General features: G+C 42.5%; 1 protein-coding gene and 2 pseudogenes across 1 annotated transcript; 2 read left to right on the top strand and 1 right to left on the bottom strand.

The window, feature by feature from the left end:
* Positions 1–450776: 450776 nt before the first annotated feature.
* Positions 450777–994176, bottom strand: LOC124555205 (organic cation transporter protein-like). The gene is made up of 12 exons (XM_047129052.1): positions 994074–994176; positions 842494–842562; positions 634401–634568; positions 528644–528893; positions 526434–526540; positions 526191–526345; positions 520453–520621; positions 501157–501310; positions 500703–500863; positions 500215–500429; positions 498149–498330; positions 450777–451722 (listed from the first exon to the last, which is right to left on the bottom strand). The coding sequence occupies exons 3-12, from the start codon at positions 634556–634558 to the stop codon at positions 451507–451509; spliced, it is 1767 nt and encodes a 588-aa protein (XP_046985008.1). The 5' UTR covers positions 634559–634568; positions 842494–842562; positions 994074–994176; the 3' UTR covers positions 450777–451506.
* On the top strand, positions 610457–610574 carry LOC124557390 (annotated as a pseudogene).
* Positions 704374–705127, top strand: LOC124556442 (annotated as a pseudogene).
* Positions 994177–1153433: the final 159257 nt, after the last annotated feature.

The following is a 1153433-nucleotide window of genomic DNA, read 5'->3' as shown; positions in this document are numbered from 1 at the left end:
AGACTGTAATACAGTATGATAACTGAGTGGAGACTCGGCCATAGCACATTGTTAACTGTATACCTGTGTTCACTGCCCTTGTCATTTTTCTCGTTAAGAATAGGGTAGCAATTGCTTTAGAGCATACTTTGCTGATATTGTCCTCTGGTGTCAAGTGTTTATTAACAATGATATGAAAGAATTTGTGATTCCCTACTTTGCCGAGAACTGAATTAACTAGTTCAAGGCAGACATTGTCAGTCTTGGTAGTTTTAGTTGCTTGTAACTGTATGAACGTTGTCTTATTTGCATTTACAAGCAAGTTGTTTTCCCTGATCGGTCATGTAATGCATTTTAATATTTAAAATTTCACATCATGCTGGAACTTGCTTCATATTTTTACAACAGACTGAGGTCAGTGATACAGGCCTATAGTCATGTACATATGTCTGATGACCCTGCTGTATAGTATGAATGATCTGCACATTTTCGTAATAATTTGGAATATTTCATTACTCCAACGGCCTATGATAAACAGCTGCTGAAAGTGAAATAATTTCTTGTGCATATCTGACATGGAATTGTACAGGTGTCCCATTATGTCCACATGCCTTTTTTCTGTTGAATAATTTTAGATGACTTTTCATAGTGTATCCCCTTATTTATCTGTCAGTGGTGTTTGTACAATGACTGAAATAATGGAAGGTAACAGAATTCACTAATGTTACCTTCTCTGTATTATTCTCTGATTTGGTGCCACAATCACTGAAGAGCTGGATTGGTGTGTTTGAACAGTTAATGGCTTTATGTAAGACTATCTCCTCTCTATGGAGTACCCATAGGTTGCTCAAAACATGGAAAGAGGTTACCAGGGCAAATGAGTTGTAATAAATGCTGGCTGCAGTGTAGGTTTATATTGAGAAGCACATACATTTACATGAGCCCTCATAAGTCTGCCATTGTGTCTCACCAGTCAGTGATAGGGAAACCTACTGCATAGTTATGTACTTCCATTTGTACTAATCTGTACTTCAGTATTCTACAGCTAACTTGTGCATTCAGCAAGGCTATGCACCACTCCATTTCTTGCAAGTTATTGTAGAGTTATTTGAAGAAAAATTCGTATACATGAAGATACTGTTGTGATCCCCAGCCCACTTGACCTCAGTCATATCAGGGCATCTGTAATGCCCTGTACATGTGCCTTGGACCCAATTCCTATTTCCATAACTGTGGGCAACAGTTAAGTCATCCTGGACCTCCCAGTCCTCCAGCCATTGGGATGTACATGCGGCAGCCATCCTGGTGCATGATGACTGCTGGTTTCCAATGGTGGTAATGACCAAATCCACATCCCCAGTATAAAACCCAGTATGCCAGAACATGATGGGGGGGGGGGGGGGGGGGGGAGGGAGGGGGGGAGATCCAGAATGTAGGAGATGGAGCAGTGTCCTCAGCCGGTGAGTGTGCAGAGGCTCCGCTGGGCTACGGGAAGTGATACCAGTAGTCCAGTAGGTTGTTGGAAAAAAAATTAATGCTTCTTTGGTGGGGAAGTCTTGCAGATATTTTTTTCCTCTGGGTCTCCAGGGTCAAACCACGTGCTCAGCTTTCCCGTTAGAGTGTGGGTGAAAGGGGGGGAGAGAATGTGTCGAATGCCTGACTGCAGAAAGAAATCACGAAATTCCCAAGATAGGAACTGGGGCCCATTTTCTGAAACACGGGTAACTGGAAGACCTTCCACAGGAAAAATTTTGGAGTGGAGAGAGCTTGAATAATGACCTCATTAGTGGCTGAGAGCACCAGACCTCACATGGTAATTGTGAAAATGCATCATTGAGAACCTACCAGAACACATTCAGAAATGTACCCACAAAATCAACATGGATGCATTCCCAGGGCTGGGTTGCTGGAGGCTATGGAGAGAACAGTGACCTGGGAACTGCCTGTTGACTAGCACATTGTGGACGTGCGGCAATCATTTCTTCCAGCTTTTGGTCAACACCAGGCCAGTAAACATATCTGCAAGCCAATGTTTTGGTGTAGGAAGCACTCCAATGCCACTCCTGTAAGAGCTGTAAAACGTCTCGCCAAAAACTGCCGAGAGTGGCCACTCGGGGAGCTGTGTCGTCTGTGGAGATAAGGAGGACCCCCTCTGAGACTGCAAGACAACGGCACAAAACGAAGTAGTTGCAAAGTGGATCAGATGAGTGGCCTGGAGGATAAGAAGGCCAACCCTGTCGGATGAGGCAGAGTACCTCACTGTGGATAGGGTCGGTCACTGTTGTCTCGGTGACTCGGGCTCTAGTGATCAGAAAACTGTCTACTGCTTGGCAGGAGGAGACTTATGAATTGAAACACTTGAGGTCCTCCTGATCAAATTCAGGGTCCGGGCCTACGGGCAGTGGAGATAAGGTGTGCACATTGACATGTCATCCTGAGGTGGGAAAATGAATGTCATAGTTGTATTTGGAGAGGAACAAAACCCACTGCTGCAACATATGGCCTGCCTCTTCAGGGACCCAGGTGGACAGACTAAATAATGAAATTAAGGGCTTGTGGTTCACAATTAGTTGAAATTTTGTGACCACATACACAATGGCCAGACCAATTGGCAAGGACTGTGCTCATGCTGTGATGTGCCCGTGGCCAAAATCAATGGTTTGTTGAGATCGAAGATAGATAGACACAGTACTACTGGAAGCACTCCTTCAGCACAGTGGAGGCCTGGTCGCATGCTGGAGACCAGACAGGGGGAGCATCTTTGTGGAGAAAGAGATGCAGTATCTGCATGATGGTGGATGCCCCAGTAATGAACCAGTGATAATAGGCAATTTTACTTTAAAAAGCCTGCAGTTCACGCAATCACGAGGTATGTGGTAGGTCCGTATTGGCCCTGAAAAGACTTTTCATGGGTCAGACACCCTGCCTTGAGCTGAGGAGGCCCAGATAGTCAAGAGATAGTTGAAAAACATGGACTTATGCTGATTGCATTGGAGACCCACAGTCCTGAGGTTTTGAAATAGGGCCCAAAAGTTGTGCAGGTGGTCTCTCATAGTATATCCTGTAATGATGATGTCATCCTGGCAGTTAAAGCAGTGTGAAGTCCGCCCCCAGTAGCTGAGGGGTCAGCGCAACAGACTGTCAATCTTAAGGGCCCAGGTTCGATTCCCGGCTGGGTCGGAGATTTTCTCCACTCAGGGACTGGGTGTTGTATTGTGCTAATCATCATCATTTCATCCCCATGGACACGCAGGTCGCCGAAGTGGTGTCAACTCAAAATACCTGCACCCGGCGAATGGCCTACCCGACGGGAGGCCCTGGCCTCACGACATTATTATTATTAAAGCAGTGTGAAATATTGGACATGACCTGTTCAACAGTGTTGAAAAATTGCAGAAGTGCTTGCCACCCCACACATCAACTGTTGGTATTGATGAAGGTCGAATGGCATGTTAATGACAATGATTGCTTGTACTCATCATCCAGGGGTAACTAGTGATATGCTTTGGAAAGAGCAAATTTTGAGAAGAATTGACCTTGTCAGGATATGGCAATTCCTAAGTGTTGACCACATACTGTGAATTCATGGTAACCTTAAAATCACCCCCAGAGATGCATTTTCCCAGAGGATTTCTTAAAAATGGAAAGTGGTGTGACCCATTTACTAGAGTAAATGTGAACCACAACGCTGAGACAGGTGAGCTGGTCCAGCTTCGCTTTTACTTTGGAGTGGAGGGCTAGGGAAATCTGCCAAAAATGAAAAAATCTGGGAAGCGCCAACTTCTTTGAAGTTATGTGGGCTTGAAAGTCTGTGGCACACCCTAGGACTTCCTCAAAGGTATCCTGAAATTCTGAGCACAGAGATTCCAGAGACTGACAGGGCACCTTGGCAGATTCCAACTGTATGGAGTCTGTGACCAAAAAGGTAAAGACATGAAAGGTTTACTGAACTAGTGTCATAGATGACAATAAACGTAATAGGTTGAGTCACTGTTTGATAGGTGACATCCCTCATGTATTGGCTACATAAGGGGATGTGCTGTTTACTGTACCCATGAGATGCCTGTTACTGGTGACAATTGCAAAGAGCCGAGGTCCAGCTGTAACTGGAGAACCAAAATGTCAAGAAAAAGCTTGTTGGAATCTTGATTAGGAACTGGACTTGATGACAACACTTCCTGAATATCCATATCCATGGCCTCTGATGCTGTTTTCTGTGCAGCTGAATGGCAGACTACTGTAATGTGACCTTTTTTCTGACACAGCAGATGGCCTAACAATGTGGACACTCTGATCTGCCATCTTTGGAGTAACATGACACACAGGACAGCAACAGGAAGTGGTGGCTGGAACACTACAGTACTTCACAGGAGCTGCCGGACTGGATGGATTGTACCACCACAATGTCATTCTTTCCAGATGCAGTTGGACACAGCTGGGCCAACTTTCAGTGTCACAACATCGCACCAGGCTTCCAGATGCTGACCAGCAGCTTGTGAGACTTCATATGACTGAGCAGTTGACAAAACCTCTTCGAAGGAAGGGTTCTCCAGCTGCAGGACCCATTGTTGGGATTCCTTATCTGGGATGGAGCAGATGATTATAGTGTGAACTATGACATCTGCATATGACTCTTTGGATTTAGTTGTGACAAAATAACATTTGTGATTAATGCCCCGGAGGATCATGACTCAGGCACAATAAGACTGATGGGGCTGCTTCTTTCACTGGTAAAATTCAACCCTAGTGGCCATGACATCTGTGAGGCACTGATAATAGAAAGACAACAATGAACATAAGGTGTCAAACAACAATGAGGAAGGTTCCTACAGTGCGTCCAATTGCTGCAACACCTGACAAAAGGTAGGGGTAAATCCATGTCAAAAATAGTCCATTACATGTCTCTGCACCTGTAATGTGGAAGGCATGAAAATGCTGCCATGGGTAGTATTTGTACACCTCCCAATCTTCTGCTGCCCTATTCAACAGCATGAACTGAGGAGGAAATGGAACTGGAGATGAATTTTTGGATAGCAATGCTGGCAAAGCCTGTTGCATGGCTGCTATGAGGTCCTTCTGTTGCTGCACCAATGTTTGAGTCAGAGAATCCACGCTATAACAAAATGCAAACAGTAACTGTACAATGAAAAACATGTGAAGATATGACCCTACTCATTGCCAATGTGTCCCATAAGAGAATACCACACAATGACTGACACACTAAACTTTATTAAGTCTAAAAAACAACTTATTAGAAGGAGTGTCTCACAGTAACAGTCTGATGACACATATGCAAGGTAAACATGTAAGTAAGTTAGAGCTGGCTGAGCCCATCTCTAAAAGCTGTTATCCAGATGGTGGAGTGTACAGACAAGAGGCTGCATGTGCATCCATGAGTGGCAACCTCCGATTGTTGTCAAACTTGTAGCTGCATATGCTGACTTCTGTGGCACACCTTACAACTGCATGACAGGATATCAGGTGTGGATCTATCTGGTTCACTACAAGTTCTCCTTTAAGGATAAAAAACATACAGGTTGGGAGAGATTAGACAGAAGGGACAGGTCACTCACACCCCAGACTGAAAGGAGTCCATTTCTTGTTGTCCATGCAACATGTGAATCCCTATCATCCTTGATGCTGAGTGAACTGTCCCTCCTTTCTAGCCTTCACCAACCTTTCTTTCCTGAGGGAGAAACTAACCATGATCATAATTTGCCACCGCTGCCCCCCCCCCCACACACACACTTTTAAAAGTTAAAAGTGTCTATTAACTGTACTTGAAACTTCATCTCCTGGAAGTAAGATTTTTTTTTTTTTTTTTTTTTTTTTTTTTTTTTTTTTTTTTTTTTTTTTTTTTTTTTTTTTTTAGATTCAGCTTATGTATTAAGTGGTAACATTATATTGATATGCATCTTTAAATGTGCTTTTTTCTTTCAGATTACCTGTGACCACTTTACCATGGTGTCTTACAGAGTATCTGCAAAGCGTGCAATTTTGTGCAATATGCTCTGGTGGATATTTTGAGCACTCTATTGCATGCCGTTATATACCCAGTTTCAGAGTCTACATTGAGGTTTTGCCAGGAAATGGACACTTACATGGTCCAGGGTTCATTATAAACTTGTGTTCAAGAAGCTGCATGCAGCCAGAGTTAAAGTTTTGTGAGGTTCTCAAGCATTTGACAAATGAGCAGTATAACAATTGGATCAATGAAATGTTTTAATTTGTATGCAGTCCAAGTATGCTGACAGAGTTAAAGTTTTGTGAGGCTACTCTCTTTCTAGCATATCACTGACATAAGCTGGTCTATGCACTGTTATGAGCACTTGCCATATTTTATTTTTGTTATTTTAGAGGTAGTTTTCTAGTACCCATAAATTAAGAAAGAAAATTGTGTTCTTCACTATATAAGTTACAATTAGGAAACTAACAAATATATTACAGTGTAAAAGTATTATTAAATTACAGAAATAAAGATTATTATTCTAATAAATGAGCTTCCCAGTCTCATTCATCGTCACTAAGAAAAATGTTAGCTGTTTACAAACAAGCCCCCCAAGTAAATCATTCCTTTCCTGTGTTCCTATTTTCCACCTATTCTCCTTTCTACTATTCATGTCATCCTGTCTTTCCAGTTTTCTGGCATAATTTTTCCATTTATCTGTAATTTACATTTAATCAAATTTCCTTAGTGCCTAATAGATGTCTATGCACCATTACCCTAATGAGGTATTTAACAGAGTCTGCTTTGATAGTGAACCAGCCACTCTTGTTGGTACGTTATTAAAATGTGTTGATTTTTATTTTCTTGATGCTGCAAGCACATCATAGTAGTGATGCTGGAGGTAATACCTATGACCAACAGGACTCTTAATAGTCTCAAAAGAGGACGCAATAGAATATGTGAGCTTGGTATTCACAGTGTATATACAAACAAGAACCCAATAAATCCTCAACACACAGGGAAAAAATTGTTTAATAATGTAATAATTGTTGATATCATTTTGGAACACAGCAGTCATACTTAATATTTTATTAAAAAGTAGTCCAAATCACAATAAAATTTAATTTTTAATTCTGGTTACTGGTTTCCATCTATGTGACCATCCTCAGTCCAAGTCTCCAGATGATGTAAGGAGGCAGAGCAAGGAGCTGCTGTTAGTACTGACAATTCTGGACCAGCTCCAGGTGCCATGGGCAGACAGTGCACAGAGTCAGTATGTAGTACTGGCATACCTGCCAAGAAGTGCCCAGTTCTGGAGCAGTTCACGGCATGTAAAAGTCTGCACTATGCAGCGGGTCTATACACTGGTTTCTCATGTCATCTGGAGTCATGATCTGAAGATGGTCTTATAGACTGATAACCAGAATTAAAAATAAAAATTTATTTTGACCTGGACAGCTTTTTATTTTTTAAAAATCAAGTGAACCAATTTACGTTTAGTTAGTTACACATGTTCCACAGATCACAATAATGTGTCAACTGAAAAAACATAGACTTAACTTCATTTCTCTGGCCTCTTTTGGGGTATATGGCATCCAGGAGAACTCATCATCCACATCTGTCTTTGCTCATTTCCCTCAATTCCAACCTGAACTTGCCAACCATCCTTGCTTCCCCTTCCACCATCCTCTTCCATGTAGCTCTGGGCCTCTTTCTCTTCCTTAGTCCCTGAGGGTTCCATTCAAATGCATCCTTCTTATTTGCTCTGTCTGGCTTTCTCAGTGTGTGCCCCATCCATCTTTGCCCTTTTCTTTTTAATTACAAAAACCACAGTACATATATTTTAAAAAATAAAGTTGAAAAATATTTATGTACCTACATGCTCTCCATTGACAGGCCTTTTCTCTATACTCAACTATTTATTTCTACCCCAGAATTGCTCTACAGTATAGAAATAGTTGTCAAGGAGAAATATCTTTACTCTACATTTGGAAACACTGCTATTGTCTGTCACACATTTGTTTTCATGTGTAGATTTTCAAAGAGTTTTAAAAGTTAGATTCATTAAAGGGTGTCTCAGATCATTTTTCCTTCGAATGTTATGGCAGCTAATATCACTGCTACCCTCAAACGCAGATGAATTGTTTATAACAAATGTCAAAAGTGTATAAATGTAATGTGGGGCTGTGGTTAATATTCCCAGTTGCATAAAGAGACGTCTGCAAGAAGATGGTCAAGTGTGAATTCTAGACATAATTCTAATTACTTATTTTGTACAATGAGTGCTTTTTACATAAGTGAGGAGTTACTTTAATTTATCCTGCAAGACATCAGTGAATTAAAATATTCAAAATATATTAACTTAACCAAGTTTTATATCTCCAAAGTTAGCTATTATTCTAATGTCAAAAGTAGCCACATTTAACATTTTAACAGGTCAGTTACATGGATTTTACAGTTAAAGTTTTCATCACCATACATTCCTAAGGACTTAGAAGTTTCTAGCATGTTTATTACTTCTTGTTGATGTAGTATGTTAATAGGAGATGCAATATTTTTTATAGTAGAAAACTGGATGAGCTACTTTTTTTTAAAACTTTAAAGCTAGCCCTTTTATGCAAAATCAGTCAGTAACTTTCACAAAAAAGTATTTGCTTCATCTCTAGTAATGCTCATTTGCTCTCTCTCTCTCTGCCATGCATTTCACAGTGGTTCTCAGACTACAGATGTGGGCATAGTTTCACGTCAGTGCTTGTATCATCTGCAACCAGGACTGATTTGCACCCCTTTGTAGGTATAGTCTGGATTGGAAAGAGGTGCAGGCTTTTAATTAATATATAGTACTGAGGTTTAGAAAAATAAACTGTATCTGTTTATTAGCACTTGGGGCGGGGGGGATTATATAATTATATGGCAAGGATTGCCTGGGGGTGACAGAAGATAACTGTAATAGCCCCAAAGCCATCTTAAAAGAGAATGGCAAATACAAAGGTGATTTTCAGCCACAGCTCCAAGAGTCCTCAGTCTTACAAGTCTGGGGAACCAGCAACATGTTTGGTAAGGTGGCTTTACTGAAGGTGATTCAACATATTCTTGCAGGAAGTGGTCAATTATAGTTGGTACAGCTGGAGGGTGATGGACAAGAAAAGCAGCCTCTTTGTAAAATTTAAATAATGAAAATTACTTATGGTCTGGGGCCACCTTGTACATCTCCACTCCTCTCCCTGAAAGAGTTCACCATGCATCAATTTCACAGTCTCAATGGGGCCATAATTCTAGGCAATAACAATATTTCATTTTTATTGACAGTACAATACTTATATTGCATTTAAAAATTAAAGTCTTGGAGTGTGATTATAATTGTTATGACAATGTGCAATGACTACAGTTGTTGACACAGTACTGTGACAGTGGTGGCACTACAAATATAGTCAAAGCTGGTTTCAGAGGCAGCTTTGAGGAGTACAAGCAACTGAAACACTCGAATGACAAGGATTAGGATATAACTAAAAAATAATCAACACATGTTTACAGGTCAGTTTTTCTTTTAATATTCTCTAATAATAATGGAAACGAATGATTGACTTCTATCATTATTAGAGGAGATAACAGACGCAATGAAATTTGTGATAGAGCAGGGGCCACATGGCATTGAGAGGCCTCCTCATCAGACTGCAGACAGTTACCTTTTTTTAAAAAAAAAAAGAATGATGATGGGCATACTGTGTGCAACATCCTTACATGGGGCCTGGGTAACCATTAGGGTGGCACACATTGGCTGCTGACCTCATGACAGGACAGGTCAAAGTCGCAGAACATAATTTTGAAACACAACAGTTTGCTTTAACTTAATCATGGGGATGCAAGCATTGCAAGTAAAATTCATTTTGTGTTTGTTAGCCACACGAGTTACATCCTCTGACTAACAGTCTAACTACTTAACTGACCAAAGAAAAATTGCACAACTGAAAAGTATATTAATGTGTGTAAGGCATCATGTCAACTGCCTGATTAAATCTTTCTGAGCATCAACCAGAGTGATGTTTGAAATTAAATAGATTTAACCCAGAAGTATAAATTTACAAATACAAAACATGATAATCAAAATATCCATGGGTGTGCTGCCGGTCTATAGTGTCCAACGGGCACAATATTTCGGCAAGCATACATGCCGCCATCATCAGGTGAACTGACGGCCTGAGCTCCTGTGAACGTGCCGGCATGGAGATCCGTACGCTATGGCTGCTCAGAGGGAACTGGGTTAGGTCGCGGCGGCGGCCGATTTAAATACCCTCCGCCCGCGGCGCGCTCCCTCCGCTGTCCGCGCCACGGTCGCGCGGTGGAACAGATTGCGACAGCGTCTGAGATGACGTCGGTGTGATGGCTCTGTCCGCTGTGGTCGTCACACTATAGACCGGCAGCACACCCGTGGATATTTTGATTATCAAATACGCCGGGAGAAACTCAAGAATCACACAAAACATGATGCTTCTCATTGAATTGATGCTTCTTATACACAAATTGTTGTGGCGTAACAAGCTTGTTACGCCACACTGGGAAGGGAGCCGAAAGAAAGGCACGCCTACACACACGCCGACTGGCGTCAACTCTGGAACAGGATAACTAGTGAATGGTAGCAAGAAAAGTACGTAGCTGCTGTATACTTAACTTTTAATCTGGGTTGGTTTACACGTTCTTCTAGAGACATTTATACGATAACTCTCAAAGTAGGTAAGGCTAATGGCGCCTTGCTAGGTCGTAGCCATGGACTTAGCAGAAGGCTATTCTAACTGTCTCTCGGCTAATGAGAGGAGGGCTTCGTCCGTCTTGTCGCTAGCAATGTCGTCCGTACAACTGGGGCGAGTGCTCTATCGTATCTCGAGACCTGCCTTGTGGTGGCGCTAGGTCTGCGATCACACAGTGGCGACACGCGGGTCCGACATGTACTAAATGGACCGCGGCCGATTTAAGCTACCACCTAGCAAGTGTGGTGTCTGGCGGTGACGCCACATTCCTCCCCCTCAAATCGGCGAACGGTCGTGTTATAAGGCTTCCGCCCGCCGTGGGGAGGACCCCATGTTGACGTATGCGAAGAGGTGGGGAGCCTAACAACAGGTGAGGCTGTGCCACCCGCACCCGGCCATTCGGTCCGAGGGGAGCTAGGAAACGCCTGAAAACCTACTCCAGGGTGCACGTCAACATGCGGTGTATGCGCCTGTAAAGAGACAGGAGGGGCCGAAGGGTCGACCTCCATTGCGTCGGGGTACCCGACGCGCGATGACGTCATGTGGTCCGGAGCGGGCAAGAGTTCCTTGGCGGAGGACAGCTGGTCACGGGAAGCGTCGGCGGCGCGTGACCCAGGGAGGCGCTTGGCGGCTGCAGCGAAGCGTCGAATACGGGCGGCGCCGGCGGGAGAACAGGCGGCGGCGACGGCGGCGGCCGCTGCGGCGGCGCGTCGCCATGGGGCAAAATGGAAGGCATCGTCGGTAACACCTGGGGATGAGGCGAGCCAGTAGATGGGTCCCCAGGGCGCTGACCGGACGGCACCGTCGCTGAAAGCAGACGGGGAGCGGCAGAACCCGTGCGACGACAGAGGCGCAGCTGATTGAGATGCCGACGCACCCCTCACCAGAGGCCCCCAAAACCAAATACATCGCGCGGCCGAGGCAGCGAAGAATGCGCGCTGCGAGCCAACGCCGTGAACCTCGATAGTGGCGATAAAATACAACGTCGCCTGGAGCATAAGCAGGAGTCTGCCGCTGCACAGGAACCTGATGCGGCGGATGCAGCAAAGACATCAAGGTTCGATGAGGACGACCGTGGAGCAACTCAGCCGGCGAGCGACCATCTCAGGGCTGAGAGCGATACGAAGACAAAAAGATCAACAACGCGTCCTCCCGAGAATGCGACTCTTTCAACTTCAACATCTGTGACTTGAGAGTCCGGACCAATCGTTCAGCGGCACCGTTTGACTGAGGCGAAAACGGCGCGGATGTCAGATGTTGAATACCATTGGCCTGGCAGAATGACTGAAATTCTGCGGACATGAATTGTGGGCCATTGTCGGAAACAATAGTCTGCGGAAGACCTTCAATGCAAAAGATAGCAGACAACGCTTGGATGGTGGCGGAGGACGTCGTGGAAGACATCCGGACAACAAAAGGAAAATTACTGAAGGCATCTACCAGAACCAACCATCGAGCATTCCAGAACGGACCAGCAAAATCAATGCGCAAGCGTTGCCAAGGGGAAGTGGCTTTTGGCCATGCAAAGACTTTCCGCGGCGGCGCGGATTGTTGTTCGGCACACGTCATGCAAGAAGAACACATATTCGTAATCGCAGCATCGATTCCGAACCAAGTACAGTGCTGACGAGCAAGTTGTTTCGTTCGCACTATACCCCAATGTCCTTGGTGAAGAAGCCGTAAAACAGAGGACTGTAACGAACGTGGGACCACGACTCTGGACTGATCATTATCAGAACGCAACAACAAAACACCACGTCGAACAAAAAGTCTCTCCTTGTGAGCAAAATATCGGCGAACCAACGGATCCTCAATCCGAGACTTTGACAAAGGCCATTGCGTAGCAACAAAACGCAAAACGGTAGCAAGGACAGGGTCAGCAGCTGTGGCTGTAGCTACACGACGAAAATCAATCGGAAACGATTCGACCACTTCATCTGTTTCCGAATCAATGAACATGCAAGCAAGTTCGGAAGAATCGAATGCTTTATCCTCAGCAACAGGCAAACGGGACAACGCATCGGCGTTTCCGTGCTTAGCAGTGGACCGATACAAGATATCGTAGCAGTACTGCGAGAGGAAAATAGACCAGCGAATGAATTTCTGCACTGTACGCGGAGGTACAGGCTTGTTCGGATGAAAAAGCGATGTCAAAGGTTTGTGGTCTGTGATGAAGGTAAAGTGACGACCATACAAGAAATCATGGAACTTAGTAACACCAAACACGAGAGCCAAAGCTTCTTTCTCTATCTGGGAATAATTTCTTTGCGCAGACGAGAGCAATTTGGACGCAAAGGCAATAGGGCGATCATGCGAGCCAACTTTGTGCGCCAGCACAGCACCGATCCCGAAATCCGATGCATCTACCATCAACAAAAGGGGTTTCTGGGGATCGAAAGGCGTGAGGCAAGTATTAGAAAGCTACGCCGATTTCAACTGGCGAAAGTCGCGTTCGCATTCCGTCGTCCAGACGAACGGAACACCTGTACGGCGGAAGCGATGAAGCGGAGCTGAAATGGAAGAGGCATTGCGCACATTCACTCACACCTTGTGATGCTAAATCGTGTAATGTTCTTGCGACCGCAACACGCAGTGCGTGAGGAACATTGCGCGCTCGGAAAAATGTCAGTTGCGCGTTTACTTTCAGTTCCAAACGTGCTGCATAGTTTGTAGCGCAACCCAGGCCCGGTGCAAAAATGTCTGCAAATTCTTCACATAAGCGAGAAACACTGTCTGAAGGCACAGTCTGATTCACTGATAGGACCTGATTTACAATAGACATGTTAAACAACTGAAATAAATCTAAACCAAACAAGTTCACTGCAGAAGAAGAACGAAGAACATAAAATGACACAAGTTTTGTTTGTCCCTTGTATGTTGCAAGAAGAGTGCACTGTCCTAACACAGGTATTTTCTGTCCTGAATATGTTTTTAACTGAACATTTGCGGCACGCAACGGAGGTGCGCCCAGTTGCTTGTACGTGTCGTGATTGAGCAATGAAACTGCAGCTCCGGTATCGAGCTGGAATGGTATGAACTTGCCAGTAAAGTCCAAATCTACAAAAAGTTTATTGTCCTGCTGACGACAAGAGCGACTGTTTTGGGCAATTTGAACAGACACTTGTACAGAATCACTTGCTAATTGACGTGATTTCCGGCGACGTCGACGCACACTGTTTGTGGGACGAACACAGTCACTGTTAGAGAAAGTGGCACTGGACGGGGTGGAAGTAACGACATGAATGTCCATGGGCGAAGGTCCACGAGCCTGAGTGTCCTTGGTTCGATTCCGGCGCGAAGCAAAGGGCCTGGAATGGTTGTGATTGTCTGATCTGAGCTTTTTCTGGCAAACACTTTGAACGTGTCCTTTCCTATTGCAGAAAAAGCAAATAGCTTGGCGTGACGGGCAATGTTCACGCGAATGTCTAGTAGCACATCACGGGCATGATTTCACTGCATTTGTGTGCTGGCATGGCACACCTGGTTTAAAGCGTGGCGGCAGCTGTGCGGACGTGCGCGAGGGCAGTTTACCGGGTCGCGCAGCGCGTCCAGCGGGCCGGTTAATGTGACACACAGCTGGCGAAGTTTCAAAAGATTCCTGAGCACAGTCAAGTGTGTCTTGTCTATCCAATATGTCTATCACTTGTTGAAGGGAGGGATTAACTAGTTTCAAAATTTGCTCCCGTATGCAAACATCAGAAACGTTCTGTGCAATTGCATCACGTACCATTGTATCTGAATAAGAAAGGCCACAGTCACAGTCAAAGGCACAGTCCCTAGTAAATCCTTGCAATGTTGCTACCCACTCCCTATTATTTTGACCGGCCGTACGTTTCGTACGAAAGAAAGTATACCTTTTTGCAACCACATTAACTGTTTCCTTAAAATAGGCATCTAAAGCAGACAAAATTTCTTCGTAGGACAGAGTTGCTACGTCGCGTCGGGGAAACAATTTCACTATCACACGGTAGGTGGACACACCAACACAAGAAAGCAAAAACAGCTGCCGCTCATTACCTTGAATTCTGTAGGCGGCTAGATGAAATGCGAACTGTCGGGACCATTCAGTCCACGACTCGTGCGCCGGGTCGTAGTGCCTAAAAGGCGGTGCAACTGCGAGTTGTGGCTGCGGTAGCGGTGAAGCGGCGGCTGCCGCATCGGTTTGCAGCGGACGTTGACCCTGGACGAGCTGTCCAAGGGCATCCAATAACGCCTGCGTCTGCTGATTCTGCAAGCAATAAAATTCGGACAGTACATCTGGCGAAGCCATGACACAAGTAAATGTAAGCAATTAGAAAGAACAAGACCCTTTCCGTTGTCTCGTCGCCAATCTGTTGTGGCGTAACAAGCTAGTTACGCCACATTGCGAAGTGAGCCGAAAGAAAGGCACGCGTACACACACGCCGACTGGCGTCAAGTCTGGAACAGGATAACTATTGAATGGTAGCAAGAAAAGTACGTAGCTGCTTTATACTTAACTTTTAATCTGGGTTGGTTTACACGTTCTTCTAGAGACATTTATACGATAACTCTCAAAGTAGGTAAGGCTAATGGCGCCTTGCTAGGCCGTAGCCATGGACTTAGCAGAAGGCTATTCTAACTGTCTCTCGGCTAATGAGAGGAAGGCTTCGTCCGTCTTGTCGCTAGCAATGTCGTCCGTACAACCGGGGCGAGTGCTCTATCGTATCTCGAGACCTGCCTTGTGGTGGCGCTAGGTCTGCGATCACACAGTGGCGACACGCGGGTCCGACATGTACTAAATGGACCGCGGCCGATTTAAGCTACCATCTAGCAAGTGTGGTGTCTGGCGGTGACACCACACAAATAATAAATAACTTACAACAAACACCAGAAGGATTATTCTTTCAACCTAATTTTACATGATCACAAAAGCTAAATAATTAAGTTCAGTTAAACTGAACAGAAAGATCATAAAAATAACCAGTGACAATAAAAAATATCAAATGAACAAATTAGCACATAATAAAAGACTACTGTCTGAATTCACAGAACTAAGCAGTATGTAAAAGAAATACAAAGTAGTAGTTCCAGTTCAGGAAACAACTCTAAGCCAGATTATAAAATTACACTTCATGACATTAGAAAAATAAAAGTCATAAATATCTTTTGCAATGGAACTTAGCCAAGGGATGTGGTCAGCTGGAGAGGCTGTATTTGTTTCACTACATAAATTGCATATGAAACATCATTATATAATCACACTCACTATCAGAGTAGCCAGCAGGGTTAGAATCACTGTGGGAACAGTTATTTCTTGTAAAATATGGTAGAATGCCATCATATGGGCAGCAGCTCAATCTAGTGAAATTTGTTGGTGCTACTGTGCTATCAACTAATCCAAGGACTTGAACAATTCAGTGTATTTGGTATCTGGGAGAGCTGATAAGGCAGGATGTGTCCCGAGAGAGAAGTTAAATTCTGGTATGAATAGCAGGAATGATTTGATGAGGCATTTAAAGTTTCTTTCAGCTGAGTGGACAACCAGAATTCAGCTTGCAGGATACAGCAATGAATGCTTTGAATAGAAGTCTGTTACTCAGAGTGTATGTGGAGCGAAATTCTGATGGGAACACAGGTGAAACCAGAAAGGGGTGTGGGATGATGTATAACTATCTGATTCTAATGCCACAGAAAAAAGATTGCATCAGTTTGACTACCAGCTGAGGACCAGTTTAATTTGCTATGTATGAGACAAACTGTATTTGGTATGTTCTAAGGAGAAACAGAGTCCACAAAAGATTCTGAATTGCACCAGCAGTGTCTACTCAGCTGCCGGGCACGTGAAGCTGGGTTGAGTTGCACTTATTCAGTGGCAGTTGAGCAGTAGGTGATTTGGTTCAGCAGAGAGTGAGATCCTATTTCTGCAGATTCCTTCAAAACAATGTGGTGGCATTCTCCATGATGATGGCATGTGATCTGTGCTTTTGTAAAATAAGTTTTCATGTTCTGTAAACTTTGGACATAACATCATTATACCATGCAACAGTGAAAACTATGTAGCAACAATGTCTCAACATAGCAAAATAATGCAAACTAGATGACAAAACCATTCACTAGTAGAGGCATATAATGAAATATAGAGGAATAAGTAAGAGAGTGAAATCAGGCTGAATAGGGCATACCAGTTAACAGAGAGAATGGAACATACAAAAGTAAAAGTAGTGGTGCATCAGTAGCACAGGTACCTGCTAATCATGTGGAGCTCAGATGCGACCACATTAGAATGTGAGAGTGGCACACAGTGGGCAAAAGGTGCCAGCTTTGTGTCTGGCATTGATTTACAAAGTCCAGATGTTCGTAACAGACTGGCTGTTGTCCATAGCAACAATCCAATGGAGGAGAAGTTTTGTAGAGGCAGAAGTGCTGTCAAACTAAAATGTTTTATGTGTAAAATACCTATAACGCATAAAGGCAACTTTACAAGAATGGCAGAAATGCAACAATTAAGAAAAATATTCTAGTTATGAGGGCCTGACTGAGGCAAAATCACAACAGAATCTTGAAAATGTCAAAACAATAGACTGGCATAGATAATAATAACTCTACCTCCCACCTATGACTTGCAATAAAATTTGTTCTCAATCCCTAGACCATGAGTTAAAAAACTTTTCCTATTTTGAGAGTCTTGGTACTTGGACAGAACACCTCATTTATTTTTAAGGTTAATATAATTCTGAAACAATGGGAAAGACTCACTTTACTCAGTCATTAGTCCAATTCTAAATTACAACTAATAACACAAAATTCAGAATAACATTTTTAAAAAATAAAAAAAAATGGTGAAAAAATGCCATATTATTAAGCACTTATTCACTTCTTGTGGAACACCAGTGCTCCATGAAATACGATTTGGGAAACCCTGCCCCAGAAATTAAATTGTATGGAGGCATGGTATGTAAATTATAGTGCTCAGAACTCATTGGCTGCTGTGTAATAGTTGTAGTGCACACTGCTTTTGCACCAAATGATTCTTTCTGAGTTTCAATGGATCTGCTACAGGAGACTGTATGTCTCGATCTTTACATCTGGTTAAATAATGAAAATGGACTACAGTCTTCCCATCTGGGAGCTGTAATTTGGCATTGGTAGGTGACATGAAACGCAATATTTGAAATTATCCCTCCCAGGGCCACGTAAATTTCTTAGTTATGTCTGCTGTTATGCCAGCTTGTCGTGACATTATATAATCTCTGACTTGGTATAGTGGTAACGCAGCATTCTTTCAACTATGGAGCTGTAGCCTCTACATCTACATCTACATCCATACTCCGCAAGCCACCTGACGGTGTGTGGCGGTGGGTACCTTGAGTACCTCTATTGGTTCTCCCTTCTATTCCAGTCTCGTATTGTTCGTGGAAAGGAGGATAGTCGGTATGCATCTGTGTGGGCTCTAAACTCTCTGATTTTATCCTCATGGTCTCTTCGTGAGATATACATAGGAGGGAGCAATATACTGCTTGACTCCTCGGTGAAGGTATGTTCTCGAAACTTCAACAAAAGCCCGTACCGAGCTACTGAGCGTCTCTCCTGCAGAGTCTTCCACTGGAGTTTATCTATCATCTCCGTAACGCTTTTTCGATTACTAAATGATCCTGTAACGAAGCACACTGCTCTCCGTTGAATCCTCTCTATCTCTTCTATCAACCCTTTCTGGTATAGATCCCACACTGCTGAGGAGTATTCAAGCAGTGGGCGAACAAGTGTACTGTAACCTACTTCCTTTGTTTTCGTATTGCATTTCCTTAGGATTTGTCCAATGAATCTCAGTCTGGCATCTGCTTTACTGATAGTTAATTTTATATCACTCCTAACGCATACCCCCAGATAATTTATCGAATTAACTGCTTCTAGTTGCTGACCTGCTATATTGTAGCTAAATGATAAGGGATCTTTCTTTCTATGTATTCGCAGCACATTACACTTGTCTACATTGAGATTCAATTGCCATTCCCTGCACCATGCATCAATTCGCTGCAGATCCTCCTGCATTTCAGTACAATCTTCCATTGTTACAACCTCTCGATATACCACAGCATCATCAGCAAAAAGCCTCAGTGAACTTCCGATGTCATCCACAAGGTCATTTATGTATATTGTGAACAGCAACGGTCCTACGACACTCCCCTGCGGCACACCTGAAATCAATCTTACTTCGGAAGACTTCTCTCCATTGAGAATGACATGCTGCGTTCTGTTATCTAGGAACTCTTCAATCCAATCACACAATTGGTCTGATAATCCATATGCTCTAACTTTGTTCATTAAACAACTGTGGGGAACTGTATCGAATGCCTTGCGGAAGTCAAGAAACATGGCATCTACCTGGGAACCCGTGTCTATGGCCCTCTGAGTCTCGTGGACGAATACCGCGAGCTGGATTTCACACGATCGTCTTTTTCGCAACCCATGCTGATTCCTACAGAGTAGATTTCTAGTCTCCATAAAAGTCATTATACTCGAACATACCACGTGTTCCAGAATTCTACAACTGATCGATGTTAGAGATATTGGTCTATAGTTCTGCACATCTGTTCGACGTCCCTTCTTGAAAACAGGTATGACCTGTGCCCTTTTCCAATCCATTGGAACGCTACGCTCTTCTAGAGAGCTACGGTACACTGCTGCACGAACGGGGACAAGTTCCTTCGCGTACTCTGTGTAAAATCGAACTGGTATCCCATCAGGTACAGCGGCCTTTCCTCTTTTGAGCGATTTTAATTGTATTTAGTATTTCACCCTTTAGTCTGTCATCCTCTGTTTCAGTACCATTTTGGTCACAGAGTGTCTGAACATATTGTTTTGATCCACCTAACGCTTTGACATAAGACCAAAATTTCTTAGGATTTTCTGCCAAGTCAGTACATAGAACTTTACTTTCGAATTCATTGAACGCCTCTCGCATAGCCCTCCTCACACTACAGTTCCCTTCGCGTAATTTTTGTTTGTCTGCAAGGCTTTGGCTATGTTTATGTTTGCTGTGAAGTTCCCTTTGCTTCTGCAGCAGTTTTCTAAGTCGGTTGTTGTACAACAGTGGCTCTTTTCCGTCTCTTACAATCTTGCTTGGCACATACTCATCTAACATGTATTGTACGATGATTTGAACTTTGTCCACTGATCCTCAACACTATCTGTACTTGAGACAAAACTTTTGTGTTGAGCCATCAGGTACTCTGTAATCTGCTTTTTGTCACTTTTGCTAAACAGAAAAATCTTCCTACCTTTTTTAATATTTCTATTTACAGCTGAAGTCATCGCTGCAGTAACCGCTTTATGATCACTGATTCCCTGTTCTGCGTTAACTGTTTCAAATAGTTCGGGTCTGTTTGTCACCAGAAGGTCTAATATGTTATCACCTTGAGTTGGTTCTCTGTTTAACTGCTCAAGGTAGTTTTCAGATAAAGCACTTTAAAAAATTTCACTGGATTCTTTGTCCCTGCCACCCGTCATGAATGTATGAGTCTCCCAGTCTATATGCTGCAAATTAAAATCTCCACCCAGAACTATAACATGGTGGGGAAATCTACTCGAAATATTTTCCAAATTATCGTTCAGATGCTCAGCCACAACAGCTGCTGAGCCAGGGGACCTATAGATACATTCAATTACCATGTCTGAGCCTGCTTTAACAGTGACCTTCACCCAAATTATTTCACATTTCAGATCTCCGTCAATTTCCTTCGATACTATTGCACTTCTTATCGCTATAAACACGCCTCCCCCTTCACTGTGCAGCCTGTCTCTGCAGTATACATTCCAATCTGAGTTTAGAATTTCGTTACTGTTTACATCTGGTTTCAGCCAACTTTCTGTCCCTAGTACTATATGGGCATTGTGACCGTTTATTAATGAGAGCAGTTCTGGGACCTTTCTATAGACGCTCCTGCAGTTTACTATTAGCAGATTAACATTGTTATTCCCTGTTGCATTTTGCCTACACCTACCTTGCCGCATCTCAGGAGGTGTCTTATCGGGCCTAGGGAGGGAATTCTCTAACCTAAAAAACCCACATGTGCACTCCACACGTTCTCCGCTATCCTTCTAGCCGCTTCCTGCGTCTAGTGCATGCCTGACCTATTCAGGGGGACCCTACATTTCTCCATGTCACAGCTGCATCATTTTGATGAACTCTCTTCCAAATAAACTTTAATCATTTAGCCAGAAGCTTCATTTCACTAGACTTAATTACAGACGACGACTTCTTTATCTCAAACTGCAAATTGGGGAGGGGGGCTCATTTTGCAACTGTAAACAACTTCAAAGGGACTCAACCCTGGTGCTTCATGTATCCTGGCATTGTACAAATAAATCACAAATGTGAATAGTCTGTCCCAGTCTGAGTGTGAGCTATTCACATAATAAGACAACATTTTAACAAATGTTTTATGAATGCCTTCAACCCTGCCATTACTCTTAGGATGAAATGGCGTTGTTCTCGCTTTCTTTATTTTCCATAGCTGACATACCTTTACCATAAGACTGGACATTAAGTTTGTCCCTTGGTCTGTTTTTAATAGTCTCTGGACTTCCAAATGGTTGTCTCAGCAGTCATGACTTTAACAGCTGCCATAATACTGAAAACGTAAATACATGTGATAAAAATGAGATTTCATATAGTTTTAAGCATAGGAAGTTTCAAAAAGGTGATGAGAGGACTGATGTGTAAACAGTGCAACTTCTGCCTACATGAAAAGGGTACAGGAGTCAACATTAAATATGTGGGTGAAACTATGACCTGGCAATGAGCTTTTTGTATCGTGGAAACTGGACATCAGTACAACTTAGATTTAGAACTGATAAGTGAAATAATTAAAGATCTTCAAAAACAGTTGCAGCCTCAAAAACAAGTGCATGATCAAAACAATGAGTTCTCATTGGGTATTTGTGTGAGCAATGATCAGTTGGTGTCATCAGGTTTGGATGAAATGAACTATAAAAATTATGAGTCTGATTTTGTGTTTCCTAAAAAATATAGCACATTCAGATCCCAGGAACAAGACAATATACTACTTTCTAATGAATCTGAAGTGCTAAACTTAGTTGAAAACGGCAAAAACTGTGAAAGTACAGTTCCTCAGAAACTTTTCACTACTGCTAGAGAAAGCATGTCACAATAATTCAAAAAATATAATAATATTTGGTGTTCTCAACATTGATTTCCTTGAAGAATCTGCTCAAAAGTCGCAATTAGTAAATTTAATGGGGTCATTCAACTTAAATATGAAAGTTTAATGTCCAACAAGATTAAACAGCTATCTTGATTAGGTCTGCTACTAACACTGATTGCACTGTAAAATTATAGATGTTGGTTTTTCAGATCGCAGTGCACTAAAAAAGCAGTCCATCTTCAGGCCACGAGTGGCCTAACAGGACCATCCAACCGCCATGTCATCCTCCGTGGAGGATGCGGACAGGAGGGGCGTGGGGTCAGCACACCACTCTCCCGGTCGTTATGATGGTATTCTTGACCGAAGCCGCTACTATTCGGTTGAGTAGCTCCTCAATTGGCATCACGAGGCTGAGTGCACCCCACACTGCAGTAACAATACATTTTAATCCACCACTCAATGTACTCCCAACAGGAAAAACAGTTATTAAGTGTAGAAGTTATAGTGACAGTAACATAAATAACTTTGTACTTGGCTTAAAGAAAGAAGACTGGCAAAACCGTATTTACTTCTTCAACTACAAATGAAAAATATGATAATTTTTTGCAGATGTTTGAATATTACTTTAATACTACATGCCGGAAGCGGCTACAAGGGTAGCGGAGTACGTGTGGAGTGCATGTGGGTTTTTTAGGTTAGAGAATTCCCTCCCTAGGCCTGACAAGACGCCTCCTGAGACACGGCAAGGTAGGAGTAGGCAAAATGCAACAGGGAATAACAATATTAATCTGCTAATAGCCAACTGCAGGAGCGTCTATAGAAAGGTCCCAGAACTGCTCTCATTAATTAACGATCACAACGCCCATATAGTACTAGGGACAGAAAGTTGGCTGAAATCAGACGTAAACAGTAATGAAATCTTAAACTCAGATTGGAATGTATACTGCAGAGACAGGCTGGACAGTGAAGGGGGAGGCGTGTTTGTAGCGATAAGAAGTGCAATAGTATCGAAGGAAATTGACGGAGATCCGAAATGTGAAATAATTTGGGTGAAGGTCACTGTTAAAGCAGGCTCAGACATGGTAATTGAATGTATCTATAGGTCCCCTGGCTCAGCAGCTGTTGTGGCTGAGCATCTGAACGATAATTTGGAAAATATTTCGAGTAGATTTCCCCACCATGTTATAGTTCTGGGTGGAGATTTTAATTTGTCGGATATAGACAGGGAGACTTAAACGTTCATGACGGGTGGCAGGGACAAAGAATCCAGTGAAATTTTTTTAAGTGCTCTATCTGAAAACTACCTTGAGCAGTTAAACAGAGAACCGACTCGTGGCGATAACATATTAGATCTTCTGGTGACAAACAGACCCGAACTATTTGAAACAGTTAATGCAGAACAGGGAATCAGTGATCATAAAGCGGTTACTGCATCGATGATTTCAGCCGTAAATAGAAATATTAAAAAAGGTAGGAAGATTTTTCTGTTTAGCAAAAGTGACAAAAAGCAGATTACAGAGTACCTGATGGCTCAACACAAAAGTTTTCTCTCAAGTACGGATAGTGTTGAGGATCAGTTGACAAAGTTCAAAACCATCGTACAATATGCGTTAGATGAGTATGTGCCAACCAAGACCGTAAGAGATGGAAAAGAGCCACTGTGGTACAACAACCGAGTTAGGAAACTGCTGCGGGAGCAACGGGAACTTCACAGCAAACATAAACATAGCGAAAGCCTTGCAGACAAACAAAAATTACGCCAAGCGAAATGTAGTGTGAGGAGGGCTATGCGAGAGGCGTTCAATGAATTCGAAAGTAAAGTTCTATGTACTGACTTGGCAGAAAATCCTAAGAAATTTTGGTCTTATGTCAAAGCGGTTGGTGGATCAAAACAAAATGTCCAGACACTCTGTGACCAAAATGGTTCTGAAACAGAGGATGACAGACGAAAGGCCGAAATACTAAATGTCTTTTTCCATAGCTGTTTCACAGAGGAAGACTGCACTGTAGTTCCTTCTCTAGACTGTCGCACAGATGACAAAATGGTAGATACCGAAATAGACGACAGAGGGATAGAGAAACAATTAAAATCGCTCAAAAGAGGAAGGGCCGCTGTACCTGATGGGATACCAGTTCGATTTTACACAGAGTACGCGAAGGAACTTGCCCCCCTTCTTGCAGCGGTGTACCGTAGGTCTCTAGAAGAGCATAGCATTCCAAAGGATTGGAAAAGGGCACAGGTCATACCCGTTTTCAAGAAGGGACGTCGAACAGATGTGCAGAACTATAGACCAATATCTCTAACGCCGTTCAGTTGTAGAATTTTGGAACACACAGTATGTTCGAGTATAATGACTTTTATGGAGACTAGAAATCTACTCTATAGGAATCAGCATTGTGTGAAACCCAGCTCGCGCTATTCGTCCACGAGACTCAGAGGGCCATAGACACGGGTTCCCAGGTAGATGCCGTGTTTCTTGACTTCTGCAAGGCGTTCGATACAGTTCCCCACAGTCATTTAATGAACAAAGTAAGAGCATATGGACTATCAGACCAATTGTGTGATTGGATTGAAGAGTTCCTAGATAACAGAACGCAGCATGTCATTCTCAATGGAGAGAAGTCTTCTGAAGTAAGAGTGAGTTCAGGTGTGCCGCAGGGGAGTGTCATAGGTAACCGTTGCTATTCACAATATACATAAATGACATTGTGGATGACATCGGAAGTTCACTGAGGCTTTTTGCAAATGATGCTGTGGTGTATCGAGAGGTTGTAACAATGGAAAATTGTACTGAAATGCAGGAGGATCTGCAGCGAATTGACACATGGTGCACGGAATGGCAATTGAATCTCAATGTAGACAAGTGTAATGTGCTGCGAATACATAGAAAGATAGTTCCCTTATCATTTAGCTACAATATAGCAGATCAGAAACTGGAAGCAGTTAACTCCATATATTATCTGGGAGTACGCATTAGGAGTGATTTAAAATGGAATGATCATATAAAGTTGATCGTCGGTAAAGCAGATGCCAGACTGAGATTAATTGGAAGAATCCTAAGGAAATGCAATCCGAAAACAAAGGAAGTAGGTTACAGTACGCTTGTTCGCCCACTGCTTGAATACTGCTCAGCAGTGTGGGATCCGTACCAGAAAGGGTTGATAGAAGAGATAGAGAGGATCCAACGGAGAGCAGCGCGCTTTGTTACAGGATCGTTTAGTAATCACGAAAGCGTTACGGAGATGATAAATAAACTCCAGTGGAAGACTGTGCAGGAGAGATGCTCAGTAGCTCGGTACGGGCTTTTGTTAAAGTTTAGAGAACATACCTTCACCGAAGAGTCAAACAGTATATTGCTCCTTCCTACGTACATCTCGTGAAGAGACCATGAGGATAAAATCAGAGAGATTAGAGCCCACGCAGCCGCATACCGACAATCCGTCTTTCCACGAACAATACGAGACTGGAATAGAAGGGAGAACCAATAGAGGTACTCAGGGTACCCTCCACCACACACCGTCAGGTGGCTTGCGGAGTATGGTTGTAGATGTAGATGTAGAATAGCCATTTCCCTGAGAAAACAAAAACTGTCACTTAGAAAATACAGAATGCTTGGGTCACAAAAGGTATTAAAACTTCACCCGAATAGATGAGGCTGCTGCACAGACTTAGCAAACTGGACAGCAGCAAATCCAAAGAGTTCAAGGTATACTATAAAAATTAAAAAACCACATACAGGAGAGTTATCAAATGGACTAAAAAAGCCCATAATGATAAAACAATTAGGTGCTCTTCCAACAAATGTAAGATCGTCTGGGGTATAGTAAATTAACAGACTAGTAGAAAGTTAGAATAGATTAGTACTTGTTCCATAGATAATGAAGACGACACTTCGTAATGATGTGGAATGTGTCAGGTTAATAAAAGGTATCTACACAAGATATTACATTACACAAAATAATACATGACACTTAATATGTGTGTGTGGGGGGGGGGGGGCGGGGGGGGAGAGGGGGGTTGGGCAATTTGTCCACTTACGATACCAAAAAATTCATCTAATGAGTAGAAGGAGTTGCCATTAAGAAATTCTTTTAATTTCCTTTTAAATGCTTTATGGCTATCTGTCAGACTTTTGATGCTATTAGGTAAGTGACCAAAGACTTTTGTGGCAGCATAATTTACCCCCTTCTGAGCCAAAGTAAGATTTAACCTTCAGTAGTTTTCTTTTAATTGTCGTAGTGTGTGGCTTTTTGTGTGCGCTACTTTTTTACAGTTTTTATCTCCATTTTACAGTCGCCTTTTTTTTGTCTATTGCCTTCCCCATTTTTTATATCTATGTTCACAATATTCTCTCCTTTGTATATTTTTCAATGCCTTCTATTGTTTGTTCTATGTCTTTCGGCTGAAGAGCAGCGCATATGCTGCTGCCAGCCCGCCTCGATGGGGAATTGAAATACAATAAAGAAAAAAAAAAGTGCCTAGCGGTATACGGCGCTTAGGGACTGATGACCTTAGCAGTCCCATAAGATTTCACATGCATTTGAATATTTGAGAGGCTTGCAGTGATTAGAGTTGTTAGCAGCAGACACAGTGGCTGCGCCAAAGACTGAGTCGGCGTGGAGTTTTACAATTATTTATTGAAAATTCTTTACAATTTCTCCCTCGTCGTCGCTCCCCAGCCCTGCGGATCCCTCCGCCTGGCTGCTGCTGTGTAGATTCTCCGACAATGCGTGCAACGCACGCCGCTGATCGCAGTCGGGATCCTCAGACCACCAGTGCTCCACTGAAGCCAGGACGCCCTGTGGTTGAGATAAACTCGTCGCCGCTCGGCGTCCCAGTACGGCACGCCCACGGAGCCGCGTCGCCGTGAGGTCAGCTGCCGACGCCTGCTGCACCGGCGGCTGGGAAGCCGTCAGTCACGATGTCCGCGAGGTCCCGTCATGGACGGACCACGGGCCGTGGGGCCGTTCCACATACTGCTCTATATCTCTTGAAAAAACTAAAATGTCATCCATGCATTTTTCGGTTTCAACCCGCGAAGGACTCCGTCCAACAACCTCTGAAATGTTGGTGGAGCGTTTTTTAGTCCAAACGGCATTCTTGTATACTCGAAGTGACCACAATGCGTCGTAAATGCTGTTTTTGGCCTGTTCTCCGAACATACTTCAATCTGGTGATAACCGCTTCCCAAATCCATTGTGGAGAAAAATTTACACTGCCCTAGGTTGTCTAACGTTTCTGTGATATTTGGAATCGGATATACGTCCACCACTGTCCGTTCATTCAAATGTCTGTAATCGCAACGAAAGCGAAATTTTTTTCGGCCCGTCCGGTGTCTTCTTCGGAACTAGGACCATGCTACTAGACCAAGGACTATTACTGTGCTGGATTATCCCATCTTCCAGTTTTTGGTCCATTAATTGCTTTACTACTGGTTGTAATTGTTTCGGTAGTCTGTATGGCTTACGATACACCGGAGGGTGATTCCCTGTAGGAATACGATGTAATCGGTATAGCAGGTAACATACCCTGTGCTTCAAAGAATGCTTTATACCCGAACGATCATTTCCTCTCAAATGATTTACCTTGTCACGAAGTGCAGACGTGCTGACGGTTTGCTTTACATCATAGTCTAGCCTCGAACTATCGATGTCATCTTCATCCATTAACTCTATTGTGGGTATTACTAATCCTTCGGCAGATCGACATCATCCCGCCCGAAGTTATCTAAACTCACCGGAACCATAAACTGCCCGTTTATGTCCGTTACCCGTGATACACTCCTACGAATAAAGCAATGCTTTTCGTCTAAAACCTCATTACTCGGTAGTGGCTCAACTAAGAATAACCCCTGCTGTGGCACATCGACATCCACCGGTACCCAGATCAACTTCTCTGTACCTGTTTCGCCGGCCGCGGTGGTCTAGCGGTTCAGGCGCTCAGTCCGGAACCGCGCGACTACTACGGTCGCAGGTTCGAATCCTGCCTCGGGCATGGATGTGTGTGATGTCCTTAGGTTAGTTAGGTTTAAGTAGTTCTAAGTTCTAGGGGACTGATGACCACAGATGTTAGGTCCCATAGTGCTCAGAGCCATTTGAACCATTTTTTTGTACCTGTTCGTACTTTGTCACACGAAATCACCATTAATGCACTTGTACGTAGTTTAGTTGGTATCACCTTAGCTATCGGTGCGCCTTGCGACTCTGAAACATTTGCAATGGCTGTACCCATTGAGAACAAGTTCCCATTTAGTTCCAGCGTATGTTGCGAAAGGTCAATTTTTGCGTGATGTTTAATCGGAAAGTCCAACTCAAGTATCGCTGAAAATCCCTGTACTGTGCCTAGTGCATCTGATTTTTTATCACCTACTGCGCGCAATCTGTATCTCGGAACTTCCAATCCTTTCTTACCCACGAGGTCCACACTGACAACTGACACATGAGCTCCAGTATCCACTAAAACTCTTCGGCACTTATGTTTTATCCAAACCATCAAACTACAATCCGCCTCTACGTGCACTCTCTGAGTACCACTTTTTGCTGGGAATGCCTCCCGACGGCAGGAACACTCCCTTTTTCGCTTAACAGTTTTTTACCTGCTGTATCATTAACCCGTTTCCTGGCTTTACACCGCCGTGCCTTATACCCTATTTTCTGAAAACTGAAAAACTGCGATTCCCGACATTGTCCCTTAAAATTACCTTGCTTCCCACAACGGTAACACTCTTTGAAAGACGAAAAAATTTCCTTATCATTGCGACTTCTAGTGGCGCTATCCACTTCCTGCAAATGAGTATCTACACGCAATGCTGCTGCTAAGTCACTTAGACTTTCCATCCGTATCCGGCGTGAAAAATCCGGCGAGACCCCTCGCAAAAATGCGTCTAAAGCTCTATTCTCTCCTTCTTTCAATAGAACTTCATTTGCTCTCGCACCTTGCGTTAACCCATACATGTGTGCATTCGTTCTCCTAATTCTGCTCGCATTCGGGAGGACGACGGTTCAATCCCGCATCCGGCCATTCTGATTTAGGTTTTCCGTGATTTCCCTAAATCACTCCAGGCAAATGCCGGGATGGTTCCTCTGAAAGGGCACGGCCAACATCCTTCCCTAATCCGATGAGACTGATGACCGCGCTGTCTGGTCTCCTTCCCCAAACAACCAACCAACCATCCTAATTCTGTCCGAAAATTCTTCTACCGTTTCACCCGTTTTTTGCATCGTCCTCCCCAATTTTTCTCAAAAAAATCCGGCACAGTTTCGTTTCCTAAATCTTTGCAATGATCCCTCAGCCAACTCTGTGAACGTAGCAGCATCCTTTAACCCTTTGTGGTATGTCGCATAAGTCTTTGTGTCACCTACTAACCGTAACCTCGCCCTTTGCAAACACATTTCATCCAACCACTCACACAGTCTAGCCGTACTACATACGTCACCTATGAAAACATTCACATCCTCTGATGTTTTACCCGAGAAGGAAGGTATCAAATTAGCCGCTGAACAATCTGCCACACCGAAAAAGACAGTACCCTTGCATTCTACACTATCGCTTCCAGAGCCTGATTGAGTATTTTGCAACAATTGCTGCTCCATCCTCTGCATGTGCTGCTTTTGCAACTTACTTTCGTCAATCAGTTTCTTAACGTGCTCTGTCAATGCGACTACGGCGTCACTTGTCCCGGTTGCACGTGTCTCTGGCATTTTCCGTGTGGTATACCTCATCTCACAAAAATAAAACTGTGTTACCCAGAATTAAGTTCATTCCTAGCACGTCTAATGGCAAGCCATCTAGACTTACCACATTGCCCCGTTACATGACCATAGAAGCCACACACATCACAAGTGCTTCGTACAAATTTATCGCAAGTAGCGACATGACCTGTTAATTCACACACTACACATTTCGATGGTACTAAGTTAACGTGACTATCATTCCCACGAAACTGCGATAGGCCTACAGGGCTGCTAGGCCTTTCAAATGACAGTCTCACATCCCTTAACGTTACCCTCGACATGTCTAGCTACACAGAAAACATAGAGAGAAGGCAGTTGCTGGACTCACCCTATTCGGTGTTTCTCGGTTACTACGCACGGTGCTAGTCAAGTCGTGGCGTGGGTGCGCCTGACACCACTTGTTACGACTTCTGCACCACTTGTTAGCAGCAGACACAGTGTCTGCGCCAAAGACTGAGACGGCGTGGAGTTTTACAATTATTTATTGGACTTTCTTTACAATTTCTCCCTCGTGGTCGCTGCCCAGCCTTGCGGGTCCCTCCGCCTGGCTGCTGCTGTGTAGATTCTCTGACATTGCGCGCAACGCACGCCGCTGATCACACTCGGGAGCCTCAGGCCACCAGTGCTCCGCTGAAGCCAGGATGCCCTGTGGTTGAGATGAACTCGTCGCCGCTCGGCGCCCCAGTACGGGCACGCCCACGGAGCCTACTGCACCGACGGCTGGGAAGCCGTCAATCACGATGTCCGCGAGGTCCCGTCATGGACGGACCACACGCCGTGAGGCTGACTTGCCGTGAGGTCCGGGCGTCGTCCCCGGCGGCGCCTGTGACCAAGGCCGCGCTGCGGCCGGTCCTGCTGGAAGTTATCGCTGTAGTTGGTTGGTTGGTTTGTGGGTTTAAGGGACCAGACAGCAACGGTCATCGGTCCCTGTCGCTGTAGTTAGTCAGCCATAGTGCCGACCGAACTCGGGCCGACCTCCGTAGCTGAAGTTGACATCTGGCGGCGAACGGATGACTCCTGCAAGCTGGAACAGATTTCCGGAATCGTCACCCACGAAAATTGAACATTCGGACATGAACCACGTCCGTCCTCAGATCCGAACTGCTTCCTAATGGCTTCTGTCTGTTGCTGCCTGCGCTCCACTATTTATATCCGGCAGGAGGACGTTTTTTACCCTCGGTGGTAGGTTTTTGTCAATACTCCTACAGTATATTGCAGCGTAACTTAGTGTGTTGGCCTCACTTCTCCTTACTCAGCACTCTCCAGGCTTCACTCGACGCTCGGTCTGTGTGATTCCTCGCGTCAGCCTGTTGGTAGACTGCCGCTGCCAGCAAGGCTATCTGTGCATGGTTACTTCGCAACGCCTCGGTCGCTGGCGTGCCTCCGTTTTACCATTCTCCACTGTGTGAAGGAACGCTCACTACATGTGCCAGCAACGTAGTAAAACATTGTCAGATACGGCAAGGTAGGCATTGGGCAGAAAGTCATTTTGCCAGTTAGGCAGTTTAGCTGGTTCTCTATATTTTGCTTTATCCACTACTGGCCATTAAAATTGCTACACCAAGAAGAAATGCAGATGATAAACGGGTATTCATTGGACAAAAGTGTTATACTAGAACTGACGTGTGATTATATTTTCACACAATTTGGGTGCATAGAACCTGAGAAATCAGTACCTAGAACAACCACCTCTGGCCGTGATAGCGGCCTTGATACGCCTGGCCATTGAGTCAAACAGAGCTTGATTGGCGTGTAGAGGTAAAGGTGCCCATGCAGCTTCAACACGATACCACAGTTCATCAATAGTAGTGACTGGTGTATTGTGACGAGCCAGTTGCTCGGCCACCATTGACCAGACGTTTTCAATTGGTGAGAGATCTGGAGAATGTGCTGGCCAGGGCAGCAGTCGAACACTTTCTGTATCCAGAAAGGCCCGTACAGGACCTGCAACATGCGGTGGTGCATTATCCTGCAGAAATGTAGGGTTTCGCAGGGATCGAATGAAGGGTAGAGCCACGGGTCGTAACACATCTGAAATGTAACGTCCACTGTTCAAAGTGTCATCAATCCGAAGAAGAGGTGACCGAGACATGTAACCAATGGCACCCCATACCATCATGCTAGGTGATACACCAGTATGGCGATGACGAATACACGCTTCCAATGTGCGTTCACCGTGATGTCGCCAAACACAGATGCAACCATCATGATGCTGTAAACAGAACCTGGATTCATCCGAAAAAATGACGTTTTGCCATTCGTGCACCCAGGTTTGTCGTTGAGTACACCATCACAGGCGCTCCTGTCTGTGATACAGTGTCAAGGGTAACCGCAGCCATGGTGTCCGAGCTGATAGTCCATGCTGCTGCAAACGTCGGCGTACTGTTAGTGCAGATAGTTGTTGTCTTGCAACCGTCCCCATCTGTTGACTCAGGGATCGAGACGTGGCTGCACGATCCGTTACAGCCATGCGGATAAGATGCCTGTCATCTCGACTCCTAGTGATGCGAGGCCGTTGGCATCCGGCACTGCGTTCCGTATTACCCTCCTGAACCCACCGATTCCATATTTGGCTAACAGTCATTGGATCTTCACCAACACGAGCAGCAATGTCGCGCTACGGTAAACCGCAATCGCGATAGGCTACAATCCGACCTTTATCAAATTCGGAAACGTGATGGTACGCATTTCTCCTCCTTACACGAGGCATCACAACAACGTTTCACCAGGCAACACCGGTCAACTGCTGTTTGTGTATGAGAAATCGGTTGGAAACTTTCCTCATGTCAGCACGTTGTAGGTGTCGCCACCGGCGCCAACCTTGTGTGAATGCTCTGAAAAGCTAATCATTTGCATATCACAGCAGGTTCTTCCTGTTGGTTAAATTTCGAGTCTGTAGCACGTCATCTTCGCGGTGTAGCAATTTTAATGGCCAGTAGTGTAAATTTCAAGCACCTCTAACAAATTAAGAGCACGGCCTGTTTTCACTCTGTGAAGTACACGCATACAATTCTCAATGCTCCCTGTGGAACGACCAGTATCAGATAAATGCTGTCCCAAAGCCGTTTTGTTTTTTGGCTGTGAGTGTTGTTTACGACTGGGCGCACACTGATCCAGCATTTCACCTAAAGCAAGTGTTGCGAAACAAAATGTTTTGCTGTGTACGAGCGCTCCATGTATTTCAATGTGAGCCCGCACACCGATCAAGCAAACGTTGCGAGGCGTTTCGCAACTGTGGTGTGGTTACTGTTAAGACCTTCGGTACACACACCATCAGATTATTTGACTTGTCGCTCTGACGAAGTAGGCGAGTGTCAGCTATATGTCTTGTGGTCTTATTGTGGCGTGTTTATCTTCTGCCGTTAGGTCAGACGATAGAAATGCCACTTGCACATTTAAGAGTAGGAGATTGACAGTGACCAACTTTAAATAGAACTTGATTAATTTTCACACACATTTATTAAAATAATAAAAAGCAGACACATTACGTAACTTGATTCTGGATGCTGTTTACAATTGACAATCTGAAGTTCCTTTGGTCTTGGTACGTTAATCTTATTCTTACATATCTCTAATACTTGACAAAGTGTCTATACATTTCTCTTCATGGCTATGTACAGGAATATGATAATCTTATTAGGCGCAGACTGAAACTTGACTATAGACTGGTACAGACTAATTCAGACTGGTGCAGACAAATGTAGACTGACTAATCAGAGGTCTGTACACTCATTATAATACCTCGCGCGTTCATGTATCACAGCGCGAGTTGATCCGCGAGGAGAAAAGGTTCTACGTTAGCAGCAATCTCATTGGCTGCGTTACGTATTAATACACAGATCGGCGGAAGCAGAATTTGGTCCGTCTCTATGGCAGCACCATCTCGCAGTGCGGAGATGGACGAGTGTTGCGCCTGCGCTGTTGTGCTTAGCAGGGCACACTCTAGCGGGAAAGTTGTGTACGCATTGACTATGCAGAACTATGTACACAACAGAAACACCTTGAAACATTTGAGCAGTTGCTCGATGCCTGCAACCGATACAGCATGATGCTTGTTTCAAGGAGCAAAACGTTCTGCGCATGCACCAACTCCCTTCCACTACCCACCGATACAGCTGTCACGCGCAGCTCTGACAGTTCAGAAGCGTCTGCCTTGTGTTTTCGGATCTGAGTTTTAGTCAAGTGTATTGTGTAATGACTGAAACAGCGGAAGATGGCGTGGTCGACGATACAGTTATCGATGATGATAACTTGTAGCCCTCGTGGAAACCAGACCTGAGTTGCACGTGATTACCAGGAAAGGTCACCACAAGCAGGACGTGATCACCAAAGCATGGCAACACACAGGTCAGGAAATGAAGATCTCAGGTAATAAATGTATAAATAAAAAACAAATTAATATAATTCGTGCAATTTTATCAAGAATGACCTTCATGAGTTATAAAAGTGTTCATATTTTGAAAACCTCTTCTTTCAATCGTTTTACAGCTTTAAACATAATGTTTTATAAAGCTTTAAACAAAAATATTTCAAAATTGATCGTAAATTACTATTTAGTAAGATAATAGGATAATAATTTAATCGTTATCATTACTTTTGTACATGAGTTCATTTCTACATTCAGGTCTGTACGTTAATAATTCTTCACAGATTAATTGATATCTTAATTACAGAAGCCCATCCTGTCTTGCAAAGGAACAGCACCTGTTGGGCAATTAAAAAACCGAATGTAGCTTTCTCTAACTTTGTACGCTGCTTTTGAGGCTCGTGTTCCAGCCTGCTGTGGTTCTTCATCAACCTCAACAATATGCATAAGCTCATCATGGGCTTCTGCTAGTTTTCCTTCCCTTTTTCTTATGGAATTGTGCAACACACAACAGTCTAATACAGTTTGTTTTCTGACATCTTGCTGAACGAGCATTGCTTGCTCACGAACTCTGAATTTTTTAACCATCATACCAAATGCGCATTGTACTATTCTGCAAGCTCTAGATAACCTGTAATTGCATATTTTTCTATCATTACTTAGAAGTGTTGATCTTGGAAATGCTTTCATCATATTGATAGCCAAACCATATGCATCATCAGCTACAAACACGTAAGGAAACGAAACGTTTTTGTTTGGGTACAATAATCGGGGTACAGGGAGATTTAACCTCTTGTCAACGCATCTCTGTCCAAAGCTCGAAGAGAGAAACACACCAGCATCATTGTTTCTACCCGGTGCTCCTACGCCAACTATCAAAAAGTTTCCTTCAGCATCTACCACTGCTTGTAGCACAATAGAGTGAAAGTTCTTGTAATTGTAGTAGGCTGATCCACAGTTCCATGGTCCCTCAATTCTTATATGTTTTCCATCTACTGCGCCACAGCAGTTTGGAAAATTCCACTAGCCTTCAAACCGTTCAGCTACCGACGCCTATTTTTCAGGTGTAGGCTCAGTCATCATATACAACGCTGACAGTACTTCCCAAATGTAAGTACATGTCTCAGCTACTACTTTTCCGACTGTCGTTGCACCAACACGAAGATTGTAATGGACGTATTGAAATCTATCCTCAGTAGCCAGAACCCTGAAAATACCAAATACCATTAGCATACAAATATTTTTTAACTTATTTTACTAATTTTTGTTGTTTTGTTTTAGGTAATGAGTGCAAGTCCAAATGGCACGTTCTGAGGTCCTCATACGCGAGATATCTGCGTGAGCTGAAAAAAATGCCAGTGGATCAGGTGGGAACAAGAAAAAGTGGTATTTGGCTGACGCAATGAGTTTTTTGCTTCCCTGCATTGGACATCCAAAAAGTACAACCAGCAATATTGTTCGAAGGCTAACAGATGTAGCAGCTGAGAAAGGGTCAGAAGAGGACTTGAAACAACCCACAACTGAGACAGATGTTGCCACAGTCGCTGGTACTTCATCTTCACTTACAGCAGCGGTCGAAATGAAACCAAGGGAAAAAAAAGGCTAAGGCACCAGCGAAGGTAGTGGATGAACCAATGGCTGCATATTTTAAATCGATCACTCAAAAAAATCATCTGAAGAACATCCTATGATGCTTTATTTTAGAGGTCTAATGCCTGAAATTGAAAAATTGTCTGGCACTTCTCAAAGACGTTTCAAAATGGATGTTAAAAACAGTTGAACTACTATCTTGATCAAGAAGAAGGGGTTTATTCAGGACAACCGAACGTTCCTCAAATTTCACCAGCACCAAATTTCTGCAGTTCTCATGGCAGAAACCGGTCAGGTGGTTCGACACCATCTCAGATATCTGCTCAAGACGAATATAATCTGTTACAGCTTGGTGACTATCATAATTCAAATAACCTTTTAAAGTTCAATAAAAAGTAACTCTTGCTTGAAAATATGTTTTGACATTTCGGTATAATGTAACAATTATATTTTGAATTTCCATTTCTTTCGTTTGGTATCAATTTTATTTTATAATTAATAAAATATGTTAATAAAACTTAAAGTTTTATTTCATTTTACCTAATGACATGTGTGATGGTATAAATAAGTAGCGCTTATTTATTATGTTCTATGAGCATGAGATTTAAGCCTAAAGACTTAAATTTATGTACCATATATTACAATATGAGCAACATATAGGAACGAAACTGTACAAAATAAATTCAACTATTTTCTTGATAAATGTAGAAAAGAAACGAATTTAGAATACGAAATAGCCGATTGATTTTATATGGATGTCCCATTTCTGTTACATAAATGAACTGTGAATTGCTGCCAAAAAGAAAAGAAAAATATCCCCATGACTGATTTAATAACGAAATATTGTATGTGGTCCGCCTCGGATTCTGAAGGGTAAGAAATGGTCCTCAGCAGTAACAAGGTTGAGAACCACTGGTATAGCTGTTCCACATTACAAAATATAATTATAAATTTTAATTATAAAGTTATTACGAGGCTAATTACGGCACTTACAAAGTTCATCAAGCGTCGTAGGTAACCACTGTGATAACTGCACATTTTACATAACCGTTTGAATCGTAATTGCAGTAAATTAAACTTACCCTAAAGTTATTAACAGTCGTTCTTCAGCAGGGATGCTGCATCTCCAATTAGTGTCCTTTTTGAAAATTTTGTCTCCGACGAGTTCCAACAACACTTCAAAACTATTGACACTCATTCTACAATAATTCTTAATGTCTCTCCTCTGATTGATCGGGTGAACCCAGTGTTTCCTTTCATTTGAGTCCAGCATTTGCAGAAACTGCCACAAAGCAATATCTACGTTGACTTCCTCGTCACACATGTTAATTGCGCCACTACTGGAGAAGAACAATACAAACAATATTACGTACTGTTGCTTGAAACAAAATATTACGTCCCGCACACTGGAGCAGCAAAGAAGCAAAACGCTTGCAGCAACACGTTGCGCAACATTTTGCTTCAGGTGAAATGCTGGACCTGTGTGTTCCCAGCCTAAAGAGGGAGCTGTGCCCCGCCGCCACTGTATGATGACACGGAGAGCCAATAGAGCTTAACATATGATGGTAACATGTGTAAAATATAAAATATAGGTCTAGCTGTAGATAAAATATTAAGGATTATATAAAGTGAGCAGGGTGCAGTAGTAATTATTGTACCCTGCCTCAAGTAATTAGCGGCATATGTAAACAACCAACAGAAAATTATTTCTGCCAATGAAAAACAATTACTACTACATCCTGACTGAATTAAATAATCCTTAATGTTGTATTTTATCAACATCTGGATCCATGTTTTGTCTTTTACATATGCTACCATCGTATATTATGCTCTATTGACTCTCAACTATTTCATGCAGAAGGCGAGGGGCGGAGCTTCGTGTGAGAGTTTTGACGCTATTTAGTAGCTACCAGTGTTGTCCTGTGAAACCAATGCTCCACCGTCATCTCTGCTCACCACTCACGATATATAAACATTTTGTTTTATGAAATGTAATTTTGACGCCTATTTCCCTCTAAAGAATATTAATGTTTAACGTTACAGAGACATATTCTGAAAATGCTTTTTGATTAAATCGAAATCAGTTACCATCTGAAATGTTGTTTTTAGTTTTCAATAAATCCTTGCGGCCAAGACTGATTAGCATTTCAGTTAATCTCGTAGATATGTTTGCAATGAGTCCGCCTGCTTAGCTGAGTGGTAACGTGTTTGCCTACCACGCAATGGGCCCGGGTTCGATTTCCAGCCACGATGGAGGTTTTCTCCACTCGTGGACTGGGTGTTTTCTTTTCCTCATCATCAACAACATGCAGAGCGCTCAATGTGGCTTCACCTGGAGTAAGATTTGCAACCTGGCACCCGAAGTTCCTGCATGGGGCCGCCCGGCCATCTGTGCCACACGATGATTTCATTTTTTTCGTTTGCAACGAAATCCACAAACAGAGTAATTCTTACCTCTGAAATACCTGCACCTGACATGTCTGTCCATGACATAATTTTCATGACCTGGTCGCCAGAGGGTCATTCCACGTCAGACCATCCAGAAATTTTACGAAATGACACCCATTATCAAGCAAATCTTGAAATTTTGAGTAGTGGAAGTTTACCTAGCTATATTCACATTTCCAAAATGTAAATGTTGCAGGTCATTTACTTTTACACTTATGATAAAAAGAAGTTGTACAGATTAAGGAATTCAGGCTTTCATAAACGAACTCCTCTATAATTTAAAAATGCAACAGTTCCTAAAGTTTTTGCAGTGGAAGCTTGAATTTCTTTTTTAGTTAAAGAGGAAGGTTTATATTTTTATAGTCATGATTCTTGTAGTGAATATCCATCAACTACATCTCAGAGAAAATTGTAAATAATTTCTTTTAAACAAAATCCATATATGAACATTATAATTTCTTTAAGGTATTGGCCCCTCATAAATACCTTTCAAAAATTTACAGTATTATTATAAATATTCCATTATGTCACACAAAAAGAATCTGTTTGTAGAAATAATGGGAAGTGTGAAAAACAATGTTATTGTAAAAGAAATATTGAAGTTGCTAATTCATGACTACCATGTTATCACAATTGCTGAAGTTGGCTACACTGGATTTCCTTAGGAACAAATCATAGCTGGTGTAGAGGTATGGAAACTGTCGGGATGCGCCGTATTAAAGGTTGTCCGAGTTTCCCAAGTGACTTATTATTTCCAGCTAAGTGCCCCCGTTCCTCTCAGTCTGGGTCACTGGGTCCTGCAATGCTGAGGACACCACTTCGCTGTCTGTGAAATGGCTTGGCGCGGAATGCCAGCCTCAGTGACTTGTGCAACGCTCTGCTGTGTGTTGGGCTTTTACAGCCATGGAGTTCTGACGATGTCTCAGCGGTCTCCATCCCTGCTGCCTCAGCGCCACCCACTGCAAGGCTGCCCGTGGCGTGCTTCCTCACAGATGCGGCTAAGATCGCGGCGACAACAAGCACGCATGATCCAGCATCAGAATCTGGAACCCTCGTCTCGGGATGCCTCCGGCGTGTGTTGGGAGCCAACAAGACTACCCACAGTAGGGAGCTGTGGTGTGGCCCGCCGCTGGCTGGCTGTGGACCCCACGTTGGCCTCAGAGTGTCGAACCAGCGACCTGCCGTGGACAGGAATGTTGGCGCCCCATCTCCTGCAGTGTGAAGCCAGTGGTGTGACATGCCCCGCTGTCCAGGAGAGCTGTCACACTTGGATGCCTTGCTAGTGAACCGGCGCTTATTTATACATGGCTGTGCACCTCTGTTTTGCTAATGGACTGCTACGAGTCATGCACTCATAACACCTGGGTTGGTCCAGAGGGCCCCTTCTGCCTGTAACTTGGGCCATACTAACCACTGTGTTTACTCTTTTATCGGCTCTACGGCCCTGTGGCCTCCATTCTACTTCACAACCGCTGGTAGTGTAACTTATTGTCAACAGGCCTGCACCTGGCTGTAACTTGTGTACCCAGAAATATTGCACTGAAGCTAACCTTTTCCCCTCTTAAACGGTGATGCCACTACACTGAGAAGACTGTTTTATTGCCACAACATGTATTGCATCATCCATTTCCTTTCCTTTGAGTCAACTGTTATGATGTAACGGGCGAGTTGTGGTGCCCTGAAAATATTTTAAGTTCAGAGTTGGCGTGGCCTCACAGGCCACTCGGCAAACTGGGGCTCGTCAGCAACTGCTTGGTGACCAACATTAGCTGGAGCAAGAGGGGCAGCCCCAGCACGGGGTCCAGTTCGACAGTGTAGCTGGGAATTCCATGTTGACACTGTGTCGACGACTGTAATATGTGGCGATGAAGGAGATTTGTACGCCGGGAATGCGAAAGATGGCGGACTTTGTGAAACCATAACGGCAGACATTTCACAGTTCATGTAGAAATTAATAATAGCAAGACAATTCATGATACCTTAAAAAGAAACATGTACATTACTATTATTTGCTCGACAATTCTGGTGGTGTAATCAGGTTTTCAATACCATTATTAGTTTAAAGTTTAGTACCTGACTGTTAATTATATAAGTAACACATAGCAACGAGTTTCCAAAACCTAAACGGTTCATCCGGTTTTGTCGATTGATGTGTCTTTAGAAATCTATTAGTGTAAACCTAAATTGGTATGAATTACAGGCATGTAACTTGAATAGTAAATGAATTATTGGATGTCAAAGTGGCCAATTACTATTGATCGCATCAGGCCAGAAGTACTCCACAGTTACACAGAAAAACGGTAGCAGCATGCTTATAAATATATCTATTCATCTGTGTCTTTGTTTATATCCCATATATACTATTCACGAACAAATTGGTCAAATATTTACTGTGTTTTAGAGAGCACAGAGACATTAGGCTACTGGCCTACTTTTGTTTCTGTTCCTTTGATATATGTTTATTTGATTTGTTTATGTATTTAATAATGTGTGTTAGAGCGTGTTTATGCTCCATCCATAGGAATATTTATTTAATTTCAAGTTACTTAAATGTAAATCCAGTATTTCGTGTGTATTTCAATATGTTTGTGAGTGTGCGTTGGCTTGGAGATGTGGCGGGACCACTCTAGCAAATCACAGCGCTTGTTACTACGGTAGGAAACTACCAAAGTCAATGGAGAGACTGTAAGGAAGTGGGGGAGGAGCATTGGGTCGCACAGGACACGACAGGGGTGCTGGATGGGGAGGCGTGACGGACGGTCTCAGGAAATACTTCTAGAGTATTGAGCAGTTTGCGCATGGTCGCGGGAGATAGAAATAATTTGTAGTGCCGACATGTGCACTTGTGAGATTTCCGTGGCTTCTGCAGTGAAGACGTTGTATGCGTTTAGAAGTGAATATCTCGCGAGCTATGTTGTTGTTCATAACTAATTACGTGAAGTGGGAATCTATTGTTTCCCTGTAATTCAACTTATATTTTATTCAATTTCTGGACCAACAACAATAAGTGTTTTACAGTAATAAATGTCATTCTTAAAGGTACTTCTGATATTTTACTCATCATTTAAAGTTGTTAAAATAGTACCTGAAGACTTTATTTAATCACAATCTTTCATTTATAAATTTCTATGTTACATTCAAAATTCGCAATTTCCAAGTGATAGGAACTTTCGACCATCCGATTCATGTGTATGATTTACGGTCGCTGCACGACCTGGGAACCACATGGAGCCCACCATTCATGTGTATGTTCATACTGTATACTGTAGACTCAGCAGTATTTGGCTTGTAATGCGGCAACTACGTATCCCAGCCCCTAGACAACGAAACCAGCCAAAACTTTCAATATTTCAACTCTGAGCCTGAGGGAACGTAGTTGATGGTCAAATTTTTATACGAAAGCCCGCAGTGTTCACTGAGCATGCAGTTCTGAGCTCTTGTACTGAGTTGTACCTAGAGTCAATTATTGGTTAAAAATTCAGTTGTTGCAGTTTTTAACTGTTCATTCCAAAAGAAAAGTAAGTCCCCTCATGTTACAATAATAACATGAAATACTTTTGTAATGAAAGAATGGTATGGAACGATTTTTCATTGTTTAAGTACTTTTTAGGTTGCATCAATCATCTTTTGAATTATTTGCGACAAATATTGGTCTTATGAATGAATCAGTATGGAAAGTACAAGTAGACAGTGTTTTCTTGGACAGTTTCTGCAAGATATATATGATTATGCCCTAACTTGTGTGAATGAACTTTTATTATAGCGAAGCAACAGTCATTCATAATGTGATTTAACTGTTTCATGGTTTTGTGTTAAACACAAAGACAGGTACTTGCGCTGATTATCTCTATATCTGAAAATTTTCTGTGATGCCCTCAAGCGCCATAAACGATCTGTTTCGCCTGGATTGAGTAAAATTAGTTTAGGAAAGGTAAAGACCTTCAAAATGGGAGGCTTCAGCGTTATTCATGGGGAGAAAATGTGCCCAACCTGTATCAATCTTATTAATGAAAAACAAGCAAGTGACATCTATCTCCAGAGTATATAAATGAAAGTAATGTGAAAGTGCAGACTCCTGAAAAATCTGTGCTCAATACTAGCTTAACTATATTATGAGTATGTCCTGCAAAGCTGCATTCAGTTGCTCAGAATAGTCGGTATGCAACAGACAAACGAGAATTGGAATCAGCAGTTGGGGCTCTGAAAACTAAAATTTCACCTACATATCAAGTTGAGCTGGCCGCTGATGCAAGCATTATCCCTGACAGTGATTTAACAGAACTGGAAGAAAAGGCAGAACATCATGATGAACTCTTGGACAAAATCAAACAGAAAATTGATTATGCAAATAATGGTGAAAAAAATCAGTTACTCTTGTGCCACCAACTTGGTCTCGACAGAAATGCAGTTCCAAATTTCAGGTTTCTGAATATTTGGTACGACAAGCAAGAGCTCTTTTAATGTAGAAGGATATTTTATCGATGGCTGAGCAGAAAAGAGGAAAGACATTGCCACATGATACAGTGCAAAAAGTGAAGAGTTTTTATTTGGATGACGAAAACACAAGAATAATGCCTGGGAAGAAACACAAAGTGAGCACCAGCAAAAATACCTATGAACAAAAGCGTCTTGTCTTAAGTAATTTAACTAAACTGTATTCTCTCTATAAAAAGTATCCTCAAAATAAAGTAGGATTCTCAAAATTTGCTTCTCTTCGACCAAAACAGTGAATACTTGCAGGATCATCAGGAACACATACCATATGAGTGTGTGTTTACCACCAAAACGTTAAATTGCTTCTAAATTCCATTTCTATTAAAGAAACATACCAAGATCTAATTAAAATATTAACATGTGACATAAATAACCGAGCCTGTATGCTTCGTCTGTGTGAAAAAAGCCCCACTAGTTCATTGCTTCAAATCCATTTAGAAAATGAAATAGAAGTCTATGATCCTGATGAGATGGTTCAGTACAGTCAAAGAGTATCAACTGATAGAATGACTTTAAGTGTTCAAATCACTTCTCTATCAGAATTCTGTGACACACTAATTAAGAAAATTGAAAAACTTACTCCATACTCTTTTATTTCTGAATCACAATCTGATTATCTGAAAATGAAAAAGGAAACACTTGATGAAGGATCAGTGTTAAATTTAATGGATTTCAGTGAAAATCTCAATTTTGTTTTCAAGATAAGTACAGGGGTATCATTGGAACAATGGCAGCTGCACTCTTCGCACTGTCCTTATATGTTACAAAAAGGACAAACAGTTGCATGCAAAAAGTATTTGTATTGTTTGTGATGATCTAGAACACGATGTTGCCTTGGTGTATCAGACTCAGAAGACGCTACTGATTTTTTTTTTTTTTTAATTTCCAGTAATTCATCTTGTGTATGTTGAATATTTCACTGATGGTTGTGCTGCACAGTATAATAACTGTAAGAATTTCAGAAATACCTGCTACCATGAACACGACTTCAACATAAAGTGCAGCTGGTCCTTTTTTGCTACCAGCCATAGCAAATCTCTGTGATGGTACTGGTGGCACTGTTAAAAGACTTGTCGCGAAAACAAATTTGCAAAGAGTTTATAAAAATCAAATACTTACTGCTTCACATGTATTTGAATTCTGTCTCGAGAAACTGCAAGGCATTTCAGTTCTCTTTGTTTCAAAAGATGAAATGGTGCAAGTCAGATAATATCTTTCTCAGCGCTTCACAAGTGCAAACACAATTCCTGGAGCACGATCTATGCATCACATTGTACCAATATCATCAACCAGGATTGGAGCAAAAAGGCTGAACTGTGATACGGATTTTAGTATCGTGCATGATTTCTCAGATGCACTTCCGCCACTAATGCCAGAATACACTGTGCAGCTCAACTGCTGTGTAGCATGTGCATATGACTCTTCTTGTTGAGAAGTTGATTTGTCAAGAAGGAGATGTTACAGTAAGTTTCATGCACCCTCATGGACCATCCCCGTCCTTCTATTGGCCTGATAATGATGTCTCTGATGTTTCTTTCTCTCATATTCTGTGTGAAGTTGATATCACCACAGCAACAGGTCATACTTATTCTCTGAGCAAAGAGTTCTCAAAGTTGGTGGAGTAAAAGTGGTTCTCATACAAAGTGTCTCGTCACATGTATAGTTTCGAATCAACTTGAATGCAGACTGCAGCACCAACACTTTGTGCAGTGTTGACAATACTAGATTCTGACAAAATGCTTAAATATTATAAACAAAATGCTATGTATTTTGACACTGAGTTAATTTGGTTATGCTAGAGGTAAGAAAATGTTGATATGTCATGTGACATACAAGTTGCCCTATATTTTGTAATGTGTAATTTTGTTTCAAATATTGCTATTTTTGATCAATTTTGATATTGTTATGTGCACTTATGTTGTTAATGTCTCTTGGGTAGTAATTGTATTTCTCTCCAGTGCCATTCATTTCTCAAAACTGTTTTTTGTCTGATGAAACCTTAATATTTGTAGATCACTTTCTAATTTTTTCAGTGTTTTCCAGAGGGGGGAAATTGCCCAAAATATTTTTTCTAATTTAACAATAAATTTAAATAAAATTCATTTACAAAAATTTAACTGGACAATTCTAACATGTCTCCAGAAACTACATGTCCGCGAGGATATGCAGGCAAAAAACTGTCAGCATACCATTTTTTTAAAAAAACTGCAGCCAGTTTTCAAATTTTTACAGTTTGCTTTGAAGTAACGCACTGCATCAAACTTTCAGCAGTTGCTACCAACAGAATGTATATAAAGCAATAAAAATTGGCAAAGTTCATGATATTAGTCACTTAAGCAGTACACAAAATCTCAGTTCACAACTAGATAATGGGTGTCATGGCCTGGATGACTTGACATGGAATGAACCTAGAATGTTCCAGAAAGAAACCACAAGTGATCACATACCGAGACTTCAAACGCATTGATTTATTTCAACTTGCTACTGAAGGGCAAGAAATAGTTTGGGGAACGATCCTATTCACTTCTTGCACACAAAAGAAAACCTTAATGGACTTATGAACGAACTTACTCAACTATATGGCAACTATTCTCCCTTAAAGACCAGTAAAGCAAGAAGGTAACCTCACCTTGACTAACTGAAAAACTGAAATAGCTCATGAATCTCAAAGACGCTGCATAGCAGGCATACAAACTACCTACCACACCTCCTGAAAATCATATTGTTTACAAGCAAAAGCAGAACACAGTCAGTCAAGTTGTGCGAAATGCAATCCTCAGGCATGCCCACACATTAACCGACAACAGAAACAGACCATCTGTTCTGTGGAAAAATCCAGGTCCCCTTGGTACAGACAAAGTAAAAGCTGCAGCTGATCCAATTGTCCCAGCTGAAGAACCGAGCTAGTACTTCACAAAACCTACAGCCACAACTGAACCACGAACGAAACAAGGACTCTCTGATTACTCCATGGGGGTAAGTGATTGAAGTCACGAAAAATTTTGTCTAAAGCATATTACTTGCAATACCATCAAAAAAAGCATCATGCATATTAGATCAGCATCTACTGGACACGATTGCATCACAGTCCACAGGATGAAGATTATTATCCACCCACTACTGCCCATTATAAATGGTATCTTCACCCACTCCTTAATCACAAGCATTTTCCCTGAGGCCCAGAAACAGGGACTAGTTAAGCCACTACCTAAAAAGGACATTGTCACAGCACCCTCTGGTTACCGACCTATTTGCAGTCTTCCTGCGCTGTCCAATGCCTTAAAATATGCAGTCCACGACCAGCCAACAAACTGCCTAAACGCAGACAACCCACAAGACAAAACCGAATTAGATATCTGTAAACATCTTAACACAGATTTTGCCTAAATAAAGGTAACAGATGACCTGAAGCTTGGCACAGATGCGCAAGAGGCGACTATCATGTATTTCTTCAGCAAAACTTTTGACACTCTCGACTTCGACATTTTCCTTGCCAAACTTAGCAACCTAAATCTTTCATCAAGTGCAGTGCAATTTTTTCGCTCATATCTGACATCTCGCCAGTAATGTATCATGTCTGGTACCATAAAGACCCAATGGAGGCAGATACTATCAGGCTTCCCTCATGGTTTGGCATTAGGTCATATACTCTTTTCGTTGTGTGTCAATGATGTGTCATCTAATTTGTCCTGCTGCGAATACCACATGTACAGTGATGACTGCCAGTTGTATCTAAGAGAAAAACCGATAAACCTGAAGACAGCTATCAAGAATCTCAGTACCGAGCTGTGTGCACTATCAAAATGGACGCTGGATATAGGATTAAACCTCAAGCCATCCAAAACCGAAGTGGTACTGGTTGATCATTCTACGTGCATTAGCCGAAATTATGTGGAATCTCTACCATGTTTAACCATAAATGGGACAAATATCAACTTCTCCCCTTCAACAAAAAGTCTAGGAGTAATAGTAGTTGAAAATCTAAGTTGGGCTGCTTACTTAACTGCAATGTGCAATGTACAAGAAGGCACTGGCCTGTCTCCATGCCCTACAAAAATATGGGAAGCTTTTTCCTCTTGATCTGGTAAAGAAACTTGTGCACACTTATACATCCAGTTACTGATTAGAGCGATGTTATCACGGAACGACTTTCTCAGGAAACCTCACGGTGCCTGGAACTAGTTATGAATGACTGTGTTTTTTACATATGTGATGTTTGACACCGATTACATTTGACAATCAAATCCACAGCAATCCTGACTCTGTGCTTTCAAGTGCAGAGATTTCCATGCCCTCTGTCTTCTCAACTGTGCTATGAACAAACATTGTCTCCCTATCTTTCTTCTACCATTTCGCTCTTGTCTGAACAACACGGCAGAAACACATATTCTCATAAGAGCAAAATCCTTTCTGTCCCACTTCATTGTTCAGCCACTTTCTCTAAGTCCTTCTCAGTAGGAGGAATTCTACATTGCAATAATCCCCTGCATTATGCTAGAGAACTAAATAACATCTCCAGCTTAAGAAAACAGTTAATGATGTATCTACTAAAGCAACAATAACGATTACCATTGTCCCTGTAGGTACTTGTTACACCTGATAATCAAATTTTCCAATCAGATCTTCCTCACTTCCAAGTATTCTTGCCTGGGTACACTTATAAACTCTTTATCCACACGTCAAAAAAGTTTTGCATCACCACAGTTCCCAGAACTCCTGAAGATAGACGTTGACTGTGGATATTGTATCACAGACACAGTCCCTTTGGCTGTTCAGAGATGTCACTAAACCCGCCCAAAGATGTAAACAACCATGCATGAGCAGCTCCTATTAGACGGAGGGGGTTCGACAGATCATCAGTTCCAGTCATTCCACCAGGAAGGAGGTACACGGCTCGTGTTGTCTGTAGTTCAACCATGCCTAGACGGTCAATGCCGCGGTTCGATCGCGTCCGCATTGTTACTTTGTGCCAGGAAGGGCTCTCAACAAGGGAAATGTCCAGGTGTCTCGGAGTGAACAAAAGCGATGTTGTTCAGACATGGAGGAGATACAGAGAGAAAGTAACTGTCGATGACATGCCTCGCTCAGGTCGCCAAAATGCTACTACTGCAGTGGATGACCGCTACCTACGGATTATGGCTCGGAGGAACCCTGACAGCAACGCCACCATGTTGCATAATGCTTTTCGTGCAGCCACAGGTTGTCGTGTTACGACTCAAACTGTGCGCAATACGCTGCATGATGCGCAACTTCACTCCCGACGTCCATGGCTAGGTCCGTCTCTGCAACCACGAAACCATGCAGCGCGGTACAGCTGGGCCCAACAACATGCCGAATGGACCGCTCAAGATTGGCATCACATTCTCATCACCGATGAGTGTCGCATATGCCTTCAACCAGACAATCGTCGGAGACGTGTTTGGAGGCAACCCGGTCAGGCCGAACGCCTTGGACACACTGTCCAGTGAGTGCTGCAAGGTGGAGGTGCCCTGCTGTTTTGGGGTGGCGTTATGTGGGACCGACGTACTCCGCTGGTGGTCATGGGAGGCGCCGTAACGGCTGTAAGTGAATGCCATCGTCCGACCGATAGTGCAACCATATCGGCAGCATATTGGCGGGACATTCGTCTTCATGAACGACAATTCGCGCCACCATCGTGCACATCTTGTGAATGACTTCCTTCAGGATAACGACATCGCTCCGCTGGAGTGTCCAGCATGTTCTCCAGACATGTACCATATCGAACATGCCTGGGATAGATTGAAAAGAGCTGTTTATGGACGACGTGACCCACCATCCACTCTGAGGGATCTGCGCCGAATCGCCGTTGAGGAGTAGCACAATCAGGACCAACAGTACCTTGATGAACTTGTGGATGGTATGCCACGACGAATACAAGCATGCATCAGTGCAAGAGGACGTGCTGCTGGGTATTAGAGGTACCCGTGTGTACAGCAATCTGGGCCACCACCACTGACGGTCTCGCTGTATGGTGGTACAACATGCAATGTGTTTTTTCATTGGTAATAAAAAGGTTGGAAATAATATTTATGTTGATCTCTATTCCAATTTTCTGTACAGGTTCCGGAACTCTCGGAATCGATGTGATGCAATACTTTTTTTTGATTTGTTATATCTCCCACCATCATTACTGTTATTATTGTCATTATTATTATTATATTATTATTACTGTCCTTATTTTCGCTATTAGTGGTAGCAGCAGCAGCAGTAGAAATACTGCCAGTATTAACTTTATTAATTCATAGTCAGTAATATTTACTCTCATTGTAGCTATAGATACCGAAATCATTTTAATATAGTTGTCGTATTAAAATTGTCATTTCTAAGGTAACTATGGTGTAAAAAAAGTGCTTTACGTGTGAAATCCTGGTATGATGTAAGAGATGGGTAGTAGGACTGGATATTGCGGGTGAGTGGTGGACGTAGGTGACTACTGTGCTATAGAAATTGGAGTAACGATTTTGGACTGGGAGGTGGTGGGGCAAATCATGTTTAATTGTGGCAGCCATATTGGTCACAAAATATAGCAATAAGGATCCGTGGGTGATAAATTGCAGCTGTAAGGATGTTGTTGTTATGGTCTTTGGTCGAAAGACTGGTTGGATCCAGCTTTCCGTGCGACTCTACCCTTCGCGAGCCTCTTCATCTCCGAATAACTACTGCAACTTACATCTTTCTGAATCTGCTTACTGCATTCATCTTTTGGTCTGCCTCTACGATTTTTACTCGCCACACTTCCTTCCAGTACTAAATTGGTGATCTCTTAATGTCTCAGAATGTGTCCAATCAATTGATCTTTTGTCAAGTTGTGCCATGAATTTCCTGTCTTCCCAATTCTATTCAGTACTTTCTCATTAGTTATGTGATTGACTCACCTAATATTCAGAATTCTTCTGTAACACTACATTTCGAAAACTTCTATTCTTTTTTATCTTAACTGTTTATCAACCGTGTCTCAGTTTAATACATGGCTACACTCCAGACAAATACCACCAGAAAAGACTTCCTAACATTTAAATCCATACTTCATGTTAACAGACTTCTCCTCTTCAGAAATGATTTTCTTGCCATTGACTATCTACATTTTAGATCCTCTAGTTGAGCTACCATCAGTTATTTTGCTGCCCAAATAGCGGAATTCATCTACTACTGTAAGTGCCTCGTTTCCCAGTCCCATTTCCTTAGCACTATCTGATGTAATTCGACTACATCCCAATAACCTTGTTTTGCTTTTGTTGGTGTTCATCTTATATCCTCCTTTCGAGACACTGTCCATTCCATTCAATTGTTCTTCCAATTCCTTTGTTGTCTCTGACAGAATTACGCTGTCATTGGCAAACCTCAAAGTTTTTATTTCTTCTCTTTGAACTTTAATTTCAACTCTAAGTTTTTCTTTTAATTTCCTTTACTGCTTGTTCAATGTATATATTGAATAACATCATGGATACTCTACAACCCTGTATCACTCGCTTTTCAAGCACTGCCTACCTTTCACGCCACTCTCCTCTTATAACTGCCATCTGCTTTCGATACACGTTGTAAATTGCCTTTTGCACCCTGTGTTTTACCCTTGCTACCTCCAGAATTTGAATGAAAATATTCCACTCAACACTGTCAGAAGCTTTCTCTAAGTCTACACGTGCTATAAATGCAGTTTTGCCTTTCCTTAATCTATCTTCTAAGGTAAGTCGTAGGATGAGTATTGCCTTGCGTGTTCCTACATTTACCTGCAATCTGAACTGATCTTCCCTGAGCTCGGCTACTAGCAGTTCTTCCATTCTTCTGCAAGGAATTCGTGTTAGTATATGCAACCATGACTTATTAAATTGATAGTTCGCTAATGTCAGCAACTGCTTTCTTTGGAATTGGAACTATTACATTCTTCCTCAAGTCTGAGGGTATTTCGCTTGTCTCATACATCTTGCACATCATATGGAAGAGTTTTGTCATGGCTGGCTGTCTCGAGGCTATCGGTAGTTCAGACGGAACAAGATATAACCCCAGGGGCCTTGTTTCGACTTAGATATTTCAGAGCTTTGTCAAATTCTCTCGCAGTATCATGTCTCCCATCTCATCTTCATCTATGTCCACTTCCCTTTCTATAATGTTGCTTCCAAGTTAATCTTCATTATATAGAGCCTCAATATACTTTTCCATGTTACAGCTTTCCCTTCTTTGCTTAGGACTGATTTACCATCTGAGCACTTGATATTCATACAGCTGCATCTCTTCCCCAAAGGCCTCTTTAATTTTCCTGTAGGCGGTGTCTATCTTTTCCGTAGTGAAACATGCTTCTAACTCCTTACATTTGTCCTTTGGTCATTGCTGCTTAGCGGTTTCACGTTTTTATTCCGTTTTGCCTGTTTCTTTTGCTGCATTTTTAAATTTTCTCCTTTCATCAGTTAAGTTCAATATACCTTATGTTCCTACTAGGAACTGTCTTTTTACCTTTTTCATCCCCTGCTGCCTTCACTATTTCATCTCTTAAAGCTACCCATTTGTCTTCTGCTGTATTCCTTTCCCCTGTTATAGTCAACTGTTACCAAATGCTCTCTCTGAAACTCTCTGCAGCCTCTGATTCTTTCAACTTATCCAGATCCCATCTCCTTAATTTCCTGCCTTTATGCAATTTCATAAGTTTTGATCTACAGTTCATAAACAATAAATTTTGGTCAGAGTCATCATCTGCCCCTGTAAATGTCTTACAGTTTAAAATCTGGTCCTTAAATCTCTGTTTTACCATTATATAATCAATACGAAACCTTCTAGTGTCTGCAGGTCTCTTACATGTACACAGCCTTCTTTCATTATTCCTAAACCAAGTGTTAGCGACGATTAAGTTATGCCCTGTGTAAAACTCTACCAGCTGGCTTCTTCTTTCATTCTTTTCCGCCAGTCCATATTCACCTACTATTTTTCTTTCCTTTCCTTTTCCTACTATCGAATTCCAATCCCTATCACAATTAAATTTTCGTCTCCTTTATTATCTGAATAATTTCTTTTATCCCATCATACATTTCTTTAATTTCATCATCATCTTTGGAGGTAATTCGCATCTAAACTTGCACTACTGTGGAAGGTGTGGCTTCATGAATGTCTCAGCTACAATAATGCATTTGCTATGCTGTTTATAGTAGCTTACCCAAAAAATATCTATTTTCTTATTAATTATTAAACCCATTTCCACATTAATCCTATTTTATTCTGTGGTTATAACCTTGTATTCATCTGACCAGAAGTCCTGTTCATCGTGCTAATGAACTTCACTAATCCCCACTACATCTAACTTTCACCTACCCGTTTCCGTTTTTAAATTTTCTAACCCACGTACCTGATTAAGAGATCTAACATTCCAAACTCCAATCTGGAGACTGCCAGTCTTGTTTCTCCTCATGATAACATCCTCCTGAGTTGTCCCTGCCTGGAGATCCAAATGGGGGACAATTTTACCTCCAGAATACTTTACTCAAGAGGATATCACCATCATAAAACCATACAGTAAGAGGTACATGTCCTCATGAAAAATAACGGCTTTATTTCACCCATGCTTTCAGCCATTCACAGTACCAGTACAGTAAGGCCGTTTCGGTTGATGTTACAATGCCACATCATTCGATCATCCAGAATGTTGCCTCTACAACTTCTGCAAAAGCTGCTGCCCTTCTTCAGGAATCACGTATTTGTCTCGCCTCTCAACAGATGCCCCTTCATTGTGGTTGTGCCTATGGTACAGTTATCTGTATCTACATCTACATCTATACTCCGCAAGCCACCCAACGGTGTGTGGCGGAGGGCACTTTACGTGCCACTGTCGTTACCTCCCTTTCCTGTTCCAGTCGTGTATGGTTCGCCGGAAGAACGACTGCCGGTACGCCTCCGTGTGCGAATCTCTCTAATTTTATATTCGTGATCTCCTCTGGAGGTATAAGTAGGGGGAAGCAATATATGCGATACCTCATCCAGAAACGCACCCTCTCGAAACCTGGACAGCAAGCTACAGCACGATGCAGAGCGCCTCTCTGGCAGAGTCTGCCACTTGAGTTAGCTAAGCATCTCCGTAACGCTATCACGCTTACCAGATAACCCTGTGAAGAAACGCGCCGCTTTTCTTTGTATCTTTTCTACCTCCTCCGTCAACCCGACCTGGTACGGATCCCACACTGATGAGCAATACTCAAGTATAGGTCGAACGAGAGTTTTGTAAGCCACCTCCTTTGTTGATGGATTCCCCCAATGAATCTCAACCTGGTTCCCCCCTTACCAGCAATTCATTTTATGTGATCATTCCACCTCAAATCGTTCCGTACGCATACTCCCAGATATTTTACAGAAATAACTGCTACCAGTGTTTGTTCCGCTATCATATAATCATACAATAAAGGATCCTTCTTTCTATGTATTCGCAATACATTACATTTGTCTGTGTTAAGGGTCAGTTGCCACTCCCTGCACCAAGTGCCTATCCGCTGCAGATCTTCCTGCATTTCGCTGCAATTTTCTAATGCTGCAACTTCTGTGTATACTACAGCATCATCCGCGAAAAGCCGCATGGAACTTCCGACAGTATCTACTAGGTTATTTATATATATTGTGAAAAGCAATGGTCCCATAACACTCCCCTGTGGCACGCCAGAGGTTACTTTAACGACTATAGACGTCTCTCCATTGATAACAACATGCTGTGTTCTGTTTGCTAAAACCTCTTCAATCCAGCCACATGGCTGGTCTGATATTCCGTAGGCTCTTACTTTGTTTATCAGGCGACAGTGCGGAACTGTATCGAACGGCTTCCGGAAGTCAAGGAAAATGGCATCTGTGGTATACACCACTTCTAACAAACACCGAACAACGCGCTCCAGCACGCGGCCGCCAAATACATCGCTGGCCGCACTTCTCTGGGCGGTCCGCTGCTTCCATCGCTGGCCGTCTTCACACGCACGCTCCCTTACGTGGCCGAGAAACACATCGCTGGCCTCACTTCTCCGGGCGGCTCGCGGCTACCATCGCTGGCCGCCTTCGCGCGCGCGCGTTTGTCAGCACACAGCAATTGTCTACGCCAGGAAACATAGCGATTGGTTTTTCTGGAAAACAGCGACCCCAGCCGACGGCTCCATTAACTAGCAAACCTTATATAAACCCGGCCGCCGCCGCAAACGACAGTTCTCATCTGGAAGTGCAGTACACCGGGTTCCAGCTGCTTGTGGATGACTCGCCGCACCACTCGAGGTTACCTGGCTGCTGGGCGGAAATCTTGCGACTTCACTTGGAGAGACTGAACTTCACTGGACTTGGGAATAATTACGGAACGTGCACCCCACCATGCACATTTGGGCATTGGTATAACCAAACTTTTATTATGCATTACTTCTGAGTGTGAGCCTGGGTAGACGCTTGGCTAACATAATTGTTAAAAAGTGATTTGTGATTTAATAAACCAGACTGAAGAGGTTATTGTGTTATTTCTGGTTATAACAGCATCTACCTGGGAGCCTGTATCTAATATTTTCTGGGTCTCATGAACAAATAAAGCGAGTTGGGTCTCTCATGATCACTGTTTCCGGAATCCATATTTATTCCTACAGAGTAGATTCTGGGTTTCCAGAAATGACATGATACGCGAACCAAAAACATGTTCTAAAATTCTACAACAGATCGATGTCAGAGATATAGGCCTACAGTTTTGCGCATCTGCTCGACGACCCTTCTTGAAAACTGGAACTACCTGTGCTCTTTTCCAATCATTTGGAACGTTCCGTTCCTCTAGAGACTTGCAGTACACGGCTGTTAGAAGGGGGGCAAGTTCTTTCGCGTACTCTGTGTAGAATCGAATTGGTATCCCGTCAGATCCAGTGGACTTTCCTCTGTTGAGTGATTTCAGTTGCTTTTCTATTCCTTGGACACTTATTTCGATGTCAGCAATTTTTTCGTTCGTGCGAAGATTTAGAGAAGGAACTGCAGTGTGGTCTTCCTCTGTGAAACAGCTTTGGAGAAAGATGTTTAGTATTTTAACTGTACGCATGTCCTCCCCTGTTTCAATGCAATTATCATCCCAGAGTGTCTGGATATGCTGTTTCGATTCACTTGCTGATTTAACGTAAGAGCAGACCTTCCTAGGATTTTCTGTCAAGTCGGTACATAGAACTTTACTTTCGAATTCACTGAACGCTTCACGCATAGCCCTCCTTACGCTAACTTTGACATCGTTTAGCTTCTGTTTATCTGAGAGGTTTTGGCTGCGTTTAAATTTGCAGTGAAGGTCTCTTTGCTTTCGCAGTAGTTTCCTAACTTTGTTGTTGAACCACGGTGGGTTTTTCCGTCAGTCACAGTTTTACTCGGCACGTACCAGTCTAAAACGCATTTTACGATTGCCTTGAACTTTTTCCATAAACACTCAACATTGTCGGTGTCGGAACAGAAATTTTCGTTTTTGATCTGTTAGGTAGTCTGAAATCTGCCTTCTATTACTCTTGCTAAACAGATAAACCTTCCTCCCTTTTTTTATATTCCTATTTACTTACATATTCAGGGATGTTGCAACGGCCTTATGATCACTGATTCCCTGTTCTGCGCTTACAGAGTCGAAAATTTCGGGCCTGTTTGTTATCAATAGGTCCAAGATATTATCTCCAAGAGTCGGTTCCTGTTTAATTGCTCGAGGGAATTTTCGAATAGTGCACTCAGTATAATATCACTCGATGCTCTGTCCCTACAACCCGTCCTAAACATCTGAGTGTCCTAGTCTATATCTGGTGAACTGAAATCTCCACGTAAGACTATAACATGCTGAGGAAATTTATGTGAGATGTATTCCAGATTTTCTCTCACTTGTTCTGCCACTAATGCTGCTGAGTCGAGAGGCCGGTAAAAGGAGCCAGTTATTAACCTAGCTCGGTTGTTGAGTATAACCTCCACCCACAATAATTCACAGGAATTATCCACTTCTATTTCACTACAGGATAAACTACTACTAACAGCGACAAACACGCCACCGCCGGTTGCATGCAGTCTATCCTTTCTAAACACCGTCAGTGCCTTTGCAAGAATTTCGGCAGAATTTATCTCTGGCTTCAGCCAGCTTTACGTATCTATAACGATTTCAGCTTTCTATCAGCGCTTGAAGTTCCAGTACTTTACCAACGCAGCTTCGACAGTTTACAATTACAATACCGATTGCTGCTTGGTGCCCGCTTGTTCTTACTTTGCCGCGCACCCTTTGAGGCTGTTGCCATTTCTGTACTTGCCCGAGGCCATCTAACCAAAAAAACCGCCCAGTCCACGCCACACAACCCCTGCTACCCTTGTAGCCGCTTGCTGTGTGTAGTGGACTCCTGACCTATCCAGGAGAACCCGAAACCCCACCACCCTATGGCGCAAGTCGAGGAATCTGCAGGCCGCACGATCGCAGAACCGTCTCAGCCTCTGATTCAGACCCTCCACTCGGCTCTGTACCAAAGGTCTGCAGTCAGTCCTGTCGACGATGCTGTAGATGGTGACCTCTGCTTTAATCACGCTAGTGAGACTGGCAGTCTTCACCAAATCAGATAGCCGCCGGAAGCCAGGGAGGATTTTAGATTAGATTAATACTTGTTCCGTAGATCATGAATATGACACTTCGTAATGATGTGGAACGTGTCAGGTTAATAAAAGATGTCTGTACAAGATATTACATTACACAAAGTATTGCAGGACACTAATGTTTAAGTTGTTGTTTTTTCCCTTAATTTATATCTAAAAATTCAGCCAATGAGTAGAAGAAGATGTCATCTAGAAATTCTTTTAATTTATTTTTAAATGTTAGTTGGCTATCTGTCAGGCTTTTGATGCTGTTTGGTAGGTGGCCAAAGACTTTTGTGGCAGCATAATTTATCCCTTTCTGTGCCAAAGTCAGATTTAACCCAGCATAGTCAAGATCATCCTTTCTCCTGGTGTTATAGCTATGCATACTGCTACTACTTTTGAACTGGTTTGGATTGTTAACAACAAATTTCATAAGTGAATATATATACTGTGAGGATCCCTAGATCCTTAAATAGATGTCTGCAGGATGACCGTGGGTGGGCTCCAGCAATTAATCTGATTACACGTTTTTGAGCAATGATTACTTTTCTACTGAACGATGAACTACCCCAGAATATGATGCCATACGAAAACAGTGAATGAAAGTAGGCATAGTAAGCTAATTTACTGAGATTCTTATCACCAAAATTTGCAATAACCCTAATAGCATACGTAGCTGAACTCGGACGTTTCAGCAGACCATCAATGTGTTGGTTCCAGTTTAGCCTCTCATCAATGGATACACCTAAAAATTTTGAAAATTCTACCTTAGCTACAGCCTTCCGTTCAAAGTCTATATTTATTACTGGAGTTGTGCCATGTACTGTATGGAACTGTATATACTGAGTTTTATCACAATTTTAAGAGTCTGTTTGCTGAGAACCAATTAATAATTTTGTGAAAAACATCATTTACAATTATATCACTTAGGTCTTGGTTTTTGGATGTTATTACTATACTTGTATCATCATCAAAAAGAACTAACTTTGCATCTTCATCAATGTGGAATGGTAAGTCATTAATGTATATCAAGAACAGTAAAGGACCTAAGACCAAACCCTGTGGGACCCCGTACTTGATAGCCCCCCAGTTTGAGGAATCAGCTGTTGTTTTAACATTACATGAACCACTTATTTCAACTTTCTGCATTCTTCCAGTTAAGTATGAATTAAACCATTTGTGCACTGCCCCCCTCAAACCATAATGATTTAGCTTATCTAAAGGAATTCCATGATTTACACAATCACAGGCCTTTGACAGATCACAAAAAATACCAATGGGTGATGTCCGCTTATTCAGAGCATTTAATATTTGATCAGTGAAAGTGTATATAGCATTTTCTGCTGAAAAGCCTTTCTGAAAACAAAACTGACATTTTGTTAGTACTTTACTTTTACAAATATGGAAGGCTACTCTTGAATACATTACTTTCTCAAAAATTTTTGATAGAGCTGTCAGAAGAGAGATTGGGCAGTAGTTGTTGACATCCGACGTATCCCCGTTTTTATGCAATGGTTTTACAATGGCATATTTCAGTCTACTGGGGAAAACACCCTGCTCCAAAGAGCTATTACATACATGGCTGAGAATCCTACTTATCTGTGGGGAACAAGCTTTAAGTACCTTGCTGGAAATGCCATCAATTCCGTAAGAACTTTTACTTTTCAGTGAGTTTATTATTTTACTGATTTCAGAGGGAGAGGTTGGTGGAATTACGGTTGTTTCAAACGGCACAGGTATGGCCTCTTCTATAAGAAGCCTTTCCTCTTCTAGTGAAGATCTAGATCCTATTTTCTCCACAAAATTTAAAAAATGATTATTGAAAATATTTTCAATTTCTGATTATTTGTTAGTACACTTGTCATTCAGTTTTAGGGACTAAAGTCTTCCTGTGCTCTTGGTTGCCCTGTTCCCTGTTTCCTCCGATCCATAGCGTCACACATCATTGGTGCCGACATGAGCGACCACCTGCAGATGGGTGCACCCTGTACCCTTCATGGCATTCCACATCTGGAATGACTGCCCCCGGTATGCACACGGAGTGCACATTGGTTTTCTTCCTCTCCCTTGCAGCCATATCCCTAAGGGGCTCCATTAAGCGCCTGACGTTGGAGCTCCCAACTACCAGTAAACCCACCCTCTGCGACTGCCCGGATCTTGCAGACTGAGGGGCAACCTCTGGAACAGGACAAGCAGCCATGTCCGGCCAAAGATCAGTACCAGCCGGAGACAGAGCCTGAAACCGGTACGTCAGACAAACTGGAGAGGCTTTCTGTTCACCCCTCCGGAATGTCTTTCGCCCCTGCCACACCTCAAGACGACCTCCCACTCTACCATAGGTGAGGGGTCAGCCTCAATGTGGGCAGTATCCTGGGCAGCCACAGTCGTAGTCTGATCGGGGGATGTGTGGGACGAGCTGGCCGTCCCTGACAAACCCCCGTCCACACCCCCACAGTGATGGCCATTGGCAACAGCCTCAAGCTGTGTGACTGAAGCCAGCACTGCCTGAAGCTGGGAGCAAAGGGATGCCAACTCGGCCCGCATCCGAACACAGCAGTCGCAGTCCCTATCCATGCTAAATACTGCTGTGCAAAGAACGTCTCAACTAATCTACAGGGAGCACAAACAATTGGACACGAAATTTAAATGGTTATTAAAATACAAGACTGCCTAGTAAATGCAGTAATGCTGCTACTTGCTCACTGCTGACACACTGCTTGGCGGCAGAAGGCTAACTGTACTGTCAGTAACGCACAAAGGCTATTTGAAAGAAATAAACAAATGACAGACAACTATGCGACTTTGCATGTCACAGATATTAAAACGCAAATCTGCCCCTGCTAATTACGAAACTACACAATGATTTGACGGATTTAAATAACTGAGGTAGAAAACTCACCCTACCGATGGCAAGGTCCATGGTTCATGCGAAGGGGGGGGGGGAGGGAGGGAGGAGGTGTAAAGATAGCGGAGAAGGAGAAGAGCTTGGGAGAGAGTGGAGGGAAGCCAGCTGACCTTAAAAGTGACAGGTGTGAGAGGGGGAGCATAAATCATTGGCCTGCAATTCCCTCTGTCCCATTACTTGGGTTGATTTGTATATCCAAGATAGCCTCAAAAATAGGAAGTTCTGCTCTTGTATCAGCCAACAATTGATAACTTGTGATGTGTTCAACATGCACCTGGAAGTCTTTGTTGTATATCAGTAGACCAGTGTATTGATTGTGTATCAGTAGGTGATTGTCTACATGAGATATGTAAATAGTGTTTATCTCTTCTCGATTTCTGGAATTAACCACAACAGTTCATGAGCAGAGGTAGTTGGATCCAGTGATAACGAAATGCAGTGGCCAGTTGGGTAGTTACCATTAGTGTATATTAGACAGATACCTTCAGGACCCTCTGATTCTGAAATTCATTAAGAACTGTGGCGTTATTAGGTCCCATCGACCACACAAATTACAATCTTTTGAACATTAACTGCTCCGACGAGGCACCATGTTTTATTCAGTCTGCTTTTGTACTTCATGCAGTGTTCATGTGTATCAGTCTTTATGGTAAAATATATGTGTATATAGAAAACTTGGGAACTGTTTATTACGTATATTACGAATCATATCCAGAATACTATATTGGTGACCCCAGACAAAAAGTTCTACCTCTTCCGCGACTTCCGCGCCGGTCGTATAGGATCAACAGGTTTCACGTACTACGCCACGGCTACATCACCTACCATTCTTTACGAAAATTTGGAGGCCCCGCTCTTACAACCAGGCCAACACAACCCTCCGCCGTCGGTTATTTTGCAGCTAACGGACAATGATCTACGATCTTCGACGAGGATAACCTCTACTTTAGCAACTCCACAACGACCGAGTGTTACGCAGTTACCACAAACAATGGACACAGGTTTTGTTTCGCCGGATTACACACAGCAACAAGTGAAAAGTAAAGTGGACGATCTACTAAATAGTGTGACGATCAATCGCTCCTACGAAGTTCAAAGGGACCGAAATTCGCACACATGCTTTGATCCTCTACACGCCACTTCATCGGTTACAGTAGTGCCGTGTGCAACACACTCGGTCAACTGTTACCAAGCTTCACCAGCCTCGCCTTCATCACAGATCAGTAACAGACAATTTTATGCCTCCAGTTCGCCAGAACAGACCACCGGATCGCCGGACCAGTTTCGGGACCTCGTGGGTACGAGTGCACTCAACATAGCCTCTTCACCCAGTAACACTGTACTACGACAGTGTGACCGCCAACAGGTTTCACCAGTGTTTTATGGTCCTACCACGAAGGGTGCGTGGCCAGTATGTGCGGAAAACTTCCGTTGTTGCCACTTTAGGCTCCAGGCCCCCCCCCCCTACACCTCCACCCCCCCATGGGGGACCTCGATTCCGACCATACAACCGCTCGCTCCTCCTACAGTACCATCTGCGTCTGCCGCGCCAGCCTTCCACGTCATTTCCAAGTTAGACAATGTCAGTGCTATTCTTGCAATTTCCTGTCCAGTTTACGGGCCCTCATTACACGCCGCTCGCCCGTTCACATCCACGGTACCGACTGTGCCTGCCGGGTCGTGTTTTCGGGATTTTTCAGACATTGCATTCAGCAGGTGTTCTGAACGTGTGTGCTAGTAACATTTCCGCTCCGATGATGCCGGATCCCAGTATGAACTCTCGTGCAGTGGGACCTCAGGCCTTCCGAGATATGCCGAAGCCACGTTCGTCTCCACCTCTAGGCCGCCTACCCGAGCTACCTCCCCTATACGAGAACAATCCAGTTTCACGGTTTGCACTAGTGGAGCACCTCTTCAAGCTGCATCAAGTGACTGATGACAACTCCAAGTTGCTATGTTTGGTCACACACCTTCACGATCACTCAGATTTAATTTGTGATCTCCTACTTTCGCCTCCACCGCCACCAAATGACGAGTTCGCCAAGAAAACGACATTGGACCGACTTGCCTGCTCACCGCAGGAATCGATAATCAAGATTCTGTACGAGGAGCACCTAGGGGACTGCACTCCGTTACAACTTTGGCGCCGCCTCAGATTACACGTGAGTGAACACGCGATGCCAGACGTCACACTGTGGGCTGTACGGTCTGCCAAGTTACCTACTGACCTACAAATACACCTACTGCCGCACTCTTTCGAGTCTATCGGTCCTCACCTACGCATCGCAGATCAACTGTATGCACTCCTGCGCCAGAAACGCCCACCTCATCCACCATCGCTGTGTGACACTACACCTGCTGTTTACCGGCCGTCTGCAGGCAGGGGCAGGGCCAGTTCCACTTCCACGCCTTCTACGCCACCAGGCAGTACTCGTTTGCTCTCTCTTCTTTCTGAGCATTCAGGAATCGCCCACGCTCCGTATGTCCCAGTTTACTTCCAAGAGCAGATCAATGAGGACAAGCCTCCCCCGCTATCACAGTCACCGCCGCTGCCACATCCGGCTCATCCACACTGTTGGTACCACAAGGCTTTTGGTGCTGAGGCCAAGAAGTGCAGGTTACCTTGCGATCACCCAAACGCCGACCGCAGGAACTAAGTGCCGCCGAGTCCTGCAGGGAACTTCATAGACGTTCCCTAACATTGCACTCCATCCACTCGTCCCCTCGGCCGAGCGGTCATTTGTACGTGACACACATTTCATCACAGTTTGTCTGCCTAATTGACACTGGCGCTGACGTGTCTATCATACCTCAATCGTTGGCTCCTACTGACTTTTCGCCGACGAAGTCTCTCCTACGAGCTGTCAACGCATCAACATTACAAACTGTCGGTTCTGTGAAAGTGACGGTGCACCTATCCCCTTCTCTGCGTTTCCCGTGGACCTTCTACATCGCCGACATGGATAAACCAATTCTCGGTATGGACTTTTTGTCCCATTACAAGCTCTCCCTGAACGTAATCCAGTGTTCAGTGTTACACCACCCATCTAACTGGCACCCATTGTCCTCCCTCCGTTTCCGCCGCAACATAGGATTTAGTTTGCAAGTGTTCCACCCTCGTGGGCAAGATTGTGACCTGTGTCACTAACTTTCTATCAGAATACGACTCAGTGGTGCACCTCCGCCGGGAGAATGACGAGCTGAAACATTGCTCACACTTACAACGAGCTCGCTGCGGCCCACAACTCACTGTTGAAACTGCAATCTGCAGTTCCTTCACCGGATCGAACTTCATCGCCAAGCATCAGTTCGAACACTCGTCAGGTTAGTTCAAAAACATTCACTGCATGTGACAATTCGCGTTCAGTGACCTCTGCACTGCCCAAGTGCCCACTACGCGCAGTGTGTCACAGTGTCTCTAATAAACAGTCGCTCACGCAGCACGGTCACACCCACTACGCACGCAGCTGCCCCGCTTGTTGATAAGCATTCTCCCTCTCCCGCGCGCCAGCCAAGCAACTCGGCGGCCATCGCTGTCCCTCGCGCGACGCCAGCGCCTCTCTCGCCCGCGCCGGTTGCCCAAGGCAAAGTTAAAAACAGACAGTCGCTGTGCGCCCCACTCCACTCTGCGCTGCCCATGCAGCCGACCTCTACAAACAAGCGCACGCTGGCTCGCGTAATAAGCATGTGATTTTCGTGCTGCCTTTTCCCACTCCCGATAATGGCTACGCCTCATCGACCCGCACTCATTCCAAAAGTCCATGTCAGAACGTTACTCAGCCTCATGTGCACTTCCCAGTCTCTTCTGTCACTGACAGAACGGGACACAAGATAATTACCACTGCCGGCCCTCCTGTTAGACACAAGGTTAGACGCTTCAACCCCATTAAGTTGCGCACGGCCCAGCAGCAAATTAATGAACTTCTGGAGGCAGGCATCCTACAGGCATCAGACAGCAATTGGTCTTCACCAATTCACCTCATCTCCAAACACGACGGTTCTTTTCGAATGTGTGGTGATTACAGACGTTTAAATGCTCGCACTGTCGCGGACAATTACCCCGTGCCAAACATAAACGATTTCACTCATCTGTTATCATTCGCCACAATCTTCAGTGTGATTAACCGCAAATGTGCTTATCACCAGATTCCTGTAGTGCCGGAAGACATTCCAAAGAATGTGATCATCATGCGGCTCGGTTTGTTCCAGTGCAACTTCGTGCCATTTGGTTTAAAGAATGCAGCACAAACGTGGCAACCTTTCATCGAATCAATCTTACGACGATTCGAGTTCTGCTTCACATACCTGGATGACGTACTCATTTTCAGCAAATCGACTGAAGACCACGAAGATCATTTATCCCAAGTCCTCCAGACTCTTGCATCCAATGGTCTCTGCATACGCAATACAGCAGGAGGAGGAGGTGATTCACAGAGACAGGGGTTGGAGAACGAAATGGGCAAGGAGTTGGGGGGAGGAGGAGATGGTCAGAGAGGGGGAGAAAGTAGAACAACAGAGAAAATGAGGAGGAGGTGATTCGCAGAGACAGGGGTGGAGAACGAGATGGGCAAGGAGTGGGGGGAGGAGGAGATGGTCAGAGAGGGGAGGGAAAGTAGAACAACAGAGAAAAGGAGGATTAGGTGATTCACAGAGAAAGGGGGAGGGGGAGGAGATGGGCCAAGAGAGAGCGGAAAATAGAACGACAGAGAGAAGGAGGAGGAGTTGATTCACAGAGAAAGGAGGATGGAGAGGAGATAGGCAAAGAAAGGGGGAAAAGTTAAACGTCAGGGTATAGGAGGAAGAGGTGATTCACAGAAATTCGGGGAGAAGGAGGAGGAATGGGCAAAGAGAGGGGGAGGAAGAGTTGGACGGAAAGAGGGGGAGATAGTGATTAGAATGTACATCCAATACCTTTACATATTTAGCAGTTTCGAAACATTGCTGGATTCGCTAGTACATACATAAAGACAATATTAGTAAGTAATAATAATAATGATAACAAATAACCAATAGTACCCAAATATTCCAAGCACAGCAAAAGTAAAGAAAAATTTTTTTAGGGTAATACGCACTTCTGATAACTACTAATAGCCTGCATTAATTAGCACAACAACCTTACACAAATAAGGAAGCCCAATTTATGCCATACTGCAGAAAATGCTAATACAGTTACAACGCATGATTAAGCCCATAGGAGGCCTCAGGGGGGCGAGAGTAAATGAGCCCCCCAGTCTGCTTAATATCTGATGTATTTATATTTACATTTTGAGAAAAATGAACAACGTAGATGTAATGGCTGACAGAATGATCAAATGTTGATAATGTGTACTCTACTCTGTGATGGTTCTAACATACACTACCTGAAACACTGCAACACCCACAAGAACTGTGTTCATTTGTACCAGGGATTGTGCACACTGAGGGGTTGTACTGTTATGATCCATTTGTCACGGTCATCGACTATCAGTTGCCACTCAGGAAGCCTAACTGTACGTTCTCTGATTCTGCTCCACAGGCAGTAACTGTGCTGAATTTAGAGGTGAACAGTGTTTACGACCAGAAGATGCAACAGGTCCCACCAAGAAGTACACTACTGGCCATTAAAATTGCTACACCATGAAGATGACGTGCTACAGACGCGAAATTTAACCAACAGGAAGAAGATGCTGTGATATGCAAATGATTAACTTTCCAGAGGATTCACACAAGGTTGGCGCCGGTGGCGACACCTACAACGTGCTGACATGAGGAAAGTTTCCAACAGATTTCTCATACACAAACAGCAGTTGACCGGCGTTGCCTGGTGAAACGTTATTGTGATGCCTCGTGTAAGGAGGAGAAATGCCTACCATCACGTTTCCGACTTTGATAAAGATCGTATCGAGACATTGCTGCTCGCGTTGATCGAGATCCAATGACTGTTAGCAGAATATGGAATCAGTGGGTTCAGGAGGGTAATACGGAACGCCGTGCTGGATCCCAACGGCCTCGTATCACTAGGAGTCGAGATGACAGGCATCTTATCCGCATGGCTGTAACGGATCGTGCAGCCGTGTTTGGCGACATCATGGTGAAAGCACATTGGAAGCGAGTATTCGTCATCGCCATCCTGGCGTATCACCTGGCGTGATTGTATGGGGTGGCATTGGTTACACGTCTCGGTCACCTCTTGTTCGCATTGACGGCACTTTGAACAGTGGACGTTACATTTCAGATGTGTTACAACCCCCGGCTCTACCCTTCATTCGATCCCTGCGAAACCCTACATTTCAGCAGGATAATGGACGACCGCATGTTGCAGGTCCTATACAGGCCTTTCTGGATGCATAAAATGTTGGACTGCTGCCATGGCCAGCACATTCTCCACATCTCTCAACAACTGAAAACGTCTGGTCAATGGTGGCCGAGCAACTGGTTCGTCACAATACGCCAGTCTCTACTCATGCTGAACTGTGGTATCGTGTTGAAGCTGCATGGGCAGCTGTAACTGTACACACCGTCCAAGCTCTGTTTGACTCAATGCCCAGGCGTATCAATGCTGTTATTACAGCCAGAGGTGGTTGTTCTGGGTAATGATTTCTCAGGATCTATGCACCCAAGTTGCGTGAAAATGTAGTCTCATGTCAGTTCTAGTATAATATATTTGTCCAATGAATACCCGTTTATCATCTGCATTTCTTCTTGGTGTAGCAATTTTAATGGCCAGTAGTGTACATGCTGCTGTTGAACAGTTTCAGCCATTTGAACAGAATCGCATTGTGGACCTGCAGAAAGCTGGATGGATATATCAACGAATCACAGCACATGTTGGTCGTGTGTATTGGTGGTGTGCCACAGCTTTTAACAGAGAGCTACAGAACACTCTGAGAACTGTAGACCAGGTTTTGTACATCCATGCAGTACAGACAAACGTCAAGACCAACACATTGTGCAAGCAGCGGTGGCCGACCAGACATTATCCAGGGACGAAAGTTGTGCATGTGTAGCATCTGCTATGTCATCAAGGACCATTGAGAACCGTCAAATTGCAGCAGGATTAATCATGTGGTGTAGTTGTTTACTGCAGAGGACAGTTGTTAATGTCCCTTCTTTGGTATTTTTACACAATCCTGAGAATGCAAATGCGTGCAGTCCACTGCAATGGATACTCGCTACATTACACAAGCTGTTATCCCCGTGCTTCTGCCAGCTCTATGACCGGAAGTTGGTGTGTTTTCAACAGGACAATGCGCATCCACATATGGCTCCTGTGATGCAACATGCTCTTCGTGTTGTACAACAAGTGTCTTGACCAGCAAGGTCACCGCTTCTCTCGCCATTTGAACATGTATGGGGAATAATGAAGCAGGAATCTAATCGTTCTCCAGGAACCATGGGAACCACTACCAAACTACACAAAAATAAATAAATAAATAAAAACGCAAGATGTTAGGTATAATCCGCTTGCAGGAGCTATCTGGCATCTTTATGATCGTTCACTTGTGAGATCGCATGACTGTGTTGCTGCCACAGGAGGGTTCACTGTGTATTGATGAGACTGCCTAGATACCCTTTACTGTGACGTACCTTTCATTTGGCCTGACTTTATCATAAGGCCATATAATGATGAGCTACCCACCACCTCACTTGTCAGTAAAATGATGCCCTTAAGGATGCTGCATTTTTCTGGGTGTGTACATACTTAAATATAAAGGTGAGAAACTTAGAACACAGATCAACAATGTGCACAGTAACCATCAGGTAGAGAGCAGAGAAATAATAAAGAATGGAATAAGAAAATTAACTTACTTTACATGACAGGAAACAAAGCTTGTACAATATTATAATACCAGTTTCGTAACCTTAGTATGAGATAATAATAATTAATCTGATTATGTTATTAAATGTTTCGGTGCCTTTTTTGCACTGAAATTCTCAGTAACATCATTGAGTTCTACTTCATCTGAAACAGTTTGACTAGTCGTTGGTAGTGGGACAAGGCTGGTGTCACCCTACTCTGCATTGTTGCCAAATTTATCCAAGATGGGGGATACAAGATGGCGGCGACAAATACGGTAATGTCGCAATTTTTGGCAGGAGAAAGGTCACTTGGCCTACCTCCACTAACCTAAGAAAATAGCAGGAAAATTTTGATGGGAAAATACATCACTTGGGCTATTTTCACTACCCTGAGTCACCTCTTCCTTGGAATTGGTGGGAAAAGGGCTCAGTCTGTGCTGGGCTACTGGATAGGACGAACATAAGCCTTTATTTTGCAGGCAGTCTTTGTTTCAACAATATGAGGCAATATCTCCATCCAGTGTGTTCACCATTAGGTCTGGAGTCCAGCTGCCCTAGTACACAGTACTGCCACAAGAGGGAACTGTCGTACCATGGCGGTCTTGGGGGATGGGTGGGGAAATGGTGGGAAAAGTATTCAGTCTGTGTCCAGCTGCTGGAGAGAGGAAGGACTGCAATTTATTTATTTCGGAACAATATATTTGGGGAAGTAAATCAAGTAGTTTTTATTATTACAGTGATACAAAACACTCATTCTGAACTGCTTGGTGTCACAATACACAGCCTGCAGACCTGCAAACAACTAGTAAATCACCAAAATAATGCATTGCAGTCTACAGACACGAAAATAGATAGTAAATGGTCAAAATAATGCTTGTAAAACACAATGCAAACACCCTCACAGCGCTTAAACAGCCCGAATAATGAACTGCACAAGCACTCATTCCATGTAGAAAACACTTTCGGACTCTCATTAAGATATTCGATTGTGAGGTATCAGCATACTGCCCCCCTACGGAGCTCCAAGGCGCGCATGCCAGACGGCGCACTCACATCAGTCCCATACATGAGCTCTGGACAGCGAGTACTTGTTTGTCATTGGTGGCGTGATACCTATATACCTGCAGTCCAGTGAAGACCTAATTGCTGAGTGACTCACCATTGTAGGTGCAGATAAAATGTTGTCGGTGTAATACTAATGTCTCATGTCTATGTAGAATGACAGCCAAGTCTCTGGAGCTTTCGTGATAATCAGCTTGTATGCATGGAAATGTTCATGCTAACAGGAGCTATTTACAAAAATAGCCCAGAATAACACTCAAAAATGGTCTACAGATTGTCAAATATGGAAAGACACTTGCTCCATTACACTGAGGATGGAAGCTTGAATATTACAGCATGAAACCAATCTCCAACCCAGCAATATACACTATGTGATCAGAAGTATCTGGACACCCCCAAAAACTTACGTTTTTCATATTAGGTGCTTGTAGTACCACTACGTCCAGGTACTCCTTATCAGTGACCTCGCTAGTCATTAGACATCGTGAGAGAGTAGAATGGGATGCTCCACAGAACTCACGGACTTCGGACGTGGTCAGGTGACTGGGTGTCACTTGTGTCATATGTCTGTACGCGAGATTTCCACACTCCTAAACATCCCTAGGTCCACTGTTTGCGATGTGATAGTGAAGTGGAAACGTGAAGAGCCATGTACAGCCCAAAAGCGTACAGGCTGACTGCTTCTGCACATTTCCAGTCTTTATTTGGATGAGAGACCATCGACTGTGGTGTGTGTTGTGTGCATGTAGCAGGTGAAAGACGGGTGGAAGACAAGCTTGCTGGTTCTCTGGACATGAGAAATCCCTTAGCTGACTTTGTAAATTATAAAGATGATTTGGATTCTATTATATCACCGAAATTGGTATTCTCGAGTGGAAACATCAGTTTCCTCTATTTTTTAGAGTTTTCACGTAAAGATCTTCGCCGACAGGATAAGTTTCCAGTTACTCAGTGATCTACAGCACGCTGCATCTCGTTAAGGTTTCGGATTTCTAGAGAAATAATTTCCAGTCTATATCTTCGGAATCACACTGTGAAAGTGATAATGCTATGCAAGTGATATTGCTAAGTGGTTCATGTAGAGACGTATCGCGTGAATGGTATAATATTCTGCCAGATCATGTGAAAATACATCTGTTCTTCTAATCCCAGAGTCTGGATATGGGTATAGAAAGCAAGCAAACAAGCAGGTTAGGGCCAGAAAAGGTAACGCCTTTATGTAAAGGGAACTGACCCCAACTTTGTGCAACAGTTTGGAGAGTTTCTTCAGTGCGCTGAGGGAGATCTGGTCACGTGTTGGGGGTGGATGACTTGTGACTGTCGGCTGTGGTGGATGACTGACCTCGCGGAAAAGATCTAGTGCTGCGAGGAGTATATACGGAGCGTAAGCTAATGCTGTCTGTCTTCGCAGTGTATGTATGAGTGTCTCGAGGTCGATAGCTATATGCATGATGCAAAACCGGCGATTTTGTATGGCACAGGATAAGAATTGTATGCTTACTACATCAACATGGTATGTGGTGATATATTGCTGGGTTGGAGATCAGCTTCACGCTGTAATCTTCAAGCTTCTGTTCTCAGTGGCAGAGCAGTGTAATTGAGCAAATGTCTTTCCATATTTGACAATCAGTAGACCACTTTTTTAGGGTTTAACTGTCAGTGCAATATCGTGGTCTGTACAAAATATTTTTGTTGCTGGAAGTATCATCTGCATAAAAAAAATGGCGAACAGTGCTCCTTCACTGGCAGCAGTGGCAGTGTGGCAGGTAAATTCAGTAAGAGCCAATCAGAGTTCTCGATTCATTCACAAGACATCCTTTGTGCTGGGACGAACGAGCCTCTACATACGGGTGAGAACGTTTACTGTTTCTAAGACATATGTCGAAAGCAGGTTGTCACGATTTTCAGGAAGAGTAACACGTGATGTACGTGGTGAACTGTTAGGACCATCAGGATGAATGCAGTCACTGTTATTCTGGGCTATTTTCGTAATCAGCTCCTGTTAGGACAAAAACTTCCATGCATACAAGCTGAGAATCATAAAACCTCCTACAAAAGCGACTGTTCACAGTTTCTGCGCCACTTTTCGGTTTCTGTGAGGATCTGATATGTGATGGACGGGCTCTGCCGTTAGGAGCAGCAGAAAGAATGCATTCGTTGCTATTCTGGACTATTCACGTTAAAAGTTTCTGAAAGGATTGCAGAAGATTTCCATAGCGCGTCTAAAGGGTGGATTGGCTGTTATTTACATAGACATGGTTCAAATACCTCTGAGCGCTATGGGACTTAACTTCTGAGCTCATTAGTCCCCTGGAACTTAGAACTACTTAAACCTAACTAACCTAAGGACATCACACACATCCATACCGGAGGCAGGATTCGAACCTGCGACCGCAGCGGTTGCGCGGTTCCAAACTGTAGCGCCTAGAACCGCTCGACCACTCCGGCCGGCTACATAGACATGAGAAATCAGTATAGCACTGACAGCCTTTTAGTTGCGCCTGCCCTGGTGAGCCGTTACACGGACATGTCTCACTTGGCAATTAGGTCTTCGCTGAACTGACAGGTACGTGTGTTGGCTGAATAAACACGTATGCGGCCTGAAGCGTCTCGCTTGTCCCGTTACGATCGCTAGGGAGACTGCACCCAGTCCTGTTCTAGGAAACATTGCAACAAACTTTTGTAGCACATTCAGAGGGGATACTTGGCTCTTATTTACATAGACCTGTGACATCAGTATAACACTGACAACCTTTTATCTGTGCCTACAATGGTGAGTCGCTCACGTATGGAACCAGTGTGAGTGTGCCCTCTGGTGTGCGCCCATTGGAGCTCTGTATAGTGGCAGTTCGCTGATACATTGCAGTCGAATGTCTTAATGATAGTCCGAGAGCGTTTTTTACGTGCAATGAATGTTCGCGCAGTGCATTATTTCTGCTCTTTAAGCGCTGTGTGTGTTTGCATAGCGTTTTACACGCGTTATTTTGACAATTTACTAGCTATTTTCGTGTCTGTAGACTGTGCAATGCATTATTTCCGTAATTTACGAGTGGTTTGCACTTCTGTAGGCTGTGGATTGTGACCCCAAGCACTTCAGAGTGAGTGTTTTGTATCACTGTAATAAATAAACTACGTGATTACTGCCCCTAAATATATGGTTCCAAAATAAATAAAGTGCGCTCCTTCCTCTCTCCAGCAACTGGACACAGACTGAATCCTTTTCCCGCCATCCCCCCCCCCCTCAGACCGCCATGGAGCGACAGCGAACTCTGGTGGCAGTACTGTGTACTAGGTCAGTTGGACTCCAGACCTCATGGTGAACACACTAGATTGAACTACTGCCCCAAATTGTTGAAATAAAGACTGCCCGCAAAATAAAGACTTATGTCCATTATATCCACCAACCCAGCACAGGCTGAGACCTTTTCCCGGCAATTCCAAGGAAGATATGGCGGTTGGATGACTTAGGTTAGTGGAGGTAGGCCAAGTGACTTTTTTCTGCCAAAATTTGATGTGGGCCAGAGGAAGGGGAGGGGAAGGGAGGGGTTGGGTTTGCCTAGGTAGCCCAGTTGACCTATTTTCCCCCCCAAAATTTGAACTTCCCACTATGATGTCATTACCACACCTATCGCGATCTTGGGTCGCCATCTTCAATAAATTTAGCAACACTGCAGAGTGGGGTGATGCCGGCCTTGTCCCACTGTTGTCGTTCTTGATCCATTGTAGAGTGAAGATAATTTTTATTGGTTCCAGCCATACAGAGTGGCCGCACGGTTTGAGGCATCACGTCACGGACTGCGCGGTCCCTCCCGCCGGAGGTTTGAATCTTGCCTTGGGCATGGTTGGGTGAGCTTTTCTTAGCGTAAGTTACTTTAAGTAGTGTGTAATTCTAGGGACCGATGATCTAAGCAGTTTCGTCCCATAGGAATTCACACACACACACACACACACACACACACACACACACACACATTGGTTTCGGTTTAGAAAAGCTCTATGGCATAGTGTGACTGAGAGAAACAATGGTCAAGAAACAATGGCTTATAAGTAATGCACAGGATAACAATTCACTGAAGGGTTTCATGCACAGTCCATCTAACAACAAATATCCACAACTGTAGCAGGTGCCTGCGATGTATTTTTATTTGTTGCAGCACCTGCTCCTTATCAGACTTATCACATATTTCTCCCACATTCTCCAGTGCTGCAGCCAGAGTGTCATCGGAAGCTTCGAGCTAAAATTTTCTCTTAACAGTTTGGAAAATGTTAGTGATTTCCTTCATAGCCATGTATCGTTGTGACAGTTCTTGCATAAATCTGTCTATGCATTCAAACATTCATTGACAAACTTTTTCTTGAATCGATAATCCGGCGCCATGATCTAGCTCCCTGAAGCGACGAAGAAACTGGTATAGGCATGCGTACTGAAATACAGAGATATATGAACAGGCAGAATAGGGCCTGCGACACCTATATACAAGTTTCTGGCGCAGTTGTTAGATCGGTTACTGCTGCTACAATGGCAGGTGAGTTTGAACGTTGTGTTATAGTCGGCGCACGAGTGATGGGACACAGCATCTCCACAGCAGCGGTGAAATTGGATTTTCCTGTACGACCATTTTACAAGTGTACCGTGAATGTTCGGAATCCGGTAAAACATCAAGTATTCGACATCGCTGCTATCGGAAAATGATCTTGCAAAAACGGGACCAACGACGACTGAAGAGAATCGTTGAACGTGACAAAAGTGCAATCTTTCCAAAAATTGCTGCAGATTTCAATGCTGGACCATCAAAAAATGTCACCATGCGAACCATTCAAAGAAACATCATCGATATGGGTTTTCGGAGCTGAAGGCTCATTTGTGTACCCTTGTTGACTGTGTGACACAAAGCTGTATGCCTCGCCTGTGCCTGTCAACAGCGACATTTGACTGTTGATGACTGGAAACATATTGCGTGTTCGGACGAGTCTCGTTTCAAATTGCATCGAGCAATGGACGTGTATGGGTATGGAGACATCATCAGGAATCAAGCGACACTGCAAGTCAGCAGGCGACTGCTCATGCTGGTGGAGGCTCTATAATGGTGTGGGAAGTGTGCAGTTGGAGTGCCTGATACGCCTACATACGACTCTGACAGGTGACACTTACGTAAGCATACTGTCTGATCACCTGCATTCAGCCGGCCAGAGTGGCCGTGCGGTTCTGGGCGCTACACTCTGGAGCCGAGCGACCACTACGGTAGCAGGTTCGAATCCTGCCTCGTGCATGGATGTGTGTGACGTCCTTAAGTTTGTTAGGTTTAATTAGTTCTGAGTTCTAGGCGACTGATGACCTCAGAAGTTAAGTCGCATAGTGCTCAGAGCCATTTGAACCTGCGTCCATTCATGTCTATTGTGCATTCCGACGGACTTGGGCAGTTCCAGCAGGACACTGCAACACCCCACAACTTAATAATTGCTACGGAGTGGCTCCAGGAACACTCTTCTGAGTTTAAACACTTCCGCTGGCCACCAAACCCCACAGATATGAACGTTATTGAGCATATCTGGGATGTCTTGCAACATGCTGTTCAGAAGAGAACTCCACCCCCTTGTACTCTTACGCATTTATGGACAGCCCTTAAGGATTCATGGTGTCAGTTCCCTCCAGCACTGCTTCAGACATTAGTAGAGTCCATGCCATGTAGTGTTTCTGCGTGTTTGCAGGGGGCGTGCACGATATTAGGCAGGTGAACCAGTTTGTTTAGCTCTTTAGTGTATTTTATTTACCCTTCTCCTTCCTCGTTGGTCAATATTGATGTCCATTTTAGTGCCAAAAGTAACACCATCGTACATGATTGTAGTTTGTTCCATCACTAAAAATTAATGCATGGTATTTAATTTTGCGAGTTCTTTACTGAAAGTCATTTTTGGAGACTGCACATATTGTTGGACCATATTTACTTCCTCCAGTATCGTGTGCCAAAAGCTGATGTAGATCAAAAAGATAAAACCACATATAACTGGAAGGAGCAAGCTTTCTGCAGCTCTAGTATCAAGGTGTGCCTCGGCTGGATCTTGCATATCCGCCAGAGTTTGTTACAGTGGCTATCAGACAATACTTTCAGACTTTTTCCTTTTTTGCTACAAGTAATTCCCAATTGTATGAATAAGACAAGGACGAAAGAAATATAACTTCTCTACAGTTCCAAACCAGACAACACTAGATCGAACACTTTAGAAAACATGAAGTCCAAAAAGAGTTAGGGAATGATTAGCTCAGGGATTGAACAGAGCTTTTGGACTGACGTCTTGAATTTTTTCGTTGCACTCCCCCATGAACACCTAACGTTAACGCAGCATTCTTATAACCTAGAGAACTGCACAAGGTAATATCCAGGACATCTTTTCCAGCTACAATAGAATATCTTTCGATATATCCTCCTCAGTATAAGCGTAGACTTCCGCTGCCATTGTCACAGTCAATACATTTTTTTCTTTGTTTGTAACCGCATTGTCGATATGTGAAACTACCAACGTTTCGGTCACTGTAGCAAGTGACCTTCTTCAGGGTGTTTTTGTTTACCATTGAATGAGAAAACTTTGTTTATTATACACCTGAAGACATGGATGTTATCTAATTCTGACAGGCTGTTAAGGGTGATGGGAAGGGATTTTAGAAGTTCTTTATTGGTGGTTTTATTATTTCTTTTCATTGGTGGAAACCAGACGTTTTGATTGGTGTTTGCATTATTGCTTGTGATTGGTGGAAATCGGCGAATGGAAAGCCAGGCAGCAGTTGTGATGTGGCGTTGTTTCCCTGCTTTCTAGAGCCAGCTGAGGCGCGACAGTACTCCATGTACCTGCATACATACATACATACATAAATCCTTGTTCCATAGATCATGAATATGACATTTAATAATGATGTGGAATGTGTCACTTTAACATAAGTTTTCTCTAAACAAAGTCATTAATTAATTAATTAATTAATTTTATGGTTACTACTTCATATCGAAGAATTCGTCTATTGAGTAGAAAGAGCTGTCATTCAGAAATTCTTTTAATTTGCTTTCAAATGTTGGTTGGCTATCTGTCAGACTTTTAATACTATTTGGTAAATGATGAAAGAATTTTGTGGCAGCATAATTCACCCCTTTCTGTGCCAAAGTGAGATTTAATCCAGAAAAGTGAATATCATCCTGTCTTCTAATGTTGTAGCTATGCACTTCACTGTTGTTTTTGAATTGGGATGGGTTATTAATGACAAATTTCATAATTGAATATATGTATTGCGAAGGTACTGTGGCCGGCCGCTGTGGTCGAGCGGTCCTAGGCGCTTCATTCCAGAACTGCTCTGCTGCTATGGTCGCAGGTTCGAATCCTGCCTTCGGCATGGATGTATGTGATGTCTGTAGGTTAGTTAGGTTTAAGTAGTTCTAAGTGTAGGGGATTGATGACCTCAGATGGTAAGTCCCATAGTGCTTAGAGCCATTTGAACCATTTTGAAGGTACTGTGAATATCCTGAGTTCCTGAAATAAACGTCTGCAAGGTGATCTCGGGCGGGCTCCAGCTATTATTCTGATTACACGTTTTTTTGCAATGAATACTTTCTCTCTTAATGACGAATTGCCCCAAAATATGATGCCATATGAAAGCAGTGAATGAAAATAGCCATAGTAGGCTAATTTACTGCTATGTTTATCACCAAAATTTGCAATAACCCTAATAGCATAAGTAGGTGAACCTAACTGTTTCAGCAAATCATCCATGTGTTTCTTCCAATTCAATTTCTCATCAATGCACACACCCAGAAATTTTGAGTATTCTGCCTTAGCAACAGACTTCCGTTCATAGTCTATATTTATCAATGGTGTTATACCATTTACTATACAGAATTGTATAAACTGTATTTTCTCAAAATTTAGTGAGAGTCGATTCCCAGAGACAGAAAACCACTTAATAATTTTCTGAAAGACATTATTTGCAATTTCCTCAGCTGATTCTTGCTTCTTGGGTGTGGTTACTATACTTGTATTATCAGCAAAAAGAACTAGCTTTGCATCTTCATGAATACAGAGTGGGAAGTCTTTGATATATGTTAAGAACAATAAGGGACCCAAGACTGAACCCTATGGGACACCATTCTTGATACATCCCCCAGTTGGAGGACTCTCTGGCTTTTGCAGACTATTTGTGCTGTCAATTTCAACCTTCTGCAGTCTTCCAGTTACGTACGAATTAAACCATTCGTGCAGTGTACCACTCATACCACAATACTTAAGTTTATATGGTATAATTTCATGATTCACACAATCAAAAGCCTTTGAGAGATCACAAAATATCCCAATTGATGATGTTTGATTATTCAATGCATTTAATATTTGATCAGTGAAAGTATATATAGCATTTTCTGTTGAAAAGCCTTACTGAAAATCAAATTGACATTTTGTTAGTACTTTATTTTTACAAACATGTGATGCTACTCTTGAAAACATTACTTTTTCTAGAATGTTTGATAAAGCTGTCAGTAGTGAGATTGGACGGTAGTTGTTAGCATCAGATCTATTCCCTTTTTTATGCAATGGTTTGACAATAGCATATTTCAGTCTACCTGGAAAAACACCCTGTTGCAGTGAGCTACTACATATGTGGCTGAAAATTCTACTTGTTTTTGGGAACAAGCTTTTAGTACTCTGTTGGAAATGCCATCATTCCCATGTGAGTTTTTACTTTCGAGTGAATTTATTATTTTCCTAATTTCAGTAGGAGAGGTGGGTTGAATTTCACTTTTATCAAATTGCATAGGTACTGCCTCTTCCATATACTGCCTTGCATTTTCTAATGAACAACTGAATCCTATTTTCTCTACAACACATAAAAAATGATTATTAAAAATCTTTTCTACTTCTGACTTCTTGTTAACTAACTTTTCATTGTGTCTGATCAAAGTACAGTCTTCCTGTGCTTTCGGTTGCCCTGTTTCCCTTTTCACAATATTCCAAATTGTTTTAATTTTATTATCAGATGTGATATTCTCAGACATAATGCACATACTTGGGGACTTTTTAATAACCTTTCCTAATACAGTACAGTAGTCTGTTTCACTGTTTTGAGATCATTACTCCTCCTAGCTATAAGATACATTTCCCTTTTCAGTTTACAAAATATTTTTATCCCTTTAGTAAGCCATGGCCTTTTACGTGCTTTCTTACAATTATATTACACTGCTTTCTTAGGGAAACTGTTTTCAAATATACTTGCAAAGGTATCATGAGGTAGGTTAAATTTTAAATTAGCATCACATTCCCTGTACACATCATCCCTGTCTAACTATTGCAAGCTTTCCCTAAAATTTTGAATTGTTAAATCGTTAATAGAATGCACTATTTTGGAGGACTGTTTTGCATTACTGTATGGAGCTATATCCTATACTGTAACTAGCTGTGCGTCATGATCAGACAGACCATTCTTAAGAGGAAAAGTTTTTATTTGATTAAATTTATTTTTGTCTATGAAAACGTTATCTATTAGTGTGCTGCTTTCCTGTACCATCCAAGTAGGAAAATCAATAACTCATGTCAAATTGAAAGAACCATGTAATACTTCAAGGTCAAGCTTTCAATCGGACTCTTTTCCCCACAAACAATAATTTGCTTTCCTTTGTCTAACAGGTAGCACAACAAAGAATCCAAGGTTTTCAGAAATAGTTGAAAATTTCCCAATGGGGACCTACACACGGCTACAATTTTAAAAGTGCCATTATTTAGTCTAAGCTCACATGCACATGCTTCTATTTTAGTTCCCAAATTTTTCACACTGGGACTGATTTTAACATATATGGTAGCTCCTCCTCTCTCAATAGTGTCTCTACTTACATGTGCTCAAAGCTTATATCCACCTACATTTACCATTTCCATAACTGTGACTGTATGACGTTCAGACAGGCATAGTACATCTATTCCACCCCCAGTTTCTAAATCTTCTAAGCAAACTAGAAGCTCCTCTACTTGTTTTTTTTAATCCCCTGATTTCTGATGCACTATATTAACATTATTTTTTGGTGTGCTTTTATGTGAATCTTGTGACATACTAAAATTGTTTTCACTGTATTGTTATGAGAATCTTGTGATATTTTCGCATCTCCAGTACCTGCCTGTCTGAACTTCTCATTAAGCTTAATTTCAATCAATGTAGGATCACTGGACACTGATCTTAGCCTAAAAATATACTCCCATGAGTTTCAGTGACCCCCCCCCCCCCTTGAAGATTTTGCTGTCATCCCGGCCTTTCCTATTTATTGAGATGCAGGCCATGTCTTGTGAAGTCCCACCTACCAATACCATCAACAGGAACCAAACCTATGCCTGACAAAGAAGCCATCTGAAGCAGCTGATCTAGCTCCATATTGACCCTTCTGACAGAGCTGTTCAATTGTGGCCAGTCATACCTCATGAAAGCAGGAACCAAACCAACATTTGTATGATTCATTGCAGATGCCATCTCCCTTGAGCCCGTGTGTATTGCTTCACGTGGATTGTGGTCCCATAAGACCTCGTAAGTCAGTACCCGTGTTCTCTTTTCATGTGGTCAGGTCGCTTAGCTATTTCTATTGCCTCTCTAATCCTCCTCCTGAAAGTAAGAGGCTGTTTCACCAGTACGCGAGCTTCACCAACATCAGTCTGTTTGGCACACACATCCTGGTGTTGTGCCTACGCTGACTTGGTGTGTTTTCTCAGTAGGATATATCTTTTGTGTTCAGGTATAGATAACAGCTAGGTCTGCAGGCATATAAGAAACAAAATTTTCTCATTCAACAGTAAACAAAAACACCATGAAGAAGGTCACTTGCAACAGTGACCGAAATGTTGGTAGTTTTATGTATTGACAATGTGGTCACAAACCCATAAAAAATTTTATTGACTGTATCCTCCTCAGTGTTTCCTGGCACCTATTTTTCAAGTATTTTGCATAAGTATGGTGCCTCTAAGTCCAAACTGCCTCTTATTTACTGAACACATTTTGGCCTTATTTGGAATCTGATTAAAACTCTTCTGGTCCTGGAGGGGCTTCTAAATCTCGAAGCCCTCGAGTTTTGTGGCTCTCCAGGCTTAGAGGCCTCAGGGAGGCCACTCCCACACCCCTCTTAGTCCGCCACTGTACATTTATACAAACTGTCATATATGGAAGCCATACTGCAGGAAATCTAGATATTTACAGATACCGAAAACTTTTAAAAATCATATTTGCACTAATATGTAGAGCCATATTATTTTATAATCATGTTCTCTTCTGTATTTTCAGCACTACACTTGGTCCTTATTTTGCCTTCTTTCTGACTGAACTTAGTTTCCAAATGGAAAAGGAAATGTAAACTATAATTTCGTAATTGGTTTTTCATTTTTTTTTTTTTTTCAAGAAGAAGAGATAATATTTTTCATGGAACAGTTAATATCCTCCAAAAGTTTGTCCGTGTGATATACAACACTTTCCACATATCATTTGAATCTGATATTTCAGTGAGAAAGAGTTTTCATTCAAGTAAGGACTGATCCATATGTAACTATCTATCTGCGCAAATCTCTGTACACATCACCTCTGCACAGAGAGAACACAGAGTGTGTACAGCAGATTTGCTGACATGTGAGATGTGTGCAGAAGTTGGAGTTTGAAGTTTGAACAAAAATGCTCAAATATCCAAGCGGAAGTAATATCTGCACAGACAACTCATAATAGGTGAACAGATCAAATCTGGTGCTCCAAATGAGTTTGACTCAGCTGTTTGTTCAGTATACTGTTTCTTGTCTTTGCATACACAGTGACTTCTAAAATGGTTTATATGTGTCAGTATTGTATGGAGTTCATTGCTTAATTTATTGAAATGTACATGCTTGAGTAAAGTGAAAATCAAAGATTACAGTGAGCGAGATAAGAAGGCTGCTGCTTATATTCTTTAATGGAGGAGCAGTTGACCCCATGGCAAACAGAGAAACTGTAAATCTAGAAGAAACAAGTCGTAGCAGGCTTCACCAAAATTATTAGTACTGCTTGCTTTGCACTTAGAAATTCTTTCATTGTGATGCCCTAAATAAACTAGCGTACTGTCAGTCAGTACAGTCCTGCCCCATAATCTTTTTTGCAGTGTAGATACAAATAATAGTACTTAATCTGCAGAAGAATGCAGTCAAAATATTGTATTAAATTGATAGAAAAATATATCCTGCAGCAGTGTCCTCAGAGATGTAGGGATTCTTACACATGTGTGTCTATACATCTAGTCTGTAATTGAATTTGTGGTTCATAAACACAGTGAGTTAAAGGTAAACTATGCAGTTCACTACTACAGTATTAAAACTTTTCGTATAGACAATGAATTTATATCAAGAGTTCAGAATGGAGTTTTATTTTATGGAGAAAACATTTCTGGTAGATGGTGGATTCAAAATTCCCCTATACTCACAAATAAACTAAAAGCTACCTCTTTTACCACACACATACAATTTATTATAACATATAAAATTTAAAACAGACTAAAATGTAAAAGTATTATCTGTTATTTGTCACAGTTGATAAATTACATACTTGAGATGCTTCAATACAGAACTGAATGGGAGGGTTATAAATGATGAGGCACAGGTAGCAAATACATTTAATGGTCTTTTCTTTAATTTAGTAGAAAGTATAGTGACAAATAATTCAAAAAAATTTCATGAATATGTTGAGAAGGAACTCTTGTGAAATTCAATAATATGAATGTATCACTAACTTCATATGGTTCAAATGGCTCTGAGCACTATAGGACTTAACATCTGTGGTCATCAGTCCCCTAGAGCTTATAACTACTTAAACCTAACTAACCTAAGGATATCACACACATCCACACCCGAGGCAGGATTCGAACCTGCAACCGAAGTGGTCACACGGTTCCAGACTGAAGCGCCTAGAACCGCTCGGCCACACTGGCTGGCTATCACCAACTTCTCCCTCCAAAATTAAGAAAGTTATGTATTCTCTCAGAAATAAGAGCCCACCTGCTTTTGATTGTGTTTCCAATAGAGTACTAAAGATTTGCTCCCATATAATAAGACTGTCTTATCTGAAATGTGTACTGCATCATTATCTCAAGGCATCTTTCCAGAGAGACTCAAATATGGCGTTGTCAAATCCCTCTCTAAGAAAGATGATAGACTTAGATAACTACCAACTTGCTTTGCTGCTGATATTGTTTTCTAAAATTTATGAGAAATTGATGTATTCTAGAGTAGTATCTCACCTGAGCAACAATAACATCTTTAGGAAATCACGGTTTGGGTTTCAGAAATGTTGCTCTACTGAGTGTGTCATTTGTATGTGCACTAACCAAATTTTATGGCAGCAGTTGAAATCAGGGACCAATACAGGTGTAGGAATTTGATTATCTTATGTTTATACAGATCTCCTAGTGGAGACTTCAGTATCTTTTTCTCCAAACTTAATCATGTTCTTGACAAGATATCCACTCTAAAGAACCATATCTCATATGTGGAGACCTAAATGTGGATAAACTGAATCCTAATTCTACATGGGACTCATTACAAAGTCTTGCTCAAAGTTTCAATTTAGTTCCAATGGTTAACAGTGCAACCAGAATAACAAAATACTCAAAGACAGCTGTTGATCAGGTATTAACAGATTTAGGCAAAGATAACTGTGAGGTGGTAGTAGCAGAGCTAGGATTATCTGATCACTCAGCTCAAATCATTAATATAAAAGTGGCTCCAGAAGAAACAAAGAAAATGCATATTTACAGACGAACTTTTTCTAAAAAAAAATAGACATGAGTTTGCCAAACAGATAGGAGGACAAACATGGGACTCAGTATACTCAGAGGTAGATGCAAATGAAAAATTCAAAAATTTCATGACATTGTTTAAATTAAATTTTGAAGAAACATTCCCTAAAGTATTATGTCCATTATCAACAGCAGGAAAAAGCAAGTGGGTCACAAAAGGAATCAAAAAATCATCTGAAACATTAAAGTACCTGAGCTCCATTAAACACAGCCAAACTAATCCTGCTTTCTCACTCTTTTATAAAAGATATAGGAAAACATATAGGAAAATATTCCTTGCAGCAAAGAGAGCTCGTAACTCCAAAATAGTGCACTCTGCTGAAAACAAAAATAAGGCAGTATGGAAGATTGTGAAGCAGGAAACTGGTACCAGGAAAATGAATCTGTCAAACTTGAAAATCAAAGAGGAAGGGACTCTAATAAAAGACCCAATATATTTGGCAAACCATATAATTGATTATTTTAGTAGCATAGGAATAAAATTACAGGAAAATTTTCTAGGAGCCCCTCAGGTCAAAAAGCCAAATAATGGTGTATCACACTCAATGGTGTTATTCCCTACAACACAGGAAGAAGTCTATAAATCAGTCAGCAAACTGAGAAACAAAAACTCAGCTGGTCTGGATGAAGTCCCCATTTTTATAATTAAAGACTGTATCAAGAGCCTACTTCCACCTTTAGTTGATATTATAAATCAATCTTTCAAGCACGGCTACTTTCCAGACTATTTAAAATATGCGAAATTACTACCTCTCTTCAAAAAAGGTGATGCAGGAATAATTGAAAATTATAGGCCAATTTCTCCATTATCATGCTTTGCAAAAATATTAGAAACTATTATGAAAGATAGGCTAATGAATTATTTAAATAAATACAACTTACTGTCTGTTGACCAGTTTGGATTTCGATCACGGAAAAGCACAGAATCAGCAGCAGCACACCTCACAAAACACATTCTAGAAGCATTAGATAAAGGGAATTACACAACAGGTATATTTCTTGATCTAAGTAAAGCGTTTGATACAGTAGACTACAACATATTGTTAAATAAGTTAGATGAACTTGGAATAAGGGGACTTGTGAACAAATGGTTCCAGTCATATCTAAAAAATAGAAGACAGATAACTGAAATCTCACATATTTCAAGTTGCTCAAACTATATTGTAAAGTATACTTCAGACCCAAATTATGTAAGTATAGGTGTCCCACAGGGTAGTGTCCTTGGCCCAGTACTATTCCTCATTTACATAAGCGACTTCCCACAGAGCATCAAGCATGGGCAAACAATATTGTTATATTAACTTAAGTATTAACCTAATTATGTCATGTATTGGAAAATTCGACTCGTTCCACATCATTACGAAATATCGTATTCATGATCCATGGAACTAGTATTAATCTAATCTAATCTAATCTAAGATGACTCAAATGTTCTAATCAGTGACAAATCACCAGATGCACTAAAAGAAAAAGCCAAACAAACACTAAACAGTGTACGTGAGTGGGCATCCAATAATAAACTAACACTAAATCTTAAAAAAAACAAATGCTGTTAACTTCTGTGTCTGCAAAAAACCACACTATAACAACTTTAAGTTAAACAATGAAACTATAGAATGTGTAGACTACACAAAATTTCTTGGTATGCTAGTTGACAGTCAGTTAAAGTGGGAAGAACATATTAAAATACTTAGTAACAGAATCGCTACAGCATGCTATGCTCTGAGTATTCTGACTGCAGTTTGTGGTACTACATGTGTCAGATCTGTATATTTTTCTTATATCCACTCTGTTATTACCTATGGAATAATATTTTGGGGAGTCAACAGTAAAAATATTCAAATAGTTTTCAAATTACAGAAAAGAGCAATTCGTATAATAACCAAGAGTGGCAGTAGGGCTCACTACCTTGAACATTTCCAAAAGCTGGAAATCCTAACTGTCCCCTGTGAATACATTTTTCAAAGTGTTATGTATGTAAAAAAAAACATTGACTGCTATATGAAAAATTCTTTAGTACACAGCTATGAAACTAGAAACCAATACAATCTGCATCTAGAGAGGAAAAATAAAGTTAAAACTCAGCAGAGCTTGTTGTACAATGCTGTTAAATTATATAATAAATTACCCCAAAAATAAAAGATATTGACACAATTGGACAGTTCAAAACAAAACTAAAATTTTTTTATTAAATAAAAGTTATTACACAGTAATGGACTATCTGAATTAAAACATGTAATGTAATTAAAGTAGCCTGCATTGTAATACATGAAGAAATAATTATAATATGAAATCAAAAATTGTACAGTACTATAAGAAAATTACAAATTACGCAAGGATATAAAACTAATTTAAGATACCTCAAAAATGTGTGTAAATACAAATTTTATGTGTATAATTGTAGGTATATTGTATTGTATATGATTTTGCTGACGAAATCCACACAATGTAAATTGTTACATGGATTAATAAAGAAATCAATCAATCAATCAATATTCTCCTTCATAAATTGAAGTTTTACAGGATTGACCATGTAACCAACCAATGGATAACGTCATACATGAGTAAAGGAATGCAGGAAGTTGTATTTAGTAGTTCAACCAATGTAATCCAGGGAGATTACTCTGGCTGGGGAGAAATCACATACTGGGCTCCCAAAGGTTAAATCTTACGTCTGCTATTGTTCCTCATATATGTAAATGTTCTTCCATCTGATATACAACAAGCAGAATCAGATCTTTTTGCAGATGACAGTAGTATTGTTGTCAGTCCAAGCATACTTACAGCAACAGAAGAAATGATAAAAAAATGTTCTTAAAAGTATCATTGACTGGTTTTCTGAAAATGTCCTCAGTCTCAATTTTAAAAAGACACAACATATTCACTTCTGCCATATCTAGGGTTAATACACCAATGATAAGTGTAACATATGGTGAGGAAATAATATATGCGATGGAAACTTCAAAATACTTAGGTGTCTGTATTAATGAGAATTTAAACTGCAAAAGCAAATTTCGAACCTTCTAAACAACTTAGTCCATCTATGTTCACACTTCGAATCATTGCAAATGTTGGGGGGAGACAAATCAATAAGTTGACTAAGTTGACATATTTTGCATATTTTCATTCAGTAATACCATACAGAATAATGTTCTACGATAACTCATCTTTAAGAAAGAAATTGCTCAAAAATGTGCTGGGAGAATAATATTTGGTGTTCAACCACGATCATCTTGTAGACATCTGTTTAAGGAGTTAGGCATTGTGACTACATTTTCACAGTATATTAATGCCTTCATGAAATTTGTTGTAAATACTCCACTACAGTTCAAGAGGAACAATGACGTATATAATTACAACACTAGAAGGAAAAATTATATTCATTGGTCCACATTAAGGTTGTCTTTAGCACAAAATGGGGTGCACAGTCGGCAACAAAAATTTTGATAACTTACCCAGTGATATAAAATATCCGACAGACAGCATAGTAAAATACGAATATACTGATAAAATTTTCTCGGGCTTCCAGCCATGTCCAGGGATTTAAAATCCATGAGCTTTCAACCAAGTTCTCCTCGGCCATTGTCGAGTGGTGACTGTCGAATGACTGCTGCTGCTGGCCTTATATAACCGCACTGCCTTCAGGACAATAACAGGAAAGGTTACCTGGCTTCTAAAGAAGCATAAAATCGATACTGTTTTTAGGGCAACAGGTAAAATTGGACAGCTAGTGGCTAGTGAGGCCTGTGAAAGATGATATTGGACTCAGAGTGCTGTGATCCATAGATCATGAATACGACACTTTGTAATGATGTGGAACGTGTCAGGTTAATAAAAGGTGTCTATACAGGATATTACAATAGACAAAATATTACATGACACTCAATATTTTTAATTTTTTGAAAGTTTTTTTTTTTTTGGTAGGGTTGGGAAATTACCCACTTACTATATCCAAAAATTCATCTAATGAGTAGAAGGAGATGCCATTAAGACATTCTTTTAATTCCCTTTTAAATGTTATATGGCTATTGGTCCGACTTTTGATGCTATTAGCTAACTGACCAAAGACGTTTGTGGCAGCATAATTTACCACCTTCTGAGCCAAAGTTAGATTTAACCTTGAGTAGTGAAGATCATCCTTTCTCCTAGTGTTGTAGCCATGTACACTGCTATTACTTTTGAATTCGCTCGGATTGTTAATAACACATTTCATAAGTGAATATATATATTGTGAGGCTACAGTGAAGATTTCTAGCTCCTTAAATAAGTGTCTGCAGTATGATCTTGGATGAGCTCCAGCAATTATTCTGATTACCCGCTTTTGTGCAATGAACACTCTTTTACTCAATGATGAGTTGCCCCAGAATATGATGCCATATGAAAGCAGAGAATGAAAATAGGTGTGGTAAGCTAATTTACTCAGATGTATATTGCCAAAATTTACAATGACCCTAATAGCATAAGTAGCTGAACTCAAACGTTTCAGCAGATCCTCAGTGTGTTTTTTTCCAGTTCAACCCCTCATCAATGCATACACCTAGGAATTTTGAATATTCTACCTTAGCTACCAATTTATGATCGGAGCCTATATTTATTAATGGGGTCATTCCATTTACTGTGTGGAAGTGTATCTACTGTGTTTTCTCAAAGTTTAATGAGAGACCATTTGCAGAGAACCACTTAATGATTTTCTGAGAAACATTGTTGACAATTTCACCAGTTAATTCTTGTCTGTCGGGTGTGACAGCTATACTTGTATCATTGGCAAAAAGTACCAGCTTTGCCTCTTCGTGAATGTAGAATGGCAAGTCATTAATATATATTAAGAACAGCAGAGGGCCCAAGACCGAACCTTGCAGCACCCTATTCTTGATTGTTCCCCTGTTTGAGAAATCAACAGTTTTTTGCATATTATGTGAACTGTTTATTTCAACTTTCTGCACTCTTCCAGTTAGGTATGATTTAATCCATTTGAGCACTGTCCCATTCATACCACAGTACTTGAGCTTGTCTAGAAGTATTCCATGATTTACACAATCAAAAGCCTTTGATAGATCACAAAAAATCCCAATGGGTAGCTTCCGGTTACTCAGAGCATTTAATATTTCATTAGTGAAAGTATATATAGCATTTTCCGTTGAGAAACCCTTCTGGAAACCAAACTGACATTTTGTTACAACTTTATTTTTACAGAGGTGTGGAGCTACTCTACAGTACATTACTTTTTCAAGAATTTTGGATAAGGCAGTCAGAAGAGAGATTGGGCGGTAGTTGTTGACATCAGTCGTATCCCCTTTTTTATGCAGTGGTTTAACAATGGCATACTTCATTCTATCTGGGAAAATACCCTGCTCAGAGAGCTATTACATAAATGGCTAAGAATCCCACTTATCTCTTGGGAACAAGCTTTTATTATCCTGCTGGAAATGCCATCAATTCCATGTGAGCTTTTATTCTTGAGAGAGTTTATTATCTTCCTAATTTCAGAGGCAGAGGTGGGAATTTCAATTGTATCAAATTGTGTGGGTAAGACCTCTTCCATTAACTGCCTTGCTTCTTCTAATGAACATTTAGATCCTATTTTCTCTACAACATTTAAAAAATGATTATTCAAAATGTTTTCGACTTCTGGCTTGTTGTTTATCAAGTTTCCATTCGATTTGATGGTGATACCATCATCTTGTACTCTTGGTTGTCCTGTCTCCCTTGTACTAATATTCCAAATTGTTTTGATTTAGTTATCAGAGGTATTAATCTCAGACATGATGCACATGCTTCTGGACTTTTTAATAACCTTTCTTAATGTAGCACATTAGTTTTTATAATATTTGGCTGTTTCTGGGTCATTACTCTTTCTTGTTGTTAGATACAGTTCCCTTTTGTGATTACAAGACTTTTTATTCCTTTAGCAAGCCAAGGTTTTTTGCATGGTTTCTTGTAATTAGATTTAACTACTTTCTTGGGGAAGCAGTTTTCAAATTATCTTACAAGTGTATCATGAAATAAGTTATATTTTAAATTAGCATCCGTTTCCTTGTACACCTCATCCCATTCTAACTGCTGAAGATTTTCTAAGAAATTTCTAATTGTTGAGTCATTAACTGAATGCACAACTCTGGAGGGTAGTTTTGAATTACTGAATGGAGCTATGTCATGTACTGTAACTAGCTGATCATCATGATCAGAAAGCCCATTCTCAACAGGGAAAGAATTTATGTTTTTAAACCTTTCTTGGTCTATAAAAGTGTTATCTATCAATGTGCTGATGTCGTTTACTACCCGAGTAGGAAAATTAATGACAGATGTCAAACTGAAAGAACTGAGCAAGACTTCCAGATCATTCTTCCTATTACACTCTTTCAGTGAATCAACATTGAAGTCCCCACAAATAATAATTTGCTTTCCCCTGTCTGAAAGATAGCACAACAAGGCATCCAAGTTTTCCAGGAATAAATGAATGTTCCTTGAAGGGGACTTATCTACTGTTACAACTGTAAAAGAGCCCTTCTTCAGTTTAAGTTGACAGGCACATGCTTCTATATGTTGCTCTAGACAAAACGTTTTTGTATCTAAGGTTTCTACACAGTGATAACTTTTGGCATATATGGCAACTCTTCCTCCCACCTTATTCTCTCTACTCATATCTGCAGCTAGTTTATAACCACTGATATTTACCTTTTCCATATCAGACACAATGTTTTATTTATTTATTTATTTGTCCATATAAATCTCTTTTTAAGTACATATATTGTACACAGGATATTGGACAGAAAACATTTTTTGGCTATTGGATTTTCAAATATCAAACATAAATTTTATAAATTTTTATGACAAATTGGATCTATACAGTTAATAATTACAAATTTTTGAAATACTGTATATTTATAACTTATTTCTACAATTAAAGATACAAATTACATTTTTTCTTGCATAAGATACTGTGAGACTGAATAGTAGCAGTTTTTCAGAAGGTAGGATGTCACAGACTTTTTAAAGCTTTGTAGTTCAGTAAGATATTTTATATGTCTTAGTAATCTGTTGTAAAGTTTTGTTCATGCATGATATACACCTTTTTGGCATAATGTGGTGTTACAATGATTGACGTGTATGTCACTGTCTGACCTGGTACTGTAATCATGGACACTTTTGTTTTGAGGAAAAAGGTTTTCTTTTCTCAGTATGCTTTTTTTGACATGCGTGACTATTTCCAGTATATAAATGCAGGGAAGGGGTAGGATCTTTAGATCTTTAAAGAAAGGTTTGCATGATTTTCTGCTGCTCACTTGTTTCATTATTCTTATAATTGCCTTTTGTTTCCTGAAAACTGTTATGGCCTGATGTACGAGGGCGGTTCAGAAAGTAACCTCCGATTGGTCACAGTGCGGGTTGTGGGGGGAGTAGCGACGCCATCTGTGCGTTCACGCACTCAACAGGTCAGTCGGCATCAAGCTGTGGTCGAGTGAACGTCGTACCTGCGCTAGTTTAGTTTTTGTGGCAGTCTGAAATGTGTGCTGCAATAGAAAACCCCGCCAAATGTGAAGTGCGTGCTGTCATAAGGTTTTTTACAGCCAAAGGATATTCTGCAACAGCTATTCATCGTGAGCTTTGTGCCGTGTACGGACCAAGAGTTATGAGTGAAGGAGTTGTCCGTGAATGGGTACGTTTATTTAAAAGTTCATGATGAAGAGAGGAGTGGTGGTCCATCATTGGTGACTGACGAACTCGTTCAGACAGTTGATGCAAAAGTTCGTGAAAATCGACGTTTCTCAATGTCGGAGTTGTCTACTGGTTTTCCACAGATTTCTAAGACTCTCTTGTACGAGATAGTGACAGAAAGGTTGGGTTACTGTAAGTTCTGTGCACGATGGGTGCCCAAAATTCTTACCGACCACCACAAAACTCAAAGAATGGCCTCTGCATTAGACTTTCTGTCATGTAATGAGGACGAAGGAGAACCATTGTTAAACAGAATCGTGACCGGTGACGAAACCTGGATTAAGTACGTGAACCCTGAGAAAAAAGAACAATCAAAGATGTGGGCACATTCAAATTCGCCTACCAAACCAAGAAAAGCCTCGCAAGATTTTTCTGCCAGAAAACTGATGGCAACGGTGTTTTGGGATGCCAAAGGGGTGTTGTTGGATGAATTCATGGAACGTGGTACGACCATTAATCAAGACGTGTACTGTGAAACAATAAAAAAGTTACGACGGGCTATACAGAACAAACGCCGTGGTATGCTGACTTCCGGTATCGTTTTTTTGCACGATAACGCCCGTCCTCACTCTGCTCGCAGAACAACGGCCCTTCTTGAGTCCTTCAAGTGGGACGTTATCAACCATCCACCTTACAGCCCAGACCTGGCGCCAAGTGATTATCACCTCTTCATGCATTTGAAGAAATGGCTCGGGTCACAGCTTTTTGATGACGACGAAGAGCCCAAAGATGCGGTCACAGGCTGGCTCCAGGCACAAGCGGGTGATTTTTATGCAGAAGGAATTTCAAAGCTTGTGAAGAGATACGATAAGTGCCTCAATCACTATGGAGACTATGTGGAAAAATAGTGCAAAGATGTAGTTGTAAGATGTATATATTAAAATATTTTTATTTAACTTGGTGTATTTTTTTAAATCAACCGGAGGTTACTTTCTGAATGGCCCTCGTACATTTCCCCAGAAAATGATACCGTACTTCAGTATTGAATGTACACGAGCAAAGTATACAGCCCTAACTGTTTCTGCACTAGTACTGTTGCAGAGAATTCTTACCACATAGGTCATTTTTGCTAGTTTTGAATTTAGGGCTGTGATATGAGTGTTCCATTTAAGATTTTCCTGGATATGAATCCCAAGAAATTTAGTTTCATTGACAGAACTAGTGTTTTGGTTATCTATACATATTACAGGTTGTGCCGGATTTTTATTTTGATCAGTGTGGAAATTCATTAGTACAGTTTTTTGGGGATTAACTATTAGCCTGTTTCTGGTAAACCATTCAGACACTCCTTTTGTAATATCTTTTGCAGATGCAGTAAGATTTTCTTCATTATTCCCTTCAATCAATAGACTGGTGTCATCTGCAAACAGTACTGGTTCAGAACCCCTAACGTGTGATGGGAAATCATTAATGTAGACCAAAAAAAGAAAGGGACCTAAAATGGAGCCCTGTGGAACACCATGAGTTAGTCCACATGGTTCTGAAACGTATACCTGGAGTTCATTTCCTTCTGTGTACTTAATTTCAGTTACCTGAGAACGATATTCCAAATATGATTTGCTCCACTGATTTGGCACACCTCTTACACCATACCATTCGAGCTTCCTCAGGAGTATAGAATGATCAATCGCATCAAAAGCTTTTGTTAGGTCCAAGAATAAACCTGAGATATTTCTGTGGTTGTCCACTGCATTTACGACATGGTTTATCAGATTGAAAGTGGCAGTTTCAATTGATCTCTGTGGTCTAAAGCCATGTTGACACCCAGAAATAATATTATTCTTGTCGAAGAATGTAATTAGTTTTGAAAGGAACACTTTTTCAATAATTTTCGAAAACCCTGACAATAGAGACACAGGCCTATAGTTTCCCATACATTGATGATCACCTTTTTTATATAGGGGTATTACTTTTGCCATTTTCAGTTGCTGAGGGAAGACACCACATGATAAGGATGAATTGCATATCTCCAATAAAGGTGAAAGTATTTGTCTTGCTGTTATTTTTATAATATAATCTGGAATATCATCAATACCAGTTGAGTACTTACTCTTCAGTGAATTAATGGTATTTAGGAGCTCTGTTGGGCTTACTGGACTGAGGAACATGGATATATTATTTATTTCAATAGATGAAAGTTCTTTCCATGTTGTATTAGGTGGATTTCCAAATTTTTCCTTCACTAATTTCCCAGCAACAGTTGCATAGTAAGAATTGAAACTATTTGCAACTTCCCTAGGGTCAGTGACATTCTTGCCATCATGTGATATCACAATATTTTTGTGAGTTGTCTTCTTCCCAGTAAGATCCTGCACAGCTTTCCACATGGACTTAGTTTTATTGGATGACTTCATAATATATTTGTCATTTTCCTTAATTTTTGCCTCCTTTATGATGCGTTTCAAAACTAGCTTGTATTTTTTGAAATAATTTATAAATTCTGGACTGCTGTTAGTTTTTGACTGCAGAAAAAGTTCCCGCTTCCTTTTACAAGATACTCTAATGCCTGATGTAATCCAGTTTCTGAATCTATCTGTGCTCTTGGAAATAACTTTCCTTTGTGGAAAAGCTATGTCAAAGTTATGCTTGAATATGTTCAAAAAATGTTCCATCTTTTCATTAGTATTAGAGGTATCATATACTTCTCTCCAAGATTGTTCACTGATTAGGTACTGGAAGCATTCAATATTTTTCCCACTATAAATCCTTTTATGTATAACATTTTCTATACTGGTCGAAGTGTGATTTACAGGTATGGTCAGTAATTGTGAAAGGTGGTCACTATAGCCGGTATCAAAGTTTTCTGATGTTCACTTGTCCATGTTTACACATACCTGATCAAGGAGAGTGACACTAGTTTTAGTTACATGTGTTGGAGAGCTAACAGTAAGACAAAGATTGTAGGCTTTTATAATATTTAAAAACGTTTCCCTGTGAGGGCTATGGCTCAGAAAGTCAATATTAAAATCACCACATCACTGTTTTCCCAGTTGTCTTAAGTTTGCCTAAAGCAAGGTCCAATTTATTGAAAAAAAACACTTATGTTGCTAACAGGAGATCTATACACACATAAAATAATAGTGTTTTCAGACATTAACTCTACAGCTGAGATTTCAAAGTCTCTTTCACAACCAAGTTTGCAAACAGATGTTATACTCTTATAATCTACATTTTCTTTTACATATATACAAGTTCCCCCATGTTTTGATTCCATTCTACAAAAGCAGTTTGCAAGGTTAAAATGTAATATTTTTAAGTACTGAAAATACTCATTTTGTAACCAATGCTCACAAAAACATAACACTGAAACATCTTTCCATTCACTATTGAGGAGTATATTTATTTCATCAACTTTGTTTGTTAATGACTGTACATTCTGGTGTACAATCTTCAGTCTATATTTGCAATTTAATTCTGCATCACATTTATTTGTGATACAGTCTACTTCCCTAAAAAATGCCTTTCACCCTTTTTATAAGACATTGCATCTTTCATTATGACCCATTTGTCCAAAGTGCTTTGGACTGCTTCTATATTAGGCCTATTGTGATTCCAATTTGCTAGACGACAGATTTCTTCAACCAAAAATTGTTTCCCACTGTGATTTAAATGAAGGCCATGGCTGGTGTGCATGGACCTGTCTAACGTGCTTACATTTATTAAGTTCACGTACAGAAACTTTTTGCATACAGTATCTATCTCTTTGTTTACTCTTTCTATTAACTTATTTACACATGACCAAGGAGGAAGGTCGTATCTGTGTGGTTGATTTACAACAGCTACATTTGTGTTGCCTAATTTGGGTAGCACACTTTCAAGAACAGTGATGAGTTCACTACCTTTATCTCTGGCAACATCATTCGCACCTGCAAAAATTACGATACAGTCTTTTGGGTTAAGGTTTTCACACGATTTTACCACTGTTTTTGTCACTTCTGCAATGCCTGCTCCTGGTTTGACAAAAGCTTGGACACTTGCGTTAGTTTGTGTATCTGCTACCTTTTCTGCTATCTGACGTCCATGATTATCGGCAAAAATCAACACTTTTTGTTCTTTTTTGCACACTTGAGGCCAGTCGACTGATTTTTTAATCACATTTCTTTGTTTAGGATGCGACATGCGCGAAAAATTTACAGTGCACGGCTGTTGTTGTTTGTAATTATTATCTGGACTCATATGTTCCTGATTGACATTGTTTGTGGAATCACGTTTGTCATTATAACTATTTGATGCACTTACTTTATTATTTCCAAGTTTTGTACTGGTTTCCACAGTAGTTCTTCCTTTGATTACATCACTCGTAGCTGATATTTCTTCCAGGTTCAGACCATGCTCTGTTTGTTGAGTTTTACAGCCAAGATGTTGCAGCTGTTTCTCCAATAAGGCTACAGTCCTTTTAAGTTCACTGATTTCACTGTTTTTTGCAGTTAAAACGAGACGAAAATCATCGCAATGTTTACATGTCGATGCCACTGAATTTGCATTTGCTACGGTTTTTTCACTAGATTTTGATCTTGTAATGATTTCGTTTGCGTTTTTTGCTTTAACTTCGCAGCAGTAACATTTTCCAGGTCGAACAACGATACTTTTTTTGCACTGAATACATAAAGACTCATTCTTTTTTACGTTTTTCGCGGAACTCGATTTTCGTGAACCTTTTTTCACCGCCATCTTGAAATCTTGATGCTCAGACAGGCATAGTATATCTATTACATTATCAGATTCAATGTCATCTAAACAAACCAGGAGCTCATCTACTTCATTGTTCAATCCCGGAATATTTTGGTGAAAAATAGAAACATTATTTTTTACTTTACTTTTGTGAGAATCTGCTTTTTTCTTTAATCCACCAATATTTTGTTTAAATATGGTAACATTATTATTTACTTTCCTGTTGTGAGAATTTTGTGAGTTTTGGACATCTTTAGCACCTGCCTGCCTGAACTTCTCATTGTTACCCTTCCCTTTCCTATTGAGATGTAGGCCATGCCTTGTGAAATCAATAGCCTTGACAGGAACCAATCCAATGTCTGACAGAGTGTCCACCCTACGCAATTGATCCAACTCCATATTTACCCTCCTGACAGAGCGGTTCATCTGGGGCTGATCATGCCGCACGAAAGCAGGCACCAGCCCAACACTGGTATGGGTCGTTGCCGAGGCTATTATCACCAGGTCTCACTCAATGCTGTAGCGCTGATCCCTGTCAATACTGTTTCTCACTCCACCCACTATCATCACATGATCCTGCTATGTGAATCCCTTGCACAAGGAACCTATATCCTCTACCACCCGGCTAAGACTTGCACTTGGCTTGAAAAAGTTTGTGACCTGGTACCTGCCACCTAATTTTTCCTGCAAAATCTGGCCCACACCTCTTCCATGGCTGCTACCTAGCAACAGAACTTTCCTCTTACTTTCTACTTCTTTTGAAACATTTGGTTTCCTAGTGATATTCTGTTGCATCTTAACTACATCTACTTCTACTGGAGCCTCTTCCTTACTTAACTGTGGTAACAATGCAAATCTATTGGTTGTGCCAATTGGGAAACTGTCAGACACTGCCCTCTTTCTGTGGCCCCTGTTCCCAGCTACCACTTCCCACCATGCTTCTCTGGACTTGTGTGTGTGTTAGAGAGGCAGCTAGAACGATCAACAGTATCAAAAAGGAAAACCTATCCTTTATTTCATCAGAGTCTTGCAAGGTGAATTAAAAGAAATATGTGAGGAATACAAGATGAATCGTGTAAGTCAGACACTCGTGATTCTCATATTGTATAAGCAGAAAATTTAGTAATTCTGAATCTTCTGCGCAGTAATTGCGAGGCAAAATGGATGTGAAAAGAAACAAAAGTGAAGTGTAGTGTAAGTAGTGATTCGAAGGTACATCAAGTGAGAAGAAAGAAGACAGAAATCTCGTGATAGCCACAGTAAGCGACTAGCCCTAGAATTAATAAAAATAGTTCGATGCACAAAATAAAGGGCATTGTAAAGTCTGGTGCACATTTCGATGATGTAACTGAACATGTCGTAAGTAAGAAATATGAGGAACATGATACAGTTGTGATTTGTGCTGGATCCAACGACATATATTGCAATAGTAAATTATAGTGTTAAAGAATTATCTAAGACTATTTGTTCTTCTTATTAGCACAGATATTACTGTAATTAATTACAGCAACAGACGTAATTTTCCTGAGTGGTCATGTGTGAATAAGAAAATTGACTGAATTAATAATAAACTTAAGAGATTTTATACTAAGCTCTGACGTTAAATCAGTGGATGTAAGCATGTATGATAGGTCATGTTTAACTACCCACAGTCTTCAAATGAAGAGCCAAACAAGCACTCCTAGTAAATGAATACATTAGCCCTCAGTCACACACACTAGTCAAAGAACAAAGGGTGGAACAAAAGTATTAATATGCTTATTACTGTAGACAAGGTTTCTCGTGAGAGCGAAGTTGGTCTGAACAATTCAGCAATGTAGCTGATAGCAAACAAGGCCTGAAACTAATGCACACAAATATTCAGTACCTCAGAAGTAAACTAGACCTTTTACAAGTTTTTGTGACTGAACAACACCCTCCCCCATGTCGTTGTGATTACTGAATATGCTCTTAAAGCTGACGAAATAAAATTTTGTAAATTAGAGGGTTATATTCTAGCTAACAGCTACTGTAGGCAACGACATAAAGACGGTGGGGGTGGCTATTTTTGTTCAATAGACTTTAATTACTACAAAAATGTCATTCCTGGATAGACATAGCAGTGAAAGAAATCTAAAAATTACTGGAATTATTCTTGAACTGAAGGGAGAGGGTAGTAATTATACAAAAAATTATACACAAAGTAATAGTAATTTATCACCCACGAAATGCAGATATATCACAATTTTTAATACACTCAGCTTAGTAGTTAATTAAGTGGCCCAGTAATCTTACCATACTTCAGGATCTGAATATTATTGCAAACTCCAACAACATGACTAACTTGAAGCTGACAGATATATAGAATTTATGCAACATTGTGAACAAATTAGACACTGATACAAGAGTGGCAGACTACACCTCCAGCAGGAGAGATTATGTCGTAATCAGTAAACTTGCTACAAATGGTGTTAAGAACAGCAATATAGAATTTCACTACTCACACCACAATCGACAGTTTGTTGAGTCCATGGGTATAACACAGCAGAAGCAGCAAATGTTATTGAACACAAACAAATCTTGAACTATCATTGACATTTACCAGTCAGTTGTACACATCAAAAATAACATTGCTAATTACTGCACAAACAGCTCTGTCCATGACCATGCAACAAGTGACAGACTCAACTTACATTCACCAAGAGAAAATGAACAAAACACTCAAAACAGTATTTTCTACCAAGGAATAAAAATGTACAATAAATTACCAAAAGACATTAAAGAAATTGCAAAAATATACTTATTTAAAAAGGCAGCTAAAAAGTACCTGTTATGCAATACATTTTATACATTGAAGGATTACTTAGATGAAACAGAGTAGGGTTTTGGTAAAAAATGTTATACAAATAAATAATAATAATGGTTATAAAACATCCAACATTCCACATAAAACCTTCACACTATATTTTTTTCCTTTTTTTCCTATTCTATAAATACTTACCCCCAAGCTATGCATAGCACAACATCAGCACCTCTTCCTTTCTGAGATCAACACCTCACTTATTATAGAGGGCTGCTGACTCAATATTCCAGGATAGCAAATGGGAAGTTGTGGTACAGAAAACAGCCCAGAGAGAAAATGTGTGTGTGTGTGTGTGTGTGTGTGTGTGTGTGTGTGTGTGTGTGTGTGTGTGTGTGTGTGTGTGTAATGAGTGAAGTGTTATGAAACAGACTGTTTTTAGTGTGTGCAGTGACTGATAGTGAGATATGAGTGAACAGTGTGACATTAAATTACTTAATAAGTTATTTTAAAGAAATAATGCATACCAGGAGTAAATTTAATGATTGTCTCTAACTAGAAGTCCATAAATGTATGTGTATACGAATTAGCTTATTTTAAATTGATCCAGACTTGTAAATACTTTCAGATGTCCTATATCCTGGTAAAAAGAGATCTACAGATGACTAAAGCTGCTACTACTACTACTACTACTACTACTACTACTATCATAATTCAAACTGCCTCTAACATAAACTATCCCAGGAGGAATGGAACAGTGTTTATATGGTAAAATGCCCAAACAATAAATGAAATGAATTTTATGAAACAGTTTTGAGACTCTAACACATGGAAAGAATCCAAAGTGGAAACTACGTGGTAGTCTGATTAAACTGAAGCAGAATGTTCATGATCTCTTCTTACTTTACAAATCTAAAAAGGATATCATTCTCAAGGAAAAGTATTGCAAAGCCATGAAAATGTTTAAGACATAACTTTCAAATTTCAGAAGAAAGATCTCAATGTTTTTATAATTAAATCTGACAATGTGAGTAAAGCATTTTGGAAGCTCATTTATCTACACCAGAAAGCACCATCAAACGTGAATACAGAAGAAACAAGCATATTGCATGAGGGGAAATTAATAGACGATCCAATAATAATCTGTGACTCTTTAATACATGTTTTGTCACTCTGTGAAGCATCCCAGCTCAATCTATTGACCAAAACATTCAGATAAACATTTGCTCACCCCAAGATATAAACTTCGAATTCAGAACTATAAGTGAACTTGAAATAAGTCGAATAATCAAGACATCAGAGACCGAGCACTCAACTGGCTGTCATGAGATATCTTGTGCTCTAACTAAAAAGGGTCATACAGAATTAGTTTAACTTATTACCTATCTCATTAACTGCTGTATTAGGGAAAACAGCTACCCAGACACATTAAAAATGTCCTTACTTAAAACAGTATATAAGAAAGGATCCAAAAAATATGCTGAAAACTTTAAGCCAGTTTCATTAATCTCTATATTTAGCAAAATCTATGAATATTTTTTGCTTTCACAAGTCAGTGACAATTTCACAAAAAATAGTCAACTTACAGAAACACAATATGATTTCAGGAAAAACCACAGCAACCTGTGACTTTTACATAATGGATGTAGTGTACTACACAAAGGAATTGGCAACAGGCATATTCCTTGATTTATTTAAACGTTCCCTATTAATAAAGAAACTTGAGGCATGTAGCTTAAAAGTTTCAGCAATACTACTGCTGACCTTCTATCTGTCAAACCAGAAGCAGTGCACAAAACTAATCTATCAAATTAATGATCACGCTGTAACCTCTCAGTCTTGTAGTGAAACAAGAAGTCCCTCAGGGGTCAATTCTTGGCCCCTCTCTTCTTAGTGTATGTGAACAATATCACCCAGCCACAAATCTCCGAAAGGCTGAGGGATGCAGATGAAAGATCTTTGTTGTTTTTTGGCAAAAACACCTGTGAACTTACATCTTCTGCAGCAGATGGAGTAATAAACAAAATTAATTACTTTCGTGATCAAGATCTAAATGTAAATATTAACAAATCGCAATATCATTTAAGATTGTTAACTCTTACCACACCTCTGTAAACCATATATGTAGAACTGAACCAACTGATGCCACTAGCAGCAAATTCTTAGGCCTAAACTTAGATTAAGTGTTGCAATGATCAAATCATATTAAATTTCTATGTGGTAAAATTATCAGTGGATTGTATCTACGCAGTCACCTAGCAAAAATAGTTACAAACTCTACTAACAAAACTGTTTAGTATGGAACAATATATCCTTTACTAAGCTCTTCCCAACCAAGATCGCCGTCGAGTTAGAGCACAGGTATTTTCTTTGTCCACTAAAAGAACTTATTTAAGAGGAAATAGTGTCGCATTTAAATTTTCTTTGTTTTTTATACTTCCTATAGTGTCCGTTCTTGTCACACAACTGAATATTAGCATCCCATCAGCGCTTGTTCTTGAAAAAAAATTTGTTCTTTAGCTGAAGCCCCGATAATCGCAACATAAACCAAAAAATTTTGTGTGACGTAAAACTCGTTTAAAAAAAGACTGCTACTAGTTTCATTAGCGTCTATTGTCGCAATAAAAGTGTAATTAGACGTTTCTAAATCGTATTTAAGTAATACATCTAGTACTGTTTACTAGTTAGATAGACGTGATCTAGGCCTAAATTTTCTGAGTTATAAACGTTTGAAAACCTGACCAAACACGCCTGATAACGTAAATTCTCCAAAAGCAAATTAACTACAAATACATTCTTCTGCCATTGTATCTGTAAATCAGTAAAAAAAAAAAAAAAAACCACCGCACATAAGACGTTTGTGTCGTTTTTTGTTTACAAACAGCCAATTTCGAGTCCTTAACAAATTTAAAACATTCTTTAAACTTAATTAGTCTTCCGAAACTGACCATGAGTGAGAAAGGTGGGAGCTGTTATAGGGTAGTGAGTAGAGGGATTTGTTGCCAATATTGTAGGAAATATTTTCACTGGAAGGGATGAAGTGGGGAGAATGTTGGGAGAATAGAAGAGGCTCTCTCCTGAAACTGCGAAGTATGCAGTAGGAACATTTTGATTGGGACCAGGAAAGGATAACCTGTCCCCTTCAGGCACAGTTGGAGGAAGCAAGGAAGGAACTCAGAAGGATCAAGGGAGGTAGGGGGAAGGAGGATGGTTGGGAACTGGCAGCTGGTAGGAGGATAGGAAGAAAGATACCGGTAACGCAATCTGACAGTTTTATCATCAACACCAAAAACAGGTGTCTACCACTGCCAGAGTTAAGTGGAGAAGAGCCTCAGGTAGAACGAGGAGCAGGAAATGTGCAGCACACTTCAAGAGGGCCAAGAAGCCTAGGAATGTATAAAGTGTTAGGAAGAAGAAAGTGCTGCTGATAGGTAGTAGACATGAGCGAGGTGTAGGCCCTCAGTTACATGAAAGTTTAGGGGCAGCGTACCAGGCCACCAGTATCTTCAAGCCAAATGCAGGGCTAAGTCATGTGATAGAGCACCTAGGGTCTTTATGTAAGGACTTTACAAAAGAGGACCATGTAGTGATAGTGGGTGGGGCGAGAAACAGTTTGGACAGGGATGGGGCATATGACATAGGTGGTGACCTGGACAAGATAGCTTCCCTGACTCATGGCACCAACGTACACTTTGTTGAACTGTTCCGGCGTCATGATCGACCACAACATGATGGAGCTATGAGGCGAATCAAAGTGGGGTTAGGGATGGCTCTGAGGACAGCCAGCTTTCCTCATGTTTCTCTGGTGCCCGTTGGGACAGTCAACAGATGGGGTTTCACTAGGTATGGCCTACACCTAGACAGGGATGGGAAGAGAAGATTGGTACAGCTGATTCATGAAAGTATAGGGGGTGGATCTTGGGCTACACATGGTCAAATATCTGTTGTCATATGTAGGAAAAGGAGGTCCTTTTTAGAATAAATCCAGACAACAGGTTCCCCTGCTCAAAGAGTATCTCCAGCACTTTAGAAAATACTGAAACAAGCACTCACAAGGCAGATTTTAACACCTCAAATATCACATATATCAGATGTCACAAAGAAAAATAAACCACTGGAAGGAGTAACATGGGTCATTTTACAGACTTAACAATCCTCCATCAAAACATGCAATCAGTAAAAAATAAAATAAAACTATTAGAAGTTGAGCTCCAATCTTTTAACTGCACAGTAGTTTGTACTACTGAGCACTGGTGTGGAGTCACAGAAATCCAACATGTAGTGTTATCATTGTACGAAAAGGCAAACTTTTACTGCAGAACTAGATCAAGGGGTGGAAGATCATGCATTTATATCAGAAAAGGAACACAGTTCAAATCAAGTCATGACCTCAGTACCGTAAATGAAGACAAAAACTTCGAAATATCAGCTATTGAATTAACAGGGTTTGATATCACCAAGAAATTGAACATTTTGTGGGTGTATAGATCTCCCAGTGGTAGTGTCGACACTTTTTTCAATAAGTTAACAGAAGTTCTAGATAAAGTCCCAAGTACAAAGGTCAACATAATACTGTGAGGGGACCTTAACATCAACACTAACATCATAAATGAATCCAGCAGCACTTTCATAAAAATCCTCCAAAGTTTTGGCATGTCCCTATTGGTCAATAGTGCAACAAGGGTTATCACACTGACTTCATCAGTAATTGACCATGTGGCCACAAATATGGACAGGCAAAAATGTGATGTACCTGTAAAATATCTCAGATTATCATACCATCTCTGTCAATCAACAACAGTAAAATCAGGCATTGAATCATTCCCTAAACTACAAGCCTACAAACAACATCTATCAGAAACAAAAATAAAAGATTTTTCAAAGCAACTAGAAAAACAAAGCTGAGATGAGGTGTATAAGGAAACCAATGTGAATATGAAATTCTCTAAATTCTCCATATTGTTTAAATTGAACTCTGAAAAGGCATTTCCAGAAGTATGCATGTCTGTATCAACATCCCACCAAAACAGATGGATAACAGCAGGTATTAAAAAGTCCTCCCAAACACTTAAACGCCTCAATTCCATGAAAAAGATTCACAATGATCCAGAATTCTTAAATTTCTATCATAGATACATAAAGATCTATAGAAAGGTGCTGATTGCTGCAAAAAAGTCATTTAATGACAAAATAATATATAATACAGAGAATAAAAACAAAGCAGTCTGGGATGTTATAAAAAAGGAAACGAGGAGAGGCAAACAAACGCAGAATAACACACTGCTAAGGAAGAGAGATAAAGTTATAAATGATCCACAGCACTTAGCAAACTATGTAAACGATCATTTTTCAAGTATTGCAGAGAAGTTACAGCAAAAATTCTCCCAAACAAACATAACACCTGTAAATAATGTTGCACTAAATACAATGTTTTACTTCCAACCACAGAGAATGAAGTCAGTAAAGCAATTCAAAAACTAAAAAATAAAAATTCAGTAGATTTAGTTGAAGAACCAATGTGTGTACTAAAAAAATGCATAGGGATTACACAAGGCCCCTTAACAAATATAATAAATGAATCCTTCACATCAGGGACATTTCCAGAGCAGTTAAAACAGGCAAGAGTTGTACCTTTGCTTAAGAAAGGTTATGCAGAAGACATAGAAAATTACCGGCCCATTTCTCTGCTGTCAGTATTCTCAAAAGTAACATAAGCAGTTATGAAAGACAGATTAATGAATTACCTGAGTAAATACAATCTTCTAAGCGAATCACAATTTGGTTTCTGAACTGGCAAATATACAGAGTCAGAACCACTCCATCTACAGACCACAAGTGGCCCATCGGGACCCTCCAACCGTCGTGCCATCCTCAGGGGAGGATATGGATGGGAGGGGCGTGCGGTCAGCACACCACTCTCCCAGTCATAATAATGGTATTCTTTACTGAAACTGCTACTATTCAGTCAAGTAGCTCCTCAAGTGGCATCACGAGGCTGAATTCACCCCGAAAAATGGCAACAGCACATGGGGGCCTGGATGGTCACCCATCCAAGTGCCGACCACCCCCGACAGCGCTTAACTCCAGTGATCTAATGGGAACCAGTGTATCCACTGCGACAAGGCCGTTGCCTGTCAGCCATAGTAAACTTCACAAAAGCTGTACTTGATGCTCTTGTTAAACATGAGTGTGTTACAGGCATAGTTTTGGATCTTTCTAAGTTGTTTGATACCATCGACTACAAGATTCTATTAAATAAATTAGAAGCATCAGGAATAAGAGGGGTAGGTAATGACTGGTTTCGATCATACCTAACAGATAGGGTACAAGGAGTAGAGATAACACATACAACAAATTGATCTAAACATTTAGTAAAACACTTATCTGAACAAAAATGCATTAATATAGGGGTTCCATAAGGTAGAATATTAGGACCAATAGTGTTCCTGATATACATCAATGAATTTCCCAGTAGTGTTACTCATGGTGAAAAAATCCTCTTCGCTGATGACAACAATATTATAGTCACTGAAAAAACCAGAGAATTCCTTGCCAAGAAAGCAAATGAAACTCTCAAGGAAGTTCATGATTGGTCAGTAGGTAATAAAGGACATTGAACATAAAGAAAACTAATGCTTTGAATTTCAGTTTGAAGAGGAAAAATGACAATGTTAAATTAAATGTGGATGGCACCTCTATAGATTGTGTAACAAATGCAAAATTTCTGGGAATGAATATTGATTCTCAGTTGAAGTGGTGTGAACACACAAAGGTAGTTACCAACTGAATGTCATCATCATGTTACGCCCTTAGAATCCTATCATCAGTATGTAACATGCAGGGTCTTTTAGTTACATATTATTAATATGTACACTCAATTCTTAGCTATGGCATTCTCTTTTGGGGAACAAATGCACAAAATAAGAATACAGATTTCAAACTCCAGGAAAGAGCCATAAGAATAATAACCAAAAATACTAGTTGAGCTCATTGTAAAGATCTGTTCAGAACACTGGGGAGTTTAACTGCTCCATGTGAATACATTTAACAGTCAGTTGTACACATTAAAGATAACATTGCTAATTACTGCACAAACAGCTATGTCCATGACCATGTAACAAGAGATAGACTCAACTTACATTAACCAAGAAAAAATAACATAAAACTCAAAACAGTATTTTCTACCAAGGAATAAAACTGTACAATAAATTACCAAATTGCAAAAATGTACTTATTTAAAATGGCAGCTGAAAAGTACCTGTTATGCAATATATTTTATATATCGAAGGATTACTTAGATAAAACAGAGTAGGGGTTTGATAAAAAAATGCTGTACAAATAAATAATAATAATAATAATAATGATGATTATAAAACATCCAACATTCCACATAACACCTTTACTTTATGTTTTTTTCCCTTCTTTTTTCCTTCCTAGAAATACTACCCACAAGCTAACCATCACACAATACTAACACCTCTTCCTCTTTCTGAGCTCAACATCTCACTCATTATGGAGGGATGCTGACTGTGTGTATAGTGTGTGCAGTGACTGATAGTGAGTAATGAGTGAAAAATCTGACATTACATTATTTAATAAGTTATTTGTAAAAAAGTATTGTATACGAGGAGTAAATTTAACGATTGTCTCTAACTAGAAGTCTGTAAATATATGTGTATACGAATTAGCTTATTTTAAATTGATCTAAATTTGTAAAAAAATAGATCTACAGATGAATGAAGCTACTACTACTACTACTACTACTACTACTACCACTACATGATACTGGATGATGAGGCTGCACTGCAGATACACATCTCAACAGACTAATGTTGTAGGAGAAGAAGGCAATTACAATTACGCATGTCTTAAGTCATCATGATTAATGTAGAGAGGTTTTTGTGCGACACAAGTAATACACACACTACTGGCCATTAAAATTGCTACACCACGAAGATGACGTGTTTAACCGACAGGAAGACGATGCTGTGACATGCAAATGATTAGCTTTTCAGAGCATTCACACATGGTTGGCGCCGGTGGTGACACCTACAACGTGCTGACATGAGAAAAGTTTCCAACCGATTTCTCATACACAAACAGCATTTGATCGGCGTTGCCTGGTGAAACGTTTTTCTGATGCCTCGTGTAAGGAGAAGAAATGCGTACCATCACGTTTCCGACTCTGATAAAGGTCCGATTGAGACATATAGCGATTGTGGTTTATCGTATCGCGACATTGCCGCTCGCGTCGGTCAAGATCCAATGACTGTTAGCAAAATATGGAATCGGTGGGTTCAGGAGGGTAATACGGAACGCCGTGCTGGATCCCAACGGCCTCGTATCACTAGGAGTCGAGACGACAGGCATCTTATCCGAATGGCTGTAGCGGATCGTGCAGACACGTCTTGATCCCTGAGTCAACAGATAGGGACGTTTGCAAGACAACAATCGTCTGCACGAAAAGTTCGACGACGTTTGCAGCAGCATGGACTATCAGCTCGGACACTATGGCTGCAGTTACCCTTGACACTGCATCACAGACAGGAGCGCCTGCGATAATGCACTCATCGACAAACCTGGGTGCATGAATGGCAAAACGTCATTTTTTCGGATGAATCCAGGTTCTGTTTACAGCATCATGATGGTCGCATCTGCGTTTGGCAACATCGCGGTGAACGCAAATTAGAAGCATGTATTTGTCATCGCCATACTGGCGTATCACTGGGTGTGATGGCATGGGGTGCCATTGGTTACACGTCTCGGTCACCTCTTGTTCGGATTGACGTTTTAACAGTGGATGTTACATTTCAGATGTGTTACGGCCCATGGCTCTACCCTTCATTCGATCCCTGCGAAACCCTACATTTCAGCAGGATAATGCATGACTACATGTTGCAGGTCCTGTACGGGCCTTTCTGGATACAGAAAATGTTTGACTGCTGCCCTGGCCAGCACATTCTCCAGATCTCTCTCCAATTGAAAACGTCTGGTCAATGGTGGCCGAGCAACTGGCTCGTCACAATACACCAGTCACTACTCATTATGAACTGTGGTACCGTGTTGAAGCTGCATGGGCAGGTGTTCCTGTACATGCCATCCACGCTCTGTTTGACTCAATGCCCAGACGTATCAAGGCCATTATTACAGCCAGAGGTGATTGTTCTGGGTGCTGATTTCACAGGATCTATGCACCCAAAGTGCGTGAAATTGTAATCACATGTCAGTTCTAGTGTAATATATTTGTCCAATGAATTCCCGTTTATCATCTGCATTTCTTCTTGGTGTAGTAATTTTAATGGGCAGTAGTGTAGTACATTCTTGGTATATATTTAAAGTATTTTTATTTTTTTAACGTCGTCAAAACATGCTAGAAAATGCAATGACATATATGACCACAATACTAGAAATAGAAATAATTATAATAGGCAAAGAACTAATCAAAAATAAGTGACTGCACTCCTTACATCAATGGTTAAATCTGGATTAATAAATTGTCAAAAAACTTATGCGCACTTGATGGAAATATCTTGAAATAGAAAATTAGGTTATTCTTGGCAAAAAAAAATTATACTCACTTTCTGAATTTTCAGTTGAAAACATGTGACATTACAGTTTTTATTACAAATTAAACATATTTTAATTGTCCACCTACTTTTGTGGCTTATTCTTTTTTATGCTTGTATTACAGTTTTGTTAATTTATATCAACTATCTATTTTATTGGCATTTTAAAAGAAATTCTGAAAATGATGTAAAACAACACTGATGTTTGCAATCTATACAATCTATACAAAAAATAAATAAATAAAAATAAAAGTATTGCTAAATCTTTGTAACTTCATACTGTTGCCTGGAATCGCAATATCGCTGTAAGACGGTCGTGTGCCGAAATTACTCTCCTCATACAAGTATTTCAGCGTGTGATATGGGGAGTCCATTCTAAAATAATTTCGCCAATCGTCAGGTTTTGCATTTAGCTTGCGAAGCACATTATTTTATGAAAAGCGATTAAGTAGCTTCTTAAAGACGTTTTGGCTGAGATTATTTTATGCTTATAGGCGTTTCTCCCACAACGAACATGAAAACAGAACCCTGTATTATCTCTCATATTAACTAATAATCTCCTCTTTGTGAAAGCGAACATTGAAACAAACCAATAAACCTGGAATGTGTTTGCTATACTGTACCTGCTAGAAGTGAGGACATTCGAGATATCGAGTGGTAAACACAAATAATATCTACGGCAGAGATTATGGTAGCCGTTGCTGCGGACATTTTCTTGACTTCTAGTAGATGTATCTGTAAGTGCGAAAGCTGTGAGTATTAAAATTGGGTTTCATTCTTCAGTTGCATGAATTTTTTACAGTTTTATATGTTTTATTACTTGCTTACCTTTACGCTAAGTTTGTTAAGCCTTCCCGTTTTATGTGTACCAATCGGCTATGATGTAATGAGATTTTACGACTTGCTTATCGTTACGCCATATTTATTAATTCTTTCCGTGATATATGTAACAGTTATTTGTGTTTTAATGAGGCCGTGCTTCAAATAATTATTTGATGTTTCGTAGTCGAAGAAAATGAGGCTAGCAGGGAGTGTGCAAATAACCGACTACTTGGAAAATACCTTGCTTCAAAACTACGATTCAGTGGTGTCTCTCCATTCTGCTCATGGCGAAGACTTTTTGTCAGTAGTGAATCCGCACCTCAAACCCGGCGTGAGATACAAGGTACTGGGCTGTTACCATAAGTTAGTTATGTTTCACGAAAGGCTACCATTTCATGATATCTTATTTTCAAATGTGTACTGCTTTACATTCTCTCATTTGCAGTGAATTTACAGAGTCGTATTTAGTTGTTCGTACGTAACATATAGCATATTGGGCGCGTTATTTGGTACGATGTTCATGCAAAACTTCTATCTTTTGTGCAAGTGCATCGTAATGTTTCAGTGATCTTAACGTGCTGACAACAAAATGTATTTTGTGAAGATGTCGAAAATTGTGTATAGTCAGTCATTCAGCTACACCAACTAAAGCATTTCACCCTGAAAGTGCGATCTGTACACTATGCCACACTATGATCACGTTAACAGATATTTTAATGAAGCTGACTATGATGATAACTTAATGTTAATAAACTGTAACTTTAATTCTTTTATTTAAATGAATATCTGATAGATATCTAAAACTACGATAATGTTTTTATGTAATAGAGGCCTAGAAAATCTCGTCTTAGTTACATGTTGTTTCCAGTAATCTCTGTTGCACATATCACCACTTATGTCCAAGGGCGTACCCACGATCTGAACTGGGTGGGGGGGGGGGGGGGGGGGGGGGGAGAGGGCATACTAGTCTCAGGAAACAAGGACTCAAGACAACATATAGCACTTCTTATTAAATAAAACAGTAAACCAGTGAAAAACTGCTTTTAATAAACATTTTAAATACGAGAATGCACTTGTACAATCCGAGAAAACATGCAGCATTTCTTATTAAATAAAACAGTAAACTAGTAAAAAACTGCGAATATCTTCTACGGGGGGGGGGGGGGGGGGGGGGGGGGCAGCAGCAGCTTATGTCACTGCCATAGTTGCATTGCTTGGAGTTCATTCTCTCTTCCAGGAACTGTAAGCTGCATTTATGCAAGTTAAATCTGAGTTGTAAATTCTATGAAGTTTTATTTTTTTGTGCTGTGTAGAAGACTCTATAGCTGCATGGTTATGTTTTGCTCTCTTGTGTTATTTTAAAGATCAAGATACTGGTGTTTGTAATAAGTCACATTGTTAAGTGGGCCTAATAATCTATCTTCGTATTGCATTCTTACTGGCATGTCCATATCTGTTGGTGCTAATTGTTGACCATTATCACAGGCTGTGTGCGACACTGTTTATAAAATAGTTATTACTTTTGAACACACAGAAGTGTTGTTCTGCATGTATAGTATTAGCTGTAACACATAATGTATAGTTAACAACAACAACAACTGTTACATAATTGTGCATTTTTACAGCTGCATTTACTAAATACATACCGGTACTTGAAATTTCCAGGATATTGGGTAATAGTCTGAATAGTATACCTTTTCCTGGCTATGTAGCTATATATTTATGGATGTGCACAGTCATTGCTAAAGTTTGTTCTGGTTAGAATATGGTCTTTGTCTAATGTGTTGAAGTCTTGTGCTGATCTGATAACCTCCCTCCTCCCTTAAATTACTTTTGGTGTTAGCCATTGAATCAAAGTGTGTTTCATGAAAGACAAAATTATATTGTAGTGATATCCATAGCGAAAACTAGGCACCAGCAAGTGTATAATATGTCATCAAAGTCTGCCGACAATGTTCTTTCATTTGTTTTTCTTTGCAAGGAGGTGGTCTATAATAGCTTACAGCTGAGTTTTGGTTTGTAAGCTGTATCACTTCTAGTAGTTGTTTTCATAAGGTTGGATGCAGAAGTTACCTGTGGTGATTTACTAACCCCAGTGGTATTAAGGATTTATTTTGTAATTAACATGTTTTTCTTCTGTTTGATGTTTGAATTACAGAGTGACAAACTATTAGCCTCTCTGGAATCTGAAATAGTTGTGAGCTATAACGTGAGAACATATTTAAGTATAATTATATTTTGTGACTTCTCTTTCATTTGAGAACTGGTGGTAGAAACCAAAACTGTAGCAGAGACATAATTAATGTTGTTTTCAGTACTCCAAGGAGACAATTTGTTGGACTTCCTGGAAAGCTAAATGGCATTTGGTCATTATAATAATATGAGAGTTTTAAGTGCACATCCATAAAATGTATTTTATATTGTTTGCCTTTCATGTAATCTGTTTTATTACCAACTGACAAGACTTTGAAGAGACAGTATTTGTTATTATGTGAATTCAGTAACCGTAAATAAAACTTTACTCATCAAAAGAAGAGGTTTTTGAATAGGAAAAGCACATAAGTTCTATTACATACTTTATTTTGAATTGTGGACCCCACATTCCAAATAGATAGAAGTTGGAAATCTTCATGACAGTTTTGTATCTATTCATTGCCATTGGAAGATATCAAGCAACACTGTGTTTATCAGAATTGTAGTACTCATCGATTAATGCTATTTCACTTTTGTGATACACAGTTCTGTAGTAGCAAGTATTGTGATTGAAAATGTCACTACTTAAGGTGAATGAAGTTACAGATTCATTTACACCAAACAATTAAGTGCCTGATAGCTTTGTGTCACTTCAGATTTCATAAACTATTTCAGTCTACCTATAACTCGTGTTTTCATTAACTGTTGGGCTGATTAACAATTTACCCATAATGTGTTTTCATTTTGCTTATCCAGTAACAAGTCCTGACAGTGTTCAGGACTCAACACATATGAAATGTGATCTAGATTACCTTTAGCATATGGACATTGTTCAACACTGTAGCAGTTTTTACTGAGTAAGCAGATTGAGCAGATATGATGGGCATTCTATAGGCTGTTATACACTGATGTTGAATGTTTTACTGTGCTGAAGACAATGATTAGATAAAAATTATATCTGCTTTTAAATACATATGAACTTTACAAATTCTAGACTGACCACTGGAAAGTGATATGGAGTATCACTTGAAAGAGTTGGTTATCAGAGTGCAAGATGGTCAGGAGTTATTTTTCTTTGTCTGTATCTACCTTTTGAATATAGCAGTTGTGTTGGTGAAGTATTGACTCTTATGAACGTTTTAGCTGTGTAGCAAAAGTTATTGAGTTTTACTATTATCTTACATCTTTTTAATTTTCAGTTGTAGATATTCCACAGAAACAACACTGATATTTTGTCATAATTTTAGAGTTTGATTGATAATTGACAAGCTTCTGCAAGATGTGGTCAAATATCCATCAGCTTTCAGTCTCATAAACTATTTTTAAAACTATGATAGAATGGTATGAATATAATTTGTGTTCATTTATGACTGATAATCCTGTTTAGTTTGTAATGACAGTGAAAATCTGAGACAAGGATGAAGGTATGCTTAGAAAACTTTATTGCTGAAGCAATTTCTGACAAAAGCTGGAAATACAGGTTCAAGTCATGACCTGTTGCAAATTTTAAGTTGTCGTGATATGTTTATTAAATTTCAGATTCGACAATTATGAATGATTTGCACTGTTGTAATTTCCTTTTACTGCAGCTTCATTGACTTCATCCCCATCAATCAATTTATTTCATTTCAAATATATCCCTTATAGCAGGGAAATTAGTGGCCATCTACTGTCTTTGATCTGCCAGTGATGCTATTCTCACATACCCTGTAGGAGAACCTCTGGTATTAGTGTTAAGAAATCACAAACAGAAACGTCAGTGACAGTGAATCACTGATTCTGTCCTGGAGGCATACACAAGTAACCATAATGGTTAACACAACTCCTCACAAATAACAGGAAATCCAGGTTTGGGCCCCAGTCTGGCACAACATTTCAAATGTCGTGATACGTATTCGTTGCATTACAGGTCTGGTGTTTCAGAACGGACTGCACTAACATAATTTCATATCATTGCACTGTTGTTGATTTCTTTCTCATTCACCTGTTTATATTCATTTCAGCGCATTTAGTTTATTTCAGGAAAATAATACTGTAACCAATGAAGGATCAAGCCCAACTTTTCAGTTTCTTGTCTGATATTTACACGCTTAAGCACTGAGCCAGTGCAATGAAAAAATTTGTCACTGCATATATAGGTAGCCATGCTGTTTGATAAAGAAAAGTTTATACATTAATTGCAACTAACAACACACAGCTTGATGTGAGAACTGCTTGAATCATGAGGGGAAGAAACCATAAAAAAATAATCGCATTTGTGATTTAAATAAGTGGGAGTTGTGTGAAAATAATAAATGGACTTTAGGGAAACATATGAACAGCTAAGCAATATCATAATTGAAATGACAGGATAGTTTGGCAACCAAACAAATTTATGAGGAACAGGTAATCTATTTTGCTGAGCTTGCATTTATTGCCTACCCTCACATAATGTCTTTGGAAGGCATACTGCCAGATCCTAAAACGCATGATGCCTTTAGGAACTGCTCTGTTCCTCAAAACAAGAGGCAATTAAAGGCATACTTAGGCCTAGTGTCATTTTTCAAGAAATTCATTCCCTAACCAAATTATGAACACTGATGCTTTACTCAGTCTTCTCTGGAAAAACAGTGTCAAATTGATTTTGAAAACATCATGTAAGCCTTGTTGAATGTTAATATTTTATCTCAATCAGACATGAAGAAAGATTTTTGTTTATGCACCAACATGCCAACTCACAGTCTGGGTGCATGCCTTTTCCAATGGTAGAAGAAGAGGGAAATCTCAACCCTAAAGTAATTAGCTACACTGAAAATTAACTGACCTATATGTTTCTTTTAAAAAATCAAAATTTATTAAATTTTCTTTGTATTCACATATATATATAAGGCTCTGTGAGCATATTTCTTTTCCCTGGTGAATTTTTGAACAGAGTATTAAACATCTGGTAGACTAATAATTACTTAATAATTACTGGCAGTGTTGTATAGACAGCATTTGTTTAGAAGACGAATTATACATATTTACATAACTTGTTCACTGATTGATGCTTTTTAGCAAAAATAATTGTTTTGATTGCATGTTTCCTGATCAAACATCATTAAAGAAAATTGATTTTCAAAATGAAATTACAGCCACATAAATATAGAGAAGACAACAACTGATTAGATGACAACAGACATAGATACAGTGAAAAGTTAGTGTAAATGCTAGTGTTTGGAACCAGATAGTCCTGCATCACCCAGAAGTAGGAAAGTGGGTAGAGATAATAGGACTATTCATGAGTCAAGAAGATAAAATATCCAGGACATTGTACCATAGGAGTTACAGCAGTTTAAGATGAGACAATTTTTCATTCTATAATTTATCATACGAACTTAACATTATTGTGTCACCTGGTCCTCGTGTCGTGTAGGAAAGTTATGGTATATGGAATATCTGAGGTGTTCACAGAAATGTGCCCAAGGAATGAAGTTTGATGAAGGGGGGTGGGGGGAGCAGTTTGCGAAATACATCCGGTATGGTGTATTTTGAGATGTGTCATGCTCAAAGAACTGAATTTTACTGGTTTTGTGAAAAACTTGTTGGATCCCAAGAAGTGATAGTTATCCATTCAGTATCTTTTGTAAGTAGTTTATATTGATACTTTCATTGAAAATATTATTTCATTGGTCTATACAAAGCAAATATTTTACAATATTATTGTTATTATGGATACCATCATTTTGAGTTAATGATCTGAAATCATAATGTACAATAATAATTAAATTTTACTGGATATGCATAAAACCTATTGGATCTCAAAAACTGATAGCTATCCTTTCAATAATTTTTGAAAGTAGTTTACCTCAAAACCTACGTTGAAAATATTAAATCATTGGTGTATACAGAGTATATACACTCCTGGAAATTGAAATAAGAACACCGTGAATTCATTGTCCCAGGAAGGGGAAACTTTATTGACACATTCCTGGGGTCAGATACATCACATGATCACACTGACAGAACCACAGGCACATAGACACAGGCAACAGAGCATGCACAATGTCGGCACTAGTACAGTGTATATCCACCTTTCGCAGTAATGCAGGCTGCTATTCTCCCATGGAGACGATCGTAGAGATGCTGGATGTAGTCTTGTGGAACGGCTTGCCATGCCATTTCCACCTGGCGCCTCAGTTGGACCAGCGTTCGTGCTGGACGTGCAGACCGCGTGAGACGACGCTTCATCCAGTCCCAAACATGCTCAATCGGGGACAGATCCGGAGATCTTGCTGGCCAGAGTAGTTGACTTACACCTTCTAGAGCACGTTGGGTGGCACGGGATACATGCGGATGTGCATTGTCCTGTTGGAACAGCAAGTTCCCTTGCTGGTCTAGGAATGGTAGAACGATGGGTTCGATGACGGTTTGGATGTACCGTGCACTATTCAGTGTCCCCTCGACGATCACCAGTGGTGTACGGCCAGTGTAGGAGATCGCTCCCCACACCATGATGCCGGGTGTTGGCCCTGTGTGCCTCGGTCGTATGCAGTCCTGATTGTGGCGCTCACCTGCACGGCGCCAAACACGCATACGACCATCATTGGCACCAAGGCAGAAGCGACTCTCATCGCTGAAGACGACACGTCTCCATTCGTCCCTCCATTCACGCCTGTCGCGACACCACTGGAGGCGGGCTGCACGATGTTGGGGCGTGAGCGGAAGACGGCCTAACGGTGTGCGGGACCGTAGCCCAGCTTCATGGAGACGGTTGCGAATGGTCCTCGCCGATACCCCAGGAGCAACAGTGTCCCTAATTTGCTGGGAAGTGGCGGTGCAGTCCCCTACGGCACTGCGTAGCATCCTACGGTCTTGGCATGCATCCGTGCGTGGCTGCGGTCCGGTCCCAGGTCGACGGGCACGTGCACCTTCCGCCGACCACTGGCGACAACATCGATGTACTGTGGAGACCTCACACCCCACGTGTTGAGCAATTCGGCGGTACGTCCACCCGGCCTCCCGCATGCCCACTATACGCCCTCGCTCAAAGTCCGTCAACTGCACATACGGTTCACGTCCACGCTGTCGCGGCATGCTACCAGTGTTAAAGACTGCGATGGAGCTCCGTATGCCACGGCAAACTGGCTGACACTGACGGCGGCGGTGCATAAATGCTGCGCAGCTAGCGCCATTCGACGGCCATCACCGCGGTTCCTGGTGTGTCCGCTGTGCCGTGCGTGTGATCATTGCTTGTACAGCCCTCTCGCAGTGTCCGGAGCAAGTATGGTGGGTCTGACACACCGGTGTCAATGTGTTCTTTTTTCCATTTCCAGGAGTGTATTTTATATTATTACTATGATTATGGATACCAACATTTTGAGTTAATGATCTGAAGTGGTATCATATCATTAATTAACTCCAGCATGTAACCAGCAGTGTGTTTCAGCTCGCAACATATTAGTAGTTGCCAATTCCTGGAGAGGACATCTTTTTGATATGGATACATTCTGCAAGGTCTTTTATGATCCATGTGCATGTCACACTGAATGTAATGTCAATGAGATGCCACAGGTCTTGTTTGCGTTGTGTAAAATATAAACTGCTGTTGTGGTTAAGTTGTGCAGCAAAAAGGGTGCAGTCCATGTGGAATTCATAAGTGGTTATCAGTAAAGAATGCTATTGCATTGTGTTGGGGTGAAGAAACAGAACTGCCATTGGACTCCACATGCCAATATAGTGGACTGATCTTTTCCTGTGGTTTGATTAGAATTGTATGAGGAAGAGGTTGGGGACAATATCTTGACACTATTCAGTAAAAGTTCACATTGCCTTGACTCCAGGACAGCGTTCAAACCACTGTCACCCCAAAGAAGTGGCTTAATTTTGCATGAACACTGTGACTACCAAATAAACTTAAGTTGCAGAGTGTTTCATGTTCAGCAATGCTATATTTGTGGTCTCTAGGAAAACAGACAATCATTTCTAAAAAAATATGACATTTCTACTACGAGTAAAATGTTTGTGTCACAGATTCCAGGGGGAAGGGGATGTCTGTGTCAAGTAACTCCGCTTGCCTTTCTTTGTGGCTGCACCTGAAAAGTAACAAGAGGCTGCTGTAGAAGAAAAAGTTTTCACTTTTCTTACATTAAGTGAGAATCACAAACATGATGCATAGTAATTGTTTGAGTAGGCTATTACATGAAGTACAAAAGGTTCTGGTTTCTTGATCTGTGAATTTACTTGTCCACTTTCATCTCCTGGAGTTAAGAAATTAGTGCATGTCCTTATATTTTAAGATTAATGTTCTAAATGGATTGAAAGTCTTGCTGTGAAATGTGACTGGCTTATCACATGTTTCTGCATATCTTTCTTGCTGCATGATCTTGGAAAAACTCAGGCCTGCTATACAGCATTTTAATTTAGCTATTTTGCGCTACTGTATGATAGCAGAACATTACACCACTGTTATTTATGTGGACATGAGAGTAAATCATGAAACAACATTATGTTGTTGTGAATAATATAATGAAATATTTTTTTAAAAGAACTCATAACTACCTAATTAGCTATACTTCTTATTGAATCTGTCTGTGGAACAAATGTTTCAGTGTTCCTGTACATATTTACAATTGCAGCATTTGACTTGTTGTTTGATTGAAAGATTCTTGTCTCATATCTTTCTCTGATTTCTTTTCTGTACTTCTGCTTCTCACTATCCTCACTGATTATGGATTTGGAGCAAGAATATAACTGGGTAAGTTAATTAAGATAGTATTTCCACCTATTTCCCTTACCAATAGCAATAGCAAAACTGCAGGTCCTTGATATTTTTTACACTTGTCAATACTTATTATATGTAGTAGATGTATGGCCTTGCTGCAGTGGATACACTGATTCCGGTGAGATCACCGAAGTTAAGCGCTGTCGGGCGTGGTCGGCACTTGGATGGCTGACCATCCAGGCCACCATGTGTTGTTGCCATTTTTCGGGGTGCACTAAGCCTCGTGATGCCAATTGAGGAGCTACTCGACCAAATAGTAGCGGCTTCGGTAAAGAATACCATCATAATGACCTGGAGAGCGGTGTGCTGACCCCACACCCTTCCTATCCGCATCCTCTATTGAGGATGACACGGTGGTCGGATGGTCCCAGTAGGCCACTAATGGCCTGAAGACAGAGTGCTATTTAGTAGATGTAACACTAAAACTCCCCCACAAATCAGGGATCTTGCTGGGTAGAAGAGACATCCATGTTTCAATGATACAGTTAGCAACATAATAGGAGTAGCAATGTCTGATGTCTGATGTGCCCATGGAGAGGCCAAACTAACATATGTTCTCTGACAGGCAACTCTTCTTTGATGTTGAATGATGACGAAGATATCCTGACTAAAATATGCAAATTTTAAAGTAGGTCCCCACTCAGATTGCATGGTGGGGACTACCTGAAAAGATCTTTTTTGGAGCAAACAAACAGTAGACATTCTGGATGTCAGATCCCGTAATTGTGTGTATAGTTTCGAGAACTTGGAATTAGAAATGAATAGACAGAAGTTAGATACAGTGGGAGTTAGCGAAATTTGGTGGCTGGATGGATAGGATTTACACTTGAGTCAGAACAACACTATCATTACCACACCAAATAGAGATAATGAAGGAGTAGGTCCAGTAATTGAAAGTTAAGCGGGAGAGTAGGTAGACTGCTATGAATAACATAGTGGACACATTACTGTAACAAAGATAAACTGGAAACAATGGAATACCATAATACTTATATGCCTACTTGCTCTGCTGATAATAAAGGGATTGTAAAAAAGATAAATGATACTATAAAGAAATTACTCAGTATGTTAATCCTTTCATACTTGATTTTTTTTCTGGAAAAAGGAAAATCATCCTTTGCACTGTAATGCTCTTGGTGAGTTATTAATGATTTTAGTTGCAAAATTTAAACAAAATATGTACCTGTTTTCGAAATAAACATTTTACAACTGATTTCTTTTCATGGATTAAAATAACTAATTTTGAAACTTTCACTGTTGAAATAAATAAACTGATAATTCATGGAGCCTTGAGCAGCCACTGGTGAAGTATCAGTGCAGCAGCAGTGCAGTAGCGATTCGGGTATTTAGCTGTCATAATTGTTTTGCACTTTGATTCTTAATTTCTTTCCGAGTGTTTGTGCCCTTGTATATTTAATTACATAAAATCTTAGTGTATTCTCATATTTGAGAGGGGTAATATTGCTTATTGATAACTGTAGAGTATAAATTCGTGGAGTCGTTAGTCAGTTGTTTGTTTTGGACAGAAAGTGCGCTTTTGACGCAGCTCAGTGGGCCTTGAGCACCCGCAGGTGAAGTATCAGTGCAGTAGCGAGTCTCATATTTAGCTTTCATAAATGTTTTGCAGTTTGATTCTTAATATCTTTCCAAGTGTTTGTGCGCTTGCATATTTAATTACATAAAATCCTTACATATTCTCGTATTTGAAGGCAGTAATATTGCTTATTGATAGCTGTAGAGTATAAATTCGTAGAGTTGTTAGATATTAGTAGTAGGATGGATAGGGTGTGTGCGTGCTGTGTGCAGGCACAGGAGGATCTGCTCGTGGTGTGTGAGCAGCTGAGCATGCTGTTGGCCACGGTCAGCTGCCTTCAGGCTGCTGCCTCGAGGTGCAGTGACGGCGGAGGGTCTGGCGCGTCGCTTGAGACACCCCAGGTGTCGCTTGCTGTGTCTGCTGACTCAGCCGCTGAGGCACCTTCTAGTGTACCCAGCGCGTTTGGGCCGCCCTCACCTCAGGGTGAGTGGCGGACTGCAACGCGTTCATGTCGCTCGAGGCGGACGTCGAATGTGGAAGCTGGCCTCGCCCGTTCATCCTGTCAGTGGGCAGGTGGCCGCTCCTTCAGCAGGGCCCGAGCAGCCACACGGGGGCAAAGGCTTGCTGGTTATTGGGATCTCTAACGTTAGGCGGATGATGGAGCCCCTAAGGGAAATAGCGTACAGGGCTGGAAAGAAATTTAACGTGCACTCGGTTTGTCTGCCAGGGGGCTTCATTCGATATGTGGAGGCAACCTTTTCTGTGGCTATTGAGCGTACGTGGTGCAGTAGTCTGCAAGTAGTTGCTCACGTTGGCACCAATGATGCCTGTCGTTTGAGTTCTGAGGCGATCCTCTGTTCGTACGGGCAGCTGGCGGATTTGGTGAAGACCGCTGGCCTCGCTCGCGGGGTGCAAACAGAGCTCTCTATTTGCAGCATCGTTCCCAGAGTGGATCGGGGTCCTTTGGTTTGGAACTGAGTGGAGGGTCTCAACCAGAGGCTTCGTCGACTCTGTGACGGTGTTGGCTGCAGATTTCTATAGACTTGCGCTATTGGGTGGGGAATTGTAGGACGCCCCTAGATAAGTCAGGGGTGCACTACACAAAGGAAGCGGCTACTCGGGTAGCAGAGTACTTGTGGCGTCCACATAGGGGATTTTTAGGCTAGGCAGTAGTGCGAGGTGTCCTGATGAACACTCACCAATCGACGTGCAGGAAGGGAAATCAGGACGTGCTCAGTATAAAGACACTTCAGCTATCAAGATATTAATAGTAAATTTTCAGAGTGTTCGGAATAAAGTTCATGAATTTACTGCCCTCCAGGAAGTGTATGGCGCGCAAATTATTCTCGGGACTGAGACCTGGCTGAACGCTGAGATAGGAAGTGCTGAAATATTTAGTGAGGGTTGGCACGTGTATCGGAAAGACAGATTAGACACTGTAGGAGTGGTGTCTTCATTGCAGTTGACAAAAATATTGTGTCTGCTGAGGTTGAAGTAGAGTGTGATTGTGAAGTTATCTGGACACGTTTAACAGGGCTAGGGGAAATAAAGTTAATTGTGGGGTGTTATTACCGGCCACCAGGTTCCACTGTGACAGTTCTAGAATCATTCAAAGGGACTCTACATTCTGTATTGCAGGAGTAGCCGGATCGAGATATATTAGTTGGAGGCGACTTCAACCTACCTAATATAGACTGGGATGTCTATGGATTCATTACAGGTGGTACCGATGAGCCGTCATGTGAATTACTTTTGAACACATTATCTGAAAACTGTCTTGAGCAGCTAAATCGACAGCCAATGCGTAATGGAAATATTTTAGATCTGGTAGCCACGAACAGACCAGACCTCATCGACGGTGTCAGTGTTGAGACAGGGATTAGTGATCATGATGTTGTCATTATGACGATGGTTACGAAAGTTAAAAAGTCGGTCAAGAAGGCTAGGGGAGTATTCTTACTAGAAAGAGCAGATAAGCAGTTGTTAGCATCCCACTTAGTAAATGAATCGACTTCATTTACTTCCGGTACGATGGACGTGGAAGAATTATGGGCAAATTTTAAACACATTGTAAATCACGCATTGGACAAGTATGTGCCAAAAAGTGGGTTACGCACAGAAAAGATCAACCGTGGTTTAACAGCACAATTCGGAGAATGCTCAGGAAGCAAAGGTAGTTGCACTTGTGGTACAAGAAAGATCGGGAGAATGACGACAGGCAAAAGTTAGTAGAGATTCGTGCTGCTGTAAAAAGAGCGATGCGCGAAGCATACAACCACTACCACCGTCATACATTAGCTAAAGATCTTGCTGAAAACCCAAGGAAATTCTGGTCTTATGTAAAATCGGTAAGCGGGTCGAAGGCTTCCATCCAGTCACTCACTGATCAGTCTGGCCTGGCAGTGGATTTGTGATTGGTGTAAAGAATGGCAGCTAACTCTAAATATAGATAAATGTAAATTAATGCAGATGAACAGGAAAAAGAATCCTGTATTACCTGAATACTCCATTAGTAGTGTAGCGCTTGACACAGTCAGGTCGATTAAATATTTGGGCATAGCATTGCAGAGCGATATGAAGTGGGACAAGCATGTAATGGCAGTTGTGGGGAAGGCGGATAGTCGTCTTCGGTTCATTGGTAGAATTTTGGGAAGATGTGGTTCATTTGTAAAGGAGACCGTTTATAAAACACTAATACGACCTATTCTTGAGTACTGCTTCAGCATTTGGGATCCCTATCAGGTAGGATTGAGGGAGGACTTTGAAGCAATTCAGAGGCAGGCTGCTAGATTTGTTACTGGTAGGTTTGATCATCATGCAAGTGTTATGGAACTGCTACAGGAACTTGGGTGGGAGTCTCTAGAGGAAAGGAGGTGTTCTTTTCGTGAATCGCTACTGAGGAAATTTAGAGAACCAGCATTTGAGGCTGACTGCAGTACAATTTTACTGCTGCCAACTTACCACAAAGATAAGATAAGAGAGATTAGGGCTCGTACAGAGGCATAGGCAGTCATTTTTCCCTTGTTCTGTTTGGGAGTGGAACAGGGAGAGAAGATGCTAGTTGTGGTACGAGGTACCCCCCGCCATGCACCATATGGTGGATTGCAGAGTATGTATGTAGATGTAGATGTACCACACAAAATAAGAATAATAATACTCAGTTATACAGTGGAATATAACTAACCAACTGCTTCCATGTATTCTGGCGATCACAAGCTGGTGCACATTGCTGCTTTGACTTGTCACTATTTATATAGTGATGCCCAACAGTTGGCAGCACTTGTGCATGATGAAAAGACTGAACATTCACAAATGTGTACATGAGGTTTCCATTGGGTAACAATACTTCTGTTGCCGCTATGATACAGTAAAGATTAATGTACATGTTTGTATTAAATGGATCTGAAAGGGTTAATGGATACAAGAATGTAATTGTAATGGGAGACTGATATTTGATACTTGGAAAAGGGAGAGAAGGGAAAACAGTAGGAGAATATGTACTGGAGGAAATGGATATGGGGAGCAGCCATCTGATAGAATTTCACCCAAAGTGCATTGATAAGATTTGGACTCTGATCATAATTTATTGGTTGTGAAAATGCAGATTAACTCTGGGTGAAGAAGAATAGTATATTACGTAGATGAGACCAGTATAAATTGAAACAACCAGATTTTGTTGAAAGTCTCAGGGGAAGCATTGTACAATAGCTGACTGAAATAGGTAAATGGAACACAATAGAAGATGTATGTACAGCTTTGAGATATGATACAGAAAAGTCAGCAGAGTAACAAGTTGGTAGTATTTTTAGATTCTGAAAAAAAAAAAATTATATTGCTGATGCGAAGACACTATTTGAAATTCTGAAATTATTGATGATAAAATACAATGAGTGAAAGCCTATCTGCAACTTACATGGCAGCCTGACTGCATCTGCAGGAGTTGAAGGACATGAAATGGAGGCAGTAGTTGAGAAGGTAGTGAGACAAGATTGCCGTCTATACCCAATGTTATATGTTATCCTTTGCATACACAGATCAAACAGCAAATGAAACTAACAATTTGGAAAAGGACCAAAAGTTCAGAGAGATAAAATAAAAACTTTAAGGTTTGTTGATGACACTATAATTCTATCAATGATGGCAATGGATATAGATCAGGTGAGTGGATCAGATAATTTCCTGAAAACAGGTTATAATATAAACATCAACAAATTTAAAATAGGTAAATGAGTGCAGTCAGATTAATTCAGCTAATGTTGAGAGAATTAGATTATGAAATGAGACAGTAATTCATTAAATGAGTTTTGCTATTTGGACAGCAAAATAATGATGGCAGAAGTGAAGAGGATATAAAATTGAGGCTAGAAATAGTAAGATAAGTGTTTCTGAAAAAGAGAAATTTGTTAATATTAAATGTAAACTGAGGAATTACAAAATCTTTTTTGAAAGTATTTGTATGGAGTGTAGCCTTATACTGAAGTGGAATATGTGGGATAAACAGTATAAACAAGAGGAGAATAAACGTTTTTGAAATATGGTGTTACAGAAGAATGCTGAAGATTAGATGGTTAGACTGGGTAGTGATAAAAATGCACCCCATCAAGTTCTGGAGAAAAGAGCTTTATGGCAAAATTTGATGAAAAATGAGATAAGTTAGCAAGACATATCATGACACATCAGCGATGTATTTAATTTGGTAATGGAGGGAAACATTAGAGATAAAAATTGTTGAGGGTGAACATTCTTCATTCTTGATTACAATAATCAGGTAGAAATGGGATGCGTGCTGAAGTAGTTATGCAGTGATGAAGAGACTTGCATGGAATAAACTAACTTGGGAAGCTGTATCAAACCAGTCTTTGGACTGAAGACTACAACCATAACGATATAACCGCCCAAGCCAAAGGTCTTACTTATATGTCAAATGCTACTATTTTTCTATAATCTCTCTGCTGTAATGTAAACATTCAGCTCATTTAGATAATATGGTTGTAGTAACTTCACACACAAAAATAAGTATGCACCTAAAGTGTAAATCACTTAAATGAGTTAACAGTTCAGAAATTCCATACACAGTCCAAGTACAATGCCAGGCAAAATACAGTAGTGCAGATTCAAGTTAAAATGAGAACACACTAGAACACAATGAGGCTGAGTGTACACCACTCTAGGATTATATCAGGTAGATTTCTTGTCAGTATCTTGAGCTGGTACTGTCCACTGCCTGCGTGCATTGTTCCCAAAATGGTGCTGCGTCCAGTATTTGATCCTACTGCCACCTGGCAACTGGACTTGTGCCACTGGGCACCAGCACTAACAAGTTGAATCATGTTGGTAGCAGCTGCCTAGGTGCCAGTATGATACGAGTGGTAACAGAGTGTTACCACAGTTATCTTGGTAACTTCAAAGTGTCAGAGAATTCATTTTCATCTTCACTTGCAATGCATTCAGAGTCCATTTTCTTTGTAGACAAATCATCATATTGATGGCTTATTTAAGAAGCAAAAGTTAAGAAGAACATGCTTAGTATTTATCTAAATGCAGAAGAGATAAATTTACAAGATGGTACAAATGCAATGGGGAAAAACTGAATGCAATAAACAGCTTCAAAAGAAAGTTCATTTGTATTGTGCAGTGGATGGCTTTGTTATGGTATGACTCTGGAAATACTATTTTGACCTCGTATTATCTAGTTACAGTTTTGGCAAGAAAAGATTACATATCTTGGTACTGGGTGGAAACAAAGATAGATAATATAATTATAAAGTCCCATGTTCTCCCTCATGCATGCCCAGTCTGGACAGACTGAATAGTGTGCCATCCTCGACCAATGACATGACTTGTACGTGGTATGGGTGAATGTGGGATCAGCACACTGCTCTCCCAGGTGTTGTTGGGTCTGCTGATCTTGGAGCCACTGCTTCTCATACAAGTAGCTCCTCAGCTGACATCACGAGACTGAGTGGACTCTGTTCCAGTCCTCCCACTAACAGAAAGATCCCTGGCAGTACCAGGTATTGAACCCAGGTCCACCAAATGACAAACAGCTATGTTGACTACTCAGCTACAGAGGCAGACAAAAAGAAAGAAGGGAATATGAAGTATCTGCACTCATCATCATCATCAGTTATCTGCTATATTAGCAGGTCCTTTGCCTCTCCATTTTCTGCGATCCATTGCTTCCTTCTTAAGGCTGCTGTATGTTGTACCGTCCATCATGTCATCCAGTATCTGGAATCTCTTTCTTCCTCGCTTCCTTTTCCCTTTTACATAACCTTCTAAAACTGTTTTTATCAGTCCGTCATTCTTTCTTAATATATGCCCAATCCAATTTCTTTTTCTTCTCTTTATTACATCTAGTAACTGCCTTTTCTCTCCCACTCTTCTCAGTACCTCTCCATTTTTTACTCTGTCCATCCAACTTATTCCTTCCATCTTCCGCCATGTCCAGATCTCAAAAGCCTCCAGCCTTTCTCTGTCTTTTTTCCTCATAGTCCATGTTTCACCGCCATATAGAAGAACACTCCATACAAGACATTTTATGAGTCTCTTTCTGAGTTCTCTGTCCATACCGCTGCAGAAGATTCTCCTTTTCTTATAAAACGCCTCTTTTGCCATTGCTATCCTTGTTTTAATTTCTGTGGTGCACTTCCAGTCGGTGTCTATCCTGCTTCCAAGATACTTAAAATTTTGCACCTGTTCTAGTTTTTCTCCATTCAGCACAATTTTTAGTTCCTTATTTCCTCCTATTGCCAATACTTTTGTTTTATTTGTGTTAATTTTCATTCCATATTTTTTTCCATTAGTTGCAATGGTGTCCACCAAATCCTGTAATTCTTTTTCCCCTGTGGCTAGAAGGACCATGTCATCAGCAAATCTCAAGCACCCTACTCTTCTTCCTCCAATTTCTACTCCTTTGTCATCTAATGAGCATTGGTCAATCATATTTTCCAAGTACAGGTTGAAAAGAGTAGGTGATAAACAGCATCCTTGTCTTACTCCTTTCCCTAGTCTGATCCAGTTTGTACTTTCTCCTCTCACTTTAACTGAAACTTTTTGATTAAGGTACAATGAGTTTATAAGTCTTCTGGTTTTCCAGTCCACTCTCTTTTCCCTCATAATAGTCGCCAGCTTGTCCCAAACCACATTGTCAAATGCCTTTTCTAAATCGATGAAGCACATATATAGGTCTCTTCCTTTTTCAATAAACCTTTCTCCTAAGATTCGTAGGAGCCCTATTGCATCTCTGGTGCCCGTATTCCGTCTAAAGCCAAACTGCTCCTCGCCGAGATTCTCCTCTATTACTTTTTCAAGTCTTTTATTAATTATTCTTAACATCACTTTGGCTGCATGTGAAATGAGGCTGATTGTCCTGTGCTCGCTGCATTTCTTGGTTCCTTGTTTTTTCGGCAATGGAATCATTACTTTTGTCAAAAAGTCCTCAGGCCATTCACCACTGTCATATATTTTATTACATAACCTCAATATTTCTCTTATTCCATTGTGGTTCAAGCATTTTAGTATTTCTCCCGGTATTGTATCTGTACCTACTGCTTTGCCATTTTTCATTGCAGCAATAGCAGACTTTACTTCTTCCATTATGATGGTCGGTCCTTTCTCTTCATCACTTACACTGTTGTGTGATTCAAGTTCCAGAGTTTCTGGTTTGCTATTTGTGTCATATAGCTCTTTTATATATTCTTCCCATCTCTGGAGGACATCGTCACGATCTTTATACACTACCTCTTCGTCTTTACTCAAAATTTCCATAGTAGCACTTCCTGCTCTGTTTTGTTCCCATGTCATAGTCTTTACTCTGTTGTATAGTAAGTCGTATCTTCCTTTCCTGTCCAGTTCTTCAATTTCATCACATTCCTCTTTTAGCCATTTTTTCCTAGCCTGCTCTGTTTCTCTTCGCAGTTCGTTATTTAACCTTCGGTATATCTTTCTTGCATCTTCAGTGTTCTTGTTTTTCAATTTTCTTCTCTCCTCCATCTTGGAAATCATTTCTTGTGTGACCCATGTTTTTTTGACCTTTTCCCTTTTACATATCCTCGATTTTGCTGTCCTGCTTTAATGATTCCTTCTTTCAGCATATTCCAGTACTCGTTGGCATTATCAGGTGCTTCTTTGTCTCGTAATGTGTTTAGAAAGTCCCGAGACAGCATTTCTGTAATTTGTTCTTTGTTGGACCTTATCTTCTCTAGATCCCATTTCTTCACCATTGTCGCCTTTTTCAGTTTTTTCATTCTTATTTCTATTTCTGCCGTAAGTAAGTTGTGGTCACTATTAATATCTGCACCTGGTAATGTGTGCACCTTCTTGATTCCATTCCTGTATCTTTCTTCTACCAGTATAAAATCGATTTGGTTTCTATATTTATCCCCTGGTGATTTCCAAGTGTAGAGCCTCCTCTTATGGTTCTTGAACCATGTGTTTGCCACTATCAGCTGCCTTTCCCTGCAGAAGTCAATTAACCATTCACCTCTGTCATTTCTCTTTCCAAGACCATGACTGCCTACTATGTTTCCCTCTTTCCCTTCTCCCACAATGGCGTTCCAGTCTCCCACTACTATTTTGCAGCATTTTTTATTTTCGTCCATTATTCTCTCTATTACATTGTACGTTTCCTCTACAATTTGGTCATCATGTTCTGAAGTTGGCATATACACCTGGACAATCAGTAAATCTTTTTGTGCTCCTTTCAGCCTTACACCAATAACCCGGTCATTTGCATAGTCTACATATTCCACACATTTAGCCAATTCTTTTGTCATAATCATTCCTACTCCATTAATTCCTTTTACTTCTCCTCCTGAGTAGTAGAATACATATTCATCTGACTGCAACTCTCCATGTCCATTCCATCTTACTTCAGCAACTCCTACGAGGTCCATATGATTCTTTTCCATCTCTCTTTTAAGGTTTTCTAGTTTTCCTGCTTGTAGCAGAGTTCTGACATTCCAGGTACCAATTCTCGTTTTGATTTTTTGCCTCCTTTCAAGTTGTCCCCCCCGGAGATCCGAATGGGGGACTATTTTACCTCCGGACACTGATTTAACATGAGAGGAAGCCATTTTTTGTGCATAAAATGGAGACTGCATTATGCAGGGAAGATAATCTGCGGTGGTATTCCATTGCCTTCCGCAGTTCTGGAGGCCGCCCCTAACATGGGATACAGACGCCTTTTGCAGCCGCCCGCTCTGGGTCAGACGCTGCATGAGAAGTATAGGTTGGAAAATGAAAGACCCCTAGCCCTCGAAACCTAAGAGCGTCAGGGTCGGAAAAGAACAAGAGCTGGCCAAGGGTGGCCAGATAGGAAAGATAAGAGTGAGCAGCCTGGCATAAGTAAGTGGAAGCAATGCCAGGACTCAGCTCAGGGCCCTGTGGTCGCCAGCCACGTATCACTAGGTGTGACTCCCTGCACTAGCAGAATAAAAATGCGGAAAACACAAGTTCAGAAACAGTTTATTGGACTTACCAAAATGAAACAATAATACAATCTCCAAAAGAACAGCCAAGTTGATCCCAACTGCGGATTGACACAAATATAAAATAACAAATAGTAATAATAGAAAAGATCTGACTCTTCGTGGGGAGCGAACACGACAAACAATTCTACAATGTCAAGATGTTTGTCGACTATACCAAGTCCATCTACAAGAGATCAGCCAGCTAGAAGAGGCATCTGGCCAGCTAGAAGAGACATCTGGCCTCGGCTGCCGAGGTGGCAGCTCTGTATCCTTCCAGCAGAACTGCCTTTTGCCAGCAGTGCACCACCTTATAAAGCCCGTTGGCAGATGGATGTGCAGAAACTATTTCCGACCATGTGCCTGGCATATCAGAGTAGTTCCTGGGCTAGCTACGACCTCTGGTGAAGCTGTTCTGCAGGCTCCACAAATGGGTAGCAGTTCCTGACGGCCGTTGGTGGAGACCTGGTGTTGTGTTGTGTTGTGGCCACTAGGCAGATGGTGCAGGTTTTCCTGGTGAATATATGCCCTGTGATGCAGGCATCCCATGTCGGTTGGACATGAAGTGGGATGCCAATGCAGTAGGTGCTACGATGTATGAAGTGGACAGCCACAGCAGAATTAAAATTCATTTGTAATATCCTTGGATCATGCGGCCCAAAATAATTTGTGACATTTTTTAACATGATGTAGTGTAAGCACATGAAACACAAATCAGATTATATTGTTTCTTGTCTAGAAATTTTGATCTTAAAAATACACCTCGATCTTCTCAATTTAGAATGTGAAAAGTCAATGAAATCTTGAGAAAAACCGAGCAACACAAGGGCTGATGTCAACAGAACAGTGCTTTACAAGGTCTGGTCCTATTGAAGCTAATACACCAATGATTTCTTTTGACCTATTGATTAAATTATCGAACCCATTATAGGGGGACTTCCAGATTAACATGGACTCCTTAGGAGAGTCTGACTTGGCGTTTGTTACATTACTGAATCATTGCTATACATTAAAAAAGTATCTTTGGATTTGTGTTCTGACAATATAAGCAGTTTCATAGTATTAGCATATTAGCATCTAGAAATATGAAAGAAACTAAAGTCAATCATGAAACGGTTTTGAGGCACTTAAAGAAGACTGTATAGTAACAGTTCAATTCCATATTATTTGACAGTGATTTGAAATTACATCTGCAAAAAATAGCTGAAAGAGAAAGGATTTTCACAATTTTTGAAGCCACTCATTTTTCCTCTCCAGTGTATATATCTTACATGTGTTGACTGGACGTTCTCCACTTTCCTCTGCCCTTAGCCTCTTCCTCCATGTCTTTTCTCTGAAGTTTTTCCTTTGATCACTCTTCGTTGCAGGCAGTATGTCCCAGCTAAGTTGTCCTTGTTATTTATTTATACATGTTCTATAGATCCGTATACAAAAGAATTGCAAGGATGTGTAACGAGTCACAATATAAATTAACAAAGTAGCTTACTTGTATATGCTAACAAATGTAAATTGCAATTGGTGTATAAGAAACAAAATATGTTAATAGTTACAGGCTTAAGCACTTTCCATGGTAAAACAGAGGTATAAAATAATAAATTACAATTTTCCATATTACAAACTATACATTAGCAGGAATTTGATAGTGCTAATTGTCTGAACACGAATTCCCATCCTGGTGTAAGATGTATTAAGTTACAAAGTAGCAATAGCAAATATACAAGTAAAGTATTACATCTAAGTTACAATGTTACACTAAAGGATTGATTAAGAGAGTAAAAAGCATTTTCCAGAAGATATTCCTTCAATTTACTCTTAAATTTTGGCGTTTCACTGGTAAGATTTTTTGTGTCAGATGGGAGTGCATTAAACACCTTTATGCTTGAGTAGTATACTCCCTTTTGTATCAGACTCAAGTTTTTTCTGTCAACATGAAAGTCATGTTTTGTTCTTGTGTCACAGTCATGATAAGAAGTATTGGTTTTGTACATGTGTAGGTTCTTAGCCTAAAAGCACATAACGGATAAGATATGCTGTGAGGTCATTGTTAATATCTTGTGTGTTTTAAAAAGATTTCTGCATGAATGATTCCTGTTAACTCCACTTATAATTCGAATTGCTCTTTTCTGAGTTACAAATACTTTATTTGCCATTGGTTGGTTACCCCAGAATATTAAGCCATAGGATAACAATGAATGGAAATTGCCAAAATAAGCATCCTTAACAGCATCACTATTAGCAGTTGTTGCTATAATACGTAGAGCATAAGTTGCTGAAGCAAATCTTTTTCTCAAGTCCAAAATATGACAAGACCAATTTAATTTATTGTCAATGTGGAGGCCTAAAAATTTTGTTGAATAAACTTGATGTATATCTTGATCATTACAGCTTAGACTTGTGTCATCCTGAACTTTGTGAGACCCATGGAAATGTATGAACTGGATTTTATTTAGATTTAAAGTTAGGCCGTTGCATCTGAACCACTTATGGAGGTCATGGAACACCAAGTTGGCAGATGATGCAATATCATTTTGAGGTGTTTTTTCAATTACAAGGGATGTATCATCTGCAAAAATAGTAAATTTGATGGTAGCCTTAGAACAGTGAGGAAGGTCATTAATAAAAATAAGAAAGGGCAAAGGGCCAAGCACCAAACATTGCAGCATGCCTACACTAACTGTTCCCCAGCCAGTGGAAGCTATTAAGCTATCTTCATGATTCAGCAATACCCTCTGCTTTCTGTCAGTCAGGTATGATCTGAGCCACATTCCCACTGTGTCAATTAAACCATAATAGGCTGCTTTTGAAAGGAGGATTTCATGACTCACACAGTCAAAACCTTTGGTTAAGTCGCAAAAAATACCAACTGAAGCCAATTTATTGTTCAGTGCTACTGGAACATTATTAGTAAAGGAGAATATGGCATCACCAGTTGACAGGTCTGATTGGAAACCAAATTGGCATTGACTAAGAGCCTTGTGGAAATTCAGGTGATCTACAATTCTCCTATGCATCAGTTTCTCGAGAACTTTGGAGAAGCGTGTTAAAAGGGATATAGGGTGGTAGTTAGAAGCATCAGTTTTTTCACCCTTCTTGAACAGTGGTTTCACATCGGTATACTTCATTCTATCAGGGACAATATCTTGTCGAAGGGATTCATTAAATATATGGCAAAGTATTACACAAATGGGATTACGAATATGTTTAAGATTCAGATTCAGATTCAGATTCTTTATTAGTCATTCAGCATTGTTACATGCAATAGACTTCGTCAGTTCACTTAACTTATTAATTTTACAAAAAAATTTTTTTACACATTTAGGTTGATATTAGGCATTTCTAAAAATTCTTCTAATGAATAGAATGGATTGGTTAACAAGAAGTTATGAACATTGTCTTTAAATAATTTGTCAGGCTTGATTGACCCATTTTTAGACAATTTGTTATATATTTTAATTGCCATATGCTTATGACTATTGTTAGTTTTGGCTAATCTATTTTGTGGCAACAGCAGAGACGTACACGTTCTTGTATAGTAGCCATGTCTTTCATTTGTTACACTTAAATTAGGTAGTTCAGCAAGTATGTAGTTAACACTGTCAAGAATATATAAATCAATTACTGTTAAAATTCTATATTTAGTGAACAATGGTTTACAATGTGTTCTATTATCTACCTTAGCCATTACTCTGATTGCTTTCTTCTGGATCACCATAATTTCATTTATTTTTCTGCTGTTTCCCCAGAGTATTAACCCATACCTTAAAACAGATTGAAAAAAGGCAAAGTACGCTGTCCTTACGTACTCAAATGTCACACAACACATCAGCCTCTTCAACAAATATATAACTCTTGACAACCTAACCACTATGTGATCAACATGAGAGTTCCATGTTAGACTGTTGTCAAGTACAATACCTAAAAACTTTGCCTTTTGTTTTTCTATTTTTGTAGACTTTGATAGACTGGACCACATATTCTGGGTCTTTTCCTCATTTAATAGCAGACCATTGGCATTAAACCATGATGTTGCATTTTCTTTTGCCAATTTCATATCACTTAAAAGGTTATCAAGTACATGGTTTACAGATAGAAAAGTTGTGTCATCTGCATACATATATGTCTTTACATCTATATTTCCTGGTAAGTCATTTATGTGTACAAGGAAAAGAAGTGGTCCCAATTTAGATCCCTGTGGCACTCCATGTTGAACCTCGAGTATGTTTGACAGATGACTTCCTGAACTCACCACCTGGTTCCTTTTATTGAGGTATGATTTGATGAGTTTTAAACTTTTATCACATATTCCATAGTACTCAAGTTTAGAGAGCAGAAGTGAGTGGTCAACACAGTCAAAAGCTTTGCTCAGATCACATAAGGTTATCTGTGCGTGCGCATGGCCCTCAAATGCTGCTAGAATGTCTCTGACTAAGAGCTCTATGGCATGTATAGCTGACCTTCCTTTTCTGTAACCAAACTGTGATGAACATACCATTTAGTTCTAGGTACTCATACATCTGCTTATATATTATGCCTTCAAAGACTTTTCCTAGTACTGGAATTAGTGAAATTGGTCTGTAGTTTGCAGGATCTGATTTGACACCCTTCTTAAAGACTGGAGTTACCTTGGATAGTTTGAGAGGATCAGGAAAAAACCCTTCTATGAGACACAGGTTTATAGAATACGTTAATGGTGCTGCAATGTAATGTATGATTTCTTTCAATAGATTGTTTGACATATTAAAAATATCTGTACTGTATGAATTTTTCATTTCTTTGACTATTTTAAGAACTTCATGTTGGCATACCTCTCTGAAGTGTTTCAATGATGATCCGGCCCTATTATGATTTAGGTTTGCTCTCTTCAGATAATCTATATATGTTACATTGGGTTTACTGATCAGCTTTTTGATATCATCAGCACAGCTTACGAAATATTTATTGAATGTATCTGCTGGTATTGGGACTGTCTTGTCGAAGTTTCTGACTTCACCTTTAACAGTGTTGTATCTTAGTTTCGCTAATTGCAACTCTTTCTTATACAGTTTCTTAGTGATTTTTTCAAGATCCTTAATTTCATTAGAATTGTTTACTTTGGCAAGGCGCTTCAACAGCAGTAGCTTATTTTTTAGATTCTCCAGTTCTTTGGTGTACCAAAATTTACCTTTTCTTGTTTTATGGTATTTCTTTTGAACAAGATGGGCTTTTAAAATACCTGTTAAGTAATTGTGGAATGTTTCATAAACTGTTTGGGCACTGTAATCACAGTTTTGAAATAATTTGTCCCAGTTTGTTATGCTCAACTGGTGTGTTAGTTTTATGAGATTGAGTTTTGTTAATATTAAGTTATTAGATTTTGTTAACTTTTGTCCAGCCTTGCTCTCATCTCCTTTTATAAAATGTCTTAACTTTACTGTTAACATGGAGTGGTCTGAGAAAACAAACTCCTTTACCTTGGTGGAGTACATATCATGAGCACAGTTGACAAAAGCATTATCCAAGCACGCTTGTAGTCTTGTTGGTTCTGAATTTACATGATGGAAGTTGTGCTGCCTCAGCATATTCAGTAACTTATTTACACTGGGTTTGTTACATGTTACATCAAAGCTTGAATTAAAGTCTCCCCCAATTACAGTTACATACTGTTTCCATTTCGATATGTAGCAGAGTACACTGTCTAAATTATCTAAAAAAGTTTTATCATCTGAGTCAGGGGAATGGTAGATACATACTATGATAAGTTTCATTATATCACATATGATCCCGGTAATTTCAAAGTGTTTCTCTACACGTGCCCAACCAAGATCTAGTTCTCTACACTCTATTTCATTTGAAACATAGATAACAGTACCACCATTACGGTACTGAGATCTGCAAAAACTGTTTCCATATTTATAACCTTCTGGTACATAGTATTGTATTTGTTCTGGTTTAAGCCAATGTTCTGATATACATAAGAAAGAATACTTATTCTGTGGCAATGACTCATCCAGAATTTCAACTTTATTTTCAAGACCCTGAATGTTTAAAAATAGGATGTTGTTGTGACTTATCTGTGAGTTAGCAGGCTGGTTTTTCACATTTTTATTTTCTTCTTGGCTTGAAACCATAAAAAATTATCACTGAATGACACAGATGTATTTTTCCTTTGGCTCCTCCTTAAGCATTGCTGTGTTGCTGCTCCAGTCGTTGTTGGTTCTGTTACTGCTGCTGCTTCTGCTGATAATGATGGTGCTGCTGCTGTTTCACTTATTTCTGGTGTTTGTTGTTCCATAACTGCTGTGCCTTTCTGTGAATTATTAACATTTGGAGTGTTCACTTGCATTAATAAAATTTCACATTTGTCTTGGAGAGGTGTAGCTTCACTGATAGCAGATTTCACATTGGATTCTACAGGATACACACACTTCCTGTCCATGAGAGGTATGATTTTTCTATCATCACACTGCACATTTGAGATTTTATTTACAAGTTCTAAAATTTTGGTTACTATTACGTTTTTTCCCAGTACATTTAGATGGGAACCATGTGTTGTGTGAAATCTTTTCCCTAAGTTGCTGATGTTCACAAATGTTACATTTTCAAACCGCTTGCAAATATTTTGCATCTCTTTATTTGCAGTTTCAATTTCTTTATTTACACAAGACCATTCTATCAAGTCGTAACGGTGTGGCACTGAAAAAACAATAACATTTGTTCCTCTCAGCTCATACAGTTTTCTTTTTAGCGAGATTAAGAGATCGTTTTTTTCGTTCCTAGCTATATCATTTGATCCCGCCAGGAAGATGGAAAAGTCCTTTTTGCTCAATGAGGAAATTTTTTCTTGACTCATTGACGTAGCAGCACTGAATTTTGCTCCTGGTTTTATTGTACAGTTAAAACTAAAATTCTGACTACTTGTACGCCGAAATTCAGCGGCTGTATTTCGTCCTTGGCTGTCGGCATACAGTTCAATTTTACCGGTACTTGCTGTTCCGAGATTGCCTGTTTTCTGCCTATCTTTGCAGTAAGCGAAGTCTTGTTTGGCACTATTTATTATGTCTTTCTTGCTAACACATGTCGATATTGTCTCAGTAGAGCAGCTTAGCGGTGGAAGATTTTTCGTGAGCACTTTCGCATATGATCTTTTACTTAACTGCTGCTGAAATATTCCATGTTTTACCTTATTCACAAAGTCGTTTGATTTTCCACATGGTACACTCGCATTGTTAACTTCACTTTCACAATCCGTAGTCGAAAGAGCTTGAAAGTAATTTTTGTTCACTATATTTATGTTTCTTTCGCCGTTTTCTGTATCTTGTATTATCTGTTTGCGTCTTTTGTACTTCACTTCCGTCCAATTCTCCGACATATTCGTACTTTCATGGCGCGAGTTTTTCATGTTCCGTTCACTTTTTTCTTCTTTAAGTTTCTTGATATCCATCTTCAAGGAACTGATAATAAATTGTAAACTAGACACCCGTTCGCTGAGCTTTGTAATGTCATCCTTACAACTGTCACAATTTTTCTTTTTCACGGCAAAATTCACACTTTTTCTCGGACACGCACAACGAATTTTTACACTAGCCGCCATCTTGAGATATTATCAAAGCCAGATGACATTTTGGTTTGCATTTTAGTGATGATCCTTTTCACTTCACTGACTGTAACTGGGGCTATGAGCATTTGATTAATTTTGCACAGACCAGATCCTTTCAGAAGGTCCATAGCCCCATTGACTGAACTCTTTTTCTTCCCACTTCTGTTCTTGCAAGTCATTATGGGTTCAGAATTTGACACATTAATAGTAATGCAAGAAAAATGTTGTTCTTGAAGTAAGATGAAGCTTTTTGAATTGGGTTGAAGTGAGGACTGGCACATGCAAGATCTTCTCATACTGCCCCAAGTGTGTGTTTGGTTGGGGAGGGGGGACATGGTTCAAAAATTATTCATGATTGGCAACCCCTCAAAAATGGAGAGAACTTGGTATCTCCACTTGCAGTATTGAACTTGCAATATCAGATTACTTTTTGTTTCAGTCTCTATAGAACTTTTGTGATGTTGTAAATTTGATTTTAAAATAGTCCTGTAAAAAGTGTTTTCATGGTTTTTCACTCAGAAATCACAGTAGTTCTACAGCAGCTGAATTACGTTTTCATCATAATAATGGCAAAAGTTTTTAAAAAAAGGCACATATTTCGGTTGATAAATTTCATTTAAAATAAAAACTCTCTCACTTTTGCATTAAAGTATCAAAAATTTTCTCCCAACCCTCTCACTTGGGCTCCAGTCTCAGAACAGAGCAAAGTTCATCAGTGGCAACAGCAGTTTATTGTTTGTGTACGGTTAGTTTAATGGACTTTTTACATCCTTCTGAGTAGAAGTCAACAGTGGATGTTTATTTATCTGCTTTTTGTGGTGTTACTTATTTTGTTGTAAGAGTTTGCACATTTTTTGGGCATTTGTGCTGAGTGAGTTCAACTTCTTGGGTTAGTGTTACATTAGCTGAGGTACAGGAAAAGAATGATTAAACATTTATGTGTATTGCACCTGTTATGTATGAATGCAAGGGGAATTGTCCACTGTCCATAATTAACTGGAATCTGTGTTGCCACAGTTGACAACCTTCAGGTTGCTGGCCTTGGCTGTAGTGGCATCTGAGATAGCTTCTTTGGCACCTCTGGAGCCTATAGCATCACTTGAGATCTCTGATGGCACTGCAGCTTCTGATTCACATGTCATGACCAGTCAACACTTACCTTTTGGTGACTAGTGACAGGATTGTGAATCCCTGGGCAGAAGGCAAAAGTGGGTACCAACTATACTGCTGTCCCTTTATGTCTTAAAAGCACTCACCTACTGGAACTGTGGCTGATCTTCCTGAGAGGTCTGGGCAAATGTAGAGACTGGCATTACTTGTTACTGGGTGCTTCAGTGTTAGACAGGAGATAGAGCCCTTCAGTGAAATACCAGGCAGTTCAGGGAAGAAGGCCAGTGTCTTCTCTGTTTGATCACTGGGGGTCCCTTCCAAGATGTAGAGGAGGATCTTTCAGCAGTGATTGAGCACACTAGGTACAACTGGCTGCAAATTTTCGCTCATGTCAGCATGGATTCAGAGGCCATCTTTGGTTCCTACAGGCAGCTGGCATAGAGCAGGGAATCATTGATCACAAGGCCATTTTTGAGCCATCAGCACAAAGATTTCATCTTCATCACTAACAGCATTCAGTAGCAATGGAGAAAGTTCAAGAGCATTGTATGATACACTTTAGACCGGTATGTGATGAGCAAATTTATGAGTAATGGAGAAGACCCAATGTGGTTCGACAACCATGTTAGAAAGTTTCTGTGATAGCAGGGAGCACATCACTGCAAATTTATGCAGCCAAAGCCTCAAAGACAAACAAAAACTAAATTAAGCAAAAATTGATGTAATGAGAGCCATCTGTGAAACATTTAATTAAATCAGAAGTAAAATACTGTCTACTGACCTGACAGAAATCCTAAGAAGTTTTGGTCTGATGTTCATTCATAACTAGATTGAAGCCATCTGTCAAGACACTGTGACTATAATAACATTGAAATAGAGAATGACATAGAAAAGACAGGAATGCTAAATGCCTTTTTCCAAAACTGTTTCACAGAGGAAAATTGCACTGTGGCATCCCCTTTAATTCATCACACAAACAACAATATGGCTGTTATTGAAATAACCAAATAAGTGGCCATGGGATAGAAAAGCAACTGAAACTGCACAACAGAGAGAAGGTCACAAAATCTAATGGGATTCCAGTATGGTTCTATCTAGAGTATGCTAAAGAACTTGCATCTCTTCAAGCTGTTGTGTACCTCTGGTCTTTGGAGAGGCAAAGTGTTCCCGATGATTGGGAAAAAGGACAGGTAATTCCTGTTTCCAGGAAGGGTTGTCAAACAGATGCATAAAGCCATAGGCCTGTATCTGTGTATCATTTGCAAAAAATTGGAACATGTGTTATTCCCACATATTATGTCATTTCTGGAGACCAAAAATCTCCTGTATGGGAATCAATGTGGGTGCCAGAAACAACAGTCATATGAAACCCAGCTTGCTCTCTTCATCCTTGAGACCTAGAATGCAGGAGGTACTGGTGCCCAGGTAGCTGCTGTGTTCCTTGACTTCTGTTAAGCATCTAGTACCGTTCTGCACTGCCACCCAATGAACAATATATGAGTGTACAGAATATCTGACCAACTGTGTGAATGGACTGAACAGTTTCCAGCAAACAGAACTTGGCAAGTCATTATCAATTAGGAAAAGTCTCCAGATGTAAAAGTGACCATGAGCATACCCCAAGGAAGAGTTATAGGTCCATTAGAAAATTGTAGCAAAATGTGGGAAGACCCGCAGAGGATCAGTGCTTGGTACTGGTTTGGTAATTGGCAGTTAACATAAACAAATGTAGCATATTGTACATACATAGAGAGGAAGACCCATTATCGTATGATTGCAGTATTGAAAAACAATCAGTGGAAGCAGTTACTTCCATAAAATGTGTAGGAGTTTGTGCATGGAGTGATTTAAAGTGGAACAACCACATAAAAGTAATCATAGGAAAGGTAGATGCTGAACTGAGATTAATTGGAAGCGTCCGCAGAAAATGTAGTCCCTCAACAAAAGAGGTGGCCTGCAAAACTTTCTTTTGACCAGTACTTGAACATTGCTCATCAGTATGGGATCCAAACCAAATAGGATTGACAGAGGAAATAGAGAAGTTCCGAAGAAGAGCAGCACATTTCATTAAAGGTTCACTTATTAAGAACGATAGTGCGCCAGAGATAATCAACCGACTCCAGTTGCATTCAGTGTGGTCTAGACAGTTTGTATCATGCTGTGGTTTACTGTTAAAATTCCAAGAGTGTACATTCCTAGAATAGTCAACAAATGTAGTGCTTTCTCCCATATGTTTCTCACAAATAGACCACAAAGACAAAATTAGAGAAATATGAGTCCACACTGAGTCTTAGCAGCCATTGTTCTTCTAGTGAAACATTTGTGACTCAAAAACGGAAGATGGAGGTGACAGTGGTACACAGAGTACCCCCTGCCACATGCTGCAAGGTGGCTTGCAGAGTGTAGATGTAGAAACATAGACTGCCATAACTATTTAAACAACAAAAGACATCAGTTGTGGAGCCAGGCTGTACAATTTCCTGGCAGGTGAGAACATTAGGGTGGGTAAGGACTATAAAAGAGAACCTTGGCTTTACTTGCAAAGCTCTTTTACCATCTGAGCTATCCAGACATGTCTCAGGATCTGCTCTCACAGCTCCCCTTTTCCCAGCTGTTCTCTCCTAGTTTCCAAATTCTGCATAAGCTTGCCTGCATATTTTTCTGGAAGAAAGAAGAGATATACTGCTGGAAGTGAAGCCATAAACGAGCTCATGTGTCACACCTGGACAGCTCAGTTGGTAAGAGCACTGGCTGTGAAAGACAAGTACATCAATTCCTGCTTGCAGCTAGGGTGTCCATTTAATTATCATTTCATTTATAGCAAAGCTGCATGGTCATCTACGGTAACTGTTCTATTGGGAACAGATACTACCGTCATATACAGACAAGTTTCCGATTTTTACAAAAGGCCTGCTACACAATCTTAAGTTGTCAGGAAGTTTCAAAACACCACATATTCTACTGCAGATAGAACATTCGTGTTACTGTCATATAATTGAAAAAGAACAGATAATCTGGTAAGCGTAGTCAATAAGTTGTTGGGGCTGGCGTCTTGGATGCCAGCTTGACAATATCAGCTTTAATGTTGGCTGCACTAATTTTTAAAAATAGATGCAAACTCTTACCTAAAGTCTTGATAGCAATTTGTAATTCTTTTCTTAGAGAAAAATTTTTCTTGCACTCTGAAATGCTGCCGAAGGCAGTGTAGTGTGCAGGGTGCAGACATGTTTACTTCGAGAAAGGGTTTGGAAGACTGGGGAAGACTGGCATAAGATAACAGTGTAATGTTTTTATTAAATAAGGCTTTGAAGCCCCATTACCTCCATCTGTATAAATTTTCTGGAACTTTCAGGACATCCACTACAATTACTTATATTGCCTGAACACATGTATTACCAGGAAAACTACTTTTTTTCATCATTAAGTTCTTCAGAAGGAATCAAACAAGACAGAAAGTGCCCTAAATTTACGTTTCTGATATGGCCTTTAAAGTTTTGATTTTGTCATGAAATGCTTTTACATATGAGTAGACTTAACAAATTTTCCATCTCCTTGTAGTTCCAAATTTAAGTCATTCAAGTGGAAAGTGAGGTCACATTTTCATCTTAAATTGGCAAGTTCTTCATCGGGCTTGACTTTCTTCGGGGAAAAAAATATTTGTTTACAAATGTTCCAGTATGTTGAAAATACTTAAAGAACTTATCCTCAGCTAAGTCCGTGCACATTAGAATGATAAATTGTGTTTCAATATTCACTAGGCATGTTAGCCAACACCACTGAAACTGAATTGTCTTGTGTGGTTTATGTTTGCTACTGATAAATAGACATGCCAAGGTAGCCAAAGAATATTGGAACTTTATTAATCTTCTGATCAAGTACAGTACTAGTTTCTTAGAAGAAAAGAGCCATATCATTTATGCTAGACATAGTCAACCACGTTGCATTGATCTGCCTTAAAAAAAGTCTCTTACATTGCTGAAAAATGTGCATATGTGGACGTAGTCAACGATTGAGCCACCAGCAATGACTCATCAGTTTAGATGTAGTATGTGAGGCAGTGATCTCCAGTTGGTGAGGCTAGGATTTGGCTGATGTAAAGCCTGGAGTGTACTGCACACTTGGCAAATGGTACGCTGATTAAAGGACCACTTAGCATGGTCTATGTGAAGCCGATAGAAGTGTGAAGTGTGAACTGCCAATGCCAACTGCCTGAAGAGTGGACAGACAGTGTCCTATAAAGCCATCTGGTGAAAGCACAGTGGGAAAACACAATGGTGACACGTGACTCACAAAAGGAAGATAGTGCTGACAACAGCCGCACTATGTACGGCAAGTGTAGCACTGCCAGGTGCCGTGATTCTGCTGGAGGTGTAATCTTCCCCAGTTGTGTTGCTGGCATACTGGATGGTTGGCAACCCATGGTAAACCACTAAATGGCTCGTGGCTCTATTGTAGGCAACAACCAAGGGTAGAGCATATCTCTTTCCCAAAGACATGGCAGGGCCATCTCACTATGTGGTCAGTAGCTGTAACATAGGTGACAGCCAAAGATACAGCATTATTATTTTGACTGTGGTCAATGGCTGTGACATAACTGACAGCTAAGAATACTGCACCCTTTCTTCCTCAATGGGGAGATGGAGGGACCATCATGGAGCAGAGGCACTTCCCATAGAGAGGGGGCATCCTGGAGCAGGACAGCAGATCCACAAAAGGGTGACAGGTTCAATGGAGATGTGGACTTGAAATTGAGGCCAAAGGTCAGTGATGTGGAGGTGGTCATAAAGAAAGGGAGGTCCACTCATCTGAGGATGTGGAGGGCTCAACCTGGAAAGAAGAGATATGCAGGATCATTGTTGAGGGAGGGCAAATGAAGGTGGTGTGAGATGGTGTAGCCCGTCTTTGCAGCAAAATTTCGAAGGCTGAAGAACAGGAGGTCTGGGGGAATCTGGCAGGAGTCCCAAGTGGGATGTTGACATGTGAAAAGGCAGGCGCTCTGTGTTGAGTGGAAGGCCCTGGAAGTTGCAGGAGACATCCAGAACCAGTGATGTCTAGGGGTAGCAACCAGTATGGGGTAGCACAGGGTAGGAACCTGCAGAAGGTATGGTGCATGCTGTGAAGTCACGTGTCAGAGAAGAAAGCAAGAGCGTGATCCACACTTGAAAATGAAGAGGCCTAGGAGAGGAAACAGGGTGCCGAGGATGTGAGCTGAGCACCAGAAACAGGGAGAGAGGAAGGTGTAACTGAAGGCAACCAGTCAGCAGGGAACAAGTTGTGGTCTGTGGAGCCAGAAGAGAGTGGGGCAATGCCGCCATTGGAAGGAGAGGGTGAATTCATGGAATGAATGGATGTCAGTAGCAAAGCAAGCAAGGAAGAGTGGACTGGAGATGGGCTTTGTATGGGCCTGTGGCATGAGGACTGGTGAAGGAGATGCTGGCAGCATTTGAGCCAGTGGTTCTGGAGCTGGTGGTGCTGGGGCCAATTGCACCTGAGTTAAGGGGGGGGGGGGGGGAGTCGGGTGCTAGAGTCAGTAGTGCTGGAGCTTAGTGTGCCTCCATTTCTGCACTGTACTCAGCCCAGCTGCCCCACTGGCCATCAGATCCTCTGAATGTGGGTGCTGATATGGACATTGCTTTTTGGGATGCTGCTGCTGTAAATTGTAGTTGAAGCACCTGAGTAACATCTTGGAACAACTGCTGGGTCTACTGAACTTGTAACTGTAAAAGCTGAATTAGTGACTTTCGGTGCTGTATTAGCTGTGAGGACTAGTGAATGCAAGAGACATGCTATGACTACTGACAACCCAGGAGGCAATTAGTGAAACAACAACTATCATCCACAGTTCCCTAGAATGGGTAGCACGCATACAATGCCAATGAAGGTCTCAAGCTCCCATAAATACCAACAATAACAGTTTGCAATCTGATTATGTGGTGGGAACCAACTGAAAACGCCATGTGGAGAGCACATGAATGTGGTGAGTGGAGGGAGATGATACAAACTTCAAAATAACCCACAAATTACCTTTTTCGTTGTTACTGTTCCATGGGGACATTATTTAATAGAAAAATTGTGTGTTACTATTAGAATCATGAATACTAATAGGAAACAACAAAAAATTTGTAAATCATTTCCCAATGCAACTTTCATACCAGTTGACAAAAAAATGGTTCAAATGGCTCTGAGCACTATGGGACTTAACATCTTAGGTCATCAGTCCCCTAGAACTTAGAACTACTTAAACCTAACTAACCTAAGGACATCACACACATCCATGCCCGAGGCAGGATTCGAACCTGCGACCGTAGCAGTCCCACGGTTCCGGACTGCAGTGCCTAGAACCGCAAGACCACCGCGGCCGGCACCAGTTGACAGCTCTAAGAGAAAGCACTTTACAAAACATGGTCAGCACTGAAATAGCAGGGGTAAAGATGCCATGCATGCTGGAATAGTGAAAGCTGTTCTATCAACAAATAAAATAAACAATATCTCAGTTCCCCTGGCAGCAGTGACAAGTATTGAAGATCCAACCATATCTTTGCAAACAACAGATTACTCAACAGCAACACTACCTCAAACATCAGGTGCTGCAACAGTGGAATCTCAAAATGCAGCAGTCAAACCTGCAACTTCTGTCCCCCTGCATTCACCAGCAGCAGTGGTAGAAATTACATCTACTGTTGACTTTCCATCAGCGACTCAAGACACTTCATCAGTCTGAGTCCCTCCACAATCTACAGAAGGACAAGACCCTACTCCACCTGATGAGGCAAGCTGAAGAATCCCAAGAACCAGGAAATGCACAAGTCTACAAGAGTTTTGGTACCCAGCCTCAGTTCCAGGACTAACTTAAGTCAAAAATCTGTAGTTACATTGCCTGTAATCACTAATTCCAATTTACAACAAAACAGTGACATCAGAACAAAGAGTTTAGGAAATAACAAACTTCATATTTTTCATTAGAATATAATAGGTCTAAGAAAGAAAATTGACCAGTTGGGCATTAATGTCAATGATGCAATAAACAATGCTCATATGTTATGTTTAACAGAACATCATTTGACAGAAAAAATTGAAATGGTGCAACTATATAATTACAACCTAGCAGCTCATTATACAAGAAATACAATGGATAGTGGTGGAGTAATAATGTATGTTAAAAATAATATAGTGTACAGGTCTGTAGATGTAAAAAAATTATTGTGTTGATCAACATTTTTAGGCTTGTTGCATTGAACTCCACATTAATACTTTGCCTGTTTATGTGATTACTGTTTACAGAGCACCCTCATGAAAGCTTCATATCTTTCTCAAGCAAATAGAATTACTTTTAATTCGCCTGTTCTCAAAAACACAAAGAATAATCATGCTTGGTGATTTTAATAGAAATTTTCTTACCTGTAATAATTATAGAACATATATTGACAATGTAACGAGCTCTTTTAATCTGAGGGCAGTTCTTGACTTTCCCACAAGAGTGACTAAGAACTGCACAAGTCTGATTGACAGTATTTTTGTAGACAATAACAGAATTGATAATATTTATATAACACAAATCTTAAATGGCCATGCTGATCATGATGGGCAGTTTTTAAAAGTGCATGATGTAAGCCCAGCCAAAAAGAGTAGTTTTACATATCAAGCTAAGGATGTCAATAACAAATTTAACAAATTACTGAATGAATTCATTACCATTTTTGAAGCTGTATTTCCCAAAAGAATTTAAAAAAAAGTACCAATCTGAGTGAGTACAGGAGACTTTGACTCACTAAGAGAATCAAAACATCCTGTAAAACAAAGAGAATGCTTTATGTTTCACTCAGAAATTATAAAAAACCTCAGGATGGGAAGCACTACAAATTATACTGTAGCAGCCTAAAGAGTGTCATTAAAAAATCAAAGAGCATGTTTATTAATTCTGAAATTAACAATTCAAGTAAAAAGATAAAAACTATTTGGAATGTGATCAAAAGGGAGACAGTAAAAATTACAGAAGGTACAGACAGTATCAAAGTGTGTCATAATGGAAGCATGGTAGATGAGGGTGATATAGTTGTCAAGATCTTGAACAACCATTTTTTGACAGTAGCAGATGAAACTCACTGTAAAGAGTCTAGAGTTGAAACCATGAGTATTCTACAAAAAGCAGTGCAGAACAAAATTAGTCAGATGCATGTACCCAATATTACAACTGAAGAGTTTGAGAAGGTAATTAGGCAATGAAAAATAAAAACTCCATTAATGTGGATAAAATATCTATCAACCTACTGAAGCACTGCTGCAAATTTATTCATGAAGTTCTCTGTCACACATTTAATGAGCCCATAAATCAAGGTACCGTCCCTAATAGACTCAAATATGCAACTGTGAAACCACTGTTCAAAAATAGTGATAAAGCTGATGTTTCCAATTACCCGTCAGTTTCATCATTAACAAATCTCTCTAAAATCTTAGAGACACTAACGTTCAACAGAATCATGGCTCATCGTAATAAAAATAAAATCCTTCATGAAAATCAGTTTGGATTCCAAAAGGGTATTTCAACTGAACACACCGTTTTCTCATTTGTCAAACAACTCCTTGAATCCATAAACAATAAAATGTTACCTGTTGGAATCTTCTGTGATCTGTCTAAAGCTGACTATGTAGATCACACAACTTCATGTATGAAGGCTGAGCAGTATGGATTAAATGGTAAAGTAAGGATGTGGCTCTAGTCATATGTAGATAACAGAAGGCAGTTCATGTACTAAGGCTGAGCAGTATGGATTAAATGGTGAGGTAAGGATGTGGCTCTAGTCATATCTAGATGACAGAAGGCAGAAGGTAGTATTGATCAATTCTGCAATGGCACCTGCCTGCTCTGACTGGCATACAGTAAAATGTAGTGCCACCAGGCTCAGTGCTTGGTTCGTTACTTTTCCTCATCTTTATCAGTGATCTGCCATGCTGTATGACACAAAAAGCACACTTCACCCTGTTTGCTGATGACACAACCATCGTGCAATCTAGAAAACACTGCGACCACTGTATTCAAAGAAGCTCTAGCTTGGATCACTTCAAATGGTCTGTTGCTCAATGTGAACAAGACTCAATTCATTCAGTTTCAAACAGCAAATAAAAGACAGGAAAATGTTGAAATAAAATGTGGTGACAGAAATTTTGATAGTTGATTCTTCCAAATTCCTGTGATTACACATGAACAACTCTCTAAACTGGTCAGTTCACATCAATGACCTATGTGAAAGACTGAATTCAGCAGCATTTACCAATCACTCGATTTCATCTGTTTGTGAAACAATTAAGCTGCATACCCAGGATATTTCCATTCACTTATGACATATGGCATCATATTTTGGGGTAACAAGTCATGAGCAAACAGAGTGCACCTCAGATACTCTTGCAGAAATATGGTATGTGAACAATAATCATACACTTTACAAAAGAAACAGTGAATATCATGATCATGATACAAGAAGTAAACATGATCTTCACAAAGGTGTAAAAAGTCACAGCATGGTACAGAAAGGAGTACATTATTCAAGTATAAAAGTACACAATAAACGTCCATTTCATGTTAAAACAGTCATTGGGGATATGACTAAATTCAAAAAACAGCTGAAACTTTATCTTTTGAATAGTTCTTTCTGTTCTTTACAGGAATTTTTTGATAGTGTGTAACAATTAGTACAAAATGTTCAATTTTAAGCATTCCTATAAGAACTGACTATGTAGCACTGGCATATCAGCTGATGACAGAATGTTTTTTATATGTATTAGAATGTATGACTTATAATTTGTTTGTGTAATCATTATTACCACTATAATCTGTGTTATTGTTGGTTAAACACTTGAACCTCATGTATCTGTTTGTATGTGATTTGGTTTGTAAGCCTCATGATCATTTACATATGATTATTACTGCAATAATCTGACATGTTCTACATCCTAGCGATACACTTGCATCAAGGACCTAAGGACCACAAAAATAAATAAAATAATATAAAGTATGGTGGTTGAGCACAAAGTCAACAAAAATGGAATCCCTCAGTCATGAATCCTTGTAGCCTATGGATAGAATGAGAACATCACTGCAAAATTTTTCTGTAGTTGCCAACCGAATTGGCTTGTGTGGTTTATGCACACTGCTGACAAGTGGACATGCCCAAGTAGCCATAGAACAAAGGGACTTTCTACATCTTCATCTACATCCATACTCCGCAAGCCACCTGATGGTGTGTGGCGGAGGGTACTTTGAGTACCTCTATCAGTTCTCCCTTCTATTCCAGTCTCTTATTATTCGTGGAAAGAAAGATTGTCGGTATGCCTCTGTGTGGGCTCTAATCTCTCTGATTTTATCCTTGTGATCTCTTCACAAGATATACGTAGGAGGGAGCAATATACTGCTTGACTCCTCGGTGAAGGTATGTTCCCAAAACTTCAACAAAAGCCCGTACTGAGCTACTGAGCATCTCTCTTGCAGAGTCTTCCACTGGAGTTTATCTGTCATCTCCGTAACACTTTCACAGTTACTAAATGATCCAGTAACGAAGTGCGCTGCTCTCCATTGGATCTTCACTATCTCTTCTATCAACCCTATCTGGTACGGATCCCACACCAGTGAGCAGTATTCAGGCAGTGGGCGAACAGGTGTACTGTAACCTACTTCCTTTGTTTTTGGATTGCATTTCCTTAGGATTCTTCCAATGAATCTCAGTCTGGCATCTGCTTTACTGATAATTAATTTTATGTGGTCATTCCATTTTAAATCACTCCTAATGCCTACTCCCAGATAATTTATGAAATTAACTGCTTCCAGTTGCTGACCTGCTATAGTGTAGCTAAATGATAAAGGATCTTTCTTTCTGTGTATTCGCAGCACATTACACTTGTCTACATTGAGATTCAATTGCCATTCCCTGCACCATGCGTCAATTTGTTACAGATCCTCCTGCATTTCAGTACAATTTTCCATCGTTACGACCTCTCGATATACGACAGCATCATCCGCAAGAAGCCTCAGTGAAATTCCGATGTTATTCACAAGGTTATTTATGTATATTGTGAATAGCAATGGTCCTACGACACTCCCCTGTGCCACACCTGAAATCACTCTTACTTTGGAAGACGTCTCTCCATTGAGAATGACATGCTGCATTCTGTTATCTAGAAACTCTTCAATCCTATCACACAATTGGTCTGATAGTCCATGTGCTCTTACCTTGTTCATTAAACGACTGTGGGGAACTGTATCAAACGCCTTGCAGAAGTCAAGAAACACGGCATCTACCTGGGAACTCGTGTCTATGGCAGTCTGGGTCTCGTGTACGAATAGCGTGAGCTGGGTTTCACAAGATCGGCTTTTTTGAAACCCACGCTGATTCCTACAGAGTAGATTTCTAGTCTCCAGAAAATTCATTATACTTGAACGTAATACATGCTCCAAAATTCTACAACTGATCGACATTAGAGATATAGGTCTATAGTTCTGCACATCTGTTCGATGTCCCTTCTTGAAAACGGGGATGACCTGTGCCCTCAGGCAAGTTCCTTCGTGTACTCTGCGTTAAATCGAACTGGTATCCCATCAGGTCCAGCAGCCTTTCCTCTTTTGAGCGATTTTAGTTGTTTTTCTATCACTCTGTCATCTATTTTGATATATACCATTTTGTCATCTATGCAACAATCTAGAGAAGGAACTACAGTAAAGTCTTCCTCTGTGAAACAGCTTTGGAAAAAGACAATTAGTTTTTCAGCCTTTAGTCTGTCATCCTCTGTTCTTTATTAATCTTCTGAACAAATACAGTAACAGTTTCTTAGGTAAGAGTTTTATTATTTATGCTAGCCATACTCAAACCAGTTGCCACGGTTAGACCTAAGAGGGTATCACTGATATAGCCAGGAAGTGTTCATATGTGGACAAAGTCTGTGATTGACTAACTCACGATGACTTGGCACTTTGGATGCAGCACGCAAAGCACTGATCTCAGATTGGTAGGCCATGGGTGTGGCCACCGTAAAGCCTGAAGTGTACTGTGAACTCAGCAAATGGAATCCTGATTGAGGGAAGTTTCGTGTGGTTGACATTAGGCCCAGAGATCCACGAACTGTGATTTCCCGATATTGACTGGTACAGAGCGGCAATGTCCTATACAGCCATCCAGCAGGATACCAGGAAAGAATGGTAGTGGTACTTGAGTCACAGAAGCAAGACAGTACTGATGACAGCAGGTCCGCGTGTGGTGATCGTAGTGCCAGCAGGTACCGTGGTGGCTGCTGGAGATGTGGTCTTCTGCAGTTGTGTTGCTGGCGTATTGGAAGGGTAGCAGTCCGTGGTACACAACTGGTAGCTGGGCCATAGTGACAGCTGAGGATATAGCGTCCCTCTTTTGTATGGATGGGCTGGTAGAGCCATCTCACTATGTGGTCAGTGGCTGTACCCAAGGGTACAGAAGGCACTATCAGTGATTAAATCTTGACTGCTTATAAAATTCAGCTCTTGACTACCAAACTCATCAAATGATCTCCATTTTAAATTTTACTGTGAAGTGATCATTGATGCATAATACAATGAAAGGAAATTGGAGGGTCAGAACAACAATTTGAAATTTCTTGTTTCATTTTAGTAACTTTACTTCTTACTTGGAAATTGGAGGGTCAGAACAACAATTTGAAATTTCTTGTTTCATTTTAGTAACTTTACTTCTTACTCCATCAGTGGTCACTTTTTCTTTTCTTTTTTTCAACTCAATTTCATTTCTTTTAGACTTTGCACACTTTTTTAAGTATGTGCCTTAACTAGATTGTACCCTTCAGTCTCTGAATCGTTGTCAACTCTTTGTGTAGCACAAAGCTGTTGTTGCTACCTCTAATAACAACAGTAAATTTTGCAGAGTCAGAGATGTTTGTATTTTCATTCATAAAGAGATAAATGAAGATAAATTTACTAGCACTTTTTATATATTATTTCATCACCAAAGCCTTCTGCTCTGCATTTCACCACTGAGAAACAGTTTCAGATTCTAATAACTTTCCAGGTTATGTCATGCCTGCATATAATCTCTCAGCACAGGTTTTCCCATTTCTACCTCATTGTGTGATCTACAGCCTCTTCATGTTATCTCAGAAACATAGTAAATATGTTGCAGAGTGGAAACATAGTCTTTTGTTTACTTTGAGAAGATATTTTGTGTTGATGTAGGGTTTGCCTTTAATGATTAAAACCTAGTCTGGTGATCAAGGGGCAAATGCATGTCATATGCAGAAGTTGATGGTCTCTCTTCAAACTGTATTCCTTGAAGACACACATATTTCCTCCCCAAATTAAATACGTAGTGGGTTATTCATATGTTGTACACAAAAGCATCTCTGTCTGTTAACCGAATAAGGAAATCATGAGAATTACTTTTGAATATGATTAAAACATTGCTGATATAGCTACTTCAGATTCTAAAAACATTTTCAATTCATCTGTCATTAGCACTAGTTATCCTACTGGGTGGAAACAAAGCTTAATTTTGACAATATACAAGGAAGATAACCCAAAATCACTAGGCGACCAGAGGGTAACCAACATATTGCTCACAGTATGTAAAGCATTTGAAGCAAATTGATTATGAACAGCTGATGGACTACCTTAAAACTTGTAAGATGTCAATCACGGTTCTCATAACATCGTATCACATGTAATAGGGTGACCGGGGCGGGTGACATGGTCGGGGTTGTAGGGCGTGGCTGGGTAGAAGAAGGTGGCTGTTTTAGCAATCTTCCTCTTTATTGTCGGTTCTTCCAATACATTTTCCGGTAGCTCAGCCCCACTGCTCGTGTCGTGGTGGAGACGTGCTGATCCACGCAGCCCGGGGAATGTGACGCCACGCTCGGTCAGCGGCTGTACAGGCGGTAGGAGGTTAGCGGCACGAGGCCTGGCCCAGCGCGCCTCCTGCAGATGCTGCGGCCTGTGACGACACCGGGAGTCGCCGGTGCAGCAGCGGGCAACGCCCCCCGCTGGCCAGTCCTGGTGGACAGTGTCAATGATGACGACGATGTGACAGCGACCAATCACCCAATTGGTCAAACCGAATGCCAACGCCCACCTCTGATGCCCTTAAATAGAGCAGACCGTTGCTGAATCCACCAGTTACGTGTCGGCGTGTTTATTAGAAGGTTCTCGATGAGTTGGCTGATGCAACCACACCACACGCAGCCCGCGCCTGTGTAATTCTGCTAATGCTGCGTTCTGATGGCTGCCGCACACATACACACATACCGACGCTTGTTGCAAAACTGTGTCACCTGCATAACGCGCTGGCCGGCCTTCATCCGCTGTTTGCAGTGAGGGTGGCGCATCGCACACTGAAACACACTAAATCACAATTTCACACCGTATTTCCTAAAAATAACCCCTTTTCCTCTACAATTCCTCCCTCGTACGGAAAGAATTTGTCCCAGAATTCAACCAAAAAACAACTACAGTTCACTTCACAAACACCACCACAAAATGCAATTCATTCACTATTTACACTGTGTTCATTCATTTCTATCCTCAGTCTAATCTTTGTCCATAAACATTACTCAGTGTTCTGCTGCAGTGCTTCACTACTGTTCAGTGATTTTGTCTGGACCCTTAGGTTAAAGGTTGGAAGGGGCGGAATTTGGGCTACCTTCCTCTTGAGCCGATAGTACACTAATCCCATGACAAAGATAAAAATACAGGCGGCGGTGGTTGATGATCCAATAACTAGTAAGCATTGCTTATGCTCATTACGCTACTCATGCACTCGTTGAAAAAGATGTTCCATAGTTATACGTCCATCCTGAGCTGCTAGCATCTGGTCCAAAGAGGCGAGCAAAGTCTGGTCTAATGTGTTATTCAAAAGAGTGAGATTTTCTTTCGTGACGAATTGCACCAGTCTGGTACATACATCAATGTGCGTGTTATGTTCATTGTAGCTCCAGTAATCACGGCTGGTGAACAGAAAGTTGGCACTGAAATGTCACACTGTGTGCCATTAATTAACAGTCCCTGCCCCTGCAATTCTATTCTTTGTGTACTCCTTTGCTTACCCTGCTTGTAACAAATGCAAATAACGGCTGTGTTTTCCATTACTGAAAATACCCAATGTGGACCCACTTGCTGAAAGAACTGCACCGTGCCTACTATAATTTCCTTAGAGCACTCCGTGACTGGTTCTTGAGAGCGGGATGGAGAATACTCACAAGATTTGGGAACAGAGTGTAACAATTTCGCGGGGCAGATGGTAACTGGACCTGTTCGACAACGCAGCAAGTCTTGTGCAGTGAGGAATGCACGAGCTTGTCTGTTAGTGTTTCCCGTACGGTTAATTGTACGAATTTCTGCAAAATTTCCCACTTCACTGGATACGTATGCAAGGTGTAACATTCAAATTTACAATCCTTACATGTTAATGGTATTATGATATGAATTCTCAGCAGGGTACCCATCTGCATACTGGTAACAGTGGCCATTTTGTAGAGATAAGTGTTCGTCTGTTAATGTCGTCAGTAGCTCCAGGGATGCGGGCAATTCCGATTGAACTTTCCGTAATCCTTCCCGAAGTTGTTCCGAAGGTAACAGTACCGGGGTTAGGTGCCCACGCATTGCGTGCAATAAAGCCTCCTGTAGTTCCGTGGCTTCTATGCATGCTTCCATAATACTATCACCAAGAAAACGGAGCAGCTTAGTGATTATCAGCTGTGAATCGATGTTATCCAACTGGTACTTGATTGTACCCCAGTCGTGATTGGTTGTGTTGGCTGTGGCCTTAATGTGGGACATCAAGGTCGCGGCCAAAGCTCGCAATTGGCGCGTATTATTCACTACATCTTTCTCCAAACTCTCTAATTGGGTTGTGTGAAGATCTAGCATTCTCTGGTTGCTATTTGCATAATCCTGTACCTGCCGTAGCATTTCATTAATACTTTTAATCTTCCGTGTCAGCGGTCCCAAAAACACTTTTTAGGATACGACCACCTGCATCTAACCATACTCTTTTCCTACGGATGTGCAGGATTAACCCTGCAGATTGCCACAACTGAGCTTGCAAGTGTGCAAAAGCTGATCGTAGTAGCTGATATTCCCCCTGTGTGTCATTAAACCTTGACTGATTAGCCACCACGGAATGAAGTTCATTACATGTATCCTCTAATTTACAGATTTCGTCTTCAACCGCCCAAATATTACAGTCCACCCTTAATGTCCATTGATGTCCGGACATAATTACGTCCGCTTGTCGCGAGAACAAAGCACCACTTGATATAGGGCATACTTTCAAGGCTTCATCTAAGTGCAACAGCAAAACAGAATAACTATGCTGAGAGATAGTGCACACCTTCCCTCTTCAGTGCAACCCGTGACGCTGGAACTGCTGGTCTTACCAGAACGTCACGCCTCCTGAGGAACAAAAGAAAAACAACTCACATTAGCTCTTCCTTTTTACGCGTGGCCTAAGAGCATAACGGCATGTCTGATCGCTTCCACAATTAACTCGGTTCTCCTGTTTATCTACTCCTTTCTTATTCTTTTTCTTAGATTCATCTTTCTCTCCACTAGAAGTTACTGCAGACAATGAAGGAAGTTCCTCAAAATTCCCCTCAAAAGGCCTAATTCAGCTCACGTGCACAATAGTAGGGTGAGTCGGAAGCTGTAATTTTACATTTACCGGTGATGTCATCTCGATCACCCGGAAAGGACCTCGATAACGGGATACATATTTTTTCGTTTTGCCTTTTGGCACATACGGATTAGTCATCATCACCCATTGTCCGAAATGATATTTGGGTAAAGCTGCCTTTATATTGTGAACTTTGTCCTGTCTCTCTAACGCTTTAGTGTTCATTTTTTGCACCTGCCACCAGATTGTTTTCAGCTTTGTCGATAAATCCTTAATGGCCGGAATATGGGTTCCCGGTGGGGTCTCGAGCAATTCAAATGGAGATGGCATCTTCCGACCGAACAGTAATTCGCACGAAGACAATCTTGTACTTTCATGCACTTTCGAGTTATATGCCGTGGTTACAAACACCAATAGGGTATCCCAATTGTTGTGTTGCGAATCTACATAATAAGTTAACATCTTAGCCATTGTACGATGAACTCTCTCGGTCTGACCGTTAGCCTGCAGGTGTAAAACTCCCGTTCTCAATTTCTTTACATGCAACAACTTGCATAAAGGTTCAAATGGCTCTGAGCACTATGGGACTTGACTTCTGAGGTCATCAGTCCTCTAGAACTTAGAACTACTTAAACCTAACTAACCTAAGGACATCACACACATCCGTGCCCGAGGCAGGATTCGAACATGTGACCGGACATAAAGTTTGAGCCTCGATCTGTAATTATAGTTTCAGGTGTTCCGAATTTCAATATCCATTGATGTACCGTGGCGTGAGCCACTGTTTTGGCTCACCGGTCCGGAATAGCTGTCATAGACACACAGCGCGAAAAATGATCTATTATTGTTAAAACATAGCGATTACCCGCTGGTGTTTGCACAAACGGTCCCGAGACGTCTGCGCCCAGTAATTGGAGAGGTCTATCCGCTTCCGGTAGTCGTTGTGACACAGTTTTCTGATGACTCAGTTCCGCTCGTTGAGCACACGGAATGCAATTCTTTACATACTGATCGACATCTTGCCTACGGGTTGACCACCGGTAACTCTGTGCTACCCTCCTTTCTGTTGCTCTGCTACCCAGATGACCAGAAAACATTGAATCGTGTGCTTGCCTTAAAATTTCACTTCCCAATTATTCTGGTACGACTATGCGTCGACCGTTCCTAGTTTTATGGTACAATACCCCGTCTTCCACGACGAACTGTCGCTGCAAGGTAAATCGTTGACAATCTGTGTTGGCGGTTTGTGCCTCCACCCATTCGTTCTCATTTATTCCTATGCATTCCACGGCACATACTTTACGATTCAGACCACCCGCATTTCTGTGCGATTTACCCGGTCGATGAATCACTTCAAAATCGTATTCACTAAGACACGAAGCTCACTTAGTTAATCTACTCGTTGGGTCTTTAAGCCCTAACAACCACTTAAGTGCTGCATGGCCAGTAATCACCTCGAAACGTCGTCCGTACAAATAACACCGGAAATAGGTTATTCCGAAAATTAGTGCCAATAACTCCTTCTCGGTTGATGAGTAATTTTTTTCTGCATTGTTTAGCTGTCTGGAAGCATATGCTATTGGGTGTTCCTGCCCGTCTATTTCCTGAGATAATACAATACCCAAAGCAAAATTGCTAGAGTCACAAGATAATGTAAACTGTTTACTAAAATATGGAAAAGCCAAAACCGGACTAGATGTTAACAAATTTTTTGACTTTTGAAAAGCCTCTTCACATTCTGCTGACCAGTGAAATTTTGCTCCCTTCTTCAACAACTGCATGAGGGGCCTTGCAATTTCCACCAATTTTGGAATATACCTCCTGTAAAAATTGGCGAGAACTAAATAAGACTGCAACTATTTTACTTTTGTAGGTGACGGAAAATTCATTACCACCTCTACAAGTTTTGGATCTGTGCGGGCACCCTCCTGTCCTATAATATGACCTAAATAACGGACTTCTTGCAACAAAAAAATGGCATTTTTCCATATGAAGAGTTAACCGCGCTGCTTTCAGACGATCGAAAACTTCGCGCAATTGGCGCACGTGTTCTTGCAGGACCTTTGAGAAAATAATTATGTCGTCCAAATATACCATACACTGATTAGGTTCCAGCCCTCGTAACACGCTATCTAGTAACCATTAGAAGGTTGCCGGAGCATTTTTGAGTCCGAAAGGCATTCGCCGATACTCAAAATGACTTGTAGGTGTTGAAAAAGCTGTCTTCGGTCGGTCTTCTGGGGCGACCTCCAACTGGTGATACCCGCTTCGAAGATCTGAGGTCATGAAGTACCGACACTGACCCAAATTATCCACAGTTTCAGTGATATTAGGCATTGGATATGCATCCGATACAGTTTTTTGATTCAGGAAACGATAATCACAACAAAATCGACATGCCTTGCCCCCATCAGTTGATTTTTTACCCACTATTACGACAGGAGTGGACCGGGGACTACTACTGGTTTCTGTTATCCCATCCTTAAGCTGTTGATTAATAAATTCTTCCATGACAGGCTGTAAACTTTTTAGAACACGATATGGACATTTATACACCGGTGCTTCATTTCCAGTGGGGATGTAATGCTGAACTAACTGTGTGGCGGGCATTGGACAATGAGAACTAAATAACTCTTTATATTCCGTCAAAAGGTTCTCCATGACTTCTCTGTCTTGCCCTTCTAAATGTGCTAATTTATCCCTCAGTGCGGACCAGCTGACAGACTCTCCCCGCATTGTGTAATCTGCTGTGGAATCCTTACCCAGTTCATCTTCCCCTATTATCTCCAGATTCGCTATTACGGTACCCCGTGCTAACTGCGCCTCTTCAAGGCCAAAATTATCAATACTGACAGGAACAACCATTTTTCCTTCCATCTCCCACACGTAGGACACGCTAAAGCGCTTAAAACACTTCATTTTATCCAGCAGCTCATTCTCAGACAAAGGTTCAATGACACACAACTAATTTACCAGCACACTAGCTCGAACATCTGCCCAGATTATTTTCCCTGTACCCTTCGGTATAGTATCCCGCGAGTTAACCCTAAGGGACCTTGTACGCAGTTTAGGTGGTCCACCCGACGCCTGGGTGGTTCCTTGCAACAGTAATGGTTTTTCGGCCGCAGAACCTAGGCGAAATTGTATTCCGTCCAGTTCTACGGTACGCTGCTCCAGGTTAACTTTTGTGTGATGCGCAACCAGGAAATCCAGTCCGATTATGACATCATAGTTGCTGCAGTCAACTGGAAGAACTTCTACCTTAACCTGGAAGTTCCTCATTTCCACTCGGAAGTTCAACACTGCTGATCCGAGTGACTTAACCTGTCCCCCACCCACGCCACTTAACGCACAGTGTGGTGGTTTTAATTGTACTTTACCGAGTACATTTCTACTCGCCACGGATACCTGAGACCCGGTATCCAATAAAAATTTGCACAGTCTGCCCCTCACGAAACCGGTCAGAAAAAAGTCTGCCACTGATTCTGCACTAACATTAATCCTTACCGGGGGTGTTGCACAGTGGACACACCACCCCCTGCCCCATTTAACTGAGGGGGGTGAGGCCCACCTTGCGGTTTCCTATCATGTTTCTGTCAGGACCCATTGCAATTACGCTCCCGATGACCCCAACGTCTGTATTTCCTGCACTGCATTTCCTTGCAGTTGCATCTAATGTGTCCCATCTGACCACATCGGAAACATTTTATTTCTGCATTAAACACTGTTTTCCCGTCCCGCGTCTTTGTTACTGCTTCAACTTTCTATAACGCCACAGCAATTCCGACTGCCCCATTGAGAGTCTTAGGGAATTCCATCCTAATCTTGCGGGAGGTTTCGGGTTGTATTCCCCACAAAAATGCGTCTAGTGCCCTCTGCTCAACTTCCTGCAGAATGGCTTCATTAACCCTATCGGAATCCGTTAGCTCATAGGTATTAACATTAAGTTTTCGAATTCGATCTACAAAAGCTTCTATTGATACCCCATTCCTTTGATACATTCTATTCAATTGTTCCCGATAATATCTAGACGTATTTTTCCTCCGATATCTTTTCAGCAACCATTTTTGAATACTTCAAATGTCCGAGCATCCCTTAATTCTTCATGGGATATAACGTACACTCTGGGATCCCCAGTTACTTTCAGCTTAGCCACATGAAAAATTGTTTCTGCACCCCAATTTCCCAATTTAGCGGCCGTGCTAAGGTTCTAAAAAAAAAATCATAACATCCTCCACAACTTTTCAGGAGAAAGGGGTGACCAAAGTGTCAAGAATTACTGCATTAACAGGAAACCGTTCCTTGCTCGCTTCTTTAGACCGAGCAAGCTCTGTCTCTAATTCCGACACTCACTCAGGTAGCTGCTGAATAGCCACCTTGGCTGACACAGACTGTTCCATCACTACCAGCTATCGAATCAAGACTACAGTAAGCCCAGAAAGAAGAACAGGAAGGGAAGACGGGCTATGCTACAGGTTCAGACAAACCTCCAAATGAAAGATTGGCACTTACTTGTCATGTCACCGTAGTTGCTGATTCATTGTTGCCCTTCTCATGTGCCACATATCCTCGTCGATTAGTAGCCACAATTTCTTCCAATTCCAGGGAGAAGACCACTATTATCACCAATTGTAACAGGAGTGTGTGATGCGCAGGTTGCCCGACTGACACAACTTGTAATAGGATGACCAGAGTGGGTGACGTGGTCGGGGTTGTAGGGCGTGTCTGGGTAGAAGAAGGTAGCTGTTTTAGCAATCTTCCTCTCTATTGTTGGTTCTTCCAATACATTTTCTGGTAGCTCATCCCCACTGCTCGTGTCGTGCTGGAGACGTGCTGATGCACGCAGCCCAGGGAACGCGACACTGCCCTCGGTCAGCGGCTGTGCAGGCAATAGGTTAGTGGCACGAGGCCCGGCTCAGCGCGCCTCCTGCAGACGCCGGTGCAGCAGCGGATAACGCCCCCCGCCGGCCAGTCCTCGCGGACAGCGTCAATGATGACAACGACGTGAAAGTGACCGAACGCCCAATCAGTGTAACCGGATGCCGACGCCCACCTCTGATGCCCTTAAATAGTGCAGACCGCTGCTGAATCCACCGGTTATGCAGCGGCGTGTTTATTAGAAGATTCTCGATGAGTTTGCTAATGCACCTGCGCCACACGCGGCCAGCGCTTGCGTAATTCTGCTAATGCTGCGTTCTGCTGGCTGCCGCGCACGTACACACATACCGTCACTCGTTGCAAACCTGTGCAACCTGCATAACGCGCTGGCCAGCCTTTGTCTGCCGTTTGCAGTGAGGCTGGTGCATCGTGCACTGAAACACACTAAATCACAATTTCGCACCGTGTTTCCTAAAAATAACCCCTTGTCCTCTACACACACCAACTGCATTAATCAAATTGATAGATGACATCAAACATGGCATGGACACATGTGAAGCGACTATTTTAACGTTGCATGATTTCAGCAAGGCTTATGATATCAATTTTGATAAATTAGTTATGAAAATGAATCAACTGAATTTCTCAAACAGTGCTGTACTGTACCTTACAAACAGACGTCAATAAGTTGTTTGTGGGTCTGAAGTGTCACCATGGAAACTTGTGCTCTCAGGAGCCCCGTAAGGTACAGTCCTTGGTTCACCATTTTTTTTGCTTTTTTATCAATGATATTTCATATCTGCTACATTATTTTATCTACCACTTAATTGCTGATGGTATCCAATTATAAGTGCTGGGCCTAAGGACACTGTTGCTACTGTGGTTGGTGTGAGTAATGTACCTTAAAAACAGATGTCAATGAGTTGTTTGTGGACCTGAAGTGTCATCATGGAAACTTGTGCTCTCAGGAGCCCCCTAAGATACAGCCCTAGGTTCACTACTTTTCTTTCTTTTTACCAATGATATTTCATCTCTGCTACACTATTGTAACTACCACTTAATTGCTGATGGTATCCAATTCTACGTGCTGGGCCTAAGGACACTGATGCTACTGTGGTTGGTGTGATTAATGATCTTTATTCAGCACCATGATGGATACAAAATCTGGGTCTTAAGCTTCATCCTAAGAACCCCAATAATTTAAGAAAATTATTAGTTGTATTATGCTTTGTAAAATCACAAAATTATGTTGGAATTTTTTATTTTCCTTGTTTGAAGATAGTTACCTTTTAAAACACATTCAGGAAAGAGTTAAGACAAATAATTATTATGGTTGTAAGAAGGTTAACTGAAAATGAGTGGTGTGAATCATGATAGTGTTACGGTGCTACGGGTGCACATAGAATTTGTCCTGGTGCGGGAACCTTTGGGTAAAGTCTGGCGACAGTGGGCCGGTGTTCCAGCCGCGGCAACATCAAAAGGACTGGAGCAGAAGCACCTGGAACCCTCCACCTTGCATCGTCTTGACGCTTCAGGACATTGCCATGCCATGGCTATATAAGGCCCACCCAGCTATTGTGGTCATTCATTGTGAATAGTTTCGTTCAGTGCATGCTGCAGATGTGTTTAGTGTTCCAACTTTAGTGTCTAGTGGACTGTTTTATATGACAATATTTTATTCGTTTACTTTAGTCTGTTAGTGTATTGTAAATTAAGTTTGCAATGGATAAATTTGTTACCAAAACGGTGCGCTTGGAAGTTGTTGATACTGCAAGTCAACCTCCTACAATTATTGTGTCATCAATTGCTTTGTCGTCTTGAGGCGAGAACATACACAGCCAAAATCTGGAAATCCAGTAAGGGAAGATCATTTCAGAAGTCTTGGTTGATCAAATATATATGGCTATAATATGAAGCATCTACCAAAAAAGTTTTTTGCAAAACCTGCAAAGAGGCAGATGCTTAAAATGTATTACAATTTTCTTCAAAAAAAAGAAGATACCTTTACTTCTGTAGGGTTTTCTAACTGGAAAAAGGCTTTGGAAAAATTCTGTCTTCATGAAAATATGTTTCTGCCTAAAGAAGGTGTTCTGAAACTAAATTCTATCACTAACTGAAGTTAGTGAATAAACAGTTAGATAGTGATATGAAGAAAGGCTGTTTAGCTCTTGAAACAATTTTTACTACCGTGGAATTTCTATGCTGACAAGGACTAGCAATTAGAGGGCACAAAGATGTAAACACAAATTCTTTTCAATTGTTGGAACTCCGAAAGAATGACATACCTGAGTTTAAAGATTGGTTAGGGCATTTGGGGTATAAGTGGACATCCCACAATATTCAAAACGAGAGCATTGATCTACTAGGAATGTCTGTGTTGAGAAAGGTATTGGCTTCAATCAAGAAGACTGAACATTTTTCTATTATGTTTGATGAAACAAGCGATTCTTCAATTCATGAACAAGTGTCATTTTATATTCATATTGTCAATGATTCCTTAATCATCAACGAAGACTTTATTGGCTTATACGAGACCCCAAGCACTGAATCACAAACTCTGTTTAGTATTTTAAAAGATGTTTTTGCTAGTCTTGATATGTCAATAGATAACTTAAGAGGACAGTACTATGACGGTGTCTCAAATATGTGAGGTAAGTCCAAAGGACTAAAAAAGTTAGTTTTGGACATACAACCAAAAGTACGTTATGTGCACTGCACTGCTCGCAGTTTGGACTTGGCAGTTCTTGACAGTCTCCGCCATCTTACATCTATGAGGGATATGTTACATCTATGAGGGATATTATGGCATTAGCCAAGGACTTAATAAACACTGTAAGGGAATCCAACAGAAGGATAGGACTTTTCAGAAGCACACACTGTGAGAACGCCAACGAACAAGCTGGTATACAACCCCTTTGCTTGACTCAATGGTCTGTGTGAGCTTCTTGTATCTTGAGAATATTGAAAAACTTTGAAGAACTTCTAGAGTTTTTTGAAACATTTTCTGCAGAGGACAAAACAGAGGCAGGTTACAAATGTGCAGGCTACCTTGAGTCGATGTTACAATTCAAGACTTATTTCTTCTTACGTCTTTATTGCCATGCAGTGAACCCAGTAGGGGATGTCAATGAAAAAATTCAATGCCCTCATCTAAGTGTTGCTCATCTGGAAAAAATATATGAGGACTTGATTTGTATATTGAATGGAAGGCATGATAGTTTTGAATACTTTTGGGAATTGTGTTTGAAAGAAAACCCTTCACAAATTGATGATCCTTCGCTGCCTCAGAATTGAAGTAAAGCAAGGAAGTATGAAAACAAGAGAGCGAGCTCATCACACACTTTCAAAAACCAAAGGAATACTACAAAGCTATTTAAATTGAAGTTTGTGAAACAGTACAGTCTTGCATTACTGAGCAGTTTACTTCAACTGGACTCACACAGGTCATTGCAGTTGAACAAGAGTGCTTGCTTTTAGTAAACAGAGGTGAAACAAATTTGAAAAAATTAATTGAGTTTTTAAAAAATCACCTAGACATAGAAAGACTGCACTTACATTTGAATATGTTAGCTGATATTGCTAATAAAAAACAATTGGTCTTAAAAAACATGCATGATGTAAGAAAGCACATTCTACATCTACATCTACATTTATACTCTGCAAGCCACCCAATGGTGTGTGGCGGAGGACACTTTACGTGCCACGGTCATTACCTCCCTTTTCTGTTCCAGTCGCGTATGCTTTGCGGGAAGAATGACTGTGTGAAAGCCTCCGTACGCGCTCGAATCTCTCTAATTTTACATTCGTGATCTCCTCAGGAGGTATAAGTAGGGGGAAGCAATATATTCGATACCTCAACCAGAAACGCACCCTCTTGAGACCTGGCGAGCAAGCTACACCGCGATGCAGAGCGCCTCTTGCAGAGTCTGCCACTTGAGTTTGCTGAACATCTCCGTAACGCTATCACGGTTACCAAATAACCCTGTGACGAAACGCACCACTCTTCTTTGGATCTTCTCCATCTCCTCCGTCAACCCGATCTGGTACGGATCCCACATTGATGAGCAATACTCAAGTATAGGTCGAACGAGTGTTTTGTAAGCCACCTCCTTTGTTGATGGACTACATTTTCTAAGGACTCTCCCAATGAATCTCAACCTGGCACCCGCCTTACCAACAATTAATTTTATACGATCATTCCACTTCAAATCGTTCTGCACGCATACTCCCAGATATTTTACAGAAGTAACTGCTACCAGTGTTTGTTCCGCTATCATATAATCATACAATAAAGGATCCTTCTTTCTATGTATTTGCAATACATTACATTTGTCTATGTTAAGGGTCAGTTGCCACTCCCTGCACCAAGTGCCTATCCGCTGCAGATCTTCCTGCATTTCACTACAATTTTCTAATGCTGCAACTTCTCTGTATACTACAGCATCATCCGTGAAAAGCTGAATGGAACTTCCGACACTATCTACTAGGTCATTTATATATATTGTGAAAAGCAATGGTCCCATAACACTCCCCTGTGGCACGCCAGAGGTTACTTTAACGTCTGTAGACGTCTCCCCATTGATAACAACATGCTGTGTTCTGTTTGCTAAAAACTCTTCAATCCAGCCACACAGCTGGTCTGATATTCTGTAGGCTCTTACTTTGTTTATCAGGCGACAGTGCGGAACTGTATCGAACGCCTTCCGGAAGTCAAGGAAAATAGCATCTACCTGGGAGCCTGTATCTAATATTTTCTGGGTCTCATGAACAAATAAAGCGAGTTGGGTCTCACACAATCGCTGTTTCCGGAATCCATGTTGATTCCTACAGAGTAGATTCTGGGTTTCCAAAAATGACATGATACGCAAGCAAAAAACATGTTCTCAAATTCTACAACAGATCGACGTCAGAGATATAGGTCTATAGTTTTGCGCATCTGCTCGACGACCCTTCTTGAAGACTGGGACAGTACACAAGAGCCTGCAGTTGGAGAAATGTTATATGAAGTAGTGAAATGCATTAAGCTTCTCCAAGTAGTTCAACTCATGTCAGCAACAGCAGAATTGTCGTTTAGCTCCCTTAGATGTCTTAAGTGATATCAACAATGGGACAGAAGCGATTGAACAACTTGCTTGTTCTTCATGCCCACCGAGATTTTTTTGGATGAATTTGATATCTGACTAGTCGTCAACGACTTCACATTCAGTAATCCAGTCAGACATTTGCTCCTTTCTAAAGATACTCTAGCCCTAATAATGGCATTTAGAGCAATATTAAAAATCTTTATAAAATAGAGAATTAAATACATGCATAATGTTAAATTTTCAGTTTCAAAGTATTAGTACTAGTTTAGCACTGTATTACTATATTACTACAGTACTGTATTAGTTATTTTCAAATACTTATATATTTTTAGGGTGTAAGACCCAATTAAAACCTACTATTTACATACTTTTTGACTGAAAGTATTAGGCATACTGTATTAACTTTATTAACTGTATTAAAGCATTAACTTTGAGATATTGTTTTTATTTAATGAACCATGAGCCTTATTCAAAGTAAGCTTAAATTAGCTGTTTCACTTGTTAATCAAAGTGCTATTACTGTGCAACAGCAATATTTTATGTTTTATTCTTTTAATGATAGTTTAGGATTTATTTAAATATAATTTCAGTATTTTCAGAGATATATATTCACTGCTCTGTAATAGTCTATGATTCACTGCTCTGTAATAGTCTATGAGTATGATTATTACTGTAAATTAAATTAGCTTTTTATGAAAAAATCTTGTGTGTTTATGGTTTGTTTCTTTTTTCAAAGCCAAAAAACGTGTCAGGATTGTCGAGTTTCCCGTTGTGTCGAGTTATCGAGAGACCAGTTTTCGGGGTTCTAATGTTGATCATATGACTCTAACGCTTAAAAAACTTTAAAAATCACTATTTTTCATCTAAAACTTAGAAAATTTCCTGTGGCTAGACCCCCAGTATGCTCACCCCCCCCCCCCCCCCCCCCCACCCCAATATTTTTTATAAGTTGGTGCCCCTGGTAGCTAATTACCCTATCAAATAATAGTAAGAGGTCTATGCATAATCTTTGATGAGCACTTAATCCAGAAGGAAAAACTGTCACAACACAAAGAAAAATTTTTTCTTGCCTGCTTGCAATCTAAAAATTTATAAAAACATGTTAAGCAAAAATAAAACAAAAGCTAGTCTGGTTTCCAGTCCTTTTACTTCTGTGATGTATTTCTGAACAGTGCAAATAGTGAAGACTCCAGGCAACTTGATATAGCCATGAACGCTTCTGTAAAATGCATGTGTAACATACAATTATTTAATCATGTCAGTCCTTCCTACTTATACACAGTGACTATGTCTACTCATCACCACCAACTTTGACCAGATTTTTGGTTGGTGCAGGGCTTGGCTGAAATGAAAGTGACAGAATTTGGAGATCAAGATGGCCAAGTGCTAAGAAAATATAGCATTTTTGGTGTGAGTCAAATGAGGCATGAGCTATTTATGTTAGCATAGTTGCACCACAGCATTTGGTGCAGTGTAAAGAGTTGTTGTTGTTGTTGGGGTCTTCAGTCCTGAGACTGGTTTGATGCAGCTCTCCATGCTACTCTATCCTGTGCAAGCTTCTTCATCTCCCAGTACCTACTGCAACCTACATCCTTCTGAATCTGCTTAGTGTATTCATCTCTTGGTCTCCCTCTACGATTTTTACCCTCCATGCTGCCCTCCAATACTAAATTGGTGATCCCTTGATGCCTCAGAACATGTCCTACCAACTGATCCTTTCTTCTGGTCAAGCTGTGCCACAAACTTCTCTTCTCCCCAATACTATTCAATACTTTCTCATTAGTTATGTGATCTACCCATCTAATCTTCAGCATTCTTCTGTAGCACCACATTTCGAAAGCTTCTATTCTCTTCTTGTCCAAACTATTTACTGTCCATGTTTCACTTCCATACATGGCTACACTCCATACAAATACTTTCAGAAATGACTTCCTGACACTTAAATCTATACTTGATGTTAACAAATTTCTCTTTTTCACAAACGCTTTCCTTGCCATTGCCAGTCTACATTTTATATCCTCTCTACTTCGACCATCATCAGTTATTTTGCTCCCCAAATAGCAAAACTCCTTTACTACTTTAAGTGTCTCATTTCCTAATCTAATTCCCTCAGCATCACCCGACTTAATTCGACTACATTCCATTATCCTCGTTCTGCTTTTGTTGATGTTCATCTTATATCCTCCTATCAAGACGCTATGCATTCGATTCAACTGCTCTTCCAAGTCCTTTGCTGTCTCTGACAGAATTAAAATGTCATCGGCGAACCTCAAAGTTTTTTTTTTTCTTCTCCATGGATTTTAATACCTACTCCGAATTTTTCTATTGTTTCCTTTACTGCTTGCTCAATATACAGATTGAGTAACATTGGGGAGAGGCTACAACTCTGTCTCACTCCCTTCCCAACCACTGCTTCCCTTTCATGTCCCTCGACTCTTATAACTGCCATATGCTTTCTGTACAAATTGTAAATAGCCTTTTGCTCCCTGTATTTTACCCCTGCCACCTTTACAATTTGAAAGAGAGTATTCCAGTCAACATTGTCAAAAGATTTCTCTAAGTCTACAAATGGTAGGTTTGCCTTTCCTTAATTTTTCTTCTAAGGTAAGTCGTAAGGTCAGTATTGCCTCACGTGTTCCAGTATTTCTACGGAATCCAAACTGATCTTCCCCGAGATCGGCTTCTACCAGTTTTTCCATTCGTCTGTGAAGAATTCATGTTAGTATTTTGCAGCTGTGGCTTATTAAACTAATTGTTCGGTAATTTTCACATCTGTCAACACCTGCTTTCTTTGGGATTGGAATTATTATATTCTTCTTGAAGTCTGAGGGTATTTCGCCTGTTTCATACATCTTGCTCACCAGATGGTAGAGTTTTGTCAGGACTGGCTCTCCCAAGGCTGTCAGCAGTTCCAATGGAATGTTGTCTACTCCCGGGGCCTTGTTTCTACTCAGGTCTTTCAGTGCTTTGTCAAACTCTTCACGCAGTATCATATCTCCCATTTCATTTTCATCCACATCCTCTTCCATTTCCATAATATTGTCCTCAAGTACATCGCCGTTGTATAGACCCTCTATATACTCCTTCCACCTTTCTGCTTTCCCTTCTTTGCTTAGAACTGGTTTCCCATCTGAGCTCTTGATATTCATGCAAGTGGTTCTCTTTTTTCCAAAGGTCTCTTTAATTTTCCTGTAGGCAGTATCTGTCTTACCCCCTAGTGAGATAAGCCTCTACATCTTTACATTTGTCCTCTAGCCATCCCTGCTTAGCCATTTTGCACTTCCTGTCGATCTCATTTTTGAGACGTTTGTATTCCTTTTTGCCTGCTTCATTTGCTGCATTTTTATATTTTCTCCTTTCATCAATTAAATTCAATATTTCTTCTACTGCCCAAGGATTTCTACTAGCCCTCGTCTTTTTATGTACTTGATCCTCTGCTGAATTCACTACTTCATCCCTCAAAGCTACCCATTCTTCTTCTACTGTATTTCTTTCCCCCATTCCTGTCAATTCTTCCCTTATGCTCTCCCTGAAACACTGTACAACCTCTGGTTCTTTCAGTTTATCCAGGTCCCATCTCCTTAAATTCCCACCTTTTTGCAGTTTCTTCAGTTTTAATCTACAGTTCATAACCAATAGATTGTGGTCAGAGTCCACATCTGCCCCTGGAAATGTCTCACAATTTAAAACCTGGTTCCTAAATATCTGTCTTACCATTATATAATCTATCTGATACCTTTTAGTATCTCCAGGGTTCTTCCATGTATACAACCTTCTTTCATGATTCTTAAACCAAGTGTTAGTATGATTAAGTTGTGCTCTGTGCACCTGTACAGAATGAGTTCAGAATGGTAAATTGAGGCTCATGGGTTTGAGCTCCTAGGCAAAACCTTTTTTTTTTTCAATTTTCATGTTACTTACACTGCAAGTAAGCCAAAATACTCAGTGTATTGAATTTATTAATATATCCATAAAAGGCATGAAAAGCAGTGCAAAGAAAAATATGGGATTGCAAATAAATTTCCAAGAAAGAATTGCAATTACAGCATCCGCAAGGACTCTGTAAATAACTCCACAAGAAAGTACTGAAATTAAAGTGTACAACACTCCCTAGTCCATTAATTCCATATTGTCTCTTGAGCAGCCCTCAGCAGTTGCACCCAAACAGTCGTTTTCCAGTGCAGGTAAAATTGGCCCATTGATAGAGTAAAAGAAATCATATCCTGAGAAGACATCTAAATACATTCCATTGTACAGTACCAACTTTCCTCACCAATATTTGGCAAAGTAATGTGTTATGAATGGTCTGCTGCCAAACTCTGCAGTGAGAGAAAACGTTTCATGAATCTAAAAGAAGTTTACTTTTCCATAGAAACATTAAAACAATTAGAACATCCATGTAATCGTAAAAATACTATTTTTATAGCATGTGCAAGATGATGAGATAATTATACTGCTTCCTCCATCTTCAACCATAAAATAATAAAAGTATGTAGTTTATGCATGAAGTTTCCATATACGCCATAATGTTCCTTCCTGGAAATTCATTTGCAATCTGAACTTTTCTATTGCCTTTTGCTTTCAAATCCTTTTATGAAAATATTAATAAACACAATGTATTGAGCATTATTTTGTCTTATTTGCAGTGTTAGTAACATATAAAAGGAATAAGGAACAAAGTATGTTCTCAGAGCCCAGGTGGAAAATATCAGTTGTGCTGACATGAGCTATGATTTGCAGCCAGTGCTTTCAATGGCCAATAGCAAAGCTTCCACCACATTTTGATTGAGACAGCTCAGGTAGCATTCTCAGTGCACAGTGTGCTTCTTTCCCAACCTTTGTATTTTTCTGAGAGTGTTCTCTATGTGCCTAGTGTTGGAGCTCTGAATGATGAATATACTCACCCTGTGTGATTCTCCAGTCTTGGGAAGAAAATTGGCCACTGGTCCAATAGGCAAGGCATCCCATTCGAACTCAGATGTGTCATCAGCACTGAACAGCACCTCTTAGCTGCCACTCAGCCATGAGAGACATCTGTGCAGCCGTTTCACACGTTTTGCAGCCAGTTCCCACATTCACCTTCTGCTCAGAGATATGTGATCACACTGCTTTTCACCAATCACTCTCAAACAAGGACAAGCAGCAAGCTGTTATAGATCAGAAGAAGCATTGGCATCTAGCTTTTCATGGGATTCCAGTGACATAATAGATGTCACTGCATTTACTACAGGTTCTTCAGTGATACCGTAGCTTAGGATAGCAATATGAAGCCTGTAGACTGTAGTTAATACAGATTCTAGCTGTTCTTGGGCAGCAGCCAATTCACCCTGTATCTGAGCACAAGTGCTCTTATTCATTGCCTACTATATAAAAGTTATATAAAAGCATGAAAAATGTACTAACCAAAACAGTCAGAGGCTGAGAAACCACAAGCAGATAACAACAATAGATCATATTACCAAACTGAGGTACTGTAAGTGGCATAAATCTACATTGCTTAAATTACATTAATCATGGAGTACAAATAGGATAAATATAAACTAACTCTTTTGCCTTTAAGATAATTCTAAAAGATAATAACCATTGTTACCAAAATCTAAAGTACATGCCTCTATATGATGAGTATTTAACAGATCTCAGTTGGTCAACACTCAGGATATTAACAAGTGGGTATTTTGTTTTGTTACTTCTCCTGTGCTTATCTGTCTTCTCTTTCCATTATCTCTCTTTGTGTCTCCTATTTACATTCACATCTCTCTTTTGTTTATGATCTGATTTCACTTGTTTATTATAAATTACCTTGCTTCCCTTTCCATCTACCTACTTCAATCTTCTTTCTCCTTATTTCTGCAGGAGGAAATTCAGTTCAAAAAGTATGAAAGTAATGATGAGTTCTTTAGCGTTTCTGTCATGCTTGACATGTTTTGTCATTTTTTTACGTGTCCAATGATTCTACTTATCTCTTATCAGTGTCATAATACTAATGGAAAAATGGTTGTTGATTATGCAGTCTTCTATTTTCATTAAGTGCCTGAAGTCATATCCTTTTCAAATGAATGAATTCCCTGGACATGCAGAAATATGGAATATGGCATTAGATTTAAAAGTTAATTTTTACTATTGTATGTGAATACTGATGTCAGTTTTTCAATGAAAGAGGAATATTTTATTTTATTTTATTTTTGTACTGTAGATCTCAACAGAGAATGTGCTGCAGATATCTGTAGGTGGACTGTTCAGAGACAATCTTACTATAGTGCTGAGGGAGCCTCCTCATGAAGTGAGAATATATAACACCACAATTGTTCTTGAACGTTTTGAAACTCTTCTGAGGCAACTATGTAAAAGAGTTGATCCTTCACAACATGAAAATCCACCTGACATTCCAAGAGAGGTAGAAAACATTGGTGATTTCCCTCAGTACCTGACAGTCCTTAAGGTATGTATTACACTACTTGTGTAAAAAGTTCACTTCAAATTTTCATTTTTTTTAGGGGAACGGTGTTTCATTAGTTGTAAGTATACTTAAGTGTCAGATTTGATGTTCTAAGATGCAAATGGAACAGGAATTCATGCAAAAGGTGTTTGATGAATTTTTATGAAACTCTGTACCTGTGAGTGATGGGAAGGTAATTTACTTTTTTGCGTGAAGAGATACCCAGATTGTCAACCTCTACATGTGAAACAATGAAATTGATTACTGTATGGTATCATCTGATCATGCTTCATGAGTGGAGCTGGTCATTATTTACTACCACCTACAATACTTGTATTTGATCTGAGTAACTACCAGATATCTTCAGAAGAACTGTCAAACACAGCTCTCCTGAGGGTGTGTGGTAAATTCCCAAATGAAAAATCGTGTGTGGTAGCAAACACTGACCACCTGCACTCTCAAAACATCTACTGAGTATTCAGTGTGCCATAAAAATTACAAAGTTCAGTGGTATCATGTTATTCAATCTTTGTAGTCACATTCTGTGTCTTAAAAATTGATTTAAGGAATTGATCGAAGTTAAGAGGTTTCCTTGCTTATTTGCCTTTTTTCAGCTCAATAACATCAAAATGGATTGCCTACCACAGTCTCTTGCCAGACTTCTCAATGTTGTGCACCTTGAAGTAGTAAATTGCAATCTGATTAAGATACCAGTCTTCATTGGCGATCTTCCCCAGTTGAGAGTATTAGTCCTGGCTCACAACAAATTAGGTGCACAAGAAAATTGGGACTTCCTTTCACGCCCTCATATTAGACAGAACTTAGTTGTTCTTAATTTGCAAGATAATGAGGTACAGTTCTCCAAACAATTATTATATATTTTATTACAGTGATTCTATGCTTTTGTAATATTTAAAGTTTTTAGTTTTTGTATTGTATTTATAAACAAGCTTCTGAATATGATATAATGGAAGTGATAACCAATAAATCATTAGCGGTAGCTACAGTAACACTACTTATTATTTGGGTTAGTATTTCTCATTGAAATTTGGCATCATTATCAAAAGTTTCAGTAAATCCTCATAATAGACAATTTGCTGTAGGATATGACATATAATTGTAGTAATTTAAAGCCTTTAATTAAAAGTAAGTAATGGAAAGAGTACGGGTTACATCTTATTGTAAAGCTGAAGTTTCGATTAAGAGATAAATACATAGAAAAGTCTGAGAACGCTGCCTTCCAAAAGTGGTATTTAATTTCCCTCCCAGTCTATGAAATATCCTAGTCCATCCTTATATCACACCTGCTCCCAACCCTTTGACACAGGGATCATACCTGTCTTGAAGTACAGGAAGTACAAGACCAACCTGACGCACCTGCCCAGTACGTCCTACCCCGGTCTGGTCATAGGCAGATCCTATCCTATCAGAGGACAGGCCACCTGTGAAAGAAGCCATACCATATACCAGCTCTGTTCTAACTTCTGCACACCATTTTCTGTAGGAATAACAACCAACTAGTTATCCATCCGAATGAACTGTGGCCAAGGGTGGAGATGCCCACCAAATGGTGCAAATACTGCTGAGCACAACACAATCAATTTCAGAAGCTGCTTCACAAACTGTGTCTTCAGAAATTCTCCCCGACACCAGCTTCTCTGAATTATGCACATATTAATTGTCATTGCAACACACGCTTCAGTTTCATATCTCTCCTGTCCTCAATTTCTGCTAGCTTCTATCCTCCACTCACCTGCATCCCTGCCCTGTGATCCTAACAGTCCTGCACTCAACTCCTCTTCTCCATAGTATCCATCTTCTGCTCTTCTGTCTTCTCCTCTGATCCACTCCCCTATGTCATTAAACACTGCACACAACTCCCCCTTTGACCAGAACAAGTTCACATGTGCTGAATTGGTCCTGCTCCCCACCTCCTTTCTCCTCTTTCCCACTCCACCAGACTCAACCTCTCATCCCCGTCAAGCTGCACGATGTTGTCAGCTGGACACTGCAGTCGTGCAGGTATATGTGTATGTGTACGTATGCGTGCATATATGTATTCTGTTAGCTTTGAAGAAGGATGCATCTAAAAGTTAGCAATGTTCTCAGTCCTTTTTACGTGTTTATTGAGGATTGAATCCCTCAAATATATGGTGAGTTATTGATGTTCCTCATATTTACATAAAATGTAATTATTTTCTTTATAACATGACTGTATATACTCAAATAATCTGCACTTGTTTTTTCCCAAAGTTAAGGACAAAAATGTGGGATGCACAGATTATTTGAAACAAGGTTGGTACTGCTCCACCTCCAACAATAGATCCCATTATGTTAATTGCATTGTTGTGACCTCAGTTTGTGACACATCAGTAGCATGTTAGAAGTGAAGAATTAACAACATCTTCAAACTCGTTAATTATGGCTAAAAGTTTTCGTTATCGCTCGTACACTGCTAAAGAAAAACTGAAATTTATTGAAGAAGCCAAGAACATTGGAAACCTTGCAGCAGGGGGAAAGTATGATGTGAGTGAAAGTTGTATTCACAACCGGGCAAAAAAACAAAACACGGCTTCAAGAAACTAATAGTAATCACCAGGCGTTTCGTGGCCAAAAAGCAAAGCATCCGGACCCCCAAAAAAGTCTCTACGATTACGTAGATGAGAAGCGACAATACGGATGCACAGCGAAATGTACCAACTTAAAGCACTGGCTTTAGCCAAAGAACTGGGTATTACCAGTTTCAAAGCTAGGCAGGGCTGGCTGCCAAGATTTTTCAACGAAAATGGGTAAGGACTCTGGAGGAAAACTACTATCGCTCAATGGCTTCCAGGTGATGACCAGGAAAAAATAGTGAGCTTTCATCATTACACGATAAAACTGCGACGCGAATAGTCCTATATATTATTGTAAATTGGTAATGCAGATCCGACGCCAGTCTATTTTGAGATGCCGCTAGACAACACCATGAACAGGAAAGGAGACTCCAGCATCATCATATGAACTAAAGTGCGCGTCATTTATGTTGGCGGCCGAGTTTAGGTTCGTTCTGCGCATCTGACGACACAAAACACAGTCAGCAAATGAACAGAGAACAACGTTGCCAAAGCTCGACTGCAGTGCAGAGCACGGACGAGTGTCTTCAGTTTTAGAAACGTTCAGTCATAAATAAAGTAATAGAACAAAAGCAATGTCTTGATAGCAGACTTTCTTTTGTAGAATGTTTGGAAAAAGCATTCTTTATACCAATTGCTTCATATTCTATTAATGAATTAAACCAAACAAGCAATAAGACTCCTAATTCAGGCAATAGCAAGGAAAGGTGTTTGTATCAATCTCACGAACCGCTTTTTCACAATAAAGAACAGCGGTAATTGTTTATTTCCTATTGTACTTTGACGAAGCGTGAGTAATTCATAGTCACACCAACAGTGTTTGTCAGTATTTTGCGTGACATGTTACAATCCTCTGGAGTTTTGTTGTCGGACGAGTTGCATTAGTGTAACGGCTAAGGTGATAGCCAGCACGGTAGCTCAGCGTGTTTGGTCAGAGGGTAATGTGCCCACTGTAATAAAGAAACTGAGTCAACAGATCAACAACGAACGTAACTGGATGTCTTACGACGACCGCCCCGAGCAGATGCAACGAACTAAAGCGGAAAAAAAAAAAAAAAAAAAAAAAAAAAAAACTGCCGGCATGGTAGCTCAGCGTGTTCGGTCAGAGCCGGTTGGCCTCTGTAATAAAAAACTGAGTAGAAGGATCAACCACCGAACTTGAAAAGGATGTCTTGAGACGTCCGCAACGACCAAACACAACGATCAATAACGAACAAAATGAAAAAAAAAAAAAAAGGTGTTGGGATGATAAGTGCAAAGTTATGAGTTCAAACCTTGTGTGGTGCTTAATATTTTCTTTATTTAAAAACAATATTGAAGTGCCTTACTTCACGAATTTTATTCGTTTGAATGCAATGTTTTGAAATTGCTAGTGCTTTGTCTCTTCATTAACCCTGTCGCTGCTGCCGACACGTGCTCCCCGCATTCCGCGCTGTGCACAATTTTGTCATCACTGCACTGCTCGCCTGTGCAGACACATGGTGTTCCCAATGCTTTGACGCACATGTCATTCGATTTCCCAAAAACTATTTGGATCAAAAATTTGATTTTAACACGTCTTCTTGACTGATACCTTCCCCCCATAAATGACTTCGTTGTTCAACGCAGTTATTGTGCAGCATTAAATGTAGTAAACCATTGCACGAAATTTGGAAGAGTTTGCTTTAAAATAAAGCCAAACGTGCCCAGTGTAAATAAAAATTTTGTTACAGTCGCGAAAGATGGAATATTTCTCAATATTACATACGACACCTGTGTGGTACTTAAATTAAATGAGATATTGTTATACAGTAAATTTTATATGAAATTTAGGTATCTTGTCCACATTTCATTCTCAACATTGTGGCAACTAAAATCGACCATACGGAAAGTATATGCTATGGACTTTTACCTCTGCAAACTATTCGAAATTTCGTGCAATAGTTTACTGTATTTAATGCTTCATAATAACTGCATTAAACATCAAAACATATTTAAGTCATTTATAGTGTGAAGGTATCAGTCAAGAAGATGTGTGAAAATCTAATTTTTGGGCCAAATAGTTTTTGTGGAATCGAATGATAAGAGTGTCAAAGCAGTCGGAACACCATGTGTCTGCACAGGCGAGCAGTGCAGTGACAAAGTCGCGGGGAGCATGTCTGTGTAGCAGCGAAAGGGTTAATGCGGCCGTGGTGGCTTTACTTCATAAACTGCATGCTCCCCCCTAAACGTAAACTTGCGAACTATGCTATACAATGGCGCTGCTTCTCTTGGCGCGTGCGTCATGTGCAACTGGCAACGCAGCAATCTCCCGCATCTGGGCGGGCATGCGTGAGCCGCCAAGATAAAAGAATTGAACTATAGTGACAGTGAGAAGCAAAGGCGTACAGTAATGTTGTTTGTAACTGGCGATGTATGAAAACTGCCATCTCAAATGATGTGTAAAAGGAAAACTATTCTGAAAATATCACTACAAGGCATACTAGGGTGGATAGACAATGATCTTGAGACTGTCTGGGTGATGCAGGTTTGGCAATGTTGTCCTGGTACGTTACTGAATTTATGTAACATGTCGATCCAGGACAGCTTCCACGGGCATACAGCTAAGGAAGTGCGAGACAAATTACAAAAAGGGAAAACTGATATGGTCATTATCCCTGGGGGTCTAACATACATCCTACAACCACTAGGTGTGTGTATAAATCAGTCATTCAAAGTTGCACTTAAACAGCTATATACGCAATGGATGGCTTATGAAAACCACAAGTTCACACCAAGTGGAAAAATCAAATGCCCAGATTTGTCCCAGATTTTTGAGTGGGTGAAAAGTGCACGGGACTCCATTGTGCAACCACTAGTGGAAAAATCCTTCAAAAAATGTGGTGTTACAAATTCACTGGATGCAACAGAGGATGACAATCTGCGGAAACATGGCTACGATAACAATTATTCTGCTGCTAGTGATGACGATGAAAGTGATGGTGAGTAGAGAGGTAATGCAGCACATTTACTGACTAAAATATTTTATTGCAGATATTAACTTAAATTCTTAAACACGGTAATCCTCATTTCTTTCTTTTGCTAATGTAGGTAGGACTATAGTCCCAGCTGACGGGGATAATGGTCCCCAGCTGACCGCCTAGCTAATGGGCCAGCCAGCAGGCCTGCTAGCCAGCCAGCTGCGTGCCACCGAATCAGTTGCATTTTAATGATTTATCAACCTGTTCAACAGCATGTCAAGGTTTTGACACGTTTTTTCAAACCAATTGATATTATATGTAAGCTAGAACAATTTTTTTCTAAATGGAACAAATTAAAGCAAACAAAAGAATTCCCTCACCTCAAAATTAGGGTGCACAGATTATTCAAGCATGTGGATTATCTGAGTGTATACGGTATGTCGGTTGGATTTCTGTGCCACACTGCACTGGCAGACGAAAGCTATAATGTCATACTCTGCTGCATAGCAGGTACTGGGAGATAAGGTACACAGTGTGAACTGGAATGATTTGAGATGGAATGAGCATGTAAGATTGGTTGTAGGGAAGGTCAATTGTTTAGAGAACTGGCATTTGGGACAGACAGCAGAGAAATTCTACTGGAACCAACATACATTTCACATAATGACCACAACAACAAGATAACAGAAATCAGGGCTTGTATGGAAGTATACAGACAGTTGTAACTCTTGAGACTTTCCCAGCGAGTTAATGACATCTCGGGTTGTCAGGTGTTCTGCTGGATAACAGCGTCATTCTTGCACGATATTTCAGTAACGTAGCTTGTAAACTGAGACTGCTCCTCGAGTGGACCTGGTCCAGTATTTATGTCTGTGGCCTTCCCCCTCCACCGGGCTTACAGGCGGTCTGCACCCGCTCGCAGCGACCTACTGGAGTGCTGCCATTCCATTTTCGGTCCGCTTACTCATCTAGACTCTAAAAACCTTTTTCTAGCATAAATATTCTTAATGCTTTCTTAAACTTACCATATTTACTCGAATCTAAGCCGCACTCGAATCTAAGCCGCACCTGAAAAACGAGACTCGAAATCAAGGAAAAAAAAAATTTCCCGAATCTAAAGCCTCACCTGAAATTTGAGACTCAAAATTCAAGGGGAGAGAAAAGTTTTAGACCGCACCTCCAAATCGAAACAAAGTTCGGCCATTGTAACAAGAGACACAGTTTAGGTCGAATGGATGAAGATGCAGCTACAGCAGTTTGGCTCGAGTCGCAAGTAGTAGTTAAGCTTTACCAGGTAGCCATTGCTATGCGTCAGGCGCTCCGTCCGTATTTGTACGGGGATCCTTCCTTTTTCACGTGCTTCATCTGGTTTGAATCGATTGCTTATTTTGCTTTGATCTGATAAGTGCCGTTCTCTTTTTTGTTGGTGTTTACGTCACTCTAAACTGAAAATACACTATCGTACCTTGTCGTGGACTGTTTGTTGCATTCAGATAATGACTGTTATACGACCTGTTGCCGCTCGCTTTTGTGCGCTCTACCGCCGCTTACAATAAAAAGAATGTATTGCCGCATTAGCGAAACAATGGCAAGGGACTGCTATGTGTTGTTACTTACACTGCTGCCTTCTTTGACAATGACCAACAGGAACCAAATAATAGACTGGGTATGAAAGAAGATGTTCTGAACGAGAGTTAAGCAAAAAATTTTTCTCCGTTTGAAAATCTTTGCAGATGCCTCTTTAGTACATTACATTCTGCACAGAAATTGGAGTCATCTTAGATTTAAAAATCTAGTCAGTTGCCGTGCTTTATTTCTGACTGTATCACTATTCAGCATAAGAATAATACGAATATAAACATGACATGATACGTATATTCTTCTGCGTTTGCCGTTGCCTCACTCTAGTTTCGTAGTTTATTAGGAAGACAGGATTTAAATGAGATAACAGCAAACACAAAAGAATACATGGCATAATGTTTACATACGTATTATTCTTATGATGAAGAGAATACTGCATAACTGCATGGGTTTCACGATTCATAAAATTTCCTATTAGCAACCATCTCTTGTCACCGTTGTACACGTCCTGTTGGTGTCAGTTGTCTGTCGCTTTTCGAAAGGCAGCCTGTGTACATGTGTTTAAGCTTGCCCTTAAATGGTTTATTGAAACAGACATCAAGTGGTTGCAGAACTGAAGTCATCCCGCCTGGAATTACTGCCAAGTTCCTTTTGCTTTCCTCTAATTTTCGTTTTACTGCAGGTGTTGTATGGCCTGCGTACGCATCTAATACCAACAGACTGCGTAAACCAAGCATTGCGCCTGGACGACGATTCCACAAACACCAAATCCATTCAAGCACCATGTCCTCCGAAAACCACCCACTTTCGTTTGCTCCTACAATTACAGGTTTTGGAAACACTTCCGATTTCGGTAAATTCTTTCGCTTGAAAACTGTGAATGGGGGTAATTTATGTCCATCTGCTGTGCAAGCAAGCATGACGGACATCTGTTTTTCACCCTCTGATGTAAGAACACTTATGTCTTTCTTTCCTTTGGCGTTAACCGTATAATTTGACGGCATGTCAGAATATATGGGAGTTTGGTCAGCATTTCCTATCTGACCAAGAAGGTATTGCTTTTCTGTGTGCTGCCTAATTATGAAGCGCTGAAATTCCACAAGTTTTTCTTCATAATTTTTCGGCAGCTTCTGTGCAACTGAAGTTCGCCTCCGAAGTGAAAAACCCCAGCGCTTCATAAACAGATCAATCCAGCTGCGACTAAACTTAAAATGTTCGATTTTTTGCTCTCTAGCATGCATTTCATGTGCCTTTATTTTTAAAATTTCGGCGTTCACAGGTAGGAATCTCTGACACTATTCCTTAACAAATTCATTTAAAATCACTTCTAGTGCATGATATCGTCCACACTGGACCACTAAATGCTTTCCTGCTACTTGAACATTCAAATAATTTGTCTCTCTTCAGTCACCGTCACCTGACGTTGCTCTCATCAATCCCGATCGCAGACCTGCAGCACGATTAGAACCTTGTTCCGCTAAAGAAATAACTCCCCACTTGAATTTGGTACTGTAATGAAAGTGTTTCATTGTGGTTCACTAACACCAACAAGCATTTCACAAAATTCCACGAAGCAATATGTGTCGCTACGTGAAATCTTAATGAGCGCCAGCGTATCAACTCGTGCAGCAGTCCTAAAGTCTTGTACATTGTTGGTATTTTTGTGTAAAGAAATTTATTTTTGTTGTTACGAATATTTGAAAGGCTGCTACATTCGAAGATGAACAATACGGAATTTCTATTTACTTTGTTGGATAATGTACGAAAATGCAGTTGTCGAAACTCGAGGCGGAGAAAAAAGCTTGTCTTCTACCTTTTTTTTTAAATTTATTTTCTGACGCAGAGGTTTTGGCGCCAGTATTTATCTTTGTGCCTGCAATGCATGCCTGTGTAGCACTACATAGATTCGACGGCAGAAGTTAGTTGTGGCGGCACTTACCAACATTTTTCAGAACTTATGCTTACTTTGCACTCGATTCTAAGCCACAGGCGGTTTTTTGGATTACAAAAACCGTGAAAAAATGTGGCTTAGATTCGAGTAAATACGGTTCTCTTGTTATGAATCTCTGTCATTATTGTAGGTGGAAGAGCACTGAATAGTTTTGTTCCAGTGTAGTGGACACCCTTTTGCACCAAGCCCAAATTTCTTTGCTCATTTTGTTTGTCATTCTTCCTCCATGTTTTATGCTCCTGATAGTTTGGTTTAAACATCTCTATATTTTTATAGACAACACACACAAGTCAAACAATATATTGGCGTGTAGTTGTGTATATTTTGAGTTTTTGAAAGCTATTTCTACATGAGTCTCTTGGGCGTAATCCACGTATAACTCTTAAAGCTCACTTCTGAGCAATGAACACCTTCCTTGGTAGTGGCTGGTTGCCACAAAAGTAATGTCGTATTCAATGAGTGAGTGAAAACAGCCATAATATGCCACTTTTGCAGTGTTTGGTTTAATACATGTAGTGACAATCCGTAAAGCAAACATAGCAGAGCTAAGCCTCTTACAGAGATCTATAATAAGTGGACACCAGTTCATTTTCTTGTCAATGTAAAATCCAAGAAATTTTGTTGTTTCCATTCTTTCTATTGGCTGATTACCACATGTCATACTTAGTTCTCTCTCTTCTGCTGTTTTTTTACAGAACTGAATAAAATTGGTCTTACTGGAATTTAATGAGAGACCATTCACCTTGAGCAATTTAACCACATCTGATAGTATGTGATTAATGGATTCCTCAAGATTCCTGTCTGTTCTACTGCTCACAGAAATTGTGGTATCATCTGCAAATAAAGTAAATTTACACGGCAGGCTTGTACATGATGGTAAATCATTTATAAAAGTGAAGAATAATAGTGGTCCAAGAATTGAGCCCTGAAGAACTCCACATGTAATGGAAGTCCATTCAGAATGTACAGAAATATCACATACTGTACCTGAGCTATTCAAGACAAGTTTTTCTTTTCTGTCTTGGAGATATAACTGTAGCTAATTACCTGCAACACCACTTATTCTTACTAATTTTGCTTTTGGCAAGAGAATCTGGTGATCAACACAGTCAAATTCTTTAGACGAATCACAGAAGACACCAACTGCTAGATGTTCTCATTAAGGGTTTCTAGGACTTCATTTCCAAGTGCATACATTGTGTCTTCTATTACGGCCCTTTTGAAAGCCAAATTGGCTCTTCGTGAGAACCCCATTCATGAGATGATCAGTAATTCTTATATTTGTTAGTTTTTCTGGAATTTTAGAAAAAGCTGTAATCTGAGAGATATGTTGATAGTTGACTAATTCAGTTTTATCACCCTTTTTGTATAGGGGCTTCACAATGGCATACTTCAGCGTACTGGGAACAACACTTTTTTGAAGGGATACTTTGAAAATATGACAGAAAATGTCCCTTATCCACACACAAGAATATTTCAGTAAATTATTAGAATTATTAACAACCCCTGCAGAGTTCTTACTTTTTAGAGACATGATGATGTTTTGAATATCGTCTACAGTGATGGGGTTAAGGTGTGTTTCTGGAATTGTGTTTGAATATACAGCTTGACAAAGAGTTATGGCTTCATCAACATCAGCTTGCAACCAATCTGTTGAGTTACTGATAGGAAGTGTATATTGAAAACCTCAGCCACACTTCTTGGGTTATTTACTAGTGTTCCTCCATTTACATCTTCTGTGCTTGTTGTATCACTTCCTATTTCTTTTTTTACAATGCTCCAAATTGTTTTTATTTCATTATTAGAATTATCCATTTTCTTCTCATAATAAAGGGCTTTTGATTTCTGTATTAGTTTCTTCAAAATTTTACAGTATAATCCATAGTGTTCCCATTTTTCTACATCTTTAGATAATCTTATTGCAGCATACGTTTCCCTTTTGGTTTTGCATGACTGTTTTATATCTTTTGTAATCCAAGGCTTACTTACAGAATTGGAAGCACTGTTTTTGACCCATTTCTGTGGAAATATTTCTTCAAAAAGAGTTAAGAATTCGTGTATAAAACAGTTAAATTTGGAGTCAATATTATCAAGGCTACATACTGAAGGCCAATCCATTTGCTACAACTTATGGTTGAAAGTTTCTTTTGCCTCTTTGTTCATTACTCTTATGAGCTCCCATTGAGGAAATTGTTTTTTAAACAGATTAACGTCATAAAGAATGAGAATTTGTCCATCATGATCTGAAAGCCCACTTATAAACTGCCTGACAGTATCATTCTGATGTCTACTTACACCTAAAAGAATGTTATCTGTCATAGTTTGGGACTCAGATGTAATTCTTGTTGGAAAATTTATTACCGGTATCAGATTATGTAAGGTCATCACAATCTCAGAGTCAATTTTATTCATATTTTATGTCAAAAAGTTTATATTGAAATCATCTAAACTACAATAACCTAGGCTCTTGCATGTAACCCTGACGGGAGAAGTTCTATTATATGTAGAAAAGTTTTTATGTCATCTGAAGGTGCCACGTAGACAGCCAGCACTATTAGTTATTATTTCAGTTGCACATGCCTTAAATTGTTGTTCCACAGAGTATTTCTTAATATTTATGGCTTTGTACGCTATACTATCCTTAACATAAATTGTTACTCCACCTTTGTCTTTACTTTTCCTACAGTATTTTGTTAGTAAACTATAATTTACTATAGATGGCAAGGCACATTTATCAACAGCATGGTGCTCAGTTAGGCACAAAACCTGAGCAATATTTATACAGTCCTTTTCATTAATGTTAATAAGTAGTTGATCTGTTTTACTTAAGAGGCTTCCTATATTTAGATGAAATGCTTTTTTATTCTATTAGTGCTGTTGTTACCTGACTGAGAATCCACTGACACTACCTACTGTTGTCCCTTTTTTTTCTTCAGGCCCACACATAAAAAATCCTTGAGATGTGAAGGAGGCTCAGTATTCCTTCTGCCCAAAAACCTTTTATTTGGATTGCTTGATGAAGATTTCTTCCCATTTTTTGAATTTGGAATTTCCATTTTTCTCATAGATGTCACATCTTTTTCTTCTGCAGATGATGTTAATCTTGTAAGTGAAATCACAACTTCAGCATAGAAGAGTGTTTTAAATGGACCTTGCATTTCGATTTGTACACCATCTGACGAGTTATTTTTCTCCTTTGCATTTTCAGCACCAGGATGTCCTTGTATTACCATTTCTAGGACAGTTTTGACTTGCTTCCCTTAGTTATATTACTAATATGTTCTCTAATTTGATTACACATAAATCGCTTTACCTTATTATTTATATGCATACCATGCCTGGTATAATGAGCCCTTTCATGGGAATGACATTCGAGGAAAGATGAATTGGGAAATGCTGTAGCAATTTTCTGTAGTTTCCTATTAGTACTCGTATTTTTGATTTCTTTGTTGACGCATGATGTGGGAATTAAGTCATATATTGTTGGCATGCTCGAGACAATCATGTTTACATTTCATAAATTGCTTAGGGCTTTCACTGCTTCTCTGACAGCCTGTTTAGCATTATTATGGTACACATCATTAGAACCTCCAATTAAGACAACAACATCATTTTTTGTGAGTGTCTCCAATAGTGTACAGCAGTCCTTTGTTACTTCATACATAGGTGCACTTTGTTTTATGAATGGTGTTATGTTAATGTTCATTTCACTAAGCATCTTCAAAATTTAAAACTTATGTCATGGCACTTCATGTTGCCATGGGGAAACATACTGTCCTTGTTATTCAATTTTATGTACTTCTTTTGTACTTTTGTAACATTCATGGGAATATTCACAGTATCTAAAGAATCACTTGGTTTTCGCAATGTTTGATTTATCGTATGGGGAAATTTATCATCTGAAATCACTTCAGGACTGTTTTTGGTAGACACGGCCATTGTAAACACTTGCTGGTATTGTTTCACACTTGAAAGTACTTTCAGCACAATGCAACAGTTCTCATTTTCACTACCAGTACCATCACTAGACATTTTCACTGTGAGTGATTTTATGACTGTCTCCAAATTACAAACAAACCTTTTTGCTGCCATAAGTTTCTGTTGAAGTGCATCAGCAGTACTTTCTGCTACTCCAAGAGAAAACTTCTTAACAGCAGTTTCTTGAAGGTTGCATGTTTCCATGTCACAGTCACATGCTTTAGTTACTGTGCCTACACTCACCAAACACAAAACATGAGCCCACACGTGTGTTACTGCACACAATCTAATACCTGTGCCATCATCTTTGTTGCAACATACACATAAAAGATTAAATATATTTCCGATTTCTAGAGAACGATTTACAACCACATCTATTCGCAATGCCATCTTGTGAGAATGGTGCATGTCTACTGATCCACCTGAAGATGAGGGTGTAAACCCTCGAAATACATATTGGGAGAAAATAAAAGTGACTGACACAGATAATTGTTTTAATTTGTTTTTAATGTCATAAAAGTCACAATTTCTGAACCACAGTCTAATATGGACAATGTAAGTTTATGTTGTATATGTGTTAGATCAGACAAAGCCTTTCAACCATGTTTAGGAAAATATGGTACAAAATTATGAAAGACTGATTTTAAGTATGAGGATGTCACAGAATTGCTGAGAAATCTTTTAACCAGAAGATACAGGAACATGCTCACCACCCATCAAACACCTGCTTAGGAAACTTCAGAAAGAGAGAAGACTGAACGTGGAATATTATGCATAATAATGAAGAGGACAAAAATCTTTCTGTTCAGTTCACAATAATTTCCCTGTTTCTTTTTGTAATGGATGCAATTGCATTTGATTTGGAGCACTCTAATTCAAATTAATAACCATTGCCAGTATGAACATGGCAGAGGTTACTGGTAAGTGTAGGAACACACTAATTCAAAGTAATAATTGTTGTCACTATGAATGGAGTATTTCATGGAAAGTAATGAGAGAATGTCAATTCTTATCATCTTGGTGGTTAGGTGTCTCACTCAGTTCTGTAATAAACAATATATTACATCTGAAGTCTTGATATATAGAGACTTGGGATAATTTACCAGGTGGGCATTTCAAGTTTTATGTTGCTTGAGTTATTTTAAATATTATATTAATTTAAGAAACAGCTACTTTATTTGTAAGATGGATTGACAGAAGTCAGGAATAATAGCTCTCCCCAATGAAATGAAATGAACATATGGCATTATTGGCCAGCAGACCCCATCTGGTGTTATCCGGCCTCTTGGGCAAAAACTTTCTATTTGATGCTACTTACGCACCTTACCATAGAAGATGGTGAGGTGAAATGATTAGGATGACACAAACATGCTGTCCCCAGCAAAGTCATCTCTGACCTGGCTGGGAATGGAACCAGGCACTATGTGATCTAGAGGAAGTGACACTAATCATTAGTCCGCCAATGACTTGGCAGCAGAAAATATGGTATGGGGACATGAAGATAAAATTTCAATAACAAAACCTCACATGGGAATCCATTTTCAGAGATTTGTGTCATGCTTCTATTGCAAATCTGATTTTCCTAAATCAGTTTGGGTAAAGACCAGGATAGTTCCTTTGAAAAGGGCATGGCCAATTTCCTTCACCATCCTTTCATAATCTGAGCATGTGTTCTGTCTCTAATGACCATGCAGTTAGTGGGACATTAAACTTTTAAACTTTAATCTTCCTTCATTCCATTTGCCTGTAAATGAAAAAGAAAAGACTGTTATGTATATCCAGTAAAAAGTATTGTCTGCCAAGCACTTTACTGGTGTTTGTGATGAGCAGTTATAGCGGTAGAAATACAATTGATTTCAGTTGGATAAAAATCATAAAATTGACATTCACTATTTCATTCAGATGGGTGTTTGACTAATAGACTAAACATCTAGGCCTTGATGCCTTAGTGCAGTACATACCTAGACCACTAATTCTAATACATGTTAGTACAGTAGCACTGAACTCAGAGGTTGACAGTTGTACCAGTAAAAGACATTTTCATAATCAGTAATTGGCTGATAAACACAAATAAAGTGATGACATTTTTTACTTCATGGCCATACTGTGGACTACAGTCCTGAGTCCCCAAAACTCTCCCAGTAGTTAATGAAGTTTGTGAGGGGATGTGACATCGTTGGTGATTCATTTGTAAGAACGAACATTAAGTTTGGAATTCCTGTTGGTGCTACAATTGCAGTACTGTTCAGAAGTAAAGTCTCCACCTCCCTTTCATTTCCATACTCATGGATAATCATCATCTATGTCAGAGTTACACATCTGGAACATTGTGCAAAAGTCATAAAAAAAAGCAATATCAAACCACTTACATTAGGATCTTGCCATGAGAATAGTCCTGGATATTCCACAACGTCACCATACTGTACTATGATTCGGACAATCAATTATTGGAGATGATACAGGATTGTAGTCAGACAAAACAGGGTAAAGTAAATAACTAAGTCACTCTTCCACATATTAGACTACAAAAAAAAGGTCATTATATTTGAGACTTGAAGCAGTATTATGAGCTATAGATTCTCTCTATAGTATGTATGAAAAAAATTTGCCCAATACTGAAATGTTCTTAATATCTGCTACTCTTTGTTATCAATATAATGGAAGGAAACATTCCACGTGGGAAAAATTATATATAAAAACAAAGATGAGGTGACTTACCGAACAAAAGCGCTGGCAGGTCGATAGACACACAAACAAACACAAACATACACACAAAATTCAAGCTTTCGCAACAGACTGTTGCCTCATCAGGAAAGAGGGAAGGAGAGGGGAAGACGAAAGGAAGTGGGTTTTAAGGGAGAGGGTAAGGAGTCATTCCAATCCCGGGAGCGGAAAGACTTACCTTAGGGGGAAAAAAGGACAGGTATACACTAGCACACACGCACATATCCATCCACACATACAGACACAAGCAGACCGGGAGCGGAAAGACTTACCTTAGGGGGAAAAAAGGACAGGTAGACACTCGCACACACGCACATATCCATCCACACATACAGACACAAGCAGACATGTCTGCTTGTGTCTGTATGTGTGGATGGATATGTGCGTGTGTGCGAGTGTCTACCTGTCCTTTTTTCCCCCTAAGGTAAGTCTTTCCGCTCCCGGGATTGGAATGACTCCTTACCCTCTCCCTTAAAACCCACTTCCTTTCGTCTTCCCCTCTCCTTCCCTCTTTCCTGATGAGGCAACAGTCTGTTGCGAAAGCTTGAATTTTGTGTGTATGTTTGTGTTTGTTTGTGTGTCTATCGACCTGCCAGCGCTTTTGTTCGGTAAGTCACCTCATCTTTATTTTTATATATAACTACTCTTTGTTATGCTATACATGGTAAGACAACTAAGATAAGCCACCCAAAATACTGTCATGTCGAAACCACGGTCAAGTCCAAATCTAAAGACAGGGTCGTCAGTGAAATATGTTTATTACTGACACCAATTTAAAGCCAGAACAGAACCGAATTCCTGCATGCAGAGTACTGCAGTTTAAACGAACATAAGATATTCCAGACTGTTGCTATTTATACAAACATCAAATATTCTAGAATACACAAACATTGCAAATATGAGATTTTTTGAGAAACTTCTTGAAATGATAATTGCTAAATAACAAGTAATGGCTGGTGGGCACATTTCACTGGTGACCTACAGCACACTGGTCAGTGACACTAACCACTACACCACACTGGTAGCATCACAACTTGCAGCATTGCTCCCTCTCCTGGAGAAACTGTGACCCTCTGATTTAAAAGTTCTCATTGGGACCAACAACAGCCTCCTGGATATAGAGCTTGTTAATGGCACCCTGTATGGCAATGTTGGTGGTTGTGTTGTCATATCCTCTTCTCTATGTTAAGCTTTGAAGATAGCCCCTCCCATCAGAGATTCATGATTGTTGAGCTGGTCTTCAGTTTCCTTGAAGTTCCCATTATCGATATGCCCCTCAGGACTGCGGTAGGACTTGATGTGGAGGACACAGATGACATCTCTTCACTTCCATCTTCTTGATGAAAGGTCATAAGCTTCAGCTTCATATGTTATATATGATGTAGACCAGAGTAGCAAACTAGTTAAGTCTTTGGATAGCCTCACTTTAGCACATGTGTAAAAATCCATATCAAGTGTCCCAGGCTGCATCTCTCCAGATGGTATTTGGCACTAAAGCACTGTCAATGTTTTTTATAGCTGTCCAGGGACTGTACGCAAGCCAGCTGCCTCTTTATTCATTCCTGGTAATAAGGTGTTTCATGTAGTCATCCAGACAGTGCATCAATTGACATTTTGACCTCGCAACCATGATGTAGAAAGAACAGTGTTAAGCCTTTAGTATCTTGCTTCGTTTTGTTATATGAGAATATACTGATGGGCAATGTTGTATCCAAATCTCTCTGTTCATCATTAAAATACATTAAGGGCATATCTGCAAATGTCGTATTAAAGAATTCTGTTAGGCCATTCATCTGTGAGTGGTGGGCACTTGTCATCCTGTGAGTGATGTCACAAAGTGAAATCACCTTGGGTAATACTCTGGACAGGAAAAGCTTCCCACGATCACAGATCATCACACATGGTGCTCCATGCTTCAAATTAATTTTTTTATAGAAGTAAATTCAATTTCTGAAGCTTTGGCAGTTGGTACAGCTTTGGTGACAGCGTAGCAGGTGAGGTAGTCAGTGCAAACTATTGTACACTTAACTCCCATTTGTTTACTGGAGGAACCTGTCCAACAGGTTGATTCCAGTCTGCTGGATTGGTGCTGCTGCAGCCAGGATTGGTACCAGATATCCCAGAGACAACTGCAGCAAGTGGTACCATCCTTGGTGTTCCTTCAGTGGCTCATGTAGTGTGTAATTGGATCAGTAGAGACTTGGCCAGTGATACCTGCATCTGATTCTGTCTGGAATATCAATGAAAATAATCAGTTTTTGATAATATAAGTAGTTGTATAGCAGCAGCAGGAGTACACACACATAAAAGGTATTACAGTTCAGAAGCTTTCAGAGCCAGTGACTCCTTATTCTGGCAGAAGGCTTGAAGTGGATGGAAGAGGGGTGAAGGTAAAGGATGGATGAGGCTTAGGAAAATGTTAGAGTTTGGAAGAGAAGCCTAGGTCAGGGGAGACTTACTGGATGGGATGAGAAGGAAAGAGCCTTTCCTTCTCATCGTGTCCAGTATGTCTCTCCTGATCTGGGGTTCTGGGTGACTTTTCTGAACTCTACCCCTATTACCAAACCTCACCAGCCCTTTTCATGCACCCTTCTTCCTTTCCCTTCATCCCTTCTCCCAGAAGAAGGAGTCACTCTCTCTGAAAGTTTGCAAACTGTGATACCTTTACATATGTGTTCTCCTGCCACTGTTTGGTGAATTTTCATGAATCACAGGTGACCAGACATTGGAGAATCACGGAAATACTTCAAGACAGCTGGCCACATATGAATTGGGATGACGAGCAACCATTTCCATCCCACCAAATCATAGTTCCTCTTATACAATCTTCCAATTGTTAATTGGAATTCTTCTTTGGTTGGTTCCTCCTTCTTCAAAGCTTCTGTGGTTTTCAGCAGTTCTGGATCTTCTCTCTGTTCAGCAGCAATGTAATTTAATGCAGTAATGACTGATATTTCATCCATCTTGCTGGGTTCCACAACAGGATTCCGTGAAAGACTGTTGGCATCCTTGTGTTTGTGTCTGACTTTGTATACCACTGTGACATCATACTCCTGAAGTCTCAGTACCCATCTCACCAGTTGACCCAACGAATCCTTCAGGCTAGTTAGCTAGCGTAGAGAATGCTGGTACACCATGATGGTGAATGGTTTGCCAAATAAAGACAGAACTTCTTGATGGCCCAAACAACAGCAAGGCCCTCTTTCTTGAATGTACAGAAGTTCATTATGAACTTAGTAAGTATCCTGGAATCATAAGGTGTCACCTTTTCAGCACCTTCCTGTGTTTGTACTAGAACTATATGTATCCCAAAACTGCTAGCAACAGTGTGAACTTCTGACCTGTCATTCTTGTCTTAAAATCCTAGAACTGGAGATGTTAGTGCCTTCTAAGGGCCTTTCCTGCATCTCGTTCTGGAAAATTTGGTGTCCCCTCGCAATAGTTCATGCAAGGGATGTGCCTTGGTACAGAAGTCCTTTACATATCGTAGGTAGTATGAGCACATTACAGAAAAACTTTCACTTCACAAATATGCCAAGGAGTCAGAAAATCTTATTTTCTCTGAACTGGTGTGGCTTTCATCACCATTAACTGGGTACCCGAAGATCTTTATTTCTTGTCCGATGAAAAGGCACTTTGTCAGGTTCAGGCACAGGGCTCTGGTATGTACACACTTAAACACAGCTGACAAGCAGCTTAAATGTTCTTCAAAGGTCTTTGAAAAAGTTATGGTGTTATCCATGATAGAAAACCATGTAGGGTTTTGCAGCAGGTTACCCATCATACACTCCAAGGTGGCTGAGTGTTATCTGGTCCAGACAGCATGACTTTGAACTCATAGATGCTGCCAGATGTTACGCACACAGTCTTTTCCCAGTCTGACTCATAAATATTGAGTTACCACTAGCATGTCTACAAGGCCATAGTTTAGAGATACTTCGTTCCTTTCAGGCAGTCAGGATGTCATCAATGGGCGACAATGGGTAGACTTTTTTTTTTCACGATTTTGTTTAGCCATTGGCAGGTGACATGGAAATGTAACAAGCTGTTGTTTCCCTTGAAGAGGACCACAGGTGAGGACCAAGGACTCTCTGAAGGTTCAAGGTGATATCATCTTCCAGCATCATCTCCACTTCCCCCCGGGATTATCTATCAGTCATCCAGTGACACTCCATATGAACCTTGGCTAATTGATGGATGATCCCCAGTATTGACACAGCATTTTACCATGTGCTGCTAGGCCTATCTTTTCTCCACTTTGGATTTGAAAACATCTGTGAATTAATGCAGAATGACCTTCCTTTGTCACCTTTGTTCTTTGGTGAGGCCAGATACTATTGGCAGTTTGATAGTAGCTTCCTCCCTGGTGTTGCATGTAGTGGTAGTGCAGAATGATTCTTCATTGCTGACACTAAGGTGCCATTCCTGGTCTGGTTGAGCTATACTTATACAAATACTTTTAGGGATGAGTTGAAGCTGACATTTAGTGATACAAAGTACTCCTTGGCCACCTGCATTGATTATGGTCATTGCTGGCAAGTAGATTTCTTTTGTGAGCCTGAGCAGTTTTTTGCAATTAAAGAACTTTCACAGTTTAGCTGAGCATCTTTATTGATGACTGGAACTCATCTTGTTGACGATCGTCGGATAACTATGTTTTCATTGGCAAACAACCACCCGGAGGAATCTATGTTATGTGAGCTTTTTGTAACAGCTTCATCAGTCTGGAGACCTGATCTTCTGTAGCCTACGACTGCTTGTGATGCGTGCAGGAGCTTCTATCCGAGGATAAAATTATCACTAGCTTCTGCTAAAATGACAAATTTGGAGCATTGTGTTCTACCATTGATAATTATTCTTGCTATACGTGTTCCTTTTGGCTGGAAATATTTCCCATTTGTAGCTTTCAGCACAATTGCTTTATATCACGGACATAGTGTTCTTTAGCTGATGACGATCACAATCCCACATTACAGGGAAGGAAGACCCTGAGTCAACTAGTGCTCAGACAGGTTGGCTGTTAATGATCATGTTATTGAAATTTGCTGACATCTAGGTGACTGTTGTCTGTGGAGGATTTTTATCTGTGGTGGCCTCGCCTCCTGAATTTTTTTTTGCTAGGTGAGTGGCTGGTTTCTGTTTATGGTGATGGGAAATTACTATGGTACATTGGAGAGTGATGTTGTCCAGGATACAGTGATGAGTTTCACCCTACAAGGTGACTACAATCATCTACAGTTGACTGGTATGAAGAGGATGTTGTGATAGTGGACATCTCATGGCATAATAGTGATTAAACACTCATCTTCTTTGTCTACAGTAGTGTACAATGTGTCCAGACTATTCACAGTGAAAACATACCACCATGTTGTTGTCTGCCTTCCAAATGTCCATTTCTTTATGGGGCTTCGTATTTGGTGGAGCGGTTGGTTGTACCTTTGCTGGTTTGATGCTGGGTTCTCATTTGACAGTTGCAACAGAAGTCCAAGTTGGTCTAGTCCATTATTCATTGTGCATTTGATTGGTGGTAGAGGTTGGTGCCAAAGACGGATACACCTCTTATTCGTCGTTCTCTATTACGTCACGATTTATGAGGTTCACATTCCTGGGTGCTGTACTTGGGCTGATATTTCTGACTTCCATACACAGCTGCAACTCTTCTTTTACTATCTGGCATATGAGACAGGCAAGGTCATGGTGGTCTTCCACAGCTGCCGTGGGGACCACATTTGGGAGTCGGTCGTACTTCTTTTGCCCAATTCTTTTCTGTTACAGTTCCTTGATATGGTGGCACCACTTGATAAATTACTTTATTGTTATGACATCCTTTACCAGAAGAGGTGGGTACATGTCTTCTCAAACTCCTTTCATCAAGTGCAAGATTTTGCCAGCTGCTGCCATATTTATATTCACAATGTGACATAGGGGCTAAAACATTCTGTATGTCATTCCCCTATGATGATGGGCATTGTTCTTCAGTTGTTCTTCAACTATGTGGACCTGCTGCTGACTGTCGCCAAGTTTTCTCTTTAGTTTGGCCTGGAATTTGGTCCAGCTATTGAGCTTCTCTTCATTGTTCTCAAATCACTGTTGGGATCTGCCATACACGTAAAAGTATATGTTAGTCAAACACATCATGTCATCCCACCTTTTGTATATTGTGGCTTGGTCAAATTCTTTCAGCCATTTTGTCAGGTCCTGACCAGCATCTCTGGAAAACACTAATGAATACCTCATATGCAGCTTACTTACTTCTGTTTTAGAATCAATAGTCTCCTTAACATACATATCTTAGGAGTGCTGCATCGTTTGTATTCCAAGTCGTGTCCATGCAGGAGACGACTTTTATGTTGCCTAATTGGAACCGAGGTGATGAAGACATATTGAAATAAGCTGCATCTTCACCAAACCATCTCACGTCAAAACCACAATCAAGTCCAAATCAAAAGGTAGGATCATCAATGAAGTACAACACTTAGCACTGAAAACACATTTATTACTGATTCCACAATATGGCCAGAACATAAATGAACTTCTGGACAGATAGTGCTGTTATTTACACAAACCACAGCTATACCAGAATATACAAACGTTACAACTATAAGACATAATGAGAACATTTCAGAAATGATAATTATTGAGTAAAAAAATATTGGCTGGTGCTCAGATTTGAATTGGTGACCCACAGAATGGCAGTTGTTGACACTAACCACTACACCAGACTGCTAGCATCACAACTTAATGGCAGTAATCCACAAATGATTAAATGTATAGCGGTACAGTTTTCACTAAATTATAGCAGGTAGTGGTGTGACATATGCAAGTAATTTTTTACATTTTTTGGTGTTGAATTATTAAACCAACTTCCTTTCCTTAAAATGGTACTATAGACTTTTGCTGTGGTATTGAAAAGAGCATTAAAAAAGGACTTCATTGCCATAGCATGTGTGAAACTTGATCATATAGTAATAATACAACAGTGCCACTAACTACAGTCTCGTCATCAGAAAAGGAGTCCCACAGGCATCTGCCCTACTGTACAAAATGTAAGCCAACACGTAACTCAGGTAAGGTTCATATGTTCATTATTGTTGTTGTTGTTGTTGTTGTGGTCTTCAGTCCTGTGACTGGTTTGATGCAGCTCTCCATGCTACTCTATCCTGTGCAAGCTTCTTCATCTCCCAGTACCTACTGCAGCCTACATCCTTCTGAATCTGCTTAGTGTATTCATCTCTTGGTCTCCCTCTATGATTTTTACCCTCCACCCTGCCCTCCAATACTAAATTGGTGATCCCTTAATACCTCAGAACATGTCCTACCAATCGATCCATTCTTCTAGTCAAGTTGTGCCACAAACTTCTCTTCTCCCCAATCCTATTCAATACTTCCTCAGTAGTGATGTGATCTACCCATCTAATCTTTAGCATTCTTCTGTAGCACCACATTTCGAAAGCTTCTATTCTCTTCTTGTCCAAACTATTTATCGTCCATGTTTCACTTCCATACATGGCTACACTCCATACAAATACTTTCAGAAATGACTTTCTCACACTTAAATCTATACTTGATGTTAACAAATTTCTCTTTTTCACAAACGCTTTCCTTGCCATTGCAAGTCTACATTTTATATCCTCTCTACTTCGACCACCATCAGTTATTTTGCTCGCCAAATAGCAAAACTCCTTTACTACTTTAAGTGTCTCATTTCCTAATCTAATTCCCTCAGCATCACCCGAGATAACTCGACTACATTCCATTATCCCTGTTTTGCTTTTGTTGATGTTCATCTTATATCCTCCTTTCAAGACACTATCCATTCCATTCAACTGCTCTTCCAAGTCCTTTGCTGTCTCTGATACAATTACAATGTCATCGGCGAACCTCAAAGTTTTTATTTCTTCTCCATGGATTTTAATACCTACTCCGAATTTTCCTTTTGTTTCCTTCACTGCTTGCTCAATATACAGATTGAATAACATCGGGGATAGGCTACAGCCCTGTCTCACTCCCTTCCCAACCACTGCTTCCCTTTCATGCCCCTCGACTCTTATAACTGCCATCTGCTTTCTGTACAAATTGTAAATAGCCTTTCGCTCCCTGTATTTTACCCCTGCCACCTTCAGAATTTGAAACAGAGTATTCCAGTCAACTTTGTCAAAAGCTTTCTCTAAGTCTACAAATGCTAGAAACGTAGGTTTGCCTTTCCTTAATCTAGCTTCTAAGATAAGTCGTAGGGTCAGTATTGCCTCACGTGTTCCAACATTTCTACGGAATCCAAACTGATCTTCCCAAGGTCGGCTTCTACTAGTTTTTCCATTCTTCTGTAAAGAATTTGCGTTAGTATTTTGCAGCTGTGACTTATTAAACTGATAGTTCGGTAATTTACACATCTGTCAACACCTGCTTTCTTTGGGATTGGAATTATTATATTCTTCTTGAACTCTGAGGTTATTTCGCCTGTTTTATACATCTTGCTCACCAGATGGTAGAGTTTTGTCAGGACTGGCTCTCCCAAGGCCGTCAGTAGTTCCAATGGAATGTTGTCTACTCCGCGGGCCTTGTTTTGACTCAGGTCTTTCAGTGCTCTGTCAAACTCTTCACGCAGTATCGTATCTCCCATTTCATTTTCATCTACATCCTCTTCCTTTTCCATAATATTGTCCTCAAGTACATCGCCCTTGTATAGACCCTCTATATACTCCTTCCACCTTTCTGCTTTCCCTTCTTTGCTTAGAACTGGGTTTCCATCTGAGCTCTTGATGTTCATGCAAGTGGTTCTCTTACCTCCAAAGGTCTCTTTAATTTTCCTGTAGGCAGTATCTATCTTACCCCTAGTGAGATAAGCCTCTACATCCTTACATTTGTCCTCTCGCCATCCCTGCTTAGCCATTTTGCACTTCCTGTCGATCTCATTTTTGAGACGTTGGTATTCCTTTTTGCCTGCTTCATTTACTGCATTTTTATATTTTCTCCGTTCATCAATTAAATTCAATATTTCTTGTGTTACCCAAGGGTTTCTACTAGCCCTCATCTTTTTACCTATTTGATCCTCTGCTGCCTTCACTATTTCATCCCTCAGAGCTATCCATTCTTCTTCTACTGCATTTCTTTCCCCCATTCCTGTCAATTGTTCCCTTATGCTCTCCCTGAAATGGAACCGCGCGACCGCTACGGTCGCAGGTTCGAATCCTGCCTTGGGCATGGATGTGTGTGATGTCCTTAGGTTAGTTAGGTTTAAGTAGTTCTAAGTTCTAGGGGACTGATGACCTCAGCAGTTAAGTCCCATAGTTCTCAGAGCCATTTGAACCATCTCCCTGAAACTCTGTACAACCTCTGGTTTAGTCAGTTTATCCAGGTCCCATCTCCTTAATTTACCACCTTTTTGCAGTTTTTTTCAGTTTTAATCTACAGGTCATAACCAATAGATTGTGGTCAGAGTCCATATCTGCCCCTGGAAATGTCTTACAATTTAAAACCTGCTTCCTAAATCTCTGTCTCATCATTAGATAATCTATCTGAAACCTGTCAGTATCCCCAGGCCTCTTCCATGTATACAGCCTTCTTTTATGATTCTTGAACCAAGTGTTAGCTATGATTAAGTTGTGCTCTGCACAAAATTCTACCAGGCGGCTTCCTCTTTCATTTCTTAGCCCCAATCCATATTCACCTACTACGTTTCCTTCTCTCCCTTTTCCTACTACCGAATTCCAGTCACCCATGACTATTAAATTTTTGTCACCCTTCACTATCTGAATAACTTCTCTTATTTCATCATACATTTCTTCAATTTCTTCGTCACCTGCAGAGCTAGTTGGCATATAAACTTGTACTACTGTAGTAGGCATGGGCTTCGTATCTATCTTGGCCACAATAATGCATTCACTATGCTGTTTGTAGTAGCTTACCCTCATTCCTATTTTCCTATTCATTATTAAACCTACTCCTGCATTACCCCTATTTGATTTTGTGTTTATAACTCTGTAGTCACCTGACCAGAAGTCTTGTTCCTCCTGCCACCGAACCTCACTAATTCCCACTATATCTAACTTCAACCTATCCATTTCCCTTTTTAAATTTTCTAACCTACCTGCCCGATTAAGGGATCTGACATTCCACGCTCCGATCCGTAGAACGCCAGTTTTCTTTGTCCTGATAACGACATCCTCTTGAGTAGTCCCCGCCCGGAGATCCAAATGGGGGACTATTTTACCTCCAGAATATTTTACCCTGGAGGACGCCATCATCATTTGACCATACAGTAAAGCTGCATGCCCTCGGGGAAAATTACGGGCATAGTTTCCCCTTGCTTTCAGCCGTTCACAGTACCAGCACAGCAAGGCCGTTTTGGTTAGTGTTACAAGGCCAGATCAGTCAATCATCCAGACTGTTGCCCCTGCAACTACTGAAAAGGCTGCTGCCCCTCTTTGGGAACCACACGTTTGTCTGGCCTCTCAACAGATACCCCTCCATTGTGGTTGCACCTACGGTACGGCTATCTGTATTGCTGAGGCACGCAAGCCTCCCCACCAATGGCAAGGTCCGTAGTTCATTATTATGACTGTCATATTGAGAGTTCAGACCCTGAGCATTGTCACAAGCTATAAAACAATTCCAGGCTGACAATATTGCACACTGAATTTCATCTGGACATATTACACCATCGGAACTTTATTTTTTTGGGAGTCATTGTTGTTTACTTTTAGTCCTCTTGTTTTAATTTTCTGTACATGTAAAAGTCCAGAGGTGCGAAGTCTGGTGAGTATGTAGATCACTGAATTACCAACCCAGTGATATCCAACTATTCAATTTAGAAGGTCTGTAATTATCTGTGCAGAATGCATGGGATACACAAAGTATTGGCATCACATAGGGTGCTTTAGGTCTAGTTGGACATCTTTCAATAACTGTGACAGCACATCTTTTAGGCGCTGTAGATATTTGTGACTATTTAGAGTCTTACAAACGAAACAGAGATCCCTGTAAAGTTCACACTACATGTTGACAGACCAAGGCTGTTGCCAGTCCTCTTCCCTAGCTAGCACTGATATTCAACTGACCTGTAGTGCACATTGTGAAGATTGATTAAGCCTCAGTATGTAAATGATGATTCACTTGTGAGCAAAATCATGCACAGAAATGCCACCCCACATTGCAGTTTCTTTAGACACCATTTGGAGAACTGTAATTAATTCTTAAAGTCATTGACATGAAGTTGTTAGTGGTGATAAATGTGGAAAGGGTAAATGTGTTGAAATATGGTGTTGTGTTCTCAGAACAGTCCTTTGGCTCACCCCACTCACTCACTGAAGCTGCCTCTAAGTGACATGTAGACTACTACATCTACATCTACACGTGTTCTATGCACTACTGTATGCTGCTTAGTGAATTGTATCCTGTGCCTCTACTAGTCATTTCCTTTCTTGTTCCACTTGCAAATAGATCAAGGGAAGGATGACTGTCTATGTGCCTACGTGTGAGCCTTGATTTATCTTATCTTTATGGTCTTAATGCAACTGTGTGTTGTTGTTGTTGTTGTTGTTGTGGTCTTCAGTCCTGAGAGTTGTTTGATGCAGCTCTCCATGCTACTCTATCCTGTGCAAGCCTCTTCATCTCCCAGTACCTACTGCAGCCTACATCCTTCTGAATCTGCTTAGTGTATTCATCTCTTGGTCTCCCTCCACGATTTTTACCCTCCACGATGCCCTCAAATACAAAATTGGTGATCCCTCGATGTCTCAGAACATGTCCTACCAACCGATCCCTTCTTCTAGTCAAGTTGTGCCACAAGCTCCTCTTCTCCCCAATTCTATTCAATACTTCCTCATTAGTTATGTGATCTACCCATCTAATCTTTAGCATTCTTCTGTAGCACCACATTTCAAAAGCTCCTATTCTCTTCTTCTCTAAACTATTTATCATCCATGTTTCACTTCCATACATGGCTACACTCAATACAAATACTTTCAGAAATGATTTCCTGACATTTAAATCTATACTCGATGTTATCAAATTTCTCTTCTTCAGAAACGCTTTCCTTGCCATTGCCAGTCTACATTTTATATCCTCTCTACTTCTACCATCATCAGTTATTTTGCTACCCATATAGCAAAACTCCTTTACTACTTTAAGTGTCTCATTTCCTAATCTAATTCCCTCAGCATCACCTGACTTAATTCGACTACATTCCATTATCCTCGTTTTGCTTTTTTTGATGTTCATCTTATATCCTCCTTTGAAGACACTGTCCATTCTGTTCAACTGCTCTTCCAAGTTCTTTGCTGTCTCTGACAGAATTACAATGTCATCGACGAACCTCAAAGTTTTTATTTCTTCTCCATGGATTTTAATAAATACTCCAAACTTTTCTTTTGTTTCCTTTATTGCTTGCTCAATATGCAGATTGAATAGCATCGGGGAGAGGCTACAACCCTGTCTCACTCCCTTCCCAACCACTGCTTCCCTTTCATGTCCCTCGACTCTTATAACTGCCATATGCTTTCTGTACAAATTGTAAATAGCCTTTCGCTCCCTGTACCTTTAGAATTCGAAAGAGAGTATTCCAATCAACATTGTCAAAAGCTTTCTCTAAGTCTACAAATGTTAGAAATGTAGATTTGCCTTTCCTTAATCTTTCTTCTAAGATAAGTCATAGAGTTAGTATTGCCTCACATGTTCCAACATTTCTACAGAATCCAAACTGATCTTCCCCGATGTCAGCTTCTATCAGTTTTTCCATTCGTCTGTAAAGAATTCGTGTTAGTATTTTGCAGCTGTGACTTATTAAACTGATAGTTCGGTAATTTTCACATCTGTCAACACCTGCTTTCTTTGGGATTGGAATTATTATATTCTTCTTGAAGTCTGAGGATATTTCGCCTGTCTCATACATCTTGCTCACCAGATGGTAGAGTTTTGTCAGGACTGGCTCTCCCAAGGCTGTCAGTAGTTCTAATGGAATGTTGTCCACTCCGGAGGCCTTGTTTCGACTCAGGTCTTTCAGTGCTCTGTCAAACTCTTCACGCATTATCATATCTCCCATTTCATCTTCATCTACACCCTCTTCCATTTCCATAATATTGTCCTCAAGTACATCGCCCTTGTATAGACCCTCTATATACTCCTTCCACCTTTATACTTTCCCTTCTTTGCTTAGAACTGGTTTCCCATCTGAGCTCTTGATATTCATGCAAGTGGTTCTCTTACCTCCAAAGGTCTCTTTAATTTTCCTGTAGGCAGTATCTGTCTTACCCCCTAGTGAGATAAGCCTCTACATCCTTACATTTGTCCTCTCGCCATCCCTGCTTAGCCATTTTGCACTTCCTGTCGATCACATTTTTGAGACGTTTGTATTCCTTTTTGCCTGCTTCATTTACTGCATTTTTATATTTTCTCCTTTCATCAATTAAATTCAATATTTCTTGTGTTACCCAAGGGTTTCTACTAGCCCTCGTCTTTTTACCTATTTGATCCTTTGCTGCCTTCACTATTTCATCCCTCAAAGCTACCCATTCTTCTTCTACTGTATTTCTTTCCCCCATTCCTGTCAATTCTTCCCTTATGCTCTCCCTGAAACACTGTACAACCTATGGTTCTTTCAGTTTATCCAGGTCCCATCTCCTTAAATTCCCACCTTTTTGCAGTTTCTTCAGTTTTAATCTACAGTTCATAACCAATAGATTGTGGTCAGAGTCCACATCTGCCCCTGGAAATGTCTTACAATTTAAAACCTGGTTCCTAAATATCTGTCTTACCATTATATAATCTATCTGATACCTTTTAGTACCGCCAGGGTTCTTCCATGTATACAACCTTCTTTCATGATTCTTGAACCAAGTATTAGCTATGATTAAGTTATGCCCTGCGGCCTGCGCAAAATTCTTCCAGGCGGCTTCCACTTTCATTTCTTAGCTCCAGTCCATATTCACCTACTATGTACTATGTTTCCTTCTCTCCCTCTTCCTACTCTCGAATTCCAGTCACCCATGACTATTAAATTTTCGTCTCCCTTCACTATCTGAATAATTTCTTTTATCTCATCATACATTGTGTGTATTGCTGCTAAAATGTTGTCTGCATTTCTCTAACCAGTTACTGTTCTTCTTTGTTAGTGTATTTCATTCTTCATAGATACTGTTTCTGGAAAGTTTTTTAATAATATTTGGAAAGACAGTTTTTAGGCGCTTGAAATGATCAGGATATCTTTCAGCATCCAACTGCACTGCTGTTCTAATCATTTGGCAACATTTGTCATAAACAAAAACCATATCCACTTTCTGGACTTTTGCAGTCATTCTGAATAGCTTCACAAGCAAATTTTCAGTTACTACAAGAGCAGAGGACAGACTGATGCACTTCAAGTGCTCAGGCAAACACACAAACTGTACATGAGTTATGTGTCTGTTTACATGTGCTACAGTATGGTAGACATTAGTGGCATATCTTCACCTGGCAGAGGTACAGCGATTTTCAGTGCTATTATCTTGTTCCTATATGATCAAGTTCAACATGCACTATGTTTGTGAAGTCCTCTTTGATAGCTTTTTCTAATGTGGATATAATTCCACACTAAAAGCCAAAGTCAGTGTTTTAATTCACCAGCAATAAATATTAAAAACTACTTGTGTACAGGGCCATAATAAGGAGGTGGTGAGATAGGAACCCCCAACCCCCTCCTGCTGAGGGTCTAAAAACTGACTGGAAAAATATGACGAAAGAAAGGTGGTTTAAAAATTGACTGAGAGAGGTATGTGAGTTCTCTTGTCCATTGTGCTCCCATCTTCCTCTTATGAGAGGAATCCTTTTCTTCAGCCTGTGACTGTAAATGAACACTATTGTCACAGTATCATTTCTACCAAGTTGCATCATAAACATGCAATTACTACCAAAAAATGTCTAATCGCTAACATGGTTTATGTGGCAACAGTGAGTTTGGATCACACATTTGCAATCCACACAGTTCTCTCATGTTCATCAGTGAAGCTCTTACTGCAGTATTGTAGGACCCATTTTAAGTATTTATTTGCTGTCCATATAACAATCAGTTTTCAGACATTCTCATAGATTTAGTTCACATATGCAAAGCTTTAATTCACACACACACACACACACACACACACACACACACACACTCACACACACACACAGATATATATATATGATAGGAATATAATAGAGGGAAACATTCCACATGGGAAAAATATATCTAAAAACAAAGATGATGTGACTTACCAAACGAAAATGCTGGCAGGTTGATAGACACACAAACATACACACAAAATTCAAGCTATCGCAACCAACGGTTGCTTCATCAGGAAAGAGGGAAGGAGAGGGAAAGATGAAAGGATGTGGGTTTTAAGGGAGAGGGTAAAGAGTCATTCCAATCCCGGGGGCGGAAAGACTTACCTTAGGAGGAATAAAGGACAGGTATACACTCGCACACACACACATATCCATCCGCACATACACAGACACAATGAGAAGTTCAGGCAATGGTAGCTCCGTCAGGCCAGTGGAGTGCAGACCCAGTCAGCAGAAGTGAAAGTTCATCTTCAGCAGTTCTGCTGCATCACAGAAAGATAGTGTGTTGGCCATTAATGACACAGCTTGGCCAGTGGCCCCAGACACTGGCAGACATAGTCCTTACTGGACAATGGTGGACAGCAGCCTCTGTGGACCAGTCTCTGAGGTGCTCTCATTGAGTATGTGTTCCAGGAGACTCACCATCCAGCCCAACTGGAAGTACTCATTGTGTAGAGTCCGACCCATGGCCCCTAGAGGCTGACAGCATCATTGTCAGCTGCAGGAATGGGGCGAGCAGCAGCAGCGGCTCTTTCTCACATCGGCAGATAGTATACAGCTTCCTGGCCTGGCTGGTCAAGTCTCCAGTAGGCCAGCAGACTGGTGGCAGTCTCTGCACCCAATCAGTGATGACTCAGAAGTTGTCACTGCAGCTTGCAGTGTCAGAGTCTCACCAGTGAGATTGGCAACTCCATAGATGATTGTAGACCATAAGGAATGCAGAGGGTCAACTGACATAGCTTCCCCTGTATCACGGGACTGCTGCAACTGAGAGTTGCATAGTATTTATACTGGTACTTTCTGTCCACTCTGCTGCAGTGCAGGTAGCAATGACATCGTGTATACTAGATTTCTTGCATGGTCGGCTCTCCTATTAGCTTCATCTTTCCAAATGCCATTTTCTGTAGAATCAGTGGCTGTATAGTTACTGTTGTCTTATAATTGTGGTTTCTTGTGTCACTCTGCTCTGTTACCAGTATTATGATATCTGTCTGTTGCCACAATGTTGTTGTGCTTCACTTGCAAATTGGGGCACTCAGCAGGTCCCACTTGTCACAATCACATCCATGTTCATCTCAGTCTGCTCAGTATTTCCCCCCAGCTTGCAGTTTGACAGTTGTTGACTCACATGGCTTGACTTCTGGTGCCACCAGAAAAGAGTTTTAACAAATTTTTAGTGTTAGCCTGATATTCCAGGGTGCAGCAGAGCTTTAACATCAGTCAGATAATCTCTGTATTTTTTCTGGTGAGTTTGTATTTTGTTAAAAATATTGTAATTTAGTATCTCTAAAGAGTATATTACAGTCTTTCAAGTTCTCTCTCAGTTCAGTGATTGCTGGATGTCATTTGTATGTGCATATCTGAGTGAATCATAGTGAGGTGTATAGTGCTGTTGCAGGTCAAAAGGGCCAAAAATTAGTGGGTTTGTTTCATCATTGATGGACTGCACTGGAGGTGTGCTAGCAGTAAACCTGCAGCACAAACCATTATAATCATACTTAAGATGGAGAATCCAGTGACATAAAATACGTGGAAGAATATATGATGTGTTTTTGACACCCATATTCAGTTTAATCTGACTAAAATTTCCTATTAAGAAATGTCTTAATATGAAAGCTCAGTATCATATCTTGAAAACTCTTTAAATGAATTCTTGTTCAGGGTGTGAAGGCCCAAGGGATGTCTGCTGGCCACAGTCTCATCCTCTACCTTCTGGCATTATGTGGATGCAGTATGGAGGGGCATGTGGTCAGCATACCTCTCTCCCAGCCAGTTTATAGACTTTCCATACTGTGGAGCCCTACTACTCAGTCAAGCAGCTCCTCAGTTGGCATCATGAGGCTGGGTGCACACTATACCAGTTCTCCCACAAAGGAAAAATCCTTGACACTAGCAGCAATTGAACCTCGGTCCTCCACATGGCTGCCATCTATGCTTACCTCTCAGTTATGGAGAGGAACTTATGAAAAATGTAGCAGAGACGTTTATACAGTGGAGATAGTTTATGAAATAGCTGCTTTCAAGTTAAAGGTTTAAGAGCTGATGAAGAGCAGAGACACAATTTCCCATTCTGATATTTTGAAGAATATTTTTTTTTTTTTTTTAAGTGTAGGCTAAGAAATGTATATTCAAAAAGTTGTAATAATGTTATAGATATTTATGACAATATTAGTGACTGCAGTATTTGGTGAACACAGTTTTAGCAAACTAAGGATTATAAAAATCTTTGTAAGGCTAAGCATGAATGACAACAGACTATCAAATTCAGCTGTCTTTATGGACTATGACACAGCTGCTAAACTTGACTTCCATGACATAATCAATTAGTTTGCTTTGCTCAAAAAAAGGAAATAAGACATAAAATTGTAATAAAAACAGAATTCCTCGAAGGAGATATTTTCTCAACTCTCAGTTATATATACCTTGATTACAATTATCATCATTTGGTTTTATTCACCGATGACACATCAGTACTGATAGTAAAGAAAAATGCAGAAGATGTTTCTGAAAATGTCATAAAAACTCTAGAAAATCCTAAATGTGTGGTTCCATCTAAATGGTCTAAAACTAAATATTTCAAAAACACAGTTTGTGGAGTTTAAGACAAAACAATCTAAAATAAATGGTATTCAAATTATGCACAGAAGTCTGGAACTAAGCAAAACAGAGTGTGTTAAATTCTTAGGAATGGAGTTGGGCAGAAATCTGTCTTGGTCATCATATATAGGCTATTTAAAAAATAAACTGAACAGCCTGGCATTTGCTATGTCAATCTTAGCCAATGCAACTGCCACAGACATGAAAAAGGTAGTGCTCCATAGCTACTTTGAGGAAATAGTGAGATACACCACTGTCTTCTGGCAAAATGCTAGTAATTAGGTAAGAATATTAACTTTACAGAAAATAAATATAAGGAACATGTGTAGCACAAAGCCAAGAGAATCTTGTCACCCACTATTAAGAGACCTAAACATACTAAGGGTTCCCTTCTGTATTTATAGGAAATAATTGTTTTCACAAATAATAGTCCAAAACTGTTTGCTTTAAAATAACTTCCGGCATGGATATGAAACTAGAAACAGAGAAAGTTTCATGCTTCCTACACATAGACTCAAACTTTTAATGCAGACCCTATGATATATGGGAATGAAAATATACAAGTTTAAAAAGACAAATCTGCAAAAGATTGAAACTGATTGAGTAAAAAGAAAATTATATAGCACTCTGGTACAAAAATGCTATTACTCTATTGGTAAATTTTTAAATGATGATCTGACCATTTGAGCAGGATAAAAATTAATAGTATATATATTCAGATAGCAATGGACTTGCCGCAGTGGATACACCGGTTCCTGTGAGATCACCAAAGTTAAGTGCTGTCGGGCGTGGTTGGCACTTGGATGGGTGACCGTCCAGGCCGCCATGCGCTGTTGCCATTTTTCGGGGTGCACTCAGCCTCGTGATGCCAATTGACTAGCTATTCGACCGAATAGTAGTGGCTACAGTCCAGAATACCATCATACTGACCGGGAGAGCGGTTTGCTGACCATACGCCCCTCCTATCCGCATCCTCCACTGAGGATGACAAGGCGGTCGGATGGTCCCGATGGGCCACTTGTGGCCTGTAGATGGAGTGGTTTTATATTCAGATATTTCATAGTTCTAGTAAATGTTGTACTCCATGTACAATCTAATATAGTCATAAGCTTGACGAGTCTCCTGTACACTAAATCAATGATATAACATACATGTTATGAGACAATAAAATTCTGGTTCTGATCTAATTCTTGTGTTTGTAATCAATTATTTATGCACTATTAATATTTTTGGTAATTTATTTAGTATGATGATACATTTTATTTGTTGTTTGCAACATTTTTCATCAGTGTTCTTAATTTTAGTGAAGTTTTAAATATACTTCATTTCTAAGAAACCTACATACAAAATTATAAATTTTTCTAAATCTGTTTAGGGAAATACTCCCTGCAGAAAGGTAGTTTTGTGGAAGGGGGGACAGCTCTGACAGTTCTTCTTTGGGGTGCATGATCACTTTGGCATAGCTTGTGTGTGTCCGAAAATTCTTAACACTGTCCCCTAGAACTTGCCATAAACTACACTTTAGTACATACTGATCACTGCCTGTAGAAACTACAGGTGTGTTGTGATGTGCCTAACAGCCAGTTCTCAAAGAATTTCCAAGTGCAGCTTTCCTGGATGTTACTTCATGATGCGTTATTTCCAAGCAGTGATGGCTTGAAGTCAGTTGTTTGATCTTTAAGTGCTTCTAAGAGACATTAAATGGACGTTCATGCTTCCACAAAGTTGGCCATGTCTTGAAAAATGTATTACAGGTGTAATCACTTCCCATTCATTCATGGTTGCAGTGCGCTTCCATAATTGTCTTGATTGAAAAAGCTTTGTTGTAAAATTGGGCACACTATGATTGATGAAGAAATACTGAGGCTTCTTGAAGTATCTGGTTCTGAAATTGATGATGCTTTTGAAATCAATGCCAGTATTTTTGAAATGTAGGGTAATTTGCCTGAATCCTTCATCTTAAAAGCAGCAGCAACACAAAGAAATTGAAGCAGTTTACATGTGGGAGGCTACAGCAACAACTGTAGCCCAACTGGAATGCATTAATATACAGGGTGATCCAAAAGTTATTTAACATTTGAAGATGCACTAATTCACAGAATAATGTAGGTAGAGAGGTAAATATTGACAGACACATCTGAAATGGCATGGGGTTATGATGGAACAAAAAGGTGCAAAAACTGGCCAGAAGCTGGCACTGGATAGCAACACATCAGTGACACCACATGAGAATCATGTATAAAATGTGCTGTAGTGTGTGTGTGTGTGTGTGTGTGTGTGTGTGTGTGTGTGTGTGTGTGTGTGTGTGTGAGAGAGAGAGAGAGAGAGAGAGATAGAGATAGAGAGAGAGAGAGAGAGAGAGAGAGAGAGAGAGAGACAGAGAGAGAGAGAGAGATAATCAGCCTGGATAAGAAACACCTGCTGGAAGGCATGACCTTTTATTCAGGATGGTGCTCCACCTCATATTGCTTACTACACATGCACATTGTTTGGTGAGGATCACATGCTGAACCACCATAGCCATGATGCTTGGCTTACCTGGCCTCCCATGTCTCCAGACTTCAATCCGTGTGATTATTGGTTGTGGGGTTACCTGAAGCTACAAGTCTACCTTGATCATCTGACCGCATTAGGGATGCTAAAAGACAACATACAACAGTAATTTCCTCACCATACCTACTCATATGCTGTACAATGTTGTTCACAGCCTTGTTTCTTGACTACAGGTATTGTTGATGAATGATGGCCAACATGCTAAGCATTTGCTATAAAGAACATTGTCTTTGCTAAAAATCAATTTATATGCTAATTACTGCTTTTGTGTCATATGAAGCAGCATATGTCAGTCACTTTCAGTAAAACCCCCTGTCATTTCAAGCATATGTGTCAATTCTCACGTCTCTACCTACATTTCTGCATGAAGTATTGAATTGTCAAATGCTAGACTTTTGACTCACACTGCATTTTCTCACTCTGAATATATTTTGGGCATCCTGTCTTAGTTGTGTCTCCTGCATATCAAAGTTTATTCCAATTCCATCCATAGGTGAACTATATATGGATTGTGTACAAAACATAGATCCATACATGAGCAGTACTTAATTTAATTTTTGTATTTTCTGCAGGAGAAAGATGTAGGGACTACTGAAGACACCTTTACTGAGCTGGCTTCATCAGAAAATGGCCATTTTTTGATAATTCATATTACTTACATGTCACTGAACACATACAGTGTAATAGGCTGTGTTAGTGATAGCGTGTTACAACTGCAATGCAAAGATAAAAAATTAGTGTTAACATAAAATGTACATGTTAAATATCTTATATTAAACAGATATACAACTTTAAAATTAAAATCTTAAAAATCAATTTCAACATTATATAATCATCTGCCAGTTCAGATTTTTCTTGAATTGTATGAGCTTCCTCTATGTTGCAGACAAATTTTTAACCATTTTCATTGTTCTCCTGTGAATATACTCAGAATTTCCTGTTAAAGCAAAATAAGAATAGGTAAATTTTTAATTAATAGGATTTCTGTAGCTGTTGTAATAACGAGCTGATGTGTTCAATCCCTAGAGCATGCAAAATGTTGCATTCAGTTTATTTCCTTCATCGCCACTTTTTTTAAATCAGAATTGCGCTTAACTCTGAAGTAATTACACAATCACATGAGCAAGAAACAGAAAATGTAACCTCGTTTACAAGTGCATATTTCTCTATGTAACGTATTTATATATTCACTACATTTACTGTAATGATCTTACATAATAAACTTTGAAGTTCTCTCAAGCTGAATTTGTATCCTAACTGAAGACATGTTCAGCTAGTTTGATCTCTGAATTATGAGAGTACTTTATATTTGATGTTCCTATCAAACATAGAACAGTTATTATTTGACCTTATGTTCTTCCTTGTACTAGAGGATATTTTTGAAATAGACATTTGAGGAGGAAGCTGTACCAACACCTTACATACCATTTTTCTATTACTGCTAATTTGTGTAGGGAAAAAAAGAAGAAAGTAAACCAGTTACTCTAGTAAACTGAATATATTGAATATCACATGGGATTGGAATAGCTGAACAGTGTCCTCCATCAGGGCTATGACTATTCTGTTTTCATTATTCCCAAAGATACAACCACTTGCCTTATTGTTCATATCCATTTAAAATACTGACATGCAAGGCCTGTCCCATGCATCTATGGAGCACATCCTATTCCAGATCTGTCAACAGTGCAGCCAGAGGCAGGGTCACCTCTGACAGCAATCACATCATATGCAATACCTCTTCAACAGGTGCATGGCTTTTAACGTGTGCACAAGTATTTATGAACAGTTCACCCATATGAATGACAATCACCAAACTACCAGGTGGTTATAATTAAAGTGTTACCCATGGAAGTTCAGTGTGAGCTGTAATTATCATATAGCAGTAGAATTAAATGTGCTAATGGATTAATATGGAACCGATTTACACTGGAAAATTATTAGTTCCAATTTTGACCATCCAGTGCAGATCTTACACTGTACTTTGGTTGTATGATGGTATGACATCCACACTGTCAATTGACAAGCCGTAACGTGAGTGAGCAATGTGGCTATTGATATGAGAGACTGTGCATTGTTAGTGAAACTGTTTTATGTAAATGGCAGCAATTACAGTGCTGCCTTTAGACAGTATTGCTGACCCAGAGCTCTGAGGAAATGCTTGATATCATTTAATGGTTTAAAGAAGATGATAATGAAATTTGAAAACATGAGTGAGCTTTGCAAGGCACCAGGACTAGGAAGGCATCCTATCCTGGTGGTAGTTATTGATGAGGTTGCTGTTGCTGTAACTGACCATGCATTTGGGAGGATGACGATTCAATCCCGCCTCCGGCCATCCTGATTTAGGTTTTCCGTGATTTCCCTAAATCACTTCAGGCAAATGCCGGGATGGTTCCTTTGAAGGGGCACGGCCGATTTCCTTCCCCACCCTTCCCTCACCCGAGCTTGTGCTCCGTCTCTAATGACCTCGTTGTCGACGGGACGTTAAACACTAATCTCCTCTTCCTAACTGACCATGCAGCATGTGCTCCAAGTAGTGCTAGTGCTCATGCAGTGTTATGAGAGCTGTCCATCCCATGTTCAACTGAACAGAAAGTTTTATGGTCAATTTTACACCGGTACCTCTACAAGACTCATATGGTGAGCAACTGAAACCTTGTGATCTGCAGTAACATTCTGAATTTGTTCTTCAGTTTCTGACATACATCAAAATTGATGACAAGTGGCCAAGCAATATTCTATGGAGTGGTGAGGCACATTTTACTCTACAGGGTGCAGTAAATAAACAGACAAGCGAGCTTTGAGATTCTGTTAAATCGATGTTGTGCACAAAGAGCCATTTCACTCACTGTATGTGTCTTTGTGGTGTGGATTCATAAACACCTTTATACTCTGTCCATTCTTCTTTGAACAGAATATATTCAGAAGACCTGTCAGGTGTAGCATGATGTCTGAAAGTTATTGAGATCTCCTTGTACAGCATGCTGTTTGGTAGAGCTCAACAGCATGGAAATCACTGTTTATATGCAAGATGAGGCATCGCCTCATTTCCCTCCACCATTGAAAGAACTGATTAATGCAACATTCCTTGAACATGCTATCTCCAGAGGTTTTCCAAATGCATGGCCTGCAAGATCATCTGATCTGAATCTATGTGACTTTTGGCTCTGGGGATATCTAAAAGGAGGCATTGTCAATGTCAGTGGCTGCGTTACAGTTGCTAGAACCTTGATTTATACCTAAGCTTCTCTGAATTGTGCAAATGGTAATTGCCCTTCAAATATATTTTCTGTTTCCACAGCCTTCCTGGTCTCATAAACAATAAGACCTAATCATACACTGGCGTTCACCTCTGGTCCTGTCTCATTTTTTGTGACTCCCTCTCTACCCCATCAGACACTGACTTCTCACTTCTGTTCTCTGGATCCTTCACTTTAGGTTATTTTATGATTTAACAGTTTTTTTTTTCTTTTTTATTTATTTATTGAAAGCCAGAAATCTTGTGTTTCCACAAAGATAGATGGCTGATGGCAATAAAATTCTAAATACTGGATAAAAATGATTTTGTACAGATAAAGTATTTGCAACAACAAAAAAATGCTTATGACATGAAAAAATACCATTTACCTTAAGCAGCAAGTAAGTGAAAACAGAAGATAGACAACAAAATCCTGCATACTCACTGTGCCAAATCAACAGCTGCTATGCAATATAGAAATGAGAAAACTTACATCAGCTGTGCCAATATACAAAAATATAAAAAAAACAATTTAAAAAATATAAATGATACATGCTAATACAGTCATAGAATATGACACAAATAAATACATTTACGTTATTTCTTTATTTGGCCAGTGCATCTAACAGTGTAACAGCTGTTCGAGATATAGGGCAACTAGAACATTACACTTCGAGGAAATTTAAAATATAAAAACAAATTATATGCACTGTTGAACACACTATACATAATACATATAAGGAACAGTTTTTTTAAACTTAAAATCATTTGAGGGAGGGATGGATGCCATAGTCAATGTAAGTTTGCCTTCAAGTGTTCATTACCAGGAAAAAGATGTACTGCATTAGCAATTCCTTTATTTTTGTCCTCAGAGTATTGTTTTTATATCTAATCAATCTACACCATTCTCTTAATGGCCTTTCTGAACCTCCTTTATAATCCTGTGTCCTTATACTTGTGTGTAACACAAATCTACACTGTAGTGAACTATCTCTGATGCCACACATCTGTCCTGTTCTCCTCCAATCCAAACCCCCCTCCCCTTTTTCCATTTCAGTCTCCTTCTCTTCATCTCTTCTTCATTCTTCCACCAAAGACAACCAGTCATCCCATTCAAGCTGCAGAACCTGGACAGTGTTGCTGTGGGTATATGTGTGCTCAAAGAAGAGTACAAGTTTTTAATCTGAACTACTCTGTTGAACCTTTGATCACACACTTATTCCTGCTTAAGTCCTCCACTGTATTTTGAGTGGATGTCATTAATCATTCCATTGTTTGTATTGCATGTAGGATTTTGCAGTGTAATGTTTCAAGTAGTAACACTGCAGGTGACAATAATTACAAAAACATTAAAATGATGCTTTGTTAGTGATCTTACAAATTTTAATTTAAGTATTTATTTTGTTTTGACAGCTTCAGAATGTACCACAAGAAGTGGTGGAACTTGACCTTGCAATCTGCCTGCTGGATGATAACTTTTTAGTGACCCTCCCAACTGCTCTAAAAGAGATGGATGGTTTAAGGTATGTTATTGATATTTAGATTGCTGCAACTTCGATTTAATGAGACTAGTAATTATAATTTTTTCCAAAAAAAGTGATAACCACTGTTCAAAATAGTGTGACTCTTTGATGCACTTATTTTACTCTTCTCTCTGCTACTCTATGCTTATAACAGAAAGAGTACAAGCTAATGCTCTGCTGCGTAAAACATTTTCATTAACCTTTCCCTATGTAAGACATTCTGCACAAGAAAGTTTTGGGGATGTGTTATGTAGCTCACAGTTTTAGTCATTTATTTGTGGTGTCTTCAATTTGTGGTGCCTTACTTCTGGTATATCATTGCTACGCAGGGAAAACACATAAGCATATGTTTCTGATGAGATCCAGCAAATTTGTGCCCAATGGTCCATGTAGTGCTGCCTTTAAAGTGACAGTGCATGTTATTTTAGTCTTCCAAATCATTCATGTGTCATCTGAAAAAATAAAGTAGGTTATCTTCAGGATGTATGATGCCTGCTAGAGTCCCAAGAATTGGAAAATTCTTTCATAACTAGTGTATATTACAAGAAATCACTTCGTCAGAGTTCATGAATGATGTTACCACGTCATATTATCAGATATTGTGTTTTTTGATACTAAGCAGGCTTCATAATATGATAGTGACAGCTAATATTAAATATATTGCTCCAACCATTGTGATATTTTTCCTTGTATATTTTAGAAGTTGGTATCTGATATGCCCATGGGGATTCACATAATCATGATCAGTTAAAATCATAGTTTCCTAAGAACCTCGTATTCCACAGTCATTAAACTTACAGCCATTGAGTGACAACTGCTGACTACCAGTGGATTATATCAGTCATTCTTTATTATTTTATTGATTATATATACCAAAGGTAATACATTCTCAAAGTAACCAATGTATTCAAAAGTGTATCACCACAGGTAAATTCAATTATTATTACAGACAAGATTTATATTTTTAATTTGAATTTCACTTTATACGACTTTGGATCATAATAATGCTTAATGTTCTGCTAGGTGCCTGACAAATATTTTTGTGTCTGTGCTATCATATAGTATTTGATTTAATTTAAACTCTTACCTGCATCTGACTGCTATGAATTACTGATATCACTTGATCAAATTTTGCGTAAAAGCTTTGCCACATTCAAAAAAAGGGTTTGATACTGAAACTGCACAAATGGTAAAAATAACTTTCTCATATTTAGTGATGGTAAGGACATTTTTTCATGAGCTAGTTTCTTCTTCTGTTGTTAGATTATTGCTATTCAGTTATTAATTATTATTATTATTGTTATCTCTCTAACTACATGTAAAATGAACACACAATGATACTGGACCAATTAAAGCATAGTACACTGATTGGCATGGTGCTGAGTCATAGAAAAAATCTTAAAATCCCACTAATGGTCTAAGGTTTTCCAATCTACACTTCCTATTCAACAGGAACAAAACAAAAATTGGGGCAAATCGTACATGGCTCCACCACGTTTTTGATTACCAATCACTGTCCAACTCTCTCACTATTACTTTCCAAAATATTTTAGAAATTAGACTTAAACACCCATATCAACTTCAGAGATTCAGAATATGTTCTATCACATACATTACCATATTGTAACATACTAGTAGAGCTCCTCATTTACCACTATGACTGATATGCTGACCCAGGCAAAATTCTAATGAACAGTCTCACGTAAGTCCTAAAACAGCCAAAGTTACAATGCTTTGGTTCTGTATTACAGCTGTTACAATGATGACCTTGAATTTTAGCAGCTAGCTCAAATTCATTTTTTGCAGCTAGCACATAATTGTGTCAACATCGGGCAACGTTCCTGGTACAGATTTTTGCTGCTTTCGCAAGATGACTCTTCCGTCCCCTCTGTTCTCTTTCACAATAAACATACAACATAACACGTAACAGCTATGCCCATTCATTTAAAAAAAATCTAATTTTCATAAATTTTCACATAAAAATATCTTTAATGAGCATCTTGACATTTTAATGCGTGGAAACGAACATTTCATTTATTTATTATTTATTTTATTTACACTTCCTGATCAAAAAAGTGAAACATCCAGAAAGGAAGAAGGAAATAAAATGAAACTCTACAGGTTGAGAGGGTATGTGATGTTATTTAAGTGACTGCAATATCAAATCAAATTTACAAAGAACTTGGCTGTATGAGCCCCCTTAACAGAATGATGTTGCACCCCTACTGACCTCTAGGCATGCACTGATTAGATTGGGAATATTGTCATAATACCTTTGTATCCTCTCCTAAGATAACCTGGACTACAACTGTTGTAACTAGTCCTTGATATTCTGGATACTGGCACTGGGGCAGAGTTGACATTCGAGCTGGTCCTACACGTGTTGTTTCGGAGACAGATTTGGGGGCCTTGCTGACCATGGGAGTATCTCAATATCACACAGACAACTCATACAGAAATGTTCCACATGTGGATGAGCATTGTCCTGTTGAAAATAGTGGCATCTCTCAATCACCAAATTGAAGACCATGGAAAAGGGGGAGGGGGGAACAGTTGTGACAGTACTGTCAACCTGTGTGCATGTGTTTTGGAACCGTCATCTGCAATGGTAAAAATTGTCATGGTAAATACAAACTTTGCTCAGCAGTCACCTCTCATAATGAGCAGAACAAATTGTAGAAAACTGAGTCTCTTAATGACCAAAATCTTGGACAGTGAGTCTGCATTGTGGTTTTTACTGTTTTTAATAACCATATCAAAAACTGCCTTCTGATCTAGATCAGGTTTGCCACGAATGGACAATGTGTCGCACACTCTGCTTTGTATGATAGCAGCTCTGACAAATCCATATTCAGATGTACTAGTCAAGATGCACCTTGTGCCTCCATTGTTGCTTCTGGTACTAATACTGCAGCCTCCACAATGATGTTGCAACTCATTAACTACAATTCTGATTTGTTGTCATTAACTAATACACATGTTTTTTGGGCATTAGCAGTAACATTGACAAAAATGATTTTAGAAGAAAATCTAGTGCAAGCCATCAGCACTTTTTTCCGTGATAATACCACACTGTTAGACGTCACAGGCCAGGGTTAAAAGGTTTATCTGGTGTAAAGGAAGCCATGCAGAGATACAGAGACAAACACTATGAGGGAACAGGTAAACAACTAGAATTCTCTCAGATACAGATTTATTAGCACTTTGCTTCTACACAGAACCAAGTCCGGAGGCTAAATGCCATTAGCGGCCAACATCTTCCCAAAGCCCTCTCCTCAAAGATAGCACACTTTCACACTGAACAAATATCAATATTTATGGCGCTCTATATGCCACATAGCTGCCACCCCCCCCCCCCTCCCCCCGCACAGTATGGAGTACATTCCTAAGAATGGGGGGGTGAGGAGTTAGGAAGGTAACGTACAGTTCTTCCACGTCAGGCGGCGGAAGTGGTCGACAGCGAAGTCAGCAAGCAATATGCCGGTGGTTGAAGATGACGTCCCATCCTGGAGTGGAGGTATAGCACTTCGTCAGCAGGCGGGCGAAGAATCACCTTGCCAGAAGGCCTAACAAAGGCACGTAAATTGCCACACACAGCACTTGTGCTCAATTTAAAGTGGCGCTCACCGACGAGAAGACGGATGCACCGCCACAGCTGGGAAGGAGACCTGTTGCCGAGACGCTCTTCGTAGATGAGCTGTCGCACATTTTCTCTCCTGGTTTTCGAGACGAGCTCCAGTATCATCTATTTCGCCACAGCATACTTCCCTGCTGGGGGGGTTGCTTTGACCAGATTGTAAATTAAATCGACGAGGTCGTGAAGATGGTTCATGAGGCAGGCAAAGCGTGTGTCGTCGTCCAAAGCACAGACATTGAATGTTTGCTCAACCAGGTTAAACCAGAACTCCGGGTGAGCGGGTTTAAAGTCGGTAGTTTCGGCAGATTCGGCACTGCGGTCACTGCGGACGTGCACCTATTTCTTCAAACAGAAGTAGAGCATGCAGAAGATAGCGAGTCCGAATTATTGGCGTCCTGTAACGCAGGTATCACGAAATTCACTTGACGCTGGGGGGGCGGCTGAGAAGCGACGGACACTCGAACAGTGTGAGGATCGTAGTCAAAATGTGCATTCTCCATGACGTGGTAGCTCGGAGAGAAGCCACAAGTGCTTAAGTATGCCGGTGAATGTCCGTTATGCACACTGTATTCACTCAACCATGTGTGGTGGGGCTGGTTGTAGATGTCGGGGTAATTACTGTCCAGCACAGAATTGTTGACTTGATTAGAAGCAACACAAGGATCCCACACATGTCCACTAGGATGCACACTCGGTGTGATATTTGCTGTTTGGTGAGCATTGAGCACCTGTTGACTAGCCGGCGCGGAAGGATACACACATGGCGGGAACTGATTCGAGTTTGAATTTACTACTGGATTTTCCAAAGTAGCAAAACTTCACTCGACGCCATGAACTTCAACACAGGAGTAGGAATGTTCCAAACAACACTCTGTGGAGAACACGTGGAAAGGTCTAGGCTAACTAAGCCAGAGTCCACGACCGTTGGCGGTTGGAAGAAACTGGCGGCACTCGATGAATTCCACTGCATGTTTGGGCTGAAGGATTCCGAAGAGTCTTGCGGCATGTCCACTACGATGGCAGGAGTGCTGGAGAGGTGTTGCTGAAATCTGGGCGGCGGTGAGTGCTGAAAGGCCATTGTCTGAAGCTGAACAAAGGCCCTCGCGATTGTGAAGAAACCGAACGCGGTAGGCGCATAAATAACCTTCGGGCGGTAACTCGGACGCATATTACACAGAAAAATGGGGTCACCAGTGAGGGTATAGGATATAGTTGTAGGTAAACAACTAGAATTCTCTCAGACACAGATTTATTAGCACTACGCTTCTACACAGAACCAAGTCCGGAGGCTAACTGCCGTTAGCAGCCAACATCTTCCCAAAGCCCTCTCCTCAAAGATAGCACACTTATACACTAAACAAATATCGATATTTATGGTGCTCTACGCCACAACTGCTTGAGAGACTGAAAATCCCATTGACAATCTGCAGCCCAGACAAACTTAACACCTTTCTGGTGAAGCCGGTTAAGAGGTTGGCAGATGTGCACACCTCATGGAGTGACCTGAGAATAATACAAAATCTTACCCAAAAAAGATGGGAACTCCTTCAGGTGCTTGTTTGCTGGCAGGTTCATGATGACTTTGATGTGGTCATCCATAGGAATGACACCATCTTTACTAAGCAAATGACTCAAAAAGAGCACGTTTAGGAAGAAAATCAGCACTTTTCCAGTTTGCAACAAATTCCATTCTCCAGGAGGCATTGGAAAATTGATTGCAGGTTTTGTGGGTGTTCTTCCCAAGTAGGGCATGTTACCCAGGTATCATCAGTCAAGGTAACTAACGCAACAGGGAATGTCCTAAATCAGTTGTTCCAAATAGTGTTGATTAACTCCAGGTGCAGATGAGATTCCAAAAGGCAAGCAGATAAACTGGAAAAGCCAGTTGGGTATGTACAGTACCAGGAAAGTCCAAGAAAATGTGTCCAATGGCAACTGCAGGTAGGCATCTTACAAGCTGATGCAGGGAAAATGTTGGTGACAACTTTGCCAATAATTCTTCCTGTCACAGAATGAGATACAAATCAGTGACACATTGTGCTTTGATCATCAGTTTAAAATCACAGCAAAGATGCAAAGTGCTCTTGCGAATATGAATCACCACCTAAGGGGTGGCCCACTGACCCAACAAAATAGGAGAAATGACACCTTGATCCTGCCAACCCTGCCTTTATCTTGTCATACATGGAAAAGGAAGTGAGAAGGAATGACAGGATTTATGTACCACTGACAGCTTAAGAGAAATTTGTACCTCAAAACTTTCTGCCGGCCCAAGGTATTTTCAAACAGCTGGCTGTATGATTACAGTAAGGAGTTCAGATCTTGAAAAGGCACAGATTGAGACACTATATTTACTTTTTCAGTGATCTGGAACCCAAAAATAGAAAAAGTGTCTAATCCAAAGACAACTAACAATGTGAGTTACCATTCCAGATTCTCAGAAATGGAGAAGAGTCCTCACAAAGGAATGCACTGTTTACTATAAGGCACAACCTGATAAAGAGGCTATTGCAACTCCAGGTACACCAAGAGCTTCTATGTATCTAAGTTAATGAGGTTAACCATCATTCCTGTGTTTGCCTGAAATTTGACCAGTTACCTGTCCACCACCAATGTCAGCAAAATATGTAGGGGTGACCTGTGCAGGGTGCCGGAGGCAGCCCCAGAGTGCAGTGAAAACACTGGGACATCCAGTGCCTCTCATGGCCCACTTACAGTCAGAAACAGATACCTATCTGATGGATGGCCATATACATTCAAGCAGTCTTGGTGAACATGCAACAAATGACAATTGGGGCAGGCTTGCTGGCTCACGCAACAAGCAGAAGGAGAATGGCACTGATGACACAAGAAATGCCGCATGTGGAATTATGATGGTGTGAGCAGCCTAGACCTGCTGAGCCCACAAGGACAAGGATCGGCAGTGCAGCAATGCCAATGCACCTGAATCACCAATGGCAGCAACACGTGCTGACTTGGTCAGAGGTGGGGCCACCTGGGAGGTCACACAGGTCACTGGGGACTGTTTACCATGCTACCTAATTGCTCCACCTGCTAATTATCAGAAAAGATGTCCCTCACTGCCTCTGTATGCTCATGCGATTCTGCAATTTGGGCAACATTGGCTAAAGAAGGGTTGGACATAGTCAATGACCTAGTCTGAACTTTTAGATCAGGAGCTAACCAGATGATCATGTCTTGAATTAGTGAGTCTGCATCAGAGAAAGCTCATTTGGGCATTGAGAATGACACTTACGTGAGATGTCCTGCAGATCGGCTATCTAGACCACATATGACTGTCCAGGGTGCTTGTTGCGCTGGTTAAACTGCAACAGTGCCACCACCACACAGGTTTGATGTCTCAAATACTGTGTAAGTAACTGACAGAACTCATCAAATGGAAGTTTCTTGAGCTCAACAAAGAGCTCTAAATTTTGGACAACTTGATACAAACCTGTGCTGCTGGACAACAACAAGGCAGCCCTATCAAAGGGATCAACGATACATGTTACCTGATAATGTGGTATGAACTGGTGCAGGTAACTCTTCCAGCTTTCTGTCGACCCATCAAACTGACAAACAGCAGGTGGTAGGAGCAGTGTAGAAAACTTCAAGGGAACTGTAAGAGTACTAAGCAAGTCTGCATTCTGGTTTATCAGCACCTACTCCTGCTCCTGTTGCTGCTGCTGCAGCTGTCGCTCCTTCTGTAGGCACAACTGTTCCTGTCAGCGTTTCAGAAGTTACAGGACCGTGGTAGCCCAAGTTAACAAAAAGAAAAGGGGCAAAGGATAAAAATAGGGGTATCACATGTGTAAGAACATACTTCATTGCCACTTTAGTATCTGCATAGGCATGAAATGCTGTTACTTGACAGGGTCAGCGTGGATACTTCACAGGCTAGCAGTGGCTCAATAATAGCCAGCGATCAGAACCTCCTGAGAAGCAAAGAAATTTGCCATGCACTTTAATATACATGAAACAGATAGTATGAAGCCATGTAGACAGGTGTGGATGGCTAATGGATAATGGCTAATGGCTAAGCACTCAGCAACAGCACGCAGCATGAAGTACAAGGCGAGGTCCACTGTGGTTGAACTTTGGATAATCACTGGCCCACCTTGCCTTCTGCTGCCAGCAGGTAAACACCTCCAGCAGTTGGTCTACCCATACTACGCATTACATGCCTCCTCCATGGTAGGTTTTTGCACTATTTTGCTGTGACACCTGTACCATCTCATCTGCCTCATCACGATGTCTATAGGCAGGAATACTAAACATCATTTTATAAATTTGTCTCTTAAGTAATGTTCTTTAGTGTTGTCACCACCTGTGTACCAAGCGAGGTGATGCAGTGGTTAGCACACTGGACTCGAATTTGGGAGAACAACGGTTCAATCCCGTGTCCGGCCATCCTGATTTAGGTTTTCCGTGATTTCTTAAATCGCTCCAGGCAAATCCTGGGATGGTTCTTTTGAAAGGGCACAGCCAATTTCCTTCCCTGTCCTTCCCTAATCCAATGAGACTGATGACCTCACTGTTTGGTCTCTTTCCCCAAACAACACCAACACACCACCTGTGTAGCAGTGGGATACTTAGTCAATCACAACTGATATTTCTGTAATGCTACTCGATATGGGTATCTATTTGTATATTCGATGAGAACATAATGTGAATTGTAAAGAATAAAATATCATTGATTAGTATCTTGTATGACTTATTGAAGGTATTTAGCTCCTAGTGAAGAAAGAGGGTACAGAGAGTTACACTATGATGTTAGAGCAATATAAAGGGGAAGTGGTGGGGGAGGGGGTACCACATTGTTTGCACAGAAAGAGATCAAAATGAGCATTCCATAGAGTGTGATCAGGGTCCCATTACTTTTTCTTACTCATATTAATCAGGGATGGAATTAATGCTTTTTAGAGATTCTACAAGCATTATTGTCAAGCTTTGTGAAGAAGCCTTATCAGAGAAAATAGAAGATGATATTTTTATTAAAGCTACTAACAGATTTAAGATAATTGGGATATCTGTAAACATGGCAAAAAAAAAAAAAAGATTTATCTAGTTCCGTACTCTCAAAAACCTTGCACCTCCTGTTAATGTGTTGAACCAACAGAAAATAATAAACAGGTTAGAAAGTTCTAAGTTCTTATGCATGCATACTGATGAAAGCTTAAACTGGGAAAAACATTATGGCTAAGCACTCAGCATGGTAGACCTGCAAAGTATTTACATTCAGCTATATTTACCATTATAATAACTGTCACCTTTCTGGATGTACAGAACAGTAAATTAGTATATTTATGTATACTACGATTGACTGATGCATGGATATCCAACATCTTTACCTACGTGTGGTTTCAGTTTTATAGCTTCACCATTTCTGAGATGCTCATGCCCAGGTGGTGGCCCATAATAATCTGCCATTTGACAAAGCCATTTACGTCAGTGAATTTCCCCATTTCACTAGAATCACTCCCTGTTTAGCTCTGCTTCACTTACATACTTTCCTTACTGTGGTACGTGCCCATAGTACCACCCAATGGCCTTCACTCTTTCATTGATCGGTGGTCACAAAGTCAATGGTGTATTTGGTGTTAGAGAAAAATATAATGTAATCTGTAACTTAATCATAGGTTCCTTGAAAACTGTTGTCTTAAAAAAGAGATTTGCGTTATGAGGTTAAACTCTTCAAGAATCAATAACTTTTTAAAAACTAAGAGACGACTTTATGTGAAATGAAGGGACATAGATTACGACAGTAAAAATCTATGTTTCAAACTTTGTTGTACAATTGTAAGCAAAGCCATCAGAGCATAAAAATACATGTGTTTAAAAAAAGCTCTTCCAATAACAAGAACTGTTTGGAACACAGAAATGAATTAGAAAAATGAGGAAATGTCTTTCAAGGAAAATAAAGCATGGAGCACTTATACTACAAAAACTGTTGACCCTTTTAATAACTTGTTTTAGTCAGAAGTAGAAAATTTAGATCTGAACACTTTCTTAGCAGATAACCTACAAATTCTACGAGCAGCATTTCTAAATAAGTTTAATAAAATTCATCTACATCTTACATATCCAAAACAAGTTTTCAGTGTAACCAACTCTCTTATAAGTAAATGTTTAAAAGTTTTGGGAAAATTAGTAGTAAAATAATCAAATCTTGTTTGGTTGATCCTCATAAGTTGCTTATCTAATGAATCTCTTCAGAGTGGAAATAAAAAGATAAAGTATTGGTAAAGATTTGTAGACCCATCTCATTAATGCCACTGTTTTCATAAATTTTTGACAAAATCGTGTTCAAAAGAATTTATAAATAGTTGTCACAGAAAACATTATCAGTTACAAAACGTTTGTATTTCAGAAAGGAGTATCAACTGAAGACCTAAGGAGCTGGTACACATGCCTAATGTTATGTAGAGCTTCTGAGAGCACGCAGAACTGCCAAAACACAACATGGCATGGACTCAAGTAATGTCTGAAGTAGTTCTGGAGGGAACTGACACCATGAATCCTGCGGGGATGTCCATAAATATGTAAGAGTACGAGGGGGTGGGGATCTCTTCTGAACAGCATGTTGCAAGGCATCCCGGATATGCTAAATAATGTTCATGCCTGGGGAGTTTGATGGCCAGCGGAAGTGTTTAAACTCAGAATAGAATTCCTGGAGCCACTCTGGAGTAATTCTGGACATGTGGGGTGTTCCATTGTCCTACTGTAATTTCCCAAGCCCATCGGAATGCACAATGGACGTGAATGGATGCAGGTGATCAGACAGAATGCTTACGTATGTGTCATCTGTCAGAGTCATATCTTCATGTATCAGAGGTCCCACATCACTCCAGCTGCACATGCACCACACCATTACAGAGCCTCCACCAGCTTGAACAGTCCCCTGCTGACATGTAGGGTCCATGGATTCATGAGATTGTTTCCATACTTGTATATGCACATCCATACGCTCAATAGAATTTGAAATGAAACTCATCTGACCAGTCAGCATGTTTCCAGCCACCAACACAATGTTGATGTTGATGGGCCTAGGAGAGGCTTAAAGCTTTGTGTCATGTTGTCATCAAGGGTACACAAGAGGGTCTTTGACTCCAAAATTCCATATCGATGATATTTCATTGAATGGTTTGCATGCTGATGCTTATTGATCGCCCAGCATTGGAACCTGCAGCAATTTGCAGAAGGGTTGCACTTCTGTCATGTTAAATGATTCTCTTCAATCATTCTTGGTCCAGTTCTTGCAGGATCTTTTTCCGGCTGTAGCAGTATCAGAGATTTGATGTTTTACCAGGTTCCTGATACTCACAGTACACTCATGAAATGGTCATATGGGAAAATCCCCTTCCATCAAAACCCACATTCAAATAAATGTCAGGTTTCTTTTTTAATTTTTTCCTGCTCATTCCCTAGTTCTCTTCGTTTATAAGCAGGACATCATTTTGTCATTTGTCATGACAGTGGGCTCCATTAAACTGTATGCACACGTCTACTAACCACACAGAGCTCAACATTAACTGGTCCCATCAAGGTCATGTAGGGCAACTTCCTGATAGACTATGCAAACAATGAATATGTCAATGTGCTTTTGGTGCTGGGTGCATCTGATAACCAAGCTACTGCTGTTGCTCATGCGTATTCTGCACAATACCCTCAAAGGTGCCATCCCAATAAGAATGTTGTTTGTCACCAGGAGAAACACCTATGGCTAACTGGTAGTCTTGATCCACTAGTAAAGGGCAGAGGGCATCCAAGGACTAGACATCTTCCACAAACAGAGGAAGCAATTCTTGAAACCATTCACCATTCACCTCAGTGAAGTACCCATGATTTTGCAAGGCAGTTCAAAATATCTGAGAGACTGATTGTTGAAGTGTTGCACAATAAAGAATTACATCCATATCATTACACATTAACAGAACATCAGTGGTCAGAAGATCATGTTCAGTGAGTACAATTTTTGTGAATGGCTTTTGCACGAAGTAGGAGATGATAAACATTTTATAAATAAGGTGATATAGACTGATGAATCTAGCTTCGCTTGTGAAGGTTATTTTCAACCTCCACAACAGCCATTATTTGTTGAAACACAACCCACATGTCCCACATGAGTACAGCTTTCAGCCATACTTTGGCATATACCTGTAGGCTGGAACCATGGGGGGAGAGCTTTTGGGCTCTTACCTATTTCTAGACAAGTTCAATGTGCCCCATTATCACCCATCTCTTTGCAGTGCTTGGTATGATGCATTAGAAAATGTCCACTTGCTGCTCAGTGACAGCCATTGTCTCAGAATGATGGTACACTGCTGCAGTTTTGAATGAATGTGCATATATATTTAGATGAAGTATTTCCACAGAAATGAATTGGTTGTAGAGGTCCAGTGTTCTGGCCTCCACGTTCCCCGGACCTTAATCCACTAGAGTTTTATGTGTGGCGACATTTGCAGGAGCCAGTTTGTAGTCCCATCCATGGATGTACATGACCTAGCAGCTTGTGTACATACTACTTTCGCAGTGATGGATGCAGCTGTGTTGCATAGGGTCCAGAAAGTATGATCCAGGATGTGGCAAGGTGTTTGAAAATGCAAGATGGTCACTTTGAGCATCTTCTCTCAAGTGAATGTTGCTCATGCATGTACATACTGGCTGTGTGAAGATAATCCTGGGCATCAATCATACAGAATGTGCACTCTAGTGTAGTTTGTGTACATAATTTTTTGTGCCACACTGGATACAGACAGTGGTACTGTATCCAGTTATTTCTATTGGCTTTATTTGTGTCACATACGAAACAAATTGTTCGTTTATGTCTGTAAGAAGGTCATCGTGTGTGTTAATGTTTAAATAAATTTAATAGTAACAGAAAGAAATACACAAGATAACACACGGTGGATGCAGATTTATGCTGTAACTGGAAAAAGTGTTTGGCATGAGTGCAACTCGAATATTGGTGAGTCTGCATATCATTCCTCACAGCATTGCCTCATCTTACAGAGCTAATGGGACAGCTTTGGCACAGTGTAGAGTTCATGCTACCTGTTCTTGACCATGCTGCATCTAGTTACAGCTTTGCCTCAATTTTTAAATCACATTTCTATAAAACCTATTTGTGGAAATCACCAGAGGTTTTTGAGATTTTCAGAGGGAGCGTTAGGAAACTAGAACAGGGGAAAGGAATACAGTAGAAGATGAATGGGTAGCTTTGAGAGATGAAACAGTGATGGCAGCTGAGGATCAAATAAGTAAAAAGACAAGGCCAACTATAAATCTTTGTGTAAAACAGGAGATATTGAATTTAAGTAATGAAAGGGAAAAATATAAAAATGCAGCAAATGAAGCAGGTGAAAGGGAATACAAATGTCTAAAACATGAAACTGACTGGATGTGTAAAATGGCTACGCAGGAATGGTGAGAGGACAAATGTAAGGATTTAGAAGCAGTTTTGCTAGGGGAAAGAAACATGCTACCTACAGGAAAATTAAAGACACCTTTGGAGAAAAGATAAACAGCCATGTGAATATCAAGAGCTCAGATGGAAAACCAGTATTAAGTAAAATAGGGAAAGTTGAAAGGTGAAAGGAGTGTATAAAAGGTCTGGACAAGGGAGGTAAACTTGAAGGCAATGTTATAGAAATTCAAGAGGATATATAGGAGGAAATTTCTAAGCTAAATGAACGTATTTCCAGTTTCCAATTTATAGTCGGTGCCCTGAAACTGCACATGAAGAAACTTCAATGCAGGAAAGGTGAGGCACTGATGAACCAAGAAAATTCTGCCTCAGCAGACAAGTGGAACAAGGAAGAAAACAGCGCCCAGGAAATACAATCTCAAAATAACAGCGAAACTTCTGTGTGCAAAAACACTGAAACTTAAGTGCATAAAAACAGTAAACTCGAGTGCATAAAAACTTTTCTGTGTTCACTGCTAAAGATTCAATGATCACACCAGCTGAAGTCAAAAAGTTGGGAAATCAATCACAAAAACTAAACAGACCATTGCTAGTCGATCCCCTGAGAGTGAAAATTATAAAATACAAAAAAACATGTGTGTCTGGGAATACTCACGACTGGGAATATCCGCAGTGGTAAAGGAAAAATACAATTTCAAGGGATCTGAATTCTTGAAGCCTGGAGCTCCATTGTGTGAACTAGCAAACCTAACAAAATTAATTACAGAATGTATGTATAGCCACCTCAGTGGCATAAAATTGTTGTCAAATTGACCATGGTTTCAACAACACTAAGGCAGTGTTCATTAGAATTAGCGGCTCTATACCTTGATAAAAGTGTTTGTTGCATAATTGCAACCGTTTGTTAAGAATGAGATAGGTGTTTAAAAATCTCTAGCTCTTCTTAGTTCTTCAGCCTATCGGAAGAATTCAGAATTTTCATTTTCAAGTCTTTGTATATCGTCACAGCCTTAGAGACCTCAGCAGGTGGGAATCATGAAATTTTAAACATTGATATTGGCTGACGTCCAGCAACCATGGGTTAACTTAATTATATGTATAGCTACCTCGGCTGCATAAAATTCTTGTCAGATTGACCATCGTTTTGGCAGCGCTATGGTGGTCTAAATCAGAATGAAGGGTGGTCTCATTCTTAATGAACAGATGCAATTACGCAACAAAAGCTTTTTTCAAGATAGAGCCACTAATTCTGATGAAGACCGTTTTAGTGCTGCCAAAACCATGGCCAATTTGACAAATTTGTGCAGCCGAAGTGGCTATACATACATTCTGTAATTAAGTAAACCTGTGGTTGCTGGACATCAGTCAATAACAATGTTTAAAGTTTCTAACAAAATTAAGTGAAGTATGTAACTAGTTTGACTTAGGACAATTTCATTGTATTGCTGGGAGGCTGTAATGGCTTCTATCAAAGTGAGATTTACAAGTCTAGCACAGAACTGATAAAATGCTTAAATAATTTAATTCATACAAATGTACTCGTTGTGAATGACCCACAACATCATGATTTACTGAATGGCTGGTAGGTTATGCATGAACCGTGAAATTAGTGTTGCAAAAAAGAGTTTCACCAAAATATATACTAATTTCCAGAATGTCGGTGTTATAGACATAGACATTTTGGAATGGAGTTTCTATACAGCTCATAGACTTCATTTAAATGCACCAGGAAAGGGCATACTTGCTGATGAAATATTTATTCGTATTTCACGGGACAGTGAAGATATTAGGACAAGTGGCAATCAAATGCCTAACCACAAAGTGTTTCGCAAGCAGCAAACAGTAAAGCCATCAATCAGTTGCCAATTACAAAGTGGTTTAAGTCCAGTAGGTCAGAAAGTAACAATTCAACAGTAAAACAGATGCAAGTCATGAAATGGTTCAAGCCAATAAGAACAGAGGTGAACGAAGCACAGATTTTGCGAGCTTCAAAAATAGCTTCACCACTTGATGATCACCATGAAGCAGCACCTAAAAATACACCAAGAACTTCTTAGGCATAACGTCACCTGCAGAAGAAGAAGAAGAAGAAGAAGTTCCAGCACCAACAGAAGTAAACACAACAGCAAAGCAGACTGCACAAGGAATAGTAAGAAGATGGAAAGTAGTGCACCCATCTCGTGTAAAAGAATTTTTAACTAAACTACAGATACAAAGAACAAAAAGCACCCAAGACAAGTGCCACTTCTACAATCAAGTCTAACCTGTTTATCTTTCATGAAAACATTAGAGGATTATCAGCAAAGCAGATCAGCTATCAGTTAATATAAATGAGAGAAATTGTATAAACAATGCTCAAATATTATATTTTCCTAAATAATGTATCACAACTGGCATTAATTTATTACATTTAGAGTCTGACTACAATATTGCATGCTACTGTTCTAGGGAGAACAAGGAAAGAGGTGGTGTAGCTATTTTTGTTGAAAATAATATTATGTTTAGAGCTATAAATGTAAGGAAATACTGTTTAGAACAACTATTTGGAGCATGTGCAATAGAAATTAATGTTGATAACTCCCCAATAATAGTCGTGCTAATTTACAGAGCACCTGGAACTAATTTTAGGTTTTTTTTTTTTTTTTTTTTTTTTTTCAAATAGAATTGCAGTTCTCTGATTTATTTACTAAAAATAGTGAAATTATTATTTGGGGGTTTTGATGTAGACTTTTTAACTGAAACCAACAGCAAAGCAGAGCTTCAGCATCTGATGAATTCATATAATCTTACTGCAGTTGATTTTCCCACTAGTATCACACCTTAGAGTCAGGCTTTGATAGACAATGTATTCATAGAATTAAGCAGGTACCACAGCTTCACTGTCACCCCTGAATGGGTTGTGTAACCATGACGGACAACTCCTCACACTGTATGACAGTACACCTCTCAAGAAATTAATCCCCATCTGGAAATCCATTACGTCAATGTCTAGAGTGGACATCTTTACACAAAAACTGCAACAGTTGGGCTAGAGCCCAATATACAGGGTGGCTGAGGTTAATGCTAAATTTAATATATTCATAAATGATTTCTCAGCCATCTCTGAAGAGGTATTCCCAAAACATGTTTGTTAGAAGCAATACTGGTACATTACCAAACAAACCTTGGATCACAATGGGAATTAAACAATCATGTAAAACAAAGAGGGAACATTACATTGCAGTTAGAATGACTAAGGACACAATGAACTGGCTATTATAAAATGTACTGTAAGATACTAAAGAAGGTAATACAATAATCAAAAGCATTGTTATTATGAGAAAGAAATTGATAAATCTCATAACAAAATGAAGACTATCTGGAATATTGTTAGAAGGGAGACAGGGAAGTCCATAAGAACTTTCGAAGATCTGAACATGAAGGAAGTCTAGTACATGATTCTGAAAACATAGTCAATATTTTCAACAACCACTTCTTGTCAGATTCAGAACAGATAGACTGAAAGGGCTGTGTTAATGAAGTTCTGTGTCATATGCAAAAGACTCTACCCAAACATACAGGTAAAATTTATATTACACCTGGCACAGCATCTGAAATTAAAAGAACAATCATCTTTCTAAGGAATACGTATTCCACTGGATTAGGTAATATCTCTAATAATTTACTGAAACAGAGCTGTGCTTGTATAAGTGATGTACTTAGTCACATTTTCAATGTAACCTTACAACAAGGAACTTTGCCTGTTGTTGTTGTGGTCTTCAGTCCTGAGACTGGTTTGATACAGCTCTCCATGCTACTCTGTCCTGTGCAAGCTTCTTCATCTCCCAGCGGCTAGTGTAAAAATTCGTTGTGCGTGTCCGAGAAAAAGTGTGAATTTTGCCGTGAAAAAGAAAAATTGTGACAGTTGTAAGGATGAAATTACAAAGCTCAGCGAACGGGTGTCTAGTTTACAATTTATTATCAGTTCCTTGAAGATAGATATCAAGAAACTTAAAGAAGAAAAAAGTGAACGGAACATGAAAAACTCGCGCCATGAAAGTACGAATATGTCGGAGAATTGGACGGAAGTGAAGTACAAAAGACGCAAACAGGTAATACAAGATACAGAAAACGGCGAAAGAAACATAAATATAGTGAACGAAAATTACTTTCAAGCTCTTTCGACTACGGATTGTGAAAGTGAAGTTAACAGTGCGAGTGTACCATGTGGAAAATCAAACGACTTTGTGAATAAGGTAAAACATGGAATATTTCAGCAGCAGTTAAGTAAAAGATCATATGCGAAAGTGCTCACGAAAAATCTTCCACCGCTAAGCTGCTCTACTGAGACAATATCGACATGTGTTAGCAAAAAAGACACAATAAATAGTGCCAAACAAGACTTCGCTTACTGCAAAGATAGGCAGAAAACAGGCAATCTCGGAACAGCAAGTACCGGTAAAATTGAACTGTATGCCGACAGCCAAGGACGAAATACAGCCGCTGAATTTCGGCGTACAAGTAGTCAGAATTTTAGTTTTAACTGTACAATAAAACCAGGAGCAAAATTCAGTGCTGCTACGTCAATGAGTCAAGAAAAAATTTCCTCATTGAGCAAAAAGGACTTTTCCATCTTCCTGGTGGGAGCAAATGATATAGCTAGGAACGAAAAAAACGATCTCTTAATCTCGCTAAAAAGAAAACTGTATGATCTGAGAGGAACAAATGTTATTGTTTTTTCAGTGCCACACCGTTACGACTTGATAGAATGGTCCTGTGTAAATAAAGAAATTGAAACTGCAAATAAAGAGATGCAAAATATTTGCAAGCGGTTTGAAAATGGAACATTTGTGAACATCAGCAACTTAGGGAAAAGATTTCACACAACACATGGTTCCCATCTAAATGTACTGGGAAAAAACGTAATAGTAACCAAAATTTTAGAACTTGTAAATAAAATCTCAAATGTGCAGTGTGATGATAGAAAAGTCATACCTCTCATGGACAGGAAGTGTGTGTTACCTGTAGAATCCAATGTGAAATCTGCTATCAGTGAAGCTACACCTCTCCAAGACAACTGTGAAATTTTATTAATGCAAGTGAACACTACAAATGTTAATAATTCACAGAAAGGCACAGCAGTTATGGAACAACAAACACCAGAAATAAGTGAAACAGCAGCAGCACCATCATTATCAGCAGAAGCAGTAACAGAACCAACAATGACTGGAGCAGCAACACAGCAATGCTTAAGGAGGAGCCAAAGGAAAAATACATCTGTGTCATTAGGTGATAATTTTTTATGGTTTCAAGCCAAGAAGAAAATAAAAATGTGAAAAACCAGCCTGCTAACTCACAGATAAGTCACAACAACATCCTATTTTTAAACATTCAGGGTCTTGAAAATAAAGTTGAAATTCTGGATGAGTCATTGCCACAGAATAAGTATTCTTTCTTATGTATATCAGAACATTGGCTTAAACCAGAACAAATACAATACTATGTACCAGAAGGTTATAAATATGGAAACAGTTTTTGCAGATCTCAGTACCGTAATGGTGGTACTGTTATCTATGTTTCAAATGAAATAGAGTGTAGAGAACTAGATCTTGGTTGGGCATGTGTAGAGAAACACTTTGAAATTACCGGGATCATATGTGATACAATGAAACTTATCATAGTATGTATCTACCATTCCCCTGACTCAGATGATAAAACTTTTTTAGATAATTTAGACAGTGTACTCTGCTACATATCGAAATGGAAACAGTATGTAACTGTAATTGGGGGAGACTTTAATTCAAGCTTTGATGTAACATGTAACAAACCCAGTGTAAATAAGTTACTGAATATGCTGAGGCAGCACAACTTCCATCATGTAAATTCAGAACCAACAAGACTACAAGCGTGCTTGGATAATGCTTTTGTCAACTGTGCTCATGATATGTACTCCACCAAGGTAAAGGAGTTTGTTTTCTCAGACCACTCCATGTTAACAGTAAAGTTAAGACATTTTATAAAAGGAGATGAGAGCAAGGCTGGACAAAAGTTAACAAAATCTAATACCTTAATATTAACAAAACACAATCTCATAAAACTAACACACCAGTTGAGCATAACAAACTGGGACAAATTATTTCAAAACTGTGATTCCAGTGCCCAAACAGTTTATGAAACATTCCACAATTACTTAACAGGTATTTTAAAAGCCCATTTTGTTCAAAAGAAATACCATAAAACAAGAAAAGGTAAATTTTGGTACACCAAAGAACTGGAGAATCTAAAAAATAAGCTACTGCTGTTGAAGCGCCTTGCCAAAGTAAACAATTCTAATGAAATTAAGGATCTTGAAAAAATCACTAAGAAACTGTATAAGAAAGAGTTGCAATTAGCGAAATTAAGATACAACACAAATTTCATAAAAAATAGTAAAAACCAATGCAAAACAGCCTGGTCAGTAATTAATACTGTTAAAGGTGAAGTCAGAAACTTCGACAAGACAGTCCCAATACCAGCAGATACATTCAATAAATATTTTGTAAGCTGTGCTGATGATATCAAAAAGCTGATCAGTAAACCCAATGTAACATATATAGATTATCTGAAGAGAGCAAACCTAAATCATAATAGGGCCGGATCATCATTGAAACACTTCAGAGAGGTATGCCATCATGAAGTTCTTAAAATAGTCAAAGAAGTGAAAAATTCATACAGTACAGATATTTTTAATATGTCAAACAATCTATTGAAAGAAATCATACATTACATTGCAGCACCATTAACATATTCTATAAACCTGTGTCTCATAGAAGGGTTTTTTCCCAATCCTCTCAAACTATCCAAGGTAACTCCAGTCTTTAAGAAGGGTGTCAAATCAGATCCTGCAAACTACAGACCAATTTCACTAATTCCAGTACTAGGAAAAGTCTTTGAAGGCATAATATATAAGCAGATGTATGAGTACCTAGAACTAAATGGTATGTTAAGTGCATCACAGTTTGGTTACAGAAAAGGAAGGTCAGCTATACGTGCCATAGAGCTCTTAGTCAGAGACATTCTAGCAGCATTTGAGGACCATGCGCACGCACAGGTAACCTTATGTGATCTGAGCAAAGCTTTTGACTGTGTTGACCACTCACTTCTGCTCTCTAAACTTGAGTACTATGGAATATGTGATAAAAGTTTAAAACTCATCAAATCATACCTCAATAAAAGGAACCAGGTGGTGAGTTCAGGAAGTCATCTGTCAAACATACTCGAGGTTCAACATGGAGTGCCACAGGGATCTAAATTGGGACCACTTCTTTTCCTTGTACACATAAATGACTTACCAGGAAATATAGATGTAAAGACATATATGTATGCAGATGACACGACTTTTCTATCTGTAAACCATGTACTTGATAACCTTGCAAGTGATATGAAATTGGCAAAAGAAAATGCAACATCATGGTTTAATGCCAATGGTCTGCTATTAAATGAGGAAAAGACCCAGAATATGTGGTTCAGTCCATCAAAGACTACAAAAATAGAAAAACAAAAGGCAAAGTTTTTAGGTATTGTACTTGACAACAGTCTAACATGGAACTCTCATGTTGATCACATAGTGGTTAGGTTGTCAAGAGTTATATATTTGTTGAAGAGACTGATGTGTTGTGTGACATTTGAGTACGTAAGGACAGCGTACTTTGCCTTTTTTCAATCTGTTTTAAGGTATGGGTTAATACTCTGGGGAAACAGCAGAAAAATAAATGAAATTATGGTGATCCAGAAGAAAGCAATCAGAGTAATGGCTAAGGTAGATAATAGAACACATTGTAAACCATTGTTCACTAAATATAGAATTTTAACAGTAATTAATTTATATATTCTTGACAGTGTTAACTACATACTTGCTGAACTACCTAATTTAAGTGTAACAAATGAAAGACATGGCTACTATACAAGAACGTGTACTTCTCTGCTGTTGCCACAAAATAGATTAGCCAAAACTAACAATAGTCATAAGTATATGGCAATTAAAATATATAACAAATTGTCTAAAAATGGGCCAATCAAGCCTGACAAATTATTTAAAGACAATGTTCATAAGTTCTTGTTAACCAATCCATTCTATTCATTAGAAGAATTTTTAGAAATGCCTAATATCAACTTAAATGAGTAAAAAAAAATTTTTTTGTAAAATTAATAGGTTAAGTGAACTGACGAAGTCTATTGCATGTAACAATGCTGAATGACTAATAAAGAATCTGAATCTGAATCTGAACCTACATCCTTCTGAATCTGCTTAGTGTATTCACCTCTTGGTCTCCCTCTACGATTTTTACCCTCCACACTGCCCTCCAATGCTAAATTTGTGATCCCTTGATGCCTCAAAACATGTCCTACCAACCGATCCCTTCTTCTAGTCAAGTTGTGCCACAAACTTCTCTTCTCCCCAATCCTATTCAATACCTCCTCATTAGTTATGTGATCTACCCACCTTATCTTCAGCATTCTTCCGTAGCACCACATTTCGAAAGCTTCTATTCTCTTCTTGTCCATACTAGTTATCGTCCATGTTTCACTTCCATACATGGCTACACTCCATACAAATACTTTCAGAAATGACTTCCTGACACTTAAATCTATACTCGATGTTAACAAATTCCTCTTCTTCAGAAACGATTTCCTTGCCATTGCCAGTCTACATTTTATATCCTCTCTACTTCAACCATCATCAGTTATTTTACTCCCTAAATAGCAAAACTCCATTACTACTTTAAGTGTCTCATTTCATAATCTAATTCCCTCAGCATCACCCGACTTAATTAGACTACATTCCATTATCCTTGTTTTGCTTTTGTTGATGTTCATCTTATATCCTCCTTTCAAGACACTGTCCATTCCGTTCAACTGCTCTTCCAAGTCCTTTGCTGTCTCTGACAGAATTACAATGTCATCGGCGAACCTCAAAGTTTTTACTTCTTCTCCATGAATTTTAATACCTACTCCGAATTTTTCTTTTGTTTCCTTTACTGCTTGCTCAATATACAGATTGAATAACATCGGGAAGAGGCTACAACCCTGTCTCACTCCTTTCCCAACCACTGCTTCCCTTTCATGCCCCTTGACTCTTATAACTGCCATCTGGTTTTTGTACGAATTGTAAATAGCCTTTCGCTCCCTGTATTTTACCCCTGCCACCTTTAGAATGTGAAAGAGAGTATTCCAGTCAACATTGTCAAAAGCTTTCTCTAAGTCTACAAATGCTAGAAACGTAGGTTTGCCTTTTCTTAATCTTTCTTCTAAGATAAGTCGTAAGGTTAGTATTGCCTCACGTGTTCCAACATTCCTATGGAATCCAAACTGATCTTCCCTGAGGTCCGCTTCTACCAGTTTTTCCATTCGTCTGTAAAGAATTCGCGTTAGTATTTTGCAGCTGTGACTTATTACACATATAGTTCGGTAATTTTCACATCTGTCAACACCTGCTTTCTTTGGGATTGGAATTATTACATTCTTCTTGAAGTCTGAGGGTATTTCACCTGTCTCATACATCTTGCTCACCAGATGATAGAGTTTTGTCAGGACTGGCTCTCCCAAGGCCGTCAGTAGCTCTAATGGAATGTTGTCTACCCCCGGGGCCTTGTTTCGACTCAAGTCTTTCAGTGCTCTGTCAAACTCTTCATGCAGTATCGTATCTCTCATTTCATCTACATCCTCTTCCATTTCCATAATATTGTCCTCAAGTACATCGCCCTTGTATAAACCCTCTATATACTCCTTCCACCTTTCTGCCTTCCCTTCTTTGGTAAGAACTGGGTTGCCATCTGAGCTCTTGATATTCATACAAGTGGTTCTCTTCTCTCCAAAGGTCTCTTTAATTTTCCTGTAGGCAGTATCTATCTTACCCCTAGTGAGACAAGACTCTACATCCTTACATTTGTCCTCTAGCCATCCCTGCTTAGCCATTTTGCACTTCCTGTCGATCTCATTTTTGAGACGTTTGTATTCCTTTTTGCCTGCTTCATTTACTGCATTTTTATATTTTCTCCTTTCATCAATTAAATTCAATATTTCTTCTGTTACCCAAGGATTTCTATTAGCCCTCGTCTTTTTACCTACTTGATCGTCTGCTGCTTTCATTACTTCATCCCTCAGAGCTACCCATTCTTCTTCTACTGTATTTCTTTCCCCCATTCCTGTCAATTGTTCCCTTACGCTCTCCCTGAAACTCTCTACAACCACTCGTTCTTTCAGTTTATCCAGGTCCCATCTCCTTATATTCCCACCTTTTTGCAGTTTCTTCAGTTTCAATCTGCAGTTCATAACCAAGAGATTGTGGTCAGAATCCATATCTGCCCCTGGAAATGTCTTACAATTTAAAACCTGGTTCCTAAATCTCTGTCTTACCATTATATAATCTATCTGATACCTTTTAGTATCTCCAGGATTCTTCCAGGTATACAACCTTCGTTTATGATTCTTGAACCAAGTGTTAGCTATGATTAAGTTATGCTCTGTGCAAAATTCTTCAAGGCGGCTTCCTCTTTCATTTCTTCCCCCCAATCCATATTCACCTACTATGTTTCCTTCTCTCCCTTTTCCTACTGACGAATTCCAGTCACCCATGACTATTAAATTTTCGTCTCCCTTCACTACCTGAATAATTTCTTTTATCTCGTCATACATTTCATCAATTTCTTCATCATCTGCAGAGCTAGTTGGCATTTAACTTGTACTACTGTAGTAGGCATGGGCTTTGTGTCTATCTTGGCCACAATAATGCGTTCACTATGCTGTTTGTAGTAGCTAACCCTCACTCCTATTTTTTTATTCATTATTAAACCTACTCCTGCATTACACCTATTTGATTTTGTATTTATAACCCTGTAATCACCTGACCAAAAGTCTTGTTCCTCCTGCCACTGAACTTCACTAATTCCCACTATATCTAACTTTAACCTATCCATTTCCCTTTTTAAATTTTCTAACCTACCTGCCCGATTAAGGGATCTGACATTCCACGCTCCGATCCGTAGAACGCCAGTTTTCTTTCTCCTGATAACGACGTCCTCTTGAGTAGTCCCCGCCCGGAGATCCGAATTGGGGGACTATTTTACCTCCGGAATATTTTACCCAAGAGGACGCCATCATCAGTTAATCATACAGTAAAGCTGCATGTCCTCGGGAAAAATTACGGCTGTAGTTTCCCCTTGCTTTCAGCCGTTCGCAGTACCAGCACAGCAAGGCCGTTTTGGTTAACGTTACAAGGCCAGATCAGTCAATCATCCAGACTGTTGCCCCTGCAACTACTGAAAAGGCTGCTGCCCCTCTACAGGAACCACATGTTTGTCTGGCCTCTCAACAGATACCCCTCCGTTGTGGTTGCACCTACGGTACGGCCATCTGTATCGCTGAGGCACGCAAGCCTCCCCACCAACGGCAAGGTCCATGGTTCCTAACCGACTCAAATGTGCTGTTGTAAAACCCCTTTTCAAGAAAGGTGACAAAACTGAAGTCACAAATTAAAAATCAATTTCCCTTCTACCTAGTTTTTCAAAAATTCTGGAAAAGCATATATATAAGAGACTTGTGGAACATCCAGATAAATGTAACATTCTCAGTAAAATTCTATTTGGTTTCCGAAAAGGTCTGTCGACCGAACAAGCAATCTATGCTTTCGCAAATAAAGTTCTGGATTCGATTAATGACAAAATGGTAACAATAAAATTATTTTGTGACTTGTCAAAAGCCTTTGACTCTGTGAACCACCAAAACCCATTACAGCAAGCAGACCTATCAGGAATGACTGGTGTAGCAAATAAGAAAGGTGTCAAAACTGAAGTCACAAATTAAAAACCAATTTCCCTTCTAACTGCTTTTTCAAAGATTCTGGAAAAGCGTATATATACAAGAATTGTGGAACATACCTCAAAGGCAGAATTTAGTAGTAGATATTACTGATGAGACCCATACTGTCCTGCTCTCATCTAATTGGAGAACTATTAAATGTGGAAGTAGTATATTGATGAGAGTTCTGGACCAAAGAACATTTTGAATTAAAGATTCCAGGTTATAAATCAAAGTTCTAATTTCACAGAATTTCCAAACCAAAAAATTTATCAGGGACTGATGACCAAGCGGTTTGGACCATTCCCCTCACCCCCTTTTAAACCAACCAAATAATTTATCCATGCCCACAAAACAAAATTCTCATTTAAAAATGTACAAATCTCATATTTTATTTTTTATAGATGTTGTGGTTGTTGTTGTGGCCTTCAGTCCAGGTACTGGTTTGATGCATCTCTCCATGCTACTCTAACCTGTGCAAGTTTCTTCATCTCCCAGTACCTAATGCAACCTACATCCTTTTGAATCTGTTTAGTGTATTCATCTCTTGTTCTCCCTCTACGATTTTTACCCTTCATGCTGCCCTCCATTACTAAATTGGTGATCCCTTGATGCCTCAGAATATGCCCTACCAACCGATCCCTTCTTCTAGTCAAGTTGTGCCACAAATTTCTCTTCTCTCCAATTCTATTCAATAACTCCTCATTAGTTATGTGATCTACCCATCTAATCTTCAGCATTCTCCTGTAGCACCACATTTCAAAAGCTTCTGTTCTCTTCTTGTGTAAACTATTTATTGTCCACGTTTCACTTCCATACATGGCTACGCTCCATACAAATACTTTCAGAAACTACTTCCGGACACTTAAATTTATACTCAATGTTAACAAATTTCTCTTCTTCAAAAACACTTTCCTTACCTTTGCCAGTCTACATTTTATATCCTCTCTACTTCAACCATCATCAGTTATTTTGGTCCTCAAATAGCAAACCTCATTTACTACTTTATACGTCTCATTTCCTAATCTAATTCCAGCAGCTTCACCTGATTTAATTCGACTACATTCCATCATCCTCATTATGCGTTTGTTGATGTCCACCTTATATCCTCCTTTCATGACACCGTCCATTCTGTTCAACTGCTCTTCCAGGTCCTTTGCTGTCTTTGACAGAATTACAATGTCATCGCCAAGCCTAAAAGTTTTTATTTCTTCTCCATGGATTTTAATTCCTACCCCGGATTTTTCTTTTGTTTCCTTTCCTGCTCGCTCAATATACAGATTGAATAACATCGGGAATAGGCTACAACTCTGTCTAACTCCTTTCCAGACCACTGCTTCCCTTTCATGCCCCTCTTGTAAATGCCATCTGGTTCCTGTACAAATTGTTAATAACCTTTTGCTCCCTGTATTTTACCCTGCCACCTTCTGAATTTGAAAGAGAGTATTCCAGTCAACATTGTCAAAAGCTATCTCTAAGTCTACAAATGCTAGAAATGTAGGTTTGCCTTTCCTTAATCTATTTTCTAAGATAAGTCGTAGGGTCAGCATTACCTCACATGTTGCAACATTGCCATAGAATCCAAAATGATATTCCCCGAAGTCGGCTTCTACCAGTATTTCCATTCGTCAGTAAAGAATTTGTGTTAGTATTTCGCAGCCGCGGTTTATTAAACTGATAGTTCGATAATTTTCACATCTGTCAACTTCTACTTTCTTTGGGATTGGAATTATTATATTCTTCTTGAAGTCTGAAGCTATTTCGCCTGTCTCATACATCTTGCTCACTAGATGGTAGAGTTTTGTTAGGCCTGGCTCTCCCAAGGTTGTCAGTAGTTGTAATGGAATGTTGTCTACTCCTGGGACCTCGTTTCAACTTAGGTCTTTCAGTGCTCTGTCAAACTCTTCACACAGTATCATATCTCCTATTTCATCTTCATCTACATTCTCTTCCATTTCTATAATATTGTCCTAAAGAACATCACCCCTGTATAGACTCTCTATATACTCCTTCCCCCTCTCTGATTTCCCTTCTTTGCTTAGAACTGGGTTGCCATCTGAGCTCTTGATATTCATGCAAGTGATTCTTTTTTCTCGAAAGGTCTCTTCAGTTTTCCTGTAGGCAGTATCTTACCCTTAGTGATATGCGCCTCTGCATCCTTACATTTGTCCTCTAACCATTTCTGCTTAGTCATTTTGCACTTCCTATGGATCTCATTTTTCAGACGTTTCTATTTCTTTTTGCCTACTTCATTTAATGCATATTTATATTTTCTCCTTTCATCAATTAAATTCAGCATCTCTTCTGTTACCCACGGATTTCTATTAGCCCTCGTCTTTATACCTACTTGATCCTCTGCTACCATACCTTCACTATTTTGTATCTCGAAGCTACCCATTCCTCCTCTACTGTATTTCTTTCCCCCATTCTTGTCAATCGTTCCCTAGTGATCTGAATAACAATTATCAAACCTTATTTATCTATATCGAAAAAAGACGAATTCTCGTTTGCTCATTTAAAAGATTTACAAATATAATAATTTTTTTTCTTTACAAAAAGAATCATCAAACATCATTTACCTATCCTGAGAAACTAAATTCTCATTATTCATTTAAAAATTTACAAATGTAATAAATTTTGTTCGTTATAAATAAGAAGCATCAAACTTCCTTTGCCTCTACTGAAAAAAAGTAGATTTTCCTCTTAATAAATAATGAACCATATCGAAAGTTACCAGTTTCACTCATATCCCATTAATGAGAAAACTAAAATTAATTTAAATCATCCTAACAAGGTAACAAATTCATATTAAATGGGTGATTGTTGCATTCATCCTATTGTTCAAAACTATACAGGGTGGGCAGAAAATGTGTGAAATGCTTGTAGGGATGTTACAGGGCAGGTTGTACTGAGATACAAATGTTAAGAAAGAAATTCGATACGTTGCGCCGTTTCCGAGTTATTTAGCATTGAAGTTAGCCAATCGGGGCATTGCGCACTTGCATTCAAGCGAGCTACCAGAGGCGGTGTAGCCCAACGAGTGCTTTGCCTCATTAGCTGAAACTTGAATTTACACGCGCGACTATCTGATTGGCTAACTTCAATGCTAAATAACTCGGAAACAGCGCAACGTATTGAATTTCTTTCTCAACATTTATGTCTCAGTACAACTTTCCCTGTAACATCCCTACAAGCATTTCACACATTTTCTGACCAACCTGTATATGACATTTGATGTTATTTGCACAGATGGAACTGATTTTTCTGCACATGATGGTAAATCAGATATTAAATTAATTGATAATTATGTTTTAAAGGTGTTCAATAATTACAGTATTTTATCTAGAATCGAACATCCTTTTATTTCTTCTTCAGTGCTTATTCGATTAACTTCTTCTCTGTTGAATGAATTAAATGTGGAAGGACATATTCTCACAATGGAAAATTAATGCCAAACAAAATGAAAGTCTTTATCCCCTAGAATTATTTTGTGGCTTTTGTAAAAGTTTATTAGTAAATAATGTGGAATGGTGATTTTACTGTAATTTTTACTTGGAGTTCGAGAAAAGATGAAGAAGATTATATTCTTTGTTGGACTACTAAAAATGATAATACTACACTTCCAAAAGAAGGTAAAATTGTTGTCAAAGTGTGGAAATACGTGTTCCTTTTGTTAAATATGAGCCAGAATATTCACTTGAACTAGAACTAGAAAGACTTAAAACTCCAAAATATAGAATTTCTTTCTTCAAACTGCAAACAACTGAATTTGCTGAATTACAAGGAAAAATAAATTTTGAATTAGACATTGCTAATTACTATAATCTGACCAAAATTGATACACCTTACTTTATTTTCGTTGTTCTCCAAACTATCCAACAAAATAATGAGTTACCGGTACATGAGTCGTCTTTATTCGATCATGTTACATCACAATGTAATTTTTTTAAAAATGGAGGAAATGTTTTGCCTCAATAATAATGGAATGTTGAACCACCAAATAACTTCTTAAAAGCTTATGATTCTTTTGAAGATGTTAAAAGATGAACCAATTAAATAATGATGTAAATGTAACTCCTTTCAACTTTATTCAAAATTATCCTATCTATGTAATCAGTACAACTAGAAGAATGAATGTTGTAAATACTCAAAAGACGACAATGAAACTATGTGCATTATTTAATTAAAATATTCCAAATGATACAAATGCGTATGTTATTGCATATGGTAAAAAGAATTTGACTGATGATTCACAACATAGAATGCTTACTGGAAATTTTTATTTCCTTAAATGAAAAAATTAGAAAAAAATTAAAGAACTTTTAACTTCCTATCTTCATTTCCTTTTGAAATATTTTCAGAAAAATAGAGAAGATAAAAACTGAAAAATTTACATTTTCAAAAATTAAAACTTTTTCCAAACGTTTTCAAAACACTTGAAAAAAGATTTTAATATTTGATTCTTTAAATTTTTTCTGTATAAATAAAAATGAACGTGAATGGTTGTATTGAAAATCTGTTAACTGAACTTAACAATATTGCATTTCTGAAATGTTCGCTGAATTACCAGAACTTAAAAAACGTAAATCTTACGCCATTTCAAAAGTCAAAATTTTACCAACTAAATTTGGGGATAAAGTCTTATTTCTTTTATAGATGATAAATATAAAATTACCCTTCCACAATGTTATACACAAATCTTTACAAATGATGTTGATAAATTGGATAAAATTGTAGGATTACATTTTATTTATCAATGTAAAAAACAAAATAAATTTCGTCCCATTCATGGTATTTCATTTGAATAACATTTTTAATTTTTTTTTTTTTTTTGTGTTTTTCTTTCAGTGGAATTGAAAATTGTGTTTACCTTAATTTTCAAATTTTTTCTAAGTATCTCAACTTTGTTGTTCATTTTGTTTTGGTTGTAATTGTGTAGCATTTGGTTGGGACATTGTGTGAAATTAGAATCTTTCTTTATAACGTGGAATTTTTATTCCAAAATGCTCTTTGGTCATCTCTCATCAATATACGACTTGTGGAGTGCCTCAAGGATTCATTCTTGATCCTTCACTGTTCCTCATATTTAAAAATGACATTCCTCAATGTACAAAGCTACAGTGCTTTTTTACCATCTTTGTTGATGATACCCGGATTATGATTGATGGTCATGCATCTGAAGATCTTCAAGGATCTGTTAAGAATATTCTTATTGATTTAATAGAATTGTTCAGCGTCAATGGACTCTCATTGAACCTTAATGAGTTAACTGTGAAGTGTGGCACAGAGTCAACAGAAAGAGCTGAAATTGTAATTGATTCAAGAGTAAACTGGTCTCATCATATAATAAATCTTCAGAAGAGAGTATGAGGGAATATGGTATAGTTGTAGGTAAACAACTAGAATTCTCTCATATACAGATTCATTCACACTTAATGTCTACACAGATACAAGTCCGGAAGCTAACTGCCGTTAGCGTCCAACATGTTCTCCAAAGCCCTCTCCTCAAAGATAGCACACTTACGCACAGAACAAATATCGATTTTTAAGGCACTCTACGCCACATAGCCCCCCCCCCCCCCCCCCCCCTGCGCAGTATGGAGTGCGTCCCTGTGAATGGGGGGGGTGAGAAGTTAGGAAGGTAACGCACAGTTCTTCTGCGTCAGGCGGAAGCGGTCGACTGGTAGGAGACCGGGGGGTGAAGCCCGGTACGTCGCCGGTGAAGTCAGCAAGCGACGCCGGTGGCTGAAGACGACGTCCCGTCCTGGAGTGAAGGTGTAGCACTTCGTCAGCCGGCAGGCGGAGAATCACCTTGCCAGAAGGCCTAACAAAGGCACGCAAATTGCCACACGCAGCACTTCTGCTCAATTTAAAGTGGCGCACCACACGAGATTCTACACTTCCTCCCTCAATATTGTCACACGCGAGTACCACACACACTGTATCGCCATCTACGACAACAGATAATTTATGTATGTCATCAGGGTGCACATGTGTTGTGAATTCTTGGATGGCACCTGTACGAGCAATGGTAGGGAGGCAGGGAGGTATGGGAAAGCCATGGCAGGGGGAAGCATCTGCTAAGAGGGGGGTGGCAGGTGCACTAGACTGTGCAGGAGACAACCTCGGGCGATCAGCTGACAGACGAGGGAGCATGACCGAAGGCAACGCGGAGCCAGCGTGGGTTGAACGGCGTGACAAAGAGCTGTCACACGAAGATGGTAACACAATGGTAGAATCCGAGTGGTTGGCGGTTCGACTGCGAGGGCTGTGAGGAGTGAAGCCCCGAAAAGATTGGCCACTCGAATTAGATGAACGCGGAGAAGGAGCAGTGCTCGGCAGAGAAACACGCTGTGGAAAATCAATACCCAAATGCATGGTGTAGGAAGATGGATGGCCGCTCGAAGCAGGAGTGGGAGAAATAGGGGCAGAATCAGGGAGGTTCACCTGAGGCTCAATGAAAGCTGGTTTCATTCGGTTGAGTGAGACCGTGGTTACAGAGTCTTTTATGAGGAGATCCATGTTATTCTCAGAGCGTTTGACGACCTTGTAAGGACCTGTGTAGGGCGACTGAAGCAGGGCTTTGACTGAGTCGTCTCTGAGAAACACGTACTCACAAGAGTCTAGCGTGTGCGGTACGTACACGCGCAGAGGTGTATGAGCAGCCGGAGGTGGCGGGTGAATTTTGCTGCAGTGCAAGCGCACCCGCTCGAGAAGTGAAGGGAGTTCAGAGGGCCGTGGAAGTGGGGTCCGAGTGACTAATTCTCCAGGCAAAACCAGAGGTTGGCCATATACAAACTCAGCTACGGACCCCTTGAGGTCTTCCTTGAAAGTCGCACGAAGGCCAAGAAGCACGAAGGGCAGTGCCTCTGTCCATAGTGAGTCATGGCAACGCAGGGCAGACTTTAAGGTGCAATGCCATCGCTCGACAAGCCCATTGCTTTGGGGGTGGTGTGCAGAACTATGAATTTTGACAATACCACACATTTTACATAAGTCAGAGAAAACTGAAGACTCGAATTGTCGCCCCTGGTCAGTGGTGAGGTAAACAGGTGAGCCAAATCTAGAGATCCACGAATCTAAGAATGCTCAACTTACTGTCTCAGAGGTAATGTTCGGAATAGGCACAGCCTCAGCCCAACGAGTCAACCTGTCAATAGCTGTAAACAAGTAACGGAAACCCTCGGAGGGGGGCAAAGGGCCTACGAGGTTGACATGAGCATGGTGAAACCAGCCTGGAGGTTGGGCAAAACAGCCAAGGGGTGGAGAAGTGTGCCTGGAAACTTTGTTCTGTTGACACACCATGCATGCCCTTGCCCAAGACTGACAGTCACGGCGCATGTTTCTCCAGACAAACCATTCAGCACCAGACGGTTGGAGGCTTTAACACCGGGGTGTGCTAATGTGTGTAGTTTGTCAAAGACCTAACATTGAAGGGGCTTAGGAATGAATGGCCGCAACGTACCAGTCGATTCATCACACCACACTAAGTCAGATATGCCGGGGAAAGTAGAGCGTACCAGTTGGAGAGAGGAGCTGTGGTCTGAAATTAACTGCATGATATCGGGGTCTGCCGATTGCAACCGAGGTAGGTCCGTTAAGTCAATTAAGGTTGTGACAGCACCAACACACGAGAGAAAATCAGCGACCACATTGTCCGCTCCTCGGATGTAGCGAATGTCATTTGTAAATTGCAAGATGTAATCGATGTCACGAAAACGTCGTGGGGGCGGATCAGGCGCAGAATTTTTTATCGCAGGAACCAACGGCTTGTGATCAGTGAGCACATAGAAATCTCGTCCCTCAACATCAGTTCTGAAGTGTCTTATGGCCTCGTAAACTGCAAGTAGTTCTCTGTTGTATGCTTAGTATTTCTTCTGCGCGTTGTTTAGCTTTTTTGAGAAAAACTGCAGGGGTGTCGTAACATCGTTGTATGTCTGACTCCGTACTGCGCCGATAGCATTGTCACTAGTGTCAGTAGTGATAAACATTGTGGCATCCACCTGTGGGTGAGCAATAGTGACAGTGGAGGCCAACAGCTGTTTGAGTTCATTAAATGCCTTGTCCATGTCTGGTGTCCATGGTACCTGGCGGGTGCCAGAAGTTTGTGGGCCAGCGAGAGCATCTGTGAGAGGAGCCTGCACTGCAGAAGCGGCTGGCAAATGTTTCCGGTAATAATTAACTGTTCCGATGAACCTGCGTAATTCCCTGCAGGTCTGAGGGCGTAGCATCTCGGGAACAGACTTGATCTTGTCCTGTGGTGGTGTCAGACCGTCCGATGACACAACATAACTTAGGAATGTGACGGATGACTTGTGCAATTGAGTCTTTTTATTGTTCAGTTCAATACCAGCGGCTGCTAAAATATCTGCCACGACTCGAACACGCTCCTCACTCTGTTCTAAAGTAGAAGCAAAAACCAATATGTCGTCCATATATACGATACAAAGGTCTAGATGGGATAAAGTTTGATTATGAAACGCTGCCATGTTTGGGGTGCATTTTTCAACCCAAACGGCATAAAGTTGTATTGGAACAGCCCGAAGGGAGTGGTTATGGCAGTCTTTTCAATGTCCTCCGGAGCCATAGGAATCTGATGAAATGCGTGCTTACAGTCCAAAACAGAGAAGTACTTTGCACCTGCGAGCGCATGATTGAAGTCTGCGATGTGTGGGACCGGATATCTATCAATGATGGTACGGGCATTTAAATGCCTATAGTCTCCGACCATACGCCAAATACCGTCTTTCTTTTGGTCAAACAGGATAGGACTAGCCCAGCAACCGGAAGAAGGTTCAATTATTCCCTTTTGTAACAGATCGTCCAATTGTTATTTTGCAATTTTCATAAATTCCGGCTTGAGGCGGCGTGGATGTTGCGATATGGGCGGCCTATCGGTTAGATGTAACCGATGAACTGTGCCGTTAGTGACTACTGCAATACGTGGCGTGGCACGATAGTCAGATGTCCGTGAAGCGGAGCAGGCAGTGGCGGACGGGCCAAGCTGTGGCGCTGAGGGTACGGAAGTACAGGTGTGCCACCCGCTCGTAGGCTGCGTAAAGGCCGCACACGTGTTAACATGGGCGAGGTTGGTACACTGGTTCTTGGTAGCGGGCCGTGTCGCTACGAGCGCTGTAGGCATGAGTGGGCGTGGCCGGACAGCAGATGGCCGTAGTTCATTGCCACAAGCTTGGCAAGTTAATTTTCCATTTCGAATGCAAGGAGCATGAGCACTTGGACATATCCTATCATTACAAAAGGGGGTGCTGACACAGTTTACAGAGTTCACAACATTGTCGTTAACGTGCGCGGGCACGGAAACACCAGATTAGCACGGACTGACCTTGTCTGTAGCCGACGAGTCGTCTGCTTGTAGTGCCGCGAGGCGTTGTTGTGTGGAGGCCAACTCGTGGTGTATGTCGCGGAGATGCAGCAGCATTTCCATACGTTCTATCCGCAACTTAGAAGACTTGGCGCACTCCACTAGCCACTTCTTTGTCCAAGATTGCAGCTCCAAGGATAGGTTTACACACTTCTTAGCACAGCACACATGTTTGGTGTTAGCCGAACTGTCACTCGGCGAAGCGAAAGGAATATGTTTGTTAAGGGAGGGGTAAAACACAGTATTTTGCACAAAATCTAGTGACAACTGATAGTGCTTGAGGAAATCTTTTCCGAGAATAGGTTCTTCAATTGTTGACACTAGAAACGTCCACTCCAGCTTGCACTCGGGCGAAAGTTTCACTGTATACAAAGTGGAACCCGGACACTGTAGGGTAGACAAGTTCACTGCATGAAGTACTGTTTTGTGTGGTTGCACTTTATTGGTTGCTAGGCGAACCGACAGCAAAGAGATGTCTGCGCCAGTGTCTACCAGAAAACATATGCCTGATCGTAAATCGCGAACATAGACTCGACCACACTTACTATTATTGTCCGAAACGGAGTGCAACGTGGGATGGTGCCCGTTGTTTACATCGCAGGAGGTGGCACCGTAGCCTACCTGCGGTTGCAGTTTGGGTAAGAATACGGTGACTGGCATTTGCGAGCTTGCTCCCCGAATCTCGCGTGGAAGAAACAGTAAGGTTGGGCGGGCCTGTGCCCTTGTGGGTAGTTGCTAGGTGACGGAGTATGTGCCCCAGAGTCTTCCACAGAGGCCGATGCACTGTCGTTGCGAGGAGTTGAAGGTGCAGGCAGGGCGGCTAGTTTAAAAAACTTGTTATCAGCAGCACCGGACAGGGGCATGACATCAGAAAGTGTCTTAGTGCAGTCACGTCCAGAATGCAGTGCACGGAGCTCACGTTGCCTGGCGGAGTATGCTCTGTCGGCGGCTCATAAACGTTCATTTACTGGCCTATCTTCATACGCAGAGATTGCAGTCTGGACAGGCAAAGGCAGCTTTTCAGTCCAGATTTCTGCGAGCGTGTCATCAGGCATAACTTGCTCATCGACGAGAAGATGGATGCACCACCACAGCTGGGACGGAGTCCTGTCGCTGAGACGCTCTTCGTAGATGAGCTGTCGCACATTTTCTCTCCTGGTTTTAGAGACGCGCTCCAGTATCGTTTGTTTCGCCACAGCATACTTCCCTGCTAGGGGGGGTGCTTTGACCAGATCATAAATTAAATCAACGCGGTCGTGAAGATGGTTCATGAGGCAGGCGAAGCGTGCGTCGTCGTCCAAAGCACAGACATTGAATGTTTGCTCAATCAGGTTAAACCAGAACTCCGGGTGAGCAGTTTTGAAGTCTGGTAATTTCGGCAGATTCGGCACTGCAGTCACTGCGGAGGTGCGCCTGTTACTTCGGACACAAGTAGAGCATGCAGAAGATTGCGAGTCCGGATTATTGGAACCCGTAATGCGGGAATCGCAAAATTCACTTGACGACGGGGGGGGGGGGGGGGGGGGGGCGGCTGAGAAGCAACGGACGCTCGAACGGTGTGAGGATCGTAGTCAAAATGTGCATTCTCATTGACGTGGTAGCTCGGAGAGAAGTCACAAGTGCTTAAGTACGCCGGTGAATGTCCGTTATGCACACAGTATTCACTCGACCGTGAGTGGTGGGGCTGGTTGTAGATGTCAGAGTAATTACTATCCAGCACAGAATTGTTGACCTGATTAGAAGCAACACAAGGATCCCACACACGTCCACTAGGATGCACACTCGGTGTGATATTTGCTGTTGGGCGAGCATTGAACACCTGTTGACTAGCTGGCGCGGAAGGATACACACGTGGCGGGAACTGATTCGAGTTTGAATTTACTACTGGATTTTCCAAAGTAGCAAAACCTCGCTCGACGCCGCGAAGTGTATTGAATTGTGTGTTCGACACAGGAGTAGAAAGGTTCTGACCAACACTCTGTGGAGAACACGTGGGAAGGTCCCAGCTAACAAAGCCAGAGTCTACGACCGTTGGCGGTTGGAAGAAACTGGCGGCACTCGATGAATTCCACTGCGTGTTCTGGCTGAAGGATTCCGAAGATTCTTGCGGCATGTCCACTACGGTGGCAGGAGTGCTGGAGAGATGTTGCTGGAATCCGGGCCGCGGTGAATGCTGAAAGGCCATTGTCTGGAGCTGAACAAAGGCCCTCGCGATCACGGAGAAACCCGACACGGTAGGCGCGTAAATAACCTTCAGCCGGTAACTCGGACGTGTATTACACAAAAACGGGGTCACCAGTGAGGGAATGTGGTATAGTTGTAGGTAAACAACTAGAATTCTCTCATGTACAGATTTATTCACACTTAGCGTCTACACAGATACAAATCCAGAGGCTAACTGCCGCTAGCGTCCAACATGCTCTCCAAAGCCCTCTCCTCAAAGATAGCACACTTACGCACAGAACAAATATCGATTTTTATGGCGCTCTACGCCACAAGTACATCAAATTTTGCCCTACGTGTTCTCTCCAAGAGCGGAAATATATACAAAATGTATGTAGCATACTACACATATTTCCATTCTCTTATAACATATTATATTTAGGGGAAACTAAACACTAGCAAAGAAAATACTCTTGGCCCAAAACCATGTTGTAAGACTAATGAGTGGCATAGATTGTAGATGCAGTTGTTATTTCCCAGTACGTATTTTCTCTTATGTGTTTCATCAGCTAAAACACTGAGTTTTGTAAAAGAAGTAGTGAATATCATAGATATGATATTAGGAGAAAGTATGATTTGCTCAATGATTGTACAAATCTGACTATGGTGCAGAAGGGTGTGCGGTTCTCTTGTGCAAAACTTTTTAAAGATCTCCCTCCTTATATTAAAAGCAACTTTGATGACCATTTCTCTTTTAGGAAGTATCTGAAGTAATTTCTACTGGAGAGTGAATTTTATAGTTTGGAGGAGTTTTTTAGTCACAATCAGAAAACGTAATAGATTTGCGGACCAGAAATTTTAAGGGTGATATACCATAGTGTAAGTTTGATTAATGATGTAGTTGCCATACTCATGTAATATTAATAGTTATTTTCATTGGTTGTATTTGTTTTTCACTTTCTGTGGCTAATGTTTGCTGTAATCTGCCATTCTTACCAAATATGTGTAATGCAAACATGAAGTATTACTTTTGTATGATTGACTGCTTTTATATTAAATTTTTTGGCAGATTAAAACTGTGTGCCCGACCAAGACTCGAACTCGGGACCTTTGCCTTTCGCGGGCAAATGCTCTACCATCTGAGCTACCGAAGCACGACTCACGCCCGGTACTCACAGCTTTACTTCTGCCAGTATCTCGTCTCCTACCTCCCAAACTTAACAGAAGCTCTTCTGCGAACCTTTTATATTACCTATGTATAGATTGTTTAGTGACACACACTATATCCTTGTGAGTTTATTACAGTTAAGGTGGAGTAAGAAATAAATAAATAAGAAGTTGAATGGAGTGGACAGTGTTTTGAGGAAAGGATATAATGATGAACACCAATAAAACCAAAACAGAGATAATGGAATGTAGTCACATTAAATCAAATGATGCTGATTAGGTTTGTAAATGAGACGGTTAAAGTAGTAGATGAGTTTTGCTATTTGGACAGCAAATTAACTGATGAGGGCTGAAGTAGATAGGATATAAAATGTACACTGAAAATATAAATTAACCCTGATCTTCAATCACACTGACATAATACACTATTACGAAGTTGAAGAATTCCGCTATAAAATTGGAAATTCAAGAAACATACAGACGGGGATGGTGTATGTGAGTGGGACGCCCCACAGTGGCACCTGTGAAGAGAGTGGGTGTTCAGCTGCAGAGGCGGCAGTTCTTCAGGAAATAGCTACCGCCAACTTGGCACCAACTCAAACAGTCTACGCCTAATTTCAGGCGGGCAGCATTCACACTGCGCTATGCCGCGCTGCAGAGTGCTGCCGCTTGTACACAGCCGGCGGAATTAGGCTCATTTCTGTCTGACTTCTGAGCAGCCGACCGGTGGGAACCTCACATGTGGCTGTCATGGTAACTCCAAGCAGGAGATGCAGTTGAAACGTGCTGTACGAGATGCAAGGGTGACGATGCAAATTTGTTGCTTTAGGTGTGGTAACTTAGAGGTAAGCTAGACCAGTGTTACCAAAAGACCAGTGTTACCACCCTGGGGGGCGTGAGAGTTGATTGGGTGGGTGCGGGGGTAAGGGGAGGGAGGGTGTAGACATCTCAGAAGAAAGCAGATAAATACGGTGAGACAAATAAAAAATTGTGCATTTTTTGTAGAGTTGTCAGCAACAGCTTTGCCTTGCATGACAACTAGTTATTGCTGGCACAACAGATATTTTAGTCTTTAACAAGGAAAATTGGCAAACAGCAACTTGAGAAGTTCCTTTATTTTCACAACCAGTTTCGGAAATTTTGTATGCCATCTTCAGGCCCCATGTGCACCTCATGTACTCGTATAGACACTCAAATGTATCGATATTGACATACTGGTGCCAACAGTTTCTGGATGCCATGAATTCGTATTTCAGATGCTCCCTTTGTAGCCTTTGAAATTAAGTCTTCAAAGGAAGCACTTGAAATATGAATTCCAACATCCAGAAACTGATGGCTTCAGTATGCAAATATCAATTCGTTCGAGTGTACATACATGACGTGCATGTCGGGCCTTCAGGCTGTGAAAATACAGTAAAATAGCTTCTCAAATTTCACGGCTGCTTGGCGATTTAGCAAGAAATGTGTTTGAGAATAAGAAGAGATATTTGTCTACGCCATACATAGATTTAAGAGTTAGGAAATCTTTTCTGGAAGCATTTGTATCGAGTGTAGTCGTGTATGGAAACAGAAAATGCATGATCAGCAGTTCAGGAGTTTAGACAAGAATAGAAGAGAAGCTTTTGAAATGTAGTACTACAGGAGAATAGTGAAGATTAAATGGATAGATCACGTAAATAATGAGGAGATACTGAAACAGAATTTTGGAGAAGAGACATTTATGGTACAACCTGAATAGAAAAAGGAATTGTTTAATAGAACTCATTCTGAGATATCAAGGGATCACCAATGTAGTATAGAAGGGAATTGGGTGGGGGGTAAAAATCGTAGAGGGAGACCAAGAGATGAACACAGTAAGCAGATTCAGAAGGATTTAAGTTGCAGTAGTTATTCAGAGATGAAGAGGATTACACAGGATATGTAGAGAGCTTCATCAAACCAGTCCTCAAATTGAAAATCACAACACCAATCATACCGCACTTCTCATAGAGACCTTTGAGCTATAAAAATAGTCTACTTAAACAATGACATAAAATTCACACTGTATGTTGCTGCTTGTTCAAATTTCAGCTATTTAATATTAACTAAAATCCCTGCATTGGCTACATAGTACGAACTATTTAAAATTTATCATACTGGACCACTATCAAACCTCATGACTATTTTCTGTGGTACAACAATTTAAATTTGTGTTTTAAGCTCTTTATGTATTAAAAATAGCTTTAAACTGTTGTGCCACTGACGTAGGGCATGAGACTCAACATTTGGCTGGAATATAAATTTTAAATAAATTGTACTATGAAGTTCATCTTGAAATCTTAATCACCACGAAGATCATGAAATACAATAAATAAATAGTGTTAATTTTATGGAACTACAAATATATAACAGCATTAATTACAAACCCCTTGTCATGTATTTAATGAGATGCCTTAGTTCACTTACATTTTCAGTACACCTGGTATGTATTATAAGTAATTTAAAAATGAAGAAAGTGCTTTATTCTGCATCTTTCCATTTAGTCGCAGAAATCTTAAAAAAATCTGGCATCCTGACAACTATTACAACTTAGATAAGCACACTAGGCAAAAAAAAATAAAAAATAAAAATAAAAAAAATTAATTTTTTTTTTTTTTTTTTTTTTTTTTTTTTTTTTTTTTTTTTTTTTTTTTTAATCCCAAGATATATCATGCTAATACTGTCTAACACCACATTAGCTTTGATAATGACATCATTTGAGTGAGGAAGAGAGGCCAGAAGCTTCTTCAGCTATGCCATATGCATCTTATTGCTGCATTTCATCCACTGTTCCAAACAGGCCCAGATATTTGTATGGAATTAAGATTGGGGGATTCCATGGAAAAACTGAGGTGTGATTGAATGCCTGAATGTTCATCAAACTGGGAGCATAGGCATGCAGGTCTGTGAACATGAATTTTGTCATCTTGGAAAAGAGGGTAGTATCTTCAGCATACTCATAATGAAGATGTGCAAGACAAAGCAACAAATGGTCAATGACAATGTTGAAATGCATTGTGTATTTCATGTGTAAGTAGATCCAAGTCATGAAATGAAAAACATCTTCAAAACATCACTTACCAAGCTTCACACACTGTGGGTCGAATGCCTCATTGGGCCATCAGTGCACTCAGTGCCTCACATCATTTGAAAAGAGGCAAAAATGTGACTAAGTGAACTGCACTGTAATCCTGCCAATTAACTACTGTCCAGTTTCTGTGATGATTGACCTACTGAAGACATACAGCTTTATGTAGCACTGTGATCAGTGATGTTTTGTAAGGTACCCAACTCCCGGTATCCATTGCATGCAGTTACCTTTATAATATTAACTTGGACTCTGGTTGAGATGGACTGCATTCATTGACAGCATCAGTTCCTGTTAGTTAGTGAAACTGGCTGTCATTGGAAGAGTGTGACATTCATCTCTGGTCCCTTTCATTTAGAATCATTTTATGACCACTGTTCTTATGTCACGGTTGTGAGTGTACCCTATCTTATAGATGTCTCGGACAGTCTGTGTCAATACACCAATAAATTGTGCACATACATTCATGGTGTAATCATGGATGCCTCTGAACAAACATCATAGCTCCTTTTTTCCACTCTGCATGTCACCATGTCGACCCATCTTTACTGATTCCATACAATGGACTTCCATGTACACTTCACTTGACTGACATGACTTATGTCAGTGGGAGAGGGCCATGTGACTGCCTGGTATCAGTTCTGCAGCATATACATCACCCCAAAGTGACAAGTGTGCTCCTTTAAAGGCATCACTAATATTTCTCCAGTGAGCTCATATTAATTAATTAATGCCCATTGTTGTTTCTGAAAAGTGGAGCAAAGTACAAATCTGATACCAGTATCTATAAAGCTTCAATACATTAACATTAATACATAAAAGACTCATGCACACACGTGTATAACAACCAACTAGAGTGTATTAGATGTTGTATGGATAATTTGGTGACGATTAAGCATGAATTAAGGAAGTACCTTTTGATCAACACATTCGAAGCAACTGAAGAATATCTGAACAGAATCTCTTAAAATTATTATTTTAAATCAGTTTTAATTATTGTTAGCACTTGATTGCAATAATATGTCATTATGTCAAGTCGTTTCATTATATTGCTATCATTGTACAGGGTGTATAAAAAAGAATCATCCAATTTATAAAAATCAGAACTGTTACACTATTTGCTATACGTGTGTTGGAAAGAGGGAACTCTGGAGTTTTGCATGGCTCCCACTAGGTAGCAGCAGTGTGTGCCCACATCAGTTCTAGTAAAAATGATCTCAGGTCAACAGAAAGCATATTTTGCTGTATGTTTTTCACAGTGCAGGTCAGTAATAACTCTTCAGTGTGACTTTCGTACTAGGTATGGTGTGGAGAAAGAGGTTGTTTGTGTAAAGGCAACCCACCAGGCCATCCCTGACTGTCAGACACAGACGTTGAAAGCGTGTGCCATAGTTTAACAAGGAGTCCGTAGAAATCCATTCTTCGTGCATCTCGACAACTCAACATGCCCCTGATGTCCATCTGGTGTGTGTTGCATCGATGTTTACCCATCAAACCATACAAAATTCAGCTACTGCAGGCTCTTCATGAAGGTGACAAACAACAACTTGTGGAGTTCTGTAATTTCATTCTTGGTGAGATGGAGGATGACAGTTTTCTTCCAGGCTTAGTGTTCAGTGACAAGCCAAAACTCCTTTTAAATGGAAATCTGAACTGTCATAATGTGAGAACACGGGGTACAGAACAACCATGCAAAGTTGTACAACATGAGACGGACTCTCCAAAATTTAATGTGTTTTGTGCAAAGGAAAACGTTTATGGTCCATTTTTATTTGCCGAGAACATTGTTACAGAAAGCATGTCTCTCGATATGATTCACAATTTTCTTTTCCCAGAGTTGGATACTGATTCAAATGACTTCATTTACCAGCAGGTTAGGGCACTACCACACTGTCATCTGGAAGTGCGGGAATTTCTAAATCAAAAGATTATTGAACTATGGATCGATCGCACTGGACCGAATGATCTAGCCTTACATTACTGGCCTCCAAGGTTACCGGACCTGACTGTATGTGATTAGTTCCTGTGGGAGTTTATAAAAGACTCTGTTTATCTGCCTCCATTACCAACAGTACTGAATGAACTGAGACATTGCATAACAGCACCTGTGGAAGCTGTAACTCAAGACCTGCTTGCTGCAGTGTGGGAACAATTTGAATACCACATTGACATATGCTGTGCATCTCAAGGGGGCATATTGAACACCTATAACAAGATATGAAAAAAAACTTTTTGAGTTTCCTGTTCATCATAAAACAAAATTCATTGTATATGTTTATTAGTTTCAGAAATACAGACATGCCAAATTGGATGATTGATACACCCTGTATTACTTTCCACAACCCAGAGAGACACCTCTCTGCAGCATATGACTAATGCCATGTGTTACAGTGTTCAGATGTGCTATTTCATGCAGTTTCAGGGAGATGCTTAACATAATTGAGATTTTATTAATTTGGTGACTGATCAAAGTGATGAAATTCTGTACTGTGTCATTCTAACAATTCTAATATGAAATACATATGAGTGTTGGCAATAGCCACCTTAGCAAAGGCCCCTTCTGTTTGGAAAGGAGTCCAAAATTGTCAGTTTGGCCATTTCCATAAGGAAATCACAGTGCTGACAGACATTTCTCTCTACCTTACACTGCTGCTGCTGCTCTGCACTGTGTGCAGCTCAGATTGAAACACACTAAAAAATAAAGTTAAAGATACCCTTGCTAAGAGTTCATTATGGTTTAGAGCGAACGGTTTTCTACTAAATGAAAGTAAGACCCAGGCACTTTCCTTTAGCTTAAGAGAGAATCATGAGTTAGAAAGTATAAAATTTTTAGGTGTTATAGTAGACAACAAGTTGACATGGGAACCACACGTCAAACCTATATCTGCCAGACTCTCAACAGTTATCTATTTAATTAGAAACTTAAAAAGACATGTCCGTAATAGTTATATAAAATCAGCATATTTGTCTTTCTTTCAAAGTATCATACCATATGGAATCTTATTGTGGGGCAATAGCAGTCACGTAAAGGGCATTCTACGTTTACAAAAAAAATTAGTAAGAATAATAACCGACTCAGATAAGTTAGAACACTGTACACCCTTGTTTGTTAAATTGCAAGGCCTGACCATAATAAACTTGTATATCTATAATCTTCTATTGTATGTTAGGAACAATATTTCAAATATATCATTAAGAAGGGATGTACATAGCCATAACACCAGGAACAAACCATGTTTAGATGTACCATATCAAAGACTATCCAAGTCACAGAATTCATATTTAGTTCTTGGACTTAAGTTTAGTAATTAATGTTAAAAATGTAAGTTATCTTGACGTTGTCTATTCCTTTATGAGCTGAATGACAATAAAATTTGATTGATTGATTGATTGATCATAGCTCTTCTTGCAGACTTAGGAAGTGATACCATATGTGCAAATGTACTCTCTACCCACAGAGCAGAATAAAACCTTGTACTTACCACATCACTAGACCTTTCTTCAGTCTACAATTTCACTGTCATAGTCTGTTGCACCAGATGAGATATATCTTCTAATGAACTTTCATGAAAGTTACTGTTATATGTATTTCTTATCATACCTAATTAGATAAGAACAGGAGAGAAACTGTTGTTGATGATATAAAATTAGTCACTTTGTTAACTGATAATATCTTCTTGTTCTTATTTTTCAGTGTTCTAACGGCCTCCAACAATATGATGCGAATTTTTCCGTACAATTTGTTTCCATTACATGAATTTGCTTTGGATTTGTCAAATAATCCATTCACTTCACGCTATTTTGTGATACCAGATAGACCTCAGAAGTATGAAGCACCATCTCTCAAAGAACTTGCTGCCCGAACTGTGGTTGACTACAGGTAATTTCTTGCATATTTTTTCTAGAGCTACAATATACTGGTGCACAATTCTACCAAACTTTCTTCCATGATCACTTATTTTTCTCCTGAAGTATAGCCCTTTATACATTTGCTTGCTTACTTGCTTGCACTGTTTCTTGCAGTATCATCTTTATAGATTTACTGAACAGAAAACTGTGTTCCTATGAACAAATTTGTACTTCACTTGGTACTTGGTACATATATGCTTCCATCTATGAGGTAGGCAACCATTCAGAATTGACACTTAATTGTTTGTGGAAAGTCTTGGTTACAATTTAATTTGTTGACACAATTCCGTGCAACATCATCAAGTCATAGCCATGTTAGAAGGAATTATGGCATGAAATACCACAGAACAGTTATGCGCTGAAGTGAAAAATTCATGGAATACCTCATATTACTGTGTTGCACCTCCGTTTGCCCAGCTTAGTGCAGCAGCTCCATGTGGCGTGGACCCAACAAGTCGTTGGAAGTTTCTTGCAGAAATATTGAAACATGCTGCCTCTATAGCTGTCCATAATTGTGAAAGTGTTGCTGGTGCAGGATTTTGTGCACAAACTGACCTCTTGATTGTCTCCCATAAATGTTTGATAGGATTCATGTCAGGGAAGGCCAAATCATTCACTCAAACTGTCCACAATATTCTTCAAACCAATTGCAAACAACTGTAGCCCAGTGACATGGCACATTGTCATCCATAAAAATTCTATCATTGTTTGGGAACATGAAGTCCATGAATGGCTGAAAATGGTCTCCAAGTAGCCAAACAGAACCATTTCCAGTCAATGATTGGTTCACTTGGACCAGAGGTCTCAGTCCATTCCATTGAACACAGTCCACATTATTATGGAGCCACCACCAGCTTGCACAGTGCTCTATCGACAACTTGGGTATGTGGCTTCTTTGGCTCTGTGCTACACTTGAACCCTACTACCATCTCTTGCCAACTGAAAGCAGCACTCATCTGACCAGGCCACAGTTTTCCAGTCGTCTACGGTCCAAGCAATATGGACGAGGAGAGAAGTTTCAGGTGGTGTCATACTGTTAGCAAAGGCACTTGTGTCAGTTGTCTGCTACCATAGCCCATTAATGCCAGATTTTGCCACACTGTACTAGTGGATACCTTCATCATATGTCCCACAACGATTTCTGTGGTTATCTCACATAGTATTGCTTGTCTGGTAGCACTGACAACTCTACACAAACAGCGCTGCTCTCGGTCATTAAGTGAAGGCTGTGGTGAGAAATAATGCCCAAAATTTGGTATTCTAATGATTCCCAAAATGGGATGTCCAGTGCATCTACCCCAGCTACCATTCCATGTTCAGATATGTGGCAGATATGATACGCGAGTTGGGACGGAAGTGATTAAAGCAAAGACATTTTTCATCGTGGCAAGATCTATTTACGAAATTTCAGTCACCAACTTTCTCTTCCGAATGTGAAAATATTATGTTGAGCCCAACCTACTTAGGTAGGAATGATCATCAAAATAAAATAAGAGGAACCAGAGCTCAAACAGAAAGGTTTAGGTGTTCGTTTTTCCCGCACGCTGTTCGGGAGTGGAATGGTAGAGAGATAGTAAGATTGTGGTTCGATGAACCCTCTGCCAAGCACTTAAATGTGAATTGCAGAGTAATCATGTAGATGTAGATGTAGATGAAAGTCCATTAATTCTTGTCGTGTGGCCATAATAATTTCAGAACCCTTTTCAAGTGCATCATCTGACTATAAATGACAGCTCTGCCCATGCACAGCCATTTTATACCTTGTGTATGCGTTACTAATGCCATCTGTGTATGTGCATATCTGTATCCCATAACTTTTGTCACCACTGTGTACAAAAAATAGTCAGCTGTTATATCAATACTTAGAAATAAATACAAGAACTAACCACACAGCAGTGGGGAAATAGGGTATCAAAAACAAGTCATACATATATGAAACTTAATGCCAATCTGAATGCACATGGGGACCAGTGGTGGTGAGAAAAACAACATTGGCAACTAATACCGTGCATAAATAAGTATCAAAAAATGTAACCAACAGGAGGTCACACAATGAACATTGATTGTGTACTATATAATTTGAAAACCATGAAGGAAGCATGCAGACATAGTATTCAAAAATTTATGCAATGCACAGAATAAAAATAAATAATACTACAGAATATTCATATTTCATGTGGAATGTTAACTGGTACAATTACTAAACATTAACCATGTATCAGTTTTAAATCTTGAAATTCTGGTGCCCAACAGCTTTCAGAAACAGTGTCTGACAGCTTCCCAGTTGTCACAATCAATAGATTTGTCTTGCTACCACAGTAAGTAAGCAAGAGGCGCCAATAAAATAGATGTAGTTAAGATGCAGTAGAATCTCACTACGAAACCAACTCTTTCAAAAAAGTACAAAGTAAGAGGACAGTTCTGTTGCTAGGTAGCAGCCATGGAAGAGGTGTGGGCCAGATTTTGCATGGAACATTAGGTGACAGGTACCAGGTCACAAACTTTTTCAAGCCAAGTGCATGTTAGAGGATACAGGTTCCTTGTGCAAGGGTTTCTCAAAGCAGGAACATGTGAAGATAGTGAGTGGAGTTGGAAACAGTATTGATAGGGATCAGGGCTACAGTATTGAGTGTGACCTGGTGAAAATAGCCTTTACAACAACCCATACCACCATTGGGCTGGTGCCTGCATTAATGTGGCATGATCAGCCCCCGTTGCACCACTCTGTCAGGAGGGTAAATATGGAGTCGGATCAGTTGCGTGCGGTGGCCACTCTGTCAGACATTGGATTGGTTCCTGTCGAGGCTATTGATACGGGGGATTTCACAAGGAATGGCCCGCAACTCAATAGGAAAGGGAAGGGTAAACTGGCAGGGTTGTTAGCAAAATCCATAAGGGGGGACACTAGTACTCATGGGCGTACCTCTTTTTTAGACTAATATCAGTGTCCAATGAGAAGTTCAGGCAGGCAGGTGCTAAAGAGGTTCAAACCTACAAAATTCTCACAACAGGAAAGTAAATAATAATGTTACCATATTTAACCAAAATATTGATCGATTAAAGAAAAAAAGTAAATTCTCACAAACATAAAGTAAAAAATGATGTTATCATTTTTCACCAAAATATTCCGGGTTTGAAGAATAAAGTAGATGAGCTCCTGGTTTGTTTAGATGACATTGAATCTGATAATGTAATAGATATACTATGCCTGTCTGAGCATCACATTGTGTCTGATATGGAAAAGGTAAATATCAGTGGTTATAAACTAGCTGCACATATGAGTAGAGAGAATAAAGTGAGAGGAGGAGTTGTCATATATGTCAAAAGTTATCACTGTGTAAAAAGCTTGGGTACAAAAAAGTGTTGTCTAGAGCAACATATAGAAGCACCTGCCTGTCAACTTAAACTGAAGGAGGGCTCTTTTATAATGGTAACTGTATATAGGTCCTCTTCAGGAAACTTTCATTTATTCCTGGAAAACTTGGATGCCTTGTTGTGCTATCTGTCAGATAGTGGTAAGCAAATTATTATTTGTGGGGACTTCAATGTTGATTCACTGAAAGAGTGTAATAGGAAGAATGACCTGGAAGACTTGCTCGGTTCTTTCAATTTGACATCTGTCATTAATTTTCCTAATGGGGTAGTAAAAGATAGCAGCACATTGATAGATAACACTTTTGTAGACCATGATAAGTTTAGAAACATAAATTCATGTCATGTTGAGAATGGCCCTTCTGATCATGGTGTTCAGCTAGTTACAGTATATGACATAGCTCCATTGAGTAATTCAAAGCTACCCTGCAAAGTTGTGCGTTCAATTAAAGACTCAACAATTAGAAATTTCAGGGAAAATCTTCAGCAGCTAGTCTGCGATGAGGTGTACATGGAACCCAATGCTAATTTAAAATATAATTTATTTCATGATACACTTGTAAGATAATTTGAAAACTGTTTCCCCAAGAAAGTAGTTAAATCTAATTATAAGAAACCATGAAAAAAACCTTGGCTTACTAAAGGAGTAAAAATATCTTGTAACCACAAAAGGGAACTGTATCTAACAACAAGAAAGGGTAATGACCCAGAAACAGCCAAATATTATAAAAACTACTGTGCTACATTAAGAAAGGTTATTAAAAAGTCTAGAAGCATGTGAATCATGTCTGAGATTAATACCTCTGATAACAAAATCAAAACAATTTGGCATATTATTACAAGGGAGACAGGGCAACTGAGAGTACAGGATGACAGCATTACCATCAAAGCGAATGGAAACTTGACAAACAACAAGCCGGAAGTCAAAAACGTTTTGAATGGTCACTTTTTAAACGTTGTAGAGAAAATAGGATCTAAATGTTCATTAGAAGAAGCAACGCAGTTAATGGAAGAGGCCTTACCCACACAATTTGATACAATTGAAATTTTCACCTCTGCTTTAGAAATTAGGCAGATAATAAACTCTCTCAAGAATAAAAGCTCACATGGAATTGATGGCATTTCCAGGGTCAGACTTGGGTCCTTTGTTGTTCTTATTATATATTAATGACTTGCCATTCTATATTCATGAAGAGGCAAAGTTAGTTCTCTTTGCTGATGATACAAGTATAGTAATCGCACCTGAGAAACAAGAATTAACTGATGAAATTGTCAATACTGTCTTTCAGAAAATTACTAAGTGGTTCCTTGTAAACGGACTCTCACTGAATTTTGATAAGACACAGTACATACAGTTCCGTACAGTGAATGGTATGATGCCATTAATAAATATAGACCTTAATCAGAAGCATATAGCTAAGGTAGAATATTCCAAATTTTTAGGTATGTCCATTGATGAGAGATTAAATTGGAAGAAACACATTGATGATCTGCTGAAACGTTTGAGTTCAGCTACTTATGCAATAAGGGTCATTGCAAATTTTGGTGATAAACATCTTAGTAAATTAGCTTACTACGCATATTTTCACTCATTGCTTTCATATGGCATCATATTTTGGAGTAATTCATCACTGAGGAATAAAGTATTTATTGCACAGATGCGTGTAATCAGAATAAAAGCTGGAGTCCACCCAAGATCATCCTGCAGACATTTATTTAAGGATCTAGGGATATTCACAGTAGCTTCTCAGTATATATACTCTCTTATGAAATTTGTTATTAACAACCAAACCCAATTCAAAAGTAATAGCAGTGTGCATAACTACAATACTAGGAGAAAGGACGATCTTCACTATTCAAGATTAAATCTAACTTTGGCACAGAAAGGGGTGAATTATACTGGCACTAAAGTCTTTGGTCACTTACCAAATAGTATCAAAGTCTGACAGATAACCAACAAGTATTTAAGAAGAAATTAAAAGACTTTCTGAATGACAACTCCTTCTACTCCATAGAGGAATTTTTAGATATAAATTAAGAAAAAAAATATTAAAAAAATAAAAAAATAAAAAAAATAAAAATAAAAAAACACAAAAAAAAGTAGTTATATTAACTTAAGTATGTTGTTAAATTAACCTAATTATGTCATGTATTGGAAAATTCGACTCGTTCCACATCATTACGAAATATCGTATTCATGATCCATGGAACTAGTATTAATCTAATCTAATCTAATGAGCAGGATAATAAAAGCTTGTTCCCATGAGATAAGTGGGATTCTTAGCCATTTATGTAATAGCTCTCTGAGCAGGGTATTTTCCCAGATAGAATGTAGTATCCCATTGTTAAACCACTGCATAAAAAAGGGGATACATCTGATGTCAACAACTACTGCCCAATCTCTCTTCTGACTGCCTTATCCAAAATTCTTGAAGAAAGTAATGTATTGTAGAGTAGCTAAAAATAAAGTTTTAACAAAATGTCAGTTTGGTTTCCAGAAGGAGTTTTTCAACGGAAACTGCCGTATATACTTTCATTAATGAAATATTAAATGCTCTGAGTAACCGGAAGTCACCCGTTGGGATATTTTGTGATGTCTCTAAGTCTTTTGATTGTGTTAGTCATTGAATACTTCTAGATAAGTTCAAGTACTGTGGTATGAATGGGACAGCGCTCAAATGGTTTAAATCATACCTAACTGGAAGAGCGCAGAAAGTTGAAATAAGCAGTTCACATAATATGAAAAAAACTGGTGATTTCTCAAACTGGAAAACAATCAAGAATGGGGTGCCGCAAGGTTCTGTCTTGGGTCCTCTGCTGTTCTCAATATATATTAATGACTTGCCATTCTATATTCACAAAGATGCAAAGCTGGTACTTTTTGCTGATGATACAAGTATAGCTATCACACCCAAAAGACAAGAATTAACTGATGAAATTGTAAAAGGATGTTTTTCAGAAAATCATTAAGTGGATCTCTGCAAATGTGCTCTCATTAAACTTTGACAAAACACAGTATATACAGTTCCACACAGTAAATGGAATGACACCATTAATAAACATAGACTTTGATCAGAAATCAGTAGCTAAGGTGGAATATTCAAAATTTCTAGGTGTATTCATTGATGAGGGGTTGAACTGGAAAAATCACACTGAGGATCTGCTGAAATGTTTGAGTTCAGCTACTTATGCTATTAGGGTCATTTCTAATTTTGGTGATATACATCTCAGTAAATTAGCCTACCATGCCTATTTTCATTCCCTGCTTTCGTATGTCATCATATTCTGGAGTAACTTGTCATTGAGTAAAAGAGTGTTTATCGCACAAAAATGTGTAATCAGAATAATTGCAGGAGTTCATGCAAGATTATCCTGCAGACACTTATTTAAAGAGCTAGGGATCTTCGCTGTAGCCTCACAATATATATATTCACTTATGAAATTTGTTATTAACAATCCAAACAAATTCAAAAGTTTATTTATTCGTTCGGCATATACAAGGCAAATATTACAGTGTCATTACAATCCACCAGGAAATTACAACACTACACAATGCTACTTACAGTTTTGAGCCAATCTATGGCTAGGTCAGGCAAGTAATGTATGTCCTTCAGTTCACCACTATATCCTACCACTTCACACACCAGTAGGTGATCCATTGTCTGGATTTCACCACATTCACACACGAGACTCTCCGCAAGTCCCCACTTATTCATTAGATGTTTGCATCTTCCCACGCTTGTTCTAAGGCGATTTAAGGCAACCCAGAGCTTCTGAGGGAGATCAAATCCATTTATCTTCTTGCTGGGGTCATCGATAAGCTTTTGGTTCTTGTGTGTCCCTTTGCGCCATGATTCCCCCCAGGCTAGCTTTGGGTCGAAGTCCTGTAATTCCCTGCCAATCTTCCAAAAGGGGGACCTAGATTTTAGCCTGTTGATGGGTGATAAGTCTTGGTGTATAGGGAGTTCTGGATTGTGTACGATCTTCCTATATATTCTTGAGGTCGCCATGGAGCGCCTTATATCAGGGGGTTCTATGTTGGCAAGGACTGGGAGCCAGTCACATGGGGTAGCCCTAAGTGTGCCTGAGATAATTCTCATCGTCTCTTTCAATTGGGTGTCTGAATTTACATGCGCACTTTTCGCCCAGACTGATGAACAATATTCAGCCACGCTGTACGCGAGGGCTAATGCTGATGTCCCTAGTGTATTAGTTCCGCACCCCCATGATGTTCCGGCCAGTTAAGACATAATGGCATTTCGAGATTTTAATTTCTGTTTGGTGTCTTCCAGATGGGAGCTAAACGTTAGTGTACGGTCTAATTTTACTCCCAGATATTTGGGCTTATCTTCATGTCTGATATGCCGGTCATTCAGGGAAAGCTGTAGTTTCCTGCTTGAAGCTCTGTTATTAAGGTGCATTATGGTACTTGTCGTTTTATTGGGGTTGGGATGCAAATGCCACTTAAGGTAGTAGGTGTTCAGCGCTTCAAGGTCCGCATTGAATGTTTTTTCAAGATCTTCGAAATTTTTGCTTTGGTATGCGATGGCCAGATCATCCGCATACGCAAATTTATGCGACCTGGTGCTTGGCATATCAGATATGTATAAATTAAAAAGGGTCGGCGCCAGGGCTGACCACTGCGGCAGGCCATTGTTTATGACCATGCTTTTGCTGCTCTTTCCATAGAGATAGACCTTGATCTTCCTGCCTGTCAGCATATTTTTTAGTAATGTGTACGTCTGATTGCATTTGATAATTCGAGTAAGCTTGAGCAGTAGTCCTTCAGTCCAGACAGTGTCATAGGCTGATGTAAGATCTATTAATACCAGGCCCGTTTTCAGCTTGTTCTGATAGCCTTTCTCTATATATGTTGTAAGGGACAAAACTTGTTCACAGCAGTTCCTTCCTACACGGAACCCTGCTTGATAGTCCGGGAGGTTTGCCTCAATGTATGGTGCTAGTCTGGCCAGTAATATTCTCTCAAATAGTTTGTAAGAGGTACAAAGCAGTGAGATCAGTCTATAGTTCTTTGGATTATCTCCACCCTTCCCTGGTTTCAGTACCGCTATTACCTTAGCTTCTTTCCATAACTTCGGGAGTGCACCTGATTTAATGCATTCCGTGAAGAGCTTGGCCATCCATTTCCTCCCAATGGGTCCCAGTTCCCTCAGAAATTCTGGGAGGATTTCGTCGGGTCTGGCTGTTTTCCCTGTTTTCATTAGTGTTAGGGCGTGGGTGATCTCCTTGACGTCTACTGCTTTGACAATATCTAGATTAGTTGGATTATTGGCTAATTCCTTGGTTAGGTTCCTGGAGATCCTTTCCTTCTCCTCAGTCTTCAGGCGTGTTTTGGAGGTCTGTTTCATGGCAGTCGCTATTTCGGATGGGCCCTCACCCGCAGCCGATCTTCGTGGTGTTGTGGCACCACCCAGTTTCCGTAGTAGACCCCACCTCTTCCTGCTAGAATGGGTAAAGTCCAGATTCTCCATTGGCATCTTCCACCTGTTCCTACGTTCCTCATTCATAGTGTTGATCAGTCATTCTGCAGTCTAGTCCTCCCCACTCCTCTCATACTGCTCTAACAATGACTCGCACTACTCTGACCAGCAAGGAATGTATTCCCTCCGGGCCCCTCGGGGGATAGGCTTTAGGGCCCCTTTATATATCAGGTTTACAAACCTTTGGTAGTTCTCTGGACTTGGTGGTATTCAATTTATTGTCTACATCTACATCTACATCTACATTGATACTCCGCAAGCCACCCAACGGTGTGTGGCGGAGGGCACTTTACGTGCCACTGTCATTACCTCCCTTTCCTGTTCCAGTCGCGTATGGTTCGCGGGAAGAACGACTGTCTGAAAGCCTCCGTGCGCGCTCTAATCTCTCTAATTTTACATTCGTGATCTCCTCGGGAAGTATAAGTAGGGGGAAGCAATATATTCGATACCTCATCCAGAAACGCACCCTCTCGAAACCTGGCGAGCAAGCTACACCGCGATGCAGAGCGCCTCTCTTGCAGAGTCTGCCACTTGAGTTTATTAAACATCTCCGTAACGCTATCACGGTTACCAAATAACCCAGTGACGAAACGCGCCGCTCCCTGCACCAAGTGCCTATCCGCTGCAGATCTTCCTGTATTTCGCTACAATTTTCTAATGCAGCAACTTCTCTGTATACTACAGCATCATCCGCGAAAAGCCGCATGGAACTTCCGACACTATCTACTAAGTCATTTATATATATTGTGAAAAGCAATGGTCCCATAACACTCCCCTGTGGCACGCCAGAGGTTACTTTAACGTCTGTAGACGTCTCTCCATTGATAACAACATGCTGTGTTCTGTTTGCTAAAAACTCTTCAATCCAATTGTCTTGTCAATAAAAGATTTATATTTCCCCCACTCTGCTTTTCTCAGATTCCACCGTGGAATCGGGGGGCTCTTTATGATCGGGATGGAAAGGCCGATCTCCACAATAATCGGGAGGTGTTGGCTCAGTGGGAAAGCTTCGAGGACTCTTCTTGTAGCTTGCATTGGTACGCCCGTTGCGCCGCGTGTGACAAAGGTCAGGTCAGGTGTCGTCTTTGTGCCCCATACTTTTGAATTAAAGGACGCTCTGTCCTTGGGATCAAACAGGAGGTGTAGGTCCCGGTTGTCAGCCCAGTCACTTAGTCCAACGCCTTCCGGAGTGGTTCTCTGATATCCCCATCTGGTGTGCTGGGAATTAAAGTCGCCGGCATAGATTGCTGGATGATTAGCCTGCGGTAAGATTCCTATAGGCCATTGCTGCGAAGGTGGTTTGTAGACATTGTAGATTGTCATCTCTCCCAGTTTAATGCCCATTGCATGTGGAACCGATTCCACATTGTTCTCGAGGTTTCCTAGAAACTCATTTTTCACCAGGGTCGCCATACCATGTTTGTCGTGTCCTGAGTATCCCACATTGGTGAATCCTGGTATGCATAATCGTTCGATGTTTTCATCCGTCAGGTGTGTCTCCTGCAAGAGTATGATACTTACTCTTTCTCTTGTTACAATTTTTTCAAGGATTTCTCCTTTTGTCCTTGTGTAGCCTTCTATATTGAAGTGGCGCACTCTCACCATCTTCGTGGAGTCATTCCGCTTCTGAATCGTTTGCCTTCTTGTGGGCCGGGAGGCATTTGAGCGTCCGGTCGCCGGAATTGTGTAGACTTTTTGCCGTTGCATTTTACTGCAGCGTTGCCCAGGGAGCACCATCTTGGAGGTTGTCTACACGTCACTCCCCAATTCAAAAGTAATATCAGTGTACATGGCTACAACACTAGGAGAAAGGATGATCTTCACTACTCAAGGTTAAATCTAAGTGAGGCTCAGAAGGCGGTAAATTATGCTGCCGCAAAATTGGTCACTTACCTAATAGCATCAAAAGTCTGACAGATAGCCATATGGCATTTAAAAGGAAATTAAAAGAATTTCTGAATGACAACTCCTCCTACCGATTAGATTAATTTTTGGATGTAGGAAGTGGGTAATTTCCCACCCCCAAACCAAAAAAAAGTCATGTAATATTTCGTGTAATGTAATATTTTGTATATACACCTTTTATTAACCTGACACATTCCACATCATTGCGAAGCTTATTAGAAGTTGGCTCAGTGAATTTCTGTACAATGTGTAAAATATAAATTTAAAAGAAAGCTCAGGCTCTACAGTTTTGCTTCATGCCTTCTATCACTGATGCTAATTTTTACGATCAACAGTGTATGTAGTTTTTGCAACTATATCGTGCCAGATTTGAACATGAAAGTCTTTCAAATGTGCTATCATGGAAACCTTGTTCTATTTCTGTGTGACATCCCTGCCATAGCAAATGATCTGCACAAAAAGTATATTTTCAGCACTTCGCAGAATACTTTCACCCCTACCTGCACTCCCGTTGTTGATGGGCCACTCTCCCTCTTCCACATCAAGCAAGTAAGCTCATTTTATGTGTGTCAGTGTGGTGTGGTAGCTGCACTGGCTGTTGTGTGGTGTAACAAGTTACCAACCAATAACATCTCACTAGCTGGAAATAAGCAATGTTTCCTTGATTCTGATCAAGCATATTCTTTGAGACTCGGTGTTTCCATTTAAAAGATTGGCAATCAATATTGTTGTTGAATACAGTGCATCAGCAATACATGCAAAAAGATGAAACTAAGTTGTAAATGACACAAGAAAAGGTGGCAGCTGGGCTTATTTGTCACATATTGGCTCAGTCCAGAACACTTCACATTAACTTGCATTTTTTTCCATTCCTGCCACAACCTAGCAGTAGTTGTATTATAACTGCATGGTGAAGCTAAACATTGTAGGTTGTGCTGGCAATGCTGGTAGTAGATTTCTCTGGTGCATTTTGGTGCTGGTAGTGTATTTCCTCTTCATGTCTCCCCTCTTTGCAATGGCCTAAAATATTGTGTTAACTGTGCCACCACCCACAGTGCAAACTGTCTGTCTTATGTGCCACTAGGAATGTCAGTAGGAAAAAAAATGGGATGAATTCAAGTGAGACATCAAGTAGGAACGTAGAATTGAGATAGCCTGACATACCTCATCTGAGAGCTCATATTTCTATATTTCTAAAGAACATGTTATCTTTTCTGACAACATGTAATTGCTTGTACTAGTTTAAAGACATTGAGCTACCATATTTACTCGAATCTAAGCCGCACTCGAATCTAAGCCGCACCTGAAAAATGAGACTCGAAATCGAGGTAAAAAAATTTTCCCAAATCTAAGCTGCACCTGAAATTTGAGACTCGAATTTCAAGGGGAGAGGAAAGTTTTAGACTGCACCTCCAAATCGAAACAAAGTTCATCCATTGTAACATGAGACACAGTTTAGGTTGAATGGATGGAGATACAGCTACAGTAGTTTGGTTCAAGTAGCAAGCTTAGCAGTTAAACTTAACCAGGTAGCCATCGCTATGCGTCAGGCGCTCTGTCTATATTTATATGGGTTCCCTTCCTTTTTCATGTGCTTCGTCTGGTTTAAATTGATTGCTTATTTTGCTTTGATCTGATAAGTGCCATTCTCTTTGTTATAGGTGTTTATGTCACTCTAAGCTGAAAATGCATGATCATACCTTGTCATGCACTGTTTGTTGCATTCAGATAATGAGTGTATACGATCTGTTGCCGCTCGCGGCATGGCTTGCTTTTGTGCACTCTACCGCCGCTTACAATAAAAAGAAGAGAGGAATTGTCTCATTAGCGAATCAATGGCAAGGGACTGCTATTGGCTGTTACTTACACTGCTGCTTTCTTTGACAGTGATCAACAGGAACCAAATAATAGACTGCGTATGAAAGAAGATGTTCTGAATGAGAGTTAAGCAAAAATTTTTCTCTGTTTCAAAATCTTTGCAGATGCCTCTTTAGTACATTGTATTCTGCACTGAAATTAGAGTCATCTTAGATTTAAAAATCTAGTCAGTTGTCATTCTTAATTTCTGACTGTCACTATTCAGCATAAGAATAAAACTAATATAAACATGACATGGTATGTATGTTCTTCCGCATTTGCTGCTCTCTCACACTAGTTTTGTAGTTTATTAGGCAGACAGCATTTAAATGAGATAGCAGCAAACACAAAAGAATACATACCATAATGTTTAGATTCTTCTACCTTTTTCATTTTTTATTTATTTACTGACGCAGAGGTTTTGGCGCCAGTATTTATCTTTATGCCTGCACAGCATGCCTGTGTAGCGCTACACATATTCGACGGCAGAAGTTAGTTGTGGCGGCACCTACCAACATTTTTCAGAACTTCTGCTTACGTTGCACTCACTCACAAAAACCAGGAAAAAAGTGTGGCTTAGATTCGAGGAAATACGGTAATTGTTAACCAAAATAATGTCTTTACCTAAAGTGAATATATATTGTATACTTTTTTTGTCTTTCATATAAATATCTAAAAGGTAATAGCTTTATATTTTAACATTTTGTAATATCTGTCCTACACATATTTTTAAAGAGACATCACACAAAGTGGCAATCAGTCAGCAGCAAGCATTCAAAGATAGCAGTTACTGTGGTTGTTACTGTGGTTGTGTGTCCAGTTGGCACAATGTAAGTGCATAGGTATGTGTGGCTGTGCCTGCAAGCTTGTGTGTGTGTGTGTGTGTGTGTGTGTGTGTGTGTGTGTGTGTGTGTGTGTGTGTGCGCGCGCACATGTGTGCACACGCACGCGTGTATGTTTGTTTGTACTCTAGCTCAGTGCTTTTCAATCTGTGGGTCGCGAGCCCAGGACTTTGCAAAGTCTTGCTCGGTGGCCACAGTTGCGGGAGGAAGCAGTAGCAGCATAGCCGATAACATATGCTTCATGATAATCATCTGCTATGGTACAAATGTCACACAGGAGTGACAAGGTTTTGTGGAAGAACGTTGTAAAGACTCTCACATTCAGATTTGGTACTTATTTGTAGTAATGACTATGAAATTAATTTAAACCTGTTGAACAGTTCAAATTGACAAACACTTGCAGTGGTAAGATGTGACAATGTCCATCAAACTTATCTAACACCTAAAAAACCTGACTAGAGTGGCGAGTGTCAATAAGCCCTGTTCAGACCATATCCAAGAGTTCACCTTTGAGAGGTTTGTGGGGAGAGGAGAAAGACCACATTAATTTCTGGGTGGAAATGGCTTTCTCAGGGCAGCATCTTGTGCTGCACTGACAATTTAGTTTCCATGCTGATCATCTGCGCTGGTAAAAATATCACACAGAACTACAACAGCTCATGAAAGTGCATTTAAAAGATGCTCATGTCGAAATGTGATACAAAATGGCTGCAACAACACACACACAGTTCATCTGCAGGACTTTGCTCCACAGTTACTTGAATGAATTTCAGTAACCGTGGTTTGAATCAAACAATAGATCACTAGGATTGGCACCAGTTAAATAAGGCATCAACTACAGCAGTTTCTCCCAAGTGGATCTAGGACTCTTGAGCTCACCTCAGATTATTATTGACACACTGTGTGTTGACATTTCCATTTTTCATAGCTCTGTGGGTTGATCGGGATTCCAACAAAATGTTCATTACTTCTTGCCTCAGAGCATTTAATATTTCATTAGTGAAAGTATACATAGCATTTTCCATTGAAAAACCCTTCTGGAAACCAAACTGACATTTTGTTAAAACTTTATTTTTACAAAGGTGTGAAGCTACTCTACAATACATTACTTTTTCAAGAATTTTGGATAAGGCAGTCAGAAGAGAGATTGGTCTGTAGTTGTTAACATCAGATATATCCCCTTTTTTATACAATGGTTTAACAGTGGCAACTTCAGTTTATCTGCAAAAAAAAACCCTGCTTCAGAGAGCTATTACATATGTGGCTAAGAGTCCCACTTATTTCTTGGGAACAAGCTTTTATTATCCTGCTGGAAGTGCCATCAATTCCATGTGAGCTTTTATTCTTGAGAGAGTTTATTATCTTCCTAATTTCAGAATCAGGGGTGGGAATTTCAATTGTATCAAATTGTGTGGGTAAGGCCTCTTCCATTAACTGCGTTGCTTCTTCTAATGAACATTTAGATCCTATTTTCTCTACAACATTTAAAAAATGATTATTCAAAATGTTTTCAACTTACGGCTTATTGTTTGTCAAGTATCCATTCTCTGTGGTAGTAATGCTGTCATCCTGTCCTCTCGGTTGCCATGTCTCCCTTCTAATAATATGCCAAATTGTTTTGATTTTGTTATCTGAGGTATTGATCTCAGACATGATTTACATGCTTCTAGACTTTTTAATAACCTTTCTTAATGTAACACAGTAGTTTTTATAATATTTGGCTGTTTCTGGGTCATTACCCTTTCTTGTTGTTAGATACAGTTCCCTTTTGTGGCTACAAGATATTTTTACTCCTTCAGTAAGCCAAGGTTTTTTTCATGGTTTCTTATAATTAGACTTAACTACTTTCTTGGGGAAACAGTTCTGAAATAATAGGATCTGGCATAGCAAAAAAATTAGTCATATTTTGTGTGTACCGCTCTCCCAGTGGAGACATTGATATATTCTTCTCAAAACTGAATCAAAGCTTAGACAAGGTTTCTGGACCAAAAGCAAATTTAATTATCTGTAGTGACTTAAACATTAATATGATGAAGCCTGATAAGGCTAGCAACATATATGTGAATGTTCTAAGCTGTTATGGAATATCCTCCCTTGTTAATTGTCCAACTAGAATAATGAAAGAATCCTCCTCATCTATAGATCAGGTAGCTACAGATATTGATAGTAAAAAATGTCATATTGTTGTCCAAAACCTGGGCATAGCAGACCACCTCTGCCAGATCTTAAAAACTAACATTCATGTAGAAACTCCTCCTAAACTTTGTACATACAAAAGAATGTTTTCCAAATCAGCCCTGCATCAGTTTAAATCCCAGCTAGAATATGAAGTTTGGAGGGAAGTCTATGCAGAAACCAACACAAATCAGAAATTTATCAAGTTCATGTCAATTTTTAAACTCAGATTTGAAGAGATGTTTCCCAAAACTCTTTATCAAATTAAAACTACAAAGAGCAATCAGTGGGTGACTACAGGTATCAAAAAATCCTCAGAAACTCTTAGATATCTCAACTCCATAAAAAATAATCAATCTAACCCAGAAGTCCTGCAATCCTACAAAAAGTACAGGAAAATTTACAGAAAGGTGTTGCTAGCCGCAAAAAAACTTTCAAACAACAAAATATTACTTGAAGCTGAAAACAAGATCAAAGCAGCCTGGAACATCGTCAAACAGGAAACATCTAACTCTGCTATAAGGACCTCAATTCACGTATTAAAAACAAAGATGTACCAGTAGGTAACCCTAAAAAATTAGCTGATTTTGTAAACTCATATTTCAGTAGTATTGCAAAAAAATTACAGCAGAAATTTCCAGATACGTATGATTTACCTACTCAGAACCAGCCAACAAACTCAATGGTGCTGTTGCCAACTACAGAAAGGGAAGTGGCACTAGTAGTACAACAACTAAAAATTAAAACTTCAGTAGGACTTGATGAAATCCCAGTCTGCGTAATTAAAGATTGTATAGACTCCATAAAGGGACCATTAACAGACATAATTAATGAATCTTTCGAATCTGGATACTTTCTGGAGTACCTAAAACAAGCAAGAGTTATACCTATCCTTAAAAACGGAGATGTGGAAAATGTAGAGAACTACAGGCCGATCTCTATACTGTCTATCATTTCTAAAATAATAGAAATACTAGTCAAAAAGAGACTGCTAAATTACCTGAGTAAATATAATCTTCTTTCCAATGACCAATTTGGTTTTAGTCCCGGAAAAGGCACACAATATGCTATAGCACAGTTCACTAAAGTAATTTTAGAAGCACTGGACAAAGGTGAAAATGTAAGTGGTATCTTTTTAGACTTGTCCAAGGCCTTTGATACAGTTGACCACAAAATCTTACTTCATAAATTAGGGCAAATAGGAATGAGAGGTGTGACAAAGAAGTGGTTCAAATCATACTTGGAAAACAGAGTTCAACGAGTTGAGATATCACAAGTTTCAAACAATTCCCTTATAAAACACCTGTCTGACCCAGAAAATGTGAATATAGGCGTCCCACAGGGAAGTGTATTAGGCCCAATATTGTTTCTTATATACATTAACGACTTCCCACAAAGTATCAGACATGGCGAAAAAATACTTTTTGCTGATGACAGCAACATAGTAATAACAGGTGAAAATCCAACACAACTGTCAGAAAGAGCAAACGAGGCTCTCAATGATGTCCATAACTGGTCATTCAAAAATAAAGTAACCCTAAATGTAAAGAAAACTAACTATATTAACTTCCAATTGAACAAAAAACACAATGCCACTAGAATAAAAGTTAATAACAATGAATTAGAATGTGTAACAAGTACCAAATTCTTAGGGATGAATGTAGACAGCCAACTGAAATGGACAAACCATGTCAACATTTTGGCAAAGAAATTATCCACAGCATGCTATGCTCTTAGAATCCTTGCACCGTCTTAAAATAACATATTACGGATATCTACACTCAGTCCTCAGCTATGGGATCATGTTTTGGGGAACAAGTGCCAATAACATACAAACTGTGTTCAAAGTACAAAAAAGAGCCATAAGGATAATAACAAATAGCAACAACAGGGCCCACTGTCTAGAATTATTTAGAAAGCTAGGAATTCTAACTGTTTCTTGTGAGTATATCTTTCAGAACATATTGTTCATTAAGAAAACTCTCAACATGTACAACACAAACAGCCTAATACATGACCACGAAACAAGAGCTTGTCACCACCTCCATCTAGATAGAACAAGGCAAAGACGCAAAAAAGTATATTTTACAATGGGATAAAACTGTACAACAATTACCACAAGAAATTAAAGAAATAAATGAGCCCCTCACTTTCAGACAAAAGCTTAAAACCTTTTTAGTAAGTAAAAGTTGTTATACTGTAAAAGAATATTTAACATAGATGTAGATTATTAGCAACATATGACATTATCACCAAAATATTATGTAATTATAAATATGTGTATGACTAGTTATAAAAACTACACAAAATATGAGAAACCTGTTTAATTGTAAAATTAAATGTGTGCTCATGTTTTGTAATCTGACGACATCCATACAATATTTATTGTTCCACGGATGAATAAATAAATAAATAAATAAAATTATCTTACAAGTGGAAATAAGTTATATTTTAAATTAGCATTGGGTTCCTTGTACACCTCATCGTAGTCTAACTGCTGAAGATTTTCTCTGAAATTTCTAATTATTGAGTCTTTCATTGAACGCACAACTGTGGAGGGTAGTTTTGAATTACTGAATGGAGCTATGTCATATACTGTAACTAGCTGAACACCATGATCAGAAAGGCCATTCTCAACACGACAAGAGTTTATGTTTTTAAACCTATCTTGGTCTATAAAAGTGTTATCTATCAATGTGCTGCTGTCTTTTACTACCCGATTAGGAAAATTAATGACAGATGTCAAATTGTAAGAACCAAGCAAGTCTTCCAGGTCATTCTTCCTATTACACTCTTTCAGTGAATCAACATTGAAGTCCCCACAAATAATAATTTGCTTACCCCTATCTGACAGATAGCACAACAAGGCATCCAAGTTTTCCAGGAATAAATGAAAGTTTCCTGAAGAGGACCTATATACTGTTACCGTTATAAAAGAGCCCTCCTTCAGTTTAAGTTGACAGGCAGGTGCTTCTATATGTTGCTCTAGACAACACTTTTTTGTATCCAAGCTTTTTTACACAGTGATAACTTTTGACATATATGACAACTCCTCTTCTCACTTTATTCTCTCTACTCATATGTGCAGCTAGTTTATAACCACTGATATTTACCTTTTCCATATCAGACACAATGTGATGCTCAGACAGGCATAGTATATCTATTACATTATCAGATTCAATGTCATCTCAACAAACCAGGAGCTCATCTACTTTATTCTTCAGTCCCGGACTATTTTGGTGTAAAATGGTAACATTATTTTTTACTTTACTTTTGTGAGAATCTACTTTTTTCTTTAATCCACCAATATTTTGGTTGAATATGGTAACATTATTATTTACTTTCCTGTTGTGAAAATTTTGTGAGTTTTGGACCTCTTTAGCACCTGCCTGCCTTAACTTCTCATTGGACACTGATGTTAGTCTAAAAAAGAGGTACCTAAATGAGTACTAGTGTCCCCTCTTATGGATTTTGCTAACAACCCTGCCAGTTTACCCTTCCCTTTCCTACTGAGTTGTAGGCCATTCCTTGTGAAATCCCCCGTATCAATAGCCTCAACAGGAACCAATCCAATGTCTGACAGAGTGGCCACTCTACCCAACTGATCGAACTCCATATTTACCCTCCTGACAAGAGCTCCAAATGACTGCATCTTGGCAGAAATAGAAAAAAAGGAGAGGACTTAGTAATCAAACTGACCTAAAAATATAATGTCTCAGTGGATGGGATGAAGGAAGTAGAAACTGAGAACAAACACTGTACTCACACTGTCACTGTTGGGCAGCCACACAGTATGAATGCTAACAACGGCTAAGTGGAGGGCCACACTGGAGATCTGGAGGTGTGGTGTGGTGCAGGCACCAACGGTGTACAAGCAAATAAAGTAGCATTATTAGCGAAAATATAGAATAACTGGACTGACTGGCCCGAGCACTTGCAATACTTTATTTAAAATCATAATTGAATATGAATGAAGCCTATAATTGAATATGTTATTAGCTTACGTAACTTTCAAATATTAACACCATGTGACATTTTTTGCAACAAGACAATGTTAGATAGGAAAAATAAATGAGCAAAAGATAAAAACAGAACAACAATGATAAAAATTAATGATAACATAGACCATGCTTAGTAAATCATCACAAATATTACACATTATGTGCTCGTCTAACAAGGGGCACTCAGCCTGAGCACAGTATGGTTGCAAAGTTTGTTCTTGGTTTTTGTTTCCTTCATCCCACCTGCCCGTATATTACACTTTTAGGTCAGTTTGATTGTTAGACCCTCTCCATTTTTCTAGTTCCATCAAGTACTCTTGCACTTACTGGACCAGTCATATTTTATACATTACCAAATACACTAAGTGAGTTGCCTTGTTTCAGTAGTCTGCTCTTTTGGTTTTTACAGGTATGTCATATTATATTTCTTCCCTCCTTTCCTTTGTATGTTTCTTATGCCTAAAGATGAGATTTTAAAATCCTGAAACTGCTCACTGTTTGAATACATAATTAGTGCAACTGACATGGATCTCTCTAAATTAATAAAATGTAGATTGTTTTTAACTATATCATGTTAACAATAAGTAAATGCAGCACCTGAGAACTATTTCAGGAACTGATCAATAACTAAATGAATGAGATACAGTGAGTAACTTTGAGAAATTTGAAAAAGATCTATCTCTTTAATAGCTGACTCTACAGTGGGATTCGCTTAATGAGCATAGTTCACTTTTCAGTATTACCTGCAATATGAAACACTCATTCTGTGAAACTTGTTTTTCTGTAGGAATTCACTTAAAAATAGGATAATGTGTTCCAGTCTGAAAAAATTAAAACAATTTATAAAATAGTAATATAATATACAATAATGTATGCTTGTTTTTATAAGACTGTTGTCTAAAGACATTTGTTTTTGCCTTCTCCTCAAATGAGTTCAAAACACAGTAGACAGCTAGTGAAATGAAGCATCTCTTTATGTATTGGTTAATGGGCAGCTTTATTGAATTCTTGTTGGTTAATAGTGACAACTCTAAAATGGAATTTTTGAATAGGTATTTCAAGACCATGAATTAATATGAGTTAGCAGAGCATGGAATATCATCACAGAGAATTTGCAACATTGCCAGAAAGGTCAGAGCAGAAGTACTGGAGACAACAATCGCAATGCGAGAAGTCTTGCTAACAATAATAGGTAGGAAGTGGTGAATGACACTAATAATTTCAAAGCTTCCCTTTTCAGCTGTGGATATTCTTCTTTTCTCTTCACCCAGATGTCAGTCTCTTGCATGTTAAATGCCATTTTAAACATGCCATCAGTAGCAAAATCTATTTGTGTTTCATATTTGTGCTCAGATCAGCCAGTTGTACTGACATATCCAAAAAAGTATTTAGTATCTGTCTATGCCCATTTTCACCTTCAGGGTCCAGCTCAGGTTGATACCTTAAAGTTTTTCTTCCAAATCATTATAGGAACAGAAAGCTGACTAAATCTGGAGATAAATTCTGCCGAAATTTTTACAGAGGCGCAATCCGTGTTCAGAAAAGATAGATTAAATTAAGTAGGTGGTGGTGTGTTTGTGTCTGTTGGTAATAGTTTATCTTGCAGTGAAGTTGAAATAGATAGTTCCTGCGAATTACTATGGGTAGAGGTTATACGCAACAGCCATGCCAAAGTAATAATTGGCTCCTTCTACCAACCCCCCGATTCAGATGATATAATAGCTGAACGCTTCAAAGAAAACTTGAATCTCATTACAAATAAGTACCCCACTCATACATTATAATTGGTGGAGCCTTCAGTCTACCCTCGATTTGTTGGCGAAAATACATGTTCAAAGCTGGTGGAAGACAGAGAACATTTTCTGAAACTGTACTAAATGCTTTCTCTGAGAATTACTTTGAACAATTAGTTCATGAGCCCACGCAAATTGTAAATGGTTGCAAAAACACACTTTACCTCTTAGCTACAAATAATCCTGATCTAATAGAGAGTGTCATGACGGATACAGGGATTAGTGAAGGCAAGGGCATTGTAGTGAGGCTTAAAATGATATAAACCAAAACCACTAAAAATAAATGCAAAATATATCTATTTAAAACAGCAGATAAAAATTCTCTTGACGCCTTCCTAAGAGAGGATTTCCATACCTTCCAAGCTAATTATATAAGTGTAGACCAGATATGGCTCAAATTCAAAGATACAGTATTGATAGCTATAGATAGATTCATACCGCATAAGTTAATAAGAGACAGGACTAATCCATCATGGTACACAAAACACATAAGAACACTGTTGCAGAAGCAACGAAAAAAGTATGCCAAATTCAGAAGAATGCAAAATCCCCAAGACTGGCTAAATTTCACGGAATCTCAAAATTTAGTGCAGACGTCAATGTGAGATGCAATAGTTTCCACAATGAAACATTGTCTCAAAGTATGGTAGGAAACCCAAAGAGATTCTGGTCGTATGTGAAGTACACCACTGACAAAAAACAGTCAATACCGTCACTGAATGATAGCGATGGAAATGTTATTGATGATGGTGTCGCTAAAGCAGAGTTACTAAGTACAGTTTTCCATAATTCCTTCACAAAAGAGGATGAAGTAAATATTCCAGAATTCGAAACCAGAACAGCTGTTAGCATGAGTGACATAAAAGCAGATATCTCAGGTGTTGCGAAACAACTCAAATCACTTAAGAAAGGCAAGTCTTCTGGTCCAGATGGTATACCAATCCGATTCCTTTCAGGGTATGCAGACACAATAGCGCCTTTCTTTGCAATCATATACAACCGCTCACTTGACAGAAAGTCTGTTCCTAAGGACTGGAAAGTAGCACAGGTCACACTAATATTCAAGAAAGGAAATAGGAGTAACCCATTGAATTATAGACCCATATCACTGACCTGGAGGACAAATGTAAGGATGTAGAAGCATGTATCACGAGGGGTAAGATAGATACTGCCTACAGGAAAATTAAAGAGACCTTTGGAAAGAAAAGAACCACTTGCATGAATATCAAGAGCTCATATGGAAACCCAGTTGTAAGCAAAGAAGGGAAAGCAGAAAGGTGGAAGGAGTATATAAAGGGTCTATACAAGGGCAATGTTCTTGAGGACAATATTATGGAAATGGAAGAAGAGGTAGAAGAACATGAAATGGGAGATATGATACTGCGTGAAGAGTTTGACAGAGCGCTGAAAGATGTAAGTCGACAAAAAGCCCCGGGATTAGACAACCTTCCATTAGAACTACTGACAACCTTGGGAGAGCCAGGCCTAACAAAACTCTACGATCTAGTGAGCAAGGCGTATAAGACAGGCAAAATAGCTCCAGACTTCAAGAAGAATATAATAATCCCAATCCTAAAGAAAGTAGATGTTGACAGATGTTAAAATTACTGAACTATCAGTTTATAAACCATGGCTGTGAAATACTAACACAAATTCTTTACAGACAAATGGAAAAACAGGTAGAAGCCAACCTTGGAGAAGATCAGTTTGGATTCCGTAGAAACGTTGGAACACGTGAGGTAATACTGACCCTACGACTTATCTTAGAGAATAGATTAAGGAAAGGCAAGCCTATGTTTCTAGCATTTGTAGACTTAGAGAAAGCTTTTGACAATGTTGATTGGAATACTCTCTTTCATATTCTGAAGGTGGCAGGGGTAAAATATAGGGAGCGAAAGGCTATTTACAATTTGTACAGAAAGCAGATGGCAGTTATAAGAGTCGAGGGGCATGAAAGGGAAGCAGTGGTTGGGAAGGGAGTGAGACAGGGCTGTAGCCTATCCCCAACTTTATTCAATCTGTATATTGAGCGAGCAGTAAAGGAAACAAAAGAAAAAATCGTAGTAGGAATTAAAATCCATGGAGAAGAAATAAAAACTTTGAGGTTTGCCGATGACATTGTAATTCTGTCAGAGACAGCAAAGGACCTGGAAGAGCAGTTGAACGGAATGGACAGTGTCCTGAAAGGAGGATATAAGATGAACATCAACAAAAGCAAAATGAGGATAATGGAATGTAGTCGAATTAAATTGGGTGATGCTGCGAGAATTAGATTAGGAAATGAGACACTTAAAGTAGTAAATGTGTTTTGCTATTTGGGTAGCAAAATAACTGATGATGGTCAAAGTAGAGAGGATATAAAATGTAGACTGGCAATGGCAAGGAAAGAGTTTCAGAAGAAGAGAAATTTGTTAACATTGAATATAGATTTAAGTGTCAGGAAATCTTTTCTGAAAGTATTTGTATGGAGTGAATTGGGGAGATGAGAAATTTGTGGCATAACTTGACTGGAAGATGTTATGAATCACCTAGAATAAAATGACTTATTGATACATAACCAACACAGATTCAGAAAATATCATTCTTGTGCAACACAGTTAGCTCTTTAATCCCATGAGCTAAAATTGCTGTTGACAAGGGATCACAGATTGATTCCATATTCCTAAATTTCCAGAAGTCTTTTGCACCATTCCTCATAAGCGACTATTAATCAAATTGCATGCATATGGAGGATTGTCTCAGTTGTGCGACTGGATTTGTCATTTCCTCTCAGAGAGGTCACAGTTTGTAGTGATAGATGGTAAATCATCGAGTAGAACAGAAGTGATATCTGGTGTTCTGCAAGGTAGTGTCATAGGTCCTCTGCTGTTCCTGATTTACATAAATGATCTAGGTGATAATCTGAGCAGCCCCCTGAGATTGTTTGCAGATGATGCTGTAATTTACTGTCTAGTAAAATCATCAGATGATCAATTCCAATTACAAAATGATCTAGAGAGAATTTCTGTATGGTGTGAAAAGTGGCAATTGGCACTAAACAAAGAAAAGTGCAAGGTCATCCACATGGGTACTAAAAGAAATCTGATAAATTTTGGTTATACAATAAACTGCACAAATCTAAGTGCTATCAATTCGACTAAATACCTAGTGATAAAAATTACGAGCAACTTAAACCGGAAAGACCACATAGATAATATTGTTGGGAAGACGAAACAAAGTGTGCGCCTTATTGGCAGAACACTTAGAATATGCGACAAACCCACTAAAGAGACAGCCTACATTACACTTGTCCAGCTCTGCTGGAATATTGCTGTGCTGTATGGGATCCTTACCAGGTGGGATTGATGGAGGACATCAAGAAAGTGCAAAGAAGGGCAGCTCATTTCGTGTTATTGCGCAATAGGGGTGAGAGTGTCACTGATACGATACACGAGTTGGGCTGGCAGTCACTGAAACAGAGGTGGTTTTCTTTGCTGCGAGATCTATTTACAAAATTTCAATCACCAACTTTCTCTTCCGAATGCGAAAATATTTTGTTGACACCCACCTACACAGGGTGAAATGATCATCATAATAAAATAAGAGAAATCAGAGCTTGAACAGAAAGATTTAGTTGTTCCTTTTTCCCACTCGCCTTTCATGAGTGGAATGGTAGAGAAGTAGTATGAAAATGGTTCGATGAACCCTCTGCCAGGCACTTAAGTGTGAATTGCACAGTAACCACGTAGATGTAGATGTAGCTGCAGATGAAGCAAGTGAAACTGTGTGCCTATGCAACCACTGATCCCTTCTCACCCCTACATCTCCGCTGTGGCAAAGAATATATCACTGCCTGCAGAGCAATGCACTTGATTTCTCAGTCAGTATAGTATCAACAGAAAAAAACTAAATATGTTGTCTTCGAAATCATTAAGATAATTTTATTATGGTTCTGTGCATCACCAGAATTTTTTAGTTGGAAAATAGTCACTTATTCAAAAACGTTGAAAAACACTGTTCTAGCTCATCAGATGTTTTCTTCCAAAAGCTGTCAAAGTTTTCAGTCTGTTTTCTATGTGCCTGCCATCAACTCAACACTTCTAATATTTGGTGAGTGGTCACCTTTACTCCCAAATTGTTTACTTGTTAGACAGTTGCTTCATTAAGTCAGTCCATAGCTAGGTATCAATGAATGCCCCCACTGCATAACATTCCATGTCCACAGTGATAATTTGTGCCATGTAAATACAGCACCTTGTATGGAACAGACATCATGTGAAGAACAGAGTGCTATTGGCACTTGCATGTAAGCTTATTGACCTGTTAAATGAAGTGTTTAAACACTAATCTACAACTGATCATCATTGTGAGTGATAACATGAATAAAAATACATTAATGTGAAAGTCTAATCCAATGATATTGTGTGAAATTCATAAACAAACAGCGTCAAATTAATTTTCAAGCTAAGGCCAAATGTTGATCCAATAAAGGCTAATTACAGGCGTCAAATCAAGCCTGTAAGGTTACAAGTTGTGATGTAATTTGTATATTTCTCTTTGTCTATCCCATTTTTTGAAGCCTATTGTTATGTGATATTTACAGCATTGTCTGACATAGTAAGGCACGTGAAAAAACTACATTATAGATTAGATTAGATTGGATTATATATACTTTTTGTTCGAATTGATCAATAGTGAGTAAATCCTCCAGCATGTAGAACATGTCAGAAAAACAACAATACACAATAAATGTTTACAAGGAAAAACAAATATGCTAATGTACCTTCCTCAGATCCCAAGTGAAATGATTGTCATGGATGTCGAGTGAGTGAAAATATTTAAACATATTTTCATTTAAAAGATATTAAACACTAAATTGAAAAATAATTTAAAACACTTGTTTACAGTGATTGCATTTTGCACTGAATTTGTACAGAAGTCAGACTGTACTAATACACAGAATTATTTGATATTATTAGTAAAACACACACACACACACACACACACACACACACACACACACACACACACACACACACACATCAGTTGGTTCCACTAAGAAATTCATCAATAGAGTAGAAGGAGTTGGCCACCAATTAATCCCTTAGGCTCATCTTAAACTGAATGTTACTTGTAGTTAAACTTTTTGTGTCTGCTGGAAAACTATTGGAAAATTAGTGTGCCTGAATAATGGACACCTTTTTGGGCAAAACTAAGTGACTTTTAATCTTTGTGAAGCTTATTCTTATTTCTAATATTGGTTCTATGAACTGAGCTGTTAGTTTGTAAAAGAAATATATTTTTAATAACAAATTTCATTAAGGAATGTATATATTGGAAAGCAGTAGTTAATATTACTAGTTCCCTAAACAGAATTCTGCTAGATGCTCTTGAGTTCACGCCACAAGTAATTTGTATCCAGGACCTCTGTCAATACTCTTATTTGGCCACCCACTGTAACTACAGTGTCTTCCATGGTGAAATCTTTGCAAAGTGATCCTAAATCCTCTGTCACCTTCTCCTTTCCAACACTAGGTTTAAAAAAATTGGTGATCTGGTATTCTGATCCTAGTTCATTCTGCATAAACTAACCAACACCTCTAGCACAAGAACTACTTAATAATAAAACTTACTTTCTCTTTACAGCTTTCCTGCATTTTTAATTTTCAATTTACTGCTGAAAGTTTTTTTTGTGCTCTATCTACACCTACATCTGCTTGAGGGTCGTCAGTTTTAAACTGAAGCAACAGGTCAAACATTCACCACAAAGCTGTCAGATGAAGTCATAAGCCTGTTCTTTCTGTTGTCTATTGCCACTTCCCACCTCTACTTGTCCAGATCTTTCCTGGCCTTTTCTAATTCAGCCTGTTCCACTGTCCTCCTATCTCTGCTATGTATCCTGAAGAGTCTAGATTACTTCCCCAATTCCCACACCACTACATTTACTCACGTGAAAAAAACTACAGCACCTGGACCTAACAGTTCTATGGCAAGTCAGGTACTTTTAATTCATTATAAATATAATACTTCAGTAATACTAAGTCAGTTAAATTATTGATAAACAAGATAACACATTTAGAAAAATTAGGCCCAGACACAACTGTATGTAGACAAACAACTAGTGCAATTTTTCTGAATCAACATAAAATTTACACTGCTTTCTGGAAATGTGAACTAAATAGTGAAGATATGCACTCTACTTAAATTACTGGAAAGCAGAAAGAACAATTAAATGAAATTCTCTAGGTTTACTACATCGGAACATAAACAAGACTATCTTGATGCAATAATTTACCAACAGCTGTATGTATTGAAGAAATTTATTTTATTTTATGAACTTCTGTGTGCTGCCAGTTTCGGCATTACATTGATGCCATCTTCAGGCCCCTGTACAATGAGTAGAAGAAATGTACTATCATAAAAAATATAGAACATACGTTAACAATTGACAGGTATTGTGTTAACTATGTAAGTGGCTCAAAGAGATATATTGTATATCATTAAAACTATATGTAACATTAGGACACAAATGCTTCTGCCTATGTCATGCCGTTGTTAATAGTTTTCACTGTTTTACTCAAATAAAGTATGATATATGAACATATGTGTACGCTGTTATTCATAAAACCATTACACACAGTTGTAATAGGCTATGCAACACATCAGATGAACTGCGTACATTCGTATGTCCAGAGGAACAGTGGAATAATTTTTTTTAATAAAAATTAACTAATATAAATAACAATAAAATAAATTAAAATACAAGAAAATGTGACAACCATGTCAGACATCATACTTACTTATATGTGGTCTAAGTCGTATTATGTGTGGTACGACAAACAGCTCCCGCAATATTAACAATAAAAAGCATAAAAGATTTCTTCTTAAAATCCAAATGCATTCGCAAAGTAAACCAATGCAATCGTACTATAAAATCATCAAACACCTGGTCATCGTAGACACTTCATTAGGACCCTTATGTAAGACAACCCCACATTGTGCTAGATTAGATTTACTTTCATTCCTATCAATCCATAGTGAGGAGGTCCTTCAGGATGTAGAACATGTCAGAAAAACAACAATACATGACAAATATTTACAACTCAAACAAATAAGCTTATGTACCATTCCACAGGACCCAAGTGGCATGGTCGTCATTTTGTAATGAACGCTATATGAAAGAATCATTTCACAAATACTAATGTACTGAATTTAAAATAAAAAAGTTTTTTGGTTCTACTGAGAAATTCATCACTGGAGTAGAAGGAGTTTGCCACCAACAAATCCTTTAGGCTTCTTTTAAACTGAATTTCATTGGTTGTTAAGCTTTTTATGGCTGCTGGCAAGTTATTGAAAATGTGTGTTCCTGAATAATGCACACCTTTTTGTACAAGACTAAATGACTTCAAAGCCTTGTGAAGATTATTCTTATTTCTAGTATTGATTCCATGAATTGAGCTGTTGATTTGAAAAAGTGATATATCTTTAATGACAAATTTCAGTAAGGAATAAATATATTGTGAAGCAGCAGTTAGGATCCCTAGTTCGTTAAACAGGCTTCTGCAGGATGTTCTTGAGTTCACACCACATATAACTCTTACTGCACGTTTTTGTGCCCAGAAAACTTTAGCTTGGCTTGATGAACTACCCCAAAAAATAATCCCATATGACATTATGGAATGAAAGTAAGCATAGTATGCCAGCTTTTTCATTTTTATGTGCCCTATGTCTGACACAATTCGCATTGCAAATAGAGATTTGTGCTGAGTGGATTAATGCAACGCCAGTAGCTGCCTCATGTAGTCATGGATACAAAGAAGTTCCTCAATCTCTGTATATCAAGAAATGTCTATCTCCCTACATATAAGTCCTATACAATTATGCAGGATTATACCAAGTGGAATCGATTGAATAAAAGGAAAGGAAGAAAAAGAGAAATATAGGACGCCGCCTATATCTATGAAGATAAATCTCGAAATGAAATTTATACAATCCCTAAGACTAAGGGTGTGACGTATAACCATGTCAAATCATTCTGAGGTTGCATTAAGGGCAGGTGTAGTAGTGCATGAGATGACTATCTGGATCTTAAGTGCATCATCCATTGTTATCGTATTCTGTCTAATTATTTGAGTAAAACAGTGAAAACTATTAACAACAGCATGAAATAGGCAGAAGCATATGTGCCCTAATGTTACATATAATTTTAATGATATACAATATATCTCTTTGAGCCACTTACATAGTTAACATGATACCTGTCAATTGTTAATGTATGTTCTATATTTTTTATAATTTTTTATAATAGCACATTTCTTCTACCCATTGTAAAGGCGACTGAAGATGGCATCAATGTAATGCCGAAACTGGTAGCACATAGAAGTTCATAAAATAAAATAAATTTCTACAATCCATACGCCTGTTGGTGAATTATTTGCATCAAGAAGTTCATGCCAGACATCGTCCCACGATCCATAATGGATCAACGAAGATTAAACAAGACTATGACAACAACACTGCTGTATGAGTTTTCACGTTTTCTGAAATATTACAAAGAAAAGTGAAACCTTTTAACAGTAACACAAGCAGACATATTTAAAGACCAAATATGTCTGCTTGTGTCTGTATGTGTGGATGGATATGTGCGTGTGTGCTAGTGTATACCTGTCCTTTTTTCCCCCTAAGGTAAGTCTTTCCGCTCCCGGGATTGGAATGACTCCTTACCCTCTCCCTTAAAACCCACTTCCTTTCGTCTTCCCCTCTCCTTCTCTCTTTCCTGATGAGGCAACAGTTTGTTGCGAAAGCTTGAATTTTGTGTGTATGTTTGTGTTTGTTTGTGTATCTATCGACCTGCCAGCGCTTTTGTTCGGTAAGTCACCTCATCTTTGTTTTTATATATATATATATAATGGAAGGAAACATTCCACGTGGGAAAAATTATATATAAAAACAAAGATGAGGTGACTTACCGAACAAAAGCGCTGGCAGGTCGATAGACACACAAACAAACACAAACACACACACAAAATTCAAGCTTTCGCAACAAACTGTTGCCTCATCAGGAAAGAGGGAAGGAGAGGGGAAGACGAAAGGAAGTGGGTTTTAAGGGAGAGGGTAAGGAGTCATTCCAATCTCGGGAGCGGAAAGACTTACCTTAGGGGGAAAAAAGGACAGGTATACACTCGCACACACGCACATATCCATCCACACATACAGACACAAGCAGACATATTTAAAGACCTGCCAGCGCTTTTGTTCGGTAAGTCACCTCATCTTTGTTTTTTTATATATATATATATATATATATATATATATATATATATATATATATATATATATATATATATATATATATATTTATATAAATTTAAAAAAAGGGTAATCAGTGCTAAAGTAATTATTACAATCTACATATCTTATCTGTATGAGAATACAAAAACTTGCCCTTCTCGCCTGGCAAAAGGTTGAACTACTCCTATAAGTTATATTGTTCAGAGATGCTTTGTTTCTTTATTTATTTAATCATTAATCCTTCTGTAGTCCATTTCCTTTGTATAGATGTAGCCAAGACATACACAATTTCAGTTCCATTTATACAAATGTCATTACAAAGAATCACCTAATTTAGTCAAAATTTAATTTATCATACCCAACATCAAACCAGTATTTCACTAACATAAAATGAATTAAATAAAAATATGAATAACAGTAATTTGATGTCCACAATAAATTCACACACACACCTTCATATTTTTGTGGTTTTGATCTTTCATCATTTAACTTCTGCAGTGTACATGATGCACCCACTGATCTTTACTGTCTAATGCTATGTCATCCTCACTTTGTATCACCATGTCTCTCTAAGGCACCCAGAATGATAAAAAAAGAGCAAGCAACAGCAGGATCATTCTTATACAACAAGAAAATATGTATGTTGTATGTTCATGCTTCCTGGTTTATGGACACAAAAACATTTTATGATGTTCTTCTTGTTTTGTGGGAGATCCTCTCTACTGTTTAACTTCTAGGTATCCTTATAAGCTGTACGAAATAAAGACTTCAAACAATGTCTTAATTTGTTTCTAAAAACTGATGTCTTTTCAATGCATTTTATTTTGTGTGATAATTTATTGTACAAAATGTGTCTAACATTTATGGGTTCTTTTTCAGGTAACTTGAGCCTCTTCCTGTTTAGATAATAATCAGCCCTATTTCTTGTATTGTAGTTATGTACATTACCAGTCAAAATTTTTTGATCACCCACAAGAAAAAAATGTATACTTTATTTCATTGCACAAACATATCACACAAACTAAATAGACCAACAAAATAAATATTTTCTCTCTCTGTCATTAAACGATACAATGTGGTTTAGATTTTAGTCCCTTCAAAGTACCTTCCCTTTGTCCTCAGAACAGTTGCACAAACTCGATATGAGATATTGCTATATTTTTGCAGGTACTTTAGTCCAATCCGACATATCTGTAAATTACTACATATATCTCAAACATTACATGGCCTCAATTTCTTGATATTCCTCTCAAGTCCATCTCATAAGAGTTCAGTGTGATTAAGCTAGGTGACTGACATGGCCAAATCATATCCTTCAGTTCCCCACAGTTGTCTTTTCTGTTGACATACCCGCTTCACAATGTAGAAGCATGTTTGGGATCACTGTGCTGCTTCTGAACAATTCCATGACCAATAAGTCTCATGTCAGATGGAACTGCATTGTTGATCAATATCCTGTGATACCCTTCCTTCTTTAATTTTTCATTAATCCTCACGAGATCACCAGCTTTATCACCCACAACTCATGTCAACACCATGACCAACCCTCCACCATGCTTCATCATTGGTTTCACAGACTGACTCTTCATATGTTCTTCAAAAACTCAATGAATAAAGATTTGATGGTGGCTTCCAAATATTTCAAACTTAGATTCATCCATGAATAACACCGTGGACCATTGCTGCATGCCTCAGTTTTTATGTTGCTGTGCCCACTGCAATCTTTTCACCTTATTTTGTCAGCAGAGTAAAGGTTTGGTGGCCCCTTTAAAACTTATCCACACTGACAATATTGCACTGTTGAAATGGACATTGGAGCTGCTCATATACTATTTACTTCCTACAGAATTTCAGGTGCTGTACATGTCTTCTGACATTTACTCTGTACACATATAAGTTGATCTTCCCTGTATGATATCAATTGAGGTCTTCCAGAACATGAGACACTTGGAAGAGCACCAGTTGGCTTCAACTACTGAAAAGTATACACCACTGTAGATTGGGCTATGCCAACCTTTGTTGCTTCTGTTCTACTAGAATAGCCTTCCTGATGCAGAGCTACAATTACAGTGTGTTTTTCAATTCCAGTCTCCTGCTTCTGCCCCATTACAAGGTAATATGGTATGTACTTGATCAGGTATACAAACACACTGCTAGGTGCACATAATGTATTGCAAACTAGTGCAAATTGTTCGATACACAGACAATTGAAGGAATAATGGTTATTCGAAGGGACCATCTTAGATAAAGGCATGTCAGTATTGTTCTTGATACTCATCACCACCAGTCTATGTGAACAACCAGTCAGATACACAAGGGAGGCAATTAGTCTCTACATGATTATACTTGTTTTGTTATCAGATTTAGGATTTGATAGAATATTCAAAATGAAATCCCTGTTTTAACCACAAATCCATAGTTGTGATAGTTGATCAAACACTTTTGACTGGTAGTGTATATCTTTATTTAACTGTGCAGTACTATTTGCTTTGAAGTGCATTATTGTTGCAAATAAATATAATGAATGGATAGTCATGACATTAAGTTCTCTAAATTTATTTTCACATGATTGTCTTGGGGTAACATTTCTAATGTATCCAACAGCCTTCTTTTGAAGCTTCAGTAACCTATGAATATGTATGTGTGCTGCATATCACTAGACTGTAATGCAGTATGATAAGTGAGCATAGACTAGGCCATAGCACATTGTTAACTGTATACATGTGTTCACTGCCCTTGTCATTTTTCTCGTTAAGAATAGGGTAGCAATTGCTTTAGAGCATACTTTCCTGATATCGTCCTTTGGTGTCAAGTGTTTATTAACAATGATATGAAAGAATTTGTGATTCCCTACTTTGCCGAGAACTGAATTAACTAGTTCAAAGGAGACATTGTCAGTCTTGGTAGTTTTAGTTGTTTGTAACTGTATGTACGTTGTCTTATTGGCATTTACAAGCAAGTTGTTTTCCCTGATCAGTCATGTAATGCATTTTAATATTTAAAATTTCACATCATGCCGGAACTTGCTCCATATTTTTACAACAGACTGAGGTCAGTGATACAGGCCTATAGTCATGTACATATGTCTGATGACCCTGCTGTATAATATGAATGATCTGCACATTTTCGTAATAATTTGGAACAGTTCATTACTCCAATGGGCTATAATAAACAGCTGCTGAAAGCGAAATAATTTCTTGTGCATATCTGACATAGAATTGTACAGGTGTCCCATTAGGTCCACATGCCTTTTTTCTGTTGAATGATTTTAGTTGACTTTTGATAGTGTATCCCTTTATTTATCTGTCAGTTTGGTGTTTGTACAATGATTGAAATAATGGAAGGTAACAGAATTCACTAACGTTACCTTCTCTGTATTATTCTCTGTTTTGGTGCCACAACCACTGAAGAGCTCGATTGGTGTGTTTGACCAGTGTTTATGTAAGACTATTGTAGATTGATTGGCCAGCCAAAACATCCAGAAATATCTCCTCTCTATGGAGTACCCATAGGTTGCTCAAAACATGGAAAGAGGTTACCAGGGCAAATGAGTTGTAATAAATGCTGGCTGCAGGGTAGGTTTGTATTGAAAAGCACATACATTTACATGAGCCCTCGTAAGTCTGCCATTGTGTCTCACCAGTCAGTGATAGGGAAACCTACTGCATAGTTATGTACTTCCATTTGTACTAATCTGTACTTCAGTATTCTACAGCTAACTTGTGCATTCAGCAAGGCTATGCACCACTCCATTTCTTGCAAGTTATTGTAGAGTTATTTGAAGAAAAATTCGTATACATGGAGATACTGTTGTGATGCCCAGCCCACTTGACCTCAGTCACATCAGGGCATCTGTAATGCCCTGTACATGTGCCTTGGACCCAATTCCTATTTCCATAGCTGTGGGCAACAGTTAAGTCATCCTGGAGCAGAATGGCTCGATTCACATACAATGTCTTCTAAAAATCCATATGTTGCCAAAATTTAGTTTGCACTCTATAGCCTCGATTCAGTGTTTTCTTTTCTTTTTTTTCTGGATGTTGACGATCCCTTGTCTTATATATATGAATATAAAAACTAGCTTGGTAGTAAAGGCTGTTATATGCAACATTGGCTTTGTTTCAAATAGTGCAGGTCATGACATAAGTTCATGGCTTGTAGAAAATAAACTAAAGCTAAATCACAATAAGACTCAGTTTTTACAGTTTCTAACACACAATTCAACAAAACCCGATCTTTTAATTTCGCAGAATGGGCATATGATTAGTGAAACTGAACAATTCAAATTTCTAGGTGTTCAGACAGATTTTGCAAAAACGGACATATTGTCTTATGGGTTAACAGCAATCAGTGATTTTATAATGTTACTTAAAATCCGTCTTGATTGCAAATTTTTTTATTCATATGACTGGTTTCGGTTCATTCAGAACCATCTTCAGATCTGTAAAAATAATGATACTAATTTACTATTTCACGGAAGCAAATCTTTTTCATCCCATCTAATCAACATCAAATGTACCAGAACGTACTGATATTTCAGTTACAGGAGTAACCCGTCCAATTCCAGCAACTTTCACATGCTACGTCACATAAAATTGGTTGGCAGAGTGCGCATCATTTATATTAATTATAACACTATTACCGACAGGTGGCGTCTGGTACATTTGTTACATTCCATTTGCACATACTGTATTCAGTAGATCTTCTTTCATATTAAAAATACTTAATTAAAATATGTAAATGTCAAGGTTAAAATCTGTACTTGTCAAAATTAAAAAACAGTAAAATTATCATTTTTATATGATCTAAAAAGCATAGGGTGATTTATATATCTATGGTGCTGGTGTGAACTTGTTTTCCTCTATGGTCTGCTTCCGTGGTTCAGATAGATAGTAAACTGTTGTGGAAATCCCATGTTCAGGATCGTCTTCAGAGTCTTACTGCCATCATTTTTACTATTGAAACAGTATTTGAAGTAACTGATATTTTGACATGAAAAGTAGTTTACTTTGCTTATTTTCATTCGCTTATGTTGTATGCTACTATATTTTGGGGTAGCTCTTCCCATTCTTGAAGGATATTTTTGGCTCAGAAATGGGCAGTTTGGGCAATAAGTGGTGTGTGTGTGTGTCTATATATATATATATATATATATATATATATAATTTTTCCCGCGTGGAATGTTTCCCTCTATTATATATATATATATATGGTTATAATAGAGGGAAACATTCCATGTAGGAAAAATATATCTAAAAACAAAGATGTAGTGACTTACCAAATGAAAGTGCTGGCAGGTCGTCAGACACACAAACAAACACAAACGTACACACAAAATTCAAGCTTTCGCAACAAACTGTTGCCTCATCAGGAAAGAGGGAAGGAGAGGGAAAGACGAAAGGATGTGGGTTTTAAGGGAGAGGGTAAGGAGTCATTCCAATCCCGGGAGCGGAAAGACTTACCTTAGGGGGAAAAAAGGACGGGTATACACTCGCACACACACACATATCCATCCACACATATACAGACACTGGTGAGGCAACAGTTTGTTGCGAAAGCTTGAATTTTGTGTGTATGTTTGTGTTTGTTTGTGTGTCTGTCGACCTGCCAGCACTTTCATTTGGTAAGTCACTACATCTTTGTTTTTACGAAAGCGCTGGCAGGTCGATAGACACACAAACAAACACAAACATACACACAAAATTCGAGCTTTCGCAACAAACTGTTGCCTCATCAGGAAAGAGGGAAGGAGAGGGAAAGACGAAAGGATGTGGGTTTTAAGGGAGAGGGTAAGGAGTCATTCCAATCCCGGGAGCCTTAAAAAATTAAGTTGATTGTGTTTACGTAAACTTATGACTTGCCTTTTTTTGGGTTCATAAATATTTTATTTTATCTGTTATTACTTTTTATGTTGTAATTTCATGTGCTGACACATTCCATGATCTTGGTGATTTGCTCCAACCCCCATCCACCATTGAGCTGTGGTTTGAATCCTCATCAGGTTTCCTTTTTACTTTTGTCGTGTCCGTTCCCTAGTTCTCTTTGTCTACAAGTGGGAAGTCATTTTGTCACATGACAAAAACCTACAACACGACATTGGGATTCATTAAACTGCATCTGTGTGTCAACTAACCGTGCAGTGCACAACTATAACTGGGCCTGTTAAGTTCATGTGGGGCGGCTTCCCAGATGAGAGCACAATTGTGAATACATTGATACTCATTTGGTGCTGGGTGCATCTGATAACAATGCTACTGCTGCTGCTGATGTGCATGCTGCACGGTACCCTCAAAGGTGCCATCCCAATGAGAATCTTCTTTGACACATGGAGCAATGCCTTTGGGAAACTAGTAATGTTCATGCACAAGCAATGGGCAGAGATCATCCAAGGACTATATATACTCAACAAACAGAAGATGTTATTTTTGGAACTGTTCACCAATCACCTCAGCAAAGTACCTATGATACAGCAAGACAGTTCCAGATGTCTCAAATACTGGCTGTAGAAGAGTTGTACGATGAAGAACTGCATCAGTGTCATTACATGTTAACTCAGTACTAATGGCCAGAAGATTGCATTTCATGACTACAGTGTTTTGCACCAAGTGGAAGATCATGAACATTTTATAAATAATATGATATGATATGATGCAGCTTCACTTGTGAAGGTATTTTCAACCTCCACAACAGCCATTGTTGGCCAGAACACAACCCACATGTCTCCCATGAATGTGGCTTTCAGGCAAGCTTTGGCATAAACCTGTGGGCTGGAATCGTGGGAGGGGTGCTTTTGGTCCCTTATCTATTGCTGGACAAGTTGAATGTGCCCCAATATCATATGAGCTGCTCGGGGGAAGAAAATGGTAAGCACCAAAATCACAGTTTCGAGATACAGCGCATCTAAAGTTTCGATTGATCTGCAAATCTGAATAATTTTTTTTTTTTGAACAATCCTTTTATTCTGTAGTGATTCTAACATATATCTTCTACTACACAGACATAAATGAAACTCAGAACTGACTAAAACAAATGAAATATACAAAAATTATTACATTACCATACACCATTAACAACACATAGTGATAGAACATTACATATTAAATTTTACAGTAAGTCTTCAACACTTTACTGAAACTGCAAAATCATTCCTCACTCTCATTACTAATGTCTTTTTCATCCAAAACTGTTGGCTTTAGTGACAGGAAAAATCCACGGTGGACAGGAGGTATGTAATTTAGGAGCGACAGGACGTCAGCAACTTTCTTCTTTTCAATAAGCCTTGGCCCATTGTATTTAAGCCGACGCGTAGGAACTGGTCCTTGCCTTCCACGTTTCCTGAAGCTTATTTCATGCCAAATGTCATGACAAAATGTCTCGCTGATGAATAAAGATGATGGATATTCGGAGGTCACCTTCCACCTACATACTTTCCTTAGGTTGACATCTCGACCATCAACTGTCTTCTTTCTGAAGACAAATGCTTCTTTAGAGTGTTATATTTGATAGAAATCCTCTCTTTTCATATTATATACAAGCAATGGATTCTTCTTAGCTGATGTCTTGATGATCTTGCACCACTGATCTGGACTGTACACATGTTGTCCTTGTCGGCGAACGTAATTTTCAATTGTCGCGAAATCTCTATCGGACGGCAACGTTGTGTGCCCGCTCACGGGGAAGTGGTGTTCAATCACATGAACTCTACCAGTTGAAATTAGACATTTCCAAAACAGTACCATGTTCCAGTTCTTATTTTGGCCACAGCAGTTATCAGATTTTGCAAAGTAACGTAAAAGGCAGCTCAAAATTTCCTCTGATCCACGGGCAGTAGTAGTCTCATTTCACAAAAAGCAGCGCCCTTCTTCTTGACACAATCATGAACATTGAGATTATACAACCAAATCTTCCTTTTGTAAAAAGCTGGAACACAACTTAACTTAGGAACTGGGAGAGTCTGCTGCAAGTCAAAAGTCACAACATGTACATTACTGTCTGCTTCTGCTCATCTTGTGTGGATGGAAATGTTAGCTTGCCCTGCTTCTGCCCGACATTGGTGTAATTCCAACTGATGCTCCATACATACTTTCAGTTGGGGGGCATCAGTGCTCTCAATTTGCACTATGAGCATATCACAAGTCTTACACATATCATTCTTTGGTGATTTTACTCCTATGTTATACTCTTCAGTGAAAATTCGCCTGTGCTTGTCTACAGATACAGGCTCATAGGACATCTCCTTGCAGAAAACATTCTTATAGTGCTCATAACAGGAGGTGATTGTTGCATCTGTGCCCAGGTACACTCTGGCATGACTGTTTGAGCATCTGTAATGACTCTCGTATTTCGGTATTTTGTCGATGTGTTCCCTGATATGGTTAACACTAGTTTCAGAGTAAGCATACGGACGTACGGTATGCTTGCGCCACTTGTCCTGGGGTGGCGTGGTCGATCCGGATGCGATTTTCTTCTGTACATTTTCGACACGACCACAATTATTATGTAGACCATGAATGGCAAGAAAAGTTTTCTTGCATACTTTTATATCACTGCCACTAACTGTTACAGTGTAGGAAATGGTACAGTTTCTCCAGGAATTTTCTCCAGCTGCTTTTCAGCGACATGCAACAGTATTAGATTTCATTGCACCAAATAAGTATGCATTTTGAATGTTAAAATCACCTACTTCCCAAAATGTTTTGAATACTTTCATCACATTCAAATCTCCTACTTTTTCGAAACATTTACGAGGGCACTGGCAATTAGGTCCCACAGTTGTTTTACTTACAGTTGCTCCTGTACAAGAAACACACTCTTCGCCCAAATTAAGCCTCTTCTGTTTAATTTTGCATTCAGAATCAACTCTCAGCCTTTTCCGAGATGACCTCATTGTCTGTTCGAGGGCCCCTTCCTGAATGGTTTCTGCAGGAGCCATACACTGTTCGTTGTTTTGGGCAATATGATCTGATTCGCTATTAACCTGTATAACAACAAAAACTACTATTACCATTACCATTATTATTATTATTACATGTAACAATATATATGAGAAATGCGCATTCACACACCACTTAGCCAAAAAGTTGTAGCCATTCTAAAATAACCTCAAAATTAATGTACTTCAGGAACATAATGGTATGTACATGCACTTACCATTATGTTCGTGAAACGTACTAAAGACAGTATATTTACAAAATAACATACCTCTGAGTCATCTGAATCATTAGGAATGTATTCTGGATCCCTCTTGAAGATATTAGTATCATTGGAAGTATATTCCTCGTCTTCTGCCATTTTCACTGTTGCCATAATCTCGGAGATGTTTTTACTTGCCACCATTCTCTCTGTCACTTACCATTATGTTTCCGCAACAGACGGACAGTGGCACTTACCATTAAGCTCCGCCCTGACATCTGTTGAGTGAATTTGGAACTACTAGTAAGTTTACTGCATTGTGCATCCCACAGGTGGTATCATTAGCCATCTACCGCAAAATACACGGCGATGGGGCTTACCATTGTGTTCCCCCGAGCAGCTCATTTGTTTCTTTGCAATACTTTGTCTGATGCACTAGAAAACCTTCCACTTGATGTTCAGCAACAGCTATGATTTTAGCATGATGGTGCACTGCCACACTTTGGAATGTTGCTTGTACAGTTACGTACTAGCTCTGTGAAGATAAACCCAGATGTCAAATGTACAGACTGGAATTATTGTATGTAGCATAATATGCAGTCTAGTGTATCCTATGTATTGTATTTTTTGTACATCATTGGACATAGATGATGCTACTATATTGACTATTATTTCTGCTGGCATTATGCGTGTCACGAACGAAACAAAGTGGTCATTTATGTCTGTAATAAGTTCATGTTATGTCTTCATTCTTAAATAAATCTAGCAGTAACAGAAAGAAATATACATGATACTGTATTGTGGAGGTGTAAATGAGATACAATTTGATGTTTTAGCTGAAAAAAAAAGTTTGGCGCAAACACAACACAAACTTTGGCCCGTCTGCATATCTGTTGCCCATGACATTGCCTCACCTCACTGAGCTAATGGGACAGCTTTAGCACAGCATGGAGCTCGTGCTATCTGTTTTTGACCATGCTGTATGCAGTTACAGTGTTGCCATAGCCTTGTTTTTTTAAACTCTCATTTCTATTAAACCAACTGGTGGGACTAGGTGTTGCTAGATACACTTTTGTCTAGAACTGGGATAAGGAATTGCATACCAAACACCAAGTGCAGAATTTTTTTCTTCACCCTGTGTACTATGTAAGCTGCCTTGTGATGTGTCTTTGAGGACACTTTGAGCACCATTGTCACTTCAACCTTTCCTGTTCCAATTGGAAATAGTTTGCAGGAAGAAAAAATGCTGATAAACTTCCATGTGCACTTGACTCTCCCTAATTTTATCTTGATCATCTTCATAGGTAGGAGAAAGAAATACATTTTTTGACTCTTCTAGGAATACACCCTCTCAGAACTTTAACAGTAAATCACAGCAATTGGAGAATGCCTTTCTTGCTGTGTGTGCCACTGTAGTCATTACAGTGCGACCTTCCTGTGTGAAACACTTTTGGTAAAAGACATTTAGTAATTCTGCCTTTTCTCTGTTATCCTCCATTTCAGTGCCATTATGGTCAAGGACTGTCTGGACAGATGGCTTCAATCCGTTTACCGTTTTAACATCATACTAAAACTTTTTAGAATTTTCTGTCAATTTGGTGGACCGAATTTTACTTTCAGATTTGTTGAATGCTTCACACATGGCTCTACTTAAACTAATTTTTGGTTCATTTAATTTTTTTCCTCAGCTAGTATCTATCTAAAGCATATTGTATAATAATCATGAACTTTGCCCATTGATATGCAACATTGTTAGTACTGGAGATGAAATTTTCGTGCTTACCACTCAAGTAATGTAAAATTTGTTTCTTGTCGCTCTTGCTAAGCAGAAAGATCTCCTACCTTTCTTTGTATTCTCATTTATAACTATATTCAGTGATGCTGTAATGGCCTTGTGATGACTGGTTCCCTTTCCTATGCTAACTGGGTTGAAAAGTTTGGGTCTTTTTCTCACCATCAGGTGTAAGATGTTACCTTCTTGCATCAGTTGTCTGATTAACTGCTCAAGGTAACTTTGGATGAACCACTTAGAACAATTTTGCATGATTCTCTTTCCCTGTTATCCACCCTAGTTTCTCATATCTCCCAGTCTATAGCACCTAAGTTAAAATCTCCACCTAAAACTATAACATGACCAGGAAACTTACATGAAATATTCTCAAGGTTTCCACTCACCTGTTCTACCACAATGGCTGTTAAGAGTGCCGTTGCCCTTCCTTATACTAAGCGACATACTGCACAAGCTGTTCAGCTGATATGTGCCCCTCTTGCTCTAAAATGAACTGGTTTATGGATCTCAACATACCCAATTCCAGAGTTTGATTTAACAAGGTCACATTCTGCCTTGGCAAAAGTTGCTTCTGGCCACTACAGCTGCGGCTGTGTCACATTCAATTGCATGACTCCTGAAATTGACGCTGGCAGATGGAAGGTTGGTCCTGTTATGTTGCACGCAGTTCCACTGATTAAAATTCTGCTCCCCTCGAGCTCTATATGTTTTGCTTCTGCCAATACTACCCACTCAAAACAACTTGCTGCTACTAAAAAATTCTTGTAGGTGGAGAAGATCCAGTGCATCTCGACCCATTGCAAGCTCAATTTTGGCTCCACGATGTCCCTTGGACAGTCTATTTCTTCCCTCCTGGCTAAAAGTAACTGCACCATGCACATGTCTGGATTGGTGCTTATCACCCTGGCTGGACATGCCGTTACCTTCCCTCTATGGCAGCTCCATAATTCCTCCCTTGGCATACTGGCTGTTAACTGCTGAGATCAGCAATACCTCCTCAGTTCTTTACTTCTACCAACTTGCTCAACGCTCCCCTTTTCAGTGACCTGAGGACAGGATCACTATCACCCTTTCTCCCTCTTCACAAAGACTGCTGTCCCTAGGAGGCTCACCACACTCGAAAATACATATACGAAAATACAATGCCTAATTAATCTACACAAACCCAATGATAAATAACAAGAAAACAAAAAGAAAATCTACAAATACTCTACTTCTTTCTGGATTGCAAAGCATATGGTACTTCATGCTGTACTCTTATCTTCTCTGTGCTTAACACCTCTCTTCAGTCTCACTTTCTTCCTCTTTACTTCCTGTGACACATCTGGAATCACTTCCGGGTAACCCTTAAATGGCCGCAACTGCCCAATATGTGCTATTGTTGTTCTAGTTGGCAGCTGAAGCTTAACATTAATGGGGGATATGGTTTCAACTATTCGGTATGGCTCGTGATACCTTGTAAGGAACTTCTTTGTTTTCCCTTTTGGCGTATAGGAGCTGGATAGCATTACCCATTGCCCTAATCTATTCTCCGGTAAACTTCCTTTCCACTTCACTGTGTCTTCCTGCCTTTCCAAAGCCTTCAAATTCGCCTTTTGTACATGTTTCCAAACATCCCGCATTGTTCTCACGAACTGATGTACAGATTCACTGGACCTTCCTTTCTGTAACCTAACCAAATCAACGGTGACGCCATTTTTTGCCCGTACACTACCTCATACGGAGACAAACCGGTATTTGTATGGATTTCTGCATTATATGCGCGTACAATATGCTTCAAATACTCGTCCAACTGATGGTGATGAGAATCCACATAAAAACTCAGCATCTTCCCGATTGTTCTATGTACCCGTTCAGTACTTCTGTTGGACTATGGATGCAACGCATTCATCTTCAACTTCTTTACGTTCAGCAATTTACACAGTTCCTTCATTAAATCCAACATGAAGTTGGTTCCTTGGTCAGTAATTATTGTCTCCAGTACACCATACTTCAAAATCCAGTTGTTTACTAACGCTTGCACGACCATTGGTGCCTGTTGATTTGGCATAGTCACCATCTCCACATACCTTGAAAAATGGTCTATTATTGTCAGAGCAAATCTGTTCCCTGATGGCGTTTGCCTGAAAGGTCCTAAGACATCAATCCCCAACATAGAGAATGGACATGTCGGTTCTGGCAATCGTTGTAGCTGTATCTGTTTCCGACTCAAATCTGCTCTCAGCGCACATGGTATACAATTCTGAACATACTGATCCACGTCTACTTTCCTACCTCTCCACTAATACCTCTCCACCGCTCTCCTATTCATTGCTCTACACCTTCCATGACCAGATAACACATGATCATGTGCATCCTTTAAAATCTCATCCCTCAGTTTCGCTGGCACTACTACCCTTGCTCCTAACTTTGTTTCCCTGCACAGAAGACCGTCGTACATATTAAATTGCGACTGTGTCCAATACAATTTGCAATTGTTGTCTGTGTCCTGTAATTCTTGCCATACCAATAGGTCATAACCTATGACTTCTACTTTTGCCACCTTCCTACTTAGTGCATCCACATTACCGTGCTTCTTCACCTCGTGGTCGAATTCACTAAGCCTCCCAGCCCATCTACCGAGTCTAGTTGACGGATCCTTCAACCCCAACAACCACTTCCACGCAGCATGATCTGTCATTACCTGAAATCTTCTTCCATATAAATAACATTTAAAATATGTGATTCCATAGATTACACTAATCATCTCCCTCTCTGTAGTTGAGTAATTCCTTTCTGCTGCATTAAACTGCCTAGATGCATAGGCTACAGGATGTTCTTTTCCATCAATTTCCTGACTAAGAACACACCCTAATGCTTGATTCAATGCATCACAGGCTAGTATAAACTCCGTTTGAAAATCTGGAAACACAAGAACGGGACTTGATGTTAACACTTCTTTAAGTTTGTCAGACGTTTCCTGACACTTTTCTGTCCACTCAAATTTCACACCCTTCCGTAACAATCACGCCAATGGCTGTGCTAAATCTGCAAAACCCTTCATGAACTTTCAATAGAAATTGCAAATTACGATGAATGACTGCACTTCCTTAACTGTTTTCAGTCCCGAAAATCCCTTACAGCCTGTACCAACCTTGGATCTGTTCGCACTCCGTCCTTACTGATAATATGACCCAAATATTTTACTTCTTCTAATGTGAAATGATACTTCTCCTGGCTCAACGCCATACGAGCTGCTCTTAACCTCATAAAGATTTCCCTTACCTGCTGTCTATGTTGCTCCATACTGCCTGAAAACACTATAATGTCATCCAAATAGACAAGACACTGCCGTGGTTTCAAACCCCTGAACATAGTGTCTACCAACCTCTGAAACATTGCCAGAGCATTTTTCAAACCAAATGGTATTCTGATGTACTCCAGGAGTAGACAACGCAGTTTTTGGATGATCCTCTGGAGCCACCTCTAACTGATGATAACCACTTGTGAAATCCATCGTAGAAAAGTACTGACACTGTCCTAAGTGATCCAAAGTCTTCAATATGTTTGGAATGGGGTATGCGTCTGTTACTGTCTTATTATTGAGGTATTGGTAGTCACAACAGAACCTGTAGTTCTTAGTTCCATCGATACATTTTATAGGCACAACGACAATGCCCGCTCCCCAGCAACTATTACTATGCTCTACAATACTGTCTGCAAGCTTGTTAATCAATGAAATCCTCCACAATCAGCTGCAAATACCTCGGTATTCTGAATGGTTTATGGTAAACCGGTGCTTCATTCCCTGTTGGTATCCAATTATGAACTAATGGAGTTGTTGGCAATGGGCCTTGTGGAAAAACAAATCCTTAAATTCCCACAATAATTTTTCCATATGCTCTCTTTCCCCTTCTTTCAAATGCTTAATTTTGTCACGCATTGCAGTTCTACTGGCATTTAGTGGTTGATTGCGTTTCCTACCTCTTGAACACCAGTTTTCATCATCTGGCACATCCAAATTTGCTACTAAAACTCCTTTTCTCAAACTCACGTCTACAGCGCTAAAATTATCCACATTCATGGGAACTACTCGCTCGTCATTCCCCTCCCGTACACGTAAAATACTGTGTTTCACAAAACAACCCAAAGGACTCAAAACTTCATTATCCTCCAATGGCTCAATAACACATACTGTACCCACAGGTAGATTCGACCCCACTTTTACCCAAAGCAATTTCCCGTTGCCACCAGACACACACTCATGTGAATTAAGCCTTAATGCTAATGTACGTGGTTCAATTGGTTTGTTCATTATGTTGAACGCCCCTTGCAACAGCTTTGCATTGACAACAGTTTCCCCTAGCTGAAATAACATTACACCAAGTTCCACAGTTCGTTGCCCAAGGCCAATTTTGGCATGATGTTGATGCAAGAAATCTATTCCTAGGATCATGTCATAGCCCTCATTTACCCATGGTACTACTACATCCATGCATGCATCAAATTGGACTTTCCCTATGCAAAAGTCAACTGTCACTGACCCCAAAGGTGTGACCTCCTTATCCCCCAATCCACACAACCTATAATGTGGTGCGCCTAACTGTCTTCGTCCCATTAAACTCTTAGTAGCTACTGACACTTGCACCCCGGTGACCAACAAAATCTTAAACTTTTTATTTCCTATGGAACCTACCACTGAATATCCCACCTCTGCATATGTATTTGTAGCATTTAAATTAAACGGTAGCTCCCTTAGGTGGGCCTTGGGCCTCCTCTGCTGTTTAACAATTGTCCACCTCTACTAACTCCACTTCTCCATCCTCCACACTGTTTATTTCCACCTGTTCCTCTATTCTTTGGGGACTGGGTACATTTCCTCTGCACATGTCCCGTACTACCACACTCTTAACATTTTATACCTGCTGTAAACACTGTTTATCTATCACATACCCCCATTACCACGTCTATTTCCTCATATTGGATTACCAGCTGAATGGCCGAATAAAAATTTTTCAGAGTCACTTCATGGACTTTCCGCAATATATTCGCTTGTAATCCCCTCAAAAATACATCAAGTCCCCTTTGCTCAGCCTCCTGCAACAGAACACCATTTGCTCCATCACTCTAACCCAACTCGTAAGTGTACTCATGAATTTCTCTTTTTCTGCCTGCAAATTTCTCTACTGTCTCCCCCTGTCTCTTTGTTATTGTACTCAACCTGTCCCTAAAGTAAGGAGTGCTGTTCTGTTTCTTGTACCTTTGTACTAGCCCCTCCTTCAACTGCTTAAACTCTTCTGCCTTCCTTAAGGCCTCAGAACACCTTACATATGTCTTCACTTCACCCATTATCTAATCTTGGCTACATGTAACAACTGTGCATCTGACCAACCATTCATCACAGCTCAAGTTTCTAAGTCCTCCACAAATGAACGCACATCCTCAGATGCCTTGCCAGAAAACAGTATAATCAAACTCGCAGCAGCTGGATCAATGTCCTGCTGCTTCATCCTAGGCAACAACGACTGATCTGATGTGGTTTCCTGCTCAGTTCCAGACGTTAATTCACTCCTCAACTATGTATTGTCCACTGTCAACTGTGCTACCTTTTTCAACAAAATCTTTACTGCTTCTGGTTCCAACACAGCTTCCATTCACGAATCTGCCATTGTTTCGCTTTCATTCCTTGTTAATCCCAAAACAAAACAGTTAAGTACAGAAATAACCCGACCCTCTACACCTCAGTGTAATCATACTCAGTAATATCATACTCAAACCAATACAAAAGTTATCAAATGCCACAAAAAACAACATCTTACTGCCCCAAATACACTAACACTTACTCTGATAGCAAAAAATACTACACCCATGCAAAACATCTACAATGGCCTGCCACGAGCCGTACTCAAAAACACAAAAAAAGAAAAACAAACGTCCAACACTCAAAATAAACTGGTCAAAACTCACCACATCTCGTGACAGTAATGCAGGTGGTGCGCTTGAACGTCGTACTGTACCGACGACGTCCAGCTATTCTGACACCAAATGTAATCGGAACTTCTGACACCGAATGTAACGGTAACACCAAATGTAGTGGGAAGAGAAAGAAGGTACCGTATTAAGACTCATTCGAGCTTTCCTAGTGATTTATTGTTTCCAAATACAGTGCCACCTTCCCCTCAGTGTGTGTCACCGGGTCCCGCGATGCTGAGGACACTGCTCGGCTGTCTGCGAAACACTTTGATGTGGAATGGCTGCCTCAGTGCCGCGTCCACGCACTGCTGTGTGATGGCCTCGTACGGCCACGACGTCAGGATGCGCTGGCAGTCGACTCGGTGGTCTTCGCCCCTGCTGCCTCAGTGCCGCTCGCCGGGAGCCACAGGCAGCTCGCTGCTCGCTTCTTCGCTGTCGTGGTTCAGATCAAGGGCGACAACAAGTGCCTGCGATGCTGTGTCCGAATCTGCTGCCCTCACCTCGGGATGCCTCCGGCGTGTGTCGGCAGCCAACAAGTCTGCCCACAGTAGCGAGCCGTGGCGTGGCCCACCGCTGGATAGCTGCAGACTCCGTGTCGGCCTCAGAGGGTGAAACCAGTGACCCGCCGTGGACTGGAATGCTGGCACCCCATCTGTTGCTGTGTGTAGCCAGTGGTGTGACACGCGCCACCGTCCAGGAGAGCTGCCACACTTGAATGCCTTGTTAGTGAACCGGCACCTATTTATATGCTGTTGTGTGCCTCTGTTTTGTTAAATGCACCACTCTGTGTCAGGTACTCGTAACGCTTAGGTTGGCCAACGGGTCCCTTCTGCCTGTGACTTGAGCCGTGCAAACTGCTGTGTGTACTTTTTCCGGTAGTTCTACGCCCCTGTGACCTCTGTTTTACTTTGCAGCTGCTGGTGAGCATAACTCACTGTAAACAGGCCCACGCCTGGCTGTAACTTGCATGCTCAGAAATATTGCACCAAAACTGACTTTTCCTATCCCGAATGGTAGTGCCGGTACACTTTTAAAATTTGGTGAGTGAATGTGTAAATGATATTCTCAGTCGAGTAACTCTTCCGAAATCCAAACTTAGATTTACAAAGAATGTTACTGTTATTCAGACAGAATACTGTTGTCGAATACATCACCTCCTCAAAAATTTTGGCATATGATGTCAGTAGTGAAATGGGTTAGTAGATAGTGACATCTCTCCTGTGACATACTGGGATTTTAACAATGGCATATTTCAATTTCTGTGGACAAAAGTCCTGAGTTAGTAATGTCCTACATACTTCAGTAAAGACAACGCTCATTACACGATATCAAGTATATAGCTCTGTGTCGGATACCCTAGAAAATCCAGGTGACCTATTATTTTTGAAAGACTATGTAATTTTCTCAGTTTCAAAAGGAGAAATGAGTGAGACAACCATATGATTATGTTTCAAGGAAGGTGCTTGATCAGGAAACATTCATTGCTCTCTTAAATTGTTTGCCCCTATATTTTCTATTACATTTAAGAAATTATTATTAATATATCAAGCTGTTATTACTTCTGTACCAACCACCTACCCAATGAAAAGAAGAATAACAGGTTTTTCTTCCTTACACTTTCATGTGATAGGATGGCAACATATTTGTGGTAAGTAAGACTGTTGAAATTGTTTTGTTCACATTTTTCAGACATAATGCAATGCACAGCTGTGTTTTGGCATCTAGTGCAAGTAACTGATATCACACATTTTGGAGAAAGATCATCTAAGATGAGTAGTAACAGTATATGGTGATAAAACATTCTTATTTTAAAAACTGAGAACTAGATCCCACATATTAACTGAGTTGAGTGAGTTTGTCTGTACTAATGCTCAAAACCAACTAAATAAATGGAGTTAAAGATGATTGCACAAACACTACTTATTTGGCACATTCCAGGTAGTCAATTAAGGTTCATTTAGAAGGTAGTGCATATTATCCTAAAGGAAGTTCTGCCTATGAAAATTTCAGTGCACAGAGTACTTTTCAAAACTTTGGTTAGGAAAATTTAAGTCAAATTCCCAGGCAGAAGCAACCAAGAGTAGCATTTAAAAATCTACTTTTGTATCACAGTGGTTCAGATTGTCAACCATCATCCATTATAATGGCAAAAGTGCAAAACCTTGGCTTCAAAGTAGGTTCTTGCCAACCCTGTGCTTTAGATATCCAATGTATTTTTTCCTGTTTCGAACATAAAAAAGTTGCTTGGAAGTAATAAATTTGTGTTAAATGAAGAGGTAATCTGTTGATGTGGGGACTATGTTGAGAGTTGAGGTTTCATGTTACTGACTGTGTAATTTATTACGTTTTTACTAAGTTTATCAACCCACTTTCACAAAATTTGGTGTTCGTGATTGTTAAAAGACTGCTTTTCAAAACTACTACGTGTTTCTTTGTTACTACCGGAAGGCCACGATCCTGTAAAATTACGAGGACAGAAAATATCTGTCAGGTACCTACTTTCAGGAGGAGAGCTGCTATTTTCATACAGCCAATAGACACTTATAGAAAGGAAACAAAGTGTACCTTGTTTTTGGAACCGTTAGTTCTGTTCTAATCCTACAAGATAATACCACATAATGGCTGACATAACAAACTTTATTAAATCGAGAAATCAATTTATTATAAGGGGTACACTAGCCACGGAGTAGCTCACAATAGCAATGTGATAACACACATGCGGGGGTAAATATGCAATGGAGTTAGAGCTGGGTGGACCTGTCTCTAAAAGCTTTCAGACAGCTGGTAGAATGTGTGGATGAGAGCCTGTGCACACATTCGTGAGTGACACTCCCTGACAGTCATCAGACTTTTAGCTACATCTCGTAACTTCGGTGACGCACCTTACGACTGCGTGCCCCGATCTTGAGTGCGTATCTACGTGGGTCAGCTACACCCCTCACCCATCGAGATTGTCGCTGATCCCCGAGTTGAATTACGGACAACTGTGATTTGAAGGCCGCACAGACAGGACGAGCTGGCAGCGAGCAACTGCTGAAGGCCAAAGACCCGGGGATACGAGGGCGAAAGTGGCCAGCATAAGGAGAGCTGGCCTCTCCCCCCTGCCTCCCGTCAGAGCACGAGATGACAAAACCAGAAACGAGCAGTCCGAGTCAAGATCCACAGCGACGTCGAGCGGCAGTGCGGAAGGTGGAAGTGACACCACAGCGAGCTGAGGCTGTTCCTGTGACATCGAACCAGTGACGGATATGTGCTATGGCTGGACTGTTCCACCAGAGCTCTTGCCAGAGTCTGTGAAGGTGTAGGCTCTTTGGGCGAAAGTTTTGCCACTGGTGGAACAGGAGGCCAGAACCCGTGAGGGTAGGTGGTGCCCAGCGACCGGGGTACAGGACTGGGGGAGGGGGTGGGGTTGCTTATTCAGACTCAGAGCTGATTTTGATGGCACTTGACCTCCCAGTCCTCTGGCCATTGGGATGTACATGCGTCAGCCATCCTGGTGCATGATGACTGCCGGTTTCCAATGGTGGCAATGACCAAAACCACGCCCCAGTGTAAAACCCAGTATGCCAGAACATGATGGGGGGGGTGGGGGGGGGGGAGATCCAGGATGTAGGAGATGGAGCAGTGTCCTCAGCCGGTGAGTGTGCAGAGGCTCCGCTGGGCTACGGGAAGCGATACGAATAGTCCAGTAGGTTGTTGGAAAAAAATTTAATGCTTCTTTGGTGGGGAAGTCTTGCAAATATTTTTTTCCGCTGGGTCTCAAGGGTCAAACCACGTGCTCAGCTTTCCTGTTAGAGTGTGGGTGGAAGGGGGGGAGAGAATGTGTCGAATGCCTGACTGCAGAAAGAAATCACGAAATTCCCGCGATAGGAACTGTGGCCCATTTTCTGAAACGCGGGTAACTGGAAGACCTTCCACAGGAAAAATTTTGGAGAGAGCTTGAATAATGACCTCATCAGTTGCTGAGGGCACCAGACCTCACATGGTAATTGTGAAAATGCATCATTGAGAACCCACCAGAACACATTCAGAAATGTACCCACAAAATCAACATGGATGCATTCCCAGGGCTGGGTTGCTGGAGGCTATGGAGAGATCAGTGACCTGGGAACTGCCTGTTGACTAGCACATTGTGGACGTGCAACAACCATTTGTTTCAGCTTTTGGTCAACACCAGGCCAGTAAACACATCTGCAAGCCAATGTTTTGGTGTAGGAAGCACTCCAATGCCCCTCCTGTAAGAGTTGTAAAACATCTCGCCGAAAACTGCCGAGAGTGGCCACTCGGGGAGCTGTGTCGTCTGTGGAGAGAAGGAGGACCCCCTCTGAGACTGCGAGACAATGGCACAAAACAAAGTAGTTGCAAAGTGGATCAGACAAGTGGCCTGGAGGACAAGAAGGCCAACCCTGTCGGATGAGGCAGAGTACCTGACTGTGGATGGCTCTAGTGATCAGAAAACCGTCTACTGCTTGGCAGGAGGAGACTTATGAATTGAAACACTTGAGGTCCTCCTAATCAAATTCAGGGTCCGGGCCTACGGTTAGTGGGGATAAGACGTGCACATTGACGTGTCATCCTGAGGTGGGAAAATGAATGTCATAGTTGTATTTGGAGATGAACAAAACCCATTGCTGCAACATATGGCCTGCCTCTTCAGGAACCCAGGTGGACAGACTAAATAATGAAATTAAGGGCTTGTGGTTCACAATTAGTTTAAATTTTGTGACCACATACACAATGGCCAGAGCCTCTTTCTCAACCTGAGAGTATTCAACCAGTGCTGGGCTGAGAGTTTTGGCTGTCTGCATTCCAATTGACAAGGACTGTGCTCATGCTGTGATGTGCCCGTGGCCAAAATCAATGGTTTGTTGAGATCAAAGATAGATAGACACAGTGCTACTGGAAGCATTCCTTCGGCACGGTGGAGACCTGGTTGCATGCTAGGGACCAGACAGGGGGAGCATCTTTGTGGAGAAAGAGATGCAGTATCTGCATGATGGTGGATGCCCCAGTAATGAACCAGTGATAATTGACAATTTTACTTTAAAAAGCCTGCAGTTCACACAATCACGAAGTATGTGGTAGGTCCGTATTCCTTGAGCTGAGGAGGCCCAGATAATCAAGAGATAGTTGAAAAACATGGACTTATGCAGATTGAATTAGAGACCCACAGTCCAGAGGTTTTGAAATAGGGTCCAGAAGTTGTGCAGATGGTCTCTCATAGTATATCCTATAATGATGATGTCATCCTGGCAGTTAAAGCCGTGTGAAGTCCGCCCCCGGTAGCTGAGTAGTCAGCGTGACAGACTGTCAATCTTAAGGGCCCGGGTTCGATTCCCGGCTGGGTCGGAGATTTTCTCCACTCAGGGACTGGGCGTTGTGTTGTCCTAATCATCATCATTTCATCCCCATTGACACGCAGGTCGCCAAAGTGGCGTCAACTCGAAAGAGCTGCACCCGGCGAACGGTATACCCGACGGGAGGCCCTGGCCTCACGACATTATTATTATTAAAGCAGTGTGAAATATTAGACATGACCTGTTCAACAGTGTTGAAAAATTGCAGGAGCACTTGCCACCCCACACATCAACTGTTGGTATTGATGAAGGTCGAATGGCATGTTAATGACAATGATTGCTTGTACTCATCATCCAGGGGTAACTAGTGATATGCTTTGGAAAGAGCAAATTTTGAGAAGAGTTGACCTCCTGCTATACATGTGAATAGTTTGTCAGGATATGGCAATTCCTAAGTGTTGACCACATACTGTGAATTTATGATAACCTTAAAATCACCCCCAAAGATGCATTTTCCCAGAGGATTTCTTAAAAATGGAAAGTGGTGTGACCCATTTACTAGAGTAAATGTGAACTACAACGCTGAGAGAGGTGAGCTGGTCCATCTTCACTTTTACTTTGGAGTGGAGGGCTAGGGAAATCTGCCAAAAATGAAAAAATCTGGGAAGCGCCAACTTCTTTGAAGTTATGTGGGCTTGAAAGTCTGTGGCACACCCTAGGACTTCCTCAAAGGTATCCTGAAATTCTGAGCACAGAGATTCCAAAGACTGACAGGGCACCTTGGCAGATTCCAACTGTATGGAGTCTGTGACCAAAAAGCTAAAGACATGAAAGGTTTACTGAACTAGTGTCATAGATGACAATAAACGTAATAGGTTGAGTCACTGTTTGATAGGTGACATCCCTCATGTATTGGCTACACAAGGGGATGTGCTGTTTACTGTGACCATGAGATGCCTGTTACTGGTGACAATTGCAAAGAGCCGAAGTGCAGCTGTAACAGGAGAACCAAAATGTCAAGAAAAAGCTTGTTGGAATCTTGATTAGGAACTGGACTTGATGACAACATTTCCTGAATATCCATATCCATGGCCTCTGATGCTGTTTTCTGTGCAGCTGAGTGGCAGACTACTGTAATGTGACCTTTTTTCTGACACTTACAACAGATGGCCTAACAATGTGGACACTCTGATCTGCCATCTTTGGAGTAACATGACACACAGGACAGCAACAGGAAGTGGTGGCTGCAACACTACAGTACCTCGCAGGAGCTGCCGGACTGGATGGATTGTACCACCACAACGTCATTCTTTCCAGATGCAGTTGGACACAGCTGGGCCAACTTTCAGTGTCACAACATTGCACCAGGCTTCCAGATGCTGACCAGCAGCTTGTGAGACTTCATATGACTGAGCAGTTGACAAAACCTCTTCAAAGGAAGGGTTCTCTAGCTGCAGGACCCATTGTTGGGATTCCTTATCTGGGATGGAGCAGATGATTATAGTGTGAACTATGACATCTGCATATGACTCTTTGGATTTAGTTGTGACAAAATAACACTTGTGATTAATGCCACGGAGGATCATGACTCAGGCACAATAAGACTGATGGGGCTGCTTCTTGCACTGGTAAAATTCAACCCTAGTGGCCATGACATCTGTGAGGCACTGATAATAGAAAGACAACAATGAACATAAGGTGTCAAACAACAATGAGGAAGGTTCCTACAATGGATCCAATAGTTGCAACACCTGACAAAAGGTAGGGGTAAATCCATGTCAAAAATAGTCCATTACATATCTCTGCACCTGTAATGTGGAAGGCATGAAAATGCTGCCATCGGTGGTATTTGTAGACCTCCCAATCTTCTGCTGCCCTATTTAACAGCATGAACTGAGGAGGAAATGGAACTGGAGATGAATTTTTGGATAGCAATGCTGGCAAAGCCTGTTGCCTGGCTGCTGTGAGGTCGTTCTGTTGCTGCACCAATGTTTGAGTCAGAGAATCCATGCTATAACAAAATACAAATAGCAACTGTACAATGAAAAACATGTGAAGATATGACCCTACCCTTTGCCAATGTGTCCCATAAGAGAATACCACACAATGACTGACACACTAAACTTTATTAAGTCTAAAAAACAACTTATTATAAGGAGTGTCTCACAGTAACAGTCTGATGACACATATGCAAGGTAAACATGTAACTGAGCTAGAGCTGGCTGAGCCCATCTCTAAAAGCTGTTATCCAGATGGTGGAGTGTGCAGACAAGAGGCTGCATGTGCATCCATGAGTGGCAACCTCCGATTGTTGTCAAACTTGTAGCTGCATCTGCTGACTTCTGTGGCACACCTTACAACTGCGTGACAGGATATCGCTTGTGGATCTATCTGGTTCACTACAAGTTCTCCTTTAAGGATTAAAAACATACAGGTTGGGAGAGATTAGACAGAAGGGACAGGTCACTCACACCCCAGACTGAAAGGGGTCCATTTCTTGTTGTCCATGCAACATGTGAATCCCTGTCATCCTTGATGCTGAATGAACTGTCCCTCCTTTCTAGCCTTCACCAACCTTTCTTTCCTGAGGGAGAAACTAACCATGATCATAATTTGCCACCGCTGCCCCCCCCCCCACACACACACTTTTAAAAGTTAAAAGTGTCTATTAACTGTACTTGAAACTTCATCTCCTGGAAGTAAGATTTTTTTTTTTTTTTTTTTTTTTTTTTTTTTTTTTTTTTTTTTTTTTTTTTTTTTTTTTTTTTTTAGATTCAGCTTATGTATTAAGTGGTAACATTATATTGATATGCATCTTTAAATGTGCTTTTTTCTTTCAGATTACCTGTGACCACTTTACCATGGTGTCTTACAGAGTATCTGCAAAGCGTGCAATTTTGTGCAATATGCTCTGGTGGATATTTTGAGCACTCTATTGCATGCCGTTATATACCCAGTTTCAGAGTCTACATTGAGGTTTTGCCAGGAAATGGACACTTACATGGTCCAGGGTTCATTATAAACTTGTGTTCAAGAAGCTGCATGCAGCCAGAGTTAAAGTTTTGTGAGGTTCTCAAGCATTTGACAAATGAGCAGTATAACAATTGGATCAATGAAATGTTTTAATTTGTATGCAGTCTAAGTATGCTGACAGAGTTAAAGTTTTGTGAGGCTACTCTCTTTCTAGCATATCACTGACATAAGCTGGTCTATGCACTGTTATGAGCACTTGCCATATTTTATTTTTGTTATTTTAGAGGTAGTTTTCTAGTACCCATAAATTAAGAAAGAAAATTGTGTTCTTCACTATATAAGTTACAATTAGGAAACTAACAAATATATTACAGTGTAAAAGTATTATTAAATTACAGAAATAAAGATTATTATTCTAATAAATGAGCTTCCCAGTCTCATTCATCGTCACTAAGAAAAATGTTAGCTGTTTACAAACAAGCCCCCCAAGTAAATCATTCCTTTCCTGTGTTCCTATTTTCCACCTATTCTCCTTTCTACTATTCATGTCATCCTGTCTTTCCAGTTTTCTGGCATAATTTTTCCATTTATCTGTAATTTACATTTAATCAAATTTCCTTAGTGCCTAATAGATGTCTATGCACCATTACCCTAATGAGGTATTTAACAGAGTCTGCTTTGATAGTGAACCAGCCACTCTTGTTGGTACGTTATTAAAATGTATTGATTTTTATTTTCTTGATGCTGCAAGCACATCATAGTAGTGATGCTGGAGGTAATACCTATGACCAACAGGACTCTTAATAGTCTCAAAAGAGGACGCAATAGAATATGTGAGCTTGGTATTCACAGTGTATATACAAACAAGAACCCAATAAATCCTCAACACACAGGGAAAAAATTGTTTAATAATGTAATAATTGTTGATATCATTTTGGAACACAGCAGTCATACTTAATATTTTATTAAAAAGTAGTCCAAATCACAATAAAATTTAATTTTTAATTCTGGTTACTGGTTTCCATCTATGTGACCATCCTCAGTCCAAGTCTCCAGATGATGTAAGGAGGCAGAGCAAGGAGCTGCTGTTAGTACTGACAATTCTGGACCAGCTCCAGGTGCCATGGGCAGACAGTGCACAGAGTCAGTATGTAGTACTGGCATACCTGCCAAGAAGTGCCCAGTTCTGGAGCAGTTCACGGCATGTAAAAGTCTGCACTATGCAGCGGGTCTATACACTGGTTTCTCATGTCATCTGGAGTCATGATCTGAAGATGGTCTTATAGACTGATAACCAGAATTAAAAATAAAAATTTATTTTGACCTGGACAGCTTTTTATTTTTTAAAAATCAAGTGAACCAATTTACGTTTAGTTAGTTACACATGTTCCACAGATCACAATAATGTGTCAACTGAAAAAACATAGACTTAACTTCATTTCTCTGGCCTCTTTTGGGGTATATGGCATCCAGGAGAACTCATCATCCACATCTGTCTTTGCTCATTTCCCTCAATTCCAACCTGAACTTGCCAACCATCCTTGCTTCCCCTTCCACCATCCTCTTCCATGTAGCTCTGGGCCTCTTTCTCTTCCTTAGTCCCTGAGGGTTCCATTCAAATGCATCCTTCTTATTTGCTCTGTCTGGCTTTCTCAGTGTGTGCCCCATCCATCTTTGCCCTTTTCTTTTTAATTACAAAAACCACAGTACATATATTTTAAAAAATAAAGTTGAAAAATATTTATGTACCTACATGCTCTCCATTGACAGGCCTTTTCTCTATACTCAACTATTTATTTCTACCCCAGAATTGCTCTACAGTATAGAAATAGTTGTCAAGGAGAAATATCTTTACTCTACATTTGGAAACACTGCTATTGTCTGTCACACATTTGTTTTCATGTGTAGATTTTCAAAGAGTTTTAAAAGTTAGATTCATTAAAGGGTGTCTCAGATCATTTTTCCTTCGAATGTTATGGCAGCTAATATCACTGCTACCCTCAAACGCAGATGAATTGTTTATAACAAATGTCAAAAGTGTATAAATGTAATGTGGGGCTGTGGTTAATATTCCCAGTTGCATAAAGAGACGTCTGCAAGAAGATGGTCAAGTGTGAATTCTAGACATAATTCTAATTACTTATTTTGTACAATGAGTGCTTTTTACATAAGTGAGGAGTTACTTTAATTTATCCTGCAAGACATCAGTGAATTAAAATATTCAAAATATATTAACTTAACCAAGTTTTATATCTCCAAAGTTAGCTATTATTCTAATGTCAAAAGTAGCCACATTTAACATTTTAACAGGTCAGTTACATGGATTTTACAGTTAAAGTTTTCATCACCATACATTCCTAAGGACTTAGAAGTTTCTAGCATGTTTATTACTTCTTGTTGATGTAGTATGTTAATAGGAGATGCAATATTTTTTATAGTAGAAAACTGGATGAGCTACTTTTTTTTAAAACTTTAAAGCTAGCCCTTTTATGCAAAATCAGTCAGTAACTTTCACAAAAAAGTATTTGCTTCATCTCTAGTAATGCTCATTTGCTCTCTCTCTCTCTGCCATGCATTTCACAGTGGTTCTCAGACTACAGATGTGGGCATAGTTTCACGTCAGTGCTTGTATCATCTGCAACCAGGACTGATTTGCACCCCTTTGTAGGTATAGTCTGGATTGGAAAGAGGTGCAGGCTTTTAATTAATATATAGTACTGAGGTTTAGAAAAATAAACTGTATCTGTTTATTAGCACTTGGGGCGGGGGGGATTATATAATTATATGGCAAGGATTGCCTGGGGGTGACAGAAGATAACTGTAATAGCCCCAAAGCCATCTTAAAAGAGAATGGCAAATACAAAGGTGATTTTCAGCCACAGCTCCAAGAGTCCTCAGTCTTACAAGTCTGGGGAACCAGCAACATGTTTGGTAAGGTGGCTTTACTGAAGGTGATTCAACATATTCTTGCAGGAAGTGGTCAATTATAGTTGGTACAGCTGGAGGGTGATGGACAAGAAAAGCAGCCTCTTTGTAAAATTTAAATAATGAAAATTACTTATGGTCTGGGGCCACCTTGTACATCTCCACTCCTCTCCCTGAAAGAGTTCACCATGCATCAATTTCACAGTCTCAATGGGGCCATAATTCTAGGCAATAACAATATTTCATTTTTATTGACAGTACAATACTTATATTGCATTTAAAAATTAAAGTCTTGGAGTGTGATTATAATTGTTATGACAATGTGCAATGACTACAGTTGTTGACACAGTACTGTGACAGTGGTGGCACTACAAATATAGTCAAAGCTGGTTTCAGAGGCAGCTTTGAGGAGTACAAGCAACTGAAACACTCGAATGACAAGGATTAGGATATAACTAAAAAATAATCAACACATGTTTACAGGTCAGTTTTTCTTTTAATATTCTCTAATAATAATGGAAACGAATGATTGACTTCTATCATTATTAGAGGAGATAACAGACGCAATGAAATTTGTGATAGAGCAGGGGCCACATGGCATTGAGAGGCCTCCTCATCAGACTGCAGACAGTTACCTTTTTTTTTAAAAAAAAAAAAAAGAATGATGATGGGCATACTGTGTGCAACATCCTTACATGGGGCCTGGGTAACCATTAGGGTGGCACACATTGGCTGCTGACCTCATGACAGGACAGGTCAAAGTCGCAGAACATAATTTTGAAACACAACAGTTTGCTTTAACTTAATCATGGGGATGCAAGCATTGCAAGTAAAATTCATTTTGAGTTTGTTAGCCACACGAGTTACATCCTCTGACTAACTGTCTAACTACTTAACTGACCAAAGAAAAATTGCACAACTTAAAAGTATATTAATGTGTGTAAGGCGTCATGTCAACTGCCTGGTTAAATCTTTCTGAGCATCAACCAGAATGATGTTTGAAATTAAATAGATTTAACCCAGAAGCATAAATTTACAAATACAAAACATGATGCTTCTCATTGCATTGATGCTTCTTATAAACAAATAATAAATAATTTACAACAAACACCAGAAGGGTTATTCTTTCAACATAATTTTACATGATCACAAAAGATAAATAATTAAGTTCAGTTAAACAGAACAGAAAGATCATAAAAATAACCAGTGACAATAAAAAATATCAAATGAACAAATTAGCACATAATAAAAGACTACTGTCTGAATTCACAGAACTAAGCAGTTTGTAAGAGAAACACAAAGTAGTAGTTCTAATTCAGGAAACAACTCTAAGCCAGATTGTAAAATTACACTTCATGACATTAGAAAAATAAAAGTCATAAATAACTTTTTGCAATGGAACTTAACCAAGGGATGTGGTCAGCTGGAGAGGCTGTATTTATTTCACTGCATAAATTGCATATGAAACATCATTATATAATCACACTCACTATCAGAGTAGCCAGCAGGGTTAGAATCACTGTGGGAACAGTTATTTCTTGTAAAATATGGTAGAATGCCATCATATGGGCAGCAGCTCAATCTAGTGAAATTTGTTGGTGCTACTGTGCTATCAACTAATCCAAGGACTTGAACAATTCAGTGTTTTTGGTATCTGGGAGAGCTGATAAGGCAGGATGTGTCCCAAGAGAGAAGTTAAATTCTGGCATGAATAGCAGGAATGATTTGATGACGCATTTAAAGTTTCTTTCAGCTGAGTGGACAACCAGAATTGAGCTTGCAGAATATAGCAATGAATGCTTTGAATAGAAGTCTGTTATTCAGAGTGTATGTGGAGTGAAATTCTGATGGGAACACAGGTGAAACTAGAAAGGGGTGTGGGATGATGTAAAACTTTCTGATTCTAATGCCACAGAACAAAGATTGCATCAGTTTGACTATCAGCCGAGGACCAGTTTAATTTGCCATGTATGAGACAAACTGTATTCAGTATGTTCTAAGGAGAAACAGAGTCCACAAAAGAGTCTGAATTGCACTAGCAGTGTCTACTCAGCTGCCGGGCACGTGAAGCTGGGTTGAGTTGCACTTATTCAGTGGCAGTTAAACAGTAAGTGGTTCAGTTCAGCAGAGAGTGAGATCCTATTTCTGCAGATTCCTTCAAAACAATGTGGTGGCATTCTCCATGATGATGGCAAGTGATCTGTGCTTTTTTAACATAAGTTTTCATGTTCTGTAAACTTTGAACATAACATCATTATACCATACAACAGTGAAAACTATGTAGCAACAATGTCTCAACATAGCAAAATAATGCAAACTATATGACAAAACCATTCACTAGTAGAGGCATATAATGAAATATAGAGGAATAAGCAAGAGAGTGAAATCAGACTGAATAGGGCATGCCGGTTAACAGAGAGAATGTAACATACAAAAGTAAAAGTAGTGGTGCATCAGTAGCAGAGGTACCTGCTAGTCATGTGGAGCTCAGATGCAACCACATTAGAATGTGAGAGTGGCACACAGTGGGCAAAAGGTGCCAGCTTTGTGTCTGGCATTGATTTACAAAGTCCAGATGTTCGTAACAGACAGGCTGTTGTCCATAGCAACAATCCAATGGAGAAGAAGTCTGTAGAGGCAGAAGTGCTGTCAAACTAAAATGTTTTATGCATAAAATACCTATAAGGCATAAAGGCAACTTTACAAGAATGGCAGAAATGCAACAATTAAGAAAAATATTCTAGTTATGAGGGCCTGACTGAGGCAAAATCACAACAGAATCTTGAAAATGTCAAAACAATAGACTGGCATAGATAATAATAACTCTACCTCCCACCTATGACTTGCAATAAAATTAGTTCTCAATCCCTAGACCATGGGTTGACAAACTTTTCTTCTGATGGAATATTTTGAGAGTCTTGGTACTTGGACAGAACACCTCATTTATTTTTAAGGTTAATAAAATTCTGAAACAATGGGAAAGATTCATTTTACTCAGTCATTAGTCCAATTCTAAATTACAACTAATAACACAACATTCAGAATAAAATTTTTAAAAAATAAGAAAAAATGTTGAAAAAATGCCATATTACTAAGCACTTATTCACTTCTTGTGGAACACCAGTGCTCCATGAAATACGATTTGGGAAACCCTGCCCCAGACATTAAATTGTATGGAGGCATGGTATGTAAATTATAGTGCTCAGAACTCATTGGCTGCTGTGTAATAGTTGTAGTGCGCACTGCTTTTGCACCAAATGATTCTTTCTGACTTTCAATGGATCTGCTACAGGAGATTGTATGTCTCGATCTTTACATCTGGTTAAATAATCAAAATGGACTACAGTCTTCCCATCTGGGAGCTGTAATTTGGCATTGGTAGGTGACATGAAACGCAATATTTGAAATTATCCCTCCCAGGGCCACATAAATTTCTTAGTTATGCTTGGTTTTATGGCAGCTTGTTGTGACATTATATAATCTCCGACTTGGTATAGTGGTAACCTAGCATTTTTTCAACTATGGAGCTGTAGCCCCTACATTTACATCTACATACATACTCCGCAAGCCACCTGACGGTGTGTGGCGGAGGGTACCTTGAGTACCTCTATTGGTTCTCCCTTCTATTCCAGCCTCGTATTGTTTGTGGAAAGGAGGACTGTCGGTATGCGTCTGTGTGGGCTCTAAACTCTCTGATTTTATCCTCATGGTCTCTTCGCGAGATATACGTAGGAGGGAGCAATATACTGCTTGACTCCTTGGTGAAGGTATGTTCTCAAAACTTCAACAAAAGCCCGTACCGAGCTACTGAGCGTCTCTCCTGCAGAGTCTTCCACTGGAGTTTATCTATCATCTCTATAACGCTTTCGCGATTACTAAATGATCCTGTAACGAAGCGCGTTGCTCTCCGTTGGATCCTCTCTATCTCTTCTATCAACCCTATCTGGTACGGATCCCACACTGCTAAGCAGTACTCAAGCAGTGGGCAAACAATTGTACTGTAACCTACTTCCTTTGTTTTCAGATTGCATTTCCTTAGGATTCTTCCAATGAATCTCAGTCTGGCATCTGCTTTACCGACGATCAACTTTATATGATCATTCCATTTTAAATCACTCCTAATGCGTACTCCCAGATAATTTATGGAATTAACTGAATTAACTGCTTCCAGTTGCTGACGTGCTATTTTGTAGCTAAATGATAAGGGATCTTTCTTTCTATGTATTCGCAGCACATTACACTTGTCTACATAGAGATTCAATTGCCACTCCCTGCACCATGCGTCAATTCGCTGCAGATCGTCCTGCATTTCAGTACAATTTTCCATTGTTACAACCTCTCGATACGCCACAGCATCATCTGCAAAAAGCCTCAGTGAACTTCCAATGTCATCCACAAGGTCATTTATGTATATTGTGAATAGCAACGGTCCTATGACACTCCCCTGTGGCACACCTGAAATCACTCTTACTTCGGAAGACATCTCTCCATTGAGAATGACATGCTGCGTTCTGTTATCTAGGAACTCTTCAATCCAATCACACAATTGGTCTGATACTCCATATGCTCTGACTTTGTTCATTAAACAACTGTGGGGAACTGTATCGAACACCTTGCGGAACTCAAGAAACACGGCATCTACCTGTGAACCCGTGTCTATGGCCCTCTGAGTCTCGTGGACGAATAGCGCGAGCTGGCTTTCACACGACTGTCCTTTTTGAATCCCATGCTGATTCCTACAGAGTAGATTTCTAGTCTCCATAAAAGTCATTATACTCGAACATACTACGTGTTCCAAAATTCTACAACTGATCGACGTTAGAGATATAGGCCTATAGTTCTGCACATCTGTTCGACGTCCCTTCTTGAAAACGGGTATGACCTGTGCCCTTTTCCAATTCTTTGGAACGCTAAGCTCTTCTAGAGACCTACGGTATACCGCTGCAAGAAGGGGCCAAGTTCCTTCGCGTACTCTGTGTAAAATCGAACTGGTATCCCATCAGGTCCAGTGGCCATTCCTCTTTTGAGCGATTGTAATTGTTTCTCTATCCCTCTGTCGTCTATTTCGATATCTACCATTTTGTCATCTGTGCGACAATCTAGAGAAGGAACTACAGTGCAGTCTTCCTCTGTGAAACAGCTTTGGAAAAAGACATTTAGTATTACAGCCGTTAGTCTGTCATCCTCTGTTTCAGTACCATTTTGGTCACAGAGTGTCTGGAGATTTTGTATTGATACACCTACAGCTTTGACATAAGACCAAAATTTCTTACGATTTTCTGTCTCATCGATACATAGAACTTTACTTTGGAATTCATCAAACGCCTCTCACATAGCCCTCCTCACACTACATTTCGCTTCACGTAATTTTTGTTTGTCTGCAAGGCTTTGGCTATGTTTATGTTTGCTGTGAAGTTCCCTTTGCTTCCGCAGCAGTTTTCTAAGTCGGTTGTTGTACCACGGTGGCTCTTTTCCATCTCTTACAATCTTGGTTGGCACATACTCATCTAACACATATTGTACAATGATTTGAACTTTGTCCACTGATCCTCAACACTATCTGTACTTGAGACTAAACTTTTGTGTTGAGCCATTAGGTACTCTGAAATCTGCTCTTTGTCATTTTTGCAAAACAGAAAAATCTTCCTATCTTTTTTAATATTTCTATTTATGGCTGAAATCATTAATGCAGTAACTGCTTTATGATCACTGATTCCCTGTTCTGCGTTAACTGTTTCAAATAGTTTGGGTCTGTTTGTCACCAGAAGGTCTAATATGTTATCGCCACGAGTTGGTTCTCTGTTTAACTGCTCAAGGTAGTTTTCAGATAAAACACTTAAAAAACTTTCACTGGATTCTTTATCCCTGCCACCCGTCATGAACGTTTGAGTCTCCCAGTCTATATGCTGCAAATTAAAATCTCCACCCAGAACTATAACATGGTGGGGAAATCTACTCGAAATATTTTCCAAATTATCCTTCAGGTGCTCTGCCACAACAGCTGCTGAGCCAAGGGGCCTATAGAGACATCCAATTACCATGCCTCAGCCTGCTTTAACTGTGACCTTCACCCAAATTATTTCACATTTCGGATCTCCGTCAATTTCCTTCTATACTATTGCACTTCTTATCGCTATAAACACGCCTCCCCCTTCACTGTCCAGCCTGTCTGTGCAGTATACATTCTAATCTGAGTTTAGAATTTCATTACTGTTTACATCTGGTTTCAGCCAACTTTCTGTCCCTAGTACTATATGGGCATTGTGACCGTTTATTAATGAGAGCAGTTCTGGGACCTTTCTATAGACGCTCCTGCAGTTTACTATTAGCAGATTAATATTGTTATTCCCTGTTGCATTTTGCCTACACCTACCTTGCCGCATCTCAGGAGGCGTCTTGTCGGGCCTAGGGAGGGAATTCTCTACCCTAAAAAACCCACATGTGCACTCCACACGTACCCCGCTACCCTTGTAGCCACTTCCTGCGTGTAGTGCATGCCTGACTTATTCAGGGGGACCCTACATATCTCCATGTCACAGCTGCATCATTTTGCTGAACTCTCTTCCAAAATAACTTTAATCATTTTGCCAGAAGCTTCATTTCACTAGACTTAATCACAGATGACGACTTCTTTATCTCAAATTGCAAATTTGGGAGGGGGGGCTCATTTTGCAACTGTAAACAACTTCAAAGGGACTCAACCCTGGTGCTTCATGTATCCTGGTATTGTACAAAGAAATCACAAATGTGAATAGCCTGTCCCAGTCTGAGTGTGAGCTATTCACATAATAAGACAACATTTTAACAAATGTTTTATGAATGCCTTCAACCCTGCCATTACTCTTAGGATGAAATGGCATTGTTCTCCCTTTCTTTATTTTCCATAGCTGACATACCTTTACCATAAGACTGGACATAAAGTTTGTCCCTTGGTCTGTTTTTAATAGTCTCTGGACTTCCAAATGGTTGTCTCAGCAGTCATGTCTTTAACAGCTACCATAATACTGAAAACGTAAATACATGAGATAAAAATGAGATTTCATATAGTATTAAGCATAGGAAGCTTCAAAAAGATGATGAGAGGATTGATGTGTGAACAGTGCAACTTCTGCCTACATGAAAAGGGTACAGGAGTCAACATTAAATATATGGGTGAAGCTATGACCTGGCAATGAGCTTTTTTGTATCGTGGAAACTGGACATCAGTACAACTTAGATTTAGAACTGATAAGTGAAATAATGAAAGATCTTCAAAAACAGTTGCAGCCTCAAAAACAAGTACATAATCAAAACAATGAGTTCTTATTGGGCATTTGTGTGAGCAATGATCAGTTGGTGTCATCAGGTTTGGATGAAATGAACTATAAAAATTATGAGTCTGATTTTGTGTTTCCTAAAAAATATAGCACATTCAGATCCCAGGAACAAGACAATATTCTACTTTCTAATGAATCTGAAGTGCTAAACGTAGTTGAAAATGGCAAAAACTGTGAAAGTACAGTTCCTCAGAAACTTTTCACTACTGCTAGAGAAAGCATGTCACAATAAGTCAAAAAATATAATAATATGTGGTGTTCTTAACATTGACTTCCTTGAAGAATCTGCTCAAAAGTCGCAATTAGTAAATTTAATGGGGTCATTCAACTTAAATATGAAAGTTTAATGTCCAACAAGATTAAACAGCTATCTTGATTAGGTCTGCTACTAACACTGATTGCACTGTAAAATTATAGATGTTGGTTTTTCAGATCACAGTGCACTAAAAAAGCGGTCCGTCTTCAGGCCGCAAGTGGCCTACCAGGACCATCCGACCACCATGTCATCCTCCGTGGAGGATGCGGATAGGATGGGCGTGGGGTCAGCACACCACTCTCCCGGTCGTTATGATGGTATTCTTGACTGAAGCTGCTACTATTTGGTCGAGTAGCTCCTCAATTGGCATCACGAGGCTGAGTGCACACCACACTGCAATAACAATACATTTTAATCCACCACTCAATGTACTCCCAACAGGAAAAACAGTTATTAAGTGTAGAAGTTATAGTGACAGTAACATAAATAACTTTGTACTTGGCTTAAAGAAAGAAGACTGGCAAACCGTATTTACTTCTTCAACTACAAATGAAAAATATGACAATTTTTTGCAGATTTTTGAATATTACTTTAATACTACATGCCGGAAGCGGCTACAAGGGTAGCGGAGTACATGTGGAGTGCACATGTGGGGTTTTTAGGGTAGAGAATTCCCTCCCTAGGCCCGACAAGACGCCTCCTGAGATGCGGCAAGGTAGGTGTAGGCAAAATGCAACAGGGAATAACAATATTAATCTGCTAATAGTAAACTGCAGGAGCGTCTATAGAAAGGTCCCAGAACTGCTCTCATTAATAAACGGTCACAATGCCCATATAGTACTAGGGACAGAAAGTTGGCTGAAACCAGACGTAAACAGTAATGAAATCTTAAACTCAGATTGGAATGTATACTGGACAGACAGGCTGGACAGTGAAGGGGGAGGCGTGTCTGTAGCGATAAGAAGTGCAATAGTATCGAAGGAAATTGACGAAGATCCGAAATGTGAAATAATTTGGGTGAAGGTCACAGTTAAAGCAGGCTCAGACATGGTAACTGGATGTCTCTATAGGCCCCCTGGCTCAGCAGCTATTGTGACTGAGCACCTGAAGGATAATTTGGAAAATATTTCGAGTAGATTTCCCCACCATGTTATAGTTCTGGATGGAGATTTTAATTTGCAACATATAGACTGGGAGACTGAAATGTTCATCACGGGTGGTAGGGACAAAGAATCCTGTGAAATTTTTTTAAGTGCTTTATCTGAAAACTACCTTGAGCATTTAAACAGAGAACTGACTCATTGCAATAACATATTAGACCTTCCGGTGACAAACAGACCCGAACTATTTGAAACATTTAACGCAGAACAGGGAATCAGTGATCATAAAGCAGTTACTGCATCGATGATTTCAGCTGCAAATAGAAATATTAAGAAAGGTAGGAAGATTTTTCAGTTTAGCAAAAGTGACAAAAAGCAGATTACACAGTACCTGACGGTGGACAATGTTCAAATCATTGTACAATATGTGTTAGATGAGTATGTGCCAACCAAGATTGTAAGAGATGGAAATGAGCCACCGTGGTACAACTACCGACTTAGAAAACTGCTGCAGAAGCAAAGGGAACTTCACAGCAAACATAAACATAGCCAAAGCCTTGCAGACAAACAAAAATTACGCGAAGCGAAATGTAGTGTGAGGAGGGCTATGTGAGAGGCGTTTGGTGAATTCCAAAGTAAAGTTCTATGTACCGACATGACAGAAAATCGTAAGGAATTTTGGTCTTATGTCAAAGCTGTAGGTGTATCAATACAAAATCTCCAGACATCCGAAATACTAAATGTCTTTTTCCAAAGCTGTTTCACAGAGGAAGACTGCACTGTAGTTCGTTCTCTAGACTGTCGCACAGATGACAAAATGGTAGATATCGAAATAGACGACAGAGGGATAGAGAAACAATTACAATCGCTCAAAAGAGGAAAGGCCACTGGAGCTGATGGGATACCAGTTTGATTTTACACAGAGTACGCGAAGGAACTTGGCCCCCTTCTTGCAGCGGTGTACCGTAGGTCTCTAGAAGAGTGTAGCGTTCCAAAGAATTGGAAAAGGGCGCAGGTCATACCCGTTTTCAAGAAGGGACGTCGAACAGATGTGCAGAACTATAGGCCTATATCTCTAACGTCGATCAGTTGTAGAATTTTGGAACATGTAGTATGTTCGAGTATAATGACTTTTATGGAGACTAGAAATCTACTCTGTAGGAATCCGCATGGGATTCAAAAAAGACAGTCGTGTGAAACCCAGCTCGCGCTATTGGTCCACGAGACTCAGAGGGCCATAGACACAGGTTCACAGGTAGATGCCGTGTTTCTTGACTTCCACAAGGCGTTCGATACACTTCCCGACAGTCATTTAATGAACAAAGTAAGAGCATATGGAGTATCAGACCAATTGTGTGATTGGATTGAAGGGTTCCTAGATAACAGAACGCAGCATGTCATTCTCAATGGAGAGAGGTCTTCCGAAGTAAGAGTGATTTCAGGTGTGCCACAGGGGAGTGTCATAGGACCGTTGCTATTCACAATATACATAAATGACCTTGTGGATGACATCGGAAGTTCACTGAGGCTTTTTGCAGATGATGCTGTGGTGTATCGAGAGGTTGTAACAGTGGAAAATTGTACTGAAATGCAGGAGGATCTGCAGCGAATTGACACATATTGCGGGGAATGGCAATTGAATCTCAATGTAGACAAGTGTAATGTGCTGCGAATACATAGAAAGAAAGATCCCTTATCATTTAGCTACAAAATAGCACGTCAGCAACTGGAAGCAGTTAATTCAGTTAATTCCATAAATTATCTGGGAGTACGCATTAGGAGTGATTTAAAATGGAATGATCATATAAAGTTGATCGTTGGTAAAGCAGATGCCAGACTGAGATTAATTGGAAGAATCCTAAGGAAATGCAATCCGAAAACAAAGTAAGTAGGTTACAGTACGCTTGTTCGCCCACAGGGTCATTTAGTAATTGCGAAAGCGTTACGGAGATGATAGATAAACTCAAGTGGAAGACTCTGCAGGAGAGACGCTCAGTAGCTCGGTACGGGCTTTTGTCAAAATTTAGAGAACATACCTTCACCGAAGAGTCAAGCAGTATATTGCTCCCTCCAACGTATATCTCGTGAAGAGACCATGAGGTAAAAATCAGAGATATTAGAGCCCACACAGATGCATATCGACAATCCTTCTTTCCACGAACAATACGAGACTGGAATAGAAGGGAGAACCGATAGAGGTACTCAGGGTACCCTCTACCACACACCGTCAGGTGGCTTGCGGAGTATGGTTGTAGATGTAGATGTAGAATAGCCATTTCCCTGAGAAAACAAAAACTATCACTTAGAAAAAACAGAATGCTTGGGTCACAAAAGGTATTATAACTTCACCCGAAAAATGAGGCTGCTGCACAGACTTAGCAAACTGGACAGCAGCAAATCCATAGAGTTCAAGGTATACTATAAAAATTAAAAAACGACATACAGGAGAGTTATCAAATGGACTAAAAAAGCCCATAATGATAAAACAATTAGGCGCTCCTCTAACAAATGTAAGATCATCTGGGGTATAGTAAATGAACAGACTAGTAGAAAGTTAGATTAGATTAGATTAGATTAGTACTTGTTCCATAGATCATGAAGACGACACTTCATAATGATGTGGAATGTGTCAGGTTAATAAAAGGTGTCTACACAAGATACTACATTACACAAAATATTACGTGACACTTAATATTCTTAATTTTCCTTTTTTTTGTGGGGGTCGGGGGGAGAGGGGGGTTGGGGAAATTATCCACTTACGATATTCAAAAATTCATCTAATGAGTAGAAGGAGTTGCCATTAAGAAATTCTTTTAATTTCCTTGTAAATGCTTTATGGCTATCTGTCAGACTTTTGATGCTATTTGGTAAGTGAGCAAAGACTTTTGTGGCAGCATAATTTACCCCCTTCTGAGCCAAAGTTAGATTTAACCTTGAGTAGTGAAGATCATCCTTTCTCCTAGTGTTGTAGCCATGTACACTGCTATTACTTTTGAATTCGTTCGGATTGTTAATAACAAATTTTATAAGTGACTATGTATATTGTGAGGCTACAGTGAAGATCTCTAGGTCTTTAAGTAAGTGTCTGCAGGATGATCTTGGATGAGCTCCAGCAATTATTCTGATTACACGCTTTTGTGCAATGAACACTCTTTTGCTCAATGATAAGTTACCCCAGAATATGATGCCATACAAAAGCATAGAATGAAAATGGGCAAGGTAGGCTAATTTACTGAGATGTATATCGCCAAAATTTGCAGTGACCATAATAGCATAAGTAGCTGAACTCAAATGTTTCAGCAGATCTTCAGTGTGTTTTCTCCAGTTCAACCCCTCATCAATGCATACACCTAGAAATTTTAAATATTCTACATTAGCTACCAATTTCTAATCGAAGTCTACATTTAATAATGGTGTCATTCCATTTACTGTTTGGAACTGTATGTGCTGTGCTTTGTCAAAGTTTAATGAAAGCCCATTTGCAGAGAACCACTTAGTGATTTTCTGAAAAACGTTGTTTACGATTTCACCAGTTAATCCTTGTCTGTTGGGTGTGATAGCTATACTTGTAAGGATAGAGGATAAAATCACACTAAATATAGAAGGACAAAAGACTGAAAATGCCCATGAAACTGCCAATAAATTCAACAGCTATTCTTCAGCAATTTCCACAGATCTCCTAACCAACTCTTCAAATGCTGTACTCTCTTCCCACAAATCTCCTGACTAACTCTCCAAATACTGCACACTCTCTTCTCAGAAACAATGTTCCTCTGAACTCCTTCTTCCTATCTCCTACAACACCATATGAAATTGAAGATATTATTAAAAAAGAGTTAAAAAGATTTATTCTGCAGGGCGTGATATGATACCCTGCTTCTTACTTCACAAGTGTTCAAATTACATCAGTGGACAACTGTCAAATATCATAAATACCTTATTTCTAGAGGGAATGTTTTGAAACCAGCTAAAACTTGCTAGAATTATACCTCTCTACAAGAAGGGAGAGAAAACGGACATACCAAACTATAGGCCAATTGCTGTACTGCCAGGTGTGGCCTTCTCAAAAATATTTGAATACTGTATGTCAATTAGATTGGAAATGAAACTTCCTGGCAGATTAAAACTGTGTGCCAGGCCGAGACTCGAACTCATGACCTTTACCTTTCACGGGCAAGTGCTCTACCAACTGAGCATGACTCATGCCCCATTCACACTGCTTTACTTCTGCCAGTACCTCGTCTCCTACCTTCCAAACTTTACAGAAGCTCTCCTGCGAAGGTAGTATGGGATTAGAGGTGTATCCCACAATTGGTTCCCTAGCTACCTCAGTGAAAGAAAGCAATATGTAGAAATAAGAAACTCAAAGACACCCAGGCACTGCAGGTCAGATACACAACATACAACAAATTATGTTGACAACACAGAAATCCTGATAACCAGTAGAGGTGACACTTTGCAAGATGCAGTCAATGAAACTACTTGTCAATTACAGTCTTGGTTGGAAGTAAATAGGTTACTCATACATACTAAAAAAACTCTTAAGTATGAACTTCCACACTAGACAAAATCTTCAATGCAGTTATAGTTATTGGCAAATATAACAATACAAGCAGGCAGGACAACAAATTTCTTGGACTTACCTTCAGTAACACTCTAAACTGGAAACCACACATTGAGGCGCTGTCACAAAAGCTTAATAAAAGCTGTTATCTATTAAGGTCATTAAAAGACACAGCATGTGTAGTGTAGCGGCACCACCATTTAGAATAGGGAAAATTAGTTTTGTGCGATATTCTGATCACAAGTTACAGCCAGGTGTGGGCTGGATTGCAGTAAGTTATGCTGACCAGCGGTTGTGAAGTGGAGTGGAGGCCACAGGGGCCATCGACCCCTGAAAAGCATAAATGCAGTGGTTCGCATGTCGCAAGCTATAGGAAGGAGGGGCCCACTGGAGCAACTGTGGTGTTGGGCGTATGTGACTCGGAGTAATGCATTAGCGAAACAGAGCCGCGAAGCCAAGTATAAATAGGTGTGGTTTTCTAACAAGATTCATCCAAGTGTGGCAGCTCTCCTGGATGGTGGGGCAAGTCACACTACTGGCGACACATGGTGACAGATGGAGCGACGGCATTCCAGTCCATGGCGTGTCATTGGTTTGACCCTCTGAGGCTGATGTAGGGTCTGCAGCCAGCCAGGGTGCACCACTTTTTGGGTCACTATCGCAAACAGTTGTCTCGGCTCCCAACACATGCATGGAGGTAGTATCACGGGTGAGCGAGGGCTACGACATGATACCAGGAGTAGATTTCTTACATCAGCATCATGCCAAAATTGACCTTGGACAACGAACTGTGGAACTTGGTGGAATGTTATTTCCTCTAGGGGAAACTGTTGTCAATGCAGAGCTGCAGGGGTGTTCAATGTAATGAACAAACCAATTGTACCATGTACATTAGCATTAAGGCTTAATTCACATGAGTGTGTGTCTAGTGGCACCGGGAAGTCGCTTTGGGTAAGTGTGGAGTCCAATCTACCTGTGGGTACAGTATGTGTTATTGAACCATTGAAGGATAATAAAGATTTGAGGTCATTGGGTTGTTTTGTGAAACGTAGTACTGTACGCGTACAGGAGGGGAACGATGGGTGAGTAGTTACCGTGAATATGTATAATTTTGGCACGGTAGATGCGAATTTGAGGAAAGGAGTTTTAGTAGCAAATTTTGATGTACCAGATGATGAAGACTGGTGTTTGAGAGGTAGGCAAAGCGGTCAACCACTAACTGCCGATAGAACTGCATTGTCTGACAAAATTAAGCATTTGAAAGGAGAAGAAAGAGAGCATATGGAAGAATTATTGTGGGAATTTAAGGATTTGTTTTTTCCACAAGGGCCGTTACCAGCAACTCCATTAGTTCCACATAGGATACCAACAGGGAATGAAGCACCGGTTTACCATAAACCATACAGAATACCGACGTATTTGCAGCTGATGGTGGAGGATTTCATTGATTAACAAGCTTGCGGACAGTATTATAGAGCATAGTAATAGTTGCCTGGGAGCAGGTATTGTTGTTGTGCCTAAATAATCTGCAGATGGAACTAAGAAATACAGGGCCTGTTGTGACTACTGATACCTCAATAATAAGACAGTAACAGACGCATACCCCATTCCAAACATATCGAAGACTTTGGATCACTTAGGACAGTGTCAGTACTTTTCTACGATGGATTTCACAAGTGGTTATCATCAGTTAGAGGTGGCTCCAGAGGATCGTCCAAAATCTGCTTTCTCTACACCTGGATGCAATTACCAGTACATTAGAATGTCATTCGGTTTGAAAATGCTCCAGCAACGTTTCAGAGGTTGCTAGACAGTGTATTGAGGTTTTGAAACCACGGCAGTGTCTTGTCTATTTGGGTGACATTTTAGTGTTTTCAGGTAGTATGGAGCAACACAGACAGTGGGTAAGGGAAGTCTTTATGAGGTTAAGAGCAGCTCGTTTGACGTTGAGCCTGGAGAAGTGTCATTTCACGTTAGAAGAAGTAAAATATTTGGGTCACATTATCAGTAAGGACGGAGTGCGAACAGATCCAAGGTTGGTACAGGCTGTAAGGGATTTTCGGGACCGAAAACAGTTAAGGAAGTGCAGTCATTCATCATAATTTGCAATTTCTATTGAAAGTTCGTGAAGGGTTTTGCAGATTTAGCACAGCCATTGACGTGATTGTTATGGAAGGGTGTGAAATTTGAGTGGACAGAAAATTGTCAGAAAGCGTTTGACAAACTTAAAGAAGTGTTAACATCAAGTCCCGTTCTTGTGTTTCCAGATTTTCGAAAGGAGTTTATACTAGCCTGTGATGCATCGAATTGAGCATTAGGGTGTGTTCTTAGTCACGAAATTGATGTCAAAGAACATCATGTAGCCTATGTGTCTAGGCAGTTTAATGCAGCAGAGAAGAATTACTCAACAACAGAGAGAGAGATGCTCAGTGTAATCTATGGAGTCACATATTTTAAATGTTATTTATATGGGAGAAGATTTCGGGTAGTGACAGATCAAGCTACGCTGAAGTGGTTGTTGGGGTTGAAGGATCCATCCACTAAACTCGCTCAATGGGCTGTGAGGCTTAGCGAATTCGACTACGAGGTGGTACACAAGCCTGGGAGAAGCGGAAGAAGCATGGTAATGCGGATGCACTAAGTAGGAAGGTGGCAAAAGTATAAGTTATAGGTTATGACATAGCAGCATGGCAAAAATTACAGGACGCGTACAACGATTGTAAATTGTATCAGACACAGCCACACTTTAATGACGGTCTTCTGTGCAGGGAAATGAAGTTAGGGCCAAGGGTAGTAGTGCAAATGAAGTTGAGGGATGAGGTTCTAAAGGAAGCACATGATCATGTGTTATCCAGTCATGGTAGATGTAGAGCAACGAACAGGAGAGTGGTGGAGAAGTATTGGTGGAGAGGTAGGAAAGGAGATGTGGATCAGTTTGTCAAGAATTGCATACCATGTGCACTGAGAGTAGATTTGAGTCGGAAACAGATACAGCTACAATGATTACTGGAAGCAACATGTCCATTCTCTTTCCTGGGGATTGATGTCTTAGGATCTTTTAGGCAAACTCCATCGGGGAACAGATTCATTCTGACAACAATAGACCATTTTTCAAGGTATGTGGAGATGGTGGCTATGCCAAATCAACAGGCAGCAATGGTTGCGCAAGCGTTAGTAAACAACTTGATTTTGAAGTATGGTGTACCGGAGACAATAATTACTGACCAAGGGACCAACTTCATGTCAGATTTAATGAAGGAACTATGTCAATTGTTGAACGTAAAGAAGTTGAGGACTAGCGCGTTGCATCTACAGGCCAACGGAAGGATAGAACGGGTACACAGAACAATCGGGAAGATGCTGAGTTTTTATGTGGATTCTCATCACCATCAGTGGGACGAGTATTTGAAGCGTATTGTATGTGCATACAATGCAAAAGTCCATACCAATACCGGTTTGTCTTCATATGAGGTAGTGTACAGGCGAAAAATGCCATCACTGTTTGATTTAGTGTAGCTACAGAAAGGAAGGACTGGTGAATCTGTATGTCAGTTCGCTAGGACAATTCAGGATGTTTGGAAAAAGGTGAATACAAAGGCTTTGGAAAGGCAGGAAGATGCAGTAAAGTGGAAAGAAAGTTTACCGCAGTATAGGGTGGGACAATGGGTAATGCTGTCCAGCCCCTATACACAAAAATGGAAAACAAAGAAGTTCCTCACGCGGTATCAAGGGCCATACCAGGTTGTTGAAACCACATCTCCCATTAACGTTAAGCTTCAGCTGCCAACTAGAATGACAATAGTACACGTTGGGCGATTACGACCATTTAAGGGTTGCCCGGATGAGATTCCAGGCATGTCACAGGAAGGAAAGAGGAAGAAAGAGAGAGTGAAGAAAGGTGCTACTCACAGAGGAAACCAGGAAGATAGAGTACAACATGATGTACCGTATTCTTTGCGTTCTAGAAATTTGTGGAGTATTTGTAGTCTTTTTTTATGTATCAATTGGGTCTGTGTACATTAATTAGGCATTGTATTTTGTATGTGTTGTCGAGTATTGTGAGCCTGCTAGGGGCAGCAGTCTTTTTGAAGAGGGAGGAAGGGTGATGGTTATCCCTGTCCTTAGGTCACTGGAAAGGGAAGTGTAGTGTCTGACGTATGTGGAGTGTTGTTGGATGAGAAATCAAACACAGTTCTGGAGAGACGAATTTTGGTGCAAAGCCGTAATAAATGTGTGTTGAACAATGTCAGAGTCGTACGATTTCTTGTTTAAATTTTTTAGTTATCGACAGTGCTGGGTCAGAAAAGTCGTGTTTATAAAATGTAAATTTAAGGATGAAAGTAGTCACACAATTAGTGTTGAGTTTGAATCAAAAATAGTGAATGTTGGAGGAAAATCTGTGAAGCTACAAATATGGGACACATGCAGGGGAAGGAATCTTCAAATTTGCCGCTATTCATGACCTGGAATTCTGCAGGTGTCCTACTCTCCATCAACTCAGGAAGAACTATATTTGTGAAAATATTGTTACTGTGTCTGCTTATGAAAATGTAAAATTACTTTGAAGTTGGATGAGAAATAAATGAATTTTTACTTCACAACCTTCTTTCTTCTTTCAACCCTGTTCCGGTTTTGATAGTGCACTGTTTTAACCTGATACTATGTCTGTGGTTTTCTTCAAGCACAGGAGATATAATTTCTGCCATGTTTGCTATATGCCTTTGGAAGCACACATGATCATACATTGTCTGTTCCCAAAATCCTATATGTGCAGCACGATAGGAGAAATCCCATGCAACCAATACATATATTTTGTTTTCCTCCATCTTAAACAACACCTCCCTCATGCTTTATTCTAGTATCTTGTGCATCTCGCACAGCCTTTATATACATTTGAAGGGTAGGGATTTGTGAAATAACAACAAAGAAGTATAGTAATGAATAACAATTTTTTATTCAGACATAAATACACACAGTATGAATATAGCTTTACATCCACAAATCTTGTTGTTTTTACGATACATGAAATAATATTGTTTTTAAATTCATAGTTCCTGTTACTGTTTGAATCTTTTTTATTTACAGTTTTTGGTTTTAAAATTAATAGTACTGATTAAAAAAAAATTTTCACTTTACATTGCAGTACTGTTTGCAGCTATTGCAGAGGTATAGTTTTTCATACACTAATGCTGTTAATAGTGAAATTCCACCCAAACAGAAGACTTAATTTGTATTTTGAACTGGGTAGCTCTAAACATTTTTCACCTCAAGCAGCTGAAATAATTTAATAATACAATGAAGTTGATGGCTCTAAATGTTCATCCCAAAGAGCTGCACTAAAATTAACTGGGTGGAACTCACACTTAAAACTAGTATGATTTGGACAGCTAGTGGTAGGTGAAAATTAAAAATAATCTACTTACACAAGCACTCACACACTCCCATGAAATTCAAAAGCTAGAAATATGGTAAACTATTTTTTTTCTTTCATTTACAATTGTTTAGCATTTTTTGATGATTTCAGTTCAATTTTTTAATCTGTATATATAGCCTCTGCATTAGCAAGCATAAAATTCAGTACACATCCACAAAACACTGAAGGACCAGACAAAATCACTTCTAAAATAATGTGTAACATCATCAACAACTTAAGAGCTCCTTTCACCCATACAGACACAGACTCTAACTCAATTATTTTGCAATGATTAGTTGTCCCCTGGGATGGGGACATATAATAAGATGTACCACTATCTCTGTTGTACATCTCACAAATGTGAAATGTCAGATAAGCAATAATTTCTCAACTGTTAAAATTCTCCAGGCCTGCTACAGTCTCTTCTTTACCATATATATGGGTTGGCTTGTTTGGGAGAAGAGACCAAACAGCGAGGTCACTGGTCTCATCGGATTAGGTAAGGATGGGGAAGGAAGTCAGCCATGGCCTTTCAAAGGAACCATCCCAGAATTTGCCTGGAGCGATTTAGGAAAATCATGGAAAACCTAAATCAGGATGACTAATTGTGAGATTGAACAGTGACCCACCTGAACGTGAGTCCAGTGTGTTAACCACTGTGCTACCTTGCTCGTTTTTACCGTATATACACTGCTGGCCATTAAAATTGCTACACCATGAAGATGGCGTGCTACAGATGCGAAATTTAACTGACGGGAAGAAGATGCTGTGATACGCTAATGATTAGCTTTTCAGAACATTCACACAAGGTTGGCACCGGTGGTACACCTACAACGTGCTGACGTGAGGAACGTTTCCAGCCGATTTCTCATACACAAACAGCAGTTGACCGGCATTGCCTGGTGAAACATTCTTGTGATAACTCGTGTAAGGAGGAAAAATGCGTACCATCACGTTTCTGACTTTGATAAAGGTCAGATTGTAGCCTATCGCGATTGCGGTTTATTGTATCGAGACATTGCTGCTCGTGTTGGTCGAGATCCAATGACTGTTAGCAGAATATGGAATCGTTGGGTTCAGGAGGGTTATATGGAAAGCCGTGCTGGATCCCAACAGCCTTGTGTCACTAGCAGTCAAGATGACAAGCATCTTATCCGCATGGCTGTAACGGATCGTGCAGCCACGTCTTGATCCCTGAGTCAACAGATGGGGACGTTTGCAAGACAACAACCATCTGCATGAACAGTTTGATGATGTTTGCAGCAGCATGGACTATCAGCTCAGAGACCATGGCTGCGGTTACCCTTGACACTGCATCACAGACAGGAGCACCTGCGATGGTGTACTCAACGATGAACCTGGGTGCACAAATGGCAAAATGTCATTTGTTTAGATGAATCCAGGTTCTGTTTACAGCATCATTATGGTTGCATCCATGTTTGGTGACATCGCGGTGAATGCACATTGGAAGTTTGTATTCGTCATCGCCATACTGGCATATCACCTGACGTGATGGTATGGGGTGCCTTTGGTTACACGTCTCAGTCACCTCTTGTTCACACTGTCGGCTCTTTGAATAGTGGACGTTACATTTCAGATGTGTTACGACCTCTGGCTCTACCCTTCATTCGATCCCTGTCAGACCCTACATTTCAGCAGGATAATGCATGACCGCATGTTGCAGGTCCTATACGGGCCTTTCTGGATACAGAAAATATTCGACTGCTGCCCTGGCCAGCACATTCTCCAGATCTCTCACCAACTGAAAACGTCTGGTCAACGGTGGCTGAGCAACTGGCTCGTCACAATACACCAGTCACTACTCTTGATGAACTGTGGTATCGTGTTGAAGCTGCATGGGCAGCTGTACCTGTACACGCTATCCAAGCTCTGTTTTGACTCAATGCTCGGGCATATCTAGGCCGTTATTATGGCCAGAAGCCGGCCGAAGTGGCCGTGCGGTTAAAGGCGCTGCAGTCTGGAACCGCAAGACCGCTACGGTCGCAGGTTCGAATCCTGCCTCGGGCATGGATGTTTGTGATGTCCTTAGGTTAGTTAGGTTTAACTAGTTCTAAGTTCTAGGGGACTAATGACCCCAGCAGTTGAGTCCCATAGTGCTCAGAGCCATATTATGGCCAGAGGTGGTTGTTCTGGGTATTGATTTCTCAGGATCTATGCACTCAAATTGCGATAAAATGTAATCACATGTCAGTTCTAGTATAATATATTTGTCCAATGAATACCTGTTTATATATATGGTAAAGTGGAGACTGCAGCAGCCTGGAGACTTTTAACAGTTGAGAAATTGTATGCCTGTGTGTAAATATATTCTGTTTGTTTTTTCTGAATAAGTAGCATAATATCTAGGCATGAATATATGAGTGGTATGTGCCAGAGAAAAATTATAAAAATTATTAAGAAGTTAAAAATGTGCCATATATAAAACTGTACCACTTAGCTCCATCCCTAAGTTGAGACACTGCTGGGGATTACAGTAATGACAACCCAGATGCTGTGTAAATATATATATATATATATTTACGTACAGGCATACATATTTATACAGACATTCACACTTAAATGCACTCATAAGTACCCACACAGCCACACATAATTACTCACACATACAGGCATACCACACATTACACATACAATATTTAAACTATGATAAAATAGCCGTGCTATTAGGTATAAGTTCTCACTCAGCCAATCACTCACTCACCCTCTCTCATTCACACCACTGGAGTCTCCCACCTCATCTTCCGCTTCAAGTAAATACTGTGAGTATGGGAGGGTTTCGATCACATCATCACAAATGGTTGTTTTATGGTCATGAGGTGACAAGCCGACTTTAGATTGCAGCACAGTGTACACCCGGTGACCTTGCAATCGAATACTCATTTGTTGTACCAAATGTGGTGATTACAGCGGAGCACCACAAATACCAACGTACAGGCACTGTAAGTAGTCTTTGCCGTGAGAATACGTGATGACGCATGTCGCACACCCTTAGCTTGCCTTTGGGTGGCTCCATCTATTGTACATTATGCACATATTTTGGATCTTAGACCCACAAAGTCCACAATCGGCAATCCATCTGCCTCCTCATCTTTCATTAAGCCGATAACCTTCTCGTTCTCAGGAACAATACTGTAAGGATTATCGACTGTATATCCTGATGTGCTAAATGCATTACTGTGGCACCTAATTACTTCATACGGATCTCAGTTCTTCACCTAATAGGTGAAGCTATCTGTATCCATATAAAGTAACTTTGGCTCCACAAAATGATTTTTAGCAAATTCATAGTGATAGTGGTATACGTGGAGCTCGGAGATGTCCAGTATACACATACCCAAATAGATTGGTTTTGTTAACTCTACTGAAACCTTCAATATCTCCACATCAACAAAGTTCTCATTGAAAATAGTGACCTGCTTAAAATTTGGTCTGGTGATGCCAATTTCTTACACTCCACAGCCCATCCCATTTGGTCCTAATCAAAATATCACGTTCATTTCTTATACCCTGCAAGTTTTACAAAAAATGGAATTATTCAGCAATTTGTAAAAATCTTTTTATAAATCACTAGTCATGCCCGTCCTCTGTATTTAATAAAATATGCTTCTTCAACTAGGAGGACTGATTGAAGGAGATAGCGTGAGTGATTCTACCTAGCTCCATCCCTAAGCTGAGACACTGCTGGGGATAACAATAATGACAACCCAGGTGCGGTGTAATAAACGGCAGGGTCCAGAGAGTATGTGGCCGTGCATGCACTCGGGAACTTTCCAAAAACATCTGTGGGCAGGCACATGTCAGTTTCCACATATAGTCTTGTGTATTCAACCAAAATTTGGAATGTTGAATTCCTGGCAGACATTCACAGCATGCACTTAATCTGCACTAGTTATGGCATCGCCTGTGAGAGTGCTGGTATTGCAGATATGTCAGGTAGCCTAGTTTTGTTGAGTTTCGCCTTACTATCCAGATACTCATAACGGAAAACTCCTTTCCTAGTCAGAAGCTGAAACTTTTCCTCATCAGGGTATGTAGATTGGGTAATATGCATATCCTCCCAAGGTAGAGTTCCAACAAGTTTCTGGAGTGGCGCCTGCATAAAACATAGTGTGTCAAGAAAGCAGAGCGTAATTTTTGATGTTTTCCATTTGTAGAATGAAATATACTTTTCAATGCTCTCAAGCAGGACACTGACCTGATTTTATTCCCAATCAAAATTAACCAGTTGATTAATTAGAAAGTGAGTTTCTTACCCACTTAAATTATGGAAGAATACAAGTGTGTGTCATGGTAACTGATACTACAAATTGCAAGCGTTGTGAGCTGCACTGTGGAACTTCCTCGTAAGATGACAATGATCTCTATGGGGAATTTCAGCTTTTCTATCTAATATCCCACAAATACGGCAATTTTTTATCCTCCTCCAGTTCGGTCGTGGGGATGTTGGTGCTGTAAAGCCTATCAACATCCCATGAAAGTTTTTCAAGCTCAGAGAACAACCAAACTGCAGGATTATCCCTGACATAAGATTCATAGAGGTTAAGACTTGAATCGTATGAACAAGCAAGTTGGTACACCGCCGCATACGCTATGTGTTTTTGCATGAAGGTGATATGTGAGGGTAAGGGCTTCCCTTCACAGCAAGCGATAGGGGCAAGGAGACATTTGAAATCTGTGTATACAACAAATGGACGTTGTTTCTGGTGGTGAGTATTTTTGAATTTAATGAACTTGCTTTCTTCTGTAGGTATAAGAACACGTACCGGTTCCTCGGATTCACAGTCCTTCAAACGCCTTTTTAAATACTTTCCTTCTTAAAAGGTATTTAGACACCTGAAGCAAATCTGTTTCGTATCTTTACGTTTTGACAATTGGCTGTAAAGAAGGCAAGACATGTCTTTGATCCAAAGTAATGCTGCTTATCACCTTCACAGTAGAGCAGCATGTTTACATGAAGATCATGCTCATCTGCATATTTCAAAAGTGGAGTGGATGTTTGTCCTGCTCATCTTGCTTGCTTTTCTGCTTCTTCTTGAGGCCATAAATGTGAACCAATATTCTGGGATTTTGTGCCTCAAATTTTGGTATGTTCTGAGTCTTTACAGGGAACTCAGTACCATCCAAGTTTTAACATCCAGGAATGTTAAGACCTATTCTGTATCAAGACGTGTGCTGCAGACCTTTTGTGCAATTTCTTTTGCAAGCCAGGATTGACCATGCAAAACAAGTGTTATTCTTTTTATTTTGAATGTTAATGAAACCTCATTTCTTTCTTAATATCATCAGAGACATTAATGTTTATTTATTTATTGTATTTTTTTGCATGGAGACGCCAACTGGTGTATTTTGCAAACGTCATAGCATTTTTTTACAAGTTTACTACAGTCATATATACATATGTGATCACATATACATGATACAGATGTACCATTGTACCTAATAAGGCACAATATTGGGTGTTACATCGTACCTATTACAAATATTCAGGTTTTACACAACTATATATATACAATAATTTATTTTAGTTTAATATTAATATTCACTTAAAGAATATAAACACTTGTCAATCAATAAATATTTCAGTTTCACTTTGAATAAGTTCCCTTTGTGGCACCTTATAGAGCTTGGTAATCTGTTGTACCATATTTGACCACTTATGCATGGACTATGGTCTGTTGTTTTTAATTTTGTTCTTTGTCTGTAGTAGCAGTCTTTATTTCTTGTATGATAGGTATGCATATCAGAGCACTTTGTTGCTTTGTTTTGATGTGTCACAAAAAATATAATTAATTTGTAAAGATACAGTGAGTAGACTGTGAGGTATTTATGATGAACAAAGATTTCCCTGCATGAATCTCTGTACCCTAATCCATGGATAATTCTGATTGCTCTTTTCTGTAGGGTGAATATTCTGTTCATATATATGTCGGCAGCACAACCCTATATCTCTATCCTGTAATTAATCTGTGCAAAAATAGTTCCATTATAAATTGTTTTTAATGTCTGATGTGGGACTACTTTTGATAACAGGCTGATTAGATGTAATGAACTGCTGATTTTATTGCATAAAAATTTGATATGGTTTACTCATCTTAGATTTTCATCTAGGTGAATACCTAGAAATCTGCAACCTTCTGTGTCCACTACTTCAATTCCACCTAAGTTACTGACAGAGGTTTGGTGTGAGTTTGTAAGTTTAAATGGCAATAACTGAGATTTACTGATATTAACTTTCAAACCTTGATCTTGGAAATAAGTAGTTATTTGACGTAGTCCCTCAGTTGCTACCATCGTTAACTCATCATTTTGTTTACCAAGAAATAACAGTGAGGTATCGTCTGCGTAGGTGTGTTGAAAGGTTGCTCTATATCATTTATGTACACTGGGAAAAGGAAAGCGCCCAAAATTGAGCCCTGGGGTACACCTTGTGTGACTGTCTCATATTTGGACTGGAAATTAATGATCTGATTATTGATTTTGTAAGTCAGCTTTGTACACTGCTTGCGGTTAAATAAATATGTAGCCATCAATTGCATGGATGCAGCATTTACATTGTATGACTAAAGTTTACTTAAAAGTAACTCATGGTTTACCGAGTCAAAGGCTTTAGTAAGGTCTAGAAATATGCCAGCTGTTTGCATTCCTTGATCAAGGGCACCATACGTTTTGTGAAGAAATTCTGTAATTGCTGTGATAGTACTATGATCTTTTCGGAATCCATGTTGTGTCTCTGTTAGGAACTTATTTTTCAAGAAATAGTCACTAAGTTGCGTCAGCAGCACAACTTCAAATACTTTGCTGAAGACAGGTATTAATGATATGAGCCTGAAATTTGAAACCTCTTCCTTGGATCCTTTTTTATGCACTGGTTTAACTGTGCTCCATTTCAATACATTTGGAAATGTATGTTCTCTAATACTGCAGTTTACCAGGTGGGTGATTATTTTAACTAATTCCTTATTACATTTTTTAATCAAAATACTACTCAAACCATCCCATCCAGATGAGTACTTATTCTTTAGGTTATTTGTTATCCTGCCTATTTCTTTTTCACTTACTTGTTTGAATTCAAAAGGTGGCTCTTCAAAGGGACAGAGCTTTACCTTACTACTCACAATTGTGTTATTAACTGGACTAACAGCTGCAGATATAAAGTATTTATTGAAAACATTGCAGGCTTTATTAGGATCTTTAATTGTGTTTCCTTCATGTCTTATATTTACAATTTCAGTTTCTGGCTTCAGTGTGGCTTTGCAAAATTGATTTACAATTCTCCATGAGGTCTTGGCTATATTCTCTGATTGAGCTATTTCACTGCTGTATATCCGTTTTCTTAGATTTGAAAGCTCTTTCTTAAAGATTTTCTTGGCTTCGTTGTACTTGGCCTTAAAAACTTGCAGGTTTGTTGACTTGTGTAACACATCCAGGTCCTGGATGTTTTGCCTGAGTTTTATCATATTTGCTGGAAGTATCAGTCTGTTGGTTTTTGCACTTTGGTTATGGGTGAACACACTTTATATTTTCTTAACAGGGCAGCATCTGTCAAAGTGTCTTAGCATAGTATCATAGAATTTTGCCCATTTGTTTTCAGACCCTTCAGTCTGGTAAACCAGATCCCAGTCCTCTATAGCTAATTTATTTCTTAGGGCAAGGATGTTGAGGTGTGGTATTTGGCTGAATTCTTTAGCTGACCCTCTTACTTCCTTCTCAGAAAACCAGATGGATTCGTGAGACCACTCAGTGATTGATATACTCCAAGATATAACCTCATTATCATCCCAGATGTAGTGCAAAGTATTCTTTTCAGCAGCACCTTGCTGTTTGGGTGGGTGAGTCAGCTTGCAGCAGAGCACTGCATTACATTTAATGGCATTATGTCTCAGATCATCTAGGGTTTTGAAGAGCTCTGCCACCAGCACTGGGAGCCACGCTCCTAGAAACCTTACTGGGTCACGATACTCCCCAGCAAGATTCTCAATTCTAGTAAACAAGATATGCTCCTCAAAGGCCCTAGCAACTGCCAAATATTCTAGAGGGGCCATGATGCCGCTAATCTGATGTCCTTCACTGTCAGGATGGGATAGAGCACTACTGCTAGCTACAGGTTCTTTATCATTAATACTACAACTAGGGAATGACTGCATCCACCCAGTGGATGAGGGCGCTGGGGAGGAGACACCTACAGGTGGGAGGGGTATGTGCCGAGACACACACACCTTTTTTGCCAGTGAGGGTGAACAGCTGGACCCCGAGTAGAAGGAGGCGGCAGTGATAGGCTCCCGTGAGAGCACTCAGGCTGTTGCGAGAGCGCTCGTTGATGCTGCTGCATATTTGAGCCTTCACCATTGTCAGCCTGGGTGTGGGAGATCGTTGCTCTGACTGAAACACCCACAGATGCCAGAGGGTATGCAGTGTCGCAGAGGCCGGCACTGCGGCAGCTGCCGTCACCCCTCACGGGGCAATGAGTGGAGTGGCACTTTGCACAGCGGTGCACAGTGCACGCTGCTCGGATGTGTGTCTGGTACCTGCCATCATGACCATCCCTCTAGCTGCACGTGCCACAGCGAGCTGTTGTCGTGTCAGTGTCGATGTCACCTCTGTAACGTACGAATAATGGAAAAAAAATTAAGCACAATGCTCAAGATTTTTAAATATATGCTGTAAAAAAACAACAACAATTAGGTACATCAGCATTCCAGAATAATAATTATATGCATCCCAGGACTGAGCAGTTCAGTCGATCTTTCTGGTAGTTCTCCCACCTAGTCAAATATCTCCACCTCCTGTTCCTGAAGGGAGAGATTGCACCACCTTTCAGCAACACCAACACACGCTCCCACTCTCTGGAATTGATGCTGTTGTGGAGCGATCAATCCATCTCACAGAAGTAGTCTACAACAAGGTATTGATTATAGGAAACAATGACAACAACAAATAACTTGTACTGAATTTTACTACTGCAAGATATTGATTATATGTAACTATGAAAAAATTAAATAAATAAATAAAAAGTTCATACCGGATGGAAGTGATGACTCCTGGTCATCATTCTCAATGCATACCCCTACTAGAATTTTATTTTCCTCTTGATCTGTAGCAGCATCTACAACAATGAATAATATATGCCTAACACAACTGTATACGATGAAAGAAAAAGTCTAACAGTAATATATTACAAGTGTACTTAGGTTCTCCCTACATTTCAGCCTCCTGCAGCAGCTCAGTGTCCATCAGCTCTAATGCTCTAATGCTGCAACAGCGAGATCAAAGTCTTATAAGCACTTGTTACGATTTGAATACATCAGTAGCTGTTTCTTGAATATGTGAATTATCACACAGAATTTAAGATGTACTTGCATAATTGTAGCACAAGCTCTTCCGCTTGCTGGGAGCTTTCATCTTCCAGCTGCTGCTGCTCTGATGCTAGAAGAACAGTAGAAATGTTGTAAGCACTTGTTACAATTTGAATACTTTAAGGGATGCTTTCTGAACATGTATACTATCACACACAGAATTTTGAGATATAGTTACTTGATGGTAGCACAACCTCCTCTACTCACTGGAGACTTTCAGTTTCCAGCTGGCATTCTAGTTCTACCAAAATTTCGGGAATGAATGCTGCAATAGTAAAAAAAAAAAAGGACCTTTTATAACCACTTGTTATGAAAATGTATCAGAATCTCGAAAAATTTGAATACTTTGCTGCGAAATTTTGTAACTGTCACAATTTGAACTCTTTTTTTTTTTATATAAACACTTACATGGCAGTGACCCAGCCGTTTCCCACCACCACTACCGCTGGCATCACTGTTGGCTGACCGTTTTGTGTTGCAGGAGTCACACTGGCGAAATTAGGCACTGTCAAAGACTGATGATGAGTGTGGTGGGGGTTGGGTTTTATATAGCTTCAGACTCCACCCTCTATTTTGCAGGGGACCAATAGGAATTCAGAGTGCCATACCAGCGAGTTACAACTTGCCTTTCTTTTCTTCGAGCAGGCTCGGTGCAGGCGTTTGAGGAAAATATCACATCTGTGGGGATGAGGAGGGGGGAGGGGGGGGGGGGGAAGAATTCTGAGACAGATTTGTAGTAAGTTCCTATGGGACGAAGCCATTCAGGTTATGAGTTGCCAGGCTTACGCACTACTTAATCTAACCTAAACTAACTTATGCTAAAGGCAACACACACACACCCGTGCCCAAGGCAGGACTTGAACCTCCAACGGGGGGAGCCGCGCAAACCGTGGCAAGTCACCTCAGACCGCATGGCTACCCCTCACAGTAATGCTCCAGTACTGCACTCGAGACTGGCAGTGCGCCGCAAAGCATCTTAATGACTTTGCGATCGCACTAAATTAAGTGATAAGCGATCGAAGTTAAACAAGAGTATCTGTGTCCTACGAAATGCAAATTATGTCCTTCTCAAAGCATAATTCTCTGATTTCCCATACTCTGAATTGTTTTTTTTTTTTTTTCTTTTCAATTTCTACCACCTATTCGCATTTTATAAACATTTTCTGTCAACAACTTCCGTTAATATTACGTCCTCTGAATTGACAATTGAATCCTACAGCGAAAATTCTGAATTCACGCCGAAATTCAAAATTCCCACCAACTGAGAGTTACAAGCTCACTGGCAAGGCGCTTTTCATTTTTTAAGTGTATGTTACTCTGATATCTAAAAGTAAGGATATTTCACTATCAGATGCAAAGATAATTTTTATACTATTAACATAAATAGAGATACTACCTTTTTGATTTAATGATCTGAAATGTTGTCTTCAAGTGTTTAAATCCAGTGTATGTAACAAATATGGAAAAATATTCAATACAGGTATTTTTATGCATAATACCAAAAACGTTAGTTTGACACTGTATATTCAAAATCCCAAGCAGAAAAAAATCTAGACAGACTGAGAAAAAGCTGCTTGACAAACAGCCAAAATAACCACAAAAATGCCATTGATTAATACTCCTCAAAAGTTAACAACAGAAAATAAGCTTAAAAGACATTTATTCAACTTCCATAGAATCCATAAAAATGCTTGCTTCCCAAACTTCGCTTTTTATCATGTTAACAAACATATAACATTATTTGCATGTCATCTATCCCTCCATGTTAATTAAAGCCGAAAGTCCCAAAAGTACTGGTATGTACACTGACGGCAAGGCTGGGTCCTGCAAAAAGTGTGACTGTGCGATGAGATTTCGCAATAAGGAAGAAGCCGGCCTGCCATCTGTGTACATTCACATACTTTGGGGAACATAAGTTGCCGAATCACTAAACTGCACGAGAGCACATTATCATGCGGAAGCAGCAGTGCCGAATCACTTTTGTGGTATTTCCCAAAGCAGACGGTCATACCACTGCCACATACATGCAAGCATAGACACCGTCATGCTCCTAGCCTCAGTTAAGTGCCGCCAGAACTTCACTTGCAGCTTATACTTTCCATATGAGTTGTGTACATCAAATCAGTGTCTGCTGTCATGAACCACTTCCACTTATAACGTCCTATAGCCATGTAGATCTTCTAGTTACTGTCACACAGCAGCTGTTCTGTAAGTTTCGTTAAGTGACACAAGTGTCATCAGTCAGGCTTATTCGAAAATGCAACTGGCAACTGGCTGCAAACCTCCAGGGATGGGCAAATAAACTCAGTTGCCAGCGGTAGTATATTCCCATGAAACCACTAAGGGTGATTATCAGTATGACTTGGTGCCTGTAGGAAATGTTAATTTAAATGCTAAATTGATCAGGGGGCCTCTCTTAACAGTTTATGTTTGGAGGGCATTGGTAGTTTAGTTATAACAGTGATGTCAATGCTTGAATCATAGAGTTTGACCTGCCAATACCATACATTTATTAATGCAAGTATAACACATGACAATTATAATTTTTAGACATTGACCCAGCAATGCAATTTATTTAGAAAGACAGCTTACGGTCACCTCAGGTGTATTACTAGAAAATAATGGCCAAATTAATGTTAAATTACTGTCAGAAGTAGCAATTTAGTTCAACTGTGGTATGGTATCTTCGAGATACTCAAGGAAAAGAAAAAAGAATGTGAACTGACTACACAACATCTCTGTGAACAAAAGAAGAAGAAAATCATAAAATCAGAATGATCTAGAGGAATTACTGGCAATTTCAAAGCTGATACATGAGAGATGGTTAATTAAAGTTTCCCCCAAATTTAATATGACAGGAAGAGGAAGAAGTATAAAAGCAGTTACATGAAACACATGAAAGAGATTAGTAGAAGCTATAGTATAGCAATGAAACCATCTCTCCTGAGACAGCTGAAATTCCTGTCATTGATCATTCACATTGCAATGTGGACTTACTGTGTCCGCAATTAATCTGCACGATATCACTGGGCGTTGTCCCGCAGAGTCCCTAGTACTGGTTGAGGTGCAGAAGGCTGTTGTGGCTGCACACGTGGGACGTACCCATCCTCTCAGACGCAATCACGAGAAATTTATGTAAGTCCCAAGATCCACTAAATCGAGCTCCCATGACTTGGCATAAGGCTGAAGTCCAAAACTACTTATCAGAGGTGCGGTTGTCCTGAGATTGTCATCCAGTGTGAAGTCTCCACGAGTCTCGTGGAGTCCATTCCCAGAAATACCCCTCGGTTCCCTTCAAACCTCGGTGTCTTCCCTCGGTGCACTTTCTTTGGCCAGTCACTGAAAAGGCGTAACTGTGCCATGAATGTAGAGACTGGAATCAAGCCCACTGTCTTTCACCAACAATTTGGATGCAAGAACTGCAATCAGAATCGTGCTTCCACACCCAGGAAAGTCCTGAAACCATGTTCTCACAGCAAGGCAAGTATCCTTGGATTTCTGGTGAATTTAAGTATTTTCTGGACAGTCCTTCCAATAGAAAACTAAACTGAAAACTTTCTGAGGAGCAGCTGTGGCACTATATTAGAATTTTGAAGGCTCTTCAGCAACAGGGTGAAATGGTAGTGTAGTTATTCCACTAAATGATATTGCCATAATTTTAATTATAGAGTTTTCCGAAAAAACAAAACACATTATTGTGATCAGGAATGTAATTTTAACCAACTGAGTTATAATTTCACAAGAGATCTTTCATAAATAACAGTTTTACATATTCCTGTACGTATGGATATTACATGTGCATGTGCATTACATATAGCATGAAAAAGCGAAAAAAAATAGCTATTCTTGGGAGCAGCAAACATAACAGATGGGTTAATCCCCAGTTTGCCACATTTCATCACTCCCCCCCACCTACCCGGCCACCCCCCCCCCCCCCCCCCCCCCATGCCAGCCATTGACAAAGGGCTGACTGGATAATTCAGTGACAAAGGGCTCACTGGAGAATTCAATGGCCCATAAAAGTTAGTCATATTTATTTATAAATAAAAAAGAGAAACACTATCATCACTTTAGAAACACGGAAACAAAAATATCATTGAATACTTTGAAGTAGTTTTCTAATCTGCTGTCCTAATTTCATTTTACCTGATAACCTGCACTGACCACCCTTTTACATTATCTTACAAAATTTCAAAACACAAACACTAATATAATCATAAAAGAGAGTACAATTAACTTTACATTTCAGTACCCTTCTTCTCAACATAGACATTACAATATTCTGATAGTACATATATTTCACGGGCATTTGTATCCAGTTAAGCTTTCAGTGAAGATTTTGGTTTTAAACTACAAATGTGTTAATAACCTTACATTACATGAAATTTTACGTTAAAGCAGAGGCTTATCTTGAGCATTAGGAATGTACAATTATAATACACAAATTATTTCACTCACTGCCAACACCATCTTTATAGCACAAACTACTCATACTGCCCTTTTCAGCTCCGTTGTGTGAGTTGTCCTTTACATTTTCAGTCTTGTCCATGACTAAGTTGATGCTCTGAAGTTCTGAATAGCATGAAAAGACAAACAAATTTTCTATATTAGAACATTAGCAATTCTTATAATTAAAGGTTTTTATTGATATTTTGTTATTTATTGATTAAATATTTAATCATGTACAATGATATAGGACTTGTCATACATTGATACAAAAAGAACTGAAATAATCTGTATACAAACCATTCAGATAATTGAATACGTAAACAGAAACAAATCATACAGATAACCAAATACATAATCCAAACAAATTTATATTATATCCTGTATTTCCAGTTACTCATGACTATGTTTAACTTAAGTTATACATTCACTCATTAACACTGTAAAAGTTTCACTTATAAACATTTTCTGAAGTTCATTTTTAAAATTTTGTAGCTTTGATATCTTTTTAATTCTTCAGAGAAAGGCACTAAAAAATTTTGGAATGATACATTACACTAATGATACTGGGCCTTCCTATGCACTCCTCTGTAAAAATCAGTCATGTGTCTAGTTTCAGTAATTACTGCTCAAACAAAAGAACTGGGAATGGGATTTCAAAAAGCATATACTTACACACACACACACACACACACACACACACACACACGCACAAACACACACAAACTTCAGTTCTTTGAATATTTCCCTACAGAACTCCCTAGGTGTAACCCATTTTATAATTCCTATTGCTCATTTTTAATTACAGTGTCCCACCCGCGCCAGCGTTCGGCTCAGGACGGATCATGCTCCATCACAACGTGTCACCTTCACACTGCCACCTGATCAGCCACCGTTGCCACATCCCCTGGAGGCACACTCTCCTGGAATACTACAGCAACAACAGCTCGATTCAGGCACTGCCCCGACGAACTCAACTCGACCTGTTCTTCCAAACATTCTACAATGCTTACCGATGCTGCCGCTGTTTAATCCCGACAGAGCTACAACCTGGTTCAAAATTGTAGACCAAGTGTTCGACCATTACAAACTCGACGAGTGAACTAGGTTTCCGTGCCTCATCACCCACCTGCACGACCAGGAGGACTTGATTGCTGATCTGGTCGACGCCCCGGACACATTTACCCGGTACACTCTAGCCAAAGAGACAGTTCTATGTTAGCTTGCATGCTCAACTGAGGCAGCAATACGGCAAGTGCTCCACGTCAAGCAACTAGGCAACAACAAACCTTTCCAACTCTGGAGACGGCTACGTGCCCTGGTCAGCTCTCCTCGCCATCTGGTTAGATAAACTATCTCCTCACATCCGCTTTGCTCTGGCTCAAAGGTCTCCTGAAGCTGTCGAGCAAAGAATAAGAATTGCTGACAAGCTACGCTATGCATCACTGCTCTATGTCGCCAGCCTCTGCCTACCTGACAAGTCTCAGGTTCAGGCTCTTCACCCTGCGGCCGGACATGGCCGGGGCTGTACTGTGCCGACCGTTCCGCTCGATCCGGGAAGCAGTAAACAAGCAACTGGGATGTCACCGGCTCCACCCACGGTCACCCACCCTCCTGCAACCGAACCTGCTGCGGCCACTGAAACTCGGCCACCGCCCCTGGCTACGAACTATCCGCAGGAAATGCAACCGTACTGTTACTTCCACACGCGGTTTGGTGAGGCAGCACAGAACTGCAGACCACCCAGCTACTTCCGAAATGCATTGACTCCTGGGACACTTTGCTGCCTTGACTCCCGCCGGATTCGCCGAGTGGCTCCGAACACCACGACCACGCCTCGCCTGCCCCACCCGCCGCACATTGTAAACAGACCGCCTCCCGTGCCGCCGGCAACATTTCCGTCATCACCAACAGCACGGTTCACAAGCTTCGCCTCACACCAGGTCCCTGGATCTCAAGTAAACCGTGTCGACTTTGTCCCGAGCGCCTTCCGACCTTAAAAATCAGATTTCTGAACTAGTAAGCTCTGGTGTCATTGAGCCCTCTGCCAGTAGCTGATCTACACCCATACATATGACACCCAAGAAGGAAGAGTCCTGGCGCATGTGCAGAGACTACCATCGACTAAATGCACGAACAATTATGGACACCTACCCCGTGCCCAACATTGCCGACTTTACCAGTTCCCTCGCAGGTGTGACCACGTACTCTGTCATTGATTGCAAACGGGCCTCCCACCAGATCCCCATGGCACCTGAAGACATCAAGAAGACAGCAATCACCACCCCGATCGGGTTATTTCAGTTCCAATTCGTGCCCTTCAGTCTGAAAAACGCAACCCAGACCTGGGAATGCTTCATCAACTAAGTGCTATTCGACCTAAAATTCTGCATTGCATATCTTGATGACATTCTTGTGTTCAGCTCCTCCATCGAGGACAACATTCGATATGTGCAAACTGTTATGAACACACTCGCAGCAGCAGGCATCGAGACCAACCAGGACAAATTGCAGCTACATCAACCCGCTGTCACTTTTCTTGGTTTTCGGGTCTCTGCCGACGTCATTTCACCGCCCCCTTAGAAGGTACAAACAATACTAAACCTACCCAGACCTTCGTCATTCAAAGAGCTCCGGCGCTTTCTGGGGACAGTTAATTATTATCGCCGACATCTACCTCGGGCTGCGGAGATTCGAGCTCCACTGACGGACCCCTTGGCAGGCACCCACACTTCTGGATCTCGGCCTGTTCCGTGGACCCCTGCTATGACTGCCTCTTTCACCGCCCTCAAAACTCTTCTTGCCGAGGCCTGCACCATCGTGCATCCTCATCCCAATGCGCAGCTTTTCATCACCACAGACACGAGCGATACTGCCATAGGCACTGTCCTTAGCCAGACAGTCGATGGCCAAACTTCAGCTCTGCAGTTCTTCTCGCGCAAGCTCACCATTGCACAACAGAAACACTGTGAGTTTGACAGGGAGTTGCTCGCAGTCTACGAAGCGATCAAGCATTTCATGACTGACGTTGAGGGATGCCCTGTCCATTTTTTAACGGACCACAAACCCCTGGCTGCGGTCATTACAAACCCGCCAGCTGACCCGCCTCCTCGCCGCTTCAGATACATGGACTTCATATCTCAGTTCACCACCAATGTCAGACACATAAAGGGCGCTGACAATTCAGTGGCTGATTTCCTTTCACGAGTCGACGCCATCCATTGGCTGTTAGACCTCTCTGAACTGCCTAACCTCCAACCTGCTGATGAGGAAACACAAAAGCTGATTTTAGACTCTACTACTTCACTACACTTCGTCCGCATTTCCTGGCATTTCTGGTGAGATCTGGTGCGACGACAGTACAGCCACATTATGCCCCTTCATCCCAACCACGCCCCGTTGAGCTCTCTTCAACGCATTGCATAATTTAGCCCACCCCGGTGTTCGTGCATCCGCCCGCCTCGTAGCGGAGCACCTTGTGTGGAGAAATGTCAAACAGGACTGCCAGCAATGGGCACACTCCTGCCTCGAGTGCCAATGTTGCAAAGTACACAAGCACACTTCATCCCTGCTCGGCACCTTTTCAATCCCTCCTGGGCGTTTCCAGCATATTCATATTCATATTGACATTGTCGGCCCTCTCTCTCCCTCTAACGGCTTTCATTATGTTCTCTCGTCTATCGACCAAACAACTCGCTGGGTCGAGGCTGTCCCCCACCCCAATATTACGGCAGAAACTGTTCTTGAGCTTTGGTCGAGTCATGGTATCGCATTTCGGATGTCCAGCTATCATCACGAGTGACTAGGGCAGACAATTTGTGTCGGCCCTGTTCAATGAGATTTGTAACATTTGTGGCATCTGGCGCATCCATACCACGGCATATCACCCGCAAAGTGATGGGCTAGTCGAGTGCTGGCACTGCACTTTCAACATGGCTCTTCGATGCCACGACTCTCTATGGATGGAGGCCCTTCCCCTTGTGCTACTTGACATTCGTGGAATCTATAAGGAAGACCTCAAAGGCACAATAGCCGAGTTCGTATGCGGCCAGAACATTGTTCTCCCTGGCGAACTTGTGAGCCCTTCCGCTTCTCTCCCTCAGCCTGACTTACCTTCCTTTGTGGACCATGTCAGACGCCACTTCATCAACATCCATATCCCTCTGCCCACCAGCCATTCCCACCCTAAGGTTCACATCCCGAAATCTCTGGACAATTGCAAGTACGTCATGCTCCGAGATGACACTGTCCGTGCTCCCCTCCTACCTCCACGTCGGACTTACAGACTTGATCGAGTGACTTCCATCTCCAATCGTCGAGCTCTCCTCCAATCGCATCCTCTACTCCAGTCTCACACACTCCATCGAGTGACCCCATGCTCCCATGTCGAGCTTACCTACGATCACAACCTTGCCCTTCGCCGGTCCCTTCGACCGCTCCACCATCGTTTGCCTCGCCCTGTCGACGTTTTTCACGCCCCCTCATCTTGAACGTGTCCTCGCTCTATGTGTTTGTGCCTATCCCCCCGGACATAATCCACGACATCTCAATAACACTGCACAATTATACACTGTTCGTCATCTGTTTCTCTTCATCCAGTGCTCATGACACAACCTCCACCACTCCCTGCCACCCGGTAAAATGTGTTCCCCTCCCGCCCGATGTTGACGTGGACATTCTTCATGTGTTCGCCACGCCCACTGGAGACATCGTCATCGTCGCTCCGTTCCACCCGCAAACCGCCAGCCTACCTGGCACTGCATGACCAGCGCGCCCAGTACAACGCCCAGCTTGCTTCGATGACTTCCAGGTTTTGTGGCCGAACCTTCCTTCATGACATCTACCCACACAGCTCCCTGATGACGCTGTCGAGCTGACCGTGGTCCAGCTCTTGTGGCCTGCCTGCGGACCACCCCTGCCGACGCCTTAGTCACAACCCCCCCCCCCCCCCCCCCAGCCTCTCAAGAGTACTCCGTACTGAGGGAGAGGGGGGGGGGGGCTTTGTCCTTGAACTCTGAGCATTGTCTTTGGACTCTGAGCATTGTCTTTGGGCTGTTCTGCCATGTCAGTTCTTTGTGAGCCTTGCATGTTTTTAGGTGAATAAATGAACTACTGCTAAATGGGTGTTGTTTGGTGTAACCAACCTGAACATTCACCTCATTCTATTTCCCTCAGACAACAGGTAGTTTCTTGTTCAATGCACAAGACAAACAACCAACTATCACAAGAAGTAGGGCCAACAAAATCACGTGCCATGGGTGTCAGTCTTGCTACATTGGACAGATGGGGAGGTTAATCTGTACCAGGCTTAAAGAACACCACAGAAGCTGGAGACTGAAGAAACCTGATTCAGCCTTTGCAGAACATTGCCTGAACAAATACCACAAATACATAGATGTACAAGTCCTACACACAGAGGAAAAGGGGGCAAAACTCAACCAATTAGAAATTTTAGAAATTAAAAAACATATGTGTAGATCCCCACACCTATTATTAAATGAGCGAACCCAGTTCAATTATTCACCTCTTTTAGATGAGATCACACCCCAGGATAGAAGCAAAACTTTGGGCCCCAGTCCATCGAAGTTAAAAATATGTTGGCTGATGTATAACTTTACTCTGGTCATTGTAATATCATTGGTGAATGTGTATTAATGGTTGTCATTTGTTAAAAAATTGTCATTGACATAATTGTATATTAAGCTATGGATCGATACCTAAAGAAGTTGAGATTATTATCTTTGCTTTGTCATCATGTTTATCTGTGCATTATCATCTTTGGGAATCAATAATGTACTTGTAAATGGAATTATAACCCGAAACCTAGGTAGTGCAATAACATTAATAATAAATTGTGAAACAAGGCTAAAAACAGTGTTTGTTTAGTTAATTTACAATGTTTCACCCAGAACCCACAGTAGATACAATTAAAATGATTTCATTTTTTTGTACTGACTTTCTTGTGGACTTTTTTGTAACAGTTTACATAGTGTTTTGGAGCTGTATTTTACCTAGCTAATTTAATTAACTTCTTAAATTGTGCTCAAGATTTTCTTATCCCCTGTGTTATCCAAGTGTTAGTTCAGGTATTTACTTTACTTTTGTTAAGAGGGAATGCAGTTTGATAATTATGTTTGTAACAAGCAAAAACGACTCAAATGTCATATCTGCATTGTCATAATTATCCAAATCCCAGATTGAATTTCTTGACAAAGAATTAAGAATTGTAATGTTGTCCTCATTTATACTTCTTCAATAGAAGTATTCTTACTTTTCCTAGAATTTGAGCTGAGTACATTATTTAAACCAAATTTTATTGGTTCATTATCAAAGAATCAAGCGTCAGTCACTTCTACATTATGATCAAGTGTTTGCACATCAAAAAATATTTGATCAAGGAGTTCATGGACATTTGGTGATAAATTATGTGAATATAACAAATTATTTAGTTTTGATATGTTTTGACAGATTATTTTGAAATTTACTTTGAAATCTCCAACTACAATAATGTTTCCTTTGAAATTACTTAATTTATCAAAGAGACTTCCTATACTTTCCAAAAATGCCATGAAGTTACCCGATGTGGAACGGTATATGCACACAATGATAATTTTGTGTTCTTTAAGTTTGCAAATACAATATTCAAACACATTTCCAATGTCATTTATGTTAATGAACTTAATTTCTTTGCATTCAATTCCTTGCTTAACATATGTGCATGTTCCTCCACCTATAAAATTCTCTCTACAGAAGCTACAAACAATTTCAAATCCTGTTATTCTAGCAGTACAAGCTTGGTTTTCTTTTAATCAACATTCACTCACACATAAGACTGAAATATCCTTCAGCTGATCAAGCAGAAGTAGTTCTAATATAGCAATCTTACTGGTATGGTAAAAAATTACTAGTGATTTATTGTTCTTCGGAACTATCACATTACTCACCTCAATGTTTGGTTGCTGCTTGTCTTCAACAAAAAAAATCCTTGTATTAGGCTGATGGTGGCATTCTTCTTTTGCTTAACGAGTGGATGGTTTTCACTCCTTTAGATGGTTTAGTTGATGCTGTTGTTCTTGGTGTCAGTGCTGTAAACTGTCTCATTACATCTGAAGATTATGATTGCTGTGGAGTGGAGTGTGCTGTTAACGGGGAGGTAGGATGTGGAAGAGTAATTGGGTCACTTTCCTAGCACCTGCCTTTAATTAGTTTCCCAACAAGTTGCTTCATACTATTTACATGTGTCATCAGAACAAAACAATACTCCCTTTTACATCACCACACCTTATCATTTATCAAAGCCAGTTATTCCATTTGTTCTTTTCATTACAAGAATGTTGACTAAGGAAGGAAATTCACAAAAGAAACTACTACAGAGACAGAGTCCTTAATCCTTTGCTGTTTATTCCTTTACTTTGTCAATTCATATCCCTCATTTCTCATTTATTCATTAGCATATCTCCCCTGCATTGCTTAATCACAAAAAATGTCCAGAATGGCTTCTAACAAGACCCACACTTACTGAAAAGGTGGAATTTCATACAAAAAACTGAACTAATTTTCACATTAAGGATACAGAGTACTTATAAAAAGTGGAAAAATGGAAATTTTTTGTGGCTTTATTAAATTCTATAGTCTTTCTTGATTACATTAATATATACATTATAGGGTTTCAAATGGAAAATGACCTATATATACCAAATTTTAAAGTGACCGTCATGTATGCCGCCACGTCCCCTTTGTTTCTGTTACAGAAACCTCTATTGTTTCAAAAAGAACTGTGAACTTTTGGTTTCCAGTGATTATACATATGATACATTGTGTATATTGTTAACACTGCAGGTTTCTACTGTCTGTAAATGATTGTATTTGCTAGTATTTACTTTTGTTTTGCTGAAGCAATATGTTCAGGTGTTAGGCCTACTGAATGTTTGTTGCCCAAGTGCTGCATATATTTGTGGAAATATGTATCCTTTAGTGCGCAACAAATACGAACTATGCCACACATCAAAAAATTCAATAAAACAAAGCAAGCCACACTGTTGAAAGTAACCTATGTATCAGTTCTTCAGGGAAGAAACTCCAACATGGCACGCCTCCTGGTGATTCAAATTTTTGTGTTATCAGTGATGCTGTTTCTAGTGGATTTGTTGTTGTTGATGTGGGCATCTTATCTTCTTTGATAAAGGAAGTGGCAAAATGTATACAATGTGATGGTGCTGGCCGTCTGGAAATAACTGAATAACAAAGTAGCAGGAAGGATTTAGTGGCAAAATTAGTTGTTCTGCAATAAATCTGCCTTGAAAATGACTTTGAACCTTGTGCATAATTTCTCCTCCTCCCAGTAAGTTCAGCAAGTATAAAAAAAAATACTATTAGGCACCTTGACAGTTTTCTCTGTGGCGCCTCTGGCGTGAAGCCCCATGCCTTTCAACTGATGTTCTTCGACTTTACTTTCAGTTCACTTTGCCTGTGTCTCCCTGCATGCCATGTTTGACAGCTTCTCTTGTATTTGCTTTTTTCACTGGTAAAGTAAATGTTCTTTTAACTGCAAAAGCGTGTTGTTATGGTTCTACACCATGACCCCGACATTGTCGTGGTGTGTTCAGGAATAATTCTGTGCTTGTTTTGATCATTAACAAACTATATGTGCCGGTCCACAGTGTCCTTGAAACAATGGATCCAACAGTGTCGTTTTGTGCCAGTGCCTCACACCCTATTAACTGTGCTTGCATTTTTACTAGTGTTTCGGATGTACATTTGGTTAAAAGTGAACAATTACCTGGCCCCAGCCATGCCGGCAGCCACTTAACCATTACCAGCCCAACATGGCCACTGTCAAATGTTACTATGCAGCAACACCTCTGCACAGACAGTGCACACCACTTAGTGACATTGTGAAAGATAACCATGTGAAGCACTCGAATGTTCACGTACACCAGGTTGCATATTCTTATACGCCTGACGTCATGCAACCCCAGTCGTCACACCATGCTCGCCTTCTGCCCACTCTCATAATGGCACTGGCCATTTCATCTGCATGGGTTTCTGGATCAGGCCCCCTCGGTTGCATTGTGACCGACTTCTACCCACTGTTGCAACGGCACTACACCGCACCCACCTCCAGGCCTGCAGTTGGGACACATCGTGCTGTTGGTTGCAACGGCTCACTCCACATCATGTGCTGCCTGTGGCTGTCCCCTCCACGCAGACCCCGAGCAACGCATCATCCACTGCTACTGCACTTCCAGCGTCAGGGGCTTCCTACACCACTCATACAGATCTTTGCCTCCTTGTACTGCATCAACATGTGTTACCGCATAGATTTCCTGAGCTGCCAGCATTGCAAAAGGACAATGCTAAGACTTGGTTTGCATTGGTAGATCATCTACTGGATATCCACGGGATTTTGGATGACAATGCACATTTCGTCTGCCTGGTCAGCCACCTCCATGCTCATCCAATCTCATCAATGATATGTTCCTCTCACCACCTGCCTCACCCAAGTATTTAACAGCAAAAACATTACTAATTGAATGCCTTTCTCGTCCTCCAGCAGAGGCTACCCACCACATCATCTATGATGAGTACCTTGATGACTGCACACCTTTGCACCTTAGGCAGCGCCTTCGTGCATTAATTGATGACCATGCTCTGCCAGGCACCATGCTGTGGACCTTGTGGATGGTCAAGCTTCTGTTGGACGTACAACTTCACATACTATCTAATGTAGTGGACCCTCTTGATGATCCTCTACACATTGCCGACGAGGCCTACAGAATCATTCGTCACTGACACTGTCTGTCATGGATGACATTGCCTTTGCCTTCAGTTGTCACCCCTACAACTTGGGTTCCACGCCCTGCCAGTAGGGGTCACCACACACCTCAGCAGCTCAGTGGCCTGCCAGGAGCTGCCTCCTGGCGGCCTACAGGAGGTTCTGCCTGCAACCTACCGACAGCAGCCGACCTCGCCTGAGTAGCAATCCGAGCAGTCTCAGGCAAAGAGGCAGTCAGCTACGTCCCCCGCCCTCTCAGCACCACCTCGCCTCCAAGCTTACCCTCTATGCTGGTACCATGCAACCTATGGGGATGCCACTTGCAACTGCCGCATGCCCTGTGCATACCCAAACAATTCCGTGGGGCGTATTTAGGCGCCACATCTCATCATGATCGTCAACAGCGCCTACCTTCCAATGCCTCACCGCTTGCTCCAGCAGTGTGATGCCTCAATGCTGCGGACCTGTCATTGGGCACTTACATTCTAGTTGACACTGGCGCCGATATCAGCATTATCCTGGCCAAGCTAGCAAGCAACACACTTTCTTCTGATAACCTCACTCTGATAGCTGCAAATCACTCTCCTATCACGGTCCTGAGCTCCATCAAGACGTCACTTCACTTCTCACCGGTCGTGACCTTTCCTTGGATCTTCCACATCACCAATGTAGATAAGCTTGTGATCGGGTTGGACTTTCTACACTACTATGAATTTTCGCCAGACCTGCAGGCAGCCACACTCTGCCATACATCTGGTTTTATAGTTCCGTGCTCGAACGAGTTCGGCATGACTCTGCTCTTCACCTCCTTGGCTATGCTTTCCACTTGTGTATCTCTGCTACAAGGTATTACTGCACGTCTCTCTGACATGGCAGACGTCCGCACACAGATCAATGGGCTCTGCACACATAACAAGGAGTTACGCACACGCATTGCTGCTGCCTTGGCTGAATTGGTTCACGCGCAGAGTACTACTCGTAGTCTGTCTACAGTGCCAGTTCTTTCAGATTAATCAGCTGCTTCTACTGCATCTTCATTCAGCATCAGTCCTTGGTCGAGCTTACCATCCCCTGTTTCCTGTTCCACACTGACACAGTTGAATCTACAGGACGCGCATGTTCCCACTCCGTGGGATCCCTCGCATTGCGTGGCTGCCGCGCTATGCCCTCCGTCGTTGTCTGCCTCCATTGCCCTGCCCACATCACTCCATCCCAGCATGGACGCACATTTTCTCACTTCACAGGATCCCTTGAATCGTGTGGCTGCTGTCCCATGCCCTCAGTCGTCATCTGCCACCAACGCACCACCGACGCCATTCTGGTCTGGCAAGGTCAGTGAACCGCCATCGCTCATGCCTCTCTTCCCACTCCATTACCCTCCTGCCTGACTCCCTTCACGGGTTTTCGCAATCAGCATCGGCAGTTGTCACAGAATCCGCACCATGGATGGCTCACCCGTACGTCATAAACCTTGACATCTTAACGCTTGCAAATTGCTATGAGCATAAGAAATGGTTCAGAATTTGTTGGCTTCAGGAGTGCTCTGACCATCAGACAGCAACTGGTCTTCACCTATCCACCTCGTGCCTAAGAAGGACAGCTCACTACACATGTGTCGAAACTACAGGTCTCTTAATGTTAGGACAATAATTGATAACTGTGCCATCCCTCATATCCAGGATTTCACTCAGTTATTGGCTCAAAGTTCTTCTCTGTCTTAGACTGTTCAAAGGCATACCACCAAATTCCCATGCACCCACCTGATATTCCAAAGACGGCCATCATTACACCCTTCGGTCTGTTTTAATACTGCTACATGTCTTACAGCTTGAAAAATGCTGCACAGATGTGGCAATGTTGCATTGGTTCAATTTTGCTACCTCTGCCTTTAGCTTTTGCCTGTCTGGATGACACACTTATCTTTTCCTCATCTGCCGAGGAATACAAATTTCATCTCGACTCAGTTTATACGGTTCTCGCAGCAAACAATGTGATTATCAATGACGACAGATCGCACCTCTGCTCGACATTAGTTACATTCCTCGGTCATATGGTCTCGGCCAATGGCCTCTGACCAACGGATTCTTGTGTTGAAACCCTTCTCACACTGCCTCTTCCTGAGAGTTATGTGCAACTCTGGCACATTCTGGGTATGGCAAACTTTTATCGACACCATATCCCCCGAGTTGCCTCTGTCCGGTCGTCCCTTACCAATGCCCTCTCCAGTAAAAATACCACGGGGAAGCGAAAGTTGGACTGGACTCAGCCCTTGTTTGATGCTTTTGACAATCTGACATTGGCAATCACGAAAGCAGTCACTCTCGTTCACCCCAACGCCGAGGTCTGTATTTGTATCACTACCGATGCTAGCAGGTCAGCTGTGGGCAACAGCTGTCTTGCAACAGCACACCGTGAATGCTACACAGCCGCTCCATTTCTTTTCAAAAAAACTAACCAGGAGTCAGTGTAAATGGTCGGCTTTTGACCACAAGCTTCTTGTGGTTTATGAGGCAGTCAGACACTTCAGGAGCGAATTGGAGGGGTGTCCTTTCACTATCTAAAATTACCAAATAAGCAGCAACCTGTTGCAAAATCATGTTTTGTTGATCTACTTTTGCAGATCAATTTCAACTGATTAACAGCCATCATCGGTGCTACAAATACAAGAATAAAAATAAAAATAATTAATAACAGTGACCAAATGAATAAATGTCCATGTAAAACCAGTTAAATGTATATAGACACATTAAACCATTTAAAATGCACATACAAATTTACCTTTCAATGAATATGTGACCTGAGTAGTAACACTGTCTTAAGCAGAGGTCAAACATAAAGTGATACATCGAGCATTGACTATGACAACGAGAAACCATAAGCTGCAAAGCAAACCCAACCTCTGTACGAAAAGATACAGCTAAATTAAAAATGAGAAGAAGAAATGACATACGAAGTAAGGTAAAATATAATGATAAAAAACCTAAAATGTTTACAAAAAATGGATATATTGACAAAGATTTTGTCAATATTTTTTTCCTTTATTGTGATTTCATTCTAGGCTGTCAGCGGCACAATCCGCCGCTCTTCAGCCGAGTGACAGGACAATAAGAATAGAATGTTACATACATAAGGCAATAAAAAAGGGGAACATAAAGCAGAGTAATGGGAGAAAATGGAGGTAAAAATAGACTGACATGGAGACGTTCATGGGGTCAGTTAAAAAAGTCACCAGAAAGTTAAAAACACAGTTGGCGATTCTTAAAACACAGAGAAGACACTGAATGGACATGTACAGGTTAAAAGTTGGCCACAGTATTAAAAACACTCCAGAACAACACACTTAAAACCCACTTGTAGCACACATGATGAAGAATAAAACCGCCAGGTGGGACCTGGTGAGGGAAAGGTCAGAGAGGGTGGAAAAGGAGGGGAGAGCAAGGGGCGGCAGGGGAAGTGACGGGATGAAGAGAGTAGGGGCGTCAGCGGGTACATGAAGAGGCAGAAGACAAGTGGAGTGGGAGATGAAGAGGGAAGACAGGGCAGGAGGGAGTGCAGAGACACTGAAAGGGGGCAGAAGAGATGGAGGGGGAGTAGGAGGGGGAAGCTGCTCAGGAGGAGGGAGGGGGAGGATAGAGAGCCCTGAGGAGGAGGGAGGAAGATGGGGTTAGAGTTGGTAGGAAGGGTATATGTCGGGGCGAAGCTCATCATCCGGGAGGGGTAGATGGTGGAAGTTGCGTTGGGAAAGGAGATGGAGGGTGTGGAGATGGAGAGAGGGCGGGACATAACAATAAAGGCGCGGCAACTGGTTGGGGGTGGAGAGGAAGGGAGACACCAGGGGGTGAGGGGGATTAAGGCAGCGGACAATATATAGTGTGCGGATGTGTTCAAGGAAAAGGAGAAGGTGGGGGAAGGGGATGAGGTCATAGAGGACGGAAGGTGGATGTGGAAGGCGAGGTGGAGTGCATCGCGTTCGAGGATTTGGAGGGTTTTATAGAACCTGGGAGGAGCGGAAATCCAAGCTATGCTGGCATAACAGAGGATGGGGCCAATCAAGGATTTGTAGGTGTGAAGGATGGTGGAAGGATGCAGACCCCCACGTCCGGCCGGACAGGAGTTTCAGGAGGAAGAGGCGATTGTGAGCTTTGTTTTGGATGGTAAGGAGATTGGGGGGTCCAGGTAAGGTGACGGTCGAGTGTGAGGCCAAGGTATTTGAGGGTAGGAGTGAGGTGGATAGGACGGCCATAAATGGTGAGGTAGAAATCATGGAGGCGGAAGGAGCGGGTGGTGCGGCCTATGATGATCGCCTGGGTCTTGGAGGGATTGATACGGAAGAACCACTGGTTGCACCAAGCGGTGAATTGATCAAGGTGGGTTTGGAGGGTACGTAGGGGCTGTTGAAGGGTAGGATAAAGGGTTAGGAAGGTGGTGTCAGCAGCAAACTGGAGAAGATGAACAGGTTGGGGAGGTTTGGGCATATCAGCAGTGTACAGGAGATAGAGGAGAGGGGAAAGGACAGAACCTTGCGGCATGCCGGCAGAGGGATAGAAAGAGCGGGAGTTGGAATTGTGGACAGTCACATAGGAGGGATGATGGATGATGGGAGAGGAAGGAAGCAATGAAACGGATGAAGTTGATGGGGAGAGCATAGGTCTGGAGTTTGAAGAGGAGCCCAGGATGCCAGACAGTCATAGGCGTTCTGGAGATCAAGGGAAACAAAGATAGCGGAACGACGGGAGTTAAGTTGGAGGGAAAGAAGACTGGTAAGGTTAAGGAGCTGGTCGTCGGCGGAGAAAGAAGGCTGGAAGGCACATTGGGTAAGGGGAAGGAGGTGGTACTGGTTAAGGTGACGGTGAATACGGTGAGAGAGGATGGCCTCGAAGACCTTACTGAACATGGAGGTGAGGCAGATGGGATGATAGGAAGAGGTATCAGGAGGGGGGTGGGGGTGGTTTGTTAGGTTTAGGGAACAGCAGAACACGGGAAGTCTTCCACAGGTCCAGTGGAGAGGACATTGTACAGGGTAACAAGGACAGACAGGAAGGATGGGGGGGATTCCATGAGGTGGCGGTAGGTGACCAGGGGCTGTGTTGCGTTTGGAGCGGAGGACGAGTGTGATGTGCGGTGATGGGAGTGTTAATGTCTGAGGGGGTTAACCAATCCAAGTACTGGAAGCTAGGGGCGAGCGGGGGGACAGAGGTGTCAGTGCAGTCAAGGACGGTGGTGGGGAAGAGGGAGTAATCAAAATGGGGATTGTCAGGAATGCAGGAATGGAGAAGACCTCGGATAGGTGGGAAGCAAAATGGTTAGCCTTACTGAGGCTGTCAGGAAAGGGTCAATCGTCACGGAGGATGGGGTAATGCGGGGTGGGATGGCTATCAGTAAGGCGGTGGAAGGCTGACCAGTACTTGGATGAGTTAAAAGGGAGGGTGGAGTTGAGGCTTGTGCATGTCTGGCACCAGTCCCGGCATTTCTTTGCTGTAAGGAGATTCCGGATGTGTCGCTGTAATTGCTGGTGGCAGGTGAGAGTATCCCAGTCACAGGTGCGGATAAAGGAGTGGTAGAGCCTGCGGGATTCACGCAGAAGAAGGACGGCCTGTGGAGGAAGCGTAGGGCGGTGAGGGTGGATGAGTTTGGTAGGGACATGAGCCTCCACAGCGTCGGTGATGGTCTTCTGAAGGAAGGAAGAGGCATGGGTGATGTCATCAGGATGGTGAAAGGTGAGGGGGTGGCTTTCGACCTGTAAGGTAATGGATTCCTGGTAGGCATACCAATTGGCACGGTGGTAGTCATGGACAGACTTTGGAGGGGCAGCTGGGCGGGTGGTTGCAGGGGCGGGATGGGTAGAGGAGATGGTGAGGACATTGAGATGGTCACTACCAACGGGATCAAAGACATCAATGGCGATGGGACCAAGGAGATTGGGGGAAGTGAGGATAACATCGGGGGTGGAGTTACTTTCAGGATGGGTGTGCTGTGGCAGAGAAACAAGGTCACCATGGAGGGTGGCAAGGAACTGATGCTACCGCTGAATGGTGGCAGGGTCATGGCTGTGGATGTTGAGGTCAGCAGCAATCACATAGGTGGAGAAGGTACGGTCAACATGGAAAATGAAGTCAAAGGGGAGAGGAGCTGCGGGCGGATATAGATAGTGGCACAGGTGATGGTGATGGAGGGATAAAATAGGCTGAGGGGAAGGTGTTCAGCCGGGTCACTGAGGAGGGGTTGTGGCCGGACAGGGAGATGCTTGAGGTGGCCTATAGCGACCCTGCCTCAGGCTAGGGGAAGGGGACTGTCAGTGCGGTGAAGGAGATAGGGGGAGGTGCGAACAACATGGTGGGGTTGGAAGAAGGTTTCATTAAGGATGAAGGAGTCAACCTGGTGCTGGGAGAGGGTATGCATGAGGAGGTATTTGTTTGCAGGGAGGGAGCAAATGTTGAGGTAGGGGAGACAATACTGTTGACGTGCCAGGCGGTTGAAGGTGGGGATTTTTTTTTCTTTATTGTTATTTTGCACCTCTTACAAAGGTGGGCTGGCAGCGGATAAGTCTACTCTGCTCTTCAGCCACAAGCATTTCAATATGAGCGACAATGAAGAGAAAAAGGGGACAGATTGGTGGTTAAAAACAGTAGAGACAAAAATTTAAAAACACGAAGCCGTTCACACTCGACGAAAAAAACACGAAAAACTGTTGGCACAGCACACAAACACTGATGACTGAGACAGTACAGGTGAACGAAGGAGCGTGACAATGAAAAACACTAAACACAAGCACGATGGCACACACACGAGAAACTGATGGCGATGATCTCCGGCGCGCGAATGTCCGCTTAGCGTGTGCGAGTCTGGGGACCTGCCAAGAGGGGAAGAGGGTGGTGGGGAGGGAGAGGGGAAAGCAAAGTTGCCAAGGGCAGAGGAGATGGTGGGAGGAATGAAGGTATGGGGGTAGGGGAAGCCTGGGGGAGGAGGGGGGAGAGAGGGAGCAGGGAGGGAAGGGAGAGAGAATGGAGAGAGGGTGCCCATAGGAACAAAACACAGGGAGATGGAGGGAGTATCAAAGTTGGTAGGGGGGGTAGATGGAGGGGAGGAGGGCATCATCAGGGAGGGGGAGCTGGCGGAAGCCACCTTGGGAGAAGGTATGGAGAATGGGGAGATGGAGAGCAGGTGGGACGTGGAAATATAGGCGCGGCAGCGGATGGGGGCGGGAGAGGATGGGAGAGACAAGCGGGTGAGGAGGATCGAGTTTACGGGAGGTGTAGAGGATCCGTATCCATTCAAGGAAAAGGAAGAGGTGAGGGAACGCGTGGGGGAAGGGGAGACGGACACGATAGGTGAGGCGAAGAGCATGGCAGTCTAGGATCTGAAGGGATTTGTAAAAGGTAGGGGGAGGGGAGAACCAGGTAGGGTGGGTGTAGCAAAGGATAGGGTGGATGAGGGATTTATAGGTATGGAGGATGGTGGAGGGGTCCAGACCCCATGTACGGCCAGAAAGGAGCTTGAGGAGACGGAGTCGGGAGCGTGCCTCGGCTTGGATTGTCCAGAGGTGAGGGGTCCAGGAGAGGCACCGGTCAAGGGTGACACCAAAGTACTGGGGATTTTGTCAACCACATGGTACAGTTATATACGCCAAAAAGCAATTGTACAAATTAGTAAAAAGCAACAAACTTAGATGAGAAGCACACCATAGAAAATTTTTCTTTTTATAAAAACCTTTTAAAAAATTTCTTAAATTACTTATCATATTGTTGAAGAGAAAAAATTAATCACAATTCCATAACATAAAATGGTGTTGGCATTCATCTAGCGTACAGTTAATGATATTCAGGAAATCGGATTTTTTCCCGGCAGATGGCCCACATTGCTGAATGCACATGTAAAGTAAACTAAGTTGAGATAAGAAAATTATGGACATGAACGAAACAAAAATATTACAGAAACAAGACCAAATGCAAAAATAAAGTGCTAGCACACTTCATACATGGGAAAATCAACACAGGATCAGTAGGATGAATTGAGAACTCGTCGGGGCTCTTACGGTGTGCTCATATATCATGAGACATAAATTGACACCATATGCTCCACAACACCAACTCCTGTATCTTTTATCCCACTGCTGGCGTCCCCCAGGGCTATGTCCTCTCCCCTCTCCTTTATCTCTTGTATACGGCTGATATGCCCAAGACACCCCCACCTGTCCACCTTCTCCAGTATGCTGATGGCACCGCCTTCCTGGCTCTCTATCCTACCCTTCAGCAATCCCAACGTACCCTCCAAACCCACCTTAACCAGTTCACCACTTGGTGTAACCAGTGGTTCCTCCATCTCAGCCTCTCCAAAACCCAGGCAATCATCATAGGCCGCATTACCCGCTCCTTTCGTCTCCACGATTTATACCTCTCCCTTTATGGTCATCCCATCCAGCTCAGCCCCACCCTGAGATACATCGGCCTCACCCTCGACTGACACCTCACCTGGAACTCTCACCTCCAGACTGTCCAGCAGAAAGCCCATTCCCACCTCCACCTTTAGAAACTCCTGTCTGGCCGGACGTGGGGATTGCATCCTTCTACCAACCTCCACACCTACAAATCCCTCATCCGTCCTATCCTCTGTTATGCCAGTGTTGCCTGGATCTCTGCACCCACCCGCTTTTACAAGGCCCTCCAAATCCTCGAATGCCATGTGCTCCGCCTTCCCTTCCGTATCCGCCTTCCTTCCCCCACACGGCTCCTGTTTGAACTCATCCCCTTCCTCCACCTACTCCTGTTCCTCCAACATCTCCGCATCCTTTACATTGTCCGCAGGCTCGATCGCCCCCACCCTCTGGTTTCCTCCTTCCTCTCCACGCCCCCACGCCCGTTGCCGCGCCTCTATCGCTGTATCCCTCCCTCTCTCCACCTCCACACTCTCCATCTCCTTTATCAGGGCAATTTCCAGCACCTCTCCCTCCCAGATCATGAACTTCGCCGTGACATCTACCCTTCCTTCCAACTATAACATGGCCTTGTTCCCCCCCCCCCTCCCCAGGGCCCCCTTTCTCCTCTCCCCTCCTTCTCCCAGAGCGGATTTTCCTCCTTTCCCCCCCCCCCCCCCCCCCCCTCCCCTGAGACCCTGCACCCTATCCTTGCCTCTTTCCTTCCCACATCCCTCCCTACCTGGCCCTCTTCAGCACACCCCCTGCCCATCTCCCCCCTCTCTTCCCCTCCCTCCCTCCCTCCTTCTGGTCACTCTCCTCTCCTTACGCCTGGCAGATCCTCTGTTTTGATCATCGGCAGTGTGCCACGTCAGTGTTGTGTTTAGTGCTGTTTCTCCTGTGCATAGAGAGGTATGATTTTAATTGTGTGCTGGTATTGTACTTAGTGTCACTGTCAGTGTTTGTTGTGTGCTATGCCATCCGTCGATACTTTTATGCTCCAGTCATACTGTGCCTTGTGTTCTTTTAATTGTCCCAGTGTGTGGTTTTTTGTGTGCGCTTCTATTTTACAGTTTTTATCTCCATTTTACAGTCACCTCTTTTTTTGTCTATTGCCTTCCATGATGTTCCCCTTTCTTTTATATCTATGTTCACCATTTTTTCTCCTTTGTATATTTTTAAATGTCTTTTATTGTTTGTTCTATGTCTTTCAGCTGAAGGGCAGCGCCTATGCTCCTGCCAGCCTGCCCCGATGGGGAATTGAAATACAATAAAGGGAAAGAAGAAGAAGAAACAGGACACCATATGTCTGTTGGTACAGCTGACAAAATGGCGAAAGCCCAATTAAAGGGTGTCATTCATATCACCAATATATTTATCTCCCCTACCCACTTTCATTCTTCCCTCCTCCGACCCCCTCTCGTCTTTCCTTGTCCTATCATTTCCATTTCCATCAAGCAAATGCTCAGCAAGGAGCTCCCGAAAATGAACTCCCCTCACATTCACCTGCTCATTGAGAAGGCACACACTAGTTGATCCATGATAAAAGATCTCGATATCCTCTAGCAAATCCAGATAATTTCCCTTTTCTGCTCTATGTAATAACATCACATGCATCTCAATTCGAGGACATTCATGTCCACTATTTATAATGTGGGCTGTAAAATTTGACCTATCAGCCGCGTCCTCTCTATCATCGGCGACATGTTCAGCAAATCTAGTTTCAATTTTTTGTCCAGTCTGACCTACGTAACATGCTTTACAGCTTGGACAAAGTATTTTGTAAACTGCTAACTGGGGGGGGGGGGGGGGGGGGGGAGATAAATAGATTGGTGATATGAATGACATTATTGTGATTAATTTTGCATTGATGCCCATTGGGCTTTTGCTGTTTTGTCGGCTGCACCAACAGACATATGGTGTGTTTCTTTTTTTGTTTTTTTTTTTTTCTTTATTGTTATTTTAACACCTTATACAAAGGTGGGCCGGCAGCAGCAATATTATGCCACTCTTTGGCCACAGGTAGTACAAATAGAAACAAGGAAGACACAGAAAAACAAAACATAATGGTGGACAAAAAACAGTAGTCACATGAGTAAAAAACACGGTGCTGTTCACAGGTGTAGTAAAATAAAAAATGTTCAGCACTTGTACACAAACACTGATGACAGAAATGACACATGTGAACAATGGAGTGTGGGCGGTGAAACAATGAAGCACTAACACGACAACACACAAAGAACCGATGGCCATGATCTCCGGTGCGTTTGTTCACTTGACATGTGCGAGTCTGGGGACCCGCCAAAAGAGGAAAAGGTGGGGGAGGAGGAAGAGGGGAGGGTGTAGATGCCAGTGGTAGAGGAGATGGGAGGGGGAGGAAAGAAGGTAGGGGGGTAGGGGAAGCCTGGGGGAAGGAGGGGGGGAGGAGCAAGGGAGGCGGGAGAGAAGGGAGAGAGGGTGCCCTTAGGAAAAAACACAGGGTGTGGAAGGGAAGGATCAAAATTGGTAGGAGGGGTAGATGGAGGGAATGAGGGCGTCATCAGGGAGGGGGAGTTGGTGGAATCCACCTTGGGCGAGGGTATGGAGAGTGGAGAGATGGAGAGCAGGTGGGACATGGGAATGCAGGCATGGCAGCGGTCGGGGGGTGGGAGAGGATGGGAGAGAGAAGCCGGTGCGGGGGATCAAGTTTACGGGAGGTGTAGAGGATCCGTATCTGTTCGAGGAAAAGGAGGAGGTGGGGAAACATAATAAGGTCATACAGGATCTGCGTGGGGGAGACAGATGCGACAGGTGAGGCGGAGCGCATGGCGTTCTAGGATTTGAAGGGATTTTTAAGGGGTTGGAGGGGCAGAGATCCATGAAGGGTGGGCGTAGCAGAGGATATGGCAGATGAGGGATTTATTAGTGTCGAGAATGGTGGAGGGGTCCAGACCCCATGTGTGGCCAGAAAGGAGCTTGAGGAGAGGGAGGCGGGAGCGTGCCTTGGCTTGGATTGTTTGGAGATGGGGGGTCCAGGAGAGGTGACGGTCATGGCTGACGCCATGGTACTTGAGGGTGGGGGTGAGAGTGATACGACATCCATAAACCGTGATATAGAAGTCGAGGAGATGGAAGGAAGGGGTGGTTTTGCCTACAATGATCACCTGGGTCTTGGAAGGATTGACCTTGACCAACCACTGGTTGCACCAAGCGGTGAACCGGTCAAGATGGGATTGGAGAAGGTGTTGGGACCAATGCAGGGTGGGGGTGAGGGCAAGGAAGGTTGTGTCATCGGCGTACTGGAGAAAGTGGACGGGGGGTGGAGGCAGCAGCATGTCTGCCTTATACAGAAGGTACAGAAGAGAAGAGAGAACGGAACCTGGGACACACCGAAGGAGGGGTAGAAGGTGTAGGAATCCGTGTTATGGATGGTGACATAGGAAGGACACTGGGAAAGAAAGGGCTCAATCAGATGAACGTAGTTGATAGGAAGGGCAAAGGTTTGGAGCTTAAAGGGGAGACAGGAATGCCATACACGGTCGTAAGCATGCTCAAGGTCGAGGGAGAGGAACATGACGGACTGACGGGAGTTGAGTTGTTCGGAGAGGAGATGAGTGAGGTGAAGGAGAAGGTCATCAGCAGAGAAGGACAGTCTAAAGCCACACTGGGTAATGGGAAGGAGGCGGTGCTGGCGGAGATGCTGATGGATACGTTGGGAAGGATGGATTCCAGGACCTTGCTGAAGACCGAGGTAAGGCTGATGGGACGGTAGGAGGAGACAGCGGATGGCGGTTTATCGTGTTTGAGGAACATCAGGATATGGGAGGTTTTCCACAGGTCAGGGTAGTAGCCGGTGGACAAGACCACATTATATAGCCTAGCCAGGGTGGAGAGGAAAGTGGCGGAAGCTTCATGGAGGTGGCGATATGTGACACGATCGTGACCGGGAGCGGTGTTGAGTTTTGTGCGGAGTGTAGTGATGATATCCAGAGTGGTGATGGGTGCATTGAGTTCATTGTGTGTAATGTTGTCCAAGTAATGGAAGCCAGGAGCGAGTGGAGGGATAGAGGTGTCAGTTCGATCGTGGACATCCGGGAAGAGGGAGTAAACAAACTGGGGATCATCAGGGAGGGTAAAGATATCAGAAAGGTAGGAGCAAAGTGATTGGCATTAATGAGATTGTCAGGGAAGGGTTGGTCATCATGAAGGAGAGGGTAGAAGGGGGGGGGGGGGGGAGGGGAGGTTTAGATCCGGTAAGGCGGCAGAAGGCAGACCAGTACATGTACGAGTTGATAGGAAGTGTAGCATTAAGACGGGTGGATGTCTGTCGCCAGTTCCGTCATTTCTTAGCCACGAGCAAGTTTCTGACGTGCCGTTGTAGTTGCTGGTGGCATCATAGTGTGAGTGTGCCCAGGTAATGCATGTGAAGGAAGGCACGGTAGAGACAGCGGGATTCACAGAGGAGGAGGATTGTGGGGGTAAAGTGGGACAGTGCGGGTGGATGACGACGGTAGGGACGTGGGCCTCCACGGCCTCGGACAAGGTCTGCTGGAGAAAGGAGGCAGCATGAGTAACAGCACCAGGGTGGTGGTAGGTGAGGGGGTGGCTATCGACCTGGGTAGAGAGGGTATCCCGGTAGGCACGGGAATAATCGTGGAAGTATTTCGGAGGAGGGTCGATGCGAGGATCGGGACGGGGGATCAGAGGAGGAGGAGGAGGCTTAGGGGGAAGGAGCCGGGGAGGGGGCGACGAAGAGTGCAGGAGAGGGGAGGGTGAGAAGTGGGGGGCTGGAATGAGGCGGGGTGACTGGGCACACCACGTAATTTTGGTGGCGGCAGCTGACGGTGAGGTATAGACGGTGGCTGTGGTGGTGGTAGTGGTGGTGGGTGTAGTCTACATCTACATCTACATCTACATTTATACTCTGCAAGCCACCCAACGGTGTGTGGCGGAGGGCACTTTACGTGCCACTGTCATTACCTCCCTTTCCTGTTCCAGTCGCGTATGGTTCACGGGAAGAACGACTGTCTGAAAGCCTCCGTGCGCGCTCTAATCTCTCTAATTTTACATTCGTGATCTCCTCGGGAGGTATAAGTAGGGGGAAGCAATATATTCGATACCTCATCCAGAAACGCACCCTCTCGAAACCTGGCGAGCAAGCTACACCGCGATGCAGAGCACCTCTCTTGCAGAGTCTGCCACTTGAGTTTGTTAAACATCTCCATAATGCTATCACGGTTACCAAATAACCCTGTGATGAAAAGCGCCACTCTTGTTTGGATCTTCTCTATCTCCTCCGTCAACACGATCTGGTACGGATCCCACACCGATGAGCAATACTCAAGTATAGGTTGAACGAGTGTTTTGTAAGCCACCTCCTTTGTTGATGGACTACATTTTCTAAGGACTCTCCCTATGAATCTCAACCTGGTACCCGCCTTACCAACAATTGATTTTATATGATCATTCCACTTCAAATCGTTCCGCACGCATACTCCCAGATATTTTACAGAAGTAACTGCTACCAGTGTTTGTTCCGCTATCATATAATCATACAATAAAGGATGCTTCTTTCTATGTATTCGCAATACATTACATTTGTCTATGTTAAGGGTCAGTTGCCACTTCCTGCACCAAGTGCCTATCCGCTGCAGATCTTCCTGCATTTCGCAACAATTTTCTAATGCTGCAACTTCTCTGTATACTACAGCATCATCCGCGAAAAGCTGCATGGAACTTCCGACACTATCTACTAGGTCATTTATATATATTGTGAAAAGCAATGGTCCCATAACACTCCCCTGTGGCACGCCAGAGGTTACTTTAACGTCTGTAGACGTCTCTCCATTGATAACAACATGCTGTGTTCTGTTTGTCGTGATTAGAAGGGTTAAAGAACAGGACAGAACATCGATTCAAAGACATGGCATGCGGTCACCCTCCCATCGGCGGGAGGGTGACCGCATGCCATGTCTTTGAATCGATGTTCTTTGACTTTACTTTTAGTTCACTTTGTCTATGTCTGGCTGCGTGCCATGTTTGACAGCTTCTTTTGTATTTGCTGTAAAATGAATGTTCATTCGACTGCAAAAGTGTGTTATTACAGTTCACCATGTACCCACATATCTAAAGCATCTATGCAATGTGCAGTAGAAGAAACTGCAAATATTAGTGGAACTATGGACATTGCTGTCGCACTTGATGGGACATGGCAATGTCGAGGACATTGTTCCTTGAATGGTGTTGTAAGTGCTACTTCTCTGGAGAATGGAAAAGTTGTTGATGTTGAGTGCTTATCTAAGTACTGCCACATTTGCCATGGTAACAATGAAGGACATATTGAACATCAGTGTTCTAAGAATTATGATGGTTCAGTGGAGGTATGGATTGTGATGAAGCTCTAAAAATATTTAAAATGTCAGTGCCCATTTATAATGTTAGATATACAAAGTACCTAGGTGATGGGGACTTTAAAGCTTTTAATAAAATTAATGAGTTCACTGTTTATGGTGATACCTTGGTAACAAAATTGGGGTGTTGTGAATGTGTGCAAAAGAGGATGGATGCTATATTGAGGAAGCTACAAAGAGAAATGGAAGGAAAGTTTCTATCTGATGGAAAATCTCTGTCTAGCTGAGGCAGATTGACAGAAACTGAAATAGACATTCTTCAGAGTTATTATGGACTGGCCATTAGAGTAACTGCACCTCAGAATGCTGTTACAGCAATGAGGAAAGCTGTATGGGGCACCCACTTTCATAAGTTGTCCACAGATGACCACTCTGTTCACGGATCTCGCCTTAAAGGAGCAGATTCTTGGTGTGGTTAACAAAAAGCAAAATAAAGTGGTCAAATATACCATCATAAGCATTCTCTTCCTGAGCCTGTTATCAATTAAATAAAACCAATTTTTAGAGACCTGAGTGACCCTGTTTTGCTTAGTAAATGTCTTCATGTGGGCACTCAGAATACAAACGAAAGTTTCCACCATTGCAAAAGGGAAAGATTACCCAAGAATGTTTTTGTAGGACTAAACACATTAAACGTTGGTGTACTAGATGCAGTGATATGTTTCAATGATGGAGTGACAGGAAGGTTGGAAGTCTTGAGAAATTTAGGCTTAAAATGTGGCTCTAATACGGAAGATTAATTGCTTACGTGTGACAGACAATGGATGCGTGATGCTGAAAGATTTGCTCTTCACGTTACCAAAGAAGCAAGAAGTGCTAAAAGGAATGCTAAGAGGATGCCGGAAGATGAAGAAATGCTGCAGGATGAAGACTATGCTTCAGGAATGTTCTGAGGCACAGTTTAATTGGACTCATATCTTCATTCGCAATTTCCTGCAAGTTGTACTTTCCAGAATTCAGGTACAAATATTTTCTAAAGTTTATAAAGCATTACTCTAATTTGTTCTGAAACTTGCTATAGTCCATACTTATGTAGTAGGCCTAAGCTTTATTGCAGAATCAACTAAATTATAGAAAAATTAACATTTTTATTAGAAAAAAATTATAAACATTAAAATGTAAGATGTGATATCTTTTATCCTTGGAATAGACATAATAGGTGGAATTAAATAAGTATAGTACCTCAGCCATCATGTCATGCATATCTGGTAAAAATTGGTCTCCTTCAAAGATATAACATTGGATTAAATGGTACCTCAATTTGAGGAAGCATTTTGGAAAAAAATGCATCAATTTCTTTGTAATTTTTTTAATAACGCTAAGCAGGTTTAAAAATGGTGCATTATCTGATATCAACAAAAAATCTGTAAAACATATGCATTATAAACAGTGCCTGAAAGAAATAGGTGTTGATTTTTACATAATATTGAGCTGGAAAAGTACCCTGTATCCTTAAACTGAACCAATGACTTTCTCAGTTTTATATACTTCACAGTTGGTACCAAATTACACATTTTAAAGACCTTTTCCTACTGCTGCTATAAACATTTCCTTAGATCTCATATTTAGGGTTCCTCAATATTTTCTGGCAATTAACATTTTCTTATACTCTCATTTACCTCTTATTTTGCACTGCACTTTTAGCTGAAATAAATTCATTATTAGCTTGACACCAAGGGTGCAAACAATGATGACATGAAACATTTAATGTCAACTTTGTTTTAAAAATTTCAAGGTACTCCACTCCCTTCACCTGGTGTAGTAGCTTGCCTTTTCCCCATGTGCATATTTATTTATTTTAAAGTTTCAGGTTCAGCTATAAGTCAAATAACAACTAGAAAGAAATGTTTAACCAGCTGTTATTTGAAGGAAAATTCCAACACTAAATACAATAGGTAAGATGCAAGGAATCCCCACAACTTTGTTAGCAACTGTATTTAATGATGAAGATGCATGTGAAGTGATGATCATCAGCTGGTTAGACACTCTTAGTGGTTTGGATATACTAATCAGTTCCTAAATAAGGGAAAGAATGATTGTAGTTATACAATGAAGAAGATGTCTGTGAAGAAACAATAATCCATCAGCTAGACATACTTGGTGATTTCAGTATAAAATCTGGAACAGAAACCTAGTTTCTACCATACAGACCTATCCTGCATATGCGACCAGAACCCTTTTTGAAGACCAAGCCCTTATTAAGTAAAGAATGTAACCAAAATTTTAGGATCGACCTCAGAGTAGAAAGCATTGAAGAGTAGATTGGGAGCAGAACCAAAGACAGGACAAAAGTAGATCTGAGTGCACCAGAAAAGAAAAATGTTAACACCTAGCTAGAGAAGGCACTACTAGCACATGATGTGTCTGACACAGATGAGCACATTCCTTACCTAACTTATGTATTTTCTTTCTGAAAGATTTTTCATTCTCCCAGCAAAGTGTAGATTTCCTAAATCTGTAAAAATTCCAGTTTGATGCAGGTTGTTCATCAGACACCTCACAGAGACTGCATACGGCTTCAAATCAATTATATGTTTCAGGCCAAAAAACCTATTAGATCTCATATAAGTCAATTCATACGCATTGTCATGACTGACCCTAACAATTTTGAATGGTCCATGATATACATGTAAAAACATCTTTAACTCTTCATTTACTCTACTGGAGTTTTCTTTTGTTTTAGTTGACACCAAGTTCCCAATTTTAAAACTAGTTGGTTGAATACTTCTGTCATGCCACCATTTACTTTATAGGGCCTTTTTCTTTATCAGTTCCCTGGCTAACCTTTTTTTTTTTTCATTCTAAGCTATCTCACTTATTGCTGGAAGAATTCTTCACCAATAATATTACTAGTTTTCCCTCTAAACATCAAATCGCAAGGGGTAGAACCAGCACACACATTCCATAAGTTGTTGATGATGTTTCCAAAATTTTGAATAAGGTTAGCCCATGCAGAATGTTTTTACTGCAATGTGTTATATACAGTCTACTGTTTTCTTCCACCACTTTTTCAGTGGTGTTGCCCTGTGGAATATTCATAGAAATTTTTATGTGGTTAATTTTGAGCATACCCATATACTGCACATACCTTTCTGAGACAAATAGTGCTCCATTGTCTGACAACAGTGATTTTGGGACCCCCATATTGCAAAAGTGCCCAGTTTCTAGTTTTTTTACTGTTGTTTTTGTACTGACCTTCTTAATAGGGCACAACTTTTCATGTTTGGAAAAATCTGTTCAAAGAATTCCGGATCATTCATAGCTTCACACCAATGTTGTGCTGGAGTGAAATACAGTTGGTATCCCTATACACATATGTGTTTAATGTGTAACCACCAAAAGTTTTGTTGTTGTATGTCTGGTAGTTATTGTTCAGTGCTGTATAGAGTAGAATATTGTGTAGCACAGTTTGTGAATTTCGAGGTGGCAGAGCTAAAGGAGCAAAACATCTGCATTTAGTGATAGTGCTTAAGTTGTACTAGGTATTATGTAGAGTATACGGGTACTTCTGACACCAATTGTAAATGTATACAGGATTTGGGAAAGGGGGGAGGCGGTTGTTATATATGCCTTGTGACGACAGGGTGCAGGAGGTCGAGTGGTCAGGATTAGAGAGTGGGCACCCAGGGCTGCCGTTAAATGACAATAACAAGAATATATTTCCAGATACGGTATACAAGTGGTGCACCTAGGATCAGAAGTTACCAGGTTTAGGCCAGTCTAGGAGGTCGAACAATTAATTCAAGTGTACAACGGAAGGGGAAGTGGTTCATGTTAACTTACATTGGTGGCCGGTCATGAAAAGCAGAGCCAGAGGCTCTGCCTTCCAAGAAGACGTCTGTTCTGCTCGAAGTCTGCATTACAAGAGAGAAAAAAGACTGTGTTCTGCACCGCAGAACACTGCAGCGTCCACACACATGATTGGTATCCTGTGCACGCTATTGGCAAAAACCAAGGGGGTGAATCTGCTAGCAGTTTCAGCAGAGGGCTGAAGGCGTCTCTTGTCAGCAGCTTTAACTGGACAGAACTGCCTCAGTTTTGAAAGACAAGTGACTTGTGTCACGTAGGCAGGGAGTAATTTACTCGGGGAGAACACTTGTAAAGATTTGACTGGGCCTTTGAAATAAATTTTTTAAATCAATTCCCTAAAATATTCCTAGACTGGCTGCCACCATGTACATTCCTTCCCCCTTTCAGAGAAGTGGTGACAAACATTGTTTAAAAAATGGCATCAGTCACTCTCCAGAAAGATGGTTTGCCCTAGTAGGGGCCTTAATACTATGGGAGGGATCTGTTACAATATTTCATTTAGTGTAAGTGGGAGGTGACTAACATGTAGTCAAGTTTATCAAATTTTGTGAGTTAAAAACATAATAAAATATTAATTATTCAAAATACAATATAATATCTCCTGTAATAGTTGAAATCATAACTGTCTATATAATCAAGTCTTAAGACAAATGACGTTAAAATGATGCCATAACGCTTCACAAAATAGGAATGAACTATCACGGTTTCTGTTAGTTTGAGGGAAAAATCTGCTACTATAACAAAATACTTAATTCTATGGTAATCAAAATATTTGGGTAAAAAAACATATTTAATTGACGTACTGCAGAACATTAACACCTGGCTTGGTTAGAATTGGATTAAGTACCTTTCAACCTTAGTAAAATCTTTCTATGTCATCTGACTATTTCTGAGGATAGCAGTGGTACAAAGTTGCTCAGGCTATGAAATATTAACACATTTTTGTAGAATGGAGGATTCAAGTACAACGTTCAAGAGATGGAGTACCATAAAACACACATGATGCGAACCTTATCTGTATTAACCAATCTTAAAATACAAAGTACAATGCCTTCTCTTATACTGGCAAAACACTGGAATTAAGGATGAAATCAGGGGACTGTCATATGGCATAGACGAAGCTTGTAAAACAAAGTTATAGGCATGGAGAACACACAGGCAAACTCTACAAAAGATAATTAAAATGTGTGTCCACAGTGACAAAACAGCTAACAATATTCTCATCCTATTCATAAAACTTCATATAACGGAAATGAAAGAATACAGTGAGTTTATAATCAGTTCACAAAATACAAAAAGATTCACAGCTAGGATGCGGTTTGGTGCAACCGAAGAGGACGCATTGTTTGTAAATATAGTTTTGACTGACAGGAGAAGAGCATGTGGCTTGTCTGGTGGGGAAGTGAGACATCGACAAACTTTAATGGCTCTTCTCTCTAGTGGGTGATGGAGGGGGTATATCTGAATCATAACACGTGTCTTGCACGAGGGGAAAGAGCGGGGAGGTAAGCACAAGGGGCGAGGAATGGCAAGAGAGGGGGGGGGGGGGGGGGGGGGAGGGGAGCGAGGGTAGGGGAGGTGGTGTGTGCTTGCTGAGGCGATCTTGAAGCAAACATTTTTTGAAGCACAGCTGGCAGCATGTACTGGCGAGATTTTGTGGTTTTGTAAGTGACTTGCAGAATTGGAAGCTTTAGTAATGGATGTTGGAGCTTAGGAAGAAAAGGGATTTGACCAATGGGAAAATTATGTTAATGCAGAGTTTTTTCTGGGTATAATCGTGGACAGCCATCTGTGATTGGAACATCAGGGTAGCCGGACATATTGGCCATTTATACCAAACGGCTCACCCGTGGTGAACCGGAAGGGTACTCACATTAAAGAATAAGGGATTGCATATTATTGGGATCACGTTCTGGAGGGAGGTAACATGTCTGAGTAGCATTGGCTACCAACCAGGGTACAGATGAAGGTGAGCCTTGTTGTGATGTGTCAATAAAGTTCAGATGAAAGAGATAGGTATGCGACCAATTTATGAAAACAAAAACTGAAAGAATAAACTGATCAGCTGGGCACTCTGCGGGGGCTAACCGCATCATGTAATGCACATGGCCATGGAAGAGGGAGGTACGAAGTAATGATTGAGGCTGGAACAAATAGACGAGCAACTCAAAGCATTGGTAGTAACCCAGTGCAATGCATGGGTGAGGGAGGAACTGTGCTCTGTCGCCATAAGGGCAATTACATCTCATGGGGTTAACTACTACAAAATTCTCAAAAACCATGAAGTAACAGGGTGAGCTACAAAAAAAAGGGGGGTGCAAACTACTGTGACATTGTACAATAGAACTTTTATTCATTAGGGTGGAAGTCTTGCTAACTAAGTTTTCAACAAGATAACGTGTTACTGCACTTGGGAGATGATGCCACGTCATTGGTGATAATCATCAACAATCTAGTGCTTATTTCAGTGGGTGCTTCAATCGTATTACGTCATGGGGGTATTTGTTTGAATAAACAAACAGGGGTCTGTCACTTAGCAAGAATTTCCATGAAAATGCATATTGTAGCGGGCATGAGAATGAAAAACTCGCAATCATTTTTAATCTTCGTGACAGCTTGAAAGAAAACAGGGAAATAAATGCTTCTAAAATGACAGTAGGCTTAGCTCATCTGCAAGGCAGTGGTACAGTGGAGTATTAGCTCCATAAGTTAGATGAAAATCCAAAGTATCACAATCTATTGAACAATAAAAGACAAATACAATAGACACTGCAAGGAAGGGCTCCACATTCTAGGTTTGACAACAAAAAGAAACATTCAACGACATACGCTTGTAAAGAGTAGAATTGTAGAAAAATGTTGGTAAGGTAAACTTGATGCATTCTTTCGAAAGGCAAAACAAAATGATTTTCAATAAAGGATATCTAAAAATGAAATATAGTATAATACAAAAATTCTACAACAAAGCCGAAAAATACAAACAGCTTAATATCATCAAATAACAAATACTTATACAGTAGCTGGGAGATGGTACCTTTAAGCACCTCAAAATCTTCAGAAATATCTAAACCTTTCACACAATACAAATAGGTGTGGACTTGGGCGATCTTTCTCCTAAAACTATTAATGGTTACTTACAACCACTTAATACTTATACTCTACATAACACTTGCAGTACATTGTGACTCAAAACTTGCAATAAATTACTTATAAATCAAATGAAAATTAGACTTAATTTATGACAGACCAGACAAAGAAGAGGGATAGAAGTGGTAGTGTTTGGGGGCATGACTGGCTTATCGCTAGGTGACAGCTGTGCCAGTCCACGTGTTTGCGCCATGCAGTGTCTTCTTATAGTAAGCATTCACTAGGAACTTAGGACACGATTTAGATGGCTAAAAAGACATTGCGGTAAAGTGAATCATGGTTAAAGGTTCTGCGCTGACTTCTGGGGTGGCAGCATAAAACAGACCACTTAACATCACTTAAAACAACACACACAGGACCTTTTGCCTGCTCACCAATAACCTCAATAAAACAGGCTCATACAACACTTCATATCAAGAAAACTTCACTACCCTCTTGGGGATAATAGCCAGAAGTCATCATATCCTCTATTATAAACTTACAGGGGCAGAACAGATCAATTCTGTTTCAGTGTAGCTTCATGCATTGAGTTAACCAGTCAAGGAACTACCATTTACAAAAAACAGAAGGCATGGATAGAAAAAGAATAAATGGTCTGGAAAGAGTATGCAAAGAGACTAAAAAGAAAAGAAAGAGAAGGTAGAAAAAGTTCATTCCTTTAGTTCGACAATCCGGCATGTCACACAACATCCTATCGGTTATGGCAACACAAGTGCTAATTGTGTATTTACTACTGTGTATGCACCTGGGCCCTAAAGTCGCCTAGTACCAGTAGTAAACAATGGACATCACCAGGCCCGTCAGAATCCAATGGTTTGAAGCTTTTATTACAAGGCCTAAATGCTGATTTTGTGTCTGTGCCGGGCCTTGCAATAAAAACAAACTCCCATCAAGGTAAAAAGAATTAGTGCACCAACAATTTCAGAAATCTTGCAGATGTGATATGATGGCACAGGGTGTTACAGAGCCCTTAAACACTCACAGTACAGAATAGACAGTGATGGTGGCAGTGCAGCGGCTGAGGGCCGTACGCGTGCAGTACTCACATAGCAGCAGTGTGGGTGGCGCGGTGGCTGGCTGCGAAGTGCTGGAAGTATGCGCCCTGGGCATTGATGCCAGGACCCAAACCGGCGGTGAATGTGGGGTGGCAGGTGGGTGGCGGCAGCAGCAGGGAAGCTGCGCTGACTGTGAATAGCGTGCCCGTGCAATTTGTGTAGCCACAGGAGCAGCACGGATGCCTTGCGCATTTTCATCATGTCTTGGTGCCCGACTCAGTGCTGTCGGGTGGCTACTGAGAAACTGGGCTGGCTGTGACCGTCAAATGGGGCTGTAGCACGTGCCGTATGCAAGTACGCTGTGGAGCGCATATCAGTGGGCTCAGCACACATGTGTTTGTGTGGTGCACTGTGAGAGGCAGGCTGTGGACTTTGCACCGGGTGCTGGTATGTGCAGATGCAGCATCTTGTGTGGCGTCGCACCTGGTACACTGCAGCACTCAGACTCGTCTCGTAGCAGAATAACAGCGGTGAATATTGACCGACCACACAGTACCAGACATGAACCAACGGAATTGGCCATCCTATGGACTAAACAGTGGGAACAGATTGCAATTATGACACCAGTTAGTGCAGGAACGGCTCTTTTGGAAGCGGCCGAGGCGTATTGAAAGACATTGTTCTTTTCTCGAAATGCGGCCATTTATTGGCAGACAAACTGACAGAAGTGAATGAGTCAGGCCTGTGGAGGCAAGGGTGACCCACGACATAGTTGTGGGTGCTGCAGCACCGGGAAGAGAAGATAATGTTCATAGCTACAGGGCACGTGGCGGAAAGAGCATTTTGGCTGTCGGGCGGCAGGGTACCTCCAGCAGGGCCAAGCGGGTTCCTCTGCCCAAACTGGCCAGGACCCAAGAAAACCACGGGGGCAGCACGGAAAGTTCTGAAGCGTGGCCTGGTCAGCTTTGCCTAAGCGGCATTACCTCGTCAGCACACAAGGGAGGTGCGTGATCGAGATTGCCCACCTCAGTGCTGATGTGCTTCTACCAGATCTTTGGATGAGAAAATTACAGGCAGCCAAAGCTACTGGCTAAAATTTGACCGTAACAAGAAAATGAAATAAACCTGTTGAAATAAAATAAAAATAGAATCCCCTACTATCTAGCTCAACCTTACAGTTATGAATGATTCACATGGTTCAAAAATGCCAAGATGGAAGTTAAAGATGACCCTTGTTCAAGACGCACTTCGATGTCTACAGATGATACTCATTCAGGAACACCAACAAAATTGTACATGCCAATCAAAGACTGACTGTTCGAGAGATTGCAGAAGAATTTTACATTTCAGTTGGATCATCGTGGTCAGGGATTTTCACCTGCCTCGAGATGACTAGGTGTTTGTGTTGTCCTCATCATTTCATCATCATTCCTGAAGGTGGTGAGGTTGGACTGAGCGAAGGTTGGGAAATTGTACAGGCGCTGATAACTGCGCAATTGAGTGCCCCACAAACCAAACATCATCATCATCATCATCAGTTGGATCATGTCATGAAATCCTGACACAGTATCTTCGAATGAATTGTGCTGCCACAAAGATTGTCCCATGACTCATGACTCAAGAATAGAAAGACCTTTGCCTCACAACCTGTGACTAGCTTTTGGATCACACAAATGAGAACAAGATGTTCCTTAAGACAATCTTAACTGGTGATGAGAAGTAGGTCTGTGGTTATGATGTTGAGACAAGGGTTCAGTGATCACAATGGATTGTGTAAGGTTCTCCAAGACCAAAAAAAGCTCGTCAGGTCAGGTCAAATGTCAAAGCCATGCTAATACTTTTCTTTGACATTGAAGAATTAGTTCATCATGAATTCACACCACAGAGACAAACTGTTAATTGATGGTACTATCAGGTTGGGTTGCAATGGCTGTGAAAAATGTAAGAAGGGAACAGCCAGAAATGTGGTGAGATAATTCATGGCTCTTGCATCATGATAACGCACCCGCACATTCATCCCTGTTGGTGCATGACTATCACACAAAAAACCAAATCACTGTGCTGCACCATCCTCTGAAATCTCCAGGCTTGGCCTCTGCAGACCTTTTTTATTTCCATAGTTGAAAACCCCATTGAAAGGATGATGATTTGCAACAATAGACGAGATAAAAGAAAATTCACAGATAGTGCTTCACGTGACACACCAAGAGGCCTACTAACATTGCTTCTGCAAATGGAAATGGCATTACGATTGGTGTATCAATTGTGAAGGAGAGTATTTTGAAGGATACCATGCACAATAAGTAAAAGGTAAGTGTCAAAAATTTTGTGGACAGTTCTGGAATTTTTTTGAACAGACCTCATATATGCTTAAAACCTCTTGTAGATGAGAAGAGAGCTCCTAGTAAATCCATGACAATTAATTCCTTTGGTTCAATAGGAAGAACTGAATGCATTAGACCTTTTGATTGTACACCAGTTTTTTTTCTGTATTTTTATAACAATTTCCCTAATACCGTAATGATCATAACTTTCATGAAGGTGATCAGTTAGATTGGTCACATGTTGTTCCAGGAAGCACAATTTCCATTCCTGTCTATAGTTTTTTGCCTCAACTACACCCCCAATGTTCTGTACACTATTGTTTCACTTTTGACTCCCATTCTGAATAGTGATGCTGTTTTACGATTCTTGAATTTGGATCTTTATTCTGCTGCCTTCTAATTTGCTTGCATATTCTCCTATTTAGTTTTTCATCTTTTATTTCTTACCAATAATATACTCTAAGTTGACCCCCATTGTTCTCATTACTATTTTCATTCCCTCTGCAGGCTTTCAAATAAAAATGTGGCCCTCAAATATGTACCCTCAGACTCAGAGTTAAAATATTAAAAGTTTTGGCTGGTTTCATTGTCTAGGGGGAGGGATATGTAGTTGTCACATTACAAGTCAAAGTGTGCAAATGTAAATTTTGACTGTAACATAGAAATTTATAAATGAAAGATTGCAAGTAAATAAAATCTGCAGGTACTACTTTTAGCAACTTTAAATGATGAGTACAATAGCAGAAGTACCTTTAAGAATGCCGTTTATTACTGCAAAACACTTAGCGGTGTTGATGGTCCAACAATTAAATAAAATATAAGTTGAGTAACAGGGAAACAATAGATTCCTACTTCACGTAATTAGTTACAAAAAAACAACATAGCTTGCGAGATATTCACTTCTAAATGCATACTACGTCTTCACTGCAGAAGCCATGGAAATCTCACAAGTGCACAAGTTGGCACTATGAAATATTCCTGTCTCCTGCGACCACACGCAAACTTCTCAACATTCTCCAAGTATTTCATGTGACGCTCCATTGCACCTTCCTGTCCAGAACTCTGTCATGTCCTATGCAAACCGATGCTCCTCCCCCACTTCCATACTGTCTCTCCATTGACTTTGGTAGTTGCCTACCATAGTAACGAGTACTGTGATTGGCTAGAGTGCTCCAGCCATGTCTCCAAGCCAACACACACTTACAAATATATTGAAAGACATATGAAATATTGGATTTACATTTAAATAACTTGAAATTAAATAACTATTCCTACAGCTGAACCATAAACATGCTCTAACACACATTATTAAATACATAAACAAATTAAATAAACATATATCAGAGAAACAGAAGCAATAGTAGGTCAGTAGCCTAATGTCTCTGTGCTTTATAAAACACACTAAATATTTAACCAATTTCTTCATGAATAGTATATATCGGGTATATACAAAGACACAGATGAATAAATATATATTTATAATCATGCTGCTATCATTTTTTTATGAAACCGTGGAGTACTTATAGCCTGATGCATTCAATAGTAATTGGCTACTTTGACATCCAATAACTCATGTACTATTCAGATTACATGCCTGTAATTCATATCAACTTAGGTTTATACTAATAGCTTTCTACAGACACGTTATGCAACAAAATTGGATGAACCATTTAGATTTTGAAAATTCGTTGCTGGGTGTTACTTGCATAATTTACAGTCAGATACTAAACTTTAAGCTAATACAGATATTGAAAATCTGATTACACCATCAGGATTATCTTGCAAATAATATTAATGTCCATGTTTCTTTTTGAGGTATCATGATTCCTCTGGCTACTGTTAATTTCTACATGGACTATGAAATGTCTGCCATTATGGTTTCACAAAGTATGCCATCTTTGGCACTCCCGGCATACAAGTCTCCTTCATTGACACAAAACACCTTCCTCGACGTAGCGTTAACATGGAATTACGAGCCACACGGTCAGCCTGGACCATGTACTTTGGCTACCCCACTTTCTATGGCTACTGTTCGGCACCACGTGGTTGCTGACGAGCCCTGGCTTGCCGAGTGGCCCGTGCGGCCATACCAACTCCAAAATAAAAATATTTTCAGGGCACCACAACTCACCCGTTACCTCACACCTCTTTCTGTTGTCATGCTGGAAAGAGCATCCACTATAATATTTTCCTTTCATGTAGCGGATTTTAAGATCAAACTGTTGAAGATATAAGGTCCACCTCATTAATGTAGGTGTTTCAATCTACACTGCTGTAGAAAAGTCAGAGTTTTATAGTCTGTATACACTATAGTTCTGTGTCACAACAAATATTAGGTTTTTGCATAAGTTAATAGCATTATGAGAGAACTTTAATCATCAATAATATAATGCTGCAGGCTTTCCCAGTGACCTATTGACATTTTGAAAAAAATGAGACTTCTGTCAGATGTTTGCGTCATTCTCGCATGATATTTTGATGCCATAACTCACTGTCTTCTTCAGATGTTACTCAAGAATGGACATTGGGTGGATAGAGTCCTGTATTTATGTCTGTAGGGTGCTGGGTTCTCTGTAGTTGGTCCACTCCACATCAGGTGTTCCCTTCACAGTTCACACCCACCAGACACAGCTCCCATGGTCCTCTGTGGTCACTGGTGTTCTGACTGCCATCCGTGACCAAAGATCAGAGAGGACCATGGGTGCTGTGTCTGGTGGGTGTGGACTGTGAAGGGAACACCCAATGCGGCACAGACTGACTAGGGAGCACTCAGCACCTCACAGGCATAAATACTGGACTTGATCCACCCAAGGACCATTCTCGGGTAGCACTTGAAGAAATATCATGATAGAACAACGCGAACATCCAGCAGAAGTCTAATTTTTTCAAAATGTCTTCAATAATATATTTTCCTTCACTTTTTACTACATTCTGCCAACACTGGGGTAACGTTTTGATTCTGTGACTGTAGAAATCATACGGTTTTGAGGCAAAGAACTCGCCAAGCCATTTTTAGTGTGCATTTCATCCAGAAAGGAAGTTCATTGAAGGTTGTTTGATAGAGAACAGAAAAGTTGGAAGTCTGAGGCCACAAGATCAGGTGAATAAGTTGGGTGCAGAATGACTTTCCAACTACATTTCTGTGTAGTGTTTTTTGTCATTGTTGCTGTTCCACCATACATATAACATTATCTTTTGTGGATGCATGCGGGTTTTCTATGAGGAGTTGCTGCTTTTTTGGGCTCAACCATCACTTTCATCTCCTTGTGTTAGCATAAAGACACCATTTCTCATTACGAGCAATGGTACAGGACTTCTGCAATTTTTGCTTAGAGCGCACGGTACCCATTGTGACAGGGTGGGGTTCACAGGTCTTGTTTTGCGATTTATTTAATGTCCACCTACCTCAGTATAATGTCCATTCACCACCTGTTGCTCTGCATTCATAGGTACTATGTAGATGATGCGAAGGAAGTGTTGAAAAAAACCACCATCCATACTTACAACTTACGATTACAAAGTACGCGTAACTCCAATAACAAGATAAACCTGTAAATCTCTGTTAATAACGGGCAAAGCGAGTGCTTCCTCCCTTCATTGAAAATGTTTGTTTGTAGATACTGATGTTTTATTATGGTCCTTTTCATTTATTGTGTCACCAAGCCCACATTTACGTTGGTAGTACATCTACTACTAGTTCGTGCAGCTTATATCGCACGTAAGACAGCCAGAAATGTGCTAAGTCCAACCTGAAATGTTACGAGATTCACATAGGCAACACACTGTTACAAAATGAGTTCACATTCAGTCTTTTTTAGTGGATTCTTCAAAAGAAGATGCTCACCAAAATGTTCTGTACATGCATACGGAACACGCCATGCAGAATATTCACAAAGGCCGACAGTTTCACATGCGGTTTATTCTGCAACCAACATTCCAAAACCTCTCAAAACTTCACCGAAATGTCCATAATTGTATCTGCTAGCATGGTGATATAAACTGAGTGTGATTTAACCATCATTTCTTCATCTTACGGGTAATTTTTTCGGACACCTATGACATGACCTTCTCGTCCGACTGCGAGTCCACGACTGATTGAATGCCGTCACTCACAGGGCATATAACTCATCCAATTATATGGAACAAACTTCTCTCTCATTGGTTGAACCAAATCCAATCCAATCCAATCCAATTAACCTTTCATGATCAATTTCTGGTGCAAACCACTTTACTCCAGTCAGCATTCGCAGATGCATCTACATCATTTCAGATTGCAAAATTTCATAAAATGTTCAACAAAACCAAATGAAACGAAAATCAAAAGAAAACTATACTTGAAATATACTTTATAACTAAGTGTCCTCTTACTATCTTTCTGGCTGACTTATTACAAAAGCAAACGCTCCTGGACATACATCATCCACCACTTGGGGGGATTCACTGTTTTCAGGACATCCTGGTTCTGAACACTTGCTAATTAAGGATGATGTAATACATTATAAAATTGAAATTTGACGTATGTCCCCACATACATACTCACATTCACTCTCATCTACTCCCACCCTAACGCAAAATATAAATATAAACTTTTAAACTATTATTTTCCTTACGAAAGCAAAATTATTAAAAGTTTAGAATTAAAATTCCTTAAAAATAACTTGTGCACACTGAGAGTGCTGTTAGTATTTTCAAATAACAAAGAAACTTAAACTGTCGTGATACCTACCTGAATTTACTTTACTAAGTGTTGGTTAAGTACTTTTTTAATAGGTTTTTTATTTTTCCAAAACTATTAAATTTATCCTCATGAAAATGTTGCACACTGTTCTTCTAAAGTATAAAAGTTCCTATATCAAATCTGAAAACAAACAGATCATATTTATCATAGTTATTTAGTTTCTTAGGTGAGATGAATAAGTGATCTTAGTACGCTCTACACAGTGCAGTTCTAATGGTCTGCACACCGCGACAGATGGCATTACGATGCCAGCAGCTGACTACACAGTGGCCAGGGCTGTAGGCTTCATTGCCAGCCTCCAATACAGCTGGACCTAACAGAATAAAACTTACTACAAAACTCTGGATCCGTGCAAATAGCTGTGACGTTACACCATACACCCAATTTTTTAACCTTACCCATTGCATGTAAATGTTGCATGATGGTGGAAGGGCCACAGCTCATTGCATTTGCCAGTTCTTGAGTACACTGACCTGGATCACTGTGGTTTAATACATTTAAACAGTCTTCAACAGACACCGAAGGTCTTCATGAATGAGAGAGTCACTAATGTCAAAATTATCCTCCTTAAAATGAGAAAACCATTTTCTTGCAAGCACTGTCCACTGACTTTATCTCCATACATCTCGCAAATGTTTCTGGCTGCCTCTGCTGCTGTCACCTCTCTATTAAAATCAATCAGAAGAATATGTCACCTGTTCCCCTGGACTTGTGCCATACAGTTGAGAAATGTAGGGTGCCCCTAAATAGGTAAGGTGTGCACTACACATCAGAGGCTACTACTTAGGTAGCTAACTGTGTGACTATCCATCCAGTCCTAAAAACAATAGCTGTAGGAAACCCAGAAGTATCAGTGTAAGATTGAAATAAATGCCTCCCACAGGTGAGAATATTATTTTCTAGCGTCCACAGTTCCAGTCACTATTTCCAAATTACAAAATGACAATATATAAACCCATATAGGAACAGTTAACTACAAATTAAAATTAGAATTGAAAAAAAACCATAGCAACCTTAATACCATCATGGAAAACAAATATGCTACAAACTTATGCACCAACCTAATGTCATTCTAATATCTGAAATCCAAAAATTATGGTTAGTGCCTCCAATATTGAAATATAATAACACTCTTCATGAGCATGTGAAGTCCTGCTTGAGAAAGCCATTGTTCTATGGTCCACTCCAATGTATGTTTCAACCGACTGAAAAATTTCTACTCACAAACCACAAGACTTGAGGCTGTACTCATACAAAAATGTAACGAAAGCTCAAGATGATGCAGAATTTTACTTTCTGCTAGCTCTTTCTTTAAACTTTTGAAAGCTTCTTCACATTCACTATGATCTATCATATATCTCTCAAACAAAAACCGTGCCCAGTTCTCGGAAAAAGGCACATGTCCCACCCGTCTACAAGAAGGGTAGTAGAAGTAATCCATAAAACTACTGTCCAATATCATTGACATCGATTTGTTGTAGAATTGCAACATATTCTGAGCTCAGACAAATGAGATATCTTGAACAGAATGGCCTCCTCAATGCCAACCTGCACGGTTTTTGAAAACATCAGTCACGTGAAACCCAGCTCGCACTTTTCTCACATTACATACTGAAAGCTGAGTCAAGTGGAAGGACTGAACCAGAGACTTTGAAAGTTCTCTGACAAGCTACGCTGTGACTTCCCCTGGACTTGTGCCATACAGTTGAGAAATGTAGGGTGCCCCTAAATAGGTAAGGTGTGCACTACACATCAGAGGCTACTACTTAGGTAGCTAACTGTGTGACTATCCATCCAATCCTAAAAACAGTAGCTGTAGGAAACCCAGAAGTATCAGTGTAAGATTGAAATAAATGCCTCCCACAGGTGAGAATATTAAAATCCGAATAGTAAACTGCCAAAGCATTTGCCAAAGTGCCCCCGTTTGAAGTACTCATGAAAAGTAGTGAAGCTCACTTAATCCTAGGTACAGAAATCTGGTTGAAACCTGAAATTGATAGCAGTAAGATTTTTGGGGAAAATGTAAGTGTATTAGAATAGATTAGATTAGATTAGATTAATACTAGTTCCATGGATCATGAATACGATATTTCGTAATGATGTGGAACGAGTCGAATTTTCCACTACATGACGTAATTAGGTTAATTTAACAACATACTTAAGTTAATATAACAACTTTTTTTTTGTGTTTTTTTATTTTTATTTTTTTTTATTTTTTAATATTTTTTTCTTAATTTATATCTAAAAATTCCTCTATGGAGTAGAAGGAGTTGTCATTCAGAAATTCTTTTAATTTCTCCTATATCAAAAGGATAGGCAAATGGAAAATGGAGATGGTGTATTTGTCTCAGTAGGCAAAAAACTCAAATCCACCAAAATAGAAATTGAAGCTGCATGTGAGACTTTTTTGGCCAAGACTCAGTATCAGTGATGGGCATAAAAAGATAATTAGATCCATATATTGCTCACCAGACTCATCTGACGTAACAGAAAACTTCAGAGAAAGCCTCAGTTCACTTGTACATAAGTTCCCCAATCATACTGTATTCATTGGTGGAGACTTTAATAATCCAACAATTAATTGGGAAAATTACAGATTTGTGAGTGGTGGGCACGATAAGACATCCTGCGAAACTTTACTACATGCTTTCTCTGAAAAATACCTAGAACATATAGTTAGGAACCCTACTCATGATGGATATATATTGGATCTAATGGCAAGAAATAGATCTGACCTCTTTGAGGATGTCCACCTCAAAACTGGTATCAGTGACCATGATGTAGTTTATTTATTTATTTACACATCAAGTTCCATAAGACCAAATTGAGGAGCAAATCTCAAAGGTCATGGAACACGTCAGTACATGAACTTACAACATAAAAGTAATAACAGATAAAAATAAATGTTCATGAACCTGAAAAAAGTCAGTCCGTAAGTTTAAGTAAACGCTATAAGCAAACAATAAGAATCATTTTTCAAGGAACTCCTCGACAGAATAGAAGGAGTGACCCATGAGGAAACTCTTCAGTTTCGATTTGAAAGCACGTGGATTACTGCTAAGATTTTTTAATTCAAGTGGCAGCTTATTGAAAATGGATGCAGCAGTATACTGCACACCTTTTTGCACAAGAGTTAAGGAAGTCCGATCCAAATGGAGGTTTGATTTCAGCCTAGTATTAACCGAGTGAAAGTTGCTTATTCTTGGAAATAAACTAATATTGGTAACAAGAAACGATAATAAGGAATATACATATTGAGAGACCAATGTCAAAATACCCAGACTCGTGAACAGAGGTCGACAAGAGGTTCGTGAACTCACACCACTTATTGCCCGAACTGCCCGTTTCTGAGCCAAAAATATCCTTCTAGAATGGGAAGAGCTACCCCAAAACATAATACCATACAACATAAGTGAATGAAAATAAGCAAAGTAGACTAATTTACGTGTTGGAGTATCACTCACTTTTGATACCGTTCGAATAGTGAAAATGGCAGTATTAAGTCTTTGAACAAGATCCTGAACGTGGGCTTTACACGACAGCTTACTGTCTATCTGAACACCTAGAAATTTGAACTAATCATATGCACGTTCTGTGAGATTAAAACGTCAGGTTTTGTTGAATTGTGTGTTAAAAACTGTAAATACTAAGTCTTACTGTGATTTAACGTTAGTTTATTTTCTACAACCCATGAACTGAAGTCATGTACTGCACTACTTGAAACTGAGTCAATGTTGCACACAACATCCTTTACTACCAAGCTAGTGTCATCAGCAAACAGAAATATTTTAGAGTTACCCATAATATTAGAGAGCATATCATTTATATAAATAAGGAACAGGAGCGGCCCCAACACTGATCCCTGGGGCACCCCCCACTTGACAGTACCCCACTCAGATCCCACATCACAGCCATTATCAACATTGTAAATAATGGCCTTTTGCTGCCTGTTGCTAAAGTAAGGGTGAACCAATTGTGAGCTACTCCCCTTATTCCGTAATGGTCCAACTTCTGGAGCAATATTGTGAGATCAACACAGTCAAATGCCTTTGTTAAATCAAAAAATATGCCAAGCGTTCGAAACTTTTTGTTTAGCCTATCCAGTACCTCACAGAGAAAAGAGAATATAACATTTTCAGTTGTCCAATGATTTCTAAAGTCGAACTGTACATTTGATAGCAAATTGTGTGATATAAAATGATCAATTAACCTTACATACACAGCCTTTTCGATAACTTTTGCAAACACTGGTGGCATAGAAATAGGTCTAAAATTATCTACATTATCCCTTTCTCCCTTTTTATAAAGCGGCTTTACTACAGAGTACTTTAATCGCTCAGGAAACTGACCATTCCTAAAGGAAAAATTTCAAATGTGTCTAAATACAAGGCTAACATGTGCAGCACAGTACTTTAATATTCTGCTAGACACTCCATAATAACCATGAGAGTCCTTAGTCTTCAGTGATTTAATTATTGACTCAATCTCCCTCTTGTCTGTATCACAGAGGTGTATTTCAGACGTCAATCTCGGAAAGGTATTTGCTAAGAAATTTATATGATTTCTTGTAGAAACTAAATTTTTGTTTAATTCACCAGCAATGCTCAGAATATGATTGTTAAATGCTGTACATATATCTGATTTATCAGTAACAGAAATATTATTACTGCAAATTAACTTTACATCATCGACCTTGTGCTGCTGACCAGACACTTCCCTCACAACTGACCATATGGCTTTAATTTTATCCTGTGAATTAGCTATTCTATTTGCATACCCCATACTTTTTGCCTCGCTAATAACATTTTTAAGCACCTTACAATACTGTTTGTAATGGGCTACTGTAGCTTGATTGTGACTACTTCTAACATTTTGATGTAATTCCCGCTTTGTTCTACATGATAACCTTATCCCACTAGTCAGTCAACCGGGCTTACTGCTAGTACCCTGTTTAGAATGTTCTAATGGAAAGCAACTCTCAAAGAGCATGAGTAATGTGTTATGGAAAGCATTGTATTTATCATCTATATTATCGGCACTATAAACATCTTGCCACTCTTGTTCCTTGACAAATTTTAAAAAACTCTCTATTGCTGTTGGATTAACTTTCCTACATAGTTTGTAATTAAATGTGACATTGGTTTGAGTACAAAAACCTTTTAGTGTTAAAATTTGTGCATCATGGTCTGAAAGGCCATTCACCCTTTTACTAACAGAATACCCATCTAGTAATGAAGAATGAATAAAAATATTGTCTATGACTGTGCTACTGTTCCCCTGCACCCTAGTTGGAAAAAACACAGTTTGCATCAGATCATATGAATTTAGGAGATCTACCAACATCCTTTTTCTTGCAGAATCATATACAAAATTAATATTGAAGTCACCACATATAACTACTTTCTGGTACTTCCTACAAAGTATCAGTATCAATGATTACCAAAGTACAAAGGACAACTAAAACAAGCAGAAAGACATACATGTTTAAGTAAACTAGATAAAAAATCAGTAATTTCATATCACAATGAGGAAATTGGAACTTTCAGCACAGGTCAGGAGCATGTAGAGGAACTCTGTCTCATGTTTAAAAGAATAGTTGACCACACACTGGATAGATATGTACCCAGTAGTACAGTTCACAATGGGAGGGAACCTCCATGGTATACAGTCATTGTAAAGAAACTTCTAAGGAAATAGATATTACTGCATAATAGGTGAAAACAAAGCATAGGGTTATTGATAGAGAGACGTTGAGTGAAACATGTTTGGCTGTCAAGAGAGCAATGCACAATGCCTGCGATGACTACCGTAGCAGAGTATTGTCAAATGACATTTCTCAAAATCCAAAGAAATTGCTGGTTGTATGTATAGGCTGTTAGTGGCACCAAAGTTAGTGTCCATCCCCTAGCAAATGAGACAGGGAAATTAAGTGTAGCAAAGCAAATGCCGAAATGCTTAACTCCATTTTCAAATGTTCTTTTACAAAGGAAAACCCAGGATAATTGCCCTAATTTAATCCTTGTACCACTGCAAAGATTAATGAAATAAGTATTAGTGTCAGTGGTGTTGAGAAACACCTGAAATCAATAAAATTGAACAAAGCTCCAGGACCCCATGGAATCCCTGTCCAATTCTATACTGAATTTGTGACTGATCCACAAAACTACCAGCCAATATCCTTGTTATCACTTTGTTGTAGAATCTTAGAATATATTCTAAGCTCAAACATAATGAGGTATCTCGAACGGAATGAACTCCTCAATGCCATCCAGCATGGTTTTCGAAAACATAAATCATATGAAACCCAACTCACACTTTTCTCACATGACATACCGAAAGCTTTGGATCAAGGCAGCCAGGTAGATGAAGAGTTTGTTCATTTCCAAGAAGCATTTGACTCAGTACTGCACCTACACCTATTGTCAAAAGTATGATCATATGGGGTATCAAGTGAAATTTGTGACTGGATAGAGGAGTTTTTAGTAGGGAGGGCACAGCATGTTATCTTGTTTGGACATTCATTATCAGATGTGGAAGTAACTTTGGGTGCATCCCAGGGAAATGTGTTGGGACCCTTTCTGTTCATGTTGGATCTTAATGACCATGGAGACAATATTAATAGTAAAATCAGGCTTTATGCAGATGATGCAGGTATCTATAATGAAGTACTATCTGAGAGAATCTGCATAAGTATTTAGGCAGATCTTGCTAAGATTTCAATATGGTGCAGAGATTGGCAACTTGCTCTAAATGTTCAGAAACGTAAAATTTTGCAATTCACAAAACAAAAAACGCAGTATCCTATATGGCTATAATATCAGTAGGTATATGAAATTTAATGATCACACAGGTTCAGTCAAGGATAAAGCAAGTCATAGACTTTGGTTTATTGGTAGAATACTGGGGAACTGCAATCAGTCTACAAAAGGGATTGCTTACAAACCACTCTTGCAACCCATCCTAGAATATTGATCAAGTGTGTGGGACCTGTACCAGATAGGACTAACAGGGGGTAACGAATGTACACAGAGGGGGGCAGCATGAATGATCACATGTTTGTTTAATCAATTGAAGAGTGTCACAGAGATGCTGAAATGCAGACTCTTGAAGACAGACATAAACTATCCTGAGAAAGTCTATTAACAAAGTTTCAAGAACTGGCTTTAAACGATTACTCTAGGGATGTACTACAATCCCTTATGTAACACTCACACAGGGATAATGAGGATAAGATTAGAATAATTATTGCATGTGCAGAAGCATTCAAATAATTGTTCTTCCCATGCTCCATACGTCAATGGAACAGGAGGAAACCCTGATAACTGGCACAATGGGAGGTACCATCTCCCATGCACCTCACAGTGGCTTGCATAGTATAGATGTAGATGTAGATGTAGATTCTTTGGTCCAATTCCACGCTACATTCTCCTTCGATAAGTTGCCTAGACATGGATTACTGAATGATTGACCTATTACAAATTTTCATTAATATCCAAACAGGCCAAACATAGCTTATAAGTTCTTTATTGTTTCTGTTGTTGTTGTTGTTGTCTTCAGTCCTGAGACTGATTTGATGCAGCTCTCCATGCTACTCTATCCTGTGCAAGCTTCTACATCTCCCAGTACTTACTGCAACCTACATCCTTCTGAACCTGTTTAGTGTATTCATCTCTTGGTCTCCATCTATGGTTTTTACCCTCCACTCTGCCCTCCAATGCTAAATTTGTGATCCCTTGAGGCCTCAGAACATGTCCTACCAACCGGTCCCTTCTTCTTGTCAAGTTGTGCCACAAACTTCTGTTCTCCCCAATTCTATTCTATACCTCCTCATTAGTTATGTGATCTACCCATCTAATCTTCAGCATTCTTCTGTAGCACCACATTTCGAAAGCTTCTATTCTCTTCTTGTCTAAACTATTTATCATCCATGTTTCACTTCCATACACGGCTACACTCCATATAAATACTTTCAGAAACGACTTCCTGACACTTAAATCTATACTTTATGTTAACAAATTTCTCTTCTTCAGAAACGCTTTCCTTGCCATTGACAGTCTACATTTTATATCCTCTCTACTTCGTCCATCATCAGTTATTTTGCTCCCCAAATAGCAAAACTGCTTTACTACTTTAAGTGTCTCATTTCCTAATCTAATTCCCTCAGCATCACCCGACTTAATTCGACTACATTCCATTATCCTCATTTTGCTTTTGTTGACATTCATCTTATATCCTCCTTTCAAGACACTGTCCATTCCGTTCAACTGCTCTTCCAAGTCCTTTGCTGTCTCTGACAGAATTACAATGTCATCGGCGAACCTCAATGTTTTTATTTCTTCTCCATGGACTTTAATACCTACTCCGAACTTTTCTTTTGTTTCCTTTACTGTTTGCTCAATATACAGATCGAATAACATTGGGGACAGGCTACAGCCCTGTCTCACTCCCTTCCCAACCGCTGCTTCCCTTTCATGCCCCTCGACCCTTATAACTGCCATCTGGTTTCTGTACAAATAGTAAATAGCCTTTCACTCCCTGCATTTTACCGCTGCCACTTTTAGAATTTGAAAGAGAGTATTCCAGTCAACATTGTCAAAAGCTTTCTCTAAGTCTACAAATGCTAGAAATGTAGGTTTGCCTTTCCTTAATCTATTTTCTAAGATAAGTTGTAGGGTCAGTATTGCCTCACGTGTTCCAACATTTTTGCGGAATCAAAACTGATCTTCACCTAGGTTGGCTTCTACCAGTTTTTCCATTCGTCTGTAAGGAATTCGGGTTAGTATTTTGCACCTGTGACTTATTAAACTGATAGTTCGGTAATTTTCACATCTGTCAACACCTGCTTTCTTTGGGATTGAAATTATTATATTCTTCTTGAAGTCTGAGGATATTTCACCTGTCTCATACATCTTGCTCACCAGATGGTAGAGTTTTGTCAGGACTGGCTCTCCCGAGGCAGTCAGTAGTTCTAATGGAATGTTGTCTACTCCCGGGGCCTTGTTTCGAGTCCGGTCTTTCAGTGCTCTGTGAAACTCTTCACGCAGTATCGTATCTCCCATTACATCTTCATCTACATCCTCTTCCATTTCCATAATATTGTCCTCATGTACATCGCCCTTGTATAGACCCTCTATATACTCCTTCCACCTTTCTGCTTTCCCTTCTTTGCTTAGAACTGGGTTTCCATCTGAGCTCTTGATATTCATACAAGTGGCTCTCTTTTCTCCAAAGGTCTCTTTAATTTTCCTGTAGGCAGTATCTATCTTACCCCTAGTGAGATAAGCCTCTACATCCTTACATTTGTCCTCTAGCCATCCCTGCTTAGCCATTTTGCACTTCCTGTCGATCTCATTTTTGAGACGTTTGTATTCCTTTTTGCCTGCTTCATTTACTGCATTTTTATATTTTCTCCTTTCATCAATTAAATTGAATATTTCTTCTATTACCCAAGGATTTCTACTAGCCCTCGTCTATTTACCTACTTGATCATCTGCTGCCTTCACTACTTCATCCCTCAAAGCTACCCATTCTTCTTCTACTGTATTTCTTTCTCCCACTCCTGTCAATTGTTCCCTTATGCTCTATCTGATACTCTGTACAACCTCTGGTTTAGTCAGTTTCTCCAGGTCCCATCTCCTTAAATTCCCACCTTTTTGCAGTTTCTTCAGTTTTAATCTACAGTTCATAACAAATAGATTGTGGTCAGAATCCACATCTGCCCCTGGAAATGTCTTACAATTTAAAACCTGGTTCCTAAATCTCTGTCTTACCATTATATAATCTATCTGATACCTTCTAGTATCTCCAGGATTCTGCCATGTATACAACCTTCTTTTATGATTCTTGAACGAAGTGTTAGCTATGATTAAGTTATGCTCTGTGCAAAATTCTACCAGACGGCTTCCTCTTTCATTTCTCTCCCTCAATCCATATTCACCCACTATGTTTCCTTCTCTCCCATTTCCTACTCTCAAATTCCAGTCACCCATGACTATTAAATTTTCGTCTCCCTTCACTATCTGAATAATTTCTTTTATCTCATCATACATTTCATCACTTTCTTCATCATCTGCAGAGCTAGTTGGCATGTAAAGTTGTACTACTGTAGCAGGCGTGGGCTTCGTGTCTATCTTGGCCACAATAATGCGTTCAGTACGCTGTTTGTAGTAGCTTACCCACACTCCTATTTTTTTATTCATTATTAAACCTACTCCTGCATCACTCCTATTTGATTTTGTATTTATAACCCTGTATTCACCTGACCAAAAGTCTTGTTCCTCCTGCCGCCGAACTTCACTAATTCCCACTATATCTAACTTCAACCTATCCATTTCCCTTTTTAAATTTTCTAACCTACCTGCCCGATTAAGGGATCTGACATTCCACACTCCGATCCGTAGAACGCCAGTTTTCTTTCTCCTGATAACGGCGTCCTCTAGAGTAGTCCCCGCTCGGAGATCCGAATGGGGGACTATTTTACCTCCGGAATATTTTACCCAAGAGGACGCCATCATCATTTAATCATATAGTAAAGCTGCGTGCCCTCAGGAAAAATTACGGCTGTAGTTTCCCCTTGCTTTCAGCCGTTCACAGTACCAGCACAGTAAGGCGGTTTTGGTTAGTGTTGCAAGGCCACATCAGTCAATCATCCAGACTGTTGCCCCTGCAACTACTGGCCTTTCAACAGATACCCCTCCATTGTGGTTGCACCTACGTACCGGCCATCTGTATCGCAGAGGCACGCAAGCCTCCCCACCAACGGCAAGGTCCATGGTTCATGGGGGTAGTTATTGTTTCTAGCTGCTGGGAAATCAGCAGTAGCCCTCATTTTTTCCAGTCAGGTTGTACCCTTCTTCATTAATTATGTGTCTGAGAAAATAAATTTTTGTTTTCACAAATTATGACTTACTTAACTTCAGTGTTATACATTTTTATTGATAGTCCACAGCCACCATCTACCATCATGGTGTGAGGTCTGTAGATGGTCTTAAACAGACCAAAACCAGTATCCTCATGAAAAAAGAAGTTTCTTGCGGTTGTGACCATTCATGTTCATTTTTAAGTAATAGAAAAAAACAACTGTACTTGAAGAGAAATGGTCTCAAAAAATATGTTATTTTCTGTTTGTTTGTTTTGATGTATAGTTTCTTCATTTGTGTTTTAATTGGTCAAGCAAATCTAGGATTTTGGGTTTTCGATTTTCCTGTGGAGTTTCGGTATCACTGATTTTGTTTGAACTATATAGGTTATGAGAGCTTTGCAATACCATGATTTTTTATGTATTTTTTGGTTCTAGGTACTAATGGCTTCTTTTGAGCTATGTAGGTCAAGTGAATGTACAATCCTGTGGTTTTTGTTGTTGTAGCATTATTCTGTATGTTGAGAATTTTTGGTCTTTGATTTTGTCAATAATATTTGTTTTGGCATGGCATATTTAGCTTGTCCCCACCCTAAACCTCCTACTTCCAGTGTTTGTCCTGTTAGTTTTGTTTTGCTTGTGGAGTGAAATATCTTTAATGCATTTTTATTTTTGTTTGCGTGTCTATGTAGTGGTATTACAGTCAACATATTATATATGGTGGTAGTAGGGGTGTCTGCCATCTTGATGATGACATGAGTCAAAGCAGAAAGAGGTACTGAGTGCTTCTGTAATGCCTATGGAACATTATTATTACACAGTTTCTGAAAGCCCTTATTTACAAAATAAACATTTTATGATTCAAAATTATTTGAAATCTTAATTACTGACTGGCTTAAGTAGTGAAAGATGTTGTCTGATTCAGAAAAAAAAATATATTGTCTAAGTTCAAAATATTGTAGCCATTAAAGCAAAATAGGTGACTGAAATTTGGAGAGTCCAAACTTTTGATGTCAGTTTTCTCTTAAGTTAAGTACTTTAAGCTAATTCCAAATATGTTCTCCAGAACTTGGAAGTGCCTACTTTCTAATTACTGGTAGCAATAATTCCTCTGCTACAGATTAGGTCACAGAGTTATTCCATTACATAGCATTGTCATAACTTTAATTATCTGTATCTTTTAATTATTAAGGTTTTCAGAAAAAACTGACTTCATTATTATAATCAGGAACGTAACTTTAACCAACTGAGCTATAATTTTACAGTTTATATAGTCTCGTACATATGGTATATTGCAGGTGCCTGTGCATTGTATATAGCACAAAAATTGAAAAAAAAAAATCATTTATTTTTGGGAGCAGAAAACATAACAGGTGGGTTAAACCTCAACTTGGTACATTTCAAGTGCACATAAAAATTAATGGAATAAGGCTAAAAGACACAAAAACAGGAAAGCAATACATTTATGTATTATCACATAAGATGCAGCATATTTGAAGGTAATCTTATAGCCTTTTGTACAAATGTGTGAACAGAACGTCCATAAGCACAGATGTAAGAGCTGTATTGTATTGTATTGTATTTTTATTGAGCCAGGCAATCATAATATTGTACAGCTGTACATAAGATATTGGGCAGGTCAAGAGAGCTATTTACAAGTAATTTTTACAAATTGATTTTTACATTATTTTGTAACAAGGAAATTATCTATCTTAAACAAAACAGTTAATACAAATCATAGAATTGTATGGTTGTACATATGATATTGGACAGGTCAATAGAAGATATTTGCAAGTAATTTTTAATAAATTGATTTTACATAATTTTGTAATGAGGAAGTTAGCTATCTTTAACAAAACAGTAAATACAAATGTTGTATAGTAAAATAGAAACAGCCGATACAAATGTAATAGTAAAATAATCCAGTATATTTCATAGACATGCACAGTATATAATAATCCAGTATATATCATAGACATCTTTGATAAAGCCAAATGCTACATTCAACGAACAACATGCAATATACAAAACAAAACGTCTAGTCTAGGACAAAATGATTATGTTGTCGTCTTAGCTGGTGCAAATGATATTAATGGATCAAAACGTGCTTTTATGACATCACTAGATGAAACCATCGCAAAAACTAGGCGCACACAACTAATTCTATGTACAATACCATATAGGTATGACATGCCAAATGAAAACCGCAAAATCTACCAAATGAACAGTTACTTGATGCAGAAGGCATCTTACAGTGAACACATCAGAGTTTTAGATGTAAATAGCTTCCTCCAATGGAAAGACTTCACTAGGCATGGGCTTCACTTACATAAAATGGGAAAAAGAAACTGTGTGTTAATCTGCTGAATGCCATCAAAAGTCCACTGTTAACAATAAGTGCCATAAAACGTGTTACACCACAACATCAAACATATTTGTGGTCCAATGAAGCTAATTTGGTGGACAATCTCAGAATAATGAGCAACACTGCAGCTCAACCAACAACACCAGGAGCTGAAGAGCCGTCAGTAACAACAACAAAAGTGAATATGCAGTCAGGGTCACCAAGGAAAACATCAGAAACAGTTTTAGAAAAGAAGGAGGTATCCTCAGTCAGCACCAAGTCACCACCAACATCCTATGCAAAAACCTTGTCAAGTGCCACAAATGGCTCTGAGCACTATGGGACTCAACTGCTGAGGTCATTAGTCCCCTAGAACTTAGAACTAGTTAAACCTAACTAACCTAAGGACATCACAAACAACCATGCCCGAGGCAGGATTCGAATCTGCGACTGTAGCGGTCTTGCGGTTCCAGACTGCAGCGCCTTTAACCGCACGGCCACTTTGGCCGGCAAGTGCCACAAATCAGTCAGCCCACGACATCCAAGTGGAAACAGCAAAAAATGTGCAGCCACACTCCAAATCAGTACCACTGGAAACTGTGACAAGATCCTCACACAAAAACGCAGACCTCCAGCCCACAGCCAGGATTTTTTATGGGCAAGAACACCAGTAGCTCCCTGTTAGCAGCAAACCAAAGGAAAACAGATGCAGAGCAAAATCTTCATGAACCAAAACTACAAGAAAACCTGGCGAGTGGTGTCAAAAATCATTCCATTGGAAAACAGTCACTATTATCCTTTAAAATATTACACCATAATTTGCAGTCAATGTTTAATAAGTTACTAGAAATAGATCTCTTCCAAAAAACAAAGTAACACTTAGATGTTCTCTGTATTACTGAACACTGGTTAACAGAAGACAAAATAAAAAAAAAAACCACTTGGCGAATTTACTCTAGCTGGTTATTCTTGTCGGAACAAAAGTAAGGGAGGTGGTACAGCAATCTATGACAAAAAAAAGTTTAAGATACAAAAGCCTCACAAAGTACGATAATATGCAAATAGAAACAGACTCTGAATTCTCCTTAATTATCTAAACAGACTATAACCTATTGATACTGAGTGTATATAGAGCCCCTGATGGGAACATCCAAACCTTCAAACACTCCCTCGAAGTACTACTCACAAAAATTCACTCGCTAAACAAAAATCTATTAATAAGTGGAGATTTTAATATTGACTTCCTCACACCTGGAAAAAACAAAGATGAATTGTTGAATATTACAAATTCATTCAACCTATCCTCAACTGTAAACACACCAACCAGGATACAAAAAATTCAAAAAAAGCTCTAGATCATATTTTCATAAACGCAGACAAACTACACCACTCAATCGAAGTCATCAGCACAGGTTACAGTGACCATGAATCCCAAATACTAACGGCGAATTTAAATTACATAGGACAATATCTCACAATAACTAAAATGCAAAAGCAATTTAATGATAATAATAATAATAATAATAATAGCTTTATTCAACATCGAATGGTACACTGCACATGTACAAAGAAACAGTAATGATTAAAGTTATTTGTACAATACACAAGACACATTCTTCTGAATACATCATTAATTTACAACAAAATTACAATAAGATGTTTACTGATTTCTATTCACATAATTTTACAAAGCATTTGTTGTTCTTCATATCAGTATGGTACTCTTCTAATGTGTAGAAAGGGTGTTTTACTAAAAATTTCTTAAGCTGATGTTTCAGTTTAATTGTAGGAAGAGCCATGACTACAGTAGGCAGTGCATTAGCTAATTTTATACCTGTGTACCCCTTTTTGTAAAGTGCTGTTCTGTGGCTGCCAATGTAAAATCTTTCTTTGTTTCTAGTATTGTACTGGTGGAAATCTGAATAAGTGTTTGGGTGCAGTATTTTCACAAGCAATATGGCTTTTAGAATGTGTGTGTTTATAACAGTTAACACCTCTGTTTTTGGAAACAAGTTGCAAAGAGAATCCCTTTTTTGAAGAATGAGTAGCTTATCTAGATTAGCTTTGGTTGTTGCCCCCCAAATTTCAATACCATAGTTCAAGTGAGAGGAGAAAAGAGCATGCTATGCAGTCTTTAGGACAACGGTGTCTCTACAGAACTTGCTAATAATACTGATTGCAAATATATTTCTTGACAACTTAGTTGCTAGGGAGTCTATATGTGTGTCGCATTTCAGTTTGCTTTGGATTGTTATGCCAAGGAATTTTACACTAGACTCTTTCATTACCAATTCGTTGCCCGTGTATAATTTAATTTAATTATTAAAACTACCTTTGTTAAACTCCATCAGACATGTTTTACTGGTGCTTACATTTAAGTGGCTTTCATTAAAAAACTGAACAATTTCTTTGTCACATTATTGCACTCAGCCTCTAGTTCATTACATGATTCTATTTTACATACAATGGACATGTCATTGGCATACAAAACAATTGTGGATTTTATAGTACAGTATTTAATATCATTTACATAGATCAAGAACAGAAGGGGGCCCAACACCGAGCCCTGGGGCACGCCATATTTTATGCAAGCGATCTCTGATTTGTATACACCACTTTCCATTTTAAGTAGAACAAACTGTTTTCTATTGCTCATATTACACTTTATTAGGTCATAAGCAGCACCTCTAATGCCCATGTTCCATAGCTTGTCTAATAGGATGTCAACGTTCACACAATCAAAGGCTTTTTCCAGGTCTAGGTATACACCTGCCACATGTTCCTGCCCTAACACCTCTTCAATTAGTTGAGTAGCTGCAGTGCTAGTTGATTTATCTTTTAGGAATCCATTTTGATTTTTGAACATCAGGTTGTGTTGGTTAAGAAAGTTTATCATCCTGTTGTATATAACTTTCTCATCTATTTTGGAAAAGACAGGAGGGATTGAGACTGGTCTGTAGTTTTCTATCTTGTTGTTGTCACCTTTCTTAAAAATGGGTGTTACCTGTGCTATTTTTAGTCTGTCCGGAAAGGTGCCTGATTCTATTATATTGTTGACTGCTGCAGACAGAGGTACAGAGACATTTTGGCTACAGGCTTTTAAAACATTAGTATTTAGGCCATCATGCCCAGCTGAATTACAGGGTTTTAGAGAGATAATGATGCCCATTATTTCTTCACAATTTGTGGGGGCTGTGTTGCCTTGTTGCATAGTTGTAAATATCTCCATTCAGTTTTAATGTACAGTCATTGTTTAACAGGTATGACTTGAAAAATGAGACGATATTATATATGTAAGCAGAGGACAGTCTCATAATGCTATTTGTTTTGAAATGTTGTCTGATGATTCATTATGTCTTAGGTTACATGATATGCATATTGCCTTTTTTTGGATTTTGAAAATATATCTACCTCCAGCTGAGTTCCCCCAAAATATGATTCCATACTGAAATGTAGAGTGGAAGTAAGCATAATATACATGTATGAGAACTGATTTTGTGACTGATTTTTTGAGTACCCTTAAAATGTAACACACAGTTGATAGCTTTTTTGAGATATAATTTGTGTGAGTCTCCCACTTACGATTTTCTTCATGCCATATGCCAAGAAACTTGGCAGACTCCACACACATGAGCTCTTGGTTATTTAGAATCACATCGGGCATTTCTTGTTTTTGGGATGAAAGTCTAAAGTTGATGTACGTTGTTTTCTGTGTATTTATAATCAGTTTGTTCTTGCTGAACCATTTGCTGAGTGACGACATAAGCGGTTTAATTTTTTGGCTGTGGTCCTCTGTATCAGTACCTGTTATTAGAATACTCGTATCATTGGCAAATAGTGTGGTATGCCCTGTAGCAAGCTTCAGGCTTATATCATCAATGTATAGCAATTCCTCTTATACCTTTATTTGCTAACTTCTTAAGGAGTATGGTATGGTCAATTACATCAAAGGCTTTGGATAAATCTAAAAAGATACCAGTAGTGATTTCCTTATTATCCAGTGCTTTTAAGGTTTTGTTGAGATACTCATAAATAGCTGTGGTAGTTGTCTTTTGCTTTCTAAAACCATGCTGGTGTTTTGTTAATAGGGATAGTTTATTAGTAAAGTCTTCCAATCTGGTGTAAAATAATTTTTCAAATATTTTTGAGAATGAGCTGAGTTGTGCTATGGGCCTGTAATTGGCTACATCATTTTTAGGGCCCTTTTAGTGAAGTGGGGTAATTTTAGAAGTCTTTAGTAGGTCAGGGAAAACTCCATTTGTAAAGGATGCATTTATTATGTGGGTTAGGGGTTCTACAATGGATTCTCCACATTTCTTTACAATTAAATCAGGAATGTTGTCACTGCCACTGGAGTACTGATTCTTTAGTCCTTTTATAGTTGTAAGTACTTCAGTATTGGAGACTTTGTGAAGAAACATTGATGCCTGTACTGGTATGATTTCTATTAGTGTTTGGTGTTGAGTATTTGGTCTGTGGCAGTTTTTCTTTATAAGGTTTCCTGCTATTTTGCTAAAATAGTCATTAAAACCATTTACTATTTTTTGGGGATTTGATGTGACTTCATCATTTAGGTTTAGTTTTAATGTTTTGTTTATAACATGCTGCTTACTGTTTGTTTCATTTTTTACAACTGTCCATAAGCCTTTCAATTGTTAGATTCCTTTATAAATTTATCATTGTATAATTTTTTTGCTTGTTGGATTACTTTTCTCTAGACTGCAAAATAGGTCTTGCAATATGACCTAAACTGATCATCAACTTCATGGTGTTTCATGTGATTTTTTAAGTCACGCTTTTTTTGGCTGGAAATCCTTATCCCTTTTGTTACCCATGAGTTTGTGTGTTTGTTTCCGATTTTCCTGGATTTCAGTGGAAATGCAGTATTGAAGTGGTGGAAGAGCTCACATCAGTTGTATGTGCCAAGTATCTACCCATTCATAAGTTCATACTGATAGAAACCATCTTATTGAAGTTACAATAACATGAAAGTATAAAGAGCTAAAGGGTGAGGAGGTATATAACATAGCCAAAAAATAATAAATGATTTAAAGTTTCAAATGACAGAGATACTTTACTTATGTTCCCATGGCTAAATCCTAGCAGGCATCTTATATATCTCTGAAAAACACTATGACAAATATTCGTTATTACACAATCTAGATTACCAATACTACACTAACACAGAATAAAATATATGCACACAGCTCAAAAGTACCTCTGATAATGAAGTGTTACCTAAGAAGCACATTTACAGTTCAAGTAAATTGAAACATAGAAAAATATCTTACTTAAATAAGAATAAGCTGTCAGTGCAATGGGCAATGACGTGGGAGGGTAGGGGGGGGGGGGGGGAGGGGCAGGGAAAAAGCCCAATCATTAATTTAAAATTGCAAAATTCTATCTTTTATATCCTTCTCTCATGGCTACAATCTTACAGGACATTTATGTACTTTCATAAACTTCAATGAAGTTGTTTTATTCCTTTGGTCTCTCTGCTCATTAAGTACTGCAAATAGATGTGGAATCATACTAGCAAAAATCTCAGTGTCTTTTAACAAGTTCAAACTGACACTTTTATCCTCTTTCTGTAGTAATTCTGTCTGGTCGCAGATATTCCCTGAGGTATGATTATATGGTTTCAGGTGTGTGCCTAAAGCAGATGTATTTCTAGGGTAAATATATTCTTTGACTCTTGTTCTTAATTTCCTACCTGACTGACCAATATAAATTTTATCACATTGCAGACAATTGATTCTGTATATCCTACACTGGTCTTAAATAGACTTATGTTCAAAATCGTGCTGTAGTTTTTCCCAAACTACTGTCAGTCTGAAATGACATTATGATACAATTTTTCTTAAACAGCTGTTTAATTTCATTTGAAACTTTCTCACAATGTGGCAGAACAGCATAATTGGGTTTTGGTCTATCATTTATCTTTTTCAAAGTATTTTCATATTTATCTGCCTTCTCCTTAGTTTTCATTTCTTTTACTATGTAACTTGATCACTACTGGTGGTCATTTCCATTTCTAACAGCAATATATCTCAAGCTATTCAGTCCTGTTTCAACATTTTATTCTGACAGTGGTAGCCCAATAATCCTGTCTAACATAGAATAACAGGAAAGCAATGCTTATACTTGACTGGGTGACAGAAGTTTTTATTATGATATGCAGTGCATGTGTGTGAATTTCCAAAAGAACATGCACTGCAGTGACTACAGCTATTTTGAAATGCATTTAATGTATTTACTATTATGAATATGAACAACCATCAGCTGTAAAATGGAATGACAACAATGAAAATTTGTGCCAGACTAGGACTTGAACCTGGATTTCCCACTTACCATTTGGCTATCCGGGCATGGTTGACAGCCACACCTAAACTTCCATATCTTGTCAACCATGCATCTACGACCTGTACTCGTACATCCACTATCTACATCCCTGTACAGGTGAGACATTTTACAGGAAAGTCACTTGCTTGGTGTCAGTGGATAAATTCAATATTGCAGTGCCTGCATACATGTCCAAAGGAACAGGCAATGTGACAACTACAGTTGACATACATTTAACATATTTAGAACTGTGAACCTTGCATCAGAATACCACAGGCACTGCGATTTCATATTTTTCTGCTGACACCAAGCAAGCACCTTTCAAGTAAAATCTCTGGCCTGTATGGGAATATACGTAATGGATGTATGAGTACAGGTTGTAGATGCATGGTTCACGACATGTGGAAGTTTGGGTCTGTGTGTGAGTTGTCTACATCTACATTTACATTTATACTCTGCAAGCCACCCAACGGTGTGTGGCGGAGGGCACTTTATGTGCCACTGTCACTACCTGCCTTTCTTGTTCCAGTCGTGTATGGTTCGTGGGTAAGATTGACTTCTGGAAAGCCTCCATGCACACTCGCATCTCTCTAATTTTACATTTGTGATCTCCTCGGGAGGTATAAGTAGGGGGAAGCAATATACCGATACCTCATCCAGAACTCTGGAAACCTGGACAGCAAGCTACACCGCGATGCAGAGTGCCTCTCTTGCAGAGTCTGCCACTTGAGTTTGCTAAACATCTCCATAATGCTATCACGCTTACCAAATAACCCTGTGACGAAATGCACCACTCTTCTTTGGATCTTCTCTATCCCCTCTGTCAACCTGACCTGGTACGGATCCCACACTGATGAGCAATACTCAAGTATAGGTCGTATGAGTGTTTTGTAAGCCACCTCCTTTGTTGATGGACTACATTTTCTAAAAACTCTCCCAATGAATCTCAACCTGGCACCTGCCTTACCAACAATTAATTATATATGATCATTCCACTTCAAATCATTTCACACGCATACTCACAAATATATTACAGAAGTAACTGCTTCCAGTGTTTGTTCCGCTACCATATAATCATTCAATAAAGGATCCTTCTTTCTATGTATTTGCAATACATTACATTTGTCTATGTTAAGGTCAGTTGCCACTCCCTGCACCAAGTGCCTATCCATAAGCAGATCTTTCTGCATTTCGCTGCAATTTTCTAATGCTGCAACTTCTTTGTATAATACAGCATCATCCGCGAAAAGCCACATGGAATTTCTGACACTATCTACTAGGTCATTTATACAGCGTGTTACAAAAAGGCATGGCCAAACTTTCAGGAACATTCCTTACACACAAAGAAAGAAAATATGTTATGTGCACATGTGTCCGGAAACACTTACTTTCCATGTTAGAGCTCATTTTATTACTTCTCTTCAAATCACATTAACCATGGAATGGAAATACACAGCAACAAAACGTAACAGCATGACTTCAAACAGTTTGTTACGGGAAATGTTCAAAATATCCTCCATTAGCGAGGATACATGCATCCACCCTCTGTCGCCTGGAATCCCTGATGCGCTGATGCAGCCCTGGAGAATGGCGTATTGTATCACAGCCGTCCACAATACGAGCACAAAGAGTCTCTACATTTGGTACCGGGGTTGAATAGACAAGGGCTTTCAAATGCCCCCATAATTGAAAGTCAAGAGGGTTGAAGTCAGGAGAGCGTGGAGGCCATGGAATTGCTCCGCCTCTACCAATCCATCGGTTACCGAATCTGTTGTTGAGAAGCGTACGAACACTTCGACTGAAATCTGCAGGAGCTCCATCGTGCATGAACCACATGTTGTGTTGTACTTGTAAAGGCACATGTTCTACCAGCACAGGTAGAGTATCCTGTATGAAATCATGATAATGTGCTCCATTGAGCGTAGGTGGAAGAACATGGGGCCCAATCAAGACATCACCAACAACGCCTGCCCAAACGTTCACAGAAAATCTGTGTTGATGACGTGAAGTCAACATTACCTTCCTTCAATTGGGCCAACTGGCGGTGAATCGAGGAAGTACAGTACATACTGACGAAACTAAAATGAGCTCTAACATGGAAATTAAGCGTTTCCGGACACATGTCCACATAACATCTTTTCTTTATTTGTGTGTGAGGAATGTTTCCTGAAAGTTAGGCCATACCTTTTTGTAACACCCTGTATATATTTTGAAAAGCAATGGTCCCATAACACTCTGCTGTGACACGCCAGAGGTTACTTTAACGTCTGCAGACGTCTCTCCATTGAGAATAACATGCTGTTTTCTGTTTGCTAAAAACTCTTCAATCCAGCCACACAGCTGTTCTCATATTCTGTAGGCTCTTACTTTGTTTATCAGGCGACAGTGTGGAACTATATCGAACGCCTTCCGGAAGTCAAGGAAAATGGCATCTACCTGGGAGCCTGTATCTAATATTTTCTGGGTCTCATGAACAAATAAATCGAGTTGGCTCTCACAAGATCGCTGTTTCCAGAATCCATGTTGATTCCTACAAAGTAGATTCTGCGTTTCCAGAAATGACATGATATGTGAGCAAAAAACATGTTCTAAAATTCTACAACAGATCGATGTCAGAGATAAAGGCCTATAGTTTTGCGCATCTGCTCGACAACCCTTCTTGAAAACTGGAACTACCTGTGCTCTTTGCCAATCATTTGGAACCTTCCGTTCCTCTAGAGACTTGCGGTACACAGCTGTTAGAAGGGGGGCAAGTTCTTTTGTGTACTCTGTGTAGAATCGAATTGGTATCCCGTCAGGTCCAGTGGACTTTCCTCTGTTGAGTGATTTCAGTAGCTTTTCTATTCCTTGGACACTTATTTCAATGTCAGCCATTTTTTCGTTCATGCGAGGATTTAGAGAAGGAACTGCAGTGCGGTCTTCCTCTGTGAAACAGCTTTGGAAAAAGGTGTTTAGTATTTCATCTTTACATGTGTCACCCTCTGTTTCAACGCCAAAATCATTGCAGAGTGTCTGGATATGCAGTTTCGATCCACTTACTGACTTAACGTAAGAGCAGAACTTCCTAGGATTTTCTGTCAAGTCGGTACATAGAATTTTACTTTCGAATTCACTGAATGTTTCACACGTAGCCCTCCTTACGCTAACTTTGACATCGTTTAGCTTCTGTTTGTCTGACACGTTTTGGCTGCATTTATATTTGCAGTGAATCTCTTCTTGCTTTCGCAGTAGTTTCCTAACTTTGTTGTTGAACCACAGTGGGTTTTCCCAGTCCCTCACAATTGTCAGTGTCAGAAAAGAAATTATTGTTTTGATCTGTTAGGTAGTCTGAAATCTGCCTCCTATTACTCTTGCTAAACAGATAAACTTTTGTCCCTCTTTTTATATTCCTATTTACTTCCATATTCAGGGATGCTGCACCGGCCTTATGATCACTGATTCCCTGTTCTGCGCTTACAGAGTCGAAAAGTTTGGGTCTGTTTGTTATCAGTAGGTCCAAGATGTTATCTCCATGAGTCGGTTCTCTGTTTAATTGTTTGAGGTAATTTTCGGATAGTGTACTCATTACAATGTCACTCGATGCTCTGTCCGTACCACCCGTCCTAAACATCTGAGTGTCCCAGTCTATATCTGGTAAATTGAAATCTCCACTTAAGACTATAACATGCTGAGCAAATTTAAGTGAAATGTATTCCAGATTTTCTCTCAGTTGTTCTGCCACTAATGCTGCTGAATCAGGAGGTCGGTAAAAGGAGCCAATTATTAACTTAGCTCGGTTGTTGAGTATAACCTCCACCCATAATATTTCACAGGAACTATCCACTTCTATTTCACTACAGGATAAACTACTAACAGTGATAAACACGCCACCACCAGCTGTATGCAATCTATCCTTTCTAAACACCGTCTGTGCCTTTGTAAAAATTTTGGCAGAATTTATCTCTGGCTTCAGCCAGCTTTCCATACCTATAACGATTTCAGCTTCGGTGATTTCTATCAGCGCTTGAAGTTCTGGTACTTTACCAACGCAGCTTCGACAGTTTACAATTACAATACCAACTGCTGCTTGGTCCCCACATGTCCTGACTTTGCCCCACACCCTTTGAGGCTGTTGCCCTTTCTGTACTTGCCGGAGGCCATCTAACCTAAAAAACCACCCAATCCACGCCACACAATCCCTGCTACCCATGTAGCCGCGTGCTGTGTGTAGTGGACTCCTGACCTATCCAGCGGAACCCGAAACCCCACCACCCTATGGCACAAGTCGGGGAATCTGCAGCTCATACGGTCGCAGAACCGTCTCAGCCTCTGATTCAGACCCTCCACTCGGCTCTGTACCAAAGGTCCGTAGTCAGTCCTGCTGCAGATGGTGAGCTCTGTTTTCATCCCACTAGCGAGACTGGCAGTCTTCACCAAATCAGATAGCTGTCAGAAGCCAGAGAGGATTTCCTCCGATCCATAGCGACACACATCATTGGTGCCAACATGAGCGACCACCTCCAGATGAGTGCACCCTATACCCTTCATGGCATCTGGAAGGACCATTTCCACATCTGGAATGACTCCCCGTGGTATGCATGCGGAGTGCACATTGGTTTTCTTCCCCTCCCTTGCAGCCATATCCCTAAGGGGCCCCATTACGCACCTGACATTGGAGTTCCCAACTACCAGTAATGTGATGACACTTTACAAAAATGCCTGGAAGACATCAAATGCAAGCGCCTCACATATCGTGCATTTGCAGAGAAATATGGAATACCTCGCAGTACCATTATAAATAAATTAAAGGGTGTACGAAGCTCTGTTATTGGAGGGCCAATGGTGTTTACTCAAGAGGAGGAGGAGGGTTTCAATAGCAATATCTTAAAACTTGCAGAATTTGGATTTTCTGTGACTAAAACAGACTTAAAATTCTGTGTCAAATATTTCTTATTAGAAACAGGCAAAAGTGTCCCCAAATTTAAAATGGTATGCCAGGGCCAGATTGGGTTACACCATTTTTAAAGCGCCATCCTATTCTGACAGCTCATGTCTCTTCAAATATAAAAAGAGTAAGAGCTGCTGTCAGCAAAGAAGTGCTTGAAGAATACCAAAACAATCTGGCAAAACAAGTTGACAGTATTCCACCTACACACGTATGGAATTACAACGAAACCAATCTACGAGATGATCCAGGTGCAAGACGTGTCATTTGTCGCAGAGAAGCTAAATATGTAGAGCAAGTTTGCAATACAACAGAAACATCTGTTTCAGTGATGTTCGCAGGCAGTGCTAGTGGTGAGCTGATGCTCCCCCTATGTTGTGTACAAAGCCGAACATCTGTGGGATACTTGGACACTAAATGGACCCAAAAACTGTTATTACAACAGAAAAAGTAGTAGGTGGTTTGACAATACCACATTTGAAGATTGGTTTATGAAGGTGATGATTCCAAGACTAAAAAAAATCAAGATGGGGCAAAAGCGATGATAGGTGATAATTTCACTTCCCATATAAGTGAAAAAGTCCTTAAAATTTGTGAAGAATTTAATGTTCGCTACATATGTCTGTCACCAGATTTAACAAATGTAACACATCCACTGGATGGTGCTGTCTTTCGACCATTGAAATTGGCATGGCAAAACATTCTCCAAGAGTGGAGAGATACTGAGAGTGGTAGCCGAATATCTGGAATTCCTCAAAACACTTTTCCTTCTCTTTTATAGAAGTTAATTGAAACAATCTTACCAACAGTGAAGCATAATCTCATTTCAGGTTTCAGGAAACGTAGTATATACTCCATAAATAAACAATAATTCCTCAGAAAATTTGAGAGGCAGCAACAGGTTGACATGCAAACAGTAGGAGATTCATATCTACAATACCTGCAAGATAAACGTAAAGACACTGAAGGAGTTAATATTCCTGGCAAGCAAAAGAGAAAGAAGCTAAGTGTGTCTGCTGGACAGAGCATTACTGTTGATGATTTGAGTAAAGAGATTGATTGGACAGTAAAGACAAAGAAGAAGCCTGGACATCCAAAGAAAACTATATTCTTGACTGATGGTAGTGGTAGTGACAATTCAACCAAACTTGAAGAAATGGAATTGGAGCCTGATGACCTGAGTGAGACCTTCAGTGATTCAGAAACTCAAATAGCTACACCTAAAACATCTTGTTTCACATTAGAACAGAAGAAATAATTGGAAAAGGGTGACTTTGTGATTGTTAAATTCAATGGGGAGGAGTATCCAGGGATTATTGAGAAACTCCCTGATAACAACACAGGAGGACCTACTGTTAGCTGTATGAAGAAGTTTCGGAGAAGCTGGAAATGGCCTGCTAAAGAAGATTTTGTGGAATATGACTGGGAGGACATAATCAGAAAAATAGCACCTCCTACATTGTTGAGTGATACTTTAGTGTACCTGAATTAAATTCTTTTATATAAATAGAATGATAAAGGCCAAGTTAAAATGAGTTACCTTGAACTTTGTAACTATTGTTCTATTTCAATAAGATAACTTCATTATTGTACTTGAGTTATTATTTCTTTCTGAAGTTAGTTTTGAGATTATTTGCAATTAATTTTGTATTTTGTCTAATAAAATAATAATTTGGGATACTTGTAAATGATATTTACTTTCTGTTATCTTTCTACAGTCATCCAAACATACCTGGACTTGGGTGACATTATTCCAGAACAAAAGAGTCACCTACAAGTGCAGAATTCACAACATCGACCAATGTCTCCACAAGCCCGGGTCAAATTGTTCCAAAAATTTCAATGTATGTTTCTCAAAATGTATTCAACTTATTTTATTTCTGAAACAAGAAGATCATTCTTACATTCCTTAGGCATTATGCAATTATAAGTTTTCCAATGTTGCTTTAATTTAAATAGCTGGTACAGAGCTACAATGTAAATGGAGCCCAACAAGTGGATCAACCTCGCCCCAGCTTATGGTAGTTTCCTAACTTTTACTCAGCACGTACCTGTCTAAAACGCATTTTACAATTGCCTTGAACTTTTTCCATAAACACTCAATATTGTCGGTGTCGGAACAGAAATTTTCGTTTTGATCTGTTAGGTAGTCTGAAATCTGCCTCCTATTACTCTTCCTAAACAGATAAACCTTCCTCCCCTTTTTTATATTCCTATTTACTTCCATAATCAGGGGTGCTGCAACGGCCTTATGATCACTGATTCCCTGTTCTGTGCTTACAGAGTCGAAAAGTTTGGGTCTGTTTGTTATCAGTAGGTCCAAGATGTTATCTCCACGAGTCAGTTCCCTGTTTAATTGCTTGAGGTAATTTTCGGATAGTGCACTCAGTATAATGTCACTCAATGCTCCGTCCCTACCACCCGTCCTAAACATCTGATTGTCCCAGTCTATATCTGGTAAATTGAAATCTCCACCTATGACTATAATATGCTGAGAAAATTTATGTGCAATGTATTCCAAATTTTCTCTCAGTTGTTCTGCAACTAATGCTGCTGAGTCGGGAGGTCGGTAAAAGGAGCCAATTATTAACCTAGCTCGGTTGTTGAGTGTAACCTCCACCCATAATAATTCACAGGAACTATCCACTTCTATTTCACTACAGGAGAAAATACTACTATCAGTGATAAACACGCTACCACCGGTTATATGCAACCTATAGTGTCTTCAAAGATGGCGCCGATAGAAGAGTGTTGTGACACATCTCAGTCCTCAAAAAAGGTTAAATTAAATAGTTCATCGTGTAGGGAATGTTCGAAACGCGTCATGAAAGGCATCTTTTGTGTGAAGTGTAACTACTGGTTTCATGAAAAATGCGCGAAAGTGAATTTAAAACTCATAAAAGACGAGTTTCCATGGTCGTGTCCACATTGTTTGCGTATGGAGACGGCCGAACTCGTAAGTACCGTGAACTCAAAAGAAGAAATTATTAAATTGCTTCAAAGTGACATTGAAGCGCCGAAGTTGGAAATTTTAGCATTGAAACAAGAAAATTCTGAACTGGTTATTGAAAGAAAATCCTGCGTGTGTAGAAATCAACCCATTACTGAACAAAGTGGCAAACATCCGCATTTGTGTAATACGGCAAATAATACAACAGAGAACTCTGTCAGTGAAACAAGTGATAAGTATAAATGGAAAACAGTTTCCTATAATAAGAAGGGCAAACGTAAAAGTGCAACGAACAAAGAAGATGACAAAAACGATTTTCTGTTAATAGGTGATTCTATATTAAAAAATGTTATTGTGCCGGACTGCAAGGTCGATGTTCGACCTGGAATCCGATCGCATCAGCTCAACAAACACTTTAAGAATGTATTGTCCACGAAAAGAAACACGGGCGAAACTGGTAACAAAACTTTAAGTACCAACGATTACAGAGGTGTCTTAATCCACGTGGGCACAAACTCCATCCGCAGTAACAGTGAGGAAGAAATCGTGAATGAAACGCGGAATCTGATTAGATCGGCGAAAACTGTATATCCAACAGCCAGGCTGGTAATTAGTGGAATCATTCATCGAAGATCGGTAAGTGATACTTACATCAACAGGATAAATACCGGCATTAGGGAACAGTGCAACAGACTCGGTGCAGTATTCATTGACCCAAACAAATTCTTAAACTGCAAGTGTCTGGGAAAAGACGGCCTGCACTTGAATAGATTAGGCTCTGTGAACCTTAGTAAAATGTTCATAGACGTGTGTAAAGTCCTAAGAAGCAAGGGAAACTAATTCATTGTGATAGGGGTGACAAAGAAAAAATTCAAACTGAAAATAAAAAGTTTAGGTACCAAACAAAGGATGCACGCGAAATAACTAAAAGAAAAAATGATCTATTGATGCACTTGAATATAAATGGCTTAGGGGCAGAACTACCAAATCGTAAATTCTCAAAAATCGACGAACTAAAAATTCTGCTTTCAGAATCCGTAAATATTAAAATAATCTGCCTAAATGAACACTGGTTAACAGAAGATAGTATAAAAGTACTAAATAGTATTAATAATTTTAAGGTAGCTGCTAGCTTTTGTAGAATAAGCAAATCTCGTGGAGGCTCCTGCATTCTTGTCAATTCTTCCATAAGTTATACAGTAAGAGATAGTTTTAATTATTTAAATGAAGAGAGCGTGTTTGAAAGTTGCTCTGTAGAGCTGAGTGATCTGAATACATTGGTTATAGCAATCTACAGAATTCCTGGATGTGCGGTAACAAAAGTGTTTTTAACCAAATTCTAATGCCTCCTGGAAAAACTCCAGAAAGAAAGTAAGAAAAAAGTTGTTATAGCAGCAGACTTCAACTTAAATGTCTTAGTTGAAAGCAATGATTCCACAAAATTTCGTGACTTAATTCAGAAATCTGGTTTCAAGCTAAATTTTTCTGAAGGCACTGGGGAAAACAGCAGATCAGTGACCTGCATTGATAATATTATTACTAACTACATATTTGACAGTGGAAATAAGCACAAATACTGCTTAGACTTGGGTATTTCAGATCACTCAGCTCTGTTTATTGAGCTCCCAAAAGCAAATAACCTAAAGTCTCCAGAAGTGTGTAAAAAAGGGATCTCAGTAAAAGTAAAATGGATTTATTCCGCAGTAAATTAAGTATAATAAGCTGGCCTGTAGACTACAATAGTTCAAGCTCGATTAACTATGACAAATTCTTAAATTGTTTCTTAGAGGTATTTAATGAATCATTTCCTCGTAGATATAAGCAAAAGAAGGTTAATGGTAAACTCAAATGGATTACAACAGGAATAAAGATCTCTAGTGCCAGAAAGAGAGAGCTCCACAATGAGTTAAAATCAAACAGAAATCCAGATTTTGTCATTTATGTCAAACAGTATAAAGCTGTATTTAGGAAAGTTGTAGCGGCAGCTAAAAAAATGGCAAATAATAAATTCATACGAGAACACAGAAATAAGACAAAAGCAGTGTGGTCAGTTGTTCAGTCTGAACTAGGAGCCAAAGTAAAAATTCATGAGATTTTGAAAATTAGACATGAAAATGAAATTATAGTAAACCCTGTTCAGGTGTCAAGTTGTTTCAATGAATTCTTCCTAAACGTAGTAAGATCGGATGTGGATATGACATTCTATCAGGGCATCACAAATTTGGAAAACAGCCAGAACACATCTTTTAAACAACTTGAAAAAATAACCCAAAGGGATGTGGAAAAGGAAATATTGTCTCTAAAAAACAAAACCTCACATGGGTGGGATGAAATAACAACATCTGTAATCAAGTATGTGTATGATATTATTTCCCAACCACTGTCAACTATTATAAATCAATCTTATGAACATGGATGCTTTCCAGAGGTATTGAAATATGGTGAGATCAAACCTCTATTCAAGAAGGGATCGACAGAAGATATGGGGAATTACCGCCCTATCTCTCTCTTGCCGGTCTTCTCTAAAGTGTTTGAAAAGATTGCAGCAAAACAAATTAATAACTTTCTTACTGTAAATGATATAATTTTTAAAAACCAGTTCGGATTCCAACAGGGTAAAAGCACTGCGAATGCTATAAATGAGTTTATCCAAAAAATATGCTCCACGTTAGATAAAGGTAGAAAGGTCACAGGTATATTCTGTGATCTGACTAAAGCTTTTGATTCAGTGAACCATGCATTACTCCTCCACAAATTACAGATGTATGGAATCAGAGACACTGCTTTAAAATGGTTTAGCTCTTACCTGTCAGGTAGGAAACAAAGAGTAATTTTAACTTCAAATGGAACCAATTATTCATCAGACTGGGAAACAGTTCCCCAAGGAGTCCCACAAGGTTCGATATTGGGTCCCTATCTGTTTCTTTTTTACGTAAATGACCTACCACTTGCTATTGATGTTCATTCAGTCTTATTTGCTGATGATACATCAGTTCTAATTGAAAATGAGGTATCTGAAAATATTACAGAAAAAGCCAAAAACACTTTAGAAAAACTTGAATCTTGGTTCTATCAAAATGGACTAAAACTAAATGTAACTAAAACCAAAATGATGCAATTTGAAGCTAAATCAGTAGAAAGGAGTGAAATAAAGATAACTTGCAATGATCAGGATATCACAGAAGCAAACCACGTGAAGTTCTTAGGCCTAAATCTTGACAAAAATTTAAATTGGAAGGTACACATAGATTACTTAGCAAATCAACTGAACAACTTAGCATTTGCAATGTGTATTTTGTCAGGTGCCACAAACATAGATACCAGAAAGATAGTTTATCACTGCTACTTTGAGTCAGTTATTCGTTATGGCATAATATTCTGGGGAAATTCAGCAAATGTCACTAGGCTCCTAGTATTACAAAAGAAAGTAATTAGAAACATGTGTGTTGCAAAAAAACGGGAATCCTGTCGACCACTGTTAAAAAATTTAAAAGTACTATCTATCCCCTCACTTTACATATATGAGATGGTGGTGTTCCTATACGGAAATCAACATACACTAGACAATTTCCGTTTTGACCACAACTACAGCACTCGCCACAGAGATAACTTCAAACTTCCAACACATCGTTTAAAACTTTATGCCCAAACGCCAGAGTATATGGGGTTAAAAATTTTCAATAAAACAAAAGGCAGTAATATATTTAAAATGGAGATTGGTTCACTGAAAAGATTGCTCTTTACTCTCCTGGTGGAAAAGTGTTATTATTCTGTCGATGAATTCATTGAGGACAGCTTCACAATATGAACACAGGGATTGTAATACATTTATTATTTTATGTACATGTGTAGCTGTAACTTAGAAATGTAAAATATAATGTAAACTTTTGTAGTTCTCTTAAAAAAGTGAAAAAAGTTTCTTTTGTAAACCTTGACATGTCTCCTGTACATCAAATCAAATGATTTGAAAATTGTATGTAATGAGATGAATTAACCACATAACATAACATAACATAAACACCATCTGTGCCTTTGTAAAAATTTTGGCAGAATTTATCTCTGGCTTCAGCCAGCTTTCCGTACCTATAACAATTTCAGCTTTGGTGCTTTCTATCAGTGGTTGAAGTTGTGTGTGGGTAGCCAAATGGTAAGGTGACTGCTTGTGATAAGTCGGAAATTGAGGCTCTAGTCCCAGTCCAGCATGAATTTTTGTTGTCATCATTCCACTCTGAAGCTGATTGTTGACTACATTCACAGTTGCAAATACATTAAATGGAAGTATTTATTTGTTATTTATCAGTAGTTGTCAGTTTTCTGTAAATATTTAACTATTGCTTCCCATTCTATTTTTCTCCTCTTGGGCTCAAGGAATTAATCCCTCTATTGTTTTCAGCTTTAATGGTAAATTTTAAAGATGGGTTTATATTATCAAATAACTGATATAATTTTTGTATATCGCAAATGTCATCATGTATTAAAATTATTGTGTTGCTTCCATACTTTTTATAATCATTTATTTTCTAACAACCTCATTATTACTACCTGTGGCAGTAAACAATGTGGCAGCCTCGTTGATGTGCCAGGTTCCACCACCATTGACTGAACCTGCACTGTTTCTATTGTATGATGATTCTGTGGAAGATTGGGACCCATATGAGAAACACCTTCAGCAACATTTTCAAGCTTTAGGAGTCTCTGACTCCAAATCATGTAAGGATTTATTTTTGTCATAGATTTCTCCTTGCATTTATCACCTTTCATGCCAGCGAGCTGCACTTCAGGAACTTGCCAGTCTCTCTTTTGATGAAATATGTCAGTTGCTCTCTAATCACCATTGCAAACGTACACATTTTTACTGAGTTCTACCATTATCATAAGAAGCCACAACAGTCATACAGAGCTTGATACGTTAAACTTCAGGAGCTTAGCCATCATAGCCAGTTTGTTACTGAGGCCCACCAAGACTCATATGCTAGTGATGGTAGACCGTAATGCTACAATACAAGCCACTATTACATCCTCTCCTCCTCAGGTGGCACCGGTTAGCTCACAGGGGAAAGAAAATGTCACAGTCATGCAACAACAGTCTCCACACCGCATGGGATAGTGCCATAGTGCTGGTAGCTCTCTACACTGACGTACTTGTGAAGGACAAAATGTAAAAAATGCAAGTGGATGTGGGTGCAGCAGTGACTGTTAAATTCTCAAACCTATGTGGATGTTGGATCACAGACATTTTCCCCTAATCTCATTGGTTGATGAGTTACAACAAAGACCCATATTGGGACAGTTTTCTACTTCCATAGTGTACAAAGCAGTTGTTTGGCTTTTGACTTTTCTACAGTGGATGGTGCCAACTCTGAAAACATATTTGGGTTAGACACCTTCAAAATTTTTGGGCTTTCTGTTTCTGACCTAGGGCATCTGGTATCAGATCAAGTTCCCTACCAAAAACTGGACACACACTGCTCAGAACATTCCTCTTTGTTTTTGGAAAGTTTAGGATGAAATACGAATTTGAAGGATAACATCACAGTGAAATAGATGGCACGCCCCAAGTAGCTTTACACAAGCCAGTCAAATTGGAACTAGATTGGCTTAAATCTTTGAGTGTTATCATGTCAGTCTCCTCTAGTGAATGGTCTACTCCACTGGTAATTGATAAAAAGCCTAATGGTATGAAACGAAATTTCCTGGCAGATTACCTAATGGTAACCTTTGACTCTGTGGTCATTTTAAAGTGTCTGTAAATTCACAGTCTATTATTGATATCTCTCCTTTACCCCATCCAAATGAACTCTCAGCACTGCTTTCGAGGGACCAATATTTTTCCAAAATACACTTGTCAGAAGCCTACTTACAACTACTTTTGGATGATGATTCCAAACATGTCCTCATAGTGAATACCGCCCTTCAGGTTATATCAGTATCAGCACATTATTTGACACGGCTAGCACCTGCCATGATTTCTGAAGCAATTGATAGCCTCTGTGCCACGGTGCATTAACTATTTATTTATTTATTTATTTATTTCCTGTTCCATAGATCCATATGGGAACATATCCCTGGATATAGAATGAGTCAAGGTTTTTTACAGATTATTGTTTTGTGCACAGATACATTGATCTTATCATTAGGTTAAAGAAACTGTGAAGTTTAGCATATAGCCTTACATATTAGTTAAGATACAGGACATCTGAAAGAATATACAGTCATACATAAATTTGGGTATTGTTCTTAAGTTATACAGGCATCATATACAGACATACATAAATTTGGGTATTGTATTAAGTTACACTGTACTTACAGAGTATGATTAATCAATTGTAGAGGTCACACGTTAAGGTTTAAGCACAAACAATAGATTCTATGCATTTTTGCTAAGAAATTCATCAATACTGTAACAAGATACATCTAAAAGGAACTGCGTCAGATTTTCTTTAAACTTTGGCATATTTCCAACCAGTTCTTTAATGTGCGGTGGATGGGCATTAGCCGGCCGAAGTGGCCGTGCGGTTAAAGGCGCTGCAGTCTGGAACCGCAAGACCGCTACGGTCGCAGGTTCGAATCCTGCCTCAGGCATGGATGTTTGTGATGTCCTTAGGTTAGTTAGGTTTAACTAGTTCTAAGTTCTAGGGGACTGATGACCTCAGCAGTTGAGTCCCATAGTGCTCAGAGACATTTTTGATGGGCATTAAAAATCTTGGTGCCACTGTATAAAACCCCCATCTGGACCACGCTTTTCGTTGTTAGCTCATAATGGATATCCAGTTTCCTTCGGGTGTTATAACTGTGGTATGAGCTATTGATTTTGAATAAGTTGCTATTTTTTTAAACAAAGCACATCAGGGAAAAAATGTATTTGGCAGGTGTTGTAAGGATTTGTAGAGTTCTAAACAAGATCCCTGCACGAGTGCCTAGGATGTACTCCACACATAATTCTTATGGCTCGCTTCTGTGCATGGAACACTTTTTTTGCTATTGGTTGATTTCCCCAAAATATTATACCATAGGCCATAAGTTGGTGAAAATAGCCAAAATATGTAGTTTTTATTATGCTCATTACCCTAGTGTCTGAAATTATTCTTAAGGCAAACGTTGCTGAGCTTAGCCTTTTGCACAGACCTTGATTATGATGGTGCCACTTCATTTTGCTATCTATATGCAGACCCAAGAATTTGGAGGACTCAACCTTCAAAATCTCGTGCTCACCCATAGCTGGATGATACTGTGGTCTCAGGGTCTTCAACAGATAAACATTTGTGGAACCTTTGTGCCTTATTCACACTCCTAAAGGCTGCCAATTTCAAATGTAACTTTGGCAAATCACAATCTCACACACTGGCATCGAGCCTTTACACCGTCATGTTGATGCCATTATAGCTTTGCTGTGACCTACCAGTGTCAAAGAGCTTCAAGCCTTTCTCAGAAAGACTGCCTCCTACCAAAAATTTCTTCCTGGTGCAGCCACATTGCCCACTTCATGCTCTCTTACGCAAAGATGTTCCTTTTCACTGGTCACCCACCTGTGAGCATCCTTTTACCCTATTGATTTCAAAATTAGATTTGATACCATGCTTGGTTACCTTACAACCAGTTCAACATCTTGCGTTGGCCACAGAAATCTCTCAGTACAGCCTTGGGGCCATTCTCATGCACAAATATGAGGACGGTTCCAAATACCCTATTGCATACACTTCCAAAACTGTGAATCATGTCCAGTAATGCTACTCACGGACAGAAAAAGAATTCATTGCTATTGTGTATGTGCTCAAAAAATTTCATGTTTTCCTATACATAAGTTTCATTTGCTTACTGATAACAAACCACTGATTTCTCTCTTCAGTCCTTTGGGATCCTTACCAGACAAAGTGGCCCATTGCCTTTAATGCTGAGCTCTGTTTTTGTCACACTATAGCTATGAGATTCATTTCCATCCCACAGCATGCTGCGCTGATGCAGATGCTCTTTCTCAGTTGCCAAGTGGCTCCGATCTAGCATTCGATCCGGATTAACTGTAGTGTTTCCATTTAGACATCGGAGTCCAAAAGACTGTGGATGTTTTTCTCATTACCATTTCTCAGGTTTCAGTGGCAGTCACAGCTGATCTTCTCTTACGTCGGGTTGTTCAGTTTGTACATTGTGGCTGGCTGGATACACCTCAGGACCGAGTGACAGATCCTTTGTGTAGTTATTATGCTCTCCACCACCACCTCTCAGTTCTTTATGGTGTGCTACTGTTGGCTATTGAAGAGTTGGCGCCCAGGATTGTGATCTTGTCCATGTTGCACTGGGATGCTGTGTGCCTTCTCCATCTAGACCATTGGGGTGTTTTTCACACAAAATTTCTGGCCCATAGCTATGTGTTTTGCCTGAGTATTGACAATGAGCTCATGCACATTGTGACAGCCTGCCTGCAGTGTGTCACCCATCAAGTGGCACCATAGGTCTCTCTTTCCCTGTAGCTCACCTCTCAGCACTCCTGAGGCCATATACCTGCTGATTTTGCTCCTCTGTTAACTCCTCTTTGCTTGTAGTAGCTGATGCTGTTTCAAAATTTCCTTTTGCAGTTTGTTGTCCATCCATGCCCATGGTGGCCATGGTCATGGCACACTTAGATTTATTTCCTTGGAAGGGTTGCTGTATACACTTGTTACACTTCTGATGGACAGCAACCCACAGTTTCTGTCTGAAGAGTTTGTAGGTTTTTATACAAAAAGTGGCATGTAGAATGTTGTAGCCCTCCCTTTGATCCACTGTCCAACGGAGAGGCGTACATTAAAACCCTGATAAAAAGTATATCAGTCAATCTTCTGCCTGAGTTAATATAGGTTCACCTCAGTCAGCAACTGTAGCCTAGCAGAGCTGCTTCATGACTGCCAGCCCCATATACTGATTCATCACCCTGTAACCTCCTCCTCACTTATCGACCTGTTCTTCCGAACATTCTACAATGCTTCATCCCCTGGAGGCACACTCTCCTGGAATACTGCAGCAACAACAGCAAGTCGAGCGCAATTACATGCTGCCAAACCCCGAAAGCGCGGCAACTCGCGGGAGCGTCACACAACACATCCGCTCCACTGCACTACTCCAGCCAGACCCCGCTCTGCCCGCGCTCCTCCTCCTCACTTATCGACCTGTTCTTCCGAACATTCTACAATGCTTCATCCCCTGGAGGCACACTCTCCTGGAATACTGCAGCAACAACAGCAAGTCGAGCGCAATTACATGCTGCCAAACCCCGAAAGCGCGGCAACTCGCGGGAGCGTCACACAACACATCCGCTCCACTGCACTACTCCAGCCAGACCCCGCTCTGCCCGCGCTCCACGCGGCCGAGTTCCCACTACCAAAGATCCTAAACACTTTGGTTCTCCACACGACTTATCGATGAATTCGTTCGATAGCATAGTTTTCCCTAGGCAAGACCCAGCGTAAAAATACAAATAGTATTTACAAAACAAACCAATTATACATCGACATAAATAAATAAATATATATACAAATAGTAAAACAATTACAATATATAAAGACACAGAAATGTCATATCTTCAGGTAACAAAATAAGTAAAAAAATTTATAGTGCAATAGATGGAAATAGGAGGATATGCATTTCCGGCGTTACACGTGCCCTACATTGTCTGAGGATGTTCGTGTAACCTAAACAGACTCAGAAAATGTCCCAAAAAAGAAACAGTGGAAATGCATATGCTCAAAACATCAACAAAATTTAGCATTCGTCTAATTAAGCATAAATCACTTTTTAGACCATAATAATTGAGTGGAGACACTCCTAATCTTATTCCACTCTGTCATCTTGCACAAAATAAAAGAGGTTGACAATATATTAAAATTCATAGAAAACTTAGAAAATGGTTTAGCTATTCTAAAATCAGCAAATTTCCTAACAGTATCAAGAAATGGAATACTATTTACAGAATTAATCAGAGTACATAGTCATAAAAACAGGTAGATCAAAATACGCAAATTAATAATTAATTACATAGAATAAACATTTTTATATAACCTTTTCACAATTAATATACTCATCTTGAGAATCCACTTAACGCTAAACAAGAAAATAATACACAGCAGATCGAAAAAAAAAACATAAATATTGACCGCAGAATTCTTTCACATCAGCTGTCCGGGAAGAAAAACAACTCCGCCTTCCGTACCCGCAAGTGCAAAGAATGCCGACAGCGGCACAAGAGCCGACAGCGGCTCCGCCTCGCCATTGTTGTTGCGCCCGCCTGTGCGGCACGCTTGATCTCACTCGCCTGTGTAACGGCATTTCCAGAACGTCTGTTTCACTGAATTCTTTCGGAAAAACTCTCTCCCTAGTAATCTCAAAGAGTCCATTAATACTATCACAGTGGACAACTCAACATTGTCCATCATCACACGCATGTACTAGCCTGAAGCTTAAAACAGCGTCTAAGTACATCGGCAATGACTAGTAAATCACATATTTATGAAATCTTACAGCTAGTTACAAAATCATATTTACATTCCTTAATCTACTGTGACTCAGCTGAAAACTTAAACTAGCAGCTTGGATTTTTCACTTGATTAATAATCAGTTACTCTTAAATCATTTAATCAAAATTAATTACTCATTAATTGCAACTTCTTTAATGACCTCTTGGTCAGGCAAAAGCATGGCAATCTAGCAAATCGTTAAATCTTACACTCTATATTTACATACTGTACAAACTACCCATTCTGTGGTATTAATCAATCCTAGGTAGGTACAATTTCAGGTCTACAATGTTCCGTATACCTAATAGCTTTCCAGAGCTTGGATACTCTAAGCAATAACCATTTGTGTGAGGTATACCAATGACTTTATATGGTCCATTATAAACAAACGTAAATTTAGAGATTTCATTGCCTATCTCGCTCGATTTCTTGTGAGCTTTTACAAGTACTAAGTCTCCAATTGCAAACTTAGCAAAACGCGCTTTAGCGTCATGACGACGTATGCGAGCATTGGCTTTTAGCTTCATTATTTCTCGCAAACGATCTTTTTTCACACCAATACTAATGTCAATCCGTGGAGGGAATTTGATTATCTCTTCCACAAGTCCTGATTTGTCTGAAAACACACTCTTATTCCTCATTATTACTTCATACAGGCCTCATCTTTGTTCGTGTGTTACGTTTGACAATCCGTCTACAATACTTCCCAATTCACTTTCTACACTGTTGTCAATGCTGAGATTCCTCACGTTACAGTAGTTCAAATGCATACCTACGTCAATGGCATCCGGCCAGTTAACAATGTGTATAGGCTGGTATTGCCTACGTGCACCGTCTCCTGCCTTGTCAAAACTAACTACTATTGTTTTATCTGGTGACGTACATGTCAAAGTTTTGCTTTCGCAATTAATCGCTGCATGGTACTTTAATAGCCAATCTAACCTGATAATTACTTCCGTAGTTAAGTCTGGCACGACGACAAACTCTTGTTCAAATCGTGCCCCACATATCTCGAAGTTGACAAAAATCGGTTTGGTGACCATGTTACTGGCCTTCCCAGTAGCACTGATAATTTTCACTCCTGTTACCGGCATAACTACGATGCCAGGTCTGTCCTTTGTAACTGAAATACTTTTCCAGATACAGCACTCAATTCTGCACCAGTATCAATCAACACGTTTAGTTGTAGGCCGTACATATTAACAGACACTACTATCTCTCTACACTTATCCTCGATTGTTTCTTTATTTTCCCACAATAAATCCTCGTCTGTATCCAGGTCATTCCAGAAAAAACCATCCGGCTTTGATCGTAAATCCGGCTTATCTGGCAGCTTTTTCAGCCTCTGTTCACATACAGTTTTAATTTCAACACGTTTGTCCTGAGGCTTAGTCTGTAGCTTCGCCTCCAATACCGAAACCTTTTCCTGTAACTCGTCAACTAGTGAGTGTTGCTTTGCTATCAATTCACTAATTGTCACCTTCGTTGATTCCCCTTTGGTCAGATTGATCTCATCTGCCAATCTACCTGGAGGAATGTGTCCAGTAGTATCTGCAATTACTTCCTCTGGATCTGCGCAACCCACACTGCTACCGTCCGACCGTATAACGTCAGCTCTAACCTCATACACGCTGTAATCTACGTGTTTTTCTACCAATCGTGTCCGGCTATCACTAAAATTCTCGTAATCTTTCTCCTCAATACTTTCGCAATGTTTAAAACTGGAGTTTTGCGTCGGATGGGTCGGCTACTTCTAACACTATAACTTTCGGTAAAGTCTGCCGGTCAGGGCCAGAACTTTCCGTTACTACTTCAACATCCAACTCTTGCGGTATGAAACACGACGAATCTTGCTCGTGCTCCTCATTAACCTCAACTGTTTCTGGTAAAGTCTGCCGGTTAGTGCCAGAACTTTCTATCATTTCACAAACACTGTCTTCCTGCGGGTCGAGACGCGGCAAATCCTGCCCGCGCTCCCCATAAACACTCCTCCCGTACAGGCCCCTATAATCTCTTAGTGCGTCGTATAAGCGACCGAACTGCCTTAACCAGACCTCATCCCTCTCTGCATCCCCTCGCTTGATGACGGACGTTATATCCGACATCTGATCTTCTCTCAACACTTGCGAATCATTCTTAAACTCAATCTCCAGTTCCGCTGTGGTTGTTAAGCTGCCACTTTATAATCGGTTACCGGAACACTGCTCAAATTGTTCTCACTGACAGTGAATGTATTTTCTGCTGCCGTGTCTACAGCTGATCTACTACTTGTGGGCGCACTCCTTTCTCGTAACAATGGCACACTCTCCCGCCGTTGATTATTCCATACGGAATTTTTATAACGACGACACCTCGGTTTTCTACTATTATTGGGCGCCAAAATTTCTCCACGTCCGGTAGGCCCCTCACCGGCGCGGCTAATGGTTTCCCTGTCTCCTCCCAGCAGATCTGCTCCCCGTATACTGCTGAGGCGGCTGGTCACACCCTCTGGCGTTATTACTATTCTGCGAAGCCCGTATCACGCTAGTATGATACTGGTTTCCGTCATTCCTGTTATTATTTGCATTGTACCGATTGTCATTACGGCCCGAACCACTATTGTTATTGCTGCCAAGATTGCGGTATGCATTACTCCCATGGTTATCGTTGTTGTGGTTGTTGTGGTACCCGTTGTTGTTACCACGGCCTCTACCACTGTCGCGATTATTGCGCCAATTGTCCTCGTCCTCAACTCTTTCCAGGAAATCACTGATTGTCCTGTAATTGCTTCCTACGTAGCGTTTTGTATCATCTGGAAGCTTCTTGTAGAGTTCCGAGACTATTTCGGATTCCGTGCGGCGATCACGCAAATATTCCAACTTGCGGATCCAGCCCTCACAAAACTCTTTCATCAAGCCACGCGAATTCGCATCGAAAGGCTTCGATACGACAAATTCGCGCCAGGCACTTTGTTGTTTTTGCTCTGACCAGTATTCAGCCAGAAACAAATTTTTAAATTCGTCAAAAGTCATGTTCGTAATGTTGAGGTTTAAGCCCCAACGCTTGGCATCACCAGCCAACGCATCAATAACCGCATTAATTTTTCTCTCATTAGTCCATGATCTGGGTAAAACTCTTTCACAATTTTTAATGAAATCCGTCGCGTATATACCGCCTTTTTTCAAGGGGTCGAACCGCTCCTGTTTCGTCAACAATTCCGAACTATGTGCACAGATTGGCACATAGCTCTGTTTTTCGTCAAGTTTCTTTTCTAATTCCGAAACTCTCATAATTACTTGGCACGTGGTTGTCGCAAGCGTTTCCACTTCCCTTTTTTTCTCTTCGCAGGTCTTAGCCTGCTTCCTCACTTTAGTATCTACTTCGGATACTAAAGCCTTTAAAGTTTCCACCTTCGTTGATCCTCTTTTTTCACTAATTGAATTTGTTCCGTCACCTTATTCTCGAAGATCGGAGCAACTGCTTCTCCTACACTTTTCTCGATTCTGCTAATTTCGGAATCAAAACGAGTATTTATGCTCGCAATTTCCGCCTAAACTCCTATCATTTCCTGTTTAAGATTACCGATTTCGGTATTAATCATAACAATATTTCTTTGATTTTATCAACTTTTGTGTTAACAACTCCAACATTGTTGTTAACAACATTAATAGCTTTGTTCTGGTTGTCTAGCTTCCTGTCAATTTTTTCAGACTGAGCTTTAATTTCTGCCGATTGACTCTTGATTTCATTAATCAAAACATTCAATAAATCAGTTAAATTCCCGGAAACTACCGGTTTTACTTCCGTAGCTGGTTTCTCTATATACACTCCTGGAAATTGAAATAAGAACACCGTGAATTCATTGTTCCAGGAAGGGGAAACTTTAATGACACATTCCTGGGGTCAGATACATCACATGATCACACTGACAGAACCACAGGCACATAGACACAGGCAACAGAGCATGCACAATGTCGGCACTAGTACAGTGTATATCCACCTTTCGCAGCAATGCAGGCTGCTATTCTCCCATGGAGACGATCGTAGAGATGCTGGATGTAGTCCTGTGGAACGGCTTGCCATGCCATTTCCACCTGGCGCCTCAGTTGGACCAGCGTTCGTGCTGGACGTGCAGACCGCGTGAGACGACGCTTCATCCAGTCCCAAACATGCTCAATGGGGGACAGATCCGGAGATCTTGGTGGCCAGGGTAGTTGACTTACACCTTCTAGAGCACGTTGGTTGGCACGGGATACATGCGGACGTGCATTGTCCTGTTGGAACAGCAAGTTCCCTTGCCGGTCTAGGAATGGTAGAACGATGGGTTCGATGACGGTTTGGATGTACCGTGCACTATTCAGTGTCCCCTCGACGATCACCAGTGGTGTACGGCCAGTGTAGGAGATCGCTCCCCACACCATGATGCCGGGTGTTGGCCCCGTGTGCCTCGGTCGTATGCAGTCCTGATTGTGGCGCTCACCTGCACGGCGCCAAACACGCATACGACCATCATTGGCACCAAGGCAGAAGCGACTCTCATCGCTGAAGACGACACGTCTCCATTCGTCCCTCCATTCACGCCTGTCGCGACACCACTGGAGGCGGGCTGCACGATGTTGGGGCGTGAGCGGAAGACGGCCTAACGGTGTGCGGGACCGTAGCCCAGCTTCATGGAGACGGTTGCGAATGGTCCTCGCCGATACCCAAGGAGCAACAGTGTCCCTAATTTGCTGGGAAGTGGCGGTGCGGTCCCCTACGGCACTGCGTAGGATCCTACGGTCTTGGCGTGCATCCGTGCGTCGCTGCGGTCCGGTTCCAGGTCGACGGGCACGTGCACCTTCCGCCGACCACTGGCGACGACATCGATGTACTGTGGAGACCTCACGCCCCACGTGTTGAGCAATTCGGCGGTACGTCCACCCGGCCTCCTGCATGCCCACTATACGCCCTCGCTCAAAGTCCGTCAACTGCACATACGGTTCACGTCCACGCTGTCGCGGCATGCTACCAGTGTTAAAGACTGCGATGGAGCTCCGTATGCCACGGCAAACTGGCTGACACTGACGGCGGCGGTGCACAAATGCTGCGCAGCTAGCGCCATTCGACGGCCAACACCGCGGGTCGTGGTGTGTCCGCTGTGCCGTGCGTGTGATCATTGCTTGTACAGCCCTCTCGCAGTGTCCGGAGCAAGTATGGTGGGTTTGACACACCGGTGTCAATGTGTTCTTTTTTCCATTTCCAGGAGTGTATGTTCCCCCGTATTGGTCATCAAGGGGTACAGATTTGATTTTCGCTTCCGTTTCCGAAACATTTTCTAAAGTTTGGAATTCCATTTCTGCTCTTTGTTGTGTTTTGGCGGGCACTAGAAGCGTGGCAACTGAAGGTTGACACATGTAGTGTGAAAACTGAAAGTATGTCAGAAGTAATAAATTTCGCTACACTCTGACTTAATTTAGCAAAAGAATTAATAAAACCGGAAAATTGAAAGTTAATTTACTGACTGAAATTAATAGAGAACTTTGTTTCTGAAGCACTACGAAATTCAATAAAATAAGGTTACTCTTGGGCTACCTCAACAATCATTTCAAAAGCTACTTGAATCTACGCAATTTAGAAATAAGAGATTTAACTTTGAACTTGAATTAAAAGATTCTGAAGAATTAACAATAGTAGAATTTAGTATGTACCAAGCTGAGCTGCAGTCGCAGGTAAGCTAAAATACGGCAACAAAACTCACACTCTTAATTTGTGCTTGTGTAATCTAAATATAATTCTGTTTGGTTATGGTAGACAGCTATGAATACTGTAACTGAACTTTGAAATTAAAGCAGTGAAATGGAATGATATTACTTTAACGCTGGCGTCTGAATTTCAACAACACTTGGGTTCATTTAGGAAAAGGAAGGGACCCTGCTTGTTAATGCAATTGGGACAATGAGCAAAAAAGGTTCATGCTAAGTTGCTGTAATTTTGTGATGCAACAATTTTAAAAGCTGAGGTCTGCCATACAGTTCTAAAACCTTACGTGCTTCCAGTCTTCCTTGTTGGTCGATTGAAGGTTTGAAGCCGTCGATCGAGGAGGTGGCGACAGTCACTCATTGTCGACCGTCGCTGTTGCAGAAATTCTCTTCTTCTCGACACGGTCTCCAGACGAAACGGGCTCTTGATGTGTGCCAGCTAATGCCTTCCGTCCACGACACCATGTCAGAAACTAACATAGCAAGTCGAGCGCAATTACATACTGCCACAAACCCCGAAAGTGCGGCAACTCGCGGGAGCGTCACACAACACATCCGCTCCACTGCACTACTCCAGCCAGACCCTGCTCTGCCCGTGCTCCACGCGGCCGAGTTCCCACTACCAAAGATCCTAAACACTTTGGTTCTCCACACGACCTATCGATGTATTCGTTCGATAGCATAGTTCTCCCTAGGCAAGACCCAGCGTAAAAATACAAATAGTATTTACAAAACAAACCAATTATACATCGACATAAATGCATAAATAAATAAATATATATACAAATGGTAAAACAATTACAATATATAAAGACACAGAAATGTCATATCTTCAGGTAACAAAATAAGGAAAAAAATTTATAGTGCAATAGATGGAAATAGGAGGATATGCATTTCCGGCATTACAACCTCAGCCAATGCCCAGCCACCTGCCACCACACACCTCGCAGCAATCTCGTACGGGCTGAGCCGTCTGGGCCTGTGGGTTTGGCAGGTGCACTAAGTGGATACCAGTGGTCATTCATTTCTGCTGAGACCACTGCCTCTGCATTGTGGACCCCTACGATGGCTCGATGCCACGACACAATGACCAACTCTGTCTGGATGTGACCAAAAGTGCACTGGAGAGCTCTCAACACCTGTGGCCACATCAAATCAACCGTTCGTTCCACCCCCAAATGTGGACACGAATACAGCACCATCGCCACCAGTGCTCCATTACGGCCTCCCACTTGGGAGTAGGCACCACACCTGTCCGTTCCCAACCTATGTCAGACTGTGCTCTCTTGTGACAGCATGACACCTGCTCCAGAGGCATCAACTACCATTGAAGACGTGGACATACCGATAGTGAACACTTTTCCCCAAGGGAGAAGGATTGTTGTAACCTTATAGTGTGAGTGCGCACGATCAAATGGCACTCAATATAAGTGCCTCCACAGCTGGCCTAGAGAAGCTGCCTCACAATGTGGGCAAATAATGTACCGAGTGCTGTGCCATGTGCACATCAGCCCAATATAAGACTGACATGTTGGGCCCTAGGCCTCACATTTGCTTGCTTATTGTATGCTCACCTATGAGACTGTATATTGATGCATTCTATAATTGTGAGTCTTTGTGTACTGTTCTATATTTCACTCAGTGTTACTGTGGATCCCTTCATGTGGAAGCAGAATGAAATTTGGTTGATGTTACTTCTGATATTTTGTCCATACAAAGTTACAATTTCCTATCCTGTTCCATTCATAAACAGAGTGAGGGAAAAACAACTATCTATATGCCCCTGCACGAGCCCTAGTTTCTCTTATCTTTATGCTCCTTACATGAAATGTACATTGGTGGCAGTAGAATCGTTCTGCAGTCAACTTGGAATGCCAGTTCTCTAAATTTTTTCAATACTGTTCCTCGGAAAGAACATCACCTTCCCTCCAGGAATTCCCATTTGAGTTCCCAAAGCATCTCCATAATACTTGCCTGTTGTTGTTTAAACCTACTGATAACATGTCTAGCAGCCTACCTCTGAATTTCTTTGAAGTCATCCTTTAATCCAAACTGGTGTGGTTCCCAAACACTAGAGCTGGGTCGCACTAGTGTCCTGTATGTGGTCTCCTTTACAGATGAACCGCTTTTTCCTAAAATTCTCCCAGTAAACTGAAGTCAACCATTTGCCTGCCCTACTATAATTCTTACATGCTCTTTCTATTTCATATCACTTTGCAATGTGTAGCCTCAATATTTAATCAAAATGACTGTGCCAAGCAGTACACTACTAATGCTGTATTTGAACATTACAAGTTTGTTTTTCCTACTCTTCTGCATTAACTTATATTTTTCTACATTTAGAGCTAGCTACCAGTCATCACACCAACTTGAAATTTTGCCAAAATCGTCTTGTATCCTCTTACCATCATTCAGAGATGACACCTTCCCATATACTGCAGCACCATCAGCGACCAGCCGCAGGTTGCTGCCCACCCTGTCTGCCAGATCATTTATATATACAGAAAATAATGTCAGTCCTATCATAGTTCCATGGGGCACCCCTGATGATGCACTTGTCTCTGAAGAACACTTTCCAGCAAGGACAATGTACTGGGTTCTGTTACTTAAGAAGTCTTGGAGCCACTCACTTATCTGGAAACCTATCCTGTATGTTCATTTAGCCTGCAGTTGGACACCATGTCAAGTGCTTTCAGTAATTCTAGGACTATGAAATCTACCTGCTGCCCTTCATCCGTAGTTTGCAGAGTGTCATGTGAGAAAAGGGCAAGCTGAGTTTTGCGCAAGTGATGCCTCATAAAACCGTGCTGATTTGTGAACGGAAGCTTTCCCATTTTAAGGAAATTTATGTTACATTCAGGCTGAGAATAGGTTCTGCAGCAGAGTAGTATTAAGCAAATTGATCTGTAAGTCTGTGGGTCCATTCTTTCTATCTTCTTGTATATAAGAGTAACCTGCATCTTCGTCTGGTTGCTTGAGACATTGCACTGGTTGACAGGTTTATGATAAATCCAAGTTAAGCAGGGGGCCAGTGCCATAGAGTACTCTTTATAAAGCCTAATTGGGACTCCATCCAGACCTGTTTGTTTTCAACTCTTTCAGTTGTTTCTCTACACTATGGATGCCTGTTACTATATCCTGCTTAAGCAGCCTGTGTGATGGTCAAACTATGGTATTTTTGTAGGATTCTCCTGCATGAACAGTTTCTTAAATGAGAAATTTAAAACTTTGACTTTCCTTTTGGTGTCTTTTTACCGCCACATCAGACTGGTCAACGAATAACTGGATAGAAGCCTTAGCCTGCTTACAAACCAAAACTAGTGTTTAGAGTTCAGTTATTTCCATAATTCATGAGATATTCAATTTCTTACATTGTAGAATGTTTTTCCTAACTCAGTAGCCCCATCTAATGACACGTTTCTATACAGATTTACCACATCAAAAGTGCATGAAGTAGTATTATGTGAAATCTGGATATCATTGCAGTTGCCAACTAACTCACTGGTTTTTCTAATTATAAATGTTTCTTGGAAAACATAAATATTATTATTACTATACTTAAACTTTAAACCTCATTAATTATAAATTGTATGTTACCTATTTTTTCTTTTTAGGTTCTTTGGAAAGAACCTGTAGGCTGAGCTCTAATTTTATAACATTTATTTGACCCACAAAATTCAAGTGTTTCATTAATGTACTCATGGTTATACATAATGGCAAAAGAATCGAATTTATCTACATTCACGATCAATGTTTGTCCCCTAACAAGTTTCATATTGTTTCACTGTCATACAATCTCTACAGTCTGCACTGGACCTCTGTTAGTAGCTGCACTTTAATTATAACCACCCAGTATGATATCCAGATACAATACTTAATTAGCAGATATACCTAAGGAATAAAAACGATCTTGTGGGTTTTCTGGCTATAAAGACTGCCTGCACACATAAAACTCCAACTTATTACGATCAGGCACTTTTATTAAGGTTCGTATCATCACACAAAACACAACGAAAGCAATACAGAAAACCACAACACAAACAACATAACATAAGTGCACAAGACCGAGCCAAAGATCAACAAGTCCCCAAAGACTGTTTACTCTGCACTTTGCAGGTGGCAGTTACTGGTGGTCGACAGCCACCACAATCTTAATAATTGCACTTAAGTTTTCAAACGTACATAAGAGCGATGTACACCCACCAGTACTGCAACACGATGCCTCTCACTGGCCGTTTATGCCGATTTCGCCAGACGTTTTCGAGTCTGCAACAATAAGTGAGGTTAGGAGTGTGCATGACTCCGGCTATCAGACACCTTTGTTCCCACCACATGTGCCCTCCCTCATCAAGGGTGCAGTTACCTCTTACAGATCTCCGTGCAGTGCAGGACCAATGCCGATTTCTGCAAATGCTTCGTCGGACAACCTACAACTGCCAGGACAACGATTTGCCATGCCTCAATCTGTGCAGTACCATGCGGATTCCTGCCACGTGGTTGAAACTGCTTTGTTCACAGGTCAACCTCCTCAGCATCCGCCCACACCTGCGCCTGCCTCGGTTCAGCATCAGCACATACCTCCCTGCTTCGATACCTCGGCCTGCAACAGGTACAGTAGCTTGTTATCTGTGCCTGACTTCCATCTCCGTCCCACTGCTATGCCTCAGTGTTTTGTGCCACTTCATTCACCTTATCCACACACCGTTTTGAGTGGAGCGACTATGAACAGTGAACATTCACACATTCCGTCTGACACTCGATGTCGTTTTCCACACTGTACTGCTGGACAGCCCGCACCTCCGCAGCCTCCCTGCAACACAGGTGGCTCTGACTCTGATCGTACATTGAGCTTTCCACGGACTAGCACACGTTTTCAAACTTTGAACTTTTTCTCACCTGTCGCCCCCGTACCGCCTCCAGTTGAGCTTCCGCTACTGTTCTCGGCACATCTCGGTGCCTCATCCGCGCCGGTCTTCCGCGACGCGTCAATCCGAACACACTTGCAACGTGCTGAGCTTCTGCAACTGGAATCGACACGTTATGGTGTCTCATCCACGACGGCCTTCTGCATCACGACGGATCACGCTCAACCACAATGCATCACCTTCACGCTGCCACCCGACCAGCCGTTGTCGCCACATCCCCTGGAGGCACATTCTCCTGGAATACTGCAGCAACGACAGCTCGTTTCAGGCAGTGACCCGATGAATTCAACTCAACCTGTTCTTCCAAACATTCTACAACGCTTCATTCCCTGGAGGCACACTCTCCTGGAATACTGCAGCAACAACAGTTCGTTTCAGGCAGTGCTCCTCACATCCACTTTGCTCTGGCTCAGAGGTCTCCCAAACCTGTCGAGCAATGATTGACAATTGCTGACAAACTACATGATGCATCACTGCTCTATTTCGCCAGCCTCTGCCTACCTGGCAAGTCTCAGGTTCAGGCTCTTCATCCCGTGGGCAAACGCGGCAGGGGCCGCACTGTACCGACTGTTTCGCTTGCTCCGGGAAGCAGTAAACAAACAGCTGGGACGTCACTGGCTCCGCCCACGGTCACGCCCCCTCCTGCAACTGAACCTGCTGTGGCCACCGAACCTTGGCCACTGCCTCTGGCAACGAACTTTCCACAGGAAATGCAACCGCACTACCCATACTGTTACTTCCACACACGGTTTGGTGAGGCGGCACAGAACTGCAGGCCACACTGCTGTTTCCCAAACGCCAATCTCAGGTAGGTCCGGGTGCCGCCTCCTGCACGCAACATGACAGGCACCCCCAAGTGCTCCATTCTGTCCGGGAACAACCGGATAATTACGGACGACATTATATTAAAGACATTTCATCGGGATACTTTTCCTAATGGACACAGGCGCCAATGTTTTGCTGCTGCCTATGTCCTTAGTGTCGTTGAACATCCGCCCTCATCATACTTCACTGCAAGCTATTAATTCAACTAAACTACAATGCTCGGCTTCAACCTCCCACGTCGTCTCACTCTCCGCAAATTGCAAACTCGAGTGGACTTCTTTAGTGTGCAATATTGAGGAACCTATACTAGGCGTTGACTTCTTGTGACACCACAAACTTTCACCGGACCTAGTGCGTACACCGTATCTCATCACCTGTCCAAGACTCACTTCCCCTGTGCTCTGTCGAGCAACCCCCCCCCCCCCCCCCATCCTCCTGTGACACATCGGTCTGGGCTCATCTCTTCCGTACATGCTTGAAAACATCGCTCGCCTACGCAAGGAAAACTTCGAGCTCTCCCTCCAGCTCCACGAAACTCAGCTCCAGCTCTCCGACGGAGCAAAGGAATTACAGACACTGCAGCAAGGACAAAACAAGGTCAGTAAGTGCGCCGAATCTGCTTATAGTCCTTACGCCAGGACCCCCGTTCTCCAGTAAACCACGTCAACTTTGTCCAGAATGCCTCTCCAATCTTAAAAAGCAGATTTCTGAACTTCTAAGCTCCGGTGTCATTGAACCCTCTGCCAGTAGCTAGTCTACGCTCACTCATATGACACCCAAGAAAGACGGGTCCTGGCGCATGTGCGGAGACAACTGCCGACTAAACACACAAACAATTATGGACACCTACCCCATACCCAACATTGCCGACTTTACCAGTTCCCTCGCAGGTGCCACCACATTCTCTGTCATTGATTGCAAACGGGCCTACCACCAGATCCCCATGGCACCTGAAGACATCAAGAAGACAGCAATCACCACCCCGATTGGGTTATTTAAGTTACGATTCGTGCCCTTTGGTCTGAAAAACGCAACACAGACCTGGCAATGCTTCATCAACGAAGTGCTATTCGACCTACAATTCTGCTTTGCATATCTTGATGACATTCTTGTGTTCAGGTCCTCCATCAAGGACAACATCCGACATGTGCAAACTGTTATGAACACTCTCACAGCAGCAGACATCGAGACCAACCAGGACATATTTCGCAGCTACATCAACCTGCTGTCACTTTTCTTGGTTTTCGGGTCTCTGCCGAAGGCATTTCACCGCCCCCTGAGAAGGTACAAACAATACTAAACCTACCCAGATCTGCGTCATTCTAAGAACTACGGCGCTTTTTGGGGACGGTTAATTATTATCGCCGACATCTACCTCGGACTGCAGAGATTCAGGCTCCACTGACGGACGCCTCGGCAGGCACCCACATTTCTGGATCTTGGCCCATTCCGTGGACCCCTGCTATGACTGACTCTTTCACCGCCCTCAAAATTCTTCTTGCCGAGGCCTGCACCATCGCGCATCCTCATCCCAATGCGCAGCTTTTCATCACCACAGACGCGAGCGATACTGCCATCGGTGCTGTCCTTAGCCAGACTATCGACAGCCAGACTTGCCTCTGCAGTTCTTCTCGTGCAAGCTCACCAACGCGCAACAGAAATATTGCGCATTTGACAGGGAATTGCTCGCGATCTACGAAGCGATCAAGCATTTTAAGACTGACATTGAGGGACGCCCTTTCTATGTTTTAACAGACCACAAACCCCTGGCTGCGGCCATTAGAAACCCGCCAGCTGACCCGCCCCCTCACCGCTTCAGATACATGGACTTCACATCTCAGCTCACCACCAATGTCAGACACATAAAGGGTGCTGACAATATAGTTGCTGATTTCCTTTCACGAGTCGACGCCGTCCATTCGCTGTTAGACATCTCTGAACTGCCTAACCTCCAACCCGCCGACGAGGAAACATAAAACCTGATCTCAGACTCTACCTCTTCACTACACTTCGTCTACACCACCTTCCCTGGCATTGCTGGTGTGATCTGGTGCGACGACAGTATGGGACGTTACGCCCCCTCATCCCAACCACGCTCCGTCGAGCTGTCTTCAACACATTGCATAATTTAGCCCACCCTGGTGTTCGTGCGTCCGCCCACCGCATAGCGGAGCACTTTCTGTGGAGAAATGTCAACAAGGTTTGCAAGCAATGGGCACGCTCCTGTGTCGTGTGCCAATGATGCAAAGTACACAAGCACAGTTCACAGATGAAAGATTCAGCTGTCACAGTCTCTAGCAACACTCTTAAGCCTGCTCATGTCGAGCCTTCTTCTACCCCCCTTCAGGTCACGACCACGCCACTCACTGTCGTGGCTCACGATGTGCCGACCATTCCCTCCAGTAATGTTACTTTAAAATCCGTCTTGATTGCAATTTTTTTTTTAATTATTCATATGACCGGTTTCGGTTCATTCAGAACCATCTTCAGATCTGATATTTCAGTTACAGTAGTAACCCGTCCAAATCCAGCAACTTTCACATGCACATGTGACGTAGCATGTGAAAGTTGCTGGATTTGGACGGGTTACTACTGTAACTGAAATATCAGATCTGAAGATGGTTCTGAATGAACCGAAACCGGTCATATGAATAATAAAAAAAAATTTGCAATCAAGACGGATTTTAAAGTAACATTATAAAATCACTGATTGCTGTTATCCCATAAGACACTATGTCTGTTTTTGCAAAACATTCCCTCCAGGTCGGACTTACACACTCAATCGAGTGACTTCCAGCTCTCTTCCGACCTTGCCCCCTACTCCGGCCTCACGCTCTCCGTCGAGTGACCCCATGCTCCCCACGTTGAGCTTACCTACTATCACACCCTCGCCACCGGGCCCTTCGCCGGTCCCTTTGACCTCTCCTCCGTCGCCTGCCTCACCCTGTTGAAGTTTCTCATGCCCCCCCATCTTGAACGTGCCCTTGCTCGAGGTGTTTGTGCCTGTTCCCCCGTACATAATCCATGACATCTCTATAATACTACGTGATTAGACACTGCTTGTCATGTGTTTCCCTTCATCCGGTGCTCATGACACAACTTCTGCCATCCCCTGCCACCTGGTGAAAGGTGTTCCCCTCTCGCCCGACGTCGACCTGGACAGGCTTCGTGTGTTCGCCACACCCACTGGAGACATCATCGTTGTCGCTACGTTCCACTCACAAACCTCCGGCCTACCTGTCGCCGCACGACCGGCATGCCCTGTACGGCGTCTTTATCGACTTCCAGGTTCGGTGGCCGAAACTTCCTTCACGTCATCTACCCACGCAGCACCCCGACGACGCTGTCGAGATGACCGTTGTCCAGCTCCCGTGGCCACTTCTGCCGATGCCTTGGTCACCCCCTCCCCGGCCTCTCAAGAGTACTCCGAACTTCTCAGGGGATGGGGGGGGGGGGGTGGGGGGGGGGTGGGGGGTACCGAGCATTGTCTTTGGACGCTAAGCTAAGATTATCTTTGCTCTCTTTCACCATAGCCAGTTCCTTGTAGGCCTGTTAAGAAAGTGTTGTTTGGTGTAACTGACGTGAACATCCACCTCAGGTTATTTTGGTGCCTAGGTAGTAGAATTCCTTAACTTTGTTTACTTCATGACTATCAGTTCTGATGGTCAGTTTCTTTCTGCTCTCATTTTCGTTACTTCTCATTACTTTTGTCTTTCTTAGATTTACTCTCAATACATATTCTGTGTCATTAGACTGTTCATTCGATTCAGCAGATCCTGTAATTCCTTTTCATTGTCACTCAGGATAGCAATGTCATCAGCAAATCATACCATTGATATCCTTTCACACTGAATTTTAATTCTTATCCTGAACCCTTCTTTTATTTCCATCATTGCTTCTTCAATGTACAGATTGAACAGTAGGGGCAAAAGACTACATCCCTGTCTTACACCGTTTTTAATCTCTCAAGGAACAACACTTTATGAGAAAATCTCCCTACGCAGGCATAAAACTACTGAATTGCTTCCATCCTAATATCTCCAAATTACCCATTACAAAACTAAAAAAGAAATTAAAATTATGGCTCCTAAACAATCCTGTATATTCAATAGATGACTTTCTAGATTTAGTACACTTGTATGATGGAAGACCATCTATCTAAAAATATATGTAATCTCAGACCTTAGACTGTGTCACAAACTGTAAATATTTGAATCTCAGATCTGAAAACTGTGTCACAAACTGTAGATTCCTTAATCTAAGTATTGCAACAACAATTTGTTTTTATGTATAGTCTATATATGTAACATTGTTCTCTCAACTAAATATAGAAAAAGTTGCATAGATAAAAATGCCAGCCAATAATATGTAACTCTAGTAAGTAAGGCTCTGGCTTATCCAGATGACTGGGACAAAAAAAAAACTTTTTTTTGTAATCAGTTGATTTTGGATCAAAATAAATAAATAATCAGAGCACTTTGTTTTTGGTCATGCACTCTTATTATTCCCTCTTGGATCTTGTACATATTGTATATTACCCATCTCTCCCTTTAACTTACCCCTGTTTTTCTCAGAATTTCTAGCATCTTGCACCATTTTATACTGCCAAATGCTTTTTCCAGGTCAACAAATCCTATGAACGTGTCTTGATTTTTCTTTACTCTTGCTTCCATTATCAACCACAGTGTCAGAATTGTCTCTCTGGTGCCTCAACCTTTCCTAAAGCCAAACTGATCCTCTTCTAAAACATCCTTAATTTTCTTTTCCATTCTTCTCTATATTATTCTTGTCAGCAACTTGTATGCAACCATATAAAGATTATTTTGAAGAAAAACCGCTATTTAGGATCATAGTAGGGCCCTGCAACATCTCAAATGGCATCCTTCATCAGCTGACCTCCTCACTTTTAAACAACTTCATGCTAGGGCTTGCTATCTAATTAAGTGCAGTGAGGAGGAATACTGGGATTGCTACATTTCCCTCTTAGGAATGTGAGCCTCTTCCTCTCAGGTGTGGGCCAAGCTCCATAGTCTTCTGGGCCACCAGAGAGCAACAACTGTTCTGGGTCTCATCCTTTAGAGTAATCTTCATATCATCGTGTCAATTCTTTCTTGAACACCATGTGACCCACTTTGCTTCTTACCCAGCTCTTATTCTAAGGCAGAATTAATAAGCTGAAGACATCAGCTTTCTTTCACTCCCTGCTAAGCCGAATTATATAATGAACCTTTCACTGACTGGGAACTGCTTCAGACTCTTGCCTCATCTCACGATACGGCCTCAGGTACTGATTCAGTACACGATCAAATGATCCAATATCTGATTGTTACTCAAAGGCTACATATACTCAGGGTCTTTAACTGTATTTAGCTAGGAAGTGTCCTCCCTTCACAGTGTTAAGACAGTATCATCCCAGTCCTTTAGCCAAGCAAGAACCCAACATGTATCAACAGCTACAGACAGATTAGCCTCACCAACATGCTCTGCAACTGCTTGAAAGGATGCTGCACTATAGTTGCCAGGTTTATGACTCTTATATCGTGCTACTCCTTTATGGTGTCCTGGTCTCATCCTAACTGGACTATGGTTGCCAGGTTTATGACTCAGTGGCACCTTCAGCTTTGAAGTTGTTAGACCCAGTCCATCATCGTGGCAATCAACTGGTCTCTGGCACCTTCAGGACTAGTCCTTTAGATAGTCTCATTGCTGAAGTGGGACTCTTCCCTCTTCAGCTCTGATGGTAGTAACTGTTGCTCTCTTTTGCAATAATCACCTGACAATGTCATCATCCAACTTACGACATTCTTTTTGCGTACGAGGGGTATTGAGCTGCTGAAACCCATCCTTAGGTGGAATCACCAGTTGGAATGCATTTCACAGTCCCCTGGCAGGACCTCTGCCTAAACTCCTTAGAGTGTACTCCCTGTTTTCCTGCAACCCCCCTCTCCCCCCTTGGTTGGTACCCATACCTTGAATTAGGATTGATACGTTCCTCGTTCATAATGTTTCAGTAACATCACTGACTTTTTGGTATTTATCCCTTTCATTTCTCCAATATTATCAGATTACTGCCCTCATATACACTAATGGATAGGGCAGGACATGCATTTACACCTCCTATTGGCCAGGAACAACATTCATTGCTGGGACCATGTAGCATTCTTATGATAAAACTGTTAGCCATTAACAGAGCACTACATTTTATTAAATGAAGCTCCCTGGACCAAGTTTTATTTGCAGTGGTTCAATGAGTAGTCTCCAGGCCACAAATGACTGTTGTTACTCTTGTCACTGTGTGATATCTGCTATTCATGACATTCTCTCTGATCTTAGTCACATTGTATGCTCACTTGTTATTCCCTGGGTCCCAAGTCATGTGGGCATTCCAGGAAATGAACAGTCCAATCATTTGACTTGAGAAGTGAATATTTGCATTGCATTTATTTTAATGATCCCACTTGCAGATTTTCAGGTTCAAATAAAGCCTCTGCTCAGTCTGTGATGGAACAACATATGGTGAGCTACTGAGTTGTGGATGGGATAACTTTTATTGCATGCAGAGCCCTGGAGACACCCATCTTCTGAGTTATTTATTTCTCCCATTGTGTTTTCATTATTGTCGTCCATCTGATGTCTATTACATTTTTAGAATTCTCACTTTCTACTGTTCTGAATCTTCCAACTAGAATGCATCACTTGCTCTGTTACTGTCTTTGCCATTAATTGGGTTGGTATGGATTGAATGTGGGTGTGGGATCTCTCTTGCCATGAATGAGACACCTAGTCTACTCTGACCTATGTATCAGCCCAATCCGTATACTTACGTCTCAAATTTGACATAAGTATTGTCTTCAATACTTCAGTTTTACCATTCCTATGTACTTTGATCATCAGAACACATTCCTGGCAGGCATCACTAACTCCAGATGAACTACCCTTGGAATAAGGGATTGATAACCTTGCTGTTTAGGGCCTTAATCCTCAACTGAAGCTGTGCAGGGTAGTCATGTTGTATGAGGCGGCTTACCAGGGTTCATCCGGCTCCCCACATTGGAGGTTTGAGTCCTCCCTTGGGCATGAGTGTGTGGGTGTGTGTGTGTTGTCCTTAGTGTAAGTTAGTTTACGTTACATTAAGTAGTGTGTAAGCCTAGGGATCGATGACCTCAGCAGTTTGGTCCCATAGAAACTTACCATAAATTTCCAAAACTTCCTCAACTGACCAACCAATCAACAAACCAGAGTCCCTTGTAGCAGTCCAGACTCCAGGAGTAGCACCCAGCCCTTTCCTCTTTTTGGCAGCCCAAATGCTGCTTGGTAGTTGATTCTAAACACTCTTTGGAATCCTAATGAGGAAAATCAGCGTATTCACCCTGCACTCCAGAAACACAAAAGTGGTCACTGCAGTGTTGTTTTTGCTAATCAGAAGATCAATAATAGCATTATATATCTGAGCCAATCACTTAGACACTTCCTTTTTTGATGCAATACATCTATAATAAATTAATGAATGCATGCTCAGTGGATTATTATCCCAGTTCAATTTGTTATATTCACATTTGCTACTGGAACAGTAAATTTAGGTCAAAAATTATTGCCATTTGTTGCTAGAATCATAAAGTTAGTTCAGAGTCTATTGAGGTTAAGGAAGGATCTATCTCAATAGAAAGAGTGTATAAACGACATTGTCAACAGAGATTGCATGACTAACTACTATCATCTTGTTTTGTCTTGCAGCAATAATCACAAAAACATTTTAAAATGTAGTTACCAATGTGGTGATCACCAGACTGTTGATATGTGCATCATGTGAAGAGCAACATAGGCTGAAATTTTCTCTGCAACAGAGTGTGCACTGATATGAAACTTCCTGGCAAATTAAAACTGTGTGCCAGACCAAGACTTCAGAGTTCCTGAGTCTGAGTCACAGTATATCACACAGTTTTAATCTGCCACTAAGTTTTATATCAGTGCACACTCCACTGCAGTGTAAAAATTTCATCCTGGAAACATCCCCAAGTCATGTCTCCACACTATCCTTTCTTCCAGGAGTGCTAGTCTTCGAAGCTTCACAGGAGAACTTCTGTGAAGTTGGGAAGGTAGGATATAAGGCACTGGCAGAAGTAAAGCTGTGAGGACAGCTCATGAGTTATGATTGGGTAGCTCAGTCAGTAGAGCACTTGCCCGTGAAAGGCAAAGTTCCCGAGTTTACTAACATATGTCACCATTACATTGTCAATATAAGTATATTATGATGCCATCATAACGGAGGCCCTACATAACTGCTTGCAGCATGCACATTTAGATAGTCAAATGATGACCACTGCCTGGTTGCAACTGTCTTTTGAAACGTTTTCTGATTGTCACAATAAAATAAAAGTAGAAGGAAGTAGATGATGGTGTTAGTTGGTTAATTAGTTAGCTGGTTGATTAGTTATATGTTCCATGGATTAAAATCGCAGTAAATTTTATGATGTGATATGTGTCTACAGAACAAACATAGGACACTTATGTATAACTAAATAAAAAAATAATATTTATATGGTGGCATGTTGGCCATTTACAGTTTTTTAATTATATTTATATACTCAAGAATTCCTCCATTGTGTAGAAGGAGTTGTTAGGGAATAAGCCAAGCCCTTTAATCTGCTTTTGAGAACATTTCTGCTACCTGTCAGACATTTTATTTCCATATGTAGATCATCAAAAAGTTTTATGACTGCATATTTCACTCATTTCAGTGACAAAGTTAGAGTCATTAAAGAGTAATGCAGATCACTTTTCCTTCTAGTGTTGTATTTCTAAATATCTCCGTTACTCTTTAACATAGATTAATTGATGATAACAAGGAGCAGTAGCAATAGCCAAAAGTAATATTTGGGATAACATTTCAGTATTCATAAAAGTAATTTGATAATGCCACATTGTTTCTACTGTATAGTGAATGTATCAAAAATTTAAAAATTAACTGCTAACACTTCCACTGAGCAATATGGTGCAGTGGTAACCACACTGAACTCACATTCCATAGGCAGCAGTTCAAATTCTTATCTGTTCATCCAGATTTCCATGAATAACTTACGGTAACTACCAGGATGGTTTCCTAGAAAAATACGTGACTCATCTTCCTCCACATACTTCCCCCCATCCAAGACACACTTTACTGATAATGACCACTTCGTCAACAGAACATTAAATTCCAATCTTTCCTTTTCCCTTTGCCAACACTTCCTTGAAGGCACATGGATTGTATATCAAGTCAATAAGCCTGCCACATTTGTATTACAGTGGGGTAGTAATTAATGAGAATTTATCGAATTCTGTGACCAATGAATTTGTGTGAATATTCATGTCTGTGCTGACATGTTTTGTTCGTTTGTGCACATATGACATATGAGCAGGTACTTGTGACATTTCATTTCAGATTTACCTGTGTAAAGGTAATCTGCACGGTTGTACAATCAATGTTGTTCAGAACTGCATCACTGATATTACAGCAATGCAAAATTGAAACTGGTAAATGACTGCTTTGTAAATAACTTAACATGTTGTTAAAATCTAAAGAATGTTCTTTGATTAAGTCTGTTGGTATTTTATCATAATCATTAGCATTTTTCAAATTGATAAATTTATGGCAGTTACTACTTTTTCTGGTGGAGTGATGGATATAATCATGCTACTGAAGTTACTTGTAAAGTCTGGTCGAAAGTATTCCAGGGTAGGATGATGATATACAGGGATGCGATGTTTTGGTGCTTTTCATGAAAGTGGGTCAACTACAGTGGCATTTTAATGCTCTTTACTAAAATGTATTCTATTTTCTTCTAAAACTCACAGTTCTTACATAATTCTTAAAGTTTCCTATTTTTAAGGTTCCTGCATAACATGTACTGCAGTAGATCATAAAATGATTCAACATGATTGATAATGAAAAGATTGGAACTTCCTGAGTTGTTTACAATTACACAAATTCATCACAGTCATTTTAGTACTATAAATGTGAAGTGAAATTTGTGTGTGTCAACATTACCGGATTATTTCAGATCAACCTAATAATGTCAACTTCATCATGGTCGTGTGTGAGTGATCCTGATGTGTTTTGTTACATTTGGGGCTCTCTAACTCTCAAAAGCAGGAGAGAGAACATAACCTCATTTGTCAAAAAAGTATACAATCTTATTTCAACATAAAATTACGAGATCAGGACTAAACTTTTGCACCACATACTGTCTGTCATACATGCATTGCAAGTTTGAAGAAATGGACAGAAAGGAAGCAGAAATCCTTACCATTTGGGATTCCAATGGCATGGAGAGAACAAGAAAACATGCAGATGACTGCTATTTTTGTATGGTAAAAGTATGAAGGGAATCATTTATTCAAAGCTAACATCAGCCAGAAGACCCATACTATGTGGTCCTAACATGCCCATGTCTGAACCAACCACTGCTTTAGAATCTTCAACATCATCAAGTTTAACTTCAGATCCTGATTATGACTCCAAACCCACAAATGGACAGGCAGAGTAGTTTACAGAAGAAGAACTGAATGACGTGGTAAGAGATCTGGGTCTCTCGATTAAAGGAAAAACATTTGCTTCCTCTGGGTACATTCTACTGGTTCTGATCAAGAGAATAGGAATTTTGTGAGTATTTCACTACAGAAGGCTCTCTTGTTTATTGTAAGAACATTGAATGGTGTCATGTACAACATGAATGAATGAAGGCTACTCATAGCCTCTAACAAAAGAAGCCCCAATGCCATACTATTGGTATTTTATCCTAACCATTAGAATTTTTCAGATTGATTAATTTATGGCAGTTACTACTTTTTCTGGTAGAGTGATGGATATAATCATGCTACTGAAGTTATTGAAATCAATATGATGGTTTAGTGCCAGAGCCAATGGGTTGTATGTGGAGACCTGAAAGTAATAGGAATGATGCTGGGACAACAGTCAGGCTCTATGAAGGTTCCTTGTTTCCTGTGCCTCTGGGATAGTCATGCCCATGAATGACATTGGAGTAGAATAGAATGGCCTTCCAGAACAACAATGAATCCTGGAGAGATAAATGTGATAAAAGAATCTCTGGTGGAACAAGACAAACTCATCCTGCTAACTCTTCATATTAAACTGGGGATCATGGAAAAGTTTGTCAAACAAAGCATTGCCTAAAGATAGTACAATGTAAGTATATAAGTTCCAAATTTTCTTTTCTCTCTAAATTTAAAGAAGGAATATTTATGGGACTGAACATTATAAGTTTGATGAAGGATGAAGTATTCAAAAATGTAATAATACAAGAAGAATGACTGGCTCAGCCGGGGTTTAAGAATGTGCTTGACAGTTTCTTAGGGAATAGGAAACACCCAGATTTCAAAGCCATGGTGGAAAATATCTACATCTACATCTACATTTATACTCCGCAGGCCACCCAACGGTGTGTGGCGGAGGGCACTTTACGTGCCACTGTCATTACCTCCCTTTCCTGTTCCAGTCGCGTATGGTTCGGGGGAAGAACAACTGTCTGAAAGCCTCCGTGCGCGCTCTAATCTCTCTAATTTTACATTCGTGATCTCCTCGGGAGGTATAAATAGGGGGAAGCAATATATTCGATACCTCATCCAGAAACGCACCCTCTCGAAACCTGGACAGCAAGCTACACCGCGATGCAGAGCGCCTCTCTTGCAGAGTCTGTCACTTGAGTTTATTAAACATCTCCGTAACGCTATCATGGTTACCAAATAACCCTGTGACGAAACGCGCCGCTCTTCTTTGGATCTTCTCTATCTCCTCCGTCAGACCAATCTGGTACGGATCCCACACTGATGAGCAATACTCAAGTATAGGTCGAACGAGTGTTTTGTAAGCCACCTCCTTTGTTGATGGACTACATTTTCTAAGCACTCTCCCAATGAATCTCAACCTGGTACCCGCCTTACCAACAATTAATTTTATATGATCATTCCACTTCAATACGTTGATAGCTCCGAAAAATATAGGATGCAATATGAGCCTTAAAACACATTTTCTTCATAGTGATCTTGACTTTTCCCCTGATAATCTTGGAGATGTTAGTGAAGAACAGGGAGAAGGGGCTCATCAAGACATGAGTGAAATAGAATAATGTTATCAAGGCAGGCGGGATGAAGGAATGATGGCTGACTACAGCTGGTCTCTAAAAAGAGATAATGTGGAGTAAAGCATAGAAAAAAATCTTGCAGACAAGATGTCAGTATGAAGAGGAAGGGGTAGTGAAAAATTGCAGTGTCTCTGTAAGACTTGGAATATGTTGAACTTAAATTGTGATTAGGTCTATGAAGAAATGAGCGATGTGTGATTTTGTTTATGGCATGTATTTGTAAACAGTTTACAGGTTACTATATAGCAGTAAGTGTCTTTATTAATAAGTTAAAAATCTTAATAGTGTACAAATATGACAATACTTAATCTCACATTCTTCAACAGAGGCCAGAAATTAATAAAAATCACCCTTCAGGATTAAAAGCCTTGAACAAAAATTTAATTTCAAATGGTTCAAGTGGCTCTGAGCACTATGGGACTTAACGTCTAAGGTCATCAGTCCCCTAGAACTTAGAACTACTTGAACCTAACTAACCTAAGGACATCACACACATCCATGCCTGAGGCAGGATTCGAACCTGCGACCGTAGCGGTCATGTGGTTCCAGACTGTAGCGCCTAGAACCGCTTGGCCACCCCGGCCTGCAAAAATTTGATTTCACAGCCCTGCATAATCAAATCAATCCCATCTTATCAGTTAACAGTACTGTGTTTGTTAAAGAGCTTTATGAGACAATATATCTATGTGATCAAAATATCATCCACTCTTAAAGCTAACTGGACTTTCTCGTTCTATGATTTTATTTTTCCAGTCTCCTCCTTCCCTGTATTTCATGTTGTCTTTATTTCAGCACTTGATGTGACTAGCCTCTTCTCATAAAGAATTTGCACCAATGGCTCAGTTACTTTCTTTAATGTTCTACAGTATTCCTTGCAAAGAGCTAAGCAGTTTTCGAATAAGAAACCAACATTAATAAATGTTTTTTTTTTTTTTTCCATTCAGCTCACATGTACTGTAACACCTATCTAGTTCATGCCTTTGAGCAGATTCTTGAATACTCAATTCTGGACCTATTAACCAGGTACTCTCCTGAACACAGGATTAGTAGATATTATATTCCGATCAGTATTAATACTTCACAGAAGGAACTGCTTGTCATGGTTTGAAAGGCTATTTATTGACTATTGGTTTTGTTATCTGATTTTGCTCATTAGATTTGCTTATAAAGATATTATCTATGTCTCCTCTGGAGCAGTTAGCTACCACAGTTGGAAAATTTAGTCCAAACTGAATTGAGTGATAATATTAATACAATAATTTCTAAAGAAAACCGTATTAAAACTATCCCTAACCACTATTTCTTTTGTTTCTTTTTTTACTTTAAAATATATTAATAGCCACTGAACATAATTTACATCTACATTAAATTTTTGCTGGAATTTTTCCTTCTACAGTTACTATTAAAACAGATTTATCATGAAATTTCTTCTTCTTTTGGGGCATACTTCCAGATGCTGCTATGAGCAAAATTTATCAACATGTAATTTCTGATATATGTGGCAACTCCTCCCTTTCTCCATATATGATCTATAGAAGTAAGATGCTATCCTTTACCAGTAGTCACATGATCTTCAACAAAGCACATTTTTGTCCCCTAGACTTCATGATTAATTCAGCACAAATACATGGTTGATTAGTGGTCCTTATCAGAACTCAAGTATTCTGCTGCAATAAGTAAAGCTGACTTTTTGCACTGACAAAAGTTATAGCCCACAGGAAGAAAATTTCTGAAAATTTTTCAACTGACTGACTTTGACATGAACAAAGTTGGTTAGAATAATGTTCAGTTATAACCTCCCTCACAATTTTGTTTATTTCTTCTCTCCTTACCTTAAAATAGGTACTTCCATGACATCTGCAATCACTGGTATTCTATCACTCACTAAATAGCTGTCCCCCAACCACATGACTTTTTTTGCTATCAGTCCTATCAGTTTTTTCCTTCCCTTTGTCACTGACGCAAAGCTGATGCCAAGTGTAATCCCAACTGAGACAGACTCAATTGCTACTATGCCAAAATGTAGCCCTATGTCCAGCATAAACAACTGTTTCTAGAGTTTCAAGATTTGATTGGATTGTTTGGGGAGAGAGACCAAACAGTGAGGGCATCGGTCTCATTGGATTAGGGACGGACGGGGAAGGAAGTCGGCCGTGCCCTTTCAAAGGAACCATCCCAGCATTTGCCTGGAGCGATTTAGGGAAATCACGGAAAAACTAAATCAGGATGGCCGGACGTGGGATTGAACGGTCACCCTCCCAAATGCGAGTCCAGTGCGCTAAGCACTGCGCCACCTTGCTCAGTAGAGTTTCAAGAGTTCAAATGATGTCAGACATTGTGGCGCAGAACATATGCAAACTCAACACTGTTGTGGTTTAATGGTGATTCTATCTTTACGATATCACTCATCACAGTGTACTTAGAATATCTGTCAGTATTATTCCCACCTCCCCATTCCCACCTCCCCATTCCCCCCCCCCCCTCCCCCCCCCCCCCCCCCCCCACCACCACACTATAAGCCAAGTTTCATGCTTTGTGAAATCTTTTCACAGTGATTCTATATCCTCTGTTACTTTGTAAGCCATGCAAAGACTAGAATGAAATTTTCACTCTACAGCGGAGTGTGCGCTAATATGAAACTTCCTGGCACATTAAAACTGTGTGCTGGACCAAGACTCAAACTTGGGACCTTTGCCTTTTGTGGGCAAGTGCTCTAGCTCATTTGGTAGAGCACTTGCCAGCGTGAATGGCAAAGGTCCCGATTTCGAGTCTCAGTCTGGCACACAGTTTTAATCTGCCAGGAAGTTTCATGCAAAGACTAGGTTGAAAATTTGTGATATCATATTCTAATCCTATTTCATACTGGAACTGTTGCACAACACCTCTGTCATGTACCCAACAACAAAACTGTCTTTCTCTTTGCCAACTTCACTAAATTTTTACTTTCAGAATTTGTTGAATGTTAATTGTGGCCTGTATACAGCTATATCTGGCTGAGGCTTATCCATTTCAAACTGAATCAACAGGTCCAACTTCGTTTCCATATTTGGCACAAAGCAGTCTGATTAAGTATTATGCATGTTCCCGCCTGTTGTCTGTCAGCATTTCACACGTCTTTTTACCCCTCTCCCTCCTCAACCTGTCTAGATCTTTTCATGGCTTACCTAATTCAGCCTAAAGGACATACACTTCCTTTTCCTGTTCAGCTATCTTCCTACCCATACTGCATGTCCGACAGAATGTCTGATGAGCTTCATTCATTCATTCACTTCCGCCATACCCACACCTCTACACTCACTCCAGTGGAAAAACTAGACCACCATCACATCAAAACCAGAAGCTATCGCTATTACACTGTGCTAAACACTGATAATGATTTACCAAGAGTAAGTTAATATATTTTTGAGCGTGGTTACAGAAACTGGGTCTTTACGTAGTTACACTTAAATTAGGATCAGTGCAAATCTGCTGGAATAACATGATGGTATGTCACTCTGAAAGTATGTACTGGGTAATAATGAGATGAACACAACTCATTTAAGCTGAAATTTAAAACAGTTAGATGAAACTGTTTATTTACTGCATGTAGTGTGATATGTTTTGTTTTAACTGCTAAAAAGATATGTGGCAGAAGAGACCATATGGAGTTCATTGTGGGCATGTAGCGTACTCCTGTATAAAAACATGAATAACTGCAGTGTATGTGATGCCTGTTGTCTCACTGAGTTATGCCTTCACTCCTTAAGACACTGTGAAGAGGCACAGAATTTAACTCTGGTCATTACTGCACAGTGAAGTGACTGGAAATTCTATGCCAACTCCATTCCTCAGCTTGGAGTTTCTGTTGAATGTACTCCATCACAGTCAAAGATCATTTGAGAAATTGAGTATCAAATTCTGTGTATTACAAAATAATGTGGAATAAATTTTATTAGTTGCTATTAACTTGAGGTTCCCCATGCTATATTTCAAGATTTGAAACAGAGAAATAATAACCTCATTGTAAGTCTTTATTTTTAACAACACAGTCATTAACTGTGTTGCTCACATTTATTTCACATTTCCTTACATATTTTGTACTGCTCTACTTACAAAATGTTTCAGTAGAGGAATAAGGAAACATACAATTCACAAAAAGATTGTCAAATAAAAACTGACATTTTTAAAAATTGCTAATTGTATACATATTTATAAAAAATCATGTCTTACAGTACAACACAGCTGGTAGCACACACATTATAAAGTGATTTGTAGGTATTTTGTAATACAAAAATTTCATTTGCACACAAATTAACAGTTATATAAAAGTCTTTTCATTAAAATATATGTTTTGTTTGTTCATTGCAAATAATGCCATCTATTCACATGAAAATATAACCTGAAACACCAGTCACTTCTGTTGCAAATTATCATGCTGCACAACTACATTAATTTTCATTTTAGTAATGTATTTTTGTTAAAAATTAAACATTACACTTCACGTCACATATGGGACTTCCACAATCACAGTTCAAGACAAATACTTTACAACACCACAAACATTTATATAAATTAATGCCCTTTATCAGTACAGTGTTTCACTATTTTACCACAAATGAGGAATTAAAGGCACCCATCACAGAAACGTAGCATCATTTAGTTCATCATAATAAAAATAGAGGGGCATCAGGAAAAAGATATATCTTGATTCCATCAAGTATTTTTTCACAGCACTACACAGTGGAACACTTCATGTTAAGAGATCATGTGTCATCAGGTACTCATTAGTCTCATTTTCATCTAAGCTGCTGCATCTGCAGAGCCTTTCACATTGCAAGTCTCGCTTTTAACTAGAGATGAAAACTTTCTGCTCGGTTTACGACCAAAGTTCTCTGCATCTTCCACTGTGTCTGGCATTTTAGTGTTTTTTGTTTCTGGAAACAGCAGTGCCAGTAGTCCAGATGCAACAGTCATAGAACCATACAAGATCAGTGGCAGTGACTCCATGTAGCGAGCCTGGAAAACAAAGTTTCAGATTTGAAAATACCAATTATTGTAAAAACTAATTTTAAAAATTATTTAATTTTCATAATTGATAAACATCTATAATGTATATTTATCATAGTGTTAAAGCAAACATGGAAGGAAAGAGCTTCAGCCTCAAAATGTATGTATAATTTGCATTCCATGGTACAACATACATTTATCCATCAAAATAGAGTAATTCACTCCATAATTTATACACACATTAAAAAAGTTTTGCATCACCTCAGTTCTGAGAGTTCCAGAACCTGTACAGAAAATTGGAATAAAGATCAACATAAATGTCATTTTTCCCCCTTTTTATTGTTCATGATGACCACACATTTCATGTTGGACCACCATAGAGTGAGACCTTCAGAGGTGTGGGCCAGATTGCTGTACACACCAGTACCTCTAATATCCAGTAGCATGTCCTCTTGCACTGATGCATGCCTCACCATTATACTGCCGATATGGTTGCCCTATCAGTCGGGGGATGGCATTCACATATCGTACAGCCACTATGGTGCCTTCCATGACCACCAGTGGCATATGTTGGCCCCACATAATGCCACCTCAAAACATGTGGGAACCTCCACCTTGCTGAATCACTGGAAAGCGTGTCTATGGCATTCAGCCTGACCGGGTTGCCTCCAAACATGTCTCCGATAATTGTCTGGTTGAAGGAATTTGCGACACTCGTAGGTGAAGAGAACATGATGCCAATCCTGAGCAGTCCATTTGGCACGTTTTGGGCCCATCTGTACCGCGCTGCACGGTGTCGTGGTTGCAAAGATGGACCTCGCCATGGACGTCGGGAGTGAAGTTGCACATCGTGCAGCCTATTACACAGTTTGAGTCATAATATGATGTCCTGTGCCTACACGAAAAGCATTATTCAACGTGGTGGTGTTGCTGTCAGGGTTCCTCCAAGCCGTAATCCATATGTAGCGGTCATCCACTGCAGTAGTAGCCCTTGGGCAGCCTCGGTGAGGCATGCCATTGACAGTTCCTGTCTCTCTGTATCTCCTCCACATCTGAATAACATCACTTTGGTTCACTCTGAGACGCCTAGACATTTCCCTTGTTGAAAGCCCTTCCTTGCACAGAGTAACAATGCAGTCACGATCAAACCACAGTATTGACTGTCTACGCATGGATGAACTGCAGACAACATGAGCTGTGGACCTCCTTCCTGGTGGAATGACTGGAACTGATCAGCTGCCGGACCCCCATTATCTAAAGGGTGCTGTTCTTGCATGGTTGTTTACATCTTTGGGTGGGTTTAGTGACATCTCTGAACAGTCAAGGCAACTGTGTCTGTGATACAATATCCACAGTCAATGCCTATCTTCAGGAGTTCTGGGAACCTGAATGATGAAAACTTTTTTGATGTATGTATTTGGTATGTATGTTAAGGTATTACAAGGTATGGAAAGAGGCTGTCCCCAAAATTAGAATAATATAAATAACTGTTTCTTATTCTTTTATTTTACAACATAATATGTTAGAACTACACTGACTAAATATTGTTGGTGAATTCAACCCCTAACTCATGTCTTAAATTTAATAAACAATGCTTCATGTTAAAGCTCTATTAGAATTCTCAACATACTTTTGCAGTTTCATTTAAGTTTTTCAAATAATGGATAAAAGAAAGATAACCATTCAGAATATAGTTAGGGTATTGAGTGTGACCATGCACATGCACACATCAACATCCATACTCTGCCCACCACTGTGAAGGGCATGATAAGGTGTCATGTCCCATTCTGTCACATATTAGAAGTTCTTCCTGTTCCATTTGCATATGATGTGGGAAAAGAATGACTGCTTAAATGTGTACATTCATTATCACCAGTTAGTACTGTTTGATATGTGTCCCACAAATTAACAGTATTCTAGGGTGAGATGCAGAAGTATTTTGTAAGCAATCTTTTTTGTAGAATGACTTGCATTTTCCCAGTATCATATCAAGCAATCCATCTGCTTTACCTACAAATAAGCCTTTATGACCATTCCATTTCATATCATCACAAATTATTTCACACAGGTAACTGTACCAGTTGACAGTGTGATGGGTGCTCTCTAATGTTGCAGTCATAACATACAAAGTTTTTGTGTTTTATAAAGTGCACAATTTTGCACTTATGAACATACAAAGTTAGTTGCTAATCTCTGCACCTTTGAAATTTTATCATGATCTGAATGGATATTTGTACAGCGAGAAAGGGCGTCAGCATTTGCATGCTTCGACGTGGGCCGGTACATCATCTCGTACTGATACTGTAGCAGTAACAAAGCTCAACGTTGCAGGTTCTGAGCCTCGCACGGCAGAACAGATTTGGACGATGAAACAAAGACTGAAATGGCTTATGGTCCGTCACTAGGCACAACTTCCGACCAAACACATAATGGTGAAACTTAGCAATGCCATAGAGAACAGCGAGTGCTTTCGTCTCGATTTGGGATTAGTTACATTGAGTCTTGGTCATTAACGTGGAAGCGAAAGTAATCAGACTGTCCTGTGAACCAAATATGTGCGAGAGCACAACTCCAATTCCATACGAAGAAGCGTCCACTGCCAAAACTACAAACCGAGCGGGATGGATAAAAACAAGGCATCTGTCACAGGAAAAGGCATTTTTAAGTTTCTGTAATGCATCCTGACACTCTGTGGTCCAAACAAAAGGCACATTCTTCCGGCGGAAACGATGCAACGGAGCCACGTTCTGGGCTGCATTGGGTATAAACCGGATATTATATGCCAACTTTCCGACAACTGAGTGCAATTCCGTCACGTTCCGCGGAACAGGGAGATCCTGGTTGACTGAGCGCCTTGGCTATTAAGAACATGGGCCAAGTGCCGAATTTCAATCTGAAAGAAAGCACATTTTGCCAGGCGACATTTCAAATCTGCAAACGAAAGCACTTTAAAAAGTGTACGAAAGTTACTGTCATGTACACACCGCAATATCGTCCAAGAAATTTGAACAGAACTTTTGCAGTAAGCTGTTCTAAGTAGCATTGGAATATGGAAGGCACAGAAGCGCTGCCAAACGGTAAGAGCAAAAATTTGAACAACTCTAAATTTATGTTGACCACAAACACTTTCTGAGACTCCTCATCTAGCGAAATTTACAAATACGCATCGCATAAGTCAATTTTTGAAAAACAGCGACCTGCATCAAGCTTGTCCATTAATTCCTCAGGGGGAGGCAACGGATAAGTATCAATTATTACTTCCGGATTCACAGTGGATTTAAGATCAACACAAAGACGAAGTTTTCCAGAAGGCTTTGGTAAGATTACTAACGGAGAAGACCACTGACTCTACTGGGTAGGTGCCGGCCGCGGTGGACGTGCGGTTCTGGCGCTGCAGTCCGGAACCGCGGGAAAACTGGGTAGGAGCAACTACACTACCGTGTCATCATTCTTTAAGTTCATTTGCAACTTGTCTTGCAGCGGTGTACTGTAGGTCTCTAGAAGAGCGTAGCGTTCCAAAAGATTGGAAAAGGGCACAGGTCATCCCCGTTTTCAAGAGGGGACGTCGAACAAATGTGCAGAACTATAGACCTATATCTCTAACGTCGATCAGTAGCTGAATTTTGGAACATGTATTATGTTCGAGCATAATGACTTTTCTGGAGACTAGAAATCTACTCTGTAGGAATCAGCATGGGTTTCGAAAAAGACGATCGTGTGAAACCCAGCTCGCGCTATTCGTCCACGAGACTCAGAGTGCCATAGACACGGGTTCCCAGATAGATGCCGTGTTTCTTGACTTCCGCAAGGCGTTTGATACAGTTCCCCACAGTCGTTCAATGAACAAAGTAAGAGCATATGGACTATCAGACCAATTGTGTGATTGGATTGAAGAGTTCCTAGATAACAGAACGCAGCATGTCATTCTCAATGGAGAGAAGTCTTCCGAAGTAAGAGAGATTTCTGGTGTGCCGCAGGAGAGTGTCGTAAGACCATTGCTATTCACAATATATATATATAAATGACCTTGTGGATAACACCAGAAGTTCACTGAGGCTTTTTGCGGATGATGCTGTGGTATATCCAGAGGTTTTAACAATGGAAAATTGTACTGAAATGCAGGAGGATCTGCAACGAAATGACGCATGGTGCAGGGAATGGCAATTGAATCTCAATGTAGACAAGTGTAATGTGTTGCGAATACTTAGAAAGAAAGATCCTTTATCATTTTGCTACAATATAGCAGGTCAGCAGCTAGAAGCAGTTAATTCCATAAATTATCTGGGAGCAGGCATTAGGGGTGATTTAAAATGGAATGGCCATATAAAATTAATCGTCGGTAAAGCAGATGCCAGACTGAGATTCATTGGAAGAATTCTAAGGAAATGGAATCCGAAAACAAAGGAAGTAGGTTACAGTACACTTGTTCGCCCACTGCTTGTATATTGCTCTTCTGTGTGGGATCCGTACCAGATAGGGTTGATAGAAGAGATAGAGAAGATCCAACGGAGAGCAGCGCGCTTCGTTACAGGGTCATTTAGTAATCGCGAAAGCGTTACGGAGATGATAGATAAACTCCAGTGGAAGACTCTGCAGGAGAGATGCTCAATTGCTCGGTACGGGCTTTTGTTGAAGTTTCGAGAACATACCTTCACCGAGGAGTCAATTAGTATATAGCTCCCTGCAACGTATATCTCGCGAAGAGATCATGAGGATAAAATCAGAGAGATTAGAGCCCACACAGAGGCACACCGACAATCTTTCTTTCCACTAACAATACGAGACTGGAATAGAAGGGGAACCGATAGAGGTACTCAAGGTAGCCTCCGCCACACACAGTCAGTTGGCTTGCGGAGTATGGATGTGGATGTAGATGTAAAACTTTGTCTCTAACCTGAGAAAATCTGAGGTTACTGTCAGTTTATGTTGTATATTAAATACCTGACATACTAAACAGTAAAGATCTTAACATAAGTGCAGGGGGACACACCTAAAGTTACTTAAACTTCTGTTGATGACTTTCCATACAAGGTAACATACTTTTATTTATTTATTACCATCCCAATGATCACATTTGTGATACAGGATTTATCCAGATACATTTTAACAACTATATAATATCTTTACAATATTTTTATCTATGCTGAATTCATATGAATGTATCTTATGTTTAATACAACATCCAACTAATAAGTGTTTTTATAACATAATTTCTTATGTGCTTGACAGACCTATTCCTTGATGTTGTGATTTCATTTGTCACATTTATGATATCATATATTCTTATACAGTTGAGCAGATCTATTCACTTATATTGTAGTGACATTTGTTAAGCATGTGGTTCTTAATCTTCTTATGTGTTTGACAGACATACTCACTGATGTAATTTCCATTGGTCACATTAACGTAAACATATATTCTTATACAGTTGTGCAGAGATATTCACTTATGCTGTAATAACATTTGTCAAGCATGTGGTTCTTTATATTCTAATACATTTGAGCATAGAAATTCACTTACACTGTAATAACATTTGTCAAGCATGTGATTCTTTATAATAGTTTTAAATTTATCCTCATTTTTGAGCTCTTTGATATGTTTTGGTAGTGCATTAAAAAGTTTGATGCCTTGATTACATACATGTTTCTGATTTCAGGTCCTTATTACAGCTTGTAAGTGGAGATCTTTACACTGCTGTGTATCGTAATTATGGCAGTCTGTATTGGTTTTCATTTTGTCCTGATTTCTTTTGATCACCAACAGACACTTCAGAATTGTTAAAATTTTCAGTGCTTTGAAAAGAGGCCTACAATGCCTTTGAGGTGGGCTCTGGGTCATTATCCGAATTGCGCGTTTTTGTAATTTGAAAATCTCATTTAGATGACAATTTGTTTTTCCCCAGAATACTATCCCATAGGATGCAATGGACTGTATATCTTGTAGGAAATTGTCCACAGTACTGTGCAATGACTGCTTCATATCACTAACTATTAAACTAGTATCATCAGCAAATAACATTATTATAGCTTTTCTCTCTGACAACTGAATATCATTAATGCAAATGAGGAACAGCAAGGTGCCTAATACACTTCCTTTAGGTACTCCTACTGTCACCTCCCTTGGATCTGATCTTAGTTTAATTTTTTGGTTAATATTTGGTGCCATAATTTCAACCACTTGAATCCTCTTTTCCAGATATGACTCAGCCCACTTTTTTACCGGTCCTCTGATACCTATAGCTTCAAGCTTTTCCGAAAGTGTGCTGTGGTCAACAGTGTCAAAGGCTTTTGACAAATCTAGATTTATCCCAACTACACGTTTTCCCTCTTCCAATTTACTCATTATTTCTTTTGTGTATTCCAGTACAGCTGTTTCGGTACTTCTCCCAGCTTGAAATCCATGCTGATTACTGTTTATCATACTGTGGACATTAAGATAACGTGTGGCTCTGTATTTCATTAATATCTCTAAAACCTTAGAGAAAGTTGGGAGAAGTGAGACAGGTCTGTAGTTTTCTATTTTAAGCTTATCACCCTTTTTCAACAGGGGAACGACTTTAGAAATTTTCTTTTTCTGTGGAAACACACCCTCAGCCATTGACAAGTTTGCTATGTGCGCCAATGGTTTCGCTATTTGATTAGCTATTTTCTTTACTAGTATTATTGGCACCTCATCTACTCCAGCTGACATCTTGGACTTGAGACTTTTAATCACTTTTAAAACTTCCTTTTCGTTTGTTGGAACTGCCATCATACTGCTGGCTGCCTTGGGTGCTTCCCTCTTAATCTGCTCCCCAAAATTCCTGCTTAATGTCTGGGGTACATTTAAAAAGTAATTATTTATATAATTAGGCATGGTATATTTATCTACCATTTTATTCTCCTCCTCTTTTAGAATAATTTCCTTATCTTTGATAGGTACCCTGGTTCCTTTTCTCACAATTTCCCATGCTATTTTAGGTTTATTTCTGGACTGTTTTATTTCCAAATCATTACTTAGTAACTTTGCATTCGCAATTACTCTGCAGCATATTTTCCTATACCTTTTTACATATTCTATAAAATCAGTATCTGCACACTCCCTCAACTCTGAATTCAGTTTTTTCATGTTTTCAGATGATTTCTTAATGCCAAGAGTCATCCAAGAACTTTACTTTATGTGTCCACTAGACTTGATTCTGGTCAGTTTCTTTGGAAAACACATCTCAAAGTTCATCATAGAAATCAATGCAAATACACTATATGCCTAATCTGTACTTGTTTGTTTCATAACATCTAACCAGTTTCCATTTTCTAAGATACTTATGACAGCTGTCCACAGAGAAGTTTCTTTTGTAAATATTATTTACACCTTTATCTTCCTCCTCCCCCCCCCCCCCCCTTCGATATCCGTTTGTGCTCTTTCTCACATATATGGATCCATCTATCATGTATGAAGAACAGAAAAGTGAAAAATCCGAATTGTGTATGTGGCTTTGTTCAGTGCAGTGGTCGAAAAAGTGCAGTCAAGATGTATAACGCTGGTACTGAAGAACTCATCTCTGATGTGCTGAAAGAAGAACTCGCAATACCTAAAATATATATGAATGACATCGAATCGTTGATTAATTCTTTGAATGTTGATTTTAATCCTTTTGTGAAAAATGTACAAAGTGAAAACTACAACACTCTCAAAGAAACCATTACTGAAATTCAAAGTGCTCCAATATCTGCTATAGTTACGAAAAACTCGTTTGCGCCCATTGCACAAGAGAAACACCGACAAATGAAATTACTGAGAGAAGACGAGACAAAACCAAAAGTTTGAATCTTTGCAGACAGCCATGGACGAGATTTAGCCACTATTCTTATGAATATGCAATCTAAATTTTCCATTACTGCCACAGTAAAACCCCGAGCTCCTTTCCTGCAAATAATTAAAGATTTAAGCCCTCAACCAAATTATGTTTGTGTAATTATTGCTGGAGCTAACGATGTTTATAAAAATGAGTCGAAAAATGCAATCACAGCATTGCGAAATGCACTGGAAAGAATCTCGCCAAGAAAAATAATCGTCGTTAGCATCCCACATAGACATGACCTAATAAACAGTTCATGTGTAAATAATGAAATCAAATTCACAAACAGAATGTTTCAAAAGGTATGCAAAGCATTCGAGGACGTGAAGTTTCTGGACAGTAATTCCGAAGAGAGAAACCATTTTACTCGACATGGAATGCACAGGAACCGGCTATGAAAACGTGTACTCTCTAAAGCATTATTGGCAGAAACATTCAAACTATTTGAAAACACCACTCCTCCAATCATTCTAAAAGCACCTGTGCCAATTGAAACTGTACCATTGGAAGAAATACAGACAGTGTCGTCAAAATACTTCTTCAAACCTAATGGAACAGCTGAAGGGAAGACTTCATATGCAGCAGCACCTGTATGTGAATCAACACAAACAGGTCTTTTATACAAAAGCACCAGCAGTTACAACTCAAGTGGGAAACGTTAGTCCACTGCCAACTTGTGAAGTAGCAGCATTTAAGGAGGAAGAACAGTCATCAATAGCAGAAACAGCAACACCAACCCCCACAGGATCAAGTGTACAAGCTGACAGTGTCGAAACCTCATCAACAGGAGATCCACCCTCTATGGCAAAAATGAGCACAGTAGTGACTGGAGCTGCTCCACATAGGATGTGCCTGAGATCAAGAAAGACCTCAGCTGCAAATGGGGATGTTTTGTAGTACTGGGGCAGAGGGGGGAAGGTTCCAATCAAAATGTAAGTAATGTAGCTAATAACAACAAATGTGGGTGTTACCAGCACAACAGCTCCCTCTTCCCTGCAGAAAACTGTTCCTGTAATACTGGTATGTCAAAAGAAATAAAACTCAGTCCCAACAGTGGCAGCACCACAACCAATCATGTAATTAAAAATAAGCTCAAAATTTTTCACCAAAATATTCAAAGCCTGCTCTGTAAGTTAGACCAATTTATTGTAAATATTGATGAACCAACAGGCGCAAATTGTGCTCATATTTTCTGTCTGACGGAACACCATATCACTTTTGGCATCGAAATGCTCAATATACCAAACTACGTTTTAGCTACCTCATTTTGTAGAAAGCATATGTGCAAAGGTGGGGCAGTTATTTATGTGAAAAACAGCCTGTCCTTTAATACAATAGATGTAGAGAAATATTGTGTAGAGAAAGACTTTGAGGCATGTGTCACAGAAATGGTAGAAGCTAACAAGAAACTGGTAATCGTAGCAGTATACAGGGCTCCATCTGGTAATTTTAAAGTATTCATGAAACAATTAGATTCTGTGCTATTGTATCTCACAAGAAAAAATAGGGACATTATAGTGACTGGAGGTTTTAATATAGATTTCCTAGAAAGCTCATCTTCTAAGACAGAGTTTGCAAATTTAATGCATACCTACAACCTGTCTCCACTGTCAGTTTTCCCACAAGAACTACTGCCACTTCCAGCACTCTAATAGACAATATCTTTGTAGATATGAGTAAAACTAATCACATCCAAGTTGAAAAAGTCATAAATGGTCTCTCTGATCATGATGGGCAAATACTCACAATTGACAACTTTAATACAAATCAGAACAAAGCTAGTGCACAGTGAAAAACCATTAGAAACATGAATGAGGAAAATATCCAAAAATTCAAATTATGCATTCGGGAGACTGACTGGAGGTATGTTTATCTTGCAAATGATGTTAATACAAAATATAATTTATTTACTGATGAATTATCAGGTATATTTGAAAATGCCTTTCCAAAAAAGGTCTGTAGACTACAGAACAGGCAATCAAGCAAAAAACCATGGCTCACCAAGGGCATAAAAATATCATGCCAGAGAAAAAGAGAACTATATATAATATCTAGACTATCCAATAATCCCCTCCAGATATTATAGGACATACTGCAAAATCTTAACTAAAGTCATTAAAAAATCTAAAAGTATGTGCATGCAATCTGAAATTAAATGTTCAAACAATAAAATCAGAACGATTTGGAATGTAATAAAGAGGGAAACAGGTACTGCACCATCTGACAATGAAAAAACTGCTGTCCTAAAAATTAACAATTTGGAAATAACTGATAGTAAACAGATAGACACATTTAACAACCACTTTCTAAGTGTCACCTCTCAAATAGGTTGCAGTGGTGACCTAAGGGAAGCTTTAGATATTCTGAAACTTAACCTCCCACAATGTTTTAATGATATAAATGTAACACCCATAACTGTTAATGAAATAAAAAAATAATTCACTCATTGAAAAGTAAAGGATCTTCAGGTATAGACAACATCTCTAATAAACTGTTGAAAGCCTGCAGTAATTGTGTAAGTGTAGTACTTGCTCACATTTGCAACACGTCTCTTTATGAGGGAGTTGTTCCAGATCGAATGAAATATGCCATTGTGAGACCTCTTTTCAAGTCTGGCGATGCTACAGATGTAAAAAATTATCGTCCTGTCTCTCTCTTAACAATATTTTCAAAGGTTCTTGAAAAGGTAGTGTATAACAGGATTGTGGCACATCTTGACAAACTTGATATTATTAACCACAGACAGTTTGGTTTTCAAAAAGGGGTTTCCACAGAGCGTGCCATATATTCACTCACAAATGATGTCTTGGAGTCTATTAATAGTAAGAAGTCACCAGATGGTGTCTTCTGTGATATTTCCAAGGCCTTTGATTGTGTAAACCACAAGATACTCTTGGAGAACGCCTATCATTATGGAATCAAAGGGCCTATAGGTAACTGGCTAAAATCATATCTTGAAGACAGGAAACAAAAGGTGGTTCTAAATGGCTGCAACAAAGGATCTTCTAATCTAGTGGATTCTGAATGCAGCATAATTCAGCATGGAGTTCCCCAGGGATCTGTCCTTGGACCCTTGCTGTTTTTAATATATGTTAATGATTTACCCCTGTCCATTAGTAAAAATTGTGAATTCACAATGTTTGCTGATGATACAAGCATTGTCGTAGATGGTAAGTCTACTGCTGATCTGGAGACTGATGTTAATGATATACTCAGAGAAGTTACAGCTTGGTTTTCAATTAATTCTCTTTCAGTTAATATTAAAAAAACTAATTTTATACAGTTCCACACAAAAAAATAAAACTCTAGAAAATATAGTAATTGCTCATGACAACCAGGAACTAGAACAGGTGCAATCCACTAAATTCCTGGGGGGTTCACATTGACAGTAGGCTCAACTGGGAACAGCATGTGTCCCTTACTCTAAAAAGGCTCTCATCAGCAACTTTTGCTCTAAGAATAATTACTCATTTTGGGGACATCAACATTTTAAAATCATCTTACTTTGAGTACTTTCACTCATTAATGAGTTACGGAATAATATTCTGGGGTAATTCACCAGCCTCAAAAAAAATCTTAACTGCTCAGAAGAGAGCAGTCAGAATCATGTGTGGGGTTCCTCCACAAACCTCACGTAGAAAACTTTTTACACAGTTAGGTATTCTGACCACAACATGTCAGTACATATACTCTCTGATGAACATAGTTAATAAAGACTATGCTCAGTATGAAGCAAATTGTTCATACCATAACTACAATACTAGAGGTAAAGATGATCTACATGTTGAACTAAAAAATTTTACACTTGTACAGAAGGGAGTAAAGTATGCTGCTATAAAGACTTTTAATGTATTGCCTAATTATATTAAATGTACAAGAGAAAATGAAACACTGTTCAAAGGTATGTTAAAAAAATACCTGCTCGACCATCCACTGTACTCGTTAGATGAATTCTTTTCCAGAAGTAATGCCCTCCCTTAATAATAGATGTATTTAGTCTCTTAGTTATTAGATGGATGATACAACATTATGTTAATGTTATAGTTATAATGTTATATTGAGAATTGCTATACTAGTTAAATGACAGCTTGTAAATGAGAAAAAGTGATACTTATAATATCTATATCATTGTATTATATTACTATTCTGTAGTATTAATTGTATTTGTACAATTGTATTGACACGTTCCACATCCAGGCGAATCACTCGCATGTACGGATCTATGGAATACGCATACCAAATAAAAAAATAAAAATAAAAAAAATGACCTTAAAGGGATTTCAATGGTGAGAGCATTGTGGTCAGACAATCCTAAATCTATGTTTGTTATGTCTATTTCAGTTGTTGGCACATTTGAGAAAATGTTATCTATGAGGCTATTGGAGGTGTTTGTTATTCTAGTTCAATTGTTTGTGTGTGGTGACTTGTTGAAACTCTTTAATATGTCCAAAAATTGCCTTTTTTGTTGACTTTTAACTAGAAGAGTAATATTGAAATCACCACAAAGAATAATCACAGTTTCTCTTTTGTAAAAAAGTATTTAGCAACAATTCTAAATTATCAAAAAAGACTTCTATGTTTCCACATGGTGACCTATACACTGTTATGACTATGACGTTTTTCATCAGGACATATAGCTGGACAGCACCTGCTTCAAAAAACTTTTCAATACTTAAGTTCTCTGCTTCACATCTCTTTTTTAAATTCTAACTCTTGTCTAAGGTAAATACCAACTCCACCACCTTTTTCAATTTTCCTACTATAATGATTTGCCAGTTTAAATGGATTAACATGAATACTACTAATTTCATGGTCCTTACACCAGTGTTCAGTAATACAAGACGATAGGTTGCGTGTTACTTACTACTATTTCAGGTTCACAATATTTGTTCTTGAGGCACTGCACATTTAGAGTCATAATCTTTAGAACAGGGGTGTGAGCACTAATGGTATTTCTCCTTTTGTTTAACGCTGTTAACTTGGAGTTTTCATTAAGACCGGATACCAAAAATCCTTTTTTATCACAGGTTTCTTGTTTCTGTTTCTTTTCCTACTTGAAATGGATGATGCTGATTGATTGTTTATACTAGGTGTGGCAGCTGATGACATTTTAATATTCACTATAGCAGATGTTGATGGTTGTAGTGCTTCAGTAAATGTTCCTCTTGTTAAGGTTTTCATTTCTTCTGCTTCTGCCCTCATTTGGAGGGGGATTTTAGGGAACTTTTCTACTGATATATGGCTTATTTCTTCTAGTAACTTTTCACCCATCATCTTTTTTCCATAATAGTTCCTGTGCTGTCCATGCCTGGTGAAATGATTTCTCTCTGAGCTGTTTGCATCCACAAAAGTTACACACTTAAAAGCACAGCAGATCTTCCTAAATTTATTATTTGTTGACATTATTTCTTTGTTTACACATGATTCCTTGATTAGATCATATCTATGTGGCACACTTACAACGAAAACCTTTAAATTTAGATCTGACAGCTTTTTTAGAGTTGTTTGAAGTGCCCTTGTCGCTAGTTGGCTTTCAGTTTTGTATATGTCATTTGCTCCACCTATTAGCACACAGCGTGTTCCCATCTTAACTAAGTTTTCACAATTATTTACTATTTCATTAAGGGGAGCAGCAGGTTTGACAATGCCTGTTACTCTAAATTGGGACTGCCGATAATTTATTATTTGTGCCACATCCTTTGCATGACTATCACCTAACACGCAGACTTCATATTTGTTGTTCTCCAGGTGCCCTCGTTCCGTTGGTTTTATAGTACACTTTGAAGAAACATTTCTCTTGTTATAACACACAGATGATCTAGATTCACTTTCACTTGTCTTATTTTTTGAGTTCACATTTTGTCCTGTTGTGTCTTTATTACCTGTTTATCTTTGCACTCTATTTACTGACGATTTCATACAGTCAGAAAGATTTTGTTTACTACTGTGTGCTCTGGGCCAAGAAATCTTCAACCCAGTCACAAATTTCATTGTATGCCCATAGTGAGCATATGGTACTAAGCCAAAAAGCTATACAGAAGCCAAAAATGGTGTATCCATCTGTTTGCCTTGATCCACAGAGTTCAGAATATCAGGTGGAAGGAGTGCGAGTTGTGTTTAAAATTACAGATGTTTTTGGAGTTCGTGATAGTGGTGGGCATGGAGTAGGTCATTGTGTTCAAATTAGCTAATAATTTTTGGGCTCATAACATGTTCTAAGATTCTACAACAGTTTCTGTATTTTTTGATGTGTCACTTAAGCAAGGAATAGTTCCTGAGAGGCTTAAGTATGCAGTTGTAAAACCGCTGTATAAGAAGGGGGATAAGACGGATACTGCTAACTATAGGCCAATATCACTACTGACAAGCTTTTCAAAGGTTTTAGAGAAACTAATGCATGCCAGGATAGTTAAGCATCTCAGTGAACACAATAGCTTCAGCAAAAGTCAGTTTGGATTTCAGAAAGGTTTGTCAACAGAAACTGGCAAACTCTTGGAATCTATCAACAAAAAACTGAAAGTGATTGGCATATTTTGTGACCTAACAAAAGGATTTGACTGTGTAAATCACCAAATTCATTTACAAAAAGCTGCACATCTCGGTATAAGTGGTACCACATGGAAATGGCTCTACTCATATCTGTCAAACAGGAAACAAAAAGTTGTAATAGATAGTCAAGATGGTGTCCCAGTATCTTCAGAACGGGGTACCATCACATGTGGAGTGCCGCAGGGCTCAGTTCTGGGCCCCCTACTTTTTATTATATTTATAAATGATCTTCCTCTCTCTACGGAATATTGTAGATTCACCATTTTCGCAGATGACACTACACTAGTTATTGATAATTCAGTAGATAAGCTTGAGGTAACGGCAAATAAGGTTTTAAATGAAACGGTGAACTGGTTCAACATTAATGGTCTTATTTTAAATTACTGTAAAACAAACTACATTCAGTTTCACAAAACATCCAAAGATGAGGAAATATTTGTAAAGGTAGGTGAGCAGACAATAACCAGGGTAGATTCCTCAAAATACCTAGGCTTGCATATTGATAGCAAACTGAATTGGTCAAACCACATCGTGGATCTGTGCAAAAGACTAAGTTCAGCAACATATGCATTGCGCATTGTTTCTTCTTATAGAAATATGGAAACCATGAAATCAGCGTATTATGGTTACTTTCATGCAATTATGGCATTTGGAATTATATTTTGGGGAAATCAGCCACTGGCTAAAAAGGTACTGTGTGTACAAAAAAGAGCCATAAGAATTATGTGTCGAGTCCATCCTAGAGCCACATGCAGGAATCTTTTTAAGAAGCTTGAAATACTTACATCCACTGCCCAATATACATTCTCGTTGATGTGCTTCATAAGGAAAGAAAAATCCATCTTTAAGCTGAATAGTGCATATCACAGTCACAATACTAGATGGAAACATGATATCCACTATGAACAGCCAAATCTAAGTATGGTGCAGAAGGAGTCCATTTCAGTGGCTGTAAGATTTTTAATGCCCTCCCTTCAAGAATTAAGTGTTTGGTAGATAATGATCTCTTGTTTAAAAAACCTTACGGCAGTTCCTATTGCAAGGATCATTTTATACATTAGAAGAGTTCCTGAACTACAGTGTTTAACATCTCTTGTATCGTAAATTGCAAATGTATGCCCAAATTTGTATTTGTAATACCGAATATTTTTATTATAAACATATTTTGCAATATTTATTTCTCAGTAACACTTTATTTTGTAATCTTTATCTCTCTCTAAAATCTATTTTTTTTAGTGGGACCTAAGTTACTGTTTACTGTTTTTGTTTTGTTTTGTTTTATGTATTACTATAAATTCTGGCCAAAAGCTTGTAAAATTGACACGTTCCATATCCTGTGATAGTGTCACAACATGGATCACCGGAACAAGAAATAAATAAATAAAAAATAATAAAAAAGTAAATAAATCAGCTATGAGTGTCTGGACACTAACTTTGGAGCCATCGATAGGCTTTACATATGACCAGAATTTATTTGGGTTTTGTGAGAGGTTTCTTGTTCAAATTTTATTATGATACTTGCTGGCAGCTTCAAGCATTGACCTTTTGAAAGCCAAAGCACATTTCATTTAGCATATATCTATCTATACTATCATGCAGTAGTTATGGCTCCTTTGGAAGAACGGACTTTGTATCAAAAAGCATACCTTGAAATACACCTTACAATACGTAGTATTTTGTAGTAGGTGTAGCTGAAATTCCATTGATTTCAGCAGACTGATGGTTACAGGTAATTTATATTATGCTATTTTTAGTTTATCTGTTTGAGTGATCTACAGGCCCCTGTTACGCAAGTGTAAATGACACTTAGCTAGTGACAACTGTACACTATGGAGAATCCCTCCCATCATGAACTGTTTTACTAGATACAGATCTATCCCATGCTTGGTCAATTATTCATCTAAATTTGAACTACAGTTCCCCTACATAATCTTGGCCACAGCTAATTTTTTCCATTGCTTCCTTCAGATTTGATGCTGTGGGGAACCAATTACTGCTTTTCACTCATTACCCATATGCAGATGGACCTTGGGTACCATTAAAGGGGAAATTGCCCCTCCTCCCTGCTGGGGCCAGCATGTGCTGTAGTCCTGTATTAGTGGGTAGTGAATGCACAACTGTGTGTCACTAAAATCATTGTAATGAACCTATATCAAAAGTGGCTTAAGATGTTCTATTTTATCTTAAAATAATATATCCTGGGTTTGACAAGAATTAATTCAGTAGTTTTCAAGAAAATATAGTTTTTAAAAATTTTAAATTCCAATAAAAATGGAAGTTACAAACTTGGAATATTAATAGCATTGCATAATTGGGTGTTAAATTACCATCTTGAGGTCACTGTTTAAATATCTTAATCATTTTCTAAGGTATTTCATTAAAAAGTGAAATTTGAAAAAAAAGACTGTACAGATTAACCACTTGTTTGGTTTAACTCAGAAATTAGAAAATTCAGCATCATATTCTGAATAAAAAATGAAGAAACTGTACCAACTTTAAAGTTTGTAACTGTAATGCTTTGAGATACTCTGAGATATAGTGTACCCAGACTAGGTTGATTCAAAAGAGAAAGTCTACAAGCAGATCCATTTATAAAACCATAGCTCTGGTATTTGAATAGAGGTTTCAAATTTATTCAGCTTATCTGGAGAACCATCATCTACTATAGAATTCATTTGAAATGCTAATTGGGAAAGTTAAAATTTTGGGTTAAATGACAAGTACTTTCACCTCTAGTCTACTGCATCCTGTAAGAAAGTCATTTGTTTCTGCACCAGTGAGCATTTTTTTAGGTGTCACAGAGTAGCTCATTCGCTCTGCGTGAGGCATCTGATTTGGTTTGTTAGTACAAAGTTAAGATTCAGGTTAGTTGTTCATGGGTGGAAAAGATTGTGTTTCAGATGACTGTTTCAAGAATTATTGTATCATACATGACACAACATTTATGTTAGTGAAGATTTATGGAACTGACTACTTGAGTGATACTTAAAGGAGGTACAAAGTGACTGTTATATTATTAACATACATGATATTTTGATAAGTTTTTATGTGCCATTTGCATGGAATACCACATGGTGATTGATGTATTAGAAGTTTCCACTCTTTGAGTGAGTAAACATCTCACTGAACTAAACAGCCAGCAATTAGTGAAATTCTAGAACACAAACATTGCAACATTACTAGAAATTAAGATCTGAAGTGTGTCAAGTGTTGTACGTTATTTTGTTGCAAAGAGCTTGCTTTCAAAGTGGAATTAAGAGGTCATAATACACAAACTTCTACTTGACTTGACATTACATCATTTATCAAAAAGCATACCTTACTGACATATACCTTACAGTGGGCAGTATTTGTGAGAGATCTGCTGGTCCTTGTGTGAGTGTAAAAGAGACTTGGCTTGTTAGAAACTCTGAAATCATATTATAACAACAGGTGCTGGCACCACCCCAGAACACTACCACCTCTCATCTATTTTACTTAACATGTAAATCTTTCTACTTACCTCAGTTGCTCTTTGTACTTTGGTAACAAATGTTGCTACAACTGCCTCAAGAGTACTGATAAAAATTCCATTGTGGACATAAAAGATGTCAGGTCTATTTGGGCTATTAGATTCAATATATATATTGACAATGGGTGGGTTTCTGAACTATTTATTCTCAGTAGATTTCAGAGAAGGCATTCAGTAATGTTTTCAGGTTGTCTTGTTACACTCACTGCTTACAAAACTGTAATTATCTCAACTGATTATTGTATGATTAAAGTCTTGTCCAATTACTACAGTGATAACGAGGGACAAACATATTAGTGAACTGAGGTTATCTCTACAGTTTTTGGTTACATCTGGCACTGATTCTGGTGGTTAACAGAAGGACCCAGTTACTTATACGCACCCTTGATACTAGGTCTTGACTAAACAAAAACACATGCAACTTCAGTTTGTACCTCAGTGGATTTGAGTTTCTCGTCTAGTGATTACACCACCTCTGCTTCCTATTAGTCTATCGTTATGTTACACACTTACCTTTACCCAAAAAATCTCACTGTTGTCAATTTTAGGTTTTAGCTGGATTTCTATCTAGTATTATGTTAGTGCCACTGCGTTTTAGGTGTGCTTCAAACTCTAGCACTTCGTTGCAAACACTTTGGCAGCTGATTACTAGGAATTTAACAGTCTTATCTGTGGGGGTATTTCTTTAGGTCTTACATAAGTACCTTGGGCCTCCTTCTGTTATCATTACCTGTACTGGACAGTGTCATCTAATCTAAAACGATCTCGAATGAATCCCACTTTGTTTGCTACCTGGGTAGCAACCTCCAATGAGTAGTGAACCCCTGAGCAATTTAACACTACTGTATGGAATGAATGGGGCATCTAAGAAAGATTCAGGAAGAAGAAAAACCTTATTTAGCACTATCATGTATATCATTACACTACCCACAACATCCGTACTACAAAAGAAGACTGAAAGCCACCTTCACTAGCATACCTGGAGACAGTATGAAAAGAGGCAGCAGAGGAATCTGAGAAGAGGATCAGTGAAGAAACAAACAGTAATTTGTGTATACACTACAGTACCTGGTTAAAGTGTGGACACACTTCAATGGTAGATGAAATCAGCATTGATGCAATGAAAGTTTTCAATATTCAGATTTTGAATGAGTTATGCCATTTGTGTGGCAATTGGAATACTAGATAGAAAACTAGTTTAAACGTAAAACTGACAACAGTGAGATTTTTTGGATAAAATTAAGTGTATAACAAAGGATAGGCTAATAGGAAACTGACTATGCATGTAAACATAAGTGGAAAGAAAAAACAAGAATATGTGTAACAAAAATATAGTTTTGGTTCTAGCAGTGGGCTGAAATTATCTGGTATGACAATAATAAAATATGGACTAAGGCATAAAAAAACCTGGTGAAGATTCTGTAGCTTTGAAGACAATTATAAAAAGTTAGCAGTATGAACCTAGAAACTAAACTGAGGTACTTGAACATGCAGGAAAAAAGTGGGTTGAAGATCACCTAAATTAACTAGAATAATGAAGGACAAATGTTGTCCTATTGGAAATCCCCATGCAGTAAATGGAGGTTTAGCAAAGTCGAACTAAATGATTTACAAAGTTAGTGTGTGCAGCCATAATGTCAAATTTGAGGAATACAACAATTACTTGGATAACTGTACTGGCAACATATATCCACAAAACATCAAGTTACAGTAATCCAGTTCATATACTGTTTCCACATGGTATGGAATCATGATGTGGGCAGCAGAAATAAAAAGAAAAATCAAAGAAAAAAGAGATTTGGCTAGGCATATCCTATCAAAGAACTGCCCGCATTAGAAATCTACACTTCAAATGAATGTTTTAACAGCCTCATTAAAAATCATGGGATAAAATCAACTTTTAAATCACATTTTAAAGTTTTAAATTGTGCAAAACTACAGGTTTGGTATTCAGTAGTCGAAATATTACCAGGAAGTTTGATTGCAGACAGATTCCTTCACTGATTCCATCCTCAGAGTAATAGATCACAAAATTACAGCTGCACACACACTGCTTAAGATAAAGTCAACTAACGAGGACAGTGATGAAGCATCAAGAGGCACACTGAAGATGATGCTGTATTTCTTGATGAAGCACACACCGTTTGTCCAGAATGTTCAGAGACTGATTATATTCCTAGCATATAAGCTACACCAGCACAGTAACTAGGCAGTAGGTTGAAGTAACAACTGCAAATGACAATGCCCAATCGATTGAAAAGCAAAATAAAGACAGCTATTTCCTGAAAGAAACCATTGTGGATGATGAGACTTGGTGTTAACAATACAAACCTACCACGAAATGACAAAGTGTAAGGATTCACTTGAAAGGCCAGTGGTTTGAACATAACTGACATTCATGACAATGTGACATGAAAATTTGACAACATCCCACAGAAGGACTTTTCTGAAAGTTTCACATGGTTGTATGAATGTTCTGTGCATCAATCAATGATCATTTATCAATGATCTTTGGTGTGACATCATAAGCATGCGATATCGCTCTCTAAGTTTTTATATATTTTTAGGTTTCAGATTTTAACGGTTTTTGTGATAATATTTACTATATAAAAGACTTATTAGTGGTTTCTTCATTCATCTCTGCCTTTCTTGTGTTGTGATCTGATATTTGTGAGTGTTTCGTATCGGGGCAACTTAACCTCTTACCTGTGTTTACATTCCGCGCTGACCAGTTGCAGCTGTAGCGGCACATCGAAAGCTAAGTACTAATTAATTGTTTATGTATAGTGGTTTATTTAGGAACTTTAGCAGTCTTCAACTGGTGTTCTTGGTGTTTTCTGGTGAAATAATTTCAGAAAAACCTTTTGGGAACTGTTTTCAGTTTCGTTACTGTGTCATTAGACGTTTGATTTTCTTTCTCTGTTAGTTTTTTCTTATATTCTCATTTGCTGTTGATTAATACCATTAATAATAGTAGTTACTTCCCTTGTAGAGTAAGTTTGTGATTATTGTAGTCAGTTTTTTAACATCTTCTTATTGTAGTAGCAGAACTTAGATAAAGTAATTTTCTTGTTTCAATAACTGTTAAATTTTACCATGAGTGAGAAGTGTGGGCTTTGCCGTAGGTTTGTGCGTAGTGGATTGTGGGGCAAAACTTGTTCGAAGTATTTTGACTGGGGGAAATGCAGTGGGGAAGCCAGTGGGCATTCTGGTGAGATCCTCTCCTGGCACTGCAGGTTATGTAGCAAGAGTAAGTTGATAGAGGAGCAGGAGGATAAGATCTGTGCCCTTCAGGTGCAGTTGAAAAACGCACAGGAGGAGCTAGATAGGATGAGGAGGGAGAAGGGGGTTGGGGAATGGGAGCTGGTTGTTGGCAAGAGATCTGCTAGGAGAAGGAGATTTTCAGATAGTTTTACTATTGGTGTTTGCAATACATATGACCAACTGTCAGAGTCTAGTGGAGAGAAATCTCTAGTAGTTGTAGATGTAGGAAGTATGCAGCAGACCTCAGCAGTTACGGTGGCTAGGACAGTTGCAAAGTCAAAGAGAAACAAGAAGGTTCTGCTGTTAGGTAGTTCTCATGGCAGAGGTGTAGGCCAGCAGTTGCAGGAAGTGTTGGGGAGTGAGTACCAGGTCACCAGCATTGTGAAGCCTAATGCAGGATTGGCTCAGGTGACTTACCATAGGGGGGTTATGTAGGGATTTTACTAAAGAGGATCAGGTAGTGAGTGTAGGTGGGGCTGCTATTGATAGGGATGGGGAGTATGACATAGATGGTGACCTGGAAAAGATAGTCACTCAGACTGGCAACACGAATGTGCATTTTGTGGGACTATTTCAGCGTCATGATCGGCCTCATCTTAATACAGCTGTCAGGTGTAATAACATCAGACTTGGGGGTGCGCTGATGACAGAAGGCATGGGTCACATTTCAGTGGTGTCGGAGTCTATCAGCAGGAGGGGTTTCACTAGACATGGCCTGCACCTCAACAGGTATGGGAAGGGGAGGTTGGCAAAGCTTATAGGTGACAGCATAGGTGGCAGTGGTGGGATCACTCATGGGAAAATTCTGGTAGTAGTGGGTGTTAGAGCTGCACCTTTTTTAGATTGAAGTCAGCTGATAGGTATTCCTGCTTAAGGGAAGTCTCTCTAACAAAGGAACCACTTTCGACAAAGCTTAGGTATCCGAGTCATGAGGGAATTAGTATATTTCATCAAAATATACAAGGTATTAGAGATAAAGTCAGTGAACTGCTTATAGATGTTGACTCTGAAATTATTGGTATATCTGAACACTTCTTAAATAAGGAGGTAATTCAGGGGCTTCCTTTACCAGGATACAGATTCGCTAGCAGCTTTTCTAGGAGCTCTTTGCGGTGTGGGGGAGTAGCCATGTATGTGAAAAATGGCATCCCATATGAGTCAATTGATGTTTCAAAGTACTGCACTGAAAAAGTGTTTGAATGTTGTGCAGGTGTGGTTAAATTTAGTGGAGCCAAACTTCTAACTGTTGTTATTTATAGATACCCAGACTCCGATTTCACAACATTTTTGCTAAAGCTAGAGGAGGTTCTTGGTTCACTTTATAGGAAATAAAAAAAGTTAGTTACATGTGGTGACTTCAATATTAATTGTATAAGTGATTGTGCAAGGAAAAGGACGCTGGTAGATCTCCTTAATTCATATAATCTTATGCAAACTGTATTCTTTCCAACGAGAGTGCAAGGGAACAGTAGAACAACCATAGACAACATTTTTGTTCATTCCTCATTATTAGAAGGGCATTCTGTTAGTAAAAATGTGAACGGCCTTTCAGATCATGAAGCACAAATTTTAACTCTAAAAGATTTTTGTGCTGCAACACATGTTAAATATGGTTATCAACTGTTTAGGAAAGCTGATCCAGTTGCTGTAGAGACCTTTGTAAACCTTATCAAGGAACAAGAGTGAGAAGATGTTTATACACTCCTGGAAATGGAAAAAAGAACACATTGACACCGGTGTGTCAGACCCACCATACTTGCTCCGGACACTGCGAGAGGGCTGTACAAGCAATGATCACACGCACGGCACAGCGGACACACCAGGAACCACGGTGTTGGCCGTCGAATGGCACTAGCTGCGCAGCATTTGTGCACCACCGCCGTCAGTGTCAGCCAGTTTGCCGTGGCATACGGAGCTCCATCGCAGTCTTTAACACTGGTAGCATGCCGCGACAGCGTGGACGTGAACCGAATGTGCAGTTGACGGACTTTGAGCGAGGGCGTATAGTGGGCATGCGGGAGGCCGGGTGGACGTACCGCCGAATTGCTCAACACGTGGGGCGTGAGGTCTCCACAGTACATCGATGTTGTCGCCAGTGGTCGGCGGAAGGTGCACGTGCCCGTCGATCTGGGACCGGACCGCAGCGACGCACGGATGCACGCCAAGACCGTAGGATCCTACGCAGTGCCGTAGGGGACCGCACCGCCACTTCCCAGCAAATTAGGGACACTGTTGCTCCTGGGGTATCGGCGAGGACCATTCGCAACCGTCTCCATGAAGCTGGGCTACGGTCCCGCACACCGTTAGGCCGTCTTCCACTCACGCCCCAACATCGTGCAGCCCGCCTTCAGTGATGTCGCGACAGGCGTGAATGGAGGGACGAATGGAGACGTGTCGTCTTCAGCGATGAGAGTCGCTTCTGCCTTGGTGCCAATGATGGTCGTATGCGTGTTTGGCGCCGTGCAGGTGAGCGCCATAATCAGGACTGCATACGACCGAGGCACACAGGGCCAACACCTGGCATCATGGTGTGGGGAGCGATCTCCTACACTGGCCGTACACCACTGGTGATCGTCGAGGGGACACTGAATAGTGCACGGTACATCCAAACCGTCATCGAACCCATCGTTCTACCATTCCTAGACCGGCAAGGGAACTTGCTGTTCCAACAGGACAATGCACGTCCGCATGTATCCCGTGCCACCCAACGTGCTCTAGAAGGTGTAAGTCAACTACCCTGGCCAGCAAGATCTCCGGTTCTGTCCCCCATTGAGCATGTTTGGGACTGGATGAAGCGTCGTCTCACGCGGTCTGCACGTCCAGCACGAACGCTGGTCCAACTGAGGCGCCAGGTGGAAATGGCATGGCAAGCCGTTCCACAGGACTACATCCAGCATCTCTACGATCGTCTCCATGGGAGAATAGCAGCCTGCATTGCTGCGAAAGGTGGATATACACTGTACTAGTGCCGACATTGTGCATGCTCTGTTGCCTGTGTCTATGTGCCTGCGGTTCTGTCAGTGTGATCATGTGATGTATCTGACCCCAGGAATGTGTCAATAAAGTTTCCCCTTCCTGGGACAATGAATTCAAGGTGTTCTTATTTCAATTTCCAGGAGTGTAGTACTGATACAGTAGACGATAAATATAATGCTTTCCTCAAGACTTCTCTCATGCTCTTTGAAAGCTGCTTTCCATTAGAACGTTCAAAATAGGGTACTAGCACAAACAGGCAGCCTGGGTGGCTGACTAGAGGGATACGAATATCTTGTAGAAGAAAGTGGCAGTTATATCAAAACGTTAAAAACAGTCAAAATCTAAATGCAGCAGCCCATTACAAACGGTATTGTCAGGTGCTTAAAAATGTTATTAGGAAGGCAAAAAGTATGTGGTATGCAGATAGAATAACTAAGTCTCAGGATAAAATTAAAACCATATGGTCAGTCGTAAAGGAAGTGGCAGGTCTGCAGAGAGAGGTCGAGGATATAGAATCATTGCATAGTGGGAGTGTCCGTGTTACTAGTAAGTCGCATATATGTACAGTATTTAATAATCACTTTCTGAATATAGCAGGTGAACTAAATAGAATCCTAGTCCCAACAGAGAATCATATAGCACTCTTAGAAAAAAGTGTTCTGAGACTGTTACCTGAAACGCTCCTCCATGATGCTGACAAGAGGGAGATTGAGTTAATAATTAAATCACTAAAGACCAAGAACTCTCATGGATATGACGGGGTATCTAGCAGAATACTGAAGTATTGTTCTATGTATGTTAGCCCAGTACTTAGCCATATCTGTAACTTTTCCTTTACGAGTGGTCGGTTTCCTGACTGATTAAAGTGCTCAGTAGTGAAGCCACTTTATAAAATGGGAGACAGGGATAATGTTGACAATTTTAGACCTATTTCTATGCCATCAGCGTTTGCTAAAAATATCAAGAAGGTTGTATATACAAGGTTACTGGTGCATTTAAATTCACATAATTTGCTGTGAAATGTACAGTTTGGTTTTAGAAATGGTTTAACAACTGAAAATGCTATATTCTCTTTTCTCTGTGAGGTTTTGGATGGATTAAATAAAAGGTTGCGAATGCTAGGTGTTTTCTTTGATTTAACGAAGGCTTTTGACTATGTTAACAACAAAATATTACTGCAGAAGTTGGACCATTATGGAGTAAGGGAAGTAGCTTACACTTGGTTCGCCTCTTACTTTAAGAACAGAAAGCAGAAGGTAATTCTCCGCAATATTGAGAGTGGTAGTGATGTTCAGTCCCAATGCGACACTTAAGTGGGGCATTCCCCAAGGGTCGGTGCTGGGGCCACTGCTGTTTCTTATTTATATAAATGATATGCCTTCTAGTATTATAGGTGATTCAAAAATATTTCTGTTTGCTGATGACACCAGATTGGTAGTGAAGGATCTTGTGTGTAATATTGAAACAGTATCAAATAATGTAGTTCATCAAATAAGTTCATGGCTTGTGGAAAATAATTTGATGCTAAATCACAGTAAGACTCAGTTATTACAGTTTCTAACTCACAATTCAACAAGAACCAATATTTTGATCAGACAGAATGGGCATATTATAAGCGAGACGGAGCAGTTCAAGTTCCTATGCGTTTGGATAGCCCAACTTCAGGATCTGGTTCAGAAACTAAATGCTGCTTTATTTTCCATTAGAACAGTATCTGAAATAAGTGACAGTTCAACACGAAAAGTAGTCTACTTTGCATATTTTCATACACTTATGTTTTATGGTATTATTTTTTGGGGTAATTCTTCTGGTTCAAAAAGCGTATTTTTGGCTCAAAAATGGGCTGTTCGAGCTATATGTGGTGTAAGTTTGAGAACCTCCTGCCGACCCCTATTCAGTAGTCTGGAAATTCTGACATTGCCCTCACAGTATATATTTTCTTTAATGTCATTTGTTGTTAACAATATTAGCTTATTCACAAGAGTTAGTAGCTTTCACTCAGTTAATACTAGGCAGAAATCAAATCTGCCTGTGGAATGCACTTCCTTGACTCTTGTGCAGAAAGGAGTGCAGTATTCTGCTGCATCCATTTTCAATAAGCTACCACAAGAACTCAAAAATCTTAGCAGCAGCCCAAACACTTTTAAGTCTAAACTCAAGAGTTTCCTCATGGCTCACTACTCCTATTCTGTCGAGGAGCTCCTGGAAGAGCTAAAAAAATTAAGCAAATTCCAATGTTACATTGTTGATTTTCTTTATTTAAACTTACGACTTGTCACCTGAATATGTTTCTTATATTTCATTTTATCTGTTTCTACTATCATGTTATAATTTCACGTATTGACTTGTTCCATGACCATGGAGACTTCTCCTTAATTTGGTCCCACAGAACAATAAATAAATAAATAAATTGCACTCAAGTAAGGAGACACAATAGAACAGCTGAAGCATTAAACCCATGGTCTTAACATTTCTCTACTTTTTATTAAACCAGTCATTTCATCCCCATCGACGCACAAGTCACCGAAGTGGCATCAGATCAAAAGACTTCCACCAGGCGAACGGTCTACCTGATGGGAGGCCATCGTCACATGACATTTTTATTTTTATTAAACCAGTCTTGAAACTCTTTGGACTGATGAAGTATAGGCATGGGCATTCCTAAAATAAAGGAGATTGGCAAAATGATGTGAACAGTGGTAGTAACGGGATGTTTGTGTTTGATGTTCGATAATGCAGGTATGGCACATGTTGCACTGGACTGTACATGTTCAGTATGGACTAGTCATGGGTGCAGGTTGTTTTTTGAGTAGTGTCACACTTCGTATTTGCATTTGGAGGCTGAGGTCGATGTGCACTGAAAGACCTAACTGAGTTCCAAAGAGGGCAGATTGTGGCAGCCTGATTAGCTAGAGCGTCAGTAATCAAGACAGCCAACTTACTGAATGTTTCAAGAGCAACTGTTTCAACAGTCATGACAGCCTACACAAAACATGGAAAGACATCATCATCATGTAAATATAATAGTGGGCGTAAATCAAAACTAAATGACAAATCATAATACGCTAACAGGAATTTGTTAAAACAACACAAAACTATGGTATGGTGGCTAAAGTGACTGCAGAGCTCAATATCCATCTTCGAAACCTCATATCTATCAACACTGTCTACTGAGAACTCCATAACGTGAATATTCATTCACGCATGAACTGCTATACCGAAACCATTAGCAATGAAAACCAATGCAAAGAAGCACAAAGCATGGCGTCAAGAGCGTAAATCCTGGTTGTCTGATCAGTGGAAACACATCATATGATCCAACGAATCAATGTTTTAGTTATTTCCAGTATTGAGCCAGGTTTATGTCTGGAGAACGCCAAAAGAACCCTACAATCCGGATTGCTTGATTCCAACGATTAAGCATAGATGTGGAAGTGTGAGGCTGTGAGCAGCCATATCATGGTATTCCGCTGGTCCCGTCACTACTCTCAAAGGCCATGTTAACAGCCAACCATTATGTGAACATTATAGGTGATCAGGTGGATCCCATGATTCAAATGTTGTTCCCCAACAATGATTCCATATTTCAGGATGATAATGCACCCATTCACAGAGCCTGGACAGTACAATCTTAGTATGAGACGCATATGTCTTCCCTGCCAGTATATTCCCTGGGCTTCAACATTATTGAACCCTTGTGGGTGGTATTGGAGCACAGATTCCAGAGCAGATTTCTGTCTCCCTTGTCACTACAGGAGTTAGAAGAGCCTCTGATTGAACAGTGGCATAACATTCTATTGAAGATTATACAATCATTATATGCCAGTATTCGCAGAAGGCAAATGAGGGTCCAACCCCTTATTAATAAATCATTCCTGAGTAAGTATAGGTTTTCACATTATTTTGCCTATCCCCTGTATGGTGGGGCAAACTTAGGGAAAGAGTTTTTGTCCAACTTCACAGGGGTTTTCCACAAAATGCATTTCTAACCAACTCCAAGACACTATACATTAAATCACATTTCGAATCACAAGAAAAAGTTCGATAATATGTTAAAAATTGATTTGAAAGAATGGGTATTGGTTAATATAAAAAAGAAGGATATTATTTAAAATTTTACTGTATATTTTTGGTGTGAGCTTTTTCTACTTCAGAGAGTATTTGAAATAATTTGAAATCACATTTTCTTTAATGTGTAGCAATTCTGACAGTATTTGAGATGAGAATCAGTTTTGTAAGAACCAGTTGTCTTGGGATTTAGAACTGATTTTTCTATGTATTTTTAAAACTTAAGACTGATTCTATTGATTTTTTTAAGAAAAACAATTAAATAAATGTTTGTAAGCATTACCTACTTGGAAAGACTTCTTAAAGATTTTATAGCTCTGAAAAATTTTGTGGTTGATCCCACTATGTACTTGACTCTCCAAAAAGTAGAGCTGAAATCTAAATTCTGATACTTTTCAGCCACACTCCACTTATTCTTGCCCTGTAAAATCTTAATATGTGACTTAAAACATGGTTCTCTGCAGACAGTCCAGTTCCTTCTACCCAGTTACTTCTTCCAACTAAACTATCAAAGAAATTGTTCTTGTATTTGATAAATGTACATGGCAGTGAACAAGGCCTAAACACAATACACAAAGCATTAGACCCCCCTGGAAACATTACACTAATACCACGTAACCACCTTGCCTTGATAAGTTGAAGCCACTCATCGATGGTTAAATCCTGTGGAGCTACCAAACTGTAGGAATGTTGATTACTATATTCTGCAGCTGTTCTATATAGTTCCAGTATTTTCTTATGAATTATGATCAGGTGATTTTGTGGGAAAGCTGAGGTGGTATGGGGTACCTGAGTGTTTGTGAAACCAGGAGTGAGTGAGTGAGTGAGTGTGTGTATGTGTGTGTGTGTGTGTGTGTGTGTGTGTGTGTGTGTGTGTGTGTGTGTGTGTGTGTGAGTGTGCGCGCGCGCGTGTGAACATGCACATGCGCAATCCTGTGAATATGGATATTACCATCTTGGAACACAGGAGTATCCACAGTGTACTCATCATTACGATGTAGAAGAAAGTATAAATGTTTGTCACCTAGAACACTGAAATAAACATCCTGGTTCATGTTTATGGTATCCTGAATGAAAGCCAGAGCATTACAGAACTACCTCTGGTCTCTACAAGCCCGTAACACACTGCAGGTTAATGCCTTATTGGGGTGTCGGTGCACTTCACAACTTTCAAAAGAGGCATAACAGTGACTTGTAGGACTACATTACATGCCAATAGTCAGCTACTGTCCAGTTTCTGTGTCGTTTGGCTCACTGAACATGTGTAGCTTTATGTGCCAGTGTTAGCAATGATATTTTGAAGGTACTGAACTCCAAATGTCCATTGCATGCAGTTCTCTTCACAATGTTCACTCAAAAATTTGCTGAGATGAACCTGCAATCACTGATGGCACCATTTTCTGTTACATTTGAAACTGACTGGCACTGAAAAGATGTGACACTCATCTCTGGTCCCCATTGGTTACAATCCTTTTACAATTGTTTCTCATACATCTGGTTATGTGGCTGCAAGAGGTACAACATTTACTGTGCACATGTTGAACAGTTCACACAGATCCACCAACAGACTGAGCAACTTCCTTCATGTTGTGCCCATGGATATGTCCAAAGATGATAGCTTATTCCTGCCATCCTGCCACATCTCCAAGTAAACATATAGTGTAGCACTGATTCCGTACAACCAACTGGCGATTACTCCTTAAATTATGTAACTCCTTTTGCATGTAATTATTGAGACTGTGTCTACCTTCTTGACATTAACCCAGAATGTGTTCACTCCAGTTTGGAAATCTCAGACTTGATATGTGACGTGCACGCACACGCGCACGCCCACGCACGCGCGCACACCCACGCGCGCACGCCCACGCACACACGCCCACGCACACACGCGCACGCACACACACACCCACACACCACCCACACACCACCTCACTGCTAGTGTATTATCTCTTTCTACAGCGACCCCCATCCCCCATCCCTCCATTCCCTTCCCCTTCCAAAGTTGTGGTGACAACTACAGTGATAAGAACTTTGAGAGGATAGCACTTAACATCCCCATCTTGCCATACAGATGTAGGTTTTCCATGATTTTCTAATTTCACATAAGGCTAGTGCCAGGATGATTCCTTTAAAAAGAACAACTAATTTACTTCTTATCCCTCACCAAGCTGAGTTTGGGCTTCATCTATAATGATCACCTTGTCTACAGGATATGAAAACCTAAACTTATTATCTTCCTGCTGACTGTGTTTAATAACTCTTAATGTCTTTATCACATGCCTATATTCCAACAAATGTATTTGTATTTGTATTTGTTGTATGTACAGTGCAATGCTGTTCACTACTTAAATAGAGGTTCAGTGTGTGTGTGTGTGTGTGTGTGTGTCACATATCAAGTCTGAGATTACCAAACTGGTGTGAACACATTCTGGGTTAATGTCAAGAAGGTAGACACAGTCTCAATAATTACATGCAAAAGGAGTTACATAATTTAAGGAGTAACAGCAACAATTTACCAAATAGTTGAGGTACTGAGTCATTGATAGGCACAAAGGGAAGACTGAGAACCTCTTTATTAGCTGTGATTAAAGATTCTTCCAAAATCAGCATTTGCAGTCTGGTTTATTGTCTATCAATAACCCACTGCCTAACCTATTTCATGAGTTGTTACCTTCACTCCTTAAATTAATAATATTCCACCAGTGAGTATCCAGTACCATATTAAACAGGAATTAATTTGTTAGTGTAAACCAAGGTCATGATATCTATGGGAAATGTGTCTTTCTGTGAATATGTTACTCTGCAGTTAATAATTTCATATTGAGGATCAGTATGAACAAGAGCAACCAAATACTAATGTAAACACCATGGCCAGATTCACCATTACTGAAACACGAATTTCCTTGAGCAATTAATTTGATCTAACCCTTTCTTAAAGTTGAAGAAGGTATTGGGGACCTTGTTGCTTCCATTGCACTGGATAATGTCTTAAATTTACTACATTAGAGAATACTGTGGTACAGTGGTAAGACATAACTGTGGTTGTGTTTCATTTTGATAACTGTGTTAAAGAGCCTGAAGATGAATCCATAAAAGACAGAAATCAATTGTAAATAAAGTACACAACAAACATAATTCTGTAAATTTAGTACAAAAATAGCCTGTGCACTCCAAAACAAAATATACTGCCTAACAAAAAAAGTGAAGCACCCAGAAGACAATGTCGGATGTCAGTGTAGCTTTGCATATGCACACCATTGACAGGTTCCAATTCCCTATGACAGGAAAGCCACCAGAGTGCATTGGTGGTGTGTGTTTAGTGCTGCTACCAGGCCTCATAGGATGTATAAGGGGCCACGAACAGTGTCATATGTTGAATGATCACTCTAATGCACATGGATATGCTGCATACTCATGTGAGACAGCATTATCAGCATCTGACAGTGTTTGAAAGGAGCCTCACTGCCCAGCTGGTCAAATCATGCAATATCCAGAGTTGTGGTGCATTCAGATGTGACAATGGCCTAATGTTGGACTGCACGGGAACACGAAAGCAGACATACACAATGTGAAGGTTCTGGTCATTCAAGTCTGACCGTCACAAGGAAAGATTGCCGTACTGTGCATCGAGCACGTTATAATCCTTTCACATACGTGCCTGCCATCGAAGAAGTAGTAATGGACCCCTCGCAACACTCTGCATCATCCTGTACCACCGGTCAGAAAATAGTAACCACAGGACAAGGGAATTACCATTCCATACATAGGTTGCAGTTAACACAACAATACAAACAGCTGAATTTGAAATAATTCCATTCTGGGAGTCGGACTACTGATTGCATCACATTGTTTTCAGCAATGACTCATGGTTCTGCAACACCCCAGCTGTCCACAGTCATCAGGTATAACAATTACCTGGGAAGAGGTCCCATACATGTAATATTTTGGAGAAGCAAGCAGTGTTACTTTTTGTGTCACGTCGTGTGGAGCCACTGGATGTGACTTCAGGTGTCAGCTGTTAGTGATCGAGGGAACTCTGATGGTACAATGGTACATTTCGGAGATCCTGGATCGTGTGTTACCTCTCGTGTGATGGTATCGAGGTGCCACTTTACAGGAGGTACTCATATGGCTAGCAAGATCCCTGGATCTGTCCCTAATAGAATGTTTGGGAGCAGTTTGGATGTAAACTCTGTCTCATCACCAGTATTCAGGACGTCAGGCATCAATTACAAGAGTTGCGGGCTGGCTTGCTTCAGGATAAAATAGCTTTGTGACACCCTTCCTAGGCAAATCAGTGCATACATCCAGCCCAAAGTTGGTGCACTATCATACTGATAATTTCTTTATAAATTCAACTCCATTTTGTAATCACTGCTGTAATGTGACATACTCTCTAAACACATGAAGATTCATTTTGTTTCTTTTTTCCCTTCTGGATGTTTCATTCTTCTTCTTCTTCTTCTCCTCCTCCTCCTCCTCCTCCTCCTCCTTCTCCTCTCTCTTTTTTTTGTTTTTTTTTCCACACAGTGTTGTATCTTAATTATGTCTCATTGTTGACTGAGCAGAACACAATACTTGCACTAACTTTACAATAAGAGCTGGAATACAGATAAAGTTTAAATAAACATCAGTCACACTCTGCCTTGATTATTTTTATATTTTGCCAAGTAGAAAGTGGAAAAGTGGTAGGTCTGCAACATAATCCTGATTTACACTGTTGTCGTCAAAATTTCAAAGTCAGTCTTTACAGTTGAGGGATCACACATACCAGTCCAGGTACATATCAGTGGTGTTCTCAATGAGATTTGAATTTCACATATAACTGAAACACACACATGCTAACAACTGTTTTAAAGAACTAAGTAAAAATTAAATTAATAGAATGGTCACTCTCTTGCAATTTTATCATCTCTTTTTTCTGTATTATTGGTGCTCACAAAAAGAAAATAATGTCTAAAAAAAAGAAGGGAACTGACTGCTGTACAAACTCTGCCCAATATCACATTCATAATTAAAGTTTTTGGATAACTTTCTGAACAATCTGAAATCAAAACAGGGGTAAGGCAAGCAGATGGGTCATCATCATTACTATTCAGTTTATTAGTTCTGGAAAAAATGACCAGGAAATGGCATAATGAAATTAAAAGTATAAAAACTGCCAGAAGTTTCCAAAACGTCACATTCATTTTCCAGCATTTTCTGATGACATTGTAATCTTCTCCAGTAATAAACCAGAGGTAATCTAATCCGCAGAGAAACTACAGAAAATAGTGGATAAGCTAATCTCTGAATTTCATATTAGAAGAGACATTATATGGAATGGATCAGATCAAGATTCAACAATGAACTTGCAATTACACATTTGGAAAAATCTACACAAATTCGCCTAACAAATGCAAATTTCCAAAACTAGAAAAAGCATACAAACTCAGCAGAAACAGATATGATAAAAAATCCTTATCACAAAAGGGAAAAATGATGACAATTTAGCAGAGGTGTTAAAGCATAACCTCTTTATGCAACTGAAACCGTGCCAATTTGAGGCACATCAAAATTACTCGAAAACGGAAAAGAAAAATTCTCATAATAATCTTAAGACCAAATTATGAAAGTGGAATCTGGATGAAAAAGAAATCACAGACATCACCAGGAAACAGATTACTTATACACACTGCTGGAAAAAGAAAGTTGGTACACTCAGAAAGACAATGTCAGTTTTCATCTGACGAAGGCATATGACACCTCGGATATAGTAGATCGAATGATAAGAATTTCAACGTGATCCACCAACAGATAGTGTTGTGGCATAGCTACCAGGGCGCTATCTGTCTCTTCCCATTAACAGGGAATGGTCACATCCAGAAGGCCGAGTGTGGTGCAAATAGGTGAAGCCAGTTAACAACCGTGCCACAGAGATGGTCCTGTGCTTCCTGCAGCCAACTGAATGAATTTGAAAGGGGCAAATTGTGGCCTTCTGAGTGGCGGGACGGTCTTTTTGGTGAATTGCCACACGAGATGGATATGCTGCGTCAGATGTGCAATGGTGCCGGTACTGGTGGTCGTGAGAGCATTCCCACACCTGTAACGAGGTTCTGGACATCCACACCACACAAATTCCAACCAGGATCATTGTATTGTAAGGGCAGCAGTGTCAGATTGTACAGCTACAGATAAGAGTGCTTGTGAGCCCAGCCGTGTCAACACAAACTGTTACGAATTAGTTTTTAGCACTGGGACCACGGGCACTCACACCTCTAGCCCGTCTTCCTTTCACACTACAGCACTGATGTGCACAACTTGACTGGTGCTGTCAGAGGATCACTTGAAAGATGGAATGGTATGCCACTGTCTTCAACAATGAAGCAGACTCTCCCTGCACGTAAGTGATGGTCATTTGTGTGTACGATGTAGACCTGACGAGTGATGTCTCTTAGAGTGCATTCGTCCGAGGCCTGCTGGCCCACCCCCAGGCCTTTTGCTCTGGTGTGTGATAAGCTACAACTCTTGTTCACCTTTGCTGTTTCCCTAGGGAAGGCTAACCGGCATTTGGCCCATGCAGAATGTCATTAGGCCCGTTCTTTTGCTTTTCTCGCAACAGGAAAGTTATGTGTTGTTCCGACAGGATAGTGCTCACCCGTACACTGCCCATTAAATTCGATGTGCTCTGCAAAATGTGCAGCAACTTCCCTGGCCAGCACAATCTCAGAACTCGTTTCCAATCGAGTACGTGTGGGATACGATTGGGCGAGAAGTGACTTACGCATCTCGTCGACCGACAACTCTTACGGAACCGTGTTGACAGGTCGAGTAGGTATGGCACAGTGTAACCCGGGACAGTAGTTGCCATCTGTATGTTCAACTGGATGCCAGAGTCAATGCCTGCAATGTTGCTATACCGTGTACCGACACAATTATTTCGGCGCGGATCAATATCTGGAGCCTCAGAACTACTTGTACTATTGATCTGTAAATGTAATCATTTCATGTACTCTGTATGCACTGATGCAGTAATAAATCTTGTGTGTATATGGAACCTCCAGAAAGGTGTACCGATCTTTTTTTTTCAGCACAGAATGGTCGAGAACATGTTCGCAAAGAAAAATCTCCGTGTAGCATTATGGATATAAAACCACAACTGGCTACCAGAAGTTGCTGAAGATTGAAAAGAAATTTTCATTCGTAAAGAAATTCACAAGCATTTTCAATTCACTTACCACAGAGGTCAAAAGGCTATGAAATCAAGAATTCCTTCCCAAATTTAAATTTTAACATTTTTTTCCTGGACACTCTTTCCACTCAGATGACAAATTTTTAAATGCCTGATAATGTAACATCACAAGCAGCTCATATTTCTGAACTGTTATCATAAACATGATGTATAAATAGCCATTATCATTGAAAGACTATGTCGGTTTTAACATGCCATTGCTGTATTTCATTTCTGCACATTCACATTTATAATCTATTCGTTAATGTTGTAAAATATCCTGACTTTCCTGCTTAAATTTTAACCGTATGTATTTTATCACAAAACGCTTTTGCAAATTGCGAGTATGGTACTACAACGGCTATAGAATTTACTAAAAACAAATGAAAATTTGTGCTGGACCAGGACTCAAACCATGATTTCCCATTTTATGCAAGTGGTTGCCTGAACAATGACAGTTATCTGAGCATGCTTCACAAACAGATCCAAAATTCCATATGGCCCAGTGTCTGCTACACATAGTGCTCACACAATGACGTGATTCCTACACAGGGACAGACTTATATAGTTCTTTCATCAGATTAGCTTGACTTTGCATGAAATACATTAGTGCACTGTCTGTGTTTGATAGTATTTTTAAATTTTGATGCAATTTTCCTTCAGACATGCATGCATGTGAAGCAGGGAACCCAGGTTTGAGTCGTGATCTGGCACAAATTTTCATTTGTTTTCAGTAAATTGGATAGGTATGTTGGTACCATATTTGCAACTTGTGAATAAATTTCATAGCTTAATATGGCTAAAAATCATCAGCAGTGTCTGTTACTTCAGACATCTGCATAGAACTTTATACACACTGTCAAATACAGACACTACACTAATGTATAACACATCTATTTTGGTACCAGTACAAGCTGCCACCAAAACTACATTGTGGTCACTGTTCCTAATCTCTATATGAATAGCATCAAAGAGGTTGGATTTGTTTGTTGCCAACAAGTCTAACATATATCCATCATGAGACTGTCCCAAAGGGGGGCCCTGCAGTTCTTGGTCTCCGCTGTTTATGCTTCAACCTTTCCACTCAGCTCAAAAACAAATGGTCCATGGTCATTTCTAGGAACACTGCTTGAGATTGAGAGTTTCAGTAAAAAGGAAAGTTAGTTGTTTTCATCTCCTCTGCCAATTGTCAGAAGAGATAAGTCATGACTTCATCATCCAAGGGACAGGCATCATTTTTTCTACAAGAGACAAAATTTGGAGCTGGTTGCACTCTGTGCTGCCAGTTGTTGTTGAGGTGACCTCTTCAGCATAAGCCCTCAACTCATGCACACCGAGAGAATGTGGTTCTTCATTCTATCCTCTGCCACAGTTCTCCACGGTGTATTTTATATGCTGTATTTTTTTTATTAGCAACAATCTATAGATCATGACCCTCCTGCATATGCTTTGAGCTGACATGGAATGGAAAATAATTTCCAACAGAAGTGTATCGCACTGACTGAAGTGCAATGTCGGTTTCAGACAGCATATCATACAGGTTGGTAAGGGATGTGGTTTTTTACCCCAGGCTTTCCTCTGACACTGCTTCCCAAGTGTGAGATCTGTTCAGAAAATAGCCAAACATTTTGAATTACATGCCAGTAGAGACATTTTGCCTTGTGTATCACTTCCTTTGTAACCACATGTTTTTGGAGAGTTGATATCTCTTACAGTTTCCGTGGTATTGTTATTTGAATGCAACATGTTTAAGTCGTAGTGGAAATTTTTGAAATGTGCTATTTTCTTGAAAAATGATGCAACCTAAAATTGTGCTTTAAACTAGGGAAAACTTTTAGAGAAAACGTCAGCTTTTGAAACAAGCTTATGGAAATGATGCTCTGGGTCATACACAATGTTGCAAATGGTTTTCAGGATTTAAAAGTGGTTGTCATTCAATTGAAGATGATCCTCAGACAAGGAAGTCCACACACATAAATCCATGTCTCACACATCCAGAAAATCAACAATCTGGTGCTAGCAAATCCCCAAACAACTGTCACAGAAATTGCAAAAGAGGCTGGCATCTAGGCTGGGTCATGCCATGATAGTTTACTGAAAAACTGAATATGTGTCAAGTTGCAGAGAAATGTGTTGCTTGGTTGATGACACAACAACAGAAAGAAAATTGAGTGGACATTTGTTGGGAAATCCTTGAACAAGTCAATGACAATGTAATATTCAGGCAAAGGATTACAATAACAGGAGACAATAGCTGAGTTTATGGCTATGACATTGAGACTAAAGTTCAGTCATCAGAATGTGTTGGCAAAGGATTCCCACGCTGCAAAAGAGCATGTAAGTCTCAATCCAATGTTAAAGTGATGCTCATTTTTTTTTAATGACTTTAATGGAACTGTGCATTTTGAATTCTTACCTCGAGGTGAAACAGTGAACTATGTGCACTATCAAGGCAGTTTTCAACAGTTACATGAAAAAATCTGTGAAAAGAGACCAGAGTTGTGACAAAACATCTCCTGGTTCTTGCAGTACAAAAATTTTCCTACACACACAGGTTTATCAGTTCATCAGTTTTCTGCCAAAAATAAGATTACAGTCCTCTTGCAGCCTCCTTACTCATGCGACTTAGTTCCTAGCAATTTCTTCTTATTTCCAAAATTAAAATCAGTGCTGATAGAATGCCATTTTCAGAGTACTGATGACACTGAAACAAATTTGTCGCAGACCTTAAAGGGCAGCTCAAATGAAACTATTCAGGACTTCTTTGCAAAATGGAAACACCACTGGGAAAAGTGTGTGAATAGGAAAGGGGAGTAATTTGAAGGGGAAAAGAACCAATAATCTAACAAAATAACAATAAACTTTTAAAAAATAAAGTTATTTTCTAAACAGACTTGATATGGATTATCTAGTTCTGGCATTACTTTCCAGAAATCTTTGAATAAACTTCTCCTCAGTTGATTAGTAAATAAAATACTTGCATGCAGAATATCCACACAGACACTGGTATGCAATATGATAAAGACTTTCTAGAAGACAGATCTCAGAACATTTTTCTTAATGAGAAGGCATCACCTTAAGTAAATGTTGCACAAGGCTAGTTAGGTAGGAAGTCTTTGCACAGGTGAGACAGTTGTGTCAAAGATGATGAGATTATAGGGAAATTCTCAGAAAAGGCAGAAATGATCAGTGTCAGTTTCAAAGACTGACAGCAGACATTCAACACAAATAAACATTATGCAATGCACATAAATAGACAAAAAGATATGATGTTATTTGAAAATGTGATTAGTGATACCTCACTGGAATCAATCACAATCTTCAAGTCTGTTAGGTACTTAGAACAGTTTTTTTGAGAATGATTTCAGATGAAACAATCATAAATCTAACTATATGGAAAATAGATGTTGGACTCATATTTACTGAAAAAAGGTCACTTATAAAACACTACTTCGATTAATTGTTTAATGGCCTGGAGTCTTTACAGAGTTGAACAAACAGAACAGACAGATAATAATTAAGGAAAACATGTGCACTTCACCATAGGTTCATGTTATCAAGTTGAGAGTATCATAAACATGCCAAGAAACTGCAGTTGCAGGTGCTACAAGAAAGATGTTTTACATGGCAGAGAACCTTAGTTGCAATATTCCAAGAGCTCATGTTCCAAAATGAATCAAGGAACTAGCATTTCCTCCAACTAACATCTCACATAATCACCACAGTGGTAAAATTAGAGAAATTAGGCTTATGAAGAGAGATTGAGAGTCTTTCTTCCCTTATACCAGCCACTAGTCGATTATAAAGAGGGTAGAATAATTCTTGTACATTATGTACACCCTGTCACATACTGTATAGTGTCAATGTAGAAATATATTGCTATGTTGTAAAATCATAGGAAGAAAATTAGCAGATGTGAATTCTAAAATTCAAAAAGGAAGGTCTCATGAGATTTAAAAGCTTTGTCAGTCTGTTTTTCAAATTATGTAGAATATCACTGAAGTAGCTTCAAAATCTCTGTCCAGCTGGCAACATCTCTCTCAACAGCTCCACATTCCTGAAGTGTTTTTATCTTCTATTTCCTGTGCTTGGTCTTAATTGGTCTTTCCCATTTTAATGCAATTTGATCCTTCCATTACAGCTGCCATAATTTGCTAGTACAAAATTATGCTCAGTCAATACCAAAGTTATATACTGAGAAATGTGCTGATTTCACTGAGAGGTCTGACAATACTGTAGTAATTATTTCACTGTTACTGCTGTATTATTATTATTATTATTATTATTATTATTATTATTGCTGTTGTTGTTGTTGAGGTTGCTTTTATCTCAAACACAGCTGAAACCCTTACATGAACTGTGTAAGTAATGAAAATTTCTAAAAGGATGCCTGGTTAGATGCAAGAGAAGATAGTAAGGTCCAAATTTATTTACATAAAATAAATGAATAGATGTATAAATAGACAAAAATAGTCTACACACACACACACACACACACACACACACACACACACACACCACAGTTTTCAAAACAAAACTTAAATTGTATAAGTATACTACGTTTATCTTGTTATGCATATATTCATTTGCTTTACCTGAATGGGTTACGGTAATATCTTCTCTTGCATATAATGAGGATTCCTTTTAGAAATTTTCATTATGTTATACATTTAATGTAAGGATTTCAGCAATGTTTGTAGCAGCAGCAGCAGCAATGGAAATAATTATTACAATAACAAGAGTGTTAACTTTGTATCAACACTGTTATGATCTAGAGGATAACAGTGGTGGCTAGGTAAGACTATTTGTGGATAATGCTGTTCTGTATACGAAGGTTGCAATGCCAGAAACTGTAGTGAAATGCAGGAATACGTACAGAGGATTGATGCTTAGTGCACAGAATGGCAGTTCATCTTAAATGTAAATAAATCTAACATATTCCACTTAAAAGGGTTAAGAGATGCACTACTGTTCAATTAAACTATTGTTGTATCTTTATTTCATCAAAGTGTTTGAGGACAAGAAATAAAATTGGTGAACTACAATATTGAACACTGCTAACTACTTATCTGCATTGTTGAAGAAGAGTCATCAAACTCCATTGATAGAATGTACTTATCTGATCATCATGTGACAGCTGGTAGAGATGTATTTAGTGTTACAGGATTTACGTTAGCATCTCCCTTTTGTAGAGCAGAAATGGAGAAAGGAGGGGTTGTCACCACATTAATCAGGAATTGGCATAAACTTAAGAACATAGACATTCATACATTTTGTCAAGAGCAGCATATGGAAGCAAGTGTGACAGAAGAATTTCATAATAAATCATTCATAATAGTAAGTGTGTACTGACCTCCTGTAGGTAATTTTAATCTGTTCATAAATAACCTGGAAGCTTTATTGGCCTATACAACAGCAAGAAACAAAGAAATAGTGGTTTGTCATAATTATAATATAGTTTATCTTAAAAACTCTTCAAGTAAAAATTTATTGCTGTCGGCAACACTATCATTCAACCTAATTTTTGCTGTAAATTTCAAAGCAGGGTAACCAACTGTTCAAAAACAGCTATTGATAATATCTTTATAGGAAGATCTAATGAACAACATTATACTACAAAACCAGTAGTCAGTGTCTTTGTAAACCATGATATGCTGTTCCATTTGTTAAATGTTAATACTGGACCAGATACAAAATGTACTAAAACTGAATTAAATAGGGTAGTCAGTAAGAAAAAAAGTGATTGTTTTAGAATACTCCTCAACAATGTGAATCAGAGCGATGTATACAGTTCTCACAGTACAAATGAAAAATACATGTTTATTAATTATGTCTTTACCTTATTTTGAAACTGTTTTCTCCCAAAACTAACCCAGATTAAACAAGGTATCTTGTACAACAAAAGAACTATATCTGTCAGTCACCAACAGCTATAGATCATTATAAGACATACTGTAAAATATTAATGAGAATAATATGGACATCAAAGCAAATGCATTATAAGGAAAATATAACCACACCAGATAACAAAATAAAGACGGTGTGGGAAACAGTGTAGGAGGAGACTGGCAGAATCAGATGTGAGTAAGAGCAGATAGCATTAAGAGTAAATGAGACATTGGTAACAGATGTGTGAAGTATTGCAAAACTTTTTAACAAGCATTTCATAATTGTTACTGAAACTATGTGGTTGTATGGCTCAGTAAATGCCACAATGGAATATCTCAGACCAGTCAGTACAAAACAACTTCAGTAACATGAATATGCTCATCACTATTCCAGTAGAAGTAATGTTCACTACAAAATCTTTAAAAATAAAATACTCCTAGTGGTTATAATAAAATATCAACAAAATTAACTGAAGAGTGTGCTTCTGAGTTTAGTAACATATTAAATTATCTGTGCAATAAATAATTTTGGAACATTTCCTGAATACTTGAGATATGCTGAAGTTAAACCTTAGTTTAAGAAAGGTGATGAAGGAATACCATAGCATTTCCAATCAATTTAATTTTTCCAACATATTTGAAAATTTTTGAGAAGGTAATGTACAACCAACTTCTTCACCATCTGACAATAAATAATATACTGTTAAAGTCACAGCTTGAATTTCTAAAGCATTCCAGTATTGAGAAGGCTATATAAACATAGAGATAGAATTTAATTAATTCATTAGACAGTAAATTACAAGCTCAGGCATATTTTGTGATCTGTAAGAGGTATCTGACTAGGTAAACCACAATAGTTTTTCAAGTAAGCTAAAATATTAAGATGAAACAGGAAATTCTGCAAAATGGTTGAAATCCTATACATCTGACAGAAAACAAGTGATGTCAATAGAAAGGTGATTGTATTAAGCTATCAGGCACCATCCAACTGGTAACTTATTACATGTGATGTCCCACAAGATTCCATTTTAGAGCCATTATTTTTTCTTGTGTGTATCAATGACCTTTCATCAGTAAAGCTTCATCAGTTTGCAAATGAGAAAAACATTGTAATGAACAGAAAACTGAGTATAATCTTAGAAAGATCCTCTAATGAAATTTTCATGTAGGTAAATATATGATTCCTAGCTAATTCTTTGTCACTAAACTTTGAAAAAACACAATATATGAAGTTCAAAATTAGTTAGAGGATTTCCACCAGTATGTGTCTAAAATATGATGACAACCAGATATAAGAAGTTGAAAGTGTTACAATCTTGTAAATACACCTTCAAAACAAATTCCACTGGGATGAACAAACTTCTATTTGCAGTGGACATATGTGATATAAAAATAAAAAGCTAGCACACTTTGCTTACTTTCATTCCATATTATCACACAGGATGATTTTTCAGGGTATCTCGAAGCCAAGCCCAATTTTTCTGAGTTCTTACACATGTAATAAGAATTGTGTGTGATGTGAGCCCAAGAATGTCCTGCAGAGACCTGTTTAGGAAACTAGGGATACTAACTACTAATTCCTATATATTTATTCCTCAATGAAATATGTCATTCAGAACACATCTCTCTTTCAAATCAACAGCTCAGTTCATGGAATCAGTACTAGGGATAAGAATAATATTCACAAAGATTTAAAGTCACTAATATCACTCCAGAAATGCATCTATTATTTTGGAACACAGATTTTCAACAACTTGCCAGCAGCCATAAAAAATTTAATGACTGTTAAAGTTCAGTTGAAGAGGAGCATTTATTGGTGGCCAACTCCTTTCACTCCATTGATGAATTTCTTGGCAGAACCAACTGATGCATATGTGCTACTAATACGTAATATCACAATGTGAGCACTTTTTAGAGTCTGACTTCTGTATAGATTCAATGCAGTGATGAAATTATTGTAAATAAATGTCTTTTCCTATTTGATGATGCATGGCTACAATGGTAAAAGAATTATCATATGTACTTCAGTGTATAGGACATTTATATGCTTTGTAACAAGTTTGTTGTTATCTTTTGAATAAAAATGTGTTAGATTTTTCTATGTGCTCCAAATCCATAAGGATTATTTCATTTGAGATCTTTGGAAGGTACATTAGAATATCTGCTCTACATTGTAAATATTTATTGTGTATTTTTGTTTTCTGACATGTTCTTCATTTTGGAGGATCTCCTCATTACAGATCTCATGGAATGAAAAGAATATCTAATCTAATACATAGGAGTAATCAACTGAAGAGACCTAAAGTGGTAGGAAAACCACATGCCAGGCAGAGATTCCTTGGAAGAATTTTGAGGAACTGTAATTCATCTGGGAAAAAAATGCCTTCTAAAATGCTCTTCCAGCTGATTCTCAAGTTTTATTCAGCAGTCTGGAATCTTTACCATGTTGGACTAATAGAAAAGCTCAAGAAGATCCAATGAAGAGAAGCATATTTCAATGCGAGATTATTTACTTGGTTTGAGAGTGTTACAGAAGTCAACAAGCTCCAGTGTCAAATGCTTACAAGGGAAGTGTTGTGCATTGTGGACAGGTTTATTATTGAAATTCTGAGTATGTTCCATGATGTGTTTGGCAACATATTACCTCATTCTACACAAACCTTGGAAAAAGATCACAATCAGAAAATCAGCAAAAATAAAGCTCATATAGAGCACTAGTGATAGTCGTTCTCACTTAATGCCATTCATAAATGGATCAGGGAAGGAGGGAAAAGATATTGGTACCAGGTTTGTGTTAGAATCCTGTACAGTTAAGAAGGTAGGTGGTGGAGAGGTGCACAGTAGCAGCTGACAGTACACCATGTGATGCTACTGCCAATATTGTTCTGCATTTCAGTCTGTTCTGCACCCAAATGAAGCCTACCATTATTGTGTTCATCATGGGTAATGAGAAAGGAAAAAAGCCAAGTGCTATGCAAGCAAGCTAGAACTACAATGGTATACACACCTGGATTGCCACGTTCATAAAGCACCCTCTTGCAGGACAGGGAGGCACAATGGCACAGGTTCAGATCTGTCCAGCAAATTAACAACAAGGACCAGTGTGCAGAGCAACCTGCATGTGGATTCAGGTGTTTTCCTACATTCCATTAGATGAATACCAGACTGTCATCCATGTCCCACCTCAGATACACATTATGCAGATATTTTGAAATCTTGCTCGTAGAATTTACTCCAGATGCCACATGGTGTACACTGATTCCATCCTGTGGGTGGGAGGTTAATAGGAGACTGATGACCTCAGTGTTTAGCCTCCTTCAATCCATAATCAGTAGCAACATAAAGTTCTATGTGCATAATTTCTTGAATAAAGTGTCACAAGCACATGATGCATTCCCATGTGATACCTGCCCCATCACTGCCAACTGTCAAGTGAGAGCAAATAAAGTGTGTGGTATAGGACCGAAAACCGTGCAGTAGATATCCACCTAATGGAACACGTATTATTAAAGCTAGTGGAAAAGATTTTTTAAAACACCACAAAAGTGATGAAATTGTAAGGGGAAAGTGGTCAACTTAGTCAATTTTACTAAAACATTTTCCAATGCACAATATTTGATATCAATTCTAAAGCCGAATACATAACTGCATAAATCTTAGTTCTGCATTTGGAAGAGGCTGTGGTTACTAATGGCAGTCAATGCAAGACGTTACAAATATTAGAGGCTAATTGCTTCAATCATCTTGAGATGATTGATTCAAGAAAATTACTTACAGAGAGGAGTGATCTTGCACCTACAAAAAATAATGCAAGAGATTTGAGACAGTGAAACATCTTGGGTCTTACACTGCCAAAATATATGTCAGCCAGAACCATACATGATCAGTGTGATAAAAATAAATGATAGGCTTGGCAGTCTGAAAATTTTAAGAGGGGTTTGGGGTGTGTCCTCACAGTAAGCTTGTGAGATAACTATTGTAATAAGATGTGCACAGTTGTGAATTTTTTTTTAACCAATTATAACCATACCTCCCCAAGTTTGACTACTGTGATGGACAAGCTAGCATTCACTTAGTAGAAACCAACAAAGCTCCTGCAATGCACCCTGGAAACCTCATATTATTAACTGGTTACCATGCAGTGAGATCTACCACATCTTGTCAGACATGACTAAAGTTGCTGCTGTCAATATCCACAAACTTGCCAACTGTCCTTGTGAAATAGACAAAATAACAAAACTATGTGGGCACCATGTTACTAGATTACTACTGTACAATGGCCATTACAGCCCCATTGAATTGATATGAGCACAGGTAAAATAGTGGTACATGTACACTTCATTACAGTTTGTCATCTCCAATTTTTGCTCATATGAGCTGCTGTTAAAATTTTATCTTAGCACTGATCCTAAGATGTTAAGTCCCATAGTGCTCAGAGCCATTTGAACCATTTTTTTTCTTAGCACTGTTGTCTTGGTTCGTCCATTAATTTCCAAATGTTTTCTATTTGCTGGTGTCTGCGAAGATTCTGTCATAGTGGCAGACAAATGTATTTTCTTCAAAAGCTGTAGTACTTTGCTTACTGGGTGCATAGCATTTACATTGGAATGATGGAAATTAACCAAGTAACAACTCTGTCATGCATGTGCAGCAACTTATTGTCTTCCTAGTGTTGAGATGACAGCACATAGAGGGAAAAATCCAGCAACATTTGTAAAGTATCCCCCCCCCCCCCCTTAGTGCAGAATACTTCCCTCAGCCACCTTCCTACTTGTACACGTATCTAACTCTGAGGAAGGACATTCCCTAACAGTTACAAGTAGAGCAACAATTTCAAGCTTGTTAACATGTCTGTCAACCATCCAATGCCTAAACTTAAGGTGAGTTGTTATCTTTATTCCTTCCATTAGCTGTATTCCATTCTGCTCTTTTTTTAAGTTTCAGAGATACAAAGAAAAATGTACATACAATATAGTGAGAGGAAGACAGAAGTTTAGAGTTTAATTTCTTGTTGACATCAAAGTTATTATCTGCTAAGTTTTTTTTTCTAGTAGAAACATGGACTTTATTTATTAAATATTTTACTGCAGAAACAGGAAAATGAACGGAAGAGAACTGACTATATTTCTTACCAGTGTTGAAGTCTGTGTTGCTGCTAGTGACCCAAGACGACCAATCATAGAACATGTACCAAGTAAAGAGTTCCGTAGTTGAGTTGGAAATATTTCAGCTGTGAAGGAATAAAGTGCACAGAATGACACAGTTATGGCAAACTTTGCCATCATAAACAGCATTGTTGTAACCCAAGTCAGATCTGAAACATAAAGAGTTAACTCTTTTCAGTGACTGAATTGAAATTTATGATTAATTACTTTGTCACATATTAACCACACTTTATGTAATAATTTGCAATATGAAGGCAAGAAAGAAAGCCTGCAGCAGATAAAACTGGATGGTCAAAACATTTACTGCAAGCAGACAGCCTAGAGGCCAAGAATACTCAAAATTCCTGGCAAAATGCACTTTTAGCATCAGGAAATTCAAGAACAGTTTATAATCATGTTAAAATAGAAGAAAGACAAAATTACTTATAGCAGTAAGTCTAAAAATAAATTGCTCAGACCATCTCTACACACACAAATAAAACAACATCAACCAGAAAGTTGGTTTGATTATGCATAGTGCCAGACATAGTCCTAATCGAGTTTGTATGCCTTTGCTTCCCTCCAACTTGTACGCTGTCTCATCCAGCCAGTTGCAAAATATAAATCTAATTTCACACTGGTTGTGCACCACAATACACTGTCAGATAGTTCACGTGTACAGAGTGTTTCCAGAACGTAATACTTGTGTGACAGTAAATGAAATTATTTTCAAGTCTTCAGAATAATGTAGGAACAAGATGGAAACAGCATCAATTAGGATTATTCAATGTATATAGCTGTATTGCCAACATTTAGCACACAATTAGAGATATCATATGAATAATGTGGCAGCTTTTAAAAATGAGGAGGAAGAGCAAAATATGCTATTGTACTTTGTCCATGGCCTACTGCTGCACTTTCTCATCTCACTGCCTTAACTCTCAAACTAATACTGGAGAAGCAGGTGGAAACTACAATGAGGAGCAAGGGAGAAATCAATCATTAAGTCTTTGGATAGACTATTTAGTATGTTTGAGAAAGAATGGCAGTTCTCAAGTGTGTGTGTGTGTGTGTGTGTGTGTGTGTGTGTGTGTTTTCAACTATTTGACACTCAGCTTCATACTGCCATTTAAATTTCTAAATAAACAAAGAAACTGTCTTTGCTGAAATGTGTCTGGAATAGCCAATTACAGATTTGATTTTTATTTGTTTTCTGTGAGCGATATCAATCCTTCATGCTCTCATCTTAAAACACTGCAGCATACATTTATTTTATTAACTGAACTAAACTGACAAATCAGGTTTCATTAAGAGTGTGTAATGAAAATGTCAGCATAATAATATGATATCCAGGTGAAAATGACAATTATAAATGGACACATGACCACTTCTGATAACTTTAACTCAAAGAAATACTTAATTGCACATAAATTCAACATGATAAACAAAATTGAGGATAGTGATATTTTGAGACAGAAAGATAAGCACTGCAATTGTAATGACAGTGACTGACACTCTCTCCAACTTCCTCTGTTTTATCTCCTCCCAATCTATGCCTACATGTCACAGTTCTTCTGCGCACAACTCCACTTGCTTGCAACTGGAATGAGGTCACATGTGCCACATTCATATCCAGTGCACATGATGCCTCTACCTCTCAGCCAGTAACTAACCTCCCACAACCTATCTACTTTCTCACCCACCCACCTATTTACCTGCAATGATCTATCAAGCTCTGGCTGACCTACATGCCCTTTGTCATCTAGACCTATCTCCTCATTTTTCGTCTTCACTAGTTACAGTAGAATGAGACTATGCTTTCAAAACAGTAAGATTCAGAGGTCTTTATCCTAGTGTGGTTTTTATCTATATTTTAACACTTCTGCCCAGTTAAAACTGATCATAAACATTCTGAGGATCTCATACTTCTTTTTACAAAAATATAAAAAGCCAGTTTTATGTTTTTATCTAGCATTATTTTTCATCTGTTAAATTGGCAAAGGTTAAAAAAGAGCTGTAAAATCTGTATGTATAAACTTATGTTCAGGACTCACCATTTGGCACTAACAAGCAAGCAAAACAAGCTGTTCCACTGAATACAAGAGTACTGCAGAGTGTTGCTTTACGGCCTATACTATCCATCATAAAGTATGTCAGGATGCAAGCAGGCTGCTCCACAAGGCTTGACAGCACAAAATTCTCATATTTATTTCCAGCCAATGACACCGAGTTCAAAGACAGACCAGTATAGACAAAAGTATTTGTAATCCTGAAAAATTAATAGACAAGGGAAATTAAATGCATTAATCACTCTTTTAGTCTCAAGAATATTAACATAGTAGAAATAGTCAACATTAAATTTCATTGTCTGTATGATGTTGCTGACAGTGAGGTGCAAAAATATACAACATGAAATGAATGAAGCGAGGAAATCAAGTGAAGTAATGGTTGTTATTCACTTTAATTAAGAGATTGACTAAATTAAGAAACATTCAAATTATAAAAGGACACGAATATTTACAGCTGGGTTAGGAAAACAAACCAGCAGTAACAGCAGTTGAGAAGCCTGGGGAGAAGTACATGTGATCGGAAGACCTGTAACACAGCTGTCTGTAGGGAAGGTGTCGACGGAAGTTCTCTCTCTTCACAGCAAACATGTATTTGTCCATCACCTTCACCTTCTGCAACAAGCATATGTGAACACTTTTAACCAGACAATATAGCAAATGTTTGCATTAACATGGATACGAGTGCATGTGGTTTCCCTGATCACACCAGCTTCGAAGTATTTACTTCTATCTGCGATACCATACCTCGAAAAATTGTTATCAGATTACAGTCATTCAGTAACACACATTAATTTGCCATCATGATAGAAGTAATTACTGTTTATATTCCACAACATTCTTGAGTGAAGCAGCAAAGATATTCAGCAAAATTTCAACTCTTGCAGTCAGAGAACCACATGCACATAATGAGAATGATGAGAAAATCACCTCTTTACGCTGTGGCTTTTGAGCAACATCAAATTTCTTGAGTGCACCTTCAGATAAAATAACACCATTAGTTTTTGCTGCAGCCTTCACAATGTCTCCAGCTTCCTTCATTCTTCCTTGTGCCATCAGCCAGCGGACAGATTCCTGCAACAACCTTTTCAAATGATGAATGGTGAGAGTTGTCAACCTAGTCTTTGTCAATGAGCTGAAAGACTGTATCATTAATTATAAACAACATCTGAAAGACACAGAAAGTGGAGAATATATCACAATTTGAGTATGGTGTGGTGTGTTGTAGAATGAAGTTGCTCAGTGTATAAAGTGTTGGTCTCATATTTAGGAGGAACAGGGTTAAAATCCTCATTTGGCTGTCCTACTTTAGCTTTATCATTGTTTCCCCAAATCAGTTCAAATGACAGCCATGACAGCTCCTTCAACAGAATTATTAATATAATGGTGAGACTACCCAGATGAATGAAAGAGGGGGCCACCTAATAAAATTTTGCACAGAGCACAGTTTAATCACTGTTGACATTTGCTTTAAGAATCACGAAAGAAGATAATGTATATTGTAGACACCTGGAAACACTGGAAGGTTTCAGACTGATTATATACTGGTAAGACAGAGACTTTGGAACCAGATTTTAAACTGTAAGACATCCCCAGGGGATGATGTGGACTCTGGTCATAATTTATTGGTTGTGAAGTGCAAATCAAAACTGAAGAAATTGTTAAATGGAATTAAATTAAGGAGATGGGACCCCAATAAGAAGAAAGAACTAGAGTTTGTTGAGAGCTTCAAAGGGAGAATTGCATTGAGGTGAAAAAGTCTTGGGACAGCAATATGCACATACACACAATGGCTGTGGTATCAGGTACACAAGATATGAAATGGCAGTGCATTGGTGGAGCTGTCATTTGTACTCAGATGATTCATGTGAAAATGTTTCTGATGTAATTATGGCCTCATGAAGGAAATTAACATACTTTGAATGTGGAATGATAGTTGGAGCTAGACACATGGGATATCTCATTTTGGAAATCGTTATGGAATTCAATATTCTGAAATCCACAGTGTCTAGAGTGTGTTGAGAATACCAAATATCCAGCATTACCTCTCACCATGGACAATGCAATGGCTGACGGCCTTCACTTAATGACAGAGCAGTGGTGTTTGCATGGAGCTGCCAGTGCTAACAGAGAAGCAACACTGTATGAAATAACCACAGCAATCAAAGTGAGATGTACGACAAATGCATCCATTAGGAAAGTGCAGTGAAATTTGGTATTAATGAGCTATGGCAGCAGATGATTGACATTAGTGCCTTTGTTAACCAGCCTCTCCTGAGCTTGTGACCTTATTGGTTGGACTACATCTACATCTACATTTATACTCCGCAAGCCACCCAACGGTGTGTGGCGGAGGGCACTTTACGTGCCACTGTCATTACCTCCCTTTCCTGTTCCAGTCGCGTATGGTTCGCAGGAAGAACGACTGTCTGAAAGCCTCCGTACACGCTCGAATCTCTCTAATTTTACATTTGTGATCTCCTCGGGAGGTATAAGTAGGGGGAAGCAATATATTCGATACCTCATCCAGAAACGCACCCTCTCGAAACCTGGCGAGCAAGCTACACCGCGATGCAGAGCGCCTCTCTTGCAGAGTCTGCCACTTGAGTTTGTGAAACATCTCCGTAACGCTATCATGGTTACCAAATAACCCTGTGACGAAACACGCCGCTCTTCTTTGGATCTTCTCTATCTCCTCCGTCAACCCGATCTGGTACGGATCCCACACTGACGAGCAATACTCAAGTATAAGTCGAACGAGTGTTTTGTAAGCCACCTCCTTTGTTGATGGACTACATTTTCTAAGGACTCTCCCAATGAATCTCGACCTGGTACCCGCCTTACCAACAATTAATTTTATATGATCATTCCACTTCAAATCGTTCCGCACGCATACTCCCAGATATTTTACAGAAGTAACTGCTATCAGTGTTTGTTCCGCTGACATATAATCATACAATAAAGGATCCTTCTTTCTATGTATGTATGTATGTATGTATGTAGATGACAGGAAAACTGGATCCTGGTCAGATGAATCTTGATTTCAGTCGGTAAGAGCTGATGGTAGGGTACGAGTGTGGCACAAAAACTCAGGCTGACAACAAGGCACTGTGCAGCTGGTGGTAGCTCTATAATGGTGTGGGCTGTGTTTACATGGAATTGACTGACTCCTCTGGTCCAGATAAGCTGATCATTGTCTGGAAATGGTTATGTTTGGCTACTTGGAGAGCATTTGCAGCTATTTAGGGACTTCATGTTCCCAAACAATGATGTCATGTCACCAACACACAATTGTTCACAATTAGTTTGAACAACATTCTGGACAATTCGAGTGAATGGTTTGGTCACCAAGGCCATCCAACATGAATCCCATTGAACATTTATGGGTTATAATCGAGAGGTCAGTTCGTGCACAAAATCCTGCATCAGCAACACTTTCACAGTTATGGATGGCAACAAAAACAACATGGCTCAATATTTCTGCAGGGGATGTCCAATGACTTGAGTCCATGCCACTTAAAATTGCTGCACTACACTGGGAAAAAGGTGGTCTGACATGATATTATTAGATATCTCATGAGTTTTGTCACCTCAGTGTAGGTAGCAGTTAATTGAAACAGGGGGAAGGAATACGGCAGAAGACAAATGGGTAGCTTTGAGAGATGAAATAGTGAAGGTAGCAGAGGATCAAATAGGTAAAAAGACAAGGCCTAGTAGGTACCCTTGAATATCACAGGAGATATTGAATTTAATTGATGAAAGGAGAAAAATGTGAAAATGCAGCAAATAAAGCAGGTGAAAGGGAATACATAGATCTAAAAAATTGACACTGACAGAAAACACAAAATGGTTAAGCAGGAATGGCTAGAGGAAGATGCAAATCTATAGGAGCATGTGCAACTAGAGGAAAAAATCGATACTGCCTATAAGAAAATTTATGAGACCCTTGGAGAAAAGAAAAGTATCTGTATGAACACCAAGAGTTGAAATGAAAAACCAATGCTAAGTGAGGAAGGAGAAGCTGAAAGGTGGAAGGAATATGTAGAGGGCCTGTACAAGGGAAATGAAAATGAAGCCAATATTGTAGAAAGGGAAGAAGCAGTATATGAGAGGGGAGATATTTGACAGAGCACTTAAAGACCCAAGTTGCCACGAGATCCAGCAAGTAAAAGACATTCCGTCAGAACTACTTATACCTTTGGGAGTCAGCCATGAGAAGACTCTTCAACCCAATGTGCAAGATGTATGAGACAGTAAAATACCTACAGATTTAAAAAAAGAATGAAATAATTCCAATACCAAAGACAGTAGGTGCTGACAGATGTGAATATTACCAAACTATCAGTTTGATAAGTTATGTTTGCAAAACACTAACACAAATTATTAACAAAAGAATGGAAAAACTGGTGGAAGCTGACCTTGGGGAACATGAGTTTGGTTTCTGGAGAAATGGTGAAACATGTGAGGAATTCTGACCCTACGTCTTGTCTTAGAAGATATGTTAAAGAAAGGCAAACCTAAATTTACAGTATGGGTAGATTTAGATAAAGATTTTGACTTTGTTGACTGAAACACACTCTTTGAAATTCTAAAACCAGCAAGGTTAAAATACATGGAGCAAAAAGTTATATACAACTTGTAAGGAAACCAGATGGGAGTTATGAGAGGTAAAGGGCATGAAAGGGACACAGTGGTTGAGAAGGGAGTGAGCCAGGGTTGTAGCCTGTGTCCAGTGTTATTCAATCTCTACAGTGAGCAAACAATATCAGAAACCAAGGAGAAACTTGGAACAGTAATTTAAGTTCACAGAGAAGAAATAAAATCTTCAAGATTTGCTGATGACATCATAATTCTTTCAGAGACAGTAAAAAATTTGAAAGAGCATTTGAACGGAATGGAATGGATAGTGTAGTGATAAGATGAACATTAACAGAAGCAGCTCAAGGGTGATGACGTGTAATCATATTAAATCTGTTTATTCTGAGAGTATTGTGTTAGGAAATGAGGCACTGAAAGTAGTAGAAGGGTTTTGCTGTTTAGGCAGTAAAATAATCAGTGATGGACAAAGTTGAGAGGATATAAAACACAGACTAACTATAGCATGGAAAGAATTTCTGGAGAGGAGGGCTTTGTTAACACTCAATGCAGATTTGTGTGTTTAGAAGTCTTCTGAAGGTATGAGGGTCATTCAATAAGTAATGCCCCACAGTTGTTTTTTTTTTTCTCAGAACATATTTATTGTTAAGAGACTGCCTACATTACACTTGTCCATCCTCTGTTGGAATATTGCTGCACAGTGTGGGATCCTTACCAGATGGGATTGACAGAGGACATCAAAAAAGTGCAAAGAAGGGCAGCTCATTTCGTGTTATGGTGCAATAGGGGTGAGAGTGTCACTGCTATGATACGCGAGTTGGAATGTCAGTCACTGAAACAAAGGTGCTTTTCTTTACGGCGAGATCTATTTACGAAATTTCAATCACCAACTTTCTCTTCCGAATGTGAAAATATTTTGTTGACACCCACTTACATAGGAAGAAATGATCATCATAATAAAATAAAAGAAATCAGAGCTCAAACAGAAAGATTTAGGTGTTCCTTTTTCCCACCCACCATTCAAGAGTGGAATGGTGGAGAAGTAGTATAAAAATGGTTTGATGAACCCTCTGCCAGGCACTTAAGAGTGAACTGCAGAGTAACCATGTAGATGTACATGTAGAAGAGTGAGAATTTGGTGATGACATACATCAACATGTCTTGTCCTGTTTTCCTACATAGTCTCCATCACGTTCTATGGTCATACATCAACATAGAGGAAGAGAATGTATTCCCTGCAAGTAAAAGCTCTTGTCCTGTAGGTGTATCCATGTTTTCACTGTGTGACTGACACTCTCATCATCTTCAAAGAGTTTTCCCCATGTTGTCAAAATGCTCCAATGTTTTAGATGAAATGGCCTTTCTTTGAATCTTGGGGCCCACTGTGAGCAGTCGTAGAACTTATCGTGAGCACCTCTTTGAATATCTGAGAGTCTCGATTATTGCAGATGCACTTCCAATGCTGACCAACAACTGTAGAGCCAATTGTCGATTTGTGATGCACCAGTCGGCATGAGTAATGGCATCCACACAATTAGCATGTATGGAGCAGTGGCTGTGACAGGATGTCTGGAGCATGGCTGATCATGGAGCTCTGTTTCTGCATTTTCTGAAGCTGTAACTTTCTTTGCCCATCAAACAACTGTAATCCTATCAACTGCAGAATCACCATACTCCACACACAAATGTTTATAGAGGTTCACCACAGTTTCTTTTTCTGCACACAAGAATTCAATAATAGCATGCTGCTTGTAATGTGAGTTGTATGCAGACACCATTATGATGCTGCACTATGGCTCTGCAAGAACAGTTTGAAACTTCACCTGCACACAGAACAAACATCAAATGTGAAGCACCAACAAGGACATTAGTTTATGTATATTGATGGCTTTTTAAAGAAAATGTGGGGCATTATTTAGTGAACGACCCCCATAGGCTGGAGTGTAGCCTTGCAGGGAAGTGAAACATGGGCAATAAGCAGCATAAAGAAGAGAATAGAAGGTTTTGAAATGTGGTGTTAAAGAAGAATGCTGAAGAATAGATGGGTAGATTGTGTAACTAATGAAGAAGTACTGAATGTAATTGTGGCGAAAAGAAATTTGTGGCATAACGACTAAAAGATGGGATCGGCCAACAGGACACATTCTGAGATATCAAGAATTCATCAGTTAATTATTGGAGGGAAATGTGGGTAGTAAAAATTGTACAGGGAGGTCAAGGATGATGCAGTCAGCAGGTTTAAGTGCATGGAGGTTGCAGTAGTTTTTTGGAGATGAGGAGGCTTGTGCAGGATAGAATACAGTGGAGAGCTGCATCAGATCAGTCTTTGGACTAAAGACAACAACAACAGCCAGTCAAGAGCCACCCTTTGTTACAATAGTAATTCTGACAATGTACTAAAAACAAATCCATAACCATAGTCAAAAGATTTTCCATTGTGTGTGGACACATGAAAGCATTACCTTGTATCACAGAACTACAGTTTATATTTACAAAATGATGAATTTCAATTTTTCATTTTGACAGTATGTCCTCATGGAATTTGTTATAAAGGAAAAATGTGCTGCTGAAATTCATCCCAGAGTTCAATTTCAATATTGGAGATGTGTGTATGGGCTCCAGCAATGGTAGAAGGTTGATGAGACACTTCAAAGACGAGTCTGGTCCACAAGAAGGAAAGCTTGGGTTATCGAAAAGATTGTACCCACTGGGTCCAGTGCTTATTGACTGAAGACCACAAAGTTGAGAGAAGAACCTTCAACCAAAGTCTTTTCCACAGATTTCAAAATGGAGGTGACAGTGTTTAGATGAGTGATGTGACAGGGAATGAAAGCTGGTTCCCTCATTAAGGAACTGAAACACACACAGGGATTCAACTGAATCAAAATAAAGTAAAATAAGTGAAATAAGAAGAACTGCTGTTGCTAGTGAAATTCGGAGATTATCTGACCAGCATAGCATAGATCTTCAGCAATTACAATTACTTAGTCAAAATACTAGTTCTGCTTTACTGTATTAACCGGTCAGTGAGTTATGTCTCTTTTGTTGAAGCAGTTTAGATGGTATCTAAGAACTGAGGTCCTGTAATGAAAGGACCTGTTTGCATACACTTGTTTGACAAACCTGAGAAGTTTATTGCAATTCATCGAAACACTTTAAAATAATATCAGAGTGGTTTCTACAACAAAGTCACTGTTAGTTCCTTTCCATTTTCTTGTCAAAAATGAGCTGGTGCTCTGTGTCTAAGTTCATTAAGAAAAGGGGCAGTTATTGATAATTTATAAGTGAATACTGTTCCTATGTTTTCTATCACAAATTAAATATTTTTGTCATTGATAGATAACCCTTAGCACCAAGTTATTGTGGTGATCAGGAAAATTCATTTTTCAGAGTAAAATATGACTCTAAAACTATTGCGTTTGGTGATATATCTCATCACTATTGGCACTGTATGTAAGACACCTTTGAATTATTTAGAAGGAAAGAAACATGTGAGCAATTTGGCATGAACTTCATATAAAGGAGGATACTGATGCAGACATTTTCCTTGCATAATTGCATATTGACAGACTGACTAGGAAGACATGCTGGATCAAAACACACTACTCTTTTTCCTTGGGGTAAATATCTTTTTCTGTGTCTATATTTATATTTCTTGTGCATTAAACTCCCACATAAATACTGTATTAAAACCTTAATATTGTCCCTTGAAGGTTTCCTGCTGAACTTGGGGGGGGGAAGGGTGGGGAGCACATAGATGTATTACGCAAAAAGATGCAGATTTTCCTCAGGCACAGAACTGCAGAAGTTGGGTATGATAAATTTCTCAGGACAATGCACTATGGAGTTATGTTCCCACATCTATCCTTCTCAATTCACACATGGGCAAGTGCCCAAGTTAGCTACTTAAAAGAATATTCAAAATTCAGAAAAGAGCAGCAAGATGTATAGCAAGAATACCACCTACGCAAACTTGTAGAAAAACTTTTGTACTCCATAATATTATGATAGTGCAGTCACTGTGTATATGTCAAAATATTAAAGAAATGCATGACCACGCAACTAGAGGAATGGAAAAGTATTACACAAGACAGATAAATCTCAAGCTGGCAAAGAGTGCTCCCAATGAAGCAAGCAAAAGGTTTTTTTCAACAAACAATCAAAGTCAGTTAAGGAAGTAAAGCAAATATGTTTATTTAAAAAATGTTTAAAAGTATGTCATACAGAGAAATGTATGTACTAAAAGAGTGAGTATTAAATATGAAATTAAACACTAGCTGTTAAATTGTAATAGAAAATATGTAATAGCTTGCATGTACCTGCAAAATGTAACCCTGTTTCCTTTTCTGAACATTTATTTTAAAATAATGCACCCTATGCTCTCAGCTGAAAATTATCAGCTAGAGTACATGGACAGAGAATAAATAAATAAATGAAGTGATCAGTTGATGATTGGTAATAGGTACTGACTTGCTCCACTGATATTTCAGAAAGTAACTTTAAAGCAGTCTTTCATGTGAGGCAAAGACCTGTCAAAATGCTCTAGCCATCCTGCTTTGCTACAAGTCTACTTATCTTGGGTTGGCACTCAATGTGCTTACAGATACTGCACTGTTGATTGTTGAATATGGTACCTTCTATTTGAGTGACTTTTTATTTTTTTTATTTTTGGTGGGGTTTAAGGGCGCTCAACTACTGAGGTCATTAGCGCCCAGTCACTGTTGTTAGAGCACATGGAATCTAGTAAAACTCAAGGGGATGGGGGGGACACCAGAAGGACCTGACAAAGATGCAGATAAAATAAGTAAAAAGGTTAGATGTCTTTGGACAAGCCAGTCAAAGTTATAAAACGCAGAATACGAGCAGCTGCTCGAGCGTCATCAGCTAAAACATCTGGTAAAGCAGATGGCAGGGACAGGACAACACGAAATTGACCAAAACGGGGACACGACAATAAAACATGGCGCACTGTTAATGCCTGACCACAAGGGCACTGCGGGGCTGGGTCACCAGAGAGCAGGTAGCGGTGGCTAAACCGGCAATGCCCAATCCGCAACCTGGTCAGAAGGACCTCCTCTCGCCGAGATGGTCGGGAGGAGGTTGTCCAAGCAGTTGGGAGCGGTTTTACTGCCCGGAGCTTGTTTCCTTGGAGGGATGACCAAGCATCCCACCACAACGACACAAGCCTCTTAAATACATCCCCACGAACGTCAGATGACGGGACACAATGGGAGGCTGGCCGAGGCAGGAGACTGCAGCCTTGGCTGCAGCATCCGCAGCCTCATTCCCAGGCACTCCTACATGTCCGGGAACCCACAGAAAGCTGACAGGAGAACCATTATCAGCGAAAGAATGGAGGGACTGCTGTATCTGTTGAATCAAGGGATGGACCAGATAGGGAGCTCCAAGGCTCTGAAGAGCACTGAGTGAGTCAGAGCAGAGTACGTACGATGAATGGCGGTGGCGGCGGGCATACTGAGCGGCCTGATGGAGAGCAAAAAGCTCGGCCGTAAAGCTCGAACATTGGTCGAGGAGCCAGTATTTAAAGGTGGCGGCCCCGACGACAAAGGCACAGCCGACACCATCGTCAGTTTTGGACCCATCGGTGTAAATAAAGGTGTGACCGGCAAGTCGAGCACGAAGTTCGACAAACCGTGAGCAATACACTGCAGCCGGAGTACCCTCCTTCGGGAGTGAGCTGAGGTCGAGATAAATATGAACCGGAGCCTGGAGCCAAGGTGGTGACGGGCTCTCACCCTCTCTGAAGGTGGTAGGGAGGGCAAAATCCAATTGTCGAAGCAGGCGACGGAAGCGGACTCCGGGAGAAGGCAGGACAGACACATACAACCCGTACTGACGGTCGAGAGAATCGGCGAAGAAGGTCTGGTAAGAGGGGTGGTCGGGCATAGACAACAGCTGGCAGGCATACCGACACAGCAGTACGTCGCGCTGGTAGGTCAATGGTAATTCGGTAGCTTCAGCATAAAGACTCTCGACAGGACTAGTGTAGAAGGCTCCGGTCGCAAGACGTATCGCCCGATGGTGGACGGAGTTGAGCCGGCATAAGAGGGATGGCCGAACGGACGAGTAGACAAAGCTCCCATAATCCAGCTTCGATCGGACTATGGACCGATACAAGCGAAGCAGGACAGTGCGATCCGCTCCTCAAGATGAACCGTTAAGAACTCTGAGGACATTAAGGGAACGTGTACAACGGGCCGCCAAATAAGAGACATGTGGAGACCAACACAGTTTCCTGTCCAACGTGAGCCCTAGAAACTTAGTTGTTTCCACGAATGGGAGAACAATGGGACCGAGATGTAAGGATGGCGGAAGGAACGCTTTATATCGCCAAAAGTTGATACAAACCGTCTTCTCTTCAGAGAACCGGAAGCCATTTGCCACGCTCCATGAGTAGAGGCTGTCTAGACAACGCTGAATGCAGCGCTCCAGGAGGCATGTTCTCTGGGCACTGCAGTAGATCGCGAAGTCATCGACAAAGAGAGAGCCTGAGACATTAGGTGGAATGCAATCCATAATTGGATTGATCGCGATGGCAAAAAGGGCTACGTTCAAGACGGAGCCCTGAGGCACTCCGTTCTCCTGGAGGAAGACGTCGGACAATACAGAACCCACACGTACCCTAAACTTTCGATCCGTTAAAAAGGAATCAATAAAAAGGGGCAGGCGACTGCGTAGGCCCCACCTGTGCATAGTGCGGAGGATACCTCCTCTCCAACAGGTATCATAAGCCTTCTCCAAGTCGAAGAACATGGCTACCGTTTGGCGCCTTTGCAAAAAGTTGTTCATGATGAATGTCGACAAGGTCACAAGGTGGTCAACAGCGGAGCGGCGGCGACGAAAGCCGCATTGGACATTAGTAAGTAGCCGTCGAGATTCAAGAATCCAGACTAACCGAGCGTTAACCATGCGCTCCATCACCTTACAGACACAGCTTGTAAGAGAAATGGGGCGGTAACTAGAAGGAAGGTGTCTATCCTTCCCGGGTTTGGGTATAGGAACAACAACGGCGTCACGCCAACGCTTAGGGACCTGACCTTTGGTCCAGACGCGATTGTAGGTAGGAAGAAGGAAGCTTTTGCCCGCCGGAGAAAGGTGTGCCAGCATCTGAACGTGAATGGCATCTGGCCCCGGAGCAGAGGACCGGGACAGTGCAAGTGCACGTTCGAGTTCCCGCATAGTAATGGGGGCATTATAAGTTTCCAGATTCAGCGAGTGGAAGGAAGGTCGCCGAGCCTCTTCTGCCTCTTTCCTGGGAAGGAAGGCAGGGTGGTAATGGGCGGAGCTCGAAACCTCCGCGAAAAAGCGGCCAAAGGCGTTGGAGACATCCACAGGATCAACAAGGACCTCATTACCTGAGGTCAGGCCAGGTACCGAGGAGTGGGCCTTAATGCCCGACAGCCGGCGCAGGCCACCCCAAACGATAGAAGAGGGAGTAAAACTCTTAAAGGAGCTGGTGGAAGAGGCCCAACAAGCTTTTTTGCTGTCTTTGATGACTCGACGGCATTGCGCTCAGAGTCGTTTGTATTCAATACAATTCGCGAACGTAGGATGGCGGCGAAAAGTGCGTAAAGCACGTCGTCGAGCACGGATAGCGTCCCTACAAGCCTCGTTCCACCAGGGGACAGAAACGCGATGTGAAGAAGAGGTAGTACGAGGAATGGAACATTCGGCAGCATTGATGATAACAGCCGTGAGGTACTCGACCTGACTGTCACAACTGAGAAAATCGTGGTCCAAAAAGGTCGCCAGGGAGGAGTAAAGTCCCCAGTCAGCTTTCGGTATGCTCCAGCGCGAAGGACGTGGGGATGGGGTGTTGTGCAGGAGACGAACGACACAGGGGAAGTGGTCGCTCGAATAGGTGTCAGAAAGGACATACCACTCGAACCGACGGGCAAGAGTGGTAGAACAGATCGAGAGGTCCAAGTGGGAGTAGGTATGAGCAGAGTCCGAGAGGAAATTCGGGGCGCCGGTATTGAGGCAGACAAGATTGAGATGGTTGAAGACATCCGCCAAGAGTGAGCCTCTTTGACAGGATGCAGGAGAGCCCCAAAGGGGATGATGGGCATTGAAGTCGCCAAACAATAAAAACGGCGGGGGAAGCTGAACGATCAGGTGCATCATGTCAGCCCGACTAACAGCAGATGACGGTGGAGTGTAGATGGTACAAACTGAAAAAGTAAAAGCAGAAAGAGTAATACGGACAGCTATTGCTTGGAGTGGGGTGGTCAATGGGATGGGATGGTAATAGACATCGTCCCGAACAAGCAACATAACCCCACCATGAGCTGGGATACCGTCCACAGGGGTGAGGTCATACCGCTCCGAGGTATAGTGGGTAAAGGCAATACGGTCAGTCAGGCGCAACTTGGTTTCCTGGAGACCAAGGACGAGCTGACAGTGCAGGCGGAGGAGCAGTTGTAATTCCTTCCGATTAGATCGAATACCTCTTATGTTCCAATGTAACAAGGCCATCGCTAGTCAAAAAGTTGGGGGAACGAGACGGGGGAAGAGCTGGTCACCTCGACGGCCGCGGAGGGCCAGGTTGCGAGGGAATAACGCTACAACCGGCGGGAGGCGGATCCGGTTCCATCGAGTCGTCGCCACCTGCGGCCGCTGTCCCTGGTTGTGTAGGAGGGGCAGCATCATTTGCCGACGAGAGGCCAGCTGAGCACCCGGCAGCAGAGCGTCCCGGCGAAACTGAGGACGGCCGGGCGCAGAGACTCACGGATGGAACGTCAGACGAAACGCGCCAGGGTGGAGAGGGGGATAGAGACTTCTTCGTGGAGGCCTTCTTGGAAGGCCGAGGAGGCACAGGGATGGTGGGCTGGACCCGAAGGAGGTCCTCATGCACGGGGTCCGTTTTGGAACGCCGGACCTCGGAAGCTGGGGTCCGGAACGTTTCCCCGATGGACGCCTGAGAAGAGGATCGCTTCTCAGGTGGCGGGGGGAGAGGAGGAGGAGGAGGAAGGGTGGCCCCTGGGGCAGAGGGGGCGGGGGCCACGGGGGAGGAGGATTTGGAAGGGAGGGATTTGGGAGGCGGAGGCAGAGCCCCCTGATGGGCGGAGGAGGTGGAGGGGGGACGGGATAGGGGTGAGGATACCGCGGAAGGAGTGGACACAACTGAGGCAAACGAAGTGGTCAACGGCACGGGATGGAGGCGGTCATACTTCTTCCTGGCCTCAGAATAAGAGAGACGATCCAAAGTTTTGAGTTCTTGTATCTTCTTCTCCTTCTGATATGCGGGGCAGTCTGAGGATCTAGGCGAGTGGATGCCAGGACAATTAATGCACCGAGGTGGTGGGGTGCATGTATGTTCCTCACGAAGAGGACGTCCACAATCGCCACAAAGGGGCTCAGCCTCACACCGTGACGACATGTGCCCAAAGCGCAAACACCGAAAACAGCGCATAGGAGGCGGGACGTAAGGTCGCACGTCGCACCGGTAGCACATCACCTTTACCTTCTCCGGGAGAACGTCCCCCTCGAAGGCGAGGATAAAGGCCCCGGTGTCGATATGATGGTCTTTGGGGCCGCGCTGGACTCGCCGGACGAAATGCACGCCTCGGCGCTCCAGGTTGGCCCTGAGCTCCTCATCAGATTGTAGCAGGAGGTCACGATGAAAAATAACCCCCTGCGTCCTATTTAGTGCCAGATGCGGGACAATGGACACTGGGATGTCCCCTAGTCAGTCGCACGCCTGGAGCGCCGCCGACTGTGTGGCGGAGGTGGTCTTGATAAGAACGGACCCCGAGCGCATCTTGCTGAGAGCCTCGATTTCCCCGAAGATGTCCTCAATGTGCTGAACAAAGAACATGGGCTTGGAGGTGGCGAACGTCCCCCCATCGGTTCGAGAACAGACCAAATAGCGGGGGAAGTACTTTGCCCCAAGCCGGCGGGCCTGTCCCTCCTCCCAGGGAGTGGCCAAGGGGGAAAGGGCAGGAGAACCAGAACTAGAAATGGTACCTTTTCTTTTGAAAGACTCGGCCGCAGAGCGACCTGATACGTGTTGACGTTTCATCTGCGAAACGTCCGCCCCGATACCACCCACTCCGACCAGGGGCTCTCCCCACGGGCGCCACCCAGCCTCACCAAGGGCCACCTGGCAGGATGACCGTTGCCGGGAGTCCTGATGCCCCAAGGAGACGGGCATCTACTCCTCGGCCGACGTGGGGAGGGTGCAGCTCAGGTATCGGCAGTACAATCCCTGTGTTGTCAGGGGGCTACAACCTAGAGGGTACATGACGACCCCACCACAACGGGCTGGCTACCGTGCTGGATTTCTGGTGCCATGGAAAGTCCATCATGATCGCTGGTGCAGATGGGGACGCACTATGGGCGTAACTTGTACAACCCATCAGGCGTTTAGGCCCAATATGAGGAATAGTGGGTATGGTTACAACGCCGGTACAATGCTGAGTGCCAAGGTCTTAGTGCACTTAGGACCAGTGGTACACCATGTAAGGTGTCCTTCCCCAAAAGGCTCGTATTTCTGTAGAATTTTGAAAAATGGAGGTCAAACCCCAAGGGGGACCATCACATGGAAGGCCGAAATGGTTGAAACTCCTTTTAGTCGGCTCTTACGACAGGCAGGAATACCTCGGGCCTATTCTTACCCCGGACCCGCAGGGGGATTGAGTGAACTGAAGGAGGAGGTTGGGCTGTCATTACATTAACCCAAGTTGTGGTATGGTACATTTCTTGAGAGGCCATGACCCTTACCCTACACACCTGCATCGCTCTGGCCTTAGCCAACGTGATATATGTGAACGTGGGCAACATGGATCCCCAAACACATATCACTCAAATGTGGCACACAGAGGTTGCTCCACTGAACAATTTGAGGCAGGGAACCTGGGGTTGGAGAAGCCAGCTTAAGGAGATAAAAGGAATAAAATCACATTACTGTGTACTTTTTTATTTACGTTAGTTACAGTTAACTGCAAATTCCATCTTCGACACAATGAAGGTACCATTTGTACTGTATCTTAGAAAATGTGCTGAAACTGATAGTCATCAACCTCAATGCAAGCATGACATCAGCGAACAAGATTCTGTTGCACCCTCACAAATATCTTTGGTATGTTCTGAATCACATCACAGGCAGCCACAATTCTGGTAACTAATTTCATATGTTTATCCACTAGGGTCTCATACACAAGTAAATTTAGATATCCCCATAGGAAATAAAGAAGAGGATTCAGGTCAGGTGACTTTGCAGGCCATGGAATAGAACCTCCCTTTCCACTCCAGTGACCAGGAAATACAGTGCTGAAATGGTTACGGACATCCACACTGAAATGAGGTGGTGCAACATCATCTTTTATCCATGTCCTCTTACAAACAGCCAAGAGTACATTCTCCAACTCAGATGGAGCTCTTTGCACAAACCTCAAGTACAGGTGGCCATTCAGATGGACAGGTAGAAGATATGGCCAAATGAGATTGTCACCTACAATGCCGGCCTAGATATTCACAGCAAAATGTTCTCGATAGTGTGATGGCTTTCCTCATCCCACACATGGCTATCCCTGCTGTTCAAAATACCATCTTCATTAAATGAGGCTTCGTCAGTAAACAGTACAATTTAGAGGAAATCTGGTCAATGAATCCATTATCGAAGCAACCACTGACACAATGCGACTCTTGGTGCAACGTCAGTCACAAGCACTGCATGGACTTTTTGTGGGTGATGCGGGTGTAATTGTTGTTCGTGGAGTACTCACTACAGGCTAGTATGTACAGCACCCACTTCACATGCAATGCGATAAGTACTTCCAGTGGGGTCTGCTGCAATGTGTTCCAGCACCACCTCTTCAAAATCAGGCAATGGTCTTGCTGCGGTGGAAACACTTGTTCCCGTCAGGTTACCAAAGTTAAGCACTGTTGGGCATACCTGGCACTGGGACGGGTCACCATCCATGCCGCCGTGCGCTGTTGCCATTTTTTGGGGTGCACACAGCCTCGTGATGCCAATCGAGGAATTACTCGACCGAATAGTGGCAGCACCGGTCAAAGGAAACCATCATAACGACCGGGAGAGTGGTGTCCTGACCACATGCCCCTCCTATCCACATCCTTAACTGAGGAGGACAAGGTGGTTGGATGGTTCCGATGGGCCACTTGTGGACTGAAGATGGAGTGCTAGTGCTCTTCAAAATCAGGTGTGCGAGCAGTCTTCACGTTACCAGGTCCCTCGTTTCTTTCTTACAACGAACCAGTCTCCCGCATTCACCGGTTGAGAGAAATGAACACTCGTGATGATGGATGATGCCTGTTAGGAAATCATTCCCTATATAGCCTTTCCGCAGCAACAGCAATGTAACACACTTCCCTGTACACTAGGTACATGTCAGTGAGTTCTGCAGAACTGTACCGGTACTGCTCCATTGTATTGTATTTTACTTCTCTGAATAGCACTGAGTAATGAGGGGTCTGTCGCTGATTCACAGCATGTTCTCTCGTGGGACAAAGCAAATACAATGTAACAGGGCCACCTTATGGACAAGTAAAGTAAACAAAACCTGCATTATGACTTCCTAGTTATCAGGCTTTTCATCCCCTTGCTCCCTTGCAGGAAAAAAAAGAATGTACATGTAAATGAACAGCTCAGTACATGTAAACTTATATGCATGTTAATTGTATATGGAAGACAGTACTGCTAGACAAAGCAATTGACAAGTTTACTTCCATATTTCCTTAAGATGGCTTCTCCAGCCTCAGGTAACAATACTACAAGTAATACATACATGGAATTTAGAAATAAGTTATTAATAGAAATAAACAAATGATATTTCCTCTTTGTACAAGTAAAACAAGTAATTATTTAGCTCTTTGCATCATTATTTTCAATCATGTAAGTGTGTAACTTTTGATATAAGATGCAAACTGTAAAACATGTGAACTTTATAAAATTGTGCATAATCATACATATGCAGTATACTAAGATGTAAGTACACAAATACAGGTGGTCAACAGATAATAAGCACCCTTCAGGGAGACGAGGCTCGAGGTCACCTCCCGAGGCACCTCTCCTGCTTATGTCACGGTTAAGTGGAGGAAGCAATTGTAGTAGCAAATAGTACTGTCTACCTTACACACAAACCACGTAGAGTTAATGTCACAATAAACATACATATAGTAGTAGCTATAGTAGAATAAAATACGCTAATTCAGGTGGCACAGGCTCAAAGTTGTTACTGAAGCCCTCCCAGTCGAAATAGCTTGATAAAGGCACCAATTTTGCTATCAATCTTTCCTTTCATGTACCGTTTTCTTCTTAAGAATAAAGTCAAATTTGTTTTTTTCCCATTCCATTCCCAAGTTGTACTTCATGGATCTTTTGTTTTTTTCCTTTTTTAATTAACAATTGAATTATACAAAAGCAAGGAAAGTACTAAAACTCTGAAAATTGTCTTTTGTAGTAGTGAATGATCCACTATTATTACTAAGGTGATGGGTCACTCTGCAATGTTAATAAATAAATAAATAATAAAGATATTTTTGTGCAGATGAAAAGCGTTTCTATTTGTTTAATCGGTAACACAGCAGACAAATTTCCACAACCACCTAGCTACATCTGTAACATGTGTGGCACGGTTACTTCTCATTGTATTAGACATTAAGATTTCTTCTGTGCTGCATACATAGTCAATAGTTATACAGCGAAATCGCCACAAAGGGCAAGTCGACACACACTATTTCTGACAGGCACTTCAAAGTTTTGAGTAACTGTCACCTAGATGATGCTCACATACTGGAACCAAATATTGCTTCTATTACAGGTCAGATCTACCCACCAATAGTGATGTCAACCACCACAAGGACGCTTTAGAAATATTTTTTACTTTTGTCAACAAGATTGCAAATGAAAGATTGTTCTGCCAGTCACAGATAAATGGTGATGCATGACCACACTCAACTAGTTCCTACAATTTCACTTACGTGTATCCAGTAAAAGTTGTGCACATCCAGCAAAAGTTGTGATTTTCAGTGAATTATTCTTGAGTAGGGCATGCAGTTTCTTCAGCAGTAGGAGTCTTATCACAAGTGACATTGTATTCTGTGGATTCATGCAAATCCCCCCACCCAGCCGAGCCCTCCCTTTACCTTTTTAAAGGGATAATTTGTTTTCATGAAGCCTGGAAATATCTAGCATTCAATGCAGAAGGAAAAACTTATCTACATGTGGACATTTAGAATGATCTGTATGCAATATAAAGGGAGAAAAGCTGGAGACTATCAATACATGTGATAGCGTGTGCTCTGTGTACTGGTAAACAAGTAATACACAAAAGTTTTGTAGAACAGTAGTAATTTGGTGCCTGCAATTAACAGCATACCTTTAAGCCCACATTTCCCCCACTGTAATAATGTTTCCAAAAGATTAGAAATATTCTCTCTACATCCCAGAGTGAAAGAACTCCCACTGATAGTTAGACTATATCAAATATTCAAATAATTTCCCACTCTATATGGCACACTATACAAGTTTAATTACAACATCTTCATGAAACTGTACATTTTAGCCCAGCAGAGCTCAGAAAAAGTGATGAAAAAGTTTTTGAATAGAAACTTGGAGAAAAGTTAATGGTGAACAATGATGTAATTTCAGCACAGAATTCATGAATATACCCAGCAGGATTGGGTGGGGTGGGGGGGGGGGGGGTGCAGGAGTGGGGAAGGGAGGAGACATCGGGGTAGCTGTCTCCCTAAAGAACACTGCAAGACAGACAATCAGTTCAATATCAATTTGAAGAGAGCTGGAATGTCTAGCAAATGTGCCTAGAACCATTTGTCATGAAACTTTAAAACTATTTTGGTATTCACCATGAAAATGAATTGCTCCCCCTCCCTGTCTTAAATCATTTGTATGCTCATCCTGAAATTTATTATTTATTATTGCAAAGAGCTAGAGGGAGGATAAACTTAATAACAAAATTTACAAATATATTTAAATGATTAAGCCGGAGCAACTGAAGTCTAGTGAAGAAATTTCCAAAGTTGCAAATTTTGTGTTCAATTGCTGTGGGAATATAATAAGTAAAATAAACATTTAGCTAATTACTACAAATATTAGCTTATATTAATAATTCAATATAAGAGGCACATTTCCTTTATGCATTTTTGCTGCACTTGTGCAAGAGAGCAAAATTTAAATACTAAAGCAAAAATAAAAATATCTAATCACAACATAATTCAAGTAAAACAGAAGTACCATAGGAATCCATAATATTCATCAGATAGAAGGCAATTCTCAGAGGAGTTGGGTCGTTTTGGGAGAAGAGACCAAACTGCGAGGCCATCGGTCTCATCGGTTTAGGGAAGGACGGGGAAGGAAGTCAGCCGTGCCCTTTCAAAGGAACCATCCCGGCATTTGCCTGCAGCGATTTAGGGAAATGACGGAAAACCTAAATCGGGATGGCCGGACGCGGGATTGAACCATCGTCCTCCCGAATGCAAGTCCAGTGTGCTAACCACTGAATTCTCAGAAGACCTGCAGCTTTTGGGAATATTAAAAATTTTACTACAAACATGCAGTATTGTTGTTTTAATTCTATTATTGCTACAAATTGTTGCATGATTGTTCCTAGCTCTTGAAACACTTACCAATAATAGGCTATGAATAAAAGGGATGGTACATAAAGTGCCAAAATTAGTTTCTTCCAGTCCTTCAGCCACCAAGCCGCTAAACCCAATATTGCTGGACCCAAGGAATCAAATGCATTGATGACTATACCAGCCACAGCTCTGCGTTTTGGTCCCATGAGCTCCATACCTACATTTGAAAATAAAGATCAAAATATATTTACATTGTCATATCAGATTTGAAGTGCCAATTAGAAATATTGAACAAAAATGAGTTGTTATTTTCATCCATAATAAACTTCACTGGGGAATATAAGAACTGAGAAAGAGTGATTAATATACCCAAGCCTATCTGCAGGTTTTTATTGATCTTCTAGCATTAGAACAGTTGGTCTGTTGAGGTTTTGAAAGGTCATTTTTTAATGCTCACTGCAAGCACTTTTTGTGATGCTGAAAACCTTAGCATAGCTCGAGAACTTACCATTCAGTATTGTACAATATGAAATTCTGGAATTAAACTAAACAAACTACACCAGCCTTTTTCATTATAATGTAACTATGTCTAGCTAAATCTCCAATGGAAATAACAATTTGTTTGTGAATTTTAGCAGTTATGTGGTACAAAGCAGCCAAATCACCACAAGGATTTTTTATTAACAAGAGGAAGCAAGCAACATGTAAGCTGAAGGCCACTGCATCAGTGTCCCGAGTTACCCGCACTCACATCAAATGACAAGGACTCGAATATCGCACAAAAAACAGTGAACAAGGCAAATTGCAAGATAAATAGTCAATCATGGGTAAATACATCTGCTAATAAGTATACTAATGTGTTAAAACTCTTACACCACAATGTTCAATCTCTAGAAAATAAGTTATTTCAAGTTTGAATTAATAAATCGTGAACACTGGTTAGACAAAGACCAGATTATGTCAACTGTGATTCCGGGTTACAAGCTTGCCAGTTATTATTGTAGAAGCAATAGTAAATGTGGTGGAGCAGCTATTTTTGTAAAAGATTATTTAAAATTTACTGCAGTAGAAAATTATCAAAGCTTGGCAAGAGATAAAGCCATTGAGCTGTGTGTTGTTGATTTGACAGATGTTTATATTTTGGTTGTCATACTATATAGGTCTGGGGACTGGGAAATTTTCATTAAAAATTTTGAAAGGCTGCTAAATTTTATAAAGTGTGAGAGAAAGAAAGTGGTTATTTGTGGAGATGTAAATGTAGATTTTTTACAAGATTCGAATCATAGAAATGAAAAGTTAAATACAGTCAATAGTTTTGGTTTTAAACACACAGTCAATTCCCCAACTATAATTACTGCTGATAGTAAAACTGCAGTTGGCCAAGTTTTTATAAGACTATGTGACCTAAATTTTAGCACTAACGTTATAAATATGGGTTACAGTGACCATGAAGCTCAGCTCCTGTCTATTGAACAGCAATAAGACACTAAGTGTGGACCAAAAGCTAAAATAGTTGAAAAAAGAGACTTCAGTGATGACAACATTAGAGTGTTTAATTTTATGCTGTCAAGGGAAACATGGGGCTATGCCTTTAGTAAAACTGAAGTAAATAGCATGTTCGACGGTTTCCACAATGTATATTTTCACTACTTTCATATAGCGTTTCTAATGAAAAAAAGAGGATTAAGATAGTAAAAAATAAATGTTGGGTAACAAAAGGCATTATAACTTCCAGTAGAAAGAAAAAAATTCTTCGCCATCTTATTAAGCACAGAAATACTACTCCAGAATTCAGAAATTATGTGAAAAAATACAACCAAATATTCAGCAAGGTAATAAAAGAAGCCAAAAAAACGAAAAATGATGAGTACATCTCAAATGCAAACAATAAAATGAAAGCTGTATGGAAGGTTATTAGAGCAGAAACTGGTACAGAACAGTCAACTTCACAAAATATCTCTCTTCAGATTGAAAATAACAGACACTCAGATCCAAAAGAGGTAGCTGAAAAGTTTAACATGTACTTTACTAATATAGCAAAGCAGTTAATCGAAAATCAGTATGACGATGGACCTACATGCCTACCAAATTATTTAAATGCTAGTGTTAAGTCTATGTTCCTTCAAACAATCACGGAAACAGAGGTGAAACAAATAATAAGGTCACTCAAAAACAAATATTCATGTGGACTGGATGGTGTGCCAGACTATGTCTTTAAAAAGTCATCTGATAATGTATTAAAACTTCTAATATATATATTAAACAACTCCTTATGAACTGGAATCTTTCCGAATAGCCTAAAAACAGCTAAAGTAACTCCACTGTTCCAAAAAGGGGACTCTGAAAATGTAAATAATTATCATCCAGTATCCCAACTCAGTGTTTTCTCCAAAATATTTGAGAACATTTTCTGCAATAGACTACTAATTCATTACTCTCAGAAAATCAACATGGATTCAGTAAATCAAAGTCTACAACAGCAGCAATGTATGAGTACATAGAAGCTGTGCTTAAAGCACTCAATGACAGAAAAGATGCTACTGGTATCTTTGTGGAACTTTCAAAAGCTTTCGACATAATTGACCATGACTTCCTCATTCACAAATTAGATCAAAAAGGTGTCCGAGGAATCCCAAATCAGTGGATAAGATCTTACCTAGAAAACAGGCAGCAAGTGGTGGTTTTAAGGCATGATGACATTTCAGTACAAGGAAATATTATCACAACAACACATGTCTCCAGTAAATCAACAATAAGTGCCGCAAGGTTCTGTCCTAGGACCTCTATTGTTCCTCCTTTGCATTGATGATATAAATGACTTTTTTAAATTGGGAAAACTAATCTTATTTGCTGGTGACACCAGGATATTAATAACAGCTGCTGACTAAATCTCATTGGAAGTAGCAATAGATATTGTAATGTCCCAAATTACTAGCTGGTTTCAAAAAAATAAAATAATAATAAATAAAGAAAAAACTGTCTTTATGAATATCCACTCTTCTCCACATGTGCAAAACTTTGTTACAGTACCATTCCTTGAATATACGTTACTGAACTCTGTTACTGACACTAAGGTTCTAGGCCTATGGGTTCAAGATAATGTAAAATGGGACTGTCATATAAAAGAACTTGAGAAAAAAACTTTCAAAAGATTGTTATGCTCTGCGTGTGTTAAATAAAAGTGCAAGCTAGTCAACAGTTATTCAGGTGTATTATGCACACTTCCATGCACTACTTCGATATGGGCTAATCTTCTGGGGAAATTCAGCTACCAGCATAAAGATCTTTAGCATGCAGAAAAGAGCAATCAGGGCTATCTGCAACCTAAGAAAACTGGAAACATGTAGACCACATTTCATCCAGATGAAAATAATGAGCCTACTGAGCCTTTACATATATGAGTGTATCCTGTTCGCAAATGAGTATCTTTTAAACCAAACTGGACATCTTCAACAAAATAAGTATATACACAGTCACAACACAAGAAACACAAATAATAACCACATGTCACATTGTAGAACAGCACTGTACCAAAAACATGTATCACAGATAACAGTTCAGCTATATAACAGCCTACCCAGTGATTTAAAATTGCAGCAACATAAAAATTTTTTAAAACATAATCTTAAGTCATTTATAGTGGAAAAATGTTTTACACTGTAAAAGAATTTTTAAATTACAAAAAATAGCCTTGTAAACAATGATTATGTAATAATGGTTAAATTCAAGTTGCTATATTTGTCACTTGTAATTTATGATTGTCATCTGTAATTAATTTTGTCATTCATTCTCTCTCTCTCTCTCTCTCTCTCTCTCTCTCTCTCTCTCTCTCTCTCTCTCTGTGTGTGTGTGTGTGTGTGTGTGTGTGTGTGTGTGTGTGTGTGCGTTTCTGCCCCTTTCGCAATTTTGACTTGTCCTATATTCAATGTACTGTTTAAATATGTAATGAATCAAATGGACCAATAAATAAATGAATGAATGAACTGAAATTACTATGAAGCTATAATTCCTATAACTTTCAGAATAATCCCATTCTGTTTTCATGTTCTTATATTTTATGCATGGACTGGGCATAAACCTCTTACAGGTTCAAAACAACATATAGTTGGTTATTTCAAGGTTTAATGATATTGAATTGGTTTCAAGCAATTCTATAATAATATATTAAATGTATAAAACAACTGATGTACTGAAACACCACTGATGGCTCACTATGCACAAATACACAAATAACTTCCTCACTAACTCCTCAGAAGTACAAACTGTGACTTGGTAAATATATTAATTGTAATAAGATAGTTAAGAAGTCACTTGCAAATTAAGTGTTCTAAATTTTTTGTGAATACTGGAGAAAGTGAAATCACATTAAATTTGATGTGTGTTCCTATTCCCTTTCTTGCATTATGGCGAAAATTCATCATTTCAACCAACTGTAAAATGTTTTGATTTTAAAGGTTTAATGATGGATATTACTTCTTCTGGTGAAATGAGTGTCACCCCATACCACTGAGGTTTTTTTGGATTTGATGGTCTAAGATTTATGAGGGTATTATTTACTGAATCTGGCACAGTGTATCAACAACATAAGAATATTGCCACACTCCATATCTCTGTTACCAATAAGTTATTTATTCTTAATGTCACCTTCTGCTCATCCTGCCTGGTTCTACTAGTTGCCCCTACACTATATCCTACATTATATTTATTTATTGCTTGATGTGACTATCTTTTTGTAACATTTCCTGAGCTGTCTGTATAACTTTCAATATTTTGCAGTATTGCCTGTAACGAGCACATCAGCTCCTGGTTGATAGATACATAATCTAAAACATTGCAGTTTCCTCAGAAATGTGTGAATGCAAGTCCCATATAACTAAGACTGAACTTTTCCCATACATCTAGTCACAATGAATAAAGGTAAATTCTTCCACGTAAGGTGAATATATTGTATGTTCCTGTGGAGAACAGTGTCCCCAATATCTGTTAATGTTCAGAAAATGTGACAACCGTGTAAAAATTTGCATTTGATAGAATATTACAGTGATGTTATTGGTGGCAAATATGGGATAGACATTATATAATTCAGACATATAAAATAAATATGTATATTTATCATTAATGTCTACTACGATGTAAACATTCCTCCAGTTCATAAATTTGAGCTGTCTCCTAAAATACTCAGTTTTTGGCTTGTCAACTATCCTCCTAATATTATAGGATTTACATCCTGCTCAGTATGAAGGTTCACTATATAGAGACTGTACGTCATGGTGAGATACGTAATGTACAGTATCAAAGTAAATGGCCCATTGTATTTATTTTTTAATGCTGACTTCTTGCTCATAGGACATTCCGAATTTTATACATTTCAGGAAAGGAATTTACATGATCAACATTAAAGAAAAAACTTAAAAATTTAGATGCATTAATAGGTTGAAGAATAGGCTGTCTATTCAGATACAAGTTTGAAATTTTGCAAATAATCCTACATGCTGGATGCTTCAATGGGTATTATTTTTTAGTAATGCAGCAGTGTGGTATTTGATAGTAAAGAGGGAAGGCTAATGATAGTGAGAGGTTTTTATTTTTACATGCTTCCAATTTAAAGCAATTTTTTTAATCATGATGGGCGAGTTGAAAAAATATTAAATTTTAGGCTCAATGCTCATTGTTAATAATCATCATACTGAAGTTAATTTCATTATATGTATACATTAGACATTTGACTTATTTAACAGAAAAGTGTCACATTATAGCTAAGTAGTGCTTCATTTAGAAGTACATACCAAGTATAAAAATAGATGAAAAGTTTCCACCCATAACAAACATGGCTAGGAACTCAAGAACCAAGTATGTCATATAATTATTTGCATATGCTCTTGCAAAACCCAAGATACTTGTAAGGCCCATACCATACATGAAGACTTTCTTTCGGCCAAATCTGTAAAGAAGAAATTTATTATCTGTTAGAAAATTGGCAATTTTTCAAAAAATTCAGTATTTCAAGAGCATTGTCTGGGAACTTGTACCTGTCTGAGATGTAACCAAATACTGGTAGGCCCAACAGATAGCCAAAATTATTGACGGTGCCAACCATTCCAAGTTTCCACAATTCTTCATCACATGTTATATCCCACTGGGAAAAAAATATAATAAAATTAGTTGGCACAGCTGTTATACAATAAGAAACAGTGTTACTTATTTAATTTGAAGACATGTTTTCAATCAGATTAAAGATGATTTTCTACAGTCAGTTTGCAATTCAGTTATAAATTTATATAAGAGTTACAAAAATTCATGTATCCTGAGAAAACTCCTGCCTCTTCCGATGTACCTTGTGGCAATTGTTTATCTTTTGCTGGTGGCTAAACATTCAGATATGTCCAATGGAAATAGTAACAGGTAATGGTTATCTACATATTGTTAAATGGAGGCCTACTTATAATCATCACTGTTGCTTCTCGCAGTAATAACATAATGTAAGCATATTGTGTACCCTCAAAAGTTTCCAAAATTAAGATTCTAAACCGCCAGGAATGAGTGTGTGTCTACATACTAACTCTGATTCGAAATACAGAATGTATCTGCTGGATCTTGCAACTGAGTTTAAATTAGCAGTGGCATTTTTTAACATGAACTGTCTACATAATTCACATTTGAGCAGTTTAAGGTAATTGTTGCTTGGAAACTATGTTCAGATAATGTTTTCATATCATAATTGCACATACTACAACACACAAATACAGTGTAAACCACTGTAAAAGTGTAGCAGAGGAAATATCTTTTTTGTGCCATATGTTAAGGTTTCTTTCTGTTTCATGCCATTATGGACTGCAGGAAGAATGACTGCTTGATGGGATCTGCATGAACCCCATAGGATAGAAACATGGGGCACTGAATACATTTCTGCCTTATAATCAATCTTGTAAGTAGGTTCTTGTAAGATACACAGCATTTTTTTTTTAGTATCTGTCATGAGCACATTCTTTCATGACACAATCAAGTCTGTAAATGCTCCCCAAACATTGTTATTCCAAAATATTTGCACAGCACAATTGACATTAACTCTATCTCACTAATCCAATAGTCAAAGGGTATCATCTGTTTATATTCCATGAAGGATACACTTTACACTCGTCTACACTGAAAACTAGTTGCAAAGCTTAGCTCCAGGCTGGTATTTTGTAAAAACCTAAATTTTCACCAGATGGCAGATCCTCACAGATAACTGCATCATCTGCCAAAAGCCTGAGACTGAAACTAATATTAATGTGCAAAGTCATCTATATTAATATGCAAAGTCATTAATGTATAACAAGAACAGCAGCGGTACTGCTACAGTCTCTTGGGTCTCGCCAGACATTACCTCAGTGTCTGCTGACAACTTTCAGTCACATGTCATGTCAATAGCACATGTTCAGTATCACATGATCAATGTTCTCAATATCCAAACTGATACCCATGTACAGATTATTTTATTTAATGTACATAATACTGTTTTTAATCTGTATATGTTATTGGATTCTACTACAAATAGATGGGAATGATGTATGATGGTAGTTCTGTGGAACAATCCCACTTTCTGTTTTGTAGATGGGTTTAATCTATCCCCTTTCCCAGTGAAACAGAGCATGTCTCTGCTCAAGAGACCTGTGCTAAATTATGCTCAAGAGCAGAACTAATTTACTCACAGATTCTGTACAGGTAGTCAGTCAGTCCCTGAGGTCCTGCTGAGTTTTAGTGGTTTAAGCTACTTTCTAACACCACCAGTACTCCAGAGTGAAATTTTCACTCTGCAGCTGAGTGTGCGCCGATACGAAACTTCCTGGCAGATTAAAACTGTGTGCCGAACCGAGACTCGAACTCCGTCCCGAGTCTTGGTCCGGCACACAGTTTTAATCTGCCAGGAAGCTTCACCACCAGTACTGATTACAGTCAGCCATCTCTGGAGCACTACGGTTACTGAATGATGCAACATTACTCGATTTTCTTTCACGAATAAGCATTTGAACACGGAATTCTACATTTTGGTTTTTGTTTCGTTATTTTCTACCAAGTATTAATTTACGTCTTTTTCCCCTCTCATATTATCACCTGTTTAGTTAGAGGAATATCCACAGAGCAAATCTCTATTTAGATAAATTTCCTAATTACTATTTGATTTACTGTAAGAGGTGAGTGTTATATTAAATTTAATTACTGGACTACAACTGTGACACCAGAAGTATGTTTTTGTTACCTCACTCTGGATGGACGTTTCAAATCCTTCATACACCCATTCATCACACCGCTCCGTGGTGTTGGTGAAGAGCGAGGTAGGGCACGTGCTGTTGAAGATGTCAGCTGCCACAGAACTGTTGCGAATGTAACGTCGGCAGTGTGCAGGCTTCAGCAGGTCTCCACGGGTGTCTACTGGCACTGCGTTCTGCAACCAGTGGGGACTGAAATCTGCCCCCACAGGGCTGCCATCGCAGTCAGGAACGTAACACCTGCAGACGTGTAAACCACTGACTGCATCATCGTACATTAAAATTTTGACTTTTGCTGAAAGCAGAACTCATTTTGATGAAATATAACAGGAAAAAGCTACTTTTTGTATACAGCTATATGTCTACATTAGCAACTAATCACACTGAATTATTAATACATACGTTTTATTGGTCATATTGGCATTGCACACCTTACACACTAGGCTACCTGTGGAGTTCACGAGGAGTCTGACTGGGATGTCCTCTTTACGTTTACTTCCCTGCGATCTTAAGCTACGTGCCGTCAAATTCGTTGTGAACAGTTTCTAAATTTCTTTTCTACTGAAGAGAAAGCCTGCTCAGGTAGGATTAGTAGAACAGAGAGAGAAGGTCTAATGAAGATCAGCACGTACGTGACAGGTTAGTTTCTCAAATGGGAGAGTCACGCATATATGCTGATCAGTGTCCAGTGGCAGACGCTACAGGAGAGGCATTGCACATCATTGAGAGGTTTACCATTGAAACTGCTAGAGCGAATCCTCCATGTAGAGTGAAGAAACGGGCAACTTCCTCCCACATACATCTCGTAGGATGACGACGAGAGACATATCGGAGAAATCAGAAGTCAGTTGGAGGTTTACCAACAGTAAACACACTATCTGATCAGAAGTATCCTAACACCTGTATGTAATGCATAATTGACCCTTAGATGTCACGAGATGTGGACTCACCAGTATAAGAGCAGGTGGGGAGTATCGTGTAGTCGGAAGAGAAGCAGGAACATCAGAAGGGGTCGACCAGGATAGCGCATTGACTGCTCAGTGAACGTCACCTGAGTAACAAATTCGTTAGGGGCATTTCAAGCCTTCTGAAGCAGCCAATGCCGACAACCACAGCTAAACCGAGGCCTCTTATACTGACTGACAGGGACCGCTGAGGGCGGCTGTCAAAAATCACATACATTCAGAGGAAAGAATTACTCATGAGTTCCACAGTGCTACCAGCGTTCCAGTTATTACACTGACTGTACAAAGCGAGTTAAAAGAATGGGGTTTAATTGTCGAGCAGAACCTCATAAGCCACACATTTCTTACGGCAATGCTAAGCAACACTTGAGGTAATGTAAAGACTGGATGACTGGAAACGGGTGATATGGCGCGACGAATCAACACTACACTTCGTGGAAATCCGATGGGAGTGTTTGAGTTTGGCGGATGCCTAGAGAATGTTCCGTGCCATCATGTGTAGTGCCAATTGTGAAGAACAGATGGGATGGTGTAATGGTATGGGGATGATTTTCGTTGTTAAGGTGTGATCCCCTTGTTGTGCTTAACAAAACACTAAGTGCAGAAGGGTACGAACACGTTTTACAGCCTTATGTAGTGCATACAGCAAATGATAACGCACCCTATCATAAAGCAGATCTGTGAGGCAATGATTTGTGGACAATAACATTCCTGAAATGGACTGACATGCCCAGAGTGCCGACCTGAACCCAATGGAACACCTTTGAAATGAGTTCAATCATCGACCTCAGCGTCCAACATCATTACCTTCTCTGGTTTCAGCTCTTGTGGAAAAATGGTCTGCCATGTCTGCACTGCCATTCAAACACCTCATGAAACTGGGATTTAGATGTTTTTAAAGTATAGGAAAACAACTGTTTTCTTAAAATGGTGCATTTCTCAGTTAGTTATAATGGAAGCGTGGAATAATCCCATCGGACGATACTGTGGAGCTTTGTTGTGTGTATCAAAGTGGTGACTATTTAAAGGCCTGTCTTTTTATTCCAATGAAATGAAGACACGGAACTGGAATCTACGAGGAATATGGAGCACAATGATGACACAAAATGTTGCTGAGGTCAACATCAGGAAGTCTCACTGAAACATCCTCGCCATGCAAGCGCGCACATACCTGAGGACTAGGGAAAGGAAGATACGTAGTGTAGTCAGGAATTTTACTTTAAAGAAAGTGATTTAAAAGTCCATATTACCCAGGTTTTTAACAGGGTCGGAAGTGGAAAGTTTTTATGGCTACTTGCAGGTCATTATTCGTCTTCAAAAATATTAAAAATACTCCAAACCCCCCCTGGTCTAGAATCTCCCGACAGACTATCGTATGGGCACCCTCGTCCATCATGACATTCAAGACATAGGTATTCCACATGTAACGTAACTGCATTTACTCAATATTATTAAACATAGACAATGTTAATACTGGTCTTCTGTGACACTGGGCCTTTATCCCAGGCATGTTTCAGTGCTCGTCGCTTCGTCTCCTTCTGCAGGAGACATCTACAGAGGTCATAACGTCTGATTAGCTCATTTTCAAATGTAACCTAGGTTTAGCTTGTCGAAACAAGCCTTAGGACAAAAATTAACTAACTCCGCATTTTCAGTCTAGCTGTGAAGTGGTGAGCACTTTAACTTGCCGTGGACCACGGCCTGTACCCATAAATCAGTGTTGTCAAGGATATTAATGCCGGCCTCACAGTCTGCATAGTATGATCAATACTGATCTTGTAAACAACTTTTATATGTGTGATCAGGCTATAGGAATATTCCCAGAATGAGAATTTTTCCCTCTGCAGCGGAGTGTGTGCTGATATGAAACTTCCTGGCAGATTAAAACTGTGTGCCCGACCGAGACTCGAACTCGGGACCTTTGCCTTTCGCGGTCAAGTGCTCTACCAACTGAGCTACCGAAGCACGACTCACGCCCGGTACTCACAGCTTTACTTCTGCCAGTACCTCGTCTCCTACCTTCCAAACTTTACAGAAGCTCTCCTGCGAACCTTGCAGAACTAGCACTCCTGAAAGAAAGGATATTGCGGAGACATGGCTTAGCCACAGCCTGGGGGATGTTGCCAGAATTATAGGCCTAATCATGAAGGACATGGAAGAGAGGCAGTGCGGAACACAAGTTGGTAGCATACAGCATACACGCATTGTTGTTCCATCTGCACATAGAGTTGCCCGGCTCCGCAGCTATGTCACGAACGCATGCCTGTTCTGTGACGCTCGATTCCCAGGCAGCAGTTAAAATAGCGGAAGGAATTTTCATCGTCAGTATTTTCTCGGCAGGCGAAGATTTGCGTTGGTCAAGAGGAGTAGGCCATGCGCTGGCGCCGTGTTTCACCCCGTCCATTCTCTCTTCACCACACAACTCAAACATCACATCACACGACTCCGAATACACATGTTACAGCCGCCTACACTCAACAGATAGGCCTACACTTAAAGACAAGAATCTACTAAGCAAAGGTGCGATTGATCGCGCAGGAAAAAACTCTTCCTGATTGGGCGGCTGAAGTTAACCCTCGGAGTGTCCCAGCCAACAATGCCAAACAATAAGAAGTAAAGTGAAGAGGAGAAATTTGGAAAATAGATTAAAGATCAGAGAGAAGAAATAAAAGTTTGAAGGTCTGTCGATAATTGTGTCACACTATCAGAGACAGCAAAGGGCTCTGTCAGTGCAACGTAGACGAATAAAATCAGGCGATGCTGAGGGAAATGAGAAAATGAAAGTAGCATACATTAGATGACAAGACAATGGAAGCTCTTGAAACGTGATGCTACAAAAGAATGCTGAAGATTCGATGGGTACATCTGATAAGAGGTGAAAAGGGAAGGACTAGATCAGACACATCTACATCCACATCTACATTTATACTCCGCAAGCCACCCAACGGTGTGTGGCGGAGGGCACTTTACGTGCCACGGTCATTACCTCCCTTTTCTGTTCCAGTCAGGTGTGGTTCGCGGGAAGAACGACTGTCTGAAAGCCTCCGTACGCGCTCGAATCTCTCTAATTTTACATTCGTGATCTCCTCGGGAGGTATAAGTAGGGGGAAGCAATATATTCGATACCTCATCCAGAAACGCACCCTCTTGAAACCTGACGAGCAAGCTACACCGCGATGCAGAGCGCCTCTCTTGAAGAGTCTGCCACTTGAGTTTATTAAACATCTCCGTAACGCTATCACGGTTACCAAATAGCCCTGTGACGAAACGCGCGGCTCTTCTTTGGATCTTCTCTATCTCCTCCGTCAACCCGATCTGGTACGGATCCCACACTGATGAGCAATACTCGAGTATAGGTCGAACGAGTGTTTTGTAAGCCACCTCCTTTGTTGATGGACTACATTTTCTAAGGACTCTCCCAATGAATCTCAACCTGGCACCCGCCTTACCAACAATTAATTTTATATGATCATTCCACTTCAAATCGTTCCGCATGGATACTCCCAGATATTTTACAGAAGTAACTGCTACCAGTGTTTGTTCCGCTATCATATAATCATACAATAAAGGATCCTTCTTCCTATCCGGAGGCATCAAGAAATAGTGAACATGGTAATAGGGAAAAGAGTGGGAGCTAAAAATTTTAGACTTAGATCAGGGTCTGGATACAGTAAGCAGGTTCAAATGGATGTAGGTTGCAGTAAGACTCGTAGATGATACATTACCTTGGAGAGCTGTATCAAAACTGTCTCTTTACTGGAGAACAGCAATAACAGCTCGTACAAAGACATAAAAGCATTTATCGTTTCCGCTCCCCCATCTGTGATCAGAAGGGGAAGGAACTTTAATCCTTGGTATAATATGAAGTCTCTGCTACTTACCACTTCACAAACATGAGTATTAAAAATGATTCAATCGTTTCCAAGTTGTTACATGTACAAATTTGACTGGTACATGGACACAACCGTAAACTCACCATGCTGCATTTCGCACTCAACAAATGTTCCATGAGTGGCCCTCTGGTCACATAAAACGAGGTGGTGCACTGGTTAGCACACTGAACTCGCATTCGGGAGGACGATGGTTCAAACCCGCGTCCAGCCATCCAGATTTAGGTTTTCCGTGATTTCCCTAAATCGCTCCATGCAAATGACAGGATGTTTGCTTTTAAAGGGCGCGGCCGATTTCCTCGCCCATCCTTGAAATAATTCGATCTTGTGCCCCGTCTCTAATGACCTCTATGTCGACGAGACGTTAAACCCAATTTTTCCTTTCTTCCTTACCTCTGGTCACACGACACATATCCAAGCGATAGTCAAGTTACGTAGCAACATCCTGTCAATGGTGATGACAGCATCACTGATACGTTCTCTGATCCGGGCGAAGTGGCCATGCGGTCCTAGGCGCTACGGTCTGGAGCCGCGCGACCACTACGGTCGCAGGTTCGAATCCTGCCTCGGGCATGGATGTGTGTGATGTCCTTAAGTTAGTTAGGTTTAAGTAGTTCTAAGTTCTGGGGGACTGATGACCTCAGCAGTTGAGTCCCATAGTGCTCAGAGCCATCTGAACCATTTTTTTTCTTCTGAACACACACTGCGCTTCTGTACAGAAACAATTCGTATACAGTATTTCAACACACAACAATTCTTTTCTTGATTTGTCGTCATTCTGGCAAGGCACCGCATTCATAACGCTAACTGGTGAACACAATGCGAACTCATTGAGAATACGGTTTTGTTCACGTGTCAGTCATATATATGAATCATTTATAGAAGCCCTGTATAATAAAAGTGCATACAGATCTAGATATCAATGTTCTTGAATTGACCAAAAAGCCAAATTATGGTCGCCGGAGCTATTTGAATACACAAGTAATTTCTTGTAGCATCGACGAGAGCACACTGTTTCACTACACTTCATTTCATTTCACAGGTAATTTCTTGCAGCATCGACGACAGCACACTGTTTCACTACACTTCGTTTCACAACAGTTTGAGTATCGGGCACAAAAAGGACAGTGATTTAAATTATTGTAACGCCAGTTCAAATTAAAGCACCAGAAACTGTAGAAGTACTTTATGGAATGTGCACTGCAATAGCAGTAGAATCCTGTGTTGACTCTCGTGGAAAATTTATTCAAACACAGTCTGATTAAAGTTACTTGACAGTTGACACTTCACATGTTGGAGGTGCTTCCTCCAATCAGAGGCGTTCAGCGTCGCTCCTGAACTGTTCGTCGTCGTCAAACTGCCACAGCAAATGGTCAATTAACTTCCAATTACGTGCCTGGTTTTCTTTCTTTCTTTTTTTTTTTTTTCTCCTCTTCCTTGTTGCGTCTGGATCCCGAATCTTGAGACCGGCCCTTTTACCTCGCATTTTATCACACACACACACACACACACACACACACACACAAAATACGCACATTTCGTCCACACCACTAGCCAAAGACTACTGGATTCTTCCGCACAAGACACACGATTCGCCTTCAAATATTCAATCGTCATTGCAGAGATCGGCCTACAGTAGGTAAACTTCATACGACATAGCGTAAAACCTAATTTTTTGAAGGCAGAAAATTATCGTTGCAACTGGTTCTCTAGATAAATAAATATATTAGCAGAATGCGAAGGTCTTCCGTAGCGTGGTGGTGACGTCACAGTTCACGATGCCGGATGCCGCGGTGTTCGAATAACGCCAGGCGATAACATTTTTTCTTTTTTTTTTTTAAATCTTTACGAAAATGGCTTATTATATTCAGTTAGGTAGTTTTAATCTATGTTTTACTTTTAATCTTTTGTTACACCATTTTCGTCATCTTGACTTTTTTTTATTTGCTCTTATTTTTCTTCCCATCATTTTTTTCCTATGGAATCTGCTTGTGTCGCCTGTAACCTGTACACAACTTCCAACGAGGACAGCTCATCGGTCGGTATCGCGTAGCTAAAGCGAGAAGTTAAAATTCGCTTTTAGCACCGAAACTAAACTTTTTGTGTCTTGACTTTGCTCTTACAGGCCAGCTGTGAGCAAAGCGAGCATCTGCCGCAGGTTGCTGACCGCCGCTTTCTTGGATACATTGCACATCAAGAGGTTGTGGTTACGTTAGGACACAATTGTAAAGGCAGGGCTCTCAAACGCGTTGTCCGCCGCAGTTCAGTTTAAAAAATGGTTCAAATGGCTCTGAGCACTATGGGACTTAACTGCTGTGGTGATCAGTCCCCTAGAACTTAGAACTACTTAAACCTAACCAACCTAAGGACATCACAAACACTCATGCCCGAGGCAGGATTCGAACCTGCGACCGCCCGCATCTCGTGGTCGTGCGGTAGCGTTCTCGCTTCCCACGCCCGGGTTCGATTCCCAGCGTGGTCAGGGATTTTCTCTGCCTCGTGATGGCTGGGTGTTGTGTGCTGTCCTTAGGTTAGTTAGGTTTAAGTAGTTCTAAGTTCTAGGGGACTGATGACCATAGATGTTAAGTCCCATAGTGCTCAGAGCCATTTGAACCATTTTTTTTTAACCTGCGACCGCAGCGGTCACGCGGTTCCAGAGTGTAGCGCCTAGAGCCGCTCGGCCACTTCGGCCGGCCGCGGTTCAGTCATTGGTCTTCTAAAATCAGCTGTGGACAGAGCATCTTGCGTTTGCGCCTTACCTGACGGCAGCAGCTTCAAACATTGTTTCGTGTTAAATGGACAGCATTTCAGCACTTGGGGAGTGACCCGCCGTGCTTAACCGAGTGGTAGCTGAAGAAGCAACACTGTAGGGCTATGTAACAGACCTCAACTATCAAGTAATTTTAAACACACTATACAAATAAGTGGAGTAAATACCATCTGCTGCTTACTGTCTTCATTTGCACGAGAACCGTTCTAATCTTATCCCAATTGTTTAAGTCATAGGAGACTAGATGACGAAGGGCATAAACATTGCTGCCGTAGTATTAACAATGTTCTAAATATATTAGGTCCGCAGCTCGTTGTCTCGCTTCCCGAGCACGGGGTCCCAGGTTCGATTCCCGGCGGGGTCCGGGATTTTCACCTGTACTGAAATGACTGGCTGTTTTGTCGTCTTCTTCTTCTTCTTCTTCTTCTTCTTCTTCATCATCATCAGATCATCATCATCATCATATCATCATCAGATCATCATCATCATCATATCATCATCAGATCATCATCATCATATCATCATCAGATCATCATCATCATCATCATCATCAGATCATCATCATCATCATCAGATCATCATCATCATCATCAGATCATCATCATCATCAGATCATCATCATCATCATATCATCATCATCATCATATCATCATCATCATCAGATCATCATCATCATCAGATCATCATCAGATCATCATCATCATCATCAGATCATCATCTCCTGAAATATAGGTTTCATGGCAAGCGTAACAGCATTTGATATAGTAATTTTGTGCGAGAAAGTGTCTACTTTACCCACCTCTTTTGCCTTGAAGTATTCAGACCATTCAGTGGAACACAGGCTGTGTATTGGTTCAGCATCTGTAGACAGCTTGTGAAAATAAATTGCCCAAACAGCTCTCTTCATACCATGTAAATTATTTCCGTTACTTCTAATAGCCATACCATAATATCGTGTAATCTGATCAGTTTGTTTATCAGTCAGTCGACGTCTTATACTTAGACCATCAGATAACTTGGTACTTCCCAACTGCTGTTTGAGTCTATGTAGTTTCATGCCCATCCTCTTTTGCACATGATTAACACACTCTAGTTTTGTAATTGACAAATCACCATAGGGTTTACTCTCCACCACTGCCTTATACGATCGTGAGCCTCCATCCCCAAGAAAACTCATGTAGCGAACAGCACAGTCATGCTGGGAACGTTGGAACATTTTCACTGCAGAAGCAACCTCCATCCCTCCACTAGTTCCTTCATAGTTTCTCTGACAATTCATTTCATGCTTAGTTTGCTTTCCAGTACTCTTGCCTGCTTGCATACAACCCTGACAGTACATGGTCAACACATCAACATCCAACACTTTCCCATTGTCGATGGTGATAATAGATTCACACGAATTCTTTGACTGGAAACCTCCTTTTTGCTAGCATCCATCGAATGATATTGCTATGTCAGAACTACCATTTTTTGCTACAGCCTGCTCTGCTGCTGTAGTCATTGACTCCATAACACACACCTTGACACTACTTCTTACTATGGAGTTGTATTTGATAGATTTTGTAGGGGGACTAGGGAGGTTCAACAAGCCACAAAGAACCTTACCAGCGTAATGGCCTTTTCCTATGCAACTAAGTTCATAGAAGTATCTTCGATTAGTGTCAAAAAGTCCATTTTTACACTTACTTCTGAAGTCTTGAAAGTCTTTTCGCTTTTTACAGTTCAAACACATTACTTGTAAAGTGCACACCAGACCATTGCATTGAGATAGATTTTCAGAAATTTCAATTTCCCCTCCACATATACGACAGCACATTGTTTCAGACAAAGCTGAAATAAGTATATGGAGATTAACAATGATATTGCACTTTGTTTCACTGTCTCAAGCTGCGTTGTATTTTACATCATTACCCAGCAGTTTTTACTTGGAAGCACTCGGAGGAGTAGAAGAACTGTCACTATTTACAACCAAATTATCACGCCCTCCGGCGCTAACCACTTTTTACTGCTGCTATATTTGTTCTGTAGTATCTGTTTCCTTTGTTTCGTATTTTTTAAGCACTCCTTTTGGTTTAGTCTTGACGAAAACTATCACAGGAAACACGGAAACTAAAACGTGGCTAGTGGATAACTGTTGTTGTCAAACACAAACAAATGTACAGTTCAAAGAGTTTACTGCGAAGTACCACCAGTGTAGGCAACTTATGAAACGGCAGATCTCTACAAAACAAAAGAAACCACAGCCTTCTAGACTATATAGTTCCAGAGAAAATTGCCAATATGCGAAATGATGAAAAACAAAATTCTCGGAAATGTCATTGATGATTATTTTCAAATATTTATTTAAAATAGTAAATAATCGAATATTTCAATAAAACCTACACCAAATTAAGCATAAACATCCATATTTTCATAATTTGCATGAAAGTAAAAATGTCAAATTTTGTCATTTTGGGCGGCACGACTCCTCTTAAGCCGCGTCCACACCAGGCGCACCGAGCCGCGCGGTGCAGTATGACCCACACGAGGGCAGAACACACAATGGAGTAGTGTTCGTAGGTGCACAGCTACGTATGTTCCAATGTGCGTGCGCACGCAACAGTAAAAATAGAGAACGAAAAACGCCGTCCAAACATAGTGCGCACGAACCACCCATTTCCTTTGATGCACCGACACAGCGTGGAATTGCTCGTTGTTCCGCAGTTTAACATCCACACTGGACGTGCTGTGCAGCGCAGTTTAAGTCTGGCGCAGCGTGGGGCAGGCGACGACCAGGCAAGGTTTCGCTACCGTGTTCATTCAAATACTGGGAGAGTAGGAAACGCGATGAATGTATTTGAATTCAATCTCCATATTCTCCATATAGAGACTAAAAGGGACACTACAACTGCATTGTTGTGTCATGTTTCAAGAAATTTCGATCTTTTACCTAAGATATATTTAGATTTCACACTCCGCTAGAATAAAACCTATTAACACACCCACTGTGATTCCTCGCTTATCTTCTGCCACAGTCATAGGTGTCCGCAAGTGGGCCAAGGAAAGGCACTTGCCGTACATTCCCCCCTCCCCCTAGAATCTGGAGTACAGACTTATTATTCATTACAGAATTCTCACACACTTCTAAAAGTGTAAAAGTGAGTGGACAACCATCAGTTATCTGGGATATAATGTTTCTTGTGTCACCTACAAAATTTAGTTCTTGATCCATGACACGTCTCAAAAGAGACCAAATAATTTACATAAGAAACTGCAATTTTAGAATCTTCCCCCCCCCCTCTTTCCCTTGACCAATGGCTGAGGACGCCACTGACCCTCCCCCCCCCCCCCTCTTTCCCTTGACCAATGACTGCGGACGCCACTGACCACAGAGCTATACACTGAGGCTTCAGAAGTCATTGTCACAGCGGTATGCGTATCGGTCTACACAGATGGCGATAGTATCGCTTACACGAGGTTTAAAGGGTAGTGCATTGTAGGAGGTGTCATTTATGTTCATGTGATTGATGTGAAAACGTTTCCGAACTGATTACGGCCGCACGTTGGGAATTCACAGACTTTGAAAACGGAATCGTAGTTGGTGCTAGACATATGAGACATTCCGTTGGGGAAATCGTTTGGGAATTCAATATTCCCAAATCCCCAGGTCAAGAATGTGCTAAGAAGACCACATTTTAGGCATTATCTTTCATCACGGACAATGCAATGGCCGGTTGCCTTCACTTAAGGACCGAGAGCAGCGGCGTTTGTCTAGAGTTGTCAGTGCTAACAGACGAGGAACAGTGCGTGAAATAACCACAGAAATTAATGTGCAACGTACGACGACCGTTAATGGGCTATGGCAGCAGACCTTTGCTAGCCGCACGACATCGTCTGCAGTGGCTCTCCTGGGCTCGGTTGGACCCTAGACGACTGGAAAACAGTGGCCCAGTCAGACGAGTCCCGATTTCAGATGGTAAGAACTGGTGGCAGGGTTCGAGTGTTGCGCAGACCCCATGAGGCCATGAGCTCAAGCTGCCAACAAGGCACTGTGCAAGCTCCATAACGGTGTAGGCTGTGTTTACATGGAATCTATTGGATCCTCTGGTCCAACTGAACCGATCACCGACTGGAAATTATAATATTCGGCTACTTTGAGACCATTTACAGCTATTCAACCGTGGAAGTTTTATGGATGACAATGCTCTATGTCACCGAGCCACAATTCGCGATTGGTTTGAAGAACATTCTGTACAGATCGAGCGAATGATTTGGCCATCCAGATCGAACACTAGGGGACATAATCGAGAGGTCACTTCGTGCACATGATCCTGCACCGGAAACACTTTCGCAATTAAGGACGGCCATAGAGGCAGCGCGTCCCAATATTTCTGCAGGGAGCTTCCAACTACTTGTTGAGTTCATACCACGTCGAGTTGCTGCACTCCGCCAGGTCGAACACGATATTAGGATGCCCTCTGTGATCTCAGTGTAGAACAGTTCTACCAGTGTTCTTCAGGAACACAGCTGAAAGCGTTCTACGTGGCACGACGCCATCGAATTGTGACGTGGTTCCGCGAGGTAAATGCGGAAACCTCAAGTTTGGTGACTTGTTACCAAATGCGTCCAAACAGGACCACCGTGATGTTAGTCTGTTCTTGGCTGTCGAACTAAAACACCGCTAGACATCAATCAGAGAATGGAGAATGTGTATCTTGTTGGACTAGGATGTACAGCCGGAAGTTACGGACTACTTCACGCTTACCGAATGGGTATCTTCAGCCTGGTGCGCCGGTGGGATGAATGCATCAATGCTCGTGGCGATTCTGTCTGACTGGCATACTCATCCTGTACTGTATAGCCTTCGAACGGAAACATTTTGATCGCCCGTTAAACTAATGGTCAAAACTAGAAAAAAAAAACGTGTTTAGATGCAAGAACTTCCTGGGATATTGTCCATTGTACACAACGGCGTTCCACTGCAGCAACTCCGGCTCCAATGACACCTCGTCGGCAGAACGTTAAATCCCGAACATCTGTTCTTGAAAGACTAAACTTTTTAATAGTAACAAAAGGTGGTCCTACACGTTATTAAGTACGACATTCCTTCATATCTTAGAGTAGGTCCTACACTATCGTTGTGATAGAAGTTCTTCCGTCCACGTAAGTACAGAAAAGTAATGCTGAATAAATTATGAATAAGTATCCATTACGCACGGACACACAAATCCCATTGTCTTGTTATGTTCGGTTCCACAGCTCCATGTTACAGCTATAATCTCTGTCAACGGTAGAACTACTACATGTAGCTCACAAAAAAGAAAGCGTGCTACTTCGCTTCTACATCTTTCTACATCTCTACAGTTGCGAGGATATCCTGTTTTCTGCTGTATTTATGGGACGGCCGCTAAATACGTTTGCTCAGAATGGGGGACGGGGAGAGGGAAAAAATCTCACTAAGTCTCATTTAAAGGGGGCGGAATGCAAATCTCATGTAAACTTTTTAATTCAGAGAATATAAATTATGATAACAGATAACATTTTGTTGTATATAAATAATCACGTGTGTATACCCGGGATTCCCCGATTTGAAACAAGTGCCGCACAGATCTTAGATTTCATTCCGGGAGTCCTCTACTGCGCCGGTCGAAATCACTGCGTTTCCGTCAGTCCATTGTGATATTCCGTAACGCATATAAAGTCGATGTTATTGTGTTCAACACGGAATTGTATCAAAACTTTTAGAATGCGCATGTTAAGGGGCATACCGACAAGTCCAAACACGTGCGAGCAAGAAGTTAATCGTTTGTGGAAGAAAGCGACAAGAATTTTCTGTATGATCATATAAATCGAAAGACTGAAAAGCTACTTAATCACACGGTTCAAACATAGGTAAAAACAGTGTTTGTTGTTTTTCCATCTGCAGTGTAAGTAAAGGTTCAATGACATTTACTGTATGTAATATACCAATAAAAGGTTAGTGTTTTAGGAATCCGTCAAAATGTTAATACTATTTTGAAGGAGCCTTTTTGTCCCTCTGTCTCTGCCCGACCGACTGAGTACTATTCCCGGTTGGCATATTTAAAATATTGTTTTCAATTACGTGTTAGAAACAATGTATATAAGTAAAACATGTTTTTTATAAAAGCGTTTTAATCAATGTTTAACACTTTTTTCATTTTACGTGCTTTCACGCAACTACGGGGGTAAATCCCAAATGAGTGGGGAGGGGGGGAGGTGTCCCATCACATCTCAGAAAGGCGGAGGGTGGTCCAGATTTTAAAGAAAACCGCCACACGATATTGGTGGACGTCCTCTAAGAAGTTCCTGTTCTTCATTCTATCCCATCCTGTGAGTTGGAGAGGTATGCGACACTGAATCAGCAGTTACATACGAGAACCGAGTGTAAATCCTTTTAAAAAAAATATTTGTGTTCAACTAAATTAGCAGTCTACTATAATGTTTGTGTATGGCTTGGAGCTTTAAGCAAATTTCAACTACATATAGTTTGTGGCTCGATCACCAGCCAGTCATAGGGCACTTTTTTATGCAGTTAATGTAACATTCACGTTGCACAACGATTTGTGTATGATAGAAAAACGTTGCTCTATGCTTTGGATTTTACATCAAAATAGTCCAGTTCGTAACTGTCTGAGATCAACAGGACCACACTTAATAAAGCACCGTGCTGTTCAGACAATACTCCGCTTAACTCTGTTATTCCAATTACACAACAATTCTGAAATATTTGTTTGTCGCGATTTTAATGCATAGTCAACCCATTATAATTACATACACATTTTTCATCATGTATCATTCGTCGCTGCATACGACCATACAACCATGCAACACAAGAACTACGCACGATATGACTTTTGCATGCCCTTCTTTGGCAGAAGTAGACGTTCACGTAATGCGAGTGTTACGATCTGCATTTAAAGCATCTAATCCTTGAATATTACTGTAAAACTGTCGTCAGACTGACTCGGTTGTAGTCTTGGTCGTGGGGAGGTACTGAATTGAAAGTGAAAGCTCTTAGAAATTTGTAAGAACAGCACTCAGAAATAAATTCCTAAGGGACCAAACCGCTGAGGTTATCGGTCCCTAGACTTACACACTACTTAAACTAATTTATGCTAAGAACACCACACACATCCATGCCTGAGGGAGGACTCGAACCTCCGGCGGGAGAGGCCGCGCAATGCGCGACGTGGCGCCTCTAACCATGCGGCCACTCCGAACAGCACGTCGACCATTTGGAATGACAAAGAGTCAACTGACATTTCATCACTTTTGTGTCAATAGACGTCAAAGTTTTATTACCTCATTATTCAGTTGTCTCTCAATCTACAGTAGTGATTTTTTGATATGGTGCTAGCCAATTTTTGTCACAATTAACTGTAAAGAATATTTACAAAAACATTGTTATAAAAGTGCAAATTGTTGTGTTAACCTTTCCTCTACGTGCTATTCAAGCATTTCAAGAATTTCAAGAATTTTCACGTGTCACTTACCTCTACGTTTGTTCTTTCAGTCAATTTATAAGAGCAAATTTTCTTTTTTTTTTTCCTTTCTAAAATGAACAGTTTACACAATAAGTGTTTTCCACTTTTAAATCCTAATGCTTGTTCGTGTAATAAGATTTGATTAATGAAAACTAATAATTATACAAATATTCAATTTTATTTATGATTACTTACAAGAAAAAAATACAATAATAAAAAAAAATAAGTTCCACGTTTCAAATGGAACTTTGTCATCCCAAACAATCAAAGAAAGTTATATCAGTTGGGACGAACACTGGCATGCTTATATCTTCTCCACGGACAGCAGGACGAGTACATTCTACTTGTAGCAGAAGTGAGACAGAAACTTGTCGCACTGAGTTATATCAGTTGGAACTCGCGTGCTTCAGTAGTGGGACTAGGCCGGTGTCGCCCCAAAGTAGGTCACCCCAGACCAGGACGTCACCCCAAAGTACCGTTATCCAAGGTGGAAGGCGTGATGTCACAGACACAGCCCCAAGATGGCGTCGCCCCAAAGTAGATCACCGCAGACCAGAACGTCGTCCCAAAGTAGGTCAACCCAAACAAGGACATGACCGCAAAGTAGGTCACACCAGATGACATCTGTGATGTCACTGATGGAACAAGTGCCACACACCCTGACACATCCCCCTGGCGGGAAGTTTGAATTTTGGCAGGATAGTGACACGCCCCCCCTCCCAGGCAGGAAGATCGAATTCCAAAAGGATAATGCATCACACCACAGTTATCTCTACTAACCTAAGAAAAGCGCCGGAAGATAGATCACTTGGGCTACCTCCACTAACCTAACAACTCTTCTTCCCTCCCCTCCCCCAGAAAATGGCGGGAAGTTTGAATTTTGTCAGATTTTCGTGAGTGCCACGCCCACCTGGAGTTGGAATGAATTTTCGCGAGTGCCACGCCCACCTGGACTTAGAAGGAAATAGTTAAAGTCTCCACCACGATCCTCAACCGACCGCCACATCACCTTACCAACCCATGTTGTCAGGCTAACTTACAGTAACGTGTACTAAAGTGTACTAACGTGGACTAACATGTACTAACGTCCACAGTGCATGACGTCATCCAAGATGGTGGGGGGGGGGGGGGGGGGAATGGTATGAAAACGACTCTGCCTATGATGGACATGAGTTTTTGTTTTGCAAGCAATGTCTCCACCATGAAATCTAGACTCCAACCAACCTAGTGCACATTACTGCCACCAAAGGGTACTGTCATCCGTCCTGTGACCTAATCCCATGACCTAATCCCAGATGGTGGTCTGTAGGGGGAAAATAACGCAAAAATGACTCAGGCTGCGCTGGGCTGCTGGGGAGAGTAAGGAAGGAGTGCACTCTATTTTGGAACATTTTATTTAGGCATGGAGTACATTTATCACACTGACACAAAACACTCTCCCTGATGTGCTTGGGATCACAATACACAGTCTTCAGAAACGCAAGCAACTCCTAATGTACTGAAATAATTTCAGTACAGACACGCGGACTCTTCCTAAATAATGCAGTACACAGATGTGCAGACACGAAATGAACTAGTATACTGCCCAAATAACGCATAGCGCAGCCTACAGACCTGCTCGCAAAATAATACAACAGACACGCAGACAATGTATGTAGACACCACCTGCCGCCCCATGTCCACTAGGCCGCACAGGAGGATACTAACAGCTCCGCGAACTACCACGGCCATCAGCCGCAGACCACACACAGATGCACGCACGCATGAGGCGGCGACATCCCTTTCATATTTGTACCTGACAAGTTCCTCTCAGAATGCTTAATTACCTAGGCACCGTTGATGACGCGATCAGATGGGAGCGAAGACTTATTTATAGAGTGCAGATGCTCCAAGATGGGCCGTGCACATGGGTTTGTCGCTACACACCCTCTAACTGTGGTCCAGCGAAGACGCTGTAGAAATCTGTTCCATAATAGCACAAGCTGCTTTCTCCTTAGCGATTCTATGCGTGACGTGTGGCTGACGCATCGCCGCACGTAGCTTCTTACCATCGCAAGTGCATCTAGCAACGTTCTCAATGTTATACTGAAGCCACATTGCTATCTAAAAGAATAACCAAGTCGAACTCTAGTAAATTGCATATTGTCCCAGAAATACTTCACGTGCGCTTTTGTAGGAGTTTTTGTATTGTCTCAGCTTGTATGCACGGAAATTCTTGCCCTAACAGAACCTGTTTACGAAAATAACGCAGAATAACATCGAATGCACTCTATCGTGATACCCCAGACCTGTTACCCTTCCTGCTTTCAATACACACAAATGTTCCACCACTATGTAGAGACTCCTATATCCCAGCACAAAGAATGTGAACGAATCAAGCATTATGATTGGCTCTTATCGAATTTACCTGCCGAATTACTGATGCCGTCGGTATCGAAGCACCAACCACCTCTTCCTCCTTTCTGAAGACTTTCAGTGGTACAATTATTTTGCACAGATCGCTAAATTGCATTAACATTTAAACCTGCAAAGTTGTTTATTGATCATCGAATACATGAGAGTCACAAGAATATTGGAAGCCAGGAGTATATTTACCAGTGTAACTACAATTAAATATTACGATTGCTGCTACAATCTGACACCGGTCGATGTACAGGTAGTATCTCCTCTCGACGGTTGTGCTTCTGGAATGAATCTCAATATCTATAGCACACAGAGTTTTCCACATAAAAAATCTCTCTCATACCCTCAGGGTTATGAATGTGCTGGATCTACACATCCCTCACGACAGGACACACAGTCATTCTCTCTAGTCATGCCACAACATAAGCCACAGTAACTTTACAATGCAATATATACACATTTTACATAAACAGTGAAGTTATCTTTCATATCTGTACAGCACCCGAAAAAATGATCATATACCTACACTCACACCGACTTTATGTCACGATGCTCGTCAGTCCTAGGGAAGCACCGACCACCTTTTCTTTCTTTCTACAGACATGAAATTCAGCGGCAATAAACTATTTTACACTGATCGCCATATTGCACCAACAACTAAACCTCGCAAAGTGCCATACATATTGTCAAACACGAAAAGACACAAACTCAATTACACTCTCCTCCCACTTAATCTACGTGTCCGGACGTAACGTGTGACTGGGAGGCGTAATACAGCACTGTACTTGACTGTATCCTGTCACCTCCACATTCGGAGAGCGTTTGCTCTGTTTTCTGTATGTCTGCGTACATGCATGCCTTGTGGAAGTCTTCCAGGACCTGCATTAGACCCGAGTTAGCATTTGAATGTGGATTCACTGCGCGTTATATCCGGAGCGATGTTGAGAGGCAGGTCTACAATATACCGTGCAAGGGATAGGGTTTGAAGGTGAATCTGCCATGCACAATGTAAAGCGGTGTTGGGATGCAGATCCACAATATACCACATCCGAGTTAGAGTTCGAGTGTGGATTTGCCACAGACTATATATCCGCACCTATGTTCAGAGGCGGATCCATCGCACGTCACATCTGCGATAGGGTTCACAGGTGGACCAACCACGCGTTATGTCTGGACACACATTCTATGCTCGAAGTTTGGACCACCAGCAGAGGGAACTGGGTCCTGGGAGCTGCCAGCGAGGCATGCATATACACAGACATACAGAAAACAGAGCAAATGCTCTCTGAATGTGGAGGTGACTGGATATAGTCGACTACACTGCTGTATTACGCCTCCCAATCACGCGTTATGTCCGGACACATACATTAACGTACATAAACTGTACTAACGTGCACTAACGTGACAATTTGTCTACAGAAATAAAAACACAAACAAATTTAAGATTGTAAATATATTTATTTATTCGGCGGTAATAGGTATAAATTGACTGAATATACCCCGAAATGCGGGAAAATTGAGGAAGTACTTGGGTATCTTCTAATCCGCGCCGAACAATTTGTACATGGGAACAAATACGCAGCAGCAAGAGGAATCCGGGGAAACGTTGACATCGAAACAAAGGGAATGAGTGAGACGGTCAATTTTTTCTCCATCGAGCCAACATTATACTGTATGTCTATTGAGGTACCAGTTATACACACAAGTTGACTACTGTATATGATGCTTTTCAAGAGGACAGAACCATTCACCTCTAAACTAACTTGCATCTGCATTAAAGGATAACAGAGAGTGGATGGGGTGATCGATTGAGATAGAGCTGTAAAGAGGTACGATTTAATGGTTGACTGTTGCATTCTAGAGAAGGAGAAGTTGATACAGGTCAATTTGTTTTTTCCAGTGCTCTGTACGGATGCATCAGTCGCATGATATGGCCTGTGTTCTACTTGTATACAGCCACGTGTTCTGTATGTGGTTTTAAGCACTGTCTACTTGCCATCGTTAATGGAAAAAATGTCGCTAATGAGAGGACTTCCATCTCATGTGTGATGAAACTTGACACATTCCTCTAGATGAAATTTAGTTTATGCGATCCCCCCCCCCCCCCCCCCCTATCACACCTTTGGCGTAAAATCGAGACTTCAGCGTTATAACTAAGCTGGTGATTGTGAGGCACTGCAATCCCCGTGTACACATTTGAACGACATACGTGTTGTTTACAGAGTTAGTGACACAATGACTTGTAATTTTGGCATGTCTGACACTGCTGCTATGCTTTTATCTGTTTCCTTGTAGAGAAATCAGTTCAAAAATGGCTCTGAGCACTATGGGACTTAACATCTGTGGTCATCAGTCCCCTAGAACTTAGAACTACGTAAACCTAACTAACCTAAGGACATCACAAACATCTATGCCCGAGGCAGGATTCGAACCTGCGACCATAGCAGTCGCGCGGTTCCGGACTGAAGCGCCTAGAACCTCTCGCCCACCGCAGCCGGCCTGGAGAAATCAGTAAGAAAGATGTATGTCCTGCGCTTGAAATATATTTCTTACACTGGAATATTAATAGCGCTACATTCCATATGACTAATAGGTTGGAAACGCAAGCGTTCTAAGATTATAGCCCGTTTTAAGTTGTAGCCTTAGGTGTACATGTGTTTATGCTCTCTCTTACCAATACCTTCTAGGTACCGACCCTAAACTCTAGAACAATACTTCAGAGTTGATACCTTTGTTGATTTACGTAAAAATGCGTGGAGCTACGTCTGTCTGGAGATCCATCACGTATAAAAATCGTCTGTTACTTGTTCTTCTTAACTGTCCGCTATTACATCACGACACTTTGAAGTCTGTTACTATATATCGATAAGAAGTGCTAACCTCCTCGACATGGGCGCATCTCGAGAAATCTTGTGCACTTGGATGGGTGAGGACTCGTAAAGCACTATTCACTCACGAGACTAAGTGTAGCGGTATACTTTTGATCGGTTGCAGATTAATTCACTAACGGTGCTGCAGGGCGGGTTGGTCAATGACTGTGTGAGGAGGGTCTTCCACTCTTTAATTTTACCCTAAGAGCGAGAATGCTCTGTGACTCCCATACGCAGAGAGATCGTAAATTAAAACACTATGCTGGATGTGATAGAAATATGTGGAGCGCTGCCTGGTATACTTTGATTATTTATGTGTTCGTGAATTAACACTGAATGGACATAGTGCACAGTCATCTATCCATGTTCGCAATGATACTTGCAGAGTGGAGAAATGGTGGTTTAGCTATGATACTGAAATTGGAGTAACATGCTGTCACGTCATTGGTCAGTGTTGAAGTTAGTGTAAAATTGCTAAAATTGTACATGCTATCAAGTGTGATGCTTATTATTAGAGTACATAGATGGTGTCTTTCCATTACTTCCGTACACTGGCATGCTCCTGGTTACCACATATGATTGTTTGAGTGGGGGAAAGAGTTTTGGTGGATGGGCAGCACCTTTTGCGGTGGATAGCACCGAAACACTGATCTTGTACATGAGTGTAATATGAGGAATCAGTCAAAAGGGAACGCAGAGCCATCAACTATTCCGTCAGTGTGAGAGATGAGTGTAAATGTAGAGCTCGTGAATCACTTTCAGACTGTAGTTTGGAAACCTACACCACTGGGATAAAACTCTTCCAGGTTGATTATGTTGTAACTGTCTTTTATTTAAATTAAGCCACTGTGTGGCGTGTTATGTTATCTGCCATAAGAAAATGATTTGCACCGTGCAACATGCAGTTTCCTGTGAAAGTTCGTGGATCAGAACTTCTTAATGTCAGTTTAGAACTTGGCACAGGCCTCGAAGTCGTGGCAGGAAAACGAAATCAGTGTAGAAAAGCGTGTTAGAAAACGGTGTTTCAAACAACTAAACAGGACCAGAGGGAGCGTCTCGTGCAATTTAGTACAGTATGTGGGATACGATCAAACGCCTAGAGTATATGTGATCAAACTTTAAAGTGGCCTCTGCAGTGTCTGTATATTTAATAGGATCGTGCCACACAGGAGGTGGTTTAAATGGTTCAAATGGCTCTGAGCACTATGGGACTTAACATCTGAGGTCATCATTCCCCTAGAACTTAGAACTACTGAAACCTAACTAACCTAAGGACATCACACACATCCATGCCCGAGGGAGGATTCGAACCTGCGATCGCAGCGGTTGCACGGTTCCAGACTGAAGCACCTAGAACTGCTCTGCCGACAGGCGGTAGTAGCAGCAGCAGTTGAAGGTGTGAATTCATAGAGGGACTGGGTATACCGTTAGGAATGTTGCACACTTCGCTATTCTCTGGAAGCATTCTGAAATCTCTTACTCTGCACTGGACCACACAGCTACTATGCGTCATCTCGTGAGCAATGGCGCCTAGGTGACTTCTATATCAGATGAAGTTAGTGTATTTTTCTCTTTTTGGGAGTAGCGAATAACAATGACAGCATGTTGGGGGTGATAGATTTGAATTGACGTGGATCTGTAGTACTTGTATTTAGTTTGGGAATGCACCACAATGTGCGCATGTCCATCGAAAGGTCAAAACATGCTCCTGTCGCACTAACTCAGGTCGCTCTCTTTCTACACGGGTTGCAGAAGGTGGTGGGTATGGTTTTTCTCCGACTACATGCGCGAAGCTGTATAAATGGGCGCAGCTGCAGGATGTCTAGGGACTGGCTAAAACCAGGTTGTAATTTTACTGTGGCAGGCAGGTTCGAGGAAGGTGACTCGTTAAGAGATATGAGAGAGCCAGAAACATGATTGAGTTGTGGTTGTAATCATTAAAGGAATTGCCGGCCGAAGTGGCCGTGCGGTTAAAGGCGCTGCAGCCTGGAACCGCAAGACCGCTACGGTCGTAGGTTCGAATCCTGCCTCGGGCATGGATGTTTGTGATGTCCTTAGGTTAGTTAGGTTTAACTAGTTCTAAGTTCTAGGGGACTGATGACCTCATATCTTAAGTCCCATAGTGCTCAGAGCCATTTAAACCATCAACTGTCCTATTATCGTCTATTAACTATCCACACTACGAGTGCTGAGAGAGCAGTGTCTCTGTCTCATAGATGAGGAAGTCGAAATTCGGACGTTGCACAGAATAGTAATATTTCTGTGGTCACCCATCAGATTACTGGAAACCAGTCCGTTTCTGATAGCGATGATAGCTAAGCAGTGTGCTTCAGATATGTGATGAAATAATATCTCCTGACAACTAGAAAAAAAATTGTGAGCTGGCTGTAACATCTATCTATTCGTATGTATTAGCCCGCATCTCGTGGTCGTGCGGTAGCGTTCTCGCTTCCCACGCCCGGGTTCCCGGGTTCGATTCCCGGCGGGGTCAGGGATTTTCTCTGCCTCGTGATGGCTGGGTGTTGTGTGCTGTCCTTAGGTTAGTTAGGTTTAAGTAGTTCTAAGTTCTAGGGGACTTATGACCACAGCAGTTGAGTCCCATAGTGCTCAGAGCCATTATTCGTATGTATTTGTTTAGGGCCTTGAACGAATGTCATGCGCGCTAAGCGGCCAAAAAAAGTGAAATCTCTGTTTTCGGAGTTACTAGACTGTGAGTCACGTCCGGCTGGTCCCGGCGGAGGTTCGAGTCCTCCCTCGGGCATGGGAGTGTGTGTTTGTCCTTAGGATAATTTAGGTTAAGTAGTGTGTAAGCCTACGGACTTATGACCTTAGCGGTTAAGTCCCATAAGATTTCACACACATTTTTGTGAGTCACGTCACACTCAGTCTAGCGATGAAGTTGACTTATATGTAACCCAAGTGCATAGTGGGGCGAAAATAATCCGCTCGAGACCTGAAAGCGTAGCAGTAATGTCTTTCCCAGGCTGTCTGATTTGGAGAGAAAAATGTTTTCTGTTCCAGCCTCAAATGAGATTTCAGTGCGGCATGGAACCATATCTCGGACGGATGAAACAGACTTGATCCGAAACGAGTCTGTTCATTGTAATTACGCTAACAGGGAATAATTTGGAGACAATTTCCTTCCTGTTAGATTTCTGATTTCTTTGTTGGTCAAGTTCACATATGTACTTTTTAACCAATAAAGAAAATGATATAAAAACAGCAATATGATTTTTCTTTACGAGACCAACCGTAATTATAAATATTGATAATTGCATAATTTTCTTGTGAGACTACAGACTGTTTCCAAATTTTCGTTATCGCATAAAGCAAGCTATTTTCTCGTATGGACCACAATGATGCGATTAGACACTACCTCCCCGTAATATCTGTATACAGCATAACTAAACTGATAGGAATGGAGTTCCATCAGCTGGTGAGAGTGCAACGTCTGTGTGCAGACGCACAGAGCTGCCCCTAAAATGGTCGCGACAGCGCGCCTCTTCCCTCCCCGCGAAGCCCCGTTCCACCATGGCCTGCACCCTTCAAGGGCAAGCCACGCCTGAGTGCGGTGGGCTCGAGCGAATACAAAGCTCAATTTGCAGAACGCTATAATCAACACCACACGACATTGCGTTCAGAAAAGTGGCGCCAAGAATCACTACCGTTTTTATTTTGCAGTTTTGCCAATATCGATTTGTAGTTGTGTCCGACTTAAGACTCGCACCCAGAGCCTCAGAAATAAATCGGGCCTTCCATTCTGAACATTGTCTGAAGCAGGGCTCTCGTGCAACAGTTTACTGGATAGCTGCCATTTCTTAAATCACGTCTTTACGCATTTTGCGACAAAAAAATTCCTTTACAGTGCTAATTTCTTTCTTTCTTCATCCAGTACTGACTTAATCACAGTAAACAGTAGTAACTGTCATTATACGTTTTAAGCCTCTAACAGGTGCTCACCAGCGTGTATTGTACTGCCAAAGTACTAGAGACACTGAAACTGGCATTTTGCAACTAAGTACCACTTTCGAATGGTTCAAATGGCTCTGAGCACTATGGGACTCAACTTCTCAGGTCATCAGTCCCCTAGAACTTAGAACTACTTAAACCTAACTAACCTAAGGACGTCACACACATCCATGCCTGAGGCAGGATTCGAACCTGCGACCGTAGCGGTCGCGCTGTTTCAGACTGTAGCGCCTAGAACCGCTCGGCCACCCCGGCCGGCGTACCACTTTCGTTTGCTGAATATGTAGCGTTTATTAACCGAGAAAACTCCGTCTAAAGTAATTTAAATGTACCTCTGCATCTACAGGCTATATCATGATTTACATTTCCGTCTGTGCACCCACAACAAAACAAGTGAATTGTTGGAAACTTCTTGCCGTCCAACACTACCACTGCATCCCTGAATGGCCCTAAAAATATCACGAATTCTTGTGCAGTGTTGCTGTCATAGCTAATAAGTTTTTCACAGACGCCTCTATCCAGAAGGATTTGCATGCTTTTACTGCAGTGCCTAACTAGAGACTGTACCATTCTAAACAAGCTGTTCCAGCTACTCTCCGTTTCTTGCTGTGTAGAATTCATGTCAGTAGTTTTTCATGAAATGGAGAATATCTTTGGCAGAATAAGTCGTGGGATAAACCCCTGCAACCTCGTTTATGAAATAATACTGATGGAAAATGTCTTTCAGGACTGTATCCAAAACATGAGTAATGCGTGTAGAGTACTGAAAGTAATGCAATGCTTGCATGTATTAGCGCCTTGGACAGTGACAAATGAAACCTTATTAAAATGTTGAAGATTTACTCCTAACAATTTGAATAATGTTTCCTCAATGTTAATCAAGTCTGCAGATTTTTTTATTCTCAGGAAAGTGAGTTATCACCAGCCCCATATTTCACAGCTCCTCGTCTTGATAAACAAAGTGCACAGTAATAGACAGGTAACACATTTTTCGGTATGTTTCGGTCCATATATCCGCTGTACATCCAAATGCATTCACGCCTATGGCCTGGATAATGCCGGGCGTTATATTCGCCCATATTTCATCTGGTTGTCTTTCAGTATTTTGTGCTACTGTCGGAGGGCGAGGCAACATGTTGCGGACGTCTACATGTCCCAATTTTGGAACGAATTAAGAAGCTCCTGATATAAAGCGCGAATTCCTACACCTAATTTTACTGTAGATCAATGGTGGCCAAACCGCGGGCCGCGTCCCGCGGAGCTGTTTCGTATGAAAAAAAAATTAACCTTTATTTCACGTAAAACCCCCGAGAGAGCACTCCGTCAAGCGTCTTTCGTATCATATCCAATTATAACAGGAATATCTCACTTCACTGATACAACTATCGTTAGATTCCGGTCTGTATTCCTGTTTGGAAAAAGTCAACATGTTAGATTTATTTTGAAAAGCCGACGTGCCATCTTGAAGAAAATATAGTTCGCCTCGGTGTTACGTAACCAACGACGAGAAGTAGAAAGGACTGCGCAGCCGGATACGTTCGTCGCGCTGTCCGTGCTTAATTTTACTGCAAACTCACAACACTATCGGCTGTAAAGTTACGGCCCTTCGCGTGTATACTTGGTGCACATTCGACTGCTATAGATCTATCATTACTTCAGGTAAGTAAACCTAGCTTTTATTGTTTTACAATTAATCTGTTATGCTTATCTGCAATTTTAGTAGACTTGCATTTACTTTATGTATTCAGTTATGATGAGTAGTACATCAGTCGACATTAGCAATGGTTTCTCCCTCAGTACCTTCGTTTACATTTAGTAGTGCAAAACAAATAAATACTTAATTGTAATAACGAGTTTTTACTTATGACGTTTAAGGCTTCCGCATTACAAAGGTAGAAAAGGCTCCCTCCTAGTGCAACTTCATCCACCTGTCTTTCTCTCTTATTTACAGCAACTAATAATGTTATAGACTTGAAACGTAGAATAGTTTTAAGAAGCAATCATAACAAAAGAAGTCTAAATGGGGGTTGAAATTTTAAAGTAAGGGTGCTAGAGTAAGTGAAGCATAAATAATTCTTTATATCTATGATACATGACGTTCAGAACAAAAGTATCAATTACCTAAAACAGTTGAATATTACTGTCAAAAATTCTCGACGAGACAGACTATGAAGTTTGCCAAGTGCGTATAGTACTTAAATGAGACTGGTAACTTGACGAGCAGTGTAGCTTTGTGGTACAGTACCAGCCTTCCACGTGGAGAGCCAGGGTTCGATTGCCAGGTGGATGCATGGACGATATATATTTTTAAACATAATTGCATGTTCTACAAGCATTTCCACGAAGCGTGAAATACATAATGATTGAAGAAAAAAAAAAACAGCTCTCGAAACTGGTAATTTCTGGATTGTTGGTTCGAGTCTAGTTTGGGTCATTTCATTTTTAATTTTTTCCGTTCAGTTCTAATACCTACGTCATATAAATATATACTAATTAGCCGGCCGAAGTGGCCGTGCGGTTCTAGGCGCTGCAGTCTGGAACCGCGAGACCGCTACGGTCGCAGGTTCGAATCCTGCCTCGGGAATGTATGTGTGTGATGTCCTTGTGTTAGTTAGGTTTAAGTAGTTCTAAGGGACTGATGACCTCAAATGTTATATCCCATAGTGCTCAGAGCCATTTAAACTTTTTTTTTTTTGAAATCGTGTTTCCAGAAAACAAAAAGGATTTCTCAAAAATAAGCCTGTCTCGTGAAACTATCACTAGACGCGTGGACGACATTGGAAGACAAATTGAAGATAATTTAAAAAATCTCGCATCTGAGTTTATATTTTATGCCCTAGCTTTGGATGAATGCAAAGATATGGCGGATACTGCCCAAGTGGCAATTTATGTCAGAGGTGTTGATGCCCATTTTAATAAAACAGAAGAATTAGAGGTGTTGTATTCACTTAAGGATACCACGAACTCACGAGAGTTGTTGGAAGCAGTCATATCGACATTAAGTCGCTTTTCGTTAAAACTGACAACCTATCGGGGCTAACGACGGATGGTGCTCCAGCAATGGCAGGGAAACGTGGTTTAGCTCAGCAGATTGAAAACGAGGCCAGCGAAGTGGGCAATATGTCGATGCTAATCGTTCATTGCACTATCCATCAACAGAAATTATGTGACAAGTCCCTCAAATGGACCATGTCATGAAGGTAGTTTTCAAAACATTGATCTTTACTAAGTCGAGAGGTCTCAATCACCGTCAGTTCAGCCGCGCGAGGTAACCGTGCGGTGTAGGGCGCCTTGTCACGGCCCTGGCGTGTCCACCGCCGGAGGTTCGAGTCCTCCCTCGGGCAAGGGTGTGTGTGTTGCCCTTACATTAAGTAGTGCGTAAGCTTAGGGACCGATGACCTCAGCAGTTTGGTCCCATAAGACCTTACCACAAATTTCAAAAAATACCGTCAGTTCCAAGAATTTCTGAATTCTTTGGATTCAAAGCATGATAACATTTCATATTATACAGAAGTAAGATGTTCCAAATGTTGTGACAATGTTGAAAAGTGTGTTTCATTTGAAGCAAGAAATACAATCATTCTTTGAAAACAAGTCAAAGAAACTACCGGGGTTCGAAGATAAAGAATGGCTTTCCTACTTTGCGTTCTTGATCGATATAACCTGCCACCTAGATGATGTTAATACCCTTCTCCCATCAGCTGATTAATGTCATGAATGATCTTATTTCCGCATTCCAAATGAACTTGGGCTTTGGGAACAACAGTTACGAACAAAAAACACACATTTTCCTGCACTGTCAAAGTAATAGGACGTCACACAGGCGGCAGCGATTAAATACGCTTCTTTGATACCTGACTTGAAATACGAATTCGAAAACCGATTCGAAGATTTTAAGAAATATCGTCTGCTTTTTCCTGTATTCGCTACGCCACTCTTCGCAACCGTGAGTTCACTCCCGAGAGATTTACAAATGGAATACTGCAAAAAGCAATGTGATGCACAGTTAAACGAGAAATTTAATCAGGTTGGTTTGGAAGAGTTCTATAAAACATATTTGGATACGAAGAAATATCCAGCGTTTTAAAACATGCTTTAAAAATGATTTCATTACTTAGAAATACATGTAACAACAGCTTTTTAGTCGGGTGAATTACATCAAATCACAAAATAGAACACGAATTACTGGGTTGGTTGGTTGTTTGAGGTTAAAGGGACCAAACAGCAAGGTCATCAGTCCCTTGTTTCAAATAGACTCCATTCTGCTAACGGGACATCTCAGTATAGTCAGAAAAATAAAACGGAAAAAGGGGAAACGTAAAAGGGCAGTCACGTTGTCATTAGTAAAAACAAATGAGGGAAGTTGGCAAGAGAACGAACCCAACACTATGCTGAAGCAGCATAGGCAAGACCACCTGTGACTTAAAAGGTACAACTGCTATAATGCAGAAAGTACGTATGGGAATAGAAAAACTAACCAAGCCTTAAAAAGAAGGGGTAAAAACAGAGTAAAAGGGAAAAAAAGAGGATTCCGGTCAGGGAGGTGAATCGGGAATCTCTGAACACTGCCTACAGTGGGAGACACCCAAACACTCACCGCCCTGCCCCAACACCAGAGGGAGATTAAAAACTTTAAAACTGAGAATAAAAACCACTCTCCCGGAGGAAACCTAGAACCAGAGAGACCATCCGGGAATCGTCAGCCAACATCAAAGGTAAAGTGTGGGGGAGTCTGTACTTAGCACGCAGAGCCAAAAGAAGGGGGCATTCAACCAAAATGTGGGCCACTGACTGGAAGGCTCCACAACCACATAGCGGGGGTGGCTCACCACGCAAAAGGAAACCATGGGTCAGCCTGGTATGGCCAATGCGGAGACGACACAGTGTGGTCGAGTCCTTGCGGGAGAGGCTAGAGGAAGAACGCCATGGGCCTGGATTCACCTTAATGGCACGAAGTTTATTAGACAGTGGAGTAGCCTCCCAAGAATTGGCCCATGACTGTGCAAAGTGGGATTTGATGTGAAGCCGTAAATCCGCTGCAGGAGGGGTTACAGAAAACGGGGGGTAAGTAACTGCTCCCCCAGCCAAACGATCAGCGAGCTCATTACCCGGGATACCCACATGGCCCGGGACCCATAGGAAGTCAATAGAACAAGCAGCACGGTGAAGATCAGCGAGATGGTTCAAAATGGTTCAAATGGCTCTGAGCACTATGGGACTCAACTGCTGTGGTCATAAGTCCCCTAGAACTTAGAACTACTTAAACCTAACTAACCTAAGGACAGCACACAACACCCAGCCATCACGAGGCAGAGAAAATCCCTGACCCCGCCGGGAATCGAACCCGGGAACCCGGGCGTGGGAAGCGAGAACGCTACCGCACGACCACGAGATGCGGGCATCAGCGAGATGGTCATGGATGGCAGAGACCAAGGGATGGCGCGAAAAACACCGGTCAATAGCAAGAAGGCCACTCAACGAGTCCGTACATAACAAAACGCGGTTGTGTTGGGATTGTTTAATAAAGGTAAGGGCCCGGGAAATTGCCATCAATTCCGCAGTAAATACCCCACATGAGGGTGGCAGTAGATGATTTTCCGTTCCAACAAAGGACGTGAAGGCATACCCAACATGATCAGCAGATTTAGAGCCATCAGTGTAAAAAACAACAGCATCCCGAAACTCCCATAAAATTTGGCGGAAAAAGGAACGGAACACCACCGGGGGGATGGAATCTTTCGGACCGCGGCGGAGATCCATCCGAATTCGAGGCCGAGGAACTAACCAAGGAGGGGTGGAGGGGAGGGAGCGAGGAAGACAGGACAAAGAAGGAAGCCGAAAATCACGGTTAAGAGACGCAAGGCGCAGCCCAACTGGTAAACCCGCCCGAGGGCGGGAGTCAGGCAGGCGACGTCCATGGTCTGGGAATAGGATAGAATAGGAAGGATGAGAGGGAGAAGAACGGATAGTAAGGGCATAAGACACCAGAAGCTGGGACCGCCGAACAGGAAGGGGGGGGATCCCAGCTTCAACCAGGAGACTATCAACAGGGCTAGTAGGGAATGCACCGGTGGCCAAACGGATACCACGATGGTGGACTGGATCCAGCACATGCAGCGTGGAAGGAGCAGCTGAACCATAAACTTGACAACCATAGTCCAAACGTGACAGAACTAGAGCACGAAAAAGACGGAGGAGGAGGGAACGGTCCGCACCCCAAGAGGAGTGGGCAAGGAAGCAAAGGACATTGAGTTTACGGAAACATCCTACCTTCAGGAGTCTGATATGGGGCAGCCAAGTGAGCTTGTTGTCGAAAAGAAGACCTAGGAAACGAAACTGTGGAACCACAGGCAATCTTTGTGCAGCGAGATAGAGCTCTGGATCAGGGTGGACCGTAGTACGGCGACAGAAGTGGACCACCCGCGATTTTAAAGGAGAGAATTGAAACCCGTGTGAGAGGGTCCATGCAGAGGCACGCCGTATAGCCACCTGGAGCTGCCGTTCTGCAGATGGCATCGAGGAGGAACTAACCCAAATGCAGAAATCATCCACATACAGGGCAGGGGCGACCAAGGGACCGACAGAGGCCACAAGTCCATCGATAGCAATGAGGAAAAGAAGGACACTCAAGACAGAACCCTGTGGGATGCTCGTCTCCTGGGTCCGTGGAGAACTAAAAGCAGTACCAACTCGAACTCTGAATGACCGATGGATCAGGAACTGGCGGATAAAAATCGGGAGTGGGCCCCGAAGACCCCACTGATGAAGGGTTAGTAAGATGTGATGGCGCCAGGCCGTGTCATAGGCCTTGCGAAGGTCAAAAAACACTGCAACCAAATGGCGGCGCTGGGAAAAAGCCTGCCGAACTGCGGATTCCAAGCGAAGCAAATGATCGATTGGAGATCGTCCCTCTCGAAAGCCACACTGGTAAGGGGACAATAGATCCCGAGATTCGAGGACCCAAGTGAGCCGACGGGCTACCAGCCGTTCAAGTAACTTACAACCAACATTGGTCAAACTAATTGGCCGATAGCTGTCAACAGATAGGGGGTTCTGACCAGGCTTAAGGACAGGAACCACAATGCTATCCCTCCACTGAGAAGGGAAGTCACCCTGGAGCCAGATACGGTTAAACACCCGAAGAAGATGGTGCCGTTGTGGAGCACTGAGATGTTGAAGCAGCTGGTTATGAATGGAATCTGGGCCAGGGGCCGTATCATGAGAAGAAGATAGAGCAGAAAGAAATTCCCATTCAGTGAAAGGTTCGTTGTAAGATTCTGACTCACAAGTGGTGAAACATAAGGTGACAGCTTCAGCCTGCTGTTTTTGATGAAGGAAAGCAGCTGGATAGGAGGCCGACGCTGATGCCACTGCAAAATGGGTCGCAAGATGTTCTGCGAGAACTAATGGGTCCGTACAAATGCCATCTGGGAGGTGAAGGCCTGGGAGGGTGGACTGCCGATGGCAACCTTGGAGAGAGCGAAGTGGAGACCATACCCGTGACAGAGGGACAGTGGAACCAAGGGAAGAAACGAATCGTTCCCAACATATCCGCTTGCTCTGTTTGATTAAATAACGGGCTTTAGCGCGAAGGCGCTTAAAGGTAGAAAGGCTGGCTACAGATGGGTGCCTCTTAAAGTGTTGCAAAGCTCGACGGCGATCACGGATGGCAATGGCAATGGCCGTACTCCACCACGGGACTTGCCGACGACGAAATTGTCCAGATGAGCGCGGGACAGCAAGGTTAGCAGCGCGAACAATCGCGTCAGACACGTCACGTAGGACGTCATCAATACAACCCGACAAAGAGGGAGAAAACTCGACCTGTGCAGTATATAGAGGCCAATCGGCGCGGTGGAAAGACCAACGAGGTAACCTGTCCATCGGGGAGCGGGAAGGGAGCGTGATAATCAACGGGAAATGGTCACTATCACAAAGGTCGTCGTGTGGCGACCAGTGTAATGAAGGGAGGAGAGAGGGAGAAGAAAGAGAAAGATCAATGGCAGAAAAGGTACCATGACCAGCACTGAAATGAGTAGGGGAGCCATCATTAAGAAGGCACAGGTCGTGGTCTGCAATAAATTGGTCTATAAGAAGACCTCGTCTAGATGGAAAGGCACTGCCCCACAAAGGATGATGAGCATTAAAATCCCCAAGGAGGAGGAAGGGAGGAGGAAGTTGCTGAAGAAGGGTGGTTAAGGCAGCAGGTGTAAGAGTCCTGTCAGGAGGGAGATAAAGATTGCATACTGTGACTGCAGAGTCTAAGTGGACCCTAACAGCAACCGCTTCCAATGTAGTGTGGAGAGGAATCCACGTGCTAGCAATGTCTGTACGGACCAACGTACAAACGCCACCAGAAGCCCGCAAGGGTCCGACCCGATTTCGACAGAAAACACGGAACCCACGGAGGGTCGGTGAGTGAGCATCAGTAAAATGAGATTCCTGGAGAACCACACAAGCTGCTGAGTAGGACGAAAGAAGGGATTTCAATTCCGGAAGGTGACGATAGTAGCCATTACAATTCCATTGGAGAACCACAGAACGATGGTTTAAATGAGGGCTGAACACGCTAAATCCAGTCATACCGCCGGGTCCCCACCCGTCACCGACAAGGAGGGGGCGACATCCATAAACGACAGGTCAGAATCCGGTTGTGAAGCCGGGGAAGGGACCTCCGGTGACACCAGAGGCTCTTTGTCCCGGGACTTATGTTTCTTCTTCTTTTCAGGCTGAGATCGAGGAGGGCTGTGTGGCATAATGGAGCCAGCTGCAGCAAGATCAGGAACACAAAGAGACCGGGCGACCGGGGGGCCGATAGACCGCGGCTCTCGCGGTCGCCGCGCTGCAGCAGACCTTTGACCTGGAAGGTGCCGGGAAGGGGCATCCCGGGAAAGGCGCCCTTGACCGGCAGACGCCGAAGGAGTGGGACACTTCTCCGGCTGGGGAGGGGGAGCAGCGCCCAGAGGAGAAGGTGTGGGAGCCGCAGGGGAGGGGGGAAGGAGAGGGGTCCGGGATGGGGGTAAGGAAGGGGGAGGAAGGGATGAAGATGTAACCAAGGCGTAACTAGATGTCATGGACACAGGGTGCAATCGTGTATATTTCTTACGGGCCTCTGTGTAGCTTAAACGATCAAGAGACTTATACTCCTGTATCTTTTTTTCTTTCTTATAGACTGGGCAATCTGCTGAACGTGGAGAATGACTACCATGACAATTTACACATACAGGAGGGGGAACACAGGGACTCCCCTCATGGAGTGGACGTCCACAGTCACCACAGAGAGGGTCCTGGGTACAGCAAGAAGACATGTGACCAAAACGCAAGCACTTAAAACACCGCATAGGAGGTGGGATGTACGGCTTCACATCACAGCGATAGACCATAATCTTAACTTTCTCAGGAAGGGTATCCCCTTCAAAGGCCAGGATAAAGGCACCAGTATCAATACGATTATCTTTAGGACCCTTCTGAACACGCCGAACAAAGTGAACACCCCGCCGTCCGAGATTGTCCCGAAGTTCCTCATCAGTTTGAAGGATGAGGTCTCTGTGAAAAATCACACCTTGTACCATATTTAGAGACTGGTGAGGGGTAATGGACACGGGAATTGTGCCAAGATGGGTACAGGCACGAAGGGCCGCAGATTGGGCAGCCGAAGCAGTTTTTATCAGTAACGAACCCGACCGCATCTTGCTCAGGGAGTCCACTTCGCCGAACTTGTCTTCAATGTGTTCCACAAAGAATAAAGGTTTGACACTGGTGAAAGTATCTCCATCAGTCCTGGTGCAAACTAGATAACGGGGGAAAGGTTTTGCCCCTAGACGACGCGCCTGACCCTCCTCCCAGGGGGTAGCCACGGAAGGGAAGGCCGAAGGGGCAAGAGAAGCAGCACTTGAGGAATCAGTACCACGCAGAGAGACGGCCGCAGAAGAGCGGCCAGAGGTTTGGACCCGTATGCGTTTCATCTGCATAGCGTCCGCCCTGATACCACCCACTCCGATCAGGGGCTCTCCTCACGGGCGCCACCCAGCCACAGCAAGGGCCGTCCGGCACGGCGGCCATTGCCGGGAGTTCCGATGCTCCAGGATGACGAGCAACCACTCCAAGGCATGCATGAGGAGGTCACAGCTCAGGTATCAGAAGTGTGATCCCTGTGTGTTCAGGGGGCTCAACCAAAAGGGTACATAGCGACCCCACCACACGGGCTGGCTACCGTGCTGGCTATGCACCCTAGCATCAGACAACGACGTAAAAGAAAAGGTGGAATGTACTAGGAGGGCACACGTCGGAGACACTAGGTAAGGTGCTCTTCCCCAAATGGCTCACACTACGGAAGAGAAATTTTGGAATAGAGGTCAAACCCCAGAGGGGGACCAAGGAATGCCAAAAGGAGGAGATGATTACGCAACAAAGCCGGAGTGTAAAACCAACAGAACCAGGAGGATAGCGGGGGCCAACATAAGCAAGGACACCAATAGAGGGAGAGGAGAGGGCGAGGGGAAAGGGGTATGGAGGGGAAAGGAGGGGAAAGGAAAGGAAATGCAGCCCGGGAGAGAAAGAAGGCTGTAATGGCTCGGGGCCCCGTGCTCGCCACGCACGTATCCACGAAAGAGTTGTGGACCCCCTGGGGGGACGAATTACTGGGGTTCATCTGGAAAACTCTCTGCGTGCAGCATCAGCTTCAGTTGACATGAACATTATCTCATTTAGTTCGCTCAAACAAAGCTAGACATCGCACTAACATTGTATTTCATTAAACTTTTATTATAAAGTTCTTTCCTCTGATTTGTTTTAATTTCTTTAAAACCTAAATTTCTTGTTTGTTTCGTTCACAAAGCAGAAATAGGTAATGCGGCCCACGGTGAAATACCCTCTCAAAAATTTGGCCCCGCTGCTGAAAGGGTTGGCCACCCCTGTTGTAGATGGACGAAGAGCTCTGACAGATTTTGGACACCTTTTTAATTTTCATAGCTTTCACTGAAGCTGGTAATGCTTTGTCATTCTGCAGACATGTGGCTTAAGATATGTGTTGACGGATCTCTAAGACAGGGGAGCAGAGCACTTGCCACAGTACATATAGCCGACATCCTTTCTGATAAGACACTAACGAAACCTCTCCAAAACACTGTTACGACCACTGTCTTCCGCCCTCAGGATATATTATTTCGAATCAATATTCGCTTTCACACCCTCCTTCATCTCGCGTTCGTGCGTCATGATCCTATAGAGGGCGATTGAGCGACACTCGGGTAACTGGTGTAGAAGGTCGGGAATTCGAGCGTCTGATGCTCGAACGAGCGTCGAGGAAGTCGAGTGCAGTTGCTCCCTGCGGCCCAAGCGACTGTGTTGACATCTACCGGAGTTATGCGCGGAGCTACATTCGAGCGAGCGTGAACGTCAGATGCTGTCATGTGCATTGCAGAACACCTTGTGGTCAGAAATAACTGTCTTCTACGCTTGAATACGTGTTTCTGACTGAAATTGGCCTAATAAAGCGTACATATAGAATTACATACGTGCACTGCTGCTGATTATTTGAACTTTTCAACAAACTGCACTTTGTATGTATTAATGAGTGAAGGCGGAGAACTTAAATCAAAGAATTGTTATGAAAGTTGATTAGTGAAATACTTTACATATTTTTCTTTTCTTCTGCAGGGCCATTAGCATGACATATGTCTGACAACGACATGATAATCAGAATAGATGCACCAAAATAGCTGCTTAAAATAACTAGTCTTTATTGACGACAGATTGTTTCGGCAATTTGTCGCCATTGTCAAGTACGTCTAGACTGATGTGACTTCTTATAACTGTCACTATTTTAATAAGATTGTAACTGATGTAAATATATTGGAAATGAAATGTTAATTACGCTGTGACAATAGTTTGACAGTGCCACTATTACGACGCTATATACGACAAAAAAGTGAAGCACCCAGAAGATACGGTCTATGTCCATGTAACTTCGAACACACACACACCATTGGTCAGTACGTAAATGATTAAAGTTGCATTTCTGTGTGAAAGGTAAAACGGCCACCAGAGTAATTTGGTGTTGTTCGAGTTTAGTATTGTTACCAGGTCAGGTAGGGTATACAGGGTGGTCCATTGATAGTGACCGGGACAAATATCTCACGAAATAAGCATCAAACGAAAAAACTACAAAGAACGAAGCTTGTCTAGCTTGAAGGGGGAAACCAGATGGCGCTACGGTTGGCCCGCTAGATGGCGTTGCCATAGGTCAACCGGATATCAACTGCGTTTTTTAAATAGGAACCCCCATTTTTATTACATTTTCGTGTAGTACGTAAAGAAATATGAATGTTTTAGTTGGGCCACTTTTTTCGCTTTGTGATAGATGGCGCTGTAATAGTCACAAACGAATAAGTACGTGGTATCACGTAACATTCCGCCAGTGCGGATGGTATTTGCTTCGTGATACATCACCCGTGCTAACCGTTTACCAATTGCGGAAAAGGTCGATATCGTGTTGATGTATGGCTATTGTGATCAAAATGCCCAACGGGCGTGTGCTATGTATGCTTCTCGGTATCCTGAACGACATCATCCAAGTGTCCGGACCGTTCGCCGGACAGTTACGTTATTTAAGGAAACAGGAAGTGTTCAGCCACATGTGAAATGTCAACCACGACCTGCAACAAATGATGATGCCCAAGTAGGTGTTCTAGCTGCTGTCGCGGCTAATCCGCCCATCAGTAGCAGACAAATTGCGCGAGAATCGGCAATCTCAAGAATGTCGGTGTTGAGAATGCTACATCAACATCGATTGCACCCGTACCATATTTCTATGCACCAGGAATTGCATGGCGACGACTTTGAACGTCGTGCACAGTTCTGCCACTGGGCACAAGAGAAATTACGGGACGATGACAGATTTTTTGCACGCGTTCTATTTAGCGACGAAGCGTCATTCACCAACAGCGGTAACGTAAACCGGCGTAATATGCACTATTGGGCAACGGAAAATCCACGATGGCTGCGACAAGTGGAACATCAGCAGCCTTGACGAGTTAATGTATGGTGTGGCATTATGGGAGGAAGGATAATTGGCCCCCATTTTATCGATGGCAATCTAAATGGTGCAATGTATGCTGATTTCCTACGTAATGTTCTACCGATGTTACTACAAGATGTTTCACTGCATGACAGAATGGCGATGTACTTCCGACATGATGGATGTCCGGCACATAGCGCGCGTGCGGTTGAAGCGGTATTGAATAGCATATTTCATGACAGGTGGATTGGTCGTTCACCGGATTTCTTTCTGTGGGGAAAGTTGAAGGATATTTGCTATCGTGATCCACCGAAAATGCCTGACAACATGCGTCAGCGCATTGTCAATGCATGTGCGAACATTACGGAAGGCGAACTACTCGCTGTTGAGAGGAATGTCGTTACACGTATTGCCAAATGCATTGAGGTTGACGGACATAATTTTGAACATTTATTGCATTAATGTGGTATTTACAGGTAATCACTCTGTAACAGCATAGGTTCTCAGAAATGGTAAGTTCACAAAGGTACATGTATCACATTGGAACAACCGAAATAAAATGTTCAAACGTACCTACGTTCTGTATTTTAATTTAAAAAACCTACCTGTTACCAACTGTTCGTCTAAAATTGTGAGCCATATGTATGTGACTATTACAGCGCCATCAATCACAAAGCGAAAAAAGTGGTCCAACTAAAACATTCATATTTCTTCACGAACTACGCGAATATGTCATAAAAAATGGGGCTTCCTATTTTAAAAAACGCAGTTGATATCCGTTTAACCTATGGCAGCGCCATCTAGCGGGCCAACCATAGCGCCATCTGGTTTCCCCCTTCAAGCCTGACAAATTCCGTTCTTTGTAGTTTTTTTCGTTTGACGCTTATTTCGTGAGATATTTAGCCCTGTAACGATCAATAGATCACCCTGTATAAGGAGGCGTCAACACTGTCAGATGTTGAGTGATCACTAAAGAACACGGAGATGCCACGTACTCTTTTGAGACAGCATTATCAGCACACGACCAAGTTTGAAAGGGGGCCCATCCATTTCGCCAGCAAGTCGAATCGTGCAATATTCAGATTTTAGGGCATTGGAATGTGACATTGCCCCGATGTTAGACTGACTGGGAAAGTGGGGGCCGACATACTTTTTCGTCAAGTTTCCGGTCGACAACGTGTGACCACCAGGAGAATCGCCGTAGTTTGTATCGAGCACATCGTAAACTCTCGCATCTGCATCTGCCATCCGAGATCGAGTAATAGACTCCTCGGAACATTCTCAGTCATCCCGCACCATTGATCGCAGACTAGCAGCAGCTGGACTAGGGAGTTTCCGTCCGATGCGTAGGCTACACAAACGGCTGCGCTGGGCGGCATGGACTAATGACGAGTGGCGTCGCATTGTGTTCGACAACGAACCGCACCTCTGTACGTCGGCGAGTTGGAGGCACGCACAGTGGTGTTACTGCTGGCGTCGTGGTGAGGGGAGCCACGGGTAGGATTTTAGTTCACAGCTGGTAGTGCTTCAGCGAAATTTGACGATACGACGGACATCCTGCGTTCTAATGTCCTAAAGTCCTCTCACGACAGTATCGTGGTGCCAATTATCAACACAATGCTCGTCCACATATGGCGCGTGACTCTTTGAACTGTCTACGTGATGTTGAGGTACTCTCGTGGCCACCAAGACCCCCAGATATAACATGTGTGGGACAAACTCGGACGCCAGTGGCAGTATCCAGCATAGCAGAGTCTAGTTCCAGCAGTAGTGGGCCAGCTTGCCTCACAATGGCTTCAGGGCGAATCAGTGCGTACATCCGGCTCAGAGGAGGAGCAGCGGCATACTTACGAGAGGACTAATACTGCCCAGTTGTCTGAAAATTTGGCTCCATTTTGTAATCACTGAAACAATACTTTCCCCCTGCCCTTCTGAATGCATTATTTTTGTCAGGTGGTGTATACTGGAAAAGCGAAGTTTTCTTTCGCATTACAATTTCACTGAAAAATAGAAACACCTATTGTTCCAAATGATTAATGAGGATAGGTATATTATTTTCGCCGTGCGGGATTAGCGGAGCGGTCTAAGGCGCTGCAGTCATAGACTGTGCGGCTGATCCCGGCGGAGGTTCGAGTCCTCCCTCGGGCATGGTGCGTGTGTTTGTCCTTAGGATAATTTAGGTTAAGTAGTGTGTAATCACTGAGCCACAATAGCCAAGGTGGCTTGTGCGGTGGCGCGAGATTCAGAGGTAGCTGGTTCGCATTCTGGTAGTGGGAGAAATATTGACCACCAGTATTTGGTGGGTAGGAGGAGGATACACGATGGCGTAAACGTCCTGATCAATAAAGGTAACGTCAATATCCTGAATCTCTCCGCAGAGTCTGACGGAGTGAGGGTATGAGGCACTGTGGATGGCGATCCGTAAGCTCGATGGAGAGATTCATCTCGGCGGCCACCTCGATGCTTCATAGCGGCATTCGTTTCACCCTCTCCCTCGCTGTCATCAGCAACACAAATACGACACAAAAACTGCACATTCTCTCATCACAGTCACCTACAGTCAACACATACAGACAACTCACGAAAGAGTTCTCACACTTCACAAAGGAATGATGCTATTGTGCGGGAATAAACACAACCATTCTAACACGGCAGCTGAACATAGCCCTCTGAGTATAATGAACATCACTGTCATAATACTTTACTTTTAGTACTTAAACACGATTGTCATTCTAGAACACATTTCCGCAGTAAAATGCATCCAACTCGGAAATGGGATGCCCAAAGTCTGTGATGACAATTTTTATCATTTTATTGTCTTCCTTAGTTTAACATCTTTTTCATAACGGAGAGATGTTAACTCATTTTTTCGCACCTAACAAGGAAAAGCTTCAATAATTTAGTGGAACAGCTCTGTTGTCAGCCGAAATGACTGATGTTCGTCTAGTGTGAGCAGTGATCGGCAAATAGTACCAAGTCACCAGTAAAGGGTAGGCCTTTTGGGATATATCTGTTTGTCCACTTTAGGGATACGAAGCTTCCACTGAAACTGCTGACATTTGAAGAGAAACCCTGAATTCTTTTCATGTATACCACCACAGCGTAGTTTGGTAATTTGCCGATAGTCAGCGCTAGTCGCAAACATGGCGAGTTCAGGTGAGGAGCGAGCTTCCTGTGTGTCGGAGGGAAGAACTGTTTCATGAAATGGCCTCACCTGTCACCAGATCTCACTCGTGTGACTTTTCTTTGGGGACACATTAAAGATCGGGTCTATGTACCGCCTCTACCAAGTGATGTAGCAGAGCTGCGGGAGAGAATACGGGAAGCGACTGCCACAGTCGACGATGCAATGCTGGGATAGGTATTGCAAGACTTCGATTACCCTACTGACGTCTGCCGGGTCACTCGTGGTTCGCACATACAAAGTTTATAAAAAATCTTTCAGAGTTTTCTCTTCAAAATGCAATATGTATGGCGTCTGTAGAATGTTTGGTTCTTGGGCAATAAATAATTGCAAATGTTCCCGTACTTTATGTACGCCCTGTATTCGCCATTGCCCGGATATGTATTTATTCCACTCTTCTGTGAGTCCCTCTCCTCGTCCTCCCCCTCTCTGTTTATCTGCTCCTCCCCCCTTTCACTATCCGTTTCATCCTCACTCTCTCCCTGTCCATTTCGTCTTCACGCGTTTTCTGCCCCTGTCTCCACTCATCTCTTCTACCCCGTGTCTATGTCCACCTCCTCCTCTTTCCTTTCTCTGACCATTTCATCCTCCCCATTTCTATCTCCGTCTCCTCCTCATCCCTATCTGTCTCTTATCCGCTCCTTCATTCTCTCTGTCAGTCCATTTCATCCTGCCTCCCCCTCTCTCCACATTATTACCCTCACCCCGATAGGAGAATTCTGGTTGTTACCTCTACAGCATTTCCTTCTATATATTAAGTAACGTGTGTAGCAAGTTTGGTTGAAACCGATCCAGGGGTTTAGGAGTAGTTTTTAACCGTGGCTTTGTTTGCATACCCATACATCACATACACTGCACATATATTTCACAAATATTTGTACATATATATCACCTGTACCTCTAGCAAATTTCACTCTGCAGTTTCATTTTCACACCGCTCAATGTTTATGACACCATGCCTCACGAATTGTGTGTCGTACAATGGCCGGCCGGAGTTGCCAAGCGGTTCTAGGCGCTTCAGTCTGGAACCGCGCGACCGATACGGTCACAGGTTCGAATCCTGCCTCGGGCATGGATGTGTGTGATGTCCTTAGGTTAGTTAGGTTTAAGTAGTTCTAAGTTCTAGGGGACTGATGACCTCACATGTTAAGTCCCATAGTGCTCAGAGCCATTTTTGTCGTACAATGATATAATTTTGCAGGTACATTCAGCGGTACGTGTGAATATTGTCTGCAAAATGTATTGCACAGTTAATAGTAAAGAACTAATAAACTAAATCATCATGTCTGATGTGGCAGTTTTACAGCAAGAACGGCGAAAATATAGTAAGCGATAAACTTCTTTCCTTTCATCATTTTGTGGGCGTTGTTAGCGAGAAAGAAGTCTCGCAAAGGTTTGATATTATGTGTAAAGTTTGTTGCAGGTCACTAAGTGCTTTCATTCTCAAATACTGGGCACTTATTTTTCACCCCCAGCCCCACCCCAATCCCTTTGAGAAGTAGGTGGTTCTTACCCCCACATTGCTTTCCAGAAAGTAAGAGATACGTGTAACAAGTTTGTTTGAAATCGATCCGGTGGTTCAGAATAAGATGTTTAACATACATACACACATATATACACTTTCATAATGTTTTTACATGGATATGCCAGAACGAGATTTTGGGCGGACAATATTGCCCATTAAATTTTATCGTGCGTTATCGTAGCACAGACCCGTGTTACACGGCATTTAATGTCTTTGGGAGTCGTTGGTGTTTTCTTGTAGACCACTCGTTGCAAACAGATAGTCCAGAGATGTTAAGTCTGGTGAGTGTGCAGACCACTTAGTGTTTCTCGAATGACTGATCCAGTGATCTCCAAATATTCAGTTAAGAAAGTCTACAAATGTCTATGCAGAATGTGTGGGACAACCGTCATGTCTGTACAACTTCGGCTACCTTATGTCCAGAGGGATGTCTTCCAATGGCTGCGGTAGGATGTCTGTTGGGAGCTGTAGATACTTGTCGCTATTCGGAGTCCAGTCAACAAAACAGGGACCAGTGATGCGATCCTGAAAACCCCGCTCCACATGGAGACAGACCTAGGTCGTTGTTATCCACTTCTCTCAACCTGCGTGGATTCTCAGCTGACCTGCAGTGCGTACTGCATAGATTGATTTTCCAATGGTTTGCACACGATGATTCATCCGTAAAAATATCTTAAAGAGAAACGCCGCAACTTTTTTGAGAATGAATGTATGTCTCTTACGTTGCTGTTAAACACGCCGCTTCCGGAACTCAGGTGGACATCGAAAGCGACGAGGGTTGGTGGTCGGGATGTGGTTTTTAGGCCTTTTTCTACATCCCATTAGGTAAATACTAGTTGGTACCTACGACCCGCCTCAGATACACGCTACGCAAACAGTTAGAAAACATTCTCACTCTTGCACATAAATTAACTATAGACGCAGACAGATGGGGTATACAGATTTCGTCCGGAAGGCTGCATAAGAAACTGATGACCTTTGATGTTTGGTCTCCTCAAATTTTTAATAGGCAGGAGGTGTTTCATTTTTCACATTTCCGGTTTTTTGCAATTAAGTTACTACTTACATTTGGTACAGTAGTGGGACCTCTTCTCCTGACAGATGGAGAACGGTGTGCGGCGCTGTTGTCTTATTACTATTTGATATAGTTCATTTCGTGTTATATGAGTGAAGTCTTCTTTGAAATCTCGTTGCAGTGCCACAGAAAGAAGTATGTGGCACTAGTAAAAAAAATAAAAAAAATGTCGGTGTCATTGTTCGGCAGCTATAAACATTATTACGTACGTGAGGAAATTCGGTACACCATATATTTAATCGTTCTGGGTATATTTGGGAAGGCCTGCAGTAGCTGGCTTACCGGGTATAATATGCTATCTTTTATCACATCTCGTGTAGGAACGTCGATCTCGTAGGATCTGCGTTCGGTTAGAGTGAAAATGTATACAGAGTGAAAATGTATAACGTACCTCACGAAAACTGAAGACTTCCGATTGCGACAGGTCTGCTAGTGAGGAGTGGAGAGCGAATCCCGTGACATTCGATATGGCGCATAAACGTTACGTAACGCGGACGCCGGCGGGCCTGAATGAGCTCAAGTGTGGTAGTAATAAGGAGCGCCTTGAGCAAGGACAAAATCGTTTGGAGGCGGCGCACGTCCTCACACTTGGAGTTGCTATTGTTCGGAGCCGCTCAAGGTGATTGCCCGCTTCCACGCTGCTGCTCTCACGTCGCCAAACAGCCTCTCCCGTCGTATACTGTCCACGAAGACAAAAAAAATCGATTTGTGGAAAAATGCCGTGCTGCCGGTAGGAGAGTGTGTCCTGAACAACATGCTAAAAATCCTGGCCGGTAGGGTGTGGGCGTTGGGGTGGGGGGGGGGGGGGGTGTTTAAAATTAACTTCTTTAAAATTAAGCTACATTGAATTTCATACAAAATACAGTCCTGGAAATTGAAATAAGAACACCGTGAATTCATTGTCCCAGGAATGGGAAACTTTATTGACACATTCCTGGGGTCAGATACATCACATGATCACACTGACAGAACCACAGGCACATAGACACAGGCAACAGAGCATGCACAATGTCGGCACTAGTACAGTGTATATCCACCTTTCGCAGCAATGCAGGCTGCTATTCTCCCATGGAGACGATCGTAGAGATGCTGGATGTAGTCCTGTGGAACGGCTTGCCATGCCATTTCCACCTGGCGCCTCAGTTGGACCAGCGTTCGTGCTGGACGTGCAGACCGCGTGAGACGACGCTTCATCCAGTCCCAAACATGCTCAATGGGGGACAGATCCGGAGATCTTGGTGGCCAGGGTAGTTGACTTACACCTTCTAGAGCACGCTGGGTGGCACAGGATACATGCGAACGTACATTGTCCTGTTGGAACAGCAAGTTCCCTTGCCGGTCTAGGAATGGTAGAACGATGGGTTCGATGACGGTTTGGATGTACCGTGCACTATTCAGTGTCCCCTCGACGATCACCAGTGGCGTACGGCCAGTGTAGGAGATCGCTCCCCACACCAAGATGCCGGGTGTTGGCCCTGTGTGCCTCGGTCGTATGCAGTCCTGATTGTGGCGCTCACCCGCACGGCGCCAAACACGCATACGACCATCATTGGCACCAAGGCAGAAGCGACTCTCATCGCTGAAGACGACACGTCTCCATTCGTCCCTCCATTCACGCCTGTCGCGACACCACTGGAGGCGGGCTGCACGATGTTGGGGCGTGAGCGGAAGACGGCCTAACGGTGTGCGGGACCGTAGCCCAGCTTCATGGAGACGGTTGCGAATGGTCCTCGCCGATACCCCAGGAGCAACAGTGTCCCTAATTTGCTGGGAAGTGGCGGTGCGGTCCCCTACAGCACTGCGTAGGATCCCACGGTCTTGGCGTGCATCCGTGCGTCGCTGCGGTCCGGTCCCAGGTCGACGGGCACGTGCACCTTCCGCCGACCACTGGCGACAACATCGATGTACTGTGGAGACCTCACGCCCCACGTGTTGAGCAATTCGGCGGTACGTCCACCCGGCCTCCCGCATGCCCACTATACGCCCTCGCTCAAAGTCCGTCAACTGCACATACGGTTCACGTCCACGCTGTCGCGGCATGCTACCAGTGTTAAAGACTGCGATGGAGCTCCGTATGCCACGGCAAACTGGCTGACACTGACGGCGGCGGTGCACAAATGCTGCGCAGCTAGCGCCATTCGACGGCCAACACCGCGGTTCCTGGTGTGTCCGCTGTGCCGTGCGTGATCATTGCTTGTACAGCCCTCTCGCAGTGTCCGGAGCAAGTATGGTGGGTCTGACACACCGGTGTCAATGTGTTCTTTTTTCCATTTCCAGGAGTGTAGTTATTACTCATTTTTCCTTAGGACTAGTTGTTTCCGCACTGCAGGGGATGGAAAAATCGGAGATTATTAAAAATATTGTTCTGACGGTATAAAATTAATGCTTAACTTTAAATGAGGTGAGTTAAAAACAAACATTAAATGTGTGTACCACGCCTTAGTGCAGTGGAGCCATCCTGAGAGAGAAATTGAGTTCTCGGATTTAACAGGGTGGACAGGTGTGTGTGTGTAACGCTACATGGAAGCATAAATGAGTTACTAATAATACTAACCCAAGTCACGCCTATGGACAGAATCTCTGCACATTGTTCTACCCTGTTAGAATGGAAACTGATTCTTTTCACCCTGTATGGCAGCTGTAGCGTTCTTCTGAGAAACGTGACTTCCTCCAATACGATCGCTGCTGATTTTCCGTTTACATACTGGCTATACCTTCTCAGCATTTCATGTTCGGTTCTCTGACGTGGATAGACAAAATAACTTTACTTAGTATGAGTTTATATACTGTAGTTCGGATACTTCCAGTTTCTCGAATGAGTACTTATCAGCAGTTGTTAAGTGAGATTTTATGTCGTTCCCGTGTGTTTAATTTCTGAATGTGATGTCAGTGACCTGCGTAGTTTTGGTGGAAAAGGGATTGGATTGGTTAATGTGGCACCCTTCTGCTGTATATCGTTGACAGTGTAACGTAAAGCTGTCTAATTGCGTTTTAGTCAATTGATGGTGAATTAATGAATGACCAAAAAGTTACTGCACTTCTCTCTCCATTAATTTTGTTGGCATGAAAAGGAAAAGAAATCGCTTTCGGAATACACGCACCTTGAGGGAGAGTAGCAAGCTGAAACAAGGGACCAGGAATAACCAGAAGGAGCTGTTGAAAGGGTGGCATTGGACTGAAACCCTCAAGGAGTTCGAAAACGTGGTCGTCCCAAACAGACCTGGAAAAGGACGATCGAGAGAGGGAGGATGGGAAAACCTGGAGTGAAGTGAAGAGACTTGCTAGAAATCGTACCAGGTGGAGGAATTTCGCCACGCCCCTATGTTCCAGAGGGAACGACAGCAACTAAGTCAAGTAAGTAAGTCACCGTTTCGCACACCAAGAGGCTCTTTCTGCAAAAGTTATCGAACTTCGAAGTGTGATGAACGTAGTGGTGCGTATCGCGAACTATATTCGTTTTCACGGGCTCGTTCATCTTCAGGTCAAAGGAGTTTTGATTTCATTTGACAGGGAATATCCAGGTATCCCCTACCGTACTGAGATACTCTCGCTGAGCAAAGGAAATTAAATTTCCTGGGTTTTACGACGAAGCCACTCCATGGCTCAGCTTTTGGAGGACAAAGGAGCCACTTTTGCATGGCCCTGAATGGGTAGCTAATATAGGATTTTTAGGAGGCATTATGGCCCTCCTTAATTTTTTTAAGTCTGAAACTCCAAAATAAAAGCTCTCTAACGTGAACTTCAGCTCAAAAACCATCTTTCGGAGAAAAGTACGCAACACTTTCCTGAGCTACGTAAGCGATGTATAAATTTTACCTTAATAAGGCATCCGCATTTTGAAAAGTGCTTTATTCAGTATGGTACTATGGGTTTGTTTGACAGCATTTGTACGGGAAGGAGTGCGCTTTGAGAAATACATCGAGGTGTTACAATGAGTTGAAAATGAGTTTAGCTATCTATTCCACGTAAAGACCAGTAGGTCACTAACAACAAAATAAAAGTCGATTCCGATAAATGTTCAGGTGTATCATTACATTAAAGACTATAGCCCACAGCACCTGTTTATTAAAACATATCGCCTTTTACTACTTCAAAGCAACATTATACATTGCTTTTATTAGCATTTGGTTTTGTTTTTGTTACAGGAAATTACTAACTTCTAGCCAATACATGATGTGTTTGTAAAAGCTTTTCGATAGCAACTGAAAGTGCGTCTCCCGATTTACATTTCGAACTAATCGATTGCTAACCAATGATCACCGAACGGATTTATTTTACAATACCAAAGATCTGCTCGAATTCTACAAGAATTTGTCGGAGGAAGAATTTCCTAAGCTGAACGGAGAAGCACCGGAGATTATTTCTATGTTTGGGTCAAATGGTTCAAATGGCTCTGAGCACTATGGGACTTAACATCTGAGGTCATCGGTCCCCTAGAACTTAGAACTACTTAAACCTACATAACCTAAGGACATCACACACATCCATGCCCGAGGCAGGATTCGAACCTGCGACCGTAGCGGTCGCGCGGTTCCAGACTGTAGCGCCTAGAACCGCTCGGCCACCCCAGCCGGCGGAATGTCTCCCACAGGGTAATACTGCTCCCATCGGGCTGCGCCATTCACTTCGATGACGGCCCTTGTGGAGACGACAATCGACCTAGTGTAGCAAAAATGTTATTCACCCGACGACGTATGGTCCCATGCCCACTGCAATCGTAATTGACAATGTCGTTGGGTCAACATGTGAACACTTGGGATGGTCTGATGCAGAGCTCCGTGTTCAACAACGGACGATGAACGGTGTTCTCTGAAACAATAGCGCGTGCACCAGCATTGTGCTCTTTCAGCAGAGATGCCACAGATCGCCAGCTATGCTGCTTTAAAGAGCGGACAAGCCTCCGAACCCCAGGTTCCGTAAAGAGTCGTGGACGTCCAATCATTTAGCGACTAGTGGTAGTTTCACAGTCCTTATACCTCTTCCCGTAGATGCTCACGACAGCAGCACGTGAACATGAGACCAGCTTCGCCGTTTTCGTGATACTCGTTCACAGACTCTGCGTAATAATAATGTGCCCTTTGTCCAAGTCGGTGGTGTTACCGCGTCGCGTGCCCGCTCCGCCATCCAACGTCGCAGTGAGCAGTGGTCACGTTTTGGCTTAGCAGTGTATGTACCCACTCACGGTATGCAAGAGTACATCAGACCAATGCTTCTGAGTGCTTAACCTCTTACTGTCAGTGATTTTATTTCTGATAAGTCGATATCCCCTCGCTGAACATTGGAAAGTTACGTCAGCCGACGAATAATGGTAACATACCAACAAAAGTTGTCAGATAAAGCATATGCCCCGAGTCCACAGGTTTTCGTTGAGGAAGGTGATATGAGAAAGAAAAATACTTGTAACTTATTTTAAAACTGTGGGCTCACAACGAAATCTCCGACTATGACCTTACCTTTGAAAACGTGAAAAAAGAAACATGAACGTAGTGTGTCTGCGAGACTGTAAGCGTTTCTCACTATAGCCATTTGCTTAGAAAACGTGTTTAACTGTTTAAAATTAAAAATGATCGTCGAGTCGCGCGTTGAAAACTTCATCGACGAAGCCAGGAAGGAAAGAAGATTAGGGCTGACATCGAGGTCATTAGGGACGGAGCACAAACTGATTCGAGCATGGGGAAGGAAATCGCCCGTGTGCATCCAAAGGAAGCACCTCGCCATTTGTCTGAACCGACTCAGGGAACTCACGGAAAAGCTAAATCAGCGCGGCCGGGCGCGGATTTGAACCGTCGTTCTCGCGGATGCGAGTCCAGTGTGCTGACCGCTACGCCACCTTGCTCGGTGATTTCATCGAGATGAGCAAAGTGTGACAGCATTTTCATTGTACGACCGCTAGTTCTGTTAATAAATGAAATCAAATTTTTCGTCTTTGCGACAAAGTGTTCGTCTTTGTGTGAGTATCTCTTCCGACAAGTGAAAACTTTTCTGCAGCTGTTACAAAATGCACGGGAGTTGACTGCCCGAAATAGAGAAGTAACAGACCGAAAGGACCTCATATATTTGGATTCATTAATGCATCGTGAGTTACGAGCACCTATATTTATCGCGATGAACAGTCATTCAGACGGATAGGACAATACCGGATGGAAAAAATGTATGCACAACAGCATCGTCCAGTAGTAGTCTCGCAGACCCACGTTATCCATCAGACCATTTATGTACTTCGTGAACAGTAAATGCCCTGTAACGCTGCCTTGGAGATAATCTCTCCCTCTCCCCCTGTGACGCGATCCCAATGGAGCCAGATGTATTTGAAAGAGTGCGTAATTCAAAGGCTGAAGGATGTTTCAGATTTATGGTAACATGTAGCACTGCCTACAGTGTATACTTCTGCGGAGCAGACAGATGAGAAAGAGGGGACAGACTGAACCATATCTCCACAGGTATTGGTTTCTGGACGTATCTTCATAGGCCCTTTTCTTCTGGTTTCGACCAGTACTATCTCCTGTAGGAATATGTGACACTTTTTCAAACACCCTGCTTGCAAATGTGGTATCAGTTATGAGAAAGTCTTTGCCGAATCGTAAGATCCCAACTTTCCCCCCTTTCTTCCCTCCTCTCTTTCGGGAGCAGACGACAGTGACACGTCAAGATGGCAAGCCCACGTCGGTACAGCTTAACACAGCTAAATGGACAATCGTCTCAGGCCCGACTCGCAAAAAGAGCTTGTCCGCTCCACGAGGGACGTATTACCTCATCACGTTCGCACATACTTTGTGGAGGTCGCAACAATTCGCAGGAACTGAAGACGAATACTGCTCGATAGCCGTGAACGATCCACGTCGTGGTGTAGTTGAACTCCTGTGACCTTCACTGCACCGTGTGCCATTAATGTCGAGCCGGCGAATGGCTGTGGGAGGTATGCCGTTTTCTCCTTGTTCTGTGATACTGACACAGAGATCAAGTCGATTCAATCTGCAGTCTATAGCGCTCTAGCAACGTGTTTCACATTCAGTGCCTTCCGATTCGTCGATAACTGCACTTTCAAAAGGAATTTAAGTAACATCCATACCAATTATAAAAATGGATGTACGTATGTGTGTATATGTCTGTGTGTATATGTCTGTGTGTGTTCCACACCTCCTCCTAAACCACTGGACCGATTCCAACCAAACTTGGTAGACATATCATTTACTGTCTGTAAAGAATCACTGTGACGGTAAGAACCGTCCGTCTATTAAAGAGGTGGAGGTGGGAGTGAAAAAGCAGAGCATCCAGTATTTGAGAATGAGAGCATTTAGAGACTTGCAGGAAACTACACACATTATTTCAAATCTTCAACAAACTTCCTCACGCGGACGACCCGCACAGAATGACGCAAGGTAAAAATTTTGTCGCTTAAAAACATTTTCGCTGTTCATGGAGTAAAACTGAGACATGGAGCACTAGGTTTTAACTCTTACTTATTTACTACGAAATCTATTCTCAACATTTCGCAGACGTTATCTGCATGTACTGTTAAATGTACCTAAAAAAACATTGTGCGACATACAGTTCATGAGATGCGTGAGGAACCGCTGCAATAATGCATGGTGTTTTACCTTATTAATTCTCTTTTCATTACACATTTGGCAGACAGTAGGTACATACACCACTGGATATACCTGCAAAATTATATCACTGTAGAGCACATGGTTCAGGAGATAATATGTCATGAACAATAAGCTGCGTGGAAATTAAACAGCAAGGCAAAATTCGCTAAACGTACAGGTGAAATATGTGTACAAATACGCGTGAGATATAGTAAATATGCGTGGAATATAGCTGACGTGTGTATGCGGGAAAAGTCACGGGTAGAAAACCCATCCTAAACCCATGGAACGATTTCAATCAAATTCGGTACACATATTATTTACAAACTGGAAAGAAATATTGTAGGAGTAAGAACCACCAGCCTCCTATTGGGAGGAGTGTGATGAGGGAGAACGATGAGATGGACAGAAAGCGAGGGGCAAGGAGGAGATAGGAATATGGTGAAATGGACAGAGAGAGGGGAGAGGAAGACACAGGCAGAAAAAGGAAAGAGCAGGAGATGGGCAGAGAAAGGAAGGAGGAGGAGATCGACAGACAAAGCAAGGAGGAGGACATAGACGGATAAGGGAAAGAGGAGCGGATGGACAGAAAAAGGGGAGGAGATGGACTAGTAAAACCTTGGAATAAACAAGTTCTCGGGCAACGCCAGGTCGCTCAGCTAGTTCTTTATAAATTGTGAGGCAGGCTGCGTAAATCCCCTGTCGCGACATAATAACAATGCCTTTAAATGCTCCTTTTCAGTATTTATGTTGAACACAGATTATTGTTAATGCTGGGAAAGTTTTATTTTGTTCACCTGTGCACACTGTCCTACAGTATTTTGGAAACGACCACTTATTACACCTGGATTAACTAAGATCACTAATCCGACAAGAAGTATGAACTGTAACAAAAAAAATTGGAGACAGCACAACTACAGACTTACACCATTTTCAAAGTCAAGGGTCCGAACGAACATTGCATCGTTCTTCATAGAATGTACGAGTACAGGTTGTGACGCAAGAACGACGACGTTTGGATGTGGCCGCGAATCCTGCACGGATAGCGAAAGCGATTAAAGTGACCGCTCGCGTAAAGCGGTCGTCATTCCCTTATACAGCAGATGGTTGTTTGTATTCGAAACTGTGAATGCAAACCGAGTGCGTTTACTGTGTTCGCAGCTACTTGTTGAATTATATTTATACCGGTTCATACTGAACCGTCAAGTTATCTTCTTTTAACTCCATCAGGCTCCTCTTCAATAATCAATTCGCTGTTACACCTTCGTGTTGGAAGCTATACAAAACTCGTGACGTTTGTTCATCCTGACAAATTGCGACAAATACAAAAATCCACAAATTCTTCAATATTGCAGTATGTAGAATGCCTCCGTAACGTAAATTTTGACTGTTTATGTAATATAAATCAGTACACTCTTTGGCACATTTTTACGATTGACGATGTAATTTATATTACTATCTCACAACAGTGAGTATTTCATTGGTCTTATTATTTGATGCCTTTCATTTAATATCGCCTAGTATAATGTAAATGTTGTACGAACCTGATAATCGTCGTTGAATCGCAACTGGTTGCTCAATGAAGAATATTCATCAGCAGCTCTTGGCGGTGAAACATAACGTTTTTCAAACTGTGGCCAGTGTTGGATTAATGTCTATTTTGCTACAATAATACATTCACTATACTCTTCATAGCAGCCTAACCGCAATTCTCTTTCCGTATTCATTGCAAGATCTATTGCGGCTCATATTACTCCTGCCGGTACCAGACCAGAAGTGCTTGCGTGAATTGCAGGTTTGTTTCACCGCATGAGATGCAATCTTTCCACGATCGAGTTAGTTAACCGGTCACTGAGCATGTAATGATGCTCGTGGAAGGCGGTACACCTGTTTTGAGCTTACTGGAATACGTTTTTCTTAAAATATAGTTTGATAAAATTGATAATTATTGATCCACAAAGTTCTGGAAATGCAATCAAATCACTTCCTCTCCTCTTGTGGTATTTTGGCTGTGAATCTTCATACTGCACACGTTTTTTTATACTGATCGTTACCACAATGAATTTTCACTCTCCAGCGGTCTGTGTGCTGATTTAAACTTCACGGCAGATTAAGACCGTGTGCCGGGACTAGACAGAGGTGACGATGGATACGATAACTATTAAATTCGTATAAGATGCTGGCAGGACGTTTATTCCACGTACGGTCTGTCAGCACGTTTCGTAATTTTTTTGCATTGAGATCAGGGAATGCTGGAGGCCGAAGTACAGGCTCAGCTTAACACGTGCGTCTTGGACCGTATTGCCGGGTTTGACGTTGTCTTGCATTAGCAGCAACATGTGCTGGTTCTCCATTATGCATGTCACAGTAGTCCTCAAACATTTTTGTTCAGGGTCGAACAATAGTATCGCCTTGCGCGTCGAGCGAGCAGGTCGTAGTTAACTTCCGCCTGTGCCGCAGCGCCGCTTGTGTCGAAACTACTCAGTCTTGTTGGTGTATCGGCCGGAGTCACATCGTAGTTGCGTAGCGGAGTTTGTTGCCGTTTTCCTCTTGGCGGGGGTGTTTTCTGCCCGCGCCATGGTAGCTGTCGAGTCTCCTAAATCTGCTGCTCGTCGAGCTACTGTTCGTTTCAGTTTTGACAAGAGTGCGCGTCGTGTTCAACCTGGCTCCTTAGAACTTCACGATTGGTTGGCTGATGTTATCCGTGTTAAACCTGATCAAGTAGATATTGCTTATTTTGATTCTTATTTGTCTGTATTCTTTGTGAAGTTTTATCATCTACATCTCCACAGCTACATATATACTCGGCTAGCCACCAAGCGGTGTGTGGCGGAGGGCACAATTCGCGCCAAAGTCATATTCTCAGTTACTATCATTTGGATGTGAAATCGTGACGTCCCGGCGGAGGTTCGAGTCCTCCCTCGGGCATGGGTGTTTGTCCTTAGGATAATTTAGGTTAAGTAGTGTGTAAGCTTAGGGACTGATGACCTTAGCAGTTAAGTCCCATAAGATTTCACACACATTTGAACATTTTTTTTGTTTCTGAACCCATGTTACGTATGCAGGGCAAGAAGGAACATATTTTCTCTGCTACGAAAGCGGTCATCTCAGGTCTGATTGTCCGCGGCGTACTACTGTTCTGACGTTGTCTTATCAAAAACGTCTTCCTTTAACGTTAGCAGACATGGTGTCTTCGCAGTCAGCTATCAGTCAATCTCCAGCTTTAAGCGATGTAGGGGCAACATTACCCCCTACTCCTCGCGAATTTGCACCGTTACCGGCGCGTCCCAGTGTGGCCTCTGTCCACGAGGGGACGACGGCTCCTGCAGCGCAAGTCAAACGCCGGCGGACTGAGGACTGTACAGATTTCGAGGACGCCCCAAAAAATATGTCTCTGTGTATTATGGGACTTAACATCTGAGGCCATCAGTCCCCTAGAACTACTTAAACCTAACTAACCTAAGGACATCACACACATCCATGCTCGAAGGAGGATTCGAACCTGCGACCGTAGCGGTCGCGCGGTTCCAGACTGAAGAGCCTAGAACCGTTCGGCCAAAGCGGCCGGCGAGGACGCCCCACTCCGGTCTCGTTCTTCTGATACGGTATTGGCAGAGGGTGCACCTCCTGACGGTAATGAGTTGTCTGCTGACGTTAATTGTGATTCCAGTATTACTTGAGATGATATTGCTGCTTCTGTTGATGTTGAAATGTGTGTTTAATCTGCGCCCCCCACTTCACCCGTAAACCTGACGGTTCCCGTGAGTTCAGATGTTCCTGCAGAGACGTTGCTTGATGGCCGGTCTTTACAGTGTTCCAGTGAAATACCACCCCTCCGCCACGCTGAGACGGTGGAGCAACAGGATTCTACGCGTTCTCTTCCTGATGATCAGGAGATTCCATCCGGTACTGGCACTGCATTACCTGTCTCTTCTGTACCTGATGTTGCTGTTGGTCGTTCTGAGTTGTGCTCCCCGATTTCCGATGAGTGCAGTGGCTATGGGTCCTCCATCAAGTCGGAGCTGGACGTGTCCCCAACGCCTCCACATCAAGAGTGGAGTGATGTGAAACAGCGTTTTCAACCTGCACATGCACGGGCGCGTCGTAAAAAGAAAAACAAGGATTGTGAGGAGGATTAGAATTATACCTTCTTTCCCCCCGCCTCCGGACGTTGAGGAGAGACGGACGTGATGAGTGTTTTTTCTTTACTGTTGTTTTATTGACCTTACATGTGCTAACGTATGCAGGCATATACATTTCTAACTCTCAATGTTAATAGGATAAGTTCCCAATTACGGCTTGCTGCGTCGCGCCAGTTTATTTACGATTCCCAAGTTGATATCGTGTGTTTACAAGAGGTATTATTTGATGTGTTTTGTCTTCCTCGATACTTTGTTTTTCAATGTCACACCAAAAAATTCTACCGGTATGACTTTACTTCATCGAGATGGAATCCCGTTGACGGACTTCGAAACGCTATATGATGGTCGCGGTACAGGTTGTAGTTTTTATGACCTCTTCTTAATTTTCCTTTACGCTCCGTCTGGATCCGGACGTTCATCCGATCGCGAGCGGTTTTATAAGGAAGAGGTTGTTTATTTACTCCGACGGAACCCGTGCAAGGTTTTGTTGGGGGGGGGGGCGATTTTAACCGAGTCTTACGTGTGTAGATCAGACCTCCAATTATACATTTTGTCGCGAACTTAATGATATGATGACGTCCTTGCATCTCCAAGATGCTTGGGTTTGCAGACATCCTAAATTGGTGCGGTTTACGTTCTTTACGGCTACTTTTATTTATCTGCCCCCATATGCAGTCAGCTCCTATAGATTGATGTAATTCATGCCAGTTTCACTGATCACTTAACTACGTCCCGCAGCGGGTCCATCTCACGGACTGCTCTTTGGAAGGCATCATCGCAGACGTTTGGCGGCTGACAACCCAGTCCCAGGCGCCTTATTCCTCACTTCTAGAATGGTGGCTTACCTTTGCTAAACCCCAGATTCGAAATACACTCAAGATTTTTAGCGCTGAAAAAGCGGCTAAAATAAGGCGAACTAGGGAATTTTATTATGCTGTCCTTCGCGATGTTTACGATAATGCTCGTGGTGCCACCTTGAGAGTCGTCGACGTCCACAGTGTGAAGGCGAAACTTCTACTACTCAAACCTAGGCAAATGGATGGTGTCAGATTGGGTTCTCAGCCTCATTCAATCTTACAGGATGAGTGGACCCCTCTCTATCATCTTCTCCGGCTTCACAATCTCAAAGGACGCGTTTTTCAACCATTCGTTCTCTATATGGGCGTGAGTGGTCCTCCCAATCTGGTATCATGCGTGAACTTTACCGGTACTCCTCCGAACTTCATACTGAAGTGGGTTCAGACGGTCCACCGTCTGTTGATTTCAGCTCCTTCCTTGATAGTGTTGTTACGCCAGCTCTCCATCGCGATGATATACTTGATATTGTGGTTCGTTTCCCCCCCCCCCCCCCCTCCCCCGCACAAATCGCGGGCCCCGATGGCCTTCCCAAAGAATTTTATATTCGATTTTGGCCCCTGATAGGAGATACGATAACTTTCATGGTGAAAGAAGTATTCCCACGGAGGCCTTCTCCCACCCAACTTTAAGGTTGCTAAAATTATCCCCCAAAAAGCCGGGAAGTTTGCGTGTGGATCAGGTCCGCCCAATAACCCTCTTCAACTATGATTATAAAATAATGGCGCGAGCTGTATATAGCAGACTATCAATATTGTTGGCTACTATCATCGCGAGCCATCAAAGTTGTCTTCCGAATCGTACTCTCCTGACTCCCGTTGCTGAATGTCGTGATTTAATTTCCATTGGTTCCACCATTCCCGTGCTTTGCTTCTCATTGATTTTCACCAAGCGTTCGACCGCGTTAATCATGGATTCCTTATGCGATTATTGATGACTGTTGGTTTTCACGAAGCTGCACGACGGCTGTTTAGCTCTCTAATCACTGGTGTTCGAGTGTCCATTGACGTAAATGGGCGTCTTACTTCCCCCATCGCGGTGTGTCGGGGCGTCCTTCAAGGGAGTCCATTATCTATGTCGCTCTACGTGCTTTTTCTGGAACCCTTATTGCGAACTATGGCTGCTCGTTTAGGTGGCTGGTCGCTGTTGGGAGAAAGGTTTATCGTTCGTGCATATGCTGATGACGTTATGGTTCTTCTCCGTAGCGACGATGATAGACCACTGCTGAAGGAAGTTTTGGATGCCTTTTGTCGTCGTACGGGAACGCGGGTTAATGACAAGAAATGTCGCTTACCCAGTTTGCGAGGATTTGACGCTGTTGGAATTCCATGGGCTTTGATGGTCACCCGATATCGATCGTTGAGTGTTGTAATTGACAGTTGTCCGGTAAAGATGGCTACGACAACCTGGAAGTCCGCCACGGGTAAGATTCAGGGAGCAATCATTGTACACGAGCGTCACTCCCTCTCACTTCTCCATAAGGTCCGGGCCATGGAAACGTGTGTGTTCAGTAAGCCTTATTTTATTGCACAAATGTTACCACTTCCTGCGATGATGTACCGCAAGTTGCAAAGTTTAAATGGCAGGTTTATCTGGCGCAACTTTATATTTCGCGTGCGTTGTGGGGTCATGGCGCGCCCCCGTCTGCTGGGAGGTTTGGGCCTCCCTGACATTCGGATTAAGGCTTCTGCCTTATTCATCCGTTGCACCGTTTTAACATGTCAACGCCCCCCCCCCCCCCCCCCCCAGTCACTTACAGCTCGCCTTTATGACTGTATCCGACCGGCGAGTTTAACACCTCCAGCAGATATTGGTAGGATTAGTTATAAGCTATGGCACGTTAAGGAATTTTTTCTTGAGGTCAGTTATTTAGGAGTAAATATCCTTTCTCAAGTGAATCTCTCCCCACAAATGCTGTTAAGCCGCTGGCCAATTCCTCATAGTATTCCCTCTGTGGAAGCCCTGTCGCCAGAAACGAATTGGAAGATTGTTTGGTCTAACGTTAGCCTCCCAATTTTCCCGATGGAAGTGGCGTCCTCGTGGTACCAAGTTGTTAGTGATATTGTACCTACCAACGTGAGACTTTTTCGTATTGGTCTCAATGTGACGGATCGTTGCAGTCGTTGTCATGAAACTGATTCATTATATCATCGGTTGATCTCCTGCGGTCATGACCATTGGAGATGGCTTCGCCGACAACTGGCTTTTCTCCTCAGGACGTCGAAGGCGGCTATCTCGGGAGAGATTCTCGTGTGTACCGATTCAACCTCCTTTCCCCAATCGAAGAACAATGCCATCATGTGGCTTGTTGGACGTTATGTCCACTACGTGATGGTGAGTGGATATGACGCATATCCGTGTGCCTTTTCCCAATATATGGCCACAGCCCATTGGACATGGCTCAGGATGCCCCGTTCTCGTGAACTTTTTTTCTAATATGCTGTATCTTGTTTTTCATCGACAAGGTGTTGGATGAGTTGACATTCCCTCTTTTTTTGTTGTGGACACTCTTGTTTGGATTTAGATGAACCACGATGTAGAAGTGACTGAGGAAAGAAGGTGTGGGCACGTTAAATGAACGCCACATTCCTTCACATGTTTTTCTGATTTAACCCTTTTGTTTTTGTCGAAATGACTTCTTTTGTTTTATTTTAATTAATTGCCTTCAGTAAGTGCTTTGGAGGAAAAAAACTGAAGATTTTCATTTTTTGAAGGAATACACTGTCATTCGAGTGAACATTTCGGTGTGTTTCCTGTGTGCCAAAAAAAAGTGGTTACCGTTGCTGCCTCTGGGTCACGGGGTCCCAGGTTAGATTCCCGGCCGGGAAAAAAAGAAAAAAAAACAATGACACTGTACAGTGGCACTTCAGACCGCGAATTTATCGATCTTAATATTAACATGATACGAGGCCCCAACAGACTAGCTACAGTAAGGATGCAATACGTCGGCCGCTGGCCCTAACCGGCACCATCCGGTACACCTCGTGTTGCCTGTTCTCTGCCACCATCAGCGGCCACTGTAATCGCCTGACGATGCGTAGTTGTGTCGTCTGTGTGAGCGGATGCTCACCTCATTACTATTCTATAATGCATTTAAATATAAGTTCAGTTACTGTTATTAGACACTATCAAAAGTATTTTCTGAATGTTTTGAATGTCATTTTTCTTCTGCTCGTTGCGTTGTACTGCTACAGCCTTAGTTTAGCTTCATATTTGTCGCTACAAATATGTACTATCGCATTTCAAGATGACCGTCCCAATAACGCACACTCACGAAACCGTGTTACTTCAGTTTGAAATTCATACCGTAGCAGCTGATCAGCACGAGGCCCGTGAGCTGTCAGCATTGGAAGGCAAACAAGAAAACCCTCCTCGATAGGAAGAAGGCCCTCTTCCTGCATCGACAAATATATCTGCTCCCGTACAGAGAGCTTCGTCCCTAAGGTGAGCGGCCAGCTTTTCGCACGCGAACTATAATTCCTCCAATATATTTTTGATTCGACGATGGAGTCAGGTACAGTCAACAATTGCAAATGGTAAGTATTTATTCTTTACCGATAAATTCAAGCATAACAATTATTTAATTAATCTGTCTTACGATGTACTTTTTTTGGCTTTCTCGTCTATATTTGCAACTATTTCGGAAATTTGTGGTAAGTTCCTATGGCACCAAACTGCTGAGGTCATCAAAAAATGGCTCTGAGCACTATGGGACTTAACATCTATGGTCATCAGTCCCCTAGAACTTAGAACTACTTAAACCTAACTAACCTAAGGACAGCACACAACACCCAGCCATCACGAGGCAGAGAAAATCCCTGACCCCGCCGGGAATCGAAGCTGAGGTCATCGATCCCTAGGGTTACACACTACTCGATCTAACTTAATCTAGCTGAAGCTAAGGGCAACACACACATCGATGCGCGAGGGACAACTCGAACCTCCGGCGGGGGAGCCGCGCGAACCGTGGCAAGGCGCCTCAGACAGCGCGGCTGCAACTACTCAAATGCATACAGTCCATATCGTGTCTTCCAAATGCGGAATCTGACTATCGTCTGAGAAAGCATTTTCATTATAGCTCTATTAAAGTTACTTGCCAACCGACGAAAGAGAACACTGCTTTGTGGCGCGGCTGGTAGAAAATTTACTGTTGTATAAATGTTTGAATGTTGAAACACTTTCCGGCCGATTAACCATATGTGGGGCGGCTGATAGGAATATTTAATTGCTGTTATATAAAATGTTTGTAGAATGTAGAAACACTTCATTTCCCGACCGATTAACCATATGTGCGGCGGCGGGTGGAATAATTATTGTTAAATGTTCCTATTATTTATGCTGTTGTTTGCCGTTCTCAACACTGGCTCTCTAACTACAATATTGGCAACCAGAAAGTGATTAGCAAAACGTGAAGCCTGTAATTAGAATTCCTAGTGTCCACTTCATCTGAGAAATACACTTATAGCTACAGCTTATAGCTCTGAGGAATTAGGAGATTGTCTGGGATTTACAATCAAAAACGATCGTGAAAAAAAAAACCTCTCTCTATATTCTGAAAGTCACAAATGAAAAAAAAAGTCCACACAATCTAACTAACAGAGCAGTTCAGAGTCTAATGCGCTGATGCCACTATAACTTTTTTTTTTACTTTATTGTTATTTTGACACCTGAACAAGCAGGTAGGCTGGCAGCAGCACAATACGCCGCTCTTCAGCCGAAGAGAGTACAAGGAGATAAACAGAGAAGAGACATCACTTAGAAAAACGGCGGGAAAAAACAGGAGACACATGAACATAAAAACACAAGGAGCCGTTCACACTCGATGACAATCCACACTACGAACTGTTGACACGACGCACAAACACTGAAGAAGACGATGGCACTGGTGAACAATGCAGTGTGACGGCGAAACTGAACACTAAACATGACGGCACACACGATACACTGATGGCGGTGATCTCCGGCGCGCGAATGTCCACTGAGCGTGTGCGAGTCGCCACTATAACTGTCCAAATTAAATATTTAAATGGATGCTCGCCATAATTTGATGATAATGTTCATCAAACGCCACGCTAAATAATGGTAGAATGTCTGTCCCGCGGCGGCACGTGAAAATACGACATACGCAAACTGAAGATATATCATTAAAGTCATCCCAGAATTAACACTTCTCTCGAAAATGATTTCATGGTTACGCGTATCCCGAGTAACTTCATACGGCATCCGAGGCTGTTTATAGCAATGATACCTACGCGACGCGACTCCCGACACAGATGGCGTGCTATTCAGCGTCCGGTGCGGACGGCTAAGGGAACGCCTGATCAAATCGGCTCTCCCGACTAGCCGCTGGGCTAGTAATGCACCACATTAAATTATTGAATAAATCATAGCTTCTTTTGCTGATGGCCGATGAAGCTCTCAATTTAAATGTGCATTCAACATACAGGTAAGTAATCATAATAAAAGTTTGACGTGGCTAAGTTAAATATGTATTTTGGGTGAGAGAATTAATTTAATTACACTGCACGCAGTAGACGAGCTCTGAACTTGCCCTTTGGAGATACGCTATCGCTATAGTTTTATAGTTATTCAAATGAAACTTCTCAGATCTTTATGGTTATAGCGGATCTCCATTCTACTTGAATATAAACATCCTAGCCTTATTTATTAGCATACTTAATCTATCTTGCTTCCTTAATTTTTAAGACAAAAACCAGAAAATTATGAATTTCAACTAAAATCTTAATTTGTGAGATCCAGAAGACTGTTTCTATTAAATAATTATGAAAAAGGAATCTAAATATAAATTTGTAAGTCTCTAGCTCTTTTCTGTTGCGCCAACGATTTTTACAGAAAAACGTCCAAATTTCGAAAATGGTTAAAGTTGTCAAACTGATATTCAACACATTAATTTAGTATTACTCCTGACATGCTACAAACATTTTAGGTTATTTACATGATTTTTAAAGTATTGCGCAACCTTTATGACGTCAGAGCTAGTTACAGCGGACTGGCTGGCACACAATGGAAAGACTGATGTGAATTTACTATGGCGTGAGTAGGCTGCTTCCCTACAGCTTGGCCACTTCTGGCGGCGCACCGACAGTTGTAACAGAGTGCGTGTCACGCAGATGGCAACTATGCAGAGTTCGTACGCTTCACTGCAATTTACTTTTGGCCCAGTCAGATACAGACAACACGTGCTCATAACCGCCTAGTGGAATGAAATAATAATCGCATTGTAGTTGCAACTACAACGTACTGGGTAAACTTCTCTGTCCGTGCTATGTCATTTACCCTGTGGTAAGTACATCGAGAAAAAATTAAATAAAACCTCAGTCTCATAGGTCTCTGTGATTTGAAGGGAGCTCAGAAATTGCACTTTTATAATAATTACTCATTTTTGTTATTGGCAGTATTTTTCTATAGTAGACACAAGAGAAGTTGGCCGTCAGCCCTAAAGTACCTACCGCTACATGCCTGTACCATTCGGAACAACCGAGCGAGGTGGCGCAGTGGTTAGCACACTGGACTCGCATTCGGGAGGACGACGGTTCAATCCCGTCTCCGGCCATCCTGATTTAGGTTTTCCGTGATTTCCCTAAATCGTTTCAGGCAAATGCCGGGATGGTTCCTTTGAAAGGGCACGGCCGATTTCCTTCCCAATCCTTCCCTAACCCGAGCTTGCCCTCCGTCTCTAATGACCTCGTTGTCGACGGGACGTTAAACACTAACCACCACCACCATTCGGAACACTTAGTGTTGCTTGTGGTCTATTTCAGATTGCTTCCAATCTGAGCAGTCTTACAGTTGTGATACTATAGTTGGGTCGTGGTCGTGTTGATTTCACCATGTATGCGAATGACTTGGATTAATAATAGTATTTGTCCTTATGAAATTTGATAAATGAAACACCAGGTTTGTTCTGCTCATTGCGTTGTATTACAACAGCCTTAAATAATTTAATATAGTTTGCTACAAATAAGCACCGCATCTGCAGATTACCATCTCTGTAATGCACATTCACGAATCTGTGAAGTCCGCTGGTCGGTACGAGTCGCACACGCCCGTGAGTTGAGCTGTCAGTAATGGGAGCTAAACAGTACAACACATCCCGCAACTAGGCAGTGGCCGAGCCCGTGACCCCTCTGCTCCTGAGTTTTACTCAGTTCACTGCCGAATTCATCAGCAGTGAATTTTAAAATATTACTGTCTCTAAGTATTTTTGTTTGTTACTGAGCAGGAAAACTACGCTCTTAAGAAGCTCTTAACGTTGATGTTTTCTATACGGTTGTTAGCTATTAAATACATTTGTTATGAAATACGACCGAGAGCCGCAGTTCGGGCCGCAGGTTGACGATCACTTCTGTATAGTGAAATATCGTGCAATGTAATCGCTTTCTGACAACAATAAGCAATTTTCACCGATTCTGTGCGGCGGAACTGCGTATACATCCGTTACTTATATGGCGCTACTAATCTACATCTCTACTCTGTAAACCAACTTACTATTTGTGGTGGAGGGTACTTCTGGCACCACCAAATCTCCTCCCCCCCTTTCCCTTTTGTTCCCTTTTCCATTCGCGAATGACGAGTTGGAAGAATGATTGTCGGCAAATCTCAGTATGAACTCTTAATTTCTCTGATTTTCTCGTCGCCGTCGTCGTTATTTTGCGAGACCTACGTGGAAGGAAGTAGTAAATTTCCCGACTCGCCCTGGAACATACTCACTCGGAATTTCAACAGTTAATCTGTCCGTAAGGCCTAGAGACTCTCTTGTACAACTGCCAGTGGAGTTCGTTTAGTATCTGCGTTACACTCTACCGCGACTACACGATCCCCTAACGAAACGTACTGCTCTTGGTTGTGTGTATGTTTGTTTCTGTCTCTCTCTCTCTCTCTCTCTCTCTCTCTCTCTCTCAAGCTGACTGGGTAAGTGTCACAGACTAATTTCCCTGTTACGCGCTTCATTGCATGTCTGTATAAATCGTATGATTTGTGCGACATGGTGGTACAATAACGACAGTGATTGTTCTATTTGTGACATAGCCTTCATTTTTCATGTTTTACATCGGCAATTCTTTCTGGGAATGTATCAACGCTTCAGCACCATTGTACCGAAATGGCAAGGCCCTTGCAAAATTTTCAGAGATAAAAAAAAGCAACGTGCGGTACAAAGCATCAGGAAACAAGACCAGACAACAGTTCATGTCACCATAAGAGGCTTAGGGTAGGTAATGCAACACATTTTTTTCTCGGCCAAACTCGACTGACAAAATGCGGAACTTGTTGTGGAACATCGTGGAATATTCCCGCTTCAGCCCTTATAGTTTCATGACGCTGCGATAGGTTGCGGTGCTATACGAAGCATTCAAAATGGCATCTGTAACTGAGGTGAATTCCGAACAGAGAACTGTCATTGAGTTTCTTTTCGGGGAAAACCCGAGCATCACAGATATTCGTAGGCGCTTGCAGAATATATACAGTGACCTGGCAGTGAACAAAAGCACGGCGATTCGTCGAGTGAGGCGTCTGTCATCGCAACAGGGCTACGCAAACCTGTGCGATCTCCCGCGTGCCGGCCGGCGGCACACAGCTGTGGCGCCTGCAGTGTTGGAACGTGCGGACACTCTCATTCGAGGTGATCAACAGATCACAAACAAACACTTCGCTGCACAGCTCGACGTCCCTGTTGGTAGTGCTGACACACGCCTCCACCAATTGCGGTGCTCGAGAGCTGTGTACCCAGTGGGCTCCTTGCCGCCTAACAGAAGACCATAAAGAGCAAAGGAATTGCTTGCGCCTTACGAGGACGGTGGTGATAATGTTTATTGAACATCGTCACAGGCGATGAAACGTCGGTGTATCACTTCGAACCGGAAACAAAGCGGCAATACACGGAGTGAGGCCATACAACCTCTCCCCCCAAAGACTTCGTTCGAGGCTGCACACTGAGCCGGTAAAGTCATGTCGACGGTCTTCTGCGACTGTGAATGGGTTATTCTGTTTGACGTCTTCCCACACGGTGCAACAACCAACTCTGAAGTGTATTGTCCCACCCTCAGGAAACTCGAGAAACGACTTTAGCGTGTTCGTCGCCACAGGAATGCAAACGAACTACTTATTTCCGTGACAACGCAAGACCACACACGCGTCTCTGCACCCGAGAGGAGCCCACAAAAGTTCACTGGACTGTTCTTCCTCATCCATCTCGCACCTTCCGACTTCCATCTGTTTGCCCAGTACGTGTGTTGTTGATGCAGCAAGGCGTTGGCTCAGAGTGCTACCGTGCGAGCATACAAGCCCTTCCAGTAAGGTGGCGGATTGAATCGCATTGAACGGAGATTGTGTTAGAAATACGGTTTTGTAGCGAGAAGAGTGGGGAATAATGTGGCGTATTCAAAATCTAAATAAAAGCAACCTGCTTTCCGAAAAAATGTATTGCATTACCTATTGAACGCCCCTCGTATAACCGTGATCATTCGTGCTGAAACGAATCTGACTCCAAACTCTTCTCATAATGAAAACAGACTAACGTATGCGGAAACTAGCTTTCACATTTTGTACTGTATTGCAGTGCCTGTGTTTTTACAGTGTACTCTGAAATGTCCTTCAGATTTGCATGTCTGAAGGACATTGTAGATTACATTGTAAAAACACAGGCACCGCAGTATAGACTTTGATAACGAGACAAGACCGCGACAACAATCAAAAGTCTCTTCCAGGGTAGGAATGACAGCAATTGTGCAATTACAGGACGTAGACACACGGTGACATGTGGAAGTTTGGGTCGGTGCTGGCGGCGTGATCGGATGGTCGAGGCGGTTAAAGCGGCCGCTCGAGTAAAGAGGCAAATCCGGGGTCGAGTTGCAGTCAAGCACTGCTACACTGTGCTGCTGGAGTCTCGTCAGACATTTCTTGTATTTCACATTTTGATTTGCGGTGTCACACAGTAGTAGTAAAAGTACCAAGACGGTAGCTACTAATATTACAAAACAGAGCTCTCCGTTTGGAAATTCGGTAAAATAAGGGCAATTATGTTTTCATAAAAAACATCTTGCCCAGGCATGTCTCGGTTGTGGCAACTCCATAAGCTGGGTTTCAGAAAGAGAAACAGTAACAGAAGTAATTGTAACCTGGCGATTAGTACTGGAAAGAAGGCCCAAAAAATCCTTGGAAGAATGAAGCTTAAAATAAAGAGACAGACGAATAATCTACAACATTTAACTCCAACTGAAAGCAGTAAATGTGGAAGTTCGAGTAGGACAACCTCGTGTTAATAAGGGATCCATCTTATCAACAATGTTGGTCACTTTGTATGTGGAAGAAACGGTGAAGGAAGTAGATAGAACTTGGAAACAGTTATAAAAGTGCAAGGGCAACAGATGTCAACGCTAAGGTTCGCAGGTCCGATGTGAGTAAGACACAAGAGCTATTGAAAGAAATGCACAGCACAGTTAGCAAATAATTTGACTTAGAGGTAAACAAAGGTAAGACGGAGATGACGAAAAGCAGCAGAAAGAGAATAATTACTCATTTAATATTAATATAGGAAATGACACAGCAGAGGAAGAAGTTCGAAAACTATCTTAAAGCAAGGATAGATCGAGGAAAGAAGGTACCAGACGTACGAGGTGCTTTCAAAATTAAGTCACACATTTGTATCTTAGGCCAAGTAAATTTTATTGAGTGGAGAACTATACGTCAAAGTGACAGATATATCACACTATTTTTCAACATATTCATGAAGTCTCTGTAACACAACGGCCGGAACGACCTATCAATCACTCAGTTCCTCGATGACAAAAGAGGAGGAGATCAGTGTTTAAAGTTTCGTCGACAACGAGGTCATTAGAGACGTAGCACAAGGTCGCATGACGGAAGGATGGAGAAGGAAATCGGCCGTGCCCTTTCAATGGAACCATCCCGGCATTTGCCTGAAGTGATTTAGGGAAATCACGGAAAACTTAAATCAGGATGACCGAATGCGGGTTTGAATCTCGTCCTCCCGGATGCAAGTCCGGTGTGCTAACCACTGCGCCACCTCGCTCGGTCCTCGACAACAGAAATCCGCTCCTTGATCACTGCTGTGTGAACTTCCTCATAGTTGGAAATGATGTTCTTTCAATTTGCCGGAAAGATGGAATGGTGCGAGAAGTTGACTTGCCGACTAGCATCACCAGGAGCTGTGCGGCCTGGTCAAATTGTCACTGCGGCCGGACGCGACATTGCCTGCGGTCCGTATACCGACACAATTTCACGGTCTATCTGAGTGCAATTTGCAAGTTTTGCCTACAAAAATTGCTCTACCTCGCGTTCTTCGGCTTTGGAGCACAACTCTCTGCAGAAAACCACACCATTTACCCTGTTCTCAAAATGCACCACCCTCGTTGCCCAATGGTCTCAGCGTGTGATGACGAGGGTAAATTAATTTCTAAAGTCTCTACGTAGGTTGGTATACACAAAGTATTCTTCAATAAAAGACTCAACAGCTACCAGACATTTAAATGAAATTTAGGAACAAGTTTCTAAAACTTAACGTCTGTACGGAAGTGAAACACATACCATCGAAAACGACAGAAAAAGATACGAAGCCTTCGGAATGTAGTGATACCGAAGAAGGTTAAAGATTAAATGGACGGATAAAGTACGGGACAAATAAATTCAAACAACACGCATGAGAAAATTCCATGGATACCCATACCAGAAGGAGCGACAGGTTAGTGAAACATCCGCAGTAGTTATCTTGCCACTGGCAGGAGCAGCAGGAAGGAAGAACAGTAGGAGCGGTCCAAGGCAAGGAAATGAGAGCACAGTACAGATGGCTGTTGGTGCAGTAATGCCGTGGAGAAAAAGATGGAGGACAACATCAAATGACTTCAGAAATGATTGTATAACTCACTTTTTCGTAATTTTCGCTGCGTGCTGTTATAACATTGGTATTTTTAAAGCGTATCAAAGTTCACGGATTTCTATCCACTGACAAGTTTTACAGGTGCCATAAGACGCTTTTAACAATGAGTGTTGTCGACAGCTGATCTCAAGTTGATTCCGTAATTCTAGATTTGCAGAAGGCTATTGACACCGATCCTCACAGGCGTCTTCTAATCAAATTGAATCTACATAAACGATGTAGGAATCAAAACGAGCAGCCCTCTTAGATTGTCTGCAGATGATACTGTCTTTACCGTCTAATAAACTCATTATAAGATCAGTACGAATTGCAGAATTATTTACATAAGATGTCGCAAAACGTGCAATTGACCTGCAACAATAAAAATAAATATATTCCACATGGGTGCAACAGAAAATCCGTTATATTTCGGGTACATGATCAATCACACAAATTTAAGTAAAGGTTGTCGATTCAACTAAATACTTAGAGATTACAATCGTCGTTGTTGTTATTGTAGTCTTCAGTCCAGAGACTGGTCTGATGCAGCTCTCCATGCTACTCTATACTGTGCAAGCTTCTTCATCTCCCAGTACCTACTGCAACCTGCATCCTTCTGAATCTGCTTAGTGTAATCATCTCTTGGTCTCCCTCTACGAGTTTCATCCTCCGCGCTGCCTTCCAATACTAAATTGGTGATCCCTTGATGCCTCAGAATATGTCCTACCAACCGATCCCTTCTTCTAGTTGTGCCACAAATCTCTCTTCTCCTCAATTCTAGTCAATACCTCCTTCATTAGTTGCGTGATCTACCCATCTAAACTTCAGGATTCTTCTGCAGCACCACATTTCGAAAGCTTCTATTCTCTTTTTGTCTAAACTATTTATCGTCCACGCTTCATTTCCATACATGGCTACACTCCATACAAATACTTTCATAAAAGACTTCCTGACACTTAAATCTATACTCGATGTTAACAAATTTCTCTTCTTCAGAAACGCTTTCCTTGCCATTGCCAGTCTACGTTTTATATCCTCTCTACTTCGACCATACCTACTCCGAACTTTTCTTTTCTTTCCTTTACTGTTTGCTCAATATACAGATAGAATGACATCGGGGATAGGCTAAAACCCTGTCTCACTCCCTTCCCAACCACTGCTTCCCTTTCATGCCCCTCGACTCATAACTGCCATCTGGTTACCGTACAAATTCTACACAGCCTTTCGCTCCCTGTATTTTACCCCTGCCTCCTTCAGAATTTGAAAAAGAGTATTCCAGTCAACATTGTCAAAAGCTTTCTCTAAGTCTGCAAATGCTAGAAACGTAGGTTTGACTTTCCTTAATCTATTTTCTAAGATAAGTCGTACGGTCAGTATTGCCTTACGTTGCCAACATTTCTACGGAATCCAAACTGATCTTCCCCGAGGTCGACTTCTACCAGTTTTTCCATTCGTCTGTAAAGAATTCGTGTTAGTATTTTGCAGCCGTGGCTTATTAAACTGATAGTTCGGTAATTTTCACATCAGTCAACACCTGCTTTCTTTGGGATTTGAATTATTATATTCTTCTTGAAGTCTGAGGGTATTTCGCCTGCCTCATACATCTTACCCACCAGATGGTAGAGTTTTGTCAGGGCTGGCTCTCCCAAGTCTATCAGTAGTTCTAATGGAATGTTGTATACTCCCGAGGCCTTGTTTCGACTTAGGTCTTTCAGTGCTCTATCAAACTCTTCGCGCAGTATCATATCTCCCATTTCATCTTCATCCTCTTCCATTTCCATAATAGTGTCCTCAAGAACATCGCCCTTGTATAGACCCTCTATATACTCCTTCCACCTTTCTGCTTTCCCTTCTTTGCTTAGAACTGGGTCTCCATCTGAGCCCTTGATATTCATGCAAGTGGCTCTCTTTTCTCCAAAGGTCTCTCTAATTTTCCTGTAGGCAGTATCTGTCTTACCCCTAGTGATATGTGCCTCTACATCCTTACATTTGTCCTCTAGCCATCCCCGCTTAGCCATTTTGCACTTCCTGTAGATTTCATTTTCGAGACGTTTGTATTCCTTTTTGCCTGCTTCATTTACTGCATTTTTGTATTTTCTCCTTTCATTAATTAAATTTAGTATCTCTTCTGTTACCCAAAGATTTCTATTACCCCTCGTCTTTTTACCGACTTGATCAATTGCTGCCTTCACTATTTCATCTCTCAAAGCTACCCATTCTTCTTCTACTGTATTTCTTTCCCCCATTGCTGTCAATTGTTCTCTTATGCTCTACCTGAACTCTGTACAACGTGTGGTTTAGTCAGTTTATCCAGGTCCCATCTCCTTAAATTCCCACTTTTTTGCAGTTTCTTCAGTTTTAATCTACAGTTCATAACCAATAGATTGTGGTCAGAGTCCACATCTGCCCCTGGAAATGTCTTACAATTTAAAACCTGGTTCCTAAATCTCTGTCTTACCATTATATAATCTATCTGATACCTTTTAGTATCTCCAGGATTCTTCCATGTATACAACCTTCTTTTATGATTCTTGAACCAAGTGTTAGCTATGATTAAGTTACGCTCTGTGCAAAATTCTACAAGGCGGCTTCCTCTTTCATTTCTTACCCCCAATCCATACTCACCTACTGTGTTTCCTTCTCCCCCTTTTCCTACTATCGAATTCCAGTCACCCATGACTATTAAATTTTCGTCTCCCTTCACTACTTGAATAATTTCTTTTATCTCATCATACATTTCATCAATTTCTTATCATCTGCAGAGTTAGTTGGCATATAAACTTGTACTACTGTAGTAGGCATGGGTTTCGTGTCTATCTTGGCCACAATAATACGTTCACCATGCTGTTTGTAGTAGCTTACCCGCACTCCTATTTTTTTATTCATTATTAAACCTACTCCTGCATTACCCCTATTTGACTTTGTATTTATAACCCTGTATTCACCTGACCAGAAGTCTTGTTCCTCCTGCCACCGAACTTCAGTAATTCCCACTATAACTTCAACCTATCCATTTCCCTTTTTAAATTTTCTAACCTACCTGCCAGATTAAGGGACCTGGCATTCCACACTCCGACCCGTAGAACGCCAGTTTTCTTTCTCCTGATAACGTCCTCTTGAGTAGTCCCCGCCCGGAGATCCGAATGGGGGACTATTTTACCTCCGGAATATTTTACCCAAGAGGACGCCATCATCATTTAACCATACAGTAAAGCTACATGCCCTCGGGAAAAATTACGGCTGTAGTTCCCCCTTGATTTCAGCCGTTCGCAGTACGAGCACAGCAAGGCTGTTTTGGTTAGTGTTACAAGGCCAGATCAGTCAATCATCCAGACTGCTGCCCCTGCAACTACTGAAAAGGCTGCTGCCCCTCTTCAGGAACCACACGTTTGTCTGGCCTCTCTACACATACCCCTCCATTGTGGTTGCTATCTGCACGATGAGGCACGCAAGCCTCCCCACCAACGGCAAGGTCCATGGTTCATTGGAACCATCACAAAGAAAACGTTTTGGGAGGGCGAACGAACGACTGCGTTTTACTGAATGAATTCTTGTAAGGTGCATCAGATCTACTACAAACACTGCCTGCTTTATGGTTGTCCATCCACTTCTGCAGTACTGCTGCGATGTATGGGATCCATACCAGATGAGATTGACGTTGGACATTGGAAAAATTCAAATGATGGCATCTCATTTTGCATTATCGTGAAATAGGCGAGAGAGTGTAACGGATATGACAAGCGAGTTGAGGCGGAAACCATTAAATGGTTCAAATGACTGAGCACTATGGGACTTAACATCAGAGGTCATCAGTCCCCTAAAACTTAGAGCTACTTAAACCTAACTAACCTAAGGACATCACACACATCCATGCCCGAGGCAGGACCCGAACCTGCGACCGTAGCGGTCTTTCGGTTCCAGACTGAAGCGCCTAGAACGGCTGGGCCACACCGGCCGGCAAACCATTAAAACGAAGGCATTTTTCGTTGCGGTAAGATATTTTCACAAAATTTCAGCCACCATCTTTCTCCTTCGAATGTAGGGAAAAAATCCATGGTAAAAAAATAAGATAAATCAGAGCTAGCGTGGATATATTTAAGAGTTCATTTTTCGCACGAGATATCAAGGGACTGGAACACACGAGAAAGAGTCTGAAAATGGTTCTATGGACCCTCTAGCATGCATTTATGTACGAATGGCGGAGTAGTCACAGATGTAGATGCGGCTGGGAAACATGCATTGCGCCTTCCTCTTTCAGACAGATACAGAGAACTGTTTTCTTGTAGAGGCTATGCCAGTTGCAGGAGATGTTGGGATGTAGTCCCCATCATCCTCTTCCGCTGTGTAGATCTAGATAAACAGAAACCACAACTGTATTTCACGCTTCCTTTACGTCAGCCAGATAAATGGAAGCCACAACCGCCTCATGACATGACACGCTCGAAGGCCACTGACCATGCTGTGGTATATCATATCATTGTGACAGAGGAAAAATGTGACGAGTTTCTATAACGGCTTCCTAGTAAGACAGTGTCACAGAGTTGAAAAACGACGTAATCCTGTGAAACGGTATGACACTGACAGGAAGTGAGTGAAGTCGGGAAAACAATGAAATTAGAAACTTAACATAATAGTACCGTTTAAATCACAAAATCTTTGTTTATCCAGTAGAAACAATTATTAGTATTCGATCTGTAAATATAATAATGCTCAACTCTTCGTAACGCGGCTAGCAACAATATAGCACACAGAACACTACAACGTAAAGAGGAGTGACGCAAGAAGACTCGTATCACAACAGACATTATCAGCAGTTCTATAGGAAGCTTACAGGACCTTGAATGGGAATACGAAAAAGGAATTCACGCTAATGAAGCATAGATCAGTTTTGGTTTTGGCGAAGACTATAGCGAACTTCAACGTCGGATGGAGGAACTTACCTAAGCAAGTTTGAAAGCAGGCTTGCAAATCGGTTACAGCTGTAATACGTATATATAATCAACATATGGCGAAGAAAATAGTGCAGATCACCAATGACATATAACCATTTCTTAAGCTTTTGTAGGATAGAGTGGATGGAGAGGAAAAAATAAACAGAAGAGTAAAAGCGGCCTGGAGTGGTTTAGACAGGTTCAATAGTGTTTTCAAAGCTAAGCTTCTGCCGTGTCTGAACAGGAAAGCTTATTATCAGTATGTATTACCAGTTCTGACTTACAGCTGAGAGTTGTGGTGACGGGGGCAGGGGGGAGGGGGGAGGGAAAAGTGAGCTGTTAGTCCAAAGAAAAACAATGGTGTAAGTACTTCTGATTGCAAAAAAAATGATGTGGATATGGGTGAGATTTGTATCCAGGACAATGGGTAGCAGATGGACGAAAGAAGTTGTTTGCTGTATTCCAAAAGGGTAAGGAATGAGCGAGACCGCCATTCAATGCAAGGCGGGCCGATGTTGCAAAATATCCTGGAAGGAGAGTGATGCATGTCGCTAAAGAGAGTCATGCATGGGAAAGTCTAGAAGAGGATGTCGAATGTATGATGACGACGAAGACGAACACTGGAGAAAGTTTGAAGATTAAATTTGTTACCGCAGAATAAACAGAGAAGTTTGCTTGTCTTGGTTACTGTAAAGCCCTAGACTGCAAGCTGCTGAACTGACGTGTGCCGCTTTCGGCATCAGCTTCAAAATGACCTAATTAACTTCTACATTAAATGCATTCGCAATTGCGAATATGGACTGCCATCAGCTGTGTAATGGAATGACGACAATGAAAATCATTGCCGGGCCGGGACTCGAAGCCGGATTTCCAGCTTATTGCAAGCGATCGTCCTATTATTTGGCTGTGCTGCTGGCGACCAGACCCTAATTTCCATATGTCATCTACCACGTCTCCACAACCTGTACTCGTACATCCATTATGTATATTCCTGTACAGGGGAGACATTTTACTTGGAAGTCGGTTGCCCGGTGTCGGCGGATAAATACGATATTGCAGTACCTGTGTTATTCCGATTTAGGATGCTATGTTCCTTCGGACATGCATGCGTGTATTGTAATTCTGAATAACACAGGCACTCCCATATAGTAAAGTACTTCTGGTTTTGTTAAATGTAGCATAAAACTGTTGATAGGAAAAAGTACTGGCTTTCAGGCTGCCCCCATTTCCAAAATAAATACAAAATTAATTTTGAAATGTGATTACGTTCTTTTTCTGGATCTGGCAAGGAATGATACTACTCTCAACTACTACAGACACACGGTCCAGCACCCATAAGAAAGGCAAAGTCTTGAAATAAAAGAGAGTTACAACATTACAACAAAAATGTATAGAGTCGTTATTCGAGTACTTTTTCAACTCATTGCACGAGCGTTCCTTAGAAGAGAAAGTCTGTTACCGCCGGCTGGAAAGTCAGTGCTGTTAAAAGCCTTCCGCTGCGGTGTCGTGCAAAAGACATATGTCATTTTCCTGTCTTAGTCCGGTCATATCCCGATTTTGCAGCGTAGAGAACACTGACGCTATAAGTTGTGGCAAATGACAATTTGTACCAGATCGGGAATGGAACCTGCATTTCCGGCTTTTCGCGGCCTTTCGCCTAACGTATTAGGCTCTTTTAGGACGTCTCCAGGCCTGACTCAAACTTTCGTTGTCACTAATGTGTCCACCTATGATTTGCGAACTCTGCAGCCAGAAGTTATCCCATGGGGTACGTGTGAATAACACTAATGGGGAAACGGACCTGGCTTACCCTGTCACCATGGTGAATACAGTGAGGTGACGATAGTAATGGGATGCCTCCTAATATCGTATCGGACCACATTTTGCCAGGCGTAGTGCAGCCGCTCGACTTGCCATTGACTCAACATGTCGTTGGAAGCCCCCTAAAGTCATCCATAACTGCGAAAGTGTTACCAGTGCAGGATTATGTTCGGGGTGGTCAAACCATTCACTCGAATTGTCCAGAATCTTCTTGAAACCAATCGCAAACTGTGGCACGATGACTTGGTGCGTTTTTTGTTTTAGGGCGCAAAACTGCTATGGTCATTAGCGCCCGGTCCGTGACTTAGGAAACAATAAAAACCGAAAATGGAAACCAGCAGAAATGGGAACGAAACTCAAAAAATTGGAGAAACTAAAAGCAGAAGGAAGGCTTAAAAATCCACTACAGAAAGGGGTTGGTGGTCCCCAAAAAGAGCTTCAAATGACTGACGTCATTTCACTGGCACTAATAAACTCGAGAACGCGATCGGCCAAGCGCATGTCATCTGCTAATATTGACGATATATCAGGCGACAGCTGTAGACAGGCGCGTAACATAGCAAAATAGGGGCACTCAATTAAAAGGTGTCTTACCGTCCACAGCTGAGAGCAGTGGGGACAGAGCGGGGGAGGATCACCGCTTAAAAGATGTCGATGGCTAAAAAGACAGTGCCCTATCCGGAGTCTAGTTAAAATTACCTCCTCCCGACGACGCGTTCGGGAGGAAGAGGTCCAAGCACAAGGAAGAGCTTTCACGTCCCGCAATTTATTATGGGGAAGTGTCGACCAATGTGCATGCCATAAAAGAACAACTCGACGACATAAAACGCTCCGTAGATCGGTGAAGGGAACCGATTGAATAGCTGGCCGAAGAAGAGAGACTGCAGCCTTGGCCGCTATATCGGCCGCCTCATTTCCACAGATACCAACGTGTCCCGGGAGCCAGAGGAACGCCACCGAGACGCCCCCCCAGGTGGAGCAAGCGCAGACAGTCCTGAATCCGGTGGACCAGAGGGTGGACAGGGTAAAGAGCTTGGAGACTGTGGAGAGAGCTGAGAGAATCTGAGCAGATACCATACTGTATCCGCTGATGGCGGCGGATGTAGTGGACAGCCTGGAGAACAGCGTAAAGCTCCGCAGTATAAACCGAACACTGGTCGAGAAGCCGAAATTGATTTGGGGTGTCGCCAACAATATAGGCACTCCCTACACCTAACGATGTTTTCGAGCCATCAGTGTAAATAAATGTGGCTTCCTTCATTTGTGCACATAGAGCAGCAAATGTCCGACGATAAACAAGTGAAGGGGTACCATCCTTGGGAAATTGACAAAGATCACGGAGCACGCAGATCCGGGGACGGAGCCAAGGCGGTGCTGTACCCCAAGTTGTCAAGAAGGTTTTAGGAAAGCGAAAGGAAAGAGAATGGAGCAGTTGACGGAAGCGGACTCCCGGTGGTAGTAGGGGGGAGGGGCGGCCGGCATACCCTACATCAAAGGAGGCGTCGAAAAAAATGTCATGGGCTGGATTAGCAGGCATGGAAGACAGATGGCTAGCATAACGACTCAGAAGGACTGCTCGCCGACTGGACAGCGGAGGTTCAGCAGTCTCAGCATAAAGGCTTTCCACAGGGCTAGTGTAAAAAGCTCCAGACACTAAACGTAATCCACGGTGGTGGATAGAGTCGAGACGACGAAGAACAGACGGCCGAGCAGAGGAGTAAACTACGCATCCACAGTCCAATTTCGAGCGCACTAAGGCGCGATAGAGGCGGAGAAGGACCACTCGGTCCGCTCCCCAGGAGGTACCATTCAGGACACGGAGGGTGTTGAGGGATCGCAGACAGCGAGCCGAAAGATAGGAAACGTGGGAGGACCAGCACAGTTTTCTGTCAAACATAAGACCCAAGAATTTAGCGACGTCCGAAAACGGAAGGTTGACAGGTCCTAGATGTAAGGAAGGCGGAAGAAACTCCGTACGACGCCAAAAATGAACACAAACGGTCTTACTGGGAGAAAAGCGAAAGCCAGTTTCGATGCTCCAAGAGTGGAGGCGATCGAAACAGCCTTGAGGACGTCGTTCAAGAAGGCTGGTCCGTTTAGAGCTGTAGTAGATTGCAAAATCGTCCACAAAGAGGGAGCCTGAGACATCGGGAAGGAGACAGTCCATAACTGGATTTATGGCAATGGCAAACAGTACAACATATAGCACGGAGCCCTGGGGTACCCCGTTTTCTTGGGAGAGAGTAGTGTTCACCCGCACTCTAAATGTGCGCTCTGCCATAAATTCGCGAAGAAATGGTGCCAGCCGACCTCGAAAGCCCCAAGGAACAGTGTGCGGAGGATGCCTGTCCTCCAACAGGTATCGTATGCTCTCTCCAGATCAAAAAATATTGCTACTGTTTGGCGTTTCCGGAGAAAATTGTTGATGATATAAGTGGAGAGAGAAACAAGATGGTCAACTGCAGAATGATGCTTTCGGAAACCGCATTGGGCAGGTGTTAAAAGACTGCGGGACTCCAGCCACCAAGCTAAACGGCAATTCACCATACGCTCCAAAACCTTACATACACCACTCGTGAGAGAAATGGGGCGATAGCTAGAGGGGAGATGTTTGTCCTTTCCAGGTTTCGGAACAGGAACGACGATAGCTTCCCGCCATCGTCTGGGAAAAGTACTATCGGTCAAAATTCGATTATAAATGCGAAGGAGGTAACGCAGACTATGGGTTGATAAATGCAGCAACATTTGGATGTGGATACCATCCGGTCCTGGGGCGGAGGAGCGAGAAGCAGAGAGTGCATGTTGGAGTTCCCGCATGGAGAAAACAGTATTATAGCTTTCGCGATTTTGAGAGAAGAAAGCAAGAGGTTGCACTTCCGCTGCACGTTTCTCCTGGAGAAACGCTGGCGGGTAACTCGAAGAGCTCGAAATCTCAGCAAAGTGTTTACCCAAGGAGTTAGAAATTGCGACGGGGTCCACTAACGTATCACGCGCGACAGTGAGCCCAGAGACCAGGGAGAAACTAGGCGCGCCAGATAACCGTCAAATTCGACTCCAAACTTCCGAGGAGGGAGTGAAGGTGTTAAATGAGCTAGTAAAGAATTTCCAGCTCGCCTTCTTGCCATCGCGAATGACGTGACGGCATCGCGCACGGAACTGCTTATAGCGGATACAGTTGGCCGAAGTAGGATGGTGGCGGAAAACGCGAAGAGCACGTCGCCGCTCACGTATTGCATCACGGCATGCCTCGTTCCACCAAGGAACTGGCGGGCGCCGGGGCAAATCGGAGGTGCGTGGTATTGAACGTTCCGCAGCTGTAAGAATAACGTCGGTAAGATGTGTGACCTCATCGTCGACGATAGGAAAGTGACGGTCATCGAATGTCGCTAGAGACGAAAAAAGTGTCCAATCGGCTTGGGCAAATTTCCAGCGTCGCAGGCGCATATATGGCAGTTGAGGCTGCAGTCTAAGGACACATGGAAAGTGGTCACTCGAGTGTGTATCATCAAGGGCGAACCATTCGAATCGCCGAGCTAGCGGAACAGTACGGACCGAAAGGTCCAAATGAGAGAAATTTGTCGTGGAGGCAGACCAAGATGTAGGGACCCCAGTGTTGAGGCAAACTAGATCCGCTTGGTGGAAGACGTCTAGCAATAGTGAGCCACGTGGACAAGGATGTGGAGATCCCCAAAGCGGGTGGTGGGCATTGAAGTCCCCAACCAGCAAATAGGGGGGGGGGGGGTGGAAGCTGACCAAGACGATGGAATGTATACAGTACAAAGAGAAAAGGTATATCCAGAAAGGGAAAGATGGTCAGCGACAGCTTGGAAGGAGGGGGTTAAGGGGATTGGGTGATAATGGATAGTATCATGGAGAAGAATCATGAGTCCTCCATGGGCTGGAGTGCCTTCAACAGAGGGGAGATCAAATCGGACGGACTGAAAATGGGGGAGAACAAAGCGGTCATGGGGACGCAGCTTTGTTTCCTGAAGACAGAAGATGACCGGCGAGTAGGATCGTAAGAGGATCGACAATTCATCCCGATTGGCTCGAATGCTGCGGATATTCCAGTGGATAATGGACATAGGGTAAACAGAAAATGGAGGAATGTGACCAAAGGTTGCCGTCAACTCAACGACTGCTCAGAGCTTGCGACCAACAGCATGGAATGACATTCAGCCGAAGGCAGAAGATCCTGATCCATAGGTTGCTCAGGAGCAGCTCCTGCCACCTGCGATCGGCCGGTTGATCGTCCGCCAGCAGTGCGCCTCGGCGACACAGAAGACGGCCGAGGGCGATTTCCGCCAGGTGGTGCTGTAAATGGGACACGCCTTGGCGGAGAAGGAGATGAACTGGGCTTCTTATTAGCCTTCTTGGAAATATGATGTTTAGATGAAGGAGGAACCGATGGTTGTGAAGTTGGGGTATGTAAAAAATCTTCACGAGAATGCTCTTTTTTCGAAGTCTTGGTGTCTCACTTTTGGGCTAGAGATTTACCAGAACCCGATGAAGGCTGAGCCATAGAGTGGGAAGGCGAAAGTGGTGAGGTTGAACGGGCGATCTTTGCGCTGGCCGATCTGACGACTGTGGTACTAAAGGTGAAGTCGCAAGTCTGCGTGGCCGCCTCCTTTGTTGGCCGAGGAGAAGCAAGGACAGTGCTGTATTTTCCTGTCTAAGGCACGGCGGGCTGTCGACTGGCGAATAATTTTCGAGCAGCAAAGGTCGACACCTTTTCCTTCACTCTGATTTCCTGGATGAGCTTTCCGTCTTTAAAAATGGGGCAGTCTCGAGAGGAAGCAGCGTGGTCACCCATACAGTTGATGCAGCGAGGGGATGGAGGTGGACAAGCACCCTCATGGGCATCCTTGCCACACGTAACACATTTGGCCGGATTGGAACAGGACTGGCTGGTGTGGTTGAACCGCTGACACCGATAGCAACGCGTAGGGTTTGGGACGTAAGGGCGAACGGAAATTCTCATAGCCTGCTTTGATTTTTGATGGGAGTTGAACTTTGTCAAATGTCAAGAAGACAGTGCGGGTTGGAATGATGTTCGTGTCAACCCTTTTCATAACTCTATGTACAGCCGTTACGCCCTGGTCAGACAGGTAGTGCTGAATTTCTTTGTCATACAATCCATCGAGGGAGCGTGTATAAACGACTCCATGCGAGGAATTTAAAGTGCGGTGCGCTTCAACCCGGACAGGGAAGATGTGGAGCAGTGAAGTACACAGCAATTTTTGTGCCTGGAGGGCACTGACTGTTTCTAACAACAAGGTGCCATTCCGTAATCTGGAACAAGACTTTACAGGACCTGCAATTGCGTCGACACCTTTCTGAATAATGAAAGGGTTGACCGTGGAGAAGTCGTGACCTTCGTCAGACCGAGAAACAACAAGGAACTGTGGCAACGATGGAAGAACTGTCTGTGGCTGAGACTCCGTGAACTTACGCTTGTGAGCGGACATAGTGGAAGGTGAGGAAACCATTGCGGAAGAATCCCCCATGATTACCGGCGTCTCCGATGGCGCGCTCCTCCCTTGTGGGGGCCCTCTCTGAGGGCACTCGCTACTTAGGTCATTGTTCACACCTCACGTCACACCTCCCGACAAACGGACGGAGGGACCAATCGGCACTTTCGGAAGGTATCAGCTCGGGTAATCATCCCTCCCTGGGCCTGGCCATTACCAGGGGGTACGTACGTGTCCTACCTGTCTACCCGGGGCGGAGAATTACGCGTTACCCCGTCACCGGCTACGAATAGAAATGCGTGGGTCTGCCTTCAGACACGCACAGGGAGGAAAAAAGAGAAAGGGAAAGGAAAGAAGAGGGGTCTCAAACGCCGCAGCGGAGAAAAGAGCAAAGAGAAGAGGTAAGGAAAAGAGAAGGACAGAAGAAGGACGAAGACTTGCAAGCGGAGAAAGCAAAGAATTTGTTACTGTTTCGAGCATCCGTCTCCGGACGTAGGCACAAATTATACTCCCAGAGGGGGAGAGAGGGAAGGAAAGAGACAGAGGTGAGAGGGGGGGCGAAGATGGGAGATGGGGAAGGATGCGGAAAGGGAAGGTATGCAACCCGGAAAAGGAAGGAAGGCCACATTAGCTCGGGGTCCCGTGCTCGCTACGCACGTATCCACAAAAGAGTTGGGGACCCCCTGGGGGGGACTTGGTGCGTTGTCGTCCACGAAAAGTCCACTGTTGTTTGGGAACATTACGTCCATGAATGGCTGCTAATGGTCTCCAAGTAGCCGAACACCCAGAGGACACAGTTCATTGCATGTAAACACAGTCCACACCATAATGGAACCACCACCAGCTTGCACAGTGCCTTGGGTTCATGGCTTCGTGGGGTCTGCGCCACTCTCGAATCCTACCAGCAGCTCTCACCAACTGCAGTCGGGACTCGTCTGACCAGGTCACAGTTTTCCAGTTGTCTAGGGTCCAACTGATATGGCCCCAAACCCAGGAGAGCTGCAGCAGCGATGTCGTGCTGTTAGCAAAGGCACTCGCGTTGGTCATCTATTACCGCCAAATTTCACCGTACTGTCCTAAAGGATACGCTCGTCGTACGCCCTACGTTAGTTTCTGTGGTTATTTCTCGCTGTATTGCATGTCTGTTAGCGCTGACAACTCTGCACAAATGCCACTGCTATCTATCGTTAAGAGAAGGCCGTAGACCACTGCGTTGTCCGTGGTGAGAGGAAATGCCTGAAATTTGGTATTCACGCCACACTCTTGAAACTGTGGATCGCAAAATATTGAATTCCCAACGATTTTCGGAATGGAATGTCCCATGTGTCTAGCTCCAACTACCGATTCCACGTTCAAAGTCTGTTGATCACCATTGTGTAACCATAATCACGTCGGAAACATTTTCACTTTTTTCCATGTGTGTGAGGTAAGCCACAGTAATCCACAGGCTACTGGTGAGTTAAGCTGTATCGTCTGCAAACTGAGCTTGGACGACGTGGGCCACGATGGGCAAGTCGTTAACATAAACGATCAAAAGGGTTGGGGACAGAGTGAGCTCTGCAAGACACATTCCTGTAGACATCTAACAATGGAGCGATGCCGATTGATGTGAACCACTATCTGCCAGTGTTGGAGAAAACTGCCAATTATCCGAAGACAGTAGCTGGGCATGGTTTGCAGATCTTGCTGTTTGACCTAGAGATTATTAGTCCACACACAGTCACAAGTTTTTTCTGTGTTAAAAAGATGGCCGTTGTGTAATTCGAGACATTCATATAACATGCGACGTACTCCATTTCTCGCATTAGTTGAAGTTCAGCTGAAAGCAAAGACTGTAATGCAAATTAGTCTGGCGTAATGATATCTTGATCATGAATAAATGGTCTTATGTGGCGCAAAATGAGGCGTTCCAGAAACTTTGAGAAGTAGGCTGATAGGATGGTAGTTGGGCAACGGCCGTGGCACAGTGGATACACCGGTTCCCGTGAGATCACCGAAGTTAAGCGCTGTCGGGCGTGGTCGGCACTTGGATGGGTGACCATCCAGGCCGCCATGCGCTGTTGCCATTTAAAGAAGAAGCCGGCCGGTGTGGCCGAGCGGTTCTAGGCGCTTCAGTCTGGAACCGCGCGACCGCTACGGTCGCAGGTTCGAATCCTGCCTCGGGCATGGATGTGTGTGATGTCCTTAGGTTGGTTCGGTTTAAGTAGTTGTAAGTTCTAGGGGACTGATGCCCTCAGCAGTTAAGTCCCATAGTACTCAGAGCCATTTGAACCATTTTTTATGGTAGTTAATGGGTAGACTAAGGTTTATGTCAGGTTTCGGGATCGGGGCCACTCGGGCGACCTTACATTCCCCCGCAAAATAGCCCATCCTCATACAACTATTATAAATCTTTGTGAACTGCATAAAGGGCTTGCATGGAAGATGTTTTAGATGTTCATTCGTAAATCATCTGTTTCAGGGTTGGCGTGAATTCCTAGGTGATGGATTAAAGTCTTCACCTCAGATGGTGTGGTCAGCAGTAGTTCATGTTGTGGAAGAGCATCTCTCATATTCTGAGCTGTGTGACACATCCCCTCCCCCCCCCCCCCCCCCCCCCAGTCAGTGTTGACAAAGTTTTCTATGGTATTTTGGGGCTCATAGGCCTCGACGAAAATTTCGTCCTTGCACAGTGGCACGTATATCAGTTCTTGCGGGTCCTGGAGCGGCCGTTTCGGCGGCCGACGTTGGCGAAGGTGTCGGACCAGACTCCAGTGGTCGCGCATCTGGATGGCAAAGGAGGCCATTTTGTCTCCCCACATTTCCTCGCGATGTTCTACAGCTCGACGGTGGAGTTCCCTGGAGACCATCTTCATCTCCCTACGGTCATCCAGATGCCGACATCTTTGCCAGCGCCCTGTTCTTGAGGTATTTCAATTCATGCAGCAGTTGCGAGAACGTAATTTGTTGGGAGACCTGGTGCATCAAGGTAAAAGAAGCCTGACAGAAGAAAGGCTTAATCTTCCCCGTCGAACTTCAAATGGCTTGGTCAGTAGCAGGCACGTCGTCAATGGGGCGGATGTTGTTGTTGAGCCACCACACAGTAGTGGCAGACGATGAAGTAGGCAAGCAGTCCAGGGCCTCAGACAGTATGCCAAGCATGGGATAGTGGTCACAAGTAAGGTCGTTGACCGTATGTAACTGAAGATCTAGTCGCAGATTCTTGAGCATTACAATATTCAAATTACCCAGGATATGGGTTGGAGTCGCTGGAACGTGCACCCCCGCACGCGCTCCAATCCGTTAGCTTGTGCATCGCATATTCGACTGACTTTTCACACCAAACACGTGGGTACAAATTAAAGCTTCGCCAACGCACTGCCCTTTTGTACCTTGTATATGCGATACCACTACCATCTGTATATGTGAATATCGTTTTTCAATGACTTGTCAGCTCAGTGTACAATGAATTAAAATTGCTAAACTTAAACGGAGTAAAGGGGATGAAATCAATAAAGTTTAAATGAAATGAAACAATGCCAATTAAAACTGCCCAAAACTGTTGAACCTGAAATGAATCTTCTTCTTCCTCTTTCCTTTCGCTGTGCCTCTATAGGGTCAGCATTGTTATTTAGAGAATGTTAGTGACTTATCGGCCGGATGGCCTTCCCGACGCCAAAACTCCCTCCAGGACGCAATTTGTGTACCCCACCTATGTATGTCTCGAGTTCATGTTCAAATTTCAGAACGTTTTCTAAATGTTTGCTTATCCCGGAACGTAGGTTTTACCTCGAGGTTTATCTAGATGGATGTGGGAAACCGCCTACAAACCACATCCAGGCTGGCCAGCTCGCCACTCCTCCTCGTTAATTTGCTAGGCGTATTCGCTGTGAGACAGGCTCACCTCCCCGAATCGAGGAAGCGGCGCGTTAACGCGCTAGGCTATTCGGGCAGATTATGTACAGTAATGAATATATAATGAAAAATCAAATTTGTGTCTGAACGGGACTCGAATCCGAATCTCCTGCTTCCCGAAATCAGTTGTTTACGCTACTTTTTTTGACTCTGTAGTCCCATGACCGACTACAGATAGGGAGAAATAGTGCGCCGCCACAATCCTTTAAAAACCGAAGTTATTTTGTACTCAGGGGGTGTTATCAGTTAGACCGTTGGGACACCAACTCCTTGTCGCTCTTCGCCACCCTCGAATACGCTCCGACTAAGTCTGTTTCCTCGCTTGGAGTGCTGCTCTCAACGTTTGTACTTTACAGTGCTGTTAGTGATTGCTGCGTCTGTTAGCTCTCATTCCACCAACTCAGAAACTGACTTCTGTTGTGCCAACAGTAAAATCCTTTGCTTTTTTTAATGTTCAGCATTAGCCTTCACTGTAACAGTTTAGCCTCAGTGCAATAAAATTGTGTTATTCAGATCCTCGAGTCTACTGCTAGGAGTATCCTTATCGAGTCCCAAAATCGGCACCTCTCGCGAGTGCCCTGTGACAATGTTGACCGCTGATCTACGCAATGGCATGCCATCACTGGAAATTTGTCTTTCTGCATTTGCTCTTAATCCGTAACCCCATCATTCCCTCGACACGATGCGATCACGCACCATCTTCTCCTAAGTATAAGACAAACAATCAACAATATGGAGATCTGGTGACTGTGGTGGCAGGAGAGATGCGACAATTCACGCTGGTGCTCACAAAACCACGAAAGCATTGTACCATGGGTCCGACATCGACAGCCACATAATCCCTTGCAGTAATGCAATCTTGCCGAGTAACCGTGGGGACCAAGGAATACTACGATATGGGTGCCCAAATCATCACCAAACCCCCGCCACGTTTCACTCTTGGAACGTAAACTCTGCAAAAGTTGGGAACAATGTGAAACAAGACTCATCTGACCAACTTACTTTCTTCCCTTGCTCCACAGTCCAGGCACTTGCGTCACTGATGGGCGGTTTTTTGGAATTTCAACTCGCCCTGCAACTCCCTGCTTGTGAAGCTCCCTCCGTGTTCACACTTTCGTCCACGTTGTGACTTACTTTGCGGTCACAGTCTTCGATACGGCGCCTCTTAATACACCAAACACTTCAGCTGCCTCGGTTACCGAAGCACCAGCAGTTTTCCCTTGTTCGAATTCACGTGGCTCCGACATGATGCACTCACCATTACACAAGACCCTGTTGTGTCCACAACTGAGACTTGCAACGTAGTGAGGACATGGCAGGGGTGCCGACAGCGCAACCTGCAGGCTTGGCTACCATCTGCATTTGTGTTCAAGCGCACATTTCTCGCGGTGTTTCCATATTTTTGTCCTGTAATTTTCTTCTAGATTGATACTTCCTAAAACCGTAATTAAATCGTTCGAAAGCTAAGGTCTTACTACTTCAAAAACTAAAAACTTGCTACAGTATTACCTAATAAATTCTGGAAGCAGTCTCTCTATTTTGTGTACCCTCTAGGAAAGTGATGTTTCTGTTCATTGCCATGGCCATATTCCCCAATCGTAACGTTCTTCTCCCTCGATTGCAAAATACGCAAAGTTGTTAAGAAGCCACGAGTGGCTATTATTTTTTACCGCGGGGAATAAGTGCCAGCTTGGGTGAATAAGATCGTTTAATATTCAAGTAGTTACTGGAATTCTATTAATCTTCGTTAGGTTTCTTTCTTTTCCAGTCGTGTATAATTTTGCTGCCGCAAATTAGTTTGCCTCCCAGGTTTCAACTGTCCTGCATTGTCCACGGTAAGTGGTGGTCCTTACGTTCATCGTATGCAACTTGACTGGTTTCAGCCTTATCGATTACGATATTATACCATGTTGTAATGATATCTGGCCGAGCGGTTCTAGGCGCTACAGTCTGGAACCGCGCGACCGCGACGGTCACGGGTTCGAATCCTGCCTCGGGCATGGATGTGTGTGATGTCCTTAGGTTAGTTAGGTTTAAGTATTTATAAGTTCTAGGCGACTGATGACCTCAGAAGTCAAGTCCCATAGTGCTCAGAGCCATTTGAACCATTTGTAATGATATCTATTTTTGGGTTGTTAATGTTTACCCGGATGTTCTTCCAGTTCTTGACAGGATATTTCTTCTCAATCTGATTTGAACTTTTTTTCTTTTCTGAGATATTCGAAAATCTTTCCGGTGTCGAGGTTTTGTGGTCCTTCAGGAAGCTTAATTTAAGATAATAGGACTGCACATATTCAGGTTGTGGACTTACCCTTCACACATCCGATGGAACAGTATTTCCTGTATGACTTAGGCTGCTCGATAACACTTTCCTGTTTTCAAGAACATCCTGTACTACTCGCGAATAGTAATACCATCTCGTGGCAGACACAAGGGCAAGTTTTTCTGAATAATGCTATGCAACACCTTTGATCTCTGCGGCTAATTTGAAAAGAAAGAAGAAACACCTGAAAAACGTGCCAAAAAGACACGGGCTTTGCGATTAAGAGGTTGCCGTAGGCATAATAACGTTGAAATGGTGCGCATAACATTGGCTGTATTTTGCATTTAAGAAGTTGTCTGTAATTAATTTCTATACCCCATTTGACTTGCCACTCGTAACGTTTGCACTGTCGTAGCTCTGAGCTATTACTTTTGCTCGGTCACAGGCCAATTAAGGATACAATTTCTTCTAGAATATACTCTGATATAGTATGAGCATTCTGACTATCTGGATTAACAAAGTTCCAAAATCTTTCAACAGATTTTCCCTGAACAATATAACGCAAAACAATAACCAAATGAAATTCCCAAGAAAGTGCTGTGGTTTCATCCGCGATTATTGGCACGTTTTGTTTCTTTACGAACCTCATCATGGTATATTTTCAACGCGCATTCGAGTAGTTTCTTCTGAACAGCCCTAAAAATTACTTTGGACACTGCTGCTTGACTGAGATGAACCTGGAGATCTTTATCCATTTACGCATAAAGGGGACCACACCGTGGTTCAGGTCAAAAACACCGATTTTCGCTTTTTATCATATTTCGATAGATTAAGGTTTTATTTAAGTACTCTCAAAAGGATTTTGCTGAAAAAAATTTTTCGATTATTTAAAGAACATTTTCCTACCACGTGTGTTTATGTGCCACACCCACTTTTCTGCATGTGTTTTAGATCTTTATATCCCCTACATTAGAAATTGTCGGTATTCTTTTGTTTCTGCTGTTTGTAAACAACACGCGTTCAAACACGCGGTTAGTTTTGTTAAAGTGTGATTGCTAGTAGTTGTTATACTTACATTTGCAGTGCTTGTTTACGTGTGTTTTGTTGTGTTTATTGAAGATAACGAAACGTAAAGGCATTTTCAAGAAACGACAATTTAGAGGAAACAAGTTTAGAAATCTTTCCGTGCAAGAGGTTACGTCGCCTTGCAACGATGTTTCTAATTGTAATTTTTCAACCAGTGCATCATCAAAGAAGCTCTCACCAAAATGGGATGAGAAGTTCCGCCTTATGCAAGACACCTTCTTTGTTTTGTTTCACCCATACATGTTTCAGCACTTTCGTGCTATCGTCAGGGGATTCCATTTTTATTTTTAACTGTAAAATTGTTGTTACATATTAACATTTGTGTTGTTTACAACATTATGTAGACGTTGCACTTATAATTTAATTGGCGAAAAGTGAGTGTAAGCATTAGCTACCATACCTTACATGATGTTATTGTCCATTTATTTTGGTAGCTATTCTGCTACACAATACACAACTTGACATCTGCAAACAGCAAAACGTAATTTGTTTTTCTGTTTGTTATGCATTTACGTACGAAAGTATGATTGTATCGCGTTTTCTGTCCGTAACTTACAGTTTTGAAGTTGTGGTGTGTTCTCCTGTGTTGTTAGCAAAGTAAATAGCTTACTTCTTAGCCTATGGTCGCGTGGCAATGCACTTTGTCTGATTACTCAAAACATAGGCGGAGTTTTCGCTGCCATTACGTGTTGTTGTGGCTGTGTGGTGTTCATTTGTTTCGTGACGTGTTTTGCTGGGTGAGGCGCGCGAGTTTGGATTGTATTTGGCGCCAGTGGTGTGTGGTTTGTGTGGGTTTGCGTATGTGTGTTGAGTACTGGAGCAGAGAGAGAGAGAGAGAGAGAGAGAGAGAGAGAGAGAGAGAGAGAGAGAGAGAGAGAGCGCGATAGAGATAGAAAGAGATAGAGATAGAAAGTAACAGAGAGAGGTAGGGAGGGAGGGAGGGAGGGAGGGAGGGAGGGAAAGGTAGAAAGATTTTTTTTCCATGAGTAGTTTTGGTGTGTGGTGTGGGTGTTATTTGTATAGTTCTTCTATTATGGCGAAAAGGGTTTTGTTGCGCAGTGATGTGTATTCATTGAGTACTATCTTTCCTAGGGCTATTGATTTTTGGATATGGTAGTTTTCTTCCACAGTTAATTTTTTGTATAGGCTGCTGCTAGTTTTTAGGCTGTGAAGGTCAGTTTCAATGTTTGTTGGGTGGTGATTGTGTGCTATCAGGTGGTCTGCAAATTTTGAATGTGTGCTATTGCTTTTCAGTGCTCTGAGGTGTTCTGTATACCTGGTTCTGAAGTTCCTACATGTTTGGCCCACATATACAGATTGACAGCAGTTGCAAGTAAGTTGGTAAATACCGGACTGGCTGTATTTGTCAGTGTTGGTGATATTTCTTCCAAGTCTGCTTTGTATTGTGTTGTTGGTCCTGTATGCTATGTTGAGTCCTTGTTTCTTTAGTACGTTACCCACCATGTGTGTGACTTTGTTGTTGTCCCAGTACTAAAAATACACACGCAAACCCGCACAAACCACACACCACACACCACTGACGCCAAATACAATTCAAACTCGCGCGCCTCACCCAGCAAAACACACCACGAAACAAATGACCACCACACAGCCACAACAACACGTAATGGCAGCGAAAACTCCGCCAATGTTTTGAGTAATCGGAAAAAGTGCATTGCCACGCGACCATAGGCTAAGAAGTAAGCCTGTTTACTTCGCCAACAACACAAGAGAATGCACCACAACTTCAAAACTAAGTTACAGACAGAAAACGTGATACAGACTTATTTCCGTTCGTAAACGCATAACAAACAAAAATAAATTACGTTTTGCTGTTTGCAGGTGTCAAGTTGTATATTGTGTAGCAGAATAGCTACCAAAATAAATGGACAATAACATTATGTAAGGTATGTTAACTAATGCTTACACCCACTTTTCGGCAACTAAGTTATAAATGCAACTACTACATAATGTTGTAAACAACACAAATGTTAATATGTAACAAAGACTTTAAAGTTAAAAATAAGAATTGAACCCACTGACGATAGCACAGAAGTGCTGTAACATGTATGGGTGAAACAAAAAAGTGTCTTGCATAAGGGGGAACTTCTCATCCATTATTATAAATTTGAGAATATTATGTGATGTAATTTCTAAATTTGTACAATGTAGACAGTGTGGTGAGCCACAGATTGTGAAAATTTGTGAGAGTGCCAGTCGGAGAAAAGGCCTACCAATTGCTTTGGATTTAATTGCACTAAATGCTCAGCTGTGATTTCATTTATAAGTTCTTTAAAAACAGATGCAAGTGACCCTTATGAAATCAATACTAGACTAGTTTATGCCTTACGATCCATTGGCAAGAGCATGGCTGCAGGGAGAACATTTTGTTCAGTGATGAACTTACACCAACCACCAAATAAATTTGAAAAACTGGCTGCTAGGAAAGCAGTTGAGGAAATGATGGATGTTCAGATATTGCAGTTGCACTTGATGGAAGTTGACAGAAAAGAGGACACACTTCTCTGAATGGAGTAGTGACTGCCACGAGTCTAGACACGGGTAAAGTGTTAGATGTGGAGATAATGTCTGAATATTGAAAATGTTGTAAAGTCAATGAACATAAAGAACACAAGTGTGTGGTTAATTTTAGAGGAACAAGAGGTGGTATGGAAGTTCATGGAGTACAACAAATATTTCATCGCTATGTAGAAACAAGAGGCGTATAGTACACCAAATATTTGGGCGATGGTGACAGTAAGGCATACATCAATGTGGTGAACTCTAGGCCATATGGAGATGCCATTATTAGTAAAATAGGATGTGTAGGCTATGTTCAAAAACGTTTGGGAACAAGCCTGAGAAAACCAACTGTTGATATGAGAGTGAAAAAATTAGAAGATGGAAATTGTTGACCGGACAGGGTTGGTTAACTAGAACTGAAATATGAACTTTTGGGCCATATTCTGCCATAAATCCTCTGCTGATGATAAGCCATGTCATGGACTGTGTCCATCACGAGAAAATTCGTGGTGGAAATACAATAGGGCTCAGGCAACTGGAGAACCTTATTCTCACCAGCATTCTCTTCCTGCTGCTCTTATTACAGCAATTAAACCTATTTTCAGAGATTTGGCTCATCCTGACCTTCTAAGGAACTGTCTGCATGGGCAGATACAGAACCCAAATGAATGTTTCAACAGCATAATTTGGAACCGCCTTCCTAAAACTGTATTTGTAGGCATGCATACAATTAAACTAGGAGTTCGTGATGCTGTCATTACATTCAGTCGTGGTAATATTGGAAAGTGTTGGGTACTGGAAAAGCTGGGAATTAATCCTGGGCCGGCCGAAGTGGCCGTGCGGTTAAAGGCGCTGCAGTCTGGAACCGCAAGGCCGCTACGGTCGCAGGTTCGAATCCTGCCTCGGGCATGGATGTTTGTGATGTCCTTAGGTTAGTTAGGTTTAACTAATTCTAAGTTCTAGGGGACTAATGACCTCAGCAGTTGAGTCCCATAGTGCTCAGAACCATTTGAATTAATCCTGGTGAAAATACGATCACTGGGCTGCAACATTGCGATAAAATGAGGATAGCCGATGCAGACAGGTCTGCATCTGATATGGCCAAGAAGGCAAGACAAACATCGAGGAAGGTTAAAAATAAGTTGGAAGACCTGCTAGAGGCCAAAGAAGGGCCATCATATGCAGCAGGACAGTTTTAATCAGCTGTAAGTAACAAATTTCAAAAGTTTTTTCTTTAAAGTCAATTTCCCGCAAACTAAAATTTTCAGTACATGTGCCCCATTATATCGCTGTTCCGGAAGAACAATGATGCAACTGGAAAATTCACCAGATCGAGGTTTTGCACCAATCATCTCAGAAAAAGGTAGCGCATGCTGTGAAAGATCGTCGGAACTGTAGTTATATATAGTTCCGCCAGAGGGTAGTTGCACCTGTGTGGAAATATCGATTGTTGTGACTTGGGTTGTGAAGAACATTGTCGTAACTGTCAGTTGCGTGTTTCAGTTTGGTGAGTGTAGTAACGTATCCAGTGAAATAACGACACAAGTTATGAATACTGCGTCTAATTCAAGTGAAAAACCAGTCGTCCATAAGGAAAAAACTCCCATTAAAAAGCCTAAAAAAAGAATTCGAAATGTTAGCAACTGGGGCAGAGTAAAAGCCAAAACGTTAAGAAACAGTGGGGAAAGTTATACATCACGCACGGGTAAAATTGTCAAGGCTCGAAAAATGGCTGCTCTGTGTACTGATAAATGTATCCTCTCTTGTAGAAAGAAAGTAACAGAGGACTACAGATGTCAGCTGTTCACGAATTACTCAGCACTGGGATCACTACAGAGACTACGGGATTTTCTGAATACAAGCACTGAAACGCTCGTTCTCAAATAGTCATATTGCTGCCCAAAAACCTAGAAAGCCGAATTGAGTTTTCTACTTGGTGAAAGATGAGCAGAAGATTCGTGTGTGCAGAACATTTCTGATAAGCTCTTTGGGAATAGCCGAAAGGCAAATCTCTACTGTTACCGAAGCGAAAAGGGATGTGATTGGGATGGCTCCTGTGGAGACAACGGAAAACACCGTAAGACTGCTCCAGAAATCTTGGAGTCAGTTAGGAATCACAAACTCAGTTCGCCATATTGAGAGTCACCGTGTGAGAAGTGACACAACAAGACTATTCATCGATGGGCGCTTATCCACCGCAGAAATGCACAGAAATTACTCTTCTGGGCGATCTTCCGCTAACCTGCCAGCTGCGAATTATGACACCTACGCGCACATATTCAATACCGAATTTATTATCGGATATTTTGTTTCAAAGAAGGATTAGTGCGACCAATATGAAGCTTACAAAAACGGTACAGATGAAGAAAAGGCAAAGCTACAAGAAGCATTTCAAGAACATCAGGAAAAAAAAGACTTGAGTCGCATAGAAAAAAACCTTGGGTATGGAGTTGGCTCAAAATAAGAAGATACAACTAGCTGTTCATGATTTACAAGCTGTCTTACCGGTACCAACGGGACAAACATCTGCCTTTTTCTACAAGTCTAAGCTCAACTGTTACAGTTTCACAGTAAGTGTCCATACATATACTTTTTCACTATCTATTATTACTCTTCAAGTCTGTTCTACTTATTTTTGTTGTTTGTTGCAGGTCACTGAGATTGGAAACAACAAAACTACCTGTTTTTTTTTTTGGCACCAGGGCATTGGAAACCGAGGTGTGGTAGAAATAGCAACTTGTGTCTTACAATATCTTCAAGAGTTATCAAAGAACCTTCTTGGGACGGATGTCGTATTTTACTGTGACAGTTGTGGAGGGCAACAGAAGGACAAGTAAGTACCATAAACTCAGGCTGTGATTCGCAGGAATCATGTGACAAAACGATTCTGTTGTAAAAATCACATTGATTAAAATGTTCATTCTCTTCTATTTCAGATACATGACTGCAACGTATTTGTATGCAGTACAAATAATGGATATTCGGTCCATTACGCGCAAGTATTTGATTGGTGGTCACACCCAGAAAGAGGGGGACGCAATTCACAGCATCATTGAGAGAGCAGTTGAGAGTGCTAAGAAGTCAAGGCCATGAAACTTCCTGGCAGATTAAAACTGTTTGCCGGACCGACACTCGAACTCGGGACCTTTGCCTTTCGCGGGCAAGTGCTCTACCAAGCACGACTCACGCCCCGTTCTCACAGCTTTACTTCCGCCAGTAAAGCTGTGAGAACGGGGCGTGAGTCGTGCTTGGGTAGCTCAGTTGGTAGAGCACTTGCCCGGGAAAGGCAAAGGTCCCGAGTTCGAGTCTCTGTCCGGCACACAGTTTTAATCTGCCAGGAAGTCTCATATCAGCGCACACTCCGCTGCAGAGTGAAAATCTCATTCTGGAGTCAGGGCCAATTTATGTTCCCGATCAATACATATCATTCATCCGAAATGCAAAAAAGAAGGGAAATCCGCTACACCTTAGAGAAATGGGCTTTTCAGATTTCAATGATATTAAAGCTTTGCATGATGACATGGCTCCTTACGTGGCCAAGGACGTTGACGAGACTATTTTCAAAGTGTCCGAAATTAAATTATTTCCATGTGAAAAGGGAAGTGATGTGTTTCAGTATAAGAATAGCTACAAACAGTCAGAGTGGGGACAAGTTCAGTTCAAAGGGAGAAAGAGGCGTTTAAAAGGGAATGTAGCTGGGAGTAATTTGGATCTGAAACCTGCTTATACTACAAAAATGACCCTCTCAGGAAATAAAATTCAAGATTTAAACAATTTGTTTAACAGCAACATCATTCCTAAATATTACAAGGCCTTCTATGATTCTCTTTCCACATAAATATAATTTGTTGCTTTTATGTAATTTGGAAATTCTTTATTTCAGTTCTTATGTTATTTTATGTCGGTTTAAGATGCAAATAATAAAAATGATAGTAAAACAATGAAAGTGTAAGAGTGAACAAAAAAATTATGATTTAGAGAGATATTTCTTTTGTTCCCCACACACCTTCTTTAGTCGTATTTGTTAATTTCGATAACGAAGTCGGAAGAACAATGACACATTTACTTAAAGGGTTGCAAGGGGGTGAATAGGATGCTGTTTGAAAGAAATAATTTTGGTATTTTGTAGAGAACACTTAGTGTCACAATTAGGCCAATTTTCAATTCCATAGATAATTTTACTGTTGTTTTATGAAGTTTTTAAAAAATGTCATTTGATTTTCTGCCTCTCCAGTAAACTATTCATATTGATAATTATGTCATTCTTCTTCTGGAACGGCGATATCAGAAACTATCATAGATAAATGAATGAAATTTTCAGAGACTCTGCATAACATAAAAAGCCACCTCTGGTACTACATTCATTAATATTCCCCCATCAGGAAGTTCACAAAAAATATTTTCTGCAGAAAAAACTTAATATTTTTTGTTAATAAATTTAAAAAGTAGTTCTTAAAAACTATAAAATGGATAAAGTAGATTTTAGTTCAGTTGACTATTTGCATCATGTAACATACAGTAAAAATATTAAGGTCCTGCATCAAATAGTTTTTTCAGAAATAGGTCAAATACTTGCCTAAATTAACATGGGTTAGATAGGCAGGGTGTGGTCCCCTTAAACTGAATTAGCTCACGAAAAACATTTTGAGAGCCTTCAGATGCATCGTGGCCCCTGACAGCCAGTTCCAAAGCGCCACAGCACCCAATACAGTTTACAGTTAAATAGAGTATATACCTGTTTTTTCTACTTGTTTGTTGTGGCTGTACATTGCATGTGTATATTGAGAATCAAATTTCAACTGAACGTTCGTTTTGCCAAGAGATGAAAGACTCAGAACATTATTCATGTGTCGCTTTGATATTTCATGTACTTTCACTTTAGACCATACATGCCAAATACCAGTTATTCCGGTCTTACACCAATGAATGTGTATCCCCAAACAACACAAAAGGCAAACAAAAAACAGCATAGTTTTCTTCACATCCACAGATACATTTCTTCTTTTGGTAAATTTCCCCATTTGGACTTACAGCACCGATTTTTTGTTTGCTGCTGCACATTCGGGTTCTGGAGTTGCCTTACTAATATTTTATCTGATTTTTTTTCACCGAGAGTCCTGTCGCTAAATGACGTTTTTAATAATTCACTTGGTTTATTCATATTTGTAACTTTCTCAGTAAACTGAATTTTCACGTAAGAAAACATTCTGCACACAGCTACACTGTTTTAATTACCTTACCTCACAGTGAACTACAATCTGTTTGGATAGAACTGTAGTACACGAACGTAAACAGGAATGATACACTGTTGTTTCCATAACAGGTGCTCCACACGTGATGAATACGTCATTTTTTTGTTCTGTACCAACAGCCCTCCTGTTGCGAAATATACAGATACTGAAATAATGCGACTTACTTTCAGAATCTAATGGTATACTTATATTCAAATGATATATAGCCATTCAGATTAATCTGAGTTTCCGAATGCATTAGCATTAAATTGCAGAAAGACTAACACTGGACTATAGGAAGTTTAAACCCGAATGTGTTCTAACATGGTCCCTAGATGGCAGAATCGTGCTTCCGTAGGTTCTACACTTCACTGCTCTCTGACGGGTGGATCGTAAAGCTCCGAGTGAAAGAAACCTTGGCTCTTCCCCTCACCGTAAAAATCCTGCACAGTAGATACCGACAGCCTAGCTTCACAGTCCTTATGAGAGCATACGGTGACAGTCAAGAGTTAGCTACAAGCTTCAGATAACTACCGCGAGAGAGCGCGCGGCGTAACACGTCTCTTCAAATCAGAGAACATAATTCGTATAGATTTCTTTTTTCTCTCACACAAGAGGTGTCACGGTACAGGGGCACTACCCCAGAAGCCGCCCCTGATTATGACCCTCTGAAAGAGTTTTTAAACTTTTCTACGATCCTTCCAGGTGGTGTTTGTTGACTTTCGTATATTCAGTGAGGTTCCACGGCCAGCGAACTGTGCCATAATGCGGCGCCATTAACCGCCATCAGGGTGTGATCTGTTCAAAAATGGTTCAAATGGCTCTGAGCACTATGGGACTCAACTGCTGAGGTCATTAGTCCCCTAGAACTTGTTAAACCTAACTAACCTAAGGTCATCACAAACATCCATACCCGAGGCAGGATTCGAACCTGCGACCGTAGAGGTCTTGCGGTTCCAGACTGCAGCGCCTTTAACCGCACGGCCACTTCGGCCGGCTGGTGTGATCTGTCTGTGGCGGTATACGTAATATACGCGATTGGTACGTACCAAACCGCGCTCACTTCTTATCACAGCACACACTCTTGGCCTAACCCGAGTAATTGTCTTCAGTGTATTGTCTGAATTTAACTCACTGAAAGGAAATGAAGTCAGTCGGATGAAAATAAGTGAAGATGCAACGGCAAGACATGACACTGACAAGAAATGAAATGAAATCAGCGAAAACCGTCCTGAAATACCGAAAAAATGGTTCACATGGCTCTGAGCACCACAGGACTTAACATCTTAGGTCATCAGTCCCCTAGAACTTAGAACTACTTAAACCTAACTAACCTAAGGACATCACACACAGACGGCCGCGGTGGTCTCGCGGTTCTAGGCGCGCAGTCCGGAACCGCGCGACTGCTACGGTCGCAGGTTCGAATCCTGCCTCTGCCATGGATGTGTGTGATGTCCTTAGGTTAGTTAGGTTTAAGTAGTTCTAAGTTCTAGGGGACTGATGACCACAGCTGTTAAGTCCCATAGTGCTCAGAGCCAGCCATCACACACATCCATGCCCGAGGCAGGATTCGAACCTGCGACCGTAGCAGTCCCGCGGTTCCGGACTGCAGCGCCTAGAACCGCACGGCCTTTTTGAAGGCTGCAGCGTATATGTAACGTAGCGCGACTTCGATGCGGTTATATACTGAAGAGCCAAAGAAACTGGTACACCTGGCTAATATGGTGTGGGGCTCCCGCGAGCACGCAGAAGTGCCGCAACACGACGTGGCGTGGACTTTATTAATGTCTGAACTAGTACTGGAGGGAACTGACACCACGAATCCTGCAGGGCTGTCCATAAATCCGCAAGAGTACGAGGGGGTGCAGATCTCTTCTGAACAGCACATTACAAGGCATCCCCATATACGCTCAATAATGTTCATGTCTCGGGAGTTTGGTGACCAGCGGAAGAGTTTAAACTCAGAAGAGTGTTCCTGGAGTCACTATGTAGCAATTCTGAACGTTGATGGTGTCGCATTGTTCTGCTGGAATTGCCTAAGTCCGTCGGAATGCACAATGGCCGTGAATGGATCCAGGTATCAGACAGGAAGAATCCTTTCTAGACGTATCTGGGGGTCCATATCACTCCAACTGCACACGCTCCGCATCATTACAGAGCCTCCACCAGCTTGAACAGTGCCCTGCTGACACGCAGGATCCATGGATTCATGAGGTTGTCTCCATACCCACTCACGTCCATCCGCTACACACAATTTGAAACGAGACTCGTCCGACCAGGCAACAACAGTCCAATGTCGGTGTTGACGGGCCCAGCCGACGTGTAAAGCTCTGCGTCGTGCAGTCTTCAAGGGTACACGAGTGGGCCTTCGGCTCCGAAAGCCCATATCGATGATGTTTCGTTGAATAGTTCGCACGCTGGCACTTGCTGATGGTCCACCACTGAAATCTGCTGCACTTCTGTCATGTTGAACCATTCTCTTCAGTCGTCGCTGGTCCCGTTCTTGTAGGACATTTTTCCGGCCGCAGCAATGTCAGAGATTTGATGTTTTAACGCATTCCTGATATTCACGGTACATTCGTGAAATGGTCGTACGGAAAAATCCCCACTTCATCGCTAGCTCAGGGATACTGCGTCCCATCACTCGTGCGCCGACTATAACACTACGTTCAAATCTTGATAACCTGCCACGGTAGCAACAGCAACCGATCTAACAACTGCGCCAGAACATTGCTGTCTTATATAGCCGTAGCCGACCTCAGCGCCGTATTCTGCCTGTTTACATATCTCTGTAATTGAATACGCATGCCTATTCAAGTTTCTTTGACGCTTCAGTGTATAAACACCGACATGCACGCAATGGATTAATGTGGCATTCGAATCTTTCCGAGGTGCGTGCGGTAAATGCGGAAACGTGATCTATTCCGACGTCATTACCAGATGCATCCAAAAAAGGCCAACGTTGTGTTATTCTTTTCTCGGATGCCGAAGGACAAACACAGGTAGACATCCATTGAATAATGAAGAATGTTTATGGGGTAACATATCTGTCGAAAAGCACCACTGTGGAATGGTGCGCGAAGTACCGTGCTGGTCGCGGTTCGGCACAAGACGCCGGCCGATCTAGGAGGCCAGCCTCATCCGTTACAGATGAGTGGGGAAGCTTCAGCCTCAGCCCTCTAGTACTAGTCTCACCCCATGCAATTGTCATGCCTCCGGTCCCTCAGAAAAGTCTTTGAAGGGTTCACGTTTCCTGTCGGACGAGAGTGTGCAGCAGTCAGTTACGGACATCTACCTCCAACATCTACATCTACGTGATTACTCTGCTATTCACAATACAGTGCCTGGCAGAGGGTTCAATGATCCACCTTCAAGCTGCCACTCTCTAACGGCGTGCGGGAAAAAACCAGCACTTACGTTTTTCTGTGCGAGTCCTGATTTCTCTTATTTTATCGTGATGATCATTTCTCCCTATGTAGGTGGGTGCCCACAGATTGTTTTCGCAATCGGAGGAGAAAACCGGTGATTGAAATTTTATGAGAAGATCCCGTCGCAACGAAAAACGCCTTTGTGTTAATGACTGCCACTCCAATTCACGTGCCATGTCTGTGGCACTGTCTCCCCTACTTCGCGATAATATAAAACGAGCTGCCCTTCTTTGTACTTTTTCGATGTTATCCGTCAGTCCCATCTGATGCGGATCTCACACCACACAGCAATAAACCAGAATAGGGCGGACAAGCGTGGTGTAAGGAGTCTCTTTAGTAGACCTGTTGCACCTTCTAAGTCTTCTGCCAGTGAATCACAGTCTTTGGTTTGCTCTACCCACAACATTATGTATGTGGTAGTTCCAATTTAGGGTATTTGTAATTGTAATCCGTAAGTATTTTGTTGAGTTTACAGCTTTCAGATTTGTGTGACTTATCGCTTAATCAAAATTTAGCGGATTTCTTTTAATACTCATGTGATTAACTTCACACTTTTCTTTATTCAGGTTCAACTGACAGTTTTCGCACCATGCAGATATCTTATCTAAATCATTTTGCAATTCGTTTTGGTCATCTGATGACTTTACAAGACGGTAAATGACAGCATCATCTGCAAACAATCTGAGACGGCTACTCAGATTGTCTCCTATGTCGTTAATGTAGATCAGGGAAAATAGAGGGCCTATAACACTTCCTTGAGGAACGCCGGATATTACTTCTGTTTTGCTCTATGACTTTCCGTCTATTACTACGATCTGTGACCTTTCTGACAGGAAATCACGAATGCAGTCTCTCAACTGAGGCGATATTCCATAGGCACGCAGTTTGGTTAGAAGTCGCCTGTGAGGAACGGTGTCGAAAGCCTTCTGGAAATCTAAAAATATGGAATCAATTTGACAGCCCCTGTCGATAGCACTCATCGCTTCGTGAGTATAAAGAGCTAGTTGTGTTTCGCAAGAACGATATTTCCTGAATCCGCGCTGACTACGTGTCAATAAATCGTTTTCTTCGATGTTCTTCATAATATTCGAATACAGTATATGTTCCAAAACGCTACTGCAAATCGATTTCAGTGATATGAGCCTGCAATTAAACAGGACACGGTGTTTTACCAAATAGGTTTCTTCAACCTCATTCGTCGATGGTATGATTACCTCAATGCTCACAGCGATTTTGCTTTATTGGCATACCGATTCTAGACTTAACGGCCTTCGAAAGTAAAGTGTTTGATGATCCCTTATATAAGAATGTACTGAAATTCTCACGAAATGAATGGAATCAGGCGTGGCCAGATACCCTATTGGTTTAGCCTGTCCTTGGCAACCATGGGGAGCGAATACGTCAGCGGGCCGAACGAGGAAATGTTTATGGGTTTCAATTCCGCGTTTGGTTGTCGGGACCAGCAGCTTGGCGTTATTCTATGTACAGAAATTTTACGTTAATGGTGCCTATCCAGATAATGATGTAGCTCAGGCCTGCAGAGTAACGCGTGGCGCGCTAGCTTGGGGCAGGGTCAGTCAGACCGGGATCAAACCGCGCGGCGCATTAACTGCCGATGGTCTGATACACGATACACCATCAGCTTGAGTGCGGTTTCTAGACTGTTGTCCACGCTCGTTCACGATCAATGGACCACCCTGTATATGACATTTATTAATATTAACTATTTTTTGTAAAGTCACGAAGAGTGAAACAAACTCCGACAAATCGAACTCTCAGTTCTCGTTAGCACCAAATCCTTTAATTTAAGGCTAGTGCATTGTGGCTACGTATCAGCTCCCACAAATTGACTGACGATACCCATTTTGATTTCAGATAACTCCTGCCAGGCTATACTGCACCAAGTCTGTCAACTTGAAACACGCAGGCCCTTCATCAAACCATAATTACGGGCGCCATTTTTTTTAGATGAAAGCCTCAAAGTCCAAAGTACGATCAGTCATAATACTCAATCAGATCCTTTGTATGTCTTTTCAGTGCCCCCTCCCCCCCAAAAAAGTGCATACTTTGCATATTTTTGCTCATTTGAATTAGCACCTACCCTTAAAGTGCAAGTCACGTTTAATGTGTTTTGCATTCTATGTCCACATCGACGAATATTTTAAAACACACACACACACACACACACACACACACACACACACACGAGAGAGAGAGGGAGGGAGAGGGAGGGAGAGAGAGAGAGAGAGAGAGAGAGAGAGAGAGAGAGCGCAGCATTTGTACTGTAATATTTAATTTTATTCTTTTACACGAATGTGTTTTTTTTTAATTTCCTAATTACGAGTGATCAGTTTCACTGTTGGCAGTGTTTTGAATAATATGAGCAATGCATGTTTGGTGTGAAGGTTCGTTACGCACGGTTGAATCACATTAATGTGACTACCGCCCATGTTCGACGTGAAGGTGCAGACGGCAGGTGGGAGCCCTAGCAGTGGAGGGTACATTAAGGATGTCGGCAGGACGGACAAAACAGTTCAGCTTTCGTGCCGAGGGTAGAAGCATTTTCGAAACGGCTAAGTTTGTAAACTGTTCACGTGTCGCTTTTGTTAAAACACAGTGTGCATAGCAAAATGGCGCCGAGACAACTACGGTGCACCGGGGGTCACAGATGACAGGAGCGAATGATGGCTGCGGTGGAATGTACATACTGATAGACGTGGAACTCTGGAGCAACTGGCCACCCAAATGAACCGAGGGGCTACCGACAGTGTTTCTTCAACGACAGTTGAGGGAACGTCGCAGGCGCCTAGTTGACGCACCCGTGCTGACTTCTGTTAATCGGCGACGAAGGCTGGAATTTGCACGGCAGCCCCAGCAGCTGGAGTCCAGTGAGTGGAGACAGGCGGCCTTTACAGATCAATCATCCATCAGAAAAAAGATGGCAGTCCGCGTGTACGGCGTACAACGTCTGAATGCAAACACCGTGCAACAATCGTCGGAAGCGTCCAGGCCGGGGGAGGGAGTGTTATAGTCTGGGAAACTTTTTCGTCATTACGGAAGGCGGTTCCAGACAATTATGAATTTATCCTTTCACACAGCTATCAGTGAACGTGCGTGGTTCGAAGAGCTCCAGGATAAGTTTACCGTACCCCCCTGGCCACCAGACTCCTCAATCGAGAATACGTGTGACCACCTGGAGCGGGCTGTTCGTGCCTCGGAAACCTAGCAGAGCCAGTCACGTCCCTGTCGGTGCCTTCCAGACCCCCGTCAACTCTCTTCCTGCAGGTCTCGCAGCGGTCCGCACTGCAAAACGTGCTTATTCGGGCTGTTGACAGGCGGTCATATTAATGTGACTCGACAATGTTCTCATGGTCAACATTATTCCAAGTTGTTTTTACCCAAAACAGGATCGAGGACCTATTGTCCTGTATTACGAATTATGAATGCAAATTCGACTATTATTAATTACCATAATTCTGCCAGAAAATAAAATTAATTTTTTCTCGATTTTGAAGATTCGTATTATTCTCAGTTAAATCGAAGAGAAAGCAAAAATTGGCTCTGAGCACTATGGGACTTAACGTCTGAGGTCATCAGTCCCCTAGAACTTAGAACTACTTAAACCTAACTAACCTAAGGACATCACAAACATCCATGCCCGAGGCGGGGTTCGAACCTGCGGCCGTAGCGGTCGCGCGGTGCCAGACTGTAGCGCGTAGAACAGCTTGGCCACCCTGCCCGGCCGAATAGAAATCAGGGAGAGTGCTTAAATGCGGGTTTGTGTTGTGTACGACTTCGTACACAATGGTAAGGAGAGGTTGGCCACAGAGTGCTGCAGCAACTGGACAGCAGCAGAAATTATTGGCGGACAAATTAAGACAACAAACAGAATATTTCCTTAACTTGTATTCCACAAAATACACGAGGACTCGTTACAAATAACGCAGCTCTCAATGTTAACAAGCACGAGGCTCACCGTTCTAAGGACAGATGGTGGTGTAGCGAAGAGGCTGAAAGTGCAAGTGGGTTGAGAGCGCTCGTAGTCGAGGCCCCTCACACGACCGCTACCGTCGTCTGGCGGAAACTTTACATTCCGTTGTCAACTTCGCGACGCCGGTGGGGTGGTATGATAACAAAAATTGCAGTATAACAACAGTAACTGCGTATGCAATTTGTTTCCTTTTTTCATTTCTTCATTTGTAGTTAGACTTGACATGTGTACTGGGTATGTCTCGCGACGACTTTAGCGAGCTTTGTCCACCCCAAAGCAGACAGGACATTCCAGCACCGGGACCATCCAGACCCCCTCCCCCCTTTAAGCTTACGAGGTGGAGAAAGTGCCCAGCCGCAGACACGGCCGACTGCCACGAAGCCCTCAGCCCTATGGACAAGGAGCCGGGTTGCGCTGACCAATTGGCCGAATACAAAACGAAAGTTTTACTGCTCTGGATGTCCGCAAAACGTTTCTGTGGTGGAAGGAGGATCTTAAACAGCACAGGCAGCTTTTTGAGCCATTTATAAGAGGAAATTTCTTGGAGAGATATAGTTCTTGGAAACTTTCTAAAATACACCTGCAGTCTCTGAAAATAATGATTACATCGTTCAGCCACCGTTTCGGCGACTAGCCAAACAGCTTTGCTTCTTTGTGTGTTCCCACGCCAGAGGTGGCAAAAATAAGACATTAGGACTGGCTGGAACATTTGAGAAGAGGAGGATCACTACAACTGATTGGGATGGCCTGATTTTGCTCTGCTTATTGTGGGAGTACAGCAGCAACAGCTTAATTTTTCTTGGGCAGGACGCTAAATTTAAGTTTCTGACTGGCAGTTGCTACTTGAGACACGAAAGACTTTCGCAGAATAGAGAGACTCTGTACTCTTTCGACGCTTCAGAGTGCTTTCATTTCAGACACTTTAGTTTTAAATAAGCAGTTTCAGATAAGCGGTTAAGTAATTTTGATTCTAGACTTGAGTGAGGACGCTTCAGGCGGAGACTTGGCCTAGCAGACGTACACCAACTGCAGCCAAACAGTCGCACTTGAAGAGTCACTGGCGCCACCCGCACCCAGCACATTCACACTTCAACGATGGCGAGGCAGACGTACAGTACAGATCGCAATGAATTTACTAACGTTCGATTATTTCACGATTAGGTTCGACTTGCCCGCTAGGGGATTCACAGTTACACAATAACTTCTATTTCGAGCAAGACAATGACCATCGTCGAGTAACGGATTTTGTTCAGATAGTTTTAATATGTAAGGAAGCCGAATTTACCATCACATACTTCCCCATCCCATATTTTGACAACCACAACTCGGTCAAAATTTGTTTCTTCGTTGTATTATTAATGCTTGTTACATTCGGAGTAAGTTTTTACGGAATTTTTTGACAATATTTTAAAATCAATTATTGTTAATATAATCAGGGATTTATCTTACCTTTGAGTTCCATTTCATAGTCAGTATTTCCTTGCATATTTAGTAAAAATACCGTTGCACACAGTTTAATTAGCAGTGTTTTATTGGGCAGAGAGCTAGACAGTCAAACAGCTAGTATCATTATTCTTTCTTTAACAAAGCGAGAGTTTCGCAAATTTATGTTTGATTATAACCAATTGGTCTCAGAAATAAACTGTCTGCTTTAGGGCTGGCGACACATTTATTTTCTTGTAAGATTGTAGTAACATCAAAATACAAAATTTTCACTCCAGTCACCAACTGTTTGATATCCCATTCAATAGTACTTTTGTTGGTAAGTGTTAGTATGGCACCGAGTCAAATGTTTTTCTTAAGTAATGAAATACTGTATCCAGCTGACTGCCTCGATTTTACACTGGTTAGGCGTCTGCCTGTTCGGTCTTGACAACGTTTATGTCCATCGGCTCCTTGGCCGACCACTCCTTACTTGGCGTTTGTAGTTCAGGATTTTCTTTGATAGAAATTATTATCTTTCTTTCTGTGAATATGTTGTTGCTACCTCTGTCAGTATTCAGTTATTTACTCAGTAATACCATGTACATTCAATTGTATAATAGATGAACGCCAGTGAAACTCGAGTGTAGTTTTGTGGATAAGTTTTCCTTCTTGGAGACGGGTCAGCTGCAAATTCTGTATCGAATCTGACAGGTATTCTATAGACCCCTGGAGTCTGTCCCTTTCTCACGTCTTCCAATGTACGCTATAATCGATCGTGATTAGATATACAATATTTGTGGGAAAGGCATTAATTTCGAATTAATTTGACCGAAACGATATGGAAAAGTATACAACTAATCGCCAGAATGGCAGCTGAATACGCAACCTTAGTAAAGACTTAGAGAAAAGAAATGTAATTAAAAGCAGCAATTTAGGCTGGTTAGTGAATTTATCATTTATTAAAATTATATAGGTAGATCTAGCGAGTGAGAGAGCGAGCAAGAATGTTGGTGGAGGGTGGTTTTATGTAAAATTATACACTTACTTTATATTTACTGGTTTAAGTGTATTAGTCGGCCACAGTATTATTGCACCTGAGAGCGAGGGCGCTTCGCTCGGCTTATCTTGAGTTTCCATCGTGATATTTCACGAGGAGCCTACGAACCACTTCGCATTTTCCCTAGTCACCACAGTACTTCTTCACTGTAAGGTCACCGCTTGTTTCCGATAGCGGGCACGGGAAGCCAAGTGCAGTAACATCGTGGCTGTATAGTACGCACGTTGATGGCTTTGAGTACTTAGTCAAATGTAAACAAAGAAGAGAAAAGGGCGAGACAGCGAAGATCGCATACAGTTGTGCAAATTTCGCAGAAAAAGCGAACGACCCAGGTATTAGTATAGAAGTAAGGAGGCTAATTACTTAGTAACCCGATACACCAGTAAGTGGAAGCTCGTAAAATTGGTAACAGAAGTGCCACAGCATACTGTTTTCTTCATAGATGAATGTGTTCTACAATGTGCTGTTCTCGAAACAATGTTAGTTTATGGTCCATCTGACTGAGTACCATGCTACAAAATTTACTGAAATCTGTAATAGCGTTTGTCGTGAAGAATGGTAAATCTATTGAACACCCATGTATAGACACTACGAGCTCAGAATTGCTAGGGAATTACGACAATATCTACAGGGGTCTACAATATTAGTAATGTGGTTCAAATGGCTCTGAGCACTATGCGACTTAACTTCTGAGGTCATCAGTCGCCTAGAACTTAGAACTAATTAAACCTAACTAACCTAAGGACATCACACACATCCATGCCCGAGGCAGGATTCGAACCTGCGACCGTAGCGGTCGCTCGGCTCCAGACTGTAGCGCCTAGAACGACACGGCCACGCCGGCCGGCTATTAGTACTGTCCCAACAGCAGATACACACTGGCGTAGACAGAAAAAAAGTGCTTGCATTCTGCGCACCGAGACGAATATATTTTTATCTGCACACAGGTCTTCATTTGTTTGGGTAAGCTAAGACATGAACTACGAGGTCTTACCTGTAGTTAAGCTCAGCAGCAGTGAAGACGAAGCTGGTGCTGGTGGCAGCGAGGAAGAGCGTCGGGAAGCCCATCAGCACGAAGGAGAGGATCTGGTACTTCCCGAAGTGGCCCAGCTCCTCCAGGATGTCGTCCAGGTCGACCTCCATGCTGGACATCCCTCGCTCCCTGAAACATTAGACGCCATTCACTATACCAGCTACACGCTGCTGCGTTCTTTCTTCAAACACTGTCTAGTTCAACTTATCCTCTGCTAACGTAGCTGGAATTCTTCGACTTGATTCACCGGAATGCTATTGGCAACGCCTCCTCCCAAGATTTGGTGATTAGACACGAAGCGTGGAATCACCTGTCCACAGAATCCTCACGGCTATAAGGCGTCCTGTCAGTATGTACAACTGACGGTCCTCTCGCACGTAGGCAAACGTACAGTCAGCACTCCGCCAACAGAAAGACCACGCTTCTATCCTGATATAGCGATCCAAGTATACCAAGCAAACGATTATTTGTACACTTACACCGTCGTTTCCAGAATATGGAATCGCCTGATTCTCTTCACAAATGTATCTCCAAAATGTTTCAACAGCTCAGAAAAGCTAAGTTTTATTTTCTTCCTGTGGAAACTATAGCCGTAAGAGAAGCGTATACAGATTTCTTCCGGTTTTCAAGGTCTTGACTTCATCCGAGTCGATGCCATTTTTGCTCCTTATAGGTCTAAAGGGCAAGCGAAGCGGCATTCCAAGAAAGGAAGCCTTCCTTTAGCTTTACCAATGCACCCTCCGTGAAATCTGAAGTAAGATGATAAAATATCTGTGGATGAAGTCTCCTTCCGGCATTATTCATAATGGAGGAAGTCACACACACCGGTTCCCCCACTCGATTTTCACCCTCTGAATTGCATCGTTTGGTCAGCCAGAACCATTTCCAAAGACAGACTCATATCCATTCAACGTTAAGTCTTAGATATGCATTCAGGCCGTTATGTCACGCAAATTTAGGTTTCACAACGTTTATCAACCAAAACTGATGATATCAACTGCTTGCAGCATCCTTTTTAGCCCCGTTCTGCCAAGACACCACCTCTACATAACGTGGCATGCTGTTCACATGCAAGAAAAGAGAAAGAAACAGACGACTGTTTCTGCAGCAATTATGTTGATTTTATTTTAATGATACATCAGTCAATTAATGTGTTTAACAAGAAGAGATCATGTCACTGCAGGTACCTTTCAGTGGTCTACACCGCGGTACTTACTGAAAGAAAATTAAGTACGTATATAAATAAATAAGGCAATAAAAAATTAATAGAAGCTGCTGCCGTCTTTCTTGCAATAGCAAGCACTAGCCTAATGTGTTGTAAACAGAAACGGAAGGACTCATATAGAAAAAAATGAAATTTTGTTCACAAACATTTGGAAATTTGTGGTAAGATCTTATGGGTTTTGTTCATATTTATCTATAAAGACACACGGAAATAAAACAAATTACATTACAAAACATTTCACATCCCGAAGCTGACGACGATGTCTTTTGGAAAGTCTTATATGACCCCTCCCAAGAAAAATTAAGAAAAATCAGAGTCCCTCCAGGTTGTGGCACATATCAGACTGGCTATAATTGTTCCTGACAAATGGTATTCCAGCCGGCTTTGTCAAATAAACATTTTTTATTATACAGGTTACTGAATGAGCACCATGAAGAAGTAACTGACTGATGTAATTACTGTTATCTTCAGAAAATTTTAGGAAAGTCTTTAACATGTGTAATCAATGAACGGTTTCAAATCTTTCATCCAGTGTCTCCTGCATGAGCCTGGTGTTGAAACTGAAGACAGTAGACCAAGCTGAAATATTCACATATGAGAATACTAACATTCCAGTTTTTGACCGCCGCACAGTCAAATAAGACACACTGAAATGAGATGCTCAGTAGTGAAAAAACAATTAAAACTACTGACATGCAACAGGACACCAGGCCCTGATGGAACACTATTTGATTTTGCACTGAATACGATGATGGAATTAGCCTCCTTGCTAGCTGATTTGTATGTAGAATCTCTTGCGCCGCGAACAATCCCGCGTGACATGAAAAGACAGCACATCACTTCTGTATACAGGAAGGATTGAGGAACGGATGCACCCAAGCACAGACCAACATCGGGAACGTTCGTCTGTTGCAGGACCCTAGATCACATTCTGGAGAAAATCAGCCCCTCTTCAAATATAAGCACGGATTTAGGAAAACAGTTTGCCGGCCAAAGACAGGGAACGATCACTCTACTAAATCCCACTGCAAGACAAAAACAAGGGCTTAAAATATATTGTTTTGTGCTGGTTAACGTTGAGCGAAATGGCTATGTACCAATGTAGAACACTTTGACAGGAAGCCCTTACAAAACAAATATGGTAAAGCAGGTCACGTACCATAGAGGTTTTTAAAACACATATTCTACGCGTCCCCATGTCTCTTAAAGAAGCGGGCAGTTCTCCAAGTGAACAAAGGGTTGATCTCTTTTCTGCAGATAAAATACATCCTCCTAAAAGTCGGCGCTTTACAGTCAAGTAGCAAAATAGATTAATATGTTATCAACCAATATAGATGCATTTATTCTGAATTTACTGACATCTTGACTGAGACGTTTGTGGACACCCAATACGAGCTTAGCTCGAGAAAGCGACGATGAAGATATACTGTCACTCAAAAATGAAACAACCCAAACATTCAGATTAAATTGTTTCCCGTGGCGACGGGAATTTTTATGGTGAAATCAGTGGAGAATAATTCCAACGAAGAAGCAGTAACATCTGTCTGTCTGTCGTAGGGGTTTGCCAGAGTTATTAAAATCGTATTTGATCTTTCTAAGGTGGCTATTGATTACCTTTTTCTTATTACTTGTTCTACTTTGTAAAGAAATCTTCTATGGAATCATCATCAATTGCGTATTTATAATAGTTAACCGCTCGCTCATTTACGGGCATTGCAAAGTAGTGATCTTTTTCATGTTCGAAGCTGTTGACTGTGAGAGTAATTACGTCGTTCCCATAGGTCCCGGTATAGACGTAGCCCTATATTCAGCTCAACAGCACGCTAGGTGAAACACAGGCCTTGCATGTGGATTCTATGCTCTTTTATCGTTACAGCATACCTCCATCTCTCACGATGGAGATCACAATTACGTTTACCCGATAATCTGTATAGGTATAGTTCCCGCCTCTACTTCTGCATCAAGTGAGTTGTTAACCTGTGATAAACCCACACACAGTTAATTGCTATTTTTATAAATGTAACTCGTGTTCAAGTTTGACGTCTACTACAAGAAACGAATTTAAGAGACCTGGACATTATAGAGTGACATTAGATTCGAGAGATTCTAATATTCATTTCAAAGATCCTATGTAATATAGTCCTTGTGGATGTGTAACTAGTGAAAAAATTTAAAGATATTTTTATTTAAGACTAATAAACTTCTCATGAAACCTGTAAATTTACAAAATAGTGAGGTGCATATGATATGAAAAAATGTGGGAGCCATATATTTAATTTCCTTTGTTCATGTCATCAGGTGATACTATTGTGAAGCAAAGACAAGGTGTGGGTATCAGAGAACGTGGGCAATTAAATTACGTGGGTGTACTGGAAACACATTTATTTATTTATCGTTTTCATCGTTCCCATGTTGTTCATACTTACTTGGTCTTCGAAAAGATTGAAAACGCAGAATGGAGCTAAGGGAATGTTTGCGTAAAACTGTGGTGTATTGTCATGCATTGAGGACACAGAACTATCGTGTAAAAACTGTTATGCGTAAACCTAGGACTACGCTGAGAGTTCTGGGAGGGAAAACTATGTGAATTTTTCATTGGTGAATTTTCAACAGTTCTATGCATCATAATTTTCATTTGTATTTCCATCTTATTAATAATTCGTTATAGTTCCATCATATCGTGTGAATTTTGCTTGCGTTGTTGCATCTTCTGTTTCCTTGATTCATGCAGCACAGCTAGCGAACTGCTAGCAATCAGTTGGTTGCTACGTTCCACCTGCTGTTCCCATTGGTCCTTGATGTGTAGAGTATCTTTCTGATGAAGTGATGTGTTGTACAAACATTTTTCGAACCGACGAATGATGATCGCTACTATAAAAATTTTATTTTCCTCATGTATTAGAAGATCTACTGTTTGGGTCTCTTATTTATGAGCACTTATCATGAGATGGATGGACTGAGTGTGTCGACAAGCCGGGACGACGATAAGCATCGCATCACGCTCACGGTTCCTGCTGGTCGAGCGGTGTATTTCGTATTGTCGGGTCCTGCCGTGAAGTTATGGTGCGAGCCATAGAGGCAGAGCAGATATGACAATGCCTATGGGTCATGGAGCAAAAGAAAACTTGTTATATAGATACTCTCAATTGGAATCTTAATTAAGACAGACAGATTTTGGACTTTATAGTTATCAATGTTTTTGCGGTGTTCTTAATGCTGTAACAACTTCATAACAGGTAAACAAGAGTACAATATACAAGATGATGTTAAGGCGAAGCCCCACATTTATTTCGAGAGTTGGACGCTGAACTTGTACTTTCAACTTTCGGCAGTAACTGCAGCACTTGGAGAAAAGTGGCGAGTGAGCTGAAATTGTAACGCGATCAAGCTTGAATAATAAGAAGTCCTAGTTACCGATCAGACTTTACTTAGCCACTCGATAGCACGGTAAAAACCAGGGTAGCACCGCATCCTACATATTCTCTATGGGTTTTAGATGAACAGTCGAAGTTGGATAGGATGCCTGAGTGTTCGTCGAACCGGGAACGTGGGCGTGCAGCCCTGTGAACACGGCTGTTGTCTCCGTTTAAGACGGGGGTCTCCACAGCCTACTCATCACCAACATATAGAACAAAGGCAACGCCGCGTGGAGTGACCGCAGGGTTAGAGGCCCCATGTCACGGATTGCGCGCGGCCCCTCCCGCGGAAGGTTCGAGTCCTCCCTCGGGCCTGTGTGTGTGTGTGTGTGTGTTAGCATAATTTTAAGTTAGTTTAAGTAGTGGGTAAGTGTAGGGACCAGTCTGAACTCACACTGCATGTTAAGAGCCCCGTTGGACTCGACACCTTGCATCATACGAAACAGAGGCAAAACCACGAGTCCTCAGACCACACCAAACATCTCCAGTCAACTGGAGGCCAAGTTCTGTGCTCGTTTAGCCCACTGGAGATGTACACATTTGTATCGTTATGAGCAGTGGCCGTCTCCGAAAGTCTTTTGCAGTTCCTTTCGCAATATTCTCTCGGAGAGTGATTCACATGAAAGTGAATTCAATGACAGCAGCAATTCTTGTCGGTTTTGAAAACGATTGTTATTGACGAGGCGCGAAACTCATCTCTGGTTCCTGTCGTTTGGAGTATTTCTACAGCCGCTGTTCTTACAGCATGTTACGTAGCTGCTAGTGCTACACTATTCCCTGTACAGATGTTGGACAATCCGCGAGGATACGGTAACAACTCAGCAACTTAATCCACGGTTTGATCCTAGGCACGTCCAACACGGTAACTCCTTCCGGGCATTCTGTCAAGTCTACACGTGGGCCGATCTTACTGTGATGAATCGTGCAACCGACTGGCGCATACACAACACTTCACAACCGTAATCTAAATCAGCGGTGGAGTGTCACGTGACCATCTGCTACCAGTTATATGTCATCTACAGCACTCCAAAGCGACAAGTGTGCTCTTTTGAGGGGCTCACTAATATCTCATCCGGTGAGCCTACTCTGCCCACAATACGTCAGTTTTTACCGTAGGGGCAGTTTGCCAGCATGCAAAGTAGATGAAGCCGCTTTGACTGAACAATGTACTTACTACATCTGATTTGTTAAATTTACTGTCGCCTTTTAAGACCACAGCAAAAAGGAGGGACAACAATGTTCATCTTACGAGCTTAGTGCAGAAGATGGTTGACCCGTATCAGCGGCGAACTCACTCTCGATACCACATTAAGTCTTCCAACAAAAGAGTACGTAGACCACTTCGCAAAGGACACATCGCACAACAGGTATTTGCCTATTTCCTAAAAAAATGGCTCTGAGCACTATGGGACTTAACTGCTGAGGTCATCAGTCCCCTAGAACTTAGAACTACTTAAACCTAACCAACCTAAGGACATCACACACATCCATGCCCGAGGCAGGATTCGAACCTGCGACCGTAGCAGTCGCGCGGTTCCGGACTGAGCGCCTAGAACCGCTAGACCACCACGGCCGGCGCCTATTTTCTATTTCAATACCCTGTCATCAGTATCCTCGTATCAGAACTTACAAAGTGTTACAAAATTCAGGGTGTCTGTCTTAACTTGGCGCAACTAAATATCTTGAAAACGCCTCATCGTACGAAAAATATGTTCCAGGTGAAACGTTAATATCAGTAAAGCGGACATCTCTCTGTGCTACAACCGGCCATTCTCCTCACCAGCCTTCCTGCGTGGGCGTGGTCAGGTTTATATTTTCACATGGGAACCTCCCGCTTTTATTGCATATATGGATTCTACGCCAAAAAATACATAAGGTTTACTCAAACCATTGTTTTCCATTCGTGGTAGATGGCGCTGAATCGACGAATATCAAGATCAAGCGTGCCTGTTTTTGCAATAAACAACTGACACGTTTGGTTCTACATTTCATTTACGACGTAACTCTAGATCGTTGTGTTATGGCGGCTGATACTGACGTTCACACGGTACTCGGGCGGTGTGTGTCCGTCCAACCGCCCCAACTCTCATGCTGGCCGCTACGTGGCTACCGCCGGAATACACACTACAACCATTGTAACAAGGGAAAATGTCCACCAAGTGATAGTGGCACGCGCACCTGCCAAGAATACTCACTGAAATCAAGCATCCTGATGGGAACACGAAATTATTACGTTCACGTCGTTGTTCCTGGATCACGCTACACGTAGTTTCTAACCGGAGACTGAAACGGCTAACCCTATTGTACTGTACAATCAAATCCGCAACACTAAAGTAAATTTCGAAAGTAAAAAAATCAACCCTTAGAACACGAAGGTTTACATTTACAACGTAAATGTAATGTAGAATGAGGTGCGTTGGTTCTTATTTGCAAAAACAGGCACACTTGCTCCTCGCCGACTACAGCGCCCTCCATCACCACCAATAGAAAATAATGGTTTGAATAAACCGTAAGTATTATTTGGCGTAGAATGCGTATTTTCAATAAAGATGGGAGCTTCCTATTTGAAAATGCAAAGCTGACTCCACCCACGAAGAAGGGGTCGTCAGAAGGTGGCCAGTTTTAGCACAGACAGGTGTTCCCTTTACTAATAATAACTTTTCACCTAAATCGTTTTTTTTCTTACGATACGTCGCATTCGAGATATTTAGCTGTCTTAAGTTAAAATAAACAACCTGTATTTATTAACTCTTTAAGACATTATAGCGTGTACAAAGTGTTACTAGCTACTAGAGTTCTGTATGTACTAATATAATAATATCTATTACTAATGTGATATGAAGCGGGCTGCGTAATGTTTACACCAGATGCCAACAAAATAAAAGATTCGTCAGCACTTTTTCTGTAGCAAACAATCCTTAACTGCATATTCCACGGTTACGCTACCAAGGAGGAAAAAAAATGCTTGCACTGAGTGTCGCAACCTGGTTGAAATGTCCACATACCTACTACTCCGGATCCTGCGGTTGAGCTGTTTGTGGTATGCTCGCTACACGGTAATAATGTGCAAGCCGCGGTTAACGTCGCTGACTTAAAGGGAAGAGTAATAGCCAGTTATGACGTAACTGAGACCGTCAATAAAATAGAAAACCTCCACTGCTTCCTCTTCTAGGATTCTCCAGAAGTACATTTCTTTGTAGCTCGTGGGTATTCATTACAGAGTGTGTAAGTCAGCCGCGATCGGGCCGTAAGCTATGCAGATGTGCAAATCACTGCTGCGACGGTGTTCTCGACATAGCTGTCTCCAGTCAGAAATCTGAGGCAGGTCATTGTCCGTGTACTGTTGTCCGTGGGAGGACGGAGTCAACACACCAGAGTGGGAGTATTGCTTATGTTGAAGTCGTTTGGGGACCTACATACACCGGTAAAAACCTACGAGTAAGTATGCCCAGCCAGTCGCCCAACAAAATCTTTTAAGCTAACCTTAAATAATTAGACAAAATCTGATTCCGATAAATACTTATTATACTCAGTCAACTTAGCTTTGTGATACACGGCTGGTCGAGTCTGAGTCTGATAGGGGGATAATTCAGCTCCTAGGAGTGCGTCTCTTCCCTATGTTTGCGCTTCTGCAGTTATTATGGAGTAGCAGCGTTGATGCGTCAGGATACTGCGCGACATCTGAGAAGTCCCTTTCCTGCAGGTGTTTACCGAAATATATTTCACTCGCTGTACCTAAGCTAACCATTTTGATTGATTTCAAGCAACAGCCAATCTAGTCTGAAGTAGCTCTGCCTCTCTACTCGTCTGTGAGTGATCAGTAAGTGAAATCAAATTAAGCAGAAGTATTCTCACAAACCGGTCACAAGTTTAATACATTTTGAAACAGAAGTTTTAGTAAACTGACAGTTTTCCATGTTCAAGACAGATATTTGACTGTATAAATTTCGGCTTTTATGCCATTATTAAATACAATGCTAAAAGCTGTTAGACCATTATTATGTCGTATCTGTTAAGGTAGTCCAAAGCAGGTAAACAAGACTTGGCTAGTCTTTTTTACCTGCTTTCGACTGTTTTATCAGATATGACATAGTAATGATCTAATAACTTTTAGCGGGCGCTGATGACCGCGAATTGAGGGCTCCACAAACCAATCATCATCGTCATCTAATAACTTTTAGGATTATACTTGATAATGGCATAAAAGCTGAAATCTAGATAGTACAAAAGGTAAATATAGTAATAGTGAAACGGTGGTTTATTCTTTTAAAAAGTATTGTGCATGACTGTGGCTCAACACCAACGGAAACTCAGTGAATTTGCAAATATCCCATGTTTCATGGTAAAAGAACTTCTGTTTTAAGGTACAAGATGGTACACGATCGATGAAGTATGGTTTAAGCGTTCACATGTTATGTAACTAGTTTTAAAGAGTATAGAATTTTACTTAAACTTGAGAATTAATAAGATATTCCAAACAGCTTTAACATATTATACATCACTTACATGCGTAAAACTCTAAATATTTACAAGTGCTGCACGAAACACAATCTCATGTCTAGCAACAACAAAAACAATAGAAAAGGGCAGAAACTGCTTAAGGCGGTCTCTAGCATGCATTCGTTCACGTGATTCTAACATCAGTCGCTAGGCTAAAGTACCGACCAAAAAGCATCCAGAGTTCCTAGGTACACTCTCCACTACAGATCTCTTACAGACTATACCAGTTAAGTAAATCACAGGTAGTATTACAAAGAGATAGCGTTAGTGTATTTCGTGATTAATAAACAGTTTTTCCGTAGCTTTGAGATTTATTTTGTAAGAAACTGTACTAGTTTTCGTTGATCCCTCCCCCTTAAGAAAATAAGACTTATGCCCCCACCACCCCGTCCCAACTCAGATTCTGGGGACGATCTTCATTATACGTATACTTTCACCGATTTGTGGTGAATTTGAACTGGCGATAAACCGTCTAAAGAAAGTATTTTTGTGGCGAAACTTTATTCCATTCCCTATACGAGAGGACGCCAAGGAACACGACAATCTTTGAAATTTGTACGAACTTCTACAATTGGCAGGCTGAATCAGTAAATTTAAAAGTGAGCCTGGAATGACAAGGAGACTTTTTGCAACCGCAAAACTATTTACAGACTTCTATGTAATTTTTTCTATAGATGAAATCGGTAGCTTTGTATGCAGCCGAAATCCTCTTCCTTAGTAGCCATAAAGAACTGGCAGGCCCGGAGAAGAAAGTGTGCTTAGTCACCAAAGAATACTTGGAGCCGATTATAAGAACGGCAGTCATCAACATAAATCCGAGAAATTAGTCTACAGTAAAGTAGAAATCTCAAAGAAATGATCCGCGAAGGAATGTCCTGGTTCACAAGCGCCAAAGAAGACAGCCTGTCAGACGCTTTCCACAAAGATCTTTTCCGCAAACAGTTCCGCTTAATGGTGCAGAAGAAAACGAAGCTCCCTGCGAAACGGAACAAGGCTTAACGTGGTCTGAGTCAGCTCTAATGAAATGAAAATAACTAATAATGATAATAATAATAATAATAATAATAATAAGTGGTGCAAAACGGATGAAAAGTAAATACACTAGTTTCACTGAGAACTTTCTTACCCCGTTCTCCTTAGCAGAAGGTCGGATGACAGATCAGAACTGAAGCAACATACAGCGCCACAGTGAATTTGAAGCTTGTGAGCGAATCAGAAAACAGAAAGGAAAAGTAATCTAAATGAATGATGCGTCCTGGGAACTGGCTGCCCGATAACAACGCAATGCAAGCAGAGAAAATGTTATGCACATCCGCACGCTCAACAAATGTATTTTTCCCAAGGCACTCATTCATTCTTAACAACCACCATAATTACGAAAATCGCTTGTAACTATTCCTTTATCGTACGTGGGAAAGGACATACTTAATGTGACCAGGAACGTTCGCAAACAGGCTGTGGCGAAAGAACTTCTGATCAGACTACTGTCGGGGTGTATATGCTCGCTCTAAGCTCGCAGTGATACACAGTGAGCATCGGAAAGAAGGTTACAGTTCAATGTTCCGTCGACGGCAGGATCGTTTTCGATGTAACATACGCTCGGACGAGGCAAAAATTGGCAAAGAAGTTGGTCAGTCATTTGAAGAAACAATGTCGATAGTCGGCTTAATGATTTAGGAAAACCTAAATCTGGTTGCCCGAAAGCCAATTCGAATGACGCTCCACCAGTATCTTACCACCGTCACCCCTCGCACTGTAATGGAAGTATAATTTAGAAGTCCGCGTGTTTCTCAGTTTGTGGTCGCCTGCGATGTTCACCCCGTCAAGAGAACTCTTAACCCCGAAATTCCTTTGCAGCAATCCGATAGACTACTGCAGACAACGAACTGTCGAGTGGCACGCTGGACAGCTAAGCGTAATGAATCTTATGACTAATGGCTAATGGCTACCCACAAATTTCCATCTGTCGCTAATTTATCCATCGAACCCTTGTTAGCCGTGTTGGATGAGGGGGATGATAAAAACGGTGTCGTCGAATATGCACACGACATTTTGGTAGCTATCTCAGTACATTCGAGGACAAAGACGGAAGCGAAAGCAACAAGTATTGTATCGCTGATGTAGACATGTTGCGTAAACAAAAAACTCACAGGTACTGCCCGTGAGACAACCTTGAACGATAGTCTGTCAAAAACTATAAATCCTAGCATCACATTCAGAGGAATTTCGATTCGCAAGAGTCAGGTATACAGGAATGTACTTAGACAAAAAAATAGCTTTCTCGGCTCACCTCCGTAAACTCACTGAAAAAGGATGTTAATACATTCATTATTTAGCGCAGGTTGGAATTGTAAATTACCATTGGTGTAAACTAGGTTATACCATAGCTCCATCTTTATTGGCACTGGGATTCGCTGCAATCGTATGTGCCAAGCAGTTGCGCTACCATCATCTGAAAGCACACTTGAGAGGTACTGGGCGACGTTTGCTTCTAAGATTACCAAGAGCGTTTGGTACAACACAAATAGAAGCACTTTTAGTAATTTTGGAAATGCATTCAGAGCATATAACTGTCAGATGCAGAGTTCCATGTTACTGGTTGAGGAAAGTAGGCCATTGAAAAAATTGGGAATAAAATCTCGAAGAAAGTTCACTTAAGTCCTAGAGAACCAGTACCAGTACGTGGCTGTAGGAAAGGGACAATAAGGACGCTGGTCGCCATGTTTACGAACTGTTCCCAGAAATATGTGAAAGAGAGACGGTGCTGAAAATGATTCTTAGTGAAAGCACGATCAATTTGATAACGACACGTAGTCGGTAGCTTGCTCTATTAGCATAAAAGCGCCAAAAAACTGACGGATATCAATGTGCAGAGGTCGGTCCACCAGATCACGTTCTTTTTCAGTGTCTTCTAAACAGTGATATTTGTGGTAGTAAAAATGTGTAAGGAACAGTCACATGAAAACGAAACAGATGGAAAAGTAAGTGAACTACTTATTATGTCAAAAATAACCACCATAACTGTTAATACATTTATCCTACTATGAGACAAGACGGTCAGTGTCTTCTTGGAAAAATTTTTGTGGTTGCCTACATAATCATAGTTGTTCTCAGACGTACATCTCTTCGTCCGATGTAAATCAACGGCAACGAATGTCGTTCTTCAGGGCTCCAAAAATATGGAAATGGCATGGTGAGGGGGAGGTTGAGTAAGGTCTTCCCAGAGGAACTTTCGCAAAGTAGTCGAAATAATCTTGGCAACATATGGGCGGACATTATCCTATAACAGAATGAATGATACCGTCTGCCAGCCTGGATATGATTTTTCGGCGGTTTCCCACATACGACTAGGCGAATACAGGGCTGGTACCCAAGTCACGCCTCACTTACACGATTTACAAACATTTAGAAAACTTCCGCTCACTTTCACATGAATAACACCACAAGCAGACAGCAGGAGTACACATATTCCCTCCCACAGGATAATGGGGTGGCGACAGGAAGGGCATCCATCCGCCCCTCAAATTAACCGTGCCGAATCCGTTAAAAACCATGCTAACCCCACCCCGATGCGAGAAAAAGGCATAAGAAAAAGAAGATTAATCAGTTTTTATTGTTCCATTTTTTAAGACTTCGCTTTTAAACGTTTACTCTGTTGTGTTCCACATACTACAACACTCCATTCTTTCCGTTCCATTGTCAGCAGTTCCCTTTCTTCAGTTATAACCCTTCCCCCAAAGTAAAAAAATGCTGACCCAATTCCTCCTCTTCTTGGTCTGTCTCTACTTCTTTTATCCTAGTTAGTTCCCTTGCAACCGAACAAACAACATCGTCTAAGTATAATTCTTTCATATTACTTCGGCAGCAAGTTTCCATTACACCTTCCTGGCGTTAGTTCAGTCGATTATTAAGAAGTACGGTTTTTACCAATTCTATGCCAGTTACATTTCTTTATTACTTCACCAATAGAGATAGCAACCCGCTTCCCACGTAATTACTAGAATCGGTTATTTTATCATCACCACAATAATAATAATAATAATCATCATCATCATCATCAAGTAACGACTAATTATGTTTTCATCTTTCAGTCAACTGTCCGATGTTACTGAATGTAACGCGTAGTTTTAACATCTCCACATTCATTAAATTCCGCAGTTAAAATTGAGAAAATGTACAGCAGTCAGTCGCAAATAATCTCCCTATTGCAGATCTAGATTTCAGACACTGTGCTGCTATCATGAGTAAAGTAAGATGGGAGTCAAATCATCATTATCGCTTCTGTATAAGAATAGCGCCTACTAGACTATCCATGTCAGAGTTTCAGTTCACAGAGCATGAAATGAAATGAAATACTCTCATTGATGGTCTAGTAAGCGCTTTTCGCATAGACCAGTGATGAGAATGATTTGACTTTCATCTCATCGCATTGCTGATAGCCACACAGCTGTTGAAATGCAGATCTGCAATAAATATTATTAGCGACTGATTGCTGTAAATTTTCTCATCATTAAATAAGAACAGTCACTGAGCACACCAGTTCCATATGGAATCGAACCTGATAAAAGTACTGTAGTTATTTCTACCTAACGATAGGTAATTAATTATAACTGATTATTACTATGCATGAATGTTTGTGACATGTCTGACCAATAACTTATGTTCAAAGTTAGCTATATGATATGTACCGCTTAAGAAACTCTGTATTCTACAGCATTATTGGGTGGATCCAAATTATAAGGTGGAATTGATAATAAACCCACACCCGGAATCGAGATCTCGAAGTAATTATTGTCACGCAAAACTCTACCCAGTAACTGGGCAACTCAGCTAAGCAGTATTGAACGACGATTCAGGGGCTGTACAGAAATATGACAATACCGCGAAAAATGCATGCCTGAATATAGGGCGTGCTGAAAAGTGATGAAACCGAAATATTTTATGAAAAAACTTTTAAAGCTTTTTAAATAAAAAAACATTAACAGTCTGTAACTTTATTCTTCCTATCTACACATTTATTTCTCACAGTCACCCTGGCGAATAACACTTTCCACCCAACTAGAGACCAATTTGTTAATACCGTCTCTACAGAATCTTCGACACTGTTGACGGACCAAAAACCTCACCTCTGCTTGCAAAGTGAAGTCGTCGAAGGTGCTCTTCAAGTTTTAGAAACAGATGAAAATCGTATGAGGCAAGTCGGGGCTGTATGGAGGATGATGGATGCCGTGAACACAAGGTGTTGGGCTGTTGCAAATATGTGGTCTGATACTCTCATGCTGAAGGAGTGGGTGCTCCATGTGTGGACAAACTCTTTGAACTCGAAACTCGGCTATAGTACGCTTTTTCTCACGCACCGACATAGCTACATTACACGCCACCACGCCACCATGCCACCCGCTACGATTCGGAGCTGTCTAGCGCCAGAGTGCTGCAGATATGTAGACATGAAGAATAAAGAAGTATGGAATAAAGATTTTTTATTTAAAAAGCTTTAAGAGTTTTCACTTAAGAATTTCGGATGCATTACTTTTCAGCACATCCTCGTAAATGCAAATGCCAGGCAATCCTGCAGGTTGTACAGTTGTATTTGATCACGAACGGCACCTGTGAAATGGCCATAATACATTGCCAGTGTCAGAACAGCGTACTGTGCAGTTGTGCGTACAGTATGTTGGAGCTAAGCGAATTCGAATGTGGGCAAATTGTAGGAGCTCATACGGTGGATGCTTCCGTAACCAAGGCAGCCGAAGTGTGCGGTGCTTCGAGAGGCACCGTATCGAAGATTTATACCGCACATAGGGACTGCGGGACAGCATCATCTGCTAATTCACAACGCAGACGAATTTGTGTGTGGTGTGATTGTGACAGACAGTCATTGCAAATGAATGAGACGAAAAGTAAGAGGACGCCAGCTGCAAAAGTCACTGCAAACCTGAATGTCGCACTCACGAACTCCTGTCAAAATCAAAATAACACGAACTGAGATCCAGAAGCCAGGGAACTGCAGGGCGAGTTCCAATTCAATACCACGCATCAGTGATGGAAATTCTAGCAACAAGAAAACGTGGTGCTGAAGTCATAAAACCTGGACTGTGCAGTAACAGAAGAATGTCATTCGGTCAGATGAGTCTCTTTTTCATACTGTTTCCATATTCTGGTCGAATTTACGTCCCATGAGCAAAACATGGCGGCGGTTCGGTGATAATTTGGGTAGCTATATCGTTTTGTGTTAGAATACTCTAGTTCGAGAGTTCGATACTGGGTGCAGTATTTTTTTCTAACAGACTGCGTAATAATGTTTGTGGCTTCGTAATCACTACACAGCAATTACAGCAGGTGTTGTACAAACCACTAGCAATTATTAAATAAGAACACAGAAATGAGAGTAGAATCTCTTTTATTACCTCTCATACAGAGACATATTTTGCCTTTCAAAGTTTCCACTGCTCGCTTCCACTCTCTACACCCTTATATGCTTTCCGGTCTATTGTTAGCATAGCTTCCCTTCCCTTCAGTTACACCCCTTCGCCCAGAAGTATACAAAAAATCGATTCTCTCTCTTCGTCTAGTCTTAGTTCCTTTACCATGGGCAGTTTACCTGTAACCGTGTTATTCAAACGGCAATTGAATCTCAATGTAGACAAGTGTAATGTGCTGCGAATACATAGAAAGAAAGATTCCATATCATTTAGCTACAATATAGCAGGTCAGCAACTGGAAGCAGTTAATTCCATAAATTATCTGGGAGTACGCATTAGGAGTGATTTAAAATGGAATGATCATATAAAGTTGATCGTCGTCAAAGCAGATGCCAGACTGAGATGCATTGGAAGAATCCTAAGGAAATGCAATCCGAAAACAAAGGAAGTAGGTTACAGTGCACTTGTTCGCCCACTGCTTGAATACTGCTCAGCAGTGTGGGATCCGTACCAGATAGGGTTGATAGAAGAGAGAGAGAGAGAGAGAGAGAAGATCCAACGGAGCGCAGCGCGCTTCGTTACAGAAACATTTAGTAATCGCGAAAGCGTTACGGAGATGATAGATAAACTCCAGTGGAAGACTCTGCGGGAGAGACGCTCAGTAGCTCGGTACGGGCTTTTGTTGAAGTTTCGAGAACATAACTTCACCGAGGAGTCAAGCAGTATATTGCTCCCTCCTACGTATATCTCGCGAAGAGACCATGAGGATAAAATCAGAGAGATTAGAGCCCACACAGAGGCGTACCGACAATCTTTCTTCCCACGAACAATACGAGACTGGAATAGAAGGGAGAACCGATAGAGGTACTCAAGGTACTCTCCGCCACACACCGTCTGGTGGCTTGCTGAGTATGGATGTAGATGTAGATTCCAAGGTTACAAGTTTGTATATGGTATTATTGTGTAATAACAAAGCCATCTTTCATGTCAATTATTTTGTGTTTCGATGAGTTAGTGCTCTTTGTGCGATTTTGCTTTAATTTATGGAAACCACTGGATATGTTTATCTCTCTTAATGTTGTGACGTTGTAGACTGTGCGGTGTGGTCGAGAGCGGCGCAGGAAGTATCGACGACTGCACGGCGACACGGTATGACGAGGCGCCAATTAGGTGCCAGGAAGGAGCCGTGCCTCGTGCAGTTCCAAGTTCTGACCTGAAGTAGCGTCGCCAGAGGCCAGCAGGGCAGTTCTGTTCCAGGTCGGATCTCGCCCACTTACAGGAACTTCCTGTCGGCGTAACGTCGTTGTGCTGCCTACTCGCCGTCACACAGTCCGTGTCAACCGTCGGGAAGAGAAGAGGCTTCTGTCTCCTGTGAACTATGCCTACGCGCCAACGCTATCAGGACAATGTCAGTAAGTGTTGGTTGACTGGTATGGGGGAGGGCACCAGACAGCGAGGTCATCGGTCCCATCGGATGAGGGAGGGATGGGGAATGAAACCGGCCGCGCCCTTTCAAAGCAACCATCCCTGCATTTGCCCGAAGCGATTTACGGAAATCAAGGTAAACCTAAATCACGATGGCCGGGCGCGGGTTTGAACCTTCGTCCTCCCGAATGCGAGTCCAGTTTGCTAACTGCTGTACCACCTCGCTCGGTGTCAACAAGTGTCTCCGAACTTATTTTTTCTAGCGACTGTAGTGAAGCCGCAGTACAGCCATTCTGAACTTTTATCAATTCGCCACTCAGTAATCATGGTTCGTTTAGTGTGTTCTGAACTGCAAATCTACGTGCGCAGTTTCATAGCTACACCTGAGCCTGGCGAGCAAAGATGAGTTTTGTTGTAATTAATAGAGTATTATTTAATCAGAGTGTTGTGATTAACTGTATTATTACTAGCCACCTCTATGTATAATAAGCTGGACACAACAGCCTGTCCTGTATCACACTGTACGAGGTAAGTATGACTCTCCGCTATTCGCTGATTGCACTTCCCACGGCTCCTCCTCTACACATGGCACTATCGAGGTAGCATAAAGCAGCTAATACCGCCACAACAACAACAACAACAACAACAACAACAACAACGTCATGTGACTTGTATGTAATGCAATCTACTCTCTGCATGCTGCGACAGGAGAAGCTACCTTTCAATAAGAGCATTTATTTGTGAGCTCCGACAGATCGGAGGTTTCTGCCGTGCAACCACAAAAGCGGTGATACTGTCAGTGCAATTGCCTAGAGATTGCCTTATATCTCTGCTCGCTCAAGTACAAACACGGAACCACGTCTTCACGGGTACTTCAATTTACGTTAACAACACTGTGCTAAAGACTGCTAGGTGTAATGACACTGTCTATAGATTAAAAGCTTAAAGTGGCCTTATGGTGAAACTGTGGACGGCCTCACTGCTAATCGTTGATCAGTGTACCTACCTATCGCCGTAATAATTTCAGAATTTCAAAAATCTGCTTCATGTTTTATGATTTAGTCTTCCCTCCCTCCCCCCCCCCCCCCCCACCACCACCACCGCCCCGCCACCCTAATCTTCAGTTTATTGTTATTTCAGCATCCTCGACTCATGGGATACAACAGTAAAAGCACATCGCTGTCAAACTAAAAGCTTTACAATGAATAAATACACTGCCTGACAAAGTGAAGCACTCAGAAAGGAAAGAGGAAATGAAATGACATTCAAGGACTGAGTGGGTGTATGTGATGTTATTTGACCGACTACAAAATCGAGTGAAATTTACAAAGGACTTTGCAGTATGAGCCAACTTGTCAGTATGAAGTTGCAGTGCGCTGATGACCTAGCTGTTTAGCGCCCTCCACCATAAATCATCATCATCATCATCATCATCATCATCATCAAGTTGCATCCCCTCTGGTTTGGAAGTATTCTGAAGAGTCCACAAAGCTGTGGTATCCTCTTCTGAGGCAAGCTGGCCCGCAACTTGTCTGCTCCTTCATATCCCGGGTACTAGCAGTGGGACGGAGTTCGTGTTCGAACTGGTTCCACCTGTATTTAATCGGGGACAGAAGTACGACTCTTGCTGGCCAGTGTCATGCAGACAGTTCACAGAGACACGTGTCAGTACTGGCGATCACTGTCCTATTAAAAACTGGCACTACGAAGCTGTTGCATGAGAGGTAACACACGAAGACGCGGGATGTCTGTGACGTACCAGTATGTCGTCAGAGTTCCCTCAGCCAACAGCAGACGTGACCTGAAATTACATACGATGGCTCCACACACCATGACGCCGGAAGTAACAGCGCTGAGCATCTCCAAAACATTGGAAAAATAGGAGCTCTCCCCAAGTTGACGCCATACTCATCGGCGATGGTCACTAGGGGTAGTGCAGAATTGCGATTAATCGTTATAACACAATGAGACGCCATTCATCAGCAGTCCATGCTCTCCGGTCACGCCACCACTCCAAATGTAGCCGTTGGTGTCGTGGTGATAACGGTTGCCTATGCGAGGGATGGTAACTGCCTGGTCCAGCTTCGATGCACGGTGCACGGTGACAAAGAATGTTGCAGGGAGCCCATTATTTGTTCTCGGATGGCAGGCACAGATGTGGTTACAACGTATTTGATGTACAATAGGGCGATCCTCCCTTGTGGTGGTCAGACGTGGTCAGTCGGAACCTTCACGAGGAGTATGAATGCCCTCACATTCCCATGCAATCCAACATTGGGTCACTGTCACATTTGCATGTCACACAAAGCTGGATATTGCACGATTCGGTCTGCTGGCCAAATGGAGATCCATCTAAAACACTGCAAAGTGCTGACAACGCTGTCTCATAAGTGTACGCGACATCTCCGTGCCCTTCAAAGTGACCGCTCAACATCTGACACTTCACTCTCCTTATATACCCCACCAGGCCTGGTAACATCACTAAACACGAACAACACCAATGCATTCTTTCACGCTGAATTGCAACTGTAATCACACACACTGAGGTGACTGAAGTCACGGAAGCTGCCATTTGTACTCAGGCGACTCGTGTGAAAAGATTTACAGCGTGATTGAGGCCGCATGACGGGAACTAACAGACATAACGTAGAATGGTAGTTGGAGCTAGACGCCTGGGGTATTCCATTTCAGAAATCGTTACAGTATTAGATATTTCGAGATCCACAGTATCAAGAGGGTGCCGAGAATACCAAATTTCAGGCATTACCTTCCACCACGGACAACGCAGTGGCCTACGGCCTTCACTTAACGACCAAGAGCAGCGGCGTTTCGTAGAGTTGTCAGTGCTAACAGACAAGAAACCGCAGAAACCAATGTGGGATGTACGACGAACGTATACTACGGACAGTGCGGCGAAATCTGGTGTTAATGGATTACGGCAGCAGACTACCGATGCGACATCGCCTGCAGCGCCTCTCCTGGCCTCGTGACCATATCGCCTGGACTCTCGAAAACCGTGGCCTGGTCAGAAGAGTCTCTAATCAGTTGGTAAGAACTGATGGTAACGTTCGAGTGTGGCCAAGACTGCACGAAGCCACGGACCCAAGTTGTCAACAAGGCACTGTGCAAGCTGATGATGGCTCCATAATGGTGTGGACTGTATTTACATGGAAGGAACTGGGTCCTCTGGTCCAATTGAACCGATGATTGACTGGAAATGGTTGTGCTAGGCTACCTGGAGACCATTTGCAGCCATTCACGGATTGCATGTTCCCAGACGATGGAATTTTAATGGATGACAATGTGCCGTGCCACTGGGCCACAATTGTTCGCGATTCGTTTGAAGAACATTCTGGACAGTTCGAGCGAATGGTTGGGCCATCCAGATCGTCCCACATGTGACATAATGGAGAGGTCAGTTCGTATACAAAATCCTGCACCGGCAACCGTTTCAAAATTATGGACGTCTACAGAGGCAGCATGGCTCAATATTTCTGCGAGGGACTTCCAATGACTTGTTGAGTCGATGCCACGTCGGGTTACTGCACTACGCTGGGCAAAAGGGGGTCCGACACGATATTGGGAGGTACCCCATGACTTGTCACCTCAGTGTATATATCCTTCGATGGTGTTTAGGTGTACAAAGCTACACTGACATCCGACCATGTTTTCTCGGTGTTTCACTTCTTTTGCCAGATGGTGTGATTAAAACTGAAAGAGTCACACGCCTTTTTCACACTATTAAAAGTGTAATTTTGATTTTTGGTATTAGAAATACGAATTTTTAAATAAAAAAGATGAAACCGAAAGGAGAAACATCTTTAAAAAATTCAATGTACTTTCACTGAAGTTGGAGGCACCTGAAATGTGAGGAAACTTTAGAAGCTCTGTAGAATAGTGTGATGTGGGCATAAATGACGAGATCAGATGGTTTCCAATGTGGTGACGATGGTAGGCAGGGACAAGGGAGGAAACCGAAATGGAGTGGGGGAACTGATACGTGAGCTGGACCATTTCCTGAAGAGGGAAGTAATAGGAAAAATGGAGATGGAAATGGGATCTCTGATATTGGGTGACAATCTGTTAAATACCTGTGCGGATTTTATTGTTCCAGAGAGGGAGTGAGTTGAAGTTAGGCGGAAGATTGATATGCTTGTCCTGCTGTCAGCCCGCCTCTCGCCCATACGAGTCTTGTGTAGGTGTTGGGTTGGTTTAATTTTTTGGTATCAGCCAGGCACCATACGAGGATTAGAGGTAAATGTGGTTCTTGGAGTCAGATAACTCACGATGATGGATACATGAAGGTGTTCATTGTGGGTGAGGACGGGCGGGAATTTGATGAGAGAGTGAAAAATCTGTGCGAGAAGAAGATATAAAGGTGGAGAAGGCTAAGCGGAGTGCACGGCGTTCAAATATTTGGAGGAAGTGATAGAACTTTGTTGGGGTAGATATCCAGGCAACAAGGATGGTATAATGTAAAGGACAGTGGGAGTGTTCGAAGTGTTAGTACGTTGCAGCTATGGGCTATCTGTTGCACGGTTAGTAGGTGGCGTTTCCATTTTACTTGCCGGTCGAGCAGTAATCTTCCTTGTCAATACCTCTGTGTTTTACAATGGGGCTTGCAGTTCGCTTTTTTTATTTTTATTTTTGTGCCCTCTCTACATTTCTGATGTATTTATTTAAAACATACAAAACTGTAATACAGTGCAACACTAGAACCTCAGAGGCTTGAAAAATGAGAATTTTTTAAGAAAGAAAATAATCTCTCGTTAAATGCTTACATACTGCAAGCCGTTATCAGAATGAGATATTCTGGTAATTGCAGTGGGAAAGGGGTGGTCTGTCGGCGGTATCGTTTGCACGTGGCTGCTTTCCGTTCGCGACGTCTGGAATACTTTGCGGAAATATTCACGGGATGTGACAGCAGGCACTCGGTTGCTCCGAAATCAAATTACGAGACTCCGACGGTGCATCCCTTTCTGTCTGTGGGTGGCGCCAGCGACAAGTAGGCGGTTTCTTTCGCTCCGGGGACGACTCTTCCGAGTGCAGAAACATTTATAGTCTGGTTACATTCTTCTCATATCCCACTTAACTGCTGGAAAGCACACTCCAGAAAGGAGAAATAGCCCATTTCAGTCAACACCCACGCCTTACTCTGCATAAAAATGAAGCGCGCGGCAGAGGGTACTTTTCATTATACCATTATGGTTTCTTCCCTTTCCATTTCCGGGTGAAGAGTGGGAAGAATATGTGCTTTATCGCCTCTGTGCTGTTATTTGCCTAAATTTATCTGCACGATCACTAAGGGATAGATACTAAGGGGGTGGCCAATATTTTTGGTTTTTACCGTGAAAATAGGTTATTGAGGTTTCCTGAGCAGATTTTTTGGGGATGCACGACGTTTATCTTCTAATGTATGTTTTCAAATTAATAAAGATTTCTGTAATAATCTTGACCATTCGCATCACTCTTCTTTGCATATTCTCAACGTCCCCCGTTAAGTCCTATATGATGTGAGTGCCGTGCACTTTAACAGTATTCAAGTATGGCCCAAACAAGTATTTTGCATGCGATCTCTTTTGTAGATGAAATGCCTTTTCCCATTACCACACCACTGAATCGTAGCCTGCCTTTCGATATACCTCCATCCGACACTATGTGGGTGTTATAATTCATATCTCTACACATTGTTATCCCCCTCACGGTTTCTGTATGTTTACGCTAATCTCAGAAATTACTGTAGGGATTTTGATGCAGTTGTCAGTAACAGATAGGCTGTCTCATGAGGAAAGTTTGTAAGGGACAGGTTGATCCACAAGGCCAGCCACGTCGTCAGGTTGGAGATACTTAGTTGTAATTGTACTCGAGTTATAATTGGCTGTTATTACAGTTTTTACTGGATAGAATTCCCTTGTAACTAACCGATTCATCTGCGAAAATCCTGAGATTGCTAGTAAGCAAAGTCATAGCAGCGCCATATTTAGGGAGTGAGGGTAAGGAAGCAGATAACACAGCGTAACCCTGCATCACTGTTCATGGCAAGTTCCTAGCGGACGTGGTTTGCCATTTTCTTCCTCCGACCTGTTACCAAGTTTCACGTATGTATCTGTCATCTACATCTACATGATTACTCAGCAATTCTCACTCAAGTGCCTGGAGGAGGATTCATGGAACAACCTTCAGACTATTTCTCAACCGTTCCATACTATAACAGCTCGTGGGAAAAATGAACACTTAAATATTTCTGTATGAGCTCTGATTTCTCTTTTTTTATTACGTTGATCAGTTCTCCCTGCCTAGGTTAACGACAATAAAATATTTCCCCATTCACATAAGAAAGCTGGTGATTGAAATTTCGTGATAAGATTTCGTCGCAATGAAAACCCCATTGCTATAATGATTGCCGTCCCAATTCGTTTATTATATACGTGATACTCTCTCCCCTATTTCGCGATAGTACAAAACGAAATGCTCTTCTTTGGACATTTTCAGTGCCCTCCGTCAGTCCACTCTGGTACTGATCCCATGCGCAGCAGTACTCCAGAAGATGGACAAGGGTAGTACAGGCGGTCTCTTTAGTAGACCTGTCGCGTCCTCTAAGTGTTCTGCAAATAAAGCGTCGTCTTTGGTTTGCCTTCCCCCACAACATTATCTAGGTTATCGTTCCAATTTAAGTTTTTCGCAGTTGAAATTCGTAGGTGTTTAGTTGAATTGACAGCCTTAGGATGTGTGTGATTTTTTGTGTAGCCGCAATTTAATGGATTTCTATTAGTATTTATGTCGACGGCCTCACACTTTTCTTACTTAGAGTCAATTGCCATTTTTCGCATCATACATATGTCGTGTCCAAGTCCTTTTGCAATTATTTTCATGTTCTGCTGACTTTAAAAGACGGTAAATAACAGCAACATCTGCAAACAATGTAAGAGGACTGCTCAGATTGTCTCCTAAATCGTTTATATACGTTAGGAACAGCAAAGGGCCTGTTAGCAGTTCCTTGCGGAACACCTGGTACCATTTCGGTTTTACTCATTGACTTTCCGTGTATCATGAATCCAGTCGCACACCTGACATGATACTCCATAGGCATGCAATTTGATTGGAAGCCTCTTGAGGAACGGTGTCAAAAGCATCCTGGAAATTTAGAAATGTGAAATCACTTTAAGATCCTCTGATGATAGCGTTCATTACTATGTGCGAATAAAGAGCCAGTTATGTTTCACAAGAACGACGTTTTCTGAATGCGTGGTGACTGTGTGTCAATAGACAGTTTGCTTCGAGGTAAATCATAATGTTAGACCACAAAATATGTTTCAAAATCATGCTGCAAACCCTAGTCAGTGATACGGGCCTGTAATTCATCAGATTACTTCTATTTCCTTTCTTGAGTACTATTGTGACCCGCGCATCTTTCCAGGTTTCAGGTACAGATCTTTCGTCGAGCGAGCGGTTGTATATGATTTCTAGGCATGGAGCTGTTACATTATACTCTGAAAGGAATGTAATTGGTATGCTATTTGGACCGGGAGACTCGCCTTTATTAAGTGATTAAAGCTGTTTCACTACACCGAAGGTGTCTACTACTAAGTTACTCATGCTGACTGTTATCGTTGATTAGAATTCTGGAATATTTACTTCGTCTTCTGTGGTGAAGGAATTCTGGAAAAATGTGTTCTCTAACTCCGCTTTAGTGGTACTGTCATCGCTAATATTACCACTGCTATGAAGACATTCCTATGAAGACACTAAAGATACTATGTCTTACCACTGGTGTACTTCACATACGACAGAAATCTCTTTGGCTTTTTTGTTAGATTTCGAGATAGAGTTTCGTTGTGGAAGCTATTAAAAGCACCTCGCATTTAAGACCGCATTAAGTTCCGAGCTTCAGTAAAACAACCCCAATCTTGGAGTTTTGTAATCTTTCAAATTTGACACCTTTTTCCGTTGCTTCTGCTACAGTGTCCTGACCTGTTTTGTGTACTGTGGAGGATAAGTACCATCTTTTACTAATTTATTCGGTATAAATCTCTCAGTTGCCGCCGCTACTATTTCTTTGAAAACCACGTATTACATAGCTACTTTGGGATGAGTGGAAGCTATCTCTTATGAAAGCGTCAAGCGAATTTTTATCTCCTTTTTAAACAGATATTCCGTTTATTATTTGTGGATTTGGATGTTACGGTGATCAAGCTCACTACGACGTCCTTGTGGTCACTATGAACTAATTGTTTAAAATAACTATCGGAGCAAGCATTAAGTACGATTTCAGACGACGCTTTATACCTATCGCCGACTTTAAACATGTATTTCCGCCAACATATCAAGGATAAATTGAAGTGACCAGCTATGATTATGAGTGTGGCGTCCCATTTTCAAATTATGCTCAGGTTTTGTTTGTACTGTTCAGGAACTGAATCATTTGAGTCGCCGGTCGGTAAATGGAACCAATTTTTCCTTTTGTGAAGTATAACCTCTACCCATACTAAATTTCAAGAACCATCTACCTGAATTTCGTGAATTTCGTTACAAGATTAACTACTAACAACAACAAACTCTCCACCACTCACTCTATTAATGCATCCTTTCTGAACACTATGAGGCCCTTAGTACAAATTTCGGCCGAAGTTATCTCAGAATCCAGGTTGCGGCGTCTATAACGATTTGAGCTGTAATGCTTTCTACACACCTCAAAAAAGTTTTGCATCACCCCGCTTCCCAGAACTTCTGAAGATAGACGTTGACTGTGGATATCGTATAACAGACACGGTCCCTTTGACTGTTCAGAGATGTCACTAACTCCGCCCAAAGATGTAAACAACCATGCATGAGCTTCGCTTATTAGACGAGGGGGTTCTACAGGCGATCAGTTCCAGTCATTCCACCAGGAAGGAGGTACACAGCTCGCGTTGTCTGTAGTTCAACCATGCCCAGACGGTCAATACCGCGGTTCGATCGCGTCCGCATTGTTACTTTGTGCCAGGAAGTGCTCTCAACAAGAGAAGTGTTCAGGCGTTTCGGAGTGAACCAAAGCGATGTTGTTCTGACATGGAGGAGATACAGAGAGACAGGAACTGTCGATGACATGCCTCGCCCAGGCCGCCAAAGGGCTACTACTGCAGTGGATGACCGCTACCTACGGGTTATGGGTCGGGGAACCCTGACAGCAACGCCACCATGTTGAATAATGCTTTTCCTGCAGCCACAGGACGTCGTGTTACGACTCAAACTGTGCGCAATAGGCTGCAGGATGCGCAACTTCACTCCCGACGTCCACGGTGAGGTCCATCTTTGGAACCACGACACCATGCAGCGCGGTACAGATGGGCCTAACAACATGCCGAATGGACCGCTCAAGATTGGCATCACATTCTCTTCACCGATAAGTGTCACATATGCCTTCAACCAGACAATCGTCGGCAACCCTGTCAGGCTGAACGCCTTAGATACACTGTCCAGAGATTGCAGCAAGGTGGAGGTTCCCTGCTTTTTTGGGGTGGCGTTATGTGGTGCCAACGTACTCCGCTGGCGGTCATGGAAGGCGCCGTAACGGCTGTACGATACGTGAATGCCGTCCACCAACCGATAGTGCAACCATGTCGGCAGCATACTGGCGAGGCATTCGTCGTCTTTGACGACAATTCGCAACCCCATCGTGCACATCTTGTGAATGACTTCCTTCAGGATAACGACATCGCTCGACTAGAGTGGCCAGCATGTTCCCCAGCCATGAACCCTACCGAACATGCCTGTGATAGACTAAAAAGGGCTGTTTACGGACGACGTGACCCACCAACCACTCTGGGGGATCTACGCCGAATCGCCGTTGAGTGGGACAATCTGGACCAACAGTGCCTTGATGAACTCGTGGATAGTATGCCACGACGAATACAGGCATGCATCAGTGCAAGAGGATGTGATACTCGGTATTAGAGGTACTGGAGTGTACAGAAATCTGGAGCACCACCTCCGAAGGGCTCGCTGTATGGTGGTAAACATGCAATGTGTGGTTTTCATGAGCAATAAAAAGGGCGGAAATGATGTTTGTGTTGATCTCTATTCCAATTTTCTGTACAGGTTCCGGAACTCCCGGAACCGAGGTGATGCAAAACATTTTTGATGTGTGTATTAGCGCGTGGAGCATTGGTTCTTCTCCAACACAGCTATGATAATTACAACTACAATACTGATAGTTGGTATGTCCACCCTTGTCCTGTGTTTGTCCTCAACCCACTGAGGCTGACGCCCTTTCTGTATTTTCCCGAGACCCCCCCAACCGAAAAAATGGCCTATTCCATTCCATGCAACCCCTGCTACCCGTGTAGCCGCCGCCTGTGTGTAGTGGACCCCAGACCTATTAAGCGGAAACCGAAACCCCATCACCCTTAGGCCGTCCTCTCAGAGCACGGGACGAGGAACGGGTGAGTCACAGCGCGGATTCCACGTTGCACTGCACTGCGGAGCGTGAAAGAAAGAATCTGTCGTGTCAGATGTTTTGCGGCATGGACAGGAACGTGGCACATGAGATGCGAAATAGTTGTACGCCAGAAGCAGAACATAAGAGCCGCCATATTGTATGGCGTTAAAGTGTATTTGGTGGGTTTTCTTTCTCACGGAGTACGTTGTACGAATATAATCTTTTTCAAAGCATCAGAAAATTGAGAATCTCTCGAAAATGCGTCGTTTTGGTTATTATTTATTACAATAAAGTGACAGGAAACTACTTATCGGTAGGTACTGGGGTATTGTGTGTGTGTGTGTGTGTGTGTGTGTGTGTGTGTGTGTGTGTGTGAGAGAGAGAGAGAGAATTTCTAAGGGACCAAACTGCTGAGGCCATCTATCCCGAGACTTCCACACTACTTAAACCAACTTACGCTAAGAACAACACACACACGCATGCCCGAGGGAGGACTAACCACCGTCGGGACGGGCCGCACAATCCATGACATGGCGCCTCAAACCACGCGGCCACTCAGCGCGGCACTTAGTATTACAACTTGTATGCTACAGAAGTATACCGTTTCGGTGTAAGGCACAGTGATCTATAAAAATCGCATCATTTTAGTACAGTTTTCATATTAAATATGAAATAATTACATCTGTAGATACACTCTTTAAACAGTGTTCACCATTTACGAGACACTAATAAATTCCCGGTCTGTCTTACTTTATGGAAAATTAGCTCAAAAGACGATATTATTTATTATAAATTAGATATTTGCTGCATCTCTTGTTGCGAAGGCCAACAACAAGAATATTTCCCCAGCCGCCAGAAATCTTAACGTGTCTGTCAGTCATTCTGTCTGTCTGTCTGTCTGTAAGTAAACACAAGCTACACATTTGAAAATTTTGCTATTATGAAACTTTCTGTAAAATATACACTGAAGAACCAAAGAAACTGGTACACCTGCCTAATATTGTGTAGTGCCCCCGCGAGAACGCAGAAGTGCCGCAAAACGACGTGGCATGGACTCGACTAATGTCTGAAGTAGTGCTGGAGGGAACTGACAACATGAATCCTGCAGGGCTGTCCATAAATCCGTAAGAGTACGAGGGGGTGGAAATCTCTTCGGAGCAGCAAGTTGCAGGGCACCCCTGGTATGCACAATAATGTTCATGTTTGGGGATTTTGGTGACCAGCGGAAGTGTTTACACTCAGAAGAGTGTTCCTGGAGCCATTCTGTAGCAGTTCTGGAAGTGTGGGGTGTCGTAATGGTTCAAATAGCTCTGAGCAGTATGGGACTTAACATCTGTGGTCATCAGTCCCCTAGAACTTAGAACTACTTAAGCCTAACTAACCTGAGGACATCACACACATCCATGTACGAGGCAGGATTCGAACCTGCGACCGTAGCACCCGCGCGGTTACAGACTCTAGCGCCTAGAACCGCTCGGCCACACCGGCCGGCGGTGTCGTATTGCCCTGCTGGAATTTCCCAAGTCCGTCGGAATGCGCAATGGACACGAATGGATGGAGGCGATCATACAGGACGATCACGTACTTGTCACCTGTCAGAGTAGTATGTAGACGTATCAGGCATCCCACATCACTCGAACTGCACACGCCCCACACCACTACAGAGCCTCCACCAGCTTGAACAGTGGCCTGCTGACATGCAGGATCCATGGATTCATGAGGTTGTGTCCATATCTGTACACGTCCACTCGCGCGAAACAATTTGAAACGAGACTCGTCCGACCAAGCAACATGTTTCCAGTCATCAGAAGTCCAATGTCGGCGTTGACGGGCCCAGACGAGGCATAAACTGTGTTATGTAGTCATCAACGGTACACGAGTGGATCTTCGGCTCCGATGTTGTTTCGGTGAATGGTTCGCACGCAGACACTTGCTGATGGCCCACCACTGAAATCCGCAGCAATTTGTGGAAGGGTTGCACTTCTGTCACGTTAAACGATTCTCATCAGTCGTCGTTGGTCCTGCTCTTGCAGGATCTTTTTCCGGCCGCAGCGATGTCGGAGATTTGATATTTTACCAGATTCCTGATACTGACGGTAAACTCGTGAAGTGGTCGTACAGGAAAATCCTCACTTAATCGGTATCTCGGAGATGCTATGTCCCATCGCTCGCGCACCGACTATAACACCACGTTCAAACTCTTAAATCTTGATAAGCTGCCATTGTAGCAGCAGTAACCGATCTAACAACGGCGCCAGGCACTTGTCTTATACAGACGTTACCGACCGCAGCGCCGTATTCTGCCTGTTTACACATTTCTGCATTTAAATACTCATTCCTGTACCAGTTTCTTTGGCGCTTCAGTGTACGTACTTATTTCTGGGTTTACGGACTGGCTCACATTTGTATCTTGCTGGTAAATATCTTTTTCAGTAATGGAGAGCACATTCGAAAAAATTTCCACTTCCATTCGAATGAAACTACAATACAAATCTCCATCTTGAAATCTAAGTGATGTAGTACGATATTTCAGAGTGTTAGCAGTCAAAGCAACATTGAGGGTATGGATATAATGCAAGTTCAAACTGACATTAGACCCTATGTCTTAACTATATTCAATTTAAAACCGTCTTTGAACTGAAAATCAGTTGAGTTAGCCAATAACTTCCACTAGTATTTATCTCGGATAGTGTACAGCGTTATGTAGTGTTCTTCTACCAGAGCCATCGAAAAGTCCAGAATTTTCTTCGCGACTTTTTCTGCTCTTCTTCGACAATCGGTAACAGAGTTAACGCAGCTACCTTACGCGCGTCCATCTTAGTAAAGAAACTGTGTGGTTTGGGAGTCAAATAACCGCGACAATGGCCTCTGGAACACTCAAACCACGTTAATCAGATCCGCCGTGTGCCCGGATGCCCCGCCCACTACGTTTGCTGTCTCGGCTTAAGGGTAGGTCGCAGCTGGCACATGGCATCCCTGCATTTGTCTGACACCGCTGGTCAGACAACATATACAGTTTCATGTGTGTTGACATTGCTAGTTGAGTGGATTACTTGCAGAGCGTATGTAGAGTACTCTGTGAGGTATGGTACTTTGAAACTGAGTGAATAATTTATTGTGGTTTTCCATCATAGACTTCGTCTTTTCCGATGCTGTGAGCGATTGTCAGAAAACACAATAAAGGTGAAAGCATCTTTCGGTTAAAGAATTAACGCTGTCTGCAAGAGAAGTAATTCGGACGATATCTGTGCTGTTAATTAGGCAGTTCCTTAGGCGCAGTTACGTTATTGAAGCGAACAGTGATCGTATGCATTCTTAATAATGAACAGGCAGCACTTATAATGTTATGATATTTTTTTAACTTACTAAGATAATGCCTTCCTACGACAACAGTCGTTACTTCATCTACGTGAGCAAAGTCTTTTACTCAGTCTGTCTTTGAGTCGTTCATTTAGGTAATTATGCATAATGTTCTGTGAGTCGGAGACTGGGGATCAGACGGAGATTTCCAGGTGGGAAACCTCTTTAAAAGCGAACTCGGGCAGATCAGTTTGCCAGATAAATGGTCGTTAGTCCAATTTGTGGAATCGAACAGGCTCTGTCACCTCCCTGTCTAGTAAAGTGGTATGCTGCACTTTAAGTCAGATCTTTCGCAAGCTACCACCTCCCTCGTGAATGAAACATGTTACCTTAGAATTCTACCTGCGGATCACAATCTGGCATCTGCCTTTCCTACAACTAATTTTTTGCTGTATTTCGGTCTTAAATCGTCTCATCTGCAAATCTCTAGGTATCTAATGTTTGGGGCTATCAAATTATGTAATTAAGCAATAATGGTTTTAATCCGCCTGTTTATGCACAGCACGTTGCGTTGCAATTTTTTTATATTCAGGGTCGACTGCCAATCTCTTCTCAAAACGTGACAAACACGCTGTATGATACTATGAACAGCGTCGCCGTCCTTGCCCTTTGAACGAGAATATACTCGCGCTGAATTCAGAATAATTATTGTTTGTAAATTAGTATCATTTCTGTTCGTTGCATTACGTATTTCCTTCGGTTATCTTCTGTACTAAACTGTAGCAGTTCTTTCTATGTGTGGTCCATATCTTATCGAGTTACGTTGCTTGACAGTGACATCATGCGAAGTTACTTCTGCCTTTAAGTTTTGCACACCAATGTATTTTCAAAGGACATAAATAGACGGATACTGATAATTTCGCAACTTTACTGAAACTGTGCTTTACTAATCGTATTTTGAGGAAGCACGGCCACACACGTTGAACTTTTAAATCCTAGATGGAGGTATATGATGACTGATCAGTAAAGAAATTTCTAATTAAACAAATAAGGAGAGGATTGCGTGGATGAAAAGCCAGATGCGGCGATTTCCACGTCCCATATATACCGGATAGCGCACACACCTCGGTGGACTCCGACGCAATTATACGAGCTGTGATCGCAGGCAATGCCGGGAACTTTGGGAATAGTTTGGCACGGTGCTGTGGGGGGCTTATCCTCGCAGGGAATTCGATGCGTGCGTTGTTTGTGATGAAAGCAATTATAGGCAGAGGGCCTGTGGACTCGGCACGCCAGGTTGCCGACGCCCTGCGCACCGTCAGCTGGACGCCCACGCGTCTCTAGCAAAAAACTCTGGCCGGCCACACGACACGTTCTTTGTCCTCTAATCACTAATGGATGTAACGTCAAATGGTTTGGAGTAGATCTGTTTTGGACTTTAAACTTAAATGTTTCTGACTCCGATAAAAGAAATATATTGATTTTTCTTTCAGAGTATGGGTATTGAGCTGCAGTAACAAGATTTTAGGTCTTTATTACGTTTTGCTCTAACACACTGTGAAACTGCTTCGGTCAACCTAACCCCTGGTGGGAGTGAAGTTGACCAATTATCTGTTGTATGATAACTGTGGATTGTTCATGACTATAGGGTGACTATTCTGAAATTTTATCGACAAATTAAAAATAAAGCTGGATTATGATTGAACTTTAATACTAATTTCAGAGTAACACAGAAAAGCTTAAGAACCAAAATATTAGATCACAAATTTGCTTTATGATATTCCAAAAAGAGACAAACTCTGTTTTTTTGGCACTAAAAGCTAGCTGACGTTATCTTTTACCATGACGACATGAGTCCTCTTTATCAAGGTCCCTTTCGAAATTTTATAGACTCTGTTACCCTTGATAATGCTTATTTTTCCTCCGAAAATTCCTGTGAAACACAGGTCTAAAACATTCAGGCTACGTTTCCTCAATTCACGCGATTTGCGTTTGTACATACGCGGCATCTTCACAATGACAACTCTTACGATCTCAGCTATAAGATGCAACAAACAGAACTGCGATCTGCCAGCCGGAGTGGCCGCTAGGGTCGCAGGTTCGAATCCTGCTTCGGGCATGGATGTGTGTGATGTCCTCGCGTTAGTTAGGTTTAAGTAGTTCTAAGTTCTAGGGGACTCATGACCTCAGCAGTTAGTCCCATAGTGCTCAGAGCCAATTGAACCAAGAACTGCAATATAGATAAATTCGGAAGTTAACATACAGACACTTGCAACAATGACTTCCATAGCCCACCATTAGACTGTTACAGACAATTGTTGCTGCACCCACTGCGTCACATTGTTGCTGCGTTCATTAGGTCACATACTTGCCGCACTCACCAATGTTTGATCATAGATTAACCGCTCGAAAGAAAGGCGGTCAACTTCACCAAGATTACATTAAGAATTTAAAAAGTTTTATTTCTCTATAAATAGTTATGTATAATAGATTAATTTTTGTTACTTCTGTAGTTGTCATAGTCTGCCATCGTAGCAGCGTGGTCAGCGTAGATGGCTACCATGCAGAGGACCCGGGTTCGATTTCCGGTAGTGCCAGGGTTTTTCCTTCGTAGGAGGACTGGTACGGGGGTGCACTCAGCCACGTGATCCCGACTGAGGAGCTATTTGACCGAGTAGTAGCAGCTTAACGGTGTGGAATGTCTGCAAAACGGTCGGGAGAGCAGTGCGCTCACCACGTGCCCGTCATACCATATCCACACGATAACGCAAGACACAGGATGACACGGCGGGCCTTCACGGGTTGGCGAGGAGATCGCTTTTGTGCTTCATTCTCATTGTTAAGGGTCACTGCTTGACATATATAAGACGTAGACCCGGAAGTTATGTTAGTCACGCGAATAAAACTTTTAGCTAATTAAAAAAGTTAAAAAGAATCCGTCCTCCTAAAAACGGTTGGTATTCAGATAGATATTCATAATACTGTGCATTTAGGCACGGCCACCAACTACGAACTTTCGAACAGTAAATATATTAACTGAGAGAGACAAATTTTCATCACCAATGTGTAGTTATTTAACACAAAATGTTTATGAACTTTCTGGCCAACTTCACCCCATTTAACGATATTCTCCACGTCCTGTGCAATGGACTTCAGTTACTATCATTTGGATGTGAAATCTTGACGTCCCGGTGGAGGTTCGAATCCTCCCTAGGGCATGCGTGTGTGTGTTTGTCCTTAGGATAATTTAGGTTAAGTAGTGTCTAAGCTTAGGGACTGATGACCTTAGCAGTTAAGTCCCATAAGATCTCACACACATTTGAACATTTTTTTTGTTGAAATCGTGAACTTGTTGATTAACGATTAACTTCCATCAAATATTAAGAGTTTATAGGTAGAAGGTATCTATGACAGCTAACAAAGTCAATCCTCAGCATATGGAATGTCACTGACGCCAGTTTGGATTCTTCAACATCAGCGAGGACTCGTCTTAGGGAACTATAACACATCAGTAGCCAATTTTTTTATTAACTGTAGTAAATGAAGTATCACATGGATTAATTGTGAATGAAAAGCGATATACGATATTGCGCTTTTCAATTTTGATTATGTTGTTGGACTACGACGTGAAGGAAGAATCAGTTAACGTATGAACCAGCTGTAACACGTACGGTTAAGAATATATACTGGTAACATTTTAAATATATTTAGAGGAAATATAATTCGTATGTGCAGTATGCACAACTACTAAGAAATAATTTTATGAAGCAGTGGATGTAAGCTGTACGCCGCATTAATTACAGCGCGACTAAAAAACATTTGAGATTTATTTTTGGAAGAAGACCAAAATGGATCCACAAATGTCGTTCGTCTATCGACGCTGTATCGGCACAGAACAACGGATCGAGAAGTACCGAGAACGTTACTTCGAAATATAAATTACATTCATTGTTCATACACGGCTTCCCCCGTCGGAGCTTCGAGTCCTCCCTTAGGCATGGGTGTGTTGTCCTTAGCGTAAGTTAGTTTAAATTAGATTAAGTAGTGTAAGCCCAGAAACCGATGACGTCAGCAGTTTGGTCCCATAGGAACTTACCACCAACACTACCACCATTGTTCATACAGAAGCGTGTGGCCGAGTTATAGGACCAAAACTGTGGGTAATGGTTACTGGCAAGCGCTCTCAAAATCATGTCATAGAAGTTGTAAGATGCACGTACAGATATACCACCACTATTTTAATCTACAACACAACATTAATAAACCCATAAAAAAAATCTGTGAGTTAGAAAAGGCTGCAGTCTATCACCGGGATTGTTCACTTTCTATGTCGACGATACGTTTACTCGAACAGTATTAAAAAAGCGGAGGTACTTTCTGGAATTCAGTTAAGACAGCAGAAGACAGTGAATACCCTCTTATTCGCAGCCGATCAAGCAATTTTAGCAAACTCAGGTGAAGATACCTGCTATCAGAATTTCTTTCATCATCTAGTAACGGCGATCTTATTGGGCTATGGACCGCAGCTGCCGCCGTAATTTATGTCTACAGGCCTGTATCAGTTAATAGCTTGGCAGATGAAAGCTTACCATATAATTTTTTTGTGCAACTCTTGACATATTTTACTGAAACATTAAATTTTGTTTATTAAGTTGTAATTTTCACCACCCATTACTTTTTCAGAAATTGCTTGTTTGCTTTAATTAAACAATAAAATTCACAACAAGAAAATTCTGAATTAATTATAACGCTTTAGAGGTGTTTAACAGTAGATACTAATAGTCTACCGCTTTCTGCAGACCAAACGTTCCCCATAATTGTAAACAACTCTCTCTACTGGAGCAGATGTTCCGGGCAAAGACACTGCAAACTCAACCAGTTTAGAAATACAGTCTTATGAAATACCTTAAAATTGTTTTTTCCTTCTCTTCCGCATATCTAGTGCTTTTCAGAACTTGAACCACAACGTACCTGTCGTATCGGCCGCCGCACAGCAGCCGTCAACTCGGCGCGGCGTGCTACAACACGCGCGGCACACGATGTCAACAACTGGCGCAAGTGAACGCGTCGTCGCGGGGTTAGCGGCAGCGTACACACCAGTATCGATACGGATTACCCTGGCGGCGCTGCCCTTGCCACCAGCGTGAGCAACCGTATAAGGGTGTCATCTACCAACACTCTGATTGGCCGGACCTGCGGATTAAAGCGAGCTCCCTGAGCCCGTCGAACCAGTTTGATCCTCGCCGATGACTGTGTTACTACCCGGCTGCTGGATTCACGACGACCGAACAGTACTGTGGCCTCCCTGGCTGGAAACTTGCGACACGTCGGTATTGACTGGTTGGCAGTGGTTTGGACTTGTATTCTCTACTAGTCACTCTGATTTCTCCTTGGCGCTGCAGCCAGCGAAGTGTTGTGTAGTCGAACTTAAGTTTTGTTTTGTGTGACAGAAGGTCAAATTTGGTTATCACGGAATATTTGTTGTTATAGTGCGGACATAACAGTACCCTTTTGTTTTGACTTACCTGGTTCACCAATGTACTGTCATCAAATAGGCCATTAGTATTTCTCGAATGTTTTAGTATTTCTTGTGCACTCTCTTCTACATAAGACCAGACAATTTCAGTACGTAAATGTACCCACTGAAACTTAATAACTTTATATCACATCTGGTATTCCAATCTTTGGCTTTAAACAAATTTCTTCTGTTTGATGAAGCAGTAGCGTTAATAGCACTGCTATATTCTGACTGTTTTCACGTGGTCATTAATATCACCCTTCCTAGCAACAGAAACGTCTCTAGTATATGGTGTGCAATAAACATGCACACTTTTACTGTCATTACACCATTTCAAAAACTTGTATTTCTGTTGTAGGTTAATATTAAACACACACTTTCTCTTGTCCACTGTTAAACGACGAGACAAAAAACAAATAGCGATTAAATGTTCAAGAACGTGTAGACGAGTGACTTCACACATTAAAACAAAACACATATTGTTCCTGTGGTGTTGCTATATGGCTAAGTGAAAAGATGGGAAGAGAGTGTTTAAACACGCGATGTCGAACAAACAGGTATAGGTCTAAAACTGAAGAAATCCCCGACAGTCGTAAAATTCTCAAACCACTAGCAACTTTGCGATCGCGGACAGCACTAAAAACCAGGACTTTACGAGGTAATCCCTGCCGTATGGTAGGCCTAGGCAGTGGATGCTCCTTATATTCTATATATTTCGGTTTCTCACGGTTCAGTTCACAGATGTAACTTAGAAGGAATGACTACTTCTTTCCATGTTTGCAAGCTATTATTTCCCTAACTTTCTCGGTATGATCTCTTGCCTGCATGCGTAAGAGGCTGAATAAGGTATATAGTTTTTGCCTTAAAGGTGATTAGTGAGGTTGTTTCTTGGAGTGCCTACCAGTTAGGATTCTTCAGCACTGTTGCTACACTCTCCCGCCACTCAAACCAGCCCGTAACCTCCATGCTCTGTATACGCACTATGTCCGCTATTACTCCTGATAGGAATTCCATTAACTTGGGCAGTACTCGCGTGACATAGAAGTGTTCTGTATGCAGTGTCAGTCATAGAGAAACTGCAGACTCTTCGTATCCTACCTATGAACTGTAGCCTGCCGTTTTCTTTACTTACAACTACGTCTGTGGCGTCGTTCCTCTTAACGTCTATATGCATTGTTCAACCTAGGTAATTGTATGAACTGATAATCTCATTGTTATTCAAACCTGTAGTTAAAGGAAATTTCGATTTTACATTTCGTTAGCTGCATTTGCATTTTTCTACCATAAGAGCTAGCCTTGATACCAGTCTGATATTTTATCGGTATCTAACTGTATATTGCTACAGTTTATCAGAACAGAATTTCATTATAGCTAACTGCGCCATTTGCAGAAATTCAAGATAGCATTAGTTGCAATCTGCTAAGTCATGAACATAAACGGTTTTAACACATTCTCCCGGGGCACACAAATAGCAGGCTTACTTGAAACGGTGGAGATCAACGTTCTTGATGTTGATAATACGTATTCTATTTGTATTTAACCTTTTATTTTGCGTAAAAGACTCCACCATACAAGCAAACGTTATATGGCGAAAAGCAGTTACTTTAACCTGAGCGACTAACAGGATTGTTATATCTTTACGCCCCCGCAGGGACTGGCTCTGACATGAGGAAGGACATTCTGCCATAAGAACCAAAGACAGTTCCAGCGCTGATCAGTATCATTCATCGGAAACGTCGACTCCAAAGTTAACTGATAATAAAGTACGAAAAAAACAGAGCTGTGTTGTGAATATGCAATTCTGAAAACGTCCCATAACCGGTCGAAAGCTTCAGACAGAGAGACATAATCTGAATTAGGCTCTTCCTCGGAGGAGCAATGACCTCGCATACCGCGTCGTCAAAAACCATTCAAGACACGCGTAACTGGTGAAGACAGACGTCAAGCTATTTAAGACAACGCCCAAGTTTCTTGAACGATGCCGTAACAGAATCCGTTAAAAATTGTTTCACTAGTGTAGTCGCCTTTCTATCAAGGATTCCAGTTTCAGTACTCTAAACTTGTTATAGTTTCGTACGGACTTTCCCGACTTGCTACAATTCTAGCAGCTTGTCTCTGAATTCGTTCCGTGTCTGTTATCCACAGATAAAGACTGCAGGAACGGTACTACGCAATTGGCCGCATTAGTGTCTTCTTTACGATTTCCTTCAAAGATGTGCTGCGCTTTCGCGGAACTGTTCCAATAAATCGAAGCGTTCAACCAATTTCATGTCACTTCTTAGTTAGTTTCATGTTCCACGCATAACTTGCACAATAAATCGTAATGTTGTGGAAAGTCATTTTACATTCATATTGCAAATAAATTTCTGAATATGGTTACATGCTGAACATAAGTGTTTTTTAATATTAAATTTACAGGTGTGAGTTAGTAATAACTATCCACAACCTTTTGCACATTAAAATAACAAATTCTTCCACGGAAGAGATGTCAAGGAGAAACTTTTCAATTTTTGAGTTTTTCTTTCCTGTCTGTCAGACATTTTATATCACTGGGTCAGTTATCAAAAAATTCAGATGTGGCATTGAACACCCCTTTTTATGCTAAAGACAACATTAATGATGAGTAATGGATGTCAATTGTCCTTCTGGTATTGTAATTATGTACATCATTGTTCCTTTTGAACTGCAGTGTATTATTAACTGCGAACTTCGTGACAGAATTAATATACTGTGAAGCAGTAGTCAGGATGCCCAACTCCTTAAACAGATGTCTACAAGATGTTCGTGGGTGACCACCACATATTATTCTTACAGCACGTTTTTGTGAACAATGAAGACTTTCTTTCTTAAACATGAGTTTCCCTAGAAAATTATTCGACATGGCAATGTTGAATGAAAGCATCCAAATTACAAGGCTTGTCTAGAAACTAATCTCCGATCAGTCCCGAAATGGAAACTACATTAAAAATCAGAAATGTTTTATTTGCAACAGTTAGCTCCACCTTCCAGCTACTTCTCCACGTAGTCGCCGCTCCAGCCAGGACATTTGTCACACCGTTACACCAATAACCTCGTCATAGAAGGCAGCCGCCTGTGCTTTCCACCAATTCTCTAAGCTCATCTATAGCTCGCTGTCTGTGCGAAAATGTCTTCATAGCCAGTAATTAATGTGAATAGATGAAATACAGAGGGAGCAAATTACCGGCTGTAGTGCGGGTGATCAAACGCTTCCCGTAGAAAACGCTGCAGGAGCAATTTTCATTGCCCCTGCAGATTGCGACCGAGAATTGTCACGAATTAGGCACCGTGTAACAGTTCTGTAATGTGGGCTGCATAACATCAGGCGAAATCTCTCACCTGAACCTCACACTTGGCGGGAGACACTGTTTTATATGCATCTTTATATGCTCACCATGCGCTCAGAACTGAAGAGAGCGAAGTGATGCAACCTACAGATATACTAGAGACACTGTCGAACACACATGTGCGAAGCTTTACTAGATTTTCAGTGGTTTCCATTTCTTGACCGATCAGAACTTACTTTCCGAATATCCCTTGTATGTCAAATTACTGACTTTTCTCTCCCCTAGATTTGCAGTGATTCTAAGTGCAAATGTGGCTGAACTAAGTTGTTTTAGGTGTTACAAAATGTGCTTTTACCAGTTTAAATTCTCATAAATGTTTGTCTAAGAATTTTGAAATTTGCACTATACTTATTTCCTCACATTGGTGTAGTAAACCTAGATGTGCAGAAGTGAATAGAACGTCTTTTAAAAATTTTGGGTGAGACCATTGGAAGAAAACCAGTCAGTTACGCTTTTGAGAATACTGTTTGCCGTTTTTGTCTGCTGCAAGAGAACTTTTATTCGACATGGCGGCACGGTCAGAGGGTTAGCTGCTCCCTGTAATAAAAAAACTGAGTGAACCGATCAACGATGAACCTGAACAGATGTCATGGAACATCCGCCCCGAACAAATACACCGAACAACGACGAACAAACTGAGATCAACAAAAAGGAATAAAAAGGAGGGCAAGCTGCCGTCTGTAACAAAAAACTAAATGAACGGATCAATGATGAACTTGAACAGGTGTCAGACGTCCGCCCCGAATAAATGAAACAAAAAGAGATAAAAAGAACCTCTCTACCATTTACTTTTTAATCTATATTTTTTCGTCACAGGTCGCTTTATTTAATTTGTATGACATCTGAGAGGTAATACAACGAAAAAACCCACGTGCATTTTCATTAAGTTGTAGTGAATTTCATGTTATTTGACTATTTACTATTTGTAAGTGAATTTTCAAAGACGGACAGGCTTGGAAAAATAGTCAAACTTCGGTAAATAATAATGCGAATGTTATTCACAAATAGTAATGTAGTAAGTCACAATGTGCCAGAGCACAAGAGTAATGGACAATTACTCGTCAGACATGTCCTCGACATCACACGTTGCAGGATGATATTTTTCATACAGATATGGAAAACGGATATGGAAAACGTGAATTCAAACTTCATGGAAATATACATTTTTTAATTATATTATCTCTCAAATGTCATATAAACTAAATGGCCAGTGATGGAAAAAAAGATTTATAAGTAAGTTTGAGCGACAGTCTAACTGTCGCGTCATACAGATCTGTCTTACGAAGCTCGAACGTTAATCACTTGACCACCATGAATTCTAACGTCCGACACCTACGCACGATACACAAGCCGCATTATTTCCCTTAAAGTTTTCTCGGACAGAATTGTGCACCTTACTACTTGCACGGCCTACAAAAAGGCGTACTGAGTTGGAAGTAAATCTGTGACCCCAACGTCGTGGCATCCCCTTTCTAAGTACAACTAAGTGCGTTCTTTAGGTAAGATATATTATTCATTGGTTGGCTATTCTATCAATCCCATAAAACTTCAGCTTATCTAAGAAAATATTGTGATTCAGTCAAATGGCATAGATAGAAGAAAATACCAACAGGCACTATTTTGTTATTTAATGGTTGTAAGATTCTAACTACGTGAAGGCTGTGAAACTTCAAAAGTTTATAACTAATCTGTAGTCAGACAATATCGTGTCAGTCTCTTTATATAAGACGTTACCTCGAAGTCATCCATATTTACAAATAGCTGCCACTTATTATCCGAAGTGGAAATTTTGTTCAAGTTTTTCCGCATTTTCTGCGATCGTATACCTGACCCTCATAGTTGAGATCATTATTCTCCACTTGTAGCATCAATGTCCTCGAACTGGTTCTAGGACTGACTCGAGTTCTCACTATGGAGAAGTATGTGCCGAGGAACTAGATTACGGACGGAAAAGACCCGACGTTGTTTAAAAACGAAATTCGAAAAATTGTTGTGGAAGGAGAGAGTACTGCACGCTCAGTTCAAAAAAGAATGTGCAAGCGACGTCGGGCTAAAGTTATTAGAAATTCGTGTGTCTGTAAACAGACTGATGCGTGAAACAAACACCCACCACTGTGGATAAAATCTTCTCGGGTTTCAAGCCGCGTCAATTCCAATAAAATTTTCGAGCTTTCGAAAGCTCGAGAATTTTATTGGAATTGACGCGGCTTGAAACCCGAGATTTTATCCAGTCGTGCCTCCGCGAGACTCCACCGTCATGCCTTAGCAGATGATTTTGCCGAGAAGCCGAGAAAATTTTTGTCCTACGTAAAATCGCTAAGCAGGTAGGTTTCTGTCCAGTCACTTTGTGACCAGGCTGGTGTGACAGTAGAAGATAGCAAAAACAAATCCTAAGTTTTAAATCTCGCGTTTAAGCAATCATTCACGCAGGAGGATGGTACAAAAATACCGTCGCACGATCGTCGTAGTCTCCCGTATGGTGGACATAGTAATAAGCGTCCCTGACCTAGAAAAGCACCTCAAAGAACTTAAAACAAATACGTCGCCGGGTACGGATGGAATCTGTTCTGTTTTACTGAGAGTACCCTACGGCAGACACCTTACTTAGCTTGCTTGTATAGCAAATCTCTCCCCCAAAGCAAAGTCCCAAGCCACTACGAAAAAAAAGAGCCGCAGTTGACTAATGTATATAAGAGTGAAAGCACGGACCCGCAAAATTGCAGACCAATATCATTAACATCAGTTTGGTGCAAAATTCTTGAACATATTCTCAGTTTCAATATAATAAATTTCTATCTACACACCGGCACGGTCTTAGAAATCATCACTCGTACGAAACTAATATTGGCCTTTTCTCAAACATTTTCCAGCGAACGATGGATGAAGGGCAACAGAGATACCATACTACTCTAGTTTCGGAAAACGTTTGACAAAGTGCCCCCCTGTAGACTTTTAACGTAGGTACGATCATACCGAAGAGGTGCTAAAATATTTGCGTGGCTTGAAGACTTAAGTAATAGACTCCAGTGCGTTGTCCCGATGGCGAGTATTCATCACAAACAAGGGTACTGTCAGGAGTTCCCCCAGGGAAGTGTGATAGGACCGTTCCTATTCTTTATCCAAGGGCTGGTTGTAATCAAAGTGAAGCTACGCACAGAGATCCATTGTGAACTGTAATTATCGTATGGCAGCGATACTTGGTAGATATGCTAATGCGTTAATAGGAAACTGATTTTCGCTGGAAAGCGATAGTCCCAGTTTTGGCCATCAGGTGCAAATCTGGCGCTTTGAATGCAAGAAAGACGTATAGAGTATTTCTACAAATGTATAACGAATTAGGAACTGGACTTGAGCAGAAAACGTCAAACAAGTGAGAAAGGCAAAAATGTTGATTTTATAATGAAACGTCGCTTACAGTTTGTTCCATATGAGATCGGAGACGTCGACGAGACGCTGCATCCGGAGAACAACGTGATCAACAGTTGCTCGCGGCAATTCTGGTGTAATCTGAGCAAGTTGCTCCTTCAGATCAGGTAGAGACCGAACGTGTCCCTCGGATACGCGTTCTTTCAGATATCCCCAGAGCCAAAAGTCACACGGACTCAGATCAGGTGATCTCGCAGATCTGGGGATCTCACGTTCGTGGAAGATCGCAGTAAACAAATCTTTCACTGGGCGAACGACATGAGGTATTGACTCATCTTGCACGAAAACAGCGGCTTCCACACAGCTGCTGTCTTCCAAAGCAGGAATCACATGCTGTACAAGGAGGTTTTAATAACGTGCAGACATCACGGCACATGACACGCCCTCTCGAAGTATTCTCTTCAAAGAACCGAGTAAAGATGCTCATGAATCCACACCACATAGTCACATATGCCGAGTGCAACGACTCTTTGTGTACAACACGCGGATTAACAGGATCCCAAATTCGTCAATTCTGTGAATTCACGGCACCCTTTTGTGTAAAATGTGCCTGGTCACTTCGCAGAATATTGCCTGGCCACATGTCATCAACTTTGATCCGTGCCAGAATCCGAAGAGCGAATTCAGAACGTTGCTGCGGATCATGAGGTTTTAGTTACTGTGCCATCTGATCTTGTGCGGGTACCAGTGTAATATAAACCGCAGAACTTTCTGTATTGTTGTCAATGGGACGGACAATTCTCGTGACACTGTGCAAGACTACCTGGAGCAAGTGCTGCATGGTAAGTTACAACAACAGCGAACTTGTCCGTAACGCCCACCGTCGTACATCTTCCTCTTCCAGATGTCATACCAAGCTCATCCGTGTTTCCGAATTTCATTATCATTCCTTTAAGCCATTAAATGACACCAGGCCTCTCCTCAGACGTTTCAGACGGCGATACTCTCTCAATGCAGAATTGTAATTCCTGTCATTCACATAGAATAGTTTCACTAACAGAGCATGGTCTCTCTTCGGGATAGCCATACTGTTCACTAACGTTACGGCTTGTCAAATGACAGCATGGATAACATACCGTAATACAAATTGTATACAACGCCAGATTTACACTTGTTGGCTAAAATTGGAACTTTTTTTTTTTTTTTCAGCCATAATCGGTTCCGCATTAATGCACTGGACCTCTGAGTAGTTGCACTTTAATTATAATATAACCACCCGGTACTTAAATGATCCGATGGACAGGCAGAGTAACAAGCTGCGGCTGCTTGCTAATGATGCTGAGTGACTGCAAGAGGATACAAGATGACTTAGACAAAATTTATAGTTGCTGTGATGAATGACAGCTTCCTCCAAATGTATAAAAATGTTAGTTAATGCAGACGAGAAGGAAAAACGATCCCATGACGTACGAATACAGCATTAGCAGTGTACTTCCTGACATTTTGATTAAATATGTAGGCGTAACAAAGCAAAAGGATATGAAATTGGAATGAACATGCAAGGACGGTAGTAGGGAAGGCAAATAGTCGACTTCGGTTTATTAGGGGAGTTTTAAAAGGAAACCGCGAATAGAACACTAGTGCGACACATTATTGAGTACTGCTCGAGTGTTTGGGATCCGCACCAGGTCGTATTAAATGAAGACATTGAACAAATACAGAGACAGGAGGCTAGATTTGTTATCGATAGTTTCGATGAAAAGATGAGTATTACACAGATGCTTTGTAAACTCGTGTGTGAGTACCTGGAGAGAAAACTATGTTCTTTCTACACAACACTATTCAAAACAAATTCAGAGAACCGGCATTTGTGGCTGACTGCTGAACAGTTCTTCTGCCGCCAATACACATTTTCCTGAGGACCACCATGATAAGCTAAAGAGAAATTAGGGCTCTATGGAGGCATATCGATAGTCACTTTGCCATTTGCGACTGGATATGAAATTAAATGACTAGTAGTGATACAAGGCACTCCCTGGTGGCTTGCGTTGAATGTATCTAGATGTAGACGCAGACATCGGCACCTAGGATTTTTAAATCTATCGTCATTTTAAATTCAGCACACCTGGGCTAGTTCAGACAGCTTAAATTTTTAAAATTTCCTGCCACCATTATGTTGAATGTTTTTAACTTTCTGCCACCACTAATTTGCATTTTTTAAACTGCCTGCCACCATCAGCTTGGATTTTTTTCGAGGACTGCAGCGCCGACTAGCGGCTGCCGCTTGAACTGTGGGCTTGAACCGCTATAGCCATTCTGCTACCAGTTTTCGAGCTTCAAATATGCTCTATGTGCCTGCAATCTACGGAAACAAGTTATATTTTTCTGCAATTATTCATCAGTTTGGAACTGTTACCAAGTTGGATTAATGAACGGCATACATAAGAGTCAAAGAACCACCATGTGTTCAGTGAGCGTGAGAGCGTCACAGAAAACTACAAACTAACTTCAACGATGGACGCCGCAGTGAAAGAGAGCCAACAAGAGCGAAGAAACGCTCATCTCCTGTCATGAAGACATGGGTAAGATCATGAGAAATTCGGACATACTTAGACAGATATAGTCTATTGTCTTCCCTGTACATTATCTGCAATGGAATAGGATTGGGTGGAGGGTCCAGTCCCGTACAGCATGTACACTCCGCCGCACAAGGTACATTGATGGTGTACATATGCAGACGAAGATGGACATTCAGCTCGTTTAAGAACGATTCTGGAATTCAGTGTTCCAATAAGCTCTCATTCGATATCTTTGTAAAATTACTGTAAGAGTAGTTGTACTGGCAAGACCCACGTTGATTGCTTTTCTTAACACCCCACCCCCACTCCGTGAAACGAGTGCAACTTAAGCAAATGAAACGTTTCTGCAGAGCAGAAGTTAATGAGTGGGACACAGATTTATGATAAATAATACTTTAAATGTAACGACTGACTCAGTACCTGGTCGTTTCTAAATTTCATATGCATCATTATTCAGTAATGAAGCATGACTACAATGTCTTTTGAAGCTCTGGTGTTCGCAGTGGAAGAAAATCTCTTTTTGATAAAACGAAATCCACAGGAAATCTACAAGCGGTAAAGATCGAGAATTAAGCTCACAAATGGTTCAAATGGCTCTGAGCACTATGGGACTTAACATCTGAGGTCATCAGTCCTCTAGAACTTAGAACTACTTAAACCTAACTAACCTAAGGACATCACACAAATCCATACCCCAGGCAGTATTCGAACCTGCGACCGTAGCGGTCGAGCGGTTCCAGACTGAAGCGCCTAGAACCGCTCGGCCACAGCGCCCGGCGAGAATTAAGCGCAAACGATATCTATATTAACGCATTCTGTGATGGCTTTTCTTTGAATATTTATCTATGCCTTTCATTAATCAACATCTATTCTCAGCAATCCACTGTCAGGTGCATTGTCTCAACTATTAGGCTTTCTTTCCGTTACAGTTGGGTATCGAACGCGACAAGTAAGACTGCTTAAATGCCTGCGTGCGCAACATTTACTGTAATCAAACAAACTTGTCACCCGTCGCGTTGTGCTTCTTTGTTTACGTTCAATACCACTGTTAGACCCATTTGGTATGGTCCACAGTCGAGCTGTATTCTAGCACTGGTCGCGTGTCCGTCTGACAAGCCATCTCCTTTGTAAATCGACTGCATCTTCCCCATCTTCCTAGTAATGAACCGAAGTGTGAGACTTACTTATTCCTACGATTCAGTCTACGTGGTCACTCTTAACATATCCCCACAAGTTGTTACCCCCACGCACTGCTGTACAAAACTTACGGACTAAAGTGATTTTCGCCTCATGCGTCACTGTCAAGTAACATAGCTTGATGTAACCTGGACCATACATGGAAATAACTGTTACAGTATGGTATAGAAGGTATCTGACAGAAATACGCAAGTAGACGAATAAATGACACCTTTATTCAAAGATTATAATTACACCGAAGTCACCGCGAGTTATGAGGTTCCCCTGGACATTACAAAAGGCGGGACATGGTTCTCAACATGATTTGTGATAGCCACGAACGGTAATGCATGCTCTGCAACATGCTTCCACGCTGGCTACGAGGCTGGTAAGTGGGAAATGGTAGTGCATTCGCCAAACATCCTCTCGTTCCAAGAGCTGCTCCTTCTGCGCTGTTCCGACACAGACGCGCATTGTCACCCATAAAAATGAAGCCAGGCCCGAACGCACCCCTGAAAAGACGCACGTGTTCCTGCGTGGATTACGTGTTCCCACCTGTCGACATCTGACGCATTACTACTCAGACTGAATCTGCTGTCATCCGATCTCTCTCCTCGCTCGTCCAGTCCCTATGCTGAACGGTGCCGCCGATGTGCAGGTGTCAACGGAACAAAACGTACTGGTTGTCGGGCAAAGATCACCCTTATACAGCCACCGTGTCCTGTTAAATGTGGTTGCAACTGCGCCCGCTGTGGTTGCACAGCGTAGCGGTCATCTGCTGCTGTGGTTACCGTGGTCGTCCTCTCTTTTGGGCAATAGTGCCTGTTTTGGGAACGCTCCCCATGCACGTGAAACAATGCTCCGAGCAGTACGAAACTCCTGGGTTCCACTCGTTACACTACATCCTGCTTCCAGTTTGCCAATGATTCTTCCAATGCGAAATCACCCAAATGTCGTCTCCGGACGATGCTGTAATGAAAAACACCAGCGCACTGCATCGGAACGGATCGCTAATTGACACAAGTTGTCTTTTACCGTTCCTTCGTGTTGCGGGGCCAGCCCCATTTGGCGCTGTAGTCACGCTGACGTTCAGCATTCTGTGCACAACTGGGAGACATGTGCCAACATGCTCCCGTACTTTATTTTCTCTCGAGTTATTAATATGTTACGTTACTTTATCTACTTCGCTCTTAGGTTTTGCAGAACAGTGTATTCGCATGAGTTGACTGATTCAAATTTTGACTTGTTTATATCGTAGTCGTAGGGTACAGCGTGTTAGCGTCTTGCCGAGTGTATAATTTTACGTTTCTGAACATTTAAGGAATGTTGCAAATCTTTTCACTTTTTTGAAATCTTATCAAAGTCCCAAATGGATATTTGTGATGGAAACTGTATCATCTGCAGTGGGGTTACTACTTGTATTAATACATGTATTTATGTTTGAACTGTGTGCCAGAGAGAAAAGCAGTGTTTAAGGCTAATGTGACGAAAAGGACAGAGAAGGGGGGGGGGGTGAGACAGGGAGGAGGATACTGCCTCTGGTCACGAGACCCTCCCATTAAAGGATCTGGAAAAGGATTTCGTCATAGCAGCATCAGAGGTCACTAGTAAATAAAACACTAACTTTCAATGTGTTTCACCGGCGAGGAACGCAGCCACCATTAATGATTAGACATTCAGGGAACCACGATTCTGGTATTATTTAAGCTTTAGTGAATTAACTCATTTTCGGAGCCACTAGCAGAGGACTAAGCGAGTTGGCATAGATATTAAACCACTTTTATTCTGAGCACTCCCAGTCCGCTTATCGTTATTTAGGTCTTTCGTGTTCGTCTTAAGTAACTTCAGAATGAGAGTGGTCTGACTCATTAAGTAGGGCTGCAGCCCGTTTCTTTTCTCTTCCTTGTCCCACTGAGAACGTGTCGGCCTCTAATGCTTTAGATGGCTGCGAGACGTGGAGCTTTAATCTTCCTTATACTGTATTCTTTCTTACAGCAGCACACAGACTAGGTGGAATGGTCTGAGACGTATGAAAATTCTTTATGTAGAAGTGTTGGGGGATGCTGAGGAATGAAGGACGGACTCTTTGCTAAATTTTACACTAAAACTATATATGCACGATTGTTTTTATTTCTTTCAGATACATCCAGAGAACACGCTTACAATCGTTGCTGGTTTCAGCCATACATTGGCCACCGTCAGAATCTACGACGAGAAAAAGATACGTTTACATTAAAACCTTCAGATTTTTAAAATCTTTGTCATGTCCACTTATATCTGAAATAAGGTAAAAATCAAATTATGTGATTCACACTCATACACTATGTGGTCAAAAGTATCTGGACACCTGGCTGAAAATGACTTCCCAAATCGTGGCGCCCTTCATCGGTAATGTTGGAATTCAATATGGTGTTGGCCCACCCTTAGCCTTGATGACAGCTTCCATTCTCGCAGGCATACGTTCAATCAGGTGCTGCAAGGTTTCTTGGGGAATGGCAGCCCATTCTTCACGGAGTACTGCACTGAAAGAGGTATCGATGTCGGTCGGTGAGGCCTGGCACGAAGGCGGCCTTCCAAAACATCCCAAAGATGTTCTGTAGGTTTCAGGCCAGGACTTAATCGGCCAAACCATTACAGGGGTGTTATTGTCTTATAACCACTCCGCCATAGGCTGTGTATTATGAACAGGTGCTCGATCGTGTTGAAAGATGCAATTGGCATCCCCGAATTGCCCTTAAACAGTGACGTGAGGTGCTTAAAACATCGATGCAGGCCTGTGCTTTGATAGTGCCACGCAAAAGATCAAGGGGTGCAAGCCCCCGCCGTGAAAAACACGACCACACCATAATACCACCGCCTCCGAATTTTACTGTTAGCACTAAACACGTTGGCAGATGACGTTCACCGGGCGTTCGCCATACCCACACCCTGCCATCGGATCGCCACATTGTGTACCGTGATTCGTCAGTCCACACGACGTTTTTACACTGTTCAATCGTCCAATTTTTTTACGCTCCTTACACCAAGCGACACGTCGTTTGGCATTTACCGGCGTGATGTGTGGCTTATGAGCAGCCACTCGACCATGAAATCTAAGTTTTATCACCTCCCGCCTAACTGTCATAGTACTTGGAGTGGATCCTGATGCAGTTTGGTATTCCAACTGTCGGCGGTCTGTCAGTCAACAGCTGAGCATATATTACTAATGACGATGGCGATCCAAGACGAAAGCTATCCAGCCTCAATCTAGCAGTACCTCCCTCCTCCTTGCCAAACTGAAGTTCAACTGACTCTTTCGCTAGGAAACTGTTGTGTAAAACATTATCGGAATTTACGCCGTGTCAGTTCAGGGGTAAAACCTCGATCCTTCTTCAGGAGCAACTGATTATCAAAACTACTGCTGTCGTGTCCTTACATATCCCAAAGACGGCTTTTGATTGGTCGGTAATTACGTCATGCTGTCAAGTGTGCTGGTGGTGTCACCGCTCCCGCCATAGCGTAAACATTGCCACTCACATCTCTGGCTTTTCTCCGCATCGAGAGCTCGCTTCCATACACAGCTAATATTATATCCGCTGTCACGGTTGAAGATTTTGTCGCACATTACAGCCCCTTTAGCTACAATATCCCAGAATGTAGCAGTAGGGGACAAAACTTTCGTTTCGTCAAACATTATTTTGTTTGTGGGACTGTGCCCAGCAAATGCAGATTTCTCCCATTCTCGATTTTTAATACGCTGTTGATGTTCTGCTCAGCGGTCAGAAACGGTGCGGATGGACTGGCCAGTGTAATTGCTTCTGCACTCACGAGGGTTATTGTAAACCCCAGGGATCATTAGGCCGAGACTGTCTTTAACAGGGCATAGCATCTCCATTATTTTCTTAGGAGGTCGGAAAATAAGATATGATACCTGGTCCTCTGAGGACTCTGTTTTGCTGGATGTAGCGCCGCAGAAGGGAAATACGCTAAGGCGGGAGCGACGGCGCCACCAGCGCAGACGTTGACACCATCTGCGACACCCCCTGCGGGTCCGGGATAAGAATAGGCCCGAGGTATTCCTGCCTGTCGTAAGAGGCGACTAAAAGGAGTTTCAACCGTTCCGGCCTTTCATGTGATGGTCCCCCTTGGGGTTTGACCTCCATTTTTCAAAATTCTGCAGAGGTACGAGCCTTTTGGGGAAGGACGCCTTACGTGGTGTCTCACTGGTCCTCAGTGCACTAAGACCTTGGCACTCAGCACTGTAACGGCATTGTAACCACACCCACTATTCCTCAAATTGGGCCTAAACGCCTCATGGGTTGCACAAGTTCCGCCCATGGTGCGTCCCCATCTGCGCCTACGATCATGATGGACTTTCCATGGCACCCGAAATCCAGCACGGTAGCCAACCTGTTGTGGTGGGGTTGTCATGTACCCTCTAGGTTGTAGCCCCCTGACAACATAGGGATCGTACTGCCGATACCTGAGCTGCACCCTCCCCACTTCGGCCAAGGAGTAGATGCCCGTCTCCTTGGGGCATAAGGACTCCCGGCAACGGTCATCCTGCCAGGTGGCCCTTGCTGAGGCTGGGTGGCGCCCATGGGGAGAGCCCCTGGTCGGAGTAGGTGGTATCGGGATGGACATTTCGCAGATGAAACATCAACATGTATCGGGTCGCTCTGCGGCCGAGTCCTTTAAAAAGAAAGGTACTGTCTCTGGTTCTGGTTCTCCTGCCACTTCCCCCTTGGCCACTCCCTGGGAGGAAGGACAGGCCCGCCGCCTTGGGGCGAAGTACTTCCCCCGCTATTGTCTGTTCTCGGACCGATGGGGGGGGACTTTTGCCACCTACAAGCCCATGTTCTTTGTCCAGCACATCAAGGACATCTTCTGGGAAATCGATGCTCTCAGTAAAATGCGTTCGGGGTCCGTTCTTATAAAGACCACCTCCGCCACTCAGTCGGCGGCGCTCCAGGCGTGTGACCGACTAGGGGACATCCCAGTGTCCATTGTCCCGCATCTGGAACTAAATAGGACGCAGGGGGTTATTTTTCATCGGGAGCTCCTGCTGCAATCTGATGAGGAGCTCAGGGCCAACCTGGAGCGCCGAGGCGTGCATTTCGTCCGGCGAGTCCAGCGCGGCCCCAAAGACCGTCGCATCGACACCAGGGCCTTTATCCTCGCCTTCGAGGACGACGTCCTCCCGGAGAAGATAAAGGTGATGTGCTACCGGTGCGACGTGCGACCTTACGTCCCGCCTCCTATGCGCTGCTTTCGGTGTTTGCGCTTTGGGCACATGTCGTCACAGTGTGAGGCTGAGCCCCATTGTGGCGATTGTGGACGTCCTCTTCGTGAGGAACATACATGCACCCCACCATCTCAGTGCGTCAATTGTCCTGGCATCCACTCGCCTAGATCTTTAGACTGCCCCGCGTATCAGATGGAGAAGAAGATCCAAGAATTGAAAACTTTGGCTCGCCTCTCTCATTCTGAGGCCAGGAAAAAGTATGACCGCCTCCATCCCGTGACGTTGACAACTTCGTTTGCCTCAGTCGTGTCCACTCTTTCCTCAGTATCCTCACCTCTATCCTGTCCCCCCTCCACCTCCTCACCCCATCCGGGGTCTATGCCTCCGCCTCCCAAATCCCTCCCTTCCAAATCCTCCTCCCTTGCGGCCCCTGCCCCCTCTGCCCCAGGGGCCACCCTTCCTCCTCCTCCCCCTCCGCCGCCTGAGAAGCGATCCTCATCTGAGGCGTCCATCGGGGAAACATTCCGGACCCTGGCTTCCGAGGTCCGGCGTTCCAAAACGGACACCGCGCGTGAGGACCTTCTTCGGGTCCAGCCCACCATCCCCGTGCCTCATCGAACATCCCAGAAGGCCTCCAAGAAGAAATCTTTATCCCCCTCTCCACCCCGACGCGTTTCGTCTGACGCTCCATCCGTGAGTCGCTACTCCTGGCCGTCCTCAGTTTCGCTGGGATACTCTGCTGCCAGGCGCTCAGCTGGCCTCTTGTCGGCGAATGATGCTGCCCCTCCTATGCAACCCGGGAAAGGGGCCGCTGCTGGTGACGACTCGATGGCACAGGATCCGTCTCCCGCCGGTTGTAGCGTTGTTCCCTCGAAACCTGGCCCTCCGCAGCCGTCGAGGTGACCAGCTCTTCACCCGTTTCGTTCCCCCTTTTTTTTCTGACTAGCGATGGCTTTGTTACATTGGAACATAAGAGGTATTCGATCTAATTGGGAGGAATTACAACTGCTCCTCCGCCTGCACTGTCCGCTCGTCCTTGGTCTCCAGGAAACCAAGTTGCGCCCAACTGACCGTCTTGCTTTTACCCACTATACCTCGGAGCGGTCTGACCTCACCCCTGTGGACGGTATTCCAGCTCATGGTGGGATCATGTTGCTTGTTCGGGACGATGTCTATTACCATCCCATCCCATTGACCACCCCACTCCAAGCAATAGCTGTCCGTATTACTCTTTCTGCTTTTACTTTTTCCGTTTGTACCGTCTACACTCCATCGTCATCCGCAGTTACTCGGGCTGACATGATGCACCTGATTGTTCAGCTTCCTCCGCCGTTTTTATTGTCTAGCGACTTCAATGCCCATCATCCCCTTTGGGGCTCTCCTGCATCCTGTCAGAGAGGCTCCCTCTTGGCGGATGTCTTCAACCATCTTAATCTTGTCTGCCTCAATACTGGCGCCCCGACTTTCCACTCGGACTCTACTCGTACCTACTCCCACTTGGACCTCTTGATCTGTTCTACCACTCTTGCCCGTCGGTTCGAGTGGTATGTCGTTTCTGACACCTATTCGAGCGACCACTTCCCCTGTGTCGTTCGTCCCCTGCACCACACCCCATCCCCACGTCCTTCGAGCTGGATCATACCGAAAGCTGACTGGGGACTTTACTCCTCCCTGGCGACCTTTCCAGACCACGATTTTCTCAGTTGTGACAGTCAGGTCGAATACCTCACGGCTGTTATCATCAATGCTGCTGAACGTTCCATTCCTCGTACTACCTCTTCTTCACGTCGCGTTTCCGTCCCCTGGTGGAATGAGGCTTGTAGAGACGCTATCCGTGCTCGACGACGTGCTTTACGCACCTTTCGCCGCCATCCTACGTTGGCGAATTGTATTGGATACAAACTACTCCGAGCGCAATGCCGTCGAGTCATCAAAGACAGCAAAAAAGCTTGTTGGGCCTCTTTCACCAGCTCCTTTAACAGTTTTACTCCCTCTTCTGTCGTCTGGGGTGGCCTGCGCCGGCTGTCGGGCATTAAGGCCCACTCCTCGGTACCTGGCCTGACTTCAGGTAAAGAGGTCCTTCTACATCTACATTGATACTCCGCAAGCCACCCAACGGTGTGTGGCGGAGGGCACTTTACGTGCCACTGTCATTACCTCCCTTTCCTGTTCCAGTCGCGTATGGTTCGCGGGAAGAACGACTGTCTGAAAGCCTCCGTGCGCGCTCTAATCTCTCTAATTTTACATTCGTGATCTCCTCGGGAGGTATAAGTAGGGGGAAGCAATATATTCGATACCTCATCCAGAAACGCACCCTCTCGAAACCTGGCGAGCAAGTTACACCTCGATGCAGAGCGCCTCTCTTGCAGAGTCTGCCACTTGAGTTTATTAAACATCTCCGTAACGCTATCACGGTTACCAAATAACCCGGTAACGAAACGCGCCGCTCTTCTTTGGATCTTCTCAATCTCTTCCGTCAACCCGACCTGCTACGGATCCCACACTGATGAGCAATACTCAAGTATAGGTCGAACGAGTGTTTTGTAAGCCACCTCCTTTGTTGATGGACTACATTTTCTAAGCACTCTCCCAATGAATCTCAACCTGGTACCCGCCTTACCAACAATTAATTTTATATGATCATTCCACTTCAAATCGTTCCGCACGCATACTCCCAGATATTTTACAGAAGTAACTGCTACCAGTGTTTGTTCCGCTATCATATAATCATACAATAAAGGATCCTTCTTTCTATGTATTCGCAATACATTTACTATGCGGGAACTCGAATGTGCACTTGCACTGTCCCGGTCCTCTGGTCCGGGGCCAGATGCCATTCACGTTCAGATGCTGGCCCACCTTTCTCCGGCAGGCAAAAGCTTCCTTCTTCGTACCTACAATCGCGTCTGGACCAAAGGTCAAGTCGCCATGCGCTGGCGTGACGCCGTCGTTGTTCCTATACCCAAACCCGGGAAGGATAGACACCTTCCTTCAAGTTACCGCCCAATTTCTCTTAAAAGCTGTGTCTGTAAGGTGATGGAGCGCATGGTTAACTCTCGGTTAGTTTGGATTCTTGAATCTCGGCGGCTACTTACCTACGTTCAATGCAGCTTTCGTCGCCGCCGCTCCGCTGTTGACCACCTTGTGACCTTGTCGACATTCATCATGAACAACTTTCTTTTTGCGAAAGCGCCAAACGGTAGCCGTGTTCTTCGATTTGGAGAAGGCTTATGATACCTGTTGGAGAGGAGGTATCCTCCGCACTATGCACAGGTGGGGGTCTATGCGGTCGCCTGCCTCTTTTTATAGATTCCTTTTCAACAGATCGAAAGTTTAGGGTACACGTGGGTTCAGTATTGTCCGACGTCTTCCTCCAGGAGAACGGAGTGCCTCAGGGCTCCGTCTTGAGCGTAGCCCTTTTTGCCATACCGATCAATCCAATTATGGATTGCATTCCACCTAATGTCTCAGGCTCTCTTTTTGTAGATGACTTTGCAATCTACTGCAGTGCCCAGAGAACATGCCTCCTGGAGCGCTGCCTTCAGCGTTGTCTAGACAGCCTATACTCATGGGGCGTGGCAAATGGCTTCCGGTTCTCTGAAGAGAAGACGGCTTGCACCAACTTTTGGCGATATAAAGCGTTCCTTCCGCCATCCTTACATCTCGGTCCAGTTGTTTTCCCATTCGTGGAAACAACTAAGTTTCTAGGGCTCACACTGGGCAGGAAACTTTGTTGGTCTCCACACATCTCTTATTTGGCTGCCCGTTGTACACGTTCCCTTAATGTCCTCAGAGTTCTTAGTGGTTCATCTTGGGGAGCAGATCGCACTGCCCTGCTTCGCTTGTATCGTTCCATAGTCCGATCAAAGCTGGATTATGGGAGCCTCGTCTACTCGTCTGCTCGGCCATCCCTCTTACGCTGTCTCAACTCCATCCACCATTGGGGGTTACGTCTTGCGACCGGAGCATTCTACACTAGTCCCGTCGAGAGTCTCTATGCTGAAGCTGCCGAATTACCATTGACCTACTGGCGCGACGTACTGCTTTGTCGGTATGCCTGCCAGCTGTTGTCAATGCCCGACCACCCCTCTTAACAGCCCTTCTTCGCCGATTCTCTCGACCGTCAGTATGGGTTGTATGTGTCTGCCCTGCTGCCCCCTGGAGTCCGCTTTCGTCGCCTGCTTCGACAATTGGATTTTGCCCTCCCTACCACCTTCAGAGAGGGTGAGAGCCCGACACCACCGTGGCTCCAGGCTCCGGTTCATATTTATCTCGACCTCAGCTCGCTCCCAAAGGAGGGTACTCCGGCTGCAGTGTATTGCTCACGGTTTGTCGAACTTCGTGCGCGACTTGCCAGTGACACCTTTATTTACACTGATGGCTCCAAACCTGACGATGGTGTCGGCTGTGCCTTTGTCGTCGGGGCCGGCACCTTTAAATACCGGCTCCTCGACCAGTGTTCCAGCTTTACGGCCGAGCTTTTTGCTCTCCATCAGGCCATTCAGTATGCCCGCCGCCACCGCCATTCATCGTATGTCCTCTGCTCTGACTCACTCAGTGCTCTTCAGAGCCTTGGAGCTTCATATCCGGTCCATCCCTTGGTGCAACGGATCCAGCAGTCCCTCCATTCTTCTGCTGCTGGTGGCTCTCCTGTCAGCTTTCTGTGGGTTTCCGGCCATGTAGGAGTGCCTGGGAAAGAGGCTGCTGATGCTGCAGCCAAGGCTGCAGTCCTCCTGCCTCGGCCAGCCTTCCATTGTGTCCCGTCATCTGACATTAGTGGGGTTGTTGGTAGGAGGCTTGTGTCTTTGTGGTGGGATAGTTGGTCATCACTTCAAGGAAACAAGCTCTGGGCAGTAATACCGTTCCCAACTGCTTGGACAACCTCCTCCCGACCATCTCGGCGAGAAGAGGTCTTTCTGACCAGGTTGCGGATTGGGCATTGCCGGTTTAGCCACCGCTACCTGCTCTCCGGTGACCCAGCCCCGCAGTGCCCTTGTGGTCATGTATGAACAGTGCGCCATGTTTTTTGTCGTGTCCCCGTTTTAGTCAATCTCGTGTTGTCCTGTCTCTGCTATCTACTTTACAGGATATTTTAGCTGATGACGCTCGAGCAGCTGCTCGTGTTCTTCGTTTCATTACTTTGACTGGCTTGTCCAAAGACATCTAATTCCTTCACTTATTTTATCTGTATCTTTGTAAGAACCTTCTGGTGTCTCCCCCCCCCCCCCCCCTTGAGTTTTCTAGATTCTATGTGCTCTAACAATTGTAACTGGGCGCTTATGACCTCAGTAGTTGAGCGCCCTTAAACCCCAAACAAAAAAACAAAAAAAGATCTGCGACAGTATGAAGTAATTACTGTCAAATCAGAAGCCATCTCTGGGCCATGTAAGGCCACCACAGCAGCAGTTTTCAGTCAGTAGCTCCTGACAACGACGATGAAGATAATCGTCGAAAGCTCCAGGTTTTACCCTGAATCGAACAGGTTCAGCTGCTTAGATAACTGGACTTCCATCCTTTGGAAGGCAACTTCGATGGCGATTAATGTAATGGCGGTCTCAAGAACCAAACTTCTACTCGTCCGTTGGGTTTATTAGTTGTTGAGCTGATGTGGGCATTAAAAGAGAGTTTCCGAGCTGGAGTCACGACCTGCATACAGTTTGTCTGCAGAGTGTAAAGGTCCGTTAATAGAATCCATATGTGGAATAGGCAAAGCATTTTCAGACTGGTAAGTATCAACTGAATACTGCAATAATATAGTTTGCATGGAGATGGAGAATCCGGAAGAAGGATGACAGCCAACATTTGCTTCTCATTGTTTTATCTCCCCCCCCCCCCCTTCTCCTTCCTGCACATCGAACACCCACAGGAAACCTTCAGGGAAGGTGAGTATTCTGGCATGAAGCAGAGCAAATTCCAAATTAACATGCTCTTAGCGAAAGAGCCCACACGTTGGACGATAAATTAGTGTTTATCTGCATTTGCATTAATTCATCGATTTTATATGTTTTTTGAGCTCGGTGGCTGTGGATTCCATTATTTTAAGAAATACGTCAACCAGTGATTTTTTATTATGTATTTTATTTATACCAACATGCGTTTAGGATTTTGCCCATCTTCCAGTGGCGTAATAAATATTTAATCTCCAGCCAGTACGTCGTTAGAAACAACGACTGCAATTCCGGTGCTGCAGCTATCTTTATATTCTGCTTGCTTGTAGCTACAATTTTTCCCATTTGTAATCGTGACAAACATTTTTTGTATATTTTACGAAAACAGCGTTTTCCTGAAATATGCTGAGATGAGATGAGAATCATTGGAGGGATGAGGATGATGGTACCGGGTAACGCCCCTGAAGAACCGCTTTTGCTACATACTTTAAAACGATCCTATTGCCTCCAACCTTCATTTCACGGAAAGGCGTGTTCAAATAAGGGAGCTTAGGGCTCCGGCAGAGGCATATGGGCAGCGATATTCGCTCGCTTCATTTGAGAGTAAAACAGAAAAGCAGTCAGGCAAGACTCAGGGTTCAAATCCCTTTGTCTGCCAGAAAGTTTCATAACAGCGCACACTTCGCTGCAGAGTGACTCTCGAAAGTGCCCCTTAGGATGTCGTTAAGCTACTTTTCCGCGATAATCGTATTTCCACGAACACTAGTCCAGGTAGGAATGAAGAACTTCCGTGAGGTTTGGAAAGTGGGCAAGCTGTACAGGCGGAAGTATAGCAGTGAGGACGAGTCGTGCGTCGTACCCAGGTAGCCTAGTCGGTAAGCGCACTGTCCGCGACAGGCAAGGTTCCAGGTTCGATTCCGGGTCTGGAACACAGTAGCAATCTGCCAGGAAATTCCAGCGAAGTGGATGACTAGCTGTGGTACACTGTACCGTCCGTCGTGCATCGTGCATCGTGCAGTGGCTTGTGCAGCTCGTAGATGAGGATACGTAGAGAAAGAGACGCGCTGGCGGACGGCGCGTTATTCTTAGCGGGCGCCACGCCGGCCAGACGCCCCTCGTATCGACGCCGCCTCCGTCGAGCCGTGAGGCGCCACTGTTGCCTCTGCAGATGTCTCTCTGCTCAGTCTCTTCCCCTTCAGTGAATACGTAATCCACCACGATACGGACTTGCCTAATTTTACGTGTTCTTTCGACAGAACAGTTCCAAATTAGTATAGTGCAATACTTATTTTATTGATATGTATTAGCAGGGACAGTAAAACACAAAGCTAACACGTACTCCAGCAGCGCCTTAGCAGCGTTGCTGCAAGGTGGTAGAATTCAGCACGGGCCAGACGGTTCTGTCGCTGCTCGAGTACTGTTTATTCTTCATATTTTAAATTTCATAAATACTGCACACTAATTTTTTTGCGTACTCGTTTATATTTCTTAAGTCTCTTCACATTCCGTCACTATAGTCCCTCTGCTTCTCTATGACCGGATCAAACGTCTCGGAAGCTCCATTATTCCAGGACACCACTTCTGGTCATGTGTCGAATGACTCGGGTAACAGTGATAAAAAGCTCTTCCAGAGAAAGTTAACGACGCCCACGCATAGGTTTTTTCAACTTAGGAAACTACTCGAAGTCTGGACCATCGTCCGGGCTGTAGGGAAGATGTGTCAACACTTGTTATCCGTATTCGCGCAGCTTTTCGGCTACAACACTGCCGATATGCGGGCGAGAAGAATGAGTGGCTCAGCCTCGACGGCTGAGGTCGGGTTTTGCTTGAAGTTACGACAATACACTGCCGTCACACTTGCTCCATCTACATCTACATTCACACCCCGCAAGCTACCTGACAGTGCGTAGCAGAGGGCACCTCGAGTACCTCTTTCGGTTCCCCCTTCTATTGTTCGTGGAAAGAAAGATCGTCGGTATGCCTCTGTGTGGGCTCTAATCTCTCTGATTTTATCCTCATGGTCTCTTCGCGAGATATACGTGGGAGTGGGTAATATACTGCTTGACTCCTCTAAACTTCAACAAAAGCCCGTATCGAGCTACTGAGCGTCCCTTGCAGAGTCTCCCACTGGACTTTATCTATCATCTCCGTAACGCTTTCGCAATTACTAAATGATCCTGTAACGAAGCGCGCTGATCTCCGTTGGATCTTCTCTATCTCTTCCATCAACCCTTGTGGCCTTCAGTCCAGAGACTGGTTTGATGCAGCTCTCCATGCCGCTCTGTCCTGTGCAAGCTTATTCATTTCCCAGTACCTGCTGCGATCTACATCTTACTGAATCTGTTTAGTGTATCCATCTCTTGGTCTTCCCCCTACGATTTTCACCCTCCACGCTGCCCTCCAATACTACATTGGTGATCCCTTGATGCCTCAGAATATGCCCTACCAACCGATCCCTTCTTCTAGTCAAGTTGTGCTTCAAATTTCTCTTCTATCCAATTCTATTCAATACCTCCTCATTAGTTATGTGATCTACCCATCTAATCTTCAGCATTCTTCTGTAGCACCACATTTCGAAAGCTTCTATTCTCTTCTTGTCTAAACTATTTATCGTCCACGTTTTACTTCCATACATGGCTACACTCCATACAAATACTTTCAGAAATGACTTCCTCACACTTAAATCTATACTCGATGTTAACAAATTTCTCTTCTTCAGAAACGCTTTCCTTGCCATTGCCAGTCTACATTTTATATCCTCTCTACTTCGACCATCATCAGTTATTTTGCTCCCCAAATAGCAAAACTCATTTACTATTTCAAGCGTCTCATTTCCTAATCTAATAACCGCAGCATCACCAGATTTAATTCACCACATTCCATTATCCTCGTTTTGCTTTTGTTGATGTTCATCTTATACCCTCCTTTGAAGACACTGTCCATTCCGTTCAGCTGCTCTTCCAGGTCCTTTGCTGTCTGACAGAATTACAATGTCATCGGGGAAACTTAGTTTTTATTTCTTCTCCATGGATTTTAATACCTACTCCAAATTTTTCTTTTGTTTCCTTTACTGCTTGCTCAGTATACGGATTCTATAACATCGTAGATAGGCTACAACCCTGTCTCTCTCCCTTTCCAACCACTGCTTCCCTTTCATGCCCCTCGACTCTTATAACTACCATCTGGTTTCTGTACAAATTGTAAATAGCCTTTCGCTCCCAGTATTTTACCCCTGCAACATTTAGAATTTGAAAGAGAGTATTCCAGTCAACATTGTCAAAAGCTTTCTGTAAGTCTACAAATGCTAGAAACGTAGGTTTGCCTTTCCTTAATCTATTTTCTAAGATAAGTCGTAGGGGCAGTATTCCCTCACGTGTTCCAACATTTCTACGGTATCCAAACTGATCATCCCCTAGGTCGGCTTCTTCCAGTTTTTCCATTTGTCTGCAAAGAATTCGTGTTAGTATTTTGCAGCCGTGGCTTATTAAACTGATAGTTCGGTAATTTTCACATCTGTCAACACCTTTCTTTGGGACTGGAATCATTATATTCATCTTGAAGTCGCCTGTCTCATACATCTTGCTCACCAGATGGTAGTTTTGTCAGGACTGGCTCGCTGAAGGCCGTCAGTAGTTCTAATGGAATGTTGTCTACTCCCGGGGCCTTGTTTCGACTTAGGTCTTTCAGTGCTCTGTCAAACTCTTCACGCAATATCGTATCTCCCATATCATCTTCATCTACGTTCTCTTCCATTTCCATAATATTGTCCTCAAGAACGTCGGCCTTCTATAGACCCTATGTATACTCCTTGCACCTTTCTGCTTTCCCTTCTTTGCTTAGAACTGGTTTCCCACCTGAGCCCTTGATATTCGCGCAAGTGGTTTCCTTTTCTCCAAAGGTCTCTTAAATTTTCCTGTAGGTAGTATCTATCTTACCCTTAGTGATGTGCGCCTCTACATCCTTAAATTTGTCCTCTAGCCATCCCTGCTTAGACACTTCGCATTTTTAAGACGTTTGTATTCCTTTTTGCCTGCTTCATTTACTGTATTTTTATATTTTCTCCTTTCATCAATCAAATTCAATATATCTACTGTTACCCGAGGATTTCTGTTACCCCTCGTCTTTTTACCTACTTGATGCTCTGCTGCCTTCACTATTTCATCTCTCAAAGCTACCCATTCTTCTTCTACTGTATTTATTTCCCTCATTCTTGTCAATAGTTCCCTAATGCTCTCACTGAAACTCTCTACAACCTCTCGTTATTTCAGTTTATCCAGATCCGATCTCCTCAAATTCCTACCTTGTTGCAGTTTCTTCAGTTTTAATCTACAGTTCATAACCAATCGATCGTGGTCAGTCCACATCTGCCCCTGGAAATGTCTTACAATTTAAAACGTGGTTCCTGAATCTCTGTCTTACCACTACATAATCTATCTGAAACTTTCTAGTATCTCCAGGCTTCTTCAATGTATAGAACCTTCTTTCATGATTCCTATGGTTAAGTTATGCTCTGTGCAAACTTCTACCAGGCGGCTTCCTCTTTCATTCCTTACTCCCATTACATATTCACCTATTACGTTTCCTTCTCTTCCTTTTCCTACTGTCGAATTCCAGTCCCCCATGACTATTAATTTTCGTCTCCCTTCACTATTTGAATAATTTCTTTTATCTCATCATACATTTCATCAATCTCTTCATCTGAGGAGCTAGTCGGCATATACTTTTACTACTGTCGTAGACGTGGGCTTCGTACCCTATCTGGTACGAATCCATCACCAGTAAGCAGTATTCAAGCAGTGGGCGAACAAGTGTACTGTAACCTACTTCCTTTGTTTTCGGACTGAATTTCCTTAGGATTATTCCAATGAATCTGTCTGGCATCTGCCTTACCGACGATTAATTTTATATGGTCATTCCATTTTAAGTCACTCCTAACGCCTACTCCCAGATAATTTATGGAATTAACTGCTTCCAGTTGCTGACCTGATATATTGTAGCAAAATGATAAAGGATCTTTCTTTCTGTGTATTCGCAGCACATTACACATTCAATTGCCGTTCCCTTAACAATTCGTCAATTCGTTGCAGATCCTCCTGCATTTCAGTACAATTTTACATTGTTACAACCTTTCGATATACTACAGTATCATCCGCAAAAAGCCTCAGGGGACTTCCGATGTTATCCACAGGGTCATATACAGTTACGGTCCTACGACACTCCCCTGCGGCACACCTGAAATCACTCTTGCTTCGGAAGACTTCTCTCCATTGAGAATGACATGCTGCGTTCTGTTATCTAGGAACTTTTCAATCCAATTACACAACTGATCTGATAGTCCATATACTCTTACTTTGTTCATTAAACAACTGTGGGGAACTGTATCAAACGCCTTGCGGAAGTCAAGAAATAAGCCATCTGCGTGGGAACCCGTGTCTATGGCCCTCTAAGTCTCGTGGACGAATAGCGCGAGCTGGGTTTCACGCGATCGTCTTTTTCGAAACCCATGCTGATTCCTACACAGTAGATTTGTAGTCTCCAGAAAAATCATTATAGTCGAACATAATACGTGTTCCATAATTCTACAACTGATTGACGTTAGACATATTGGTCTATAGTTCTGCACATCTGTTCGACGTCCCTTCTTGAAAATGGGGATGAGGATGACCTGTGCTCTTTTCCTTCGCGTACTCTGTGTAAAATCGAACTGGTATCCCATCAGGTCGAGCGGCCTTTCCTCTTTTTAGCGATTTTAAGTGTTTTTCTAACCCTCTGTCATCTATTTTGATATCTGCAATTTTATCTGTGCGACACATGGGACTGTCTGTCGTGATGTTCCCTTGGTGGTCGTAAGCAAATATAATCATTTGCTTGAGCTTTGGTTGAGCACGTAGATTCTTTTTTTTTTTCTTTTTTTGTTTTTTACGTGGAGGATCTGAAGCTCTCCACTCATTGGACTGTGATTTAAACTCCATGTTTCATCAACAGCGACAATTCGACACAAGAATCCTTTACCTTCTCCGTCGAATCGCCGTTTGAGCAAGGTTGCAGTGTCCAGGGGTTTCTGCTTCACTTCTTCAACTCGTTTGTTGGTATACGGAATACCAATGTTGGAAGAATTCACGTGGCTTCGGAGAGTTCCTCGCAAGTCGCACTGCGATCTTCTTCAAGAGTGTATGCCACAAATTTCACAATTCATTCATCTGTTGACGTTTTCGGCTTTCCGGGTCCGGATTATCGTCTATATGTACGCGACCACCACGAAAACCATTAACTCAACGTGAGATTGTAATACGGTCCACTGCAAACTCACCATAAACTTCAGTTAATGCACTGTGGGTTTTTGTCGTTTTTTTTTTCTGCATAAAGTTTCGCTCTTGATGTACGACCTCTGGTCTTAAACGGTCACAGTACACGAGACACCTGCAGAGTCCATTTCTACCTTTCGCCAATTTTATTTTAGAGTACACAACGAAAAAGGCACGCACTTCTTCCTTAAGTTCAGAACTTCATCTGACGTAATTTTCATTGTTGTTGCATCACACAATCCAAAGTAATACCAATCGGAGCATTATTTATGAAATGTCCCTCGTACATGTCGATGAAACAGATACAGCACTAGACCAATTTTGGGCCGCTATAACGAATGGGAATGTAAAATTTCGCTTTAAAAATCATTTTGTTTGTAACGGGAATCAAATCGACTGTTTCTATCGGCAATGGGTGTCGCGTGAAAGGTATGATGAGCACTGGTTGTTTGCGCTGACTACAGCTACACATCGCAACAAATAAATTGCAAATGTCTTCCGACACACCAAAGAAAATGGACCTGACGACTGTTGAGAGGGATTCCCTACATGGTGAATTATTTTGACACTACAGCATAATTAATTTATTGTTATTTCGCAACACCGATCCTCTATATTGGCAAAACTAGAATCGAAGGCTCTCTATTGCTCAGTGTCTTACAGGTAGCGGGCGAAAAGTTGATTGATGACCTCACGGGAGTGCGGGCTGGAGAGGGTAAGTAGCTCGACGTGAGCGGGGGAATGTTTTGTTTGTCTAGAAGTGCCGATAACTCACGGCCGTGCGCACCTCGTACCTATCAGCTGATTTGGCAAAAATTACACACACACAAGTAACATTGGTTCGTGAATACACACTGTAGAGGGAGAATAATCTTTAAATATGGCACTTACTTGTAGTTTTTTTTTATACAGCGCAATTGGTAAACACTCAGTGTAAATGTAAATTTTAATTTCGTATTACGTCACAATGTATTTTACTTTGCTTTCTTATCAGTAAATTAATGAATATTTTAATTTATATTTTTTTCTTTTCTGTAAGCTAGCGTCTCATTTAGTTTTATCACGCTAGCGCCCCACAGGTTGAGAATCGCTGGTCTAGGTGTTATCGATATCTAGACTATCATTTCTCCACTCATTATGTGAAAGTCTTACAGTCGCGTGTCGTCTTAAGTTGGGTCATTTCGTTTTTCCTTTTTCTTATTGTTACTGCTCATTTATCTCTAAACTCTGGTTCAAGACTAGAGGGATTACGAATTAATTAGGAAATTCGATTACGCGAAACTCAGCTCGCTCTCTTCTCGCATTATATCCTCGATGCCATAGATAGGAAACGGATCTGACGCGGTGTTCCTGGAACGTCAAAATGTCTTTGATAAAGTCTGCAGGACCATTTCAGTGTATTCCGAAGCCTCTGTTTTGTCATCAGCCATGACAGCTGCAGAAGAAGCTTTTCTAATTTCCGTCCCTGTATCCTCAAGGTATATTTGTAGCAGGTACTCAAGTACGTAATTGAGTGGTCTTACAAACACCTTTGAAGACTGCACTGGTTGCCACGTGATTCTTACAATGTGAATCTAATTTAGATGCAAAATTCACTAATTCTCTGTAAACCCATACATTTACTGAAACGTCTTCTAAACACAATACATTCTTTTATGAGATGTCTAACCAGGTTTGCCGTCGTATCGAAAGTTCTTGGTGGACAGGATGCAGCACGTTATCCTGGATGGAGAGTCAAACACTTAAGTAATCTAATACGAGCTCCATCGATGCGTAATATGTGGTGATCATATTATACATGAACAACTTAGCAGATGGTATTTTCATATCGGGCTTCTTATTCTGTCCGGTAAAAGGAATGTGGTAACATCCTCGCATCTAAGTTAGATTCATATGTGACGAAACACGTGGAAACCAGTCTTCAAAGGTGTTTCCAACACCATTCAGAACAACGTAGAACAACTTCTTCCGCCGTCGTTCGAACCTCTGATAGAGATGGACAACATCTCGCATGTGAAGCCTCATTTTTTGTTGCCTATAGTTGTGTTCGTCCGGAAGTATCTTCCATGAGAAGGCCAACGACTCAGGAGATCTATCAACGCCTGATGAGTCATCACTGCCGCAACGTCATGGAAAGCAAACATCCATCGAGACCGTGGCAGCATACGTGGAGTGCAGTTCATAGACTACTACTGTCAACGGCAGTGCGATGGACGTGGTATATCCTCATCAATTGTCACACAGAACCGGCTGAACGCCATTAGTATGTACGATTCTCCCCTTTGCGTGACGTGTGGATTGTTGGACATGGCTAAATGTGCAGCGTGGCGAGGGACGTCTGGATGCTGACGCGTCGAATATTGGTCTCCCTTCGGCACACCATCAATACAGAGGTTAAATCGGATGCACTTCTTTTACCAGACACTACGTTCTTTCCCAAATGTAAGACGTATGCGGTCAACTGGATCGCTGGACACTCGACACAGTACATAGTTTCGCGAGGTTTATTGTCTGTGATGGATAATTGGATACACTTACAAAGCAACATGAGCTCATACGTAGTCATACGAAATACGTAACTTACGAACTTACTCTGCGAACTATCTAGGAAGCGTATTTCACAATCAGCTCGGCAGCTGGGGTGTCCCAGGTGTGAGACGGCTCGTGGGTTCGATAGTTTAAGGACGGCAACGTACTCGGTTTATGCATGTTGGCGTATTGCACATTCAGAAGACGGCTATTCCCCTTCTGTTGGCGCCATATGTGATTGGATATAGTTTATGAATCCTACCAACGGCGGTAAAAGGCTATGACGACTCACATAATGTTCCGATAAATGGTCGGCACCAAAAATAGGGACGTCGCCCCAATGGTGGGGATGAATTACGTTTATCCGGCTGGACAGAAGATTTATGATGCATCACCTCGTGCTGCTGGGGATGTGATGCTGATGACTCCGTGTGTTGTGCTTAAAAGCCACATACTATATTCTGGATTAAAATAGTGCAGGATTAGTTTATTACGCTAACTCCAGCTATTCTACTGGATTCATTTTTTCGGTTCTTTCATTTTACAGAAAACTTTAAGATGGCGTTTGCCTCAAAGAAATGAGGTCCGTGACTAAATTAACTTCGATATCCTAACTTTTCACAGCTGTTCTTCCATGAAAAAGCTACAGCTAAGAAAAACGATGTCGTTCAATACGTGACATTATAACTCAGCCAAGTGTAAGACACACAAAGAAATATAATCGTAGTTCTACTTCTGGATGGTACCAACCGGAAAGTTGGCTTTGCGGCTGTGAAGAAAAAATGCACTGTTTTGGTTTCCGTATTTTCTGTATGGACGTTGTGGGGCGACGGGTGGAAAATTTACTAGTGTTGCCTTTCTCAACACAGGCTCTCTAACTAGTGTTGGCAAAAAGGAAGTGATTAGCAAAAACGTGATGCCTGTAATTAAAGTTCACTGTGCCCACTCTGGTGGAGAAATAAAGTTATTGATCACTGAAGTTCGTTTTGCTGAGGATTTAGGATGATGTCTGGGAGTCATAAGAAATGCAGTTTACTATAACAATTTTCACTGTATTCTGAAAACGATAAAGCCTTAAGTTCCAGACAAAAGTTTACCCAAACAATGCTACTATCAGCTGTTGTACAATCAGAGCTGTTCAGTTTATTGCGCGGATCCTATTATCCCTAGATAACGAAACTGTTCAATAACTGTTATGTAAATGTTCAAAGTGAATGGTCGCCAAAATTTCATGTTAATACTCATCAAACGCCACGCTAGTAATGGTGGAAGGTCTTTCCTGCGGCGACACGTGAAAATACGACGTACACAAACTGAGAATAAATCACTGAAGTCCGCAATTAACACTTTACCCCAATGCGAACTCATAGTTATGTGCATAACGAGTTACGTAATACGGCATCCAAGGCTGTTCTTTGCAACTGCACAAACGCGACGCGGCTTCCGACACAGAGTGCACGCTGATACAAATCTAGAAGAGAACTGGGGCCTGAATACAACTCGCAGGGCTCTTATTCCTATAGCCGCGGTGCGGACTACCGAAGGCGCAGCCGACAACATTGGCCTTCCTGACTAGCCACTGGGGCTAGTAGAGCACCACTTCAAGTTACTAAATAATTAATTGCTTCATTCGCTGAAGGCCGATGAAGCTCTCAATTTACTTATGCTATCAGCACACGGGTAAGTATCCATAATATTCTGATGTGGCTAGGTTAAATACTTTTGGCAGGAGAATTATTTTAGTTGCACTGCATGCAACAGATGAGCTTTGAACTTGCCCTTTGGAGAGACGCTACAGCTATAGTTTTATAGCTACCTTTTGGAAACTTCTCACATCTTTATTATAGCGTATCTCCATTCTACCTAATTGTAAACATCCTAGCTTTACTAATCACTTACATAATCTATCATGCTTTCGTACTTTTAGAACACAAAAACAGAAAATCATGAATTTCAACCATAATATTACTTTGTGAGATCCAGCATGCTATTTCCATTAAATTAAATGAAAAAGAAATCCGAATAAAAATTAAGTTTCTAGCTCCTTCCTGTTGTGCTGATGATTTTTACGTAAAACGTCCAAATTTCTAAAACTGTTAAAGTTACTAAACTGAAACTTAACACATTATTTTAATATCACTCCTGATGCTATTAACTTTTCAGATTATTTACTTTACTTTTAAGGTATTGTGCAACATTCGTTACGTCACAGCTAGTTACAGCGGACTAGGCTGGCACACAATGGAAAGCATATGAATTCTATATGGTGTTAGTAGGCTGCTTCCCTACAAGGTGATGTAATGTGGAGAAAAGACGGTTTTAGAAATATAGCCAAATCAAAAAAAAAGTGAAAAACGTAAGGCGTTAATGAAGAACATTGATAACGTAGTTCCACTGCCACTTTTAGGAACCATAAGTGTGAAGGAGAAACTTAGTGAGGCAAAAATACTTTCAAGCAAAGAGCATATAAAGGTTAAAAAGGAACATGGCTTTTTGTCCAGAACAACAGTTCGCATTTTCTTTCGCTGGAGCTCAGACTCCCTTACTTGGACATGATGAGAAGGTTTCATTAAATGAAGGGGTATTTAGAAGATTAGTAAATTTTGCATTTGCATCAGATTCACGGGTGAAGAATAACTGCAGTCTTCAGTGGTGTCTCTAAGGCCATGCAGAATGATATACTTGAGTGCCCTTACAATTATAGCATGAGGAGATAAGGATGGAAATCAGAAAAATTTCCTTCGTAGTTGTCACGGCTGATGCCAAGTTATGCTTCAGAACACACCCAAATCGTCCTTTTCCTATAGTACGTATCGAATGGAGGAATAATATATATATATATATATATATATATATATATATATATATATATATATATATATATATATATATATATGTGTGTGTGTGTGTGTGTGTTTTCTTTATTCCAGAAAATCGGACTGCACGTGGCACACCAAAACATATGTTAGAACAACTGAACATAATCCTTGAAGGAAATGGACAAAAAAATAATAGCTCAGACATTTGATGGTGCAAATCTCACGATAGGCAAAGAAAGCAGCAGTTCAAGCAAAAATAAAAGCAGCTTGTGGTAGCGCTCATTTCATTCACTGTTATGCATATCAACTTAATGTAATAATGACAAATGCAGCAGGTATTATATAAACTGCATGAATATTTTTCTCTTAATATCTTGGCTATTCCAAAATTTTTCTCAAGATCACCACAACATGTGTCCATTTTCTAGAAGCATTAGGACGTCAGTATTAAACACAGTTCATGGAACATTTTCAGCCTTTAAAAAACTGCCTTACTGAAATTTGGTCAACATCAAATGCAGATCAACCAATTCAGAAGAAACAAAAATTATAAAATACCTGAATCATAATTTCAAGTTTTGGTTAGAGCCTTCTCAACAGATTTTCCTTCACCTTTAAATAATTCACAACGAAACGCAATGTAGAAAAATTTGTATCTTTAAATCTAATTTGAAAGCTACTTTTTTATAATTAAGAATCTTAAAGTACTGTGAGAATCCTTCAAAGACACACATGGCAGGAGCCAAGGAAGTGTGTGAATGTATTTGTGTTGATATGATGGACAGATATTCTTCCACAAAACACTCAGAAGCTGCTAAATTGTTCAACAAGAAATGCTTCACTCATTTTAAGAATGAACATCCTACAGAAGAGAGAGTACTGACCACTGAAGGTCCTCTCACGATTGACAAAGAAAAGCGTGATACTGAACTAAAATTATTCTACTATTGGACTGATATACATGAATACTGCAAGTAAATGAGCTCCTGAAAATTATCTTGGAAAATAGCCTACACGATTTTCTTAGTGTAATTACGAAACTGACAAAAATTCTCTTCACAGTTCCCATAAGTATGTCAGACACAGAACTCTCCTGTTCAACACTAAAAGGAATAAAAACTTTTCCGAAAACCACCATAAATTTGGAAATCCTAAAAGCGCTTGCTGTGCTTTCACTGGAGAAAAGTTTCCTCAGCTGCTGTCCAGAAATCTAGGAGAAAGTTATTGGTCTTTCCATACAAATTAAAACAATAAGAATGACTTTCAATTTTAAATGAACAGATGAATCTTTAGCTGTAACAATTTAAGGTAAAGGAAGTAATACATGTTTGATTTTGTTCTTTTAGGATTTTATCAAGTTTCTGAATAATTTTTTTCGTTTCCTTTAACAATTTTTAACAAAAAAGGCAAAAGTTCTGGAGCAGAACCCCTCACTTATGTGAGCTACAAGCCGCCACTGGTCACGTAGACTCAACCGATACACGTAAGACACAACTCATACACTGAATAGAAAGGGGGGATCGTACGCAGAGGACGAAAGCCCATCCCGATTAGACAGATGAATAATCCTTCGCCCGGTGGGGAGGGGCGGGGGCGAGTGCCTCCCTGTAAAGAAGGCGATGCGACTCTTCTTTGCAGTAATACCCATCGACACCTGGACAAAATTTTAGCCTCGTAGTAAGACTGACAACTTGCAAATTCGTGCACTTTACTGCACGTAAGAGCACAGTATCCTCGATAAAAGTTCACAACTTGAGTGAGTAATGTCTTACAAATATTTGGGAGCTTTTCGAGCTATGAAGTTGTTTAGTTAGCGCTAATAACAGACCACTATTTACTGGTAGGATACTGGAAAACTGGAGTTTGCCTACAATAGTGTTTGCATACAATAGTCATACGGCCCATATTTGAATACCGCTCCAGCGTAAGGGACGTTTATCAGGTCTGTCTAACAGAGGACATTGAACGGGCAGCGAGAAGGGAGGTGCGAACAGTCGCAGGCTTGCTTGCCATTGCAGGGCGTATAAGAGAAATGTCGAACAATCTTAAATGACGGGTCGAAGAAAGACGCCGTACATCTTGGGCGAAACTGCTTAGAAATGATCACGAATAGGTTTTCAGGAATATTCTCCCGTTGTATAGAGCTGTCACAGATAAAATGAAGCAAGAGGCGTAAAAGCAGTCATTTTTGCTATGCTCAATTCGTGAATGAAACGAGTAGAAATTTTATATGGTCTAACAGAAGTACGCTTTGCTACACATTTCACAGTAATTTGCAGAGTACACGATATCTGATCAAAAATATCGGGACACGTTTATGTAATGCGTAATTGACAAGATGATGTCAAGAGACGTACAAAAGGAGGCGGGGAAAGGTGCGTTGTCCGTGGAGGGGCAGTAACAGCAGAAAGGAGTTCGCTTACTACGAACGTAGACTGGTCGTTCCATAAGTCACATTTCGACACTTCTAAAGCTGTGCCAATTCGACTGCTGCTAATGTGATTGTAAAATGGAAACAAGAAGGAACGACCACCAAGCAGACCTCATGGAGTGACGTTTACAGACGGTCAAATATTGCGGAGGGTGGTTCTAAAAATCGGATGAATCACTCGTGACTTCCAAAGTGGTAGCAGCTTTGTTGCTAGCACAAAGAGTTCAAAACGAGGCACTGGTCGAGCTGCTCCTCGTAAGCCACACATTTCTATAGTCGTGTAAAAAGTTGCGTCACTGGACTGTGGATGACTGGAAACTAACGATGAATCTCTGTATACCCTGTGGCAATCCAATGAAAGGTTTTGTGCTCGGCGAACGCCTGGAAAACGTCACCTACCATCGTGTGTCGTGCCAACAGTGAAGTATGGAAAAGGCAGTGTTATGTTGTGGGGATGTTTTTCGTAGATAGGGTGTGGTCTTCTTATTACATCTAAGGAAATACTAGATGCGGAACACACTTTACACCATTGTGTACTGCGTACAGAAGATGGACAGTTCGGAGTCGGTGATTTTATCAGCATGACAGTGCACCCTGTCATAAAGAAGCATCTCTATGGCGATAGTACGCTGACAATAATATTCCTGAAATGGACTGGCCTGCCCAGGGTCCGACATAAGCCCAGTGGAACACGTTTGGGACGAGCGAGAACGTCGACTTTGCCCTAGCCCCAGCGCCCGACACTACTACCTTCTCCGGTTTCGGTTCGAGCGGAAGAATGGGCTGTCATTCCTCCACATGACATTCAGACACCTAACTGAAAGTGTGTCCACAGTTCGAGCCATCATAAAGACGAAGAGTGAACATATCCTCTATTAATGTCCATTTATAGGTGTCCAGATACTTTTTATCAGACAATGTAGATGTAACGTGGCGGAGAACGCATGTCATTATTTATCATCTCCCCCGAAACCTACTTCACATACGATAGCCAACAGAGAGAACACACGCTCGTACTATTTCTCTGGTGTCACCATTCTCTGACTTTTTAGCCATCTTCTATACAATATAGACGATAGTAATGAGGTTTTGGACTACGCTAGAAAGACAATATGCCTGAAGTTAGGAGTAAACGTTCACACTGAACTTACTGACGACATTTTAACGCCACCTTTTACGAAAAATACTCTTTAGACCAGTGGTCGTCAAACTGTTTTGCAATACTGACTTCATGGAGCGGCACCTCTGGCCGCATATGAACCGATGGTATCATTAACTAACTGTACCTGGCCACACTTTGCTGTGGACCAGTCTCCTTAAACAGAAAACAAAGAAAAGAAAAAAGCACACATTTCTATTATAGACGGGAACTGATATACGTCCTTATTTCCTTCTCTTCGGTGTGTCTATTCACCTCCCTCTCCCCCACTCTTTGTCCATCTCTCCTCCTCCCCCTCTCTCTGTCCATCTTCTCCTCTCTCCCTCCCTCTCCTTCCAGTTTTCTATGTCAATTTCTTCCCACTCCCCTATCCATCTCCATCCACCCCCCCCCCCCCCCTCTCTCTGACCTTGAGCCTTGTTTATTGTCATTGCAAATTCAGGTTCCGTAGCAGTAATCTATTCACAAACGCATAAGCCATAATACAACTTCCTTGTTTGTTAACAACGTTTCCACCACTGTATTCTGTAAGCGTTTACAAACGTATGGACAACATACTTCTTAATATATACTGGGTGATCAAAAAGTCGGTATAAATTTGAAAACTGAATAAATCACGGAATAATGTAGATAGAGAGGTACAAATCAACACACATGCTTAGAATGACATGGGGTTTTATTAGAACCAAAAAATACAAAAGTTAAAAAAATGTCCGACAGATGGCGCTACGTCTGGTCAAAATAGCAATAATCAGCATAACAAAGTAAGACAAAACAAAGACGATGTTCTTTACAGGAAATGCTCAATATGTCCACCATCATTCCTCAATAATACCTGTAGTCTAGGAATAGTGTTGTGAACAGCACTGTAAAGCATGTCCGGAGTTATGGTGAGGCATTGGCGTCGGATGTTGTCTTTCAGCATCCCTAGAGATATCGGTCCATCACGATACACTTGCGACTTCAGGTAACCCCAAAGCCAATAATTGCACAGACTGAGGTCTGGGGACCTGGGAGGCCAAGCATGACGAAAGTGGCGGCTGAGCACGCGCTGAACTAGCACATTCCCCATTCTGACAATACAGCTTCACTAAAAGTGCCTATTCAGGTAACGTCAACATGCTGCGACTGCTGGCGCATCTTCTGATTCTCTCTCTCATTACAGTTCCTTTTATACACGATTGTCATGCGCAGTCACTGTCGTTTTGCTGTACAGCGCCATCTGTCGGACATTTTGTGAACTTTGTTTTTTTGGTTCTAATAAAACCCCATGTCATTCCAAGCACATGTATCAATTTTTACCTCTCTATCTACATTATTCCGTGGTTTATTAAGTTTTCAAATTTATACTGACTTTTTGATCACTCGGTATATACAGGGTTTCCCATTTATCTTGACCACCCTAAATAACTGTTATCCAGATGCAAATTACAAAATGTTTCAAGCAAATGTTCTTTAGCTGTCAGGGGGACATTAATCAGCATGATTGCCTTCGTTGTAGCTGTATTTTTTATTCGGTAATTCATTCCTTCTCCTAAAGACCTATTAAAAAATATATCGCAGTGTACCATTCACAAACAGAACGTTATTAATTACATAACACAACACTGACGTTGACGCCCCCAGCGCTTAGTGCAGGTACTCGGGGTAATGGAACACATCCACGTGCTGACAATGACAGAGGACAAATGTAAACATGGGTAGAATGCACACCCGTCATTTCGTCAACCACCGTCAGCTGAAGAGTTGTGTGAGTAGAATGTACACCAACGAAGAGAAGGTAGAAATGGTACTCATCTATAGGAAATGCAAGTTAGCAGAACAGCAATTAAAATACTGTTTTCTTATGTACGGGTACATTCAGTGCAGTAGTTTAGTCCTTTTAAATACGGTTGGTAGAGTAAGCATACAGTTAAGGCTGTCCTTCCTACAAACTGCTTTGACATAACGTTTCTTTTATTGTTGTTGTTGTAGCTGTTGTTTTTGAAGGTAGGCGAAATGCTACGCATGCAGCGGAACTGTACAGAGAGCTATTTCCTGACAAAAACCCACCTTCCCGACGGATGTTTTCTCCTCTTGTTGCGAAGCTTCAGGAAACGAAGTTTCAACCCACGACAAGCAATCGTCGTAGCACTCGCACAGACGAAGCTGCCGAAGTTACTGTTCTCGCTTCCGTTGCTATGAATCCACGTGTGACCACACGACAGTTGAACACGAGATTGGCATTCTTAAAACCAGTGTACATCGTATTCTCTCACGTCACCGGTTCCATCCTTACCATGTACATCTACATCAAGAATTGCATGGGAATGGTTTCCAGAATCGTGTACAGTTCTGTCAGTGGCCACAGTTGCAAATCCTCGTCAACCGGAACTTCTTTTCCAGTGTTCTATTTACCGATGAATGTTCCTTCTCAAATAAAGGACAGGATGCTTGGTACCACAATTATTGGCCGTTATTTTATCAATGGTAGTCTAAACAGCACAGCGTATGCCAACTTCCTCAGACGATTTCTTCCTCCTCTTCTGGATGAAGTGCCGCTAAGAACCAGAATGCTTATGTGGTTTCAACACGATGGATGTCGAGCACATAATGCCGTGCGTGCACGTCGTTTTCTGAACCGAAGGTATCCTGCCAGATGGATTGGTCGAGGAGGAACAGTTACCTGGCCTGCTAGGTCTCCTGATTTAAATCCTCTGGACTTTTTTCTTTGTGGATGCCTTAAAGACGTTGTCTATCGCGATATTCCAACAACTCCGGTGTACATGCAGGAACGTATCGTGCATGCTTGTAATTCTCTTCAGCAGGCAACACTGTAAGCAGTAAACAATTCTTTAATTCAACGAGTGCACCAGTGGATCGGTGTCCAGGGTCACTACTTTGAGCACCTTTGAATGTTCTACTCCTGGTCAATGCTACAGCAGAGTCAAAGTCAACTTTGTGTTTTTTTTTCACTTGATTTGCATTTGTTTTCTGACAACTCCAGCAAGTAGATAACTTTGTCATCCCAGGCTCAAAGTCAACGTTGTGTTATGTAATTAATAACATTGTGTTTCAGTGAATGGTACATTGTGATACATTTTTGAATAGGTCTTTAGGAGATGAAATGAATTACCGACTATAAATACAGGATGCCATTTAAAAAAGTCATACTGCAGTTCACATTTTTGCACAATACAAAGCTACAACGAAGGCAATCATGCAGACTGATGTCCCCCTGACAGCTAAAGAACATTTGCTTCAAACATTTTGTAATTTGAATCTGGACAAATAGTTGTTTAGGGTGGTCAACATAAATGGGAAATCATATATATATATATATATATATATATATATATATATATATATATATATATATTGTGTGTATTTAAAATTATGTAGTCTATATGTGTCTAAACACTCATAGAAATGTGTAAGAATTTGAAGTAAATCGAAAAGGTACATTAAGAGATTTGTGGCAACAATGTTAAATCTGTATAAGTATTGGGGCAACAGCAGTATGGGGCCACTCTGCATTGTTGCCAGATAAATCCAAGATGGTGGGGATGACATCATCCAAGATGGCGGAATTTGGTGGAGAGAAGATCAATTGGGCTACCTCCACTAACCGAACCCCCTCCCCTCCTCCTGAAAAATGGCAGGAAATTCAAATTCCAATAGCATAATGCACCACACACCTGTTATCTCTAATAAGCAAAGAAAATCGCTGCAAGATAGTTCACTTGCGCTACCTCCACTAACCTAAGTCACCCGACTTCCACTTCCTCCTGCCAACTGGAGCCAAGTTTGAATTTTTGCGCTACACAATGGTGTTTCGCTACCAACCTAAGAAAATTGCGGGAAGATATATCACTTGTACTAACCTAAGTCATCCGACCGCCACCTCCTCCTACCAACTGGCGCCAAGTTTCAATTCCAACACGATAATTCATCACGACGCAGTTGTCTCTACTAAACAATGAAAATCACAGGTAGATAGGTCACTTGGCCTACCTCCACTAACCTAAGTCACCCGACAACCACCTCTTCCCACGAACTGGCACCAAGTTTGAATTTTGGAGGTAAAAAAAGGTCAATTCGCGTATCTCTACTAAGCCAAGAAAATTGCATGAAAAAAAGTACACTTGTACTAACCTCAGCCACCTGACCGCCACCTCCTCCAAAGGATTCATTGGAAAAAGGACTCTGGCATAAGTCTTTATTATTTAACGATATTCATGCAGATGTGTTCACCATGAGGGCAGGACTCCAACTGACTTAGTACACATCGCCACCACCAGAGGGCGCTCTCGTGAGGTCAGGTGGTGACACAAGTACCGTAATACAAGATGGCGGCACACAGTATGTTCACCACGAGATCCGGACTTCAACTGACTTAGTACATATCGCCACCACCAGAGGGCGCTGTCTTGACGTGAGGTGATGATGCAAGTACCGTTATTCAAGATGGTGGCATACAATGTGTTCACCACGAGACCTAGTACTCAGTACCACCAGCAGAGGGTGCTGTCGTCTGTTTCGTGATGTAATCCAAGATGGTGGGGGGAATGGCGGGATAACGACTCTGGACACAAGTCTGTATTTTGTAGGCAGTTTCTGCACCACGAGATCTAGACTCCAACGGACCTAGTGCACAGCACTGCCACCAGATGGTGCTGTCTTCCCTCATGTGACATAACCAAAGATGTTGGTCTGGAGGGCGAAAATGGGGCGAAAATGTGTCAGCCTGCTCTGGGTTGCGGTATAGAGTAAGGAAGGACTGAACTCTATTTATTTTGAAACAATTTATTTAGGGGTGGAGTATATTTATCATAGTGACACAAAACAAACGCTCTAACATGCTTGGGGCCATCTCACACAGCCCACAGACTCGTAAACTACTACTAAATAACGCTCTCCAGACACACAAACAACTCCTAATTTTCCGAAATAATTTCAGTACAGAAATGCTCCTAAATAAAGCAGCACAGTGATTTGTAGACACACTCAGTACTCGTAACCTTTCCAATTAGCGCATGGCACAGCCTACAGGCTTGCTCGCAAAATACTTCAATCAATGCGCACAAGCACTGCCACCCTGTCAACTATAGCACAAAGTGACGCGGTCGCCAGTCGTCAAACCGCGCACAGACCACCGCCCAGGTCCCGTAAGCATGAGACGTCGACATCTCATTCATACTTGGCTCATGAGAAATTGCTACCCAAATACGTATTCACCTAGACTTCGCGTCCGTCGTGACCACGCGGGAGTGCAGGTGCTCCAAGGGTCGCGCACAGCCGCGAGCCGCGAGCCGCTGCCGAACTCGGCACAAACTCGCCTGCTTCTATTTTCGTGTATACAGTCACGCTTATACTGACGTCACAGAATTCCGAGACGCGCTCACACGAGACACCTCCGAGCAGCACATGTCTTTACCGCCAATGACAGAATAGCACAGGGCGCATTGCTCGTAGCGCGACGTGACGCACCCGTTTAACCGTACTCAACAACCCAGCGTGGCTCTCGCCTCGTCGCGAAAAGTCTGCATGGCGACTCGCCATCTCAAACGTTCTCAATGTTATTCTTACGTCACATGGCTTTGTAAAAAAAGTAAGAACCTAGTCGACCTCTCGGCAATTGTATATTGTACCAGCAATAGTTAACGTTCGCTTTCTTGATGTCTCAGTTGTATGCACGGAAATTCTTGCCCTAACAGAACCTGTTTACGAAAATAATATCCAATTCACTCGTCCCAGGGCAGCTAACATGATACCCTTCCTGCTCTCAACATACACAAACGTCCTCACCGCTATATCGCAGCACAAAGGATGTGAAAGAATCGAGCACTATCTTTGGCTCTTATCGAATTTACTCTCCGAATAACTGATACCACCGATATCGAAGCACGGTCCGCCTTTCTTTTCTTCCTTCTGCACACGAGATTTTCAGCGGTTATTTTACACAGATCGCCAAATTGTACTGACAATTAAATCATACAAACTACCATACATATCGTCAAATACGGAAACACTCTTACAATAGGTCTCATAGTCACCCTCTCTACTCATGCCATAAAATAAACCATACTAACTTTACAATGCAATGTATACACATTTTACACAATGTAAGCCACAGTAACTTTACAATACAATATATACACATTTTACACAAACAGTGCAGTTATCTTTTATATCTGTACAGCACCCGAAAAAATTATTGTACGCCTACACTCACACAGGCTATATGTCACGATGCTCCCCAGACCTAGGGAAGCACCGTCAGCCTTTTTTTTTCATTCAACAGACGTGACATTCGGCACCATACAAAATCATCCCGTTTACATCAGAGCACCCTCAGCGGACCGAAGTCGCACTCAGAACTCATTTACAAATTTGTGATCGTTTCCCCTCGGCACAAACGCGTTACTATTTCTGCTCCAAACATACTCGCTTTTCTACACACATCTCCATACCTGGGGATTACAAGAACATACGTATTTTCGCATGCTTCACCATAATATCATTCCATTTTTGCGGTGCTTCTCGAATGAAGCACTAGGCGGTCTCCTACCGATCGCTAACGCAACATAATTGCCAAGATATAGACAGGAAATTATTTCTCTACAAACTCCAAACTTTAGCGAGGTGCAGCGTGCTGTAAACCACTGAGTAACTAGAAACAAATAGAGGAAACTCATATTTCCACTCTCGAATACTGAAGTCGGTCATGTAACACATTCCAAATCATCCCTATAATTTACAACCCAACTAAGGTCTTTCATATGTCTAGAGAACAGGCAAACGTGTCTTCCACACATCACAATGGATCTTTTCTCAACTAAATAAAGGCACGAAACGTGCAGAAACAGTCGACCAAACAATTTACATGGGAGGGAATAACGGTCCAGCGCAAACGCACCTCCATACACAGTCTTATCAAATTTCCACTTGATCACAAAAGCCGCCCAACACATACTACGTATTAGTTCGCTATTCGGTCGTCTAGACGAGGGTAAAGCTTTCTCAGATACAATCCTTCACTCGAACAGGCCACTGCATTCGGACGGCTGCTAGTATTAACAGAAAACGTGAATCATTACCACCATAGGCCAAGCGTTCACGGAGTAATTCGGGAAAATCCGTCACATATATCTTTTATCCTTATACTTACAATTAAATTTTACGTTTGCGGGCTCAATGGAACGGCTGGCGACCGCGTCACTTTGTGCTCTAGTTGACAGGGTGTGGGGGGTGGTAGTGCTTGTGCGCAGTGATTGCGAGCAAAGCGATATTTGGTGGTGGCGATGTGTACTAAGTCAGTTGGAGTCCTGCCCTCATGGTGAACACATCTGCATGAATTTCGTTAAATAATATAGACTTATGCCCGAGTCCTTTTTCCAATGAATCCTTTGGAGGAGGTGGCGGTCAAGTGGCTGAGGTTAGTACAAGTGTACTTTTTTTCATGCAATTTTCTTAGCTTAGTAGAGATATGCGAATTGACCTTTTTTTACCTCCAAAATTCAAACTTGGTGCCAGTTCGTGGGAAGAGGTGGTTGTCGGGTGACTTAGGTTAGTGGAGGTAGGCCAAGTGACCTATCTACCTGTGATTTTCTTTGTTTAGTAGAGACAACTGCGTCGTGATGAATTATCGTGTTGGAATTGAAACTTGGCGCCAGTTGGTAGGAGGAGGTGGCGGTCGGATGACTTAGGTTAGTACAAGTGATATATCTTCCCGCAATTTTCTTAGGTTGGTAGCGAAACACCATTGTGTAGCGCAGAAATTCAAACTTGGCTCCAGTTGGCAGGAGGAAGTGGAAGTCGGGTGACTTAGGTTAGTGGAGGTAGCGCAAGTGAACTATCTTGCAGCGATTTTCTTTGCTTATTAGAGATAACAGGTGTGTGGTGCATTATGCTATTGTAAATGAACTTTCTGCCATTTTTCAGGGGGAGGGGAGGGTGTTAGGTTAGTGGAGGTAGCCCAATTGATCTTCTCACCAGAATTCAAACTTCCCACCAAAATCCGCCATCTTGGATGATGTAATACGCTGTTGCCATGTCTCCACACCACCATCTTGGATGACGTCATCACCGCCATCTTGGATTCATATGGCAACAATGCAGAGTGGCCCCATATCGTTATTGCCCTAGTACTTGTATATTGGTACCTAAGAGTGTGCCCGTTTTAGAATTCAATGTTGTGTCAAAAAATTTCAAACCAATCGGTCAAGAATTTTCGGAGATTAACGATTTTTAACAAACCAACATTTTCATTTTATAACGTTTCTCTTTTTATTACATATATACCGGATGACGTTCTATTAGTTATGTAAGAAAACTTGAGAATGTGAATGCAATGCTGCGTCAAAATTTCAAAACAATCCATCAAGAACTTCCGGCGATCTGAGATTTTGGATGTATATTTATACATATAGGCTTTGCAACTATTACTAATCGCAAATCTCCGAAAGTGTTTGACCTTATGCTTTAAAATTTTGATACAACATTGCATCGGAGGACGCATGTGTTTTATGTCCTATTTTTTAACATGTTATATATAATTTTTCATAATTTAAATAATAGGAAAAATACGTACCTAAACCTTCGCCTGTACTAGAACGCAACGTTGTGTCTACAGGGTGTTACAAAAAGGTACGGCCAAACTTTCAGGAAACATTCCTCACACACAAAGAAAGAAAATATGTTATGTGGACATGTGTCCGGAAACGCTTACTTTCCATGTTAGAGCTCATTTTATTGCTTGTCTTCAAATTACATTAATCAAGGAATGGAAACACACAGCAACAGAACGTACCAGCGTGACTTCAAACACTTTGTTACAGGAAAGGTGAAATGTCCTCCGTTAGCGAGGATACATGCATCCACCCTCCGTCGCATGGAATCCCTTATGCGCTGATGCAGCTCTGGAGAATGGCGTATTGTATCACAGCCGTCCACAATGCGAGCACGAAGAGTCTCTACATACGGTACCGGGGTTGCTTAGACAAGAGCTTTCAAATGCCCCCATAAATGAAAGTCAAGAAGGTTGAGGTCAGGAGAGCGTGGAGGCCATGGAATTGGTCCGCCTCTACCAATCCATCGGTCACCGAATCTGTTGTTGAGAAGCGTACGAACATTTCGACTGAAATGTGCAGGAGCTCCATCGTGCATGAACCACATGTTGTGTCGTACTTGTAAAGGCACATGTTCTAACAGCACAGGTAGAGTATCCCGTATGAAATGATGATAACGTGCTCCATTGAGCGTAGGTGGACGAAACTAAAATGAGCTCTAACTTGGAAATAAAGCGTTTCCAGACACATGTCCACATAGCATCTTTTCTTTATTTGTGTGTGAGGAATGTTTTCTGGATGTTTGGCCGTACCTTTTTGTAACACCCTGTATATTTAAAAGTAATTTTTCGAGTACTTTCAGGGTAGGACGTTTTCATTTACATTTTTATTTATAGTGAGATTGGTAACCTACACAAATTACTATGTTATGAGTCCCCAATAGACTTACTTTAGTAAGGGTGCGATAAGTTTGTTCCGGCCCCAAAGTAATGATCGTTAGAAGTCGGGAAACTTGGTTTCAACTGTTCTCTATTTCAGGTAGCTACCTGCCTCAACACACCAAAGTTTTGACACTAGTTGCCTGACGAAGTGTTGTTGCGTTGTCTGATGAGCAGGTGAATGATTAATAACAATAATGGCATTTATATTATTATTATTGTTATTATTCACATATGGGCCCAACAGGACCACGCGAGGTACAATCTGTCAGTGTTGCTTTTGATGGGTGGCCTTCCTTTCTGTCCAAATTTGTTTCCTCCTTTCAGGATGGAGTCTCTTTCATTCGCCAGACCACGGTGTTCCAGTCTGAATTTCGCTCTAACCAACTTTCCAAACAAATATCTTTTGTCTGAATGTTTTCCTGTCTGTAGCGTCTGCCTGAGTTACACCAGCTACTTTAAGATCCTCCTCAATAGCGGCGGTCCATGTAATGGGCTGAGTTTTTATCTTACTCCTGATTTCGTAGAATTCTACTATTTCTTTTGTCAATCTGGTGGGTACCATTTTTTTAACGTGCCCATAAAATTTAAGTCTTCGTATTCTCATGTCACCATGTATGTCTGTGTATTCTTCTATTCCCTTATTACTTCTCAGCCATTAAGTTTCCCCATCAGTAATTTTGGTGCCTAATATTTTCGTAATAATCTTTCTTTCTTTTGAATTTCATCTGTATCCCTCTTTCTATTTAAAATTAAATTTTCTGCTCCATAAAGACATCCAGGTTTGATTACAGTGCTGTAATAAATGGCTCTGAGCACTATGGGACTCAACTTCCGTGGTCATAAGTCCCCTAGAACTTAGAACTACTTAAACCTAACTAACCTAAGGACAGCACACAACACCCAGCCATCACGAGGTAGAGAAAATCCCTGACCCCGCCGGGAATCGAACCCGGGAACCCGGGCGTGGGAAGCGAGAACGCTACCGCACGACCACGAGATGCGGGCGGTGCTGTAATACCTAAGTTTACTGAATTTTGAAAGTAATTTTCTTATTATGAATATTTTGTGTTAATCTGAATGAGGTTGACATTTTTTTGACAGCAAACTTCATTTGCAGCATTTTCCAGACCGTTTTCTTGTATGATTTCCCCTAAGTATTTAAACTAAGAAACCCTTTTTATTTTTTCATATTTCGCGTTCAAAAACTTGTTTGTTGCATCTCATATATTCCGTATTTTGGAATGATATTTGTAGTCCTACTTTTTTCGCAACTTCTTTGAGAATTTGAATTTTCTATAATAATATCCCTAGTTAAAACTACCAGATCATCTGCAAAGGATAGGCAATCTCTCTAATATTACTTCTACCTAACTTGATTGATTGCTCTATATTTTGACTCGACTTTTGCTCTCGATTTTCTGTAATTACCTTTTCCAGAACACAGTCGTACTCATATTTAAATGCATTATTCAATATGAGACACGATCAGAGCTGTTTACTAAATGTTTCCAATGTAGTTTCTCTTCTACTCATTACGTTTTACTACAACAGCCTTAGTTTAATTCCATATTGCTTGCTACAAATACGTACCCAATTTGAGGATGACCATCACTGCAATGTGCATTCACCAGTCTATGTTAATCTTGGGTGAAAATTTATACCGTAGCAGACGATCAATGCGAGTTGCGCAAGCCTGTCATTTTTCATTACTTGAAGACAAACAATGAAAGATTACCCCTCTGACATCTGGTAAGCCCGCAGTGGCCACGCTACTTACCCCTTTGTCGCTGAGGTAAGTGGCAAGTGTTACGTAGGTCACGACCGAATTCATTGAAGTCAATTCAAATATTGCTGTCTCTAAAAGTATTTATGTTTAAGGGTTTCCAGAAATTACTGCCTTTTGTTTTATTCCTCAATTTTTGTTTCCCGTTATGGAAAATAAAACTGAAGAATAAAACAAAATGCGACTGGCTGCAGTTATTTGTGGAAACCTTTATTCATCACAGTTGCAGAGTTCCACATCCATAGTAGATACAAGTTGTATTTTCGTTTGTTACTGAGCAGAAAAGTACACTCTTAAGAAGCTCTTAAAGTTAGATGACACGTTGGGATTTTGTTTGTTAGTTCCTAGACGCTTATTATTTTAAAATACGGCTGGACAACCGCGGGCCGCACGAGTATTTGACTCAGGCCGCTGTTTTACGACGACTGCTTTAGACAAACATTAAGAAATAATAATTTTATCACTCAACCTTCCTAAATACTGAGAGAATTTTATTTTAGTTTCTTAAGCGAATGACTGATTGGGAACACTGTTGCACGAGTGTCTGAAATCTTTTGTAACTCTATACCTGTTTTAGAAATATAAGGTCCTCGTAATTGTGCGTAAAATTGTAACAAATTTTTTTCGTCATACCATACTAGGTTCCTTCATATGAAATTTTACCTTCTCTAGACAGAAAGAAGTACGGTCGTTTTTAAACGGGTCATGATTAAACTTTTAACTGACAATGTTGGTCTCAAGCAGAACAGATTTCCAGTAGTCGTTGTACGAGCACTAAGAGTCTCGAAGCACTGGCAGTATTGCTCCTTTCACCTTCTAGCTACGCTTAATTGGCTGGTTCAAATGGCTCTGAGCACTATGGGACTTAACATCTGAGGTCAGCAGTCCCCTAGAACTTAGAACCACCTAAACCTAACTAACCTAAGGACATCACACACATCCATGCCCGCGGCAGGATTCGAACCTGCGACCGTAGCGGTCGCGCAGTTCCAGACTGTTGTGCCTAGAACCGCTCGGCCACTCCGGCCGGCTGCGCTTAATTGCTAGCGCCCATCTTTGAGTGTTGTGTTTTGTTACTAATGGACGGTGGGATGCACGAAAACTCTGAACTGTCGTGTCTTTGAATTCGATCGCGAAAGAGGGCAGATTTTGGAAATTCACTTTTTAAAATATACAAAGGTACAGCAAACTCATTTACATACAAATAAAATACTGTTTTAGACACTAGAAGGATTTATTGCTTACAAGCAACATGCTTTACTTTTTAAACAAATCAAATTAATGTTCTATACATTCAACATTACATTCCGAAATCCCTAATTACTTGAACAGAACATTACAGAAACTTTTTCTCAAAAATTTAAAGCAGTGGCAAATAAAGGACTAAAGGGGAATTTAATAACACTAAACAATTAATTTCCTTAAGTTTCAGAAACAGAACAAATGAACACACTTAGGAGAGTAGACGCTGTAGAGTGTCTGCATCACCCACGAATTTTGTAAGGATTGTTCGCCACGACTCCCATCAAGTACTTATTGGAAAGCGCTGCCTTCGAAACGCGATGTTTATGCAGCAGTTACTAGGGAATGAGTGCAGGCAACAACTAAGGTCAGCAAAGTACTGAGTGTGCCAATATGTGCCAGTTTCAACAAGGTTCACTGCCTCGCAGCAAATCGTTGTGTCAAGGTCGCACGTGTTGCATCATACGACTTTACGAGAGAGCTCTCCCTCATGCATATGTAAAACTGCTTCCGACGGGCCTTTCTCTTGATATAGGCATTAAAACTAACTAAAGACGTTGCATTAACATTTCCTTCAATGTTTCGTCTTCTATATTTTCCCTCAGCAGGTAACTGCAAGGTTTTTTGTAAAATTTTTACAATGCCATCTCAATTAATGGGCTTTATCAGAAATAATGCCTCCGATTAAACTTACAATTTCATTTTACAAAACAGTACATCGAGCCCGTCTTTACGAATGTCTTCTCCCAGTTGGAGGTATTCCAGCCATAGAAATTCCCAACCCTTTAAGTACAGCTTTTAGACGTACGATGAGATAGGTGTATATGGATGGACTTAAAAACTAACCACAACCTGCATAAAAATTTCTCGCTGTTCAACCCGCGCCATGCTTGAGTTGAAATTCGAGCTTTCGAAGCAATCCACTCTCTTCCTCGGCAGGATCTGACAGTGAGAGAAGTTATGGCTCTAAAGCCCTTATCTCAGAACGTATTGACTCACAGGATAACGCCTGCTGCTTAACAATCTGATTGCAAGTGAGCTGTCTCTGTTGTTACTGGTGGTGCCAGCACGATTAGGTGGTGAAATTTCTCTTACGTATTTTTTTAAGTTTTTTATCTCAGCACAATAATTATCTTTGGCAGCTTCAACCACTCCAGTGTGACAACAATCTGTTTAAATTTAAGCCACGTTTTCTATTTTATTTTTTTCATTACGCTGTGTGCCAGAAATTCAACGTATATTCTTTCCAGAGGTAACTTACACGTTATTTTTCTTCATATGAGACATGCGACCGTTCAGAATGTATTGTGACTCTCCGTCAATTTCTAAGCAGAATGAACCAAATTTTACTATCTACTACTAGCTGGCATACCCAAAAACAGGAATAGCATCACGCTTATGTCAAATATTATCAGACAAACTAATCACGACGGCGTGCTGAAGTGTAATACCACCGAACTTTTTATTCTGCTCCCAATACCATTTGAGGTATTACATGTCATGCTTTGCTGATGCAAGTTGCAATCAGCTGCCGACAGAGGACCCTGAATTGTAATGTGTAACAAGGCGATGTGGGACGTAACTATGTCGATGGGTGAAAAAGAGTGTGCTGTTGTCAAGTTTCTAACCACAGAAAATGTGCCCCCGATTGAAATCCATAGAAAAACGAAAGCTGCTTCACGGTGGCCACAGGCCACACACGAGCGCTGAGAAATCTGTAAAAATCGTCTCCATACAGTCCCGACTTGGCCCCATCCAATTTTCATCCGTTTCCAACGCTTGAAGAACACCTTCGAGGATTTCACATTGACAGTGACGCAGCAGTGCAAGCAGAGGCTCGGTCAACAAAGTCAATGTTGTACAATGACGGTATCAACAAACTTGCCTCTAGTTGGGAGACATGTGTTTGCCGCCAGAGTGGCTATGCTGTGAAATAAATACGTAAACACGAAGAATAAAGACACAAAATGTTAATATAGTTGGTATTATTTAAAACGCTTTAAGAGGTTTCACATAAAAAATTCGAAGGCATTATTTTTTAAGCACGTCCTCGTATAAAAATGGTTCAAATGACTCTGAGCACTATGGGACTTAACTCCTGAGGTCACCAGTCCCCTAGAACTTAGAACTACTTAAACCTAAATAGCCTAAAGACATCACACACATCCATGCCCGAAGCAGGATTCGAACCTGCGCCGTAGCGGTAGCGCGGTTCCAGACTGTAGCGCCTAGAACCGCTCGACCACCCCGGCCGGCCGTCCTCGTATAATTGGTCGGTGCGCACATGATGATTCCGAAACACTAAATATTGATATTAAAATGAGACTGAAGTGTTTATAGTGTACGTCAAAGTAATTATTATCATCAGATCCTATCATGAACCATACATCCCCACCCCCTTCGACGACTTCGTCACCACAGTGGGCTAAGGAGCATGGTGATATATTTTTGATATCCTGACACCGTGATCCGTTGTCCATTGTCCCAGTGATATTGAGTACCACTTCACATACTACCATATCACACGCTACGTAAGCTGCGAATCCACATCTCGACCCAGGGTACCATCTCATTCCCTGCCAGATATCAACGGTTTGTAAACTACATCACAAGGGCGAAGGTATGCCAGCGTGCAATCACAGGGGTTGTCACGAAGTCGTTACTGATCAGTGTATATCTCTGTGCGTTTTAAACTGCTCTACGAAATTTCCATGTTTTGCTGTCTGGTCACATGATCCGCGACACAGCGCAAAAACAGAATTAACCAATGGAACTTAATAAACAAAAATAAGCCGTGGGAAGATATGAGTCGACCACAATATTACTGCACCTGGGACTGGGGGCGCTTATCCTGAGTTTTTATCCTCATGTTTAACGACGACACGCTCAACAACTTCATAGTATATGCTCAACTGTTCTGAAAGCACTCCAAGTACGATGCGTTTTCCTTGATCACAACTGTACTTGTTTAACATAACGTCACCGCATATTCCCCATAACGGCCACGGAAGGCCAAGTGCAATAATATCGTGGTCGGCTAGTATGCAGTAGTGCTATCATCGTACGAGTGACCTCGAGCTGCAAACAGCCGCAGAGCCGACAAGAGTGGATTTCCCCCTTCAAAAGTCGATGTGAGCCATGACTCACCTAGCTCGTGATGGGGTGGAGGAGGTGGGAGGAAGAGAAAGAGGTAGAGAAGGACAGAGAGAGAGAGAGAGAGAGAGAGAGAGAGAGAGAGAGAGGAGTGGGGGGGGGGGGGGGAGGGGAAGGGGGGAGAGGTGGGGGCACTTTGGCTGTAAGGCTGTAAGCTGGTCACGCAAATCGTCGCACTGTGTCATCATTCGTTCTTTAAACGATGCTTCGGAAAGGGACTTCCCTGACAAGCAAATATGAAAATGTAGTCTGAAACATTGTTGACTCAATGCACAGAACACGGAAACGTGATAAGAGTAATGCGCGGAGTATGCACAAGCAGCTGTTTCCCCTCGATATGATGGGCGTTGAAACTGTACGAGATAAGAGTAACGTGCGATAAGAGAAATATTTTACGCGTCTTCGCAGGTACTGTAAGGGAATTTTCTAATTTTATTTGCTTTTCTTCCACGTTAATCACTATGTAAACTATTCGTGAAATATACACTACTGGCCATTAAAATTGCTACACATCGAAGATGACGTGCTACAGAATCGAAATTTAACCGACAGCAAGAAGATGCTGTGATATGCAAATGATTAGGTTTTCAGAGAATTCACACAAGGTTGGCGCCGGCGGCGCCACCTACAACGTGCTGACATGAGGAAAGTTTCCAACCGATTTTTCATACACAAACAGCAGCTGACCGGCGTTGCCTGGTGAAACGTTGTTGTGATGCCTCGTGTAAGGAGGAGAAATGCGTACCATCACGTTTCCGACTTTGATAAAGGTCGAATTGTAGCCTATCGCGATTGCGGTTTATCGTATCGCGACACTGCTGCTCGCGTTGGTCGAGATCCAATGCCTGTTAGCAGAATATGAAATCGTTGGGTTCAGGAGGGTAACACGGAACGCCGTGCTGGATTCCAACGGCCTCGTATCACGAGCAGTCGAGATGACAGGCATGGCTGTAACGGATCGTGCACCCACGTCTCGATCTCTGAGTCAACAGATGGGGACGTTTGCAAGACAACAACCATCTGCACGAACAGTTCGACGACGTTTGCAGCAGCATGGACTATCAGCTCGGAGACCATGGCTGCGGTTACCCTTGACGCTGCATCACAGACAGGAGTGCCTGCGATAGTGTACTCAACGCTGAACCTGGGTGCACGAATGGCAAAACGTCATTTTTTCGGATGAATCCAGGTTCTGTTTACAGCATCATGATGGTCGCATCCGTGTTTGGCGCGTATCACCCGGCGTGATGGTATGGGGTGCCATTGGTTACACGTCTCGGTCACCTCTTGTTCGCATTGATGTCACTTTGAACAGTTAACGTTACATTTCAGATGTGTTACGACCCGTGGGTCTACCCTTCATTCGATCCCTGCGATACCCTACATTTCAGCAGGATAATGCACGACTGCGTGTTGCAGGTCCTGTACGGGCCTTTATGGATACAGAAAATGTTCGACTGTTGCCCTGGCCAGCACATTCTCCAGATCTCTCACCAATTGAAAACGTCTGGTCAATGGTGGCCGAGCAACTGGCTCGTCACAATACGCCAGTCACTACTCTTGATGAACTGTGGTATTGTGTTTAAGCTGCATGGGCAGCTGTACCTGTACACGCCATCCGAGCTCTGTTTGACGCAATGCCCAGGCGTATCAAGGCCGTTATTACTGCCAGAGGTGGTTGTTCTGGGTACTGATTTCTCAGGATCTATGCACCCAAATTGCGTGAAAATGTAATCACATGTCAGTAGTAGTATAATATATTTGTCAAATGAATACCCGTTTATCATCTGCATTTCTTCTTGGTGTAGCAATTTTAATGGCCAGTAGTGTAGTATTTAATGTCCTATAAGAATATACACTCCTGGAAATGGAAAAAAGAACACATTGACACCGGTGTGTCAGACCCACCATACTTGCTCCGGACACTGCGAGAGGGCTGTACAAGCAATGATCACACGCACGACACAGCGGACACACCAGGAACCGCGGTGTTGGCCGTCGAATGGCGCTAGCTGCGCAGCATTTGTGCACCGCCGCCGTCAGTGTCAGCCAGTTTGCCGTGGCATACGGAGCTCCATCGCAGTCTTTAACACTGGTAGCATGCCGCGACAGCGTGGACGTGAACCGTATGTGCAGTTGACGGACTTTGAGCGAGGGCGTATAGTGGGCATGCGGGAGGCCGGGTGGACGTACCGCCGAATTGCTCAACACGTGGGGCGTGAGGTCTCCACAGTACATCGATGTTGTCGCCAGTGGTCGGCGGAAGGTGCACGTGCCCGTCGACCTGGGACCGGACCGCAGCGACGCACGGATGCACGCCAAGACCGTAGGATCCTACGCAGTGCCGTAGGGGACCGCACCGCCACTTCCCAGCAAATTAGGGACACTGTTGCTCCTGGGGTATCGGCGAGGACCATTCGCAACCGTCTCCATGAAGCTGGGCTACGGTCCCGCACACCGTTAGGCCGTCTTCCGCTCACGCCCCAACATCGTGCAGCCCGCCTCCAGTGGTGTCGCGACAGGCGTGAATGGAGGGACGAATGGAGACGTGTCGTCTTCAGCGATGAGAGTCGCTTCTGCCTTGGTGCCAATGATGGTCGTATGCGTGTTTGGCGCCGTGCAGGTGAGCGCCACAATCAGGACTGCATACGACCGAGGCACACAGGGCCAACACCCGGCATCATGGTGTGGGGAGCGATCTCCTACACTGGCCGTACACCACTGGTGATCGTCGAGGGGACACTGAATAGTGCACGGTACATCCAAACCGTCATCGAACCCATCGTTCTACCAATCCTAGACCGGCAAGGGAACTTGCTGTTCCAACAGGACAATGCACGTTCGCATGTATCCCGTGCCACCCAACGTGCTCTAGAAGGTGTAAGTCAACTACCCTGGCCAGCAAGATCTCCGGATCTGTCCCCCATTGAGCATGTTTGGGACTGGATGAAGCGTCGTCTCACGCGGTCTGCACGTCCAGCACGAACGCTGGTCCAACTGAGGCGCCAGGTGGAAATGGCATGGCAAGCCGTTCCACAGGACTACATCCAGCATCTCTACGATCGTCTCCATGGGAGAATAGCAGCCTGCATTGCTGCGAAAGGTGGATATACACTGTACTAGTGCCGACATTGTGCATGCTCTGTTGCCTGTGTCTAAGTGCCTGTGGTTCTGTCAGTGTGATCATGTGATGTATCTGACCCCAGGAATGTGTCAATAAAGTTTCCCCTTCCTGGGACAATGAATTCACGGTGTTCTTATTTCAATTTCCAGGAGTGTAGTTTCTCGGTCAAAATGGAAAAATAGGAAACTAAATGGTTCAAATGACTCTGAGCACTATGGGACTTAACTTCTGAGGTCATAATTCCCCTAGAACTTAGAACTACTTAAACCTAACTAGCCTAAAGACATCACACACATCCATGCCCGAGGCAGGATTCGAACCTGCGACCGTAGCGGTCACGCAGTTCCAGACTGATGCGCCTAGAACCGCACGGTCACACCAACCGGCTAGAAACTAAATTACGCCTTATTTGAACTTGATAGGAGTGTTATTGGAACGCATGGCCGCGCATAATTTCAGTAAGATCTCTACAAAAACACTCACTAATTTTACAAATAACGTGTTGGTAGCATATTACTGGGAAAGTAAAAAGAAAACAGAAACCGAACTGTTTCTTTCTTTATCTGGCTCATTTATTATTTCATTAGATGTAATCAATGGAATCAGTCTCACTAGCCAAAAAGAAATCTCAAAGTATCTTTATCATATTTTTTTCTTTTTCATTAGTTATCGAAAATACTTGTAATGCAAATAACAAAGTTTAATTGGCAGCAAGGAAATTGCATGTATTTCATCACGATATAGAGCATCGTAAACCTGGTAATTAGTATCACCATTTGTTAATAAACGTGTGGCTCCTTTCGAAGAAGTCTTATGTTTGCCTGGAGCTCAACTCAAATTATCATCCTTTTCACCAAACCACGATGCACTCGACCTTCGTTTGTAATAAAGAGCATTACGGTGCCGATACACGAAAGGTTAGATTTCAAACTGTACCATCTGTGTGGGAAGCGTCCCCATATCTGCAGTATTTTCACGAAACAATGTGCGTATTACGCCATTGAAAAGACGTCACGATTTGAGCTCAGATTATGAAGAGCTGCACATCTTCAGACTACCTTCTCTAAATTTCTCTGACATAACAACATACTCAGGTAAATACCATTCAAGAATATTCGTCAGATAAATCTGAAGGTCAGATCGTTCGTTGAACAGATTTTTAATCTTAAACCTTCTTTGCTGAGCTCCAATGTATTGCAAAAACCAGTTCTTGGAACTGGGGATACTAACTACAGCTTCCAATTATATTTATTCCTTAATTAAATCTGTCATAAATAATAAATCTCTTTTTCAAACCAACATCTCAGTTTATAAAGCTAATACTAGAAACAATAATCATCACAATGATTTAAAATCACATTCTTTGGTCGAGCAGTTGCATCGATGATGTACTGTGCGAGTTACTCAATACGATCCGGCAGCAAACCCGAGAATCGTATTTGCAACAGATCCTTCGGGAGAGCACGAAAAGTCACATCTGCAAATATTCATTGCAGTAATGCGATCAGTGTAATATCTTTTGTAAATTGCTTTTCTCTTTGATGATTCTTGGGTACCACTGTTTAAGAATTATCATATGCACCTCAGTGTAGTATACAGTCACATGTTTTGTGAGAAGTTTGTTTTTATTCCTTAAATAAAAATGTGTTTCAGATTTTATGACCTATTCCAGACGAATCTGTGGAAGAGACATTAACATACCTATTTTCTTGTAAATATGCAGTATAATATGTTTTAAATTCTTGACGATCCCCTCAGTGTGGATATATGGGAAAAAAGTACATCTAATCTAATCTGTCAGCACGTACATTCACCCTATTCCACTATGCCATCCATTCTTTTCATGATGAAGCGAATTTTACGACTATATACCTTTACATACTACGCAAGCCACAGTAGAATGCTTTGCGGAGGGCACTTCATACTAGTATTACAGAATTTTTGTACTACTGCATTCGCGTATTGAGTGAGGAAAAAAATTAGTGCCTGCATGGACATGTACGAGCCGAAAAAAAATACTGTCTGCATGCACATGTACGCGCCCTAATCTGTCATTACTTATTGCGAAACTTATGATGTTATAAGCAGAATGTTCTCTGTCTTCCACGAATGGCAGTAACTAAACAGTACTTCGTGGGAATAACAGCGACTTCCTTGCATGAATCCCCATTTAAGGTCCCTGAATATATCGTTTCCGCTTTCGCATGGGTTATACGGACCTATTATAATCCTAGCAACACTTCACTGAATAACATAGATTCTTGCTAGCACGCATGTTTGACAAGAGTTCGGAATGCAGTAACAGTACTCTAAATTGGTGCCACTGGCGTCTTGTATGCGGTTTCGTTTGCAGATGTACTGCATGTTCTTCCAACAAATCTTTACGCCGCTTCTTCGTATTCTTATTATACAATGTGTCGCTCCATACAATCACTACTAACCTGACACTAACGTGTACTTTTTCTATATTATGGGCATTATTTTGCATTCATGCACATTTAAGAAGGCTGTCTCTATACAGGGTGATTCAGGTGCCCCTACCTCTGCCGGTTTATACAACCCGCAACATCATAGATGGACTTTATCAAACATATATATACTTTTTCCTATTATTTAAATTATGAAAAATTATGCATAACATGTTAAAAACTAGGACATAAAACACACGCGTCTCCCGATGCAACGTTGTATCAAAATTTTAAAGCATAAGGTCAAACACTTTCGGAGATTTGCGATTAGTAATAGTTGCAATGCCTATATATATAAAAATATATATACAAACATAGATGTTCGTTTCTCCAAAATCTCAGATCGCCGGAAGTTCTTGATGGATTGTTTTGAAATTTTGACACAGCGTTGCATTCAAATTCTCAAGTGTTCTTACATACCTAATAGAACGTCATCCGGTATATATGTAATAAAAAGAGAAACGTTATAAAATGAAAATGTTGGTTTGTTAAAAATCGTTAATCTCCGAAAATTCTTGACCGATTGCTTTGAAATTTTTTTACACAACATTGAATTCAAAAACGGGCGCGCTTTTAGGTACCAATATACAAGTACTAGGGCAACAGCGGTATGGGGCCACTCTGCATTGTTGCCAGATGTAACCGATTATTTTATGCTCTTTTTTAAGTTCCCAAAACTGGTGGGTAAAATTTACACAAACGTCAGTTCTACATGAAGACCAAAAGAGGTTGAACGTGGGAAGCAATTCGTGCAGTCGCAAACGTTTATAGAGTGGTAGGAGGGAGTGGCATGAACAACATACAGCAAATCCTGACTGCTGGGGGCTGAGTGTGGGAGTGAAGGTGTGTTTGAATATCACTTTTGTATGTTTGTCTTGTATAACTCTAAAACTACAGCCTCTAGCGAAAGCGTAACCTGCTACAAAATTTAATTGCATTAAACTTCCTACAAAAGGGTCTGTTCATTTTTTCTGTAGTACCAATAGTTTGCTCGTAGCGACAGAGAAGTAAGCATTACTCTTGTCGACAGCAAGTGCCATGAGCGAATTGAGCCAAAACAAGGCACATAGTGTATATGGTCTGCTGTGCAGATGACGTCACTGCAATACACATAAAAAGATAAATGGAAGTAAGAAAAGAAATGAAATCCAATAACTCTGTAACGAGCCGCCGGAGCCAGTCTATTCCGTGAACCTAAATACTCAGAAGATCTACTTGAACAACCTCTGAAAGTCTGTTGGTGGAGTTTAGCTTTACTCTGTGAATGAAATCAGTGGACAAAACAGTATCGTCTTTGTCAGTTAGTTAAGCTCCGTTGGCGGAACCTATTACTGTTTGAAGAGTCATACAGAGTGTTACAGAACTCGACGGCAAAATATCAGGGACGGATTCCTCGTATAACAAGAAGGAAAAAAGTCTATTAAACATTGGCCCAAAAACATGTATTTTAATACCTATGAGCACATCATCTTCGATACTGTGAAACAAATGTTGTTTACTGCAAGTTCTTTGCTTTGCATATTTTGGGAGGAGGTAGTATAGACCGAAAAAAGGAAAAAGTGCCCAGTAAACATGGGCTCTAAAATGTATACTTTAAGAGCTATGAGCATTTGCGGATCTTCCCTACTGTGAACCACGTCTCTTCTATCAAACGAGTGCTCATACTTCTTAAGGTATACATTTTAGAGCCCATTTTTACAAGACCTTTTTTTCTTCTTGTTGTATGAGGAACCCATTCCTGAAGTTTTGTCGTCGAGTCTTAACACACCCTGTAGAAAGGCTGCCGTGGACAATTATAACCTGAAGGATTAATCCTTAAAAGCAATACAGCAATGGCAAACTCCAGTGTGGAAGTGGAATACATTTAACTGTTAATAGGAGCATAATTAGCCATTGTTAGGATATGTGTTCCGTGAAAAAGGTGAATAATCGAAATAAAATGATCTGTACTGTTGTCCTTTGAAAGCAACGCTTTTCCACTTAAAAATCAGGAAGTTTAATATTCATAATTTAAAGAGACGCGTTTTTCGTATTAGGCAAAAGGGTCAAATTCTTTTAGCAACGAAATATGTTCTCCGCGTTAACCATCCTATACCCAAGTCTGATCGCCGCAAAATCAAATTAAGATGTTGGGGAAGGGACGCTACAAACTCTGATTTCTCTTATCTTATCACGACGGTCCTTTTTCCCTGTGTAGATGGGAGTCAACGAATTATTTTCGCATTCGGAGAATAAAATTTCGTGAAAAGATCTCGCCCAGGTGATGACAAACAGTCGAAACTATTTGTAGCATAATGAACTTTTTAGCAGGTTTGGGTTGTATACATAAAAATATCTTATCCAAGCTGTGGATCGTAACCTAAAATAGACAACCTCAAAAATTCTTGGGCATACTCCTTACTTTTAATGTACTTCGTGCCGCCTGCAGTAAGTCAACGTAACTCTTAAGAAATAACAGCTAGGAAACGGATACTGTACATGGCTTTTAGGAATGTTATATAGTATGAAACGTCCCCTTTTGAACAATTATACAAGACTGTGCTTAAACTGACACACAATATTTTTAGCGCAACGCAATCTTTCAAAAATCCCTACAAAAGAATGGCCCTGACTAACATTAACCTATACGTTTCACAAATCACTTACCTCACAAAAATCTTGGTTACTCGAGCTACTGCAATAAAGCGAGCGCCACTACTGCCAGCTAAATAAAAGATTCAAACTACAGAAGGCACTAACTACTGATAGGCATAGTTAGCAAATGAAAGAATTTAATACAGAACAAACACTGTATTTACCTTAACAGTCATAATATATATAGCAGTTCATGACAGTCTTACAAATTTCATAACTCCGCCATCTCTCTCCCCACATCCATCACTGCTGGCGGCTCACCTCCAACTGCGCAACGCTACGCGCTGTTCACATCCAGCTGCCCAACACTACAATGGCAGACAACAATGCAAACTAGCCACAGACTGCACACAGCACAGCCAGTGATTTTCGTACAGAGCGCTACGTAACGTTGCCAATAAGAAAACATAAACAGCCTACTTACAATAGGCTTTTGGGTTTGAAAGTGAACTATTCTTTCAGCCGTCTGCGCTGAGTTGGGTAGAAGACAAATTATCTAGCGCATAACGTAAAGACGTCAGTGAGGCTGTAGGCGCACGCCGTTGTGTATAGGAAAGTTGCAACACCGAAAAAGTAGTACCGAAATGCAGAAAGTCTTTTAGATGATCGAGGCTTGATGCAGAGCGTGGTAGCTCATCCTAAACGTAAATAAATGTAAGCGCGTAAATAGGAGGAAATATCCTCTTCTATTCGATTACATTGGTGGTAAATCGTTGGAAACGACAAAAGCCGCAATACCCTGGTCGAGTAACCATCGGAAGTTTCCTGAAGTGCAACGAATTCACGCAAGAAACAAGGGGCTTGTTAAACACTCGTAGAACGATTTTAGTACTGTTGGTCAATCTTTGCACCTTAACAGGAAGGAATGCTACAGAAGAAAGATAACATCCAGAGAAGAACAGAGCGTAACGTCATAGACTTGTTTAATAAACGCTGGAGAGTTACGAAGAAGCTGATCAAAATGCAGTGGCAGACGCAACGAGAGACACGTTGTGCATCACGAAGAGGTGTACTGCTAGAAGTCCGAGAGCTTGAGTTCCAAGAACAATCAAGCCACACATTACTTCCCCACACACACATCTCGCGCAGTAATCGCTCGGGAAAAATCGGAGATACTGAAAATCACGCCGAAGCTTACCGACACCATTCTGTCATTCTGCTCGCGTGTTATTTGCCAACAGAAAGGAAGAATGGAGGGATGGATGGGGGGAGGAGTCGAGTTGTAACTAGAAATATCCTCAGCCACACGCCGTAAAGTGGCTTGAGGAGTGTAGATGAAGATGGTGGAGTCGGATGTAGTGAAGGTAGCTTGCCCTGAGGAGCACAGATGTAGACCTTGCTACAGCAGCGGGTTCTACTAACTCTCTCGTGTGTGTGATGTGCCGTCGTATCTTAATCTTGTTCTATATTGTCTGTGTGCTGTCTTGTGATACTGAAACGACTATGACACGCAGTGGACTGGATCCTCTGGTTCAACTGAACAGATCGTTGACTGGAAATTGTTATGTTCGTCTACTTGGAGACTATTTGCAGCCATTCGTGGACGTCACGTTTCACCGGACCACAATTATCCGCGACTGGTTTGAAGAACATTCTTGACAGTTCGAGAGAATGATACTGTCACCCAGATCGTGCGACACAAATGCCATTGGTCTCTTATGGGACATAATCGTGAGGACAACTTCCTGCACAGACAACACTTTCGCAATTACGGACGACAGTAGAGGCAGCATGGCTCGATATTTCTGTAGGGGACTTCCGACGACTTGTTGAGTCCATCTCACATCGAGATGTTGCACTAAATCGAACAAATTGAGGTCCGACACGACTGTAGGAGGTACCCCGTGACTTTTGTCACGTCAGTGCAAGTTATAAGCTAATACTTTTACGTAAGAGCATCAACATGAGAAGGTAAGATCCGCACCAATTCAAAGTGAAATGTTATTCCTTTCGGCTGCATTGTGCTTTGCCTAATCATCAGGCGTAACATGTAGCGCTGGCAGCTCCTGTCACGTCACACTAAGCTTTTTCTCTCTGTTACTCCATTTAAGAGCCTGGTTAATCGAAAAACTCTGGCATATTTTTCGAACATATTTTGCATCTATATAGGTGACAGTAGGATAACGGAGTAGTTAACTATCGATGCTGTTATTTTGTCGATGATGGCCTGAGAACAATGTGACTGTTACTGGAAATGTCAGCGTGTGAAAAGCGTTTTTAAACAGCTAAGTTAGTTCGGCGTATATCTTGAACTGTGTGCTCCCCTGTAACTATCTGGATAAGTCAGTTCAAACGTCGGAGGGAGGTAAGGGCATAGAATCTCCAGTAGAACCGTGCCTAGTAAAGCATAGTGGTGTCGAAACCGACTTTGGAGTTCAAGACACTTTTACTTCATACATATGCTTCACTGAATATAGCAGAATGTTCTATTCTACGGCAAGGAATTCCTTGCACAGAATGTAAAAATGTACCAAAAGCGGGCATAAAATTTAAGGTTGATAAGCTGCATTTATCATTTACTTTTCATTTGTGCTGGAGATTTACTGAAAATGGGACCTGAAGAATCAAGTACACCTTTCCGTACAATGGTGAAAGAAGTTCTACGAAGCGTAATAAATGCTATTGTGAAATATGTTTTACCACTTTTCACAAGTCGTCGAATAACATCCTACATCAGGCGTCAGTAAACAGTAAGTTTCTGTAAGAGCGTGCAAAAATTTAACAGGACGTAGAGGATGCTACACTGAACAATTTGAGGTAGGGAACCTGGAGTCAGGGAAGCGAGCTTAAAGAGATTACAGGAATTAAATCACATTACTGTGTAGTTTTCTATTTACATTAGCTACAGTTGCAAATAACATCACTGACACAACGAACGTACAATTTGCACTGTGTCTCACAAAATGTGCTGAAACTGACGACAATCAACCTTAATGCATGAAACCAGAGAAAAAGATTCTGACGCACACTGAGAAATATCCCTGGTGTGTTTCGAATCACATCACAGGTAGCTAGAATTCTGCCAACTAATTCCATCTCTGTATCCACTGGGGTCTCATACACAAGTGACTTTAGATACCCTTCCCCCCCACAGGAAATACTCGAGGGTTTTTAGGCCAGGTGACCCTGCAGGCCATGGAATTGGACCTCCCCTTCCAATCCAGGACCAGGAAATATTGTACCAGTCCTGCTCCATCGTATTGTCTGAGTAGCACTGAGTAATGAATGTGTCTATCGTTGATTCATAGCACGTTCTGCCGTGGGACAATATAAATACGATACAACACTATGGACAAGTAAAGTAAACAAAATTTGCATCATCACTTCCCACTAATCAGGCTCGTCGTCCTTGTTTCCGTGCAGGAAATAAAGGATGTACCTGTAAATGAACAGCACAGTACGTGTAAATTCGTACGCATGTTAGTTGTAAATAACCTGGAAAACCGTACTGCTAGACAAAGCAGTAGACAAGTTTAGTTCCATATCTCCTTAAGCTGGCTCCTTCGACCCCAGGTTACCTCAAATTGTTCAGTGGAGCATTCTCTAGTCCTGTTACATTTTTGCACGCTCTTACAGAAACACAATGTGTACTCGGCATGTTACAGATTTTGCGAATTCTGAGGTTTCTCGAAAGCTGTTGGTAATCAGACTCCTCCTGAATAGGCTGAAATACGCGGACAAAAACATCTCTGCCTCAAGAACGAGAAATGACAGAAAGAAATAGAAAAAAGTGGTAAGAGTATGTGGCTGCTATGCGTATGCGGAGGGCCGAGGTTCGATGCCCGGTACTGCCAGGGGTTTTTCCTTGGTAAGAGGACTGGAATTGAGTGCACCGGCCTCGTGATGCCAACTGAGGAGCTACTTGAGTGAGACTGAGTAGTAGCTGAGAAAGCCGGCAACGGCCTGGAGAGCGGTGTGCTGATCCCATGCCCCCCCCCCCCCCCCCCCCCCCCCAGTGACACCACTGGCTGAGGGTGACTGGCAGTCTGTTGGTCCCGATTGGCCTATCAGGGTCACCTCCACATCTACGTTTATACTCCACAGCCCACTACACATTGCGTGGCGAAGGTACACACTGCTAGAATTTGCGTATTTTATGAGAGAAGAATTTCTGCTCATATGCCTCTATACGCACCTTAACCTCTCTTATCTTAATCTTATGACCCCTACGCGAGATGTACAATGATGATGGCAGATCTGCAGCACAGTGCTACCTACAGTCACCACTACCTTTGGAATCGGATACTATCAGCTTCTTTCTCTTTGTTATGACCTTGTCTTCAATCTGTACACGTTTAAAAGGAGCTCACATTCAGTACATCAAATGGATTTTTTTACTCAAACCTTTGTGCATTTTCTTACTATCATCGAACGACGATGCTTTTCTGTAGACAACAGCATTGTCAGCGATCAGTCTGCAGAGCTGCTGACCATATCTACGAGGGTGTGTTGGAAAGTAATGCCTCCGATCTTTTTATGTGAAAACTATTATATCTTTCTAAATATAACAAAAGTTATTAACATTGTACATCTTCATTTTTCGTTTCCATATATTTGCACCTCTCCGCCGCTGGAGGGTTCCGAATTGTAGCGTGTAAGACGGTGGTATGTAACGTAATGCGTGAGAGACAGCGTGCTGTAATCCAGTTGGTCCACACACAGTGCACCCCCTCCTTGAGCATGAGCGCTGTCACATCTGACACCTTGGCTTCACTGCCATCCATCACCCCCCATACAGTCCCGACTTCGCCCTATCCGATTTTCATCTGTTTCAAAACGTAACGCACACCTTCGAGGACTTCACTTTGATAGTGATGAAGTGGTGCAAGCAGAGGTGAGGTTGCGTCGCCGCCAACGGAGTCAAAAATTCTATAGTGACGATATCGACAAACTGTTCTTTCGTCGTCACCAGATTGACTATGTTGAGAAATAAATATGTAGACACGAATAATAAAGATCTACAATGTTAATAACGTTTTTTATTTAAAAACCTGTAATAGTTCTCACATAAAAGATTCGGAGGTCTTACTTTCCAGAACGCCCTCGTAATGAATCGAGGATGGTGGTGCAGTGTGAAGATACTGGACTCGCATTCGGAAGGGCGGTGGTTCAAATCCAGGCCCGGCCATCCGGATTTGGAATGTCCGTGCTTTTCTTAAATAACATACAACAAATGCCAGGACGGTTCGTTAGGAAAAGACACGGCCGATTTCCTTCCCCAGTGGCCAGTTATGCTTCGCTTACAGTGGCCTCGTCGTCGATGGGACGTTAAATCTTAATCTTCGTTATTATATGGTAAACGGTTTAGATATTGACAACACTATACGCCGCATTAAGTTTCTTTGGGGTACACTCGATGTTACTTTCGTTTTTGTCGAACATTCGCTGTAATTTACTGGGTTCTATTAGTAAAAAATTCATCGAGCCAATCGCATATCTGTGAAGATAGCCCGTACGATCGTATCTCGGTTCTTAGACGACGACGCGCTGCAGTGTTACTCGTCCTAGCGAGTCTGCCTCTAACTATTCCCCTTCAGACCTGGATAATGCTTATTTATGGAAAGTAATCGTGCCCTCACGAATAAACTTTCATAGTTTCCTTTATTCGTAACTGCCTTATCTTTAATTTTTTCAGAACAGCCACAAATCGCCCTCAGTAGGCTTTATTGGCTGAGTTCGCTCTATAATATTACAAGAGCCTCATCGGTCTCTCTGGAATTTAACACTGTAAAATAAACAACAAAGTGTGACAATATGGGATCTTACACTGACATTAACAAAAATATTCCATTTACAGTGTGGTAACTTAGGTTTGAAGTGCAGTACTTTAAACAAAAGTTAGCCCGCATCTCGTGGTCGTGCGGTAGCGTTCTCGCTTCCCACGCCCGGGTTCCCGGGTTCGATTCCCGGCGGGGTCAGGGATTTTTTTCTGCCTCGTGATGGCTGGGTGTTGTGTGCTGTCCTTAGGTTAGTTAGGTTTAATTAGTTCTAAGTTCTAGGGGACTGATGACCATAGATGTTAAGTCCCATAGTGCTCAGAGCCATTTGAACCATTTTTTAAACAAAAGTTATCATACTGTAAATGGAATATGTTCATACATGTCACTGTAAAGGCGGGTCCACACTGAGCGCGCCGCGCCGCGCTGCGCAAAACGGCTGTGCGCGCTCAGTTTGGACGGCGAACCGCGCCGCGCCGCGCCGCGCAGTTTTCCGACTGTCGTCGGTACGTCAAAGGAAGTGGCGCGTTTGCGCGCTCTCAGTTTGGACGGGGCTTGGCTCGCTCCGTGCGCGCGCTCCAACTGGAACACAGTGCGCGCCTCGGAGCGGCGCACTCCCCTCTGTGCGCGGGCTGCAGCAGCGCGGCGCGCTCACTGTGGACCCGCCTTAAGATTCCATATTTTCACACAACATCGTATATTTACCAGAGATTCTGTCGATGTTTTTATAATATTATAGAGCGAAACCGGCAAATAATACCTACTGAGAGTGACTTGCGACTGCCCTCAAAAACTTAATTTCAGCAGTCGCTGTTTCCCCTGCAGGAAATGCCTTTTCTCACTACACTTTTCTTTGTAGGAATGGTCGTTTTCGCTCAGAGCGAGACACGTAAGACTTCTCTCTACGTTTATTTGTATACTTATTAACACGAAAAACTTAACCTTCCTTTCTTTCACTTACAACGCAAATGAAAACATGTAGACGAAAACACGCATTGTCTCGAATTTCAAGTTTGCTGACATCAGTTCTGCCACCATAAAAATAATTTGAAATGAGCATACTGGTCCATCCCGAATAATACACAGTGCGTGTAAACTTCCCGTTGATGCTTTTAGTCAGACATTTTCCACCTTCATGTGCGGCAGCTTCTTTTGATGGTTATGACATTATTGTCAAGGCGCCAACAGAGCCATACATTTAATGACGTCACAACTTTTAGCTGAATTGATATTTTACATAATTTTAAAATTACTTTCGACAGGATTCAGTGCATTATAATTCAAATGAGAAACCCTGTAGAGTAGCGATTCTGTTTTGATGCAAATTAAGATTATAGCCCCCATCTCGTGGTCGTGCGGTAGCGTTCTCGCTTCCCACGCCCGGGTTCCCGGGTTCGATTCCCGGCGGGGTCAGGGATTTTCTCTGCCTCGTGATGGCTGGGTGTTGTGTGCTGTCCTTAGGTTAGTTAGGTTTAAGTAGTTCTACGTTCTAGGGGACTGATGACCATAGATGTTAAGTCCCACAGTGCTCAGAGCCATTTGAACCATTTTTTGAAGATTATAATACGTTGACTGAACGCGTTTTTCAGGACAGCAGAGGGCTAAAAATATACAAAAGCAAAATCTCGTATAAAACTGCAAAACAAAAGATTAATAGAACATTGCACATTAAACGATAGCATTTGAGTTGGGAAGTGCTAACATGGAATCGAATTTGTCAAGGTACTGTCTTTTATAAGTTAATATGTATTCTTATTGGTGTCTTCATTAATTAATCTTCATTAAAATAATGCCTTTTATGTAAAACTAGTTACCTGAATTGAGGTACTTTGACCTCCTACTACGACTGAGATACCTCGAACGTTTCAAAAAGTTGTTTTTTGAAAAGGAACAGAAAGTAAGTGGAGCAGTGCTTTTGATACGGGGCGTGGTGGGAGCAGCTCATGGAAGCTATCTCACACAAAATCTATTACCTCATTGCGACTTTAGATTAAGTTTCGAGAGACCATGCGAGACAAAGTTACTTGGTCATGCAGGTACCGAGGCAGTACATAGTTAATAGAGTGCTAATTAGAAAAATTGTATACAAGATAATTAATAAAATACCAAAAAATGAAGAGTATAGGAATAAATAACACATTGCAGAGAGAAGTTCTTAACTGCTGCGAGGACCTCCTGTACAGAACAGGAGTTCATCATTCAGTTTTTTTCAGTTCTGCTGGAAGCCTATAGAAAATGGAACACGCTGAAACTGAAAATGAAACACGCTGACTATACGGTGGTTCTGACGTTCAGTAAATGTTATTAACGTTCGGCGTGATTTCTAAAAAGAAAACCAAAATCGAAAACTTGAATTACATGATTACAAATAACCGAGAAAATAAAAGTAAAATGATTGGTGTCAAAAATGCGGATAATTTTACGCATTTTAATGTTACATCAAAACCAGCTTTTGTTATGCGAAAGTCAATGCATAAACAAAGAGCTTTCAGTATGAAGCAAGCGGTTGTAATAGCTCTCTGATTAATCGAAACGGTGGTGAATTCAACGGAATCGTACCATAGCGTGCATCTACCATTAGCGAGATACCGTATGCGAATGAAGCTGTGTTTCACAGTCCTAACATTTAGTCTCCGTGATGTGAAGCGTTCACAGACGAACGTCGAAAGAAAGCAAGAGAGATTGGAGTTTACCACAACCTGGTCACCACTGAAGGAGCACTAACTCACTTAGGTAAGTTGGGTAAAGAAAGCGGCCGTGGTCTATCCAAATGGTTCGAGCAAATCATGTTAAACTCATATGAGGACGGCCTGTGAGAGATAAAATTCCTTCTGCTCTAGATTGTGTCTAGCGGTGTGCCACATCGTTACATCAGCGTACACGAATCTTTAGGGGAATTCTGTCTTGTCCTCAAAACCCTGATATGACGACTGCATGCGTCAACAATGAAACGAGGCTTGTCAGAAAAAGAAGTCTCTATTTCTCAAGGAGTGGTGATTTTCATTGCCCCATTTTTGATATGCAATACGATACTGAGTGAAGGAAACGAATCACTCTGAAAACTCTGCATTTGGTGTCAGCAGATGTTGAAATAGGCGGTATTTCTTGTTGATACTTTTGGATGTACCGAAGCTGCATAAACTACATCGTCTCTTCGTACGTAGAGCAACTATGCGTCACTGTATGCCACCTTATAAGACAAATTATATTCTCTGTCTACAAAGTAAGTAGTAAAATAATGTTGGTATGTACCCATTCCCGTCTTTTTATCATATTACACATGCAACTACATTGCAAGTATGCGATCAACTGACCTAGCTGACGACGCATAAACGGGTTTGTTCTTGAAGATATCGTTACAGAACAAGGTTTTTTTCCACTTTAACGATCGAAGTACTGGTTTTCAAGACGAGCATTCTATGCAACACTATTGACTGACAACGATACATGTAATAATACATTTAAGTGATTTACAACTGTCAGACGTATATTATTCAATGTGAGCTTTACACAGAACTATCAGTGCAACTGTTTGCCTGTCGAGCAATAAAGAGAAAAATTGTTGGAGGTTAACACCCCGTCGACATCCAGATCCTTAGAGACCGAACACCCAGCTCAGTTGGAGAGGTTTGCGGCAGACAATCAACCTAGGCCTTTTTAATGAGCCATCTTGCATCTGCAATGAAATTCAATTCTGCACATAATAAGCTACTAAATAAAAGATATTCCATCCGGTTTATTTATCAGATGTCTGTACACAAGGTGTGTCGAAAATTGTGACGGATACATACCGTCAAAAAACAATGTTCATTTGGACCTTTTCTCGAAAAGAAATTTGGTAAGAAACTTTTGCAAGCATAAAGTGTCACTGCTATATGACATATGAGACTGTTTGCCCGAACATCCGCTTATCTCCATCAGACGAGAGCATTATTAAGAACGGTTCACTTAGTTACATAATTTTGTTGTCTGCCGCTACGTGTTAAGCCTCCATTGAACATACTCGATTAATTCCTGGATGATTTCGAGCCAGAATCATCACAGTGCGAAGTAATTCACGGAAACTCGTGTAGTGAAACCCAAGCTACATCTGGCGTTCCTCAAGGAAGTGTTATAGGCGCTTTAGAAAGCAATCTGAGGAGTCATTTTACAATCTTAGGAATCATACCGCCTTTTACCGTCTAGTGAAATCAACAGCAGAGCAGACCAAATTACAAAATGAATTAGGCACGATAGCTGAATGATACAAAAAGTGGCAACTGACCCTGAACCACAAAAAGAGTGAGGTCCTCTACGTTAGTACTAAGAATTCCCTAACATTTGTGTTACATTACAAATGACACAAATTAAGACTTAGATATCAAGGGACTACAGTTAGCGAATTTAAAATCGAACGATCCCGTAGAAAATGTCGTAGGGAAAGAGATCAAAAGACTGCATTTCATTGCCAAAACACGTTTAAGGGCAACAGATCCACTGAAAAAACGGCTTACACTACGCATGTCGTTGATGTTCTGTAATAAAGTGTAGTATGGGATTCTGATACGACAGACAGAAGACATGAAAAAGGTGCAAAGAACGGTGGTTCACTATGTGTTATCAAGAAGTAATGGAGACAGTGTCACGATAATGATAAGCGAGTTGAGATGAAAATCACGACTTTCTCGTTGCGGCGATACATTTTCACGAAATTTCATCCCACAATTTGCTCCTCTGAATGCCAAAATACTTTGTTACTTGCCATTAGCGTAGGGTCGAAAGGTCGTCATTATAAAATAGGAGAAATCAGAACTCACACGGAAAGATTTAGTTGCTTACCTTATCCATCACCGTATTACAGAGCAGAGCGGTAGATAGAGTCTAACGTAGCAAATTATTACGAGTTGTCAGACGCTGCCTCCTGGGCCCGGCGAGACGTTGTACGGGCTTAACGCTGCGTGCACCCTCTATGACTGAAAAACTACTAATAAAAGTATTAGTCGATCTTCTTCACACTTTGTAACCAAATTCTATGGATAATACAACCACACTGTTAAAATTTCAAATCAATAACTTCAATATTTTCGGAGACATAGATTTTTAGCTAAAACACACAACAACCGTGCTGGCATTGTGAAACGGAATAGGCGCTGTAAATTCTCTATCTATAGTATCAACTGAAACTACAACCAAAAGGATAGGTTCACATAATCTAATTTTCTGGAATTTCTTTAGTTTCATTACTACAGATTTCTGACGTAATTAAAAATACTTTGGGAAATTATTATTTCATCGATTTTTGGTTGTGTGAGTGTTCAGGAGCGACTGAAAGAGTAAATGGAGGGCATACGTAACGTGAGAATGTGATATTTTATCAAAACTATGTGAATGTAAATGTGAGAAAGTTGATGTCTAATAGGGAAATTTGTAACGTATGTCCGAGTGAGCTTCATTTTGTGAAAAGGCAGCCAGAAGGGTCGTTGAGTATTAAATTTAATAGTAATTTATCTTGTGGAAGGGAATCATATTTTGTTTTTATTCAGTTGTATTTAGTTCCAGAATTATCAAATTTCTAATCTAAGTTACGTTTGGTAATGTACTTGGCTAACATTAGAAATACTGCAAGGATGGAAGTGCCCGAGGTGATCAGGTTGGCTATTTAACAAACTAGCCAATAGAACTGCAGAATATCCGGCGCGTCTGAGCATGGTTTTGTGCCTCAGAAGAGTCGCTCGGGAGCCGTCTTCTAGTAAACACCTATGTTAAATCGCGGTGATAATATTTGTACCAACATGAAGAAATCTGCGCGCTTGATCGATTCTCATGAATTTGTTGAAAAGCGACTACAGTGTGAAGTATTCCTGAGAAAGTTTGAGCTCTATGAGTGATTAATTAGGGGATTTCCCTTGTGAACATTTCAAGTCGTACATAAACTCCGCGTGGTGTGTTTGGTGCAAATTACGAGACATTATGGCGAGCACTTCTGAACAAGAAAACTACTGAACGACTGACTGTTAACTCGCGAATGGTCGTGGGTCAGTGACTGTGTAGGATGTTTAAAATATCAGGTCGCACTAAACATCTTCTGGCTGCTTTTAGGGTGTGAACTTGTTACGGAGACAGTAACATTGCGTAATTAGTGTCGGGATATGAAATAAGGACTTCATAGCCATTTTCTGTGTTATAAAGATGATAAACCAGCTTACAGGAAATTTTAGACATTTTCCAAATGAGTAATGCAAGAATCCCGAACGCCTGGTACTTTAAGTAACTTTCAGATGACGAGATACGTGGCGTTTGCGTGGTAGGTATTTAGCTGACTTTTCGTCAACGCTGCTTTTATCGGCTAAACCAGTATCTACTATCGCAGAGTGAAGGGGCAGACAACGTGAAACCTTTCCAGGTAGATGGACTGACTGTTTAAAGGATAGTGAGAGAGCGACCCGGCCCGCCGCAGTAATTTCGAAGTGGTGTCTTGCACCCTATGCCAAGCACATGAATGTGACTTGGAGAGTAACCATGTAGATGTACGCATGTTTATTTATCATTTACTTTTTGAACACAAGATTTCCCCAATTTTTCCGAAGTCCTGAACTGCAGGAATAAATCGACGGATCAGCAGTTAGAATGACCGATGTTTTATGTTCCTTGGTTGAAGCCAAGTGTGGTGTGACTGAATATTCGGCACTCCGTCTTCAGGCCACAAGTGGCACATCGGGACCATCCGACCGCCGTGTCATCCTCATTAAGGATGCGGATAGGAGGGGCGCTTGGTCAGCACACCGCTCTCCCGGTCGTTATGATGGTTTTCTTTGACCGAAGCCGCTACTATTAGGTCGAGCAGCTGCTCAGTTGGCATCACGAGGCTGAGTGCACCCCGACTGAATACTCGGAAGGTGTATAAATTTGGATCGTGCACAGCCGGGTTTCTGACGCCGTGAAGACGGACGGCACTTGAAATTCCACAGCTTCGTAGCGCTTGTGTTCACGAATTAAGCTGCGGATAAGAATCGGGAGCGAAGGCTAACAATAGCTCCCGAGCTTCCTAAAGCAGGGAGGCGGCTGCCCGCCGAGTCAAAACTAAACGCGCGGTGTTTTCGGCTCCGCTTCACTTCCGCGTTGCCTTTGTTTATGTACCACTCTGTTGCAGTGTTTTAAGCGGGGTATGCGTTGCCTTGGACGCTGAGATGCTAAGATTTCCACGAGCTTCGGCACAACTAGTCGCAGACCAGTCGCGTAACTCTTGCGAAAGGGATTAGGTCACCACGCTTTTCGAAAACAAACTGAAAATGAATCAAGATCACTCTTGTAACAGGTTGAATTGTGAGAACACTCGAAAATAGTGATATGTCATTTTGTACATATGAATCCCGGAACCATACAGCTGCCGAGAATCCCAAAATTTTGTGATTTCGATCGGTTGAAGATATACTTTAAGAAATACGAGTAATTTGTGCTTTGTCGTAGTGACTAAGTGATGCACGGCCTGTGTTCAGACCATAGTCAACCTACGTGCGCATGGGATCGAATCGCTCTTTTAGCTATCACTCTTCGACAAGAGAATGGAAGCTGTTACGAAATTTAACTGCAGTTATGTTGCAATAAATATTTCTTTGTGAGCGAGAAAACAAAGTGGCGACTGTACCCACTTACGAACATTGACAAGTGTTTCATTGCGATGCAGATATGGTCTCCACTCTCAAAAAATATATTATACTTTTCACAGTTTCTCTCTCTCTCTCTCTCTCTCTCTCTCTCTCTCTCTCTCTCTCTCTCTCTCTCTCTCTCTCTCTCTCTCACACACACACACACACACACACACACACACACACAAACACACACACAACGCAATGGATGAAAGGCATTTCCCTGGACGCGCGTATTTCTCGAGCAATATGCGATGGAGAGCAGCGTTGCGTAACGTTTACAGAGACGTAATTGTAGGCGATTTATTTCGACGCAAGTAAAATACTGGGACTGACAACTGATTGGTTAAAGAAAACTGCAATGAAGCATGTCCGCAACGCACCAGAACCTCTAATTATTCGATTTCTGGGTAGCAAAATGGTTCAAATGGCTCTGAGCACTATGGGACTTAACATCTATGGTCATCAGTCCCCTAGAACTTAGAACTACTTAAACCTAACTAACCTAAGGACAGCACACAACACCCAGCCATCACGAGGCAGAGAAAATCCTTGACCCCGCCGGGAATCGAACCCGGGAACCAGGGCGTGGGAAGCGAGAACGCTACCACACGACCACGAGATGCGGGCTTCTGGGTAGCAATTACGTAGCGGGCATGATACGTAGATCTGAAATTACCTTCTTATCAAGTCTTCTAACGATTTCATCTGGGCAGAAACGAGTACTGCGTCGTGGTATTTGAGGTAGATTTCATTTATTATAACACGATATTTCACAGAAAATAAATCAACTCGTTGACGATAGCGAAAGTTCACCGAAGCATGTTAGACCGCTAAACAAGGAGAATTTGGGTTTGCTCAAGGCAGAACCGTATTTCCGTAATTGTATATTAAGAAGCAAACACGGAGAAAAAGTGAGCTTCATTTGTAATTTTACCAGAGATTTCAATAGACCTGAAAGATCAGTTGAACAAGATGAATGGTGTCTTGGAAGAGGTTATAAGGTAAACAACGAAAGTTAAACAAATTAAGATACACAACAAAAGTTAAACAAGATTAATGGAATGTACATGAATGAAATGAGGCGATGTAGAGGGAATCAGATTTGGAAACGAGCACTAAAAGTCGTAAACGAGTTTGCTATTTGGGTAGCAAAAACAACTGACAATGGCAGAAGTGAAGAGGATATAAGTGAAAATGATATAAAATGCAGACTTGCAATGGCAACAACTATTTCACAAAGGATTAACAGGTTGACACCTAATATAAATTTAAGTGTTAAGAAGTCTTTTCTGTAAGTATTTGCCCAGAGTATTACTTTATACCGAAGTAAAACCTGAAGACAAGAGGAGGACAGAAGCTTTAGAAATCTGGTGCTACAGAAGAATTCCGAAGATCAGATGGGCAGATGGAGGCGCTGAAGCTAACGGGGGAGAAAGGACCAACATGACACAACTTCACTAAAAGAAGGGATACACGGAAAAGTTACATCCTGAGGCAACAAGGAATACCTAATTTGATAAGAGGGGAAGTGTGAGTGGTAAAAATTGTAGATAGAGGGTAAGGCTAGACTATAATACATTGGTTTAAGAGTAGGTTGCAGTTATTATGCTGAGATGATTAGACTTGATCAGGATAGACTACGGTGGGGTAGGGCAGTGAGGTGTATCAAAGCGGTGTCACGAATCAAGACGACAATAACAACACAACCTTTCATTTCAGCTCATAATAGCTTCTCAAATTACGGCTGTCTAATATTGATTTTTTGGCACTTTGGAGCATTAAATCCTGAGGTACGACCTGTATTGTTCCCATTGTGTTCTACAACGTTTTAACTTTTTGTCTAGTTGTGAGTAAATTTCTCCACAACTTAGGAGATTCAGTAATATTTGATATACAATACGCCGGCCGGAATGGCCGTGCGGTTCTAGGCGCTGCAGTCTGGAGCCGAGCGACCGCTACGGTCGCAGGTTCAAATCCTGCCTTGGGCATGGATGTGTGTGCTGTCCTTAGGTTAGTTAGGTTTAATTAGTTCTAAGTTCTAGGGGACTGATGACCTCAGTAGTTAAGTCCCATAGTGCTCAGAGCCATTTGAACCATTTTGAAACAAAGCATCCAGTCCCTGAGGGGATAAAATCTCCAACCCGACCGGGCATCGAAACCGCACCCCCCCCCCCTCCTCTGCATGGCATTTAGCCGTGCATGACACCCCTTCAAATTCATCATTGGATAATTCACTCTGTCTGTTACAACAGTGGGCTGACAGCCCTCCGACAGAGCACGCTGAGCTACCGTGCCGACAACCACTCATCTACGGAATCCGACACAAGACATATAAACAACACATATAAAACTGTAGTGAAGTCATTTCCAGGCGTAAAGCAATTGTGCGAGAGGTGCCTTAAGATGTGGAATCGCGGGCAGTGTGTCAGCCAGGTATTCAGGGCGCGCGTTCCCAGCGGCACAAGAGCCAGCCTGAACGGCGCTTCTGTCTGCGCCTGGGGTGTGTAACCTCAGCACTTCCTGCTTCACGTGTCTCACAAACCACGAATACTTCAACACAGTGCCCTGTCTTTTCTCCAAACTCTGTTGATATCTTCGTAACTTACCCGCAAAGTCATATACCTGAGCATTTGCTTCCCGGTCCGGTTCGAGAAAACGCGCATGTTTGACACCTGTGATATACAGAGGACAGACAGAAATATGGAAACACCACGAGAAACGCGTGCTTGAACGTAAATTTAGATGTTAGCCAATCCTGCGAATGGCGCTGTTGTGCCTGACTACGAACGGCATCTGTGCCAAAACCTCAACACGTTGCAATTGTCAATCGTGGTCAGAAAACTGTTTTATGTAGTTTTGAGTACGTTATTTCGGAGTTGAGTGCACTCAACAGTGGGAAAATTGTTGGTGGTCGTATGATGGGTACTTCCGTAACCTAGGTAGCCGAAGTGTTTCAGGAGCCACCATATCGAAGATTTGTATTGCATACAGGGAAAGCGGAAAATGTCATCCGCTAAGTCACCGAAGTCTGCTGAATACGACTAATGTACTGTGATGTAATCATAGCCGTGCCATTTTCCACAAGCTAGAACTTTACTCTTTATGCTATACTGACACGTAAAAGAATAGTAAAAACTTTTCTTGATTGTAGCTGCCTGAAGAACTAACCTACGTTCAATAATTAGAATAGTGCAATGCAGATTAAGGGTGTGTGTGTGTGTGTGTGTGTGTGTTTATAAACCAACAGGTTCTACATCAGAGTTCGAAATAAGATGGTTGGCAACAAAAGGTTTACTTCGGGGTCACGTCATTTCACTGCAAGTTACCGAGCACACAGGCTACTGAAAGTAGTCTCACATAATGTTATCGCAGCAGTCGAGCAGAAAACAGCTGTGGGTACCAAACAGTGTGTTTCAGCGAAAAACATTGCCGTTTTCTTTTCAAAAAATGAAAAAGCTTATACACTTCCCTTCCAAATTTCAAAATATCTGAGCACTAAATTGATTAATTTACTCAGACATATTTCAGAGACAGCGTTAAATACAGGATAAAAAATGCAGAGCCGTGTTTGCAGAGCATACGAGGCGCTTTGAGACCGCGACAAAGCGGGTAATCGACCGACGTAGCGAGCAGATAGGGTGACCAGCGCCGGCGCGTTGCTGCCTCTGACCAGCCTACGAACACAGGTGAGTATCATCTAACTAAGAGGGTACAGCCCAAGTATCGACATATCGCACTAGATATAACAGTTTTGTCAGATGTTGCATGTCAAAGGCTGAAGCCTTTTCTCTGCACACACAGTTTCCTCCTTTCATTTTGCGACGTCTCTGAGCTCATCACACAAACTACTACGCCCCTCCCACCCACTCTCCATCCCTCCCTCTCTCCCTCTCACTCTCCCCCCTCCCCCCCTCTCTCTAGATGCACAAAAGCATCTGGCCGATTCACGAAATTAATTTAAATTACGAGAAAGAAAAGCTTTGAACAAGAGCAATGCGTTCGTCATGACTGTGGTTAACAAAGAAGCTCGCAGAAATTCTCACCAAACAGCAATGGGAAACGATAAAAGAGAGGCGTTTCATATCGAGGGAAATACATACTTATTGCTAAGATCGTACATTTCAAGAGCAGCGAAGAAAATAGCCGTTTCTCTCACACTAGTAACGTAAATATGAAGATCAAACGACAACGTACATCTCACGGGGGTCATTGCTAGACTCAGATTTATTGAAGGAATCTGAAAAATACATTTCATGCCCGAAAGGGGTTGCTTAGGGAACTCGACTTGTTCTTGAGTGACATCGTCGGTCTAGGATCTTACAAAGTTTTAGTAACGAAAGATAGAAAAAGGATTCAAACAGGAACTGCTTAATTCGTCACGCATTCGTTTACTAAACGCGGAAACGCCACTGAACTGCTCATCTAGCTCCACCGGCCGACGCTAGAAGAAAGTCGTGCAGCCCTCGGGGAGCTTTCCCCCAAAATTGTAAGAGCCCGTGTTCCAAAATGAGTCACGAAATATATTACTTCCTCCGACATACACTGTCCAGTGACATTAATGTCACCTCCGCCTACGTGCGACGTTCACTTGCAATACAGTGGGTGGCAGCACTAGCAGTGGAGGGGGGGGGCAGAGGGGGAGGAGCGGAAAACAGTGCAGTCGTCGTCGAAATACGGGAGTTGAGCGATTTGTCTGACGTCCAAAAGGACACGATCATTCGCTTTCGGGCCAAGGGTGGAAGCGTTTCCGAAACGGCTATGTTTGTAAACTGTTGGCATGCAGCCGTGGTTAAAGAATACCGTGCATGGCAAAATGGTGCTATTCAAAACGGGAGCCGTGGAAACTGTAGTGCCCTACCGGCCACAGATGACAGACGGCTGCGGATATGTGTACGGGGATTCACCGTTGAGCGCCTCACTGCCCAGATGAACCGAGGGGGCTACCGAGAGTATCTTAGCAACGACCGATCAGCGAACGTTGTTGCTATGGGCCTCCGCCTCCGCAACTGGCGCCTCGTTCGAGCATCCGTGCTGACTTGCGTTCACCGCTGACCAAGTCAGAAATTTGCATACCAGTACCGGAACTGAACGTCCACTGAGTGGCGACAGGTGGCCTTTTCAGATGAATCACGTTTTATGCACCATCGGACCCATAGCGTTGGCGTGAGCGGCGTGAAACGTTTGAAAGCAAACATCCGGAACAATTGTCGGAAGGGTCCGTGCTGGAGGAGGCAGCGTTATCGTCTGGGGGATGTTTTCATGGTATTCCCTGGGTGATCTTGTCGTTCTGGAAGGCACAATGGACCAACACAAGTATTTGCCTATCCTTGCGGCCCATTTCCACCCCTATATGTAGTTTGTTTTTACTCTACACAATGGTACCTACCAGCAGGGCAAAGCAACGTGTCACACAGGTCGCAGTGTACGTACATGATCTGAAGAACAGCAGGATGAGTTTACCAGACTCCCACGGCTACCAAACCACCCTGATTTAAAAGCAATCGAGAATCCGTGGGAGCACCTCGATCGGGCTGCACGCGCTGTGGATCTTCAACTGTGCATCCTAGCAAGGCTGGCCGCGGTACCTGAGTTAGCATGGGTTCACATCCTTGTCGGTACCTTCCAGAATCTCACTGAGTCTCTTCCTGCACGTTTCGCAGCGGTCGGCGCTGCAAAAGGCGATTATTCAGGCTTTTGACGTGTGGTCACATCAATGTGACTGTACTTTGTATATCTTGAATACAGACCAAGGTTCTTCCAACGTGCCTTCCATCAGTGGAATAAGAGGCACGTAGCGGGGCAATCAATTTGTCATACTACGTATCCTTTTTCAACACCGTACAGTGTGATTTGTGAAGTGCACATGTGCAGCATTTCAACTCAGATAGCGATCAACAACGGAGCCACTAACAGATGGAGAAGAAGACAAAGGAGCCGACAGCATCGGATTACAAGATTAGTGGTAAGCAATTTGAGTACATCACATCATATAACTATTTAGGAGTAATACTAAGAAGCGGTATGAAATTGGACGTTCACCTAATATCATTACTAGGGAGTACGTATGGAAGACAGATTTGTTGGAAAGGTCCTCGGAAAATGCGATGTCAAAATCGCGCATAAGACGCTGGATTCCTTATCAAGTAGGTATGACAACAGACATCGAAAGACTTCAGAGATGCGCTGCTAACATGGTAACAGGTCGGCATAGACTATATTGAAGTATAACAGAAAATCTAGGGAATTTAAATGGGAATACTTAGAAGAACTACAGCTTAGCCATGTTCTAGCAAAGCCTGTTCTGTACTCTAGTGTAGCACTGTGCAGCTATTATGCTACCCGTATTGTATATCCGATTAACTGAACGAATATTTCCCTGCACTAATCAACTCCTGTGAGGCAAGGAACTATCGCACACCAGACTCTGCTAACTACATAACTAACAACGACACTTTCCGCCTAAAACACGCAACAATATAACAAGAAAAGCAATAGTGCGAATTTCTTCTGAAACGATAGGCAACGACGGTATTAGTATAACCATATACCTCTCCTAACAGACATTTTTAATTTTTCTCTTGTGAATGGAATGCATCACACTTCATGGAAGAGAAGCACAGTTATTACCTCCATGTAAAATGTTTTGCCCCATATTCTGCTAGATATACGATGTGTTATCTAGTTGGGTGTAAGGACCCTCCAATCAGAACCCTATAAAATAAAAAGAAATAAAAAAAGGAAGCCTTATCCGACCTATTCCTAACACCGAAAACCCGCAATCGCCTTGTGATTACCAACCAATCACCAAATCACCTGCTGTTTCCAAAGCCCTGGAATATATTGTTCACGACCAAATTACTAAGCGCTTGGGTACATTACACTTGTTTGACAAATGTCAATCCGGATTTCGTAAACACCATAGCACCATGGCCAAGATAGACAAAAGCCCACGCCTACTACAGTAGTACAAGTTTATATGCCAACTATCTCTGCAGATGACGAAGAAATTGATGAAATGTATGATGAGATAAAAGAAATTATTCACGTAGTGAAGCGAGACGAAAATTTAATAGTCATGGCTGACTGGAATTCGAGAGTAGGAAAAGGGAGAGAAGGAAACATAGTAGGTGAATATGGATTGGGGCTAAGAAATGAAAGAGGAAGCCGCCTGGTAGAGTTTTGCACAGAGCATAACTCAATCGCCGGCCGAAGTGGCCGCGCGGTTCTGGCGCTGCCGTCTGGAACCGCGAGACCGCTACGGTCGCAGGTTCGAATCCTGCCTCGGGCATGGATGTGTGTGATGTCCTTAGGTTAGTTAGGTTTAACTAGTTCTAAGTTCTAGGGGACTAATGACCTCAGCAGTTGAGTCCCATAGTGCTCAGAGCCATTTGAACCATAACTCAATCATAGCTAACACTTGGTTCAAGAATCATGAAAGAAGGTTGTATACGTGGAAGAATCCTGGAGATACTAGAAGGTATCAGATAGACTAAATAATGGTAAGACAGAGATTTAGGAACCAGGTTTTAAATTGTAAGACGTTTCCAGGGGCAGATGTGGACTCTGACCACAATCTATTGGTTATGAACTGTAGATTAAAACTGAAGAAACTGCAAAAAGGTGGGAATTTAAGGAGATGGGATCTGGATAAACTGAAAGAACCAGAGGTTGTACAGAGTTTCAGGGAGAGCATGAGTGAAAAATTGACAGGAATGTGGGGAAGAAATACAGTAGAAGAAGAATGGGTAGCTTTGAGGGATGAAGTAGTGAAGGCAGCAGAGGATCAAGTAGGTAAAAAGACGAGGGCTAGTAGAACTCCTTGGGTAACAGAAGAAGTATTGAACTTAATTGACGAAAGGAGAAAATCTAAAAATACAGTAAATGAAGCAGGCAAAAAGGAATACAGACGTCTCAAAAATGAGATCGACAGGAAGTGCAAAATGGCTAAGCAGGGATGGCTAGCGGACAAATGTAAGGATGTAGAGGCTTATCTCACTAGGGGTAAGATAGATACTGCCTAAAGGAAAATTAAAGAGACCTTTGGAGAAAAGAGAACCACTTGAATGAATATCAAGAGCTCAGATGGAAACCCAGTTCTAAGCAAAGAAGGGAAAGCAGAAAGGTGGAAGGAGTATATAGAGGGCTATGTACTTGACGACAATATTATGGAAATGGAAGAGGATGTAGATGAAGATGAAATGGGAGACACGATACTGCGTGAAGAGTTTCACAGAGCACTGAAAGACCTGAGTCGAATCAAGGCCCCGGGAGTAGACAACATTCCATTAGAACTACTGATGGCCTTGAGAGAGCCAGTCCTGACAAAACTCTACCATCTAGTGAGCAAGATGTGTGAGACAGGCGAAATACTCTCAGACTTCAAGAAGAATATAATAATTCCAATCTCAAAGAAAGCAGGTGTTGAAAGATGTTAAAATTACCGAACTATCAGTTTAATAAGTCACAGCTGCAAAATACTAACACGAATTCTTTACAGACGAATGGAAAAAATAGTAGAAGCTGACCTCGGGGAAGATCAGTTTGGATTCCGTAGAAATATTGGAACACGTGAGGCAATACTGACCTTACGACTTATCTTAGAAGAAAGATTAAGGAAAGGCAAACCTACGTTTCTAGCATTTGTAGACTTAGAGAAAGCTTTTGACAATGTTGACTGGAATACTCTTTTTCAAATTCTAAAGGTGGCAGGGGTAAAATACAGGGAGCGAAAGGCTATTTACAATTTGTACAGAAACCAGACGGCAGTTATCAAAGACAGCAAAGGACTTGGAAGAGCAGTTGAACGGAATGGACAGTGTTTTTAAAGGAGGATATAAGATGAACATCAACAAAAGCAAAACGAGGATAATGGAATGTGGTCGAATTAAGTCAGGTGACGCTGAGGGAATTAGATTAGGAAATGAGACACTTAAAGTAGTAAAGGAGTTTTGCTATTTGGGGAGCAAAATAACTGATGATTGTCGAAGTAGAGAGGATATAAAATGTAGACTGGCAATGGCAAGGAAAGCGTTTCTGAAAAAGAGAAATTTGTTAACATCGAGTATAGAATTAAGTGTCAGGAAGTCGTTTCTGAAAGTATTTGTATTGAGTGTAGCCATGTATGGAAGTGAAACATGGACGATAAATAGTTTGGACAAGAAGAGAATAGAAGGTTTTGAAATGTGGTGCTACAGAAGAATGCTGAAGATTAGATGGGTAGATCACATAACTATTGAAGAGGTATTGAATAGAATTTGGGAGAATAGGAGTATGTGGCACAACTTGACAAGAGGAAGGGGCCGGTTGGTAGGACATGTTCTGAGGCATCAAGGGATCACAAATTTAGCATTGGAGGGCAGCGTGGAGGCTAAAAATTGTAGAGGGGGACCAAGAGATGAATACACTAAGCAGATTCAGAAGGATGTGGGTCGCAGTAAGTACTGGAAGATGAAGAAGCTTGCACAGGATAGGGTAGCATGGAGAGCTGCATCAAACCAGTCTCAGCACTGAAGACCACAACAACAACACATTGCACAAACACAGCACTAATCACGGTAACTGATGACCTGAAATATGCCGTGGACAATCGTGAGGCCACAATATTGAGTCGACTATATTTCAGCAAAGCTTTTGATACTGCTCAGAAAAATGTGACAGATGAATTTCTCAGATAGCGCCCTGAAGTGGTCTGTAAGTTACTTGAAAAATAGACAGCAAAGTATTGCCTGTGCGACTGAAAAATCGTCCTGGGAACGTGTTCTTTCAGGAGTGCCGCAACGGTCAGTCTCAGTCCCATTTTTGTTTTCCTTATATTTCAATAACGTTTCATCGGTTCTGTCCTGTAAAGATCATTTCTATGTCGACAACCTGCTGCTTTGCCTATGTGCAGGGCCTGAAGATACAAATATAGCGATTGCCCAGATGAGTGATCTGTCTTGATTGCTAACATGGGCGAAAAACGTGCGACTTCAACTACATGAAAAAAAGTCGCGATTAATCTTAGAATCCCACCAGAAATTAATAAGTTCAGAATTCCTCAATCAGTTACCTCCCATTCAACTTGATCGTATCTCAGTGTCACACCAGACAGCATTGAAAAACTTGTGTGTAATTTTGGATGAGCATTTAAATTGGGCAGAAAATACGGTCGCCATGCCCTGGAAGACTTCCGGTTGCCACTATGCCCTCAAAAGTTTTTGAAAGTATTCCCACACGATATGAAACGCTAACTCATGCAATCACTGATTCTACGGAACGTCTAGTATTGTGACGGAATCCAACATGGCACGAGTAGTGAAAATATAAGACGGTTACAGCTAACTATGAATGCGTTACATGTGCGACATTCGTCGATATGTGAGCGCTTCGTACAGCCAGCTAGGATGGTTGCGCCAGACAAGTTACGGCTGGTCAGTGCTCACGCCAGTATCTCGCCTCAGAGATTCAACATCTTTCGCGGAATCATAATATAAACACATGGTCTCAGCTGTGCCAATTCATAAAACAAAAACATTGGCAAACATCTTCCCCATCGCTGCTGTCCGCCTCTGGAGCGAATTGCCCTGCACTCTCCGCTGAGTCCGAAGTCCTGCAGCCTTTAATAAAAAGTTGAAGACATTCCACCTGTCATCGTCATAACGCTTCCCCAGAATTGATGTATATGATCACTTCCCCCTGTTAAACAGCAAAGCCTGTGTTCCTGTCTTGTCCCAGTTATGTTTCTTTCTCTTTTCCTTTCTCTCTGAGTCGCGCCACCTCCTCCTCCCTTATATTATTTAACTGCGTGTTGTCATATTCACCTTTCGCTTCCACGTCCTTTCTTTTCTCCATACCTATTGCAGTTAGCATTCATAATTAAAAACCTCCCTTACTGTAATCTCTAATATTATTGCTGTATTTACCATTTACGAATATAAAATGTGTGTACCAGAATGAAATTTTTACTCTGCAACGTAGTGTGCGCTTATATGAAACTTGCTGGCAAATTAAAACTATGTTCCGGACCAAGACTCGAACTTGGGAGCTTTGCCTTTCGCGGGCAAGTGCTCTACCTTTCTGCCACGAGTGCTAGTTTCTGCAAGTTCCGCAGGAGAGTTTCTGTAAACTTTGGAAAGTAGGAGACGAGGTACTGCCGGAAGTGAAGCTGTGAGGACGGGTCGTGAGTGGTGCATGGGTAGCTCAATTAGTAGAGCCATTGCCCGCGAGAGGCAAAGGTCCCGAGTTCGTTTCTCGGTCCGGCACACAGTTTTAAATTGCCAGGAAGTTTCATAAACTGTGCGTATGTTTTTCTTATCTGTACTGCCGTAATTTTTATTTTTCTAAATTTAGTATAACATGCCTACTGTAATATATGCAACGTCAAATATGTACGACACCTGATTAGGTACAATTTTGACAACTTAAATAAACAAATAAATATACCCAGCATACGGATCGTGAGCATAAACCAAGAGTTAACTGATTCTTCCGTCACTGCTTGTTAGAACAACTTAATATAGAAGAATGCGGATGAAAAATAATAATGGTACGAATGTACCCTCCATCATGTAGTGTACAGTGACTTGCACAGTACAGGAGACGGACGAAAATATGGAAGCACCAACAACATAACACATTAGCACGCCTAATAAGACGTAGCGAAACCGTTGGCAACGAAAACAGCTACCAGCCGTCTCAGAGAGGATAAATACAGGTCCTGTATCGTTTTAAACCGAAATTTATACCATTTTACCTGCAAAATAGTGGCAAGTTCATGAAACTATTATGGAGGGTAGCGATCACGCAATCTTGTCTCCAAAATAGACCACAAAGGCTCAGTAATATTGAGATCTGGTGACTGATGGCCAGGGAAGATGCGACAGTTCATCGTCGTGCTCAGATAACCAATCCTGGACAATGTGCACTGTGCGACTACGGGCCCCGTAGTCTTGGGTGACAGTATCACTGCTGGGGAACTAACACTGTACCACGGGATGCACCTGATCAGCCAAAATGGTCATATAATCCTCGGCAGTAATGCAGCGTTGCAGAGTACCCACGGCGTCCATTGAATACCACGATATAGCTACCCACGTTATCAACGAACCACTCTTGGGACGTAATCTCGGCCAGAAGTTGAGAACAGTGTGCACCAAAACTCATCCGACCAAATGACTTTCTTTCTGTTAGGGGCATTTGCATTACAGATAAGTGGTTTTGAAATTCCAGCTCACCCAGCAATTCCCTGAAAATGGAGCTTCCTACATATTGTCTTGCTGCTGTCAGAATTCTATTCTGCAGTGACTTTTTCAGCTGTCGTCCACTTACTTATCGTCACAGTCCTCTCCAGTATAGTCCATCACTATCACTGAAGACACACTTTGGCTCGCGTTGTGACGTAGCGGGTCACGCTCTTCCTCCTTCCCTCTATGCGACATAAATCTTCGTTATGGTGCCTCTGAGACACCAAACACTACGGAAGCACCCACCGTACGAGCACCAACAATGTGTCCACTTTCGAATTCACTTAGCCTACACATAATGCACTCGCAAATACACAGAACACTCATCTGACCACGACTGACACTCGCAACTTATTGAGGACGTTTCACAGGTGCCGATAGTGGTCACATTCCTGCAGGCTTGGATAGCATCTACATATACGTCCGAACATGCATTTCTCGCGGTGTTTCCATATTTTTGACCAGCCCCTGTATGTAAACTATGTGATCAAAAGTATCCGGACACCCCCCAAAACATACGTTTTTCGTACCCACTGCCAGGTACTCCATATCAGCGACCTCAGTAGTCATTAGACATCGCGAGAGAGCAGAATGGGGCGCTCCGCGGAACTCACAGACTTCGAACGTGGTCAGGTGATTGGGTGTCACTTGTGTCATACGTCTGTACACGAGATTGCCACACTCCTAAACATCCCTACGTCCACTGTTTCCTATGTGATAGTGAAGTGGATACGTGAGGGGACACATAAAGCTCAAAAGCGTACAGGCCGACATCGTCTGTTGACTGGCAGAGACCACCGACAGCTGAAGAGGGTCTTAAAGTGTAAAGGCAGACATCTATCCAAACCATCCCACAGGAATTCCAAACTGCATCAGGATCCACTGCAAGTACTATGACAGTTAGGCGGGATGTGATAAAACTTGGATTTCACGGTCGAGTGGCTCCTCATAAGCCACACGTCACGCCGGTAAATGCCAAACGACGCCTCGCTTGGTATAAGGAGCGTAAACATTGGACGATTGAACAGTGCAAAAACGCTGTGTGGAGTGTCGAATCACGGTACACAACGTGGCGATCCGATGGCAGGGTGTGGGTATGGCGAATGCCAGGTGAAAGTCATCTGCCAGCGTGTGTAGTGCCAACAGTAAAATTCGGAGGCGGTGGTGTTATGGTGTGGTCGCGTTTTTCATGGCAGGGGCTTGCACCCCTTGATGTTTTGCGTGGCACTATCACAGCACATGCCTACATTGATGTTTTAAGCACCTTCTTGCTTCCCACTGTTGACGAACAGTTCGGGGATGGCGATTGTATCTTTCAACACGATCGAGCACCTGTTCATAATGCACGGCCTGTGGCGGAGTGGTTACACGACAATGACATTCTTGTAATGGACGGGCCTGCACCGAGTCTTGACCTGAATCCTACAGAACATGTTTGGGATGTTTTGGAACGCCGACTTCGTGCCAGGTTCACCGACCAACATCAATACCTCTCCTGAGTGCAGCACTCCGTGAAGAATGGGCTGCCATTCCCCAAGAAACCATCCAGCACATGATTGAACGTATGCCTGCGAGAGTGAAAGCTGTGATCAAGGCTAAGGGTGGGCCAACACCATACTGAATTCCAGCATAACCTATAGAGGGCGCCACGAACTTGTAAGTTATTTTCAGCCAGGTGTCCGGATACTTCTGATCCTGTAGTGTATGTAGGTGAAGATGATTTCGGGCTAGATAGAGTTGTGGGACTAATTTGTTGTGGCCAACTGTACATAATTTCTCAAACACTTTCCCGATGCTAATACGTAAAAATGCACCGATAAAATCGATTCGGCGCGCTCGAGTCGCACTTCGAACGACAGTTGTGCGAAAAAGCAGTGCCACGAAGCGTGCAACGGTGGGAAGCACATGCTCGTGCGGTTGATGAAAACTCGAGTTGAAATCAAATGTGCGTCTCGTGTACTCATGAAGTGCATCAACGCTAGTTGACAATAACGCGTTATCTTGGTCTGTGCCTCGAGTTTTGCGTGAAATCCTCTGCAGACAATGGGTGTGGACGTGCCGGAAGATAGCGCCTCGACAGCTCTACTTAACTCGCGGTTGCAGCCGCTATCAGGAATACTAATTATGACAGACAAGACGTTCCACTACCACAGCTGAAGCCACAACACGGAATGATGCAACGCGGAGGCCGCCTCAGCCAAATCCCATCCATCTGTTGCAAAGTGTAGTTGCAGAAGGCATACTGTGTTTCCCATATTGGACGCTTAGCATGAAAACAACGGAATTCTGCGGAAATAACTGGTGAGCGGTAACACATGGCTTGGTTAAAGCTTACAACGAACAGTTACATCCAGTTTTATGAACGCTTCACACGTTTCAGTAGATTTGCAGTCATCACTTTCGGATGTCTCTCCCTACGACACTGATATCGGTAAATGGCAATGAAGAGGTGACAATTTACTCTAAAGAAGCTCATGGCAACCGTGATGATAACGAAGACTAAGTAAAAACAACAATTCAAGAGTGGATGGGGGAGGGGGAAGCGGGTGGAGAGTTGGATTTAGTGCTGGTAGTTGGGATTGTGCCGTAAGAGTGTAATACAGTGCCTGAGAACTGGATTGTTGGCCATATTCTAATTAACTTCTAAATCTCTGTCTAGTTCTCCACGGGCAAGGTAATTCATTGATTTGTTGTGCCAGCTTAGCCAATACAGTCCGGTTGCTGCTCGTAGAGAAGAAAAGAGTTTCTGACGGTACAAACTTCTGTCATCTGCATTCTTGCAAATTCTACAATAACAACCGACGGTACACTGGGCAGTATATTAACAGAGTACAAAAAGGACGCTTTGCAACATCAAGATTGTCAGCTAGCCATCTTACTTTGGTTTTCCGGGTCACGTTTATGAGGCAGAAGATTTTCTTCGTTAATAACAGTCTATTCATGTTTATACAGGGTGACTGAGCTGCCTCTACCGTTGTCGTTTTATGCAATCCGCAATTTTGTATCTAGCCTTCGTAAACCACGCTCGAAATTTTCACATTCTCTCGCTCCCTACGCGGAAATTAGTGCCACAGAAAAAATGAACACGGCCTTTTTGTAGGACATTCTATGGTTTTAAATTTTGCACTGGGATACGTTTTCGCTGTGTGCCACGGTTTTCAAGTTGTTAAAGAAAACTGTACAAATGGTTCAAATGGCTCTGAGCACTATGGGACTTAACATCTGAGGTCATCAGTCCCCGCGAACTTAGAACTACTTAAACCTAACTAACCTGAGGACATCACACACATCCGTGCCTGAGGCAGGATTCGAACCTGCGACCGTAGCGGTCGCGCGGTTCCGGACTGAAGCGCCTGGAACCGCTTGGCCACACCGGCCGGCAAAAATTTACAAAAGTGACCTTCAAACACACCTCCATGTCACACTCATTCCATATCTGTGAGGATTTCTAGTATGCTTTCTTGGCACTCCCTGTTATCACTGGGCAAAAATTTCCGACTGCATGAGCTATTACCGATATTCGACATTTTTTGGTCTCTATTGACTGACTATTACGCCACCAGCATAGTTGGGCATTTTGTCAACATTACTAATTTAAACGTGCCGTGAGGGTAATGAACGAAACCGGAATTTCGCAAACTTTAAGCTAAAACTAATTACGTTGATGATTCGGTCCAAACTTAACCCTTACAAGCACAGTAGTTTCGTAGCCAGAAGGCCTGACGAACACAACAATGTAATTGTTTATTTTATGCTGTTAAAATTCACGCAAATGTTTATGCAAACGTCAGTTTTACAATTTTTAAGTGTTCGATTAAGCCAGTGGCGTAATAGGGCCAGTCCATGAAGATCAATAAAGGTTGAATGTGGAAAGTAATTCGTGCAGTCGCAAACAGTTGTACAGTGGTAGGAGGGAGTGCCATGAACAAGACACTGGAAATCCTGACTGGTGGAGGCTGTGTGGGAGTGAGTGTGTGTTTGAAGGTCACTTTTGTACGTTTGTCTTGAATAACTCGAAAACTACGGCCTCTAGCGGAAACGTATCGAGGTACAAAATTTAACTACATTACATTTCCTACAAAAAGGTACTGTTCATTTTTTCCGTGAGGCTAAGAGTTTACGATTAGCGAGGAAGAGAATGCGAAAATTTCGAACATGGTTTATGAATGTCAGGTATAACATTGCACGTTCCATAAAACAACATAGGTAGGGTTAGCTGACTCACCCTATATATCCGCGAAATTTCCGTGTTGTTACACTAAATCGTTCAGTGGGTGAATACTCACACGCAACTCCTGTCAGGCCCAATACATAGGACAAACAAGCAGAAACTTCCGAACGAGATGCACAGAGCACAGGAGATCACTAAAGAGTGACAGCACACATTCAACTTGCGTAGAACATGTAATGACCAAAAACCATAACCCCACTAACATCGAAAAAAGATCGAGACATTCTGAGAAACAGCAACAGTCTATACCGACAACTAACAACAGAAGAAAATTACTACATACAAAAGGTGATAGTCGAAGGGAAAAATGTAATAAATGAAAACACGACACTTTGCAACAACACACTCTTTACCGCTCTGAGAGAACTGACCAAGGACACAGAACAGAAAGCACACACACGCAAAAGATCCACTTCCCCAACACACACAGAGACATAAATAAGGAACAGAAGTCGTCGTAATTCCCGCTTCAGTTTTCATAGTCTTCTCGCAAAAAGCGATACACCTCTCGCGACACACGCGAACAGCAAGACTGGGTAATGTTCTTGAACATAAACGAAATGCAAACGTTTTGTTTTTCTGTGTACAGAATCAGCTACATGCAGTCCAACGAACGTGAGTACACGAATAACTAATTAACAGCCCGGTACACACCAAAACTGGATTCCACAACACTACCTTAACCCCAAGTGTATATTGCTGTCATACTAAGTTCACCTCTTAGTATTTCTTTCCTAACAACCGCTCACACAGTTGCAGATGACTTGCTGTACGCTGAGAAAAAATGGCAACAGAAAAAAGCACAGAATATACTCCGCAAATAGCGAGAATGGCTGGTTCAAATGGCTCTGAGCACTATGGGACTTAACTGCTGAGGTCATCAGTCCCCTAGAACTTAGAACTACTTAAACCCAACTAACTTAAGGACACCGCGCACATCCATGCCCGAGGCAGGATTCGAACCTGCGACCGTAACGGAGGAGGAGAGCTTCTGTAAAGTTTGGAAGGTAGGAGACGAAGTACTGGCAGAAGTAAAGCTGTGAGGACGGGGCGTGAGTCGTGCTTGGGTAGCTCAGTTCGTAGAGCACTTGCCCGCGAAAGGCAAAGGTCCCGAGTTCGAGTCTCGGTCCGCACACAGTTTTAATCTGCCAGGAAGTTTGAAATAACATGGTGTTTTGCATCAAGGCCGATTCGATTTCTGATATTGTTGTTTTTCTATGCAAACACACTCCAAATGGAAGAGTTCCGAGATAAAGTTATCGAGGACCTCAAAACTAAATGCAAGTATTTATACAGGAGAAGAAGGGAGGGAAAAAAAGCTAGTTTTTAGTGCTGGCCTATAGGCCATTCGACGGCAGTGAAACCACAAGCAGCTGATGCAAAAAGGTGCGGAAGGTCGATGATATCGGCCAGTGCGTGATTACAGTGGAAAGGTGGCAGCTGGCAGCCGCACAAAGAGCGGCAGAGGCGCGGATATAACGAGGCAGCCGGCCAAGGTCGCCGACCGGCACACCTGTCCACCCCCAGCTGCTCCCGCTGCCGCGGCTGCCCCACGTGCAGCCAAACCTGTCCTCTCACTGGACGTGGAAACCCACGTGGACGCGCAGCTGGTGACGTCACAGCGTGGAACTCCGGATCGTAATTCCAACGTTGGGCGTTGAGCGTGCCGAGTTTCTGACGTCTTAGCGTGGAAAAAGCACGTTGGTGAATCTTTCCGAACATGCAGAGCAATATGTAAACCGGCAGATATTCTGAAGAGTGCATTTGAATAATGACTAATGAGATGTAAGAACGCCACCAACGTCATATGCACGCCATCACTCTACAGTACAGACTAGTGAGACATCCTACTGGTTTTCAGTTGAAGCCCATATGCATATATGTCGTTTCTTGGCATCACACAACTGAAGATACCTCGAAAATCCGTCGTTAATTGTATGATTTGTTGTTATAAAATGACGAGAAACGTCATACCGGTGGTTAAGGAATTATTGTAACTTGTGCAATATGAAAGTGTTCCTTTTCCCGGCAACGGCACACTGAGCATCCATAAGTAATGTAATGTTCTTGGTACAATTTGTTCTAATTAAATGTCGGTTAGTAACATATATACGATTAGTCCTTTGAGAGGACTTTAAATGCGAACATTTTAGGGTAGGCGTTACCGTAACTTTTAGTGACATCAAATGAAGCAACAAGTTTACTGTTACCAGTCACTGTTTACTTATCTCCACGACGCGTTTCAAAGGTTTAAACCTCCTGTGTTGTGCACGATTTTTTGGAGGAACTGATGACACTGTCTACTGGAGAAACAAAACACTATTTCAGAATACGGTTTCGGGTTTTTAAACAAAAAACTAATCGTATATCTTACGTCAAAAAAGAAAATAAATAAAACGGAATACCTCCAGTGGTCACAAGTTCCATTCACTGTCGTAACACATCACATGTTTACTGTCATATTTTTAAACAAATATAGCGCCTGGAAACCATTAGATGCAAGGAGAGAGACATTATCACAAAGTACAAAGAATATACTTCATAACCACACTACTGCAGAATAAGTTTTAAAGGATTTTGCAGATCTTTGTCTTGAGGCGTTGAAGACGTGCGTTGGAATACATATTTCAGGTGGTAAATCCGATTTTGTGAAGTTTATATAGCTTAAACTTCATACTCGTTTTTATAATCAGATGACATATTGCAAACTTTAAGTACACTAATTACATTGGCTACAGTGGTAAAATTATACATTAATAAGAATTCTGGTTGGGATTCACAGATAGAAATGAAAAACTGGAGGCAGAGGGAGAGGAAGAGAAGCAAAAAACAGAAAGGGAGGGAGAGGGTGAAAGCTGTCAGGGGGTACAAGCTGTTGGTGTGATGGTATATTTGTAAATTAGGTCAATCCCTTGTGCATTTGGGGATGTCATGATAACATAACTAAATAATTATGGTAAATATTAACGTGTGTGTGTGCGTGTGTGTGTGTGTGTGTGTGTGTGTGTGTGTGTGTGTGTACACTGCAAATATAATAACGTAGGCAGCTGCTGAAAACAGAGATGGTACTATTATAAATATTGTCATTTAAGATGGACTCAGGTTGTTTCGTTTGGTGTTTTTTATGTATGGAGTGTTTGCAACAACCACGAATGACAGCGTGTCTGGCGTGATTCGCAATGAGTAACAAGTCCGGTGTGAGAACGGATTTAGAGTACACGCCACAGCGATGAAACTAGTGAGGCATGGCTTACTGCAACTTTATGAGACCGTGAAAAGGCACGGCTGAAAACGGTGATGATATAGATAGCTAGATTGGAAAAATGTACACGATAGATCTATTATCGCGAGCTCGCAGCGTCATTTGCCCACGCTGTTTAGAACAAGGGAGTCACGCTCTCCACGCCACTGCCGCTTCGTAGCTATCCAGGCGATCGCCGCGAACAGCTGCCGTTGGGGGAGAACTCGGTAGCGTACACGTGCAGCGACAGCTGCCGTTAGCCTGCCATGGATACATCTGGTTTCGACGTGGTACTGCTTCATGCAAAGGTGAAGAAATACCAAGAAATATCTACATCTAGCAAGGAGCAGTACGATAAGATTAGAAGAGAGCCGCGTGATTTCAAGTCTGTCAAGTTTTGCGATATTTTTGCTGCGAAACCGGCCCAGACGGAAATGAAATAGGAAAGTATCGATGTAATTTTTTGGGTGCGCGTTTGTTTTCTAATGCTGGCGTTTTCGCACGAATGCGACCATTCAAAACATGAAATAGTGCTAGCCGGCAAATGTTTTGCTCCCTCACGAGAGCCCTGAATGTACAAATCTTCAGCCAACAACAGCAGTTTAAAATATATTCTTTTCTTTCAGCAGGTTCTGCGTAACCACTGTTTCATTGCGTAGCAGCCAACGAGGTAGGAGAGGCATAGCGGTAGAAAGCGACCTTGACCTGTTTTGAAAGACAGGAAGCTTGGGGCGTAACGTCCCATCGACGGCTAGATCACCCGAGAGCATACGCTTCACAAAATGCAGAAAACTTCAAACCTATACAATATCAATGAATCACAACTGCAATCAGTCAACTCGTAGTACTGACATGAAACGGAATGATCACAAAGGATGTCGTACGTAAGGCACGACAGGATTACGTATCTCGGCAGGATACTGGGAAAACGCAGTCACCCTACAAACGTTTGTGCGTCCCATCTGAGAATATTATAGGTGTGTGGGACCCGTACGAAATAGGAACAAAATGAGTATTAAACGTACACAAAGAAGGGTAGCACGAATGATCACAGGTTTGTTTCAAAAAATGGCTCTGAGCACTATGGTCATCAGTCCCCTAGAACTTAGAACTACTTAAACCTAACTAACCTAAGGACATCACACACATCCATGCCCGAGGCAGGATTCGAACCTGCGACCGCAGCGGTCGCGCGGTTCCAGACTGTAGCGCCTTTAACCGCTTGGCCACCCCGGCCGGCGCACAGGTTTGTTTGACTCACGTGAGAGCGTCATTTAAATATTGAAAAACTAGAAGTGGTAGACTGCTTAGCATACACGGCATTTATCCCGTGAAAGCCTACTTAGAAAGTTCCAAGCACCAGAATTAAATGAAGAATGTGGAGATAGTTTTCAGCTCCCTACGTGTCGCTCCCGCAAGGACCGCGAATACAAGATTAAATTAACTGCAGCGCGCACACACACTTTTAAGCACCCATTCGTTCCGCGCTCCAAACGCGATTGGAAGTAAAAGAAGCGATAACGTGTACTAACATGCTACGCACCCGCTGTCACATACTTCACAATTGGTGGTAGGGTATATATGTAGCTATAGCAGTAGATGTAGATTAGGTAAGGAAATCTGCCATGTACTTGCAAAGGAACTATCCCACCATTTGCCTTCAGCCATTTGGGGTGCGTAATAAAATCCTAAATCTGGATGTCCTGGAGGTCATTCGAAGCTGAATGCCGCTAATTGGTTCTCATTCGAGGAATTCACAAGAACTGTAGTCCACTCTTGAAGGAGGTTAACTTTCAGAAGCCTCGTTCCACTGATACTTGCGTATTACTACTTAGCGAGGGACCCTTACCGAGTAGGATTGGTAGACAAAATCCATAGAAGTGCAACGCGATTCGTGACTGGTTCGTTTGGCAAGGGCAAAAAGGTTGCGGAGATGCTCACGAATCTCTAGAAGCAGACAGGCGTCGCGCATAACATACAGATTTACTGCTAAAAGTCAGGACGTTCCTAGTAGCATCAAGCAGTATGCAGGGTTATCAGAAACTGAAAAGATTGTGAGGGTGTTGCTGAGTAGGTTGTGCTCAGAAACAATAATTAAGTAAAAATTTCGAAAAGTTGTACCGTTTCTGATTTCATTAGCATAGAAATTAGCCAGTTAGGTCGTCGCACGTGCAAGAAGCATGCCGGAGACGATATTGGTAAACGTGATCTTCATTTGGTTTTCTCAAACCAAACGAGAGGACGATACAAAAATTGGATGCTGGACAGTAGCACGGATCGAACTCGCTACTTCCAAGGGTTTCTCGTCTTGCTTTTCTTTCGGTTCCAGCTAACCAAACGAAGAACACGTTTGACAGCACCGCCTCTGCCAGGCAGGTTGGATTTGAGCGACAACATCATGATTGGCTAACTTCAATTCTAATTAAATTAGAAACGATACAACGTATCGAATCTTTTTCTCAGCACAACCGACCCTTCAACAGCCTTACAATATTTTCAGTAGGCTTACTACCGGTCGTTCTTTCCGCGCACCGTTCAACCGTTCGTGGGGGACGGGGGGGGGGGGGGGGGGAGGGTTGTGGCGTTGGTCACGAAGTATGGAGGCATGCGGAGTAGTGATTCATACACGAAAGAAAATTCTCTAATCTTCTGCCTCTTGGATTTGGAAATTCTTATTTCGGTGGTCAGATTAAATTTTCTGTTGCAAAATTATGATAAATGAACAGAGAAAGTAACAAACATCATCTATATTTCTGTGTTACTTTTCTGAGAAAGCAGTAAGGCATCGGTTAGGCATTTACCTATAGAATGTAAAATTTACGGAAAGCTATCTTCGGGTCGACTGTTGTACCAGGTACTGCAATCCGAAATGGATTAGGCTCACCTCCCTGTAGCGGCCGTCACGGCAACGTTTTTATTACTCTCGCCAATGATACACCAACGTTTTTATCTGCACTAATTCACGCTGTGTTCAGTTTCCTTAGCTAGAGTTACGGATTCCTACCGTTACAAGACATAATTCGCAGAATAATATCGCATAATATTATTTGATTGTCTCGTTTATTTCGTACAGTTTGGGAACAAAAAGTAAAACCTTTCAGGAAACCTATCAGCCATTCAAATGAATCTGTAAGCGTACGACAAATCTTATCCAAAGTTACTCGTGATTACTCTTTCAGTTTCAATAGGAGGGTAGTCAGGAATTCCATAATCTAGAACTGGTTTCTTTACATTCGTGTGTGCTCCGAAAAATTAAATTTGACACAGAGAACAGGATAAACTCCCAAATATTTCTTGCTAAACTGCGACGCCAAGTTTTGAAACCGGATGTTTCCTGGCTTCACGGTGTACGGTACATAAACGTGAAAACCGCCAGGCCCCGTGTATTACCGTTCACTAGATGGGTTTACACGAAGCAAGCTGCATCTTCTAAACTTACCACATACCCCTCTACGCGTCCAGTGCAAATACACACCACGATTCACGACGTTTACTAACGGTGGCGAAAATGTTTCTTGGTAATCGTAAGATTAGAAACAGAAGCAAACGGAACGAATTATTCGAAAAAGAAACTATAAGAGTGACATATTTAGTTTTCATATTTTTCATGAGATACCAATTTCATTCCGGTGAAGAGTACTGTTCGTTATTGTCAATAACGCATACAAGTGTTTGACGGCAATGTGACGATCTCCTTTTCATCTAGTGCAACGACTCTCCAATGACCCCTTTATGCAGTCTGTATACGTATGCGAAATTCCTGCTCTAATACGCACGTATTTATGTGGTTTCCTTCTATATAGTTTCCTGGGAAAGAAGGCGGCATTAATGAACGTCTTAGGACTTTCTAGTCATCTAGTGACACATCGTTAGTCACAAACATCATTAGTAAACGTAATCAATGATTGAAGAAGATACCCACTAAAGCTAGATCATTTTGCTCGGCATTCAGATGACTATACTTTAGGTGAACATGCGTCAAATACAGCTCTCTTATACATAAATTATCACCCACACGGTAGTATCACGCTGCATGGATGTCTCTGTTTCTTTATAATAGCGGGTTTCTGTCACCAGTACTCCTACACACTTCTAAATCATCGAATAAACGTTAGTTGTAGCGATAAGCGTAAAATCAACAAAAAACTTTACATGAATACACAATTTTGTGTAGCTGTTCAACATAGTTACATAAATCACCAAGTAAGTTAAATTAAGACCAACTCTAATACAAAAAAAGCGTTAGACTCCCTGAGTCCCCATATACATCACCAAACGATATAATTCCATGATCTTGATATTAGCGTCGTTTCGTGAGACATAAACGAGAACTTGCACTTCCCGATCTTTTCCCGATGCACCTGAAATGACCGTCGGGGGCTTGTACGTCGCTGCACGTTTTCACACACACCTATGGAACAGTACGCAATGTTAGTTGCTGAACATAGGCCAAGGAAGCGCATTAGTAACTGACTGGTCTACTATATACGCTGATCACATTACTCCACAGATTTTTGGTTATTCCTCGTCACTTTGGAGCCCTTATTAAGTACGATTAACAAAGGAGATACCGTAGCTTCAAAGAAGGTCAGCGAGTTTGGACACGAGATCGTTTAGCCAGCGCGAAAGCGTTACAGAGACTCTCAACAAACTCCAGTGTAGGCTCAATCCATCGCGGACAGACGTACACCATGTGATCAGAAGTATTTGGACACCCCCAAAAACAGAGCGAGGTGGCGCAGTGGTTAGCACACTGGACTCGCATTCGGGAGGACGACGGGACGGTTCAATCCCGTCTCCGGCCATCCTGATTTAGGTTTTCCGTAATTTCCTTAAATCGTTTCAGGCAAATGCCGGGATGGTTCCTTTGAAAGGGCACGGCCGATTTCCTTCCCAACCCTTCCCTAACCCGAGCTTGCGCTCCGTCTCTAATGACCTCGTTGTCGACGGGACGTTAAACACTAACCACCACCACCACACCCCCAAAACCATACATTTTTCGTATTAGGTGCAGTGTGCTGTCACCTACTGCCAGGTACTCCATATCAGCGATCTCAGTAGTCATAAGACACCATGAGAGAGCAGAATGGGGCGCTCCGCGGAACTCACAGACTTCGAACGTGGTCAGGTGATTGGGTGTCACTTGTGTCATATGTCTGTACGCGAGATTGCCACACTCCTAAACATCCCTACGTCCACTGTTTCCTATGTGATAGTGAAGAGGAAACATGAAAGGACACGTACAGCTCAAAAGCGTACAGGCCGACCTCGTCTGTTGACTGACAGAGACCACAGACAGTTGAAGAGGGTCGTAATGTGTAAAGGCAGACATCTATCCAAAACATCACACGGAATTCCAAACTGCATCAGGATCCACTGCAAGTACTATGACAGTTAGGCGAGAGTTGAGAAAACTTGGATTTCATGGTCGAGTGGCTGCTCATAAGCCGCACGTCACGCCGGTAAATGCCAAACGACGCCTCGCTTGGTGTAAGGAACATAAACATTGGACGACTGAACAGTGAAAAATCGTTGTGTGGAGTGACGAATCACGGTACACAATGTGGCGATCCGATGGCAGGGTGTGGGTATGGCGAACGCCAGGTGAAAGTCATCTTCCAGCGTGTGTAGTGCCAACAGTAAAATTCGGATGCGGTTGTGTTATGGTGTGGTCGTGTTTTACATGGAGGGGGCTTCGCCCCTTGATGTTTAGTGTGGCACTATCGCAGCACACGTCTACATTGATGTTTTAAGCATCTTCTTGATTCCCACTGTTGAAGTGCAATTCGGGGATGGCAATTGCATCTTTCAACACCATCGAGCACCTGTTCATAATGCAAGGCCTGTGTCGGAATGGTTACACGGCAACAACAACCCTGTAATGGACGGACCTGTACAGAGTCCTGACCTGAATTCTACAGAACACCTTTGGGATGTTTTGGAACGCCGCCTTCGTGCCAGGTCTCACCGACCGATATCGATACCTCTCCTCAGTGCAGCACTCCACGAAGAATGGGCTGCCATTCCGCTAAAAACCTTCCAGCACCTGACTGAACGTATGCCTGCGAGATTGGAAGCTATCCTCAAGGCTAAGGATGGGCCAACACCATATTGAATTCCAGCATTACCGATGGAGGACGCCACGAACTTGTAAGTTATTTTCAGCCAGGTGTCTAGATACTTTTGACCACTTAGTGTATCATTAAAACACCGAAATATTACGGCCGCCCTCGAACAAGCCGTATGCATATTGAGCGAATCTCCGTAAGTACAGGAATTGGACAAAAATATGGAAACTCCGCGACAAACGCTCGCTTGGATGTATATGCAGGTGCTAGACGAGCCTTCAGTTTGCACTTTTGTATTTGATCACGAACCGCACCTGTGCAGTGTCCTTTATACTTTGCACTTGTCAGTCGTGGTCAGAACAGTGGTGTGAGAGAATTATGTCGGAGCTAACTGAATTTGAACGTGGGCAAATTGTTGGAGATCGCATGGTGGGCGCTTCCGTAACCAAGGTAGCCAAAGTTCTTGGTGTCTCGAGAGGCTCCATATAGAATATTTATACCGGATACAGAGAAAGCGAAAAAACATGATCTGTTGCGTCACAACGTGAACGAAATTGTGTGTTCAGTGATCGTGGCTGACAGTCAATAAAGAGGATTGTGACGAAAAATAAAGGGCCGATAGCTACAAAAGTCACTGCAGAGCTGAATGCTGTACTCAGAACCCTGTCAGAACCAAAACAACACGAATGGACTCCATAAGTTGGGAATTTCCGGGTGTGCTGGAATTCCAAAACCACTGAGTGATGCAAATGCCCGTGACAGGAAAGTGTTGTGTCGAAACCACAAAACCTGGACTGTGGAGCAATGCAAGAAAGTCACCTGACCGGATGAGGTTTTTTTTCACACTGTTTCCATATTCTGGCCGAGTTTAACAGAGCGGGGGTTCGGTGTAATTTCCGGAATTTAATCCTGTCAAGCTCTTCCTACTTTATGCATATTCCGGGTGGAATGCTCTTAAATGTCCAGAACTTTATGTAATGAGTCTTTTCAAAGTTTCATGACAGTGATTTGGCTATTAACCATTTATTAATGTCCACGAAAATTTCATTAACAGCCCTTTCTAAAATTACGTTCGATTTGATACTAATTGCAATACTTGTATCATCTGCAAACAAAACTACTCTGCATTTTGCTTCATGAGAGATTATCAATGTTTAAAAAAGCAGTGACCGTAAAATGGACCCTTTTGGGACAGTACATGTAGCTACGAGAACGTGCTGAAAATTAATGCTTCCGAATTTATGTGAAAACTCTAAAAAGCTTTTTAAATAAAACAAATTTTATTAAGATGGCACATCTTTATTCTTCGTGGCTACATATTAATTTCCCAACATGGTCACCCTGACGACAAACACACTTCTCCCAAAGCAGGACCAGTTTGTTGATAGAATGTATGACTTTGTTGACGGAGCCACAACCTCACTCCTGCTTGCACCGCTTCATCGCTGTCAAAGTGACATCCTCCAAGGTGTTCTTTAAGTTTAGGGAAAAAATGGAAATCGGACGGGGGCAGTTGGGGACTATATGGAGAATGAGCCGTGACAGCAGTTTGTGACAGACGTCGCAGCGCTGTTGTGTGGCCTGTCGAAGGAGAGGAGAGGAGAGGGTGCTCCATTTGTGGACCAACTCTTCCAATTGGAAACTCAATTACGGCACGCTGTTTCTCTTGCACCGACATACTTACGTTACACACTACCACGTTACACGCTAAAATTCGGACCCCTCTGTCGGCAGAGGGCTGCAACTATGTAGACAAGAATAATAAAGATGTTGTTGTTGTTGTTGTCTTCAGTCCTGAGACTGATTTGATGCAGCTCTCCATGCTACCCTATCCTGTGCAAGCTTCTTCATCTTCTAGTACTTACTGCGACCCACATCCTTCTGAATCTGCTTAGTGTATTCATCTCTTGGTCCCCCTCTACGATTTTTAGCCTCCACGCTGCCCTCCAATGCTAAATTTGTGATCCCTTGATGCCTCAGAACATGTCCTACCAACCGGTCCCTTCTTCTTGTCAAGTTGTGCCACATACTCCTCTTCTCCCCAATTCTATTCAATACCTCTTCGATAGTTATGTGATCTACCCATCTAACCCTCAGCATTCTTGTGTAGCACCACATTTCGAAAGCTTCTATTCTCTTCTGCCCGAACTATTTATCGTCCATGTTTCACTTCCATACATGGCAACACTCAATACAAATACTTTCAGAAACGACTTCCTGACACTTAATTCTATACTCGATGTTAACAAATTTCTCTTCTTCAGAAACGCTTTCCTTGCCATTGCCAGTCTTCATTTTATATCCTCTCTACTTCGACCATCATCAGTTATTTTGCTCCCCAAATAGCAAAACTCCTTTACTACTTTAAGTGTCTCATTTCCTAATCTAATTCCCTCAGCGCCACCTGACTTAATGCGACCACATTCCATTATCCTAGTTTTGCTTTTGTTGATGTTCATCTTATACCCTCCTTTGAAGACACTGTCCATTCCGTTCAACTGCTCTTCCAAGTCCTTTGCTGTCTCTGACAGAATTAAAATGTCATCAGCGAACCTCAAAGTTTTTATTTCTTCTCCATGGATTTTAATACCTACTCCGAATTTTTCTTTTCTTTCCTTTACTGCTTGCTCAATATACAGATTGAATAACATCGGGAGAGGCTACAACCCTGTCTCACTCCCTACCCCAACCACTGCTTCCCTTTCATGCCCCTCGACTCTTATAACTGCCATCTGGTTTCTGTACAAATTGTAAATAGCCTTTCGCTCCCTGTATTTTACCCCTGCCACCTTTAGCATTTGAAAGAGAGTATTCCAGTCAACATTGTCAAAAGCTTTCTCTAAGTCTACAAATGCTAGAAACGTAGGTTTGCCTTTCCTTAATCTTTCTTCTAAGATAAGTCGTAAGGTCAGTATTGCCTCACGTGTTCCAATATTTCTACGGAATCCAAACTGATCTTCGCTGAGGTCAGCTTCTACTATTTTTTCCATTCGTCTGTAAAGAATTCGTGTTAGTATTTTGCAGCTGTGACTTATTAAACTGATAGTTCGGTAATTTTAACATCTTTCAACACCTGATTTCTTTGAGATTGGAATTATTATATTCTTCTTGAAGTCTGAGAGTATTTCGCCTGTCTCATACATCTTGCTCACTAGATGGTAGAGTTTTGTCAGGACTGGCTCTCTCAAGGCCATCAGTAGTTCTAATGGAATGTTGTCTACTCCCGGGGCCTTGATTCGACTCAGGTCTTTCAGTGCTCTGTGAAACTCTTCACGCAGTATCGTGTCTCCCATTTCATCTTCATCTACATCCTCTTCCATTTCCATAATATTGTCGTCAAGTACATAGCCCTCTATATACTCCTTCCACCTTTCTGCTTTCCCTTCTTTGCTTAGAACTGGGTTTCCATCTGAGCTCTTGATATTCATTCAAGTGGTTCTCTTTTCTCCAAAGGTCTCTTTAATTTTCCTGTAGGCAGTATCTATCTTACCCCTAGTGAGATAAGCCTCTACATCCTTACATTTGTCCGCTAGCCATCCCTGCTTAGCCATTTTGCACTTCCTGTCGATCTCATTTTTGAGACGTCTGTATTCCTTTTTGCCTGCTTCATTTACTGTATTTTTAGATTTTCTCCTTTCGTCAATTAAGTTCAATACTTCTTCTGTTACCCAAGGAGTTCTACTAGCCCTCGTCTTTTTACCTACTTGATCCTCTGCTGCCTTCACTACTTCATCCCTCAAAGCTACCCATTCTTCTTCTACTGTATTTCTTCCCCCCATTCCTGTCAATTTTTCACTCATGCTCTCCCTGAAACTCTGTACAACCTCTGGTTCTTTCAGTTTATCCAGGTCCCATCTCCTTAAATTCCCACCTTTTTGCAGCTTCTTCAGTTTTAATCTACAGTTCATAACCAATAGATTGTGGTCAGAGTCACATCTGCCCCTGGAAACGTCTTACAATTTAAGACCTGGTTCCTAAATCTCTGTCTTACCATTATATAATCTATCTGATACCTTCTAGTATCTCCAGGCTTCTTCCAGGTATACAACCTTCTTTTATGGTTCTTGAACCAAGTGTTAGCTATGATTGAGTTATGCTCTGTGCAAAACTCTACCAGGCGGCTTCCTCTTTCATTTCTTAGCCCCAATCCATATTCACCTACTATGTTTTCTTCTCTCCCTTTTCCTACTCTCGAATTCCAGTCACCCATGACTATTAAATTTTCGTCTCGCTTCACTACGTGAATAATTTCTTTTATCTCATCATACATTTCATCAATTTCTTCGTCATCTGCATAGCTAGTTGGCATATAAACTTGTACTACTGTAGTAGGCGTGGACTTCGTGTCTATCTTGGCCACAATAATGCGTTCACTATGCTGTTTGTAGTAGCTCACCCGCACTCCTATTTTTTTATTCATTATTAAACCTACTCCTGCATTACCCCTAAAGATGTAGAATGTTAATATTTAAGTAGCGTTAAGAGTTTACATGCAAAAATATCGTAGGCATTACTTTACAGCACGTCCTCGTATTTTCCAATCTGATGAGTGGAGAGCTTGCTTCACTGGTCTCTCGTACTGACAAGCTTTGTCTCCTGTTTGCGACATATGGATTGAACCATTTTGCAGCACTACCAGTGACACCATACTATTCTAATTTACTTAAAGTAATGTGATTTCTCAAGTTTTCTTGGCGAGATTTATTAATGGTTTGCTTCCGGATGTTCTGCCTAGTAGTTGCTTCCATGTTATGCACTGTATTTCGACGACCGACCCAGACGTCTGCTTCATGTGCTGAGAGTTTTGCTGTTAGGTGTACTCGCTGCTTGCACTCCAACAGTCTGGATGAAACTCGAAAAAGGTGACTAACTGCCTTTCCACGCATGTTAGTTAAGAGAAGAACGGGCGGATCGCCTGGGTCCCGGTGTATACAGAGAACCTAGCTGACTCACCTCCATCTCCACACCTCGAGCTATCACCATCCGGCACAAAGAAAATCAGAGCTAAAGACTCTGGTCCATAGAGCCCGAACACTTTCAAACAAGGAGAGCCTCGCCGATGAACTACAACACCTACAATTAGTATTTCGAAGAAATGGGCACTCAGATCATCAAATTCAATGGGTGATGCACTCAAAACCAAGAACGCCTGAGAGTGAGGTGGAGACTTGAAACCGAGGAAGAGTAGCCAAAAACCGCTTAACTACCTTATGCTGGAAAGGTCGGTAGACTTCTGCGGAAACATGGCACCCACTTATTTCGCTCCCTTCAACTAAGATAAAAAGTATTCTTTGTAATGTTAAAGAAGATCGAGGTCTCCGAAAACCCGTGTGTATAGCGGATTCCACGCGAATGTAGCATGTCTTACGTGGGGCAGACTACCAGCGTAATGGAGGAGAGATGCAGGGAATGTCAGGTACACGCCCGACAAAAACATCCGAGTAAATCAGCTGTCACCGAGCGCTGCCTCGAATATAACCACGAAATGAAATACTGTGAGACCAATATCGTGATGCAAACGCCAAGTTTGTGCGACAGCATTTTTAAGGAATCTATCGGAATAAAGATGTCAGAAAACCTAATAAACAGGGAGGGCGCTTTCAATTGAAATATCGCTTGAGGTGTGGCACTCAATTGATTAAAATCTTCACGGCCATCACATCCACCATAGTTGGAGAAAGCTGATAGAATTTGCATTTCACGGAATATCAATGCGAACTGTGAAAAGCAAAAGAGTGTCAAAGGGCATAGGGGGCGCCAGGAATCAAACTGTACTATAAATATGGGCGTGAGACCATCAATAGTCCAGTCTGGCTGGAATCTAGGCAGCGAGTGCACATAACAGCAAAACTCGCAGCACATGAAGAAGGCGGCTGGGTCGGTCGTGAAATATTCTGCAGAAAATGGAACAAGCAACTTGACAGAACACCCGGAAGCTAACTATTAATCAGTCGCGCAAAGAAAACCTGAAAGATCACATTCTACTATGGGACATACCTGAACAATCAAAATGCTCACATAATCCTTGGCAGTAAAGCTACATTGCAGAGTGCCCATGGAATATCACGATGTGGCTGTCCATGTCATCACCGAACCCCCGCTCCGTTAAACTCGGCCGGCTTCTCAGTATACTTATACCTTAATAAAATTGTTTGTAAATAATATATCACTTTTCCCAACAAACTGCTCAGTTCACAGAATCAGCACTAGGAACAAGAACAATTTACATAAAAACTTAAAAGCTATTACTTTAATCCAAAAACGTGTCCAACATTCAGGAACACCCATTTTCAATAACTTGTCAGCGATCACAAGAAGTTTAGCTACAAATGAAGTTCGGTTTAAGAGTAGCCTCAAAGACTTATCTGCGGCCAACTACCGCTACTCCACCGACAAATTTCTAAACAGAACCAGCTGATGTACTGTGCATATTATTAATATTATTGTTACCTTATTTTAGTTAATTTCACATACTTTATGCAAAACACTGACATGTCCCACATCCATACGGATCTCCCCAGTATTTCCAGGTACTGTACACCTAGATTTCTATGAGTACATTACCTTCCTTTCCTTTTCCAGTCAAGGTTTCAACGTTTTAACGTCTGGCCAGTGATGAATTCGAAGTGCAAATAACGTTTCCCCAAAATTGGGCTTTAGTCTGTGCCCTTACCGTTCAGTAGGTTGCGAAAATTGGCAAGACGTTTCGTTATCCGTTCCGTTATCTCACCACGGAACAGAGAACTGGTTGAAGAAACGGATTGTGACAGCGAGACATGACGGCTACGTTTGCACTTCGCGTTAACGCATGCTGCCTCGCGAATCCTTCTGGCAGACGACAATAATGAGGCCCTTGTAGCTCCCCTCACAGTGTCTCCTTCAAGTAGGTAACTGCCGGGAGCAGCTTTTATTTTCCCTTTTGAGAGAAAGGTCAAATGAGCTCACCGGTCTGATTCATATTTACAGTGTGTGTAGGGCATAACTACGGGTTCAATATATGTGAACAGGAAGGAGTAACTCTCACCCTTTTCGAGGAAATCGAGTTTGAAAATTTTTGGCGTGCTTATGTACTTTGTATGGTCACTAGTATTCAAGGAGGCCGCAGCCGAGCGAGTAAGCGGCTGGTTTCATAAGCGTGACATCTCGATCTGCTGCTGGTTTATTATGACTGTGCATGTTATGAAGATTTGGTTATTCGTTTATTATTTTCATTGTCGAATGAAACAATAAGTTTACTGTTACCGATCACTCTTTATTTATACCCACAACGCGTTTCGAAAGTTTAAATCTCTATCATCAGGTGGATTTACCTGTGTCAGTATGGCATATGTGTGTGTTGTGTTGCGATTTCGACGTAATTTGTGGGTCTGTCTCCAGTGGTCACAGGCTCCTTTCGCTATCGTAACATATTACATGTAAGTCGTCATATTTGTAAACAAAAGTGGTGTTTACAAATATGACAGTTTACATGTGATGTGTTACGATAGTGGCAGGATTCTGTGACCACTTGAGACAGTCCCACAAATTACGTCGAAATCGCAACACAACACACACATATCCCATACTAACACAGGTAAAGCCACCTGATGGTGGAGCTTTAAACCTTCGAAACGCGTTGTAAATATAAATAAAGAGTGACTGGCAATAGTAAAGTTGGTGTTTCATTCGATACCAGGAACAGTCACGGTGAAGCCAAATCTAAAACGTCCGCATTTAAATATTTTCATTGTTTTTATACAGAAAAAGGAGACAAAAAATTAGCAAAGATATTGTGAATAGAAACAGGACACACAAGAACTTTCATTCAAATCAGTACAGTCTTTTTATTTATGTTACTGTATTTAAATTTGTGACAAGCATAATGTGTAACCCATGGAGCACTGCAGAAGTGAAAATGATATTGATCGCAGGAACATGGAGAACAGTAATTATTGCGACATACAGCGTATGAAATGATCGTAAAATTTTTTTCAATGTTTCTATTGCAGAAATAACCTGATTTACTTTCATAAACGATTCTCGGTCATCACACAATTTCGCGGCTTACCACGCATATCTAAGCGTATTACCGAATATTGGTGCAGACAACTAATGATGAACGTTTGAACGAATTTTTATGCAATCTTCTCTCGAAGCTATCTTTCTATTTTGTTCGATGATGTACGCGCAATTTTGTAGTCGTTTTTTAAGGTTCTTCACCTACCTGTCTCAAACCTGCGGAGTGCATTTTGGAGTAATCGTTTTAATACTGCACACTAGCGGACCCTCTCCATCTTGAACAGTTTCGTCTTACAAACCCCGGTTCGTTTGTCCTCACCATGAATCGAGGAACAAAAGAAATTGTTCCCAGAATGAGATTTTCACTCTGCAGCGGAGTGTGCGCTGATATGAAACTTCGTGGCAGATTAAAACTGTGTGCCGGACCGAGACTCGAACTCGGGACCTTCGCCTCTCGCGGGCAAGTGCTCTACCAACTGAGCTACCCAAGCACGATTCACGCCCGGTACTCACAGCTTTACTTCCGCCAATACCTCGTCTCCTACCTTCCAAACTTTACAGAAGCTTCCAGAATAAGATTTTCACTCTGCAGCGGAGTGTGCGCTGATATGAAACTTCCTGGCAGATTAAAACTGTGTGCCGGACCGAGACTCGAACTTGGGACCCGAGTTCGAGTCTCGGTCCGGCACACAGTTTTAATCTGTCAGGAAGTTTCTTTATAGAAGCTCTCCTGCGAAACTTGCTGGTAGAGTACTTGCCCGCGAAAGGCAAATGTCGGGAGTTCGAGGCTCGGTCCGGCACACAGTTTTAATCTGCCAGGAAGTTTCAAAAGAAATTGTTCTTCTCTCACGTATTGCTTCCAGACGTCGATTAGAAAATTCTTGAATAATGCTGTTGTGAGTTTGCCGGGCTTCCTTCGAAGATGTCATCGTAGCGTTCAAGACCCAACCGTGTACTACACATACTGTCAATATGAGTCGAATTGGTTAGGTGAACACCAGTGTACGTCCGCATTTCCTAGGTATTAAAGGAAATGAAAGTCCAAGTTCATGTAGGCAATGAACTGCTTGAACAAGTTGATAAATTTACTTATCTGGGCAGTAATATCACCAGGGATGGAAGGAGCAAGGCAGAAGTAAAACGTTGAATTGCTCAAGCAAAGGCTGCTTTTAACAAGAAGAAAAACATCTTAACATCTAAGAGCATCAGCCTTGAAATCAGGAAAAGATTTTTGAAATCATATGTGTGGAGTGTGGCATGCTATGGGTGTGAAACATGGACTCTCGGGACAGAGGAAGGCCAGAGGCTAAATTCTTTTGAAATGTGGTGCTATAGACGCATGCTCAAAATAAAATGTATCGACAAGGTCACAAGCGAAGTGGTTCTGGAAAGAGCAGGTGAGAAGAGAATCTTCTGGAGTTTCATTGTTAAAAGAAGAGTGCAATTTGCAGGCCATCTATTAAGACATAAAGGACTCCTAAACACAATCATAGAGGGAAAAAGACCAAGAGGAAGACCACGACTGAGGTACATGGATCAAATCGTAACACCTGTAAAGAAATGAAGAGAAAAGCTCAAAGACGCACAGAATGGAGACAAGCTGCCATTTTAGCTGTTGCAAACCAATCCTTGGATTGACCACTACAGAAGAAGAAAGGAAAAAAAATCCCATGTTCTTACAGAAGATTACACTGGCCAATAGCCGGCCGAAGTGGCCGTGCGGTTAAAGGCGCTGCAGTCTGGAACCGCAAGACCGCTACGGTCGCAGGTTCGAATCCTGCCTCGGGCATGGATGTTTGTGATGTCCTTAGGTTAGTTAGGTTTAACTAGATCTAAGTTCTAGGGGACTAATGACCTCAGCAGTTGAGTCCCATAGGGCTCAGAGCCATTTTGAACTGGCCAATACTAAAAAAAAAAGTACCTAGTAGTAGTTAAGACAATCTACCTTTCAGCAATAATAATTTTGTCTTATGGGCAAAACTTCACCATAAATTTGTGTGTGAATGGTTCGATGCACGGAAAATAAGCTGTGGAGAAGCAGCCGAGTGGGGGTTAGCGCCTGATTGGAGCCGTTCTGTACTGTCCCAGCGTCTTAAAGGAGTGCGCATTTCGCTGTTGCCGACACTTGACCCACAAAGTCTTGGGAACGTTGCCAGGCACTACCTCCAGCCGGTTTTCGCGTTAGTAGCTCGCAAATGTTGCGAATAAATCGAGAAACACGCAACACGCAATAGCAGCCTACTACGCCTCGCCTATTTTCGTGACGATGTAAAGGTCGCCAGCATTATTAACGTCACAAGAAAACAAACATCTAACCTGTCGACACGTTTAATTTTCGGGCTGTGCCATTCGTCGACGTCGTCATTTGCACACTCTCAACTGAGCTTGTGGAATTCCTTCACATCTTCGCCCGGTGTGTTGCAACACATATTCTTTGTGTTATTAACTTCGACATACGTTAAGCGTTTTTTTTGTATTTTTTAAACTTGAATGTTACACTGATAGAGGGCTACCAGATTAATCACTGCAATGTAGGGGGAAATGCTAGGAAATTTGTTGCCTTTCAAGAAAAGTGAATTTGTTTTTTTTATCTGTTGTCAATCAAACTTTAATGTTTTCAATTGTGTCATTAGTAGGTAGAAATTTATCGTAAGTAATATATATCTCTTTCAAACCAACAGCCCAGTTCATGGAATCAATGCCAGTAGTAAGAGTGACCTTCATAAAGAGTTTGTCAGTCACTTTGGACCAAAGATGTGGCCATTATTTGGGAACACACATTTTCAATAGATTTCCAACAACGATAAAATATTTAGCTACTTATAACGTTTAGTTCAAGAGGAGCTCGAAGGATTTATTGACGACCAACTCCTAATCTACCTGATATATTTCCTTGCAGAACCAATAGATGTTATTATTAACCATGTGTCATAACATGAACGCTATGTAATACGTGAGTTCGGTGCAGCGTAAGTGCAACAATGTGATTTTTTAAAGCCCGTTTTGCAAACCGTTTTTGGAATGAACAACGTATTCAGTCTAACCTAACCTTCAATGAAATATCACATTGTAACTCATAGTTTCTTAATCTTCGTGTAAATCACGAGACATTCAAATACAGTCTTCCATTCTGAGACGCTTTTTGTCCACTGTAAGCGTGATGTGAATGTTTATACGTTAGTAATGTAAATGCCTTGTGTTCTCTCACAAAAATCTGTGAATTTCTGATAAAATCAAACTAGACTTAAGTATTCATGCATAGAGGATTCCTAAATACATGACTTCGTGAAGATATAGGATAAAGGCCAGGAAAAGGAAGGAGAAAGGAGGATTCAAACTTCGCTCCATCAAAAGCTTTCATCTCTAACAGAGGTTGAACACTTCAAAAAACAACGAAGGTTTCCGCTTTCACTGAAAGAAGGATTTAAACGCAACAGCATGGCAACACTGACGTAGCTACAGAAAGCACTGGCACATCCAGCCAAGGAGGAAAGAGGCAACTGGCCGTGGCTCTGTGAACTTCAGTCCTGGAAGGCAGAATATCGCCAACTAGACTTATAAAACTACGGTCAGCTACCATACACTGCCATAAGTAAGCGTAAACTACGATTGTTTTCCTAATAGCTATGGTAAGGTCGTACCCATGTTACCTGTACATTAGATGTGTTGCATACCTATCGTTCGCTACCTCTTAACGACTGGTTTCTGTAGAGCCGCCCGCTGTGACCGAGCGGTTCTAGGCGCTTCAGTGCGAATATTAGACGAAAGGACGTGCCTCTCCAATGCCTCTCTACTAATCGCACGGTTTTGCAGTGCGGTTGCAAAACAGACACTAAACTTATTACAGTGAACACAGACGTCAATGAACGACCGGACAGATCATAACTTTGCGAAAATAAAGAAAGTAAAATTTTCACTCCAGGGAAGCCTTGAACCAAGAACCTCTCGTTCCGCAGCTGCTCACGCTAACCACGGGACCACGGCGCTCCTGCGCGCACGTTGTCCTTAATGTTGCCTATCTTGCGCATGGACTACTCAGTTTGTATATTTTGCTTATTTTTTCATAGTTCCACACAACTTCTTCCTGTTTTCTCGATTGATCTGTGTTCAGTTTTTCAAGGCCTATCCACTGTGCCAACTTATAACTAAATCTGAGGGGGGGTGCGATGGGGAGGTTCCCTTGTAAGTACCGACTTACTCCAGGCATCTTGAGACATATTATCCCACGCCTCAGTGGGAGCATTCCTGAGAGCTTCAGACGTCAATGGAGGATGTTGATGACTAGAAATCGCCCTTTTGAGAAGCTCCGTGCATGCTCTATGCAAGTCATACCCGGTGAGCATGCTGGCCAATCCATTCTTCGGGTCCCACGTCCTGTCCGACACCGACACACACTGGGGGCACGAAGAGATCGGGCGTTATCATCATGTAGGGTGAACCCTTCCTCTACAGTCTGTGCAAAACCACTGCAGCATTCATGTTGCCTTCAGTTGGAACGAGTGGTGTGCGGCGGCCGTACATGATTCCTGCCCAGAATCCGATTGAGCTACCGCGTTGTTGGTAACGTTCCACAGTCATTCAGGGATGATTGCGCCTCCATATGCGAAGAGAGTTGTCGTCAGGGTGCAAGCCCATTCGCACTTGGTCGGTGAACAGCGTTTTAATCCATTGCTCTCGTGTCCAATGTTCATGTGCTCTAGCCCATCTTACACGAGCACCCCTCAGATATGGACGGAGTGGTGGAATCTTGAAAGGTCTTTAGCTGTACACCCTCTAATTTTGAAGTCCGCTGCACACAGTTTGGGTACTTAAGGTAACCCCTCTGGTTTCTCGAAGCTCGTGGAGCAGGGTAGTCACCGTCTTTGTAGGGTGTTTCCGTCCAGATATCGTTACATACCGGTCCTGAGTTTTGTGTGGACGGCCTTCGCGATGTCGATCAACTATTGAATGTGTTTCCTGGAACTTTTTCCACGCTCTGGAGACAACAGTTTGATTAACGCGTACAATATTCGGAACGTCAACTTGTCTCATGTTTCGTCCCTTCAGTGTGGTAATTTTGGTACGGTCTGCCATGGGGAGCCTGTTCTCAGGCATTGTGTTGCACACGGACAACTGTGCATTCGCAAGAACTCAGCTCTGGTGTACTGCGTTTGTTTACAAGCCGTGGTTGCACGGCCCCTGATGAGGTACAGTGGCTACGACGAACGAGTTCGCAGTATGTACGCAACCACCTTCCTACATAAACGCAAAAGGAACGTCCATAATGACTATTGGTGGGTAATTTGAAAATACGATTAACTTTTCATTATGAATGTATGTTCTCCTAAATATCGGAAGTTGTGAACATCCTAGAAACTGAGTGAGGATATATAATGGGCCGGGAACCTACGGAAAATTTTTAATCTGTACAGTTATCCTCCTGTTTGTTACTTAAGAATAAATAGTATTTATACCAAAACTAAAATTGTGAATATTTAATTTGGATTTTATTCGAAAATTTTTTATTTGTAGCGTGAAACAGAGGTATGTTGTAGTGAAATTAAAAAAAAAATAGATTTATCACATAGCGCTAGAGAGCGCAATTTCCTCAACAAAACTGTAAAATACAAACTGCCAAACAAAAATGTATCAAATATCTCTTCAATACTTCGTTGAACTTACACAAATCATGTTTCTGCTATTCATAAACACGTTTCGCATTTATCAATAATAGGAAACTCTTGCCTCTGATACTGATGAACGTTCTATTGAGAACTAAATGATAACAACAACAGTTATATGTACACAGGGTGTCCCATTTATGTTGACCACCCTAAATAACTGTTTGTCCAGATGCAAATTACAAAATGTTTCAAGCAAATGGTCTTTAGCAGTCAGAGGGACATCGATCACCATGACTGCCATCGTTGTAGCTTTGTTTTTTTACAAAGATATTGTCGCAAGAGAAGCCGAGTAGCCCTATGGGGTAGTGGTTTAATACTAAACTGTTGCATGGAGAGTCGTGAGTTCAAAACTCACCTCGACTGAACAATTTTAATTTCTCTATTCGGTTCGAGTACATTCTAGAAGTATCCACAAATGTCGAGGATCATTCTGCTGGAATGTTCTGTAGCTGTATATATACTGTATGTGTTCTGGCCGGATGCCGGCCGCGGTGTTCTAGCGGTTCTAGACGCGCAGTCCGGAACCGCGAGACTGCTACGGTCGCAGGTTCGAATCCTGCCTCGGGCATGGATGTGTGTGATGTCCTTAGGTTAGTTAGGTTTAAGTAGTTATAAGTTCAAGGGGACTGATGACCACAGATGTTAAGTCCCACAGTGCTCAGAGCCATTTGAACCATTTTTTTTGTTCTGGCCGGAGGCAGTTTGCTCCGCGCTCTTGTATGTGGAAGAGCTGAATAAACCTTCGTTAAGTGAAGTTAGTGTTCGTCATTCATCTAATTACCCCCTTCTTCTATGTGACAATATGAACAGCGGTATGACTTTTTTAAATGGCACCCTGTATTTTTTATTCGGTAATTCAATTCCTCTCCTAAAGACCTATTCAAAAATGTATCACAGCGTACCATTCACTGAAACACAACGTTATTAATGACATAGCACAACACAGACTTTGAGCCCGGGATCATAAACACGTCCACTTGTTGGAGTTGTCAGAAAACAACTGAAAACCAAGTAAAAACATAACACAAAACTGACTTTGTCTCTCCTGTGCCATTGGCCAGGAGCAGAACATTCAAAGGTGCTCAAAGTGGTGACCCTGGACACCGATACACTGGTGCACTCGTTGAATGAAAAAATTATTTACTGCTTACAGTGTTGCCTGCTGAAGAGAATTACAAGCAAGCACGATACGTCCATGCATGTACACCGGAGTTGTTGGAATATCGCGATAGACAACGTCTTTAAGGCATCCCCAAAGAAAAAAGTCCAGAGTATTTTGATCAGGAGACCTAGCAGGCCAGGTAACTGTTCCTCCTCGACCAATCCATCTGGCAGGACACCTTCGGTTCAGAAAACGACGTGCACGCACGGCATTATGTGCTCGACATCCATCGTGTTGAAACCTCATAAGCATTCTGGTTCTTAGCGGCACTTCATCCAGAAGAGGAGGAAGAAATCGTCTGAGGAAGTTGGCATACGCTGTGCTGATTAGACTACCATCGATAAAATAACGGCCAATAATTGTGGTACCAAGCATCCCACACCCGAGGTTAACTCTCCTTTGACGCTGATGTTCCACCTGTCTAAGCCATCGTGGGTTGTTTCTGGCCCAATAAAGCATGTTCCTTTTATTTATCTGTCCTTTGAGATGGAACATTCATCGGTAAATAGAACACTGGAAAAGAAGTTCCGGTTGACGAGGATTTGCAACTGTGGCCACTGACAGAACTGTACACGATTCTGGAAACCATTCCCATGCAATTCTTGATGTAGATGTACATGGTAAGGATGGAACCGGTGACGTGAGAGAATACGATGTACACTGGTTTTAAGAATGCCAATCTCGTGTTTAACTGTCGTGTGGTCACACGTGGATTCATAGCAACGGAAGCGAGAACAGTAACTTCGGCAGCTTCGTCTGTGCGAGTGCTACGACGATTGCTTGTCGTGGGTTGAAACTTCGTTTCCTGAAGCTTCGCAACAAGAGGAGAAAACATCCGTCGGGAAGGTGGGTTTTTGTCAGGAAATAGCTCTCTGTACAGTTCCGCTGCATGCGTAGCATTTCGCCTACCTTCAAAAACAACAGCTACAACAACAACAATAAAAGAAACGTTATGTCAAAGCAGTTTGTAGGAAGGACAGCCTTAACTGTATGCTTACTCTACCAACCGTATTTAAAAGGACTAAACTACTGCACTGAATGTACCCGTACATAAGAAAACAGTATTTTAATTGCTGTTCTGCTAACTTGCATTTCCTATAGATGAGTAGCATTTCTACCTTCTCTTCGTTGGTGTACATTCTACTCACACAACTCTTCAGCTGACGGTGGTTGACGAAATGACGGGTGTGCATTCTACCCATGTTTACATTTGTCCTCTGTCATTGTCAGCACGTGGATGTGTTCCATTACCCCGAGTACCTGCACTAAGCGCTGGGGGCGTCAACGTCAGTGTTGTGTTGTGTAATTAATAACGTTGTGTTTCAGTGAATGGTACATTGTGATACATTTTGGAATAGGTCCTTAGGAGGGGGAATGAATTACCGTATGAAAAATACGGGGTGCTACTTAAAAAAAAGTCATACCGCTGTTCATATCTTCGTAAAAAACAAAGCTACAACGATGGCAATCATGCTGATTGATGTTCCCCTGACTGCTAAAGAACATTTGCTTGAAACATTTTGTAATTTGCATCTGGACAAACAGTTATTTAGGGGGGTCAAGATAAATGGGACCCCCTGTATATATTAATCTTTGCGCAAGGAAACTCTACTTGCTTTAGTTACAGGCCGCGCGCGGCGACCGCGCGGTTTGAGGCGCCATGTCGCGGATTGCGCGGCCCCTCCCGCCGGAGGTTCGAGTCCTCCCTCTGGCATGGGAGTGTGTGTTGTTCTTAACATAAGTTTGTTTAAGTAGTATGTAAGTCTAGGAGCCGATGACCGTAGCAGTTTGGTCCCTTAGGAGCACACAAACACACACACACACACACACACACACACACACACACACACACACTTTAGTTATATAAAAGTGCGGAAGTTACGCGATCAACTAATATTTATTACTTATAAAATGCAATTTATATTCAGTAAGAATGTAAATACACAATGGACTAAGGGCGAATGATGGACGGTTCTAATTACGTGCAAAAAAGGAGCTGTAAAATATTTAAAAAATGGTTAGATATACATAAAAGAAATGTAAAATGTGATGCTATGACAATATGTAGTACGTTATTAAAACACCGAAACAGTTTATTTTGATATGTGATGACGATGTTCTGTTTGTGGGGCGCTCAACTGCGCGCTCATCAGCGGCCGTAGAAAGCCCCAATCAAATGGTTCAAATGGCTCTGAGCACTATGCGACTTAACTTCTGAGGACATCTGTCGCCTAGAACGTAGAACTAATTGAACCTAACTAACCTTAGGACATCACACACATCCATGCCCGAGGCAGGATTCCAACCTGCGACCGTAGCGGTCGCTCGGTTCCAGACTGTAGCGCCTAGAACCGCACGGCCGCTCCGACCGGCCTATAGTCCCAAACTTTACACAGTCCAGTCTAGTCACTTTCACGAATGATGATGAAATGATGAGGCCAACACAATCACCTAGTCCCCAGGCAGAGAAAATCCTCAACCCGGCCGGTAATCGAACCGCCGCTAATCGAGCCCGGGACCCGTTATCCAGAGGCAGCAACGCTAGCCACAAGACCACGAGCTGCGGGCATTTTCAGATGTCAGTGACATATGATTGTAAATGATAAAAGTAATCGTTTAAAGATGTGCAAGCCATGGCGTAACTGGAAAAATTTGTACGAACGCCCGCCCAATATAGCTGCAGGGCATCCATCTTCACTCTCCTAAAGACGCGTATCTGCCCAGATTTTTCAGCAAACCACATTACTCCATAATTTTCAAACCTGTCAAATGCGTGGGGCAGGGAAGACGTGTTATCATTTTGCAAACTGCAATCCCCATCAGGGAGAAACGACTGTGCCATTGGATCAACTAGTCATCTAGCGTAGTTGCATAGACCTCTCTAGTTAACTTTACCTTCAGTGTGACACCCAAAATACGGTGGCCCAAATCCTTACCGAACCTTTGCAGACTTAAAGCTGGATTACTCTCCTTCTCAGGTATTGTTGCAGCCTGCGGTAGAAAATAGCTGTTTGATGGTTAAGTCTTTGTGCTCCTCGTATCTGTGAAACACCCTCTTCTTCTTTTTTTTTTTTTAATTGGAACAGGTTTGGCAGTAACACGTCTATGTTTGCGTAGCTCTCTTCTTATCGTTTGTGTTAAAACTAAGGTATTTCTTACTATATTTTAAGTTGTGTCACGTTATTGAAGAAAATTTGATTAATAGGGTCCACTTACCAGGGTCAAAAATATATGGTAAAAATAACATTGTGTAACACCATAAGTTGCTCTTCAACGTAATCTTTAATGTGTGACCGGTTTCAGACAAAGACCATTATCCAGTACTTGTGAACACAAACGTCATAGATACAGGAAAACTTAAGATGAAAAGACTGTTTCAAAACTAGAGTAAAAATACAAGCAATACTTACACTCTTTTTGTGAACAGCATGAGTTAAATATATACGTCAAAAAATAAAATGTCAAAAATATTGTATTGCTTGCATTTTTATTACTGTTTTGAAACATGCTTCTTACCGGAAATTTTCCTGTCTCCACGACGTCTGTACAATAAGTGCTAGGTGCTGGAGAACCATATTCTACCGAAACCGATAGCACTTTAGGAACAAATAAAACAACAGCTGTAGTGTAATGTTGTCGTTTCTACTTTTTAGCAAAGTTGTGGAACACAATCAACTAAAGGCATTTTCGAATTTCGAAAATATATGTTTGACTTTAACCAAACATATTTCACCATAATTTTGACAGGATCAGTGCTCATTTATTTATTCCCCTGAATTTATTGACATACTAAGTACAGCATTCACTTTTGTGATTGCGGTTTTTTTTTAGTAGATTTAGAAGTGCACATGAATTTCATTTTCCCTGTGATATTAGATTTGGTTTTCCTTCCACTATCGCGTTTGGTGGACAAAGTTTTCGTATGGACAACATTTTCTGTCAAGATGCTAAACACAGTAGCTTCAGATATCTGTAGCATATAATGCATTCTCACCACAAAACCACTGTTGGCTTAATAATGTGTGTGTGGGGGGGGGGGGGGGGGGGGGGGGGACAGAACGACACGCCAGTGCGTTATTAGTGTGCCCTTGTGTTGCGTCACGGCCCTGTACGCACTCACTGCAGGGAACGTTCGCAGTTGGCACGCCAGTACTACGGACTGCAGATCAATAGAGGGACTTTCCTTTCTGTGACGAGTCGCACTTCATCGTACCAAGTGGCAGTAAGGCGAGGCAGTACGCCTAATCGCCCATCAAACATTTGTGAAACGGGTGCCTTAGGACGCGGTATAGTTTATGTGCGGGATAGTGCTGGCCAAACTCGAGAACATCGTGGAACCGAACAAAAATGAATCCAACTGTAGGTTGCATGGCAGAGAAAGTATGACGTCTGCTTATGTACACCTGCATCCAGCTTGGTCGCCTGATGTAGAACTGTATCAGAATATGAGGGCGTGCTCAAAAATAAAATGTGAAAACTCTTAAAGCTTTTTAAACAAGACGAATGTTCTAATACTCTACATCTTTATTCTTAATGTCTACATATTTGCAGCCCTCTGCCGCTGGAGGGTTGTAATCGAGTTTCGAATTCTAAGAGTTCGTTCACACATGGAGCATCATCTCGTTCACACCATACACGAGCGCTGCGACATCTGGGTTCATTGTCATCGATTATCCTCCATACAATACCGCCTTGGTCCCTGCCGATTTTTATCTGTTCCCAAAAGTTGGAGAAAACCTTCGAAGACCTTACTTTGTTAGTGATGAAGCGTTGCAAGCAGAGGTGGGGTTGTGGCTCCGACAACAAGGTAAAATATTTTTACAGTGATGGTATCAACAAACTTGTCTCCCGTTGGGAGAAAAGTATTCATCGCCAGGGTGACTATCTTGAGAAATAAATATGTAGACATGGAGAATGAAGACGTAGAATGTTAATAATGTTTGTTTTATTTGAAAAGCTTTAAGAGTTTTCACAAAAAAGTTCGAAGGCATTAATTTTCAGCACGTCCTCGTACTTGCAGCTGATGAAACACTGGACGTCAAGCGACTGTTTTCACCTGACATGTCAGTTATAATAGCTAACTAGCCACTTTTGTTATAGAAAAAAAAATAAAACACAGCTGGTCAGGCAGGTTATTTCCTGTCTGTCTGACCGGGCACAAAGCGCAAACCTTCTAGTTCAACGGAAAAGACTAAAACAGGCAACCTGAAGAAGTCCTAAGAACAAAATCGATCGTAGCACAATGTATGCGTAATTATACAGCTGAGATGGTTTTCACTAATCAGTAACACGTTTTTTTTCAAGGACGTGTGAAGCTGTGCACGTTCGAACGAATTACTTTCAATTTGGTTGTACACTGAAGAACCAAAGAAATTGGTACACAGGCCCAATATCGTGTAGGGTCCTCGCGAGCACACAGAAGCGCCGCAACACAACACGACATGGCATGGACTCGACTAATGTCTGAAGTAGTGTTGGAGGGAATTGACACCATGAATAATGTAAGGCTGTCCATAAATCCGTAAGGGTGCGAGGGAGTGGAGATCTCTTCTGAACAACACGTTGCAGGGCCTCCCAGATATGCTCAATAATGTTCACGTCTGGGAAGTTTGGTAGCCAGAGGAAGTGTTTAAACTCAGAAGAGTGTTCCTGGAGTCACTCTGTAGCAGTCCTGGACGTGTGGGGTGTCGCATTGTCCCGCTGTAATTGCCCAAGTCCACAGGAATGCACAATAGACACGAATGGCTGCAAGTGATCAGACAGGATGCTCATGTACGTGTCACCTTTCGGAGTCGTATCTAGACGTATCAGGTGTCTCATAACTCCAACTGCACACGCCCCACACCATTACAGAGCCTTCACCAGCTTGAACAGTCCCCAGCTGATATGCAGGGTCCATGGATTCATGAGGTTGTCTCCATACCCGTACACGTCCATCCGCTCGATACAATTTCAAACGAGACTCGTCTGACTAGGGAATACATGTTTCCACTCACCAAAAGTCCAATATCGGTGTTGACGTGCTCAGGCGAAGCGTAGAGTTTTATGTCGTGCAGTCATCAAGGGTACACGAGTGGGCCTTCGGCTTCAAAAGCCCATATCGATGATGTTTCGTTGAATAGTTCGCCCGCTGACACTTGTTGATGGCCAAACATTGAAAGCTGCAGCAATTTTCGGAAGGGTTGCACTTCTGTCACGTTGAACGACTTTTCAGTCGTCGTTGGTCCTGTTCTTGCAGAATCTTTTTCCGGCCGTAGCAATGTCTGAGATTTGATGTTTTACCGGACTAATGATATTCACGGTACACTCGTGAAATGCTCGTACGGGAAAACCCCTACTTCATCGCTAGCTCGGAGATGCCGTATCCCATCGCTCGTTCGTCGACTATAACATCACGTTCAAACTCACTTAAATCTTGATAACCTGCCATTGTAGCAGCAGCAACCGATCTAACAACTGCGCCAGACACTTGTTTTATTACATAGGCATTGCCGACCGCGGCCCCGTATTCTGCGCGTTCCTGTCCACATATCTCTCTAATTGAATCCACATGGTTATACCAGTTTCTTTGGCGCTTCAGTGTTTTTTTGTTTTGTTTTTATTTTTCTTTCTTTCATAAGGCTTTCCCTTTCATTCCCTTCTTCCCTCTAATCGATGCAAACTCACGCATTCCCGGCCGGTTAGTGGATTTTCTCCGACAGGGGGCTGGGTGTTTGTGTTGTCCTCATCATCTCACCATCATCTGACAAGTGACAAGACTGGAAATGGGAAGATTTGGAGCTTGTACGGGCGCTGATGACCACGATGTTGAGCGCCCCACAAACCAGCGTCATCATCATCACACTCACGTTCGCAGATTTGCAGAGAGTGCAAAACTGTTTTCGAGCAGGTTAGAAGTAAAGCAAATATCTCCATCTTCACTTCGCAAGCCACTGCAGGGTACTTCGTGATCTACAGTCACTTCCCCCTTTCGTGTTCCAGTCACAGTTTGTGTGCCGGAAGAACGACCATCGGTAAGTTTCCATGTGATCGCGAACCATCTAATTTTACGTTCATGGTCTTCACGTTAGATATAGGAGGAAGCAAAATCTTGGTTTACTCCTTTACTAGAGTTCGCTCTCGGAATTTAAAAAATAAGCCACAGTGAAATGGTCAACGCCTCTCTTGTAGAATCTGCCACAATGGTTGTACGAGAATCTCAATGACACTTCCGTGCTCACTAAACGAATCCGTCACGGAACGCGCTGCTCGCCTTTGGTTTGTGTGTTTCCTTGATCAATCCTGTCTGGTAATGTACGTAATCTAAAGAAAAATACTCAAGTCTCGGCCAAAAAATGTTTTGTAAGGTACGTCCTCCGAGAATGGACTATATTCTCTATTTTCGTAAGGTTTGTTTTATGTGGTCGTACCTCTTCAAATCGCTCAGTACACTCACTCCCAGACATTTCATGGATTTGACGTTTTTTTTAGCGACTTCTTTGAAACAGTTTAATCAAACAATAACGGATTTTCTTATTTCTGCACAACACATTCCATTTGTTTATTCTGTGAGTAAACTTTTGATCCTTGCACCAGCTTCGACGTACTGCAGAGGTTCCTGCATTTCGCTACAGTGTTGTTGTGACTTCTCTGTATCCAACGGTTTCACCCTCTAACAGTCTTCCAACGTTGTCCACGAGATCATTTATGTGTACTGAGAACAGTAAAAGTCTAAAACACTTACCTCGAAGGTAGTTTTATATCGTGAGCTTTCTCTCCATTAAGAATGAAATGCTGTGTTTTATTTGCTAGAAACTTTTCAGTCTAGTCACAAAAGCTCGTCCGATATTCCGTACACTTGTATATTATTAATTACACGACAGGGTGGAACTGTATCGAAAGTAAACCGGAAGTCAAGGCACAACGCAAGGCCTATTAAGCCAGGTGCCGGTATCTACATGGCTAGCCTTTGAAGTAGTAACAGCAGGAAGAATAGCAAATACGACAGACGTTCCATATTTATTTGCACTTTATTTTTCCCAGAATTCATGATACACTATTTGACTCATTACTGTTCCAAGTATGTACTGCTTTGGTCTACCCGTAGGTGGCAGGACAATCATTAGAAGTGTTAAGCTCATTTTCCCCAACTGCTATCATTACGTGAGCGGACAAAATTGAATGTGAGCATCAAGGACACTGCGGATATTCAGAGGCGAGTCGTGGTAGTGTGTGGAGGATGTGCAACGTCACGAAACGCGCTCTTGCAACACGACAGCGCTCGCTGCTCCCCATACGAGTCGGAAAACAGTGGGTGTTACTGCTGAAATGAGGTTGCAAGTACGGCCACGTCCACCGTATTCTGCTGACTTGCCTTCTTGGCTTCTGTAGGCCCTCCTCTCTGGAGTATCGCCGTGCGGAATGGCGTCGTGTCACGGATTGTGCGGCCCCCAGGGGCTTGGCGTCCCCGGGGTTCCTGAGCGCCGCCAGTCCCCTGTCACCGTAAGCTCTGGGCATACTTCAGCGACCACTGTGCGGCGCGGCGGTGGAACGCTGTGTGTCTCAGGGACTGGGGATCTTGGCTTGACCGCCCGGATCGCGAGGATGGAGTAAACCTCTATAGAAAAAATCCTCAATCTCAAGGTGTGCTGCGTGCTGATAGATGCACGACTGTTGAGGTGGAACAGCAGTCAGCGGGCACCCTCTGGGGAACCTGCCGCACCTCAGTTGTATAAGGCTTACTCAGGCACTGTCTGAGTGGACACTTACTTCCCTAGCTGCTCGTGGGACCGCAGTGGATCCTCCGAAATCCTCTTTTCCTCCTCCCAGGGAAAAGGGTGCGCCGCTGGAAGGTTCTAACACCCAGTCTCTCAAGAGGGCTCGTGAAGTCAGTCCCCCTGACTCCGGCGCTTCTTTGACAAGTCCAGTCTTTAGTAACAGAATGCATTCTGGTAATCAGAACGTGTTTCTCATTGTAAAACGGAAGGAGGGTTGTTTCGAGAAGGTTTCACCGTTCTATATACAAAAGGGTTTGGAGGGAATCTGTGGATCCTTAAAATCGGTAAGCGCCTGTGTAATGCGACCTTGCTAGTAGAAACTTCCTATTCTCAGCTGGCAACTAACGTCCAATCCGCTAAATGCCTTGGGAAATATGACATAGACACTGAACTGCACAGCACCTTGAATTATAGCAAAGGTGTTGTGACATGCCGGGATCTAGTCGACATTCCCACGAAAAAACTGCAACGTGAGTGGGCTCTGGAAGGTATAGTTGAGGTACAACACATGATGAAGAGGGTTGATGACAATCTTATCAAATCCGACTCCTTTATTCTGACCTTCAGTGGCACGAAACTTCCTGAACATGTTAAAGCTGGCTTGCTTCGCCTTAGTGTGAGGCCTTATTCCTAACCCCAATGCGCTGTTTTAAGTGACAGCGTTTTGGACATACCACCTTAGGGTGTAAAGGCGAAGCGACTTGTGGCAACTGCGGTAAGGCTGCTCAGAAGGAGTTAGTTGCTCGTCTACAGCTAAATGTATCAATTGCTCTGGAAACCAAACTGCCAAATATTTTTAGAGGAACGCAAAGTCCAGGAAATAAAAACAACCAAGCGTATCCCCTATGGTGAGGCTAAAAAGATCTACAAGTCTATTCAACCTCCCACATTTTCTACATCTTTTGCGTCAATGGTTCAGAAGCCTTCTCCATTAGCAGATGTGTCTACGCAGACGGAGGTGGCGAGTGTTGGCACTAACACCTGCAGATGTCAGTGCACTTGCAACATAGCCAGTGTTTGAGAGCCAGTAGCCCCTACTCGAACGGCAGAGAAAGGTACAGTGGCGAACTTGGGACAGCCCCTGGCGCCTCCAACAGCTGAGGCTGTTCAGAAACCCAGTAAGGCAGTTAACACTCCCACGTCGGCTCCACCAAAGTCCAACAAACCGCAAAAAGCTCCTATACAGCAGAAACAGCTGGTCAAATCACGTGGTAAACCGTCTGACCATGCAGATGTCGTTTTACATGATTCTTCATCTGACTCTTCCCCTGGGCTGATGGAGTATGACGTATTTGTGGGGCAATCATCTAGCCCCACGACTGCCCCTCCACCTGCTGCAGTCTCCCCACCCTGTCGGAGAGACAGGATGAAGGTGCTACCCCCGTCATAGATGACTCCCATACTTCAGTGGAACTTGCAGGGGTTCAGGACGCAGGTGGAGGAAAATCGTCTACTCTCTCAGGCTAGACCACTGTGTCTGTGTCTCCAGGAGACTTATTTCCATTCATCATACTCCCATAATCTACGAAGCTATACACTCCACAAAAAGGACGACCTGCGTGGAGAGAGAGCTAGAGGACGCGTAGGTATTTTCGTCGGGACGGACTACCACTCCTCGCCTCTCTCGCTTTCGATGTCTTTACAAGCTGTCACTGTGTCCGTGCACGTGCATCATCCATTGACTGTGTGTTCTATTTACTTGCCACCACATGATGCACATGATGAAGCGGCCCTCACCTACCTTCTTACACAGCTCCCCAGCCATTCATTATTTGTGGTGATTTTAATGCCCACAATGTGCTTTGGGGCTCTGCAATTACCTGTCCCAGGGATAGAGCAATTGAGAGGCTTCTCCTGTCATCCTGTGCCTATGCAGGGCAGAGCACTCACTTTTGCACAGCGACTGGGTCATTCTCTGCCATTGATCTCTCGCTTTGCTCTCCAGCTCTTCCGCCAGTGCTCAATGGGAAGTGGCCACTGACTTGCACAGAAGTGATCACTTCCCAATCTGGATTCACCTGCCAGATGGCGTGCGCCTCAAAAGACGACCACCACGATGTGTTCTCAGTGGGGCCGAGTGGACACTTGATAGACAGTTGGCCCAGTTCGAACACTGTGCGAATTTTGAGGCATGGGTGGATCATATTACCAAAAATGTTCACCACGCCGCTGCAGCATCCATTCCAAAGTCCACAGGTCACCGGAAGAGGCAACCTGTCACTTGGTGGAGTGCCGAATACATCAAGACCAGGTGTGCAGCTCTGCATCGGTTCCAGTGTTGGCCGACTGCTGAGAATCTTGCAGCCTTCCGGGTGGCGAGGGCAAAATGTCACCGAATTATTCGAGAGAGCAAGAAGAGGCTGTGGCAACAGTTCCTGAACACCATTAATCGTTCCACCAAAAGTTCCATTGTGTGGGAGACCATCAAGAGAATTTCTGGGAGAGGAGGGAGGTGCCCCATGGCTTCTGTAATGAATAACGGCACTCTCCACACGGATCCGTGAGACATTGCCCAGACTATGGCAGCGTATTTTTCCATGGTTACTGCAACAACCAGTCAGGATCCAGGTTTCCAGCGCCATAGAGCGGTTGCTGAGAGGTGTAGTCTAATGAAGTTTATAACTGTCGATTTTCCATGTGGAAGCTGGATCCTGCATTGTCTGCAGCTCGTGACACATCCCCTGGTCACGACAGGATTCATTACAGTATGCTACGGCACCTCACAAGGCAACAAAGAAATCCTCTTAGCGCTTTTTAATGCCTTTTGGGCGTCAGCCCACTTTCCTGACTCGTGGTGTGAGGTAGTTTTAATTCCTTTTTTAAAACCTGGGAAAGACCGCACATGCCCAAGTAGCTACCATAGTGTTGCCCTCACTAGTTGCATGGGAAAGACCTTAGAGCGAATGGTCAACCGCTGTCTTGTCTGGATGTTAGAATCCCAGCAACTCCTTAGTCGTTTTCAGTGTGGGTTCAGGAGGTTTCGTTCCACCTTCGATAACCTTGCCCTCCTGGAGGCGGCTATACAACAAGCTTTCCTACGCCGTCATCACCTTCTAGGTGTATTTTTTGACATCGAGAAGGCCTACTATGGTACTTGGAGGTGTCTCATCCTGGAGCAGCTTCACGAATGGGCTTTTCGTGGTTGTCTTCCTCTTTTTATTCAGTCTTTCCTCTCGCCACGATATTTTAGATACCGAATTGGTGACGTCCTGTCTGATCGCTTTGAGCAGGAGAACGGTGTCCCTCAGGGTAGCGTTTTAAGTGTGACTGTCTTTGCCATAGCTATTAATAGCATTACCTCCATAGTGAAAAGTCCTGTCCAGTGTTCCTTGTTTGTGGGTGATTTCTCTTTGTTTTGCTCTTCTTCAAGCCTTGCAACGACAACGCATCAGATGCAACTTACTCTTAGACGTTTGGATGAGTGGGCGCAGAAGAGTGGTTTTAAGTTTTCCATCGAGAAGTCCGTGTGTGTTCTTTTTCACCGTTTTCGTTCGATTTTAACCTTTCCTGAGTTGTGGATGAGGGACACTGTCCTTGCTTTTAAAGACACAGTGCGATTTCTGGGGCTCATTTTTTACTCGAAACTTACGTGGTTACTTCACCTTAAAGACCTGAAACAACGGTCACTTAAGGCTTTAAGTATTTTAAAATGTCTAAGCCACAGTACATGGGTAGCACACAGGACTTGTCTGCTCCAGTTTTACAGAGCATTTGTGCGATCTCGACTCGATTATGGATGCACGGTATACGGGTCTAGAAGGCCTTCTTACTTAAAGATGTTGGACGTTGTGCACCATGAAGGGCTTAGGTTGGCCACTGGAGCATTCAGAAGTAGCCCCATACCAAGCCTCTGTGCAGAGGCTGGTGAACCGCCACATCATATGCGGTGCGCCAGGCGTATAAAACTTTGTCCACACCATGCACACCTGCATACCGTACCGTTGCTCAGCTTCCTCTGGCACAGCTTCTTCATAACCAGCAACGAGCAGCGAGGCCCTATGGGATTCGCGAACAGGATTGCCTCTATGCGATGGATATGGCTGGTCTTCACGTTTTCCGTCGCGGTTGGAACCGATTTTCACCTTGGCTCCTCCGGAGACCCAGACTTATTTTAGATTTGACTAATTTTAAGAAAGGTAGTACGCCAGATTTTACATTCCAATCTCTGTTTTTTAACATTTTAGATGTGCATCACCGTTTTACCGTCATTTACACTGACGGCTCCAAACAAGAGAATTTCCTTGGCTGTTCTGTAGTGTTCTCTGGTCATGGTATCCGGATTCGCCCCCCTGATGAATATACCGTTTTCGCAGCGGAGCTCCACGCGATCCTGAAGGCACTGGAGCAGATGAACCGTCTTCGGGGCAATCGGTTTCTCATCTGCTCTGATTCTCTTAGTGCCTTACACTCATTGCAGAACCTGTAACCAAGTGAGGAGATGGTCCAGTTGATATATGACCAACTGTACTTGTTCCAACGGCGGGGTAAGGAGGTATCCTTCTGCTGGGTGCCTGGTCATGTAGGAATATGGGGCAATGAACAGGCCGATCGGGCTGCCAAGGAGGCCTGCAGAGAGCAGGATATGGCCCAGTGTCCTATTCCCTTGCAGTCTGTCGTTTCTGCACTCCACAAGAAGTGCACGGAGTTGTGGGAGGAAGAATGGCTGGCCAATAAACTACGGTTGGTGAAGTAAACAACTCGGCCGTGGCGTTCCTCCTGCCAGTTGCTCAGGAGGGAAGATGTGACCCTCACGCGTCTTCGGATCGGGCACTGCCCTCTCACACATAGCTTTCTATTACGGCGGGAGCATCCCCATTTTGTGATGCTTGTGGTGCGCACATCTCTGTCCGGCACATTTTAACAGACTGCATTTTATACCGTGATGCAAGGGCAGAAGCACAAGTTGATGGGGATCTGCCCTGTATTTTAACTAATGATGAGAAGTGTGTGTGTAGGGTTTTAAAGTTTTGTGATGTGTCTCGACTCTGGCCTAAACTTTTAGGCTGGAGGTTTTAGTGTATTGCAGAGTGGCTGGCTCCTCCCTTTTTTTCTTGCGGTCAGCCAGCCACTTCCAGCTGCTATATTGTTTTAGCTCCCTCTACCACTTCCTTCCTGTGTTGTCCGTGATTTACTGCTGACAGCATGCTTCGTCCCACGCTTCGGTGTGGGTAGGCACATATTTTTCCAACCTTGTTACCTGTGTTTTACGTTCTGTTTTACCTTCCTGTTCTGAGTATTTTCTTGACACCCATCTCAGTCTGTTACTGAGCGGGCGCTGAAGACCTTGCCGTCTTGCGCCCATACAACCCTCTCCATCCATCATCCTCCCGCCGGAGGTTCGAGTCCTCCCTCGGGCATGGGTGTGTGTGTTGTTCTTAGCATTAGTTAATTTAAGTAGTGTGTAAGTCTAGGGACCGATGACCTCAGCAGTTTGGTCCCTTAGGAATTCACACACATCTGAACATCTGGAGTCTCGCACCCACCCCAGGACAGCTGCTCGTAGTTCCTGGAAGCCTGCGAGAAGATGCCCGCACATTTGTTTCAACATAGACCCGAATAAGTGGTAATCAGAAAGCACCAAGTCAGGAGAAGACGGCGGGTGGGGGAGTACCTGGAACCCCATTTCAACGATGGCGGCCGTGGTTTTGCGACTCGTATGGGGACGAGCGTTGTCGCGTTTCGGCAACACTTTTCCGTGACGTCGCACGCTCTACACACTGCCTCTAACCGCCTGTGAATATCCGCTTTGTTTACACCGTCCTTCCACGGAAACCAGCTCGTCCAGCGCCGTCCTTGATGATCACACTCCTTGTTGTCCGCTCACGTAATGACAGTAGTTGGAAAAATAGGCTGTACTGTGAAGGAATTACACTTCTAGTAATTGTCCTGCCACCTACTTTTAGACCAAAGTACTACATACTTGCACTATATGAGCCAAATGGCACACCATGAATGATAGGAAAAAAGTGTAGATCAATATTGAACTCTCCTCTGAACTTAATTTTAGTTATAGAACAGTACAAACAATACATGATAAAATCTTCAAGTGATTTAGGGGTATAGCGAGTGAAAAATTTGGTACACAGAGTTGTCACTTCTGAACACAACAATGAATCTAAGCAGGTTGGGCATCGAGTCGAACAGAGTTTAGATGACAGATAATGGTACCTCATTCCATGCTGCTTCAACTATGACAGAGTTTATCACACATAGTGGTTGGCGAGTGGTTGTGTACCTCTCTGTCAACAGCCCACGACTGAGTCAGAGATCTGTCGATCGCACTGTCCTGTGCAACAGCCTAGCAACCTTTGTATCGGGCTATGTGAGGACAGAAGGGGCAACATGCGCTCTTACATTATCATGTTGAAAGATGTCACGGAGACCTCGATGATAGGGCACGTCTACTGACGTTAACACTTCAGAACTGTGACAGCTACTGCCCAAATTACAGGGGATGCGAACCAGAGGTGATGGTGTTGTGTAGCCAAGGCACCTTCTACCATTACGCCAGGTGCTGGGCCTACATGACGGTGAGGACGAAATCTGGCAACTATTGTTCTTCTAGGAGCTTCCACACACGTATACGTCCATCGTGTTGTGTGCGTCTAACCGGAAATCGTCTGAAAATATGACACGGTGTTACTCATGTGTTCACTATTGCCGCGCGGGATTAGCCGAGCGGTCTCAGGCGCTGCATGGACTGTTCGGCTGGTCCCGGTGGAGGTTCGAGTCCTCCCTCGGGCATGGGTGTGTGTGTGTTTGTCCTTAGGATAATTTAGGTTAAGTAGTGTGTAAGCTTAGGGACTGATGACCTTAGCAGTTAAGTCCCATAAGATTTCACACACATTTGAACATTTTTTTGTTCAGTATTGTTGCTGAGTGCAGAACCGCCTCTGTCTGCTCGCCTTGTTGACAATCTGTGGTGCTCACACAGTCAGTGTTCTTGCTGCAAACATATCCAGTTACTGGCTCAGGGAGCGTGACGTGGCTGTGCGATCCTGCGCGACCGAACGAACAATATGACTGTCTCTCAGGCGCTGCTCAGTAGGGGCCACTGAGATCCAGCGTGACGTCCAGCGCCACGATCCTGTCGTTGTCGAATGCAGGAAGACGTTTGTTGTTATCACATAAGGCATAGCAAATCTTCTCACAAAGGAACAACATTCAGTGCGATTTCTGAATGAGAAACCCTCCGAATAAACTTTCCTTTTATCCAGAATGTAGATAGCACTACTACCTACTTTGTGCCGTTGCGCTGAAATTCTAATCACACGCATATCCGAGCCTGTAGTACGCAGCATGCCAATTTGACGTCCGTTGCACGTTGCCTTCGCGGTTTTGCAATTTTAATAGCCATACCTATACAACATTCTGGGCCTCGTGGACGAGGAGAGTAATCGTCGTTTGCAGAATCGGTGTCGATTCCTACAGTGTGTCGGCGTTGTGTTTTATTTCGGTTTGCAAACGTATGACGTGACACGGCTCGTCCCTGTTACGTCGCCTATCAGAGCCGACGTCATACGGAGCCCGGGCTCGCCGAGCACGACGAAAATGGAATAGAGAGAGGCGAGGCGCAGCTGTGTGTCCACGCGCGGCGGCGAACGCAGATATAGCCGGCGGTGCACAGGCAGCTCGGCGCGTGGCGGTCGTCGCCGCCTGCTGGTGCTGCGCCAACGTTTACGAAACGCAAGGCGCGCCAGCGTGGGCCAGGACGCGCACTCCACACCGCGCAGCCGTGCATTTACAAGCAGACCGCGCCTCAATCGGATTTTAGTAACTTTTTATGGTTTCAGTAAGTGGTGTTCAGAACTCAAATATCGATCTGCGAAAGCAGTTCGATGCACTTCTCAAAAATTCTCGAGAAAACCGACTCTGAAATTTTCCGGGCAGCCTTAATACTCTACAGTAAGACCGATTTTTCGACAGGCTGCGTGACTCTACGGTAAAGTGCTCGTCTGACATGTGGGGCCGGGGGCTGGGTTCGATTCCTGGGTGATGTAAATTTTTAAACAAAGGTGCACGTTTTACGAGCGTTTTTGTGAAGAAGAGAATACATAATCATCATCATCATCATCATCATCATTTAAGACTGATTATGCCTTTCAGCGTTCAGTCTGGAGCATAGCCCCCCTTATACAATTCCTCCATGATCCCCTATTCAGCGCTAACATTGGTGCCTCTTCTGATGTTAAACCTATTACTTCAAAATCATTCTTAAGCGAATCCAGGTACCTTCTCCTCGGTCTGCCCCGACTCCTCCTACCCTCTACTGCTGAATCCATGAGTCTCTTGGGTAACCTTGCTTCGCCCGTGCGTGTAACATGACCCCACCATCTAAGCCTGTTCGTCCTGACTGCTACATCTATAGAGTTCATTCCCAGTTTTTCTTTGATTTCTTCATTGTGCACACCCTCCTGCTATTGTTCCCATCTCCTAGTACCTGCAATCATCCTAGCTACTTTCATATCCGTAACCTCAACCTTATTGATAAGGTAACCTGAATCCACCCAGCTTTCGCTCCCATACAACAAAGTTGGTCGAAAGATTGAACGGTGCACAGGTAACTCAGTCTTGGTACTGACTTCCTTCTTGCAGAAGAGAGTAGATCGTAGCTGAGCGCTCACTGCATTAGCTTTGCTACACCTCGCTTCCAGTTCTTTCACTATGTTGCCATCCTGTGAGAATATGCATCCTAAGTACTTGAAACCGTCCACCTGTTCTAACTTTGTTCCTCCTATTTGGCACTCAATCCGTTTATATTTCTTTCCAAGTGACATTACTTTCGTTTTGGAGATGCTAATCTTCATACCATATTCCTTACATTTCTGATCTAGCTCTGAAATATTACTTTGCAAACTTTCAATCGAATCTGCCATCACAACTAAGTCATCCGCATATGCGAGACTGCTTATTTTGTGTTCACATATCTTAATCTCACCCAGCCAGTCTATTGTTTTCAACATATAATCCATAAATAATATGAACAACAGTGGAGACAGGTTGCAGCCTTGTCTTACCGCTGAAACTACTCTGAACCATAAGGTGAAAAAATTAAATATAATGTTTTCTTTCATTTAAAGGGTCATTATTAACAATACTTTATAAAATATAAGTAATTAAGACTTTACATTTCTAATGAAAACTGGACATCAGTGTGGGAGTTTTTGTGTGCGACATGTAACAAGAAATAAGAAGACGCACATTTTTCAGGGAAATGACAATTAGATATGTATTAATTGGCATATATTTAGTAAATGTTGTATTTAATCCTAGATTACTAAATCCTCTTAAAATATGCGATTGCAGTGGAGCACAGAACAGTACATTCTGTACTTAATTTGATATGTAGCGTACCATTGGAGATTTAATAGTTGTAATTAATTAACGCATAACCTTCTTTCGAATAAATTTGGAGTAGTAATATTACGAAGGTTTACTAACAACGTAACATTTCCCTCGTTTAGGGTTCTAGGATTAAATGACATAGGTATCCCAACCCAGCAGAACGAAACGAACAAAAAAATGACCGACACGAGACTCGAACCAGCGATCCGAGAATTACAATTTTCGAAAGCTACCGATTTTATTTCCATCTTTATGTATTTTACACTTCACTGAAATGCTCGTGGGGCCTGCATCTTCGTTTAAAAATTTGTGTCTAATGCGAACGGAAGAGAGGCCGCCCATACGGTAATGAGAAGAGTGAGGCTGCCTGTCGAGACGACGACGAACTCTACAGTGCTGAGCAACATATCAAAGTCAATATCCTTCAGAAGCTTTGCGAAATGCTTCGCCTGTTTTGGGTGACTTATTTTTGAGTTTTGAACTTCACTTACGATTCATATATAAAATTTTAAAAAATCTGATTGCCGTGTGGTGTCCTTGTTAGAGGCAAGTGAACAGGTAGAGCCCGTCTTCCTAAATTTTCCTAAGGCGTTCGCCACAGTATCACATCGTCGATTGCAATACAAAATACGATCACGTGGAGCATCTTCGCAAATATGTCATTGGCACCAGGAATGTATTACTAAACCGCTGGGTCGGTTCATGGCACCCAGTCCCAGTTGAAGGTTGCCTAACTAACGGCTTGCAGGGGTAACAGAAATACGCATTAACAGAGATAACCAGATGTTAAAAGTTTAACACAGCAAACAAGTCTTACAGTTAGCAACTGTGTGTGTGTTGTGCCAGCTTAACTCACTGCACGTAAATACCCAGACTATGAGGGCGTGCTGAAAAGTAATGCCTCCAAATTTTTTATTGTGTTCTCAGTATCAGTTGAAGTATTACATGCCATGCATATTACTCGGTCGACTTTCCCGCTTAGCTGATGCCGGTTGCAAACCTCTGTCGCTAAAGGGCTCCGAACTGTAACCTACGACGCGGCCGTGTGTAACGTAACTGTCGGTGCGTGGGAAGCAGCGTGCTGTAATCGAGTTTCGAACTGGAAGAGTTCATCGTACTGTAATTGCGTTTCGAATTGGAAGAGTTCGTCTTCACATGGAGCACCATCTCCTTCAGCATGACAATGTCTGACCACACACACTCGCTGCGACATCTGCAACAATCCGACATCTTGGATGCACTGTCCTCTATCATCCTCCAAACAGTCCCGACTTGACCCCATCCAACTTTCATCTGTTGCAGAAATTGAAAGAACAACTTCGAGGACTCCATTTCGTTAGGGGTAAAGCGGTGCAAGGAGAGGTGAGGCTGTGGCGCCGTCAAAAAAGTCAAACATTCTATAGTGACAGTATCAACAAACTGGTCTCTCGTTGGGAGAAATTTGTTCGTGGCCAGTGCGACTACGTTGGGAAATAAATATGTAGACGTGAAGCATAGCCGGCCGCTGTGGCCGAGCGGTTCTAGGCGCTGCTGCTACGATCGCAGGTTCGAATCCTGCCTCGGGCATGGATGTGTGTGATGTCCTTAGGTTAGTTAGGTTTAAGTAGTTCTAAGTCTAGGGGACTGATGATGTTAAGTCCCACAGTGCTTAGAGCCATTTTAACCATGTTTTTTCATGAAGAATAAAGATACAGAATGTTAATGGAGTTCGAGTTATTTAAAAAGCTTTAAGGGTTTTCACATGAAAAATTCTAAGACATTATTTTTCAATATGTCCTCGTATAACACGAAGGTATGCCCCGGAGTAACGAATGGTTCAGAAACGAAGAGCACGAGTAAACGAGAAAAAGAAGAGTGATGAGGAAGAGAAAAACCGATGTTAGATAGAAGAGAATGGAGGAGAAGGAAGAACGAGGTAATCTACCTCCTGATGGAACAGCCAGCAATCCTACAGAAGCTGAAGAGCGGAAGAGTCCAGTTTACAGGCCATATGCCAGGGACTTGAGGGGAAACCAAACACCAGACACCCCATAAGACGACCAAGACATCGATGGGGATTGAAGACACTTGGAGGAACCGAGCATAAAACAGCAAGGAATGGAAGCAGTTCGTGGATGGAACGCGTGGTCTGCTGGGTCTTTGGTCGCTGGATGTATATGTATTTGTAACAATATAGCAATACACACTTTCATATGGATATTGAAAACCTTGTTTCAATATCCAGTAACAATTTCAGAAACAGCAGTCCAATTCAGCATAGGGGATATGGTAAAAAAAAGGCTGTTGGCCGGTGTTACTGTTTTATTACAGCTAAGGAAAAAGCCATTGCTTTCCGTTGAGTGCCAATAGCAGAATTCGTTGTACTCTGTACAGGCATTCGAGAATGAATGAACGTTGTGTTGTACTTGTGGTTGTAGTTTGTGCACTTGTGTCGTCTTGACTTCAGGCTTCTGAAGAAACCTTCACGAGCCTTTGAGCGCGGTACGCTGGCGGCGGTTCTTTGTATTCTCAGAACATCACTCGGCAGCCGGCAGCAGGGCGCAAGTGTTCGCTTTGTTTTCTTTGAGCTGCTGCCATATACTTCCAAGAAGCAGCGCAATACACAACGCATCATTCCCCACGCTGTGAAATCACCTTCAGTTGTTAACATCAAAAGTGTCTCAATGCCTATTTGCTATGACACGTAATGGGGATACTATTGCCAGCTGCCACGTGCGTCTCACGTCACTGAGGAGCAACATACGATTTCATGAATTGGGAATGTCACGGTCGCGAGCCCACTGTTGGCGTCTCAAAATGTTCGTAACTTTTTAAGTGACGAATTTTTTGAAAATATTGTCACATTAATTCATAATCGATGGAAGTTTTATTTGCTTATCGTTCCATCGCACGGAGGAAGCAATTTAAATCCCTTTATCGAGAGCACATGTTAAAGTGGTTACGGTAGTATTGCCCTTAATGGCCACATACGAAAGAACTCGAAGCGAAGGGTTAACTACAACCTCGTCTGGGTTCAGAAATGCAGAAAGTTTCCTGATTATTATCAGCGTGCGTTCAAAAGGCGTAATACTTTAATCCGCTGGGAGGAGAGTATGTCTCAGACCTCAGAGTATATCTCTATTAGTGGCTAGACAGGCTGTACAGGCGCTCGGGAATGAATGAATGTTGTGTTGTACTTGCAGTAGGCTGTAGTCTGTGCACTTGTGTCGTCTCGACGAGGAAAAATAGTACTGGCTGGATGGGTTCCTGTGGTTACAGAGTGACGACGGTTAACCTGTAGCTTAAGTTTGTACTACAAGTACTCTAAGTACATTTGTAAGCATTGTGCACAGCGGCAGTGCAGATAAATGCTTCAAAGGCTTTTGATTTTCTGGTGTGTAGGGGCAAGACTGGCGAGGACTCAACGAATAATTTTTAATAATTTGTGTTTAGTTGTTAACTGTAATAAAACCTAGGTCCCAGAATAGAGTACCGCGAGACAGGCGTCCGATGCATGTTGTTGCAGCCTGCACTAACTTTCGATACACGTAAATAACAAAAACAATAAACCGAGGTAGGGAGAGCCTAGCCCTCTGATTGGTCTGTTTCTAGTTGGACTCCCAGTAACCCTACGCCTTGATCTGTTTCTCTTCAACTCTAAAGGTAGTATTGTTTCAAGCCAGCATGATTTTGCTGATACTGCCTCATAGGAACTTACATTACTGGCAGTCTGTATTTAACTGTTAGTACTTTAAGTACATTTGTGCGCGATTCGTTAATGTTTCGATTACTTTGAGATCTTGCTTATGCATACATTTTTCGATTTTAACTACTTCTGAGTTAGGATTTTAAATTCAATATCTTTAATGTTTGTCAATGAATAATAATATTAAGAGTGAGCATCAGCTAATAATAATCTGGTAATGAGAGGTACAGTGACAGTGAGTTGCTATTTATTATGCTAGGCCACAGTACCACAGGGAGCTACAGTTTGTAATTGATTTACTGAGGCTATCCCGACGTCAGCATATCTTAATCAATGCGTATATAGTTCTTACCACAGTTATGGGTTTATGTGCAATTTCTGTGGAAAGTGGGTGGAGGCCTTAAGATTAACTAAACATGCGGCAGTGGTTGCTATAATCGACTTATCTTACTGCTGCAGTGTCATTTGCAGTTACTGAGGCTACCAAGTGCAGTAATTTGAGATAGTGAGAAGTGGTATTATCGGTGATAATAGCTATCATTACTGAAACGCTCAGATCGTGCCCAGTGATTTGAGGAGCTTTATCGCCAAGTCTACTCGATGTCCTGACCCTCAAATTTGTTGGATATCAACATCACCAGACACATCTCCTATGCCATCGAGGGCAAATTCATGTTCAAATGGTTCAAATGGCTCTGAGCACTATGGGACCTAACATCTGTGGTCATCAGTCCCCTAGAACTTAGAACTACTTAAACCTAACTAACCTAAGGACATCACACACATCCATGCCCGAGGCAGGACTCGAACCTGCGACCGTAGCAGTCGCGCAGTTCCGGACTGCGCGCCTAGAACCGCTAGACCACCGCGGCCGGCGGCAAATTCATGTCTACCGGGCTTCATATCACTGTCCGGCCATCCAGACCAGGTTTACCGTGGTTCCCCTAAATCGATTAAGATAAATTCTGACACTGTTCCTTTCCAAAGGACACCGCCGATTTCGGTCTATATCCTTCCTCAGTCTAGGTTTGTGTTCCATCTCTAGTCACCTCATCGTCGACGGCACTAAACACTAAAATTCTTTCTTTCTTTTCCAGCCCCTAATCTAGTTCCTCGTGACCTGCAGCAGTTTTGTGTTACGGGTGGTAATATTTGACTAGATACCAAAGGTTTTCAGAATCCATATGGTGGTGAATTGCAGTTGTTGCCTGTTTCACGATTACCGCCCTCCTTTTATGTTGCTAGCCTGTTCCTCGCTTGAAAGAAAAGTGGGTGCAAAACAGATCAGTCGAGGTGGCGCGGTAAGTGACTTACGTATTTAGATAAATTGAATGAAGCAGCGGGTAGCAAGGATGAAAAACGACACGAGAGGCACCCGTAGGACGACCCAAATATGTCAGCTTCTCGGTCAGCCTCTCACGGTCTCCTGGATTGCGTCCCATTAGCCGCCTTTCGAAGAACTACACTGTAAACGGAGAAAGATACATGAGATATGCTGCCAAGATCGCATATGTATCAGTCTGTGTGTTCCCGGAGATTTTGCAGTCGGCGGCGTTTTCTGCGACTGTAAGGCGCAGTTCACGCTAAGACGATAAGATATGCGATACGACACGCTGCAATAAATGTCGCACGACACGACGCTTCTCAGCGCGACACACGTGTTCCCACTGGCATGTTACGATATACACTGAACTGACAAAACTCACGATATATCTCCTACTATCGTGTCGGACCTCCTTCTGCCGACGTAGAGTAGCAGCTTGACACGGCACGGACTCAGCAAGTCCCGTCCAGAGGTACTGAGCCATACTGTCTCTATAGCCGTCCATAACTGCGAAAGTTTTGCCGGTGCTGGATTTTGCGCACGAATTGATCTCTCGATTACTCCCCATAAATTTTGTATGGGATTCGTGTCGGGCGATCTGGGTGGTCAAATCATTTGCTCGAACTGTCCAGAATATTCTTCAAACCAATCTCGAACAACTGTGTCCCGTGGACAAGACATATTCGTTTGGGAATATGATGTCTATGAGTGGCTGCAGATGGTCTCCAAGTAGCCGAACATAATCATTTCCAGTCAGTGACCGGATCAGACGGCCCAGACCATTCCACAGCCCACACCATTATGGAGCCACCACCAGCTCGCACAGTGCCTCGTTGACTACTTGGGTCCATGCTATTTGGGGTCGGCGCCACCCTCGATCCCTATCATCAGCTCTTACCAACCGAAATCATCAGCTCTTAGCGACCGACATCGGCACTCATCTGATCAGATCACGATTTTCCAGTCGGCCAGGATCCAACCGACATGGTCACGAGAACACAGGAGATGTCGTGCTGCGTCGCTCCTCTGCACCCATAGCCCACTCACGCCAGATTTTGCTGCACTGTCCTAAGGGATACGTTCTTCGTACGCCTCACATTGATTTCTGCTGTCTGTTAGCACTGACAATTCAACGTCAACGCCGCTACTCTCGCTCGTTAGGCACACTCTAGACACTCTGAATTCCTTAACTATTTACGAAGTGGAATGTCCGTGCGTCGGCTTCTAAGTCTGTTAATTGCTGTCGTGCGGCCATAATGACGTCGGAAACCTTGTCACATGGATCATCTGACAGCTCCACCAATACGCATACCTTGTGTATGCGAGTCCACCGCCATTTTCATATCTGCATATCGCTATCCCATATCTTGTCACCTCAGTGTACGAAACGCGATGGGACTCGCCATACGAATAACGTTTCTGGTTCAGTTTCAATTGCAGTCATGAGCTCTTCTGAAGAGGACGTTATTGTGGCTTATTTAAGGCTCAAAAAACTGTAAAATTAAAGGAAGTACTCGATCCGTCTGCACAATGCTATAAATGTCGAACATACATCGACTGTCGCTTCTCGTGAGGCCCGACACCAGTTCTACAGAATCATTCCAGACAGTTTCTACATTTTAGAGCAGCACGACCGTTGACTCTGACAAAGCAGGACTTCCTATTTCTACTACTGAGGAGCTACTCGTTACAGTAAGATAACCTGCTGAAAGTGTGTTAACGACGTTAAAAATTCCGCCACGAAAAGTTTACTTTTTGTAACAGCACTTAGCATGGTACTTAATTCAGTTTGGTACACAAATAAATAATGGTCACAAGTTAATAAACCTTGGACAGTATTTTGACAACTGTTCAATCTCGCAAACTAGTATAGGTGTGAAACTTCCTAGAGCATTAAAACTGTGTGCCAGGCCGAAACTCGAACTCGGGACTTCTGCCTTTCGCGGACATGTGCTCTACTAACAGATATATCCAAGCACGGCTCACGACCCGTCCTCACAGCTTTACTTCCGCCAGTGCCTCGTCTCCCAACTTCCAATCTGCCAGGAAGTTTCATATCAGCGAAACTCCGCTGCAGAGTGAAAGTTTCATTCTAGTATAGGTGTGTTACGTATTTATTAGCTGCACTGAGGAGTATTCAGAAGAAACGTCGCTGGATTTGAAGTGAGATCAGTTTCCATCAATGGTGTAGCACTAGGTGGTTAACGTCTGCGTAGAGGTAAACAATATTGCTGAAGAAATATAGTTAGAAGCCAATGATGGTACAGAAAACCGCGGCGTATTCTTCTCGGCTTCGTCCAGCTGCTAATTTAAAAGTAACAGGAATTTAGCTTTCAGATCTCTCTTATGCCTATCAAAAAGTTTCCTGAAATGAGTCCGCAGCTCGTGATCTCGCCGTCGCGTTCTCGCTTCCCGAGCACGGGGTCCCGGGTTCGATTCCCAGCGGGGTCAGGGATTTTCACCTGCCTGGTGGTGAGTGGGTATTTGTGTTGTCATCATCATTCATAAATGTGGCGACTTTGGCCTGAGCAAAGGTTGGGGCGCTGATAACCGCGCAGTTGAGCGCCCCACAAACCAAACATCATCGTCATCATCATCCTGAAATCAGGGAGCATACATGAAAAAAAACACCTGATCAGCCTCATCATCTCATGACTCCCGATATCATTTCAGTAAAATGTTCGTTTCCAGCTGCGGCTTGTATCGGTAGCATACGAGAAAGACCAACACGAGGCAACTCCGCACTCCGCACAGAAGGCGGCAATAGCGTCGCGGACAACCTCCAGAATGGAAAGAAGTATTACTCGCGTTCCCCCATTAAAAACAGTTTATATATATTTTGTAAGCAGCAATCTACGACCTAAAACCCACCCAAGTAAACTTGCCAGTGACTACAGTCATCACTGCAAACGTTTCGAAATATGCCCGGTGCTTTACCTATTTGCGAAGTATCACAATAACTAAAAGCAATAACGAAAATAAAACAATTTCGTTATCAAGCTATGATGTCAGACCATAAGCTGTGGAAAAATCAATTTTTTCCGAATACTTTTCTCAAAACCACATGAAGAAGACTGCATAGCGAGCACGTAAAGAAACCTGCGGGTTAAAAAAAGTGGCCCTCAACTACGTACCCTCAGACTCAGATTTGAAATATTAAAAGTTTTGGGTGGTTTCGTTGTCTAGGGGGTGGGATACGTAGTTACTGCATTACATGCCAAATACTGCTGAGTCTACAGTATACAATATGAATACACACATGAATCGAATGGTCGAATGCTCCTACCACTCAGCAATTGCGAATTTTGAATGTAACACAGAAATTTATAAATGAAAGATTGCAATTAAATAAAATCTGCAGGTATTATTTTTAACGACTTTAAATGACGAGTACGAAAGCAGAAGTATCTTTACGAATGCCATTTATTACTGCAAAACACTTATTGGGGTCGATGGTCCAGCAGTTAAATAAAATATAAGTTGAATAACAGGGAAACAACAGATTCCTGCTTCACGTAATTAGTTATGAACAACAACATAGCTCACGAGATATTCACTTCTAAACGCATACTACATCTTCACTGCAGAAGTCACAGAAATCTCACAAGTGCACAAGTCGGCACTACGAAATATTTCTATCTCCCACGACCGCGCGCAAAACTCAACACTCTCTCAGTATTTCCTACGACCGTCCGTCGCGCCCTCCCGTTCAGCACCCTTCGTGTCCTGGGCCATCCGATGCTCCTCCCCCAATTCCATACAGTCTCTCCATTGACTTCGGTAGTGGGCTACCGTAGTAACGAGCGCTGTGATTGGCTAGAGCGCTCCGGCCATGTCTCCAAGTCAACGCACACTCACAAACATATTGAAACACATACGAAATACTGGATTTACATTTAAATAACTTGAAATTAAATAAATATTCCTACGGCTGGACCATAAACACGCTCTAACACACATTATTAAATACATAAACATATTAAATAAACATATATCAGAGGAATAGAAACAAAAGTAGGCCAGTAGCCTAATGCCTCTGTGCTTTCTAAAACACAGTAAATAATTGACCAATTTCTTCATGAATAGTATATATCGGATATAAACAAAGAGATAGATGAATAAATATATTTATAAGCATGCTGCTACCGTTTTTTCGCGTAACTGTGGAGTACTTGTGGCCTGACGCGATCAATAGTAATCGGCCACTTTGACATCCAATAGCTCATGTACTGTTCAAGTTACATGCCTGTAATTTACACCAATTTATATTTACACTAATAGCTTTCTAAAGACATGTCGATCGAAAAAATCGGATGAACCGTTTAGATTTTGGGAACTCGTTACTGGGTGTTACTTGTATAATTTACGGTCAGATACCAAACTTTAAACTAATAAAGATATTGAAAATCTGATTACACCATCAGAATCGTCGTGCAAATAATGGTAATTTACATGTTTCTTTTTGAGGTATCATGATTCCTCTGGCTATTATTAATTTCTACATGAACTGTGAAATGTCTGCCATTATGTTTTGACAAAGTCCGCCATCTTTGGCACCCCCAGCATAAAATCTCCTTCATCGACACAAAACACAGCGTCCCAGCCACGCGGTCGGCCCGGACCACGTGCTGTTGCTACCCCTCTTGCTCCAGCTGATGTTCGACGCCACGTCGTTGCTGGCGAGACCCGACTTGCCAAGCGGCCCGTGCAGACACGCCAACTCCCAACTTAGAATATTTTCAGGATGTCACAACTCGCCCGTTACCTCACGCACCTCCACTTATTAACATGCTGGCTTGCGGTTCTAGGCGTTTCAGTCTGGAACAGCGCGATCGCTACGCTCGCAGGTTCGAATCCTGCCTCGGGCATGGATGTGTGTAATGTCTTTAGGTTAGTTAGGTTTAAGTAGTTCTAAGTTCTAGGGGACTGATGACCTCAGATGTTAAGTCCCATAGTGCTCAGAGCCATTTGAACCAAGAATATTCAAAAGTAGCACCCTTCAGTTCATACAAGTACATATAAAACAAATTACACAGAACAGAATTAAATGATTAAAACGCCAGGCCAATAGTGTTAACAAAATTTTTGTAGTATTGTGGGAGCACCATGAATTTCGAAATAAACTTAAACTAACACAAATTATGAACGAAACGGCATATTAAATAAATGCCTGCATTTCTGTTATGCATAAACAATTTTTTGGACAAGAAATAAAGTTTTTTAAATGCATTTTCACTTATGTGCGATTTTGTAAGCACTTCTTGTGCCACTCACTCAGTGCTAAGGCGCCTTTCTGTCGCACTACATGCGACTGCTACGGTCGCAGGTTCGAATCCTGCCTCGGGCATGGATGTGTGTGATGTCCTTAGGTTAGTTAGGTTTAAGTAGTTCTAAGTTCTAGGGGACTGATGACCACAGCAGTTGAGTCCCATAGTGCTCAGAGCCATTTTTTTTTGTCGCACTACACACGCTCACACGGATTTTAGCACTAAGTATTGATCAACTCACATCAGTCTTTTGACCGAGTCCCTCGCAGAAATTGTGTCTGCCTCTGAATGCTGAGCTTGTACGAACTGTAAAGAACGAGCGCTCGCATAACGGTAAGGCCACTGCTCGCAAGAGCAGAGTTTTGGTTCTAGCACAAATTTTGAAGTATCACTCCGAAGTCATGATCATTAAATTAAAATAACTTATATGCACGTATAATGTAGCAAACCTCTGAACAGCAGTTAATTTGGCGAGTGCATAATAGTCTGTTAATGGTGATTCGTCACTTCCTTGTGCATAACACTCCTGGTAACTTCTAACGTCTTCTCTGAAAGGAACAAGGTGTGTCACAGCATTAAGTAACATTCCATCCCTCATCGCCATAATCATCTCTACAATTCCACCCTTAAATAGGGTTCGTTACAGTACTCTGTAATAGGCAACGTAACTTGAACGAATAGTACAAAGGGCAGAGGTAGGAAATGACAAACCAACTCTTCCAGGGTTTTAGCTAGTCGTATTCTATGGATCCCGCGAGAAAGGTATCTGGGATGAGGAAAGAAGTGAATTAGTGAATTAAAATATTCAGAATAGAATATTTATTATTAAATTACCTACGCAGAAATCAAACAACAGTAAATGTAGATGAACTAACGGTGTGGGTTTTCCAATTAGTATTCTTGTGTATCCGCAGTCTCAAAAAACTAACAATTTACTTCTTGTACTTAACTGTTTGAGTAGAGTATTTTTATAGCATGAGAAGTTCCGTGAGGAATACAAAATGATATATCCTGAGTCTTGTCAAAATTTGATAATACTCATTTGCTTTAAATCACTGATCGATGTTTTCACATATTTCATTATTCGCCTTTCCAATAAGACGGCTGGGACAATTATCTGGTATGCAGATAAGATAAAAACAAGGAACTTGCAATGGTCATACTGCATAAGATTGTAACTTTTGAGTAAGGATGTCACGGTTTACATAATCATGCAATAACCGTGTCACAAAATGTTTCCAACGGTAATAATTTCCGATAAGTGTGGTTTATCAAAGTGTGCGATTCTTGTCACACACCGAGCAGAAGAATACACTAACAGCGAGACTAAGGACGTTTCGTTGACTATAAATTGTATTGTTTTCGAAACTTTTATACAGTTTTGTCGTGGAATTAAAAAAAGAGGACTTTTTTCCTTACGTAGCTGTTGCCCGACCTAGTGAGTCTAGATTCACGGAGAAAGTAAAAGCACGAAGCGACCGTCTAGGCGTGGTTTCCACCATCTGTTGGAACTGACATATCGCTCTTCTAGGCAAGGCCAAAGGCTCTCACACGCACAAGCAAGTGAGTAGTCTTGCACCAACATCGTTCCCAACTTACCTATATGGTTACAAATGCGCGCCGATGCGAGGCTAACGACAGCATTGCGTTGTGAATTCCAGTAAACTATCCTTGCTGCTTGCAAGGGCACAGGATGCACTTGTACGCAAGGTTCGTAGTACAATCCCCAACTTGCTCAAGTAAGTCTACTAGACTTCCACCTAGCAAGAGGAACGTATTTTCTTAACTGAAATGTATGTGGGGTAATCAAAAAGTTCCCGTTTGAGGGCGTATGTACAACGTAGCGCGACTCCGACGCGTGTGTATAAGCATCGACATGTAGGCAAGCGATTATTGTGGATTCGTTTCTTTCCGACGTGCGTGCGGTGAAATACGGCGGAGTTGTTGACAAATACGTCCAAATAAGACAAATGTACTGTTATTCTTTTCTTGGCCGCTGAAGGACAAAAATCCGTCGGAGAGTTAAGAATACGTCGGTCGAAAACCACCTATGTGGAATGGTGCGCGACAAGGAGTGCTGCTGCTTCGCACGTCCTCATATCACAAAGCAGAATTTACGCCAACTCGAGTGGGAGACATTCTAGATGTCTTCCCAACCAATTACCACCCCTTCGATCCCTCAGGGGAGCGACGACTCCCGTCGGACGAGTTGTGTACCAGGCAGTTATGCACTTCTTCACGCAGCTGGACACGGTGTTTTACCAAACGGCTATCTTCATCTTGGTGCGCCAGTGGGATGGTTACCTCAATGCTCGTGGCGGTTTTGTCTCATTGGCATACCTACTCTGGCCTGTCTGGGCTTCGAACTGGGACTTTTCGATCGCCCCTTATATGCATGCACTTGTTAATTTCATACGTGTTGCAGTAAAGACTTTACAAATGTCCGAGCATACGAAGTAAACTGTCAAATATGTCGCTAGATGCGAGAGTTTTTGAGACCACGATAATGTTAGGAAGACCCCAGGGAAGTGCGATATGGACTACTGGCGTTCTCCACGTAGATGTTTAATAGAGCAGACAGTAGTCTGACATTGTTCGCTGAATACGCTGTTCTGCATCGGGAAGTGTCGTTGTTGAATGATTGTGGGTATCCAGGAATACTTGGAGAGAATTTCCTCTTGGTGCTAAGAATGGCAGTTTGCTTTAATACTTTGAGAAAAGTATCATTTTAGTGTTTTATTTTTCGAGCAAATGGTGCTGCTTGAATGTTCTGAAATACTTCTTTGCATCTGTTTAAATAGACACAAAATGTTGCCCTAAAGCAATTAAACCTTTTCAGAGCAAAAATATTGCTTTCTAAGACGAATATTTCACTCTGCAGCGAAGTCTGCGCTATTTCGAAACATACTTGCAGGTTAAAACTGTGTGTCGTGCTGGAAACCTTGCCTTTCTTACCAACGCTCGGCTAGATCCTTTCCTTCGAAGAGTGTTAGTCTACACAGTATGCAGGAAAGCTTCTTTGAAGCATAGAATACAGGAAGAAGGTGGTCCCGGCGGAAATGAAGCTGTGAGGGCGGCTTCTGAGTCGCCCGTGGATAGCTCAGTCGGTAAAACTTGTCTGCCGAAGACAAAGTTACGGGTTCGAGTCCCGATCCAGATTACAGTTTTAATCTGGCTGGAGTTTCATAATACTTTCTTTTTCTGTAAATAATTGTTAAAACACACGTATGTTTTATAACGCGAAACCAAATCTGAGTAAAACTATTACCCCATTCACATTATAATAAAAACATCGTGCTCTCATGCAACTTACTGTACAAGGTGATTCAGTGATGATAATACCGACTTCCCGGGCTAATGGAGAATAATAGATGTATCTGTGTGAGACAAGGGACCCTAGTCCGGAAACGAACGAGTCGAAAGTTATAAACGAAAATCGTTCTCATACCTCCGACAGTCCGCCTCTGCTACCGCAATCTCTATGCTCTCCGTATTTCGGGAGGAGGTAATATGGACCAAAACGAGCAAAAACTGTCTCGTAAGCTTGGGCTCTAAGAGGCATATCTTAAGAGCTATGTGCACTTGTTCAGTAGAAGAGATGTGTTTCACAGTAGCCAAGATGAACCAGTGCTCATCGCTCTTGAGTTATGAACATTAGAATCCATATTTAGAGGCTTTTTTTTATTTTGGTCCAAAAATGTGGAAAGCAAAGAGCTTGCAGTAGAGGAGATCCATTGTCAGAGGTATCAGAAGGATTTTCGCTTATAACTTTCGATTCGATCGTTTCCGGACCGGGGTGCCTTACCTCAGATAGATAGATTCACCCTTGCGCATGATCCCTGAAAGTTGATATCATCATCATTACGAAGTCATCGCCACCTCGTGACAAAATACGGCGCTATAACGATAGTCGTTGTTAACAGTTCATAGCCAATGGAAAACTAAGAACAAGATTGCCAATTAAAATACATTGCGACTGTTACGGCTCATACAGTGCGTACTAGAATCCGCGTTGCTTGAGAGCATTAAAATCAGTTATACGGCTAAGAATCTCCACAATGTCACAGTGTGAACATTAGTGTTTAAGAATCGGTAATACTAAAGAACATATTGTAGATTTACAATCCTAAGTATCCAGATCTCCATCATCGTTTACATACTGAATACCTGCTGCTCACTACAAAAATTGATTCTGAGCTACCATTCCACTTTTTTCCCAATAGGTTCTTTACACTTCTATGATGACAAAAATCTTTCTAAATTCAACATCTTTGCTGAGAATATAAGAGGCGACAGTCCTGACAGCCGTACCAGCGGCAACCATGAAGCTATGTTCAAAGAAGTTAGAGAAACGTTTCGCGGCGAAAGTTTGTGTCGGTAAGTTCAGAGGCCGTCTTATTGGACAAAGCATTTTGTCGTGTCATCCCACTAACGTTTTGCAGAATGACATGTCAAATCCCCAAACGTAAATCGTAGCTCATTACTGTTAAAATCTACCTGGATGAACGTTTTCCATAAAATACACTACGGGATATTACAATTGCAACACCAGAAAGCGAAAGGCAGAGAAAAAAAATGGCTCCGAGCACTATGGGACTCAACATCTTAGGTCATAAGTCCCCTAGAACTTAGAACTACTTAAACCTAACTAACCTAAGGACATCACACACACCCATGCCCGAGGCAGGATTCGAACCTGCGACCGTAGCAGTCCCGCGGTTCCGGACTGCAGCGCCAGAACCGCACGGCCACCGCGGCCGGCGAAAGGCAGAGAAAACTTCAAACGGCACGTCACCACTCGCCACCCACATCGACTGGCGCAGAGCTGAAGAGATGGCAGCTTTGTGTATTACATTTCGCTCCCTGTACGAATGCCTGTTCTACCTATTATACTGTATACGCACAATAACTGATATTTTGTTAGACACGTCTCAGTTTTGCAATTTTAATGGTCAACAGTGAGAAAACTTCACCAGTAGTCGCTTTAGCTTCCTCTACGATTTCCGCGTTCAGTATCCGTTATTGTACAGATCTTCCGCTTATACCATACGCCAAAATGATTCTCTAGGCACCATTTCTTGCGGTTCAAATCAGGTCTTACACACAAAGCTATAGAATTAATGATAGAAGTGGACAGGAGACAATTTCTTGCTGAAAAAAATCAGCAGCTAATTCATTACTGAAATGAAATTTGTGGTAAGATCTTATGGATCCAAACTGCTTAGATCATCGGTCCCTAAGCTTACACTCTACTTAAACTAACTTAACTTACGCTATGTACAACACACACACCCATGCCCGAGGGAGGACTCGAACCTCGGTGTGTGTGGCGGGGGGGGGGGGGGGGGGGGGGGACCGTTACAAGACGCGTAAGAGCGCGCGGCTATTCCGCGTGGCTTCACTACTGATATAAATGCCTTAAGAAGTTGTAAAAAGTAAGACTGTTGCAGTTAAATCTCCCAAGGTGTAAGTGTCCCAAGTCGAAGTATCGCTGAGAGTACCAAGGCACATAATTTCAGAAACTTATGTTTCCCTGCACTGTTTCGTTCGTGATCTAATACATACAGAACTACAGAAAACCTGAAAAATTCATTTCTAGGAGATTTAGAATTATTATACCGAACACAATACGAACCGTTAGAAAATTCGCACTTTTCTGTGTGTGTTACCCACGTTATGCATATTTCGCGAAACTAGTTAGCGTGACACCTGCCGACAGCATGCTGCCATATTGAGATGAGTATGTGTTATTATTACAATAATTAACCTTGTATTAAATGAATTAAATACACTGGAATGAAGTTAATACATCAGTGGCGACAGAAAGACATGAAATTACGCCAGTGCAAATTCTTCAGATCTGCTGAACCTGCAATGTTATGAATATTGGTCATAAGTGGAAACATCAGTGAAAATGAAAGCCTTAGAAAGGTCTAGAGGAGAGCTCGAACAGCCTAATGGTTCTGATTGTTTTTAAATGATTAAGGCGACTGCTAGTTATAAGCAAGAAATCCTAGTTTGAGTCCTGGCACAAATTTACAGTTATCAGCACATATTCACATGATTTATTTTGAGTTTTACAGATTCCTTTCAGAACACACATTTTTGTTGTGTGTGACAGTTAGTCGAGATGGTGAAGTACCAAGTGTGTTGTTGAATGTCTGGTCCATTTCTGGTTAACTGAGCACTAAAATAGAAACAGCCGGCCGCTGTGGCAGAGCCGTTCTAGGCGCTTCAGTCCGGAACCACGCCGCTGCAACGGTCGCAGGATCGAATCCTGCCTCGGGCATGGATGTGTGTGATGTCTTTAGGTTAGTTAGGTTGAAGCAGTTCTAAGTTCTAGGGGACTGATGACCTCAGATGTTAAGTTTCGTAGTGCTCAGAGCCATTTGAACAATTTTTAAAATAGAAACAAAAACATCACCTCACAAAATGTTCAAAGATGTTTATATTTTAGGAACTGTAAATAGTAGGAGATATTCACTGCCACGATATTTTACTATGGATGCACATTTTGTACATAAACCCGAACGTTATGGCCGGCCTGTGTGGCCGTGCGGTTCTAGGCGCTACAGTCTGGAACCGCGTGACCGCTACGGTTGCAGGTTCGAATCCTGCCTCGGGCATGGATGTGTGTGATGTCCTTAGGTTAGTTAGGTTTAATTAGTTCTAAGTTCTAGGCGACTGATGACCTCAGAAGTTAAGTCGCATAGTGCTCAGAGCCATTTGAACCGAACGTTACGACAGAAACTACAATGAACGATCTGTACTATTTTTCAACATGTACTAATTATTACACAATATTCATCAGTGGAATAGGTTATTGGTTGTGGAACACTTTTGAAATACAGGGTGTTTCTAAAGTATTCATCTGATCTCACACGACTAACTTCTACATGAATGAAGGAGTTGAATTTTAACTTACGCGTGGGACAACAAAGTATTGTTGTTCAAATTATTTGTGCATGCGTGTAAAGTATACATCCTGATTTTAGAAGGATGTATCCTTTAGACGCATGCACAAATAAACGGGGAGTGCTTTCTACGATTATGTATAGGATCTTAGTTTTTATTTCTCTTTCACAAACATTCAGTGTGTCCTCCACTGGCCACACGACAAACATTCAGGCAGTAGGCGAACTCATCCCACACTTCTGCTAGCATGTCTCGAGTCCCCGCATTCACTGTTGTTGCTATGCGGCTTCGCAGTTCAGCCGAAGTTGTTGGAAAGGGAGGCACAGATGAGGTTTTTCATACAACCACCATAAAAAATTCCATACTGTGAGATTAGATGATCTTGGCGGCCAATGATGCAATGTCAGTTGCGTACACCGTTACTCTCAAACCTTTGTTGAGCACTTTGAAAATATACCTGTACAGACACAACCGATGACCGGTTTCTTTTTTTTACCTTAAAAAGAAATACTTCTCCAACTATGCTTCAAATTTCAATGAATATCTATCACAAATTGAAGCAAATCCAGGTTCACATATAACAGGTAAGTGAAGTGAAATTTCGGTAACAGTCACTGCCTTGCCATACCACAAAAAATATTTCTGTATTGCTTGAAGATAATAAATTGAACATTATTCTCGCATTACATAAAAAAGAACCAACACATCACAATGCAGAATCGTATTTCCAATAGCCCACCTGTACTGTCATCCGCGTATGTCTTCTCGTAAGTATCGGGTATACATCGAGTCTTATCTTCCATTCATTCTTTCCTCGCATCGATAATTTAACTTCTCCTACCCTGGACGTTCCAGCTATGCGGGGGCTCTTGAAACGCACTCGATAGGAATTTAGAGAAACACTGCCGGTATTTCGGGTCGCTCACGATCTTTAGATGTCGTTCGTGTAAAAAGGTCCAAAAGTCCATTAAATTCTTTGGGCCATCTCTGAACAAATTGAGCACCGTCTGGCCTCGAAGCCACGTTACGGCATTCGTTTTGGTACGTGGGTAGTAAGTCCCGTCCGGGAAGAATAAAATCCGTGGTTCAATGTCGTGTTGTCCCATTCGGAGAAAGAAAGCGATCATTTGTGTCGCCAAACGCCACACTTCTGTCGAGGAGCCGCATATGAGGCGGTATTCATCGTTGTCCAGAGTTTGGCACAATGGTGAATCTGTCATATGAATCGCACGGAGTCTGGATCGGGTGACATTTTTACCATTAACTGTTAGGTACCACGTTGCACGTTTCTCCGTGTCTAAGGAAACATGGTGTATCGATCCCCAAACAGCTTGCCAATTGATATGGGGATGCTTCCTCTCAATAGGATTGCTGGGTTGTCCGATATATGTGAAGCGCCGCTGCAGGTCTGGTTTCCGACAGAGCCGCCTGATCGTAGCTGTACTCAAGTGCGAGTATGCTGGAGTGACAGGGAAATGTGCTGGATCACCACTGGCGCCACTCTTCTATTAAGATCCCTCTCAGACAGGTCTGATGTCGCCTCCACAGTTTTAACATTGCACTGATATACAGTGGCCCCGCTCGATCATGAACATGGCGCAAGGCCAAGTCCGCCCCTACTAAGAGGGAGGGTAAAGGGGTCGTATCTTATTTTAAACCGTAGACCTGCACTCACAAAGGAACCAAACGCAGCCAGTATTCGTCGCGCTATCGTCACCGGGATTGGGAGTACTTCAACAAAATCCGGAATTCGTGACGCCAGTAGGTGTTAACGTACGAGACCCGCTGGATCATGTCTGATGTCCGTGTGATGTTCCCTATTACGCCCGTCCGAACTCACTGTAGTAGTCTCTTATAGCTGTACGCTGCTGTGCGACATACGTCGTTGGTAAAAACAACACCGAGGCATTTCGAGGTATAAATGAGCCGTAAGGGTGCTACACATTCTTCCGTTAGTCCAACACCAATATTCATCGCTACAGACTTGTCCATATTTATACGGCTGCCTGTGGCCGTTCCATAATTGCGTATCCAATCTAAAGCCACACTCATTTCGTTCTCATTCCGCACTATCAGCACCAGGTCATCCGCATATGACTTGCACGTAAAAGTGTATCCTCGCAAAGCCAGTCCTGTCAAGCGCTGTCGTAGGCCGCAAAGTAACGGGTCGAGAGCCAGAGCATATAAGGGACATCCTTGTCTGACCGATCTCGCTACGACGAGAGATTTTGTCGTGCGTCCATTGACGAGCACTTTGCAGGAGGCATTGCTGAGCAGCCGCATCACGACAGCGATAAATGGCCGTGGAAATCGCATGTGTGTCAGAACTTCTGCAAGATAGTTGTGACTAACTCTGTCAAAGGCTTGATCAAAATCTATTGGCGCTAGTGCTGCACGGAGGCTTTGCTAAGGCGATCAAATTGCGATATTCAACAAACGCCGTCTGGATGTTGTTATCTCCGGCGAGCGAAGTTTGATCAAGTGAGAGTACTTGCCGCAATACTCATAGGACGCGTGCTGCTAATAATCTGGTGAATATTTTAAAGTCGCAGTTAAGGAGCGACAGTGGTCGGTAGTCCCGTATCCGTGTACCACCCGAGGATTTGTGTATCGGGATGATCAGCCCCTCCACAAAAGCCGGCGGTAAGGGCACGTCAGGAGACATTAATTCGCGGCAGGTAGTGGTCCGTCGTGGTGCGATCACATAGCTAAAGGTCCTGTAGAATTCCAGAGGAAGGCCATCTGGTCCCGGCGATTTGTTCACCGCTCCCCTACCAATGGCCTCCATGACTCCCTCCTCTGCAATCTCCTCCATCAGTTGTGCTTCCGCCTCTGGATCAATGGTGCCGAAAATCATATGCGTAGCTGCGTTAATGGCCGCCATATCGGTATCTACTGCGGTGTAAAGTTGAGTGTAATGTTCTACAAAGGCATTGCCTATTTCTTGTTGCGATGTTAGGTGTCTGCCATCATCGTGACCACAGCACGTACTAGGGCTGTTCGTCGTCTTTTGTTTTCGTTTACGATGTGATACATCGATAGGTGTTCTCCCGCAACCCGATCTAGTGTCAGCGCCCTGACCACCATACCTTCGATGTGGCGTCGCACGATGGATATAATTTTGGCCTTTGCTCGTGGAACCGCCTCTTGCCCCTCCGGAGAAGGCATTCCCGTAGGACCGTGAAATAGAAGTCGATCGTGTGTGACGTGGCCACACAGCCTGCTCACGACCACGTGTCATCACTGCACGGCGCGTCGCCGGCTTGGCGCAACCTAGGATCGTGGGATACGACCGAAGGCGTCGTTCGCAAGACCTCCAAACATCTTCACTGACGTCTCGACAAACTGGGCCTCGCAGGTGAGCGACGTCCGTTTACCGAGGACCGCGGCTACGCCACACCTGCAGATTGTACATATCAATGCTGTATGATCGGTATACGGTGTAAGCCACAGCTATGCCCCCAGGACGTCAGCGTTCGGATTGCGTGTGACCTATAACCGGTCGACACGGCTAGCGGAATGACTTATTGTACGGTGTATCCAGAACGGAGGCCATGGACGTGCTCCCAGATGCATAATCTGCACCAAAATTCGTGATTCTGGGCACGGGGTGTTGCTACACATTCACCTGTCGATGTCTTCGTTGGAGACACGTTGAGCGAACGCGGCCTTCTTGACCACAACCTGAGCAAGTTTCCGCTGACCGTCTTAAATGACTATCGCTCTGCGCCGGCCGCGGTGGCCGAGCGGTTCTAGGCGCTTCAGTCCGGAACCGCGCTACTGCTACGGTCACAGGTTCGAATCCTGCCTCGGGCATGGATGTTTGTGATGTCCTTAGGTTAGTTAGGTTTAATTAGTTCTAAGTTCTAGGGGACTGATGACCATAGATGTTAAGTCCCATAGTGCTCAGAGCCACTATCGCTCTGCAGCCTACAATTGTGCGGTAAGACGGTACATGTTTTGATAGCTCTATCAGTATTTGTCGCATACCATTAAGTACCGGGTACATGGTAAAGGTTGTCCATTTCTCTGCTATGTGACTGAGTACCCTTCCATAAGGTTGTAGCGCGCTAACCACGACTTCAGCCCGAACCTCAAATGGTAGCTCGAATACTCTTACGGTTCTCAAACCGAGACCCGCCTAATAGATTTCTACCTTCCCGACATGGCCGTCGGGATGTTTAAGTCCATCTTTATCGTCGCTAACGATAATGTCACACACCGTGTTGTTCATCAGCTTCACGCACACCACACTGCTCGGGATAGAGATGTGGATGCCAATCATATGGTTCAAATGGCTCTGAGCATTATGGGACTTAACATCTGAGGTCATCAGTCCCCTAGAACTTAGAACCTACCTAACTAACCTAAGGACATTACACACATCTGTGCCCGAGGCAGGATTCGAACCTGCGACCGTAGTGGTCGCGCGGTTCCAGACTGTCGCGCCTAGAACCGCTCAGCCATTTCGGCCGGCATGCCAATCATATCTTGTGATTCAGTTTTAATTTCTTCAAGTATAAATCGTTCTACTTCAAGTGCCTCGGTAGTGCAAATTCATTATTAAAGCAATTCTTGATAGTAGATTGGCGGCTGGCCGCTGTGGCCGAGCGGTTCTGGGCGCTTCAGTCCGGAATCGCGCGACTGCTAAGGTCGCAGGTTCGAATCCTGCTTCGGGCATGGATGTGTGTGATGTCCTTAGGTTAGTTAGGTTTAAGTAGTTCTAAGTTCTAGGGGACTGATGACCTCAGATGTTGAGTCCCATAGTTCTCAGAGCCATTTCAACCATAGTAGATTGGCGGTACGAATGAGCCATTGTAGTTCGAAAGCCCAAGCACTAGCGAAGGCTAACACGAAGTAAACAATCGCGTACGCGCTAAGCGCCGCGGCAGGGACGTAAACAGACGATGGCGGAAAGCAAGTTCCGAGGCGGCTGCGGGCCTCAGCCTCGCAGCTGAGAGGCTCTAGGCTGCTGCTCTGGCACCTGCTAGCAGGTACACGCAGTCTGCGGCTGTCAAAGCAGTCGCCTCCCTACAGGTACTTCGGAATCGGTCAAGGGTTGTCACTGAACAGGTACGCTTTTAAAGTGTTCAAGAAACGTGTGCGAGTGGAATCGAGCGTGTTGCCAGATTGGTGGTACGAATGAGCCATTCTAGTTCGAAAGCGCAATCACTAGCTTGTTATTGAGACGAGTGTCAAAGTCGTGCCCCATCGTGATCATGTTACTAGAGGGTGCGAAACAGGAGGGCTAAATGAACGTACAGACATTAATCACATTCAAACTTCGTCGAATGGTTTTCAAGGGGTCTAGCTGTTCCAACCTGAGAGTAAAAATTTCGGTTGAGCTACACTCCAAAGGGATCTGATCACACACGACTGCAGCGCCACGATGTCCTTAGAGAAAGACTGAAAAGTCTAGGAGGTGTCAGCAGTGTCAAAAGTGGTCAAGAAACGGCGTTCTGTTGGAAACTATTGCCTTCGACAGCAAATGTGTTTAAACAGACGACCCAATGGTTTCATTCATACCCTTTATGCCTTCTTCTGACGACTTTCCGTGTCGATTCTGAGCGGCGGTGTGTCTGAAATGTCATCCAAAAGCAGACCGAGTGATTTCAATACTGGGCGCCGCGGTCCTGAGTTCCATAGCAAAGTCATCGAAAGAAGGGCTGAAATGTGGCTGAGAGTGGACAGCTGACGACGTTTGCATCGTTTGGCACGACCACTGTGGTGTTGGGCAGAACTCTGAAGAAATGTTGTGCCAATGTGAAACCAGTAATCCATTTTACACCTCACCTGAATTTATGAGCTTTGGCCTTTTTTTCCGCACGTGTCGATATCTTACTGTTTGAAGCGTCGCCTAGTCCGAGGGTAAAGTCGCAGGGCGCCACACTTTTGCACCATTACAAAGAAATGTTGTAGGCACCTTTGAGGCAAATCTCAAACTTCTGCGACGCAATGGGGAAAAATGTGAGGTTTCTAAAAACGTTATTCTTTCACTCTTTTGCGCAGTGTACGTAAACGATCTGACGGATAGGGTAAGCAGAAATCTGTCATTGTTTGGTAATGACGGGAAATTATCGTCGCTGAGTGACAGTGGAAGGATATAGGTTCAGGTAGACAGAATTTCTGGTGTAATGAATGGGAACTCGCTCTAAACCTATAAAAATGTAAGTTAATGCAGATAAATAGGAAAAACAATCCTATAACGTTCCTATACAGCATTACTAGTGTGACGGTTGACAGACGTCGACTAAATATCGAGGCGTAACGTTGCAAAGCGATGTGTATTGGAACGAGCACGTTAGGGCGGTAGTAGGGAAGGTGAATGTTCGATTTCCGTTTATTGGGAGCGTTTGAGGAAAGTGTAGCAAAGAAGGCCGTGCACAGAAAACTTGTGCGACCCATTTTTGAGTACCGCTCGTGTGTTTGGGATTCGCACACGGTTGGATTAAAGGAAGACATCGAAGCAGTTGAGAAGCGTGCTGCCAGATTTGTTACCGGGAGGTTCCATCACCACCCCAGTGTTACGGAGTTGCTTTGTGAACTCAAATGACAATCCCTGGAGGTAAGACGACATTCTTTTCACGAAACGCTGTTGAGAAATTTTAGGGAAGATGCATTTGTAGCAGGCTGATAAATAATTCTACTGCCGAAAACGTACATTTCGAGTAAGGACGGCGGAAACAAGGTAAGAGAAATTAGAGCTAGCACGGAGGCATATTCCGTTTGCGAATGAAATAGGAAAGGAAATGACTAGTAGCGATACACGGTACCTTCCGCCGTACACCACTCGGTGGCTTGCCAATTATGTATGTAGATGTAGAGTGATCGTTGAGGACGTACTCTAGACTAAAATCGTGTCGCACAGTTATCACTGAAATCCACCGTATTAAAACACAAACATGAATCTACTTGTTGAAACGGAGAAAGCAAACTCCTTTTGTTGCTGTGTTGTAACCATCACGACTATCTGTGGACTTGGATAACGATCGAGCTAGTTGGGTGCACCCAGCGAGTTTCATACTGGCAAGCTCATGAACCAAAAACTCAAAAGGGGAGCCAAGGTAATACATTTGATATCCCTCGTACATTTTATGCAATTTATTAAAATCTTGTTTTATAAGACGGAATAAATGTTCGGTTGTATTAATGTGTACAGTATAGTTAATGTTGAGAAAGTATCTTTCAGATAGACATTAATGAGGCTATTGTAACGTTTATGAAACACGCTTCCTCTCTTGCCAACAGAGAGAGCTTTACACGGAACACAATCTTACTGTGTGTGTGAGCTCAATGTGCCAGGAATGCACCAGACGTGAGACCTTTCGCCCCGAACCTCACTGGCACACCTAGCAAAAACATTGAGTCTAGATGGTCACAACAAGATGAATTAATGTAGTAACATCTGGGAAGCTGAATATGCTAGCACGCTGCCAAAACACATCGTGCCAACTTGCTTTCTAAAATACAGGAAGTGTTGCTGAAGCAGAAAAACACTATTTTTAAAACCATTCCATTGCTATATGAGTAGATTTACATTCAAAATCGTCCAAAGCGCCTTTCTCATTCGACCCTGTCAAGGAAACATCAATTACTATTCAGTTTGTTTTTTGGGGGATTGATGAATTGCGATATCACGATACTAAAAGGATTCCGCCAGAGTTATGAACACAAATAAAGATAGCTTTTGGACTAACTTCGTTTGGGAAAATCTAAGGTTTCACCTGTATGTGCACTGAACAGAATAATAAAAGAAATGTAATAAAATGGAACACCTGCAGCCGTCCTTTCGATGGTATTTATTATATAGCTACCAGTTTCGGTGATTCTGCACACCATCTTCAGGTCTTAACTGACACTGTGGTGGTTAACTCAAATAGTGTACACAATTCCATCAGTGGCCAACATCTATGAACTGACTTCTGTAGACTGTAACAACGACGTTGTGTCTCCAGCCATTAACTACCAACTGACTCAGTTGATGGTTGGAGACACAACATCGCTGTTACAGTCTACAGATGCCGGCCGGGGTGGCCGAGCGGTTCTAGGCGCTTCAGTCTGGAACCGCGCGACCGCTACGCTCGTAGGTTCGAATCCTGCCTCGGGCATGGACGTGTGTGATGTCCTTAGGTTAGTTAGGTTTAAGTAGTTCTAAGTTCTAGGGGACTGATGACCTCAGATGTTAAGTCCCATAGTGCTCAGAGCCATTTGAACACTCTACAGAAAACAGTTCATAGATGTTGACCACTGATGGAGCTGTGTATAAGATTGGAGTTAACTCGCTCAGCGTCAGTTATGGCATGAAGATCGAGTATGGAATCACCGAAACTGGCAGCTGTATAATAAATAACATCGAAAAGACGGCTGCAGGTGTTCCATTTTATTACGGAAGTGAACGGCCGAAGTCCCTCAAACCTTCCATCAGAAGGCTGGACGTGCAATAAAGGATATAGTGTCCAGAGTCGAATCCAGGAGTAATGGTCTTTGGGGAGGGGGGAGGGGGGGGGGAGAGGGTTGAGGAGGCTAAATAGTTTTATCACCGTGCCATCTCCATATTCTCTGGGGTATACGAAGGTGTGAATCTATTATAATACCAACTACAATAGCCAGAAAAATTTTAGAGACTTAAGTCAGACAGCTATGCTACGAAGAATGCTTTCTCTCTCTCTCTCTCTCTCTCACTCACTCTCTCTCTCTCTCTCTCTATTTTAAGTTTAAGAAGAAACTGTATTGGCTAAAATGGTTCAAATGGCTCTGAGCACTATGCGACTTTACTTCTGAGGTCATCAGTCGCCTAGAACTTAGAACTAATTAAACCTAACTAACCTCAGGACATTACACACATCCATGCCCGAGGCAGGATTCGAACCTGCGACCATAGCGGCCGCTCGGCTCCAGACTATAGCGCCTAGAACCGCATGGCCACTCCGGCCGGCAAGAAACTGTATTCGCCCCTGTAGTGTCCCGATGACAGTGGATAAATGAGATAAGAAAAATAAAAGTTTTATTGGAGTAACAGACAGTGGAGATATGACGTTTCAAATAAAACTTGACCATATGAGGCGTATACACTATGTGATCAAAAGTATCCGGACACCTGGCTGAAAATGACTTACAAGTGCGTGACGCCCTCCATCGGTAATGCTGGAATTCAATATGGTGCTGGCCCACCCTTAGCCTTGATGACAGCGTCCACTCTCGCAGGCATACGTTCAGTCGGGTGCTGGAATGTTTTTAGGGGAATGGCAGCCCATTCTTCATGCAGTGCTACACTGAGGAGAGCTATCGATATCGGTCGTGAGGCCGGGCACGAAGTCGGGGTTCTGAAACATCCCAAACGTGTTCTATAGGATTCAGGTCAGGACTCTGTGCAGGCCAGTCCACTTCAGGGATGTAACTGTTGTGTAACCACTCCGCCACAGACCGTGCATTTTGAACAGGTGCTCGATCGTGTTGAAAGATGCAATCCCCATCCCCGAATTGCTCTTCAACAGTGGGAAGCAAGAAGGTGCTTAAAACATCGATGTAGGCCTGTGCTTTGATAGTGCCACGCAAAACAACAAGTGGTGCAAGCCCCCTCCATGAAAAACACGACCACACCATTACACCATCGCATCCGAAATTTACTGTTGGCACTACACACGCTGGCAGATGACGTTCACTGGGAATTCGCCACACCCACACCCTGCCATCGGATCGCCACATTGTGTACCGTGATTCGTCACTCCACACAATGTTTTTCCACTGTTCAATCGTCCAATGTCTACGCTCCTTACACCAAGCGAGGCATCGTTTGGAATTTACTGGCGTGATGTGTGGCTTATGAGCAGCCGCTCGACCATGAAATCCAAGTTTTATCACCTCCAGCCTAACTGTCATAGTACTTGCAGTGGTTTCTGATGCAGTTTGGAATTCCTGTGTGAGGGTGTGGATAGATGTCTGTTTATTACACAATACGACCCTCTTCGACTATCGTCTTCAGAGGAGGTCGGCCTGTACGCTTTTGAGCTGTATGTGTCCCTTCACGTTTCCACTTCACTATCACATCGGAAACAGTGGACATAGGGATGTTTAGGAGTGTGGAAAAATCGTGTACAGACTTATGAAACAAGGGACACCCAATCACCTGACCACGTTCGAAGTCCGTGAGCTCCGCGGAGAGCCCCATTCTGCTCTCTCACGATGTCTAATGACTACTGAGGTCGCTGATGTGGAGTACCTGGCAGTACGTGGCAGCACAATGCACCTTATATGAAAAATGTATGCTTTTGGGGGTTTCGGGATACTTTTGATTACATAGTGTAGTTCCGTCCAGGGAGCGGTAGCACTGAAATTCAGTTGATGTGGCATTCTTTCTACTTCTTCCTAGAGCCTTCCCATTGGAAGGGGACCACTTTTTAGCTCAATGCCCACCAGAGCACAACCAACACATTTTTCCATAACTTGAGGTTTCAGTCGTTTTTCAATTGAAAGAAAGGAAATATGAGTAAACCACTGAAGTACAGATCCATATCACTTGCGTTGGTTCGCAGTAGGATTTTGGAATAAACATTGTGTTCAGACATTAAGAAACAATTTACTAACAAATAGTCATGACGGATACAGAAAATATCGTTCTTGTGAAACACATGAATCTCTTTATTCTCACGAAGTAATGAGTGCTGTCGACAGGGGATGTCAAATTGATTGCATACTTTTAAATTTCCAGAAAGCATTCGACACCACTCCTCACAAACGACTTCTAATCAAATTGCATACCTATGGAGTATCGTCTTACTTATGCAACGGGGCTCGTGATTTTCTGTCAGAAAGTTCACAGTTCGTAGTAACTGATGGAAAGTCATTGAGTAAAACAGAACTAATATCTGGTGTTCGTCAAGAAAGTCTCATACTCCCTCTTATTTTCCTGATCTACAAAAACGATTCAAAAGACAATCAGAGCACCAATTTTACAGATGATATTTGCTTACCGATGATAGTGTCATTCACCATCAAGAAAAGTCATCAGAACCTCAAAACCAATTGCAAAATGATTTAGACAAGGTATCTGTATGGTACAAAAAGTGGCAACTGACTAAATAATGAAAAGTGTAAAGTCACCCACATGAACACTGAAAGGGATCGACTAATTTCCGTTATATGATAGTAGTATAGCAACCTTCGTGTCACCCCTGTGACGTAATTGAAGATGGCGGCCGTGACGTCAACTGATGACGCGAGTACCGTTCTCCAAGATGGCGGCTTTTGCCGGGAAAGTACCGCGCCCCCTGGCAGGAAATTTGAATTTTTGCGGGAATTTGAATTATGTGCTTCTACTGGTCCCCTCCCCCCCCTTTTCGACTTTTTGCGTGATGGTGCGTCATCCTCTTGCAAATGGGGGAATTTCGAATTTTGGAGGGAATTTTACTCAAAGAGCTTACTCCTGCAGCCGATTGGGGTTAGTATGGTGTTGCGCACACTAGAGACTGCTCTTGATGTCATTCAATTCGAATGTAATTTGTTTAAATTTATTATGTACCTATGCCTTAGTTTGGGATTACCACCACAAGAGGCTGAGATATCAGTGTTTGTTGAGCTGTTGGTGTTCAGTTAACGAGATGTTGGTGCCAGACAGGGGGAGTTTTAATAGCTGTATTGCATGCACTCATTCAGCCGAGGAGTGCATCCACATCTCACTGCATGAAGAATGGAAGCGAGAATTAATGCTTGAACATATGAAGAGGAAGAATACAGTCCTGCAAATAAATGCTTTGCATTAAAGTTACATTACACAATGCATGGAAACATCTGTCTCTGCTGGAATGGTCTGTCATTTCTAAAACCTATGTATAAGCTCCCACCACACAAGAGAGAACTGCTTCCGATCCATCAGACCAGAGAACAGAGGTTGTTGCCGAATTCACCGCTAGAGGGCGCCACGATAGTTCACGAGATCGTACAGTTCAGTCCATAGGAGCACTACGAGCACAGCACCATGCTGACGTCACGTGTTTTTCTCAGCTGCATGTCTGCCCAGCCTCTTCCCCCCGCCCCCCCTCCCCCCTCCCACCAGCGGTCTGGAGGAGAAAACTGGCAGGAAAAGGAATCAACTGGTTCTGGGCTGCTGGAGATAGGAGGGAGTGCACTGTAGTTATTTTTGGAACAATTTGCTTAGCGACGAATTTCACCTAGTTATTTTATTACGATGATGCAAAACAATCATCCTGACATGCTTGGGGTCACAACATACAGTTTACAGAAATGTAAACTATTTGTAAATAATTCAGTACACTTATGTACAGAGACGCAGACAACCCGTAAATTACCGAAATAATCCGGTACAAAGCATACAGACGTGCAAACTACTCGCAGACTACCGAAATAACGCATGCAAACACGCTCACAACGCTTGAACACCCCAAAATAATTCAGTGCACAAACACTCAGTGCATGTAAAAGGAAACGCAACTTATTAGTGACTCGAACCCTGAGTCGACTGGATGGAAAGAATAAGTGCACCCCCTAACACATGGAAACTGTGCAGATGTGGGAGAAGAAGATTACGTTAGTGCACTTTATTTATTTTGCCCAGGAAACTGACGCAAATATCCATCCTAATTACGTAATTAAGCACAAAGAAAGGTCCTAATTACAGAACTATATGCATAGTTCTGCACAAGGGCGGCCTAAAACCGTAATATATCGCAAAAACTGACTATACCATACAAGTGGTGTTATCCTGCTCAGAAAAAAAAATCGCAATTCCACTCCAAACTTACGCAAATATCGATCTTAATTACGTAATTCATCACAAAGATCGGACCTAATTACACAACTACATGCATAGCGCTTCACAAGGACGGCAATATTCTGCAAAAACTGACGATACCATCCAACTGGTGTTATCCTGCTGGGGTAAAAATCTCGCAATACCACTCGAAACCAGCGACAGAAACACTCAAACTCTACCCTACACCTACAAGCTAGGGCGAAAAAGGCTGGGGTGTAAGGTACAATCTTTATTCTTTTTCCAGAATGAGATTTTCACTCTGGAGCGGAGTGTGCGCTGATATGAAACTTCCTGGCAGATTAAAACTGTGTGCCAGACCGAGACTCGAACTCGGGACCTTTGCCTTTCGCAGGCAAGTGCTCTACCAACTGAGCTACCCAAGCACTACTCACGCCCCGTCCTCACAGCTTTACTTCTGCCAGTACCAGAAGGAGACAGTGGACACAATGGTACCACTCGCAAGAAAACTTATGAGACATGTCCACACATCATCGATTTTCGGTCAGTATTATTTCGCATCGCTGGCAATCAGTTATTGACAAAGTATTATACTTAATAGTAGGGGATATGTGATAGGTTCGCCTTGGGCATCACGCTTATAAAGTATGTGTTTGTGTTCCAACATGTGCAAAGGAAATGACTATGTCCAGTCGTAATGAAGGTATGGATTTGACGTGGAATAGTGCGATAGCAAAGGGAGCAGTACGTCAAGTCATAAGAATGGTACAGATATTTCTATTTCCAGAGCCACAGTCGTTAGGAAGGTGTATTTCCGATACTTGTCTCACTGTCGAATGTCGTTCAACTGAAACCACAATCCTAAGATTTAATTATAAGTATAGCGATCAAAAAAAATTATATATATATAGGGTGTCCCAGCTATCTTGTCCACCCAAAATATCTCTGGAACTATAACAGCTATTGGAAAACAACTTTCACCGGTCTCAGTGTAGGGCTGGGGCCCATGAATGTACATATTTGGAAACATTCTAAAACGAAAGCATATGTGTTTTTTAACACAAACTTATGTTTTTTTAAATGGACCCCCTATATTTTTTCTTCAGCAATCCATAGCATGACAAAGCACATACACACTGGCGTTGATAGCATCGCAATATTTCCATTACATCCCTAGATATTAAGGCGCGAAGTTGACGCTTGAAACACCCGACATGCGCTGCTAGCGCACGTCCTGAGGCTCAGGCGTGAACCCCATGCCGGCCGTAATCGCGATGTGATTGACATGCGTAATCACACTTCCATACTTATCAAGAGGTCCGAAACGAATAATACGGTCTGCTGCCATTCCGCATTAACGTCGTACATTCCAGCAGGTATTTATCCCATAGGCTAGGGGTGATGCGGTTCTGTAACATATCTGTGTACCGCAACGTTAGTCACAAAGTTAACTTCGCTTATCGTTAATCCGTTACTAAAAAGGTAATGCCGTTCAACGTTAAAACTTTACTGTAGATCTAGCGCAAGTGACAGTTAATCATTTACTCGTAATAGTAAAATGCATGTTGATGGTTTTAGTGAAACGAGCAAGTGGACTAAAGTTTTACCGTTGTTTAGGTAAAAATGTTTTGATTTGGGAAGTTCAGGTAGGACATAGAAGATGAGTGTAAACATGTTTAACCAATTAGTTTTATTATCACATAATTACCAATGTTATGTTTATCTAGTGCGTTAAAAGACAAATTGTTGCAAACAAATGTTTCTTATCATCACTGGGTAAAATGGCCCTTTGTAGAAACTTCCACTGAGATACCAGCACTACATACTAAACATAGCGTTCACATCTCATGCTCAAAGTGATGCCCATTGGCTTGCATACATAGGGTCACTCTGCGGATGAAGGATCCCCTACTTCGTGCTACTGTTTCCTCTTTGATGGCTGTACAAGCATCAATAATGCGTTGCTTCATGTCCTCTGGTGTTGTTGGTTCATGTTGGTAAAGAGCATCCTTCACTGCTCCCCAAAGAAAATAATCCAGCGGTGTAAGGTCCGGAGATCGGGCAGGCCACCTAACTGGGCCACCTCGTCCAATCCACCTACCAGGGAACTTACGGTTCAGAAGTCGTCGTGCTCGTAAGGCGTTATGTGCAGGGCATCCGTCATGCTGATACCGCATGACCATTCTCCGGTTCAGAGGTACGGTGTCCAAGAGAACAGGAAGATTGTGTCGTATAAATCTGGAGTATTGTCTGCCATTTTGGATGCCATTTATAAAGAAAGGTCCAATAATGGTATCTCCAATAATCCCACACCAAACATTAACTTTCCACGGAAGTTGATGCTCTACCTGACGGAGCCATTTTGGATTGTCTGCGGACCAATAATGCATATTCCTCATATTGACAATTCCTTTGTTGGAGAATGATGCCTCGTCGGTAAAGAGAACATCTGCAAAAAAATTTGGATTAGTCAGAAGTTTTTGCTGAGCCCACCGACAAAATGTTACCCTATTACGGAAGTCATTTCCATGAAGATCCTGGTGTAAATGAACATGGTAAGGATGAAATTTATGACGTTTAAGAATACGCTGTGCACTTGATTTCGACACAGTAACTTCACGTTCAATTTGACGTGTGCTGATTTGAGGATTCACAGCTATGGTAGCGAGCACAGCAACTTCAGCACGTTCATCTGTGCGTGTTCTAGGACGATGTCGAGGTCTTGGATTTAAGTTTCCCGTTTCACGTAGACGAGAGTAAGACGACCAAACATCCGGCGCGAAGGCTGTGGCTTGTCAGGGAATCGTCTCCTGTACAGTCGTTCTGCCTGAACAGCATTTCGTCCACCTACAACAGGGTACAGTACAGGTATGTAAAAATGGTTCAAATGGTTCTGAGCACTATGGGACTCAACATCTGTGGTCATAAGTCCCCTAGAACTTAGAACTACTTAAACCTAACTAACCTAAGAACATCACACACATCCATGCCCGAGGCAGGATTCGAACCTGCGACCGTAGCGGTCACGCGGTTCCAGACTGAAGCGCCTTTAACCGCACAGCCACACCGGCCGGCTACAGGTATGTTGAGTAGGGTAGAAAACAGACATACTAACTTAATAACCATAATTTTCGCTAACAGTACTATCAACAAACAAGCAATCTCATATCGTATTTCCCGTCAGCGTACATTCTGCATTGATCAGCAGCATTTCTACCATATCTTCATGTGTGTACATTATACTGTACAATATAAGTTCCACAACACAACGTTTATTCACAATGTGTACTACCTCCGTGCCGTCACTAGATTACTCTGATGCACGACTACACTGGCAAGCGGTGTACAGCACGCCAAAGCAACAACAAATGGGATGCTCGGAGGGTGGTGGAGTACAGGAGTTTGCATGGGTCGCAAATCATAAACAGGGCAAGTGGTAACTGTGGCAGTAGTGGGAACTACGTTGAACACTTGACTAGGTAGAGCCAGGCCCTGCGCGACAGGCACAATGGGTCATATAGCGCATTAGATAAACCTTATTTTGGGTGTGCAGGATAAATAAGACAACCTGATGGGTGTACACCGATCGGTACTGGTTCATATTGTGTACGTAGATACGTAAAACGTGCAAGAGGGAAACCATTATGTGCTTATGAGAGTTGATGGCAGCAGACCGTATTATTCGTTTCGGACCTCTTGATAAGTATGGAGGTGTGATTACACATGTCAATCACATCGCGATTACGGGCAACATGGGGTTCACGCCTGAGCCTCAGGACGTGCGCTAGCAGCGCATGTCGGGTGTTTCAAGCGTTAACTTCGCGTCTCAATATCTCGGGATGTAATGGGAATATTGTGATGTAATCAACGCCAGTGTGTATGTGCTTTGTCATGCTATGGATTGCTGAAGAAAAAATATAGGAGGTCCATTTAAAAAAAACATAAGTTTGTGTTAAAAAACACATATGCTTTCGTTTTAGAATGTTTCCAAATATATACATTCATGGGCCCCAGCCCTACATTGACACCGGTGAAAGTCGTTTTCCAATAGCTGTTATAGTTCCAGAGATATTTTGGGTGGACAAGATAGCTGGGACACTATATATATATATATATATATATATATATATATATAGTGTGTGTGTATGAAAGATTTAGTAGGATGATTCTGTCTATTCGTGCATGGCGTGGCAGTGGCTTGTGGCCAACTAGCAAACTAATACTTAGTATGTGTTGGACAGCTTTCGTCATCAGGTGGAAATTTGAGAAGATTAAATATCGGCATGTGTTTGCACTGGACCATTATTACCTCCCATGTAAATTGTTTGGTTGACTGCTTCTTCACATTTCGTGTGTTTATTTAGTTTAGAGATGATCGATTGTGATGTCTGCATCTAGCAGGTGGAAGCCGTGTTTGATGGTTATCTAGACATGAGAAAGACGTTATTTGACTTTGTAAATTATATGCGTGATTTAGACTCTGTTACGTCACTGACATTGGTATTCGCGAGTGGAAATATCAGTTTCCTCTATTTTCTTTTCTCGAGTTTCCACATAAAGGCCTTTGCAAATGAGGTTAGTGTCTCTCTGCTGATCATTTGTGATTGGTGGAGGTACAATCTGCCGGACGTCAGAAAATAATAAGATGCGAGTGTAGTCAAATGTGAAAAACTATACAGATTTTGCTCATAAAACTAAATGAAAAAGGACTTTGTCTATTTTCGTGGAAAGAGGAGATTTATTATCATCACGAATGTTTTTTTAATACTAGCTTTATAATAGGAGTCTAGTTGATGTTAAGTTATTGACCATAGAACAGCTGTCGAGGCCCCTAAGAGAGAACGGCCCCTGCTGAAGTGCCCTACGTGACGTTAGACAAAAGTGTTTTCCACCCCCAGAATGAGAGGCGCTGGGGACCTGTCTAGTCTGTGACAGCGGCGCCTAGCCATTAGGATTGGCTGCGCCACTATACTTTAGACGACCAAGTTGCATTTGGGGAAAGCCGTCCCTTTATCTTCTAGTTAACTGTACCTGCTTTTGTGTTGACGAAACGCAATTGTATCGTTCCGAGTGGTGGCTAGCATGGGCTGCGAGGCTTTCAGCTAAGTAGCTCCATCCCGTAGGTTGTGATTGTACATGGAGGAGAATACACGTTCAACTGCAGTCCTTTAGGAAGACGATTTTCCCCAGTACATGTGATACATTATGACCCATTCAGTACGAGTGATGGTTTTTTTCGCGCCAATTTCGAAGTGTAATTATAACTGTGACGCATTTTTCCCATCAGCTGTGATAGGATGTATTGGATTCGGTTAGTTGGGCTGCAGGGTGATTTTTAGTTGGCATGTGTAGTGAACACTGACGTCTAATAGGGACAGATGCTATATGCTTGCAGGTAATACAATTTTTTTTTTAAACTCCTCTCTGTCCATCACCAGCATCTAGTCAGTTGAACATATTTCCCACCAAAAATAATAAAGGTTGTACCTTACACCCCAGCCTTTTCCCCCCTAGCTCGTAGGTGTAGTGTAGAGTTTGAGTGTTTCTGTCGCTGGTTTCTTGTGGTATTGCGAGATTTTTATCCCAGCAGGATAACACCAGTTGGATGGTATCGTCCGTTTTTGTCATATATTGCCGTACTTGTAAAGCGCTATGCATATAGTTGTGTAATTAGGTCTGATGTTTGTCATTAATTATGTAATCAGGATCGATATTTGCCTAAGTTTGGAGTGGAACTGCGATTTTTTTTCCAGCAGGATAACACCAGTTGTATGGTATAGTTAGTTTTTGTGATATATTGAGATTTTAAGCCGTCCTTGTGCAGCGCTGTGCATATTGTTGTGTAATTAGGACCGAGCTTTATCATTAATTATGTAATTGGGATCGATATTTGCGTCAGTGTACAGTGGTATTGCGACATTTTTTCCAAGCAGGATAAGACCAGTTGTATGGATAGTTAGTTTTTTTGCGATTTTAAGCCGTTCTTGTGCAGCGCTATGCATATAGTTGTGTAATTATTACTGATCTTCGTGATTAGTTACGTAATTAGGAAGGATATTTGCGTCAGTTTTCCGAGCATAATAAATGAAGTACACTAACGTAACCGTCCTCTCCTGCATCTGGACAGTTTCCATGTGTTAGGAGGGTGCACTTAGGCTTTCCATCCAGTAAAATCAGGGTTCGAGTCGCTGGTAAGTTGCGTTTTTTTTTCTACGTGCACTGAGTGTTTGTGCACTGAATTATCTTCGGGTGTTTAAGTGTTGTCAGCGTGTATGCATACATTATTTCGCTGATCTACGAGTAGTTTTCACGTGCATATACTGTGAACTGAAATATTTCGATAATTTACGAGTTGTTTGCGTCTCCGTCTATCACCGTAATGCATCATTTACGAGTAGTTTCCAGGTTTGTAAACTATATATTGTGACTCCAAGCATGTCAGAGTGAGTGTTTTGCATCAGCGTAGTAAATAAACTAGGTGATACCCGTAGCTAAATAAATTGTTAAAAAATTAAATAAAGTACACTCCTTCCTCTCTCCAGCAGCCTAGAACAGGCTGATTCCATTTCCCATTAGTTTTCGCCCTCCAGACTGCCGGCAGGGTGAGTGTTCTGTGTCATTGTCATAAATAAACTAGGTGAAATCCGTTCATGCCGGCCGCGGTGGTCTAGCGGTTCTAGACGCTCAGTCCGGAACCGCGCGACTGCTACGGTCGCAGGTTCGAATCCTGTCTCGGGCATGGATGTGTGTGATGTCCTTAGGTTAGTTAGGTTTAAGTAGTTCTATGTTCTAGGGGACTGATGACCACAGATGTTAAGTCCCATAGTGCTCAGAGCCATTTGAACCATTTTTTGAAATCCGTCCCTAAATAAATTGTCAAGAAGGAAATAAAGTACACTCATTCCTCTCTCCAGCAGCCCAGAACAGGCTGATTCCTTTTCGTGTCAGTTTTCCCCTCCAGACCGCCAGGGGGATGAGGAGCCTGGGGCAGACGTGCAGCTGACAGAAACACGTGACATCATCACGATGCTGTGTCATATGGACTGAACTGCATGATCTATCGTGGCGCCCTCTAGCGGTGAATTCGCCAACAACCTCTGTTCTCTGGTCTGATGGATCGGAAGCAGTTCTCTCTTGTGTGGTGGGAGCTTATACATAGGTTTTAGAAATGACAGACCATTCCAGCAGAGACAGATGTTTCCATGCATTGTGTAATGTAACTTTAATGCAAAGCATTTATTTGCAGGACTGTATTCTTCCTCTTCATATGTTCAAGCATTAATTCTCGCTTCCATTCTTCATGCAGTGAGATGTGGATGCACTCCTCGGCTGAATGAGTGCATGCAATACAGCTATTAAAACTCCCCCTGTCTGGCACCAACATCTCGTTAACTGAACACCAACAGCTCAACAAACACTGATATCTCAGCCTCTTGTGGTGGTAATCCCAAACTAAGGCATAGGTACACAATAAATTTAAACAAATTATATTCGAATTGAATGACATCAAGAGCAGTCTCTAGTGTGCGCAACACCATACTAACCCCAATCGGCTGCAGGAGTAAGCTCTTAGAGTAAAATTCCCTCCAAAATTCGAAATTCCCCCTTTTGCAAGAGGATGACGCACCATCACGCAAAAAGTCGAAAAGGGGGGGGAGGGACCAGTAGAAGCACATAATTCAAATTCCCGCAAAAATTCAAATTTCCTGCCAGGGGGGCGCGGTACTTTCCCGGCAAAAGCCGCCATCTTGGAGAACGGTACTCGCGTCATCAGCTGACGTCACGGCCGCGTATCTCGGAAGACGTCACTCGCGTCCTCAGCTGACGTCACAGCCGCCATCTTGGATAACTGTACTTGCTTAATCAGCTGGCATCGCGGGATGACGTCACTGGGGTGACACGAAGGTTGCTATATTACTTACGATAAATCACACAAATCTAAAGGCTGCGTATTCAGCTAAATACTTAGGGATTACAATCACAAATAACTTAGATGGGGACGATCATATAGATAATGTTGTCTGAAAAGCGTACCAAAGAGTGCTTTGTACTGGCAGGATACTTCCGAAATGCAGCAGGTCTCCTAAAGAGACTGTCCGCCCTCTTCTGGAGGGCATCGAAAAAGTTCAAAGAAGGGCAACCCGTTTTCTGTTTTCGCGAAATAGGGGAGAGAGGTCGACGAATTTAATACGTGAATTGAGGTGGCAATCATTAAAACAAAGTCATTTTGCGACATGATCTCATGGCATTTCAGTCATCAACTTTCTCCTCCGAGTGCAAAAATATTTTATTGGCGCCCACCTACATAGGGAGAAATGATCATCATAATAAAACAAGAGGAATAGCTTGAAGGTGGTTTGATGAACCATCTGCCAGGCATTTAATTGTGAATTGTACAGTAATTATGTAGATGTAGATATAGCTGTAGATGTCGACTGATACCAAGTATTCTTCTCATTTCCCTTCTGCAAAGCAACCGACTTACATAAAACTCACTCTTAGATGCATTGACTTTAAGTATTGGAAACACTATTCGCTGTAGGACTGATAGGACATAACGTTTCCCCATATCCATACAGCAGAGACAGCCTATGAGCCGATCGGGGGAAGTTAATGCAACTTACTAGTTCTTCCACGGGAAATTCAGTAAGTAATCGCGTGCTTCGGCGAGTAGAGCCGAATTGTTGAATCCATGGTTCTACACGATATTTCGACGACCGATCCACCTGTCTTGCCGTGCCATGACCTATGTTATTATGCGTACTTACTGCGTAATCATGGGATCGGCAAATCGGCTGAACACCTGAAAGCATACCATTTAGCGACATCACAGAGAAAACCTGAGAAATCACAAATTCAGTAATAGCAAGCTGAACGAAGATCTCTCTACGAAAAACTGCAGTTACAGAAGGGAAGAACAAATCAACGAAGAACATTGTTCACAAGCTATAAACTACGCGCGTCTTTCAATATTCCGGGAAAATATTATTAATGTTACATATCTCAAAACTTTTTGTTACGTCTGTGCTAGCAAATAACTGAAGTTGCATCATTCTGATGTGGCTGACATGTGGAAACTCTGTATTCCATGTAATCTGCACAATTGTGTCGAAGCGTAAGCATATTAGGTGCGCCAATCAACACTTACCAAGTGCTCTGGAGGCCGTTACACGAAGCACTTGTCCCACGCGAAGGTTGAAGAGGCGTGGCCTACGACCTGCAACAAAGAGGCGCTTGTTGTAATTGCAGCTCTTATAACATTGTATCCCGGTAGGCTACAAGGTAGGGCAGAGTAAAAAACGTTTTTGAAAAGGCTGTGGAAAAGTTAAATCAGTTTTCTCCTACTGTATTCTTAACACCTAAAGTTAAATTAAAAAGCGTTTACGAAAATTAAGTAAATGTAACTAAGTTTCAAAAATAACCACAGTAAGGTGCAGGCGGAGACCCTCTTCCAGTGGAGCCTTGGAAGTTGTGCCACACTGTGCAGCACAGCTTGTGGGATTTGAACCGCCTCCTGCCGGATTCATTCTTTTAGTGGTTCAGTTGTGTGCTGCTTCATCCCGATACGCTTCTCTCTCCAGGTAACCACACAAGAAAGTCACACGTTAAGTCCAATGAACGGGGAGGCCATGTGATATTCCCATCATGAGAAACCAGGTGATTTGGAAATAAAACATTAACAACACTAATGCTTACTTTTGCGTATGGGAGGTTGCTCTATTGTGATGAAAAAATGTCTCCTCGTTCACTTCTAACCAAGAAAGTTGTGGAGTAAAAAGAAGTTTTGCATGACATTTGCAAATCACTGTAAGGCGACTGTCACAGTATTCCCTAGATCATCATCGAAAAAAGTGGGACATATGATCCCTGATGAAATAACGTTTGTGGAATGGAGCGGTAGGTTATGCTGTTGTTAGTGGATAAATGGAAATGAGTCTCATTACTCATCCATAAGTTGTTTACAGTGTTTTCGTCTTGATTCAATGGTTCAATGGCTCTGAGCACTATGGGACTTAACAACTGTGGTCATCAGTCCCCTAGAACTTAGAACTACTTAAACCTAACTAACCTAAGGACATCACACACATCCATGCCCGAGGCAGGATTCGAACCTGCGACCGTAGCAGTCTCGCGGTTCCGGACTGCGCGCCTAGAACCGCTAGACCACCGCGGCCGGCTTTCGTCTTGATTAATTAAATTCAGCATTCCTTCAGAGAACCGTTTTCGACTCGCGTAATGTGTTCCTTCAACAGCCTGGAAAATTTGGTTCTCGTAAGAATGATAGTGTAGATGATTGCGTAAAATCTGTCTAAACTTTCTGCTGTAAATCTCAAGTATAATGCCAAGCTGGCAAGCTGAGCGACGCAGGCTTTTTTCGATTGCAGCTCACGCTTTGACAGCGCACGCGTGAAGCTAAGTGTCCACCACACCGATAGTACCGAATGCTACCGTGTCAGGAACATGGGGCCGGCGTCCATCAGCTGAGCACGATTCCTGCGTTTTTCAGAATCACCCTACTCTGCCCCAACCAGATGTTTGTTTTTTTCCCATTTCATGATACCGCAAAGTAACTAGTAACTAGTCGGCCGAAGTGGCCGTGCGGTTAAAGGCGCTGCAGTCTGGAACCGCAAGACCGCTACGGTCGCAGGTTCGAATCCTGCCTCGGGCATGGATGTTTGTGATGTCCTTAGGTTAGTTAGGTTTAACTAGTTCTAAGTTCTAGGGGACTAATGACCTCAGCAGTTGAGTCCCATAGTGCTCAGAGCCATTTTTTGAACTAGTAACTAATACGAAGACGTAAGAGCATCCGTTTCCAGTTCCTGAGACGAATGGAAAGTATACGTCAACATGTACATCTATTATATGCGAACCACTTCACGGCGTGTGGCGGAGGGTAAATTGTGTACCACTGTCGTCTTCCCTCTGTCCAATTCCAGTAGCGAACGGTAAGCTAGAAGAACGACTGTCGGTATGGCTCTGAGTATGTCGAATATCTGTAATTTTACCATCATTGTCCTTTCGCGAGATACATATAGGAGGAAGCAATACATAGGTTGACTCTTCTACGAACGTACGCTCTCAGAATTTTAACATAAAACCATACAGCGATGCAAGTCTTACAACACTAGAACATTGGTCCTTTTACAAGAAAAGCCACGCGTAGCACTATCGGTTTTTACCACGACAGTAAGTCCCCAATTATGTTGCTCCTGCAACAAGAATTTAAAGTTTGGCCGTGATCGTGTGTTATAGACACTTGTTTCGTCTCCAGAGGGGTTATGTATCGAAAGAGGGCAGTAGTTACTTTAGCGGTAATCGAACCACCGGTGTTGAAGATTGTAAAATCTGTGATCATGCAAATGAATACGGTCGGCAGCCTAATTGGGCAAAGTAATCCTAAGTAAATACACTCCTGGAAATGGAAAAAAGAACACATTGACACCGGTGTGCAGACCCACCATACTTGCTCCGGACACTGCGAGAGGGCTGTAGAAGCAATGATCACACGCACGGCACAGCGGACACACCAGGAAACGCGGTGTTGGCCGTCGAATGGCGCTAGCTGCGCAGCATTTGTGCACCGCCGCCGTCAGTGTCAGCCAGTTTGCCGTGGCATACGGAGCTCCATCGCAGTCTTTAACACTGGTAGCATGCCGCGACAGCGTGGACGTGAACCGTATGTGCAGTTGACGGACTTTGAGCGAGGGCGTATAGTGGGCATGCGGGAGGCCGGGTGGACGTACCGCCGAATTGCTCAACACGTGGGGCGTGAGGTCTCCACAGTACATCGATGTTGTCGCCAGTGGTCGGCGGAAGGTGCACGTGCCCGTCGACCTGGGACCGGACCGCAGCGACGCACGGATGCACGCCAAGACCGTAGGATCCTACGCAGTGCCGTAGGGGACCGCACCGCCACTTCCCAGCAAATTAGGGACACTGTTGCTCCTGGGGTATCGGCGAGGACCATTCGCAACCGTCTCCATGAAGCTGGGCTACGGTCCCGCACACCGTTAGGCCGTCTTCCGCTCACGCCCCAACATCGTGCAGCCCGCCTCCAGTGGTGTCGCGACAGGCGTGAATGGAGGGACGAATGGAGACGTGTCGTCTTCAGCGATGAGAGTCGCTTCTGCCTTGGTGCCAATGATGGTCGTATGCGTGTTTGGCGCCGTGCAGGTGAGCGCCACAGTCAGGACTGCATACGACCGAGGCACACAGGGCCAACACCCGGCATCATGGTGTGGGGAGCGATCTCCTACACTGCCCGTACACCACTGGTGATCGTCGAGGGGACACTGAATAGTGCACGGTACATCCAAACCGTCATCGAACCCATCGTTCTACCATTCCTAGACCGGCAAGGGAACTTGCTGTTCCAACAGGACAATGCACGTCCGCATATATCCCGTGCCACCCAACGTGCTCTAGAAGGTGTAAGTCAACTACCCTGGCCAGCAAGATCTCCGGATCTGTCCCCCATTGAGCATGTTTGGGACTGGATGAAGCGTCGTCTCACGCGGTCTGCACGTCCAGCACGAACGCTGGTCCAACTGAGGCGCCAGGTGGAAATGGCATGGCAAGCCGTTCCACAGGATTACATCCAGCATCTCTACGATCGTCTCCATGGGAGAACAGCAGCCTGCATTGCTGCGAAAGGTGGATATACACTGTACTAGTGCCGACATTGTGCATGCTCTGTTGCCTGTATCTATGTGCCTGTGGTTCTGTCAGTGTGATCATGTGATGTATCTCACCCCAGGAATGTGTCAATAAAGTTTCCCCTTCCTGGGACAATGAATTCACGGTGTTCTTATTTCAATATCCAGGAGTGTATATTGATAATCAAGTAAACTAACTGTTGTATATAACTTTACTTGGGACACAAATCTGTTTTGTAAACAAGTCACGAAAACAACAGCACACCATATCATATACTGGTAAAGTGGCTAGCCACGAGTAACACAGATAAAGGCTTAAAATGTATTGGGAACAAACTGTCTCCCACTAACGTACAATGTCTGTTTTAAAGTATGAAAGATAATGATGATTATAAAGAACTAATTAATATGGAATAATCACACAAAAATTGAACATGAGATGGCTTTAGTATTTTTCTACTGAAAGTCAGTAATATTAAAAAAGTTAACAAACTTGCCTTAAGAACGAGATTTTCACTCTGCAGTGGAGTGTGCGCTGATTTGAAACTTCCTGGCAGATTAAAACTGTGTGCCGGACCGAGATATGAACTCGGGACCTTTGCCTTTCGCGGGCAAGTGCTCTACCAACTGAGCTACCCAAGCACGACTCACGCCCCGTCCTCACAGCTTTACTTCTGCCAGCACCTCGTCTCCCACCTTCCAAACTTTACAGAAGCTATGTACAGAAACCTATAAAGGTCAGTGACTGAGGATAAATCAATGTTCTCGGCACAAAGTTAATAATGGAACAATTATCTCTATATATACAAGGCAATGTCCCGAGTGACTCACTGGCTCACATCGCCCAGCCGAAATCGCTACTACGAATAGACAGTTGAAATTTGGAGAGGGTGTTAATCTTATACTGCAGTACTCGTTGAACAAAGTAATTTTCGAAATTCCAGCCCTGACGGGGTGAAATAGGGGATGAAATATTTTTGAAAATATGTTCCTATTAAGGCAATTTTGAAGTCAGTACTACCAATATTGGTATTTGGTTTCTCGACCAGAAACAAAAAAAAGACATGTTTCAGAATTTTATGAAATATTTCATTATGAACGCACTTTCAAAGCTAATCTCGCTTAGAAATAAAAAATACATGTATCGCAGTTTTTGGAAATTCAACCCCTAAGGGGGCGAAAGAGGGAGTGAAATGATGTATGAAACTTTTTCAGCATTTTTAAAAGTAGATTTACGAAATTGGACTTTTGCTTTCTCGTTTAGAGATTAAAAAAAAAAGGCGTGTTTCAGTGTTTTTGGAAATTCAGCCCCTTAAGTAAGTGAAATAGAGGATGAAAAGTCTCATGAAATTACGTAAACGTTTTCAAAGCTAAATTCATGAAAATCTGTATTTGCCCTATCTGTTAGAAATTAAAAAATACGTGTTTCACTGTTTTAGGAAATTCAAACCCTTAGGAGGTGAAAATTACTTAGAAAATATTTCGTTACATTAAAAAATTTTAAAACCGAAATCTCTGAAAATTGGTATTTCCTTTCTCGGTTACATGGGAGGAAATATGTGTTGAGGGATGAAAATTTCTATGGAAACATCACCACGAGAAGGCAAAAGGCAAGATTAACATAAACCTTGGACTCCTGCTACCAGAATCGCTTTTTGGTCAGAAGTACACTCGGAAAATGCACTGCTTCTATGGACTTAATTAGAGTGAAAAGTTTAGAAGGTGTTGCAGTTTGTGAACAACATAAAAATTTTGTTACAGAAAAAAAAAAAAATCTGTGCAGATCACACAGACTACGCGTGCCAGGCTCTAAGATAGTTATTTATATGTTCAGCAAATTACTGGTCCGTAGAAGTAAATACAAAAGTAAACATCACTTGTTCTGAAGCTGGTGGCTGTGGCGATCTTCTATGGCGGAAGTACACCAATCAGCCAAAACATTATGACACTGGATGCTGCGCGGTGGTGTTCGGGCACGTGACACATTAACAAAATTATGTGAGCGGAGGGGGATCACCCTAGCGAAGGTATGGGGAAATCCACTGAGGTGAGCGAAGGGCAGATTATGATTTCGCAGAGTCTGTGAACGAGTATACCGAAAACGGCGAAGCTCGTCGAATGTACCGTCGTGAGGATCTGCGGAAAGAGGTAGAAGGACAGTGAAACTGCCACTACGCGCTAAATGGTTGGACGTCCACGATCCTTCACAGAACGTAATTTAGAAAACATCCAAGTTACATAAAAGAGGTAATGCCTATATCTTACATTAGTGTTACAATCTTCCTTGTAGCATCGGCCACTGGAGTTAGATGATCCTGTCCGTGACGCTTTCATGTTTAATAAATAAACCGCCACGTTAGAAACTAATCTCCTATGGATCTTCTCTGTTTCCTCTATCATTTCTACCAGTTAAGGGTCCCAGACCCAAGGGTCGGTCGAAAGAGGATTTTGTAGCTACCTCCTTTTCAGGTTGACTAAACGAGTCTTCTTGCAATGATTGTCTGGTATCTCCTTTTTAAATCTTTCTGTATGCATACTCCCAGATATACAATCGTGTGACTTTCCCATGATCGCTCGGTAATCGCGTAATCAAACAATAACAGCTGTTTCCGTCTATTTATGGTCAACAGGTTACATCTGATTATTTCGAGAATCAATTGCCAAACTTGGCACTAAGTCTCGATCCTCTGCAGGTCTTCCTGCATTTCGCTGCAATTTTCTAGCATTGCGGATTTTCTGTATATAAAAGCATCATTCGCGTGAAGTCTTGCTGATCTTCGATTTTATCATTTCTTTTGATTCCCGACATAATAATTCGGGTCATAAATATTTGCTTTTCTGGTGATCAAATATATCGTATCCTCCGCGAAAGTTATAAATTGTTAATGATTAACAATTTCCTGACAAGCAGTTCATCAGAGAAGAGGGTGTGATGAGCACTGATTCGCTTAAGTATTTTTTTCTTCTATTTCCGCAGCCAAACATACAGGTACTGCGCTTGCAACTTCATTTTTGGAATCGTACCGCAACTGCAGTGAATGATTGATATTTCGGGCCCAGCAAACATTTCCGCTGGGCACGCTCTCGACGATCAGACACTCCACTCCTCCCAGACGCCGATATCCGTCGTTAAATGTACCCATCCCACCAAATACAACTAATCCCTCTTCTGTTCCCTTCTGTAGTGCTCCCTTGCAGAAATCTCTACCCGTCTCCGTTCCACCATTTGCCCTGGCGCTTTCCCCAGCCACACAACCCCTCCCGCAGTAGACCCGCCAAACTTGTCCTATCACCTTACCATCTGCTGCTTCACGCCCTGAATGAGCGCCTAAATCGTCTTGGCGGACCATACCTAGTGCACGAGTGTGACTAACTGCTGGAACAAACAATAACATTTCCGAAAGACGTTATTCACAGCGTTACACTTCCGACTGAAAAAAATGGTTCTAGTATGCGCAGTGTTTTCTTAAATATCTGGTGGCCTCATTATTGACGGCTACAACCCTGTTTGTTTGCACGTTAAGCAAGAGCTTATCAGAAACTGACACGGAAGAAGTTTGTAAGGTAGGAGACGAGGTACTGGCAGAAGTAAAGCTGTGAGGACGGGGCGTGAGTCGCGCTTGGGTAGCTCAGTTGGTAAGCCGGCACGGTAGCTCAGCGTGTTCGCTCAGAGGGTTAGCTGCCCTCTGTAATAAAAAAACTGAGTTAATCGATCAACAACGAACTGAAACGGGTGTCTTGCGACGTCCGCCCTGAGCAGATGCAACGAACTAAAAACGAACAAAATGAGATTAAAAAAAAAATAAAGAGCACTTGCCCGCGAAAGGCAAAGGTCCCGAGTTCGAGTCTCGGTCCGGCACACAGTTTTAATCTGCCAGGAAGTTTCATACCAGCGCACACTCCGCTGCAGAGTGAAAATCTCATTCTGGATGACTGCTACTGTGTCAAATACAGGTTAATTCTTAGAAAAACGTAAAAACGGTAATCATTCACCAGTAATAATGCTTTTTATTAAGAGCAAATTGCGCTGTTTCCTGTTTCGAACCGATAATCTCGTCAGAAGGCTGTCTGCGCCTAAAATTACATTTAGCTTATGCTCTACGCGAAACGTTCGCTGTTTTTCGGTGTGGCGGAATTTCCATGGGTGATAGTGTGCTACAACAAAAGTGATGTAATAAAAAGGAGTACTTTACTGTAATAGGGCATAATAATGAACTGAAACAACGTTCATTGTGTAGAAAAAAACCTGAGGCCCTACCATGGATCGAACCGCGGACCATTGAATTTGTTATTTGGCAACTATCCACTGAGACACCAAACCAAATAGCAAACGTCTACGTTTTCAATTATTACACTGCTTTTTTATCATCTTTCATAAATTTTTCTTTATTCGTTTAAAATAAATGTGTCACATCTGTAAAGCACAGTACAGCTGAAGGGCGAAATAGTGCCCACAGTGTAACTGGGTCTGAAAATGGCGGGTATAATAGGAAACACAGGGAGGGACAAAAAGTAGGGCAAAAAGTTCCTTACGCAACCGCGAGATGCACGAGCTTCGCACACGCGGCGAGACTTGCTGGTAGAGAATGTGATGGAGTCACGGTCAAATTTGCCGGCTTGGCAGTGAGACTTCTTACAGGTGAAAATAGCACTTACTTTTAGGCATATCACACTTTTGTGTCAATTAACTTTGTCCATCAGTAGACTGTCTCCCTAAAGTGCGATTCTGAAAGGTTCACAAAATACTCTACTTCAGCTGCAGCTGCTGGACTCAACAATTTTCTCAGACATAAATTTCCTTAAATGTGGGAACGAGTGTAGGTCAGCAGGTTCCAAATTTAGTGATTAAGATAGCTCTCATAATTCATAATTAAATTCCCCTTTTCCACACTGCTAAAGCAACTTTGCAGCAGGACCACTGGTGTTCGCCAATTCCGGTCTCTTCACACTTTTTTTTAATCCAGTGGTTCCAGAAACCTTCGCCATATATTTTTGGTCCTTTACAAGGTAATAGACTACGAGAGTCCCATTTGCATCCCAGAAAACACAGTTATATCGTTCCTGGATGACGGAACCGACTTCGCTTGTGATAATAACTTTTTTTTCTGAAGCAGTGAATCCATGTCTCATTTGCAGTAGCAAATCTGCGTACGAAATCTCTTCTTTTTTTATGGTACGGAGATTTCAGAAAAATATCATTGTCTCGTTGGCTTTTGGGCAGAATTGAACATACTCAGTACCCATCTTCCACACAGCTTTCTCATAGTTAATAACCATTGCGTCAACTCACACACCTTCAATGAATGATCATCGATTACTTCTTTATCGATGTTTTCAGCTATGGTTGTGGTTTTGCGACGTATTTCATGTGGATCATCTTCAAGAGAAGTACCGCTAAGTTTGAATTCGGTCATCTAGAACTCGGACGTCTTAATTACATCATTTGCCATGTTGGTGGAACATTATCTCTGGTCTGACCAGATGAATATTTGTTTGTCGTTGCTTAAAATGGTTTATTTACGACGCGTTTCGAGCCACTGGCGTTCACTGTCAAGTATCAAATGCTTATGTTAAAAATGCTAATAATTAAATAAATCTCTTGGCTTTTTCTAAGTTCGTTGAAGTCTTGGTCTGTATACCTCCCTACATCGTAATCAAAATCGGGAATCATACATGGGGCTTTTCTTGGCAAAACCTGCATTGTCATGCTCTATAAATATTTTGTGCCGATATTTTGCCTATAACTTACTGCCTGTTTGTCGTCAGGCTGTTGCGATGGTTGAGTTTCTCATTTCGTTGAGTGCTGTGTTTCACTGTTATATACACCGTTTTAAAGTCATTTTTCACTCTCACATTCATATATATACTTTATTGATCGGTATCACACTGTAATCACACAGTAAAATCACAACATAATTACAAGATGGTTGCCTTAACTGTTCGAAATCAAGGAGCAGAAGCACACTTCCTATAGCCTTAATTTTGGCCAGTGTACCACCAACGGAAATTAATCCAAAAATTTTACGGCGGCACAGTATTCCCGTCCATCCATTTGAAAGGAACGCGTACAACACGAGTATTATGAAAGCCATATATAAGAAAATATTGTGTACAACGCTCTTGACACTCGAGGTACATTATTGCGCAATACGCAATAATAAAATATAATTTCCTGTATATCAACGCCATCGGGGTCCGCCTGGAACTTTCAGCTTGCCATCAAAGCGCTTGCAGGGGAGCCAGCGGCGGAAGTGGTGGGGGGGTTGCAACAGCAACGGTCTGTGGGGGGAATGCGACAGCAACGGTCTGTCTGGGGCACCGAGCGCCGTCGCAGTCCAAGGCTGCCGCGCGTGCAAACTTACTACTGATAACTCCTTGTTTCCTGTCCCGTCTGCGCTGCGGTCTCTCTAAGCGTGCTGTTGATACTAATCAGACGGAAAAGGGAAATAAAGTCCTGAATAGTAAACGTCTTTACGAGAAACCACGCTTTCTCAGCAAGTTTCACTGATGATAATATTGGCTTCAGCTTAATCTTGATGAGACATTTCGACGAGTTGTCTAATCATCTCCCGGCAAAGATTTAGCAAGGAAATTCACAAAATTAAATTCATCTGTTATCGATATTGTAGAACACGCTGACGGTATATGAATGGAATATAAATACAGATAACTGCGATAAATCAACAATGAGATATTTGTGTATTTTCATTAAACAGTTCTCGAGCATTCTCGAGATCATCTTCAGATGCGATGTGCACAAGTTAAATATTCCTGACACTGGAGGTTGCTGTCTGCGGCAGTATAGGAAATACCGGTGTCAATATCAAGATGGCAGCTTCCATTTTTACTGTCTATTGACGTACAATTAACCAATATCTATTATAAACAACATTGTTGTGATAGTGTTTATAGCGCACAGAATCTGTTATCGTAGGCTAATGGATTTCCCCCCTTCAAGAAAACTATGAAAGAAATTTAAACAAAAGACTTTAATGTTTTGTTGCAAGACACACTGTGACGGGCTCTAGACTTTCAAAATCGATCTCCAGGACGCGTAATTTGTTCTATTAGTGCTGTCATGCGCTGACGTGAGAATTAATTTCAAAGTGTCTAACTACATCATTTATGTTCATTTCATGGCATCACAGCCGTAACAAACCACAAAACGAGTCAAGATTAGGTATTTTTACACTCAGAAATCCATCACAGGCTGGATTTCCACTTCGCGAAAGAGGTTTACCATGTTTTAATCATTACATAAACTTGAATTGTGGCACAGAACTTCTCAACACATTCTCCATCGATGCAAGGCAAGAAATTAGGAATGCCAAGAAATGTCTGCGCATACTAATCCCTGTAAATTCTGTAATGGATAATGCAAGTAAAATATGGCGCAATTCTTACTGGCCACGGGTTACTATACTTTCTGGAGTTTCATGAAGTATGTAGTGTTACATCAACAGCAGATAAAAATACAAGAGTAAAAGAACTTCTCTCTTTATGGTTCTTAAAGTAGCAGTTTTTTTAACTAATTAAGTGTACTTTTCAGTCATAATCTTTCTAATTATATACTGACTAGACGTCATGTACATGATTAGCTGAGTGAGCGGGCTCTATTATTTGGTATAGACAGTTGCTAATATAGCATTCAGAATAAGTTTGTAATACCTGCATATTTTTGACAATGTATACCTTCATTCGTTCCTCATCTTTGGATGTTTCGTTTTGGGACAGGGCCGGCTTTGTGGCCGAGCGGTTCTAGGCGCTACAGTCTGGAACCGCGCGACCGCTACGGTCGCAGGTTCGGATCCGGCTTCGCGCATGGATGTGTGTGATGTCCTTAGGTTAGTTAGGTTTACGTAGTTTTAAGTTCTAGGGGACTGATGACCTCAGATGTTAAGTCCCATAGTGCTCAGAGCCATTTGAACCTTTTTTTTTTTTTTTGACAAGATCTACGGATCACAACCGGTGAATGAGCGTAATATCAGCGAAATGTATAGCCTCCTGAGCGGTTTCGGTCTATCAAAACCTGCTACTTATGCTGACCAAACCGTTGCAAATTTTTGCTATCGGGTAAGAGTTCGCAATTCGCGATAAAAATGTTGGCTGAAAATAAAAAAAAAACTAAAACAGCCTCTTCTAGGCAAATTACATATTTTTACTGCATTGCGCACAACAAGAAGGTTTACCTTATCTTCTTTTTCTAAATACATTTATTACAGTTAAATGTAGTTAAATTTTATATTTCGTACATACATACAAGTGTTATGGTTAATAGCAACAAGTAAGCTTCGAAATTCATTTATTTAATTCACACACCATTCTAATGCATAAAATGGGAGGATCAGCAGAGCACGCAGTGAAACTGAAATTTGAGTTGAAATGGCGAAAATCCAGGCTGATCACAACGTACATTCTAGCCACTTATCCAGACACAAATACACTGGCGGACACAAGTATTCACACCTCAGGGTATATCATACGTACATGTACTATTTATAACATTTGTGAATACAAGCGACCAAATTGAAACAACCTATTCTCCATGTATTTCCGCTTAACCACACTTAAACATAAATAATCATTAATATTGTTCCGAAAAGAAAATTAAAGTCTTAGCTGTACTGTGATAATGGACGGTCATAAGTATTCACACAGTCACTTACGTTGCACTGTTTGATTTAGCTGCATACATCTATTAGCGTGTATTCATTTCCTTGCTTCTAATAACAGCCTTCAGCGTGCCCTGCATTGATTGCACTAGCTTTCTTGTTACTGTTGCGTCAATCTTGCCCCATTCCTAAACAATCCCTTCCTTCAGTGGTGTTTTACTGGAAATGTGTTTTCTGATTCTTCTTTCTAACTCGTCCCACAAATGTTCAATAGAGTTCATGTCTTGGGGACTGAGGTGGTGTTTGTATGCTGTGTGTGTGTGTGTGTGTGTGTGTGTGTGCGCTTGGGGGAGGGTGTATTGCACAGAATCCACAAACGTACATTGCATGCTATATGTTTGGGATCATTGTCCTGTTGGAAATTGTAATCAGTATTCAAACCTATTTTTTCAGCTCTGACTTTTAAATTTCTCTTTAAAATATCCAGATACACATACTGGTCCGTAGTTCCATCAATAAATACCAGTTTCCCCACACCTGACGCAGCCATACACCCCAGACCATGATACCGCCACCACCATGTTTTACAGTACAGGCCATATTAGCAGGTTCCAACTCGGTATTCATCTTCTCCACACTAAAATACGTCCATCGTGATGGAAAAGGTTGAACTTGCTCTCGTCAGAGAAAATAACTCTGTTCCAGGACTCTGAGTCCTTTGTCACATATTGATTTGCAAATTGCAACCTTTCTTGCCTATTTGCCTCCTTTATATAGAGCTTCTTTCTTGGAACATTTGCATGCTTGTGCCTTAAAGGTAGAAATTCAGGAAAAGTTAATAGTAATAATCACACCAGGTTTCCAGACGGTGATTTTTAGGTATTCATGAAACAGCTTTACGCTTTATTAAATTTTTAACTACAGAACGGGGTAATATTAAGTGGAGAGATTAACCTACATCTTTAGGGTATACCTATTCTAGAGCTTTACGTAAGTTAGGTTAGGTTAGTGTTGTTTAACGTCCCGTGGACAACGAGGTCATTAGAGACGGAGCGCAAGCTCGGGTGAGGGAAGGATGGGGAAGGAAATCGGCCGTGCCCTTTGAAAGGAACCATCCCGGCATTTGCCTGAAACCATTGAGGGAAATCACGGAAAACCTAAATCAGGATGGCTGGAGACGGGATTGAACCGTCGTCTTCCCGAATGCGAGTCCAGTGTGCTAACCACTGCGCCACCTCGCTCGATCTTTACGTGTCTCTTGCCATTACATGTAAACTATATCTCCGTCATACAATTTACAGTCTCCATTATGGGAACAGGCACAGATGATACTGATAACATATTCACAGATACGTCGAGACTGCAAAGTCGTCGTGTAAATACTAATAAATGAAAATATTTGTTTACGGAATACACTGGAAAGCTGATTTCAACGCAGTTGGGGTTGGAGAAGAATGTTACAGAAATATGCCATATGCAACCAGGCGCAATTCCCATCATCAGCGCGATCTATATTATAGAAGACAAAATATGTGTCAAAATAGATTTGTCCGTAGTGTACATTGTTTCATATTATTTAACGTGACTGTTTTTTTCATATAATTTAACTTGCCTTATATGTAAATTGGTTTCTTACCAGACGTCAATAACACGAAATGCCCTTAACACTCATGTAGGTATCTAATTAAACGACATATTAACCAGCATATTAATTTCGAATATTATTTACTTGCCGTTGGCGATGTGTTTAACATCCAATTACATTGATTGTTTATTTCATAGATAATATAATTGCATTTCCAAATTATGTTTTCTGTATAAACGACATTTCTAATTAAAGTTAAACTTTCAAGCAGCTGTAGATATAACACTACTGGTCAGAATGACGTCAAATTGCAAGGGAATATTATCGGAGAAGGGGGAAAACGAATGGCAGAAGAAAAATAAATAGTTACAAAATGTAGCAATAGATGGCGCTGTAAGCATCATAATTTAATAGTGGTCGACGACAAATGACAGCGCCGGCCGGTGTGGCCGAGCGGTTCTAGGCGCTTCAGTCTGGAACCGCGCGACCGCTACGGCCGCAGGTTCGAATCCTGCCTCGGGCACGGATGTGTGTGATGTCCTTAGGTTAGTTAGGTTTAAGTAGTTCTAAGTTCTAGGGGACTGATGACCTCAGATGTTAAGTCCCATAGCGCTCAGAGCCATTTGACAAATGACAAATGAATAGTACAACAATGCCTAAGGTATACGTCTGACGTTAAACAAAGTGTGCTGCTCAGTGTGCTAGGTCCTGATAACGCTGACTCAGACGAGTACCAAACATCTTCGTGCCTCTGGGTGCCGTTCTACCTGTCGCAGACAACTGCAGCTCTAAGCGTTTACGAACCCGCCGATTACGATGTTACGTTGACAACAGACCGCGTCTTCTTGGTGCTTCACTTTTTTTGACAGACAGTGTACATAACTCACTTCTTTCTTGGTCTGAATAGCACTTCCGGACAGATGCCTATCCGGTGTTTGTAGAAATGAATCCTGGCCAGACACTCGTCACAAATACATAAGCAACAGCTTAGAAAGCACCCACTCGGTGTTTTAATAAGTAGAAACGCACTTCAGCTATGCATGAATTCAAAATAATGCTCATAAGCAACAAAACGAAACAGGGGCGCGTCACAACAGTGAAAGCAGGTCACGAATACCAATTCGGTGAATATAAATAGGATGGTTATATTTAGATGCAACGTAGGTATGGTACGAAGTTTTCTAGCGACACATTCCTGATTACACTAAAGGTGAAGCGTTTTTGTGACCATTCAGTTGATAAAACATGAGATTACGACGCAAGCTTAGAGATCTCACTTAAGGAGAGATGAGTTTCTCGTCGAGAAATGCTGCCGGTAAATTTGGTAGACAGTTTTGGATCTGTCTCTAAACTACTCTGCTTCTTTTATTGTGTGTTTAGTTTCAGGTGCACTGTTATAAAATAGGAGACTGCAGATATCACACGGAGGAAGCCACAATCCCTCTTTCCTGTTCTCTCTCAGTATTATTCGCTTTATACGCTACAAGTTCATTCGTGCCGATGAAATCTACAGCAACACTGTCTATCGACCAACTTTTTCCCCGCAAGTATTTCGGTGATGTAGTTTGAGGGAATTACAGTTATATGGGAGTGTACATCTCTCTCTCTATTGTATCGTCACAGCATCCGGCACGAAGTTCAAAATGTTCAAATGTGTGTGAAATCTTATGGGACTTAACTGCTAAAGCCATCAGCCCCTAAGCTTACACACTACTTAACCTAAAATATCCTAAGGACAAATACTCACACCCATGCCCGAGGGAGGACTCGAACCTCTGCCGGGACCAGTCGCACAGTCCATGAGTGTAGCGCCAAAGACCGCTCGGCTAGTCCCGCGCGGCGGCACGAAGTCATACAACACGATTACAAGTTACAGCGTTTTCCTCCTCTGCTCTTTTTCCTTCCGCGACCACTCCCTGAACACCACGCGACGTCGGCCTGCCGCGGTGTCACTTTCTGCCATGTGGAGACATGCTGATGCAGTATGGAGGGGCATGAGGCCAGCACACGGCTCTCCAGCCCGTTGTCGACTTCCCACACCTTGGAGCCGCTACTTTCAATTCAAGCAGCTCCTCAGCTGGTATCACGACGCTGAGTGCAACCCGTTCCAGATCTCCCACGAAGGAAAAATCCCTGGTAGTACCGGGAATCGAACCCAGGTCCTCCGCACGAGTCAGCCGCGCTGTTTACTGGACTACAGAGGCGTACCCTCCCCTTTTTATTTCAGTCAGAAATCCACAAAATATCATAAGGGATACAGTAACCATCTGCTTCTATAGTCTACGAATCACTGAAGTGTGTGATAGAGGGTATTATTTATTATACCGTGTATTAAGAGTTCATTTAGCAGTGTGTTTCTCAGTGCTCGCTGCATTTGCCTGGTTTCATCCGCGGTTCTCGAATTCTCTAAGCAGGTTATCAAGAGATGTGCCGTGTCTTTTTTGAGGTGCTTGCGCTATAAGATTTATCGACGTTTATATCACAGTTTCTCGCAAAATCAAACAAGCATGTGATCATTTGAGTCGCCCTTCTTCGTATCATCTCGCTGTCGCTCGTTAATTCGACCTTACATGGGTCGTAGACGCTTGAGCAGTATTAAAGTATGGGTTGTACATTTGTTTTGTTCGTAGACATGTTACTAATGAATCTCAGTGTGGCATTTACATTACGTGCAACTGACCCAACGTACTCGCTTCACTTCATGTCAACGTAAATAATGATCATTTCTGAAAATCTTTCCCATTCTTTCCCTTGTGCTGTGGAAAAAGCGATCACACTCCAGCCTGTTAAGTGTCAATCCTACTTTCCCTCATCTCGGCCATTGGTTATTCTCCGACATCAAACTCGCTGCTCAGTGCTGTACTCGACCTAGTTAGCTTACCTTTTAGAGATCCTGCACGGAATAGGTCCTCCTTAATGTGGAAGGATAAGGGTTTGAGTTTAACGCCAAATTCGTTACTCTAGGGGTCAGGGGGAGAGTCTCCTGCGATGACATCTACACCTATTTCGACATGATTACACTGCAGTTCACATTTCAGCACCTGGCAGAGGATGCAAGATAGCTTTGTTAATTAAATCTGTACTGTGGTACAATCTTAATAGCGTGTGGGAAAAATAAGCATCTAAATCTTTCCGTGTGAACTCTGATTTTGAGAAACTGCAGTTGTATGAAATGGTCTCGACGTCGTGATACACAAAACGAGCTGTCCCCCTTCGATGTCTTTTGTCAGTCCCATCTGGTAAAGATGCCATTCTGTGCAGCAGTACTCTAGGATAATGATCCTCAATCTTTTCTGTTCACGGCACACTATACAGTCTGTGGCACACTGATATACAAGTTGGCAACTGTGAGAGGGGGGGCTAACGTACGAGTCAGCAAGAATACGAGAGCACAGATTGTCTTCACTAGCCACTTGTTCGTAGAATCGCAGTCCTAATGCGATACGTGTTGTGGCATATTTTTAGACTGATTTTTAGTTACACACGTGCATGAATTGTGCTGTTAATGTATTAATTTTTCAGTATTGATACATGTTTGATTGAAAGGAAAAAAGTTGAAAATGACTCAGTGACAGAAACAAATAACAGTAACAAAAATGAGAATGAACCGATTTCAACTGTAAGTCCCGTGAAAGCAGTACAACCTAGTGGAAGTACCAAAAGAATATATATACCACGAAAATTATTTAAACTTTGGTTTTACGTTCAATGGATATAAAAACTGTCCCTTGCCACAATGTTCCGTGTGTGGGGAAAAACTGAGCAATGAATCCATGTTCCCTAGAACACTGAAAAGACATTTCAGTAGCAAACATGATTACTTACAGGGTGTCCAAAAAGGGCTCCCTGATTTCAAAATTAAATATCTCGAAAACAAAGATCGATAGAGGAATGCAGTAAACGGTATGTTTATTGTGAAAGCTGTAAGAAGTTTATACAGCAGTTTGAAATAATAGTTAGAAAAGCTGCTAACAGATGGCGCTGTACGTTGTACAGCTCATATCAGCATACATATGTGAAATAATCGTTTGAAAACAATCTTTGCAAACAATCACATCACAATGTTTTCAAAATGTTCACCATTGGCACTACAGAGGTGGCGCAAACGAAGAATGAAATTCGCCATCACATTTCGTAGTGTCTCAACCGAAATGGATTCACATGCCACAGAGATCGCCGATTCAAGCTCGTCCAGCGTGGCGGGATGCTTCGGGTAGACCATGACTTTCACTGTGCCCCACCAAAAAAAAGTCACAGGGAGTCAAATCCGGCGAATATGGAGGCCAATCCATGCCTGCACCAGTAAATTTGGGATATTCCAAAGCAATGACTCGATTCCCGAAGTATTCCTCAAGAAAGCGAAACACTTGTTCGGTCCGATGTGGTCGGGCTCCATCTTGCATAAACCAGTCAGTACCTGGTCGATCCTCTAACGCTTGCTGTGTGGCGACAAATTGTTCCAAAATTGCAACGTAACGTGCACCAGTGACCGTTTCTCGAATGAAAAAAGGGCCAATAATGCCTCTGCTGCATACTGCAGCCCACACAGTAACTTTTGGAGAATACAGGGGTTTCGCTTCACACCAATATGGCTTTTCGGAACCCCAAAATCGCCAGTTCTGCTTATTCACGTATCCATTCAGGTGGAAGTGTGCTTCATCTGTAAACCAGATGCAGCCAACATCAAATCCTTCACTATCAATCATTGTGAGCATCAGATTAGCAAAGGCAACCCTTTGTTGCACAGCTCGTACGGGTATGGCCTGGTGCGTTTGAATTTTGAATGGAAACATGTGTAAGCTCTTTCTCAGTATTTTCTGCGTGCTGGAACGCTTCAAACCAGTCTCAGATGCAATTCTACGGACGGATGACATTGGATTTCGCTGAATAATTCCAGAAACTGTGGCGATATTTTCAGGCATAACTGCGGTTTGCTTGCGTAACTGCCCCACTAGATCATCAGTTACGCTGCCTGTTCGTTGAAATTTTGCGAAGAGCTTACGAATGGTTTTCACATCGGGTCCTTTTGGAACATTAAATCGTGCTTGAAATTTTGCCTTGTTGCCGTAGACTCTCTTCTAACTTGTGGTACTCTAGCACCAGAAAAACGCGTTATTCGATGGAGTACATGGTTCTAATCTCTTCCTTCGGTACGCTGACCTCCTTTCACGTTTCAATAGTGGAACTAATCGCTCTGGGCTTCGGGTCACTATTTATACTAGGCATTACGTATGGCGATTGCAGCGCCATCTGTTAGCAGCTTTTCTAACTATTATTTCAAACTGCTGTATAAACTTCTTACAGCTTTCACAATAAACATACCGTTTACTGCATTGCTCTATCGATCTTTGTTTTCGAGATATTTAGTTTTGAAATCAGGGAGTCCTTTTCTGGACACCCTGTATCTGGGAAAGATAAGACCCATTCTAACCGACTGAGTTCATCGGCAGCAAAGCAAGCCAACCTTATGGTACGAAGAGCAACTAATTCTGAAAAAGCACAAATGGCTAGGTGTAATTCTGCCAAAATAGGACAGAAAAATGAAACCCCGTACTATTGCAGAGGAGTAATTTTTTCTGCATGAAACAGTGTGATCGATGTTAGGTGATGGCGCCGAGAAGGAAATATCTTTGGTTCCACTGTCAAACGATACCGTTTCCCGGCGTATTGATGACATATTTTCAGATATCGAGTGCAGTGTCCATGAAAACCTAAGCGACGGTCGTATATTGTTACTAAAGCTCGACGACTCATCTGATACAAATAAGAAAGTCAGTCACTGTGTTACACAATATTCGTTGATGAGGATTCGATTACTGAGCAATTCCTTTCGTGTACTGGCTCAGACGTGTATAAGTCTTTATGCAGCACCTTGGAACAAAAAGGGCTGTACTGGAAAAGTTGTATTTCTACTTGCACAAACGGTGTACCAGCAGTGACTACAAGATTCAGAGGATTTGTTGCAAGACTAAAACAACACTTCCCGACCATACATTGAAACATTGCTTCATACATCGTGAGGCTCTCGTGGTGAAAACTATTCCAACAGAACTGAAAAGTGTTTTAGATTCAATCATTAACAAGGATTAATTTCATTATGTGTGGGGCTCTAAAGAGTAGCCCACTCAAACTGTGCCATGAAGCGGTCTCGGCATGACACTTTGGTTCTGTATACCGAGATCCGATGGTTGTCAAAAGGTAGAGTTCTGGAAAGAATTTCTGAATTGAGAAAAGAGCTATTAAATATGTTTAGCGTCGAAAAGCCGGACTTGGCAGCTCAGTTAAATTTCGAGGCATGGTGTGCAAAGGTACCCTATCTGACTGACATTTCCGCCATTTAAATTACCTGAAAGAGAATATACAAGGAAAAGAAGAAAATGGGGGGAGGCAAGCGATAAACTCACCAAGTCCTTAAAAAACTTAATATGGAAATCACACATAGAAAGTAAAAATCTTAAGGTGATTCCTCTTACTTTCGAGGTAGATCCACATGGTGACATAATCCACGAACTTGCTTGAAATCACTTCGTGGTTCCTGGGAATAACATGGCACAATATTGTCCCTCCATCACTGTCGACAGATATGACTGGATGCGCAATCATTATGCCATGTCTCCAGAATCCACCACCGATCTTTCTCTGGAGAAAGAAGAGCAGCTCGCTGAACTTCAGACAGACCGTACATTTCAACTAAAATATGGTGATCTACCACTTATCAAGTTTTGGACGTTAGTGAAGGAGGGGTACCCAGTAATAGCAGTAAAAGCAGTTAATACACTGTGGCATTTTTCCACTTGTTCCATTTGTGCGAACTGGGATTTTCGGCACTAACGAACGTAGACAAACAAGAAACGTGAGAGACTTCTCTCAGTTGAACAGCAAATGCGTGTTTGCTTGTCTTCAGTTCCACCACGAACTGAACTATTGTGTAAGATGCGGCAGGATCAAGTTCTTCATTAATAATTGCAACTTGTAAAGCGTAAGCCAATAAATGACCCCATTTCAAGTCCTGGAAGATTATTATATATTCTGTTGTCCTTTTTAAAAAACTGAATATTTTGCGAAATTACTTCAGTTACTTTTATTAGCAATATCGCAACCCCTCAGAAATATCGCGGCACACATAACTAATCTCACCGCACAGCACATTCGTTGAAAACCGCTGCTCTAGAATAAGACGGACAAGCGTTGTGTAAGTAGTTTCTTCAGTGGATTCTTTGACCTAATTGTTCTGCCAATAACACGCCATCTTTGGTTAGCTTTCCCTACAACATTTTCTGGACAGTCGTTCTTGTAACCGCTAGATGTTTAGTTGAACCTACAATCTCTAAATGCGTATCTTTTATAGGGTGACAGAAATTCAACGGGGCTGTGTTGGTACTCATGGGGAATACCTCACAATTTTCATTATCCATTGTCAACTGCCACTTTTCACACCATTCGGATATAGTTTCTGAATAATTCTGTAATTAGTTTTGATCTTCCGTCGACTTCACTAGACAGTAAACTGTGGTATCATCTGTAAAGAATCGGAGTGGGTAGCTCAGACTGTGTCCTAAATTATTTTTATAGATCAACGACAAAAAATCACCTAGCACACTTTCTCTGAGAACGTAATACACATAAATTTGGTTTTATTAGATCTTGCAAAAAGCATCTCACAAACATTTAAAATCAACGTTTATTTTCTCGAGAAAGTATATTCATATAAACACAACAACTGTATTTACAAGGCAATGAAATGATCTTTTAGCTTTATCTATTGCGTCTAGTTTTTTCGTAACTGCCAAATAACGACAATAAAACTTCAGAACTTTATAATATATATAATTCTGCCTTTTGCAACGGACTCTTATTTTTGCTTCCAAACATATTTCGTCTGTTCATGCTACTCATAATCAGTGAACTGTAACATACAGAACATTTTTAATTCTACATTCTCTTGTCATGGGGAGTTGGATGACCGTCTTCTTACATGTGTTGTAGGTCTGCGATGGAAATGCTTGACAGGCAGTAATAATATTATTAATATAGAGATAATCATCGATGGGCTACAGCTGCAAATACACCGACAAAAAACACCTCAACAACAATAAATAATTAATGTAGAGTAATAAAATTTCGGGAGTACATTTGTCTAGGTAACATATTTAAGTGATTAACCTTGGAAAATCACAAGTTAATGTAAGCGCGAGATAAGCCTTTGTAAATGTGAAACGCTGCTACATTAATAACCAGTGCACCAGGCATGCAAAAGTGCATGCATTGTATTGTCCACGTGGAATGGAGTTCTATGGCTGTTGCAGCTGGTCGGTCCATACACAGGCTATAATGCTGGTTGTGGGTGACGGGGGAGTTGTCGTGCGATGATGTTCCATATGTGCTCGGTTGGAGACAGATCTGGTGATCGAGTAGGCCAAGGCAACACGTCGACACACTGTACAGAGCGTCGGGTTACACCAGCGGTATGTGGGCGACCGGTATCCTGTTGAAAAACACTCTCTGGCACGCTGTTCACGAATGGCAGCACAACGGGTCGAATCGTCAGATTGACGTTGAAATTTGCAATCACAGTGCGCGGAATAATCACGAAAGTGCTCCTGCTGTCATTCGAAATCGCACCCCGGACCATTACTCCTGGTGTAGGTGCAGTGTGCCTAACACGCAGCCAGTTCGGTTGCAAGCACTCAGCTGACCTACTCGTAACCGACACAGGGCCGTCACTATCCTCGAGGCATAATCGGCTTTCAACAGACCTCGATCCTGCCCTGCAATTGAGGTGTCACTTGACATCACTGAAGTGGCAAATGGCGGTGATTTGTGGTCAGTGGAACGCACGGTACAGGGCGTCTGGCTCGGAGCTGTCCTTGAAAGAACCGACTCGTAATAGTTGGATGTATGACTGTTGCTGTACGATGCGCCAGAGCCGTACGCCGCACACGACGGTCTTCCGTTTCGGTAGTGGCCGTCCGGAGCGGTCTTCTCGTGACGGTACATTCTGGCGACCACTGCTGCTAGCAGTCGTGCACAGCGACTACATTCCTGCCAAGCCTTTCTGCAATATCGCAAAAGGAACAACCAACTTCTCGTAGCCCTATTACACGACCACGTTCAAAATCGGCGAGGTGTTGATAACGGCGTCTTTGTCGCTTTTAAAGGCATTCTCGACTTACGTCAACTTACCACGTCAAATCTCAAAGGCAAGTAACGCATACGACCGTTACAGCGGCTATTTAAACCCTCATCCTCATAGTGGCGCTGCTGGCGCCACTCTTATGTGACTGGCGTGAAATTCGAATAGACATCATATTTCAGTGGTAGAAACGTGCCTACCAACTTTCGTTTATGACACAACTCCTTCTTTGTGTTGCGATTTTTTTCGTCAATGTACTAACGATATTGTTACTGGCTGTCACGTATTTCCATCGCAAACCTACAACACGTACACTGGTGAGCAAAATTTAACGACGGAAGTAACTTTCACACGATGTGTCACAGCTAAGTAACATAGCTCCCGTGCTTCCCCTCTCGCCGTATAGAGTACATAATGCACCCAGGAACATTGTCGAACATGATGATTTTGGCGGCCCAGGTGTTGTTATGTGGGGAGGTATAATGCTGCATCGTCGTACTGACTTCAACTCTTCGAACACGGTACACTCCGCAGCGCCGATACGCCAGTCGGGAACGACTGTGAGGAGAAGTCAGCCAATCGCACGTTGACCGACCCCCTTCCAGAACGACAACGGCCCCTAGGTGAAGAGGACACACGTGCCGCACCCGACTAGTGGCGGCCCACTTGTATAGCAGCGTCAACGTTAGCTACTACCTTAGGATGGATGGATGGATTGTTTGGGGGAAGAGACCAAACAGCGAGGTCATAAGTCTCATCGGATTAGGGAAGGATGGGGAAGGAAGTGGGCCGTGCCCTTTCAAAGGAACCATCCCAGCATTTGCCTGGAGCGATTTAGGGAAATCACGGAAAACCTAAATCAGGATGGCCGGACGCGGGATTGAACCGTCGTCCTCCCGAATGCGAGTCCAGTGTGCTACCACTGCGCCACCTCGCTCGGTTACGTTAGGAATCTCTACGTAACACAGACTTGTGTTTATCTAGACTGGCTATTTTGTATGCCGCCCTTTGTTAAGTATTGTAATTGTCTTTTGTAATAAAACTCATTAATACGAGTTGTTTGATTGTTTGTCTAGCGAACCGAATAGGCAGATTCCTAGACACAACGGTTACAACACCGAAATCCTTCGCCATGTGCGTCTCTTCAGGTGTACATTCGGTCCTGGCGGCATTTTTATGGATGACAACGCGCGGCCGCAGGCGGAGGAGCTCTTGGAAGAAGAGGATATTTGGCGACTGGACTGGCCTCCGCGTTCCCCTGTCCGACACCTGTGGAGTGCATTGCAGAGCCGTATTGCAGCACACGTACATGCACCAACCAGCATGCAGCGGAGGAATGGAACGGCCTACCACCATAACTTCTTACCGATCTCGTGGTCAGCACGAGACCATGTCGTAAAGAATGCATCGCCGCCCATTGTGACCTATAATGAACCGCGTCCCGCCTTTTGTAACGTCTAGGGGTCCATCATAAATCGCTGTGACTTCAGTGTAACTCTTCACTTTGAATAAAAGCGCCACTTCTGTGGCCGAGGTGGCCGAGCGACTCTAGGCGCTTCAGCCTGGAACCGCGCGACCGCTACGGTCGCAGGTTCGAATCCTGCCTCGAGCATGGATGTGTGTGATGTCCTTAGGTTAGTAAGGTTTAAGTAGTTCTAAGTTCTAGGGGACTGATGACCTCAGAAGTTAAGTCCCATAGTACTCAGAGCCATTTGAACCATTCTTGTTTGTCACATTGCGTATTTCGTTCTAAGAACGGTACTGCCTGCAGCACAATAAATGTGTAATTATACAGCTGATGTGGTTGTCATTAATCACTAGTATTTCTTTCAGTTGCTTTTTGGTCTAAGATGCAGCAGTTCTTTCTACGTACGGTCCAAGTTCAAACGAGTCACGTTATTTGGCAGTAACACGTCATGCGAAATTTACTTTCATCCTCAACTTTTGCACACCACTGTATAAAAAGTCCCTCACCCAACTGCGTAGTACAAGAAACAATGCATAATTAAACAACTTTCCTTTTGTTACAGACAACTGATGATGCCTAGCACGAATAGGCGAAACATACTTGGTAGACACAAATAAAACATTCATTAGTTAAAGACAGATTTTTTCCTTATGTGTATGACTAAGCGCAACTTAAGCGGCAACAGACGGAAAATAACTGCAACTATTGACAATATCGTGATAACAAAAATATTTTTCCCTTCAATGGAGCTGACTGTTTCACAGTTGAAGCAATTTACAATGAAAATAACTGTTTATATTGTAACGTACGCATGATGAAGGATTGTAAAACCGAAATAATTTTTAGTTTTCATATACTGAGTATCTTTTGTGGGTGAACACTTTAAAAAAATCCGAGGTCCTCACGAAATCTTTTCAGTATGTCACAAAACCTAAGGAAAGCAGTCAAAAAAAGGAATTAAGAAGTCACGAAATCATAAATTCCATTACAGTAACGCACGAGTTGGCTATGCCAGTGGACCGGATCCAACGAGACAAATACGGGCCCTGCAACGAACTTTTGACGTCACACTAGTCGGCTTATCCACCACACTTCGCTTCGCGAACGCTCGGCTCCGTGGAGGGCTCATGGGAAATCAATATCTAATTGAACAGGTACCGACTAAAAGATTCAATTTTGTTGTATCGTATCGAGAAATTGCATTCATTTAAACACACAGTCAAGAATATTATTAAAGTCGTCTGAAATAGTTACTTGCTCCCAGCCGGAGAGCCCGGGTTCCCGGGTTCGATTCCCGGCGGGGTCAGGGATTTTCTCTGCCTCGTGATCACTGGGTGTTGTGTGATGTCCTTAGGTTAGTTAGGTTTAAGTAGTTCTAAGTTCTAGGGGACTGATGACCATAGATGTTAAGTCCCATAGTGCTCAGAGCCATTTTAGAACCCAGCCGAAGAGGACTGCTGGCACTTCTAAGACCTGCAGCGTCATGTGCTGTGATGTACGCTCCACGACCTGTTTATCTCGTGGGCCTCGCAGCGGACGACGTGCCGACCTGTTCCATTGACGGTTCGTATGAAGGCCCCTATCTGAAATGCATTGTGGTATTATAACATTCGGTTACGTGGCGACCACTATCAGTTGACTTTTCTCAGCCCAGTGAGTCTGGAAGCCGCCACGTGAGGTAATACCAGACACAGCACCAAATGATGCTACGCCGTGCTGCCTTCGAGCAATTACTCCGGCGGAAACTGACGCACCAGCCCACATACCTCAGCGTAGCCCGAGGAAGACGAGCGGCAAGTCAGTGACGTGAGCGCGTCTGCGTAACCTTGACGACTGTGTCGCCCGAACCCAAGTCGTTCACGCTTGGGTAATCAAGCGAATCGAACGATAGCTCCACGATTACCGAGCTCAGAATTTTAACGAGGGTGAATCGTAGCTTGACATATGTATCTAGTGCCTCGCGCTGCAGCAAGGACAGGGCGGTGTTCGTCAGCCTTCTCAAGGTCTACCACGAAGAAAACACTGAGGAAGAAACTTCTTCCTGGCAGATTAAAACTGTGTACCGAACCGAGACTCGAACTCGGGACCTTTGCCTTTCGCGGGTAGGTGCTCTACCGTCTGAGCTACCCAAGCACGACTCACGACCCATCCTCACAGCTTTACTTCCGCCAGTACCTCGTCTCCTAACTTCCAAACTTCACAGAAGCGAAAGGCAAAGGTCCCGAGTTCGTGTCTCGGTCCGGCACACAGTTTTAATCTGTCAGCATGTTTCATATCAGCGCATACTCAGCTGCAGAGTGAAAATCTCATTCTGGACTGAGGTAGAAAGTCTGACAACGGGTATCTCCGACTGGAGCTTCGCCGTTCGAAGTGTGATAAAATTACCTGACCGTGTGTAAGGTGCCAGGTTCAAACGGTTCAAATGGCTTTGAGCACTATGGGACTTAACTTCTGAGGTCATCAGTCCCCTAGAACTTAGAACTACTTAAACCTAACTAACCTAAGGACATCACACACATCCATGCCCGAGGCAGGATTCGAACCTGACCGTAGCGGTCGCGCGGTTCCAGACTGCAGCGCCTAGAACCGCTCGGCCACCACGGCCGGCTAAGGTGCCAGAACATGGGCACTTACACGTTAGCTTACCAATATTAGTATTAATAATAAAGGGACTGGCAAGGGCATCAGATCACGACTGTATTGAATTATGATAAATATGAGGCACTCTCGAGCAGTACTCCCTGCATATCTGCATGATTGAGCCACTAACTTAAAGCGTTGGTGAAAAGTGTCGGAAGTTGAGACTTGTGGAATGTAAAGTCTGCAGCTGGCCGTGGCTCGCCGGGCCGCCGTGGGCGGCAGGTAGCGGTCACCGGAAACGCGGCACAATACGGAGCTTTTGGGGACAGCCCGGCATCCGGAGCCACCTGTGCTGGGCAACACGTGGCGAAGACGGGAATTTCGTTTGCCTAGGGGCGTTATGGCCTACTCGATCATTGGGTAGATCTCAGAAATGCCGTTGGAGGGATTTCGGCGATGATAGAGCGTTCCACATTGGCCGAAACTGAGTATTCTTGCGCCGCCTTTTCGTACGCGTGGGAGACGGGAGAATTGTGGACTTCGCCTTCAGCCATCGAGCGGTACGGACTTGGAGACGGCGTCTTGGCCATCGTCTTCGAAGGGAGATATACGGTCTGTATCGCTGCACTGCACCAACGCGTGTTCCGTGCAGAGTTCTGCGGTTAGAGTTCTTTGTGGGCTCAGAAGTGAGATTTTCACCAACGCTTAACCACTTCCAACAACTTACCTAATATTCTTGATCTGGTAGTTATCCTTGCGAGGTGCCGAGTATTTATGTAATAGGGGCGCATAAATGCAAATTGTTAATGTGCCATTCTCAGGAGTGTGTCGGTGGACAAAGAAATTCACGTTTTTTGTAAATTTTGTTAGTTGTGGGTGATATCAAATTAAAATGCCAGTATTACAATCGAATTATCTACTTTATTGTAGCTAGCATTTACCCTGTCCCAGTAAGCTTTACGTGTACTCTAGTCACTGCACAGCTTGCCAGACGGGAAGGAAAGAAGGTTTACGGTCTTCTATATCAGTGACGGACAAATAAGCTTACACGTGAACTAGCGTATCTGCAAAATTGTAGGCGTTTTATACCAGCGTTTTGTTTACAATACGAGTTTTTTCTTTTCTTCAGTCTTGATTACCTGCATTTTTCTTTGCAGGTAGATTTCAAAGTACAAACCATTTCAGTCTGGAGCGGGTAGTTTATTTATTTAATAAAGTGAAGTGTCCCACAACCGCACACTGTCACTGGCGTTAATGTACTGACCACACCAAATGATTAAAATACGGTACCATCAATTTTCTATTACACCCTTTCATAATGACGGTCTTCCTGCATATCCGTCAGACTTCCCCTTGTCTACCTATACATATTATTAATTAAATTTCCCGCCACATTTTTCTGTCTGAATGTGAAGGCTACTCTTTTGTCTAACATGTGTGATTCACGAGGAATGTTTGTGTGTAGAATTTATTATCGCTACGCCAGACAAGTCGACTGGCCGTAGATACTTCAGTGGTACCTGTGCGAAACTAGTTTTGCAATGTAAAATACTGAGAATGCCACCGTCATAACAGTTCGTGTTACATTCCTCTTGGCAGGCTAAGTCACTCCCCGCACCGCTACATTAATCTCAATGGCGAAACACATATCTTGTTAAACAAATGATAGGTAAAAGAATAAACATTTAGTGTTCATATCGATTAATTCCACCTGGAAACAGAAACACGTGACGCTACGGCCACTTTTGAACAATTAAACGCGTTTTGTAAACAAACCGCTGCTGCGAAACTCCTATAATTTTGCCCGTCCTTTATCTTGTGGAGTTCCATTCAAAATTACACAGCAATTAAAACTTTCTGATAAATTAAAATTTTCTGCTCAACTGGGACTCGAAGCCACAACCTTCCCCACAGCAGGCAGCAGTCTTACTGACTGAACTATTCAGGAACAACTTGCAAGCTGTCAGTGCTGCTAACTCCCCCCCCCCCCCCCGCCCCCCATTTCTGCACAGTGAACGACGATGCATTCTGGAAAAGCTGACAGATTTTATAGCCACATGGACCGACTGGTTTCCTCCACTGTTTCAGGTGAGAGAAACAGTCGACGCATTATTTTCTTTTACACAAGACTGTAATAAGCATTTGCCTAACACGGAATAAAGACTGTGATTGTAATTCGCTGTTCACTACTCTAGGTGTGTTTACACCCACGTTGTTGTGAACAACTGTTGTTGAATTGTTGAAAACTGATCACGTTTTCTGTGTTCGGTATTTGAAGCCACGAATTCAGATTAGCTGTTTTACTCGTATGGCCACGCTTACCTTTACATGTTAACGTTTGATTTTGTTTATACGCCAGGTACTTATATCACTTCGCGTAAATACCCTTATTCGTCACAAATGGCTCTAAACACTAAGGGACTTAACATCTGCGGTCCTCTAGACTTAGCACTACTTAAAAACCTTAGGACATCACACACAGCCATGCCCGAGACAGGACTCGAATCAGCGCCGTTCCGGACTGAATATTCGTCAGAAGAGAATAACTTCCGTACATGATAACCGAAGAGGATGTGCACGCGCTTATACTTTTTTTTCTTTTTTAAACATTTATGAGTACAGTTGTACCGTATAACGTGATATAAAATTTTATAAAGGTTTAATAATTTTCTTACTTACTTTTCATTATGTCATGCATTACTATATTGTGATGTAATTTACCCAGTCAAGCTAATGGTTTCTATGTCCAAAAAAGAGTAATATGAATTATTTGTTGAGAAATAAAAAAACAAGTCTTTCAGAAGTTAGTTGAAAGAAATGGGTCTACTAACTAGCGTTTTTAATTTATTTATTTCTCAATGTAATTTGCCGTAAGTAACACATATCTTCTTCAAACCAACAGCTCAGTTCAATTTGCATGATAAATACCAGGAATATGAACAATGTCCACAAATATAGTCACTTTGGTGCAGAAAGCTGTCCGTCATTCAGGGTCACATATTTTCGATAGCTTTCCACCAATCACAAATAGTTTAACTATTCATCAAACACAGTTTAAGAGGAGCCTAAAGGATTTGTTGGTGACCATTTTCTTGTCTTCTGTTGATGACTTCCTTAGCAGAACCAACTGATGCACTTGCTATTAACTGCATCTCATAACATGAATGCTGGGTAATACCTGATTCCACACAGTTTCCTTGCAGTGATACGATCTGTGTATTTAAGCTTTGCGAACTTTTTTCGCTATGTTTGATTACAAAAGATTCTGAATTAGCTGATGCACTTTATTAGGCATACATTTAAACGTTTTTGGTAAGCTTTTCAACTAACATGCAAGTGAGAGAATGTATTTTTAGATAGTCAAAAAAATGATTCAAATGGCTCTAAGCACTATGGGACTTAACATCTGAGGTCTTCAGTCCCCTAGACTTAGAACTACTTAAACCTAAATAACCTAAGGACATCACACACCTCCATGCCCGAGGCAGGACTCAAACCTGTGACCGTAGCAGCAGCGTAGTTCCGGACTGAAGCGCCTAGAACCGCTGGGCCACAGCGGCCGGCACTTTTAGATAGTCCTTGAGGACTATGTTATTAAGGATCTGTGGTAAGAAAACTATCATATCAGTTCATTTATAAATATTTTTATGAATGTTTGTTTTTGCGATCGTTAAACATTCTCTAGGATGTCCTCAGTATGGTCAAACGGATCGAATGGGGTAATCTAATAAAACTGCCAAAATTGGAATTTTACAAATTTCCGTATCTATTTCCAGAACGAGAGTTATTCATATATTAAATCCACAACGACGAAAAAATTAAAGCAGCATTGCCTTTCAGTCCGCATGACAAATTTAACAGCTTGTCGTAATAGATTCGTACATCATTACAAGCAGTGACGTACACAAGACAATTTTTACCTTTAAGACCCGACAGCAGCGGAGTAACTGCCGCCAGGGAAACGTGGACTTGGCCAACATCCTCCTCCCTTTACACTCTCTCCTGCTGCTATCGCAGCATTTTTTCTGTTCAATCCTCATCGCCGTTTAGTCCGTTCATTGGTTTATTGAGAGCAATGCGTCTTTACAGTGAATTATTTTTTTAAGTCCAAAATGGAACAAACACATACAACACTAACGCGATTCCTGATTTCATTCTTCTATTGCTTTTCTTCCTCCTCCTTCGTACCTCCTCTTCCCTTTTTTTCGCTCCTCACTTTCACCGACCCCACACGAACGGCAACTATGGCACCCGTCCCGGCTGCCATAGCCTAGTTTACGCACTGTACGGCAGTAGGTTTCATACAGAACAGCTTCTACACTCTTTCTGCGGCCAGCGACGTTGTGGGGAGTTGGAGTACTTCCTGTAGGTAATAACAGGAGGCCAGTAATTCCAGGTAAGCCACAGCGTACGCTGAACCGCGCTTCCTCGAAAAGTCTGGCGTCACAAGCAATTAGCCACCAGCGCGCCATTTCCTGTTTATAGTCTGCTATAAAATCAACTACACGCTTTTTACCACGTCTACACCTACCACTACACTCCGAAGGTTACCAAACGGTGCATGGCAAAGAATACCTTGTACCACTACTCGCCGTTGCCTTTCCTGTTCGACTTAGGAGCCTCCGTACGAGACTCATTTTCTCTTATCTTGTCTTGCAGGCCTTACGCCAAATATACGTTGACGGCAGCAGAATCGTTCCGCGGCCAGCAGAAAATGCCGGTTTTCAAAATTTTTTCACTAGTATAAAAGCTTTCAGAACTTCGCGCTTGCGACTCTCAAATATTGAAGGAAAGACATTTTCAATTAATTACACCGAAGCTACTAATTATTTACTGACTGACTAGTTTCGGGCTTTGCCTTTTTTAACAAGCCACCTATTACAGAGAACAAAAGTTGTTAGGAGTGGATGCGTCAAATGTGGATTATAAAGATATCAGTAATAATATGCTCCATATGGTAACTAATTGCCTATTGTATACTTGGAATATATTTGTTGTGGACAGTTCTGTTTATGTCATAACACTTTTGGGATAGCTCGTATCTGCATTAAAACATGTGACAATTGTTGTTACATCTTACTCTACATGTACATGTTAATATGAAACTTCCTGGCAAATTAAAACTGTGTGCCGGACCGAGACTCGAACTTTGCCTTTCAAAGGCAAAGGTCCCGAGTTCGAGTCTCGGTCGGGCACACAGTTTTAATTTGCCAGAAAGTTTCATATCAGCGTACACTCCGCTGCAGAGTGAAAATCTCATTCAGCATGTTAATATGTTAATGTACGAGTATAATATTTATTTGTCTCAACTGTGGTACCTTCATTATTCTGCATGATCTGATCCAGGTGACAACGATATTTCACATACAGTGGATAAATTGTTCTTGTTGAAATTCACTGGGTGTCGTGCTGGCTTATTTTTCGTAGGTGTTATCATAAATTTGATGCTGATGCATAATCTCTGATATATTGTGTTCACTTCGGCATTGCATCAATATCACTGACTACATTTAGTAAGCCGGCCGAAGTGGCCGTGCGGTTAAAGGCGCTGCAGTCTGGAACCGCAAGACTGCTACGGTCGCAGGTTCGAATCCTGCCTCGGGCATGGATGTTTGTGATGTCCTTAGGTTAGTTAGGTTTAACTAGTTCTAAGTTCTAGGGGACTAATGACCTCAGCAGTTGAGTCCCATAGTGCTCAGAGCCATTTACATTTAGTAAGAGACGCAGTCTTTCACTGCATTGCCGTAGTGCAATAGAGTTTCGCGAAAAAAAAAAAAAAAAAAAAACATAGCCTTCCGTTCTGGGATTTCCATTTCAATCCATCAAACATTTCCATAATACTCGCGTGCTGGTCGAACTTAGAGATAACAAATACAGCAGCATGCCTCTGAATTGCTCCGATGTCTTCTGTTAATCCGAGCTGGAGGGATTACCAAACATTCCAGCAGTACTCAAGCATGGGGCGGACTAGTATTCGATACGCGGTCCCCTTTATAGTTGAGCTACACCTCTTAGAATTCTCCCACCGAACCGAACTCGACCATTCGCCTTCCCTACTACTGGCCCTAACGTGCTAGTTCCATTCCATATCGCTTCCGACGTGACGCCTACGTGTCTAATCGACATCACTGCGCACCACTAACACTGTGTTCGAACATTCGACGATTGTTTTTCCTTATCATCTGCATTCACTTACCTGCCATTCATCACATCAAATAAAAATTCTGTCAAAGTCATCCTATATCCTTTTACAGTAAATCAAAGATGATACCTTCCCGGCATTAGCAAAGAGTCGCAGACTTCTGTTCAGTCAATCCGCCAGACCATTTACGTATATAAAGAACAATATTTGTGCCTAATCAAGAAATATTTGCCAGCCACTGATTTTCGAAAATTCAGTTTATACCCTTTTGGCTGAAAAAGTTGCATCATCGAAATTCACGGAACTAGTTTCACATACGACCAGCGCTGATACAAATGTGGGAACAAAAGAGCTTACCGCGGCCCAGCTGGTCTGCATACGACGCCCGACGTTAGCCTGGGTCTGTGCCAGGGAGCTTCACAAGTCTGCGACGGTTGTTGTCTGGCGAATAACAGCCGTCGGAGGAACACCAGACCTCTGAAGACGCCCACCACAGCTCCATGCGAAACGTCGGGATCGAGACGCAGACCAGTTGGACCGCGGCCAATCAGCCTGTTTAAGTGTCACTGACGCCATCCGTGGAATCCTTAGCGTATACACCCAGTCGTCTAAAGTCTTGGAATTGCACGGATGTCGCTCCCCGCGAGCACCCAAAACTGAAGCTGCATTTCGAGGCGTGGACTCTGCAAGCTTGCGAAATTGTTGTAGAGAGATTTTGATCCACGCATCGGAAAATGCTGCTTATAACTGATTCATATCTAATACGCGGGTATCGACAGCATCCTGTAAATGCTCAATTGGGTTACGATTTTTTGATCTCGAGGGTCAAGTTATGATTGTGAATTCACTGCTGTTTTCATCAATCCACCTGCGTGCACATCTCAGAGCAATTAACGTTGTGTGCCAGACCAGGACTCGAACCTGGGCCTTTGCCTTTCACGGAAAAATGCTCCACCAACTGAGCTATTCAAACACGATTCACGACCAGCCCTCATAGCCTTACTTCCACTAGTACCTCATCTCCTATCTTCCAAAGTTGACAGAAGTTCTCACGCATGCTTTTCGGGACTACCACTCCTGGAAGAAAGGACACTGTGTAGACACGGCTTAGCCACAGCCTACTGGAATATTTCCAGGATGAATTATCACTCTTCAGCAAAGTGTGCGCTGATTTGAAACCTCCTGACAGATTAAAACTATCTGCCGGACCGGGACTCGAACCTGGTCGTGCCTGCATAGCTCAATCGGTAAAGCACTTGTGCGCGAAAGTTAAAATTCTTAGTATCGAATTCCGGTTCGGCACACAGTTTTAATCTGCCAGGAAGTTTCAAAACTGCGTAAACTCTGCTGCAGAGTGAAAATTCATTCCGGCATAGGGCACTATTGTGTGGAATTGTCCGGATGAAACATGGCAACGTCATCTTGGTACTCTAATGCCAGAAAGGTTTGTAGATATTTTTTTTTTAATGTCCACATAAGGTGCACCTATCATTGGTTCCTACAGCAGGGCAATGGTGCCTAATGAATACACCCCAGACCTTAACTGAGCGACCTCTTGACGAGACACATCCATTGACGCTCTGGATCTATAGCTTCGTGGGGCATACGCCACACTCAAGCGTCCAGTAGGCGAGTACATCTGAAGACAGGATTCATCGAACCATGCTACACACTGCCACCTTTGCATGGTTCAGCAAACATGTGCGCGGGCTCACACTAGTATTTGTGCTGTGTGTCGAGGCGTCAACACGGGGCGCACAAGTCAATCGTCGGCTGCCGAGTCCATTGCGGTACATTTCGCTCCGCACGATCCTGACTGAAATGGGTCTCTGTCGCCCCACATTCAAACCGACTGTGATCTGACTCAAAGTTGATGCTCCATCGCCCTGCGTGCCTCTGTGGAGGTGACGTGACGTCCATTTAAGCACGTAACGAATGTACTCGTGGTAGGGACAGCGAAAAGTAGACTTCTGTTTCTTGGGAGAATTTTAGAAAAGTGTGGTTCATCTGGACGGAGACCGAAATAGGACACTAGTGCAACCCATTCTTGAGTACCGCTCGAGTATTTGGGATCCGCGCAAGGTCGGGTAGTAGGAAGACATCGAAGCACCTGAGAGGAGGGCTACTAGATTTGTTACCGTTAAGAAATGCTTCGGAAACCGCCATTTAAAGCCCGTTGTAGAACGATTCTACTGCCGCCAACGTATATTACGCGTAACGACCAAGATGAGCGAAATTACGGCTCGTACGGACGCATGTAGACAGTCGTTTTCCGTCGCTCTATTTATGAGTGGAACGGGAAGCAAAATGACTAGTGGTGGCACGGGATACCCTCCGCCGAACACCGTACGGTGGCTTGCGGAGCATGTACACTACTGGCCATTAAAATTGCTACACCACGAAGATGACGTGCTACAGACGCGAAATTTAACCGACAGGAAGAAGATGCTGTTATGTGTAAATGATTAGGTTTTCAGAGCATTCACACAAGGTTGGCGCCGGTGGCGACACCTACAACGTGCTGACATGAGGAAAGTTTCCAACCGATTTCTCATACACAAACAGCAGTTGACCGGCGTTGCTGGTGAAACGTTGTTGTGATGCCTCGTGTAAGGAGGAAAAATGCGTACCATCACGTTTCCGACTTTGATAAAGGTCGGATTGTAGCCTATCGCGATTGCGGTTTATCGTTTCGCGACATTGCTGCTCGCGTGGGTCGAGATCCAATGACTGCTAGCGGATTATGGAATCGGTGGGTTCAGGAGGGCAATACGGAACGCCGTGCTGGATCCCAACGGCCTCGTATCACTAGCAGTCGTGATGACAGGCATCTTATCCGCATGGCTGTAACGGGTCGTGCAGCCACGTCTCGATCCCTGAGTCAACAGATGGGGACGTTTGCAAGACAACAACCATCTGCACGAACAGTTCGACGACGTTTTCAGCAGCATGGACTATCAGCTCGGGGACCATGGCTGCGGTTACCCTTGACGCTGCGTCACAGACATGAACGCCTACGATGATGTACTCAACGATGAACCTGGGTGCACGAATGGCAAAACGTCATTTTTTGGATGAATCCAGGTTCTGTTTATAGCATCATGATGGTCGCATCCGTGTTTGGCGACATCGCGGTGAACACACATTGGAAGCGTGTATTCGTCATCGCCATACTGGCGTATCACCCGGCGTGATGGTATGCAGTGCCATTGGTTACACGTCTCGGTCACCTCTTGTTCGCATTGACGGCACTTTCAACAGTGGACGTTACATTTCAGATGTGTTACGACCCGTGGCTCTACCCTTCATTTGATCCCTGCGAAACCCTACATTTCAGCAGGATAATGCACGACCGCATGTTGCAGGTCCTGTACGGGCCTTTCTGGATACAGAAAATGTTCGACTGCTTCCCTGGCCAGCACATTCTCCAGATCTCTCACCAATTGAAAACGTCTGGTCAATGGTGGCCGAGCAACTGGCTCATCACAATACGCCAGTCACTACTCTTGATGAACCGTGGCATCCTGTTGAAGCTGCACGAGCAGCTGTACCTGTACACGTCATCCAAGCTCTGTTTGACTCAATGCCCAGGCGTATCAAGGCCGTTATTACGGCCAGAGGTGGTTGTTCTGGGTACTGATTTCTCAAGATCTATGCACCCAAACTGCATTTAAATGTAATCACATGTCAGTTCTAGTATAATATATTTGTCCAATGAATACCCGTTTATCATCTGTATTTCTTCTTGGTGTAGCAATTTTAATGGCCAGTAGTGTATATACAAACATCAAAAAAGTTTTGCATCACTCCAGTTCCCAGAAATCTTGAAGACAGACGTTGACTGTGGATATTGTGTCACAGACACAGTCTCTTTGACTGTTCAGAGATGCCACTTCAAATGGCTCTGAGCAATAGGGGACTCAACATCTGAGGTCATCAGTCCCCTAGAACTTAGAACTACTTAAACCTAACTAATCTAAGGACATCACACGCATCCATGCCCGAGGCCACGATTCGAACCTGCGACCGTAGAAGTCGCGCGGTTCTGGACCGAAGCGCCTAGAACCGCTTGGTCACAGCGGCAGGCTGCGATGACACTAAACCCACCCAAAGATGAAAACAACCGTGCATGAGCAGTGCCTATTAGACGGAGGGTTCCGACATATGATCAGTTCCAGTCATTCCACCAGGATGGAGGTACACGGCTCGCGTTGTCTGTAGTTCAACCACGCCTAGACGGTCAATACCGCGGTTGATCGCGTCCGCATTGTTACTTTGTGCCAGGAAGGGCTCTCAAAAAGCGAAGTGTCCAGACGTCTCGGAGTAAACCAAAGCGATGTTGTTCAGACATGGAGGAAATACAGAGAGACAGGAACTGTCGATGACAAGCCTCGCTCAGGCCGCCCAAGGGTTAATACTGCAGTGGATGACGGCTACCTAGGGATTATGGCTCGTAGGAACCCTGACAGCAACGCCACCAAGTTTAATAACGATTTCGTGCAGTCACAGGGCGTCGTGTTACGACTCAAACTGTACGCAATAGTCTGCATCATGCGCAACTTCACTACCGACGTCCATGACGAGGTCCATCTTTGCAAACACGACACCATGCAGCGTGGTACAGATGGGTCCAACAACGTGCCGAATAGACCGCTCAGGATTGGCATTACTTTCTCTTCACCGACGAGTGTGGCATATACCTCCAACCAGACAACCGTTGGAGACTCACTGTCCAGCGAGTGCAGCAAGGTGGAGGTTCCCTGCTGTTTCGGGGTAACATTATGTGGGGCCGACGTACGCCGCTGGTGGTCATCGAAGGCGCCGTAACGGCTGTACGATACGTGAGTGCCATCCTCCGACCTATAGGCAACCATATCGGCAACATATTGGCGAGGCATTCGTCTTCATGGACGACAATTCGAGCCCCAATCGTGCACATCTTGTGAATGACTTCCTTCAGGATAACGACATCGCTCGACTAGATTGGCCAACATGTTCTCCAGACATGAATCCTATCGAACATGCCTGGGATCAATTGAAAATGGTTGTTTATGGACAACGTGATCCACCAACCGCTCTGAGGGATCTACGCCGAATTGCCTTCGAGGAGTGGGACAATCCGGACCAACAATGCCTAGATGAAGATGTGGTTAGTATGCCACAACGAATACAGGCACGCATCAATGCAAGAGGACGTGCTACTGGGTATTAGAGGTACCCGTGTGTACAGCCGTCTGGACCACCACCACTGAAGGTCTCGCTGTATGGCGGTACAACATGCAATGTGTGGTTTTTGTGAGGAGTAAAAAGGACGGAAATGATGTTTATGTTGATCTCTATTCCAATTTTCTGTACAGGTACCGGAACTCTCGAAACCGAAGTGATGCAAAACTTTTTTTGATGTGTGTATATTTGTCAAACTCTTGTGGTCGTCCTGACGGCGTTTTCCGCGTATAAAAAAACTGTCTCTTTGGTACTGAAGATCTACCCTGGACATTGCTTATTTCGGAAACCCGAGATCTTCTGTGATCTCCGATATGCTGCGTTTTGCATCGGCTGTCATCTCGCGTTCAAAGTCGATTAACTCTCGATAAGCCGAAAAGCTCATTACACGCCTATCTGTAATAAATTTCTCTGATACCATGTTTGTACCCCCGCTGTGTGCCTCATCTAGCCGCAATATTCGGACGTCACACATGAAACCTCTTCCAATGGGGAATCCTTCCAGTGACTTTCAGGCAACCAATTAACAAAATCTGAGACCAAAAAGGCTGCCTGAGGTGCCTCTAATAACCTGAACATAAACAGGATGCTAATATCTTCTTTTTAAAGACTGTCACAAGTCACCGACAGAAACTGTTAAGTAGTCAGATTTTTGTAAACTTCATTTAATTCGTCCTAACTTTCGTCACGGGCTCTAAGCACGTATAATCTCCATGAGCTGTCTAAGGCATGGACTAGACAAGGTTTTGGTTGTAGGAGATATCAACTGCCAGCCACTCCTGCCAATAAAATCCGCTCCACATATCCAAACTTGTTCGATACCGCACCTGACACGGTGTTTTAGTAATTCGTTACATATATCGATAAAAGGATATCCTCTAGGATGAGGAACTTGTCAGAAACACAAAATAAACATTAATACATGAAATGATGTAATAATGTTCCTTGCACAGTTCCTAAGTAATATAGTAATCACGGATGTGGAAAAAGTAAAATAAATTATACAGTATTTTCATTCATACATTAATTAAAAAGCTTACCAAAACATTCGGATGTATACATTCCAAAGAGCATAAGCCCTTCGAATGCTACTGTAGCTGAGCATTGTCAAAACGAAAAAAAGGTTAACCTATACAGATGACACCACACTCTGATCTGCCAAGGCAGACACTACACAGCAGTAATGTTGTATAGTTAACAGTAAGTACATCAGTTCGTTCGTTCTGCTAAGAAATTCACCTATGTAGTAGGAATGGTTGGTCACCAAAAAATCCTTTTGGCTCCTCTTAAACTGTGCTTTATTAGGACTGTAGGTAAATTTTCCATGATTGCTGACAAGCTATTGAACATGAATGTTACTGAATAATAGACATTTTTGTACAAAAGTGTGTGACTCAGACTCTATGAAGACGGTTCTTACTACTGGCATTGATTCTGTGAACTGGGATGTTTCTCTGACAGAAAGACATATTACATGACACATTTTATTAACAAATAAATATCCTGATAAGTAGTAGTGTAATGCCGGAAATGCATATCCACCTATTTCCATCTATTGTACTATACATTTTTTCCTTATTTCGTTACCTGAAGATATGACATATCTGAGTCTTTATATATTGTAATTGTTTTACAATTTGTATATATATATTTATCAATTTATGTCGATGTATAATTGGTTTGTTTTGTAGATATTATTTGTATTTTTACGCTGGGTCTTGCAAAGGGAAACCTATCTTATCGAACGATTACATCGATAGGTCGTGTGGAGAATCAAAGTGTTTAGGATCTTGAGGAGTGTTGACTCCGCCGCGTGGAGCGCGGGCAGAGCGGAGTCTGGCTGGAGTAGGGCGGTGGAGCAGGTGTGTCGGATGACGCTCCCGCGAGTTGCCGCGCTTTCGGGGTTTGGCAACATGTAATTGCGCTCGACTTGCTATGATAGTCTTTGGCACGGTGTCGCGGACGGGAAACATTAGCTGGCATACATCAAGAGCCCGTTTCGCCTGTTGACCGTGTCGAGAAGAAAGTGCGCCAACATCAAGCTTCTGCAACAGCGACGGCCGACAATAAGTGATTGTCGCCACCTTCACGATCGACGGCTTCAAACCTTCAATCAACCAACAAGGAAGACTAAAAACGCGTAAGGTTTTAGAACTGTATGGCAGACCTCAGCTTTTCAAACTGTTCCATTTGCATCACTAAAATACAGCAACTTAGCATGAACCTTTGTTGCTCATTGTCCAAATTGCATTACCAATCAGGGTTCCTTCCTTTTCTGGAATGAACCAGAGTGTCGTTGAAATTCAAACGCCAGTATTAACGTAATATCATTCCATTTCACTGCTTTAATTTCAAAGTTCAGTTAAAGTATTCATAGCTGGCTACAATAAACAAACAGAACTATATTTAGATTGCACAACCAAAATTTAAGAGTACGAGTTTTGTTACCATATTTTAGCTTACCTGTGACTGCAGCTCAGCTTGGTACGTACTAAATTTTGCTATTCTTAATTGTTCAAAATCATTTAATTCAAGTTCAAAGTTAAATCTTTTATTTCTAAACTGTATAGATTCAAGTTGCTTTTGAGATGGTTGTTGAGGTAGCCCAAGACTAACCTTATTTTATTTAATTTCATAGGGCTTCAGAAAGAAAGTTCACTATTAATTTCAGTCACTAAATTAACTTTCAATTTTCTGGTTTTATTAATTCTTTTGCTAAATTAAGTCAGAGTGTAGCGAAATTTATTACTTCTGACAAACATTCAGTTTCCACACAAACACGTGTGAACCTTCAATTGCCACGCTTTTAGTGCTAATTATATTTGCATTAACCTTTCTTTTTCAGTTATTGTAGTAGCTATCCATAGGACTGGCGACCGTATTTTTTCCCAAATCTCAAATATCTAATTAACGCCAGTTAATTGTTAACGTAACGACCGCACATTTACTTTCTTTATTAACTTTACCCTTTTTCAAAATTAATTTCCACCAATTTAATTTGCATTTTTCCTTTCATTTAAATGTAACCCTTCCTCCCTCTTTACCGACAGATTAACTTCGGTGACGATTGCTTTTCCCAAATTTCCATTTGGTACAGGCGGTTAATTTTTTACTGTCATTAAGGTCGATAAGTGAGGGGGAGGTTACAGTAGTTTTTGATGATTCAGACAGTCGGAGAGGTTTCCAATAGTGTCCAAAACCCAGGAACTTTTCTGACCAGTGCAGATGTGTGATTGCTGTGAAATGTTCATTCCAAGTAGTCATAAATTCATCTGAGTAAACGACTATTTTCCCTCTCAGGCCACAAAGATAGTAACGTTTTGGGCCCCGTTAAAATTAAGATAAACACTAAAATTTGATTGTACAGCAGCCAGGTGCCTGAAATAGCAACCAAAATACTAATTTGCGCATAATTAAAACACTTATAAATCACAAAATAGTTTTCTCTGGCTTGCAGTATCCCTTGAATGAGGTTTCTAGGTATTTTTTATTTTTGAGAACACTTCTGGTGGGGAACGGCGGTTTTTCTTCTTACGTACTTTGAAATGAACATAAAAAGTTCGACCGCAAGAAACCTTTATTTTTGTTGGTACTGGTTTCGGTCAGTAACCGACCGAAACCGGCAACCACAAAAATAATGGTTTCTTGCGGTCGAGACTGTTTAGGGAAACTTTGAAGGCAGAGTAGTAATGGATTTGTGGCGTGCAAATATGAAACAGATGCCACATTTCAAATCACTTCCCCCCGAAAAGTGTCCAGGAATGGACAGCACTGTCATCTTCCCTGCTTTCAGTCACTAGCGGGTACAAACACCGACAAACCCACACTATTACGATAATCTCTCGATTGCATCTCTGGCAAATTTCCTAGACGTCGGGAAATCAGCCTTTTTCACTAAACACTCTTGCACGTACGCAGTGACACAACTCCGTAATTGGCCAGTCACTTCGCAGTATGACCGAAACCAATCGCCGGCTTTTACGATCTTGCGCGCCATGCTACAAACGGCTAAATGGCGAAAGGGACAAGCATATCGCCGCATCAACTCTTATTTCGGACATCTGGCAACACTGTTGGGGCATGCACCATGTGCAGGTTAAGTTAACGCCTCAGATGCAGAACGCTGTTGTTATTTTTGTCTTCAGTCTGGAGGCTGCTTTGATGTAGCTCTCGACGTTAGTTTCTCCTGTGCAAGTCTCGTCTACTTTCAATTACTCGCATTTAAACATATTTAGACCTTGGTCTCCCTCGACAGTACTTGCCTCTGCCATCCTTCATTTCCTAATTGAGTGTTCCTTGCTGCCTCACGATATGTCACATAAACTAATCCCTTGTTTTAGTCAAGTTGCGCCACGAGTTCATTTCCTCACAATTTTTATTCAGTGCCTCTTTATTATTTATATCTACTCATCAAATCTTCAGCATTCTTCTGTAGCACCACATTTCAAAAGCTTCGACTGTCTTTTTGTCTGGACTATTTACTGTACACATTTCACTCCCGTGCATGGCTACACTCCAGACAACTATAGTGTCACACTGCATTTTATATCCTATTTATTTCGACCGTCGTCAGTTTGCTTCCTAAATAGCAAAACTCTTCTGGTACTTTTAACGCATTATTTTCCAATCTAATTTCCCCAGTATAGCTCACTTAATTCGACTACGCTACATTTCCCGTTATTTTACTTTTGTTCATGTTACAACCTCGTTTCGTCACAGTATACGTTCAGTTGAAAAGATCCCCCGCGTCGCATGACGCTTCTGACAGAATTACATCGTTATTAGAAAACATTTAAAATTTTCATTTATTCTCCATGATCTCTATCTAATTCATTTTCCATTTTCTCCGCCTCACTCCTCTCTGAACTACTGACTACTTTCATGTCCTTCGACTCCTTGTGACCTTGCATTAGCTGAACAAAAGGATGGAAAGTGGTAACGAAATGCACACTTGGGAATTCCGGAAAGAGGACGCCAACATCGAGCAAAATATGTTACCACTGAATGACATTAAAAGTTAATAGGGCGCGATAAAACTGTAGGAAAACATGTATATAGGTATATGATAGGAATGTCCAAGCCAGCGAGCTGCGGAATCGCCCCCAGAGACGCATAAATCTAAATTAACGAACAGGAAATCACTAACACAAAAATAAATTTACTGTTCAAACCAGATAATAGCCTACAAAAACTTCTACAGTCTACATAACAGTTTCTTCAAAATCTCGAATTTTGCAATGCATACAGGGTGACAATTACTGAACTATATGAAATAAAATCGTCATAACGTCTGAACGGTTGGCGTTAGGACGCTCAAACTGTGAGGTTGGCCGCGGTGTATGAAGGGAATTAGTATGCGCATGCGCATGCGTCTTGTTGCTGTCGGCCATTTGCACGTGAAAATAGCAAAATTGAGTCATTTGTGGGGCTGAGAAGTCGCATTTCGTGATCGAGAGGTCTCTTCATCCTTAACGGGTGGCTGTGTGGTGTGCAATGTCCAGTCACGGAATAATCGGGGCGATAGTCCTTGATGGCACGGTGACTACCGAGCGGTACGTCAAGGTTTTCGAAAATGATTTCATCTCCATTATTCAAAGTGACCCTGATTTTGACAAGATGTGATTCATGCAAGACGGAGCTCCACCCCGTCGAAGCAGGAAAGTGTCTGATGTCCTGGAGGAGCACTTTGAGGACCGTGTTCTGGTTCTGGGGTACCCGGAGGTCACTAGCATGGGCCTCGATTGGCCTCCATATTATCCGGATCTGAACACATGCGATTCCTTTTTGTGGGGCTATATTAAAGGTAAGGTGTACAGCAATAATGCCAAAACCATTGCTGAGCTGAAAACAGCCATTCAGAAGGTCATCGACTGCATCGATGTTCCGGCACTTCAGCGGATCATGCAGATTTCGCTATTCCTTTGCACCACATCATCGCCAATGATGACAGGCATATCGAACATGTCATAACCTAAATCCGAATATCTGTAGTGGCGTTTCCTTGTTGAATAATGTGTGTGCACTCCGTAGCTTGTAACAAATTTACGTTTTTTTCACATAGTTCAAAAATTGTCACCCTGAAACATGCGATCTGTAAATGGCTAACGAATAAGGCGAATGTTCATGAAGAACGAACACATTCAGTTAGCCGAAGCAGGTAATCCGCCACTGTTGTTTCCACCACAGATCAGACACCTTACCTGAAGATATAGTTCGTGTATGTGCTCTGTACCAAGCTGACCGACTCGTTCGCAGTTAAAGTACACACCATTGTTCTATTTGACAGGGTACAAGAAAGACGCAGTGCGGTAGAGAGTGAAAATGAGGTCCACGGTTAGTATTTCTGCGCCCCATAATAATATACATTCCCCGAGGATTCTCCAGGCGTGCAGCACATTGTAAAAGCAAAGAAAGTGCTTCGCTGTTTAACGACTATGCCAGCGAGAAAACCTCATTTTTTTTAAAAAAAAAAAACTCTTCTCTCCATTTTCCGGATTATAAATCAGTCAACAATTGTGTCGGATAACAGCAAATGCTAAGAAAAGACTAGGCGAGGAAATGATATGTAACGTGGTGCAAGTAGTGCACACATCCCCAAAGTGCTCCCCTGTATCCAATGATTTCTTTGTTTGACAAGCTCTGTTTTTCCGTCTCACCTTAAACACAGACTAATAAATAGCAAATATGCCTTTCAGTCCATCTAGAAAATTTTAACCGCTGTTATATTCAGCTTCCGTCTCATAGGAAGGACTGCCCTGTCGATATTACGACTTTTTTAGTCGTTACAGAAACGTGATGCAGCATTTCAGTCCCTCAGTCACAAAGCGGGGCCGTAGTACCACGGCATGGAAGCTTCTAGAATGTTCTTGCGAGGAGAAATACGGAGGCACTGGGTAGAAAACGTGAGGGAACACCCCTCTCCTGTAACAATAGACTTAACTAAGAGAGACAGCCCGGGAAAGGGAGGGTAAATGCTACGTCTCCTAAAACTGTATTTTAAAACATTTTTTAAAGAAACATGGATAGAAATATTCCACCGTTCTTACCATTATAAGAAATAAGTGGCAAGTAAGAGAGATAACGTCGCCAATAAAAAAGAATAAGACAAACCTATAACTACGAGTGCCACTCTGGAATTCAAGCTTTTTTGGAGTAGTGTGGACTAGTCGGAATACACTCAGAAAAAAAGGGGGAAGGGGGGTGATATTACATAAGGTTATTACATAAGGTCTGAATTCTGTGAACTTTAATTATGACAAACTGCCCATTGGCTTCTGTCTCGGGTTCTTCCGCCGACGTTCATCTAATGATTTTTCTGACGTTTCGCCAGCACGAGTGGCTGGCATTGTCAGAGCTTCACCCTCCATTGCCGGTGGTGGAGGGTGAAGCTTTGACAATGCCAGCCACTCGTGCAGGCGAAACGTCAGAAAAATCTTTAGATGAACGTCGGCCGAAGAACCCGAGACAGAAACCAATAGGCAGTTTGTCAACAAGTGGCCACGAAAGCCTTAACAATTTTGTGTAACTTTAATTATGTTGTACGTACGTGATCTATACGGTAGACTCCAAGTTTTCGAGCTCGAGAACCCTGTGCTACCTGTTGGAAACTGAAAAACCACGAAACAGGCACTTTTTCAGTATTTTGTCAATAACTTCTCCCCTTTGCGATCCACGACAAAGAGGGCTTGGTCCTTTCTTGTAGGATGTTAAATTTCTTACTGTTTTCAGTTTGGTTAAACGTCTTAGTAAACCAGATGGTACCGAGATACAGAGCTTTCTCAGGTCATGAAACAAACTGCAAACTGGGCACCTTTTAACACTATAACTATAATTTTCCAATATATTTTTAAAATCATAATGGTACGTGCCACTAATGGTCACTGTTTATCAACACCGAGAAGCCCTCTATAAAAGGAATGTTTATTTCCGCTAGGGGTGGACAGTAGAGTGTCCGGCGTCCTTGGGGGACCCGAAGTAGTCTATACCCTCCACAACGTAAAACGCCGCTCCAGACTGCTTACTGAAAATTATTTCTTGCAAATGTACGAAGTGGTATAGCACAGGGGCCTGCAGCTTCAGAAAAACAGGACTCCCATACTCTGGCACTGACAAACGCCGTTGTGGCCAGGCATGCCAGAATCCACTAGATCTGGAGGATGCTATAAGGGACTACCACGACGGGATACACCTAACCGATGGCATCGTGGCTAAGCAGGAGAAGCTAATGCCCAATATGTGTTGCCACATACGGACCGAGACGCTAATTTTGTTGAGCGTGTGCCTTTGCTCTGTTACAAATGTTTTCGTTCGTAACAATTATCATTGTTGAATATACATTTAACTGCTAAGAAATGACTTTGTATTAGATGTAATGGGTGTACCGTTGGGTGCGGAAATTCAAGCAGCCCGCCAGAGATGGTATTGTCAAACGTGATGTTCGTTTGGTTTCTATAAACCGAGTAAGAGAGCGATACGAAAATTGGAATCAGTAAGGTAGGAAGGATCGAACCCGAGGCAAAGGCTCAGCAGTTTCGTGCGCTATGAGAAAAACCGACACCAATTGCATCTGGCGGGCCATCACAATTTGCGCACGCAACGCCTTGATTGGTTAACTTCAGTGCTAATTAACTCGGAAACAGCGCCACGCATCCTTTTTTTTTTTGTTAATGATTATTTTTCAGCATAGCCTACCCACCCTGCAACACCATTACAAGCTTTTCAGACTGCTTCTGATCTCTCCGTATATTTAGATACATTATATAGACCGCTGATACCCAAGTCCCGCCTCAGTTACATGATTTGCAAACACTGAGAAAAAGACGCTCGCACACTTTCACAGGAATAACACTACACATAGACGGTTGGAGCACACATATCCCGTAGCAGGGTGGCGACAGGGAGGGTATCCCGCCACCCCTCAAATTAATCGTGCCGATCTTGGACCGTTGTGGAACAAAGACTAAAGAAGGAGAAAAACAGTATAGATCCAAAAATGTGTTTTAATGTGTACTTATATACATTTTCTGGACGGAAATCCCACTGAATGCAGGAAAAGGTGGGAGAGGTACCTTATGTCCATATTCTGTATAGCGAGTACGCCTCGACGACTGTTCGTTTCTCCAGCAGGAAGGAAAAAAAAAAAAAAAAGAGAAAAAGGTTCAAATGGTCCTGAGCACTATGCGACTTAACTTCTGAGGTCATCAGTCGCCTAGAACTTAGAACTACTTAAACCTAACTAACCTAAGGACATCACACACATCCATGCCCGAGGCAGGATTCGAACCTGCGACCGTAGCGGTCGCTTGGTTCCAGACTGTAGCGCCTAGAACCGCACGGCCACTCTGGCCGGCACTCCAGCGACATTGCGATATTGCGCCACCTGGCCATGTACAGTATGCAACTCTGGATAGCTGTGCGACCGTTCTTGGTTTCCGCACCGCTACTGCCCTCTATGTAGCTAAGCCGGAGTCCAGAAACTCAAGTTAAACGCGAAACATCACGAGAGCCAACATGTACGGTTAGTAGTGGAAGGATCCATTACTTGTGTTATTATAAACCTCTTTTGAGGTGCGTTCAAGTAGGGCGCAGTTTAGCGCTGCATCTATTGCAATAATAGCAAAGATCTCGTACATTGTACCAAGTTAAGCTTATGTTATCAAGAATTTGCTCGAATACAGCAAGCACACCACGTTCTGTGATTTTTTACGAATTCGTTTAGGAGTGTATCACGAGGGGATACCACTTGGGCGTCATAGTTGTTCACTTACTTGCTGTACGGTTAGGAACAAATGAATCGGTCGCTCGATGATCTACCATTACTTCGTAAGGCGCTGAACTGGCCTCCTTAAAACCAGCACACTACCGAGGCACAACCAGTTCTCGTCAGAAAACAAAACAAACTTCCACCCTGGTTTCCACTGACCTCTTATTGACACCACTGAAGTCGCTAATGGCTGCGGTTTGGTGTCAGTGTAATGCACGCTGTAGAGCGCCTAGTTCGGGGCAGTCGTCGAAGTAACAGTTCGTTATGTGATTGTGGCGGCAGCTGCTGTTCAAATTGCTGCTGCAGATGCAATACGACGCTCCAGAGCCATACGCCAACACGACCATCTTCCCTCTCGATAGTACGACATGGCCGTGCGGATCCCGGACTTCCTGCGACCGTAGCTTCTCGCGACTATCGCTGCCAGAAATCATGTACGGTGGCTACATTCCTGCTAAGTCTCTCTGCAGTATCGCAGAAGGATCATCCAGCTCTATTACATGACCTCGTTCAAAAATAGTAAGGTGTTGATAGTGGCGTTCTTGTCTCCTTAAAGGCATTCCTGATTAACGTCAGCTTACCACATCCAATCTCAAATGTAACTAACGCTCACGACCGTTATAGCGTGTATTTAAAGAAAACTTGGTTTTCATCGTCATAGTCGCGCAACTCGTATGTGACTGGCGCGAAAATTGAATTCACAATCTCTCGGTTGTTGAAACACGCCTGCCAAATTTCGTTTATGCCGCTCAACTCCTCGGTATTGCAATCAAAATTTTTGAGCACTGTATGTTTCAGGATTGAAAGTCTGATATTATGCAAATCAGCGTTCCAAAGACGACAAAGTATTTAAGTGGCAGTAAACGTAGACTTGTTTGTAACGGGCATCGCCTTGGCTGCAGGCAGAGTGGGATCGCATCTGCCCGGCGGTACAACGACCGTGGCTGGTGCACCGGCAGGACAGGGAGTGGTCTTTAGACGGTTTCCCGTGCCCTTTTAGGCAAATATTGTGTTGTTCCCCACATTTCATCTCAGAAAGTACAGTACGCACATCGTTAAAATACGATCACACACAGAACAAAGTTTACATAATTCACAGACAGGCGACGTTCATGAGTTCTCCTCGGCTAAGCGACAGGAAGGGCACCTGGCCCCAAAGTTAAATAAACATAAATTTCCAAAATCTAGAGAACAATTTAGCCTAAACTGACGTGTTTAACGCTAACTAAAGGCAGGACTGGTGATAAACGTAGGAGTGAAGTGATTTAATATGTGAGTGGTTCTAGCTGCGCGTGACTGGATTCCATTCACTGGTACAGGCATTGGGTACGATTCAGTTCCACAAGGCATCTGGTGAGAAGGGGAGACGTCTCACATACGACTGTGAGCTATTAAGCCCCGTGTTGTCCATCTGGATACAGGTAGCGTGCACTGCAGCAATACAAAACAACTACAGTGAAGATATGAGTAGATTCGAACCTGGCTGTGGAGAAGGAACTTTGCCGTGGTAAGCAGTATGTGACAGCCAAACATCAGAATTCCGATGGCAACGTGTTTAGCGATATGAATAAAGAGTCCTGGTTTGTAACGCTATACACCACTGGCTGGAGAATGTACAACGGCTGAAACAAATGAGATTGAGGTGGGAGAGGAAGGGGTCGGGACAGTCCGTTGGAGTCTTTGAGAAGTCGAGGTATCTGACTAGACGCTGCTGATTAGCAGGTAGGCTTGCCAACGTCTACCAGGGCCGCGTGCTCCACACTTGGCTGCTTACAGAGCCGGCCGTCTTCCTATCCCGACGATCCCAGACCGCAGTCTCACACGGGCTGTTCTGGTCGCTGCCGCTGAGTACCTGCCTGGACGCCTGTCCGCTTTTAGCCGTTTCTGCTTGTCATGCCGTTCTCCTGTTTGGAAGAAGGTACTTTTCTATCCTCTAGTTTTCTTAAGCTTCGCCCTGACATAGAACAGATCTCGTATTCTCATAACGTGTGTCTTTAGCTTCTCAGGCGAAGCGCCCCACATCACTAGCTCTATGAGGAGAGGTAAATATTTTTTTTCACTCAGTCAGCCGAATGCAAGTATTTTTTTTAGGCTGTTGATGCTTAGTTGCTGTCCACCTCCGTAACTGAACTGCCATGCAGAGGACCTGGTTCAATTCCCAGTACTGCTAGGCATTTTTGTCCGTGGTGGGAGGACTGGAAAGAGGTACACCAGCCTCGTGAGGTCAGTTGAGGAACTACTTGAAACAGAAGTAACGGTTTCAAGGTCTGGAAAGCTCCTCCATACGGCATCCAAACAACGCCATTTGGCAGAGGATCACACGACGGCCGCCCTCTGGAGCTGATCGCGGAGTTACTTTTTGCATAATTTCGATGCTTCAATATATGTATTTCTCAACGTTAATGTGTCATTGCCTCATATCCCATATCTCCGCATCACATCCCTAATTCACGATTGTACGCACATTCTAGCGTGTTTTTAAAATCGGCTGTTTGATTGTTTTCTGGAAATCGTTAATTATGCCATTTTATGCTCATAACATACTTTTTACCCTCACGTGTCTCAGTATTTAAAAAAAATCGTGAATACAATTCAAATACGTTGAAAGCTCGCTAAAGCGCTCCATTGGAGTCGTGTGATGCCTGTGGCGTCACTGACTAGTTCGCTGTTCCTACTGTCGTAATGCTCATTCACAGTGATATCTTGTTTTGGAATTTACGTATCGGAAAATGTGTTATAATGGTGTGTACCACCATACTGTACAAAGAGATCTATAAAAGTGCCTGAAAAGCTGTTTTTGAGTTTCTAACGAATGAGAAGATGATTGCAACTCGCTGATACACATCCAAATGACAAAGTAACTACGTGTGTGTATTTTTGCGAAGATAATTTTGATGTGAGTTAACACTTGATCTTCACACGTTGTCGCTAACAACAGAATAAGTAGCATGCTGGCCTTCCGGTGCATTTTATCGAGACAGATTCTCACTTGCGCCTTTTTTTCCTTTCTCCTTTTTCTGTCTTTCCTGTTCTCTTCGCTTAATACTACTGTCTTCCTATGGTTACTTTATTCGTAATACAGTTGTGTAATAGCTTTAAATTCTCTATTAATTACATTTTAATATCTATCTTCGTTTATTAACTTCACTTTACACCTGAGATGAATCACAAGGGTGGTGTTAAGAAACTGAATTTCACGCCTGATGTAGCTCTTATTCTGAAGAATCTGAGAAACCATTTAAAACTCTCTGACCACATTATTCTTCCGAAACATGTCGTCGTAGACAATAATATGCCACTTCCAACTGTCTCCACTGAGCATGTTGTAAAGCTGTACGATTTTGACAAAGAGAAAAACCTACGAGGAGGTGCCGTAAGATCAGAGCATTACGATAAAATGAAAGTAGGTCCTGCTTAAGCACTTTTAAATCGAACACTGAGATGACAAAGCTCATGGAACACGCCATAGTGCAGAACTCGACTTGGCATCGACTCAACGGGACGTCGGAAGCCCCCTGCAGAAACACTCAGCTATACTCCCTGTGTCGCTCCATAGCTCACCTCTCGATTATGTCCCATAAATGTTGGCTGGAGTTCATGTCGGGCGGTCTGTGTGGCCAACTCCTTCACTCGAACTGCCCAGGATGCTCTTCAAACCAATCGCGAACAACTGCCGCCCAGAGACACGCACATTGTCTTCCATAAAAATTACATCGTTGTTTGAGAACATGAAGTTCACGCATGACTTTGAAGGGTCTCCAAGTAGCCGAACACAACTATTTCCAGTCAATGAACATGTAAACACAGCCCACACCACTGTGGAGCCACCACCAGCTTGCTCAGCCCTCGTTGACAACTCGGGTCCGTGGCTTCTTGAGGTCTCCGCCACACTCGACCCTTTGCATCAGCTCTTACCAACTGAAATCGGGACTTATCTGCACAAGCCACGATTTTCCAATCTCTAGAGTCCAAACGTATGGTCACGAGCCACGGAGAGGCGTTGACATCCTGTTACCGAGGCAGTGGCGTCGGTCGTCTGCTGCCAGAGCCCATTAACGCCAAATTTTGTCTCACTGTCGTAACGGGTACGTTCGTCGTGTGTCCCACATTGATTTCTGCAGTTATTTCGCGCAGTGTTGCTTGTCTGATAGCACTGACAACGCTACACAAACGCCACTGTTCTCGGTCGTTAGGTGAAGGCCGTCGGCCACTGCGTTGTCCGTGGTGAGAGGTAAAGCCTGAAATTTCGTATTTTCGGCACACTCCTAACACTAAGGGTCTCGGAATATTGAAGTCCTTAACGATTTACGAACTGCAATGTCCCACGCATCTAGTTCCAAATACCATTGCGCGTTCAAAGTCTTTTAATTCCCATCTGTGGCCATAATCAAGTCGTAAACCTTTTCACACGAATCACCCGAGTACATATGACAGCTCGCCCAATGCACTGCCCTTTTATACCCTGTGTACGCGAAACTACCGCCATCTGTATACGTGCATATCGCTATCCCTGCACTTTTGTTACCTCAGTGTAGTGTTTCAGCAGCTCTTCGGTATGCAGTGGAACAACAGATACTTTAACGTTCTGCTGCGTCAATTGCATATTTTATAGACGTCATTTTCCCTCGGTTTATATCAATGACCTGGAGGAAGAGAAAAATTGCAATATATAAAGCTGTTAAAGACAAACACAATGATGCTCTGCAGTTCCCCAAGAAAGTTATCACGCTGTCTGAAAATGTGAAAACTGAAAAAAGAGCTCCTTGGGAAACAGAAGTAGTTCTGGAACCAACCGCAAAAATTAACAATCACAATTATCTTCTGAATGAAGAACTTTACACTGTGTTTTATTGCCCTAGAAAACTTTTTCAGCATAGTCCGAGCAAACAATCCAGTTCCAGATTCCCTCATTTTAAGACAGTTCTGAAACGTATTGCTTTGTCACAGCACCCCCTCTCTAGTCACCGTGCACTGTAGTTTTCCAGTCTCTTATTTCTCGAATATGAAAGTCTGGATTGTTTTTGAAGAGCGACGAGTCCATAAACGCAGCAACTTTCGGAAAGTTTCCTCGATCAGCCTTCACAAAATTCCTGTCCATTTTCAATTACAACCTTCGGGCTGACAGGCCGTGGTCGGTATGTAAAACTTTCCCCTAATGTACGTCTCGGCGAGGGCACCACAGACCATCACGTGACGCCGGCTACGAGACTATCTCTACTAGTGCCAACATTCTGGACCGACAGTAACCGATCGTCATTCTGTCGGTACAAAATTAACATTCATATTTTACCTAATTTGAAATCTTCCTCTTTTATGTTCAAATTATTACGGTGTTTACAAATCTCAATAGCCTCTGTATACAAGCGCTCATGATAGTGCGATGTTTTCGACATGACGCTCAGACGGTAGTTCCTTTTATGTTCAACTAAACAGGTGTTGACACTTCTTTTCGTGGTGTCAATATATACTAGTCCACAACTACAAGGAACTTTATGTACAACAGGTGCAGCCAAACTACGTCATATATCTTCTGCAGGTCTTAAATATTATTTCGAACTTCTATAGAATATTTATGAACGGCAAAAGATTGAAACATGGCAGGGACAGGAAATAGTAGGTTATCTGCCGTGACTCTTCTGAAGAAAATGTCATGGTTTTCGCCTGAATTCATTTCGGAAAAGGAACTTATTTCGGTCATAGAGCGTAGAATTTCCTGTAGCTTAATCATCGGTTAATATAAATGCTGCTTTATGAAGTGTTCTACTGTAATACATCCAATACCATCTCTCAGAATCTACCGCCACAGCAATGGCTTCCTGATGCGAACGAACTTTTGGGCGCATTCTTGTGTAGTTGCTACAGCCAACGGTCTCTTACAATTTACCACCAAGAATTGCTCAGTTTCTCCTCAGCCTGAATGTATAAATCAAATACAAGAACAGATAGCTTGACTGGAATGCGGGTAACTACCATCAAATGATGTGCGCTGCTCTTAGACCACTGTATTAATTCAAAGCCGCATCAAGTGCGTATGTTAATGCAAGATTGAAAGTACTCGCAATAATATTCCAAAAAAACAGACAGATGAAGCGTGAACGAGACGGCGTCTGAGTGAAGACTGCCTTTTCGTTTCTAAAGCTAGTTTAGTCCTTGTGACGTCAAATTTGTTATCGTACAACCTCTTGCATGTTCGTGAGCGATCGGTTGACAGCGCGATCCCCACTCGATACCGCGGGTATTTTGATGTTACTAAATCCTAACTAAACATACCAGCTGCGATATAAGCCTACGGTAGCTGCGCAGTTTCGTTGGATCACCGCTTAAAATTGCTGTTGTAGGATCTATCCTTAAAATGAGTAGCCAGAAGTTCCTTTTGTAAGTTCAAAGTTTGAAGTACACCAATCTTTAATTGCGTCCTTAAGATCCTACCGGTGATGACAAGACCTCTTACAGTTTTTAATGTTAATAAACAGGTAGTTAGTACGGACACATGCGGAGCTTATTAGCTGTTATATCGTCAGAAACCAAAAGGGCACACAGTGCAGAAAAAGTGACCAGAGATTGTTTTACGCACAATTTAGTAAATACGGCACACATCACCAACATTTCTCAACTAAACTGAAACCACACTTTTTAACGGATTGTCTATAAAGCATAACCACTCAGTCTTGATTAAACAAATCTAAATTTTAACTGTGATGTGTCCCGAGGCTAAACTGAACAAAGACAGAGGCAAGACTAGCACTGTAAGCAACCGGCAACAAGCCTGAGTGAAAACTGAAGTAAGACTGGCTAAAATGGCGCGACTCCTCAAGACTCATTTCCCTCAATGTACTCTGGCAGTCAACATAGACCAGGACGAGATCCCTGTGAGATATCGGTTTTCACGTATTCGAAGGGAGAACTAGGAATCTGCTAGGGAATGTGTTGCCCATAGTAAAATCCAATGGGCGGTGGGAACATTCCAACCGTTCAAGTCACTTGGTCCAGATGGAATTTTTCCAGCTCTCCTGCAACAAGCAAGAGTAAACTTAATAAGATTCCTATGGAGGTTATTTAGGGTTTGCCTAGCAGCAGGAATCATTCCTAACGTCTGGAGGCCAGTAACGGTTGTCTTCATTCCAAAGCCAGGGAGAATTGATCATACCAAGGCCAAGGATATGAGATCAATCAGTCTCTCCTCCTTTCTTCTTAAAATATTAGAAAAACTGGTCAACGTGCATATTAGGTTCAAATGGCTCTGAGCACTATGGGACGTAACATCTGAGGTCATCAGTCCCCTAGAACTTAGAACTACTTAAACCTAACTAACCTAAGGACATCACACACACCCATGCCCGAGGCAGGATTCGAACCTGCGACCGTAGAGGTCGCGCGGTTCCAGACTGCATGTTAGGGAGAGGAGCTTAACTAGGATCTCTCTACACACAAACCAACATGCATACCAACCAGGAAAATCTTGTGAAACTGCACTCGACCAACTTGTTGGGAAGGTGGAGAAAGCACTACACTTTCAGGAAATAGCCCTCTGCATCTTCTTGGACATCGAAGGGACTTTTAGCAACACGAACTTCCAATCGATGGTTAAGGCAGCAGAGGTGCATGGCTTGGAGACCACCATTTGCAGGTGGATTAGAGCCATGCTTAGCGGTAGGAAGGTAGAATCCACCATGATGCAAGGAAAAATGGTAATCAACACCACCAGAGCCTGTCCGCAAGGAGGGGTCCTGTCTGTCCCCTCTACTTTGGAACCTTGTGGTGAATGAACTCATTGTAGAATTAAACTCTTGACATGACTTTTGCCAGGGATTTTGCCATAGTAATACTTGTTAAATTTTCAAGTGCAGTCAGTGCTATGGCACAAGGAGCATTGAATATTGTGCAAAACTGGTGCAGGAAACAGGATGTAAGAGTCAGTCATAAGAAGACAGTAGACCCTACCATTTACGAGGAAGCAGATCGATCACACATATTGGAATCTCAAGCTTCTCGATGAAACTCTACTAGAAGGGGACAGTGAAACATCGACGGATAACCGTGGATGAGAAACTATCGTGGACCGCTCACGTAAGGAGCACCAGGCACCAGGAGAGCTTGTGGTAAAAACTGGGGCTCAAGCCCCAAGAGTATGTACTGAATATACACCACAGCAGTAAGGCCTACGATCACCTATGGGGCTACAGTGTGGTGGAAAAAGGCAGAACAGCACGTAGCTGGTAAGGAGCTTGCTAAGGTGCACAGATTGGCCTGCTTAGCAATTACAGGCGGAATTAGCAGCGCACCCACTGCTGGGATGGAACCATGCTGGACGTGCCCCCATTACACCTGTGGGTAAAGATGAAGGCAGCAGCTGTAGCACACAGGTTAAAGACTGGAAAAACCTGGAACTCACTGGGGTACCCAGGCTGTCAAACTAAAATACTGTGTGAGGTAGACATAGGTATGGTTGGGGAAATGCCGGCTGACTATATAACAACTCCCAGACGCTCCAACAAGCCTTTCAGTGTAGTAATTGGAAGTAGAGAGCTCTGGGAGTACACATTTCGACACCGCACTGGGGACATAGGTTAGTTCACTGACGGCCGGCCGAAGTGGCCGTGCGGTTAAAGGCGCTGCAGTCTGGAACCGCAAGACCGCTACGGTCGCAGGTTCGAATCCTGCCTCGGGCATGGATGTTTGTGATGTCCTTAGGTTAGTTAGGTTTAACTAGTTCTAAGTTCTAGGGGACTAATGACCTCAGTAGTTGAGTCCCATAGTGCTCAGAGCCATTTGAACCATTTTTCACTGACGGTTCGAAAACAGACCAAGGTGTTGGGGTCGAGGTATACAGGGTGCAACCGAGGCTGGAGAGTGCAATCTTTCTAGGGAAGAAGGCCACTGTGTTTCAAGCAGAAATATCTACTATCAGGGTACGCGTGGAGGAGAGTTTGCGGAGATGCTACAGAGGTCGTAGCATTTTCATTTATTCAGACAGTCGAGCAGCCCTGAAAGCACTGGCAGCCTATGCAACAAGATCAAAGATCGTGGCAGAATGCCACAAAGTCCTTGTGGAGCTACGGGAAAGCAATAGGGTAAACCTATTGTGGGTCCCTGGTCACTTAGGGATTAGTTGTAATGAGCAAGCCGATAGGTTGGTCAGGATGGGGGCGATGACACCATTTATTTGACCGGAACCTGTCCTGACAATCACCAAGGCGATGATCAAAATAAAACTACGAGACTGGACAAGGAGACAGCATGTAGAATACTGGGCTAAGGTTCAAAAGCAAAAACATGGCAAGGTATTGATGCCGAAGCCATGTTCTAAGAGAAGTCTCTCAATCCTGGGCTTGAACAGGAGAGAAATGAAACTCATAGTTGGACTATTGACAGGCCGTGGGAACTTCAGAAAACACCTACATACAATGTGGATAATAGAAGAAGGCCCCAAATGTAGGATTGTGGTGTGGGTGGGGAAACCGAATCACATTTGATCTTCGAATGCGATACATTGGAGAGTAAAAGACACAGAATATTCGGATCAACCAGGCCTGAAGAAATTGTGTCCGTCAAAGCACTGGTAAATGATCTCGTTGCACTGTTCGAGGGCATTGGTTGGCTTTACTGGAGACACAGGGAACGATACCGCACAATAAACTCTGTTCCGGTGCGGCCAGCAGCGGGCTTGACCAATGTTGTTTTTGCTTCCCTTATCAAATCAAATCAAATCAAAATGGCCCGAGCTTTGGCTTTATAAAGACTCCCTCTCGGATACTGTTCAACTTCTTTAATCCATAACAGTTTATAAATTCTATAGGTAAGAATGTTTGTCTTTCACTGGCTAACAAGATTATTATTATATTTTATTTATATATTACGTGGTATGAACAGCGTGTAATAAAATACGCAGTACTAAATTATGCCTATGCAATGGGAGTCCCCAGTTTATGACTATGAGACACGTATTGTACACTAAAATTTAGTTATTGAAAATCTAGTAACTTTTAATTAGTTATTCTTGCTCTTTAATGTGGGTGTCAACAGATTCAGACAAATCAGGCGTTTGGAAGTATGTCAACAGATCCCGGGAATTTACAGTAGTCTGGCTATAATTTGCACTGAAAGTTTAAACCAGGTGAAATCTTTAATTAACAACATCTTTCAAACTAATTCAGTTCCGATTAACGTAAACACTTTGTCGAAAAGGGGAAAAATAACTTTCCTGTACGTGTCTCTTAAGTAAAACTTCACTTAGGCTCTGGAAGTGACTGGCTATAACGCTAAGAAAGTAGCAGGGAAAGAAAGTGCGGATTCTGAAGGAAACGTCACACCACGCGACGGTTGGTTGACAGGCAGGTAATGGTATCTCCGGTAGAGCAGCCTTGTTGACCGCTTTTATCAAAAACAGTCTGCTACGGGCTGTCGGCCAAAACGTGTGCGTTAGAGTGCAAGCGTCCGACTTGCGGCAGTACTCCGCCCTGCTCATGCCACGCTGTCACGTAGGCGCCATTGATTTTCTATCTCTGATCGCTGCGAGATATCGCCTAGGCATGTTGCAGCTATCCCATTGGCTGGTACGCAGCGTACGCTTCAACGCTGTCTGCCTTGCGCTTCGACTCAGACCTCAAATTTCTTCGCACCCACCACCTGTCGCAATAAACTACAGCAACGGCAGTTAATGTTCTGATAATTCGCCGTGCTACATTATCCAGCAATCTATCAATTTTTATTTGTTCAACTAATCTCTGGTCGTCATCTGTTCGGACAAATTTCAACAACCGGTAGTATTGACGGAGGACATGGAAAAAGTTCAATGAAGGGCAGCTCGTTTTGTATTATCGCGAAATAGAGGAGAGAGTGCCACGGATATTATACACGAATTGGGGTGGCAGTCATTACAACACAGGCGTTTCTCGCCGCGGCAGGACCTTTTCATGAAATTTCAATCACGAATTTTCTCCTCAGAGTGTGAAAATGTTTTGTTGGTGCCCATCCACATAGGGAGAAATCGTAATAAAATAAAAGAAACCGGAACTCGTACTGAAAGATTTGAGTGTTCGTTTTTCTCGCACGCTAGTCGAGAATGGATGGGTAGAGAAGTAGCTTAAAGGTTGTTCGATCAACCCTCTGTCAGGCACTTAATTGTGAATTGCGGAGTAATCATGTAGATGTAGACTACACTTCTAGGTCTTATCGTTTCTTTGCGTTGTGATCCTTTTTATTTTGCATAAAATTTTTGTATTTAATTTTTTAGATTAAGAGAAAATTTCCTCCGTTAGCATATCAGATCATTCACTTTTAGTAACAACTGAAGAAAGAAATTTGGCCATCAGTAGAGCAAGTGCAAGATTTCTAATGTTTATGAAACTGTGACGAATCTATCTGTTCTTTGCAATGGTCTGAGTAGCATATACACACGACAGTTTACACTCAATCACATTTTTCGATAATACAACATTTGAATCAGTCATGTTATGAAGGTTAGGTACAGCCTAGATCTAGCTGAATCCTACAAAAAGCAGCCAACTCTTCGCTATGTTTCCCTTCAGTTTCATTCCGATTTGTGAAGTTAGCGTACGTATACTGGGGCACTTACCTACCATCACTGTATGGTGAAATTATTGCCAATTTTAGATGGTTTTCATTAAGATCATTGCAGCCCCAGTAGACCAGGCTCGAGAATGAACCAGTCGATTCGAAAATAGTCGTCAAAAAGTGGTACAAGACATTGATGCTTTAGTGAAACGTGGCATGTTTAACGTGTGAAGAAAACAGTCACGGAATACATGTTCAGGCCAATTTAAATTTCTTCTGAAAAGACATTCATCGTAAGACTACATCAATCGCAACAAACACCAGTGTTATACTTAGCTGTCCCATGTTCTTTGCCTCATCAATTAAAAGAAATGTACGTTTCATTTTATTGTCATTTCTCATCAATGCAACAGTTTTAGAAAGTAAAGTTGCCATGTAAGGCTTTAATTAGCTACCGTGAAGCGATACATGTCCACAGAACTTTTAGTGCTAGTAGAATAAACTCGCTGACAATAGTTTCTCGTGAAGACGCAACTCTCAACCGTTTTCGAGGAAGTGGAGTTTGAAAATTTTAGACGTGCTTATAGCCTTTCTATGGTCGTTAGCATTCAAGCACTCTACAGTCGAGTAAGTAAGCGACTAATTTCATAAGTATGAGGTCTCTGAATCAAATCTCACTGCCGGTACTTCTTTCTTCATTCCCACGTAATTCTAACAACACATTTATTATGACTGTACCAATTATCAATATGTAACCGGTCATTCATTATTTTCGTAATCTTTATCTTGAAAAAAGGAGAAAAAACTTCGTAAGTAAATCGGAAATAAAAAAGGATACTCGGGAATTTTCAATCAAATCGGTATAGTCATTTTATTTATATTATTACATCTACATTTGTGACAAGTGTAATATGAAACCTATGAAGAACTCTACGAATCAGGATGATACTTATCGTAGAAACAAAGAAAACAATAATTATTGCGACTTACGGCACATTTAACGAACGGCATATACGATTATAATGGGAACCGATTACCAAAATTGTAGTGAAAAACCCGATTTTTCAGGACAAAGATCGTGAAAATAATAAATGATTCATTAGGTACCGATAATTTGCACAGTCATAATAAATCGGTTATCATCACCTGGGAACGAAAAAAAACCAGCGGCGAGATTGTCTCCAGAGGCCAGGGACTGATGAACCTTAAGCCCCTACTCGCTCGGCTACGGACTCCTTGCATAGCGGCGCCTGTGTCAAATATACATGCACGCCTAAAATTTTCAAACTCGATTTTCTCGAAAACGGTTGACAGTTGCGTCTTTATATATTTTGAGGTTTTAGTCGTGCCCCACACCCTGGCAATGTGAAACACGTCGGTGAGGGCAGTTTGTACTGTCTCCTTCCGTGGAACACGAGCGCGAACCAGCTTTCAAGAGTAGATCGGTGAACAAACCTGGCTCTAGTCGATGGTATCGACAGTAAAAAAGGGATTGGAGAAAGCTACAGTAGGTGAAAAGCCTTCAGAGAAGTGTGCAAGCATATTGTGACCTCGAAGGAAACACAAACTGAGGTAGCCCTGCCACACAGTTATACTTGTCTACTAGCATTTACCAACTATTTGACATCTGCCTTCCTGCACATAACAAACACATCAAAAATTTAATAAAACAACGAAATCGAAAACCAACATCTAGAGAGAGAGAGAGAGAGAGAGAGAGAGAGAAACAATGCCGAGAGGTAAACCTCTCGAAAAAGAGAAATGAAAATCACGGACGTCGCGTTAAAGCTCGGTGCATTACGGCAGACGGACTCGCGGAGCACATTCGTTGTGAGTGGACGATAGAAACTACTGTAAATGCTACAAGCTCCCGACTTCCTATCATATTACCTGACTGGTAACTGCTGCTGACACGTTGCTGATTCGGAGGTGATGGAGCTAAGTTGCTCTAAAGAATCTTTTTTAATGGAAATCATAGCGTTGCCCGCGTAGTTACGCTGTATACAATGTAACCTATGAGATATTATTCCTATCAAAGGTTAGTTTGCAGACTATATTTTGTAAATGCTTGACCTATGTCGGTCAATACTACGTAAGTGTGATGACGGGGGCGTTGTACGCCCAGTCACACCCTACTTTAAATATTCGGTTCCGAGTTATGCTGTTAACCTATGTGAGACACTTACGCTTTGCTCACTATTAGACCATATCCATAATTTACGTTCCCGTTCAAAAGGGAAGAATACAGCTAATGTTCATATTATTAGCTTGACCTTTGTCGGTCAATAGTATATAAGTGTGTTGGCAGCGGCGTTGTACGCCCTGACACATCCTACTTTAAATATTAGGTCCTTATTTCTTGGTAGTCGAAGTGAGAATTCTACCACGCTCACAATAATCCTTATCCTAAATAGTTAATAGCCTTAAAAGCGATGCCCTAAATAGTTAATATCTGATACACTAAGTGTGTTTTTCGACATTAGGGTGGCACATCCTATTTAAATGCATAGGGGTCTTGAACCCACTACTAAGTAATATTTAACATTTACCCTTAAGAGTTTTGTTCCACATCACCCTTGTGACTAGATATAGTGGACGGTCGTACAATATTATATTTATAGTTAGTGTATGTTTGGTTAAGTTATTACAGGTTTCCTAAACACAACGTTGACCATCAGTGCATAAAGTCATAAATGATGCCCTAAGCTTTACACACCCAGTCAATAATAAATGTGTAGTAATGTAGTGCCATAACATAACAACGTTAGTCAAATTTCGCGTTAATAAACTCACGTATTACTTCATGTATACTTGAAATTATTTTATTTCCACCTTCTGCTAACCCTTAGAAGTTCTCGCGTCACAGACATATAACCTTGTTCATCCCCCGCATGAGATCGTGCGGAACCATCCAACATAGCTGTGATCATAAGTTATTTTAATCTAACAAGCTTAACTTACTGTCTAAGTAAATTTCTTATCAGTTAATAAGGTCTCGGTCTACAGTAAACGCTCATCGGGATTCTATCTAGTTAGTGCCTTGTTCTCTCACAAATTTACGGTTTAACATTATAGGTAATTTGCCAGTACATAACATAAAGACAGCCAATGGCAGACACCTGATCCGCCGTCTTGCTAGGTACATATCCGCGTGCCACAGTCAGTTCCAACGTAGCGTCCGCGGCTAACCGACCGCTTTTCACGAAGTGCGGCCGGGACTGTTCCTCTGCTAAGTAACTTAGCTTTTTGTGTTTGATCGTGCCTTATTCTGGCAACTACTAGTTTATTTTATGCTTCTGAAGAAGGCTAGATTACCTTAGCTGAAACCAGGGTAAAGGCCAGTAACATTTCGCAACTGAGGCGGATTTTTGACATATTTATTCCTTATTTAATTGGCTATGTCTAATCAGGGAGCTGGTAGCAGCCTTTGAAGCCCAGAATTACTGAACTTGGTTCCAGTGAACGATACTGTTTGTGTCGCAATTCTCCCTTTCCATAGGAGCATACTAACAATATGGGTTTATAACGAAAAACGATCGCTGTTTAGGAAACAGTGCAGCGATTCAAAGTACAGGTAATTGCAATAAATCGGCTCTGATGACATTTTTGAAAGTAATTGTGTATGTTTTAGTAAATCATCGCTAGTTGACGTTGCTCAGCAGGCTGTATACGAACTGACGCTTAGGAAGCGGTAAGATTTGTCTGAGTGGCTGCGACGCTCTGCCACCCTGTGCTCTCTTGCTGTTGCAGCCGTAGGCTAACATGTATGCTTTACAGATCATCTAAACTCTTAAGTTACACACCAACCTGGGAATTAATACAGACATTTGTCTTACAGCAACTGACATTAAATTTTATAGGACGCTCCAAAATAGCAATAGGTAACTATTTTATGAGTCTCATTCGTATTTGAGATAATTTAGGAAATATTTAAAATTACCCAAAAAAACTTAATTTTTAACTTCTTGACACATTCAATATTCAGGAACATTAATATATTTTTGTAAATACATAAAATGATGACAGACTCAATAGTTAGTCACCAGAACAGGTAATAAAACAATATTTTATTTCACAGTATAAATTATGTTGCGTTCTCAGCTCCCAAAAATTAATTTTTCAGTGTGTTTGACAGTTTTACTTTGGTATGTTATGGTCTCTGGATGAACGGAGAATGACTGCGGCACGTGTGTCAAGGAGGAATCATTGAAACTATGAATAACTAAGTGTGAGTGTGCGTGGGAATCTGATAATGCAGCCTTGCATACATGGGGAGAAATGCTAACCGTAAAACACCCAGGTTTCGGTATAGTAGAAGCATAAACTTGAACCAATCCTTGAGACTATTAAAGATAGAGTTTGTATTTTATTGGTTTTTGGGAATGTGTTGTTATGTAATTTTATTTCAGTTGATTCGAAATGGCGACTGGTCCAAACAGGGAAAGAACTGGGTTATGTGGATCGAAATATGCATCTGATTGGCTAGTGTTAGATCTTTCGCGCGCTTTGTACTGAGGGGGTAGTTTCACGCGTGACTCAGGCCACGTCCATGGTCTGGGATCCCGTAGCTCTATGCATTTTTATTGAAACCGAGTAACAGTGATTATTTGGAGAAATATGATAGATCGGCAGATGTTTATGATCATTCGCGTATGACGGCTATGAAAATTTAGAATTTTTTGATAAAAATTGAGATTACGAAACGGATTCACATTTTGCGAATCTTGATTGATGTCAACTGTTTGCGACACACGAAAATTTGTGCCGCACCGGGACATGAACCCGGATTTTCTGCTTATCGTGAGTGGTCGTCTTAACAACTTCGTCTACCCGAGCACGCCCCCAGGACCGATCCAAACTTGTCAAACCGAGCGAGGTGGCGCAGTGGTTAGACACTGGACTCGCATTCGGGAGGACGACGGTTCAATCCCGCGTCCGGCCATCCTGATTTAGGTTTTCCGTGATTTCCCTAAATCGCTCCAGGCAAATGCCGGGATGGTTCCTTTCAAAGGGCACGGCCGACTTCCTTCCTCGTTCTTCCCTAATCCGATGAGACCGATGACCTCGCTGTCTGGTCTCCTTCCCCAAACCAACCAACCAACCAAACTTGTCAAGGAGTGACAGCCCTTACGCCCGCACATTTCGTGACCCCCACACAGGGAGAGGGAAACATTTTGATGCGCTAAAATGACGATAAAGCGGTTTACATACAACAAAAGAAGTTTGATGACTATTTCCGCTGACAAACAGAATTTCAACGTACTATTGCGCATCATCACAGTCCACAAGTATGTCTTTATTAGTCAGACGGAATCAACTAGATCCAGTCACAAGAATTTTGTTTCCAAATTCTTTTGTCGTTGGTGGATACACCCATTTCCTGTAAGTCTTCGTTTATAAATGTACAACAGTTCTGTCCGTGTAAATATGTAACTCGTCAACATGTAAGCGTTTCTAGAATAGCCTCAGTTCTCCTACAAACCAACACTAAAGCACCTTCGATGTACAATTGTAACGAAATGCAAAAAGATTGGAGCAAATTTCCACTTTAAGTATTGAAAAGCGTAAGAAAATGCCTACAACGAAAAGAAAGAACACGACAGTATTATATTACAAAATTAGTGGTCAATACGTTGAGTACATCACATCGTATTATGCCTGAGAACCGGCATGAAAACGGTCGATTGTAAAAATCAGACTCAGAGAAGGCGAATGGAAATTTATGTTTTTTGCGAGGAGTCAAGGTCAATGCATCTGTAAAGAAAATCGCCGATATGACGCTAGTCTGACAAAATCTAGCGTTGTTCCAGCGCCTGGAGTCGTCATCCAGTGAGCGTGGGGATTACGACAGACGTCTAACTAATGCAGAAAGGCGAACCTAGGATCGTAAAGGGTTTAGTTCACACGAAAGTGAAACAGAAATGCTGCGAAGAACTTAATTGGAAAAACGACGCCGTAGTTCTCGTGAAACCTTGTTGGATGAATTCAGAGAACCTGTATTCGAAGAAGACAGAGCTGTAGACACGGGCGCTCAGGTTGATACCGTGTTCCTTGACTCCAGGAAGGCGTCTGGCAGTCTCGCACTCTCGTTTAGTGAAAAAGAATACGAGCTTACCGCATATTGGACCACACCTGTGACTGGATTCAAGACATCTTTGCACACAATATCTACTAACACGTTGCGCTTAACGGAACAAAATTGGCAGGTGTAAAGGTAACTTCAGAAGTACTCCGAGAAAGTGTGACAAGGCAGTACTGTTTACAATGTACATAAATGATCTAATGGATGCCGTTGGGAGCTTCATAAGGCTGTTTGCAGATAATGCTGCTGTCTATAGAAAGGGAGCAGCGCCAGAAGCGAGTGGCTAATTCCAGGCAGATCTGCAGGGATTTATCCTAAACTTTAAAAAAATTAACGTGGTGCACATAAATAATCGAAGAAATCCATTACTGTACGATTACAATATTGGCGACAAATCACTCGAAACCGTAACAACCGTAAGAAACCAGAAGTAACTACCAAGCGCGACCCAAATTGAAAAGACCTCATGCAACTAACTTTAGGAAAAGCAAAGACCTTGCTGAGATTTTCTGAGAGATTCTTAAGGAAATGTAACTCATCCACGAAAGGCCAATTCTTCAGTACTAATCAACAGTCTGAGATCCTTGCCTGACAAAAAAACTGAAGCACCCAGAAGGGAAGAAGAAAACGAAATGAAACTTTCCCGGTTGAGAGACTATGTGGTGTTTCCTCAATGGTTACAATTCGAGGCAAATTTACGGCAGTACAAGCCCGCTCATCAGTATGCCGAACCCCTCTAGTCTGGATGCATGCAGTGTTTCGTTTGGAAAGGGTTTCATAAAGCCGTTGTATCTTCTCCCGAAGCGAGGTAGCCCACGACTGTTACAACTGGTCGTTGATATCCAGGTACTGACATTTGGACGGAGTCGACGTCCGAGCTGGACCCGTACATGTTCTCTCAGGGCAGATCTGGAGATCTTGCTAGCCACGGGATTACCTGAGCATCATGCAGAATGTTCGTAAATACACATGCCGTGTGTGGACGAGCAGTTTTCTGTTGAAAATTGGCATTACGATACTGTCACATAAGAGGTAACACTCGAGGACGCAATACGTTTGTGACGTGCCGTTGTGCCAACAATCTCAGTGACTCCCCTCACAATGGCGCCACTATACTTCTCAAAACATTGGAAGGATGGGACCTCTCCCGAAGTCGCCACTGTTTCCGCCGACGATGGTCATTCGTGGCAGAGCACAACAGAACACAACAGAACGCCGCCCGGGCTGGCCGAGCGGTTCTAGGCGCTACAGTCTGGAACCGCGCGACCGCTACGGTCGCAGGTTGGAATCCTGCCTCGGGTACGGATTGTGTAATGTCCTTAGGTTAGTTAGGTTTAAGTAGTTCTAAGTTCTAGGGGACTGATGACTTCAACAGTTAAGTGCATAGTGCTCAGAGCCATTTGAACCATTTGAATAGAACGCCATTCATCGTCAGTCCACGCTTCCCGGTCACAGCACCACTCCGTTTGTGTTGTGGTGTCAACGGCAGCTGCGCATGCAACGATAATTACCGAATCCTTGTGCTGCTAGTCTCCTACCAATGGTGCGGAATGAGGAGTCCATTACTTGTTCCCTGCCTGCCCACATGATCCTATGTAGCTGCAGTCACTTCTGAATGCCTCACAGGTATTCTCCCAGCTAGATGAATGGAGAGCCACAGCGAGGCCCCTTCTAAACTGTCAAGTGCTGATAATATTGTCTCATAAGAGTAAGCGATATCTTTTTGTCCTTCCTAGTGATCACTCAGCATCTTACGCTATTCACGCCTGTTATGTACCCAACCAGGCCTGGTAACAACACTAAACACGAATAACACTAATGCTCTCTGGTAACCGTTCTACCTGTCACAGACAATTGCAGCTGTAATCGTTTACATGCCCAGCGATGGTGGATACCTGTGCGAAGTTAACGTCGGTATCCGGCCGTGTCTTCTCGTGGCTTCACGGTTTTGTCAGGCGATATAGAACATATACACAAGATCGACCGAAGAGCGGCGCGTTTAGTCGCGGGATCGTTCAGTCGGCGAGATGCACAACACACAATAGTGGCAAGCGCTACAATACGGGCGCTGCGCATCATGGAGAGGTTTAGTATTGAAATTCCAAGAGTGTACGTTCCGGGAAGAGTCGGGCAACGTATTACTTCCTCCGGCAAACGTCTCGCGAAATGACCAGATAGTGGTGCCAAAAGTACCCTCCACCTCACTTCGTAACGTGGTTTGCGCAGTAGAGATGTAAATGTATGGCCAGATGGGGATTTGCACTCTGCCCTGGTCACTGTGCCAGTGTGAGGGCACGAGGCCGAGTAGACATTGCTGTGAGTCGCGTCTTCATTTGTCATCCGTGCTTAGACTTTTCCTGGATTACCCCAAGTTCCTTCATGCAGATGTTCTAGGTTGTTCGTTCCTCGTTACCTGTTAAGAGCGAGCAAGTTGCCCTGCTCTAATGACCCTGATGTCAATGGGACGTAAAACACCACTGTCAAGAAGTCCTGAGCAGAGCAGAGTTTTTCTGTGCGCAGCAAGAGCAGAAAAAATTGTTCACACAGCGCGCGCGCACACACACACACACACACACACACACACAAACCTTTGCTGGGACGATGAACATAATTGTGCCAGGAGTAAATTTAAAATATACGCCATTCAGTACGCAAAATTCCACTACGGCCTACGGCAGTCATCACACTGGGAATATCTAAATTCCAAGATGTGACGGCACCGAGACACGGCAACAGCACTAGTAGTTACCCCCCCTGTGTACGCTATTTAACTGGTGCCAGAAGAATAAACCATCTGCATCATTTACATAACTGACTTAGTTTGTGCAGTGTTAATACTTAGCCCTATCTTTAGTGACGGAACCAGTAAAACTGAAGAGCGTCAATTATTAACATCTTCAGAGTAAGACCGTTGCATCAAAACATTAAAAAATAATAAGAATAAGAAAGGTTATATTCTTGTGTTGTCTGAAGTGATAAATGTAATTAATAATGCGTGAGATGCATTCAAACTTCACTACAAACATAACGAATTAATATGTAATCTCTAAATGTTGTGAATAAAAATGTAATTGGTTAAATAGCTGGGCAGCTAGAGATCATATAAATACAGCAAAAAAAAAAAGAATATAGTTCCACAATCCCTCTAAGGTTCCCGAGAGGTTTCCCTTGGTAGTAAGGCAAATGCAGCAACTGGAAAGCTCTCATTTTTTCCCAAACGGAACTCCCTCTGCCCCTGGAAAGCTCGCTAAAAGGGGCACAAAGAACCCTCCGCCATACACCGTAAGATAGCTTGCTGAGTATAGATGTAGATATTGATGTAACCTGCATTAGTGGGCCCAGGTCACAGCACCACAAAACATCACAAATCACCTCCGGCTACAACCGCGCCCTCTGCCCGCTGTGGGCTAAACGTCTGATTGGCCCGTCGGTGCACTCGATGCGTCGCATCTCTTCAGAAAGACCCAAAATAGTGAGTCGTCGGACCACAATACATGCCTCCATTCAGCTGATGTCTAGTCCTTGAATCGTTTGTCCCGCTGCACTCGTGAAGTCTCATGTGCCTCTGGCGATGTACCTGACTCCGAATGCCTATTTCATATAGCTCCCTTCGCAATTTTATCTTGTAAATTGGCTGAGATGGACCTACATTCACTGACAGAAGCAGTTTCTTTCTGGTTTGATACTGACTGTAACTGACAAAGCGCAACAGTAGTCTCTGGTCCCTGTCGGTTGGGGTATTTTTACGACCACTGTTCTTACGCCGTGTTACATGGTTGCGAATGGTGAAGCACACCTTATAGACACTGATACAGCAACAAATTGGGGCAGCTTCATTTGAGGTGAGGTCACGGGCACGTCCATTTGCTTTTAGCGTTTTTGTGGATGCACACTTTAGAATTGTGCTGAAGCGCTATTGATGAATGATACTGTTCTAAGTACTGTCCACAGTGTACGGACAAAATTGACGCCATAGTTGGTGAAAAAATTCGTTAAGTAGCACTTTGTAATTTTAGTGTCCTATTTGTTTATGCCTTGGTAGGTTTGTTTTCACGTAAGCAAATTACAACTGCCGGCTGACACTTGTCATACGATATCGTCCCTGTTTTTTAGTCTTACAACTTGGCAGCCAGTGTGCGCAGAGCCGTAAATACGATTCCTATGTAGCGACTGGGAATTGCCGAAGTAGACACAGCCCACTACTGCAGCGGAAAGTATCGCAAGCGGGAGCTGTATACGGCGAGCAAGGTAGCCGCAGGTCTATAGTGTCGTAATGGCTGATGAAATTGACATTGTCGTACAATATGAAAAAATGACACACCGTGAAAGAATTGTGGGAATGTGACGGAAATCGGTAGATGTGATCTACATAAACAGAAAGAAATGATTACAGTTTCAGAAAATTTGGATGATTTATTCGGGACAAAATGTGTCTGAGCTCTATCGGACTTAACATCTGTGGTCATCAGTCCCCTAGAACTTAGAACTACTTAAACCTAACTAACCTAAGGACATCACACACATCCATGCCCGAGGCAGGATTCGAACCTGCGACCGTAGGGGCCACGCGGTTCCAGACTGAAGCGCCTAGAACCGCACGGCCACCGCGGCCGGCTATTCGGGACAAAGAGTTTCACTAATTGAGCACGTGAACAACGCGCTGGTCTACCTATGGCCCTTAGGCAAGCAGTTATTCGGCTCGGCATCGAGCGAGTGTCGGATGTACTCCCGAGTGACATAGTGCCAAGTTCTGTCCATTTGGCGCGTTAGATCTTCAAAATCCCGAGATGGTAGGAGTGCGCTGCCCATAACGCTGCAGACGTACGCCATTGGGGAGAGATGCGGCGATCTCGATGGCCAAGATAGGGTTTGGCGGGCAAGAAGACATGCAGTGGAAACTCTCGTCGTGTGTGGATGGTTATTATCTTGCTGAAATGTAAGCCCAGGATGGCTTGCCGTGAAGGGCAACAAAATAGGGCGTAGAATTTTGTCTGCGTGCCACTGTGCTGTAACGATGCCGCAGATGACAACCACAAGGGTCGTGCTATGAAAAGAAATGGCAGGCCAGACCGTGACTCGCGGTTGTCGGGAGACAGTCAGGTTGGTATCCCAGCGCTGTCCGGGACGTCTGTAGACACCTCTTCGCTGGTCATCGGTGCTCTGTTCGAAGCGACACTCATCTCTGAATACAGTTCTACTCCTGTCAGTGAGATTCGAGGCCGAAGACATGCCCCGTAGTGTCGCCCACCGTACGACCCGACAACCGGGAGTGCCGGTCTGGGGTGCCACTTATTTTCCTAGCAGGCCACCTTCGGTTGTCATCTGCGGCACCCTTACACCACGTCTATAATATCCTACGCACCATTTTGTTGTTCTTCGCGGCTAGCCATCGTGGGCTTACATTTCGGCAAGATAATGTCCGGCCGCACACGACGGGTGTTTCTACTGCTTGTCTTCGTGCGGCCAGCGAGGACGCAGCATCCCTCCCCAATTGAGAACGTTTGGAACATTATAGGCAAGACCATCCGACCATCTCGGTATTTTGATGATCTAATACGCCAATTGGACAGAATTTGGCACTATATCCTTCAAATGGTTCAAATGGCTCTGATAAGGGAACCTCCCCAACGCACCCCCCTCAGATTTAGTTATAAGTTGGCACAGTGGATAGGCCTTGAAAAACTGAACACAGATCAATTGAGAAAACAGGAAGAAGTTGTGTGGAACTGTGAAAAAATAAGCAAAATATACAAACTGAGTAGTTCAAAGGAAGATAAGCAACATTAAGGACGATGGAAACGCAGGAGCGCCGTGGTCTCGTGGTAACGTGAGCAGTTGCGGAACGAAAGGTCCTTGGTTCAAATCTTCCATCGAGTGAAAAGTTTAATTTTTTATTTTCAGTTTATGTGACAGACTCTTATGTTTTCATCGCTTTTTTGGGAGTGATTATCACATCCACAAGAAAACCTAAATCGGGCAAGGTAGAAGAATCTTTTTACCCATTCGCCAAGTGTACAGGTTAGGTGGGTCGACAACATATTCCTGTCATGTGACGCGCATGCCGTCACCAGTGTCGTATAGAATATATCAGATGTGTTTTCCTGTGGAGGAATCGGTTGACCTATGACCTTACGATCAAATGTTTTCTGTTCCCATTGGAGAGGCACGTCCTTTCGTCTACTAATCGCACGGTTTTGCGATGCGGTCGCAAAACACAGACACTAAACTTATTACAGTGAACAGAGATGTCAATGAACGAACGGACAGATAATAACAATGCAAAAATAAAGAAAGTAAAATTTTCAGTCGAGGGAAGACTTGAACCAAGGACCTCTCATTCAGCAGCCGCTCACGCTACCACGGGACCACGGCGCTCCTAAATTCACATACTCCATTATGTTGCTTATGTGGCCCATGGACTACTCAGTTTGTATATTTTGCTTATTTTTTCACAGTTCCACACAACTTCTTCCTGTTTTCTCAATTGATCTGTGTTCAGTTTATCAAGGCCTATCCACTGTGCCAACTTATAACTAAATCTGAGGGGGGTGCGATGGGGAGGTTCCCTTGTGAGCACTATGGGACTCAACATCTTAGGTCATAAGTCCCCTAGAACTTAGAACTACTTAAACCTAACTAACCTAAGGACATCACACACACCCATGCCCGAGGCAGGAGTCGAACCTGCGACCGTAGCAGTCCCGCTGTTCCGGACTGCAGCGCCAGAACCGCACGGCCACCGCGGTCGGCACTATATCCTTCAGGACGACTTTGAACAACTCTATCAATCGACGCATTTTTGTTGAGTACCTTAATACACGTTTCGGAAACCCCGACACAAATTCGGCATCGTGACTGCTATAATGCGTGAGGGCTAGGCAACCTTTCGACACGACTTGCACGCGATTTGCCTACCGTTAGCCGTTAGAGCAGCCGCGAGACTAAATTGGTGTCGGAGCTTCAGAAAGGTACATTACGGTGCTCAACAGAGGTGCATGGATGACACCGAAGGTGTTGCCAAGCTTGTGGGGTCTCAGAGGGAGCCGCTGCCCGTTTTATCCGCGCATATCATAATGCAGCAACCTCCTGTGATCACATCGTAGCAGGGCGCGAAATAGAAGCTCCGAAAAAGCATAAGATCCCTTTTCGTTTCGGATCACGTGTTTCCAGTCCATATACGACAGCAAATTCTGTGGTCGTACTACAGTAGGAAGCTGTGAGGTGACGTTCAGTACGGTTGCAGCCCCACGATGTCCTTACAGTAGGGTTCTAACGCCCATGTGGTGGCAGCAGGGTCGAACGTTGTCGAGAACGTCGTCATGTTTCTCATCGCACAACAAACTGTCGTATTTGACAGAGAAATGTGTGGAAATCAACGCCCCGAGAGTAGGAATGGTTTCGTTGACGCCCTTTATGCTACCCCCCTTGGCCTTTTCGTGTCGGTTCTGAGCGACGGTGTGTCTGAAACGTTTCCCTCGCCCACCCACGAGAAAACCGCGTGCTTTGAACGCTGGGTGTCGCGGTCCTGACCTCTATCGCAGAGGCAGCAAAAGTAGGGGTGAGACGTGTGTTAGAGCGGGTGTGACGGCGTTCCCATCGTGTGACGCGGCTACGGTGGCGTTGGGCAGAATTGTGGTGAAATTTGGTGTCAATGTAAGTCGTTAACCCACCTTAAGGCTCGCACGAACTTCTGACCTGTGGTCTTTTTTCGCTCGTGTCGGCACGTCGTTGCTTAAAGCCGGAGTGACGGCGCAGGGCGCCGCGCTTTTGCACCACTACGGTGGAAGACTGTACGCACCATTGAGCCAAATTTCAAACTTACGCATCGTAATGGGAGACAATTACGGGGTTTCGAAAATGTGAACCTTTAACTTTATTATATTTTCGATCTTCAGGGTTCTACAAACTCCTTTTTCCTTGAACTACACTTGCCAAGTTTCTTATAGTCCATATTTCGTACGAGAGAACGTCGGCCGATTCTACCGAAGAAGACAAACTGATTTGCATTTCACCGATTATCGTCCGTAGTGTGTACCTTTGCGCGATGAGATCGGCTGAATTCTCACAGCGCACGTATTGTAACGACATACTGATTTGACAAGCTCGGCCTTCTTCGGCCGATGTCGGTCGTAGTCGTAATCTACCAAGTCGATGCCATTGTGACCAGTCTTTGATAGTTATAAAGCTCCGCTTAGTTACTGCTGCGTAAATTTTATTTGTGAGACATTACATTGCCATACGTGTCCCGGCGGCACACAGCTGCCAGCATACTGGGAGAGTTGAGACCTGTGGTAGAGCAGGCAGCCTGAAGAAAGGCTGAGGGCAAGTGGGGACTGGGAGCTGCGCGCGACCTTGACGTCAGCTGAGCGCCTGGCCTCGCAGCTGTGCCGCGCGCGGCAGCTGCTAGCTCCGACGGGCTTCCCCACCTCCTTGCGCTTTCATCTTGTTCGCCGAATCGAGCTGACTGAAAGGCTGCACGTGCGCGGGCCGCACACACTGCGCAGACGTAGCGGGGCCGCAGATTTCGTGCGTGTAAACGACTGTCTCGTATATTCTGTTCGTCTCAGTCTTTAAACTGTGCATTCCTTCGCGTTTGCTGTTACTTCATTGGTTTCTCCCTGCCGTGGAAGGCATAGCAAGCCGCTGTGTTGCGTTCAGTCGCTTACGATTGCAAGAGTACTTTTATGCTGCAACGTCGCAAGTATACTGCCCATCGTATATTTAAGACGGAAGTCCCATTGCTATATGCATTCTTGCAGGTTTGTTGTCACCTCAGTGGAGTCTCCGCGGAACGTAAGCCACGAGTTGTGGGCTACAAGACTGTTGCGTGACGTTTGTCGTACAGCCTCTGCCCTAACTCGCAGCTGCGCTCCCTGGCCCACCCCCGCCCCGCGCCTTCCTCCACCCAGAGACTGGGGTCCGCGGCAGGCATCGCTGTTGTTATGGCGGTCTTCAGTCCGAAGACAGGTTTCATGAGTTATCCACGCTACAAAACCATCTGCAGGTATCTTCATCTCCCAATAACTGTTGCAACCTACATCCGTTTGGAACTCTTGGACTCCATTTACAATTTTTAACCCCACGCTACCCTCCAGTAGTAAACTGACGATTTCTTGATGTCTCAGAACGTGTCCTATTAACCTTTCTCTTCTTTCAGTGACGCTATGCCACAAAATTCTTTTCGCACCAATTCCATTCAGTACCTCCTCTCATTAGTTACGTGATCTGCCCATTACTCTGTTGCACCACATTTCAAAAACTTCCATTCTTATCTGAATTGCTTATCGTCCGCGTTTTACTTCCATACAAGGCTACACTCCACACAAATACCTCCTCTTCTTCAGAGACTCTTTTCTAGCCACTTGTAGTCTACATTTTATACCCTCTCTACTTCGGCCTTCATCAGTTATAAAAGTCATTCTTGCTTAGCCATTTTGCACTTTCAGTCGATCTCATTTTTTAGGCGCCTATATTCCCTTTCGATTGCTCATTTGCCGCATTTTTATATCTGTAGTATAAACAAATCTTAACTGCAGAACAAAAAGCTGTTTCATGAAGCTCTTATCAATGTCTGAAAGGAGAATATTGTCAAACCGTCATACGCGACCTCACACGTTCAGTATGACATACTGACAATACGGAGAATATACCGAGTATCATCGATACTGCTCGTCAGTATTTCTAGTATTGGCAATAAATCAATATGCGCTGTCAGACAGTCAATATATGGACAGCCGCCAGACCGTCAACATATTGACAGTTTGACAATATTATTGAACATGTGACGGACATCTTTCACAGCCCTTAAGAACTACCAGGTCGCGTGTGACTAGTGGGACAGAGAAAGCGACTCTCCATTGAGATTCGAAACAAGAGCTACGTGAGTTAAACATTTAACCGCGTGACTGGTAAAACAGTGACGGCTTCCACGATAAAAAACAACGAAATAAGTGATACAGAAGTAGGGCCTAATTTCCAGAGGCGTCACATCTGGTGTAGGTGGATTCAGCCTGAAGAGCAATCGCTGAGAGTGATGAGCGGGCAGTTGTTCAACGCAAGTCCAAATCTACTATAAGTAATGCATAGTGCGTTGCCCTACTGGGGCATTTAACGCGAAGCTTCGCTGCCCTCCCAACCGGTCAACCGGTCGCTGGGATCCACCCCAGGCTGCAGCTGCGCGATTATCGTCTTCTCTTCTTTTGAGTCGTCTGTTTCTAGCTGCTTTATAACGCTTTTCCACGACCATGTGCTATTAACTTCACTCATTTTCACTGCACAAACTAACGACAAGCCCATATGGAAGCTACTGGCACGACAGAGAAAGTGACTGGCGATTGAGATTTGAAACATGTACTACACGAGTTAAACAACTAGCACGGTGATTAGCAAAAACACTAATCACTTTCAATGCTTCAGCGCTAGTCGCGCTAGAATAACAACAAAATACCTAATAGTAGAGACCTATTTCCAGTCGAGTTACAACACTCGATTGATGTGGACATCGGACAACGATCAATCACTGAACGAGTCTTTGTTTGCACTAGGATTGAATAAAATTGTCTCTAGAAGAAATTTGCACACTGCAATGGAGTGTGTGCTGGTTCTGAATACCCTGACAGGTTAAAACTGTGTGCCGGAGAGGGACTCGAACTTGGGACCTTGCCTTTCGCGGGAAAAGCTCTACTGACTGAGATACTCTAGCGCGACTCAAAACCTGCCCTCACAACTTCACTTCCTCCAGTACCTCATCTCCTGCCTTCCAAACTTCACGGAAGTTCTCCTGCATACCTTGCAGGATTTGCATTCCTGGGAGAAAGAATACTGGGAAGCAACGGCTTAGCCACAGCCTGGGGGCAAATTCGAAACAGGCTGTGAAAATACCATGTCTGCTCAATGTCCTCTCTTCCGGGAGAGCTAGTCTCGTAAAATATATAGTAGAATTTCTGTAAAAGTTAGTAAGGTAGGAGATAAGGTACTGGCGGAAGTGAAACTATAAGGAAGGCTCGTGAGGCGTACTTCGATGGTTTAGTCGGTAGAGCACTTTTCCACGAAAGGCAAAGGTTCGAGTCCATGTCCGTCAATCACTACGTCAAAATGGAGGTTGTGCTACTATGACCCGTATTTGCTAATCTACTGAAACTGGCAGCTATAATAAGAATTACTTCTTATATAAAAATAAAAGTATTTCTCACACTAAAAATAGTATCAGACTGAGAACTGCAGCTAATTAATTATTTCGCACTGTATCGTTCGGAAAAGAACGAAAGAGAACGAGATGGGCTCATTGTGACAAATTTTGTTTTTATGTCAACTGAATAAGCAAGCACTATCTGTCAAATGAACCTGATCTATCTCTTACTACAAACACATCTTCACAAATATTTACAAAATGTCAAGCTAATTAGACAACTCTGAAGTCTCCAGTTCAAGAGGCTGTGGAATATTTCGCGCAAGAACCACCGAGAAGCCGAAGTCCTTTACAAATTAGCGCTTCTTGTCTCTATGCTCCGTGATATGACAGAAAAATCTCCTTTCTGCTCGGCAACTGGTACCCTACTGTACAAAAGATTTAAATATCCTGTATTCACTATACGTATTACTATAAAACGTAATTATAGCGTATAATCAATTTTCTTTTCTTCTCTTATCCAATAGTTTAATATATGTCCCGTTCAGTTGTCATCATGTTGGACTATTAACAGCCCAGTTGAATCCTGCTGATCCATTTTGAAGATGATGAGTACCATGTATAAAATCGTTACAGCATTACTTGTAATGACATGACTGGAAGCCTTGAACCCACAGTGGCAAAAATACTTCCTACCTCTGCGTAAACTTGCTCTATGTACCCAATTTCACTTTCCTACTTTCCAAGGGCTTCAACTTTCTAAGAAAGCTCAAAAAACTTCAAGCTGTTTCAACACTTCACGGCTATAAGCCTCAATTTTTCTGGTCTTATTAATTTGTGAAAATATTGCAATGAAATTAGGGAATTAAAGCGGTAACCTCGTAGTTAAATATTTTACAAAAGCCTGAAACTGTTGTCTGCGTGGGGGACTAATGTTCGATTAGGGAGCCACTATGTTGATACAACCATTACAATAACATACATTAACATGCAGTAGGTAATGGATAAAATAAAAAGTACAACAGTGTCTTTCATGTAACACCTCATTTATTTCCTGTAAAATTCAAGACATTGAAACGGCTTTTCGGTAAACGATAGTAACCGAAAGGACACTTAATTCCACCTATTAACTCTAAATAACCGAGATATTTCTGCAGGTGTGGCGTTTTTTGTAAACGGAACGGTATATTCTTTTTTAAAGGCATTCAAAATCTACTAAAAATACAAATGCATTCATATATCGCTTGTAAATTTGGCTTTCAAACTGATAGTAGAAGCATATGAGAAATACGCAAAAATTTATAGGTACGGCCCCCGGAACCTGCTGTAGATTCAGTCGGGGCTACAGTACGGGGCAGCAGTAGCATAGCTCAAGGCTACTGACATGTATTTCCCTTCTTGCCATCCTTTGTACCACAGAGCTACACGATCAGCTAGAGTTTGTTTCAAACAGAAATGTATGTTAATATTTAGGGTAACGGACGTTGATTAGGAAAAATATTTCACATACGTCTATGTCCTTATTTTTGGAATCGCAACATAACGACGCAGCTTGGCATTAGAGCCCCATTTGCCGATGTTTGCCTCAAATTTAGCTCAGTTCTCAGACACACTGCAGAGTGTTTCAGCGCCAGTATTAATTAACGTTATTGCACAGTACTCGCCTTTTCATTCACTATCTCCCTTGACACATGATTTACGAGTATTAATCGTCAAAAATTACATGTTCCGTTCTCCTCTGTGTACTGTCATTGCCGAAAACTTCGTTTCCATACCTCGTTCGCCAATCAATATGGACGTTACCTCTTAAGCGACACACATTGTATGTACAAGTACATGACAAACACGGAACTCCTACAAAAGACGGGATGAAGTCATGAAGGCCTATCAAATTAATAAATATTTACATGTCGGATACAACGCCATAAAAACCATATAAACGATTAACAACATCTAGACAGGACCCTAACTACTGCCCCCAACAGATAATGTTCAGAAATGAGATTATTTCTTAATGAGGAACTACGGAAAGAAAATCCTGAACGAGGGCCTGGAAGTATATTTTTTTGTTTCACTTGAGGCGAATGCCTGAATGAAAAGAGATTACAAGAAAGTGGCGTCTAATAGACTGCGAGTTCACTACATCTACATATAGGGTTGTTGTAATTAAAATGTCGTTGCCTTAGCCAGCGTAGACGGAAAACTGTTTATCGTATAGATAGGCAACTTTATAGGAATGATGTTCAGCGGCGCGTTGTTAGTAGTGTGATGGCTTGCAGTCAGGCGCCAGTACTCGTACGACGACGTGGAGTTGAAACACAAGCATCGACGTGCAACACGGCTGCAGTTAGCTTGGGTCTGGACAGGCTGAGCAGGGATTTACTCGTAAAGCTGTTTTATCAAAGCTACAGCAATAGTGCTCCTGCTCTTCGCGAGGAATACGGAGAGGCCTTCTTTCCGTAACGAGGCGTGAGCGCTGCATGGAACTGAAACTCAGACTGAGCATCAGATTCATCTGAACACCGGTCTACACAAGCAGAACAACATAGCGTTCTCAGTCTCATTACTTTTCTCACACGCCTTGTACGTTGTTACGTGCTCAAAATGTCTCCATTAATCTTGTAATCGCATACTATCGGTTCTCTCTCTTTGTTACAGGAATTATCTTGAATTGATCGACATTTAAAGACGACTGTCATTCGTTACACCTTAGTGGCACTTCTTTCTAATTCCTAATTTAGTTTTACTAGGATAGACGAATGCCTCAGCTCTGGTATTATCCTCATCTTTCTCCTTTGGGAGACGAAGCCTAATCACGATGGCCGAGCGGCAGTTCAAACCCCGTCTATGAAGAGTAGGACTGCAGTGTTTTATTTTGCGCTGCGCTGTGAGTTCTCGTGTGATTTCCTGCTGATAAGACACACAATTATTTGGTTCGTATTTTCTAATTAGAAAATCTCGTGTATTATCGTGTAGGCCATCTCGAGTTCTGTATTTGAGTACTGTGAGAAACCGAAATCTTCAATCTAAACTGACTTCGTCCTGCTGTACGTACTGCTATACAGCGTCATCAGAAACAGTTGTTGTAGGGTAGGTTGCGCTGAGTTAGTTAGCTTTGAAGTTAGCCTTTGAGGTCGTCGCGCGCGCAGATTCAACCAGCCTGCCGGATATAATTAGTGTCACTTGTTCTCATAGCGGATATGATAGCGCACGAGACTGCCCGGTCTTTGTCTCGGGTCCCATCCTTACTACCGTCTGATGACCGATGTTTGTATCGCTCTCTTGCTCGGTTTTAGGAAACCTAGTGAAGCACACGTTTGGTGACACCGTCTCTGCCGGCCGAAGTGGCCGTGCGGTTAAAGGCGCTGCAGTCTGGAACCGCAAGACCGCTACGGTCGCAGGTTCGAATCCTGCCTCGGGCATGGATGTTTGTGATGTCCTTAGGTTAGTTAGGTTTAACTAGTTCTAAGTTCTAGGGGACTAATGACCTCAGCAGTTGAGTCCCATAGTGCTCAGCGCCATTTGAACACCGTCTCTGGCGGGTCGCTCGAATTTGCGCAGCGCAAGGGACTGATTCGCCAACTTCAACCCTGTGTATTGTGTATAACCCGCAGCTAATAGTGGAATAGTGCTTGGAAATAAAAGAATCGAATCTACCGAGGGCAGTCCCGGCGGAGGTTCGAGTCCTCCTTCGGGCATGGGTGTGTGTGTTTGTCCTTACAATATTTTGATTAAGTAGTGTGTAAGCTTAGGGACTGATGACCTTAGCAATTTAAGTCCCATAAGATTTCACACACATTTGAACATTTTCTACCGAGGGCGCAAGCCACAGTGCAGGAGATAGTAAACGGCTGCTAAAAGTTAAAAAAAAAAAAGTATAAACAAGTTTTCATTCGCAACTGCGTTTTATTGTATGCGTTCTCTGCATTACAAAGATTTTAAATTTAACAGCAAAATATAAGTTACAAATATTCATAACACCTCAAAAATGGCTCTGAGCACTACGGGACTTGACATCGGAGGTCATCAGTCCTCTAGAACTTAGAACTACTTAAACCTAACTAACCTAATTACATCACACACATCCATGCCCGAGGCAGGATTCGAACCTGCGACCGTAGCGATCGCGAGACACCTTAAAACCTAATATTGTATTAAAACGTATTGAGTTGAGGCCGCTGATTTCATTGAGTTGAAGCCGTAGATTTCGAATTTGGAGTGGCAAAGGGAAAATAATTTCGCATAGAATAACTTACTCTTCAGATTTCACGAATGCCTTATAATTACGATCTACGAAAGAAAATGTTGAAGGAAGAAAAGAGATAATGCCCCTGAAATTTAGAACCAACGAACTGTTTGGTACAAGGAATCCTTTCACTGCTGAGTGCGCCATAACAGTAGAACACTCCACACTATAGTGGCCGCCGGGCTGGCCACGATATGGGGCATGCTTTTCTGCATTTATTCTCACCAATAAGTTCTTAAAATAAATTCTACTTCGAACATTCTTTAGTGCTGAAGTTCCTAAAACAAGATAACGTAACGAGGCACAACACACTGTTTACAGCAGTAACGCGAATCTCTCTCTCTTTTTTTTCCCCCTCCGTATGCTGCATCTCCTTACATGTTTGCGTATGTCTGAGGAGGGAAAAAAGAGTCTCTTGTACTAATCCAGTGTTTGGCGCACACATTCCGCTGATCTAAGTAGCATGTCGTATTTGTCTACTGTACTCGTAGACTCGACGAAATCCAAAAAATAATTCGGTTCACATTTTTCGGTATTAGTTTGGCGGTCCGTTTTTCACAGCTGATTTCATTGAAAATGAATGGCATGTCATCAACATGCATACATCTCTTTGTCATGCCACTTCGAAGCCATCCTAGTGTCTGTTGACCTAAATTCTATGTCACCTCTTTACATGTTGGCTTCAAGTTTTGGCGTATCATTCCTGTTCATGTGGACTGCAGCTATTATGCAACGCGAATCGATACCACAGACATTAGCGACGCTCGCTCAATCCGCAACAGCCGATGGGCAGCACTCCGGAAGACCAGCTCCCCTCTCAGCGTCAGCGTAGCGTGATGAAGATGTTGGTGTGTGGGACGCTCAACATTGTAGTCCTCGGCCCCTGTACAAGTTCTAATCTGACCATTTCCAGTCTCGCCACTATCCGGATGATGATGAGATGATGAGGACAACGCAGTCCCCGGGCGGAGAAAATCCCCGACCCGGCCCAGGGTTAATATAGTGTGGAGCACGTAAGAGCTCACCCCATTTCGTGACCTCCGCTACAGCAGTCCACATCATCGTGCAGGACAGAACAATCGTTAAAGTTTCTGATGAAATGTAATTTAGTAAGTATTGAACATTATACCTCAAGAGAACAGTTTGTTAGTCAGCGCATCAAGTGACGCTTTTCTAGTCAATGCCAGCTGTAAATAATTCAGTACTTCTGTGGCAAACAAGTGTGTCAAAGTTAAGTAAATATTTCAGTCGTTAATGTAAGAAAGTGAACTAATATTTCATCATTTACAGTTCCCATGTTCCACCTCACCGATCAGTCGAAGAACCTACAGATATGGCCACATAAAAGAAGTTCCGTGTGGTCACAACGACTAAGTCGAAGAAAGCTGGACTTGTGTACCAGTTGCCAAGATATAGCATGTGTTTTATAGCGTGTATTTACTAAGAAAACCTCGAAATGTATATATCCACCGTTAGCACTCCTAACACACTCAGCTCCTGTCGTATATACAGGATAGTCAGAAAGACAAATCTCACGAGAAAGGCAGCATCTACAGATCATATAAATGAAACAGGTTCTGCAGCAGTCACGTATTTTATTAATACTGCAACACTTTTAGATGGCTCATACCATCATCCTCGGATGAAAAATTTCTTAAAACTACAGTGTTTTAGTCCCTTGTTCACGTAACTTTCCATCTGGTATTTGTTGTATCAACCGTCAAAACGTGTAGTGATGTAAATAAAATAAGTGATTGATGCAGGGATCTGTTTCATTTATATCGAATTGCCTGTAGCAACCCTCAAAATACAGGCCTTGATGAAATACATAGTAGATTACATTTCCTCTTTACGTAGGTACTGCGATTACGTAAGCATCAAATTTCAGTTTTGTACTAACCCTGAACACGTTCTGTGTTTTTGATGACTCATACTAAAGACGCGAAATCCACAGAAAATTTTCCCTTAAAAGGTTCCAACACTATATGAACATGCACCTTCCCACGTGAAACGTAAATTTTCATAATTAGAGTTCTTGAGATCAGTGGGGGGGGGGGGGGGGGGGGGCGGAATCAGGGTAACCAACCTTTCGCCGCGCAGGACTTCCGCATCAACGTCTGTCAGCACTGCCACCACAATACGTTCAAACATTTGGCGGCACTGAACTGCTAACTCAGTGACAGAACTCTCGGAAGGAATCACGCTCCCGGTTTGTGTGCGGAACCACTCCCTGAGAAGCTCAGCGTTATTGGAAGACAAGGCGGCCATCGCCGATGTGAGGCGCTTGCTGCGCCTGCGAAGGACAAGGAACGACGCCGGCCTCCATGGCGGTATAAATATCTGCGTGGTCGCAGTCCTTCGGCTACATGGTCGCGACATGCAGCAACTTTGTGCTCGACAGGGACGCGCCCTTCGCGTACAGACATTTTATTGCAACTCTTTAGGTTTCAGCACACGTAGGCAGCGAGGACGCACCGAGTGCGTTTGAGAAAAACTATTGTTCGCCTTCCTGAAACTAGCGTTCTATAAAGTGGATAAGGAGGAGGTTATCTCTTTCCTCTGACAGGAGCTAGAAACATTCGATTGAGGCAATTAACATGTAGAGGAAATACGGCTCAAGTTCAAACCAACAGTCGACCGAGCTCTACAAAAACATTTACTTACCAGAATAATTAAATTTGGTAATGATCCCTCTTGGTATACAGGCAATATCAGAAGGCGTCTCAAATAACGCCAACCACACAATAGGTACGAAACATACATCCGCAGATGGGCAAGTGTTTATGGAAACGGGTTGGATGTCAGAAAGGCAGCGCATAATGCCTTCAATAACGATAGTAGCAAAATATCACAGGAACTGCCTCAAAAACCTACGAAATTTTGTTCGTATGTTAAGGCTGCCCGTGTCACATGTTCCGCCAGATTGCAGACAGTTGTGGTCGAGACAGGATCCATAATAGAGAGCAGGAAAACTAAACCCCAAATGTTGATTTCTACCTTCAGATGTCCCTTCCGTAAAAAATGAATGGATTACAGCCTTTTATCAAACATGTAGACGTTATTTACAGATGAGTTGCCTCAAAATGACTATCAGATAGATTTGTTTTTATGTTCCTGGTGGTTCAACTTATCGTTAAAACAACGTCCACCTGTTCTGATAAAAAAAATATGTATGTTGTGTGAAGTAAGGAAAAATCGAATTGTGTATGCTTGCTGTTTTATACTCTCAACATTTTGCGACATATAACAACCACGAATCTCCAATAATTTCATTATTCGACAAGATATCACGAATACACTTCAACTGTGTATTTTCATCCCGTGGTTACGCTATCGAACACTACATCGATTTTTGAGAATTAGTCGTTAGTTGAGCATTAACTCATCAATTTAAAGAAACACTGCCATCTTCTTGCGAGTTTCTTCTGCAGCCAACCAGACACCATACTTGCAATATGGCTAAGTTTTGTCAACATAGAGTCACCAAGAAAAATTATCTAGCATGTGGTGATGGTACACACGCATGAGGGCACGGCGAAAACACAATTCTGTTTAAAGATAGCAGCATCTACGCCAGCAATCATGAGTTAAAAGTAACTGTCTCTGTTGTTGGCTGAAGACGGGATTCAAACATAAATAACTTGGGTACAATAGTAAAAAGTATTCCTCGCAGAGTGCCTGTTGTTTTGGTTTGGAATCATTATTTATAATTACTTGGTTGAACTGAATTTTCAAGAATAAGACAATATGGGTTATATTTAAATATAAAAATAAATTCTTTTCTCCTCAAATACAAAATTGTACAAATAATTTTCGCACACGTGGCACTCAATTTTATTTTGTATGTAAATGACGTTCCGTTAATATATTCCATTACTGTATGTTCACGAATAAATATTTTTACATAGACATATTAATTAATTGCATATCAGTCAAAATTTAGCCTTTTCCATGGTTCAAATGGCTCTGAGCACTATGGGACTCAACAGCTATGGTCATCAGTCCCCTAGAACTTAGAACTACTTAAACCTAACTAACCTAAGGACATCACACATCACCCAGTCATCACGAGGCAGAGAAAATCCCTGACGCCGCCGGGAATCGAACCCGGGAACCCGGGCGTGGGAAGCGAGAACGCTACCGCACGACCACGAGCTGCGGACGCCTTTTCCATGCATTCGACTGCATTCACAGATGTAGTCTGATACAATGTGTCGTTCTGTACTGCAGTAACGGCTAATATTATTTGGGGTGTACGGAAAACTGAGAACTGGTCGTGTGTATTGGATTCACTCACAGACATTTACACGAGCAAATGTATTTAGTGTCTCTTGTATCAAATAAATCAGCAAATTACGAGCAAGATTAAGTTCCTGTCAGAACTATCTTGTGGGAAATACAAATTTAGGTTATGAGACAAAGACATTCTAGGCTGGAAGAGTGAGTAATCGATCCTATGGAGGCAGTCGATCTATGTATAATGCTTGAAAGTCAGCGAATAGCTGTAACTAGATCACAATAGATATTTACAAAGGTAATCAATAGTATACGATGCAGATACACACGTGACATCTCGTAATACGACTGAGGAGGGAGGTCATAGCTTGCATAGGACAACTATAAAGGAAGCACGGGAGAAGGGCGCACAGCTTTGCGTCAAATCACCATCAGCAGTATTTCAGACACGAGAAACCGCAGCGAGGCCTGGAATTTAACTGAACGTATTATCACTGACGCCAGTTATGAGTTTGTACACTGCCACTTCTCCTTGCCGAACAAATAGCGTCAATGAAAATCATTCCACACCAGGATTAGAAATGGCCATACTCTAGACTTAGCGGCAATGCGTTATCGACCTCAGCCACGGATATTGACGGTAGGGTTATTAGTGACAAACCAAAATTCCGACAGGAGAAAGATGACAGAGGAAATCAATCATGCTGGTTTCGAATTATCGACAAATCGGAAACACATGTTTTGATGGCTGAACATGGATTTGAATCACTTTTTTATTCGTATATTCTTCAAAATTACAGCCTATTATGTGGATAGCTGAAATAGACCACAAAACCAAAGTATTTGTGCACAAAATTGTACAATTGTTATTACTCGCTATGTGCTAATGTTGTAAGAAAAAACTGACACTACAAAAAGAAAAGCGAAAACAAAGAAAAGAAAGAAATCTATTGTCTACCAATACAAAGCTACTATTGACCATTCAACCAGTCATCCAGTTACTAGTGCTAACGTTTTTACTACTGCTTTTATGACTGTAATCGCTGCACGTTTTTCATTATCCTTCATTTGGGTCACCTTTCCCTCGGGGAAGTAACAAAGTTATTTTCGCTGCTGGATCCACTCAAAAAGCACGAGTCATTGTTTGCTTGATTCCTTGGACGGCACGGCTGCAGCGTCATCACTTTGTCAGTCAGTTCCACGATTCTCTATGAATATCAGAATCCTCAAAAAAATGGTTCAAATGGCTCTGAGCACTATGGAACTTAACATCTGTGGTCATCAGTCCCCTAGAACTTAGAATTACTTAAACCTAACTAACCTAAGGACATCACACACATCCATGCTCGAGGCAGGATTCGAACCTGCGACCGTAGCGGTCGCGCGGTTCCAGACTGTAGCTCCTAGAACCGCTCGGCCATCCCAGCCGGCCACAATCCTCATTTCTCTAAAGTGGTGGTTAGTCTTGAAGACCATTTTCTTCTTTGAATATCGACCTCAGTTCTCTCCCACGCACGATGGCAGCATGCTATCCCGTTGCTCCTCCGTCGCCTCCCTGGATGCTGCAGACAGTGCTGCTTTGGGGTTCAGCGTTCTTAATGCCTTCCGGTCATGAACCGTTGTATCTTCTTAGACCGTACAGTCCCACAACTTTGTCTCGGAGTGCCCACACTGCCACAGGCGCAGATTTCATTCATATGTCTTTTGATTTTGTACAGTTCACGGGCTATGACCAGCCAGGTAACGTATTAAATTATCTGCTCTTCCTACACTAATAAGTTTCGCTTTGTGGAGAATTCTGCGTCAAAGACGTATTTGGTGTGTTTTGTTGTAGTTTCTCGCTAAGCCACTAACTGGAATCTGATAAATCACACACACTATATCTCATATGTTAAGATGACAGTTGCAACATCAGGAAATAGTCGAGCCTGATGGTCTAGCGGTGCAGCGCTTGCCTGAAAACGATAAGATCGTAGGATCGAGTCCCAGTCTGCCCATGGAATATTTCAGTCTGCCTTTAAAGTAGCTTTCATCTCTCAATGACGTGAAGATACGTCAGGAACAACATGAGACTCGGAATTCACTTTAAATCATAGGTCCCCTTTCACCGGTAAGACAGCTGGACTAGGTTAGGAGCACGCAAGTCGCTAAGTGGCGTCCACACGTAAAGTTTGCATCAGGTGGCTGACACACATCGAATTATTATTATCTGGAAACAGAACAATCGGCCATCTTCAATGCATACACACACGTATGAGCCAAAACATTATGACCGCCTGTTTAATAATGTGTTGTTCACTTTTGAAACACAGAACAACAGAGATTCTACTCGACATGGATTCTACAAGTCCTTGTGAAGATTCTATAAATACGTGGCACCAGATACCTGCGTACAAATGGTTCAAATGGCTCTGAGCACTATGCGACTTAACTTCTGAGGTCATCAGTCGCCTAGAACTTAGAATTAATTAAACCTAACTAACCTAAGGACATCACACACATCCATGCCCGAGGCAGGTTTCGAACCTGCGACCGTAGCGGTCGCTCGGTTCCAGACTGCAGCGCCTAGAACCGCATGGCCACTCCGGCCGGCGCCTGCGTACAGGTCAACCTATTTCCGCAAATTACGGGATGATAGTTTACGGGCTCACAGCTGGCGCCCGATATGTGTTCCATTGGGTACAGATCAGGAACATCTGCTGGCCTCAAACCACTGTAGCACAATTTTGATCTCGGAACACGGACAGTTATCCTGCTGGAAGATGTCATTGCCGCAGGGGCAGTTGGTTGAAATGGTTCAAATGGCTCTGAGCACTATGGGACGTAACATCTGAGGTCATCAGTGCCCTAGAACTTAGAACTACTTAAACGTAACTAACCTAAGGACATCACACACATCCATGCCCGAGGCAGGATTCGAACCTGCGGCAGTAGCGGTCGCGCGGCTCCAGACTGTAGCGCCTAGAACCGACTCCGAGACAAAGTTGTGGAACTGTACGGTCTAAGAAGATACAACGGTTGATGGTCGGAAGGCATATTAATAAGTAAGTTCTAAGTTCTAGGGGACTGAAGACCTCAGATGTTAAGTCCCATAGTGCTCAGAACCATTTGAACCATGCGCATCAATGCTCTGTGGGGGATTTGAGTAATAAAAACGTACGAAATTTCGGGTAAATTTGATGTCTGACTTTAATGAAAGTTGGCAAGTCCTTAACGTTTCCAAGTTATATCGCTTTGAAAGATGCAAATTAAGAGTAAACACTTGTACAGTGACAGGACTCGGAAGTCCGTGAGAAGTAGTGATCCTGTAGGCAACAGATGCTCTCTTGGCGAGAGGATCTCTAGCACCTGCGCAGTTGCGTGGCAGAGATCAAAAATGCGAATCCGCAGTAAGCAGAGATGTGCTTCACACTAAAGTGCAGCCAACAAAGTTTAAATTTAACGCCGTTTCCGCTTACCACTCTGGGCTGCTTGCCGAGACAGTTCCTTACGCAAGACACGCAGATGTTTTACCAGATCTTTGTGAAATCTTTGCGCACGCGTTCTGTATGTGACAGCATGACAATTAAATTGCAATTAAAACTCTTCAAAACAGAAGAAATGAAAGAAAATGGTTTATCCTGAGTCACTGGAAGTGCGTTTTATCTCTCTGACCGCTTCTGGCGTGTCTTAAATGGAACTGGCAGTTGCTGCAATCAGTGCGATTTCTCCGAAGAATAATTATTTTGCATGTTGTTTTCGCCGCACGCAAGCGCACCTCACACGATCGTCTCGTTGTTCGCGTGCCGCAACGAATGCTGCAGACAGCCGCTGTAATTCCTTACTGCAATGCAACTGAACGTTAGTAGCGTACACTATTTTGCAGTCTGGCGATACAGTTGGCAATTCCGCACTGATCGGAATTACTGCGATACGACTCCCAACCTATGCTTCGACTACCAAACAGGACGTAAATTATCAACACTACCCTGTGATGTAGTATACTGAATGAATGAAAATGAATCACAGAAAAAAACTTTTCACAATTTTGGTCGATAATAGTGTGAATTTTGGTTGGTCACATCACACAAAAAAGTTCAAAAGGCAAGTTTTAGTACGAAATTTACATATGTATTGTTACTGGCACTTTTACTGTCGCTACTGCAGGTAATTCATGCAGTTAATTACTTTACTAACAATTTAATTTTACATCTCCGTCAAAGTTACTAGCTAGAATTTCTGCTATTTAATTGTTCCAATTTTCTCAAGAATGCAGTTATAAACGATGATGTTTAACATTAAAAATAGCATTTCATATCCATGACTAACTGTTGAAATTGTTCGTTAACTGTACCAGGCCCGATAATATTTCTGGTTTATTGTCAACTAAGTGTCTTCTCACATATTTCAAAAATTCTGTTACAAGTATTATATATTGTTCACACAGAGGCCATATAGCAATTTCTCGTGTGTTGTTTCTCTCTGTCATATGTTGTCAGATTTCATTCCTTTGAACACCATCTCCGGAAGCAATATATATTTTTATAAGATAGTAAGTCCTTTTATAAACCTGGATGACTGTTTCTGACGGTTTCTCTTTTAATGGAGTCATCTTGGCAAAGGTTTGCATCCCCAATTTACAAAATCTGGTGGCTGGGCCGTTGAGATAGACTTCCGTTCTTCGATTGATTGTGGATAAATTAGCTAAAAAAGTTTTTTTCATCACACCTCAACACGATTCCATGACGCTCTAACTGCTGACGACTCCTTGCCTCGTTCTGTGTACCTTGGTATGTGTATAACGAAAGGTTTTTACGCGCAACGGTTCTATCAGGTTCCACTGGATGTAAACAACATTTTACGAGCAACCTTACTTCGAACACATATTTTTTTTATTTTCAATTCTGAAAACTGCAGCTACTCTAATACTAAATCACAAAATAGCGAATGAGACAATTTAGATTATGTTACCTACAGGCGCATTAACTGTCAAGTTTCTATTTACACGCATGCAGTAGCTCGGATTTTTTATTATGCAGCTGTATGCCTGATTGCGCTAAAAATATCACCGTGAGCGTCCCCAAGGATAAAATAGGAAATATGTAAGAGAGCAACAAGCTGCCAAACATTTAAAACTCTATGTTTAGCTTCTGCTTTTCATGCTTTCATGCCGAAATTTCGCTTATGGCGAGTTTTCATTAGTGCAGGCAACACAACAGCTGGCGATAACGGATCCCTGTTATCGATTCATCAAGCGTGGAAAACGGATACAAACGCTACGGTATACAGATACCTGATTGTGTTCCAGATACTCAATTTATACTCAATAATGTCGATGAAACTTCTTGTTCCAGCAACAAAGTTTTTATTGGTTTCCCTGACGCCTTAGTTGTAGCAATGTCACAACACTAGTTTAAGAAGAATGGCGTGGTTGTTATTATTCTGTGATAAACTATTCTAGATACCATAAAAACCTGTTTTAAAGCGATTGAAACTACCTATTTAAACTAAATGACAGCTGCATTATGTCCAAGGCAGTTCAGTTATGAAATTTGTGGTAAATAACCAGCCACTTCTCTACAGGAATAACAGTTTTCAGTACGACAGCAGACGAAATATTACAATATCAGAATTAAGAAATCCGTATTTGATTTGTTATCAGCGAACGTAGTTTTGTTAAGGAACACTACTTCATAATGTTTCTTTCACCAAACCCACACTGTACGCACATCATGGCCCCTTCCTATGTTTTACTGTCACAATTCATAGTCGCATGAATAACGTTGCTATGCTCGGTGTAGAGAAGCAATTCAAATCACTTAATAAAGGCAAGTCTTCTGGACCTTTCTGTATGCCAGTTAGAAATTGTTCAAATGGCTCTCAGCACTATGGGACTTAACATCTGAGGTCATCAGTCCCCTAGAACTTAGAACTATTTAAACCTAACTAACCTAAGGACATCACACACATCCATGCCCGAGGCAGGATTCGAACCTGCGACCGTAGCGGTCGCGCGGTTGCAGACTGAAGCGCCTACAACCGATCGGCTACTCCGGCCGGCTATACCAGTTAGATTCTTTTCTGAGTGTTCTGATATAATAGCTCCATAACTAGCAATCGAATACAACCTATCGCTCGAAGAAAGATATGTACCTAAAGGCTGGAAAATTGCGAAGGTCACACCAGTACTCATAAAGGAAAGAGGAGTAATCCGCTGAATTACAGACTCATATCACCGACGTCGGTCTGCACAAGAATTTTGTGAGGTAACGGGCGAGTTGTGGCGGCCTGAAAATATTCTTAGTTTGGAGTTGGCGTGGCCGCGCGGGCCGCTCGGCAAGCCGGGGTCCGGCAGTGACCACGTGGCGCCGAACGATGGCTGAGCAGGAGGGATAGCCCAGCACGTGGTCCAGCTGGTGCATGGCTGGCCAAAGTGGCGGACAGACATTTCACAGTTCGTATAAAAACTAATAGTAGCCAGATGAATCATGATACCTCAAAAAGAAACATGTACATTACCATTATCTGCACTACGATTCTGATGGTGTAATCAGGACCTCGCCGTTAGTGGGGAGGCTTGTGTGCCTCAGCGATACAGATAGCCGTACCGTAGGTGCAACCACAACGGAGGGGTATCTGTTGAGAGGCCAGACAAACGTGTGGTTCCTGAAGAGGGGCAGCAGCCTTTTCAGTAGCTGCAGGGGCAACAGTCTGGATGATTGACTGGTCTGGCCTTGTAACACTAACCAAAACAGCCTTGCTGTGCTCGTACTGCGAACGGCTGAAAGCAAGCGGAAACTACAGCCGTAATTTTTCCTGAGGGCATGCAGCTTTACTGTATGGTTAAATAATGATGGCGTCCTCTTGGGTAAAATATTCCAGAGGTAAAATGGTCCCCCATTCGGATCTCCGGCTGGGGACTACTCGAGAGGACGTCGTTATCAGGAGAAAGAAAACTGGCGTTCTACGGATCGGAGCGTGGAATGTCAGATCCCTTAATCGGGCAGGTAGGTTAGAAAATTTAAAAAGAGAAATGGATAGGTTAAAGTTAGATATAGTGGGAATTAGTGACGTTCGGTGGCAGGAAGAACAAGACGTTTGGTCAGGTGAATACAGGGTTGTAAATACAAAATCAAATAGGAGTAATGCAGGAGTAGGTTCAATAATGAATAAAAAAATAGGAGTGCGGGTAAGCTACTACAAACAGCACGGTGAACGTATTATTGTGGCCAAGATAGACATGAAACCCATGCCTACTACAGTAGTACAAGTTTATATGCCAACTAACTCTGCAGATGATAAGAAATTGATGAAATGTATGATGAGATAAAAGAAATTATTCAAGTAGTGAAGGGAGACGAAAATTTAATAGTCATGGGTGACTGGAATTCGATAGTAGGAAAAGGGGGAGAAGGAAACATAGTAGGTGAATATGGATTGGGGGTAAGAAATGAAAGAGGAAGACGCCTGGTAGAATTTTGCACAGAGCATAACTCAATCATAGCTAAGACTTGGTTCAAGAACCATAAAAGAAGGTTGTATACCTGGAAGAAGCCTGGAGATACTAGAAGGTATCAGATAGACTAAATAATGGTAAGACAGAGATTTAGGAACCAGGTTTTAAATTGTAAGACATTTCCAGGGGCAGATGTGGACTCTGACCACAATCTATTGGTTATGACCTGTAGATTAAAACTGAAGAAACTGCAAAAAAGTGGGAATTTAAGGAGATGGGACCTGGATAAACTGAAAGAACCAGAGGTTGTACAGAGTTTCAGGGAGAGCATGAGGGAACAATTGACAGCAATGGGGGAAAGAAATACAGTAGAAGAAGAATGGGTAGCTTTGAGAGATGAAATAGTGAAGGCAGCAGAGGATCAAGTAGGTAGAAAGATGAGGGCTAGTAGAAATCCTTGGGTAACAGAAGAAATATTGAATTTAATTGATGAAAGGAGAAAATATAAAAATGCAGTAAATGAAGCAGGCAAAAAGGAATACAAACGTCTCAAAAATGAGATCGACAGGAAGTGCAAAATGTCTAAGCAGGGATGGCCATAGGACAAATGTAAGGATGTAGAGGCTTATCTCACTAGGGGTAAGATAGATATTGCCTACAGGAAAATTAAAGAGACCTTTGGAGAAAGGAGATCCACTTGTATGAATATCAAGAGCTCAGATGGAAACCCGGTTCTAAGCAAAGAAGGGAAAGCAGAAAGGTGGAAGGAGTATATGGAGGGTCTATACAAGGGCGATGTACTTGAGGACAATATTATGGAAATGAAGGACGATGCAGATGAAGATGAAATGGGAAGATACGATACTGCGTGAAGAGTTTGACAGAGCACTGAAAGACCTGAATCGAATCAAGGCCCCTGGAGTAGACAACATTCCATTAGAACTACTGACGGCCTTGGGCGAGTCAGTCCTGACAAATCTCTACCTTTGGTGAGCAAGATGTATGAGACAGGCGACTTCAAGAAGAATATAATGATTCCAATACCAAAGAAAGCAGGTGTTGACAGATGTGAAATTTACCGAACTATCAGTTTAATAAGTCACAGCTGCAAAATACTAACGCGAATTCTTTACAGACGAACGGAAAAACTAGTAGAAGCCGACCTCGGGGAAGATCAGTTTGGATTCCGTAGAAATGTTGGAGCACGTGAGGCAGTACTGACCTTACGACTTATCTTAGAAGAAAGATTAAGGAAAGGCAAACCTACGTTTCTAGCATTTGTAGACTTAGAGAAAGCTTTTGACGATATTGACTGGAATACTCTCTTTTAAATTCTAAAGGTGGTATGGGTAAAATACAGGGAGCCAAAGACTGTTTACAATTTGTATAGAAACCAGATGGCAGTTATAAGAGTCGAGGAGCATGAAAGGGAAGCAGTGGTTGGGAAGGGAGTGAGACAGGGTTGTAGCCCCTCCCCGATGTTATTCAATCTGTATATTGAGCAAGCAGTAAAGGAAACAAAAGAAAAATTCGAGTAGGTATTAAAATCCACAGAGAAGAAATAAAATCTTTAAGGTTCGCCGATGACATTGTAATTCTGTCAGAGACAGCAAAGGACTTGGAAGAGCAGTTGAACGAAATGCACATGTCTTGAAAGGAGGATATAAGATGAACATTAACAAAAGCAAAACGAGGATAATGAAATGTAGTCAAATTAAGTCGGGTGATGCTGAGGGAATTAAATTAGGAAATGAGACACTTAAAGTAGTAAAGGAGTTTTGCTATTTGGGGGACAAAATAACTGATGATGGTCGAAGTAGAGAGCATATGAAATGTAGACTGGGAATGGCAAGGAAAGCGTTTCTGAAGAAAAGAAATTTGTTAACATCGAGTATAGATTTAAGTGTCAGGAAGTCGTTTCTGAAGGAATTGGTATGGAGTGTAGGCATGTATGGAAGTGAACATGGACGATAAATAGACTGGACAAGAAGAGAATAGAAGCTTTCGAAATGTGGTGCTACAGAAGAATGCTGAAGATTAGATGGGTAGATCACATAACTAATGAGGAGGTATTGAATAGAATTGGGGAGAAGAGGAGTTTGTGGCACAACTTGACAAGAAGAAGGGACCGGTTGGTAGGACATGTTCTGAGGCATCAAGGGATCTCAAATTTTGCAGTGGAGGGCAGCGTGGAGGGTAAAAATCGTAGAGGGAGACCAAGAGATGAATACACTAAGCAGATTCAGAAGGATGTAGGTTGCAGTAGGTATTGGGAGATGAAGAAGCTTGCACAGGATAGAGTAGCATGGAGAGCTGCATCAAACCAGTCTCAGGACTGAAGACCACAACAACAACAACAACAACAATTTATTTATGCATTTAATAATGTGTGTTACTGCGTGTTTATGGTCCAGCAGAAGGGATATTTATTTAATTAAAGTTATTTAAATGTAAATCCAGTATTTCGAATGTATTTCATTATGTTTGTGTGTGTTGGCTTGGAGACAAGGCGGGAGCGCTCTAGCCAATCGCAGCGATCGTTTCCAAAAAGAACACGTCCAGAGGCTGTATGGAAGTGAGGGAGCGGGCAGTTCTGAACAGTGTGGCGCGAGGGACAGTCCCACAGGGCAAAGAGTCCTGGACAGTACGGCGAGACGGACACACGGTCGCAGGAAAGACTTGGAGAGTGGAGCAGTTTGCGGATATTTCGTAGTGCCGACTTGTGCACTTGTAAGACTTCTGTGGCTTCTGCAGTGAAGACGTAGTATGCGTTTAGAAGTGAATATCTCGCGAGCTATGTTGTTGTTCATAACTGATTACCTGAAGTAGGGATCTATTGTTTCCCCGTTGTTCGACTTATATTTTATTTAATTGCTGGACCATGGACACCAATAAGTGTTTTACAGTAATAAAGGGCGTTCTTAAAGGTACTTCTGCTATCGTACCCATCATTTAAGATCGTTAAAATAGTACCTGCAGATTTTACTTAACTGTAATCTTTCATTTATAAATTTCTATATGACATTCATATTCGCAATTGCCGAGTGCTAGGAGCCTTCGACCATTCGATTTATGTGTATATTCTTATTTTATACTGTATATTCAGCAGTATTTGGCGTGTAATGCGGCAACCACGTATCCCACCCCATAGACAACGAAACCAGCCAAAACTTTTAATATTAACTCTGAGTCACAGGGTACGTAGTTGAGGGCCACTCACCACATCATTTTATTATTTGAAAGCCCGCAATTTGGAACATACACTGTTTTCGAACGTTATGAATTACCTCCAAGAAAGTGTTCTATTGACACACATTCGGCACAGATCCAGAAAATAACGTTCTTGTGAAACACAACTAGTTCTTTCTTTTCAGGAAGTAATTACTTTTAGCGACAAGGACTCTCAAATTTATTCCCTATTTTTAGATTTCCAGAAGGTTTTTGATGCCGTTCCTCACAAGCAGCTTCTAATCAAATTGCATGCCTATGCAGTACCTTTTCAGCTATGTCATTGATTTCGTTATTTGTTTATTTATGTATTAACTGCTTATTTAGCCCGACCATATTAGGGCCTTAAGGCCCTCTGTTACATCTGACCAGGAAAACCGCATACAAATATATTACACAGCAATCACAATAATAATAATTTGCAATATTAATAAAAATAATAATTATCAATAATAACAATAATAGTAACACTAATAATAATAATAAAAAATAATGGAGCATTAATAGTGATATTGATTAGTTTACACTATTTAAGCCCTTTTTGGTATTAGAAGAAGCGTAACAGATAACGAAAGGGGAGAGGATTGAAATGAAAGTGACAATGGTTGCTAGGAAAGAAGAGAATTTCAATACAGAACTCTGTAGACAAGGGGAGGGCAAGTAGTGGGTGAGAGTGAGCTGCAAGAAGAGATAGCTATTATGATAGAAGGTGGCCCATTTGCTGTCTTTTGAAGTTTGAAAGGATTCTAATTTCTCTATTATTTTCAGGAAGATTGTTCCAAAGTAGGATTCTTGATACGGAAAATAATTTAGGGAACATGGCAGTGTTGCGTAGTGGTACAGAGAGGATTTTACTTTGTTGAGAACGAGTATTTCAGATGTGCTGTTCAGATAGTAGCGTAAGAGTTGAAGCTAAAGAGGAAGGAGTAAAATGATTGAGAAGACGATGCAGGAAACACACAGCATGATATCTCTACGCTTATCGGCACATTATTCGTTGTAACTGACGGAAAGTCATCGAGTAAAATGGAAGTGATATCCGGCGTTCCCAAGGAAGTGTTATAGGCCCTCTGCTGTTGCTAATCTACGTAAATGACTTAGGAGACAATCTGAGCAGCCCTCTGGGACTGTTTGCAGATGATGCTAATATTTACCGTCTAGTAAAGTCATCAGATCAAAAACAACTGCGGAATTATTTAGACAAGATATCTTTTGGTGTAAGAAGTTATAATTTACTCTAAAAAGTGGAAGGTGCGAAGTCATGCACATGAGTACTAAAAGGAATCCCTTAAATTTCGGTTACACGATAAATCGCACAAATCTAAAGGACGTCAATTCAAGTAAATACCTAGAGATAACAATTACGAACAACTTCAATTGCGACGATCAAATAGGTAATATTGTGGTGAAGGCGAACAAAATACTGCGTTTTATTGGCGGAACACTTAGAAGATACAACAAATAAAGAGACTACCTGTCCGTCCTCTGCTAGAGTGTGGGATACTTATCAAATAGGATTAATGGACAACATTGAAAAAGTCCAAAGAAGGACAGCTCGTTTTGTGTTATCGCCAAATAGGGGAGAGAGTGTCACGGATATGATAAGCGAGCTAGGGCGGCAACGATTAAAGCAAAGGCGTTTTCGATGCGCTGAGATCTTTTCGGGAAAGTTCAATCTCCCTCTGTCTCCACAGAATGGGAAAATATTTTGTTGATGCGCACCTACACAGGAAGAAATGATAATCACAATGAAATAAGAGAAATCAGAGCTCGCACAGAGAGATTAAGTGTTAGTTTTCATCGCGCCCTCTTGTAGTGGAACAGTAGAGAAATAGTGTTAAAGTTGTTCCATGAACCCTCTACCAGGCACTTAAGTGTGAACTGTAGACTAGTCACGTAATTGTACTGCAGTGGTAAATACTATCTCGCATAAATATATCTGTATTAATCGAGCATGTCACTGATAAGGTGACAAGTGCAGGGAGTCAAATTGTGTAGATGAAGTCCAATAACGCCAAGCTGCACACTGCTTACCCGCATAGCTGCTATCAAACTTAGGTGAAACGATAGTGCTACTCGAACTATGACTGCCTGTGTTACGCTAGAAGCTCTAATATAGCGACTTTCCTTACTGCTGTCTTCTGCAGCCCGCGTTTTATGGGTCGCTTTTCCTGACGCGCCTTTCTTTTACCATTTAATAGGAGTACTTTTACGGCCATACTCGCTACCGCCATAATATTACCTTATTTCCGTGAGGAAATATGCGCTTTTCAGTGTGAATTGTTTATGCACCAATAATATATCAATAATTCCAATCATGCATGTCAGCATACCTCAAAATGTGATTTTTACCAGAAACGCCATTACATATTAATTCTTCGTCCCAGATTTCATCTTTTTCCACATGTGCTTACAAGCCTGAGCGGTGAACAGATATGTGGAAAACATGTTGGAGTGTCTGCTCAACAGTTTTCAAAGCAAATGTGGGAATGTCAATAATGTTGCGAATTATACAGGCGGGCATAGTCAAGATCTATAAATCGAAGTGTTTTCCTACTAGGAGACAGCTGATTTGGATTTATGTGACAGAAGAAATTTTTCTTATCGGAATTTGACACCAGCCGTTTGACTTGTCGCATGGTTTCTAAGAAGCACGTTGTAAAGTAGCGTACATGAGCAGATGTGAACCTCTTTGTAATGTCTTGTGAGGCGCCGATGATGGTCATCGGGCCGTCGAACTGGGACGTCACTCTGCTGCCACGTCGACAGTCTGCCAAGTACTGCCACTAGCACTCAGTCTCTCAGTCATCAGAAACAGCTGTGCACCTCACAAGCGTGCATTAGTTGATTCAATTTGTAAGCTCCCTGTAGCGATACAATCTGCCACCAGAGATGTTACACTGTCGAAGTAATTGTTGAAGAGTGTGAGGCAAAGGTGAGCTTTGTGTAGATTGTATTTTCATACGCATGAGAACAGCGCAGCCAGACGTACTAATGAACAACTGAATAATCGAGATATCGTCATGAAATGTTAATTTCTTTGTTTGTACACCGTTGGTCCAAAAAATTCCGAGACGGATTCTTTTCCTGTCGTGTAAGCGACGTTAGCGCAGTAACTAGGTGGCAGCTTGGACTAACAACTGTAAATAACAATGATCCTTCGGCCAGTCAGTTGTGAGCAAGCAGTGTTAAGTAGCAGCTGTACGGCCGTTGTTGTGTCACAAATCATAATGGAGCTACCTCTATAAATCAAGTGTTTAAGACCTTCTGCAGCACGTTTTGAAGAAAAGAAAAGTGTGTGGCAAAATGTGGAGCACTGACTTTAAGTTTGTGAGCAACACCGCAAATACTACCCGTAAATGCATTTGGACACCTGCACAGCTAAGAGATGTGTGTATATCTTACCTGTAGGCCCGAACATATTGTCAGTGATTGTGAACTACAAACTGCGTTGGTAATCATTAAAAGAGAAAGTGAAATTTTACCATGTTGTGGCCACTAGTCTGATTAAAACTTTACCACACACAATCGGAAACTGTCGAGTTGTATAATGGTAGACACGAACATTCTTGTGGTTTGTGACAGTTGTGAAGAGTGGCATTTGGGTGGAGCTGGAATGTGTTGACATTTATGCCGAGCCCTAGACACTTCAGGTAGATTTTTGCTTTCACATTCGTTGGCTTTGCCAACTCACGTCCAAAGTGCCGCATTCCAACCTAACGTAGACGTTGTCTGATGATGAACAAATCAGCCTAAATCTGGTAGAGGCAATATAAATTGTTAAAAAGCCGACTGGTTACTGTTTTTTCAAGCTTGCAACGCATATTAAAACTAATTACTAATAAAACGGGTCGCATGCTATGCTACACTGTCAGATTGTTAATGGGCCTGTATGCTAGCTGGGAAAAGACGCTTATCTCTGCAAGAGCCCCATGCCCCGCAAACGTCTCTCAGCACAAGTGTTCGAACCAACACCGACTCAAAGGAAGGCCTCGGCGCTTGTTGGTGACGTCACGTCAGCTAGGCACGGCAAACGCCAGGTCTGTTGCAAGCATACTCATAATGGTGGTGTCTCCCACTCTCACACAGGAAAATGTGACACTATTGGCGGTAGTTGACCAACACACATTGTTCGGAGAGATTTCTGCAATCAATTAATTGTGCAATTCATTACACTTCTTAACAAATAGTGTACTCCTGAACTTAAATTTCCACCTGTTTTAAGGATTGACTTACAAAACAACTTCATGGTCCAGCAGCAACAGAATTCGTGCTTCTTCACCTTATTTGTAAATCTGAGGAAGTTACGTTTGTACTGGGTTGCTTTTACAAGAAACTGTGAACATATTTGTGCTCTTCTGTAGGTCTCTTGGTTGACTATGCGTTGGGAGCACTGAATGTTAATGAAATATCTTGCGATTGTACTCGTTGGGGAAGGGGGTGGGGGACAGAAGAAGAGGCAAAAGAGAGATACTTGTTTTATCAAATAAATTTTTTTTATCTTATAAAGTTTCTCCTTTCAGTTGCAAGAGGGGAATATTTATCTTTTCTAATGTGCATGTTTAAAAAGTTTAAGCTCAGCAGTATTTTCGATGTATGAAGCTATTTTGTTTCCTGTTTATAATTTCTTTCGTTGAAAACGACTGTAATCTAATGACTGGCAACAGTTGGACATTTACACATGTAAATTACTTCACATTTCCAGTGACGATGTCAAACGAAAATAAATAAATAAATAAAAGAAAAGAGTTAATTGTAAGGGGGTTGGGGTAAGTTTCGATAAGAAAATGGATCAAGTAAATATAGTTACTTGAATGTAAAATTTCCGAAGCTTGCAATGGGGCAAAGCGTCTTCTCATATTTATCTACTTTTGTTTCGACAGGATTCAGTAATACAGAACTATGATCTTCATTTGTAGCTTTACGATAGTAAGAAAATCTTTCATCTAAATAAAACCGCAGAATCCAAAACAATACCAAACATTTTGTCCAAAAATAAGAGATTTATAGTGATAAGCACGCCCAGGCGTTTCTGCTTGCAACAGACCTGGCGTTCGCCGTGCCTAGCTGGCGTGACGTCACCAACAAGCGCCGAGGCCTTCCTTTGAGTCGGTGTTGGTTCGAACCCCATTCTTGTTTCGAGCGGACGGTTCGGCGTAGTGATTAATCACATTTAAACAATAAATACACCGTACCCTTCCTTAGAGATTAAAACTGTGTGGCAGACCGGAATCCAGCTATCTAGTCACATCACACGACCCGCAGCCAGCACCTCTCCTCCACTTTCCAAACCTCACAGAGGCTCCCCGGCACGCCTTGCTGGACTGACACTCTTGGAAGAAAGGATACTGCTAAGAAATATGCTAAGGGTTGTTTCCAGAGAAAATGTTTCACTTTGCAGCAGAGTACGCTGTTTACAGGCTCTTAGACCTGTGTGCCAGACCGAGTGATTTAGTGACAGAAATCAAGCTGTCGTGAGATACGGCTGAGTCGGTCACAACACGTTCCGTGAAATGCGAGGTTCTGGGCCTGAACCCCTGTCCGGCTCAGGGCTTTAATCTGTCACGAAAGGTTGAAAAGAGCACACTCCGCCGCACGGTGATAGCTTCATTCTGAATGAACACACTTTCAAGGTTTATACCAAATTCTGCTAAAATGGTAAGCGTTACGAAATAAAATAGCTGCTGTTCTCGCCTTCTAGAAATATCTTCGGACTGGTCAACAGACATGTGCCCGTAATACGAGGGTGGTTTGGTAAGTTACCTGTCTGACAGTGAAAAAGAGAATTTTTTCAAGAAGCCTTTTATTTTTAAACGAAATCACCTTTAACAAACTTCATCCAGTGGTGTTCGAGTGACTATCAATTACTCTATTCTTTCTGTAGACTGCTGCAAAACACTCGTCTACAACTGCAGTCGTTTCTTGGCCGGACGAGAAACACTGACCAGCAAGAAAGACTAGGTTTTGGGAAGAGATGGAAGTCTGAGGGAGTCAGATCTAGGGAATAGGGCAGCTGCACCAACATTCCATAGCCCACAGTCCTCACTGTTTCCACTGTCAAGAAACTTTTGTAGGCAGGTGCATTGTCTTGATGAGAGATGACTTTTTTTCTACAAAACTCTTCTCTCGAATGTTTACATCCGGTTCCGATGGATAGGATAATATTCCTCAGTTATTGTTTCATCTTTTGAAGTTAATCAACTGAATTTCTTTTGCATACGAAAACATCGACCGAAACACCGATACCATCACCACTTTTCGCGCTGTTACCATCGTCTTCGCCTGCCTTCGAGCTGAAGTACCGGCTTCGTTCCATTATTTCGATTTTTGTTTTGATTTTGGTACGTAGTATTGTCACATACCAATGCAGAAAAACCTTTTTCTTACGAAATGCACCGAACACTGTTCAGAAATTGTCGTGCGTAATCACTTCTCATCTGCAGAGAGCAGGTGCAGCACCCATATTGCACAAAGTTTAGTTCGTACAATTCTTCATACACAGTCTATATAATTTTGACAATTTCATGTGCCTTCTTACGCTTATCTTCCAAGATCATATTGTGCACTTTTTAGACGATTTCTGGTATGGTTCCATTTTTCGGACGTCCTCCAAGAGCATCCGGTGGAAACTGAAGAAGAGATACCGTGCACATTTATTAATCTCTAAAGAATTTCCGTTGGTGTCGAGCACCTTTTTAAACATTTATCACTGCACAATACTAAATGTTCTCCACTTCCGAGAATCCACGCAACGCGCCTTACTCAGACACTTGCGTACAGCCCCTTACTGGGCGGAGTGACTTGCAATTTCACACGGGGCGAGTACCAACCTCTGGATAAAAAATCACGCACTTAACTGCTGCGATCTACGGACGGAGCCGAGAACTTTTCAGACCACTTTCTTGCATTATAACTACACACGTAGCAGGAAGTAACACTCTTATTCGCAAGATATTTGTATTGGAAGAGCAACAGCAGCTCGCGATGTCCCAAGTGAAAAGCAACAAGAAGCAGCGACCAGGTGTGGCTGAAACGCTGGTAAGTCATCTCGACCGCGGGCCGTGTAGGTCGTTAGGGACGGACCGTAACTGGCAAGCAGCGCCGCACCAATTGACCATTGCCTCGCTTAACGAACTGCCAACCATTCGTACAGAGTGACAGCGGAAAAATACTCAAATTCTAAATCTGTAGCTGACACCACTTGTTTCTAAACTCAATTACAAGTGATTCACACGATGCCTGCCTTTCATCTTGTAACGTCGGGGAGGTGAGACCAGTTTCGCAGAAACCAGGCTATCAGGCAGCGACTCTCACACTGGCCATCGTCGGGGAACGTTCAAGGTTTTCAGACCCACTTAAGTCAATTCGAGACTGGTGCCCCTGCCCAACCTGCAGTGTTCACTCAAGTCCATTACACACATTCGCCAGTTGCTTCGGCAGACATGTGACGGAATCATTGGAACTGAGAAGTCATTGACGATGTCCTGTTAGACTAAGGTTCCGGTTCAAAGAGGTCATCAGACACTAAGAAGTAGCTCAGTTGTTCACGGATAACGGGATGAAACGGTGTGCCCTTACTGGAGGAATCTGCGATCTGCTGGACTCGTTTCTCATCACAGGAAATCTAAACAAGATTTCACAGTCCTTAAAAGTTCTAGTGTGATAATGTTAGTGTCTTCAAATTTTTTCCAGTCCAAATTTTACAGCAATTCTATATTTTCGCGTGAGTCAAAAACAAGCCTGTGACGATCAACGCTTATATTCTTTTAATTTTTCAATACTGTTGGGCTGGTCATGGAACCGAAGTAAATTGGGTTGGTCACGGACCTGAAATACGTGATCAGCAATCCAGTATAGTGCTTGTAAACGTTTTATAAGGAATCCCTTTAATAGATAGACCACAACTTTCCTATATACTACCACAGAATCGTCACGTGCCATTTGATTTATCGTCGACTGTATTCAACTTAACAGTTTATATCTTATCCCCGGGCGTTTTTATTTTCGCGTATTTGTATGGCACGATTGCTTCTTTTGTGACGCAGTAATCTTATATTCAAAGCTATTTTGCTTCATAAAACGAACAACTATATATTTGTCCACACTGGCGCTAAATGCCAGTCATGCGCAATAGTCATCGAAACGTTCGAGCCCAACTAAAGTTATAAACTGAGAGAGTAATATACCGCGTATCCCCGTAAGAGCCGCCAGATGCATTTGCTCCGGTGGTTCGCCTGGTCTCGTAATGTGCACCTTAAGTCGACCTAAACAGCTGCTGCACATCACGTCTTTCGTGCAGTGCTCAGTGCCGACGGTTTGTTTCCCGCTACAAACAAAACGATTTTTAGAGAGGAACTTTACGTGCCCATTCGACAGAACAGTTCCAAATCAGTCTAGTGCGATATTTGTTTTATCGGTAGGTATTAACAGGGACGGCAAAACCCGAAGAAAACCAGTGCTCCAACAGTGTCAGCACGCCCTGGGCTACGTTGACACGCAGAAGCGATGCTCTGTCGCTGCTGGAGTACTGATTATCCTTTACGTTTTACTGTCCCTCATAACACCTGATCACAAAAGAAATGAAGTGCTAGACCAGTTTAGGACTGCTCTACCGAATGGGCACGGAAAGCTCCCGTTTAAAAATCAATTTGCTTCTAACAGAAAACAAACAGACGAATTCCGTCGACACTGGGCGTCGCATGGAAGGCAGGATGAGCACCGTTAGTCTGGTCTGACTGTAGAGAAAGTCTGCCTGCAGACTTACAGGAAAGAATCCTGTATAATTTCACTGGTACCTATATTATTAGACACCTAAACAGATTCATGGTCACTAGTGAGAAGTCCCAGTTACAGGTTGCTCACGTGGCGGGTTTTAGGGCCAACAAAAATTTGTTTTTTAGTATTTCACATAGTTATCGACCGAATTCAAAAAAGTGAAATGTGTCATAATCTCCTCATTAAGAAATATAATCTTATGCTAGGGGTTTAACACAAAAGACAAGTACCTGTATTACAGTTAGAAGTCGTGTATACATCTTGGGGCAGCGTAACTGTTCGCGCGCAATCAGAATATATTCACTCAGTATTTGGAAATTTGGAAAATTGTGGTAAGGTCTTATGGGACCAAACTGCTGAGGTGTTCGGTCCCTAAGCTTACACACTACTTAATCTAACTGAAACTAACTTACGCTAAGGACAACACACACACCCGTGCCCGAGGGAGAACTCGAACCTCCGACGGGAGGAGCCGCGCGAGGCGTACCAAGACGCCCCCGGCGGCGCGGCTACCCCGCGGAACAAGACCACTCAGTGACTTTCACGAAATTTTACGCATAATTTCAAGCTCTCGCAAAACTTTCTCTCTAACAACCCGCACAAAATTATCAAAGAGAAAAAGTTTGTCGCTTACTACATGTCACAAAATAGCCACACCATATTCATCCTGTATTTGATAATGAGAATACATAGTGATTTTCAGCAAACTTTAACTTTTTTAAACTTTTTTCTCGCTTACATGCTTAATGTAAAATATTCAACACATTAACTCATATGTGAAGTAATCAGAAGTTTGAAGTTATTTTGTACCTGGGAGTTTGATTCTTTAACTAATCGGTAGTTTAATGCTTTACTCTATTACAGCAACATGGGACATATGAATACGAGCGTTTCTTCGTCATTAATCGCCACTGGTGCAGTACTGAATCGAAAAATCAAGAAACATTGACTCCACTATTTCACTTACAACCACATATCAAATCATGTGCTGTCTTAATAATGCGAGTTGGGTTTTCCATGATCAATGTTTATGACGGAACCAAAAGAAAGTTTCTGGTTTTAACGTCCGTTAACATCGATATAACGAGAGACGGAGTTCAAGCTCGGAGCGAACAAGTAAACCGTACGTGTCCTTTTTAAAAGAACCATTCAGAAATTTTCTATAACAGACGGCCGTAACCATGGGAAACCTAAACCTGGATGGTTTGTCGCGGATTTGAAGCCAGCTTCCCCGAACTGATCCGCATGGAACAAAATAACTTCCTCCATCGTAATCAGGATGGGTTCCGAAAACATCGCACTGGATATCTACATCTACATCTACATGGATACTTTGCAAATCACGTTCAAGTGCCTGGCAGAGGGTTCATCGAACCACGCCGGCCGTGGTGGTCTTGCGGTTCTAGGCGCTCAGTCCGGAACAGCGCGACTGCTACGGTCGCAGGTTCGAATCCTGCCTCGGGCATGGATGTGTGTGATGTCCTTAGGTTAGTTAGGTTTAAGTAGTTCTAAGTTCTAGGGGACTGATGACCAAAGATGTTAAGTCCGATAGTGCTCAGAGCCATTTGAACCATTTTTTTTTCATCGAACCACATTCACAATTCTCTATTATTCCAATCCCGTATAGCGCGCGGAAAGAATGAACACCTACATCTTTCCGTACAAGCTCTGATTTCCCTCATTTTATCGTTGTGATCGTTCCTCCCTATGTAGGTCGGTGTCAACAAAATATTTTCACATTCGGAGAAGGAAGTTGGTGATTGGGATTTCGTGAGACGTTTCCGTTGCAACGAAAAACGCCTTTCTTTTAATGATTTCCAGCCCAAATACTGTATCATTTCTGTGACACTCTCTCCCATATTTTGCGATAATACAAGACGCGCTGCCTTTCTGTTGTGTAGATAGTTCCGCGTAGTCAGCGCGTACACAACTTTCCCACTAGAGCGCGCCCCGCTAAGCACAACAGCGCAGGCGCAGCGCTCGTCCGTCTCCGCACTACGAGACGGCGCTGTCAGAGACGGACCAAATTCTGCTTCCGCCGATCCGCGTATTAATATGTAATGCAGCCAATGAGGTTGCTGCTAACGTAGAACCTTTTCTCCTCGCGGATCACACTCGCGCGGTGATACCTGAACGCGCGAGGTATTATAACGAGTGTACAGACCTCCGATTAGTCCCTCCAAAACCCAGGCGATCATTGTAGGCAAAACCACCCCTTCCTTCCGCCTCCTTGATTTCTATCTCACCGTCTATGGCCGTCCTATCGCCCTCACTCCCACCCTTAAGTACCTTGGCGTCACCCTCGACCGTCGCCTCTCCTGGACTCCCCATCTCCAGACGATCCAAGCCAAGGCACGTTCCCGACTCCGTCTCCTCAAGCTCCTTTCCGGCCGCACGTGGGGTCTGGACCCCTCCACAATCCTCACAACCTATAAATCCCTCATCCGACCTATCCTTTGTTACGCCCATCCAGCCTGGATCTCCGCCCCCCATACCTTCTATAAATCCCTCCAAATCCTTGAACACCATGCTCTCCGCCTTGCCTATCGCATCCGTCTCCCCTCCCCCACGCGGATCCTGTATGATCTCATCCCCTTCCCCCACCTCCTCCTTTTCCTTGAAAGGATACGGATCCTGTACACCTCCCGTAAACTTGATCCTCCTCACCCGCTCGTGTCCCCGATCCTCTCCCACCCCCGCCCGCTGCCGCGCCTGTATTCCCACGTCCCACCCGGTCTCCATCTCTCCACCCTCCTTACCCTCTCCCAAGGTGGCTTCCGCCAGCTCCCCCTCCCTGATGATGTCCTCCTCCCCTGCATCTACCCATCCTATCAACTTTGATCCTCCCCCCCCACCTCCTGTGTCCTTTCCTTCAGGCACCCTCCCTCCCCCCTTTCCCTTCCCTTCTCTTTCCTTTCCCCCCTCCCTCCTACCCTCTCCTCCGGGCTTCCCTCCCCCTTCCTCCCTCCCCCTCTCTCCTTTGCCCATGGCATCTCTGCTCTCCCCTCTCCCATTTCCCCTTCCTCCTCCTCCACCTCCTCTCTTGGCAGGTCCCCGGACTCGTACACGCTGAGTGGACATTCGCGCGCCGGAGATCATCGCCATCAGTGTCTCGTGAGTGCCGTCGTGTTTCGTGTTCAGTGTTCCCGTCATACTCCATCGTTCACCTGTGCCATCGCCATCTTCAGTGTTAGTGTGTCGTGACAACAGTTTATAGTGAATTATCGTCGAGTGTGAACGGCTCCGTGTTTGTCTTTATGTGTGTACTGTTTTATTACCCACCGTTATGTTACATTTGTGTATTCTTTCTGTTCTTTCTTTATCTCCTCTACGGCTGAAGAGCGGCGTACCATGCTGCTGACAGCCTGCCTGTTTGTACGGGTTTGAAAATAACAATAAAGAAAAAAAAAAAAAAACTCCGATTAGTCAGTCTGCATTAGTCAAGTTTCAGTCTGCGCCTAATAAGATTACCATATTCCTGTACATAGCCATGAAGATAAATGTATAGATACTTTGTCAAGTATCAGAGATATGTGGGAATAAGATTAACGTACCAAGACCAAAGGAACTTCAGATTGTCAATTGTAAATAGCATCCAGAATCAAGTTAAGTAAGGTTTATGATTATTATTATTTTAATAAATGTGTGTGAAAATTAATCAAGTTCTGTTTAAAGTTGGTCACTGTCAATCTGCTACTCTAAGCGTGCAAGTAGCATTTCTATCGTCCGACCTAACGGCAGAAGATAAACACGCCACGATAAGACCACGAGACATATTGCTGACACTCGCCTACTTCGTTAGAGCGACAAGTCAAATAATCTGATGGTGTGTGTACCGAAGGTCTTACAGTACGCACACCACACCTTCTTTGAACTTTTTCGATGTACTCCGTCAGTCCTATTTGGTAAGCATCCCACATCGCGCAGCAGTATTCTAAAAGAGGACGGACAAGCATAGTGTAGGCAGTCTCCTTGGTACGTCTATTACATTTTCTAAGTGTCCTGCCAATAAAACATAGTCTTTGGTTAGCCTTCCCCACAACATTTTCTGTGTGTTCATTCCAATTTAAGTTGTTCGTAATTGTAATACCTCTGTATTTAGTTGAATTTGTGGCTTTTAGATTAGACTGATTTATTGTGTAACCGAAGTTTAGAGTTCCTTTTAGCGCTCATGTGGATGACCTCACACTTTTCGTTATTTAGGGTCAACTGCCACTTTTCGCACCATTCAGATATCTTTTCTAAATCGTTTTGCAGTTTGTTTTGATCTTCTTATGACTTTATTAGTTGATAAACGACAGCGTCATCTGCAAAAAACCGAAGACGGCAGCTCAGATTGTCTCCAAAATCATTTATATAGATAGGGAACAGCAAAGGGCCTATAACACTACCTAGGGGAACGCCAGAAATCAGTTCTGTTTTACTCGATGACTTTCCGCCAGTTACTACGAACTGTGAACTCTGACAGGAAATCACAAATTCAGTCACATAACCGAGACGATATTCCATAAGTACGCAATTCCACTACGAGCCGATTGTGTGGTACAGTGTCAAAAGGCTTCCGGCAGAAATACGGACTCGATCTGAAATCCTTTGTCAATAGCACTCAACACTTCATGTGAATAAAGAGCTAGTTGTGTTTCACAGGAACGATGTTTTCTAAACCCATGTTGACTGTGTGTCAATAGACCGTTCTCTTCGAGGTAATTCATAATGTTCGAACACAATATATGCTCTAAAATCCTGCTGCATATCGACGTTAACGATATGGACCTGTAATTTAGTAGATTACTCCTACTACCTTTCTTGAATATTGGTGTGACCTGTGCAACTTTCCAGTCTTTGGGTACGGATCTTTCGTCGAGCGAACGGCTGTATATTATTGTTAAGTATGGAGCTAATGCATCAGCATACTCTGAAAGGAACCTAACTGGTATACAGTCTGGACCAGAAACCTTGCTTTCATTAAGTGATTTAAGTTGCTTCACTACTCCGAGGATATTTACTTCTACGTTTCTCATGTTGGCAGCTGTTCTCGATTCGAATTCTGAAATATTTGCTTCGTCTTCTTTTGTGAAGGCATTTCGGAAGACTGTGTTTAGAAACTCTGTTTTGGCAGCATTGCCTTCGATAGTATCTCCACTGCTATCGCACAGAGAAGGCATTGATTGTTTCTTGCCGCTAACATACTTCATATACGACCAGACGCTCTTTGGATTTTCTGCCAGGTTGCGAGACAAAGTTTCGTTGAGGAAAGCCACGTTTGCGACTGGATCGAAGACGTCCTAATAGGCAGGACGCTGTATGTAAACCTGAGTGCGGAGAAATCTACAGTTACTGCGTGACGACGGCAAGTGTAATAGGCCCATTATCGTACACGTCATGCATTATTGACTCAGCGGGTACCTGCAGTCTCAAAATATTCGAAGAAGATGTAGTCATCTACGAGGGAATTCTTCTCAGTAAAACCTACAGTAACATCCTGTTCAAAGAAAAAAGTTCTGGTGCAAAGACTGACAGGTAGTTCCTAATGTAGGAGAACGAGTAGTTGCGCTATTCACGAAAAAATGGTTCAAATGGCTCTGAGCACTATGGGACTTAACTTCTGAGGTCATCAGTCGCCTAGAACTTAGAACTACTTAAATCTAACTAACCTAAGGACATCACACACATTCATGCCCGAGGCAGGATTCGAACCTGCGACCGTAGCGGTCGCGCGGTTCCAGACAAACACCTAGAACCGATCAGCCACACCGGCCGGCGCTTTTCACGAAACATGAAGAAACGTGGTATTCTTTAACTACACTACAGGATTAATAAATCACAAAAAGTCAACACCATACAAATGTTTGTTAGTAGCAGTGTGTAGAGATGAACCGGGAGGATCACACAGGGGTGGTTGTGAGTAAAGAAAATGGCACGCTACGATTTATTAGAAGATATTTACGCTGTTTCTCTACAAAGACGACTGCGGGCAAAGTACTTGCAGACCTTTATCAGAACGGACTGCCAAAATGCATCGAAGGTATACAAACACGATTGGTGCGAATGGCCACAGTCTTGTCTGCTCTCGGTGTGAATAACGCAAACAGATTCCTTTTCCGCAGCCAGAAGCAGTACATCCCCAGAAAGCTGCTGCAACACGTAAGACTGCAAGGAGAAGCGTTCTTCACGTGGCGGTGAAACAATGTGTTTCCTGGGTTTAAATATGTTTATTTTTGGTCGTAGTCTGCATCTGCATCTACATCTATATTCTGCACACCACTGTGAAGCGCGAGGCACTATACCATCTATTAGGGCACTTTCCCTTGCCATTCACGTATGGCGCGCCAAGAATGATTGCTTAAACGTCTCTGTAATCACCATAATTTTGTCTTCGTGAGCCCAGCGGGAGTGATGCATGAGAGGATCGTAATATATTCCTGGATTCATCTATTAAAGCTGCTTCTAGAAATATTCTAAATACACTTTCACGGCATAGTTTGTATCTATTTTCAGACGTCTACCAATTCAGTTCTTTCGGCATCTGCGTGGCACTTTCCGAAGAGCCGAAAAAAACTGTTACAATCTGCGCTGCTCTCCTTTCTATCCATTCAATATCCCCTGTTGGTGCTGTTCGGTACTCGTCCCAAACACTTGGGCAATATTCTAGGATAGGTCACATGAGTTTTTTTGTATGCAGTCTCCATTGTAAAATGATTGCATTTTCCTAGTATTCTACGAACAAGCCGCAGTCTGCCACCTGCTTTATCTACGAGTAAGACTATGTGGTCGTCCCATTTCATAACCCTACAAATTGTTACACCAAGGTATTTGTATCAGTTGAGTACCCTTTAATGCTAACACAATCTGTTTTAACCAGAGTAGATTCTACCGTTGAAGTTGTCGGTTAAATCGACATCTGGTTACCTAGAATTAGACTGTCATTAGTTTCTGTTAGCACCCCAAATAAAGACTAGGGTGGTTCCTTAAACAGGTCACACCGATGTCTGAGTGACGAGAGAATATAACATTTGTTGAGTAATCTTAACTGACAGGCGCTCAAAGGAAGAACGCCGCGCATATGGCGACAGACTAGTCAGAAAACTCCAAGAACAATCTTCCAGTGCAGAAATTACTAATATTGTCCAGCCCGCTGCATATCTAGCCTGCAGAGGTTGTGTGAATAAAGTTAGAATATAATGTCTGTCCACGAATGGAAAGGGTAGAAACAATTCGAGGTAAAATAAGATCCCCTCTGCCAAGATGTTGCAGCAATTCGCAGATAGAATGTAGTCCAGTGACTTAATCAGTGCCCCACTTCTCTCAGCCACTAGTATTCATAAAGAGCATGTTGCTAACTATGGGGAATGTTTTATCGTTCCAGGCGGAAAGAACACAGCAGTTTAAAGGTTAGCACAATAATAATGAGACGCAAATAATTACAAAAGATAAGTTTTCTGCCTGCGTTTCACAGTAGTCTTATTTTATTTTGCACGGTCTCTGTTTCGTGAGGCTTGGTCGTGTTAAACAGAAAGTTGTGAAATAAAGAAAAAAGGTGTTAAATGGTATTTTCATTTGAAATAATATAGATATAATAAACTGAATACTTGTGAGAAACAGTTAAGAAGGAAACATTAGAATGGCCTTTACATTTACACGATCAAGTCAGTCAAAAAGATTGTTAAAGAACGGTATTGTTCTGAAGAAATACTGACTACCTGATATCAAGTGAGGATAAAATGTTAAACTGAAATGTATTGTTTTTAACGCTGAGCAGGGAGTCACACAAGAATCTGCAGCCATATTCTATGGATCTCGTGGTGAAAGGTTCCTGGGATGTGGAAAGAAGTCAAAGGAATACATTACATTCAAGTTCAAAGCAAAATAGATACACGAAGAATAAGTTAATTTCTTCTCTCTTACGTAATGCATAGAAAAAACAATGCATAGTGCAAATGTAGGCTAGCCGGAATGGCCGAGCGGTTCTAGGGACTACAGTCTGGAACCGCGCGACCGCTACGGTTGCAGGTTCGAATCCTGCCTCGGGCATGGAGGTGTGTGATGTCCTTAGGTTAGTTAGGTTTGATTAGTTCTAAGTTCTAGGCGACTGATGACCTAAGAAGTTAAGTCCCATAGTGCTAAGAGCCATTTGCTACATTTTGCAAATGTAGCTGAACGAAGGGCGTTTCATTAATTCTGGGGCGGGGATTTTTCAGCTGAGATTGTGATCCATTTGCAGTCCCTAAAAGTCAACACAACCTACAGCTTGTAATTCAGTGTCTGAGTAAATTATTTCGTAGTTGAAGTTCTATGGGAAGTACTAAATTTTATGTTGTGAGTCTTGTCCAGAGTTAAAGATAAATCGTTAGCCTCGAACCAACTGACGACGGGAACTAGCCTAACTTGCGCCCACGATGTGTTCCGTGGAGCGTGCTGCGCTCCTAACAACAGATTGGGAGAGCTGTTCATCCGTGACGAGCGTTGCTGTCTCTGGCAGAACCTTGCGTTGGCCGAGCGCACTAAATTTACTGTTGGCATATGTGGCCATCGGCGGCTGTCTATTCTGAGGGGTCGCAGCACGTCATACGCCTTACAGCCTTGAACCTGGCCCACACATCCAGGCGGGCGATGACCTAATCACGCATTCCTATGAGAAATAGACAACATCCCCAATTACTGCAATTCTCCCCGTCTATTTCTACTCCAGGAAGCGTAAAAAAATCTTCGTTCGTCGAAAAATTTTTCGAAATAACGTTCCCAGTGAGGAGTTTTAATATACAACGAAAGGTTGGAAAAACAACCGTCCACTTTTTTATGATAAACTATTTTGTCTTTCCCAATTTCCCGCTGGTTTGCACATTTTCGGACGAGGTCTAGGTTAGGTTGGAATTTGACAGTCTGCTTTTCAGTTGGAGAAGCTAACAAACGTGAAAGCAACCAGAAGCAAGGTTAGCTTGGGAGGTGACAGACTGGTTGAGAGTTGGTGAAGTCCACGTATGTCAAAGCAAAAAATACCTGAAGTGTCTTGGGCTCGGCAGAAATGCCAACACATTCCGTATCCACCCAAATGCCACTCCGCACAACTGTCAACAAATTCAAAGAATGTTGATGTCTACCGTTATCCTGCTTGACAATGTTCGATGTGTACGTAAAGTTGTAATCGGACTAGTGGCTACATCCTCGTAAAATTTCACTTTTTCTTTTAGCGAATACCAACGTAAAATGTAGTTCACAATCGCTGATAGTTTGAGAACACACACATTTCTTAGCTGTAGCGGTACCCAAATGCATTTACCTGCAGGCGAAAGTGCCCTAAACGGACTTCCCCTCCCCCCTCCCTCCCACCTCTTGGCTCTGCATGCTCTTGAACTCTAGCGGGACTAAGTGTAAATAGTAGTTTAGGCTTCTATCAGTCTGCAGCAGAGTGCATAATTCGCCCGCTTCACTTGTTACTAAACATTTCACTATTACACGTTTTGACAATGGAAAAAGTTTTTATATAGTGCTAAGTTTTTCGTTTATTTCTCCTAAATATTGCAAGGTAAGCCTTTCATCCTAAATGTGTCCTCGAATAGTAAGGTTTAAGGTAAATGTTTATGATTAAATTGTTTCATCTTGATGTTTAGTTAAAAATTTTTGAGTTACCAAATTTAGGCTACACTTGCGTAAACTGGCCCCTTCGTTTTGTTAAACCGAATCCCTTATTTCGCAATGTTTAAAGTCTGTAAGTGTTAGTACAGACTCTTTATCTCTTGGATTCTCTTGCAGATTCCAAGAGCACAATGTGGAAGTTCGATCAAAGAAAGTGTAGTCCATTTAAAACGACTAAAGGTATTAATGTAGTCCGGAAAAAGACGATGGATTGCAAGAAGGTCAATAAACAATTCAATTAAATAAAAACACTTAAAATGTTGCCCAACATTAAGTACAGTACACCCAAGGAAGCAGCAAACACGAAAAGAAGGTAAAGATCTTGAACAGTTGGTTAACTATTGTCTTGCTAAGGAAGCTTCTTTCTTTGGGCTTAATTGTAATGACTCGTAAAGAACGGTCATACAATTGTGAAAGAGAAATAACAATGAACATTCTTTCAAACACGAAATTCCTGGGAAAAAGTAGGTTAGTGTTTTTTCTTAAATGCCGCAAAACCAAACTATCAGAAAGTATGCCTACAAGAACACCCTATATCTCCTAGTAGATGTTACAGTAAAAGGACTTTGAAGCTGGATTACTTTTTCTCTTTTTTAGCACCCTTTTCTAACTTTATTTAGTGTTATCTTGATTATTTTTAAAAGGGGTCCAAGTTTGCCAACTATTTTACAAACTCTCGAAGCGTATGACTTTTGAAAATAAGTTTCTTCATAATAAATTTTAATTTCATTTTCTACGTGCAAATTGTAAATGGTACACAACATTAAGAAGCAAATGTTACGTGATATTAAAACACGATTATTTTCTATTTTCTATTTTTTAAAGAGCAAAAACCAAATTAAGGCCAGTTTTGAGCAATCTCCTCTAAATTTGCACTTTGTCGCAACTTGAAAATCAGTGCCCCCTGTTCACCCATCTCGCGGACAACATACACCCCGTTCAGTCCAAAAAGTTTCTAGACTGGATTAATAAAAAAATTAAGAAAAGTTAAGATGGTGATTTTAACGTTTCAGGTGTTCTACATTGTCTCCTCACCCCCCCCCCCCCCCCTCCCACCAAACGCAAAGATTACTCATATAACCACGTAAAACAGCCACAAAAGTCCTTCTTTGGGATTTTATTCAACTCGCGCGTCACAATGTTTTTACCGTCGGTTACGTCGTCAGAGCATAACCCTTCATGTGAATTGTATTGGTAACACCCAGTCTCGTTACACGCGATGTTTTTGTTTTTCAGAAAAGAATTGTGCGTATTTTGCGTATCAATCAAGTCGCAGCAACCGTTCATGTGGCGTTGTTTTTGTTAAAGAGTCAACACTGACACATTACCGCCGCACATCCACTGCCTGCTCACAACTGACTGGTCGTATGCGCATCTGTTGTTTACAGCTGTTAGTTCAAGCTGCTACCCGCTAACGTCGCTCGGGGCGTGCAAAATATATCTCTCAGAACTTTTTTTGACGGACGGTGTACATACAGGACGAAGAAAAATTCACGATTCCTTGCGTACTACCAGCTCAGTAATGTCTGTAACAGCATTTCGTCCTGCGGTTATTTTAGGAAGAAAATGGACGTGGAAAAAAAATTTCGCAGGACTGTAGTCACACGAACGACAAGATCTCCATTCAATAGCCTATGGCAACGATGCCACGTTAGTGCGTGACATTCGGTAGAACAATGCTTCAAGATTGTTACACCTTACCCTGCACGGTGACACATATCATGTCTTCGACTGAGTGGCACACACTTTCGTGTGTGGTAATCAGATAATAGATTGGAACAGGTATCGGAAGAAAGTGGCTTTTATCACACGGTTGATTCCATTTTGCCCTTTATCCTACGACCATACTGGAGCCATTTCCCACCACACAAATGGCATGTGTGTGAACAGCCAGATTACTTTCTACGCACTGCACAATTAAGTATCTCGCTCACATTACTTCTTACACTATTTAACAAATCAGCATTTGCAACTGTTTCAATGCCAAACGAAAAATATGAATGTTCTTTCCACGATTTTCTGTTTTGTTTATTCCTACCTTGAGTTTAAAAAAAAAACTTTTTGATTTCGCTGTGTTGGGAGATTGTTTTCGCTTCTTCGATACAGCATTTCAAACCTGCTACGAGATATTCAACAGTTTGTAAAGCATACTATCAACTGATTCTTGGGAACACCTTATCAAGTTTGCTTTGATTTACTCTCTTTTTCACATTTGTTGGTGTTCCGTCCCCTTCCAGAGTTTGACTTTCCTTTTATGTGGGATCACATTGATTGTGTCGAAGTTTGCAGAGAAATCAAGAGGGTCATTGGACTGCTTCCGTTAGGAAACTTGCCTACTAACCACAGGCTAGGACAGATGGTCATTTTGGTGAGAGTAAGGAGGGCGAAAAAATAAATAAAACAACTTTAAATACAGTTTCCAATAATGGGTAGATTTATTGGTTAGGAAGCTTGCAGTGGGGGATTCCACTCCGGATGTACGAGTATTTGTTTTATTTTATTTTTTTAGTAGCCATGGTGTGGTATCTGGCCTCTCAATCGTTATCAAGTAATTACAGTAGGTCTTGTACAAGACATATGTAATTACTTAATACTCACACACATATCGGAGTACAATCGTTTAAAAGGTATATTTTGAATTCAAGCATTCATCCTGCTGTCTTATGACACACAACGGTCCTTCACACGCTTCGGTCCAGCATAAGAAACACCAACTCCAATTACCTCTTTCTTGGTTTACTCCTTCTCTTAGCCTCCACTATTAGTGATTCTGCTCCTAGGCAGCTCCCTTCAAGCTGAAGACTCACAGCCAGATCATTTAAATGTATTTTTCCGACCCACAATGTATCTTTGTGCACCACTTCCCACATTACATTTGAATTCACTTTCGGGTATACCTTCTTTTTATTAGTGTATACTATCATTTTTGCATCTTACGATAAGTTAGAGGACAATGTCATCAGTAGAATAACAACCTGCTTTACATGTAAATTCCACACTCGTTTACAACTTTTCGTTATTTACTTTGGATGAACGGATATAACTGAAGAAGGTGGAAGCAATGCTGAAAATGCACTGGAAATAATGGAAGAATATGGTGCGTGGTGAGCGAGCAGAATGAACGCTTAACAGCAAATTATGTATTTAAAAGTGAAATAATAAGAATAACATCTTTTTATTAGTTTATTAGTATTAAGTACTCACACATATTTTGTGCGATATCTGCCGTAATTCGTAATTAATGCGTAACGATTAAGGAGGCAGATACCACACAATGCCAAAGAGAACAATAAAATAAAACAATATATCTACACCCAACTTGGAACCATCTGCATCCAACTTGCTAGCCCAAAAACTCTATCCACTGCACTAAATGCGCAGCAGCGTTGGAAGGAAGGAGGATTAAGGTTTAACGTACAGTCAACAACGAGGTCATTAGAGACGTCGTGTTACGTTGGTACAGGGAAGGAAATCAGCTGTATCCTTTCCAAACGAACCATCGCCGCATTTACCTTAGGCGGTTTTGGAGAAACCTAAATGTGGTTGGTTGGACCGCCATTATCACGAATGCGAGTCGATCGCCTTACCTCTGCGCCACCTCTCCGTTATACCGTAGTGTACGGATACCGGCGCGGTGCATGTCATTATACTGATGTTGAATGGCCATTCTTTGTTGCGTATTTACTACCAAAAATTTGCACAGGACAAAAGTTAGTTCCAGACAGTTCTCTGTTGCTAATATAGAAGGAATCGCACTGTAAAATGAAAGTGTGCGAATATTTCGTCAATCTGTACACATGTGTACTCGACTTATCGCCTGACTGTGTGTGGCGGAGGATGTACATGCTGCACCACTGGAATTGCCCCCTCTCCACGCATCCACCTGTTTCACTTTTGACGTTCAGCAAGAAAGACTAACGGAAATTTCGTGATTTACGGACATGCGCTCTCGGTATTTAACATGAAGATTCTCCGCAAGGCACAACGCCTCTTGTAGGATCTGCAATTCTTCCTTTGCCCTGTTATATGGATGCCGGCAACGTCAATGGTATTTGGTGGCCGATGTCCTCCTTGACGCCACCACTTGCCCCCGGACAGAATTCGAGTACCCCATCTGTGTGCGTCTAGAATAAATCCCAAGTTCAAATGTGAGAACGTTTTCTAAATGTCTGCATAGCGTTTACCTGAGGCGGAACGTGGGTACCAGCCCGGTTTTTACCTAAATGGATGTGACGAAACCACTGAAAATCCATATTAAGGCTGACCGGCTACCGGTCCCCGTCGTTAATCTGCCGGGCGTTTTCGATCTGGGGTCCTGACGACAGTCAAGCGAGCGAGAGAGAGAGAGAGAGGGTGGCGGGGGGGGATGTCAGAGTGTGTGTGTGTGTGTGTGTGTGTGTGTGTGTGCGTGCGCGCGCTACAGAGGTTTAACCTGCCTATAAACTGCCTGTAACGGATCTCTTGGTTGGTGAGCAGCTCTGATCATAATCTGCGGCAATATCGACTGGGGAATTCCATAGTCGTCTTTCAGAGCCGACTACTGATACTGCCGGAACACATACCGACCTAAAGGCCGCCGCGATTAAATAAATTTCTCGTCACGTAGATATAAACAGTACTGCTACCCTGTCCGACTCGGAGCACTAATCAATAGACGATGGCTGTTAAGGCAGTAGAAGGGTAGCCTCCAAGACTGCGAGAATGGAAGCTCACCGGACTTCACGACCGGCACAGCGGGATAAACGAGCAAATTGTCGCTATTATGGAGGCGCGTCTCGCCGAGTGGTACGAATACGCCTGGCTTTTGGGCTTCGGCGATACCTGGCTACCATCACAGATTCACCTCTGCTGTTTTTCATCTAAATATAAGAGGAGATCAAAAAGTTTACGTTCGAAGGCCATGCTACCCTTTTCCTACATGTTGGTGCTTATATACCCGCATCGCATCACAGCTGCGCTGGGTTGCATATACACTGAAGCAAGCCCTCAAACAGAAACGTTTTGATCGCCGCTTGTAATCTACTAGGCAAGACACTTTACAGTATATGACTGAGGATACATTGTACTAATAATAATGATTTTTCTTCCTATTCCATTCGCGTCGTGAGCGGGAAGAATGAGCATATGCCTAGCTTTGTACCTACGCTAATTTCCCTTATCTTATTGCCGTGATACGCCGTGAGATATACAGGGTGATTACAATTAAACTTTCAAACCGCTGTAGAAATAACACCATTGGTCAGAATGACGTCAAATTGCAACGGAATATTTTGGGAGAAGGGGGAAAAATGTATGGCAGAAGAAAAATAGTTACAAAATGTAGTAATAGATGGCGCTGTAAGCATCATAATTTAATAGTGATCGACTGCAAATGAATCATACAACAATGTCTGTGTACCTTTGACTTTAAACAAACTGTACTACTCTGTGTGCATGGGTGTACAGGTGTGATGCTGTTAGTTACGTAAGCCCATCCACCACGGTAAGCTCATATCACATCGAATGGGAAAACTCGGTTTTTAATTGTCCTGAGGCCAAAAACCGCATAAAAAGCATCAATAAAAATCAAATTGAATTATTAATTTCCGTGTGACTGGCGCAAAACATGTTCAACATGCTGTCCAACGTTTTCTGCAACAAGTTGAAATCTAGAAACAGCATGTTCCACAACTGATTGAAGTGTTTCCGGGGTCACGTTCAGAATATGTTGCGCAATGGGTGCCTCCAATGCAGCTATGTTTGGAATCGGAACACTGAACACATGTTTCAGATACCCCACAGCCAGAAGCCACTCGGATTAGGATCAGGTGATCGGGACGGCCAGGCTGTAGGGAAATGGCGGCTGACAATTCTAGCATTTCCCAAAATAACGCTTCAGCATCTGCTTAACTGGAATTGCAATGTGCGGAGGTGCGCCATCTTGCATAAAAATGACCCCATTCACACATCCACGCTGTTGGAGAGCTAGAATGATGTGGTTGCGCAAAAGACACTCATAGCGCTTACCAGTGACCTACAGTAACAGGACTGGAAGCACCTTTCTCTTCGAAAAACATGGGCCTATGATAAGTGATAGGGTAAACCCTCACCACACGGTGACCTTTTCAGGATGAAGTGGTACTGGTTGATTTGCGTGTGGATTTTCCGTTGATAATATTCGACAAAAAATGGTTCAAAGGCTCTGAGCACTATGGGACTTAACATCTGAGGTCATCAGTTCCCTAGAACTTAGAACTACTTAAACCTAACTAACCTAAGGACATCACACACATCCATGCACGAGGCAGGATTTGAACTTGCGACCGTAGCGGTCGCGCGGTTCCAAACTGAAGCGCCTAGAACCGCTCGGCCACTCCGGCCGGCAATATTCGACAATTCTGTGTATTGACATATCCTGTCAGATGGAAGTGGACTTCGTCTGTCCACAAAATCTTCCACGACCAATCATTGTCCACTTCCATGTGAGCAAGAAATTCTAAATCAAAGGTCTCTCTTGCTGAGCAGGTCAACAGGAAGCAACTCGTGTACATGGGTAATTTTGAATGGATGCAAAGAAGGATGTTTCGTAGGATTTTACGCACCGTGCTCACGGATATGTCCAATGTTCGGGAAATTCTTCGTGCACTACACGTTTTCACACCACCACTCGTCTTCTCCTGCGTTGCTGTGGCCACTGCTTCCACTGACGTCGAATCAATTCGTTTCCTCCCTCTACCAAGGTTACACTCCAAAAGAACCCGTCTTTTGGAATTTCCGAATCATTTTCTCCAGACCAACGGCAGTCATCGGACCAACGCCTTTTTTCCATCAGTCCCCTAGAACTTAGAACTACTTAAACCTAACTAACCTAAGGACACCACACAATACCCAGTCATCACGAGGCAGAAAAAATCCCTGACCCCGCCGGGAATCGAAGCCGGGAACCCGGGCGTGGGAAGCGAGAGCGCTACCGCACGACCACGAGCTGCGGACCCCCCCCCCCCCCCCCAACCCTCCCCACAAATCTATGCCTTTCATTCGTTCTTCAATAATACTAATGTTACGTGATCGTCCTACGTCACACGGCCCCTAGATAGTTGTAAGATGCAATGGGCTCAAGATGTTCACTATTAATTGTGTCATAAGATACTATAGTGTTCTTGGTCATCTTATAGGCATTACCTTACATTTACCTGTAATTAAAGGGAGCTGCAATTCATTATACCACGTGGAAATCTCGTCTTTCTGAAATTTCTTGCAATGGTCCAACGACGATACTTTCCTACACACAACAGCATTGCCTACGTATATTGGTAACACTAGAGTACTATTACACTTCCTTACGGCATACCTGATAATAATTTTAAAATTACTTATCAGTTGCCAGTTCGCGTCTTGGAATTCAGTTTCTGTAATCAGAAATGAACACGTGATGTAGCCACCATGAGACAGCAGAACATCATCAGTTTACTTGGAATGCTCGTGCAGCAAAGTAGCTGATGTTCTCGGCATAAGCATCATTTAACGTTAACATGTGGATTGATTGCACTAGCCGCGGCATGTTTGACTATCGGAGACCGGAATTTTTTTTTCCCGTGCGACTTCCCATTCGACCGATCTTTACAGAGGAGCAGCTGACAAGCATTATGCCAAAGCCGCTCTAGTGAACACTGGCAGACGTCAACTTACAAGCAGTTTTAATTACACTGTAATATCGTAATCGGATGCTGTCGTCTTCTTTCTCTTTGTTACGGACTTTATCTGGAATTTGTCCAACTTGAAAGAGTGAAAAAGAGACGGACAAAGAACGTATACATAAGTTCAAGCAAAAACGTTCCAGTAAACATTGGTCTGCAAACGGGCAATTTGAGGGATAATTTTGAATGTGCGCACCTGGTGTTACTTTCATTTCTGTTGAACATTCTCTGTTCTGTATAGCGTACACCGATCTATTAGTATAAAATTGCTCTAACAGACAACAGACTTGTGAAGATTCTCCGTATGATCGTATGTTTGTTATTAGTCGACGATATAGTAGAGCATCGAGCGTCTTTTTGAAGTCTAACAAGACCGAATTTACGTGTTGATCAGCAACCACTCCTTGCAAGACATCGAAGGTGAATAAAGCAAGCTTTTCCACTGTGGTTTACCTGTGCTCGTTCTTTGAAATAACCTTCTTTCCCTCCAGTGCTGTTTGAGCTTAGAACAAACTCTAGGGTCATAAAATGGACGAATGTTAGCGATATGGATCTGTAAATTTTTGCATACGTTCTCTAAGCCTTTTTTGTAAACATTAGAGAACTGCGATTTTTATGGGACACGCAGAAATATATTACGCAAGTGATTCTCGATAAATATGATCTAGGAAAGAGGATAATTCCGCAACGTATTTAACCCTAGATTACTAAAACGTCGTAAAATTTACCATTGCAGTTGGTATCAATTCGTGGTTCCCGCCAAACGGGTATCGTCAATGTAGGGTGTAAAAGAGTGTATCTTTTACTTTTTTGTATGTGACACACCACTGGAGACCTTTTATTGTAATTAACTAGTGCAAAAACTACAAATTCTGACGTACTTTGAATAAAATTACGAGTAATAAAGCGGTCGACACGCAGTCAGCACGAATTCAGAAAATATCGTTCTTGTGCAACACAACCAGTTCTTTATTGTCATGTAGCGACAGTCATACACAAAGTGCCCTCCGCCACGCACCATAAGGTGGTTCGCAGAGTTTAGACGTTATATGTAGGTAATATACACGTAAGAGAAAGCGAAAATACACTGAAGCGCCAAAGAAACTGCAATCGCAGGTTATTAAGATTTAAAGAATTCTAACGTGATGTTATAGTCAGCTCACGAGCGATGGGACACAGCATCTCCGAGGTAGCGAAGAAGTAGGGATTTTTCCATACGACCATTTCACGAGTGTACCGTGAATATCATTAATCAGGAAAAACATCAAATCTCCGACATCGCTGCAGCCGGAAAAGAAATCCTGCAACCAATGGCGACTGAAGAGAATCGTTACCCATGACAGAAGTGCAACCCTTCCGCAAACTGCTGCCAATTTCAATGCTGGGCCATCAAAAATTGTCAGCGTGCTAACCATTCAACGAAACATCATCGGTATGGGCTTTCGGAGCCGAAGGCCTACTTGTGTACCCTTGACGACTACGCGAAACATAGTTTTGCGCCTCACCTGGGGCCGTCAGCATCGACATTGGACTGTTGATGACTGGAAAAATGTTACCTGGTCGGACGAGTCTCGTTTCAAATTGTATCGAGTGGAGGGACATGTACAGGTATGGAGACAACCTCATGAATCCATGGACCCTGCATGTCAGCAGCGGACTGTTCAAGCTGGCGGAGGCTCTGTCATGGTGTGGGGCGCGTGCAGTTGGAGTGATACGGGTCCCCTGATATGTTTAGATACGACTCTGGCAGGTGACACGTACGTAAGCATCCTGTCCGATCACCTGCGTCCATTCATGTCCACTGTGCATACCGACGGACGTAGGCAATTCCAGCAGCACAATGCAACACCCGACACGTCCAGAATTGCTACAGAGTGGCTCCAGGAACACTTTTCTGAGCTTAAACACTTCCGCTGGTCACCGAAATCCCCAGACATGAACATTATTGAGCATATCAGGGGTGCCTTGCAACTTGTTGCTCAGAAGAGATTTCCTCCCCCCTCGTACTCTCACGGAGGATTCATGGCGTCAGTCCCTCCAGCACTACTTCAGACATTAGTCGAGTCCCTGCCACATCGTGTTGCTGCACTTGTGCCTGCTCGCAGGGGCCCTACACGATATTAGGCGGGTGCACCAGTTTCTTTGGCTCTTCGGTGTAAAACTAACGTAATAGTACTGAAGATCGAACACAGTGATCAAATAAGGAATGATGGCCTGAAAAAGAGTTAATGAGATAAATGCCTAATGAAGCACATAAGGAAACTAAGAGACATGGTTTTACACATTATGACACGAGTCTCTGCTGTAGCTGAAGGAATGCTTGGATGAAAGCATCTCCTTATGGAAAGCAGAAAGTATGGGTACGTAAGGCAGCTAGTCGACGATGTAAGATACAGCAGCTATACTGGAATGGAAGGGTAGCTGGCAAGCGACATGGAAGGAGAATTATTTCATCTTCCTCTTATACACCTCCCGTCTCTTTTTTCTTTTTTTTCCCAGTGAAGCAGTTTCCAGGGTTGTGTGTTTCTAAACACACTTGTTACGTACATTTTCACCTAACAGAAGTTACTAAATTTACAAATGCCGTTGGAAGATGTAAGGATCAAGAACTAAATCAATTACAAAACTACAAAGAGCAGCTTTGCTAAACACAGAATGAATGTCGTTTTATCCAGATAATTAGATATTCCTCCTTTTTCCCTTTGAGATTTTGAAATGTATAATTCCAAACAAGTTACGACGAGGGACTGTGTAATTAATTCACGAACGTAATCCCACCCCATATTGCTCGTACAAGAAGTGATTCTCCTGGGCGGAAGTGCATTGCGTGACAGACTCCAATTCGTTAACCTGTAGACATTGCTTGTCGTCCGTCTTCTCCGACGCGAGTAATGAAATTCCACGTATTATGGAACGACGTTAGTCCGCCAAACTTCGTGTAGGCCGTTGTTCAAGCGTGTCGGAATTCATCCCCCTACAAATGCTTACTTGGAATTTGTGGTTTATAACTGGACTCACTCAAAAGGACCTGTCACATTCTCTCAGTGGCGGCAAAACGACTTTTCCCTAGATAGCACTTCTTTAATCATCGTAGAGAAAGATGTGCATATTCTGCAGGTTTTATTTTCAGTTGATATCCTGATTAAGTGAAACATTTGAGTGATTAACTATAAATTGAAAGGCTTCCTTGTGGCACACTCCTTTCATTCCGTACAAGAGTTTCTCGCAGTAGTTTAGAGCCTTCCGACGTTACCTATTGTTTATGATACGTATTTTAAGTTTTTCATTGCTTCATTTGTATTGTTTTACTTTTGTTTTTAAATCTTTTTACCAGTTTTCTATAGATTCAGTGATTCGTTCCATGATCAGAAAACTTTGGCTCACATTGTCTCATGGAATCCGAATAATTAAATTAAACTGAATTTAAAAATTTAAATCAAATTGGGTAGTGCTTCTAGAAGAATGTGAGACTTTGGAGAAAACAGGGATTTAGCAAAATCGGCAACCATTGCTCGTTAAATACTGCGCAAAATAGGAAAGTTCCTCTAGTTATTAGTCTAAAAATTAGGATATTGCAATCCTTTATGCTAAACTGTGTTGTACAGCTCTTTTTCGTATCTGCATAACTAATTCACCCTACATCCGTGTGAACGTTCTTACTGTATTCTAGTGAACAGTAAGGATCGCCTTGTTCGTCACACAACACGCATTGAACGTTAGTGGTGCATCAATATATTTCTTGTATATTACAAGTAGGAAACAGAGTTGTTCACCTAAATCTACATGAATATATTCTTCCTCTACAATTTTTATCCCACATTCTTCTCTCCAATACCAAATTAAGTATTCCTTGATCCCTCCTCAGGATGTGTCCTGTCAACGTAACCCGTCTCTTAGTCATGACGTGCATTCAAGATCCTTTGCTTCCCACCTCTATTCTGTATATTTTCATTAGTCACTCGTTCTACCCATCTAATCTTTAGCATTCTTCCGCAGTGCTTCATTTCATAAACTTCTGTTCTCTTCTCGAGTCTATTGTTAATCGTGCATGCTTCACTTCCATATTCGGTTACACTCCAAACAAATGCTTTCAGATAAAGCTTACCTAACATTAAAGCTTGCTTTAGATGGTAACATTACTTTTTAGCTTGCTGTTGCCAGTCTACAGTTTATATGTTTACTTCTGCCGTTTTCAATTTTTTCAATTAGCAAAACTCGTTCGCCAATTACAGCATATCATTTCCTAATCTCATTCCTTCAGCATTAACTAACCTAATTCTGTATCTGGCTTGAAAACTACGCAGTTTGTTTACGAAGATGGACGTGCGTAAAGTTCCTACGTTAGCTCTATTAAAACGCTCATTTCCTCCGTTGTCCATATGCTACTCATGTTGTTCTGTCTGTAATATAGATGAATAAGAATTTCACTTTCCACGGATATGTCATAAGACAAAAAGGGAAGTTACATGTCCAGTCAGTGAGGACATCAGCTTCTAAAAGTTCAAAAAATCAGGCACACTCACTCCTGATAGAGACAGTGCACTTATGTTTACATAACATTGGATATTACAAAAAATATTTTTGTTAATTTAATGAAAGTCCCACAACCTTATAGAAACTGGAAAGGCGAAAACAAGTACGTTGAATCAGCTACACATTGTTTCGCAACTCTGCACCTTTATTAACTATCTAACGCCAAACTTCGGCAACGACCGACCCTATATTTTATGTTACCATGTTCTGGAAGCTTTAATCGTCGATACGTTATTAACTGACATTTCATTATAGTAAATCCTACCAAGAATGACGCGTATTTGATGAATATTCAGTGTGGCGTTGCCTTAAAACGGTGTACTTTCATAACAAGCGAAGTATACCACTAAATAACTAAATACAAAAATTCTTTAACCACCAATATGAGGTTTACCGTCATTTTGTTAAAAGTCGAACCAAAAACGACACGTTTTCTAGAGATCTTCAACGTGTAGATGCTTAGAAACAGCGTATATTCATAGGGTACGAGTACAAAACCCACGAAATAAGGGCTTCACCCGAAAACGACAAATACATTGCTGCGTCTCGCAGTTCCTGCTTGTGACGTAAGAGCGTTCTTGCCTGTTATTGGCAACCTTTCATAGCATTTTAGTGAAATATCGCAGAACTTATTTTGTATTTCACTCGAGGCAATGGCTCCTGAACGTGAAGTCATCAAACAAATTACAGCTCTACGTCAACGTTAGCTATTTCGTCCCGTGAAAGAACGGCATTAGCAAAGGCGAGTGTGAAGCAGTGGAGATCACAAGCGAGACGTTTTCTGACTCAGAGCCTAACATCTCGCCTATCTTATTTTCCGACCTCGTCTTTCAGACTCGTGTCATGGCTCTTAGTTCCTCGTGCTGATTCCAGGAACTGCCGTGTGTATTCAACTTTGTTTCTGTGAGTCTGATGTTTAGCCTTTATCTCCGGCGTTAAACTGCCGCTATAGCCCGACAGCATCCGCTTAAATCATCAGTCATTAAATCATAAAAGACGTCTGACTATCCAGCTTGTGATACGGATGTCACTTAGTTAAACGACAGTTATAATTCAAGCAAAAGAAACAGGACTCTGTAATTAAGACATGAATCAATGAACCGTAGTTTAGATCAAAGAATAACACAAATTACGAATGTTCCACAGTACCCTTCAGCCTGTATTCAGTTAACAAGATCATCGTGAAAACAAAAAATTACCATTGCCTCGGAGTCTACCGCATGTTGATGAACAACTTGACAAATGTTTTCTTATAAAGATTTTAGTCATGCAGAACTTTCTGAAGGACAACATTTTCGCCTTTGAGTGTCAAATACATTTCAGACATTACGGTTGCAGTTCCGACCACTTTTAGTTGGACGTTTACGTGTCTAAGCATACGTCGAAAAATTTAAAACACTTTCTGAGACACACAATTCTCGTTCTAGAGTCTACACAGTTCAAGCAATGCAATGCATTAACATTCCTACACTACATTTCCAGTTCGCTGTGTACAAGCAACTGTAAGTTTCTGGTATGAACTGAGCGGCTAAAAGTCATGGAAAGGGTTGCCCCTTTTGAAGATTTCCCGTGTATGAAGCCCGAATGTCGAGGCTCGATGTTATGTGTGACGTGAGTGTACCCACGAAACAAATACTGCATTCTATCAGCGGAACACATAGCAGTTTTGGTAGATTTGTTGTACGTACCTATATTACGCTTTCCGTCCTTTTATAGAGTATAGCACCGTAGTACGGGTGAGATATTTATCAGATAAGAGTGACAGATATATTGGAAAAGTTCTAAAAAGGGCGGCTCGTTTTGTGTCCTCGGAAAACTGGTGAGATGCACGGATATGGTAAGGCGTCTTTCATTATGTCGAAATATTTTCACGAGATTTCTAAGAATAACTTTCTACTCAGAATGCTAAAATAGTTTGTTTCCCAGATACATAGAGAGGAATGACCATCGTGATAAAATGAGAGCAATTAAAGTTCGCGCGTTACGACTTAGACGCTCATTTTTCCCAAACGCTATTAGCGATCCAGACGGTAGAGGGACAGTTTGAAACTGGCGTCCTGCACCCCGAAGTTTGATTTGCACAATATTCATGTAGATTTAGGTGAACAACTCTGTTTCCTACTTGTAATATACAAGAAATATATTGATGCACCACTAACGTTCAATGCGTGTTGTGTGACGACCAAGGCGATCCCTACTGTTCACTAGAACTGAAAACACAATTCAATTCGATTCAGTCCAATATAGAACCGATACCCCACTACCAACGATCGGGCGTATTTAAAGCGCAGTGCAACGATTTCATTTCTAGTACATTGGGCAAACCAGCAGAAAAATAAGCACGCATTGAAAGTAATATCGTAAATCCCAACAAAAGCAATCCGCCTATATTACCTACTCATGCAAGAGATGAAAAGCGTGTAGTGCATAAAACTGTGAATAGGGCAGAGAAATGTAGATAGATATGTCTAAAGAACCAAATTCCGTTTTGAATTAACAAATCGAATGGGAAACAAAATATCTAATGGAAAATTTTCGGGATATCTTGTTACAAAGACAGTAGCGGTCATGAGAGGCAACTGACTGGAATTAAGTCTACGGCATTCAGAGGTTGCCGGCGTAACAGTTGTTCGTGATACACTGCCGTTTTATTTTGTCTTCCTTGGATGTTGTCTGTAATTGGCACTCCATGCATCCACCTCTGCATGGGTAAACACTATTTATAAATTTGTCTCTGACAGTGTTTTTGACGTATATGTGTAATTCATGCTGTTAACAAAAATGTATGAGTAATGCTCGTATTTTTACTACAGTTTTCAGACATCCATTTCACTCGAAATTTTCCTATATCTGTAACGGGTGTGTACAACAGGTCCTGGATAATGGTCTTTTTCCGAAACAGATAGCACATTAAATAATATATTAAACAGCAGCTACAGTGTTACCTGACGTAATTTCTATAATTTATCAAAGCTGTGGAACACAATAAAAAATTTATTTAGCCGTCTTGATAACATTTCAAAGGGGTGTGCAGACAGAGAACGCACTTTAAATGTTCATACGTGTAAAACTACACTCTTCACAAAACGAAAAAAACGCAGAATCCTATTACTACAAAATCTATGAGAGAAACGGAATCAGTCAACTCAAAGAAATACTTGGATATGAAAATCTGTAGGGATATAAAATGGAATGGTCACACAGGCTGGGTCGTACATTAAGCAGGTGGCACAATTCAGTTCATTGGTAGGTTAGTGGGAAAATGCAGTTGGTCTACAAAGGACTCGTTCGACCCGTCCTGTATTCTTGCTCAAGCGTGTGGGGGCCATAACCAATACCTCTGACTAGATATATGTTATGTGTACAATAAAGGACAGCACCAATAGTAACGGATTAATTTGACGCAGCAGACAGTTTCACACAGGAATATTGAAAAACAGGATGTGGCAGACATTTGAAGATAGACGTCAAGAGTCCCGCGAAATCACACACAAGTTTCATACGCTGAGGTGACGGAAGCCATTGGATAGCGATATGCACATATACCGATGGCGGTAGTATCGCCTACACATCTCAGGTGATCCGTGTGAAGAGGTTTCCGATGTGATTATGGCCGCATGACGTGACTGAAAGACTTTGAGCGTGGAATGGTAGTTGGAGCTAAACGCATGGGACATTTCATTTCGCAACTCGTTAGGGAATTCAATATTCCGAGAGCCACAATGCAAAGAGTATGCCGAGAATACCAAATTTCTGGCGTTACCTCTCACCACCAAAACGCCTTCACTTAAAGACCGAGAGCGTTTGCCGAGAGATATCAGTGCTAACAGACAAGCGGAAATCAATATGGACCTACGATGAACGTATCCCTTAGGACAGTACGGTGAAATGGGCTATGGCAGCAGACGACCGAAGCGAGCGCCTTTGCTAACAGCACGGCTTCGCCTGCAGCGCCTCTTCTGGGCTCGTGATCATATCGGGTGGACCCTAGACGGCTCTAAAAGTGTGGCCTGGTCAGATCACTCCTGATTTCAGTTCATAAGAGCTACTGTAGGATTCGAATCTGGTGCAGACTCCACGAAGCCATGGAAACTGGTTGTCAACGAGGCACTGCGCAAGCTGGTGTCGCTCCATGATGGTGTGGAATGTCTTTACATGGAATGATCCGATCATTGACTGGAGATAGTTATATTCGGCAATTGGAAGGCCTTTTGCAGCCATTCATGGACTTCATGTTCTCAAACAACGGTTTCATGTCACTGGGTTCAAATGGCTCTGAGCACTATAGGACTTAACATCTGTGGTCATCAGTCCCCTAGAGCTTAGAACTACTTAACCTAACTAACCTAAGGACAGCACAAACATCCATGCCCGAGGCAGGATTCGAACCTGCGACCGTAGCAGTCGCGCGGTTCCAGACTGCGCGCCTAGAACCGCTAGACCACCGCGGCCGGCCATGTCACTGGGCCACAGTTGTTCGCGATTCATTTGAATAATATTCTGGAGAGTTCGGGGGAATGATTTGGTCACCCAGATCACCCGACATGAATCCCATCTAACATTTATGGGTCATAATCGAGAGGCCAGTTCGTGCACAACATCCTGCATTAGCAACACTTCCGCAGTTATGGACGGCTATATAGGAGCTCATTATATCTGCAGGGGGCTTCCAACGACTTGAGTCCATGCAGTAACCTGTAATAAATGGGCTATCAGATGATGACATGCAGCTCCTGTTTCAGATGTAAATTCTAAGCAGATTATCAAGACTGCTCAATCAACCAAAAATTGAGTGTTTTAGAAAACTGCTCAAAGATATGAACTGGAAAGATGTTTACAGTGCTCATGACATGAACGAAAAATATAACACATTCATGAACAATGTCAGTACCATGTTTGAAAACTGTTTTCCTCTAAAAGTTACTCAAATTAAACAGAAGTCTATACTAAAACCATGGATTACACAAGGAATAAAGATTTCCTGTAAGACAAAAAGGAAAATGTACCTGTCGACCAAGAATAGCTCCAATGCTGATGATTTAACTAAATACAAGGAATACTGTAAAATATTAAAAAAAATTCAGACATCTAAACAAATGCACTACGAGAAGAAGATAGCAATGTCAGGGAACAAACTAAAAACAATATGAGATATAGTGAAAGAGGAGACTGGTAGAACCAGAAAGGAACAGGAGCAAATAGCATTAAGGGTAGATGACTCATTAGTAACCGATGGCCATAGTGTGGCAAATCTATTTAACAAGTACTTTATATCCGTTACTGATAGAATGGGATTGTGAGGATCAGTAAATAATGCTCTTGAATATCTGAAAGTAGCCTTTACAAATAGCTTCAGGTACAGGAATATGTCACTCACTTCACCAAAAGAAATAACTACCATAATAAAATCTTTAAAAACAAAGCATTCTAGTGGTTATGATGAATTATCAGCAAAGTTAATTAAGGCATGTTCTTGTGAGTGTAATACAATTCTAAGTTACTTGTGTAACCAGTCAGTTATAACTGGGACATTTCCTGACTGGCTAAAATATGCAGATGTTAAGCCTCTATTCAAGAAAGGGGATAAAGAGATACCATCAAACTACAGACCGATTTCACTTTTGCCAGCATTCTCAAAAATTTTAGAAAAAGTAATGTACCGGCAGCTTCTCAACCATCTGACCACAAATAACATATTATCAAGAACACAGTTTGGATTTCTGAAGGGTTCTGATATCGAGAAGGCTATTTACACCTACAGTGAAAATGTACTTAATTCATTAAATTACAAATTACAAGCAGCAAGTCATACCTCGATAACCGGAAACAAAGGGTGTCAGTGCAAGGGACTAGCGAATTAAGTCATCAGTCATCATCAGAATAGGAAGAAATTACATGTGGTATCCCACAAGGATCCATATTTGGGCCATTGCTTTTTCTTGTGTACATTAATGATCTGTCATCTGTTACACTGCCAGAAGCAGAGTTCGTTTTGTTTACGGATGACATAAGTATTGCAAGAAATAATATGTCGAGTATAGTTCTAGAAAGATCTGCTAATGATATTTTCATGGATATTAATAAATGGTTTAAAGCCAACTAACTGACATTGAACTTCGAAAAGACTCACCATATGCAATTCAGAACCTGTAAGAGGTATCCACCCAGCATATGCATAAAGTATGAAGAAGAGCAGACAGAAGACGTTGACAGTCTTAAATTCCTGGGATTACAAAAAAAAAAAAAAAGGTTCAAATGGCTCTGAGCACTATGGGAATTAACTTCTGAGGTCATCAGTCCCTTAGAACTTAGAACTACTTAAACCTAACTAACCTAAGGACATCACACACATCAATGCCCGAGGCAGGTTTCGAACCTGCGACCGTAGCGGTCGCGCGGTTCCAGACTGTAGCGCCTCGAACTACTCGGCCACAGCGGCCGGCCTGGGATTACAACTTGATAATAAATTCAGTTGGTAGGAGCACACCACAGAACTGCAGAAACGCCTTAACAAATCTGTATTTGCAATTCGGGTGTTAGCAGACATAGGCGACATAGAAATGAAAAAGCTTGCATACTTTGCCTACTTTCATTCCATAATGTCATATGGTATAATATTTTGGGGTAACTCTGAAAGTCAAACGAAAGTTTTTAGAGTCCAAAAGCGTGTAATACGTATTGTTTGTGGAGTAAATTCACGGACGTCCTGTAGAAACCTCTTCAAAGAACTTGGTATACTAACTACTGCCTCTCAGTATATTTACTCCTTAATGAAATTTGTCCTAAATAATATATCTCTTTTTCCAACAAACAGCTCAGTCCATACATACAATGCCAGGAACAAAAATGATATGCACAAGGATTTAAAAGAACTTACTTTAGTTCAAAAAGGGGCCCACTACTCAGGAACACTCATCTTCAATAATTTGCCAGCAAACATAAAAAATTTAGTTACAAATAAAGATCAGTTTAAAAGGAGCCTGAAATACTTACTAGTGACCAACTCCTTCTACTCCATTGACGAATTTTTTAATAGAAGCAAATGATGTATTGTATATACTCATACTATTAGTATTGTTATTTCAGCTTAAAAAAAATTGACATGTTCCACATCCACGAGGATCTCCTCAGTACCGATCTATGGAACGAAAAATAATCTAATCTAATCTGCCACATAGGGCCGCTGTACTACGCCGGGCAAAATGAGGTCCTACACAATATTAGGAGGTATCCCATGATCCATGGAGAAGAAATAAAAACTTTGAGGTTCGCCGATGACATTGTAATTCTGTCAGGATAGCAAAGGACTTGGAATAGCAGTTGAACGGAATGGACAGTGTCTTGAAAGGAGGATATAAGATTAACGTCAACAGAAGCAAAACGAGGATAATGGAATGTAGTCGAATTAAGTCGGGTGATGCTGAGGGAATTAGATTAGGAAATGAGACACTTAAAGTAGTAAAGGAGTTTTGCTATTTGGGGAGCAAATAAACTGATGATGGTCGAAGTAGAGAGGATATAAAATGTAGACTGGCAATGGCAAGGAAAGCGTTTCTGAAGAGAAATTTAACATCGAGTATAGATTTAAGCGTCAGGAAGTCGTTTCTGAAAGTATTTGTATGGATTGTAGCCATGGATGGAAGTGAAACATGGACGATAAATAATTTGGACAAGAAGAGAATAGAAGCTTTCGAAATGTGGTGCTACAGAAGAATGCTGAAGATTAGATGGGTAGATCGCATAACTAATGAGGAGGTATTGAATAGGATTGCGGAGAAGAGGAATTTGTGGCACAACTTGATTAGAAGAAGAGATCGGTTGGTAGGGCATGTTCTGAGGCATCAAGGGATCACCAATTTAATATTGGAGGGCAGCGTGGAGGGTAAAAATCGTAGAGGGAGACCAAGAGATGAATACACTACGCAGATTCAGAAGGATGTAGGTTGCAGTAATCACTGGGAGATGAAGAAGCTTGCACAGGATAAGGTAGCATGGAGAGCTGCATCAAACCAGTCTCAGGACTGAAGACCACAACAGCAACAACAACATCCCACGACTTTTGTCACCATAGTGTGAGCCATCATTAAGTGAGCCATGTAGAAATATACTACAAACCTCTATGTGTCGTAGAGACAGAATCAGATTAGTCACAGCGCGCACATAGGCATTGAAGCAATAACTAATTCTTTCCGCGATCCATAGCGAATGGAGTCAAAAGAAACTCTAATTAGTGGTACAATGGGAAGTGCCTCTGGCCATACGCTTGGCAGCTGTTTGCAGCGCATAGATACAGATGCCTGCGGTGTGTCTGAGAGGAGACTTCCATTACCAGTGAGCAACCCTCTGGGAAGAAGGCGCTGTGGGGCTTTCCTAGAAGCCTAGCAGTGAGAACCCGGCCGCAGTCTGCGCTACTTAGAACAAGATGCACCTGTTTGACACTCTGCAAGGCGTTTCATCCTCACGGAAAATCTTATGACACGATTTACTTTGTTTGGAAGTTGGGATAGTGTTGCTTTGGTAACATCCTGTGTAATTTCTTAACTAACCTAGGTTTTTGTAAAGGGAGTCTAACAAGCATTTTATGCGCATACTTATAACGAAACCGCAGCCGTGATTTATGTATGGGAAGAGACATCACATTATTTTTCTTAAATTTTATGAGCTCTTTTTATGCTCTCAGGAAACAGTGTCTGGAATCTTAATAGACTAAAAAAAACAGTAGAACTGTTGAAATTATTTTTCCAGTGTGCGGTAGAATTGCTCCCTTGGCCGTAGACGGATTAACTGTAAACAAAGCTGATTATTCTAATTACTTAGGGAGAACAGAGATATACAGTGTGGTCAGAGACAATCCGAAAAGCTTGTAAGGGTGTTTGAGGGTAGCGGTGTGCGAAGAAATAATTCTCAAGAAAATAAATTCGACACGTTGCGCCGTTTCAGAGTTAATTAGCACTGAAGTTAGCCAAGCAGGCCGTTGCGCGCAGAAATTCAAGTGGTCCGCCAGAGACGGTGTTGCCAAAAGGAGTTTTTCGTTTGGTTTCCTAAAACCAAACAAGAGAGCGATACGAAAACTGGACATGGGGCGATAGTCGAAGGCTGAGCAGCCTCGTGCACTGTCATCTACGCCACGGGTGGGCAGCCGTAGTGATAGACTGTTATCGCTGAAACAACCGGTTTTCGGTTATACCGTTTTCTTTCGACGCCAGTTGAAACTGACTGTTAAGCTGCTCAAAATAACCAGTTTCTTAAGTAACACATTTTCTGTTTTTTATCCGTGTTATTTCCTGTAATAAAAGTCGAAATCGAACAAAAGACTGGAAAATTGTGACTCCCTCAGTTTCAAGATACACAGGATCAAAATATTAAATTAAACAGGCAAATAAAAGAAAACAGTCCGCCACCTATTCAGTGCTTATCTCGAAAAGCAATAAGTGGCTGAATACCACAAAAGATCACCAGTATCTTCCTATTGATTCTAAATTTTTGAAACTCTGCTCAAAAATCAAGTTGTAATAGAGAACCATACCATTGCCTGGAATTTCGAATAGTCAGTGCTAAAGAGTGAATAATGAAGTTGATGACCTATTTTTCGTCTTTATTTGTTCGTTTTCAAGGGCTACAAGCAGATGGAGGTATATTATGTGGACACAGGCAGCAGAACAGCTACTTTCCCTTTTTATTGTAAACTGTGAGAGAATGGGTAAGTTTGAAGTATTCTCTTTATATGATGTTGCAGTTTTGTTGTGACTCCTTTCGGTTTTAATCTTTTAAAGCAAATGGAGCAGTGTACGTCATTGATACCACACTTCGTAAAATATTTCCTTACTAAGGCTGATACCATTCTGTAATGCAAATTATATCCGATGACAACAGCGAGAAGCCACCGCACATTCGTGGGGTGCCGCGCGGTCTAGCGCCTATCACGGTCCATGCGGCTCTCTCCGTCGGAGGTTCGAATCCTCCTTCGGGCATGGGTGTGTTTCTTGTCCATAGCGTACGTTACTTTGTTAGATTAAGTAGTGTGTAGGCTTAGGGACCGATGACCTCAGTAGTTTGGTCCCATAAGATCTTACCACAAATTTCCAAATTTTTCCACCGCACATACCAGATGGGGCAAGTCCTGTACACAGCATGTACACGCATACTAGCTATGAAACGTCCCCTTAGAAAAATTATAAATGACTGTGCTTAAACTGACACACAATATTTTTAGCGCAACGCAATCTCACTTTCAATAATCCCTACAAAAGAATGGCCCTGACTAACAATAACCTATACATTTCATGAATCACTTACATCACAAAAATCTTCGTTACTCGAACTACTGCAAAACAGCGAGCGCCAATACTGCCAGCTAAATAAAAGATTCTAACTACTGAAGGCGCTAACTACTGATAGGCATATTAAGCAAATGAAAGATTTTGATAGAGAACAAACAATGTATTTACCTTAATAGTCTTCAAAAGTCATTATATATATATATATATATATATATATATATATATATATATTATCAGTTGATGATATCCAGTATTACAAATTTACTCTCTCTGGTGGACACATGTCCAGATCATCCGCTCTCAAAACTCCGCCATCTCACTCCCCACATCCACCACTGCTGGCGGCTCACCTCCAACTGCGCAACGCTACACGCTGTTAACATCCAAGTGCCCATCACTACAATAGCAAATTCCAACAATGCAAACCAGCCACAGACTTCACACAGCACAGTCAGTGATTTTCATATACACCTCTACATGGCGTTACCAACATAAAAGCCTAAAGAGCCTACTTACACAGCTAACAGGCAACGCCACGTGGAAACAGATACATTACTGTCTCAGCAATGCTGTATCAAGTCTTATGCTATGTGTTTGTTGTTCGTTTCTGTCGGCATTGTTAATAACAATAGAACTGATTGATTTTCCCATTTTTCTATAATAACTTAGTATTTCAAATCAATGAAAATATTTTACAAATAAAAATTACTATTTTTAGCACTTCTGCTATTGCTAATTGAAATTGCAATTTTTACTCGGTTATTAGTAAAAAATAAAAATCACCTGATATAAACAAAACCAAACGAATATAGAAAAATATCGGCTATTCAGAGCTAAAATAACGGTATCGATTCTAAGCGGTCGGTTTTTCTCATCCGTAGGCAACTTGCGCCCCGCAGGCCAGCACGTGATTGGTTGCAATCCGACCTCTGGGGGGAGAGAGCGAGGTGGACGGCTGCACTCCTTCCGGGACACATTCAGGGATACAGGTATACAGCTCGCTGCAGGGTACAGCTTTCTTATTGGCCATACAGTCTGTAGGCATGGGTTTGAGCAGTTTCGGCCATTGCATACAGTGCTAACAATATGCAATCCGTGCCTGTCATCCGCGATAGTAGAAATGTCACGCGGAAGTTATGGGGCCCTCAAACGTTCAACATTATTGTCAATATCTGAGTATAAGGACAATGTGAGGGAGATTACTATATTGTCCGTACTAGAAATATTATAAAGATTACTGATGCCAACCAAAATATTCTCACTATTATCAATGTACTGAGCGTGTCAGGGCGAGTATTATTCGTTTGACATTTCGCATTTCTGTAGTTCGCATCTTTCCAGTTCCGCTTCTGTGTAATACAGCCGATGTTTGCTAGATTCAAGCGATTTAGACTTTCGAAGTTTTTATAATGAGCGAAGAATTGATGGCTTAATGTATTTAGTGTTACAGGAACAATCCGTGACTGTGAGACCAATCATCAAAAATACTTTTGGACAAATAATTAAAATGATTGCTAATAGTATTAGCGGATATTAACATGCTAAATTTCAAATACTAGAATGACCTGCCTGTGGCCAAAAAAACGTGAAGATACTCTCAATAGATTGTCTACTGGGATTCCTATCTCACTGCCGTATTTTGTTTTACTGTTCTTTCCCGAATTATCATAAGTAGATAATATTTGTTGTCTGTTGTGAGCTACTAGAAAATGTGTTCAAATATGTATGAATTCCTAAGGGGCCAAACTGGTGAAATCATCGGTCCCTAGACTTGCACACTAATTAAACTAACTTATGCTAAGAACAACACACGCAGTGATGCCCGGGGGAGGACTCGAACCTCCGGCGGGAGGGGCCGCGCACACAGACATGCACCTGTAACTGCCCGGCCACACCGCGCGGCTGCTATTACAACTCTGCAGCTGTTCAAACTGAAACTAATGAATTTACTGCAACCAGCTGCCTTTATAGCCGGCTATTTTTCCCTGATGACGTTTCGAGATGCCTGGCACCTAATTTCAGATGTTTATTACGTGTCTTGAACATTATTCCTTCACTGCCGGCGTTGCAGAATTTTGCACAGAAAGTTTTTAAGACATCTACTGTAAAAACTTGTAGGTAAAGAAACAATGTTCACTACGCATAAATAAATGTTCACATTTGGAGCTGAGGTGAATATAAAATGAATATACTCTGGTAACTCGTGTTTTGAGGCGTAATTTGCTGGTGCGGCGTGTTGGGAAAGGGACACCATTCGTATCGATTCGTTGCCCCATGTCCATTTAACGTCAAGGACGCTACAGTTTTGACTTTATGCGCTAGAAGCGCTCAGTCGTGTCACGAAGCGCCCAGCAAGCTTAAGTAAGTACGTGTATCAGGTCTGCGGGTCACAAAAGGTTGCCCATGTCTCATCTATGCTATGAGAACAACTTACACAAACTGTATCTGGCGGGCCGCTTGAATACGCGCACACAGTAGCCTGATTGGCTAACTTCAGTACTAATGAACTCGGAAACGATGCAACGTATCGAATTTTTTTCTTAATAATTGTCCCTCAGCACAACCTACACTAAAACACCCTTAGACGTTTTCCACACTGTTTCTGACCGCCATGTAGAAATACAGGGTGGTCCATTGATCGTGACCGGGCCAAATATCTCACGAAATAAGCGTCAAACGAAAAAACTACAGAGAACGAAACTTGTCTAGCTTCAAGAGCGAAACTAGATGGCGCTATGGTTGGCCTGTTAGATGGCGCTGCCATAGGTCAAACGGATGTCAACTGCGTTTTTTTTAATACGAACCACCATTTTTTATTACATATTCGTGTAGTACGTAAGGAAATATGAATGTTTTAGTTGGACCACTTTTATCGCTTTGTGACAGATGGCGCTGTAATAATCACAAACATATGGCTCACAATTTTAGACGAACATTTTGTAGCAGGAAGGTTTTTAAAATTAAAATACAGAATGTAGGTACGTTTGAACATTTTATTTCGGTTGTTCTAATGTGATACATGTACCTTTGTGAACTTATCATTTCTGAGAACGCATGCTGTTATAGCGTGATTACCTGTAAATACCACATTAATTCAATAAATGCCCATAATGATGTCCGTCATCCTCAATCCATTTGGCAATACGTGTAACGACATTCCTCCCAACAGCGAGTAGTTCGCCTTCCGTAATGTTCGCACATGCATTGACAATGCGCTGACGCATGTTGTCAGGCGTCGTCGGTGGATCACGATAGCAAATATCCTTCAACTTTCCCGACAGAAAGAAATCCGGGGACGTCAGATCGGGTGAACGTGCGGACCATGGTATGGTTCTTCGACGACCAATCCACCTGTCACGAAATATGCTGTTCCATACCTCTTCAACCGCACGCGATCTATGTGCCGACATCCATCATATTGGAAGTACATTGCCATTCTGTCATGCAGTGAAACATCTTGTAGTAATATCGGTAGAACATTACGTAGGAAATCTGCATACATTGCACCATTTAGCTTGCCATTGATAAAATGGGGGACAATTATCCTTCCTCCCATAATGCCGCACCATACATTAACCAGCCATGGTCGCTGATGTTCCACTTGTCGCAGCCATCGTGGATTTTCCGTTGCCCAATAGTGCATATTATGCCGGTTTACGTTACCGCTGTTGGTGAATGACGCTTCGTCGCTAAATAGAATGCGTGCAAAAAATCTGTCATCGTCCCGTAATTTCTCTTGTGCCCAGTGGCAGAACTGTACACAACGTTCAAAGTCGTCGCCATGCAATTCCTGGTGCATAGAAATATGGTACGGGTGCAATCGATGTTGATGTAGCATTCTCAACATCGACATTCTTGAGATTGCCGATTCTCGTGCAATTTGTCTGCTACTGATGTGCGGATTAGCCGCGACAGCTGCTAAAACACCTACTTCTGCATCATCATTTGTTGCAGGTCATGGTTGACGTTTCACATGTGGCTGAACACTTCTTGTTTCCTTAAATAACTATCCGGCGAACGGTCCGGACACTTGGATGATGTCGTCCAGGATACCGAGCAGCATACATAGCACACGCCCGTTGGGCGTTTTGATCACAATAGCCATACATCAACACGATATCGACCATTTCCGCAATTGGTAAACGGTCCATTTTAACACGGGTAATGTATCACGAAGCAAATACCATCCGCACTGGCGGAATGTTACGTGATAGAACGTACTTATACGTTTGTGACCATTACAGCGCCATCTATCAAAAAGCGAAAAAGTGGTCCAACTAAAACATTCATATTTCTTTACGTACTACACGAATATGTAATAAAAATGGGGGTTCCTACTTAAAAAAACGCAGTTGATATTCGTTTGACCTATGACAGCGCCATCTAGCTGGCCAACCATGGCACCATCTGGTTTCCCCCTTCCAGCTAGACGAGTTTCGTTCTTTGTAGTTTTTTCGTTTGATGCTTATTTCGTGAGATATTTGTCCCGGTCACTATCAATGGACCACCCTGTATTTGCAGGCTTAGCAGATGCCAAATGAACACTTTACAGTTATACGAAACTCCTCAGAAATAAAAAAAACTTTCATAAGCAACTTGAAAACTAGTTTTTATTAATGTGCTATAATGTAGGTATAATTGTATGGATGTGAAGCACTAAAGTTTAGGGAAGACGAGCGTAAGCTTTTAACATTCGCAAATCAAATACTTCACGAAAGAAATTTCAGGCTTTTGTTGCACTGGGGCACTGAAACAACTCAGGGTATGTCCTAAAGAAAGTACATCATATTTAATGGAAATAAATATTTAAAAAAATACTCTGGACCTTTAATCTGTAGAGATATTAGAGAATGTAGGATTGGAAACAATGAACTACGTAAATTGGACAAAGTCCCTAAAGTCGTCACGGTGTCTAAGAAAATAAGATGCAGCTGAGCTGTCAGAGTTACAATGCTGGAGGGTCGGCAATACAGCTTTTTCTCGAAAAATACACTAGTCTACAAAACTTAAGGACGAAAGCAACTTTCGCAAGATGTGTCACTGCCAAATAACATAGTTCGACAAAACTGGGTCCATACATAGAAATTACCACAACAGTATTGTACTGAGGATAAATGAAAAAAAAAAAAAAAAATACGCAGTGAGACGAACAGAAATGACACTTTCATTCGAAGACGTCAATAACATCGAAGTTAACAGCGGTTGTTGATTGTCCCCGGGACCCTACAAAAGGCAGGAAATGGTCGTTAATAGGGAGGGTGGTCACCGCGGACATCAAGGCACGCTCTGCAACGTAGACCCAATGCAGGCCAGCAGTTGTTGTGGTAGGGTGTTCCACTCCTCCAGCAGCGTGCTTCACAACCGCTGGATCGTCGTTGGACGTACTTCAGTATGCCTCCCACAATTGCTCGATGCGATTCAAGACTGGGGAACGGGCAGGCCAGCCCATATCGTTTCGTTCCAGGAGTCCTCGAGTTCAGTACACCCATGTGTCATTATGCCTCACAATACTGTAATACTTGGACCAAAACAGCCATGTTCCATATTGTTCCTGGGTGCATTACGTGTTCCCACCTCTCGCCGTATGAGGCTACGTCCAGCACTGTCAATCATGTTCGTTATGGTGTGTGGAGGCATACTGACCAAATCTTTGCACACGGTACACTCATCGTGGACTCCTTCCACATGTGCATCTTTTCGATAGTGCATTTAGCCCTGATTTCATTTTTATGGAAGGCAATGCTGACAGCAGGTGGAGGAGCTCTTGGAAAGAGAGGATATTTGGCGAATGGTCTTTCACTTAAATCGCATCGAGCGCATGTGTGGTACGTGTTGGGGAAACACACTGAAGCACGACCATGTGCACCAACGACCATTGAGCTGGTGGAACGCCCTGTCACAAAACTGCTGACCTGCATTGTGGACAGCAAGGAAGAACGTTGCATTGCATTGCCGTCCGTGGCGATCACACACCCTGTTAAGAACCATATATTGTCTTTTGTAATATTCGAGGGACCGTCATAAATTGTAGTGACTTCAATTTAATTATTGTCTTTGAATACGTCATTTCTATTCGTCTCATTGCGTATCTTCTGTCCTATACCCTAGCGGTTGTTGCCGTGCACGGTCCAAGTTTCATCGAGCTATATTACTCGGCAGTGAAACGTGCGAAAATTAATTTCACCTTTAAGTTTCTGACACCAGTGTATATGGATCACTAGGAAGAGGAGGGCCCAGAAGCAAGTGGCGAAACATCTAGGATGACATAGCGAGGATCAGTAGCGGCATCGACCAGACAACCAACGCATTAGATAAATTGAAAAGAGTGATACGGGGCAGGCATATGGTCGATAAAGCACGTACATTGTAAAAGCAATAGCAAAAAAATTATTTTTCACTGCAGAAGTAGCTTTTAAGGGCTTAATACAAAGATAACAGTCTTAGAAATACACCTAACCTTCGTTTCAGGGTCTGATAATCCACCTTCGGGGAACTGCTTCCTATGTATTGGCAACTTATTTCAGTTGTTTGTAGATAACAGATAGTATAAAGTACAGTGTGCACGCAGAATGTGAAACAAATACTTCTTTCGGTCATTCCACGTCAACTCATCTAGCACTGTGTTCTATAAAACTCTCTTACTGGGTTTATGAGAGAGACACCCTGTACCGCAAGAAAGTGCATTTGATTATGCATTATTGCCCGAGATTTAACAGCTCAAATTCGCTGGAAATTCACGTTTGCTCTGGGCAAAGTCGCTCACGGATTCAAACGGATGACCATATCTCGGCCAGTATTCCTTCGACGAACGTTAAGCTTTACCAATCTCCATTGGGGACAATTGCGAATATTCTCACAAAAGTTCATCGGAATCCGTGACGATCGAGCAGGAACATGTTCCGAAATTAGGCGGTTTCACTCCTTTATAACATACGTGTAGTGTTTCGATCGACGTAATGTATTAGTAAAACCACGGTCTTGTAATACGCTAGATCAATTTTCAAAACTCTAGATCTACATACATACTACGCAAGCCACCGTACGATACGTGGCCGAGGGTATGTTGAACCACTGCTAGTCATTCCCCGTCCTGTTCCACTTGCAAACAGGGCGAGGGGAAAACGACTGCCTATATGCCTCCATATGAGCCCTAATTTGTTTTAGCTTACGTTCGCGATCCTTACGCGAAATGTACGTTGCGGCATTAGAATCGTTCTACAGTCAGCTTCAAATGCCGGTTCTCTAAATTTCTCAATAGCGTTCTTCGGAAAGAACGTCGCCTTCCCTTTAGGGATTCCCATTTGAGTTCCCGAAGCTACTCCACAATACTTGGGTGTCGATCGAAACAGTCGGCAACAAATCTAGCAGCCCACCTTTGAATTGCTTCGCTGTCTTTAATACGACCAGCTGGGGATCCAAAACACTCGAGCAGTACTGAAGAATGGATCGCACTAATGTCCCATATGCGGTCTCCTTTACAGCGGAACAACACTTTCCAAAAACTCTCGACCATTCGCCTTCCCTGCTACCGTCCTTACGCATTCGGTCAATTTCATATCGCTCTGCAGCGTTACATCGACCTGACTGTGTCAATGCTGTGCTCGAACGTTACGGAATTTTTCCTACTTTTCCGCATCAACTTACATTTTTCTACCATTCATCACTCGTCATCTTGCGTCCTCCTGTAGTCACGCAGCGACGACGCCTTCCTGTACAGGACAGCATCGTCAGCAAACAGTCGCAGATTGCTGCTCCTCCCGTCCATCAGGTCATTTACGAATACAGAGAATAACAACGGTCCTGTCACACTTTCCTAAGGCACGAACACTCGCCGTCGAGGACAACGTACTGGGTTCTATTACTTAAGAGATCTTCGAACCACTCTCATATCTGGGAACTTATTCCGTATGTTATAGTATCAAACACTTTCCGGAAATCAAGGAGCCGCGCGATTAGAGGCGCCATGTCATGGATTGCGCGGCCCGCCGGACGTTAGAGTCCTCCCTCGGGCATATATGTATATGTGAGAGAGAGTCTAGGGACCGATGACCTCAGCAGTTTGGCCCCTTAGGAATTCACACACACATTTGAACATTTTGAAATCTAGGACAATGGGATCTGCCTGTTGCTCTTCATCCACAGTTCGCAGGATGTAACATGAGAAAAGGGCAAACTGAGTTTCGCCCGAGCGATGTTTTTTTAAAACCGTGTTGATTTGTGAACAGGAGCTTTCCCGTCTCAACGATCTTTTCATTCGAACTGAGAATACATTCCAGAATTCTGCAGCAAAACGATGTTAAGGATACTGTCTGTAATTTTGGGGGTCCGTTCTTTTACGTTTCTCATATACACGAGTCACCTGCGCTTTTTCCAGTATCTTGGGACTTTGCGCTTGGCGGGAGTTTAGCGGTAAATGTAAGCTAAGTAAGGGGCAAATACCGTAGAGGACTCTTTGTAAACTCTGACTGTGATTCCATCGGGACCTGACAACTTATGTTTTCAACTCTATCCGCCTATTACTATGTTCTTCCTACGGGAGTTTGTGCAATGGCCAACCGACAGTATGTTTCTATGATCCTCGTGCGTGAACAATTTCTTAAATGTGAATTTTAAAATCGAGCTATTAAGCTAATCTTATTTTTGTCTGTTGTCATGTCCCTGAATTACTTCAAACAAATTCGGAGGTAGATCCTTCGTCAAAACATCAAAAATTTCCCAATCCTGAACTCTGCCTTTAATGACTTCGTTGTTAAAACCAACTTAACTATCACGTTTTAACTTTCAGGATCAAATTGTAACTGGTGTAACTGAGAAAAGTCTGCTCTTTTATAATCTCGCTGTGCTGTAGGAAGCTGACTACGTAATGGTCGCAGGTAGGATATCTTTGTTGCACATCGGCAGGAAAGCTCTCGACTCAGCAATGCGCTTCCAATACACAAGAGTGACCGTTTGAAGCAGCTAAGGTCAAATGAGTTGTTGGCGAGACAAAGGGCAGAATGTGGATAGGAAGGTCACTGGTCGCACCTCTGACGCAGTGGGACAAGAATGGAGGATGGAACTGGCGCAGCTTTGATGAAGGAGCAATGTCGGCAGTTATCTGAAGTGATTTGGACAAACCGTGGGAAACAAATCAGGATCTTGATCGGACGGGGATTTGAACCCTTCTCCTCCTAAAAGGCTCCTCCTAAAGAATAAACTGCGGCTCCTCCCATGTTAGTAATCATTAGGAGGCTGCTAAAAAATGACAGGTCGTGTATGATGAAATACTCGCGGCTCATCTATCTGTAGCGTCCTGGTTTGCAGGATCCGTCGAGGGTCGGCATGTTGTAAGAGATTATTGGTATGTTTTCCTGATCAGCACAGGAGTGTGACGTGTCACACAATATTATTAACAGCCGTAAAGCATATACAAAAGTAAAAAAAAAAATGTTTGTTGCGTTCTACGACCAAGCTTAAGGTTCGTGAAAGAGACTTAATTGACGAATCTAAGATCGTACTGCTTGCCTGACGTACCGCACAATTTTTATTTTATTTATTTATGTATTTATTGTTCCGTGGGACCAAATTAAGGAGAAGTCTCCATGGTCATGGAACGAGTCAATACATGAAATTACAACACGATAGTAGAAACAGATAAAATGAAATATAAAAAACTTATCAGGCGACAAGTCGTAGATTTAAATAAAAAAAATCAACAATGTAACACTGGAATTTGCTTAATTTTTTAGCTCTTCGAGGAGCTCCTCCACAGAATAGGAGTGAGCCATGAGGAAACTCTTCAGTTTAGACTTAAAAGAGTTTGGGCTACTGCTAAGATTTTTGAGTTCTTGTGGCAGCTTATCGAAAATGGATGCAGCAGAGTACTGCACTCCCATCTGCACAAGTCAAGGATGTGCATTCCACATGCAGATTTGATTTCTGCCTAGTATTAACTGAGTGAAAGCTGCTAACTCTTGGGAATAGGCTAATATTGCTAACAATAAACGACATTAAAGAAAATATATACTTGAGGGCAATGTCAGAATTCCCAGACTATTGAACAGGGGTCGACAACAAAGATAAAATCTTAGTCATAGGGGGCATATATCTGGGTCGGGAAACAGTCTTTGTTTTTAAGTGTCCTTCATGAAAGAGGTAAGAAAAGACCAACTACTGGCGTAACTTCTGCAGTAGTTTGCATGAAGGGGCGCTGAGATGCGCATTTTTTTATTTACACCTAAAGCTAACTGTGAATATAGGCAGAGTATATGAGCCAAATTTTCCATTGATTTCATATTAGCACTGCACCCTCATAATAAGCGCATATAGGCAGATTGGCAGCCATTCTCCCCTCACAACTGGCTAGTTAACGTCACATTCTCTGGCTCGTAATGAAATTAGCCAATCAAACATCCAGCGGCGAGTAAGTGGCGCACGTGTCGCCAGCTACTGGTAACGTTGTGTGCGCGGGATAATATACTTCTCTGTGGTTACACGGACGAATACTCAACGCCAGTAAAACAGAATTTTCAGTGCGCCATTGAGACACTTGTGGACCCGCCCACATGTTGTGCAGATTGTTTCGACTACACTGCAAAAGGCTCGCTGAGAAGGCCTTACACATCTTAATCTCTCCCCACGCGATTTTCACATTTTTGAAGACATTAGTGGCCGTCGATGTGTATCGGACGAAGATGTGCATGCCTTGGTACAAACATGGTTCCGTCAGCAACCGAAAACATTTTTGTATGAAGACATTGTCCGTCTTGTCTCAGAGTGGGATATAATGCTTTAAGGGTTCTGGCGGCTACTTTTGAAATAATAAACAGTTTACTTAATTTTGTTTCTATCTCTCGTTTTCATTTGACTGCCCCTTATATTATGGACTGTTATTCGTGTAGTGCCGCAAAAAGTAATTCAGAGATATTCTTCAAAATTGTACGTAAACTTCAAATATTAAATAACAGATGCACTGAAAACAGACGAAGGGTCCTGAAAAGGATCGGTGTTATACACACATTACCCACTGTGCTTGCTTGAAGGAAATACAGTTGTTCTGTGCTTACAGAGTTGCACGATAGTCTGTATCGTTTATACTTCAGACATCACCAAGGCCAACCTATCATAATACCTCAATCGCAACCGGATAATTGTTGCTACCAGTATACTGCACTGGTACAGAGAGGAAGTTCGGAACCAGCATTTTACTGCTAATGCAATTCCATCCGAATTGGAGAAGTGGTTAACTCGCATTCGGTGGGGGGCTAGCGACGGAGTTCAAATATTCGTTTGGTGTGTCAGACTTACGTTTTCCTTGGTTTTCAGAAATTGCTTAAGATGACTACCAACGTGGATGTTATGAAAAGAATGCTGTCAATATCCTTCCCCATGCTTGTCCGATGCGAGTGTGGGCTGCATCTCTATACTGAGAAACAACTCCCTTCTACTGCAAGGTCTTTACTTTCCATGTTTTGGGAGTAAGTAGTATGGACAAAACAAGAAAAAACTGTCTAGTGAACATAGGCCCTAAAATGCATAACACGTTTGTATGTTGTGTGTGTGAGGGGGGATTGGATTGGATTGTTTGGGGGAAGAGACCAAACTGCGAGGTCATCGGTCTCATCGGACTAGGGAAGGATGGGGAAGGAAGTCGGCCGTGCCCTTTCAAAGGAACCATCCCAGCATTTGCCTGGAGCGATTTAGGGAAATCACGGAAAACCTAAATCAGGATGGCCGGACGCGGGATTGAACCGTCGTCCTCCCGAATGCGAGTCCAGTGTGCTACCACTGCGCCATCTCGCTCGGTGTGAGGGGGGGGGGGGGGGGGGAGGGAGGGGAAGTTATTAACTCAAATGCAGATTTTCACTTCAGCACTTTTCTGTCTTTGGTGCGTTTTGTCCGAGACAAACAGTTATTTGCTTCAGTCATAGAACCCAATAATTGTTAATGATCGAATATAAGCACAGTTACCGTGAACTTAAATTCACAGGAATATCAGCATTTCAGACCTGACTGTCTTAAGAGATTGGTACAAAACATACTTCAGTTGCGAGGACATCACCCAGTCCACACTATGCAGCTCTCGGCTGCTTCTATTACGGTTGCATCAGTACCTAAAAACTCTTAATGCTGTTTCGGAATAAGTGTTGCGGGCCAAGTCCTGCATTCGCAACGGCAACTATGCGATAACGCAATTGTTTGATACGGAAAACGTGTTGATATTATAAACAAGGTACTGGTATTAGTTACTTTTAAAATTACGTAAAACGACGAATGAAAGAGTAAAGTTGTACAGGGTACCAAGGATTACTGGATGTCCAAATAACCTATAAAATGTGAAAAAACTAATTTCCTTGTCATTATTCAGGCTCGTCAGATACAACAGTAACGTCAGGTACTAGCTGATAGAATGATGAAATTTAACTGCGATAAAAATGGAGTACTAACTTCATGTACCTCATATATCTGAAAAACCAATCATTTGGTCCGTAATTATCTGGTGGTATATTACCAGTTGATAATGGTCAGAGATTTACTCAGTACAAGCACATATTTTAATTTATTTAAAATGTGAAATTCACAATTAGTGTATATAGCGAACGGATGACAAAGAAGCCAGGTTAACAGACACTACTAGATTGATTTATTGATATTTCCACAAATCGTCGCTAGATGCGGAGCGCTGAAAATTGGTACAATTTCGCTTGTATCTGGTTGTTATGTCACAAACTAATGAAAGCGCGGTGGCTTAATTCTAGCAAAATTGCACCTTAACATTTCTATAAGCGACACTTCAAATTTTTCTCCAACGTATTGTATTTTATAAAACCAAAAACAGTGTCGAAACGCTATACACATAGATATCACATGGTCTCCCCTGAGAGAACACTTTATTAAGAAATCAGTGGACTATAAAATCATTACCTTTACATTCAAACCACGCGCTGACTTTTGGGAGCTACATCGGTATCTATGGAACGCATCAGGGAAAACCGAAAGAGGATTAAAACCGAATCAGTATGACGGTAGAGCTTTTGCAGTCCCTGTAAACACAGTTGCCTGATGATGCCTTAGTTAAAATTCAGATCGTATTCTGCCTACTTCCCGAACTACATACATGCCAAAAAAGTCCAAGGAGTTTTTGGCCACGTTTTGTCTGTACCGGAACACAACGTGTTGTGGATTGTGCGAACAACGGTTTTCTTCGAATTACTGCGGGGAAGTTTGGATGCGGCTGTTATTCTTTTCTCCCTCTCTCGTTAACAAAACTATAAAAGGATGTAAATGTGCGTCAGTTCTTAAAATGTAGTTATCCTGTCTACAGTGACATGTATGCCAAACTAGAACATTTTAATCTAGCCAATAATCACTTTACATTTGCAAAATTTCTTTTCTCGTATTACTACGAAACAGTAACAACGAGATGGAAGACAAGGCCCACATCTGCAGGAACAAGGACGTGGGATGAACGCGTGCTCCCCTTCAGTCAACGGTCACGAGCTGTTGCAATGTTGTTTACACCATACTTTAATTCCGTCAGTTGAGTTTCTAAGGAGCAGAGTAATTATAGCCGCAACACGATATCCACTCTGTTGCTCTATGAAACACAGCCGGAGTTATTCGAAATTCAGGACCACAGACGTGAAACCGTCTAAACTGTGCACAGTGGGCGCTACTGTTCGTGTGACGTTAACTTAGCAACCCATACATTTGGCGAAATCTGTTAATTCATGTGCACGATAGGAGTTATGTAGCGTCTCCTATCCTCTCATTTTCCACAGTTAATGTATGTTTAATGAACGTAGTATGCACCAAAATACTGGTCGGAAATTTATTTGTCGGAAATTTATCTAATATATAATTCAGCTTTTATGAATTTATCCCGTAGGTTTAATTACCTGTAAAAAAAAAAAAGTGCCTTAAAATATGGACCGCGGGCTACGCTACAGATCAGTCTCGTACCACAACTTTTATTTCGCACTCTCATTCGTTGGTTTCGCCCATTCACAATCGAACTGTCATCTTCCGATCAAACCTAGACCTTGGGCTACGTTACAGTTCACTGTTATCGCAACCTCAATTTCGAGAAGGCACAATATCACTCTCCTATAAGTACTGGACGATGCATTGGAAGCGTTACCGAAAAAAATATGAAACTTCGAAATAACTGTCACAGGAAGATATGCACAATGCGCGACGACGTCCTCACCGATCCCGTTATTATAATTGGTAACGGGAAGAGGAAAAATTGTTCAAAACCAAACACAAACGTAAATCACACACTGAAACCAAGAGATCGCACATCAGCATCAGATAATGTCATTTTACTCTGTCGGACATACCGAAAGTAGAGCGACAACTGAAAGTTTCTGTCGCGTAAAATTTCAGAGCAACTGCGACCATTCAGTTGAAGGAAAGTGCAGGATAAAACTGGCTTACGTTAGTGTTACACAGATGAGTGCGGGAAAAACCCAGGTACTGCAGACAAAAAACGAATTACATTATTTCCACAATTTAATAATTGTGGCAGAAGTATAACCTGATGACCCTGTCAGGTGATACATTGGGTGTATGCAGCGTGTAAGTAAATCTACTTACTGCCGCAGAAGTTTATGTATATGTGGTTGCAAATTTCGAGCAAGTAACCGCGGCTATTTCGTTAGCAGAGGGAAGTCCGCGAAAAAAGAAATGAGTCATTGGTGACTGTTTTGCGTGTTCTACGAAGCGATGGCACTCGCGAAAGAATTTGCTTGGCGCGCGCGTGAGCAGCTGGTGCTGCGCGTCGCTCAGCTGAGCGGCTGGCAACAGCTGCGGTACTTACGCAGGCGCACAGAGTCCGAGTCCGCTGGTTGGCTGGCTGGGCGGCGGCCACAACGCGACACACTACCGCTCCGTCCACGCCGAGCGGCCAGGCCCGTCTGCCTGCTGCCTGCCACAACCCCCACCCGCTAGAGGCGCTACCGTCGCACCCCTCCAACGCGCCTATGGCTGCCAACGTTCCACGCACTAAACTCGTTGCCTTGTTGTCGACCTTATGTTGCCGCGCTTTTCCACTTCTTTGGCCCCTGTCCCATCCTATTAACACGTTTACGGCGTAAAATTTGAAATGAAGGACGATTAAAGGAAAGAAACCGCTGCATGTGAGATGATCAGATCTGAGGCCCCATCGTGTCAGTTGGCGTACCTGATAAATTTAAGAGAGCGTGTTTTACTTGTTTCTTATCAGTTGCAAAAACTGAAATTTGTTTACCATTATAAAATTCAGGCAAGTGATAAAATTAATAAGATGCTCTTGCTAATTTGCAAAAAGATTTTCGTTTTCACAAATATCAATAACCCAAAGCACTTATACATTTTTACTGCGTTAATGTCTGTAATATAAACTGAAATTTCTCCAAAAGCTAGTTATATTAGAGAGAATGTGTAATTCATCTATAACTACAATAAGAACAGCAGTACACATAACGCACTTTCACAGACAACATTTTTTTTATGCACATTCGAGTCAGTTTGTCTATTCAGACTACGTGCTTTCTTTACTTATTGCTGCTCCATGGATTTTTCATGTAAGCTTCTATTGCCGCAATAATGAAGGATATTTCATACATGCACTAGGATAAGGCAAAATAAATCTTAAGGCCACAAAGATGTATGTCTCTAAGATCATTACATTTGTAATACAGTAAAAACAAAAATCATTTTTGTAACATACGAGGGACTGGCAACAGTAAATTAATGTGTTCCACTGAATCTGTATCGTCTTCATCTGAAGCATTAACAAAGCACTAAATGTAATTTTGTCTTAAAGAGAAATATTTTCAGGAGCTTAATAGAAAGGAAACTAATTACTGTAGTACAGTGAATGAGGTACATATTCAGCAGTAGTAAACCTACAGTTTGGTAACAGTTCAACGTGATGCTTTGTAATAGTAGCTGTCTTTCTTCACGCATCTGTAATGCTAAGACATTTTATCACTAAACAAGCCACTTTATGTAAGCAAATTTAAGACCTACACTGCGAGTTTTCAAAATTATTACATTGTGCAGTGGCGTAGTGCGGATTTCTGCAAGCAGATGCGAACCCTAAGTCTGCCGCTCCCTATTTTCGCAATTAAGCAAAAAAATGTCATGCTCTTCCACTATTTCAAGATGATTCAAAATAAAACGTTTTTCTTAAATCAAGATTTTATCCTGCATAATTTTTGCAACACAAACTTTTCAGTACATTTGTCAACGTTGATTTGTGCCTCTTGTTCGATTGCCAAAATAGTTAGATTTGTTAATTACAACGTGGACTTTGTAAATCATCAATAGTTTTTCTCAGTTTCAATTTAAAGAAGTTTCTTCAACTACTGGCAATACTTAAGGTAGCTGTGAGGAATAATCTCAACATTATAATTATATTAGGTAAGCCTCCTTCAAGTTTGGGCTCAAAAATAAACTTTAATAAACCCAGTGGACCATAATCAATAACTTAGTTCTTACAGTCTGTTGCATTTACGAAAGCTCAAAGGCGCACGCACTCAAGCTTAAACTCTTCTGTCAATATCCTGAGGAGCTTGGTCTAGGTTGAATTGCTGATCATCGACGCCCAATATTATTGCAGGCCATAGGAAGGCATATTTTCCGGTCGAATTCTGGAGCTGCTGGAACCTTTCTCGAATTTCATTAGTGACATTGTCTAATGGAGAAAACATTTTTCGTTTTAAATTGTCTTGGTGCGATAGTCAAGCTTCTCTACTTCCGTCGCCATAAATTTGCCTTTTCCCAGTTTGTGTTGCAGGTTCAATGAAAATGTCAAGTTCTTCGCTGAAGCTTTAAGCGTAACGTAATTCCTTGACTATGAATTCCTCTGTTTCATCTTCCAGTACCGTTTGTAAGGCGATTATTTTCTGAGCGCACTGATGTACGTTAAGTCCCTCCGTTTGCACATAATTTTAGGCGTTATTCGCTCCACGCAGCACGGGTTGCCAGAGAACCGAGAAACATAGAAATGAAAATGATTGCATCGCGGCTAACAAAGTTCTTGCGTCCGTCCATGTGTTCAAGCTTCGATTAGCTTCTCTAGCGTTGTCAAAAGTTGTTTGAAGAATTCGTGCCACGTTAACTGCATCGCTCTTGAGCTGTTACGTGTGTCCTGAATCCTCTTCAAACTCACAATCGAACCTTCCATCGGCGTGTGGACTTAGAAAATAAAGCACAGCAACTTTGCAATGTGCCAAAGAAAGTCACTGAATTCACCTGCACCGATTCTGCATGCAAGCAAATTAGGTTCAATTAGTGGTTGTACAGGATACAAATTCGGAATGAGGACTGATATTTTACTCGTCACAGCACACACGTCTGTCTTCCGGCTATTGTGACAGCATTATCATAAACTTGCCCTCTACAGTTCATAATGTCGAGCCCATTAGCGTCGACCTTACATAGTATCATCTCACCAGCACGTTCGGCTGTTTTGCTTTTTGTTTCAATGAAATCTACGAAAAAATTCCATTACTCATACATACCGATTCCCAGTCATCACATATCGCAGTACTTGGCTTATCTGATCTTTGTGGGGTATATCCGAGGTATTGTTGAATGTCGTGGAATAATGTTTGAACTTTTAACTCCGACTTATAATTTTTTAGCGATTATTATTCTGTAAAATTTCAGTAAACTGATTTTGAATTTTTGGTGGCATATAAGTAAGTGAAATATTTTGTCACATTTTTGTTCGCACTAAATGTTCTCGGAGAACAGGATCGCACTTTGCCAGTACCAGTTCTAAAATGATGCCTCTATTGGCACTGGTGTCATTTACCGAGTGGCCAGTTTGTGTTTTGCCAGGACTCTTATGATATCAAACATTCTCGTTAGAATTTCGTACCATTTTTTATTTCTTTTGTCACGACTTCTTGCCCTTTTTTACCAACAGTATGTCCTTTTTGAAGCCTTGTTTTCAACGCCCACCTGCAAAAATTTTGGTTGTGTGAAACATTTAATTCATGTTTGGCGACTTTGAGGTTCAGTTTCCACCAAGTAGTAAACCCGTCGGACGAATAGAACTTCGACGCATTCGGCGAATTTGCGATCTCAAACGAATGACAACAGAAGCAAAATAATCATGCTTTAGAAGGACAATAAGCCACACTAGTGCATAAAAACTACTCGCTATTTGTCAATGTGTGCCACAACCATTCTCGGGTTAGCCACCTGCTTGACAATACTTTCCATGTGACAGTCCGTGTCTGCCTGACAGAACTGCGAGTGCTACTGTTGGCACTTTAGTGAAATTTGTGTTAATGCATTGAAAGGCATCGGAACCTAGCCTTATTAATGGCAATCGCATGCTGGAATCTATATTTTCAGGCCATTTTCGAATATCTTTTCCGACAAAGTGACCCAGTTGATGCAGTTACAATTTGTCCTGGTGTTGCATTTTCAGCGGTTGCATCACAAGCACGTGAAACTGACGAGTTCGAAGTATCAGTTACACGTCCTATCAAGTCACCAGGTCGGGTACTTGCACTACTTCAGTTTCTTCCTGGTTTTGAGGAGCACTAACTAGCCTCTGAAGAACTTATACCTGATGGCCCTGTTCGAAGAGGCTTTCGTGAACTTTAGTAAAGTCCCTTTATTTTTTTATCCTTTCCATCTTACTTTCCTCTTATTTTCATATGTTTTCCCATTTTCTCTTGCCCTTTTCATGGTTAGGTGGGCTATAAGAACACAAAACCAAAATGGAAATAAAAAAAATCACGAATGCGTTGCACACACGTAAAATTAAATAACTTGTAGTTTAGTACGTAAAAACGAATAATTACTATTTTGCGTCAGGTAAAATATAAATACCGTAAATTGGAGGTACATAGCCCAAAATTTTACTTTCTCCTACTCCTTTTAAAATATTAGGAGTAAATATAAGTTTTTCACATCATATAAGTTTTTACAAAACTACAGGAAACATCTATTATTATTTATTAATTTTTCACATATTAATTTAATGTTAAGTTAATTTACTTTGGGTCCAAGTTACACTTACAGTTGGCTAAATTGAACCCATTCCTTTTTCCCAGTGATACAGTAATCATCTGTGCTGTTTTGAGCACGTAGAGCTGAAATTTAGTATCAGAGGAATGTCTTAAAGTTGAACAATAAAAATATGCAAATAGAGCATGCTTTAATATTAAGCAGCATAAGAAGCAACAAATGAATGAAGCATATATTAGTGGCATATGACTGAGAAATTATTTTACAAAGCGTTGTTAACTCATGTTTATATCTGGAAACGTTAGGGGACCACATCCATAAAATATCGTTATAGAAACATTGAACAAGTTTTCAAACTGGGGATAATTTTAAGCTTCTACGACGGTTTGCTGAAAGGTAATGCCTCCGAATTTTTTATCGTGCTCTCAATATCGGTTGAAGAATTACCCCTCTGTCTTTGGAGGACTCGGAATAGTAGCGTGTAATACAGCGATGTGTAACGTAAATACGTCGGTGTGTGCGGAAGAGCGTGCTTTAATCGAGTTTCTAGCCACAGAAAACTTCGGAGCACCCTCTTCTTCAGCATGACGACACACGACCGCTGCCACATCTGCATCAATCATCCTCACACAGTCACGACTTGGTCCCATCCAATGTTCATCTGTTTCCAAAACTTAAAGCATAATTTCGAGACCTTCACTTTGATAGCGATGAAGCGGTGAAAGCAGAATTGAGGTTGTGGCTCTCTCAACAAAGTCAAACATTCTGCGGTGACGGTATCAAAAAACTGGTCTTTGCTTGGAAGAAATATGTTAGTCACCAGGGTGACTATGTTGAGAAATAAGTATCTAGACATGAAGAATAAAGATATAGAATGCTAGTAAAGTTTGTTTTGTTGACTGTTAATAAAGTTTGTTTTATTTTAAAACTTTAAGAGTTTCCACATAAAAAATTTGGAGGCATTACTTTTCAGCATGTCCTCGTATATATTGCGCTTCAAGTGACCACAGAGACACCTTTCTTCACAAATTTTGTAGATTTTATTTTTCCAACAATGTCTTCCCTTTTGTAGAACAAAATTTCTTTCGATTCTGGCCATTTCCCGGCTCTGTTGGTAGGCTCCGTGCATTCGATAAGAAAACCCTCGTCTTCTATTTGGCAGTTATTAAAAAAAACTCTTTAATAAACTACATTTTGCAAACAGCAATGTAGTTGTGCAAATGAGTGTATTTTATGGGCTACTTGAGTCCACATTAATATCGCATTGGAAAGTTGAGACTGTGATTCTCGGTTCCTTGAGCGCAAATCACACGAGAAAAGCGATGGGTTCAAATAGTCCACTTTTGCATGTTATGTTGACATATTTTTAAACCAATCTTTGTATATGGTTTAGTTAATAAAAACATTCTGACTGTGATAAAGTTTTAAAAGATGCCAAACTTGAAAAATAAATCAATTACCAACAATCTGTATCCTTTGAAGTTACGTTCATAGACAAAAGATAGGAAACAATAACTTTAAACTGTGACGAAAGAGCCAGAAGAGAGACTACGGGTACCCGTACTAAGGACACTGTTGCTACTTACCGGAAAAGAAAAGCATAGTACGAACTCATCAGTAACTGTTACCTCTGTCAAACAGACTGAAACATTTGTCCTTATTGGGTTGAAGATCATTCTAAGGACTTAAGTTATCCTCGTATGAGGTTTATTTGCTTAAGTCAAATCTTATCTCTGTTCTGAGTGACTTCTACCTTTCCAATAGCCATTCAGTTCTGCACAACTACTTATGTAGTCCCGATGACAATAGACGACCATGGCCTGGGTTATCCAACTTGGCTGCTCCTCGCCGCTTCCCCCCCCCCCTCCCTACATCTGTGCCCCCTCTGCCTCCCTACCCCCCCCCCCCCCTACATTACGACACTGGAATTGTGTCCTTGGCCCCATCTGCACGTGTGGGAAATACTGAGTTACATTACAAGGAGCACAGATCTAATACTAGTATACCTAAGAATTCCTTAAGCCTAAACACGGGACAATGTCCAAAATTTCTTGGTGCACAAGTGAACAAAATTTCTGTTAGTGAAGTTAGTTATTACATTCAGATACTTTAATTAAGTTAGATTAAACATGTTTATCAGATATAAACTGAAATTTGTGGCGTGTTTTAATTTTTACAACACTATCTGATAGCCACAGCAACTAATTTTTTCCATCATTCGCTTAAGACTGATAAACTATTAGACCCAGAGTTCCCTCTCTATACTCAGTACTCATATTAGTCAGTCGTTCTTGATGTATTAGAACACTGCAGTATTAAACTTGATTATATTTAAATTTTCCGTGCGTTATATGCAGTGCAATTTAGGTCAACCTCGGCTAACAACAGAGTGGTGCGGACGCCTAGTGAGGATGGATGACCACAGATATGGTTGCCATTTTCTACAACACCTTAACAGGGAACAAAGGTAGTAACTCAAAACTTCTTACCACGATCGTCTATTATTTTATTACCGAAGGACAGGTACAACGTAGTAACTGGAAAACTTACGTTAATAAATTAGTGTAAATGAAAAAATAACTGAAGTTTACTCTACTCACTTCCACTATATTACTCAATATGTTTTTTGGCAGATATGTGGATGAAAGTTATTTCAGATCGTTTTCCCCAGAGTTCATTAGAAATTTATCTTTTACGCATGTCTTCTTTAATAAAGTGTTACTGACGCTTGCTAGCCGTAGATACTTCTTTTACCATCCTTTTAAGGCAACACGCTTAGGGGGTGAATCAGATATTGTTGCTTTGACGTTAATCCTCTTCGTACAATAAGCAGTTAATGTCGACTGTCGACGGTTTACAATTAACTTCCTAGTGACTACACGTAATTGTCGTTGGTTCAGAGGTTCAGTTAGTCCTGGCTCGTTAAAAATAAGACATGGTTCATTGTTGTCATAACTTTTCAAGCTTCAAAGCATTGTCTAATTATACATTGACTGTATTATTTAAGTGACTTTGACAACTGACTTAGGCTACAGTTTAAATAAGACTAATTAAAATTGAAATGCATGTGTAATAATGAATAAGTATTCTAATGTACCGTACTGCGATTCTGAAAATAGTGTTAGTAGACATATTGATACTTCACTACATTGATCAGCGACATACGGACCTAACAGTGATGTAATTTCAACAAATGAGTTACACGAACAAGGTAAATTAGTGAGTCTGTGAGGGGGAGGGGGGTGAATAAGACTTTGATTACCGTATTAACAGAATCTTCCGTCGGTTCTTGGTAGAACAACATTATAATAATAAATGAAAAGCACCAGTTTGCTTTTGTTCTACAATATTGTAGAACAAAAGCAAACTGGTACTTTCCATTTGTTACTTTGATTACCTTAGACTTTGTCTGTTCAAACCCTTAATCAGCAGTAAGTAAGATAAATTAGGGGGAAAATATTAAACGCGGGATTTTATATTCCCTTACAGTATAAGAGAATTTCGATAACCCTCAACTACGGGGAATGAGAAAAGTAAGGCTGATAGTAACTGTGCTACCTTCAACGTTATCGTTAAGACAAAACTTAACTTTTCGAGACACATCCATGCATATTCCAGAAGATGGTCCACAGAGTCCCCACCAGTGAACAAGTGGGTAAGGACATCACCACTACCACCATCACTATCATCACTACAGCCACGAGAGGTAATCAAAGCAATAATTATCTAATTTGATGCATTATACTGCTATAGCTGTTAATACTTTAAGGGAAGATGGGAGGCAATTTCTTTCCCTATACTGCCAATGCTATTTCACCCTTTGAATAGGTACACTTATAAAAAGAACTATATGTGTTAAGACGATGAAATTTTTACTGAATGTATACAACATATGCGCCTGAATTTACAAGTAAAATGAACAAAATACCTCTTATGGATTTGAAGACAATTTTTTATTCTTTCACTAACAAAATTTCACTTTTGTAATACATTAATTATTATGAAACAGTTTCTGTTGGGTTGGTGTTTCTCACTTCAGTTGTGATAACTTGCTACTCTCCTGAGTATAAATTGATCAAATTTCGTATTTCTAACGCAATTAGGTTAGAAAATAATGGTATCTGAAAATCAAAAATGTAACTTTGAGAAAAATCTATTTAAAGGTTAGTATTGCAATTTAAGTGTAGTTATTGATGAGATTTACTTACCACTAATATTTTACTGCACCAGATTGCAATCTGAACAAATATAGTTTTCGGTAACAGGGTCCCAATGACAGAATTAACACATTAATTTAAATTTTGCGTTTTTCCGTGAAGACACTTCTTCAACAAAGCATCTTTACAAAGACCTCTAAATGTAGGTTTAATTTCATTCATTACTACTGCTGATAGAGAATGTTTGTAGTTGTATGTTGCACTTCTCCTGTATTTACACCAAGTGTCAGTATCATTTTGGCAAAGACAGTGCTGAGGACTTTCATTTGTGGAGAGTTTATGGAAAAAGATAGCCCATACAGATTTTTTCATGTTTTCTAACTTCACAACATTTCTTCTTATGACCAAGCCATAGTAATTCTGTAATCTGTCTATTTCAACATTTATCAGGAGACCTTTACCACGCTCTAAAACAGTAACAAACACGATCGGAACGAATAGAAGCAGAAATAACGTTTGTTGTTGTTGTTGTTGTGGTCTTCAGTCCTGAGACTGGTTTGATGCAGCTCTCCATGCTACTCTATCCTGTGCAAGCTTCTTCATCTCCCAGTACCTACTGCAACCTACATCTTTCTGAATCTCCTTAGTGTATTCATCTCTTGGTCTCCCTCTCCCTCTACGATTTTTACCCTCCACGCTGCCCTCCAATACTAAATTGGTGATCCCTTGATGCCTCAGAACATGTCCTACCAACCGATCCCTTCTTCTGGTCAAGTTGTGCCACAAACTTCTCTTCTCCCCAATCCTATTCAATACTTCCTCATTAGTTATGTGATCTACCCATCTAATCTTCAGCATTCTTCTGTAGCACCACATTTCGAAAGCTTCTATTCTCTTCTTGTCCAAACTATTTATCGTCCGTTTCACTTCCATACATGGCTACACTCCATACAAATACTTTCAGAAAAGACTTTCTGACACTTAAATCTATACTCGATGTTAACAAATTTCTCTTCTTCAGAAACGCTTTCCTTGCCATTGCCAGTCTACATTTTATATCCTCTCTACTTCGACCATCAGTTATTTTGCTCCCCAAATAGCAAAATTCCTTTACTACTTTAAGTGTCTCATTTCCTAATCTAATTCCCTCAGCATCACCCGACTTAATTCGACTACATTCCATTATCCTCGTTTTGCTTTTGTTGATGTTCATCTTATATACTCCTCTCAAGACGCTGTCCATTCCATTCAACTGCTCTTCCAAGTCCTTTGCTGTCTGACAGAGTTACAATGTCATCGGCGAACCTTAAAGTTTTTATTTCTTCTCCATGGATTTTAATACCTACTCCGAATTTTTCTTTTGTTTCCTTTACTGCTTGCTCAATATACAGATTGAATAACATCGGGGAGAGGCTACAACCCCGTCTTACTCCCTTCCCAACCACAGCTTCCCTTTCATGTCCCTCGACTCTTATAACTGCCATCTGGTTTCTGTACAAATTGTAAATAGCCTTTCGCTCCCTGTATTTTACCCCTGACACCTTTAGAATTTGAAGGAGAGTATTCCAGTCAACATTGTCAAAAGCTTTCTCTAAGTCTACAAATGCTAGAAACGTGGGTCTGCCTTTCCTTAATCTTTCTTCTAAGATAAGTTGTAAGGTCAGTATTGCCTCACGTGTTCCAGTATTTCTACGGAATCCAAACTGATCTTCCCCGAGGTCGGCTTCTACTAGTTTTTCCATTCGTCTGTAAAGAATTCGTGTTAGTATTTTGCAGCCGTGGCTTATTAAACTGATTGTTCGGTAATTTTCACAGTGTGTCAACACCTGCTTTCTTTGGGATTGGAATTATTATATTCTTCTTGAAGTCTGAGGGTTTTTCGCCTGTTTCATACATCTTGCTCACCAGATGGTAGAGTTTTGTCAGGACTGGCTCTCCCAAGGCCCTCAGTAGTTCCAATGGAATGTTGTCTACTCCGGGGGCCTTGTTTCGACTCAGGTCTTTCAGTGCTCTGTGAAACTCTTCACGCAGTAGCGTATCTCCCATTTCATCTTCATCTACATCTACATCCTCTTCCATTTCCATAATATTGTCCTCATATTGAGCAAGCAGTAAAGGAAACAAAAGAAAAATTTGCAGTAGGTATTAAAATCCATGGAGAAGAAATAAAAACTTTGAGGTTCGCCGATGACATTGTAATTCTGTCAGTGACAGCAAAGGACTTGGGAGAGCAGTTGAATGGAATGGACAGTGTCTTGAGAGGAGTATATAAGAGGAGAAATAACGTACAAGGAATAAAAGAGACCTGTGCATTATCTCTGCATAGTGCAAACAAGAAGGCATTTCAATGCCAAATCGGTAGGTACATCAAGTAGAAAGAACAGAGTCCTGTAGCAGTGATGGGAGGAGCGTAGGGTATACGCTACAGGGAACGCTAGGTGTAGACTACAGGGTCATAAGCATTGTAAAACCTAGCGCGAAGCTTAGCCACGTGGCAGAGAACACAGCGGCATTGTGCAGAGATGTTCATGAAATCAGGTACTCATAGTAGGAAGAGCAGAAAACAGCCTGGCTAGCATTTGGAATGTAGTGCTGAATATGATCGTGAGGAAACAGATGTAGCAGTAGTACACACTCATGTGGGGTTAGTGGAGGTTTCTGCAGCACCATGACCAGCCCTCGGTTAACACAGGTGTCACCCGTGTAAACAGACAGCTGATTGGATTGCTTTTGACTGGAACAAAGCCTCATGTCTACGCTGTACCTGTTGCTACAATTGGGAGATGGTGATATACAAATTACAGCCTGCACCTCAGAAGTGGGACGAAGGAAAGATTAGTTGAGGAGGGGCACAAGAACACGAGGCAAAATCCTTGTGATTCCTGGAGTTAGAGAGACACGTGGCGCTAAGTTCCCAACTGCTGAGATCATCGGTCCCTAGGCTTACACTATACTTAATGTAACTTAAACTAACTTACGCTAAGGACAACACACACACCTATGCCCGAGGGAGGACTCGAACCCACTGGACTCACATTCGGGAGGACGACGGTTCAATCCCGCGTTGGGCCATCCTGATTTAAGTTTTCCGTGTTTTCCGTGATTTCCCTAAATCACCCCAGGCAAATGCCGGGATGGTTCATTTGAAAGGGCGCGGCCGATTTCCCTCCCCGTCCTTCCCTAATCCAATGAGATCGATGACCTCGCTGTTTGGTCTCTTCCCCCAACAAAACACAACCAACCCAGGATTCGAACCTCCCACGGAATTGGGGGGGGGGGGGGGGAGAGAGAGAGAGAGAGAGAGAGAGAGAGAGAGAGCCGCACGAACCGTGGCAAGGCGCCCTTAGACCTTGCGGCAGAGGGACATGTTTCTTAGGTTGGAGTCATGTTACAGACAATCAATTCTGAAAGAAATCTGAGCACGACAGGACTGCAGAGTGTGTAACAGGTTCCTAAACAGTGAAATTAATTTGCTTCATCTCAGCATTAGGAGGACAGAGAAGTTAAATATCAGGAATTAAATAGTACACGTTTTCTTATAGAGTTGATATGGAAAAAGAAGTTACGGCATATCTAATGGTTGAACACAAAGGCAAAAACATTGAAACAAATAGTTTCTGCGTAGATCAGAACACAGACTCATGTAATATGTTGCTGCAGAATATTTCTCCTGAAGTTGTAACTGTCAACAAATTCCCTCTAGGAAACTTTCACCTGTTTACAGAGCAATCGGAACGGATTATTGAGCCACCTGTCTGACAAAAAGAAACTGTTAGTAGTTTTCAGATATTTCTGAACAGACTTCTTAAAAGATTTTGTCAGCAAAAATTAGCTGGAATCAATATTGTGTTATTTCAATCTGATTTCCGTGGTAAGTTTTCCAACATATGTGCAGCAAGATTGCAGTATCCTCATTGACAATATTTTTATAGACAGTGCTCAGGCTAAATAAAATTGTGAACCCAAATTTTAATGGACTATCTGGTCGTGGTCCACAGCCAATGAAAAAAAATGTAGCACATTAGAGCTTAGAGGCATGTTCCCATAAAGCAGTGAGGTTTATTAATTAGAACAGGGTACATTGTTTTAAAAATAAGTTAAATGAGGCGGTGTGGGATGAGGTATGTGTAGCAAGAGATGCTAATGTTAAATTCAGTATTTTCCATAGTAAATTCTGTCAATATCTGAAAGTACCTTTCCTGGCAAGTACAGTACATTAAAGGAACAAGTAACAAATGGATAACTAAAGGAATGATAATTTCATGTAAGAGGAAGAGGGAAATTGATATAGGAACCAAAATAACTCAAGATTTGACTTTACTTGCATTCTGAAGCGTAGCTCCTTGCATCGCGCATATAGAAGAGTCAATGGCAGGCAGACAGCTACTACATACATGTCATTTCTCGCATGACAGATGCGCTCGGATCCAGTAGCTAGCTGCAAGTAGTTTTGGCTGTGGCCGAAAGGTGTCAGCATCTTACAGACTATGAAATGATCAAGTAGGTAAAACGGTATAATTTGGAAAAAAACTGTATTTATTGCCATTATTTGACTTCCATTACATTTTTCTAATTTGTTTAATTATTAGTGTGATTGATGGCGTGAATGGGAATCATTACATAAATGATTATTATTATGTGTCTATGAACCGAGTATTCGTTGACGTGAGGACTGTGTACTGAGAGAGAGAATCATATTCAGGGGAAATTGTAAAGTGCAACTAGCCAGTTTTTGGGTCATAAAAAAGGAACAATTAACCATAATTTTACTATTTAAAGAGAGAGAGAGAGAGAGAGAGAGAGCTGTTTTGATTCGAGTGTTTTGTGAGCTAAGAGAATTGCCGACAACAGGGGCGTCACCCCAAATCCAAGATGGCGTTGATGACGTCACCCAACCCCAAGGAGAGCGTCACCCCAAAATAGATGACCCCAGATCAGGACGTCACCCCAAAGTACCTTTATCCAAGATGGCGGCCATGACGTCACAGACACCCCCCCCAATACGGTGGCGATGACGTCGCCCCAAAGTAGGTCGCCCCAGACCAGGACATCACCCTAAAGTAGGTAACCCCAGATGACGTCCGTGACATCGCTGATGACCCCCCCCCCCCCCCCCCCCCCCCGGTGGGAAGTTTGAATTTTGGCAGGAAAGTGCCACGCCCCTTCCCCCAGAAAAACGGTGGGAAGTTCAAAATTCCTACAGGATAATGCATCACAACGTGGTTATCTCCACTAAGCTAAGAAAATCATGGGAAGATAGTTCACTTGGGCTACCTCCACTATCCTAAGTCACCTGACCGCTTCTTCCTATGAACTCGCGCCAAGTTTGAATTTTGGCGGTAAACAAAGGTCAATTCGCATATCTCCACAAAGCTAAGAAAATTGCGTGAAAGAAAGGACACTTGTACTAACCTCAGTCACCCGACCATCACCTCCTCCTAAGGATTCATGGGAAAAGGACTTGGACATAAGTCTTTATTTAATAATTTTCATGGAGTAGGGCCATCCAGTGTTTCCACCACGAGTTCTAGACTCCAACTGACATCGCCACCACCAGAAGGCGCTCTTGTCTGTGACGTAATCCAAGATGGCAGCAAAAAGTACGTTCACCACGAGGTCAGGACTCCAAATGACTTAGTACACAGCGCCACCGCCACAGTGCGCTAGCGTGACATCAGCTGACGATGCAAGTACCTTAATTCACCACAAGGTCTAGTACATATTGACACCACCAGAAAATGCTACCATGGACTTGGAATGAATTTTCGTGAGTGCCACGCTCACCTGGACTTGGAAGGAAATAGGTAAAGTCTTCACCACGATCCTCACCCGACCGCCACGTCCCCTTACCACCCACATTTTCGGGCTAAGTGAAACTAATGTGCACTAACGTGTACTATTCTGTACAGCACATGATGTCATCCAATGTGGTGGGGGTAAACGGCGGGAAAACGACTCTGCCTCTGCTGCTGTGCTGAACATGAATTTTTATTTTGCAGGCAATGTCTCCACCATGAGGTCTAGGCTCCAACTGACCTAGTACACAATACTGCCACCAGAGGGTGCTGTCATACCTCCTGTGACGTAATTCGAGATGGTGGTCTCTAGGGGGAAAATGGTGCGAAAATGTCTTAGCCTGCGCTGGGCTGCTGCAGAGATTAAGGAAGCAGTGCACTCTATTTATTTTGGAACATTTAAAACGTTCTCAATGTTATTCTTATGTCAAATGTCTTTGTAAAAATTTACAGCCAAGTCGACCTCTTGGGAATTGTATAGTGTTCCAGAAATAGGTAATGCTCGCATTCTTGATGTCTCAGCTTGTATGCACGGAAATTCTCGCCCTAACAGAATCTGTTTACGAAAATAACATTGAATGCACTCTTCCCAGGGCTACTAACGTGATAGCCTTCCTGCTCTCAACATATGCTGTTGTTCTCACCACTATGTAGAGACTCCTATATCCCAGCAAAAAGGATGTGAATGAATAGAGCATTATGATTGGCTCTTATCGAATTTACCCGCCGAATTACTGATGCCGCCGGTATCGAAGCACCGTCCGCCGTTTTTTCCTTCTGCAGACGAGACTTTCAGCTGTTATTTTACACTGATCACCACAATGCAGCGACAACTAAACCTCGCAAAGTGCCATACATATCGTGAAATACGGAAGGACTCTTACTCAATTACACTGCTCTCAGATTTTGTAATAACTGTGCGAGGATTCTGTCACAGATAATCAGTTTTGTAATCCTTTCTGGTGTTGGGTTTGGTTTGATACCATACGCTGGCTATTACGAGTGACTATGATTGTGTGTGAGTGCTGAAACTGGAACTTATGATTAGTGTTCACTGACGAAATACCTTTCAATTAATCGCTCAGTTAACCTGGCACTGAAAAACATTTGTTGCACCTGCTGGATTCCTAAAATGCTTCTGGTTCTAGTAAAGGTTTTCTAGTAGAGGAACATCATTAGTCTTTAATTGGGAAGGTGTGTGGACCGAATTGCAGAAGAAGAAATTATCGCAAGGTGAGTGACAATGTTTTCTGTAGGACATATCACAAATAACTGCGCCATTGCAACTGTACAAACAGGTACTATAGTATTGTAAAGAAAGTCGCTAAGATGTCGAGAAATATGCACCCCCTGACGGCAAGTAATAATGGATATAATAAGAGTAAAACTACATGGAATGTACAAGATACTACAACAATTAAACTAGATGACAATTTTGTGACTGATAATTCACAGGTTGCCTCACTTTCTGAGAGTAGCAGCAAAAATATGGTTCAGTTGCAGAAGCAATAAAATATATTAAAAATGTCATTCTACAAAACTTTAAGAAACTAAAAGTGGCAACAACATCCTTCGCCGGAGTTAATAAAATTTCAAAGTGCCCAAAAACGTAAGCTCATATGATGTTTATGGAATTTCAAACAGAATACTGAAGAGTTGTTCTGACATAATACATACATAATGCATTAATGGCACATGGAGTTTCTCCAGCCAGATTAAAATGTGCTTTTGTTAAACCTCTTTATATGAAAGGTGACAAGACAAATAAATAATTCTCGCCCAGTTGCCTTATTGACGTCTTTTACCAAAATCTTCGAAGACGTAATGTACTCAAAAGTAGTCTCATATTTAAGTAGAAACAACTTCTTTGTTTTACGGCCTTGTCAGTGAAAGTGCTGTAAACAAAAAATCTAACACATATGTGTAAAAGAACAGTAAGAACGACGAGAGACAAAAAAACCTTAATCACTAAAGTTTTCAAATAAAACGAAAGGCGTTTGGTCTTAATATGACATTTATTACAGCCGCGAAAGACCGTATTGACCTTTATATAACTTGAGAAACAATTTATTTAGCATATCAAAGTTTGGATTTCAGAACGGATGCTCGACAGAGAAACCTCCGAGGGCGTGTTGAAAAGTAATGCCTCCGAAACTTTTACGTGAAACCTCTCAAAGCTTCTTAAATAAAACGAATTTTATTAAGATTCTACATCCTGTCTACATATTTATTTCTCAACGTTATTACTTGGCGAGGAACATACTTCTCTCAACAAGAGACGACTTCGTTTATACCGCCACTGTAGAATGTTTGACTTTGTTGAGGGAACCACATCAGCACCTCTGTCTGCATCTCTTCATCACTATCAAAGTGAAGTGTTCGAAGGTGTTCTTTAAGTTTTGGGAACAGATAAAAATCGGGTATGGCCAAATCGGGACTGCATAGAGGATGTTCGATGACAGTAAACCTAATGTGTCACACTGTTGCAGATGTCGCAGCGCTCGTGCGTGGTCGGGCATTGTCACGCTGAAGGTCAGGTTACTCCGTGTGTGGATAAACTATTTAAATTCGAAACTCGATTACAGCATGCTGTTTCTCACGAACCGACGTAGTCACGTTATACGTCGCCATGTTACACACTACACTTCGGAGCCCTGTAGCGACAGAGGGCTGTAAAAATGTAGATATGAATAATAAAGGTGCACAAAGTTAATAACGTTTGTTTTATTTGAAAAGCATTAAGAGGTTTCGCATAAAAATTTTCGAGGTATTACTCTTCAGCACCCTATCGTATTTACACATTCACTCACCAAATATTAAAAGCGTTAAATAATGAAATATCGCCATTTGGTATTTTTTGTGATCTTTCCAATGCGTTTGACTGGGTACATGATATTGTTACTCTCTTAAGAAAAGCTTAAGTTTTATGGACTTCGCAGTTTTACACACAACTGTTTTGAATCACTTTGCAAACAGGATGCGTAAAGATATGCTGACGAATTCAAAGAATGTTGAAAAGAGAGAAAATTTTGGTGACTGGGGAGAAATCACGAAGGGAGTCTACAGGATTCAGTTTTGTGTCCACTCCTGCTCCATATATAGGTGAATGACCTTCCACATAACATTCATCAACTAGAATTGGTACTTTTTGCAGATGATACTAGTGTTATAATGAATCCCGTTAGAAAGAAATTTACAGAAGAGACTGTTAATGATGTTTTTCAAAGAATTATTAAATGATCCTCTGAAAGTTGGCTCTTGAGAAAACACACTATATTCAGTTCTATACAACAAATAGTGTTAGTGTCCGCAGACGGAAATGTAAACCGTAAAAATTCCCAGGACCATGACTACAGGACTGTACGAGGGGCGTTTGAAAAGTCCATGCAAAAATAAGAACTACTTACGTGTTTGAGGTAAACTTTTTTATTTTTCGACATAGTCTCCTTTTACACTTATACACTTCGTCCAACGCTGTTCTAATTTGCTGATCCCTTCCGAATAATAGGAATTCTCCAAGTCTGCAAAATAGCTGTTAGTTCCCAGAGTGAGATTTTCACTCTGGAGTGGAGTGTACGCTGATAGCTATTAGTTGCTGCAATCACCTCCTCGTTTGAATAAAATCTTTGTCCTATTGGTCATTTCTTCAAATTAGGGAACAAATAGTAGTCCGAGGGAGCCAAGTCTGGAGAAAAGGGGGGGGGGGATATGAAATGAGTTGGAATCCTATTTCCATTAATTTTGCGACCACAACTGCTGAGGTGTGTGCTGGTGCATTGTCGTGATGGAAAAGGACTTTTTTGCAGTCCAATCGCCGGCGTTTTTCTTGCATATCGGTTTTCAAACGGTCCAATAACGAAGAATAACTCACCTGAAATAGTTTTACCCTTTTCCAGACAGCCGATGAGGATTATCCCTTGCGAATCCCAAAAGACATTCGCCATAACCATTCTGGCTGAAGGAATGGTCTTCTCCCTTTTTGGTGCAGATTCTTCCTTGGTAAGCCATTGTTTAGATTGTTGTTTGGTCTCAGGAGTATAGTAATGTATCCATGTTTCATCCACAGTGACGAAACAACGCGGATTCTTTCTGAACAGCTGTAAACCATCTTGCAACACTTCACACGATTCCGTTTTTGGTCAAGCGTGAGCAATCACGGAATCCATCTTGCAGATAGCTTTCTCATGTCCAAATGTTTATGCAAAATATTATGTACCCGTTCATTCGAGATACTAGCAATTTCACGCACCTTAGCTCTTCTGTCATCCATCGCCATATCATGGATTTTATCAATGATTTCTGGAATCGTAACCTCCACAGGGCGTCCAGAAGGTTCTGCATCACTTGTGCCACTATGGCCACTCCGAAAATTTTGAAACCACTTATAAACTGTTCTAATCGAAGGTGCAGAGTCACCGTAATATTTACCAAGCTTCTCTTTAGTCTCCTGAGGCGTTTTACCTTTCCTGAAGTAATGTTTAATCACCACACGAAATTCTTTCTCGTCCGTTTTTTGGCAATCACTCGACTTCCTTGATTCACACGAATGCAAAACACAAAGAAATAGACCAATAAGGCTGAAACTTGGTGTGCGTTCTTTCCAAAGATGCTACTAACTAAACATGACCTCCATACACGCCGGTGGTGCCATCTCTTGGACTTTGCACGGACTTTTCAAACGCCCCTCGTATAATGGTTCGGATCCATTCAGATTGTAATGAATGACGACATCGGTAATCATATATTATTAACATTAAGCTAACATTTACAAATCAAAAAATACAAATTTTCATTTAGCGTACATGCACGCCGTCACGAGCTTAGGAAAGCCGTTCTAGCTCTTCATTCGGGCAATTCCTGAGATGCAGAATCGTTAGAGGTATCTGTTACAGGCCATGAAGTAACGTCTTCTTTAAGTCACGCTGGTCCTGCCCACCACAGGCTGTTATCTTGCAGGTCTGCAGGAGACACTTATCGCTAATACAGATAATCTGGTTTCTCCATTGTAGATATATGGTTCCATACGTGGCAGGTGTGTTTTCTTGTGCTTCTGACACACAGTTCCCCACAAATGTCTTCATATTGCCTCATTGACTCAGCGTACCTTCCATTAAGCTATGGTTGTTGCACTCATCTCTGTTCAGTCTGAGAGAAGCGTTTGCTCCATTGTTTGAGGGAATTGCCTAACTGACTCGGCTCTTCGCGAAATGGAAGGCAGGCAAGAACCTACATGTGGAATATTTCGTTGTGTATTCTACAGAGTGTGCTTCGTACTGTTCCTCTTCTTCCGTCGTTGTACCTTGACGTAATTCTCTTCCCCCAGAATTTCTTCAAATGTTTGTGATGAGCTGGTATTCTCTATAGTTTGATACGGTCCAGATATGGCTCAACCTAGTTGTCTCTCTTGAATCACTGGATGATCAGCTCCTATGCAGATAGCCCTTAATTTCTGAAGTATGGAAAAAATTCTGCTCCTAACAATATGTCTACCTAGTCAGCTGACCACAACTCTGGATACACAAGTTGTAAATTCAACAAGTTCCTCATACTCGGCTCAATTATTTGCTCAGGCAAGGTGTCAGCCATCTTCAGCAAAACTGAACATTTGACGGACAACATGAAGTTGCTTATGTGGGGGCCCTCTTGCACAGAGACACAGTGCTTTGTTTCTGAGCAGGTTGCACCCATTCCTTGAATCGATACTCTGATGTGCCACCTTTGAAATTTGTGTGCATGCTTCCGACAAGAAGCATGACTGTCAGTGAGAATCTAATAGAATGCGACAAATCTGCCGTTTGCCACTGATGTCTTGGAACTTTATTATCGCTGTTGCAAGGAGCACTCGTTTGCTGGGACTCACCTTCAGTGAACGATAACTCGATGTACTAAATTGGATGTTTGCCATAGTGCCTGTACTCCCTACCGCTTGGACACACCTTCTGTAATGCCACAACAAAGCATAGCCAAGGTGCAGCAGTTGAATAAGTGAACGCTCATGTCATCTGTTGGAGAGTTGCGCAAACAAAGGCACAGGTGCTTCCGCCTGGTGGCACTCCAATGAAATAGCGCTACGAGTAAGACAGTATCTGAATAGTGCTGCGCTCGGACGACGAAATAAAGAAGCATTAAACTGGGATAATATTATTACGTATAGTAAACATATTAATTTAATATTATATATATCTCGGGGCGGTTAGTAGACCCGCAACAGAGCGCCTCCCCAGGTGGCGGAAAGGGGAATGCCTCCTAGATATAGGTGGTACCGAGGAAATGAAATACTCGGGGCGGACCAAAACTACTAGTAGCGTCTGTTCCCACAGTGGGCGGCTACAAAAGGCGTCTGCTCCACATGTCAGTGGCGGCCTCAACCAACCTCCTGATCCGGAAAGTCAGGTTGTACTCGGCAGCATGCCATACATCCAACTTCTAAACATCATGATGGTACAACGAGAAAAATCTCATTACCCCGGGCCCCAGTCAATAGACTGGGATTGTCGTGAGCATCGGATTCCGGGGGCTCACGGACATCATGAGAAGAATCGGAGCTTCTCAAACTCCCTCAAGACCAAACGCAATCACTACATCGGCACACTCAACGTGAACACACTGATGAAGACAGGAAAGATGAAACAACTGACAGACACTCTCGAAAAATTTCAAATCAAAATATGTGCACTGCAAAAGATTCTCAGACGAAGACCATTTCAACGCGGAGAATTTCAGAATATACAAAGGAAAACCATCGAGACAACTGAAAAACCTAAGGCTTTTTGGCACAGGATTTGCAGTACACAGGTCCATCATGGACAGCATAATCGACTTTTCGTCACCAAACGAAAGAATCAGCACCATCACAGTGAAATCAGCCAATAAATACTACACAATAATCAACGCACATGCACCGACTAATGACTACAACAGGAAAATCCCGGACGAAATTGATGACTTCTGGACGACAATGGAAGAAACTATCAGAAAAGTTCCTGCACATAGAGTCAAAATAATACTGGGAGACTTCAACGCCAAACTCGGAAAAGAAAAGATATACAGACATATCACAGGAAAACATACTCCACACAAGGACACCAACAAAAACGGAAAACATCTGATAGACTTTTGCAAAAGCCACGACCTCGCCATTATGTCAACAAAATTCAAGAAACCAACACGAAAACTTACCACATGGAAATTCCCCAGCGGAAAGCAAGAACTACAAATCGACCACGTAATAGTGCAGAAAGACTCACAAAAAGAAATTTTGAACATAGACACCCGTAAAGGCTACTTCGACTCAGACCACCACCTACTACAGATCAGGATTCGCCTTTTGCCCAAGAAAAAGCTCCAGAAGAACAAAATTGTTAGACCAGATCCAGAATACGTTACTTTAGACCAGACACAAATATTACACAAAATTAAAATGGAGAAAACGACAGACTGGACACAACTTTCATGAAGAATCCGAGAGGCCACGAAACTAGCACAAGCACCACGAACACGGAAACACCGTTGGTGGAACCACACATGCGACCAAGCTATTTACCAACGAATCAGTGCATGGAAAAAATTTAGTAGCCATAAATCCCAAGAGAATTGGATGAATTTCTTGAAAACACAGAAGCAATCAAGCAAAATCATTCGCAGTGAAAAACGACAGTATGACAAACGGCGACTGACAGAGATCGAATCGGACTTCATGAAGAACAATACAATAAACTTCTACAGAACGTTCAGAGAAAATATGACTGGATATCAACCACCCAACTTGTCCTTCAGAAGACCGGATGGAACCCTAGAAACCAATACCAAAAACAATTGTGACATTCTGGCAAAGTACTTTGAAAAACTGCTCAACACGGACCCCCCCATGGAAGAAATGATGACAGAAACGAGCACATACAATCCAGATAGTGAACCTCCAACTCTAGAAGAAGTTAAAGAAATAATAAAGTCACTCAAGAATCGTAGAGCACCAGGAGAAGATGGCATCATCGCGGAAATCTGGAAGTTACAAGACCCAGAACTCACCAAAGACATCCACAGGATCTTGGAAGACATCTGGAAGACCATGAAAATTCCTGGTGACTGGAAAACTGCCCTGATACACCCACTACACAAAAAAGGTGACAAGACTGACCCGAACAACTACAGAGGAATATCCCTACTACCGGTCACATACAAGATCCTCTCTAAAGCTTTGCTGAACAGACTAGAATGCCAAACCGACCACTTGATTGGGGAATACCAAGCAGGCTTCCGTAAAGGGCAGTCTTGTGCGGAACAAATTTGGAACCTGAAAATGATTTTACAACACAAACAGAACCTGATCATTACCTTTGTTGACTTCAAAAAGGCGTACGACTCTATCGACCGGAAAACTCTCTTCAAAATTCTAGCAGAATACAAAGTAGACAACAAAACACGGGCTATCATAGAGCAAACTTTAACCAACACGACCTCCAAAGTAAAGTTCTGTGGGGAACTATCAGAGCCCTTTGAAATTCGCACAGGTGTCCGACAAGGCGATGGCCTCTCACCTCTCCTTTTCAATCTGGTGTTAGATAAGGTCATAAAAGAATGGGAAACATCACAACAGGGGATAACCTTAGGAAACCTACAGATTAAATGCCTGGCTTTTGCAGACGATTTGGCGATTGTCACGAAAGGTATAAAGGAAACAAAAGACGCTATTGAAAAACTGCACGAAATCGCTTCCAAAACTGGACTACAGATCTCTTACGAAAAGACACAGTTTATGAGCACAAAGAAACTCTCATCTCTGAACACAAAGTATGGCACGATTTACAAAACGGCAAACTTCCAATACCTCGGTGAAACACTACAAATAAGTGGACATAACAGAGACTCAAACGAAGAAAGAAAGACTGAACTGGACAAGGCATACAAAGTAGTGTGGAATCATTACAACAAGAAGTCTATCTCACAAAAAGCCAAATTACGCCATTACGACACGGTGGTGCTCCCCGAGGCACTATATGCAGCAGAGACCACACTAATCCTAGGGCATACACGTATCAGACAATTAGAAAAAGTAGAACGGAAAATACTTTGGAAAATATTTGGCGCAACTAACAACAATGGAATATGGATCAAGAAACCTACAGAGGAACTGTACAAACATACGGAGACAATCACAGAAAAGATTAGAAAACGCAGACTACAATTCTATGGACACCTATACAGAATGCCATCACACAGGCTGACCAAACAGATCTTTGACTGGGTAACCACTAGAAACAACAAATGGGTGGCAGAGGTAGAAAACGACCTGAACCAGCTCAACATAACAGCAGACACAATAAACGACAGAATAAAGTTCAGAAACATCATTAAGAAAAGTAAACTACATGAGATACAATGCGACAAACGAACAGGCATAAAATGGACCCAAGAACGCAAGCAAGATCACAGCCAGAAGATGAAAGAAATATGGGCAACCAAAAAGGCAATCAAGATGAAGCCGAAGAGACAAAGTCGACAAGAAGCATGGACAGAGGACCGGAAACAGAAACACAGCGAGCGAATGAGGCAAGTTTGGGCAGCAAGGAAGGCAGCAAAAGGAACTGGCCATGTAGTTTAGTCCAAATGCGCTCTTTAAGGGCAAAACACCAATAATAATAATAATTATATATATATATATATATATATATATATATATATATATATAGACTGTAATTGAATATGGTAATGTTATGGTATGTCCGTTTGAAAATAGAGAACTTGGCATAGTGCAAATTAATGTTCAAATGTGAGGGAAATCCCCGAGAACGCGGACAATGCAGGTTGGTGCGTGAATTTGGTAGTAGAGAGAGATGTGTTCTGGAACTGTTCAGATGCAGAACAGAGATTACACGGCGCGAAAGTGACGGTTTAAGTACGGTACGGTAACATTGCTTATAGACAGTTAAAAGTGAGCTTACAACAAACACGAAATGGATTTATGGTGTGTCAGCAAGTCAAATGGACAATAGGGCTTGCAGGATGCAACATTTCGACGGAGACGGCTTGTGAGTGATATAGTTGCTGTTCCCGTTCAAAAAGCACATGGCACACCTTGTGGAAGTCTGCGTAATTTACGACGGACTGTAGCGACCAGCAGCAAGGTATGAAGTGACCAGTGTCTGCAGCTAATGTTGCAATGTGGTCTTACTACCATATGAGATCCATTGATGAGCTCACGCCGGCACATGCAACGAACTAGTCGTTATCGTACGACAGTGTTTTTATGAACAGTGCATTTTATACCGCCGCCATAACAAGTACATTTATCTGTAGCGAACCAGATTATGTATTTATCAATTCAAGTTCTCTACAGTGTAATGTCTCAGTGAAATAATAAGTTTGTGATTCAAAGTGCATTCCACGAGTGTCGTAAATTATTTACAGAAAATAGTTCATTATTATCCCAAATCCATCACTGCGTGTGCAGCAATACCAGTAAAAAGGCTATATTACGCGAGTATCAGCGTATTAATGTAACAAGAGGATATAATTGGAGTTAACGCCAAAAATTTCCAATAAACGCAGGACTCCCTCTGCCATGCAACATGGAAAAAAGCACCCTGGCAGGAAGCAGCACTCCAATGTGACATTACTACATAAAGCTCTCTACCACAAAGAATCAGTAGCCTGCAAGGTTCAAAGCCATAGTTAGGAAGCACCTTCCGTAAGACAACATTGGTGTAATACACTCTCCCCATGAAACATTGGTACAAAGCACCCTCCGCCATACAATACTAGTGTCAGGTACCTCCAGTCGCTAAAAAATGGTGCAGGACTCCCTCTGCCATGCAACATGGAAAAAAGCACACTGGCAGGAAGCAGCACTCCAATGTGACAGCCCTACATAAAGCTCTCTACCACACAGAATCAGTAGTCTGCAAGGTTCACAGCCATAGTTAGGAAGCACCTTCCGTAAGACAATATTGGTGTAAAGCACTAACTCCCATGAAACATTGGTACAAAGCAACCTCCGCCATACAACATTAGTGTGAGGTACCTCCAGTCGCTAAAAAATGGTGCAGAACTCCCTCTGCCATGCAACATGGTAAAAAGGACCCTGGCAGGAAACAGTACTCCAATGTGACATCCCTACATAAAGCTCTCTACCACAAAGCATCAGTAGTCTGCAAGGTTCACAGCCATAGTTAGGAAGTACCATCGGTAAGACAACTTTGGTGTAAAGCACTCTCTCCCATGAAACATTGGTACAAAGTACCCTCCGCCATACAATACTAGTGTCAGGTACCTCCAGTCGCTAAAAAATGTTGCAGAACTCCCTCTGCCATACAACATGGTAAAAAGCACACTGGCAGGAAGCAGCACTCCAATGTGACATCCCTACATAGAGCTCTCTACCACAAAGCATGAGTAGTCTGCAAGGTTCACAGCCATAGTTAGGAAGCACCTTCCGTAAGACAACATTGGTGTAAAGCACTCTCGCACATGAAACATTGGTACAAAGCACCCTCCGCCATACAACATTAGTGTGAGGTACTTCCAGTCGCTAGAAAATGGTGCAGAACTCCCTCTGCCATGCAACATGGTATAAACCACCCTGGCAGGAAGCAGCACTCCAATAGGACATCCCTACATAAAGCTCTCTACCACAAAGCATGAGTAGTCTGCAAGGTTCACAGCCATAGTTAGGAAGCACCTTCCGTAAGACAACATTGGTGTAAAGCACTCTCGCACATGAAACATTGGTACAAAGCACCCTCCGCCATACAACATTAGTGTGAGGTACTTCCAGTCGCTAAAAAATGGTGCAGAACTCCCTCTGCCATGCAACATGGTATAAACCACCCTGGCAGGAAGCAGCACTCCAATAGGACATCCCTACATAAAGCTCTCTACCACAAAGCATGAGTAGTCTGCAAGGTTCACAGCCATAGTTAGGAAGCACCTTCCGTGAGACAACATTGGTGTGAAGCACTCTCTCAAATGAAACATTGGTACAAAGCACCCTCCGCCATACAACATTAGTGTGAGGTACTTCCAGTCGCTAAAAAATGTTGCAGAACTCCCTCTGCCATACAACATGGTAAAAAGCACACTGGCAGGAAGCAGCACTCCAATGTGACATCCCTACATAAAGCTCTCTACCACAAAGCATCAGTAGTCTGCAAGGTTCACAGCCATAGTTAGGAAGTACCATCGGTAAGACAACTTTGGTGTAAAGCACTCTCTCCCACGAAACATTGGTACAAAGCACCCTCCGCCATACAACACTAGTGTCAGATACCTCCAGTCGCTAAAAATGGTGCAGAACTCCCTCAGCCATGCAACATGGTTAAAAGCACCCTGGCAGGAAGCAGCACTCCAATGTGACATCCCTACATAAAGCTCTCTACCACAAAGCATGAGTAGTCTGCAAGGTTCACAGCCATAGTTAGGAAGCACCTTCCGTAAGACAACATTGGTGTAAAGCACTCTCGCACATGAAACATTGGTACAAAGCACCCTTCGCCATACAACATTAGTGTGAGGTACTTCCAGTCGCTAGAAAATGGTGCAGAACTCCCTCTGCCATGCAACATGGTGAAAAGCACCCTGGCAGGAAGCAGTACTCCAATGTGACATCCCTACATAAAGCTCTCTACCACAAAGCATGAGTAGTCTGCAAGGTTCACAGCCATAGTTAGGAAGTACCATCGGTAAGACAACTTCGGTGTAAAGCACTCTCTCCCATGAAACATTGGTACAAAGCACCCTCCGCCATACAACACTAGTGTGAGGTACTTCCAGTCGCTAAAAAATGGTGCAGAACTCCCTCTGCCATGCAACATGGTATAAACCACCCTGGCAGGAAGCAGCACTCCAATAGGTCATCCCTACATAAAGCTCTCTACCACAAAGCATGAGTAGTCTGCAAGGTTCACAGCCACAGTTAGGAAGCACCTTCCGTAAGACAAGATTGGTGTAAGGCACTCTCTCCCATGAAACATTGGTACAAAGCATTCTACGCCATACAACATTAGTGTGAGGTACCTCCAGTCCCTAAAAAATGTTGCAGAATTCCCTCTGCCATGCAACATGGTAAAAAGCACCCTTGCAGGAAGCAGCACTCCAATGTAACATCCCTACATAAAGCTCTCTAACACAAAGCATGAGTAGTCTGCAAGGTTCACAGCCATAGTTAGGAAGCACCTTCCGTAAGACAAGATTGGTGTAAAGCACTCTCTCCCATGAAACACAGGTACAAAGCACCCTCTGCCATACAACATTAGTGTGAGGTACTTCCAGTCGTTAAAAAATGGTGCAGAACTCCCTCTGCCATGCAACATGGTAAAAACCACCCTGGCAGGAAGCAGCACTCCAATGTGACATCCCTACATAAAGCTCTCTAACACAAAGCATGAGTAGTCTGTAAGGTTCACAGCCATAGTTAGGAAGCACCTTCCGTAAGACAAGATTGGTGTAAAGCACTCTCTCCCATGAAACACAGGTACAAAGCACCCTCTGCCATACAACATTAGTGTGAGGTACTTCCAGTCGTTAAAAAATGGTGCAGAACTCCCTCTGCCATGCAACATGGTAAAAACCACCCTGGCAGGAAGCAGCACTCCAATGTGACATCCCTACATAAAGCTCTCTAACACAAAGCATGAGTAGTCTGCAAGGTTCACAGCCATAGTTAGGAAGCACCTTCCGTAAGACAACATTGGTGTGAAGCACTCTCTCCCATGAAACCTTGGTAGAAGGCACCCTCCGCCATACAACATTAGTGTGAGGTACCTCCAGTCGCTAAAAAATGTTGCAGAACTCCCTCTGCCATGCAACATGGTAAAAAGCACCCTGGCAAGAAGCAGCACTCCAATGTGACATCCCTACATAAAGCTCTCTAACACAAAGCATGAGTAGTCTGCAAGGTTCACAGCCATAGTTAGGAAGCACCTTCCGTAAGACAACATTGGTGTGAAGCACTCTCTCCCATGAAACATTGGTAGAAGGCACCCTCCGCCATACAACATTAGTGTGAGGTACCTCCAGTCGCTAAAAAATGTTGCAGAACTCCCTCTGCCATGCAACATGGTAAAAAGCACACTGGCAGGAAGCAGCACTCCAATGTGACATCCCTACATAAAGCTCTCTAACACAAAGCATGAGTAGTCTGCAAGGTTCACAGCCATAGTTAGGAAGCACCTTCCGTAAGACAAGATTGGTGTAAAGCACTCTCTCCCATGAAACACAGGTACAAAGCACCCTCTGCCATACAACATTAGTGTGAGGTACTTCCAGTCGTTAAAAAATGGTGCAGAACTCCCTCTGCCATGCAACATGGTAAAAACCACCCTGGCAGGAAGCAGCACTCCAATGTGACATCCCTACATAAAGCTCTCTAACACAAAGCATGAGTAGTCTGCAAGGTTCACAGCCATAGTTAGGAAGCACCTTCCGTAAGACAACATTGGTGTGAAGCACTCTCTCCCATGAAACATTTGTAGAAGGCACCCTCCGCCATACAACATTAGTGTGCGGTACCTCCAGTCGCTAAAAAATGTTGCAGAACTCCCTCTGCCATGCAACATGGTAAAAAGCACACTGGCAGGAAGCAGCACTCCAATGTGACATCCCTACATAAAGCTCTCTAACACAAAGCATGAGTAGTCTGCAAGGTTCACAGCCATAGTTAGGAAGCACCTTCCGTAAGACAACATTGGTGTGAAGCACTCTCTCCCATGAAACATTGGTAGAAGGCACCCTCCGCCATACAACATTAGTGTGAGGTACCTCCAGTCGCTAAAAAATGTTGCAGAACTCCCTCTGCCATGCAACATGGTAAAAAGCACCCTGGCAAGAAGCAGCACTCCAATGTGACATCCCTACATAAAGCTCTCTAACACAAAGCATGAGTAGTCTGCAAGGTTCACAGCCATAGTTACGAAGCACCTTCCGTAAGACAACATTGGTGTGAAGCACTCTCTCCCATGAAACATTGGTAGAAGGCACCCTCCGCCATACAACATTAGTGTGAGGTACCTCCAGTCGCTAAAAAATGTTGCAGAACTCCCTCTGCCATGCAACATGGTAAAACCACCCTGGCAGGAAGCAGCACTCCAAGTTACATCCCTACATAAAGCTCTCTACCACAAAGCATGAGTAGTCTGCAAGGTTCACAGCCATAGTTAGGAAGCACCTTCCATAAGACAAGATTGGTGTAAGGCACTCTCTCCCATGAAACATTGGTACAAAGCATTCTACGCCATACAACATTAGTGTGAGGTACCTCCAGTCCCTAAAAAATGTTGCAGAATTCCCTCTGCCATGCAACATGGTAAAAAGCACCCTTGCAGGAAGCAGCACTCCAATGTAACATCCCTACATAAAGCTCTCTACCACAAAGCATGAGTAGTCTGCAAGGTTCACAGCCATAGTTAGGAAGCACCTTCCGTAAGACAAGATTGGTGTAAAGCACTCTCTCCCATGAAACACAGGTACAAAGCACCCTCTGCCATACAACATTAGTGTGAGGTACCTCCAGTCGTTAAAAAATGGTGCAGAACTCCCTCTGCCATGCAACATGGTAAAAACCACCCTGGCAGGAAGCAGCACTCCAATGTGACATCCCTACATAAAGCTCTCTAACACAAAGCATGAGTAGTCTGCAAGGTTCACAGCCATAATTAGGAAGCACCTTCCGTAAGACAAGATTGGTGTAAAGCACTCTCTCCCATGAAACACAGGTACAAAGCACCCTCTGCCATACAACATTAGTGTGAGGTACTTCCAGTCGTTAAAAAATGGTGCAGAACTCCCTCTGCCATGCAACATGGTAAAAACCACCCTGGCAGGAAGCAGCACTCCAATGTGACATCCCTACATAAAGCTCTCTAACACAAAGCATGAGTAGTCTGCAAGGTTCACAGCCATAGTTAGGAAGCACCTTCCGTAAGACAACATTGGTGTGAAGCACTCTCTCCCATGAAACCTTGGTAGAAGGCACCCTCCGCCATACAACATTAGTGTGAGGTACCTCCAGTCGCTAAAAAATGTTGCAGAACTCCCTCTGCCATGCAACATGGTAAAAAGCACCCTGGCAAGAAGCAGCACTCCAATGTGACATCCCTACATAAAGCTCTCTAACACAAAGCATGAGTAGTCTGCAAGGTTCACAGCCATAGTTAGGAAGCACCTTCCGTAAGACAACATTGGTGTGAAGCACTCTCTCCCATGAAACATTGGTAGAAGGCACCCTCCGCCATACAACATTAGTGTGAGGTACCTCCAGTCGCTAAAAAATGTTGCAGAACTCCCTCTGCCATGCAACATGGTAAAAAGCACACTGGCAGGAAGCAGCACTCCAATGTGACATCCCTACATAAAGCTCTCTAACACAAAGCATGAGTAGTCTGCAAGGTTCACAGCCATAGTTAGGAAGCACCTTCCGTAAGACAAGATTGGTGTAAAGCACTCTCTCCCATGAAACATTGGTAGAAGGCATCCTCCGCCATACAACATTAGTGTGAGGTACCTCCAGTCGCTAAAAAATGTTGCAGAACTCCCTCTGCCATGCAACATGGTAAAAGGCACACTGGCAGGAAGCAGCACTCCAATGTGACATCCCTACATAAAGCTCTCTAACACAAAGCATGAGTAGTCTGCAAGGTTCACAGCCATAGTTAGGAAGCACCTTCCGTAAGACAACATTGGTGTGAAGCACTCTCTCCCATGAAACATTGGTAGAAGGCACCCTCCGCCATACAACATTAGTGTGAGGTACCTCCAGTCGCTAAAAAATGTTGCAGAACTCCCTCTGCCATGCAACATGGTAAAAAGCACACTGGCAGGAAGCTGCACTCCAATGTGACATCCCTACATAAAGCTCTCTAACACAAAGCATGAGTAGTCTGCAAGGTTCACAGCCATAGTTACGAAGCACCTTCCGTAAGACAATATTGGTGTAAAGCACTCTCTCCCATGAAACACAGGTACAAAGCACCCCCTGCCATACAACATTAGTGTGAGGTACTTCCAGTCGTTAAAAAATGGTGCAGAACTCCCTCTGCCATGCAACATGGTAAAAACCACCCTGGCAGGAAGCAGCACTCCAATGTGACATCCCTACATAAAGCTCTCTAACACAAAGCATGAGTAGTCTGCAAGGTTCACAGCCACAGTTAGGAAGCACCTTCCGTAAGACAAGATTGGTGTAAAGCACTCTCTCCCATGAAACACAGGTACAAAGCACCCTCTGCCATACAACATTAGTGTGAGGTACTTCCAGTCGTTAAAAAATGGTGCAGAACTCCCTCTGCCATGCAACATGGTAAAAATCACACTGGCAGGAAGCAGCACTCCAATGTGACATTCCTACATAAAGCTCTCTACCACAAAGCATGAGTAGTCTGCAAGGTTCACAGCCATAGTTAGGAAGCACCTTCCGTAAGACAAGATTGGTGTAAAGCACTCTCTCCCATGAAACACAGGTAGAAAGCACCCTCTGCCATACAACATTAGTGTGAGGTACTTCCAGTCGTTAAAAAATGGTGCAGAACTCCCTCTGCCATGCAACATGGTAAAAACCACCCTGGCAGGAAGCAGCACTCCAATGTGACATCCCTACATAAAGCTCTCTAACACAAAGCATGAGTAGTCTGCAAGGTTCACAGCCATAGTTAGGAAGCACCTTCCGTAAGACAACATTGGTGTGAAGCACTCTCTCCCATGAAACCTTGGTAGAAGGCACCCTCCGCCATACAACATTAGTGTGAGGTACCTCCAGTCGCTAAAAAATGTTGCAGAACTCCCTCTGCCATGCAGCATGGTAAAAAGCACCCTGGCAAGAAGCAGCACTCCAATGTGACATCCCTACATAAAGCTCTCTAACACAAAGCATGAGTAGTCTGCAAGGTTCACAGCCATAGTTAGGAAGCACCTTCCGTAAGACAACATTGGTGTGAAGCACTCTCTCCCATGAAACATTGGTAGAAGGCACCCTCCGCCATACAACATTAGTGTGAGGTACCTCCAGTCGCTAAAAAATGTTGCAGAACTCCCTCTGCCATGCAACATGGTAAAAAGCACACTGGCAGGAAGCAGCACTCCAATGTGACATCCCTACATAAAGCTCTCTAACACAAAGCATGAGTAGTCTGCAAGGTTCACAGCCATAGTTAGGAAGCACCTTCCGTAAGACAAGATTGGTGTAAAGCACTCTCTCCCATGAAACATTGGTAGAAGGCATCCTCCGCCATACAACATTAGTGTGTTGTACCTCCAGTCGCTAAAAAATGTTGCAGAACTCCCTCTGCCATGCAACATGGTAAAAGGCACACTGGCAGGAAGCAGCACTCCAATGTGACATCCCTACATAAAGCTCTCTAACACAAAGCATGAGTAGTCTGCAAGGTTCACAGCCATAGTTAGGAAGCACCTTCCGTAAGACAAGATTGGTGTAAAGCACTCTCTCCCATGAAACACAGGTACAAAGCACCCTCTGCCATACAACATTAGTGTGAGGTACTTCCAGTCGTTAAAAAATGGTGCAGAACTCCCTCTGCCATGCAACATGGTAAAAACCACCCTGGCAGGAAGCAGCACTCCAATGTGACATCCCTACATAAAGCTCTCTAACACAAAGCATGAGTAGTCTGCAAGGTTCACAGCCATAGTTAGGAAGCACCTTCCGTAAGACAACATTGGTGTGAAGCACTCTCTCCCATGAAACATTGGTAGAAGGCACCCTCCGCCATACAACATTAGTGTGAGGTACCTCCAGTCGCTAAAAAATGTTGCAGAACTCCCTCTGCCATGCAACATGGTAAAAAGCACACTGGCAGGAAGCAGCACTCCAATGTGACATCCCTACATAAAGCTCTCTAACACAAAGCATGAGTAGTCTGCAAGGTTCACAGCCATAGTTAGGAAGCACCTTCCGTAAGACAACATTGGTGTGAAGCACTCTCTCCCATGAAACATTGGTAGAAGGCACCCTCCGCCATACAACATTAGTGTGAGGTACCTCCAGTCGCTAAAAAATGTTGCAGAACTCCCTCTGCCATGCAACATGGTAAAAAGCACCCTGGCAAGAAGCAGCACTCCAATGTGACATCCCTACATAAAGCTCTCTAACACAAAGCATGAGTAGTCTGCAAGGTTCACAGCCATAGTTACGAAGCACCTTCCGTAAGACAACATTGGTGTGAAGCACTCTCTCCCATGAAACATTGGTAGAAGGCACCCTCCGCCATACAACATTAGTGTGAGGTACCTCCAGTCGCTAAAAAATGTTGCAGAACTCCCTCTGCCATGCAACATGGTAAAAAGCACTCTGGCAGGAAGCAGCACTCCAATGTGACATCCCTACATAAAGCTCTCTAACACAAAGCATGAGTAGTCTGCAAGGTTCACAGCCATAGTTAGGAAGCACCTTCCGTAAGACAACATTGGTGTGAAGCACTCTCTCCCATGAAACATTGGTAGAAGGCACCCTCCGCCATACAACATTAGTGTGAGGTACCTCCAGTCGCTAAAAAATGTTGCAGAACTCCCTCTGCCATGCAACATGGTAAAAACCACCCTGGCAGGAAGCAGCACTCCAACGTGACATCCCTACATAAAGCTCTCTAACACAAAGCATGAGTAGTCTGCAAGGTTCACAGCCATAGTTAGGAAGCACCTTCCGTAAGACAAGATTGGTGTAAAGCACTCTCTCCCATGAAACACAGGTACAAAGCACCCTCTGCCATACAACATTAGTGTGAGGTACTTCCAGTCGTTAAAAAATGGTGCAGAACTCCCTCTGCCATGCAACATGGTAAAAACCACCCTGGCAGGAAGCAGCACTCCAATGTGATATTCCTACATAAAGCTCTCTACCACAAAGCATGAGTAGTCTGCAAGGTTCACAGCCATAGTTAGGAAGCACCTTCCGTAAGACAACATTGGTGTAAAGCACTCTCTCCCATGAAACATTGGTACAAAGCACCCTCCGCCATACAACATTAGTGTGAGGTACCTCCAGTCGCTAAAAAATGTTGTAGAACTCCCTCTGTGTAAAAAGCACACTGGCAGGAAGCAGCATTCCAATGTGACATCCCTACATAAAGCTCTCTAACACAAAGCATGAGTAGTCTGCAAGGTTCACAGCCATAGTTAGGAAGCACCTTCCGTAAGACAACATTGGTGTGAAGCACTCTCTCCCATGAAACATTGGTAGAAGGCACCCTCCGCCATACAACATTAGTGTGAGGTACCTCCAGTCGCTAAAAAATGTTGCAGAACTCCCTCTGCCATGCAACATGGTAAAAAGCACCCTGGCAAGAAGCAGCACTCCAATGTGACATCCCTACATAAAGCTCTCTAACACAAAGCATGAGTAGTCTGCAAGGTTCACAGCCATAGTTACGAAGCACCTTCCGTAAGACAACATTGGTGTGAAGCACTCTCTCCCATGAAACATTGGTAGAAGGCACCCTCCGCCATACAACATTAGTGTGAGGTACCTCCAGTCGCTAAAAAATGTTGCAGAACTCCCTCTGCCATGCAACATGGTAAAACCACCCTGGCAGGAAGCAGCACTCCAATGTTACATCCCTACATAAAGCTCTCTACCACAAAGCATGAGTAGTCTGCAAGGTTCACAGCCATAGTTAGGAAGCACCTTCCGTAAGACAAGATTGGTGTAAGGCACTCTCTCCCATGAAACATTGGTACAAAGCATTCTACGCCATACAACATTAGTGTGAGGTACCTCCAGTCCCTAAAAAATGTTGCAGAATTCCCTCTGCCATGCAACATGGTAAAAAGCACCCTTGCAGGAAGCAGCACTCCAATGTAACATCCCTACATAAAGCTCTCTACCACAAAGCATGAGTAGTCTGCAAGGTTCACAGCCATAGTTAGGCAGCACCTTCCGTAAGACAAGATTGGTGTAAAGCACTCTCTCCCATGAAACACAGGTACAAAGCACCCTCTGCCATACAACATTAGTGTGAGGTACTTCCAGTCGTTAAAAAATGGTGCAGAACTCCCTCTGCCATGCAACATGGTAAAAACCACCCTGGCAGGAAGCAGCACTCCAATGTGACATCCCTACATAAAGCTCTCTAACACAAAGCATGAGTAGTCTGCAAGGTTCACAGCCATAGTTAGGAAGCACCTTCCGTAAGACAAGATTGGTGTAAAGCACTCTCTCCCATGAAACACAGGTACAAAGCACCCTCTGCCATACAACATTAGTGTGAGGTACTTCCAGTCGTTAAAAAATGGTGCAGAACTCCCTCTGCCATGCAACATGGTAAAAACCACCCTGGCAGGAAGCAGCACTCCAATGTGACATCCCCACATAAAGCTCTCTAACACAAAGCATGAGTAGTCTGCAAGGTTCACAGCCATAGTTAGGAAGCACCTTCCGTAAGACAACATTGGTGTGAAGCACTCTCTCCCATGAAACATTGGTAGAAGGCACCCTCCGCCATACAACATTAGTGTGAGGTACCTCCAGTCGCTAAAAAATGTTGCAGAACTCCCTCTGCCATGCAACATGGTAAAAAGCACACTGGCAGGAAGCAGCACTCCAATGTGACATCCCTACATAAAGCTCTCTAACACAAAGCATGAGTAGTCTGCAAGGTTCACAGCCATAGTTAGGAAGCACCTTCCGTAAGACAACATTGGTGTGAAGCACTCTCTCCCATGAAACATTGGTAGAAGGCACCCTCCGCCATACAACATTAGTGTGAGGTACCTCCAGTCGCTAAAAAATGTTGCAGAACTCCCTCTGCCATGCAACATGGTAAAAAGCACCCTGGCAAGAAGCAGCACTCCAATGTGACATCCCTACATAAAGCTCTCTAACACAAAGCATGAGTAGTCTGCAAGGTTCACAGCCATAGTTACGAAGCACCTTCCGTAAGACAACATTGGTGTGAAGCACTCTCTCCCATGAAACATTGGTAGAAGGCACCCTCCGCCATACAACATTAGTGTGAGGTACCTCCAGTCGCTAAAAAATGTTGCAGAACTCCCTCTGCCATGCAACATGGTAAAAAGCACTCTGGCAGGAAGCAGCACTCCAATGTGACATCCCTACATAAAGCTCTCTAACACAAAGCATGAGTAGTCTGCAAGGTTCACAGCCATAGTTAGGAAGCACCTTCCGTAAGACAACATTGGTGTGAAGCACTCTCTCCCATGAAACATTGGTAGAAGGCACCCTCCGCCATACAACATTAGTGTGAGGTACCTCCAGTCGCTAAAAAATGTTGCAGAACTCCCTCTGCCATGCAACATGGTAAAAACCACCCTGGCAGGAAGCAGCACTCCAATGTGACATCCCTACATAAAGCTCTCTAACACAAAGCATGAGTAGTCTGCAAGGTTCACAGCCATAGTTAGGAAGCACCTTCCGTAAGACAAGATTGGTGTAAAGCACTCTCTCCCATGAAACACAGGTACAAAGCACCCTCTGCCATACAACATTAGTGTGAGGTACTTCCAGTCGTTAAAAAATGGTGCAGAACTCCCTCTGCCATGCAACATGGTAAAAACCACCCTGGCAGGAAGCAGCACTCCAATGTGATATTCCTACATAAAGCTCTCTACCACAAAGCATGAGTAGTCTGCAAGGTTCACAGCCATAGTTAGGAAGCACCTTCCGTAAGACAACATTGGTGTAAAGCACTCTCTCCCATGAAACATTGGTACAAAGCACCCTCCGCCATACAACATTAGTGTGAGGTACCTCCAGTCGCTAAAAAATGTTGTAGAACTCCCTCTGTGTAAAAAGCACACTGGCAGGAAGCAGCATTCCAATGTGACATCCCTACATAAAGCTCTCTAACACAAAGCATGAGTAGTCTGCAAGGTTCACAGCCATAGTTAGGAAGCACCTTCCGTAAGACAACATTGGTGTGAAGCACTCTCTCCCATGAAACATTGGTAGAAGGCACCCTCCGCCATACAACATTAGTGTGAGGTACCTCCAGTCGCTAAAAAATGTTGCAGAACTCCCTCTGCCATGCAACATGGTAAAAAGCACCCTGGCAAGAAGCAGCACTCCAATGTGACATCCCTACATAAAGCTCTCTAACACAAAGCATGAGTAGTCTGCAAGGTTCACAGCCATAGTTACGAAGCACCTTCCGTAAGACAACATTGGTGTGAAGCACTCTCTCCCATGAAACATTGGTAGAAGGCACCCTCCGCCATACAACATTAGTGTGAGGTACCTCCAGTCGCTAAAAAATGTTGCAGAACTCCCTCTGCCATGCAACATGGTAAAACCACCCTGGCAGGAAGCAGCACTCCAATGTTACATCCCTACATAAAGCTCTCTACCACAAAGCATGAGTAGTCTGCAAGGTTCACAGCCATAGTTAGGAAGCACCTTCCGTAAGACAAGATTGGTGTAAGGCACTCTCTCCCATGAAACATTGGTACAAAGCATTCTACGCCATACAACATTAGTGTGAGGTACCTCCAGTCCCTAAAAAATGTTGCAGAATTCCCTCTGCCATGCAACATGGTAAAAAGCACCCTTGCAGGAAGCAGCACTCCAATGTAACATCCCTACATAAAGCTCTCTACCACAAAGCATGAGTAGTCTGCAAGGTTCACAGCCATAGTTAGGAAGCACCTTCCGTAAGACAAGATTGGTGTAAAGCACTCTCTCCCATGAAACACAGGTACAAAGCACCCTCTGCCATACAACATTAGTGTGAGGTACTTCCAGTCGTTAAAAAATGGTGCAGAACTCCCTCTGCCATGCAACATGGTAAAAACCACCCTGGCAGGAAGCAGCACTCCAATGTGACATCCCTACATAAAGCTCTCTAACACAAAGCATGAGTAGTCTGCAAGGTTCACAGCCATAGTTAGGAAGCACCTTCCGTAAGACAAGATTGGTGTAAAGCACTCTCTCCCATGAAACACAGGTACAAAGCACCCTCTGCCATACAACATTAGTGTGAGGTACTTCCAGTCGTTAAAAAATGGTGCAGAACTCCCTCTGCCATGCAACATGGTAAAAACCACCCTGGCAGGAAGCAGCACTCCAATGTGACATCCCCACATAAAGCTCTCTAACACAAAGCATGAGTAGTCTGCAAGGTTCACAGCCATAGTTAGGAAGCACCTTCCGTAAGACAACATTGGTGTGAAGCACTCTCTCCCATGAAACCTTGGTAGAAGGCACCCTCCGCCATACAACATTAGTGTGAGGTACCTCCAGCCGCTAAAAAATGTTGCAGAACTCCCTCTGCCATGCAACATGGTAAAAAGCACCCTGGCAAGAAGCAGCACTCCAATGTGACATCCCTACATAAAGCTCTCTAACACAAAGCATGAGTAGTCTGCAAGGTTCACAGCCATAGTTAGGAAGCACCTTCCGTAAGACAACATTGGTGTGAAGCACTCTCTCCCATGAAACATTGGTAGAAGGCACCCTCCGCCATACAACATTAGTGTGAGGTACCTCCAGTCGCTAAAAAATGTTGCAGAACTCCCTCTGCCATGCAACATGGTAAAAAGCACACTGGCAGGAAGCAGCACTCCAATGTGACATCCCTACATAAAGCTCTCTAACACAAAGCATGAGTAGTCTGCAAGGTTCACAGCCATAGTTAGGAAGCACCTTCCGTAAGACAAGATTGGTGTAAAGCACTCTCTCCCATGAAACATTGGTAGAAGGCATCCTCCGCCATACAACATTAGTGTGAGGTACCTCCAGTCGCTAAAAAATGTTGCAGAACTCCCTCTGCCATGCAACATGGTAAAAGGCACACTGGCAGGAAGCAGCACTCCAATGTGACATCCCTACATAAAGCTCTCTAACACAAAGCATGAGTAGTCTGCAAGGTTCACAGCCATAGTTAGGAAGCACCTTCCGTAAGACAAGATTGGTGTAAAGCACTCTCTCCCATGAAACACAGGTACAAAGCACCCTCTGCCATACAACATTAGTGTGAGGTACTTCCAGTCGTTAAAAAATGGTGCAGAACTCCCTCTGCCATGCAACATGGTAAAAACCACCCTGGCAGGAAGGAGCACTCCAATGTGACATCCCTACATAAAGCTCTCTAACACAAAGCATGAGTAGTCTGCAAGGTTCACAGCCATAGTTACGAAGTACCTTCCGTAAGACAACATTGGTGTGAAGCACTCTCTCCCATGAAACATTGGTAGAAAGCACCCTCCGCCATACAACATTAGTGTGAGGTACCTCCAGTCGCTAAAAAATGTTGCAGAACTCCCTCTGCCATGCAACATGGTAAAAAGCACACTGGCAGGAAGCAGCACTCCAATGTGACATCCCTACATAAAGCTCTCTAACACAAAGCATGAGTAGTCTGCAAGGTTCACAGCCATAGTTAGGAAGCACCTTCCGTAAGACAACATTGGTGTGAAGCACTCTCTCCCATGAAACATTGGTAGAAGGCACCCTCCGCCATACAACATTAGTGTGAGGTACCTCCAGTCGCTAAAAAATGTTGCAGAACTCCCTCTGTCATGCAACATGGTAAAAAGCACCCTGGCAAGAAGCAGCACTCCAATGTGACATCCCTACATAAAGCTCTCTAACACAAAGCATGAGTAGTCTGCAAGGTTCACAGCCACAGTTACGAAGCACCTTCCGTAAGACAACATTGGTGTGAAGCACTCTCTCCCATGAAACATTGGTAGAAGGCACCCTCCGCCATACAACATTAGTGTGAGGTACCTCCAGTCGCTAAAAAATGTTGCAGAACTCCCTCTGCCATGCAACATGGTAAAAAGCACACTGGCAGGAAGCAGCACTCCAATGTGACATCCCTACATAAAGCTCTCTAACACAAAGCATGAGTAGTCTGCAAGGTTCACAGCCATAGTTAGGAAGCACCTTCCGTAAGACAACATTGGTGTGAAGCACTCTCTCCCATGAAACATTGGTAGAAGGCACCCTCCGCCATACAACATTAGTGTGAGGTACCTCCAGTCGCTAAAAAATGTTGCAGAACTCCCTCTGCCATGCAACATGGTAAAAAGCACACTGGCAGGAAGCTGCACTCCAATGTGACATCCCTACATAAAGCTCTCTAACACAAAGCATGAGTAGTCTGCAAGGTTCACAGCCATAGTTACGAAGCACCTTCCGTAAGACAAGATTGGTGTAAAGCACTCTCTCCCATGAAACACAGGTACAAAGCACCCTCTGCCATACAACATTAGTGTGAGGTACTTCCAGTCGTTAAAAAATGGTGCAGAACTCCCTCTGCCATGCAACATGGTAAAAACCACCCTGGCAGGAAGCAGCACTCCAATGTGACATCCCTACATAAAGCTCTCTAACACAAAGCATGAGTAGTCTGCAAGGTTCACAGCCATAGTTAGGAAGCACCTTCCGTAAGACAACATTGGTGTGAAGCACTCTCTCCCATGAAACCTTGGTAGAAGGCACCCTCCGCCATACAACATTAGTGTGAGGTACCTCCAGTCGCTAAAAAATGTTGCAGAACTCCCTCTGCCATGCAACATGGTAAAAAGCACCCTGGCAAGAAGCAGCACTCCAATGTGACATCCCTACATAAAGCTCTCTAACACAAAGCATGAGTAGTCTGCAAGGTTCACAGCCATAGTTAGGAAGCACCTTCCGTAAGACAACATTGGTGTGAAGCACTCTCTCCCATGAAACATTGGTAGAAGGCACCCTCCGCCATACAACATTAGTGTGAGGTACCTCCAGTCGCTAAAAAATGTTGCAGAACTCCCTCTGCCATGCAACATGGTAAAAAGCACACTGGCAGGAAGCAGCACTCCAATGTGACATCCCTACATAAAGCTCTCTAACACAAAGCATGAGTAGTCTGCAAGGTTCACAGCCATAGTTAGGAAGCACCTTCCGTAAGACAAGATTGGTGTAAAGCACTCTCTCCCATGAAACACAGGTACAAAGCACCCTCTGCCATACAACATTAGTGTGAGGTACTTCCAGTCGTTAAAAAATGGTGCAGAACTCCCTCTGCCATGCAACATGGTAAAAACCACCCTGGCAGGAAGCAGCACTCCAATGTGACATCCCTACATAAAGCTCTCTAACACAAAGCATGAGTAGTCTGCAAGGTTCACAGCCATAGTTAGGAAGCACCTTCCGTAAGACAACATTGGTGTGAAGCACTCTCTCCCATGAAACATTGGTAGAAGGCACCCTCCGCCATACAACATTAGTGTGAGGTACCTCCAGTCGCTAAAAAATGTTGCAGAACTCCCTCTGCCATGCAACATGGTAAAAAGCACACTGGCAGGAAGCAGCACTCCAATGTGACATCCCTACATAAAGCTCTCTAACACAAAGCATGAGTAGTCTGCAAGGTTCACAGCCATAGTTAGGAAGCACCTTCCGTAAGACAACATTGGTGTGAAGCACTCTCTCCCATGAAACATTGGTAGAAGGCACCCTCCGCCATACAATATTAGTGTGAGGTACCTCCAGTCGCTAAAAAATGTTGCAGAACTCCCTCTGCCATGCAACATGGTAAAAAGCACCCTGGCAAGAAGCAGCACTCCAATGTGACATCCCTACATAAAGCTCTCTAACACAAAGCATGAGTAGTCTGCAAGGTTCACAGCCATAGTTACGAAGCACCTTCCGTAAGACAACATTGGTGTGAAGCACTCTCTCCCATGAAACATTGGTAGAAGGCACCCTCCGCCATACAACATTAGTGTGAGGTACCTCCAGTCGCTAAAAAATGTTGCAGAACTCCCTCTGCCATGCAACATGGTAAAAAGCACACTGGCAGGAAGCAGCACTCCAATGTGACATCCCTACATAAAGCTCTCTAACACAAAGCATGAGTAGTCTGCAAGGTTCACAGCCATAGTTAGGAAGCACCTTCCGTAAGACAACATTGGTGTGAAGCACTCTCTCCCATGAAACATTGGTAGAAGGCACCCTCCGCCATACAACATTAGTGTGAGGTACCTCCAGTCGCTAAAAAATGTTGCAGAACTCCCTCTGCCATGCAACATGGTAAAAAGCACACTGGCAGGAAGCTGCACTCCAATGTGACATCCCTACATAAAGCTCTCTAACACAAAGCATGAGTAGTCTGCAAGGTTCACAGCCATAGTTACGAAGCACCTTCCGTAAGACAATATTGGTGTAAAGCACTCTCTCCCATGAAACACAGGTACAAAGCACCCTCTGCCATACAACATTAGTGTGAGGTACTTCCAGTCGTTAAAAAATGGTGCAGAACTCCCTCTGCCATGCAACATGGTAAAAACCACCCTGGCAGGAAGCAGCACTCCAATGTGACATCCCTACATAAAGCTCTCTAACACAAAGCATGAGTAGTCTGCAAGGTTCACAGCCTCAGTTAGGAAGCACCTTCCGTAAGACAAGATTGGTGTAAAGTACTCTCTCCCATGAAACACAGGTACAAAGCACCCTCTGCCATACAACATTAGTGTGAGGTACTTCCAGTCGTTAAAAAATGGTGCAGAACTCCCTCTGCCATGCAACATGGTAAAAACCACCCTGGCAGGAAGCAGCACTCCAGTGTGACATCCCTACACAAAGCTCTCTAGCACAAAGCATGAGTAGTCTGCAAGGTTCACAGCCATAGTTAGGAAGCACCTTCCGTAAGACAACATTGGTGTGAAGCACTCTCTCCCATGAAACCTTGGTAGAAGGCACCCTCCGCCATACAACATTAGTGTGAGGTACCTCCAGTCGCTAAAAAATGTTGCAGAACTCCCTCTGCCATGCAACATGGTAAAAAGCACCCTGGCAAGAAGCAGCACTCCAATGTGACATCCCTACATAAAGCTCTCTAACACAAAGCATGAGTAGTCTGCAAGGTTCACAGCCATAGTTAGGAAGCACCTTCCGTAAGACAACATTGGTGTGAAGCACTCTCTCCCATGAAACATTGGTAGAAGGCACCCTCCGCCATACAACATTAGTGTGAGGTACCTCCAGTCGCTAAAAAATGTTGCAGAACTCCCTCTGCCATGCAACATGGTAAAAAGCACACTGGCAGGAAGCAGCACTCCAATGTGACATCCCTACATAAAGCTCTCTAACACAAAGCATGAGTAGTCTGCAAGGTTCACAGCCATAGTTAGGAAGCACCTTCCGTAAGACAACATTGGTGTGAAGCACTCTCTCCCATGAAACATTGGTAGAAGGCACCCTCCGCCATACAACATTAGTGTGAGGTACCTCCAGTCGCTAAAAAATGTTGCAGAACTCCCTCTGCCATGCAACATGGTAAAAAGCACACTGGCAGGAAGCTGCACTCCAATGTGACATCCCTACATAAAGCTCTCTAACACAAAGCATGAGTAGTCTGCAAGGTTCACAGCCATAGTTACGAAGCACCTTCCGTAAGACAATATTGGTGTAAAGCACTCTCTCCCATGAAACACAGGTACAAAGCACCCTCTGCCATACAACATTAGTGTGAGGTACTTCCAGTCGTTAAAAAATGGTGCAGAACTCCCTCTGCCATGCAACATGGTAAAAACCACCCTGGCAGGAAGCAGCACTCCAATGTGACATCCCTACATAAAGCTCTCTAACACAAAGCATGAGTAGTCTGCAAGGTTCACAGCCACAGTTAGGAAGCACCTTCCGTAAGACAAGATTGGTGTAAAGCACTCTCTCCCATGAAACACAGGTACAAAGAACCCTCTGCCATACAACATTAGTGTGAGGTACTTCCAGTCGTTAAAAAATGGTGCAGAACTCCCTCTGCCATGCAACATGGTAAAAAGCACCCTGGCAAGAAGCAGCACTCCAATGTGACATCCCTACATAAAGCTCTCTAACACAAAGCATGAGTAGTCTGCAAGGTTCACAGCCATAGTTACGAAGCACCTTCCGTAAGACAACATTGGTGTGAAGCACTCTCTCCCATGAAACATTGGTAGAAGGCACCCTCCGCCATACAACATTAGTGTGAGGTACCTCCAGTCGCTAAAAAATGTTGCAGAACTCCCTCTGCCATGCAACATGGTAAAAAGCACACTGGCAGGAAGCAGCACTCCAATGTGACATCCCTACATAAAGCTCTCTAACACAAAGCATGAGTAGTCTGCAAGGTTCACAGCCATAGTTAGGAAGCACCTTCCGTAAGACAACATTGGTGTGATGCACTCTCTCCCATGAAACATTGGTAGAAGGCACCCTCCGCCATACAACATTAGTGTGAGGTACCTCCAGTCGCTAAAAAATGTTGCAGAACTCCCTCTGCCATGCAACATGGTAAAAAGCACACTGGCAGGAAGCAGCACTCCAATGTGACATCCCTACATAAAGCTCTCTAACACAAAGCATGAGTAGTCTGCAAGGTTCACAGCCATAGTTAGGAAGCACCTTCCGTAAGACAATATTGGTGTAAAGCACTCTCTCCCATGAAACACAGGTACAAAGCACCCTCTGCCATACAACATTAGTGTGAGGTACTTCCAGTCGTTAAAAAATGGTGCAGAACTCCCTCTGCCATGCAACATGGTAAAAACCACCCTGGCAGGAAGCAGCACTCCAATGTGACATCCCTACATAAAGCTCTCTAACACAAAGCATGAGTAGTCTGCAAGGTTCACAGCCACAGTTAGGAAGCACCTTCCGTAAGACAAGATTGGTGTAAAGCACTCTCTCCCATGAAACACAGGTACAAAGCACCCTCTGCCATACAACATTAGTGTGAGGTACTTCCAGTCGTTAAAAAATGGTGCAGAACTCCCTCTGCCATGCAACATGGTAAAAACCACCCTGGCAGGAAGCAGCACTCCAATGTGACATTCCTACATAAAGCTCTCTACCACAAAGCATGAGTAGTCTGCAAGGTTCACAGCCATAGTTAGGAAGCACCTTCCGTAAGACAAGATTGGTGTAAAGCACTCTCTCCCATGAAACACAGGTACAAAGCACCCTCTGCCATACAACATTAGTGTGAGGTACTTCCAGTCGTTAAAAAATGGTGCAGAACTCCCTCTGCCATGCAACATGGTAAAAACCATCCTGGCAGGAAGCAGCACTCCAATGTGACATCCCTACATAAAGCTCTCTAACACAAAGCATGAGTAGTCTGCAAGGTTCACAGCCATAGTTAGGAAGCACCTTCCGTAAGACAAGATTGGTGTAAGGCACTCTCTCCCATGAAACACAGGTACAAAGCACCCTCTGCCATACAACATTAGTGTGAGGTACCTCCAGTCGCTAAAAAATGTTGCAGAACTCCCTCTGCCATGCAACATGGTAAAAAGCACACTGGCAGGAAGCAGCATTCCAATGTGACATCCCTACATAAAGCTCTCTAACACAAAGCATGAGTAGTCTGCAAGGTTCACAGCCATAGTTAGGAGCACCTTCCGTAACACAACATTGGTGTGAAGCACTCTCTCCCATGAAACATTGGTACAAAGCACCCTCCGCCATACAACATTAGTGTGAGGTACCTCCAGTCGCTAAAAAATGTTGCAGAACTCCCTCTGCCATGCAACATGGTAAAAAGCACACTGGCAGGAAGCAGCATTCCAATGTGACATCCCTACATAAAGCTCTCTAACACAAAGCATGAGTAGTCTGCAAGGTTCACAGCCATAGTTAGGAAGCACTTTCCGTAACACAACATTGGTGTAAAGCACTCTCTCCCATGAAACACAGGTACAAAGCACCCTCTGCCATACAACATTAGTGTGAGGTACCTCCAGTCGCTAAAAAATGGTGCAGAACTCCCTCTGCCATGCAACATGGTAAAAACCACCCTGACAGGAAGCAGCACTCCAATGTAACATACCTTTATAAAGCTCTCTACCACAAAGCATCAGTAGTCTGCAAGGTTCGCAGCCATAGTTAGGAAGCACCTTCCGTAAGACAGCATTGGTGTGAAGCACTCTCTCCCATGAAACATTGGTACAAAGCACCCTCCGCCACGCACATTAGTGTTAAGCACTTTAAGTCGCTAAGAAATGGTGCTCAGCTCCCTCTGCCATGTAACATGGTAAAAACACGTTGACACGAAGCAGCACTTCAGTGTAACATCGGTACATAGCACTCTCTACCACTTTTTTAAAAAACAGCTTTTAGCCTTTGTTGTATGTACTTCCGAGTTGTGGAAGCGACTTTTGGAACATTTATGTGCGCTGTTGGTTTTCTCTAGATACTGTTGGCAGCAGTGTATTTAGACAGATAAGTAAAAACAAAGGGCTCTCGAAACAAAAATTTATTTTTACGTGTACTACAGATTTTTGAAATATTTATTCAGCCAGTCGGTCACAATTTGGCAGCTGAGACGGCGCCTCCTGGAGAAGCTGCGGTGGCGCCTCCTGCGGCTGCGGCGGGCTTGTCTGGTGCTTCGGCGGCGTTGTCTGCCGCTGCGACGCCGGTTTCTCCTGCCGCTTCGCAGCTCACGGTGGTCATCGCGCGTCGCCAGCTTGTATCGGCCGCTGCGGACTATGAGTGTGCCGTCCTCCACGCCCCTCTTCAACGTTGTTTGCAGCAGCCGCTTGTTCAACTACACAAAAGCATCCGCCTTAGCTTCAGAACTGCGCTTTACGCAACGCTGACCGCGACAGAATGACAAACATTTGAGCTAGCGCGCGACTTACCCCTACAGCGGAATCAGTGTTTGACTGCAGCCACGACCTGATTTGAGTCATGGTTGAACCGCGGCCGTCGCGCAGTTCTCTGAGAGCTTGCGAGACGACGTCGATCAGGCGTCGCCCGTCGCCGCTCGCGTTGCCGCCCCGGACCTTAGGAGACATCTCTAATGGCTGGAGAGACACAGCCGCGACCTACTCGAAACGTTGTCGCGCAGAAACTGTTGCCCGGTAACGCACTGCGCTTACTTTTATAGCTTAACAACAATGCCGGAGGTCGTTTCCAGGGAAATGACTGCAGACGTCATTGGCTATACCATTGTTTACCTCACGCGACACACGTGTACGAAACAGCTAGACGTTTTGTGCAGTTTCCTCAGACAGTAATTAGGATAGTTACGCGCAAATACTGTAGATTTTTTGTGGATGGATGCATTGCAGCTCCTTGTGTATCCTATTGCCTGCCATTCACCATGCAAGTGTTGCGTGGTGGAGGGTGTTTCTAATAGATGTTACGTGGCAGGAGCGCTCTGCAGAATGCTGAATGCCTGAGAATATTTCGCACCAAGCTTCTTTGTAAAGATGTTGTATGGCAGAGGACGTTTCAACCCGTGGAGACTGGCAGTGGGTGCTTCGTAATGACGTTACGTAGCGGAGGGTACTTGATATCAGTGCTGCGTGTTGAAGTGTGCTTCGTATCATTTTTAAATGAACGAGGGACTTAATAATGGTGTAGTGTGGCAGACTGTGCTTTCTCCAAGTGTTATGGGTAGTTTTCTTCCCCAGATTACTCCAGACGATTGCATTGCAGGTCCTTGCTTATCTTAAAGCCTGCCATTCACCACGCAAATGTTACGTGCTAGAGGGCGTTTCTTACAGATTTTACGTGGCAGGGGAACTCTGCACCAATCTTGAATACTATAGAATATTAGGTACCATGGTTCTTTGCACCGATGTTGTATGCAGACGGCGTTTTGTACCCGTGGAGTCTGGCAGCGGGTGTTTCGTAATGACGTTACGTAGCGGACTGTAGTTGACACAAGGGCTGCGTGTTGAACTGTGCTTCCTGTGAATTTTAAAAGACAGAGGGCACTTATTAACGGTATTTCGTGGCAGACGGTGCTCTGTACCAATGTTATGGGTTGTATCCTCAGATAGGAATAATGGTAGTTCCGCGCAAAAACTGTAGTTCCTTTTCGGATGACAACATTGCAGCTCCTGTTGTATCCTCTTCCTGCCATTCACCATGCAAATGCAACGTGGTGGAGGGTGTTTCTTACCGATGACACGTTGCAGGGGCGCTCTGTACCAATGTTGAATGCCAGAGAATATTTCTACCACGGTTCTTTGTACCGATGTTCCTGCCATTCAGCTTGCATATATAGCGTGATGGAGGGTGTTTCTTACAGATGTTACGTGGCAGGGCGCTCTGTGCCAATGTTGAATGCCTGAGAATATTTCATACCACGGTTCTTAGTACCGGTGTTCCTGCCATTCAGCTTGCATATGTAGCGTGGTGGTGGGTGTTTCTTACCGATGTTACGTGGCAGGGGCGCTGTGTACCAATGTTGAATGCCTGAGAATATTTCGTTCCACGGTTCTTAGTACCAGTGTTCCTACCATTCAGCTTGCATATGTAGTGTGGGGGAGGGTGTTTACTACCGACGTTACGTTGCAGGGGCGCTCTCAACCAATGTTGAATGCCTGAGAATATTTCGTACCACAGTTCTTCGTACCGGTGTTCCTGCCATTCAACTTGCATATGTAGCGTGGGGGAGGGTGTTTCTTACCAATGTGACGTTGCAGGGGCGCTCTGTACCAATGTTGAATGCCTGAGAATATTTCGTACCACGGTTCTTAGTACCGGTGTTCCTGCCATTCAGCTTGCATATGTAGCGTGGGGGAGGGTGTTTCTTACCGACGTTACGTTGCAGGGGCGCTCTGTACCAATGTTGAATGCCTGAGAATATTTCGTACCACGGTTCTTAGTACCGGTGTTCCTGCCATTCAGCTTGCATATGTAGCGTGGGGGAGGGTGTTTCTTACCAATGTGACGTTGCAGGGGCGCTCTGTACCAATGTTGAATGCCTGAGAATATTTCGTACCACGGTTCTTAGTACCGGTGTTCCTGCCATTCAGCTTGCATATGTAGCGTGGGGGAGGGTGTTTCTTACCGACGTTACGTTGCAGGGGCGCTCTGTACCAATGTTGAATGCCTGAGAATATTTCGTACCACGGTTCTTAGTACCGGTGTTCCTGCCATTCAGCTTGCATATGTAGCGTGGGGGAGGGTGTTTCTTACCGACGTTACGTTGCAGGGGCGCTCTGTACCAATGTTGAATGCCTGAGAATATTTCGTACCATGGTTCTTAGTACCGGTGTTCCTACCATTCAGCTTGCATATGTAGTGTGGGGGAGGGTGTTTACTACCGACGTTACGTTGAAGGGGCGCTCTGTACCAATGTTGAATGCCTGAGAATATTTCGTACCATGGTTCTTAGTACCGGTGTTCCTACCATTCAGCTTGCATATGTAGTGTGGGGGAGGGTGTTTACTACCGACGTTACGTTGCAGGGGCGCTCTGTACCAATGTTGAATGCCTGAGAATATTTCGTACCACGGTTCTTAGTACCGGTGTTCCTGCCATTCAACTTGCATATGTAGCGTGGGGGAGGGTGTTTCTTACCAATGTGACGTTGCAGGGGCGCTCTGTACCAATGTTGAATACCTGAGAATATTTCGTACCACGGTTCTTAGTACCGGTGTTCCTGCCATTCAGCTTGCATATGTAGCGTGGGGGAGGGTGTTTCTTACCGACGTTACGTTGCAGGGGCGGTCTGTACCAATGTTGAATGCCTGAGAATATTTCGTACCATGGTTCTTAGTACCGATGTTCCTACCATTCAGCTTGCATATGTAGTGTGGGGGAGGGTGTTTACTACCGACGTTACGTTGCAGGGGCGCTCTGTACCAATGTTGAATGCCTGAGAATATTTCGTACCACGGTTCTTAGTACCGGTGTTCCTGCCATTCAACTTGCATATGTAGCGTGGGGGAGGGTGTTTCTTACCAATGTGACGTTGCAGGGGCGCTCTGTACCAATGTTGAATACCTGAGAATATTTCGTACCACGGTTCTTAGTACCGGTGTTCCTGCCATTCAGCTTGCATATGTAGCGTGGGGGAGGGTGTTTCTTACCGACGTTACGTTGCAGGGGCGCTCTGTACCAATGTTGAATGCCTGAGAATATTTCGTACCATGGTTCTTAGTACCGGTGTTCCTACCATTCAGCTTGCATATGTAGTGTGGGGGAGGGTGTTTACTACCGACGTTACGTTGCAGGGGCGCTCTGTACCAATGTTGAATGCCTGAGAATATTTCGTACCACGGTTCTTAGTACCGGTGTTCCTGCCATTCAACTTGCATATGTAGCGTGGGGGAGGGTGTTTCTTACCAATGTGACGTTGCAGGGGCGCTCTGTACCAATGTTGAATGCCTGAGAATATTTCGTACCATGGTTCTTAGTACCGGTGTTCCTGCCATTCAACTTGCATATGTAGCGTGGGGGAGGGTGTTTCTTACCAATGTGACGTTGCAGGGGCGCTCTGTACCAATGTTGAATGCCTGAGAATATTTCGTACCACGGTTCTTAGTACCGGTGTTCCTGCCATTCAGCTTGCATATGTAGAGTGGGGGAGGGTGTTTCTTACCAATGTGACGTTGCAGGGGCGCTCTGTACCAATGTTGAATGCCTGAGAATATTTCGTACCACGGTTCTTAGTACCGGTGTTCCTACCATTCAGCTTGCATAAGTAGTGTGGGGGAGGGTGTTTACTACCGACGTTACGTTGCAGGGGCGCTCTGTACCAATGTTGAATGCCTGAGAATATTTCGTACCACGGTTCTTGGTACCGGTGTTCCTGCCATTCAACTTGCATATGTAGCGTGGGGGAGGGTGTTTCTTACCAATGTGACGTTGCAGGGGCGCTCTGTACCAATGTTGAATGCCTGAGAATATTTCGTACCACGGTTCTTAGTACCGGTGTTCCTGCCATTCAGCTTGCATATGTAGCGTGGGGGAGGGTGTTTCTTACCGACGTTACGTTGCAGGGGCGCTCTGTACCAATGTTGAATGCCTGAGAATATTTCGAACCACGGTTCTTAGTACCGGTGTTCCTGCCATTCAGCTTGCATATGTAGCGTGGGGGAGGGTGTTTCTTACCGACGTTACGTTGCAGGGGCGCTCTGTACCAATGTTGAATGCCTGAGAATATTTCGTACCACGGTTCTTAGTACCGGTGTTCCTGCCATTCAACTTGCATATGTAGCGTGGGGGAGGGTGTTTCTTACCAATGTGACGTTGCAGGGGCGCTCTGTACCAATGTTGAATGCCTGAGAATATTTCGTACCACGGTTCTTAGTACCGGTGTTCCTGCCATTCAGCTTGCATATGTAGAAGGGGGGAGGGTGTTTCTTACCAATGTGACGTTGCAGGGGCGCTCTGTACCAATGTTGAATGCCTGAGAATATTTCGTACCACGGTTCTTAGTACCGGTGTTCCTGCCATTCAACTTGCATATGTAGCGTGGGGGAGGGTGTTTCTTACCAATGTGACGTTGCATGGGCGCTCTGTACCAATGTTGAATGCCTGAGAATATTTCGTACCACGGTTCTTAGTACCGGTGTTCCTGCCATTCAACTTGCATATGTAGCGTGGGGGAGGGTGTTTCTTACCAATGTGACGTTGCAGGGGCGCTCTGTACCAATGTTGAATGCCTGAGAATATTTCGTACCACGGTTCTTAGTACCGGTGTTCCTGCCATTCAGCTTGCATATGTAGAGTGGGGGAGGGTGTTTCTTACCAATGTGACGTTGCAGGGGCGCTCTGTACCAATGTTGAATGCCTGAGAATATTTCGTACCACGGTTCTTAGTACCGGTGTTCCTACCATTCAGCTTGCATATGTAGTGTGGGGGAGGGTGTTTACTACCGACGTTACGTTGCAGGGGCGCTCTGTACCAATGTTGAATGCCTGAGAATATTTCGTACCACGGTTCTTAGTACCGGTGTTCCTGCCATTCAGTTTGCATATGTAGCGTGGGGGAGGGTGTTTCTTACCAATGTGACGTTGGAGGGGCGCTCTGTACCAATGTTGAATGCCTGAGAATATTTCGTACCACGGTTCTTAGTACCGGTGTTCCTGCCATTCAGCTTGCATATGTAGCGTGGGGGAGGGTGTTTCTTACCAATGTGACGTTGCAGGGACGCTCTGTACCAATGTTGAATGCCTGAGAATATTTCGTACCACGGTTCTTAGTACCGGTGTTCCTGCCATTCAACTTGCATATGTAGTGTGAGGGAGAGTGTTTCTTACCAATGTGACGTTGCAGGGGCGCTCCGTACCAATGTTGAATGCCTGAGAATATTTCGTACCACGGTTCTTAGTACCGGTGTTCCTGCCATTCAACTTGAATATGTAGCGTGGGGGAGGGTGTTTCTTACCAATGTGACGTTGCAGGGGCGCTCTGTACCAATGTTGAATGCCTGAGAATATTTCGTACCACGGTTCTTAGTACCGGTGTTCCTGCCATTCAGCTTGCATATGTAGAGTGGGGGAGGGTGTTTCTTACCAATGTGACGTTGCAGGGGCGCTCTGTACTAATGTTGAATGCCTGAGAATATTTCGTACCACGGTTCTTAGTACCGGTGTTCCTACCATTCAGCTTGCATATGTAGTGTGGGGGAGGGTGTTTACTACCGACGTTACGTTGCAGGGGCGCTCTGTACCAATGTTGAATGCCTGAGAATATTTCGTACCACGGTTCTTAGTACCGGTGTTCCTGCCATTCAGCTTGCATATGTAGCGTGGGATAGGGTGTTTCTTACCAATGTGACGTTGCAGGGGCGCTCTGTACCAATGTTGAATGCCTGAGAATATTTCGTACCACGGTTCTTAGTACCGGTGTTCCTGCCATTCAGCTTGCATATGTAGCGTGGGGGAGGGTGTTTCTTACCAATGTGACGTTGCAGGGACGCTCTGTACCAATGTTTAATGCCTGAGAATATTTCGTACCACGGTTCTTAGTACCGGTGTCCTGCCATTCAACTTGCATATGTATCGTGGGGGAGGGTGTTTCTTACCAATGTGACGTTGCAGGGGCGCTCTGTACCAATGTTGAATGCCTGAGAATATTTCGTACCAGGGTTCTTAGTACCGGTGTTCCTGCCATTCAACTTGCATATGTAGCGTGGGGGAGGGTGTTTCTTACCAATGTGACGTTGCAGGGGCGCTCTGTACCAATGTTGAATGCCTGAGAATATTTCGTACCACGGTTCTTAGTACCGGTGTTCCTGCCATTCAGCTTGCATATGTAGAGTGGGGGAGGGTGTTTCTTACCAATGTGACGTTGCAGGGGCGCTCTGTACCAATGTTGAATGCCTGAGAATATTTCGTACCACGGTTCTTAGTACCGGTGTTCCCACCATTCAGCTTGCATATGTAGTGTGGGGGAGGGTGTTTACTACCGACGTTACGTTGCAGGGGCGCTCTGTACCAATGTTGAATGCCTGAGAATATTTCGTACCACGGTTCTTAGTACCGGTGTTCCTGCCATTCAGCTTGCATATGTAGCGTGGGGGAGGGTGTTTCTTACCAATGTGACGTTGCAGGGGCGCTCTGTACCAATGTTGAATGCCTGAGAATATTTCGTACCACGGTTCTTAGTACCGGTGTTCCTGCCATTCAGCTTGCATATGTAGCGTGGGGGAGGGTGTTTCTTACCAATGTGACGTTGCAGGGACGCTCTGTACCAATGTTGAATGCCTGAGAATATTTCGTACCACGGTTCTTAGTACCGGTGTTCCTGCCATTCAACTTGCATATGTAGAAGGGGGGAGGGTGTTTCTTACCAATGTGACGTTGCAGGGGCGCTCTGTACCAATGTTGAATGCCTGAGAATATTTCGTACCACGGTTCTTAGTACCGGTGTTCCTACCATTCAGTTTGCATATGTACTGTGGGGGAGGGTGTTTACTACCGACGTTACGTTGCAGGGGCGCTCTGTACCAATGTTGAATGCCTGAGAATATTTCGTACCACGGTTCTTAGTACCGGTGTTCCTGCCATTCAGCTTGCATATGTAGCGTGGGGGAGGGTGTTTCTTACCGACGTTACGTTGCGGGGGCGCTCTGTACCAATGTTGAATGCCTGAGAATATTTCGTACCACGGTTCTTAGTACCGGTGTTCCTGCCATTCAGCTTGCGTATGTAGCGTGGGGGAGGGTGTTTCTTACCGACGTTACGTTGCAGGGGCGCTCTGTACCAATGTTGAATGCCTGAGAATATTTCGTACCACGGTTCTTAGTACCGGTGTTCCTGCCATTCAGCTTGCATATGTAGCGTGGGGGAGGGTGTTTCTTACCGACGTTACGTTGCAGGGGCGCTGTGTACCAATGTTGAATGCCTGAGAATATTTCGTACCACGGTTCTTAGTACCGGTGTTCCTGCCATTCAGCTTGCATATGTAGCGTGGGGGAGGGTGTTTCTTACCGATGTGACGTTGCAGGGGCGCTCTGTACCAATGTTGAATGCCTGAGAATATTTCGTACCATGGTTCTTAGTACCGGTGTCCTGCCATTCAGTTTGCATATGTAGCGTGGGGGAGGGTGTTTCTTACCGACGTTACGTTGCAGGGGCGCTGTGTACCAATGTTGAATGCCTGAGAATATTTCGTACCACGGTTCTTAGTACCGGTGTTCCTGCCATTCAGCTTGCATATGTAGCGTGGGGGAGGGTGTTTCTTACCGACGTTACGTTGCAGGGGCGCTGTGTACCAATGTTGAATGCCTGAGAATATTTCGTACCACGGTTCTTAGTACCGGTGTTCCTGCCATTCAGCTTGCATATGTAGCGTGGGGGAGGGTGTTTCTTACCGATGTGACGTTGCAGGGGCGCTCTGTACCAATGTTGAATGCCTGAGAATATTTCGTACCATGGTTCTTAGTACCGGTGTCCTGCCATTCAGTTTTCATATGTAGCGTGGGGGAGGGTGTTTCTTACCGATGTGACGTTGCAGGGGCGCTCTGTATCAATGTTGAATGCCTGAGAATATTTCGTACCATGGTTCTTAGTACCGGTGTCCTGCCATTCAGCTTGCATATGTAGCGTGGGGGAGGGTGTTTCTTACCGACGTTACGTTGCAGGGGCGCTGTGTACCAATGTTGAATGCCTGAGAATATTTCGTACCACGGTTCTTAGTACCGGTGTTCCTGCCATTCAGCTTGCATATGTAGCGTGGGGGAGGGTGTTTCTTACCGATGTGACGTTGCAGGGGAGCTCTGTACCAATGTTGAATGCCTGAGAATATTTCGTACCATGGTTCTTAGTACCGGTGTCCTGCCATTCAGCTTGCATATGTAGCGTGGGGGAGGGTGTTTCTTACCGATGTGACGTTGCAGGGGCGCTCTGTACCAATGTTGAATGCCTGAGAATATTTCGTACCATGGTTCTTAGTACCGGTGTCCTGCCATTCAGCTTGCATATGAAGCGTGGGGGAGGGTGTTTCTTACTGATGTGACGTTGCAGGGGAGCTCTGTACCAATGTTGAATGCCTGAGAATATTTCGTACCATGGTTCTTAGTACCGGTGTCCTGCCATTCAGCTTGCATATGTAGCGTGGGGGAGGGTGTTTCATACCGATGTGACGTTGCAGGGGCGCTCTGTACCAATGTTGAATGCCTGAGAATATTTCGTACCATGGTTCTTAGTACCGGTGTCCTGCCATTCATCTTGCATATGTAGCGTGGGGGAGGGTGTTTCTTACCGACGTTACGATGCAGGGGCGCTCTGTACCAATGTTGAATGCCTGAGAATATTTCGTACCATGGTTCTTAGTACCGGTGTTCCTGCCATTCAACTTGCATACGTAGCGTGGGGGAGGGTGTTTCTTACCAATGTGACGTCAGGGGCGCTCTGTACCAATGTTGAATGCCTGAGAATATTTCGTACCACGGTTCTTAGTACCGGTGTTCCTGCCATTCAGCTTGCATATGTAGAGTGGGGGAGGGTGTTTCTTACCAATGTGACGTTGCAGGGGCGCTCTGATCCAATGTTGAATGCCTGAGAATATTTCGTACCACGGTTCTTAGTACCGGTGTTCCTACCATTCAGCTTGCATATGTAGTGCGGGGGGGGGGGGGGTGTTTACTACCGACGTTACGTTGCAGGGGCGCTCTGTACCAATGTTGAATGCCTGAGAATATTTCGTACCACGGTTCTTAGTACCGGTGTTCCTGCCATTCAGCTTGCATATGTAGCGTGGGGGAGGGTGTTTCTTACCGACGTTACGTTGCAGGGGCGCTCTGTACCAATGTTGAATGCCTGAGAATATTTCGTACCACGGTTCTTAGTACCGGTGTTCCTGCCATTCAGCTTGCATATGTAGCGTGGGGGAGGGTGTTTCTTACCGACGTTACGTTGCAGGGGCGCTGTGTACCAATGTTGAATGCCTGAGAATATTTCGTACCACGGTTCTTAGTACCGGTGTGCCTGCCATTCAGCTTGCATATGTAGCGTGGGGGAGGGTGTTTCTTACCGACGTTACGTTGGAGGGGCGCTGTGTACCAATGTTGAATGCCTGAGAATATTTCGTACCACGGTTCTTAGTACCGGTGTTCCTGCCATTCAGCTTGCATATGTTGCGTGGGGGAGGGTGTTTCTTACCGATGTGACGTTGCAGGGGCGCTCTGTACCAATGTTGAATGCCTGAGAATATTTCGTACCATGGTTCTTAGTACCGGTGACCTGCCATTCAGCTTGCATATGTAGCGTGGGGGAGGGTGTTTCTTACCGACGTTACGTTGCAGGGGCGCTCTGTACCAATGTTGAATGCCTGAGAATATTTCGTACCACGGTTCTTAGTACCGGTGTTCCTGCCATTCAGCTTGCATATGTAGCGTGGGGGAGGGTGTTTCTTACCGACGTTACGTTGCAGGGGCGCTCTGTACCAATGTTGAATGCCTGAGAATATTTCGTACCACGGTTCTTAGTACCGGTGTTCCTGCCATTCAGCTTGCATATGTAGCGTGGGGGAGGGTGTTTCTTACCGATGTGACGTTGCAGGGGCGCTCTGTACCAATGTTGAATGCCTGAGAATATTTCGTACCATGGTTCTTAGTACCGGTGACCTGCCATTCAGCTTGCATATGTAGCGTGGGGGAGGGTGTTTCTTACCGATGTGACGTTGCAGGGGCGCTCTGTATCAATGTTGAATGCCTGAGAATATTTCGTACCATGGTTCTTAGTACCGGTGTCCTGCCATTCAGCTTGCATATGTAGCGTGGGGGAGGGTGTTTCTTACCGACGTTACGTTGCAGGGGCGCTGTGTACCAATGTTGAATGCCTGAGAATATTTCGTACCACGGTTCTTAGTACCGGTGTTCCTGCCATTCAGCTTGCATATGTAGCGTGGGGGAGGGTGTTTCTTACCGATGTGACGTTGCAGGGGAGCTCTGTACCAATGTTGAATGCCTGAGAATATTTCGTACCATGGTTCTTAGTACCGGTGTCCTGCCATTCAGCTTGCATATGTAGCGTGGGGGAGGGTGTTTCTTACCGATGTGACGTTGCAGGGGCGCTCTGTACCAATGTTGAATGCCTGAGAATATTTCGTACCATGGTTCTTAGTACCGGTGTCCTGCCATTCAGCTTGCATATGTAGCGTGGGGGAGGGTGTTTCTTACCGACGTTACATTGCAGGGGCGCTCTGTACCAATGTTGAATGCCTGAGAATATTTCGTACCACGGTTCTTAGTACCGGTGTTCCTGCCATTCAGCTTGCATATCTAGCGTGGGGGAGGGTGTTTCTTACCGATGTGACGTTGCAGGGGCGCTCTGTACCAATGTTGAATGCCTGAGAATATTTCGTACCATGGTTCTTAGTACCGGTGTCCTGCCATTCAGCTTGCATATGTAGCGTGGGGGAGGGTGTTTCTTACCGACGTTACATTGCAGGGGCGCTCTGTACCAATGTTGAATGCCTGAGAATATTTCGTACCACAGTTCTTAGTACCGGTGTTCCTGCCATTCAGCTTGCATATGTAGCGTGGGGGAGGGTGTTTCTTACCGACGTTACGTTGCAGGGGCGCTCTGTACCAATGTTGAATGCCTGAGAATATTTCGTACCATGGTTCTTAGTACCGGTGTTCCTGCCATTCAGCTTGCATATGTAGCGTGGGGGAGGGTGTTTCTTACCGACGTTACGTTGCAGGGGCGCTCTGTACCAATGTTGAATGCCTGAGAATATTTCGTACCACGGTTCTTAGTACCGGTGTTCCTGCCATTCAGCTTGCATATGTAGCGTGGGGGAGGGTGTTTCTTACCGACGTTACGTTGCAGGGGCGCTGTGTACCAATGTTGAATGCCTGAGAATATTTCGTACCACGGTTCTTAGTACCGGTGTTCCTGCCATTCAGCTTGCATATGTAGCGTGGGGGAGGGTGTTTCTTACCGATGTGACGTTGCAGGGGCGCTCTGTACCAATGTTGAATGCCTGAGAAAATTTCGTACCATGGTTCTTAGTACCGGTGTCCTGCCATTCAATTTGCATATGTAGCGTGGGGGAGGGTGTTTCTTACCGATGTGACGTTGCAGGGGCGCTCTGTATCAATGTTGAATGCCTGAGAATATTTCGTACCATGGTTCTTAGTACCGGTGTCCTGCCATTCAGCTTGCATATGTAGCGTGGGGGAGGGTGTTTCTTACCGACGTTACGTTGCAGGGGCGCTGTGTACCAATGTTGAATGCCTGAGAATATTTCGTACCACGGTTCTTAGTACCGGTGTTCCTGCCATTCAGCTTGCATATGTAGCGTGGGGGAGGGTGTTTCTTACCGATGTGACGTTGCAGGGGAGCTCTGTACCAATGTTGAATGCCTGAGAATATTTCGTACCATGGTTCTTAGTACCGGTGTCCTGCCATTCAGCTTGCATATGTAGCGTGGGGGAGGGTGTTTCTTACCGATGTGACGTTGCAGGGGCGCTCTGAAACCAATGTTGAATGCCTGTGAATATTTCGTACCATGGTTCTTAGTACCGGTGTCCTGCCATTCAGCTTGCATATGTAGCGTGGGGGAGGGTGTTTCTTACCGATGTGACGTTGCAGGGGAGCTCTGTACCAATGTTGAATGCCTGAGAATATTTCGTACCATGGTTCTTAGTACCGGTGTCCTGCCATTCAGCTTGCATATGTAGCGTGGGGGAGGGTGTTTCATACCGATGTGACGTTGCAGGGGCCCTCTGTACCAATGTTGAATGCCTGAGAATATTTCGTACCATGGTTCTTAGTACCGGTGTCCTGCCATTCAGCTTGCATATGTAGCGTGGGGGAGGGTGTTTCTTACCGACGTTACGATGCAGGGGCGCTCTGTACCAATGTTGAATGCCTGAGAATATTTCGTACCACGGTTCTTAGTACCGGTGTTCCTGCCATTCAACTTGCATATGTAGCGTGGGGGAGGGTGTTTCTTACCAATGTGACGTTGCAGGGGCGCTCTGTACCAATGTTGAATGCCTGAGAATATTTCGTACCACGGTTCTTAGTACCGGTGTTCCTGCCATTCAGCTTGCATATGTAGAGTGGGGGAGGGTGTTTCTTACCAATGTGACGTTGCAGGGGCGCTCTGTACCAATGTTGAATGCCTGAGAATATTTCGTACCACGGTTCTTAGTACCGGTGTTCCTACCATTCAGCTTGCATATGTAGTGTGGGGGAGGGTGTTTACTACCGACGTTACGTTGCAGGGGCGCTCTGTACCAATGTTGAATGCCTGAGAATATTTCGTACCACGGTTCTTAGTACCGGTGTTCCTGCCATTCAGCTTGCATATGTAGCGTGGGGGAGGGTGTTTCTTACCGACGTTACGTTGCAGGGGCGCTCTGTACCAATGTTGAATGCCTGAGAATATTTCGTACCACGGGTCTTAGTACCGGTGTTCCTGCCATTCAGCTTGTATATGTAGCGTGGGGGAGGGTGTTTCTTACCGACGTTACGTTGCAGGGGCGCTCTGTACCAATAATGAATGCCTGAGAATATTTCGTACCACAGTTCTTAGTACCGGTGTTCCTGCCATTCAGCTTGCATATGTAGCGTGGGGGAGGGTGTTTCTTACCGACGTTACGTTGCAGGGGCGCTGTGTACCAATGTTGAATGCCTGAGAATATTTCGTACCACGGTTCTTAGTACCGGTGTTCCTGCCATTCAGCTTGCATATGTAGCGTGGGGGAGGGTGTTTCTTACCGATGTGACGTTGCAGGGGCGCTCTGTACCAATGTTGAATGCCTGAGAATATTTCGTACCATGGTTCTTAGTACCGGTGACCTGCCATTCAGCTTGCATATGTAGCGTGGGGGAGGGTGTTTCTTACCGATGTGACGTTGCAGGGGCGCTCTGTATCAATGTTGAATGCCTGAGAATATTTCGTACCATGGTTCTTAGTACTCGTGTCCTGCCATTCAGCTTGCATATGTAGCGTGGGGGAGGGTGTTTCTTACCGACGTTACGTTGCAGGGGCGCTGTGTACCAATGTTGAATGCCTGAGAATATTTCGTACCACGGTTCTTAGTACCGGTGTTCCTGCCATTCAGCTTGCATATGTAGCGTGGGGGAGGGTGTTTCTTACCGATGTGACGTTGCAGGGGAGCTCTGTACCAATGTTGAATGCCTGAGAATATTTCGTACCATGGTTCTTAGTACCGGTGTCCTGCCATTCAGCTTGCATATGTAGCGTGGGGGAGGGTGTTTCTTACCGATGTGACGTTGCAGGGGCGCTCTGTACCAATGTTGAATGCCTGAGAATATTTCGTACCATGGTTCTTAGTACCGGTGTCCTGCCATTCAGCTTGCATATGTAGCGTGGGGGAGGGTGTTTCTTACCGACGTTACATTGCAGGGGCGCTCTGTACCAATGTTGAATGCCTGAGAATATTTCGTACCACGGTTCTTAGTACCGGTGTTCCTGCCATTCAGCTTGCATATCTAGCGTGGGGGAGGGTGTTTCTTACCGATGTGACGTTGCAGGGGCGCTCTGTACCAATGTTGAATGCCTGAGAATATTTCGTACCATGGTTCTTAGTACCGGTGTCCTGCCATTCAGCTTGCATATGTAGCGTGGGGGAGGGTGTTTCTTACCGACGTTACATTGCAGGGGCGCTCTGTACCAATGTTGAATGCCTGAGAATATTTCGTACCACAGTTCTTAGTACCGGTGTTCCTGCCATTCAGCTTGCATATGTAGCGTGGGGGAGGGTGTTTCTTACCGACGTTACGTTGCAGGGGCGCTCTGTACCAATATTGAATGCCTGAGAATATTTCGTACCATGGTTCTTAGTACCGGTGTCCTGCCATTCAGCCTGCATATGTAGCGTGAGGGAGAGTGTTTCTCACCGATTTGACGTTGCAGGGGCGCCCTGTACCAATGTTGAATGCCTGAGAATATTTCGTACCATGGTTCTTAGTACCGGTGTCCTGCCATTCAGCTTGCATATATAGCGTGGGGGAGGGTGTTTCTTACCGATGTGACGTTGCAGGGGCGCTCTGTACCAATGTTGAATGCCTGAGTATATTTCGTACCACGGTTCTTAGTACTGGTGTTCCTGCCATTCAGCTTGCATATGTAGCGTGGGGGAGGGTGTTTCTCACCGATGTGACGTTGCAGGGGCGCTCTGTACCAATGTTGAATGCCTGAGAATATTTCGTACCATGGTTCTTAGTACCGGTGTCCTGCCATTCAGCTTGCATATGTAGCGTGGGAGAGGGTGTTTCTTACCGATGTGACGTTGCAGGGGCGCTCTGTACCAATGTTGAATGCCTGAGAATATTTCGTACCATGGTTCTTAGTACCGGTGTCCTGCCATTCAGCTTGCATATGTAGCGTGGGGGAGGGTGTTTCTTACCGACGTTACATTGCAGGGGCGCTCTGTACCAATGTTGAATGCCTGAGAATATTTCGTACCACGGTTCTTAGTACCGGTGTTCCTGCCATTCAGATTGCATATGTAGCGTGGGGGAGGGTGTTTCCTACCGACGTTACGTTGCAGGGGCGCTCTGTACCAATGTTGAATGCCTGAGAATATTTCGTACCATGGTTCTTAGTACCGGTGTCCTGCCATTCAGCTTGCATATGTAGCGTGAGGGAGGGTGTTTCTCACCGATGTGACGTTGCAGGGGCGCTCTGTACCAATGTTGAATGCCTGAGAATACTTCGTACCATGGTTCTTAGTACCGGTGTCCCGCCATTCAGCTTGCATATGTAGCGTGAGGGAGGGTGTTTCTCACCGATGTGACGTTGCAGGGGCGCTCTGTATCAATGTTGAATGCCTGAGAATATTTCGTACCATGGTTCTTAGTACCGGTGTCCTGCCATTCAGCTTGCATATGTAGCGTGGAGGAGGGTGTTTCTTACCGACGTTACGTTGCAGGGGCGCTGTGTACCAATGTTGAATGCCTGAGAATATTTCGTACCACGGTTCTTAGTACCGGTGTTCCTGCCATTCAGCTTGCATATGTAGCGTGGGGGAGGGTGTTTCTTACCGATGTGACGTTGCAGGGGAGCTCTGTACCAATGTTGAATGCCTGAGAATATTTCGTACCATGGTTCTTAGTACCGGTGTCCTGCCATTCAGCTTGCATATGTAGCGTGGGGGAGGGTGTTTCTTACCGATGTGACGTTGCAGGGGCGCTCTGTACCAATATTGAATGCCTGAGAATATTTCGTACCATGGTTCTTAGTACCGGTGTCCTGCCATTCAGCTTGCATATGTAGCGTGGGGGAGGGTGTTTCTTACCGACGTTACATTGCAGGGGCGCTCTGTACCAATGTTGAATGCCTGAGAATATTTCGTACCACGGTTCTTAGTACCGGTGTTCCTGCCATTCAGCTTGCATATCTAGCGTGGGGGAGGGTGTTTCTTACCGATGTGACGTTGCAGGGGCGCTCTGTACCAATGTTGAATGCCTGAGAATATTTCGTACCATGGTTCTTAGTACCGGTGTCCTGCCATTCAGCTTGCATATGTAGCGTGGGGGAGGGTGTTTCTTACCGACGTTACATTGCAGGGGCGCTCTGTACCAATGTTGAATGCCTGAGAATATTTCGTACCACAGTTCTTAGTACCGGTGTTCCTGCCATTCAGCTTGCATATGTAGCGTGGGGGAGGGTGTTTCTTACCGACGTTACGTTGCAGGGGCGCTCTGTACCAATGTTGAATGCCTGAGAATATTTCGTACCATGGTTCTTAGTACCGGTGTCCTGCCATTCAGCTTGCATATGTAGCGTGAGGGAGAGTGTTTCTCACCGATTTGACGTTGCAGGGGCGCCCTGTACCAATGTTGAATGCCTGAGAATATTTCGTACCATGGTTCTTAGTACCGGTGTCCTGCCATTCAGCTTGCATATGTAGCGTGGGGGAGGGTGTTTCTTACCGATGTGACGTTGCAGGGGCGCTCTGTACCAATGTTGAATGCCTGAGTATATTTCGTACCACGGTTCTTAGTACCGGTGTTCCTGCCATTCAGCTTGCATATGTAGCGTGGGGGAGGGTGTTTCTCAATGATGTGACGTTGCAGGGGCGCTCTGTACCAATGTTGAATGCCTGAGAATATTTCGTACCATGGTTCTTAGTACCGGTGTCCTGCCATTCAGCTTGCATATGTAGCGTGGGAGAGGGTTTCTTACCGATGTGACGTTGCAGGGGCGCTCTGTACCAATGTTGAATGCCTGAGAATATTTCGTACCACGGTTCTTAGTACCGGTGTTCCTGCCATTCAGCTTGCATATGTAGCGTGGGGGAGGGTGTTTCCTACCGACGTTACGTTGCAGGGGCGCTCTGTACCAATGTTGAATGCCTGAGAATATTTCGTACCATGGTTCTTAGTACCGGTGTCCTGCCATTCAGCTTGCATATGTAGCGTGAGGGAGGGTGTTTCTCACCGATGTGACGTTGCAGGGGCGCTCTGTACCAATGTTGAATGCCTGAGAATATTTCGTACCATGGTTCTTAGTACCGGTGTCCTGCCATTCAGCTTGCATATGTAGCGTGAGGGAGGGTGTTTCTTACCGATGTGACGTTGCAGGGGCGCTCTGTACCAATGTTGAATGCCTGAGAATATTTCGTACCATGGTTCTTAGTACCGGTGTCCTGCCATTCAGCTTGCATATGTAGCGTGGGGGAGGGTGTTTCTTACCGACGTTACGTTGCAGGGGCGCTCTGTACCAATGTTGAATGCCTGAGAATATTTCGAACCATGGTTCTTAGTACCGGTGTCCTGCCATTCAGCTTGCATATGTAGCGTGGGGGAGGGTGGTTCTTACCGACGTTACGTTGCAGGGGCGCTCTGTACCAATGTTGAATGCCTGAGAATATTTCGTACCACGGTTCTTAGTACCGGTGTTCCTGCCATTCAGCTTGCATATGTAGCGTGGGGGAGGGTGTTTCTAACCGACATTACGTTGCAGGGGCGCTCTGTACCAATGTTGAATGCCTGAGAATATTTCGTACAATGGTTCTTAGTACCGGTGTCCTGCCATTCAGCTTGCATATGTAGCGTGGGGGAGGGTGTTTCTTACCGACGTTACGTTGCAGGGGCGCTCTGTACCAATGTTGAATGCCTGAGAATATTTCGTACCATGGTTCTTATTACCGGTGTCCTGCCATTCAGCTTGCATATGTAGCGTGGGGGAGGGTGTTTCTTACCGACGTTGTGTTGCAGGGGCGCTGTGTACCAATGTTGAATGCCTGAGAATATTACGTACCACAGTTCTTAGTACCGGTGTCCTGCCATTCAGCTTGCATATGTAGCGTGGGGGAGGGTGGTTCTTACCGACGTTACGTTGCAGGGGCGCTCTGTACCAATGTTGAATGCCTGAGAATATTTCGTACCATGGTTCTTAGTACCGGTGTCCTGCCATTCAGCTTGCATATGTAGCGTGGGGGAGGGTGTTTCTTACCGACGTTGTGTTGCAGGGGCGCTGTGTACCAATGTTGAATGCCTGAGAATATTTCGTACCATGGTTCTTAGTACCGGTGTCCTGCCATTCAGCTTGCATATGTAGCGTGGGGGAGGGAGCTTCTTACCGACGTTGTGTTGCAGGGGCGCTGTGTACCAATGTTGAATGCCTGAGAATATTACGTACCACAGTTCTTAGTACCGGTGTCCTGCCATTCAGCTTGCATATGTAGCGTGGGGGAGGGTGTTTCTTACCGATGTGACGTTGCAGGGGCGCTCTGTACCAATGTTGAATGCCTGAGAATATTTCGTACCATGGTTCTTAGTACCGGTGTCCTGCCATTCAGCTTGCATATGTAGCGTGGGGGAGGGTGTTTCTTACCGACGTTACGTTGCAGGGGCGCTCTGTACCAATGTTGAATGCCTGAGAATATTTCGTACCATGGTTCTTAGTACCGGTGTTCCTGCCATTCAGCTGGCATATGTAGCGTGGGGGAGGGTGTTTCTTACCGACGTTACGTTGCAGGGGCGCTCTGTACCAATGTTGAATGCCTGAGAATATTTCGTACCATGGTTCTTAGTACCGGTGTCCTGCCATTCAGCTTGCATATGTAGCGTGGGGGAGGGTGTTTCTTACCGACGTTACGTTGCAGGGGCGCTCTGTACCAATGTTGAATGCCTGAGAATATTTCGTACCATGGTTCTTAGTACCGGTGACCTGCCATTCAGCTTGCATATGTAGCGTGGGGGAGGGTGTTTCCTACCGACGTTACGTTGCAGGGGCGCTCTGTACCAATGTTGAATGCCTGAGAATATTTCGTACCACGGTTCTTAGTACCGGTGTTCCTGCCATTCAGCTTGCATATGTAGCGTGGGGGAGGGTGTTTCTTACCGACGTTACGTTGCAGGGGCGCTCTGTACCAATGTTGAATGCCTGAGAATATTACGTACCACGGTTCTTAGTACCGGTGTCCTGCCATTCAGCTTGCATATGTAGCGTGGGGGAGGGTGTTTCTCACCGATGTGACGTTGCAGGGGCGCTCTGTACCAATGTTGAATGCCTGAGAATATTTCGTACCATGGTTCTTAGTACCGGTGTCCTGCCATTCAGCTTGCATATGTAGCGTGGGGGAGGGTGTTTCTTACCGACGTTACGTTGCAGGGGCGCTCTGTACCAATGTTGAATGCCTGAGAATATTTCGTACCACGGTTCTTAGTACCGGTGTTCCTGCCATTCAGCTTGCATATGTAGCGTGGGGGAGGGTGTTTCTTACCGACGTTACGTTGCAGGGGCGCTCTGTACCAATGTTGAATGCCTGAGAATATTTCGTACCATGGTTCTTAGTACCGGTGTCCTGCCATTCAGCTTGCATATGTAGCGTGGGGGAGGGTGTTTCTTACCGACGTTACGTTGCAGGGGCGCTCTGTACCAATGTTGAATCCCTGAGAATATTTCGTACCATGGTTCTTAGTACCGGTGTCCTGCCATTCAGCTTGCATATGTAGCGTGGGGGAGGGTGTTTCTTACCGACGTTACGATGCAGGGGCGCTCTGTACCAATGTTGAATGCCTGAGAATATTTCGTACCACGGTTCTTAGTACCGGTGTTCCTGCCATTCAGCTTGCATATGTAGCGTGGGGGAGGGTGTTCCTTACCGACGTTACGTTGCAGGGGCGCTATGTACCAATGTTGAATGCCTGAGAATATTTCGTACCATGGTTCTTAGTACCGGTGTTCCTGCCATTCAGCTTGCATATGTAGCGTGGGGGAGGGTGTTTCTTACCGACGTTACGTTGCAGGGGCGCTCTGTACCAATGTTGAATGCCTGAGAATATTTCGTACCATGGTTCTTAGTACCGGTGTCCCGCCATTCAGCTTGCATATGTAGCGTGGGGGAGGGTGTTTCCTACCGACGTTACGTTGCAGGGGCGCTCTGTACCAATGTTGAATGCCTGAGAATATTTCGTACCACGGTTCTTAGTACCGGTGTTCCTGCCATTCAGCTTGCATATGTAGCGTGGGGGAGGGTGTTTCTTACCGACGTTACGTTGCAGGGGCGCTCTGTACCAATGTTGAATGCCTGAGAATATTACGTACCACGGTTCTTAGTACCGGTGTCCTGCCATTCAGCTTGCATATGTAGCGTGGGGGAGGGTGTTTCTCACCGATGTGACGTTGCAGGGGCGCTCTGTACCAATGTTGAATGCCTGAGAATATTTCGTACCATGGTTCTTAGTACCGGTGTCCTGCCATTCAGCTTGCATATGTAGCGTGGGGGAGGGTGTTTCTTACCGACGTTACGTTGCAGGGGCGCTCTGTACCAATGTTGAATGCCTGAGAATATTTCGTACCACGGTTCTTAGTACCGGTGTTCCTGCCATTCAGCTTGCATATGTAGCGTGGGGGAGGGTGTTTCTTACCGACGTTACGTGGCAGGGGCGCTCTGTACCAATGTTGAATGCCTGAGAATATTTCGTACCACGGTTCTTAGTGCCGGTGTTCCTGCCATTCAGCTTGCATATGTAGCGTGGGGGAGGGTGTTTCTTACCGACGTTACGTTGCAGGGGCGCTCTGTACCAATGTTGAATGCCTGAGAATATTTCGTACCATGGTTCTTAGTACCGGTGTCCTGCCATTCAGCTTGCATATGTAGCGTGGGGGAGGGTGTTTCTTACCGATGTGACGTTGCAGGGGCGCTGTGTACCAATGTTGAATGCCTGAGAATATTTCGTACCATGGTTCTCAGTACCGGTGTCCTGCCATTCAGCTTACATATGTAGCGTGGGGGAGGGTGTTACTTACCGATGTGACGTTGCAGGGGCGCTATGTACCAATGTTGAATGCCTGAGAATATTTCGTACCATGGTTCTTAGTACCGGTGTTCCTGCCATTCAGCTTGCATATGTAGCGTGGGGGAGGGTGTTTCTTACCGACGTTACGTTGCAGGGGCGCTCTGTACCAATGTTGAATGCCTGAGAATATTTCGTACCATGGTTCTTAGTACCGTTGTCCCGCCATTCAGCTTGCATATGTAGCGTGGGGGAGGGTGTTTCCTACCGACGTTACGTTGCAGGGGCGCTCTGTACCAATGTTGAATGCCTGAGAATATTTCGTACCACGGTTCTTAGTACCGGTGTTCCTGCCATTCAGCTTGCATATGTAGCGTGGGGGAGGGTGTTTCTTACCGACGTTACGTTGCAGGGGCGCTCTGTACCAATGTTGAATGCCTGAGAATATTTCGTACCACGGTTCTTAGTACCGGTGTTCCTGCCATTCAGCTTGCATATGTAGCGTGGGGGAGGGTGTTTCTTACCGACGTTACGTTGCAGGGGCGCTCTGTACCAATGTTGAATGCCTGAGAATATTTCGTACCATGGTTCTTAGTACCGGTGTCCTGCCATTCAGCTTGCATATGTAGCGTGGGGGAGGGTGTTTCTTACCGACGTTACGTTGCAGGGGAGCTCTGTACCAATGTTGAATGCCTGAGAATATTTCGTACCATGGTTCTTAGTACCGGTGTCCTGCCATTCAGCTTGCATATGTAGCGTGGGGGAGGGTGTTTCTTACCGACGTTACGATGCAGGGGCGCTCTGTACCAATGTTGAATGCCTGAGAATATTTCGTACCACGGTTCTTAGTACCGGTGTTCCTGCCATTCAGCTTGCATATGTAGCGTGGGGGAGGGTGTTTCTTACCGACGTTACGTTGCAGGGGCGCTCTGTACCAATGTTGAATGCCTGAGAATATTTCGTACCACGGTTCTTAGTGCCGGTGTTCCTGCCATTCAGCTTGCATATGTAGCGTGGGGGAGGGTGTTTCTTACCGACGTTACGTTGCAGGGGCGCTCTGTACCAATGTTGAATGCCTGAGAATATTTCGTACCATGGTTCTTAGTACCGGTGTCCTGCCATTCAGCTTGCATATGTAGCGTGGGGGAGGGTGTTTCTTACCGATGTGACGTTGCAGGGGCGCTGTGTACCAATGTTGAATGCCTGAGAATATTTCGTACCATGGTTCTTAGTACCGGTGTCCTGCCATTCAGCTTACATATGTAGCGTGGGGGAGGGTGTTTCTTACCGATGTGACGTTGCAGGGGCGCTCTGTACCAATGTTGAATGCCTGAGTATATTTCGTACCACGGTTCTTAGTACCGGTGTTCCTGCCATTCAGCTTGCATATGTAGCGTGGGGGAGGGTGTTTCTTACCGACGTTACGTTGCAGGGGCGCTCTGTACCAATGTTGAATGCCTGAGAATACTTCGTACCACGGTTCTTAGTACCGGTGTTCCTGCCATTCAGCTTGCATATGTAGCGTGGGGGAGGGTGTTTCTTACCGACGTTACGTTGCAGGGGCGCTCTGTACCAATGTTGAATGCCTGAGAATATTTCGTACCATGGTTCTTAGTACCGGTGTCCTGCCATTCAGCTTGCATATGTAGCGTGGGGGAGGGTGTTTCTTACCGATGTGACGTTGCAGGGGCGCTCTGTACCAATGTTGAATGCCTGAGAATATTTCGTACCATGGTTCTTAGTACCGGTGTCCTGCCATTCAGCTTGCATATGTAGCGTGGGGGAGGGTGTTTCTTACCGACGTTACGTTGCAGGGGCGCTCTGTACCAATGTTGAATGCCTGAGAATATTTCGTACCACGGTTCTTAGTACCGGTGTTCCTGCCATTCAGCTTGCATATGTAGCGTGGGGGAGGGTGGTTCTTACCGACGTTACGTTGCAGGGGCGCTCTGTACCAATGTTGAATGCCTGAGAATATTTCGTACCATGGTTCTTTGTACCGGTGTCCTGCCATTCAGCTTGCATATGTAGCGTGGGTTAGGGTGTTACTTACCGATGTGACGTTGCAGGGGCGCTCTGTACCAATGTTGAATGCCTGAGAATATTTCGTACCATGGTTCTTAGTACCGGTGTCCTGCCATTCAGCTTGCATATGTAGCATGGGGGAGGGTGTTTCTTACCGATGTGACGTTGCAGGGGCGCTCTGTACCAATGTTGAATGCCTGAGAATATTTTGTACCATGGTTCTTAGTACCGGTGTCCTGCCATTCAGCTTACATATGTAGCGTGGGGGTGGGTGTTTCTTACCGATGTGACGTTGCAGGGGCGCTCTGTACCAATGTTGAATGCCTGAGAATATTTCGTACCATGGTTCTTAGTACCGGTGTCCTGCCATTCAGCTTGCATATGTAGCGTGGGGGAGGGTGTTTCTTACCGATGTGACGTTGCAGGGGCGCTCTGTACCAATGTTGAATGCCTGAGAATATTTCGTACCATGGTTCTTAGTACCGGTGTCCTGCCATTCAGCTTGCATATGTAGCGTGGGGGAGGGTGTTTCTTACCGACGTTACGTTGCAGGGGCGCTGTGTACCAATGTTGAATGCCTGAGAATATTTCGTACCATGATTCTTAGTACCGGTGTCCTGCCATTCAGCTTGCATATGTAGCGTGGGGGAGGGTGTTCTTACCGATGTGACGTTGCAGGGGCGTTCTGTACCAATGTTGAATGCCTGAGAATATTTCGTACCATGGTTGCTAGTACCGGTGTCCTGCCATTCAGCTTACATATGTAGCGTGGGGGAGGGTGTTTCTTACCGATGTGACGTTGCAGGGGCGCTCTGTACCAATGTTGAATGCCTGAGAATATTTTGTACCATGGTTCTTAGTGCCGGTGTCCTGCCATTCAGCTTGCATATGTAGCGTGGGGGAGGGTGTTTCTTACCAATGTGACGTTGCAGGGGCGCTCTGTACCAATGTTGAATGCCTGAGAATATTTCGTACCATGGTTCTTAGTACCCGTGTCCTGCCATTCAGCTTGCATATGTAGCGTGGGGGAGGGTGTTTCTTACCGACGTTATGTTGCAGGGGCGCTGTGTACCAATGTTGAATGCCTGAGAATATTTCGTACCATGGTTCTTAGTACCGGTGTCCTGCCATTCAGCTTGCATATGTAGCGTGGTGGAGGGTGTTTCTTACCGATGTGACGTTGCAGGGGCGCTCTGTACCAATGTTGAATGCCTGAGAATATTTCGTACCATGGTTCTTAGTACCCTTGTCCTGCCATTCAGCTTACATATGTAGCGTGGGGGAGGGTGTTTCTTACCGATGTGACGTTGCAGGGGCGCTCTGTACCAATGTTGAATGCCTGAGAATATTTCGTACCATGGTTCTTAGTACCGGGGTCCTGCCATTCAGCTTGCATATGTAGCGTGGGGGAGGGTGTTTCTTACCGATGTGACGTTGCAGGGGCGCTCTGTACCAATGTTGAATGCCTGAGAATATTTCGTACCATGGTTCTTAGTACCGGTGTCCTGCCATTCAGCTTGCATATGTAGCGTGGGGTAGGGTGTTTCTTACCGACGTTACGTTGCAGGGGCGCTCTGTACCAACGTTGAATGCCTGAGAATATTTCGTACCATGGTTCTTAGTACCGGTGTCCTGCCATTCAGCTTGCATATGTAGCGTGGGGGAGGGTGTTTCTTACCGACGTTACGTTGCAGGGGCGCACTGTACCAATGTTGAATGCCTGAGAATATTTCGTACCATGGTTCTTAGTACCGGTGTCCTGCCATTCAGCTTGCATATGTAGCGTGGGGGAGGGTGTTTCTTACCGACGTTACGTTGCTGGGGCGCTCTGTACCAATGTTGAATGCCTGAGAATATTTCGTACCATGGTTCTTAGTACCGGTGTCCTGCCATTCAGCTTGCATATGTAGCGTGGGGGAGGGTGTTTCTTACCGACGTTACGTTGCAGGGGCGCTTTGTACCAATGTTGAATGCCTGAGAATATTTCGTACCAAGGTTCTTAGTACCGGTGTCCTGCCATTCAAATTGCATATGTAGCGTGGGGGAGGTTGTTTCTTACCGACGTTACGTTGCAGCGGCGCTCTGTACCAATGTTGAATGCCTGAGAATATTTCGTACCATGGTTCTTAGTACCGGTGTTCCTGCCATTCAGCTTGCATATGTAGCGTGGGGGAGGGTGTTTCTTACCGATGTGACGTTGCAGGGGCGCTCTGTACCAATGTTGAATGCCTGAGAATATTTCGTACCATGGTTCTTAGTACCGGTGTCCTGCCATTCAGCTTGCATATGTAGCGTGGGGGAGGGTGTTTCTTACCGACGTTACGTTGCAGGGGCGCTGTGTACCAATGTTGAATGCCTGAGAATATTTCGTACCACGGTTCTTAGTACCGGTGTTCCTGCCATTCAGCTAGCATATGTAGCGTGGGGGAGGGTGTTTCTTACCGATGTGTTGTTGCAGGGGCGCTCTGTACCAATGTTGAATCCCTGAGAATATTTCGTACCATGGTTCTTAGTACCGGTGTCCTGCCATTCAGCTTGCATACGTAGCGTGGGGGAGGGTGTTTCTTACCGACGTTACGTTGCAGGGGCGCTGTGTACCAATGTTGAATGCCTGAGAATATTTCGTACCACGGTTCTTAGTACCGGTGTTCCTGCCATTCAGCTTGCATATGTAGCGTGGGGGAGGGTAATTCTTACCGACGTTACGTTGCAGGGGCGCTCTGTACCAATGTTGAATGCCTGAGAATATTTCGTACCACGGTTCTTAGTACCGGTGTTCCTGCCATTCAGCTTGCCTATGTAGCGTGGGGGAGGGTGTTTCTTACCGATGTGACGTTGCAGGGGCGCTCTGTACCAATGTTGAATGCCTGAGAATATTTCGTACCATGGTTCTTAGTACCGGTGTCCTGCCATTCAGCTTGCATATGTAGCGTGGGGGAGGGTGTTTCTTACCGACGTTACGTTGCAGGGGCGCTCTGTACCAATGTTGAATGCCTGAGAATATTTCGTACCACGGTTCTTAGTACCGGTGTTCCTGCCATTCAGCTTGCATATGTAGCGTGGGGGAGAGTGTTTCTTACCGATGTGACGTTGCAGGGGCGCTCTGTACCAATGTTGAATGCCTGAGAATATTTCGTACCATGTTTCTTAGTACCGGTGTCCTGCCAATCAGCTTGCATATGTAGCGTGGGGGAGGGTGTTTCTTACCGACGTTACATTGCAGGGGCGCTGTGTACCAATGTTGAATGCCTGAGAATACATCGTACCAAGGTTCTTAGTACCGGTGTTCCTGCCATTCAGCTTGCATATGTAGCGTGGGGGAGGGTGTTTCTTACCGACGTTACGTTGCAGGGGTGCTGTGTACCAATGTTGAATGCCTGAGTATATTTCGTACCACGGTTCTTAGTACCGGTGTTCCTGCCATTCAGCTTGCATATGTAGCGTGGGGGAGGGTGTTTCTTACCGACGTTACGTTGCAGGGGCGCTCTGTACCAATGTTGAATGCCTGAGAATATTTCGTACCATGGTTCTTAGTACCGGTGTCCTGCCATTCAGCTTGCATATGTAGCGTGGGGGAGGGTGTTTCTTACCGATGTGACGTTGCAGGGGCGCTCTGTACCAATGTTGAATGCCTGAGAATATTTCGTACCATGGTTCTTAGTACCGGTGTCCTGCCATTCAGCTTGCATATGTAGCGTGGGGGAGGGTGTTTCTTACCGATGTGACGTTGCAGGGGCGCTCTGTACCAATGTTGAATGCCTGAGAATATTTCGTACCATGGTTCTTAGTACCGGTGTCCTGCCATTCAGCTTGCATATGTAGCGTGGGGGAGGGTGTTTCTTACCGACGTTACGTTGCAGGGGCGCTCTGTACCAATGTTGAATGCCTGAGAATATTTCGTACCACGGTTCTTAGTACCGGTGTTCCTGCCATTCAGCTTGCATATGTAGCGTGGGGGAGGGTGGTTCTTACCGACGTTACGTTGCAGGGGCGCTCTGTACCAATGTTGAATGCCTGAGAATATTTCGTACCATGGTTCTTTGTACCGGTGTCCTGCCATTCAGCTTGCATATGTAGCGTGGGTTAGGGTGTTTCTTACCGATGTGACGTTGCAGGGGCGCTCTGTACCAATGTTGAATGCCTGAGAATATTTCGTACCATGGTTCTTAGTACCGGTGTCCTGCCATTCAGCTTGCATATGTAGCATGGGGGAGGGTGTTTCTTACCGATGTGACGTTGCAGGGGCGCTCTGTACCAATGTTGAATGCCTGAGATATTTTGTACCATGGTTCTAAGTACCGGTGTCCTGCCATTCAGCTTACATATGTAGCGTGGGGGTGGGTGTTTCTTACCGATGTGACGTTGCAGGGGCGCTCTGTACCAATGTTGAATGCCTGAGAATATTTCGTACCATGGTTCTTAGTACCGGTGTCCTGCCATTCAGCTTGCATATGTAGCGTGGGGGAGGGTGTTTCTTACCGATGTGACGTTGCTGGGGCGCTCTGTACCAATGTTGAATGCCTGAGAATATTTCGTACCATGGTTCTTAGTACCGGTGTCCTGCCATTCAGCTTGCATATGTAGCGTGGGGGAGGGTGTTTCTTACCGACGTTACGTTGCAGGGGCGCTGTGTACCAATGTTGAATGCCTGAGAATATTTCGTACCATGGTTCTTAGTACCGGTGTCCTGCCATTCAGCTTGCATATGTAGCGTGGGGGAGGGTGTTTCTTACCGATGTGACGTTGCAGGGGCGTTCTGTACCAATGTTGAATGCCTGAGAATATTTCGTACCATGGTTGCTAGTACCGGTGTCCTGCCATTCAGCTTACATATGTAGCGTGGGGGAGGGTGTTTCTTACCGATGTGACGTTGCAGGGGCGCTCTGTACCAATGTTGAATGCCTGAGAATATTTTGTACCATGGTTCTTAGTGCCGGTGTCCTGCCATTCAGCTTGCATATGTAGCGTGGGGGAGGGTGTTTCTTACCAATGTGACGTTGCAGGGGCGCTCTGTACCAATGTTGAATGCCTGAGAATATTTCGTACCATGGTTCTTAGTACCCGTGTCCTGCCATTCAGCTTGCATATGTAGCGTGGGGGAGGGTGTTTCTTACCGACGTTATGTTGCAGGGGCGCTGTGTACCAATGTTGAATGCCTGAGAATATTTCGTACCATGGTTCTTAGTACCGGTGTCCTGCCATTCAGCTTGCATATGTAGCGTGGTGGAGGGTGTTTCTTACCGATGTGACGTTGCAGGGGCGCTCTGTACCAATGTTGAATGCCTGAGAATATTTCGTACCATGGTTCTTAGTACCGGTGTCCTGCCATTCAGCTTACATATGTAGCGTGGGGGAGGGTGTTTCTTACCGATGTGACGTTGCAGGGGCGCTCTGTACCAATGTTGAATGCCTGAGAATATTTCGTACCATGGTTCTTAGTACCGGGGTCCTGCCATTCAGCTTGCATATGTAGCGTGGGGGAGGGTGTTTCTTACCGATGTGACGTTGCAGGGGCGCTCTGTACCAATGTTGAATGCTTGAGAATATTTCGTACCATGGTTCTTAGTACCGGTGTCCTGCCATTCAGCTTGCATATGTAGCGTGTGGGAGGGTGTTTCTTACCGACGTTACGTTGCAGGGGCGCTCTGTACCAATGTTGAATGCCTGAGAATATTTCGTACCATGGTTCTTAGTACCGGTGTCCTGCCATTCAGCTTGCATATGTAGCGTGGGGGAGGGTGTTTCTTACCGACGTTACGTTGCAGGGGCGCACTGTACCTATGTTGAATGCCTGAGAATATTTCGTACCATGGTTCTTAGTACCGGTGTCCTGCCATTCAGCTTGCATATGTAGCGTGGGGGAGGGTGTTTCTTACCGACGTTACGTTGCTGGGGCGCTCTGTACCAATGTTGAATGCCTGAGAATATTTCGTACCATGGTTCTTAGTACCGGTGTCCTGCCATTCAGCTTGCATATGTAGCGTGGGGGAGGGTGTTTCTTACCGACGTTACGTTGCAGGGGCGCTTTGTACCAATGTTGAATGCCTGAGAATATTTCGTACCAAGGTTCTTAGTACCGGTGTCCTGCCATTCAAATTGCATATGTAGCGTGGGGGAGGTTGTTTCTTACCGACGTTACGTTGCAGCGGCGCTCTGTACCAATGTTGAATGCCTGAGAATATTTCGTACCATGGTTCTTAGTACCGGTGTTCCTGCCATTCAGCTTGCATATGTAGCGTGGGGGAGGGTGTTTCTTACCGATGTGACGTTGCAGGGGCGCTCTGTACCAATGTTGAATGCCTGAGAACATTTCGTACCATGGTTCTTAGTACCGGTGTCCTGCCATTCAGCTTGCATATGTAGCGTGGGGGAGGGTGTTTCTTACCGACGTTACGTTGCAGGGGCGCTGTGTACCAATGTTGAATGCCTGAGAATATTTCGTACCACGGTTCTTAGTACCGGTGTTCCTGCCATTCAGCTAGCATATGTAGCGTGGGGGAGGGTGTTTCTTACCGATGTGTTGTTGCAGGGGCGCTCTGTACCAATGTTGAATGCCTGAGAATATTTCGTACCATGGTTCTTAGTACCGGTGTCCTGCCATTCAGCTTGCATACGTAGCGTGGGGGAGGGTGTTTCTTACCGACGTTACGTTGCAGGGGCGCTGTGTACCAATGTTGAATGCCTGAGAATATTTCGTACCACGGTTCTTAGTACCGGTGTTCCTGCCATTCAGCTTGCATATGTAGCGTGGGGGAGGGTAATTCTTACCGACGTTACGTTGCAGGGGCGCTCTGTACCAATGTTGAATGCCTGAGAATATTTCGTACCACGGTTCTTAGTACCGGTGTTCCTGCCATTCAGCTTGCCTATGTAGCATGGGGGAGGGTGTTTCTTACCGATGTGACGTTGCAGGGGCGCTCTGTACCAATGTTGAATGCCTGAGAATATTTCGTACCATGGTTCTTAGTACCGGTGTCCTGCCATTCAGCTTGCATATGTAGCGTGGGGGAGGGTGTTTCTTACCGACGTTACGTTGCAGGGGCGCTCTGTACCAATGTTGAATGCCTGAGAATATTTCGTACCACGGTTCTTAGTACCGGTGTTCCTGCCATTCAGCTTGCATATGTAGCGTGGGGCAGAGTGTTTCTTACCGATGTGACGTTGCAGGGGCGCTCTGTATCAATGTTGAATGCCTGAGAATATTTCGTACCATGTTTCTTAGTACCGGTGTCCTGCCAATCAGCTTGCATATGTAGCGTGGGGGAGGGTGTTTCTTACCGACGTTACATTGCAGGGGCGCTGTGTACCAATGTTGAATGCCTGAGAATACATCGTACCAAGGTTCTTAGTACCGGTGTTCCTGCCATTCAGCTTGCATATGTAGCGTGGGGGAGGGTGTTTCTTACCGACGTTACGTTGCAGGGGTGCTGTGTACCAATGTTGAATGCCTGAGTATATTTCGTACCACGGTTCTTAGTACCGGTGTTCCTGCCATTCAGCTTGCATATGTAGCGTGGGGGAGGGTGTTTCTTACCGACGTTACGTTGCAGGGGCGCTCTGTACCAATGTTGAATGCCTGAGAATATTTCGTACCATGGTTCTTAGTACCGGTGTCCTGCCATTCAGCTTGCATATGTAGCGTGGGGGAGGGTGTTTCTTACCGATGTGACGTTGCAGGGGCGCTCTGTACCAATGTTGAATGCCTGAGAATATTTCGTACCATGGTTCTTAGTACCGGTGTCCTGCCATTCAGCTTGCATATGTAGCGTGGGGGAGGGTGTTTCTTACCGATGTGACATTGCAGGGGCGCTCTGTACCAATGTTGAATGCCTGAGAATATTTCGTACCATGGTTCTTAGTACCGGTGTTCCTGCCATTCAGCTTGCATATGTAGCTTGGGGGAAGGTGTTTCTTACCGATGTGACGTTGCAGGGGCGCTCTGTACCAATGTTGAATGCCTGAGAATATTTCGTACCATGGTTCTTAGTACCGGTGTCCTGCCATTCAGCTTGCATATGTAGCGTGGGGGAGGGTGTTTCTTACCGATGTTACGTTGCAGGGGCGCTCTGTACCAATGTTGAATGCCTGAGAATATTTCGTACCACGGTTCTTAGTACCGGTGTTCCTGCCATTCAGCTTGCATATGTAGCGTGGGGGAGGGTGTTTCTTACCGATGTGACGTTGCAGGGGCGCCCTGTACCAATGTTGAATGCCTGAGAATATTTCCTACCATGGTTCTTAGTACCGATGTCCTGCCATTCAGCTTGCATATGTAGCGTTGGGGAGTGTGTTTCTTACCGACGTTACGTTGCAGGGGCGCTGTGTACCAATGTTGAATGCCTGAGAATATTTCGTACCACGGTTCTTAGTACCGGTGTTCCTGCCATTCAGCTTGCATATGTAGCGTGGGGGAGGGTGTTTCTTACCGACGTTACGTTGCAGGGGCGCTCTGTACCAATGTTGAATGCCTGAGAATATTTCGTACCACGGTTCTTAGTACCGGTGTTCCTGCCGTTCAGCTTGCATATGTAGCGTGGGGGAGGGTGTTTCTTACCGACGTTACATTGCAGGGGCGCTCTGTACCAATGTTGAATGCCTGAGAATATTTCGTACCACGGTCCTTAGTACCGGTGTTCCTGCCATTCAGCTTGCATATGTAGCGTGGGGGAGGGTGTTTCTTACCGACGTTACCTTGCAGGGGGGCTCTGTACCAATGTTGAATGCCTGAGAATATTTCGTACCACGGATCTTAGTACCGGTGTCCTGCCATTCAGCTTGCATATGTAGCGTGGGGGAGGGTGTTTCTTACCGATGTGACGTTGCAGGGGCGCTCTGTACCAATGTTGAATGCCTGAGAATATTTCGTACCATGGTTCTTAGTACCGGTGTCCTGCCATTCAGCTTGCATATGTAGCGTGGGGGAGGGTGTTTCTTACCGACGTTACGTTGCAGGGGCGCTGTGTACCAATGTTGAATGCCTGAGAATATTTCGTACCATGGTTCTTAGTACCGGTGTCCTGCCATTCAGCTTGCATATGTAGCGTGGGGGAGGGTGTTTCTTACCGATGTGACGTTGCAGGGGCGTTCTGTACCAATGTTGAGTGCCTGAGAATATTTCGTACCATGGTTCCTAGTACCGGTGTCCTGCCATTCAGCTTACATATGTAGCGTGGGGGAGGGTGTTTCTTACCGATGTGACGTTGCAGGGGCGCTCTGTACCAATGTTGAATGCCTGAGAATATTTTGTACCATGGTTCTTAGTGCCGGTGTCCTGCCATTCAGCTTGCATATGTAGCGTGGGGGAGGGTGTTTCTTACCAATGTGACGTTGCAGGGGCGCTCTGTACCAATGTTGAATGCCTGAGAATATTTCGTACCATGGTTCTTAGTACCCGTGTCCTGCCATTCAGCTTGCATATGTAGCGTGGGGGAGGGTGTTTCTTACCGACGTTATGTTGCAGGGGCGCTGTGTACCAATGTTGAATGCCTGAGAATATTTCGTACCATGGTTCTTAGTACCGGTGTCCTGCCATTCAGCTTGCATATGTAGCGTGGTGGAGGGTGTTTCTTACCGATGTGACGTTGCAGGGGCGCTCTGTACCAATGTTGAATGCCTGAGAATATTTCGTACCATGGTTCTTAGTACAGGTGTCCTGCCATTCAGCTTACATATGTAGCGTGGGGGAGGGTGTTTCTTACCGATGTGACGTTGCAGGGGCGCTCTGTACCAATGTTGAATGCCTGAGAATATTTCGTACCATGGTTCTTAGTACCGGTGTCCTGCCATTCAGCTTGCATATGTAGCGTGGGGGAGGGTGTTTCTTACCGATGTGACGTTGCAGGGACGCTCTGTACCAATGTTGAATGCCTGAGAATATTTCGTACCATGGTTCTTAGTACCGGTGTCCTGCCATTCAGCTTGCATATGTAGCGTGGGGGAGGGTGTTTCTTACCGACGTTACGTTGCAGGGGCGCTCTGTACCAATGTTGAATGCCTGAGAATATTTCGTACCATGGTTCTTAGTACCGGTGTCCTGCCATTCAGCTTGCATATGTAGCGTGGGGGAGGGTGTTTCTTACCGACGTTACGTTGCAGGGGCGCACTATACCAATGTTGAATGCCTGAGAATATTTCGTACCATGGTTCTTAGTACCGGTGTCCTGCCATTCAGCTTGCATATGTAGCGTGGGGGAGGGTGTTTCTTACCGACGGTACGTTGCTGGGGCGCTCTGTACCAATGTTGAATGCCTGAGAATATTTCGTACCATGGTTCTTAGTACCGGTGTCCTGCCATTCAGCTTGCATATGTAGCGTGGGGGAGGGTGTTTCTTACCGACGTTACGTTGCAGGGGCGCTTTGTACCAATGTTGAATGCCTTAGAATATTTCGTACCAAGGTTCTTAGTACCGGTGTCCTGCCATTCAAATTGCATATGTAGCGTGGGGGAGGTTGTTTCTTACCGATGTGACGTTGCAGGGGCGCAGTGTACCAATGTTGAATGCCTGAGAATATTTCGTACCATGGTTCTTAGTACCGGTGTCCTGCCATTCAGCTTGCATACGTAGCGTGGGGGAGGGTGTTTCTTACCGATGTGACGTTGCAGGGGCGCCCTGTACCAATGTTGAATGCCTGAGAATATTTCGTACCATGGTTCTTAGTACCGGTGTCCTGCCATTCAGCTTGCATATGTAGCGTGGGGGAGGGTGTTTCTTACCGACGTTACGTTGCAGGGGCGCTGTGTACCAATGTTGAATGCCTGAGAATATTTCGTACCACGGTTCTTAGTACCGGTGTTCCTGCCATTCAGCTAGCATATGTAGCGTGGGGGAGGGTGTTTCTTACCGATGTGTTGTTGCAGGGGCGCTCTGTACCAATGTTGAATGCCTAAGAATATTTCGTACCATGGTTCTTAGTACCGGTGTCCTGCCATTCAGCTTGCATACGTAGCGTGGGGGAGGGTGTTTCTTACCGACGTTACGTTGCAGGGGCGCTGTGTACCAATGTTGAATGCCTGAGAATATTTCGTACCACGGTTCTTAGTACCGGTGTTCCTGCCATTCAGCTTGCATATGTAGCGTGGGGGAGGGTAATTCTTACCGACGTTACGTTGCAGGGGCGTCTGTACCAATGTTGAATGCCTGAGAATATTTCGTACCACGGTTCTTAGTACCGGTGTTCCTGCCATTCAGCTTGCCTATGTAGCGTGGGGGAGGGTGTTTCTTACCGATGTGACGTTGCAGGGGCGCTCTGTACCAATGTTGAATGCCTGAGAATATTTCGTACCATGGTTCTTAGTACCGGTGTCCTGCCATTCGGCTTGCATATGTAGCGTGGGGGAGGGTGTTTCTTACCGACGTTACGTTGCAGGGGCGCTCTGTACCAATGTTGAATGCCTGAGAATATTTCGTACCACGGTTCTTAGTACCGGTGTTCCTGCCATTCAGCTTGCATATGTAGCGTGGGGGAGAGTGTTTCTTACCGATGTGACGTTGCAGGGGCGCTCTGTACCAATGTTGAATGCCTGAGAATATTTCGTACCATGTTTCTTAGTACCGGTGTCCTGCCAATCAGCTTGCATATGTAGCGTGGGGGAGGGTGTTTCTTATCGACGTTACATTGCAGGGGCGCTGTGTACCAATGTTGAATGCCTGAGAATACTTCGTACCAAGGTTCTTAGTACCGGTGTTCCTGCCGTTCAGCTTGGATATGTAGCGTGGGGGAGGGTGTTTCTTACCGACGTTACGTTGCAGGGGTGCTGTGTACCAATGTTGAATGCCTGAGTATATTTCGTACCACGGTTCTTAGTACCGGTGTTCCTGCCATTCAGCTTGCATATGTAGCGTTGGGGAGGGTGTTTCTTACCGACGTTACGTTGCAGGGGCACTCTGTACCAATGTTGAATGCCTGAGAATATTTCGTACCATGGTTCTTAGTACCGGTGTCCTGCCATTCAGCTTGCATATGTAGCGTGGGGGAGGGTGTTTCTTACCGATGTGACGTTGCAGGGGCGCTCTGTACCAATGTTGAATGCCTGAGAATATTTCGTACCCTGGTTCTTAGTACCGGTGTCCTGCCATTCAGCTTGCATATGTAGCGTGGGGGAGGGTGTTTCTTACCGATGTGACGTTGCAGGGGCGCTCTGTACCAATGTTGAATGCCTGAGAATATTTCGTACCATGGTTCTTAGTACCGTTGTCCTGCCATTCAGCTTGCATATGTAGCGTGCGGGAGGGTGTTTCTTACCGATGTGACGTTGCTGGGGCGCTCTGTACCAATGTTGAATGCCTGAGAATATTTCGTACCATGGTTCTTAGTACCGGTGTCCTGCCATTCAGCTTGCATATGTAGCGTGGGGGAGGGTGTTTCTTACCGACGTTACGTTGCAGGGGCGCTGTGTACCAATGTTGAATGCCTGAGAATATTTCGTACGGCGGTTCTTAGTACCGGTGTTCCTGCCATTCAGCTTGCATATGTAGCGTGGGGGAGGGTGTTTCTTACCGACGTTACGTTGCAGGGGCGCTCTGTACCAATGTTGAATGCCTGAGAATATTGCGTACCACGGTTCTTAGTACCGGTGTTCCTGCCATTCAGCTTGCATATGTAGCTTGGGGGAGGGTGTTTCTTACCGATGTGACGTTGCAGGGGCGCTCTGTACCAATGTTGAATGCCTGAGAATATTTCGTACCATGGTTCTTAGTACCGGTGTCCTGCCATTCAGCTTGCATATGTAGCGTGGGGGAGGGTGTTTCTTACCGACGTTACGTTGCAGGGGCGCTCTGTACCAATGTTGAATGCCTGAGAATATTTCGTACCACGGTTCTTAGTACCGGTGTTCCTGCCATTCAGCTTGCATATGTAGCGTGGGGGAGGGTGTTTCATACCGATGTGACGTTGCAGGGGCGCTCTGTACCAATGTTGAATGCCTGAGAATATTTCGTACCATGGTTCTTAGTACCGGTGTCCTGCCATTCAGCTTGCATATGTAGCATGGGGGAGGGTGTTTCTTACCGATGTGACGTTGCAGGGGCGCTCTGTACCAATGTTGAATGCCTGAGAATATTTCGTACCATGGTTCTTAGTACCGGTGTCCTGCCATTCAGCTTGCATATGTAGCGTAGGGGAGGGTGTTTCTTACCGAAGTGACGTTGCAGGGGCGCTTTGTACCAATGTTGAATGCCTGAGAATATTTCGTACCATGGTTCTTAGTACCGGTGTCCTGCCATTCAGCTTGCATATGTAGCGTGGGGGAGGGTGTTTCTTACCGACGTTACGTTGCAGGGGCGCTCTGTACCAACGTTGAATGCCTGAGAATATTTCGTACCACGGTTCTTAGTACCGGTGTTCCTGCCATTCAGCTTGCATATGTAGCGTGGGGGAGGGTGTTTCTTACCGATGTTACGTTGCAGGGGCGCTCTGTACCAATGTTGAATGCCTGAGAATATTTCGTACCACGGTTCTTAGTACCGGTGTTCCTGCCATTCAGCTTGCATATGTAGCGTAGGGGAGGGTGTTTCTTACCGATGTGACGTTGCAGGGGCGCTCTGTACCAATGTTGAATGCCTGAGAATATTTCGTACCACGGTTCTTAGTACCGGTGTCCTGCCATTCAGCTTGCATATGTAGCGTGGGGGAGGGTGTTTCTTACCGACGTTACGTTGCAGGGGCGCACTGTACCTATGTTGAATGCCTGAGAATATTTCGTACCACGGTTCTTAGTACCGGTGTTCCTGCCATTCAGCTTGCATATGTAGCGTGGGGGAGGGTGTTTCTTACCGACGTTACGTTGCAGGGGCGCTCTGTACCAATGTTGAATGCCTGAGAATATTTCGTACCACGGTTCTTAGTACCGGTGTTCCTGCCATTCAGCTTGCATATGTAGCGTGGGGGAGGGTGTTTCTTACTGACGTTACGTTGCAGGGGCGCTCTGTACCAATGTTGAATGCCTGAGAATATTTCGTACCACGGTCCTTAGTACCGGTGTTCCTGCCATTCAGCTTGCATATGTAGCGTGGGGGAGGGTGTTTCTTACCGACGTTACGTTGCAGGGGGGCTCTGTACCAATGTTGAATGCCTGAGAATATTTCGTACCACGGATCTTAGTACCGGTGTTCCTGCCATTCAGCTTGCATATGTAGCGTGGGGGAGGGTGTTTCTTACCGATGTGACGTGGCAGGGGTGCTCTGTACCAATGATGAATGCCTGTGAATATTTCGTACCACGGTTCTCAGTACCGGTGTTCCTGCCATTCAGCTTGCATATATAGCGTGGTGGAGGGTGTTTTTTAGCGATGTTACGTGGCAGGCGCGCTGTGTACCAATGTTGAATGCCTGTGAATATTTCATACCACGGTTCTTAGTACCGGTGTTCCTGCCATTCAGCTTGCATATGTAGCGTGGGGGAGGGTGTTTCTTACCGACGTTACGTTGCAGGGGCGCTCTGTACCAATGTTGAATGCCTGAGAATATTTCGTACCATGGTTCTTAGTACCGGTGTCCTGCCATTCAGCTTGCATATGTAGCGTGGGGGAGGGTGTTTCTTACCGATGTGACGTTGCAGGGGCGCTCTGTACCAATGTTGAATGCCTGAGAATATTTCGTACGATGGTTCTTAGTACCGGTGTCCTGCCATTCAGCTTGCATATGTAGCGTGGGGGAGGGTGTTTCTTACCGACGTTACGTTGCAGGGGCGCTGTGTACCAATGTTGAATGCCTGAGTATATTTCGTACCACGGTTCTTAGTACCGGTGTTCCTGCCATTCAGCTTGCATATGTAGCGTGGGGGAGGGTGTTTCTTACCGATGTGACGTTGCAGGGGCGCTGTGTACAAATGTTGAATGCCTGAGAATATTTCGTACCACGGTTCTTAGTACCGGTGTTCCTGCCATTCAGCTTGCATATGTAGCGTGGGGGAGGGTGTTTCTTACCGACGTTACGTTGCAGGAGCGCTCTGTACCAATGTTGAATGCCTGAGAATATTTCGTACCACGGTTCTTAGTACCGGTGTTCCTGCCATTCAGCTTGCATATGTAGCGTGGGGGAGGGTGTTTCTTACCGATGTGACGTTGCAGGGGCGCTCTGTACCAATGTTGAATGCCTGAGAATATTTCGTACCATGGTTCTTAGTACCGGTGTCCTGCCATTCAGCTTGCATACGTAGCATGGGGGAGGGTGTTTCTTACCGATGTGACGTTGCAGGGGCGCTCTGTACCAATGTTGAATGCCTGAGAATATTTCGTACCATGGTTCTTAGTACCGGTGTCCTGCCACTCAGCTTGCATATGTAGCGTGGGGGAGGGTGTTTCTTACCGCTGTGACGTTGCAGGGGCGCTCTGTACCAATGTTGAATGCCTGAGAATATTTCGTACCATGGTTCTTAGTACCGGTGTCCTGCCATTCAGCTTGCATATGTAGCGTGGGGGAGGGTGTTTCTTACCGATGTGACGTTGCAGGGGCGCTCTGTACCAATGTTGAATGCCTGAGAATATTTCCTACCATGGTTCTTAGTACCGGTGTCCTGCCATTCAGCTTGCATATGTAGCGTGGGGGAGGGTGTTTCTTACCGACGTTACGTTGCAGGGGCGCTGTGTACCAATGTTGAATGGCTGAGAATATTTCGTACCACGGTTCTTAGTACCGGTGTTCCTGTCATTCAGCTTGCATATGTAGCGTGCGGGAGGGTGTTTCTTACCGACGTTAAGTTGCAGGGGCGCTCTGTACCAATGTTGAATGCCTGAAAATATTTCGTACCACGGTTCTTAGTACCGGTGTTCCTGCCATTCAGCTTGCATATGTAGCGTGGGGGAGGGTGTTTCTTACCGACGTTACGTTGCAGGGGCGCTCTGTACCAATGTTGAATGCCAGAGAATATTTCGTACCACGGTCCTTAGTACTGGTGTTCCTGCCATTCAGCTTGCATATGTAGCGTTGGGGAGGGTGTTTCTTACCGATGTGACGTGGCAGGGGCGCTCTGTACCAGTGATGAATGCCTGTGAATATTTCGTACCACGGTTCTCAGTACCGGTGTTCCTGCCATTCAGCTTGCATATATAGCGTGGTGGAGGGTGTTTTTTAGCGATGTTACGTGGAAGGGGCGCTGTGTACCAATGTTGAATGCCTGTGAATATTTCATACCACGGTTCTTAGTACCGGTGTTCCTGCCATTCAGCTTGCATATGTAGCGGTGGGGGAGGGTGTTTCTTACCGACGTTACGTTGCAGGGGCGCTCTGTACCAATGTTGAATGCCTGGGAATATTTCGTACCATGGTTCTTAGTACCGGTGTCCTGCCATTCAGCTTGCATATGTAGCGTGGGGGAGGGTGTTTCTTACCGACGTTACGTTGCAGGGGCGCTCTGTACCAATGTTGAATGCCTGAGAATATTTCGTACCACGGTTCTTAGTACCGGTGTTCCTGCCATTCAGCTTGCATATGTAGCGTGGGGGAGAGTGTTTCTTACCGATGTGACGTTGCAGGGGCGCTCTGTACCAATGTTGAATGCCTGAGAATATTTCGTACCATGTTTCTTAGTACCGGTGTCCTGCCAATCAGCTTGCATATGTAGCGTGGGGGAGGGTGTTTCTTACCGACGTTACATTGCAGGGGCGCTGTGTACCAATGTTGAATGCCTGAGAATACATCGTACCAAGGTTCTTAGTACCGGTGTTCCTGCCATTCAGCTAGCATATGTAGCGTGGGGGAGGGTGTTTCTTACCGATGTGTTGTTGCAGGGGCGCTCTGTACCAATGTTGAATGCCTAAGAATATTTCGTACCATGGTTCTTAGTACCGGTGTCCTGCCATTCAGCTTGCATATGTAGCGTGGGGGAGGGTGTTTCTTACCGACGTTACGTTGCAGGGGCGCTCTGTACCAATGTTGAATGCCTGAGAATATTTCGTACCACGGTCCTTAGTACCGGTGTTCCTGCCATTCAGCTTGCATATGTAGCGTGGGGGAGGGTGTTTCTTACCGACGTTACGTTGCAGGGGGGCTCTGTACCAATGTTGAATGCCTGAGAATATTTCGTACCACGGATCTTAGTACCGGTGTCCTGCCATTCAGCTTGCATATGTAGCGTGGGGGAGGGTGTTTCTTACCGATGTGACGTTGCAGGGGCGCTCTGTACCAATGTTGAATGCCTGAGAATATTTCGTACCATGGTTCTTAGTACCGGTGTCCTGCCATTCAGCTTGCATATGTAGCGTGGGGGAGGGTGTTTCTTACCGACGTTACGTTGCAGGGGCGCTGTGTACCAATGTTGAATGCCTGAGAATATTTCGTACCATGGTTCTTAGTACCGGTGTCCTGCCATTCAGCTTGCATATGTAGCGTGGGGGAGGGTGTTTCTTACCGATGTGACGTTGCAGGGCCGTTCTGTACCAATGTTGAATGCCTGAGAATATTTCGTACCATGGTTCCTAGTACCGGTGTCCTGCCATTCAGCTTACATATGTAGCGTGGGGGAGGGTGTTTCTTACCGATGTGACGTTGCAGGGGCGCTCTGTACCAATGTTGAATGCCTGAGAATATTTTGTACCATGGTTCTTAGTGCCGGTGTCCTGCCATTCAGCTTGCATATGTAGCGTGGGGGAGGGTGTTTCTTACCAATGTGACGTTGCAGGGGCGCTCTGTACCAATGTTGAATGCCTGAGAATATTTCGTACCATGGTTCTTAGTACCCGTGTCCTGCCATTCAGCTTGCATATGTAGCGTGGGGGAGGGTGTTTCTTACCGATGTTATGTTGCAGGGGCGCTGTGTACCAATGTTGAATGCCTGAGAATATTTCGTACCATGGTTCTTAGTACCGGTGTCCTGCCATTCAGCTTGCATATGTAGCGTGGTGGAGGGTGTTTCTTACCGATGTGACGTTGCAGCGGCGCTCTGTACCAATGTTGAATGCCTGAGAATATTTCGTACCATGGTTCTTAGTACCGGTGTCCTGCCATTCAGCTTACATATGTAGCGTGGGGGAGGGTGTTTCTTACCGATGTGACGTTGCAGGGGCGCTCTGTACCAATGGTGAATGCCTGAGAATATTTCGTACCATGGTTCTTAGTACCGGTGTCCTGCCATTCAGCTTGCATATGTAGCGTGGGGGAGGGTGTTTCTTACCGATGTGACGTTGCAGGGACGCTCTGTACCAATGTTGAATGCCTGAGAATATTTCGTACCATGGTTCTTAGTACCGGTGTCCTGCCATTCAGCTTGCATATGTAGCGTGGGGGAGGGTGTTTCTTACCGACGTTACGTTGCAGGGGCGCTCTGTACCAATGTTGAATGCCTGAGAATATTTCGTACCATGTTTCTTAGTACCGGTGTCCTGCCATTCAGCTTGTATATGTAGCGTGGGGGAGGGTGTTTCTTACCGACGTTACGTTGCAGGGGCGCACTGTACCAATGTTGAATGCCTGAGAATATTTCGTACCATGGTTCTTAGTACCGGTGTCCTGCCATTCAGCTTGCATATGTAGCGTGGGGGAGGGTGTTTCTTACCGACGGTACGTTGCTGGGGCGCTCTGTACCAATGTTGAATGCCTGAGAATATTTCGTACCATGGTTCTTAGTACCGGTGTCCTGCCATTCAGCTTGCATATGTAGCGTGGGGGAGGGTGTTTCTTACCGACGTTACGTTGCAGGGGCGCTTTGTACCAATGTTGAATGCCTTAGAATATTTCGTACCAAGGTTCTTAGTACCGGTGTCCTGCCATTCAAATTGCATATGTAGCGTGGGGGAGGTTGTTTCTTACCGATGTGACGTTGCAGGGGCGCCCTGTACCAATGTTGAATGCCTGAGAATATTTCGTACCATGGTTCTTAGTACCGGTGTCCTGCCATTCAGCTTGCATACGTAGCGTGGGGGAGGGTGTTTCTTACCGATGTGACGTTGCAGGGGCGCCCTGTACCAATGTTGAATGCCTGAGAATATTTCGTACCATGGTTCTTAGTACCGGTGCCCTGCCATTCAGCTTGCATATGTAGCGTGGGGGAGGGTGTTTCTTACCGACGTTACGTTGCAGGGGCGCTGTGTACCAATGTTGAATGCCTGAGAATATTTCGTACCACGGTTCTTAGTACCGGTGTTCCTGCCATTCAGCTAGCATATGTAGCGTGGGGGAGGGTGTTTCTTACCGATGTGACGTTGCAGGGGCGCTCTGTACCAATGTTGAATGCCTGAGAATATTTCGTACCACGGTTCTTAGTACCGGTGTTCCTGCCATTCAGCTTGCCTATGTAGCGTGGGGGAGGGTGTTTCTTACCGATGTGACGTTGCGGGGGCGCTCTGTACCAATGTTGAATGCCTGAGAATATTTCGTACCATGGTTCTTAGTACCGGTGTCCTGCCATTCAGCTTGCATATGTAGCGTGGGGGAGGGTGTTTCTTACCGACGTTACGTTGCAGGGGCGCTCTGTACCAATGTTGAATGCCTGAGAATATTTCGTACCACGGTTCTTAGTACCGGTGTTCCTGCCATTCAGCTTGCATATGTAGCGTGGGGGAGAGTGTTTCTTACCGATGTGACGTTGCAGGGGCGCTCTGTACCAATGTTGAATGCCTGAGAATATTTCGTACCATGTTTCTTAGTACCGGTGTCCTGCCAATCAGCTTGCATATGTAGCGTGGGGGAGGGTGTTTCTTACCGACGTTACATTGCAGGGGCGCTGTGTACCAATGTTGAATGCCTGAGAATACTTCGTACCAAGGTTCTTAGTACCGGTGTTCCTGCCATTCAGCTTGGATATGTAGCGTGGGGGAGGGTGTTTCTCACCGACGTTACGTTGCAGGGGTGCTGTGTACCAATGTTGAATGCCTGAGTATATTTCGTACCACGGTTCTTAGTACCGGTGTTCCTGCCATTCAGCTTGCATATGTAGCGTGGGGGAGGGTGTTTCTTACCGACGTTACGTTGCAGGGGCGCTCTGTACCAATGTTGAATGCCTGAGAATATTTCGTACCATGGTTCTTAGTACCGGTGTCCTGCCATTCAGCTTGCATATGTAGCGTGGGGGAGGGTGTTTCTTACCGATGTGACGTTGCAGGGGCGCTCTGTACCAATGTTGAATGCCTGAGAATATTTCGTACCATGGTTCTTAGTACCGGTGTCCTGCCATTCAGCTTGCATATGTAGCGTGGGGGAGGGTGTTTCTTACCGATGTGACGTTGCAGGGGCGCTCTGTACCAATGTTGAATGCCTGATAATATTTCGTACCATGGTTCTTAGTACCGTTGTCCTGCCATTCAGCTTGCATATGTAGCGTGCGGGAGGGTGTTTCTTACCGATGTGACGTTGCTGGGGCGCTCTGTACCAATGTCGAATGCCTGAGAATATTTCGTACCATGGTTCTTAGTACCGGTGTCCTGCCATTCAGCTTGCATATGTAGCGTGGGGGAGGGTGTTTCTTACCGACGTTACGTTGCAGGGGCGCTGTGTACCAATGTTGAATGCCTGAGAGTATTTCGTACGGCGGTTCTTAGTACCGGTGTTCCTGCCATTCAGCTTGCATATGTAGCGTGGGGGAGGGTGTTTCTTACCGACGTTACGTTGCAGGGGCGCTCTGTACCAATGTTGAATGCCTGAGAATATTGCGTACCACGGTTCTTAGTACCGGTGTTCCTGCCATTCAGCTTGCATATGTAGCTTGGGGGAGGGTGTTTCTTACCGATGTGACGTTGCAGGGGCGCTCTGTACCAATGTTGAATGCCTGAGAATATCTCGTACCATGGTTCTTAGTACCGGTGTCCTGCCATTCAGCTTGCATATGTAGCGTGGGGGAGGGTGTTTCTTACCGACGTTACGTTGCAGGGGCGCTCTGTACCAATGTTGAATGCCTGAGAATATTTCGTACCACGGTTCTTAGTACCGGTGTTCCTGCCATTCAGCTTGCATATGTAGCGTGGGGGAGGGTGTTTCTTACCGATGTGACGTTGCAGGGGCGCTCTGTACCAATGTTGAATGCCTGAGAATATTTCGTACCATGGTTCATAGTACCGGTGTCCTGCCATTCAGCTTGCATATGTAGCATGGGGGAGGGTGTTTCTTACCGATGTGACGTTGCAGGGGCGCTCTGTACCAATGTTGAATGCCTGAGAATATTTCGTACCATGGTTCTTAGTACCGGTGTCCTGCCATTCAGCTTGCATATGTAGCGTAGGGGAGGGTGTTTCTTACCGAAGTGATGTTGCAGGGGCGCTTTGTACCAATGTTGAATGCCTGAGAATATTTCGTACCATGGTTCTTAGTACCGGTGTCCTGCCATTCAGCTTGCATATGTAGCGTGGGGGAGGGTGTTTCTTACCGACGTTACGTTGCAGGGGCGCTCTGTACCAACGTTGAATGCCTGAGAATATTTCGTACCACGGTTCTTAGTACCGGTGTTCCTGCCATTCAGCTTGCATATGTAGCGTGGGGGAGGGTGTTTCTTACCGATGTTACGTTGCAGGGGCGCTCTGTACCAATGTTGAATGCCTGAGAATATTTCGTACCACGGTTCTTAGTACCGGTGTTCCTGCCATTCAGCTTGCATATGTAGCGTGGGGGAGGGTGTTTCTTACCGATGTGACGTTGCAGGGGCGCTCTGTACCAATGTTGAATGCCTGAGAATATTTCCTACCATGGTTCTTAGTACCGATGTCCTGCCATTCAGCTTGCATATGTAGCGTGGGGGAGTGTGTTTCTTACCGACGTTACGTTGCAGGGGCGCTGTGTACCAATGTTGAATGCCTGAGAATATTTCGTACCACGGTTCTTAGTACCGGTGTTCCTGCCATTCAGCTTGCATATGTAGCGTGGGGGAGGGTGTTTCTTACCGACGTTACGTTGCAGGGGCGATCTAAACCAATGTTGAATGCCTGAGAATATTTCGTACCACGGTTCTTAGTACCGGTGTTCCTGCCATTCAGCTTGCATATGTAGCGTGGGGGAGGGTGTTTCTTACTGACGTTACGTTGCAGGGGCGCTCTGTACCAATGTTGAATGCCTGAGAATATTTCGTACCACGGTCCTTAGTACCGGTGTTCCTGCCATTCAGCATGCATATGTAGCGTGGGGGAGGGTGTTTCTTACCGACGTTACGTTGCAGGGGGGCTCTGTACCAATGTTGAATGCCTGAGAATATTTCGTACCACGGTTCTTAGTACCGGTGTTCCTGCCATTCAGCTTGCATATGTAGCGTGGGGGAGGGTGGTTCTTACCGACGTTACGTTGCAGGGGCGCTCTGTACCAATGTTGAATGCCTGAGAATATTTCGTACCATGGTTCTTTGTACCGGTGTCCTGCCATTCAGCTTGCATATGTAGCGTGGGTTAGGGTGTTTCTTACCGATGTGACGTTGCAGGGGCGCTCTGTACCAATGTTGAATGCCTGAGAATATTTCGTACCATGGTTATTAGTACCGGTGTCCTGCCATTCAGCTTGCATATGTAGCATGGGGGAGGGTGTTTCTTACCGATGTGACGTTGCAGGGGCGCTCTGTACCAATGTTGAATGCCTGAGATATTTTGTACCATGGTTCTTAGTACCGGTGTCCTGCCATTCAGCTTACATATGTAGCGTGGGGGTGGGTGTTTCTTACCGATGTGACGTTGCAGGGGCGCTCTGTACCAGTGTTGAATGCCTGAGAATATTTCGTACCATGGTTCTTAGTACCGGTGTCCTGCCATTCAGCTTGCATATGTAGCGTGGGGGAGGGTGTTTCTTACCGATGTGACGTTGCAGGGGCGCTCTGTACCAATGTTGAATGCCTGAGAATATTTCGTACCATGGTTCTTAGTACCGGTGTCCTGCCATTCAGCTTGCATATGTAGCGTGGGGGAGGGTGTTTCTTACCGACGTTACGTTGCAGGGGCGCTGTGTACCAATGTTGAATGCCTGAGAATATTTCGTACCATGGTTCTTAGTACCGGTGTCCTGCCATTCAGCTTGCATATGTAGCGTGGGGGAGGGTGTTTCTTACCGATGTGACGTTGCAGGGGCGTTCTGTACCAATGTTGAATGCCTGAGAATATTTCGTACCATGGTTGCTAGTACCGGTGTCCTGCCATTCAGCATACATATGTAGCGTGGGGGAGGGTGTTTCTTACCGATGTGACGTTGCAGGGGCGCTCTGTACCAATGTTGAATGCCTGAGAATATTTTGTACCATGGTTCTTAGTGCCGGTGTCCTGCCATTCAGCTTGCATATGTAGCGTGGGGGAGGGTGTTTCTTACCAATGTGACGTTGCAGGGGCGCTCTGTACCAATGTTGAATGCCTGAGAATATTTCGTACCATGGTTCTTAGTACCGGTGTTCCTGCCATTCAGCTTGCATATGTAGCGTGGGGGAGGGTGTTTCTTACCGACGTTATGTTGCAGGGGCGCTGTGTACCAATGTTGAATGCCTGAGAATATTTCGTACCATGGTTCTTAGTACCGGTGTCCTGCCATTCAGCTTGCATATGTAGCGTGGTGGAGGGTGTTTCTTACCGATGTGACGTTGCAGGGGCGCTCTGTACCAATGTTGAATGCCTGAGAATATTTCGTACCATGGTTCTTAGTACCGGTGTCCTGCCATTCAGCTTACATATGTAGCGTGGGGGAGGGTGTTTCTTACCGATGTGACGTTGCAGGGGCGCTCTGTACCAATGTTGAATGCCTGAGAATATTTCGTACCATGGTTCTTAGTACCGGGGTCCTGCCATTCAGCTTGCATATGTAGCGTGGGGGAGGGTGTTTCTTACCGATGTGACGTTGCAGGGGCGCTCTGTACCAATGTTGAATGCTTGAGAATATTTCGTACCATGGTTCTTAGTACCGGTGTCCTGCCATTCAGCTTGCATATGTAGCGTGGGGGAGGGTGTTTCTTACCGACGTTACGTTGCAGGGGCGCTCTGTACCAATGTTGAATGCCTGAGAATATTTCGTACCATGGTTCTTAGTACCGGTGTCCTGCCATTCAGCTTGCATATGTAGCGTGGGGGAGGGTGTTTCTTACCGACGTTACGTTGCAGGGGCGCACTGTACCTATGTTGAATGCCTGAGAATATTTCGTACCATGGTTCTTAGTACCGGTGTCCTGCCATTCAGCTTGCATATGTAGCGTGGGGGAGGGTGTTTCTTACCGACGTTACGTTGCTGGGGCGCTCTGTACCAATGTTGAATGCCTGAGAATATTTCGTACCATGGTTCTTAGTACCGGTGTCCTGCCATTCAGCTTGCATATGTAGCGTGGGGGAGGGTGTTTCTTACCGACGTTACGTTGCAGGGGCGCTTTGTACCAATGTTGAATGCCTGAGAATATTTCGTACCAAGGTTCTTAGTACCGGTGTCCTGCCATTCAAATTGCATATGTAGCGTGGGGGAGGTTGTTTCTTACCGACGTTACGTTGCAGCGGCGCTCTGTACCAATGTTGAATGCCTGAGAATATTTCGTACCATGGTTCTTAGTACCGGTGTTCCTGCCATTCAGCTTGCATATGTAGCGTGGGGGAGGGTGTTTCTTACCGATGTGACGTTGCACTGGCGCTCTGTACCAATGTTGAATGCCTGAGAACATTTCGTACCATGGTTCTTAGTACCGGTGTCCTGCCATTCAGCTTGCATATGTAGCGTGGGGGAGGGTGTTTCTTACCGACGTTACGTTGCAGGGGCGCTGTGTACCAATGTTGAATGCCTGAGAATATTTCGTACCACGGTTCTTAGTACCGGTGTTCCTGCCATTCAGCTAGCATATGTAGCGTGGGGGAGGGTGTTTCTTACCGATGTGTTGTTGCAGGGGCGCTCTGTACCAATGTTGAATGCCTGAGAATATTTCGTACCATGGTTCTTAGTACCGGTGTCCTGCCATTCAGCTTGCATACGTAGCGTGGGGGAGGGTGTTTCTTACCGACGTTACGTTGCAGGGGCGCTGTGTACCAATGTTGAATGCCTGAGAATATTTCGTACCACGGTTCTTAGTACCGGTGTTCCTGCCATTCAGCTTGCATATGTAGCGTGGGGGAGGGTAATTCTTACCGACGTTACGTTGCAGGGGCGCTCTGTACCAATGTTGAATGCCTGAGAATATTTCGTACCACGGTTCTTAGTACCGGTGTTCCTGCCATTCAGCTTGCCTATGTAGCATGGGGGAGGGTGTTTCTTACCGATGTGACGTTGCAGGGGCGCTCTGTACCGATGTTGAATGCCTGAGAATATTTCGTACCATGGTTCTTAGTACCGGTGTCCTGCCATTCAGCTTGCATATGTAGCGTGGGGGAGGGTGTTTCTTACCGACGTTACGTTGCAGGGGCGCTCTGTACCAATGTTGAATGCCTGAGAATATTTCGTACCACGGTTCTTAGTACCGGTGTTCCTGCCATTCAGCTTGCATATGTAGCGTGGGGGAGAGTGTTTCTTACCGATGTGACGCTGCAGGGGCGCTCTGTACCAATGTTGAATGCCTGAGAATATTTCGTACCATGTTTCTTAGTACCGGTGTCCTGCCAATCAGCTTGCATATGTAGCGTGGGGGAGGGTGTTTCTTACCGACGTTACATTGCAGGGGCGCTGTGTACCAATGTTGAATGCCTGAGAATACATCGTACCAAGGTTCTTAGTACCGGTGTTCCTGCCATTCAGCTTGCATATGTAGCGTGGGGGAGGGTGTTTCTTACCGACGTTACGTTGCAGGGGTGCTGTGTACCAATGTTGAATGCCTGAGTATATTTCGTACCACGGTTCTTAGTACCAGTGTTCCTGCCATTCAGCTTGCATATGTAGCGTGGGGGAGGGTGTTTCTTACCGACGTTACGTTGCAGGGGCGCTCTGTACCAATGTTGAATGCCTGAGAATATTTCGTACCATGGTTCTTAGTACCGGTGTCCTGCCATTCAGCTTGCATATGTAGCGTGGGGGAGGGTGTTTCTTACCGATGTGACGTTGCAGGGGCGCTCTGTACCAATGTTGAATGCCTGAGAATATTTCGTACCATGGTTCTTAGTACCGGTGTCCTGCCATTCAGCTTGCATATGTAGCGTGGGGGAGGGTGTTTCTTACCGATGTGACATTGCAGGGGCGCTCTGTACCAATGTTGAATGCCTGAGAATATTTCGTACCATGGTTCTTAGTACCGGTGTTCCTGCCATTCAGCTTGCATATGTAGCTTGGGGGAGGGTGTTTCTTACCGATGTGACGTTGCAGGGGCGCTCTGTACCAATGTTGAATGCCTGAGAATATTTCGTACCATGGTTCTTAGTACCGGTGTCCTGCCATTCAGCTTGCATATGTAGCGTGGGGGAGGGTGTTTCTTACCGACGTTACGTTGCAGGGGCGCTTTGTACCAATGTTGAATGCCTGAGAATATTTCGTACCATGGTTCTTAGTACCGGTGTCCTGCCATTCAGCTTGCATATGTAGCGTGGGGGAGGGTGTTTCTTACCGACGTTACGTTGCAGGGGCGCTCTGTACCAATGTTGAATGCCTGAGAATATTTCGTACCATGGTTCTTAGTACCGGTGTCCTGCCATTCAGCTTGCATATGTAGCGTGGGGGAGGGTGTTTCTTACCGACGTTACGTTGCAGGGGCGCTCTGTACCAACGTTGAATGCCTGAGAATATTTCGTACCACGGTTCTTAGTACCGGTGTTCCTGCCATTCAGCTTGCATATGTAGCGTGGGGGAGGGTGTTTCTTACCGATGTTACGTTGCAGGGGCGCTCTGTACCAATGTTGAATGCCTGAGAATATTTCGTACCACGGTTCTTAGTACCGGTGTTCCTGCCATTCAGCTTGCGTATGTAGCGTGGGGGAGGGTGTTTCTTACCGATGTGACGTTGCAGGGGCGCCCTGTACCAATGTTGAATGCCTGAGAATATTTCCTACCATGGTTCTTAGTACCGATGTCCTGCCATTCAGCTTGCATATGTAGCGTTGGGGAGTGTGTTTCTTACCGACGTTACGTTCCGGGGGCGCTGTGTACCAATGTTGAATGCCTGAGAATATTTCGTACCACGGTTCTTAGTACCGGTGTTCCTGCCATTCAGCTTGCATATGTAGCGTGGGGGAGGGTGTTTCTTACCGACGTTACGTTGCAGGGGCGCTCTGTACCAATGTTGAATGCCTGAGAATATTTCGTACCACGGTTCTTAGTACCGGTGTTCCTGCCGTTCAGCTTGCATATGTAGCGTGGGGGAGGGTGTTTCTTACCGACGTTACGTTGCAGGGGCGCTCTGTACCAATGTTGAATGCCTGAGAATATTTCGTACCACGGTCCTTAGTACCGGTGTTCCTGCCATTCAGCTTGCATATGTAGCGTGGGGGAGGGTGTTTCTTACCGACGTTACGTTGCAGGGGGGCTCTGTACCAATGTTGAATGCCTGAGAATATTTCGTACCACGGATCTTAGTACCGGTGTCCTGCCATTCAGCTTGCATATGTAGCGTGGGGGAGGGTGTTTCTTACCGATGTGACGTTGCAGGGGCGCTCTGTACCAATGTTGAATGCCTGAGAATATTTCGTACCATGGTTCTTAGTACCGGTGTCCTGCCATTCAGCTTGCATATGTAGCGTGGGGGAGGGTGTTTCTTACCGACGTTACGTTGCAGGGGCGCTGTGTACCAATGTTGAATGCCTGAGAATATTTCGTACCATGGTTCTTAGTACCGGTGTCCTGCCATTCAGCTTGCATATGTAGCGTGGGGGAGGGTGTTTCTTACCGATGTGACGTTGCAGGGGCGTTCTGTACCAATGTTGAATGCCTGAGAATATTTCGTACCATGGTTCCTAGTACCGGTGTCCTGCCATTCAGCTTACATATGTAGCGTGGGGGAGGGTGTTTCTTACCGATGTGACGTTGCAGGGGCGCTCTGTACCAATGTTGAATGCCTGAGAATATTTTGTACCATGGTTCTTAGTGCCGGTGTCCTGCCATTCAGCTTGCATATGTAGCGTGGGGGAGGGTGTTTCGTACCAATGTGACGTTGCAGGGGCGCTCTGTACCAATGTTGAATGCCTGAGAATATTTCGTACCATGGTTCTTAGTACCCGTGTCCTGCCATTCAGCTTGCATATGTAGCGTGGGGGAAGGTGTTTCTTACCGACGTTATGTTGCAGGGGCGCTGTGTACCAATGTTGAATGCCTGAGAATATTTCGTACCATGGTTCTTAGTACCGGTGTCCTGCCATTCAGCTTGCAAATGTAGCGTGGTGGAGGGTGTTTCTTACCGATGTGACGTTGCAGGGGCGCTCTGTACCAATGTTGAATGCCTGAGAATATTTCGTACCATGGTTCTTAGTACCGGTGTCCTGCCATTCAGCTTACATATGTAGCGTGGGGGAGGGTGTTTCTTACCGATGTGACGTTGCAGGGGCGCTCTGTACCAATGTTGAATGCCTGAGAATATTTCGTACCATGGTTCTTAGTACCGGTGTCCTGCCATTCAGCTTGCATATGTAGCGTGGGGGAGGGTGTTTCTTACCGATGTGACGTTGCAGGGACGCTCTGTACCAATGTTGAATGCCTGAGAATATTTCGTACCATGGTTCTTAGTACCGGTGTCCTGCCATTCAGCTTGCATATGTAGCGTGGGGGAGGGTGTTTCTTACCGACGTTACGTTGCAGGGGCGCTCTGTACCAATGTTGAATGCCTGAGAATATTTCGTACCATGGTTCTTAGTACCGGTGTCCTGCCATTCAGCTTGCATATGTAGCGTGGGGGAGGGTGTTTCTTACCGACGTTACGTTGCAGGGGCGCACTGTACCAATGTTGAATGCCTGAGACTATTTCGTACCATGGTTCTTAGTACCGGTGTCCTGCCATTCAGCTTGCATATGTAGCGTGGGGGAGGGTGTTTCTTACCGACGGTACGTTGCTGGGGCGCTCTGTACCAATGTTGAATGCCTGAGAATATTTCGTACCATGGTTCTTAGTACCGGTGTCCTGCCATTCAGCTTGCATATGTAGCGTGGGGGAGGGTGTTTCTTACCGACGTTACGTTGCAGGGGCGCTTTGTACCAATGTTGAATGCCTTAGAATATTTCGTACCAAGGTTCTTAGTACCGGTGTCCTGCCATTCAAATTGCATATGTAGGGTGGGGGAGGTTGTTTCTTACCGATGTGACGTTGCAGGGGCGCCCTGTACCAATGTTGAATGCCTGAGAATATTTCGTACCATGGTTCTTAGTACCGGTGTCCTGCCATTCAGCTTGCATACGTAGCGTGGGGGAGGGTGTTTCTTACCGATGTGACGTTGCAGGGGCGCCCTGTACCAATGTTGAATGCCTGAGAATATTTCGTACCATGGTTCTTAGTACCGGTGTCCTGCCATTCAGCTTGCATATGTAGCGTTGGGGAGGGTGTTTCTTACCGACGTTACGTTGCAGGGGCGCTGTGTACCAATGTTGAATGCCTGAGAATATTTCGTACCACGGTTCTTAGTACCGGTGTTCCTGCCATTCAGCTAGCATATGTAGCGTGGGGGAGGGTGTTTCTTACCGATGTGTTGTTGCAGGGGCGCTCTGTACCAATGTTGAATGCCTAAGAATATTTCGTACCATGGTTCTTAGTACCGGTGTCCTGCCATTCAGCTTGCATACGTAGCGTGGGGGAGGGTGTTTCTTACCGACGTTACGTTGCAGGGGCGCTGTGTACCAATGTTGAATGCCTGAGAATATTTCGTACCACGGTTCTTAGTACCGGTGTTCCTGCCATTCAGCTTGCATATGTAGCGTGGGGGAGGGTAATTCTTACCGACGTTACGTTGCAGGGGCGCTCTGTACCAATGTTGAATGCCTGAGAATATTTCGTACCACGGTTCTTAGTACCGGTGTTCCTGCCATTCAGCTTGCCTATGTAGCGTGGGGGAGGGTGTTTCTTACCGATGTGACGTTGCAGGGGCGCTCTGTACCAATGTTGAATGCCTGAGAATATTTCGTACCATGGTTCTTAGTACCGGTGTCCTGCCATTCAGCTTGCATATGTAGCGTGGGGGAGGGTGTTTCTTACCGACGTTACGTTGCAGGGGCGGCCTGTACCAATGTTGAATGCCTGAGAATATTTCGTACCACGGTTCTTAGTACCGGTGTTCCTGCCATTCAGCTTGCATATGTAGCGTGGGGGAGAGTGTTTCTTACCGATGTGACGTTGCAGGGGCGCTCTGTACCAATGTTGAATGCCTGAGAATATTTCGTACCATGTTTCTTAGTACCGGTGTCCTGCCAATCAGCTTGCAGATGTAGCGAGGGGGAGGGTGTTTCTTACCGACGTTACATTGCAGGGGCGCTGTGTACCAATGTTGAATGCCTGAGAATACTTCGTACCAAGGTTCTTAGTACCGGTGTTCCTGCCATTCAGCTTGGATATGTAGCGTGGGGGAGGGTGTTTCTTACCGACGTTACGTTGCAGGGGTGCTGTGTACCAATGTTGAATGCCTGAGTATATTTCGTACCACGGTTCTTAGTACCGGTGTTCCTGCCATTCAGCTTGCATATGTAGCGTGGGGGAGGGTGTTTCTTACCGACGTTACGTTGCAGGGGCGCTCTGTACCAATGTTGAATGCCTGAGAATATTTCGTACCATGGTTCTTAGTACCGGTGTCCTGCCATTCAGCTTGCATATGTAGCGTGGGGGAGGGTGTTTCTTACCGATGTGACGTTGCAGGGGCGCTCTGTTTCAATGTTGAATGCCTGAGAATATTTCGTACCATGGTTCTTAGTACCGTTGTCCTGCCATTCAGCTTGCATATGTAGCGTGCGGGAGGGTGTTTCTTACCGATGTGACGTTGCTGGGGCGCTCTGTACCAATGTTGAATGCCTGAGAATATTTCGTACCATGGTTCTTAGTACCGGTGTCCTGCCATTCAGCTTGCATATGTAGCGTGGGGGAGGGTGTTTCTTACCGACGTTACGTTGCAGGGGCGCTGTGTACCAATGTTGAATGCCTGAGAATATTTCGTACGGCGGTTCTTAGTACCGGTGTTCCTGCCATTCAGGTTGCATATGTAGCGTGGGGGAGGGTGTTTCTTACCGACGTTACGTTGCAGGGGCGCTCTGTACCAATGTTGAATGCCTGAGAATATTGCGTACCACGGTTCTTAGTACCGGTGTTCCTGCCATTCAGCTTGCATATGTAGCTTGGGGGAGGGTGTTTCTTACCGATGTGACGTTGCAGGGGCGCTCTGTACCAATGTTGAATGCCTGAGAATATTTCGTACCATGTTTCTTAGTACCGGTGTCCTGCCAATCAGCTTGCATATGTAGCGTGGGGGAGGGTGTTTCTTACCGACGTTACATTGCAGGGGCGATGTGTACCAATGTTGAATGCCTGAGAATACATCGTACCAAGGTTCTTAGTACCGGTGTTCCTGCCATTCAGCTTGCATATGTAGCGTGGGGGAGGGTGTTTCTTACCGACGTTACGTTGCAGGGGTGCTGTGTACCAATGTTGAATGCCTGAGTATATTTCGTACCACGGTTCTTAGTACCGGTGTTCCTGCCATTCAGCTTGCATATGTAGCGTGGGGGAGGGTGTTTCTTACCGACGTTACGTTGCAGGGGCGCTCTGTACCAATGTTGAATGCCTGAGAATATTTCGTACCATGGTTCTTAGTACCGGTGTCCTGCCATTCAGCTTGCATATGTAGCGTGGGGGAGGGTGTTTCTTACCGATGTGACGTTGCAGGGGCGATCTGTACCAATGTTGAATGCCTGAGAATATTTCGTACCATGGTTCTTAGTATCGGTGTCCTGCCATTCAGCTTGCATATGTAGCGTGGGGGAGGGTGTTTCTTACCGATGTGACGTTGCAGGGGCGCTCTGTACCAATGTTGAATGCCTGAGAATATTTCGTACCATGGTTCTTAGTACCGGTGTTCCTGCCATTCAGCTTGCATATGTAGCTTGGGGGAGGGTGTTTCTTACCGATGTGACGTTGCAGGGGCGCTCTGTACCAATGTTGAATGCCTGAGAATATTTCGTACCATGGTTCTTAGTACCGGTGTCCTGCCATTCAGCTTGCATATGTAGCGTGGGGGAGGGTGTTTCTTACCGACGTTACGTTGCAGGGGCGCTTTGTACCAATGTTGAATGCCTGAGAATATTTCGTACCATGGTTCTTAGTACCGGTGTCCTGCCATTCAGCTTGCATGTGTAGCGTGGGGGAGGGTGTTTCTTACCGACGTTACGTTGCAGGGGCGCTCTGTACCAACGTTGAATGCCTGAGAATATTTCGTACCACGGTTCTTAGTACCGGTGTTCCTGCCATTCAGCTTGCATATGTAGCGTGGGGGAGGGTGTTTCTTACCGATGTTACGTTGCAGGGGCGCTCTGTACCAATGTTGAATGCCTGAGAATATTTCGTACCACGGTTCTTAGTACCGGTGTTCCTGCCATTCAGCTTGCATATGTAGCGTGGGGGAGGGTGTTTCTTACCGATGTGACGTTGCAGGGGCGCCCTGTACCAATGTTGAATGCCTGAGAATATTTCCTACCATGGTTCTTAGTACCGATGTCCTGCCATTCAGCTTGCATATGTAGCGTTGGGGAGTGTGTTTCTTACCGACGTTACGTTGCAGGGGCGCTGTGTACCAATGTTGAATGCCTGAGAATATTTCGTACCACGGTTCTTAGTACCGGTGTTCCTGCCATTCAGCTTGCATATGTAGCGTGGGGGAGGGTGTTTCTTACCGACATTACGTTGCAGGGGCGCTCTGTACCAATGTTGAATGCCTGAGAATATTTCGTACCACGGTTCTTAGTACCGGTGTTCCTGCCGTTCAGCTTGCATATGTAGCGTGGGGGAGGGTGTTTCTTACCGACGTTACGTTGCAGGGGCGCTCTGTACCAATGTTGAATGCCTGAGAATATTTCGTACCACGGTCCTTAGTACCGGTGTTCCTGCCATTCAGCTTGCATATGTAGCGTGGGGGAGGGTGTTTCTTACCGACGTTACGTTGCAGGGGGGCTCTGTACCAATGTTGAATGCCTGAGAATATTTCGTACCACGGATCTTAGTACCGGTGTCCTGCCATTCAGCTTGCATATGTAGCGTGGGGGAGGGTGTTTCTTACCGATGTGACGTTGCAGGGGCGCTCTGTACCAATGTTGAATGCCTGAGAATATTTCGTACCATGGTTCTTAGTACCGGTGTCCTGCCATTCAGCTTGCATATGTAGCGTGGGGGAGGGTGTTTCTTACCGACGTTACGTTGCAGGGGCGCTGTGTACCAATGTTGAATGCCTGAGAATATTTCGTACCATGGTTCTTAGTACCGGTGTCCTGCCATTCAGCTTGCATATGTAGCGTGGGGGAGGGTGTTTCTTACCGATGTGACGTTGCAGGGGCGTTCTGTACCAATGTTGAATGCCTGAGAATATTTCGTACCATGGTTCCTAGTACCGGTGTCCTGCCATTCAGCTTACATATGTAGCGTGGGGGAGGGTGTTTCTTACCGATGTGACGTTGCAGGGGCGCTCTGTACCAATGTTGAATGCCTGAGAATATTTTGTACCATGGTTCTTAGTGCCGGTGTCCTGCCATTCAGCTTGCATATGTAGCGTGGGGGAGGGTGTTTCTTACCAATGTGACGTTGCAGGGGCGCTCTGTACCAATGTTGAATGCCTGAGAATATTTCGTACCATGGTTCTTAGTACCCGTGTCCTGCCATTCAGCTTGCATATGTAGCGTGGGGGAGGGTGTTTCTTACCGATGTTATGTTGCAGGGGCGCTGTGTACCAATGTTGAATGCCTGAGAATATTTCGTACCATGGTTCTTAGTACCGGTGTCCTGCCATTCAGCTTGCATATGTAGCGTGGTGGAGGGTGTTTCTTACCGATGTGACGTTGCAGCGGCGCTCTGTACCAATGTTGAATGCCTGAGAATATTTCGTACCATGGTTCTTAGTACCGGTGTCCTGTCATTCAGCTTACATATGTAGCGTGGGGGAGGGTGTTTCTTACCGATGTGACGTTGCAGGGGCGCTCTGTACCAATGTTGAATGCCTGAGAATATTTCGTACCATGGTTCTTAGTACCGGTGTCCTGCCATTCAGCTTGCATATGTAGCGTGGGGGAGGGTGTTTCTTACCGATGTGACGTTGCAGGGACGCTCTGTACCAATGTTGAATGCCTGAGAATATTTCGTACCATGGTTCTTAGTACCGGTGTCCTGCCATTCAGCTTGCATATGTAGCGTGGGGGAGGGTGTTTCTTACCGACGTTACGTTGCAGGGGCGCTCTGTACCAATGTTGAATGCCTGAGAATATTTCGTACCATGGTTCTTAGTACCGGTGTCCTGCCATTCAGCTTGCATATGTAGCGTGGGGGAGGGTGTTTCTTACCGACGTTACGTTGCAGGGGCGCACTGTACCAATGTTGAATGCCTGAGAATATTTCGTACCATGGTTCTTAGTACCGGTGTCCTGCCATTCAGCTTGCATATGTAGCGTGGGGGAGGGTGTTTCTTACCGACGGTACGTTGCTGGGGCGCTCTGTACCAATGTTGAATGCCTGAGAATATTTCGTACCATGGTTCTTAGTACCGGTGTCCTGCCATTCAGCTTGCATATGTAGCGTGGGGGAGGGTGTTTCTTACCGACGTTACGTTGCAGGGGCGCTTTGTACCAATGTTGAATGCCTTAGAATATTTCGTACCAAGGTTCTTAGTACCGGTGTCCTGCCATTCAAATTGCATATGTAGCGTGGGGGAGGTTGTTTCTTACCGATGTGACGTTGTAGGGGCGCCCTGTACCAATGTTGAATGCCTGAGAATATTTCGTACCATGGTTCTTAGTACCGGTGTCCTGCCATTCAGCTTGCATACGTAGCGTGGGGGAGGGTGTTTCTTACCGATGTGACGTTGCAGGGGCGCCCTGTACCAATGTTGAATGCCTGAGAATATTTCGTACCATGGTTCTTAGTACCGGTGTCCTGCCATTCAGCTTGCATATGTAGCGTGGGGGAGGGTGTTTCTTAGCGACGTTACGTTGCAGGGGCGCTGTGTACCAATGTTGAATGCCTGAGAATATTTCGTACCACGGTTCTTAGTACCGGTGTTCCTGCCATTCAGCTAGCATATGTAGCGTGGGGGAGGGTGTTTCTTACCGATGTGTTGTTGCAGGGGCGCTCTGTACCAATGTTGAATGCCTAAGAATATTTCGTACCATGGTTCTTAGTACCGGTGTCCTGCCATTCAGCTTGCATACGTAGCGTGGGGGAGGGTGTTTCTTACCGACGTTACGTTGCAGGGGCGCTGTGTACCAATGTTGAATGCCTGAGAATATTTCGTACCACGGTTCTTAGTACCGGTGTTCCTGCCATTCAGCTTGCATATGTAGCGTGGGGGAGGGTAATTCTTACCGACGTTACGTTGCAGGGGCGCTCTGTACCAATGTTGAATGCCTGAGAATATTTCGTACCACGGTTCTTAGTACCGGTGTTCCTGCCATTCAGCTTGCCTATGTAGCGTGGGGGAGGGTGTTTCTTACCGATGTGACGTTGCAGGGGCGCTCTGTACCAATGTTGAATGCCTGAGAATATTTCGTACCATGGTTCTTAGTACCGGTGTCCTGCCATTCAGCTTGCATATGTAGCGTGGGGGAGGGTGTTTCTTACCGACGTTACGTTGCAGGGGCGCTCTGTACCAATGTTGAATGCCTGAGAATATTTCGTACCACGGTTCTTAGTACCGGTGTTCCTGCCATTCAGCTTGCATATGTAGCGTGGGGGAGAGTGTTTCTTACCGATGTGACGTTGCAGGGGCGCTCTGTACCAATGTTGAATGCCTGAGAATATTTCGTACCATGTTTCTTAGTACCGGTGTCCTGCCAATCAGCTTGCATACGTAGCGTGGGGGAGGGTGTTTCTTACCGACGTTACATTGCAGGGGCGCTGTGTACCAATGTTGAATGCCTGAGAATACTTCGTACCAAGGTTCTTAGTACCGGTGTTCCTGCCATTCAGCTTGGATATGTAGCGTGGGGGAGGGTGTTTCTTACCGACGTTACGTTGCAGGGGTGCTGTGTACCAATGTTGAATGCCTGAGTATATTTCGTACCACGGTTCTTAGTACCGGTGTTCCTGCCATTCAGCTTGCATATGTAGCGTGGGGGAGGGTGTTTCTTACCGACGTTACGTTGCAGGGGCGCTCTGTACCAATGTTGAATGCCTGAGAATATTTCGTACCATGGTTCTTAGTACCGGTGTCCTGCCATTCAGCTTGCATATGTAGCGTGGGGGAGGGTGTTTCTTACCGATGTTACGTTGCAGGGGCGCTCTGTACCAATGTTGAATGCCTGAGAATATTTCGTACCATGGTTCTTAGTACCGGTGTCCTGCCATTCAGCTTCCATATGTAGCGTGGGGGAGGGTGTTTCTTACCGATGTGACGTTGCAGGGGCGCTCTGTACCAATGTTGAATGCCTGAGAATATTTCGTACCATGGTTCTTAGTACCGTTGTCCTGCCATTCAGCTTGCATATGTAGCGTGCGGGAGGGTGTTTCTTACCGATGTGACGTTGCTGGGGCGCTCTGTACCAATGTTGAATGCCTGAGAATATTTCGTACCATGGTTCTTAGTACCGGTGTCCTGCCATTCAGCTTGCATATGTAGCGTGGGGGAGGGTGTTTCTTACCGACGTTACGTTGCAGGGGCGCTGTGTACCAATGTTGAATGCCTGAGAGTATTTCGTACGGCGGTTCTTAGTACCGGTGTTCCTGCCATTCAGCTTGCATATGTAGCGTGGGGGAGGGTGTTTCTTACCGACGTTACGTTGCAGGGGCGCTCTGTACCAATGTTGAATGCCTGAGAATATTGCGTACCACGGTTCTTAGTACCGGTGTTCCTGCCATTCAGCTTGCATATGTAGCTTGGGGGAGGGTGTTTCTTACCGATGTGACGTTGCAGGGGCGCTCTGTACCAATGTTGAATGCCTGAGAATATCTCGTACCATGGTTCTTAGTACCGGTGTCCTGCCATTCAGCTTGCATATGTAGCGTGGGGGAGGGTGTTTCTTACCGACGTTACGTTGCAGGGGCGCTCTGTACCAATGTTGAATGCCTGAGAATATTTCGTACCACGGTTCTTAGTACCGGTGTTCCTGCCATTCAGCTTGCATATGTAGCGTGGGGGAGGGTGTTTCTTACCGATGTGACGTTGCAGGGGCGCTCTGTACCAATGTTGAATGCCTGAGAATATTTCGTACTATGGTTCATAGTACCGGTGTCCTGCCATTCAGCTTGCATATGTAGCATGGGGGAGGGTGTTTCTTACCGATGTGACGTTGCAGGGGCGCTCTGTACCAATGTTGAATGCCTGAGAATATTTCGTACCATGGTTCTTAGTACCGGTGTCCTGCCATTCAGCTTGCATATGTAGCGTAGGGGAGGGTGTTTCTTACCGAAGTGACGTTGCAGGGGCGCTTTGTACCAATGTTGAATGCCTGAGAATATTTCGTACCATGGTTCTTAGTACCGGTGTCCTGCCATTCAGCTTGCATATGTAGCGTGGGGGAAGGTGTTTCTTACCGACGTTACGTTGCAGGGGCGCTCTGTACCAACGTTGAATGCCTGAGAATATTTCGTACCACGGTTCTTAGTACCGGTGTTCCTGCCATTCAGCTTGCATATGTAGCGTGGGGGAGGGTGTTTCTTACCGATGTTACGTTGCAGGGGCGCTCTGTACCAATGTTGAATGCCTGAGAATATTTCGTACCACGGTTCTTAGTACCGGTGTTCCTGCCATTCAGCTTGCATATGTAGCGTGGGGGAGGGTGTTTCTTACCGATGTGACGTTGCAGGGGCGCTCTGTACCAATGTTGAATGCCTGAGAATATTTCCTACCATGGTTCTTAGTACCGATGTCCTGCCATTCAGCTTGCATATGTAGCGTGGGGGAGTGTGTTTCTTACCGACGTTACGTTGCAGGGGCGCTGTGTACCAATGTTGAATGCCTGAGAATATTTCGTACCACGGTTCTTAGTACCGGTGTTCCTGCCATTCAGCTTGCATATGTAGCGTGGGGGAGGGTGTTTCTTACCGACGTTACGTTGCAGGGGCGCTCTGTACCAATGTTGAATGCCTGAGAATATTTCGTACCACGGTTCTTAGTACCGGTGTTCCTGCCATTCAGCTTGCATATGTAGCGTGGGGGAGGGTGTTTCTTACTGACGTTACGTTGCAGGGGCGCTCTGTACCAATGTTGAATGCCTGAGAATATTTCGTACCACGGTCCTTAGTACCGGTGTTCCTGCCATTCAGCATGCATATGTAGCGTGGGGGAGGGTGTTTCTTACCGACGTTACGTTGCAGGGGGGCTCTGTACCAATGTTGAATGCCTGAGAATATTTCGTACCACGGATCTTAGTACCGGTGTTCCTGCCATTCAGCTTGCATATGTAGCGTGGGGGAAGGTGTTTCTTACCGATGTGACGTGGCAGGGGTGCTCTGTACCAATGATGAATGCCTGTGAATATTTCGTACCACGGTTCTCAGTACCGGTGTTCCTGCCATTCAGCTTGCATATATAGCGTGGTGGAGGGTGTTTTTTAGCGATGTTACGTGGCAGGGGCGCTGTGTACCAATGTTGAATGCCTGTGAATATTTCATACCACGGTTCTTAGTACCGGTGTTCCTGCCATTCAGCTCGCATATGTAGCGTGGGGGAGGGTGTTTCTTACCGACGTTACGTTGCAGGGGCGCTCTGTACCAATGTTGAATGCCTGAGAATATTTCGTACCATGGTTCTTAGTACCGGTGTCCTGCCATTCAGCTTGCATATGTAGCGTGGGGGAGGATGTTTCTTACCGATGTGACGTTGCAGGGGCGCTCTGTACCGATGTTGAATGCCTGAGAATATTTCGTACGATGGTTCTTAGTACCGGTGTCCTGCCATTCAGCTTGCATATGTAGCGTGGGGGAGGGTGTTTCTTACCGACGTTACGTTGCAGGGGCGCTGTGTACCAATGTTGAATGCCTGAGTATATTTCGTACCACGGTTCTTAGTACCGGTGTTCCTGCCATTCAGCTTGCATATGTAGCGTGGGGGAGGGTGTTTCTTACCGATGTGACGTTGCAGGGGCGCTGTGTACAAATGTTGAATGCCTGTGAATATTTCGTACCACGGTTCTTAGTACCGGTGTTCCTGCCATTCAGCTTGCATATGTAGCGTGAGGGAGGGTGTTTCTTACCGACGTTACGTTGCAGGAGCGCTCTGTACCAATGTTGAATGCCTGAGAATATTTCGTACCACGGTTCTTAGTACCGGTGTTCCTGCCATTCAGCTTGCATATGTAGCGTGGGGGAGGGTGTTTCTTACCGATGTGACGTTGCAGGGGCGCTCTGTACCAATGTTGAATGCCTGAGAATATTTCGTACCATGGTTCTTAGTACCGGTGTCCTGCCATTCAGCTTGCATACGTAGCATGGGGGAGGGTGTTTCTTACCGATGTGACGTTGCAGGGGCGCTCTGTACCAATGTTGAATGCCTGAGAATATTTCGTACCATGGTTCTTAGTACCGGTGTCCTGCCACTCAGCTTGCATATGTGGCGTGGGGGAGGGTGTTTCTTACCGCTGTGACGTTGCAGGGGCGCTCTGTACCAATGTTGAATGCCTGAGAATATTTCGTACCATGGTTCTTAGTACCGGTGTCCTGCCATTCAGCTTGCATATGTAGCGTGGGGGAGGGTGTTTCTTACCGACGTTACGTTGCAGGGGCGCTCTGTACCAATGTTGAATGCCTGAGAATATTTCGTACCACGGTTCTTAGTACCGGTGTTCCTGCCATTCAGCTTGCATATGTAGCGTGGGGGAGGGTGTTTCTTACCGACGTTACGTTGCAGGGGCGCTCTGTACCAATGTTGAATGCCTGAGAATATTTCGTACCACGGTTCTTAGTACCGGTGTTCCTGCCATTCAGCTTGCATATGTAGCGTGGGGGAGGATGTTTCTTACCGATGTGACGTTGCAGGGGCGCTCTGTACCAATGTTGAATGCCTGAGAATATTTCCTACCATGGTTCTTAGTACCGGTGTCCTGCCATTCAGCTTGCATATGTAGCGTGGGGGAGGGTGTTTCTTACCGACGTTACGTTGCAGGGGCGCTGTGTACCAATGTTGAATGCCTGAGAATATTTCGTACCACGGTTCTTAGTACCGGTGTTCCTGCCATTCAGCTTGCATATGTAGCGTGGGGGAGGGTGTTTCTTACCGACGTTAAGTTGCAGGGGCGCTCTGTACCAATGTTGAATGCCTGAGAATATTTCGTACCACGGTTCTTAGTACCGGTGTTCCTGCCATTCAGCTTGCATATGTAGCGTGGGGGAGGGTGTTTCTTACCGACGTTACGTTGCAGGGGCGCTCTGTACCAATGTTGAATGCCTGAGAATATTTCGTACCACGGTCCTTAGTACCGGTGTTCCTGCCATTCAGCTTGCATATGTAGCGTTGTGGAGGGTGTTTCTTACCGATGTGACGTGGCAGGGGCGCTCTGTACCAGTGATGAATGCCTGTGAATATTTCGTACCACGGTTCTCAGTACCGTAGTTCCTGCCATTCAGCTTGCATATATAGCGTGGTGGAGGGTGTTTTTTAGCGATGTTACGTGGAAGGGGCGCTGTGTACCAATGTTGAATGCCTGTGAATATTTCATACCACGGTTCTTAGTACCGGTGTTCCTGCCATTCAGCTTGCATATGTAGCGGTGGGGGAGGGTGTTTCTTACCGACGTTACGTTGCAGGGGCGCTCTGTACCAATGTTGAATGCCTGGGAATATTTCGTACCATGGTTCTTAGTACCGGTGTCCTGCCATTCAGCTTGCATATGTAGCGTGGGGGAGGGTGTTTCTTACCGATGTGACGTTGCAGGGGCGCTCTGTACCAATGTTGAATGCCTGAGAATATTTCGTACGATGGTTCTTAGTACCGGTGTCCTGCCATTCAGCTTGCATATGTAGCGTGGGGGAGGGTGTTTCTTACCGACGTTACGTTGCAGGGGCGCTGTGTACCAATGTTGAATGCCTGAGAATATTTTGTACCACGGTTCTTAGTACCGGTGTTCCTGCCATTCAGCTTGCATATGTAGCGTGGGGGAGGGTGTTTCTTACCGATGTGACGTTGCAGGGGCGCTCTGTACCAATGTTGAATGCCTGAGAATATTTCGTACCATGGTTCTTAGTACCGGTGTCCTGAAATTCAGCTTGCATATGTAGCGTGGGGGAGGGTGTTTCTTACCGACGTTACGTTGGAGGGGCGCTCTGTACCAATGTTGAATGCCTGAGAATATTTCGTACCACAGTTCTTAGCACCGGTGTTCCTGCCATTCAGCTTGCATATGTAGCGTGGGGGAGGGTGTTTCTTACCGATGTGACGTTGCAGGGGCGCTCTGTACCAATGTTGAATGCCTGAGAATATTTCGTACCATGGTTCTTAGTACTGGTGTCCTGCCATTCAGCTTGCATATGTAGCGTGGGGGAGGGTGTTTCTTACCGACGTTACGTTGCAGGGGCGCTGTGTACCAATGTTGAATGCGTGAGAATATTTCGTACCACGGTTCTTAGTACCGGTGTTCCTGCCATTCAGCTTGCATATGTAGCGTGGGGGAGGGTGTTTCTTACCGACGTTACGTTGCAGGGGCGCTCTGTACCAATGTTGAATGCCTGAGAATATCTCGTACCACGGTTCTTAGTACCGGTGTTCCTGCCATTCAGCTTGCATATGTAGCGTGGGGGAGGGTGTTTCTTACCGACGTTACGTTGCAGGGGCGCTCTGTACCAATGTTGAATGCCTGAGAATATTTCGTACCATGGTTCTTAGTACCGGTGTCCTGCCATTCAGCTTGCATATGTAGCGTGGGGGAGGGTGTTTCTCACCGATGTGACTTTGCAGGGGCGCTCTGTACCAATGTTGAATGCCTGAGAATATTTCGTACCATGGTTCTTACTACCGGTGTCCTGCATTCAGCTTGCATATGTAGCGTGGGGGAGGGCGTTTCTTACCGATGTGATGTTGCAGGGGCGCACTGTACCAATGTTGAATGCCTGAGAATATTTCGTACCATGATTCTTAGTACCGGTGTCCTGCCATTCGGCTTGCATATGTAGCGTGGGGGAGGGTGTTTCTTACCGATGTGACGTTGCAGGGGCGCTGTGTACCAATGTTGAATGCCTGAGAATATTTCGTACCATGGTTCTTAGTACCGGTGTCCTGCCATTCAGCTTGCATATGTAGCGTGGGGGAGGGTGTTTCTTACCGACGTTACGTTGCAGGGGCGCTCTGTACCAATGTTGAATGCCTGAGAATATTTCGTACCATGGTTCTTAGTACCGGTGTTCCTGCCATTCAGCTTGCATATGTAGCGTGGGGGAGGGTGTTTCTTACCGATGTGACGTTGCAGGGGCGCTGTGTACCAATGTTGAATGCCTGAGAATATTTCGTACCACGGTTCTTAGTACCGGTGTTCCTGCCATTCAGCTTGCATATGTAGCGTGGGGGAGGGTGTTTCTTACCGATGTGACGTTGCAGGGGCGCTCTGTACCAATGTTGAATGCCTGAGAATATTTCGTACCATGATTCTTAGTACCGGTGTCCTGCCATTCAGCTTGCATATGTAGGGTGGGGGAGGGTGTTTCTTACCGACGTTACGTTGCAGGGGCGCTCTGTACCAATGTTGAATGCCTGAGAATATTTCGTACCACGGTTCTTAATACCAGTGTTCCTGCCATTCAGCTTGCATATGTAGCGTGGGGGAGGGTGTTTCTTACCGATGTGACGTAGCAGGGGCGCTCTGTACCAATGTTGAATGCCTGAGAATATTTCGTACCATGGTTCTTAGTACCGGTGTCCTGCCATTCAGCTTGCATATGTAGCGTGGGGGAGGGTGTTTCTTACCGACGTTACGTTGCAGGGGCGCTGTGTACCAATGTTGAATGCCTGAGAATATTACGTACCACGGTTCTTAGTACCAGTGTTCCTGCCATTCAGCTTGCATATGTAGCGTGGGGGAGAGTGTTTCTTACCGATGTGACGTTGCAGGGGTGCTGTGTACCAATGTTGAATGCCTGAGAATATTTCGTACCATGGTTCTTAGTACCGGTGTCCTGCCATTCAGCTTGCATATGTAGCGTGGGGGAGGGTGTTTCTTACCGACGTTACGTTGCAGGGGCGCTGTGTACCAATGTTGAATGCCTGAGAATATTTCGTACGATGGTTCTTAGTACCGGTGTCCTGCCGTTCAGCTTGCATATGTAGCGTGGGGGAGGGTGTTTCTTACCGACGTTACGTTGCAGGGGCGCTGTGTACCAATGTTGAATGCCTGAGAATATTTCGTACCACGGTTCTTAGTACCGGTGTTCCTGCCATTCAGCTTGCATATGTAGCGTGGGGGAGGGTGTTTCTTACCGATGTGACGTTGCAGGGGCGCTGTGTACAAATGTTGAATGCCTGAGAATATTTCGTACCACGGTTCTTAGTACCGGTGTTCCTGCCATTCAGCTTGCATATGTAGCGTGGGGGAGGGTGTTTCTTACCGACGTTACGTTGCAGGGGCGCTCTGTACCAATGTTGAATGCCTGAGAATATTTCGTACCACGGTTCTTAGTACCGGTGTTCCTGCCATTCAGCTCTCATATGTAGCGTGGGGGAGGGTGTTTCTTACCGATGTGACGTTGCAGGGGCGCTCTGTACCAATGTTGAATGCCTGAGAATATTTCCTACCATGGTTCTTAGTACCGGTGCCCTGCCATTCAGCTTGCATATGTAGCGTGGGGGAGGGTGTTTCTTACCGACGTTACGTTGCAGGGGCGCTCTGTACCAATGTTGAATGCCTGAGAATATTTCGTACCACGGTTCTTAGTACCGGTGTTCCTGCCATTCAGCTTGCATATGTAGCGTGGGGGAGGGTGTTTCTTACCGACGTTAAGTTGCAGGGGCGCTCTGTACCAATGTTGAATGCCTGAGAATATTTCGTACCACGGTTCTTAGTACCGGTGTTCCTGCCATTCAGCTTGCATACGTAGCGTGGGGGAGGGTGTTTCTTACCGACGTTACGTTGCAGGGGCGCTCTGTACCCATGTCGAATGCCTGAGAATATTTCGTACCACGGTCCTTAGTACCGGTGTTCCTGCCATTCAGCTTGCATATGTCGCGTGGGGGAGGGTGTTTCTTACCGATGTGACGTGGCAGGGGCGCTCTGTACCAGTGATGAATGCCTGTGAATATTTCGTACCACGGTTCTCAGTACCGGTGTTACTGCCATTCAGCTTGCATATATAGCGTGGTGGAGGGTGTTTTTTAGCGATGTTACGTGGAAGGGGCGCTGTGTACCAAAGTTGAATGCCTGTGAATATTTCATACCATGGTTCTTAGTACCGTTGTTAATGCCATTCAGCTTGCATATGTAGCGTGGGGGAGGGTGTTTCTTACCGACGTTACGTTGCAGGGGCGCTCTGTACCAATGTTGAATGCCTGGGAATATTACGTACCATGGTTCTTAGTACCGGTGTCCTGCCATTCAGCTTGCATATGTAGCGTGGGGGAGGGTGTTTCTTACCGATGTGACGTTGCAGGGGCGCTCTGTACCAATGTTAAATGCCTGAGAATATTTCGTACGATGGATCTTAGTACCGGTGTCCTGCCATTCAGCTTGCATATGTAGCGTGGGGGAGGGTGTTTCTTACCGACGTTACGTTGCAGGGGCGCTGTGTACCAATGTTGAATGCCTGAGAATATTTCGTACCACGGTTCTTAGTACCGGTGTTCCTGCCATTCAGCTTGCATATGTAGCGTGGGGGAGGGTGTTTCTTACCGATGTGACGTTGCAGGGGCGCTGTGTACAAATGTTGAATGCCTGAGAATATTTCGTACCACGGTTCTTAGTACCGGTGTTCCTGCCATTCAGCTTGCATATGTAGCGTGGGGGAGGGTGTTTCTTACCGACGTTACGTTGCAGGGGCGCTCTGTACCAATGTTGAATGCCTGAGAATATTTCGTACCACGGTTCTTAGTACCGGTGTTCCTGCCATTCAGCTTGCATATGTAGTGTGGGGGAGGGTGTTTCTTACCGATGTGACGTTGCAGGGGCGCTCTGTACCAATGTTTAATGCCTGAGAATATTTCGTACCACGGTTCTTAGTACCGGTGTTCCTGCCATTCAGCTTGCATATGTAGCGTGGGGGAGGTTGTCTCTTACCGATGTGACGTTGCAGGGGCGCTCTGTACCAATGTTGAATGCCTGAGACTATTTCGTACCATTGTTCTTACTACCGGTGTGCTGCATTCAGCCTGCATATGTAGCGTGGGGGAGGGTGTTTCTTACCGATGTGATGTTGCAGGGGCGCTCTGTACCAATGTTGAATGCCTGAAAATGTTTCGTACCATGGTTCTTAGTACCGGTGTCCTGCCATTCGGCTTGCATATGTAGCGTGGGATAGGGTGTTTCTTACCGATGTGACGTTGCAGGGGCGCTGTGTACCAATGTTGAATGCCTGAGAATATTTCGTACCATGGTTCTTAGTACCGGTGTCCTACCATTCAGCATTCATATGTAGCGTGGGGGAGGGTGTTTCGTACCGACGTTACGCTGCAGGGGCGCTCTGTACCAATGTTGAATGCCTGAGAATATTTCGTACCACAGTTCTTAGTACCGGTGTTCCTGCCATTCAGCTTGCATATGTAGCGTGGGGGAGGGTGTTTCTTACCGATGTGACGTTGCAGGGGCGCTCTGTACCAATGTTGAATGCCTGAGAATATTTCGTACCATGGTTCTTAGTACCGGTGTCCTGCCATTCAGCTTGCATATGTAGCGTGGGGGAGGGTGTTTCTTACCGACGTTACGTTGCAGGGGCGCTCTGTACCAATGTTGAATGCCTGAGAATATTTCGTACCACAGTTCTTAGTACCGGTGTTCCTGCCATTCAGCTTGCATATGTAGCGTGGGGGAGGGTGTTTCTTACCGATGTGACGTTGCAGGGGCGCTCTGTACCAATGTTGAATGCCTGAGAATATTTCGTACCATGGTTCTTAGTACCGGTGTCCTGCCATTCAGCTTGCATATGTAGCGTGGGGGAGGGTGTTTCTTACCGACGTTACGTTGCAGGGGCGCTGTGTACCAATGTTGAATGCCTGAGAATATTTCGTACCACGGTTCTTAGTACCGGTGTTCCTGCCATTCAGCTTGCATATGTAGCGTGGGGGAGGGTGTTTCTTACCGACGTTACGTTGCAGGGGCGCTCTGTACCAATGTTGAATGCCTGAGAATATCTCGTACCACGGTTCTTAGTACCGGTGTTCCTGCCATTCAGCTTGCATATGTAGCGTGGGGGAGGGTGTTTCTTACCGACGTTACGTTGCAGGGGCGCTCTGTACCAATGTTGAATGCCTGCGAATATTTCGTACCATGGTTCTTAGTACCGGTGTCCTGCCATTCAGCTTGCATATGTAGCGTGGGGGAGGGTGTTTCTTACCGATGTGACTTTGCAGGGGCGCTCTGTACCAATGTTGAATGCCTGAGAATATTTCGTACCATGGTTCTTACTACCGGTGTCCTGCATTCAGCTTGCATATGTAGCGTGGGGGAGGGTGTTTCTTACCGATGTGATGTTGCAGGGGCGCTCTGTACCAATGTTGAATGCCTGAGAATATTTCGTACCATGATTCTTAGTACCGGTGTCCTGCCATTCGGCTTGCATATGTAGCGTGGGGGAGGGTATTTCTTACCGATGTGACGTTGCAGGGGCGCTGTGTACAAATGTTGAATGCCTGAGAATATTTCGTACCATGGTTCTTAGTACGGGTGTCCTGCCATTCTGCTTGCATATGTAGCGTGGGGGAGGGTGTTTCTTACCGACGTTACGTTGCAGGGGCGCTCTGTACCAATGTTGAATGCCTGAGAATATTTCGTACTACGGTTCTTAGTACCGGTGTTCCTGCCATTCAGCTTGCATATGTAGCGTGGGGGAGGGTGTTTCTTACCGACGTTACGTTGCAGGGGCGCTCTGTACCAATGTTGAATGCCTGAGAATATTTCGTACCATGGTTCTTAGTACCGGTGTCCTGCCATTCGGCTTGCATATGTAGCGTGGGGGAGGGTGTTTCTTACCGATGTGACGTTGCAGGGGCGCTCTCTACCAATGTTGAATGCCAGAGAATATTTCGTACCCTGGTTCTTAGTACCGGTGTCCTGCCATTCAGCTTGCATATGTAGCGTGGGGGAGGGTGTTTCTTACCGACGTTACGTTGCAGGGGCGCTGTGTACCAATGTTGAATGCCTGAGAATATTTCGTACCACGGTTCTTAGTACCGGTGTTCCTGCCATTCAGCTTGCATATGTAGCGTGGGGGAGGGTGTTTCTTACCGACGTTACGTTGCAGGGGCGCTCTGTACCAATGTTGAATGCCTGAGAATATTTCGTACCATGGTTCTTAGTACTGGTGTCCTGCCATTCAGCTTGCATATGTAGCGTGGGGGGGGGTGTTTCTTACCGATGTGACGTTGCAGGGGCGCTCTGTACCAATGTTGAATGCCTGAGAATATTTCGTACCACGGTTCTTAGTACCGGTGTTCCTGCCATTCAGCTTGCATATGTAGCGTGGGGGAGGGTGTTTCTTACCGATGTGACGTTGCAGGGGCGCTCTGTACCAATGTTGAATGCCTGAGAATATTTCGTACCATGGTTCTTAGTACCGGTGTCCTGCCATTCAGCTTGCATATGTAGCGTGGGGGAGGGTGTTTCTTACCGACGTTACGTTGCAGGGGCGCTGTGTACCAATGTTGAATGCCTGAGAATATTTCGTACCACGGTTCTTAGTACCAGGTTCCTGCCATTCAGCTTGCATATGTAGCGTGGGGGAGGGTGTTTCTTACCGACGTTACGTTGGAGGGGCGCTCTGTACCAATGTTGAATGCCTGAGAATATTTCGTACCACGGTTCTTAGTACCGGTGTTCCTGCCATTCAGCTTGCATATGTAGCGTGGGGGAGGGTGTTTCTTACCGATGTGACGTTGCAGGGGCGCTCTGTACCAATGTTGAATGCCTGAGAATATTTCGTACCATGGTTCTTAGTACCGGTGTCCTGCCATTCAGCTTGCATATGTAGCGTGGGGGAGGGTGTTTCTTACCGACGTTACGTTGCAGGGGCGCTGTGTACCAATGTTGAATGCCTGAGAATATTTCGTACCACGGTTCTTAGTACCAGGTTCCTGCCATTCAGCTTGCATATGTAGCGTGGGGGAGGGTGTTTCTTACCGACGTTACGTTGGAGGGGCGCTCTGTACCAATGTTGAATGCCTGAGAATATTTCGTACCACGGTTCTTAGTACCGGTGTTCCTGCCATTCAGCTTGCATATGTAGCGTGGGGGAGGGTGTTTCTTACCGATGTGACGTTGCAGGGGCGCTCTGTACCAATGTTGAATGCCTGAGAATATTTCGTACCATGATTCTTAGTACCGGTGTCCTGCCATTCAGCTTGCATATGTAGCGTGGGGGAGGGTGTTTCTTACCGACGTTACGTTGCAGGGGCGCTCTGTACCAATGTTGAATGCCTGAGAATATTTCGTACCACGGTTCTTAGTACCGGTGTTCCTGCCATTCAGCTTGCTTATGTAGCGTGGGGGAGGGTGTTTCTTACCGACGTTATGTTGCAGGGGCGCTCTGTACCAATGTTGAAAGCCTGAGAATATTTCGTACCATGGTTCTTAGTACCGGTGTTCCTGCCATTCAGCTTGCATATGTAGTGTGGGGGAGGGTGTTTCTTACCGATGTGACGTTGCAGGGGCGCTGTGTACCAATGTTGAATGCCTGAGAATATTTCGTACCACGGTTCTTAGTACCGGTGTTCCTGCCATTCAGCTTGCATATGTAGCGCGGGGGAGGGTGTTTCTTACCGACTTTACGTTGCAGGGGCGCTCTGCGCCAATGTTGAATGCCTGAGAATATTTCGTACCACGGTCCTTAGTACCGGTGTTCCTGCCATTCAGCTTGCATATGTAGCGTGGGGGAGGGTGTTTCTTACCGACGTTACGTTGCAGGGGGGCTCTGTACCAATGTTGAATGCCTGAGAATATTTTGTACCACGGATCTTAGTCCCGGTGTTCCTGCCATTCAGCTTGCATATGTAGCATGGGGGAGGGTGTTTCTTACCGACGTTACGTTGCAGGGGCGCTCTGTACCAATGTTGAATGCCTGAGAAAATTTCGTACCATGGTTCTTAGTACCGGTGTCCTGCCATTCAGCTTGCATATGTAGCGTGGGGGAGGGTGTTTCTTACCGATGTGACGTTGCAGGGGCGCTCTGTACCAATGTTGAATGCCTGAGAATATTTCGTACCATGGTTCTTAGTACCGGTGTCCTGCCATTCAGCTTGCATATGTAGCGTGGGGGAGGGTGTTTCTTACCGATGTGACGTTGCAGGGGCGCTCTGTACCAATGTTGAATGCCTGAGAATATTTCGTACCATCGTTCTTAGTACCGGTGTCCTGCCATTCAGCTTGCATATGTAGCGTGGGGGAGGGTGTTTCTTACCGACGTTACGTTGCAGGGGCGCTCTGTACCAATGTTGAATGCCTGAGAATATTTCGTACCACGGTTCTTAGTACCGGTGTTCCTGCCATTCAGCTTGCATATGTAGCGTGGGGGGTGGGTGTTTCTTACCGACATTACGTTGCAGGGGCGCTCTGTACCAATGTTGAATGCCTGAGAATATTTCGTACCACGGTTCTTAGTACCGGTGTTCCTGCCATTCAGCTTGCATATGTAGCGTGGGGGAGGGTGTTTCTTACCGATGTGACGTTGCAGGGGCGCTCTGTACCAATGTTGAATGCCTGAGAATATTTCGTACCATGGTTCTTAGTACCGGTGTCCTGCCATTCAGCTTGCATATGTAGCGTGGGGGAGGGTGTTTCTTACCGACGTTACGTTGCAGGGGCTCTGTGTACCAATGTTGAATGCCTGAGAATATTTCGTACCACGGTTCTTAGTACCGGTGTTCCTGCCATTCAGCTTGCATATGTAGCGTGGGGGAGGGTGTTTCTTACCGACGTTACGTTGCAGGGGCGCTCTGTACCAATGTTGAATGCCTGAGAATATTTCGTACCACGGTTCTTAGTACCGGTGTTCCTGCCATTCAGCTAGCATATGTAGCGTGGGGGAGGGTGTTTCTTACCGACGTTACGTTGCAGGGGGGCTCTGTACCAATGTTGAACGCCTGAGAATATTTCGTAACACGGATCTTAGTACCGGTGTTCCTGCCATTCAGCTTGCATATGTAGCGTGGGGGAGGGTGTTTCTTACCGATGTGACGTGGCAGGGGCGCTCTGTACCAATGATGAATGCCTGTGAATATTTCGTACCACGGTTCTCAGTACCGGTGTTCCTGCCATTCAGCTTGCATATGTAGCGTGGGGGAGGGTGTTTATTACCGACGTTACGTTGCAGGGGCGCTCTGTACCAATGTTTAATGCCTGAGAGTATTTCGTACCACGGCTCTTAGTACGGGTGTTTCTGCCATTCAGCTTGCATATGTAGCGTGGGGGAGGGTGTTTCTTACTGACGTTACGTTGTAGGGGCGCTCTGTACCAATGTTGAATGCCTGAGAATATTTCGTACCACGGTTCTTAGTACCGGTGTTCCTGCCATTCAGCTTGCATATGTAGTGTGGGGGAGGGTGTTTCTTACCGATGTCACGTTGCAGGGGCGCTCTGTACCAATGTTTAATGGCTGAGAATATTTCGTACCACGGTTCTTAGTACCGGTGTTCCTGCCATTCAGCTTGCATATGTAGCGTGGGGGAGGGTGTTTCTTACCGACGTTACGTTGCAGGGGCGCTCTGTACCAATGTTGAATGCCTGAGAATATTTCGTACCACGGTTCTTAGTACCGGTGTTCCTGCCATTCAGCTTGCATATGTAGCGTGGGGGAGGGTGTTTCTTACCGACGTTACGTTGCAGGGGCGCTCTGTACCAATGTTGAATGTCTGAGAATATTTCGTACCACGGTCCTTAGTACCGGTGTTCCTGCCATTCAGCTTGCATATGTAGCGTGGGGGTGGGTGTTTCTTACCGACGTTACGTTGCAGGGGGGCTCTGTACCAATGTTGAATGCCTGAGAATATTTCGTAACACGGATCTTAGTACCGGTGTTCCTGCCATTCAGCTTGCATATGTAGCGTGGGGGAGGGTGTTTCTTACCGATGTGACGTGGCAGGGGCGCTCTGTACCAATGATGAATGCCTGTGAATATTTCGTACCACGGTTCTCAGTACCGGTGTTCCTGCCATTCAGCTTGCATATGTAGCGTGGGGGAGGGTGTTTATTACCGACGTTACGTTGCAGGGGCGCTCTGTACCAATGTTTAATGCCTGAGAATATTTCGTACCACGGTTCTTAGTACGGGTGTTTCTGCCATTCAGCTTGCATATGTAGCGTGGGGGAGGGTGTTTCTTACCGACGTTACGTTGTAGGGGCGCTCTGTACCAATGTTGAATGCCTGAGAATATTTCGTACCACGGTTCTTAGTACCGGTGTTCCTGCCATTCAGCTTGCATATGTAGTGTGGGTGAGGGTGTTTCTTACCGATGTCACGTTGCAGGGGCGCTCTGTACCAATGTTTAATGGCTGAGAATATTTCGTACCACGGTTCTTAGTACCGGTGTTCCTGCCATTCAGCTTGCATATGTAGCGTGGGGGAGGGTGTTTCTTACCGATGTCACGTTGCAGGGGCGCTCTGTACCAATGTTTACTGGCTGAGAATATTTCGTACCACGGTTCTTAGTACCGGTGTTCCTGCCATTCAGCTTGCATATGTAGCGTGGGGGAGGGTGTTTATTACCGACGTTACGTTGCAGGGGCGCTCTGTACCAATGTTTAATGCCTGAGAATATTTCGTACCACGGTTCTTAGTACGGGTGTTTCTGCCATTCAGCTTGCATATGTAACGTGGGGGAGGGTGTTTCTTACCGACGTTACGTTGCAGAGGCGCTCTGTACCAATGTTGAATGCCTGAGAATATTTCGTACCACGGTTCTTAGTACGGGTGTTTCTGCCATTCAGCTTGCATATGTAGCGTGGGGGAGGGTGTTTCTTACCGACGTTACGTTGCAGGGGCGCTCTGTACCAATGTTGAATGCCTGAGAATATTTCGTACCACGGTTCTTAGTACCGGTGTTCCTGCCATTCAGCTTGCATATGTAGCGTGGGGGAGGGTGTTTCTTACCGATGTTACGTTGCAGGGGCGCTCTGTTCCAATGCCGAATGCCTGAGAATATTTCGTACCACGGTTCTCAGTACCGGTGTTCCTGCCATTCAGCTTGCATATATAGCGTGGGGGAGGGTGTTTCTTACCGACGTTACGTTGCAGGGGCGCTCTGTACCAATGTTGAATGCCTGAGAATATTTCGTACCACGGTTCTTAGTACCGGTGTTCCTGCCATTCAGCTTGCATATGTAGCGTGGGGGAGGCTGTTTCTTACCGACGTTACGTTGCAGGGGCGCTCTGTACCAATGTTGAATGCCTGATAATATCTCGTACCACGGTTCTTAGTACCGGTGTTCCTGCCATTCAGCTTGCATATGTAGCGTGGGGGAGGGTGTTTCTTACCGACGTTACGTTGCAGGGGCGCTGTGTACCAATGTTGAATGCCTGAGAATATTTCGTACCACGGTTCTTAGTACCGGTGTTCCTGCCATTCAGCTTGCATATATAGCGTGGGGGAGGGTGTTTCTTACCGATGTTCGTGGCAGGGGCGCTCTGTACCAATGCTGAATGCCTGTGAATATTTCGTACCACGGTTCTCAGTACGGGTGTTCCTGCCATTCAGCTTGCATTTATAGCGCGGTGGAGGGTGTTTCTTACCGATGTGACGTGGGAGGGGCGCTCTGTACCAATGTTGAATGCCTGTGAATATTTCGTACCACGGTTCTCAGTACCGGTGTTCCTGCCATTCAGCTTGCATATATAGCGTGGGGGAGGGTGTTTCTTACCGATGTTCGTGGCAGGGGCGCTCTGTACCAATTCTGAATGCCTGTGAATATTTCGTACCACGGTTCTCAGTACGGGTGTTCCTGCCATTCAGCTTGCATTTATAGCGCGGTGGAGGGTGTTTCTTACCGATGTTACGTGGCAGGGGCGCTGTGTACCAATGTTGAATGCCTGAGAATATTTCATACCACGGTTCTTAGTACCGGTGTTCCTGCCATTCAGCTTGCATATGTAGCGTGGTGGAGGGTGTTTCTTACCGATGTTACGTGGCAGGGGCGCTCTGTACCAATGTTGAATGCCAGAGACAATTTCGTACCAGTGTTCTTTGTACTATTGTTTGACCCATTCAGCTTGCATATGTAGTGTGGTGGAGGGTGTTTCTTACCGATGTTACGTTGCAGGGGCGCTCTGTACCAATGTTGAATGCCTGAGAATATTTCGTACCAGGGGTATTAGTACCGGTGTTCCTGCCATTCAGCTTGCGTATATAGCGTGGGGGAGGGTGGTTCTTACCAATTTTACGTGGCAAGGTCGCTCTGTACCAATGTTGAATGCCGGGCACAATTTCGTACCAGTGTTCTTTGTACTATTGTTTGACCCATTCAGCTTGCATATGTAGCGTGGTGGAGGGTGTTTCTTACCGATGTTACGTTGCAGGGGCGCTCTGTACCAATGTTGAATGCCTGAGAATATTTCGTACCAGTTTTCTTTGAACTGATGTTCCGTCCATTCTGCTTGCATATGTAGCGTGGTGGAGGGTGTTTCTTACCGATGTTACGTGGCAGGGGCGCTCTGTACCAATGTTGAACGCCTGAGAATATTTCGTTCCACGGTTCTTAGTGCGGATGTTCCTGCCATTCAGCTTGCATTCGTTGTGAGGTGGAGGGTGTTTCTTACCGATGTTACGTGGCAGGGGCGCTCTGTACCAATGTTGAATGCCTGAGAATATTTCTTACCAGTGTCATTTGTACCGATTTGGTATGGCAAAGGGCGTTTTGTATCAGTGGAAGATGGCGGCAGGTGCTTCGTAATGACGTTACGGAGCGGAGGGTACTTGATACCAGGGCTGCGTGTTGAAGTGTGCTTCCTATCATTTTTACATGATCGAGGAATCCTAATAATGGTGTGGCGTTGAAGACTGCTCTGTACCACTGCTATGGGTAGTTTTCTCAGAATGGAATGATTCTAGTCCCTAGAAAAAGCTGTAGATTTTTTCCGGACGATTGCATTGCTGGTCCTTGTGTAACCTATTGCCTGCCATTCACCACGCAAATGTTGCGTGGCAGAGTGTTTTTCTTACCGATTTTACGTGGCAGGGGCGCTCTGTACCAATCTTGAATGCCACGGAATATAACGTAACATGGTTCATTGCACTGATGTTGTATGCAGACGGTATTTTGTACCCGTGGATTCTTGCTGCGGGTGTTTCGTAATGACGTTACGTAGCGGAGGGTAATTGATATCAGTGGTGCGTGTTGTAAGTTTGCTTCCTATCAATTTTAAATGACAGAGGGCCCTTAATAATGGAATTTCGTGGCAGGAGGTGCTCTGTACCAATGTTATGTGCAGTTTTCTCAGACAGGAAAGATGGTAGTTCCGCACACAAACTGTAGATTTTTTCCCGTTGATGCATTGCAGCTCCTTGTTGATCCTAACGCTTTCCATTCATCATGCAAATATTGCGTGTTGGATGGTGTTTCTTACTGATGTTACGTGCCAGGGGCGCTCTGCACCAATGATGAATGACTGAGAATATTTCTTTCCAGGGTTCTTTCTACTGATGTTGTATGTCAGAGGGCATCTTGTACCAGTGGAGTCTGGCAGCGGGTGATTCGTAATGACGTTACGTAGCGGAGGGTACTTGATATCAGTGCTGTGTGTTGAGGTGTGCTTCCTATCTATTTTAAATGACAGAGAGTACTTAGTAATGGTATTTCGTGGCGGACGGTGCTCTGTACCAATGTTATGTGTCAGAGGGTGGCTAATGCCAGTTTTGCATGGTAGAGGGTGCTTTCTACAACCTTTATAGTTGTCGTGTGCTTCATACCGACTATCCGTCTCACACACTCTTTCACACGCTGCTACTGATTCCTTATCCTGTTATCTAGTATTCACGATATTCGTACACACTGCTGCTATACATTTTCATAGCTGTAGCATATATGAATGAGTGTAAGTCGAAGACAAAAGTCTAGGTGCTATGGATGAGTTGCAACTACTCGTTTACCATTTATTCTGCGATTCGCGATGCTCGTGTACATTACTGCTACCTATTTCTCCAAAGCCGAAGAAGGCCCTCTCCAAGCTGGCTTCTAATATTTTTTTTATTATTCTGTACATAATTCGTGTCAATGTTTCGGATCAATGAAATATTTAGCTGATGGTTTGGTAAGATACATGTCTGTCAGTCTATTATCCACAGAACTCACTAGTGTGGAATGAATCCAGCCATGATAATGAAAGATATTGCCAAAGCACACAGAATATTTGCTAATGAAATTACGCATCTGTGAATTGTCTTTCCCTTTCACAGCAATTTCCTTGGAATTTGCACTGTCATGATGCAGTTTAACAGAACCTGCCTGATTAACAATGCAGATACACCTAATTATCAGGAAACGTAGCGTTACTCCGCGAAAATCTACGATGATTAAGGGGCGTGAAAATAACTTTTCATTGAGTTGGTCATCATATTTATGTTTATGTTTGTAATTGCACTACCTTCTTAATCTTGCTAATGCATTCGTCCGTACTTTAACTTATCGATGGCAGCAGCTGTTAAAATAATGGGAGATTGTACCACATGCAGCTTCAGAGTTTGATTGCAATTCCTCTCTGACGTGAATACCCTTTCCGTTTAAGTGCCTCTTTCTTTTTACAGGACACCCTGTGTCTCTGGATGCTGTGTGACGTGAAGCTGTGTGGAGATTGGAAATAATTTCCTTGCACTGTTCCTCTAAATATCAGCTTAGCACTTGAAAGTAGTAATCGGCGTTAACTGTGGCACCATGTGAAAATTCGTTGTGATATGTTCCCTCCTTTCGTAAAGGGAGAGATAATTGTTTGCTATTACATGCTTTCCTGTTCCAATGTTCGTTGAAAGAAATGCATCTTCGGTGGTGATTTCATGTGGCCTTTTCTCCCTTATTAACCACAATGGAAATGTTGGTTATTGTTGACTGTCCATGGTGCTCTAGTCTTTACATTTGTGTGCACATTGAATAGCATACACTTCTTGTATCGACTAGTGTGTTTTTCAAAGAGACATAATATGATGTGAACTAAGTTTACGAAAATTACGGACACAGGAGGACTTGGCCGCAGTTCATGAACAGCTGAAATTTGTTTTGGCTATAGTCAACCGTCGTGAGGCCTCTGCCTGGATGTGTAGCAGCGGCGGAGCATCTGGCGGACGCGTGGGACACCCGAGGTTTCGTTTGATTTGAACATGGGCTCTGTTGCAGAGGAACATTCCAGTGGACGGCCACGGAGGATATGTCCTACCGCAGGGTGTGGGCAGGCGGCCGCGCCTACAGCAAGGTCTCACCAGGTGCACGGGGTGGTGATGGAGGGGGGGAGGGGGGGAGGAGAAAAAGGGGAAGGGACTTCTGGTTATCAGGAGCTCCAATGTTAGGCTTTTTATAGAGAGAGAGATAAATACCGTTGAGCCCTGCGAAGAAAGCCAATGTGCGTTCGTTAAGTCTACCAGGAGCCTCATCTCGGACGTGGAGGACCCTTTGCTTGGGGCTATTAGGCGAGGAGAGCGCAGTCGTCTGGACGTTGTGCCTCACGTCGTCACCACTGATTCCTGTTGCTTGGGTTCTGAGGCCATCTTCAGTTCATGTGTGCAGCTGTCGAAAATGATAAAGGTTGCTGGCTTCGCGTGTGTGGGGGCAAGTAGAGCTGGCAGTTGTCAGCATTGTTCCCAAAGTTGACCGGGGCCCTTAGGTTTGGAGCCGTGTGGAGAGTCTAAAAGGACATCACTCACAGTCATGCCTGAGGCAGGATTCGAAACTGTGACCGTAGCAGCAGCGCGGTTCCGCACTCAGGCGTCTAGAACCGCGCGGCCATCGGCATTGATCGTATATCGAAAGGACAGATTCGATACTAAAGGGGGGGGGGGGAGTATTTAATGCAGTCGATAACAATAACGTCCGAATTAGGTCAATTTTGTGTGTGACTGCAGTTATCTAGACGACTACAGCTGGCCTTGATGATGTGTTAACTTTAGGAAGTTTTTACTGGCCACCGATTCTCCCGTTGTAGTTATAAAATAATCCAAAGAAAGTTTACGCTCAGTGGCGCTGAAATAACCAGATCATGCAATATTACCTGGTCGCAAACTTAAAGTATTGCGTATAGGGTAGGACATCTATGGATTCATTGCAGGCGTACAGGCAGCAGTCTTGCGAAATGCTGCTGAACAAATTTTCCAAATTCTGTCTTGAGCAGCTAGATCGACAGCCCAATGGAAATATTTTTGACTTTGACGCTACAAACAGACTGGATTTATCAATGGTGTCAGTATAGAGACAGGGATTATAGATTTTGACATCATCACAGCGAGGATTGTTGCTAAAAATAAGAAATCAGCCAATAATTCTAGAGTATTTATGCCAGAAAGAGCAGATACGGCGTAGCTAGCATTCCACTTAGACAGTGAATGGTCATTATTTAGTTCCAGTATTATGAAAATACAGGAATTATGGGCAAAGTTTAATCGGGTTGTTAAGTCCGCTCTGGAGAAGTATCGGCCGATTAACGGGATTAAGGATGGAAAAAACCCACCGTGGATTAGTAAAAAAATTGTGAAAGTGCCAAGTAGCGAAAGACTTTTGCACTCTCCGATCAAAACAGAACATGTAAATGACGTCCATCAAATGTTAGTAGAACTTACGACGTTTGTAAAATGATGGATGCTCGAAGCACACATTTAACCTTACTATGAAGCGCACAACACAACTATGTAATACCCTCTGTCACGTAAGATTGTACAACGTATTCTCTGGGCATGCGAAAATGGTGCGAAGCATCCTGTGTCATTTCCTTCGCAGCCCGGCTAAACGTAGAGGCTAAGTACCCTACTCGTTGGGAGCTCCGACGTTAGGTGGGTAACGGAGCTCCTCAGGGAAGAAGCAGACAGGTCGGGAAAGAATTCCTGTGTACACTCAGTATATTTTCCGGTAGTATTCTTGCCCGAGAAGTGGAGGGGGCTCTGCTGACGTCTATCGAGTGCACTGGGTACAACCGGCTGCGAATCGTGCCTCATGTCGGCATCCGCAGGTGGAGACCTGAAGGGTTCCCCTCAATAGGTCAGGCATTCAACACAAGCTGTAAGTGTTCCCTAGTATAACGGAGTACGTTGGACGTGCACATGGGTGGTGTTTATTTTAGAGGATCCTCTAACTTGGGGACAGAGAAGAATAGTATGATATTAGTAACTGCAGTATCATCCATGGTAAAGTCCCAGAGTTAATACCGCTTTTTGAAACTCATAATGTCTAGATAGTTTTTAGTACTATCTAGCAAGGTTATTACGGATTCCAACTCGCAGAATTTCATGAATAAGTTTTCTGATCATGCCGTTGTAATAGGGGTGACTTCAGCTTCCCAAGTGTAGATTGGGAGCGTCATGCTATCAAAACTGGTACGAGAGGCAGGGATTCGAGTGACATCGTTCTGAATGTCTTGTCCTAAAATTACCTCGAGCAGATGGAGAACCAAGTAGTTTTTTTTTCGGATCGAAGCATCGCAACTCCTTGTTTATCCTACTGCCAGCCATTCATAACGCTAATGTAGCGTGGTGGTGGGGGTTTCTTACCAATGCTACGTGGCAGGGTTGCTCTGCTCTGCAACTTTGAGTGCCTGAGAGTATGTCGTACCGTCATACTTTGTACCGATGTTGCGTGACATAGGGTGCTTTGTAGCAGTGTTGTCTAGTGGAGGATGTTTTGTAACGACGTTACGTAGCAGAGGGTACTTCGTGTTAATGCTGTGTGGTGGAGTGTGCATCCTACCACGTTTACGTGGCAGAGAGTGTTTAATAATGGTGTTTCACGGCAGAGGGGTCTTCATTCCAACACTGTGTGGGAGAGAGTGGTTTGTAAAAATGTTGAGTGGTGGAGAATGCTTCCTAAAACGTTTTGAGGTGAAGTGTGCTTGATACGGACTGTGCGAGGCACAGATTTCATCGTAAAATGCTGCTAATTGTTCATTCTGTTGTCTGCATTCACAAGATTCGTGTAAACTACTGCTATACATTTTCAGGGATATTGCATTCAAAGACAAAAATCTAGATGCTGTGGTCGCGTTAAAATTACTTTGGGATTCACTATAATCATGAACATTACCGCTACCCATTTTACACATTTTTCCATGAATGAAACCGACCTTTCCAAGTTTGCTTCTACCATTATCTGCTCTTCTTTAAATAATTCGTATCAGTGTATTGCATTAATGACATATTAAACTGATGGTTTGGTAGGATACACACCTGTCAGACTAGGATGCAAAAAAATCTTTAATATTGAAGACACCTTGCCGTGAAAACTAAAGATATTACCGATGCACGCAGATTATTTGCTCATGAAGTTACGGAACGGGTAGTTGTCTTCCACTTTGATTGAAATTTCCTCGGATTTTGCGCTGTCATCATACGCCTTAGGAAATCCCACCTGATTAGGAAAGGAGACTGTAATCTCCCTCTCCTTCCTAATTCCAGTTATTGTCCACAATAAGCAAAGCATTTTATGAAAAATTTGAAAGGAGCGAGGAGCACAATAAACTATCTAGTTAATTTAGCTCTTCTTGTAGACTTCCCTCCAGTTCTACTTGTCCGCAGCTCGTGGTCTAGCAGTAGCGTTGTCGCTTCCTGCACACGGGGTCCCGGGTTCGACTCCCGGCGGGGTCAGGGATTTTCCCTGCCTCGAGATGACTGGGTGTTGTTGTGTCGTCTTCATCACCATTATCATCATCATCATCATCATTCATCCCCATTACGGTGCTAGGAAGGCAATGGCAAACTACCTCCGCTAGGACCTCGCCTAGTCGGCGGTGAGGGTCTCCCGCATCGTCCCCCACGCTCCTCCGAGTATGGGACCTCATCATCATGAGTCTACGTCACTAGCCACGTACTTAGCTCGCACTTGGCAGTAATGTCTTGCCCAGTGCAAAGCCCCAAACGACTGACAAAAAGAGTAGGTGACTCCCCTATATAAGACGGGTAAAGAGCTGACCCACAAAATTACAGATCAGTAACGTTAACATTGGTTTGCTGCAGTATTATTGAAGATATTCGCAATTCGAGTACAATAAACAAATCAGAACAGTCTTAAATGGTTCAAATGCCTCTGAGTAGTATGGGACTCAACATCTGAGGTCAGGAGTCCCCTACAACTTAGAACTACTTAAACCTAACTAACCTAGGGACATCACACACATCCATGTCCGACGCAGGATTTGAACCTGCGATCGTAGCAGCAGCGCGGTTCCGGACTGAAGCGCCCAGAACCATTGATAAGGTGAAGCCTGTTTTAGCTACAAAGTCGAAAATATTACCATTGCGTGTGGGTTGCCGAACTAGCTGCTCAAAATATTTTTCGGAAAACGTATTGAAAAGTACTTCACGAGACTGCCTGTACGTAAACCCAACAATTAGTCCATGGACGTCCCAGTCTATACTCGGTAGGCTGTAGTCGCCAACAACTAAAATTCCATAATCTGAGTACTTCCGCATGACTTCAAAAATCAAATGTGTGTGAAATCTTATGAAACTTAACTGCTAAGGTCATCAGTCCCTAAGGTTACACACTACTTAACTTAAATTATCCTAAGGACAAACACACACACACACACACCCATGCCCGACGGAGTACTCGAACCTCCGCCGGAACCAGCTGCACAGTCCATGACTGCAGGCAGCGCCTAAGACCGCTCGGCTAATCCCGCGCGGCTCCGCATGACTGAGCGAAGACTTTCTTGAATGGTTCTATAGCTATCCCGGTAGAAATATGCAACAGCTAATTCCCTATCACCTAGACTTGTTATACACGTCCAGATAACTTCACAGTCGTCCATAAAATCGACCTCATTCGGTATATTTTTGTCGATTGCAAAGAACACGCCCCCCTCCTGTGGCTCTAATCTGTGTTTCCAGTACACTTTCCATGCCTCGCGAAATATTTCAGAGCTTCTGCATGTCGACTGGCGATTAGTCATCAGAGTATCTCATACAGTCGCCTAGCCTAAAACCCCCATTTTGACTCCACAAGTACTCGGCTACCCAAGTACCTGCTTCCTTTGTGTAGTACACCACTGACCTATCAAGAGGAGTCATATAACTCTGCGCCTGATACTGTAGGTCCGGAAATCTGCAGCCAAGATCGTCACAGGGTCGACGAACCCTTTGGTTGAAATCCTCCATTCGTTTCCGATTGACTCGGGGAACAATGTTGCGAATTGCGAGCTCGGCTTGCCTCCCGCTCGCGACACTAGCAGCCTTCATTTCAGTCAGCTGTCGGTATGAATTGAGGATAGCCTCAGAACCCAAGCAGCAGGCGACATGTATGCCGACGTGAGGCAGAAGTTGCAGCCTACGCACACTGCACGCTTGATAGCCGTAAGCAAGTCCAGCTTCACATGTCAGTTTGGCTTTCTTTCCGGTCCTGAATATTATCTCCCTAAGAGGCCCTATAACATTCCTAACACCGGAGCTCTTGATTAGAAGCAATCCTCTCATGTGTCTGCACGGACCCTTCTGAAGTAGCGGCCACCTGTCCACTCACAGGGTGAATGGTGACGTGAATGTGTCGCGGATGTGAGTAGAAGTGCATACGATAGCACAAGATGAACATGTATGAAAGCAACCCAACGTCAGCCAGGGCGCTGGGAAGCTGGAGAGGTTGCGTTTTTGTGGCAAGGGACACTGGAGCTACATGACCAGCTACGACAGAGTGTTCTGGAAGGACGACAGGACACGGGAGACTCGCTTGATCCCGCGGGATTGCATCAGACGGGACTATATAAGCAGGGCCGCTAGTGCTGCTAGGGATTCCCTTCGACAGTTGCGTCAGACGCTGGACCTGAGTTTCTTTGCCGTCGGGACGGGTCTTAGTTTCTCGCGGCTTTTAGCTGCACAGAGTACATGCAGGATTGCCCAACTTACATTCAATGTATTGGTGTCTCTTAGGGTACGACAGTGGGTTTATCCTACCTCGAGTTTCATCTCTGCTATTTCATCAGAAGTATCCGTCCATTATCCCACTGAGTTCCCTTTTCTGCAAAGAATTTCCAGCTTGTTTTACAGCACCAGAGCTTCGAGTTGGACGATCCACCTCAATACTGTATTTAGCGTCTACCTCCTGATCCGCTGGCAGGAAACTACAGACGCGACAATGGACGACACCAGACTGCCAACTTCCACAATGGGCTCTGTTTCGAGCGACGCGAATGCGACACTAGCCCTCACTCACCCTGCGGTGAGGGCAGATACCTCGCGACGAGTCCACTGGAAGTTACCTCGACAGCATAGCCCGTGGCGGAAACAAGAGAAACCTGAGGTGTCCGACATTACGCTCCAAACGCTCCGCCACCACTGCACCCCGAGGCAGAAGCCTGAAGAAAGCTGACCGTAGCCAAAACAACCTTCAACTGTTCGTGAACTGCGTCCAGATCTTTCTGCCACCGCAGTTTTGGTAACTCAGTTTACTTAATTTTATGTATCTCTTTAAAAACACATTTGTCAATATCAGAGGTGTATGTTCTTAAATGAGCACCCAGAGGTCAAGAATGGGCAACCATGGATTGTGCAGAACAACGAAACACTTCCATTGTGGCTGATAAGTGAAGAAAGGCCACATAAAATCACTACCAAGGTGCATTTCTTTTAGCACCGTGTCCGACGAACGATTGAACAGGAGACAACCTAAGGGGAAACAGCTTTCACTCCTTTTATGAAATGAGGGAATATATCACCACGAATTTCCACGTGGTACCGCGGTTAAAGCTGATTACAACTTTCAACTGTTAAGTTGAAATGTAGAGGAACACCGTGTAGAAATGGTCTCCAATATGGCGATTAACGTCAACAGTTCACGTCACAAGGCATCGAGAGTTACATTGCCCTTTAGAATGAAAAAGGCCTTAACCGGTAAGAGTATTCACGACACAGAGGAGTTGTAATCGAACACTGAAGCTGTATGTGGCATAAACTCCCAATATCTCACGATTTTAAAGCTGTTTCCTTTAATAAATGAAAGTGAGGAAGAGGTAATTAGCAAAAATTTGTAGGTGGTGCCTTTAAATGCATAAAACGTTAAATATAAACAGTTAACTAAATGAACAAGTTACTTGAACGCCACTCTCTCCTCATAAATTTCCATGGAGTAACGATACGTTCCCTGATAATTAGGTGTGTCTTGTAACGGGACATCCTCCTCTAGCATTACTTTTCCTCAACAGCAGTAGTCGATCCCAGTACTATTTTTCGAATTTTGCCCACGTCAGTACTATCTCAGCCGCCTTTTTCAAAACTTTCATATAATTTTCTGCACTGTTGTTGCCGTGGTCTTCAGTCCAGAGACTGGTTTGATGCAGCTCTTCATGCTACTCTATCCTGTGCAAGCTTCTTCATCTCCCAGTACCTACTGCAACCTACATCCTTCTGAATCTCCTTAGTGTATTCATCTCTTGGTCTCCCTCTACAAATTTTACCCTCCACGCTGCCCTCCAATACTAAATTAGTGATCCCTTGATGCCTCAGAATAGGCCCTACCAACCGATCCCTTCTTCTAGTCTAGATGCGCCACAAATTTCTCTTCTCTCCGATTCTATTCAATACCTCCTCATTAGTTATGTGATCTACCCATCTAATCTTCAGCATTCTTCTGTAGCACCACATTTCGAAAGCTTTTATTGTCTAAAGTATTGATCGTCCATGTTTCACTTCCATACATGGCTACACTCCATACAAATACTTCCAGAAACGACTTCCTGACACTTAAATCTGTACTCGAAGTTAACAAATTTCTCTTCTTCAGAAAAGCTTCCCTTGCCATTGCCAGTCTACATTTTATATCCTCGCTACTTCGATCACCATCAGTTATTTTGCTCCCTAAATAGTAAAATTCATTTACTACTGTAAGTGTCTCATATCCTAATCTAATTCCCGCAGGATCACCCGATTTAATTCGACTACAGTCCATTATCCTCCTTTTGCTTTTGTTGATGTTCATCTTATATCCTCCTTTTAAGACAATGTCCATTCCGTTCAGCTGCTCTTCCAGGTCCTTTGTTGTCTCTGACAGAATTACAATGTCATCCGCGAACCTCAAAGTTTTTATTTCTTCTCCATAGATTTTAATTCCTACTCCGAATTTTTCTTTTGTGTCCTTTACTTCTTGCTCAATATACAGATTGAATAACATTGGGGATAGGCTACAACCCTGTCTCACTCCCTTACCAACCACTGCTTCCCTTTTATTTCCCTCGACTCTTGTAACTGCCATCTGGTTTCTGTACAAATTGTAAATAGCCATTCACTCCCTGTATTTTACCCCTGCCACCTTCAGAATTTGAAAGAGAGTATTCCAGTCAACATTGGCAAAAGCTTTCTCTAAGACTACAAATGCGAGAAACGTAGTTTTGTCTTTCCTTAATCTATTTTCTAAGATAAGTCGTAGGGTCAGTATTGCCTCACGTGTTCCAACATACGGACGCACTATATGTTATATTTCAAACTAAAATTTATGAAAAGAAATTACTTTATTTTCGATGTTACATTCCGTAACTACTAGCTCTGATGGTACAGTTAAAACAAATTTGAAATTACGAATTATTTGACACACTTAAAATTTCTATTATTAATCACGCAATCTAGTACTGTTTACTATGTTTATTTCTGGATTCATTTATGAAATAATAATCGAAATTAATAGAAATTCATTTGTCAAGAAAAAATTGTAAACCATTTGGAATATGGTTATTACCGCAGAGTGAAGTAGTAGAACGCGCGCCTCTGATGTGATCGGACGTATTTTTGTATTTTGGGCGAATAATGTAATTTTGGCTTTGTTAATGTGAAAGTTCAAAAGACTGTATGATATACTAAAAGAAATAAAATATATTAACGTAACAACAAAAATTCTGCAACAACAATCTTCAAATTTATTTAGATCAATTCAACCATGAGGCCCTAAAATGTGTGAATTTCAGCTTCTAGAATCAGGCCCCTAGACAAGTAGAACTGGATCGAACTCTACACGAAAAACTAAGTAAATTAGAAAGTTTATTGTAATCTTCGCTCCTCTCAAATTTTTCGTAAAATGCTTTGCTTATTGTGGACAATAACTGGAATTAGGAAGGAGGGGGATCTCCTAAGGCGTATGATGAGAGCGCAAATCGAAGAAAATTTCAGTGAAGGTGGAAGACAACTACCAGATCCGTAACTTCATGAGCAAATAGTCGGCGTGCATTGGTAATATCTTCAGTTTTCATGGCTGGGTGTCTTCAATATTAAAGAATTTTGTGCACGCTAGTCTGACAGGTGTGTATCCTATCGAACCATCACTTTAATATGTCATTAATGCAAAATCCTTTGGTTTGCTCTACCCACAATATTATCTATGTCATCGTTCCAACTTAGGTTATTTGTAATTGTAATCCCTAATTATTTAGCTGAATTTACAGCCTTCAGATTTGTGTGACTTCCGCGTAATCGAAATTTAGCAGATTTCTTTTAGTATTCATGTGAATAACTTCAGACTTTTCTTTATTCGGGGTCAATTGCCACTTTTAGCGCCATACAGATATCTTATCTAAATCATTTTGCAGGTCGTGATCATCTGATGACTTTACAAGACAGTAAATGACAGCATCATCTGCAAACAATCTAAGACGGCTACTCAGATTGTCTCCCATGTGGTTAACATAGATCAGGAACAACAGGGAGCCTATAACACTTCCTTGGGGAACGCCGGATATTACTTCTGTTTTACTCGATGACCTTCCGTTTATTACTACAAACTGTGACCTTTCTGACGGGAAATCACGAATCGAGCCGCACAACTGAGGCGATACTCCGTAGGCACGCAGTTTGATTAGAAGACGCTTGTGAGGAACGGTGTCGAAAGCCTTCTGGAAATCTAAAAATATGGAATCAATTTGACATCCCTTGTCGATAGCACTCATTACTTCACGAGTATAAAGAGCTAGTTGTGTTTCACAAGAACGATATTTTCTGAATCGTTTTCTTCGAGGTATTTCATAATGTTCGAATGTAGTATATGTTCCAAAACCCTACTGCAAATCGACGTTAGTGATATAGGCCTGTAATTCAGCAGATTACACCTACGTCCCTCTTTGGGTATTGGTGTGACTTGAGCAATTTTCCAGTCTGTAGGTACGGATCTTGCTGTGAGCGAGTGGTTGTATATAACTGCTAAATATGGAGCTATGTGCTCCCTGCCGCCGTTGGATAAGCAGCTGCAGCAGCAAGTCGTATACTCCTAGCTCACTCATTTGTTACATAGTTTAATTCTTAATTTCTTTGCGTGTTTTTGTTACTTGCATTGTTTAATTCATAAATTTCGAGCGTATTATAGTATTTGAGAGTTGTAGCATCGCGTTTTAGTACCTGAATAGTGTAAATTCGCGTAGTCGTTTGTCTACTGTTTTGTTTTGAACGGCCAGTGTCGGTTGGTCGCAGTCAGTGTGCTCCCTGCCGCCGTTGGATAAGCAGCTGAGCAGCAAGTCGTATACTCCTAGCTCACTCATTTGTTACATAGTTTAATTCTTAATTTCTTTGCGTGTTTTTGGTTCTTGCATTGTTTAATTCATAAATTTCGGGCGTATTATAGTATTTGAGAGTGTAGCATCGTGTTTTAGTACCTGAATAGTGTAATTTCGCTTAGTCTCCTTCCGCCGCCGAGCAGTGTCAGCAGTGCGCAAGTAGCAGCATTACTGCATTTACTAGGCAATCTTGTATTTTAATAACCTATTTAGCATGGATAGGGACTGCAACTGCTGTGTTCGGATGCAGGCTGAGTTGGCATCCCTTCGCTCCCAGCTTCAGGCAGTGTTGGCTTCGGTCACACAGCTTGAGGCTGTTGCCAATGGGCATCACTGTGGGGGTCGGGATGGGGGTTTGTCGGGGACGGCCAGCTCGTCCCACGCATCCCCTGATCGGACTACGACTGTGGTTGCCCGGGATACTGCCCGCATTGAGGCTGATCCCTCACCTGTGGTAGAGTGGGAGGTCGTTTCAAGGTGTGGCAGGGGGCGAAAGACATTCCGGAGGGCTGAACGGAAAGCCTCTCCAGTTTGTCTGACGAACCGGTTTCAGGCTCTGTCTCAGGCTGATACTGATCTTCGGCCTGACGTGGCTGCTTGTCCTGTTCCAGAGGTTGCCTCTCAGTCTGCAAGATACGGGCAGTCGCAGAGGGTGGGCTTACTGGTAGTTGGGAGCTCCAACGTCAGGCGCGTAATGGGGCCCCTTAGGGAAATGGCAGCAAGAGAGGGGAAGAAAACCAATGTGCACTCCGTGTGCATACCGGGGGGAGTCATTCCAGATGTGGAAAGGGTCCTTCCGGATGCCATGAAGGGTACAGGGTGCACCCATCTGCAGGTGGTCGCTCATGTCGGCACCAATGATGTGTGTCGCTATGGATCGGAGGAAATCCTCTCTGGCTTCCGGCGGCTATCTGATTTGGTGAAGACTGCCAGTCTCGCTAGCGGGATGAAAGCAGAGCTCACCATCTGCAGCATCGTCGACAGGACTGACTGCGGACCTTTGGTACAGAGCCGAGTGGAGGGTCTGAATCAGAGGCTGAGACGGTTCTGCGACCGTGTGGGCTGCAGATTCCTCGACTTGCGCCATAGGGTGGTGGGGTTTCGGGTTCCGCTGGATAGGTCAGGAGTCCACTACACGCAACAAGCGGCTACACGGGTAGCAGGGGTTGTGTGGCGTGGGCTGGGCGGTTTTTTAGGTTAGATGGCCTTGGGCAAGTACAGAAAGGGCAACAGCCTCAACGGGTGCGGGGCAAAGTCAGGACATGCGGGGAACAAGCAGCAATCGGTATTCTAATTGTCAACTGTCGAAGCTGCGTTGGTAAAGTACCGGAACTTCAAGCGCTAATAGAAAGCACCGAAGCTGAAATCGTTATAGGTACAGAAAGCTGGCTTAAGCCAGAGATAAATTCTGCCGAAATTTTTACAAAGGTACAGACGGTGTTTAGAAAGGATAGATTGCATGCAACCGGTGGTGGAGTGTTCATCGCTGTTAGTAGTAGTTTATCCTGTAGTGAAGTAGAAGTGGATAGTTCCTGTGAATTATTATGGGTGGAGGTTACACTAAACAACCGAACTAGGTTAATAATTGGCTCCTTTTACCGACCTCCCGACTCAGCAGCATTAGTGGCAGAACAACTGAGAGAAAATTTGGAATACATTTCACATAAATTTTCTCAGCATGTTATAGTCTTAGGTGGAGATTTCAATTTACCAGATATAGACTGGGACACTCAGATGTTTAGGACGGGTGGTAGGGACAGAGCATCGAGTGACATTATACTGAGTGCACTATCCGAAAATTACCTCGAGCAATTAAACAGAGAACCGACTCGTGGAGATAACATATTGGACCTACTGATAACAAACAGACCCGAACTTTTCGAATCAGTATGTACAGAACAGGGAATCAGTGATCATAAGGCCGTTGCAGCATCCCTGAATATGGAAGTTAATAGGAATATAAAAAAAGGGAGGAAGGTTTATCTGTTTAGCAAGAGTAATAGAAGGCAGATTTCAGACTACCTAACAGATCAAAACGAAAATTTCTGTTCCGACACTGACAATGTTGAGTGTTTATGGAAAAAGTTCAAGGCAATCGTAAAATGCGTTTTAGACAGGTACGTGCCGAGTAAAACTGTGAGGGACGGGAAAAACCCACCGTGGTACAACAACAAAGTTAGGAAACTACTGCGAAAGCAAAGAGAGCTCCACTCCAAGTTTAAACGCAGCCAAAACCTCTCAGACAAACAGAAGCTAAACGATGTCAAAGTTAGCGTAAGGAGGGCTATGCGTGAAGCGTTCATTGAATTCGAAAGTAAAATTCTATGTACCGACTTGACAGAAAATCCTAGGAAGTTCTGGTCTTACGTTAAATCAGTAAGTGGCTCGAAACAGCATATCCAGACACTACGGGATGATGATGGCATTGAAACAGAGGATGACACGCGTAAAGCTGAAATACTAAACACCTTTTTCCAAAACTGTTTCACAGAGGAAGACCGCACTGCAGTTCCTTCTCTAAATCCTCGCACAAACGAAAAAATGGCTGACATCGAAATAAGTGTCCAAGGAATAGAAAAGCAACTGGAATCACTCAATAGAGGAAAGTCCACTGGACCTGACGGGATACCAATTCGATTCTACACAGAGTACGCGAAAGAACTTGCCCCCCTTCTAACAGCCGTGTACCGCAAGTCTCTAGAGGAACGGAGGGTTCCAAATGATTGGAAAAGAGCACAGATAGTCCCAGTCTTCAAGAAGGGTCGTCGAGCAGATGCGCAAAACTATAGACCTATATCTCTTACGTCGATCTCTTGTAGAATTTTAGAACATGTTTTTTGCTCGCGTATCATGTCATTTCTGGAAACCCAGAATCTACTATGTAGGAATCAACATGGATTCCGGAAACAGCGATCGTGTGAGACCCAACTCGCCTTATTTGTTCATGAGACCCAGAAAATATTAGATACAGGCTCCCAGGTAGATGCTATTTTTCTTGACTTCCGGAAGGCGTTCGATACAGTTCCGCACTGTCGCCTGATAAACAAAGTAAGAGCCTACGGAATATCAGACCAGCTGTGTGGCTGGATTGAAGAGTTTTTAGCAAACAGAACACAGCATGTTGTTATCAATGGAGAGACGTCTACAGACGTTAAAGTAACCTCTGGCGTGCCACAGGGGAGTGTTATGGGACCATTGCTTTTCACAATATATATAAATGACTTAGTAGATAGTGTCGGAAGTTCCATGCGGCTTTTCGCGGATGATGCTGTAGTATACAGAGAAGTTGCTGCATTAGAAAATTGTAGCGAAATACAGGAAGATCTGCAGCGGATAGGCACTTGGTGCAGGGAGTGGCAACTGACCCTTAACATAGACAAATGTAATGTATTGCGAATACATAGAAAGAAGGATCCTTTATTGTATGATTATATGATAGCGGAACAAACACTGGTAGCAGTTACTTCTGTAAAATATCTGGGAGTATGCGTACGGAACGATTTGAAGTGGAATGATCATATAAAACTAATTGTTGGTAAGGCGGGTACCAGGTTGAGATTCATTGGGAGAGTGCTTAGAAAATGTAGTCCATCAACAAAGGAGGTGGCTTACAAAACACTCGTTCGACCTATACTTGAGTATTGCTCATCAGTGTGGGATCCGTACCAGGTCGGGTTGACGGAAGAGATAGAAAAGATCCAAAGAAGAGCGGCGCATTTCGTCACTGGGTTATTTGGTAACCGTGATAGCGTTACGGAGATGTTTAATAAACTCAAGTGGCAGACTCTGCAAGAGAGGCGCTCTGCATCGCGGTGTAGCTTGCTCGCCAGGTTTCGAGAGGGTGCGTTTCTGGATGAGGTATCGAATATATTGCTTCCCCCTACTTATACTTCCCGAGGAGATCACGAATGTAAAATTAGAGAGATTAGAGCGCGCACGGAGGCTTTCAGACAGTCGTTCTTCCCGCGAACCATACGCGACTGGAACAGGAAAGGGAGGTAATGACAGTGGCACGTAAAGTGCCCTCCGCCACACACCGTTGGGTGGCTTGCGGAGTATCAATGTAGATGTAGATGTAGATGTAGATATGTTATCAGCATACTCTGAGAGGAGCCTGACTGGTATAGAATCTGGGCCCGACGCCTTGTCTTTATTAAACGATTTAAGCTGCTTTGTTACACCGAGAATATCTACTTCTATGTTTCTCATCTTGGCAGTTGTCCTTCATTGGAATTCAGGAATATTTACATCGTCTTCTTTCGTGAAGGAGTTTCAAAAGCCCGTGTTTAATAACTCTGGTTTAGTGGCACTGTCATCAGTGACTTCACCGTTGTTTTCGCTCGGTGAAGGTATTGATTCCGAATGGTTCAAATGGCTCTGAGCAATATGGGACTCAACATCTGAGGTCATCAGTCCCTTAGAACTTAGAAGTATCTGTAGTCTGCAAGGTTCCTAGCCATAGTTACGAAGCACCTTCCGTAAGACAACATTGGTGTAAAGCACTGTCTCCCACGCAACATTGGTACTAAGCACCGTCCGCCACACAACATCACTCATAGTCATGCCTGAGGCAGGATTCGAAACTGTGACCGTAGCAGCAGCGCGGTTCCGCACTCAGGCATCTAGAACCGCTCGGCCATCGGCATTGATCGTATATCGAAATGTGAGGTGGGGGGAGTATTTACTGCAGTCGATAAAAATAATGTCCGAACTAGGTCGATTTTGTGTGTGACTGCAGTTATCTAGACGACTACAGCTGGCCTTGATGATGTGTTAACTTTAGGAAGCTTTTACTGGCCACCGATTCTCCCATTGTAGTTATAAAATAATCCAAAGAAAGTTTACGCTCAGTGGCGCTGAAATAACCAGATCATGCAATATTACCTGGTCGCAAACTTAAAGTATTGCGTATAGGGTAGGACATCTATGGATTCATTGCAGGCGTACAGGCAGCAGTCTTGCGAAATGCTGCTGAACAAGTTTTCCAAATTCTGTCTTGAGCAGCTAGATCGACAGCCCAATGGAAATATTTTTGACTTTGACGCTACAAACAGACTGGATTTATCAATGGTGTCAGTATAGAGACAGGGATTATAGATTTTGACATCATCACAGCGAGGATTGTTGCTAAAAATAAGAAATCAGCCAATAATTCTAGAGTATTTATGCCAGAAAGAGCAGATACGGCGTAGCTAGCATTCCACTTAGACAGTGAATGGTCATTATTTAGTTCCAGTATTATGAAAATACAGGAATTATGGGCAAAGTTTAATCGGGTTGTTAAGTCCGCTCTGGAGAAGTATCGGCCGATTAACGGGATTAAGGATGGAAAAAACCCACCGTGGATTAGTAAAAAAATTGTGAAAGTGCCAAGTAGCGAAAGACTTTTGCACTCTCCGATCAAAACAGAACATGTAAATGACGTCCATCAAATGTTAGTAGAACTTACGACGTTTGTAAAATGATGGATGCTCGAAGCACACATTTAACCTTACTATGAAGCGCACAACACAACTATGTAATACCCTCTGTCACGTAAGATTGTACAACGTATTCTCTGGGCATGCGAAAATGGTGCGAAGCATCCTGTGTCATTTCCTTCGCAGCCCGGCTAAACGTAGAGGCTAAGTACCCTACTCGTTGGGAGCTCCGACGTTAGGTGGGTAACGGAGCTCCTCAGGGAAGAAGCAGACAGGTCGGGAAAGAATTCCTGTGTACACTCAGTATATTTTCCGGTAGTATTCTTGCCCGAGAAGTGGAGGGGGCTCTGCTGACGTCTATCGAGTGCACTGGGTACAACCGGCTGCGAATCGTGCCTCATGTCGGCATCCGCAGGTGGAGACCTGAAGGGTTCCCCTCAATAGGTCAGGCATTCAACACAAGCTGTAAGTGTTCCCTAGTATAACGGAGTACGTTGGACGTGCACATGGGTGGTGTTTATTTTAGAGGATCCTCTAACTTGGGGACAGAGAAGAATAGTATGATATTAGTAACTGCAGTATCATCCATGGTAAAGTCCCAGAGTTAATACCGCTTTTTGAAACTCATAATGTCTAGATAGTTTTTAGTAGTATCTAGCAAGGTTATTACGGATTCCAACTCGCAGAATTTCATGAATAAGTTTTCTGATCATGCCGTTGTAATAGGGGTGACTTCAGCTTCCCAAGTGTAGATTGGGAGCGTCATGCTATCAAAACTGGTACGAGAGGCAGGGATTCGAGTGACATCGTTCTGAATGTCTTGTCCTAAAATTACCTCGAGCAGATGGAGAACCAAGTAGTTTTTTTTTTCGGATCGAAGCATCGCAACTCCTTGTTTATCCTACTGCCAGCCATTCATAACGCTAATGTAGCGTGGTGGTGGGGGTTTCTTACCAATGCTACGTGGCAGGGTTGCTCTGCTCTGCAACTTTGAGTGCCTGAGAGTATGTCGTACCGTCATACTTTGTACCGATGTTGCGTGACATAGGGTGCTTTGTAGCAGTGTTGTCTAGTGGAGGATGTTTTGTAACGACGTTACGTAGCAGAGGGTACTTCGTGTTAATGCTGTGTGGTGGAGTGTGCATCCTACCACGTTTACGTGGCAGAGAGTGTTTAATAATGGTGTTTCACGGCAGAGGGGTCTTCATTCCAACACTGTGTGGGAGAGAGTGGTTTGTAAAAATGTTGAGTGGTGGAGAATGCTTCCTAAAACGTTTTGAGGTGAAGTGTGCTTGATACGGACTGTGCGAGGCACAGATTTCATCGTAAAATGCTGCTAATTGTTCATTCTGTTGTCTGCATTCACAAGATTCGTGTAAACTACTGCTATACATTTTCAGGGATATTGCATTCAAAGACAAAAATCTAGATGCTGTGGTCGCGTTAAAATTACTTTGGGATTCACTATAATCATGAACATTACCGCTACCCATTTTACACATTTTTCCATGAATGAAACCGACCTTTCCAAGTTTGCTTCTACCATTATCTGCTCTTCTTTAAATAATTCGTATCAGTGTATTGCATTAATGACATATTAAACTGATGGTTTGGTAGGATACACACCTGTCAGACTAGGATGCAAAAAAATCTTTAATATTGAAGACACCTTGCCGTGAAAACTAAAGATATTACCGATGCACGCAGATTATTTGCTCATGAAGTTACGGAACGGGTAGTTGTCTTCCACTTTGATTGAAATTTCCTCGGATTTTGCGCTGTCATCATACGCCTTAGGAAATCCCACCTGATTAGGAAAGGAGACTGTAATCTCCCTCTCCTTCCTAATTCCAGTTATTGTCCACAATAAGCAAAGCATTTTATGAAAAATTTGAAAGGAGCGAGGAGCACAATAAACTATCTAGTTAATTTAGCTCTTCTTGTAGACTTCCCTCCAGTTCTACTTGTCCGCAGCTCGTGGTCTAGCAGTAGCGTTGTCGCTTCCTGCACACGGGGTCCCGGGTTCGACTCCCGGCGGGGTCAGGGATTTTCCCTGCCTCGAGATGACTGGGTGTTGTTGTGTCGTCTTCATCACCATTATCATCATCATCATCATCATTCATCCCCATTACGGTGCTAGGAAGGCAATGGCAAACTACCTCCGCTAGGACCTCGCCTAGTCGGCGGTGAGGGTCTCCCGCATCGTCCCCCACGCTCCTCCGAGTATGGGACCTCATCATCATGAGTCTACGTCACTAGCCACGTACTTAGCTCGCACTTGGCAGTAATGTCTTGCCCAGTGCAAAGCCCCAAACGACTGACAAAAAGAGTAGGTGACTCCCCTATATAAGACGGGTAAAGAGCTGACCCACAAAATTACAGATCAGTAACGTTAACATTGGTTTGCTGCAGTATTATTGAAGATATTCGCAATTCGAGTACAATAAACAAATCAGAACAGTCTTAAATGGTTCAAATGCCTCTGAGTAGTATGGGACTCAACATCTGAGGTCAGGAGTCCCCTACAACTTAGAACTACTTAAACCTAACTAACCTAGGGACATCACACACATCCATGTCCGACGCAGGATTTGAACCTGCGATCGTAGCAGCAGCGCGGTTCCGGACTGAAGCGCCCAGAACCATTGATAAGGTGAAGCCTGTTTTAGCTACAAAGTCGAAAATATTACCATTGCGTGTGGGTTGCCGAACTAGCTGCTCAAAATATTTTTCGGAAAACGTATTGAAAAGTACTTCACGAGACTGCCTGTACGTAAACCCAACAATTAGTCCATGGACGTCCCAGTCTATACTCGGTAGGCTGTAGTCGCCAACAACTAAAATTCCATAATCTGAGTACTTCCGCATGACTTCAAAAATCAAATGTGTGTGAAATCTTATGAAACTTAACTGCTAAGGTCATCAGTCCCTAAGGTTACACACTACTTAACTTAAATTATCCTAAGGACAAACACACACACACACACACCCATGCCCGACGGAGTACTCGAACCTCCGCCGGAACCAGCTGCACAGTCCATGACTGCAGGCAGCGCCTAAGACCGCTCGGCTAATCCCGCGCGGCTCCGCATGACTGAGCGAAGACTTTCTTGAATGGTTCTATAGCTATCCCGGTAGAAATATGCAACAGCTAATTCCCTATCACCTAGACTTGTTATACACGTCCAGATAACTTCACAGTCGTCCATAAAATCGACCTCATTCGGTATATTTTTGTCGATTGCAAAGAACACGCCCCCCTCCTGTGGCTCTAATCTGTGTTTCCAGTACACTTTCCATGCCTCGCGAAATATTTCAGAGCTTCTGCATGTCGACTGGCGATTAGTCATCAGAGTATCTCATACAGTCGCCTAGCCTAAAACCCCCATTTTGACTCCACAAGTACTCGGCTACCCAAGTACCTGCTTCCTTTGTGTAGTACACCACTGACCTATCAAGAGGAGTCATATAACTCTGCGCCTGATACTGTAGGTCCGGAAATCTGCAGCCAAGATCGTCACAGGGTCGACGAACCCTTTGGTTGAAATCCTCCATTCGTTTCCGATTGACTCGGGGAACAATGTTGCGAATTGCGAGCTCGGCTTGCCTCCCGCTCGCGACACTAGCAGCCTTCATTTCAGTCAGCTGTCGGTATGAATTGAGGATAGCCTCAGAACCCAAGCAGCAGGCGACATGTATGCCGACGTGAGGCAGAAGTTGCAGCCTACGCACACTGCACGCTTGATAGCCGTAAGCAAGTCCAGCTTCACATGTCAGTTTGGCTTTCTTTCCGGTCCTGAATATTATCTCCCTAAGAGGCCCTATAACATTCCTAACACCGGAGCTCTTGATTAGAAGCAATCCTCTCATGTGTCTGCACGGACCCTTCTGAAGTAGCGGCCACCTGTCCACTCACAGGGTGAATGGTGACGTGAATGTGTCGCGGATGTGAGTAGAAGTGCATACGATAGCGTAAGATGAACATGTATGAAAGTAACCTAACGTCAGCCAGGGCGCTGGGAAGCAGGAGAGGTTGCGTTTTTATGGCAAGGGACGCTGGAGCTACAAGACCAGCTACGACAAAATGTTCTGGAAGGTTCTTACGACCGATGTTCCTGCCATTCAGCTTGCATATGTAGCGTGGTGGAGAGTGTTTCCTACCGATGTTACGTGGCAGGGGTGCCCTTTACCAATGTTGAATGCCTGAGAATATTTCGTACCAGGGTTCTTATTACCGATGTTGCTGCCATTCAGCTTGCATTTGTAGCGTGGTGGAGGGTGTTTCTTACCCATGTACATGGCAGAGGCGCTCTGTACCATTGCTGAATGCCTGAGAATATTTCGTACCAGTGTTCTTTGTACCGATGTGGTATGCCAAAAAGCGTTTTGTAATGACGTCACGTAGCGGAGGATACTTGATAACAGGGCTGCGTGTTGAAGTGTGCTTCCTACCGTTATAAATAAACGAGATGACTTAATAATGGCCGGCCGGAGTGGCTGAGCGGTTAAAGGCGCTACAGTCTGGAACCGCACGACCGCAACGGTCGCAGGTTCGAATCCTGCCTCGGGCATGGATGTGTGTGATGTCCTTAGGTTAGTTAGGTTTAAGTAGTTCTACGTTCTAGGGGACTTATGACCACAGCAGTTGAGTCCCATAGTGCTCAGAACCATTTGAACCATTTGAACTTAATAATTGTGTAGCGTGGCAAACTGTGCTCTGTACAATGTCATGGGTAGTTTTCTCAGAAAGGAATATGGTAGTTCCGGGCAGAACTTGGTGTTTCTTTCCGGATGGCTACATTGCACCTTCTGTTGTATCCTACTGCCTGCCATTCACCATGTAAATGTAGCGTGGTGGAGGGTGTTTCTTACCCTTGTCAAGTCTCAGGGGAACTCTGTACCAATGTTGAATGCCTGAGAATATTTCGTACCAGTGTTCTTTGTACCGATATGGTATGGCAAATGGCGTTGTGTATCAGTGGAAGCTGGCAGCAAGTGCTTCCTAATGACGTCACGTAGCGGAGGATACTTGCTACCAGGGCTGCGTGTTGAAGTGTGCTTCCTATCGTTTTAAATAAACGAGATGACTTAATAATTGTGCAGCGTGGCAGACTGTGCTCTGTACAATGGTATGGGTAATTTTCTCAGAAAGGAATTGGGTAGTTACGGCCAAAAAATGTTGTTTCCTACCGGATGGCTTCATTGCAGCTCCTGTTTTATGCTACTGTCTGCCATTCACCGTGCAAATGTAGCATGGTGGAGGGTGCTTCTTACAATTGTCACGTGGCAGTAGCACTCTTACCAATGTTGAATGCCTGAGAATATTTCGTACCAGGGTTCTTATTACCAATGTTGCTGCCATTCAGCTTGCATACGTAGCGTGGATGAGGTTGTTTCTTACCCATGTTACGTGGCAGAGGCGCTCTGTACCAATGTTGAATGCCTGAGAATATCTCGTACCAGTGTTCTTTGTACCGATGTGGTATGGCAAAGGGCGTTCTGAATCAGTGGAATCTGACAGCGGGTGCTTCGTAATGACGTTACGTAGCGGAGGGTATTTGATACGTGGTCTGCGTGTTGAAGTGCGCTTCCTATCGTATTTAAATTAGTGAGGGGACATAATAATGGTGTAGCGTGACAGAGTGTGCTCTGCACCAATATTATTGGTAGTTTTCTCAGAAAGGAATAATGGTAGTTCCGGGCAAAAACTGTTGTTTCTTTCCAGATGGCTTCGTGGCAGCTCCTGTTTTATCCTATTGCCTGCCATTCACAATGCAAATGTAGCGTGGTGGAGGGTGTTTCTTACCCTTGTTACGTGGCAGGGGCGCACTGTACCAATGTTGAATGCCTGAGAATATTTCGTAGCAGGGTTCTTAGTACTGATGTACGTGCCATTCCGCTTGCATATGTAGCACTGTGGAGGGTGCTTCTTACCCATGTTAAGTGGCAGAGGCGCTCTGTACCGATGTTGAATGTCTGGGAATACATCTACATCTACATCTACATCTATACTCCGCGAGCCACCTTACGGTGTGTGGCGGAGGGTACTTATTGTACCACTATCTGATCCCCCCTTCCCTGTTCCATTCACGAATTGTGCGTGGGAAGAACGACTGCTTGTAAGTCTCCGTATTTGCTCTAATTTCTCGGATCTTTTCGTTGTGATCATTACGCGAGATATATGTGGGCGGTAGTAATATGTTGCCCATCTCTTCCCGGAATGTGCTCTCTCGTAATTTCGATAATAAACCTCTCCGTATTGCGTAACGCCTTTCTTGAAGTGTCCGAAACTGGAGCTTGTTCAGCATCTCCGTAACGCTCTCGCGCTGACTAAATGTCCCCATGACGAATCGCGCTGCTTTTCGCTGGATCATGTCTACCTCTTCTATTAATCCAACCTGGTAAGGGTCCCATACTGATGAGCAATACTCAAGAATCGGACGAACAAGCGTTTTGTAAGCTACTTCTTTCGTCGATGAGTCACATTTTCTTAGAATTCTTCCTATGAATCTCAACCTGGCGCCTGCTTTTCCCACTATTTGTTTTATGTGATCATTCCACTTCAGATCGCTCCGGATAGTAACTCCTAAGTATTTTACGGTCGTTACCGCTTCCAATGATTTACCACCTATGGCATAATCGTACTGGAATGGATTTCTGCCCCTATTTCGTACCAGGGTTCTTAGTACCGATTTTCCTGACATCCAGCTTGCATATGTACCGCGGCGGAGGGTGTTTCTTACTAAGACTGGTTTGTGATCATCTAATATTGTAAGGTGTCAGGCAAATCCAACACCTTCCATAAAAACCCTGAAATGATAATCAAATCCAGTAGTATGTCACATAGCTCCGAATAAATCGTGACATTAAATTAACCAAAGTAATACGAGTAACGAGTGAGCAAATGGAATACCACAGACTAATACAAGAATGCCTAAATGCATGTCATACCTTCCCACCGTGAGACAGACGCAGTTCCGAGGGGAGAAACGAGAACAGAAGCCGAGAGCAGAACCGTGTTAAGTTCGAAGGCCCTACGATAAGGGACGGACACCCACGTCGCCAGCTAACCGCTAGGACCACTCCCCAGCTCATGTTAAAGCTAGAGCCCTCCAGAAGAACAGTATAGGTCTTACGATAACACTAAAAGGACCACCCCAGCCGCAACTTTAAGCGTGAGAGTTTTTCGCGTCTCTGTTACGTCAGGACTACCCCCAAGCCTATCTTAAAAGATAGAGCCCTCCAGAACAACAGTATAGATCTGACGATAACACTAAAAGGGCTACACCAGCTGCAAGTTTTAGTGTGAGACTTTTTCGCATCTCTGTTACGTTGCAAACTTTAAAAACATTGCCCCACCACGAAAAGTATAACGTTTCTCATTGGATAGAGTGAATTTTTGTAGGCGGAGCTCAAGGTTAACATTGAGACCCTGATTGGTCAGATGAAAACACAGGCAGATAGTTTTTTTTAAACCAACTTCGGTAAATTGTAGTAAGGAGAAGTTAGGAGAGAGTTGCTTCCGAGACGGCGAGGTGAGCGGAGCTGTGCTGCCTGCCGCCCCCTGACGAACACCGACAAGGTAATGAACGCACGCCATGCCACATAACAGTGCATAAAGCTTCACTCAGAACTGCGGAAGTCTTATCTGTTACACCCCCTTTTTGCGTAATACTAGTGTCGATCGTCAATTAAATCTCATGGTATTCACATTTGCTACGTAAGTTAAAATCTGAAACGCGATGATTTCTCTGTTACATAATTATTGAGAAGCCACATCAGCCACTGTAATTTACGACAAGTTAGATAAGTAATTAAAGATAATTCAGGGTCACTAGACCATTTTGATAGTTTTCTCTTTTGTGAAACTTAATTTAAACATAAATTATAGATGTGATATGGCATAGGTCATCCTTCGATCAATTGTAGAACTTGGAAACCCATTCAGGGAATATTCGTTCACATTTTTGTTGAACGCAGTTGGTTTTTACCATCCTGTATTAAAACATTTCCTTTTATCAATAGTGCAATTTATAGACAATGTTTTGTGAGTAGAATAAACTTTCCAATGGTAAACTTAACTGCTTTTTCGACGTTATTTTACCAGCTAATTAAAAATAGGAAAGCCTTGAACCCCTTCCACTAAATTTGGTTAGTATTAAGATTCTTTTACAGGGAGAGCAGTGGAGCTGACGCTGAAATCATTAAGTATTTGGTTATATCATCGCTAGTCTCACTGAACCCTTCTGAAGTCTACATGTCATGTGTGGTCTGACGTCTCCTTACCAGCAACAGGTCCCAGGTTCAAACTAGTCAATTCCCTAAAAAACACGCTCAGAGCGTCGTTGCGCAAAAGTGGTAGGGAGACACGATATAGAACAAACAGACACCACGCAGAATGTTAGAGAATGGCGACCCTGCCAGGTTGGTAAAATACCATGATTCAAGGTCTACCACATGCCTAACTAGGTCAGAAAAATATCCTGTTAAAAAATTTTCGTAATAAAAAAAAATTTTTTTGAAAGGCATAAATAGTTGAAAACGGTAGCTGCAGCGATAGATAGTGAGACATTCTAGCAGAGACAATAGCATAATTAAGTTATGAATTTTAAAAAATTGTTAGAATTAAGTTTTCTCTCCAATGCAAGCGCACAGGTGGCGGATACATCGTTGATAAGTTGGTTCTGACCCAACAAGTAAGTGAATTGATTGTCAAGTCGTGTGTGCAAAAAGTTTATGAAACGCGTGAGATCGTATGAGCGCATGTTGACGCGAAGTAGGGCGCGTGAATTGCTTTTAAAACAGGAAATAAGGGATTCGGAAGTATAAGCAATGGCAAATCGAGACCGTGACCGAATTGAGGTAGAGAGCCAGCATGAAAATGGACAGAGAATAGAGGACAGTACAACAGACGATGCAGTATCGCGAGAAATAGGACATATAACGCACCATAACGAGGATAATGTACGTCAAGGCATAGAAAACGTAAGTCAGCATACGACAGAGGAGCAGGAAAGTAGAGAGACTGTCGATGAGGATTCTAACTTGCGTCTTGAATACGTAGAACCCATAGTACAAGTAATCAGAGCTCCCTCACCACAGAGTACAAGGAATGCGAGCAGAAACATGTCACAGCACAGTTCAATGCAATCGGTTGCGAACCAACATTTGGGCGAAAACACAGAGCGTAGGACGTCGGAAGAAAACGCAATAGGACCCACCAATCTGGCAGAATTAATACAACAAATTACGGAAACCATGACAAGGCAAAATAAAGACATAGCGAACCAAATTCAAATTCAGAATGCAAAAACCACGAGACAAATGCGTGAGTTTAAAGAACAAAACAAAAAAATTCAGTTACACCTAAGTCATATTGAAGACGAGGCAAAAGAATCTCGAGAAGTGATAGGAAACTTAATAATAGGTCACAATCAATTGAGAACAGACATTGACAAGGTACAAGCGGACGTACAAACATTGCGTAATGACACTCAGGACGAGATCAAAGCATTACGTTACAACACCCAGGGAGAAGTCAAAAAACTATAGAAACAGATAAACGTAATTACTAAACAAGCAGCAGGTACAGCGCGTGAAATTGTTGAAAACAGTGTGTTACACAAACGTATCACAAAAGCAGTGCTGAAAAGATATGATAACCGCATAGTCAAAATAGAAGCGCAAACGAAGCGACAATTTCAGAAATTGCGAACAGAGTTGTTGCAAACCATTGAAGAGGGTAGTGAACAGGATCGAACAAGCACTGAGTCTGCAACCACAGCCGTATCTGTAACAGCACCGGAAAAACAAGCAATTAACGAAGATATTACGCATTTGCGATTCCAGTCACAGGCGGAAAGTAACATACGTGAAATCAGACAGCCTACACAGCAACAAACACGTTTCGATATTCTTGATGAACAAACGTCATCACAAACACATGCGGAACCACAAATGTATGTTTTACAGACAGTTTGGATCGTGCAATGAAGCGGCAAGGTTAGCCAGACAAGATTCCGAATCAATACGTGACAATGGAAAGCCAGGTCGCGAAGAGTACAGTGCAATGCATTCAGCTACACGTTCACAACCGATAGAATAAAATTATTGCGTACCACTCCAACGATACTACGCAAGGGTAGGCAAAAGTTACAGTGGACAATATGCAATGGATCTACCACAACCGGAAAGAACGACGGGAGAAATGATCAGAAACAAAAGTGGCGAAGAATCGCGAATTTCATATGGAACTATGACGAAGTACGACAACGATCATGTCCTCACAGTCACAAAATTTCAATACTTTCGAGAAGGAAACTCATTACATCCACGAACTTTTCTTGATCAATTCCGAGTAGGATTACCAGAACACTGGACGCTAGCTCACAAATTAGACTTTATATGTGCACACATGTCAGGAACAGTCGCAGAAACCATGCAGAATGTTGCTGCGACATGCCGATCGTACGAAAATTTCAGAAAGAAGTTTCTCTCACGGTATTGGTCCAGCGAAGCACAGAACAGAGTGAAGTAAGAATTATTACAGAACCTATATTTTGAAAATTCAGGAGAGAAGAGTCCCGTGAAATTTTTCCAATTAATGGCAAAGAAAAATCAATGCTTAGATGTACCATACAGTGACGGAGAGTTGATTAAATTATGTGCGATGAAGTTACCATTAAAGGTATTTTAAGGGAACCAGAGTTCATATTTTCGGAAGATGACGCAAGAAAAGACGAAGCGCACGTGAAAACGAAAGCAAAAAGCAGTGGACTCCACAAGACACAGTACGAAGAAACAATAATTACGAACCACGTGATAAATTCGCACCAAGGAACGACAATAGATTTCAACAAATAACCGGTTATGGAGTTAGAAGGGAATATGGCAATAACTATAATTCACCCAGGAACGGCAACAACTATTACAGAGGGAATAACGACAACCGGAACGGGTATTGGAGCGCCAATAGACCGACAAATTATCAACAAAGAAACCAATATCAACAAGCGGAGCAATAAAAGAGAATACAGATAGAAGAGTTGGAGGTAAGACCACCAAACCCCGAAAAACATTCGAATTGACAGCTAAGCGCCCATGGCAAAGAGAATGACGCACCGACCCAGGACAATTGCAGCACCTTGAACAGAGAAGAAAATATCTTATCACGAGAAGAGAAGAAGGATGAAACAAATCCGCAGGGACCAGATGAAAACGAAGACAAGAAAATAACAATTTCTTGTTGGGACGATATTAGTTGGGAGAATACTGATGAGGAAGATGAATTATCAGAGGCATGCACAACGAATGTAGGGGGAAAGGACGAAGTAATGAGTATTGCAGAGCCATTTGAGATGGAAACCAGGAAAAGCGAATTCAATGAGGATAATGCGCAGTCAACAGAAGTTGAAAATAAGTTACTAGTGGGTACACAACCCAACATATATAATGAAGGACGTTATGAATCGACAATTAGAGCATTTAGATGTGATTATGTGGAAGTAGCGACGAAGAAGGAAAAGATAGAGGAGGATGAGGAAAAAGTAGAGGATGTTGAAGAAAGCATAAATGAAGGAAGAAATAGAGAAGAGGAAATAAAAGAGAGAGAAGTAGCAGTCGAAGCTTATCCTACAGAAAGTTCGAATTCACAAGGGAAATTCCTGAAAAGACTCATGTATGATTCAGAGGAGGATTCGTTGATACAAGAAGAAGAAGAACAGAACCAACCCTTTCAAATTCAACCAATTGTGAAGGCCATGGTAAAGTATATCCCAGTCAATATTGTAATTGATAGCGGAAGTGAACTGACCGCGATCTCAGAAAATTTATTCATGCAGTGTAATGCCAATGAGGAATTGCCAGTTCTGAAAACACGTAAGATTAAAGTAAGAGGTCCTATTAGAAACAATGCTGCGGAAGTTACGAGACAAACAAGGTTAACTCTTTCGTGCCAAGGTCAAAAGATCGAAGCCAACTTCGTGATTATACCTAAACTAACTGTAGATTTGATTATAGGTGCAGGTTTTTTAAATGAGAGACGAGCGATAGTAGATATGGGGAAAGGTAGCGTAACATTCGGGAATGTCACACTTCTCTTTGAGCAAAAGCGAAAATTAGAAGAAATACCAGTTACAAACAAACAATTAAGAATGACATGATATAAAGAGGATGAAGAATTAGAATGGTATGCACAAAAGGGGGAATCGCCTCAACTCATGTTAGAAGTCCATAAAGAAATCGACGAAAAATTGCAAGAAGTTCAAGGTATTTTGGAACACAGTAAAAGAGAATTAGAGGGTATTTTACGAGATAAAGCAGAGGTATTTTTACCTAAGACTGGCAGTATTAAACACTTTCAGTACAAGTTCGAAAATTAATTTTATTACTGGTAAATAATCAGCACAATATTTCAAGATTATGTTGCAGATAAGATCGTCAGGAGAAAGAAGAATAAAGAGAGAGGAAGGTGGGAAAAAGAAAGTAATTTCAATAAAAACAATACCAATAGTACCATAGATTAAGGTGAAAGGATAAAATATAGATAGTCTAACAGCATGAAACACTAAAATGCTATACACCACGACACTACACAAAAAATAAAAAAACGAATTTGAGGATTCTTGTAGAAGTTAAGACTCACAATATCTTAGAATTGTAACATGGAAAGGGCGCCGAAATTTGTAAAGCTTTTTAAGAAGGCGTAAAACAATGTAGGTACTAGACATATGTTAGATGATTATAAGTAAAACTTTTTGTAAGAACCATTGTAAAAACTCCTGCAAAGACCAGATGCAACGACCCACAAGTTGCAATGCGAGAAGTATCAAGAAAGAAAAGGACGTAATTAGCAAGACACGATTCCTACAAGGCAGAAGCGTCGAGAGAAGGGAAAGGACAGCGAGACCAACAGAAGGCCCTTGTATCGAAAGTTGGCAGTAAATCTGCCAGCTAAGCGGAACCCTGCTGGGACAGAACACGGAACCACACAGCGGCGGAACCCTGCAGAGACACGACAGGACACCGAACGCCAGAAGGGTCTCGGAACACCCTGACTCAGCGGAGCGAGCAAAAACGGCCCAACGAGAAGACCGCTTGGGCAAGCCACCACTGGCAAAAAAATATGTGTAAAAGTCACACTACTGCTATTAAAGAGCACGCTGATGCACGAAACTGAAGAAAACTTCCACAAAGTAAAAATGACACGCCCAAACAATTTATCAAACTGTTACTAAGAGGAGAATTTCAGAGCGACTAGTTATGAATAAATATTTCCATATCCTGCCCAGAGAAGAACCAAGAAGCAAGTAACAAGCAGAGAAAAAGCAGGAAGAACAGAAGTTGAAGATTCGCAAGATTGAGACCAAGAAAGAATATGGGTGAAGAATAGACGACATACCTTCGCAAATCCCTATCCTATTGTAAACTAGTCGTCTGCGAAGTATTACAACGAAAACCGACCGCTTTCAGCGACACATAACGATGACTTTCACACATAGAAAATCAGTAAACCACGAGATTCTGCACTCACAGCCCCATTCCATTGTGGGACCTCTACAACAGCAACATACACTCCTGGAAATTGAAATAAGAACAACGTGAATTCATTGTCCCAGGAAGGGGAAACTTTATTGACACATTCCTGGGGTCAGATACATCACATGATCACACTGACAGAACCACAGGCACATAGACACAGGCAACAGAGCATGCACAATGTCGGCACTAGTACAGTGTATATCCACCTTTCGCAGCAATGCAGGCTGCTATTCTCCCATGGAGACGATCGTAGAGATGCTGGATGTAGTCCTGTGGAACGGCTTGCCATGCCATTTCCACCTGGCACCTCAGTTGGACCAGCGTTCGTGCTGGACGTGCAGACCGCGTGAGACGACGCTTCATCCAGTCCCAAACATGCTCAATGGGGGACAGATCCGGAGATCTTGCTGGCCAGGGTAGTTGACTTACACCTTCTAGAGCACGTTGGGTGGCACGGGATACATGCGGACGTGCATTGTCCTGTTGGAACAGCAAGTTCCCTTGCCGGTCTAGGAATGCTAGAACGATGGGTTCGATGACGGTTTGGATGTACCGTGCACTATTCAGTGTCCTCTCGACGATCACCAGTGGTGTACGGCCAGTGTAGGAGATCGCTCCCCACACCATGATGCCGGGTGTTGGCCCTGTGTGCCTCGGTCGTATGCAGTCCTGATTGTGGCGCTCACCTGCACGGCGCCAAACACGCATACGACCATCATTGGCACCAAGGCAGAAGCGACTCTCATCGCTGAAGACGACACGTCTCCATTCGTCCCTCCATTCACGCCTGCCGCGACACCACTGGAGACGGGCTGCACGATGTTGGGGCGTGAGCGGAAGACGGCCTAACGGTGCGCGGGACCGTAGCCCAGGGTCATGGAGACGGTTGCGAATGGTCCTCGCCGATACCCCAGGAGCGACAGTGTCCCTAATTTGCTGGGAAGTGGCGGTGCGGTCCCCTACGGCACTGCGTAGGATCCTACGGTCTTGGCGTGCATCCGTGCGTCGCTGCGGTCCGGTCCCAGGTCGACGGGCACGTGCACCTTCCGCCGACCACTGGCGACAACATCGATGTACTGTGGAGACCTCACGCCCCACGTGTTGAGCAATTCGGCGGTACGTCCACCCGGCCTCCCGCATGCCCACTATACGCCCTCGCTCAAAGTCCGTCAACTGCACATACGGTTCACGTCCACGCTGTCGCGGAATGCTACCAGTGTTAAAGACTGCGATGGAGCTCCGTATGCCACGGCAAACTGGCTGACACTGACGGCGGCGGTGCACAAATGCTGCGCAGCTAGCGCCATTCGACGGCCAACACCGCGGTTCCTGGTGTGTCCGCTGTGCCGTGCGTGTGATCATTGCTTGTACAGCCCTCTCGCAGTGTCCGGAGCAAGTATGGTGGGTCTGACACACCGGTGTCAATGTGTTCTTTTTTCCATTTCCAGGAGTGTAGTTACAAAACCAACAAGGAATGACAAACAAAGCTGTACATAAAATACTTGCCCACATACATCTCGCTCAAGTCCATCACCTTCGTGCAAAAACATTCGGCAACCTCATGCTTAAACATTCATAGGATTGTGTGAATGTGTGAAATCAAATTATGTGATGTAGGAATTGTGCAAAAGAAATGTGTGAAAAACTAAATAAGTTAAGCGCACCAGACAGTTAATAAACTACAAAATAACAGTCATCGACTATGGACTCAAGTAAAAAATAGACTGTCGATAAAAATCAGTCATAAGTTCTGAAATGGACAGTATATAAAGAACAAAAGTAAGGCATAATAAACACTAAAACTATATGCCACTTATTTTCTCCTCATAAAAATAAAAGAATAACTATATTTTACTTATTTTCTCCTTATAAAAACAAAGAGTAAAAAATTATCTCGCTGGATGTTTTCCCTTTTTTTTAACATTTGTACCATTTGTTAGGATAATATCTCAGTACTTGTGTATGTATATTTCTTTGTCAAAACAGTTCTTGGAAATAATTCTTATTTGTTAGTGTAACAATGTTGAAATGAGTGTCTAGAAACAAAAACATTTTACTTGTACATGATATTTAGAAAATGTGTTAGGAATAGATTTTACTTAATTACTACATTTACAAAAATATATATATATATATATTTCTAAGAAAATCGATGCGAAAGACTCCTCACTTTCGATAACAAACTTCTTAAAAAACAAACTTCACACTTAAATAAAGAAAGAAAATAATTTAAAAATAATAATTATAATAGAATAAAAATATTCTTATCTTGCCAATATAAACATATTTTTGAGAATAATGTGGAAGAATATAAAATATAAATTAGTAATACAAACTTGCATAGAACCAGAATAACGTGGCTGAACAGTAGGCAACAAAATTTAGATAAAGGAATAATTTTTGACTGGCTTGGAAAACGATTCAATCATTGCCTAACTTCAGTGCAAAAATTAAGTTCGAAGGGTAGTGATATGTAAGGTGTCAGGAAAATCCAACACCTTCCATGAAAACCCCGACATGATAAGCAAATCCAGTAGTATGTCACATAGCTCCGAATAAATCGTGACATTAAATGGAATACCACAGACTAACACAAGAATGCCTAAATGCATGTCATACCTTCCCACTGTGAGACAGACGCAGTTCCGAGGGGAGAAACGAGAAAAGTAGACGAGAGGAGAACCGTGTTAAGCTAGAAGGCCATACGATAAGGGATGGACACCCATGTCGCCAGCTAACCTCCAGGACCAGCCCCCAGCCCATGTTAAAAGCTAGAGCCCTCCAGAAGAACAGTATTTAGCTTACAATAACACTAAAATGGCCACACCAGCTGCAAGTTTTAGCGTGAGACTTTTTCGCATCTGTGTTACGTTGCAAACTTTAAAAACATTGCCCCACCACAAAAAGTATAACGTTTCTCATTGGATAGAGTGAATTTTTGTAGGCGGAGCTTAAGGTTAACATTGAGACCCTGATTGGTCAGATTAAAACATAGCCAGATAGTTTTTTTTTAAACCAACTTCGGTAAATTGCAGTAAGGAGAAGTTAGGAGAGAGTTGCTTCGGAGACGGCGAGCTGGATGGAGCTGCGCCGGCCGCCGCCCCCTGACGAACAACGACAAGGTAATGAATGCACGCGATGCCGCATTTTTGGGCGCATAAGGTTTCACTCAGAACTGCGGAAGTCTCATCCGTTACATCCCCTTTTTACGTAATACTAGTGTCGATCGTCAATTAAATCTCATGGTATTCACATTTGCTACGTAAGTTAAAATCTGAAATGCGATGATTTCTCTGTTATATAATTATTGAGAAGCCACATCAGCCACTGTAATTTACGACAAGTTAGATAAGTAATTAAAGATAATTCAGGGTCACTAGACCATTTTGATAGTTTTCTCTTTTGTGAAACTTAATTTAAACATAAATTATAGATGTGATATGGCATAGGTCATCCTTTGATCCATTGTAGAACTTGGAAGCCCATTCAGGGAATATTCGTTCACATTTTTGTTGAACGCAATTGGTTTTTACCATCCTGTATTAAAACATTTCCTTTTATCAATAGTGCAATTTATAGACAATGTTTTGTGAGTAGAATAAAATTTCCAATGGTAAACTTAACTGCTTTTTCGACGTTATTTTACCAGCTAATTAAAAATAGGAAAGCCTTGAACCCCTTCCACTAAATTTAGTTAGTATTAAGATTCTTTTACAGGGAGAGCAGTGGAGCTGACGCTGAAATCATTAAGTATTTGGTTGTATCATCGCTAGTCTCACTGAACCCTTCTGAAGTCTACATGTCATGTGTGGTCTGACGTCTCCTTACCAGCAACAGGTCCCAGGTTCAAATTAGTCAATTCCCTAAAAAACACGCTCAGAGCGTCGTTGCGCAAAAGTGGTAGGGAGACACGACTTAGATCAACAGACACCACGCAGAATGTTAGACTGTACTTACTAGTTGCAAATTACTCGTTCCACATCATTACGATTTATCGTGGAAATGATCCAGGGAACAGGAAACTAACTAACTAACCAACTAGAAGAAAGCAGTATCCAACTCGTCGACAACAGTGTACAGAAGAAAGGCACGAAACTACCGTCCAATATATTTCACATGCACTTGTTGTAGGATGTTCTTTTCATGGCCAATTGCAACTCCACCTCTTTCCACGGAAACTGGACTGTCTGTGCGGGGTACGATATGGAAATATATATATATATATATATATATATA

The sequence above is a fragment of the Schistocerca americana genome, chromosome X (genome assembly GCF_021461395.2).
Source record: "Schistocerca americana isolate TAMUIC-IGC-003095 chromosome X, iqSchAmer2.1, whole genome shotgun sequence".
Classification (NCBI taxonomy): domain Eukaryota; kingdom Metazoa; phylum Arthropoda; class Insecta; order Orthoptera; family Acrididae; genus Schistocerca; species Schistocerca americana.
This window is presented reverse-complemented; position numbering and strand designations above follow the sequence as displayed.

Coding starts and splice junctions, on each gene's coding strand:
- LOC124555205 (XM_047129052.1), bottom strand. CDS start 634,558: ATGTCCAGCATGGAGGTCGACCTGGACGACATCCTGGAGGAGCTGGGC. Junction 500,864..501,156: donor AAAAGCCACAGCGTAAAGAG/GTGATTTTCTCA, acceptor TCTGGTTAAAAG/TGTTCACATATGCTTGTTGC. Junction 500,430..500,702: donor CTCAACTGCTGTTACTGCTG/GTTTGTTTTCCT, acceptor TTAATTTTTCAG/GATTACAAATACTTTTGTCT.